Below are 822004 nucleotides of genomic sequence, written 5' to 3' on the forward strand. Positions count from 1 at the left end.
GGATAAAAGATCAGCCCTATAACTCCAATTTAAAACATGTCAGTAATTAATTTAGACTTGTGATTTTAACTTGAATTTCACTATAAACAGTGCTGAAACTTAACATATTAAGATTAATCATATTTATAAGTTAAATTTATTAAATATTTAAGATTTACTATAACATTTGTGACGGTCTGACAGAAAACTGAACTACTTAACAAATACTGAATATATTAAAAGTTATTTAAACAGTTTAAAATTTTTAATGTTTATAAAAGGAATAAAATATAATCAAAGTCCCTCTTTAAAATGATTGCTTAAATTTACTATCTAAAAAATAACATGTGTAAGCTGAACTTTAAAACTTAAGAAAAAATTAGGGTTGTAAATTCAACTTAATACACTACATACTAATTCTTAAAACCAAAGGAACTCCCGAATAATCTTTTCTGTTCAGGAAAAGGCCACTTTCAAGGATTCCAAATCCTACTTAACTCATACTCATCCTTCAATTTCCAAGTCAAAATTCTTCCTTTTCTTTCCTTTCCTCTTTTCCATAATAGATTTATCCTATCTATCCTATGCTAGATAAAAGAGAATAAATTTGTCTCTATCATTCAGATTGCTAATTTATTCTATTCTAGTGGCATAACTTTTAATGAAAACCATTCCTCTTTCAGAAACAAACATCTCCTATCCATGGATCATAAGCACTTTTAGAACAGGGATTGTATCTTATACGATACTACTCTACGTCTCTAAAAATATCTTATACATGGCAATCCTAATATGTAGTAAGTACTGGTGGTTGATGAACTAAATTCTAAGAGTCACGAGTTTCTTTTTAAATGCACAATTACCTCTGTTATGTCCCAATGGTGTAAAAATTGATCCAAGTCAGTAAGGTAAAGCAGCACAGGGGAAAGCTGTGTCTGGATGACATGAGGAACTCCTCGAAGGCTCTGAAGCCAAGTCAACTCCTCTTTTGAAAATCCTAATTTGGGTACAAAGAAAGCCAATTTAAAAAAATAAATCACAAAGCAAGTGGCATACTTACAATTTTTTTTAAATAGAGCTAACATATATCTTCAAGTTAAATTCTTCTTCAAGCTACCTTGTTTTTTCTGAATTTCTGCATTTCATGTAGTATTTTTAAAAACGAAATGCTAGCAATGGAGGCAGCAAAATTTATATAATTATGTACACAATGGATGTAACCTGACTCAGTATATAATACAGCAAGAAACAGGTTTTATCCCTTATGTTGGGGGCTTTACCACTTTTACTTAAATAAATTAAAAGGCATAATCATTCTAATTAATTGTTGGTTTAAAAAAGTAAATGAACAAGTAAAACAATAAAATCCTTCATACATGTATCAAACTCTGTGTTCTCTTACATAATGCCCCTTCAAATGTTTTAGAACTATTCTATCCCTAAATCCTTTTTTTGGACAATGCATGTGCAGTTCCTTCAACTACACCTTATATAATAAAATTTCTGATTCTCTTACCACCTCTATTTTACTTGGCCTGACCTACATAGACAGCCTGCCAACGACTGAAAGAGATCTTGGAATGATCAGGATACCAGCAATGTGGTCTGGCCCTAGCTGTCTGCTTTGATGTTTTCAGTGATATCACTACATTTCCATGAACACGACCTAGAGTCATCTAGTTTGGAAGCCACACCGCAGTACTGATTCCTAATGAGTCTCCTAAAACCACTGAAACCTTTTAATAGGTACTACGATTAAAACATGAAGACCCACCTCCATCTCAAATGTGTACATCCAAAACTATCATATAAACACAGTCTACTTTTATTTTTTGTATAATAGTTATCTTGCTAGATTCAGCTCATTATCAGAACCTGTTAAATTCTTTTCGGATTCTGACCTAACTAATATTAACTAAGTTTCCTAATTTCAAGTCTTCAGAAAATTTCAAAGAATTTCATCTTCATCATACAAGTGTAAAACAAAAATGTTGAGATAGTACAATCATTTAAAACAATAATAATAACATTTATACATCTAAAGTAGTGTTTCTAGACTCATTAATTTTGCTTTGAGGTCAAATGTAATGTAAAAAATGGCCAACTGAAATCTAATGCTCTTCCTATCATTTTAAACAAGTTTTAAATGGATAGTTTGTTCATCAACTTTTTAAAGTATGCAGTGGGGTTTTCTCTCTGGCTATTTGAAAAAAAGTCAAGTATGTTCAATTCACCGTAAACAAAGATAAAAATAAAGTTGAGGGAGGTGGGTATAGCTCATTGGTAGAACGCCCAAGGTTGAGTTCAATCTCCAGTACCTCCACTAAAAAAATAAATAGATAAAATAATTAAATCTATTCCCTTAAAAAAAAAAAAAAAGTTGAGAAATAAGACTAAGAAGAAAATGGAAATGTAATAAATTACATGACATTCAAATAATCATCAAGTTTTTGGTACTTGTACTATGACTTAAAGATGAATCATGCATCTCCCTGCCTCAAAAGCTTGACAATGTAGGGTACAAATATTTCTTCAAAAATTTCCACTTATTAGTCAATAAAAATGATTCCAGGATAGATTATTTATCATCTTCAAAACTTAGAGCCAAACAGGTAAGACAGTAAATCTTAGGAGAATCTTCATACTAGGTTTTTTCTCTTCCTTAACTTGGCAGGTAAATGTGGTTACCTGTAAGTGTTGAAAATAAGAAGCTGAAATAGTCCACATCACTTATCAACCAGTCTTTAACTGAATACTTCCATCCAGAAAATGATGATCTATAATAAATAGGAAAACTATTACTAGACGTGCCCAACTTGAAGACTCAAGAATAAAGCACAGTATATAACCATTTTTCTTTATTGAAAACAAGTCTGGTTTACTAGCTTAAACAAAACACATAGTATATGTTAACTTCACATATAAGGATTCAAGTATCACATTATGGAAAATTTAACTTCTAACATATTGATATTCATGTAAAATTTCAATGAAAAGCGTAACTGGTCTACATATACGGTACAACTTAAAAAATTTCCACACCACTTGAAAATCAGACTCTATAAAGAGTCAAGATAAGTTTTAACTTTTCAGTAGTAGGTTCAAGTGCTATGTATTTACTACTTGATTTTTATAAAGTCTTACCTTGCTTACATAAATGAGTTAAGTTTAAACAAGCTCCAGCTTCCTGCCTAAGCAAAAGTATCTTAATTAGGCAAAGAATATTTCAACTTAACACTGCTCTAAGATAACTATGTGTTCCTATACCTTGCAAGGCTATAACTAGATTTGCTTCAAAATACTGAAGAACTGGTAGCTGAAGAACTGGTAGAGGACTCAAGGGAATAGCTAAATGTGAAACACCTTCTCATTAAATGAGGTTTATCTGATTCCTCTATGAGATCAGTTTCCAGTGACTCCTTTAAAAACTCTCTTCAACAGTTCCTTCAAGAAGGAAGAGAGCAAACGTCAACCATGGATATAGCAAAAGAAAAGAAGAAAAAAAAAGGGTGAGAATGATCAGACTCAACAAGCTGAGATTACAAATTTTTATCACAGAAATCTGAATAAATGTCAGACAAAATTAGGAGTTTCTAATACAACTAGAAGCACTTAAAATTTTTTACCATTGGAATAATTGTATTTATTAATATTCTTATAAGTTAGGAAGTTAAAAATGGAAACACTCTTCTGAGTATCATTTCCACAATAAGAAAACGGATATAGAGGGAATATCACAAGCTAAAAGGTTATAAAAAGCCAGAGATACTCAGTGGAACAGCACACAAAACCGTGGTTAGAAAGCAAATATCCTCTAGAACCCAGTGGAAACTGTGCCATCCAGTGGCTAAAAAGGGTAGCAAATCCATTTAAGAGTCTAATTTGGACAAAAGAAAATCAGTTTATCACACTGTCCTTAAAACTATAATATACTGCCCAAGCCAGAACAGTTCTGAGAGTAAAAGGGGATGCTATTACTAATTACACTGGGACAGAATTGCTGCTGGCACACCAACCCATATATCCACCCAACTTAAAAATTAAGCCAAATTTCTCAGTCCAGGAGTTTCTCCCTTCTCTGAGATTTTTATCTGACAGTGTAGATTCCCTTTCCACGTTTATGGAAATTATATTCCCTAACCCAGCTGTACATAAACTTGGGGCAGAGAGGGTAAGGAATGAGTAAAGGCCAAAAGAACAACACAGATTGGGGGGGAGGGGGGATCTAACTCTAAAAAGCTCTAAATGCATGGTAAAAAAAAAAAAAGGAGGAACAGCAATTCTAAGTACACGTTTAAAAAGATTAAAATGAACACCAACAGGTTTTAGTTGATGAGTTTTTCACACATGGAACAAACTCATATTCTTTGATGGTTTCCTGTTCTTAGATAAACTCTGTTAGAGACAACAGAGTGTCAGAACTACAAAACCTCAAGTGAACTATATCTCACAGTCCAATTAATGTACAGACAAAAATCAGAAATGATTAAAGGAATATTTCGGGAAAATTAATCTGGCAACACTGCATAAAATCAATGGGACTGAGAAGCAAGATTACTGTAATAGTACAGGAGGGAGATAATGAAAAAGTTGGCTAGTTTATAGTCATGGTCAAGGAAAGAAGGGATATTTTGAAAAGAAAAACAAAGATACGAAATAACTCAGGGTATGTCCAAGGAACCAAACATTATTCTTAAATTCTAAATCTAGGAAAAGTGATACAATAATAATGCCACTGGCCTGAGAAAGCTGAAAGGTCTCAATCTTGTAGTTTGTTTGCTTTTAATATTTTAGAAAAGGCGAGTGGCAGCTGCAGGTATGATGCTGACCTGTGCTGTCAAAGTCTCTCCAAGTTGCTCTTGCAGTTGGAGATCCCATGGCCACAACATGTACTATTTTTTAAGAGATTAGTTTGAATGGGAACAATACACCTACAGAAAGATAAGTCTACTAATAGACTCTGCAAATACTAAAAAGCAAAATTTAACTTGTGGACTTTTAACTACAATGACAATCTGCTCTTAATGTTCTAAACCCCTACTATCATTATTTGTAAATTAATGTTTTCTCAATACTCACCACAAATCCACAAGAAGAAAAAAGCAAAACAGACTTTTGAAAAAACTGAAAAAAGCAAAATAGACTTTTGAAAAAACTTTGACAAGTTATTAAGCATAAGGGAATCAAATTGATGTTGATAAAGATATTAATGATAAGCTTCCAAAGAGAATCAATTTCAAGAAATGTTCAAAAGCTGATTTTAACTGAATGTTAACATAGATCCGCCACTGTAGTTATGTCAAAGGAACAGAGTGCCCTCTACTGGAAGTTAAAAAATATGAAACCACTTAGGTTATAGAAAAAGAAATAACATTTAATTTTTTTTTTTTTAAGCTGAGCATTAAGTAATTACCTGCACTAGACAAAGAGCAGGGTTTTATTGCTGTTGTTTTTAATTCCTAAGAGAAAAACATGGGAAACTAATAAATGTTTAAAGGACTTAATATTAAAAATAAGACCAAGTCTCTCTCTAATGCACATGAACAGACATAAACCTTGAATTTTCACATGTAAACAACACATTGCAAACAGCTCACTTCTACTATAAGGAAAGGTTATCATGAGTTATGAAGTACACTGTGGGTGACAACATTCAAATGTACATCCTACATTGATATGAAGAGACTGACTGGCAAACAAAGCTAAAGAACATCTAATAAAGTGAGCTACTCCTATTTAACTTTGTGTGGGACAGGGAATCTGTACAAGAAGCCAAAAGGAAGCTAATCTTTAAACTTTTCAGCTACAGTCTGTATTTCAATTTCTGCCTAAAACCGTATCAGATCCTGTCCCTGAGCCGCAACCTGTAATAAATACTGTTGAATTTGAAGTACTTCGCCAGATACAAACATGAGGTTTTTAAGGATACTCTGAATACTTGCAGTATGAAATACTACTAGTTATAAAACCTTTCAGAGTAAAATGGTACAGTCACTTTGACAGTATGGCAGTTCCTCGAAAAATTAAACACAGAATTACCACATGATCTAGCAATTTCACTTCTGGGTGTACAGCTGAAAGAATTAAAAGGACTCAAACAGGTATTTGTTCACAGTAGCCATTATTCACGATAGCCAAAAGGTGGAAACGACCAAGTGTCCATCAACAGATGAATAAACTAAATGTGGTATATACATAGAATCGAATATTGACTATTCAGCCTTAAAAAAGGAAATTCTGGTCCATGCTACAATATGAATGAACCTTGAAGAGTTATGCTGAGTGAAATAAGCAAGACACAAAAGGCCAAATATTGTATGAATCCACTTATACGTTACGTAGAATAATCAAAATCATGAAAATAAAATAGTGGTAACCAGCGCCTGGGGGAGGGGGAAACAATCAGTACAGTTTCAGTTTGGGATGATGAAAAGCTCTGGAAATGAACAGTGGTGCTAGTTGCACAATGTGAATGTACTTAACGCCACTGAACATTTTTTTTTTTTTGACAGAGCAAAAACTACTTTTATTTCTCAAAAGAGGAAAATGAAGGAAAGTGCTTGAGCTGGGAAAAGGAAAGAAAAGCACTCAAGCAAGGAAAAGGCACTCAAATAGGGAGCCATCAGCCAAGATGGCCCTGTGTTACATATATTTTGCCACACACACACACACACACACACACACGCGCAAAGGTATTTCAAAAGATTCCTTGTCTGAGTCCACAAACTTACTTATTTCACCAGCTACATTAAATCTGAGCTCCTTTCCAGAAAGGAAGGTTCTATGTTGCAATTTTCCAACACCACAGGTTTTAAGCGTAATACTCTCACCTGCCACTGAACCCTTACTACATGCTTTTTGGCAATTTTAACCCCTATTCCAATCTACCTATACAAATCATTAAACAAATAACCTGAAACAGTCTTACTCTAGTGAACTAACTCTCTAGCAATAATATCAACCGTTTTAATTGTTGTATTAAGGGGAAATGAAGGCAGGAGCAGTATGTAACTTTAAAAGTCTTCGGTAGTTCATAGGGCAGGGGGCAAGAGGAAAAGATTATACACTTAAAATACAGCTCACTTGAGCATGCTACCTCATGTGCAGTATCCCGATAAGCATGGTAGCCAAACTTGAACTGAGTCTTCCCATAATACAGCAACGACTTAACCGAGAAAGCAAATCAGCAGGCAGACTGGGTAGAAAATATACAAGCTGGACCAAAAGCTGCTGAGACTCTGCTGGGAGAACCACCACAGTGCCTTCTTGTGGATCTAGTGGGATAGGAAGACACAGTAAATCCAACTATAAAAGATACACAAACCAGAGTTAAAATACTAAAGCAGATTAAGTAATTATTTTCACTGTTTTGTTGAATTCCAATGTATCAATTACAAGGGAAAAAGTTTTATCATAAAGCATATATGTATGGCTTAAAGTATTATCTAAAGTAAAACACTGAATATAATCATTTTAAGATACACTTAACATTAATAATTTCGTACAACCAAATGTGTTATCTTAAGTAAGAACGATAATCGGGCTAAAGGGATAAGACAAAGCAAAACAGTGAAAAATAAGCACTTGTGCTAAACAGTGACAATTATAACATCAAAACCCAAAGACCTATTTATGTAAATACATACACCTCTACTTATAAGCAATACTAAAAAACACAGATTTAAAAATATTACGCACAAGAGGCAAAAACAAACTAAACGTCCATCACCTAATGAATAGATAAATGTAAGAGGTATACCCACACAATGGAATACTAGTCAGCACTAAAAAGAAATGAAGTACTGATATATGCTACAACATGGATGAATCCTAAAAACAGTATGCTAAGTGAAAGAAGCCAGACTCCAAAGACCCGTATTATTTAATTCCATCTATAACTAATGTCCAGAACAGGCAAATATATAGAGACAGAAACGTAGATTAGTGGTTGCCAGGAGCTGGGGAAGGAGGACACGGGGAAGAACTACTAATGGTACAGTATCTTTCTGATGGGATAAAAATATTCTGGAATTAGATAGTGGTGACAAATGCACAATCTTGGAAATACATTAAAATACAATGAATTGTACATTGTAAAACAGCAAATTTTATGATACATGTATCATATCCCAATAATGTGGATTTGTATATATGTATATATACCAGTATGCTTGTATTGGTATTTTTGCTTAAAAAATGAAACAGTTCCAGAGATGAATAAAGAATTATTAATGCAGAGAAGTCATACAAGATATCCATGATGATTAAATACATAAAATTTGCCACCAAAGCTTCAAAAGAATTTTGTAAAAATACCTGATCAGTTCTGAATTTATGAATAATGTGGTTTAAGACAATTTAAGAATGCAAGAAGCACCTCAACCATTAACCTTCTAAAACTATCCTAATAAATAACTTACTATTGAAAACAAATTTACTGTTTGATGTTTTGTTAATTTTACCATGCTATAATTAATTTACAATAATTTAAAGGAAAAGCAAGCCTAAAGAGCCCCCCTTTAAAACTTCTTTCCTAAATCAGGGTAGACCAATTATTACTTACATGGTTAAACAGAACTCTTACCATAGATTCGGAGAGCAGTAACTTGTAAACTTTTTAGTAATTCTTTATTTGCTCGTGCTGCAGCAGTATGGATGATATCAATAAGCTGTGTTGAGAGCTCAGGGTTTCGGGAGCCAAGATGAGCAAGCTGCAACGGTAAACCAGCCAACCATCGGGATAACACTTTACTACGACACCTAAGAAAGGCCAAGGAAGAACAAAATAAAGTATAATTTTCAAAGACAAGGGAAATAAATGTAAACAAAGAATATTTTTAACTTCAACACACCACGAAGTGACAGATCATCTACTAATAACACCATATTTCTTCATTTAAATATGAGAGGCTATAAGATGGCAGCATCATTTATTCAGCCATAGTATTTTCTAAGGTTTTACCCACTAAATTTTGTTCATGTAATCTGGGGTACTATCTTTAAATTGTACTTTTTATCTTAAAAGACACAGACACGACTTAACTCTTTGTGAACTATTTGTCCTAATCAGTGTTAATTATTATATTAAGTCACTGATGCATTCAGTGTAGGGTGCTCCCACATTAAATGGCTTCAAACCTGTCATTTATGTTCTTTCCTATACTTGCTAATGCTCTAATGTCTCCTTACTCACTTAATCACTTTTGCTGTCCCTGAAGACTTTAGTGATTTAAGCATGACCTTTGTAGTCAGACAGACCTGAACTTAAGTCTCAATTCTGCTGCCCTTTAGCTGCATGACACTCACCAACTTACTTAACCTAAGCCTGTTTCCTCTGTAAGAGAAAACAATACCTACCTCAAAGTATGAGAATTATTGAGAAACTATGAAAAGCATCTGATTTAGTGTAAAGACTTGAATATGTTCCAGCTACCTACATATGCTGAGGTATCCCAAGTCTGTCTTCCACCCGAACATCTCTTCCTGACTATCCATAAACCTGAAACTCACCATATCAAAAAACTGACTCCTCAGTTCTACTTCTTTATTGTCTATCTCACCTGATAGCACCAAAATAAGACAGAAATCTTCATATTTTCTATTTTTCTATTGCCCTCATTTAAAAAAAATTAAAATATAGTTGACATATAGTATTATGTTAATTTTAGGTATATCCTAATGATTTGATATTTGCATGTATTATGAAATGATCATCATGCTGTAAGTCTAGTAACCATCTGTTCACATACAAAGTTATTACAGTATTATTGACCATATTCCTTATGTTATATATAATACTCAATGGCTTATTTATAACTGGAGGTTTGTACCTCTTAACCCCCTTCTCCTATTTCATACCATCTCTTTCTATTGTCCTCATACTTACACTGTATGTCCCAATATGTCACTAAGAGCTAGTGGCTCAACCTCCATAATTCTTATGGGAAGCGAAAGAAAAGGCTGAGGCTGCTACAGGTTGTTCTAATTGTCCTTTAAATGTCATTGGACAAGTGGAAATACATGCTTAAAGAGACTTACCTGCTCATTTATGTGTATAAAGATTACTGGCACTATTATATCTGCTTCTTTATAAAATTTTTTATCTTTTCTTAAATGGAATAGTTTAAGAAAAGATAAAAATAGTTAATTTCTCTAAAGATTTAATCACCCTATTGCCTTATTTGGACTACAAAATAACTCAGCAAGAAAAAGCAAGGGAAAATAACAAATGAAACTTTACCTGACTCTGTACGATCTCAGTTCTTCTTTTTGATAGATTTTGCTGAAAAATTTCAGTAACAAAGTCCGAACTGGAAGGAGAAGGCCTCTCTGCTGATACAATGTATAAACTGCCTTAATGAGAGACTCTGTAGCCTCTAAAAACAGAGAAAAAACTATATGAGTCAAAATGTTTCTTCACCAGTCCCCAAATTTTCCTAAAACACACATAAATACTGTGTTTTGTTCCTATGACTAAGCAGATCTTAGCCACAAACTGATAACTATCATCAAAATCCTACAGCAATGGCCTGACTAATACAAACCAACCAAAGATTACAGTATACATTTTCCTAAAAGATAACAAACCTAGGTAGGGATGACAAAAACCAGAAAACGAGAAAGGTAGGTAAGATGGGAATCAAACAGGAAAGCTCTGTTTTTGAATGAAAAGAATCAGCAAGTCACACTAAAAACTAACAACGTGACACAACTTCAAGCTAGAAGAAAAGTAAAGATATAAGGAGGATTCATCAATTTCTAGTCAAATTAGATTAGAAGAGGTTATTTCTTCATCACTACACTCAATGTCATTTTGTCTTAATAACACCTACCTTCTTCTACTACAACTTTAGTACAAGTCTAGGAGAAATCCTAGTAATTCACTTCAGAATGGACCTACCCACTAAGAAGGGGATGCTCTGAGCCATGAAAGATTTCAGCGTTCAAGGAGATATTCCTTTATAATTATGCAAGCTACCTTTTAAGACTTAAATGTAAATAACTTGACTACATGAAATGTCTGAAAGTCATCAGTTCAAAGTTAGACCCTACACAGCATGCATAGGAGCAGCTCTCTTAAACAAGGACAAAGTAGCAGCACCTACCTCTGTTTGGTTGTATCTGCATTAACCTCCAAGAAACCCCAAGCAATCTGTTCAGCTGCTTACTATTTAGCCTAGAGCCATCTTCGAGGGTCTCCGTCACAAACTTTCTTATCACTTCTATCCAGTTGGAGTCTTTCTGCAAAGTTGAGGCATTTGCCAGGGAGACCATGATATCAGACAGTGTTAAATTCAGTAACAGATGATCTACATTATTGGACAGAATCGTGCATTGCTTGAAGCTAAAAACAAAGACATACATCTGTAAGTGTTTTATCTATCATACCTGCTTCACTTAACATACTTAAAATCATCATCAATGGGTCAAAAAATATTTCCTCCTGGAACAAACTGCCAAGAAGACAGGTATATCAGGCCACTATTTAGTCAATAAACCATTCATTATGAATTCAGGGATGTTAAAAGCATAAATTAGAGTGCATGCTTCTCAGTTCATTATCCAAGTTGCTATTCACACAAAAAGTATAGGTCCTTGTAACACTGCCTGGTAATCTTAGATGTAACTTGGAGGCAAGAAGACTTGAAAACCTCAACACACTTGGAAGATTTTTTTAAAGCAGATACTTGCATTTGGATAGAGGACACAGCAGACCTTGATTCTGCTTCTAACTAATCATGACTGAACAGAACCACTTTCTCCTGGCCACAATTTCCTTATGTGGGAAATACAAGACTGGTCTGGATAAGCACTATTTTGAAATGACTTACTTTTATGACTCACATCTCACATATTAAAATCTTTTTTTCTAGCCAAATAAAACACATTCATTCAAAGCTTGAAAGATATTTCAAAAAAACTTCAAATAGAATGCCTTAATAAAAACAAAATTTGCAACTTCGGACATTAATAACTCATTTCAGGCTATGTTGTATTCAAAAGCAGGGTCTATTTCCATGTTTAGAAACATGTAAAGTTGATTAAAATAAAAAATACATCAAAATAACTTGTTTTAAAGGAAAAAGTTAATCCTGGATTAGGCATGAGCAAGAAAGGACATAGAAGTGAGGAACTACAAATACATGAAAAGATAAAAGACATTTGGAGCTATCAGGGCAGCAAATGTAGGGCTAGGAATGACAAATGAGACTGAAAAAGTCAAACAGGACCAGATTATGGAGAGTTGAAGGCTAAGGACTAAAATTAACTCTGCAGGCATAGGAGTAACATGGTTGAAAACTTCTTTCAGATGGATAATTCTGTGGATGGAAAAGAAAAAATCAGAGTTACAAGACTCTAAACAAAGCAGCAGCTGCATGACTTATTTTAGCAATCCAGGCAAGGCATGACAAGTGCAAAACTAGAGTCAGTGCTTGTATAGACAGGAGAAAGGGGGATATTTAAGAATAAAAATGAGCTTGATTTGAAGTCCACTTGAATGTATAAATTTATGGGAGTTTTGGGACAATGAGGATTGGAGGAATTAAGGGTTCTAGCACCAGTGACTGGTAAGTGGAGATGTTGTAGCAGAAAGGGGCAAATATGCAGAAAATAAATTCTACTTTTGATATGTTAAGCTTAACATGTCTAGTACAAATTCAAACAGAGATAGCCATCAAACAATTCACTGTGTAAGTCTGACACTGGAGGGAGGAGTCTGAGCTATTTAAATAGAAATTACCCGCAAGATCACTCTTAGCTACAAAAGAAGCTGGAAAATCTAGTTTTTATATTGTGTAGTCAAATGCCCTGCTAAAAACTGAAAACTCTGTCATTAAGAGAGGGAGAATGAGTGAAAACTGGCACAGATGACTAGCAATCTATACCACAAACCCAAAATCACTAGTAGGTTCTTTGCCAAAATGCTCAGTGCTTAAAACCAAGGTACATTTTACACTAACTAGACCACACAAAATCTCAATTGCAACATTTCTTCACCATAGGTAGACTTTCCAAGATTTACCCTAAGCTTATCTCAAGTAACATAATCCATTATTGTCTAAAAGGTCTCAATGGACATTGCAAACTTAGAAGAATTATCCCGTTTCTCCAATAATTTACACAAAATGTTAAGTCTAAATATATCAACCACTAAAATTCTATAAGGGTGGCAGGTCACTGTGAAAACTCATTTTCACTAATGATACCGTAGATAATAGAACTAATCCCCTTCTTGAAAATAACTTTAAAAGCGGGATGAAATAGTTTTTAACAATTCAAAAGCTAACAAGATAATGAACATTTACAGGGCCCCCAGATTTAAGAAAAAGCAAGATCTCAACGCTCAAGGCTTAGTCCCGAAGGCAACTGCCAATTTCAAAGAAAAAGTTGGAAAACTGAAGTAGCTTTTACTGGCCTCACAGGGAAAAGTCAAAACCCAGGGCCTGCAAAACACAGGGACTTCTGTATATTATCCCTACTTCAAGCTGGACCCTTAAAGGCTTCTCTTCCAGGGTAAAGGTGAACTGGGAGTAAAAGCAGCTCTTACACAAAACTTAATCCCAGTTTTGCATCATCTCTGCAGTTTAAGTATCAATTTTCCCTAACTAGATCTATAGATTCAATACAATTCCAATGAAAATCCCAGCAAGTTATTTTGTAGTTATTAACAAATTGATTCTAAAGTTTTTAAGGAAGACCTAGACTACCCAATACAAGACTAAAGTAGAACAAAGCTGGAGGATTCTTAACTACCACTTCTGAGACTTACTGTCCAACTACAGTAATCAAGACAGTACGGTATTGGTGAAAGAAGAGACAAACCTAGGCCAATGGAAAAATTCCAAAACAGGTCTATTTTGGCTACGTACCAAAGAATTTCAGCCACATAGATCATCACACAGAATATGAAAAATATGCTCTCAAGGATTGTGACTTAATAAAATTAGTAATTTTTTACTACTTTATTGAGAATTTTTTAAGTGAAACTGGCATGTTTTTACACTGTGAGTGCATGGTGATGAAGAATACAGTTGGCCTTCCATATCCACGGGTAATGCATCCACATACTCAACCAACTGTGCATTGTGTGTTATGTGTATGTTTATGAACTATGGTTTTTTGAATTCATGGATATGGAGTGTGCAGATATGCAGGGCCTACTGAGGGACCTGAGCATCCATGGATTTTGGATCCGCAGGGGGTCCTGGAACCAACCCCTAGCAGATACAGAGGAATGCCTGTACAACATCTACTAGTACAGTTTGGTGCCACTGCCTTAATTCACAGCTAAGATATCAGCTATTTTACCCACCAATGCTTTTGTACCATCAGTGCAAACGTCAGAACAATGAAAAAGGCAAATAATATCTTAATATAATTGTAAAAATAGTCTGTGACCCTAGGGGACACAGACCACACTTTGAGAACTGCTGTCTTAGGCATACGAGTAAGTTAGCCAACTGTAATAAGCTGTCTCACAACAGAAACAATAATCTACTGATTACAGGAAACACCAGTAAGTTTCCTCCAACCCCACCAACTTAATTTGTTCTGTTCCTTTAATTATAAGGTTCTCCCAAAATGATAGCTGCCCTTAAGAATTTCAGATTCTAGATCTTCAATGGAGTACTTATTAAACTTTCTATATAGAGGCATACCTTAAAGATACTGTGGGTTTGGTTCCAGACCACCACAAGAAAGTATCACAATACAGCAAGTCACATGAATTTTTTTGTTTCCTGATGTGTCTAAAAGTTATGTTTACACAATACTGTGGTCTATTAAGTATGCAATAGCATTATGCCTTTGGAAAAAAGTACACACCTTAACTAAAATATACTCTATTAGTAAAAAATACTAATCACCACCTGAGCCTTCAGTGAGTCATAGTAATAACATCAAAGATCAGTGACCAGAGATTACCATAAGAAATAGAATAACGAAACTTTGAAATACTTCCAAGAATTACCAAAATGTGACACAGAGACACGAAGTGAGCAAATACTGTTAAAAAATGATGCCGATAGACTTGCTTGATGCAAGGTTGCCACAAACCTTCAATTTCTAAAAAGTTACACAACACCTGCCAAGTGCAATGAACTGAAAACACAATAATATGTTTGTACCGTACATCCAACAAATCTCTTTTTAAAAAGTAACCTTCTATACTGTTCCAGATGATCTTTTCTTTTAGTCTTAACAAACATTTTTGTTCAATTTAAGTATAGGAAGCCCAGATTTCTTCTACAAATGAAACTGCAAGTCAACTTCCTTTTGACTTCTGCTTAAGTACAGTTGACCCTTGGACAAGGTCTGTTTGAACTGCGCGGGTCCACCTATGCATGGATTTTTTTCCCCCAATAAATACATACGACAGTACTACACAATCCACAGTTGGCTGAATCTGAGGATGAGGAACCAAGAACACAAAGGGCTGACTGTAAAGTTACATGGGCACCCCAACCCCCAAGTTGTTCAAGGGTCAGCTCTACTCACCTCCTACTGCACCATCTTCCTCTGGGGCTTATTCTATCCTCAGGTTCCCACAATCTATTTGCAAGTATATTTTTAATGTAATCATTCACACACTGCCTGAACTATTATTATCCACTATGTTAAACATAGCTTACTTTTTATTTGTTTTTTAAAAAATTTTCAACTCCCCATTTCTTTTTTTCTTTTAATGGAGGTACAGGAGATTGAACCCAGGACCCCATGCATTCTAAGCACACGCTCTACCACTGAGCTGTATCCCCTCCCCACAGTTCATCTTTTAAAAACAAATATTTTCTGTAAGGAAACTTTCTATCACTACCATAAAGAGAAAACTAGCCTTTCCCAATATACTTTGCAATAAAATCCCAACCACTCCTAGTCAATCTCAACTTGTTAAATCAATCAAAGCTCTCTAATCCCTCCGAAAAAAATTTATTAACACACTGGGAAAGTTCCCCAACTAGTAGAAGACTCTAGTCTGCAGTGAACTTTTCTCTCTCACAAGCTGATTTGTAGGCCAAAGGCAAGACTTAGCTGTATCTGTTCCCAGTACATATTAAAATTACCTCATTAGAAAAATCACCACATAAACTAATAAAGTATGAGTACAAGAAAAAGTTTTCTTAGAGACCACTCAACTACACTTAATTTTTTAAATGTTAATATTTTCAATGCCAATATTATATCCTTTGACATACACAAAAGAACTGAAAGCAGGATTTGAATATTTGGAGATATCTGGAGACCAATAATCATAGTAGCATTATTCACAAAAGCCAAAGGTGGAAACCACCCACATGTCCATTGACAGATGAATAAACAAAATATGGTATGTACATACAATGGAAGGTTAGTTAGCCTTAAAAAGCAATGAAAACACGGAAGCAACCAAGGGGTTCTTCAGTAAGTGAATGGATAAACTGCGACACACTCATACAATGGAATATTACTTAGAACTAAAAAGAAATGAGGCATCAAGCCATGAAAAAAAAACATGAACGAGGGTAGGATGAAGAGGCTAATAATAAGCACAGTGCATTTCAGGACACTGAACTATCATGTATGATAGGTACATGTCACTATACATTTGCCAAAACTCACAGAATGTATAACAGCAAAGAGTGAATCCAAACATAAAAACTATGGACTTTGTGAGTGTTAATGATGTACCAACTTAGGCTCATAGATTGTAACAAATATATAACTCCAGTGTGGGATGCTGCCAGTGAGGGAGGCTATGCACTCTGTGGGGACAGTGGCAGAGTACCTTCTGTTCAATTTTACTACGAATCTAAAACTGCTCTAAAAAATAAACTATTTGAAAAAGGACAAAATGCTAGTACGTGCTACACCATGAATAAACTCTGCTATGCTAAATGAAAGTAAGCCAGATGCGAAGGAATATTGTATGCTTCTACCGATATGAGGTACCCAGAATAGTCAAATTAATAGAGACAGAAAAGTAGAAGGTAGTTCCCAAGAGCTAGGGGGAGGGGAGCATGAGGAGTTATTGTTTAACGTGTACCTTCAGTTTGGGAAGATGAAAAATTTCTAGAGATGATGGTGGCAATGGCTGCACAACATGAATGTACTTAATGCCACTGAACTGTACACTAAAATGGTTAAAAAGCTGAATTTCATGTTATGTATGTATATTTTACCACAATAAAAATAATATCCTTTATAATTCTGTATTTCAACCTAAGATTTAAAAAATGTAAACATCAGGTCAAAAATTAACTGAGGATACACAAGTAAGTGTGAGGACCACTGGCCTAAGGGTCTTCCCTAACTTTAACCTGTGTTGCCCTCCACGGCTATCTGCTAAGTATTCAATGGCCTTCCTTATGAAGTACAAGAGCAGCCTCTGGTCCCTAAAAACAAATCACTGGGGAAACTTAGGAAGAATAAGCTGTCAATCCATTTTTGCTAAAAATTCCACAATTTGACCATCTCAACCTCTTCATAGAGTTAACGCCTTCCTTTTCCTTTTATACCTTGGCACACATCACTTCATCAGGGCAGCCCTTCCCTGGGGCTCTACTCCCCCCATGAAAAAGCAGGACCAGCTCCTTATTACATACTCTTACTTTACCCTAAACTCTTTTTTCATTAACTTTATCAGTTGGTCACTGAAAATAATCACAAAATCTAGATTAAAAACACCTCACAGTGTAGAAAGTTTCAGTTTAAAGCAAATTATTTTCTGGTAACTTCAGATTAAACAGTGGAAAAGAATTGCAATACCTTTTATTTGTCTCCTTCCTTTTGTGCTTGGTTATTTCTTTTAAGGCATATGGAAAATTACTCATAAAATGGTGTCTGAAATCAATAAGGTAATTCTTTCGAAGCCATGACTCCTATTAAAATAAGCAAAGATTAGAAAAGTCTGTAAGAAACAATAACTGAAAATAACAAATAAGATCTTAAGCAGAAATTTAACAACTTGTCAATATTCAACTATAAATTTCCCATTATAATACACCTTCTGCTAAAGACATAATATGTAAATAAATTTAAACTCAGAATAAACTGTTAGGCCATCCAATTTTCACCTACTAATTTTTTGGTGCTTAATAATTACTTTCACTTGTATTTTTTCTGTTTAAGAGGAGAAAAAAAGGAAGAAAGCAATTAAGATTAAAGAACATTCTGAATTGGAACTACTAATACAGTATTTATAAAACATACAAGGAAGTCTTCTACCTAGTGTTCTATATAACTGTACCTGTATTCCCCAGCAATTTTATTATTTTCCAAGAAGGGTATTTAACACTTTCACGAAGTAATGCACTTCTCTGAGATTCTTCAGAAGTATTCGTGAGTGCATCATTTTCTCCTACTTGAAACACTGTCTTAATTTCAGATTACAACACTCTTATTTCCTCCTATCCAGATCAACCATTCCATTCTGCCAGGGGCCAAGGGGTTCCTTGGGATGTGGGACTTGAAGTACTAAAATAGTCACCCTATGGCCTCTTAGTTACCTTCACTGGATTCTTCTCTTCTTCTCGACCTAAAAATGTACACTTGACAACTCCTTTTGCACTAAGAGGCATCTTAAATTTAACACAAATAAACTCAACTCTCCTCTCCAGCAGTCACACTGTCATATGGACCATAACACAGGCCTTACCCTTCACTATGCACACCAGCAGCCCTGTTGGCTTTACTAGAATCCAGCTGCTTCTCATCACTTCAACCACTAGCTACCATTCTACTCCAAGCCACCATTACCTCTTACCTAGATTACTGCAATAGCCTCCTAATGGTCTCCTTGCTTTTCCTCTTGCCCCACTAAGTCAATTCTCTCTACACAGCAGCCTGGGTGAGCTTTTAAAATATAAATCACACTTCAGTTCTACTAGAATTGGATAGTGAGCACATGGGAGTTCATTAGTGTTTTATTTGTAAATTAAAGTTAAACAAACATAATTCAGATCATGCCACTCCTCTCTGCTCAATACAGTCCAATGTTTTTTCACCACACTCAGATTAAAATCCACACTCCTTATCACGGACCACAGGGTACCACGTGATCTGGCTACTGTCATTCTTTCTCCCTCATCATCTACCACTCTCCCAGAATCTCACTTGCACAGGCCTTCTTGCCATTCCTCAAATATGTCAAATCTGTTCTCACTTCAGGGTTTTTGCACTTGGTGTTCCCTATGCCTAGAAGATTCTTCCCACAGGTCTTCACAAGACTTGCTCCTTCAAGTCATTCAGGGACATTCAGATGTCAACAAAAGCACTTCCTAACCATCTATTTAAAACAGCTCCCCTACTCTGTTCCATCACATGTTCTCTCTTTACCCTGCTTTTCTTCCATTTTTTTTTTCTAATACTGACATTATACAGTTGTTTACCATCTATCAACTCCATCAGGAGCTAAGTTCTGTGAGGGTAAGCACCCTGTCAGTCATGTTTACTTCTGAATCCCCAGAGCCCAGAACAGCACCTGGCACACTGTAGAACAGTGCTATCTGAAAGACTGTTCTGCAATGATGGAGCTGTCCTATATCTTTACTGCCCAATACAGTAGCCACTAGTCATGCGTAGCTACCAAGCACTTGAAACGTGGTTAGTGTGACTGAGGAACTGAATTTTAATTAATTTAAGTAGAAACATTTATAGATGCTCAATAAATCTTTGATGCATGATCACATCTTATTCCTCACAATTCTAATCCTCATGGTAAAAAGACTGAGACATTTAGACAAAAAGCAGCAAGTATTAAAATACAAAGGTAAGATACAACAAAATTTTTATAGTGTAAAATTGTAATTTTATAGTGTAAAAAACTGCACCTGAAGCTATTAATACAGGACTCCAAAAAATAAAGTAAATTTAAAAGCTAATGTTAAATTGTATTTCAATTTTAAAGATTAATGTAACTTGAGATTTCTTTTTAAAGCAAAGATGAAAGATTTCAAATTCCTAAAAAGGTTTCAAAAAATACTACTTGGATAAAAATGAAATTTCTGAACTGTGCAGTAAAATACAAACACACTACATGCATTTAGCAAAACCTAAAAGTCAGTGATCCTAAGGATGCACCTAATACAAATACCAATTTATCAGTAGAAACTCTACACATTTTCTAAGAGAAAAGAGCTACAATTCAGCCTGTGATATGTGATTCGAGTTTAAGGCCAAGAAATGCCATTTCATTCCTCCTAAAGTATGAGCTGTTACAGGTTACTCAATACTTTAACTACTAAGACATAACTGAATGTGAGTGAGAGAAAATAGTGGGAACAGTAACAAAAAAATAAACTAACATGCATTTTAATGTCACCTTATACAGCTAACATACATTTAACTTTGTCTCTAAGGTAATAAAACAGACCTCACCTTATCCAGTTATTATAGTTCAGCATAACAAACTTGCCAAGGTAAATTAGAGAATTCTACCAGTGGATGCTTTTAAATACTATTCCTATTTGAATTAAACCCCCCTCAGTTTCCGACAATTTTACATAGAATCTCAATTTATTATTCTGCATAGTCTCCAACAGTCTATGCAAAACAGTCTTCTGAACTTAGTATTCTATATTAATGAATGGCTAATATAGTCATGTTATAATAGCACAGACTAGTTTTAAAAGCATACTACTTTAAATCTCCCTAAAATTAAGGCAGTGTTTTCATCCTTTGTCAGTGTTAACCGAATGATAGTAGATGATCCAAAACTAGCTCAATTAATGAATTTTATTTGCTCCTACCATTCTATCTAATTACAAATACTATTACTAAAGCAACAACAAAAATTAACCAGTGCCCATGAATAACCAAACACCAAAATGCTTGGAATTTTTATTTCTCACTTTCCAAAACTAAAGGAAAGACTAGTATGTAAGATTCATGTTGAATATCACTATATTTACTTTTTATCTTAGTCTGTGACAATAAATACATTCAAGTCTCCAAATAATATATATGTATTTTCTAAGAAGCTGCGATGCATTACTACTGTGACAAGCCTACAATCACAGATTAATTACCATAAAGGAGAGAAAGCTTTGCTTTCATAAAATCATCCACTATACCCCTAACCATAATCAATTTCTTGCCAAAGTATGCAATGAGTCATAAGATAGACTCAAAACTGTAATCAATAAAAAGCCATCCTATTTGAGAAAGCAACTCATAAAAAACATCCCTACAAATAATGGGTAATAGGTTAGAGACAGAGCAAGGTCTTAAAAGAAACACACACCTTCATATGACTCTATTATGCTTTTCAAGATTATCAAATTCTATCTTAATTTATCCTTGTCTTATTTTATGTGGCATACTAACTTATTCTAAACGTGAGCTTGAAATAAAAAGAATTAAACAAAACTCAAAAACTGCCTTGTCAGTTTTGTATGCATGTAGGCAACTTCAAGGATTCACACTTGCCTTGTCAAGTCCTTGCAGAAATTCTACAAAATAGATGCTTCAAGCTTTAAAGTACTATTCCTACAGCTGCCCTTCTTACGTGTGCTACCACATTAATTCAGCACCAATTAATCTGAGATTGTTCTTCCTTACTCGCGCTATGCACTATGTATTACCATAACATAACACTTAAAAAAAAGCCACCAAAACTCAATTCTCCCCAAATAGGAGGCAAATTTTCCTCATGAAAAACATGTCTTTACTATCAGCTATCTAGCAAGAAGCTGCTGTATGACTTGGAATTCACTTAGGTTCACTTCACTCACACCGTACTTACAACTGCAGCTTAACTACCGTTAAGGTAACTTTTCACAGTATTTTCTGATCTTATATCCTTTATCAAGAGAAAACAAAAAAGCACACACTAAGCAAGTCTGTGTGTAGCTTCTTCTCTAAAACATCGTAGTTTAAAAACAACTCAGGTGGTTATAAGATCTTCAGTTTGGTCCATTTCTTGCCATCAACTTGGCAACATGGCACAAACTGGAAGAAAATACTTAACAAGCAACTTTTTAAATCCTACAAGAAGCCTCCAGAAATTAAAATGTTCCTACATAATCAATCTGCCATTAACAAAACATTGTAACACTATTGTGAATTATACCCAACAAAAACAAATGAAATCAAGCACATTAAGTTATGCATTTCACTTTAAAAAATTTAAACATACAGATTATAGAGTCAAAAATATTTTAATTTGTAGTTTTGAATAAGAAACACAGAAACAAGTTTACAGTTAAAACCTGGGAATTTTTTGGAAAATGCATAACCAGTTAGTAGTAGTATGCTGATTTCTTATCTGTCCAGTTTTGATAAAAGGCATTACTCAGAAAATGAAGAACCCACTAGTTCTCACCAATTTATGGGTTTCATCATGCTGTTTAGTGAGTTTCCACAGAAGGGAAATAATATTAAGGACTTGCTGCATGACCTGCAGAGGTTCTCGTTCTACACCGCTTCCCAAAGCAGCAGCTGGTTGTGGAGGCACAGCTTCAATCCAGCACTCAATCAGCAGTGGGATTATTATCTCAATAAATCCTTTCAAGTTTTCAGTAGATGACAGGCCTTCATCCATACTGCCTAGTCCTCCAACCAGGTACCTAATAGGGAAAGGAAAGAATGAAAAAAAAATTAATGATTAAAAAAATTACTCCTTGCTTAATTTAAATCTTAAATACAATGTACCAGTAAAATGAAGCACCATGAATTGATACATTACATTGATCAAGACGAGTAAGAAAAATTAAATTTTGAGATGACAAAGCCAAAAGACTATCAATTTTTATTTCTCATTAGGCTTTGCTAGAAATGAATAAATTAATATACTTTGAAATGACTCCTCCCATCAGTAAACAAAATCAAATTATGAGTAACTATATGAAAGACAACTGCATGTCTTCCCACCATTAGCCATCAATGGTCAGCAGTTATAATTCAATATAGGAAAACTGAGTGTGGACATAACTGAAATCCTTCTTACCGTAGCCTGAACTGTGAACTGACATTTGGCTGTGAACCCCCATTTTCATAAACCTGGATGTGTTGCTGGTCGTTGGCATGTTCCTTCCAGTTGATAAAAATGGAGTTGCTAGTGGCATGGGGATTTTCTTTTTGTTCCTGAAGTCCTTCACTTTCTCTCAACCTACTGGATCCATCTGCCAAGGCCTGAAGGAATTTACTGAGTCTCACTAAGACTTTCAGCCTCCACTGCTGAGAAGTGAGTCTCCGATTAGGATTTACAGAAAGTATCCAGGACTGGGATCTGTCTCTATTTACCAGTCCTTTGGACAGCTGCTGATGAGAAATAAGTTCTACAAAATTCTTAAGCAATATGCTGCTACGGCCAGTAATTAGAGCTGGGTACTGTTCCAGCAGAATGTCCAAAACTTTTAAAGAGTCCTCCTGAATTCCTTCAGTAATGTGAGTCATGGCACTAGAGAGATGGGCACTTACCAAAGGAAAAAATGGAGAAATTTGTTCAGCTCGTATTTTGGGGGCCAGGAATTGAAGAAGTTGAACTGCTGCTAATCGTACATTAGCATCTTTATCTGTAAACACAGCAGTCACTTCACTTAATATGTTTGAAAGGTGTGCATCAATTATAAATGGGTATTGAGACAAAAGGTCTTTAAGTCCAAGAAGAGCACTTTGTTTAACCCCAGCATTGTAGTGATGCATCTGTGACAGCAAATCCTATAAATAAAAATATAGGTTTTAGGTACATACATACATTACATCATTTTCAAATAAACATGTTAACTAAAACTATATTAATAAACTGACACACAAGTGGGATTGAAGGGTTGGGGGCTGCTTCCGAAAGTATTTTCTTAATGTGACTTTCAGAAAAATGTAGCTTTTGGTAAGATCAGAAACAGTTTTATCTTTATTAGCTTAATTAAAAGCATTACAGAACTTCTCACTTAGAATTTTCTTTTTGAAATTATCCTCTACACAGGATTAGGCACACTACCATTTAAAGTGACAGCAATCATCACCACTATTTAAAGACCTACTATATACCAAATATATGGTAGGTGCATTTATATACTTAATTTAAAAGGCTCTTTCTGCCTGTTCTAAATGGTCTTTCAGAGCATGTGTATTTTATTCAGAGTATAACATTTGGCAATTTTATTTGTGGAAAAATTTACATAATCTGTAACGAAACCATAATTTCAAATACCTCTTTGATATTATCTAGCCTTCGAAGCTCAAAAAGCAAAACTAGAAAACGTACATCTTCACAAAGACTTGTTCACAAATGTTTATAACAGCATTATTCATAAGAGCCAAAAAGTGGAAACAACCAAATGCCTATCAACTGATGAGTGGGAAAATGTGACACCACCGTGCAGTGGAATACTTGCCAATACAAAGGAATGAGGTGCTGCTCTGATGCAAGCTATAACATGGATGAGCCTCAACAACATGCTAAGTGTAAGAACAGTAACAAAAAACCACGTTTTGTATGATTCCATTCACATGAAATGTCCAGAATAAGTCTATACAGAAAGAGAGTAGATTAGTGGCTCTCTAGTGGGGGAAAGGAACGGGGAGTGACTTCTGATAAGTATAAGGTTTCTTTCTGAAGTGACAAAAATATTCCAAAATTAGACTGTTGTGATAGTAGCAACAACAATGTAAATATATTAAAAACCATTGAATCGTTCACTTGAAATGGTAAATTTTATTATGTGTAAATCATATTTCAATAAAGTTGTTAAATTTTTAAGCAAAACTATTGCTCAAATTTCAATTAACTCCACACATTTATTTTGAACCTGCAATAAGCTATGTATATAATGGTTCAAAAGTAAGACCGGATCCTATTTTAATAAGTCATAAAAACAGCTGAAAGACCATCACATCAAAAATTTGACACATTCAAACATCAAAAAGTTAAATACAGAAATTATTTCCAGATGACATAAAAAATCATCAAATAAATACACAAGGAAGAAATCACTTCGACTTTATATGAGCAAGTCTTTCTGGAGGAAGTGGGAAAGCTGCAGTGGCAACATCAGATTAGGGTAACAGATAAACTTCAAACTTCAGCCATTAATAAACCCTAAGAGTTAAAATAACTTTTCACAAAAACGTAACATTCTAGATGATTTCAAGGAAAATCCTATTTTATCAAAACAATATTTATGATTTACCTTTATGTTAAGTTTTCTATTATTTGTTGGAAGTGTTCCATCCTCCTTGAGTTGCTCAGGCAGATGTATAATCTTCGTTTTAAAATTTGTAACAGTAGCATTTTCTAACCTGGGCTTCTTTTTACCAACTTTTAGTTTTACTTTTTGAAAATCATCTTGGCGTTTTCTTTTTTTAGTCATTCTTGAGTGCTTTGATGAAAATAATTAATTTAAAAACAATGAATAAAGACAAAGGTAAATTATAATATATTTTCCAACATTTGCATTACTCTAACATTTATTTCAAAGATCATCAAGAATCAAGACCAAAAATAACCACACCAACAATATTCAACAGGAAACACCTTTATGAAATACAAAAAAAGATCAGTATAGTCAAGAGATATTGTAAAGGAGAGTCATTAACAATAAGGCAACAAGTCTTATCACTGGTTTGTCAAGGTTTTTTGGCCATGGAACCTTATGTCAAGCAATGTGCTACACAAGAAACTTTTGATAATTTTTTTTACAATCGTAGAGTGACAAGGAGGCAGCACAGAGTTGCTAGAGATATGTCTTGCACCTGCTGGGAAACTCCTGGTTCCTAGAAGCCCCTGAGAAACCTCTAGCAAAACAGTCTGAAAACCAACGTTATTATTTAATTCAGTCTGTAGCAGGAAAGTTTCATGAACCTAAGCTGGGTGCTTGAAAATGAGTAAGATTCAGATATGCAGCAAGGAGAGTTACTAAGCATTTCATAAGCAAGGAAAACAGAGTACAGATGAAGAGTAGGGGATAAGTCTGGTGTAGGCAAAAATGAAAGTTACCAGAATTTTGAACATCAGGAGAAGTTCAGGCTAGACATAAACAGGAAACGGTACCCCAAAAAAAGGAGAAAAGGCAGTAGAAAAAGAAATACTGCATAACAGAGGCATGAGGAACAAAGACCAGCCAGGCCACTATTATAATAAATAAACTCAGGTGTAATCCTGTCATCTTGCACTTGCCCAAATTCATCACATTCTTTCTCCTTACATCCAAATTACCCACTTATACACAAAATCTTTGACCTATGCATTCCCATGCCACTGAAGTCTTTATTTCTACCCTAGACTGTTAAAGTTTCCCCACCAGTATTCTTGTCTTGTCTCTAGGGTCTACTCCACCGCCCACTTGCTAGAGAATCACCAGAGGGCTCTTTCTAAACACAGATGTGACCAAGGCTCACGAACTTTCAGCTGCTCCTCTACGCCCTTACAATTAAAAACTGCTTGGCTTGACATTATCACATCCTTCCTAACTTTCTCTCCAGCTTCATCTTCCTTAGCCTCCTATACCTGGAACCAGTTCAGCCCTCCATAAAGCCCTTTCCATACACTGTAAAAATAATGAATTATGCCTTGAATAGTACATCCACTGGAGTGGATATCTCAGGAATAAATAAAACCTCTCCCGGTACTATCATAATTATCCTATGCCCAGCTTTTTTTTTTAAGTCACAATGGTACTCATGGAAATCAAAAAATTTGAGTAAAATGAAGGTTTGCATTATTGTGAGATTAATAAAATGACTGGTGCAGGACCAGACAGCTCAAGTTCCCAGAATCCAGAAGCCAATCACCTATGACATTATATCCAAATTCACATGATTGCAAGGCTTTACTACATTAGAGCCTCACGAGCTAGGGTCTGGCTACATAGGTTAAGAGCAGATTCAAGAGTCATACTGAATTAACACAACATTGTAAACTGACTACACTTCGGTTAAAAAAAATACATATATACATATTTATCTGCATGACTGAAACATTATGCTGTACACCAGAAATTGACACAATATTGTAAACTGACTACATGTCAATTAAAAAAAAAGTCAGACTAACTAGGGTCTTTGTCCAGACTCTATCACTTTCTAGCTGTAGTTAACCACTGTGCCTCAGTTTTTATCTACAAAATGGGGCTAATAATAATGCTTACCTCATACAGTTGTTATAAGGTAGGATGAATGAGGGGCAAAAAAGCTCATATTTGTAAAACACTCAGAACTGTGCCTGGCACGCTATTAAATACATACTCTATAAGCACAAATATGTGTACTTTCTTAGTCTCAGGACAAGGACAGTATTTGATGCAGTATGCACAACAGCATTCAATTCTCACAAAACCGCGTGAGGAAGGTGGTACTAAAACCATCTTAAAGATGTGGCTCAGAAAGGTTTGTCAGTCCTTTATTAAGGAGCTGAAGAGGAATTCATACGCAAGACTGAGCTCTGCAAAACCAATTTCATACCGGAATTAAGATGAGAACTGGAAAGCAGCGGCAAAATGGCTTGTCTTATTTCATTTCTCCCAATCCCAAATTTTCATCCTACTCACACCTCTAGCTATTCTAGCCCCAAAAATGAGTAAAACCTAAAAACAAGGCCCTAATACTCACCTGTCCTCTTTTAATATAAAAAGTTTTCATTAATTAAGCAAGCACATTTAGTGAACTCTCTCTACAATTTTATTACTAGCTAATAGGAGAGATGAAAATAAATAGTACAAGACATTCAGAAAAACCGAATCAATTAACCCTCCACCCCCACCACACACACCTCTGTCCTATCTTTATCCACTAACTAACTGGTGTCCAATATACGGTCTACTGCCAAGCTTATGCCATATCATCCATCACTTTGTATTAATTACTCTACTGTTCCCCTGTTAGGAAGAGACCTGATTACCCTTCCTTGACTTCAAAGGCTAGGTAAGATTATTTTTACGGTACACAGGAAGCATTTTTATACTACGAACTCTTTTAAAAGTTCTTCTAGCAACTTCTGTTATTCTCTCTTAAGGATTTTCCTAGTACAGCATATCAAATAGTCCGACTAAGCCACTTTTGCAGTAACTGGTATTGAACAGAAGGTAGGAACTGCAGCCCTAGGGGCTGAGCTCTCACATCACTGGACCAGGTGAGCCTCAAAAGTTTTAAAACTGAATTTCACATACTCCAACTGCAGGTCTTCCAAACTTAACAAAAAGCAGATTCTAGTGTACCAGGATTTCGACCGAACCGAATTTCAGCTAATTTATCTGCCACCTCATTACCCTTCCCAAATTTCCAAATTCTTTACCCCCGTCCAAAAAAGAATCAAGAAAGCACACTGCACTCGGCTTTCAGTAATTTCCTCTCCCACCTTTTACGCTCGTGAGCTCCTTAAACTATACCTAGGGGGCCACTCGGAAGCACTGGACTTCCCAGAAAACAAATACCCCAGACTGGGGCGACTCGAGATGGTCCGAATCTGCTCCGCACAGATCGCTTAACCCTCCACACCTGGACTGAGAGAGGGCCGCTTAGGAGACGACTGCTCACCTCCACCCCCAGACTTCGGTCCTGCATCCCAGAAGTGAGACCTCCGTGGGCTTTAAGAAACTAGCGCTCCTTCTCCTCCTGTGGACGGCGGTCAGGACCACAGTCCAGGAAGTGGGGCCCAATCAATGCACACCGGCCTAAAAGTCCCCTAGACCCGAAACCGCGCGAGCCCGCCCAGTCACTTAAGGCGCTTCAAACGCCCGAGGGGCGCCCCGCCCCCGCACTGCCCCGCTCCACACCCAGGCCCGGCTCCGCGGGGACGCCCCGGCCGGCCCCCGGGGGGCGCAGACTGGCCCCAGCCCGCCCTGCCCGCCTGGGCCGCCTACCGGGGGGCAACGGCCCCGCGCGCCGTCCCGCGCTCCAGGAGGGCCCGGCCCGACGGGCGGCGGCCGCTCACCTGAGGGCCCGGCCGGGACCGGGGACGCGGCAGGCGGGTAAAAACGTCCGAGGAGAGCCCACCGGGCGACGGCGTGAGCCACCGGCCTCAGCCTCTCGCTCCCGGAGCGTGTTTTCAAATCGCCTCGTCTTCACGCGGCCGCGTCTCCTTCCGCCGCCCGGAAATCAGGGCCCCTCCCCCGCCGCGCTGCGTTCACGTGACCGCGGCCCGCAGCCGCGCGCAGCCGGGGAGGCGGGAACCGGAGCGGTAGGCCCCGCCCCCGGGAGGAGGGGGCCGCGCCGGAAGCCCCCCGCGCTCCGGGAAGCGCAGGGAGGAGAGCGCAGGATCCAAGGACAAAGCTTGGCCGTAAGTTTAGCCGTGAACTTCCCGGACTTGCCCTTTAGGGGCCGTCGCGCTGATTACAACAGAAAAGGTTAAGAGCATATCTTTTCTCCCCAGACTGGACCAGTGTTCTTCAGGCGTGGAGCCACATTCAAAGAAAAGTATAAGTTCAATTAAATTGAGAAAAAGTTTGGGACTGCAAGGACTACAGAATTCCTGGGAACTTTAACCTGGATGGAGCAATTAAGAATTAGCTAGAGAGGACAAAATACCCCTAGTAGCTGGAACCTGAAAGTTTTAGTTGAGGATTTTCCTTAATATTTCAGTTTCTCAGCACAAAGATTCTTGCTCCTGAAATTAAGTGGGCCCAGTGAAGTTAAGAGAGAAATTTAAATGCCTAAAAAGATGAGAAAGCAAAGAGAACGGGTCTTTGAAAGATAGCCTTGCCAAATACTGGAAGGTGGCATGGAGGAAAGAGCCCCAGATGTGGATTTTAGACCTTGATTCAACTTTGTCTCTAGAGTTGACCAGATTATAAAACTTGGGGAAGCCATCAAGGAATGAGCCTTAGTTTGCTGGGTAAGGATTCAGAGCAATGATTTCTAAGTTCGGAGGAGACCCAAGCACTGGGACTAAGATCATTCTTATGTGATCAGAGACAAAGAAACAGAGCCAGATACCAACTTCTCCCCTCCCTGGCAGTACATCCATACAACCACGATCTGCTCTGAAGCCAACATAAACGTTTGGGAGTCATCAGTATTATATGGTATTAAAAGTTTTGAGTCTGAATCAAAAGAGGAAATGTTTATTGCCAGCCAGACATGTCCCCTGAACTCCAGGCTCATATCTGACAGCTTATTCAACATTTTCTTTCGACGTGGACTATATATCTCAAGATCAACGTATCCAAAATGAAACTCCTCATTTTTCCATCTGAAATCTACTCTTCCTGCAGCTTCTTCATCTCAAATAGCAACTCCATCCTTCCAGTTACTGAAGTCAAAACCTTTGGAGTTTTGACCTGGCTTCTTTCCTTCTTTCATATCTCACATCAAAATCATCTGACGATTCTGCTGATTCTACCTTCAAATACGTTCTGACTTCCACCACTTAACACACCTCCCTTGCTACCATCATGGTCCAAGCCATCTCATGATCACTGTAAAAAGCCTCTGAATAGGTCTCCCTGCTTCCATCACTGCAGTCTAGTGTCTTCCCCCTACAGTCTAATACCAGCAGAGCAATTGTGTGATTATTTAAAAATCTAAGTCAAATCAGGTCACTCTTTTTCTCAAACTCCCCCAACAGTTTCCTATTTCATTCAAGTAAAAGCCAGAGACCTTGATGCCCTTAAGTTTTGCCATATTCTGACACATTCCCTTAACCTGTGGGCACTCCTCCTACTACCCTCTCCTTTTTCACTCTGCTCCAGCCACCCTTGTTTTTGTCTGCAGCACCTTGGGCCTGGTGGTCACACAGCTCACTGAAGTGAGGCCTGGCTAAAGGAAGCAGCAGGTCGTCAGCAAGAGTCAACAGCAGCAGCCATGAGGGAATGCAAATCTCATTTTCAAGACAAAAACAGAAATCCAGAAATGTTTAGAAGAAATCTGATCTTAAAATATTGCTGAGGAAGTACATGTTTTTCCTATTTTAAAACACTGTGTAGGCCAAACAAAATACTTACGAGCAGGTTGCCAGTTTATAGCCTCTGGTTTAAGACATGAAAAGTGTGGACCTAAAGATAGGCTTTTTTCAAAAACTCAGTAATTACAAGGATGATCTGTTTAGCTGAGCCCAAACAGACCTTTGACAAATAACAAGAATATAACTTATCAAGGGTCCTTGACCCGTGCCAAAAAAACGTGTATAGTGAACATGCATTCTAGAATCTGTAGGATATTCCACTTCCAAATTCTGTCCAATTGGCCACATATTAGTTTCCTGGGGCTACTGCCACAAAGTACCACAAATTAAGTGGCTTAACCAACAGAAATGTATTGGCTCTCCGTTCTGGAGACTAGAAGTCTGAAGTCAAGGTGTTGGCAGGGTTGTTTCCTTCTGAGAGGTCTGAGGAAGAATCTGTTCCATGCCTCTCTCCAAGCTTCTGGTAGCCTTAGATGTTCCTTGGCTTGTAGATGGCATTCTCTCTGTTCCTTCAGATCATCCTCCCTTTGTGTCTGTGTCCAAATTTGCTCTTTTTATAAGGATACCAGTCATGTACAGCCCACCCTAATGACCTCATTTTAACTTGATTACCTTTATAATGATCCTATTTCCAAATAAGGTCAACCTTTGAGGTACTAGGGGTTAGGACTTCAACATATCTTTTCAGAGAGACCATTCAACCCATAATAGTCACCAAGATCTGTGTCCAGAAATGTCTCTATTTCCCCACCCTCTCTTTTTTGTCTATTCTTAGAAGCATCACAAAATTGTGAGTTAGGTAACTTACCACCATTCCATCTACCTAACCTTTGTAGCTTCTCTGTTTTTTATACTGGACCCCCAGTTAATATTTGTTTTGGAAATAGGGTACCACTGCTAAAACAAAACAAAACACCCAAACCTTCTTATGCTAATAAACTTCATTTTATAATGTCAAGACAAATAATAAAAGCTTGAACATATTAAACTGGCCCTTGCCTTACATTTCAGAGCTACTACTAACACAAAAAGCAGAGAGTCTTTGAAGAAAGCTGAAAAGGACAAGTTCAAATTTGGTACTACAACGAGGGACAAAAATTCAAAGTACATCCTTTAGGAATTGAATCATAACCAGTTACATGCAAATCACTTTGCACATTGCCCGGCACACAGTAAGCCCTCAATAAATGGCAACAGATATCCCAATTGATGATGTATCATTGGACCTAATTTATGCAAAATGAAACTTTTCATCAGGTTTCTTAGATAAAGTAACAAGAAATCAGTTCTGACTTTAAATTAAAAAAAAAAATTATTGAGAGAATATTGAGTAACACAGAAAGGCCAAGAAGGCTGCCCATCCAAGCTTGGAAAAAGACAGGAAGGAAGGAGACCAGCCAGGTGTACAAAATCATTCCCAGAGATAAGAATTGAAAATGAGGAAGTAAAATTATCTACATTTCCAGATATAATTGTATGCCTGAAAAAATATCAACTGAAAAGCTACTACAAACAACAAGGAAATTAAAAAAGGGTGAGGCAATATAAAATTAACATTCAGAAATCAATAGACTACACATGCACAAACAATAACTAATTAGACAATAAGATGGAAAAGGAGACCCCATTTGCAACAGCTATCAAAACCAATCAAATTCCTAGGACTGAATAGGAAACTGGATTAGAATTCTCAACATCCTAAAGATGACAAGTGTCCCTAAGTGAACTGGTAAATTGAATGAGATCCTAATAAATATGTCAACAGGGTTTTTTCTAAACCTACATGAGCTGATTAAAATTTGTCTATGAAAAATTAAACAAGCAACAATAGCCAAGAAATTTTTGAAAAAGAAAAGCAACGAAGAGAGACCAATTCTATTAGATATGGAAATAAATTATAAAACTTCAGTAATTCAAATGTGGTTTTGGCATATGAATAGACAAACCAACGGAATGAAAAACAAAGTCTAGAAACAGAACCAAATAAATATAAGAATTTAGTGCACTACAAAGACAACATCTCATGTCAATGACATAAAGATAAGTGGTTGGCATAAATAGGGAGCCATTTGGAAAAACATGAAGTTGGGTTCATACTTCACATATTACATTCAAAGATGTAAGGTTAAAAAACAAATTCATAAAAGTCCCAGAAAACAAAATGGGTGATTGATTTTATAACTTTGGATTTCTACTAGAACTTAAAACCTAAATGCCAGGAAAAAATTTTTTTTTAATTTGATTACAGGCTTTTACCAAAACTTTTAGAAATATTCTTCATAACCAAAAAAAAGAGAGTGAGAAAAGTAAAGTCAAAAGACAAGGCAAATTTAGGGAAAAAAAGTTGCAACTCGTATCACAGGTAAAGGATTAATTTTCTTAGTATACAAAGAATTCCCAGAAACAAAGGAAAAAAATCAAGTACTTGCTAGAAAAATATTTATCTCCAGCCAGTTTATGGAAAAAGAAATATAAATCATCCTTACATAAAAGACATTCAACTTGACTCACAAAAAGAGAAATGCAAATTGAAATTAAGATCACTTTCCTCATTTTTTTAAAACGTTGTTTTTATTGTTATACTCATTTTACAATGTTGTGTCAAATTCCAGTGTAGAGCACAATTTTTTAGTTATACATGAACATACATACATTCATTGTCACATTTTTTTTGCTGTGAGCTACCACAAGATCTTGTATTATTTCTGTGTGCTATACAGTATAATCTTGTTTATCTATTCTGCATATGCCTGTCAGTATCTACAAATTTTGAACTCCCAGTGTATCCCTTCCCACCCCCTGCCCCCTTGGCAACCACAAGTTTGTATTCTATGTCTATGAGTCTGTTTCTGTTTTGTATTTATGTTCCTTTTTTTTTTTTTTAAGATTCCACATATGAGCGATCTCATACGGCATTTTTCTTTCTCTTTCTGGCTTACTTCACTTAGAATGACATTATCCAGGGACATCCATGTTGCTGCAAATGGCGTTATGTTTTCCTCACTTTTAAGATTGTCAGAATCCAAAAGTTTGACAACAAACCTGTTGCTGACACCATGGAGAAGCAGCACTCTCATATATTGTTGGTGGAAGTATAATCTGGCATAAACTACAGAAGATGTAATTGTGAGAATTAAATTTGGTGGGAGAAACGGTAAGACATAAAATAACAATTTACTTTCTCACATTGATGTTGAGATGTTAATTTCTCTCATTAAAGTCAAAATGTAGGCAGTCTAGGCATCAGGTGGCTCTGCTTCAGCAAGTCCTCAAATACTCAGGCCACTTCTCTATTGTTGTGTCAGTCCCAAGGTCACCTCATGGTTCAAGATGGCAGTTTTAGCTCCAGCCTTCACACCTGCATTTCAGTCAGCAAGTAAAGGGAAGGGCACAAGGACATGATCCCTCCACTGAGGAAGTAGAAGTTGCATACAGTATTTCTGTTTTCATCCTTCTGCCCAGAACTCAGACTATATCTAACTGTATAGGAGCTGAGAAATTTGAGGGATCTCCTGTAAGTAGTAAAAATCTCTGCCATCAACATGGTTTGGTGATAGAATTTTTGTTTCTGTTTTATATAAATGGGTATAAGTATACTCATTGATGAAGCAAAATACCTTCTTCTGGTGGGTCTCAAGTTTTTTAAAGCTCAAAACTGTCCTAAGTGAGGCAATATGGTATAGTACAACAACCCAGAAAGAAAAAAACACAATTATTCTTCTGAACTCCAAGTGTCAAGGACTTCCTAGAGCATAAGAGGAAAGTAAAAAATAACAAGGAAAAAAATCATTGCTAAGTTTGGCATAAAAAATGTTAAGTAGTATATATCAAAAAGTATTTTAAACAAAATCAGTAGAGAAAGATGGATCAGATACTAAATGCTGTTAGGACAACTGATGAGCCATTTAAGGGGTGGAGGGAGGTGGGACTGGCCTCTGGGAAATTCCTAACATCCAAAGCATGTCGTAACAGGCAAGAAAGCTAAAGGAAACGATTGAAAAACTCAACAGTAACCTTCAGGGTCCAGTCAGGAAAGAGAAAGCATGTCAGCTATTTTAATAGAGCGAATTTAACATAAAGAATTGTTAATCAAATACTCAAGAAATAAAAAAGGCAGAAAGAGGATCTGAGATATCACAGGAGAATAACTGGTGGAAGCAGCTACCGCCCTAAGGGACAGGGGAACAGAGGGAAGGAATGGGGATTGTTAAAATTTAGAAGGTTGGAGATGGGGCGCATTGAGGGGAGGTCAGACCTGCAGAGAGGTGGGTGGTGCCAACTGACCAGTCTGAGGTGGTGCAATGATGCTGCTTCTGCAAGTGTTGGGAAAACTGCAAAAACTGCATAACTAGAAGTGTTGGGACACTCCTCTGGAACCAAGTTGCCACTGGGTGAGGACTCATGGCTGCAATGATGTTGACAAAAAGGAGGGACAAACAGAAATAAGCAAATCTCTTCTTCCTCCTCCATCTTTCCAGTCTCCCTCTTCTGCTTCCCACTGACAGAGCCAAGCAGGGAGCCAGCTGGCAAAGTGAAATGGGGTTTGCAAAGTCCTCCAGCCAGGGGCATGATGCAAAACACAGAGAGATGATAGCTCAATAATCAGCATTTCCACTCAATGAAAATTTCAAATAATAAAATAACAAAAAAGCATCAGAGAAAATTTAGTACCATATGGTATGATTTAGGGATTGGGGATTTTTTCTTTAGAAAGATAGGCAACTTAGAAGCCATTGAAGAAAAATACAGGCATATTTCACAACATTAAAAAAAATGAAATGTAGTATGGCAAGTGATGCCATAAACATAGACAAAGGGCAAAAAAAGCAGCTTAGGAGAAAGATTTACAATGCATATGAAAGATAAATTATTAATATCTGCAATATGCAAGGAGCTCTGGCAAATTATAAAGGGACAAAAATAATTCAATAGAAAAAAGGGCAAAATCTATTTTTGTAACAATTCATACACAAAAAATCCAAGTGATCAATAAACTTTGCAAACCTGCTCAATCTTATTGATTGTCAGGAAATGGTAAAATTAATATAAAGTGGGATATAATGTCTCAGTTAACAAACTCACAGCAGTTACAAGGCAGTATAACACCTGCTGGCAGGGATGAAGGGAAAAGGGTATTCTTCTCCTTCGCTTTGCTTCCCATACTTAGTTGGAAATATAAAATATTGCAGCCATTTGGGGAAGAAGTCTGGAAATATCTTAAAATTCTTTTAAATTGATAGTCTTTCAATCTAGTAATCCCATCCCCTGAGAATTTAGATATAAAAGAATCAGTCCAAAGTACATATTTATGAGGTATTTATTACAATATTTGAGTAGCCTAACACTAGGAAAAAAAGGAATACCAATTAAAAAGGGAATCACTGAATAAACTGTGATACACTGACTCTTATGGTGACATTAAAAAGATTCAGTTCCATCTATACCAGTTATTTTAAAGATTTTTTTCCCCAATGTACTTTCAAGTAAGAAAAAGTATATGTAATCTAACCACATTGTTATGAAATTAGCCAAAAATGTAAACATCAGTGTATGTCTACTTTTGTATGTGATCATGCAAACATGGAGAAAGATATGAAAAATAACAAATCAGAGTGTTATTAATGACTTGGCAGGACCAGAGGGAAAGAGGGGTATGTAAATAGCATAAAGAGATGATTGAAAGGATGGCTATCAAAAAGTGAAATAAAATCAAATTTAACACCCTAATGACAGCATTGTTTTTGATTTTAACATAGTGCATTGTTGAAATCAGGAAATTGAAGTTGATATAATACTATTAACTCGTGTACAGATTGTATTTCAACTTCATCAGTTTTTACAAGTATTGATTTTTTTACAGCTTTATTAAGGTACAATTGACATACAAAAAATGACACATATTTAATGTATGCAATATGATGAGTTTGGACATACGCATGTACCCATGACACAATCATCACAATGAAGGTAATAAACGTATCCATCACTTTCGAACGTTTCCTTATGTCCCTTTAGGTTTTTTTTTAATTAAAAAAAATTTTCACGGTAAGGACACAACATGAGCTCTACCCTCTTAACAACTTTTTAAATACACAACACCAAATTGCTACCTGTAGGCTCTCTGTTGTACAACAGATCTCTAGAACTCATTCATCTTGCATAACTGTAACTTTATACCTGTCGACATCCCCCATTTCCTACTTTGCCCGGCAACCACCATTAGATTTTCTGCTTTTCTAAGTTTGACTATTTTAGATGCTTCATGTACATGGAATCATGCATTATTTGTCTAAGCACTGATTTTTAAAATACTTACTTCACCATATCCCAAAACTTGAGACGTTGACATGCCCTGTAATAACACAACTGTAAGTCTCACTAAAAGGTTATGAAGGTGATTCAACTTAAGCAGTGATCTTCAAAACTTTGTTTCCTAAAAAGCTAAAAAGCAAACAGACCACTTATGTAAGGAAGCACATCCTTTAACAAATCTTTTTTAAAAGGTCATGTTATCATCGCAGAGGTTAAATTGCAGGTCCTACACATATGCATAGTCCCTGAAACATCTTCCCACATCTGGATGTTGCTTTGCCCCTCTCACCAATTCTGCTAAGCGGGAAAAATTTGACAATTTCCACGGCTAGAGAGTGGTTAAAGTGCTCCGTTGAGATTCAGATAGCATTGTAGCATCCTTGATCCCACAATGAAAGCCAGAAGGTATAACTACCAGGTTGATACACCTATTCCCAAGGATGACAGAGTGCTAGCTCAAAGGTTTTAACAACTGGTACAGCTCAGCATCAAATCAGCACAAAGGCCAGCTTTCAACTACTAAATAGCCAACCTAGTGCCTCCCATTTGACGTATCAGCACTGAGGAAACTAAGGCACAGGGATGTGCATATCTAGGAAACTATAAAGGTAAACTCTGAATCCAGGTATCAAAATCTCTAAATTTACAGGGAAAGAAATAAGACAATCTTCCTTATCATAGTCAACTAAAGAAAACTTAAAAATTAGAGTACGGCCATTGCAGAGCCTGGGGCATTATTTCTAAAACACTGTCCCTGAGAGCAGCATTTTGCAATTAGCATATTATTTTTACAGTCAGAAATTTACTTTTTTAAAACATTACCTCAACAATTTTAGAACAATAAATTACACACACACACACACACACACACACGCACACACACAGCGACTCTATAATTACCATTACTTTCTGAAAACAATAGGTGAGTAAATGAGAGGCCCAGGAACAGTATTTCAACAAATCTCCATGATTTTGAAATTCTACAGATTAATTTTTTAATTTTCTCTTATGTGAGCAATTGTTTTTTCTTATTTCTATGCATTCTATAAAATAAAATAGCAAGACTTGAATGTTTTTACCATATCATGCAGTAGGTGTATTCTTAATTCACTTGTTACAATTTACATTTAAAATAAAACATGGAATACAAATGCATTAAATATGTCAGAATGGCTAGGATAGAGAAGGAAATAGCCACTGTCATCAGTAGAGGGAATAAACCGGTGCTTTTCGAGATGCAGTAATTAGCTACAAAATTGTTTAGTGCTTGGCCTTCCACTGTTAGGACTCTATACTAAAAGAATAACCAGATACATAAATGAAGATCTGTATTTAAGAAGTGTACAAGAATGTTGACCTCATCAATGTTTACAGAGTGAAAAATCAGAAATAGTCTGAATGTGCGACAGTTGAGGAATGGGTGTATAAAGAATGGTAAACAGCAAGCCATAGTGTCAGGAGAAAATATTTATAACAAACTTATCATGAAAGGAAAAAAAAAAGAATGCTCAGTCATTAAGAAGGAATATGCTCTGAAACGTTTTTAAAGATATTTTTAAGAATATTTAGGGAGATGGAGAAATCTTCAGTGGAAATATTGGACCAAAATGTTGATCAGTAGAGAGCTTTTTGGTAGAAATATTACAGCTAATAAATAAAGAAGGAACAGAAGAAGAAAGTAAAGAAACAATCCCCTTTAAAATAGCACCCAAAGTAATAAAATATCTGGGAATAAATCTAACCAAGGAGGTGAAAGAATTATACACAGATAACTATAAACCATGGATGAAGGAAATTAAAGAAGACTAAAAAATGGAAAGATATTCCATGCTCTTCGGATTGGAAGAAGTCAATATTGTTAAAATGGTCACACTGCCCAAGGCATTCTACAGATTTAATGCAATCCCTATCCAATTACCCAGGACCTATTTCACAGAACTAGAACAAATCATAATAAAATTTATATGGAACCATCAAAGACCTAGAATTGCCAAAGCATTACCGAAGAGAAAGAAAGAGGCTGGAGGAATAACTCTCCCAGACTTCAGACAATACTATAGAGCTACAGTCATCAAGACAGCATGGTATTGGTACCAAAACAGACATATAGACCAATGGAACAGAATAGAGAGCCCAGAAATGAACCCACAAACTTTTGGTCAACTCATCTTCGACAAAGGAGGCAAGAATATACAATGGAATAAAGACAGTCTCTTCAGCAAATGGTGTTGGGAAAACTGGACAGCAGCATGTAAAACAATGAAGCTAAAACACTCCCTTACACCATATACAAAAATCAACTCAAAATGGATTAAAGACTTAAACATAAGACAAGATACAATAAACCTCCTAGAAGAAAATATAGGCAAAACATTATCTGACATACATCTTATAAATGTTCTCCTAGAACAGACTCAAGCAATAGAAATAAAAGCGAGAATAAACAAGTGGGACCTAATGAAACTTACAAGCTTCTGCACAGCCAAGGAAACCATAAGTAAAACAAATCCAAAACCTACAGATTGGGAGAAAATTTTTGCAAATGAAACCGACAAAGGCTTGATCTCCAGAATATATAAGCAGCTCACACGATTTAATAAGAAAGAAACAAACACCCCAATCCAAAAATGGGCAAAAGACCAAAACAAGCAATTCTCCAAGGAAGACATACAAATGATCGATAGGCACATGTAAAAAATGCTCAATATCACTAATCATCAGAGAAATTCAAATCAAAACTACAATGAGATATCACCTCACACCAGTCAGAATGGCCATCATTCAAAAGTCCACAAATGACAAATGCTGGAGAGGCTGTGGAGAAAAGGGAACCCTCCTGCACTGCTGGTGGGAATGCAGTTTGGTGCAGCCACTGTGGAAAACAGTGTGGAGATTCCTCAAAAGACTAGGAATAGACTTACCATATGACCCAGGAATCCCACTCCTGGGCTTCTATCTAGAAGGAAATCTACTTCAGGATGACACCTGCACCCCAATGTTCATAGCAGCACTATTTACAATAGCCAAAACATGGAAACAGCCTAAATGTCCATCAACAGGTGACTGGATAAAGAAGATGTGGTATATTTATACAATGGAATACTACTCAGCCATAGAAACCGACAACATAATGCCATTTGCAGCAACATGGATGCTCCTGGAGAATGTCATTCTAAGTGAAGTAAGCCAGAAAGAGAAAGAAAAATACCATATGAGATTGCTCATATGTGGAATCTAAAAAACAAAAACAAAAACAAAAACAAACAAACAAAAACAAAGCGTAAATACAGGACAGAAATAGACTCACAGACAGAGAATACAGACTTGTGGTTACCGGGGTGTGGAGGGTGGGAAGGGATAGCCTGGGATTTCAAAATTGTAGAATAGATAAACCAGATTACACTGTATAGCACAGGGAAATATACACAAAATGTTATGATAACTCACAGAGAAAAAAATGTGACAATGAGTGTGTATATGTCGATGAATGACTGAAAAATTGTGCTGAACACTGGAATTTGACACATTGTAAAATGATTATAAATCAATAAAAAATGTTAAAAAAAAAAAAAAAGAATTTACATCTCCCCGACAAAAAATAAATAAAGAAAGAAAGAAAGAAAGAAAGAAAGAAAGAAAGAAAGGAAAGAAAGAAGGAATGAAAGGAATAAAATATCATCATTTTCAGTTCTTAGTAAACAAATGGATCTAGGCAATGATCATGAAGAGTTGCTTAAATCACAGAGAGTGAAACAGACATTATGTACCTTATTAAAGTACCCAATACTACATTTTAAAAAGACTTGCCATAGAATTCAAAACGGAATCTGATCAAGCCTAGATCTAACTACAAATTTATGGAAATTAAGGGCAGAGGAGTATATGAAACTACACCATGGCAATGCAGTCAGCACACCCTGGATGTAGGAAACTCACCAAGACAAATAATCTGGTTTCTTTGGGAAAAAATTATTTTGAAGGAATAAAAAGAGATTGAGCAGGAAGCTAAAGATCAGAGCATCTTAGGTGATGTATCAGCCAAGACCCCTGATTCAAACGAAGAAACTGTAATTTTTATATTTATGGCAGTCAAGGAAATGTGAACACTTGATCTTTGATAATATTAAAGAATCATGGATAATGATGAAAGAATTGTAATTATTTTTTAAAGAGTTTCTATCTTTTAGAAAAACATACTGAAACATTTATGGATGCATTGATGATATGAAAGGATTTGCTTTGGCTTGGGATTTGCTTCAAATATCTCTACAGGGAGGAGGGAATGGGTAGGGCAGAAATAAAACAAGTTTGTCCATGAGCTGAAAACTGTGGAAGCTGGAGAGTAAGAGAATATGGAGAGTCACTCTCTATTTCTGAGTGTGAAATTTTCTACACTATAATCTTTTTTAAAAAATCAGTAGACTCACTAGTTTTAAAAAAAGGCAAGTAGCTCACATGAGAGTAAGATTTCCTGGGTTATATTTTTTATGCCTTGTAATGAATAAATAACTTATAAATAGTTGAGTATAATTATTATGCTACTCTAAATTTGAATATAAATAAATTCACTTACCAGGGGAAATTTTTTTTTAGGTTATATGTCTTGAATTTCTTTTTGGAAAATATGACAGCCATGCCCAGGGGCAAGTGAAAACACTCATCTATGCACCTGGGTCTTTACTGCCAAGGCCTGTGACACTTTACCATTCTCAGGATATAAGGCAAATCTTCCCTAAATCACTGGCACTGACCCCAGAGGCTCCTAGTCCTGAGCCTCAGAGAAGGTATTCCTCCAGAAATTAGACACGGTCCTCATTTAGTTCAGTCCTCTAGAATCTTTGTCCCAAGTAACTTAAGAACAAGAGGAGAAATGCAGAGATGTTCTGTATTCATTGAGAATCCCCTGGGTAGATTAAGTTGTTTATTATTTCGTTCAATGCATGTTTGTTTACAGAGTCCCTAATACGTGACAGGCTGTGTTAGGTCTTTGTGACATAGTCCCCACCCAGTGATTGTCTACTGGAGAACAGAGAAAAGTAGAGACAGTAGCAAATAAAGTCTTAATCTGGATAAGGTCAATTTAATTCAAAAGGGGAATCTGGTTTACAGTAATCCCTTCTCTCATCATTGCCAGATTACCTAATTGCTTAAAAGACAATTAACTCCTCCTCCTCAAGTGTTTGGCAAACAATAGCAAGCAGATTTGTGGGGGGTAAAAAAAAAAAAACATATACATACACAGCCAATTAGGGACACAGTTACAAATTCCTGTTTTGGGGAGTCTCCAGATTCTGCCTGCCCATCTCTTACCTCCAACCCCCTGAACCCCTATAAATAGACAGAATGGGAGCTGGCAGTGAAGAGTAGTTAGCTTGGAAGTAGAAGTCAATCCTAAAACCAGGTAAGTTAGGAAGGAGGATTTTGAGGCATACAATTAATGCCAATAATGGAGCTTAGATTGTCTTACTATAGGACTGGGTATCAAGAGAATCAGAAAATACCTAGAAGTCAAGAGCACTATGGGAGTCTTTTTCTTATTGTGGGGAATCTTAACTACCTTCCATTAGGAAGCTTAACCATTTGTATTGAAGTAGGGAGAGGAGGTGGAAGATAATGTTTTATACATTTTGCTTCTATGTGCATAAAATATCAATGGAACAATACACACAGAGCTAGAAACATTGCTTTCAGGGAGGGGGACTGGGAGCCTGGGAGAAGGGTGGAAAGGAGATTTTTTTCCCTTTTAGTACTTTATGCTTTAAAATTTTGAACCATGTGAATGTATTGCTTTGCATAAATGAGACAGGATGGAAGGAGGGAGGGCACAGCCACTCAGGGAATGAGAGCAATTTAACACCAAAATGGTGGAAGATTCAACTCCCAGTTGGCCTTGAAAATTAAGTTGGCAGGAGGTTTGACTTCTAGTAGACCCTGAGCTTCATTTTATGCTCATTGTAACAGTGTGATAAATAACATGCCCGCAGGTGCCATGACAGCCCCTAAGGCTAACTGCAAAAGGCCTAAGAATGGGCGATGGCCCAATTCCTTGGAACTCCAGCCCCTTTCCCACTGCAGTTGGAATGGTCCCACCTATAGGCATGTGAAGCTACTGAGCCCATAAAAACTGGCAACACCACACCTAGTCGGCCTTTTTCGCTCCTTCCTCTTTGGAGACGGCCTGCACTCTGTCTATGGAGTATGTACCTACTTTTACTTTAACCTGAGCACCAAATTCCCACACCTCTTTCCTTGCCTTTCTCTTGCCTTACACTCTATGCTGTGTGTATCTCTCTAAATAAATCTACCTTTACTCAGCTGTGGCTCGCACTTGAATTCTTTCCTGCATGAAGCCAAGGACCCACACCTGGCGAGGCACATCCCAGGAACTCAGCCGAGACCTGGGACATGGCCCTCCTCAAGTCCCACATCCATTTTCCTGCATCATAATTAATTAGTTAATTAAAAAAAAAACTAAAATGGGGATCATAATGGCTAAAAAGGGATGAAGAGATTAGCATCAAAGGGCCAGTTGCTCCTCATACAAGAGGAAAACTAATGCAAATCACACTATTAAGAATCTAAAGGGCTATTATAACAGAACATGATACATAATTTCAGATTTTCTTTTGCAATATAGGCCTTTATGGGCAAAATTGGTGAATTCTGAATCAGATCAATAAGTTAGATAACAGTATTATATCAATATTAATTTCCTAATTTTAGTAATAGTATTGTGGTTATGTAAGAAAAAAGTCTATTTTTAAGAAACACCCACCAAATCATTAGGGGTAAAGAGATGTCATGTCTTCAACTTGCTCTATGAGAGTGTTAGATATAGAAGATACAGAGAAAGACAGAGGAAAAATAATAATTATAAAGCAGGCATGATAAAATGCTAACAGTTACTGGCAAGGATGAGGAGCACCTGGAACTCTCATACACTAGTGATAGAAAAAAAAATGTTATAACTGTTTTTGAAAACAGGCATTTTTTAAAATAATGTTAAACATAGACTTACCAGATAACCTAGGAATTACACTCCTAGGTATTTACCCAGGAGAAATTAAAACATACAGATCCAAAAAGTTTGTACAAGAATGGTTACATCAACTGTATTTATAATAACCCAGGGTACAAACAACCCACATGTCCATCAACAGGAGAATGGATAAACAAATGGATTTGTACACTTGATTATGGGAAACAATTATCCGTGAGTCTCCTGTGTTTCTGCATGTCTTGTGAACAGAGGCATTGACAGCTCTGCTCCAGACAATCGTTTCAAAAATGCTTGTGTGGCAGATCCCTTTGGAAGATATAGTTTCTCCATCTGGAGCAGAGGGCAAGTTGTTTGGGATTCGGTGTGATAAAGACAATGTTTCCCTGTGGGATGTGGGTTGGGAAGATTTCCCTGCAGCCTCTTATGGAAGCGACAACCAACAGTGGGCCATAGAAGGAGGGCAGGACAAGGTGGCAGGCTTCACTCTGGGAGACAGGGGGGAGGTTAGCAGTTATAGGGGGATTGATGTCAGGTTGGCTCATTGGTTACCAGGGAAACCAGCAGAGGGGCACACCCCTCATTGCTCCTTTGATAAGAGCAATCACTAGCTGGGGCCTGGGGCAAGTATGTAGGCAGTCATTTGAGTAGGGGTAGGTGAAGCAGGCGCCGGTTGAGCAGGGGATGGACAGAGAGCAAGAGAACAGCCGCCTTGAATGGCCTGACCACACAAAAGGTGAAGGAGGAAACTTCCTAGAGCGGTGGGACTATTCTGTATTTTGGTTGTGATGGTGGTTGCATGTGTGTATACATTTTTCAAAGTGTGTCAAACTGTACACTTTAAGTGTATAATTCTGTTACATGTAAATTATGTCTCAATAAAGTTATACAGGCAAAAACAGCCCAAATATCCATCAACATATAAATGGATAAACAAAATACGGTATATACATAAAATGAAATATTATTCAGCCTTAGAAAGGAATGAAATTCTGAAACATTGCTACGACATGGATGAACCTTGAAATCATTATGCTAAGTGAAAGAAGTCAGACAGAAGAGGACAATTATTGTATGAGTCTGCTTATAATGAGGCACCTAGACTAGGCAAATTCACAGGGACAGAAAGTAGAACAGTGGTTACCAGGGCCTGGGGAGTCGTTTAATGAGCACAGAGTTTCAGTTTGGAATGATAAAAAAATTCTGGAGACAGATAGTGATGACACTTGTACAACAGTGTGAACATACTTAATGCTACTGAACTATACACTTAAAAATAAAAAGACAAATATCATATGATATCACTTATATGTGGAATCTTAAAAAAAAATGATACAAATGAACTTATTTACAAAACAGAAAGAAACTCACAGACATAGAAAACAAACTTATGGTTACCAAAGAGGAAAGGGGGTCAGGGAGGGATAATGAAGAGTTTGGGATTAGCATATAGAAACTACTATACATAAAATAGAAACAACAAAGTCCTACTGAATAGCACAGGGAACTACATTCAACATCTTATAATAACCTATAGTGAAAAAGAATATGAAAAAGAAAATATATGCATGTATAACTGAATCACTGTGCTGTACACTGAAAACTAACACAACAGTGTAAGTCAACTATACTTCTCATTTTTTAAAACATGGTTAAAATGATAAATTTTATGTTACACCTAATGTATTTATACATATTGTAGTAGTGGTGAGAAAAAAATAACATCCCTCTCCAGTGATGTGCTGTTAAATGTGTAACAACCAGCTATAGGAGGGAAGCTGATTTGTAGCGTTTACCGTGATAACAAACACTCCCACAATGATCAATTTCAAGCAATAGTGTGATGTCACTGAATGGAGAGCTGGGAATAGATGCTAACAACCAGCTTTCCAATAAGAGCTAGCTCAAACCTACTGCTATTTCTACCCAACCAACCAACCATCAGTAAACAGCAAGTCTAACAAAGACAACACAACATGAAAGTTATAAAGAAGAAGGGGAAGAAAGCCCTACAGTTATTTATTTGCAGTAATCTGTATGCCAGCCATGGAGATTGACTGTTATTTGTGGGCTCATATGTACTGGTACATCAAGGTTCTAGTTGACTGATCTTGCAAGCTGGAAGGTATCAGTTCTGGTTGGTTGCTGCCGATTGCCATATGTTATGAAATCTCGTGGATCTCACCCTTGGTGCCAGCAACAAGGAAGGACAGTTGTGGCACCTTCTTCAATCACATTGGTTTAGCTACTAATAGACAATCCTTTCAAATTTTTAAAGATCTTCACTGTCATCATATTTCCTTTGTCTTAGCACAAAGAGCTCTTCAGAGACAGAATACCTCCAAAAGTAGAGTAGGAACAAAATCCTGAAGCCATTTCCAGAAGATTCAGACTGTATGCTCAATGCCAATGACACTCAGATACGGTGTGCGTGATAATTACTTGGAGTTCTGTTAAACATGCAAACTGATTCAGCAGGTCTGAGGTCAGCATGAATCTTCACTTTGAAAGAGAACTGCAGGTGATTCTGATGCAGTTGATTCATGGACCACAACATTTGTCAACACTGCTTGATGATGTAGCTCTTTCCCTTCTCCCCTCTTATAATTTCACACCATCGACCACTTTACTCTAAGATACAAATCAGGGTAACTAATGTTATCTATTCCTGCAACATTTCCCAGTGTGTGTATAATGATGCCTAAAATGGCCTTAAGATAATTCAGTACACTTTTCCGCGTTACCCAGAGGAGGTCCGTACGGCATTGTTCTGAATTCCCATCGTAACTTAAAGGGAAACTTTCATAATGTCCGGAGCCCTTGATGTCCTGCAAATGAAGGAGGAGGATGTTCTCAAATTCCTTGCAGCAGGAACCCACTTAGGTGGCACCAACCTTGACTTCCAGATGGAGTGGTACATCTACAAAAGGAAAAGTGATGGCATCTACATCATAAATTTGAAGAGAACCTGAGAGAAGCTTCTGTTGGCAGCTCGGTGCCATTGTTGCCATTGAAAACCCAGCTGGTGTGTCATATCCTCCAGGAATACTGGCCAGCGAGCTGTGCTGAAGTTTGCTGCTGCCACTGGAGCCACGCCTATTGCTGGCCGCTTCACACCTGGAACCTTCACTAACCAGATCCAGGCAGCTTTCCGGGAGCCGAGACTTCTGGTGGTTACCTATCCCAGAGCTGACCACTAGCCTCTCACTGAGGCATCTTACGTTAATCTGCCTACCATCGCCTTGTGTAACACGGACTCCCCTCTGCGCTACATGGACATTGCCATCCCGTGCAACAACAAGGGAGCTCACTCTGGGTCTGATGTGGTGGATGCTCGCCCGGGAGGTTTTGCGCATGCGCGGCACCGTCTCCTGGGAACACCCATGGGAGGTCATGCCTGATCTCTACTTCTACAGAGATCCTGAAGAGATTGAAAAGGAAGAGCAGGCTGCAGCTGAAAAGGCTGTGACCAAGGAGGAATTTCAGGGTGAATGGACAGCTCCCGCTCCCGAGTTCACTGCTACTCAGCCTGAGGTGGCGGACAGGTCTGAAGGCGTGCAGGTGCCCTCTGTGCCTATTCAGCAGTTCCCTACTGAAGACTGGAGCGCTCAGCCCGCCAATGAAGACTGGTCTGCAGCTGCCACTGCTCAGGCCACTGAATGGGTTGCAACAACCATGGAGTGGTCCTAAGCTGTTCTTTCCACAAACTCTTAAAATGGAAACAGGTTGACAGAAAATAAAGTTTCTAAAAATTGTGTCCACTTGAAAAAAAAGATAATTCAGTACAGACAATGTGACATAAATGTGTGCTAATTGATTTTACTGTCATTGATGAAACAAGTGTTATTCAAGCTTTTTGGTTTAGAAGAAATATTTTAGGAGAATCCCTTCTATTCTTTAAACAGGAAATAAAATCTAGCAAGCCCTGCAGCCAATAACCTTAGGTACCTGAGGCTTGATCACTAAGAGATCTTGAGTCTAGTCATTGGCACTGTGTCTGATTCCCTGATACAAACCACAAGTTTAACTTAACTCTGCCTGTGTTGTTAGTTCTGCCTTGACTAATTCTTTCATGCAGGCTGTGGTCAGAGCATTTAAAAGGGCAGAGACCTGGATTTTATTGAGATCTTATTGTTTTATGCTTTATTAACAACGAATTTCTGTTTAGTAAATGTCTCATAATTGTGTCCCAGACTTGCTTTCCTTATAACCTAGCAGTGAGATTAAGGAGGCACAGTTAATCTTCATCTACTCTAACTACAAGAGGCCATACTAACCTACCAAGAAGAATCTTATATCTGTACCTGAAAAATTGGCTTAGGGCAGCTATAGGAGAACACTAAACCACAAGATGCTCATTTGAAAAAAGAAGAGTTGCATGATTAAATAAACTTCGGAAATGCTGCATAGTTTATTCCCCTCTTGGAAAGTGTATGCTACCAATTTAAAGGCTCTGAGAAATTTTGAATAAAGAAATGCATTGTATTTTCATGTAGTCCAGCATTCCCCCAAACTTATTTGAGTAAAGGTTTTAACATTTAATGAAATTAATATTTTGTGGAATACACATTTAGAATAGAATTTCCCAGTGCTCTGGTGAAAATCTAGCTGTGAAAGGGAACACAAGAATAGGTAGGCAAATGAGTTTGGGATTTCTAACTTCAAACTTACTTTAACCATATTTATTTGTACTATTAATTGTAATGAATGTGAACTGATTTACCAATAGTCATCAAGAATTATCAGAGAGAATTCAAGTCCCTAGTTGAAATGTTCGCTGCATTTGATAGCCTGGTCAACAATTCTTTACCTAGAATTCTCTTATATAACACAAATGAAACATAGGTTTAAACAGTTGCATTTTAAAGTAAGCATCAGTTCTCTGGGACATGCTGTAGTGATTGAAAGATGAAGCTGTAAAGCTATCTGGGTGGGAATCCTTGTCCACCACTTTTTGGCATTATGACTCTGGGCAACTTAAGCTCTCCAGGTCCTAGGTGTCTCACCAGTAAATGAGGACCATTAGAAAGACCAAATTTCTGAGACAAAAAGAAAGGGAGAATTAATTTTACTTTTTAATGTTTTTATTCTTTTGGGGGAGTGGGGAAGGAAATTAGGTTTATTTTTATTTTTTTTTTAATGAAGGCACTGGGGATTGAACCCAATCTCATGCATGCTAAGCACTCACTCTACCACTGAGCTATACCCTCCCTCCTGGGAGCATTCATTTTAAATGTTAGTTAATGTCATTATTACTTTAATTTTACCTGAAATTGCCATTGTGCTTCCAAGTAGCTTCTGACAAATTTACTTTTTTTCCCCAATGAACAAACCTACTGTTCTCACACAGAGTATGATTTATTATAGAAGAATCAGATTTTAATATTATCCTTAGGGGTATATATACATAATATATTTTTAAAATAAGATTTTTATATAGTAATTGCAAAGCAGTTTGATTTTACTATTTCTCATCTGTTCGTTTTAAAACACTGAAGTGATTTTCAAAAATTTGCCTCCCAAACAATTGATTTCTTTGTGGGAGTTTTTCATAGTTTTTAAGAGTTTGACTATTTCATCAATTTTATTTTCATGGAATTTTAAAAACCATTTTAGAGATATGTTTTCTTTTTTCATCACTAGAGGCCATTCCATCTGCAGGACAGGAAGATATTTTTTAAAAAGCAGAAGAAAATGATTTGTGTTCTTATGCTTTTTTTTTTAACATTTTTTTATTGAGTTATAGTCATTTTACAATGTTGTGTCAAATTCCAGTGTAGAGCACAATTTCTCAGTTAGACATGAACATACTTCTGTAAAGTAACACATGGCAATCTTTTTTCTTTTCTAGGAGAGAAAGGCTCTCTATAAATTTATTTCATTATATTTCAATGGATTCATGAGATGAGCAGCAACTGTGTCGATGTTTTGAAAGGAAACTATGATGCAGAGGTCTTTTGGGGTGTAAATGCTGCTAATCTGTACCATTAACTTGATAAGCTGACTACCGTGCCTGCAGGATCTGACTCTTACCCCTCGAAGGTTTAAAGGTTAGCTTAGGCAGGCTTAGAGTAAGCTTACATTAACCAACCTCAAAGCGGGTAGTGTACAAACGCTGAGTGTCAATGTTTGGATTTGTAATAAAACTTCAGTGGCTACAGAGACCAGAAAACTCAAGGTAATAAGCCTAGCACATTCTCTTCTGACAAGCACACCTCCATGGGAAGAAAGAAAAATTATGACCACAGGGCTGAACAGTGGACACGGAAACAGAACAAAAGGAATAAGTTAACCTGAATGATAGTTAGTAAGAGACTTGATACAACCACTTTCAAAATTGGGTTAGATTTGCAATTGAGAAAGTGATTTCTGAAGTTTTCAAGTAAGTTTTTTCCCCTGAGCACTGTTAAATGAGCAGAGCCAAAATTTTCTTTAGGAATTTTCCTTTTCCTTTGTTTAAAATGGCCATCAATTCCTCTTCTGATGGGCATATTCTTTCTTTAGCTATAAAAATAAATTCAATTTCTCTTCAGTCTTGCAATCCTAGAAGCCTGTCTTTCTTTTTAAGTGACACATCCCTAAATCAAAACCAATACATACTGTTTCTGTATTTTAACTCTAAAAAAATTAAATTTTATTTCCCTGTTTATAATGTCTATTTGGGCCTCCTCATCACCACCACTTCTCACACACATATAAATCTGCTCCTATCATATGATCATCACCATTAATTCTGCAGTTGTACAAAACCTGAACTGGGAATTAAAAAATTTCTTTTTGAGTACTCAGGCAAAACAAACTGATTTTACTGTGAGATATAAGATATGCTCAGAAATGCTGAGACTTTGTAATAATATCATCTTTATAATTTATGAATCTTAATAGATTTGTAATTTTACTATCACTAAATCTAAATTCCAAATTTTGTTTCTGTTTTCAGTGTGGACCTCAGATAACAGAAAACACAAATTCTCTCATTTGTCTTCATGGAATATAGGAAAGAACAAAGAAAATCTTCAAGCAAAATATATTTTGTTAAGTTAAATAAATAAATACATACAAGCACATTCATACATTTACAAATATATGCACATTTTTATCAGTTACAAACTAAAACCAGAAAAATATTTCAAATTAATGTCTTTCCTTTTCTGCATCACTTATTCTTTTTGCATGAAATATAATTACAGGGACTAATAATTATAAAGTAAGAAAACTAACTTTTCTTTAATGTTAGTCAAACCAAACCAAACCAAAGCCAAACGCAGAAGCCTGCAAATAAGAAAATAATTTATTTGGGGTCTTAAGAATCGCAATTAGGGAGGCACAGATTCAAGTAAAACCAAGAGTGCTCTGGGGAAGAGAAAGGGTCAGGAGCTTATAAAGGCAAAAGCCATGAGGCTGAACTTTGACACAAACAGGGAAATATTTGTCCTTAAGGGATGGCTGTCACTAGTTGTTTTAGGGTAAGGGTCAGATAAACAGATAGGCTGTCATGAGTTATTTTAGGGTAAGGGCTCCATAGGTATCATGGGTTTCTGGCAGATGTTCTGGAGGCCTTTATTCAGACAATACGTGGTCAAAAGGTCAGATTCCATTCAGGCCAAGCATTGCGTAAGTTACACGTCCTCAGTGGCCTCCTGGCTTCATTTTAGAGTGCTCTCTTAGTGATACCAACTCCATTTTTATTTTCCTTCCACATTAGCAAATGGTTCACACACACTTCCTACTTATGCAGAAGTCCGTTTCATTGTAAAGAAGTAAATCGGATGTTTGGAGTTGAGAGATGACCTAAGAGCATCGTCACTCTGCCGTGACACAACAGCCATTTCTCAGTCCTCCTCCCTTCTTTGGAATCATCTCCATGACCCAGGATGGAAAAATACACCTAAGCGTCTAAAGCTTTGCAAAATAACCAGGATGTTTGTGACAGGCAAAGGGTACAAGTGTCAAATTCATAAGATCATCTATTCAGGGCTATTCTCATTTTTACATAAGAGTGAAGTAATGGGATTACATAAAATACATATGTGTAAAATATGATACAGTATATGCTAACTGTATATTACAGCTCTCTCTCAGTACAAGCTATACCTGGAGAGCCAGTGAGCCATGAGTGAGAGGCAGGCTACCAGTTTAAATTCCCTGCACCATAATTTGAAAGTTGTATGACCTTGGGCAAATGATTTCATATTTGTGTACGAGTTTCCTCATCTATAAAATGTGAGTGAAATTAATACCTATTTTATTGGGTCACTGTGAGGATGAAACAGGTATATACAGACAGAAAGACAGAGGGAAAATTGGGCATAATCCCTCTTGTAAAAGAGGCAAAACTTTACTCACGTTAGGTTTTCAGCTTGGACTCTACCAAAAAGAGTTGTTAATCTTAACAAGAGAAAACCAGTTTATTAACACCTGCAGGGCACACCACATATCACAGGGGAGAAACCTAAGCAAAAGTAACTGGAAATGGCAGCTTAGAATTCCTGCCTATATAGCATCTTGAACAAAGAACAATAAACTCGCAGAGAAATGACAAGATAAAAGAAACCAGTTTAGGCTTCCAAGGTCGGCCAGCTGTGGGAAGGTAGAATGGAGTAAGATTTGTTTGCAGATTGCTCCAGTCTCTGGGCTGATAAAAAAGTCTTCTTTCCTCCTGGTACAGGGAGGGTACCTTTCACACGGGAGTTTTAACTCCTACTTTTGAAAGGAAAAGGAGGATCAGAGTGTCTTTTTGTACCTGTTGCTTCTTAAGTGACTTTCATTCAAAATACTCAACATATTTTGGGGTGACATATTCTGATTTCCTTCACTGTCATACAATATGACAACATCAAATAGTTAGCAAGGAAGTGGAATAACAAGAATTCTCATATTTTGCTGGGAGGTCTATAAAATGGTATGTTCACTTTTGAAAACTGTTCTTCAGTTTTTTATCAAGTTTAATGTATATTTACAATATGACCCAGTAATTCCACTCCTAGGTATTTGCACAAGAGGAATGAAAACTTACGTTTATGGGAAACTTTGTTCAAAAGTACTCATAGCAGCTTTATTCATAACTGGAAACAACCCAAATGTCCATCAACAGAAAAATGAATAAATAAATGGTGATATATTCATACTACTCAGCAATATAAAGGAACAGCTAAAACACACAACATGGATAAATCTCACAGACATTATTTTGATCAAAAGAAGCTAGATACTACATTATAGACTGAGATTATGATACAATCCCATAACTGGAACAAATCATGTTAACTGTAGTTCATTGTTACATGTATTTAAAATATTATTGTTTTAACAATATCCAAGGCATAGTAACAACCTAAGTGTCCACTGATGGATGAATGGATAAAGAAGTTGTGTGTGTGTGTGTGTGTATGTGTGTGTGTATATATATATATATGTATATATATATATACACACACAAATATATATAATGGAATATTATTCAGCCACAAAAAGAAGAAATACTACTATTGTGACAACATAGATGGAACTTGAATACATTATGCTAAGTGAAATATGTCAGACAGAGAAAGACAAACACTGTATGATCTCACTTACACGTGGAATCTAAAAAAAAATTAAAACAAAAACAAAAAACCCCAAACTCATAGAAAAAGAGATCTGACTTGTGGTTGTGGTGGGGACTGGGGGGAGGAGGAATTAGAGGAAGGTGGTCAAAAGGTACAAGCTTCTAGTTATAAGATAAATAAGTAGCAGGGATATAATATACAGTATGATGACTATAGCTAACACTGCTGTCTGATATATAGGAAGGTTCTTAAGATGGTAGATCCTAAGAGTTCTCATCATAAGGAGAAATTCTTTTTTCCAGTCTTTTCTTCTTTCTTTTTAGTGTTCAATATGAGAAAATGGATGTTAGCTGAACCTATCCTGGTAGTCATTTCACAATATATGTAAATCAAACCATCATTCTGTATGCCTTAAACTTATGCACTGATGTATGTCAAATTATTTTTCAATAAAACTAGAAGAAATATTTTTTAAGCATTTAGATGTAAGTGCAGACTTCTCACCTGCAGAACTGTGAGATCATAAGTGGATATTATTATAAGCCACTACATGTATGTCTGTGGTATTTTGTAACAGCAGCAATAGAAAAATAACACAGATGTCTTGCTCCTTTTTAGACTGGGCACCAGTCACTGCCAAAGCACTTTTCAAGCAGGATGGTTTGGTAACACTCCATCATCCAGTACTGTGCAATATCCACATTAGATGTTAAGTGCACTTTTCAAAAAACAATGTTTTACTGAAGGATCTTTTGGTGGCTAGGAGCAGAAAGCCAGTCAAGCAACTAAAATTAAAGGGAGTTTTTGGTAAAAATATGAGAGGAAATCTCATGGGCCAGCAGCACAGCTAATGAATCTAGCCATTCTACAAAGGAAGGGGGATCCAACAGTATTTCTCGAAAAGATTTCCCTCCCATCTTCAAGCCAGAGCAGAGTCAGAATAAACATCTGAAGAGATAATTATCAACAAATTAGTTAAAATTAAATGCCTCATTTCCCTGCACACTTGGCACATTCATGGCTCATTTGATAAAGCCCTTTGTAAACCTGATTATATAGGATCTACATAATTTAGGATTTTAAAAAATATCTATGGTGGTGACACTGGTGAGAAAAGGAAGGAGGGATGCAGAGCAATACTTTGGCTGAAAGTAGAACTCATGAGGACTTTGTGATGAATTGGGTGTAGGGTGAAGGAGAAGGAAGAACTACATGATTCTCAGGATTTAGGCTCCTCTGTAAGCTCCAGAAGGACAAATACAGAATCTTTGTTTTCCTTCTCATTGTATCTATAGTATTCATCCCCTAATAGGTTCATAATAAAAATATTTGGTGTTCAATGATAGGAAACCACTATATATTTCTTTAAGCAGGGGAATGACATGATCAGATTTGGGATTCAGCTAGCCAGCATTGATAGCAGTGTAGAGGGTAAACAAGGCTGGGATGGGTGGTGGCAGAGACTGAGAGCTGTCTGTGAAAGTCTAGGCTCCTTTTCTTCCTGAGCACACAACTAGACCACATCCCCCAGCCTCCGCTGGGTTAGGTATGACCGCTTAAGCATGTTCTATAGAATAAGAGATGGAAGTGATGGAAGTGTGTGCGGTACTCCCACACTAGCACCTACAGATGAGACTGAAACTTGTTTTACTTTCTCTTCCCACCAGCTGAAATATGGACATGGTAATCCTGCCTCAATTGGACAAATGAGGAAAATGTCCCAGCAGATGACTGAGACCCAAGATGGAAGGAGTTTGGCTCCCTGAATCTCTAAATGAAGGAGAGTCACCCGCTGACTTGAAAATCTACTCTGGATGGAGATGAGAAATGAACTTACTGTTCTTCAAGCCACTGAATTTTGTGAGTCTTTTTTTCTAGCAACATAGCCATCCTTATTAATTCAGGGTAGGAGTTACAGAGTTATGCTAAAAACAAGGATATTTTAATAACCCAGGTAAGAGATGATGGATACCTGTGATAGGATTTAAGGGTAGGTGAAAAAAAGATATGGAGCTATTTATAAATATATTCAACATGGCTGCTTTAACTTCAAATTTCTTAAAATGCTGACACTTCTTCAGCACATTACTTGGCTTCCTGCAAGGAGAGTTTTATGCCCACCAGTTAATTAAAACTTACCTTCCAAAAATCATTAGAGACCTAATCACACATATTCAACTTCCTAGCGAGGAAAAAAGAGTAGAAATCCAAGTCTAGAGGCATTTGGAAAATATAATACTGAAACAAATGAAAGACATTATTGACAAGGAATAGACCCAACTGTTGAAACAATATAATAAAGGACAAAAGAACACAAATTCTATATAATGATTTGAAGTGGAGGAAGATGTGGAAGGCTCTTCTTTTTTTTGAGGGGGAGATAGCAGACATTTGTTAATATTTGTAAAGATTATTTCCCACCCTCCTTTAGTAGACAATAACTATGGGCTATTTACAATGTCCCCAATTTAAAAACAACCTAAAGTTTCAGCAATAGGGGTTCAGGCTAAATCAAGTATAATAAATTTACATAAGGAAATAGTCTGCAGTCATTTCAAGTTGCACTGTACTTAACACTTATTAAAATGAAAATATTAAGAGTGATATGTTTTTAAAAGGTTAAAACACAGTAAATATAGCATGTTCCTATTAATTTGCATTTTTATGAGTATGTAGAAAACAGTCTGGATGAAATCTTACAAAAATATTAGAGGTGATTCTCTATGCTTGTGAGATTAAAGGTGACTTTCTTTTCCTCACTTTTATTTAGATGAAACTTTCCTATTTTTTCTAAATTAACATGTGTTAATTGAGTAATTAAAATTAAAATTAAAAGATGCTCAACATCACTAATCATTAGAGAAATGCAAATCAAAACCACAATAAGATACCACCCATTAGAATGGCTACTATTAAAAAAAATAGAAAATAACAAATGTTAGTGAGAATATGGAGAAATTGGAACCCCTGTATAGGTGGGAATATAAAATGGTATAGCCACTATGAAAAGCAGTATGGCAAGCCTTAAAAAATTTAAAATAGAATTACCCTATGATTGAGCAATTCTGCTTCTGGGTATATACCCCAAAGAATTGAAAGTATGGTGTCAAAGAGGTATTTCTACACCCATTCTCATAAGAGTATTATACACAACAGCCAAAAGGTAGAAGCAACCCAAAATAGTCATCAATGGATGAATGAACGAATAAAATTAGTTACATACATAGAATGGAATATTCTTCAGCCTTAAAAAGGAAGGAAATTCTGACACATACTACAACATGGATAAACTTCAAGGACATCATTAATGAAAATAACACAGTCACAAAAAGACAAATACTGTACGATTCCACTTGTATGAGGTGCCAAGAGCTGTCAAATTCATTGAGACAGAAAGTAGAATGGTAGTTGCAGGAGGTAGAGGGAGGAGGGAATGAGGAGTTGTTTACTGAGTGTAGAGTTTCAGTTTTGCAAGATGAAGACCATCTGGAGAGACTGGTTGCACAACACTGTGAATGTATTGAACAATACTGAACTGTACACTTTAAAATGATTAGGATGGTAAATCTTATGTATTGTATATTTTACTGAATTTTAAAAATTTAATTGAAAATAAACACAAATGAAGGAGTTCTTTAAAGGAGAGTGAGTATATGAGAAAATGAGTCACAACAACCAGTTCAGGAAACTTTCCCTGACCAAGCCAGTTCTGCTGTGATCACTCTTTTCTGTGCCTTATCTATTTATTGTGTATTTAATCACTTTGATCTTTTGGATAAATACCTGATCTTTTCATGTTTTTGCATGAATTTAGATTACAAACACTTTTCTGATCAGACATTCTTTTCTACTTTCTTCTCTGTAAATAGTGAATGTTTAATTATATTTTAGAACTATGCAGATTTTGGAAATTTAAACTTTCCATTGTGAATTACTAATAACAAAAATGATTAAAAATAAAAACTAAAGGGGAGGGTATAGCTCAGTGGTAGAGTGCATGCCTACATCACAAGGTCCTGGGTTCAACCTCCAGTACCTCCATTAAGGATAAATAAATAAATAAATACCTAATTACCCCAAAATTTAAAATAAATAAATAAATAAAGACTAATGTTTCCATACAAATTAAAAAAAATTTTTTTGTTCTAGTCCTGTGAAAAATTCCATTGGTAATTTGATAGGGATTGCATTAAATCTATAGATTGCCTTGGGTAATACAATCATTTAAATAATATTGATTCTCCTAATCCAAGACATGGTATATCTTTCCATCTCTTTGTGACATCTTCAATTTCCTTCATCAGTGTTTTATTGTTTTCAGAGCACAGGCCTCTTGTCTCTTTAGGTAGGTTTATTCCTGGGTATTTTATTCTTTTTGCTGTGATTGTAAATGGAATTACTCCCTTCATTTCTCTTTATTTGTATGGAAACACAAAAGACCCTGAATTGTCAAACAATCTTCAGAGAGAAGAACAGAGCTAGAGGAATCATACTCCCTGAATCCGGACTACAAAGCTACAGTAATAGTATGTACAAAAACAGACCCATAGATCAATGGAACAGGATAGAAAGCCCAGAAATAAACCCATGAACTTATGGTCAATTAATCTATGATGATGAAGACAAGAAAATACACTTGTGAAAAGACAGTAGCTTCAATAAGTGGTGCTGGGAAAACTGGACAGCTACATGTAAAAGAATGAAATCAGAACATTCTCTAACATCATATACAAAAATGGACTAAAAATGGATTAAAGACCTAAATGTAAGACTGGATACTATAAAACTCTGAGAGGAAAACACAGGCAGAACACTCTGAGATAAATCATAGCGATATTGTTTTGGACCCGTTGCCTAGAGTAATGGAAATAAAAACAAAAATAAACAAATGGGACCTAATTAAACTGAAAAGCTTTTGTACAGCAAAAGAAACCATCAACAACATGAACAGACAACCTACAGGTTGAGTGAAAACATTTTCAAACGATGCTACCAACAAGGGATTAATTTCCAAAAATAGAAATAGCTCATACAACTTAACAGCAAAAAAGTGAACAACCCAATCAAAAAATGCACAGAAAAATGATTATAAATCAATAAAAAATGTTAAAAATAAATAAATAAATAAATAGAATTAAAAAAAAAAATGCACAGAAGACCTAAGCAGGCATTTCTCTGAAGAAGATATACAGGTAGCCAACAAGCACATGAAAAGATGCTCAATATTGTTAATTATTAGAGAAATGCAAACCAAAACCACAATGAGGTATCCCCTCACACCAGTCAGAATGGCCATCATTAAAAAGTCTACAAATTATAAATGCTGGAGAGGGTGTGGAGAAAAAGGAATGCTCCTACACTGTTGGTAGGAATGTCAATTGGTGCAGTCACTATGGAAAACATTCCAGAGATTCCTTAAAAAACTAAAAACAGAGTTACCATACAATCCAGCAATCCCACTCCTGGGCACATATCTGGAGAAAACTCTAATTAGAAAAGATACATGCACCCCAGTGTTCACAGCAGCACTATCTATAATAGCAAAGACATGGAAGCAACCTAAATGTCCATCAACAGATAAATGCATAAAGAAGATGTAATATATATATATACATATATATATATAGACACACACACACATATATATATAGACACACACACATATATATACAATGAAATACTACTCAGCCTTAAAAAAGAATGATATAATGCCATTTGCAGCAACACAGATGGATCTAGAGATTATCATACTAAAGTGAATTAAGTCAGACAGAGAAAGACAAATATCATATGAAATCACTTATATGTGGAATCTTAAAAAAAATGATACAAATGAACTTATTTCCAAAACAGAAATAGACTCACAGACATAGAAAACAAACTTATGGTTACCAAAGGGGAAAGTGGGGGAGGGATAAATTAGAAGTTTGGGATTAACACATACACACTACTATATATAAAATAGATAAACAACAAGGACTTACTGTATAGCACAGGGAATTATATTCAGTACCTTGTAATAACCTAAAATGGAAAAGAATCTGAAAAAGAATATATATATATGAATTACTTTGCTGTACACCTGAAACTAACAATAATTAATAATACTTCAATTTTTTAAATGATTTAAAAATAAAAAGATAAAAACTAGTGGAAGCACCAGCTGCAGGTTCTGGATTTTCACATTCCCCAGTCTAAGATATTCTTTTAAGGTCTGCTCAGTTGTTATTCAGGATTACAGTAAATGACACAAAAGATTTAATTCACAAATAAAAATTTAGCTCTTCCTCACACAGTCAACTAGTGTAAATAACAAAATTCCATTAAAATCGATCTGGAGAAAGGGTTTAAATCCCTTGTCTTTTGCCTGCAATTTGCCTGAGGCCTGGTTGAGACAATTGCCTGCTCCTGTTACTCTGTAGTTCCCTTCCCCTCCTTTCTCAATCATCGAAATTTATTCCCTTCAGCTTGGGTCATCCAGGAGGGTTGGAAGTCTCGGTTACAATAGTATGTGTGCTCAATGCTTGCTGAAATTTTTCTTCTTTAAATAAACCAAAAATACCATATTTAATAAGAAAAATTCAATATAATAGAGAGGAGAGAAGAAGAAAGGAAGGCAATTGATGTTTGTCAAGACTATACTTTGTGCCAAATTCCATGTGAAAGTATACTTTAATATCATAACATAGTTATTGTTATGCAACTCTTACCGTTAAGAGTACAATGCTTGTTTCCTCATTCGGTGCATGAAATTTTATCTATTTATCCTATGTGTACTAAGGGAAATTAAACTTCAGTTTATTCACAGATTTTGTAATACTTAACTAGCTACTATGCAACTTTACAGATCCTGGTTATAATTAACGCAATCAATATGAAAGACTATTTAGACTATCTCCAGTTGAGGAAAAAGGCACTTGTATTTGTTTTAAAATCAATTATGGTGCATGTAAAAATAAATGATGATTATAGGAGAAATATTTTTAAAATGCATTATAGAACTAGACTTCTTCTGTGACTGTTTCCTGAACTCACAACCCTTCCCAGCAGAATAAACTTATCAATTAACCTTTATTTGAAATGTGTTTAATTATTTCATCACAGAATTCTTGTAGCAAGTATGCTAATGAAGTAGGAATATTGCCTCTCAATGAAATTTATGTGCCAATTAGGTGTTATCTGGGGTAAGCTAATGCAAATGCAACCTATTTTTTGTTACAATTAAATATTCACCGTAATAGAATTTAAAATGTAGCTTGGAAAAAACCTCCTAAATGTAAACTATTTGTGCAATAATTTTCTAGTACCTCCCTCCTCAGACTGATAAAAGCCACATTAGCACATATCTAAGATAGCAGCATTCCAAGTTCTTTCTGGTTTCTCCTGGGAATCACACAGCTTCATTTTTCACTTAGAAATCCCATTAACCCAACCAAATTATAGCACTTTAACATTGCCCCAAGTCCCTTGCACATTGTACAAACATGTTCACAAAATGAACATAATACATCTATGTTAAATCACATGCTTTTCACAAAACGATTGTATGTGGTGTATTTACTAATACCTGATATTAAGGCATTTAGAAAATATTTTTTGATGAATAGATACTGTGCAAATGGAGGTCAAAAACAGTGAGTTACATAAATCAACATTGTAAATAACTTCCAAAAGTGAAAAAGAACTTTTGTCAAAAAGTTTCTTCTTCTAATTGTTATTTCTAGGAGCTTCACTCTCAGGGGGAGGGTTCAGTCCTCTGTGCCAAAGGATGTAAATTGTTTTCCTTCTAACTAAATGGAAACAAAGATATTCTATGTGGTCTGATTTGGAAGACTCAAATATAGTGATGTTTCTTTTGCCCAAATTAAATCTATAAATTTCAAGGCAACTCCACTTAAAATCCCAATTGGATTTTTTAAAAAAATAGAACTTGACAAGATAATTTTAAAGTTCCTTTGATTCACTGGAGCATTGTTTGTTATGGCAAGGGACTGGGAACTACTTAAATGTGCTTTGGAAGGAAACAATAGGATGCTAAGTAGTTATTAAAAAGAATGAGGCAGAACTATAAATATTGACATTGAAAGCTTTCCAAGATCTATTGTTCAATGAAAAAAGCAAAGTGCAGAACAGAACACAATCAGGGCCAAAAAGGAAAGGATTTGTATATGTACCTATGTACATGTACACACACACACAACACACATACATATACACATATGCATATGTGTATATGTACACATATGTGTATACATGTATGTATTTATATCAGAGTTTAGTACATGATAAAGTGACATTTCAAGTCAGTGAAGGAAAAGATGATTCCGTAAATGATGTTGGGATCACTGGCTATGGATTTGAAAAGTCAAAATTTTATTTATATCCCAACCTAACAACTAAATGTTTAGGAGTGAGGGTATAGCTCAGTGGTAGAGTATGTGCTTAGCATGTACGAGTTCTTCGGTTCAATCCCCAGTAACTCCATTAAAATAAATAAATAAAAAACTAATTACCACCCGCCCCCCGAAAAAAAGGAGAAAAATTTAAAAGTTACCTGGATTAATTATTATCTTTGGGAGGGAGGGTATAGCTCACTGGTAGAGTGCATGCTTAACATGCTTAAAACTTTAAAAAATAAACCTAATTACCCCCCTCCATTAGAAAATCTTGTTCTTGGCTTTAAGAAATTCACAATTAGCAGAATAAATAAAGTCTTAAGAAATAAATGTTTTTTAAAAATGTTACAAAGAAAATATAAAACAATATTTTCTTGGGCATGTAATGTTTAAGGGAATAACTAAATCTGATATCCATAAGAAAAAGATTGACCATCAGATTTCATAAAAATTTCAGGCTTTGATGTGGTAAAAAGATATAACAGATAAAAAAGATGTAGATTATTTACACACACACACACACATACACACAGGCACATGCACTTGCACCACACAGAAACCATCCCAAAAAATGATCTTGAAAAAGAAACTTAAATCATCTGAAGCCTATGAAATGTTGTACTTCCCACTAGTAATTAGGAAAATGCCATTTTAAAATAATGTGATGTTTTCGTTATCCATGCAAAGATTTTAAAAATTGATACTATCCTGTATTAATGAGAAGTGAAGAAAAAAAGCACTCAGATATTTTGTTTTAACAAAGTGTAAATTCATGTAGCATTTTTTGGGAGGCAAATTGGACAATGATCATCAAAATTTTAAGTGTCCATAAGTATTAACTCAGAATGCCAAATCTAGAAATTTGTCAACGAAAAATATTCACACATATGCACAAAAATGCATGAATAAGGATGTTTAGTAGGAGCAATGCTTGCAGAAGCAAGACACTGGAAACAACCTAAGTGATTGTCATTAGAAGACTATTAAAGGAACATTAGAGGATATAAATGATTGTGGTTACACACAATGTATTCCATATAGAGTAAGTGGTTGTACTTACGTTCAATATATTACATTTTATGGAATATTATGAATCCATTAAAAAGAAAAGAATACTATAGCTTTACATATATTAATATGTAAAGATCTCTAAGGTATACTATTAAGTGAAAAATCAATGTCTGGCACAATGGTATAATGATTCCTTTGTGTTAACTTTTAAAACAAAAGAAAAACCTATGTAGATAGTATATGTTAATAAATATAATTTTTTTCCAGGAAGAATCACATTCTATCATGTTGTTCTTTTCTTTTTTTTGTTTTTAATTTTTTTTTTTTTATTGAAGTATAGTTGATTTACAATGTTGTGTTAATTCCTTTTTTTTTTTTAACTGTTTCCATTTTCTAGCCATGAGTGGTTGGTTACTTTTTATTTTAAAAATATCAATAGATGGGCAGTGGGATTATCGGCTCCTCTTTTCTCTGAATTTTACAAAAATTAACAAACATTATTTTAAAATAACATTTAAAAGAAGAGAAAACTTTAAAGTAAAAAATAAAAATGAATCTGACCCTTGCGATGTATTGTTACATGAAGAGAGAAAGTTGTATAGCAAATGTATTGTAAGATCCACTTTATTAATTAAAAACAAAGAAAACACACACATGGAACTACATATTTGTATAAATATGGATAGCTAGCTATAGATATAGATAAATGTATAGATATTTATACAAATATTGATATATATGTACACCCATAAACCAAGCTGTAAATAGGGATGATTAATGGAGACGGACGTGATACTGGGGGATTAGATGAAGGAGGACCGCATACACTTTGTACTTCTGTATTGTAGTCTTTAAGTTTTTCTTATTCCTTATAATTTTACAGATTCACTAGTGTTTATCTAGGACTTTCTCTCTGATCTATTTTTTAATTTATTTTTAGGCAGCTTTATTGAGATATAATTCACGTAACATACATAATTATTCACCCCCTGTTAATTATATATTTGGAATGTCTCAAACTAGCCTGCATGTTTCTCAACTGCTTTTTCATATTTTTAAAGCAATCTTTTTGACTCTGTGGGTTCTTGGGATGAATTGATCTGTAGTATTTCCCAAGTCTTTTTTCTTTTTTTAATACAGTGTTCATTCCAGAATTTATCTTGTTTATTGAGATTTTTATTTCACTATGATTTTCCCTTCCAGTATATTTCATTATTCTGTTCTCTTTCATGAACGTTCTTCCTTCACTCCTTTGGGAATCTTAAACTTTTTTTCTTTTCTCTATCCTCCGTTCCCTCAGGAGTGCATCTTCCATTTGTACTTTGAACTTTAGTTTGCAGATTCATCCTGTGGAATGTTTCTTACTACTGTTTTCCATTGTTTGGTCCCACCCATCCATGTTGTCATCTTGCAGTGTCTTCCCCACGACTGACCAGGGCACCCTGTCAATAGACAGAACCCAACTCCTAGTTTAGCCCACTTGTGATCCTGCCTTAGAAAGAGCAGCCAGTCCAGAACTGATTCCCCACTTCCCTCTGACTGTCTTAGGAGACTTCTGTGGGAAATACAACCTTATAGAAATGCTGCCTTGCAGCTTCCTCCCTCTTGTAGAATGGTGTCCCTGGACGTCTGGGGTGTGTCTGCCACTCCCCTGTCCCTTGCTGCAACGATCAGTAATCTGAATATAGGCTGTAGCTAATTAGGCTTTCACAATATAGTATCGCCTTCTGCAGCACAGAATTGGTTTTTGTTAAATGGGCATCCTGAGACAGAGTCCTCCAGCTTTTACGTACCCTGTATATCTTGGGCCTCACTACTTAGAGACCACAGTGGAAAGCCTCAGGACTAGTAGGAAAATTAATGGTCTTAACTTCTACAAGCCCATCCCTGCTTATTTGCCCCTCATTTACTCCTCCTTTCCTTCACTTGTATTATTGCGGGAAGTCTGTCCTCAGCTCTCACTAAAACGAAAACTCTGAGAAGGCAGGACTGAAGTCTCATTCATCTTTATACACTGCACATCACACAATCCTTTGGTCAAAGGATATGGTCTTCTTATATTTTTATGGAGATGGGCCTTGCTATTTGCTGGGAACTGTGTTAGAGCTAAGGATTTCATTATGGGCAAGACCCAGTCTCTGCTCGCAAAGCGCTTACAGCCGGATAGAGATTTCTGAAAACCAAGCTAGCAATTGTAAGAGCTGATGGGTTTAGAAAAGAATGCTGTTGAACATGGTGCAGGGTATCAAATAAAGATTTGTGGGAGCTTCCATTTTGGCAAACACCTGGAGATTCAGGGAGAGCGGCTCACTCAGAGAGCACGGTAGCTCACGGCTCCTCTCCCCATAACTTGCTCTGTGCCCTACCTCTTCCACCTGGCTGTTCCCAAGTTATATCCTTTTTTGTAGTAAACCAGTGATGTAATACTGAAGTGGGAAAACATAATAAAAAAGTAGAAAGAAGGAAATGTCACCGTAAAGGTATCAGTGAATGAAATCAATTTTCATCATATATACTGGGATGAAGAAAATTGATTAAAATAATAAAAGAGAAAATACCTTAGGAAAAAAAAAGAATCAATGTAAAATGAGAACAAAAGGAATTCAAAATAAAGATCTCTTTAAAAAAATATTTGTGGACTCCAAGGACACTGCTCTGAGTGTCATTGCCCTGACATGTTTATATTTGGACCCTGACCTATACCAGCTCAGTAATCCCCCTTCCTCACTTCCCACCCAACCCTGACCCCTCACTCAAGTTTTTGCTCTGTTGTACTCATTCCAGCACCCTGTTAATGCTTGTTCTTTCAACACCTGCAGATGGGGAAACAGGGAATGCACCCCTCTTGCTTACTGAGAGTCTGCATATAGTAGACACTCATGTTTATTTCTTGAATGACTAAATGAAAGGAAGTATTTGGAACTGAAGCTTTATGTCATTCGTTCCACACAGAAACTTGTCCCCACCATTCCACAAGCCCAAAGTAACTCTGTAGTCTCAACCAGACTCTGCCCACTTCCTGACGCTCCCCCATGTTCCCAAGTGTGCTCCAGCACTACTGGGCCTGGAAGCATTTTTAAATCACTTAAATTGTGATGGTTGCACAGCAGTATAAAATTACTAACACTCATCAAACCATACACTTACAATAAATGGATTGCATGGTCTGTAAATTATATCTCAATAAAGCTTTTAGAAGTTAAAAAGAAGAGCAGATTATGAATAGCTCTGGGAGCCAAGCTGCAGTGTCTGCCACAGAAACACTTGGGGTTTTTTTCCCCATAAATGGAATTATATTTTGTGTATTTTTTGCAAATTTAACTTTTCATGTAATATGTACCAGAAGAGATCTTGTTGTGTAGCACACATATTTTATCAATTTTAAATATACAATTTTTCACATTTTAATGTGAACACCTCTTATAACTGAATTTACATGTGTATTAAAACCTGAGAATGGGTGTCAGTGGCTTGGTAGAAACTCCTAAGAACTCCTAGAAGCTGTAATAGAGGAACACATGGTAAACAAATGCTGATCAAAACTACAATGAGTTTTGTATACCAGTCTGAATGGCCATCGTCAAAAAGTCTACAAATATCAAATGCTGGAGATGGTGTAGAGAAAAAGGAACCCTCCTACACTGTTAGTGGAAGTGTAAATTGGTGCAGCCACTATGGAAAACAGTGGGTTTCCACTGGAAGTCCCTTAAAAAAATAAAAATAGAGTTACCACATGATACAGCAATCCCATTCCTGGGTATGTATTCAGAAAAGATAAAAATTCTAATTCAAAAAGACACATGCACCCCAACGTTCATAGCAGCACTATTTACAATGGCCAAGACATGGAAGCAACCCAAGTGTTTATCAACAGATGAATAGATAAAGAATATGTGGTATGTATATACAATGGAATATTAGTGAGCCAAAAAAAGAGAATACAATAATGCCACTTGCAGCAACATGGATGGAACTAGAGATTATCATACTAAAGTGAAGGAAGTCAAATTATACAACATCACTTATATGTGGAATCTGAAAAAATGAGACAAATGAACTTATTTACAAACCAGAACAAGACTCACATAGAAAATAAACTTATGGTTACCAAAGAGGAAAGAGAGGAAGGGATAAATTAGGAGTATGGGATTAAAAGATACTCACTACTATATACAAAATAGATAAGCAACAAGGACTTACTGTATAGCACAGGGAACTATACTCAGTATCTTGTGATAACATATGATGGAGAAGAATCTGAAAAAGAATATATATATATATCTGAACACTTTGCTGTACACCTGAAACTAACACAATATTGTAAATCCACCATACTTCAATAACAACAAAGAAATAAAGAAATGCTGTATTACCAGTGTTTTGAGTGGCACACAGAACAGCTTGATGGGGAAAAGCATATCACTGATGACTGAATCAAAAGTAAAGCAGAAGCATTAGATGCACAGTGTGAAGTTGTTTTAGGAATTCCACAACCAATTTATTCCGTTGCTATTTTCCCTTTTGTAAGTATAAAAGTATTATATGATCTAGGGTCAAGTAAGTCTAAAAGACCTCTTTCACTAAACATAAAATATAAATTCTCTGTAATAAGAAAGCATTATGTCATGGTTTGATTGACAGCATTTTTTTCCTCATTTTTTTTGTTTTGGTTTGTTTTGTTTTCCAACTTGATTGAGGTATAACTGAAAAATAAAAATTATATATATATTTAAATTATATATTTTTAAACACTATTTATCAACTTTAATGCTCTAGTGACTCCCTCATATGTGCTTTTTGGTGCATATATGTAAGAATTGCTCTAGAATAGTTATATAGGAGTGGAATTTCTAGATTCAAAGGATTACACATTTAAAATTCTAACTCCTAGGTACTGTTCTCCAAAAAAGTTTATATCAATTTAAATGTGCATTAACAATGTACCGAGGTACCCATTTTGTCACACAACAGGTGTTTTTTGATTAATACACTTTTGTGAATCTGGTCCTGAAAAATGGTATTTCATTGTTCTAGTTTGCTTACCTTTTAACTTTGCTTATGATCTCATGCAGAAGACAATTTTTACATAGTTAATTGTCGTTCTTTTGCATTTGCATAAGGTATTAAGGTTATAAACAAATTTCTTATATTTGCTCTTAGCACTTATACAAATCCTTATTTTTTTTAATTTTTTCTCTCATTTATTTATTTAATGTATTTTTAATTAATTAATTTTGGGGGGTAATTAGGTTTGTTTATTTATTTTAATGGAGGTACTGGGGATTGAACCCATGACCTCACGCATGCTAGGCACACACTCTACCACTGAGCTATAACCTTCCCCCTATAAATCCTTACTGTTAAGCTCTATAATCCATTCAGAATTCATTTTTGTCTTAGTGTATGGTAAGAATTTTCTTTCTTTTCTAAATGGATAGATGGCTGTTTCAATACCATTATGGACTTGTATAGCCTCTCCCATGTGCTTATATTTTTATTTATGCTTGAACTCTATTTTATTCCTTTGTTAAAATTGCCTATTTGTCCACAGTAATGTACATATTAAATTACATATCTTTAACATCTGGTAGAACAAACCGTATAAATTTGTTCTTTGCAAAAGTCTCTGGACTGTTCTTGAGCAGTTCTTCTTTTAGACAAGTATTAGAATCAGCTACTCAAATGCCATGAAAAATGCTATTGGAAATTTGATTAGTATATATTAGTCCCTCCTTTCCTATCTCTCTACACCCTCTCTGCATGATTTTGTCTATTCCCATGGCTTTAAATACTATATGAATTCTAGGAAAGGCAAGTTTAATAGGAGCATAAATGTGAAAGGTAAGCCTAGAACTTTTCTAGGAGACAACATAGGAAAATGCTTCTTCATGACCCTGAGGTAGGCAAATATGCAATTCACTAACTGATGACTTGGACTTCATAAAAATTAAAAATTTCTGCATGTTAAATGACACTTTAAAGAAGTGAAACATTGAGCTACAGACTAGAAGAATATGTTTGCAATAAATATATCAGACAAAGGACGGTTAGCAGGATATTTAAAGAACTTTCACAAATCAATAATAAAAAGGCAACACAATTTTTCAAGTGGGCAAAAGACTTGAACAGAGTCCCCACAAAAGAAGAGATCTGAATGACCACTAAATTTATGAAAAAGTGCTCAACAAATTGAGATCTTAATGAGATACCACCACACACACACACACCAAAATGGCTAAAATTTAAGATTGGTAACTCTAAGTATTGGTGAAGACATGGGGTAATGTGAGAGAGCATAAAATATAACAGCCACTTTGAAAAACTGCTTGGAAGTCTCCTATAACCTGAAACATGCACCATGATAGAGCAATTTCTGTGATAAAGCATTTCCACTCCTAGGCGTATACCTAAAAGAAATGAGTGCACAGGTCCAAAAAAGGACTTGTACAGGAATTTTCATAGCAGCTTTATTTATAATAACCCAAACTGGAAACAACCCAACTGTCTGTCAACAGAGGAACTAATAGAGAAACTATGGTATATTCATACAGTAGAATACTACATAGTAGTATATAGGAATGAACAATTAATATACATGATAACAGTACACACTGTATGATTCTGTTTTTAGGACATTCAAGAACAGACAAAGCCAAGCACTGAAATCAGAATAGTGGCTGTGTTGTGCCCTGGCAGGGGGCCAGGGAGAGGGGTGCATGGCATGGAAAGACAGGAAGGAAACAGGAGGGAATTTTCTGACTGAAAATTTTGTTGACTGAAAGAAAAATGAACAATGCAAGAGCTGTGAGCTAAGTTCCATTTAGGGACTTGCTGAGAACTATAGCCTGGGAGACAGAATTTCAGTAGCTCTGAGAAACTGCTCTGAAAAGGTCGCCGGGGGAGGTTAGTTTACATATGATTTTTGGCTGGGGAATACAGGCGGTATTCTTGGTAACAGATTACTGCTAGTCAAAAAAAAAAAAAAAAAAAGATACAGTGAGTCAATGATTTTGGTGCTTTTCTGTGTATGGGTAGGTGCAAGAAGTGCATTCCTTAAAATTCTTCCTGAGATACATGTAACAATCTAAGGACCTATCTGTCGAAAGAACAGAGCATCCTGTTATCATTTTAATTTCCTCTGTCTGAAGCACAGAGTACACAATAAATCAACGACTGCAGCAGCTTAATCTAAGAACTGGTTGATGAGCAACATTCTCCATCTTTCTTTGTTTATAGCACATTTCTTTATCTTGATCTAGACAATGGTTGCATAAGTATATATGTTTGTCAAAATTCATTAGGCTTTACACTTAAACCTGTCCATTTTTAATATATAAAGTATACTTCACCGAAGTACTCTTAGGATAAATAGTTGGAGAAACGTGACAATGAACATTTGTGTGATTTCTGAAGAGGGACTACAATATGTGTTAATTGGCTCTAAAAGGTGATAGCATTCATTCTTTACTAAATTTAATTTTACTCTGAGACTTTCTGATTTCCTTTTTACTGTGTTCTATCACTAGTATTTATTTCACTTGATTAGTTCCATTTTCAGAATCAAAATAGAACTGAACCAGAGAGTGAAGAAAAAATTTTACAGGATGTACTATGATAAAGATAGAAATAGACTTAATTACTTAACAAAAAGCCTGTAATAGAATTAACGAAGTTGTGGGTAGTGACAAATACAGGAAAAGAAGTATTTCTCCAGAGGGAAGGAAAGATATCTTAGAGGAAGTCTTTAGAGAGAGAGGGTGAGCTGAGAGCACTAATTAGCTGTATAGGACCTCAGGGAAGTCACTTAATCTCTCTGGGGATGATTCTATTTTACAGATTTTCTTATATGTTACATGATAGGATTGAAGTAACTGAGCTCAGAGCATCATGCTAGTAAAGTACAATATAACAATTAATATTCCTGAGTCATTCAGAAAAGGCTAAATTCTATTCTCTGTATTTCGTTTCATAATGTAGAGAAGTATATAAAATATGCTTTGTAATAATAAATTATTATTGACATACTGAATGCCTACTCTGTGCCACGTATTAGGCACATATGCTAGACAGTATACTTTCATTGTCTTATTTAACTTTCACCTTAATTAATTAATGATTTTTATAATGTGTATAATTTGATCAAGTGAAATGTTTAAAAATAATATATATATACACTTCATTATAATAACAATGTAGTATTATTGCAGACAACTGGGAAAAAATAGAAAACCATAAAGAAAAAAATAATCCTGTTACTATAAAAGCAACTATTACCATTTTGGGACCTATCAGTTGAGACTTTTATACATACACATTTGTTTGTTTTCTTTGGTTTTATAAAACTGAGATCAACTCAACATATTATTTGTATCCCGTTTTTATTTTTTAAAAACGTGATTTTTCAATAACCAATAGCATACTATTTTGTAAATAATATAGGTTAGGCTATCCCTTATTGTTGGCCAGAGGAAAAGCTTTGACACCAATAACATAAATTTTAGTTACATGAAAAATTCCCAGGGGCACTGTCTCAATTAGGGTCCCTGGGAAAGGGGGTGGGAATAGATGGCACACTTTAAGAGAATAATTTGAGGAGTGTTTAACACAAAACCTGTTTACAAAAGAGTGGGCAGAGATTAGAGAAACCACAGTAATAATGCAGTCTGTGACCCTACTGCTGAAGGCACCTGTTGGCTTGAAGGGGCTAGAGGAGGAGGGAGAGGGCAGTTACAGGAACCTGGAAACAAAGAAATCTCAGTGGAGAGCCCTGCCTGACAGAAGCTGTACTAAGCACTTGGTTGAGGGAGCAGCCAGTCTTCAGGGAGCCCAAAGGAGGAGACAGGAGGATAAAAGCCAAGACACCCGGCTGGCTTTGAGCTCCTGCCTACGCGCTCCATTCAGATTGTTCTCCCCAATAAGAAGCCATGGGGCCAGGGAGACTTTAGTGTGGTCCAAACAGGTTGGCTGCCTTGGGTACAACGTAGGGTAGAGAAAAGTGAAGAATACATCCGGAGGAGCAAATGGAATTCCAAACACATGCACTTCCTTGCTTTAATCATGCTTATTTGGCAGAATTTATAACGACCTGGTCTGGGAATCGGAGAGGTTTTCTCTTGAGACGTGATATTGAATCTGAGATCTAAAAGATTTGTAGGTGTTTAGAATGTGATGAGTTCAAAGGAGACATTCAGATATGAAAAGGTGCTCAACATCACTAATCATCAGGGAAATGAAAATCAAAACCGCAGTGAGATATCACCTTACACATGTTAGTTTGGTTATAATGAAAAAGACAAGAGAGAACAAATTTTGCAATGGATATGGAAAACAGACACTGTACATTGTTGGTGGGAATATAAACTGGGACAGCCATTATGGAAAACAGTATGGAAGTTCCTCAAAAAATTAAAAATAGAGCTACCATATGATCCAGCAGTCTCCTTTCTTTGGTATCTATCCAAAGGAAATATAATCAGTATCTCAAAGAGATATATGTATACCCATGTTCACTGCAGCTTTATTCACCATAACCAAGATACGGAAACACCTAAACAGCCAAGCTATGGAAACAACATCCATCATTGATGGATGAATGAGTAAAGGAAATGTGGTATATACAGACAGTAAAATATTATTCAGCCATGAAACAGAAGGAAATCTCGTCATTTGTGGCAACATGGATGAACCTGGAGATCGTTATGCTAAATGAATAAACCAGAGAGAGAAAGACAAATATCGTACAGTGCCATTTATATGTGGAACCTTTAAAAAAAAAAAGCCAATTTAATAGAAACAGAGAATAGGGTTGTGGTTGCCAGGGGTTGGGGTGAGGGGGAAATGGGGAGATGTAGGCCAAAGAGTACAAACTTTTGGTTATAAGAAGATTAAGTTCTGAGACTAACGTATAGCACGGTGACTATAGTTAATAATATGGTATTGTATACTTGAAAACTCCTGAGACAGTAGATCTTAAGCATTCTCATCACAAAAAGTTAATTATGTGAGGTGGTGGATGTGTTAATTATCTTGATCTTGGTCCTCATTCCACAATATATCAAATCTTCTCATTGTACAATTTAACTATATACAACCATATTTGTCAATTACTCTAAACAGTGGTTCTATCATCACCTAGTTTCTCTGAATCACCTAGTTCCTTCGTGATAATTCTAGGGACCAGTGTGAGGATTAATCGTCTGCTTTCTATAGCCGCATCTCTCGCTATTTGCGCCTCTGTTGAGTACCTGTTTTCCTCATCTTATATCACGGTGGAGCAGTCTAACCCTGCTTGAGTGTAAGCTTCTAGAAAGCAGGACTGACAGGACTCAGAAAGAAGTCCGGATGGGGTAAGTACAAGTGCCTTGGAGAACAGAAGAGAATGGACTGACAAGCCTAGAGACAACCTGGGGGCCACCTCCCGAAGGTAGATGTGAACTTACCTGGGCCCATTTGTCCTCCTACAGTATTAGGAATTCTCTTGTGTGAATGTTGGGTGTGGGGTTCAAGGAACATCTCTCAGGTCTCCCGGTAGCCCCCTCACCAGCTCTCGCACGTTCTCTTCTATCGGTCAAGTGCGGAAGCCCTGGGAGGGCAGTCTTCATGCCATGGGGTTCCCGCACTCAGTGGCCACTAACACACATTTCTGGAATAAATGGATGGGTGGATGAAACACTTGTGCAATGGAAACCTCTTGTAGCTTCTTCCCGGCGAGTATAATCCGTAAAATCTCCGCCCCATTCATTCCACTAACCCTAACTTCCGCCGCTAACACGGAGGCTCCAAAACCCGCGCCACTCCGCCGCCAAGTCGGAGGCCCCGCCCACCTCCGGGCGCGGACCCGCTCGGCGCGCTCCCTCCTCACGGGCGCCGCCGCACGCGGGGACACGCGGGGCAGCAGTCAAGTTCCGGGCCACAGTGCGCTTGCGCAGGAGGTGCTACCGGCTAGAGGAGGGGCGGAGCCTGCAGAGCTCAGATAGAGGTGATGAGGAAAATACGGAAAGGATCAGAACTGCACTCAGCTCTGGCTCCCCTGGCCTAGTGGAGGAGGGGCCGTTTAGTGGGTATTTCCTAGGGTACTCTGAGAGAACCTGTTGCGGACTGACCTGAGTTTACACTTATACTGATTTTGCTTTTTTTTCAAGTCAGCTTGGTGGTCAAGAGCTGGTTCTTTGCAAGTCCCAGTCTGTTGTGACATTGTGTGCCTTTGTGTGGACTTAGGCAAGTTACCTGCCCAAGCTTCACTGTCTACCTCTATAAAATGGAGCCTCACAGGGTTTCTGTGACGATTACATGTAACAGTGTGTGTAAAATGCCTACTTAGCACAGTACATGGCACGCAGAAAATGCCCAGTAAATGGTAAGTCCATTACTATCATCAATATTAACAGCATAATAATCATCATAATGTGTTTTTGTGTGTGTGTATGCCAGGATCTTTTGTATGAAACTGTTATGCTGGTAATCTTTGGGAAGTATCAGAGAAAATGAGAAGTAACAGGAAATTAAAGACCAGAAAATGCTCTGATTTTAGAAAGGAGAAAAAAGTAGATCTTGAAGAAGGGAGTTGTAATCTTGACCTTTCCTGAGAGCACCAATACAAACCCAGGATGGATCATATCAAAGGTAGTTTGTGAGCCTTTAGAAAAGGAATGGGTACGCACTATGAAGAAGCCTGCACTCTCTGAAAACAAATAAAGCTAGCCAGATTAACTTTTTTGAATGGATAGTAAACTGATAGCCCAGTGGAAAAACTTTTTGTCTTTTCTGGAGTTCAATCATTTGAAAAAAGATCTCAGCCTGAGATGCTGCCCCCATTGTAAGCTCCTTTCTTGTCAGCAATTCTCATTTCTGACATAAATCTTACAAAAATAATTTTTTTAGTTACTTATGTAATATGTGAACACCTTTATGTTGTTAAAAAATCAAATGAAGTTAAAGTGCCCCAACATCCTCTCTCAATTCTACTCCCACCTCTACTTATCCATTTAGTGTGCATTCTGTTCAGATATTTAAAAATCTATCTCTAAACTGACTTGTTGCAGTTAGAACTTTATTCAGCCAACTGAATACCCAACAAAAGAAAGCAGTTCATTAGTCTCATTTGAAAGGAAGTCCAAGGGCAGCTCAGGGCAGCTCAGTGATGTCATCAGGAGCCCAGACTCTTTTTTTGTTTCATCTTTCACAGATTTGTCCTCATGGTCACAAGGTGATTGCTGCTTCTCTAAAAATGTGTCCACATACTAGACAGGAAAGGACAAAAGTCACTGTGTGATGTTTTATATTTTAATTCAAGAAAGGAAGCCTCCCAAAACATCTGCCTATAACTTACTGGCTAGACTCTATTACATGACCCATCCATCAACAGGGGAGTCTAGGAAAGTAACTTACCTTTCAAGTATCTAAAGTATAGAATGGCATAGTAAAAAGAATTGAGAATATCTTTTCGGTAACCAAATTTTCAGTGTCTGCCACAAAAATATAGAGGTTGATTTTGCTTTTTCCATAAATGAACTCACACTATATATTTTTTGCAACTTGCTAGTTTTCCTTAGCAATATGAATTAGAACTTTTGATGGTGGCATATAAGAAACTTCCTTGGTTCCTTTAGCTGCTGCATAATACCCTTGTTTCATTATTCTAAGGCACACTTTTTCATTCACATTTTATTATCTCTAAAATTGGTATGCATCTTACAATTCCTGTTAGCTAGGCAATAATAGGGATGTAGTTGTCATTACCTGCTGAATATGCTTCAAAACTTGCAGAATGGATGTTAGCAGCCTGGAATATTGATAATTCTGAATCTAAACATGATTCAGAAGGTTCAGACTCTGAGAAGAAAATTTAGATATGCCCTAATCAATTTATTTTATGAATACTTTCATTTTAATGTATGCATGAGGATGATATGGGATTAAAAATCCATGTCTTAAGTCTCATTTGGCTTTTTGAATAATTATAAAATAAAAATTATTAATGATAAGAAAGATTTGTGTCATAGTTTAATTAAGAGCATTTTTCTTTCTCAATGATACTAAAGTAATGATCTCTATAATTGATGACTCCTGAAGCCTATGAAATAGGATGTTCTACACTATGGGTATTCCATAGTTTAATCATTTCCCTATCATGAGATGTTACATTTTTACTTCCTTTTCCAATAATGCTTCAGTAAACACTTTTTCATGCCCTTTTTTCCCGTATGTGCAAATAATATTTCTCTAGATACTTAGAACAGCACATTAAAAAAATTTAATAACTAATGCCTCCCTGAAATCCATAACTTCCAGTCTAATATTGAGGAAAACTAAGGGACATCCTATGAAATATGTAACTGATACTCACTCCTTGACAATGTCAAGGTCACAGTGAACTAAAGATAGTACAGTGTTCCCATATACCTCCGTGCTCAGTTTCTTCTATTGTTAACACTTACATTAGCATAGAAACTTTGTCACAATTAATGAACCAACATTGATATGTTATTATTAACTAAAGCTCATACTGTATTAAGACTTCTTTGTTTTTTTATTTTTATAACATTTTTTATTCAGTTATACTCATTTTACAATGTTGTGTAAATTTCTATTTTAAATTTAATTGATTAGCTTTTCTGACATTTTGAGTGCTAGTTTATGATCCATATTTCTAGCAAGTTCTGTTTTCCCAAGTCTAAGTTAGCAGATCTGACATTTGCCATGTGCAGTTTTAGCCATAGTCAATTTTATTTTGTATTATTAATATCAGAAATATTTATTGTGAACTGGACAAAATACTGGCATTTTATACTTAATTCTTAGTTAATTTATAAGAATAGTGTAAGCAAATCCTTTCAGATGCTCCAGAGGAATAATATTTTCTTGTCGTCTTCCACTGGTCTATTGCTTTTTTAGCTCTGCCTATAGTACTAACTACTCATATTTACTATAGAGTTAAGAGCAAGCTCTTTGTTGGATTAAAATGTCCTTGGGTGACAATATGCCCAGGACTAAAGTGTTCACCAGGTTTAAAATTGTGAAGTCAAATGACTTGGTAAAATAAAACAAATGAAACATAAGCAAACAAAAAGCTGTATCATACAATGCTTTGTCAGTCCTATAAAATACCATAGTTTATTGAAGCATTCCCTATTAATGGACCTTTAGGTTGCTTCCAATGTTTCTTTCCTCCTCCCCCTCCTCCTCCACCTTCTTCCTCTCTCTTTTCTTCCTTCCATCCTTCCTTTCTCTCTCCTTCTCCCCATCTCTCTCCCTTCCTCTCTCTTCTCTCTGTATCTTCCTTTACTTTCCATTATCAAAGCTGCAGCGAACATGCCTCTTTGTAATCACAGGCAAATATTTTTCTAGGAGAGGCACCTGAAAGTGAAATTGCTGAGTTAGAAATTTGACGGTGAAAAGACGAGAGTAGTAGCAACTAATATTTAAGCAACCACTAGGGAGCTAAACCAAACTTCATTTTTCAGACACTAAACCTCTTCCCCAAGGTTTCACAGCCTATTAGTGGCAGAGCAGGTCGAGAAATACAGAACAGTTTCAAGCAGCTTTATGAAAAGTAGTGTCTGCTGACATTTAGAAGGGGTTAGACCTTGTGCAGCTGTGGCAGCCGGTAGAAGTCTGTGCAGGCTGCTGTGGCCTTGAGTCTCATGTTGAGCCTGAAGTTGCTGTAGGTCAGCCAGACTGCAGTTGGGAAGCTGGGTGTGGACGAGATCAAAAACAAACTAGAACCTTCAAGAACAAACGTGGGCTCATAAAGAACCCTGGGACCCTCGCAGACAAACTGGAACCTGCCTCTTGCCCCATCTGACCTCTTAACTGTGACATGAGAGACCCCAAGACAGAACTCTTTAGCTAAGCTGCTTGCTGACCTGAAACTGTGAGATAATACATTTTTGTTGGCTTAAACCTCTCAACTTTGGAGTAATTTGTTACACAGCAATAAGTAACTAGTATACCTAGGTACCAATAGCATGTTCACCAAAACCACCTCCTTGTCAAATTGCTGTGGCAGTTCCAGTGGCCAGAAGCTTGCCAACCCAGCCACTTTAAAGGAGCCGAGATGCATCTCAGGGAAAGGTAGAATGTAGGCATTTGAAGTCCATGAGTTCTGAAATTTTCATGCAGCCTGGATTTCATGCTGGCCCTGTTCCGCCATTGCTTTCTGACCTGGCACTCCTCTAGGTTGCTCTCTCAGCACTAGCTTTTGGTCTTCTAACTGCTCTATCTGTACCCTCTCGTTCAGCACTCCAGGCTCATCGCCTCTCATTCTTTCCCTGGACAACTGGATTGTGTAGGTTGAGGCGGTTTTTGTTTTTCTCAATGCCCATGTCTTACAAAAGTTAAATATTTGGATCTGTCTAGCCATCTGAAGAATAGTTTGCCCTTCTTCAATTTAGGAAAAGGGATGTCCAGATAGAAAATCAACTCTGTGCACTCAGTAAGGTAAGATCCCAGGAGGCATCACTGCCAGTCCCTGAAGCTTCCTAAATCTATCCTCCTGCTTGTCTGGTGTTTGATGTTATATTTAAAAAGAAATGTGCCAAGAGACAGATTGACTAGCAGCCAGAGATTGCCTAACAGTATAGCTGTATCTTAGTGAGGTAACCATAGATTAAGAATTATTGAGTCTTCCATTATGTGATAGTAATAGTTAATACTTATATAGGAACTACTAAAGTGATTTATATGTGTATGTGTGTGTGTGTCAACAATCCTGTCAACAATTCTATGACATAGGTGTTCTCTCTTTAAGATCACTTACCATTTTATAGCAACTAAGATTTTTCAAGAAAGTCTCAATTTCAAAAATCTTGATTCATTATTGTCATTGGCTATCAAAATGCTTCAGAAGTTCTAATATTTCAGACTCTGAACTCTACCTCAGACAGCCTCTACCATTAGAGAGTGGGTTGCAAATACTTTTTATACTATTTATTCTGATACTTGGTTTAGAAAGTATGGTCCTATTAATAAAATGATTTCAGTGCCAGCTTCTGGTGAATACCCCTACTCCTAGTCTCTGCTGTGCTGGGTGGTACTTTTTGTACCAGATGAAACCTCTCTGCCATCCCATAACAGCTGATTGAGTTAAAGCAGACTTCTCATCCAAAAGCAGTCATTTCATAGACTGCCGGCTTGCATCCTTTCTTAAAATAATGAGCTGGGTCAATCACATTTTTGTGTGTGTGTTGGAGGGGTGGTGGTAAATATGAACCAAGAGACATGGAGAAGGTTTCTACCCTAGGCTGGGGGTCCATGATGGCCACGTGCAGATGAGTAAGCAGAGGGAGCAGGCTGGGAGGTAGGGAAGAAGGAGCACATATACAGAGAGACACAAAAGTGTAATGAGACAAGGAGACTGAGAGACAAAGGCAGAGAGGCAGAGACATAGAAAGTCACACTGACCTCAAATGAGAGAGAGAAAAAAATTGGTTCCTAGTGGCTCTTAGGCTCTTGCGAGGCCCTGCTTAACTTGGATTGTTCCTATCTTTCAACTCACCTAAAATTCAATAAACACCTTTCCCTTTAGCGAGTTTGAATGAATCTCTGTTCCTTACCACTAAAAGAACCTGATGAAAGGAGTCTCTAATGGCCACACTTAATTCGATTTTAGGGAGACTGAATCTGGCCAGTCAAAATGGATGGATAAACTAAGCCCTAGTGTATTAATTTACCAAGAGAATTGTATTTTCTCAGAACTCTGGAGTATTCAGATTGGATGATGACTGCTTTTTCCCTCCCTTAAGAAAACTTCTGTAGGAACCAACTCCTACGTCAAGACTGTTTGGTGAGACTGGATCTGAGCAGAGGGGAGACTATTTTGAGAGTTATTCTCAACAAGCCATCAGAGTACAGTGCCTCACTCATCTCCATCGTAGAGATGGACCTCCTGATCTTGAGGAAGGGACATGTCACACAGATGGGTTCTCTTTTATGGCTTCCTTTTATTAGACTCTATGTAGACTCAACCCTTCTGTTAACTCTTTCTGAAAAGAAGTTATAACAGCTTTATTACTAATAATAAATAGTAACTAACATTTATTGAATATTTTCTATGTAACTTGCACTATCCTAAGTTCTTTACAAATACAATACCTTATTGAATCCTCAAACAACCCTATTAAGTAAGTATTTTATGTGACTTTACAGATAAGACTCAGAAAGGTTAAGAAGCTTGTCCAAGGGCAGGGAACAAGGAGGGAACTAAGTTAGGGAACAAGGAGAGAGCTGGGAGGGCAGTGACCACATCACACTCATCACAAGATACCCTTGTCAATTTAGTTTTGGAGATAGTTTACTCTCTGGATTGGAGGAGGAGACACATGATTGAATATGAGTTTTCTATTTCCTTAGTGGCATTTCTGCCTGCGGCTTATGCCAATCATCATTACTTTAAATAAGTAAGACAACAATGATACTGATACTGATCAGTTATCAAAGTTAAGACTAGAAGCTTTCACCCACCCTGCCAGGTAGCTATCATTATCCCCACCTTAAAAATGAGAAAACTGAGATTTTAGGAGGTTAACTTAGGTGAAAAAGATATAAGCAGTAAAGTCAGGATTCAGACCCTGGTCTGTCTGTTAAATCCAGTGTTTTGCCCAGACTGTACCACCTGTCAGTCATATTTTCAATCTGAAGTGAATTTCTGTTTTCACACCCTAGTAGTTTTCCCTTGACTGTATCCTCATTTAAGAAGGAAATCTTCATGGATGTCTAATGTGGAACTAGGGTAGAAAACTTTAAGTGGAAATGGTGCATTGCCTTGGTTTCCAGTGAGGTGAGTGTCAGAAAGTTTGCCAACAGCAGCTCCTTCGGGATGGTCTTGGTTTCCAGATTCTCTGGAAAATTTCAAAGCTACTTAGATGCCTGACAAGTTGTTGTTAAAATAATGAACAAAGAGCAGTATAAATCTAAGTTAGAATAAAGGTCTTTATTTCTATTGGTACTTCTGAACCCTAGAAGTGTTTGAGGGTTTTTTGTCATCAAAAAGACCTGGCTCAGCCTCTCAGCCTCTGAGCCAGGTGCACCTGTGGGTCATAGAAGCTGGGAGTGTGGCAATAACCTCACATATATTCAAGGAATCAAAAAAATGGAAAATAAGGGGGAGGCTATAGCTCAAGTGGTATAGTGCATGCTTAGCATACGCAAGGTCCTGGGTTCAATCCCCAGCACCTCCTCTAAAAACAAAACAAATAAGTAAACCTAATTATCTCCCTCCCAAAACAAAATAAACAAAACAAATGGAAAGTAGTGAGTGTTGGTGAGGTTATGGAGAATTTGGAACCCTCATACATTGCTGGTACGCATATTAAATCATTTGTTTAGCCACTATGGAAAAACTTTTTGGTAGTTCCTCAAAAAGTTAAATGTAGGATTATCATATGACCCAGCAATCCCACTCCTAGGTATATACCCCAAAGAATTGAAAACCGTTACACAGGCAAATACATTTAAAGGCACGTTTGGAGCAGCACTATTGACAGTAATCAAAGGGTGGAAATAACACAAATGTCCATCAGTGGAGACATGTAAAAACACATTGTGGTATACATACAATGGAATATTATTCAGCCATAAAAAGGAATGGAGTACTGATACATGCTATAATCTGATGAACCTGGAAAACATCATGCTAAGTGAAAGAAGCCAGACACGAAAGACTGCATATTGTATGATTCCATTGAAATGAAATGTCCAGAATAGGCAGAGACAGAAAATAAGTTAGTGGTTACTCAGGGTTGGGGAGAGGAGAGAATAGAGAGTGACTGCTTAATGAGTGAGAGATTTCCTTTTGGGGTGATAAAAATGTTTCAGAACTAGGTAGAGATGGTGTGGTTGCTCAACACTGTGAATGTAATAAATGCCACTGGACTGTTCACTTTAAAGTGGTTATTTTTATGTTGTGAGACTTTCACTTTAATTAGGAAAACAAGAAAAAGTTCAACAGCCCTCTCCGCCCTTTTGAACTTGGGATCTTCCCAGTAGATACAGGGCAAAAGAAACACCTAGCCCCCATCCTTGTGGGGACATGATAAAATGTGCCTTGTGCTACAGTTGGATCTTTGTGCATTCACTCATCTGAGCATAAATTCCCACTTACTCAGCCCATGGCCTCTGAACCAGGTCCTGGGCTGCAGAGGGTACAGCCTAGGGGGAGACACATCCCGCAAATTAAAAAACAAAACAAAACAAAACTCCGTGATGAACCCAGCACAAGAGGGTTGGCTACTCAAGTAGCAGGGTGTCTCGAAAGAAAAGGGGCCTTTCTCAGACAGCGGGCTTGGACTGAGCTGATTCGTGTCATTGGCCGCCAAATCCCTTGCGACAAATGCATTCTTTTGTTGTTCATGGAAATGAAACATTTTTTTCAGGGCCTTCAGGAGCTCGTCTGCAAAGGTGGGAAGAGGGAACTCTGAGCACAAGGATATCGGTGCAAGGGAGAGGGGTGGGTAGGAGGGGTACCCCCTGCGCCCCGCCCCGAGACTCAGGGGAGCCAGCGGCCGCGGCTCGGGGAGGTGGGGACTGCGCGGGGCCGCGCTCCCGCCCTCCTCGGCGCCGGCGGACCCGCAGGCGGCGGGTGGCCCGCGAGGGGGCGGCGGCTCCTGGGCTTTGTGGCCGCTGCGCGCGCGGCGGGGCCTGGCCGGCCGGGGGCGCGCCGCCGCCGCCGCCGCCGCCGCCGCCCGGCGCTCGGAGCCCGTGGCCCTCCCGGTGCCCAGCCTGAGAGAGGAGCCGAGGCCGCCCGCGCTCGCTTCTCGCCGGCCCCTCCCCCGATCGCCGCGGCCGCCGCGCCGCCGCTGCAGGTAGGAGGCTCCTCCGCCGGGCTGGCCGCAGCGGGGCGGGGGCGGGTGGGAGGGAGGCGCGGGCCAGGCGAGCGGGGGCCTAGGGGCTAGCAGGGCGGGCTTCCGGCCCAGGCGCTACGACCCCTGCCCCGCAGGCCGGGCAGCCGCCTCCGCGCGCCACGATGGGACTTGGTGAGTGAGGCCGGCCTGCGGCGTACAAAGCTCCAGGGCGCGGACCTCGGGAAGATTCAGCGGCGTACCCAGGGTCGGGGGACTCTGGATCCCCGGGGACAGAGGAGCCGCTTGGGAGGAATCCAGATGGCCCGCAGTGCCGAGGTCTCCCCATCCCAGGGTCCCCACTGTATGCCGAGCACTGTGCTCAGCGCTTTTCCGTACTTGTCTCCTTTAAGACCCCTTGTGCCCAGTCCAAGGGTGTAATGGGAGGGGACCCCCCACTCGGAGGCCGAGGGCCGAGCATCACACTGGTGCCCGCCTGACCTTGGGAAAGCACCTTTACTCTGAGCCCTTGGATGCTGCTTCTGTAAATGGGGGTGAGGTGGCAGGGGCGGGGATGGTGGCGGTGGAGTGCGTGGTGTAATGCCTACCCCCAGGTAGTATTGTGAGAGATACTGTGGGTAAATGATCATAGCTAAATTTTGAGCACTTTCTGTGTACCAGGCCCTGGGTACCAAACAGTTGGCATGAGTTATCTAATTAAATTATCACACTGGCACTGTGATGTAGCTACTGTAAATTGCACGAGTAATCTTTATTTGGGAGTAGGAAATAGTGAAGAATTTAGTCTCCCTATTCTGATTCATGGGATTGGGTGTCTCTTAGGTATGGTAACATTTAAAGCCAGTTAGTAGGATAATATCAGGGCCAGGGGTGTACATTTCAGCATGTCAGATAAGTCAGTTGTGTTACCAAGGAAATTGTTGAATGTTAATTCAAAAGCACAGTTCCTGAGTTAGCACTGAGGACTGCTGTGGGAGTTTGGGGCCAGTGAGAGGCAAGGGGTGGATTGGGAGGAGAAAAGAGGATTCTGAAGTTCTGGAAGAGAGTATGCAGGAAGGGGCCAGTGTCTACCATCTCAGCAGCTTTCTGGACCAGCATTCCATCCTGCTTTTAAGAGATCAGGCATCCAGCCCTTAGAGACCAGGCCTCATGTCTGGGACTGGGAGGGAGGGGGCAGCATCCTGGGGAGAGATCACTGGGTTGTCCTCTTATTCCCAGGCCACCCTAAAAGTATTCAGATGGGTTGAGAGCCAGATGGTGGTGCCTCCTAAAATGCCATGGTCTCTTCTCATGAGTCTTGAAAATTTTTTAATGTTTGAAGAGATTGGTAAGATACTTAAAATACAGACACCTAAATGATGTAATGAAGGATTGTGTTTTGAATACAACTATATTCACTTGGTTAGAGAAGCAGGAAATTATTTTGGGGTTCAGTTTGGGGAGAACTGGAAGGCTTTGGACTCTGAAGAAGGAAAAGAGAGGCGGGAAGGCCCAGGGACTGCACCTTGGGGAAAGACGATAGAAGAGCCGAGGACTCCGTAAGACCCTGTGCAGAACATCAAAACACCCTACTCAGTGTTCCGCTACCCAGGAGGCACCCCTTCCTCTCCCAGTTTGTGATGGTGTCTTACTTGAGTGTAGTAGAAGGTCGGGGCTGCACTCAGGCTGCCTTTCCTTTTGAGTGAACAGGAAAGGCTTCTTGGATAAGGGTTATTTTATTTTATTTTTAAAATTTATTTATTTTTAAAACTTTTTTGGGGGGGTAATTAGGTTTATTTATTTTTTAATTTATTAATGAAGGTCCTGGGGATTGAACCCAGGACCTCGTGCATGCTAAACACAGGCTCCACCACTGAGCTATACCTTCCCCTGGGGGAAGGGTTATTTTAAAACCAGGCCTTGAAGGACAGGGTGTTTGGGCACATGGTGATGGTGAAAGTAGAGAGCAGTGTGCCTAGTGGAAAAAGCTGTTGCTTTGGAGAGACAGTGGGAGATTCAAATCCTAGCTCTGCCATTTCTCAGCCATGTAATATTTGTAAGGCTAAAACAATGTTTTTTTCAATGCCTGGTAGGGAACTCAACAAGCACTAGGACCTTTTTTCCTGTCCAGTGGTGACATTTGTTTAACACTTGTCTGCTGAGCACCAATCTTATGCTGAGTCATATGCTTCGTGCCGGGGATACTGGAGATGAGTCAGAAATTATGTATTTCCCTTAGGAATTTCCCAGTCTAGTAAGGGAGACAGACACAGTGAGCAAATTACAGAAAATATGGGAAGTGCTGCAGTACAGTCATATACAACTGGCAGTGAGCTCACAGAAGAGTATCTCATTCATTTTGGATTCATTCAGGGCCAATCTGCCTCTTTAACAAGATGAGTATGAGGCATTATCATAGAGGTTTTGAACACTACACCACCTCCTAATGTCTACCTTTTTTACCTTTGCCTTGTCTTTGCCCTGATATTCTGTCTCTTTAAGAAATCTAGTTGCAGTGTGTGCAGAGTTTGTTAGCTGCCTCAAACTCATTTAGGAGGACGCTGTTATAAAGAAAATAAATGTAACAGCCTGGGTGTTAGTTGAGGAAGGCTTCCCCAAAATTTCATGAGAATTAGGCCTTGAGAGATGAAGATGAGCCCTTGGCAGACCTTAGGGTAAAGTATTCCAGCCAGAGAAAGCCCCATGTCCTGAGGCATGAGAACACAGCAGGTCCAAGGGCATGAAGGTGAGTTTGGTCTGGCTGGGTTGAAAGATACATGGAAAGGGTGGTTTGGGGTGGGGTGGAGGGGGCACTGTAATCGGAGCAGATCTGGAAAGGCCTTGAATGCCATGTGAGCAATTTGGACTTTATCACTTCAGCAGTGGGGGAGATGTCAGAGTTACACGCAGGACAGTGGCTTCATCACCGTATTTTAGGAAGATCCTTCTGGGAGTTGTGTGGAAGAGGGGCTGGAAGTCTGGGAGATCACTTGGGAGACTTTGGACCTGACCTCAGACAGAGGCAATGAGCATGGGAGAGAAGGGATATTGAGGTAAAACGTATAGGTTTTGATGACTGGTTACGTGTGATTGAAGAGCACATTGAGGTTTCTGCTTTGAGCCAAGTTAATGTGGCTGAAATCACCAGAAATCAGGAGGTTTGTAGGTGGCGAATAATTTGTTTGCTTTTGGAGATTTCTGAGGTCCCTGTAATGGACAGCTAGATAGAGGTGGCTGGTAGACAATTGGAAATGTGTGTGGTGCAGAGGAGAGGATGGGGCTGGAGAGAGGTTCTCCCTGACACCCCTACTTTCTTTTGAACAAACACCAAGAATCAACTGTGTGCCAAAGATCCAGATAAAATGTAGTTCCAAGCCTTAGGATCTCACGCTCAGCTAGGGGAGACCCTCCAGCATATGGATAGACTGCAGTACAGAGTAATTCTGGTGGCTGTAGTAAAAGGTAGTTATCTGGGACCCTTGGCCCAGAGATGTTGTTGCTGAAGTGGTGGGAGTAGAGGAGGGAGTGCACACAGATGGAGTGTGAACACCTACAAAAGGGGACTTTCTTTGCTTTTTCTTTTTTACACAGCTGGAACATTGATTATAAGAGTACAGTGGTGTAACATGGGTGCTGATGGGCAGCACGTCTTTGTTCTTTCTTTCACAAGAGGATTTTCTGTATTGTAAAAGCACTTTCTGTGGAGGGTGCTTTAATCATGATTCTAAGGGAATTTCAGGGAGACTGGGCTGGGGAAGGGGAGATGGTTTGGGATGGAGCTATGGGGGAGGGGGAGGAAGGGGTCAGGACTTTTAAGAACCTGCCTTTGGTTTCCAGAGGGAACTGTGGGAGTAGGAGGACGGGAGGTGGGAGCTCTTGCCTTAAACACAAGGCTGGTTCTGCTGACAGACACACTCAGACACAGATGGTAAAAATAAACACTTCCGAGTTACGTGGTTGCCTGAAGTGGGTGGTGAAGGCGAAGAGGGAGAACATTAGAGGAAGCAAGTTTAGCGCTAAGTTTAAGGCTGGAAAGCCCTCTTAAGGAAGGGAAGAAGATGGAGAGGGCACAGGTGAGTGGACATCCTGGGCAGACCAGTCTGAACATGTGAGAGCAGGGACTTGGGAAGGTGTGTACAGGAACAGTCATGTCTGATTACTCTTACCTCTGGATGAAATGAAATCAGAAGGTATCACAGTTGTAGAGAGGCTCTTAAAAATGTGGCATACAATACAACGTACAAGAAGAAGCCAGGAAATGATTTTTGTTATGATAAATCCTTTATAAAAGGAGAAATTTAAGATAATAGAACATCTAGATATGATTAGTGAAAAATGGAAATGGCGAGCCGGTTAGTTTCAACATATATTCCACAAATATTTATTGAGTGTCTCCTGTGTACTTGGTGCTCTTCGAGGAGCCGGGGCTACAGTAGTGAACGAGAGATCTAATCACCTGCTTTAGACATTCACTTGGAACTACTTAACCTTCTGAGTTAAATCTGGGCATGGGTCTTAAATTGTCTAAATTGCTAAGATCACTTTGTTCTGTTGCAGTGTTCTTTCATTGGCTAGCAGCTCCACTAGCCTCGTAAATAATCAGAAACTGCCATCCATGTGCATTTGGCAGAAAACTGTGGAAATTAGGTTGCAGAAAATCCACTGTAGCAGCAGTGCTAGTATGGACTGCCAGCACTGGATGGGGCTTCAGAGAACACCCGCTTCAGCTTTATAATTTAGAGGAGTCAACAGTCAGGGAGAAAGGGGGACTTGCCTAATGTCACACAACGAGTGTCAGAGTTAAGAGCAGTGCCCTCGGAGTTTTCAGATAGGATAGTGGAGAAGGCTTTAGGGTACCTAGCAAAAGGGCATCTGGCTGGTGAGAGGGTTCCAGCGAGGAGGTGTGCGGGGAGGGGTTGAAAACAAATCCTGAGGCTTGGCTTTTAGGCCCTCCTTGGTGACTAGGACTCCAGGAAGCCCCAGACTTTGCTCTGAGCCTCAGTTTCCTCATCTGGAAAATGAGAGGATTGGACTGAAGTACCTTCCTCATTTTAATATGTTAGGCTCTATGTTGTTTCCAGAAGAGGTTGTTTGGGGGACGCTGAGTCAAAAGACCAGGATAGGAAATTGCCTCTCATCTCTTTAGAGCAAACTGATCACCCATAACCTCTTTGTAAACCCTGGGGTTGGACAGGGGGTACAAGCTCTCTGGTGTCTTTTCATTCCTTATCCTCTTGAAACAGGGCCCCACCCTTACGATCTCATTTGATCTTAATTACTTCCTTAAAGGCCCAGTATCCAAATACAGTCACCCTAGGCGTTAGGGTTGCAACAAATGAATTTTGGGGGGGGGAGGGTACAAACGTTCAGTCCATAACAGATGGATTTTTAAGGTGGATATTGAATATACTTATTACAGCGCCTTCTGGTGGTTTAGTCAGTGTTATTGTTTTGGAAATTATGCTGATTGCTTCCTATTTGTTCGTTTTTTATATTGGAATCCTGCTCTTTTATTTCATTCTGTCTCTGGGTCTTTGCCTAGCCCAAGAAGAGCTTCCTTTGCATTTGGATTTTGCTATTTTTATTTGACCATTTTTACTTTAATGCAGGTTTTGGCAGTACTGATTGTTTTATCACGTATGATACTCATTCTCTGTATGGGAGGCAGTTTTACATCTATATCAAAATACACTCATTCGCTAAATTTTGCCGAGGGCCCACTATAGGAGGGTCTCTGGGCTGCTTGTACTACAGCCACACAGAAGGGTGGGTAGCACTCTGTCTAGTGGAACAGCAGACGGAAAAGATGATCCATACTGAGCAGAGTTGGGGGCCTGGGAGGGGCAGTTTCTAATAAAAGCTGATATAGCAGAGAAGGCTTGTTGTGTTGCCATCTATAACCAATTATGGACATTCCTGAGCAGTTTTAAGCTAGAATGTGTTGTCTAGCCTCGAAGTTTCTATTAATAAGCTTTGCCCAGAGATCTCTTTCTTCAGGAAGTGTTTGTTTACTTAGGACTGTCAATCAAGTGCTCAAGCAGAATGTTAGTGTTCAGTTCCCCTGAGGCGTGGACCGTTTTAAAGCTCCATGTTATTGCTGCAGTTACTTTTCAAATATGCATTCTCCTCAGATCAACAGTGGAAATTATTTCAGAACTCTGGTTAGAGTGAAAGAAGTGCATCTGGGGCAGATGAGGGGATGTGGACTCTAGGTTTGAGACATAGAAGGGGGAGGTGATGGGAGTAGGGAGGGAAGGGGAGGGGAGGGAAAGAGCCCACAAATGGAGACAGAAGCAGGTACAGCTCCTGCTAGGTAACTCTAACCTAGGACTTTGCCCTGCTGATAATTAGATTACTAATTGACATGTAATTTGAGCAGGGGCACTAGGGGCTGTCACTAGGTCTGAAAGAAGAGGGCTGGGCCAAGAGAGAGCAGCATGGGTGTGGAGTCAGACGGGTTTGAATCCTGGTTCTGCTCCTTACTATTTGTGTAACCACAGGCAAGTTACTGAGCCTCACTTTTCTGATCTGGGAAATAGGAATAATAATTGGTTAGTGGAGATAAACAGCCTGCTTCATGAGGCTGTTGGGGATCCATAGGGGACCTTTAGGGTGCACCTTCTCATACCAGAATCCCTTTAGAGCCCTGCAGGATGCAAGCCACATGGCCAAGGGAGGCCTGCTGTTCTACAAAATTTAGCACAGTAAATTGGTAACTCTGGATTTACTTAGCTAGTGATTAAATAACAATTTAGTTAATAGCCTATTAATGGTTCCCAGGTGTTGGTAATTCTGAGTATTTGCTTTTGAGAGCAGTTGTATAATTTCTTCCGGTACTTTCATAAAGTTTTTTTTTTTTTTTTAACAGTGTGAAAAACGATGCTCTTAGGGGCTATTTTTGGGAGAATTAAATGATACAGTGCATATTAAGCAGTTAGAATAGTGTCAAACCCACAGTAAAGGCTCAATAAATGTATCTGCTATTGTCATTATTGCTGTTATTAGAGACTCAGCTGACCACACACTTAAGGTCCTTTGTGAGTTTAGATTCCCCACCATCCCACCACCACCTGCTGGCAGCTAGTGGTACTGCACACATTGTGAGAAAGAATTATTAAATTGCTTGAAACTATGTAGTTTCAATTCCACTAAGTATAACAGGGACTTAGTTCTGTCAGAGTGTGGCTTATTTGCCTGAGAGCTGCAGTGCATATATCACTAAACAATGAAGGGACATTTCTCATCTCCCCAGTTGGCAAAGATTTAAAAAATGTTAACAGCAAAAGTCAATGAAGTGGGAACGTCAATTGGTACACCAACCCTGGAGGACAGATGGTGATGGAACAAAAGTCTTATGTGTTTTTATCTTTTGTGGCAACCATTCCTCTTCTAGGAATTTATCTTGAAGAAATAATCAAGGATAGAAAAAAAGATTTATTTAGGAAGAAAAATATATAATGTAAAATAGCATTACCTGTAATAGAACAAAACAGGGAACAATCCCTTTTCTATTTGTGAATCAGATTCTTAGTCTTCATGACAGTGATTCTGAAAAGGAGTGGGGCATTGGAGAAGGTAAACATCTCTTGGGGGCAGAAGAGTTGAGATGGGCATTATTTCAGAATCTGCTTTGAGGGCTGTGTAGTTTAAGAACATTCAGTATACCTATCGATTCTGTAGTAAAAACTATAGGACATAAAGTTGGACATAGACATCTTGGCAGATAGAGATAATACAGAAAGACATCTTGGCAGATAGAGATAATACAGATAGAGGTAATAAGAAAGATATATTGTAGGGAGTGTGTGTTAATAAATTTGTTTGGGAACATTGATGTATAGGATATAGAAATATTGATGAAGGTGAAAAATTAATTTTTGACCTTTGGGGAAGGAGGGGCCTGGGTTGAATCATCGTAGGAACATTAGAGCATCATGACTAAAGCCCAGGCCTGGGAATTTAGGGGTGCAGGGACTGTCTCCAAAGATAAATCCCCCCTTGTTTAGCTTTGCCCAAGATCTGAGGACCAAACCACCTTTGACTTGTCTGAATCTTTTGATTTCTGATATTGCTGTGTCCATGACTGAACGTGAGGCAGGTTATCTTGAATATGGAGACACTGATCACGCTAACCTTAATTCTGGGGAGGAGGTGGTATTTAGTGGGAGACCCTGATCAGGTTCTGCTGCCCTCCTGTAAAGCCCACATTCCATGGCCTCAATTTTAAGGTTCTCTGATCTGGCGAGGACCCTTCCAACCTGAGGTCTAACAGATTTCAGTTATTTACAACTACAGTAACCTCTCCCCAGGAGTAGCTGACTTATAATAGTGTGATTTTAAATCGGTGTGCTGTAAACTTAAAAGCCACAGCCTTTCCCTACTTTTTATTATGGAATTCCTCAAATGTGCACAAGGATCAAGAGAAAAAAATTCAGTGAATCTTTGTATACCCATCATTCTTGTCAATATTCAGATGTCCCATTTTTGGCCAGTAGGACTCTTTTCAAGTTAGTTTCTAATTCTTTTGATACGGGTTGGTCAGTTTCAAATGGACTACATCATCAGTATCTTGATGCTTGCCTGTAATCCTGAAAAAATCAGAGGCTTAGGGAACGTAAGGAGGACTGGGCATGTTGGCCCTTTCCACAAAGGGGACATGCACCATTTGCTTTATTGCTGCATTCTCTGTTGCCTAGCTACATTCTTGCCATAATTTATCTGAGATTAATTTTTGTTGGAAGTTTCCTGGGATTAAAAGGTGTAGGAAAGTGTAGGGTCATAAAATGCACATAGGTTTAGTGGACTAAGACATTTACTAAGCACCTATTGTGTGAAAGATGCTGGTGCAGCACTGGGGAGGATGGCAAGATGACCCAGGGAGTCATGGCTGAGTAATTTGAAGTCACCCAAGGTGAAAGCCCAAGAGATAGTTGTGAAATGATAATCGGAATACCAGACTTTTCAAAGCCTAGAAGCAGAGAGTAGAACAGTGCTTACCAGGGACTGGAGATAGAGGGTGGGGGAAATAGGGAGATGCTGGTCAAAGGGTACAAAGTGCAGTTACGTAGGATGAATAAGTCTAGAGATCCAATCTATGGGAATGATGACTATAGCTGATACTACTGTGTTGAATATTGGAAATAGGATAGAGTAGCTTTTAGGCACTCTCATCACACACATAAAAAGTAACTATGTGAAAGATGATATCTAGTTTGTGGTAATCATTTCACTATATCAAATGAAATTTATGTATGTTAAATATATACAATTTTTATTAAAAATGTAATAAAGTATGTAGACTTTAATAGTGATAAGGGAGAATATGTCATTTCAAATTTTTAAAATAAAATTGATACCTCTTACTATAATGTGAACAGAGATTTTAAAGGACTATGTATAATAAAAATGGCTATTTTTTGGTATGTTTAAAAAAATGATTAGTAAACTATTAGGACAGTCCAGGTTCTTGACTTCTCAGGTCACCATCTTTGTGATCTTGTGCAATCCATTTCACCTTACTGGCCCATAGTTCCCTCAATTGAAAAGAAGGATAAGGAGGATGTGGTAGTATATGTACACAAAGGAGTATCATTCAGTCACAAAAAAGAAGGCTATCCTGCCATTTGCGACAACATTGATGGACCTTGAGGTATTATGCTAAGTGAAATAAGTCAGACAGAGAAAGACAAATACCATCTGATCTCACTTATATGTGGAATCTTAAAAAAAAATCATTGATATAGAGAACAGGTTGGTGGTTGCCAGAGATGGGGGTTAGAGGGAGGGAATGGGCAAAATGGGTAAAGGTGGTCAAAAGGTACAAACTTCCAGCTATAAAATAAATAAGTCCTGGGGGTGCAATATACAGCATGGTGACTATAGTTAATAGTATTGTATATTGGAAAGTTGCTATGAGAAGAGATCTTAAAAGAAAAAAAATTGTAACTTTGTGGTGATGGATGTTAACTAGACTTACTGTGATGGTCATTTCACTATACATATATTTATATAAAATCATTGTTATATACCTAAAACTATTATAATGTTATATGTCAAGTATATCTCAATTTAAAAAATCCATTGATTAGTAAATGGATATAGACTGTGCTACAACTATAAAATGGAATATCATTCAGCAATGAAAAGGAATGAAGTATTGATACGTGGTACAATGCAGACAGACTGAAATCATTATGCTCAGTGAAAGAAGCAAGTCACAAAAGACCTCATATTGAATTACTCCATTTATATGAAACGTAGGGGGGAAAAAGTGGTGTTGGACTCAAGCTCTAAACATCCAGGCCCTTACACCTCTGAAATTATATAAATTACTTACAAAGAACTGTACACTTGTAAAAGAGGCCCTTAGACCTTAAGGATCACAGACTCCAAACCGTCATTTTAAAGATGAAGAAACTGAGGTTCCTGTAGGACCATGGACCTATCCAAGGTAACAGACAGAGTGATGGAAATGTCAGATCTTTTAGGGGTGATTTCTTGATGATTCTAAAACTTTGATAGTATTTACATTATCTGTTATATTTGACCACACGGTGACTTCTCTTGCCTTCAGCTGTGATAAAACTTTGAGAGAACTGCCTAACATTATGAATTTGGGGAATTATCAGTTCCCTAGCATTAAGCAGAAATAAATGATCACATTAGAATTCCACATAGATGTTCCAGCTTTTCTTTTTTGGCTGCTCTGTACCAGATAATCATAAAATGGCCAAGATCTACAGCAAAGGACCTACTTGAAAATCTGCTTTTAAGTAAAACCTCATTCTTGGTAAACTTTAAAATTTTTTTCTTTTTTTTTTTTCTTTTCCCGTTTGTCTCTGTGTGGTATAATTATGAACGTTTTCTTCAGAATATCATGATTCACCATTCATGGAAAAGAAAGTATTGGATGTCAGAGAACGGAATCAAGACAGGGATTAAGCTTGAGTGATTCGCCGACGTTTTTATTGCTAGAGTTAGTAATGATTGTTTCAAACTTCCTGTTCCAGGCTAGCTAACAGCCAGAAGAAACATAGTGGAAAATGCAAAACAACGAAATTATAAAACCTGCCAAGTACTTCTCAGAATTGGAAAAGAGCATCCTGCTTGCTTTAGTAGAAAAGTACAAGTATGTGCTGGAGTGTAAGAAGAGCGACGCGAGAACTATTGCCCTCAAGCAGCGCACCTGGCAGGCGCTGGCCCACGAATACAACTCTCAGCCCAGCGTGTCCCTGCGGGATTTCAAACAGCTGAAGAAGTGCTGGGAGAACATCAAGGCTCGGACCAAAAAGATTATGGCCCATGAGAGGAGAGAGAAAGTGAAACGGAGTGTCAGCCCGCTGCTGAGCACGCACGTCCTGGGGAAGGAGAAGATCGCCAGCATGCTGCCCGAGCAGCTCTACTTCCTGCAGAGCCCGCCCGAGGAGGAGCCCGAGTACCGCGCGGATGCCGCCGCCCAAGGTATGGGTTCCTGACGCCAGCTCGCACGTTCCCCTGGGGGGCCCGGTGCACGGTGCAGATTTCAAATCCTTAATTTCTAGGGAATTGATAAAAAAGAAACTTTCCTATCAAACTTGCCCTTCCCAACTCAAAACTTCTGACTATACGAGATGCTCAGGTCATGTTGTACATAAAAACAGAAGCTCTTGCTTACCTCCCATGCCGTCTCTCTTAAAGAGGCCTCACTTATCTCTTAATTACCTAAGAACGGAAAATAAGGAGCTCCATTAAAGTAGTTAACGAAGTACCTTAGTTGCTTATCTCAACGTATCTCAGATATATGACAGAGAATTTGTTTGAGGATTTGTATTTATTCCCTCGATCGTATTTTTTTGTTAAAAAAAATTATGTGCAAAGTACTGCCGTTAAGGTACTCAAAAGGCCACGTGAAGAAAGTGAACTATTTCAAACTTAAGGGAAGTACAGAGACTAGGGTAGCAAACTTCCATGGAACAGTCACCCAGATTAAAAACCAGCATTCGTCCCATTATAATATTGTGATCTATAGTTTTGGTTTGTGGCACTCCAGGAAACTTGAGAAATTCTGGAAAAAAATCATTTTAGTTTTAATATACTTCCAATGAAAAAAGAAAAATATATCATACATAATTCCTAGGGAAGAGAGAGACTGTCATATAATCAAGGCTGTAATGAAAGTGTGTCATGGCTTTAAAAAGTTGGAATTAAGGGGCTGTAGAAATGTCTCCAGGCAAAGGGAAGATGAGAATGCATACAGATTAACTGCTGATAACTCCTGCCTCTTTTAAGATAGGAATGGCCAGTTTATATAAAGAGTCATTGCAGTTTGTGGAAAATATACCTTGAAAGCAGAGGAGGATTCTTGGGAAGGCCAAAGGGTTGCTCATAAGGTGCTCCAAGTACCCAAGAAGCATTTGCCTAGGAAAATCCAATTTTTGGCTTGCAGGATGAGAAATTCACTTATTAGTGTCCCCAGAGTAAACTGAGCTCTGAGGGACTGGTTAATTAAAAGTTACTAAAAAATTATTTAAAACTAAGAATGTTATCCTTGTAGGGTGGAAAAGATAATAACCAAGCGAACAGAGTACACGTTTTTGATTAGCACATTATTTTCCCCTGTTGGCAGATCATCCTGGGAAGTTAAATTACGATCAATTTTTTTTTTTTTTTTTTTTTGCTGATCATTGACCAAAGTTAAGTCCAGGGGGCCAGTTGGGCAACTGTTGCAGTGAATGTCAAGAAATCCATGCATTGTTTCCCAGGGTAGGAACCCTGTGGCTGAGTTTTGATTCTTGGGTTCCCCTGCCAGGGCACCTCCCGGAAGACAGTGTTTATGTGGACACTGCCAGCTCTCTCTCACCTCTCCTCGCTGCTGCTTCTATGGTGGAGGGGCCTGCTGCTAAGTGACAGTGTCCTTGCTTTGGAGGTGTTTATAGCTTCAGCTGATTCCTCTCCATTATGCTGGCCTTGGAGCAATTCAGTGTCTGTGAGGCAGTGAAAGGAGAGGTGCTGGTGGAGGGAGGGAGTGAGGGAGGTGAATCAGCAGGGCTACTTTTCAAATTGCTTATATTCCCTGGGAGATGTTGCCCAGGAAGATGGTGGTGTGGACTGCTTTCAGTTCACTTTGCAAATCTTTGATCTGGATTATTGCGTATTGATTTCTTAGGGTTATTCTAAGAGGACAGTCTTATTCCCCACTTTCAAATTCTAGGGTAGGATCTAGAAAGTCCATTACACAAATTTTTTTCTCTTTCTTTTTAGAGGAGATGATGTAATTCATTTAGTCATAAACAGAATTTATAAATTTCCAGCAAAAAGGGAATAAATATGGATTCTCAGTGTCCTTCCTGTAGGGACGTTTGCTAGACAGTCACTTGTAAAAGAGATTTATTTTAAATTGGATGTTTGTATGTATATGACAGGTGAGACTTCTCTTTTTACTGGTGATTATTAAAGTACAGCCATATGCTGTCTGGTTCCTGTTTCCAGGTCAGATCTGGAGGGAGGTGGAGAACAGGGCTGCTTTGCCAGTTGGGAACTGTGTCCAAAGTAACCTGTTAACTCTAGTAGTTAAATACTGGAACTCTTTCCGTACAGTACAACAGCTTTGAGTTTACCTCACTCATTTTGCATTTCAATTTACTTTTAAGAAAGAAAAAGAAAGCTGGAATTGTTAATCATCCCTTCTGGGTCTTGTTGGGAAAAAGGTTGAAAACCTGCAATAGGGTTATGACTCTCATTCCATTGTGTGTATTTTGATACAGGGACTCGTGTGCGCGTGCATGTGTGTGTGAGTATCGCTAACGCAGTGCTGTCCAATACAGTAGCCACAAATCACATGAGGCTGATAAGTACTTGAAATGTGGGGAGACTGAATTGAGATGTGCTCAAAATATACACACTATATCTTGAAGATTTAGTACCCCCCAAAAGAATGTAAAATATCTTACTAATAATATTTATATTGATTGAATGTTAAAATGATAATACTTTAGATATATTGGATTAAAAATACATTACTAAAATTAATTTCACCTCTTTTTACCTGCAAAGGTGGCTATGAGAAAAATTTTAATTACATTTGTAGCTCATATTATATTTCTATTGGACAGCTCTGTTCTAACACCTTATAGGGTGCCTGGCAGAATTAGGTGCTCAAGGATTTGTTGTAATTAGTTAGACAGGAAGGAGCCTAGCAGTATTCCACTAGAGATCTCCCTCCAACTCTTTCTTCTGTGAGGTGGTTTAAACTGTGTCTTCTTGATCACTGTCCCCCACAAATTCTTAGCTTTGTCAATGACTTTCTTGAAATGTACATCTGTATTTGAACACAGTATTCTTAAAATTTAACACTTAGGAATGTATTTGTAAAAATATGGTATTTTCCCCTTATATATATATTAGAACTTATACCCTGTAGACTTAGGATATGTGATAATTTGGCTTTGACACCCATCTTCCATTATCTTTGGGGGAACAGATTGGCAGAACAAACTAAGGGAGCCAACAAAATTTGCTAGGGGTGCTTGGGAGGGTAGGATGACCAAATGTCAAGTCTATTTTAAAAAACTAAGCTTTCAAGTAGCACTCAAATATCTCAAGAGAACTTACATTTAATTTCATGTGCTCTGGTTTCTCTACTATAAAGCTATAATCCACTAATGCAAACACAGGTACTCAAAGCTATATTAAATAATGCAAGCATTTTTTAATAAATTGCATTATTATCACTGTTTAGTCCAATCCTGTTCTTTTGGGGTGGGATCTCCAGTGCAGGGGACTGACATATTTCCAGTCATGGCACACGAGCATCATTAGTCTAGAAAAGCCCTTTTTTGTGTGTTACTTACATGTTTATTCCTTTTTTATCCCCATTCACTAGTTTCATTCTTTTCTCCTGCACTCTGATCATTCTAATGTGCTTGCATAATCTCTCACATGTTCTTGAAAGCATGCATTGGTGTTGTGTGTGCATGTATTTTAAATTTACATAGACTAAAAATAGTACTACAGATACCATTCCTTTTTCTCCTGCCTTTTTTCACTTCGAATGTTTTTAAGATCTGTTCCCATTGCAGTGTGTAAATCTGATTTGTTTCTCTTAGTTGTTGCATAATATTCCATAGTATGCCTCAACCATATCTTATTTATCCATGCCTCCTGGTCAGTCCTGTTTACTTTGTTCCGTTGAGAAGAGCTAGGCTTTGGCATGTATGCAGTTTCCATCCCATCTTTTTCCTGCTATAGGAGGTTTTCCTGCTGAGATTAAACTTAGTCAAATTGCCCCAAGTGGAAGAATACCCCCTTGATTGTGTTTTCTGATCCCAGGAAAGCCTTCAGGCCTTCCTGTCCATTTGGCCCAAGATCGAGTTGGTTTTCTGTTTCGGGTGGTTTTGTTTTACCTGGAAGAGAGATTGCATGGTATGGGTCTGCAGCAGGTGGCTATTCTCAGGATAGTCATTTTCCAATTAAAAGGAGATTCTCCCCATCTCAACACTAGCTTCCATTCATTGGAGCTAATGTTTGTGTGAAGTTAATTAACTACTCCATCGGGTTTCTCTAGTTTTAAGCCCTAGCTTCTGCTAGAGTCTTAAGGGGCCTGGCTTTTTAAATTTAAAATATGTATGTTAGCACACATTTAAACTAAAAAAATTAATAGTTTTAAAGTAGAGTCATTTCTCTGCTCCCAGATGTAAACATACTATCTTCATGTTCACAAATTTGGAGATCAAAATTTGGAATATACATCCATTTTCTTAATAATAGATGGTCTTGTAGTGGATACAACTTGGAGACTGTATTTCAAGATACATAAGTGATCAGCTGAGCAAGCAACATAGTGAGAGGCTGGGTGTTGTAGTGGTTGAGCTTGGACTTTGGAGTCATGCAGACCTGAGTTGGAGTCCTGGTTTTTTCAACTACTTAAATAACTTTGGATATTGTGTTTGGTTTTCTAATAATACCTCCCTCAGAGGGTTGTTGTAAGGATTTAATCAGTATTGCAAAGCACTAGCCTAGTGCCTGGTTAGCTACTCAGAACATGGCAGCTGCTGCCATCATCATCATCATTGTCGGAAGGCCCCTAACACCAAGAACTACTGAAATAAAAATGAGCATTTAGAAATTGGGAGAGATGAGTAGCATTGCTAAGGTGTGAACTTCAAAGACTCAGAGGAGTATCCAGAACTATCATCTGGAATGAAATCAAAGAGAAAGAGGCTAAAGGTACCAAAAAAACATCTAATGTATCCAGTCTTCAAAGAAGACAATTTCAGATCTGAGACTGGAAAGGAAACGGATGAGGTAATCCTCTTTGCATCTGATCACATCTGATGGACGCTATTCTCAGTGCCCAGCCTTTCCCATCCCTTTGTCCCGTGCCTCAGCTCTCCACTCAGAACACGTTCTTTCTGCACAGTTGCGCTGTGTTGAGAGGGATGTGAGCCACTGCAGCCGATTCAGCCCGCACACGTTTCTTACATGCCCAGCAGTGTATTGGGCCCTGGGCTGGGTTCTCCAGGAGGATGAATTAGAGGCAGTCTGTGTCTTCAAAGTGTTCAGAGACCTCAAGGTGAGGTAGTTAAACCGCCAGTTTTAACAAGTTCTGTGCCAGAGGCAGGCTCAGAAGGCAGTGGGAGCCCTGAAGGAAGGACATCTAATTGGGGCTACAGCTGCTGGAGCTGGAAAAGATTCCTAGGGAGACATTTTCATTATCTCTGGATGACACAGAAGTCCTTTTTAACCTTCTCTTTCGAAAGTAAGTTTTTACCTTTTCTTTTATCTTAATTAGGGACTAGTTATGGTTGTTACCTAACCCCTTGGAGTGAAATCATCTAAACAGTAGCCATTGTGCCTTTTATTAACGGAGTGTTACAAGTTAGGTTCCCCCAGTAGCCATTAACATTCCCGGCATCCCATCTTCTGGAATAATGGAGCGGACACAATAATGTAATCAACTCTGTTACTAAATTGATATTATTTTTCTCCAAGGAGATGATTCTCATTATTGGAAATGTAAAGCTTCCCAAGGAAGCACTGGAGGCACAGCTAGAAGGCTCCACAGGTTAGTGGAGTTAGTGGTTTCCTTATTGAAACTCCCTAATTGACACTCATATCATTGCCCTATAAAATTACTAGTGCAAACATGGCACCACCAAAGTGACATCCTTTTGTATCCTTTTTTTCCTCTTGTGTTCAAAGCTTCAGCCTATAAATATTTACTAGGCATCCGCTATGTACCAAGCACAATAATTGGTGCCCAAGGATAAAAGAAATGAATAAGGCATGGTCCCAAAATAATACCCGAATGTGTTAAGTGTTGTAACAGAAGAGAAAGGAGAGAGCTGAGGTTTCACGGAGCAAGTGGCATTGATCCTGAAGTACGGGTTAGGTGGGAGACTGGAGTAAGAGTGTGTATTTGAGTGAGGGGGTGGGACAAATAGTGAGCCCAACTTCAGGCTGAAGGAACAGTGAGACAGAATTATGAGAGGGGAAAAGCATGGCCTTTAAAGATTGTGGTAGGATTGAAAGATACACAGGGTATTTTGAAGAGTAAGGCAAGAAAGATAAAGGAAGGTCAGAACCAGATTATGAGGGTTTAGGGTGGACTGAAAATAGAGCCAAGGATAGGAACCCCAAGGGAATATTTAAGTCTGAATCCTGAAAGAAGACCTCAGAAGAAACAATCAGAGAGGAGGCTGTAAAAAACTTGGGAGAGAGCAATAGTTCAGAAGCTAATAGAGAAAGAAATTTCAAGGATTGTCAAGTGCTTGGGAGAAGTTACACAAGAGGGACAATAGAACATGTCTTTGGGATCTGAGTACTGACCCCCCGATGGCAGTGCTAGAGGCAACCGCCAGATGTAGGAGACTGAAGGGAAGTCTGAGGAAGTTAAGCCAAGGAGTGTAGGCTCATCTCTCAAGGAAGAACCTTTGTAAGATGGCTCTCCAGGGGAGGAGTTAAGATCTGTGACCAGGACCCAGAGCAATGGTGCCTTTGTGGAGACTAAGCAGAAGTGTTCATGACTGAATGAGAAACTGACAAAGGGAGATCAGACTGAGGGGGAACTTAAACCCACCGTTGGCCTCGTACGGAGGTCTTTTGCTCCCTGGGAGTTGGGCACATTTCATTTTAGAACTTACATCAACATACCAAGGTCTCTGATCCTTGATAAGCATGGTCTCTGACTATTGTTCCTGTCGTTTGCAGTGCCAGGAATGATCTGATGAATGAAACCCTTTATCATTGCTTCTTAAGGGAAAATTGCTTTTGCTTTATGGGTTTTTAAGAAGTCAGATGATGTAGCAAGGGTTTCTGTAGACGTGCAGACCAGAGCAGATGCTGTGTTAGATCATCCTGTAACAGGGGGAGCCTGTCATTTGAAATAGGATTGATTTACTCTCTGCCTGTAAAATCTTTGAACATATGTTTTCTGCTACTGTTTTTCAGAATCATTTGCTGTTTCAAATAGAGAACTGTGCGATGATGAGAAAGAGTTCATACATTTTCCAGTATGTGAGGGGACCTCTCAACCTGAACCCTCGTGTTCAGCTGTCAGAATAACAGCCACTAAAAACTACAGGAGCAAAACCTCTCAGGAAGGTGCTTTAAAAAAGATGCATGAGGAAGAACACCATCAACAAATGTCCATCTTACAGCTGCAGCTGATACAAATGAATGAGGTGCATGTGGCCAAAATCCAGCAGATAGAGCGAGAGTGTGAGATGGCAGAGGAGGAACACAGGATAAAAATGGAAGTTCTCAATAAAAAGAAGATGTATTGGGAAAGAAAACTACAAACTTTTACCAAGGAATGGCCTGTTTCCTCATTTAACCGGCCCTTTCCCAATTCACCCTAAGACTGTGGGGGTGGCTCCCTTGTAATTAACCTGTGTTGGCAAAGAAAGTCTGGAACGCGAACGTGCGATCAGTAACCTGTAACAGCTACAACTAGGAAAATTAGAGCGGTAGTAGTCACTTACTTAAGAATATATTCAGGTAAACAGCTGCACCCTACGTACCCCTGAAGTGGCAAAGAAGCTGTTAGAGTCTCCTGAAAATTATCACTATGAGTGCTATCATTCTGAATGTAACGTCTCTTAATTAGAATTCATACAAGAACCATGTGTGAGTGTTGTTGTTGTATTTTTTAAATCAAATGCAAGTGTGACCATAAAGGAGCGTGGCTGGTTTTTGCGGGTGGTTTTTTTTGGTTTGTTTGTTTGTTTTAATAGACAGAAGACCTTTTCTATCCAAATGAACACCCTCCCATTGACAGTGGCTGTCCTAGGAGGACACATGTTCCTCCAGCGATGATGCTGTTGCTCAGGACTTGCCAGAGGTCTTTCCGGAATCTCCACAAGAGCTGTGGCACACTTTTCATTTTTTCAGTGTCATCTTTTGAGTGTGGATTTCCTGTTTTCAAACAGCCCAACCTATGGAAGGATTTTTTTTTCCTAATGTGGCTCATAAACTGCCTTTTAAGGCTTTCCTTTCCCCAGAGAGGAGTTCCAAATAATGTCTCCAACAGGGATAGCTTTGTTGGAATTAAGGGTGTAACTGCTTTGAGGGAGAAATGTTCATTTAGATTTCTACATTCTGTCCTGCTTGTTTTATTAAAAGATAAGACTTGCAATTTTATAGTCACACACTGTATGTTTTTCAGAGGTGCTGTCTCCCCCACTGTGCTGTAGTTTTCGCCTCCCCACTGTAGAGTCCTCCCAGCTTTGTTCCACTGGGTTAATGGGTGCCCTTGATTTTCATCTTCAGCCACCTCAGGAAAGGCCCTTCCCTCGCCGTGCTCCTGGTGCTAGCTAATAGGAATGCTGCGTAGTTGCATTACACAGTTAGCATTGGCTTTTGCAGAATCCATTACCGGTATATTTGGGACTGTGATTGAGAAATGGATATTTTGCCTGAGTGTGATATAGCTTCTCCTGTAGCCTAATGTTGAAAACAGCCTTGAAAGTTAGGCACAGCAGTAGCTGGAGGAAGCAAAGTGACACTTCAGTGCCAAGGCAGGTCAGCAGTTTCTGAGAATGAAATTTCAAGGCCACGTGGGGGGCGAGGGGGAGTATGTGTGGCAGAGGCTGCATGGGGCGTATAGGACTGGCAGTGAGGGCCTGAATTCTGAGCTTGGCTCTGCCTCAAGTGCTGTGTGACCTTGAAGAACTCCATTTAGTTCTTGGCCCTGGTGTTTCCTGTCTGTAAAACAAGGGAGCTGGTCTAGATAACGTTCAGCATCTGCTGTGACTCCTTGACCGTGATGTGGTCTGCACGGTCTTGAATGGGCACCACTAACGTCATCACTGTTCAGAGGGCAAGGGCCAACAGGGAGAAGTTGTTTACTGCGTTGGCTGAGTGTCCCTCCTTTCATAATTTTGGAATTTGGGCCCAGGATACTGTAAGCTTAGTAAATTACGTACATACTCATACATGTACTGCATAAAACGTAAATGGCTATCAATTTATTTTATACATTGATCATATTTGAAATATCTTAGAGGAGCTGGTTATTTAAAGGAACACTGGGAAGACTAGTCTCCTTTCAAAGGAAGGATCCTTTTTGTAAGGATCTGTATTCTTAGTTTTTACCAAATGGACCCTTTAGAGAAGCAGCATCTGGAAAAAGTCCCAAGCTTAACTGATTCATGGGAGACATTAGGGCAGGGACTGGCAGGGCCTCAACACAGGTGTGAACTGAGAAGAGCTTGCCTTTGCTTTGCCTGTTGCTCCATCTGGGAATCTCCTTAATCTTCAGAGTCTGGAGTGGGGCCTGAGACTCTGCATTTTACACAAGCTCCCGGGTTCTGCCAATTCAGCTTGTCTGGTCAACACGGGACCCTGCGAAGTTTTCGCTTTATTCTCCAAAAGGGCCATTGGGTTAGGTATATTTTTGTGCACAGCATTGTGCTGGGTATTATTCCTCTCTCAGAATTTACCACCTAAGCACACAAATAACAATGTAGAACAACACAAAAAATGCTCACATACATAACGGAACTATAAAAAGCATCGAACTAATTCCTAACTGAACAAATAAAAGCTAATTAAACCAGCAGGCTCAAGTACCTTGTTCTACTGTTAATGGTATTTATGAGTTTATACCGGTTTTCAACCTTGGCTATGCATTAGAAACTGTATCTTATAAATAGTTAGTCTCACTGGGTCCCACTCCCAGGGGATTCTGATTCAGTTTACCTGGGTTGGGGCCTAGTTCTCTATATTTTTCGGAAGCTTTAAAGGGGGATTATAATACACAATTAGGACTGAGAATCATTGATATAGAGTTCACAAATGTGTCTCACTTGGTCCTTACTCCTGTGAGGTCCTGCAGAAGTGAGGAAATGATGCTCAGAGAACTACCTGCACCAGGCTGAAAGCTAGTGAACGGCAAAGCAGAACCTCAGTCCTAGGTCTCTCGACTCGAAAACAAATAGCCCTACCTGCTAGCCCCCCACGCCATCCCTCAAAGCTATATCAAGGATTTGCTGTATCCTGAGAGCCAGATCACATATACAGGATACTTGTAATGCCTCCACTCAGTGAACAGGTATATCCCAATTCATTCTAGTTTTGAGCAGTTCCTTGCCTGAGGTGGAAATGCAGTAACTGTTTGTTATAGGTACTGTAGAGGATTGATAGATCAATATTAAGACACAGTTCACCATCCCCCACCCTGCCAAATCATGGACCCAGCCCAGTATGGGAGGTAAGACATGTATGCAGCTGTCATGTGCTTGATCAGTGCACATCTTCTAGTGCATTTGTATCTCAGAGCAGGGAACAAAGAAGCTTGAAGGAAGGCCTCCTGGAGGAGGTGGCATTTGAGCTAAGTCTTTAGAGTTGGTATTTTTGGCTTGGAGATTCAGAAAGGAGAGGAACTTCACTAGACACAAAGTCCTGTTGAAGATTCAGGATGAGACACACAATTGGGAGAACATGGGGAATTTCCAAATTGGGCAGTAACCTGATCAAAATTGTGCTCCAGGAGGAAGATTAGAAGATGGAACTGAGTTTAGAGAAGAATGTGAGTCCAAGAGACAAAGCAGGAGCATTTGGCCCCTGTTAGGATGAGATAATAGGAGGACCTGGAGGAGGCTGTAGTAAAAATGAGGGAGACCCACGTGAAGGGCATTGCAGAGTGGAATCAGGTTTGGCAGCAGATTGCGTTTGTTGGAGGCAGGGGTAAAGTTTTAAAGCTAGATGCCTGAAAGAATGATGCTGCCAACTGAAATAAACAAAGAATGCATTTCTGGTGACATCCTGGGAGAGCCCTAGACACAGACTACTGCAGTTGTCTCCCACCCAGCCTCAAACGCCAGCACACCTCCTCCCTCTGCCTCTTTAGCTATCACCCCTTTCCCTGACTTCTGTCTCTTTAGCTGCCATGCTGCCTCTTCCACCTGTTCAGTGGACACTTTAACCCCTCCCTGCTGAGTCCTCCACCCCACTCATTTGGTGCTGCCTCTGCCATCAGTATCTCCATCACAGCTGGTGATGCGTCAGTCACCATCTCTTATGATAGCTTCACACTTGAAAGATCAAAAAAGATTACAGTTGACCTTTAACAACCAGGGGCTAGGGGTCCCAACCCTCCCCCAGCAGTGGAAAATCTGTGTATAATTTTACAGTCAGCCCTCCGTATCCACATCTGGGGATTCGGCCAACCACAGATGGTATACGGTATGGTACCCTTTTATTGAAAAACATCCAAGTGTAAGTGGATCTGTGCATTCAAACCCGTCTTGTTCAGGGGTCAACTGGGTATCTTTACCTTGAGCTCCAATTATTTTCTAGTTGGCATCCACAAATTTCAGGGTTTCTTTTTGTGTGTGTGTGTGTGTGTGTGTGTGTCCCACGGGTAAAGATGCCTTGGCTAAGAGGTGCTGTTAATTCCCATGTTTGACTATTACAGCCCCTTTACAAATCTGGAACACAGAATCCTACCCTATTAAGCATGAAACGACTAGGAAATATCTTAGAAATTTTTCAAAGAGAATCGTAAAATGCATTGGCCTTTTTTTTTTTTTTTTTTTTAAACAAGAAAGAGAAAGGAAGAAGAGAGGTGGCATGGTGGGGCAGTGCATTTCAGTTGTCAACAGCTTCTGCAGTGTCAGGTCAATTACATCAGCACTTGGTTTAGACCCGGGGAAAGGAATGGTTTTGCCTCTTAGGAATGTCAGAAGGACCTGATGATTACATTTGGCAAAGCCATGAAGAGTGGCTCTGTAATGTCATTGCTAAGAATTACCCTTTCAGTAGCATCTCTTGATGTCTGATCTGTTCAGATGGAATGACACTTCTTTTCTGCTGTGGCTTTCCTTTCTGTCGGGCTACTTCCCAGCTGGTCCTCTTATTCTTGTTCACCCTTACTTCTATATCATTCAGGTTTTCTCTTCTGTCTTCCTCCTTCCCAGCCCTGTTTCTCCAACCCTTCCTTCTGCTCCCACAAGAGTTTCCACTCTCCCCTGTTTTAGAGTTGGAGTCATGTGAGAATGTGTGTGAAGGAAATACTTGCCAAAAACCAGCAGAGCCGCCATTTATCAACAAGGTGAAGTGTAGCCGTTAGATGAGCCAAAATATCAACCATCTACTTCCATGTTGCATCTGCTACTTTTGTGTTGGTGGGACTCAGAAGTCATGGGAGAGGTCACCAGTGATTGGTGACTGCAACAGATTCTTTTTCTAATTGTGCTATGTATTATGCCCTTCAACACGACTTACTAATGTCTGCCTCAGTTTCCCCATCTGTGAAAGTGGTGTAATACTTATCTACCTCCCTTGAATGTTGTGAAGATTAGTCTATGTTAGTCAAGCACTTTTGAAATAAAGAGTGATTGATGTAAAGCATTTTAACATTATTGTTGTCATTGTGATATGGATGCCCTCCTGTAGAGATGCTGCCCTGTAGGGGACGTACCTACATATACCATGGTTTAGGAACACCCAATATAGAGGATTTCCATAGCAGATACAAGGGTGTGATTTTTTTGTGAGTGAAAATTTTCAACATGGCATTTCCTTAAACAGCCCTTTGGTTCATTTCGAATGAGATTCAATTATAGAAGAGTGATTTATGGAAGATTTTTAAAGAACATATCTATTGAGCCTCCATTACCTGATATAATAGTTGGGTTTGCAAGCTGATTATTAACCTAACAGTGCAGTTTATCATCATTAGGTGGAAAACTTCAATTTCTATATTATCCAGATGCCCAGATTGTGCGTGAAGGTTCTTTCACTCTTGCCGCTGATTAGAATGGACAGAATGGTGATCCTGCTACTTGTAAGTCAGAGGATCGCAGCTCGTTTCACTTGCAAAATATCCTCATAGCACTGCCAAAGGGGGGCAGGGGGCAGACTCACCATGGATGTCCATCAGAGTTGGGGGGGTTCTCCAGCCATAAACTTGGGCTCCCTTTCTTAACTCCTGCTGACTGCTAAGAGATTTAATTAGGTTCTGGTTTTGAGTTTTCTCTTTTATGGGTTTGTTGGGGAAAAATTCCAAGCCCTGTTATTTAAAAGAAAGTGGTTATTTTTAATGAAAAGGACACTTGTTATAGTGGAAATACTGTAAGTAGCAGCAGAAAAAATTTCCAGTTCCTTTTTGTCTCATTATCTGGCTTAGCTTCTAGAGTGACCAGAAAGGAAACTCAGGCTGGTCTTCCACTGGTGAGGTGCATGTGTATCTAGATTTGTATCCTTGAGTGTCAGAGAGTGTCTTTGGATGGGCTGGGACTACACTTTCTGCATTAATGGAGGGTAGTCACTCCAGTCATTCAGCCACTGGGAAATCTGGGGGGCCGCTGGGGCAGATCTGCTCTCATGTGGTCACTCTGAGCCCCAGACTGAGGGGGCAGGAGCTATCCAGGGGAAGCCCTTCTCACTGTAGATGGGAGAAGTAGGAGAGGGCAAGCCCTCCTGTAGAAGCATATATTTTTCAAGTTTCAATGTCAAACCTGCTAATATCTCCTTGGCCAGGGCAAGTCATGTGACTGATCCAGAAGACACAGGGAAGAATAGACGCCTCCGAAGAAGGTGAGGGGAGGATGTGAATATTTTGAGCAATTATCTCACCTACCACAATGTCACAAGTGGGCAGGCAACGAGAGGGATCCCAAGGAGTTGAGACTCTATTATAAACTGAGGAACAGAGACTCTAGAGGGGAATGCATCCCTGTTCCCTCTTCTTGCTCTTTTTTTTTTTTTTTTGGAGGAGGGAGGCTTTTAAACAGTGATAATAATAGAATATATGTCATAGAGATGTTGGATTAAATGAGTAATAAGTATTTTGTTGTATATATTTAGAATAGAGCCTGGCACAAAAACTGTAAGTTTTAGACTTACTCTTCTCTCTTAAGGTCACATGGCTTCTTAGGGTCCAGAGAGATTTGAACCCAAGTGCCTGGCTCTGGAGCTCATGCTTTTAAAATCAGAATAGATAGCCTTTCTGTTCAGAGCCTGAGTTCAAATCTTTGCTTTGCAAAGAGCATGGGCTCTTGAGTATTAGACCATCATCTGTAAAATACCTACTTTCCAAGATTGCTATAATGATTATATAAGAATACAAATAAGAAAGGGACACATAAACTATAAAATCAACTCCCCCCCCAAATCCCTAAACCTTTCTTCTGATATTCTGTGTTACAAGACAGTCCAAGACTCTCTTCTCCCATCACAAAACTTCATCTTAATCTCTCCTTCCAGCCTCCGCACTCCGTAAACATCCCTAAACACACTCATCATCTCTCGGTTTCAGAGCCAGGCTGTGTGAAATTACTTCTGCTGATCCCTCTACCTGGAGTGCTCTCAGCCTCTCTACAACCTCTTCCCATCACCTATGCTGCCGAAGTGTCACCCATCCTTCAAGGTCCAGTGATATCAGGATGCACTCCTGTAACCTGGACTCTGGTTCCAGCTTTGCTGATAACTCATCACTCTATTTTAATTCAATTTCCTTGTTTATAAAATAAGGGTGTCGAAGGAGAGGAACTCTAAATTCCCTTCCCCATTCTCATTAGTCTAATTCTGAAGTTAAACTATTTTTTTTCAATTTAGTGCATGTAACCCGAGTTTTCAATTTAGCCTTCTCCTTACAAGATAATGTGTACATAAATGGGATTCAAATGATGCATCCAAGTGGATCAGCCCCAAGGTTGAAAGTGCCATTTGTGAAAGTTATTGATATTAGCGTAATGATTGTACTTAAACTGTTTATAAAAGTTTAAATATAAGCAATTCAAGAATTTCTATATAATGGGCACAGAAAGGTTGTTGCTTCCCAAAATGTAATTTTTCTAACAATTTCCCAATAATTGGCTGCTGTTTACTTTTGCTCTTTTAAATTGTCCAATTCTATAGATTATAGAATACTTCTATTTTCCAAATTGCCCTGTTCTAAAAGGCAATAATGTGCCCAGAATATATAGATTTTTGTATATGCTTTTAAAATTCCTATCAGTTGACAATATCTGTTGTAAATATCCAGGGATGCCTGAAAAAACTACTTCAAGTGGAAGGAAGTTAGCATTTATTGAATATATTCTATGAGTCTTAAGCATGTTCATTTATTATTTCATTTTATTCTTAAAATAATCTGGAGGAATAGGTAATGTGATTCATATTTTATAAAGATAATGAAATGAAGCTTGGAGGTTAAGTGACTTGTTCAAAATCACATACCCAAAGTTATGGAGATGGTTGCACAACAATGTGAATGTACTTAATGTCACTGAACGTTACACTTAAAAGTGGCTAAGATGGTAAATTTTATGTTATTTCACCACAATAAAAAGGAAGACTAAAATCACATCCCTCACTTAACTGGATTTAGATCCCAAGTTAGTATGCTTTGATTTGTTTATAACTGGTTATGTTTATCAAGACCTGCTAGGACTGATGAGCCAGAAACAAAGAGAAGCAGAGAGAAGAGCTAAATGAGGTTAAAGATATCAGCAACCGCAAAGGTGGTACCCCGATTCCATCTGACAGCAAGCTGAGAATCAGTGACCAGGGCAAAAAAGAAAGGTCATCACTCAGTCTTGCCATTTAGTGTTTCTCAGGTATTAATTTCCCCACGTGGGCATCTTACTAAAAATGCAGATTCCGACTAGGTAAGTCTGGAGTAGGACCAGATTTTGCATTCCTAACAAGCTTCTAGGTGCTAGTGATGTCACTGGTCCATGGACCAGACATTGAGGAGCAGGGATTCTAGATCACAGTGCTCTCCACAGCAGCTCTCTAGGTGTTTCAGATATCTTGCACCAGAGAATATGTGGTGCTTTTCCACAGCAAATTCTAGGCGCCTACCCAGGCCTATTGAAATCAGAATCTCTGAGGTCAGGACTGGGAATCTATACTTTCAACAAGCTTCCCGATGGCTTGTTAGGTATAATAAAGTTCAAGGACCCCTGCTAACAGGACATCACCATAGCACGATAACAAAAATCACTTGACTTCTGTTCCCATTTCCAGTTTATAAAGTTTTTTCATATCCTGTGTCTCCTGTACCTGTACATCAAAATGATGAAGGTAGTGCCATTAGCCCCACTTTGCTGATGAGGAAACTGACATCTCCAGTGGTTAAGTGCTAGACCCAAAAGGTCTTCCGACTCCCAGAAAGTTTTCTTGCTATTATTTCGTGGCTCTCTCTCCCACTTTACCAAATCTTCACTTACACTCCTACACAAATTAGAAGTTCTTTTATGTCTAAAAAGCTTTGCAGAGCAATTTTCTTGCTATGATGCTTTTAAAGATTTCAATCTAATTTAGCATATTACGAAGCACAGTTTATGCTTATAAGCATAAAGCTATTCAAGGTCATTGCAAAAAAAATGTTTGAAGTAATGCAATAGACTGCACTGAATTTTTAAAAAATCCTTTTTTTTTTATCCTTCACCTAGATTCACCATTGTTAACAGTTTGCTTTTCTCTCTCTTTCAACCACTTGAAAGTTGCAGGCTTTATGACACTTCACCCTAAATTCTTTAGCATGCATGTACTGAGGATAAGAACATTCTCCTACATTACCACAATCCTATTATCACACCAAAGAAAATTAATATTAACTCAGTAATATCATCTACATTCAAACTTCTCCAGGTGTCTTAAGAATGTCTTTTATTTGCTGTTTATTTTCTCAGATCCAATCAAAGTTTATTGGTTATTTGGTTGTTTTGTCTCTTTAGTCTAACTTAATCTAGAACAAACCTCTCTCCTTTGTTGTTTTTCACGACATTAAATTTCTTTTAAAGTCTAGGCCTTGTCAATATGCCTACATTCTGGATTTACTTGGTTTGTGATTAGATTCAGGTTAAACTTCTTTGGCAAGATTATCTTGTAGGTAACGTCATGTATCATTTCAGGAGCCACGTGGTTGAAAGCTGCCCCATCATTGGTGAGACTAAATTTGATGAAGGCAGTATCTGCTAGCTCTCTCCATTTTAAAGTGTTTTCTTTTCACTCATAGTTAATAAGTTATCCGTGGGGTGATACTTTAATACTGTGACGTTTCACCCTATGGTATTAGCATCCATTGATGATCATTATTCAAATCAGTTATTTCATGGGGAATGCAAAATGGTGATTAAATCAGCCTGGACCATTTGCCAGCGTTTATATGGAAAGAAGGTATGCCAGATTAGAGAACATCTGAATTTAGGTCACTTCAAGTCACACTGGCTACTCAGAAAGCCAGGGTCCACCTTGTTCCAACTTTCTTAAGGGGCCATCTCCCTTAGAACTCCTGAGCCAGAGGTGAGCAGAAGGAGGGGTTGTTTTTTCCCCAATGCTGATAAATGCCCACCTGAGAGAAAGGACTCCTGACTTCCTTCTCCTAAGCACCCCTGCTCCAGGGTATCTGTGGTGTCTCTGCCTCTGGTGCTGTCCATCTCTTCTGAGCTCTACTGGGGAAAATCATGTGCTTTCTCTCCCCTAATCATCAATGACCACTTCAAATTTTCCCCACCTTTCTTACATCTGACCTCAAATTTCTGTGTAGTTGGGACTTGGGGCAACAATCTGGTTGAAAGGGAGGGGTCAGGGCACTTGATTTGAGGTGGTATCTGTTGTATATGTTGCATGTCATAGGTCATTTGTTTTTTTAAAGTAACTTTTTACGTAAGATTGAGAGAATGCACCTGCTCACAACAAAGATGGTAATGAAGATTGGGATGGAAGGTCAAAGAGAGAGCTGATGGAGATTATAGTGGAGCTAAAGCCACCTTAAGCCACCTTTTGATGCAGCCCCTCCCCCACCATCTCCACTCCATCCTACCCCCTCTTTCTCTTCAGACAACATTGAAGCTGAGATCCAGGAACTTCCTCAGTATTTCAACAGCATATCTACACCCCTCTGCGTCAGCCTTCATTCCCTGTACCTTCCCTCCTGTAACAAAGAAGAAACCATCTCTCAAAAGTGAGTCCCTCCATCTGTGCTTTGAATTCCATCCCTCCTTGTTTTCTCGAGAATCTTACACTGCTGATTATCCTTTTTCCTGTCTTGTATAGTCAACTCCCCCAGCCCAGGCTCTTTGTCATCATTGTTTAAATATTTTACAGTCTCATCTCAAAAAGTCCATCCTCCACCCAGTCACCTCTAGCTTTGTTTCTCTTCCTGTCTTCACAGCCAAGCTGTCCAAATGTTGTGTCTCCACTTCCTCTTTCCTACTCATGTCTCAGAAGGCTCCAGCCTGGATCCTGCCCCAACCACTTTACCAAACGGCTCTTGCTAAGATCACTGATGACTTCAAGTGACTATATCCATTAGACGTTATTCAGCACTCATCCTCCTTGACCTGTTAGCAGTATTTGACCAGTTGACCATGTCCTCCTTCTTAAAACACTTTTGTTCCTTGGTCACTGTGACCCCATTCTTTCCTGGTTTTCCTCTTAATTTTCTGGCAGTTCTTTCACAGTTCCCTCCATTGGAGTTCCTCAGGGCTTCAGCCTAGGCCCTCTTCTAATTTCACAGTACAGGTGATCCTTGAACAACACTGGGGTTAGGGGGACCAACCCTCCTCACAGTTGACAATCCAAGTATTACTTTACAGTTGACCCTCTGTATTCACAGTTCTGCATCCAGGGATTCAACTAACCTCATATGGTGTATTTCTTTAATACGTATTTACTGAAAAAAACTTAACCTATTTAAAAAAACTTTCTTAAGAGAGTTCAAATGTATGTAAACGTATGTTTACAGTTCAAACGTATGTTGTTCAGGGGTCAACACTTATCTTGCACACTTTCAAGTCATCATATCCACCTCCATGAGTTTAATTTTTCCTCTGATGACTCCCACACTTAGTATCCAGTGTAAATCTCTTACGACCACCAGATTTATAAATCCAACTGCTACTGGATGGCTCAGTACAGATGCTCGCTGGCCCCCTCAAACTCAATGTGCCTGCAGCTGAACTCATCATCCTCTCTCCAAACCTGCTTCTTCTCCAGGGATGGCTATTTTAGTAGATGTCCTTGAACCTAGGGATGACCCTGGCTTGATACTTCCTCTCCCTCAGCTCCCATACCTAGTCAGTCCCCAAATTCTGTTAATTTTACCTCCTTAATCTCTCTAATTCACTTACTTGTCCCCATCTTCCCTAGTTCAAGCCAACCCCGTCACTCACCCAGACTGCTGCAGCTCTGTCCTGGTTTTCTTGGGAACATTTTGCCTTTCCAGTCAATCCATTCTGCACACTGCAGCTCAAGTGATTTCTTTCAACAGCATCACTGAGATATAATTAACATACATGTTTCATATATTTAACTAAGTAATCTTTTAAAAACACAAATCTGAGCAGGTTATTCCCTGTTCATAATCTTAGGGTCAAGTCTGAATCCCTATCATGGCTTAAAAGGCCCTGTGTGCTTTGGTCTGTAACTTCATCCTTTGTGTCATTTGCTTCCTTGCTCTCCAGGCTTCAACCACAGCTGTCTTTTCTCTGTTTCTTAAACTTTATCATTCTTTATCATTTTTACATGCTGACTTTCTTCATACTGTTCCCTCTCTACCTGCCTCTAACTCTTCATCAGTCTTCCAGCCATAGCTTAAATATCACTTCTTAGCGAGAGCTTTCCTTGATACTAGGATCCAGCCCTAAGGACATTAGGGGTCCCCATCTGATGCTTTCACACATCCTTTGCAAAACCCTTCATAATTATAACTGCTTAAAGTCTGACTCCCTGTTAGACTGTAGGACAGGGACTGTGTCTATCTGGTCACCTCTGCACCCTCACTGCCTAACACGGTTGCCTGGCACGTAATGGGCAATCTCGAAGTACTGTTGGATGAATGGTGCTACTGTCACCACTCTCCATGCCCTGCCCTGCCCCTGCCCCCATTGTTGTTGAAGCCACCACGATGAGAGCTGCCCAGAGTCTCAGCACTATTGTTCTGCTTTGAGAGAAGCAGCTATAGAACGTGGTCTTGCTCTGTCACCTTTACAACTCCCTTAATTAGGAACCCAGATGAAGTGCCAAGTCTAACTACATTGACCCTGATGCTGAGTGCTGAGGCAATCAGACTATAGGGAATAATTTTCAACTGGTTGCCAAGGGAGAGTAGGTAGAAAACCACTGACTCAATTTAAGCTTACATGTACACATACAGAGGAGTTGCTCTGTACAGTAATGTGTGCATGGATACATGTAAATGTGCTCATACAAACCCAGGGCCCAGCTGTCACACTCAAATACGCATGCATATACAGTCTCATGGAGGCAACCTTATACATACTCATTCCTTCCATGTGTACACAGAGAGGAAAAGGACATATGCTTGGCACTTATGCATATGTACAGAGGCAAGCTGATACACTCATTACATATATACACACAGGCAAATGACATATGCTCAGTACATATGTGTACATACAGAGTCAAGCTGACATACTTAAACATACACAGTGGTGAAATAGAATTATTTAGCTCCATTCAACTCACTCTAATTCCTCTGTGTATTTAACTCCTTGCTTTCTTTCTCTTTCATGATTCTTAGCCCAATGGATACCATTCTCAAGTTCCCAGGCTCTTGCCTGTAACCTCGTGTCTCTCCCCTTTGACCCACCTGGCTGGTTGTTACAACCTTCCCTTCCAGTACCTTAGCTGGCCCTGCCAGTCACCAGACTGCCCTCCTGCAGTCTCTTTTGTAGCTAGCCGGCTCAGATGAGCTCTTTAAAGACTGCCACCTTTAACTCTTAGGGTGACCAGAGGCTTTGGAGTCAGATAGACCTTGCTTTGAGTCCCGGTCCTGCTGCCCACTAGCTGTGTAACGTGGGACAAATAATTAACTTCTCCAAACCTCAGTTTTCTCATCTACAGAATGAGGTTAATAATAGCACCTTCCTCATTGGGTTTTTGAGAGCATTACATTAGATAATACATGTGGAGCTCTTAGCCTGGTATACTAATGCAGTTAATGGCTACTGCCACTCATAATAGCTAACTTTTATTTGCTTATTATGCTACTACTTCTAGCCAATTATTTGTTGAATACTTGCAATGAAATAAGCATTGTTCTCAGCACTTCACCTACAAAACCCATTTTATCCTTACAATAACTCTATGAAGCAAATAAAAATTTTATCTCCATGTTACAGATTATGAAACTGAGGCACAGAGGACTGAAGTAACTTGCCCAAGGTCATTAAGCTAGCAAGTGGCAGAATTAAGATGCAAAACCAGATGGTTTAGTTCCAGAGCTTACACTCTTAATTACTATGCTATACCTCACACTACAATTTATATGTGATTGTCTTTGTCAGAGAAGCTAGTTCTTTGGTACATTCCTTTATGAGTTAAACCCTTGGAGAACTTTCTGAATTGCAGCTGAAAATTTCCATTTGCTGAAAGATGGAAAAGATCTTAATTTTGTATTCAGAGCAATACCGAACAATTGAATGACAAGAAGACCTGCAGGAAAAACCCAGAGATGCCTCCTCAGTCTGTCTACCCACTCACAGGGACTGTTTGGGTGAGAAGCCTTTCAAATTGACAGAATTATAGCGGTGAAGCCTGCTCTCCTCCAGGCAGAGTGAAGCTACCTTGTTGGATTCCCATAGCACTTTTTGTTCAGATATCTGTAACCCTTGCCTCCTTGGCTTTTGCCCATCTACGTAATTGAGGACCATTAAGGCGATGTGGGTAACAATAATGGTGCATTCAACCAGAGTTGTAATTACAAGCAATGTAATCACAATAATCCCTGCATGTAATCACAAGAAGTCCCAACAAAAGGGTTCAGGATGGCTAGTGCACACTCCTTGGTGGCTGTAGTCCTAATGGTGCCAATCTTTGCTCTATCTTATGTCAGGTGATGCTGCTGCAGGATGTGATGAGGCTTTGGAGTCAATGGGGCCAGGTGACTCCAACTTCCTAGCTTCGTGGTTTAGGTAGTTCACTTAATCTCATGAGCCTCAGTTTCTTCATCTACAAAATGGAACCAGTACCTACTAACAGTGTAGGTGGGAAGATTAGTGACAACAAATATGAAGTGCCTGGCAGTATCTGGGATGTAGCAGGTCTTCAGTGAATTATAGTTACCATTGTTATGGCTCAACCCAACAATTATTCTCTTCCAATATTATTATGGGGTCTCCCCTACTAGGCTATAAGTTCTATGAGATGCAGAGACTTCATTTTGTTCACTGCAGTTTCTCAGCATGTAGATTATCTCTCAGTATACAGATCAGAGTAGGTGCTCAGTAAATGTTTCTCGAATGAAGTTTAAAACAACTTGACCTTGTTCTCTGTCCCCATTATGCAGGCCTGTTGTACTCATCACTGTATTTTCAGGGACTAGGAGTAGACCTTCAGTATAAATCTGCTGAATGAATGAATGAATGACATTATCCACTCTTCCCATTTTTTTAAAAAAGACCCCTCTCTCTAGGAAGTGGGGTCCAATTTCTCAAGATGGGCCAGAGGTCAGTCTCACAATTACACCGGTGCTACACCATAAATCATTCCAGTATTTCTGGACTGAACTCAAGTACTGTGATTCTCTCCTACCAGGGCCAATTTGTCAGTCCCAGAGTGTCTCATTACCACTTATCACGGCTTCATTATGCTGCTAGACCCTCCAGCAGGAGGTCCAGAAAAGCCAGAATTTTGGCTGGGCAGGAAGTGTGAAGTAGGATTTGCCATTTACTACTGTTCCCCCGGCCCACTACCCCCTCCATTTCTATTTAGTGTTTATCACATTGAGTTGTAATGAATAAATTTTTAGATGTCTCCCCCTGCTGCCCTATTCCCATCCCTGCCGACAGCCAGGTGGGACTATCTCTTGCCCCTGAGGCTGCTGTGATGCTTAGCATGCATCCTGATGCTCATAGAGATTTCTTGAAGGAATGCAATGTTTTCCATGAGTGAAGCTTTACTGAGAATAAAACCAATTCAGGCGAAGGTACTACTTCTGGCTTTATTTTTTTTAAACCTGAGCTAGTAAGTCTTTTCTTGTTTAAGCTAATTTGGGTGAGGTTTTTCTGTTACTTGGAACTGAAAACATTCTGATAGAGCGTAACTAATGGTGTTCAAGCATAGGGTCGCTGATAGATTATTAAGAAATATTCATTCCATATTCACTGGCTCTTACCTCCATAAGAATAGACTTCTCTACTTCTTTGTCTTTGGACTCAGCTATGATACTCGCTTTAGCCCCTGGGATGTTAGCAGACATATACAAACAGGGGTGTGAAAAGCGTTTGCACAGGTGGGCAAGTCCCTTGCACCACTGCCACCTCCGTGAAAAGAGTTCCTCCTTGGTAGGTGCTGCTCCTTCAGCTGGGGCCCCAAAGGGAATATTCCTGCAGAAGAACAGAACTCAATCTACACACAGGAGCCACACCCCGCTGAACCGGCAGTTTAGAGCAGAGCCATCCAGCCAAGCCTACAGATAGTCAATCCCCAGACATGTGAGAAATGAATGTTTATTATGGCATGTTGCTGACATTTTGTGGTTGTTTGCTATGGAGCAATAGCTGACTGATAAGGTTAGGCCAGGGGTTTCCAAAACTGGCAATGCATCTGAGTTACTTAGAGAACATGAAAATAAAAATAAGGGATACTTGAATGTCTGGCGTGGTATTCAGAAATTCATTCTTTTAAAACTCTCTGGGTGGTTTTTATGTAGTGAGCCCCACACTCTTATACTATCTGACCTTTTGGGGTCACCAATATTAAAGCATGTAATGGGGGTTCTATTAGATGACCACTAAGATTTTTTATTTTTACTTAAAAAATTTTATTGAGGTATAGCTGATTTACAGTATTAGTTTCAGGTATATAACATAGGGATTCAAAATTTTTATAGATTATACTTTATTTAAAGTTATTCTAAAATGTTGGCTATATTCCCTGTGCTGTACAATATATCCTTGTAGCTTATTTATTTTATACATGGCAGTTTGTACCTCCTAAGATCTTTTTTCCTCTCTGAGATTGGATGACTGAAGCCAGAGAACTCCTGTTTCTGAAGTAGAGTCCTTTTGAATTTGAAAACTTTTGAGAAATCTGTGTCGAATTTTTCTTACCTGGTTTGGAAAAAGATGCAGAAGTGAATTATCTCTGACTTATGGCCATAGAGATTTTGCTTTTTATTTAAGGATAGTCTCCTCTTATTATTTCTGCCTGGCCTATGGTTAGCCATCAGATGAAAATGAAAGGCAAAATACTGGGGTTGGGAGAACCAAAACACAAGGCAGGAAAGAAGCATTGAGGAGGTCAAGCTTAGCTGAGAGGCTGCTGATGGAGTGGTCTGAGGAGGAGCTTTCAGCTGTGGCTTGGCAGTCAGGAACCCGAGATCACACCTGATTTGGAAGCCAGCTGAATTTTAGCTGGAACAATTGCCAGGCCACTGCACAGTTTAGAGGTTTGAATCAATCCTTAATAAAATGTTATAAAGGTGCATTTATATAGAAAGCATGATGAAAGGCTAATTTAAAAGGAAATTGCTTTTGAAAGTGATAGAAAACATTTTCATTGAAAAAAATTTGGACAATTCAGAAAATTATAAAGGACAGGGATCTTTTATTCATAAGCCCATCTTCCAGAGATAGTCACTGCTAATGTATTTCTGTATATGCTTCTGGACTTTTTTTCCCTGCAGATGTGTACACACACACCTATTTTAGAAAAATAGGATTTTCTTATACATAATCAGTAGTATCCTTTTATCATGTCAGTAAACACTAATCTAATCATCATTATTAAAGCTGCATACTTCATTGTACAAAGAGGTACCATACTTTAGTTCCCACAGATGGACATTTAGATTATATTTATTCTTATAAAAAGGCTGTGATGAATATCTATATATACATTTTGTGCACCTGTCCAATTATTTCTTTAGGAAAAATTCCAATACATGGAATTGCTAGATTAAAGGATAAATATTTTAAAGGTTTTTGATACATAGTCAAATTGCCCTCCCCAAACATATAAATTTATAGTGCTTAGTTTTGTCATTTCTTTTAACTCTTTGTTAGTCATCAACAAGAAAGAAAATCTTGAGTTTTAATCTGTCTTTTACTATGTGAGTTTAAATCTGTCTTTTACTATTAGTGAGTTTAAATATCTTTTCACATACTTATTGCTTGTATTTTATGTGAATAAGAAAAGTCAGCTTCCCATTTTCCCATTATATCAAGCTTTTCTTCCTGATTTACATTACTTATTTGTATTAAGAATACTATCTCCTATTTACATTGAGGGTATGATCCCTAATGTGGCTTTGCCTGTTGTGGCTTTTCACACGTTTGAAACATTTTATGAGTCAAATTTATCAGTTTTTTTAGTGAGATTTAAAAATTCCATCCGAGGTGAGAGGCAGCATAATAGAATGAAAAAAAAACAAAAACAAAAACAGAGGAATTTCAAACAGTTCAGTCCATAATCTTACCGCCTGTTGCTGGGTCTCACTTGGCACCACATGGTAGAAAGAGCACTGGATTGGGAGTCATATCACTTTACCTCTTCGGGTCCCAACCTCCTCCTCTGTAGAATGGGGATGAGAATGAAAATCCCTTGTTGGGCTGTAAAAAAGAACTGGAGAGAATTCACGTAAAGAGCTGTGTCCAGGTCTTGTATATAGCAAACGGCATCTAAACATTAGCTATTATTAGTGGTAGAGGGCAATATAGAGTTTAAAAAACTATTTTAAATTCAGTTGGCGTTTGTGGGAAGAGAATAGGGAAAAGGGGTGAGGATCGGAGTAATTTAGCCATTTACTCCCATCTCTAAAAACTACAGAGCTGAAGTCAGAACTTGAGATCCAGTTCCGGTCCTGCCCATCTCCTCGTAGGTGACCTTGGACAAGTCACCTTCACTTCTCCGCGGCTGTTTCTTCACCTAGAAAATAGCTATACAGTAGACCACCTGCCCTTTTTCAGCCCGCTTTTGGGCCAAGGAAACGCTTCAAAAATGCTTACAAAGGGCGGCAAAAATGTCTGTTAGGGTACTGCCTTCGGAGCCTCCTCGGCGCCAGCCAGCCCCCCGAGGCCGGACCGAACGGCTGCCGCGTCCCCCCGCCCCCTGAGCTCCGGCCCCGCGGCAGGAACAATAGCTCCCCTGGAGGCGGCGCCGGCCGCGGGCGGGGGCGGAGCTGCCGGCGCGGGCGCTAGGGGTGTGCGCGGGGCGGGGTCGCAGCCACCCCTCCCGCCCGCGGCTCTGTCACGCGCCCCTCACCGGGCGGGCCGGGGTCTTTGTGACGCGGCGGCGACGGCCGCGGACACAAAGGGAAGGCGAGGAGGCGAGCGAGGGGCTGGGCCTGCCCCCAGCCCGCGACCCCCGCCCGCCGCGCGCGCGCGCGCGCCCGCCCGCCCGCTCGTCCCCCGGCGTCGGTCTTCCCCACGCGGGCTCGCACCTTCGCGCGCACCCGCCCCTCGCACACGGTCCGACCCTGCGACTCCGTCCCGAGCGCGGCGGGCCGGGGCCTGGCGGGCGCTGCGGGTGGGACGGGGATGCTGAGGGGCCGCTCCCGGGCGCAGCGGCGCGGCTGCTAGGAGGCGCCGAGGCAGCGGCGGGGCTCCCGGCGCGCGGCTGGATGCCCCGGGCCTGCGGCTCCCTGCGCTTCCCGCCGTCCAGGGGCGCCAGTCATGGGCGCCGCGGCCGCTGAGGCGCCGCTTCGGCTGCCGGCCGCGCCCCCGCTCGCCTTCTGCTGCTACACTTCGGTGCTTCTGCTCTTCGCCTTCTCGCTGCCTGGGAGCCGCGCGTCCAACCAGCCTCCGGGTGGTGGAGGCGGCGGCGGGGACTGTCCCGGCGGCAAAGGCAAGAGCATCAACTGCTCAGGTAGGACCGGCCAGAGCGCGCCCCTGCAGCCTCAACCTCCCTCCGCTCGGGCGCCGCCTCCCTCCCGGTCCCAGCGACCGGGTTGGAACAGGCCCCGGCGTGGGGGTCCCGGGAGCGGGGCCAAGGGTGGTCGAGGGCGGAGGGTAGGGGGCGAGCGCGCGGTGCTTGAAGACCGGCGTGGGGCCGGGGAGTGGCTGTGCGTGCATCCTTGTGCCAAGTGACTGGGTGCGGGCGGCCGGCGTGTTGGGAGGTGTTGAGGCCCGGCCGGCAACGGGGAGGTAGCCCGCCGGGGCTCCCGGTATGATCGTGGGTGTGCACGCGGGAGCGCGTGTTTGTGTTGTGAAGGCTCAGGGGAGGGAGGGCGGCCCCCGGCAGGGATTTTCTGTTGTATGTGTGACGGTGAGGGACCAGGAGAGTGACCGTGTACTGGGGAGGTTCTTAGGGCACTCGGGTCTCAGAGGGGTCCTGTGGGTAAAGGGAATGGGTGGCCCAGAGGATGCAGATTGACGATGTAGTGACTCTCTGTGTGTGTGTGTGTGTGTGTGTGTGTGTGTGTGTGTGTGTGTGTGTGTGGAGAGGTGGGCGCGGGGGCTTGGAGTGGCCCCAGGTCTGTGGTTTCGAGCAGGGAAAGTCCTAGGGTTCAGGAAGTGACCGTCTGTTTTTTTGTGTGTGTGTGTTGTTATGAGTGAAGCCTGGGGCTCAGGGATGTTCCGGGGTTATGCATTGAGGAGGAAGGATGGGGATCCTGGAGTGAACCCTGTTTGTGTCGTCTCAGAAGGAGGTTGGCTAGGGAATCATCCTGTGTAGGGTTTGGGTAGTAGAAAGAGGTAATTATGTCTTAAGGTGTGTCTCTGTGTAGCAAGGTGTGACACGGGTTAAGGTGGTGTGGAAAGAGACAACCAGTTCCAAGGGAATGATTCTGTGTGTGCGTTTGTATGTTTTGCAGGAGGGCCTGGAGATTGGCAGCAATGGGAGCAAGGGAGTGACCTCTCCCCTCTCCCCAAGGCCGTCCCCCCCCCCCCCCCAGCTGTTGGAAACAAAGAGCTTGCTGGAGCTCTAATGGTTGAGACTGGGGAGAAGGGTATCCCGCCTGTAAAGTTCCCTCTTCCTTTCACCACGGGTCCCAGAGGAGCCCTGGGGCTAGGAGAGGCTTCCTGGTCTCATTTAGGCGAGGGTAGGTCCTGGTGGAGCTGGCCTAGCAGATGCTAGTGATCATAAGCCATAGCCTTGCTAACTTGCCCTTTTATCAATTCTCATTCTCCAGTTGCTTTCTTTAAACCAAGGTGGGTGGGGAAAGGGGGGACAGGGGGAGGGAGGATGGACATCAGGCCTCTGGGAATCCACTAGTGCGCCTGTCAGACAACCTTTGTAACCAAAGGGCTCTTGAAGGGGCATTGTTTCTGGGGTAGTGAGGAGACAAGAGGGCCTCAGATGCTTACCCTAAATGAAGAAGACCTTTGGCCTACTGTTTAGGTTTGAAGATCTAAAATCTTTTAATAATTTTCATAATGTTTTATGATAGGGGAGGGGTTATGAGTCCAGTAAACAATGGCATGTCCATTAAAACCTTTTCCATCCGTGCAATAACTTTTATTTTATTTTTCTAACGTTAAGTGGAATATGGGATAAGACTTTAATAAATAATCACACTTTAATGGTTAAGAATAAAAACCATTTGTATATTAGAGTGCCTTTTTATAATAAATATTGGTTATCAAATTTGTAAATGATCACACCATGTCAAAATATTTTACTGGCTAATGTGCTTTGGTTATTTGTTCTTGCTGAGCTAATTTGTCCTTAGCAAAATTAAGTGTGTTGATGAATGTTCTTGTGTATGCTTTCTCTTTAGTGCATAGTGTAAGTTTTAAGAAAGGACAGAGAGGGCTGGAAACCCACATGGAGTGGAAAAAAGTAACTAATTTGGGGATTATGTCCCTTGCTAAGCAACTGTGTGATTTGGAGCAAGTTATTTAATTTTTCTTAGTTTCTTTTTTTTTTTTTTTTGTATTAAAATAGGGATTTGGATTTAATAATATCTGAGCCTTCTGTCTCAAGGATATATTGATGTTTTTGTATATAACGCCAATAAATTAGGCTCATCAAAGAAAATATTTTCTAATGCCAAGATATACTTGAATAACTCTGGGTCTAAAGCTGAGTTTTAACTAAATGATATTTGTAGATTCTTGTCATAACTGTCTCTAGGATGACGGTCTGCAAATAATTCATATGGAAAATAAATTTTTTAAGGTTGATTAATTAGAGAACCATAGTACTCCAGTCTGGACATACACATCTATTAATACAGCTTGAGGTTGTGTGTAGATTTTTTTTTTTAGTGGCTTTTATTACCCAGGTATTTTCCACAAAAACTTTACTACTTCACATGTTTGTGTTTTAAAATCTAAATGCTGGCCTTGACTCCCTGTTGATTTTCAGTTTTGGTTTTGGACCATCTTTTCAGCCTCCTCTGACCTGTTTGGAGCCTGATCCTGTCAGGCTGTGTGAGTTGGGTCACTCACAGCTTTGTGGCCCTTGTAAATGTGAAGAGCAGCTGTGCGGCTTTATTAAATTAATAGAAGTTGCCTAGATCCTAGATAGTGGCAAAGGATGAAACTCTGTGATGTTTTACTGTACACTTCCTTCCAAGTTGGTTGATGTTGATACATTAATCAACCAGATGTTAACCAGCTATGCATCCTCCAAGTTGCGTTTAACAGATTTTTGAGCTTCTGCCGTTCAACATTTTTCCATTTTGTTCACCAGCCTATCATTAAAAGATTCTGTCAGATTGTCTTGTTAGAATCGATATATATAGGTCTGTATCATTCCTTTTTCCATTTTAGTAATCCTATCATAAAGCAAATGTTGTAGAGCCTGCCTTAATCAAGAGCCCATGGTAGCTTTTTCTTTTTATTGTGATCCAAAATTTATTTGCCCATTCTAGAGTTTTTTAGTGGGTATGTGGCAATTTTACATAGATACTCTTCCTGGATTTCCTTTTTCAAAAACTGAGAATGCATTATTTTATTTCTGATCTTCTGGCACCTTGTCAAGATAGCTTAGGTAATCAGCAGTCAGAACTAAAAGTGTTTTCAGTACCATAGAATGTGATTTGTTTGGATCAGAAAGCAAATTCTTTTGAACTAGCTCTCTATTCCATTACCGTCCACTTTCCATGCCACTTACCTTAGATGTTAGCTCCCTCTTTTCCAGATTCTACCTTTCCCCGTTTGAAGATCAGGCCCCTTGGTGAACATTAGTAAAGCAAAGAAGAAGCTCAAAGGGTCTGCATTGTCCTGTCATCACTTGATATTACATCTTCCCTGAGCAGCAGGCCCTTTGTTTCTCTCTTGTTCTAAACAAGCCTATTTTTTTTTAAATGTCCTCTTGCCTCAGCTTTCCACTCATTCTATACTTTATACTTATTGTCTTGTTTTATATTTTTTTATTTGTACTTACTCTTTTTAAAGTCTAACTTATCAGAAAGCTTCATGTTCATCCAAAGAGAAAAAAGTTTGGAAATGATTTATGTGAAGAAAGATGAACTTTGAATCCAGGAGACCACGTGACCTTAAAAGTGACACTTTTTTCTCAATTGTAATGGGAAGATAATGATAATGGTCCTCCTCATTTGAGAAGAACAAATGAGGCTGAACATGTGAGACATTGCTATCTTAGGGAATGGGGTGAAAGAGGTGTAAAAACATTCTGAGAGATCAAGAAGCCACATTGGTGAGAGACATAAGGTGGATTTGAAGTAGGTTTTAAAAAAATCATGGGAATTAAAAGTCAGTCCTATGGATTGTAGTATAGTGGTAAGAGTTGTATAAATGGATGATTTAAGCTTCAGATTAGGAGGAGTGCCTTGTTAGTGGCAATTCAGGATTTTGGGGAATAAAAAGTGGGTTTTTCCTAATTAGTGTAAAATCTTGATCAAGATACTTCTAGATCCTTGGTGTGTAATATAATTTATTTAGTGAACATTGATTGAGTACCTACTTACTATAATCAAATAGGTTAGATATTAAGGGAAATATATGAGAGAACATCCCTGCCTTCAAGGGCCTTATATTCCAACAAAAGTGGTTCATTAGCCTCTTATAAATATATGCAGGAAGTTTCTATTGAATACATCTGGGCTTTCTTCCCCTTCCCCATCTCCCTCAATAATAAACACTTATTGAACCCTGACAGCACTGGAATTTTTTGAAGGTGTACAGTTAAGTGGTGTTTTGTATATTTACAAAGTTGTACAGCCATCACCACTGTCTAATTCCAGAAGGTTTCACCCCAAAAAGAATATCCTATTTCTGTTAACAGTGACTCTGTGATCCTTTCTCCCCTCAGCCCCTGACAACTACTAATCTTCTTTCTGACTCTGTGGATCTGCCTGTTTTGGATGTTTCATATGAATGGAATCATACAGTATGTGGCCTTTTGTGATTGGCTGCTGTCACTTAACATAATGTTTTCAGGGGTCATCCATGTCATCGTGTGTATCAGAACTTTATTCCTTTTAATGGTTGAGTAATATTCCATTGTATGATACATAGCACATTTGGTTTTTCCATCAGTTGATGGACACTTGAGTTGTTTCCACTTTTTGGCTATTATGAATAATGCTCTATAAGCATTCACGTACAAATTTTTGGATGGACATATGTTTTCAGTCCTCTTGTTTAACTCTGCTTAACATTGTGGGGAATTGGCAAACTATTTTCAAAAGCAGCTGGATTTTAGATTTTTCCCAGCAATGTATGAGGGTTCCAGTTTTCCCACATCCTCTCCAACACTAGTAGCTGTCTTTTTGATTATAGTCATACTAGTTGGTGTGAAGTTGTGGATCAGTGTGGTTTTGATTTGCATTTCCCTAATGACTAATGATGTTGAGCACATTTTTATGTGCTTAATGGCCATTTATATATCTTGCTTGGAAGAATGTGTATTCAGGTTTTTTGCTGGACTTGATTTTAACATTCTGCATTAGACATTCCTGTAGTAAATCATACTGTCCAAATCCCACAGCCCACAGATGCTCCAGGTAGGTTAGCTCTGGTTTGTCTGTTTATCATTTGATTTCTCTGCTTACCAAGAGTCTGTTGTGTTTGTTTTTAAAGTTTTTTATACCAGTGGTGCTTGTGAGTGTAAATTAATAAATATTACTCAGATAGATGAAATGTGAATGCAAAGGAAATTGTTTTTATGAATCTCTTTGGAAAGACTTGATAAAGGCAAGAAGCTGAAAGAATTGCCTTTCAATTAGGTGGTGGTCAAGACAGCTGAAACAGATGGAGGAAACCTTATAATCTCTGGAAGGAGTCTCCTCCTAGAAAACTTTGCAAGTATTTTTAAATCTTCTTGTTCTTTAAAAGAGGAAAATGGACATGGTGGATAATGGATTATGAGTGTGGTTTATCCAAGGAAGTGGGGAGCTGCATTTGGCATACCCATACTCAAAGAAAAAGTCTTGGTGCCACGTGGGGGAAACGAATGTACATTTATATATTTGAAGTTAAAAATGGTTAAAAGATGTGTGTGATTTTAAAAATGATTCCTTGCTCTATCTGACTCTTGATTTAGTGATCAGTGAGGGTTTCCACTGTACACGGTGCCCTAAGGAAGATACAGATACAGCATCCAGGGAATGAATAATTCTGATTTATAGGAATCAAAAACAGTTTCTCTGAATAGGTGGCCCTGGAACTGGGCTTTGCAGGCAGAGCGGAATGTCAGCATGAAACACCAGCCACACTTTTGCCTGAGGCCTTTTGCTGTTGATGTTCCCTTTGCCTGGAACCTTCTTGTCCCAGCTGTTTATCCCCTCAGCTCCTTCAGGTCTTTAACATCACTTTCAAAATGATGCTTTAAAATTGCATCCTTTTCCACCTTCCATCCGTTTTGTGCCTCTCCCACCCTAACCTTCCTTTATGCTTTTCTCCTGCTCCAAATCACCTTTTCCTGTGAGATCTATGATACACGTTACTAATTATCTGTCTCTTCTGTGTAGCTCCATGAGGGCAGGGAGTCTTGTCTGTTTTGTTGACTGCTGTATCAGCTGTGCCTAGAACTGTGTCTGGCACAAAATTTGATGCCATCCCATATTCATTTGTGGAGTTAGTGACTGAATGAACATTGATACTGGGAGAGTTGGGAAGGGTGTTTAGTCCAGGTGAGGGAATGGCGTTGGAAAAGGTACAAAGATGGGGCAGTGAGAGGACTACTTGGGGATTCTGGGATGTGGGGATTAAGGCAGGAGATAAGTCACACACCTGCCACAAATTGTGCAGCCATCGCCACAGTCAATTTTGGAATGTAATTGTCCTCCCCACCAAAAACCTCACATTCTTTAGCAGCCACTCCCCAGACCCCAATCCCACAGCCCTAGACAGCCACTGATCTATCTTTTGCTATAGATTTGCCAGTTTTGGACATTCCATATAAATGAAATCATCAAATATGTGGCCTCTTGTTCCTGGCTTTCACTTAGAATGTTTTCAGGGTTCATCCATGTCATAGCATGTATCAGAATTTCATTCCTTTTTATGGCCAAATAATATTCTATTGTATGGATAATACAACATTTTGTTTATCTGTTCATCAGCTGATGGTCATTTGGAACTTATTTCCACTTTTGAACTACTATGAATAATGCTGCTATGAACATTCATGTACAAGTTTTTGTGTGGACGTAGTTTTCCATTTTCTTGGGCATATACCTAAGAGTAGAATTGCTGGGTCACATGGTAAGTTTAACATTTTGAGGAACTGCTGAACTGTTTTCCAAAGTGGCTGCACCATTTCACATTTTCACCAGCAGTGTCTGAGGGTCCTAATTTCTCCACATTCTGGCCAACACTTGTTTTTGTCTTTTTTATTATGACCAACCGTATTTTAAGTTCATATTTGTTAGTCCTCATTTTCCCTGTATAAGTGGTTTCTTTAATGGCTTGCAAATTTTCAATTTTTTAAAAGCTGATTTGGGAGATAATGTCAACCCATTCCTCCCCCCCCCCTTTCCCTCCTTTTTTCATTTGTTGTTAGAAACATTGTTTTAACAGAACTGTTTTCATTATTCCTACTATTAGTTCCATTTTTAGCTTCTCTCATGGGAGAAATGAAACATTTAGGAGTTGACATACTTCTCATGCACTTTGAAGTTCTATGTTTAAATCTTAAAATTCCCTCAGTATTTGCTTTTAGTTTATTAGATGATTTACTGTTAATCTTTTGTTACTATTTGAATCTATTTCTTTTTTACAAGTGTCATGTATTTTTCATGGCTCAATAGTTTCATCATTTTTTGAAAAGTCATTTCAGATTCTGAAGTTCTTAACATATTCTTCTGCCTTCAAAAACTTCGGCAGGTATTATATTTTCAGCCATGGCTCCATCCCTCTCATTTTTGTGCAAATATTCTGAGTCTTTCTTCTCCATAGTTAAAAAAAGGAAAAAGAAAAAGAAAACCGCACCTTTTTTCTTTGTTATAAAAGCAGTATTTGTTGGATGTAAAAAAATTTGACGAGTAAGGAAAAATGCAAAGAATAAATCTGTGATGATTGCCCTTCTCCTCCACAAGATCTAATGTTAGGGTTGTGCTGAAATTATTTCATTTTATACCAGAAAACTTTGGAACTTTTTTTTTTGATATCAGTGTTTGCTTTGACATTTTCTGATTAATCTGGAGCCACTATTGTTCACAGGTCAGATCTTTTGGGATTAAATTCAGTTTATTTTGCCTTGTCAGCTTTCATCTAATACTGTTTCTTGAGTGAATCTAAGCTGCTGATATTTCTATTTCAATTCAGATGTTGATAGCCTTATTGATATATTTAGATCCTCTACTGTTCACAAATCAGCTCAGTCTTTGTTTAGTATCTTGTGTTCATTTTTCATAGTTTTTTTCCTCTTTAAAGTGGTTTAAGTTATTTTTTAGGTGGTGCGATTGTGTTTACCATCGTTTAGACCGTTAAGTGCTTCCTAATTACCATTTAATTAAACTTAGTTTTTTTTAATTGACTATTTTATAACAATTTGCTGGGGCTTAAGGTTATAGTTATGTAAAAATTTTGGTTTTGGTGGTTTTAACCAAAAAAGAGAAATATCCTTTATAGTTTCCAGTGGTATTTTGTAAAGATTTCATTCAATCCTTACAATCCTGTGAGGGATTATTATACCCATTTTTACCCAGGGAACTGGGATTTCTCAGAGATTTAGTGCTTGGCCAACATCATGTAGTTACTTAACCAAATAATCAAAGCTCAGAATCTGGAACTTTTTCTAAAGCACAAGAGTTTTGTGAAGTCCTTTTAAAATTCTCTTTTAAGATAGTATCCGGTTCTTCAGTGCCAACTTGCAGGTGGTTTTGTAAAATTTTGTCTTTGTGAGTGACTTCCTGGTTTCTGGCTACCACCCATTCTATTTGGTATTGCAGAACTAAGGAACAGTGGATAGAAATAGAACCAAAGAATGTTCTTGTGTTTAGATTTATTTATGGATATTTTACAGTTTTTGATAGAGGAAGTATATTGAATATATTTTCACAATCTTAAAATACTTATTAGGTAAACATGTATACTTTGCAAAATATAAATTGCGTTGTAACTGTGTAGTTTTATAGCTTTTCACTTCACAGATCTTGGTCTCTCCATATCAATATATGTATTCTGCCGCATGCTTTCATGGCTGCATAGTATTTTATCAATAATTTAGTTAATTCACAATAGATGGGCACTTAGGTTGTTGTCCACTTTGCTGTTATTAAAAAAAGCTGATGTTACCAATCTTGTGTATACATTTTTGTGTGTTTTGTCTTCTATCCCTAGCATAATTTCTTAGAAATAGAATAGTGGGGTTAAGGCATAGAGACAATTAAAATTTTAATATATACTGCCACATTATTCCGTGAGAGGTTCTGCCAGTTTATACTCAGAAGAGTGTTCATTTTCCACAGGTTCTCCAGAGCTGGTGTAAATAAAAAAAGAATGAAAAAAGAATAACACTTAATATAGCCCTTATGATGTATCATGCATGACTCTGAGTGCTTTCCCTACCTTTATTTAAACCTTCACCAATGTTATGAGATGGGTACTCTTACTGTCCCTACTGTTATTGTGCCCATTTTACAGATGAGGGAATGGAGGCACAGAATGGTAAATTACTAAGATGTCAACTAGCTGAAAAGTGACAGAGTGAGGATACTGATTCAGGAGGTCTGATTGTAGGATCTGCCTCTTAAAAATAAAATTATAAGGCTTGTTCTCTTTTTTATCTCAAAATTTTAATAACATAATTGTATTTTCTGAGTTTTGAAGTTTTTGATTTTTGAGATATAAGTCACATAACAAAATTCACCATTTTAAAGTATACAATTCAGTGATTTTTAATATACTTAGTATGTCATGCAGCCATCACCACTATTTACTATATAATTACAGAATATTTCCATTGCCCTCAAAAGATTTTCCATACCTATTTACAGTCCTAATACTCCTCTGTCTCTGTCCCTTGGCAACCGTATAGAGACTTCAGTTTATGGATCTATGAGAGGGAAGCACACAGATTTGCCAAGCTAGTCAGAAATAGAAGTAAGGGAGAGAGTATTGAAGTTGGAGATCTTTGGTTAGGACTGGATAGGGCTAGAAAGACCCTGGGTACCATTAGTGCCCAGCTCAGGATCTAGATCTTTCTGATCCTGCAGTAAATTTTCCTCCCCATCACCTTGCCTGAGGCATCCTGGCACAGAGGCGTTTAGAACTGAAGTAGGCAGTAGGGAATGATTGTAGGTGTTGGGGTGGGGGAATGAAACCATCAAAGTGGTATTTAACAAAGAGTGGTTTGGCAGTAGTATGCAGAATGGGATGAAAAACATTGAAGTCAGATAATTCTGTGGCACATGTGAAATTTCTTTTGTTAAATATAGCTTGGAGGACTTTTAGTCGTCTCTGCTGTTAATGCTGTTTAATATTAATGTAAACTGTTTTTGGTTTCATATTATATTGAGCCCTCATCTTTATAGCAGAAGATAACTAATGTAATATGGTTAATTTAGTAAACAAGTTGAAGAGAATTTCATTCCTAATTCATCTCATTTGCCGAGACAGAAGTCAGCATTTATTAGATCTGTTTGATTTTCAGTGATTTGTGTCATTAAAGGTATCTCTCAGATTGGTCTGGGGAAAGGAAGTGAATCTTTGTTGTATACCTACTTATTCTAGACATTGTTACTTTCTAATGCATTATCTTGTCTAATCATTACAATAGGGAAGGTGGTATTATTCTAAAACATGAAGAAGTATAGCATGTCATCCTGTCCTGTATTGACCCCCAAACTTGTAATTTGTCCATTGTATGGCAAACTGTCTCTGGGGTTGTTTGAAATCACACTGAATCTTTCCCTCCCTTAAATATAACTGATACAGAAACTTTTTCCAAGAAGAAGATAATCCATGTTCAACTGGTGCAAACATAGTCCCTATTACTATTTTTTGTTTTTTTCCTGGCTGAATTTTCCTATATATGTTTTTTAATCTATTACCACAGTGTATAGCTTTGTCTTCTGCCTTTTAACTTGATATTCATCAGCGTATTTCCATATTTTTGCGTAATAGACACAGCCTTTTAAACAACTGTATAATATTCCAATGGCTGTGCCACACCATTTCCTGGTGTGGGATATTTTAAATGTTTGAATATTTTTAATATTTCCACTGTTTTCAGTGTGGAGATTGTGGAACTGTCTTTAGGCAGTTGGATACAGGGTCATGAACAAGCTGGGCTTCTTTGGGGAGTAAAACCATCCAGCAGGGGTCCTGTCAGATTGGATTGGTGTACAGGTTTTCCCAAATTAACATCTAGACAATGAGAATAAACCCACTGAAATTTGCTTAAGAACAAAGTACAGAGTTTGAACATGTCCTAAAGGGGAGTCAGTAAGGAATCAACTAGAGATGAACATTTTCACATGTTAATAAGTACTTAAAGAGTATTTGTCATTAAGTACTCTCTAAGTATTAACGTATAGGACTTTTCCCTAGCGATGCTCTGACGAGTGGAAGTAGTACTGGCAGAAGCAGATGAGACGTCCTTAATAAGGTTAGGGAAGACCAGCTGCAAGGACTTGTGGTGGGAGTGGATGAGAATGCTGAGAGAGAAGAAGTAAAGATGAGATATCACAATGGAATGGCTAAGGGCAAAGTATTTTTATATATAGTAGGAACCCTCGTGTCTCAGTGCCTTAAGATTCTGGTAGTTAATTGGTTAATCAAGAAAGTTTTTTATGTGAGGCATCACAAAATGATTTATAAATGCATGTAGCATTTTATCTTAAAAATATAGAGTATATTTATTAAACAGTATTTTGAAAGAGGACCCCAAATTTTACTTTGAGAAAAGCTGGAGTTTCCCCTTTCTTGAATAAACCGCATTCATAATGCATTGAGTACAGATTCCAGTTTTAATATCTTTAAAAAGGAACTTAAAGACTTGTGGATACAAAAAAAATCTAGATTTTTATCTTGCTTACACCTAAGGCAACAGCTAGTTTTAAAATGCAGCTCGTCTTAAGTCTTTCTGTAGCATTCAATTTTGTTTTCATAGAAAGTTTATTTTCACTCTTACGAAAGGTTGAAACTGCGTAATTACAATAATAAATACAGTTGGCATACACAGGCTGGATAACACATATAACTGACTCTTGAGGCATAAGAGCAGCTCTCCTGGTTGGAGCTAAAATAGTTGTGAATGTTCCAGAGAGTGACCTAGCAGCACTGAGGATTCATCATGCCGTAGGCATTGGTTGGTATGTTTTACAGAGAATAGCACACTTTCGTTAATCTGGAGAGTTAATTAAATTGGGGTTAAATTCTAAGAGTGCCATGGACATGGACCGAGCAGTAGGAGAGGGAACAAAGAGTGACTGAAAGAAATGGTCAGAGAGTTGGGATGGATAATCAAGATGATTAGGTTGGAAGGGGAAGCCAGATGTGTCAGCTGCTGCAGAAAGGTCAAGAAAAGAGTGGGAAGATTAAGATAAAAGGTATGGGATCTTTAGATTAGAGGTCTTACTGACTTTTGATAGAGTTTTGATAGGAAGAGAGGGGAAGCCAGTCTTACTGGAGGTTAAGACATTATTAAAGGAGGGGCACCTATTCTAAGCCAGGACTTGATATTTGATTCATTTTCTTTATAGCAGTTGTGTTAGAGACTTAAACATAAATACTTTGGTTTTATCTTTTATAGTGGATCTTGACTGGGGGTAATTTTGTTTCCCAAGGGATGTTTGGTAGTCTGGAGAGCCATGTATGGTTGTTAGAGCTGGGATGGTCCTACTGGCTTCTAGTGGGACCTGAACATCCCCCTGTGAACAGGATAGCCCCCCCACAACAAAGAACTATCTAGTCCAAAATGTCAGTAGTGTCAAGGCTGAGAAGCCCTCAATTCTACTGTAACATCTCGCAAAGTTTATTCAGTTTTGTCTTCCATAATTATTGGCTAACTGATAAGATCCCCAAATCTACCTTCTGTGTAATGGAATGGTGGTAGGAAAGCCTCATCATATTGGAGGGCTAATGGGTCTTATTTTGAACTGCAGTCTGAACCTAGTAAGTGCTGCCAAAAGGTAGGGATTTGGCCAGTTGAGGTTCATAGTAAGTAGGGTTCCTTCCCCTACTTTGTATTGTTTCCCAGCTCTGATATGTTAATGAAAATTGAGAGAAGTTTTACATTTAGAGAACTGTAGGATGGGCACATTTGTAACCAGAGCAAAATATTTTTATTTTGACCCACTCTTCCAAGTGTTTCTTTGTGTGAAATATTTCTGTTTGAAGAATTGATTTTTGAGGGCCTTCGAAACGGCTCATCCTTTTTGCTGAATTTCCATTTTGGGCTCAGGAAGGCAGGTGTCTAATCATCATCATTGACAGGTCAGAGTGCCCTCTTGATGCCCCGTACTATGCAGAACACTTGAAAAGAAATGACATACAGAAGATGATCCCCAAATAGAATTCCTTCTCTACTGAGTTTGAACTAAGGCATTGGTTCTCGAATTTTTGCGGAGTCAGAGCGCCGGAAAGTCATGATGCTCTTGATAAATAATTATACTGTAGCCCCAGATTATTTAAGACTTTGCTTAGAAATATTTATCCTGAATTTGTGTGCAATCATTATGTCAGGATTGTCTATAACTACGAGTATCAGTGACCTGACCAATAATGCCTTAAATGATAAGGGTTTAATTTATGTGTTCATTTCCTGTAACAGTAAGTCTGGAGGGATGAAATCCAGGATAGGTGTGGTGATTCCATAATCCTCTCCATGCTCTTGCTCCTGTCTTTCTGGTCTACCATCTTTAGCTTGCAGCTTTCACCTTCATGCTTGTAGGATGGCTGCTGCAACCTTAGGAGAGAGGTTTACTTTCCAAGCAGGACAAAGAGTGGAAGGAGGAAGGAGGAAGGAGGAACGGATAGTGCTTGTGTATTAACTGTGGTACAGAGTCTGGGAAATAGATTACTTAAATGAGTACCTTGTTTCCCAGAACAAAATCTGGGGGTCCCTTACTAAGTAAGAAGGGGAGAATAGAGCCAAAGTAGGCAATTAGCCATGATTTCCACAGTTACAAAACAATCTCAAGTGTATGTTTGTGAGCTTGTGTTCTCATAAAACACTTTTGGCATTTTTCTATCAATGTTATTTGTTGAACATTGGTTTTGTTGATAGCTAGTAAGGAAGTAATCTCAGATAGTGAGGGTTTAAGTAATAAAAGTGGAAAAAAAAACTCATTTAAAATGAGAAAATTCTTTCCATTGACTTTTTTTTCCCTTTCAAATGAGAAATTAAAAATTCTTGCCTGATTTTAATGAAGGTACACTGTAGTCTAGGACACCAGTTTTCCTAAGGAACGTTGTTTGGAAACCACTGATGATATTTATATGTACTATTAACTTACTTGTATCTCTCCTTTCACTTATATTGTTTTCCTAGACAAGAACATTCTTTTGTCTCTTTTAAAATATTACTCACGTTGTGGGCAATTAAAACAGTATTTTAAAATGCCATTTCTAGATTCTGTGTAATGATCCTTTATTAGTTTTATAATCAAAAAGAGACTAATTTTTCAATGTCAGTGCAAGTCTTGCCGTTTTTGACATTGTACCTTATACTTCAAATCCATTTTTATCTCCTCCTTGAAACTCCTAGAGCAAACATAGCTTATACAACATAATTTCCCCCTTATTATTGACTATATTTATATTGAATTCATCACTGATTGTTCCATATGTTAGCAAGGTCATAAGCTCTTGTGTTTTTTTAAGTGTGTCACAAATTCTTAGCATAGTGTTAGATACATAGTAGATATGTAATTGCTTCCTGGTCAACTACATAATCACATTTAACACATTAACACACATGAAAATAGCATGGATTTGATAGCAAGATGGGCATAAAATAAAACATGACAAATAACCAGTGTGATCAGTATTTCATGACTTTCACCCTTACCTAGGACCTCTCACTCCCCTAGAATACCTCTTCACTGGGTTTATTCTTGGAGTTACACAAGGGTGTTCCACGTAGGCTCACTAAAGTTTTCTGGCCACTGATAACGTGGTGTGTCATTTTCTTCCTGTGATGTTTGTTGCTGCCCCTGAACTTGTGCATTGGTACCTCCCCCTAGAGATCCCCTATCTACATCTCGGAGGTGTACCTCTGAATCTGACATCACTATCTCCAAGGCCTTGTGCTGCTCTGCCCAGTGTGCTGTTGAGGTGTCCCAGCCCCTTTTCTCCCCCTCTGTTATATCTTGTTATGTGGGCATCAAAGCAGAGCTCTTTATATCTGTTGCTTCGGAGTTTTTAGTGAAAGCCATTCTTTAGTTTCTCGTTGTTAGTCCATCTGTCTCTGTCATGATGACCCTTTAGGGCAGTCTGAGTGATACATACCACCCTGTGCCTGGGATCACTCCTCCTGTCCAACCAAGGCTTTGTTTATCGGGCTGAGCTTTTCTGCCTCACTTTAGTATGGATGATTGTTCTCCCAGAATGTTTCTTAGTTCCTCACAGAAACAGATGCCTGAACAACTCTCACAGACATATGAGAATCTTAGTGGCAGGGATGGTTTAGGCTCTAGATGGCAAACCCATTGTACTTTTAGAACACAAGAGGTAAAATATTCCAACTGAAAAGCCAAGATAGCAAGTCTTAACTCATGCATGATCTTGGCCCACAGACAAAACAAAAACTTTACTTATTCTTGTTTGATATGTCTGATTGTGTTGGAACCTAGTGTGAAGTTTAAGGCTACAAAGAAAAGCAGTAAGAGAAATACACTAAATTTTATTTCTCAAATTTTGCAAGCCTTTTATTTCTATGGCCCCTAAAATTGATCAAGCCTGTAGTTGAGCAAAGATTCTATACATTCTTATTCTCTTTTCTAGAGTGATTCTTTATTAATATTTACTTATCTTCCTTGGGCTTCAAGATGTACATTAGACAGTAACTGAAACCCAGACCTTGTGCAAGTTCCTGGTAGGAATGTAGGTAGATAGAAAAAAAGCAAACCCCACACTTAGGATTGAGCCTCAGGAGCTGATGCAGATGGTTAAAGAGGGTAGGGGAGAATGAGCAAAATTTGGGAGATGAGGAAAACCAAGAACATAAAGTGTCCAGAGCCAAGGTAAAAGAAATTGCAAGATGGTCATCTGTGCTGTAAATGGTGTGTGAAACATTGAGAGTGACAAACAGCTGCATTAGTTTCCTGTTGTTTTCATTTCTGCTCATCATTTTTTTAATTTTACACATATGTTTGAACTTTAGAGCAGTCCAATTTTGTGCACCTGGGATCCATTTAAGGAAAAGAAGAAAAAAATTTTGTAACCTATAGTTACATAGACATATGCTTACTTTAGTGCAGGGCTTGATTCAGAGTGATTACTCAAATAATGGCTCTCACTATCAACTACTTGGGCATTTTAGGTACTTGACTGCCAACTCCTCACAGGGTCAGCTGGGAGTAGGAGACCTAGGACACACTGCAGAGCTTTGAGGACAAATGGGGCAGAGGCAAAGAAATGTCAACCAGGACAGATGTCACTAGATATAGAAACAGAACCTCCTTGACTCAGTCCACCGAGCCCTACTGTGAATTCTAGAAGTAAAAAACAACCAGGAATGAAGGATTGCTGAAGAAATGCTCCCTGAGATCTGCTTCTAAGACCTCATCTCGATCTAAAGCTGCCAGGGGCCACATGCTCTTCCCAGAGTCTCTCAGCTACTGAGGGACAGGGTCAGAAGCTAACTTGGGCCTCTCTCCTCCTGAATGCATGTGTTTGCCTCTATGCTGTAATGGGTTTTTTTAAACAGTCATTTGTTTATTGTTCATATAAGTGCATTTGTTGTTGTAGCTCTCATCCCCGGTAAGGGGGATATGAAAATCGGCTTTGTAGTGGTTTTCACCATTCCACATGATTGGCAGCTTCACTTAACACTAACCTGAAACAATTTATTGGGTTTCCTAGAGAGAATAATTTGGTAGTTCCAGAACAAGACTGACAGTCTTGGAACAGGCACCGAATGACCACAGAATGCTAGCATTGTTGATAGGCTCTGCTTCCTGTGGTAGTAAAGTCATTTAAAAATTTTAAGTCTAGGGAGATATTAAATCTTTTTCTTTGTATGTGAATGTTCCATACATACCTACTGTATGAAATTCAAATTTATTTTATAATTCTTTTGTAATTAAAACTGTAGAGTGAATAATGATTGTCTGAAGCTTATTCTGGGTACCAAAAGAATCAAGATTCCTTAAAAATAACTTAATCACTAGAAAAATAATCTAGAATATTAAGACAATAGTAAGAAGACTGTCTTAAGCGCTTGGCAGGTAAAATAGGAAAATTCTATAGATTTACCTTTGGGAATTATGTGAAATCCTGAAATTTTGAGTTTTGTTTTGTTTTGCTTTATATGCTTTTAGGCATATTATGCAAGACTCTTTGGGGAATCTTGAACATTTTGTGTCCTGTAGAATTTGTTTTAATATGTTATGTCTTATATTTGTGAATGAAGTATAAGGATTTTATCTCTATATACATTTGTATTAAAATATATATGAAAACAGTTTTTCCTCTTTTGCAGAATTAAATGTGAGAGAATCTGATGTAAGAGTTTGTGATGAATCATCATGTAAATATGGAGGAGTCTGTAAGGAAGATGGAGATGGTTTGAAATGTGCATGTCAGTTTCAGGTAGGGAAACCAAACTTCTTTTAAAAAATTTTACATTTGTCATATTTTGTAATTCTACATTTTTCAAATTAAAAAGCTTTTTAAAACACCTTGAGCCCCGCAAGAAAGTTGGATTCACAGCCCACTGATTCTTTTTCATCTGATGAAGCGCTATTATTTGTACCATCCATGCTGCTTTTCTTGAATTACAAGGACAGACTGGCACTAATAGAATGTGAAAATGCTTTGAAAAAAATTTTAAAGTTCTATTCAAATATAAGATATAATTGTCATTGAAAGGAAATAAGGTACAGGTTGCAGTAGAGTCACTTATTTAAAATATTGGCCTTTTCCCCATTTCCTTCTCTTCCTAGTCTTTCTCTTTCCCTTCCATTACTATTTGCTACTGTCCCATCTTTTTAGGCCAGCGAACACGACCAATTTGGTATCTCAGGGTAGATGGGGGTTAGAGATGGACTGGAGAGGGTCTACCTCAAGTGAAGAGTATGAATATCTTTGCTTTTTAGATGCTGTTTTAGTTATAATTCTTTTATCTAAAAAAGAAGGAAAGTGAAATGTGTTACATTCAATTCTTTTTTGTTTATTTTCTGTGATTGAACTATATAATCTGGCTTCAGAATGTTGTTCACAAAATGGTCCCTGATTCAGGATTTGAGATGAGACAAAGAAGGAACTAGAATTTTTTTTTTTCATAATCTTATTCTAATGTACCCACCATTTTGGATTTTAAAGGGAGGAAAGGGTGCAGAGATCAGGAATAAAAGCACAGGATAGTCAGTATTTCTAGTAACCCTGTAACCTCAGGCATGCTTCTGTATGATCTGAAAAGAGAGGGCATGATTCTCACCCTTTCTTATGATAGTGTAATGAGCATCTGAATCAGAAAAGGAGCTTGCTTATGAAGCCTCTTTGAGAAGTATTAACTGTCATGTTTATTTTTATTAAAAGAAGTAGAAAGTTTAAGCAAAGGAGGGAGGGTTGGGGAGTATACTGTCTACCAGCCAGAAAGGTTCTTCTTGGTCCAAAGGGACTTTACAATCCACTGTTTATTCACAATAGTCACACTTGAAATGGCTTAGCTAACCTTGTGCCCACCTCTCCATGGTTACTGGTGTAATAATAGGCCATTGTTGTGTCTGGCAGCCCTCCAGCTCCCCAGACCCTCTTAAAAGGGATTGTAACTGAAGTGGGCTTCTTTCCTTAAAAGAAGGTGTTGGTGTACATAGTGTATAGCAATGAACTTTTACTTCTTCCTGTTCCTCACAATAGATAATTTTTATTGACCTATTTTTATTGACCTATCTCAGGCTTCACTAATCTTATTCTTCTGTCACTCCATTCTGCCCATCCAGTGAGTTTTTAACTTGAGATGTTTTATTTTTAGAATTTACAGGTTCTACATGTCTCCTGAGATTTCCTGTCTTTTCACTCATTAGAGCCATATTCTCCATGAACATAGATATTACTGCTTCAAAAATCTTTGCCAGGGGGGAGGGGATAGCTCAATTGGTAGAGTGCATGCTTAGCATGCACGAGGTCCCGGGTTCAATCCCCAGTACCTCCACTAAGTAAATTAAATAAATAAACAAACAAACAAACAAACAAACAAACAAACAAACAAACAAACCTAAATACCTCCCCCCTCAAAAAATTAAAAAAAAAATTAAAAAAAAATCTTTGCCAATTTCAGCATCTGAGACATCTCAGGGACCATCTCTGTTGATTGTGTTTTCTTGTTTTTTCATATTAATTTTGAATGTATACTACACATTATGAATGATATGTTTTCGAGGGTTTGAATTCTGTTATGTCCCTCTTGAGTATTGTCATTTTGAAACAGTTAAAGTGGCTGAACTTAAATTGCAGACTCTCTGTTCTCTGTTGTGAGTAGCAACACAAATATCATTTCTTTTAGCCTTAGCTGGGCTGCTTGGAGCATGTCCCATGACTGGTTGGTTTAGAGGTCTGCCACAGAATCTGGACTCCCTGCTCACTCTCTTCTTTCTCTCTCTCTTTCCATTGGCTTTGGTTGCCCTGAATTCCATCCTCTGGTTCTTTATGCCAGAAAAATTGCAGAATTTTTGTTGGCAATTTAGCCATCTGGTATGGGGAAAGCTGTGGCTGTTCCCTTCCTCCAACTGTCTTATATGTCCTTAGGTTAAATTCCTTGATGTGGAATTGCTGGGCCAGTGGGATGCTCATGTACAGATTGACATTCTCACCAATAGCAATGTATCAGGCTGCTTGTTTCCTTTCAAACTCTTCATAGTGGATTTTGTCAGTCCTTTTAAATTATATAAATCCGAAAGACAAAAAAAAATTTTTATTTGCGTTTGATTACTAGAGAATTTGAAAATGTGCCATAAACTTATTGACTTTTTTTGTGAATTAATTTTTCATATTTTTTGTCCATTTTGGGAAGTGTTTTCTCTTTCCCTTCTGTTGATTTGTAAAGACATATGTATGTATATGTGTATTCTCTGTATATACTACTCATGTTCTTATAATACTGTATGTGTAACATATGTATACATGCTATATATACTATTCATAGTCTTATAATATTGCTTATTGTACTGAGCATTTTATATCCATTAACTGTTCTAAATATTTAATATATATGTTTATATAACTCATGAACTCTCATGAGAACCTAATGTTGTAGGTACTGTTTTGATGTTTTTTAAGAGTGACATATGCTCATAGTAAACAACTTGAACATTATATAAGATATATAACATATTGAAAAAATGTCTGCCTTTCACTTCAGTCTACCAATTCCTCTTTTCAGAGGCAATGTCTGTTACTTCTTGTATTTCCTTCTAGAAATAGTCTGTGTGTTATACGAACACACAGGTATTTTAATTTCTTTTTCAAGTACTAAATCACCTAGTAGTATTTACCTTATAGAGGGTTCCTTTTTAGTTTATATAGATTACAGAAAGAGAATTCTATACTTTAAAGAAGTTATCCTAGTGTCATTTTCATTTTTGTTTAGTTTATATTTTTTGATATGAGGAAGTTTCAAATTTTCATTTCTTATTTATCTTTATGCTTCTGCCTTTCATTCTTTGAAAGTCTTTCCCTGCAACTCTACGATTATAAAACCTTTTTGACCTTTGAACAGGTAGGAAAGTCTTCTCATGATCTGTCTGAATCCCTCGCAGTCTTACCTTGTGGAGAAGCAGGAGAGGAAAATAAAAGTTAGGAGCTGAGATCAGTGGACATTTATCCAATGCTTGCTTTGTGCTAAGTGCTAGGCTAGATGCTGGGGATATAAAGATGTTTAAAGACAAGTTGCTTGCCTTGTAGGAGCAAACTACCTAAGGGCTTACAGCAGGATTTGATCCTGCTGCTGAGCAAACCTTCCTTTGACTACTCTGCCTTCTTATAAGCTTATAAGTCTGTTCAAGTTAGACTTAGGTTTTTTTCAGCTTAAGAACAATGACCTCGTGTGCCCGTTAAACACTTCTCTGCTGGATGCTGTAGCAGTGTCTTTCAATTCATTTAAAAAACTTGCATATGATTCAACATGCTTTCAGTGTTAATGTAAGGTTTCTGGGACATAATGTAACACATTTTAACAGATAACAGGGTTTTAAATTCTAAAATTGTTTTGTTCACCTTGGTAATAGGAGCAATTACATCTTACCACGTATATAAGCAAAGCTACTTTTGTTAATTTTGTACAAAGAAACATGATCAGTATTGCATCTTTCCATTAAAACTTGGTTAATAAAGAGAAGTGCCTATGGCTTTTTTCATGTTTTTGTTCTTCCTCTATGTCCTTCTCTCTGGAGTTCTCTGGACTATGTGTCTTTTTTCCTGAGTTTCTCAGTATCTACTCTTGCTGGGTACCGTACCCTCTTATTAGACCTTTGTATTAGTCAGGGTTCTCCAGAGAAACAGAACCAACCGTATATATGAGAGGGAGAGGGAGAGGAGAGAAAGAGATTTATTATAAGGAATTGATTGGCTCACTCAATCATGGGTGCTGAGAAGGCCCGCAATCTGCAGTCTACAAGCTGGAGGCCCAGGAAGGCTGGTGGTGTGGTTTCAATCTGAGTCTGAAGCCCTGAGAATCAGGGGAGCTGATGATGTAAGTCCTAGTCTGAGTTCGAAGGCCCGAGAGCCAGGAGACCAATGCCCCACTGCATCAGTCAGGCAGAGAGCTAATTCTCCCTTCGTTCACCTTTTTGTTCTGTTCAGGCCCTTAGTCGATTGGATGATCCCACCCACATTGGGGAAGGCATGTATTCAGCCACTGATTTAAATGTTGATCTCATCCAGGAACACCCTCACAGATAAATCCAGAAATAATATTTAATCTAGGCATCCTGAGGCCAGTCAGGTTGACACATAACATTAATCACAGCCTGGTTAATATTATTTTTTATATTCAGTACAGTTCCTGACACACAGTAGGTGCACAGTAAATACTTGATTAAATGTGTGGCTGCAGAGTTTTACAGCCCTGCACCTTTCTAAACTACTTCAAATTACATTCTTCCAGCTAAAGAGAAGGTATAGGGGAGAATTCTTTTCCCCAGCAAGAGGCAGTAGAGAGGAGGTAGACCTTAGGTTAGAGCCGGTGCCTAAATCAGAAGTTGCACATTGTTAAAATTGCCCAAATCCCTTAAGTTTTCCATAGTATAATGAGAGGCTCCTAAGAGAGACCCCTGGAAACAGACTGACCAAGGAACTTCAGGTCTGCTTGTTCTATCTCATGCTCACTCCTAAGTATGTGCTTGTTAGATCGAATTTCAAGGAGATTGCCTGCACTATTTTAAGTCCCTTGCTCACTACCACCAAGTGACATATAGTGAGGTCCTGCTGAGTAACTTGAGTGTGTAGTGGTTAGAGTACATCAGTTGTCAGGAATCGTGGGTCCTCCATTGATTAGCTGTGACCCTGGGCGATGACTTCAGACATAGAAATGGTAATAGCAGTAGCAAAACCAGCTAACATTTGTTGAGAATTTATTTTGGCCAGATATAAATGCTAAAGGTGGGTTTTGTTTATTTTATCGTCATAACAGTTTTACTGGGTGGCTATTATTATAATTATAATTACAGATAGGGCAAATGGCCGTGGTGCCAGCCCATAGTCACACGGATGGTCAACCCAGGATTTGAACTCAACATTCGACTTCAGAGCCCTGTCTCTAAGCACTAAGTCACATGCTTCACAGCGTTTTTATGATATTTAAGTTAGTTTAGTACATTTAAAGTTGTAGCCAGTGTTTACTAGGTAGAAACTCTTCAGTAAATGTTCATTATTACCATAGAGATTGTCAGCCCTATCAGACTTAATGACCTTTTTATAACCAACAATTTGCATTCCATTTCTTTGCTGTTCTTTAAATGAAATTCGTAGGTAATGTAACCTACATAAACACATAATTAAAGAAATCAATATAATGTACAATCGTAATGTAAAGGAGAAATAAAAATAATTTATAGTAAAATAAGTATTTCAAAGTGTAAATGCTTGGGCAGCTTACACTAGAAGACAGTATAGTAGTAAGATACTTATGTCTACTTATAATGAATATTTGGCTTTAAAAAAACAGCAATTTCATATCAGAAGTACTTGAAAAAAAGTAGGTGCGGTGGATGCTAGAATTTAAAACTGTTAGAAGTTTGAGCCGTCTTACTTGTACATGGTCTTATCATAGTCCTATGTGAATGGCTAAAGGTGCATTCAGAAATAGTACGGTGCATATGTTATGTGGAACTGCCCTTTCCTTTGCAGTACATCTTGCATCCTTGTAGTCCATTTGCTAAATGACAGTAATGTCCTTTTGTCATTGTTGACAATGAAAAATGTTTCCATTAGGGGGCGATGTTAGCACCTTTGCGAGCACTACGTTAACAAACTTACTAAGCATCTGAGTGAAGAGTTGCCTTGAAAAGTCCGTAGACTTAGCGTTTGACATCTTGGAACGTATGGTCTTTTTTTTTTTTTTTTTTTTTTTTTTTTTTTTGCTAATTATACATGATTATACGTTGTACACAGTAACATCAGCTCCTCCAGTTATCATACAAAGTTCTTGTGTACATTTTCGGGAAAGAGAATAAAGGAATGTGATCCTTAAAAAACGAGGAATATAGGAAGACACCTAAAGTAAAACTTTAATTATTTTTTAAACTTTTTTTTATTGAGTAAAACTTTAATTTTAACTGAAATTGATGTAGGAACCTGCTGATAATGTATAGCAAATCAACTTGCTTATAAAATAAATTAGAAATTGTTTTACCAGTGTTTGACCTGGGGTAGCATGCCATATTTATGGTTCATAAAGTAAGTTGACTACTTTTTTAAAAAGTAGATAAATGATACAAGTATTGTTATTGCAGAATGATTGAGAAATACAGAAAATTATAAACGTGGAAATAAAAAACCATGATGGCAAGTAATGTGAAAAATTTATTGATGTTTTCTTCTAGTATTTACTTTATGAATATTTATTTTTTTCTAAATTGAGAGAGAGATATAATTTATTTTCTGGCTATATTTTTATTTTATATTATCATTATTTTAAAAATCTGCATTCAGTTTCGTGGACTAGATAGTACATTTTAAAATGGCACAAAATTCTCAGAGTTATATATGTGATGTTATTGCCTGCTCTTCACCTAACATTGTATTATCTTTTTCTGTCACACAGTATTCTTAAAAAAGGTAATTCTCAATGACTGCAATATTAATTCCTGGAACAGATATAACATGCTTTAAATAAACATTGCCTTGTGGGATATTTAGGTTGTTTCTACATTTTTGATATGAATACATTTCCATTTGAAATGGCTGTAATAAATTTTGATCTACAATAGTTTCCTTCAGATAGATCCCTGAATGTGATTCTAAATCAAAAACAGCATTGCTTTTATGGGACTTTTGAAATGTATTGTTAAATTATGTTCTCAAAAGATTGAGCCAGTTTAAATTACCACAGCAGGTATATGGGTTTGCTCACCAAATTGAATTTTTTGTTTGTCTAGTGGCCAATTTTATAAACTAAAAATAGCATCTCATTTTAGTGTATAATTCTGCTACTGAAGATCAGCATTTTTAATGTACTGGCCATTTGTAATTTTTCTATAAATTTGTCTTTTGTCCATTTTTTATTAATCTGTACTATATTTTAGTAATCATAACTTGTGTCTTATTAACAGTGTTTTCCCCAGAGTTTAAAACTTTAGTTCTTTATGATATTTTTGACATATAGAAGAAGTTTTAAAGTTTTTAAAACATACCAATTTAGTGTCATTTTTCAAACCTGTATCATCTTTTTTCTTTTCATCTGTCTCATTTCTACTAATTGTTCAAGGCCCATTCACTTTTCACTTTCTCTGAGGAGGCTTCTCTTGAATGCTCCAATTTAATGGGTATTAGATATTATACTTATTGTCTATCCTTTTGATTTAGTGCATGATCTAATATATGTACATTTTTTTTTCCCATTTGGCTCTCTAACAAGATTGTAAGTTCTCTGAGAACAGAGCTCATAGGTCTTCTATAGCATTTACCTTGGGACTTTGTGTACTAGAGGTATTGAATAAATGAATTTTGATAATAAAATGACATTACATAATTAGTACAAACTAATTGGCAAGTAAACTCAGTACAAACATTGGCAAGAATTTCCTCTTATATTATCTCCCTGGATCACAAACAAGTGAAGTAGATAGGGTAGGGATTTTCACTTCCATTTTTGTGGGTAGTTGATAGGTATTTTCATTATGAATATGAGAAAGGGTATGAGAAAGTAACTTAACTCTTCTTTTTTAAAAACCAGATAAAAGAACAAACTCTTTTGTAGTAGAAGTATGTCATAATACTATGGTATTGCACTCATGAATATGAAATAAACTATTAATATTCATGCCTAGTTCTGAGAATTTATTTTTGTTTCTTTTTCAGTGCCATACAAATTACATTCCCGTCTGTGGATCAAATGGGGACACTTATCAAAATGAATGCTTTCTCAGAAGGGCTGCTTGTAAGCACCAGAAAGAGATAACAGTAGTAGCTAGAGGACCATGCTACTCTGGTATGTGTGATACTCTTTTGAAGAAATGTTGGAAGTGGTTCCGCTGTATTTTCTAAAAGGCCGTTTTCAGTCAGAGGTGTATTCCCCAAACTACTGTATGAATTGGTGGTGATTATGTGGGGAGTGGGGAGGTCTTTTTGTTCACCCCCATTTCATGTTGCTTTTTAACTCCAGGTGGTCTTGTACTGACTTCATTACTTCTTAGTGCGTTTTTAATGCCTAATGCCTTTTTTGGTGGAGATGTCATGTATCTTTTGCCTTATGGTTTGAACATTGGACAGAATAAGGTTAGGGATGGGAAATGCTATGGTATCAGTTTTGTTGCTTTTTATCCTGGGAGGTGGGGAAGGGGTGGGGACTCTCCCTAGAAATTCATTAGTGTTACGTGTCTCTTTTTATATCTTCTCTTTTCTGTCCGCAACCCGTATTACCTACCTCCCCCTGGTTATTTGTATTTATTTCCTTCTCTTGTCTTTCCTAAATTGGTAGTGGTTAATCGGGAGGCATTAACATTAGTTTCTTACTCACGTTTGCATTTAGGGGCCGGAATGCAAGCTAAGGTATTGTAATAGAATTATTGTGTGAAGGTTTGCAGTAAAGGTGGAGACTAATGATTACTTCATTTCCTTTCTTTTCCTATATGTTACAGTACTGTATTCGGAATTTTTATTGGGGCTCCATTACATAAGCATGATTGCTTGATTGTCCATGTGGTTGATCTCAAACTGTAGTTTCACTAATAACATATGACCCAGAGCCCCTACTCTGAATTGTGTGGTTGGTCTTTCTGGTGTGGCTGGCCCCACCCTAAGATCTGATGTGGTCAGCACCTCTCCTAAACATCAATTGCCTTCCAGAAGCTGAGGGCAAAGGCCAGACCTCTCTTTGGGCAAGGCCAAATTATTTTCCATACTCTAAATAATTAGGTGCATGGTATCATTATTGCATTCTCAGGCCAGTGGACTGTTGTTTGATATGGTCCTTAAATACTTCTCTAAGTACATTGTGTTTCACAGACTTGATTTGGAAACTAAAAAGAATATGGAGTTATTTACAATCCCAAATTAATTATGCATCATTTATGAGGAGTCTGTGTTTAAGACACCAACTGCTTTGATACGCAGTGAATGTTAAACATTAGGAAGCAGAGTGGTAGGTTGGAAAGAGCACTGCACTAGGGTAAAAAGACCTGACTGTAAAGTAACTCCAGCTCTTATTTACTGTGTGACCTTGGGCAAGTCACTTAACTGCTCTGAGCCCTAATTACATACCTAAATTGTTAAATGGATATCATCTCCTGGGGTTGCTGAGTGAGGACTGAATTAGCTAAGCTATGAGGTGCTGTATTGATCTTGTTATTTGCTGGGTGGAGCCAGTGTTGTTCATGTCATTTGGTCTGGTATTAGTCCTGTACCCTGTGCTGGAAGTAACATTCTCTCTTGCTCATTTGAAAACTCCTTTCTTATGCTTTGAGGTTGAACTTAAGCCTTTTCTCGTGGCACAGTTTGTTCACACTTTGAGCATAGCTCTATGTATATTACATACTGATTTCATTTATCTGACATGTCTGCCTTCAGTCAGATCTCAGGAAGGTACTTTGCCCCGCCTAGGAAGGTAAATCATAATCTCAGGGTTGGGATGGGGGATGGTGTGTGTCCAGTGAAAATATGATCTACAAGAGGAACTCAGCCTCATTATCAGAGTAGTCACAATATTTAATTTATTTCAGAATTTTAAAAGACCCTTAAGGAAAGTGTGAGATATTATACTTAGTAAAATTGGATGTGAGTTGAAAAAGAGGTTGGGAATGAGTATCTCATGCACTGGGACTGTCTTATTTATCAGTTTATTCCTATCACTGACCGTGTTGTCTGGCACATATTATGTATCCAGTCAGTGTATGTGGACTAGAAGGAAAAAGGAGTTTTCCTAAGTTTGGTCATAACAATTTAAAATTGAGTTCCCTTCTTCCTTGTCTTTTTTCCTGCTCTTTTACTCTTTCTTTTCCTCTTACTTAGAGAAGATGTAATTTTTTTTATGGTTGATCGATCAAAATTGAACACAGTTTAAGACTTAGTATAAAATCTTATGAAGATTTGCAGTGGGTGGTGCTACATAAAATACATATTCTTGTGGTTCCTCCTGTTCTACTGTGTTTGGGAATTTATTGTCTGCAGGAGATTGAAGGGAAGGGAACGTTACTGTTTAGGGTGACTCTCATTCTAGAAAACTATTTGAAGAACTGATACGGGTTCTCTAGGAAATCATCCTCCCTACGAGGTGCTGGATAAAGTGTCAAGTTCATCATTTGCCATCTCAGCTTTTTTGCTGCTCCATGCTGTTGATACTACAGTGTTACCCTCTTTTCAGCATGCTCTGTGCTAGATGTTGGTTCTTTTAGGATTATAAAATAAATATTCTAAATTAATTACACTTTAGACTGGCTTCTTGCTGGTAACTTTAAGGGGGAGGCTCTTTAATTTCACTAGTAAGTTTCACACCTACACCTTGGTGAGATTCCTTGTTGTTAGGTTTCCTAGAGGAAGTTAATTTCATCAGTAATATGAAAATGTCTAAATCTTGGGGCTTATCATACCTTTTGGCTTTTGGCCTTTAACCACAGATTTCATTAAGAAGGTTTTTGAAGCAAGACCCAAAGCTCTTTTCCTGTTTCTAATAAAAGTAGTTTATTAATTATTCCTCTCAAGCTTTAACAAAATTAAAAATTTCTTCTACCTTTTAAATGAGTTGATTAAAATTATTTCTATTTAGCCATTTACTTTACAATATTTTTATTTTACAATATTTACAATTCTTCTACTCTGTGCAAGGCACCTGGATTTTCCTGAATGGGCTGCAAAGATATATGAGGCATAGATGATTATGTGTCCAAGGAATTTATATGCAGAGAAAGGTACGAAATAGGTATATAAGAATAAACTTAAATATCAAGAAAAATGAAAAGAGGGCTTCATGAGAATGGATCTCAAGATTTGATTTTGGAGAAGAAATTATACTATTTGATAAGATGAAATTTCAGGAAAAGTGTTCATGTTCATTCTTTGTTTTTCTTCTCAGATAATGGCTCTGGATCTGGAGAGGGAGGTAAGTTCCAAGCACCCTTTAAAAGGTTTGTTTTTCTTTCAGTTTTTTAGGTAGACACCCAAAATAGCAAGTTTGGAAAATTACCAAAGAGGCATGTTAGGTTTGTGTACTTGCCTTATAATGCCTTCTCTCCTGATTGACACCTCCTGAGAAAGGTGTGCTTTCCCAATCAGACTGGAAATCCCTTGAGTAAACCTAGATTGGCCCCAGAACTGATCTCCTTGCCCGGTTTGAGATGATCAGGATAGGATCCACTTTAGTTGAGACCCAGAAATGTAAGGTCCCCTAAATGTGGGGTGTGAGCTGAGTTGGGGGCTGGTAGTGTGTGCTGTGTGTTGTGCTGGATCATAGGCAACCCACACCCTTCTGCATCCTGGGTGTTTTTGGCTGTGCTACATGGCAGAGTAGAAAAGGGCAAGTCCTTTGTAAAGAGAGCCCTTTCCTTTTTAAAATTTAGAGATAATTTTTTTTAAACTCTGGAATTGCCTGTTATGTAGTTATAAAGGTAGGTGTGAAATTGATGTGATGAAAAGGTGGTGGTTAGACTTTGTTGTGTTTGATCACTTATCTGCCAACCAGCATTGCACAGGCTATTTCTGTAGGGTAATCACTGGACTATATTTTGCAAATTTATTGCTCATGTTTTCCCCCCCTCTCTTATTTAATGTTATAGTAATTCTTTTAAAGATTTATCAAGACCTACCATATTATTCCATTGTACATAGACTAAGGGTTTATTCTGGTAGCCGCAGTACTTGTTTTTTCACAGAATATGTTGTACTCGGTGTTGACAGCGTTTTTGGACTCAAGCATCGATAGATTTTTGGAACTGATTGTTTTCAAGAGCTTGGGTACATTTTCCCCAGGGATAGGATAATGGCTGCTGAAAGCATGAAGCATATCTGGAGAGGATCCCAACTTGTGGTTGAAATTTTAATTTTTCTTTTTAAACAGAAGAGGAAGGGTCAGGGGTAGAAGTTCACAGAAAACACTCCAAGTGTGGACCTTGCAAATACAAAGCTGAGTGTGATGAAGATGCAGAAAATGTTGGGTGAGTTGATGGAGGGAAAGGGATAAACTTACTGGGAGGTTAATCATCAGCATTATATTATAGAAAGGTGTCATTTAACCTGCTTCTGTGTATTTTGTGTGTGCCTTTTATTTTAATGCTAATCTGTTGGCTTTTAAGTTGGTATAATACTATAGCTATTTAAGTGAGTTTAAGTGTTTTAGAACAAAGCCATTTATAGTTTTTTTGGTTTTATCTCTGCCTTATTTTCATTGATAGTTTTATATATTTTATACCAGATGCTAATTTTACTTATCAGAAATACTCTTACTCGGAATTATCTTACTGTTGTATTTTCAGCTGGTATCAATAATAAACACTTTTTCTTGCATTTTTATACACAAGCTTTTCAGAGCTATCAATGTCTTAAAAAAATCCAAAACTTTCAAAATTTTAAATATAGTAAGTAAATATTACATAGTAAGTAAAAAGTATATTATGGAAGTGTCATCTGCAGAGACTGACATTATATTGTTTTATTTTCTCACTCATATTCAGCCTTCACTAAGTGGGTTTTGTAGCTGGACAGCATTGTCTGTCCAATTTGCAGAGCACTCCGGTTGTTTGGTGGAGTAGTAACAATATAGACATTGTCAACGCATTCGTGTTTGTTTCTTCCTTTCACCAGGTTCCTGTTTATTCCCAGTCTCACCCTTCTTTCATTTCCCTGTGGTGCTTGCCTTCTGCTTAGTTGATTCCAAAAGCTTTAGTGCTGTCTTCAGGGGCTTATGTAGCACAAATGGGTCTTCTTCATTTCCTCCATGTCCCCTTAGTGCATATTTTCAAGCACTTTTTTAAAAATAGAGATTTCCACTTTCTTTCTTACTCATAACATATTTGCCCTATGTATTTTCCAGTCTCATGTTTTATTTAGCCCTTACATGCATATTTGAGCCTTTCACTGAACCATGAGAATATGATTTAATTAACATTAATGCCCAAAGTGAGTTTTACAAATTAGGATCACCATGTTTTCAGAATTTTGGTACAGAATCAGCTTTTTGCCTGGCACTTAGTAAAATTAAGTGTCTGATGATTTGCTTCAAAGTAGGTGAGAATTGGCAAAAGACAAGTTCAGTAAAAAGTGAATTCAGCAGAACCCAAGTTTGCTGTTTCTGCATATTGGTCACTTGGATTGATATGTGTCCATCTAGTTCAAACAGAGTGGTTTGATTTGGAATAACATGTTTCCAGAGTAGATTCTGGTCTGTAGAATGTGAGAGAAATGATAGCAATGTGAACTTGCAGAGAGACCAGGTAGATGTTATTCTGTCTTCTTGCTTTGTACCAATGATATGTTGTGATGAAGTGCGCGCGCGTGTGTGTTTCTGTAGAGATTTAGTTCTTTTCATTGTTTTTTCTTAGGACTGTTCTATCATAGTGTTCAGAGTCAAAACAGCTGTCAATGATTGACCTGGTCTGTTGATCTGTTGTTATTCCTTTGGTAGTACCTCTGTTCAGTCCTATTTTATATATTTCCTTGCTATCATTTTTCATCCCTTATCTGAGGGAGAGAGAGAGAGAGAGAGATCTTTTTCTTGGAAGTAGAATGGATTCCATCTAGTTTCAGAGGTGGTCCAGTATGACATCTACATGGTAAACTGTACATTTTTCTACGTACACCTCCTCATGATAAATATGTAGCCTGTGCCCAATCAGAGCAACTCTGTTGTATATATTAAATTAATTTTGTGTGTGTCTGTTTGAGAGCTTATAACTGTTCTTGCAGACACAGGCTGTAAGCTTAAGGAATGGGGGCATAATAGACCAGGGAAGGACTTACCAGTAGTAAGGAGCATGCAGGCTGAGGAGCCTCCCAAGAAGCACATAGACCAGGACAGGCAGCCAAGTCCAGGCCAGGACATTGACTCAGTAATAGGAAAACATTAAGGAAGCATTGGCACCTTTACTTGGAAGATAAGTGCATATACACATAGTAATAATACATAGTAAGTAAAAGAAAATGCTATGAAATAATACTTAACCTTTATGAAAAGTAATGTACTCTCATATTTTCTATCCCATTTTCTTAACAAATGCTGGTAGTGGCCCACTAAATTGATTTCATAATCCACTAGTGATTATGAGCTAGTTTGAAAAATATTACTCTGTAATGTAACTATAATAGATATTTTATTTCATATTATATTTCTAGGTATGGGTATTCATTTTTCATTTTAAAATATTTTACCTTTTCTCATTTTGAAATGCCTTTCCTGTCAGAGGAAATGCTATATAACCTACCTGGTTTCCAAAGGGCAGCTAAAATTTTTCTTTTTAAAATATTTCCTTTTTTCTTGCTAATAGTTTTTTAAAAATCTGGCAAATTGGGGGAGGGGATAAATGATACAATGTAAGTTAATTTTCTGCTACTAAGAGAAGTGCTGATTTTTTATTTAGCCATTTAAATGTGTTGCAGAAAAATGTGTTACAGCTCAGTTGGGACAGTAACCTGGATCTGGGCGAGAGACCAAGCAGCACTCGGAGAGTTGGAGAACTCAGGTTTATTACGCCAGCGAGCCCAGAGGAGTTAACACTCCAAGCTCTGGATCCTGTCTGTAGGTTTACACAGGCCTTTATAGGCTGTCAGTTTTACACTTTGCAACATCATATGCAAATAAAGTATAACAGAAGTTGACCAACTAGGAACAAGGTTTGTAGAAAATAGACCAATCAGGAGTGAGAGAAACAACCAATCACGAGTGAGGGGAATGGACCAATCAGGAGTGAGAGAAATATCTAATCAGGAGTGAGCTCCATGCAAATGAAGTACTGCAAATGGGCCAATCAGAAGTTAGGGAAGTGGACCACTCAAAAGTGAAGGAAGTAACCAATCAGAAGTGAGCTCAGGGAACCAATAGAATTTTAGGGGTAAGTAAGCTGTTTCAGAGGCAAAAAGTGAGATAGAGCCTCTGGGCCAGGGAACCAGATGGTGCTGGCAGGAGAGTAGTGGCCCTGCTTGGGGGTCCTGCTGGTCTTTTTATGGGCTTCCAGCCTCAAATGGAAATTTATTTAAATATGTTGTCTTCTTAAACAGTATACAGAACGTATTTTAACATATTCTTAAAGTCGCACATTGTACAGTGTGTTACAGTTTTCAAACATTGTTATATAAATTATTTTTTCAGCTCTTTATGCCTGTCTGTCTGGTGAGTAGGGCAAGTAAGTATAATCCTGATTTTACAGGTGAAGCTGTGTTTAGAAGAGGCTGAGTGGCTTGTGATTAAGCAACAGAACCAGAACACAGGTCTCATGACAAGGGATTTATCCATCGTATTGTGCACACTTGAGTGTAATGCTGTGATGTTCTCAGAGGCCACTGATGTTCTCTGTGGTGGTTATTTCACCCCTACACTTAAATATCCATTCTGCTTTGTGTTTTGGGTTGTTACATCTGTTTTTTAAAAATGTTTTTTCTTCTGTGTTAGGCTCTTAGCTGCTGCTTCTGGGTGCTGTCAGTGTCCCTTGTCAATGAGCCAGACTGTAGATGACTACAATTTATTAATTTGCTTCTCTGCTTCCCTGGAATGGGAAACAATACGCTTGTAGGAACTGTAGCTAATGTAGGAATAAATTCTAAATGTAAAAAGACTAAGTAAGTTCTTCTAAGTGAAGTCCATTAACTTCACATAGTGCATGTATTTTGTCTTGTCTGCTTGGTGGCTATTTTGATTTATTTATGATTTAAATTATTTTTGCTTCTGAGAGGCACATAGGTGAGGATTCTGTATTCCATTGTGACTGTTGTGAAATAGTGGATGGACTTTCTGCTTAAGTGTTACAACTTGGAAACAGTACCTGCTTCACAGTGAATTATATTTATTTTTAGGGGGGAGGTATTTGGTTTATTTATTTTTAGAGGAGGTACTGGGAATTGAACCCAGGAGCTCATGCATGAAGAGCATATGCTGTACCACTGAAGCTATACATCCCCCACCCCCGGAAATTGTATTACTTAAACCATATATTCTTAGCAACCACACCCCCTCTTTAACTAATCAGTATTTCTAATCTGCCCAAGGCTGAGATTATCAGTAAAGATAGCCCTCAGCTTTTGTCCAGACAGTGGGGCCAGATAGTCATAGAACTCCTTCACCCAGCTAGCTAGACCTTTTATATTCTTGACCTAAATCCCTGCCATGAATGGTTTGAGGAGTCTGTAAAATCACCTGGCATAATTTCAATACAAATGAGTTATAAAAATCCTCCAATTATTCATTTGAACTTTGTTTGCCATGTGATTTATGGAAATTGTTCCTGCTCCCCTGCCTCTTTGATGTCAATCTCTTTGGAGATGCTGTTCCCTTTTTCCCCCTGAGTGATATAAGCTCTGAGTTGCTGAGAGAAAGAACCATGTAGGTGTGCAGTATGACAGGCAATGCTGAGAAGCAGTTAATCCACCTGCTGGACATCTTTGTCATCTGTGGTACCATTTTCCATTTGGACACAATTGCTGGCCACTGTTAACAATCTGATAAGCCTCTCCCTAGGAACATGCAAAGAAATCTTTTTCCTTGTTTAAACAGAGTAATGCACTGCATCTGGGTCCTCCATTACGTCCTCCTTTCTGGAAGCTGCATATGCTTTTTAAAAGAATAAGCAATGTACTTTCCTACCATTATCTACTCTTGACCTCTTACTTCCTCCTAATCAGAGATGATGTTAATTTTCATCATTTAACATTGCTTGACTCTGGATATTTAGAATATAACACTTTTAAAATGATTTAAATTTAATAAATTTTTATCATGGCCCCTTAGATTATAATGGAAAAATAATTGTATGCTATCTCTTTTCCTCTGCTAACAGGGAATAAACACTATTAAACATTATTTTATACAAAGTATAACCCAGACTGTTAACAATGACAGGCTCCTTTGTCCAGAAATACCTTCCTGTAGTTTTATACAACTGCCAGTTAGTTTCTTTTGAGAGGTTAGACTGTTACCCTTTGATAATTTGCCTCTATTATTCTCTCTGCCTGGGGTCCCATCACCATTTACCAGCTTGTTTAGTTCCTATTCATCCTTCTAGACTTGGATGAAGCATGACTTTAGCGCCTCTTCCCAGCAGCCTCCCTTTCTCTTTCTGCTGTCCCTGTGAGTTAGGTGTCCAACTCTGTGTTCCTCCTGGTACTTGTGAAACAACCTCTGCATAGCACTAACTGTTGGGATCACTAACAGGTTGTGGGTTCCCTGAGTGCAGGGACTTCGTCTTACTAATTTCTATATTGGATGAACTTGCCGTAAGAATGGGTATCTTAGGGTCCCTCTGTAGGTCTTGCTCAACTCTTGGCAGTTCCCACAAGGGCTTACTTACTTAGAGCTGCATACAGGGTCGATGCGAGGATTTAGCATTTGTGAGAAAAGACTAGTATTATTGTAAAGAACTTGCTGTAGGTGAATTGTTGCAGGCTTTGTTAGGCGTTTGTTAAATCTGAATAATATCACATGAATTAGTTTAAACCAGTGTTTTCCTAACTGCCAAATAAAACTTAACCATATGGAGAAGGAATGACACTTTCTGTGTACTGTGAGGAGAAAGGAAGAGACAAGGGGATATATATTTTGCAATAATAATACCTTTCAGATGTACATAGTATTTGATGGTTTCAAAGGGCTTTTTACAAAAGCTTATTTGATTCTGTCACCAGTGTTTGAGGTATTAGCCCTATGATCAAAGACTCAAGAGTTGTGATTTGCTAAAATCATAGAGCTAAATTAGAGAAGTCATTGAATTTATTCATTTATTTATATATGTATGCATTCATGCCTTTGAAATTCACAGTGTCAGAAATTCAGAAGCTTTAAAAGGCTTTACAGGAAAAGGTCTGTTTCCCACCCCTGTTCCACAGCTACACAGTTGTCTGCACCAGAGACAGTCACTGATCTGTTTCTTATTTAATCTCCCAGAGATATTTTTCGCTTGTACAAGCTAGTATGTACACGTATTCTCTTCCTTTCCTTTTTTTAAACTAATGGCAGCATGCTCTAACTTCTGCTCTACTCTTCATTTAAAACTTTTTTTTGTAAAATGTACATTTTGCATACAGATGTGTTTAAAACATACACATGCAATTTAGAGAATACTTCACCTGGGTACCTAACACCTAGGGTACAAAATAGACTATTGCCAAATTAATGGTACCGTGTGTTGACCTAACCGGCAACATTAGCTGAAGGGTTGCAGGAAAAGACCCATAAAACAGTCTTCAGGTCAGAGTCTGGCTTTAGTCTTCCTGGAGAGTTTATAAGATTCCCTTCTGAGGAAGCCAGTAGGCAAGACCATGAGTGAGTCATGGGGAACATCATAGCGGTCACAGCTGAGACGTCTGGCTGGACTCTAGTGTCACCAGGTACGGATGGGTGACTGGCAGAAATGCGGTCAGAGAGTGGACTGCTCTGTGTTCTCTACTTCTAGTCCCACTGTAGCTGACCTCCAGCTCTAAGAAGTATGGCAGTTAGGTGAGTGTGCTTTGGTTTGGGCAGTTGATTTGGAAGGGAGAGTGGGAACTTCATCAAGGCAAGTACAGATAAGAATCGGGACCAAGCTTACCTGGACATCCTGTCCTCTGTCTAATAAGAGGGCGCAGTGGCACTAGGCATCTTGGTAACGGCAGCCAGCAACACATCTGTCCACAGAATGAAACTATTTCAGTATGAGATCATTGCCCTCTTAATAAAGCTGTCATCCTGGGGTCTTCCTTCAGTGTTGTGTCTTTCCCGACAACAATCAGTTCTCCAGTTCTCCTACACCAACTGGGTATTCTCCAATTTAATTCTCCAGTTCTGATATGCTCTACTTGGAGTTAGAATAGACCCCACAAGTTAGAGGTTCAGACCCTCAAATTGTACCCTCTTTAGACACCAGCTGCCAGTGAGGTCTCCTGCAATTTCTGCTCAACAAACTACTAATTTGGAGGTTCCTACGACCTCCCATAAGGTTCTATAATTTGCTAAAATGACTCACAGAATTAAGGAAGGAGCCATGAGTCATCTCATTAGCATAAAGAAGACTTTTATCACTCAAAGATCTAAGGGTTTTAGGAGCTCTGCCAGGAATAGGGGACAAAGATGCTTGTTATACCACAAGCATCAGCCTAGAAATTCCTTTATGTCTCTCTTATACAGGGTACTCTGTTTCTTTGTGTATATATATATATATTTTTTTTGCCTTTAACTTCTTGGTTTTACTCTCATTTTAGTGTATCTTTCAGGAGCTTCTTGAGAAAGGGTACAAGATGAGATCGTATGTTTAACATGTTTTTATCCTACACCTAGTATTTGATTTATAACGTGGTGAGTGCATAATTCTAGGTGGGAGATGATTTTCCTTCAGAACTGTAAAAGCATTGCTCTGTTGTCCTCTAGCTTCCAGGTGAAGTCTGAAGCCATTCTGATTCCTGGTCTTTTGTATATGATTTGTTTTCTCTTTCTTGAAGTAAGTAGAATGTTCTTTTGGTCCCCAGTATAATGAAATTTCACAGTGTTACACTCTTTCCTAGAAACTTACTGACTTCTGATTTGAGAAGTTTTCTTCAGTTAGTTCTTTGCTGATTTACTTTCCTCTCTTTTCTGTTTCTGGCACTTCTGTTATTTGGATGTTGGACATTCTAGACTAGTCCTTTAATTTTCTTTTCTCTCCTGTTTTCTATTTTAAAAAATGTTTGCTATGCTTTCTGAGAGATTTCTTGAGCATTATCTTCCAAGTCTTTTTTTGAGTTTGTCATTTCTCCTGTACTTTTTAATTTCTAAGTGCTCATTTTAATTCTCATAGTGCTTCCTTTTTACAACATCTTATTTTTATTTTATGATTGCAGTATCTTTTTCTGCCTGTGCATTACTAGTTGGTAATCTATCTACTATAAGGATGAGATTTTCTTTTACTCACTTTTATTCAATGAGGTATAATCTGTTACTTTATTTTTATGTGGATATATGGCCTTATAAAATGAATTAGGAAGTATTTTTTCTATTCTTTAGATGATTTTGTGTAAGAATAAAATTATCTATTTATTGAGTGATGGAATTAATGTGCTTGCGAATTCTCTTTTTAAAAAAAAACCCCTGGATCTGATGCTATCTTCGAAGGACATTTAAAAAAACTGATTTAATTTCTTTAATGATTATAGTACCATTTAGGTTCTGTTTCTTTTTGGTCAAATTTAATAGTTCATTTTTTTTTAAGTTACTCATTTCACCTAAGGTTTCAAACTTGCAGACGTAAAATTACAATAAACTTTTATTATCTTTTAAACCATGATTTGTGGTTTTTTTCAGTCCTGATATTGTTTTCTCTCTTTTTCTCTCATCCTGCTTTGCTGATTTGAAAGTCTTTTCAAAGAACCAAGTTTCAGTTTTATTGATGTTCTCTGTTGTAACTTTGTTCTCTGTTTCTGCCGAGATGTATTTATATATCTATATCCATATCCATGTCATCTATATTTTTCCCTTTTTTGTTTTCATTGGATTTATTTCATTGCTCTTTTTCTAATTTCTTAAATGGATACTTAGTGATTTAATTTTTGGCTATTCTTTTAGGATTTGAGACAAAACTTGAAGGAGGTGGATGTTAGAGTGAAAAGTGTTTGGGGAAGAGGGAAGCCCTGAGTCAAGAGTGGCCCTGGTGTGTTTGAGAGAAAAGCAGGGCCAATTTAGTGAAAAGATTTTCATCATATCAATGTGGAGAACAACCACTTACCTCCTTCCATTCGTCTCTTTCCCCGCTGAGATGTCTGTTTTATGTGACAGCTGTGACGAGTAGAGAGAACACCATCCCAGTCGCTTGTTAGGTTTGTGATCTTGGGCTCTTTAACTTCTTTCATGTTCAGCGTCCCTGTTCATAATTTGTCATCAGGATTAAAGACGCAGATGTGACTATACCTGCACAGTAGTTGCTGAGTAAATGGTTGTTAAATGTTTTGAATTTGGCATATTTGCTGAAGCGATTTCTTTCCACTTCTGTGCACTCTCCTGTGTGGGCATCCTGCCCTCTACAAATACCTGTAATCGTTGTAATCAGTAGTATCAGTGGCCTTTAGGGTCTGTTACAGTCCTCCTTTGCTGACTGTTTCACTGAGCTGGACATTCCTTGAGATGGTCGTTTCATTTTCTTTCCTCACGTGCTACTGAAAACAGTTGCTCTCATGTTTTCTGATCTTAAACACAGTGATACCATCCCATTGAGGAGCACTGACTCTCCCTACGCTCAGTGAATGCAGTTCCTACTGAGCTGCAATGCCCTCTGCTGGGTCACTCGTTTCTCCTTATGAGATTGGTGTGGTATCTTGCCTTTGACGCTGGGCCTTTTCTCATTCCTGAAACTGTTCTATGATAACACTCTTATATTAGCCACTATTTCTATTTTACTGCCACCCCAGTTTTGCCCACTTTTATCCCTTAAACCTTGAGTTGGCAAAGTTTTTCTATAAAGGGTCAGATGGTAGATATTTTGCACTTGGAGAGCCACATATGATCTTTGTCACGTATTCTTGTTTTTTCCTCCCCCTCCTACCCCTTTAAAAATGTAAAAGCCATTTTTGACTTGTTAGTAAATATTCTTATGAATTTTAAATGTTTTCCTGGTGCCTTAATTTAAATTATGAAATAGAGCATACATTCAAAAGTTTGTGAAAACTTAACACGTTTGGTTTAATGCACAAAAATGAAACAAACTATGACTCCAAGTCAAGAAATTGGGTATTGTCAATGCTTTCAAGCTGCCCACCATGACCCTCCCCAACCACATTTTTCTTTGATCAACCCACTCTACTGCATTTTGTGGAAATCATTCCTTTGCTTTCTTTATAATAGTTTTATCACATGATACATGTCTTAATAATTATTATTTGGCTTTTGATTGATTTTGAGTTTTGTTTAAGTGGAATCACACTGTATGTACCTTCTTTTGCTCAGCATTATGTTTTTGAGATTTATTCATGTTAAGCCACATAGCTCCTTATGGAATTCAGTTGCTTGACACATCCTTTTACAGGCCGTTTTACAACTGATGGACATTTGGATTCTTTCGATCTCGTGAATAATGCTCTGTGAACATTCTTAGCATGTCTTTTGGTGTGCATGTGTAAGAGATTTTCAAGGGCTTTACTCAGTAGTGAAATTATTGGGCATGTGCAAGTCCAGCTTTTCCTGGTAATAATGCCAGTTTTCTAAAGTGGTTATACCAGTAAGTTCTCCCTCTAGCAGAGGATAAGAGTTCCCTTTGCTCCTCATCTTTACCAACACTTGGTATTGTTCTCTTAATTTTTGTCTATTTAGTGAATGTGATGGTGTCTCCTTGTGGTTTATGTTTTCTTGATTATCGAACAGGTTGAACAGCTTTTCACATATATTCTTATCTGCTTCCAAGTCTTTTCAAATTAATTTTTGTGTGTATTCTGGATACTGATTATTTGTTGGTTACATAGGCTGTAGTAATTTTTTGGTTTGTAGATTCTTTTTTATGCTCTTTGTGAGATTTTCTTTATTTCAGTGTTACATTTGTTAGCCTTCTTATATTTGATCTTCTAAGTGTTTTGTAGTTTGCCTTTCACATTTAGGTCTTTAATTCACCAGGAATTAAGGAAATCTTTAAACATACAGAAAATGAGAAGAAACAAAAGAGGGCCCCTCCCCATATACCCATCACTCAGTTTTAGTTAGTGTAAAAAAAAATCCAACTTTGTTTTGTCTTTTCTTCTCTCCACCTTTTTTTAGGGGAAATATTTTGAAGCAAATCCCAGCTTCATGTTTTTTCATCTGTAGATATTTCAGTTTTATTGATATTTTATCTGCTTGATACATGAGTTATAGAGAGACGCATGTTAAAATCTACTATGGTGACTTGGCTGTTTCTCATTGTGGTTTTTATCAATTTTTGCTTTATAAATTTTGAGACTATTTAAAAATATTTAGAATTATTATATCTTGCTGGTGAGTAAAAGTTTTTATTATAAGGAACCTTCTTTCTTTCTCATAATCTATTTTGCCCCGAAGCCTGTTATGTCTGATATATACAGATATGTAGCCGTACTAGGTTTTTTCTATTCCAGGTACAGTGTATCTCTCCCTATCCTTGTATTTTGATAAAATACACATAATAAAATTAAACATTTTAACGATTTTTAAGTGTACTGTTCAGTGGTATTAAATAGTTTCATAATGTTGTGCTACCACCACCACCATCCACCTGCAAAACTCTTTTAATCTTATGAAGCTGAAACTGTACCTATTAAACAGTGACTCCCCACTCCCTCTCCCCCAGGCCCTGTCAACTACCTATGTCATTAACCATAAGGTTAACATGGACCTTATAAGCAGCATATAGCTGGCTTTTGTATTTTATCCAGCCTAACTCTGTTTTTTAACTAGAAAATTTAATTCACTTAAATATATTATAATTACTGATATATTTTGGTTTTTGTTATCTTATTTTGTACTTTTGTCTTGCCTTTCCTTTGCTTCTTCCTTTCTTGCATTCTTTTGGATTTTTTTTTCCTGTGTTAGTTTCAGTGTTATGGATGCTCCTTTTGGTGGTAGTCTTAGGAATTTTAACATGCGTGTTCAACTTATCACAGTCAAAGGTTCATTAATATCTCTGTTTTTCTTAGAACACTGATTTCAGTTCTTCCTGATTTGTATGCTATCATTATAATATTTTAATTTACTGTTTTAAATAAACTTAGCAGCACACAGCATTGTTGTCAGTAGTTTGTTACCGTTACTTACATATTTATACTTTTGTTCTTCTTTTGTGTTTGCATCTCAGATCTTCCTTATACGATCACTTTTTCTATTGCCTTTATAATTTCCTTGACTGACAGCTAGCAGTTGACAAACTCTCTAAATTTTTACTTCTTCCTAATTACTTCTATTTCACACCTGCTCATGAAAGATATTTCTTTTTATATAGAATACTATTTTATCTCAGCACATTGCAGGTATTATTTCACTGTCTTTTGGCTATAAATAAACAGTTCAGCTTCAGTATTGCTTTTGAAGACACCTGTCTTCTTGCTTCTTTGAAGGTAATCTTTCTCTTCTTTCTGGCTGCTTTTAAAATATTTTTTGTTGTTGTTACAAAAATTGCACTGTGATGTATTTTGCTGTCAAGATTCCTTTTTAATAATCCTCTTTAGAAATTATTAGGCTTCTTGCATATTTAGATTGGTATCTTTTTTCAGTCTTAAGATTGAGAAATTTCCCTTGCCTCATTCTTTTAAATCCTTCTGAAACTCCAGTCAGATTTTTATTAAATCTTGTGATTCTGTCTTCCACATCTCTTAATTAATCTTTTTTTTTTTTGTATGTTCTTTCTCTTTGACTCTACTATGGTCTGGGTGATTGTTTCTGACCTGTATTCCAGTTCACGAATTCACCTTTAGTTTATCTAAATCTTCCTGTTAAATTTTTTATTTCTAGTAATACATTCTTTATTTATTAGAAGTTCTCTTTGGTCCTTTTTCACTTGGTTTGCTCTGCCCGTAGTGTTGTATTTCCTTGTCTGTTGTGGGTCTGGGAGTGAGCGAGCGTGTATGTGATTGCTTGTTTTTCTCAGAATTGTATCTTGGGAAATGTTTGAGGTCTAGGATGATCAAGTTGGGCTTCTCCAGAGAGGGTCGCATTTACTTTTGTTAGTTGCCTAGGGCCCCTTCTACTCCTTGACTCTTAAAATAAATTAAGGACTTGAGGTTTTTCTGAACACTCAAGTAGTGTTTTAAGTTGTAATTACCCATGTGAGGGCTGGCTTGTGGTTTTGAATTCTCAGGGGAGATGTTTTTCTTCCCACTCTTCATTGCCATGGCTCAGGACAGATTTTTTTTTTTTTTTTCTCCTTTAAACAGTCCCCTTGGAATATGGCAACTCATTTCTACTTTACTCTCATACTTTTTTCCAGGGTCTTCAGACTCCCCACCTTAGGTAGATCAGTATTCTTTGCCTTCTTTTCCCAGAGGCCTGCAAAGCCAGAAAGTTGAGAATTGAATTTATTACCTAATTAGCAAATGCCTTTAAGGTGAAAATCAACTTCAGTAAATGTAATCGACCTTTCTTTATTCCTGTCTTCATTTAACTTTTGTTCTGCATATCCCTTGCTTTCTTGACAACTTACAAATACATTTGAGAATGTTTTAAAATATTTTATCCAGTATTTTTGTTTTTGTTGTTTTCAGTGGGAGGATTAGTACAAGTTCTGAGTCCACCATGTTGTTGGAAATAGGAGAGTCTATGTTTTTTATTTTTATGTTCCCAATTAGATTTTACTTTCCTTGAGAGGAGTGGCCATGTGTTGAACTTCCTTGACCTTCTCTGTAATGCATTCTCAGTGTTCAGTGGACTTCAGTTATCCAGGTGGATGTGCAGCTCGGAAGCACTTTTGAGGGGCTTCTGTCTGGCATGTTTCATATGTATTATGTTTTTAATCTTCCTAATTATTTGGTAAGGTTAGGTATATTATCATCTCTGTTTTACAGATTGTTAAACTCAGACTTGGAGAATATGGACACAAATCTAATTATTAGTTGGGCTAGGATTTAGATTCATGACTTTTGACTCATAGTTCTGTGCGCTTTCTCTATCATGTTGCTTTTTAATTCGTACTGTTGACATTTGACATCTCTTGATTGTTGTCTCCAGATATGAAAATTCTGGAGAAACCAGTGGGTTAATAATATCTGGTTGAAATTATCTCTAAATTCTCACTTGAAAAAGAAATTGTTAGCCAAACATTCACTTTGCTTAAGTTTTTAATCAGTGAGTTAAAGCAGTGTATTGACTTCTGTTACAGAAAGCACACAAAAAAGAAAGAATTGCTTACAGATTACTGTGTATAAGATAAAGAAGCTATAAGGATATATTGTACAGCATAGGGAAGATAGCCATTTTGTAATAACTTTAAGTGGAGTATAGTCTATAAAAATATTGAATCACTATGTTCTAAACCTGCAACTAATAGAATATTGTAAATCAGTTATACTTCAGTTAAAAAAGTTAAAGAGTAAAAACAAGCAAAAATTGCTCTTTTTTGCTGTTGCAGCATTGTGAAATAGTTTTGTTGTGAAATATTGGTAATTTTTGGTTTTTTTCGCCAGGTGTGTATGTAATATAGATTGCAGTGGATACAGTTTTAATCCTGTGTGTGCTTCTGATGGGAGTTCCTATAACAATCCCTGTTTTGTTCGAGAGGCATCTTGTATAAAACAAGAACAAATTGATATAAAGGCATCTTGGTCATTGCACAGGTAACATTCATTCTACTTATCTAGAGACCTGTCTTTAGTATCACATGTCTTTAGTCTTATTTGTACATTTTGGTGGTGTTTCAGATATGTAAAATGAGGAATCTTTGATGCTGTACTTTTTCAGTACTATGTATATTTTTTAATTTTTATTTTTTATGGGTATGCAATGTTTATTTTCTTTTCTTATTGAAGTGTAGTCAGTTACAATGTGTCAACTTCTCATATACAGCATAATGTCCCAGTCATGCACATATATATGTATACACACACACACAGTCATCTTCATATTCTTTTCATATATTTTAGAATTTCTTCTGTTACTAATTTAGCTTTTTTTCATTTATTTTCATTATCTCAAGATACAAATGGTGTTTCTTTGTTGTTTATTTAATTACTAAGTTGATCTATAGATATATTTATAGTTCTTAAAGGGTGTCTCAAATTTGTAATGATTATAGTTATTTAAGAATTGGTCAACTTATTTTAATTACAGTAAAACTGTAAGTATTGCCATGTATTTCTTCATCTTTTTTTCTAGAGTATAATAATTTACTTTTCACATTCTCTGTAGTTTATGCCCCTGCATGTAATGTACTGTTAGAGATTTTGGCATGGAGTTAAGGAATGTAAGGAAAAGTTACTACCATCAGCTTAAAATTCTTTTTCCCCTTCTTGCTTTTTGTCATAGTTTAGAAGCCATGATACCAACTAAAAATGAATTTTTGTTTTCTAACTCTAATAGAAATACTGAGTCACTAAAGGAGAGGTTTTCAACCTTTTTTCCTAGTAATACACAATAAGCCTGGATAATGTATCATTTCGTAGTCACAAACAAGGGCCAGATACATTTTCATGGACTAGGATTGTGCATCTTTCCTGTTTACTAGGCCTAACCCTATTCCTTCTAATCCCCTCTCCTATTTTTGGACTTACTAAAAGGATGTGTCTTTATCTGAGCTAAGGGAAAAAAGTTGTAAACCAGAGTTTGGTGTTTTATACTGATAACAAGCTATTTGTGAAATATTGAACAACTGATGGCAGTATCTGTGGTCTAAGCTACCATAGGATGCCCAAGAAGCTTGTCAGAAGATTTTTAGGTGGGAGTTGGTGTGTAATGGTAAAAGAAACTGTTTGCTGATAGGGACCTCTTGTAGGTGGACAGTCCACTTAGCTTTGATCTTGAAGAAGTAATGTGGTTTGTTTTCTTTCATGGAGTGGCATTTACAGCCTAATGTTGAAAAGGTAACTTAGAGAAAGAATATCTTTTCTGGGGGGAGGGTATAGCTTAAGTGGTAGAGCGAAGGCTTACCATGCGCAAGGTCCTGGGTTCAAATCCCCAGTAATTCCTCTAAAAAGAAAGAAACCTAATTACTCCCTGCCAAAAAAAAAAAGAATATCTTTTCTGAGGAACTGGTGCGTGGTTGAATGGTACTACCTGGAATGTCAAATTCAGAATAGTGGGTCAAGCTTGAGGATTTTGTTAATTGAAACCATGCCAACTTAGAATCCTTTGGAGTCCTTAAGTTTTATCTTGATTCCCATTTACACTTAACTATACCTTCCCTACCCCTCCATGTGTACTGGGAAGCTGAAGCTTGTGCTTCCCAACAGGTATTTTCTGGTTTATGTACAGTCGTCCCAGTCCTAATACAATTCACCAGTCAGGGGGTCATTGTTATAGTAAATTTTGTCTGTTAACACAATTGAGAGTCCACATTTGTCTTAATCTGGTGTATTTCCAGGGAAACAGTGGTGGGAGAAGGTAAATCTTGAGACCATTGTCTCTTGGAGAAAGGGCTAATCCTTTCTCTTCAGGGTATGTGTTATTCCAGTTTGCTCGGGGAAGGCTTTTTAAGAAGATGATATTTGAGCTGAGTCTGAATGAAATCAGACTGTTCATCATGCAAAGTGCGTATGTATCTGGGGTGCCTTGAGGCCTGAGATAGAAGTGGCAGCATAGATGAAGCAAATGGTGGAAAATGGGAGCAGGATAAGTGGAAAAAGAGTTGGTGAGGACATTTGGAATATTTAGTAGTTTCATGGTGTGAGTTAAACATCATATGTCTCTTTTTTTGTTGTTTTTGAGGGGAGGTAATTAGGTTTTTATTTATTTATTTTAATGGAGGTACTGGGGATTGAATCCAGAACCTCATGCATGCTAAGCACATGCTCTACCATTGAGCTATACCCTCCCCCCCTTATAGGTCTCTTAATATGAAAACTATTTTCTCTTACAGACACAGATGACACTAGTCTGTTGGGAAAGAAAGATGATGGACTGCAGTATCGACCAGATGTGAAAGGTACTGAATCACGGTTTCCCAAACTTTGGTCAAGTACTGAAATATGGTTACTAGCTCACCTTAATAGTTTTATTTCCATTGTAACGACCTTTCCAGCTTTGCTCTCTGTAGCAATATACATTATGCAATTGATTATTAGTAATAATACCAACTGAAATAGTTAATGTGCATCTCAGTTTACAGAGTACTCTCACAAATTTTTTAATTGAAATTTTTATTGAGATAATTGTAATTCAAATGCAATTGTAAGAAATTATACAGAAATGTCTCTTATATTTGCTCTTAATCCTCTTTACTTCTCTAGCATCTACTGTTAACACTTGCCCCCTGTGCATGTGTCTTTGAACTTTGTTCTCTCTTCTTGGAACTCTTCTTTGCCTAAAACTCATCCTTCCAGTCTCAGCTTAGAAGTCATTTCCTTTTGGGAAGTGTCCCTGGACCCTTAAATCTAGGTTAGGGGTGTGTCTTACATACTCCCCTATCCAGACACTTAACCTACTCGAAGTATAATTGTCTGTCTTACTTACCTGTATTTCCCTCTAGGCTATGAGTTCTGCGAGGACAGGAGATTGTATCCATCACATTCACTTTCGTATTCCTAACACTTAGCAGAATGTCTGGCACATACGTAGGCGATTCACACTTGTCAATAGAGTGGATGTGGCTCAAAGAAGCTGTAGGATTTATCTGTACAAAGACTTACATGTAGTAAATGTCAGGGTGGAGATTAGATTCTAGGTCCCTTACCCTCAAGTCCAGTGCTCTTTTACCTCTCATTTCCATATCTGTTATTTCATTTGATTCTTACAACTATGAGGAGTAAGGACCAGTGGGAACATTGAGGCTCAGTGAGGTTATACCTAGTGAACCAAAGCGGGTCTTAGTCTGGGAGTCCTAGACCAGGGCTTCTGGGTAATTGCTTTTCTGCACATGCATCTTCTGACCGTTCGTTTGGTTATACTAATGGACAGTTTTTCTTAGATGCATGATCTATCATTTATGCCTGATTTCTAAATATGTAAAATGAGAATAACAGTACTGATCACATAGAGTGGCATAAAAATTAAATGAGATAATATAAAAGTATTTAACAGTAGTATCTGAAATACTCATAAGTGCTCAATAAATGATAGTTGTTATTACCATCGAATAATTTATTTCTGTCACTTGAATCATATTAAACTTGAATCAGTTATATCCCATGAGGCCCTGAAATACCAGTTTGCTATGTTGATCCAAAGAGCTGTATTTAAAATAGACAATCTCTGTATTCCCATAGGAGACATAATAGATCGGTGCCAGTTTTAGTCTTTATACTGATAGTACATGACCAGAATAGGAAGGATATTTTTTAGTAGTTTGAAGCTCCTACTTAAGGCAATCTGGGGAATTGCATATACATAAAATATCTGTCTGCTTTTGAAAAAATTACAGGGATAATTTAGTGGCCTTAGCCACTTTTGAGATAACTGAACATTCTTTACACATGAGTAACTCAAGTGAAATTATCATAATCAGTAGATATAACTATTAAGTGTCTATTTTGTACTGGTCATTTTATCAGACACTATTGGTAGAAAGATATCTAAGACATGACATCCATCTTTGAAGGGCTTGTGATACAATGAGAAATGAATATAAACCTACTTCTAACAAAGCAAAAATTGGTTATTGTCATAAATGTAGTGTGGTTAAAAAGTGCATTGAGAACTCATAAAAGAAGAGATTACTGTTTGGTGGGGGTTAGTGAAGACCCGAGGAACTCATGGAAGAGGTGGAATTTGAGCTGAACCTTGAAAGATGGTTAGGATTTTAACAGAGGTCAGAAGGGTATTTAAAGAGCATGGAAGAACATGCAGAGAGGTGTGGATACAAACATTATGATAGAATGTACTGAGAATGGTAAAGAATCCTTTTTTTGGCTGGAGAGTAGGAGGCTTAAGAGGTAGAAGGTAGGTAGCTTGAAAGGTAGCTTGGGGCCAGACTGTGTACTGACCTGATGGCTGTGTTGTCCTAGAGAATTTAAACTTCACTGGTGGGCAGTGGGGAATCATTATATATTTGAAAAAGGCAGGGCCACGAAGTTAACCAGTTGAATGCATGATACCTGGAAGGAATTGTGCTTTTATGTGCATTGGACTGGAGACAGGGAGATCAGTTAAGTAACTCAAAGGGAATAGACTCCTGCTTAGATATGAGGAATAGACAGTTCAAACTCAGATGACTTGGATGATGAATTCTGTTTACAGAACTGAGGATGTTGGGAGGGGAAAGGTGTTTATGGGTAAGGGAAGGGAAGAGATGATGGTGGAGGTGATTAATTTTATTTTCTAGTACTCACCCAGGTCACTTTGCTCAGTCCTTGAATATGGAGGTGATAACTGAAGTCATGAGAATGAGAGAGAGAGATTATAGGGCTGCATTGTCTAGTACCGTAGCCACTGGCCACATGTGGCTATTTAAATTTACATTAACTTAAATGAAATAAAATTAAAAGTTTGTTTCTCAGTAATAACTAGCCCTATTTCAGGTATTCAGTAGCCACATGTGACCTGTGGATACCATGTTGGACAGCACAGATACAGAATGGATCATGAGTTGCAGAAAGTTCCATTGAACAGGACTGTTACTTGCAAAGGAGAGGAGGCCCAACATAAGATGAAGTGGAAAGAAGATCCAGAGGAAGAAACCAGGAAGAGTACAGTAGCACAGCAGTCAAAAGGGAAAGGTTAGCTAGTACTTTAAAATGCTGCACAAAGGTGTTAGAGAATGAGCATTGAATTTGAAGGCAAGGGGATCATTGGTAATCTTGGACCAAGGAGTTTCTATAGTTATGACAATAAAATCCAGATTGTGAAAGTGTTGAGGGTGGGTAATAGCTCAGTGGTAGAGTATGTGCCTGGCATGCACGAGATCCTGGGTTCAATCCCTAGTACGTCCACTAAAAAAAATCAAAGACAAATATATGATATCACTTACATGTGGAAGCTAAAAAAAAAGTGACACAGATAGTGAAAGAGTCAAAAGATGTTCTAATAGTAAGGAACAGTAAGGAACAGAGATCAAAAGGTAACTATTTTTTACATTCACCCCATTTGCTTTTGTCTTTTTGTTCTCACAAGCATTTGTAGGAAGCCCTTAGTAAATTTTCAGGTCCCCAGTACACAAGCAGGACTAGGTAAGTAGGATCTAGGGATGGAGGCTACAAAGTGAAAAGCAGGGACACAGCATCAGCAAGAAAAATTGGAAGATAATGCTCAGAAAGAAGTCTTTTCAGGCTGAGCTCTTGGACAAGAGTGCTCCTGAAATGGAGCATTTGAATGTCCAGCACAGGCGCTGAGTTAGTGCTTCTCTTGGGCTGTTGGAAAATCTGTGGTAAATATTGAAATTGCAATGTTAGGAGCTTTGGTGCAGAGGTCGAAGTTATGAAGGATGTGATGGCTGAGCATGAGGTGTGTGGGAGCTGGGCATGGCACATTTTAAAAGCTTGATTATAGAAAATTTCAAACATACATAAACAGGATATTATAATGAACCCTCATGTATCCAATCACTTTCAACAGTTAACGGCATCCTGTCCTTCTTGTTTTGTCTGTATACCTCTACCCACTGGATTATCGTTATTCTTATTATACAGGTGTTTTTTTGAGGTGTGATTTACACACACTGAAATGCACAAATGTTAGCTGTCAGTCTTGACAAATGGATAGAGCCCATATGCACTACACCTTATCACGATCCAAAACATTTCCATCTATCCTGGAAGTTGCTTTGTGGCAAATGACATTTTAATGTGGCCATTTTTATCCAAAGATATTTTCATACATCCTGAAATCTAACCATAACACTTTTTTATTACCAAGGCATTCCTGCTTCATTCCTGATCTTCACCTTACCCCAGCCCTCACCCCACCTTTGACTTCTTTCTCTCAGTAGTCTCTACTCATGCTGATCAGGGACACCAGAGACCCCGAGATATCAATATTGTTGTTTCCATTACTTGGTGGCTGTTGTGTATATATTTAAATATAGGTTGTTGATAAGCCCTTTTAAAAACGGTCGTGATAAATTTCTCTCTTTAAAAGGTAAGACTGAGCCAGTTGCTAGAACCAGTGAAGAAAGGCTGAGAGTGTGTGTGGTGGAGCGTGATAGAGAGTCATGATGAGGCAGGTTAGAAGGCTGTGTGGGTGGATGGCACAGACCCCTCTGAGAGGAAGGTCGTGGGATGCTGATCTGGAGGTGACAGGTGGTGAGAGCAGCAGGAGAAGGTGGAAGGAAAGGGATGTGTGGGAGTGATGTGATTTTGGTGTATCAGGGAGATGAAAGGAGTACTTCCTAAGGGAATAGCAGAGGAGGTGGATGGGTTTATTCACATTAGAAAAGGTGTTTCATTGGGCAGGATAGAAAGACTAGGAAAGAAAGAGTTTGGGTTGATGAGGAAAAAGGTGGGATTTAGACGTATGGGAGAGCTGAAAGGGAGTTTATACTTAGGTGGATAATTCTCTGATGGGATCTGAGGGAAGGGGTTAGGAAGGATGTGTTAGTGACGAAGCTTGGGGTCAGGGTAGAAGCAAGAAAGAGTATATTGAATTTCTTAACCATAGGGATTTATAGCCCTAGAGTTTTCAGTGCAGTGCTGATGTAGTTGTGGCCTCAGCAGCACTGTCTGTGTGCATGTCTTGGTTGTTAATAGCAACTCCTGATGCTTTATTTGGGTGATACATGGATGGACTAGGACAAACAGCCAGTTTACATGCCTTTGCAGATAAGCCATCTGGAGCTGGGTTTTCTTACAACATCATCGCTTAGAACCATACTCTTCTTTGTATTTGAAAACACTGCCGCTGGTGGCAAATTTGTTTCTGAATGCTACTGTGGGTGGAAGGAGCCACTGGGTGACCAGGCATACTTTTTATATTACGCGCGCGCACACACACACACACACATTGTTCAGAGACTAGCATTTGCAGCTGTTATTCATGGAGCCTGTCACCACTTGCCTGAGGGCATTGTTTAGACAGAACCATTCTGTGCCCAGTTCTTGCTGTGCGAGGTTACATCTCTGCCATGGTTTCTGAAACCGTGCTTTATTACATTTTAAAAGCCTTTTTAATCTTGCCTTTTTGAAGTTATCTAATTTACTTGGCCCAGACAGCAGGTGCTTGGACATTCTGCTTTTGTGCATTCCCTACCCATCTCCCAGGGTAGCTTGGTGAAATAATAGTGTGACAGTTAAGAGCTCGAGCTCCTGAAGTCAGACTTGGTCCACACTGAAAGGCCTATTTCCTCTGAGCCTTAATGATCACATCTATAAAGTGGGGGTAGTGATATCTACTGCCTAGGATTACTTTGAGTATTCAAGGCCGTATCACTGAATTCCTTAGTGAGGTTATTATGGTGATCGTCAATATTTTTGTTTTCTAATTTCATTGTTGGTAGCCTGGCTGTGCTAAAAGTTCTCACCCTGGGTGAGTCTGCCTGTCTACAGCATGTTTAATATGGCTCCTGAGTGACACCAGTAGGCTGTACATCCCACAGTTCTTAATCAAGCGCCCTACTGTATGCCAGGTGCTTTTATGGACTTTATCCTCATCACAAGTGTGTTATCTTCATTTTGCAGCTGGAGAGGCTGAAACTGTGAGAGTTTGTGGCTCATGTAGAATGACAGAGCAACGACCAGAATTCAGACTTTCTGACTCTAAGCCCTGCTGCTCTTTCTTTTGTATCACAGCTGTTCCAGAATTCTGTTCTGCCCTCTTGTTTGCCTGTGTTAATTTCCTCCAGAATATTTAATCTGCTCTCAGCTGTCACCTTGGCAAACCCAAGTCCTCTACCTTTAATCTTTCTCTAAGCGTTCGTTTCATATATTCAACTGCCTGGTGAGGATTTTGTTGGTACTGCCCTTTCCTGAAACTCCAGAAACTACCATAGTGCCTGGAACATGGTAGGTGCTTAATAAATACCTTTTGAGGGTCTGGAGCTCTAAATTTGGACTCAGTTTACCACATTCTCTCTACTGAACCTCCTGTCATTAGGCTCACATTTAGACCCCATTTCTGTTGCAGTTTTTTTTATTGTGGTGAAGTTTATATAACAGCACTTAACCATCTTAACCAACTTTAAAGTGTACAGTTCAGTGGTATTAAATAAATTCAGGATGTTGCACAACAGCCATCACCACCATCCATCCCTAGACCTCTTTTCATCTTAGGAAACTGGAACTATGTCCGGTAAACAGTAACTCCTCACCTTCCCACCCCCTCAGCCCTTGCAACCACCGTTCTTCTTTTTGTTTCTGACTTTGACTAAGCACCTCATACAAGTAGAAATCATAACAGTGTTTGCCTTTTTGGGACTGGATTATTTCAGTAAACATAATGTCCTCAAGGTTCATCTGTGTTATAGCATATGTCAGAATTTCCTTCCTTTTTAAGGCTGAATATATTACATTGTGCATATATACCAAATTTTGTTTATCCATTCATTCATTGATGGGATACTTGGGTTGCTTCCACGTTTTAGCTGTTATGAATAATGCTACCATGAATATGGGTATATAGCTATCTCTTTGAGACCCTGCTTTCAGTTCTTTGGGGTATATATCCAGAAGTGGAATTGTTGGATCATATGGTAATTCTGTTTTTAATTTTTTGAAGAAACATTGTATTGTTTTGCCGAGTGGCTGTACTGTTATATACACTCTCACCAGCAGGGCACAAGGGTTATAATTTCTCCACATCCTTGTCAGTACTTGTTATTCTCTGGTTTTGGAGTAGTAGTCATCCTGGTGGGTATAAGATGCTATCTTGTAGTTTTGATTTGCATTTCCCCAGTGATTAGTGATGTTGAGCATTTTTTCATGTGTTTATTGACCATTTGTTTATCTTCTTTGAAGGAAAGTTGTTTTACAGAACTCTGTATTAAGAGAATCGTCAGTAAAGAGACCCGTTCCATTGTACTAAGTGCTTGAATGTTAGTAGGTTGGTTGTTGCAAACTGTATAAAGGATGGAACTTGGGAAGTTTGACCTCAAGAAGAAAATTGGTGGGCAGTAGGTTTAGGTGGTGAATAGACACGGGGAAGTCCACTGAAAGGTAAAGAAAGAGAGGTTTCTCTCAACATAAGGAAAATTTGATACTATTGAAATTAGCTGTATTTAATGTTGAGTTCCTTATCTCTGGAAATGTTCAAGTAGAAACAGTTTCTCAGGATTATAACTAAAGAAATTTCCGCATCAGACTGAATGGCCTCCAAGGACCCTTTCAGATGTGAGTTTTTGAGCTCATTTACTTTCCAAAGCATCTTCAAGCTGTATTTATTTTTTCTGTGTCTCTAATATCTTATTCCTGCTGCTGAACCCAAGCTTTTCAGTGCCACAAATTTAGATTATGTCGTAATCTCCTAATTGGTCACCTGGTCGTCCCAGTTCTTCTGCCCCTTTATCTTCTAATTAATTTTTAACAGCTTTTTGAGATATAATTTATATACCATTTAAGTTCACCTGTTTAAAATGTGCAGTTCAGTGTTTTGGGTTTTTTAAAAATATATTTACTGAGTTGTTCAAGCATCACATCATACTCTAATTTTAGATCACTTTCATTACCCTCAAAAGAAACCTCACACTCATTAGCAATCACTCCCCCATTCCCTTCTAACCAGCAGCCCTAGGTAACCTCTCCCAGTTTTTTGTGTAAAATATGGCTTTCATTGTGTTCCTCTCCAAATAGGAGGAGTTCAGTGTCCTTCTTGTCCATGTAATTAAGAAAATGTTCCTAACTTGAGGTTCAAATTTTTCCATCATCTGATTTCAGCTTATTTTTCCAACTTTTGACTTAAACTTTTCCTCAGTCTGAATGGACAGCTCTTGCTAGGTCCATTTACCTCTTGTTCTTGAGAATGCTCTGTGCGTTATACCTGCCTTTTGGTTTCTACCATTCCTCTGTCTAAATCTGTCAGTGCTTTGAGACCTAACTTGAATCTGACCCTTTCTGTGAATCCTTCCCTGGATTATTTTGCCTAAAATGAGTTCTCTTTGAACTTGAATGTCCATAGCATCTAGTATTATAAAACCTTCTTTTATTATATTTTATTTTATTGTAAACCATCCTGTGGGACCCCTTCCCTTGTGTTGTTCAACTTTTTATGTGTGTTTCCCTAAACTGATTATAAGCTTCTAAAGGGCAGGGACTGTGTACGCTTTTTCTTTATACCTTCTTTAGCTCAGCCAAGCATACGGCTGTACACAGAAATAGTAGGTAAGTATAACAGAGTGAATAGTGTTGGCCTTGAGCAGGATGCTGAATTTGGACTCTGTGACAGACACAGACTTCAAAGTCTTCATAGACAGGTCCATGTCTCATATGGCTTTGCTTTGTCTAGAGCTTGAAATCGCATCCTTTAATTCAGCAAATGCTGTTGGTGCCATTTGTCTATTAATGCTGTTTGTCTATTAATTTCTCAAAACCCGGTGTTAATTTAGTTAACTTTCTCTTCTTGCTGTCATGCAGCTGAGTTCTTTTATCACTTTCAGCTCTGCATTATTCTTGAAGTTTCCTGCTGTTTCTAGGACTTCCTTCTGGCAGATTAGTACATTTCCGCAGCCTCTGTAGACCTATATGGCCCTTTTGTTACACACTTTATAGGATTTTATTTTTATAGGTTGGTACATAACCTCAGTCTCTATAGTCATATTATTATATACTTCATAGTGTATCACACCACAAAAATACCATGTTCTGAGAAGCTGCAGGGTGGTAAGTCCTGTGGGAGGCAGTTGGATTCCTCAGGTCACTTAATGGCTAGATCGTGAAGTTAGATTAGCTTTTCTGGTTTGAAACCAGAGCAAGAAAAGTACTATGTTCTAGGTGTCGGGAGTTATACACAAATGAATAATACAAACATCTAGATTCTCAGGGAGCTCACTGTCCTGTAGTAGAGACTGATTTAAAAAACCGAAATCGTTGTGAGATAGTCTCCCGGGTGTTGTCTTCCAGGAGTAGATGCTCAGGTTACAGCAGCCTCACGGAGGGCTGGTTTCTTTTGATACAGCAGAGCTATAGTGTGGGAGCTGGAGGAGACCTTATCAGTCCTTTGAGGGACAGGATATATCTTAATTGTTCTTCTATCCCTGGCACGTAGCAGAGTGCCTGGCATATGGAAGGTGATGAATAAATGGTAAAGAAGTCAGTCAGTCATCTATTCCGTGCTGTCCAGTATGGTAGCTACTAGCCACACGTGGCCGTTGAGTGTTAGAAGTGTGGCTAGTCGGCCTTGAGCTGTGCTGTGAGTGTGCAAAGTGCTCACCAGATGTTGAAGACCTGTTTAAGAAAAAAGAATGTAGAATATCACAATTTGTATATTTACTGTATGTTGAAATATTTATTTGATATATTAGGTTAAATAAAATATATGATTAAAATTAATTTACCTGTTTTATTTTTTAAAAATATGGCAACTAGAAAATAAATTATGTACATGTCTCAAGTTATGCTTCTGTTAGACTTTGCTGATCTGATTCAACTCTTAGAAGAAATGATTTGACTAAGGTTACAAAACAGCAGATATACCCTTAAAATTGAGAATTTACATGCTGGCTTTTTTCTAGTTCAGTTCTCTTTCTAGGCATAAATTAATCTGATGTAAATACATGAAATTTGAGGTAAAGTGGCATAAGTTTGGTCTTGTTAGGGATGATATGATTCTCTGCTGAAGTTACCCTATCTTGAGCTTAATAATCATTAAAAGTTTTTCCTTTTATATGTAAATTTTCATCTCCAGAGAAATCTGCATTTTTAGTTATCAGCTTTTTTACACTTGGCACCTCTATTCACAGCTCTCCTTTGATTTCCCCCTTCCCATATGTGTATGTGTATATATACACGTAGCGTCTTACTTCATTCCTTCTTAATTTGTTTCCATTGACATTCCTCAGGTCATATTAACACCTTTATTTGTATTTTGGGGAGATAAGCCTTTCCTGTTGCATGATGTGCTACCTAGAGAGATGGTTGGTTTAGTGGTCTTGTACATGCATTAATTATCTCACATAGTCCTCTCAAAACTGCAGGAAGTGTAGTCCTCTTCTGATCCTGCCTTTACAGTTGTGAAATCTCAGGCATAAAGAGGGTGGTATGCTCAAGGTCACACGGCTAATAATGCACAGAATCTGTAAGCTGGAACTGTAAGAAACAGTGGGAAGCCTGGAGATTTTTCCTACACGTGAACAGGCCTATAAACATTGGGGAGATCTGGGTCCACAGAGCTGAGGATTAATGTGCTAGGTACATGCCAGAAAAAAAGTGGAAAAAATCCATTCTAGAATGTGTAGGTATGTGAATGAGTATGTGCGTGTATAAATACACAAGAGAAAGTGAGCCATAGGGATAGAGAATGGATGAATGAGTACCATTGATTTTGTAGACTGGGTCCCCCTGCCTTCATCTTCGCTGCCTTTTTCTAGTTTTCCATCCTGATTCTCTTCCCAGTTCTCGTAATGGAATTCCTCACCACCTTTCTATTTTCTTCAGTTCAGCACAGTTCAGTTCAGATCAGTATACTTAAGTCCAAACAGATGTTCATCAACGTTTACAGTGGTTCTCTTTGGGTAGAGGGAACTAAGGTGATTTTAAATTTGTTTTTCATTTGTTCTATTATTTGAATTTATTTTTATAGTAACTTATACTAAGAAAAACTATATATAAAAGAAACAGCGAAACTATTTTCATTTGGGGAAAAAAGAGAATACACTTGATAGTTTTCATTCCAAAAGAAACCTTTTACCCTAAAACTTCAGAATGCGTACTTGTCCTCTGCCATTCCAGTGTTTTTGGCCTCAGTTTCATAGCCTCAAGGTGAATGGTTCAAGTAAGTTAATTCTCTAAAGCCAGTGCTGTGTACACCATCTCTTTTTCACAGAGGTGAGCTTTCTAGAAATAGCAGGTTTTTTTTAGCAAGATGTTTTGTTTAGTTTTTGGGGTTTTTTTTTTTTTTTTTTTTTGGCAGATTGTTTTAAACAGCAGTAGCTCACAGTGGTCACATCTTGCAAATATTTTTAAATGCTTTGAATCTAAACATTCTACCTGCTGTGTTTGTGGCATAATGAGACTTTAATTATTATCCAGCCTCCTATCTGAAATAAATTTCCTTTCCACATTACCCAGCAAGGGGTGAATTTATTTGTTGTCTTAGAACCTTTGAAAAGTCCCTATTTTTCAATTTGCTTTTCACTATTTATTGACCTGGTTTATGTTCTTTTAAGATGCTAGTGATCAAAGGGAAGATGTTTATATTGGAAACCACATGCCTTGCCCTGAAAACCTCAATGGTTACTGCATCCATGGAAAATGTGAATTCATTTATTCTACTCAGAAGGCTTCTTGTAGGTAAGTCAGTACCTCCAGGTCAGAGGTGAGAAATTTTTTCCACTGCTTTGTAGATGGCAATGAACTGTGGACTAAATATTACTAAAAAGTAGTTTTTATTTGCTGTTGAGTTAAAAAATAAATTAGCAGCATCGTTTGGAGAAAACTGGCAAGTAATATGCAAAACCAAAAATGTATTAGAGTTTTGAGGTGATGGGCTTAACATTTTTAATATTATGCTGTGTATTTTTTAATATAAAAATATGCCATATTACCAGGACTATTTTGGTTTTTAGGCAATCTGTCCCATGGTGGTTGAGGGACTAAAGAATGTGTTAAGAACCAAGAATGTGTAACTCACATAAAATATGTAGTAAAATAGATTTCTAAAAATAAGAGGATAGGGATGGCGAACCGGGTGTGATATGAGGGATGGGAAATGGAAAGGATGTAAGCCTTCAACTGTGTGATTCCCGAGAGGTTATGTGGCTTGTTCAAGGTCAGCAGCAAGTTAGAAACAGAGCTGAGACAAAGCTAGATCTCAGATTTCCGGATGCTCAACTTCACGATCTTAGTGCTTTTTGCTGTTCCTTGTTTGTACTGATAACACTTCTTTCCACTGCTGCTGGAAGCTCGTCCTCCACCTCAGGTTGGTCTCATTGGCCAGGTTATGTTTCCATGGACAGGGAACTGTCTGCTCACTCCTGCTCCCTGTAGTTGGGCCAGAATTTTTTTTTTCCTTTCTTAGTCAAAACATGAAAACATGGAGAAATATTATAGTTTTATTCTGTCAGCCTAGAAGCCCATGAATCTTTCTCTCTAAGAGGTAAAAGAAAGCTGTTTGAAATCAGATCTTCTGGTCCCTCTATTCCTTCAGCTTCATTCTCCTGACTCTTTTTTTCCCCTCTCCTTTCCTCCTGCTTAAAAAACAAAACATGATAAACTGTTTTAATGGTTATTAATAATTCCTTGTTAAGCTTTCAGCTTTTTCCTGATTGAAAGTTTTCCTTGTCTTTCCAAGAGCTAATGCCAGCCAGCTCCTCCCCCAACCCCCGCCTTTTCCTGAACATTAAAAAAATGCAGCCGTCAAGGGAGAGCAGGCCAGTCTTAAAATAGAACCATACAGTGGATTCCTCACACTTTCTGACGGTGGCATACATAGCTTGATAGAAGTTCAGATTGTGTTGTCTTCTTAGGACAGGGCATCTTTTAAGATGCGTAATAGTGAGGGATGAGAGAGGGTGATACCCTGATAATGAAGTGACATCACATCACTTAATAGTATTTACTTATTGACAGTAGGAAGATCAGTGGTTTAGTAGTTAAAGGCTTTGGAATCAGGTATACCAGATTGGCCAGTTATTTTGGCTGTGCCCTTTGGAAGTTACTTAAAATTTCTAAGCCTCATTTTCCTTATTTCTAAAATAATAATACTAATGGTTCTATCTCTTAAGTGTTGTAAAAATTAAGTGAGATAATATATGCGAAGTGCTTAGCACAATGCCTGGGACACAATATATATTTTAATAAATAGCAATTGATATTATTAAACTATATGCACCATTAGGTTAGGGACCCTGCTTTGCTAACCACTGTCCACTCAGTGTCTAGCATAGGACCTCTCCCATAGCTACTCAGTAAATTTTTGTTCTTTTTTTCATTGACGCATACAATGTTGTGTCAATTTAGTAATTATTTTTTTTAACTTTTTTTATTGAGTTATAGCCATTTTACAACGTTGTGTCAAATTCCAGTGTAGAGCACAATTTTTCAGTTATACATGAACATATATATATTCATTGTCACATTTTTTTCGCTAGTAATTATTTTTTTGAATGACATGTAGTGATGGCCAACTTTTCCCTCTTTGCCAGACCAGAAATGTTTCTTAAATGCTAAAGAATCTCTTTTCTGCATATTTCTAACTCTAAAAAGCAGCTGATTTTTTGTTTTGTCTAAGCATTTACAGTGTCTACAGAAACCAGGCCATTGCATCACAAGCACTTCCACTATAGGTATATGTCTTTGGGTAGCAGTAAACAGGCAGGGATGAACACCCTTCAGCTTCAATCTTATTATTAGGTTAAAATCTTCTAGCATTATCACACCATTAATGTAGTTTTTTAATTTATTGTCCTTCTTGGCAGTGGGGGTCTCAAATTCAAATATGACAGGCATCCAGCCTTCTAAATAACATACAATCTGGTGGCAGCAACTAATAAGTAATAAACAATTAAAATATAATAAGAGAAATGCTATCATACATAGATATAGATGAGATGATTCAGGACGTCATACAAGGCACTTCAACCTGAACTGGGCCATGGGGGACATTGTGGGAGGAGGGGCAGGTCTTACAGGAACATCTGTGACATCCCAGGATGCTGACCTTCATTTTAAAGGCAGTGAGAAGCCATCTAAGGATTTAAATAAGAAAGACACGATCAGATCTGAAAGCCACCCTGGTGGCTTGGTGGAAAATGGGTTAGAAGAGTGAACGTTCGGAAACTGTATATTAGTGAGGCTTGGGAGCCTGAACTAAGTAAAGGAGCTGTAGTGGAACTGAGATGAGATAAGTAGATGTATTGCAGAGGGAAAATGAGGTGGTTGAACCCATAGGTTTTGTGGACCAGTTGGGTATGAGGATGGGAATGTGGGAGCTAGTGGAGGGTTGTGGGAAGGAAGAGGCAAGAGAGTGTCCCAGGTTTCTGGCTGAGGCACAGATGAGTGGGGAAAGGAAAGGGGAGGAGGCGGGAGGTTTGGGGGATGCGGTGTATTGAGCTCAGTCCTGCTGGTCTCAGGTGCCTGCCGGATACCCGCTTATGGATGTCTAGCACGCTTCTGGGTATCTGCGGTTGTAGAGCTCATGAGACAAGCACGTTGAAGACATATGTTTGGGAATCACTCCATCTCTAGCATATCCTTTCTCATTTCTACCCAGCAGTCCTTCCATCCCACTAGGCCTCCAGTTTATTCATCCTCTCATCCCCCTTTTCAGTGTCCCTCACCCTGCACATCCCCTTCACCTCCTTACCCACCTGAAATTCCATGGACAATCCTTGTAGTCCCTTTCTTGCTTCATCATACTCACCTGACAAAACTAGAATCCTGGTTCATTGCAGCTTCCCGCCTGCTGCATGCCTTCACCTGTCCAGCTGAACAGGCTGTGTTGAAAAGCACACCAACAGGTTAACTGGTCTTTCTGCCCTTTACTCGGTGGGCCCTCCATGCTGCCAGGCAGTCATTCTATACCTGTGGTCCATTCTTCCTCCTCTCCGAGGTGACTGCATTATATCGTCCCCTCCTCTGTTCAGACTGTCAGGAGCTCCTCTCAGCTGATGACCTTGTTTCCAGGGTCACAGGAAATTGAAGTGCTATGAAGAGAACATCCACAGACCTTTTACTACCAATTCCAGCAATTCTCACCCTTTCTCCAAATCATGTATCTTTGTATATGTGTATTTTTATTTCTTTTATATTGAAACAAGATATGTGTCTCATTCTCACTTGTACCAGCTGCTGTCCCATTTCTTTCCTTTTCTTTGTAGAAGAACTGGAAACAGTTCTGCAGTCTGTCTCCAGTCTCTCACTTCCCATCTCTCATGTATCCACCCCAATAAGCTTTTGCCCCCAGCACCTCACTGAGACTGTTCTTGTTGCTCAATCCATTAGTCAGTTCTTAGGCTTAAACTACTTGTGAACAATCAGTAGCCTCTGACCTGTGTGATAGGCATTCTTCACCTGGCTTCAGGGGTTACACTCTCTCAATCTTCTCCTACGTCACTGGCCATTCCTTCAGTCTTCTTGCCTGGATCCTCTTTTGCTTCATGATCTCTCAGGGTCGGCATGCCACCAGGGTCCAGTCCTGGTCCTTTTCCTTAGTGGTTCTGTCCAGCCTTGGGGCTCCACATGACCTATGCTGATGACTCCCAGACCTCCCTCTGCAGCGTGGAACTCTAGGTCCCTCTCCCTCCTTGCCGTTTTCACGTGACACCTCAAGCTCAGCAGGGCCTGAGCTGATGTCCTAAGCTGCCTCCCCTCCCCTAAACCTGTTCCACCTCTAACTTCTGCATCTCTGTTGATGCCAACTCCATCTTTGCATTTGTTCAGACAAAACACCTCTGATAACTCTTTGACCTCTCTCCCTCTCTCATAGTCCATAGTTAGTCAGTTGAGGAATCCTGTTAGCTCTCTTTCAGAATATATCCAGAATTTGATTCTCACCATTCTCACTGCTACTCCCAGTCAAGGCCACCATTTTTTCTCCCTGGCTTTACTGCAGTAGCCTTCCTGATTGTATCCTACAGTCCGTATTCACATAGCAGCCAGAGTGAGACTTTTAACATGGAAGTCAGTTCACGTCCTTCCTGTGCTAAAGCCCTTCCAGCGACTCCTCCATCTGGCTGAGTGCAGGAGCCCAACACAGTGGGACCCCTTCACGTCTCTGTCTTGGTCCCCTGCTTCCCTTTGGCTTCTGCACTGCAGCTACACTTTCTGTTCCTTGAACAGGCCATGCACTTGTGTTTCCACCTCAGGGCCTTTGCACTGACCCTTCCTTTGCCTGTTATGCTCTCCTCCCACTTGTCCACATGGCAAACTCCCTGACCTTCACATCTTTTCTCACATGTCACCCTACTGAAGCCCACCTTGACCACCTTACTTAAAGTTGCAGCCCTCCCTCCTTGACCCACCCTTGGCACTCATAATATCCCTTAATTCCCTCTCTTCTCTTTTTGTAGCACATATCACATTCTAACATAACCATTTAATTTGCTTATTGTGTTTACTGAACCTCCCTCTCTGACTAGAGGGTAAGCAGGCCAGAGATCTTTTTGTTCACTGATGTATTCCAAATGCCCAATGCAGGAATTGGCACATGTCAGTTGCTCAGTAGACGCGCTAAATGGATGAGTGAGTGAATCAGCACATGAGGCCTTGAGAGTGAATGAGATTATTATGGAGGGTGTCGGGGTGAAAGAATTAGACACTAGAGGAGCAAATGCCTAGACCGCCTTTAATCAGTAACAGAAGAAGTAGCGCTAACTGAGAAGTTAATACTCCGGGTATTTGGAGAGTATAACCCAAAAGTCGGGTGTAGAAAATAATGTCCAGGGAGGATTGCCTGAATGATATATGGCCTATACATTCTTTTTGATACTCTGGTTTTTAATCTTTTGGATTAAGCTGTACCATCAGAGAACTGCGTATCTAGGACATTGTTACAGCTCCCTGTGGAACTGTTTCTATTTCACTGAGCTGTGCCTTTTGGCCATTAGCCTCCCATGAAAGAGATGATTTTCAAAATCCTATGAGACTTCATTATATTATTGAATTTATTGCAGCTGTATTGTTGAGGATGATCTCTGTATCAGAAGGTGTGCTGTTTAAATGAGGGCCAGTGAGATACAGTTCCCTTAAACTTAGTAACTGTAGTAACCATGATTCTTTTTTTTGTTTTGACTGGAGTCTAATTGATTTACACTATTATGTAAGTTTCAGTTATATAGCATAATGATTCGGTATTTTTTTTTATAGATTATGCTCCATTAAAAGTTATTACAAAATAATTCCCTGTGCTGTACAATATACCCTTGTTACTTACCTACTTTATATATAGTAGTCTCTGTCTCTTAATCCCCTACTCCTAATTTGTCCCTCCCTTCTCTCTCCCCACTGGTATCCACTAGTCTATTTTTTGTATCTAAGTCTTTTTTTTTGTTATATTCACTAGTTTTATTTTTTTTAGATTTCACATATAAATAACATACAGTATTTGTCTTTCTCTGACTTACTTCACTAAGCATAATATTCTCTGTGTCCATCCATGTAGCTGCAAATGGCAGAATTTCATTCTTTTTTATGGCTGAGGAATATTCCATTGTATGTGTATATACCACATATTCTCTATACATTTGTCTGTTGGTGGACATCTGGATTGCTTCCATATCTTGGCTATTATAAATAGTGCTGCTGTGAACATTGGGGTGCATGTATCTTTTCAAATTACTGTTTCATTTTTTTCCATATATATATACCCAGAAGTAGGATTGCTGGATCAGATGGTAGTGCTATTTTTGGTTTTTTGAGGAACCTCCATACCATTTTCCATAATGACTGCACCAAATTACATTCCCACCAACAGTGTACAAGGGTTCCCTTTTCTCCACATCATCACCAACGTTTGTTTTTTGTAGACTTTTTGATAACTATTCTGACAGGTGTGAGATGATATCTCATTGTTTGGATTTGCATTTTGCTATAAATAGCGATATTGAGCATCTTTTTATGTGCCTGTTAGCCATCTCTGTGTCTTCTTTGGAAAAATATCTATTCAGGTCTTTTGCCTATTTTTATCTTTTGAATTTTTTTTTTTTTTGATACTGAGGTGTATGAGCTGTTTTTTATATTTTGGATGTTAACTTCTTATCGGTCACATCATTTGCAAATATTTTCTCCCATTCAGTAGGCTGTCTTTTCATATTGTCAATAGTTTCCTTTGCTGTATAAAAGCTTTTAAGTTTAACTAGGTCAATCATTTGTTTATTTTTGCTTTTATTTCTTTTACCTTAGGAGACAGATCCAAAAAAATATTGCTGTTTTATGTCAAAGTGTGTTCTGCCTATGTTCTCTTCAAGGAGTTATATGGTTTCAGGTCTTATATTTAGGCTTAATCCATTTCAAGTTTATTTTTGCATATGGTATGAGGAAATGTTCTAATCTCATTCTTTTACGTGTAGCTGTCCAGTAACTGTGATTCTTTTTAAACAACTGGTTCGACTTTATTTTGTGGAGATTGTGTTTTGTATCAGTGATCTTATCTCTTTTCTTTTCCTTCCCTTCCCATTCCCTTTCCTTTTCTTTCTTTCATGCAGTGGTTTTTAGTGTAGTCAGAGAGTTGTGCAGTCACCACAGTCAATGTTACAACATTTCATCACCCCAGGAAGAAACTCTGGCCCCTTTAGGTATTACTCCCAGATCTCTCCATCCTCCTCAGCCTTAGACAACTGCCAGTCTGTTTGATCTCTGCAGATTTATCTATTCTGGACATTTCATTTAAGTGGATTCATGTAATATGTGGTCTTCTGTGTCTGTCTTCTTTCACTTTGCATAATATTTCCAAGGTTTATCCATGTTGTGGCATGTATTGGTATTTTGTTCCTTTTTGTGGCTGAATAATATTTCATTGGATGGGTAATACCACTTTTTTTAATCCACTTAAGTTGATGAGTGTTTGGATTATTTCCACTTTTTGGCTATTATGCATTATGCTGCCCTGAATAATTGTATGCAAGTTTTTGTGTGGACTTTTGTTTTAATTTCACTTAGGTAAATGCCTAGGAGTGGAATTGCTGGGCCAAATGCTAATTCTATGTTTAACTTTTTGAGAAACTAACAGATTGTTTTCAAAAGTGGCTGCATCATTTTGTATTCTGTACAGTATCCTTGCCAACACTTGTTACTATCTGACTCTGATTCTAGCCAAACTAGTGGGTATGAAGTATCTTACTATGGTTTTGATATCAGCGTTTCTATGATGACTAGTGACATTACTACTTATTCATCATTTATCTTATCATGTTTGGAAAAGTGTCTGCTCATATCTCTTGCTCATTTTGTAATTTTTTTTCTTTTTATTAATGAGTTGTAATAGATTTTTTTTTATATATTCTAGGTACATGTCTCTTATCGGATACATAATTTGCAAAAATTATCTGGGGTTATCCTTTCACTTTCTTGATAGTGTCCTTATGTATGGAAGATTTAATTTTGATTTAGCCCAATTTAACTTTTTTGTTGTTGTTGTTGTTGCTTGTGCTTTTAATGTCATATCAAGAAATCATAGCCTCATTTAAGGTCATGAATATTTACTTTCTTTATTTTCCCCAAAGTTTTACATTCAGATCTCTGATCCATTTGAGTTAATTTTTGTCTATGTTGTGAGGAAGAGGCCCAACTTCATTTTTTGTATGTGGATGTCCAGTTGTTGAAGAGACTCTTCTTTTCCCATCAGATTGTCTTAGCACCCTTGTCCAAAATCAGTCAATCATAGATGTATGGGTGTATTTCTGGGCTCTCAGTTGTGTTCTGTGATCTGTATATCTACCTTACTATTTTTTTTTTTCTGTCTGCTTAGAATCTTAGAACCCAGTGTGAAACCTTCTGGCAGGTAGCTAGGAACCTCAGAGATGGGATGGGGGGGCTCACATCTCCCCTGGCTGCCCCCTGTTTCCCTGCTTCTAGGTTTCTTTGTTGTTATGTGTACTTTATTAAAAATTATTTTTTGTAATGAAATATGGGACATTAATAAATATTCTCTTCAGATGTTTTATTAATCAGTTCTAACTGAAGGCTGGCTAATTTACACATTTCACTTCTGCCAACTGAAAAATGTGAATTTTCTGTTAAATGTTTACCCCTGTCACATTATTATCATCAGCTGATGTTGTTGCCTTTTTATTTACTTTTAATTGGAATTCAGATAATTTCCAAGATTAGCACCTACTTGACTGCTTGGCTCTGTTTCTGTCATTAATAACTTATTTTCATCTCTCCCTGCATCTTGAATGATTGTGTTTTACACACTGAAAAGTGTCTTGAATGTAATTTGGTGTTACTTTCAGAGAACTGTGAATGTTATATCTGTTCATTCAGTACTCCCATTTCTAAGTATCTAACCCAAGGAATAACGGTAAGTATAGAAAAGCGCACATTCATCATAATATCCACCACACCTAATTCATGATTGTGATGCATGAAAATAACTGGTATGTTTTAGAGTAAAGAACAGATAAGGTAGCTGTATTCTAGCCACTCAGTGGAATATTATGTATCTGTTTTCAAATGGCAGTAATAAAGGCTGCTTGGCAGCTTTGAGATGTGCTATAGTGATGAAAGCGGTGAGGGTGAGAGAAGCACCGTGTAAAATAGACATACCGACAAGGCTGTAAGGAAATACAATAATGGCAATTTTTTTTTTTTTGGATAGTGGGAGAGTGCCTGATTTGCCATTGCTTAAGTGTATCATTCTTCTGTATGTTTTAATTTTAAAACCTGGAATTATTGGAATCTGTAATTCTCATAGGAATCCCTTTCTTTTTTCCCTTTTCAGGTGTGAATCTGGTTATACTGGACAGCACTGTGAAAAGACGGACTTTAGTATTCTCTACGTGGTGCCAAGTAGGCAAAAGCTCACTCATGTTCTCATCGCAGCAATTATTGGAGCCGTGCAGATTGCCATTATAGTAGCCATTGTCATGTGCATAACAAGGTGGGTAACGACCTAAGGAACACCAGCTCTCACGTAGAGGTGGGTGGCTGTTAAATCAAGGAACCTTGAAGCACTTAAAATGACAGGACTTCACGTCTGCCAGTCAATCAGGAAGAAATCCTAGGATAGGTTCACTAAGGTTTCCATGTGGGTCTGACCTCTCCCTGTCTTGCTGCTTTAGAATTTGGTCAAGAGCTCATTGCCAGGGTTACTGGTAGATCTGAGCTGCAGGCAGAAGGAGCGTGAGAATTTCGAGGTCTTAGAACTGTGTGGCAGTTCTGGGACATTCAGGGACAATGGTGGCAGCAGAACAGTCTGCCCATACACAGAAGAACTGTGCAGAAACTTAAGTCTTGCAGATTGAGTTTTATGCCCTAAGAATATACTTTATCCATCAGTAAATACAATAAGAAAGAAAGAAATCAGAGGTTAAAGAAAACTACTTTTCTTATATTGTTGTCTTTAACATTACTTCATTTTCAGGAATACAGTAATAAGTTATAAGCTTTAAAATTCTCTATCATAACTAAAACCATCAGAGTATATCATAACTAAACTCAAAATTAAAGGGTACATTTAGAGTGCAGTTGGCCTGAAATGGGCGTTTTCCAGGTTGAGTGGAAATGTGTAAGTCAGAACTGACCTGGACCTAGAGAAGTCAAAGCAGATTAAGTTCACGTTGTCTTTATGCTCTCCAGTCTGATGTCTTTTCTTCTTGCTTGCCTTGACCTACCTCCCTGAAGGTTTAGTTCAGAAGTCCTATGGACATATCTCTGTACTCCTCTGCATTATTCTGGGCAGAGGATTGGAACATACCAAGTGCAGATATTGGCAGGCCATCATGGATTTATGGCTCTTCTCTCTGAGGTCTGGATGGAAGCCAGATCTTCAGTGGTCTCAGCCATCTGGAGTTGAAATGATAAATCTAAAAATGATTGAAAAAATGTTTTCTGAGTAACAGATATTTTTCATAAAATTTAGGTGCTAAAGCCAGTGAGCTTCATTCTATAGAACAGATGATCTGCCCTTAGGCAAGACTGCTGAGTATAAAACTGAGCAGTAGATTAAAGGAGGGACATAATGTTATAAAAAAGTAATGACAGCAGAAAGAGAAGATGGAAAAAAAAATGTAACAGCAGAGCTGCCTGTGGGTGTTTAAGATTGGCTCAGAGGTTACACGATTTGCCTGTGGTCATCCGGCTAGTAAGTGAAAGTGCCTGGGTTTGGATTCGGTGATTCCTGCACCACTCTTCTTTCCACTGAACCATCAAGAGGAGGGCCCATGTTGAGTCATCTTGGGAAGTATACTTGCCAATTGTGACCATTGCCTGGGAGCAAGGTTCAAACTTGATTTTGTAGCAGTTCAGGGTTTTTTGAACAGAGGAGGGGTTTGGTATGATCCGTTTTTCCAGAGCGTTAATCTAAGTATCGTCTGAAAAATTCACTGGAGGAGAGAAAATGAGGTTGGGAGAGATCATTTAGGATGTAATTAGAGCAAAGCAGGAGTGGAGTAAAATTGATTTGGAAGGTGAAAGAAAGAAAGAAGATAATAAGGGGAGATTTTGAGGCCCAGTGATAGTGCTGTGTCTTTAAGATCAAAGGATGTTAGAGTCAGCAGGAAGTTACTCTGAGTTGAACCCCTTCATTCTAGAGAAGTGAGGATACCGGAGTCCTGGGGTGGGAAGTACCTTACCCAGGATCACAGAGATAGTGATGCCCTTTACAAATCTTATCCAGCCTTATGTCTAGCACTCTGCTTCAATTCTCACGGTGCTGTAATCCTCAACTACTACATTAAAATTACCTGGCAGGTAGTTTTCAAGTTAGTACCCTCCAATTTATACCCAAATCCATTTGCTGCCTTCACAGACACGTAGGTATCTCAGTAGGTTTGCTTTTAACTGTATTATAGTGTCTTCGTTGCCCACCGTCTTAATGACTGAAGGGCCATCTCATTGAATTTATCACAGCTCTCTCCCTGAGGCCTCTTTATTGTACTGTTTTCTCCCCTAGAATGTCTTGCTGCCTTAGATTTAGAATATTATAATTATGTACTTGGACTTTGCTCCACTGAATTTTTAAGGAGTGCCTCTCCCACACAGTCCATTATGGGACAGCTGTTCACTTCTTCTCTGGTGGCTGTTGCATGTCAGGAATCTTCCCACTGACCCACTTATCAAGACTGCATGAGTAAACTTGATGTTTGGAATCTTCTTTCATGTTGAACATCATCCTATCCCAACCCTCTTTATTACACAGAAGAGAAAAACGATGGCCCCAGGATGGGAATTAGTCCCCTGTCATGGTGAGTTAGTGACAGTTAAAGAGGGTTGCTTGACCTCTCAACCAGTGTCCCCATTTATGAAATGGAGATGATTCCAGCACTGTCTACCTCAAAATGTTTTTACGAGGATAAGTAAGATAAATTTGTGAAGAGCAGTATGTAAATGGAAGTGTTACCAGCAAAGCTTTTAAGTCAAGAAAAAGTAGTGCTCTTTGAAATTGAATAAAAACCTGGGACTTTAGGAGTACTTACTGTCTCAAGGCTTTCTTCCCATTAGATTATACACTCCTTGCTGGCAGTTAGCCCAACTCTTAATATTTTGCTTATAGGAAAAGGAGGCTGTATAGCTAGTTTCTGGCAGAGTTAGTTAACTCAAAATTAACTGGAATGCATCCCAGTCCCTTTATTCCGCATCACATAGAATATGCTTTTTGTGCCTATGAGAGCTAGCATGTTTGCATGCCAGTGGGCAGGTACAAGAGCAGTTGCGGCCCGGTGAGCTTTATACCACCCTGGAGAAGTGTGTGCGGTACAGTGAGAGCAGAGTGGAGGAATATCCCTGATCACCAGCATGGCAGTTCTGTCCCGGGGTCTAGGGTTTGCCCAAGCAGGGTGTGGAACGACTTCTCTGAGTCATTGTCTAAATCACTAGGCATTTCCTGTGTATTCAGATCTGTGGTTGATAAGCACATTTCTTCCTGATGTCTCCTTCGGCTAAGCTGTCCTCGTCATTTCGGGGTGGTCATCATGCCTAGGGAGAGTACATAGTCCGGGATCCTTTCTGCCGTCACAGTCACAAGTTTACATGTTAGCAGTCACTGTGGCTTGGGAGTTGCCAGACCAGAAGGGTGGGGATCTCTCTCGGGTACATATGCAGCAGGGGAGACCCTGGGAGTGAGTTTTGTTTGTGTTCATACCTGTTAGATATATTGTATATCTAACGCTCTCCCCTCCCAGCTTTGTAGGGAAGAGGGCAGTCTGACATGCTGGTCTGTCATCAGATAGCATCTGTTCACCTGTCATGTGATCACCTGTGTTGTGTGTGAAGTGTGCATTACTTTGGATATATATATATATATCTCCTAAACAACATTTTTCTTTTTTTTTTTCCTCAATAGAAAATGCCCTAAAAACAATAGAGGACGACGACAGAAGCAAAACCTAGGTCATTTTACTTCAGATACGTCATCCAGAATGGTTTAAACTGATGATTTTATATGTACACTGACCATGTGATGTACATTTATTATGTCTTTTTTTAAAGAATGGAAATATTTATTTCAGAGGCCTTATTTTTGAACATTTTTGGTGTAGTGCTGTTGGCTCGTATTTAGAATATTCAGCTACAACAGTTTTGGACTGTTTAGTAGTCTTTGTTTTATGTTTTTAAATACAGAAACCGATTTCACAAATTTGTACCACATGGTAATTCTAAGACTTGTTCTTTACCCATGGAATGTAATATTTTTGCAAAGACGGACCACTTCACAAATGGTTATAAAGTCATACCCACTTCTTCCACAATGACCACAGCAAATGACCAAGCATGAACTAAAGGTAAAGATGTTTACAGATTACTTTTCTTACAAAATAAAATCTAGAAGACACTGTGTTTAGACATTTAAATGTTTTTGAGATTTATTAACTGATTTTTTAGACACTGCCTATCGCATGAACTGTAAAGCTGTGTGTGTTAGATGTAAAATATTTATGATGTATGGACTGGAATTTGACCATTTCTCTCTTTGAGGAAAAAAATCCTGAATTAATTAAAAAAAAGTTTCTGGTAGCAATGATGGAACAGATTACTGAAAAGTAGATTTAGTTGTTGTGAAAATAGTCTGTTTAACAAACAGATTGGAATAAAGCCTATTCTGTCATTTAAACTACTTTAATACACACTCATTTTAAAAGAAAATACTTGTTTTAACATAAATAAACCAATTGTATCAGTGTTTGTGAATAAAATGCAAAAATAGTTGTTAATGATTGGTGCTCTTCAAGTGAGCTTAAAAATCATCTAAGACCTCTATCCAAATTTGTCCTGTAGTAATAGCTGTATTAATAGATTGTTGGTGTTTAAAGATCTAAAGTGTGAATAGAATGTATTCAGCTGTTTAACATGTAGTTTAGATATTCAGAAGTATGCATGTAGAATTTAAAAATATGTTCAAAATTAAATATTAATTTTAATATTTGGTTTGGAAAAGCATGTTATAATATAATGTTTTCACTATATGGCCTCTGCTTTGGTGTGTTTATTTACTGCATTCTTTGGTATTGATACATCAGTACATTTAATGTGTGAAACTAATAGAAAAAGCAGGCTTCAGTTCAAAATTCCCATTTGCTTTTACCAATACTGCTTGAAATTGTCCAAAGGCAAAAGCTTCACCCAGCGTTTGGAATTTGCTTTTTTTGTTATTTGGCTTCTTGTCGCAATATTAGTAACATTGGTGGTTTTAGGGAACTTTATTTTAAAAGCTTTCCTCTTCTACCCCCACAGTCTTATTTGAGCCCCTTAGTCAGTCAGTAAGCATGTTTGGAACAGCACCCAGTGCTTTGCAAGGGTTCATATTGCAGAACAGTCACGTCTGGGTATTTGTAGTTACAAATACTTGACCAGTCTCCAGGGGTGGGGTTTCCAACCCTTTAAACAACCCAGTTGCCTGTTATCAAGCTAACTTTTTGCTCTTAGTGCCAGAATTGATTGTGGTAAGACATCTTTCACTGAGAAATAACTAAAATGGAACATAATGGGTCTGCTTCAAATACTGATAAGATCCACCAGAATCGCCTGTCGGGTGTCACAGAAGATGAAGACCAAGACGCCGCTCTTACCATTGTGACTGTGCTGGACAAAGTAGCTGCCATCGTGGACAGTGTGCAGGCAAGCCAAAAGAGGATAGAAGAGAGACACAGGGAGATGGAAAATGCCATAAAGTCCGTCCAGATCGACCTGCTGAAGTTCTCACAGTCACACAGCAACACGGGCTATGTCATTAACAAGTTGTTTGAGAAGACCCGAAAAGTCAGTGCTCACATTAAAGACGTGAAGGCCCGGGTGGAGAAGCAGCAAACTCATGTTAAAAAAGTTGAAGCCAAGCAAGAGGAGATAATGAAGAAAAACAAGTTCCGTGTGGTAATATTCCAGGTAAGCTTGCGCCTCTGTTCAGCTTGATTACTGCAACTTTTGCATCCTTTAACTGCCAATAGGTCTGATCAGCGGTTTCCCATGTCACGTCATAACTATTTGTGTGTATTCGTGTGGTGGAGTTCCGTGTCGTCAGAAATGTCAGGGTAAAACCGTTTCCATGTTAACTAACGTACTATCAGGTCGGTGTTTAGAGCTTCTCAACCATTTCATGTAATCTGAACTGTGGAGCACAGCAGAGTCTATTTCTTGCCTTTGAAACTTAATATTGGTAAGCCTCTTTCAGCACATTAGCCAAGTTAGCATGATGCCCTCTCATAGCCTCGGAGAAGTTCAGAACTAGAAGATATCTAAGAAGCCTCTAGTTTAAAACGCCTCTTTGTTGCATAAAAAAGAAACTGAAGACCAAGAGCCCCACCGTGGGGTTCTTCCCCTTATTATGGAGAACCTGGAAAGCCCTAAACAGTACAGTGTAAACTTTTCAGAATATAATTTGTCCATTGAAATTTTTGCATACTACACTGAGTCACAATAATACGAAAAATGATCTATTTCTTAATGAACAGACAGTTGTTCTTGTTTTTCTTATTGTTACAGTTACACAAATGTAGGAGTCACCTAAGTATTCCTTTTATTTGATTGCAATGTCTTTTTACTTAGTTGATTTAACATGATAGTTTTTGTAGTTTCATTAAGCTGTCCTGTCTCGCTCTACGCTTGACACTCATTTTTTGAAGTAGGAACACATCCATCGCAAATGCCTAGTATCTATAATATATTTAAAACCTCTTACAAATCAAAAGGAAAAAAGTTGAATTTTCCTCTCATGGTAGAACAGTCAGAAAGTCATTATCAGTCAGTTCACAGAAGACAAAATCAATGAGCAAAATTCCACCTTCACCTATTTAAATGTTTGCAGTTATTAACACACGCTCTCAGAGTTTAAGAGTAGGAAATAACAAGCACTTTCATATTTCTGCTGGTTAGGGTATTAATTGGTACATTTCTGGAGGGCAGTTTTGGTAGTATGTGTTAAGAACTTTAAATATTCACAAGCCTTTTGGCCCCAAATTTCATGTCAAAGAATTTGTTGTAAACATAAAATCAGGAATGTGTGCAGGGATGTGCATATATGCAGTGTTATCTCACTGTATTTTTTAAATGGATGGATGTCCATATGCATAGGAGGAAAAAAAAACCTAGAAGAATAAAAACAAAATGAAACAGGAACACAGTTGGATTATGTAGGCAGTATTTGTAAGATAGCCAGGATGTGGGCTGTAACTCACCGGGCCGTTCTTTTCGCGTTAGTCAGGTTTCTGTCGCCCACTATTGACTGTAAGGTTACACTGGGATGGCAGAGTGGTACTTTGTTTTTAAAAGCCTGTTGGTTATTTAGGAGGAGGAATGGGGAGGAGATTTCAAAAATAGACAGGTTGGACTAAGCTATCTGAAGGCCTTTACCATTTCCTGCTCCTTCCAGATCCCTGGAAGTCTTTCTCCGGACTTAAAATTTTGGGGAACAATCAGTCATCTTACTCTCAGAGGCCAACCTCAGTATCAGTGTATGTAATGGGGATCTAGGTTTGGTAGTGGTGAATGCGGTGTCCATCTTTGAATTCACTCTTCCAAGGGCATTAGCAGTAATGGGTATCTCACCCTTTGCTTGCTTGAGGCATGGCAGGAAACGTTCTTGGCATCCAGCATTTCTCCTGAGAACCCTTGTGCGAAGAGTAGACTGGGTACCGATCAATATTTACAAGGCTAGATAAAGCAAAGAAGTCTCTGAAAAGTTCTAATTGACTCTTGTTTGTCTCTTGACATAACTTTCTTTTGAAGTTAATGTTTCTATATTCACCTGTTTATTCCCTGAAACTTGCTATTTTTTCTTTTCTTTGAGCCCCTACAGTTACTTGAATGAATGATGGTATCAAAAAGCAACAGAGAGGCACTAGTTTCTGTCAGCTCTCTTTCCTTGTAAGATATAATGCTATTAAAGAGTCTGTGAAATTAAGTTGTTCAGAGAAAGCCGCATTTTGCTGGTTAGCCATTGCTCTCTTATAATGGGAGAGCTTGTAAAGAAGAGATAAAGGCAAATAACAATGGATTCGATGATTCATTAGATGTTAGAACGCTGCATACAGCATTCACGTGGCTTTTCTTGGCGGTTAAAATTCTTGTAATTCATTCTCATAGCTAATACGTTTAAGTGACTATATTGAGATTGCACCTTCTACTAAAATTAACTTGAAGCTGAGTAATTCAGCTATAGTATACTTTAATTTCCTTTTGGGTGTTTCCTCAAAAAGTTTTCCCTGGATATATCTTTGGTGGCAGTCTTTGTTGGTATTTTATCTCCCACAGTTGTGTACAGCTGAGCTTTCCCCTTATCTGGGACTCTGGCATTGAAAAAGCTATCTGCCTTATCATACAATCACGAATTTCTCTTTGAACATGCTCTCACCTTGGTGACCTTCTCATCATGAAAGCTGGGAAGCTTATCGTATCTTCTAACAGTTTTTCTTACTAACCACATGCTGTGGAACCTGTGCTTCCTAAATGAGCTATTTTGGCCATTTCCTAGTAAGTCCCAGACTTCTATGTATTCAAAATTCCCCTACCTGTATTATTTTGATACTCAATAAGGCCACTAGACTCTGACTCATAGTACTCATTTTGTTACAAAAATCATCTTTTTACCTAGACTTCTGCATGAAAAGATAAGTAATAGTTGTATTTGGAAATCAATTATAATTCAGCCCTGTAATCTTCAATTATTATTACAGTGTATTCATCTCCAGTCGTGGTATCTCTGGCTCCTAGGCGCTGCAACAAATAGATTCACGTGACAGGTATTTTCCCTGACTCTACCTCTGTTCTTTAAGCCTGATTTTGTAGAGTTGGTTATGCAGTTGAAGAAGGTATGTGATTCCTGAGTGAAGCTATGTCTGATTTCTTCCCAGCAGGATTGTGAGGGTTTTCCCCACCAAACAGTAATTATTCCTCGGCTGCTTTTCTAATTATACTTACTCAGGCCATATGAATGCGTCAGTGCTGCTGAAGCTACTCCCGCGGCAGGTATCAGGAAAGGAGAGGAATAGTGTTGCTGCTTCTGATTCATCAGAGAGCTAGCAGACATCCACCCTGCTCTCCCCCCACCCCCAATAGCTCCTGGACTCCCCAGTCCTGTAGCCAAAGAATTTAATTGTAAGTAATATCCAAAGAAATAAGGTTCCAGAGATACCTTCTTGACTATCAGGCTGATAGGTTTTAGAATATGTGTAAATGTATTTCTTACATAGTAAATTGTTTTGGTTGAACAGATTGAATCTGGATCTCAAGTAGAAGGACAGTTTCTTTTAGAAATTTTAACTCATGGGTTCAGTTTAAAAATCTCATCATCTTTAAAGTTTTTCCTGTGTAGTTTTAAAAATAATCCCTAAATAGTGAGTTGGGTTCCTTTAGCAGCTGTGTTTCTGGGCTGGTTCTCAAGGTTACCAGTGCCTCCCATATTCCCAAAACCAGTGCCCATTTGACACATTTGACGTGATTGGTCCTTCCCTCTCTTGAGACTTCTTTCCCCTTGGCTTCTGGGGGTGCCACTCTCTCTTGGATTTCCTCCTTCCTCACTGGCTGATATTTCTCCTTTTTCATTCTTTCTCATCTCTTCCTTCTTATCTTCAGGTCCAAAATCCATTTATCTATAACACCAAAGTAGAAAAGTTCATAAAAATAAGCTTTTTTTTTATAACTCACTTGGTAGGAAGACCTAGCTTGACCTGAGCTCATTTGATGGTTAAACTCCACCTTAAGTAGCATGAGGCTGTTTATACTCTTTATCCCACCTTGGAGTGAATTTTTTTTTTTTTTTTTTTTTTTTTGCCACAAAAAAAGTTTCTCCCCAAGATCTCACTGGGAATGTTATGTAATATATTATTTCCCCCAAATATGAAGTATTCTTTCTGAAATGAACCTTGGCTCCCAGGAGTTTTGAATAATGGAGTGTAGATCCATTCACTCAGTCTCTTTGTGATCTCTTTAATCTGGTCTCATGATTTTTAGTTTCATCTTTATGTTAATGTCTCCTAAGTTTATGTCTCTAGTCCAGACCTCGCACCTGAATTCCAGACTTACATACTCAGCTGCCTACTCCACATCTCTGCGTGGATATTCGGTGGGCATCTCAAAGTCAGTATGTTTGGAACCCGTCCTTCCCCTCCAGTCTCTGCCCCCTGCTCTCTTCCTCATCTCAGTTAATGGCAAATCTGTCCTTCAGCTGCTCAGGCTATGTACTTGAGAATCCATCCTTGACCTGTCTAACACGCCACATCTAAATCTAGCAGCAAATCCTGCTGGCTCCTACCTTCCAAGTGGATCTGGAATCAGATGGCTTAACACCACCTCTGCCAACATCCTGAACTATCTCTCACATGACTGAGCTCAGTGGTCTCTAACTGCTCTCCCTGCTTCTTGTCTTGCTCTCTATAGCCTCGTTTCAAGAGTCATCCTTTTACAACAAGGATCAAATCATGTCACCATCTTCCTGGAAACTTTTTAGAAAGCTTCCTATCACACTCTGAATAAGAGCCACGGTCCTTATCATTGGAGACAGAGCCCTCCATGAACTGGCCCTCCCTTGCCCTCTCTCCTCCTCCTCTTGCCCCTTGATCACTCTGATCCAGCCACACTGCCCTCCTTGCTGTTTCTCCTTTCCTTCCATGTGTATGCATTACCTTTGGGTCTAGGCTTGGATGTCACCTTATTGGTGAGGCCTTTCCGAGCATACTCACCAGTCACTCTGTGTCCCCCTTCCCTGCTTTAGTTTTCACCTTAGCATGTGTCACCATCCAACATAAGTATGAGTAGCTTGTTTGTCTCTCCAAGAGTATAAGTTCTTTTACTGTTTCATTCACAGGAGATTCTTAGTTCCTAGAATACTAAGTGATGCTTGGTAGCTGCTTAGTAACTATTTGTTGAGTGAAGGCATGTGCTTCCTCTTTGTTCCAACGGCCATTTATTACACATACCTACTTAAGTACAAGGCAAACTGGGATAGATGCCGGGCATAAAACATAAGTAGGATCCATCTCTGCTCTCGTGGAACCTACGTAGTGAAGGCCTCAGGGAGACATATAAATGAGTAGAGTTCCAATTCGTTCATTCACGGGATAGATGTTTTAAGGAGAGGCATCTACATGTCATTTTAGTATAAGTTGGAGACAGAATTGGTCTCTTGGGGAGGTTGAGGGATATTTGAATTGACTCTTAGAGAAAGATTTTGTTCACAAAGCTGAAAAGAGGTGACGTATTTAGGGTAGCAGAAATGACTTACACAAAGGCGTGGGGAAGAGTGTGTATGTTTGAGGAACTTAGAGTGGTTGTGTGCTGTGGACTGGAGGAGTGGGAAAGTAGGTGCAGCTCACACAGAAGAGCCCTCTAATCGTACTGAAGAATTAGGACTCTCTCCTTCAAGTATCAGGGAGCTCCCAGATGTTTTAAAGCAGAGAAAGGATGTGATCAGAGCTCTGTTTTAGAAATATTTCTCAGGAAATACTTAGATGATGTTTGTAGGTACAGGTGTCGCACAGCTTCTGGCCTGAGATGATGTGGACCTGAATTAAGATGGTGGAGGCGAGGAGGAAGGAGGAGAAAACAGAGGACTCATTAGTTATTAAGCAGTGTTAGCAGCAGCACTTGGTGACCAGTTGGAAAGGGGATGAGGAGAGGAAATATTTTGGACAGTGATTCTGAGGTGTCTCTCTGGGTGGCAACTGGAGGGTGCTGTGCTGAGAGGTCCAGGAAAGGATGATGGCCGGGCTTTGGTTTTTGGACATAAGTGGCAGGTGCCTGTCTTACATGGAGGTGGAGAAGTATGTGTCATTTAGGAATGTGTCTTCATCTTAGAAGAAGGGGAGAGGTGAAGGTAAAATACGTGTGCATTTACTTACAACTGGATCTGAAGGCTGAGGTTGCTATTAGGAAGTACCAACATGTAAGGAGAGGGCAGAGGAGACTGAAAAGGTGTGGCTGGAAGGGCAGAGGGCCGGTGGCTAACTCGCTCGCTTTCTCTCTCCTGCAGGAGGAGGTTCGGTGTCCGACGTCCCTGTCTGTTGTTAAAGACAGGAGCCTGATGGAGAGTCCAGAGGAGGAGGACGATGTCTTCGACCCCCCAGCTGACCTGTCATCGGACGAAGAATATTCCGTTGAAGAGAGCAGATCTGACAGGCTTAGAAAGTCAGGCAAGGAGCGCATTGATAATATCAGAAAGGCCTTTTCCAAAGAGAACATGCAGAAGACGCGGCAGAATTTTGATAAGAAGGTGAACAGAATTAGGACTAGAATAGTGACCCCCGAGAGGAGAGAGAGGCTCAGGCAGTCGGGGGAGAGGTTAAGGCAGTCAGGGGAGAGGCTGAAGCAGTCAGGGGAAAGGTTTAAGAAATCTATTTCAAATGCAGCGCCCTCCAGGGAAGCGTTTAAGATTCGTAGCCTTCGGAAAACTAAAGAGCCAGCGGCTGAGGGTCCGGAAGAGGTCAGGGAGGTGGGTGTGGACATCGCGGCTGGGAGCGAGGCGCTGGGTCCCCTCGGTGAGCTCTACACCCAGACTCTCAGCAAAGCAGACCGCAGGGAGCCCAGCACCACTGGGCATCCTCCCCAGGTAGGCGGGGAGGTCTCCACCCCCGAGCCTTTAAAAGTTACTTTTAAACCCCAGGTGAGAGTAGAGGATGACGAATCTCTTTTGCTAGATTTAAAGCAGTAATCATAAGGAGGAATTAAGTATATTATAATTGTAAGTCTCCTCGATCACACAGTTTTAGTTGAAATAGTAGAGTCCCTTACACTTAATGTGTCATATAGGGAAATGTAAATGGCATGGCTCTTTGATTACTTAGACTTAAAATCTTAAAGGTAATACAAATATATACATTTCCTTGTGACTGCCTAGGGAATTCGTTTTTTCCCTCACCCAGGGCTTGTGATTCTGTTAGCTTTCTCTCATGTCACTCTCACAGCAGCTGTGGATTTGTCAGTTCCCTTCTCTTGCCACCAGAAAAATAGTTTCCAAGCAAAGGCCAACTAGGTGTTCGGCTGTCGACAACACATGAAGGGCAGATCTATAGCCGTGATTTGCAAGTGAACTCTCGATCCTGGTCCAGATTAATGCTGTGGCCAAGCTCAAAGGGGGATATACAGATGTGTGAATTTATATCATCCCTAGGTTCAAATCGACAGATTTGTTAGTAAGTTAGCAGACGGACCCCTTTTTGATGCTTTTGCATAAAAAGATTGAAGTTCTGCTCCTGAGCATTTAGCTCTGGTCACAGCTTTGCTCACAGGGAGCCCCTGGGCAAGGCATCTGCTCGTGAGCTCGTCAGTAAAGTGGAGAGGGTTTGCCTGCCCTGCCCATCTCAGAGGACTGCTGTGAGGATCGAGGAAACGTTCTGGGGGAACAAGAACCATTTCCAGAGAAAACAAGGCTCATTAGCTCCTTAAAACAGACTCGAAGTGATTACATCTTGTGAAAAAGCCCTGAGCTCCAAGCAGGGAGGGCCTAGGTTGGACAGAAATAAAGTTGGTCTTCAGAAGCCTTTTCACAGAATCAGGAATGAAAAATAAATGTTTGACCGGCATCTTTTTCATCAAAGACTAAAACCAGACCTTGGGTTTGAGTTGGGTCTTAAAACGTTTCCTGGAAAGTTCTTTCCCAATTTTTTCCTGATTCAGATCTGGGGTGGACTAGAGCAACACTGATGTGAGCAGAGTGAAGCCTGCAGCTGTGGCTGTGTCTTCAAGTGGCCTTTCTGAAGTCAGCTCTGGTGCAGTGCTTGGGAATGACCTCGGATGTTTCTGATTTCCAGAGTGAACCCCTCGGGGCCCGTCTGTCCAAAGCAGCGTTCATAGGCGTTCATCATAGTTGCTTTGGGAGGAAGCCAGATTCCACTTGTTTGTTAGCTGTAGATCTAGCCAATCCAGAAGCGGATATTACTGCTACAGAAAGAGAGAAATGGTCATACTGGTTCTGCACTTGGGTGTGTTTAAATCTAGTTTGTAATGTGAAGAAATGATGGAATTGTAGAATTTGAAGTTTGGACAATAGCTTTCAGATCAGTTTTGGATATTCATGTAGTAGTTAAAAATTGTGATACATGTACACACACATACACACTCACACAAATCAGCTTTAAAATATTTAACTCAGTTACCCAGATTTTTGGGTTTGGTAGTTTGATTCAGCATCCTTTCCTCTTCACTCTGCATGAGTAATTAAATCATAAATTGTTAATCTCATTATCTTTTTATATTGAAAACTAAAGTATATACAACTTTGAACAGTACTTTGAAAGGAGTAATTTTTAAAATACTATAGTTTAGAAAGAGCTTGCATGCCTAACCACGTTATTTCCTTAAAGCCATAATAAATTTGAATTTTAAAAAGACATTATCACCAAGTGTAATGTTAGTGTCCTATTTGTAAATTTTTTTGCTGACAGTGAGTACAGACAATATGGCTTGAATTTAATATAGTAACCTTTCTTGTGTTTCTAGGTTAAGGAAAACATAAAGAAGTTATGTGCTTTTTCTTTTTTCTTGCCCTATGCAGAGTAAATATCCATTGAGCTGACACATTTTTCTGCAGATATCACTGTCCAGGAATTTTTGTAACGTCTGTTTGCTTACTGACCCATTATATAACCAGGCCTGTCATATTATGGAACATCCCTCACGTGGGTACTTCTGAGTTTTGAGGTAGAAGGCATTACAACCTGGTCAGCTGTTTGTTACGGTAGACCGTGCAGCCCCAGAAACCACTGAAACAATTTCATGTCCCCGGAGGTTCTCTGTAACTGACACTGCTTTCTCAGGTGCTGGGATTTTTGCCCCCTCTTGCTGCTGGGTCTCAGTACTTTCCCCCATATTTAGAGCATTCCTCGGTTCCACATTCATAATTTTTTCTTCTTTCACCTTGTTTTCTTGACATAAAGAATGTTCATTACAGTCTGCAAAATCACACATCCCCATTTAAAGTAAGGGATAGTCTAGTCAACCTTCTCTCTTTTTAAGGTTTCAGACAACACGGAACAGATTTTCTGCTCATTGTACTCTTCTGTGTTTTTGAAATTATACATGTTAGATTTTAACCAGTTTATTCAAATAAAACCATTAGCAAGACTTGTCCCCTTTCCTTTCTGTGAAGCAGAACCATGCACCCAACATCCATGGACACCCAGGGCGTGGAGCCCCCTCTCAAGCTCTGCGGGAAAGACACACGGGAGGAGGGAGGCGCAGCTCTGTCTCCTGCGCTTGATGCATCTGGAGGCTTTCCTCTCAGGGTCTCTGGTGGCCTGGTTCTGGCTCAGAAGTTAGAGAGACAGGCCCGGTATGAAACAGTGATAAGCTGGCATGAAAATCCAGCTTGCTGAGAATGTATCTGTGGTATGTGTGAACTCCCTTGAGCAAGTTTTCATAAATTAAAAATACAACCCCAAATACAGTATTTTCATTTTGACTTTATGCTCTGCCCTCCAGGCACATGTAAGGGTTTGGTGAACTGTTTGAAGTTCATTGTGATTCTATTAGCTGGAGAGCATGGGTCATGTTATATAAAATGTTTCACAGAATCATCATTAACGCTGCAAATCCCATTACATGAAGTGACTGGGCCTGTTGTTTTTCTGAGACATGTTTTCCATAGCTTTTATTGGACCCTACTGAAAAATTATAGATTATAATACCAAAAGAATTGCTCTGATATATCCAAGTCAAGACTACAGGGAATGATCACTGTGGTCTCATCCTCAAATCTGTTGGAATTTGGGGCATGTTAGTACCTGGTCTGTCATCAGAAAATGGAGAAAGCTTAGTGCTACATTGTGTGTGTCATTCTTGTGATCACTTCTGCGCTATGTGATTTCTGAGGACTTATGGCTGTCCTTACCAAGTCAGAATACTTCAGTGTGTTTCATGAGTGGGTAGGAGATCTCGGATAACTACACCTTCCTTGTGAGTCTCTTAGGACATCCAAGGGTCCCTGAGAGGATAGAATGGAGTGGCAGAAAGTCCTCAGGCTTTGGATTTACATTGGGCATCTTCCTAAAATCGGCTGTGCCTGTCAAGGGCTCTCCCAGACCACTCTGTCACCTGATGCCTTTGTTCATGCCGTTTGTTTCCCTTTCACTCTGGGAGACGACTGTCAAGTTCAGTGATGTCCATTTCCTCCTTTTAGCCTTCTGTGGTCACCTCCCACCCCTTAAAAGGGTGTGACTAATTACTCCATAAATATTCAATATACATAGCACCTTTTTATGCCAGATTCCATGTGAGGCTGTGAGGATTCAAAGATGAATAGAACACAGCCTTTGTCCCCACCTCCCCTCCCTTTCCATTTCCTAACCCTTATCTCGGGCTTATCACATTCTAGGAGACAGTCAAGCAAAAATTCAGCAACATGACTGGTGCTGTGTATAGAAATGGAAGATGTTGATATAGAATCTGGATTGTACATCTGTCACAGCACTTAACAGTGTATTTTAGTTCATTTGTGTAACTGTCCTGTAGACTAGACTGTGCTTCTCAGGGACAGGAACTCTGTTCTACTCATCTTTGGGTCCCTAGCACTTGTAGAGCCTCCCAAGTGGTAGCCGTCTTCCAGTTTCGTGAATCCAGAGATGAAAGGCGTGGGCCCTACACTTAAGGAGCTTTTCCTCTGGTGGTAGAGGTAGACCTGTAACCCAACACCATTGCACAATGTGACTGGCGCCTCAGATTTAAGAAAGGATGATGAGAGTGTCGAGGAAGAGCATCTTAACAAGCTGGGGAGGCGGTGTCAGGGAAAGCTAGAGGAAATGGTGCTTCAGTTGACATTTGAAGACCAATCAAGAGTCAGCTAAATAACACAGAAGTCAAGGCAAGATGCAGCTTGAGAGATTCTGTGAAGGTGTTTGGGTTTTCTGTCAAAGGCCATAGAGAGCCATTGCAAGTTGAAGCTGTGGAGTGTCATGATGGGAGGGATGCTCTGCCGACACAGCCGGGGCAGAGAGACCAGTTACTCGGGCTTGTGCGTTTTTCCAGGTGAGAGAGTAGCACCTGACCTCAAGCATTAACAGAGCTCTGAACGGGATAAACTCGGATGTGGGTTGTGTTGGGGAGCAAATGAAAGCCAGGTTTCTGACTTGGGTAAGTGGTCCTGCCCTTCACAGAGAGAGGAAACGTGGTTTCCCATCCGGGGACTCAAGACAGCACTGTGCTGAGGCACCTCTCGCTTCCTGCTCTACAGCCTCGGCTGCTATTCCGAGTAGCCTGAGAACCAAAGTGGGGCCCCGCATCTACTCCAGAGGCTCCCACGCTAGAGGTCGGCCGGGTCTAGCCGTTGTGGCTCTCACCCATGCTTGAGGAGAGCCTGATCTGGAGTGATCTCCTGGTTCTAGCAAGAGCCTTGCCCTCTCCACCAGGACTCAGAAGTCCCTGGGAAGCAGCATTGCCTTTCAAGTCTGAGGCCATCCTGAGAGCTTCTCTCCCATCTATGTTTCTGCCAAGGCCAGATTTCTACCTGCTCATTGTGTGGTCCAAAGAAAAGCTACCCCTGATTCTTAGGATGATTGTTTTTCGGTTGTTTGTTTCTTTTTGTCTAATTGCAGTTGTTTGGCACCTGAGGATTCTAGCCAAAGCTGTGCCTGGCATTGCAGCTGATACTACAGTAAAAGCGGCTGTAACCTGGTACCTTGGTCAAGGCCAACCGTCCAGGGTCATGTAGTTACTCATATTGGCTGCCATGGTTGCAGCAAGAGCCTTGATCTCATTGTGGGTGCTTTGGTTTCAGATCTCATCCCTTGGTGTCTGTCATGTTAGATCTGAGGCATGGTGTCACAAATGTGTTAGGGGCTCAAGATAGGGTTTGATGCACCCCATTTGCCTTCTCCTTCCAGGTTTTGGCCGATGGAAGAGTTCATATAAGGATCGCCAGCACAGTGGATACCAGAGTGTCATCTTAACTGCCTGGGCAGATGTCTAGTAAATCCTGCATCTGGTAAATTCTGTTGGAGAATGTGGCTCAGACCTAAAATGGGAGATAGACCCTCCTGTGTCCCCGTGACCTGCATGCTCTGGTGTGGCGGCAGAGAGAGCGAGGTTTGTGGAGCAGAAGCAGGGTCCACTTTATCAGCTACCAGTGAAGCCCACAGGCCAGCCTCACACACTCAGCCGGGGTGAGCAGGGGCTGGAGGCCCCCCTCTCAGATGGGCAGGTGGTAAGGAGACAGGAGGCAGAGAGGCTGGGGTTCCTGGCCCAGAAAACCCACCAGGCCAGAACGAAGGGTCCAGTGTGAAGCCTGGTTTGTGCTGTTGAGGCCTAATGTGCAGAATTAAACACGGCCCAGTGAAAGTAGCTACTCCCTCTAAGGCCTGTTCTGGACACTGAGTCGAGGTGCGAATCAGAGAGGACCGAGAGGAGGGTTGGCAAGTAGGATGTCGCAGATCCCAGCCTAGCGGAGACGGCTGGAGAAATAACACTTGTCAGATGAGTACAGGTAAGTGAAGCTGTGGGTTTTCACAAGAAAATTCTGGCACTTTGAAAGAAACAAGGGAAAAAGATCTCTGAAGGAAGGAATGGGTAAAGAAGTTGGCTGACTTGTAAATTTAGCAATTCTTCTCAACAATTCTTCTTGGGCTCTCATTTCAAGAACTCTCTCCTGATCAGTCTGTGACTATTACTCCCTCTGTTAGGGCAAGAATTCTGTATCAAATACTGTCTGGTTTTGAGACCTCCCTGATGTAATTCACTTTAAGATAAGAGAAACAGTGAATGTTGCTCTAAGCTTAAATTTAGAGCTACAGTGATTACCACAGCCTGGGGGTTTTGGTCCAGTTTCTTGCTGTGAGTCCATTAAGGTATCACTCCTGGCTGAAGTTTGCTTACAGCACAATATTGTAAGGCAGCCAAGTTACCTCTATAATCTCATGGGCTAATATTCATTAGGCCTTTTATCTGAATAAGCTTTAAATTCTCAAACTGGTAATGTAGATATGTTGTTTTAGGGTAAAACAAAATCCATTGAATGAGTTTGACGCTTTGATTGTATCAGCACCTTTCAAGTGGCCACATCTACTTGGAAAGTTTCCATAAGGAGAAGAAATAAAGTAACAGATTAATGCATGGGATGTGCTTGGCTCTGGTTCAAAGCAACGAGAGGGTTTTAGAGGGAAACATTCATCTACTTGTCAACTGTTAAGAAATAGGACTGAATTTTCTTCAAGAGGAGAGAAAATACCCAATTAAACCATGGGCTGTAGATGCACGAGGAGGATGTCCCAAATACTCTCTACTTGAAACTCGTACGTCTTTCTCACATAAAAAGAAATCACCAGCATTACAGGCACACCTGTGTTGGCGGGTGAACTCACTTAAGATTTGCTAGTTATTCTCCTATATTCTCAAAAAAGAAAAATCATCTTCCAGTGATAATCTACATAAGCATCTCTCACTCTGCCTACCCCCCCCCCACCCTGCCCCGCCCCGAATGACAGCAGCTGTGAAGGTAGAGGGACTGGAGACAGGCTGAAAAATTGGTTCAGGTTCTTTCAAAATTGTGTGCAGAAAAGGCAACGATTATTACATTTTCCCCACCAAGGGCACACAGTATAGGATTGGGGAGAATGGACATGGAAATCACGAAACTTAATCGAGTCTTCGGGGCAAAAAACCCAAGTCAGCTGCAAATTAAAGATCAAGGCCAGGAACACCTTTAAATAGTGCATGAAGAATAAGGGAAACTGGGTGGTCTCCACTGAACAGTCTTCTGCCTGGGGGCAGGGTAATAACAGAAGTGCCTAGAGATGGATGCATGCATCAAATTTTTGTTGTTCCATAGTTTCTTACAATGTGCAGCCGTAATTACCATATTCATATTCTTTTTGTAAAACCTCTGAAAATACTGTGCATGCCTTCTTGCTGGGATTCTGTGAGTTAAAAGCTAGAGACTTACTGTATTTCTCATCAATAAGATAATGTCTTATCTTGTACATTCCATAATTCAATGCCTCCTTTAAAAAATTTTTTTTGTTTTATTTATTTTTGGGGGGAGGTAATTAGGTTTGTTTGTTTATTTTTAATGGAGGTACTGGGGACTGAACCCAGCACCTCGTAAACACTAAGCACACTACCGCTCAATGCCTTCTTTATAATAGGTTTTTAATAAGTATTTATTGAAGGAAAGCAAATGAATGTTTGAAGTGTGACAACTTTTTGGAATATCTTTGAATTAACGTCATTTATTTATTTGGTATTTATTGAGCACCTCCTATAAGCCTGGTATTTTTCTAGGCTCTGGGTAAAAAGCAGCGAACAGCACAAAAAGTTGCTGCTTTCAGAGGGCTAACGTAATACTCAAGAGAGAGACTAAGAGTAAGTAAAGATGTGTTAGGTGGTGAAAAGTGTTATGAAGGAAAAGCAGTCAGGGTGAGGGGGTGCGGTGGTGTCCAGGAAGGCATCTCTGAGAAGCTGGCCGTAGTCAGCGTCCTGAATCTAATGAGTCACCTGTGCAGGGACTTCTGGGAGAAGCATTTCAGGTGTGTTCAGGGATGGTGTGGCTGAAGTGGGTGAGGATGGAAGAGAGATGAGTAGGGTGTGGTAAGGGGTTCAGTTGTTTACTCTGAGTGAGAGGGAGACATACTGGAGCTCACTGAGTAGAGTGGCATGATCTATTACTATATTTATACTCATTGAAAAATCAAACCACTGTGTTGATACAAAAAGCTAACTGCAGTTCCTATCTTAGTTCATGCTGCAAAGGAAATCATCCAAATTCCAAATATTTTCTGCTTCATGCTCTCTCCTACATAGTTTACACCTTTGCCACATCCTGGAAACCCCGATGCAGTTCAAGGCTGACACCTAGTGGGTATTTTCATAATTGTTTATAAACCTGCAATTTGGAAGGTACCAGCTCTTGATTAAGAATAGAGGGTAAGCTTTAACCTAGAAAATCACAAACAGGACGATAAAACAACTATAGTATTCTTAGGAGAAGATTACGGTAGCTTTGCCTCCTTGTTTTTCTTTGGCTCATATTCAGGTAAGTTTGCATTCCTCTAGCAAGTATTTGTTAAAACTGTTAGGTTTAGCTGCCAGAAGATTGCGGCACCAGCTGATAAGGGGAGAATAAGTCAGGACGGGGTGGAATCAGCAGGAGAAAGTGCTCTGGTTCTAGGGGTGGCCCTCAAAAGGTAGCCTGTGGTTTGTGGTGTGGTACCCAAGGGTGCATGTGTTCCATTCCAGACCTGGCCAGGAGTCAGGTTGACACTATTTACTAAAGGGGTCTGAGCTCACGAGCAGGGCATGATGGGAGGAAGTTCAAGGCAGTGGGGAAATACTGTCAGGTACCGTCAGGTGTTTCCCAAAGCATAAGTGGGGTATTTCATACAGCAGTCAAGAGCTTTAGTATTATAATAGTTAATATAGTTTTATAAGACATCTGGCTTCATGTCTTACTCTGCCGTTTACATACTGACTGCGAAAACTTGGGCGAGCTGCCCTCTATGTATCTCAGTTTCTAAACCATACCCACTTTGTAAAGGTGTTTTATTAAGTCAGGTAATTTACGCAGAGCACTCAACACGCTGGCATTTAGTCAGCAGTCAGAAACAGTTAGGTGTTATTTTTCAGAGGAACCAGGAGTAGCCATTAGAGGTAGAGAAACAGGATATTGTAGTAGTAATAATATCTGCATTAAAAAACTTTTAAAAAAACCCCCAGCACTTAGCATTAGCAGAATTTAGGTTTTAACCATTTTATATAGCTATATGATCCATTTTATCTGCATTGATTGTGGTAGTTGAATATTCTGTTTAACTGAGGTATATCATTCATACTACATAAAGATTAAAATTGTTCAGTGGCTTTCATTCCTTTTAGGGGAAAAGACTGAAATTTTTAGCTCTGAGGGATCTGGGTCCTGCCTGTCCCTTCGTATCATCTCTTACTACTTTCCCCCCTCAGTTTCTGCACTCCAGACATGCTGAGACATGCTGGCCTTCTTTTGGGTCCTCCAACATCTTGTCCCATCTATGTCAGGACCTTTGCATGGGCAGTTTCCTTAGCGGGTCCACATCTCTTTCACTCCCACTCACCCCAACAACCACACACCTAGTAACACCTACTCATCTTTCATATTCCGGCTGGAATGACATTTCTTCAGGGAAGATTTCCCTGCCTCCACCTTGCTCCCTGGTTGGGCAAGCCTCCCTTGTTATAAGATCACATAGAAATCTGCACTTTTAATTTTTCTTAGAACACTTATAGTTTTAAAGTATATATTTGGATGATTATTCACTTCCCAACTAGATTGGAAGCATCTTGAAAGCTGGATGGTGTCTGCTTGACCATCACTCTGTCCCTGCCAACGTGCATTTAGACTCATATATATATATATATATATATATATATATATATATATATATGAATAATAAAGAGTAGTGTGAAGGAGGAGGGATCTGATTTGAAAATTAAAATACAGAAATAGGTAAAGCACTTGGTGACTAACGAGAGTGTGGGGTGCAGTGGGTACGTGGTGTGATGCCCAGGTTCCCTCCTTAAGACTAGGCACTCGCCCCTCCAGATGCGGGGAGTTTTGATGGCTGATGCCGCTCAGCCTAGGCCCTCTGCAGGAATTGCCCTCAGCAAAGAGAGCCACTTCACCTAAGGTCACACCCCCTCCTGAGAGCAGCCCGTCACATCCAGTGACAGCTTAATTGGGGGGTATGTGGGACAATTCTGAAGGGCCATTCCAGGACCAGGGCTCGCCACAGGATTGGCTTAGGCTACTGTTGTAACTGCATCAACTGTTCAACTCCCTCCCTTCTAGTCTTCCCTCCCTCAGCCCTCATAGGTGCTGTGTCTGAGAGCACCCCAGTACCCCCAAACCACCTGCACACAAATCTCAGAGTCTGATTCCTAGGGAACCCAACCCATAACTGGGTGTGAAGGAGAAGGAGGAGTCTAAGCTGGCTCCTCGATATCTGGCTTGAGCACACAGTGCCATCCACCGAGATGGGGAGCACAAGAAAAGACAGTGTATAGAAGTTGAAACAGGTTTTCTGGAAAGAAAAGTTTTGGAGGTGCTAAGTCTTAAGTTCCTGTGGGATAGCCAAGAGTCCGGAGCTCAGAAGAAAGATCTGGGCTAGAGAGGTATGGACTTGGGAGTCACAGGCACAGCAAAACAACGACAGAAGGAGCTCGCCCATGCAAGCGTGGGAAGTGGAAGAAAAGAGGACCAATGTGACCTGGGAATCGGCAGAGGGAGGCAGGGCGAGGAAGACAAACTCGAGACAGATAAAGAGTGATCAGAGAGGTAGGAAAACGTCTCAGGTGAGTGAGTGTTGTGACTAGCAGAGGGAGTGGCAGAAGGGTTTACAGCAAGTACAGACAGATGTGCTGTAGTTGCTGTAGGGAACACAGCACGGAAATGTCCACTGGATTTAATGACACGGCCACTGAAGACCTTGCTGGGGACGGTTTTAATGGCATGGCTATAAGAAGCCAGATTCCAGTGAAGTAGATGAGGTTGGAAGAATGAAGAAGAGACGGATGTGGTAACTTTTTAGTTTTTAAGAGACAAGGAGAGGTAGATACAACAATGATGAGTCAAAAGACAACAGGATATTTGTGTATACATGATGGGGAGACAGGCTAAAAGAGAAGGTCCAGTTAGAAAAGTATAAAGTGAAGACCACAAGGGTTGACGACTGGTTAGAAGTTCTTGAGAAGGTGAAAGATGACTGTGCAAGATGAATCTCGGGAGAGGCAGAGCCAAACTAGTGAAGCCGGAAGGAAAATGAGTATACATGTAAATGGTAACAACAGCTACAACGTATTTATGCTCTTTAAGCATGAGGAACTTTTAGTACTTTCTTTAATCCTCACAAATCTTTGAGTAGAATAGCACCCCTACCTGTGTCAAACAGGTGATGCGAAGAGGCGGGGCCTCGGCTCTGATAGGCTCCTCCCTCCCCGAAGGCCCCTCCCAGTCCAGGCTGGTGAGCACAAGCCTTCGTGAGGGCAGGATGTAGGGGGCGTGCTCTCCAGGACTGGGCGGTTCTAGAAGCCACCCCCAACCTTCTTGAAACAAGTTTCGCTGTGAAGCAGGAAGAAAGAAAGCTGCATTTCTCCAAGGAGGCATACGGGAGCCGGGAAAATGGATGTGAAAAAGCAGTCTGGGTGACGCATGCACGCTGCAGGAGCGACAATGCGAGTCGGCTCCAGTGCGCAGGAGCCAAGGTCTGCTGGGCGTGGCGCTTCTCTCTAGCGCGCTTCAGAATGCCACCTCTGCACGAGACTGGAGCCTGACATGACTCTGCAATTTGGTTTACAGGAGTTCTGTTAATAAAGTAAGTTGGTAGCAATCTAACTGTCTGCCAATGGGGAATTTGTTAATTAAAATAGTGTTATGTATATAGTGGAGTATTTTCCAGCCCAACCATGCAAGCCAGAAATCTAAATTGTGCTGTGCAGCGGACACGTACGTGTGTGTGTGTGTGTGTGTGTGTGTGTGTGTGTGTGTGTGTGTGTATTTTGGTCTCTTTGCAGTCTTCCTTCGAATTATTATTTATGGCTAGTGCTCAAACTGTGAATTCACACCTCTGAGGGTGGGACAAGTGCCGTTTCTTTACCTAGGTCGAATTAGATTATGAACAGGTTGTAGTTATGAGAGAAGGGCGATGATGAGTGAGTTTTCCCTGTGCCAAGTTGGTCTGTGGTAGGGAGCTGGAGTGGTGGTCACTTGGAAAAGAACTCTCTTCAGGGGCCTTTCTCAGAGGCGAGGAGACCTCTGCAGAGGGCCTGTTAGATGCGGAAGTTAAGGCGGGAGAGTGTAGTCAGGCTTACTGAAGGAGAGGCATTGCAGGAGGAGCCTCTGAAAGACCACAAGAAAAAGAAGCATCCACCTGTAGAAGTCACCACTGTTCTCCAGATTTCCCAAGTGGGAGTCAGACAGCAATCCACTGGGACTCCTGAACCATAAGCTCTTTGGGTGATCTTGGGGAGGTCCCCTTGCGAAGCTTGAAGTTAGAGAAGCAGGCCTCTCACAGCCACCGCCTCTGGTTTAAAGATCAGCAGGGCTTCTGAAAAAAGTCCTCCATCCATCGCCCTTCCAAACTTTACTCTTAACCTTTTGTATCTTCTTTGTGGGCAAGATGATTGATTCAGAAAGTTTGTAGCCAAGTCCGTCTTTGCAAATCCAGTAGGATGGTCTGTTTCTGGACTGATTCGTGCCTTCAAATATTTTGGTATGTTGATTCACGTCTGCAAAACAGGAAGAGTTTCGGTTTGGTGCTGCAGCATTATCAGAATGAACCTGCAAGAAGCAAGCACAACTTTCGTGGGGAAAAATTTTTTTCCCCACGAAGTTGTGCTTGCTCAACTCTATCTCAGGAACCAAGGCCACGCGTCGATTTGGTCTTGTCCAAACCCTAGTTCCACCAAACAAGCAGAGCTCAGTTCTCTCAGTTCTAAGTAATTCTTTCTCTTCCTCTGGGCTCCACTGTATTGAGAGATGAAATCAAAGGGGATCCAGCAGAGGGAAAGTCTTCTTTCCCCTCTGACTGTCTCAGGCAGATCTTACAGCTTCTTTAGCTTCTCAGTCAGAAGTCCTCAAGTCACTTTCAGAGCCAAGAGTAATTTTCTTGGAGTAATTAAAATTCCAGTCCAGTGTCATAAGAATCTAACAACTTTCTCTTACCTGTTTGAAAGATTCTCTCCACTTTCCTTTCAGGCCTGGTTAAAAAAATAGCAAACCACGTAGAGGTTTGTTTAAAAATCACTACCCTACTCCTCTCCCCATTCTCAGTCCCACTGCCCAGAAGGAGCCATTATACACTGTGATTTATTTCTGTGTTGAATTAGTAAATTTTAGTTGTTGACAAATTTACTTCAACCCTGGCCTCTCATTTGGTACTCAAGTTCTACTACTTGGTGACATTCCTCTTTTGGGAAAATGTGGGGGTGACTCCTTACAGACAAGCTGTGACACTTTATCCCCTTCACCAGGACCCTGCCCCCTTGATTATCTTGAGACAGTGGGTACACTGAAGATCTGTGTGAAGGACCAGAAAGCCAGACTTGCTGGCTGTTAAAAAAAAAGAAAGACCATTTATTTAAAAGCTTTTTAAAAATAGGAGCGATGGTTTGTCACAAATCACAAGCATTTTTCTCTAGTAACTTTTGAGACCCAAAGGCCCCTCTTGCAAGCCTGGCTGTGGGAGGACTTGCACGGATTGGGTGCCGCTTCGATTGCAGCTGATATGTTTGTTAAGCCTGGCCAGTCTGTCTTTTGGGAGCAATACTGTTCCTGTGCCTTTTGTATATAAAGAATTGCCTCAGGACAGCTGGTGCTGTTGGTCTCTGGTCCTAGGACCCATGTCAGCTGACCCTCCTCGCTCTCTTAGCCAGGCCTTCCGAGGCAGCTCTTCTTCCAGCGCAGTGAGCACAGGGACAGAAACCATGCTGTTTGGTGTCTTTCCTGTAGCCCCTGGGGGTCTTGCATGTGTATTTTGTCCAGCACCTTACTTTCTCTTCTCTCTCCTGGACTATTTAACTGGGCTGTTTGCTCCTTTTCTAGAAGGTTCACCACATAGAAGCCAGTGTGTGCTGGTTATCAATTTATGGCTTCTCAGCTTCAAATCCATTCTGCCTTCCCTGCTGGGTCTTTAAATGCTTTCCTTTGCCAGCTGGCAGCGATGCTAAACTTTGTCAGTAGAGGGCACTGGAGAGACACTAGAGGAGGGAAGTTTCCTTTTCTGGTTGGGATGTCCTGCTCTCTGCAGGTTCCTGCTCTGAGCATGGCTTCTCCAGCATCAGGTTCCTGAGCCCAGCTCCTGTGGTGCACTGTGGCCAGCAGCAACCAGTAGCCAGAACCTTCTTGTCCTGCCGCCTTTGGGTGGGTTCATAGCGGAGTGCCTCCAGAGAGTTTCTGCTCTTTGAACACCTTCCCCTGGCAACCTAGAGGGGGTGGTCAGCAGTTTCCAGCACCGCAGCTTCTGTGCTGTCCAGGGAGCCATAGAGGTTCCTTGTCCAAAGAGGTCTGGGTCTCAGCCCTGGAGGGGGAGGCCCTCCTTTGGGGAGTGGCTCCTTCTTGTAGCTGCTACAGCTATATTTTTTAGAATTCTCTATGTGTTACAGGCCAGTCCCTCATTACTCCAGTCTCCTGTTAAGTAGTTAATAATTATTTTTTTGGTGTGTGTTTTTTAATTGAAGTGTAGTTGGTTTACAATGTTGTCTTAATTTCTGGTGTACAGCATAGTGATTCAGTTATACATATATTCTTGTTAATAGTTCTTGATATTAACTCTCTCTGCTCAAATTACTATGTAGTTTCTGTGTCCTCATTTGACCTTGCCTGATACACAGTAAAATGTAAATCTGATTTTGTCACACCTCCTTGTTTAAAACCATTTTATGGTTTCGCTCTGCTTATAGGATAGAGAAAACCTCATCTGCATGGTTTCTGAGGCCCTGCCTAAGCTGGCCCCTCTCTCCCTCCCTGGCCTTATCTTAGACCAGGGCTCCCCTGGCTTTCCTACTGCTGCAGAGTTTTTACAGATGCTGTTCCCTTTCTCTGAAATCATCTTCCCTCACCTTTTCACCTGGTAAGTCTCACCTCACTTTCAGGCCTCAGTTTAATTGTCTCATCTCCAGGGAGGCTTTCTCTACCTTTCCTGCCTCAGTCCTTTTTATTTACGTTCAGAGCACCTGCACATGGCTCCTTCAGACCATTTTCCATGATTGTAATTTTACATATGCTTGTGCAATTTAAAAAATCTCTTCTCCTCCTCACAGAGTGTAAGCTCCTTGAGGACAGGGATTGTGGGTTTGTTGGCTCCCTGTGTAGCCCCAGGTCTAGCACATGTTGTAGAGTGGCTGCTATGAAGCAGGCCTTCCAGCTTGTCGCCCTTGTCTTGATCCAAGGATTTCCTTTTCCAGACTCCAGTTTGCCACAAGATGGCAGGCTGAGACATTCTGGTACTTGATTTCCTTTGAGAAAGAAGTGGAGTTTCAGGTTAAAAGGCCTTTCTCTGAGCCAGAAGAGGATCCCTTTGAAGTGAGATTGTCTCGTATTAGACAAGATTTATCTGAAAATGTACTCTGCATCTTCACTTCCTCACTGACTCTGAGGAACAATCTGGAATGCTAACAAGCAAGACAAAGGAGAGATGCTTATCTGCTTGCCTGAGGGGCTACTGTACTATCCAGAAAACAGTTCTAGGGAGAACTCAAGAAACCTGAGCTCTGATTCACCTGGAAAAGAGGCATGGGGTGTGGAGTGGCGTGGGGAGGACGCTTTGTTCTGCACTGACTGTGAGTTCTAGAGGAGAGGTCCAGAGCAAGGGGTCAGCAAACTGTGGCCCTAGGGCCAAGTCTGGCTCTCTGCCTGTTTTGGTAAATAAGTTTAATTGGAGCCCAGCCATACCCAGTTGCTGATACATTGTCAGTGTTTTGTACAGCTGTGAATACTATGACAGGGACCAAGAGGTCTGCAAAGCCCAAAATATTTACTATCTGATCCTTTAGGATCAAACTGGCGGACATTTGGTCTAGAGGCATGTAAACTTTTTTAGAAGCCTTAATATCTGTTTAGCATTTAGCTGACTTTTCATAAAAAGTAGTGATTCGACCTTTTTGGGGAAAGACCTGTCTTTCTTTCTAAGAAGCAAACATTCTGGGTGGAAATGATATGGATTCCCTGAGGTTATTTAGTAGGTAGTTGTACCCATGTAAGGCAGAATTATATTTCTTATTTCAAGAGTCACACATTTAAGTGTCCTACCTAGTTTTTAAGTGGAAATATGGGCATACATGATATAAATTCCTTGTAGCTTCTTAGCATGCTTTCCCATAGCAGGATTAGCAAGTCACTGTTAGGCTAATGACTTCATTTTTCAAGATTCCAGCCATAGGTCTTGTAGCTATTTACCTTTCATTCAGTAAATATTCTTGGTATGGTTGGTGTAGCCTATTTATGAGTTTGTAAGTCCTCAGACAATGCTGAGTCCGAATCACATTAATTCATTTTGCACATTTTAGATAGTAAAGTACATTTTTTTACAGATCCAGAGCTGTATTTATTTATGATTTAAATTTAAGAAATTTCAGTATTAAACTTCACTTCTTTGCTATTCTAGAGGTCTTCATGTTGATTTATGCCTCAGTATGCTGATTTCTTCAAGCACTTTTAACAATGAAGTTAGGTGTGTTCTATATTTTATATATAGATCTGTACCCTTGCATGTGTGAGAATATCTTTGTGTTGTTTAAAAACAAAGTAAACATTTTGACAACGTAATTATAGTGTTTAAGGATACGTTAAAAATGGAATCATGATTCTCATACAAATATAAAATAAAATGTATATCAAGATTTTATTTAATTCATTAGTTAATGAGAGAACAGTTAAGACATTACTATTGGTTCAAAGGTAAATTCAAATAACCACACATTATATAGGCAAGTAAGGAAAGCTGTAATGAACCTGCAAATAGATTCCAAAAAGGTCTATTCATGAGCCAATGATTATATTCAGCTAGACACAATTAATTTGCACTTTTATGGGCAAGGATGATTTAAAATTTCCCCCATTTCCTATAACTTACAGAGTTGTGAAATAGCTCAGTGACAGTGAAAGGTTGATGTAACTTGGAAGGGTGTGCTATATGGGGCAGTCAGTAATGTCTTTGGTAACTTTCAATGCCTTTACCGATTTTTCCCTACAATAGTAACATTTAATAGTATTTAGTATGTCTGGTATAGTTATACATACATTTTATACCTGAACTCAATAAATGCTCACAAAATTAACTTTCTTTTACAGATGAGAAAACTGAGGCATTGAGGTTTTAATTTGCTTATGGTAAAATGGAAGCATCAGAAGTGAAAAAAATAACCTGCATACGATTTCAGCTATGTACAATTATATACATATATACATACATACATATATATGTGCACAAAAATACTAGAACAAAGAAATTTGACCTTTATCACTGGCTGATGAGATGTCCATGCTTTGTGTAAAGAGAAAAAGGGGAGGTGTAGAGTAATGTGTATAGAATTGTTTTACTTCTATAAAAACAAACTAATCTGGAGCAACAGGAACTCTCGCTCATTGCTGGTGGAAAAGCAAAGTGGTCCAGCCACTTTGAAAAACAGTTTCTCACAAAACTAAATAACATACTCTCATCATGTGATCCAGCAATTAATTGCTCTCCTTGGTATTGACTCAAACGAATTGAAAAGTTATGTCCACACAGAAACCTGCACACGGATGTTTATGGCAGCTTTATTCATAATTGCCAAAACTTGGAAGCAACCAAGATGTGTTTCAGTAGGTGAATGGATAAATAAACTGATATATACAGACAATGAATATTATTCAGCACTAAAAAGAAATCAGCTATCAAGCCGTGAGAAGACATGAATATTACTAAGTGAAAGAAGCCAATCTGAAAAGGCTGCATACTGTATAATTCTGATTATATGATATTCTATAAGAGGCAAAACCATGGAGACAGTAAAAAGATCAGTGGTTGCCAGGGGTTGCAGGAGAGGGAGGGATGAATAGGTAGCACGGAGGTTTTTAGGGTAGTGAAACTATTGCGCATGACAATGGTGAATACATTTGTCAAACCCATGAATATACAACACTGTTGCATTACAACTGCAATGTAGACTATGGGCTCTGGGTGATAATGATGTGTCAACGTAGGTTCATTGGTTGTAACAAAAGGACCATCCTGGTGGGGATGTTAATTGTGGGGGAGGCTGCATGCGTGGGGCAAAAGGGCTTATGAAAACTCTAATTTCTGCTCACTTTTGTTGGGAACCTAATATATATTATATTATATTATATTATATTATATTATATTATATTATATTATATTATATTATATTATATTATATTATATTATATTATATTTACACCAAATATATATGTACCAAAACAAAACAAAAAGCCAGCATATTAACCAAACAACTAACTAGCAATGAAGCCAAATCCCAGTGTATGTGTTTGTATGCTTGTGTATTTTTGTGACTAGAAGAATGTGGAGAATATTCCCTTGATGATTAACAGTGGTTTCATTAGGGATCAGAGGATGGGGGTGGAATACTAGGTATGGATGATTGTTTTCCTTGTATTCCTTTGTTATTTTTTCTTATTAAATTAGCATGTGGTATTTCTGCCATGTGAAAATCATTAAGAAAAGGATGAAAACAAGTACGATTCTCTTCTGTGGCTCTCTTTAGCAAGCTTTTTGTTTTAAGAAATTTCTTTAGTCAATTTTTTTTTAATTGAAGTATAGTCAGTTTACATCTTTAATCTCTTTTTAAAACTTAACTCTTCTGAGTTTTTGTTGATCTCTCTAAATGTGATTGCAAACTAATTTTTGTTAGATTTTTGCCATAGTTTAGTTCTATAATTTCTATAGTTTACAGTTTTGCCCAAGGGGAAACAACAGTCATGACAAGGTGATCAGTTTCAGCTTCTTCTGGAGATGTTCCTGAGTCTTCATTTCAACTGGATTTTGTGAGATGGTGCTTATGGTTGACCTTAATGACAGCTGTTTCAGGGGACTGGTAGGAGTAGAATGCAGATTGGAATGAGTGGGTAATGACAAACAGAAATAGTTAACTGTATGTGACACTCTCTGGCAAACTTTCTGTGAAGGCGAGAAAAGAGAACAGGGTAGATGGAGCTGGAGTGGAGAGAGAAGGTGACTTGTTGGTTTGTTTGTTTGTTTGATGGCAGAATATGCCTTGGACATTGTTCAAATGCTGACCCAAGGAGTGAGCAGGGAAGAGAGACATGGGAGATAGGGTTGCGGTGAGGGTGAGCTGTAATTTACCACCCATGGGGATGGGATTTAGACACAGATGGGAGCAATTGTTTTTAGACAGGAGAGAGCTCTTTTAATTACAACAGGAGGGGGAGAAAGTGGAGGTAATTCCCATCTGATAGTGTGTTTTTTCTGTGTAGTTGAAGGTGAGATGATCTGCTGGGAGTGAGAAGATTAAGGGGAGATTGGAGGTCTGAAGAGGGTGGGAAAATGTTTCAAAGTCATGATAGCTCAGAGTAGGGAACCATGCTTTTCTCAAGTTTGGTCAGAAGGTCAGGTACCTGCATGAGGAAGGTGGATGGTTGGATGTATCCAGAACTAGAGTTTAGTCAGGGAAGTGTGAGGAACTGGAAGAAATATGGAAACACTCTTTCTTAGAATGTGCATTGCATAGGGTGAGCAGGAAGCCAGGAGTGGGCTGATGGGCTGGGATCAGGGGGAGGGGCCAATGGACCGGAGGTTTGGATGAGGTCAAAGACTAGGAGGTTACGGTCTAAATTAGTGCTGATCTTTCAGGAGATGACAAGGTCACTCTGTGACCATAAAGGAGATTAAGGAAGGAGAGGATTTGAAGAATGTAATTCATAAAGGCTATTCTGTGTTGACAGTACTGCGTATATTTTCCATAACTTATTCTATTTATATCCTCCTAAAAAACCCTGTGTGCTTCCCCACATATTATTAAACAAGTAACATTTAAAAATTGCATAGTTCATAAGTATCCTAAGAGGGAATGACACTAAAGAAGAAATAAAAATTTTATCTTTATCCAGTGGCCAGGCTCAGTTCCCTATTGGATTATGAAGAGAGGGAAAGTACCATGAAGGTGAAATTGACTAGAGAGGCATCTGAATTGTGAGAAAGTCTCACTGGCCATGAGAAAGAGGAGAAATGGTTGTCACACTGGGAGATTTGCGGTTATCTGCATAATGAGTGGTTCCCTAATCTTTTACTTCTCACAGCAAATCTGCCCTCCTAATAAGTTTTTATCTGGCTTAGGGCAGGTTCAAAGTGAGATGGAGGTGTAACAAGTATTTTGGATGGCTTTCATTTACCTTTTGGTGGTCCTTCCCTTCTTGTTACCTACTTGGGAGATGGTTTCTGATCAAATTCCATGACTTCCTGCATCAGGGATGGGCAGGAAGTCCAGGCATCCTCAGAACATCCTGTATGTGTGCTGTGCAATTGGCTACCCGCTGTGGTTCTGGACCGTGTCTCCTGAGAAGTGAGGCTGCGTAATATCCCCTCCTAACTGTGAACACAATCCAGTCTCTTAAATTTCCCAAATCCCAATTAAAGCAGAACTTAGTATTTAATAAAAATGCCCTTTTAAATAAAAAGACTTTGAAATAGCAAAACCAAATTATCTCCCTGTCACTCCTCAGCCACTGCAGTTTGGCTTATGTCTCCTTTGCCTCAATTTTCAAGTTAAGGGAAAAGTATTATTTAATCCCTATGTCCCATCACCCAGCCTCAACAATGATTAATCTTTTGTTAGTAACATTTCATTGATCTTATCCCTTTTCTGGAGTGTTGTAAAGCAAATCCTAGATATGATGTTATTTTACCCATAAATGCTTTAATACATATCTCTAATTGATATATATATAAATTTTTTTCCCCACATACCACCATGGCATTATCACACCTAACAAAATGTCCCCTTATCATCTATTGTACTTTTTTTTTTAATGGAGGTGCTGGGGATTGAACCCAGGACCTTGAGCATGACAAGCATGCACTCTGCCACTGAACTATACCCACACCCCTTCCCATATCATCTAATACACAGTCCTTATTCACATTTCCCTGCTTGTCTTAAAAATGCCTATTTACAATTGGTTAAATGAGGACCCAACAAGCTCACTTGTTCAGAGATTCCTTCTCTTCTTTTTCCTTCTTTTCCTGTTCCAGCTTCTCCTCCTCCTCCCCCTCTCCTTCCTTGCTTCCTCTTTTGAAATACAACTTTTTAACCATTTCTTTAAAAGTCTCCATACAGGAAAAAGTGAGGAGAGCAGCCACAGCCAAAAGCTAGATGCCTTAAATCCTAAGTTTTCTGGGTTACCGTTAACTTGTGACTCCCCGCCACCTCCATCCTTTCCAGGAAATCGTTTTGGGATCCACTGAGGAGGGAAGTCTTTGTACTCATAAGAATACTTACCAAATATATTCTAAAAGTGACTTAAGCAGACTGTGAAAATGGGGGAATAATGACAAAAAGGATGAAGTATACATTTGAATGGTATACAAATACACCTTTTGAAAAATAAGAGAAGTCATAGTAAACAAGATTAAGGTTGCATCAAAGGAAATTCAGACATATATTTGAAAAGAAAAGTAGTCGCAGTGTTCCCATGGCTTATAAATTTTAGAGTGAGAGATTTAGAACTCCTCTGATTGTGGCTGTGCTGATTTTTCTCCTCGCTCTTCCCTATGTGTACAGTCCACTCTGCACACTGATAGCTCAGTATCTGTTAGGCTATAGTTATACTGTGAGAGACACTTCAGGGAGGTTAGCATAGTGTAACTGTTCTCCCACACTGATTCTGACCACCTGCTTCTGCCATTCTACGCTGCAGCCAAAGCAATCTTTGTAAGGTAGATAAGCTAATCACCCTCGTTATTGGTTTCCCGTTGCACTCAGAATAAAACTCACATTTTTTAGCTTGGCTTATAAAGCCTTGGATGGTTCACCTTCTGCCTGTCTTCTTTTCTTTCTTTTGCTTCAGACATAGTGTTCCCTGCTGGAACACAGACTTCCAGAAAATCAGGACAGTATCTTTATTTGTGTACCACTTTCTACCTGGCACACAGAAAAACTCAATATACATTCATTGACTGAATAAATAAATAGCTACCAGAGATATCTCTTATTGAGGCCCATTTCTCTAGCTTAAAAAAAATTAAAGTCCTAAAGTTTCTCTGACTCATTTATATACATCCTCTATTCTTGCTATTCACTGGTAATTATAGTCTATAAGTTTGTCTCGAGCACTGAATTAGTGAATACTGTGTAATTGCTCCTAAGGGAAATACAGGGTTAGGTTCCTGTGAGCCTTTGGTCACAGCATTTTTGTCAACTGATCAATATAGAACCTTGTTTTATGTATTTCTATTTAAAGACACTTTATTTAATATCATTGTTGATTTATTAACGTTGAACTCACAGCCAGCAGCACTATACCTCATGCCTGCACAAAGCTTATGTAACACATGTATTTTCTCCATCAGACATACCAGAGCCTTCTTGCATTTAGGAACACTAGATGGCACCCAGCACTATGTTTGGAGCTCACGGAACGTCCCCAATTAAAAGCACAAAGATGTGAAAAACATGGCACTAAATAAACCATGAAAGGGACATTCGTTTACAGTAGGAGAGCTGAAACAAGAAGGAAGAATGTTGCCTTGTTCAACCTCAGCTGAGAAAGAGAGCATTGGCAACTCAAAACGTTCTCCACTTTTCAAATGTCAGTGAAATGAGACCACAAGAGTATTGATTTTGGGGTTACAAATGAATTTTGGCAAGTAGACAAATTTGCAAATATGAAATCCAAGAATATGTATAACAAAATATATACTATGTAAATACATTTTACATATATTTATATGTAAATAAATATATAAAATGCATACTAACACAGTTGTTACTGTCTTATACATAGTGTTGCACTACTTGACATTATACTGTATGCATGTCAATCAGCATATTCCAAATTGTGTCCCCAGACCAATGTTGTATGTGTGTTTGTTGGGTTATAAGGATTCTTTGGGAAGTCAGTTTGTGGAATGCTGATGTCAAGAAATCCTCTATGTCTGCATTTGAAAAAAGTCAGTGCCTCAGATTCTTATATAGTTATGCTTTGACAGGAACAGGTTAACATGTGCCAAAATAGAGGCTATCGTCAGTCTCCCTTTGACACTTTTATCTTTTGCCTGTCTTTTGTTACTTTGCTTTTCCAAGCTCTCACAGCCCATTACACTGTATCTCATTGGATGGGGCACAATTTGATCTTTTGGACAAACATTGATAAATACGATTGAGCACAGTTAGGGTTGCATGTTTTTCTCATGTTTTCTCATGTATTGCACAGATTTTACATGTAGCTTCCACCCGAAAAGGTGCCATGTAAAAGTTTAGTAAATACCTCAGTGCAGTCGGTGCTTCAGCCTTGTTCATCAAGTTCATCAAATCTTGCATTCCTACTGGCCTTGTTCTGGGCTTTCTCATGCCCCATCTCTCTAGGCATCTAACAGGAGCTTAACTTAACAAGAAACCATGGCTGTCCTCAATTGGAATAATTTCAAAATCTCTCATCAGATGGCTCTTTTGGAAATGTCAACAATTTCTAAACTGTCAATGCAACAATATAAACAATGCTACATACACTGTTAATCATGGAAGTAATTTCTAGTTTCAGTAAAACAGACCCCAGGGAAGTGTGTGGTGACATGTTTTTTACTTGAGATCACTGAAGACTCAACGACAGCTGGTGTCTGTCCACAGCCTGGCATTGACTTGTCTCACTTCCTGAGGCCTAAGCATTATAGATTACATCTGGTAGTTAAAACACTATTTGATAATGAGCGCAGTATCATTTTGACTACATACATCTCTGCCAGTGAATATGTATAATTTTTGCTTTTAGAATTTATATGCTCTCCCTGTGCCTATATTTTTCCTTTTACTTTTGAATTAGGAAAAAGCCCAACCACTCTAGCCAAGAATATCCTCATGGTATGGTTTTTATGTGCTTTGTTTAGTATTCTATAATAATTAAAGAAGCAAAACCTAATAGGTGATGTGCCTGGTAATTGTGCTGTTCTGATTTTGTTTTTCTTATATTATGCAGTAAATCCAGACACTATGAAAAACAAACTGCAGATTCAAAAGTTGAGAAGATAATGATAAAGAGAAAACTCCCTGTAAGTACCATAGCATATAACCCAAACTACAACCAGAGACAAAGCCTTGGCCTTAATACTTTAGTCATTAAATGAGCATGAAAGTAGATAAACTTAGGCAAGATTAAAAAGTAAACAACAAACTCTATAAAGAGTTCTTATAAATCAATATGAAAAAATACAATATCCCAGAAGAAAAATGGATCAAAGGAGTGTTGTCAAGAAGAAGGCCCAGGTGCAAACAATTTTGGGGTTCCCAGGAAGGGAAGACTAGATTAAAATTTTTCAGATGGTATTATTTGGAGAAGGTAATTGAGAGGATGTGACCGCTGGTTGGGCCCCAAGCTGGACGTGGGCAATCAGAGTCTCCTCACCCCTCTCCTGTCCTTGGAAGGTCCAGTTCCACCCACCGTTCCCATGTGGGAGCCTTTTCAAGGATGTAGCCTTGGGAAAGTGATGTGTTGCTGAGACCATCTGGACAGTGTACGTGACTGAACCCAAGGCTTCCATATAAACTTTAAGTTTCTGGTAGGCAATGGGGAGATCTACTTGTCTTACAGCCGCCTAAGACAAGTCTCATGAGTGAGTTCCCTTGCTCTTTTTTTAAAAATTCTTATTTTTTATGGAAGTGTAGTCAGTTTACAATGTTAGTTTCATGTGTAGGGCAAACTGAATCAGTTATACACACATATATATATGTGTATACACACACACACACACACACACACACACACACACTTTTTCAGATTCTTTTTCATTATGGTTCACTACAGGAAGTTGAATATAGTTCCCTGTGCTATACAGTAACACCTTGTTGTTTATCTGTTTTATACATAGTGGTGTGTACCTCCCACTATCAGTCTGGAGTGCTCTGCCTCTTCTGTCTCTGCTTGCCTTCTGAGTACAGGGCCAGTTTGCAAACCAATGTGTATTTGCCTTGGGACCCTTGACCATCAGGACTTCGTAATTTGCCAGTCTTCTTCCCTCTCTCCTGCTCTGGTAAATGATAGGAAAAGGCAGTTTATGAAGGGACTATTACAGATGCCAGTAGATCTAATAGATGTTCATACTTAATAATAAACAAAATGCAAAATAATATGATACTGATCTGCCAAATTTGCCAATCCTGCCAAATTGACAAAAATATAAAAGGATAATGTCCAGAAGGACAGGGGTGTAGGGAAATGTTTTTGGCAGTGCAAGCTGATTGAGCTTTTTCAAAGGACTGTGGGCACTTTGCATCATGAATCTCTTTTGGTCCATCAACTTCACTTGCAGGATTTAAGCCTGAAGAAATTAGGGATATGTACAAAGGTAGATAAACAGGGATTTTCTTGTAGCATTTATAAGAAGGGAAAATAGGTTACTGTACAGTGATAAAACATACTCATTGCTGTCCTTACCAGCATTTCTTAGATCCATGGCATTGTACTAAGTAAATGTAATATCCCACCCCTGGAGTCAGTATTTTAAAAAAATGTAGCATGAAAAAGTTATAATAAGTTATCAAAGAGCACATGGTTAAGAATTAATAAAGGTTAAATGCAACCCCAGTCTTAATCAACTACTATAATAAATGTTCTCTGTCACTGAATAAGTGGCATAAGGAAATATTTATATAATGTATTGCTATATGAAAAAAATCAGGCTATATTCAGTTTCTCTAATGGGTGTGGGACTATGCAGATGTTCTGATATTTTTGCTAAATTACGTCTTTCTAGGAATTAGTCTATTTAATTTATGATTTCAAATGTATTGGCATAGAGTTGTTAATAATAGCTACTTATATTTTAATGTCTCTAGACACTGTAGTTGATGTCCCTTTTTACTTCTTTTTTTGCCTTTTTTTGGTCTTGGCAAGGGTTTGTTAATATTATTAGGATTTGCAATGAACCAGCTTTTTGCTTTGTTGATTCTCTCATTTTTTTTTTATTTAATTAATTTCTAATCTTTATTTTTTTCTCTTTGGATTTAATCGATGTCCTTTTTTCTCTTTCTAACTTCTTAAGACAAGTGCTGAAATAATTGAGTTTTAGCCTTTCTCACTTTTTGACATTTTAAAATTATTTATTTCTTTATTGGGGGGGCAGGTAATTAGGCTTATTTATTTACCTATTTTATTTTAATGGAGGTCCTGGGAATTGAAGCCAGAACCTGTGTGTGCTAAGCATGCACTCTGCCACTGAGCTATACCCTCCCCCCTCACCTTTCTCATTTTTAAAATAGGCACATTTGAGACCATAAATGTCCTTTCAAGTGTAGCTCTAGTGCTTCATCTGCAAACATGCATATGGAATTTTTAAAAATTGTCATTTACTTCATTATCTTCTTTAACCCATGAGCTATTGAGAAGGGTGGTGGTTCATTTCCAAACATATGGGGATTTTATAGTTATCTATTTGGTATTAATTATTACTTAATTTCTCTGTGGTTAGTCAGGACATAACCAGTATTACTTAAATCTTTTGAAATTTGTTGAAACTTGGTTTTGGCTCAGATTTTGGACAGTTTGGTAAATGTTCTGTGGTATTTGAAAAGAAGGTATAATTGATCCTAGTGGAGTGCACTGTTCTGTCTGTATCTGTCCATTAGGGTCATGTGTTAATCTTGCTCAGATCTACATTCTTACTGATGGTATATTTGTTTTTTCTATCAGTTACTGAGAAGGATGTGTCAAAGTCTCTAACCATGATGTGGATTTTTCTGTCTCCTCTTTTATTTCTGCCAGTTTTTTGCTGTATATGTTTTTAGAGTAAGTTTGTTAGATTCATACCAATTTAGACTTACTGTATTTTCCCTTTAGATCTGCTCTTTTATCGTCATAAACATCCCTCTTTATGTCTGTGGAGTAATGCTTCCTGCCTTAAAGTCTGCTCTGTCCTGTAGAAGTGACAGCACACCAGTTTTCTGTTGGTTAGTCTTTGCGTGGCATATATAATGTTTCCATCCTTTTGCTCTCCACCTCATTTATTTAGGGTGTATCTTTTCTATGTGATCAAGTTGCTTATTTTTAATCTGACAGTCTGACAACCTTTCCTTTAAATTATGTATTTGATCTATTCATGTTCAATGTATTATTGATGTATTTGGGTTTAAACTTATCATCTTAATACTTACTTGTCCTACTAGTTTATACTCTTCTTTCCCCCTCCTTTCTAGCCCTTTTTTTTTGTATTTAATTATATAAAATGTGTTATCAGTATACATAATTTTTCACATGCTTATTTTAATTCAACAGTAGATTTCTGTCTGGTTCTGTCTTATGAAATACGGCATAATATTCCAAAGTACAAATATGCCAGTTTAGCAATTACCTTCTTAAAATTTTTTTGTTTTTGCTTTATTTCTTCAATAAAAATCCTCTTTCACATCTGGTTGTAAAAATATGTGAATATTTTTCTAAGAAAGATGCTTCAAAGAATTACTGGATCATGTGGTATGCGTACTTTGTATTTTGACAGCAATTCCAAATTGCCATTCAGTTTCCCTGTACCAGTCGGTGCCTGTCCCCTCCCCACCCCCAACAGTGTATAGGAGTTTCAATTTCCTAACAAACTCAGCAAGACTTGATATTATCAAACATTTGAAAGCCAGCATTCTGGTACATGAAAAATGGTTTAATCTGATTTCTCTGATTGCTAATAACATAAAAAATCTTATTCAATGTAGTATTACAATTTTTTTCTTTTTTGCCTTCCTTTTGATTAATCAAATACTTATTAAAGTATTGTATATCTTACTACTTTTACTAGTTCTGAATAATGCAAAAAGGATAGAGCAGCCCTTTCCTGCCTTATGTACTACTGATGTCAAGGTTATTAATGACGCATTTTAAGCTCCATATGGTGTTATTATTATTGTTATTATTGTGTAGTCAGTTTGACTTAGGTCTACTGACATACTTCACCCTTTCATTGTTCTACATTTTATTCTGCATCGTGATGCTTCTTTCTGGGATTATTTTCCTTCTCTTGAATTGTATTTCCATGAGTGTATTTGGGCTGATCACAAATCCTCTCAGCTTTTGTATTCAATGCATTTTGCCTTAAACTTTGAAGGATATTTTTGGAGGAGAGAGAGTTCTGTGTTGGGAAGTATTTCCTTTTAGCATTTTGAAGATTTCATTCCAGTATCTTCTTGCTTTTTTTCTTTCCTGTTGAGAAATCAGCTGATGGTTTTAGTGTTCTTTCAAGGGTAATGTATCTCTTTTCCTCTGGGTGACATTAAGGTTTTCTCTTTGTCTTTGTTTTTCAGCAGTTTGACCATGATGAGCTTAGGTGTGGTTTTCTTTTGTGTTTTTCCTTCTTGAAGTTTGTAGTACTTCTTGGTGTTTTGGTCACTTGGGGAAAAGTTTTGGCAGTACTGTGTCTCCAAATATTGCTTCCGCTTTATTCTCCTCTCTTATTCTTGCAACTTTCACCATATCCCATGTGTTTTTTGTGTTCATGTCTGTATTTTTTCCTTTTGATGCTCCATGCTTCAGCCCATGTGGTATCTTCTGATGTTTTACCCTGCTAATTGTCTCTTCACTTATATGTAATTGCCTATTAAGTCCATCTCTTATCAACTTATATTGTTTTATTTTTCAGCTCTAAACTTTTATTTTGATTTATTTTCTGTTTTCCAATTCTTCGCTGAAATTTTCCATAGGACATTAAAATGAGTGTATGTAATAAGATACTAGTAGCAGCATGTATTTTAATTGTTTAATGATATTATTATAACAATAATAAAAGATATATAAACCAGAACATCACACATAATCTCTCACTAAACTTACCTTTTTTATTTCCCAGTCTGTGCCTTTGTTTCATATACAGATTAAGACAGTGTACATGTTAAGTGAATATTCATAGCATTGAATTTTAATGGTATATTTTGTAAAAAAAAATAACCTCCATATATTTTTTCTAATACCATATTTTAAATTCTGGTCTAACATCTTATTCTTTGCTTAGAATGATAAAGATTGGCAATGTATAGGTTTCTTGTTCTATCCACCAGGTATATATTTACTATGTCAAATAAAACGGTTAAGAAGATTAACATCACCAGAAGACGTATATGGTATCTTTCTACAGATGTTTTCCTTTTCAGATCAGAAGAGGCATTGGAGAATTTTGCTTCAGAATATTACATTTGACTTTGCCTGCCTTTAAAAGCTTACTTTCAACCTGGATAGATTACTCGCGCTCTTTGTTTGAAAGCTATTCATCAAACTCTAGATGTATTTCCCTTCCCAGAACAATTGCCTGTGTGTCATTAATGGTGGCAGTATTGATCTTTAATGATGGTAGACTCTGATGACTTGAAATCTTTTTGATGATATCTCTATTATCACTTATAAACTTTTAAAAAAGACAAATTATTAGTCAGGTTCACATTAATATTGGTAGATTTATAGGCATCTTGATGAAACTCATGGCAATATAAGAGGAAGCTAAATTTTAATTGCAGATTGCCCTTACAAATGGAAGAATTCCAAGATTTTTGGTAGTTAAGTGATTTAAGTAGTTGAAAATAGGAAATAAAAATGGACTTGTTCTCTGAAATAAAAAGTTTTAAACATTAGTGAACTGAAAGAGAGTCTTCTCTGAAAATGGTTCTAATAATTCTTGGTACATTAAAAACATCAGTCATATTATGAAAAAACATAGGAGTTAAACTACGCCAGATATCCACACCCTTGAAAACGTGGTGACTATAAATTATGTAGTGAATCTTATTTTCATGAAAGGCTGCAGAAAGGAACTCATAGAATGCCAGCTTTGAAAACTTACTTAGAGGTCATAGAACCTTAGCCTCTCATTTTCTAGATGAGACTCAAGGTGTTATTCCAGACATCAAGGTGGTGGGCAGTGTCATGGTAACTCCCAGAACAGGGGTTGGCCTAGAGCACATGTTCTATAAATGTTAGTTTCTTTTCCTTTTTGCCTAGAACCCAGAAACCTAGTTTCCCCCTTCTTGGGATCATTATAATTTGTTAGTTGTATTAATTAATCATCTAACCTGTAGTAAAAAGCAACCTCCAGTGACTCTCTCTCTGTCTCTGTCTCTCTCTCTCTCTCTCGCCTTCTGAGATGGCTCACACTCTGTCTATGGAGTGTGTTAAAAAAAAAAAAAGAAAAAGAAAGGAAAAGAAAAGAAAAAAGCAACCCCCAAATCTCAGTGGCAAATGACAATAAGGATTCCTGTCTTTGTCTCCTTGCATGTACTCTGTGGGTGGGCTGAAGATCTCCCCCTCTAGCTGTAGGTCGCCTGCGGCTGCAGCTGGGGCTGGGGCTCTGTTCCATATGGCTCTTTCCCATGAGCCTTCATTTTGGAACCCAGGCTAATGGAGCATCCCATCTAGGATATGCTGTTCTGCAGTTAGAGACTAAAAAGCAAGAGCAGCCCTCTTCAAGAAGCTCTTACTTGGAGAGAGCGCACTGTCGTATCTGCTGACATTCACTGGCCAGTCAAGTCCATGGCTGCGTCTGACAACATGCAGCAAGATGTGCTCCTTTTGCAGGAGTCATGGTGAACAACGAAGATGTGTAAGTCTTGCAGGGTAGGGAGCAAATAGTTGTCAATAATAATATGAACTATCACACAACTGACAAATCTTTTACTCTGGTACCTTAATTGGGTCTACTATTCTTTCTCAATTCCACATTGGCAGAAATGCAAGATATTGGCTCTTGCTTCATTTTCTGTGGCTCAGTTGAATTCTGGTTTTTTCACAGGGCAGATCACTTTTTGGTTACTCAGGAAGAATGTTTTCAAAGCTGCAACAGAAATCGAGAATCAGTTGATTTTCCTTTGAATCAAATTGTTCTTACTAAACTTGAGGATGTTTATTTTCTAAAAAAAAAAAAGCTTGATGGAAGGGGGACATGGTGTGCAGGAGACTTGTCTTTTATCTTCTGAAGGAAGACTTGCAAGGCCTTCAACTTAATCCTTAGAGAAAGTTTAAACTTTAGGTGGTTAAGTATTACTGGTGGTAATCATATAAAGATGAAAAGCCATGGAAAGAAAGGGTATGTTTTCCATAAGTTCTTTTAAAAATGTTTTAAAGCTCAATTTAACAATCAGTGGGGTCTTAACCATCCCTCACGAGCCTTCTTTAAAATTTATTTTTAAGAACAGGAAGGCTCTGTATAAAGTCGGGGAAAGGAATGGAGAAGAGAGGGGAATGGGCTGTTTAGAGTTTACTAGATTTCACCTACACTTCAACAATGCATTTGAACTTCACATCAATCCTTTAATGGATAGATGGGTGAAGACAGGAGGGACAGTGAGAGAAAGGGAGAAGGGTCACCTTTCTTCTGCCAGAGAATTAGATGATCTCTCCAGATTCTTAGCATTACAATCTGTTCACCTATCTAGTGAGTGGTAAGTATATTCACTTGCAAATTCTTTCCCAAGAGCAGAAAGAATACAACTTAGAAAGTTATAAAAGGGACTATAAGAAGTCTTCTTGCCAAGGTCCCTCAGGCATCCAGTTCCCTTCCAAGGAGGCAATCTGCGTTGTCTGTTTCTAGAATATTTTAGGCATTTACAAGTAAATACATTTAACTAGATATTTCTGCCTTTTGTGTACAAAATATGTCTATTCTACACTTAGCCTTCACTTAAAATGTTTTAGAGATCATTTCAAACAAATGTATAATGAGTCCCCTCCCCTTACCCTCATACCCTCTTTTTATTTTGTTGTTGTTTTTTTAAGGCAGCTTGGGTCTTAACTTTGTAAAGATATTCCATAAGCTGCAAAGTAGTAGTGCATCTTTTCTTTCTGGAAATGTACATTAAGTCTTCTGAATTCTCAGAATGGTGCCACCCAGAGGACACTTAACAGGGGACCTCGGGGGTCTTACCAGTTTGTAACTTACATGTAATTGTTACTGTGGCTAACTCCTGCTTGTTTCTTCAGGGTGATAAACAGCAAGACCCTCAGGAATGCTCCTCCGGCTTCCTTTGTGAGATCACACACCAGGGAAGGGGGAGGACCTGTACCGCAGCACCAGGGGAGAGTTTCCCTGAGCAGCGGTCCAGGAAGTGGTAGCTCCAAAAAGGAAAGGAGAGCAGGCGAAGGGTGAGCCGGGCTCAGAGGTGAAGAAGGCAGATGCAGGGAGGGTGATGATAGGGCAGGCAGCTAACTAAAGCCAGAGTCCTTCTGCCTCCCTTGTACGCTCACCTTTACCGCATGCGTTATCATTATGAGTGGTCCTTCAGAAGACCACACTGGTAGAAAGAGAATGTGCTGTGATTTTAAATGTAAATTGGAAACGTGCATCTGATCAGAGTGCTGTTGAAAGGAGAATCACATCAAATTATAGGGTATGAAACGGGAAGTCATTTGAGTGAATTGCCTGTTAAATGTCAGCTATGACCTAACGTTTTCCTTCATGTATAAAGGCAGTGCTACCCCTTTGCTGTGGCAGGGCTCTTTGCTCCCTCTCTCTTGCTTTGTCCCCTGTGCCACCAGCTGGGGTGAAGGGTTGGGTGGAAGTCATGAAACACAGTGACCCTGAAGAGTCTTTCCAAGAACTGACCCTGGCCATGGCTTCATTAGTACCTTGTCTGGCGTTGTCCTGAGATTAATCAGCCTCAGGCAATAATCTGATAGTTTAATAATTGTATCATGCTTATTTCCATAATACTCAGGAGTATGGGTTATTATTAAAGAATGTGTACAATGTATAACTGAATAACTTTGCTGTACACTTGAAACTTGTCAATCAATTACATTTCAAAAAAAATTAAAAAAATAATGTATACAATTTTTTCTCTTAATTGTCCTAGGTAGAACTTTTATGGATGGCAAATAGTGGTATAAACAGTTAAAATGAGATTTTCAAGGCTGAATAACATATTCAGTGCAGATGAAAGAATTTTATTATATCCCATTTAGTCTGAAGTTTTGAAAATACCTTTGCTTTAGAAGAGGTTGCATCTGCTAGTAAGCGGGCACGAGCATCCTTGATGCTTGTTTGCACTGATCACCTATCTACTTAATGACTTAAAGGTACCACTCAGGAGCTATAGGTAAATTACCCTTAGCTTCTCATGCTTTCAGCTCAACAGACCTTCTTCTGAACTTGTCTTTTGTGTAACATCCAGGAAATACACATTTTGCTGAGCTGTGTCCTCCAGACCTAATTGTAAATACCATGGCACGTTGTGAAAATCCTGCAGGCACTAGGTGGTGGACTTTAGAGTCTCAGTGAACTTTGGTGTAACTGGACTGGCTTTCTGAGCTTTCATGTCTGCCCCTCCCACAGCCTCTCCAACTTTATTTTCTCGCTCAACTCCCTGCAGCTGGACTCCTGAAAGCCCAGGACTGTTCCAGCCCCCAAGCCGGTTCCACTGAGGGCATGGGAAGCAGTCGCCTCAGCCTCTCTGTTTTGTGAAACTTAGAATGAAAGCTTGCTTCAGACCAGACCTTGGACGTGTCTTCCCTGAGGTGGGTTTCTCCAGCAGGTTATCTACTCTCACCCATATTTTATGCCCAAGTGAATGAGGAACCACAGGATCTCAGTCTGGTATCTCTTTGTTGGCTTTGTGTTGTTACTTTTGCTCCATGCCTGAGTGCTTTGAAATTTGTGTGTGACTGTAATATAGCCAAGTGGGTTGAGCGTTTGGGTGCTGGAGTGCTAGTGATGTAATTCTAAATTCTGGGTCTGCAGTTTACTTGCAGAGTGACCTCGGGAAAGTTATCAGTCTCTCTACAAGGGTCTGCTTTCCTCATCTATAAAATGGCGATAAGAATAGTATCTCCCTTGGGATGTTGAAGATTAAGGGAAATGATTCGTGTCACACGCTCAGCACCCAGTGATAGCTCAGTAAGAGTTAGTTGTTATTATGACTGGGATGTTGATTGTTTTTCCCAAACAGCACAGGTAGGTTTGACTCTAAAGCTCCTTATGGCTAGAGACTATGAGAGGTCCACCTGGCGTGTTAGTTCATGTTTGTTAAATTACCAAATAATGGAAATGTTCTTGTTACACCGTTAGCTTGGAAATTAGAGGCTCCACTAAACATGAGCTCATAATCTAAAAGTACAAAACACACATGGGAGCAATTCACCTGGAGTAAGAATCACCAGAAACAACAATCAGCAGCACTAGGATTTCAAGAATTTGAATGATACAGTTATTATCATTAAGATGCTCTTTTAAAAAAGAGTGGAATAGAGAACATGAGAAAAAATATGTGCTCATAGGATAGTAATTTTTTTACAACCTGCTTTTTCCCCACTTACGGTTTCCTCAGAATCATTTTATCATCTTTAGAGAGCACATGGCCGGAACATGGTCAGCTTATCACTTCAGCATCACATAAACAAGAGAAAGGAGAAACACACTCATATGCTGCCCTTTTATGCATGGTGGCTCCACCCACGAGCAAATATGGTCTGATATGTGTCCTGGAATATGACTTAGAATTACCCCTCTTTGGAGAGACTGGGGTGGGGGCAGGGTTCAGAGCAAGGGTGTGAGGAGGGTTAGGGGAGGTAAGAGAGATGCTGAAAAAAGGCTGTCTTCTCCTAAAACACTGCAACATCAGAGAATGTGCTTGGGGGAAAAATGATTTCATTGGATGGTTTAATTTTAATGAATTTACTCTTGCTGTTTATATTGTAATTATGTTAATTAAAAAACAATTTCAAAGTGCATTTCAGTAATGAAGACCCTGACCTGCTTATGTGATGATTAAAAATGAAATGATCTATAATCCCCATTTGTGGAAGTCCTCAGCAGTGCTTAATTTGAGAACTGAAAATAATGAATGTTTGCCAGCTTGTGGCAACACGAGAAAACGTCATGTGTGAACACTGAGCAGCATTGGCTGCTGTGTGTTCCTTGCCAGCCTGGGGCTTCTGCTCCTCCTCTCCCATGTTGCTGACTTGGTTTTTGATCCCTCAGTAGAGAAAAGGCACTGTGCTGTTGATGTCGCATTTCTAGTCTGCTTGGAGGTTTAGGAATGCTCCCTTATCCCTTAGGAATTCAGAGGTATGCCAGCTTCTTCCTGCTGAGGGCGGTCTGCCCCTCCAGGTGGACAGGATCTAAAAGGCTTAGGCTAGCTCCTGAGTGTGATCCACAGGAAATAGTCCTTTATGTCACAAACCCTGGAGATGGAGGCTGCCCTGAGCTGCTGCCTCACATTTGCTTTTCTATCCAAGTCTCTAGCCAGCTGGCTCTTGCCCGTTTGATTTTTCAGGTAAGAGTCAGTCTATATATCCCCATCTCTGGAGGCCGAACATCAGACTCTCCAAGGGGTCTCCTTAAAGCCCCTCTATTTTGATTTGCAGTGGTGGGGGAAACACCCCTCAGTTTACTACCCTGGCAGCAGGGTCAGATCTCTTGATGCACCAACAGCTTTCTCCAAAATCTCATCTTTGACTTCTGAGCCTTTTATATCCTGGATAGAGCTGAGGGGGTAGGAAACAGATAACTTTTTTAAATTGAACTTTTTATTTTGACATAGTTACAAATGCACATGCAATTGTAAGAAATAATCCAGAGAGAGCCCATGTACCCTTTACCTTGTTTCCCGCAATGGTAAAAGCTTCTAAAACTATAGTATAGTATCACAGAGTTCTGACATGAGCAGAGTCAAGATCCAGTGACGTTCCATCCTGACAAGATCCTCTGGCTGGAAAGCAAAGGCTCTTGGGAGCTTTTTAGTCTGAGCCCATTGGTGTTTCTGGGTTGCTGGCTTCTACAGCCTCTGCTCTGGGATTAATGAGGCAAAAAGAAAAGCCAGGAAACTTACCACCGTGTTACTCCCTAGCTGGTCTGTCATCTTCTCTGCCCCTTTCATCTGTTATATATATATAATACCCAGGGATTTTAGTTGCACTTAGTGGGGAATTTAGGGAAAAGTATGTCACCTCCGTCTTCCCAGAAGTGGAAATCTATGTAACTGTTCCTCCCCACCTCCCCAAACAAACAACTTTTTATTGAGGTATAGTTGATTACAATGTTGTGTTAGTTTCAGGTGTACAGCAAAATGATTTAGTTTTATATATATATATTTCAGATTCTTTTCCATTATAGGTTATTATAAGATTGAATATAATTCTCTGTGTTATACAGTAGGGCCTTTTTTAAAAAAAATCAATTTTATATATAGTAGTGTGTATCTGTTCATCCCAAATTCCCAATTTATTCCCCCCCCCCCATTTACCCTTTGGGAACCATAAGTTTGTTTTCTATGTCTGTGAGTCTATTTCTGTTTTGTAAATAAGTTCATTTGTATCATTTTTTTAGATTCCACATATAAGTGATATTATATTCATCTTTCTCTGACTTCACTTAATGTGATAATCTCTAGGTCCATCCATGTTGCTGCAAATGGCATTATTTCATTCTTTCTTATGGCTGAGTAGTATTCCATTGTATTTATATATCACATCTGTATGCCTTCATCTGTCGATGGATATTTAGGTTGCTTCCATGTCTTGGCTATTGTAAATATTGCTGCTGTGAGCATTGGGGTGCATTATCTTTTTGAATTAGCATTTTTCTCTCTTCTGGATATGTGTCAGGGGTGGATTGCTGAATCATATGGTAAGTCTATTTTTAGTTTTTTAAGGAACCTCTATACTGGTTGCATTAAACTACATTCCACCAACAGTGTAGGAGGGTTCCCTTTTCTTCACACCCTCTCCAGCATTTATTATTTGTAGACTTTATCATGATGGCCATTCTGACTGGTGTGAGGTGGTACCTCATTGTAGTTTTGATTTTATGTAACTGTTTTTTGATCACATTTTTTGCAAGTTCTCAGCATAGCTTTGTACTTCACTTGGAATGTGATATTAATTGTCTTGGTGCCTCAACTAAAATTTCCTATTAGCATTTAACTGTATACATGTGAAGAAGAAAGGGTTATAAAATACATTCTCAACAATTATGATTATGAAAAGTACCTGGGTTTTCATTGTTTTAGTAACAGTATGTAAACATGTTCCTAGATGATTCTTTCTTCTGGCTCTAGAGAGAACATTCTGGAAAGGTAGGTCTTGGGAAAATTATTAAAGAAGTGACTAAATTCCACTAAATTGTTGAAAACATGAATATTGTTATTATGCATTCTCTTTCACTTGTTACAACTAACTAGAGAGCTATATATTACTTTTGGTAACGTGGCAGTCAGAGGATAGTATAGATAGTGGTGGTCTGGAGTCAGCTTGTACTGGCTTGTGAGAGGTGATTGTCTTCAGGAATTCTGCAAGGTAATAAACAGCCATTATTAAAAATGAAAATCTAAAATTTCAATAAATTATTTTAAAACAAAGGTAACCAATACTCAAAATTGACCACATCCTAGTTTTTTTTTTTTAACTACATTTTACTATTATCTATGTTCTTGAGATTATTTGCATTTCTTGTATGTGTGGTGGAAATACTGTATAATGGCTTCCTACTGTGGATGTCTTTCCAACTCTGTGTTCAGTGATGTCGCATTGGTAGCTTGAAATCAGCCTTGATGGGAGTATTTACACCACAGAAATTGGAAAATATTACAAATCAAGGTTTTCCCCGGGAAAGCCTGTTGTTAAACATTTTGTAGAATACCACTGAGTATAAGCCATTTTCCCAGATTCTCTTTCCTTGAAGATAACTGTTTTTATTCTCCAAGAACATTCTCCTCTCTCGGGAGCCTTTGAATTTCCAGACATAAATTACTTGCATTTTATATAATGCATTAGCAAGATAAGAGCAAGTATTTCTTCAACCCTCACAATCCACGGTGGGAAACAGATATGTTTCCTGTTATCCTGCCTTTCGAGGAGCCTTGAGGATGGAGCCGATGCTATGTTCAGATTAACTATGTGAGCAGAAGAGTTGGGGGGAGGGGGAGGACAAATGACTTGTTTTTCCAATACAGCTGCTCCAGCTATTGTCTCTAATTACACTCCTGCTGGGCTGATAAGGAAACTGGCTTCTCTCAGCTGTGAGGAGCTGCCACACCACCAAGCCTAATATTTCTTTCTGGGTTTAAGTAATGTCTTGTGTGCTAAGCAACATAGACATGAATTATTTTTTGAGGATCGTGATTGGCTACGTTTCTACTATGCTTAGGCCCGTAATTTTCTTTAAGCTACATCGTGTCCATTTGGAAGTTTACCTATTGCCTTTACTGAGGCAGGCGATTTTAGTGGTTAAAGCGTAGATGCATTTTTTTCAGCTTTTTAACATTCTCCTTATTCATATGTCTTTTTATTCGGCGTTTAAACAGTAGGCTGATACCTTCTTGAAGACGTGACTGATACTATCTTGGTGCCTTTCCAGTTTGGCCAGAATTCACCCGGGCTGTTCTGAATATCCCCAGAATGTGAACCCAAAGCAAAGATATATAATGTTGAGACCATGTGCCTTTCAATATTTTCTTTTTTTCTGGTAGGGAAAAAAAGGTAGCAAGATTGCACATTTTGGTCTTTTACCTCTGCTGTCCTTTGTGGTAAATGGCCAAATACCAAAGCAAAAAAGCAATCTAGAAAAGACATGCGTGTGTGACCCCCATGCCAGGGGAGTATGACCTGGAGAAAAGGTACAATGATGCTCTACTTACGAGCTGCAGGGTAGAAATCCTGAAGCAATGTAAGCACCTGGTGATTTCATCTATTAAAGTGTTTTCAATTTAGAATCTACCAAATTGATTAAAAAGCCCTGTTCTCTATTAGAGTACTCGAGAATAACCTATGCACAATTGGGCATGAAGTGATGAAACATTTTATGTGGGGTTTTAAATGGCATTTCATAGGAAATGTCACTGCCTCTGTGTTTCTGTCCAATGAGGATGTCGTTTTAACTGTCTATACTCTTCATGTCAAAGGGCCTTTGCAATATGCTAATCCAGCTGCCTGAGCTCAGCTACAGAGCAGGGGACATCAGGGACAAGAGAGCCCACTGCAGGGCACTCAGGGTGAGAGCCAGGGAGCTCCAGCACCAAACAGCCATGCACAGCAACCCCCAGCATCTGCAGGAGGGAAGCCAAGGCGTATGTGTAAGACTTAAGATATGGTAAAATCAGTCCTCTGAATAAATCCTTAACTGAGGACTCCAGTCTTAATAAGAAGAGCCCTGAAGTAAACATAAGACACGCAGACATCCCAGCAGAGGACAGCTAGGTGGGTGGGAGCCACATATACTAAGGCAATCAGAAGGGGATCCAGAGAGAACCATCTGAGAAAGTCTGGCCAGTTTCTGGCCTTTCTCGTTACTTCAGGCTAGTGTGGTGGTGAAGTGTGTGGGCTCAGGGGTCAGAACACCAGATTTATATTCTGGGTCTGTCATGTAATAACCATTTGACCTTGTGTTTCTCAAACTCAGTTATCTGTAAAATATAATTAATGATAGCACACCTCGTGTCAAGCTCTTAGCAAAGCTTCTGGAGCCTAGTAATTTCTCCCTAAATGTAGCTGCATAAATGCTGATGCAATTATATTAATATTAGTTCCATAGTGATACGAGACCTCTATCAGAATCCACTTAGTATTTTTTATGGCTTTTGTTGTATTAGTATAGTTAGTGAACTGTATCCTGTTCTCATTACAAAATGAGGGTTCAGTGGGTAGGAAATAGCTCAGTGGCAGAGCGCATGCTCAGCATACATGAGGTCCTGGGTTCAATTCCCAGTACCTCTATTAGAAAAATGCAAAATGAGGTTTCAGGAATTCCCCCAAAACCCTTTTGTCCTCTTCATGCTGTTCCTAAGCAGAGAATCCTGAGGGTGCTACTCTACGTTGATACCTAGTTCAGGTGGACCCTACCTGGCTATTGGACTGAGCAGCATGAAAACCAGAGCCAAATAAGCAGCCCCCTTGCAGAATGCAGGCTGAACTGAGTCTGCTTTTGTCTGAATTTGCTACCAGTTAACTTGGTTTATATATTATGTGCCCCTCATGTGTGGTGGGGCCACATGAGGATACAGGTGACAGAGCAAGGCTACTCTCCTCCCCACTCACTCATTAATCATTTGTGGAGTCATGAATTGATTGATTCACTCATTCATTTATTAATTGAACTATGGTGATTGACTGCCTTGAATGCATCTGTCACGGCACCAATCTCATAATCCTTATTTTCAAGGACTTCACATCCAGCAGTGGAGACAGAAAAAGTAAGCAGGAAAATCAAATATACTTGTTGGGAATAACAGTAGTGAAGACATTTTATACTAATGACTAGGTGAGAGTGGCTCATAATTGCAATGACAGGTCTTGGGGAAAAGTTTCACTCATATGACAGATGTTTATTTAATACCTACTATGTGCCAGACAGTTTTTAAAGAACCGGGCACATAGCAATGAAAAAGGTAAGGCCTCTGCTGTCATAACTTCTACATGATCCTGGGGGGAAACAGAATAAACAGTAAAAGAAAAAATATCAGATAGGAATATACACTATGCAAGTAATTAAAATTCAAATTAAAAGAATGGAGGTGTTTGGGGGGGATGATTGGGTGTCTATTTTATATAGGGTAGTCAGGAAAGACTCAGGGAGGAGGTTACATTTGAGATGAGACTTAAAGTCTGAGAAAGAAAATCAGCTGGAAAGTATTTTTCACAGAGGGAAAAGCTGTTAGAAGTGTCCCAATGCAAAATGGAGATTGGCATGTTCAAAAGAAAGGCAGCGTGGCTGTCACATGGCAAGCCAGGTGTGGGACAAGGATGGAGAGTTAGGAAGAGGCAAGAAAGCCAGGAAGGCTCTGAAAGCCAGCAAAAGAGATTGCCTGTCATTCTACATGCAACAAGATGTCACTGATGGTTTTTAGGTAGGGGAGTGACATGGACTAATTTACATTATGAATGCACTTCCTGTTGCTATGTAGAGAATAGATCATTGGAGGTGGTGGCAGTATTCTGTGTGAGAGAGGGTGGTGGCTTGAATTGCAGAGGAAGTGGTAGATGGGGAGATGTAAATGCATTTGGGTGTGTTTTGGAGATTATAAGATTTGATTAGAGGCTGAATGTGTCAAATGAGAATAAAAATGAATGCAAGATAAACTCTTAGGTTTTTGGCATGAGCAACTGATGGTGCAGTTTACTGTGAGGAAAACACCTGGGACAGGAACAGCATGGTTTTTTGGGGGGGGAAGGGCAGAGCAGATGTTGGTGTGGGATGAGGTGGGGAAATTAGGGGTTCCCAGCTGGTGGTGTGGAGTTTGAGATCTCTTAGATGCACAAGAAGGAACATCCTTTGTCTACTCATGGGACTGGCATAGCAACTGGCATGTTCAGTCAGGTCAATAACAATATTTGGATAAGAGAATGAATGAATGAAGTAGATGATGTCCTGCTCTGTTACATCCTCACTGTCATCAGATGCTGCTGCATCACACACAGGGAGCACAGAAAGATACAGACTAGTTCAGCAAGTCACACATTCAGGCAAAAACAGGCTTAGAGAAGCCTGCATTTTGTAAAGGGGCTGCCACTTGTTTTTTTGTTTGTTTGCTTTTTCCCCACAACTAGTAATCTGGATGTACGAATAAGGAATCTAGGGGAGAGGTCAGATTTGCTGAGAAAGAGTTGGTAGTCTTGGAGTACAGATAGTTTTTTAAGCCACAGGATGCCTTTGGGTTCCTTTGGAAGAACATATAGATGGAGAAAAGAATGGGGCCTGGATTAGTGTCCTATTGCGACTACTACACACTTAGTAGCTTAAAATAACACAAACATATTATTTTATGGTTCTGGAGGTCAGAAGTCAAAGCTGGATCTCACTGGGCCAAAATCAAGGTTTTGGCTGAACTCTCTCTGGAGACTCTAGGGCAGAATCCATTCTGTCACTTTTCTAGCTTCTTGATGGAACCTGCTTTCATTGGCTTGTGGCTCCTTCCTCATATTCAGAGGGCATCACTCCAGCTTCTGTTTCCATTGTCACAACTTTTCCTGACTCTCTTGCTTCGTTTTTACCTTTATAAAGATTCTTGTGGTTTGATTGGGCCCATCTGGATAATCCAGGATAATCTCCCCATCTCAAGATCTTTAATCAGATCTGCAAAGTCCCCTTTGTCATCTAAGGTAAAATATTCACATGTTCTGGGGATTAGGATATGAACAACTTTGGAGGCCAGTATATTGCTACTGCCGGGCCCAAGACTGATCGCTGGAGGGCTCCTAGGAGGCTGAACAGAGAAGATTTAGCAAAGAAGAAAAAGAGGAAGATCCCATGAGAAAGGAGGAAAACCAGGAGAATGTGGTGTCACAGTGTCACAGAAGCCAAAGGTAGACCATTTGACCAAAGAGGAAGTATAGTTGTTTTGGTTAGCTCTGAGTTTGGCTGTGAATAATGGAAAATCCTGTTACAGTGATATAGCCAAAGAATGGGTTTATTTTTGTCCTGTAGCAGTAAGTCTAGAAGAGGCCCTCTATGGCTGGAGTACTAGCCCCAGGTGCCTCTGTCGTCCTCCTGTGCTGCGTTTGATGTATGGTTTCCTTTATCACATTTCCAAGATGGTGGCTGCATCTCTAGGCTTTGAGTTTGCCTTTCAGTCAGAAGAGTGGGAAAGCGTAAAGAGCAAAGGTCAAAGGGTAAAAGGTCAGCTAAGTGGGGTTCCTTTTTGAAAAACTTCTTCAGAAGCTCCTTTCAGTCACTTCTGCCTATGTCTCATTGGCCAGGTTACATGGCCATCTCTAGCAGAGTGAGAGGAGTCTGTTGGCCAGGAAGTGGGAAGAGTGAACATCAGGTAGGCAGTTAATGTCTGCTGCTGTCATGTTTGTTAATATAGAACTTTTGTGAAAAAAAAATGCATTAAGTGATCTTTCATTTAAGATCACTTCTCCCAAAGGGATTAGGGCTTTAAAAATAGATTTAACTCCTTTTTAGAGAACTTTGATGGTTGGTGTTCTCTACCCTTCATAGGAACTCTTGTAGCATTTGATTTATACACTTACGAAGCTTTTTCCTTCCATCTTAGAATTTCCTCTCAGAGGTGATTTAATTCCATTTCCTTTTGTTCACTCTTCTGGAGAGACGAAGTAATAGCAGTGAGAATCAATCGTCTGGACCCTTGAAATAGTTTGAAGTAGCAGTCCTCCAGTGAATTAGTGGAAAACAGCACTGAGAGGTAAAACATAGGTGTAATTCTGTCAGAGCTTCTTGGGGACACTGGTGAAATACAAAGTGAGGGAAAGCACACTCTGCTTTTATGGGAAAGAATTGGTTGAGTAAATTTTCATACAAATTGAAGAGGGTGTTATCTATGGTCTTTATTGATGAGGATGGAAATTGGAATACATAAAAATGGAAATGAAATAAATACTTCAAAAGACTGCAGAAAGATGACTTCAAGGCAGGAGCAAATTGTTGGCTGTGTTGAAGTGTCACCCCCAGGAGGAGGGGGAGAAGAGAACAGGGTGCTCCAGCGAAGGCCCTTCTGTGCCTGAATTAATGGAAGTTGCCATGTGTCAGCCTCTTTTGACAGTTGGTGTTTTTCTGGGTTAGTGGGTTTTACCTCCTGTACGTGCTCATTGGCAGGATGAAGGCTAGTATTGAGCAACCGTTATAAAGGAGAAACATTTTTTTTTTTCGAGGAACATTTTTAAATGTCATCTTTTGGTGAATTTTCCTAGTATGCCCTAAAAGGTGGAGACAAATATCCTTTGAAATCCATTTTATTTTCTTTTACAGGCTATTCTTGGCCAATCTCTCAGGCTAGAAAATTGCTACTTTCTCCTTCCCTCGCCACCAGGGATCCAAGCTGCAATTTTGGAACTTTAAAAAAATGTTTTCAAATGGTCCCCATAATCCCAGAAATTTCTTCCAGTCAGTATGTGTTACTCCCCCTCATTCCCCAACACACACACGCACGCATGCTGCTGAGTGCTGATTACGTTAATCCTGAATTGAAACTCCATGTTACACACACACACCCACACCCACCCACACACAGAGTTCCCTGTCAGAATGGAGTTGAGTGAACCTCTGCCAGGTAAAATGGCTGTCTCTTGTTAATGAGACTTGCCCACAGTTGATCCTAATTAGAAGGCCAATGAATAACTGATGCTTTGATTTTGGATTGATTTGATAGCAGAAGCGAAAATGCCTGAGTATTTGGAAATGTTAAAGGGCTTTAACCTTTAGTATTCTACGGACTGATTTTCATCACTGATCATATCTTCATGGCCCACAGAAGGTAGTATTTGAGTTGGTGCTGAGGGATTTTTGATACAAAGGAAGGGAAAAAGAGGATTGCAAGCTAAGGCCACAGTGTAAGTAGGGAGGCAAGACTTTGCATTACATACACAGCAAATGGCAGATAGTCTGATGAGGCTAGGGCATGTGGTTTGGGTAATATAATATTGTGATGGGACATGAAATTGGAGATATACTTTAGAATCATGTTTCGGAAGGTGTTGAATGCCAGACTATGGGGTTGAATTTTATTTGTTGGGCAAGAAGATTTGTGAAGAGGGAAATAGTCTGACCCATGCATTAGGAGGATAATTTATAAAATAATAGAAGTAATTTTAGGGTAAGAATCCTCATGTGTGTACAGAGTTCTGATGTTTACATAGCTTTTCCACCTACTTTAAAAAAACATGTGATCTGGTAGAATGAAGTACATGAGGAAAGCCCTTCGTGAGGTTTGGAATTCATGTCATGCAAAGTCTGTTTGAAATCACTGGAACAGACCCGCACTCTTTGAAGGGTTCTATATAGAAAGGGTCTCTACAGGAAAGGCATAAACCTGAGATTATTTCAACTCCTCCAAAAAAACCTTTAAATTTAACATGACAGAAAATCCAAGTAAGTAAAGAATAACTTACAGACACCAAAGGTTATCTCACAACGACAACCATTCTTAAAAATTTGTTGCATTACTTTCCATTCTTTTTGGTACACATATTCATCTGTCCACCCATTCACTCACTTACATAACAAATATTTATAGATTTGATGGTAGATTATATAAATATAAGACAAACATGATTCCTGTTCTTTTGGGGCTTATGGTTTAGTTAGTTTTTTTTTTTTTACAAAGCTATTATCACATACTCACATCCTGTTTTTTATAATTAAACTTCTAAATGATTGTTACATCATATGCATTTGCTATATACCATTATAGACAAATCATTTGCATCATATTTTACCCTGTGGATACCATGTATTTTCTCCTACTGTTAGACATTTAGATGGCCCTCAGTGTTTTCGCTATTATAAACAACTTTGTTGTAAACAATATGCCTTCTTTTCCTACATTTTAGACTATTTCCTTAGAAGAGACTCCTATAAGTATTGTAGAGCCAAAGGGAATAATTGATAAGGCTTTTGATAATGGTTGTTGCTTAACAAAAAGTGCATAAACTTATTCTCTATTCAGCACTACAAGAATAAGTCCATCTCATAGCAACATCACTGCATTGGTCATTACTATGAAAAAAAATTAATTTGACTTGAGAAAAGGAGGCCAGTGTCCTGAATCTTCTTTAGAAAGGGCTATTAGATGACTCCAGTTGTCAGAAAATGCAAAGGCATATCTTATGCTGCTGTGAACTCCTTGTGACTGAAGGTGTGCCAGTCCAGACTATATAATCCTGTGACTATCAGTCTAGAATCACTTGGACATCTCAATTATTCCTATGGAATTCTGCTTCTCTTCTATGGCAGTGGTCCAAAGTGATCACTAATGAAAATGTGTTATTTTATTGATCATGGGGAGATGGTCATTTGACATGGAAACATGGAATATGTGTGAAAAAAAGGAATTTTAAATAATCCCAATTGAATATAATTAGAAGCAGCAAAGAGACACGTAAGAGTTGGTGAAGGGAAATACCACAAAGAGAAGCAGAAGCACCTTCAAAATCACAAAGGAAGCATACACGAATGCTTGGCAGTTCCAAGAGGCAGAACAGGTCACTGGGGCTTCGGATACAGATATGCCACCAGTATTAATTGCTTTGTTAGAAGAGAAATGGCCTAAAATTATATGAAGGAGGCTGGGCCCTAGAGGTACTAATGGCAGTGGAAATGGTTGCCATGACAACGGCAAGGAAAAGTCAACCAAAGAAATTACTAATACCAATGAGTGTAAATGTGTCTGACATTGAATAATGTGAGCCGATTCCTTGGCAGATTCTAACATTATTCTTGAACCTGAAAAAGAAAATGTTTCAGCATTTATCACGTGCAGGTTTCATTTTATGGATTCCACAGTAAGGGGTAACTAACTTTTTCTGAAGAGGTGGGCTTTGATTTTTAAAATAACTTTTATTATAATAATATCATAGGAATATGAAAGGGTATTTTCAAAAGGAAAAAAATTGCTTATCATCCTCCCTGTCAATACAACAGCTTGCCTTTTCCTTCTCTGCATCCAACTGCATTTTCACATATCTGTATTCTCAGTGTTCTGACAGCTTTGCATTCTGCTTTTATTATTTAACCTCATGTCTAAAGCATTTTCCAGATTTTAAAATCATCTTTGTAATTAAAAGTTAAAATTTCTATGCAGTGATTTATCAACTGCATTGTATCATTTACTTAACCATTTACCTGTTAGAAGGAATTTATTATTCACAAGTTGTGTTACTGGCAATGCAGAGGGAATAGGTAGAGTTCACATTAATATTACTGAAACTCTGGCTCTCGATTTTATGCAGAGTTCAGTTTGTGTTTGGGCCATGGTGCATTACAGAACACAGATATCTGCTAGCCGGAGGGTGGGAGGGGTCAGTAATTCTTGATTATCAGGTAGTGCCTACAATTAATAGGATAAGGAAGAGTGCTTTTCTCATTACGCCACATATTGCTTTATAATGCACATCTGCTCCCATACCCCGGGCTCTGCTGCAATCCTCCAGTGTTTTTCTGAAAGACCATTTCTTACCCCAAATGAATCTGTCAATAATCATTGTGGTAAAAGTGAAAAACCCAGCTAACATGATTGAAACACTTCCTCATAGTCTGTGGTGAAGAAAAGTAACTCTATATCACAGGAGACAATTGTCTCTTGCATTCACAGTAAATCAGGTGTCTTTTTCATCCTGTATTGGAAGGGTTTCTGCTTGGCCTCCTGTACTGTACCATTCATCTTGTTTTGTGTACATAATGGTGCTGTTGTCTCGGAATGACTGTGCCGGTGTTTCAGGTTGTTAGTGGAGCTGTTTCCTTCCAGGAGGATGCCTTCTGAACATAAGTCTATTCTATTGTCAGCCTGCATGATTAGCAAATCAAAGGGCAGCTCCATAAGTCACTATATAGAGGTTCATCTTGAACTTGGGAAATTCGGTGCAAGCTTAATGCTCCAATGATGGATTAATAGCAGATTGAAAGTGGAAACAATTGTTATTCAAACAACTGTTTTGATGAACATTCAATTACTGAAGAGTTGTGCTAATTCAAATGAATTAAAGGATGTTGGTTTTGTGTAATTGTCATTAAAAATACATGATGAAGAATTATAAATTAGCATTTTGTGTTCCCATAAGTTATCTGGCTGGAAGGAAGAATAGAACGATTTAAGGAGGTGAAGGAATAAGCAAGGAGTTGGGAGAGAAGGCTAAACACAGGAAAGCCAAGAAAGAAACAGGGTGTGGTAATTAATCCCAATTGCCAGACAACTCACTAAGGAAATTTTTTGGATACTTAGTTATTAGCAAACCACCTGGTGACAGGACAGTTCTGGGCTTTCTTCTATGTCCAGAGTTGCCAGGGGCAGCATTTGAGAATCAGATTAAATTTTTGCCGCTTAGTTTAAGGACACTTTGATGTGAAAGCATTCTTGGTTTATTTTCCTCGAATCAGAAAGGGCCAGTAAGGAAGAGTTTATTTTCTTGTGATGGGTGTATTCCTAATGTCTTTGCAAGGAAGCTAAAATCCCTGGAAAAGGGCATTCCACTTCACACTGCAAGAGGAACAAAAAGAGTGGAAAGGGACCTCAGAGATCTCAGACGAAAGGGTTGGAGGAAGGAGGGGTTAGCACAGTGACATTCAAACTTTGGCCCCAGCTCACGGTAACACATTTTCCATGGTGACCTAGTGTGGGTGTGCATAAGCACATAACAGCAAACTTATTATAAAACAATAATTATACTTACTATGCAAGACTGACATCTTTTCATCAAATGCATCACTACCACTAGTCTACTGATAAGACAACATACATTAGTTCATCTAATTTTGTCCTCACACAACCCCAAGGAGATATTAGGTTACTGTTTTCCAGATGAGGAAACAGGGCTTCCAGAGGTGAAATCACTGGCCATGTTCACATGACAGTTAAGTGGAGGAGCTGAGATACGGGCCTATATCTGCGATCAGAGAGGAGCCATTCTCCACTGTGCTAAATAACCTTTCCCCAGGAAGCCCTGAAAAGTGGTCCTGACTTCCTTAGCAACTAAAGAAAGGAGAGAAAGATGATCAGTTAAAAGAATTGTAATATCCCAAGAACCACTCAGAAACCCAGTTTTCAGAGTCAGTATGGTGGCAGCAGAGTCCTGGGAGTCAAAGCATGGGCTTCAAGGGTCAGACAACCCAGTCTGACTATGGCTGCCCCATCCTGACCAGCTGTTGCACCTTGGGCAAGTTAAAACTCTCTAAACATCACTTTCTTCATTTATAACGTGCTAATGTTAATAGTAGCCTCCTTGTAGGTTTGCTGTAAAGATGAAAAGAGGGCACGCATGGAAGTATTTAATGTGGTGTTGAGAATGGACTTGGTGTTCCATGAATGTGAGTTGTTACCCCTTCATTGGCTGAAGAAACCCCTTCATGCAAAGCCAGGCCCCTTCAGCTATAAGTCAGTAACTTTTTTTGGTTTGTTTATGGCAATCCAAATCCTGCTGAGAAGCCAAATGTGTTATTTGAGCCAATTAGGGCTGGATGGAAATTCCTAATAAACAGTTGCTAATCATGTGAAGACCCCTAGGCAGGGACTGAGATGATGGGGACAAAATTGCCTCTAGGTCATTATTTTCATTATAGCTGCTATAATTCTGACTAAAAACAATCATGAGTTCTCTTGCTGATAGCCCCGTTTATATGAACTGGTGGCTTCAGTTCAGTTTCCATTACCTCAGTCTCTCAATCACCAAATTATAGGTCCCCAAATGTGAAACATATTCTAAAATGGATGGAGTAAACTTTGAAAGCTTGGGAGAAACTTAGGATCTCTGCTGTGACAAACTGCTACAAGAATTTGTTCCTGACATTGCTTTTAGAACAGCAGAGGGGTGATGTTCTTTGATTTTGATTGTACTGTAAATACTTTCTCAAACTAGGCACCTGTGCTGAGCAATTTGGACAGACTGCAGAAGTGAAAACAATGTCTTTCTCTCTTGTTGAAGCACCCCCAGTTTTGTCAGCTAGAGACAACCCAGTCCACAAGGTATGGGAATGATCATAAAAAACTGGTAAATAATACTGTCTTTGGTCAAAAAGAAACCAAGCTATTGAGATAACTCTGTACATGAAATTTCAGTTTGTGAGCTAGATCTTATCAGATAATATTCCCATCCCTGTCTCCATCTTAGGTAAGTTGTATAAAGCTTGGCAAAATCTCTCCTCATGATCTTCTCAAATTCTTGAAACAAATTATTTGAGACTTGGGTACTTCACCATTGAGAACCTCTAATGGGCCCACTTTTTGGAATGCACTGGAGGGGAACAAGTGCAAAGCCTTGATCGATATAAACCAATTTGAATCTTGTTACGATCTCATAATTTCCAGAACATTTTCTGTCCCATTTGGATGCTTTTCCTCCAAATCCATACTCTGTGGCATTGACTGGTTCTTAAGATATCAAGAATTGCAATATTGGTGATAATATTGGTTATATTTTTTGAGTGCTTACTATGTGCCAAGCTATGCTAAATATTCTGCATTCAAATTCTCATTTCCTATTCCCTGCAATTCTATAATGTAGGTCCTATTACTATCCCCATTTTACAAATGAGAAAACCAAGGCACAGAGAAGCTACTCATTACCCATGGTCATAACAACCAGCACTGTCTCATGTTGACAAGCTATCAGTGATGCTTTACCTCCTATTTCTCATCCTTGATTGGCCCTTCCTACAGCTTCTGAAAAATAACCACTCATTGCAGTGCTTCCTAGTGACCCAGGAGGTCTTCTAAAGTATATTTCATCTTTGCTTTTTTACTGTCACATGGATATCACTAACAATTGTTTGTGGATGAAAGCCATAGCCTGCATAAGCCATTGGTGCCAGGCCTCCTGTTCCACCAACTGCGGTATTTATTGATATGAGCTTCCACCCCTGCAAAAGCATCTCTGATTCTAAAACCCAGAGGTCACTGAGTCCTACTACAATAGATAGGCCTATGTGCACAATACTGCCTCAGTGATCTCTGTACCTGCCAGGATCATACCTGGAGTTGCTTCCATCTCCTTTCTTTTAAGACTCAGACAAGGAACTCTGCCTCTGTGAAACCCTCCCTGACTTCTCCAAGGCTTCCCCAGCTGTGGTGGTGGGATGCTCTTTGACAGGCTGTCTGGTATACCTGGATTACAGTGTACTTGGCAGGGGTATCAATAGAAGATGGAGGAAACTGATTGATTAAGGAGGGCCTGGCATACTGTTCTAGGAAGTCAGGATTTTATCTAGAGGGCAAGTGGGAACCACTGGTGGGTTTTTATCAGGGGACTTGACATAAGCATATTTGTATTTAGGAGGGTCATGGAGGGAAGATACGGAAACAGAGACGGAGGCAAGACAGGAGGCAGGGAGATATACTCAGATGCTATTACAGTAAATCAGTAGTTCTCAAATCAGTAGGTGTCAGAGCCTCCCAGAGAGCTTGTTAAAACACAGTCAGCTGGAGCCCACCCCAGAGTGTCTGACAGAGCGGGTCTGGGGTGGGGCCTGAGAACTTGCATTTCCATACAGTTCTCAGGTGATGCTGATGTTACTGGTCTGGGACCCCCACTTTGAGAGCTATGAGAGCTACTGTTGTAGAGAAATAGTGATTATTTCAATCAAGGCTGTGACAAGTTAGGGATGGGGGACACATTTTGGAAGTATTTAAGAGGTTGCACTTGATGGTGTTGATGATGAGGTGGAGGGAAGTGAGGAGGAGGAGGGCCTTGAGCTGGGTGACTGGCGGGCAAGGTGCCATCCATGCACTGGGGCCTCAGGGGAAGCAGAATCCTGACAAGTGCCAACCTCTCAGGATTGATGCTTTTTGTTTTACCTCATTTTGAGGGTTTCTTTTTAAAGATGACTCCATTTTTCCACTTCAGTGGCTTCTACATTTCCAAGTATTATGGGAGTGTTTTAGGAGGCTCTCTCAATAAATTAAGTGGTTTCTGTGGATGGTTTTTTGCTACCAAGAAGGAATGTGCAGGGGAGAGGAATTCCAGGATCATCAATGAACGAGGCTGTCTGTCGGAGGGGATGTGTGGGGGGCTCCATCGCATTCTTTTCACCTTGTCCCCTGCGGTGCTGTGGTTACAGCGGCAGTGGGAAATACTCCACACAGATTCTCCCGGTCAGCAACAGTGATGAGTATTATCACTCAGCAACCACAAAAGTTGTTCACCATTTAAAAAAGTGATTACCAATAATTTACTGTTCAAATATGGTGTAATGGAAATAGTGCTTGAAAATGAACCAGAAGTGGGAATTGTCAGTGGAAATTGGAGTCAGCAGCAGCAGAATTTGCCTGTGTTTGCAACCAAGCAGGAAGCCCCCCGTTCATCTTGGCTTTGAGAGAAGAACATAAATACACTGCCTGGTAAACTCTCAGGCAAAGGATTGGTCAGCAGACGGAGAAGCTCTTTTCACCCAGTCAGTTCCACCGGAGGCACCTCTGTGACTGCGAATGAGAAAGAATGTGCTCATGGAAAGATGCTTGCCGGCCAAGCTGCTCGTAATTCATGCTCCAGCGACACTATGCCTGGAGGAAGAGGAATGAAACATTTATGAAAATAGCTCTTTCCTAGCTGTACGTCATGTTTATCAAAGGCAAGAAGGCAGAAAAGCAGGAATCATCTCCCAGGAAAGGCCATGCTCGTTTTGATTTGTTTGTTTGTGTCTTTAGGACTAGCCTGCCTGTCTGAGGTTTTGAAAGTGAACCCACGGAGTGGTTCATATCCTTGACTACTGTTTCACTGTAACTCAAATCATCCTCCTGAACTACCCACAAGGGCAGAAGAGCGTGAACTTAATCTCTAGAGAGTGGAGGTGTAGCCTTACGTGTCCTTATTGGAAGCGAGAAATTTCTTTGCAATGTCACTTTAAACCTTAAAGAAAAAAGCATGCACATTTTGCATTCTATCCCATGATATCCCCACGTTTGTTGTAACAGTAACAATCGTCTTACGGTCCCATTGGAAGCATAAAATTGAAGACACTCTCCCTGGGTGACACTAAGGTGATTTAACATTCTGTAATTCTTCCTGCCACTCTTTATGCAATTAGAAGCGTTTTCTGAAATTCACGATCATTGGATCCAAGGAGAAGGGCACAGTGGTTCACTACAAGGAGTAGAACCCAACTTTGGTCAGAAAATAATGAGGTCTCTTATGAATAAGAACAGTGATTTAATCAGCCTTGCCCGGTGCTCACACAGTTTTGCTGACATTTTTTTCCTACAAGTAATTTGAACAATGCTCCAGCTTTCTGGAGTTATCAGAGTGTGTGGAGAGACCACTGGGTTGGCAAATGAAGCTCTGTCTTGAACCAGCCTCATGCCCTCAGAAAGCACTTTGCCTTCATTTCCTCACCCATAAAATGAGAAGGTTAGACCCAGTGATCTCTGAAATCAACTCTGGCTACCAAATCCTCGCTTCCAGAAGAGGGAACAGTGTTCACTATCTGTAGGCACTGACTATACAAATCCTTGGTGAAAACAGTTGGGGAAAAAAAGCAGTGTCGAGAGTTCAAATTGAAGCTGTATTTTCTTCCCTCTTGAATGATGTGGCTCAGGTTTGGGGCTTAGATAATATTTATTCTTCAAACATATTTTACTACAAAAGTTTCATTAGTGCCAAGTACTCTTCTAAGTTCTTTACAAATGCTGCCTCATTCAGCGCTCATGTTCTCATGATGGGGTCGGGGCTTTTACAGTGCCCATTTTATAGTTGAGAAAACTGAAGCATGAAGGGGTTCAATCACTTGTCCAAAGTCACAGCTGGTAAGAGCAGGGACAGGTTTTAAAGCCAGGCAGTCTGGCCCCGAGTTCGTGCTCCTCACCGCCAGACTGTGCTATCTCTCTGTGTCATAATAGAGATTATACAGTCTTCCCTGTAGCCAGGTTAGGCTGCAAATTGTGCCATGGTATCTATGCTCATGGCATGAAGATGACTAAGATTTGGCCCCTACCTTCTTGGAGTGCACAGTTCAGTGGAGGAGAGAGACACGTGAACAGCCAAGTAGAGTGGGATGCTTGCAGAGGCATCTGTAAAGAGCTGCAGGAGGGGGAGGAGGGGGTGATCTGTCTGGTTAGGGGAAGATGGGGGCAAGGTGACGGACGCAAGGAAGGCTTTGAAGGAAATGTGGACTAAGAATCTTAGGATGCTAACAGATTTATCAGTGAGAGAAGGGAGCATGGGTGTGTCTAGATGGGAATTCCAGCCAGAGGGAACATGTGCACTGAGTATAGTAAGGGTAGCAGGTAAATGGATACAAAGCTTAAGGATTCCCACCCGAGTTGAGCATTTCCTGGAAATGGGAGTTAACACTTCTGTCTTATTTAAACTTTTTTACACTGAGCATGTACTTCTTTTATAAAACCCAAGATAAAGCTATGTTGTTTTAAGGTACAATTGTTCACTTTTAAAAATATCAACTTTTCCCTGTTCTTTTAGAGAAATCAAAGAAACATTATGTGCTTGACTTTTTTAAAAATATGAGCTTTGAAATCAAATCCAAGCCCTGCCGCGCAGTAGCTGTATGTCCCTGACTTTTCTGGGCTTCAGTTTACCTTTCTAGAAATTGGGGATGTTCATAACTACTCTGCTGGCTTGATGGAAAAAAAAAAGGAGACAATGAACATAAAATATGAAATAGCTACCACAGCTTGACACATGGATGCCATCAATAAATATTATTTCCCATCCCCTCACCTTTTAAAAGTTGCCCCACGTGTGTTGGGTCAAATCTTGGATAATTTACTTAAAAGGCTGGTGAGTGCTGAGAGCATAGCTTCATGGCCACAGCTGAACTTGTCCTTGTAGCCACTCAGCTCCTGTGGTATCGAGATGGATGATCAGCAGGAGCTTGAGATGCAGATATCTTGGGTAGATCCTAATTAGCTTTCTCAGCTTGGAATAGCTCGTGGACAAACCCTGACATACAGCCAAGAGCACTTCTCCCAGCACTGGGGAACTCTCCTGAACCTCATGCAAAGCAGTGACAGGAGAACCATCTAACCCGATGCCTGTGCACGCCTCTCAGCTTTCTCCCTGACAGCAACCCAGGGATGCTGTCCTATTGCCTCTTCACAAGGCTGCATTGCAGAAACATGCATTTGATTTCCTATTTGTAATTATCCACCTATTTTTCTTTACAGTTATTTTCCAATATGCTCTTAGGAAAGACTGATAGGGCCCAAGCCATCCTCAGGGGAACTAGTCTATAGCCTCCTCCTGCAGTCCTCTTCCCCATAAGCTCTTCTCCACCCGGCAGCCTGAGTGATCTTTATGAAAGCCTCGCCCTGCTTAAAGCACTCCAGTGGCTTCCCGCACACTAGAAGAAAATCTGAACACTTTACCCTGCCTTATGATGCTCTTCCCAAGTTCCGTTAGCATTGTCATTTGAGAAACTGGAGCAGGACAGTGGCCATTTTTTTTTTTAATCCTGTACTATAATAAAATACAGAAGTTATTTTGCTCCCAGAGTAAAGATGTTTTTATGAAATGACAGCTTTCTCTTGAAGAGTCTGTTGTTATGTTGGAGAAGCAGAATGAAGCTCTAGACAGAGACAGAAAAACACATACACACATTACTTTGACATAAAATTGCTTGCAAGTTCCCGTTAGGGTGGCCTTATAGAAGATCAGCGTTTAGAACATGTCACCACAGTGCAGTTGTGACTGCAGTCAGATGTGTGTTTGTGAAACCAGATGCAGAGGGCTGTATAGGTTGTCCAGAGAACTGCCAGGAACAAAAACCTGCTTTGTATTTTAGCTGATATGTTGTGAATTGTGATCTTTAAGCTGTGAAGCATCCATTGAGTTCTTACTGTATTTGACATAGGGAAATTGATCCTATGGGGCAGTGGAAGGGACTGTGTCCAAAAGATGGAATAGGTACTTTCCTGACGGCATTTATGGTTAAGGAGAGAGAAGATATAGGTGTACCATAAACAGTTTGAGAGCAACTATAGAGAAGGGAGGCTAGACATTTCAGGGCAACTAGCACAGACCTAGTGTGTGTGTGTTGAGGGGTAAAGATAGGTGGGGAGAGATGGCACGCTGCTGGGGAAAGATTCTCACAAGAGGCGAGTTTTGAGCTGGGACTTAAACCCAGTTCAGATGGTTGTAAACGACAAGGAGGTGATCTGAGGCGGAGGTAATGGCTTGAGCAAAGATAGTGAGAAGGATCCTAGGGAGAAAGTATAGGAGAAAACTCAGAAAGACAGAAGCTGGGTGTATGTGTGTGTAGGGGGTGTATGTTGGCAAAGAAAGTTGTGCTTTCACAAACCACTGTCAAATATCTAGATAAGGATGATCATTATGGAAACAAATGAAAGGTACGAGAAGTCTCCTGGTACTTAAAAACAAGCGGATTCCTTTGGGGTTTGAGTATTTTGCAATATAATTCCTGGGAAAGAGGTTCTGAGTTGCTTGCTGAATCATTCATTCCTCGCAGTACATAGTTGGGTGCTCTGTTCCAGGCATCAGGTTAGGTGCTCCATCCTAAAATATCACATAAACACAAACCTGTTTTTGGAACGAGGAATGGTACCAAAGACGAACGAATGCATGCCCACCCTACCGTTGGTAATAATGCAGCCATTCCCAGAATAACATGGTGGCTGTATGAATAAGGAAGAAAGATATATTTTAGAGAGCTTCCCTCCCTCTTTTGGAAGATGGGGACCACACCTGCCAAATCTGGCACCACGTGATCACTGCTCCCCAGCAGACATGCACACGAACAACTGACTTAGCCATGCGGGGTGATTTCAAAACCGACAGCAATTTCTGGTCATTGGATTTCAGCTCTCAGTGCCTGTGGCAACCCTGTGCTAATTCCTTCAATATTTTTAGTAACCTGTAGTTGCAAGTACAAAGCTGTTAATAGCCAGAGTGTAAAGGACAGATTGTATGACCCCTGGAAACAAAATACTGCACTTCAGTTTTTGAAGAATCAAGTCGAACTTTTTTTTAGAGAATATTCTTTCTTAGGCTATGCTTAATTAACCTGTAATATGTCACCAAATGACTTGGAAAAAGTAAAATGCGTTTTTTGGTCCATTGTATTTAGCTCATTAATGAGTGATCCTCATCATTTAATGGTATGAGTTGTTAATTTATAACCCAGATCATTTTCTGCTCCCTCAGCATTCTTTTTTATTAAAATAATATTTTTTTCTAATAAAAATATCTAAGGAACATATTCACACATGAAAAGGAATACTGGACATGGGTACTAGTTATTTTATTTTTCCTCAAGTTCCTTAGTTCAAGTGGAAAATTATTTTAAAAAACTCACATAAATAAAGATAATTATACCAGCAACTATGAAAAGAACTAAGTGACACCAAGTCTTCTCTGTCACCTTGAGTGACATACTCTGAATGATCTTTCCTTCAGGTTAGAGGAAGTATTTGGCCTCATGACAAAACTCATCCTTCTAATTAACCACAAACTAATGCATGGGGGTATTTTTTTAAACTGTGGCTGAGTGCTTGCAGCAAATTTCCCCCTTTTGATCTCTGGGAGTTCCCAGGTTAGTGTGTCTACAACCCGTGTGGAATAGGCTCAGGTGTAGGAGAGTGTGGGAAGGTCAGTATGCATCATATATTTCCCTGGTGCTCATCGACCCCCTAATTGAGCCTAATGATAGAAAACTGCAATGTTAAAATAGTATTAGGTTAGCTGGCTCTGACATAGCCTTTCCCAACCTTGCATGAAAATGCCTATGAGGATGCAAAGAAAACCCTAAAGCTACATCATACCACCTAAGAAGACTGAAGGGAAAAGCTTAACAGAGGGTAGCTTAAGAAATACTCCCTCATCTTCCCTTTCTGGCACACCCATGCCTTACCTTATGAAACAGACCCTATTTTTTTTTTTAACATTTTTTATTGATTTATAATCATTTTACAATGTTGTGTCAAATTCCAGTGTTCAGCACAATTTTTCAATTATTCATGGACATATACACACTCATTGTCACATTTTTTTCTCTGAAACAGACCCTATTTGAAAACAGAAAACAGAAAAAAAGAAAAACACTGCGATTCCTCCTACTCACCATCTTCCCTGTCTTAGGGACCCAGTGTTTGATCTTTTCTTCGTAGTTGATGATTTTTAAGATGGCAAAAATATAAATTTTTTATACATAAGGGTAAACAAAAAACCTTCATTGACACAAAAGTTTACTAGAAAACAACTGAGTCGGAGGAAGGCGGTGGGTGCTGGCAGCAGCACGTGAAAAGAAACCCACACTTAAACACGGACCAACAAAGTTTCTGAATGAAGGGAAAATAAATTCTTATGTATTTAGCCTCCCCCTCTTACCCCCAAAGAAAGGAGGAGAAAAAGAAAATCCAATGATCTCAGGTTTTTCCTTTATCATTAAATATGAGAGGACAATGGAACAACAGGTACAGAATTTTGAGGGAAAGAGGTTATGACCAAAAAATTTTGGGATTAACAGATACACATTACTATATATAGAATAGATAAACAACAAGGATTTCCTGTATAGCACTGGGAACTATGTTCAATTTCTTGTAATAATATATCATAGAAAAGAATCTGAAAAAAAAGGTATGTATATGTATAACTGAATCACTTTGCTATACACCTGAAACTAACATTGTAAATCAACTACACTTCAATAAAAAACAAAACAAACAAACAAACAAACAAAAACGAAAAAGAGACAATAGGGAAAAAAAGAGATCTTCCATGTGGTGGAGTAAAAAAAAAGCAAAATAAAATTAATGTAGTCAAAGACTCAGAAAATATTCCACTTCTTAACTAATGTTTGAAGGCATATTCTAAACGACACATAGATGAAGCAAAAATAGGGAATTTGCAGTGACAAATTAAACAGAAAACACAACTGGTTGGCAAATCAGATAGTCTGCATAAAACCACAAAGTGCAAGTCTGAGCCCAATTTGTTTTAACATCCGCAAACTAAGAGCACAGACAAACTGTTTTTACAGCAACTCCACATAGGTTTGTGTTCCAAATAAGAGCACTGATTATTCCAGTAACTAGCAGAGTTATACATTCTGGCCAGTTCCTGCCTGGACCACATTTACTTCCATCCTGAAACTCTATGACTAACAACCAGCCTCGAAAACCCTGAAGTTCTCCTTAACCTCGTCTTGGCATTTGGAGACCCTGCTGAGTCTTCCTCAAGGTGGCTCTCTTTTCTGTTCTGAAAGTTTAATACAACCCAGTTTTCCATGATCACTAGGCTTCTCCAGTGTCTTTATGGAGATATGAAAAATCTGGTAATGAGCACTGGAGCATATTAAGCACAGAAAATCAGATGACAAAACTGAATGCAAATGTCAAAACAGTTTTCATGAAAACAAGTATACTTAAGGTAAAAAGAGTAACAGATGAAAAAGAGAAAGACTAGAAAGTTAGATGATTAGAAAAGTGGTTTTTAAAATTATGCTAAATATTTATTTTAAATATGGTGGACTTGAAATACAGTTATTCATTTTGGTTTTTATGGCTAGTGAAATGAAAATTTAAAATGTTTTGAAATGTAAATGTAGCTAATGGAATTACAAGCAGATCAGTGCTTCCAAAACACTCATGAAAATCTAGTAAAGCCACATTCCAGGGATAATAAAGAATAAAAATGGATAAAACTTTCCATCAACAGATGAATATATAAAGAAGATGTGTGTATATATATACACACACACAATGGAATACTATTCAGCCATAAAAACAACATTTGAAATAACATAGATGGACCTGGAGGGTATTATGCTTAGTGAAATACATTAGCTAGAGAAAGACAAAAGCGTATAGTGTCACTTATATGCGGAATCTAAACAAAGAAACAAATGAATATTATAACAAAAAAATCTCCCTACTAGGAAACTAAGGCTCTCAGATTGCATATAAAAATATAATCTAATTATTTGTGTCTGTCTAGAAACTGGCTTATTAAAGTTGAAAGAAGAAAAATAGGCAAAAAATACTTTGCAAATAAAAATAGTTTGTAATATTATCAGATAATTTAAATATTTGATAAAAATGTTACTTTTATTGATAAATAGTATTTTTACAAAAAAAATTTTAACCATCATAATATTTTATGTGTTGGATAGAAATGATTAAAGCAATAGTGAAATTTGATTTTTTTCCCCATTAGATTGGCAAAGATTTAAAAGACACTTAATACTTAGTTTTAATACCCAGTGATATGCCTATGAATAGACAGGAACTCTCAATGTTTATGTGACAGTAGAACTTGGAATCAACTTTTACAAGATTGTTTGGCAATATCTATAAAGAGCCTGAATCGTTTATATACATGTTGACCCATAAATTCCACCTCTAGCAAGTTCCTTCAAAGCAAATAATTGGAGAACTTAGCAGAGGTGAACATACAGGATATACATTGTGAAGTTACGTATGTGGTAGAAGAATAGGAGCAGCCGTCTCACTCTAACATAGAGGGCTGGTTAAATAAAGTGTAGAACATCCATGTCATGAAATATAATGCAGTCATTGACAACAATGATATAGAATTATCATTGCCTTAGACAAATATTAGGCAATAGAACCAGGACTTAATTTCTTAGAAACTGGACCAGATAAGTGTATGGTTTTTTTTTTGGCATGGAAAGAAATGCACAATATATTATTAAATGAAAATAAGGTTTATGCCATGTAAAATATGTAATTCAGTGGTGTCTGTGTGTGTGTGTGTGTGTGTGTGTGTGTGTGTGTGTGTGTGTATACATAGAAAAGAAGACTAGAAAGATAGACACCAAAATGCAGGTTATCTCTGGGTAATGAAAGTAGGGTGGCTTTCACTTTCTTCTGTAAGCTTTATATATTGTATGATTTTTAAAATAATGAGAATCTTTTACTTTAATAATCCACTATATGGATTATTAAATAATAATAATAAATAAAACATAATAATAATCCATAAAACACTATATGACTTTTTCCTTTAAAGAAGCCCTTTCTGAAGGTCATGAAAGGGATACTTGAAAACATGTACAGACATTCCACATTCTTCAATGGGAAGTTATATCAAATGATATCAATTGTTTTCCAAATTTTGAGGAAAACTTTGCAAAAGAGTGATAATTTTAGGAGAGTGTTTCCCAATAACATATTAAAATGTTTTAAAAATCAAAATGTGGAAAAAAAGAGTGCCAGTAAGAGACATATCCGTGACTAGAAGGAAGAGTCCTAAAACAGACTCATGTGATAAAAGTTACATTAAGTCAGTGGGAAAAGGATGAATGTATCACAAATCATGCTAGACAGCAGGCTAAATAATTCGGAGAAAAGGTACCTTGTACCACATCAAAATATATTCCACCCACATTAGGGATAAGTGTTTAAGAAGAACTGAAGAAAACAGGATATAGAATAAGTAAATAAACGTGGAAGAACTGAAGTGAGTATAGGAGACGATCTAGCTATCTATCATGTGGAGGTACAAAAATCTAAGTATGTCATCATAGGCAGAAACCATAAAATTTAAGATGGAAAGATTTAGTACATAAAGAGCAAACTGTTCTCTACATCAGAAACACCATAAATAAAATAAAAGTGATATTGCTTTTGTAATCTCTGTTTTCTAATTTTTCTACAAAGAGAATGGCACTTGGTGGTCTGTAAGAGGACCAAATGTACACATGATGACTGAGAGGCAGACAGAGCATGGAGGTTAAAGGGATTTGGGTGCCATGTCTGTGTACCAACCTCTGTTCCAATCCTAGAATACTTATTGTGTGACATTTAACCTAATCTCTCTTACCTCAGCTTCCTGATTTTTGTAATGATGACAGAACCTACCTTAAAGTTGTATGGATTCAATGTGTAAACAAATATGAGTTGCTCTTTAGAATAATGCCTATTCTATAGAGAGTACTCTAAGTGATAGCTGTTATTCTCTAAGACCTTCCTAGTTCCAACATGCTGCAATCCTGTGGAGGACTGGAGAGTAAACAGGAATTAGGAACAAACTACTCCTTGCCCAGTGGAATAACTGATTTCAAAAGAGGGCAACAGATCCTTAACAAATTGTGCTTTTAGCTCAAGGTACAGGAGAAGCATGTATGTCTAGGCACTGGTCAAATACGGCTAGTTGACAGGGCTAAAATTACATTACTAACTTAGAAGAGGAAACAACAAGAAACAGCATGTCTCCTGTATTATCTGCAGGAGCAAACCAAATGTATAAAATCATAGCACAAGTTGTATGGAGTTGGGAGGGAGTAGGTGAGGAGAAAAGTTCTCTTTGTTTGTTCTAACACATGGACAGTAAATGCGATTCCAATTTCCCCTAATTTTCTTCTCTACATGAAAGCTGAAAGTCTGGTTATACCTGCTACAAATGATGCCTTTTCTCAACTTAGTCTTTGATTTCCTGTTTGACTCTGTGGCAGCGTTGATGAGTGGGTTCATTGTTTCTGCATGGTTGCCCGCATGACACACACCTTACCAGAGTGGCGATGCAAATAATAGATATGCTGAGGAGAGGACCAGTAATTGTAAACTCGCACGTACCCACGTGATATCTGCACCAGGGAAGAGAGAAGTAGCAATTAACTGAAATACAGCTGTTTTGAAGTCAATTGGGAAGAAGCATGACCAAAATACATACTGGGTTTAAAGTCTCTGCCTTTTTTCTTTTAAAATTATTGTATTCTTTTCCTAGTACAAAAGCAACATATGGTAATTGTACAGAAAAAAGGAAATGTAGACAAGAAAAGTATCATTATCTATAATCTCAACTCCCAGTCTTGTAGAGGATTAAAGAATGAATGGGAATAGGGAACAATTTGGTGGATATCCCTCAGATACTTGATCTGTTTTGCAAAAATGTAGTTAAATGATATTTGGTGTTTTATATTTCTTTTTCACTTAATATATTGCAAATATGAAGCAACAGAATTATAAAACACTTATGAACCAAATTTTAATAGCCCCATAAAATTCTTTTATAAAATATATTATAAATATCATATTTTATTTTACCTACTTCCTGATTTTGGATATTTAGATTACCTCTGTCCCATGACTATTGTCAAATAGAAACCTTGGGCCATGAGTAAAGTCCTTAGTGTAAATTCTTAGACATTAAATTGCTAGTTCAAAGTTTGTATATATTTCAAGGAACTTGATACTTTGCCAAATTGCTCTGAAGAAAGGTACGATCTATTTATGATTTGCATTTATATAGCAGCTTGTATAAGAATGCCTAATTCTCCTTATCTTTGGCAAGTCTAGGTATTGCAATTATTGTTTATCTTTTCATTCTGATTGGACTAGTCTTGCCCTCACAAAGTAGCAGTGATGAAGACTGACCCACAAAGCTAGAAATATTTACTCTCTGGACTTTTAAAGAAAAAGCTTGCTGACCCTTGAACTGTGCTTTTTGAATTTTAATGTACAGATGACTCACCTGGGGGTCTTGTTAAACTGCAGACTCTAAGTCAATGGGCCTGCAATGGGGCCTGAGATTCTGCTTTCTGCTTCTAGGTGATCCTCAAGTTGCTGGTCTGTGGACCACACATTGGATAGCAAGAGTCTAGAACAGTGCTGCCCAGTAGAAATACAGTGTGAGCCACAAATGAAAATGGTATATATGATTTTATTATTTATTCTTTTTTTTATTGAAGTATAGTCAATTACAGTGTGTCAGTTTCTAGTATGCAGCATAATGTCCCAGTCATGCATATATATACATATATTCATTTTCATTAAAGGTTATTACAAGATATTGAATATAGTTCCCTGTGCTATACAGAAACATTGGTTTTTTGTCTATTTTCATATATAGTGGTTAACATTTGCAAATCTCAAACTCCCAACTTTATCCTTTCCCACCCCGTTTCCCCTGGTAACTGTAGGATTATTTACTATGTCTGGGAGTCTGTTTCTGTTTTGTAGATGAGTTCATTAGTGTCCTCTTTTTTCTTTTTAGATTCCATATATGAGTGATATCATATGATATTTTTTTTTTTGTTTTTGGCTTATTTCACTTAGAATGACGATCTCCAGGTCCATCCATGTTGCTGAAAATGGCGTTATTTTATTCCTTTTAATTGCTGAGTAGTATTCCATTGTGTAAATATACCACAACTTCTTTATCCAGTATGATCTTTATATGATTTAAAATTTTCCAGTAGCCACATTGAAATTTTTTTTAAAAAATACAGTTAATTTTAGTAATCTATTATATGTAACCCAGTGCACCCAAACTATTATCATTGAAACATCTACCTAATGTTCAGAGTATTAATGAGATATTTTCATCCTCTCTCTCTTTTTTTTAAGTCTGAAGTCCAAGTGCTCAATTGCTAGCTGTGACTAGTGGCTACCAAATTGGATAGTGTAGTCTACAGCTCAACTGATGGCTGGAGTGGTGGGAGACTTTGTATTTACTTAAGTATGAGGGCAATAGAGAGATGGGACTAAGGAAAAAGGTGCCAAGTATGACTTAACTCCCTTCAGAATTTTGCTCATGGCTGAGCATGTTAACCTCTTCTTCTTTACTCTGTGCCCTGGGATGCAGGGCAATTCTATAGCTTACTTATAGGTAAATGATGTGTTTAATGGACTGAGTTCGTACACTGTTATTTATAATATTATTATAGAAAAATGAGATATACATTTGAATCTTCAAATACTTCTGTTAAGAAAGAGGATATATTCCAACGAGGCACTGCATTATCAGGATCTTTAAGTTTTTTAATTCTTCTATTGTTGAGCTGAGAAGGGTCCCGAGCAGAGGAATAAGGGCAGTTTCCATGAAATGGGGAGAATTCTAGGGCTGGACCAAGGGGAATTTTAGTTCTGGGTTACCAGTCTATGGAGACACCATGGCAGGAAGAAGCATGCTAGGTGGAGTTTAGAAAACTAAGCCAGAAGATCAAGCACCAGTCAAGGCCAGATTGATGAGTTAGTCGGGCTGGAAGTGGGAGGGAAAATGGAGAATGAAGATTGGGTTGGCAAAAAGGAGAGAGTTGCAATGGGATAGCCAGAGGCAGGATGGGGTACTGATAGGTTGGAGGGGAGTTTGTTTTAATAATCTACTCTGATTATCCTGCTGCCCTATCCCTTTGAATGAGAAGGGAGAATACATAGAAGAGTAGCAGACATAACAATAAGAACGAGGGATGGGAGTCTGTTCCAAAATGTGGATGCCTTGCTTGCTCTGCTTTGGTCACAGAATTGAAGTCAAGGTTTTAAGTGAAAACATAGTTCTTGGTTTGAAGAACCTGCCTACATAACTTTAGGCAGGGATGTGGCTGGTTGGAAAGAGGGAAGAGAATTTGGACAGAGGGAGAATACCTATTATTGAGGGGAACTGGAAGGTATATTTGTTTCTTATTGCTGCTGTAACAAATTACCACCAATGGAGTGGCTTAAAACAACACTCATTTATTATCTGATGGTTCTGGAGGTCAGAATGTGAAATGAATCTTATGGGGCTAAAATCGAAGTGTCAGATGGGCTGGGTTCCTTCTGGATGCTCCAGAGGAGGATCTGTTTTCTTGCCTTTTTCTAGCTGCTAGATGTCAACTGCATTCCTTGGCTTGTGGTGCCTTCCTCTATCTTCTGAGACATCAATGCAACCACTGCTCTTGTCCTCACATCTCCTTCTTCTGACTCTGATCCTCTTGCCTTCTTCTGATAAGCACCCTTTTGATTACATTGAGCCTACATGGGTAATCAAGGATAATTTCCCCATCTCAAGATCTTTGACTTAATCACAACTTAAATCCCTTTAACTGGTTAAGGTAACATAGTCACAGGTTCTGGGTATTAGGTTGTGGACATCTTTGGGAGCCAGTAGTCAGCCTGCCACAAGGCGTCAGCACTGAATCTGTCTCAGTTATTGGTCCTCTGGTCAGTGTTATGGACTTGTGTCTGGGTCTCAAGAAGGGAGCCTACAACAGGGGACTTAAACTCAGAAGCCTACAGGAGTCAGGCAGGTAATGACAACGTGAGTGTGGAGTGTCAGACAACAGGGAGTGGTGAGGACTGAGCATGAACTGGAGACTCTGTGCCTGTCTAAAGAGGGACAAGACGTTAATTCAACTCCAACCACCTCCAGGTACTAGGTGGGCATATAGGTACAATTTTACCAGATTTGAGTTTTTAAGAGAAGCTTGAAAATGAGGATACTATACTATGATGTGCTGGTGTTTAACAACAAAAAAGTGTGTGCCTTTGTATACATATATATACAAATAAATACACATATATAATATGTATTATAAATTTTACTGATATAAAGAATATATAGTAGCATGCAACTATTTACAATAGCCAAGACATGGAAACAGCCTAAATGTCCATCAACAGATGACTGGATAAAGAAGATGTGATATATTTATACAATGGAATACTACTCAGCCATAAAAACCGACAACATAATGCCATTTGCAGCACCATGGATATTCCTGGAGAATGTCATTCTAAGTGAAGTAAGCCGGGAAGAGAAAGAAAAATATTGTATGAGATCGCTCGTATGTGGAATCTAAAAAAAAACAAACAACACATAAATACAAAGCAGAAACAGACTCATAGATGTAGAATACAAACTTGTGGTTGCCAAGAGGGCGGGGGGTGGGAAGGGACAGATTGGGATTTCAAAATGTAGAATAGATAAACAAGATTATACTGTATAGCACAGGGAAATATATACAAGATCTTGTGGTAGCTCACAGCGAAAAAAAAATGTGACAATGAATATATGTATGTTCATATATAACTGAAAAATTGTGCTCTACACTGGAATTTGACACAACATTGTAAAATGACTATAATTCAATAAAAAAAGTTAAAAAAAAAGAATATATAGTAGCATACAATTTGCAAATACCCATGACATTTAACGTACTATGTGTGACTTGCTATTTCTTCCCAAATCCACCTTCAGTTTTTATAATTTTATTATCAACAGTAGGGTAAAAAATAAGACTATGAATAAAAGCTTGATTATGAATATAATTCTGACACATGTCTTTGTTTCAGTTTTGTCTGGCTTGTTAAAGTACGTGAAGATATCAACTAACAATCCTAAATACACTTGTTCATCAGTGATATGAGTGACTTCTGGATTGGATAATAATTTTCAAATACTGAAAGAACATTTTTTCAATTTTGGTGCTATTCATAATATAAAGACTACAGGCACAACACACTTTAAAGTTTTATCTGCATAATATTAACATTTCCCTCCATTACATTCATAAGTCTAGATAATCAACAAACAATGAACCAAGACTTGGTCTGAAATATTTGCCTATTTCCATGCTGTTAATAATTCATCATGGCTTATTTCAAGCCACCAAGGGATGTTACAGAATGTGGGAAGGGCTGAGCATTCTATTGGGTGGCATTTCCACCCTACAGATGCAACTGATGTAAATAACTTCAAGAGCATAGTAAATTTTAATAATATAATTAAGAAGTGATGACTTTTGAGTATTTTTTCCCTTTAAATTTTTATTTTTAATAGGTTTATTGAGATATAATCTACATACCATAAAATTCACTCTTTACATATTTATGTGTTCATTTAAGTTTAATGAATTTTAGTACATTTTCTGAACTGTACACCCATCACCAAAATCTAATTATTGCCTTTGTTTTCAATATAATTTATTTAGGTATATGTTTATATAGTTTAAATTTTAATAATAGCTGTGTTTAACAAATGCTTACAAAATTGTTGAAAATGTAACATTCAGTTCTAAAAAGCTTTTCTTTGGCCCATCAGTGATTTTCTGTGAAATCTCCTGGTTTTAAAATGTTGGCTCAATGCAAAAAACAAAAACGTGGTGGGTCCAAAGAAACACACCTGTAACGTAGGTTGGCTGACAGGCTGTCATGTTGTGGTCTCTATAACAGAAGCAGTAATGCTAAGTGTTATGCAAGGAAGTTGCTGGGAGCCTGGGCTCACACTGCTTCCCAGGCCTTCTGCCTGTGGGTGACAACAGCACGCGTGTGGGATTCTCCACCTCCAGGATGCAGAACTGGGGACAGTTTGGGTAGCTGCTGTGCGAGAGCCACTGTGCCGGCCTCCACTGGTAACCCCTTCGTGGTGGGAAGTGGAGGAGCTGTGGTGAGGGGTCTCTATCCAGCTTCTCACTGTGAGAGAGGCCTTGAACGAGGCAGAGCAGGGGAGGAGGAAAAACGGAAACTGCCGTGTGGAGGCTGAGACACTTGTGAGGTAGTCTGTTCGGGAATCTTAAAATTATATGGGGAGATTTTTGTGGGGAAGAATCTAGAAGTCCTGAACTCGTTGGTGAGGACGTGTTAAAGTCACATTAGATCCGGAGGGGACCTTATAGAGAGAGACCATGTATTTTACATTCCAAACTGGGACACTTTTGAGAGTAAAAGGGAATGTTATTAATAAGATAGCCAGGACAAAAGATGTAAGTTGGGATTGTCCTAGATGAACCGGGTAGATATGATCAGTCTGCTTATCAAAGATCTAACCCAGCAGTTCTTGGCGAGGATGTGAGACAAGCCATGCGGAAAATTTTCCAAAATAAACATGCGGTTGGGAATAGGGGGAGAGTGAGGTGGAGAGGGCCGTTATTTACCAGAATTCGGTGACAGGGTGTGTAGTTTATAACAGCTCTCCAGGTGGTGTCTTGTCCCCTCGACCCTGAGACCCACACTGAGCATCACAGAGATATGAGGGTCACAAGGTGGCACAGGCAGGACTAGAACCCAGAGGCTAACCCTGCACTTGGCGTTGAGAAGGTGATGGTTGCGCGTTTACTGATGGACTGTCTGATGGAACTCTCCTGTCTTGGTTTCTAGTTCTGTCTGTTCCTGGAGCGAAGCTGCTTCAGTTCGCGCGCGCGTGCGTGTGCGTGTGCGCGTGCGCGTGCGCAGACTCCAGGGGGCGGGGAGGGGGCGGCGCTCCCACGGTCCTCGAGGCGGTTCTCTCCTCAGGCTGCGACCTGCTTGCTTCCCTGTGACTCACCTGTGTAAGTTCCTGAGAAGGACACAAGCCCACCCCGCAGGGCCAGGCGGCCTTTGTTAGAAATTGCTTTGCTCACAGAGACTCTGCTTGTCCTGGCAGCCCCGTGACTGCGAGGTGCTGCGGGGAAAGACGGCGGGGGAGAGCGGGAGGTGGAAGCAAAGGGCGGGAAGCCTGCGTCTTCAGGCCGCAGTCTAACAGCCCACGCGATGCCGGGCCGCCGGCGAGGCAGGCGCCATGTTTCCTGGGTCTAGTCTGTCAGAAAACAATATGGCACAGATGTTGCTGAATTTTTTATGATGCACTTGCCCCAGGAGTCCCTAAATGTTTTATAATTTATGGGGAAGGAAAGCAAGCATCCAGGGCTGCGTGCTCTTAGCAGCAGGTTCGGCATCATTATAATGCCTCAGAGAGGAGACGTTCCTTCTTCCCACAGTCTCACTTTTAAAAGACAATAGCCGTAAAGGTTACAGCTTCAGTGCAATGTGAACATTGCGAACACGGGAAAATAACATCTAACAGGAGGGGATTTCAGGACCGTTATAATGATTCCTTGGCTTGATTTTGGACGCAGTCTTGAAAACTGAGTTTGATGTCTCTTGCTTTCTTGGGTTGAAGGCTTTTGGAATTGACCTACGGAGCAGGAGTGTTTTCTTTATGATGGGAAGGTACAGTTGTTTGTTTATAAGGGACAAATTCACCTCAAGATTTGGTCAGCTCTGAATCCGGAAATTCCTGTTCTTAACCAACCTCTGCATCGTCTAAACAGCAGAGGGCGCCCTACTGACAGCAATCTGAGGGTCTCTCCCCAAAGTGGAGACCAGGTGAACTGAGGTTGTGTATGCCTGTGTCTGCTCTTAATTTACCTCTTCATATATGTTCAGTGAACTCAAAGGGGGCTCCTGCTCCAAAGATCAAGGTCAGAAGTGTAGGGGTGTGGGAGGGAGACAAGATTTAATTAGAGAGTGGGGAGGAATGGCAGTGCAGTGCAGGGTGATGGTGAAGCTCATGGACTTAGGAGACATGAACTTGGATTTAGGTTCTGACACTGCTTCTTACTAACTGTGTCCATGAGCAGTTACGTTTCCTCCCTGCAGTTTCCGCGTTAATAAAGATGGTGATAAATACTAACTTATTTGTAAAGTTCTTGGCACAATGCCTGGCTCATAAGACGTGCTAAATAAATATTAGCTTTAGAAACAAGCAAGCAGGGAAACAAACAAATGTTCTCAGGTTCAGGCTAGGGGAAGGGAGAGACGGAAAATGAGTAGGGAGCCGGCTCACCTATCATATTGGAATAACTCATTTTGGAGCATATTACAGAGACTAAGTTTTTATATATGTTTATTAACTGATTAAAAACAGTCCTTAATAAGGTTTGGATAGCTTTTGCTTATTTCATATTGGCTTTCTGTTTGTTTGGGAGGGGCTTATTATCTTTCACATCTAAATGATTTGACAGTGTGAAATTCTAAAATAGAAGTTTGAAATCATTCTCTAAAATAATCCAATGCTTTTCAGGGAGAAGCTTGATACACCTAAGAATAAAACTAGCTTGAAGAGTGATATAAACTGTTCGGAGGTGCTTTCCAGACCTTGTTCCAGATTTGGCGTCTGAAGATGCAAAGGAAATGGCTTTTACCACGCTTCTCTTTGAATGGTAGGAATCTTCTTTGACATAGTTGATAGAATTTCAGAGCCATAAGCTTTTCATGCTTTAAAAAATAACTTACCTGTCCCCTAGGTGAGCAGCACTTGTACAGGCTTCTCAGGTGATCCTCATATGCAGCCAGCATTGTGAACCCTTGATCTACACCAGCTCATTTTACTGATAGGGAAAGTACTTTTTGTTGGTGAGGAAAGTACTTGTCCATTTTCCATGCAGCCTCCAAAATAGGCTTGAAATGGAAATCCAACAAATTGAAAACCTTCAACGACTCTCCCCCCTCCCTTTCTGCCATTTCCCTTCAGTTTTCAGGACAAGGTTCAGGGTCTCCAGCCCAGCTCATAACTCTTCAATATTTGCCTCTTGCTACACATCTCATCTCAATTTTTCTTTCTCCTCCACTTCCCTCCTACGCCCTCTGTCTAGTCCTGCCCAACTGCTTGCAATTCTAGAATGTGTTATGATGGTTCACGGCACCACATTTTAACACATGCTTTTCCTTCCTCCTGCTGGACTGCCTTTATATCTCTCCTCGTTTTCAAAATGCAGCTCAAGCTGAGATTCTCAAGTAAAGGAGCCACAAGGGAGCATTAGCTGTGACTGATGGGTCAGAACCCTGTAGATATTTCTTTTAAAGACTGGGAAAGACTCTTTGAGATTCTTTAATTTCAATCTCAAATACTTTCAGGGCTGGACTAGTAATATCACAAATGTGTGAAGGAGGACCAGATTTGAGCCAAAAACAATAGTTATAGAGCTCTTGCTGCCAAGAGAGCGGATGCCCCATTTAAAGATGGTTAAATTAAACTCTGGGAGAAACAGAGCAGTCAACCCAGGGGTTGCCAGTTCACAACCCTTGAGATCACCTTGTTTGACAGATGAGGAACCTGAGAGCCAGGGAGAGTGCAGGGAACTTGGTAAAATATGGCAGTGTTAAATCACAGGTCATATGAATAGCAGTCCAGTTTTCTTCCCATCACACTATAAAACTTTGGCACATTTCCCTTTTAAGTGAATTTATTCCGGATAATAATAATACTCACTAATATTTGTACAGTGTTATACAATTGGAAAAGAAAGCAGTAACTTCATTTTATAAACTACAGATCAGGAAGGTGCTATAAAAAGATGTCTTTCCTGGGTTAGACTTCTTGCCTGCAGAGGCAGAAGACAATCTTAGGTCTACTTGGAGTGCCCTACTGTGGACAGAGTCTCAGCTCCATGATAATCTAGTCTGAGACCATGTAGAGGGCAGGTGGATTCCTGAAACCCATCTCTCCCAGCTCACAGTTGCTATACAGTGGAATCTTAGCTCTGCTGTCTGATCTATTAATTTCCCTCTCTAGGCTGCTTGGGTTGATTTTATCCCTTAAGAATATCTCAAAAAAAACCAAACAAAAATATCTTCCTCAGGCTTCTTTTCTAGAAGAAAGAAGTTTATTCACCCAGACAAAAGGCTACAACTGAAATGTCAGTTTTCCTCATATGTGGCTGAGTCTGAGGCTGGACATATCCTCTGGCCTGGTAGAGAGCTGAGTTCTGGAAGCTTCCCTGCTTGGAGAAAGATAAGGCTTTATTCTGACGCATGAACACCCTGGGCCCATTTGCCTGCTTCAGGGGTCATTGTCCAACCTAAGATGTGGACAGTACTTGGTTCTGCTGTGGCTCTTCTAAATGGAGCTCTCCTAACTCCTGGTTCCTATACATCTCAAGAGACAACTTAAAAAAAAAAGTTATGTTTGCTTCTTTGCCAAGAGACTCACTGTTGAGGATGGAGGAAGGCTGACACATCATGCCATCAACAGGGATGGGAAAGAGATAGCAGAAATAATAAGCTGTGAAGGGCATGGTGTGTAGGATAAAATCATACTCCTAGTTGATCAAGAGAAAGCACTGGTTTGGAGAGGAGAGGCTGGGAGTTTGGGATGTCCATTGTCTGACAAGATGACTACCCCTTGCCCCTTATGTTAAAAGCATCTCACAATAGATGGGAGATTTCCTTCTTAGCTCCTGGACTCTTGCCATCTCTCTGTCTTGTCCTTATGTTGAGGTGATCCATAGTGGTTTATGAGATGAAGACAACTTCCGGGCCCAGTGTGACTGGATGGCCAAGTGTGTCTTCATTCGTGCTGTAGTCACAGAAGGGATAACTCTCCTTGCAAAGCAGGAAAGTCTGTGTTTAAGGCAAACTTGCCTCAGTAACACTTTCTCACCTTGAAGGTCTTGGTTGAAGAAAGATAAATATTTACATAAAAAGGAAAAGTATAAATTAAAAATAAAAATAAAACAATAGGAACTGAGGAAGAGTGAATGATTTATCACTTAATAAAAGGGAAGGGACAAGCCATAGGTTTACTTAAAATAGCAAGATCTCTAATAATTTTTAAAATGTTTCCTCTCTATACAGCTTTTAAGAAATAATGTTACTTTATTTATATTTGTATATTATTTATACTTTTCTCACTTCTTTTAAATACAAAGCAGATCTTGAGATATATAGAAACCTAAGCCATCTTTAAAGATGAGGAAGTTCACATTTGTAAAGGCCTTTCTATTTTGATTTTATGATTTTCATAATTGTAACTAAACAGATATGTTATATGCCATGCTTACAAGTTTCAGACTTGTATCCCCAACTTGATAAATTTGTAGTTAGACATTATAGTTATATAGTCTACTCCCTGTGTTGCGATGTCTTTATGTATCTAACACTATGGCAGTGACATTTTCTGGATTTACTGCTGGAGATACCTGTCCTCACAGTCCAGTTCTTAGAAAATCCTTAATATTCAAAAGGATGAGTGGGAGGCATCACATTTGTTCTTTGAAAAATTTTAAATAAGAAATGAATCCATTAAACAATATTCAAGGAAAGCCATATTTCTTGGTGGTTTCCAGGTTCGTAAAATTCCCCAAATGTGCAGTTTTTCCTTGGTAATTTAATTTCTGCTGCAGATGTCCATCCAATGTATTTGTGATTTATCATAGATTTTAATTTATAGTGAAAATGCTGGGCCAGATTTGCAGAGTGATAATATTTTTTTCCTAACCTCATTTCAGTTTCAACGAATAATTGGTTTTTCCCATTATTGTTAATTTATCTTTGGATATAAATGCTTTTGGACAATGACTAGTTTCACAAAGTTCTTTTCCAGCTGTCATGTTGCAAACCTAACATACCTGGAACCTTCTTGTACCAATGTAGCTTTATCTTAATGGAACAATTTTTTACTAGTTTTAAGACTTTGAGTCTCTCTATGTTAAGAATGGAGTTACGGAATCAAAGGTTTGAAAAGAATCTTAGAGGCAAATAAAGCATGTAATTTATTTGATTCATATGCGATATCTGTATTATAACTAACCTGAAAGTTGACTGTCTTACCTCACTATGACCTTTTTCTGAGATGAGGAACTTTACTCCTGGTTACAGACACCTCTGGTCAACATTCAGGCCTAATTTTTCCAAAATAGAACTTGTGAGTCCTTGGCAGGTTGCTTACCCTTAGATGAGTCAGAATATTCTCATGTATATCATGAAAATGTAATGCTTGCCCTGCCTACTTTAGAAAAGAGCTGTATAGCCCGTTGGCTGAGAGAAATAAGTTCTATGGTCAGATGGACCAGTGTTTAAGTCTTAGTTCTGCTACTTAGTACAGTGTGATTCTGGGAGTTACTTAACTTTTCTGAGCCTCAGTTTCCTCATCTAGACCATGGGGTTGTTGTTAAGATGAAATTCAGCCATGTATTCGATGTGCTTAGTGCAATACTGGACATAGTGTGAGTTTCTTCAATTAATTGTGGCATATTTTTGCATCTCTAGTATGTATTTGTGAAAATCAAATGAAATATACATGAAGTGGTTTATAAGTGTTAAGGAGCTATTCAGATGTGTTGGCATCATTATTTGAACATTCTGGCATTTTCCCCAGCCTGGACCTTGAGTTTAAAACCTTCCAGAACCTGAATGAAGCAACCACTGAGCTACAGGAAGGCTGAGCCTTGTCCACCTTCTATTTCTGGCCCCAGGTAGCATGTGGCCACTGTAGGGCAGCCACTGTATTCCAGGTCCCGTGCTTTGCCTACTTTATTATTAACCCTCACAATAGTCCTCCCAGGTAGATATGATGATTCACAATCTACAGTATAAAATACATGTAATAACTTGTTTAAGAGTTATCTTAAACAGCTCTTAAGTTGGGGAATTAAAATAAAAACCTAAGTGTGTCTGGTTTTTCACTGTATTGTGTCTCTCGGTAGGAGTGTAACAACAGTCATGAGTCAAACAGACTTCTACCTTGTCCTGGATCTGCCACTCACAGGCCCTGTGTTCCTAGGGAGCTTGGCTTACTACTTGAGCCTAGGTTCCTTCATCTATAAAAGGGCAGTAACTACCGCACAGGAGTGTTGTAAGTATTAAATTAGAAAGCGTATAGTATGTGACAGTAAATAATAGCGGTTCATATTTTGTCTTCTATCTCCCAAGGGGGTGCTGCAGAGCTGCTCCTCCCTCTCCAGGTCAGCAGGGGGCAGTAGAGACCATAAAGGATAGGACCAAACCAGGGCTATAGCCTTAAACGTGACCCAACTGGTATGCACCTACAGCTAAGAATCTCTGAATCAGATCAGGTCCTTAGCGGTCTTTGGTTCCGGCCATTAGAGGGAAAAACCCCGTTGTTATACACAATAGTAGAGAAACCCCACCAAAACAGTTGTAATTCCTAGTGTTTGCGTATGACTCAGAATAGATGGTTTTGTATTATACACGAAGCCATTCACAGTTGGCCTATGTTAGCACTTTCATTAACCTCATGAAGACATTAATATCATTAGGAAAACAGAAGAATACCTCCAACTCCTCCATTAGACCCAATTAGCAGAGCACTGCAGCACAGAGGAGGTCCCTGCCCTGCCTGTCTGTGCTCGTGCCTGCAGCTGCTCTGATCCCTGTTAGATTACCACTGGTCGGAGTCATTAAATCAGCCTCATTTGTAATATGGAGCCATCCTTCCCCAAATAGGTTGCTTTCAAGAAATGAAAATTGGTAAGTGATAATGATAATAAATTAATACAAGATAAACAAATACAAAATAAAGTAAACACAGTACAGATTAGACCAAATGTTGATAGATGGAGTGTGTGTGTGTGGGGTGGGTGGTAGATCCCAGTTGTTTGAAATATTATTTATTCTTCATTTCTTACAACAACCCTATGAGATCCTTATCATTTTTATTTTTCCTCTGGTTTCTATGGCTTATTCCCACTTGCTGTCATGAGCCCCTCCAAAATCCTCTTGTGTTTTTCTGGTAGTTCTCAAAGGTGGCAGTGGTGTGGGTGGCCCACGTGTTCCATGAACAAATATGACAGATCTCAACGTGGAACTTGGAGTTTTATACCCCTTCCATCTGCTCTCATGTCCCCGTACGCTGGAGTGAGCTATTCCCACTGGTCACAGCTCCCTCTTGCTCTGTAACGTGGCTGCTGCAGCTGGTTATTGCTGTGGGGACTCTCCAGCCCTGGAGGTGCCAGACTGTGGTGTTTATGTTTGAGTGTGTGTGTGAAGGTGGTGCCTGTTTTTTTTCTTTTTTTTAAAATCACATTGTAGACATTGTCAACACAGTCCCAAGAGTCCCCTGGATTCTTTATGAAAATAGACATCTTTTGGTCCATCCTTTCAATTTCTCACCCTTCAAGATTGAGCTTAGCTATCTTATTCTCCAGGAAGTCTTCTGCAAATTCCAGGTGGCTGAGTGATCATCCTCTACTCTGGTCCCAAAGCACCTTGCTTATTGCTGTCTCTGTCCACTGTGTCCACCAGAGTCTAGCAGGGCCGACCACACGTAACTCCATCTTCACTTTTGTCCTTCCAGTACCTGGAACAGTGCCTGGTCCATGTTCACAATGTGAACCTAATCTCCTCTTTGGTTTTGCTCCTGGTCCTCTTCCTGCCACCCTCTTAAGCTTCTCTAATCAGCTCTGTCTGTTGCCTCCCTTCTTCGTCATCACACCCTGAGCGCCTCTGTTTACCTAGACTGGATTAGTGGCCTGATTTTCAATGGTCCACCAAGTTTTAAGCCAATACATTCTTTTGATGCTTTGTTAGTTCCTTGGGGTTACTGCAACAAAGCACAAGAAGTTCGGTGGCTTAAACACCAGAAATGTGCTGTCTCACAGTCTGGAGACTGGAAGTCCAAGATCACGATGTCAGTAGGGTTGGTTCCTTCTGAGGGCTCTGAGGGAACACGAGTTCCATGCCTCTCTCCTAGCTTCCAGTGGCCTCACCGTTTCTTAGTTTGTAGGTGGTGTCCTCTCTGTCTTTGCATCGTCCTCCTTCTGCAGATGTCTGTCTCTGGGTCCAAATTTCCCCTTTTTAGAAGGACACCAGTCATACTGTATTAGTTCCCCCTCCCCCAATGATTTCATCTTAACTCAATTATCTGCAACTATTTCCCAATAAGGCCACATTCACAGATTCTGGAGGTTAGGACTTCAGTGTCATTTTGGGAGGCACAGTAATAATAATATACAAATATTATTCACCCATAATAGATTCCTCCTCTGCTAACACCTCAAGGGGAGATAGTGCCACGTGGCTGGCCTGGGTTTGGCCAAAGCGTCCCATAGGAGCTTCTCTTTTCCAGGAGAGAGTTCACGCAGTGTCGAGTAGATGCTAGCTCACTTTCCTTTTCCACCCTCTCAAGGAGAACACAGAGCTCAGATTAGAACCTCTTTCTTGTATTTCACACTTCAGGTGAACTGGGCTGTGCATTGATTTTGAGAAGTGAGAAAAATTGCCCAGGCTAATCAGCTTTGGCACCCAGCTGAACTCAAACTCAGTAATACCCTGGGCGCTTCAGGGCTTCTGTCCTTAAAGCCCATTCATGGGAAGACAATGTATTATTAACTGTAATGTTCTAGCAGCCTCCTGATAATATATTCCAGTGTTTTATTAGTTTGCTACTTCTGAATGAATTGGAAATCCTCTGAATAATCCCACTGAGGCTGAGTAAAATCTTAGAAAGTATCTTAACAGCAGTGAATCCATCAGAATAAGCTTGTTTGGCACAATCCACAAGGATCACCTCTAGAGAGAAAACGAAGGAAGAACAGAAAAAACTGAGTGGAAGAAATGAAACCAGAAGATTTAGTTCATTTCCATTTTAGATTTGAATCCCTGGTTTAATCTTGGCTATTGTTCTTGAAGTTGCCTGCATTGCTTTCCTTTTCAGTTTGATTTTCAGTTTATGCACTGTCTGTGTGGTCTATTGTTTCCAGTTCATTTCCTCTCTGGCCTTTACTCCCTGTAGTGATGGTTATAAGAAAAGTTGCAGCGGAGGTGGGAGCCTCTTCATAGCTGATGCAGAAACATGTACGTTTGAAAGGTGTGACTTTACGCTAGTGGCTCTCGGTCCTGGCTGCATTTCTGCAGGTTCTGCTGCAGTTTGGGTTGCTGGGCATCAGTGCTTTTAAAGGACTGATCGGGTGATTCCAGTGTGTCGAGGACCACTAACTTACACCTTTCTGGTTTGTTTGATTTGAAAGGCAAAAGAGCAAAGTTAGGGGACTATTTGAAGTGTAATGTCTGCCTGAATCCCTTGAGGCCACATCTTCCCCTTCTCCAACCCTTATCCCTAGCTAGGTACATTGAGGCCAAATCCCACCCCATCTCCTGATGATGGCCAAGGTAATGGGAAGCCATGCAACTCCATAACCATTGCTTCCTGCCCACAGCTTTGAGCCCATCTCATAGTCTGATTTCCTATTCACTGGGTTTTCAGTTCCTGGTGACATTGCCTTCTACTTCATGTCCTTTTGTCTGGGTTGGTAAGTTATGTGACCACTTTTAAGCTTTTTTCCTTATCTGGAAAGCAGAAACAATTGGCTTCTTCCCTTGTGTTGTTGTGAAATGAATACAAATATCCTGAAGTTGCAGAAATTGCTTGAAACTGTCATCTTCCATTCCCATCAACATAACCTCTGTGAGCCCGGTTTCCCTGCTATGAAAACGCAGAAACAGTTCAGCTATACATACCCCACTGGTGTTGTCAGTCCAGTCTAGATGTGATCAGTCAACAAAGAATCCAGTTCATTTGTTTCATTAAAATGTTTATCAGGAAGAGAAAGACAAATACCATATGATATCACTTATGTGTGGAATCTAAAAAAAATGACACAAATGAACTTATTTGCAAAACAGAAACAGACTCATAGACATAGAAAACAAACTTATGGTTACATAAGGGGAAAGGGTAGGGAGGGATAAATTAGGAGTTTGGGATTAGCAGATACAAACCATATATAAAATAGGTGAACAACAGGGTCCTACTGTACAGCACAGGGACCTATCCTCAATATCTTGTAATAACCTATAATGAAAGAGAATATGAAAAACAATATATGTATGTATAACTGGATCACTGTGCTGTACACCAGAAACTAACACAACATTGTGAATCAACTATACTTTAGTTAAAAAAAAAGTTTAAATATTGATGTATACTGTGTTTGTTTATATATTGCAGATAAGATTTTCATAAGGAGAATCTTTATTTCATGAGGATTAATGAGATGATGCATGTGACTGTACCACGCACAGTGCCTGGTGTTGAACCAATGCTCAGTGCACATTTGTTTATTCATTTATTAATTCCTGTACCGTTTTTCTAAGTATGGGAAGGTGCAAGAGTCTGGGTTCATTGAAATTATTCCTTTGATGTACACCTTAGCTATCTAGGGACAATATCCTGTTCTTTCCCATCCTAAGTCCCCTCAGGGGGCACCGTTGTGGGTGGCTGCAGTGGCCCTGGGCTTGGCAGCAGCAGCCTGCTTGACTCTGTCCTGAGTTCCCTCAGGCTCACTGAGGTGGGGGTGGTAGTGGCTGATGGCTTGATGGCCGCAGCATCCTTTTTTTGTGGTATGTCAGGCAACAGTTTTCATTTACAGAGTATGTTCTCATCTTTTATTTTCCAAGTAACCGCTTGAGAATACATACATGCTATTAGGAGAACTCCAGAGTTTCTACTGATCTTTATTATTTAAATATATTTTTTCTATTTATCAAGCATTAAAAAGTATTAAAAAGTACCTGCTTCCATCAATGGATGAATAGATAAAAAAGTGGTGTATATATATGATAGAATATTATTCAGCCTTAAAAAGGAAGGACATTCTAGTACATGCTGTAACGTAGATGAACCTTGAAAATGTTATGCTTAATGAAATACACCAGATACAAAAGAACAAATGCTGTGTAAATCTACTTACATGAGGTACCTAGAAGAGACAGAGCGTGGAACAGTGGTTACTAGGGGTTGAGGGGAGGGAGGAATGGAGGTTATCGTATAGTGAGTGCAGAGTTGCAGTTTGGGATGAGGGAGAAGTTGTAGAGATGGATGATTGTGAGGCTGTTTGCGTACTTAATGCCACTGAATTGCATGCTTGAAAATGGTTGACATGGTAAATTTTATGTTATGTATGTTTTACCACAGTACAAAAAAAAAAAAAAAAGGAATACCTTGCTGACTATACCCTGTGGGGCAGTGGTGACTCTCTGAAAAAGAAGTTATTTGTAGCATTCACTGATTTCTGTGGTGTAAATGCTTCCCTCATGGCTGATTTCAATCTACTGACATGATGACTTTGAACTTGGAGTTGATAAGAGAGGAGCAGCAGTGGCTCTTCTGAGCCCTCTCCTGCCTGTGGAAAATGAGAAACTCCATGTGCCTTTACTCCTTCCCTTTCTCCCCACTCGCTCTTTCTGTTGTAAATTGTAAATTCACATTCTTAGACAGTTATTTTTACATCGGGCAACATATAGCCTCTAATGATAATTTGACAGATGCATTAATTTTTTGTGTGTGTATGTTAACTATTTAGACTATATTTCACCAACCACTTTCTTTTATAATCTTGATTTTACCTTTCTTGAATTTTTGGTTCCATTTCATCTTTAGTTGTTTATACTCTAGACATTTTTTCATAGAGAGTTCATGCATGTTTTAATTTCACAATATTTAAATGTCTGAAATTTCTTTTTTTGTCTTTGAAGATAACTACTTGGGTAGATACAATAAACTTGTTTCCTTCAAAGCTCAGTTGGTAAAGACTGAGACCAATATTTGCTCTTTGCACATCACTTTTACTTCTGATTGTGTTCTTGTGTGTTTTCCCACTAATCTTTGTGGAGCAGGCTGGCGTTCTCTGAAGCCATTTTAAAGTTAAAAAACCCCTACCCCAGGTTCTCTATAGAGACACCTTAATTCCCACTCCCCACTGCAGGACCCTCGCATGCCTGCATTTCTGCAAGATAAAAACATCTTCCCTTGAACAAAACTCATCGCCCCAGGAAATAGCTTGTCTCCCAATACTCTAGGCGGACAGGCCTCACATACTGCCCTTAATCAAAGTCATAAGTTCTGTTATTCAGAGAAGTCCCTGACAGATCTTACAACCAATCAGGTACCTGTGTGTGAATTGATCATGCATCCCCCTCCTCCTTGTGTTCCCAGCCCCCTCCCCCCAATAAAAGACCCTGCACGCCACCCCTCCCCAATCCCTGCTTTTCCCTTTCAGTGGGTTCTACTGAGTTTTCTTCCACTTACTTCTTTTGTAAATTTGTCCAACACCTGAAAGAAGTTACTGGAATGGTCAACCCTTCCTTTCATCTAGTTCCCTCTGCATAGTAGTTTGAAATATCTCAGTGTTTCTTATGTGAAGATGTCACATGCTTTTTCTATTAAATTTTAAAAAATAATGTAAAGTGGCACTGAGAATGAGATGTGCCCAGATTTCTACCTTATCTGGAAATCTAACATAGAAGATAATAAACTAAATGTTTGGGTTCAGAAGGTGGAAATTCCACGTGTTGAGAGATTGATGCATGTTTCCTGCCAGTGTGGTGTCATCAGTAGGCTAATGTTGCTCCTTCTTTAAGTTGGGCTGTGTGGATCCTGCCTTTGCATCAGTGTAACCATTTAACTTTTTAATTCAGGGCACAAATATGCTCATATCACTTTAATTTTATTAAATTAAAAGGTTATGACTCCAGGATTCTAGTAGTAGGATGTCCAGTGTTTGCCTTGAGGCCTATATCCCCACTTAAAAGTTTACAAGAGCTCTGAAGGTTTACTTTGTCCAAATTGGGGAAAGGATTATCTCTCCTTTTAATACCAGAACTAGATGGAAATGGGAAGCCTGATCATCGCTTCCTGTTAACTCATGGTTCTGCTGGTGAAGCTGGGTCCTCTAGTGCCCCCTGGATGCTGGTGTTTCCCTTTGCAGTATAGTACACATCCAGGTTCCTGTACAGACCACTGTGGTGGCTCACAGGTGGGCTCCAAGTTCACTATTCCCTTAGTCCATACTCAGATGTCCTCCAAACACATTGTGCAAGGATGGCTGGGTCCCCAGGGGCTTCCAGTATCCATATACATTGTGCTATTACCAGGCCTCCTCACTTAAAATTTTAGGCATTTTGAGCCCAGATCACTAACCTAGATTACCTCTTTTCACAGGTAATTTTATTCTAGAGGGCTTGTCTTTCTTTCCTGTGGGCCTTATTCTAGACCACCCTGGTCTGCCCTCATGGGTCTTAATGACTTTGAGTCAGGGAGCAGGATTTGGGGGATCAGACCGTTCTCCCTTGAGGTATGCAATATGCAAATAAGCCCACCTTCTCCCCAGCAACCAGCCCTAGTTGCCAGTGGATATCTTGAGGGATCTGACTTGGTAAAACATGAATGTTTCTATTATACTCTTCTGCCAGAGCAAAGAGTGGGCTCATCGTTCTTAAGAGATATAACTCAAATGGTTCTTTGAAGGACAAGTGTTTAGTTCACAGTGCCACTCTGCCTCTGCCAATATTGAAAAGCAGTGACTTTCAGTGACAGTGCTTCAGTGGTAGTGACCATGAATACAACAGCTAATGCATTCCCTGTTTCTCCTGGTATTCTTCTATAATTCCATTCATTTTGTAAGATAGCAGGACCAATGAGGGTATAGAGAGTCACAGAATTAGAAAAGGGCAACAAGTAAGTGGTAGAGTCAGAATCTAATTCCATCTCCCTGACCTTAAAGCCAGCGTCTCCTCAGAGAGACAACAATCATTATGGGGCATCTGCCATGTAGCAGACACTGTGTTTGGTAGGTGCTGGGGTTTCAAGGATAAGTAAGGCATGGTCCTAGTGAGGGACTTAGACTACAAGAAGGGGTTAAGTGCAACCTTAGGGATACCAACAGGGTGCCATAGGAGCATGTCGGACAGGGCACTGGAAGGATGGTTTCCTGGACAATGAGATGTCTAAGCTGAGTCCGGAAAGGAGAACTGGCTAAGGCAGGTGGAGGGAAAGGAAACAGGCTCCTTTTGGTTAAAGGAATCAGTAAGTGCGGACTGTAGAGCTTTCTGGTGACCAGATACACTTCATGTTTGGGGTAGAGAGCCCCTGCTATAGTAAAGGCTTTCTAAGTGTTTCTATTTCTTTCTTCTTTGAAAAACAGCTTTCTTGAGGTAAAATTGTTGTACCAAAAAACTGTACAGTTTAATGAGTTTGAACATATACATCCACTCTGGAAACCATCAGCACAGCCAAGGTAATAAACATATCCATCACCTCCAAAAGTTTCCTTGTGTCCACACTTCAAATTTTTTTGCAGTAAGAACACTTAATATGTTATCTGCCGTCTTAAGAGATTTTTAAGTGTACAGCACAGTGTTACTGTATTAACTAGAGGCACTCTGTTATATAGCAGAGCTCTAGAACGTACTCATCTTGCATAACTGAAACTTCAACCCATTGAACATCAACTTGCCACCTCCTCCTCCACCCAGCCCCTGGCAACCACCACTCTGCTCCCTACTACTATGAGTTTATTTTAGATATTTCATGTAAGTGCAGTGTTTCTTTATAAGGACATATTTGCACTTAATGGGACTTAATTTGTTATAACTAGCTACCATTTGAATTTAGGGGACAAGCTAATTTTTGTAAAACTAAAACCCAACAGTTCTGAACCCATCGTTGTCTGGTTTTCATTCCCATTCTTTAAGTCCCATATGATCAAAGTTATAGTTATTTTAACATATTTTTGAGCACTGGTCATAAATGAACTAATGCTTGTTGAGTACATGCTCATTAGACTTTTTATATCAATATTTTCATGAGGTGAGTATTGTTATCTTTGTTTATAGTTAGAGAAACCAAGGCTTAGAGAGATTAAATAATGTGCCAGTGTGCCAAAGGTCATATAACTACCAAATATTTTAGCTGGAACATAAACCCAGGCCTGGCTCACTCCCAGGGAATAACCAGAGCTCTCATCATGAAACTGTCAGTTGCTGGAAGTTTGAATTATTGGCATAGAATACAATTAATTAAACATGCATGAAAATAGACTGGGGGACATTAGGCAGGTGTGACCATAAAAACTGCTCTATTTCAGTGGATTTAATTGTTTACCAATATTGGCTCAAATTGGTTGTGAACACACTGATAGAAGGTAATCAAAGAGCTGAATGAACCTGGCAGTTGTAAACGGAAGCACCAGGTCCCCATTGGGCCAGCAGAGAAGTGAATGAGTCCATTGTTTTTAATAGGCCAAATATTTCTCTCTTGTTCCCTAGGAGGCAATTGGAAGAGACATACTGATAGCTCCCCTTGGGGCATTAACCTGAATCAAATTAGTGAAGTGAGGCTTAAGTTGGTCATTTTATTCCCAGTCCACAAAAACAGGAAGTGAATGGTAGTGGGAGCAAAGACTTATTTTCTAGTTCATCAACGATTGCAAATTGAATTAGCATGATATTTTCATTGTAGTAATTACTTTGTGGGCATAGTAATAGAAAAGTATCACTTCAGATAAATTCCCACTTTTCTGCTATGGTTCTTTTAAGTCATATCTTTCAACTGTAATGATGATCTTAATAGCCAACACAGACATGTACCCTTGCTTTGGTTACTGATTCCTCAGCAACATTGTTCCATGATCTACATCCAGTTCGTGTCTTTTGGGTGATGAGCACTGCTGCCCTGTCTGTAGGATTTGGGTAGCCTTTCTAAGAGTGAAGTGTGTACACCCTCATGAACTCAGTCCCAGAGGTTTTGGATGTCTTATGGTCATGACTTAGTTTTCAATACCACATGTGAGGAGTCAAAGAAAAAAAGTCAGTGTATCCCATCTGTTCCTTTACTGTTATTTTCCCAAGATCAAGACAGAGAAGTTGAAATATCATAAATCAGAGCAGAAATTCGTGGGCACTGGAAAGCAGTTTGGAGATACTTCCATTCTAGGGGTTTGGAGATGTTTGACGTGCAGGTAGCAACCATCAGCAAACCTCTAAGGATCCCTGTAAATAGAGGCCTGAGAAGAGAAACAAGACAGGCTTTTAGTGCCTCAGTGCACTGTGCATTTTTCATCATCCTCTAAATTATGAATTTAATGAAGTTACTCAGATACCTATGAAGTCAAATGAGAGTTCAGTGGATTTTCAATTGAATTATCCAGCTTGACTATTGGCATGTACAATATTTAATTTAATTTATTGCTGCTTATATGGTTATGGACACTCAGTATAAATGAAAACAATAAATTTGGTTTCATTTTCAAACAGTAGCCTCACCCGGGAATATGAACCATAAATGGATGTGGCAGCTCTCAAAAGGAAAGAAACTTTTTTTCATTGATATCCCGTCTCAGGTCATAGTAATATTTATGTAACTATTTAGTTGAACAACCATTTATTTTAGAGCCATTATCCTGTTCCTAGTCTTGTGCTAGGTAGTGTCTGAGGTTCCTGCAACGAGTAAGAGACTTCTTCGCTTTCAAAAAAGCTCATAGTTCTTTATTGAAAGATTGAATTATTTATCCTTAGTAAATTGAAATATGTCTTAAACTTGTTAACACAGCTAATGAGTGAAGTTTCTGGGAGTGATAACTTATTTTGTAAATAAAGGATTATTTTTATAAAAAAGAAGTGTTACTATATACATGGATCTTTTAATATGTGAGAGCCTACCTCTAAAGTAGCTGCTTCTTAAAGCAGGTGTTTCAAATAATGAGATGGAGGCGCTTCAGGCTTGCTGAGCCTTCAATCTTCTGGCCGCTTACTATTCCCTGCCTTTACCCCTGCCCTTCTCAGGCTGCTTTCCTTATAGGTTTTCAAACAATTAATTCTCATATTTCTTGATCATTTGCTCAGTATCTCTCTTTCCCTCAGAATTTCTTCTTTTCTCTGATAATACAAATCTTTCATTGGTTTTAATGTTTAGTTCATTTCCTCTTCCTCCTGAAAGCTCTCTCTACCCTTATCCAGAACCCTCTTTTTATTCATTAAATTCTAGGAACTATGTCAGATCAATTAGCACTTGGTCAGTTTCTAGGATTTTAGTAACATTAATGGTAACAAAAACAAGAACAGCTTTTACTAAGTGTTTACTGGGTCCCAATGTTACAACCACCTAATGTGTAGGTATTATTATTATCCGTTTTTCGAGATGAGAACATGAAGCCCACAGTACTTTAGTGGTGTGATCAAATTCAAAGTGGTGAAACTGGGAGTCAAACCCAGACTGACTCCTGAGTCTCAGTTCTTTATCCACTGGCGTTTCTCAGGGTGTAGTCTCCTAATCACGTGCATTAACTAGAATCACCTAAGTGGATGCTGTTAAAGATGCAGATGACCGATCCCACCTCAGATCGACTGTCTTAGAATCCATGGGTCTAGGGGTGGAGCCTGGGAATCTGCATCGTTAACAAGCTTCCTGAGTGATTCTTACAAACCGTACTTTGAGAATCACTGCATACGCTTTGCTGACTTTTCATTTTTGTATTTACCTCTAATCAGACTGTAAACTTCTTGAGATTATGTTGTGTGCTACCTTTGGAATCCCAAGGTCTGGCAGTAAACATTTAGCCACATACTTTGTCCTCATTCAATACTTGCGTTTTTGATGTAGGCATTGAAATTAAATGTATTCATATACCATTTGATATGATAGAACTTCTAATTAAAGCATCTGGTAGTAATTGAAGGCCTCACAGACTTTGGACCCAATCTCATGTATACTTCTCTAGCTTCTGACACCGATTCACTGCATCTTCATTTCCTTTTTCAGTTTACCTGCCTTTGAAATTGAGGAGGTTTTAATAATAAATGAACAGAAATTTGGTGGGAGCCAATAATTGTAATTAGAATATAGAACTTTATTTTATTATTATTATTTTTTAGAACTTTAAAAGTGATAAGACTAACATACCCTTTCATAATTCAAGGCAGTAAGTGAAATTAGCTTATTATTGGAGTGAGATGAAATAGGGGACCAGAAAAGCCCACTTCTAATCCACTGTGACAGAACTTCGTATCAATTCAATTAGATAGATACTGAGGGCCTGGCAGTAGTTGGGTAAGACACTAGAGGTTTCTCAATACTGTATGGTGACAGGTGCTCCCCTTGGTCACACTGTCCTGTCCACTGTCTTATACATCGTCCAGTCTAGCCTCCTTGTTTTAGAGATGAACTATGTCATTTTCCAAGGTCAAGCCAGAATTTTAACCCAGACCTTAATAGCCAAATTCAGTGCCCAACCTGGCCACATTGCCTCCTTTGCAATACATGTTATTGAACATGTGAGTCAAAGTGTAGCTCAGATAAGATCCAAATAAGGCCAGTAACACAAAAAAGAGAAGACTTATTTTGCTCCCCACTTGTTTTGCCAGATAATCTCTTATGTGGCATCAGCTCCTGAAGGATTGTTGAGAGTGTATTAACCATTTAAATCTTATCCAGTTACATTCAGAATTGTGACAATTCAGAACTTTATTTTTAATCTGAATGCCAACTAAATCACTAGGTACTTGTTACCATTAAACCTTAGCAATGGCTAATGTTCAATTAATAATTTAAACCTGTGGAACCTTGTGAATTACTATCCTGCACTTAGGATATGACGTTTAGTGTTGCTAATTCTTATCAAAATCTTGTTTAAGGAATAGTTTTGAGAACAACGACAAACAAAAAATATGCACATTACCTTCCATACTCTATTGAGGATGGAAAATATCTAATATTTATTTAGAGATCTAATGGACTGGGGATAGATTGTCAATAGTTAACATCCACATATGTGTCCTTTGTCTTTCTGGAAGTCATTTGTTAAGGTTTTGCCATGATGTCTCTGTGTGCCACCTGCCTGTAAATAGGTTTTCACATTGACCTGAAAGAAGCAGTGTAAATATAATAAAAATATATAATTAAATAATTTCTTAAGGAAATACTCCAAAAAGCTGCTCTTCTCCTTAGAGACATCTTAGGATGAGTTAGCCAGTGTGAATGCTTTGTTGAAGCCCATCCAAATAAAAGATGAATTTGGCAGCCTCATTCCTTTAATGGCCTCCTGCCCAAAATAAGACTGTCCAGCAAGCAATATTTATTTTAGCCATGCTGCCATTTCGCATCACAAAGTGACCGCGTAGTCTCATATACATTGTCCAAAAGTGCTGACTTTTAAAGACAGTTGATTTTTTAAGTTGCTACTGTTTTATAGCTTTGCATAAAATGCTAATGCCATGGCATTTGTGGAACTATTAAATCATTTTAATGAAAGAGTAACAGTTATACAACTAATTCGTTTGAGTGCATTTCTCTTGCAGAATCCTTTAGTAGTGGATTATAAAGGGAAGGGGTTTTTTTTTTCAGCTTCATAATTTGTTCTCCCGTGGAACCAAATGCCATTATTTTGGTGTGCTTTGTACCCAAGTCTAATGGAGCCAGATCCATCAACAGAATTTGTTGTCCCAAATCTAGGCTCATTTGCCTCATGGCCCCCTACTTAATTTGATACAGCTTTTGCACAAGCCAAGTCTGCTCTTCTTAAGAAATAGGGCTTTCTGTTTCCCTTCTAAGTGTTTAGGGATAAATATATAGTCATATATTTTCACCTACTGAAAATTGAGCTCAATTGCCATAACTCCAAATCAAGGAAAATATTTGGGCTTTAGAAATTGTCTTGTGATCACATCAGAAGATAGCTGGGATTGATTCTCATCCCTGAATGGTCATCCCATTCAGTGTATACTGATATACTAGGGCTGCTGTCAAAGGAGATGTCTGGAAATTCCGGGACACATGAAGCTGTGAGCAGCAGAATTAGACCTGCACTCCCCAGTAGATCATCACTGTCCAAACCTGCATCTTTCTCCTACAGTGGAAATAATTCTTGTTTCTCACTCTCTCTCTCAGTCTTTTCAGACAAAACCCTCATTTATAGATAATTCTTATTTCTTGAACAGAAAGTTTCTTTCAGGCAGTTGCATTCCCTGGTGCCCTCAAATGCTTGGGATATATAGAGAACTGACTTTACTGTCAACATATTTTTTACCCCTTAGGAATATGTGTGTTCTCTTGAAATGTGGGAGCTTGCATCCACTTTGCTTGCCCTGACTTTTGTTTACTTTCCATAGTTCTGATGTTCTTCTGAAGCAACTAATCTCATTATTATTATGCTATGAGTTAAAGGCTTTTGCTACTGAGATGTTCAACAATTCAGTCATATCTTTTTCTTCACCTGAAGCTTTTCTTAAGCAGAGATGTAAAATTTTGCAAAGAGGGATGTGGAAACTACAATGTACTTCCTCAGGATGAACTGATTCTTTTTTTAATCTAATACCTGAAACAACAATGCTTTTCTGCATTTTTATCTAGTTTTGATTAATCACTTTAGGACAGATTTTTTTTTCTGAAATAATGCCCATATAATATCACTCCAAGAATATAACAATGAAATTGATGTCTTTTTGGTTTACTGATTTTCAGTAGTTTTACCATTCACCCAATGTTATTAATTAGATGAAACAGATCTGTTGAAGCTCTCATTGGTAGCTTAGTTTACTGTATCCATTCACAATGAGTTTCTGTTTTTATTTATGTAGGTACTGAGTTGAACATGTACAATTTTAAGAATATTTTTCAGCTAGCTCATCAGAATACAAACTTTGTCTGTTAAAATGTCACATATTGCTTTGGGTTAATGTCATAATCATTTATTATTTTTTATTAGCTATAGTAAAAGTGAAATGAAAATTGCTTTGCCACTTATTCCGATGTATCATTAACTATACATTTAAGCCCTAGAGGTCTGGTACTACTAATACCAACTAACAATTATATGGTAATTGAAAGTTTATAAAACACCTCTACAAATATTTAACCCTCACAATAACCCTGTAAGGTGCAGTTGTAATCTCAGCTCTCCTATTGAGAATACTGAGGTTTCTAAGCAGGTAATCAGCTGGATGTTTTTCTTCTTTCTTTTCCAGCTTTATTGAGGTATAACTGACAAATAAAATTGAATATACTTAAAGTGTACAATGTAATAATTTGATATATGAAATGATGATCACTATCAGATTAATTAACATGATCATTCCTGATCAGTGTATTGTATGTTGCTGAATGACCTGAAAAGTTACATCTGAATTGTTACCAGAATTAAGAATGAATATAAAGGCAATTTGCATGGGATATTTTGGCCACAGGAGGACTAGTGTGTTTTCAGAAAGTTGTTATCCAGGTCTCCTGCATAATATTAGCAGTCATCTTGGTTGCCATGAACTCACATGCACCTTAGGTGGTGACTGTGCCATTGCCAACCCAGCATCAGCCCATGGAGAGGCCAGGATTTAAACAAGATATAAGTTACGCAAGTCCTTCTGAGAGGAAAGCCTTATAGGACTGCAGATTCAAAGAGCAGAAAAGACCCCACAGAACATTATCACTTTCTCATTCTTTCAGGAAGACCTAGAGTGTAGCTGCCTGTCAATGTGGGTATATTTGAGTGCAGAAAAACGAAAAAAGAAAAACTTTTCAGTACTCTTCCCTTAAGCATGATCTGTCCCTCTTACCCTACCTACTTCAAATGTAAGAATCACTCTATTGGGTAATGCCCTTTTGGCTGAAATAATCACTTTCCTAGTCATGATGCATCATTTCATATTAGTGAAATGTAGTCTTCCAGGTTCTGCCTCTTCCTCCTTGCCACCCAGACATTTTCCCTGGGTGATCTTGTGCATTTCCAAGTATCCAAATATTACTAATCTACTGGATTTTAAATTCTATAAGCACAACCTCACTCTGATGTTTCAGGTTTTTTGTTTTTTCGTACTTAAATTCAATTCACAATCTTGTCTCTCAAATCTTCTTTTATTTCTTTGTCTTCATTAGTGGCACTCCTGTCTCATCTGTCCTCAGTTGCTTAAGTTGAGAACCTTAGTGTTTCTCTTCTTCCATGTAAAATAGGTTAAGTCAGGTTGATTCTGCCCCACAAAGATTCCTGAAGCTATCTTTTCCTCTCCATCTCCATGGCCACTGCCCTGCTTTGGCTCCTCATCATCTCCTGCATGGATTGTCATAACTGACCTTTGATGTGTCTGGTCTCTGTGCTGTGTTTCTCTCCTTCCTCTCCATCCTTTGCTGGATGGATCTTATCGCTGATTTCACAAAACTGATTATGCTTTTCTGCTTGATTGAAATCTTTGAATGGGTTCCCTTAAAGTCAAGTTCAATCCTTTAGGGGTTATAGTCAAAGACCTTCACAATCTGATTATAGCTTAACAGTTTTACAGTTTAACAATAATATATATATGTATGTGAGTGTGTGTGTGTTCGTGTGTGTATTGCTATTTCCTACCATGTTGCCCAAATACTAATCACACTGAACAACCCTGTACTTCAAGTATGATGTATATTTTCAAACCTTGCCTTTGCTCATGCTTTACCCCTGCTTGCAATATCTTTCTTCCTATATGATAAAATTCTATTTATGCTTAGTAACCAACCTCAAATGTTATCTCCTTTGTGAAGCCTCTTTTGACTGTTCCTCCTCAATTCCCTAACCTTCTGTTTCCAGGCAGAACTAATCTCTGCATATTCCCCCTACTCTGCCCCCTGGCTATAGAACGGACTTGGGTTTTGTGTTGAGAATGGATTCGATCATTGCAGCTCTCCCTGTACTGTAAGTGTGCCCTATCCTGAAGGACGGGAATAATCAAGGTTTGTTTCTGAGGCTTGGTCAATGGTCTTCTTATCCTCAGCCCCTCAAATGCTGTCCAGCTACTCCTTGTCTAAATCTATCACATCCCTTTCATTCTCAGACTCCTGTGGTTAAACCAGACCTGGATAAAACTATGCCAAAACTGGGGAGGGAAGTGGCTCAGCCATCCAGGCTCTTCAGGTAAAATTATTCAGTTTTCATGAATTCCTTATTTCTCAGACTTAATATTACTGGTTTTTTGACCCTGTGTTTGACCTGACTTTAAATAGCTGAGCCTGTGCCGTTAGCCACCTGCCTGGTTATTTTCTCCTGTCAATTAACTGCCATCTGAATCCCTAGGTACTAGACTGTTGCCGTCTGTACCTGCCATATCTTTTGGCCATCTGCCAAGCTGTCCAACCTTCTGTGTTTTTGAGGTCATCTGAAATCCTTTACCTTAACTCTCCTTGTTCTGACCAGTGACTTCTAGCTTCCAATCTTGGGAGCCAAACTCATTTGTCACCTGTGAGGGGAGATATACTAAGGCATTTATAATTAGAATATATTCTGGATTTTTTTTTTTGGTTGGAAATAAAAAATTTGACTGAGAAAAAGAGATCCTGGACAGATAATTTTGATAAGGACAAAAATGGGAATGGGAAAAGTCTGGCATTTAAGGATCTCTGTGAACACATCTGGGTGACATACGACAGTAGTAGGGTGTCTAGAGAGGGGTACCACAGGAGAGGTGAGGAGACATCAAAGACAACTCCAGCTCTTTCAGCATTTGGTGTGTAAGCCTGGCCTGAGTCCCAGCTGTATATGTCCTCATTATGCAACACAAAACAAGAATCTCTTGTAGTTGTGGTCAGGATAAATTCACTAGACAATTGATGCAAACTTTTGGAATTGGGACTAGGTTTAATTATTTGAACACATAATAAAAGCTCTGTGTTTCTCTTTGTGCATACTATGACATCTTGCAGGAACTCATAGTCGAAAACTATTATTTACAAAGTAATAATTTCATTGGAATGTTTAATTTCATTGAAAAATTCAAATTTAATTGCATAAATTCATATTATACAATTGATTATTAAAGAGTTGTTTAAGGTGGGACAGTGTCCTTCTTTTGTGTTGGTGGGATTAAGCATTCAAACATTTACAGTGAAATAATGTGACTCGAGTAGATGTGGTTTGGATATACTAGATATTCAGAAATGCTGGGCTGTCAGGGAGGGGATAGGTTCTGTTCACCAGGACACAAGATAGGGGCTGGAGACAGTTGTCCAACAACAGAGGCTTGGCCTGGAGCAAACACCTGGGCTGCTCTAACATGGTAGTCTCAAGTTCATTCTGGAAGGAAAAGGTGGGCATAGCTCCAGGTAATCCAAAATCAGTGCAGAGAATCCACTGCCAAGTGGTCACTGTTTTGGGAAATTCTCTCATATCCATATGGAGAAATTGGAGATAAATTCAGACTCTAGGGGAAGAGGCTTGGAAAGCACTAGAATCCAGGAGGCAGAATGGTGCAGCGGAAGGAACACCACCTTCTTACCAGCAGTGTGAACTTGAGTAAGTATCTTAAGTCCCTAAGCCTCAGTTTTCTTATTTATGAGATGGTGATAGTAGCACCTCATCTGTGGTGCTGCCTTGAGGTGAAAGGAATAATACGAGATAACCTATGAAATATATGAAGAGCTTAACATAGTGCCTTACTCCTACTAGTAGATTCTCTCAGTAAATCATTCACTATCCACACCACCTAGTCATCCTAAGTCTTTTTATTGAGCCTGGAAATCAAAGTCACCTTCATTTAATAGGACTCTAGCCAAAAATAATGGAAATGTGGGCAGAGCTCCAGTCCTGGAAGCAAGTCTGCCACCATGGAAGGGGTAATAAGTCAGAATGAATGGGATGAAGGTGGGTGGGCTGCAGCTGCCTGAGGCTTTTGTAATGTGCTGGTTTCTGTTTCTGGCTAGCAAAATGAAGGAGTCAGATAATAGCTGATCATTCATATGATTTATGGATGCCATGTATACATAGGAGACGATCTTAATAAAAACAACAATTGTCAAAAATGGCCACATCATTCTTCGGAGTTATGTTTCTGAGCCCTAGAATGAAAAGAACCATCATTTTTTATACTCTAAAATAATATTGTCTCATTCTTTTTGCCAGGAATGAGAAAATAATTTTTTTCTGTTTAATGCTATTATTATTATTATTATTATTATTATTATTATTATTATTAGCACTCTCATATCTCATTTATGAAAGAGGACACTATATAAATCTCTAGTGGCCAGTCTAAACTCAAGGAAGACACTTCAAATCAGGCCAAGCAAAGATGCCTTCCTTTATGACCCTGCCAGGGTGCTTACGTGATATGAGAAGAACAGCCGTGCTGGGGTGATCTCTAGGGGAAGATAACAGGGATGAGCACAGAGATGAATGGGGTACTGCCCTGTGCTGGGGATGCCGTGTCCATGGGGATTACCAGTTGTCAGTGGAAATGTGATTTCAGGTCGTAATGCATTGTTGGTTAGGCTGCCTACTGCTATGAACAAGGCTGATTCCCCCTCGTATAAATTAAAAGTGGGAATTAAGAAATTTAGAATCACTTATTTTTAAAGCAGTGCACATTGGAGATTCTGTTGAACACTTTATTAGAAAGGACGACTCAGGAAACATTAGTGAGGTCTTGAAAGTTTCCATTCACTTATTGAGGCTTAATCAGGTGACTGAAGCATGTAGGGTAAAACAGTAGGTTCCATTTAGTAAATGGCTTGTGGGCCATATGTGGCTTGCTGCTTGTTTTTGTATAACCCAAGAGCTAGGAATGTCTTTTACATTTTTATATGGTTGAAAAAAAATCGGAAAGAAGACTATTTTGTGACATCTGAAAATTACATGAAATGCAGATTTCAGTGTTCATAAATAAAGTTTTATTGCGGCACTGTCACAGTAATTAATTTTCTTGTCTTGTCATCTATGGCTATTTTTGTGCTACGATGTCAAAGCTGAGTAGTTGTAACTAAGACCTTATGGCCTGTAAAGCCTAAAATATTTGCCATCTGGCCTTCTACGGAATGAGTTTGTTGATTCCTGATAAAGATTTCAGTATAGTTAAAATGACATTACAAATTATAACTATTTTACTATCTCCCAGGTATAAAAATATAATACAGATCCTTAGAGTTTTAAGCACATTGGATGACAAGGATTGACAAGTACCTGCACTTATCAGTTGAGAAAATATGAAATGACAGTGTATGACACATAGTCTTTCGATTATTATTATTAAAACAATGAAGTGACTATGACTTTTGAGGCAGATAACATGCTTGTGCTAAATATGAAATTATGGTTTTTGATAATAGGAAAGAGGATAGAAACTGGAACATGATATATATTTTCTTATGCTGTTTATCTGAGTGATGGAATTTGGCTAATATTTCTTCCTTAGAATGTTGATGGGAACTGAGACGACGTGTAATAGCTGTGTTAAATAATGGTGGTGTTCTTAATATTAAGAAATGACCAAGGATCAGTTTCATTTGTTTTGCAAGTAGTGCTTATAATCTCAAACTAAAAGGCAACTAACCCTTTCCCCAAACCTACTGTATCAGTAAGAAATATGTTCTGCTCCAACTGCTGACAGCCAGGCTAACAGAGGCTTAAACAACAGGTGTTCATTAGTTTATTTATTTATCTTTTTGACTCAACTGTATTGTTGGGGACATAAACCTTTTCTGTCTTTCCCCCTTTGTCCTTGGTGTGGTGACTCGAAATGTCATGGTTGCACTATAGCTGTTGCACGCTCAATAGCACCTGTATTCAGGGAAGGAAGTGCTGTGAGATGGCTTGGGATGGGTTTGGGATGGGTCATGGGGAATGTATAAACTTCATCAGAATAACCAGAAGTTCCCAGAAGCAGCTGTCTGATTTCTGTTTATGTTCTAATGGCTAGAATTATGCCATATGGCCACTCCTAGCTTCAAGAATAGGCTGGGACTGTATTTAAAAGTAAATGAAGGCAGGTGGGTAGAAGAGGAATGACAGGCAGGAACCGCTATCGGGAGTATCTGCTATGCCCACCTATAAGTGTACCAAACACTTTTGGTGAAAAATTGCTCCATTTTCTTGTTTGTTTAAATACACTTTAAAGAGATATAACTATTCTCAAGGGCCAAAGCCAAAAGGGGAAATGACCATAGCAAGATTCAGCGAGCACCTGCTGACTCAGGTACCAGTGATAGCTATTTCAGAGAATTCGTCCGTGTTCGTTTCCAAATTATCCCCAAACACCATGTTTTCTATATTGTACAAGCATAGTTAATAGTTATATTGGAGAGGAAAGAGGCATTGAATCATCTTTGTGACTTCTGCAAAGCAATTAAACATTCTTGTGCAGAAACATTTCACATGAAACTGGGACTGAGTGTGAAAAATGTTCATCTGTTTCTATTTTAACCCTCATTCTACAATAAAAATGTAAATCACAGAATGTTGGAGCAAGTAGGCAGGCCTTCACAGATTGGTTAGTCCAAATCCTCGTTTGTGATTCAAAATGGGCATCCTTTTGCCAGCCCTACGGGAAGGTGTCTGTGTCTTACCCAGGACAATGGGACAGACAGAGATGCCTGCTTTGTTATTGTTGCCTTAATGACTTCCCTGAGGTGACACCTCAGGGATACAGGTTAGTACTTTCCCTTCCCTGGGAACCTTGAAACCTATAGCAGATGGAAACTTCTGAAATGCCAAATATTCTTTCTTCTTTCACTGCTTCTCTGTATCCATTTGAATGGTGAGTGATTTAATTGTACCCAGATGCAAGTCCTACTGCTGCTCTGGAATCACTTTTGAGGGGAGGAAACTTTGTGTTACCACTAATCCAATCCATAGGAAATCATAGATGCTGAAGAAATTGAAGAGATTATCCAGTGCAACCTCTTTATTTTTTGGATGAAAAAACAGAACCTAAGGTTTGAGTCATGTGCTCAGGGTCACACAGATCTTTAGTGCCAAATAAAAATTTGGTTCTGATTTCTAACCTAGTGATCTCATGATACCATGTTACAGCCAAGACTATATTATTTGAGGTTATCCAGAGAAGGAAAGGCAAAATAAAACAAAACAAAATGAAAAGGGGTCTTGAGATCTGAGACCAAGATGAAAATCTATGCTCTTGTATTTGACCTGCCCTTTCAAAAACACCTTTATTGAGGTATTGTTGACATACAATAAGCTGCACATATTTCAAGTGTACAGTTTGGTCAGCTTTGACTTACATACACAAACACACACCCACACCCAGTTGTATACGTATATAATACAATGTGAAATGATAGCCTGAATCAGGATCATGAACATATCCATCACCTTCTAGAGTTTCCTAGTACACCTTTGCAAATCTCTTTCTCTCTTTTAAATTTAATGTGTCTTTTTACTGGCTACTCTTAAACTTCAGCTTTTTCTTTTTCGCAATTTGATTATGAAGTACTTTGATGTAATTTTGTTCACATTTCTTTCATTTGGAGTTCTTTGAGTCGACTGGATCTGTGGGTTGATTCTTTGTTTTGTTTTGTTTTGTTTTTTAAACAAAGTTGGAAAAATTTCAGCCACAAGTTTTTTTTCAAATATTTGTTGTCCTCTTTTTATTCCTCCTCTTTTCAGAGCCCGAAAACACAAATATTAAGACACTTGAATTTGTCCTGCAGTTCATTGATGCTGTGTTATTTTATTCTTTATTCTTTGTTTAATTATTCTTTATTCTTTTTTCTTTATTTTTCTTTTTGGATATTAGTATGTCTTCAAGTTCACTAATCTTTTATTCTGCAATTTCTTTTCTTTCATTAATCCCATCAGTGTATTTTCATTTTGTGCATTATGGTAGTAATCTTTAGAAATTCACTTTGAGTTTTAAAAATATCTTCTGTGTTTCTACTTAACTTTTTGAATTTGTGGATTACAGTTATAACTCTTTCCATGTCTTTGTCTACTAATGCTAACAATTCTGTCAGTTCTGATAGATTTTTCTCCTTACTGTAGATCACAATTTACTGTTTTTTTAATAGGCATGGTAATCTTTGATTGGATTCCAGAAAATTTGAATTTTATTTTGCAGGATTCTGGGTATGCAGTATGTAATTTGTGGAGGTATCCTGGCTAAAGAATCAATGAAACCGTCAAAACTTAAATATCATTTACATGCAGAATTTAGTTACATGTGCATTCATCAAGTATATGTGCAATTTGCATATGATGATAGGGAGGACGAATTAGTATATTTTTTCAGCTTAGTTGCCATCAAACATAAACTCTAAAATTTACAAAACTATGGATAATTACATTGTCAAAGATGTGGTTTAGAGTTAGCTTTGCATAGGGATATCTTCTGATAGTACAGCTACAGTGACAAAAATATTCTGCAGTAGTTACTCAGATTGTATGAATTTATATATTACATGCATATTTATTTATTTTTCAAGTAAACATGTTGGCATCACACTATACCTATAGTTTTTAAACCTGTTTTAGACACTACCAAGATAGTAGTTATTTACCAATATTATATTGGCATCTTTCTCTGTCATCAGAATATATTGTTGGAGGAGATCATTGAGAAGATGTGACTGCTAATTGACCTTCAAGCTAAATCTGGGCTGATGGAGGCTCCTTACCCTTAGAATGTACATTCTACCCACCATTCCCATAGCCAGAGCTGATTCAAGGACGTAGCCTTGGGAAAATAAGGTGGTGTTGAGACTATCCACTGAACCTAGTTAAGACTTCTATATAAACAGTTAAGATTTTTGTGGTCAGGTATGGAGATTTATTGTCTTGTGGCCATTCAAGATAAGCTTTGTAAGTTTTGCTCATTAGAACTGCCACCTGCCAGTCAGGAATGGTCTTTCTTTGGTCTCTCCTGTTCCTTCAGGTATGGGGGCCAATTTATGAAGCAATATTTGTAAATATTATATAATATTCCACTGTAGGTTTTTTCTTATTTATTTAAGCAGTCTGGTACTCTCAAGCAAGTTGTGCCCTTTCAAATTTTTTTTTACTCTTTTAAATAGCCTTTTAATGAACATCCTTATACATATGTCTTTATGTTCTTCTCCAGTTTATTATGCTAAACTTCTATAAGCTGGGGAATGAAGCCAAAGAATAGCATACATATTGCCAAATGTGCCTATATGCACTCTTAGACAATGGGAATTACTCAGTTTAGTCTTAACCATGTCATAAGAAAAACTGATAGCTCATAATTGTTGCAATATTTGTGGCCTTCATTAATTAGGAGGTTGCTTGCTTTGCATGTTTATTAAGTATTTGTTTTCACTCTTCTGTGAGATGTCAGATCATATGCTTTGCTCATTTAAAAAACAGAGCCATTGTCCTTTTCATTTTGATTTCTATGAGTTCTTAGATTATCTCCTGATCATTTATATTCAAATATTTTCTAAGTGTGTTATTTTACACTACCTTTCGTATATTGTGGATAATAACCCCTTATCAGATACACAGTTTGCTAAAATTTTATCCCATTCCTTAGGCTGTCTTTTCATTTTGTTGATATTTTCCTTTGCTGTGCAGAAGCTGTTTAGTTTGATGCAGTCTCACTTGTTTGTTTTGGCTTTTGTTGCTTGTGTTTTTTGAGTTAATATCCAAAATGTCACTGCTAAGATTAACTTCAAGGAGCTTTTTCTCTAAGTTTTGTCTAGGAGCTTTATGGTTTCAAATCTTGCACTTAAATCTTCAATTCATTTCAAATACGTTTTTTTTTTTAGTGTTGTAAGATAGAGGCCCAGTTTTATTCTTTTGTGTGTGGGTATCCAGCTTTCCCAACATCATTTATTGAAAAGATTGTCTTTATTGAGTATTCTTGGCTCTCTTGTCTAATAATAGTTGACTGTATATGCATGGGTTTATTTCTGGGTTCCCAATTCTGTTCCATTAGTCTATGTGTTTGTTTTCATTCCATTACCAAATTGTTTTGACTACTGTAGCTTTATAATACAGTTTAAAATCAAGAAATGTAATGTCTACAGATTTGTTCTTCTTTCTCAAAATTACTTTAGCTATTTAGGATCTTTTCAGGTTTCATAAGAATTTTAGGATTGTTTTTCTATTTCTGTGAAAAATGCCATTAGAATTTTGACAGGGATTGCATTGAATCTATAGATATAGATGGCTTTGTGTAGTATGGACATTTTAACAATATTATTTCTTCTAATTAATGAGCATGGAATATCTTGCTATTTTTATGCCTTCTTCAGTTTCTTTCATTTGTGTCTTATAGTTTTCAGTGTAGAGATCTTTCATCTCTCTGGTTAAATTTTTTCCCAAGTAATTTATTGTTTTTGATGCTGTTGTAAATCAGATTTTTTTCTTTTTTTCCCCCCAGATAATTCAGTGCTAGTGTAAAAAACACAACTGATTTTGTATGTTCATTTTGTATAGTGCAACTCTACCAAATTCATTTATTAGTTCTAACAGTGTTTTAGTAGAGTCTTTGGGGTTTTCCATATATAAGATCATATTATCTGTAAACAGAGATAATCATTTTACTTTTTCCTTTCTGATATTCGTGTATTTTATTTATTTTTCTTGCCTGATTTCTCTGGCTAGAACTTTCAGTATTATGTTGAATATGAGTGGTGAGAGTGGGCAACCTTGTCTTGTTCCTGATCTTAGAGGAAAAGCTTTCAGCACTGAATATGATATTAACTGTGGACTTGTCATATACCACCTTTATTATGTTGAAGTACACCCTTCTATACCCAATTTGTTGAGAGATTTTTTTTTTAATATCATGAAAGGATGTTGAATTGTGTCAAATGCTCTTTCTACATTTATTGAAATGACCATTTGATTTTTATCTTTCATACTATTAATGTGTTGTAGTACTGTTTGTTGATTTGTTTGTGTTGATTTGTCCTTACATCCCAGGGATGAGTCTCACTTGATTATATTGTATGATCTCTTTAATGTGCTGTTAAATTTAGTCTGTTGGTATTTTGTTGAGAATTTACAGCTGTAGTCATCAGGGGCATTGACCTGTAGTTTTTCTTTTCTTGTAGTGTCCCAGAGTAATTCTGGCCTCATAAAATTAATTTGGAAATATTCCTTCCTTTATATTTTTGGAAGAGTTTGAGAAGGATTGGTATCTATTCTTTAAATGTTTGGTAGAATTCAGCAGTGAAATGTTCAACTCCTAGGCTTTAAAAAAATGTTTTTTGTTGGGAGGTTTTTGAGTACTGATTCAGCGCTTTATTCATTATTGATCTGTTCAGATTTTCTATTTCTTCATGATTGAGTCTTTGTATGATTTAGTAGGTTGTATATTTGTAGGATGTTTTCCATTTCTTCTAGGTTGTTCAATTTATTGGTATGTAAGTGTTCATAATAGCGTTTTGATTTCTTGCATTTTTGTAGTGTCAGATCTGAGCACTGGTTGTTATTAACCCTGTCCCCTTTTCTGTCTCTATCTGATCCCCAGTGGTTGGGCCCAGCACATTTCCCCAGTGATCCTTGCAGGCTAAGACTTGATTGGACCTCCTGGAAAGTGTCCTGCAAAGCTGGGGAAGTGCATGTCCACCATGGGATCTCTTTTAAAATCTGTAGAAAATGTAGGCCTTCAGTGCCAGCCTAGGGGAGGGGCAATGTGTTCAAAGTGAAACCTTTCCTCCTACCCTTCTAATGTGGTCCTTCTTGGTCTCTGTGGTCCAGGGTATATTTCAGCCTTACCCCCAGGATTCTGGGATTTTCACAGTGGTGAACTCTCTATGGATAGTTGATAGCTGGCCTTCTTGTGTCGAGGAACTGAGGTCAAGAACAACCTATGTCACACCATCTTGAGGATGTCATTAACCTGTTTTTCATTATTTTCATCTCTTTATCTGGATTTCATTTTGGGTGTTTTAAAAATATGTATTTTGTAGTCTACTGATTCTCTTTTTAGCAGTGTCTGTTTATTTTATCCCTCTGTTGAGGTTTTAGTTTCATTTATTTTAATATCTATTTCTAGAATTCTATTTGATTCCAGTTCTATATGCTTATTGCTTAATTATCCTTTCTGGGCTCTGTTTCTTTCTCATATTTTCAAGCCTCTCTTTTATTTCCTTAAATTGTATTCAATATGGTTATTTTTATTTTTGGTGCTTGAGAATACCATTTGCAGATCTTTTTTTGGGTCTTGTTACATCTTTCTCACTCATATTGCCTTATTTTCCTTGTGTGTTTAGTAACTTTTCTTTCTACTGTGATCTCTTCATTTTCTTTGGAATTTTATCTCTGGGAAATAGTTGAGCTCTATATTGAAGCTGAGTTCCTCTAGGCAGGATTAACATTGGCTTCTGCCATTTGCTTAGTAGAACTACCAAACTGGGACCAACTTGAATAAAATTCTCTGCTTGAGGATTTTTGCCCTCATAGGTGGTGTGAATTTGGACTTTAAACTCATGTGCAAATTAGCTTGTTGTTAAGTATCAGGGGATTTTTTTCCACCTCTACCTAGTACTAAAGTAAAAACAGGCAAGATTTTGCCATCCCTTTTTGTGCAGTAAGGCTCGTTTTGCTGAGACTAAGGTGTTCCAGCTTCTATGTAGGTTTTTTTTGTTTTTTTTTTTTTTTTTTTTTTTACCTTACTCATTTTGAGTAGATCCTAGGAATGACCTTTCCATTGAGATCCTGGCAGGCATCAAAGCAGAAACTTAAGGTCCCTAGGGTTCAGCAGAAACCTTAGGATAAAAGCCATCTTTGGTGTGTGCTTATCTGCGTAAACCTGTTTTCACTGCATGTTTGGGCTTTGTATCTTACTTTCTTACCTGCTTAGTTTTACACTGAATTGAACTTTAAAAATATTTCATAATTTTATCCAACATGTTATTGTTTCAACCCCAAGGGGGCTGTTCATCTACTCATCCACCATAGTGCCATAATGGAAATTCTGGTGATCTTTATTTTCTCTTTAATCTTTTTTTTTCTGTATTTTTGGCATTCGCTTTGATAATAAGAAATTTCAATGGAACTATGAAATGAGATTTTCCAATGTTTAAATGTTAAATATTTGAAACTCATAGAAATACCTTTATTTATTAACCATGATAATTTTCTTAATATAGATGAACTTCCACCTCCCCTAGGACTCTTGGTAAACTTTCTGCAACATTGACTTATAAAATCATTTATTTTCATGTTGACTTTCCATTTCTTTCTTTTTTAGTATTAAATGATTTTTAATTAAAAAGAGCCACCTATTCTCTACTAGGTCAATCCTTGATAACTTTAGTTTCCTCTGCCACATAGTCATACTTAAAGCTTTAATTCTAGTGATGTTTATTATTTAGCCAGGAGCATTAAAATCATCAGTTCCCTTCAAAAGACCTCATGTAATCAACTGCATTAGTAACCTACTTAATGCAGTCATAGGCTAATTAAATAGGAAAAAGAAAATAAGTACATTATGTTGCTTAAACTATTAGAATCTGTAGAATTTGATGGGAAAACACAATTAAATTATAAAATCTTTGTTATATACTCTACTTCTTCCTCAGTGGGAGAGAATCTGTATTATGGCATTACTATTATGTAAAATACTTAATGATGCCAGTAAGTGTGCAAAGCGCGTTTACAGTATTTGTGTTCATGCCATACTCTGATAGAGAACTATCTGCATTTAAAAACATGTTAAAGGTAGTTTAAGATAGGAGATTAGAAAGATAAAAGCTGATGAGATTGTTTTTCTCAAGAAATTTTTTTTCAGGTCATAGCGAGAGAAGGTATATCTGGTCTAACCCCTCCTCCCCCAAACCATCAGGTTATTTTAAGCTTAGATTACCTCAGTTTTCATAGGAGTGAATCTTTCTTAGGTGGTCAAAAGCATTATTATATCACTAAGCACATTACTGTAAAGTGAAGAGCATTTTAAAGTTTGGGTATCTTACTGCTCTGATATATTGAGTTAGTTTAGCACAAATTTCCAGGTAAGTAAGTAGAAGAGGCTGAAGGAGGGTTTTCTCTACCTGCCTGTGGTTTTCACCCAAAGATTTTCAACATTGGCTTTGGCATTGCCTGAGAAGATGTTTCAAATGTTGCCCTTGACTTGGAGAGCCAGCCAAAATATTTACTTGCATAGTGATACTTTTGTTCTGCATGTAATTTAGTCAAGAGGTGGTGCTCCAGCTGGGTTGGGTGATCCTCCTGTGCTCCCTAGCTTCCTATAGAAAACATAAGTCACAGAATCCTGATTTCTAAGTGTCTCTTCCACTGGGCTACAACGTCCTGTGCCCTGTAAGGTATCATGCACATAATAGGCATACAGTAAGTGCCCATTAGATAACTAACTATATGAATGTTTGGACTTTTTGGGGGGAGTGGGTTTCTTATAGTCATCCTTTTGGCTCTTTCTTGCTTTGTCTCAGAATGACCCCTACAGAAAGCTAAACCTAGAGAAATTCTTTACCATTTTCAGCATGGATTTGCTGGTCAAAAGAGGGTTCCTGTTTCTTCGAACTGGCATTTGACTCTGTATTCACACTCATATTTGGCTTTTGCAACATGTAAAACTAAAGCCACATGCCAATGCTTCACTTACTTGGTGAAAAAGTAGCTCCGCAGTCATATTATTAAGGCCCTTTACAGCTAGCTTTTATAAGTTTGTTTTATGTGGTGAATCTTGATTCTTGCTTTGACTTTAACTGCCACTTTGATTCTGCATGTTTGTCATGCATGGAACACTGAATATTCCATGTGAGACACAAAGAGTTAAGAATTAGACTCTCCTTATTCATGTTTTAGAACTAATGGACAAGGAGGTGGTTGAAGTTAGAGAGCTAAGAAAGAAAGGTGGGCATGTGCTTGTCATTAACCTGTTATGATTAAAGCACTAGAGAGGGGCCAATACTCTCTCTCCCCACTGTGAACTCCTTTTCCCCAGAGGGGCAGGGCTAGGAATTTCCTAGGTTCTTTGGGTTCCTTTTTTCTCCTATTCAACAAAGATCTATTGAACATATAGCACGTGCTAGGGCTGTGCTTAGGGCTTGGAACTGGTACATTTGCAGTTGTTTTCTCACTGCTGGGGAAGTGCAGGCATTGTTAGCACAGTGTTTGGCACAGAAACTCCATAAATAGTTGTGATAGTTATTATTCAAGTAGCCCCACATTGTGCACAGACCAACAATGTCAGTTATATGGTGATTCCATCTCAGAGGACTGGACCCAGGGTAGCCAGGTTTTAAGAAGAAAATGTGGGAACTCCATTGTATTTGTTTATTTCAAATTATTTATTTTAAAGAGAATCCTTGCACCAGGAAGAGCAACAGCCCGCATTTGCTGAGTCAGTGCAGCAACTTCAGGGGAAGTCCAATAAAATCAGAGGCTCCTTGGGGGCCAGTCCACAGCAGGAAGTTTAGTAAAGAACTTAAGAACAGTATCGTATAGCCCTCCTCATTGTTGCTCGACTATTCAGGGCCCCTCATCCACTTGTTGCAGTCAATACCAGCAAGTTCCCTGGCTCTCTATTTCCCTGCTCCATGATGCCTACCTCTGTAGTAGCCCACACCGTATCCGGGTAGTCCTATATGCTTTAGTATATTTGTTATTATTCGTTTTTCTTTCAGAAGGTGCTCTTACTTAATTCTTTTGGGAGATCTTTTCTTTCCTTTTATATCTTGACTGCAAATTGGAATTCCAAGACCTAATACAGGTTGTAATACTGGTGCCTTAATTTATGAGCTTCTCATCTTAGTTAGGAGCATTCTGATTTTAGATGGCATGACCATTTTAATATGAATATTTTAGTTCTGAGATTCTGCCTTGAAAATCATACCAGTGTGTTAAACTCTTAGGGATGTTTGACACATGCTAATCTTGGTCTGAGTTGATGTGGCAGGAAAGGAGTGGAACAGATTCCAGTCACCACTTTGTCATGTCTCTAGTACCTCCTGTGTAGTGTTCCCCAACATATGACTTTTTGAATTTTCACTGTGAACTTTCAGAAAAATGTGATGTTCTGCTTTTTTTCCTATTTGAAATAAATAGCAGTATTGATTTAGCAGTAGAGAAGAAACTTTATTAATAAAATGACAGCATATTTTTTAGAAGGCTCAAATTAAGGAAAACTCTGTAGGATACACACCAAACATAGTGATGTTCTATCAAAAAACAGTGAATTAAAATTATGATCATATCTTTAGCACATTATCAGAAATGTCACCTGTAGGGATTCCCATGTGTAGTGGTGATATTGTCCAATAAAATATGTCACTTTAATATGTTTTATACTCTTTTAAGTAAAAAATTCTTTAAAATAAAACATGCATGTAATCTCATTTTCCTAAACATTTCCAGACTATCAAATTTACGTGTCACTCTACTTGTCTTTATTTTCAGTATTAAATGCCCTGGTTCAATTTAACTCAATCAACCATTGATAGCACATTTACTATATGTCAGTTATATCTTTCCTCCACTTCTAAGCTCCAGTAAAATGTGCTGTCTGAACCACTTACATAGCAGTAATTGATATATTTTGGGTTTTTCGAGTTTAAATCTTATCTACTCAACTACATTTCAAGGTCAAATTTAGGGAATAGTTTTTATTTCCTTTACAGAGTCTAATACTTGTATACACTGTGGGCAGTCAATAAATATTAGCTGATTGGATTAAATAAGTTAATCTATGTAACAGCACTTAGAACAATTCCTGGGACAAGATCAGCAATGTTTGTGACTGTTAAGTAAAATATGAAATTATAACTTAACTAAATAAAAAATCCCTAAGTTCGGTATATTTTGGGAAGTATAGTTAGGGTCTGACATGGTGTTGGGCACACAGAGTGGACAATAAATTTTTGGTAAATCATTCAATTGATGCTTCATATAAATCTACATAGTGGTAATTTCACTGAGGTTAGATCTGTTTGGAGTCAACCAGACAGGGCAGCAGTCACTTGGTAGAAATATTTGGGCCAAGAAAAAATTTAGTGGGGATTAATCAGAAGGCGATTGGATAAAGGATAATTTATCCTTGGCTCCTTGGCTGAGCACGTGTTGATAAGAATGAGGGATGTTGGAATGAAGCAGAGACGAGCACTGGGTTTCCATCCTGGTTCAGGCAGGTGGGTGGGTGAGTGGAGAATCAAGTGCTAGGAGGTAGTCAGTTCTACCTACCAACATTCAATCTTAGATTCTATCCAGTAGGTGACTCTCAACTGGCATCATGGAGATGGGGGTAAGGAATCTAATGGGATCAGATGCCTGAGAGACCCCCAAATATAGTCTCAGTAGTATAGGTGGAGTCATTCTAGTTGGCATCTGCTGGGGAAGTTCGTCACTTGTGCTCACAACATCCTTTTTTGGAGAGCTCAGTTCTTGATATTTATCATCAGTTAATGTGTCCTGAAGCTTGAATGAATCAATTGATGGACACCACAAATTGAATCAAACTTCCATATTCAGTGCAGTTTGTCACCAGCAAAAACAGAATCTGATCAAAATTTTAATGTGTAACAAAACCCCTTTCCATTTCCTTTGTGTCAGTAGATGTGGATATATTGAGGGCTGATGGGATTTTCTATCACTCACGCACAACACACACACACACACACAGACACATGTGAGTGCATACAAATCCAACAGATTTAATTTTTTTCGAGCTTTTTTTACTAGCGCTTCAGCTGCAGCATGGTTTTCTTTGAAATTGAATGCACTGCTTTTTGTTTTTTGTTTTTTTAATCCAAACTAAATTTAAAATTTCCTTTTATAATTTTAACTGGTTATGTGCCTCATCAGTTTGTGAGAACATATTTGCATGAATATCCTATACTACAAAGTCTTCATACTTCTACTCTGGCTTCCAGTAATAAATATAATCTTCACCAGGTTCTGTGGAAACCCAGATGCTAAATTTTGTACTAAAAAATATGTCCTGTTGTCAAGCCATCTGGCTTTGGAGTTTTGGCTTCTGTGTTTCTCTGTGTAGACTTTTGCTCAGTCTGCTGTAGGTCACCATAAGATTCCCGACTGGCAACTTTTCTTTTACTTCTTTGAATGAGTATAGACACATGCCTTTCCCAGAGTGTGTTGCCATGAGATGGCTGAGACTAGACCACAACATTGCCAAAACTAATGAAGATTCAAAAACAGTGGAATAGAAGTAGTCAACATGGAGTGTAACCTAAAACAGCTTCTAGATAAGAATTCTCTTATTTCCCATAGGCCTGGATCCATGATGTGGGTCCCTGATGGTATCCTCGAGGCTGGTGACACCTTGGAGGCTGGATCCAGTTTCCAGAGAGAAAAGATTTTATCTATGCCTGCCTTCTCAATCCTCATTTTCTGCCCCAGGATCTGTTCCTTCTGAGAACAGTTGGCAACTGAAATACGTACTCCTTTTAAAGAAATCCCGTAGACAAGTAATCTTGACCAGTGCCTCCCACCAGGGTAATTATTCCAAATAATAATAGTTCATTATCAGCACACTTAGGGGTTTTCAGCTTTAAGTAACATGGAATATCAGAGGAAGGTGACAGTATTCCTGTCCAGATTGAGCCGTGCTGAGCTCAGTTTAATTTGCTTTTAAAGTGTTTGGAGGTCATGCCTACTGCCTTTCTGCTGTCTTGGGAATATAATATCCTTATGACTGTGAGCAGTTCTCAGTACACCTGTCTTTTGCTACTCCTCAACCCACCTATTTACATGGTAAAAAACAATGGTATTATTTAAATCCACGTAGGAAAGAAATAGTACTGTAAAAATGAATAGGAAAGAAACCTCCATACTGTTCTCCATAGTGGCTGCATCAATTTACATTCCTACCAACAATGTAGGAGAGTTCCCTTTCCTTCATATCCTCTCAAACATTCCTTAAAAAAACTAAAAACAGAGTTACCATATGATCCAGCAATCCCACTCCTTGGCGTACATCTGGAAAAGACAAAAACTAATTTGAAAAGGTATGTGCATCCTAATGTTCATAGCAGTACTATTTACAATAGCCAAGACAGGGAAACAACCTAAATGTCTGTCGACAGATGACTAGATAAAGAAGTTGTGGTCTATTTATATAATGGAATAGTACTCAATGATAAAAAAGAATTAAAGTAATGCCATTTGCAGCAACGTGGAATGGACCAACATGAAGTGTCAGAGAAAGACAAATATTATATGATATTGCTTATATGTAGAATCTTAAAAATGATACCAATGAACTTATTTACAAAACAGAAAAAGACTCACAGACACAGAAAATACACTTATGGTTTCCAAAGGGGAAAATAGGGGCGAGGGATAAATTTGGAATTTGGAATTAACAGATCCAGTACTACGTATAAAATAAACAACAAGGACCTATTGTATAGCACAGGGAACTATATTCAATATCTTGCAATAACCTATAGTGGAAAAGAATCTGAAAAATAATATATCTGTATATATATATAAAACAAATCACTTTGCTGTGTACCAGAAACTAACACAATGTAAATCAACTATACTTCAATTAAAAAAAAAAAAGAGTAAAGCCTTAGAGACATACTCCTGGCAGAGGCATTTCTACATTGGCATTGGTGATTGTAATCTTCTCAAACTAAATATCTACATTTGTGTTATTTTACCATTTCCCTCAAGGATTATGCGTGAGAATATTTGATTAACCAAAGGCCTCATCTGAGATTATTTTTCCTTAAAAAAGGTAGAAGCAATCACAAAGGTGAATTCACATCTTCTTTAGAGACACCAAAATGACCTGCAGCTGCTTGACTAGCTATTGTGTTTTCCTTCCTCCTTTTTGCTTCTTTCTTCTCTCTTTTTATCCACTTTCCTTTCTGTGCTCTTCCTGTCCGTCCGTGGATTGTGTTAATGGGGATCAAACTAAGGGAACAACTTGCCATAGCAGTTCTCCCCTCTCTCTCTTTTGGATCCTTTTATTATGGGGTATTTCAAACCTACATAATAGAATAGTAAAATGAACCTTGATGTGCCCATCAACCAGCTTAAACAATGATCAGATATTTGCTCATCTTATTTTATCTATTCTCCCCACATCTTTATTTTTTGGTCACATTTTTAAAGCAAATCTATGACATATTATTTCACCCATAAATACATCAGTATGTTTATAATAGATAAGAACTTTAAAAAACACTATTATACATCAACAAATATTTTATATCATCTGATTAAACAGTACCTGTGAAAAATTTTATATTTGTCTCCAAAGTGCCTTTTTACAGTTGTTTCGTTTGAAATAGGATCCAAACAAAGTTCACATACTGCATTTGTTTGCTGTCCTTCTAAAGTCTCGATCACTAAAAGCCCTCCACCCTGCCACTTTTTCATGCTGTTTATTTCTTAAAGAAATCAGGACATTTTTCCTGTAGAGTTTTTCTTATTTTGAAGAGTCTGATTGCATCCTCGTAGTGTCATTTAACATCATCCTCAATTTTATGTTTCTTGTGAACTGGTAACTTGATCTAGAGGCTCAACTAGATTTAGATTCAATTATTTTGGCAAGAATAATTCACAGGTGGTAACACAGAATTTCTGCTTTTTCTACTTTTCATGGTGTTTTAAGGTTGATTACTGGGTTCAGGTGGTTTAAGCTAGATTGTGTGTTATAAAGTTCACCATCAGCCTGTCACTTTATGGTTTTAGCTTCTATTGGTATTTGAGGTCCAGATCCTTTATTCATTAGTATTTACATAAAGGGTGATTTTTCAAATTCTCTTCTTTCTTTTGCATTATTAGCAGGGATTCTTCTGTGAAGAAGAACTTTCCGTCATCATCTCTTTGGCCTATAAAAAAGATTTACCAATCTAGATAGAGCATATAATGCTTTGGCTTTTGGTAGGCTGCCTCTCCCAGAATTGGCTCTGAAGGCCCTTCCCATCTCGATGAGCTTGATGGAACACACCAGCTGCTCCCTCACATCTCACCACTGCTCAGTGGCTTCCCTCTTACCACATATTCTATTCCCTGGCAGTCTCTTTTTATAACCAACTGCTGCCCAGAGGGAATTAAAAAGCCTTCTGACAAAAGAGGCTTTCCTAACTAAAACTATGGAGTGGGATGTCTCAAAACACTCACACCTGTAAAGATTGCCTGCATTCATTTAGTTGCCTGCATGTTCTTGACATGTGTGTTGCAGTCCCCAGCACTGGGTGTTTTGTGAATTTTCAGGGTGTTACTGGAGTAGACAGGCATGACATGAACTTTGCATTGTTGTTTAATACTGTCTGGAAAGCTCCCTGCTCCGTAACACTGGAGTCGAGCCTGTCAGCCTTCTGCTTTGTGATTTCTCTGTGTGGGAGGACTCCTTTAGCTGCGAGCTTATAAAAGTGCCTTGATCTGTAGTTAAAGAGAAAATTTATTGCTCTATTAATGAATAAAGGTGACTCATAAATTCATATTCTGTATTGGTGCAAGTAAAAAGGAGAACAAAGAATTCACAGCTTCAAATTCAGCTGCTAATGCCATAAGTTTGTATATATATATATATATAATACACACACACACACACACACACATATATATATATATATATATATTTCCTTCCAGAATGGAGCAACTAACAAGGAGCTCTCTCACAAGCTAGTTCTTACCCAAATTCTGCAGTACACCGGAAAGCTCCAGTATATTTCATTACAATTCCAGAGATTCTGACATTAAACTCCTTTCTTCAGATTCTTTCTTCAATTGAAGGTAAGTGGAAAGAGTGGTTGCTTTACAGAGACAAAATCCTCTCTTCTCCCACCCAGTTTTTATAGTGTTTGCTCCATGGTCAAATTGAGTGCCACCTCTTTATACTCTAGGACGACTTTTAAAATGTGAGTCCCAGGGTTTTCAGCACATTCATACATTGCTATGTTTGAATTAAATTTAAAAAATTCCGAGCATTCTGAGTTCTTTGTTTTTATATTTTTCTATGAATTTCTTTAGGTTAAAACTTAATTTGAATTGAGAAGGGTTGATGGCTCTGCCATTGCTTGACTAATAATTATATATATTGAAAGCTTCGAGCAAGGTAGATATCTTCTTTCCCAGTTGCCTGTTTCCCAGAGTCCCCCCATCTGAGACAGTTGGAAAAGGCATGAAAAATGAATGTGACAGGAAGTGGTGTTGGCTCCCTGACATGCTCATATTCTGGAACTGCTTGGGATTTATTGAAGCAGACTTAGTGGTAAGAAGTGCCCAGTGCAGCCAACATATCCAGTGGGCTAAGGCCCTATAAATCTATGAAATAAATAGCTGCCTGGTAGTATTTTTTCACCTGTTTATTAACTGGTAGACGTCTCTTTGTTGCCATGGCAACATGAGTGTGGAGAAAGGAAATAGTTGGCAGGTTGTTATAAAGTAGCAAACTACTTTTACTCCTTCCTATATTTAAAATTTTTTGGTTTTGTGGGTTTATGGCTCTCCTGGCTTCAGTATGTTTTTGAAAAAGGCATTCTTTAAGAATTCTTGATGTTATCTATGGCATGTGAGGAGCTCTACTGGAGGCCCCTGAAGACTGAAGCTGTTACCCTGGAGCAGCTCACACTGAGAGCTGTGAGACCTGACATCTCACAAGACACAGGGGCCTGGGAGGACTATTTACGGATAAAAGAAATTTTCCTTTGAAAGTTGTCCTTTGATTAACAGAAGAGAAATGAATTTTCTGTAGCAGAGCCTTAATACCTAAAATTGGATTTTCCTAAATATGTTAGTATTAGGACTCTAATATGTAATAAAAGTGTTCATGTATCTATTTCAAAGAACTTTCCCATCCTTTTCCAACCTAAGCTTTCCTAATTCCACCATGGTAAAGGTAAGCCTTATCTCTACTTCCCAGGAAGAGATGCTGAGGCAGTATGTGTAGATGAGTAGATACAGAGTTAGAAGCATGATTAGTGTTTTCTGTGTCTTGAACCAAGGCCCATACTGTTAGGATTTTTCTTGTTCCTTTCTTCCCATCCAGGATACACAGAGTATAAATATTCTTTGATGATGCTGAATACATTTTGAATGGTTTACACAGGGTGTAACTTTCAGTTATGTTTCAACTACCAGTCACACTCTAGGTTCTGTTCCCTTTGACTCACTGTGAAAGATTGGATGCACTTGTAACTTCATAGTTTCTTTGTTTTGTTTTGTTTAAATCAAGGTTCAACAATTCAAATGCTTATAGGGCTGAGGCTGTGTAATTGAGTGTAATGGGTTTTGTGTAACACAATAGAGTGGTTGTTGCATGGCTTGTGGCTAATTGGACTGTCTACTTAGTATTCAAATAAAAAAAAAATTAGAGCAAGGCTCAAATAAGACCTTTGTCTGAATTGAATTCAGCCAGCTGTTCCAAGACTGGAATCTCCAGAAAGATTTAAATGCTTGAAAAATGATTTGCTTAATAAAAAAAGTATGACTCAACTATTTACATTACTTTCTTAAACACTGACAATTATATTGAAATTATTGAAAAAATTAAAATACATATTTTTTTTAAATGTTGAGAGAACACAATTGATTATGCACTTTAAAAGTCATACATTTCCGAGGGAAATACATAACATACCCCAATATTGGATATAATAAAGCCAAACTGTGCTTACGTCTTTAAAATTATACTAAGAAAATTACTTGAGAAACTACAGGTTATTTGTTAGGTCTTGAATTTCCAGTTTTCCTAGTTTCACTCCTTCTGTCCTTTCTTTCCTTCGTTTCTTTTTCCCTTCTCTCTCCCTTCTCCTCTGCCTCTTTTTCACTCTCTTTCCTTTTCCTTTTCTTTCCCTTCCCTCCTTTCCCTTCATTCTTTCCTTCTTTCCTCCCTCCCTCCTCCTCCCTACCTGTAGAGAAACTGCTTTTAGTACTATTTTTCACAGACACACGTCAGATGTTCTAAAATGTCTCTCCTGGAGCAAACAGTATCACTTGGAGACCCCAGTAATTGTGCAGTAAGCTTTACGCCGTGGACGGATTATCATCCTGGGATATTTCTTTGTTGCTCTTGTGTTGGAGTCCTTATATTTTCTGTTCTATTTTCAAGCTAACTTCCTTATTTTGCTGGAATGCTTTCTCCAGTAACTTCCTGAGAAAAGGCGTATAGAGGTAATATATTTTTGCATATTGTGCTTGAAAATGCATATATGCTATCATCACACTTAATTGGTAGTTTGGCTAGTATAGAATTTACATTTGGAAATAATTTTCCCTCAGAATTTGGAAGGCAGTGCTTCATTAACATCTAGTTTGCAGTACTGGTTTAGAGAACACATTCTGATTTCTGTGGTTTTGCATGTGACCTATTTTTTGTCTATTCAGTGTTCTAAACTTTTGGAATAGTGTGCCTTGGTGTGGGTCTGTTTCATTTACTGTGTTGAGAACTTGAGTGGGCTCATTCACTATTAGAATATTCTTGTATTATTTATTTGATAATTTCCTCTCCTTAATTTTCTGTTTTTTTTTTTCCCCTGGAAAAATGTCAGGGGCTGTACTTCCTAAAATGATCCTTTTCTTAATTATTCTTTCTTGATACCCATTTCCTACTTTACCCACGCATCCCTCCGACCCCCTACTTTCTGGGATCTTTTCTTGGCTTCATCTTCCAAATCTTCCATTGCATTTTTCACTTGTTATCGTATTTTACAGTTTTTAGAATTCTTTCTAGTTCTCTGCTTGTTCCTTTCCTTGGGTTACATCATCCTGTTTATTCATGGGTGTAATTATTTAACCTCTCTTAATGTATTTCAGGATATTAGTTATAATTTTTCCCAAAGATTTTTCTGGTGCCTTAAATTTTTCTGTTATTTTCATCTTCTTTTTATCTGTTTGTGAACTTCCTTGAGTTAGAGCAGCCTTTCTCAATTTTTTTTTTCCCTCTGAAGGAATCCTTGAAATAATTTTCAAGTCTCAGGGAACTTCTGCGTAAAATTATTACATCTTCAGCCCAAGATATATAACACGATCACTAAGTTTTAGGTATAATAATTCAATAATAATTTCCAATGCTCTTTTGAGTAGAGAATAATATTTTTCTACAGATTTGCTTATTTTGCCCAATATACTAGCTTACTCTTTGCATGTAGTTCCCCTTTCCCATATAAAATGTTGACTCTTATGTAAGTCAGTAATATAGACTGTGGTAACCAAATTTTTTTCTTTAAACATTTTCTACTTGATTTTTAAAACTTTACCAAGTAGCCTAAAGTCTTATTATACATTTCTGCTATATAAAATGCTAATGAGTTATGATATATGGTATAACATGTATGGAAGAGTAGTTTTCCTCCCAGTGTAAACTACAAATGGTTATTTTCCAATTTTGTTTTTGAAACAACCAGGTAGTAAAGCTGAGCTTATCTTTCTTGAAATTAATATCTTTCCCTCTTTTTAAGATAAATTTTAAAATCTCATGAAGCAAACGTAACAAATTCTGTTTAATAATTTGTTTAAGCCAACATGAGATTTGATTTTTCTAAATATAGGCTCAGTAAATTTAAGAGCTTATGAATTGATTTTAATTAGTGGTATTTACAACATGAAAATTTATTGACAATGTTGAACAGTAATGCTATTACAACCATAAACAAAAACCTTATGAATAAAATGCATTATAAGATGCAACTGTATACAAGGCTTTGAAAAAATATTTTCTTACTGCATTAACGACCAGGATTAATTTCAATTTTAGCAATTATAAATTATAAAAATGCATTGGTTTCTCTTTCTCTCTTATGGGGGTATATGGGCATAAAAGAGTTATTATTTTTGAAACTAAAAATAAAGAAGGAAATTTATCTAATTTATTTGAAACCTGTGCTGCTTTCTTCCTGTACAAATATTCAAGTCTGGGTCAAATTTGAGACAAGAACACATGGATTTCATTTTCAACAAAATGAAATGATCTCTTGATAATTGCTAAATAAGAGAAGTTTGCTCAGGCATGTTGAAAGTTGAAAACTACAGCAAAATATTCATTGTCTTTCTGTGAATGACTGGCCTTTTTTTCAATCACCTGTTGCACAGTTGCAGTGAAATGCCTCGAGATTGTAATTCTTTATCCCTGCCTTACTGGAAATGCTCATTGACTTAGGCTTAGACTTCTCCTTTTCTAAATCTTACCTCTTCTTCAAAAATAACCATCTTGGGCCATCAGATATATTTGTTACATAGAATGCTAGTAAAATACAAGATAAAGACAACAATAACTACAAAAAGTATCACAAAAAATGAAAGCGTCGCAATACAGTTTATTTCTAACCTCTACAACCCACGTTTTGCATGTTTAAAATAATAGCAAAATGGCAGGGAGTCAATTGAATCACAGCACACAATGAATGAAAATTTTCCTCTAATTTTTTTATTCAACTAGCAGAACTTATTAGATAAGAAACCCATAATAAAGATTGGTTGAAGTAATTTGGAAGAAAGAGACTGATGGCATCAGCCTACCATAGTCACCTCCCTGCAGTGTAGCACTCACCAATTATCTACAGCCTTCTCTATTTCAAGTCAAAAACTGAGAATGGGCTTAATGCAATAAACATGATTCTGTAGTGCACTGCTGAAAGATCTGTCACTAAATTGCTAATGGAGCTGCTGGGTCACTGTCCATCATTTTATCACAAGGTATGTGACATTCAAAACTGATGTTTATTATTATTTTTTGAATCATGATCTTTCACAGAGCCCCTGGTGCCACCTTGCAGAGCCCCAGGATTCCATGTTAGAAGTGTTTTTCTACTCTTTGAGGTCAATTCTACATCAGGTTTCTGTGAAATATTATTGTTTGGAACCTTTATTTTGTTGGAGGTCCCCATATTTCAGTACCTGTGTCTTTTCTTGGGGCTATTCAGGACCCTACAAATTTCTGCCTGGAGATTGGAGTTGATATGCTTGGCATCCAGTGCTCTTGGATCTCACCAGTTGGATGACATATATATTTTAAAAGAATTTATATACGTTATGTGCATGAAGGTAGTTTTGAAAATTTAACTAACAGCAAGAGGGAAAGAAAAGGAGGGCAGAAAATTTAAACACCTAAAGAATGATTAGGTAACTTGTGATCTAGTAGCACAAAGGAAATATTATGGGTTTATTAAAAAATAAAACCAAAAACTCTGTTTTATGTTATAAAGAGTATAATATAGTGCTTGGTGAAAAAAAATCAGGTATATATTGTATGTTTATACGTTTTACAAATTATGCAAAATGAAAGCATACAGATCAAAACCAGAAAGTTACTATTTTTCTGATCTTAAATGTAACAAAGTAGAAAAAGTTACTATTTTTTGAATTTTAAATGTGCTGTTTGTTTATGAAAGTTATGAAATAAATTGAAGTATACAGAATAAAATAAAAACCAGAATTAATTCTATCACCCCAAAATAACCACTGCCAACACTTTGATATATAGGTCTATATATCTTCTTCTGTTACAGCTTTATTGATGTGTAATTGATATAATAAGCTGTTTACTTTCTTTAGATTTAATCTCAAATAAAACAATTACAATATTTAATTGAGCATATAAAAAAGAACATGTAAAAAAGAATAAAGAAAATCTCTGAGCTCATACAGGGTGATTTTCAGCATTTTTTTTGATTAATTTTTTATCAAAGTATTGTTGATTTACAATGTGTTAATTTCAGGTGTACAGCAAAGTGATTCACTTACATATATCCATATCTCTATCTCTATTTATCTATCTATATACATACACATATATATTCTTTTTCAGTCTTTCCATTATAGGTTATTATAGTTCCAATGTCTTAAATTTGATTAAGTTCAATTTTATCAATTTTTTTCTTTCATGAATCATGCTCTTAACACTATATCAAAATTATTTTTACTTAACCCAAAGTTTTTGTTGTTCAAATTTTATGTTAGGTTTTACATTTATGTTTGTTTTGAGTTAATTTTTGTTATGTGTTTGAGTTGTGAATTAAAGTTCATTTTTTTTCTTCAAATATTCTTTTCTGGATTGCCTTTGCATCTTTGTCAAGAATCTACCATTATGTGTGCATTTATTACTGGATTTTTTTTAACCTATTTGTTTATCTTGATGCCTATACCACACTGTCTTGATCACTGTAGCTTTATAAGTCTTGAAGTCAGGTAGTATCAGTCCTCTAAGTTTTTAGATTGAAGTCTAGTTGATTTACAATGTTGTGTTAGTTTCAGGTATTCAGCAACGTGATTCAGTTTATGTATATATAGTTGAATATAGTTCCCTGTGCTATACAGTAGGTCTTTGTTGGTTATTTATTTTATATATAATAGTGTATATATTTATGTTAATCCCAAACTCCTAATTTATCCCTCTCCACCTTTCCCCTTTGGTAACCATGAGTTTGTTTTCTATGTCTGTGAGTCTATTTCTGTTTTGTTAATAAGTTCATTTGTATCATTTTTTTGTTTCCATGTATAAGCGATATCATATGATATTTGTCTTTCTCTGTCTGAATTACTTAACTTAGTATACTAATCTCTAGATCCATCCATTTTAGTGCAAATGGCATTATTTTATTCTTTTTTATGGCAGAGTAGTAGTCCATTATATATATATATAATGGAATACAAACACACAAACACCATGACTTCTTTATGCATTCATCTGTTGATGGACATTTAGGTTGCTTCTGTGTCTTGGCTATTGTAAATAGTGCTGCTAGGAACATTAGGGTGCATGTATCTTTTTGAATGAGAGTTTTCTCTGGATATATACCCAGGAGTGGGGTTGCTGGATCACATGGTAACTCTATTTTTAGATTTTTAAGGAGCTTCCATGCTGTTCTCTGTGTGGCTGCACCAATTTACATTCCCACCAATTGTGTAGGAAGGTTCCCTTTTCTTCACACCTTCCCCAGCATTTTATTATTTGTAGACTTTTTGATGATGGCCATTCTGACCAGTGTGAGGTGATACCTCATTGTAGTTTTGATTTGTATTTCTCTAATAATTAGCATCTTTTCAAGTGCCTGTTGACCATCCATATGTCTTCTTTGGAGAAATGTCTGTTTAGATCTTCTGCCCATTTTATGATTGAGTTTTTTTTTTTAATTGAGCTGAATGAGCTGTTCATATATTTTGGAAATTAATCCCTTGTTGGTCACATTGTTTGCAAATATTTTCTTCCATCCTGTAGGTTGTCTTTTTGTTTTGTTTATGGTTTCTTCTGCTGTGAAAAAGTTTTTAAGTTTAATGAGGTCCCATTTGTTTATTTTTGCTTTTGTTTCTTTTACTCTAGGAGATAGAGCCAAAAAAATCTTGCTGTGATTTATGTCAAAGAGTGTTCTGCCTTTGTTTCCCTCTGGGAGTTTTAGAGTGTCTGGTTTTACATTTAGGTCTTTAATCCATTTTGTGTTTATTTTTGTATATGATGTTAGAGAATGTTCAAATTTCATTCTTTTACATGTAGCTGTCCAGTTTTCACAGCACCACTTATTGAAGAGACTGTCTTTTCTCCATTTTATATTTTTGTCTTCGTTGTCATAGATTAACTGACCATAAGTGCCTGGGTTTATTTCTGGGCTTTCTGTCCTTTTCCATTGATCTATGTGTTTGTTTCTGTGCTAGTTCCATACTGTTTTGATTACTGTGGCTTTGTAGTATAGTCAAAGTCAGGGAGCCTGATATCTTCAGCTCTGCTCTTCTTTCACAAAATTTATTATTCTGGTTCTGTGAAAAATGCCATTGGTGATTTGATAAGTATTGCATGAATCTGTAGACTGCCTTGGGTAGTATGGTCATTTTAATAATATTGATCCTTCCAATCCAAGAACATGGTGTATCTTTCCATCTGTTTGTGTTATCTTGAGCTTCTTTCATCAGCATCTTATAGTTTTTGGAGCATAGGTCTTTTCCTCCTTAAATAGGTTTATTCCTTGGTATTTTATTCTTTTTGGTGCTATGGTGAATGGGATTGTTTCCTTAATTTCTCTTTCTACTATTTCATTGTTAGTGTATAGAAATGCAACAGATTTCTGTGTATTAGTTTTGTATCCTGCAACTTTACCAAATTCATTGATGAGCTCTAGTAGTTTTCTGGTGGTGTCTTTCTATGTATAGCATCATGTCATCTGCAAACAGTGAACAGTTTTACTTCTTCATTTCCAATTTGAATTCCTTTTATTTTATTTATTTTTTTATGATTGCTGTGGCTAGGAATTCCAAAACTATGTTCAATAAAAGTGGCAAGAGTGGGCATCCTTGTCTTGTTCCTGATCTTAGAGGAAATGCTTTTAACTTTTCACCATTGATTATGACGTTAGCTGTGGGTTTGTCATATATGGCATTTATTATGTTGAGGTATGGTCCCCCTATGCCCACTTTATGGAAGTTTTTTTTTTAATCACAGTGGATGTTGAATTTTATCAGAAGTTTTTTTCTGCATCTATTGAAATGATCATATGTTTTATATTCTTCAGTTTGTTAATGTGGTTTATGTATCATATTGATTGATTTGTGGGTATTGAAAAATTCTTGCATCCTTGGGATAAATCCCACTTGATCATGGTGTATGATCCTTTTAATGTATGTTGGATTCAGTTGGCTAGTATTTTTTGAGGATTTTTGCATCTATATTCTTCAGTGATATTGGCCTGTAATTTTCCTTTTTTGTAGTATCTTTGTCTGGTTTTGGTATCAGGGTAATGGTGACCTCATAGAATGAGTTTGGAAGTGTTCCTTCCCCTGCAGTTTTTTGGAATAGTTTCAGAAGGATAGGTGTTAACTCTTCTCTAAATGTTTGGTAGAATTCACCTGTGAAGCCTTCTAGTCCTGGACTTTTGTTTGTTGGGAGTTTTTAAATTACTGATTTAATTTCAGTACTGGTAATTGGTCTGTTCATATTTTCTATTTCTTCCTTATTCAGTCTGGGGAGTTTGTACCTTTCTAAGAATTTCTCGGACATTTCTTCTAGGTTGTCCATTTACTGACATATAGTTGCTCTTAGTAGTCTCTTATATCTTCTGTATTTCTGTGGTGTTGGTTGTAAATTCTCCTTTTTCATTTCTGATTTTACTAATTTGGGCCCTCTTCCTTTTTTTCTTGATGAGTCTGGATAAAGGTTTATCAATTTTGTTTACCTTTTCAAAGAACCAGCTTTTAGTTTCATTAATCTTTTCTATTTTTTTTAGTCTCTTTTTCATTTATTTCTGCTCTGATCTTTATGGTGTCTTTTCTTCTACTAATTTTGGGTTTTGTTTGTTTTTCTTTCTCTAGTTGCTTTGAGTATAAGGTTAGGTTGTTTATTTGAGATTTTCTTGTTCCTGAGGTAAGCTTGTATCACTGTCAACTTCCCTTTTAGAACTACTTTTGTTGTATCCCATATATTTTGGATTGTCATGTTTTTAGTCCTCTAACTTTGTTCTTATTAAAAAGTTGTTCTGGCTATTCTAGGAAATATGGAAATATGCATTTCCATGTGAATTACATAATTGGCTTTTCAAGTAATACAAAAGAGTCTCCTGTTACTTAGATTTGGATTGCATTAAGTATAGATCAATTTGGGTTGAATTAACATCTTAACAATATTGAGGCTTCTGATCCATAGATGCAGCATATCTGTCTATTTACTTACATCTTTTTAAGCTTCTCTTAGCAATGTTTTGTACTTTTCATTACACAACTGTTGCACATCTTTGATCAGATTTATTTCTAAGTATTTCATATGTATACAAATGCAGTTGGTTTTTTGTGTTTATCTTGATAAATTTACTTAGTAGTATCTCCCTTTTCTTCCCTCCTTCCCTCTTTTTTCTTCCTTTCTCCCCTCTCCCCTCCCTCCCTTCTTCCGTCTTTCTTTTTTTTCTTTCAATGCGTTAGGATTTCCTGTATAGACAGTCATTTTGTCTTTGGATGAAGGCACTTTTACTTTGGTTAGAACCTCTAGTACAATGTTAACATTGTAAGAGCAGACATCCTCACTTTATTCCTGATTTTAGAGGGAAAATAATGACGTTTCCCTTGTGGAATTGACAAAAGTTGCTTACTTCTAAAGATCCATCCTTAAGTCACATTTTAAACAACAGATACATTGTATTTAACAAAAAATTAGCTTTCAAACCAATTTTACTATAACTTATGTGAGTGTATGTTGGAGTTTGTTCCTTTTTAGAATGTAACAGAATACATGTAAATATTTAAGATTAGAAAGGTGTCATAGTAACTACTTTCCAATAATAAACATGTCTTTCCTATTTAAAATTTAAGCAATGTTTGAAGGGGCTAGTAGCAGCATATTAATAAAGTGGTGTTTGTAGTAGCTGAGGAGCAGCTAGTGTTGGATAAGAAGTGCTGGTTCTTAAGAGATTAGCAAACATTTTTGCTTTGTAACATTCGGATTGTCCTGGACATAAGATGGTAAGATTTAAAAAATCTGTAAAGCTGTTCTTTTCTGTGCTACATACTTTAAATGCTGACCATGGTAGCAGAATCTGATTTGAGCCTAAAAAAAACTTAGTTAATCATGAGCCTTGATGGGAAAAGCCTACATCATAAAATTCATCTTTGTCCTTGGGGGTTTTGCTGTCAGACTCAGCAGAGTTCAAACATTTACTGAAGACAAAAACAGTATTTTCTTCATATGCCTTTCTCATCCTTGGTAACCATGGGGTTGTCATCTAACAACTAGAATTGCTTGAGCAGTCCTTGAAAGGGGTTTCAGCCCCAGAGGATATAGAGGCTTTTAAAAACACTCTGTCCAGAGTTCATCGTATTTACATGAAACTTGTTAGTTCCAAAGGATTATTTAGAGTGCTGTCAGAGGTCTCCAAGGAGCTATAAAACACCTCATGTAATACAGTACCTGTACCAGCTAAAATGGCTACAATTCTTAGAAGCTTACCTGTTGGGTCTGAGAATATTCATTGAAGGTGTGACTGTCTTTTATGCCAGAAATGAGTAAAATGAGCTGTGCTTTTTCCTGTGCCCATCCCACCTTACACTTGGCCTTTCAGCTCTTACTCAACCTCCCGCCTCAACCTTTTGGTTGGATGGTCCTACTTTCTATTCTGTTAGCCCTATGTGCTTCCCCCAAGACACATGTACTGACTGTATTGTGATTGCCTCTCAACTTGTGTGAATCTCCCACTACGTTATAAACTTTGACAGGGCCCCTACTGACTTTGGCTTATTCATTGTTATGCCACCAGCAACAGTGCCTGACCCATAGTTGGCACTGATAGACATTTGTTGGATGAATGTATGAATGAATAAATGAACAGAGCAGATCCTGAGTAATTCAATTCCCAAGTAAAAGCAGTAAGACTTAGTTTTCCTTGTTAGTGGATTGAATTATTTTATGAGGGACCAGGGTTTGAAAAGTAAATGGGAGAGAGATAGACAATGATTGCTATACAGATTAGAGGAGCCTACAGTAGAAACTTGTGATGGTCTGGTTGTGAGCTTACTCTTTTGGGACTGGCGTCTGGAGCGTGACTTAGGCATGGTGTCTGTGACCTTGCTGCTCAGATGAAAGTGTGCTCTTATCAAGCAGGTTGATGCACGGATGTGGAACACTATGGTAAAGACTCAATCTGTGATGGAAAGTTGGAATACTTTGACAAAAGGGGAAGGGGATGCTGCTTATTCTCACTTGTCTGTAACCATATGTATTGATCCTCAAAATGTTTCTCACCTTTTCTGAACCCTGCCATTGTAGTTTGTTTTTGGGAAGTTAAAAAATAGATCACTGGTGCTCTTTTGGTCTCTTTATGTTTGTTTCCTGAAATATTTATGTGTCTAGTTTTCTTTTATCCTCATTTTCCTTTGGATTTTCTTAACGTGAATGGGTTCTAGCTGGGGGGGAAATGAATATAACTGGCATATATAAAATTTATCATTTAAAATTATATTTGTTTTTAAAATAGCCATGTTACTGAACTCTCCTTTTAATTCCAATATTTATTTCAGTTGATTGCCTTGGATTTTTTTCAGGTAGATATTTTGTTATGTGCAAGTGAAGATAATATTTCCTTCTCTTTCCTAATATTTATACTTCTTTTTAATTCTAGTGATCTTATTTAGTTACTTAGACCTACCAGAAGATTGTTAAAATATTAGTTGTGATGGTGAGTATTTTTGTCTCATTATTTATATCAATAAAAATGTCCATAGTGTTTTATATTTAAGTATTACATTGCCAATTAATTAGCCTATAGATGTTCCATATCACATGAAGGAATGCCCTTCTATTTCTAGGTCACAGATTTAAAATTTTATCAGTTGCTTTTTAAAAAACATGTATGGAGGCAGTCAGATGGCTTTTCTCCTTTGACCTTTTAATATGATGAATTATAGATTTCCTAATATTGGCCCATAATTGCATTCATTCTTGAGGTAAATCCTACTTTGTCATGGTGTATTATTCTTTTAATATCCTGACAGATTTGAGTTTCTAATGTTTTATTAATGATATATGTATTTATAGTTTTAATTGAGATTGCCTAGGAGACTGTGAATTTGCCTCCCAATTACTACTCCATGGCCAATTCTTGCTTCCACCCCCTGCAGCTCTGAGCTCAGGTAGGGTGGCTTTTTGTGACTTTTTCCTTTAGTTCTGGTCACTTTCTTCTCAGCCAGATTATGTTCTTCTCCTTCCTTTATTTTGTCTTCATCTATTGTTAATGTAGGAGAATTTTCTTGAATCTTCCCCCCTTGTTTCCCTAATTCAGATCGCTCCTCTTCTTCCTTTCTTTTCTATTTTCCTTTGGATTTTATTCATCAGACACTGGAAAAGTGAGGGGTACAAAACACATTTTATTAATCCAAAAGCCCCTGATCTTGTTCCTCAAATCTCAAAGCAATAGGTAAAACAGAATTACATAGTATTTTCATTCAATTCACATTTGAGACTAGCATTTCTGAAAATCCGGTATTAGCTTTCAAAATTTTCTGACGGTAAAATCTCCGCCTCAAGGAGGGGCTGTATCACTGAGCTACTTCTCTAGGGGTCGAGAGAGTCTCAGTGGTTGGCTGAAGAGTGAAGCTGAGGATGTTGGCGTTGCAAATCTTTGGCTCTAAGCTTTGTGCCTTGGGGATTATCTTTAATTGTGAAGTCTTTTGTGTGGGTGCAATAGAACATTGGGTTAACTCTGGCAATTGGAATAAGACACATACTTTTGTTTAAGACAGATAGAGTTCTACCTGCTTTTGTGCTGTGTAGTGTGGAGCCTTGGGAGAAACATTCTAGATCTTGTGTATACTTGTTATTAAGCCCTGAAATATCTGGAATAACAATCCTAAAAACAGAAACAAAACACATTCATAACAGCAGCCAATTGCAAACAGCAAGAGTGTGCAGAGCTTGGTTAAACAATACTTTACCATTGTGTGGTTCACCTTGGGGGTGGCAAACAGAGGATGCCCCACTTGAGGGTCTCTTCTCATCAGGGTCTGTCTCCTTTTTCCTCTTCTTTCTCTGAGCCTTTCCCTGAGGTCTTGCTTTCTTCTGTTGGTGCTCCTTATAGTTAAGATCAGAAATTCTAATGTTAAGTTCCATCCTAGGAAAGGATTGAGGATCTATCTTCCTTGCTCAGGAATTTGAGGTTTTGGGGGACTAGACCATAATTTTAACAAACCAACCTTTCTCTGGTCAAGACTGATTCTTGTTCTCTCCTTTCCTTGTGGTACTATAACTTTATTTGATAATCAACATTTAGTTCTCATCCACATTAACTGTCTGTGGATTTTTGAAAATGGTAATAGGTACATAGGTTACCACTGTATAGAGCTTGTTTGGTGAATCGTCATCTTCGTTACATTTTCTGAACAACTGCACATGGATACGATTTGGAGCATTCCTTATTTCTTTGGCCCAGACAGCTTCATTGAGGTGTCAGTGTGTACATCTGGAGTTCCCATCTCATTCATGGCAAATTTCCAGATTTCTTTGAGTGCACAAGGTACATGCTTCTTGAAACCCACTCCATGGATGTGCTTGTGAATGTTGATAGTGCATTCTCTGGTCACCACCTTGTTGATGGCAGACTGGCCATTCTTCTTTAGCTACCCTTCTTTGCAGGAGCCATTCTGCCAGGCCCAGGTTGGAAAAGCAGGTTCTTTTTCAATAATTCAAATCTGATGTTTAGCCAAAAAAGATTCCATCTCTGCCAGAAGTAAATGTCTGGAGGGATGATGGATACAGAGGCCCTTTCTGTCGCATGTTTCAAGTAATGTGGGCCATTTTGACAGTGATTTTACAGAGCATAGCTAGGCTGACTAAATGGATGTTTCATCCGTTGGTCTTTGAGCCCAGGATGTTGAATTTGTTTTCCCATTTCCAGTGGGTGAGCAGTCTGGACAGGAGTCCCAGGGATATAGTCTCTCCAAGCCTCTGTTTCTGATTGACCCTGGGCAAATACATTAGCTTCTCCCTCTGAAGATGAAAGGTGATTGTGCTGTCTCCTCCCTTCTAGAGCTGTTGGGAAGATGAATGTGAAAGAGACAGTAAGAGCACTGAGCTTCCACGAGAAGGGTGCTATGTAATCACAAGGTGTTATGATCACCACTCCTGTTAGGCGCATTGAGATCATGATGCCTGGAACTAAATCAGTTGCACTTGCCTGTCTTTATCATCAGCTTTAATGCTTCCTGTCTCCTACACAGCCTGTAAGCAAATAAGTAGTATTTTCCAAGTTAGGCTGCCTTCCAGGGAATCAGGGCTGACTGACTCTTGCCTTACACTCCTGAACCTGTTCTCTTCGGTTGGGTGTATGGTGAAGTAGATTTTTTTCGTGGCCAGATAGCCCCCGTCTCACTGCTGTTGAGCAGGGTGATCTTGGACCTGTTACTTAACCTCTCTAAGGCTGTGTCTTCACCAGTTAAAACTGGTTACTTATAACTATTGTATGGATTAAATGAGATTAATTCTCCAAAACTCCTGGCAAACAGACAGTGCTCACTAAATGTTAGTGTTTTGAAATTTTATTTTCTTTTATCCTCTCCCTTTTTGGCTCTGACATTAACATGACATGTGCATTTCTATCCCAGCATCTTGTTTTTGGTGGCAGTTGATATTTTGGGTGCTTAGAGATATGACATCATTTTTCTGGAAGACTTCATTTTGAACCATGTGTCTTCATTCTCAATGTCCTCAAAGCAGTTTAAACAAACCAAATGTATAAAAAAGTATTTACTTTGTGACATTTATTTTCAATAGCTTGTGAGCCCTGATGTGCTCTTAATAGAAAGCAAAAGCTACAAAAACTGGCCTTGCTTGTGGGAGGTGCTATTTAAAGCCTTAGTGGGCCCGAAATGACAGTTTTGAAATTGACTGTGGAGTGTGATGATGCCAAGTACTAGCAGACGCCCAGGAAACCTGTCACATGTGCAATGTGTTACCAAAAATCTCAAAAGGCTGCAGTGGTTTTAGAAGAGTTTTTGTCTTAGGAAGCATTTGCCATCTTAATCTCTAGATTTCCCTTTTGCTATGGCTGGAACTTGCTGCAGCAGAGGGGCTGCAGACTGCAAACTAGGGCTCTGTGGAAAGGGAGGGTTCTCCTATGCAGAGATATTTGTGGGGCTTCCAGCTGAGCTTAGCTACATGACAGCTTTATGCCTGAGAATCAATGATTTCATTGAAAAGTGGCTCTTTCTGCGGCAGACAGTTGTTTTACAGTGGTTCAGAAGTCTGCTCTGCTTCTGACGAGCGGGGTGACCTTGTAGGGTTACTTAGCCCAAGAGTCTCAATTTCACTGTCTATAAAATTAGGATAGTGATACACACCTTGTGGTATTTTTATACAGACTTGTAGTACATATAAATCTCCTACATTGGTATTTGACATATAGGAGGAACATTTTTACATTTTAGCTGTTAGTTTAAATAAAACGAATGAAAAATAATCACTGTGGTAGACAGATTAATGACCCTCCAAAGAAGTCCACATCCTAGTCCTTGGAACCTGTGAATATGTCATGGCATAAGGGACTTTGCAAATATGATTAAGGACAGTGAGATGGGGAGGTTATCCTGGATCACTTGGGTGGGTCTCATCTAATCACTTGGGCCCTTAAAGGGAACCTCTTCCTATTGTGGTCAGAGAAAAAGATGTGACAGCAGGTTCATGCTACATCGCTGGATTGGAAGATGAATAAAGGGAGCCATAAGCCACAGCCCTGACTCCTCAAAAGGCAGGCAGATTCTAGAAGCTAGAAAAGGCAATGAGACAGATTCTCACCTAGAGACTGGAAGGAACCAGCTTTCTCAACACCTTACTTCAGCCCAGTGAGACCCATGTCAGACTTCTGACCTATAGAATTATGACAGAATAAGTTCGTGTTGCTTTAAGCCACTAAGTTTGTGTTAATTTCTTATATAGCAACAATGGAAAACTAATACATGATTTTAAAAAGTGTTAAGGATTTATGCAGTTGTAGAAAGGATGAGCCCTAGGATGCTCTGAATTTGGACAAGCTATTAAAGTGTATGTGTTAAATTCTAGTCCCCTTGAGCTTGGTGAGATTATTTGAAATCCTACCAGTTTCTCTTTTGTGCAGATGTGGCTTGCTTCATAAGAATTGAAATGCTTTGTTACACCCTTAAAGATTTGAATTGAGTCTGAAAAGGTCACATTACTTATATTTGAAATTTTGGAATTATCATAACTGCATAAATCCTTTATTTCCTCTCTCAGTAAACAGCAGTAGGGTTCTGCTATACCTTATCATTTGATGGATGAAAGGACTTAGAAGTCAGAGTCAGGAGTCTGAGTCCTACTTTCCTGGAAAAACAAATTAGGTAATCTCCAAATGAATCTGCAGAATGGGGATGTTAATACCCAGTTTGTCTACACATCGTGTAGGTGAAGGAGATAATGTGAGTAAAGATGCATTGAGAACTGGCCCACTATACAAATTTCAGGTGGAATTATTATTATATTTGTTATTGTTACTATCATATGATAGAATCATGAAGTGTTAGATTAAGAAAGTGCGGTAGAGATCACTGAGTTCACAAACCTTGGAACTTGGGTCAAGAGAGGTTAAATAACTTGAAAATGTTCTCTTGGCTCCCTGGTGTCTAGCCTTTGCCAGGGCCTGGATAATCACAGGGAGTTGGGTCCGGCTGAGAACTTTACCTCATTTGAATGGTACAGACCAGGGTAGGGAGGGTTATAGCTGTAAGAATTGAGAGGCAGAGGAATCCAGCCATAAGAATTTGAAAACAGATTACAATATTATATTAGTTTCAGGAGTTCAGCATAGTGATTCAGTATTTTTATAGATTATACTCCATTAAAGTTATTACAAAATAATAGCTATAATTCCCTGTGCTGTACAATATATCCTTGTTGCCTATCTATTTTATACATAGTAGTTTGTATATCTTAATTCCATACCCCTATCTTGCCCCTCCGCACTTTCCTCTCCCCACTGATAACCATTACTTTGTTTTCTGTATTTGTGAGCCTGTTTCTCTTGCTGTATATGTTCATTTGTTTTATTTTTTAGATTCCACATGTAAGTGATAACATACAGTATTTGTCTTTCTCTGTCTGACTTTTTTCACTAAGCATAATACCCTCCAGGTCCATCTATGTTGTTGGCAATGGCAGAATTTCATTCTTTTTTATGGCTGGGTAATATTCTGTGTGTGTGTGTGTGTGTATCTCTCTCTCTCTCTATCTCACATCTTTACCCATTCATCTGTTGATGGACACTTTTGTTGTTTCCATATCTTACCAATTGTAAATTATGCTGCTATGAACATTGGGGTGCATGTGGCTTTTCAAATTAATGTTTTCATATTTTTTGGTTATATACCCAGAAGTGGAATTGCTGGATCCTGTGGAAGTCCTATTTTTAATCTTTTGAGGACCCTCCATACTGTTTTCCATTATGGCTGCACTGATTTACATTTCTGCCAACAGGTAGAAGGGTTCCCTTTTCTCCACATCCTTGCCAACATTAGTTACTTGTGGACTTTTTGACAGTAGCCATTCTGACAGGTGTGAGGTGATATTTCATTGTTGTTCTCATTTGCAGTTCTCTGATGATTAGTGATATCGAGCATCTTTTCATATGCCTGTTGGCCATCTGTATGTCTTTGGAAAAATGTCTATTTAGGTCTTCTGCCCTTTTTAAAATCGGGCTTTTTTTTTTGATATAATGATAAAAGTGTTCAACATTGTGTATCACTCATTGATGCTTGAAAAACATCTATTTATTTGTTTGCCTATGTAGACTGATGGATTTCAGGATCTTGATAAGAATAAACTTTGTAGTTATAATAGGTGTCCTACAGAGAGAGTAGCTTGCAGGAAGTGATGAGTTCTCTGCTACTGGAGATGTCCACACAGAGCTGATGATCACTTGTCAGGACAATTGTAAACAGAATTCAAGCAACAGCTGGCCATCTGGCTAGAACAGATGACCTTGAAGATCTCTAATCTTGGGATCCTATGAATCCACAGTTTTCACCTTACTGCTCTAAATATGGAAGCACTTATTAATGATCCATATTAAGGCCTCTATCTTTAATAATAGGCGGGCATAAAGTGTCGGGCTAATGGGTCAAACACCCATGTCATGTTTCTTCCCCACCTGCGATTCAATGTGAGTAGCTCCCTCTGGCAAGGTTCCTCCCAGTGGAATCTTTTTAGGTAATTTTTCTGCCTGTGAGACATTTCAGCCCTTTCACTATTTTAGGAACACACTTCTAAATTATACAAGGTTTTGCTGACACAAAGGCCATAACACCTTGCCAAGAGGAATTCTCCATGAATGGAATAAATTAGGAGAGAAAGCTTGTGAAATGTGTGTCAGTGCAGCTGCTCTGACTTCTCCAAATTCAACACAGCTTGAGACTGAGTATTCCTGACACTCAGGGCCAGATGATGCTTTTCGTGTTAGTTATATCAGAAGAGTGCTGATACCACAAATAGCCTGGGCTCAGAAATGCTGGTATGGTTGCCAGCCCTTGTCCACCAGCAAGTCACCTTTACTGGGTACTCATATCACCCACACCTTTCATTTCAACATCATGTTGCTGTTCAGGGTGGCTAAGGAGCACAGTACCCTAACTTGCAGTCATAATTCCACTTTGCTTGAAAACAGTCTCCTAGGCACCTTTTGTAATAAGCCAAATGTAAAAGAACAAGCATGACCAATTGCAACACGTTATAATATCCAAAACCCAAAACTCTCCTAAATGTCCTCAAATGGGAGACTATGTTAAATGCGGTACATCCATCCTATTAAGAATCATGTTGTGGTAGTAGATTTGGAGGTCTGGAAATGTTTATGATACATTACTCAGTAAAAGAATGAGGCTACCAAATAATTGACATTTTTTGTTAAAAATATATATGTATTTTTAAACAGTGTGTTTGATACGGATATAATAATAATAGTTAATATTTCCTGAGTGTAAACTATGTCAGGCACTGTCCAAATTGCTTTACATATATTAACTTATTTAATCCTTAACAAAACTCTATGAGATACCATTATTGCCCCCACTTTACAGATGAGGAAACTGAGGCACAGAAAGCTTAGATAACTTGCTGAAGTTTATTAGGCAGAATGGGAATTCAGTCGGGGAAAGATTTTGCTCCAGAGCCTAAGCTGTTAACCACAACTAACTCTACTTCTGCCAACTAAAAAGACAACCTCTGAAAGTTGCATATGTAGATACATTACATATGGATGTTAAGATTATAGGTGATATTTTTCCTTTGAGCATTTATAAAGAGAATAATAATAATACTTGTTGTAAAATAACACTATAAAAAAAAAGAATCCTGAACCATAAGTAGAGCTCTCTAATTAATTTGTTTGTTCAACCAACATTAATTTGGCTAGAAAAGTAAATAAATCATGGTTTTGCTGTGTCAAACAATCCCCATTTGGAATTCAATTCTTAGCTTTAAGCCAGTCAACTCACTGTCCCACAGAGAGGCCAGGAGAGCAGAACCAAAGCTTCTAATTTTCACTCCAGGTTCAGTTCTTAATTGGTCTCAGACTAATATTGACCTAGGCTGTTTATATTTAGCAATTGTATTCCTTTCTTGTGTTGCAGGTCTCAGAATTGCATAATATTTTCTCTAGAGTAGTGTTTCTCAGCTGGGGGTGATTTTGTCCCTTAGCAAACATTTGACAATGGAGACGTTTTTAGTGTGACAGCTGGGGTGGGGGGCTGTTATTGGCATCTGCTGGGGAGTTCAAGGATACTGGGAGTTCAAGGATACCAATAAAAATCTTGCAGTTCACAGGATGGTACCTCCCAACAAAGAATTATATGGCACCAAATGTCAATAGTATGAAGATTAAGAAACCCTGCCCTACAGGGATGTCAGAGGTCATCTGACCCCACTTCTCATCCTGGAGGAACTAAACTGAGTCCCAGCTGCTCTGACTTCACCAAATTCACCTCTCTTCTTTCTGGCAGAACTCAGGAAGATGCATCTCTACACTCACATTCTGAGTCTGTGAAGAGATGTAGGCAATGGGAAGAGCGTGGGCATTTCAATCAGATAGATAAGACAGACCAGACAGACCTGCACTGGGAACCCATCTTGGCCACTTACTAATCTTTGTGGCTGTGGGCCAATAATTTACCCTCTCCAAACTCTAGTTTTCTCTTATAAAACTGGGAATGGCAATATCATCTTCCCAGGGGGTGTTGTGGAGACTTTATGAAATACTGTTTGTAAAATATCTGGCATGATACTATTATATAGTAGGTACTTGATAAATGTTTATTTCCTTTCTGCTTTGTTCAGAGGAGGAGCATCAGTGATCAAGTTAAATAGTCATAGTATAAATTAAACATAAAGAAGGGATCCACTGGGCACAAATTAGGTTCTTAGAAGTTGATATTGTGCAACATCAACTTTTATGTGTCTGGCTGGATGAGGAATTAATGTCCTTGGTTTGCTTGGAAAATTACCAGCTTCATGTTCGACTCATTGCTGGAGGGGCATGGCAGTGGGCCTCGCCTGCTTGTTACTAAGAGCAAATTCAGCACTATTGTAGAAAATTATTTTGGAACATTTGCCTCCTGCTTTCCCTCCTTCTACATTTCTGTTAGCTAACTGGCTTAGGAGGGACTGAACATTGTGATGATAGTAATAAAATAGTCACAATAACAATAGCTAACACTTACATAATATGTTTTCTATATGCCAGGCACTGTTCTCCATACTGTACACATGCTAACTTATCTCATCTTTACTATATGTAGCCATCTGAGGATGACTGTGGCTCACTGAATTGTAGCCCCCAAAGATGTCTGTGTCCTAATCCCTGGAGCCTGTGAATATGCTACCTTATGTGGTGAAAGGGACTTTGCAGAAGTGATTAGATGAAGGACCTGGAGGTGAGGTCCCTGGATTATCTAGGCAGGCCCAACATAATCACATAGGTCCTTAAAAATATAAAACCTTTCCCTGCTGTGGTCAGAGAGAGATTATGCTACTGTCTTTGAAGATGAAGGGAGGGGGAGCCATGAGCCAAGGGAATGCAAGGAGCTTCTGGAAGCTGGAAAAGGCAAGTACATTGATTCTCCTCTAGATCTTCTCTAGAGGATCTAACCCTGCCTACCTCTTGATTTTAGCCAAGTGAGACCCCACTGCAGCCTTCTGACCTCCACAATTGTAATATAGTAAATTTATCTTGTTTTGAGCTGTTAAATTTGTAGTGACTTATTACAGCAGCAATAGGAAACTAGGTACAGAGGATGACTGTCATTTCATAGATGAGGAGACTAAGATTTGATGAGGGGAAGAAGCTTGCCAGGGTTTGCACAGTACAGCTGGGAGCCCAACCCCACTGATCTCATCCCAGAGTCCGTGCCCCTCACCACTCCACTGGACTGCCTCTGAGAAAGGGAGGCCTGGCAGGGACTGCCCTGCCACCTATGCTGATTTGACAAAAATGGAACTGGGTTAGCTACTGGTAAACAGTGGCTCAAAATGGAAATAAACACTCATATAAGCTCCTAGATCTTCGTCATGCCAAACTTTTAAACTCTGCGGAAAACTTTGAGCCTGCATTAAAAGTTAACCATCCTGACACTTTTGAACTTCAATTCCTATTTGCTTACTTTGCCAATAGGAATTTTTGGTCATTCCTTTAAATTTTATAATCCCTTTATGGTTTACAAAAAAATCAGTATTTACTACTTATTTGATTCTCCTAATAATCCTGTGTAGTAGGTGAAATAGATGGCTCTGAAACTCAGGAAGTTTGTATTGCAGCCAAGGTCGCACAACCAGTAAGGGTCAAAGCAGAAATTCTGGAGTTTTATTCCAAATCTAGAACTATCTCCAATACGTCTTTCTTTTTGATAGTTACACATTTTGTTTACGTTTAAAGCTGTAAATGTACTGTTGCATTTTCGTTTATATTGAGGGCAAGTACCAACTCCTCCTTTTAGAAAATGGTTACTTAGAGAGTCTGATAATGATGCATGAGTGACTTTAAGAGCATATCTATCACTTCCAGTTACAAACCCTATGAAATGAATCTCAACATCGGAGACAAGTAAAATGCGGTTTCTCTCTTGGCTGTTATTTGTCATTTGCCAGTGAGTAATTCATTATCTTCAATTGTTAGTCTGTGGCTGTTGTATAAAGTCACTGTAGTTAGAATAACACTCAAGCTATCTATTACAGCTGGGTTCAAATCAGTTTTGTTTATGTATGACAGGTAAATCCGGAGCATTGAGAAAACAAAATTCTGCATCAGATGTAATTTTTCCTATTTGAGGATCTATCCTATGGATATCAAAACTTCAATGATGGCAGATTTTAGTATTATCACAGCTTGTTCACACTCTGGGAAAGGTCATAGAAACATTGATTGTAAATTAACTTTGTCCCTGAATCAGCTACTTAATTAATATATTAAAAATTTTCTATGTACACCAGGAATTGTGATACGTGTGAGAGAGAATCCAAAAGTGAATTAGACACAGTTCACAGAATTCCAGTGAAATACAGACTCTTAAAACATAAACCTGAAGGCAGTTGGGTCATAAAGGATACATAAGTCTTTTGCAGGTGGAAAGTAGGCTAAGAATAATGGAGGAACAGAACAGGAGCACGAGAAGGCCAAGAATTTTCAGGAACTGCAAATGGAGGCTAAAAAGTACGTGTGTGTGTGTGTGTGTGTGTGTGTGTGTGTGTGTGTGTGAGAGAGAGATATGTTGTGTGGCCACGCTAGGAAGTGTGGGGGTGTTCAAATAGGTAATGTGAGTCACTGAAATGTTTTAAGCAGAAACAGATAAAATCATTAAAAAAATTTAAATGCATTACTTCGGTTGCTATGTGGAGGCCTAGCTGAGGAACAATTATTAATTCATTGCTGTAGTTAAGGTGAGGGAGGCTGAGGGCCTGAACTAAGATCATGGAAGCGAGAATGGAGAGAAAGATGTAGAACTGAGTGACCTCTTAGAAATGAAAGCAGTGGGCATTTGTGGATAATTAAATGGAGACAGTGTTTAAAGAATTATTTTTAATATTGTGTCATTAATTCTTCTGAAAAGATACTCTATATAAATATAGTCTATTTAGTGTCCACATGGTTTAGATTTTTATCTAGTCACTCATTCAACAACCATTTTTTGGGTAGCTTCTTAAAAACAAAACCCAACTGTTTTAAGCATGGCCGGACTATTACATGTATTTTATATATTATCTGGTCTTGACCCTTAAGGAATGTATAGTGTAGTGAAACTTATTTAAGAATCCTGGAAAGATTGTTTTATTTTAAGTCATGTTTCCAAGCTTGGACGATTGGATACTCTCTCCTGGGCCTTTGCAACTTGAGCAAGTGGCATAGAACCAGTGGGTGGTGGTCACTTGTAGGCTGCTCCCTAGAGCCTGTTTTGTCCACAAGTGACCAGAGTCCTTGCATCTTTACCCCCTGGAGTTCCCTTAGTCCTGGCTATTTCCAAACCTGGATCTCTAGTCTTTTCTTGATTCTATAAGCCCCTAGAAATCCACTGAAATCATTCCTTCTTCCTTATATTTTCTTTGGCTTGCCTTCCTCATGTACTCATATTTTCAATTTTCTTATCTTTGCTTTTTTACCCTCTACATTTGTGGAAAATTTTCAAGTTTGTCTTCTTCATCATTGATTCTGTTTTCTGGGGTATTGCTTCTGTTCTTAACTGCCTCCAAATTTGATTTTAATTCCTCTGTTGCACTTTGCTCCTTTCATATCCTTTTCCATTGCAGCCTCATCCCTATTGCTTGTAGTTTCAGACTGTTCTCTTTATATGGCTACCTTTCCCTCTTTCACAGGGAAGTTTGCCTCCATACAATTAAAATTGCCAAAACATTTTATTCCCATCAAATATTTTGTCACCACAGAGAGAAGATTCCTTGACCATTATTTAATTCCTTAAATCAATTGCATTATTAGGGAGAAAGTCCAGGGTCCAGCAATGCTGCTTTGAAGATTGTATCACAATGAAACTCAAATTCATTCCTTCCCACTTTCCACAATAATATATATTGGATTCAGAAAAATAACACAAATCAAATCATAGACACCAATGGATCTGCAACTGTCAGTTTGGGATTTTTTTTCCCCCATTGTGTATAGTGTCTACTTCCCTGAGATTCGCAAAGGCCATTTTTCAACAAGTTAGGCTCATCACAGCACATTTTTACCTCTGCCTGGCCATGTTCAGACTTCAATTACATCATAGTGTCTTAAAGGACTGGAAAGGCTTCTTCATACTGTTATTGGCTGAAACTCTTCACTCTCCTGAAGCATCGATTTACTGATGTTCTCAGGTTTTTGCTTTCCAGATCCTACTCCATCCACTGAAGATATTATACCTCACCCAAATCCCACTTTCCTTAACATTTCTATCATTTTCTCCAGAATGGGAAAAACTCTCCTTTGCCTCTTTTGTTAAGCAAAGAATAACTTGCTCTATTTTTTTCTTGTCACTCTTCTATCATTTCAGAGGCTAAGAATAGGCTGACTGCAGAAGATTATATAGACTTGCTCTTTTACATCTGTTTGAAGGAGAGTGAGAAATGGAAGTAGAAAAAGCTTATTATGCAGTATTATTTTATTACTCTCTTCTTATGTGTTTTGCATATCCAACTGCCTATGACACTTCCACTTGGATAGCTCATACAATCCTCACACTTAGTGTGTGCAGAAGTAGGCTCATCCCACTCAACCCTGAACCCAATCCAAAGCCTGCTCCCTTGGCAGTGGTCCTAAATTCAGGAATACCACCACTATTCACCACCCAGAAACCTAGCAATCATCCTTGATACCACTTTCTCTCTCAAACCTCCCACTACCAGTTCTACTGAGTTTCTGTCTTAAATAAATCTCAAATTCATCACATTTACACTGTTTACTGCTACGAACTTAGCTCATGCTAATAGTATCTCCATCCTGGAATACAGCCACCTAAGAGATATCTCCATAAGGATCCTTTTGGCGGCAAAAATAAGAAAGGAAGGAAGGAAGGAAGAAAATAGCTTAACAATAAAGGACTTTTATTGGCTTGCATAATTGGAAAAGCCAGAGTTAGGGTTGGCTTCAGGCAAGACTTGATTGAAAATGTCACAAGGTCTCCAAAATCCTGGTTGCTTTTAATTTTCCCTTTCTTACCTTCTACTGTATTATCTTCCTGCTCAAATTGGATCACCCTGTCAAATAAGGGGGCTTCCAGGAGTTCCTAATGCCTCTTTGTTCATGATCTTTGGGAAGAGAAAACATTTCTTTCAGTAGCTCTCATAGAAGGGTTATAAAACTTCTTTCCAGTAGTCTTTAACCAACCCCCTCACCCCCTACATCTCATTTACCCAATTTGGGTCACATATTCTTCCCTGAATCAATCACTGTAGTCAGAGGGATGGATTTTGCTGATCAGAATTTCCTCTAAGAGTTAAGGGGAGATAAATCCCATTCAAACTCCAAGGTGAAGAATGTCATGGGGGAAATAACTTAAAGGAATTTTGGGGACTTGTTAACTGAAGAGGAAAGTAAAGTGAAGGACGTATGACTTGTCCATGACACCACATTCACTTTTGCCTCCCTCTAATCTTTTCACCACAGGTGTAAGCAGTGAGGTTTAAAAAAAAAAAAAAAAAGTAATTGTGTTGTGCCATTCCCTTATTTAAGTCCACTCTTTGGCTCCACTTTGCCCCTTGGGAAAAGATAAAAATGATCCTTAACACATCTTACAAGTTCCACCTGGCCCTGCCTTGCCTTCCAGCCTCATCTGTTACCGCTGTCTGCTTGGGGCCACTGTCCACACACACCCCCGGCTTTTGTTCATTGTGTTGGGTTATCTGGCTTTTTCCTGTCTCAGAGCCTTCAGATATGCTATGCCACCTACACTTTTCACCTGGCAACTCCTCTTCACTGGTACTTCTTTGTTATAGTCCTTTCACCATTTAAAATAGATTCTAATGAGATTGTCGACCTAATGTTTGTTTTCCCAACTAGTCCATGAGCACCACGAAGGTAAAAGCAGGCCTTGTACAAGGCTTGTACTGTGTAAAAAGCACTGTGTCCTGGTATCTAGCACAGCTCTTGGACCTTGTTCAACAAAAACACCCACTAGTCCCATTCTAACATCAGTCTCATCTGGTGACAGCAGCTGGTCCCCCACCTGCCTCTCTTTGTTCATTTGTTAGACTGGACAGCATTACTCACCCTGCTCATCACTTTGAGTAAAACCCTGTACTTTAAAGAGCGTAAGTGTCCTCATATCTAAACTGGGAAAAAGATATTTACCTCTTAGGATGCTATAAAATTAAATTAGCTGAAGTGTGTGTAAACGCTTAGAGCACTTAGTATAGTCTGACAAATTAGTTGCCAACTTAAAATTGGAATATGTATTTGGTGACTTTCCACCAGGTATCTGGCCTAGTATTAACTTCTGGAAAATAGCTGAATGACCCTTGGAAAGTTATTTTGCCATTTATCTTCCTAAACATTTGTTGACCACTCAGGACGTGTGGCATTTCCCCAGGCTATTCAAATGAGAAAGGCTACCTGGAAGACAGAAGAGATCCTCTCCACAGCTGCTGGTCTTACTTGTACTTCATCCCAACTTGACATTAATATACACGTTTTGCCTTGAAATTGTTTTCTATTATTAAAACCTGAGTCTCATTATATACCAATCTACAAGGTCTTTGTAAAGGATTTTAGTTATTTGCTCTTGTTTTCATTTTTCAGGTTGTATTTACACTTGGCTGGACTTATTCTTCAGATGTGCTGTGTTAAAGGCCCTATCATAAAACATAATCATTTTTACATGAATTATAATTTCGAGACTGGCTTTCTTAACCTATTTCTAAATATTCACTAAGGAGACTCATAGGAAGGGAGTGACTAATAGCTGGGCACTTTAGCATTCATTATGTCATTTCATCATTTAAAAAGCTTATCTTTTTATTATAAAAACAATTCATGTTCAGTATAGAAAATTTGGAAAACATAGATAAGGAAAAAAAACAAGCATTTGAAATCGTGTCACCCAAAGAGATAACCAGTGTTGAAATTTTGATAGTCTCATTCAGTGCGTGCACACGTGTGCATACACACACATGCATGGACTTTATTTCAGACAATCAAAAGAAAGTCAGAAATATTCATCCAGTGTTTAAATGTTTTCTAGTCAACAATAACTTGTGAACTTGACTCTTTTTGTCAGTTCCTGAAGCTTTACAGTTGATTTTCTTGCCAGGTAGACCTATTACATACAAATAATATTTTAACCTCACTTTTGCAAATATTTGTCCTGATGGGTTTTTTTCCCTGAGTAATTGCATTGAATTTCCAGAACAGTGACAGTTAATTGTGATATTAGCTTATCATGTTCTTTAATGGAACTGTGTGTAACTGTATGTTATGAGTGTGTGTGTGTGTGTGTGTGTGCATGGATATGTGTGCTGTATGTGTGTGTCAGTGTTGATGGTATTACATGAAAGGGGTCCTGAAAATCTGTGATTGGTTGGTAGGGTTCCATAAGTAACCAAGGAGTACAGTTTAAGGGACTGAATAAATTTAGAGCAAATTAGTTCCAGCTTTGGACAGTTAAAAAAAGATTAAAGATGAGAGAAAACTAAAGGCTGATTCACCACTAGCTTTTCTGAGACAGTAGCAGCTGGTAGAAATTCACTTACATGCTGTTTTTGAGGAGAAGAATGAGTGAGTTGGGATATAGAAAGAGAACAAACCACTTAGAATCCATTTTGCTGTCTGGAGCAACAACACTGGAATGCAACCAGAGAATCTGTGCAGTAGCTAAATCAGGTGTGAGGCTGGCAGAACAGCAGGGCTTCTGCACCCAGCAGAAGGTCCAGGAGGGAGGCCTTTGAGGGCCAAACCATGTAATTGGCACAAAGGCTGGAGAAGCATACAGCTTTTAAGAGAAAGCTGGTCTCTGTCACAGCTGTGTAACCAAACACAAGGAAGAAAAGACACATGAAGTTTCTTTGCTACAGCTGCCATTCATTCATAGAACTGTGATGTGAAGCTATGTAGCATGGCATTCATGCTTCAGGTAGAAGAAATCCCAACAACAACCAGATGGGCAGTGAGGGAACATCTAGGCCTTTGCAGACCTCTTATAAGTCCAGCATGAGCAGAAAAAGGAAAACCAATATGGGATTCTTCAAGAAATAGGATGGTAAAACAAAGACCTTAAAAATTCAGAGGAAGCACAAACTTTTTGATAAATATTTGCTGTGGGATTTATTAAGTATTTTGAAGGCATCTGTTTACGTGATTAAATTTGTAGCATGTCATCAAGTCTATGATTTAAGGTGAAAAACAATATAATGAGACAGCCTATTCAGATGCACGAAGAGTTTCTTGAAAGACATGCAGAAATAAGGACCTGGATTAGAGTTTAATTAAATTGAAAACATAATTTCCGATTTAAATTCAAAATGAGGAACATACAAGGCAAAAGAGATTTTAGGAAATTATGTAAAATATGTAGAAGACAATTTTGGAATGCTTTTTTTGGAATATAGAAAAAATATGGAAATGTAAATATGACAGGAAAATGATAAGGATGGAAAACAGAGTGGATACTGAAAATATGAATTAATGCCAGAGAAAGCAGAACAAATGGAAAAAAAAGTTGCTTAATTTTTTTGTGCACTGGAAATCCACCTGAGTTTGCAGGTCAACAGGACTCACTGCCTAAGGTGATAGTCCTGGTAAGATGAATAAATTTCTTGAATAAAGGAAGACTTACTAGTGATGGCCATGCCTCCTGGAGTACCTTTTTTCACTATAGATTAGTAACGTTTGGAAGTGGCTTTGATAGGGCTCAAAGAGTCATATTGTCATACCAAATAGGAAGGTATCAGGCCTTTGCTTGGCATGACTTCTCACTAGTAAGATGGAGTCACCCCAAAAGTGATGGGCAGTGATGTGAGGAAGAATGAATCCCTCAGTGATACTGAGTACAAGGAGTGGAGAATCAAAATACGGAGAGGTGGCTGTGGCTTCTCAACAAAGATGTGATTACCATAAGACAACTGCTAAGCTTTCCCCCAGTTCCAGATCCCTTCCTCAGGTTGCTATGCTAGATTGTGGAACTTTCCTTCATTTTAGGATTTACGAGGAATTTAATGGTGTCCAGGGAAAGGACTCAGGGATTAATTTACTAGATCATCTTAGGGTAAAGAACAGTTCAGGATGAAGTTATTCTCATTCAGGGATGAAAATGAAGCAAAATAAAATGAAATGGAATTTGACAGAAATTATGAAATGATTCTGAAAGATAAAATAAGAAAAATAAAATAGAAAGGGGCAGAGAAAAATGTACTTTTGAGAACAATTTTCAGCAAGAAACAGAAATGCACCTAGACTGTGCTATATAAGTTAAAACATGAGCTTTTGAGACAAGAGTTAATTGATGAGATATTAGAACAAGGAACTGAGTTAAAAATGGAGCCATCCCAGCAAAGCAAAGAGTGTAAGAAAATGTCCCAAAACACATGTTAAAATGATATTTAAGTACATATTAAAATCACAATGAGATATCACTCACCAGAATGGCTATAATCCAAAAGATTGATAGTATCAATGGAAAATAAGTTCCTTTAAATTTTTTTTGCTCACTGGAAACCATCTGAATTTGCAGGTCAAAAGGAATCACTGTGCCTAAAGTGAAAATTCTGATAAAGTGAGAGAATTAATTACTGGTGGGAATGAAAAGTGGTATAGCCATTCTAGAAAACAATTTCACAGATTTTTAAAAATTTAAACATGTATTTTCTAGATGTCCTTAACAGTTCCACTCCTATTTACCTACTCAAAGAAAGGCTTGCATGCAAATGTTCATAGTGGCATTATTGGTAGCAGTCCAAATGTAGAAACAATCCAAATGTCTGTTAGCTGGTGAATGGATAAACATGATGTAGTGTATATATACAGTGGAATAATATTCCAAAAAGAAACAAGCTACTGATAAATGCCACAGAACCGATGAACCTGAAACATGTTGTGTTCTCCTGTCCCTTGTCCTTAGGATGTATCTGTCTGGCAAAACCCTAACCCTAGGTGAGCCTGACTATCTGCCTTTGCCTTGTCTGCACTCAGCTTTCTGGCCCTTTGAGAAAAAACCCCACAATCTGATCAAGCTGATGGTTACCAACCTCCACTGGTCTGTGCTCACCAGTTTCCTCAGCAGTTCACACTCTTGCCCTCCACAGCTGTTCTGTACTTTCTCCCTTCTCATCAGAACTCTGACATCTCCTTTATCCAATTCTCCTTAAATTTTCAGCAGGTTAAGATACTGCCTACTTCACAGAGAAAGTAGATGTTTCCAAATAAAACTTCTGTGAACTTCCCTTCAATGAACTTATTACCTTGTAATTTTCCTTTTCCTTTTTTCTTTCATCTTTCCCACCATTGGAAAAGTCTCTTGTCGTATCTAATTTTCCCACTAGTGTGCTGGGAGTTATAATGAACAGATCTCTGCCTGTATGGAGCTTACATTCTGGTGGAAGGAGAGAGCGTCAATCCTTTGGGAAACCCTTTTCTAAAGGATGATGTAACTTTTTGATTGAATGCCCCCAAAGTATCCAGAACTACTACCTTGGAACTGTTGATCAAATTTACAGCTACTTGTTCAGTGTTGTTCTTTCCTATCACGCTATTAGCTTCATGAAGGCAAAGATTGATTCTTGACCACTACTGTGTTTATAGCACTTAGCGCAATATTCTATACGTGGTAAAGTCACAGTAAAAATTTATTGAATGACTATCCAAAATAAACGTCAGTGTTGACCATGATTATGTCTAAGTGGTGGAAGTACTGCTGATAATTTCTTCATAATTTAAAAAAAGTTTCTAAATTTCCTTTAGTTTACATTATTAAATTAATATTTTATATTAAAAACAATAAACAAACCATAATTAAAAATCAGTGGATTTGAATCCAAGTGATTTTTGCCTACATAAACTTGGGGGGAATTTCTTTGAATTGTTTTGTGTTTATTCAAACTAAAAAAGTATAAGCTAAATAATCTGTCTAGAATTGAGAAGCAAATTTTTGGTGGGTTGTTAGGTAACAGAATCAGATACAAAAATCCAGTTATCTTTCTACACTTAAATGATAGAAACTTGCATTTAAACTCCCAAAGGGATTGTAAGGTCATGCTAATTGACTTTTTAATAATTTGTTCCTTATTAAATATTTAGCAAGATTCTGAGGAGCAGGACTATGATATCATATGACTTGCTTTCAGATTTTTCTCCATGAAGTCAAAGAGTTCAAGGTGATCCTGTATGACAATGATGCCCCAAAGAGTTGAGTATAAATACATAATATATGGGACTTGCCATTGAAGACATACAGGAAATGCACTGCAGTGCAATAGTTTTGTGAACTACTAATCTCATTTATAGGTGAAATTGTTTTTAATTTCATTATAAAATTCCATTATTAAGGATCAGCAGGTTCTAAAAGCTATTTATTTATTTGCCTAGTTTGTTTTTGTACAGTATCTAATCTCTGATTTTTCTTTATGACTGTTGACATTGTTGTAAACTGGATCAGTTAATCAGCGGATGGCATAAAATGGAAAATCACTCTTCATGCTGCATTTCATTTTGCAATTATATAACTCTACAGGCTCTTTTAGGGCAAATAAAAAAGCCAAAGGGATGAAGATTATCAAATACATATTATGAACAAGAAAGAAGTCCTTTAGTATATAGTGCTCTGTGAATTACTCTTTAGATAAGCTGTACTGAGCCCTCTGCTTACACCATCATGGTAACAATGTGTTTTACTATACCGTCTTTGAGACTTCAGTGGTTTTTTTGAATCTTCCTCTGTTATAGAATAGGAGCATAGAATAGACTATCCTTATGAATTATATATATATATTTTTTTACCTATGCACTCACATAGAAATACATTTGTGATATCAGCTTCCCTGAGTTATCACAATGTCATATCTGGGTACATTTGACTCTTTTTATACTGTAGCATCAGGAAAAAGTGTGGAGTCAAAAGATCTGTGCTTTCATCCCCAATCTACCATTTGCCAACCATGACTGGGTACATCAATATGCCCTTCCTTTTAGATCCCAGGGAGGGAATTTGATCAGCATCCAAATGTACAGTAAGCAAAGTCAAGGAAATTAAAAAAAAAAGTCTGTTGACCAACATGCTGTCGGGGCAGACTGCTTCACATTTGATGATGAAAACAACCACCACTACCACCTCAGCAACATCTGTCACAATGACATGAAGCCAATGGAAGACTTGTGGCAGAGCCAGGGACAGGAGAAAGAACACAGCCTGACTCAGAGGCTGCGGCTAGAAATTATGTGTATCTATAAACTATGAGGCAAAAAATTATGTATATGTATATATATATACATTTTAGAAGACTATTTGTTAGTGAAGAGTTACAGCTGTTTTGGAAGAGAAAGTAATAGCCTAAGGAAAGAATGGACAGAGAAGTAGAAACAGAAGCAATAATAGAGACATAAAAGCAGAAAAGTTTCCTGAAAGGAATTTATAAAAATGAAGAAGAGAATTAAAAAATAGGAGAGAATCACACCTAGGTGTTCACTTACAAAAGTACTCAGGTGAAGTGAAAACTCTCAATGCATGTAATGTTTACCTGCAGAGGAGTAAAACTCTCGCTGGCTCAGAATTCTCCTTAGGAATGACAAATGCTGGAAAACAATGGAGCAATGATTTAAAATTTCTATGAGGAAACTCTTGACATCTCACAAATTTGATACCTGCTTGTTAGATTTCATGTGTAAAGGCAAGAGATTATATGCAAAATCTCTTTATGTGCAAAACATTGAGAAACTTAAAATTATTGGCTGTTTTACTCCAGTAGTCCAAGAATGAGCAAAACAGGGTATAAAAGAACTTGTGGTTTTTCGAAAGCAGTCAAACATGATTAAATCAAATATTTATAGTAAAATGAGTTTTAAAATTAAATGCAAATTTCAGATTTTTTCTTGAAAAAATATAATCTTATAATTTTATTAACAATAATTTGGACCTAAGAGGTCATGCTGAGGGTATATTTGGTGAAAAGCATTCTATATGTTTTTATGCACGTGCGTGCATGCACACACACACACACATTCTGTTCTTATGTACTCAGTTGAGTGCAGGGATGGTAGGTGGTTGGCCAATTCCATTCATTGTATCTTTAGTTTATAACTGGTATCTTTTCTGGTTGGCCAAAGTGTACATTCTGATTGGCTGTATCATACCAGTTGTTAAATGTCTTGAATATCATCTAGTTTGAATGACTGAATGGATAAATGAGTTATTAGATTTGATCTCTCCTTTTATCCTTACCCTTATATTGTTTGGAATATTTTTTCCCTTGCATTTTAGAATCTTTGAGCAGATGTGTGTTTTATTTACAATCAATAAAATTCTGCCTCTCCTTTCACATCAATCACAATATTAATTTCTGTCTGAGGACATCAATAATGTTGTATTTGTCTTTTTGTTGTTGTTGCAATATCAAGATTTCTTTGTTCTCTATCTACACTCTACATAATAGTGTATAATCATCTGAGACTCTGACCATTATTTCTGAATCTATTCTTAGTTATTGTCTTGTGGACATCACTGGGTACCTTGGATATTATTGTAATTCCTTCCATGTCATGCCTGCTAGGTCTCCTTAGTAAGTGGACTCATGCCTCACTTTAATTTTCTCCCTCTTCCTTTAGAGATACATTGCCTTTTAGGATTAGAAGATTAAGATTAGACATTGTGTTGTCATTTAAAAGGTGACTGTAATGAAAGTGGCACAGTGATTTGGTTTTATAGCTTAATTGAGGTAAAGCTTCAACCAGTGTCCAGATCTCCTGCTCCATTGATTTTAATTAGGTTACTGCATTTTTTGACAAACTTATGCTTCCCTGTACTACTAACATGTGCTACATTTCTAGCCCAAAGGTTATCATTTTTGTGTTTTAGATTGTAGTCTAGAAATCTAAATTTTCTTCTTTGACACCATCTGCATAGCCAGTCTTTCACCTCCTGTAGCCTCCTTTCTCTTGGAAACTCCCAACTGTTAATTGGAAGAAGCAATGACAACACCACCTGTGCCCCCTCAGATTTCTAATCCAGACTCTCCAGTCCTAAAAGACATTTCCTGGAAACTACTTTATCGTCTAATTAATTGATTAATATTTATTGAGCAGCTATTGTGTGCCAGGAACTGTGCAAATTGGTTCTTTCCCAATTGAGTAGTAACTGAACTGATAATGAACCTAAGGGTTATTTCTATTGCAATATGCAAACAAGTGAGTTGCCTTTCTCTCCACTAAGGACATTTCTGTTTTGTTTTCCCTCTAAAATTCTAGAGATTCATTTAAGAGATCTTGGAATAAAATTTCCATTTCATTTTTAAGCTTTTATTTATTCAATTTTTTCATTTTTAGGTAAGCAATATATGCTCATTCAGACACATTTAGAAAATTCAGGTTGAAGAAAAGAAAATGTTTTATATGTACATACATTAAAAAGATCTGAAAGAATGAACTCTTAATGGAACCTTTCTTTGACATGGGACTTGAGGCAAGGAGGAGAGAAGGTTGGATAAAGTATTTTGCTTTGTTCACTTCTGTATGGCTTCCATTTTCATGATCATATATTGTTTTTATAACTAAAGAAAAGATCTAAATGTGGAATATGAAAGAACATCAAGGTCATCTAGAGTTGACAGTCTTTTTACTTCAGTGACAGATGGGAACTAAAGGACTAAACTTATACTTACATTTAATTGTTAGAATTTTGTTAGATTCAGAATGTGGCTTGTAATCTATTGGTGATGTCTAGATCTTGCCTTGAGAACACTATTGAGAGACAGTTCTGAAGCATGCTGGTATGGGTTGAGTTGTGTCCCCTGAAAGAAAGTTAGTGTTGGAGCCCTAACTCCCAGACCTCAGTATGTGTGTGCAGAATGTGACCTTATTTGGAGATAGGGTCTTTACAGAGGTAATCAAGTTAAAATGAGGTAATTAAGGTGGATCCTAATCTAGTATGACTGGTGTTCTTATAAAAAGGGGAAAGACGGGCACAGAGACACAAACAGAAGGAAAACACTATGTGAAGATGAAGGCAGAGAGCGGGGTGATAATCTACAAGTCAAGTAACGATAAATATTGCCAGCAAACCACCAGAAGCTAAGAGAGAGGTCAGAAATGGCTCTTTCCCTAGCGCACTCTGAGGGTGCATGCCCCTCCCTCCACCACCCACCTTGGTCTCAGACTTCTATGAGGCAATAAACTTCTGTTCTTTAAAACACTCTGTTTGTAATATTTTGTTATGGCAGCCTTAACAGACTAATACAGCTAAATTGTAAGGCATATTTTGGATGTTCAGTAAGTTGGCTGCTGGTAGAAATCTTACCTTTAAAGTTTAGCAAATTTAATTACCTGATCAGATGTTTGAAACACATAATGCTCAAAAAAGCCATGTTTCTCAGTGCTTGGACATACATATTTAAGAACAGAAATTTCTACATATTGTGAACTGTTTTGGCTACAACAATAATGAAATGAAATGTCAATTCTTATTTTGATGTTTGTGTTTCTCTATAGTTCAAAGGATCTATTGGTCTCCCAGTCAGTTTACTTAAAGGTTATATTTTCTGGGATTTCAGGTCTCCAGTTCATGAATCCAGGTATTGGGCGGGGGGATCTCTTCTCTGTTTGAAGGCTATCAGTCAAACTGTGATTTGGGGATTTAGAAATCAAGAAAGAGGCAAAAGGAAGTGGAATGGGATGCTAAATTATTCAGGATTTAGTTTAGAAATACAGAGACTACTCTAAGCATTTCAAGCAAGAAGGGGATTTAATACAGGTAAGCAGGTGCTTTCAAAATCATTAGAGGAGCTGGAGTTTTAGAAGATCAAGGAAGGCCATTGCTAGATTCAGATTTACCATCAGCTTTCAGGGAATCAGAAAGTTGCAGGAACCTCACAAATCTGCAGCACCAAGTTAGGAGATTTATGAGGAAGCATGTAGAGGTACTTGGAAAATCCTGCATGTGCAGGGACCCATGTGTACTGTAGCTAGGGAACAGCGACATGGCTTTCTTTCTCTCCTACCTCCTAATCATGCATTGTGCCTCTCACTGGCATTCTGTAACCCGGAACTTTGTTGTAGGGATTTCGGGAAATCTAGTTCCCAGGCAGTCATCCCCTGAGGAGCAGATGAGACCATAAATGGAGGATTTGGAGGCTAAATTATAAACAATCTATACAAAAGTTGTAAGCAATATTAGACACAGGATCTTTGTTCTGTCTTGATTTCAACTTTGAACCTTCCCTAAATGCAATTTCCATAGTTATCCAAAGATACTATAGTTTAATATTTCTATTATAAATCCAAAGTATGAAGCCTAAAATTGTCATTAAAGCAACATAATTTTTCAAATAAGAAAACAGCTTATTATTTTGTGGGGAAAGCAAGGGCCTTGGTGCATTTTTTAATATGATCAGAGATTCAAACATCAATCAAGATGGTGGGCTTCAGCCAAGTTTAGAGAAATATTTATTGAAGCAACTTTCTCTATACACTAGAGGAAAATAATGTTTACAACTCACTAGCATCCCACTTATTGTTCTGTGCTAGCAGCTCTCCCTAGGAAGAAATTCTCAAGGCTAAACATATGTCATAGCTACAGTTTTCTGATTGCGTCTGCAAAGGTGTCATTGCCATAGTGGAAAAGTCAACATAAAATACGTGAATCAAAAAACCTAGGGGTCCTAGAGCAGAGAAATAAAAGGAGGAAGACAAATAAAAAGAAGGTAAATTATTAACTTTACCTACTTACCTTTCTCTCAGATATATGTAAACCATAAAATGTTACAGCTATTTTGCATAATTTGTTGATTGACTTGAAGTATAGTTAATTTATAATATTTCATTAGTCTCAGAGGTACAACATAGTGATTCAGTGTTTTTATAGATTACACTCCATTAAAAGTTAATATAAAATATTGGCTATATTCCCTGTGCTGTACAATATATTCTTGTAGTTTAGCTCTTAACCCCCTAACCCTGTCTTACCTCTCCCCACTGGTAACCACTAGTTTGTTCCCTGTATCTGTGAGTCTCTTTCTGCTTTGTTACATTCCTTCATTTGTTTTTTAGATTTCACACATAAGGGATAACAGAGTATTTGTCTTTCTCTGTCTGACTTATTTCACTTAGCATAATACCCTCTACGTCCATCCATGTTGTTGCAAATGGCAGACTATCATTCTTTTTAATGGCTGAATAACATTCCATTATCTATCTGTCTATCTATAACACACCTTCTTTACCCATTCATATGTTGACGAACACTTAGGTTGCTTCCATATCTTGGCAATTATAAATAGTGCTACTAGGAACATTGGGGTACATATGTCTTTTTGAATTAAAGTTTTCATGTTCTTTGGATATATACCCATCATATGAATCATGTGATAGTTCTATTTTTAGTTTTTTGAGGAACCTTCATACTGTTTTCCATAGTGGCTTTACCAATTTACATTCCCACCAACAGTGTACAAGAGTTCCCCTTTCTCCACATCCTCTCTAACATTTTTTATTTATAGACTTTTTGATGATAGCCATTCTGACAGGTGTGAGGTGATACCTCATTGTTGTTCTGATTTGCATTTCTCTGATGATTAATGATGTTGAGCATCTTTTCATATATCTGTTTGCCATCTGTATATCTTTGGTTTTGTCGGTTTTATTTACTTCTGTATTCTCAGGCTTAGAACAGTACCTGGCATATAAAAATTACTCAATAAATATTTGTTGAAAAAAATTAAAACTCTGTGTTAACATTTTAAAACTACATAAGTGATTCTGGTTCAGGTGGTTCTAGGAATAGCCAAGTACTGGTTAAAATTACAGAATATTTTAAAATAAATTGAATTATACTATTTGCAGGGACAAATAATGGATCAGAGGAAACATTTCTTATATATTTTGCTTCACAGGTGGCTGTGATTTCTTAAAACATAAAAAGTATTAACCAAAAAAGAAAAGACTGATAAATTCAGTTACATTAAGATAAAGAGCTTTTATTCAACAAAAGACATTATAAATAGGATGAAAAGGTAAGTCACAACCCAGGAAATGTAATTTGTAACACATGTGACTGACTACATGTGTTACAAATTGATAAGATTTTATTTGTCAATAAATAATACCTACAAATTGGTAAGAAGACAGACAAGCTGATATAAAAAGAATGAAAGGCTTAAATGGACATTTCACAAAAGAAATCCAAATGACTGGTAAACATATGATAATGTGCTCAGTTTTATTGATAATTAAGAAATGTAAGTTAAAACCACAGTGATATAACATTACACATTCACTACATTGACAAAATTTAAAAAACAAAAAATCTGTCAATATTAACTGTTGGAGTGGATATGGATCAATGGAAAATTATACCTTGCTGAAGGAAGTAAATATTGGTACAGCCATTTTCAAAATGATTTTTAGCATTATCTTGTAAACTTGAACGTACCCCAACCCCTAGCATTTTCTCTCCTGGGTATATCCTAGAGAAACTCTTGCATATAAGCACCATACACATGCAAGGATGTTAACATGTTATTTACAATAGAAAATTATTGGAAACTGTCCAAATGTCCATCAACATGACAATAGAGAAGTAAAATGGAATGTTGTAGTAGTGAAGATGAACCAATCACAGCTACACTGCTGTAGCATGGTTGAAATCTTAAAAACATAATAGTGAAAAAAGCAGGTCACAAAAGAATCCACATAGCTAAATACCACTTTTTAAAAGTTTATGAACAAGCGAAGCTTAATTTAGTGTTTAAGAATACATATGGAGTTATACTACAAGAAGAGCAAAGGAATGATAGATGCAGATTTCAGGATAGTGGTTAGTTCTGATAGGGGTGTAGGAAGAGGCAGATGAGGGGATAAGAAAGGGGCATGGGGGTTAATACAGGTATGTTGGGGATGTTCTAGTTCTGAGGCTAGGTAGTAAAGTCCTGAGGCATTTATTGTTATGCTTCCAATTTATGTGTATGTGACTTCCTTTTGTATGTCTCCAGTAGTAGATAATTTGAAAATCCAATCATAAGAATTATTTTTAACTAGGGAAACTTCTAGTTTGTAGTTTGTAATTACCAGATTGCAAATTCCTTGAGGGTACCTGTTTGGCACAAACAATGTATCAGTAGTGATTTGATAAATGAAAACTTTTGTAACGTGTGTACACTGATACTTCTAGTGTCCCTGAAAAAAACATAGAAGAGAAAAGATTGATGTCATATGTAGTCCTCTTATCACTTTGTCTTAATGTGCTTAGGATAGCCTTTTTTTTTCCCCACAGAATACAGCTAAACCACAGTCCTACTTCATGAGATATATCAAATTAATGGGATCTGAATGAATGTGCTTTTACTAATCTGTATGAAATTGATGCCTATCTGTGTAGAAACTCATCATTTGCTCTAGCATGTATAATTCCTGTCTTGGAAGGGCCTGATGGAGGAATTAGGAGATTCAGTTTATGCTGTGAAAATATTCTTACTGAGCCCCATTCACCTGTTCTGAATATAAAGTCAAAATTTTACACCATATAATAAGTATGGTAAGTGGATACTTTGAAAGGGGGAAAGAGGAGAAAGCTGTAGAAAAAAAGACCGTTTTCTAGAGAATAATCTCTCTCACCCTTTTTCCCAAGGAGATTTTTTTTTTGTCAAACAATAGGACTGGGGTAAGTAGCATTGATCTGTGTGCATATAGACTTGAAAGCTGCCCAGCAGACCAAGAAGAGACTGACAAGGAGACACATTCATGCCATACTATGAGGTCAGAAATGTTTAACAGTTATCCAAAAGGCACTATTGGTCCTGAGACTGAACTAGTCAGTGGATTTGGCAGTAAAAGCAGAGTGGACAACAAAATCAGAAGGGATCTTGAACAGTGATGTCTTAGGTTTTGTGGCCAGTGGGCCAAAGATGGGCCGTCTTAAAAGTCTGAAGTGTGGGTAATAAGGTCTTACCTTCGGATGATATTGCCAAAGGTATGGTCGCTTGGGGCTTTAAAGAATCATTAGATATTTCTGGTGCTGCTGTGGAGGAGAGGGTAGGAGACAAATGAGGAAGGGGAGCCTTTTCAGCAGCAAGAGGGAGCATGGCACTAAGAGAGTTCACAAGGAGGACCAAGCTCAGGGCGGGATAACAACATGCAACTGTGTAGAGTCCAGTAAAGCCCACAGCCAGGGCTACTGAACTATCAGGGTAGCAAACTTGTATGATGCAAGGAGATTTCCTAAAGGATGTTTTATGATTATCTAAACCTTGGGATGGAGTGTAAGGGGATGGAGTCCTAACAAGTTAAAGATGTTTAGGATTGGATTGAAAGTAAAAAGGTAAAATATTCTATTCCCCAGCAAATGCATCCTTTGTTTTTATTTTCTGGATTTTTCCTTCACTAAGCAATAGAAAACAGTTGAACTAATATGAAGGAAGCCCCTGCTTCAGGTGACTCTGTCTTAGGAAGGAATATGGTATTTAGAAAAGGGATCCTAGTCATGTTCTTTGGGTTGATGCTGACATTTAACACCTCTGCCTTGAGTGAGCTCCTGAAGTTGGGAACCTAATGGCAGTTGAGCTTGGTTCAAGAAGGGTCATCATCTAATTAAACTTATAAGCTTTTGCACAGCAAAGGAAATCATAAACAAAATGAAAAGACAGCGTTATGGACTGGGAGAAAATATTTGCAAATGATGCAACTGACAAGGGCTTAATTTCCAGAATATAAAAACAGCTCGTACAACTCAGTATCAAAAAACAAACAACCCAATTGAAAAATGGACAGAAGACCTAAAGACACATTTCTCCATAGACATACAGATGGCCAACAGGCACATGAAAAGATGCTCAATATTGCTAATTATCAGAGAAATGAAAATCCACACTATAATGGGGTATCACCTCACACCAGTTAGAATTGCCATCATTCAAAAGTCCACAAATGATAAATGTTGGAGAGGGTGTGGAGAAAAGGGAACCCTTCTACATTGTTGGTGGGTGCAGTCACTATTGGGAAAACAGTATGGAGGTTCCTTGAAAACTAAAAATAGACTTACCATATGATCCAGCAATACAATCCTTGGGCATATATCTAGAGAAAACTCCACCTGGAAAAGATACATGCACCCCAATGTTCATAGCAGCACAATAGCCAAAACATGGAAGCAACCTAAATGTCCACTGACAGAGGAATGGATTAAGAAGTTATCTGGATAAAAAAGAATGACATAATGCCATTTGCTGCAACATAGATGGACCTAGAGATTATCATACTAAGTGAAGAAAGTCAGACAGAGAAAGACAAGTATCATATGATACCACTTATACGTGGAATCTAAAAAAAAAAAAAATGACACAAATGAAGTTATTTACAAAACAAAGAGAATCACAGACATAGAAAACAAACTTATGGTTACTAGGGGGGAAAGAAGGGAAGGAGGGATAAATTGGGAGTTTGGGATTGGCAGATACAGACTACTATGTACAGAATAGATAAACAGGGTCCTACTATATAGCACAGGGAACTATATTCAATGGCTTGTTGCAATCTATAATGAAAAAGAATATGAAAAAGGAAATATAGATATAGATTAGCTATAGATATAGATAGATATAGATATAGATATAGATATAACTATGCTGTACACCACAAACTAATACAGCATTGTAAATCAACTGCTCTTCAATAAAAAGAAGAAGGGTCATCAACGTTGGACGCACTGCAGCTACTCCCATTCCTAGGGAGGACGCTGGACCTGGGGGTGGAGAGCTGTGGGATTAGTGGAGATGGGTCCTCGGAGGCATTATTGCTTTTTTTGACTGGTGTCTTCCAAGGTGTAGGCCTTTGCTTCAAGATCATGGGTGTCTTAGATACTCAGTTGGCTCAAGTGAGTCAATTTAAGAGGTATAATAGAAAATGCTCCCATTCCCTCTGGGTAACTCAGTAACCAGGAGAATGACTCTAAGCCTGAAGGTCTCTCAAACAATCACTGACATGCCCAGATTAGTCTGGGAGCAGAAGACAAAGGTAAGGAAAAAGCACCAGATCTATAAGAAAATCTAAGATTCTAATTGTAAGGTAATAATCTAATCTTATTCAAATTCTTTCTTAAAACAGAAGGGTAATGATTGAAGATTGATTGCCTATGCAGTATAAGATTTTATCTTAAACCCAAGATTTGTAATTGCTAGTACGCAAGTTGTCATGTCAGGAAATTTCAGTATTCCAAGTCTTGGGAAGAGTGGTTGTCTCTTCCCAGGGTTAATCTTTTCCACTTCAAGACTGCAATTCTGTGCACAGTTCCCGGGCGTTTGGATACAATGGTAGTTTTGTAATCTTATCCCACTTGGTCACACTGGCCCTACAGTGGACCCGACAAAACACTGAATAGACTTAAGTAAAGTTCTGCTGACTGCACAGTTAAGGAATGATTAATAGCAAAACAGCCAGATCCGCCCAGTGATTGCACCAGAGCTCATCTTCTTAGTTTCTCACATTTTTTATTAAAACGGTAGATGGATTTTTCTGCTTTCACAGCTTCTTCAGTGTAAGTTGGTGCATTTCTTTCCTGGCATCAGCAGCAGCCTGTGGTTGTCAAGTTGAATTCCTGTTACTCTGTGTTTGTGTGAGTGTGTGCACATGCATGTGTGTGCTCATGCATGGGCTATGGTGCTGAAGTTATGGACTTGAGTGCTAGGAAACTCTGGTTTTATTTTTGCTCTCTGCGCTCACAATCCAGATGACTTAGTGAAAACCACAGCCTCTTTGACCTTTTAAATTTTGCAACGACGTTTCTTTTCATTCCTCAAAGGTCTGTGAGAGTGTTTCGTCATTGTTGCTGGGTCAGCCTCGGAGGCACTGTATGATGTAGTGATTAGGGTCACTGGTGCTGGATGCAAACGAATCGGTGAGTGTAGAGAAATTGCTTCTCCATAGTGTTCTCTCACTTGCTTGAATATGGCTGTTGTGAGCTTCAAATGACAACGTGTCTGTACCAGAAAACCAGCATCTTCCAGCAAGATGACAACTTGTCTCTGACAATTATGACTCCTAATGCTCTTTCAGCACAAGATTATACACGTGGTAATACATCTGACATTAATCTCTAATCACTACCTTTCTGGTTCAAGAGAGAATTCAGAAGAGCTCAGTTAAATACTTTAAAGGTAGGGTTTAAAGTATATGTATATGGTTCTGGTCCCTTCTTTTTCTGCCTTCTTCCCCTAAAATTCTTGGGGTCCACAGTGGGCCTCAGTGACTGACATTGGAGGCTTTCACACGAACCCTGCATTTGTTGCGTGAATAGATAAAATTCATTAATATTGCCACTGTATTATCAGTCAACGATAAAGCCTTGATGACCCATCTTATCTCCAAGACATATTCCAAATGTCCATTTATTCAGTCTTTGTTTTGGACCAATTATGGAGATTTTTATTTAAAAATATTCTCTGCCATTGTAACCAGCCTCTGTTTTCTGGGACACGCCCTCTCAAAAGCCTGCATTGATGTTTTGAGGAATTATGTTCTCCTCAATTTGCCACAAAATAAGAAAAATGTACATCATAATTTTCTATTATTCCTTTTTCTAAAATGTAGCAAATTTTTTTTGCACTTTGGACAAAGAGGCATTGCTAAGCTTCTTTTTCTTGTAATCATGGAAAGCAGTAAAAACCTGACAGGGAGTAAGTGTGATTTGTTTTCTCAACAGTGGCTGTTATTCAGAGTTACGGACATTTTATCATTATCACTGCATTTGTAATATGGCGCTTAACGGTTGGTGTTCAGTTAACAAAGGAAAATACCAGGTGTGAATAAAGTCAGTAAAAAGAAGATGTTCACTATGGGGAAGCTAATTATCTAACAAAAATGTCTAATAGGATTTCTTGGAGTTCTCAATGCAAGGACCATTTTGAAGTTGATACTGGGAAAAGAGACTACATTATGAGAGACAAAATAAGCAAACACTTTATCTGATCATTCTTTGATGTTTAGGTTATTTGTATTCTGCCAGATTCTTAAAATGATTTAAGGTATCTTACAAAGATCCATATATGGTAGCAAGATAAAATAAATTGAAAATGAGAATGAAGAATGAAGTGAAGGAAAAGTAAAGATAGGAAATTCAGTGGTGCCTGGAGTTACCTTATTACAAAAAATAAGCTGTGAAATCTTATGCCTTTGCCAGGCAAGGTCCCCAAAATTGCCTTAAGCCTTCCTGTTGGCCAGGGTTAAAGGGAACATGATCTACGGTGCAGTTCACAGTATTAGTAATACAATGAGACATTCCTTCCATGGATATTTATAGAGAAGGCGTTTTGAAATCTAGTTAATGACATTGTCAACAACAAGATAAACACAATTTTAAAAATTATGACAAAACACATATAACATAAAATTTACTATTTTAACTATTTTAAAGTGTAACATTAAGTGGCATTAAATACATTCATATCGTTGTGCAACTCTCACAACTATCTAGTCCAGAATCTTTTGTAAAATGAAAACCCCAGACCCACTGGGTAGTCCTCTGGCAACCACCAATCTCCTGTCTGTCTTAACAACCTTCTTATAGTAAATATGATAAGCACTTTTATAACCCTGTGTATTATAATGCCGCAGATAAAACAGGCAGCATACTGTTTTCATATTTATATTCAAGTCTTTTATAATTTTGACTGTCTAGGAAAATGGACTTGACAGAAGTGCACGTGGACAGAAGTGCAGGTGGATAGCCTCCCTCACCTCTGAAAACACTAGGAGGAATACCTGGGAGAATTGTTCTACCTAAGTGATTGGGTTGGATGAATTCTATAGAGGGACATTCACCAGGGTACTAAGGGGGTTGGTTAGTTTGGAGAAAAAGAAAGACTTGTATCGAGTTTGTTGAAGAATGGCTTATAGCCAAGAATTACCTAACCATCCTTGCATTTATTACAATCCTGAGGGTCAGCTGAATTCCTACTGTTGGTGAGGCTAAGCTAATGTGAGGGAGAGAGGGAAGCCACATCGGTTGCCCTGAAGGAAAAAGAAGTAAAAATTTGGAAAATGAAATAAGTATGATTCAGCCATTCAGCTAAATTCCAGACGAGCAAGGTTTTGGAGAAGGGAGGTGGGATAGATGGGATTAGTAACCTTTAAAACCATTGTGGGACTCAATGTGTAGGTTTGGTTCTTTAATTTTTGCTTCTAATAATTAGCCAAGAAGAAAGCCTGGTTGATTTTGTCTTGCTCCAGTATTTACTCTGAGTTTTGAATAATAAATAAAAGTGGGCATTTGAGAGTAAAGAAGCAGCATGAGCCAAGATATGGAGACACTGCACTTTAGGTTACACAGAATCATCTTTGATTCTTTCTCTCTCTTTTTTTTTTCAGCCACACATCCAGTCATTTGATAAGTTTTGCTTGATTCATATCTTCAGTGTTTTTCTTATACATGATCTCTCTTTCTGTCATGGTGTCATGACTCTAATTCAAGATCTTGGCATCTTTTGCCTGAATGACTACTGTAGCTTTCTATCTGGTCTTCCACTTTTCAAGCTCTTGACCATTTAATTCTTTTTTCAGACTGTTGCTGGAATAAATGTCCTAAAAGACTGTTTAAGCCACTCCACTCATAGCACTTTTCTGTTCATAAGCCTGCAATATAAGGAGTATATGTCATTAAAAACAAACAAAAAGAAGTATATGATAATGATGCAATCAAAATTAGCTGAGAAAGAAGGCTTATTCAAAAAGTTGAGCTTGCCATGGGTTGTTTGCTTAGGGAAAAAAACGCTACTTAAATCCTCATTATATGTCATAGTAAACTGTGGGATGTATTAATGAAATAATAAAAGCACTTGAAGAAGGTAAAGGTGAATATTTTTCTGATTGAAGATTAGGTAAGAGACGTTCTAATAGGAGAAAAAAATGATTTGACAACATAAGAATTTAAATTCTCTAGCTCAAAAATATAAATGAAAAGATATGCATGAAATCGGTCAAAATGCATAATGAATATGAGAGACTCCTGCCTTTTTATCCTCTAGTCCCAGCCACACTTACCTTGTGGCAGTTACTAGAAGTAGTCAGACTCCTCCTTTGCACGTGTTGTTCCCTCTGCATGGAATGCTCTTCCTGCACATTCCCACATGACTGGTGCTTCCTCATTCTTTATTTCTTGGGTCAAGTCTTCTTAGAAAGGTCTTCCCTGCTAACCTGCTATAAAGTAGCTAGCCCTCACTATCTTACTCTTTATGGCTTACACACTGTCACGTTACTTGTTTTGTGTTCTTCATAGCTGCTATCACTAATGGAAATCATCTTAATTGTTAGTGTTCTAATCTGTCCTCTAGAATGCAAGCCACATGAATGTATGGATCTCATGTCCTGTTCAGTGGCAACTAGACTTCTTTTTGAAACATGATAGGTACTTAGTAAGTGTTTGTTGAATGCACGAGTTAATGCATATGTGTGTGTTTGTGTGTGTGTGTGTGTATAAAAAGATTAGAAGGCTACATAAGAAAATACAGTAATGGGATTATTTCTAGGTGGAATTTTGTAGATGACTAAATTTTTCTCTTTTTTAAACTTTTTTGTCTTTCCCAAACTTTCTGAAATGAGTGTGCATTACTTTGTCAGAATTATAACTAAGTAGTATTTAATAGAAGCCGTATTTTATTAAACAATAGCATCTATAGTGTCAGATCATTAATCTCAATTAGTGTTGACAAAAGATGATCAACTATGCAGGATTATAAAGAAAAAATTTCCTAGAAACAAGAGTGTCAGCTTGCTTCCTCTTAAAGTATTCACACATTTAACACATCCAGTTAGCATAATGGAATAATGAAGAAATTGAGCCAAAAAGCACCATCCAAATTGGATCTTCTTTTAAGATTCTAAAATAAAACTCTTCAAATAAGGAGAAAAATAATTTTAAAAAATCAAGTTCCACTGCCTAGTTTCAAAAAATGTTTGCCAGGGGTTTAGTCTCCTTAAATCTTCCAGACGTTATAAGGGGCAGTTGAGGAAAAGGCCTGGATATAAAATAGTTTGAAAAATATCACCATGAAACTATCTGCACTGCCATCTGTAGAGACATCATGACTCTGGAAAGGTCTGTCGTATATTAACCTTGTTTAAATGGAGCAGTTCAACATGGGGAAAAAAGCATCAGTCATTTCCCCCCAGAATGCACATTTGTTTTTGAGCATGACTAAGACTTGGTCAGGTTTTTTATATTAAGTGATGATACTTTAAATGACCTCAAATGGTCAAATTGTTAGGAGCAAAAGTGAAACAAGATGAAGCAACCTTGTGTTTCATTTACTCATGAAATCTTTATTCATGATATGAATCAGACACTGTTGAGTATTGGGGATGTGGTGGTGAATAAGACATATGATACTTATCCTCATGGAGCTTACCTTCTAGTGGAGGGAACACAAATAAACAAGCCAAATAGGTGCCAATTGTGATATATTCTGGAGAAGAAATATTTCCATAAATAATAAAAGGGTAAGAAGCAATAGGTAGATAGAGAGAGAGGGAAGACTTCTTCAAGGACATGACATTTAGGCTGAGACCTAAAAGGAAGAGAAGGAGCTAGCTACTTTTAGAGCCAAAAAGGTGTCCATTCCCAATGCAGAAATATCTAGGAAATGTCAGAATCCTGTATGATTAAACAAAATGAGCAGTGGAATCCTGAGATGAAGTTGGAAAAGTAGACAGAGGCCAGGTCACATAGGATACTGTAGTATTTAATTTTAAATACCACAGGAAGCCACTAAAGCATTTTAATCAGGGGGGTGACAGGATTTAACATACGATAGGAAGCCAATAAACTATTTTAATGGGGAAATGGCAGATCCAGTTTTAAATGATCATTCTTGTCACTACAAGGAGATTGAATTTTAAGGGGACAGAAGTAAAAGCAGGAGGCTGAATCAGGAGGCGACTGTAGTCATCCAGAAGAAAGGCTAGGGTTGGACCCTAGGGTTAGCAGTGGAGACAGAGAGAAGTGGTCTGATCCAGGATATAGTATATTCACTTGGAATGCTGTGGGACTGGATGCAGGAATTTAGAAAAAAGTCAGATTGAGTCCCAACTCTGGCTTGACCATCCAGCGGCAAAGCATAGGATGGGGAAATTGGCAGAGGAACAGAGCTTTTTGTGAGAGTGGTGGGGAATTAAGTGTTCTAATTTTGGTACTTTAAAATCGAGATAGCTTAAAAAATATTCAAGTGAAAATACTGATTAAGCAGTGAAGATTCCAATTCAGTTGGTCAAACACCAGCGAGATCTTACTGTATAGCACAGGGGACTATTTTCAATATCTTGTAGTAACCTATAATAAAAAAGAATATGAAAAAGAATATATATATGTATAATTGAATCACTACACTGTACACCAGAAACTAACATAATACTATAACTCAATTCTACTTCAGTTTAACAAAAGTCAAACAAAATATTGCGTTTTCAGTAATATTTTGTCACAGACACTTAACCCTCCACCCATGTTCTCTTGGATCCCTTTACCTTTCTTGAGTACCCTGGCTCTAGCATACTTTCTCTCCCATCAGCCAGCACCTGGATCCATTTGTTGGATGGCTGCCCTAAGGCTGCTGGACCCTGCTTTGTCTGCCCGGATGGAGAGTAGGAAGTGCTTTCAGGGGTCACTTGGGGGAAACCTTAACTAATAATTAAACAGTGTGGGAATATAAATATTCCATCTCCATTTCTTTAAGTTGGGAAATTCGTCCATATGCATCCCCTGGAGGAACTCCTCCAGATCCCCCCCCAGTAGCCAGAACTCATTGCAGGACTTCTCCTTGATATGGTATCCTTGCTTGGCTTCCTGTGCTTTCTTATCCTGCTTTTCCACTCTTCTATCAGTTTTCCTTGAGAAATTCCCTAATAAAACACTTAACACTTTATCATCATCTCATGGTCTCCCTCTGGGGAACACAACTTAAAACGTGTGTGTGTGTATATATTTTTTTTAACCAAACATCAACCTGGTCTATCATTGTCCAGCTCCATTATGAAATAAAAACCACAGAGCTCAAACACTGTCTTAATCATTTATGACATATTCAAAGTGGTTTTCTTTGCTTTATTTAGTTTCCATTAAATGAAAAAATATATTTAAGTGCATATGAAAAATTGATTATATTCATCACATACCTCAAAAACATTTTCTAATTTTTTCCTAAAATGGAGCAAATTAAGGAAAGCAGAAGTGGAAGAATAACTATAGTATTTTATTTTATTTTATTTATTTTTATTAAAAATTAAAAAAAATTTTTTCTTTATTTACTTTTTTTAAATGGAGGTACGGAGATTGAACCCAGGACCTTGTGCATACTAAGCACGCACTCTACCACTGAGCTGTACCCTCCCCCCATAACTGTAGTATTTTACTAGTAAACATTTCTGCAGTTATGTGTACCTCTAGTTTACTTGGTTGAATTTCACATATTTGTTATTGCTTTAGATTTGGGCTTTGTTTAAACATATAATTCATTTCTTGCATTTCAACTTATTTAGAAGCTGAGTTCTGACATTTTCTAAGCCATTCTTGATTCTGTTAAAGACAGCAGGTGCCATGCCAACAGGAAAGGCCGCCTTGGCTCTATTGATGATGTCATCGTCACTGTGGTTAGTCTTAAAATCTTGCCATCAACTCTCCTTCTAATCAGTCACTGAGTCCCATTCTTTACATAATGACAACATCTCTGCCATATTTATCTTAATTGTCTCTGCCTACTGGCTCCACCCTATTTCCAGCGAATACCTCTTGGTCAGGCTTTCACAGTAGCCTTCTAATTGATTCTCCTTCATTCAGTCATTTCTCCTTCCCATCTAACCTATACTGGAGGTAGGAAGGGGGCTGAATATTCTTCCTGAAGCTCAGTACCCAGACCTTCACAAACTCTGCATTGGCAGCAGAGTCACTTCCCACACCAGTCAAAGCCCTGGATCAACTTATGTATTGGCTGAGGTGTTGGACCAGATGCCCTCTAAGTTTCCTTATGTATTAGTTTCCTATCCCTGCTATAACAAATTACCACAAACGTGGTGACTTAAAACAACATAACTTTGTTTTCCTATAGTTCTGGAGGTGAGAAGTTTAAAATGAGTCTCATTGGGCTAAAATCAAGGTGCTGGCAGGGCAGCGTTCCTTCTGAAGTTTCCAGGGCGGTATCTCTTTTCTTGACTTTTCTAGGTTTTAGAGGCCACTTGCATTCCTTGAACTGTGGCCCATTTCTGTATCTTCAAAGCCAGAATGTCAGACTGAGTCCTCTTGCTACCGTCTCTTTGGTTCTCCTTCTGCTTCCCCCAGGCTGACCCATATGATGACCTCAGATAATCTCTCTTGCCCTTTCCTCCTGGTTAAGTTAATGGGAGGATCCACCAGGAGATGGAAGAGTGAGCTTTGAGTCTTTATTTTTCTGGCTTCCTTCCTGATGATGTCTGTAGGCTGGGTGTCACCCCTCTTCACCCCTCTTCCAAATGCCATACTCTTGTGAGGTGGCCATCTCCATGCACCTTTCCTCTCTGGGTTCTGGTAACCACTCTATTCTCATGTCCCTTCAAGCCTAGGATGCTAACGGTTCCTGGTTTCAACTGAATGTGAACAACGTGTCCTGGGTTTGCTGGGACTTTCTAGGTTTTAGCACTGAAAGTCCGAATCCCGGGGAAACCCTTGGTTCCAGCCACGCTGAGATAGTTGGCCACCCTACTTTTAGCAGGCAGTAAATCCTACCCATACCTTTGAAAATGATTTTTTTCCATTATATTCCTTACTTCTCAGTTTGTGTGTCATGAGTTTCCTGTTGGGACTCTGACAAAGCCATGTTATTTTTTCCTTTTTTTTTTTTTTTTTTTGATAAATCCATGTTTAACATATAACGTATTTAGAATTTATCCTTAACTTATGTACTTTCAAAAGATTACTCTGGCTGTTATATGGACAACCAAATGAAGGCAGTATCGGGGTAGATGTGGGGAGACAGAAGGTTGTCAGTAAAGTGTGGTCATGGCTAAACTAAGGCAATGGGAGTGAAGAGGGAGAGAAGCAGGGAGAACTGAGAAATACAAGTGAGGCATGTGTAACAGGATATGGCAGTTAATTGGATGTGAGTGAACAGGGATAGAGAAGAGACAAGGATGACATACAGCCTGTTGCTGAGACGCTTGGGTGGCCTGTAGTGCCACTCACTGAGACAAGAAGCCCTAGAGAAGGGTTAACTTTTGGTTGAGAAGACTGTGAGTGTAAAGTTTCACCCTCTGTAGCTTTTATTTTCAAGTTATTAAACAGGCCTCTGTTACAGATTAGGTTCAGTAAAAACCTTATGAATTTGTTAATGTCCTGAGTGTGTATCTGATAGAAAGTGACCATAGTTGTCAGTAGTGCTGTCAAGTTCAGCAAAACCTGGTCTTTTGGGAAACGCTTTCATCACTTTGTGAATTTCTGGAGGTCTGTCTAGCAGATTAGCCTGTACTTTTATGAGGGTAAAAGTGAAAGACCAAGGTTGCACGGGGCCCTCCCTTTGAGATCAGAAGGCTTTAGACAGAATCTTAGAAGGAAGGAAGATTCCGGGAGAGAATGAATCTGACTGCTGTGATGAAATTCGCCCTTCAGCAGTCTGGCTAAGCAGGCAGTGAATAGAAACTTTTGACTTGGTGTGTGACCCACGAGCATATGTAACAAATGACTTTGTGTATCTTGGGAATGTTTACAACACTTGAATATCTGTGTGTGACGTTTAAATATGAGTAACACTTGGGTAAATCTCAGAGTTAGCCGGAGTCAATAAATGCTTTAATCAGTATACCATGGCATTTATAACTAGTATCAGAGTTCCTCCTAAATCGCTAGGTGGTTATGTCCCGTAACACACCACTTCCGTGCTTTTCTTCACGTGCTCCCAGCTGCTGCAGATCCCTTCATCTGGAAGCAATTTCTTTTTACTCTGCGATTTCATAGTATTCAACTTGTATATTCCTTATGGTCTTGCCTTTTGTGATGGGGGCAGTTTGTATGCATGCCATTTCTCCTAGATGATGTAACAACTGTCAGACTCAGAGCCCATGAGATTCCTGATGAGTCTCTGGGAGCCTGTCTCTGGGTGGCTCATCAATTCCCATTGGCTGTAATGAAAGTCCTCTCTGTGGCTGCTAGTGTCTGATCTCCATTGCACAACTGGAAGTCTTGCTTCTCTTGCTCTACTGTTAACCCAGCTACTCCTAATAAGCCTATTGATTGTAAGGAAGGCCATTACACTCTTTCAGCCTTTTTTAGCTCTCTTTGGATGCCTGGAATGTAAGACTTGTACCCTTGAGCCAGCATGGGAAGGTAATCTCCAGGCACCCCACAGTATCTTACCTCCAGTACTTCTTTCTAAGTCTGGTATCCCATGTCCCACAAATGATTTCCAGATAAGGATCTTATGTTCTCTTTTTTCCCATTTTTTAAATTGTGATAAAATACACATAATGTAAAATAGATCATCTTAACCATTTTGAGTGTACAGTGATATTAAATATATTCACATTCAATCATCTTGACCATTCACCTCCAGAACTCTTTTCATCATGCAAAACTGAAACACTTCACCTGTTAAAGAATAACTACCTATTCCCCCTCTCCCACCAGACTCTGGCAACCACCATTCTACTTTCTGTGTCTATGTATTTGACTACTCTAAATACCTCATATAAATTCAATCATACAGATTTGTCTTCTTACGACTGGCTTATTTCACTTAGCATGATGTCCTCAAAGTTTATCCACATTGTAGCATGTGTTAGAATTTCCTTCCTTTTTAAGGCTAAATAATATTCCATTGTATGTTTATACCACATTTTGTTTATCCATTCATCCATCAGTGGACACGGGTTACTTCTATGTTTCAGCTATTGAGAATAATGCTGCTATGAACATGGTGCATCTTTACAGTTTCTTTTAATTTAGATTTGCTTCTTTTTTATCCATGGCAATTCCTGAGAGGCTGGATTTATTTTATTTTGGTCTCTGTCAATAAGACCCTGAGAAGAGGATTTGTGTGTAAGTGATTGATTGAGGAAGTGCCCCCAGGGGACTTAATAAGGCATCAGGGGAAGTAGAACTGGGATTTTAGGAAGTCCCACAGAAGGTAGCATCAGCTTGATCCCACAGGAGAACTTTGGAATGTAGATTATGCTTTGGGGCTTTTACCCAAAGCAAGAGAGCTGAGTTTCATACTCCTATACTCTTCAATCATCCCATTTGCAGATGTAAACTCCCAGGCACTTCTGGCTTTCTGTGTGGTTGGGCAAAGTGGCTCAGGGAATTTCTCCAAATTAACGTTGCAAGTGTGGGCCATTGGAAGCAAAGGCACACCAGAGCTGGCAAAGGGGCACACAGAAAGAGTAGATGGGTCCGGGAGGATTGGGAGAGAGCACCAGCAACGTCCACTTGAGCTTCTTACTGGGAGTTTACATTCCAGCATCCTGGGCCCAAACCATCACTTACAATACCCTTTCCATGCCTTTCCTAGGATGCCCATCGAGAATTCACGAAAATGTGACTCCTAGTTACCTTCTCTGGTATGTCAGCATTTCTGAGAGGGATGCTTCAGTGAACATCACTACGTAAGCTGTCTGAGAGCAGAACTTACATGTTTTCAGTTCTGAGACTCCAACCTCTTGGAGAAGGCTTTGTAAATAACAGTGCACACTGAATTCAAATGAATTTCTGCTTTTCCAGATATAAGATCAATATATTGAATAACACATGAGGGAAACCCCAAACAAAAGCAGAATTAGAACAAAGAAATTAACCCACATGTGATTATTGGATTGAAGGTCAGTTTCATCAGTTATATTTCTTGCTTTGAAACCAAGCATTAAGGAAAACAACTTTCTTGGGGACTGTAGGCACATTCTGCTTCACATCGTGAGATCTCCTTGAGCAAATGATCTAGTTGTACTTGGGACTTTTCTTGGTATCCAAAACTCAGAAACCTCAGATCTCATTTTCTAAAGCACTCCTTAGATGTCCATTATTATCTTTGCAGGCCTCCCAACTCCCACTGAAATTAGGTTTGAAGGTTGTTCACAAAGTTATAAGACTGATTTTCCTCTTACCAGCTGTGAAAGGAAAACGTTTTAGGACAATATGGTAGACAAGGGACATTATAGATGTTATTTTATAAACTCATATATATATAACCTTGATTGTATGAGTACACATTTATACCAGTGCTCAGGTTCCAGGGACTTCCTGTTGCTGGCAATGCTGCATGGAGAGGAAGATATTATTAAAATCCACAAATCCATCTCTCCCACTGTGAACATAACTTTTAATTTGACAGTCGTAAAAGTCATCAACTATAACCATAACCACCACTTTAAAGATAGAGGAAGTGAGGCAGAGAAAGTTAATGGTATTTCACTGAAGTTATGTTAATACAGTGATAGATCCTGCCATTAACTACAACTTACTCATTTTCACTCAAAAATAAATTTCTTTTGTGGGACATGATGATTATTGATTAGGAATATGGTTAACTTTCCTCAAAAATGGATCTCCTTTCTAGCCTCCATTCTTTCTATTTGCCATATAAATTTTAGCTAATTCAAATAAGTTTTGAAACTCAGAGGTGAGATTGCGCCTTATGCTATTGGAGCTTAAGGATCTTTGACTCTTGCAGTTCAGGATATTGAGAGAGAACTGCACTGAGTGAAGTTTAAATCAGATTCAGAGTCAACCATTAAGTGATTTTGATGTGCTTTGATCTCGGCCAGGTGCTTTCTGAAGTATTATTCAACCTAATCCGTACAACACTCTTATGAGAAGAGGTTATTGATCCCAGTTTTACAATTGAAGGTGACAGTTGATCTTGATAACAGATATAGTATATAATCATTTTATCATAGTATCCAACACCATCATTCTCCTAAGTCCCATGATCATCTGAAAGTTTTCATTTAAGAACCACGTAACTGATGTACATTGATACTTTGTCAAAATGGGTAAACGAGGTTTAAAAAAGTGATGACATGATATTAAAAACAGTCCTTAAATATTATGAACATTACAAGCAGTATCTATAGGATTGGGGAGTTTCTAGACATATATTGTGAAGAACAAGGGAAGGTAAGAGGAAGCAGAGATTGTGGGAAAAGATAACAGACTGTGGAAGGGCATCCTAGTTAGCTTGTGCCAATGTAACTGAAGTCACCAGTGGAATGTAGGAACAGTGTAATTGTCATACTAAACAAGCACAGTGCATGGCATATAATAACAAATCAACTCTATTTTAGAGTCCTAGTGTATCCTATGAAGACAGTTCTCTCTTTCTCACCGAGTGAACAACCTAGCAGGACCCATCACTTTTCTAGTTATTCTTTAGTAATAACATAATCCTAAGGTCAGTTGAAGACATAAAACACAGTTCAATAATTAAAATATCTAGTCCACTGTCATACTAAAAACCTCATTCATCAATCTTGGAAGTATTAAAATGTCATACTTCAATCTTGATTTAAAGTTGAGACTTTTCTCCCTCCCCAACTGGGTTATCTTTAAGGGAGAAAAACTGTAGTTGAAGAAGAGAAAAATGATGAGTTTCTTTCTCTCTTTCTCTCTCTAGCACATATACTCCTCTACTATTAGGCTAACCTTAGTTTCTGAGCACTGAGGACTGGACCACAAGGAGAGACATGAGATAAGAGGAGCAGTAAAGTTCTTATTAAATGGCACTGTCCTGGTGATGTAGCATCAGTGTCACATGATATGGGCCTCATGTTGACTCTTACTCTCATGAGCACCTTCGTAGGTTCTTAGGTGACTCATCTTCCCATATTGCAAGGAATTTCTCCCCTGTAATTCCCACGAGGAGGGCAGATGCATGGCTCATACCTTACTTCCTTGATACTAGGCATCTGGCAATAACTGATCTTCTATGAGCCAAATTTCAATAAAGATAACCACATTAAGTATTTTGGGCAGTAATGGGTTTAATATAGGGAATTATTGCTTTAAAATTTGTTGCAAGCACTGAGAGAGAAGATTCCAGGCTGGACGTTAGGAATGGCCATCGGAAAAATATAGAACTGACTCACCAGGAGAGCTACCTCTGATATCACTGCAGGAGCTATGGCAGAATTAAGAACCAGCAGCTGCCATTGATCACTGCAAATGTCTTTGGAAACACAGGGAGCTAGAACATGGACATCGTAGCTTTGATTCATGGGTCACCATAACATCAATGCTGCTGCTTCAACCACCTCCACAACTAGTCTTCAATGAGGGAACTGAAGAATGGACACTGTTGCAGAGAAAACTCATAGTCTTTTGACCATGCTCACTAGCTGAACAGCCAAATAAGGTATAGGAAAACACATTCTCCTTTATTCCTGCCTTCCAAATCTCAAACAAGTGTTTCTAATTGTCAGAAAAAAATTTTATATAGAGAAATATAGCTATAAGAGAGTCTGGGAGGTGATTTTAGCTTTCCAATTTTTCTAACATATATGTGTGTGTGTAAATTATTTTTCCACAATTTTATTAGGTATCATTAACAAATAAAATTGTATATATTTATGGTGTACAGTGTGATGTTTTGATATGCATATACATTGTGAAATGACCACAATCAAGCTAATTAACATATCCATCACCTCACATAATTACCCTTTTTTAATGTAAAGAGAACAGTTTTACCTCCCTCCCTCACTTTCAGTATTTTTGGTATTATATTTTACCTCTTCATGTTTATCCTTTAACTGTTTATTGTAATTATAGCTGCTTTTATAATTCTTTGTCTTTCAATCTTCATGCTACCTTAGTTGTTGATCCTCAGTCCTTACTGTAGTTTGCCTTTCCAAGTAATTTTTCCTTTCCTCTAGATTCTTACTTCTTTTCTGCCTCGCAAAGACCTTTTAACATTTCTTTTAGGGTAGGTTTAGCATGGATGAACTCTTTTAGTTTTTGCTTGTCTGGAAAATTCTTATCTCTCCTTAGATTCTAAATGATAATCTTGCTGAGTTGAGTATCCTAAGATGCAAGGTTTTCCCTTTGGGCACTTTGAATACATTATGCCACTCCCTTCTTGCCTGCAAATTTTCTGCAGAAAAATCAGCTGATAGTTTTGTGAGGATTCCCTTGTATATGACTGTTTTTCTCTTGCTGCCTTTAGAATTCTCTCTTTATCTTTAACTTGTGTAATTTTAATTATATGTCTTGGTGTGAGTCTGTTTAGATTTATCTTACTTGGGAATCCCTGTGTTTCTGTACCTGGATATCTGTTTCCTTCTTCAGATTTGGGAATTTTTTTTGCTGTAATCTTCTCAAATGTATTTTTGATCCCCTTCTCTCCCTCTTCTCTTCTGGGAGTCCTATGATACAAATATTAATATGCTTAATGTTATTCTAGAGAGCTCTTAAACTGTTTTTATTTTTAAAAATTTATTTTTCTTTTTGCTGTTCTGATTAGGTGATTTCTTTGGTGAAGTATCTGTTCAAATCTTTTGGTGGAAGAGCTGAATTTCACATGGATGCAGGTCACATCTTTCCTCAGGGTGTACTTGCACCTCTCACCTTGGTAGGGGGTGAGGCTAGAGATGGAGTGGCTAGATCTAGAACTGGGTGTGAGGCAGGACTTCCCCTCTGTCGCAGTCACCCCCTGTTGGGGGCTGGGTCTGATCCTAAGTTGCTGGAGCAAAAGCCCTGAGCTTCAGGCCTGAGATGGCTCTGTTTCCTTTAGGTGTGTGCTTTCCCCTCTCCCAACACTGGAATCTTGCCCCGGAGATGGAGAGTGCTGAAGCAAGGGGGGCTCACGTGGGCTTGGATTGTGTTGATCATAGATGGAGATCTGAGCTGTCTCCCATAGGAGACAAAGAGTGCTGAAACAAGTGCACATCGACATTCAAAACATGAAATGACCCATATATCATACTACATTTAACGATGAATGCAAAATGGATCATAGGCTTAAATGTAAAACCTGAAACTATAAAAACTTCTAGAAGTAAACATAGAAAATCTTTGTGATCTTGGTTAAGCACAGATTTCTTAGCTAGGACACACGAAACACAAAACACAAACGACATAAGCATAAAAGAAAAATACTAATAAATTAGACTTTATAAGAATTAAAAACTGCTCTCTGAAAGATACTATTAAAAAATGAAAATCAGGCCATAGACTGAGAGAAAATATTTGCAAAACAAATACCAGGATTTGTATTCTGAATATACATAAAGAACTTTCAAAACTGAATAGTAAAATGACAAAATTCGGTTTTAAAAATAGGCAAAATATTTGAACAGATACTTCACCAAAGGAAAGTTACTGATGGCTGACTGCAAATAAGCACATTAAAAGATATTTCACATCATTAGTTACTATGGAAATTTATGAGAACACAAACTGAAGCAACAAGATACCACATTTATTAATTAGAATAACAAAAAGGTAAGGAAAGACCCTGCTCCTATACTCCTCCCCCACTGTAACCACAATCTGACAATTCCAAGTGTTGATGATTGTATAAGGATGTGGAACACCTGGAATTTTTATATGCTGCTGTGGGGAATGTAAAATAATATAGCCACTTTGTAGAACAGTTTGGCAGCTTCTTATAAAGATAAACACATTCTTAGTGTAGGGCCAGAAATCCCATTCCTGTGTATTTATCCATGAGAAATGGAAACATATGTCCAAACAAAGATATGTATGCAGATACTTATAGCAACCCAAATGCCCATCCGCTGGCGAATGGATGGACAAATTTTGGCACACCAATCAATGGAACACTATTCATTAATAAAAAGGAACAAAATGCCAATACATGCAACAACTTGACATCCTGAAAAAAAACTTTAGAGACACATTATATCAACAGTTGTTAGGCACTGGGGGCCAAGGGAGGGAATTTAATACAAAAGGGCCTGAAGGAACATTTTGATAGAAATAATCTATATCTTAACTATGATGATAGTTACAGAAGTGTTTACATTTGTTAAAATACATAGAACTGTACACCAAAAGTGAATTTTACTGTATGTAAATTTTAAAAAGTGGTGGGAAATAGTAAAACGATTTAAACATAGAATTAAATCTTAGTTGCAAATTTGGTTACAATATCATACTCAGAGTGATAATTATTGTAAAAAAGATATTAAAATAAGTAATATTAATCATTTGAAATGAGGAACTGGATTCAAAATCAGAACTTACGCATTGTGCTTTTAAATTGCTAAATTAGAAGAAATAAAAATAAGTATACCTAAGCTTTCAATTCAAGCAGTTGTAAAGAGAATGATAAAATAAGTCAAAGGAGAGCAAGAGGAAGAAATTAATAAAGATAAAAGCAGATTTTAGTGGATTAAAAAACAGGAACAGGAAGATTTGATTAATAAATCCCAAAAATAGTTATTGAGAAAACTATAAAATAAATTGCTGCCCAACTACTGAAGAAATTAAGTTACTCTAGGAATTAGAATAGGATATAACTGCAGATAAAAAGAAGATACAAAATATAAATAAGATGAAAGTTTTAATGCCACGTTAACTTTTCAATTTAGTTTATTTAAGATAGCATTTATTTTTCCTGATTATTTAGATAATAATTTTCATGGCAGATATATGTGGAAGAAAATACTTAAAATGAAAATCACTTATGATCTTATCAGTAATAACTATCATTAATAATTTGGCATATTATGTTATTATAGGTATAATCTGCTACCTGTCTATCTCCTTACTTATCTATCTATACATAGTAGTTTTTATAAAAATAGAGTAAGTCTCTACATTCTCTATATTTCTATAAGCGGAATTCCTAGATAAAATTAAGTAAAAAATTTTTTAAGAATTTTATTTTTTTTCTCAAATTGTCTTCTAGAAATAACATAATCCATTATTATTTTGTGAGCAGGGTATAAGTGCCTACTTCCCTACTCAATTGCCAATACTGAGTATTAGATTTTTTTTTCGATCTTTGCAATTTAACATGTGGAAAATGGCATTTAATTTTTAAAATAAATTTTATTCTCTTTAATAACTAAATGTTACATGTTTTTGAAGAAACTGTAGAAAATTCAGGTAAGAGATGAAATTAAGAAAATAAAAGCACCCATAATCCTGTACCTAGAAAAAGTTATGGTGCATGTATATCTATATTCTAAACTTTATTAAAAGGTGAGTATATATATTTGGTTTTTAAATGATTCTCAGATTTCAGTAGCTCTAAGTCCTGCCCCTTATCTGCCTATATATGAAGTGATCTCTCTCCCTAAATGTTTCTAAGAGTCCCCAAGATTACTTATACATGTAAAACAATTATCTCTTAAGACTATATGTTCAGGGATCATTTCTATTGTTCGTAAAACAACTATCTCTCACCTGTTACTTCCCTTCTGGGATTCCCAGGCAGAAGGAAAACATTTTCTTACAGGAAATCAAAACTTCTGATGGGAGCTCTTTGCTTACCTTTTACTACCATATTTGTCCCTAAGCAATACTCAGAAACGTACTGTTGCTCTCCTGCTCTTGGATTATTTATCTCACTGTGTGCCTCTCACCAGACCTCTGACCCCTGACTGCCTGGCCACCTTGGGTTGTTGGCACTGTTGCCACCTCCTCCAACCTGATGTGTCTGGGTGGCCACAGATTGCTGTCTTCGTTGTTGTTCTTCTCCAGCTGTCACTGTCTCTGTAGCTCCACCAAATCTGTTGTCCCCTGATTTTCATTGCTCACGTCTCTTACCAGCCAGGAAGACAGTGCCTTCACCTTCTTTTCTTGTGTTCAGCTCTTTTCAGAGTGGTGTCCCCATGGCAGAGTTGTTTAGATTCCCAGTACACATCTTTTGTTTCTCCCAGAGCCCTTTCCTTTCTAGAGGTTTTGGTTACTCCGGGGTTCGGGAAGTTAGAGGGGAGTGAGGTCAGGTGTGGTTAAGCTCACTCTTCTGACCTTCCTTATTCCCTTGCCCCTCCTAATCCTTAGGACCTGCTGCTATTTCTGGTGCGGTGTGCCAGGTTTCCTCCCTCATGTTGATGTACTCCTTGGGCCCCCACGTTCTTTCTTATGTTGAGTCTGGTGTGGCCTTTCTCAGGGTTTCTCTCCTCACAGGTCCTCTGATTTATGTCTGCATATATGATGCCCATTTGTAGACAAGGTTGCCATTGTTTTCTGTGGGCCCAAAGATGAGCAAAGGACCTCTTTATGGTGTCTAAACATTCCATGAAATTTAAACATCTCTCCAGTATTCTTTTTTTTTAAATTGAAGTATAGTCAGTTTACTAGGTTGTGTCAGTCTCTGGTGTACAGCATAATGTTTCAGTCATATGTATACATAAATATATTTGTTTTCATATTCTTTTTCATTATAGGTTACTACAAGATATTGAATACAGTTCCCTGTGCTATGCAGAGGAAACTTGTTGTTTATCTATTTTATATATATTAGTTACTATCTGCAAATCTTGAATTCCTAGTTTATCCCTTCCCACCCTCTTTTCCTCTGGTAACCATAAGTTTGTTTTCTATGTCTGTGAGTGTGATTATGTTTTGTAAATAAGTTTTTTTTTTTTTTAAGATTCCACTTAAGAGTGATGTCATGTGGTATTTTTCTTTCTCTTTTTGGCTTACTTCACTTAGAATGACAATCTCCAGGTCCATCCTAAATGGCACTATTTCATTCTTTTTATGGCTGAGTAGTATTCCGTTGTATAAATATATCACAACTTCTTTATCCAGTCATTTGTCGATGGACATTTAAGTTGTTTTCATGTCTTGGCTACTGTAAATAGTGATGCTATGAACATTGGAGTGCATGAATCTTTTTGAATTAGAGTTCCCTCTGGATATATGCCCAGGAGCTGGATCATATGGTAAGTCTATTTTTAGTCTTTTGAGGAATCTCCATACTATTTTCCATAATGGCTGCACCAAACTACATTTCCACCAGCAGTGTAGGAGGTTTCCCTTTCCCCCACACCCTGTACAGCATTTATCGTTTATAGTCTTTTTAATGATGGCCATTCTGACTGGTGTGAGGTGATACCGCATTGTAGTTTTGATATGCATTTCTCTGATAATTAGCAATATTGAGCATTTTTTCATGTGCCTATTGGCCATTTGTACATCTTCATTGGAAAATTGCTTGTTTACATCTTCTGCCTATTTTTGGATTGGGTTGTTTGGGGTTTTGTTTGTTTGTTTGTTATTAAGTTGTATGAACTGTTTATATATTCTGGAAATTAAGCCCTTGTCAGTTGCATCATTTGCAAATATTTTCTCATATTCCATAGGTTGTCGTTTTATTTTGCTTATGGTTTCCTTTGCTGTGCAAAAGCTTGTAAATTTATTTAGGTCCCATTTCTTTATTTTTGCTTTTATTTCTATTGCCTGGGTAGACTGCCCTAGGAGAACATTGCTAAGATTTATGTCTATGTTTTCTTCTAGGACATTTTTTGTGTATTGTCTTATATTTAAGTGTGTAAGCCATTTTGAGTTTATTTTTGTGTATGGTGTGAGGGAGTGTTCATTGATTTCCATGCTGCTATTCCGTTTTCCCAACACTACTTGCTGAAGAGACTGTCTTTTCTCTATTGTATAGTCTTGCCTCCTTTGTCAGATTAATTGACTGTAGGTCTATAGGTTTATTTCTGGGCTCTCTATTATTTTCCATTGATCCTTATGTCTGTTTTTGTGCCAATACCACACTGTTTTGATTACTGTAGCTCTGTAGTATCTGAAGTCTAGGAGTATTATTCCTCCTGCTTTGTTCTTTTTCTTCAATATTGCATTGGCAATTCTGCGTCTTTTTTGATTCCATACAGGGTTTGGAAGAATTATTATTGTTTAAATGGCCACACTACCCAAAGCAATCTACAGATTTAATGTGATCCCTATCAAATTGCCCAGGACATTTTTCACAGAACTAGAACAAATAATCTAATATTTTTGACAGTCTTTCCCAACAAGTAGTTTAAGAAATTCTGAGGTCTAGAGAAAGTGTCCCAAGTTGTTCGTGGTATCAAGAGAAATGATGGTGCCTGCTTAAGTTTATATTAGAGATCAACAGATAAAGTAACTGTTTAAAAAATATCCTTTTAGAAGTGGACATATAATTCTTGAGTATGTAATTCGTGTACATTGTAGAGATCAAATGAATGTGCTTATGACTCAGTCACTTAGCCAGACACTGAACTGAACATCAACCACTAGCCATGATGGAGTTGGCCATCACACAGCTATAAATTATTTTTATTCATAGTTATAAGAATAGAACTATTACTAATGCTAAACAGTTATTTAAGACCATGACATAAGGTACACAGAAACTGATATCTATCAAGTTAATAAAGAATATAAAATATTAATAATTCTCAAATTTTCTTCAATATGAATTTCACCAAATCTGCAAGCTGCACCTATTTCATCAAAATTCTTATGTAGCACATCGGGAGATATAAGAATAATTAAAAAACCATTATTTAAATGGAGAATGTCAGAATGACTTTTCATGTGTGGGAGTAAAGACTCTTTAACCACATGTGTTACTATTAGAGGAGTGTGCACAAGCAGACAAATGAAACAAAATATGAAAATACTATTTGTGGTTTTTTGTGTATAAAGTGTAAGAATATCAAACATCTATTATAAAGTAGTTTTTAATCTGTTTTATGCTGTAATACATCATTAAATTTAAATTTTATTTTACTCTTGGTTCCCAAGTATCAAAATAGTACACTTTTTAAATTATACTTTTTCTTACATAATTAATCTACATTAACTAGTATGTATCATTATTAACAGAAAAGAGTCAAAACGTGTTTTTATATATAGTGGGTATATATTACATGTAAGTGTACAATGTGTTGAAGATTCCATTTAAATGGAATTTGTAATACAATATATTTTCAACCTAAAATCATATCATTATAACACACAGTACAAAAACATGGCTGACCCATTAACAAATATCTAAGGGATTGAAGATACTCTGTTCAGTATGGTGGCAACCAGCTGTATGCAGCTATTACAATTTAAATTAATTAAAATAAAATTAAATTAAGAATTTAGTTCCCCATTTACACTAGCCACACCCAAACTGCTCAGTAGTGTGGGTGACTGACTGGTGGGCATCCTATTGGACAGTGCAGTTGTAGAACATAGGATTTGTTAGTTAAGATAGTAGGAAAGGCTGTTTCATGTATTCAAATTATTCTTCCTAATATCTTTTCCATTACCATTTAGAGAGTAGGATTACTGTCTGACCAAGACTAGTCCATTCTGGATGCTAAATACATATAGACGTACTTACTGTATCCCAGTACCAGTAGTAGGAAGAGCAATGCCACCATATATTTTGATACACTTTACATTGTACAAAGTGCTTTTGGGTAAATGCTCTCATTTGAGTTTAAAAACAATTTCAACAAATTGACAGTGATTGTTACTTCCATTTTACAGTTGACAAGTCTGAAATCCAGGGAAGTGAAAGGAGTTTTCTAGATGTTATCAGCAATGATATTAATAGATAATATTTTTGATAATTAATTTTAAATGTTCATTAATAGCTAATGTCTATTGACATTTAATATAATTAGCTGTTAATATTAATAGCTAATATTTCTTGGCACCTCAATGAATTATATAATGTAATTATCAGAAACCTCTGACTAGATTTCTACATTTCTACATTACTTCCACGTTTTCCTATTTTACAGATGAGGAAACTGAGGCTTAGGGGAGTTAGGCATCTTGCTGGATGGATTTTGAACTGGAAGGCTTGCTGGAAGGTTGGACTTTGAACTCAGAAAGTCTGTTATGCTTGTATGTTGGATTAGGTTCATATTCTGGCTTTTACTCTGCTCTAGCTTTGGCCCTTGAAATCCAAAACTCAACACAGGCCTGCTTGGTAACTTAGTGGTCCCAATTCGACCATCTCATAAGGAAAGAAATTTTAACAACTGGCATACGTGTCAAATAAAGCAACAAAATACATTACACTGAATGTAGCCAACCTTGAGAGGCTGGGTACTTATGGCATCTTGATGGGAAAAACTGAAGCTATTGATCAAAGAAACAAAAGACATGTGCCTCTATAATTATAAGTTTATGCTACAATTGAGCAAACTGACAATATGCTGTCAGCCAAAGACCTAGAAATCACACAATTAAGCCAGTCTCAACTTGGCATTGGTAAGGAATAAGGCTCCAGCTAAAATCAGATGCCTCTGTAGTCATGGGTAAAGACCTCCAGGTGTTTACATCATTGTCAGCCCAACATTTTTGGGTAATTCATGTGACTCTAACTCTGTGACAATGTGAATTAAGTTTTCTGAGTCTCAGGGCTTGGACAGAAATGATGCTATACAGATGGAGGGCTGATGCACAATTTGAAGGAGTGTCATGTTTGTGTCAATGGCTGAAAAAGTTTCTGCAAGCAGTCATAACATGTTGCATATCAATCAGATAAAAAATTGCTGAGTTTCAGCAAAATTCTGCTGGCCATGGAGGGGAAAACCATACTGTTAGAGTTTTTTGTCATCTGTAAGACAAATTCTGGGCTTCTTTCCACTCAGTGTATGTTTGTGTTTGTGTGTGAGATGCATAATGCTATAAGAGAAAGAAATTTCACTAACAGAAGATAAGTCTGTGGGTATGTATGTGTATTGGTTGTATTCTGTCAGTTGAAAAGTCAGAAACTGAGTTCAGGCTGCTTTAAGGAAACACAAATTAGAATCCATTGGCTCATGTAACTGGCATTTTCAAGGAATCAAGCTATATTTAGGCATGGCTAGGTTATGAGGTTAGACTGATGTCATTAAGCAGCTTTCTCTTTCTTCTTCCAAATCTACCTTTCTCTTTTGATTCATTCTCAGGCAGGCTGTCTTCATGTGGCCACAGAGCTGTCCTTCATCACATCACCTTAAATGGTTCTTAGCCTGTATAATCCTAGAAAAAAGAATACGTCTTTACCAGTAGCTCAGAAAAAGTTCCACGAACGGCTCTGATTAGTCTGACTTGGGTCATCTGATCCTCTCTGAACCATCTTTGAACTAAATGAGATGAATGGACACTGAGATTGACCAGGCTCGGTCATGTCCTCACCTCTGAAAAGAGAAGGTAGAGGCCACCGTCCTCAAACCACATAGTCTGAAAGTAGGGGAGAGAGGTTTCCTAAAATGAAAAATGGGCTTCTTATAGCAGCTGAATAAACAGACGATCACTGCTTGTGTGTATGTGTGGTGTGCATGTGTTATATTGTTTAAGACAAAACTCTAGCCAAAGTCTGTCAGTGACATTATGAGATCTGATTCAAATACCATTTACAACATTGTAATAAATCTAATCTTTTGTTAATTTAGAAAGTTTGTGCTTAGCTACAATTTCCAATGTCAGAAATGAGTGACTGATCTTGGGTTGCTGCTAAGAAGTGCTAGAAATGAAATTAAAATATTGTTATGGATTCCCATATACCAACTAATACTAAAGTAAATTGTCATTCATTTTTGCACACTGATAACTTAAAATATAATAGAATAATTGACTTTGGTAATATTAGCTTAAAGCCTAGATGTTCAATAGATTTCAATAGATACTTACTGACTTCTGAATGATTATAAGCAAAATCCTAAGTAGTTTTACTCTGTTATCTCATGCTCTTGAAAGAACTTGATTTATTTTGGTAAAAAATTTCAGATGTTTGCCAGTGTGAAATAAAACTAGACCAATGATCACTAGATAATAACTTTGACTTATTTTATTTGACTCCCATGATCTTTCCATTATTGAGCTCATGAGAAGAAAGTTAGATTGTTTTTCCAAATAAGAAAGGAATTCTTGGTGGTAGAATTAGGATTCACTTTAATAATAAAATATGATCAAAGGTAACTGATGGTGATCTGAATGTCTGAGTTTCTTTGAATAAGGAATTATTTTTGCAGCATTCTTCAAAGTAAATCCATAAAATTTCATGCTAATCACACTTATCAAAAGTGTGAATTTTGATACGATTTTAGGAGCTACTATAGCTTTATTCTGTATCATGCTTCTTTCAAATGGCAATCCTAAAGCCTTGAGAGAGTTTTAATATAGGATCTTATTTCAGAAATCAACAGCATCCAGAACTGTGGTTCATTAGAAAAGAAAATTCGTATCGTGCTAAGATTTGGCTTATTGAATTGGAATGAAATAACATTCACTTCCCTTAAATACACATTTTTTATTAAAGAAAATAGTTTCAGAGTGCACAGCCATAGAATTCCATCTTATAAAATTTCTTTGTAATTTTCCCTACTAGAAGATCAAACCGCTATGACCTTCTGCACTCCTTTTTATTTATCGCGTTTGAATGTTTTTCTCCTCAAATTATCCTATGATCTGTGGTGAGATGAAGTTGCTAGAGTGTTAAATTTGGTATCCCAAATCGTAACTGAGCTGATAAAGCAGGGGTATCTTCCAGAAGGTGGGATTATAGTTTTCCTCAGGCAGCATTCCACCGGAGCAACACAGGACTATTTTATTTAGGCACCACCAAAGGCTGTCAACAGTACCCTTTTTACCTTGACCCTAGGCTGTCATCACACATGTATATAGAAAATCTCACCCCCCCCCCCAAGAAAAAACCCTCCCAGTTCCTTACATGGGGAATGCTCTGGAACGACTCCTTGGTTCCAGCCTCTACTCCTTTCTAGCCACTCTGTTTATGAGCTGATTCAACCACTAGCCTTTTGACCTCTTACTTTCAGTTCCACCATCAGCCCTTGGGCCTAACAGTACAACTGACTCTCTAATTCGATCCTTTTCAATGCCTTGTGGCAGGCCACTAAAACTGTCCTTCTTGGTCGACAGCAACCTTTGAAATTTATTAACAATTTTAGGGTATTAACTATTTTCATCTGAAGGCTATTCTAAGGCTAGTCAGAGGCAGAGCGATCAAGGGGCAAAACCTAGAGATACTAAAAACTCAAAATTGAGAGAAGAATCGAGAGCTTATAAGAAATGAAGGGACAATAGAGGGAGAGAAAGTTTACATCACAAAGAGGACTTTACAGTCAGAGAAGTGATAATTCTGTGGAGACTGTGGAGGCATGGACAAAACCTCAAAGGACAGTTCAATTAGCAAGCGGTGCTGAAAGTTGACAGTCAGGGATTAGCAGAACAAATGTGATGGGATTCCACTGGAGAGGTGCCACAGCCCATCAGAGCCTGGCTGGGCTTGTTGGAACTAGGACTTCATCTCAGCTATTTTTAAAATTGGCATTGCACCCACATGCAGTGCAGCCCTTTCTGCCCTTACCTCTCAAGAGGGTGCATAGGTGTTCTTTGACATGTAATAATTCAACCAGCAACTAATGCATCCAGTTGTACTGGAAACCAATGAATATTTGTGTTGTTCTCAGAGATATTAGGAGAGCCTTTATCAAATGTTTTGCTTACCTCCAGATAGTCCATACCTAATATTTCCTTAACCTATCCAATCTGTTTACCAGCCAGAATGATTTTTTTTTCCCCTGGAGAACTGACAGTTTGTCCTTGGTGATCACAATGATCAGTTTTATATTATAGTGTTCTTCATTGAATACTGGCATTATATTGCATAGTGAGTCTATCACTTCTTTCATCTTTGTACTTACTGAACTGAAAAAGGGTGAAGGAGAGAACCAGACCTTTTGTTGAACTTGTCTTCTTTTCAGGTGTCGTCAGGTCTTGGGTCTTTAGTCCTCTGGGAACTAGTCTTGCATATCTGAGCTGTCTTAAAGATGGGTATCACTGTAAGGAGTGACTGAAAGAGAGTGAAGGATTGCCCTAGCATCAAAGATGCTTTTGCTGAACTATCACATGTAAGCATCATTTCTGGAAAAATGTGGTAATTTATAAATCCTACTAAATTAAAACCTTAATTATTAGTTAATTTTTGTTTTGAGCACTACAAGTTCCACAGCCTCATCTCTCCCATTGTAAGGTAACCAGAAAGTCAGAATTCTTGGCCATGTCATCAACTAAATTAAAATTATTCTTTTGTAGAGACGCTGGGACCATGATTGGTCCTTCAAATGTATTATTAACAATTTTCCACTTCTTAACCATAAGTGGTTACTCATTGAAAGCCAATCAAGACTAATTTTAGGAGAAAACCTCAGATAAGTTGGATATCTGTGTCTTTATGATGGGATTTAAAATGTCAGGGAAAACATATATAAAGAAATGATTGGGGTGGAATTGTTAAAGGGTAATCTGAAGCAATTCTATACCAATTTAAAACAAATGCTTAGCTGGTTTCAAAGTTCAAGGAATCAGAACATTCTAGAAAATACAGTGAAAAGAAACTTATACTCCTTAGGGATACTTTTCTGTTTGTAGGGTGAAATACATATGGAAAATGCAGTATCACATGGAAAAGGTGTGTTTCCTGTTTGTGGGGTACCAGCTTCCCAGAGCACCCCAGCACATGTGTTCTCCCAGCTTGCTGGGGGTATATTGTGCTGGTGGCCCACAGCTGTCCCTCCCCAGGAGCTGCCTTCAGTCAGAGAGAGCTGTCTTTCCTAAGGTTATGCCTTCATCGGGGCAGCCCACATCCAATAAAGGGTCAATGTGGAGTCATGGGGTCCTGCTCCTTGCCTCAGCTCCAGACAACTTTAAAGGGCCATCCTTTCTACAGAGTTCCCTGTGGGGTTAGTGAAGGCCTCTGCTACAGTTGCATCTTGCATCACAGTTCAGCTTCTCCTGCTACCCATTCCTCATGGGATTCATGGAATCTCTCTCCAATAAACCTCCCACGTGCAAAGCTTCACTCCAGAATGTATTTCCAGGTAACCAAACCTGTGGTGGTACAAGAAATGGTTTTAGGGAGACAACTCTATAATGTAGTTTGGAGCTGGATGACCTCATAACCCATGATGAATAGAGTACCAGTAACCTCTGGCATGCTTGAATCTTGCCATTGTTAAAATTTTCAGTGGCCGTAAAATGGGGTGAGATAATATTGGAAGGGAATGCATTGGCTGGTACAGTATGTCAGGCATTGAGAGTTTTGGGAGAAGTAGTTAATTACAGAAATCATACAACTGGAAGTCTGTTATTGGGTCATATTGACAATCAGAGGGCCTCCTTGGCAGTATATAAAGAGACTCTTTTCTCTTGTATCTGGAGGAGCCGAAAATTCTGAGAATCAGATCTAAGACTTAATTATAACAGTAGCAGAAGTCCAGTGAGATTTGAACTGTCTGCTCCTTCAAGTTAGCTAGATCAAAGTCAAGGACCTGATTGGAGTTGTGGGACTATGAGATTTGGAATAAGGACATATGGATTACTGTACTCTGTAAATTTGAAACGTCAGATCCCGCTGCACCTTGTGGGCCTGCATTATTGACCCCTCCTTTCTGTTAATGGTGATAATTAGTCTTGCTTAAAGACAAAGTAGAGGTCTCTGCTTGGCAGGTGATATATATCCCTATAGGACATACCCTCCACTTCCCCTCCTGGCCATCAGACCCATAGTTAGGACCAAATCTCAACACTCAGCTGGGAAGGACAAAAAGGGACCAAGTGCTAAATAAAAAAGGAGCTGCAGGCTCTAGACAAAATATATCAGGGCATCTAGATTAACTTTATTAATTATGACATTCAGCTCCTCTATATCTTGGCTTATTTTTTGTTTGCTTGATCTATAAAAAGCTTTCACTAGTGTCTTTTTTTTAAAAAAAATCAATTTTCAATACATTTCCTACAGATTTTCCTTTAAAAATATTTTGAGGCAGCATTATTTGGCACATAAATTTTTATTATAGTTATATAGTTTTCTCCTTATATCAGCAGCTCAGTAAGGTTGTACCTGACCAGCATAGCTCTTCCTTATTTAGGTTAGCAATGAAATCAGCCTTGTGCTTTTTATTTCAGGTATTGAGTCATGATCTCAGCCTTCAGCAATACTTCCTTCATTGGGTTTTTGTGAAAGTTAAAATGAAAGTAGTAAACACTCAATAAGTATTTGCTATTATTTTATCCATGCTATGTTACTTAATACATAAATGTTTAGCATAGCTTGAATCTTTTTATCAAAATAAAATGGCTATTTTGTCCCTTCAGGGCTTTTAATTTTATTTTAGTCTTACACTAGCATTACAACCCTTCCCTCCTTCCTTCTTTCCTTTCTGAAATAGCCAGAGAAATGTTTTGAGCTTTGCCAATTTGCTTCTGTTTAATCCCTTTGCTTTTGTTATTTTTGCTCAAGAATCTTTGAGTCAGAGTCAATTTAACAATTAATAATTTATTTTAATTGAATATTTTGTTACCATGAGAAAGAATTGCTTATTGTGTTCATGTTTAATTTCAGGTACTTCTAGGGAGTTAATTCAGTTCATATCATTATTAAGAATCTTCTAAATCTTCAAAGCCAGGACCTCAGTATTTTAATTTAGATATTTAAAATAGGAGATGGAAAAGTTGACAGTGGCTGCAGTGGGAAGCATGTGAGGGCTGGTATAGTCTCTATAGTTACATGTCAGAAATATATTCTACAGACCCGGGACCTTATTGACCAGGGTGTTGGGATTACCTATGTTTGGTTTAAGATCAAATGGGAGTACTTTCAAGCTCTTTTTACCTGAAAGCCAAATAGACCACCCATCCCATGGTTTTTGCTGCTCAGCAAGAGGATCCTTTTCTTTGTTACATAATGTTACGTATGAAACCAATTCGAGGTTTGATAATTACTTGGTAAGTATACAGACTGAAATGAGTTAGATGTGCAGGTCAAGACCTATGTAAGTCTATAATCATGGTCTAGTTGAACAGAGACATTTCATCCATGCCTGTATTGATGGCGTATCTTCCAAGATTCTCCCCTCAGTTTTCAGTATTTGAAAAATAACCTCTTCTTTTTTTCTGAGTGACATCAAATGACTTCTGATGTCATTATATGAGCCTTATGTGCCTCAAGTGCCTTATGTGAGCTCCTATTTTATTTCACTGGAGAGAATACTCTTTATTTCATAATATATATTTGATAGCCCTTTTAATAAAAAAGGATAGGCTAGTTCAGGGTTTCTCAACATCAGCATTTGTGACAGTTTGGGTCAGATAAGTCTTTGCTGTTAGGATTGTAGCTCTAACCCCTTTACTGCAGATATGATCTTATCTTTTTCTAGCATCACCTCTAATTTAGGAGAAAAGATGCAAGTAGTGATTGTGTCATACTAAGAAGTGTCAGATATGACAGGAGGCTTCACAGTGTTTTGAACCCTTAAGAAAAGTATAGGGGTCAAAGATATAGTTACCAATCCTTGGTTTTAAGTCTAGATTTGCTGTGTGATCTTGGACAAGTGCTTAGGCTCTTGGTTCTTTCAGTTTATCATCTGTCATATGGTTGATGTCTAAAGTTGCCCCAACAGTGTGAATTATTTGCCATTATGTCCCCAGTATCTCCTATGCTGTCTGACGCATAGTAGGCACTTGATAAAGTTTGTTGAATGAATGTTTTGTGAGTCTAGGATTGTGTTTTCACTAGCATTCAAAATTATAATACATATGTATTTATTCACCACTGTATCCCCAGAACCTACCACAATGAGGGTATAGGTACTTGGTAAATATTTTATTTGATAAAAGCATGAACAAATATCATAGGGTTCTTAGATTAAACAATCACAAACAAGATTATGAATCCCAAAGCTTTACCAGATTGCTTTTACTCAAAACCTCTGTCAGTGAAGGACATTTGCATCAAGATGTACGTGTATTTCCACTCAAGTTGTCATATTATTCCCACACAAGTCATGGTGCTAATAATATGTGTTTGTCCACAAAATGAGCATTGAATTAGAACTTGTCCAGGAAAATCCCACCTCCTGCAACAAGCTATATAATTGCTCAAATAAAATTTTCTTGGTCTTGGGGAGAGCCTCTGTTAGAAGCTAGCCAAAGTTGGTCTCCCTTAAGTCAAGATGACACAGAAAGATAGAATGGGAAGACTCTCAGGCTTTAGCATTAGAAGTACTAAGGTTTCAGTTTCAATTCTTCTGCCTACTAGGGATGTGTGTTTTAGGAAGTTATTGTAGAGTGTGAACCTCAGTTTTTTCATCTGTTAACTAGAGATCAACAGTACTTTCCTCATTGACTTGTCAAGGTAAATGAAAGAAACCGCTCAATAGCATCAATACCTGTTCCTTTCTAAAATAAGCCTACCATTTTACTTTGTAGTACATAATGGATATGTTCCAAAAATTGGTGTATGCACACAACCAATTTTCTGTGAATTGTATTTAATTTGTTAAGAAACAGAGAAATTTTCCTTATAAGAGAATCCTGCTGCAACTTATTGAAATGGAAGTAGGATGCCCCTTGTTTGTTTTGCTTGAGATTTCAAGTTTGGGTATATGTAGTTTTACAGCATAAATTCTCAGTATTCTCCATCAGCAAATAATCCTTTTTGATTTGTATTCACTTTCTTTTTTTCTTTTCGGATTCTTTATTTATGTATTTATTTTTATTTATTTTTAAAATTGAATTATAGTTGGCCATAACGTGTTAGTTTCTGGTGTACAGCACTATGTCCCAGTCATGCATATACACACATTTTCATATTTTTTTCATTAAAGTTTATTATAAGGTCCTGGGCATAGTTCCCTGTGTTATACAGAAGAAACTTTTAAAAAATCTATTTTTATGTATAGTGGCTAACATTGTAAATCTCAAACTTCCAAACGTATCCCTTTCTACCCTCTTTCCCTGGTAACCATAAGATGGTTTACTGTCTGTGAGTCTGCTTCTGTTTTGTAGATGAGTTCATAGTGTCCTTTTTTTTTTTTTTTAATTCCACATATAAGTGATATCATATGGTATTTTTCTTTCTCTTTCTGGCTTACTTCACTTAGAGTATGCACTTAAGATTGAAATAAATATGGCTTCTTGATCTCCCAATGAATTCTGGTCCCTAGACCTTTTTGTTGTACATATCAAAACAAGTCAGTATATCATAGTGATTAAGATCACTGGAAACAGACTACTTGGGCTCTTGCCCAGCTCTGGTCTTTACCAACTATGTGGCTTTAGGAAACTCTTAACCTTGTACCTCAGTTTCCTAATGCACAAAGTGGAAATAAAAATAATACCTATCTCATGTTGTTATTGTAAGACTTACAGTGTTGGTAGGTGTCTTGTATATAATAAGTGGTAAAAATATTTAGTTAATTAGTTAATCTCGAGAACATATCCTGGAATTATATTCTTGTAGATTGTAATGGTAGAGCTAGCAGATGGCATGCAAAAGCCTGGGTTAATTTTTTCAACCTACTCAGAGAACAGTGTTTACAAAGCAGTTGTTTAAAATGGGGTTCTCCAGAGTGTTTTTGAGATTCTCTGGTATATATTTAATTTATTGCTCTTCCTAAGTGTTTTCAATGCACTTAGATGGCTTCACTGTTGAATTTTTCTCTCATCTGTTGTGGAATTCACTAAAGATAGTATATAACTATAAATAAGCCTACTCATGCAATTGTAACCATGGCAACCACCAGCCTTTAAATGGGGAGAGTGGGGCTCACAAGGCTGGTCTCAACTTCACAACAGCCTAATATGTCCCTTTTCAGATTAGGCAGCTCAGAATTGTGCTTTGCATACAGCACAGCCATTCATTGCTCTCTGTAGTGTCCATGACTTACTTCAATCTAATGCAATCCATTTCTGACTCTTACACATTCTTTGAAAGCACTGTGCTAGGTTCTGGGGGATAAAAAAATGATTTTAGCTAAGTCCCTCCACCAACATATAGTGGCATCTTGCTATATTTCTTACCTTTCTCCCTTGCTAAAACCTCTTCAGTGGCTCCCCGGTGGATATAGAATCTGGCCTTTCCTTTTTAGCTTCGTTTCTCACTCTGCTTCCCATGATGCCTTAAACTTCAGGCCTTGTTTAAACATTCTGTGTTCTCCAATGCTGATCTCTATCTCTCTCTCTGAAATTTTCTCTCAACTATCTTATTTACTCTTCAGATTTTTACTTTTCCCCCCATCTCAGCTCAAGTGCTTCTCCTTGTGAAATTTTCTGTTACGGTGTGGTCTTAAGATTAATTTACATAGAAGTCAGTCAGTTCTCCCTTATTCGCATGAATGAATCAGTGGAATTAAGCACCTTCCTTACCAGCAAATGAAAAGTAAAAACAAAACAACAAAAAATTCAAAGCCTCATTTATCAAAAAGAATGGAAATGGCAAATGTTAACTTAGGCCGGTCTCACCGTGTAACATGCTCCTGATCTGATATTCTCCATTAAATGAATGTGGCTGATGAGAGCTGTGAGTGCAGGTATTTGTTGCAGGGTGTTGGGTGGGCACTGGTGATAGACACTCAAAAACAAACAGAAAAAGAATTATAGAATTTGACTAATGATAAATGACAGATAAAAAAGGGGTAAGTGAGGTAACTTTAAGGTCCAGGTGACTGTGAGAATAGTGATGCCATTATTATAATTATATTTATTTATAATTACATATTATAATAATGATGTCTCACATTATTGTCTATCATTATCAAGAATAATGATGCTATTATTATATTTATTTATAATTATGTATTGTAATAATGATGTTTCACATTATCAACAGGAAGCAAAGGAAGAATATATTTGGGGGTAGAGTTATATTTGATTTTTGACCCATTGCATTTGATGTATTTTAGAACATACATGTCTAGTACAAGGTTGGAAATTTCTGCTTAGACCTCAGGAGCAAGTCAGAACTAGAGATGTAGATTAGAAAATCATAAAAAATGTAGATGGAAATTTAAAGCAATGACATGAATGAAACAGCTCAAGGAGAGTGTAGACTGAAAGGAAACACCTGTGTTCAAGAAGAAGGCTCAGAAGGAATCGAATCAGTAAGAGAGAGACAATTGAAGGGGCAAGGGCTCTCAGGCCAGGTGAGTAGGAGTCTTTTGAGCCAGGTAGGAAGGAGTAGGATTGCATGGGAGTGAGTACAGACACTGTCCCCTCTCCTCTCTGAACGAAGTAGGAGTCAAAGCATCTGTGGATAGTGAAGGATGTGGGGGCACCTTGATAAAAATAGAGTAGAAATTGAAGTTTTGATGTGGGAAGTGACTTAAGAAAGGGGGAGAATAACTAGGTGGATTAAAGCAGTCAGGACTGGATAATTTATCTCTAAGTAGAGACCACCAATTTATGTGATTTCTTTCATTGGGATTTAATAGCTTTGGAGTAAGAATGAAAACGAGTAAGAGTGAGTTGACTCTCTCTCCTAATACTTCACTTCTCACTTGCTCCATTTCAGCCACTTGACCTCCTTCCTGCTCCTTGAACATATCTGGTATACCAGCTATTCCCACTGCAGGAAAGCTATTTTTTTTAACCTTTTAAAATTTAAAATATAGTTGATTTACAATGTTCCAGGTGTACAGCAAAGTGATTCAGTTTTAGATACACACACATATATATATATACACTCTTTTTCAGATTTCATTCCACTATAGGTTATTATAAGTTGTACAGCAAAGTGATTCAGTTTTAGATACACACACATATATATATATACACTCTTTTTCAGATTTCATTCCACTATAGGTTATTATAAGTTATTGAATATAGTTCCCTGTGCTATAAGTAAGTCCTTGTTTTTTATATATTTTATATATAGTAGGTTGTATCTGTTAATCCCAACTTCCTAATTTATCCCTCCCCCCTTTCCCCTTTGGTAACCACAAGTTTGTTTCTATGTCTGTGAGTCTGTTTCTGGTTCATAAATAAATTAATTTGTATCATTTTTTTAAGATTCTACATGTAAATGGTATGACACGACATTTGTCTTTCTCTGTCTGATTTACTTCACTTAGTATGATAACCTCTAGGCCATCCACATTGCTGCAAATGGCATTATTTCATTCTTTTTTATGGTTGAGTAATACTCCATCGTGTGTGTGTGTGTGTGTGTGTGTGTGTGTGTGTGTGTGTGTGTGTGTGTGTGTGTGTAAATAGTGCTGCTGTGAACATTGGGGTGCATGTATCTTTTCAAATTAGGGTTTTTGTTTTTTCCAGATATGTATGTGCAGAAGTGGGGATTGCTGGATAATATGGTAACTCTCTTCTTAGTTTTTTTTTATAAGGAACCTCCAAACTATTCTCCATAGTGGCTGCACCAATTTACATTCCCACCAACAGTGTAGGAGGATTCACTTTTCTCCACACCCTCTCCAGCATTTATTATTTGTAGACTTTTTGATAGTGGCCATTCTGACTGGTGTGAGGTGATACCTCGTAGTTTTGATTTGCATTTCTCTGATAATTAGTGATATTGAGCATCTTTTCATGCCTGTTGGCCATCTGGATGTCTTCTTGGGAGAAATGTCTTTTAAGTCTTCTGCCCATTTTTTGATTGGGTTGTTTGTTTTTTTGATATTGAGCTATATAAGCTGTTTGTATATTTTGGAAGCTAACTACTATTGGTTGCATTGTTTGCAAATATTTTCTCTGATTACATAGGTTGTCTTTTCATTTTGTTTGTGGTTTCCTTTGCTGTGTGAAAGCTTTTAAGTTTAATTAGGTCCTATTTGTTTATTTTTGCTTTTGTTTCCATTGCTCTAAGAGATACATCCCAAAACATATTGCTGCGATTTATGTCAAAGAATGTTCTGCCTATGTTCTCTTCCAGTCATTGTATGGTTTTAGGTCTTATATGTAGGTTTTTTAATCCACTTTGTGCTCATTTTTGTTTATGGTGTGAGAAAATACTCTGCCCCTTGGTGGTTGAGGCTGCTCTGGAGGCTGGTGCAGGCTTCCTGGTGGGAGGGGCCATTGCCTGTCCACTGGTGGGTGGAGCTGGGGCTTGGCTCTCTGGTGGGCTTGGCGGTGTCTAGGGGCAAGTCCAGAGGTGGCTGTGGGGCTCTTTAGTCTTTAGGCAGCCTGTCTGCTGATGGATGGGTCTGTGTCCCTGCCCAGTTCGTTGTTTGTCCTGTGGTATCCAAGCACTGTCAGCTGCAAGCTGCTGAATGGTGCCAGGTTTTGGCGCTAATGAGGCAAGATAACAGCAGCCAGCAGCAGCACATGGCTGAATGTTCACCAGTATGGCTGCCACCAGTGTCTATGTCCCTAGGGTGAGCCTCAGGACCTCCACCCGACCCCCACATCTCCAAGAGACTCTCCAAAACCAGCAGGTAGGTCTGGCCCAGGCTTCTGTCAAATTGCTGCTTTTGCCTTAGGTCCCAGTGTGTGTGAGATTTTGTGTGCCCTTTAAGAGTAAAGTCTCTATTTCCCCCAGTCCTGTGGGGCTCCTGCAGTTAAGTTTGATTGCCCTTCAAAACCAAATGCTCTGGGGATTCATCTTCCTGGTGCCGGGCCCTAGGCTGGGGAGCCTGATATGGGGCTCAGAACTCTCACTTGTATGGGAGAACCTCTGCAAAATAATTTTCCTCCAGTTTGTGGGTTGCCCTCCTGGGGAGTATGGGGTTTGATTATATTGTGAGTCCACCCTTCCTATCTGTCTTGCGTTTCCTTCTTTATGTCATTAGTTGTAGATGATCTTTTCTGGTAGGTTCCAGTCTTTTTCATCAATGGCTGTTCTGCAGATAGTTGTGATTTTGGTGTGCTCATAAGTAGGGGTGAGCTCAGGGTCTTTCTACTCTGCCATCTTGCTAATTGCCAGGAAAGATCTTATTGCATGTAAGTGAACCATTTGGCTTCTTCTTTCCTGTTTTTCCTCTTATTGGGCCTTCTCAATGATGTCTACACTGACCATCCTGTTTAATACTGTAACATCAACTCTCTTCATTTCTGATCTCTCATCCCCCTCACCCTTCTTTTGGCCATAGCATTTACCTCCTAACATATTAAACGATTTACTCATTTATTATGTTTACTATTTAATGTCTATCTCCTTCTGCTAATATTGGGCTTCTTGAGGACAGGGATCTTTGTTCTGTTGTGATGTATCCTAAATCACCAGAACAGTGCCTGGCACATAGTAATAGCTCAACAACTATTTGTTAAATAAAATTAAGTGGAATTAAGAAATGTCGGTCTCAGCAAAGGCACATAGTGGGTGTTAGTTTCTACTGAACCAAAAGCAGAAAACCCATATTAAAAAAAAGGACTCTTCATGATTACTTTTTGGATTTAATTTGTAACAGATTTCTTAGGTTGTAAAGTTAAATTATCCCTTCTCCTTCTTCAGACACCCACTTCTGTATCTCCTTCCATATATAGTTGTAGTTACTTACAACCTACTCTGATAGATCACTCACTCACATCTAGAATAAAATCCTCTCAATATATTTAAATCTTATACAGGCATTTTGCATTTTAAATTTCTGTCTCTCTCATTTATTTATTTAATTAAAAGATCTGGGTTAGTTCCAGTTGTCTAGAATGTCTCTGAAAGTTGGAGGAGATACAATTTTTGGTGGTGGTCAAAGGAGGAACATGATTGTGGCATAACTAAGAGCTGCCTCTTCTACTTGTGGGTGAAATAGCCCTCTTTCCTACCACAGTTCTGTATGGAGTGCTAATCCTTACCCTAGAAAAAGATTCTCAGTTCTGCCCAGTTAATTTTAGATAACCAAGCAACTCAACTCAGTTGCAAGAATCAATGAACTACTTTCATGTTTCATGGAGTTAGTCTATACATTTACCTAAAAAGAGTTTGACACTGTTAGATAATATCATTTGCTTTTCCCCATATTTGAGAATTTTGTGAAAGTGATCAATCAGCTTTATTATTTTTTTGAAGACAGTCTTATTTATTTATTTGTAATGGAAGTACTGGAGATTGAACCCAGGACCTCATGCATACACTCTACCACTGAGCTATACCCCCACCCACACAAAAACAACTTTAGATCAAAGACGATTTCTTACAACTTAAAAAGGGAAGATTAAATCAGATTGAGTGATGGCGACTTTGCTCAGTTGAGCACAGTACGCTTTCCTGTTCTCCCGCAGCAGCAGAAGACTGCCTCTTATTCATGAAGCTTCTGGATCAAGGGAGATTTGCTCTCAATCTCTTCTTAACTCTCACACTTAGGCAAGTCCTGCATGTCTTTACCACAGGGACAGTCTCTTTCAACTCTCCTCTCCTGCCCCAAATCTTTTTCATAAATATTCAGTGGAGGTAAGGAAAAAGAGTTTGTGAGTGGGTGCAGATTCTCCTTGTGTCTGGGATTCCCAGGCATTCTAAACTGTCTCACCAGCCTACACCTGTCCCTTAACATTGTATTAAAATCTCACATGTTTTCCTGCCTGTTTCTGTGGTGGCTACCTCCTGTCTCTACTGCTCTGCCAAAGACAAAACAGTTGCGGGATCCATTTCTCCTTGGAGGGTGTTGCCATCATTTTGGATTTTAGTTCAGTAGCTTTGCTTGTGGCCTTAGCTCTCAAAGGGGCTCAAATATTATGCTTTTTATGCTATTTGACTTTTTCTCATTGTTAGGGTGGGAGCTACTTTCTCTACCTAGTTTTTACATCCTAGGTGGAAGATATTTTTCATATCTGGAAGGATTATTTGGTTCTTTCCCCAGTCTCTTTGGTTATTTCTAAATCTCTTGGTTTCCTTCTCACATTTTAAAGCTTTTCTTTTATTCTTTAAACATATCATAGTCATTTTATATTCTGTGCCTAGTAATATACCATTATCTGGAATCTTCACAGATCTAATTCTGCTGTCTATTTCTTTTGATGTCTCTGAGTGATTGCTCTTTGTGTTCTTGTATGTTTTGGGATTTTAGATTGTGAGCTCATGTTCTTTTGAATGTTATCTGTGGGAATTGTTTGAAGCTTGGATTGAAACTGAATACCTTAAGAGAGGATTTGTGTTTACATCTGAATGGAGCATAGCCAATCAGTTTATATTGAATTATTTGAGGTTTTTCAACAGCATTGGTAGCATGAGAAGTAGTTTGTAGTTATGAATTCTTAGGGAGCATATCTTTTTTTCCTTTACCTAGCACCAAAGCCAAGGTGCTTTGATTTCTGCATTATGCCATTTTGGAGGGTAGATTGACTTTTAATTTGCTATTTTACTTACAATACAGCTCTTAGAGGTCCCAGCTTTATTTAGTGTAGAGTGAGGAGGGAATTTGCCTCTCTTAGTAACATCTGTGACTTTTTCTTTGTCTTCCACAACTTAGGTAGCTATCAGAAGAGAAGATTAACATCTGCAAAGAAGTTTAAAAAGGCAGTTTTTCCCCCTTTGTTTTCCTTTTGCTTCTTCATTGGATTTCTGTGGGTTCCTTACTTTGTACCTGCTCTGCAAATGCAATGATTTAAAAAATTATGTCAGCACTTAATTATGAGGACCATTTGGTTATCTAATATGTCATGAACAGAGAATTTCCCTTAAAATTTCTTTACTGCCATGCACAATTTCAGACAAGAGGAGAAAGAGTTTGTATTTTCAGGTCATGTTGTTTAACTTCAGAAACTAAATACGTGTTTTCAAAGAATAGAGAGTTATTCAAATGGCTACTTACAGGTTTATTTAAGACCAGATAATGTTATTTAGATTGAATCCCAAATTTCATGTTCTTAGAATATCTTTCCTCATAGGCTACTTTGTTACTGATTATAAGTATATGGCTAATTAGCATCCCAGGCTTTTATCATCCAAGCTGGCTGTTTTCAGGAAACATAGGATGATTAAAAAAAGAAAATAGTCTTGGTGTATGCATGTCCCTAAATTCCAATCTCATTGGGATGGTTTATTCTTAAGGTAAAAGAAGATTTGATAGTCTTTCTCCCTCTTCTTTGAACAACTTATCATTCTTCCAGACCTCTGGTTAAACATGTTGATTCTACCAAAAAAGGAAGTCCTGTGGAAAATGACTTGAATGACTATTTTCTCAGTTTTCCCAAGGATGGTAAACATTAGTACATCCTACCTGCATAGGAAGTAAGCTAATTCATTATGTACAATGGGTACCTTAAGCTGGCATTATGGCTTAATTCTCTCTTGGAACCTCATATGAGAAGGACTGCTAAACACTTCTCTTCCACATGCCATTTGTTAGGAGACCCTTCAGTTACTCCATTTCCAAAGGAAACAAGAAATCTGGCTTTTTAGAATGGAATGGAAGAAAAGAAATAAGAACTTTTACTCTAATTCATTGTGGTATTCCAATGCCTTTCATACCCCACCTCTAAATGGTAGGGTGATATAAAATATGCAACAGTTCAGTAAAGAGGACTTGATTTCCTCAATAAGCCATGGTTTCATAAATGTCATTTGTTTCCATGGCTCAAGGCAGTTTTCTTGATTGAAAAAAAGAATTGAGTGTAATTTTAAAATGTGCGTTTTCATTCCTACTGTCACCTGTTTCTGTCTTTACTTTGAGTAGGGTAAAATCCTCCTGATACCAAACAAAGGCTAGTGAATCACTTTAGTTCTATTAATACCTTAATTGTCAAATTTATTTTAAATCTCTCAAATTCATGTACTTTGGGATAACAGCTGTGGTATAGAAGTACCATAGAGAATTAACTCTGAATTAAATTATAAATACCCAATAGTATGATCTACTTTGTAGTAGAATGCCATAGAACAAACCACTGGCCAAAATGAATTCTTTAAATTATTTTAATTAGTCCTAAGCCATTTATAAATCTTTATTCTGTTCCCCCAGAGAGCCATTATTCTAAAATTGATCAGATTCTCTTTCACTCTCATACTTAAAAACATTTAAAAGTTCTCTATTGCATGATGAATAAAATAACAGATCCTTATTAGTGAATTCAAAATTCAAAATCTAGCTTTTGGTCTAGATATAGTGCATATCCTTTGAATTAACATCCCATACCTTTGTTCATGCTCCTCTTTCTATCTGGAGTACTCTTTTCTGATTTCCCATATGTTAAACTCTTATTAACCCTTCAACTGTCAACTCAACATCACCTTTACTTTTCGTCAATAATAGAAAAAATGGAGTGGTTCTCAAACTTGGTTGTACATAGGATCACCCAGGTAACTTTAAAAAGGAAGAGAGGGAGGGAGGGAGGAAAGAAGGAAGGAAGGAAGGAAGGCCAATTTCTCAGCTCAAAATCCAGAAATTCTGATTTAGTTGATCAGGAGTGCAGCCTGGGAATCAATATTTTTTAAAAGTGAATCTAACGTATAGTCAAGTAGAACTCTGAAAATGTGATTAAGAGCCCAGGTGATGTATCAGACTGTGGGTGAATCTTGATTTGACCACTCTGACTTTGTTGTTTAACTTCTCTATGTCTCAGTTTTCTCATCTATACAATTGTGAAGGTAATCATATTTAATTCTTAGGTTGTTGTGAACATTAGCTTAGATAATGCAGGTAAAGAGCTGAGCCTAAAACCTGCCATAATAAATATTAGTTGCTATCAGTAGACAAATTAGTTGTTCCCTTTGGGTTCTAACATTTATTACATTTTCAATAAAAAATTAAGTCAGTTATAATCTTTATCACACTGTGCTATGGTTCTCCAAGGTATTTGCCTATTTCTCCATCCATAGATTGGATCATCCTTCGGAGCAGCCTGGTCCTGGCACTTCCTTCCCCCAGATTCCTATTCCATCAGTTATCTCCTGTTGACCTTATCTCTTGGACAAAACATAGTTGAAGACCTCATTCTGTCTTTGGAGGAAAATTGCAGAAACCTCTTCACTGATCTCCCTTCACCCAAGATCTTTCTGGTCAGTTGTCTCAAGCAACAATTTCTCACTTTTTTCTCTTTGCTGCTAGAGACATTGTAAAAACTGTTGTTATGAAACTTATGATTCTTTATTCACAAGTTCGCCTCTATTTTAGATTATTACCTCTTTGAGGGCAAGGTCTATGTCTTTTTTTGTTTGCACATCTGGCATCTTGCAGTGTCTGGGAACATAGTAGGTGCTCAGTTTGTAGAAAGGGAAAAAGGAAGAAAGACATTTTGAGGGAATCAGTATTTCTGAGCCCACATTAAAAGTATGATTGAAAGCAGTCTCTAAAAAATCTGTTTCAAGAATTTAGATAGAACAGAAGGAAGATATGACTATTGAGAAAAATCTCAGACAACATAAATTTATAAATCATGCTGTAGTTGTCATACACTAAACTGGAGGAGTTTTTGAAGCTTCTGTATTAATACTTTAATAATATAAGTTCTTCAATAAAAATGTCTAATTTTCTACCCATTCCTTCTCCTTCACAATGCCTTCCTATGTCTGCTATTAACCTAAACAACTGTTATGCCATGTCTTAAGATTGGAGCACCATATTTGGGTTAATTTCTTACACACAGACTATTGGACCACAATGTTCCTTGGAAATGACAAATTTGAAGATACGGATAAAGATGTTAAATTCTCTTTGCTAGAGTAGTGATGAAGAATGCTTCTGGGATATAGTAATAATGCTGAAAAGAGATATGACTATATAACAAAGCTAAAAAGAAATTTGAATTTAATCTATGTATTCTTTATGATTAAATGGAAAATTAAAACCAGCTTAATAGTCATGCTATTCAAGTGTTTTGTGGCATTTTAATAGCATATTTCAAATTTTAGTACCAAACTCATTATACAGTATTTCGAATATCTACATTTTGCCTTAACCACAAGACCATTAAAATGCACATTGTCCTTCTCCTGTGGGAATTATGTACAACTTCTTATTTGTTAGCCTTGGGGCATGTTTCAAAGTACTTAGTACTGCTATTTATGATCCAAAGGAGACGAAATAAAAATGAACTACAGTCTCTGTTATTTGTAAAATTTAGATGGTGTTATAAGGTATTTTATTTTTCTATATATTTTTTGGTTTTCTTTTAAAAGAGACTGCATTTATCTGTTTCTGTTTGCAAAAGTAATGCAGGCTAATTAACATTTTGAAAGCAAGCAAGAGCAAAACAAAGTAAATAAAAATCTCTTATAACGTCATGACCCAGTGATGATGACGAATGACTTTTTGTTACTTTATATTTTATTTCAGCCTTTTTTCTATGTGAAAGTACATTAATTTAAAGGGAATATCCTAAGGATATTGTTACAAAACTGCAAGTTCAAATATTAAAAATGTCTCTGCAGCTTAATTTTTATGTTTATCAGTTGCTTCAGTGGAAGTTGGAGGAAAAGGGTTAAGATGTGTTATTATAGCACCATCTTATCCAGAAATCTTCCACAACAGTATCTATTTATTTATTTATTGAAGCATAGTCAGTTACAATGTGTCAATTTCTGGTGTACAGCATAATGTCTCAGTCATGCATATATATGCAAATATTCATTTTCATATTCTGTTTTATTAAAGGTTATTACAAGATACTGAATATAGTTCTCTGTGCTATACAAAAGAAATTTCTTTTTTATATATAGTGGCTAACATTTGCAAATCTCAAACTCCCAGATTTATCCCTTCCCACCCCTTTCCCCATAACCATATATTGTTTCCTATATCTGCGAATCTGTTTGTGTTTTGTAGTTGAGTTCATTAGTGTCCTCTTTTTTCTTTCTTTCTTTCTTATTTATAAGTGATTTCCACATATAAGTGATATCATATTGTATTTTTCTTTCTCCTTCTGGCTTACTACTCAGCAATTAAAAAAAAGAATAAAATATGCAACATGGATGGATCTGGAGATCATCATTCTAAGTGAAGTAAGCCACAACAGTTTTTGAACAAATGAGTTGAGAAAGAGAAGGAACCAGAATCCAGTTGCCACATGAAAGCTAGGAATACAAATGGGGGGTCAGGTTGGCTACTGTGAGAAACGGCAGAATCAGAAGTAGGGAGGAAGGGGAGACACAAAGGCAAAGCTTATAGGCTGGAACAGGCAAGGCCAGAGAAGCTCATCCTAGACAGGTAAGAGAGCTTGAGGGATCTGAAATCTTTTCTTTCATTCTGTCCTGTTTGAAGTTAACTGCAAAAGAGATAGCACAAGAGATAAACTGTCATTCTCTTTTTCTGTATAGACTAAAGTGCAAACATTCTAATCACTCATTTCTCATCTCTATAATGTCTTCATCTCTGAAGGCAAAGTTTCATTATTTTGACCCCCAAGGAAATAAGGGACTTGGGTGTGGGAGGGTCAAACATCCAGTCAGGATTAGGTGGAGGTGTAAGCTCCACTGGGGTAACTGGTGCTCAATGCTCTTGCAGCTCTCTGGCAAAACTGTTGCCTATTTCTTCCTTTGTATTAATATCTCACCTAATTAACTAGAAATCCCATGAGAGAGCTACCATGAGCCCCATTTTACATCCAAGGAAAAGGAGGTTCAGAGAAGTTAAATCATTTGTTCAAGTTAACACACAAATGAAGGAGGCTGGATTTAAATTCAGGTCTATTGACTATGAAGGATGGTGTATGATTTTTAAAAATCTTTGAAATCATTGAGATGAATTCTGGAATAGTAAAATCATGGGAACTATGTAGGCTTTAAGGGTGTGAACAAAATCCCATAATGGGAAGAACTACTTCAAATCATATACGTGGAACTCATTTTCTCTAGATTAATCTGTTTCAACTTCTAAGGCTTTGTATTCTTGGGAGGGAAGTAAACAGCTTTGTCCCCTCACAAAACATCTCTCTGAGTCAGTGAAGTAGACCAGAAAAAGTGCAAGCCTTAGAAACAAATAGACTGAGATCCAAATTTCAACAGCACCATTAATTATTTTTAGGTATTGGGCACATTAATGTTTCTGAGTGCATTTGAATTTTGACATGTGTATTACGGAATAATAATTCCTTTCTCATAAACTTGCTATGCTGATTAAATAAGGTTGTAGGTTATGAAAAGCTGTCTAGAAATATTGGTTGTTTTTAGACAACAGATACTACTATACAGTGAAAAAAAATCATTCTTCCCAAAAATGCCAGATGTTTTCTTGGTTGTGTTTCAAAGAGCACCAAATGTGATTGTATCCTTGGGGTGATTGCTTTATAAGCCAGATGTGAAAAGGAGGCACTTTACCAGAGAGTTTCAGTAGTCATACCAGCCAACTCACATAATTCTAGACCAACTCAAGATACCATGTGGACCTGGCATCCATCTGTTGTTTGAGTAAGTCATCATCTAACTCCTACTTGCAGTTAAACAAAATAGACAAGAGTATCTACCATTGCTTATTCATTGACAATTTGCTCCCTGTATAGTTACAGCATGTCAATTGATTGTCTCTACATCTCAGGCTGGAATAGCTCGAAATGAGTTTCTTTAACCTTGGCCAAATATTGAAACAGTCAGTAGAAAATGCAGGTCTACTTTTACCTAGATACTCAATCAACTTGGTACTGTATCTTCTTGACCTTCACCTGCCCAAAATATTCTTGGCCCATAGAATAAAATTTACGCTCTTCAAAGGTGTCCATAAAGGTGTTTACAAATTAATCTCTACTATTTATGCCCCAGATTTCCTCCTCTTCCCTCCATGATTTCTACTTGCTAGTCATGGTGGCTTCTCAGAGTCCTCAACTGCCTCCTGCTTTCTCTTTCTTGGTTGTCACACCACCTGCACCAGGTCATCCCTATGCTTTCAAACTTGGATGAGTATCACACCCCAATGTGGAATCTCGATTCTTGATCAGCTGTCAAGGGGCCAGCGAGGGTCAAAGGGGAACCTTGACTGATGGAAAGACTGATAGATACATTTCTTTTCTTTCTCTTGTTTGTAAACTACTCCCAGATGTGACTTATCTGGAGAGGCACTGAGTGAACATGTTTGCTGAATGACATGCGCTGTGTCTTTGCTTATGAAGCAGTAGCTAATGTAAATCATAACATTACTTTGTATCACATCTTCCCTTGTCTCCTTTCCTTTTTTGGGGGGTGGTCACTTTTATGGTCTTGGGCTTGTACCTCCCAAATGAAGCATTAACTCCTTAATTCTTATTTCAGGTTCTACTTGCTAGGCGACCCAGAATAAAACATATTTATTCCTCAATCCGCCACACTCTTCCACACTTGCATGTTCTGTGCATAATCTGCTTAGAATGTTCCTCCACTCTCCATTATTCTTAAAGATCCACTTCCACTGCTGACATCTCTGTGCTCCTAGGGTTCCTGGCAACTCTACAACTGCTGAAGCACATATCATGGTGTTTTGTATATATGTAATGGTGGACCAGTTCCTCTGAACAGTCTGTAATCTTGAGGAAAGGAAGATTGTCTTTTTTTTCCTCTGTATTTCTAGCACTTAGAATAGTGCCTGTTACCTATATGGTGTGTCACCTATAAAGTTGTTTAAGGAATGAATTGGACCAGTTCACTTCCATGCTTTCTTTGGTTTCTCCTGAGCATGATTGTTTAATGCTAAGGTGTTTTAATACCTTAAGGTATTTAACTTAAGGGAAAACCTTAAAGTATTTAACTATTTTTATCTAGTTTCCTCTGAGCAGATGGGTGAAAATGATCAGTGCAACTCTAAATGGTGTTACCCTAAAATCCTTTGTGTTGTGTGCAGTCTTCCGGAATGCCTGACTTATTAGGATTCCATAGCTAATCTAAGGACAAAACATGGCATTGTTAGGACAATGGCACTCAGATAGGTTTATGGATGGATCTAGAGGATAGAAATTTAGAAAGACTTCAGTGGGGTTGGGGAAATATTTTACATTACTAAGGTAAGCATTAAGGGTCTTGAATTATAGAAGGTCGAGAATTGGGTAACACCTGTCATCTTGAATTTCCTTATCTAATATACAGTGTTCTCCAATGATACCTCCTACTTCTCCACCTTTCCCTGTGTTGATATGTAGAACCTATGTAATCTGGGTATTTTCCTGTTGACCCAAAGATGCTGAACTAGAGAGAAGGACCCATAACTAGTAAGCGTCTTTATGAACAGATGCTAATGTGGACACAAATCTCTTAAGACAAAGGATAATGATCCATCCTCCTCTAATATATTCCCTCCATAGTCCCTCTTCCCCTTGCTGTTCCTTTCTGTCTGATCTTCATGTTGGCTTGGAGGGTTTGAATACAAAATTCATGTGAGTCTTTTGCTTTGAGTTAAGCCAGTACAGGGGGGCATTCCTTAAGTCCCCTAGTGTAAGGTATACAGCAGGTATTAAAAAACCCTCCTAAGATTTTCCCAGCCAAATAGTGTTGACCATTTATAGTTTTGTATATGATCCTGTGACCCCAAAGGGGCAGCAATGCAGAGAGAAGTGGATTCTGGTCATTGTTGGGGTAGGGTTGCAGGAGTAGCTCATGATTCAGAGCCAGGAGGGAGATAGATACTAACATTATTAAACCATTCTAGGTTGTCATACATGTAATTTTCCCAGTAGCAATGTCGTAAAGTAGGCATTGTACCTTCTTTTTACATATGAGGAAACTGAGAACCCAGATGGTTTTAGTAACTTGACTAGTGCTACACAACCAAGAAAATACTGAACACTAAAGGTCACCATTTGCACACCTGCTGGCATCACCCCTTTCAGATGTGGCATAAGGAGGGTTCTCTAGGAAGAAGATAGCTTTGCACTTCAGTTGAATTCGCTCCCTTGTTGCCATTTGTTTCCATGTTTATTGAAATACTCATTATATGTCAAATGATTTTGGTTACAAGGCAACTTCCTGCAAAGGGATCCATTTCTCACATAGCTTGTCTGGGTGGCTAAGACAGTGAAGACTTAACAGTGGTAGCTGAGCCTGGCAATTCAACAGTTAATGCCTGTGGCATTTAAAGCATCCCATGGAGATGAACCACGGAGTGAGAATTTCAGCATATTGGAGTTTGGCAGGCATAGAGTGCAGCAAATGAGCCTCGACATATGAATGCATCCTATTGGATTTGACATCAATTGTAAAGCCTAAAGAATGTCCTAAACCTTCCCAATCTTTTCTCCTGCAGAGATAATATCACATCATTTTGGAAGAGAGCAGAAAGTTTATTTTGTGCATTTTTCAAATTTAAGAACTCACACACAAGTTATTATAATTTGAACGGTTCAACAGAAGGTTCAGATGAAAGGTCATGAAAGCTTTTTTCTTCCCCGTTGTCTCTTTTAGTTATTACTGTTGAGAAGCCACTTTAAGAAACTTCTCTTTTTGAGATGAAGACTCAAGCTCCAAGAATCCACCAAAATAAATTATTTCATGCAACAGTTTATTCAGAAAAGAAGCACGTGTGAACATTTCTTAATCTTCCACAAAGCTCTCCTACTCCCATAAAAAAAGGAAGTATTAAAATGAAATAATAAAGAGTTGGAGCCCAACAAATTGTGATTGTTGAGAGAAAAATATAAAAGCAGAGGTTCACTCTTGGTGGTTCCATTTTAGAGCTGTCTTTTTAACGGTACTGTTTTTCATGTTTACTCCCACGTATTCCTGAGAAACCTTTCTCCTCATCTACTGTCTGGCCACCGTATTTTGCTTTCTTTTTAAATTTGACATGACTGGAGTGCATCTACCTTCTCTGAAAGCCCACTTTCACTCATGGGCCCTCACCTGTTTTTAAAGGAATGGTATTATCTTCACCCACAGCAATTCAGGGAGCCACCTGGAAGTCCTCTTCTCTGTCAGACTGCCTCTCCAAGTCGTCACCCTTCTCAAAAGCCTCTGTCCTCTCCCGAGCGTTTGCCTTCCCATTCTCAAAGCCATCCTGCTCTTGCAGGCCATTCTCGCTTCACACATAAATCACTGCCACGGTCTCTTAGTTGACTTCCCTTCATCTGTTCCAACTTTCACTGCTTCTCATGGCTTCTAGTAGATGATCCCAAACTCTAATTTTCATTAACCAAGCCCACCACCTATGGAACTTCCTGATCTCCCATTTCTAGCCAGGCAGTTATATGCAGTTTTCCCAAAGCACGATGATATTCTAGGCACTATTTTAAGCACTTCTCACATACCATCTAATTCAGTTCCTACAAATGTATAATGAACAAGAGTGCTGGCTGGTTGCATTGGACCTTGAACTTGGGCAAGTAATATAATCCATTGTGTGCACTTGGGCAGATAGTTTTAACTGCTCCATGTGTTTGTTTCCTCATCTGTAAAATGAGTTATTGTAAGGGTTTAGTGCAGACACATGTTAACAGTGCCTAGCCCATAAGGCATGCTCAGTAGATGTTGGCTGTTAGTATCATGTCATACAGAAGGAGACACTGAAGCACAGACAGGTTAGGCTATTGTCACTGTGCTGTGACTCTTAGAGAAGTTGGACTTTGAACAAAATTTAACTTTAGAATGCACCGAAACATTATATTGTGCGACTTCTCTTCATACCATTTACACCTGTAGTCCCTCCTCCAGGACCATTAGTAGCTGCCCTCCCTCTACACTGAGATACCATGGAAGCCATGGAGAGGGAACAGGTGGCCCTGTTGGTGCTTCTAACCACTTCGTCTTGACTCCTGGCCAGGAAGCTATTATCACCATCTGCTGACCCCTCCTGTACTCTGAACACTTTGAGAGAAAGTGCCTGGTTTACGCAGAAAGTGTAAATCTCTCAGGAATAAGATGCCTGGATTGAGGCCCTCACTGAGGGAAGCAAATCAGTGCATTATGTTCATGTCACAGAAGAGGGTTCTAAAGAGCTGCAACCTGTACTTTAGGATGCCAGAGTTGGCTGAGGGACTTGGTGTCCACCCAGGGATCATCCTCTGGTGGCAGGAGTCCATTTTCAGTGCCTCACTCATGTTTATGGTTTGATGATCTCTGTTATACACCTGCTAGTCAATTCCCAAACGGGAAAACTCTTGGGATTCATAATTATTAATGTAGGTCTAAATGAAGTGGTTTAGATAGAGAAAGATCCCTGGAATGCCGGAGGAAAGAAAAGAAAGGATGAAACTCATATTTTAATATATAAGGATCTCTTCTATACTGGACACTATTCCATACATTGTCATATATTCAAGAAATCATTTTAAAAAATTTTAATAAGCACTTAAAATTATTTATTTATTTACTAAAGTTTAGTTGGTTTTCAGTGTTGTGTTAATCTCTGGTATACAGCATAGTGATTCAGTTATACATATATATATTCCATTTCATATTATTTTTCATTATAGGCTATTATAAGGTATTGAATATAGTCCCCTGGGGTACTTTTAAAAAACTGAAGTACAGTCAGTTTACAATGTTGTGTTAATTTCTGGTGTACAGTATAGTGATTCACTTATGCATATATATATATTCTTTTTCATATTCTTTGTCATTATAGATTATTACAAGATATTGAATATCATTCCCCTGTGTGATACAGTAGAATTTTGTGGTTTAACAAGCACTTGTTATGTGCCGGTAGGTCCTAGGGCTCTGAGTTTAATTCAGCAGACATGCTCCTTGCCCTCATGGAGCTTACAATCTAGCAGAGGAAAAGATGTCCAGCAAACATTTATATATCCTTTTCCTCAATTCCTGAGATGCAGGAATGTATTTCCATTTATAAATGTGGAAACTGAGGCCCAGAGATGGGATCATCTTGCTTAATATTGCAGGTCCATTAAGTTAAGAAGTGGAGTTTCATACCCAGTTCTTTCTAGACATTAATTTTGATATCCTTCCATTTGCCACAGAATCTCTTCTGCCATTAACTTTATAGTTTGCTTTGTAGCTAGCATTAGGTTAAACAATAAATTTCAGAGGGAAGCTTGTGAGATTTTGACTTACATTGGATTGTTCTTCAGGAAAAAAAGCCAAATCCATTCATTCAGCCTACAAAAAATTCTCAACATCAGATTTTTGAGTATTGACTCTTTTGCTGAAGAACAGGGTATATTAGACATAATTATTTCTGAATAACACAGTAACAATCAAATTTTTTTTGCCTAATCCCTTAAAAGATATATATTGATTTCAAATAAAATTAGTTCCAGGTTAAAAAGTGGCTCAAATGGTAGTATTTAATCCTCCTCCTCTAAGCCCCAGCAAACAGATTCCCACTGAAATGCCTGAAAAGATACAATAATAGAGAACATTTTATATCCACCCTGGGAAATAGGAAAGGATGTGTGATAATCAGAATAGGCTTGAGAAAACTTCTTTCCAGCTTGTCTGCATGTCTGCATAGCAAAGATTTATTCCTCAATCCTCTCCTTCCCATCTTTACTGGAATATTACCTTTCCAGTGGGATTTTATATGCAAAATTTCCTAGACCTCTTCCTCTGATGCTACTTTTTTTCTTCCCTGTTTTATTTTTCTCTATAGCTTAGAATAATCACCTGCCATACTATAAATTTAGTTTTATTTTATTGTCTGTCTTCCTGTTGTGTACCACTGGAACATGTCCTCTATGAAGAAGGGGTTTCTTTCTTTCATTTTCCATTGTGATATCCCTCTTGCCTAAGATCCTGATACACAGTAGGCACTCAATCAATATTTCTTAAATGAAAGAATCCTTGTTTACTGATGAGAAAACTGAGGTTAGAGAATACAGTGCTTTCATTCTGCCTCATTTCATGTTCATCGTTATGTTTCTGAGATCTCTGCATGTTGATGTACATAGATCTCATTAATTTTTCTTGGCACAATATTACATAATTTGGATATGTCAGTTCTTATTTTTCTGTTCCCTCACGGACAAGCATTGAAGCTATTTCCAATGCTAATATAACAGCATGGTGCTAGGTGTTGGGTTGGGTGTTTTCAGCTGGCTCAGAAATGCAGAAATCAGCAAAAGCCTAAAGCTAAGGACAAAAGGAACTAGGTCCTCCACATTTGATGTGGTTGAAACTGTCAGCCACAGGTGCCACCTACCTCTCTGCAGGGCTCTCCTCCAACTGGATATAAGAAGAGGTGGGGGGAGGGGAGTGAGGTGGCCTCTTGGGGGGTACTGTGTTTACAGAGAAGCTCTCTTCTCACATACCTTTGTGTGTGTGTGTGTAGGGGGTTGGGGGCATGTGTCCCTTTCCTGAATCCCAAGGAAGGAATCCACAGGAATCATTTACAAAGTTCTAGGGTGTCCAAATTGTCTGCCTTCCACTGCATTTTGAGCTCAAGAACTTCGCTTCTGAAAGTTGCTGATGCCCTGAGATGTTGGGAAAGGGGCAGGAAAGAGAAGACATCCAAGAGAAGGAAGGCCAGGAGAGCAGCCTGCATCTCCTCTACTTGGTGTGGCAAAACTCTGCTCTTTTTCTGTCTTTTAGGTGATGGGGACGTTTCTTTACAGTCTTATTTAAAGATTTGAGTTGAAATTTGGTACCTTTGCTGTGGTTCTTTCTTCTTTCATCATTGACTTGAAAGTTACTTTGTTTCTTCTTATTTTAGCCGTATTCTAAAGGTCCAACATTTCAAACAAAAGGGCTGATGTAGCCGATTTCATGTGTGGTTGCATAACTCTTCCTGTGAAGACATAATGCCTTTAAAATACAAAAGGAAGAAAATCATGCTGTAGTCAGAAGCTCCAATGGGACAGAAATAATTTTTGGTTACATACAACAAAATAGTTCTACCTGAGGGCTTGAATAAATTAGACACCTAAACAGAATAACTTTTAGATACATTAAGAACAGTGTCCAAGCTGCCATTAAAATATCCTGAGTAGGATGTATTTGTATAATTTAAAAATGACACTGTAATATATATCTGAAGTGATTAAAAGCATCAGATCATAATGCAATATCAATACAGTATTTATACATGATTTAGTTAATAGGACAGTTCCCATTAGACCTTATTACATGCCTCCCATACATTGATGGTGCCATTTGTGATTTGATTGTATCTTCTACCTAGGGTCCCTCCATCTAGAATACCTTGTCATCATTATGTTTTCCTCTAGTGCTGGGACAGTTGATGTTTGTGAATGTTTGTTAAAAGACTGATAGTTTTTTATTAAAGTTATAGTGAATGGAAATCATGGATTTAAAGGCTGTGACTATTTACCCTGTGATTTCTCCTCTCTTTTCCCAATCTGCTTATTGCATATTCTGTTTGAATTGGCTTTCATTGCCAAAGTTTTGATTAAGTAAATGCCACAGCTAGAAATTAAATTAGAAGCACTTATCAAATTGCAGCCAAGTGATATCGATCTCTAAATGTAACCTATATATTCACCACAGCATGCAGGGCGTGGGCTTGCTATCTATGAAATGAACTGTAGTAATAAATTGGGTATACTACATTCCTCATCATGCTTTTAGCATCCATTAAGCAATTACTGAAAAGTGGGAGGAGGATGGGCAGAGAAGGAGGATGTGAATGCTGCCGATTTTGAAATGCATAATATTGGCAATGAGGAGAGGGCATTGCACTAAATCCACTTCTTCATAAACATTTCTCTACTGCTCATCATTGGATTGTTGGGTGTCTCTACTTACTGCATGCACTCAGGTTGGTTCTTCTTTGGAGAAATGCTACTATTGGCAGAACTTCCTTCACACTAGGGCTCCTTGTGAGTTTTTGTCCAATCACAGGGCATTACAGGAGCTGCTGCCAATTTTTCTCCACTAGCCTCTTGCCCATCACCTTCAATTAGGAAGAACAGGTGTCCCAAAAGACCGCTGTAACTGCTGAGGGGCACTTGCAGCTGCCAGGTTAGTGCCAAGATTCTGTAAATGAATGGCCAGATTGCTGCCTGGGGGCGTGGGGGTTTAGAATTTCCTGTGCAAGGGCAATTACCTCCAACTCAGAGGTGAGAAAGAAATGTTGAGTCTTTCTCCCTTATGGGGAGGCCTGCACACAGTGAAGCCCCGAATTAATTGGATGTCAGCCCTGAGTTTGCTGTCAGGAGGACTGTGATAACTGGGTCATTCTTATTTCAATCCCAGCTAAGGAAATTGGGGGATTAAAATAAATGTCTGAATATTTCTAGGGCAAACGAGAGTGGTGACTGAGGTTCATGGCTAAAGCTGATCTCTTGGCTAAATCTCATCTTATTCTCACTTCATTCTCTTTATCTCTCCTCCCTCCCCACCCCCACCACACCTGCCCTTTGCTCCTTTACCTACCTGAAATATTGGGTGGTGGTGAAAAGACCTTTGGAAGAAAGATTTGGATCACATCCCTGATATTCTGTTTCTTAGCCAGTGTGACTTTGAACAAATTGCTTTATTTGTTGATCCTCCATTTTCTCATCTGCTAAATGGGTTGTTGTGAGAGTTAAATAATAAATTAAATAATATAAACAGTCTTGCATCTGATACATTGTTGGCACATCATTAAGGACTAATTCCTTTATTTTTCCCAGTATTAGTTCCCCATTTTATTCACACTAGGGCTTCATAATTCTAGCCTAGAAAGCTTTAAAGCTTGTCCTGATGCTCTGAGAACACCTTGAATTGTTAAATAAACCACATCAAGCACTCTTCAACTCCATGCCAAATTAACTCTGTAGCTATTATGTCACTCATTGACTAAACGACTAATTGATTCATTCATTCACTCATGTAAAAATTATCTCATAAGCAACACTGTATTCTGGATGGTGGCCATTCCAGGTGGTGGGAAAGAGGAAGTCTTTTCATAGAGATAAATGAGAGTTAAGTCGGGAAGGTAGAAAAATTTCTCAAAAGAAAAAGAGAGAAATGTGCTATGCATGTATATAGTACTTTATATAAAGCTAACTTTCCATAAAATAACAATAATAAAGTCCTACCCCAAATGATTTGCTTGGTGGTTTTATATTTTCATCTCTTTTGCTTTCTCAAGATGGGTATCTCTCTTCATGTTCTAGGCAGCAGGGTGTTAATAGTGTTGAGGCTATGAGCACAGACATGGAGACTCTAGTCCAGAAATAGACTTGCTGGTTTTTTAATTCAGACTTAGCCACTTACTGGTTACATGAGCATGGGCAAGTGCTTTAGCCTCTCTGTGCCTCAGTTTCCTCATTTATAAAATGGGCATCAAAACAGGTGACACCTATCACCTGGTAAGGTTGTTGTGAGGATTAAATGGGCTAATATCAGTAAAGCATTCTGACCAGTGCTCAGCACACAGCCCACCTCGAGCATTCATAGTTAGCGTAGAGTATTAACAGTTAACCCTAGAGTATTAATAGTTACTCCTAGAGTGTTAATAAGTTAGCAGTGTAAAGTAATGTCTTTAACACACGATTACACTGCATCTTTTCTGTATTCTTGCTAGTCCAGAAGATTTTGTCTAGATTTGCTTTCTTTAATTTGTATTATGAAACAAGAGTATATGGAATACTCTTTTCTTTTTTTAATTGAGTTATAGTCAGTTTACAATGTTGTGTCAATTTCCAGAGTAGAGCACAATTTTTCAGTTATACATGAACATACATATATTCATTGTTGCATTCTTTTTCACTGTGAGCTACCACCAGATCTTGTATATATTTCCCTGTGCTATACAGTATAATCTTGTTTACCTATTCTACATATGCCTGTCCATATCTACAAATTTCGAACTCTTTTCTAAATTACAGACCTGACCTTAAGATTCCTTCCTATATACCTTCCCTATGCCTCTCTCTAACTCTCCTCTATTAAGAATTGCAGAATAAAGTAAGTCAATAGATAATAAATGTTGGGTATTTTGTGGGCTCTGGTTGGTGGTTCTTGATATATCTAAAAGCTGAAATGATGGAATGAAATTGGCTGGATTATTCCTGTAAGAACTTTACCAGCACTAATGAAATGCAGTGGACCCATTTCCCTCTACAGAACACATCTGGTGTAATTTCCCCTGTGGTCATAAATTTCTGCAGCCACAGACAGCTGAGCAATAAATTCTTTGTTTAATTTCTCATGGCCTCCTGTTGGGAAGGGATTCCTTCACATGATTATATTTGATGTGAAAAAGAAATGACAATTTTCTTATTCTGTTCTAATCATTTTGTTTCTCTATGTTATTTTATAATGCTTAGATTATTTTTTATACACTTAAGCATAATGGGATAATTAAATAGGGCTCTCTAATGGTTTTAATTCTCTCTGTCTTTATAAAACTGTGTTTCTTTTAATAGTATTGAGTTTGAGAAAATGAAGGCATATATTTTATGTGGTTATCTATTTTTATGACTTGTACTTATGATATTAGGTGGCCCTGACCCCTATGGACTTTTACATACTCACTAATTGCATTTTTCAGGTGCAATGTTGCTCAGGCAAGGGAAGGATTTAACTCCTGTATTTTAGACTATTATATGCTGTCCCTGGAAGAGGGTCCACAGCAACAGGTTAGAGCTGATGGAGTTAAATGTTATTTTCCCAGTTCTCTCTTTTCTTTTAATTAAAACTTCCACTCTAATCATTCTTTACCAGTTTTATTTCATTTTAATCATTTGAATCTTAGCAATGTCTTAATTTTCACAACTTCCAAGTTTCATTTAGAATCCTTTACAGTAAGCATTGTAGGGTGGTGCCCCAGTAAATCGATCTCTGGGAGAAATGCCTTGATCTGTAGCTCCTGTCCCCATGATATACGTGTTCCCATCATGGTCGATTTCAGGATGCCGACATGACATCCTGAATTTGAAGTTGGAAAGAGATGTGTATATTTGGTGCTTGGGAGCCAGTGAGGCAGCTCCAGTACACCACTGCCTCTGTAACAGATTTTAACCAACAAAATGAATCAGTATTCCAAAGTTATTCTACATTAGTTGAAAGACATTATATGTACATATGTATAAATGTATGTGTGTATATATATGTATATAGGTGTGCATATACGTGTCTCTGTGTGTGTGTGTATATATATATATATATATATACACACAGGATGTATTTTATATTTCTACATATCTAGATCTTTTCTTTTGTAGCCAGAATTTTAGGCATTTTGATTTCCCTGGCAACTGAGTATCCTGTGATTATAAGTGAAGTCCAGGATAACAGCTTTCCTTCAGGATAAAATTTAAATAAGGATATTAGGTATAAAACCTTTTCAGAATTGGAGAGATGCCTTCCTATCAGGTTGCTATTCTAACAAGGCAGGTGTTTGTAGATTAAAAGGAAGAAAACAGAACATTGTTCTGTTAACCTGGTTTTTAGTTTAACTCTATTTAGATGAATAAAGGATCTAATCAAAGAGGCATCTCCCTTTACACTTCCTGAAAACAGACCCAGGTTGCTGTAAATTGTGAAATTTTTTTGGAGGGGGGGATCATTCAAGTACTACTCTCTAGGGAACTTCTCTTAAACTGATTGAAGTTATACCTGGAATGGGCACAGTTTGGGAAGATTTCAATACTTTGATAATTCTGTCTTTATTATCCTAAATGGACCGGAGTTTGGTAAAGAAGTTGTGCTGTGGTTGTGTGTCAGTTCATAATCCCCCAGTGTATAGTGCCCTTGGCCTTCTCTGAAATTTGGTTTACCATGTGTGCAGCCATAGGTGTGATAGTTGGAAGAGATAAACTGGTTTTGCTCCACTGAAGAAATAGACCTGATAAAACATTAAAGCTCACTCTTGTTATCAGTAGGAATTATAATATCAGCAGGGCCAGCTACCTGATTTATGGTGCCCAGTGCAAAATGAAAATGTGGAGCCCCTTATTAAAATTGTTAATAATTTCAAGGCAGTGACAGCAGAGCATTAAGCCAGGTATGAGGCTTTTCCATGTGTGGGGCCCTGAGTGACTGCACTGGTCATATGTCCATGAAACCAGCCCCGGATGTCAGTGTGGGTCCTCTGCATCTTCTTCCCACCATACCACAGGGTCCCTGTGTTGGTGGAGCTGGACAGCTTCAGGAGGGACAAGATGTACCTGGATTATGGGAGGCCTCCATCAACATGGATGAGGAAATTCCCAGCCTTTAAATGAAAACTGGCAGTCAGTATTTCCTTCCAAAAGACAGCCTGGGCAGAGAATTACAATACATAGCAGCAGAATGATCAGTCAGAAGACATACAATTAAAAAAGGAATTGCCACGATGTTAAGTCCAAAGGGTAGAACCTGGGGCTTCCCCAGCCCAAAGGAGTCAGAAACCTTAAATTGAAAAGCTTCAGTGAGATCAATCTGTCTAGTCAAGAACAACAGCAGAAAAAAGCAGGCTCCTTTTCTGTCTCAATTCCTACAAAGACAGCACTGAAACAAAAGACTGTAAAATCTGTGAAACTGCTGCTAAGTGACTTGGTGGAAAACGCTTATTTAACAACATCTGGAGGTTAAAATATGGTTTAGACTCTTTTTTTTTTTTTTAAAGTCAATATCTTTTCCTGGCTGATGCAGTACCCAGCTCTATTGGAAATGATTATTCCCATTATAAAAGGATTCTCCAGAGCAGAATTGTGTCTAAAGCCCCACTGTCACTTAGAAATGTAGAGTTGACAGTTCTTATTCTTCTACCTTGAAGTAAGTGACACTTGAGGGCAGCACTGGAAAATGGACGGGCAGGAAATGGTAGCTGGTTGAGCCTGGATATTAGGGGGCATTAGACGGAGGAGGGGCTCTAGTGTGATGAAGCTTGTTCACAGGTGAATAGAGTGCTAAGAAATCATCAGGTCCATAGCAGGTCTTGGTCTGTAGACTTAACAGATAAACTGTTAAAATGTTTAATATGCCTCAGTTTATTTGAGCAAAACTCAACTGGAATCAGGCAGCGCCAAACTAGGAGCCAGGGGAAAAGCTTACACAGAGAAAGTGTGGAAGCAAAGAAAGGAAATTATTTGATTGGTTCTAGCTTAAAGCCTAGTTAGCCGTGTGTGATTGAATGTTCTTAGTGTTTTGATTTTGTAACCTTGAGGTATTTATAGGCTTAGATTTTGGTTTGCTTAGAGACCACTGCCACATTTGCGTCATGTCAGTCTAATGGCCTCCCTATTTGATTTAACAGTCTGTGTTTCGCTCACTGTGCACCATAGGGGATGTGGTTGTCTTCCATGGCTTCAGCAAGGTTCTTGAGGCCAAGGATTTGCAAAGGTCTGGCTCTAGCTTGTATCATTTTCCTGAGCTGCAGACTCAGACCTCATCTCCTAGCACGTTCCCAGTCACACTGAACTACCCGTGGGACTGAGAACACACTCCCCTCGCTGTCCCCTTTACCGAGCCTTCCTTTTACCTACAATGCTATGACAAATTGTGGATTTGTTAATTTGTCTCCTTCCCCCAAATGAGAGCTCCTTGAAGGAGCAGGACCAATCAGGTCATGTTCTTGTTACACTTTCAGGTCCTTAGTCTAGTGCCAGAAGCAAAGTGTGTGTGCAAGAATTACAAGTTGGATGAATGAATAAATAAATAATTAGATGGACACTAAAAATTCCAGAGGGACAAATGAAGAAGTGGTTTCCACATGCTGGGCCCTTCCTCTAAGAAACGTTAGGGAGTGGTTAGCAGAGAGGTAGAAAGTATAAGAATTATTTACATGTAGCTTAACTAGTTGGTTGCTACTGAGAACACATTTAGGTAGAGTAAACCTGAAGCTTGTTTCCTCACTGCCTCTCTAAGAGGTGATGGGGAGAATTGTTCCAAGTTCCTATGGCAGCTGTATATCAGTTTAGTTTTATAGTTAGTGACTCTCTGTTCTGGCCTAGCATTCAGGGTACTCACATCTGGGCCTTCTTATTCATTCACTTTCTTGATCCTTCAAAAGTGTTTCTGTCTGCACCACTTTTGACTATTTTCAGGACATCGCTAGGATGAAGAGGATTGACTGGGTTCCTGCTGTGTGCTCTTTCTGCTCCCAGGGCCAGGACTGGGGCTCTGGGAAGCAGTGCGGTTGGTGATTGGCTGCCTGCTGCTTGCTCTTGTCTCTTCTTCCGTGCTTGACACTGACTTTAGCCACTCAAGTTCCTTTGGGACAGTAGTCAGGTCCTCAGTACTGCGTTTACTCTCTGATGAAATAGCCCTAGAAAATGGGACCACCTGCCTTGACTGTGCAGTTGTCCTGTAAGGTTAGACCAAGAGACCAAGAGGTTGATAAATGAGAAAGTGATGGAGTGAGTTAATTTAAATGACCCAGGAGACCCACAGGGTTAGGGTCACCTCCTATGGTAACTCCTGCTTCTTGATTTCAGCACCTGCATGAGAATCTTGGCAGTGGACATGCAGGTGATTGGACAGGCAAGCATTTCTAATTTTCTTGTGTTCTCCCCACAGTGTTTTAGGAAAAAATATACTTAAAAGGAAATAGATTTGTAAATCCCACAGTCTTCTGAAAGAGGTAGATTATGAAAGTCCTGTATTAGAGACCCACTGCTAGTACCAAGGACTGTTAGGATGAGAAGGAAATTTGAAAAAATCCAATCTCTTGATTTCTTAGATCATCATAACAGTGAGCCCTCCTTGAGAATTTACTGTGTACCAGCATAAGTATCATCTTCTATTATCTCATCTAATCCTCAAAATACCTCTGGGAAGTAAGCCTTCTTATGTTCATTTCAAAGATGAGGAGTAAGATAAATTGCTTGATATTGTATAACCACTGAGCAGTGGAGCCAGAGTTAGGATCTATAAGACCCTTACTTTTACATCTATAATAATATTAGCTGCTCTTTATTTCAGTGTCATGTTATGTTGCAAGGGTTATAGTAGATTTTTCCTACCTTATTTTATGTGGCCCTTTTTTTCATAAAGGAAAGCTGGTTAATGCCATGAGCTGATGCTTGGGTCAATATTCTAAATTAATGTCCATATTTCTTATAACTATTACTAGTTTACCCCAGATCTTGGCATTAGATTGTATGACAGCCTTAATTTGTAGTAGTCTTGTGAATTGTCTTCTTTTAATGTGTTATCATTAATATTTCTATGTAAGATTCAGAGTTATTGGTAAGTAAATGTTAACAAGACACTCTTTTGAATGAGAAAGCTCATCTTCATGTATATTACAATAAGTGCATAATAGATTTTGTCTAATTAGTTGAACATGATGCATAGCAATAAGGCTTTGTGATGTCTTGTGTTTTAAATTCTACTCATAAGTAACATTGTTTTCTATTATGGGATTAAAATACCACCTATGACAAATAACTTTATAAGCCTGCTTTGTATGTGCTAGAAATGTCTACCTTAAAATTATTTTTGAAGCAACCACCTGAACTTTAATCTATCTGCCTATCTTGAGGAATATTGCTGTCAAAAACTATGACGAAGTACTCCAAAGTGTACATATTCATGACCATTGCTTCATGTCTATCTTCAGCATTCATGATTACATCCAACAGAGAGACAGAAACTCTGGGGGAGAGATCCAGGAAAGCAAAACATAAGCCATGCCAAGTACTTTTCCCATCTTTATCAGATATTAAAAACATCAGCCTGAGAGTGATTGATGTGCAGGAGGATATGATAAAAGTGCAAGGCTTTGAAGGCTGTCCCTGATATACTGAAAATCAGAAAACAAGAAGGCGACTTCAAAATTCATGTGCTTGTTCATCTGAACTTTGGCCCTGGCCACCTTGGATTAAGATTAACAGTAGAACCACCAAACTTTTCATGGTATAAATAAACATACCTGTGCACTAGAGATCAAATTGATGAGTAGAAAAATCTGCACACTCAGTTACTTTTAGGAGTGTGCTGGAGCAGCTTTTATGGGTTACTGAGAACCAATTGTGTGAGTCTCTTCCAAACTCTGTGTTCAGTGACATCACAATGGTAGTCTGAAACCAACCATGTTGGGAGCATTTATGTCATAGAAATAGGCAAATGCTGCAGTTAGGGCTTTTCACCTGAGAAAGATAGTTGTTAGACATTTAACAGCACACCACTATTATTAGGGTCCTTTTTATACTTTCTTTCCTGATGATTACATGATTATGTTTAGTTTAATTGTATTAAACCTGCCAGCCTTCATTATAGGGACTGAGTCAGAAAATGATATTAGACTTGAATTTCCATAAATTTGCTTTTACACAAGAGTAGAAACCCATATCCAAGCAATGGTTTTGTATCTTCTTTTTCATAAGGAATTGTTAAGAGAAAAGGGAACCCTCCTACACTGCTGGTGGGAATGCAGTTTGGTGCAGCCACTGTGGAAAACAGTATGGAGATTCCTCAAAAGACTAGGAATAGACTTACCATGTGAGCCAGGAATCCCACTCCTGGGCATATATCCAGGAGGAACCCTACTTCAAAATGACACCTGCACCCCAATGTTCATAGCAGCACTATTTACAATAGCCAAGACATGGAAACAGCCTAAATGTCCATCAACAGATGACTGGATAAAGAAGATGTGGTATATTTATACAATGGAATACTACTCAGCCATAAAAATGACAACATAATGCCATTTGCAGCAAACAGGATGCTCCTGGAGAATGTTATTCTAAGTGAAGTAAGCCAGAAAGAGAAAGAAAAATACCATATGAGATCACTCATATGTGGAATAAAAAAAAAGTGTTAATACAGAACAGAAATAGACTCATAGACATGGAATACAAACTTGTGGTTGCCAAGGGGGCGGAGGGTGGGAAGGGATAGACAGGATTTCAAAATTGTAGAATAGATAAATGAGATTATACTGTATAGCACAGGGAAATATACACAAGATCTTATGGTAGCTCACAGAGGAAAAAAAATGTGACAATGAATATATATATGTTCATGTATAACTGAAAAATTGTGCTCTACACTGGAATTTGACACAACATTGTAAAATGATTATAAATCAATAAAAAATGTTTAAAAAAAAACAAAAAACAAACATAAGGAATTGTTGGTTGTGGCCAACAACTACAAAAAGGCAACAACTATAAGCTAGGTCCTCCTTGATTTTTTTTAAATCAATCTTTCCAAACTAAAAGATGCACTTCTATTTCAGTTTTTTTAAGTTTTAATATCAATTAGACATAGAGTGGACTTAATTTCATATGCCCTTGCGTGTGTTTTATAGATGAGTGTTCCTGTCTTACGGTCCTGCTTCCATTTCTGCTCCATCACCTAGAGCATGGGGGCAGGTTGTCTCAGAGGAGCACTTTGAGTAGGAAGGAAGCAAGGGTTCCACAGAACTGCTGGTTTTGGCCCTGCTGGCCCCTCCATTTCTCTTGATCACCTCGATACTTCTTTCTTCCTCAGTCTTTCCAGTCCCCTTTCATCATGATATAGTTGATTGTTTATTGTACTTATTAGGTTGCATTTATACCTCTGACATTAATTTAAAAAAAGAAACATTCGATGGGAAAGATGACTATACAGTTATGTCGGTGACCTGGGTGAGAAACAGTTTGTCTTTAAACGGGTATTTTAAAAATACATGTTCAATATTTATTTGAGAAGAGGGAATGCCAGCACCTGTTAAGAATCCTTCGTTGTTTCAACATGAAAACACTATCCCTGTCTGTTCTGCGGGACCAGTTTACATGTAGTTGGCTGTGAAGGGATCTAAGTACATAGAGCTGAGTTAACTGGCACTGTATCTTCAAGTTAATGCAAGTAATTTTTTAATGTTATTTAGAGAAGTATTTCTCAACTTCTCATGTGTATATCTATCACCTGGGAATCTTGTTAAAAGCAAATTCAGCGAATTCTGATTCCGTCAGTCTAAGGCGGGGTGTGAGACTCTGTGTTCCAACAACTTCCCACGTAATGCTGACGTTGCTGGTCCAGGGACCACACTTTTGTGGGGAGTGGGGCATGAAGGGCATGTCACACCCCCTTTATTCTGGCTCAGATGCGGAAGGGTCAGTATTTCTATATGAAAAACAGGGGCAAGGGGAATGAGCTAGTTTTCTCTTTTTTTTTTTTTAATTGAAATATAGTCAGTTTATAATGTGTCAATTTCTGGTGTACAGCATGATGTTTCAGTCATACATATACATACATGTATTCCTTGTCATATTCTAGTTTTCTTTTTTTAAACTAGTTTTATTTATTTATTTTGACTTATGAATCTTTGAAACATTTTTGGCAGGAAGTGGGTGAGTGGTTTACTGGCCCCTCCAATTAAAGAAATTCCCTGCTTATTTTAGATACCTTGCCAAAAACAGAAGTTTGTACTCTTAGGAGAGAATTATATGATTCTGTGATTTTAGAATTTACATTTCAAAGTTCCTGCTTAGAACATGAGATAGGAAAGCTCTTATAGACCTGTACTTATGACTGTTTTAAAAATAATAAGATTTTGATCTACTCAGTAGGAATCTTTGTAAAAATAATTCTTTTAAAAGAAATAATAAAGGGCACTGAAACTTAAAAATATGAAACATAAAGCTAATGTGATGATTTCAAGTGAACACCTAGTCACCTAAATGGTGATATTTCTGTAAGAATTGTTTTCATGATAACCATGTAAAGTTACATCATCATGTACTAGGGCATTCTGATTTATGACTATGGGGATATGAAGTTGCCGTGCATCAAGCAGATTCCACCCCACATGAAGCTTTCAAGTCTACAAGTGTAAGCAAACTACAAGCTGCCTCTGATGTGTTCTTGCCAGGCCCATATTAGATGCTCAATAAATATTTGTGGAATGTATTGAATCCAAAGGAAACTCACATGGGTAACTTGCATATCAGCCTGCACAGTGTAAACAATGCCTGCCACAGCATGTGCTTCAGAAATGATTCCTCCCATACTAACCTCTCCATCCCTGGAATATGAGCACTGCTCCTTTGTTGGGTTTTGTGATTTGTTGCCACCTGTGTCCACAGAGGTCCCATCAACCACTTCAGCCAGCATTGAGTTTTTGTCTTCCAGACACCCACAGCACCTAATCCTACTTCATATTTCTGCCATTTGCATTTTGAGAAGATTGCATCTCCAAAAACATTGTGAAATTCTTCAGACACAATGTCATATTATTCTTGTGGATTCCATTGTACTTACCACAGAGCAGGTATTCAATAAAAAAAATTATTAAATTGATTTCCTGCTTTGATGAGTGAATGCTGATGACTCTTTATTAAATATCTCTGTCACATATTTCAAGCAAGGCTCAACCCTTCCAGACTCAGCCAAACAAAATCTGTAATTGCTGTAAGAAATTTTATTATAACTCAGCCTTTGAAACATCCACAGGATAAGATATCTCTTGATAAAAAAAAAAAAAGTCTTAGATATGTTTCTCCAGGGCTCCACTGGGCATGATTGTCCCCGTGTTTCCCCAGGATACAGTTTTGGATAGCTTTTGTTATAGTCCCATCAGGTACTGCCGGTTGATGTTTTTTCTGTGTTTTCTTAAGGGTCAACTGAGCATGATTTTGGTATAATTATTTCAACCAATCAGTACTCCGAGAAGAGCAACCCAGCTGAATCATGGGAAGACATAAGTAAGTTTTTTATTGTATATATATATATATATATTTATTTATTTTTCCTAATTGAAGTATACTCAATTTACAATGTGTCAATTTCTGATGTATGGCATAATGCTTCAGTCAAAAGCATATAATAGCTGATATTCCTCAAAGCTTAATCTAAATCACATCCTTTTCTAGGTGCTTCAGTGAAAGAGTTTATTTTATCTTTGCAGCAGCACTATGAGTTAAGTAATATATTACTTCCAGATATAGTGATAGACCAAGGCTTAGAGAATTACAGTCACTTTCCTATTGTCGTGGGGCCAGGAAATGCAGAGCAGCAACTTGGACTCAGGCTGTCTCTCAAACTGTGCTGTCCAATACAATAGCCACTAGCCACCAGTGACTATTTAAATGGGTTGAAATTAAATAAAGTTAAAAATTCAGTTTCTCAGCCACACCAACCGCATTGCAAATGCTCAATAGCCACATTTGACTGATGGCTCCCATATTGGACTAAGCTGATGATAGAACATTTCCATCATTGCAGAAGTTCCATTGGACAGCACTGCTCTAATGCCTGTCCCTGCTGGTGGCCTACTGGCTGTGCTGTTTCTTCAGGACCTTACTACGAAAGGGCCTGGGAGTCAGAGAGGTTAACTTTTGTACAGATTTGTGTGTGTGTGTGTGTGTGTGAATATGAATGAAGAACTGAGTTGCAGGGTGGGTGAGGAAAGGAAGACTTCTGCTTCCCCTGGGACCTAGGTTGGGGGCTTCAACAGGGACTAAGTTCCCCCTGGAATAGCCCATGGAACAGCTGCAGTGGAAGAAGATCTCCTCGTCTCCCCGCCAGAGAGTCAGGGAGTTTAGGGAGGCACTTTAAAGTCTAAGTGGCCAGCCTGGAGAGAGGAAGGAAAAGAGAGGAAGTCTGTACATGAGCAGCCAGCAGTAACCATCCGTCCCCATCTGGGCTGTGGCTGGTTTTGGGCCCACCCTCCTGGAGAAGCCAGATTTTACCCAGGCCCCTGGAAAGGCACTGGCGAAGTATGCAAGCCGAGCACATGCCTTGACAGCCTCTGACTGACTGGCTACTAAGGGACCACTGGGGCTTGGATGGCCTGACCACCACATAGCCACTATCTGAATTCCTGACAGACTCTTAGGACTGGTATTCTGATTGCTTTACACATGCTGACTGGCATCTCAGTACAGAATGACCACCTCAGACATCATGACCTCTCCAGATATGCATGAAAATGAAAACAGTGACAACTATGGCTTATACTTAATACACCCCCGGGACTATGTCCAGCTATTTTGAGTAGTAAGCATAAGCTGTGGTTATTATTGTTTATTTATATTGTATTTTATATGTATTCTTTGAATTTTCACAATTCTATGAGGTATGGATGTATGTATCTATTATTACTATTATTATCATTCTTACTATATACAGGAGGAAGCATAGAGGCACAGTGACTTGATAACACAGCTACAAAGTGGCCGCATGGCAGGTGAGCTGGGTCAGCCTGGGCCCTTAGTCCACATTCTTAACCCCTGCACTGAGCTGCTTGTTGGCCCAGCATGGATGCCACTCCACACTGCGATTCTCTGTGTTTCTTCATCTGTATAAACGTTCAGCTGGGTGTTCAGTGTGGCATGGTTTTCATGCGATTACTCCAGCTACAGACAGGCATCCACGGAGCTTGGAGAAACTGCTTATTTTGATTTATAAATACCAACAGTGGTGACAAGCATGTAGTAATTGGCAGAATTTTCATCCTTTTTCACATCAGACTTAGAAGTTCTGCTCTTGCCAGTGGTAAATACTTTGTACTTATTTTGAATTTTGGACAGTGCTTTAAATAAGTATTTATAAATGTGTATATTTTTGACTTTGTCTGAGGGATAGGAGTTTGATTTCAAATGTTTATCCCCTCTGATAGCTCTTTTTAGTCACCCACAAATGGGTGCTACTCTCTCAACAGCATAATCAAGTTTAGGAAGAATTATTGGAGAATAATAAAAGTAGTAATTAAAAAAATAAAGGGCATTCATCAATATTCCAATAATTGTTATTAATGCAGGCCTTGTCAGTATTGCTAATATAAAACACAAAAGGCTGATTTTTAGAAAATTGGTACCTATAGTATTAAGAACATAAACACTGGAAAAACTAAAACAAAAACCCAGAATCTGTGCACCAGCCTTCTTTAGATTGGTCGAGGCAGCTGAAGTTAATTCTACTAATAAGTAACACTTGTCAGCAAAGTGTTGAAGACTAAAGATCTTGGAAAATGATTAAAAATTGAAGAATGTCCTCTGACCGTATGGTAGAGGTGTGGCATCAAATTCAATGCCAAACACAAATCTGTCAAGTAGGGGCAATGTTTTACCTCTGAGGTGGTTGGGAAGCTTAGATCAACACCAAGATGCCACATTGGGGGTTTTTGCGTTGTTTCATCAACCTAAGTGGGAGGCTAAAACTAAACTGGGATTTTGTGATTAAATCAGTTTGTTTGTTTTGATGAATTTATAATTACTGAACCCTGTTAGAAAAATGAATTTGTGAAATACACAATTGATCTAATATACAGTTGGGAAAATGGTTTACTCTTATGTCCTACTTAGTTTTTTACTCATATTCTTAACTATTGGTCTACAGCTTCATCATGTTCGTGGTGGCTGCAGGGCTGGGGTGTAAGTCCCAAGGGAGAGGCCAGGAGGTGTAGAGTTGGGGCAACTGGCTATAGCCTGGAAGTCTGAAGGAGACTGGACTTCTCTTTCTACTCCAGAGGTTTACAACAGCAGACTGATGGATTAAACTGAATTTCCAGACTAACAGAGAACACTTCCCTGTTTGGTCTCCTCCAAAGAACTTGTTTCCTCCTAACCGTTTGTAGTTTTGCATTTGACTGTCCCAAGTTGGAAAATCTAATGAAAAAAATTGGAGAGAAATACATGTTGCATCATTCCTCCATGACTCCGATTCTTAACACTACCTGTTTTCCCCAAAGAAACACTCGGATATTCTAAATGGATAAATGGGTTGAGGTAGGTTTTGGCAATATGTCTTCATGCTTGTATCTCTTCTGGGTTAATGTGTTATGGGAGAAAATATGGCTTCTTTTAACATGTGGCTCAGTGGGGATGTGTTTTAATTTTAGGATCTTTGCATATCTGTCTGAAAATCTCTAATGTTGAAGGCCATTGCTTGGGCTGAAGGTGACTGGAGTGCCAGAACACACCAAAATCTGAAGGTAGCTCATTCACTAATTTATTTATTCATTTAATACACATGTATTAAGTGCTCATTCTGTACCAAACACTGTTATAGGCAAACTATTAAAAGAAGGAGCCTAGTTAAAAGGGCTCTCTATGTAGAAGATGACTTCATTGTCGAGGAATTGTTAGCCTCATGGGCTGTCCACCTCAGTGATCTTCATATCTGGACCCCAGACTTCCTGTCCAGGATTTGACAAGTCCTAGGTGTGATTCATTATCTTTAAGGGTGCTTGAAGACCATGGTTATGAACTACCAGGTTATTTCTTCCTCAAAGTTTTATACATTTCCCCTTGGCTTATCATTATTAAATTTCTTGAACAATGTTTTCAGACAAGACAAAGTACCTTAGAATTTTAACCAAGTCCAACATTAACACTTTATATATATGTTTACTTATTATATGATATATAATACTTATATATAAATATAACATATATTTATACATATAAATATAACTTTAATGACATAGGACAGTATTTAAAATAATCTAACAAACACGTCTAGACCCCTTACTTGTAGCTTTACTGAAAAGTCTCAGATATCCAATTTCAATTAAGGCTGGAGGCTGTCTTGAGAAATAGATCTGAAGGCCCAGATCAGTAGTTTAGGAAGAATATACAGCTTTCTTCACATAATAATAGTAATTAGGAGAGATAACATGTATTGAGTATGTGCTAAGTGCCATATATAAATTATGACCTTGCCAATCTTTCAAGTATGGAGAGGAAAAAAAGAGATATTCTTTAAGGAAAAAAGAAGTCACTCTAGAAACCAGGAAGCTTTGCTTGTTTGTCTTTCTGTGTGTAGATTTGTTTGATGGTTACACATAGATCTATTGGAGCAATGTTGTGTTTGGACAAACACCAGCCAAAATATCTCAAGATACAGAACTAAATACAGCTCTGCTTCTACTGATCAGGAATTGAAAAAAGCTGCATTTCTTTATTCTCAGTCATTTGTTGTTGTTGCTGGTTTTCTTTTTAAACTATGAGAACAAAAGGAGAATCCCAAACAAAGATTATTGGGTTCAGCTATCAAATCCCGAAGAGCTTGTGAAAACAAGAATACCTAGATTCAGCTATAACTGCTAATAAGGAATATAAACCAAGAACTAGTGGGGCTCCCACGAGGACTTCTTGGGGAGTATATCAAGATTTTGTGCATGCTCAAGTCCTTGTGCCTGTAGGCTGAGGATTAGAAATGTCTGTTCAGTGGTATCAGCAAGGTATTCCTTAAGAGTATGCTGCTAATATGAAGGCAGCTGTGAAAAAAAAAATCACATCAAGATGAAAATGCTGATGATTGCTGAAATAAGTAATATGTGTGTAGTGTATCTTATCTTCACAGACAAATCTAAGTGTTTGACTTAAATAATTGCAAGACTTTCTAACTCTTTTGATTTGAGGAAAGGAAAAATTAAGTATCAGGTGATCCTTGTCACAGAGGAGGGATACACACAGCTGGGGTAAAATATAGACACAAAGAACTTTCAGACTTTGGTTTCCAAAAACATAAAATTTTAAGTATCTGTAGAGAACTCTAGGCATAGAAAAAAAAAATCTGAGAGTTTGAGGGGAGGTATCTTCCTCTGTCTCTCAAACCAGGCTAGAAAATGTTTCCTTAGAAGTGTTGGAGGTGTGGGGGAGTAATGGAGAAGAAATGAAAGGGTGGAGATTTGGAGGATTTGCAGAGTGGTCTTGTATCCCGCTCGCAAGGCATAGTCCTGATGCTGAGCCAATCAGTGGTTCCATCTCCTTGGACACTTGCTTCTGGAATGACAAGTCTCAAGACTCCTGTGAGTAATTTTGGAACAAAGGCTTATTCCCTCCCTTTGGAGAGTGTGATGAACCATTTTTTTGTCAGCATGATGGAAGCTGCCTTCAACACAAAGCTGACTCACAAATGAGAGAAAAAGCAAGGCAAGTTCAGCAAATGATTGGAGTCCTGATTGACATCAGGAACTGCTGTGTTCAATTGCATGTGAAGTCCACTCTATATTAAAACTTTCCATCTACGTAATATAACACATCTCCTTTATTATTAATTAAACCACCTGAATTAGGTATTCTGTTACTTGGAATCAATGGTATCTAACCTGATAAGACAAATAATATTCTTAATGTACTTTCTGTATGTGTCCAAAGCTTTAGACATAAACTCAATCTCCCCACCACACTGGGAAGTGAACATCATTACCTCCATTTTACAAATCAGGAAGCCAAGACTCAGAATTGTTGCACAAAGTGGCAGAGCAGGGATTTGGATCTGGAACCATCGAGACCCAAAGCCTGGACCCTTTCCTCTTCTGTCATATCATATTCCCAATCACAGAGTCCCAGATCACTGGCAGATGTTTCATTAATGTGTGTGATCAGTGTGTTACATGCCTTCTGCTGATTTCTCTCAGGACCTGCTCCCAACAACCAATGTTTCTGAGGTATATACCACACAAAAGCACTTTTTTTTTTTTTTACTACTGAACTCCCTGATAGGATTCAGAAAATACAAATCAAAGTTATAATAACAGATTAGAATCTATTCTGAAATAGACTCAAGTATTTTAGGAGCAGAATTGAATGCGCTTCTTCTAAAGCCTGCCTGAAATGGCAACATGAAGTAGCAGAAAGCATGGGGGTTTGAAATTATATAGATCTGGGTAAAAATTACAGCTTTGGGACATATGGGTTTACAGGATGGCAGATTAGATGTGATTAATGGATTTGCTATCAAAATCCCATTGAAAATCCAAAAGAAAATGAAAAAAATTGCAAAATTCACAATGGCAATGACAGTTAAAGAAGAGACTATAGTTTAAAATCTGGCCTGCCTTTTCCTCGATGGCATCAGTGAAGGGTGAAGGGTTGAGAAGCACTTTCCTAGCTGATACACCATGTACTCTACCTAAAATAGTCTCTCCAGACGGTATTGAAAAACTCTAATTGATCCCCTCTCTATACACAAACTCCAGGAAAATGAAGGGTCACACAGTCATAAAAACTCAGAGCTATTATACAGTTATGCATAAAATGTCTTCTAAGCCAGACTAAGCCAAATCATCTATTTCCCACTCTGACAGTGTCCCAGTCTGTTAACCCTCTGAATGGTGAGTCCTTTTCTCTAATCCATGTAGTGTGTACAACTCCAAAGGCAACAGTAGTGCAGGAGGGAGAGAAGCCTGGAGAAAACTGCACTGTATGATGAGCTGAGACAAATCTCTTGTGTGGATTTTTTCAGCCAAAGAAATGAAAACAGAGATGTAGAAGAGTAGTGAGTACAAAGGGCTGAGAGAAGCTGCCAGATTGAGAAAGGGAATATTGAGGAACTTCAGCCCAGTGGAACATCACTAGATGAATATCGTGTAGGAATCATACGTGAAGCTGTGGGCTCTTTTTAGACGTGTGGAGGAAAGTGCAGAATCTGAACAGGTAGACCTCAGGGAGTAGTGACAATTCAACAAAGGCATCTCACGACAGTCATTGAACTCCAATTGAAAGATGAGTAAACAGAAAAACAAAACACACAACCCAAGCACAGGAGGCAATTAAAAAAATATTGACAAGGGGAGGATACTCAGTAGATGTGAGTGTGGTGAGATAACATTTTGAGATACTAACCTGTTTTTTTCCCCTGATGCTTCACTCTTCCCTGTGCCTCCCACCCGTACCCTATTCAAGAATCTGGAAGTTCTATGCTCTTTGCTCAGGGAGGAGATGGGATAGGACAGAAAACAGAAGCAAAGGACTGTTACGACTTTGTTTCCAAAAGCATAGGCTCTTAGGTGACTGGAGAAGATTTTAGGCATGACCAAAATGTTAGGGTTAAAGAGATAGAGGTCTACCTTTCCAGCCTGGCTAGAGGAAGGGGGATGGATTATTTCAGGGAGATAGACCCTGTATTCTGCTTTCTGGAGGAAATCTAGGGTTCAGAGAGGAAGTAGATGTGGTGAGTTTTGAGAGAATGGGTCTTGGCCAGTTTGGTAGAGATTTTGATATCCTCACATGATAAGGAAAGATTAGAATACATTTTGTGCCCATAAAATGAAAGGAAATAGGAGAGAGAGCTGTCAGACCAAAGAGGGCAGGCAGAGAGAAGCTCGTGATATTTTAGTGGTGATCTGTGCAGAGTAATGATGGAGAACCAGTAGAGGTAATAGCTACCTCAGGAGAAATCTGCATGGACATAAGATATTGAAGACCAGATTAGGGTCCCATCCCTTTCATTAAATGCCAAGGCACTGGGTTAAGTTACTTACACACAACTCTAAAGCAAGGGGAGGGAATCCCAAATTATCTGAGATTAAGTTTCAGCCATCTTGATGGAATGGGAAATAGACATTAAGGTCAAGTTACTAATAGTTATTATAAAGTTGTATTTATTTGCACATCTGGGATGTAAACTGAGATACATATTGACTACATTGGCTATAATTATTATTACTTTCATATCACAGCCTTCACCTGAGTCCATTCTTTGCTCAATAAAGGCAATCTTTCAAAATAAACTAAATAAAAAATTTTATTGATAATATTATGCCACTTGTTGAGGTAACTGGAGATTCCAACATAGGTTATATCTGATACATAAGAAAGACTTCAGACTTAATCTAGAGACTTAGTTCAGGTGGTTCAACAGTTTGGTAAAAGGACCCACGAGTCAGAAAAATGTAAGTGCAAACTTGACTGCATCCATTTCTCCTGTGAGTCAAGTACGTATACCCAGTGGTATAAAATCGGAACTCCTGTTAATGAAATACACTTGCAGGCTAGTTCCCTGACCGTGAGGCTAAACGAGACCAGTAGAAAGCTCATTTATATGAGTGAAAACCACCTCTAAAAGAAGCTAGCTTTTAAGCTGCCTTTAGATCAAAGTGGGTATTTGGAGAGAAGCTGCTTACAGGTCCATAGAACACTTTGATGTTGGTCGTTTTCTCCTTGAGACTGGAGAGAGGGCTCGCCAGCCTCTGAAACCCCATCCGGGCATCTCTATTGTTTAACTTGCAGGTAAAATTTTCAACTAAACTTGTGAGACTAATAATTCAAATGGGGACGTTGACATTTTATTACTGTCTTCCAAAAGTAAAAGACAGAGGAATCAATTTTCTGCCACTATTTCCAAATTACAGAAATATATATGTATATAAAATCTGTCTGATTTTTATTCCACTGTGCTTTTAAAAGCTTTGGAAGAACTGTGTGCTGATCTTTGAAGCTGTCTGTATGAAATATCCTGTTGTATACTCTGGGTAGCTCTTCTGTCCTATTTTTCTTTATAAATCGTCGCTAATATTTCACTTGGAAATGTTTCATTCAGTGGCCTTTTTTTCATTCTGTAGTTCTAAGTGCTTCCTATGTACTAAGCACTGTGTTTTATGCTGACTTTGTGGAAATAACTAAGACAGTCTTTTCCTCCCTCAAGGAGCTCAGAAGTTCATCAGTACAATTCCATGATATAAGGATTTTGATAAGGACTTGGTGTCAGCACACATTGGGTATGGAGTGTCTAAATGGGAAAATCTCAAACCATCAGCATTGGTGAGGCTATGTCGTGGCAGGCAGACCATGGGAAAAGCCAGGCTCAGCTGCCTTCACCATGAGACATCCATTTGTAACTCTGATGTCCTACCAGAGAGTTACTCTCTTCTCCAAAGGTACTACCTTCCTCACCTCTCCCATCCCACCAGGGCTGGTAAAAATGTGTGCAGTATGCCCAGGGGCAGAATTCAGGACTCAGAGGTCCTAGCGTGAGAGAAGAAAGGCAGAGTCCCAGATGGTGCCAGGCAGACAGAGTGAGAGAAATCATTCCCAGAATCAGGGAAGTCACTGGACATGCAACAGAGCAGGAGAAACCACCGAGAAATTACTGGTGTTCTGTTTTTCACTGCTGTTTTTCACTTGCCTCATCAGCAAGACTTGAAAGTCATGTGGATTACCCACTTAAGAGGTTGATGAAGGCATACCACACCTAAGACTCTGGCTCTCCTGACTTCCAGAAAAGGCAAAAAAGCTTTTAGGTAGTCCTACATCCTGCTGGCAACATCAAGATATTTCTGGTGATCATCAGGGGCTGTTATGGGAAAACAAGAGGTAAGGACAAACCTCTTGTGTTTCAGACTAGTGGTACCATGTGGCCACAAGGAGCAGCATCAAATAACCACAAACCACAGAGGCAGAGAACCCTCCCCAGCTGGAAGGCCCAGGGGTCTTCCTTCAGGCTCAGTTAAGTCCCCCAAAGGCAGAGTGAGAACGAGGAGAGAGTCCCTGAGTGGAGGATGTTGTACTTTTCATCAGTCATGACATGTGGCTCTCTGAGTTGGTTGTAAATCGGACTTTCTCAGCCTTGGAACTGTTGACATTTGGGGTCAGATAGTTACTCGTTGTGGACACTGTTCTGTGCGTTAGAGGGCATTGAACATCTCTGACTTTAACCCATGGGATGCGAGTAGCACCCCCGCCCCATACCAGTGTGATAACCAAAATTGTCTCCCAGCAATGCCAAATGTTTTTGGGGTTCTCCAGCTGAGAATCACTAAATAAATATGATAAAATTGGAAAAAGAGAAAAAAGACATTATTTGAACTTAAGCCTTGGAAAACAGTCCAGACCCATTACACCTGGGTTACAAGTAACGCACGGCAGGAGTATTATAGGGGGACACTAACATCCTGTAGGGGGGAAGCCAGGCTGCAGGGGTTACAGAGGGATCAGAAGGAAACTCAGGGGTTTAATGATGAAGCGGCTTTGTCTTGGAAAGGAGGGAGGATTTCAGTCTCCACTTACCTGTCTGAATGCTCCTGAACACCTGAGCATTTGGTGGGTTCACGGCAATGCATACAGCAGGAAAAGCTGGCTGTTGGGACCGTGAACAGCTGTACTTGACTGCAAAGGCTCCTTGGGAACTGTGGGATTCCTGTGGGGTAGAGGACTGTGGAGAGCAGAGGGGCAAAGCAGAAAGAGGCAACTTTGGTAATTCTAGAGCCCTGTGGGTTTTTTGGTGGAGTACAGTGGACTATCAACTCTGCTGGAGACATATGTGCTTTTGCAATATAACTAAATGGTTTTTCTCAAATTTCTGCAGCTTTCATTTGCGTATTTATGAAACAGACTACCTGCTAGTTAAACGTGTTGCGGGGTTCTTTTTCTGCCTGGGGGTGATTTTATTCTTAGGGGAAAAGGATGCTATTTCTTTCTGTAAGTCTCAAATATTACATGCATCAGAGAACTCAAGGAAAAAGCTTTTATTCTCTTGAGACAAACACAAATAACTCCAGTTTCTTCTACTTCTTGTTTAAAGCTACCTTATAAAGTGCTATCACAAACATGCTCCAAGGATGAATTGTTTAGTGTGCTATAAAGATTGTGTGCAAATACACACACATATTGCATTTATATGCCACATGTAGTTATACTGTATTCTCTAAGAGCACTTTAGAGGACTCAATATAGATTTTATTCAGTGGAAAATAATAAATACAGAAGAATAAAAAAACCACATGTTATAATATAAATAAATGATGGATATAAAAATTTCAAAATTTTCTACTAAAAGACTGAAATCTAGACATTTGGTAATGAAATACTGATTTCCTACTCGTGCTGTTTTCCATCTTTAAACCAGATGGTAGTTCTCAAAATTCAGGTTATAAAGGCATAGCACAACTTGCATTTTTTCCTTTTTATGTTTAATGGTAAACTTCACATTGGCAGAGAAGGCCTCCTTGTGGTAGAGACATCTCAGTCAGTACACGTGACCTGGTGACCATATTCCCTTACACAAAGGGATTAGGTCGCCTAGTTCCATCTCCACTTCAAATACCTTTTGTTAGAAGTCTGCCTCCCAAGTGGGCATCATTTTTTTTTTCCCTTCATATTTTCTACATTGTCTTCCTTTTGAAAGTCCTTCATTTGGGAGTTAGGATTCCATCAATAACCCCATGGTGATGGGGGCTGGGTAGGAGAGAGCCAGGAGAGTCTGATGGCTTACGTGACCCAAACCGATCAAACAACTTCAAAACTAAAATGCTGTTTTACACATTCAGAATCAAACTTCACATGGCTACCAAAAATGTGCCGTTAAGTCCAGGCATTGTCTTATTTTCCCTGCTTTATCTCTAGTCCCTAGCAGAGTATCTGGCAGATAGTAGACCTTGGCTACATAGTTCTTGAATAAATAGGTGAGGGATAATTCTGCTGCCTCAAAGAAACAAACAATTTCAAAGAAACAGACATATTCAGGTTAGTCTAGGTGGCTGATTTGTCAATTTTGTTCACATTCCAAAGCAAATAATCCATTGTTTGGCCAAAAAGAAAAACATACTGACACACAGCCAAATGAGAGCAATACACAGGTATTCAAAGCTAATGGACATAATGTAGATGTGTGGATGGTTGGGTAGCAGAATCTCTCACTGTGTTTAGAAGCAGGGCTGATTCGACTGATGTCTAGAATTCAAGGTGCCCAAGGGAGTCAGTCATTCTTCCAGAGGTCAAAAGGATCTTTGTCGTCACAGGTTTAGGAATACGTGGTTATGTTGTAGCCTGGCAAGGCAGAAGATGAAACAGTGAAAAGATTGCTATATGTATGTGTAATGACCAGGGGTTTGACCTCATTTCAGCTGCTAAACTCCTGCTACTATCCCCTCTGCCGTTGGTGCGAACTAAGAGAGAATCTAATATTTCACAATCATAAAACCTCTTACTGGGTACAGAGTCTCCATGTTGAAAGGCATTTTTTTTTTTTTTGTAAAGACAAAAACATAACTATCTGAATTGTAACAGGCTTGAGGATGTACATAGTCAGTATAGAATTTACAGCCTGGAGTACCTATCATGGGCATGGTCACAAAAATAAATAAACCCCCCAAATCAATTTTTACATGAGCCAATGATTTAACATCCTTTCAATCATTCTCAAAGCTGTAGGATAAATAATATGAAGGCCTGCTCCTTCAGTGGACTATTTAGTGTCTTTTATTTTAGGAGAAAAATAATAATCTAACCACAACAAAAGTGTAATAACAAAGCATTGTCCAACCTGAGTTGTGAAATACATACCCCAATTATCTACTTCATTTGTCAGTGAACATTTGAAATAGCCTTACAAATGATTGGCAGTATTCCATGATATAGAGAAGCTACTGGCCAGCATTAAATTTGTGGACTAAATTTTGATTCAATAATTAGTTCAAATGCCTGCTTTGAGGTAACCCCGGGGCTCTCAAGTCGGCCAAGACAGATCATGTATAATGTACTTGTTAGAGAGCTAACTTGGGTGTGCAGCTTTGTGGGGAGTCCCTCTGCCTGTCAGGCCCAGCTCAGCGGCCCCTCTGAGTCTGTTTGGAGATTCTTGAAGTCTCTTGTAAACCGTAACTAAAGTGAGGTCAGTGGTGGAACTGAGGCAATATAGCCCATGGCATTGCATCAGAGCCCCTAGGGCTATGAGGAACCTTTGTGACTTGACAAGTTTCAAATGGTAATGAGTGTGGTTATTGAATAGTCTGTCTAGCTTACTCCCACTTTATCCCGGATCTACCACACTGCCTAGCTTATAGTTGCTGTGTGTATTTGTAACATGTATTTGTTGAGTAAATGAATTCAGAGCTAAGCAAGTTGGTAGCAAGGAACAAGCAGAGAAGAAGAAAAACATCATCCTCTGCCCCAGTAAGTTTGTTAAATATTCAATAAATGTAACAAGTTTCTTTTTCACTCCGGAGCATCTCGGATCTTTAGTATGTATTGTGAATCTTCAGGAGAAGAATTTATTTAGCAAAGCAGTTTCCCAACTTTTTTTTTTTTTGAGTGTAAAGCCCTTTGTTCTCAAACTACTGATTAGCCTCTCTCTGTAGTACTTGGACTAATGCATTTATAAATCAGTGTGATGTAATAAGCTAAAAAAAATATGCTTCAACTTCAACTGAATTTTGTTTGCTAGTTTTAGAAATACTGTGTGTGTGTGTGCATGCGCCTGTGCTGGGCCTCCATGACAATAGAGTGCATAAAATTCTCAAAATATGTGAGTGCATCTAGGACACCTATAATCTATTCTGGAGCTCGAAGTAACATAAATCCTGATCCTTAACCTGTTCAACATTTGCAAAAACAAATTATGTGCTGCTAAAGATTACATAAGCACATGGGGGGTTCTGTTGTGTGCCTGCATCCTAACACTTGGGGAATTTGTTAGTCATTAAAGATTACTGAGCCCTGTTGCCCCTCCAGAGTGTCTGGAGACAGGCATAGGGAGGCCTAGGAATCTGCATTTAAAACTATCCCAAATGATTCTAAAGCAGTTAGGTCAACGGACAACGGTCTGAGTTAACACTCACAAACAACATTACAGTGTATCACTACACAGGTCAAATGTATTGCTTTCCTAATCCAGGGTTCCCCTCTATGGCCAGTTCATACCTTTTAATCACTTCTCTCTCCTCCATCTTTGGAACAGATTGTTGTAGTACCCTAGGATTATGATAGAGATTTGTGTCCTTCCAGGGGAAGAAAAGTCTCACTCAGACTTTTCTTTGAGACTCATTTTTCAAGTTACACTTATTGGTAAGATCTTGTTTCAGCAGGGATTGATCTTATAAATTGAGTTTGAAGCTATAGGAATAATGAGGGGAGGAGGGATGCCATCTAAGCAAGGGAGCCTGGGCACATCTCCTTGAGGTCAGACTCCCTCCCATCTGCCAAACTGACAAATGGGCAGAGTGGCTGGTAGGATGGGGAGGCTTGGTGACTAGTGCCATAGGCTCTGGATTCAAAATGTTTCAGTTCCACTGCTTAATAGCTTTGGGGACTCAGTAAGTTAGGTAACTTCTCTGTGCTTAGTTCTTCTTTTCATTTGTAAGATGAGATAATAGTGTGTATCCCATAGGATTATGTTTGAGACTTAAATGAAATGGTTTCTGTAAAGGACATAGCCCCATACTGGCATACAAGCAATTATTACCTTGAGTGACAGTGGCCTCCAGCTCTTCCATTATAAAATTTGCCATCTTAATTGAATCCAGTGATAGTGGTGATATTGTCATTAAAATTAAAACAACCTACAGGCTGGGAGAAAATATTTGCAAATAATGCGACTGACAAGGGCTTAACTTAACAGAATATACAAACAGCTCATACAAACTCAATTAAAAACAAACAAACAACCCAATCTAAAAATGGCAGAAGACCTAAACAGACATTTCTACAATGAAGACATACAGATATCCAATAGGCACATGAAAAGATGTTCAATATCACAATTATCAGAGAAATGCAAATCAAAACTACAACGAAGTATCACCTCACACCAGTCATAGTGACCATCATCAAAAAGTCCACAAACAATAAGTGCTGGAAAGGGTGTGGAGAAAAGGGAACCCTCCTACATTGTTGGTAGGAATGTGATTTGCTGCTGCCACTATGGAAAATAGTATGAAGGTTCCTTGAAAAAACTAAAAGTAGACTTACCATACAACCCAACAATCCTACTCCCAGGCATGTATCTGGAAGAAGCTCTAATTCAAAAAAATACATGTACCCTAAGGTTCATAGCAGAACTATTTACAAGAACCAAGACATAGAAGCAACCTAAATGTCCACTGACAGATGACTGGATAAAGAAAATGTGGTGTATATATATATGTATATGCACAAGGGAATACTACTCAGCCATAAAAAAGAATGAAATAATGCCATTTGCACCAACATGGATGGACCTAAGGATTATCATACTAAGTGAAGTAAGTCAGAAAGAGAAAGACAAATATCATACAATACCACTTATATGTGGAATCTAAACAAAAATGACAAAAATAAACTTATTTACAAAAGAGAAGGAGACTCACAGACATAGAAGTAAACTTATGGTTTTACCAAAGGGGAAGGATAGGGGGAGGGATAAATTAGCAGTTTGGGATTAGCAGATACAAACTACTATATATAGAATAGATAAACAGCAAGGTCCTACTGTATAGCACAGGGAACTATATTCAATAGCTTGTAATAACCTATTATGAAAAAGAATATATATATGTGTGTGTGTAATGGAATCATTATGCTGTACACCAGAAAGTAACACAACATTGTAAATCAACTATACGTCAATAAAAAAAATTAAAATAAAACTATATAACCATACATGGAGTACAGCTTTGAAGCTCAGTAAACTTAGGATTGAATATTAACTCTATCCCTCACATTTACAAGATGTATGAACTTGGACAAGTTATTTAACCCACGCGAACCTGTTTCCGTAGCAGTAAATAGGGCTAGAGTACCTAAGAATAAATGATTGCTGTTATCATTGCCATTGACTTTGAGTTACTCAGGCACTTGACAGTTCATTGTCCATGTGAGATCGATTTAAGTGTTCCTGAATCTTTCTAAACCTCATTTCATAACACGGAGTTCATTGAGAAAGTTCCCTGACTTTCCCACCAGAAGTGAGAGAATGCTGAGACTCGGAGCCAGCTGGAGTTGCAGGATCCACCCCAGCAGGGAATGAGTGAGGTGTGAAATGGAGAGAAACCAGATTCTAAATCCATGGCAAGGCTGATCTCAGGTAGAAAGAGAAGCTCCAAACTGTCAAGACCAAGGTGGGAGTGTAGAGGGAAAGCAAGGCATTACGGAAGAAACCACAAGAAGGCAAGGCGGACTGAGTGCGTCCCAGAGAGACTGCTTAGAAATTTTCTCCCAGACAACTCTCCAGCGTAGGAGGAGCCTTCCATGAAACTGCTAGATGCGGCCCTTGGCAGATAAAGAAACTGTTAAGAGAACCATGGCAGTTTGGACAGAACCAAGTGGTATTAAAGTTATCAGTATTCTTACTTTCCGTGTCATACTTTGAGCTTCTTGAGACTAGAATCTGTGTCTCAGCCCATTTTGAATCCCTGATTTGGCTGGAAGTCAGAAGTAGGTGTTTGATAGGAGCTGGTTCAAAGAGATCAAAGGTCAGTCTTGTGTGAATGCATCTCACTTCTCTTCAATGTTTAAGCCACTTTTTAAATATCCAGGGCTCCTTAAGTTTGATTATAGGTTTTGAGAAAGTTTTTCACATTTTAATCAGCCCAATATTCTTTGTAGTAAGAGCTCAAATTTATTTTCTGTATCTAGAATAGTTACTGGGTCAGAATATATTTCCTACTTAGCAATAGTGTGTAAATTGTACAGCAAAGGAAATCAGAGAACATTTTGGAAGCTTCAGTATCTTCCAGAACTTTTTTGTTTTACAAAAGCTTATAAAGATCTATGAAAATAAAAATGGGAAAGGTAATTTTTATTTTTCCAGATAAATTCTGTACTATTAGTTTGATGTGAACTTGAGAAAGTTGAAACTTGGCCCAAATAAGGAAGTACAGTTTTGGACTGCAATGACAACGTTCGAGGATTTCTTGTAAAGTCAACTGGTGTGCCGCAGAGAGACATGTATGTGTGATATCACTGATGGAAAATGAGAAAATGTGTGTTACTTAAAAGGAAAGGAAGTTAGGAGACATTTCTTACAAATCTCATCATTGTCTCTTAGTTTTCAAAGAAAGTAATCATGGGATAATTTAGGAATATTTACATAAAAATTTAAAGAACTGTATTATATTACAATATCCTTTTCAGACATCAACATACTTCACAACCAGCAATTTCCTAATCAAAGATTTCTTTTTCATCCTCTTTGTTGGGAGCAGCGCTTACATGCAGAGGTCTAGCTATTAATAAAACAGACACTCCATGATCGAGTCTGTGATTAGGAGCTGTCTGCTTGATTCCGAAGGTGGGATGCTCTGGGGCCTCTGGGTTGTACCTGAGGATGGAGAGTGTACTCGGCTTTCTGGTTTGTCTTTAGGATAGAAAGAACCCTTACTGTGATAGTTGGCAGAATGGAGATGGTTAAAGTCACTTAATTTTAAGTTCTGTTTTAGGAGGTATCTCATCTTTCTTTTACTCTTTTTGTCTTTAATGTTTTTTAGCTCTTGTCTATTTTATCATCGCTATTATCCTTAAACTCATCAAAAGTAGAACCTGTTGTTTGCTGAATTTCTGGAATAGTTTGCCCTCAACTTTAGTTCTGCTTTTCTTTGCTATTGAATATAGTAATAATTTTTTACAATAACTCTTGCTTGTTGCCCGTTTACTGTGTTCCAGGCATGGTGTTAAGTAGCACATACATATTCACCATTACAATCTCCTCTCTCAAAATCATTCTAAAGGCAATTACTAACTACACTGAAACTACAAAAACACATAGCCCTTGTTTCTGGGTCAAGAATTTTACGTTTTTTCAAGGCCTTTTCCCCCTGTGATGACTGCCTTGTAGTGGTGGTTGCTGAGGACACTAGATCCTGCTGCAGGTGGGTCTGCAAGCCCATGGTTGTTCTTCTCGCCTAGAGTTTCCTTCTACTGGTTCTCTCAAGGAACAGGATCTCTTTCTGGAGCTCATTCAGCTTTGGATTCTACTATTTTTTCTCCTTTTAGTATTATTGATATACTTTTATGTTTCTTGTTTAAAGTTCCAGTTGAAGGAAAAAAATCATCATCATCCTTCAGAATATCCAAATTTCTTTATCTCTACGAGGAGGAGGTCATTTTGTCTTTACATAAATATCAGCTTTTCATCTATAGTTATTAGATAAGAATATTAATTGTTCTGGGCAAATACAGGATTATTGGAACTTCCATGAACATGGCTGAATTTACAGTTTGGTGTGAATTCTGTGTCAGGCAGTTAGGTTTTACGCAGTGTTCCCACTGCTGTCGGAGCGTGATTGAGCACAGGGCTCCTCGCTTTCCGCCCCTTTTACTGTAGCACTCCAAGTTCTAGCATTTAATATTTACAGAGGCCTTTAAAGTCACAAAATACCGTATAATAACCAAGACTTGATCAGGAGACTTGCTTTGTGAACGAAAGAGGGAGAGCTGCACCTCCGTGGAGCTCTGCTGTCTCCAGGTCCAGGGGCAGTGAACCCTGTACCAGGAATGGTCATTTGTCCCATTCACCACTTGGGCAGACGGAGCAGGTGACTAGTGACCTCTGTAGAGCTGTCTTCAAACTCTGAGATGCAGGAGTCACAAGTTAGCCTGCAGAGCTCAGCAGCCTTTGGAACATATCATCACTATTAACACAAATGAGTGTGTTTCTCTTCAGTTTTTCTTCAGTGTGACGGCGCTTGCACAGCTGAGCTGCCAAAACACATGAGGTGACTGGCCTTAGGCTGGGATGATCGTGTCTTCTGATCAACTTTAATGATCTTTCTTCTAGTTTTAGACAGACCACCTGAATCCCCTCTCCCAAGATGGATGGACACCTCTGGTTTCATTTCAGTAGGCCATGCTCCAGGACCTAGAAGAGGAAGCTATATATTATTGTGTATATATGCAAACCACTAAATATGTGGTGTATATGTAAATGCATTGAAAAATGTCTGGAATTATATCCAACAAGATCTTAAGAGTGCTAGGGTATATACATATAAAACCACACTCATTATTGCTTTGTGTAATTAAACAATGAAATGCACGCTTTTTTGAATGCTCTGCGAGAGAGCTCCAGTACAGTTAACTAGAGGTTACTCTGAGAAGGATGTAAGTTCTATAAATCCTAAAAAACTTCTTAGCCTTACGCAATCCCAAATGCCCATTTCTACAACCTTTCAACATTCTCCCATGGAAGAGGGCAAGTAAAGGTGATGGGGCTTTGTGCCAAGAATAGGAGGTTTAGATACCATTCTTTGAGAAATAGACCTCGAGATTTTTCACAATCGTAGGTGAAATCTATTGTAATTTAGTCAAAAATTACAACTTTACAAATCTTTTAAAGATACATAGTAAATCGATTGTATCCTCATAATGGAACCAAATAGCTTGGGGACGAAAGTATGGGGACTTCTCATGTATACATTTTCTAATCTTTCAAATTTTGAGTTATGAGACTATATTATCTACTTTTAATTACGATAAAAATGAAAGTATCTTTCCAACATTTTTCCTGCCAATTATTTTACATTCCCCTGCCAAAGAACCAATGTATGATGTGTGGTAGGGTGGGGCCTCTGAAATTGAGAGTGTCAGTGTCAGAACCAAAGTCCCACAACAGTCCTCATTATTTCTACTGAATTTTTGAAAGATGCCCCATACAATTTTATTGAAAAAAATAGAAAAGATTAAATGACTCAATAAAATGAAGGAAATTTGTGAAAGATTGTCCAAGAGTTCTACTAGAAAATAGCCCTGGATCTACATTTTTTTCAGCCAACTGAATTATAGCCAACCTTTGAAATGAGTTATTCCTGTGCTAGTTAAACTATTTTTGTTTATGGAAAATGGTGTTCTTCAGTCCATTTTAAGGGATAACTCTGACATCAAAACCTGATGAAGACAGCATAAAAAAAGAAAAATACCTGCCAATTTTCCCCTTTTTTTTGAACAGCAGAATTTTTTCATAGCTTCATTGTCCTGATCTATGCTTGCCCACTATTGCAAATGAAATTCTGAAGGGTCTATCAGAGACAGTGTGTGTTCCTGTCTAAATTTTTAATAGATGAAACTTTAGATACAGGTAGGAAGGAAGAACAAAGGGGAGGAAAGTAGATTATCAGCTCTAGCCAAAGATTAGACTTCCTTTTACTTTTTTTTTTTTTTTTTACTGCTGCTAAAAACTAGATTCCCATGGAAATCTTCCCCATGGTACACACATGCATGCATACACGTGCCATACTTCTCAGTAACACATCTCATGTCAGTTTCCAAAAGGTTCCATTAATCTGGTCCATTGAGTACTATTCTTTCAGGGACCCATTCCCAGTTTCTTATGTGTGGATCCTTTTTGTACATTTTCTCGGGAATTTTGGAATGGCAGCTCTCACTAACATCTTGTCTGGAAGTAGTCTTTATAGCACTCTAATTATTTAATTAAAATGTACCTGTACATTTTACTAAATCCGAGTCTTAGATTCTGTGTCTGAAACATCCCTCTTACCATAAAATGAGAAAATGAGAGCACGCTTTTTATGTTTTCATAGTGTTTTGTATCGTGAACACAGTCTGATTTTACTTTGAGTGGAATCTCCTTACGGAATTAGAAATAAAGAAAAAACCTGTTTCCTCTAATTCTCCCTCAAGTGCTTTAAGTAATGCTGTTATTCCTTTTATTTGTCTTCCTCTTGCATCCCATGCAGAACAATTAACTGTCCCTGTATAATTATTCTTGCTCCCATATAAAGAATTAGCAATGGTTCCCATGCATTTTTGGAATTATATTTCTTATCTTTTATACCACATTACTCTCTCATAACCAGTTCTAGCTGCAAATCTATTACGAATTATTTTACGGGCAATTTATTCTTTTCTTCCCAAAGTCTAAGTATGATTTTTTTCCCCTATTACCACGACGTGACAAGTGTTTCAATTTATAATTTTCCAGGAATTCCTTTCATGTCCAAAGCATCTGATAGAACACACATGGGATCGTGAGCTTCCATTTGCTTCTGTACATTTTCAATTATAGATAGTGAAGCGCCCAGACCTCCTGAGCTCCCAGAACATATATAATCTCCCATAACTGCCGCAGGTCTCCAGCTGCTTCCATCATTGTGCAAACTGCGGGTCTCAGGTGGATCAGTGTGCGAGATTGTCCACGTGGGATTTTAAACTGTGTTTATTTAGAATTACAGATTGATGCTTGCCACCATCGCCTCTCAAACACATTTAAAAAGAATAATAAAAGCTCAAGCAGCCTGGTTTATTTTCCTGTCCACCCCGACGTAACTATTGGAGAGGAAACATCACAGTGAAGTGAAAATATTACAAACTCGGAATCAACAGAACTGGACTGAATATGGTTTACCACTTATTACGTGCATGACTTCAGACCAGGCACTTGACTTTTCTGAGCCTCAGTAAAATGGAGCTGATAGTAGGAGCTCCCTCAGAGACAGGGCTCATCTGAAGATTGATAGGTAATGAAGAAGCTTATAAATGATAGGTTTTGAAATAGGATGAAGTGTCACAATGCTCTGACTTGTGTTGAAGTTTACAGAATCAAGATCTGTAGGCCCAGGTTTTTAAGACTGGGAGTGAGGACAGCTCTCCTCCTTTTCCCCAGTTCCCACTCCCATTAGTCACTGTCACTGTCCTCTGCCTGCAGTTCCTGGGCTCATGCTCGAGGATGGGTTTCTCCTGAGACAGAAATCACATCAGAGTGCCTAGGGACCCAGGGGCGCGCTCCCTCCAGCACTGCTTTGCTTGGGGCATGTTAACTTTTAAATAGAGGAGTCCAGGGAGCAGTTAGATTTAGAAACGGGAGCTAGGTGAGTTTAAAAGTCAACAGTGAGGACTCAAACCAAGAAAATAAGCCCAAACGGAGAATAAGCCTTTTGAATTAGTAGACCTATTATAGCATTCTTTACAAAAGAATAAAATAATTAGAGGCCACCCAAACAGTCCAGTAATAGAGGACTAGTTAAGTACACTTAAAAAAATCACTTGGTAAGGTGTTATATAATTTTAATGGTTACATTCATGGATACTTTAGGCAATTCAGAAAATATCTAGGTTATAATGCTTAATAACAAAGCAAATGAAAAACTAAATATATGGTTTGATCTCAGTTATATGAAAAAAAGTGTAAAAAAATACTTCAGATTAAATACATCAACATGTTAATAGCGATTATCTCTGGGTTGTGAGTTTAAGGTGATTTCAATTTCCTGAATAATTTTCTGTAATTTTAAATCTCTAATCATAACCATATTTTGTAAGCAGAAAGGGTAGCTTTTGCCAGAAGACTGGCGTGGGTTTGATGAGGGGCATTATCTTAGAGAGTTGGCCATGGCCCAGGGTCAGCCCTCAGGCTGTCACCTTCCAGTGTTATCAGAAGGTCACTTGCCTAGCCTATAGCTGAGCAAATGAAGGTGGCTGGTCTTGAGAGATGTTTTGTCATGGCTAAGGGGCAAGGCAATAAATCACCCCTGCCCACAGCAGAAATCACCTCTCCAGTGATGGGAAGGCTTGAACTCCTAGGCCTGAACAGTGCTGAATGAAACACCGGCAGCTTCTGGCTCTTGGCATTTCCCTTTTCATGCATTATGCTGACTGTCCTCTTCACATGTAATTCATTAGATTTCTGCTTACCAAATACTATCATCATCCAGGTCTGCTTCCCTGTCTTTACTCCCAAGTCACGTGTGTCTCTTTCAGAGGCTTTCTTCTGTCTCACTTGCATTGTTGATTATCCATTGTGTATGAGTTTTATTTCTAAATTCTTGAAAAATACTTTAATATCATCCTAATGTACTGATGGCATGCATTCATGTCCACATTGGAAAATAACTTTTGGAAAGGTGCAGAGATTGGCTTGTTTATTTACTAAACACTCCGAGGAATGCACCTAGTTATGTCTTTTTAAAGTCATTGTTCTGGGGAGCAATACCGTTATTGCCAAAAATGTTCTTGAGTTTGTCCCTCTAGCTTGATCACCTGCCGAACTGTCCAAATTAAAAAATGATTTTTGGCAGTTTCTAAATTACTAATTGTCCCTCAGAGGACATAGAAGCTGCTCTGAAAAATCTACAGGAGACTCTGGAGGTGAGATCCACAGAGGAGACCTAGGGATCACTCACACTTGGTTGTGAACTGAGTGTCCACTTGGAAGAGTAAGTCAGTTAGGATCCACGAGCCCCAGAATGTCAGCCAAAATATCAGTTGGTATCTTACAGGCACATCTAATTATCACTCAAACCTGACATACCCCCAGCTTCGGAGGGAACTAAAGATCAGTAGGAGTTATCTACTCCTCGCTTGACTTCTAGTGTACAGCAAATGAAATTCTTTTATGGCCTGTGAGAAGGTCTTTATTACCCTCAATCCCATAGTTCTAAGAAACTTAAATTAAGAGGGAGAAGGCTAGGATTTGATGGGTACCATATGATGAGCACCTGCCATATTTAAGACAAGATATAATAAGGTATATGTATTTATCAAACGTATAGTATTTTAATTTTCATAGCAACCATTAAAATATATTAATATCCTTATTTTACAGAAGATGAGCCTAAGATTCATAGAGATAAATAGTTTGTCACAAATTATTTTTAGAATATAGTTGTTGTACACCAGAAATTGACACATTGTAAACTAACTGTACTTCAACTGAAAAAAAAAAAGAAAAATGCTTGTGCTGAAATTTGAATCCTGGTTTTTACAGCCCAAGCTTGCTCTGCTGCCCCATAAAGTAGAATTCTCACAAGACTCATATTTACTTTTTGGGAAAGGGCATTATATTTTTCATTTTGGAAATCTGGGAATTAGTGCATCATACAAAGGAAATTTTGTCAGAGTAAAATTGGTCCCCTGATTCTGTGGGGAGTTGCATGCCTGCAGCACCAGAGAGATAGTCGTGTTAATACGGTGACCTTTATGAGATGCTTGAAAAGCAAAGTCATCCCCTTCCCAGTGCAGATTTCTACCTGACGCTTTAAGAAGGGTGCACCAACAACTGTAATAGTAGTTTACATTTCTTGAGGGTTTTCTCTGCACCAGGCCCTGTGCCTGGAACTGCATGTGTGATGATGGTTAAATGTGGGCTTTCCCCAGCCAGAGAGATGCCTTGCCAAGGGGCAGAGTATCAGATGTGTCTCTTGAGGAATGGACTAAAAGGTATTCAATTATGGAAAATAGCACTGTAAATATTATATATATATATATATATATAGTGTGTGTGTGTGTGTGTGTGTGTGTGTGTGTGTGTGTGTGTGTGTATGTATATATATGTATATATACATATTATATATATATGAATTTTTTTCAATGTAAGTATATTTATATATAATTGGGGAGTGGGACATCTGCCTCTCTCAAGACAGTGTTAAGGAATCACTAACAGCTTCTCCAGGAACATTTAACTGCTCTTCTTAGCTAATTATGCTGAGAAATGAATGAGAGCTGTTGGAAAGAGAGTGTAAATTATACAGATTCAGTCCACTTGTAGCAATAAACATAATGGATCTGGTACTAATGTGGGCAAATTGCATGAAAATGTAAATTATTATGAATTAGAAATTGATGCAGGATTAGGCTATGAAGGTAAAGATGTCTTTTTGTTTTTGTGGGTTGTTTTCCTTTTGTGAACTAAGGATAGTGTTTCCCCAAAGCTTCCTGGCTCCCATCCATTCCCTTCTCACATTTGCAACGTTTAGCAGCCGTATCGACACTGGTGTGCACATACATGTGGGCCACGTAAACAGATGACTCTCAGGTAAGTAGTAAATCGTTTCTCACTTTTCTGTCCTTCTAGATTTAACAGTGAAAGAATCTCTTCTAATTTTAAGGGACTTCATTCCCAGAAGGTTTTCTTGTGTTTTCTGGGGCATGATTCTTCTACACAGTCTACAGCATTTTCTGTTCTCTATGGACCTGATGCTGCATTCTCTTTCCTCAGACAAACATCTGTTGATTGTCCTCAGGGTTTGGCTTAACCAGGGAAGCCAAGTTAGCCCCTGGGAGTGTGAAATGAGCGTATTTAGCATATTCACAGTTTTTGTGTCTCACCGTGACTGTATTAGGCCACCCTTTTAGAGTCTGGATTTAAGTAAATCTATGATTCTGGGTAAACCATGCTAGTGAAAAGAGTTCCTATATACACTGTCAAGAAATGGGGCCATGTTGGTTCTAATATTAATAAAGTACAATGATTTTCCAAATTATTTTATAATAACTTAAATGACTTCTATTTTTGTAGTTCCATAGATTGTACAGAATACTTTGTGCACCTGTGGTATCGTTTGACCTTTGCAACCACATGAGTTAGGTATTGTTATACTCACTTTGCTAGTGAGAAAATTTAAACTCGGGGAGGTTATGATTTATTTGTGATCACAGAACCATTAAGAGGCAGAGCCAGAAGCAGAACTTGGATCTTAAGCTCTTCTCTAGAGAGCACACTTAATTCTTTTGCAGAAAGGCTTTAAAGTTGAGTAGGCCTGCTGATTTTGTACAGGGCATTTTGAAGTAGGCAATAAAATAATAAATTAGTAATTATAATATGCATATTACTGAGGAGAGAAAAAAGCTAGTTTGATTGATATTCTGTGAGATTAGCCATTGTTACTTATAGGTTCCTGAGGGAACATCTACCAATAGGCTGTGGGAACAGAAAATAACTAGTTAAAGGGCTTCAAGAAAACATGCAAAGGTTTACTCTTGTAGACTGTTTATTAGAAACTTATAGCTGGCTTCTTTGAATGCAGCTAAACGAGTGGTTGTAGAGGCAATAAATGGGGTGACTTTGACTCCCACCCCATGTCTGTATTCATTGAATACTGTGTGCTGGGTTCTGTGCTGGCTGTTGAGAAGAGAGCCATGAAGAGAACTGATCTCTCTGCTTCTAAATTTCTTTCCCTTTTCCTCAAGTCAGTCCATTCTCCACAAACTCCACAGAGATTCTGAGTGATCCTCCTAAAATGTCATCCTGACCGAGTCCTGCCAGTGTCATCAGGCTGTACCGAGCCAAGGGCTCACATCCATCTTATTTACCATTGTGTCCTCATTGTACTTGTGATCGTCAAGTCTAAGGCCCTTCACGACTTGGCTCCTGCTTCCCTCTTCCAGCCCCATCTCCCTTTCCTCACTTTCACTCTCAGCTCCAGCCCTGCTGAACTGCTATGTGTGGACCAGGGAGGGCACCAAGTTCATCCTTCTGCCTCAGTTCAGCCCTCACCCCTACTACCAGACTTCTCAGAACTGCCCCAGTGCTCTCCTGTTTCCTTCAGCGTGGACCCCATCATAACTTGTACCACGTGGTAATTAGATTGCCTGTTTTACTTGTCTGTATGCCTCCTGAAACAGCACTAGAACATATCAGGCATCTCAATATTTGTAAGAAGACCACCGGGTGTGTGAGGAAGTGAAGCAATACTGTACAGTTTCTCGGAAATTTTGTTTTGTTTTCTCTGTATCTCCAGCATCTGTTACAGTGCCTATCTCATAGTAAGTATCACTGTATATTTTCAAATGAATGCATTAATTTATGAATGAGAGACAACGCTTACACATACATTTACACACACATACATAGGTAGATATATCAGGACAATTATGTGTTACATCAAGACAGTTCAATCCAAGGCCTCTCTCACTTGGTTAGTTGACACTGTCTACGGAGAGCCCACTGAGGAAACATTCTGCGTGATACTGGGTGCTTAGGGAGTTATAATGACCAAGTGTACTCATTCAAGGAGATTGGCTACCACAGCTATATATTTAATAAAAATACATGACTTTCCTTGTAAGTACCCTTAAGTGGCCTCTTTTTGCCCCTAAGATGAAATGCTACCTGTTTAGTGTGGTTTACCATTCCAAACCCTGTGTTCTCTCCCTACTGTTCCTTTCTGGCCTCGGTGGCTTCCATTCCCAGCTTGTCATACCTTCTGTGACAACCATGTGGAATCACTTGCAGTTCTCCAAGCTCACTCTGCTCCACCAGACCCCAAATTTTCAATTCATCTTCCCTCTTTCTGAAGTGCCTCTTTTCAGTTCTCTGCTTAGAGAGCTCTTTCTCATTCTTCAAACCCACATTCAATATATCTTTTCTGTAAACACTGTTGTGGCTATTCCAAGCAGTTTGCACTTTACTTTCCTTGCACCCAGGATAATTTGGACAGACCTCCATAACAGAACCTCCGAAACAGAATAATAATTATTGACACATATGTCTTCATGTCTGGATGATGAGCATCTTGATGTCAAGGAATCTTCTCTATTCATCTTTGAGATACTCAGCCTTCTGCGAACTAATAGGCACACAATAAATGTTTATGTAATAATACACAGCCAGAAGCTGATTTCTTAATTTCACACTGTCTTAGTCAGCTCAGGTGACTATAACTAAATATCATAGACTGGCTTAAACAACAGACATTTATTTCTAACATTTTTGGAGGCTGGGAGGACCAAGATCAAGGTATTGGCAGATTTGGTCCCTGTGAGAACCCTCTTCCTGGCTTGCAGATGGCCATCTTCTTGCTGTATCCTCCCAAGGTGAAGAGAGGAAGCTCTGAAGTATAAGGGCCCTATACCTTTGTCTTCCTTTAAGGGCACTGATGTAGGGGTTCTGTGCTCATGATCTGATCTAAACCTAATAACCTCCCAAAGGCCCCACCTTCTAATGCTACCACATTGGGGGTTAGGGCTCCAACATATAAATTTTGGGAGGAAACAAACATTTGGTTCTTAACATACCATATATATTGTCATATTGTAATTGAATTTATAATATTTCAGTGGATAGGTCTTATTATTTTTTTTAGTTCAAGTTTCAAACACCACATGGAATTCTAATAATTTCCTCAGCAATACATATCATAACAATAATTTACCAGTTTTTGTTATGATATAAACTGGCATGTGCTTGACTTACAGGTTTCAGATTTCTGCAATTTTCCAGTACAAAAAATTTATGTGACCTAGTAAATAAGCTATAAAATTACATACCAGTCCATTTTTTTAAAAATTGAAAGTACAGTATAGTTTCTAAAGGAAGCAGTCCCCAGAAGAGGAGGGTTTCAGCCAGCCTCCATGTTCTTTGTTAAGTTCTAAGATCTTCAGTATGTAGAGCACTATATTATTTTCAGAGTGTTAGCTGAAAATAATTCATAAACATGGTATTTTGCATCAGAATCCTTATTTTTACACTGGTATTTCTGTTATATATCTGCTTCTTTCCTTGATCAGAATCCTACCCTAAAGATGACTAAATGGTACCAAGGAGGCAGAAAATGGGGACATTGAAGGAGCATATATACATTTTTTAACTAAAATTTTCACTGGAAGAGTTGTATGATTAAAATAGAGCACAAGGATAATTGAGCTTAAAACTGAATACAAGAATAATTAGTGCTAGGGTGGATTTGGTTTCCAAAAAATATATAAATTATTTAGTTTAAAATGTTTGAGATAAAAATATTAATTCTAGGGTGTGAATTTAAGAATCCACTTAATAACAAGAATTGAGCAGCTAAAAGTATAGTTCAAATAAGATGTAAATGCTCTACGTGTGTGTTGAAAATCAAGTAGTTTTGATAATGTTTAATATTCATGCTATAATTAAAATTAATTGGGAAATGTATCACTTTAATAAAATACATTTAATTAATGTGGTTTAATAATTAAGTAGAGTTTAAAGGCAAAATGTAGTAATAATTGCAATTGTGAGTGGGTCTTAGAATATGAAAAGGAATATATTTGGTGGACATAAACCTATATTAATTTTGAGCTGCCTGAACTGTACTAATGTTTTCTCATATACCAACAGCCTCTATTCTAATTTAATACTTTGAAAAAAAAGTTATTGGTCAGCCTTAAACATGTGTGAGACTTCAAATTTAGCAACTTTTGATCATTAGCTTTAAAAAGTTACATATGTCTCATAGTCAAGTGAACAAATAATAGTTCTAGATAAAAAGATCAATGGAACAGAACAGAGAGCCCAGAAATAGACTCACATAAATATGGTCAACTGATCTTTGACAAAGGAGTAAAGGCAGTAACAATGGAGCAAAGATAGTCTTTTCAACAAATGGTGTTAGAATATCTGGACATATACACACAGGCAAAAATGAATCTAAACCAAGACTTTACACCCTTCACAAAAATTAACTCAAAATGGATCATAGACCTAAGTGTAAAATGCAAAACTATAACCTCCCACCTAGAAGATAACATAGGTGAAAACCTAGATGACCTAGGCTCTGGTAATGGCTTTTTAGATATAATACCAAAGGCGTAATCCTGAAAGAAAGAATTGATAAATAAGCTAGACTTCATTAAAATTAAAAACGTCTGCTCTGTGAAAGACAGTGTCAAGAGAATGAAAAGATAAGCCACAGACTGGAGAAAATATTTGCAAAATACACACCTGATAAAGGACTGTTGTCCAAAATATAGAAAGAACTCTTAAAACTCCACAATAAGAAAACAGATAACCCAACTGAAAAAACGAGCCAAAGACCGCAACAGACCAAAGAAGATATACAGATGGCAAAGGAGCACATGAAAAGATGCTTCACATTATGTCATCAGAGTAATGCAAATTAAAATGAGATACCTTCTCACACTCAGTAAAATGGACAAAACCTGAAGACAAAAAAAAAAAAGAGAATGGCCAAAATCTCAAGCACTGACCAAATGGTGGTGAAAATGTGGAGCAACGGAAACTTTCATTCATTGCTTTGTGGGAATGGAAAATGGTGCAGCCACTTTGGAAGACAGTTTGGTGGTTTCTTATAAAACTAAACACATTCTTACCATATGATCCAGAAATTGTGCTCCTTGGTTTTTATCCCAAGGAGTTGAAAATTTATGTCCACACAAAAATCTGCACATGGATGTTTATAGCTACTTTATTCGTAATTGCCAAAACTTGAAAGCAACAAAGATGTTTTTCATTAGGTGAATGGATAAACAGACTGATATATCCAGACAATGGAATATTATTCAGTGCTAAAAAGAAATGCGCTTTCATGCCATGGAGCCGTAAATGCATATTACTAAGTGAAAGAAACCAGTCTGAGAAGGCTACATAATGTATGATTCCAACTATGTGATATGCTGGAAAAGGCAAAACTATGGAGACAGTAAAAGTATTAGCGGTTTCCAGGAGCTGGGGTTTGGGGAGGGATGAATAGGCAGAGCACAGAGGACTTTTAAGGCAGTGAAAATATGCTGTATGATACTATAATGATGGATTCATGTCACTGTACATTTGTTCAAACCCATAGAATGTACGACACCAAGAATAACCCTCAGGTAAACTATGGTGCTTGGGTGGTCATGATGTGTCAATGTTGGTTCATCAGTTGGAGCAAATGTACCATTCTGGTGGGGAATATTGATAGTGGGGGAGGCTGTGCAAGTGTAGAGGAAGATGGTATAATGGAAATCTTCCATGTAATTTTGCTGTGAACCTAAAACTTCTCTAAAAAATAATGTCTTAAAAAACATATCATAATCTTATTCCTATTCACATCCCCATGTTCTGGTTTTCTGCTTCCCATCACCCTCAGTTAATAAATATCCTTACTATGACAATAAAATTATTGCTTTTTCTGAAAATTAAAAGTGGTTTTTCTATAAGATGTTACTCTATACTATAGCACAGCTGAAAATATGTTCCTCAGTTGTCTTGTGGTTAGTTCATATGCATTTTTAATATCAAATTTGCAGTGTAAATAGGTGAGAACATCCTAAAATTTTTGTTCTGTGATTAGATGTTTACCCACATGGATTCTTTTGAAGTCAGAAGAAGAGTGCAGCACAGTCATTGTCAAATCTGAAATGGCATCTCACACAAATCCACTGCTCCTTGTGACACACTGAGCAATAGAGGACCTGATCAATAGCAACATCAGCTCAATAATAATAATAACCATGTTCAGCATGTCAAGATACCATTCTAAGTAGCCTGCGTCTGCTGCCTTCTTTGGTCCTCAGAATGACCTGATAGGGAAGACACTGTTACAGTTCTCTCCCTCTATGTTTTAAAGGTGAGGAAACTGAGGACAGAGAAGTTAAGTAAATGTCCAGAATCACAAAACTACCAAGAGCAGCACTCAGAATTCTAAACTGAGGTCATCTAGAACTGAGTTGGGGCTTAACCTGCACAGTGACCTGCACCTCTGGACTTAGTGCTCGTCACGAGGTGGGTGGGCATCTGTATTGCTAACCAGCTCTGTAGTTCATTCTCATATATACTTTTGAATTGGATAAACTAAGGCTTGAATTCTGACTCTCACATTTACCAGCTGTATAAAATTGGGCAAGCCATTTAATCTCTCTGAGTCTCAATTTTTTTGTCAGTAAATTGGGGGGATGTTTACCTTAGTGTTGTGAGTGAATTAAATGAGTTACCATATGTGAAGCACTGGTATAGAGGACATGTTTAATGAAGAGAAGACGTTCTCATTACTCTGGAGAGTTTATGAAGTCTTCTTATGCTCAAGTCGTACTCTTTAAGAAGCATTCTTTGGAGGGTGTGGTGGGAGGAAATCATTATGTCTATGGCTTTTTGCTTTGGGTCTACTTTGGAATTTTCTGCTTTCTCATTAATTCAAGAAGAGATACATTTTTAGTCTATGTTGTATTATGACTTCCAGTAAGTACTTTGATATGATTTCAGAAAAACTCTTAAAACAGAAATATATTGCTTAATGTGACACATTGTATAATAGAGAAAATGGCTCTATGCCCATGAGTCCTGGCTCTCTTCTCGTCCTCTTATGAATGAGAAGAAGCAGCTTAGTCTGTGAGCAAGTCCTTGAGCAGAAGAGATGAAACTCAGAAGAATATCATCTCAGGTCAGGCCTCCTGCCTTTTAGAGAAGACTCCAGAGAGCATGGATGAATGTGAGGAGGTAATATATTGGAATATGCCAGTGCTCTTAGAGCCTATATATAACCTTTCCCCGTTCCGCTGAGACACTCATTGCTTTGAGAATGGCTGGATTATTATGAAACAGAAACACTTTAATTTGTGTCTTCCAAATTTGGCTCTTGCAGTCCAATTCAGAGAAACAGTTGTGAAAGATGAAGCTTTTGATGTGCAAGACCTAGGCTGTTTGAGGGGAGACAAGCATTTCAGAAATCCAGAGGCCTGGAAGGAGTGGTACGCAAAGTTAATCCATCCACACTAGAAATGAAGAAGAGATGACTAGTCAGAAGTCCTCACCCTGGGAGGATGCAGGGATGGCAGGGCTGGAGGAAGCCCAGAGACTGAGGAGAGGAGGGAGACTGAGGAGAAGGCCAATGGGCTCCATGCTTGGAGAGTCCTCATGGAGGAGAGGGGCCAACCCAGAGGGACGCCCATCCTCTGCTGGTGTGAGACTTTCCATGACCGAACTATGAGACTGCAGGGCGTGAGCTTCATTGGCAGACTGTCCATCACAGTTGGAGTGATGGCTACTGCTGAGGTGCCATGTTAGCGCCCTTATTATGTCTAGGAGAGCTCCCTACAGACATGGCCTTTGACCCCCTGGCACGAGTGATGCTGTCGGCCTTGACACTTCCATCTGACCCATCTAAAGTCACTTGTATGGCTAATCCTCCACTCTGACAGTATGGGACATGCAACAGCACCCTCTGACCGAAAGAATGGGATACTGCATTTACCACTGGGAGTATTGCCCCCATCCCCCAACATCTGGACCTAAGAAGTGGAACAGAAAAGGCTTTATTTTTCCCCAACTGGGAAAATATTCCAAACATATCATCAGTTTTCTTTTTTCTTAATATATACAAATTTATAGCTGTCACTCCCTGTGAAGAATAAACATGGTGTACATTGTAAGAATGCTGTATGTCCTGTTTTTCACATTAAAGTTGGTCACTTCATTAGTTTATGAGTAAATAGTAGGAAAATGAACAGCAGAGACTGTGTTTAGTAAGAGGCAGCTGACTCTTAAGTGGGAGGGAAAGCAAAGGTAATAAAAGGTGAATTATTGGATTTTCCATTGCAGAAGTCATTTTGAGACAAATGCTGCTCGCAAGGAGAGCATCCTTCCTGTTTAAGCCGTAGCACATTAGTTGGAAAGTTTACTAAACTTGGCTGTACGGCTCTTTCAGCTTCAAAGTACCTTCATAGCTATTATTCCATTTGCTCCTTTTTATATCCTCATGAAGATGGAAGGCAGATATTTGTAAATCCTATTTTACAAAGACCACAGTATGGTTCTTAGGATGGGGAAATTGAAGAACAAAAGAACTAAGTGATCTTTGAGAAAGCTATTGCCGTGGATCCCTTTTGACATAAAAATGGTGGTGTTTACAAGTCATTTGGTAAATGCACATATGAAGAAAATGTAGACTGTTCGGAAATGAATGTTTTCGAAGTCTTCTGGGAACGTTGCTGAATCTGAATTTCTCCAGGAAATCATGTGTTCTATTCCCGTGCAATTTAGGGTCTTTGGAAGGAGAACAGCAGCTTTGATTTTATAATAATACTATTAGTTCCTAATTTTTCTTGAAGAGACTTCAGTTGGAATTTGAAGGGCTCTCTCTGCCCAGGTTGAAGCGAATGTGGTAAATAATTCTTACCTAACACTTCCCAGCAGTAGTTGCTGCTTCAGTTCTTTGTCTTAGAGTATTTTATCTTCACCTTCCTTGGCATGGACACGTAGGACTCAAGTAACTTTATATTTGTCTGATTTGCTAATGCTGTTTACTTGGAAGGATCTTAGTGCCAAAAGGCAATGAAAGCCAGGATTCCTCTGGAGACCTTTATATGCTCTCTGCCGCAAGGGGCTGATGAATGAAGAAGGTAGGACACTTGTCAGGACAGACATCTCTGATTTGGGAATGATGGTTGTATTAGCAGACTCATTCCTCCAATATTAACCCTGATGTTTATCACAGGGTGTAAGTATGATGCTATTGGTAGAAGTGAATGGCAGTCTTAAAACTGGACTGAAAAGGATTTTAATGGATGATGTAGGTTCTGTGACACATGTAAACCTAAGTTAAAAAAAAAAAACAGGTACCCCCAGGGGGATGGTGTAGCTCAGTGGTAGAATGTGTGCTTAGCTTGCATAAGGTCCTAGGTTTCAATCCCCAATACCTCCATTGATAAATAAATACCTAATTACCTCCACCACCACCACCCCCGCCAAATTTTTTTTAAGTTACCCATTGAGTCTCATCAAATACTATGAAATTAGTAGGGAAGGTACTATTATCTCTATGTTATGAATGAAGGAACCGTGGCTTAGGAAGGTAAAATGACTTGCTCACTGCCATATGCCCAACTATGCATACTTCTCCCTGTTGAAGAAAGTATTAACACTGGACTCAATGTGAGAATTCTCCAAGAGACAATAGAAGGCTTGGTAATATCTGTTACGTAATTTCATTTCATGATTATGGGTGAGGCAAACTCGAGGATTACTTTAATCGCTGGGGCAATGGGAGTCCACAGTGACCTATTGGATTATGACTGTAAGTGGGGAGGAACCCCAAACTAAAGGTTGAAGACCAGCGTTATAACCTAACATTAACAGTAATGGCCTGGGTAGGAGACATCAGCTGGTACATATTAACATCAGCACAAACACCTGGAACAGACCCACTGAGTTAGCTGATGTCCAAGAGAAATGGGGCATACTTACTCTGCAATCCATGAGAGCTGAGAGAAAAATTGACTCTACAAGATTTCAGGTAGAGCTAAGCAAAAGGAAGTCCTCAGGTCTCGGGCCCGTTTTTATATCCCTCGCTTTGATGGGCCGCCAAAATGCTTCTTTCGCAAACTCTCCTGAAGTGATTTCTGCAGCATTTGCCGTTATAGTGACTCCCCTTGATTTTAGGAGAAGTTGACAAACACTGGGCCGTGGGCCAAATCTAGCCCACTGCCCACTACTGTAAATGCAGTTTTATTGGAACACAATCACTCCCATTTGTTTACATATTGTCCATGGTTGCTTTTGTACTACAGAGGCAAAGTTGAGTATCTGCAACAGAGACCATATGTACACAAAATAAAAAGATATTTACTCTGGCTCTTTACAGAAAAAGTTTTCTAATCTTTGTCCTGGATGATTAATGGCAAAATGCTTTAATCTTGATGCCAACGCTAATTAGTTAGGAGTGACTGTCTAGACTACTGTGTTGAAAACTGTGGGATTATGTCCCTGGTCAATGAGAAAGAGTGCTGAGCTCGATTAGCAATGTCTGCGGTAGACACAGAAGCCGGGACTGGTGGCACTTGTGCCGAGTGTTTGTCATTCCCTACTGTAGGCTCTCATTTTCCCACACTGCTGTGATACCACCCCAAGCCAAGAGATACCCGCATGCCTTGAGGGCTGTCCTTACAGAATGCAGAGCAGATGACTTCAAATATAAGGCAAACTCAGCACCTTCCCGAATACATTAAGATAACTAGTCATAGATATGACTTGAATGCCATAATTTTGCTCTGTGCTTTATTTATTTATTTTACTTTTTTGGAGAGGAAGGGGAAGGTAATTAGATTTCTTTATTTACTTGCTTATTTTAATGGAGGTAGTGGAGACTGAACCCAGGACCTTGTGCATGCTAAACCCACACTCTACCACTGAACTACACCCTCCCCCCTGCTCTGTGCTTTACAGTGCTGTCTTATTTGTCCCTACAAATCTGAAAGGAAGATATTTGTCTTTATTTTGTGGCTGGGGAAATTAAGATGCAGGGAAGTTGAGTGACTTTTAGTGTTGAATTCAAATATAGTTCAAAAGATTGTAATTCCATATATCTGTTGGGTTGAGTTAAGTTTAAAAGAAATCATAATGTCATTTTCAGCCTTTCCTGCTGCATAAAATTCAACAATTAGAAATTAGAGCTCTATCTCTAAAAGAAATATCCCTGGTATCTAAGAGCCTTAAGCTACAGGGCATTCACACTTTAAAGTGTAATACCTCAGTAAGACCATGTTACCTCTTAAAAAACAACTGTAATTTTGAACATTGTATAAATATAATAGAAAATTGTTTATTGGCGTTTTTTGCTTGTTTGTTTTAGCAAAGAAAGTTAGTGAAGCAGTGTTGAAGCATGAGGTGTTCTTAAGGGAAACCAAAATATTCAGAGATTGAGTGTTCAAAGGATAATGTTTGAGTCAGCTGGAGTCCAGTGGGTAAATATGAGATAAATTATCTCTGGCTAGTGTTTTCATCAATGTTATTTTGACTGCAACTAGCAGAGACTTTTCAGAGCTAATTTATGGGAAGGGGTATTTGTACATTTTCTCATGGAATTTAAGGGCAGAAAAGTATAGCTGGTCTTCGAAGGAACTTGATCTAACTGGAAATTCTCTCACTCGCTCTGTCTCCCTCACCAGCTCCCCCTGCACCCCATCCCTCATCACTGCCTACTTCATTCTTGTGTTTCTCAGTTTCTCTATGTTTGCCCCAAATAAAATAACTGCCCCAAATAAGAGCAGCATCACCCTTCAGACTTTATCATGGATCCAGTGTGGGGAATTACATGCTAGGTCGGGACCTTAATTCTCAAAACGTCACCAGAGATGAAAGGACCAGCGATTTATTTAAAGCAAAGTTTCGAACAGTCCCGAAGAGGGGACAATTTCCATGGAACCCGAGGTGATACTAAAATTATTTTTAATAAATGAGCAATTTTCTGAGGCTCAACATTTTGAAAGTGGGTTCAGTGTCTTGGGGTTGGTGTGGGACTGAGGATGAGTGTGGCAGGGTCCAGCCTTTTCACAGATCTACCTTATCAAGTCCTGTTGGCCCTTCTGATTAGGAGACAGAAATTTCATGTGTAACCAATCCCTAGAGACACTGGGAATGAGGCTCCTTAGGACTAGTTTTCTTTGCTAGACAAAGCTTCAGGACTCAAGAATCTACTTCTAATTATCCTCTCTCTGCTTCACACAGTTCTGGGATTCAAGGGCAACATCATAAATAGCTGTTGTATCAGCCAGCAAGTCAAGTTCCCCAGGGTGAACGATATTTAAAAAAAAAAAAAAAAAAGGAAACAGACTCACCCACGACGTGTTCATTCAGACATTTCTACTTTTTGTTCTAAGCCCATTTCCACAGCTGCCTTCTGGCATCTACTGATTCAACCAGTGATCAGCTATACCATGGTCATTTTCTCTCCTTTTCATTCTCATTCTTTGTACCCTCAACATTTACAATGAAATATTGAGATCTGACAAAGATAATTACAAGTAATATTTATAGGTATTCAAGGAAACGAGACCACATATAAATTTAATTAAGTAAAGAGAGAAATTGAAGAAAAACTTCTATAATTATGGAAAAATTCTAAAAGTTAACATGTAATTACTTCTACAAAAAGTATTTATAGACTATGTAGCTGATGAGTTTCCTAAAATTGTCAAGCAACAAATAATTCCCATCATATATAAACTGTTTCACACATGAAATATTGGAAAAGTATCCAGTTTATTTAATCAATAACAATACCACAAAAACAAAGCAGATTACAATATTAAAAAGTTGTAGATTAAACTTCCTATGATTGCAGAGACAAAAATTCTTAATAAAATACTGGAAAGCTGAATTCAGCAGTATATTTGAAGTCCATCCATAATTAAGTAGGATTCATGTCATAATTTCAAGGGTGATTTAGTATCAGGGAATCTATATAATAATTTGGATAAATATGTTCAATTAGGATACATACATTTGAGATAATATATGTTATAATTTTAATGCAATCCAAAAATGCATTTGATAACACACAGCATCCATTCCTCATAAAACAGTCCCCCAACCTAGGAGTATTTCTTAATACAATAAAGGTTTATATGAAAATGATAATCAAAATTTTACTTTTTATGAAACACTAAAGACCATTTCAGAAACTACATAGCATGCTTGGGTATACAGAGGGGAGCAGAACAGACACCATCCCTGCTCTCATGTCATTTGCAGTCCAGCACTCCAGTAGAGGACATACAAGAAGGAGGAAATTCTACAACTTTCATTTTGCTTCTGTACAGTTTTCATGTGAGAAGTACTATGAACAAAATTATCAGGATGGTAGGATAAAATTAATGGTAGGTTTGTAGGAAGCTACATAGAGAGTTGGTCAGAGAAGTTCTCACTAAAGAAGAGACATTTAAGGTAAGATTGGGAGGATGGGAAAGCAGAGCTAATTACTACTATTCTTTCTATTACTACTACTACTATTATTACTACTAAGGATGGCCATTAACCATAGCCCTTAAACTTACAGCAATAAAATAAGGGAAGAAATTGATATAAAAGGTACAACACTTGAAAGGAAGAGAGAAAATTATTACTTGTAGATAATGTGGTTATATATGCACAGATATAGGAAGAAAGTTACCTGATTATTAGAATTAATAAATATAATTCAGCAAAGTAATTAGATATAAAATAAGATTTTTGAAAAAAATCAGTAGCTTTTCTATATATCAAAAGTAAGCAATTAGAAGATTAATGGGGAGAAAGTTGCCCATTATCAATATTGATACAAATCAGAAAATATTTAGTTATGATTTTTACTCCAAAAAAAAGTTGACATGAAGAAAATTATCAATCTTTACTTGATGATATAAAATAATACTTGAAATAGTGGAGAGTTATACCTGTTCCAAAACAGAAGACAAAGTATCATAAAGGTATCATTTCTTCCCTAATTAATTTATAGGTTGATAGTCATTTTAATTAAATATAGTTGTTTAAAACTTAAAAAATGATTCAAAAATCAAGATTAAAAATATGAGTAAAAAGGGAAGAACTTACTCTACCCACTATTAAAGTGTATTATAAAATTATAGAATTTACAAAATGGTGTTGGGTTTGTGTAAGAAATACCTGGCTTATCAATGGAACAGTGGAGTTAGTCCTGAGAGAAATATCTGTAGATAAAAATGTAATATATTATATGATAAGTATTATAAAACAATGAAGAACATATTATTCAACTAAAGGTATTGAAAACATTTTGATTTTTAACTTCATACTGTACAGATTTAAGTATCTAAAAATAAAACCCCAAACGATTGGATGTTCTTGTGGATAAGTATTGAACTAATATTGAGATATAAAACTACATGTTATGTACAAAAACAGTAGGAAATATTAACTGTATAAAACTTACGGCCTTAAAGTAAATAAGTATAAAATATTCTTGGCAGATTAGGAAGAGATTTTTAGGAAATAATACTGATATATTTTCAAGATCCCTCCATCTGTGAAACCCAGGAAAAGGATAAGACAATAGCAAGCAATAGACAAAATGGGCAAGGAAGATGAACAGACATTCTAAAAGATATTACATTTCCAGAAAAAGCTTATCATTGTTAATAATTCAGGAATACATGTTAAATAATAACATGCTTTTTCACTTATCAGTTAATAAATGCATACTTTTTAAAGGTTTAAACTAAATGCAGTGGCAGATATAATTTTAAAAGTATTCTAATATCCTGTTGTAGAAATGAAAATTAGCATGACCTTTCTGCAAAATAACTTGGTTATATGAATCAAGATTTTTTAAAGGGTTTACCTCTTTTAGTCTAATAATTATACTTCTAGGAAGTGTAGAATACATTAATCAAAGACAGTGACAAAAATTTAGGTACATGAATGCTAGTCATGACACTATTTATAACCAGAAAGGCTTGAAAACAACTAAAATGTGCAACAATAGAGGATTGATTAGATACTATATATAATGACATTTCTCATAAGCTAAATGTATTTTTGAAGGATACTTAATTACATGGATAATGGTCATGTAATTTTAAGTACAAAGGACAATAAAACTGAGTATGCAATATGACAACATTTTGTGAAACATAGGAATGTGTACATAGGAAAAATTTTAAATATTAATTAAACAACAGTTATTTCTGGATAGTAAGATTATGAATATTTCTTTTATGTTATAGTCTTCTGTACTTTCTAATTATTTCAAATCTTTATCACATATTCTTTGATGTCCAGGAAAGTTATCTAGTAACAAATAACATTTAAAATAAGAATGGATAACAATAAAGATTTTGCTACAGTAATCATTTTATTTGTAGGCTCCAGTGAGTATTCCATGTGTACATGATGAAATGTAAGAGGAAATAGAGGAATCAGTTTTTATTGCTAGTTTTCTTAACCATAACACTTCAGCTAATCAAGTTTACAACCACAAATGCTAGTTAAAAACTGGGTAAAGATTTACAAGTCTTTTTCTAATTAAAGACGGTTTCTCACATTTTTTGACAGAATGAGTTTACACTACATTTTCAAAAAGCATATTATAAGTGAATTCATTTTTAAAAATAACAAGACACTTACTCTGAATTTCACAATGTTGTTAGAAGGAATCAATGTAATGCCCTTCAGTTTTGATGCTATCAGTACAACAGAAGTTCTTTCAGGAGTCCCCTTCTTTTTCTGTGTATGCAAATTACCGAAGTCTTGCTCTTAGGTTAGTGATATTTCCTTTGAAAACAGACAGAGCTAATCTTCCACTGCAGTCTGTTCTTCTACTGTTTTAACGAGGAACTGTATTCTCAGGGTTGAGTCATTTCCATTAGCAGTAAGAAGGCATGTTTCCAGTTTTCCTGTAGGAAAAAAAAGAAAGAAAGAAAAATCCCCAGCATACCATGATGCCTAGCATGAAATTCCTTTGAATACAATTGAAAGTGTAAGTCTGAAATTGATTTCTTATTGTATAGCTCTTAGTATTTTTTGTTTGCTTGTGTTTTGTTTTGTTGTTTTTAACCTTAATGTCTTGGTCTAAGCTTTCCCCAAGTTGCTTGCAGATTCGGGGAGTGGACCTAAGGCACCTGAAGCGGAGAAATGTGCTCGTGGTTGATGTCTGACATGTCACTAGGAGGGAGCATGCATTTACCTGTGAAGTTTAAACTATCTCCATCACTCATAGGCTGTTCACAGATTTTCTGTGTCAATTATGGAATGAATGGATAATTAGAGATTAACAGGAATATTTATGATTCAGATTTAACCTTAGCAGAGTAGTTCTCAGCTTTTATTCTGAAATAGTTTTTAAAAATGAGTATAACTGAAAACAGGGCTTAATAATTTACAGATTTTTTCCACATCTTATATCAATTCATTTTCTTACTGAACAAGTGAAGTAGGTAAAGCTGTATCTTTATCATCATTCTCATTTGATGGAAGAAAATAGAGGTTCACAGATAAGTGCATTGCTCAAAGTCATGTAGTTGAAACCTACAGGAAAGGATTCCAATCTAGGTCTTCTGATTCTTTTCACTGTACAGTGTTGTTTATTCATTGAACATCAAAACATCCAAATGAAAATGCACAAGTAGAAAATATACACTGTGGCTTCTGTCATAACTCACTAATACTTCTTGTAAATGAAGAAGAAATCCTTGATTATACAAATTCCTGGATACCACATCACAAATCAGCAATTTTTAAGAAAAAGTTTAATTTATGCCAAGTACTTAAGTTGATGCCAGTTGCATTTTTGTGACTCATTTTGCAAACTATGTCATCCCTTTGAATCTGGAAAGCCTAAGAAGAATATCTATGAAAAGCATTTAACTGCATGAAATCAAGGGAATGTCCCAGTCCCTGGATAACCGCAGGATTCAGTTCTGCAGAACTGTTAACAGGTAGTAGACCTGACCTTTAAATTACTAGAGTGCCAAGACAGGAATACAAATATAAAAACTAAGTTTCAAGACAGTACAAAAAACTAAGATTAATGGGGAATATACTACAAGAATATGAGAGAAATTTCCACCAGGACAGACAAAGTGGGATTGAGAAAGAACCTGTTTGACCTTCACCTCTTAAAACAGACCCAATCCGAAAAGTTAAGAAGAAACTTCGTACTTCTTCCTTGTCTTCTGAACTTTGGAACCAGCGAATAGACCAGTGAGTCAGAAAACTTACCAGTTGTTCCTGATTATAGGTGCTTCTCTGTGAGATGGCTAACATACTCTACTTTTGTATATTTACTCAGAAAAAGTAAAAAGTAAGAGATGTAAGAACTTGAATTGCAGTAAATGCTTTAAAAGGGATCTTAAAGTTCTAAATTTTAAATTCTTTCAGTTCAGAATCACAAAAGAATGAAGCAGTTGGGAGAAGATGTTTCACATTAATAGAGGAAAGATGCACTAGAAGATGGAAGAAACTGCCGGAAAATTTGACTTGGAATGGAAACTCTGCCTCATTGTGCCTTGTAGTTGAGGATAAATCTGATTAGCAGATGTGCTGTTTTATCTGAGAAATAAGGCTAAAATCAACCAGTTTATTATCAAGCCTGGGTAGAAGGTACCTAGTTGGAAGATAGATAAAGAGATAGAAACAAAACTAAATAAATGAGGGCTGTAGTAAATTAATACAAAACAGGGAGAAAAAAATGGTATTCCAAAGGGTCAAGGATAAGTTTGTCTGAGACAATAATTAACTGTAAGATTCAGAAGAATATTTCATAAACCGAACTTCTTCATTAAAAAGCAAGAAAGCATAGTCCTTAAGAGACAGAGTATTATTTTTTTTAAAAAAAAGCTATAAAGAAGCTATAAGCTAGAAAGAAATCATAAGGTCAACACAAATAGAACACGATATAAAGAATGGATAATGTAATAAGGATTTGGAGGCAAGAAAAATGCAGTAACAGCACTAAAAATATGCTCTGGTTATAGTGGACCAAATTGCTTGGATCAGTCTTCTTGCTGAGAACAACTCGAAAAACTAGACAAAATAGAAATAGTATTTGTGTGAAGGCATTAGAGAGCTACTAAAATAGTAGGGATTTTCAGGAAACAAGATCTGGGAAAGAAGCAAACTGCTTTTCTCATCAAGAAATTTGCTGATTCTGAAAGTGTTAGTCTAGAGGTTGAGGAACATCAGTGTTTACGGCAGATTAACAGGACTGGTGGTATGAAAAATGAAGTTCAGAGTCCACCCAAGCCAGGAGGACCTGGTCCACATACTGGGCTTTCAGTAGGGACCATAAAAGGCTACAATCTAGGAGTAAGAATAAATCAGAGAGAGAGAGCAGCCTTCTGAATGGGGATCCACAAACTTTTTTTTCAGGGCCAGATGATATTTTAGACTTTGCAGGCCATCCAGTCTCTATTGTAACTCCTCAGCTCTGCTATTGTAGCCCCAAAGCAGACACAGACAATATGAAAATGAATGGGCATGACTATGTGTTCCAATCACATTGCGTTCACAAACACAAGCAGAGAATTCTGTTCATAACTAGTGCATGGGATTATGGAGTGGATACTGGCCACAAAGCCAGGGTCAAACAAGCAGCCCAGGTTTGACACCTGCTTTCTAAGTGAGAGGGGATGACAAGGAGGGATTCACATAACCTCTGTCGCGGTCTGGGATCACTTCTTGTGTAGTAGGCAGACTGGTGCCCTGGCCAAAGAGGTCCTGGTTCTAATCCCCAGAACCTAGGAATATGTTTTGTTACTGGCAAAGGGGATTAAGGCTGCAGATTGAATTGAGTTGCTCATCAGCTGACCTGAATATAAGGAGAGTACCTCGAATTACCCAGATAGGCCCAGTATAATCATAAGGATCTTTCAACGTGGAAAAGAGAGGCAGGAGAGTCAGTCAGAGTCAAAGAAAGAGATGTGATGATGGAAGCAGAAAATAGAATTATGTGATGTGAGAAAGACTTGATGACCATCCTGGCTTTGAAGGTGGAAGGGAATGCTGGCAGCCTCTAGAACTTGGAAGATGCAAGAAAATGGATCCTCCCGAAAGAAATACAGCCTTGGTTTTCCCCAGTGAGACCCATTTTGGATTTTTGACCTCCAGGTTTATGAAAGAACATTTGTGTTTTATTTAAGCATTAAGTGTGTGACAGTCTGTTATAGTAACAATAGGAAACGAATACACTTCTCACACCTGGGAGTGGGGCAGACAATGCAAATGGGGTGAGAAGAGCCCCGTGTATCAGGAGGAGGAGGAATACAGGGATGGAGCAGAAGGTTGAGACCAGCACTGCTCACGTCCTCTGCAGATGAATTATGCAAACTAACGAGGTGTCAGTTCTCTGAGCTCTTTATTCTAGGAATTTAGATCAAGGAGCAATTACCCAGCTCTTTGTAGTCCTTCATAATTTAATGTTTCTTTAAAAAGAGCAAGTCCATAATTAACTCAGTTATTTATTTATCCAGCCCCAGTTATTTCCAGCCTGCTATTTGTTCGATTAGAACACAACTGATGAGATTGTAACTTACAAAATTCACAAATGAATATTGCTTCTGTAAACCGTCTGTATGCATGACCCAATGGGGATAAGTATTATTACATATAAGTTCACAAAGGGGCAATAGTGGCAAGATTTTACCTTTGCAGGCACCAGATGGGAGAAACATGAAGGTTACCTTGTAAAACTACTTCAATTAAAAAAAAGGATATTAACATGGGATGCATCCTCTTTAGCTTTTGATCAAGACATAAAGACAGTAGATAGTATTTTCCAAAGTGAGTGGTTTTATAGAACTAGTCAAACAACTCACACATTCTGAGACTATGGTTATTGAAGACTGGAGAGGATTTTGTGAAAATTTCTTTGTATAGAAGCATACTCTGATACTTCACTCACTCAAAGAGGGTGGGGAGGAGCATGGGAGGAATGTATTTCCCTCACCTGAGGTCTAATGAAGGGGAAGATTCTTTCCTGGATATGGTGGACTGATGTCTGCCCATGCCTAAGAATACCAAAGAGAGATGCTATCTGAAGCTGCTCATGGAAGCAGAATAGAGGCTGGAAAGCAATGCATTTCCCTTCAGCAGTGGGCCAAAGGTACCACAATCCTGAGAAAAGAGATGGATTCATGTCCATAATAAGAATGTTGGCCTGGGGTCATTTAAAAAGACATTTTGTCCAAAAGGGTGTCTGCCAGAGTTCAAGAGAGGTCTCAAAGCTGAGGGTGAACCACTGGGTACAGAAATGGAAGGATGTTTGTGATGGTCCGCTGACGGAGAGCCCCTGCCAGGTCAAGAGAATTGTGGTCAGGAGGACCCAGACGGAAGTCATCAGTAGATCAGAAAAGTACCCCAGAGCTGGAGTCATTCTTGAACATCCACCAGGTCCAAGGAGGTGTTTGTGTTCCCTACACATCACCCCCTGACTGCTTCTCTTGCCTCCCACTGCTTTGAACCCAGAGCGACAGGATAAGGAGAAGTGGCTGCACCTTAAATCTGGAGAGAGAGTCTTTAGAGGACCCTCAGAGAGCCCGATATGGCTAGAGGCTATGACTCCTGGCCGGAAGCAGCATGGAGCAAGAGGCAGAGGACAGAAGGCTAGGCTGGAATTGGAATTATGTATTTGAAGGTCATGGGACATAACTGAATGCATAAGACTGTGCAAAATTCCCCAGGGAAGCTTCTCCCTTCCCTCCAAAATAGGAAGATGGAGAATGAATCTGTGGGAAACACCACCGATCAAATGGTGGTAAGTAGAGTAGGGGTTGTTTTAAATACTAAGAACAGCTCCTCATCGAGCCCTTTTGGTCAAAGGTCTCCATTTATGAGACCTCTTCCTGACATCAGGGCTTCAGTCTGTGATATAAGTGGTTGTGGGTAAAACATCACCTAAGAATGAAATCTGTAAGCTTGATGTCAGCAGTCTGTCGAACTAATGAATGGGGCCGTGTAGTCAGAGATGCAAAAGGGAATAGAGCTACTATGAAATGAACTTAGGGTATTTATTAGACCTTTGAATCACAATCTTATTTGCTCCTATATATGAATAGTAATACTGCCAGTAGTATCTTCTAGAATGCAAGGAAATGATAATAACCTTAGTAGCAATAACTGTGATTTACTGGGCTACACTTTCCAGGCCCTGACTAGGCCTTTTTTGCACCATATTGTTAATCTTCCCTGGAACAAAGAAGGGAGAATGTGTTAGCCAAGGACACGAATTAGGTCACGGCAGAGAATCCTTATTTCCCATGCATAGGATCAGTGAATGGTTTGTTCCAGTCTATTAATTATTGAAGTAGTTATTATCTATGTTTGTCCTTCTTGCTTGAAATGAAAACTGCTGATCTAAGCTTGTCTGCATAACATCTTGTCACAATACAGAGAGTGTGTATGGGATCGTTTTTAGCAGAGAAGAAGGAGGTGGGTTAATGTTACTATGAGCCAGGCAGCATGCCCGTCATTTTCACATACATTATCTCATTTAATTAGGACAACAAATTTGTGAAATAGGTGTAGCTCACCTTTTCTTTGTAAATGAAAAGACTAAGATTCCTAAGTTAATAAGTGGCAGGTCTCAAGATATAAATTCAGTGTCTGTTTCCAGATCCTAGAATGTAGAATTAGGTCCTATATTCTTTCCACGATACCATTTAGAAAATGCTTTGTATGTCAACCATTTAGAAAGTGCTTTGTATGTCGTATCTCATTTTATTTCTCCACATGCCCATGAAGTAGGCAAGGATTACATAATATGATGCTGATTTTACAGACTGAGCATTTTTAGAACTGAGCATCAGAGGCAGCATAGGGAATCCAAGGAGTCAATGAATTTTAACCCAAAGAAAAGTACATGTGATGTGTACTTCTTTGAACTATGATTGCCTTGTTGTAGTAGGCTGAAAAAATGTCCTCTTCCCCCCAAAAAATAAATTTACTTTTTAATCCCTGGAACTTGTGACTACTACCTTACTGGGCGGAAGACTGAATATTACTTTATGTGGCCAATGATATGATTAAGTCAGGGATATTGAGAGCCCAGAGTTTATCCTGGATTACCTGGGTAAGTATTAGATACAGTCATGTGTGTTCTTGTAGAAGAGAGGCAAAGGGAGATTTGAGACAGAATGTCGAAGACACATACACACAGAGAAGGTCACAGACATAGAAAAACTTATGGTTACCAAAGGAGAAAGGTAGGGGAAGAGATAAATTAGGAATATGGGATTAACGGATACAAACTATTATGCATAAAATAGATAAGCAACAAGGATTTACTATATAGCACAGGAAACTATATTCAATATCTTGTAATAACCTATAATGGAAAATAATCTGAAAAAAAATATATATACATAACTGAATCACTTTGCTGTACATCTGAAACTAGCACGATATTATAAATCAACTATACTTCAACTAAAAATGAACCATAGCAAGTTTCAGGGCAGTAATTAAAAGGAAATCCCAATTTCTTTTAATTGCAGGAAAATATATTTCCTACAAAGGAACAGAAATTGGGTTTATATCAGACTTTTTAGATTCCAGAAGCCAATGTTTAATGCCTTTAAAATTCTTAGGAAAAATGATTTTGAACCATGAATTGAAATAGTATGGATAGTTTTATGTCAATAAATTTGCAATTTCAGTGAAAGGAAATTTCACTATAAAAATTCAGCTTACTAATATTGACTCAATAAGAAGTAGAAAGTCTAAACTGGCCGTTTGTCACTTTCTTTAGAAGTAATATTTGTTTTAGAGATGAGTTCTCTAACATCATCCTCTTTGTCTATGCATATAGCAGCTCCATGGAGGGGACTACTGTGAAACCAAGTATGATTCTATATGGTGAAAAATTGAAGGTCTTCTTCTTTACATTTCCTTTCAGATTACATTTAAGAAACTTCCCCATTGTTCTGTTACACCTGTATGTAAAGTGGTTGTTAACCCCATCCTGCCCCATCTCCTGCATGAATACATGCTGATTCCAGTTGGAGTCAGGCAGAGTTATTTTAGTCTCAGCTGGGACAAGAAAGAGGAAACATTCATCCAAATATATACTCAAACTAGGTCATATTCTTCCTGTTTTCTGCAGATTGACATTATGGCAAAGTGATGACTTTTACAACATTGTCACAGAAGATCATAGTGATATTTTGCTTAAAATGAAGTAATTTATCATTCTCTATACTAACACTGTGTATAAAATGTATTTTGCCTACTTTTTTAGACTTTTGTAAGAATATTCCTCATTAAATTCATCAATATAATATTGTTGAAACTGAACAGGCAACTTACACGCCCAACTTAGTAGGGCATAGGTGAGAAAAGTTTACTGAGAAACAGCTAAGTGGGCAGGACTTCATGGGGTATATGTAATCCACATTGGAAGGCACGAGCCAAGCTTTGCACAATAAGTAGAAACCACTGTTTGGCCCTTAATTTTAGTGCTCACCTAATCATTACAATGATAGGAGTAATAGTGATAAATTACAAAATAATAAAATATCAACCAAAGCTTTGTATATCTGAGAAACTGGTAAACTTTCTGTCTTTTCTATGGTATAATCTTTCTTTTCTTTTCTGTCTTTTCTATGGTATAATGTTTTGTTTTTCGGTCAGGCAATCAGGAAACATCCAGGGAAGTGTGAGGCTCAGTTCCAGAAATTTTACTCATCCTTTTGTCTAATATATGTCCTTCCTTCTATCTTTGATGATATTGATGTTCTCTTTTCATTTGTATTTTATTAACTTTTTTTCTCCGTAACTGTCCTTCATTGGAAGATGCCTCAAAATGAATGTATAAATGTGTAACAAAATAATACCATTTTGGCATTACAGGAGAAAATTTATAGTAAGATTCAAGTCATTCCTTTTATTTATCCAGATTCCTCATTATAGACCATTGACCAAAATCTAGGTTATTGTTTTCTAGGTATGTTAATTTACTAGGGCTGCTATAGCAAAGTACCATAACCTGAATAGCTTAGAACAACCAAAATTTATTGTCTCACAGTTTTGAGGCCAGACACCTGAAATCAAGGTGTCAGTACGGCCATACTCCCTGTGAAGGCACTAGGGAAGGATCTGTTCTAGGCTTCTCTCCTGGCTTCTGGTAGTTCCTTGGCTTGTGGCAGCAGGACCCCTGTCTTCACATGGCATTCTCTGTGTGTGTCTCTGTGTGCAGATTTCCCCTTTGTATAAGACTTTGTACTTCAGTTATACTGAATTAGGGGCCCACCCTATTCTAGCATAGCCTTATCTTAATTAATTACACCTACAGTGACCCTACTTCCAAATAAAGTCACATTCTGAGGTACTGGGGTTTAGGATTTCTACATATAAATTTTGGGGGAACACAATTCAACCCATAACAATAGATTTCTACCTATTCTCCAAAAGAAGCCTTCCATTCATACTTTAAATTGGAGCTTGTAGCCTCTAGAATGGAAAGCATAAATTTCAACACTTATCAAAACAGAGATGGGAAGGAATCTGTTATTTCTCACGAAATAATACCCTGTCTTCTCATTGGCAACTCCTATAGTTTTTAGCACAATCATTCGAATGTCTGAAGAGTGGCAGTTAGAAATGAGCAGCACATCAATCATGGCCTTTTGGGCTAGTTTCCTCCCCTTGATGAATACACATGGCTGGTGGCCAGTAAGGAATTGTCTGTTGTTTTCATTTTTTATTTGCAGACATTTACATGTGTTGCCCATTTTATGTATGATCCATACACCAGTCATACGAGCAGACTAGCTTTGAAGACTGACAGGAAATATGAGTAAATGCACGTTGAAATTGACAGGTGGACATGCTGACAAATTCAGAACTGCTCCCACACAGCCTCCATTTATTCAACTGGAGCTGATCAGACCCTGGATACACATCAGACTTCTTTGCAAAATGTCATTAAAAGTGTTTGTTCCTCCATTTTTATGAAGATCTTGCACAGGCAGTGGTGAAGTGAAATATGTCAGCTGTGATAAAAAATGGTGATAACCTAATTTTTCTGCTGAATTTCCCACTGTGGAAAGGACTTCATTATTGGCAAAGAGCACTCTATTGAGAAAGTGCCCTACTACTCCTCACCCCCACCTCAGTGGAAAATTCGAATGAGAGAAGCAGGAGGCAGCAGTGCAACTGAATTTTCCAAACCAGCCCTGTCAAGATAATCCCAGTGACCCTTTCTTCAGTAGCAATGTGCAAACCCATGGAGCCAACCCACTAAAGATGGCATTGTGAGGATCCAACACTCTGAGTCTGTTAGGTGCCAAGCCTATCTTTTTAAATCCTCTAAGCTGTCTTACAAAGGAAGCATTAATTTCATCGCCATTTAACAGATGAGAAAACCAAGCTAGGTGAATTGCAATTATCAAGGAGTCTGTATTTTCTAGCACAATGCTCTCTCCATTTATCTACAGTACTTTATTGAGTTTGCTGCTTATTTTTCTACCTATGTAATGCCATCCAGACCTAATGTGGGGTGCGTGTGTGTGTGTATGCGCGCGTGTGTGTGCGTGCAAAGTGCTTCTAAGCTCTGTGATCTGCATAGTAAAGGCTTCATTCACCCCCTCACTCACCTTCACGAGAGACTGTATCCTGTGGTATTACTTCTCATTTCATATAGGTCCTAATGCACATCATATTTTCTTGGTGACTATAACATAATCCAGCCATCCACATATGCTAGCATGTGCTCTTATGTTCCCTATGACCTCCATTAAAGTTGGAGATCTCTGAAGAGTAACAGAGAAGGTCTGTATTAGAAGATGCACACTGGCTGGCTAAAAGGTGAATCCTACTTGCGGATGTGATTTCTTGCCCAACACAGGGTTTCTTTGTTTGCATCTTCAAAAAAGTTTTATTCAACTTAAAAAAAAAATCAAAGATTCCATGTAGAACCTGATTCGTAGCTTCTCTTGAAAAACAAAGAACTGATAATACCTTGCCCCTTTCCTGCATGACAACCATCAGCTGCCTTCTGTGGAATGGCCCACACTCTGGTCCCTTTCAGACCCTGCCACTTAAGTGTCTGTATCTGCATCTGTACCCAGTATAGATTCTCAGTGATTCCCACTGCTTACCTGACAACCTTTAGCCCATTCCCATTTTACTCAAATCATGACTGCCATCATCAGAGGTGCCGCTAGCGAGGCATGTGTTGAGAACTAATTAGCCAGGACTGCCCGTCTCTGTTCCTAGTGGGTGGTGAGGCTGTGAGTGGCTTTTGTTTGCTAGTGCTTGGTGGTATTGACTGCTCCCACCACCCACAACAAGCAAAACCCTATGCTGCTGGGTGGTCCAGGCAGAATCCAGCTTACCTCTTCCTACAGTGTCTTCGCCCCTCAGCTTCCTCTGAGTGTATGAGAAAGAACTTTGTGGGACTATGGGAATCTTGGGGGGATACCCAGGAAATGTGACTGCTGCTTCAGAACTTGGAGGGCATCTTTTTCACTGGAATAAATGCTCAGGTCCTCTATATTTTTCCACCTGGCTACCAGCCATCTGGTGAATGTCCATCCTTTTCCCCTAACTGAGGAGAATGATATGGAAAAAGTAGGGATTTATCCATTTATCCTGGCAACAATTTCAGGGCTGTATTAGGAGCTAGAGATCTCTCACTTGTATTTTGATTCAGCAAATATTTATCGATCGCCTTCTATGTAGAAAGTACCGTGCTGTGCAGAGTGGCTGCTAACCACACTCCACATTTGTAGAGCACGGATACACACAATCTCGTCTAATTCACATATTAACCCAATGAGGTGGGTCTTTATTGTGCCTGTTTTATAGATGATGGCCCTGAGGCTAGCAAGGAATCTTACTCAGTATCAGTATGAGAAATAAAGAGCACAACCAAGATTTGAGCTCATGGTTTCAGGTTCTATTTTGGCATAGTCTCTAGATTTTGTAATGTTATCTTAGGCCATACCAATTTAGAGAAAGTGGTCTTGTTGGAAAAATAAAAAACCAAACAGTATCCTTCTGACTTCTTTCAGTTAGTAATGGTGTATCAGATGTATAAATGAAAAGATCCTATTCTCTACCACATAGAAACAATCATTTCCCTATTTAATTCCGGGTGCTGGCAAGAAAAAACCATTATACTGGAAGAGGGAGCTCCGATACCACAACTGCTGCTGACATCCACCATCATGGGCACAGATGCTGATCTTGGTGACAAAACCAATAAACAGAGTGAACACTGTGGGTGCCACTGAGGTCCCACTGCCCTCAGTGCTGCTGACACTCATTAATGTAGGCATGAGGTGGCTGCTTGCCATGTGGGGGTACCAGTACCACTAGATGTGCCAAAGCAGGGCTAGTTCCCTGGTGCTCTGGGCACACCCATGATATGCTGCTGTCTGGGGTTTGGGCACAGAGCTGAAGTCATTCAGTTCAGTGAAAGTGGGGATGGGATACTCCAGAGCCCAGAGATCTTTTCCATTAGACCTAGAAACAAGGGGAGGAAAACAGTGGCAAGAGTCCTGCTGCTGCTTCTGTATCCAGACCAGCACAATCCACTTCCGCTCTGAATCAGACACTCCTTTGATGAGCAGAAGAAGACAGTAACATTTTCTCCTGAGATGAGATGCCCCTTCAGAGTCAAGCATTGACTGCCACATTTTATGTCCTAATTCTAGTAGGGAACACAGGTATTCACGTGCCATGTATTTGCTCAAGAAACACAAGCTAAGCACCTAGTATATACTGAATAGAAGACAGAACTCTTATCTTTGGTTTGCTCACAGCTTATAAAGGAAGTCACAAATATGTAGGTGTAATTGCAGTATAGTAGGAGAAGTTCTGGGCCAGAGGGAAACTCAGGATGCTGTGAGAGCACAGAGGAGAAATACTTTACTTCCTCCCTCCTATACCTTGCAGAATTTGGAGAAGCTTTCTGGATGAGGTGGTATCTGAGTTGACACTTGAAGGACAAATTAGTTAGGCAGACATGATGGGGAAAGTTAGAACAGTACATAAGAAGCATTGGTACACTGGAATAGTTGGGAGGAGACAAGGTTTAGTTGTGTTGTTAATGATGAGATTTGGGCTGATACATATGAAGTCTTTGTCCAGATCAGGAAGGACCTTGAACATCAGGTCAGGGAAAGCCATTGGAGGGTTAAACCTGTGAGTAACAGAGTCAGATTACAGTTTAGATCACTTCTGGGTGCAGAATAGAAGAACCTGGGGCAAGGGATAAACAGGAGAATCCCCCTCTTTCTGGGAAGTGGATGCTTGTGAATTGAACAACTTTGGGAGCTGTGGGGAAGGAGGGCACACCCACCAAGGCAGTCAGATCAGCCTGGCAGTCAGAGGGGTGACAGCTGTTCCTGGCACTTTCCCTGACTACCCCTGTGGTTCAGGAGCCTCTGGGGTGGGAGGCAGCTTCATCCTGCCTTGGTGCTGAGGGACACCTGTCTGACCACACAAAGCTGTGATTGGCACATGTACCCAACAGGCCTGGGAGGAACAAGGAGTTTCCAACACCACTGTCATCTTCTGGAGCTGAGAGATGCTGACAGTAAGAAGAACTCAGACCAGCCTTAGCTGGATACTGACAGCAGTGGCGGTGATAGAGTAGGGCTGGGCCTGAGGCCAAATGAGTTGGCAGGGTCTGCCTGGCCTCTGCCTTACCCCCCTCAGCGCCATCTGTCTAACAGTGGATGTCAGCCTCCAAGAGTGTCAGGCCTTTGAATCTGGCAATTCAGAAAAGGGGAAGAGCTCGCGTAAGATATACGCTCATGGGTGGAAGACTGCCTTAAATGTTCGGGGCTAGAAATCAGTCTTGGTGCAACCAGAGATCTCCTTTAAACACTACTTCCACCCTTTGCTTGCCTTCCCTTTTGTTTGTCATTATTACTTAAAGAGATGCCATGATTAATGTATCCATAAAGACATTTTCAGTGGGGCCAGGGAATGAAAATCTAATTTAAAGTGCCTTAAGCAAAACTAAATTATTGCTTAAGTAACTGAAAAGTCTGGTAATACTTTAAGGCATGGCTAGGCTGAGGGATTTAAAAACATGCAAAGGTCTTTCTCCTGGCATTCCTAGGCTTGGAACATTTTAAATGCTTAGTATCCCCGGTAAAAGGAGACATTTTATTCCCTGTCAGCAAAAGTCCTGGATTTTAATCTAATTTTCCTGGTTTGGATCATTTGCTATCTCTGAGATACTGCATGTCTAGGGCAATGGGAGATTCTGATTAAGTAGGTCAGGGTTCTGTGTCCATGCTTGGAAGTGGGAGAGGCTTTTCACCCCCAAATCACATGTATTAGTAGTTGAAGAATGGTGGATTCTTGAAGGAAATATGGATACCATTACTGGTCAAAGAGGGAATACTGCAAGCCAAAATAATGGATAATAGTTACCTCACTGAATCATTGGCTTACCAAGCAGTGTAGACTAACTGTGACTAGTTCTGATGTAGATTATCTACTGATGATATTGATGATGATGTTAATTATCATTGGTATTTTGTGAAGAGATTTGTATAGTTTGGTATATAGTTCAGTGATCTTCTTGAGTTTTCCCTGTCAGAAGACTGGTGTAGGCACTTTGGTGGGTTAATGTGTCAATTACAAGTTACTGGGGCTCTGGGATGGTCCAAGGACTAGGAGACATACTCCTAAAAAGTTTAATCAAATGATTTTATGTCATAACTCATGTCTACATCAAAGTTAGATGGTTACAATTGTACTGTGCTAGTCCAGTAATACCTTAAGATTATTTTTAGCTAAGTCCTCAAGGCATTTCCTTTATATCTTTCATGGAATTGTTATTTAACAAATACATTTGTAATTTTAAAATGACATAAATACACAGTCAGAATATTAGGTATCATTTCCTCAGAGTTCTATCTGGAATTCTTGACCTCAAATTCTCTGATTACACTGGCACCACACATTTAGTACATATTGGTTAACTTAAAGTAAGAATGAGTGACTTTCTTACCTCGTGTGTTTCCCAGGTGTACACCCAGGATGACATCCCCAGGTATATACCCAGAAGTGGAATTGCTGGATCACATGATAATTGATATTTTTAATTTTTTGAGGACTTGTCATACTATTTTCTGTAGTGGCTGCATCATTTTACATTCCCACCAGTAGTGTACAAGGGTTCCAGTTTCTCCACATCCTTACCAACAGTTGTTATTTTCTGTTTTTTTTTTCTTTTTGATAATATCCATCTTAGTGGGTGTGATGTGATAATTTTAGTGTGTTTTCTTCTCTTCCCATGAAAGTCACACTTTATTATCTATTGCTTCTTATCTTTATAATTGTGGTTTTGATTTGCATTGCCTTAATGATTAGCTCTGTTGAGCACCTTTTCATGTGCATATCGGCATATGAAATATTGGCACATGGGATGTTATTTATCTTCCTTGGAGAAACGTCTATTCACGTTCTTTGCCCATTTTTGAATTGGGTTGTTTTGCTGTTGTCAGACTATAGGAGTTATTTATATGTCCTGAATATTAACCTTTTAACAGATATATGATTATTTATCTGTAAATATTTTCTCCCAGGCCATGGGTTGCCCTTTTATTCTGTTGATAGTATCCTTTGATGTCCAGAAGATTTTAACTGGACTGTAGCACAGTTTATTCACTTTTTCTTTAGTTGCTTGTGCTTTTGGTGTCATACCCAAGAAATCATTGCCAAATCCAGTGTCTTGAAACTTTTCTCCTTTGCTTTTTTCTATGAGTTTTGTAGTTTAAGATCTTATGTTTAGGTCTTTTATTCATTTTGAGTTTACTTTGTGTATAGTGTGAGGTAAAGGTCCAACCTTTACTTGTGGCTGTCCAGTTTTCTCAACGTCATATGTTGAAAAGACTGCCCTTCCCCACTGAGTAGTCTTGGTATCCTTGTCGAAAATCATTTGACCATACGTGTGAGTATATCTGGGCTCACTGTTCTATTCCATTGGTTATATGTTTATCTTTATGCCAGGATCACACTGTTTTGATTACTGTAGCTTTGAAGTGGGTTTTGAAATCAGTAAGAATGGGACCCCCAACTTTGTTCTTTTTCAAGATTGTTTTGGCTATTTGGTATCCCTTGAGATTCCACATGAATTTTAGGATGGATTTTTCTATTTCTGTAAAAACACCACCAGGATTTTGATAGTATTATGGGCTCTGTCAGCCGAAAATTCCCATATTGAAATCATAACGCCCAGTACCTCAGAATGTGACTGTATTTGGAGATTGAAGCTTAAAGAAGTAATTAAGTTAAAATGAGGTCATCAGGGTGGGCCCAAATCCAATATGACTGTGGTCCTTAAAAGAAGAGATTAGGGCACAGACATGGGAAGACCATGTGAAGACCGAAGAGAAGATGGCCATCTACAAACCAAAGATAAAGGCCTCAGAAGAAACCATCCCTGCCAACACCTTGATTTCCAGAACTAGGAGAAAATAAATTTCTGTTATTTAAGCCATCCAGCCTGTGGCCCCAGCAAATGAATACAGACGGGGTTTGCATTGAGTCTGTAGATTGCTCTGGGGGAGTGAAGCTTTTTGATAGGCTGAACTTCGTGACTCTGGGCTGAATGTGTAAAAATGCTCAGCCAGCAGCCAAATTTGTGTAAGTTCAACTTAGTAGAGACGTTGCTCCTTTATTGGGACTTCCATAAGAAGGTATTCTTTCTTATTGGGGTTGAATTTATCTTTGGAGAGGCAGTTTTTCTAAGGTGCCAGTCATAATTAGAATATATTTACCTGCCCTATTTTCACAGGCAGGCGTATTGTGCTCATGCTATTATTTTTTTTTTCCATTTTCTTTTAAAATATTCCTCTCATTAAATTTCTAGGGCGGCACAAGTCAGTTTGAGGCTAAAAATAGTATAGTTACTGTTGCTGCCACTGTTCCCTGTGGAAAACACGGCCAACTGCTTTACAGAAAAGGAAAAAAATAATTTTCAAAGTGTTTTCTTAAGATAGTGTGAAAGCCACGCTGACAAGGATCCCCTAAACTGCCAGTGGACTTAGATTTCCTGCACCAATTTCACGTCTTTTATTATTCTCCTCCCAGCAGAACAGAAAGCAGGACTCTCCAGGTTCCTTCTACCTGACACATTCTTGTGACAGAGGTGAAGGGCAGAAAATGAAGAATTAGACTCAAGGTTGGCAAACTCTAGCTTGTGGGCCAAATCCAGCACACCACCTGTCTTGTAAAAAAAAGAAGAAAGAAAGAAAGAAAGAAAAAATTTGGAACACAGCCATTCTCATTCTTTTATGCACTGTCAGTGATTGCAGAGTTGAGTAGTTTGTGACAGAGATCACATGGCCCTCAAAGCCTAAACTATATACTGTCCGGTTCTTTTCAGAATGAGTTGGTTGATCCTGAGCTAGACTATTAATAAGTAATGATTGAGAGATTTATTTAGACCATTCATTTTACAGATGAGAAAAATGAAGATGCTAGTATTACTGAGAGTGAAGGGTTCCATGTTGGCCGCACAGGACAACTGAAGAAGAGAAACTGATGGGCTCTGGCAGACAAGGCCTTCCTGGATTGGGGCAGGATCAGCAGACAGGAATTGCTAGCAGTGGAATGTCTACAGTGAATGAAGTACAAAGGAGGTAGAGTCATGATTCTAACAATTCCTAATTCCTAATGATGGCACCATGGGTGGAACCAAAGAGTAGGGAAATCAGTAATAGGTGCCTGGGTCCCACTTGTGAGGCCATGGAGAACTAGGTAGAATTCCCAGCAACAAAAGTGCATGGGTCCTGGGGGCTGGGCCATATGAAGAGTAATGACTCAGAATCCAAATCATGGTATATGGGGGAACCCAGGAATCAGAGCTGATGAAGTAGCAACAAGCATTAGGTTCAGCATGGGTGATATGAGTCCATAAATAAGAAAAAAAAATCTTAAAATCAGTCATGGTCCCAGCAAGAACTATAGAGTCCCCTCCAATGAAGATAAACTAAGAGAGTTCCATTGTAGCCTGTGTGATTGACAGAATGTGGCAGAAGTGATGATGTGTTCCTTCTGAGACTAGGTTATAAAGGGCTGCAGCTTCTGCTTGGGATCTTTCCTTCTCCCTCTCTGAGACCATTCTCAAGAAACTCTTACAAGGTGCAGGAATGCAAGAGAAAAGGTAACCATGACACCAATCACCTGGTCCTCCCGTTCTCCTACCCCTGGCTCAGGGGAGCTGTGATCAGAGCTGAGACCTTTTATAGTTTAGTCTCCCTCCTCCCCACCCCCTCCCCATCCTTAGATTCCCTTCCACGGAAACAGAACCAACTTCCTACTGGTCCTTTTCACTCAAGACAGTAATGATAGAAGTGTCGGGGGTGAGATCCTGGAGGTGGTTCTTTTCATTTTTTGAATGATTTCTTTTGAAGAGAAAGAGAGTTCTAAGCACTATTGCCTTAACTATTTCATCCTATTTGGGGGAAAGTTAAATCCATTAGAACATTATTCTGGCTGGATTAGGTTGGCCAGCATGAAGCTATCCTTTGAATAATAATACACTTTGAACCAAAATGCATTCTTTTTCTGAACCAGAAAAATTAAAATGGGCTTGATTTATATGTTTCCAAGGGGATAAAACCTGTGTCTAGAAAGCTATTTTGCCTTTCTCATCCAACTCCCATTTTTAGATAATCACACACAAAACCTTAAAAAATTGTCTTTTGACTTCATCGTCTATGAGGAGTACAAAGTGCCATGTACTTGGGAGCCTTTTTCAAAGTTGACATTTTATCCCCAGAAATTTATTTTTGGCTATGTATTTATTCATTCACTCTTTCAACATTTACTGAACATATACCACTTTGCTTATTTTCATGAGGAATCCGCAAAATAAAAAAGAAATAAACCTCTGCCCTTTTATGGCTCATAACCAACCAAGGTGGGGCCAAGTCATATGTAATAAAGGACTTGATGTGTTAAGAATGGCAATAAGAGTACTTGGAAAGGGTTATGGGGAAAGTGTTGTAATAGTTTTTGATTTTCGTGGAAAAATCTGGACTCTCATAATGGTACATCACTAGTCTAGCCCTTTTAGTCATAGCTGAACATTTTTACTGAACCAAAAAAGACTGCTGTCTATGGCATTTCTATAAGAAGAAAAAATTACAAATCTAGTTGTCTTATTAGGGTGGTATTTGAAAATAACCAATATTATAGTGGGAACACAAGTCAAATGCAAACACTGTTTCATAATTATTAGACAATATTCAGAGCACAGCTTACACACATACTGCATCACCATAGAGTTGTTACATTATTTCATGAATACATCACCTAATGGAATTACTTTCATCTAATTTTCTAAGAACTGAGCTATCACTACAGCATCCATAGTTCTAGAGAGTTTTATGTTCAAACATTGTATCTATTACTGGCTTTTATTTATTTTGAATTTTTTGTATTGATGCTATATTTTGAACTGCTAGTTCTTTTTAAAATAAAATAGCTAGCTCTCCAAGAAAAAAATTCACTCACAGCCAGACAACAATACTGGGTTGTTATTTTATTGATATAGGAGGTGAGGCCATTAGACATGTTTGTTTGTTGGTGAGAGAGGTGCAAAGTTTAGGAGTTGTCCACTGGGTAGGAGGATGAATGCTTAGTCTGGAATCAGAATTTAAGGGGCATTGAAAATACCTGCAGCCTCTGATATTCTTACCATTAATTTCCCTCACAACCATCTGCAGATGTGTGCATATTAATTGGCTTCGGGCATTCTGTTACCTAGGAGGAGTAACACATTAGATAGCTAAAATTAGAAGGAAGGCAAAAAAAAAAAAAAAAAAGAAAGAAAGAAAGGAAATAACAAAGCCTGGTGAGCCAATGTCAATGGGGCATTGTAGCCAGAGACCCAACTGCTTAATCCCTGTAAGGTATAAGTGGCAAAAAGTGCTTGGGGCGTGTTACTGAAAATGCACTTGTGTCTGGACCTGAGTGTGGAGGGGTGAGGTTATTAACCATTCACACTGCCACACAGCTTTAGCACTTGCTTTTCATCTCATGGATGTGAATACATCCGTGCTCAGGGTGATGGGTGACAGGGCAATGTAGGAAGTCAAAAAGAAAATTGGAAGGCAGTTGGCTTTCATTTGTTTTATTTGTTTAAGTTTGGGGGAAAAAAAACTCATCAGCTTTTTAAAGAAAATCATCATAATGAAAATGTTAACCACCAAGTTAATAAAAGTTACAGAGAGCTTGCTATGTGATAAGCACTGCGTTAGGTGTTTTACGTGCGTCATCTCATTTAGTGTCCAAGGTGCTTCCCCCACTCTCCTCGGGTAGTAAAAATCTCTTCCCCAACTGCTACTTTCCCTCTTCTAGCAGCACCAAAGAGATTCCACCTAATTTGCAATTCCAAATTTCTAAATCTCCTTGACCTTGTTGGAGATTTGAGGTGGTCAAGACAGTGTCCCAGGCATCGAGGGGAGTGGCGTTCCTTTCCTCCTCACCCAAGGCAGGGCTCAAAGGAGAGTGTGCTCCCTGGCCAGGCACTGGCCACTTAAACCGTGGCTGGAGGCAGGGCCTCAGTACTGTCTCTAGTGACAGAGCTGCCAAGTTGAGACCTGCACTCACCCAGGCCCCACCTTCCTGTTCCAGGTCCACCCACTTCTTGGATTCAGAACCCGCACTCACCTTGGTCTTAAAGGAGACCAGGGCAGGGAAAATGGCTTTCCTGCCTTGAGGCCCTGCCAATGCCAACACCCTGAAATTCCGGTGAACGCTATTCACCGTTCTGAAGGGAAAGCGGTAATAAGCAGATCTGTCTTGGATGCCTTCCAAGAAGCCTGGTGCCAAGGGGAAGGCCTGAGGAAAAACAGGCATGGAAGTAGGAGCCCCAAATACAGTGAGAGGTTCATTCTGGGGACTTCACTGCTTTTCAGGAGAACCTGATCTCCCTTACCTGGTGGATAGAGACCCAGACTCACTATCCTTTAAGCAAAGAGATGCTGCAATTCTGCTCCTTTCAAGGGACTCCTGAGAGAAGGAACCAGCCACTAACACTCAGGATACTCTCACTTTTTAAAACGTTCCCTTTCTCTTCCTTATTTTCCTTTCTTCTATATCTTTTCTCCTAAACTTTGCTTTTGTTGATGGTATTTAGACACGCTATTTTCTCTCCTTCGGGTGTGCTCTAGGGTTTGATCTAATTGTCCTGCTGTTCTAGTGTCACTTGGCATTATTATTGGGAAGATGAATGGGACGGGGTCAGAGTTCAGCAGTAAGGCATCTGCTCGCCTGCTCTGCGTAGAGGAGGTGCTCAGAGGTGATCTTTAATGAAAGCTTGAAAAAGGTTAGCACAGAGTAGGCTGTCTTCCATCCCTCCAACGCTAGGGTGACCAAAAGGTAGTCCTTTGCTGGAGGGAGCAAAAATGAACAAACAGGAGGTCCTGATATCATTACAGGGAGTTCCCTGCTTGGGATGGCTTTTCTTCTGTAGGGGAGAAAATGGGAAGAAAGACAGTGATCAAACAGGGAGGAAGTTGAATTCGGAAGCTCTTGAATGGATCCTCACCACCGGCCTGTTTTGTTCATAGAACAATCTCACCAAGAAGAGTTTCCACTCTACTCGCAAAGCCTCTCCCCCAGCTCTTCACCGGGCCTCAGGTTACTGCTCCATCGCCACAGCGGGCTCGGGTTCTCTCACTGGGCTGTCTTCAGCTTCACAGTTCTTCCACTTCACCAAGTAGCCAGAATCCCCACTTGCGAAGAATTGCTTCGGCATTCGAGGCAAGGGGGACAATGGCTCTATTGTTCTTTTGGCCTTCTTGAATAGGGCAATGTCTCCTCCATCTAACCCTGACACCAAAGGAGGCTGAGTATGGAGCCTTCCGCACTCACCTTCCTTCCACTTCCGCTTTGTTCTTGGGAGAGGGTTTTTGTGTTTTCCCCGCCCTCGCCCCAGCAAACCTGTTTTGGTACCCGAGTGGACAGCTGCCTTTTCTGCTCTTCACAGAGTAGAAGTTGGGAGGGGGTAAGAAAGAAGCACAGACCAGGAAACTCGTTTTAGTTCAGGTTTGACCTACTGCCTATGGTTCCTCGTGAACTACCGGGGACACGCTCCCGGGGAGACGCACCCGGGTCCCTCGCCGCGCAGAGGCCACACAGCGGTCCACAGGAACCCCGGCGCAAGCACTAAAAATACACGGAGAGCAGAGCCCGGCGTTGCGAGGACTCACAGCTGAAGCTGTCTCCTAGGATGAGTCGGTATCCCGCTACCAGCTTCCCGCACCGCGGGCGCCAGGGAGTCCCCGCGCAAGGAACACCTTTGCAGTTGGGTTTCCCAGCTGCCTTCCCGGAACTCCGCCGGGCCCCTGCGACTCCGGGGGGGGGCCGCAGCCTAGCTCGCCTCCCACCCCTAGCTCGCTCTCCTCTCTGCCTGCGCTCGGGAGTAAGCACCCAGGGTCCCCCTCTGAGCATGCGCAGCCCGGAGCCCTCCCCCGCCTCTCCTGCCCCCCCCCCCCGCCCCCTCCCTCGCCAGCCTTTTGCTCCTTCCTTTCATTAAACAAACAGGAGATCCTGAAACCTGGACCCTGTGCAAGCGGCCGCGCAAGGAGGAGGCGGACGAGGAGGCAGAGCGCGGAATGGGCGCCGAGGCGGATCGGTGATCCAGCACACCCCCACCCCACGCGCGCGCGCACTCACACTCTCTCTCTCTCTCTCTCTCACACACACACACACACACACACACACACGCACACACGCTCGTACAAACACACTCGTACACGCCCGCACCGCGCGCTCGCTGGCTGGATCTCCCACGCAGGCAGAATGCAGCAGAGCCCGGGGAGCGTGTCTCCAGCCACTGCCTGAATGCAGCTCGCTCCCAGGAGCCGGATGGCCCAGTAGGGCGCACAGGAGATAGCTCCGAGCAAGAGGTGAGTGGGGCGCCCGCGCTCGCGGGCCGCTCCGGGACGCCCGGGCTGCAGGGGGCAGGTTCGCTGCCGGAAGCGGCGGCGCAGGTGGCCCAAACCCGGCTTGCGGGCATCAAGGTGCAGATGAAGGCGGCGCCGGGGCAATGCAGAGGGAGACGGCGATCCCAGAAAGGGAGGTGTCAGATTGAACCAGCGGAAAACTGCACCCTCCCAGTTCGTAAACTTTCCCCCTGTCATTTGGGAAACGTGGAGACAAAGGGGGCGTGGAGGCTCCCTCCGTCCCGTTCCACCCTCCTGGCTGCTTTCCGGGCTACGATGGGAGCCGGCGTGCGGGCGGGGGCGCCCTGCAGGTAGCTGGTGCCAAGTCCTCCCGCCCCGGCGGGGGTTGGGATTTCTCACCCTTAGCTGTAAGCTGTGCCTTTGATTTTCCCTCAGGCGTGGGCAGCTGTCATCCTTTCCGCCTCTCCCACCCCGCATCCTAGGCGCATCGTAGTTGGGGGTGGGTGGGTGTCACCTGGAGAATTGAGGGGTAGCCTTTGGCTTTCTCATTCAGCGCTAGTGCCACAGGCGCCGGGGTGAGCCTCGGGTCAGTGTGAGGATGAATGATGAGTTACTAAAAGGTTTGTCATAATCACCTCCTGGAAACGCTGGGCGCCGTGATCTCTCTTCCCCCGGGAAGGTGCTGTCTTTGCTCGCACAGAGGCAGCAGCACTGGGAGCTGGGTTGGGCTGCTGTGGTGGCTGCAGCCGAGGGAAGCTGGGGCTTTATTTTTGCCCGGGGGTTTTTTGACACAAACACACACATGTGGAATATGTGAAGGATTCTGGGTTATTTTTCTTTGTGGGGATATTGTTTTCCTCTTGGCCTCTTCCGTGGGAGACATTCTCTGCAGCCTGATAATCTAGCTGGTGGACAGGCACCGTTCTGGACATCTCTTCGGTCCCAGGGAAGAGGTCCCGGGAAAAGGATTCCCTAAAATGCCAGTTCCATTGTGGCGGGGTTTCAGAGTGCAGAGAGCCTCTGGCACCTGGGAATTGCCTCAAATCTAAAGGTCCTTTGAATCAGCAGAGACTGGGTCAGCGTGTGAGGAGTCCAGGACTGGGACAAAGGGGACTGGAAGAGGGACAGATGATGGCCATTTAGGGGAGGAGTGACTAGAGGCCAATTGAGACAAGGAGAGGTCGAGTGGGAAGCAAGGTACCCTTGCAGTCTTCACTGAATTCCTGTACCCCTTCTCCTACTTCTCCTGTGATTGGTGGCTTTTATTGATCAGGTGGGTCTCTAATTTGGAGATTTCTGGAATGTCACATCTGGAGTATAAAAGAATTGATTATTCCTGAGCTAACCTTTAGAATAATCACAGATTAGTTCATTAAGTCTAGAAAATGCCATGTATGCAAGTTTCTCTGTCTTGGCATTTTGTTCATACCTGGAAGGTGGGATGGGCAGACAGGTATATTTTGGGGGGTTCTGTACCTCAGGAGCCTTGGATTTGTAAGAGAAGTGTGTGGGGAACCTGGAAGCCAAGCTGATGCTGATAGAAGAAAACGCTAGAAGCTCAGATCCAGTATTTGTGACTGTGGGTTGAAAGAGAGTGTTCTCTTTAAGATGACATGAGGAGGCCATCTCTCTGCTGCTCTGGGGACATTTTTAAATTTTAATTTTTAGCATTTTGTAACTTCTTTGAAGTGGGAGAAAGCATGATATAGTTGAGGTTAATTAAGAAAGTTCACTTATGAGAGAGAACTTGACTCATAAGTCAACATTGTCAAAAGTGAAGTTTTTGAGAAAGAAAAAAAAGAGGGGACTTGGAAAAGGATGCAGATTATTAAAACAGCTTCACTTTTATGATTTTTAAAAAGCATCCAGTAAGATAGACATCTGAAAGGTTTTTTTCTTTTTTCAAACAACTAGTGAAGTAAATACCCTTCCAGAAATATTTTCAAGAAATTGGCATAATGGGGGTTTAAATATAATTGTCAGCATATGTCCCTTTTTATTTCATGGTGAATATTCACATCATTTTCATTGCAAAACTTGGCAAGAAAAGATCAAGATTATTGTTTGCTTTTTACTAGAGCTCTATTTTCCCTCTTTATATTTCCTCTTCTTGCATCTGCAAGTTCAATTAATTGTGATTATATTCAGATTCTATTTTCAAGTATTTATTGACAGCCTATCCCATATTTAGCGTTGGAGTTCATATAAAATGGTACAACATCATTCTGGCCTTCAAAGTGTTTATAATCTAGTTGTGAATAGAAGAATTAACACATGTGAAATGAGAGAGTAAGATAGGTTTGTCCTGTCCTGTAAGCTTGTAACTCACATTCTATATACTCCATCCTCCCTCTAGGCTTCTCTCAAAATTCAGAAAAAACGCATCAGCACTTATTATGTGCTGGAGGCTGGTGAGGAAAAACACACATGCACTTAAGGAAGTAAAACACAGTCCCAGCTTTCAACGATGGGGAACAGGTATTTAGCTAACAATGCTGCAGTCTGATTAACTGTTATGATTGTAGGGTAAATCAAGTGCGGATAGTTCAGATGTGTAAGTGATTGTTTTTCTTCCCCTGGTGGATTTGACCGGATGGTCTTTGAGATGTTTGTGAAAAATGAAGTCTTTTACCAGGGAAGGAAGGCTAGAAAGGACATTCCAGGCGGAGGAAATGTGTGCACATGCCCTATGTGTTGGGGTAACTGAGTCATCCCATGTGGCTAGAGCACCGGCTGCCAGAGTGTGGACAGTGAGATGACAGCAACTAGGCAACATTAATTAACAACTAATGCCGTGGGGTTAGTGTTTGGATAAAGATATGCCCCAGATGCTATGGAAGCACAAACTGTGTGTTTGGGGTGGGGAGGTGGAGTGACATCCATCTAAAGGAGAGGAAAAAGATCAAGACGGTTTCTTAGGGTGGCTGAGGTGAGCTAAGTCTCAGAATCCATGAAGAGAAGGGCTTTCCAGGCAGAAAAAAATATATATATAAGAGAACCAGAAGTTGTCTTGTGTGGCTGCAGTGAGAGCTGTGGGTTCTTAGCCCTGTGGAGGAGCAAACCATCCGGCTAGAGAGATAAGCAGCAATCAACTGTGAAGGGAAATATACCAAGCAAAAGAGCTTCAGTTTTATCTGAAAGGCCAAGAGAGAGTTTAAAGGTTGGGAGACATGATCAGATTTCCATATGAGAAAGATGGCTGTGATGTGTGGAGGATGGATTGGAGGTGGTGAGACTGGAGGCAGGGAGCTTATAGTGCAAATACAGGTGTGAGATGATGAGGATGGTGGCAGTGAGGGTGGAGAGGAGACAAGTGAGAAAGGAAACCTCACTAATCTAAGAAGGGCCCATGCTGTCTGCTCCCATACCACCCTCTACTTGCCTTGTATTCACTTGTTAAACTCTCTTTCCTGGGTTTGGGGGGCAAGGCAGTCACAGCTGCATTTCCCAGATTCAACACAGGCTTGGTACAGAGTCTGGACTCAACAACTATTTGTGGAACAAATGACTAAATCAGTGAATGAGAACTCCAGTTGTGAAGTGATGACTCCTGCATTCAAGCAGTAGAAGCTAAATCATGGCTTCCATTTCCCCAAAGTGATTGACATTTGGGAGATCAGTGACAAAATGACCCAGGGAGGCTCTATGAAAATTGTCCCATGAAGTGCCAGTAAGAAAGCAGCATTGTGACATCACACCAAAATCCCAATAAGAGATATCAGAATGGATAAAACATGAGATTTTGTTTTCAGGTTGACTGCAGTGGTAAAAGAGAAGGAGTATCAAAGGTAGCACTTTGGGTTTGAACTTTGGTAGCTGGATGGACAGTGGCAGAGGAATGGGGAGGGAGAGTAGCTCGGAAAAGTAAAAGGCTCAATGCTCTTTTGTGGGGAACTAATTTTGGGGTGACACCAGAACATCCTGGAAAATACGGTATAGATTCTAGCATGTCATGATTTCATAGTCAATACTAACCACTGTTTTTATTAAGGAAAAGGCGGGAGAGCAGGAGGCCATAGAGCCAAAGACTAAACCTCAGCACTTAGCAAAATTTAGGGATTAAGGAGAGAAACAGGTACTCGGACGAGATGGAAAAGAACTGACATGAAACAAAAGCCTAAGAGAACCATGAGAAAGGTGGTCAAACTTCACAGAAACAATCCTACCTGCGTGTGGGCCTTGGGAGAGTGCCTCCTTATGGAATCTCCATTAATCTTCACGCCTCCGGCCGTCCCCTTCTCTGTTTGACAGCCACGGCGGCAGAGACAGAGAGATTCCCATAGCTTGTTCAAGATGACCAGGCCACGAAGTGGCAGGATCAGATCTCCAAGCACGTTTTAATCATCCTACAAACTGTTTCCCCTCATCCAAGGTGTAAATTAACAGGATGATTTTAAGTGTGAACAGGTGGAAAAGATTGAAAGCAGGGAACTGAAAAAAGACAATGAGGAGGAGTTCACCAGTGACCATTTAGAAAGCAATTTTCGTACAGCACTTGCTCAGAAGCCATGTTTCAGGGAGTCCAGTGGGGAGTGGGAGGTAGGAAAATCCAGGCAAGGCGTACCTTCCAGTGTTTATGAAGTTGGGTGGGGGGCAGGGTTAGGAGACCTTAGGGAGAAGGTGCAGTGAACCTCAAGTACTGTTTGTATCAAGGGGGAGCAGATGAGGCAAAAGTTGTGGGAGATGATATCAGGAGAGAAGAGATGGAGAAGGAAGGATGCTTCTCTCCAAGACCATGGAAAGATGGACCTGAGGACAGATGGGGGAGTGCTCTTCTCCCCCAGAACTAGATGACAGAGATGCTTACCAAAGCCCAGAATTCAGACCCTTGAGTGTCCTGGAAGCTTAAGGAGCCTCTGAGTGCCACATTCTGAGGATGTCATTTGAGCACGTATGTGACGAACCTTGTTTATGTAGCATGGTGGCTGACAGCAGACTCTGGAGTTTGACAGGTTCTATTTGAATTTGGATTCTGCAACTTCAACTATGTAACCTTGTGCACATAGTTAACTTGTCTGTGTTTCAAATTCCTCCCGCTCTTAAAAATGGAGATAACCATCTTAACCCATCACAGAGAACTGTGGGGGGATTATATGAGTTAATATTTGTAAACCTAGTAAATGGTCAATAAATGATAGGTATTATGTGTGATAGAGTAAGTGCTTAATAAATGGTAGGTATTATCTGTGACAACAGTGAGGTGAAAACGGAAGTTTTGACTCTATGCTCAGAGCTGTAGAGATTGTGTGCCTCAGTATTTGCTTAAAAAATTATTTTGGTTGGTTAATAAAGAGCTGGATTTAATCCTAGCTTCCTAACTGCAGGAATTAAACCAGTTGACAAAAATATGGCAGGAGCAGACTGGCTTCACTGTGGTAAGCCTGGGTGGGGTAGACTTGTGCTGGGTGTGTCCACCTATCACTTTAGCCTAGTTGCCACCTCCTTCTGCCTGTCTGGGGAAGATGAAAGTTTGCTTGACTTCAGGCTGGTCCTCGCATTCTTCAGGCTCACGGGCATCACACAACAACTACTTAGCTGTTTAGCGAATTGTTTTCAGGGAAGTGACTACATGCATTAATTACATTACTGCTTTGGTACCCAGGCATATAAACTCTAAATATCTCAAATGTGAGGTTTGCGTCATTCTTTGGAAATTAAAAGCCCTTCTTCTTCGTAGAAAAGTTTTTACTGTGTTCTAAAATGGAGTCCCCAGTGGATATAGGAGCCCCATCATCCAGGTAGCTGGCAACAGGGCAGTGACTGGAATTTAGGTTTGACCAGAACCGTTTGCATTTGTTTGACTATAATTCTTTGCATCACACTCTGCCAAATACTTTTATTATTGTTCAGTAATCAAAGACTGATCTTTGTTTCATACATCCTATTTAGGTTTCAGCCAGGTTGAACTTACTACAGTTCCCAGGCTGAGATTTTTCTTTTCACCTTTAGGTCTGTGGCCACGCTATTCTCTCTTTCTGAAATTTTCTACTTGCCGTCCTCTGCTTGAAACTCCTTTGGTCCTTTTAGGTCAAAGTCACTTCCTAGGGAAAGTTGTGCTGACCTTTTGGCACTAGGGTTGGCTTCCCTTTCTGTGTATTTCTGTGTTTGTATTTTCAGCACCTAACATAGCGCTTGTCACATAGTAATTGATTGGATTGATTGTAATTCATTTTGGATTGAATGACTGACAGTGAATGAGTCTTGTCCTTTTGAGTCGTTGACAATGCCCTAACAATGCAGCTTCATGTTATAGAAAATCATAGAATTTTCAAGGTCAAAGGTTCACTGGAAATTTTCTGATCAGATTCCCGAGTGAAACAAGATGAGGAGACCAAGAACCAGAGAGTTTCAGTGACTTGTCTGAGGCTATGTTGCTTAGTGTGAGAACTGGGGCCAGAACCTCAGCTCCTGATTTCAGATGCAGAGTCTACCCAGGGCCTAGATCAGGCTGAGCTGAAGGAGGCAGGGTCAGGGCTGGTTCCTGTCTTGTCCTCAAAAATTTGAGATTTTGTTCATCATAGATTTTTTTATATTCATTTTGATTTTTTAAAATATTGTTTATCTTGATTATGGAGTTTGGGGGCACCCCTTCAAATTTTGTGCCTAATGTATGTACCTTTCTGGCCTCACCCTAGACTGGACTCTGCTCCTTCCAGTTCCTAGCCTTCAGCACTGGGTTAAGAATGCAGTTACTGTGGACACATGGGCCCTAATTGAAAATATCAAAGGAAACACCATTGAACATGGTGACACACGCTGTTAATAAACGTTTCATGACCTGGCTGATCTGTTAATTACTAAATGTTATAATCACAGTATAAAAGCAAGGCCAAAAGGAAAAAAATAAAAGTTGAAAGATGCTCTATCTACCTATATCCATCTGTCTATCTCAGGGCTAAGGGACAATGTAGAGATTGTCTTCATTTATAAGTGTTTATATGTGGTTGTTTATATATGTCTATATGTTAGAGTTTTTGGAAGACACAAGGTAGAAAAAGGAGAAAATCATTCTACTTATCAACTTGGCAAATCTGGGCTTATAACACTGCTGGCCTATTTTGAAGATTTGAGGTCAGAAGATTAAAAAAAAAATTGGCTATTTCTGCCCCAAAATAGGAAAGGAAGGAAAAGAAGCATTAATGGAAAAGAGAAAAAGAGATAAAGAGAGGAAATTTTGAGGGAGTATCTGTTAAGTGCCATCCAAATTACTACTATCAAGTCTAGAAGGGGCTTTACATGTATTATTTCATTAATTTCTACAGCCTGCTGGAACAGGTGTTCATATTTCCATTTGACAGCTGAACAAACCAAGTCTCAGAAAGATGAGTTAGTTTACCCAAGCTCTCAAAGCTAGAGCTGGATTCAAACCCAGGTCTGAGTTCAGAGACTGCGTTCATCCCATGTACTTCATCCTTCTGAATCTCCAAGGCTTGGGGTGACAGATCACCCCGTTACCTCCTGCCATCGTTGAAGCTTTAGTGCAGGGCTTTAGCGACTTGTCTGGGTTTGCTGGATGGGAAATCAGCAGTCAGCTCCCCTCCCTGCCGTCATTTCCTCCTTCTGTGGTCCATTTATCTTTTCTCATTCATCAATAACAACAGAAAGCAGAGATGCATTCACACAGGAAATAAATACCTCTCTTTGTGTGAATGTCATACGTTTTTACATGACACGAAAGCACATACTTGATATTACCTCCATTACTTGAGAAAGGGCTTTTTCTGTGGGTATTATGGCATCAAGTGTTCCAGAAATGCTCCCAGACACAGACCAAGGGAAAGGGGATCATAATTACTGAAGCAAATCTGCCACGATGAGGGGTAATGTATTTGCACAGCTGATGGTCAAGGGTTTCTGGGGTGCTTTTTTAAATTGACGTTTCTGATGAGTAGCGTGGAGCAGTGACCCCCACCTCCAACATTTTAAGTCCAGTGAAATCTGCAATCAAATGAATCAAATATAATTAGCAAGAAATAAAATCTGGTTTGAGAGTAATGCTGTTCAGCTCAGAGCTATACAAGCTGAGCTAAAGCTATCATTATTCCCATCTCCCAGTCTTTGCTTGCTGTCGCTTCCAGGCAAACCCACACACTCAAATGCTCTAATAATCAGCCCACAGCCTTCTCTCCTGGGGGTCACAGGAACTGGAAAAAAAAAAAGCAAGACCTTTTCTTTCACACTTGTGTTAACTGGAAAAAACATTATCTCTCTCTGTTTTTCCCCCCTGCAGTGTAAAACAAGGCAATATCTCTAGGTTTGAGAAAATCTTTGGGGTTTAGTTTTTTACATGGGCTGACATGTAACGATTGACACATTTCTTGGCCAGGCTAGTTTGGAACAATTAGGGCATTTTAGCAATCAAAAAACTAAACCAAGTATGTATGTACTACAGGGTTATACAAAATGCAGATGTAATGAAGTGCATGGTGTAGAAAGTAAAAATCAGTCATGTTTCTATCCCAGCCTCTTTCTGGGAAAACCACTGTCAGTTGTTTAACGTATGTTCCTCCATTTTTTTTGTGCATTAACATTATCGTATGTTATTCTTTTCCTATTTCTTTTAAAATGTGGGGCTATGCCTTACACATTATCATTTACTTTTTGTTATAATTTCAAATGAAAGCAATTTCTTTAGATTAGTAAACATTTGGTGAATTTTACTGTTGTATGAATAGGAAGAATGCTGCTGTCCATCCTAAAATAGAGCTTAGCTGATATGTCCTAGAGCCCTTTGGCCATCTGTCCTCATGTATATTTTGTCGATATAATCAATGAACACGTATTTTCTGAGCTCCTTCTTGGAGCCACCTATTATACCATGTGCTTTTCTGGAGCTCAGCATCTATCTAGCAAGAGATAAAAAATTGAGGGGACTTAATTTGAACTTAATGAATAGCAACAGCTATAAATTCTCCTTGCTTCAGGGAATTGCTGGAAGGGATCGTCTATTACAGTTGTTTTCTTTTTCCAGATGAGAAAATTGAGGTCCATCGAGGTTAAGTGACTTGTCCAGGGTCCCACAGCTGGTGGTTGGAGAGGCTGAGATGACAGGCTGGTTTCCAGCCTTTTAAGCCAGCATTGATTCTGTCATACCTGACTACCAAACAACTATCACATCTGGAAGAGAGAGCAAGGAAACTCACTTCACAAACACTAGCTTGGCTAGTGAATCCCTAGCAGATAGAAACTCATGCTTTATGTACATGTCGTTACCCTCAAGCTGCTGCAGATACTGCCTCCCCATCCTCGCATTCCTCCCTGCCTCGCGCTCCTCCCCAGCAGGTCTGAATCCTACTAGAAAGTAAGCATCACAAAATGAGGGATTCTGTATGTTTTGTCCATTTTTATATCCCCAAGACCTAGCTTCATCTTCTCCTCCTCCATGGCCTGATAGTCTCCCATTTTAGTAACACCTTAAAGTTAGGAGGCAATCTGACCATCCTGAGATGCGATGGTGCCCATGTTACCTAGGGAGAGTGGTCTTCTATAGATATGTAAGAAGCGGTTTATTTTTTCAGTTTTGCTTCTTGCTGTCTTGAACTTTAAGGAGTGAGTTCCAAAATAAGGACGTTTTACCTGCCAACTTTAATCAAAGCATGAAACCTTGCTTATATTAACTGATGACTTTTCTCCATGTTGGGAGCATAAATACTCACTACATAGTGGGTTACCAGCTTGGACTATGAAGCCAGATGGAGCTGGGTTCTAGTCCCAGCTCTGCCATTTGCTGAAATTGTGATGTCAAGCCAGTTTAAGTCTCAGATCTCTCATTTGTGAGACAGAGATAATAAAAGTACCCCTCCCCTCAAAAGAGATTTTTATAAGGACTAAATAAATTACCTGCTTTAACATAGAGCTTAGAACATAATAAAGGCTAAGGGAATTGTAGCTATTATTATTCATTATTTATGATACACAAAATGTGTAACTGATAGAGCCCTCAGAACCACTTAGATGTCAAGCTTTACTGGATTGTCACATTTTCTTTCATAACACATTAACCCCCTTTAAAAAAAAAAGACTTAAACCAAGAAACTGAAAATATGACTCATTATGTCAGTAACCCCCAAACTTCATCAGGTCTTTGTTGGAATGTTCAGACCACGAACCACAGAAACCTGAAGAATAGCAAGAGGTGGGAAAATGGAGGGATTTGATCAATACATGTCAGCCCTCTTTCTCTGCATCATTCTATTTTCATGGACATGCTTGGGAATTAATGAAAACATATGCCTTTCTCAAATATGAAGACAACATGATTAATCACTCTTGGTTAAATACGTTCCTTAGTTTCCTTAGTTATACTAGTAGATTATTTGATATAGACATATCTGTATGCTTGCATAGAATCACAGAACGTGAGGTGTGGATGGTGAGAATCCTGGTCACTCACTCAGTGCTGGGGTCTCCCCTTTCACACCATATAATGAGAAGCTATCCAGCCTCTCCTTTTCAGTACCAGAGTCCATTCCTTCCCCTTTTTGGTGACCATAACGGATGTACCCAAGATAGAAACTGATTGGATCTGAGCTATGGTTGGCCAGAATCCTGAGAGCTGGGGCAGAGAGGGCAACCTTGATGCATATCAAACACTCAAACTTACTTTAACCTCAGGACCTTTGCACTTGCTGTTAGCTCAGTCTGGAATGCCTGCTTTGCAAAAACCTACATATCTCTCTTTCCACTTCATACATCTGCTTTCTCCGGCGTCATCAGATAGGCCTTTCCTGGTCGCTCTGTCTAAAATACTCAGCCCGTTCATCTTTAACTCTTTATTCTATTTTATATTTTGTCATTAGTGTTGATCACCACCTTGCTTTATATGTTCACTTTTTCATCTGTTTGTGGTCTGTCTCCTACTTGATGTAAGTATCACAGGATGAGGAATTCTGCATGTTTTGTCCATTTTTGTACCCCCAAGACCTAGAAGAGTGCCTGTCATACTCTATACAGTTAGTGGAAATTTATTGAATAAATGATTTAAAATTTATTGAATACATGAATTAAAATGTAAAGAACATAATGTAATAAATGTAAAACGTAGTGTCTGGAGAGTGGATCTAAGAAACCAGTAGAAATCACCAAGACCAAAAGACAGGAAAGCGAGGAAATATCTAAAAATGTGAGATAATTCCAGAGACCCAGAGTTGGGCAGATCTGGGAATGTATGGTGGGAAGTGAGACCCAAGGTAAGGGTTGGTGGCAGAGGATTGGTCTGAATGAGGCAGAGGATTGCTCTGAATGAGGCAGAGGATTGCTCTGAATGAGGCAGTCATGTCAGTTGCATACACTGGCTCTCAGACATAGGGGGCGCTGTTGGGTGAGGCCCATGCCCTTGAGCTTACTTCTGAATGAGAGAGTCCATTTCACTGCAGACCATTTGAAACATTAAAACATTCTTCCAGATAGAGCTGAATTCTGCCTCTCTTTAGCTACACGGGGCCAGATGGCCAGGTGAAGGGGTACAGCTTATACGGAAGAAGATGAAATTAAATGGGGCCCCAGAAACCCAACTTCATTTTATATAGAGACTCATTTATATAGTGTGCCAACAAAATGAGCAAATTGGACACAGACTATGTACTTATAAGGAAAAAGTTTTGGAAAATGAAAAAACATTTAGCATGTGCACTTTCCTACCTCTCTAAGTGGCCCTCTCTTGAAGAAATGGACATTTGTATAGGACATCTGGCTATCCTGGAATCTTCAAATATGACGTTGGTTACTTCTGGTTACTGGGTTTGGTTCTGGGTGAAATGCTGACAAAGGTACTGTGTGATTTGTTGCATCTGTGTGATCTAGGGCACAGCAGCCAGAGGTAGCTCTGTGGAGCACAGACTTGCCCTGAAATTGTCCCAGAGTTTCTCCCAGAGAAGCTGTAAAAGGTGTGGCAGTGTTGCCTGAACATGTGAGCCCACGTCTTGAGCTCTGTGGATTTCCTTGGAGAACAATTATTGGATTTTTTTTTATAGTTCTTTTGCTTTGAGCAGAAGTTTTCACTCAGATATCAACTACATGGAAGAAACTTACCAAAAGTAATTGAAAGGAAATGTAAAATTCTTGGAAAGTTTAACTAGGTTAAAAGAGAATATGCTACAGTCACTCTTAAAGGATGTCCTTCTATATGAGTCATCAGGACAGGCTGGTCTTGAGGCAAATGATAAAACCTAAACTCCATACCTTTATACCTGGAGAAAATAGAATTGATAGGAAAAGAACTGAAAGGAGAGAAATCTAAACATTCAGAACTGGGTGAATTGATTGCCTGGTGTTAACAAGAAGAGTAAAGTCACTACAGAATAAATCAGAATTGATTATATCACTAGTACCTTCACTAACAGGGCATCTGGCAAAGAAAATTCCCCAGTCTTTCACCAAAAGGTGCATCTTCATCCAAGAGGGGATCTTTCCCCTCTCTTCCTCTCAGATCTCACTTTTGCTGCAAATCTCTGTTCCACTCTCTACCTTTACCTTGAATTCAAAGTTCTTTGCTATTACTGGATCTATAGGGATAATCCATGAGACTAGGGCTTATTTTTCCTCTTGTTCCCCCCAATATCACATAGGGCCACCCCAAGGACACTTTCTGCCAAGGAATTTTTCTGGCCTCTCACACCCTTTAGTAGCAAAGAAAATATCTACCCACTAAGTTTTCCTCATTTTTCTCCACCCCACCTCTATCCTAAAAATAATGGTAAGTTACTTTTAAGGTAAATTCAGCTTTCAAGTAAACTTGCTTCTAAACATCCAGAACCACAGGAAGAAATGAGAACTTCTCTTTTTCTTTAAAAGAATTACTTCTCAATTTGAATTTAGGAAATGGCTATAATTTCAGAGATTATATTTTTGACAAAAGGGAAGTTTTATCAAATTTTAATTCCCTGGGTAATATTTTATGAATCAAGGTGATTAAAATATTGTTAAAATGTGGATTAAAAAGAAAAATTGTTCCACTATTATAGGATATGAAACATAAACTTCACATGAACAATTATTCTGTATGAACTTCTCCTAGGATAGCTTCTCCTCTGACGCTTCCCAGTCTTCTACCCCTTTCCTCCAGAGGCACCTTTCCATGGCATTTGTCTTTGCCTACTGTCTTTCCCATTTTAGACAGCCCTTGCTGCAGTCTTTAATGCATGACTCTCACCCCTTTCCCCAGACAACTCTGCAGCCCATGCCACCCCCAACTCCTGAGAGAGGACATGAAGATCATTTGGAAATGGTGGAATGTAGTGGAAATTATGAGATTTCAATAAAAAGGTCTGAATTTGCGCTTTGATTACATCACTTACACACTGTGGGACCTGAGAGTTTTCTTCACCTCTCGAGATTTAATTGCTTTATTTGTAAAATGGGGACAAGGGTAACTCATAAAGAATTGTTTTGAGATAATTATGAGGGAGTGAACTGTAAAATTCTGCAAAAGTGTTCATTTATTAGTACATTATTTCTAATTCAGCACCATCGTTTTATAGAAAATGAAGGGAGATGAAGTAACTCTTCGAGGAATGTGGGGCTCAAATTTTTACTACTCACTTGGCAACTGAAAAACAAAGCATGTAGTATGAATCAGATGGAAATGCATGTGCTGACTGAGGATGTAAATCACCCTGAGATCAGACGTGTTTCTCTTTGGTATGACTCAGAAGTTCTATTGTAAACAGAGTACACATTTGGCATTCATACAGGAATCACTTTACCTAGTTTGTCCCAAATTGCTTACCTAAAGCTATTAATTTTATGCTTACTATGTTCCCATTTTAACATGCAGTACCTCTGAGATTATCCAGAGGAGTTGAGATAGTTCTCATCATTGATTTTAAAATAGTAGGTGGATAGAGGGAGGGGCTGCTTGCAGAAAAGGAAAACGGAGGGGACAAAGGAAGGAGGGGTCTGAGCTGATCCAGAAGGAATCAACTATTTCACATGAACCTAAAACAGAAGCAGAAGCTGTGCCAGTTAGAGCTGTGTGGTTTGAAAGCATCAAATTCAATAACTAAATAAAAGTCCTACACCCTTTACCTCTGTTGTAGAAACCAAAGCCATCTTGATGAAGAGCACCAGGAAAATTCAACTGGACGAATAGGCAAGACCTAAAAGACTGAATGAGGTCTTAATGACTGTTTGGCAATAGTTGAAAGTCAACACATTCCTTTTCTTTAATTCTTTGATTGTTAGACATATCTGAGTATGCAGTGAATATTTGTTGAATGGGTGAATAAATGGAAGACTAAGTGAATGACTAAGTGAACCAAAAGAGTCCTGAATGAATGGGATCATCCTGAGCTTCTCAACGTTGGAAGCCAATGTCTAATGGAGCAACTTAGTTGGGCCTGAGTAGGGAGAGGATGAGCCCAAAATATGCTTGGTTAGAGATTCTAAATGATTGCTCTTAAGAATCATATCTTAGCAAGACTGGGTCAGATAAAAGGCTTGCCTTAAAGCTGTGTAGGTGGTAAGCAGTTATGCCACTCGGTGATGTTCTTGTGCTGCCCCCGAGGCACAGTAGCGAATGATGAGGTGAGCCTGGGCTCTGGAGTCCAAAAGATGATTTCAGTTCTGCTTTACTAGCTTTGACATGGGCAAAACATTTAACCTCTCTGACCTTCAATTTCCTCATCTAAAAATGTGATAATAATACCTACCTCATATGATTATTGTAAGGAGTATCTGGGCTATCTGTAAATCTTCTGGCATATTGTTCATTCTCAGTAAGTGTCAGTTGCCTTCTCTTTTCCTTACTCTTGGACAACATATCAGCAACACCTACCAGATACAGACATGTTAAAAATGAACAAAGAATCGTTGCTCTTCCAACACTGGTTTACTCCTACAAAATCCAGCATATATATTCTTAAGCATGTTGGTGTTTATAAATACACCACCTCGAGGGCCTGCTAAACACAAGCTTCACCTTATCAGTTGCTCCGCATGGACTTCATACAGGATATTTTCTCCTCTGACATTTTCTCAGTCTTCTGCCCCTTTTCTCCGAGCTCCTTTTCCCTTGTGTTTCCTTCTATCTACTCTCTTGCCCATTGTAGACAGCCCCTGCTGCTGATCCCTAATGGCATGACTCCCACCCCTCCCCAAGACAGCTCTGAGGTCCATACCTCCACCCAGGGCAGCAGAAGAATGACCAAGTTCCATTTTTCTCTTTTCCATCATCTGCCTCCATTCATCAACTCTCTTAATCTTACCAAAGCCAATAACCACACCCCGACTTTTCTTCCCTAATTTTTTCTCAACCGTTAGTTCCCTTAGTTTACCCTTGCTGTCCTTACAAATCCTTGTAGTTATTTTATTTTAATGTATTTATCTTGTTTATGTGTCCCTTTTAGTATATGATCTTCAAAGTGCAACTTGTTGAAACCTAACCTTGTGTGGTCACCCTGGTCTCTGTAGATAACTCACCTTTCCTTCCCAAGAAGAATCATTTATAGTTTTTTGAGTCATGTTTTTACTCTCGAGACTTTCCTCCTCTCATGTATGTACACCTAGTCCTTTTAACAATTTCTAGAGTTTTAGATTGAAGGATTTTGCTCTTTTCTTCTCTGGACTCCTTAAAATAGTCTTCCTTGGTGATCTTGAACTCTCATGTTCCTATTTTGAGGATGCTTCCCACACTCCACATCACAGTTGAGCAGAATAAGTTACAGAGTAGGAGTCCACTTAATGACATCATCCATTCTTTGAGAAGGAAAATCATAGAATGTCAAGTGTGTATCCGAGCCTGGGCCAGTCAAGTTGTCTTTTGACCAGTGTGTGGATACTTGTCTCCCATCAGGCTCAGCCCAGCCATGGAGTCCATTCTGTGGTTTGTATCAGGAACACAGTATTTTTGTTCTTCATCAGCCTAAGCGGTCTCCGTTATACTCTTAGGATGGTATCACTTCAGCTTCTCTCTCCTTTCATTTTTTGCCCCCCATTGTACACTGGAGCCAGCATGAATCTGCTCTCCAGTTTAAACCATGAGATTTCATCACCATTCAGTGCTCAGTATTTGTTCTTTAAAAACTATATGTTTATGATGGTCATGCTGTAGGTTGCTTCTGTCTCCACGTATGTCTGCAGCTGAAGTTTGTTTTGAATACTGTCCTGTCTTGGAGCAGCCCTGCCATTTCTTTTTCTTCTTGTTCCTTTTGATTGCTGTCATGTGTTTCTTTTCCTGAGGCTACTGATTTTGACTAAGATGTGGCTGAGATCTTTAGGAACTGAATCTTTATTGTTGAGGGAGATGTTTTATTTGAGGTGAGCTTGTTATTTTCCTCAAATTGTACCATCTTGGTAGGTAGACACCCAGACTATTTCACAGAAGAGACTCAATTGATGTTTGTTGATTGACTGTGAATCACCCGCCTCTTCATCTTATTTGCCATGCTCAGGAAGCCATTTGGCCCAGTTTCACTCCTCCTTTTTCTGTGTCTTGAGAACTATGTCAAGAGAAATGTGCCAGAGAAACAAGTCCATAAATAGATCATTACTCACAGGGAGAAATGCCAAATAGCCTTGTTCTGTGTCCAAGAAAACACTGGGGCTCCTGAAAAGCAAAGTGAAAAATGACAACTGAACTTACCATTTCATTGGGAAGACAAAGGATGTAGACATGGGATAGCGTGGTCCTTGACCTAGTGAGTGTTTGAGGTGAGATGCACTGGGCCTGCCCTGAGCTAATTGAAAACCACAGGGATTCTAGAGCCCTTGGGGTACAGACTTCTTACTGAGTCTAATGGATTCCTGTAAAGTACCAGAGAAGATCACAGTGCTTTGGGATGCAAGGCTGTCCTGGAGAAATGGGGGTCACGATGAGATAGTGAATGAACCAGATACCTCTTTTCAGGAAAGGATTTATTTTTCTTCAGGTAAAACATGAAGATTGATGTGGTGCTGTCTCACTTCAGAGAGATTCTGAGAAGCATTGATTTTATAATAGGAAACATGCACATCTCCTAATACATTTGCACTGAATGCTCATCCTTCAGTAGCCACAAATCCTCGGAGCCCAGGAAAGATTCTGATTCAGAGCCATTGTCTAAAGAGTGGCTGTCCTGTCCATCAGTACATGGATGATAAAGCCTTGAAAGATGAAAAAAATACTAGCAGTGCATATGGCACTCAGTGGGTTAATAGACATACTATTAAAGAGCACTACAAAAGGATAAGAAATAGACAACAGTAAAATGAGCAAAGAGTACGAAGAAGAAACTCATAAAAGGAAAAATACAAATGGCCAAAAACTTCAGTTTCACTGGTAGATGGAGAAAAGCAAGTAAAAGATACCATATTGAAGCCATCAGACTGTTAAAATTTTAAAACATTGTTTTTATTCAGTGGTGGCAAGTGTGTGTGTGTGTGTGTATGTGAAAACAGACTCTACACACTGCTGATGGTTGTGTAAATTATTACAATTTTTAGAACTTAATTAGTAAATATTTTCAGAACTGAAAATATACACATTTTTTTCATTCAGTAATCTGACTTTAGGGAAGATAGCCTAAGGAAATTAGGATGTGCATTTTTAAGGATATAAATATCTATATAATTATTACATATATTATATATAGTTATCTATATAATTATTATATTAAAATATTCAACAATGCAGCATTTGGTAGCTACAATATAGAAAAATACATGAACACTTATTGATAGAGCATTGAATAAATTATGGAATACTAAATAAATAGGGATATCGTGCCACTTTGAAAAATGAGACTTATCCACCATGGAGGTATGTCCTTTATCCTTTGGCAAGTAGAAAAAGAAAATTAATAATAGGAGCTAAAATATATATCTTGTTTACCAGGTCCCAGGTACTGTTCTGAGTTGCATATATTACTTCATTCAAATATCACAGTATCAATTTACAATTGAGAAAATAAAGTGGAGAGTTGAGTTTCTCACACTCAGTCGACCAAAATAAGAGCCTCCTTAGAAGGAATTTTGTGATTCTATGGTTTCCTAATTGATTTGAATCCTTCTCAGTAGTCTTTTTTGGCCAAAGATGTATGTACTGAGAGAATTTGTCTACTCAGAGGCAGAGAGGACTCACAGAGCAGGCTGTATATTAAACATAAAGTCATGAATTTTTAAGTCAGAAAAGCAATGAAAACTAGTATATCTGAGCTCTCCAAGTAAGGCTAGGGTCTGGCTTTTGATTTCCTGATATGTGTGAGGAAGATATCCCAAATGAATAGGTGTTGTGTTTTCTGCTATTTTCATTGTTTCTGGAAGAGCCAGTGTGAAGGCATAGCATTAGGGATGGAGGATATTGTAAGAATACTTTGAAGTATTGTGGAATAGGATAGAAAAAGGATTCCAGGAAGACGGAGGATCCCAGAAGATGAAGAGAGAGTATTCAGTGGATCTTGTCTCACTATTGGTAGTGCTAAATTGATAAAAACATAGTATTTATGACTCAAAATTGGCCTAAGTGGATGCTTATTAATGATGGTATTGATTGATCCAAGTCAAACCGAAAGTATTGGAACACATGAATTCTGAAATAGCTGTGTGACCACAACCTCAAGCCGCTCATCTCACTGTCTCTGCACTTCACCTCTCACCTGGACTCCTTAGCCTTCTCTTTGTCAATAGACTGTCTCATTCAAGCTCTGCTGTCTCTAGACTCACTTTGTCTCCTCCCATGACTTCCTTTACTTGGGCCTCTCCTAGTTTTTCCCTTTGTCCCAGTGGGGTCTTAGTTTAAGTTCTAACTTATCTAACTCGATATCTTCACCTAAATGCTGATGGTGATGAACTTCCATTCTCTGCTTTACACAAAGCTCCTAGTACTGTTTCTGTTTTTGCTGTTGTCCTGATTAGGCCATCACCATTTTTGCCTATACTTTTCACTCATATCTTAATTGGCCTCTTATCCCCACTGCCTCCAATTCATTGTAACTACACTGTATGATCTATTTATATAAAATTCATCTCTAATCATACCACTTGATTCCTCAACAATTTTTGGTAGCTCTTCACTCTAGAGCTCAATGTCCTCCAATATTAGGCCCCAGACTATCACCTTCATCTTACCTCCTGCCTGCTCAAGCTGCATGAGACTTCTTGCCTTTCCACAGGCATGCCCTGCATATCCCTTCTTCCATGTCTTGTCCCATGTGCACCTTTCAAAATGTTAACTATCTTTCAGAACCTACTAAAATCTTCCCCCGCCTTCTCAGCTGCTCCTAGTCAGAAATCTCTCTCTCTACTTAATGTTTGTGTTTTATTCTGTTCTTCTATTAGTACTCATTTCATTTTCATTTTTGCTTTATAGCTATTGTGTGCATGTGTTAGTCTTTTCCACTCAGTGTGCCCCTTCTTGAAGATGGGTAAATGTTTGGTTTTTAATTTAGAGATACAGAAAAAGCATGAGTAATACCAACACCCAGATGATGATAACCATGATTAACATTTTGATGTATATCCTTGCAGGCTTTCTTATGCCTACATAAAGTGCCCCCCCCATTTTAAAGAGTAAAATAGCATCACTGTATACAGGTTTTTCATAACCTGTTTCATTGCCTAATGAGAAGTCAGAATTGAATGGGTTGGCTCCAAGTGGTAGTTAAGGAGTTATAGCAGGAACAGACTGCCTGAGTTAAATTCCTGCTTCACTACTTACTAGATAGGCGAACTTGGGCATAATATTTAACCTTCCTTTACTTCAGTTCCCTAATCTGTAAATTATAGATATTAATAATACCTATGGATTTATTCTTATGCCAATGGGAAGGATTAAACAACATAAGTCACATGAAATATTTACCATAGTATATATGACATAATAAGCATGTAATTAATGTTGCTTGCTATTACTATAAAAACTATATCTTGAATATCTCCATGTGACAGTCAATCTAATCTAGACCAGTAGTTCTCAAATGGTGGTGACTTTGCCCCCCCAGGGACGTTTAGCAAAGGGTTGAGACATTTCTGGCCAACACAATGGAGGACAAAGGGTGCTACTAGCATCTAGTGGGTATAGGCTAGAACTTCTACTGAACACCTTGCTGTGCCCAGAACAGCCCTGCACAACCAAGAATGACTTCAGATGTCAATAGTGGCAAGGTGGAAAATCCACGATCTGGGATGTCCAGGGCCTCAGTTAGCACAGTTGGGATGGCTGAGGTGACCAGGTGGTTGGGGCTTCTCTACATTGTGTTTCTTTCTGCAGGAAACAAGCTTGTTCACATGATAGTGGAAGGTTTCCCAGCAGTATGAGAGGGCAAACCCCAATGTGTAAATACTTTTCAATCTCTGTGTGTGTCATCTTTTCTAATGTCCCATTGGCCAAAACAAGTTCTGTGGCCAATACCAGATTAAAGGGGTAGAGAAATAGACTCTATTTTTTGATGGGAGGAGTTGCAACCATCATGGCTTTAAAAAAATAATCTACCACATAGGATGGACACACTTTTAATTGAGACTCATTCTACTCAACTGCCTTCTAGGAAGACTGTACCAATTTACTTATCCAATATTTGTCTGTATTTCATTATCTCATAAATCCTTCTAAGTTGGTGTTAAAAAGATATTAGTGCTTAGAGTCTTTGATCTAAGACTGAATGATCACATTCAGGTGAAAGTAAAAGACAGGATAGAAATAGAACAAAACGGAAACTTTCTATTAATTCATTTTTGGTGCTTCCACTCAAAAGAGCCCAGATTTGTGTATTAGACAGCCTGATGGTATCTCAACTTGGATGTCACATGGTACCTAAACCAGAAGGTGTAAAAGGACTTATTTTCTCCCACACACCTGTTTTCTTACATTCCCATTTCAGTTAATGTCACCATCAGTATCCAATCCCTTGACCCAGGTCTCCTCTTGGAACCGTCCTCACTCACTTCCTTTTTCTGTCAGTCACTTAGCTTTCCATTACTTTACCTCCTAAATGTCTCTCATACTGATTCCATGCTTCCTCATTCCCATCGCCATAGGATTAATTTATACTTGTATTATTCCTTGCTTGGATCATTACAATCTTCTATGTCCACTATCAATTCCCCCACCACACCCCACATACTCTAATGCCTCCAGAATTATCTTTCCAAACTAAAAATCAGATCAAGTAAATTCCATGACAAAAATCCCTTAAATTTTCATGTGCTTTGTGGAATCTCCACATCCTTCAGGAATTAAGGAATAAATGCCTTAGCAGAGCATTCACATCCCTGCTCTAAGAAAAATGATAATACTCTACTCATCTTACAAGATTATTTAGATAAATAATGAGATGCTGTGTGTATGTTGAATTAATGAATGGGTGTATGAATCAATAAATGAATCAATGAATACAAAAGAAGTACTTCTTTCTGGCTGGAGTAAAGGATTTAGAAGTTGTAGGGAAAAGATGCAGCTTGAAGGGTCATGTGGGACCTGATTATAAATGGCCTTGTGTATCAGACCAAGAAGACAGGATTTTATTCTAGAAGAAGCCAGGAGCATATGATTGCCTCTGCTACTTCTAATAATCTCTAGAAAGGGAAATCTCAGACCCTTTTTAAAATGAGCACACATGGGAAAAATATATATATATACTTTTAAAAGTATATGTCAATGCCAAAAATGATTAGTTTGGATGTTCTTGTCCACATTGAAGCACAATTTCTTGATGAAACTTTAAGTCTTCCTAACAGCCTGAATTCTATAACCTGACTTTCACTAAGTCTCCAAATTCACAAGATAATTTCTGGTGCCCCTCTCATGCGTTCATTTCTTTGGACACAATGTTCCTAACGACATTTCTGAAGTGTGTTGATGAACAGAATCCAAAATAGCTTCTGTTTACTGGAGTCGAGGTGTAATATACCTGTGAGGCCTTCCCACCTGTCTTCGGCTGTGCTTTGCGTAGCCCTCTTTTAGACGAGATTTGTTCTTCACAAAGACTCATTGCTTATTATCCAGTGCCCTGTGATCTCTGAGGTTATTGAAAATTGATTTCCTCTAGTGCTTTTCCCTGGTGCCAGCTGCTGAAACCCTTGACCATCGACGAATGGAGAGAATTACAAACGAGCAAATAAATAAATAAATAAATAAATAAATAAATAAATAAATAAAAGGAGCCTTCTTTGTTTCAAGTCTCTGACTCCTGCTATGCTGGCAAGCCTCTTCGTGTGCATTTGCTGTGTCAGCTCAAAGTGAAGCAGACAGAACAGGGATTGAGGAAGGCCATTAGGAGCTGAACCAGCAGGAACCTGCTAAGGAGAGGCCCCGGCCCGCTGTGAGTATGAAGGCAGGAGTGGAGCAGCAGCACTTGTTTCTTTGCTCCTCGGTCACAGCATGGCCATTTCATAAACAAAAAGCTCCATGTAGACTGCTTAACCCGAGCTCATCAGTTCAGTCTAGGATTAGGAGTTCTACTTAGTTGAAACCAATGATTGGATAAAGACGTTATCATTGGAATGGGGTTTTGCACACTCTGAATAAGATCAAGTTCTATTTTCCTTGAAGGCTCTGCATTCTGTACAGAATCATCCGTAACACTAGTTTGCTTTTGAGTTTTTATGCTAACAATGAAAAGATCTAAATTTATTAGTCCTTCCTCTCTGATGCTAATCCAGGAAGCATCCTTTTGATAACCATCTAATAAAGACAGTCCCTGAAACCAAATAATAATAGACTGAAAAGTTCTTATTGCATTCATGACAGGGCTTACCTTTAATTCTCCAGCTGAGACAGTTGTGTTCATCTTTCTCAAAGCAGTTTGGTCAAGTGCTTTGGGTAAATCAAAAGATTAGCTAATTAATTCCTTACAGAATTGGATTAGATGCTCTCATTTCAAATGGCAGCTTTATGCTTACTCATTGTCTTGGCTAGCCTTAAATATTGTTGCTGTCTTCCTGCTCCATTATTTATATAATCACTAGCCCTTGGTCTTCTGCTTCAGGTCATATAAAATCACTTACAGATATTTTCAACATGCACACAGAGGCCCTTTATGTCATAATCCAATTTGATGGGTTTTTTTTTCCCCCCTGCATTACCTCATGTGGGAATTCCTGTTTAAACTTTATTGATCTGTCTGGCTTATTGTGCTGGACTACACAGTTCCACATCACGTGGACTGGATGGAGAGGTGCAATGAACAGACTCAACACATTTTGATTCTTCTCTTGCCAGTAGACACAATTAACTTCCTCTCTTTTGAGCTGTCGGTTTAAAGTCATTGTTTGCTTGGAATACATTTACTAAGAAACAAACACTGTTTGTTTCCATGATGTAAAAGCTAGCTATCTCCTCTACTTATAGTTGGCAACTACTTTTCTCCAGTTATTAACACAAAAGCAGTAATAATAGCAGCTTTGATTTATTGAGTCTTCTTTAAGTATCAGATTCTGGGAGTGCTTTACATACATTATCTCATTAATCCTTCAATATTCCAGGTAAGTATGCATTATTACTATCCACAGTCTTCAGGTGAGAAAAGAGAGGCCCCCAAAAGTTGAGTAACACAGTGAGTACATGTTAAACATTTAGGATTCAAATCCATGGTTTTCTGACTCTCAAAGTTATGTTCTTAATCATTTTATGATATATGCTCCAAAGGTAACCTCTTGCGTCTTTCAATTGTTAAAACATTTTATCTTAAATGTCTTTGAAATCCGTCTTTCTATAGCTTTTATTCATTGGTCTTACTTTGACAATTTTGCTTAGGTGAAGTGGCTTTCAATTCTCTCTCAGGATTATTTTTTACGGGCAGGACATTTCTTATTCCTTCTGGAAGTACATATTGGGCAATTGGCCCCCAGGATTATATGTTGCCATGGAAGTGTTATTCACTCCTTAGAACCATATATAACTTTTATGGAGACTGTTTTTTAAGATCTCTCCTTCATCCTGGTTTTTCAGAAGCACTGTTTTGGGTTATTTCTGACCATAGTTCTTTTTTTCTGGTCACGTGTCTCTATCAGATCTGAACCAGGCTTCGCCCACCGCATCCTCTCTAAGACAAAGGCACCTTCAATTTGCAGCCATTCCCAGGTTGTCTGCAGATTCTGAGGTCATCTTATGGAGTCAGGACCACTTGGTGGAGCCCAAGGGATCCAATTTGATTTGGGAAATCAGGTTCCCTTATTGCCAAGTGGAGCCAAACTCTTACACCTACCCATATGTACCTGAACGTCCCAACTATGCTTAAATTAACATCAAGTCAGAATTTCTGTCCTTGACCCTAAGGACTACCTGAAGTAGATCTGTGGTAGATCTTTATTATACTCAAGTCTCCTTTTGATTTTGAAGCTTTTTAAGGCTGGTAAAATTTTATTTTGACAGATTCCACAGGGCCATTGAAGATGTCTTAATCCAGTCTCTGGCGGGTCATGCAGCTCTGGTTATATGACTCAGTGCCCAGCTGCAGAAGTCACTGACACTGTTGGTGCCTCCTCCTGCTTCTGGGCTCAGTTAATAAGAGAAACATCTTCTGGTAAATGTTACTGAGTCACAGGGCTTTTTGCACTTAGTCTCTTGTGCTCAGATTATCCCACAGAGAAATGTCCAGTTTAATCCCTTCTTCCTTTTCCTCCCTGGTCACTTGTCAGGACATTTCGAAAGAAATTTGAAGGTCCTAGATCTCAAGTTCCCTCTTTGTTTTCCTCCAGGCCGTGAACACCTTTGCCATTGAACTGTGAAAGAAAAGACAGTTACAGGCACTCTTTTAGTTAATTCTTAAAATTACTTTGTGAAATGAGTATTGTTATTATTTCCATATTATTGATGAATAAATTAAGGCTCAAAAATGAATTAACTTGCTCAAAGCCACACAGCTAAGAAACAGCTGAGTCAGAGTTTAAATCCGTATATCCCCAACCTCAAGGTCCATGCTCTGGCCACTTGCTGTTCTGGAATTGGCAGAACTAGAACTCTGGTGTTGTGATTAACTGTAAAATAACCATTATGATTTACCTGCAGGGAAGCTTTTCATTGCATGTAAGGTAGATGGCTTCTCTAATAACTTTGGTGTGTAAGCATTTCATTAATATGCATCTAATGGAAGCATATGATTTTCAGATGGAATCATTTCTCATTTCAACTGCCTTAATTAATTTGAATATCAAAGCATTTGCTTGTTTATACACACTGAAGAATCAGCACTCTAAAAAGAGACAAAAGCAACTCTCTGAAAAGGTTTTGGCATGTTTTTATGAGTAAAAAATAGTTTGTGTGAATCATTCAGGGTTTGTATATTACACACAATAAGCCAAATGAGTGTAACAAGTTAAATTTTTGAATTAAAGATCTGGTAATTCATCAGCCACCTGTCTGCAAAAGACTTTTGAATTCAGTGTGTACTAAATGCTTCCTCTAATCACGTGGAGGGAATATGCAGTATGGCTATACAGAAATGAGATTTAAAATATACAAGAATTTAGATAATCCTTATCACATTATTTTCTCTAAAATGCATTAAAAATAACGTATTGAGTATAAGCTCTCCACTTCATAGCAAGTTGGAAGGACTTTACATATCTCAATTTGTGTTTTCCTCTAAAAGTAGTCATTTTAGAGTTTATATATATTTATTCCAATAATACTGCTATTTCTTAAAACATTTTCAAAACTTCCCGGGGTAAATTTCCCCCAGAGTCAGTTTATTAGGTGTAGGAAAGCAATTTTCATCAATTTATAACCATCCCCTCTTCATTAACAAAAAGTGGTGGTTCTCCTTCCTATAGTTTGTCTGATTTACCAAACCAGGGTCTGAACTGCTTTTGACTATTTCTCAAAACCAAACCCACTGTTTTAGTGTCACCACTGAAGAGTTCCAGAAGACTGTGGAGGAAATCCCTAAAATGTTGAGAATAATTGTGTAACTTCCTAAGGTAGGTAGTAGCCTGACTGGGCCTACACGCCTTTGAGTGGACACATTCAGGTCTCCCCTTTAAAAAAATTAGCAATACTCTGTAGCCTCACATTTGTAACTTTGTGATCTCGTTTTGCCACTCTGATATCCAGATTCTTCAGTGAAACCTGAAGCAAATTTCTAGCCAATGTGAGACGTTCTTTTAGTTCTTCATCCTATTAACTTCCAAGTAAGACATCTTTTTAAAAATAACATTTTAATTAAGATATAACTTGCAACACACGTTACAGTTTTTGGTTTTTTTTTTTTTTTCTTCTTCTGAGGGAGGCTTTCAATAATTGAAGATTTTGGCTGCAGGATATTCTTCTGACACTTGATTAAAAAACAGCTTAGCCAGACATCTTGATTATGGAACCCAAGTTACATTTTGAACAGTTGATGCTTATTATTTTGGATTCCTTTTTTTGGATTTGCAATAATTCACACAAACTGGTAGGAAGTTTCTTTTTATATTCTCTGAAAAAAAAAAGGAGGGATAAAGTGTGTGTGTGGTGTGTTTGTGTGATTGTAGTAGGCATACTAACTTATGTAAAGGAGTGTTTGTTTTCTTGGGTTTTAGAAGAAAGCAACATTCTAAATAAATATACAAAGTAGGTGAATTCTATCGTTAATGTCTTCCTTTTTAAACTTTCAGAAACTCTATTCTACCTCCTGGAGCCCCCAAAATTCCGTGTCTAATTCCCACAGTGCATTATTCTCATCTAACCTTCACAACCACATTAGAGGTTATTGTGCCAGAACGTTTGTAAACAAGTTAATTTCAAAGCAGTAGGTTTGTATTGGTGGTATTTCAGGCACTGGTTAAGATAGAGCAATTGGGGACAGAATCACTGTCCACAAAAACCACAAGTCTAAACACATTGATGACTATGAATGCCAGGGCTCGCTAGAAAGTGGAGGCTCACTTTACACAAAACTTTGGATCATTAAAGGTGAGACTTTTATTAGGTAATGAGAACTTCCCCCCAAGGATCCCCTTTTATCCCATTCTCCTGAATCCTCTGGAATGTTTTTGCAGTTAGTAATATTTATTTTCCAGATTTTCACAAAAATACTTGTTATACCTTCTTGCCTGAGGCATCTTTCTACATTGCCCCAGCCCTGCATTAAAACTACCCCCTCTCAGTGGGAGGCTCCCAAGCCCTCTGACCTCCTGTACCTGGATTTCTACCTGGGTTCCCAACACTACTTCAGACCATTGTTGAGTCTTCCTCTTTTAACAACTTATCTTTATTTGAAATCCGCTGTCTCTTCCAGACTCCATCCCTCCTTCGACACTGATATTTTTGACCTCTCCGCGTTGTTGAACGTCATCAGTCAACCTCTTCTTGAAATTCTCTCTTCCCCAGTTCTTTTACTTCTCAGCCTTACATTCAGTCTTTTCAATGCCGCCTCTTTCTCCAGTCTTTAACGGCTGTTGTCACCCCATGCTTTACCCTTTCTTCCGCTACAGTCTCCTCAGAAATGACCTCATCAACATCAACCACCACAGTATAACAGTCCGATTAAACCAATAGATGGTCTCTGAAAGAAAATAATTTAAACATATATATATATATATATTTTTCAGATAATAAATGTGTAAATGGGGCTCTCTGATGCCTGGATTTATTTCAGTTTAGCACTCCTCAGGGCTCATATAGCTTTATATTTCTTTAATATTGGTGGCCCTGACTTTTTCTGAATAAGGAGCTTTTTGGTAGACTTTACATTTGAAGTGTAAACCTAAAAAGCAACAAACACTTTGCTAGATTATAAGCATAGTATGTTTTACATATTTTTAGACTCTATTGTTTTGGACTCTGATTTAACCCAGTACATTTGGGGGGACATGTTTAGAAAATCTTTTGACAAATTATAACAGTGCACTGAAAGTATTAACTCACGGCAGATAACTGAAATCATCTGAACTTTATGTTTGGCCAAAGATTCTTCCTCAGAAAAGACTCTGAAGAAAGATCCAGCAGATAACAATTGTAAGATAAAGCAAAGAAATAATAGACCCTATATTATCATATGACATAATGCTTCTTTGCCTGGATAAACTTGTACTCAAACTCTTGGTCCTCTGACTCTGCCCCCTTCCCCTCATTACACACCCTCCTGGCCAACTAAGGTTTTCTGTCTCCTGTGGTATTCCCACTGGGCTTGTGTTGGGAAGTATCATTTACTTTGGATTGTTTATTCATCATTGTGTCCACCAGATTTTTTCAGTCCTCATAGTGATGGTATCTTGATTTGCTCTGGAGTCTTAGGTCATGCTCAGAGTTTGATTTTAGAAGCAACAGCAAATGGTTTGGCTTGCTATGAATCACACTGTCTTTGTGTGGCCTAAGTCAACTGTTTTACATATGTCTCAAGTGGTGAGAAACCCGACATAAATGTCCCCTTAACAGGAAAGGTGATATATGAGTAGATTATGTTTTCTAAAACATATATGGTGTTTATTAAGAGTTCTAGAAAACCTAAAAGCTGCTAGGTTATGTACAAATTATCCTCTTGAACCAGATGATTGTTCCTTTTCATTTAAAAGAAATCCTGATTCTGCTGGTCCAAGCTGAGAGTTACCAGTTTACAGTTCCCTGTCTTTACTTCACGTTGACCCTTCGTAATAACGTAACACAATAGTTTTTTACTCTTTTGCCTTCCAGTCCAATCTCCACAGAGACCAGAGTGATCTTAAAATGTAAATCAAATCATCTCACTTGCATACAATGATGGGTTCTCAGTGCTCGCAGAGTAAAATCAAATTCCTCCCCATTTGCTCCAACCCCTTATGATGAATTCCAGCTGTATCTTGTATTGCTCTTCCTTGTTTCCCTTAAGATAATATCAACTGAGCTAACAGCTGTAGCCTGAGATCTCACAGCTCAATACCAGCAAGGTATATCTACTCGTGTAAATCCAGTGGGTAGAAAGAGGAAGAGAGGACAGTCCTTTGCTCCATGCTGTCATTCAGGGGCTCAGTCTGATTGTTTGATGGCATCTTCACATTTGGTTTTCCACAACACTCTAGGTATTAATGTCCAACTGGCATTCAAGCAGAGAGAGTGAAGGTTTTGTATGGGCCATGTCTAGGTGTGGCAGTCCCACATAAATTCTTTTGACCAGGATTCAGTCACATAATGATACTTGCATGCAAGGGGGTGAGGTTGAGAAATAAAATCTCTCATTGGAAAGCCATGTCCCCCAAACAACTCTACAACCCAGAAGGGGCGTTCTTTGGTGAAACACTAGCTATCTCCTCGATACTCCTCTCACACTTTAAGCTCCAGCCACCCTGACTCTGCTCCTTTGCCCATGTTGTTCCTCTTCTAGGAACATTTCTGCTGCTCTTAACGTGACTGGTTATTTCTTTACTTGTAGATCTTGTCTTCAATGCCACTTCCTCAGAGTGACTTTTCTTAACCACCTGTCAAAAATGCAATTTTCCTAAGCACCTTTCTGGTTTCCTTTATAGCACTTACCATAATTGGTAATCATTTGTTGATTTACTTGTTTTTGTTTGTTTCATGTACTATAGAGTGTAAGCTCCATGAAACTAGGTTTATGTCTGTCTTTTACATCATTGAATTCCTAATGTCATTGTGCCTGACACATAGTATATGCTTAATAAATATATTCTAAATAAAGGCAGAGGCTCTGGGTAATACATAAATCATTATGTATTGAAAAAAACACATTACTTATCATTAATATAAACTGATGTATTTATGATTCTATGGCCAGCTTTAAACACAACACAGTCAATGAATCGTAACTGCCCTACAGTGACACTTTATATCAACCCAACACTTTCTTGGACAATCATAAACTGACTATTCTAGTTAGCTATTGCTACATAATACATTACCTCAAAATTTAGAGAATTGAAATAGCAACAATAATTGCATCATCTCTCACAGATTTTGTGGGTCAGAAATTCAGGAAATATTTGACTAAGTTACCCCGGCTCAGTCTCTCATATGGTTATAGTCAAAGAAGGGTTGAATCTAGAATGACAGTGGGGCCAGGAGCAGATCTAGAGGCTGAAGGTTTCAAGATCAGGTATTTCTGGGAGCAAAGCAGAAGCACGTTGGTTTGTATGACTGAGCTTTGGAAGCGTTGTCACTTCTGCTGGACGGTATTATTTAAAGTGTACAGTTTCAAGCTTAGAGGACGTAGAGCCCATCTCTGCTAATGTCAGAATCTGTGAACATATTTTTAACCTGTCATACTGACCACGAGGGAATGAATCCTTGAACTTTGCAGAGTATTTTAAGGAATTATTATTACCAGGCTTTCTCTTTCATCCCACTTTTTAGACAGGCCACCAAGGAATTCCATGGCATTTAACTTTCTTCCTGCACAGAACTCTTCAAGTGGCCAAGATATGTATGTATTCAGGACTTGCAGTTTGAAGAGTGCTTCCTCTGCACGGCATTGTGTATTTCATATTATGAGCACACGGACATCCAATTGAGTCCTCACTTCTTTTCATACTGTTGGGATTAGGCCGTGTTGATCCTTAACGTTACTTTGCAACATTTGTGGGAAAGAGCTTTTTTCACAATAATTGGTCTTGGATTGCCAGCCTTCATATTCTACATAACACATTCTCTGTTTTCATTAAAAGTTTTTTGTTTTTTTTTAAACAATTAGTCAAATATTCTTTACTCTGGTCAGGATTCCAGAGGAAGGAATTACTGTTCTAGGATCCCGCTTTATAACCATTTCACTAAACTTTATTTTAGGTCTGGCTAAGTGGTCTGTGCTGCATGGTTATATATTCCGGGGTTATAGTTTAAAGTCTCTGTAGCCATCTGTGAAGAGCACTATATCATTAAACCTGTATTTATCAGCCAAAAAAAAAAAAGTTTTAGAAGGTGGATAATTTGGATTAGAAAACACACAAACTGCTGTATTGCTCCAAGCTCCAGAATTTACACTAATCAACATAATACTTTTTTTTTTTACTGTGAGAACTTATTTATAGTTAGAAAAATCGTATTGTTCCAAGTGTAACCTTGATTAAGGGTTCATTGACTTTTAAAAAGTAAACATTTTATTTAAAGGAGAATTGTATACCTACAGAAAAGTTGCACGAATTTTAGAGAGTTCTTGTGTATTTCACACCCAAAGTCCCCTATGGCTAACATTACCTTGGTACTTTTGTCACAAGTGATGAACCAATACTGATACATTATTATTCACTAAAGTCCATACCTGATTTAGATTTCTTTAGTTTTTACCTAATGTCTGTTTTCTGTGCCAGAATTGCACATTACATTTACTTGTCATTTCTCCTTAGACTCTTCTAGACTGTTACAGTTTCCAACACTTTATTTCTGATGAGCTTGACAGTTTTGGGTTGAGAATGGCAAAAATGGATGGGGAAGAGCAAACATTGTTCTCTTGGGAAGTTGAGCATCTCAACTAAGAGAACAGACTTAAGGACAGAATAGCCCTGGGTTTGAATCCTAGCTCTAGCACGTACTAGCTGTATAACTTTGCCCAAGATCTTTAACCTACCTGAGCTGCACTTTCTGTGCTGCTTAAATGAGGAATACTAGTACAAACTTCTTAGGGCTATTGTGAGAATTAACAGGTAAAGCATATAATGTACTTAGCGTAATGCTCAATGCTTAGACAGTACTAAATTGTTATTAAAAGGTGTCTAAAATAGAGGTCATCCCACAAAAGCCTTTTTAAAGTATATTATAGCTGTTAACCTTCTATTATCATGGCAATAATAATTCTATTAATGCCAAACATGTATTGAGCAAATATCATGTACAAGTTGCTATTCTAAGGATTTAATACATATCAACTAAATAAACTGTATTAATAATATTACTAACTCCAGCCAGTTTTTATGGTATTATTGCTAGGGAAACTACTTCTTACATTTTAGATGTGGGAGAGAATAAAGAGAACACTCCCACATGAGGAAAGGAGATTGTACATCAGTATACTGATGGCAGCTGAGGAAAGTGAACAGCACAGACAGGTCTGGGCGTGGGTCTTAAATTGAGGTATCTTGGAGCAGAGTTTTCAACCTTTATTGCAGGGTTTTGACAGACCTGAATTTATGTTAAAAATTTCCCTATCTTCTTTCTGAAGACTTGCTAGCCAGACTTGGTGAGGTGGGGTGCAGCAGAATTTGAGGACTGCCCTTATGCTCAGATATTTAGTATGGGTAACAGTCATCAACAGAGTAGGGAAAATGCTCTCACCTCTCAGAGTGCCCAGGGCTTAGAAAAAATGAAAACCTGGTCTCACTGGCTCCATGATCCCTTCCCCAAATACCAAGAGACAAATGTGCTCATGACTTACTAATTAGGTGGAACCACCTTAATGATTTCATTGCTGTTGCAGCTTCTACCCAGAGGGTGTTTGATTCATGTAAGGCAATCAGAACATAATCCTGTGCTAGCAAATGAGAACAGCCGAGAACATTACTCCTAGTGAGGAGATCCACTTTGCTTACTATCAACAAGGGTGACAGGGGATAGGAAAAAGGATCTGTTTGCCAAAAGACTGCTTAGAATTCCCATCTGTTATTGTGGGCACATGTTTCATAAACTAAAAAGTATTTCCTCCCAGAATAGCTTTGGGAGCTGAGGATAGAGGAGGAAATTAACTACTGGAAAGGGTTCCCCTGATGGCACTTAAGCAGGTCCAGGCTTCCCTAGTGGCTGTTGTTATTTTCCATATGGATGCCCTTTAGGAGGAAAAGCAAGAGGACAAACTGGCATCTTTGTTTTCACAAAAAAACTTGCAGTGCTGCAAAATCTTACATTTAATATCAACAGCAGCCTCAAATAACCAGCACCTGCAAAGTGCTGGGTCTAACCACCTTTTAAGTCCTTTAGTAGTTCAACATATTAGATATAGTGACTTTCATTTTAGAGTTGAAGAAATTGAGGCTGAGGGTGGTAAAGCAACTTGCCCAAGGTCAACAGAGCTGGGATATGAACCCACACCTGTCATTTCTAGAGCTCGTGACCAAAACCACTGTACTAGATACCTGTGTCTAGAGTGCCAAATCTGCATATATATATATATATATATATATATATATATATATATATATATATATACACACACACATACATACATATATGCATACATATACATATAAAATAGAATACTACTTAGCCATAAAAAAGAATAAAAATGTCATTTGCAGCAACATGGATGGACCTGGAGATTGTTATAGTAAGCGAGAAGAGAAAGAAAAACACCATATGGTATCACTTACATGTGGAATCTAAAAAAAATGAGACAAATGAACTTACTTACAAAACAGAAACAGAATCACAGACATAGAAAACAAACTTGGGGTGCCAGGGGGAAAGGAGTGTCTAGAGGGATAAATTGGGAGTTCAGGATTTGCAGATACACACTACTATATATAAAACAGATAAACAGCAAGGTCCTACTATCTAGCACAGGGAACTATATTCAATAACTTATAATAGCCTATAATAAAAAAGCATATGAAAATTATATATATATATATATATATGCATAGCTGAATCACTATGCTGTCACCAGAAATTAAGATTTTAAACCAATGATATGTCAATTTAAAAAATTAAAATAATAAAGAAACAAACAAACAAAAGTTCTCCAGGTGGTTCTAATATGATCCAAGGCTGAGAACTGCTGACCTAGACCAGCCCCCCATGACTGGCAGGTCCTGTGGCCCATGGACAGTCAGCATCAGCACCACCTGGGAGTTTGTGAGAAGTGCAGACCACTAGGCTCCATGTCAGGTGATCTGTACGCACAGCTCACCTCACTTCAGTTAATAGTCTTTCCTCTAAGTCTGCACCCCCAGATGCCATTATTTGCTCTATTTTTTTCCGTTAAACTTGTACCAGTCTAACATGCTAAATGATATACTCCCGTTTTGTCTTTATTTCTGCATGTCTCCACACTAGAAGGCAAGCTCAGTGAGTGCCCAGATTTTGTTTGTTGGCCACCAGTGCATCTCCAGAACCAAAAACAGTAGCGGGCACTTCCTATATATTTGTCAAATCAATGAATTAATCAAGTTATGAGGGGCTGAGGACTTCTCTACCTAGAATTTGATTGTGAAAGCCACCTTTTCGGAACCTTAAGTGTAAAGGATAAAATCAGACTTTTATTTGATTTTAGAAAGAGCATCTGGCTGCTGTTTAGCTAATGGCCTTTGAGTTTGGGGAAGTTAAAAGCTAGACTGAAGACAGGAAGGCCAGTTTGGTGACAGTGGCACCCTGCACTAAGTGACAGGGGCTGGAGAAGACCAGGTGCATTCCAGGCCGGCTTAGGAAGTAGCATCAGCAGGGACTAGATAAGGGGGTGAGGGAGAGAGAAAAGTCATCCTAGTCATCCAAACCTAAAACATTTGTGCCTTATGCAGGTAGAGCTTTGAAAACCGTCAGAGTGCTGTGGGAGAACAGATATTTGCAGGGAAAGAGTAAAGCTATTGTGAAGTATTGAACTCTAGACTAATAATCTAGAGGAAAATAGAATTTTACATTTACTAAACAATGATAGATGCTTAACAGCTGGCACTATGCTAAGCCCCAGTGAAGTGACATTCATTAAAAATGTACCTACTGTGTGCCAGGCATGGTTCTGGCTCCAAGGGATATAATGATGAACAAGGCAGATGCGGAATTTATAAAGAGAAACAGATCAAGTGCTGTGGGAGTTAAAGGAAGAGTAAGAGAGAGAGAGAGACCCAAGGAGAGAGAACTTTGATCTGGGAGTTCAGGGAAATGCAACTTTCTGGGAATGGTAGCATTTACACTGAAGCTTAAAGAAAATGTGAAGTTTAGAATCATAGGACAAAGGAATCAAAGGCATGGAAGTAAAAAAAAAAAATCTAAATTGTATGTCAGGAAAAGCAACTTATTTAGATTACTGGGAATTTAGAGACAAGGTTGGGGGATGTAATGAGAGGCTTGTAAACCCAAATGGAGATCCCTGAAAGCCCAATGAAAGATTTTCAACTCCAAGATTCTGAAAGAAATTATCCTGAAACATAATAGGTGTTCAGTGTGTGTCTATTCAGTACATCTATGCATCATTTTTTAATAGAGGTGATTGTTACAAAGTGCTGTTTGGGGAAGATAAACATGATTTCAGTACAGATGGTGGATTATAACAGGGAGAAGTGGGAAACAAGGCTATTTTAGTAGTGTATTAGATAGACTTATCTACTGTTAAATAATCCTTATATTTTAGTGTCAACACCATGAAAGTTTGCATCTGGTTTTTGCAAGAGTTCACTGCAGATGTTCCTGGTTAGGTGACTCATATAGACAGAAGGCTCTCCTCTAAACTGTAACTCAAGCCCCTATCCTTCTTACATGTTGTGGCTTAGCCATCCTCTGGACCTTTGGAGTCTCCTCCATTCAACTTATGAATTGCAAAAGAGAAAGGAAGATAGTCTTGAGGGGGTTCTGTGGGTCATCCGGGAGGAGCAGACACTTCCATTAGCCAGAATGCAATCACATGGCTTCAGCTAACTGTAAGGAAGGCTAGGAAATACAGTCCAGCTCTGTGCCCTGAGAAAAAGTTCTCCACCACAGTAGCAAAGGTGAGAGAGTATCCAGGTTAACTGAGGGAATAGAGAGGAAGATATACGTTGAGTAGATACTGGGAATGTAGAATTAATGCTAACTTACTACTTACTGGGGACAGGTTGGGGATGTGTGGGCAAAGGATATATTTTCCAAATACAATTGCCACCAATAAAAAGATATTTACATCACAGGCCATTGAATTGTATGTTAACATTTCCCCGGATGCTTTCTACTTGAGAAGGAGACAATGTTGCAGCAACTCAGGAGAAGATGCATAGAGAGGTTAAGAAGCTCTTGCATCAGTATGAAAGCTTTTTACTTTCCTATGTTTTATTAAAGAAAATAAGTTCACCATTAATGTGTACTGTTAGTTAAATTTTAGGAAAGCATGCATCCAAATCTCTGAGGTTTAGGCATGCTTATTGGTTTACTAAGGGATAAACAATGCATGAACAAATGGGGGAAACCTTTTGCTTATATGTCTCTACCCTGACAGGTTTTTCTGAGGATTGTAGAGCAAATATAAGTAACATACCCAACATAATGTTTAGCTTCTGGAAATAAAATGTAGTCACTATTATTATGTGGATAAACAAAGACAGTTATGCAGGGGTGGGTCTAGGTCAAGCGAAGTAGGCACCAAGTAACAAATCCTGGCATGCTTGTATAGCATGGTGATACTTTACAAGTCTAATTTTGCTGGGTTATTTCTCAAAGGAACTTCCAATTCAATAGTAGTGCACCAATGCAGGATTCTCAGCTGAAATTGGTTTTGCAGCCGATCTACTGCACAAATTGAGGCAGCTGTGCACAGCATGTGTTTCATTTCAATGACTATATCGTGAAGGGTGTTATGCAAAAGGCCACTAATCAGGGAAAAGACTCTCTTCAATTGGCAGCTTCTCAGGGCCTCATGCAAAGGAAAATTTGCATGTTTCATTAAGAATGAACCAACCTATTGGTTTGCATACAACCTGGGCCATATACATTTTCAGTTTAAAAAAATACTTAGATGTGATAACCAGTCCTATGTCTTCCCTCTCAGTTCATTAGCCTGAATAAATGAAATTCCCTTGGTGGAGAGATTGATTGTAGAACCGTGGGTTTCTTGGGGCTGGTTGTTGCCACATACCCAGATAACCTTAATCAGATTAGCCTTGTCTTTTCCTATGGGCTTTGATGATGGCAATCTACCATATTCTCCAATTAAAATCCTTGTCACACTTGACTTTTGTTTTGCTTAATTTTTACAATGTGTTCAGCTTGAAGAATGAAAGTAGCTTGATCTGTTTCACTCCCTCTGAGTTAAGTTGTTCCTTACATGGATTTCCATGCCCTGGCTCATGTGCGTGCATCTGCAGACAGGGTAGGAAGCAGACTGTGCTCATCTATATGAATCTGATTAATGGAGAAAGAAGATGAGACCCTGAATATTAATATCCCATTATCATGTGATGATATTCCAAACACATACACCATCAAAATCTCAAAATATGAAAGGAAAGGATCCGGGGTCACCTGTATAATTTCAGAGTCAAAGAAATAAAAGCTACAAGAGAGCATGCAAAGTATAATTCCAAGTCTTGCCACAGCAACAGACTATGGCTCTGAGGCTTCAACTCTTTTTTCAGTTGTGAACTCCAACGTGGTGTATTGATGTTATCAGGAAAAGTGAACATGACATCCTCTGTCTTTGTGGATCAGTTAAATGCAAGGCATTAGCTTGATGGTTTGTGAATGCGTGTTTCAGTTTGGGTGATTAGCTATTATAGAAACCAAGTGTGATGTTGGGATGTAGCATTTTTCCTTTTTCCTGGGAAGAATTATTAGAAATGGATCTAATATTTGAGCATGGGATTTGGGATCTCGTTAATCATCTTAACTCCCTAATTCCCCTCTCAGAGAAGAGTGAGGTCCACAGAGATGAAGCAGCCTTCCCAAGATAGCCCAGCTAATTACTGTCTACTTTGCCATATCATATAATAGCCCATTTACAGTAGCAGGTCCACAAATGTTCCTTTCTTTAACTAAACATCAAGGCTCTGTCTATTCTTTTGTTGTTTTTAATTTTACTTTTTATTGAAGTGTAGTTGATTTACAATGTTAGTTTCAGGTGTACAGCAAAGCGATCCAGTTATACATACATATTTTATTCTTAAAGAAAATTTTTTCTCTGAGATCATACAAACCATGTAAAAACAGGTTTCCTTTCTCTGAATATGACTTTATGCTTCTGTTCTCTTTTATTGCTCTACTGGTCCTTCATTAAGTACCTGCTGAATATCATCATGTGGTAGGTATTCTGTGATGTTTAGCAGGACAGCAAGAGAAGAGTGAGTATGTTTGTATATTGAGTGAGGCCATGTATTGGATAATTATCAAGTAATTACCCAGAAAAAAGTCTACATAATAGAAATGCATTTGTTACAATGACTACGAGGGTGGAGGATTAGGGATACAAGTTTATGAAGTGCCATTAAAAACCCCTGGCAGTGATCTGGTTCTGAAGTGCAGTGTTTTACTTTTCTTCCCAACCGAAAGAAATGAATTTGAATTTGAAGCAAACATTAAACGTCTCGTGAAGATAAACTTTCATGGCCAACATTGTGAGAAGCCACTCAAATGATATAAAAATTAAGATTTTTCTAAGAGCTGGGGAACAGACAGTTGTTAAATAATCCAGTGTCTAAGAGAAGCAATGTTTTATGTTTTTGTTTGGTTTGAAAACTGAATTACTCAAATGGCTCTAACAACATTAATAAAGAATCTTGCAAATCAGCATTTCCCTTTAAAGACTTGCAGTTTTGGTGATTTGTCAAGGGTCCTGTGCCTGGGATAATAGATGTAGCTTCACATCATAATAAATTTTAGTTCTGCTTCATGTTAAAATATGTTTCGTTTGCTTACAATACCATTCCTCTTTTTATAAAATAGCTTAATTTTCTTTATTAGGATAAGGCTAATATTACTATATCCCCACTTAGCAGAACTGACATTCCACCAGCTTTGTACTAAATTATACCTCCTAGTCTAATTTTCTAATTTCAAATGATGTGAAGAACAAATTTACTAATTACAGATGACATGGGGAACAAAAGTTTCTTGGATGAGAGTAATGGAAGGATACCAACTGGTGTAGAGTTGTTAGGTATCTATCTGGCTAGTGATGAAAGTCTTCTTGTGACTAGAAAACTCAAACCACAGATCTGGTCTCCTCCATAGATTTATGGGTTCATCAAAAAATTATTTATCATTGGCCTCCAAGTGCTACAGATAAGCCAGAAATCCAGAAGAAGTTCCTGCCCACATGGAACTTACTCTGTGTAGAGGAGACAGGTAATGAGCAAATAATTATCACATACCTTCAGGTAGAGATAAGCACCCATGACAAGACAGTGTAACAGGACAATAGTGTAGATGGAGAGTGGTGGATAGTTCTTTTAGCTTGGGTGGTTAAGAAGGCCGTTCTAAGAAGATGAAGATCAAGGGGAGATCGAATTTAGTCAGAGGGAACATTTAGTGCAAAGACCTTGACCTGAAACAGGCATGAGGTGTTAAGGGTCAGGAAAGTCAGAGAGCCTGGAGTATAATGTGCAAGGAGAGTGTTACGAGACGGAGCTAGAGATTTGACAGGGAGCTGAGCAGGCACAGCGCTAGTTCTCCAAGTGCGGTCCTCAGACCGGCAGTATCAGCATCGCCAGGAACTCTGTGAGTAATGCAGATGCTCTGGCCCCATCCCAGACCTACTGAGTCAGAGTCTTGGGGGGTGGAGCCAGGCAATCTGAGTTTTAACGAGACCCTCCTGGTGATGCATCCTCAAACTCATGACGCACTGATCTAGAGCCTGTTTGCCAGGATAAGGAATTTGTGTTTTATTCTCCACTGGAGAGTTTGAAGCAGAAGAGGAAAATAATGGGATTTAGGCTTTGAGAAGCCAATGCTGGCCTTTGTGAGAAGAACGGACAGATTGGTACTTACTCTTTTATGTATCTATCCTGACTAAAAATTGTAGCTCTGCGGGAAAGAACAATTAGCAGACTCATGCCGAGCTCTGTTTACTTTTATTGTGAAGGATAATTGTGTTCAGTCTCATGCCTGTATTCCAGATGTCGGGTACCTGAAAATGCAAAGAGTAATTCCCTACTGTGAGACGTCAGATAACTGAAATTCAAACACAGTCGTGGAAATGCAAACCTATTATCAATTGTCTTTGGGTTCTAATGTCTTAACATTAGAACAGTTGAAACAAACAGTTGGCTTTTGCAATGAAATATAATTAGGACAGTTATAAAAGAGTATGTTTGTTGTCTATTTTATTCTGGATACCAGCCCAGATTTGGTAGGGAGTGTGTGTGTACGTGTGTGTGTGTGTGTGTGTGTGTGTGTGTGTGTGTGTGTGTGTGTAAAACATGCTTCCTAGAGTGGGAACTTAACCTTTATACCATAAAATCCTTCTGGATCTTTATGGAGTCTTCAAGAGATGATCCAAGACTGTTCTAGAACAGATCTCAGTCATCACTTACATCTGTGATTTTTCCTTTGCTTCTTAGCTACTTCCCTTTCTTCCTCGGATATGCTTAATAAAGTCATATGAAGGTGTGTTAGTTGTGCCACAACTACCACAGGTATACCTGTACCACTTCCTATTACTGGAGCTCTTGCCTTTTGTAATATGCTCTGGCTCTGTGCCAGCTTCCCAGTCAGGCTAGTAGTCAGGCTGCTCCCTTAATGGGACAAATCCCACACACCCTGTGGTGCCATAATCAGACAGACTAAGCCCCAAGAAGTGCTACCTCTGCTCCAAATCTCACAACCATTATGAGAGAAAGCCACTCACTCCATTCCTGCTTATGCTCCCTCTTATGCTGGCCACTTCTACCTCCCCAAAGGCATGAACTTTCTGTAATCTGGAGTATATTTCCTCTTGGCGTTTTCCTTCTCATTAGGGAAGTTTTCCATCTTACATTCTTGTAGAAATCCCTCCTGGAGACTTCTGACCAACCCCAGTCTGGTCTGGTGACTCTCCAGGCAGGTGGAACACATTTATCTTGCCATCACTCTGCACTGTCATCCTGAAAATTCTCTTCTCTGCTTTCCTGTAAGGGGTCCTGTTTCCTGAATTTCATGGTTTCCCCTCTAACTTCTTTGTTTTGGTGGAGCATATCCCGCACTTCCCAAGAGAGGTAACTTTTTTTTTTAGAATCTTCATGTTTGAAATTATCTCTCTTTTATCCTCACCCTAAGTAATGATAGTTGGACATATAAAGATCTCCAGATTAAAAATCATTTTTTCCTTAGCACTCTGTAGGTATGCACCATGGTCTTCTCATTTCCAGTGGCATTCAGATTCTTCGTTCAGATTCTTCGTTCTTTGTATGAGAACTTTTTTCTCTCTGGGAGTCTTGAGCATCTTTTCTTTCCCCTAGAATTCTGGAATTTCACTGTGAAATGCCTTGGTGTGGGTGTATTTTCCTCCATTTTGCCGAAACATTATGCCAGTCAGAACTTTAAATCTGAGGTTCATATCTTTCATGTGTAATGAATTTTCTTGAATTATTTCACTGTGATTTCTTCTCCATTTTCTCTGTTCTAGCTGGTGGTTTGATTTTATTTCAGTGTGAAGCTATTTCGAAGCTGTGGGCACTAGAAGAGGCTTGTTGAGTCTGGTCTTCACTGTAGGGTAATTGGATGGACTCGTTTCTTTGGGAATTTCCAATGTCAATCTTTAGAATTTTCTTTTTAGTTACAATCCCCAGGTAAAACTCTTCCAATCTTCTGCCTGGTTGCCAGCCTCTGGGAGCTGAGTAGATGTGAAAAAGGGCTGAGGTCTAAACATTGAGTATGTAAATACTCTGTCATTCCACTGTTTTCAGTATGGGGCCCAACCCTCAACTGGGCCTGATGTCTTCCAGTTTAGAGACCCCCAGTTCTATATCCCAGGAATAAAGCCCCAGGATTCTGCCAGGATGGAAGAAGAAGAATTGGGAAAGATTTTGGGAAGCCAACTGCTTAAACATTCTTTTAACAAATTTTCCCGTTTTGGGCCTCATCTTCTCTACCCCTTCCAGAAGTACTTGGTACTATTGATTCCTGAGCCCACTGGGAGTTCTGCAATGTGAAGTATACTGTTCTTGCCTTTCTCTGCTGACTGATTTAGAATTTTGTTTTTTCCAGTCTACTGAGTCAGTTTCCACCCATTCATCCACTTTCTGTCCCCTAACATTTTGGTTTATTGTCTCCTCTCCCATTTTCCTTGCTGAGTTTATGCATTAAAAAATACTTTACTTAAGATTGTAAGGGGTTTGAGAGGGAGCAGAACTAAATGCATGTGTTTAATTTACCATTTAATATCAGAAGTTCTTTCAAACTTATTTCTTCCCCTCTGGTCTCTGAATTGGGTTGGAAGGAGTGAAGATGGATGAATGATGGCATCTCTTTCCCTACACTTCCCTATTAGAAAGCAGAAATAGATACAGTAAGTTTAGATTAAAAAATTTTTTCCCTCCGTGTTACATATCGCCATGGTTCAATTCTGTTTCTGGTCTGCTTAAGAGAAGATGAGCAGGGATGTATTTAAATTTCAGAAAGAGAAATGGAAATTAGATAATAGCAGAAATCTCCTGACTGTGTCGGATGTTAAAATGGGTTATCAGGGGAATCGGCTGAAGCCTGTGAGTAGCTGGGTTGACAAAGAGCTAGGAGCATAAGTGTGGATCTTGGCTTGGCTGGCGTTCCTTTGTAAGGCACAGCCATTAGTGCAGGAGCAAGCACTCTCTTCTCTTTGTCTGGATTAAGAAATATCTACAATTTTAAGCAAATGCAGTGCTCTTATTGATGCATGTTTTGGTATTGCAGGGTTGTCTCTGAGATCAAGTCACTTACATCCAATTAGTGCCCAGGCATCATTTTTGACAGTGGTGGGCGTAGCTGCTGCCAGATGGACAGTGACTCACTGAGGATGGTGGAGGGAGGAGGGGGCTCTAATGGCTGCTATGAAAACTCCGTACCACTTACAATTGACCGTTAGTAATGTATCTTCCAATTTATTGTTTGAGAAGTGGTAACTGATCAAACCCTCTACTTTTGCAGAGTCCTTAGGTTTACCTGCTCTGCCTCTGATTTTTCTTTTCTGTTATCCTTCATGTTAATTACCACATCATTTCATCGGATAGTTTTGGTAATATTTTTTCTTTGTTATGTTGAGGGCTGTGGTGTTGTGGTGAGCAGGAAAGCTTTTGTTTTTTCAAAGTGCGGATTACGCTATTTTAGCGTGGTCCGCCCATGCGAAGTTCCCTTTAGGTGTGTGAGTCACTCATTTTGTGAAACCAGTGCTGCAGGGAGAAAGCTCTTCGAACCCTGCCACAGAACTGGATTGGGTTTATGTTTAACTGCAGAGTAAAACTCAAGAATATACAGTTGTCATTTACTACTTTGCATTGGAAGCTTGGCCACTCCTTTCCTTTTCTGGGTTTTGAATTTGGAAGGGCAGTACTCGTAGATAGCTTATTTATTTGGCCAGAATTTTTCTAATCCCACATTTCTAAAGGCAGTGTTTCACAGGAGTAAAGAGTATGGGTTTTGGAGTGAGATAGACTTTGGTCCTGATGTGTATGAGTGACTTTCCCCAAGCTAATCTTTCTAAACCTCAGACTCCTTTTTAGTAAAATGAGATTGATGTAAGTGCTTCTCCAAGGACAGCTGTGAAGATTAAATGAGCAAATATAAGAAAACAGCTACAGTCATTGCTATGATTCTTATTACTATTATTACTATTCAAAGAAAGGCGGAGATTATCAGAAGGCAGACAGGCAGGAAAAGGCATTTGAGAAGTGGCTTGGGAGTGCGCAAAGGCGAGTGAGCTCAGCCTGCTTCTGCAGAATCTATCGGGAGACCTGTAGAAATGTGGTTTCACGGCAGAAACTGAAAAATAAATCCTGCCTTATGGAATGTCCACTGGTTCTCCCTGGAATTTATTTTATCACACACCAGACATCCTTTTAGGCCCCAGGAAGAAGCTTGGAAGCTTGCTAAAGCATCATTGACTATATCAAAGTCCCATTTACCAGAACCCTTCTTCTTTACCTGTGCCCAGGCAGTGAACTTTAGTACTGGTGAGAGAATCCAAGTACAGCAATAAAAGCCTTAAATATATTGTTTTTAATGAAAATATTTTAGAAGTCCAAATAGTCACTTGAGTAGTTCCACAAAGTAGTAAGTATATGGAAAATTATCAGAACCTTCTAGCTGATACATTTTCAGACTTAGAGTTAAAAAAAAAAATGTGAGAGGGGAAAATAAACAAGATTCAAAGAATCCATGATTCAGAACTGGGTTTCTGGCATTAAAAAAAAATTAAGGTAATGCAAAATTGACGATGAAAAGAATAGCACTTAATAAATGAAGCCTTTTCTTTTTCCTGTGTATCAAATCAAATGCATTTCATAAAGGAGCAGGAACCTCTTAAAATAAATAGGATGAAGCCTCCTTTAAGCATTTACTCCAGGGACTAACAAAAATCAATTGCCTATTCAAGATAGATCTTTAATAAAAGATGGAATCAAAATGGTATTGGAGGCTGCATCCACATTATAAAGAAGTGGCCCCTTAAGACAGCTGATCGCCCATCATGCAGCGTCTTTAGTAGATTTTGTTGTCTATTTCAAAGGAGCTGGTTTGATTGAGGAATGCCACGTTGAATACAAAGGTCTATTCCTTCATCTGTTTACTTATTAATAATCAGATTCATTATCTTAAATTTAACAGAGAGAAAGAAAGAATATTTCCAAGCCTCATAAGGTGGGGATATATATTTATGTGTCCTTCTCAAGAGAACTCCACTTGGCTGATGTCACCTGATTAATCTTTACAGTTTGTCCGTAAGGAGGATGCAGTTTTAATGTCCCCCAATCTGTAAAGCTACTAACTGAGAAACATAGATGATAAACTGTATTTGCCCTGAATAACCAGTATTAAAGTAGTCTCCAAAGTCCCAATAATGAAGCATATTCTAAGCTTTGTACACAAGGGGACTTTGACTCAGCGCTTCCTCTATGGGATGCCTGGAAGATATTTAAACAGGGCAAATCTGTTAGAAATGTTCAGGTAATCCTAGTTCTTGGAGGCAACACAGTCTGTTCTGTGCCTTTGGGACCCAGTAGGGCATATTCTCTTTTCTAAATTTCAGGCTCTGGATGGGTTGGGGATGGCATGGGCGGTAAAAGACATAGTGACAATTCCTGCCTTGGGAGGGAAGGACTAAAACTTTGTTGTACATCTCTCGATCCATGTGGATGGGCGTATTAACAGTGAAAGCAGAATGGCAATACTGATGACAATGAGAACAATGATAATGACTTATTTTATTAAATGCTACCCTGTGCCGGCCCAGAGCCAAATGTTCTACTCGCTTTATTTTCTTTATCAATACAATCGTCTATGAAGTTGGTAGTATTATCATACCAAGTTTACAAGGAAGAAAGTAAAGTATCTGACTTTTGTTAATAAAGGAAAATACGGAAAATCAGCTTCACAGAGGGAGGAGTCTTTTTGTTGTTGTTGTTGTTGTTGGTTGAAGTAGAGTTGATTTACAATATTATAATAGTTTCAGGTGTACAGCATAGTGAGTCAGTATTTTCACAGATTATACTCCATTAAAAGTTATTACAACATAATGGTTATAATTCCCTGTGCTGTACAATATATTCTTTCTCCTTATCTATTTTATACATAGTAGTTTGTACCTCTTAATCCCATACCCCTATCATGCCCCTGCCCTATTTCCTCTCCTCAATGGTAACCACTAATTTGTTTCCTATATCTGTAAGTCTGTTTCTATTTTGCCATACACATTCATTTATTTTATTTTTTAGATTCCACATATAAATGATGTCATCCAGTATTTGCCTTTATCTGAATTATTTCACTAAGCATAATATTCTCGAGGTCCATCCACATTGCTGCAAATGGCAGAATTTCATTCTTTTTTGACTGAGTAATATTCCACTGTGTATGTATACATTGTATCTTCTTTACTCATTTGTCTGTTGTTGGACACTTGGGTTGCTTCCATATGTTCCAGTTGTTTTTCAGTGAGAATTGTTCCGCGTGTAGATGTATTTTTGATGTGTTCATGAGGGGAGGTGAGCTCCATGTCTTCTTGCTCTATCTTGATTATCTCCCTCAGGACGTCATCTTTTCTAATGCCAAATACGGTGATTCACTTTGCAGTGCTTCATTAACCTCTTTACAATTCAACTTAATTTTTGATTCAGGGATTCCTTTGGGCTACTGTGTTCAGGGATTGGGCTGAAGACTGAGCATAGGGAAGTGAAAATGGTCCAATGCTTGTCCTTAAGAAATTCAGTCCAAGCTGGGCTACAAACTCAAATTCTTTCTGGGGCAGCCATGCAGTATGACTGGGTCCAAGGCCACCTGGTGACTGTATATCCTGCCTGAAGATGTTTCAAACAGTATTAACAAAAAATATTCCTGCCGTATAAGCAGAACCCCTCTCTGGGCTGGATTAGTTCTGACATTACTTGGCAACTCATGGGTTGGTGGTATTCTAATTTCTTGGCCAATATCATGCTTTCTCTGTGATTTTTCATATTAAAATTAAAACATAGGATCTTTACCTCTCTAATATGGAAACTTTGATATGGAGACTTAGGAACAACTGATGGCCATGATCTGCTTTGAAGGATGCCACTGTCGTGGGAACAGAGTAGGCTCACAGAGAGAAGCAGAGACAAGACATAGGGTCATGGAAAGTGCAGATGGCAGTCGTATTCCCATTTCTAAGGTCTGGTGGTGATTTTCCTGTGAATTGTTCAACTCTTTCTTCAAGTTACAGAAAATGAGACTCTAGAATATCCTTCTAAGATATTTCTCTTTTTCTTTTAGTCAGAGCTAGTTTAAGTTGGGTTTCTGACACTTGTAACAAAAAATGAGTTGATTAATTTACAAGGCTGCCTGTGAACCCAGTAAGGGAGATGAGAGATGTAGAAGGTCAAGGATAAGAGGTTGGGATCCATCCAGAGAGCACACAGCTGGATGGGGCCATCTATACTCAAAAGCCTAAACACAGAGGCGTGGGTATTCAAAACCAAATAGTTGGGGTCAAAATTAGAAGCCATGAGGACACTATGGGAATTGGGGGAAAAACTGATTTAAAAAAATTTCAGTTCCTGTTTAGAACTGAAGCCAAAGCCATAATTAATGAACTTTTGCCAGGAAGTTGCTGGAAAATAGATTCTGGTATTTCTCAGTAGGTCAAAGATAGGTCTCTCAAAGATAGGTAAGCTGGGACTCATTTTCAAAAGGAGGAGGTGGTGCTGGAGGCACTGGGGCAGTCTGTAAAGTGGACTCATTTCATTAGGTTGTCCCCAGAACTTCCTCTGGCTTCTCAGAGGTCCTCTTCTCTCATTGGAGGTGGACCAGGATCCTCTACCAGCTTTACCTTAATCAGGATCTGAACTCTAAGGGTATTGCTACCTTCTTGGTATCAGGGAACATATAACACATCCTGAACATATTCTATGAACATTTTTCATGCTTTCTATTGCCAGCTCTGTCTCTTTTTTTCTAAAGGCTTTATTGAGATATACTTCACATGCTAAACAGTTCACCATTTAAAGTACATAGTCCAGTGGCTTTTAGTGTATTTACAGTTGTGCAACCACCACCATAGTATATTGTAGAACATTGTCACCAACCATAAAAAAACTCTGTCCCCATTAGCAGTTACTCCTCATTTTTCTCTCAACGGTCCCACTCTGCAGCTCCAGGAAACCACTAATCTGGTTTCTATCTCTGTAGATTTGCCTTTTCTGGACAGTTAACATAAATGGAATCATATAATATGTGCCTTTTGTGATTGGCTTCTTTCACTTAGTGTAATTTTATCAAGGACCATCTATGTTGTAGATATATAAGTAATCCGTGTATTTTTATTACCAAAATAGCTCATTGTTTGGACATACCACATTTCATTTTTCTGTTCATCAGGTGATGGACATTTGAATTGTTTCTACTTCTTAGCTATTATGAATAATGGTGCTATGAACATTCATGTACAACTCTTTGTATAGGTATGTTTTCATTTCTCTTGCATATATACCTAAGAATGGAATTGTTGGGTCATGTGGAAACTTTACATTTAACCTTTTGAGGAAATGCCAAACTGTTTTCCAAAGTAGCCACACCATTTTACATTTCGTATAGCAAAGTATAAAGGTACCAGTTTTGCCATATCCTCACCAACACTTGTTTTATTAATATTTTTTGACATCAGGCATCCTCATGGTTATGAAGATATATTTCATTGTGGTTTTGATTTGTATTTTCCTCATGGCTAATAATGTTGATCATCTTTTCATGTGCTTATTGGTCATTTATATGTCTTCTTTGTAGAGTTATGTATTTGGAGACCTTTGTCCATTTGAAAATTGGGTGGTCTTTATTGAGTTCTTTATATATTCTATTATATAAGTCTCTTATCAGTTACATGATTTGCAAGTATTTCTTCCCATTTTGTGGGTTATCTTTTCATTTTCTTTTGAAGACGCCAATTTTTTTTTTCTTTTGCTGCTTGTGCTTTTGGTGTTGTGTCTAAGAAATGCGAATAATGACTTGTTTCAGCATCATTTGTTGAAAACACTGTTCTTTTTCCATTGAATAGTCTTGGCACCCTTGTCAAAAAACAACTGACCATGAGTGTGAGGGGTTATATCTGGACTCTTAATTCTAATCTATTGATCTATATGTCCATCCTTATTCCAGTAACACACTGTCTTGGTTTTTATAACTTTGTTGTAAGATTTGAAATTAGGAAATGTGTGTGCTCTTCAACTTTTTCCTCTTCTTCTTCTTCTTTTTTTTTTTTTTTTTTTTTTTTTTGATATTCTGGGCTCCTTACATTTTCATATAAATTTTAGGATCAGCTCATAAGTTTCTGCAAAGAAGTCACCTAGGATTTTGATAGTGATTGCATTGAATCAGTTTGGGGAGTATTGCTATATTAATATTAATCTTAATACAAGGCTTCAGATCAATAAATATAGGAATATCTTTCCATTTATTTAAATCTTTAATTTCTTTCAAGAATGTTTTTTTAGTTTTCAGTGTGTAAATTTTACATTTCTTTTTTTAACTTTTTTATGAAATATTTTATTCTTTCTGATGCCATTAAAAATCAAATTCTGTCTAATTTTAATTTTGGATAGTTCACTACCAGTGTATAGAAACATAATTTATTTGTACATTGATCTTATACTCTACAACCTTGCTGAATCTGCTGATTAGTTATAATAATATTTTTGTTGATTCTCTAGGATTTTCTATATACAAAATCATGTCATTAGAAAATAGAGATTGTTTTATTTCTTTCTTTCTACTCTCAATACCTTTTACTTCATTTTCTTACCAAATTGTCCTGGCCAGAACCTTCAGTGCAATGTTGACTAAAAGTAGTGACCATGGACTTGTTTATTTTGTTCCTCATCTTAAGGGGAAAACGTTCAGTCAGTCACCATTGAGTATGATGTTAGCTGTGGCTATTTTATAGATGCTTTTCATCAGGTTGAAGAAGTTTGCTTCTATTTCCATTGTATTGAGTATTTTTATTATGAAACAGTGTTAAATTTTTTTGAAAAGCTGATCATGTTTCTTTTGTCTTTTAGGCAGTTAGTATGGTATATCATACTAATTTATCTACTGTTTTTAATGCTGAGTATTTTAATGTTTCTTGAATACTGGACAACGTGTGCTTTTGTATACTCAGTGTATATCATCACTTAGGTTCCATGGAAGCAGACATTCACATAGAATTTGGGGTGCAAGACATTTATTAGGGATCAACACCTGTGAAAGAGTTGGGAGGAAAGCAAGATTGGGCAGAGGAAGAAGTCAAACTGCCGTATACGTCTGACAAAGTCTTAGCCAATCCTACAGGTAGCTCTGAAACAGATATTTCCCTTCGAGTTCTTCTTCTTCGGTGGGTCAGAATGGCTGGGCCTTTTTGGCCCATCTTGCTCAATAACTGGATATCAGCTTCTCCACAATGGTTATTGCCCCGCCATGGCCAGGTAGCTCTCTGTATCTGAAGGGACCATGAAGGTACTGACATCTTGAGGCTGTTTGCACATCACTTGGGCAATAAATTATCCCTTGAGGGGTGATCTGGGCCATGCATCAGCATGTCAACCACACTTACTCATAGAAATCTTAGACTCTAACCCTAGATTTGTTGCTGTTTTCAGAGGTTTGAGTTGCAGAGTAGAATGGAAGTGTGTGGATGGCCCTTATATACTTTGGTCAGAGCCATGCTCAGTCGGTCATTAGCCACAAATCCATCGACAACCAGGTCCCCTTCTCAAACTACATAAAAGTCTATACCCATAGTGTTCAGAAGCTTTGATGACTGATCTAAATTTTATCTCATGAGGAAGAAGGCTTACACAAATCAAGAAACATTCAAAATAGATTCTTGTTATTTATGACAGATAAATCTTATAAAATCTAGAAAGTGAAATTTTACTGACACCTTCATTTGAGAAGGGAAATTCTAATTGAAAATTTCCTTTTATGTTTTTTCTGTAAAACAGAAACTTTAATTTTCTGTTTTCTTTTATATATTTTTTTGATTCTGCTAGTCTTTTCTTATCCTTGCCTTCATTTTCCTACTAAAAGTCTCCATATGTGTAACTCAGGAGAGCCAGTAATCATAGAAACTATTAGAAAAAACGAAAAAGAGATTAAAAAGTCACATCTATTTCTGTCAAAAGAGGTGCTGCTTGTAAGTCTAGAATAAATATTTGTTTTACTCCAGGTTTCACTTTTATTTACTCTGGCTTTGTGACTCTAGGTCCCACTTCAGTGGCTTTCCAAAATCCACTTAGACTTGGTTGAATTTACTTGTTCTTTGTTCTCAGAAAATGTGACATAGTGAAGAGGAAGCCACATTTACACTAACGTGGAGTGTCAATACATTTTATGTAAATAATCCTCTAAGGTCTTGCATACTAGATTATCTGAGAAGTAGGGAAAGAGAAATTAACCAATTCAGTCTTCCTAAACATTGATTCTAGTCTATTCTCCAAGTGAGAGGAACTCTTTGGTAGTATTTTCATCAGAATTGTGTAGTTATTATTCTCTGAGGCAAATGGTTCTTCCACAAGTGAAATGATTTGTCAGTCCTTTATTCTGAAATTTGACTCTTGATCACAAGGTCTGATTTATCTCTGTCTCTACGAGGCTAGCATTAGGCAGGGAGAGAGCAGCTTGTGGCATAGTCTTTGTCAACACGGAACCTATGCCTAGGAAGACATGTGCTTGGTTTTTCAAGTAAGCATTAGCAGAGGACCCTTACTGATAAAGTTTGAAATGTGAGCAGAAGCATCTAAATTTTCCCTGCCTTCAATCCTACCATCCCAAGCCCCGTGGAAATTACAAATGGAATTTGGAGATGAAGAGAAACTTCAGTGAATTTGCTGCTGGAATACTGCAGGGGCAGCCAGTTAAAGAAGGTGACTTTGAGGACCAATAAAGAGTTTATTTGTGAGATTTCTGTCTGCTCTCCACTTGTAGGAATCAGATAGACCATATGGTAGGCAAATGAAACGACCAGGAAGAAAGGGTAAAGAGTGAAAGTAACCCAAATATCCACATTTTGTGTTTCATCTTTTTTTTCATATAAAACACAGCATTTTGTTCTGTAACCTGAGCAACTGCTAGTTTTCATAATGATCATATCAGACCATCCGAAGTAATCAGCAATATAGTTTTCCATTGTTGAACTCTGTATGAGCAAAAAGTGCTTGGCATTGCTCTCACCCTATAAAATGCTTTAAAGAAATTACAGCAAGGGTTACAATGGGAAATTATTGCCATGATATTTCTGCTGTCACTTAGGTTTATTTATTTATTTATGGAGGTACTGTGAATTGAACCCAGGACCTTGTCCATGCTAAGCATGCGCTCTCCCACTGAGCTATACCCTCCTCCCTTTTGCTGTCACTTATCTTATAGTAATCAAACATTTGTATCCTGCTTAGCCTTGTACTATTCCTTTTCTAGAAATTTCTTTATACTACAATTGTAACTTTTATAGGAAAGTCATAGTAGGAACACAAAAGAGCTTCTCCAATTTTCTGTGCTGGATTACTGATCCCTGAATGTTTGTCCTCAGCTAATGAAACATATATTTTTATACCTTACAATACCTTACAGTGAGTCCAAATGGTGAACATTTAAAACCCACAGGAATCTGCCTTTCCTGGCAAGAGGCATAAATCTTTGATTCCTAATAAACTAATCCTGAAAGACAGGCATGAACATTTATTGACTACTTAGTATTTGCCAGTCGTTGTGCTAATATGCTTTATATCTATCATCTCTTCAATCCTTGACAACATCCAGATGAGAAAGTGCTTATTCCTGTTTTACAGATAATTAAACTGAAGCTTAAAAAGTCAAGGGATTTGCCAAGAACACTGTAATAAGTGATGGAGCTGGAACAGATAGGTAGAATGATAGAAAGAAAGGATATTACTGTTTATTTTTGTTAACCAAATCATTATTCTTAAGTATATTAGCTTAATTACATATGTTTTAAAAGATATTATTAGTATTTTCATGATTATGTTTACCATGGAATGATCAGAAAAATAGAAAAAATGTTAAGATGAAAATAAAAATCACCAGTGTTCTTATAGAGGGGAAAAATAATTTTCCCTTTACCTTTCTAGGTTCTTGGCTGAGACCCTCCCTTAATAAAAGCAGATTAACAGGGGGGAAAAAAAGGAACAGAAGCTTAAGAATTTGTACATCTCCTATATACATGGGAGATACCAGGAAAACGAAGTAACTCCCTGAAATGGCCACCACCTCACATACCATCCTTAGCTAAAGACAAAAGATAATTGTGGGGATGGAGCTGTTAATGGGAGATTACCAGGAACAGCACAGTAACAAGTAAGAGGAGTTTGGTGCTTATGCCGATCTAAGTGATCCAAGTCCTTGCCTTCTCCATTGACCAGAGTTTCTGGAGATTTAATCATCCTTCTCTTGCAGGTACTGAGAGAAAAAAATCCTTACAAGTGGAGATTCCCCTTATAAATGTAAATGTCACCTACAAAAGGGTAACTTCTGCTGTTTTTAGAGCTCTCCCTGTGTCTGCTGTTTCTTAAAACTAATCAGCTCCAAATAATCCTTAGGCCAAAGAAGCATATTTTGGGGTGGAAAATTCTGTTCCCTTTCTCCCTCCTCTAATGCTCACCATTATCATTTATATGTACACAGGCAGTACAAAGTTGGGGTAATAATGGACCTACTATAACCAGCTTTTTCACACAAAAATGTAGTGAACATTTTTTTCATATTATTGGTTTTCTTCTAAAACAGTATTTTAATAGTGTTTAACACATGGTATCATAGTCCAGGTTATGTATCTGTGATTTAGTCAGCCAATTTCTTATGTTTGATTTAAGTGGTTCCTAACATTCCATCATCATGTGTATTACAATGAGTCATCTTGTTAAACAGTCTTTTGTTATTTCATTAGTAAAATTACTAGAAATTGAGTCAAAATTAATATTTTTAAAGTATTTGCTATATATTTCTAAACTTCCCTTGAAGAAGATGGTTTATAAGATGTACTCATTTGCAGTAACAAAGTACCACAAACTGGGTGATTTAGGACAAGACGTATGTATTGTCTCATGGTTCTGAAGACTAGGAGTCCCAAATCAAGGTGTTAGGGCCAGGCTCCCTCTGAAACCTGTACAGGAAGGATCCTCTCTTGACTCTTCTGGCTTCTGGTAACCCCTGACATTCCTTGGTTTGTGGCTGCATAATTCCTATCTTTACATGACATTCTCCCATGTCTCTTCAGAGTGTTCCTTCTGTGTGTGTGTGTGTGTGTGTGTGTGTGTGTGTGTGTGTGTGTGTGTTAGAATTTCCTCTTTCTATAAGGACACAAGTCATTGGATTATGGTTCACTCTAATGAACTCATCTTAACTTGGTAAAATCTGCAAAGATCCTGTTTCCAAATACGGTCACATTCTGAGGAAATGAGGTTAGGACTTTGACTCACCTTTTTTGGAGGGGACACAATTCAACCCATAACATAAGGTGTATCAATGTATAAGAGCCCTTATTTCCCTGCATCTTCACCAGGACTGGGCAAAATTTAATAAAGAAAAAGAAAGATTTCACATTTGCCAATTTCAAAGATGAAAAAGGGTGGGTGTGGGAGTGTGTGTGCTTGCACATGCACGCACTCTGCTTTGTTTGATTTCTGTTGTGTATTTCCTTATGGGCTGTTACACTCATCTTCAACCACCCTCAACCCACCACAGTCTGGCTTCCACTCCCTCCCACTCCTCCGTATCTGCTCTTTCTGGAGTACCAGTGGCCTCCCTCCCACTGAATTCAGTGTTCACTCCAGTTTTTATCTTCCTGGACCTCTTCAATAGTAATGCACACTTATGTCCCAGCTTTCCTTCTTGAAACATGTTTTGAATTTGCTTTGCATGGCAATACCTTTCTTGTTTTCTTCCTTTCTTCTCGGCTGCTCCTTCTCAACTTTGATTACTTCTTTTACTTTCCCATCGCCTAAATTCTGGAGCTAAAGAGCATTGCAGTATATTGTACTAGGTCCATTTCTTCTTCTTCTTCCTTTTCCTCCTTTTTTTTTCTTTTTTTTGAAATTTTACTCTTGCTCCCCTGGATGATCACCAGTTCTCGGCAGCCTAAGTTACTATATATGTTAATGACTATAAAGTCTGTATCTCCAATCTAGAACTCTTTTCTGACTCTCCAGACCCATTCATTTATCTGACACTAGTATTGCAGAAATTCCAAAATCAGTGTGTTCAAAAGTGAATCAATATGTCATCACTCTAAGTGAAGTAAGCCAGAAAGAGAAAGAAAAATACCATATGATATTACTCATATCTGGAATCTTTAAAAAAAGACACTAGTGAACTCATCTACAAAACAGAAACAGATTCACATACATACTGAACAAACTTATGGTTACTGTGGGGAAAGGGAATGGGAAGGGATAAATTGGGAGTTCGAGATTTGCAAATATTAACTAGTATATATAAAATAGATAAACAAGTTTCTACTGTATAGCACAGGGAACTATATTTAGTATCTTATAGTAACTTATAATGAAATAAAATATGAAAACAAATATATGTATGTATATCTGAAATATACTGCACACCAGAAATTGACACATTGTCAACTGACTGTACTTCAGTGTTTAAAAAAAAAAAAGTGGATCAGTATATAGCTCCTTCTTCTTCCTGTGTTCCTCATGCAAGCACCATTCCACATATTGTCAAAGAAAAATTACAATTGTTTGAAAGCCCTTCATTTATCAAACCAACAACCATCGGCAGCAATACATGATCAAGTTATTCTGTCTTCTGATGACTCCCTACATGTATTTCTAGCCAGTTATTAGGCACCCTTCTCCCTCGCCCGAGACTCTTGTATAGGGTCCATTCCTTTCAGCAATCATGCTCCTGTTTGTGTTTTGTGGCTCTTGCTTCTTTCCCGGTCTCCTTCCTTCTCCCCCTCTTACCTCCTTCTTCCCATTTCCCTTTCTTCCTGTCTTCCCCCATTGGCTCTCCTCTCATTTTCTACTTTCTTCCTTTTCTTTCTCCTGCTTCTTGTTCCCCTTGTCCCTGTTTCCCTCCTCTCTGCCTCTCCTTTCCTTCTCTTCCCTCCCCTTTCCCTACTTAATAATATAAAAGCAACTAGATGATCTCTAGTTCTCATTTTTCTCATTAAAGATCAGACCTGCCCTGATCATCACAGGGGGCAGGGAAAGACAGCAAATGGGCTGTCACCAGCTGTGAGTCATTTTGAGAAGAGTGACAGTCGTCTTTTCATCCAAACTAGAGATGAAAATGTTGAACAGGGTTGAGCTTTGTACAGAAACCTGGGAATGCTACTAAAGCTTCCCTTCAAGTTAATACTGATCCATTAATCAACACTCTCAGTTATTAATATGCAGTCGCCAAGCCTGTGTGGAAAATGTGAACAATAACATAATCACCAGGGAATCTTGAAAGCTAGATTTAATATTTCAGAGACATCCATTCATTCATTTATTCACTCAACTGAGTGCTCACTTGATATGTAGCCCTGACATTTTAAACTGAGTATTTCGGTCATGGCAGCTGTAATAGAGCTTGGAAATTTCTAAATGTCAAGCTTCTGTCCACTCAGAAGCCAGGTAATTAGTTTCCTGTCTATTTTGATACACCCAGAAAATATCCTATAGCCACTCACCAATTTTGCATTCAATCCTGGGTCCTTCTGCTTTAACTTTAGAATTTCTGTTCGTTGACTCAACTGACATGTAAGTGCATTGCTTTGGCAGCTGCTTCCATCTTCTTGGCTAAATGAACTAGAGATTGTAACTTTCATTAGATCAGCTCTGCTGCTTTAACATCCCAGAAGAAGCAGGCAAGGCTCCAGAAAGCATGAACGACCAGAAATCTGTGAATCATGGGCAGTATTCCTGGATCCTTCACTGAGGAGGTGGCCCTGAACAATCAGATATCAGAGCAGATCCATGGTTCCTGGCTGCACGGGGCAGCGTCTCTTAAACGCAGTTTTTCTCAAAGTGCGATAGGACATACTTCCTTTCTTCCCAGCCCATTGTTCAAGTGGTCAGCACATTCTGTCATTTCTACCTCCCAACAGTCTCTGAAATTGTCTTCCCTTCTCCAAGCTTCTTGCTACTGCTTTATCCAGATCATCATCCTTTTGTATCCGAATTGCAGCCAGAATATTCTAGCAAGCCCCCTTCTTCCTGCCTTGCCTTCCTCCAGATATTGTTCACACTGTAGCCAGAGTGATGTTTCTAACAGACAGGTCAACTCAAGTCATTCTCTGGCTCAGAACCCTTCACTAGCTCCCTATTGCCTATAGATTTAGGCCTAGTCTATCAAGACATTCCAGGTCATTTGTGATTTGGTTCTAATCTTCCTCTATTGCCTGACCTTTCCCTATTCCCCTGTATGGTTCCTTTGGCTCCTTCTGTTTCCTTGAATATATTACCTTGTTGTGCCTTTGCACTTGCTAGCGTTCTGTCTGAATACCCTACTTTCTCCATCTTCTTGCTGAATACCCAAGAGTCCACTCAAACACATCAGGGACACTCCTGCCTTCCCAAACCCAGGCGGAAATGGACACTCTTCCTTTATGTTTTTATATTTGTTTAAATTCGGTTACTAATAGATTATTTCTTTCTTAAGGTAAGGGGTTGTAATTTTACTTTTGCATATCCCTAACAACTAAAACATAGCAGGTGCACATTATAAAGTTGTTGACTTAATTCACAAATACCATGGTACATGACACTAGAAAACACTCTCATGGTCCTTATTCTGTGTCAGGCTCTGTTCTAAGCACTTTACACGTTTAAGGAGTGAATATGTACAGCCAAGTGGCCTTTTTGGTTAATGGGCACTGCCTTGTGACTTAAATGTCACAGAATTGTGAAACCCACTCTAGCAGCCACTTTGTCACCCATTTGAAACCCATTTCCTTGCTTCTACTTTTTTCAGCTCACAGAACAACATCCCTGAAGGCTTCAGTCTATCTCAGTTGTAAAAACAATTTGCTGTGAAGGCAGGAAGTTTCAAGAAGCCCCTCCTCCCCAGGGAGGGACAGTGTCAAGCCCAAGTGCAGACACAAGTTCCAGTCTGAGCTGCAGCTCGTCTGACCCAGGGTGTGGTGCCTGAACAGTGACCCTGCAGTCTGTGTTGACTGAGCTCTTTGTTCCTTGCTCAGACCGTGAAATTGTCCATCCTGGAACTGTCCACTTGTGCCCAGTTTTCTGAGCTCAATATTCCCTCTTCCTCTATCCTCATGTGCCTCACTTGATAGGACTAATCTTCTGACTTACTCCCTATTCCAAGATTTTATTTCAGTCACACCTGATACAATTCTGACTTCTGTGCATCTGCCACTGTCCCTGGTGGAAGGTTTCCTAATACTGCTAGATGGACACACACTAGCTGATTGTTTGCTTGACTGATGAACTTCTGAGCATTGTTCCCACTACTGCACTGGGGGTCACTGGTCTGGATCTCCCCTGAGACTGATGGGTTTGCCTGTATAAATGGAGTTTGCCTTTCAATCCCAACCTTACCTGCATAGATCATGGTAATTTCACTGGGGGAAAGCATAATTAATTCTTGCCTTTATTTGGCTTACAACACAATTTAAAAAAAAAAAAAAAAAGCTAACTTTCCTTGATCACACACTATGAGCCAAACATAAAACTTTCATGGAAAGCTGCAGGACAGACATCATTATCCCCATTATACAGAGGAGGAAACTATGCCCCTGAAATATTAAGTGACTTTCTCAAGATCACAGACCCATTAAGTGGCTGAACCAAGACACAAATCAGTATGTCTGTCTCCGAATATAAAATAGCTCTTTCTCTGCATAGCGGAGGAAGAAACAATTGGGACAAGCATGGAAGTGTTTCTGGGCCACTGAAGGAGGTTGAGTTCATTATAAGTGCTCAATCAATGCTCCTTGTTTTGGATGTTGACCCATTATCACTGAAAAAGCCTTATTGATTGTGGCCAAGGCAATTATAAAATTATGAAGGAGAACCAATCCAAAGCTTCCCTGACATGAATGACCATGGACAGGCTTAGAGGCACATAACTGTAGGTTGCCAAAGATGACGGAAGATGTGCTTAGAAGTACATCCAAACCCAGTGAAAGGCTTACAGCTACTGGGACAACTTTCCCCAAGTAGATGAGGGTATTTGAGTGTGGAGAACAGATAAAAATTCAGTATAAACAACAGTAATCTTGGGTTACCCAGAGATTACAAAAACTGTGAGGCAACTGGTGGGGCAGCACATTCTGCAGAGGGAGTGACACTCCGATAGCATCAGGAGAGAGGTCTGGTGCCATAGGAGACTGACTTGAGAGGAACCTTTTAAAGAAGAATACCGTCCTCAAGATGGGAAGTGGCTAGAGCAGTAGATGCCCCTGCATCTCTAGCGTGGGTTGCTTGACAGGTAACTTCCATAGGCAGTTTTTGAATAAGTGAGTGTACAACTGAATGGTCTCCTGGACATGTAATTAAGCGCATGTGATCTGAGCAAGCACTTTTAACAGCAGAATGGGTTTGTGAAACATCTGTGTGCTGTAAAACACGTATGAACATGTGTAAGTTCCGAGTGAATATGTGTATTGTCTGAAAAAGGGTGGATGGCATCTAAATAAATACATGAGTGTGGAAGATCAAAGCGGATAGTTTAACATATGTTAGATTTAGGTAAACATCTTAAGCAACACCGTGAGCATATGTGTCATCTCAGTGTGCACATGTACCGTCTGATGAGGATCTGTGATGTTTCAGGTGTGACCTTCTGAACAAGCACATGCATGATCTGAATATCAGTGTATAATGTTTGAACTGTTTACTCTCTAAATGAATATTTTTTTAAAAAAAACTAACGTGTGTGACTTTTCAGTGAACAGGTGTATCATCTGCATCAGTGAGGATATGATCTGTGCATGCGGGTAGCACATCCGAATGAGGATGTGTAACGTCTGAGTCAGTGGGTCTCAAACTTGAGTTTGCACCAGAATCACCTGCAGGACTTGTGAAGTACAGATTGCTGGGAACTCTAGCCCAGAGTTTCTGCCTCAGAGAATCTGGGGTTGAGCCCAAGAATATGAGTTCAGGTGATGCTGGTCCGGGAACCATATTTTGAGAACTACTGGTTTAAGTCTGCGTAACACCCATGTGGAGCATTTCAGTGTGCTGATGCACATCTACATGAGGACATGTCAGAGCTCAGTGAATACATGTAACATTTAAGGGACATGTGTATCACCTGAACAAACACAGTGACAGCTCTACAAGCACATGTAACACTGGAATGATGTGTGAGGAATGTAAGTGAACCTCAAGATGTTTGCAAAAACATCTGAATAAATATATGTAAAATATGAGGGCACATGGACTATCTGAATGAGTGTGAGTACCACCTGAGTAGATGTAACATCTAAAAGGTGTGTGTGTGTTTTATTTACATCTGAAGGCACTCATTGTCTATGTGACTAGACAGATGTCTACAAACAATTACCCTACATTATGAGAAATGCAGCAATGAGTGTTCAGGGGACAAAGATGCACAAGAAACAATAACTCCATTAGGAGCAGAAGCTACTAGAAGAGGTTGAAGGTGGAAGATCACCTGTGAAGTGTGTTTTAAAAGCTGATTAGGCCTAGCCTTTACCACCCTGAATGCACCCCTTCTCATCTGATCTCAGAAGCTAAGCAGGGTCAGGCCTGGCTAGTATTTGGATGGGAGACCTTCTGAGCATCCTGGGTGCTGTAGACTTTTAAAAAAAAGAGCTTATTAGGAACTCTCCAGGATGACAGGAAGAAGTTGGTGGGGAAGGTATTTCTGTAAGAGGACACAGCATAGGCAAAAACATAAAACAAAATAGCTTGGTGTCTTTGGGGAACAAGTAGTTTGGGATTTCTAGGATACAATACGAAGTGGGAGCAGGGGCGGAAGCTAGAGTGTTCCCAAGGGACCAGATCATGGAGATCCTTGGGGGCCATGATGTAGAACATGGTATTTTTTTCCTCCCAGTAAGTGATACAGAATTAGTGAATTGGTTTCAGGCAGGGGAATAATGTGATAGAAATATCACTCTGGAGTCTGAATGGAAGACAGATTGGAAATGGAGCAGGAATTCTGCTGCAACATCTATTTTTGACAGACGATGAGGTCTTAAACTATAACAAATGCAGTGGAAATTAAGGGACAAAAAAGGAGCTATTTGGGGAGATAAAAATCCATAGGACTTGTGGACTTGTGCACTGGTGGGTCATGAGTATATGTGGAATGAATGGGAGAGACAGAGAATGTGGCAGAATGGATTGGAAAGGATGATGTACTTGGTATTGGACACTATCAATTTAGGTGTTTCTTGGGCATTCAGAAAGGGATGTTGTATACTTGGGTCTGCAGCTCAGGAGACAGTCCAGGCCAAAGACAGAAATTTAGAAGTGATTTTTTAGTGATAACTACACTCATAGGAGTGGCCAGACTTTGGTGAGAAGAGAAAAGAACAAAGAGGCCAAAGATCGGGAACCCCAGGATCATCAACATTTGAGGGGTGGGCAGGTGAAGAAACTCAAGCCAAAGGAAATTAGGTGGAATGTTAGAATGGCTGGGGGATGCAGAAGCACGAGACCTCATGACACAGTGAGTCCCTTTAAAAGTAGGGGGAAATCCATTTCATTTATATAATTTACACATGATCCTGGATAGAGAATGGGCTGTACAGGAGGGAGTCCTATGTTCCATCCTGGCTTGTGCTAGTAGGTACGTTTGTGGCCTCAGTTCATTCATTTGAATCTCTGGGCCCCACTTTTAAAATATGAAAAATGAGAAGGCAATCTTGACCATGAGAGAACAAGAGCCTGGTAGTTTCTGTTTTGCCTGGGGATGAGAGTTTAAAGACTGTCTGTCCTTGGAACGCTTGTTACGAGGGTTGGCTCTGAAGATGCTTAGTCCTGGGTTAAAATCCTGAGAGCATCATTTATCTTTGACCCTGGATAAATTACTTAATCTCTCCAAGCTTCAATGTCCTATAAAATAAATCTAACAGCAGTAGACTTGTGGGGAGTTATAATAGAGACAAACCACATAAAGTGCTTAGCACAACACCTGATACAGAGTAAGCGTTCAAACAAACTTGCAAACAAAAAACCCATTAACAGCAACAACAAAAGCCTATGAAATTGATGATGATGGAGGAAGTTAAATTAGATCATCTCTAAAGTCTCTTGTAGCTCAACATTCTTTGTGTTTGTTTCTCTTTTTGTCCGTCATCCTGAGATGAGATACTCAGTAGACGTTTATGACCTAAATATTGACTAGGAAGAGGGATTTGGTTTCTGATTTCTAACATATATTACACAGTCAAGAAAAAAATGATTCTGATGGAAAAAAAACTGGCATAAAATGCAAATACACTAAAATAAAATATGGTTCACCAGGCAGTGCCCCTCCCCCTCTCCCCTGGAGGCAGCAGAGGAGCCTGTGCTGCACGGAATCCAAAGAGCATCCTCCGCTAATGACCCGTAATAAATTGTTTCCTCGATCCCATCACTGGGGCTGGTGAATTTGTTTCTTGAAATATTGCAGTAAAATGAGAAGGAGTTATGGGCTTGGGATTATTCCTCTCCCTTTTTTATCATAGCTGGTCAGAGGGTCTCATTACTTCCTTTATGAGTGTCGCGTGGTTGGCATTTTTTCATAGGTGCAATATCTAGAAAAATGTGAGATGGACAAAAAGTGGGTTATTAATATGGATCCGCGATTAAATTTAGGACCCAGCAATGTGGAAAGATAAAGCCTGTGGCACAGGGAAAGTGAGAAGATGAGAAGATTTCACCTTTGTGGTGACAGTGACTATTCTGGAATGGAAAACCATTCTTATCTCCACTCAAAGGCAGGCTAAGGAGACCTAGTGGGTTAAAGGCTACATCCGGGAAAGGAGTAAGAGTCAGATTTTACCTTCTACTCATCTATCTTTATTTGTGGGGAAAAAAATCCTAGGATTGTATTTTAAGGTCGTATTTGAGCTTCTCATCTCTGTATAAGCCCTCCACCCCAATTCTTCACGCTTTGCCTAGCTTACCTGCTTGAAATACAACCTCATTGCTCTCAAAGCCTGAAAATACTATAGTTATTATAAAAATGTGTTTTGGAACCCACATTTGGAAATTCTTATATGCTAGCTTTTAATAAAGTTTAGAGTTATATTCTGGTAATATATGAGATGGCCTTAAAAGACAGTTTGTCAGAGGTAATTGACCCTTTGTTCTGTGTGTGTGTGTTTAGTTTTTATTATAGCTCACATTTATAGAGCACTTTGAATAGCCCCAGGTGCTTTTCCAAGTTCTTTACCATTTAATCCTCACAGTTAGGACTCCACTCTTAGGACTCCTAGGATACTGTTAGAGCCCACAATTAGGACTATTACTGCCCCCATCTGTAGCTGGAAGAACTGAGGTTAGTGATGCAAAGTAATTCATCCAAAGTCACATAGCTAAATAGCGGTGGAATAGGATTTGAACACAGGTTTGCCTGATTCCAAACCCACTCTTTGAGCCTTTGCACAAGACTTATGTGTACAAAAAAGTATATGCAAGTAAATTAAACCTTAAGAAATGCACGTTCTTTAAAATAATACCATTTGCAGCAACATGGATGGGCCTGGAGATCGTCATACTAAGTGAAGTAAGCCAGAAAGAGAAAGAAAAATACCATATGATACCACTTATATGTGTAATCTAAAAAATGACACAAATGAACTTATTTACAAAACAGAAACAGACTCACAGATGTGGAAAACAAACTTACGGTTACCAGGGGGCAAGGGAGTGGGAAGGGATAAATTTGGGAGTTTGAGATTTGCAAATGTTAACCACTGTATATAAAAACGGATGAAAAACATTTCTTCTGTATAGCACGGAAACTATATTCAATATCTTATAATAACCTTTAATGGAAAAGAATATGAAAACGAATATAGGTTTGTATATGCATGACTGGGACCTTGTGCTGCACACCAGAAAAAAATTGATACATTGTAACTGACTATACTTCAATTTAAAAAAAACAAAAAACTAGAATCTCTCATCTGCTTTAGTGGACACAATTATTTTGCAGTAAAGAAACAGAGACTTAGACTTCCCCAAGGGTGTAGTTGTTGCATTTAAATCAGCATTTGGTTCTCTTCTCTCTTTTGACATTGCTAATCATTTCTTGTGTAGACATGTAGCTGTGTCTCTGCCTTATACTTCTGGCCTGGAGCACAGTCGTTGCTACAGAGAAAGTATTCAAATATATTCACTGAATTAATGGTTATTATGAATTTTTAGAAATCCTTCTAGTATGTTCTTCAAGGGGCATATGTAGGAGTTTCCTGCCCAGAGCACTTGGCCCTGATTTATTTTGCATTTCCAGAGAAAGATTAAGAGTAATTTAGTAATCTACAATCCTCCTACCCAGGCATAATCACTGTTAACATTTTTAAGTAATTCTTATTTTCTTAGATGTGATTTTGAATATTTGAGTCCCACTCTCTATTTTAATGAATTTTAATCATAATTAACTAGCCATATATAATATTTGTAACTGCACTTTCAAAGCTGCTTTGTGCTATTGGCACATGCAGATGGCCATTATGTGGCACTGGTGACTCTGCTTTGGGGTGGGACCAGTGGGAAGACTTTATGTTCACTAATTCTCCCAGCAGAGTGTCTCAAACAAATCATCAGTTTGGCTGTTGTTAACGGTGCCAAAGCACTACAGCTCTTGTTATTGTTTTCAGTTATCATCTGTGAAAACAGGAGAATATGAATGTGAGGTGAAGGACATAAACCACAAAACAGTGTTTTAGCTACCGAATTAGTTAGTTGAAGTACAGCAGGGACATGATTTTCCCCAGTCTTCAGAATCCATGTGATGATTCACTGGAATTTTGAATTTGAGGTCCAAATTGAGTAAGTGATTGATCTCATTCATAATTAAAGAAAGACAAATGAAAATAACAGCAAAAAATAATGCAGTGTCTTAACCTTCAGGCTAGCAAGGATTAAAAGGTTGCACAATACTCAGTGCTGCTAAGACATGTAAATTAAAAAAAAACATTTGAAGGCAATATGATGATGTCTAGCAAAATTAAAAGGCATATATCCATTTACTTAACAAATTCTCTCTATACTGAAACATTTATGCAAGTTTGCAAAATACATGTACAAGGATGTTATTTCATTGTTTGTAATAGCAAAAATTAAATGATGGGGATAACCATCAATGGCGGACCATTTTTAATAATCTTGGATGTATCCAGGCAACCAAATCTAATGAAATCATTAAAAGGACTGAGGTATAGATACAGGCACTGATATTGAATACTCTCCAAGATATATTGCTAAGATATAGCATGGGTGCCTTTGTGTAAGGATGCAGATATAGATACAGATATAGATATAGATAGATATAAATTGCATATTTCCTGTGTACGAATATAACATTTCTGAAAGAATAAATTGTTAACACTGGTTCCATCTGAAGAGTGGGCTGGAGGATGGGGTCAGGAGAGAAGGTAAAAGAGATTTTTGCTTTTTGATAGTTTATGTTCATGTGTTACTTCTATAATTAAAAACATTTTAATAACAAGCCTTAAAATTTGTATCCTTTTTGATTTAGCAATACAACTTTAAGGAATTAATCTTATAGAAATAATTATATATGTATGCAAGGCTCTGGTCCTAAAATATTCTTTTGGCATAGTTAATAAACAAAGAATTAGAAGCAAGATAAGTGACCAACCACAGAAAATGGGTTACATGAATTATAGTGTGTTATTATGTTGTGAGAGAATATTTATACTATAGTGTTAGGTGGTCTCCCTTGAAAAACTATGTTCAGTGTAACTCAAATGTCTGGGATGAGCTATCCAAAACACAACTAGTGGTGAAATAATGAGTGACTTTTATTTTCCTTAAAAAAAATCTGTATTTCCTAAGTGCTTTAAAAAAACACAACCCAAGTCATTTTAAGAAAATAAAAATAAAGCCTACGACATTTAGGTATTCCTGCTAAAGGTACATTAATCTTCTCTTAGAACATCTGACTTCATATTTTCATAACCCAATTCTCTTTTCTTGGTTTAATGCTACTTACTACTTGGCTTACACACAGTGGAATTCCTACGTAACTGATGCATTTATAAGACTCATCTATTCAGCAGTCAGTTCCTTTAATAAAAATATTCTGGAGCTTGTGTGGTGAAATATTTGGGGAACGGTATTTTCCTGTTGTACCCCTATCTGTGTACCCTAGACTATATTAAATAATCAATCAGTGTGATTCGATATGGTTTGTCAATATTCCGCGGATGCTACTTTGGCATTTTATAAGTAGATTTTATTTATTTTGGTGACATAGAAAAACTATGAAGCACTGTCACTTACTTTGTGAAAATTCAGATAGGAGGTGGTAAAACCTTAATTGCACAATTATAAAAAACATACATTGTAACTTTTTGAGTCTCCTTGACCAAGGAGCAGTGACGGTGCATGAGCTGCTCTCTGCTTGACTGGACTGAATCGTATTATTTTAAGGTACCTGCCAACACAACCCACTACTGAAAATGAGACGTTTAGAAGGGCACCCAAATATTAGAAAATGTTTGTCATAGAAGAACTGAAGAGAAGTTATTCTCTCAAATGCTAGTTCTTTAAAATAATACAACTTGGCTTCAATCCTTGCTTCTCTCTCCTAACTTCATAAGGTGCTTCATTTAAACAAATTGAAGCTCAGAGGATAATTTGCCATTTCTCTGGCCCCATGTATACACTGTATCAGTCTATATTCTGTGATAAGATTATTTCTATTGCAGAATCTCTGGTGTCCATCCCGTCAGTTCTCTGTGAATGATATTTACCTTCTGAGCCATGATTTTTGCACAGAAATATGAGGTGTGGGCCACATGTGTCATGTTAACTGAAATCCAACCTTTTCCACTTATTGTTAGTGTCCACTAAGTCAATTGATAATCACACTCACACGATGCAATTTACAATCCTATTTGAACACCTACTTGCATATTAGCTTAACACCTAGTTAGTTCATCACTCATACCACAAAAGCATCCAAGGTGGTAAAGACAACTTTTCAGATACTGTCATTTCTATTTTATACTATGATGCATATGTATATATGGCTTTGTTTATAATTATACATACAGGCAACAGGTATTCCACACACATAAAATTTAAAAGTGGGTACAGATGGAAATATAAGCCCACCTTCATGAATAACATTTAACTGAAATTGCCCATTTATACATTCCTTATCCATTTAATATTGAGTTCATATTACCATAGGATGCAGTTCTGGAATTTAGCAGTTTGGCTACTATTGTCCTCTAAAAATATCTCAGATGACCAGTTTCAAATGCAAACAGTGTCGTTAGCAGCAATTTAAGTGCTTTAGGACAGAAACTCTCTTCCTGCGTTTAATCATTCTCTCCCTGGCACTCAGAAGCCACGCGACATCACGTGGCTACCCCAAGCAGTGCAGCGCTGAGCTCGACAGTTTCCGTATGGCGCTTCACACTTTGGGGGAAATGTGGGAGTGAGGAGTGCTGAGAGTGCACTTTCTTTCCTTTGAGTTAGGATAGGAAGCGGTGCTGGCAGCTGTCTAACTGCCGAACATCTGAGCAGGTTGAAACTGCATTCTCTCACTATCAAATGCCGGGTGGTTACGCTTGCTTGTTTATGGTTTATGTTGAAATAAACCCAGCAGAAAGAAGTCCATGGCAGTTCTCATGGAATGAAGCCAGTAAACTGACCTTACCATTCCGATGTCTGCCTCCTATATTTGCATATTTGCAGTAATCATGGTGTGGGGTTTGACCAATGGGTCCTTTCCTCCAGTTTTTTTTTTTTCTTTTACTTTTTGGGGGAGCTGACAAATCCCCAGAGATATGCCTAAGTTTTGGGAGGACAGCTGTGTATGCCTGGAAACCTCCACCTTGACTGCCTTGTTCATTTAGGTGTAGACTTTCAAGTTTAGGAGGTGCTCGAATGATAATCAGAAATGGGAGAGGAAGTGATAAGAATTTTATTCTTTTGCTGAATCCTTAAACATTTTAATGCTACTTACCCTGGAGGATGTTTTCATAGCCTTTAGTTAAGACCCTAAGTATTGGTTCCAATTTACTTAAAACTATGCTAACAAAAGGTAAAGGAACCAGGTCAGTGTTTTTGTGCATTTTTGCCTTCATACTCTGTAAATGATATTTGCTCTTCAGAGAAGCAATAGGAAAGTGATATGAGTAAGAGATCTATGACTGTTATTTATGTTTTTAATTTCCTGCAGGAAATGGATCACTCACTTTCCAATAAGATGAACTAGAAAATGTGTCATCCCCAGATCTTTACAAATCACAATTCAAGCATACCCATGGAACCTCAATTTGCATTCTTAATGGGAATTTTTTTACAGCTTCTTAAATATGCCACTGTTCAGTATGCTTGGGGGGAAATGTTGAGAAAAAAACAGCAAAAATCAGACTCTTTTATGCTGACACCAAAGCTTTTTCTCATGCAAAAGAACAAAAACAAGCACACACACACACACACACACAAATCAAGCAAACCCCTGTACTGTTAATAGACAAATGCAATTTTTTTTCACCAGAAACTTTTTAAAAAATAATTTCATATTTCTACAGAAACTTTGAGCCTTTGTGGTTCTTTTGGATCCACAGCAGAATTGTGAGGTCTCTGCCCAGCAGTCAGTGAAGGCAGATACAGAAGGGTGAGATGCATAGGCCATGGCAGAGAGGAAGGCCTAGGGCTTGGAGGCAGGCCTCTCAGTAGAAGATGGGAGGAAGCACAGACTGAGAAGGAGGGACAGGGAAGGGCGGTGACACGACTGACAGTAGGGGCAGTTTGGGTGGCCCCAAGAGAGATCAGGTTAGGAGTGATGGATGTGTCCTGAAAAGTGGACAGGAGCCTGAAATAGGTACCACTGACCAAATCAGCAAGGCAAACAGCAGCAGCAAGACCCGGAGTTCAAAGTCTAGCCGTGGCTTCCTGTTGCATGCAGGAAAACACCTGAAGTCTTTACCAGGCCCGCAAAGTCCTTTAATATCTGGCTCTTGTTTTCCTGTCCGACCCCACCTCTCTCTCCATTCCCCCCTTGCTTGCCGTGCGCCAGCGAACCTGCCTGTGGTTCTTCCAACATTTAAAGCTTTCTCCTGACTCAGGGTCTCTCCACGTGCTGTTTCCTCTGCCTGGACTCCTATCTCCCTCCCATATTTCCCATCCACTGCTCTTAATCTGGCTGCTCCTACTTCTCCTTCACGTCTCAGCTTCAGTGTCACCTTCTCCAGGCAGGCCTTTCCTGACCTTCCAATTTATAGGAGCGTAACCCCTGCCCAGTTATACTGGGCCACAGTCATCTTTCACCCTCTACCTGTCACCCGTGTGACCTAGATCCCACCATCATCCCCAAAGTACATGGCAGCCAGACACCCAGAAAGATCAACTTAGTTGCCAAAACCATGCACTAGAAAAGGGGTATCAGCCAGGCGCCCAGCAAGGGAGAGGCAGTACACTTGGATTTGCCTGATTTAAGGAGCCCTTCAACCTGAAGACCCAGGAAGTAGACCAAGCTGTGTGTAGAGGGTCACCTGCAGAAGACACGGGTGAGGGATGTAGCTGATGCAGGGTGACCCCACAGAGAGGGAGGCAGGAGTAGGGGGACTGGGCTGCACTTTTCTTTCTCCCCAATCTCCTACTGGTGCTCCCCACTGGAAGCAGGAAGGGAAGGGAGCCAGTGATGTGATCTATATAGATCAGCCCCAAAGGACACAAAAGGGTAAAAAAAGGTGCATGTAGAGGCAGGCAGCAGTGCAACAAGGATTTGAACTTAATCTGGTTCCACGACAGATGCTCTTAGCAATGACACATTTCCTTCTCTGGTCAAGTGCTTAACCAGGGCTGGTCCTGATGTCGTGAAGATCTGAAAGTTCAGCGAGGGGTTACTGTTTTTCCTGCACTCATGGTAGTGGATATTGCTAAACATGTTTCTCTGTAGGGGAGAGTTAAGGACCATTTATTAATTAACTGAGCACTTTTGAGAGGTCTCCCTTTTTATTTTGTTACCTCTTGTAGCTAATTATGTTTCTTGGAATAGTCACAGTCTTGCAGCTGCTGGAGATGACACTCCAGGTAATTTCGGTGTCACACTATGGGACCAGCCAGTGTTCGATTCTGCCACCTTGTCATGTTCTGTCCAGTCCCCACAAGATAGGAAGGACATCATTTAGGGCACTCCTTCTCTTCTCAAAGCAGAGCCTAGTGAGACAAAGTGCCCAGCTCACTACTAGAAGACCTTTTTCTTCTTTCCAAATGGAGCTTCAGGAACATACGGGAAAAGAGGCAGCCTAGACACTTACATATATCTGTGCTCTGAGGGTGATTCACACAGAGGATCAGCAACCCACATTCATTTAACCCATGGGGGCAGTTGTGATAGTTGTGGGAACAGTGACTGATTTTAATTATGCAATTATTTATCAAGTGCTTACCATGAGCCCAACACCTGGGGTTACAGTGACAAACAAAACAGTACCATCATCCTTTCAGAATTTCATTCTTAAAAATACAAATTGCCAGTTGAGATTGAAGGATATGTCTTTTCCCTTTTCCTCCCTTAGGGAATATAAGAGAGGGCAAAGAACAGAGCTTAAAAAAAAATCACAGACATGAGAGACATAAAAAAAGTATTGCATAATAGCCTTTTAAACAACCATTACATAAAACCTGATGGTGAAATATGCAGATGAACCACATGGCATGTGTGCATTATGCTTCCTATCATATAACTTGAATGTACACTTAGCTGCATCCCATCTTAATGAGAGGGATTTCTTGCTTGCTTTATACTCCTAGAATTCCGTCAGGTTTAGCTCGGAGAGATAATAACAGCAACAGTAATAGTCAGTCAGTGCACTCGGGATGATCACTTTGCTGAGTTTCACATCATTCTCACTACTTAACAATGGCTCTTGGAATTTACTCAAGTCCTTCCAGTTTTCCAGAAAATGAAAAAGGAAGCTTCTGTAGAAGCACAAAACTTTGACGATTCTATAGGAATGACCACAAATCCTGATGTGGCTCAGGGGCCAAATGTTAGTATCATCTAGACAACCCAGTAAACAGCTGTGGAGCACTGGCTGTCTGTAAAGCAGGCACCCAGGAGAAGACATGTGGCTAAGCGTGCAGGCTCTGGAATCAGGTGTATCAAAACCTTAGGCAGGTTATTTAATCTCTGAAGTCTCAGTTTCCTTCTCTTCAAATGGAGATAATAAGGACATGTCCTTCAAAAGTTAATTGTGAGGACACAGAATACAAACTTACGGTTACCAAAGGGGAAAAGGGGTTGGGGGAGGGATAAATTAGGAGTATGAGATTAGCAGATACAAACTACTGTATATAAAATAGATAGACAACAAGGTCTTACTGTACAACACAGGGAACCATATTCAATAGCTTGTAATAACCTATAATGAAAAAGAATAGGAAAAATAATATATAAATATATATATATATGTATAACTGAATCACTGTGCTGTACACCAGAAACTAACACAACATTGTAAATCAACTATACTTCAATTTTTAAAAAGTTAGTTGTGAGGATCAAATACCCAGCATGGCACCTGGCACACATGAGCACTCAATAGACATCACCTAATCCTATCAGTATTCTCATTATCACTTTGGTTGTATCGGATTCCTTCTTCTTAAGTAAGTGGAGCCCCAGGATATGGGGGATTTCCTGCCCAAGGGCTGCTTTGTCAGAGGCCATTAATAGGGACAAATTTTATGTCAGCAGTGGTTTCAAGGGGGAAAACATAGAGGAACAATCCAGAGGGCAGCCAATGGACAAAAGAAGATAAGATCAAATGTTCAGAGGAGACGGTGGAGGCTGAGTCCAGAGAAATTACCCAAGACACTGCAGCTGTAACAGTTTTGATTTATTACTAACATCCTAAGACATGGATGGGCAAGAAGCCAAAAAAGGCCAGCAGGACAGGCCCTGGGCAGTAATGTTCAAGAATCTTAAGTGCCACCTCACAGATGGGACCCAGGTGCTGCTTGCTGGGGTTCTGGGGAATCTGGGTATAGTGGGGCTGATACAAGGGAACTAAAGAGAAAGAACATAACTGTCCAAGAGAGAATGTGTCTGCATATCTTAGAGACCAAATTTCTTTTCTTGGAAACAAGGTCTAAAAGAAAGCAGAATTTGCAGATACACAATTGTATTATAAATACAATAGATAAACAACAAGGTCCTACTGCATAGCACAGGGAACTATATCCAGTACCTCATAATGGCCTATAAGGAAAAAGAATATAACAAAGAATATATATATATATATATATATATATATATATATATCTGTATGTATGTATGTATATAACTGAATCACTATGCTGTACACAGAAATTAACACAACACTGTAAATCAACTATACTTCAAAAAAAAAAAAGAGAGAGAGAGACAGCTGAGTAAATGAAACAGGAGACGAAGCCAGGTTAAGGAGGAATGAAGCACAAGATCTAGGACTTGTCCCATGAACTGAGAGGGGACACCTGGAACACTCTTTGGGTTCTGGCTACACATAATTTGAGATAAAGATGTGACTTGAGCTGGAGCAGCAGATGTTAGAGCAATGAGCAAGGCTCTAAGACAAGCCTACTCTAGATGTGCTAAGGGATTTCAGTCTGAGCCAATGGACAATGGGGAGCCCTAACATTCCTTTCTTATTTTCTTTGTCTTTTTCAATAAGCAAGTGGCATGATGAGAAGAGATTTCTGTTTAGGAAGGACACAGTCTTATCCCCACTCCCCTAATTGCCCTTTCCTCCTGACTCCCACACAGCTTGGCTCTTACCACATCATGATTTATGTCATAGTTATTTTTTCCCATGTCTGTCTTCCTCCTTCCAGTTGTGAAATTCCTTGAAGGAAGATCTGTGTCTTAGACTTTGATCTCTTCCAAAAAGAAGAGACAAGGACACAGAGATAAAGTGCAGAGTTGGGTGACATCCCTTGAAAAGTTTGTTTCTGGAAACTCCTGAAAGGTGTGGGTGCTCAGGTAGGAAGTTACCACTCTCCTGCAGTAGATCTGGGCTCCTGGGAAAGGGTCAGTGTAATTGGGCATGCAGCACTGGAAGCTCCCTGAGAGTCCTTTCTCTCTGTCCTTTTCATCTCTGTCTTCCCAGCCTTGCCATGTGCTTGGCACATAGCACTCAACATGTGTTTGACAGATGAGGCGCTGGTACCTCTTCTTTGAAGAATGACTTTGGATGGGGCCTTCAGAGTGATGATTTTGCCGTTGGTATAGTATCCTTGGTGGTGTGCTGCTTGGCAAGGTGGCAGCCCCACCTGGTCTCCTGGAAGGTGCTTGGAGCAAAATCAGTTCACATTGCACTGCGCAAAGCTGAAAAGCAAACTCTGGCCATCAGATATGGCCAGTGGAGGGCAGTAGAGGGCCACAGAGCACTGTCCAGCATCTCAAGGGACTTCCCTTTAAAGGCCATTGACCCACCAGGAGATGTCTCTAGACTGGACAAAGGAACTGAGAGTGCAGAGCTGACAGGGAAATGCTCATAAGCAACCAAGAAGAAGAGTCAATAAAATAGCACGTTGGGCGTAAGGTTGGACTGTAGGGGAGCTTTGAGGAGGTGCCCCCTTGAAAACCTTGAAATAAGTTGGGGACTACCAATGGGAAACTGAAAACACTGGCTGAGCATGTGGAGAAGGGAATAGCACCATTACATGATCCCTTTGTGTGCTGCAGAACACGGGAGTCCTTGATGCACTAGATAAGACACACTTCCCAGAGAACCTCAAAGAGAATATCAAGTGATCTTTAGGCTCTTTACATGCCTAGAGAATGCAGTGGCTCTAGAAAAATCCCCTTCCCATCCCCTCCCATGTCTCTCCCATCTAAACCACCCATTTCTGTCTCATGTATTTGTTCTGTAGCTAGCTGAGGAGTGAGGAGGCTAGTCCTACACCTAAGGAAAAACCTAGATTTTCCTTGGCATCTCAACAGCCTCACTAGGGGCCATCTACCTCAGTTTACCACTGTGACTAGAAGAATTTAGGAAACGTTCCTCCCTACTTTCAGCTTGTGCTTTATTGGGTTTCTTCTTACCAGCTAGGAGAGAGCACTGGGTTCTTTCTGATGGCTGATTTAAGTTCCACCTCTTACTAGGACTTACTAGGAGGAAAAAAAAAATCTTTGCACATACATACAATAATAATCATCATCCACAAAGTGTGAGAAAGAGATACAGAATGAGATGTATTCACTCTCTCAAAATTTCTCTTTCCTTTTTTTTTCTTTTACCCTACCCATGTAACAGCCAATGGAACCAATGTCTGTGAATTCCTCTTGTTGGCTTTGATGGTTAGAATTACTGACATTCAGTTTTGTGACTTACTTAAAAGAGAGGTAATGTTTGAATGTTCTATTTTTTTCCAACTTTGTGGGCCAATGTATCTTATCAATGTCTTTGTGTTTTTAATCATCTTAATTTATTATTTCTCAAAGAAGCATCATAAATATCCTTATTGTCTAGAACTTCATTGCCTGGTAAGGTATCTTCTAAATAACTTATTCATGCCCTTCTTTTCATAGTTAGCAATATGTGCTGTTTAGTTAGCAGTAGGTGCTGTTGAATGAATGGATGGGTGAGTCCCTATTATATGGTAGGTACCGTCCCCTTATTTTATCCTAGGACCATTCCATATTTTAAGCTGAACAAAGAAAATAGTTACGATTGTATTCTTCCCTCCTTCAGTAGTATAAGTGTGGGGTCATCACCCAAAGAAAGGTTTGAGGACCCGTTAGCTTGGCCACCAATCCCACTTGGCTTCAGTGTCTCTGTGCCTTAGAAGAGAACGTGACCCTGTAAGGCCCATCCTACTCTGTTATTTTCAGGATTTAGTGACTCTTCCATCTCATCAGCACAGTCACATCCTTGACATTGGACATACTGGAATTATTCTTGGTAGCTTAAAGGACTGAATCAGAATCCATCAGTGGGTGGTTATTACAGAGAAACAAATTTGGGCTTAATTTAAATAAGCATCTTCTAACAGTTGAACCTGCCCAAAGACAGGTGAAGCCAATTCACAAGGGGATGAACGGCCATCACTGGGAGTTTAGACAGAGGGTGGAAGGCCACTTGTCATCACCGGTTCTCTCTGATGCTCCAATTTTTTTTTGAAGTATAGTTGATTTACCATGTTGTGTTAGTTTCTGGTGTACATCATAGGGATTCATATATATATATTCTTTTTCATTACAGGTTATTACAAACTATTGAATATAGTTCCCTGTGCTATATAGTAGGACCTTACTGTTTATCTATTTTGTATGTAGTAGTTTGTATCTGCTAATCCCAAATTCCTAATTTATCCCTCCCTGCAGCTTTCCTCTTTGGTAACCATAAATTTGTTTTCTAAGTCTGTGAGTCTTTTCCTGTTTTGTAAATAAGTTCATTTGTATCATTTTTTTAGATTCCACTTATAAGTGATATGATCTGTCTTTCTCTGTCTGACTTCACTTAGTATGAGAACTCTAGGTCCATCCACGTTGCTGCAAATGGCATTATTTCACTCTTTTTTTGTGGTGGAGTAGTATTCCATTGTGTATATATACAGCACATCTTCTTCATCCAGTCATCTGTTGCTGGATATTTAGGTTGCTTTCGTGTCTTGGCTATTGTAAAAAGTGCTGCTATCAACACTGGGGGATGTATCTTTTCAAATTTATTTTTAAAGTCTTATAGTATTCAGGACACATAATGATCATGGCGTTTTGGAATGGGTTTCTTACAAGTTCCTATTGATGCCTGAGTCTTAGCCAATGGAATAGTGTAATGCATCTTAGAAACAGAAATCAGCTTCTTTTTAGCTGACAATAAATTTGCATTCAAGTTCCTAGGCACCATGTACTGTATCAAGCACATTTCTTTTAATACTCTCAATAACCCTGCTAGGCAAGGTTTATTCTTTTCATTTCACAGGTAAGGAAACTGAGACTCAGAGGGTTGAAGTCACTTGTCCAGGTTCACATAACAGCAGAGTCCAAATTTGGAGCTGGAAGATCTATCTTTTCAACACACCAGGCTACCTTTAATAAAGAATTGAAAGCTATGCTCACCAAGGCCCTATCCTTCTGGGTATACCATGCATTTTAGTCACAAGTAACAACATTTACAATAGTAATTTATGATCAAGGAGCAGTTTGTAATTTTTTTATAAATGACTGCAAGGTAAACCCAGCTTGGCTTCATTCTCCATTCGCCTCAGAACATGTATACAATCTGCTGCTTCACGTGTTTCATGTCAGCAAGTGGAGGGGATGCGGTGCTCAAGGAAGGTGAAAAATGACTGACTGCCTCAGGTTGACTGGAGTTATGAGGATTTTACAACTGGCTATGTGAGTGTGGGCGGGTGAGAACGATGAATTCTTCCAGGAGGTAGCAGCTTTCACCCTTGCTGTTATACTGGCTGAGTCCAGCTCCTCTATTTTAGATACTGGATATGCACTTGACAAGCTATTTGAGGGCTGATTACAAACATGACCATGACAGTATGGTTAAGTGAGTCCACTAATCTGTGGTTTGAAGAACTAAGAGGCCGCGGCAGCCCCAGGAGCATGGATGTAGCATTTCCTGATGCTCCGGAAATTCTGGAGCAAGTCCAAACACTCGGCCTTTTTGGTATTTATTTCCTTCATATAAAAACAGACGTTGAACTAGCTTAGAATTCATTTGTTTTCCAGGTTAGCTCTTGCCATTTTCTTTGACTGCTGAGAGGGACTTTTCAGAGGTAGCGTCTGAACCATAACAAGGAATCTTGTCTGACAGTCTTCCCTCATCTGTCACTGAAGGCTAATCTCGCCGCCGGACACTGTCATACATCATAAAGATATATACTCTTTCCAGGCATTTTAAAACTTGTTCTTCTTCCCGTAGTTGTACAAACTCTGACATTGTCTATAATTGTTGATTTCCATACTATAACTAGCAAACATTTAATTGTGCTTTGCTGTGTGCCCAGCACTGTTCTGAGAGCTTTTTATGTTACAGTAACTTTATGATTCTCATTTTACAGACATAGAAACTACATCCAGCTTATTTTTTTCCTTAAGAGACTAGGAAAAAAATAAAAATTGAAATAAAAATCCCTGCTAGCTTTAAAGTGGATATTCAATTTAAAACAAAACAAAACCTGTTTCAAAAATATATATTCTAGAAGTTATAGAACAGTCATATTTACTGTTCACCTTAGTTTCAGTCTCACTGAATAATTTCTGTAGCTAAGAATCAATAGATCTACTTAATTAAATATATTGGAGAGAGTTTGGTATCCCATGAAAAAACAGCCTTTTTGGAAAAAGACCTGGAGTTACTGCCTTTTGCATACTACTTCCATCCCCATCAACCCCTAACTCTTTTTTCAGTACTTACAAGGTTACTCTCAAAGACTGCTGGCTTTTAGGTCTGTCCATAGAAGCTGGATCAGTATTCTTCTGTATCTTTTAACAAAATCGCAAAGTGTCATTTACTATAAATGGCTATGTTGAAGGGCCTCATAATTGCATTATTTCCCTTAGACTTGAATTTAGTTTCCATACCGTAGATTCACTGTATTGAGTTTATGACAAATAACTGGTGTTCCTGAAGCCCCTTCAAGACTTTGTTGTGGATGATTCCCCATAAGCCAAGTCAGTGTGTCTATGTATTTCTAAAACCCTAAATTAGGATTCCATGCTGTAAAATTGAGACCAAACATTATAAATCTGAAAGTCCCCCCAAATTAGGAATGTTGAATAGCTCTACCTTTTAAGTCCACCCCAAGGCTTTTAAAACAATAAGAATTAGACCATCTTCACAGTGAGGCTGCCAAGCTTTGAGATTAGACAGCTTGGGTCTGGTCCTCCCTAGAAAGAGAAGTTCAGGGATTTTTGTGAAGGTCTAGAAAAGAATAGGAACTTTGAGACAGAGGGAAGTTTCTTTGAGAACCTGGGTGCAGTGTCTGGAGATACCTTAAAGGAAAACGTAGGACTTTCATTATTGAAGAACAAGAGGTCTGTGGCCCACATGGTACAACCACCAGGGCATCCAGTTGCAGAGAAATTCCAAGGAAAAAAAACCTCACTGGAATCATGATTCTTCCCAGCCTATCCTTATAGCTTTTTGTTCAAATTCTTAGAGGTTCTTTCCCTAAAAGGATGAATGCTTGCTTTTTGAAGTGAATAGAAATCATTTTTCCTTTGAGATGTAAAGATGATCTTACTACTCTTGCCAAATCTTTGGATTATTTGAGTTGGTCTATGGCAGGCAGTTTACTGAGTGCCAAATTCAGTTTCCAATTGCTGCTTTAAAGGCGTGGAAAATCCACACACCCTTCAAAGCAGTGACTGGATATTTTTTGGCCCTCAGCAGAGTGCAAGCCTAACATGAAGGGAGGGTGGCATTTGTTCTGCTGATGTGCCCAAGCTAATCAGTGCTATCTCTCAAAATATGTAGGTAGTTATTCATTTCTTTGCCTTAGTCCATGTAATCTGCATGGTTGACACACTTCTCTGATGAGAACTTTGGAAGGAGATGATTTCATGGTACTTTGTCTTATGGTTTGATGTGGATCATTCCCATGACAACCCTCTGATATGAGGACCCAAGTTAACCCAGTCAATAGAGGATTCTGAAACACTGTCTTTTTCTTCTAACAATACAAATCCTGTGGTTCTAACAATACAAATCCTGTGGTTCTCTCAAGGTTGACACAAAACCTGACCAATTATATTTAATAATGCTATTCTCTTATTTTATATTCCCCTTTAAATCCTCTTAATCATATTTAGATATCTTATCCTATCCTGTCCTATCAGTCCTTCTTATCATGCATTTAATGGCTCGTAGCTAAAGGTATGCAGCTGCACTAATGGTGCTCTTATTGCTTCATTGTCTCCCCACGCAGACTTTGAGCTCCAGGGGGTAGAGTCCCTTGTCCTCTAATTCCTTAATGCCCCCACGCCCTCTTGCACAGTGCAGAACACACTGTAGGGACTCAAGGTATCCTTGTTGAAAATTTAAAAGGCTGACTATGCAAATGTTGACAAAGATATGGAGCAACTGGAACTCTTATTCACTGCTGATAGAATGTCAGATGCTACAACCACTTTAGAAAACAGTTTGGGAGGTTTTTTTTTTTTTAAGTTAAACATACACCTACCATATGACCTCACCATTCCATTCCTATTTATCCAAGGGAAATGAAAACCTACATCCACACAAAGATTTGTACAAAAATATTCATAGCAGCTTTATTTGTAATAACCTCAACCTGGAAACATCCAAAATATCTGTACATTTAAAGGTGAAGGGATAAGCCAATTGTAGTATATCCATATAGTGGGGTACAACTTAGCAATAAAAAGGAACAAACTATTGGTATACACAACATGGATAAATTTGCAGATAATTATACTAAGTGCAAAAAGCCTCACCCCAAAAAAAGGGTACATACTCTTTATATAAAATTCTAGGAAATGCAAACTAATGTTTAGTGACAACATACCATGTGGTGGCCTAGGGAGGGGAGAGCAGAGGTGGGTAGATTATAAGGGTGATGGATGTGCTCATTATCTTGATTTTGGTGATGGTTTAATAGATATATACATATTTTAAAATTCATAAAATTTACATTTTAAATGTGCTTGGTTTACTGTCACTTATATCTCATGAAGCTGAAAAAAAAGCAAAAAAAAAAAAAAAAAAAGTACCACGACTACTGAGGCCATTCTACATGCATCATTTTCCCTTCAGTCTTCCACTGCCTCTGTGTTTCCATGGCAAGAAGCAGCTTCCTCTTTGCGACCAGTATGCAAGATGACATGAAACAGATCGGGCATTTAGGTCAGAGAGAGTTGGTTTGATCCAAGATGTGCCTCTTAACAGCCGCCTAACCCTGGACAAATTACTCAGTGTCCTTAGACCTCAGTTTCTTCCTCTTCCAGAAAATGGAACTAATAATATACCAACCCCAGAGGAATGTTATAAAAATTAAATTAGATAAAAGGCCTGGCACTTCATAAATGGTAGCTATTATTTACTATATACTGTTAAGAACCTTTTTTTTTTTTTAACAAGACTGGCACACATTTATTGAGACCTTTTTCAGCTTGATTTAATTTTTGGTGGTTCCTAACCAATTACTGAGAATAAAGCAACTAACAGAGAGCAGACTGTGCTTGAAAATATAAACAATACAAAATCACGTCTGGGCCTATCCACTTAATTCTCCATCATTTGTGCTAAGCTAAATTAGCAGCATATGTGTAAGTGTGTTCAGATGTTCTAAATGGAAAAGAGGCTAAGACGGAGAATGTAATGGGGCAAAGTGGGAATTGATAAACCAGTCAGCATGGAGAGGTACTCGAGAGAGTGTGGGTTTTGGTTTAGACAGTCTGACTTTAAATGTGAGCTCAGCCACTTACTATTTTTATGTGAAGCCCTAGACAGGTTATTAAACTTCCGTGCTCCTCAGTTTCTTCATTTGCACAATATAGATAAACAGTTCACACATCACAAATTTGTTGTGACAAATGATTTATACTAATATTAGAAATAATTTCAAGGATAAAAATATGTGTAATGGTCCCTCTTCCCCTTCTCATTCTGGATGAGGCCAACACTGTGTACTAATGATAAACACATGATTTAACCTGACCTTAATGATATTTTAAAAACAATGCGTATTAAAAGTCTTTGTAAACTCATTCTGGAATAATATGTGTGTGTGTGTGTGTGTGTGTGTGTGTGTGTGTGTAAATGTAATCACCTAATCTCTTGAATCCTCCCATTAATATTTCTTCTAAGGAGAGAATGTTATCACATTCAAACCTTTTAAGTGCAGGAAGGCAACTAAAGCAGTATTTTTAGTTCAAAGCAGTGAAGGCAGATTCCTAATCCAAGCCTCCAATTCCCGAGGCAAGCCCATGTTCCATGGCCCAGGTGTATCTCCTTGGCGTCATCAGGTTTAAAGGGACCACCTGGAGAGACGCAGCCCTCAGACGCTCTGCTGGGGCGATGGCGGCAGAAAGCAAGCCGGGGGAGCAGGGCTGTGGATTCCTCCCCGGGTGGCAAGCCCTTTGACTGCCTCGGTGAGTGGCCTCTTTCAGACACCGGCATCTGCTCCTGGATATGAAAGGTTTGACATTACTTGCCTTCTCTTTCTTAGCTCACTTTCCACGGAGTCTTAAAAGTTTGAAAAAGGTGCACATTTGAATGTGATTTTGCAAATGGGGAACCGCGTCCTAGAGAAACAAGTAATGAAGAACTTTGCTTTGAAAGCAGTTTTTATCAAAGAGATAAAGACTCTGTACCTGGGCTCAACTTTTGCTTCTGCCTCTTCCTAGCTGTGTGATCTGGGACAAGTTACATAACCTCACTTTGTCTTGGTTTCTCCATGTAGAAAATGGAGAGTGTAATAGTAATAGTACCTACCTCATAGGGTTGTTAGAATGGTATGAGTCAAAGTAGAATGCTCAGAACAGTACCTGGCTTTTAGGAAGGGCTGTATCTGTGTCGGTTATTGTTTTTGAACCATTGCTTATTAAGTTTCATAAGAAAAGATTTGATGTATTGGAATTATATTATTCTGGCTTTCCATACTATTCCTTCTAGACTACCTGCAATGTCTTAAGACACTGCAGCTTTTTAAACAGAATTTTGAAAGCAGAGACAGTTTGGAAACAGGGGGCTGTATACAGAGAACTCCTGAAAGTCTTATGAAGAGATTAGATCAATCAGCACCACTAAATCCCTGAACATGAGTGGGACACAGTCCCTAAAGAATGCACCGGCGAATTCTAGTACTTACGTGGCTTTTTTCCCCCACTCTTTCACCCTCAGTCTCTGGAACTTTTTCATGTCTTGAATGATTAACCAAGGATTATGGTTCGTGTTGTTTCGTGTCTAAGTTTGACCACCAGATAGAGTTAATCATGCTACAAAATCATGTAACCGAACTAATGTTCAGCAGTGATATAAATCCCTTGGGATCAAGCTTCAGTTAGAAAACTTACAGAAAGATAAGCTTGAGTAACAGTCTTAGGAATAACAAAAGTTTTCCTTGATTTTTATCTGTATGGATTCTCTCCACCAATACCCTTTTACTGCAGATGGCACCTATCTCCTTATATAACATATGCTTCTGCAATCTTATACTTTAATACCATTTGTTTTTAATTGTAGTGTTTGCTTGGTAGAACAGATTTAATTACTTTCCTCTGATATTATGTCCATTTTAAAGAACATTTGCTGTAGTAAGTCATATAAGCACTATAACAGATAATATGAGAAAGCAGGATAGTTGACAGGTTGAGTTTGGCCTTTGGTATCAAATGGGACTGAGTCTGAATTCTAGCTTCACCATCTAAAAGCTTTTTGACTCTGGATAAATTACTGAACTTTAAGCTTCAGTTAAAGGAATAATGTTCATATCCACTATATGTGATATTGACATGATTAGTTCTAGACAATCATGATTAAATGATAAAACATATGTAAATGTTTGTATTCGTGCCTGGCATAGAACTAGCAAATAGTAAACACCACTGTTACTCAATGTTTTTAGCTTAAGGAATAGGAAAGTTTGATACTCAAAGAAGGATGACTCTATTTTACGCTTTCAGTTCTCAAGTTTATCCCTGCAGGGAAGTGAAGGAAACTACAGTGAAGTAAAATCACACTGAAGCCTTGTAGTAGTACAATAAGGTGGTTATGAACCCTTACTGGGTTCAAGGGCCAGCTCTCCCCTTTATTGCTCTGGGCAAGCTGCTTAACCTTGCCAGGCCTCATTTTCTCCATCTACAGAACTGGATCAATAATACCACTTACTTTCCTGGGTGGCTGTGAGAGTTACAGTGAGATATGGCATTTAGAACTGGTGCACTGATAACATTCAAATATTTGAATTACTAGAATTCAAGAATAATCAAAGAAATCAGAGTGTAAACAAAACTAAAGTCGAGTTTAGGTTTGGAGTTCTAGGAAATGAGCAGTTTTGTTCTACTCTATGAAAATGAGGTTGGTAGCCATTCATAGTTTCTACTTGCATCAAGCTGAATAGACTATATCTCTGTATTAAGACTTCATTGACTGCTGAGTTACCATAAAGAATATAGAAGTTTGAGAATTAAGGAATTCGCTGTATCAGTAAAGAGACAAGCCTAAGTCATAGAAAATCAGTTGAGGACAACATCAGATAATATAGTCAAGTGCTAAGTAATATGTTGTGGTCTGTAAGAAAAGGAAAATTGCCCAGAATGACAGGTATCAGACCAGCTGGGAACAACTTAAGGAGAATATGGTAAACACCTAGGAGTTTGAAAGGGGGGGGTGGGGGTGGATTCAAGTTCTAGTTCGAGACAATAGCAAAAGCAAAGGGAAGGTGGTGGGACTGGGCATGGTGTTGGTGGAGGGGAGAAACATGAATGAAAAACCCTAGAGGGTGTCTGTGAGCAAACATTGAGAGCTAGGTATGACAAACCAGATAACAAGACCTCTAAAGAGTCACATTCATGGCTTAACTCGCACCCCTCCTTCTATAGACAAGGGGACTGAGGTATAAAGACCACTGGTTACGAACTGGAGTCAGCCCTGACTCCTTGGCTGGTGAGCTTGCAACTTCGTTGCTCTGTGGGGTGAGATTACAGAGAGCCTTAAAAGGACTGAAAACTTCCCTAGATGCTCCCCACATGGTCATGATTCTAATTTTGTAGATTAATTGATGCCCTTTTTTCTGTCCATATTTCCTAAAGTGAAAGAAGCAAATATTAATTCACAAGCCACCCAAACAAGGGCTTCATCAGTCCCCACTGGGGAACACCCACCCTAAATAGGTAATTGGATTATTGGAGCACTGGCTTAGAGCCCAGTTCTGATTCCCAGGGCAAAGTGTTTTCCTGTGTATCACAGCACTTGTACTTATTTACTGTAATTTCAAACCCTTCTCTTAAGGATCGCCTTATTGTGATCCCTGCCAGGCTAAATGACTCAAGTTTTTTTTTCCCCCTACAGAGTGTGTTACTTTTTTCTTGCTTTGACCAACCCCCTCAAGATCAATGAAATGTTATCTACCTAAATGGCGCTGCCCGGATTGCTCCCCGAGATCTCTGATCTGGAGTTTATGTTCTGTCCGATTATGTTCCTGAATCATGTAGGTCATTAGATTAGAAAGATGTTTTCCTCCTCCTCTGTGTCACCTCTGGCTTGAAGGTCACAGGTCCTACTGCTGTGGGATTCCTTTCTTGATAAAAGCCGACAGAAACATCCTTGGGCGATCCCTATTTGCCATGGTGTTCTGACGCAGTTGTTTCACCTTTCCATTTTTCAGTTTTCCCCTCCCGCCACTGTGTGCCCTGTAGGTTCTCAGGGAGGCAAAGAGCAGCAGAGGAGTCTACTCCCTCCTATGCATTAATACAGCCATGGTTTATTTCAGATGGCTGTGCTGGGAAGAGGAGACGGGCCAGAAACTCAGCAGAGAAAATACAGAAGTAGAGAGTATGTGCAGGGACTCAGGGAAGTTTCTCTGTTATTTTTTAAATCAGCTTCAGTTCCTCTCCTTCACCTCTGAGTGGGTGTAAATTACTTCAGAGTTCTTTTCCCCACCTTCACCTCCTCCTCCTGTCCCTCTGTTTCTCTTCTCAGCCCTTAGCGGCAGGTGAATCAGAATTAGTGGGGGAATAATTTTCCCATCTTCTTTCACCATTTGTCACCAGCCCACTTCCCTTTAAAGCCTGAGATACAGCTTGCATGTTGCAAAGCACCCAGAGCGCCCTGGAGAAACATCATGTTTGTAGGAACAGCTTATACTGTCAGCATCAGAATTGTGAGAGTAAGTGCAGGTATATTCGTCAGATCAGAGACCTAGCTCACTGGATGTGTTAAAATCTGGGAACAAAAATAGACTTCAGGGTTCTCCTTTGCTGATTGTATTTAATGCCATTCAGCACATGCTTTGCATGGCAATGTTCCTTTTCCTGGGACATTAAGCTGTTTTTATTGCTCTACCGAAGGTTTCCAATTTCTCTGTATTTACTGGTTACTATTGAATCTTTCACTCATAAATCCCTTCTTCCCTATTCAACTTTTCGTCAAGATGTGTGTGTCTTTCTTTATGAATTGCATTTATTCTGTTGTATTTGCTTTTAAGAGTTTTATGTACTTCTATGTATGAAAATGAGTAGCATGGTTATTTTTGTAAGTCATAATTGCATGGTGAGGACTTGAACGTGGTTTCTTAGTGACAGTGCCTGACTGTCCTCACAGCACCTGTTCCTTTAGGCCTTAAGGGCAGTCCGAGGGGTGACATTCTTTGGCAGACTGGATGGCAGATGGGATGGAGGGATGTTCTGCACACTGAGCCTGGGAAATGTATACAAATAAGAAAAGAAGTGACTGGCAGGGAGAGGCACCATGTTGATTTAAACAAGCTATTGGAAGGACTTTCAGGTGAGAAAAGTCAGGGAGAAGAGAGAAGAGCACAGGCTGGAAGGAATGGAAGTTGGAGGGATAAGAAATAAAAATTGGGCAGAAATAGGTGGAAGATGATTAAAGAACAGAGCTGAATCGAGGACACTGCTAGCCGATAGTCTGCCTTGGGGCAAGTTGGAAGAAGGTGTCCATTCCTCTGGGTAGAGGTGGTCCTGGATTTGGGTGCATGGCTTGGTGAGCAGAGAATAGGCTGTACTTGAGCCACTGTTCGCCTCCTTGGTTCAGTGCCCTCTGGCAAGACACAGCCTGCATACTGTACATGGCAACTCTGAGTCTGTTGATCGAGAATATGCTCTATAAAGCAGCAAGCACCTCTAGGGAGAAAACAGTGCTCCAAAATGGTCATATTCTCATATTCCTTTCTGTAATGTAGTAAGATTTACAGAGTTCCTGAACATCCATGTCTGACTTGATCTCTCAATTAACCCTGAGTATGCTGTTATCCCCGCTGTGTAGATGAACAGACAGGTTCAAGGAGATGAAGTTGCTAACAGAGGATATATGACATCAAGTATGTAGCAGAGCCATAATTTAAATCAAACCTGGGGAGCTAAACCTGGAGTATAGCTCAGTAGTAGTGTGTGCTTAGCATGAGTGAGGTCCTGGGTTCAACCCCCAATACTCTGAAGAGAGAAAGAAAGAAAGCAAACCTTCTGATGGTAAATTCCTGAACTTTTCCCCTGTATCAGGCTGACCACATTGACAGGCTGTTTGTGGATTATCGTGACCACTCCTCATGCACGTGCAATAATTAAGAGAACTGTCATCTTGTCTGAACCAGTATAGCTAGTGGATTCTTGCCACCAAGGTAACTTGGAGGAATGAATTCCTGTGCCTCAATTTCCTCATATGTTAACTGAGGCCAGTAATAGCTACTCCATAACTCACTAAGTTGTTAATCATCTTAATTATGTTTCTCAATATTAAACACCACAGGACAGGGCTTCTGTCTGTTTTATATATCACTGTGTCTCCAGAGACAAAAACAATGCCTGGCACAAATAGGTGCTCTATGTCTGTTTGTTGAACGAATTAATAGATATGACTGTTTCTGCACACTAGGTGCTGGGCTGGGCTAAATGCTTTGTAAATATTGCTTATTCCTCACCACAGAGCTGCAGGCTGGGTGTGACATTTTACAGATGAGGAAATCATGATCCCAGAGAGTGACGTTACCCATGAAAGGTCACCCAGCTCGTGAGAGGCAGAGCTGGGATTCAAACACAGGATTGTCTGATCCTAAGGCTTACGCCCACAGCTACTAGAATTGGGGTGAATAAAATTAGGTGCTGGACCCAGTGTGTAACACAGATGCATGATGAATGAGAATTTCCTCTTTTCTTCCAATTATAAATCCAAAATTCATGACTGTTTCAAAAATTTTTTTTTACTTATATATCTTGGTGGGGAAGGTAATTAAATTTAATATTTATTGTTAACAGTGGTACTGGGGATTGAACTGAGGACCCTGTGCATGCTAAGCACGCACTCTACCACTGAGCTATACCCTTCCCCACCATGACCAGTTTAAAAATGTCTCAAGAGTAAATTAAAAGGTTTTAGCTGGTAAGTAACTGGAAGCCAAACTTCTGAAGAGTGACTAGCTAGCTTCTCTCCCTGCATCGTGCTTTCAGTGATGACGATTTCTTGTGGCACCAATTGTTGATTTTTTTTTTCTCCTTTAAACACATCCCTCATTAGCTCTGGCAGTGCATGTTCTCATGGGTCTCACAGCATGAGAGACACTGATACTGGCTTCTTCCCAAGGATGGAGAGGAGCAGCCCAAAGTGACTAACATCCCATATGGTGGGGAACACAGTTCTCTGTCTTTTTGATGGAGTCATCCCCAAAGGCCTCATGGTAAAGCAATTAATATTGCCACGGATAGGGTTTTTACATCTGTTTGTTGTGAAATCTGTATTTCTTCACCTTTCAGAAACAGGGAAAAATAATATTTATAAGACATTAAATAGTTATAATGAATTCCAATAAAAATAGGTGGCTAGAGTGCCCCCCCCTTTTATATGAAAAGCATATGACTGTGTGCTAGCTATAGAACAGGCACCCAGATGTGGTCACTGTTTATAGTCAGCTCCAGTCCTAACAAACCCCATTCCAGAGGAGCCTGGAAAACACGAACTCTGAAATAAAAATAAATACATAAGTTCGGATTCTAGCTCTGTAGCTTCCTAACTTTGTTGTCCTGGGTGAGGTATGGTCTTCTCTGAGCCCTGGCCTTCCTCTCTCACATGAGGGTGAGGATTCCTGCTTCGTAGGCACTTTGTGAGGGATAAAGGAGGCTGTGGATGGAGCAGACCCAGCAGAGTGCCCAGCGCTAACAGCAGCTCATTGAGGATGGGTCCTGCCCCTTCAGGGCCAAGAGTGCAGTGAGGAGGCAGCCAGAGAAGATGCCAATGGTGATGGCAGAGTGAAGCCCGTGTGCTGTACTCACAGTAGAAGTGACATCGTTATATTCATTTGGTAGGCATGGAAATGCCTAGATTTGTGTAAAATGTGTAAAACACTGATTATATATAATTTGTACCAATTCATAAAACAGCCATTTCAAAGTAAAAGATACAAGTAGGTGTGGGGCCAGAATCAAGGGCTGAGGACCTAGAATCTAGATCCAGATCTGAATCGGCCCCTTTCCCAGCCCTTCACTTCAGCTGCCCCCAACAGTTGAAATAAACATCTACTGTGCATTTGCCACTGAATAGAATAAACGAGGGGAAACGTGTGAAGCTCTGGTATCTTCAGATGAGAGGGCAAATGTGAGTACAAGAGGAGTTAGAGAGGTATCATTGTCCCCTCCGTTTGTTACCTAAAGGGCTAAGGCTATAAACGTTCTCATACAAATTACTTTTGCTGAATGAGTTTGGCTTTTCCTAGGGAGACAAAAACAAGGTTACTAAGTAGGAAAAAAATAGATTTGGATTATGGGGACTGAAGCTAAGTTTAAGTTTCATTCCTTCAAGGATTCTATCTACCAGAATCTTCACTTAGTACTGCACTTGGGAGAAATGAGTATTTGAAACACCAGGAAGAATGAAACAGCATTTAAACTGTTTAGGGTAGAAATCATTAGGTTTGTAGAATGTTCTTCGTATTTTACATGCATTGGCAAGTGGTTAAAAGGCAGGAGAAGGGTATTTACAGAACAGCCTCTTTCTCCAGGGACTTCCCCCCATTTAAATGGTTCCCCATTCACATCTGTTGTAGGATAAATGGCTCCTTCTAGAGGGTACAGGATGACTACTGTTTAATGACATATGACATAACAGAAGAAGTCAACATCATCAAACCCCTTTGAAACAGGGAGGAAGAACGGGGATAAGGAGAGGGCAGCTGGTTACCCACAGTGGAATTGGGCCAGTGTATTGCAGAGGGGTTGTTTTGGTGGAATGTGTGACAAGATGTACTGAATGCCCACAATTTGACATGGATGTACCCTGGCCAGCCAGCCAGGAAAAGTAACAACACAGTGCTGGGGTGAGAGATTGAAATAAGCAGCACTGACAGGACACAGGCAAACGTGAGAGAGAGGTGGAGAGTGTGCTCCACAGGTGAATGACCTCAAGGTCTGTCAGCAGGTAACAGTCTGTGAGAGGTGTCACAGGGATGGCCCCCGGCAGGAATCCCATGAGAAGATGATCCAAATGTGGAAGTTTCTGTCTAGAAGAAAATTACTCCTGTATCCCTGGGTAAGAATTCTTTGAATAGAAAATAAGCGTTAATTTCGAACTACAAAGGCATAGCGTTCTGTTAGGCATAGGGAGGAGAGATGGGTCTCCTAGGAGAATCTACAGGAATCTCCTCTGAAAGCAGGGAAGATTCTAGTCTGCAAAAGTGATGGCTGTTCTGTCTCATGTTATTTGATCATTAGCTTCTAAACTCTCAGGCACTTTCGGGGCTGATATAGCAAACATGGGCATAACTTACTGAGCATCTATTCTGTGCGTATCACTGGGTGGTAAGCCTTTTGTGTGAATTATTTTATTTAATTCTCATGATTTATGAGGTACGTATTTTCATTGCCAGTTTTCAGATTGGAAAATTGAGGATTAGAGAGATTAAGTACATTGCCAAAAAATTACACTGTAAGTGGCAAATTTTGCTACTCCTGTTAGATGGAATTGAACTCAGATCAAAGCCCAAGTTCTTAACAATCACTAGGTGAATTTTAGCACATAGTGAGCAAGAAGATGCTGGGTTGTATATGGATGAGCATTTTAAAACTTACATTTTTATCGAATGAGGATTAGAGAAGAATCTAACCTTCTTTGTTTGTGATTTCATTACTCTTAGAATGAGACTAACTAAAAATAGTCTACTTAAAGATAATTTTCTGGCAATAGGATGGATGTGGGAAAGCCATGAATAAGAGTGGGAAACTGCATTAAGACACATCTCCTTACCTGGTTCTTGAACTTCTGTCACCAACACCCTTTACTCCTACGTGTTCTGGAATTTCAATTCCTCTACCCACTCCATGGTTCTTGACACCAGATCACCTCCGTTGCTGACTTTCTCTGCTCCTGTTCCTTTGATTTCTAACAGTAGGGGGGTGGGGGGTGGGGACGCAGGCATAACCCTGCTAATTGGCCCCATCACTACATAGTTATTTCCAGCCCCAGTTTGTTTCTCCCCATTGGTTAGCAGTTTTGTTCTTTATCCCACAATGGCTAGTCCAAACTTTTACCACATTTCTCAGTCCAGGTCCACCTGAACACCCCTGTCACTCAATGATCTAAGCTTCTTTCTTCACCAAGGAAATACCTCATTAGAGTTTCTTACATATAAGTAAACTGAGGCACAGAAAGTTTCAGCAACTTGGCCTAAGTCTCACTGCTAATAATGGTAAAGCTGGGATTCAGACGTAATCAGACTGGATATAGACTTTGCCCTATTAACCACTCTGCTATATTGCCTCTCTGGTCATGTATCTTGAATGAGTTGGCTAATGAATGGACGGGTTAAAGACTGGAACTTGGTCAGCCTGCTGCTGATCCATAGTAGCTAGGCCAGCTCTGCCTGCACTTCATTATTTTTTTTTTTAATTGAAGGATAGTCAGCTATATTGTATCAATTTTTGGCATACAGCATAATGTCCCAGTCATGCATATACATACATATATTCATTTTCATATACTTTTTCATTAAATGTTATTACAAGAAATTGAATATAGTTCCCTGTGCTATAGAGAAGAAATTTGTTTTTTTAATCTATTTTATATATAGTAGTTAATATTTATAAATCTCAAACATCCAGATTTATCCCTTCCTACCCCCCTTTCCCCTGGTAACCATAAGATTGCTTACTACGTCTGAGAGTCTCTGTTTTGTAGATGAGTTCATTGATGTCCTCTTTTTTTTTTTAGATTCCACATATGAATGATATCATATGGTATTTTTCTTTCTCTTTCTGGCTTACTTCACTTAGAACGACAATCTCCAGGTCCAAATGGCATTGTTTTATTCTTTTTTATGAATGAGTAGTATTCCATTGTATAAATGTACCACAGCTTCTTTATCCAGTCATCTGTTGATGAGCTTTTAGGTTGCTTCCATGTCTTGGCTATTGTATATAGTGCTATGAACATTAGAGTGAATGTATCTTTTCGAATTAGAGTTCTCTCTAGATATATGCCCAGAAGTGGGATTGCTGGAGCATATGGTAAGTCTAGTTTTAGTTTTTTGAGGAATCTCCATACTGGTTTCCATAATGGCTGCACCAAACTACATTCCCACCAACAATGTCGGAGGTTTCCCTTTTCTCCATGCCGTCTCTAGCATTTATTGTTTGTGGACTTTTGAATGATGGCCATTTTAACTGGTGTGAGGTGATGCCTCATTGTAGTTTGGATTTGCATTTCTCTGATAATTAGCGATATTGAGCATTTTTCATGTGACTATTGGCCATTTGTATGTCTTCATTGGAGAATTACTTCTTTAGGTCTGCCCATTTTTGGATTGGATTGTTTGTTTTGTTATTAAGTTGTATGAGCTGTTTATATATTCTGGAAATTAAACCTTTATCAGTCCCATTGTTTGTGAATATTTTCTCCCATTCTGTAGGTTGTTGTTTTGTTTTGCTTATTGCTGTTCTTCATTGCTGTGCAAAAGCTTATATGTTTAATTAGGTCCCATTTGTTTATTTTTGCTTTTCTTTCTATTGCCTAGGTAGACTGCCCTAGGAAAACATTGCTAAGATTTATGTCAGAATGTTTTGCCTATGTTTTCTTCTAGAAGGTTTATTGTGTCTTGTCTTATATTTAAGTCTTTAAGCCATTTTGAGTTTATTTTTGTGTATGGTATGAGTGAGTGTTCTAACTTCAGTGATTTACATGCAGCTGTCCAGTTTTCCCAACACCACTTGCTGAAGAAACTTTTTCTCCATTGTATATTGTTGCCTCCTTTGTTGAAGATTAATTGACCATAGGTCTGTGGGTTTATATCTGGACTCTTTATCCTTTGATCTATATGTCTGTTTTTGTGCCAATACCATGCTATTTCTATTACTGTAGCTCTGTAGTATTGTCTGAAGTCTGGGAGGGTATTCCTCTAGCTTCATTCTTTTTCTTCAATACTACTTTGGCAATTCTGGGTCTTTTGTGATTCCATATAAAATTTGGGGTTATTTGTTCTAGTTCTGTGAAAAATGTCATGGGTAATTTGATAGGGATCCCATTAAATCTGTAGATGCCTGCACTTCTGAAGCTGCTGAGAGTTAACTAACTCTGATATTGGGACCCACCAAATAGAGGCCGCCTTAGTAACCCAGCCCATGTCACAAGAGGCAACCTAAGCCAGATGAATGCCTGTCAGGGAAACCTAACATACACCAGTCATAACCCTCCAACTCAGCCTGAGCTGGCTCACCTGACCCTAGAAAATAGGACCTGTGGGCCAAGTAAGGAAATTCCTGACCTCCTAGCCAATCATGCACTGTCCCCATACTGGCTCTTTCAACACTGTGTAAAACTCACACTTGCTGAAAATCCTCTGGGGAAGAATGCTGCAGTGCTTCTGAAGACTGCACTCTCTCATGCATGCAGTTATTTCCTCTTGACTAAAGGACATCAAACTCCTCACTCAATTGTTTTAGTTTTGTCACTGGATACAAGACTTGTACTTAAATGTGGCCTGACTCCACATGCCTTTGGACTTGGTTTTACTGGGTTGGTCCCTCCCCAGGGGCCACAGGAACTTCCTCGGTGACTTAGTTTTATCTTTGCCCCAGCATCCTATGTGGCCAGAATGGCTACTCCCCCAACCCTTCCCCAGCCTCAGATAGCTCTACTGCTATCTTCCCTGTTGCCCTTAAGGACAGTCTCCCAGATAAGAATCCAGGAATAGTGTAGAATCCTTCCCATGCTCTCCTAAAACTTTATCTCCTGACTTTGTCTCCTCTCAATTTTATGGTCGCTTCCTTAATTCCTTCATGTAGCCCATTTCTTGGCATTAAGAATTCAGCAGAGGAACAAGACAGACAAGCCCCCTGTCCTCAGTAAGTTCCCACTAGGGAAGGAGACAGATTCTGACCAAGATCTAGATTGTGATACATGAGAAAAATCAAGTATGAGTGGGAAAAGCAAACTTGGGGTGGAGGGCATTGTTGGGTGGCTCGATGGTATTGGAAGCATCTGAGTGGGTTCTCATGGCTTGATGGTGAAACCAGCAAATCCTATTTGGGTGACTCTTTTTTTTTCTCTCTTGTAACTTGCCTGCTTGGGCGATGCATGGAAAAGGTGGATGGATGACTTTTCATTTCATCCTCACCTTTTATGCAGGTTACTGCAAAAGCCCGCTGAGTGGCCCCCTTCCCTCCAGTTCCCACCCATCTCCAACTCTGTACTGATGCCAATATGTTCTCTGTGAACCCAAGTGTGTTATTCTGTTGCTCTGTCTAGCAATCTCTAATGCCCCCCTCTGCCTGTAGTGGTGGTTCTCAAGCCTTTGCTCATCAGAATCACCTGGAGGTTATCCACACTGACTGCGTCTCCTCCCTGGCTCTAACCACCTCACTCCCGCAGTTTCCTGATGCCATAGGTCTGGGGGTGAGGTCTGAGAATTTGAATTTCTAACAAGGTTTCAGTTTATGCTGATGGTCTGGAGACCACACTTTGAGAACCACTGACCTTAAGACCCACTTGCTAACCCCTTCATAAACTAAGCCAGACTGTTTCCATCTTCCCTACTCCCCTCTCTCGCTCATTTACATGGTGCTCCCGCCAGACTCCTCACAGCGTTTCCGACAATGCCAAGTGCTTTGTCATCTGTTACCTCTGCTCATGCTGTTTCTCTTGCCTTGGATGCTCTTTCTTTTCTCTCCCTGGTGATGGCCTTATCCTTCAAGTTCCTGCCTAAACACAACCACCTCTGGGAATCCTTCCCTTAATCCCACCATTCGAGTAACATTAATTACTGCTTCCTCTGGGTTCCCAGGACACTTTCTTTATGTCTCTTTATTCCTCATAGCATAATGTGATTCTTTATATGTCTCTTGCTTTGAGGAACCACAGTTTATTCATCTCTGGACCTCCAGTGACCAGCGCAGGCCCTGGCACATAGCAGATGCTCAAGAAAGTTTTGTAGACAAATGACTGGTTAGGTAGATGGATGCTTAGAGTGGTTGGGGAAGGCCCCTCAGAGCAGAGTCTTGAATAAAAGAGTAGGAAGAAGACCGGAGAATGTGTCAATATTAAGCCTTGCTGGACAGGAGCCCAGAGGTGGAAAATGAAGGTTCCCTCAGAAGGCCCCACCATCTAGCCCACCCACCAAGCCAGGCCAATTTAAGAGGAGACATCTGTTGATGATGCAGAAAGAAAAGGGGAGTGTTTGAAAATCCCTGCTTGAACTGCCTGGGAATTAGAGAAACCAGGAAAACCATCACCAGTGACTGTGTAGCTGAATAACCGGGTGGAAACAGTTCTGAAGCCTGAGGCTCTGAAGGAATGAATTCCCTTACTTGCCAGCAGGGGACTGAGGAACATTTAACAAGATAATTTCTCCCTAATGGTCCCCTCCCTGGAGCTAGGACAAAACACGGTGTGAGCTCTGAGCACCCAGTGATGATAGACCCTATCCCAGGGTCAGCAGGCAAGGCCTCTGCCTCCGAGGAACTGCAAATGCTGCCCGAAGCACATGGTGTTAGCACATGGAGGAGACCGGTACTTTATTTGCTAAAACCGGTATTTTGTAATTTTCAAGCCTTGTTTCAGTTCCATGTGGCATTAAGAATTTTAAAAGACTTCTGTTTCTAATTTATGTTTCTTAATGAGAAAGGACTAGGATGTTGTTGTAAGATCATGTTGTTGGGCAGTCATCTCAGCAGCTCTGACAGTGTGGTCACAGCCCAGCCACCTGGTAACTTTAGAACTAAATGCGGGCTGTGTGTGTGGCTGAGAGTGGCTTCCATCCTCATCCCACAGAAGGGGTGCTGTGCTTCGGTTTACCTTTGGGTTGGTTCAATGGCCTCATGTGAACTTTACTCCAAAGTCACTCTGTGGCTCAGAGCAGAATCCTGTCCAGTGCCTAGTGGTCTAGTGTATGTCTTATGTCTGCCTATTTATACTTTGCAAGCAATGTCTTGTATTCATCCACAGTAAGCCCTTTCTGTGGGAATTACCACAGTTTTCTGTCTTTGGGTGGGCTTTAGAAAAATAGTCACTTTCGATCCCTTGAAGACACCCATTTCTTCCTAATACTAAGAGTAAGATATTCAGAACTGCTCTACAAATCGAGAAGGAGATGAGTTTTTGTACCAAGTGCCTTTCTGGCTCCTTCTGAGTCTTTTTAGTCATAACTTCTTGGGAGGAGCAGAATAGTAAAAGCACAAAGACACAGCCACTTGAAAATTAGGGCTAATGAAGAGCAAGATTTAGGAGGAAGAAGAGAGGGTGAATTCCCAGGAAACAGGACAAAGAGAAGAGTTCCAGGGAAGGAGAGGGAGAGTGGAGCACACATAGGGAGAAGACAGAAGATATAGCTTCAGGAATTGGAGGTGACTTTGCAGAAAACCAGCAGCCAATGCAGTAGGTACCTTGGGAAGCGTGGGTCGAGGGGTACCAGGTGCCCATTTGCTGGGTGTGTCAGCATCTCAGGATCTTTGCTGTCCACTTTTACTATCTTGTAAATTCCCCACAAAAGCCCTGTGAGACGTGACTGGGGCTAGCTTAGTGACGTTAAGTCACTTGCCTAATGGTAGTAAGTGGCAGGAATGGAATGAAAACCCAGGTGTATACTGACCCCAAATCTTGTTCGTAAGATAGTGTGATCTGAGGCACCGTTGTTTTCCTGGCTCAGGGCATTCTGCAAACCAGGGTCAAAAATGCAGTCAGATTTGAATGCTCATTCGCCTGAGTGGGTGTTGGGAGAGGGTCTTCCGCATGTGCGTTAGGCTGACAAAAACTCACCTTCCGATCTCCAGGTGACTTTTCCTGGAGTGGACTGATGGAGTCCCAGGTGCCCAGGGTCTCTCCCCTGGTGTAACTGTGAAGGGGTTCGTGTCTTGCATTCTTTCTCCTCAGGGGCGCTCCTACAGTAAATGCCGTGATCTTTTCCCCAGGACAGTATTTCATTGCCTGGGGACCCTGTTCTAGGTTAGAAGAATTTCAGGTGCTCCTGGTTACCTGACTACAAACCCTGCCATGGGCTTATCTGTCTCATGAGTGAAACTATTTACATATACAACTAGAAAACACCCTTAAAGGGTGAAGAAACTGCTGGCAGCTCCCAAGTAACCACTTGAGGTGTGGATTCCACCCCTTTTTTCTCTCCTCTGTCATTTTCATCTTCAGCCCTTTGCGGAACTCGGCTCTCTGCTGCTTCTGCCCTGGATGAATCTCTGACACTGTCTCCTCTCCTACTTCCCCTGTGTCAGGCCAAGCCCTCCCATCTTTTACTAAACCCTCCGTTAGCTTTGTAAATCGCCCCCTGCCTGTGGTCTCTGTATTCATCTCAAAGATTTTCTGCCGGATTAATCTTCTGCAAGCACAGTGTTGGTTTTGCTGTGTTGACTCAGTAGCCCCTCACTGGTCGCAGAATGCAACTCCAGCTTCACTGTCAGGCCTTCATGGCCTTCCGTATTTCCTACAGGGGCTCATCCCACCTTACTTTCTAGGGTCCCCCACCCAACATCCTCAATTTCAGGACACATCCAGAACTTTTCCCATTTCTGTCCCTTTGTTCCCACAGTTCCTCCTGCTGGGAAGTCATTCTCCCTCATCCCCAAATGTCAAAATCTACCTGTAATTCAAAGCCAAATTGAAGTACCAGTTGCTGCAAAAAACAAACAAACAAAAAAAACATTCTGTGAAAGTCCTCCTCCCATCCTTCTGCCTGAACTTATCATCTCCCACCACTGAACTCCCATCACACTGCATTAAACTCTCTTAGGAATCTTGACATCTTAAAATTTATCTTAGAAATACTGAGGTAATAAGTACCTGTGTTATGTACCCTTCTAGGGATTTGTTTTGTAGACTTGACCAGTTGGCATGTGTGTCCTGTGTTTCCTCCATACTCCTGAGATGGGAAGACACTCATCAGAGTTATGGTTAAAAGCAGTACTTACTATAAAATACTGTTGATCATATATCCAGAATTAAGCATGTAGAGTATAGACCCTGGACTCTCAGGGACTCAATGAATATCTGTTGAATAAATGGTTGGATAAAATAAGCAAACTAAAATTTTTTTAGCTCAGCCTTTAAAAAAAAAAAAATTGACCTTACTCATAACCATTACCACTACATACACTTCTGGGACTCATCCACGAGTTCTCCAGAATTCTAGAAGGCCACACAGTCTTCCAGTTATCTGGGGTTCCCACTGTGTCTATTCAGTCTCAGACCCATGGTGAGTCCTTACCTGGCTTGCACTAGTGGCAAAAACAAGAATAGCTTGGTTTTGAAATTCTTAGGTCACGTTTTCTTTTCCTTAGAAATTTTTTGTCCAAGTTATTTTACTATTTTATATTTAACATTGCTAGAAAGAAGTCGGGGGCCAAGATGACTTTTTAAATCTTTGTTTTGCATAGCTGGGTATCTATAGAATTTTTTTTTTTTTATTTTATCTTTGGAGTTCAGTAGCTTCCCTAGTGCTTGATCAGGTTTTCTTAGGAAAGGGTAGGTCTTTTTTATCTACCTTTTCAGTTCTTTAATCCAAGATTGTTTTCTTTTATATCTTTAACTGTTTTTATTCCATTTTTCCCCTGTCCTCTTTTTCAGGAACATCAGTTATAGGGATGTTAGATTTCCTTTGCATTCTAACCTGACACCTTCCTTATAATCATGTTAATATCTTTGTTCTTATCTTATGTCATTTCAAGCCTCTCCACTATATCCCTAGCTCTGTTTCCAGTTATGTTTTTTATTTGTGCTTTTCATGAGGATTTCATTTGTCATGCTCCTACTTTGCATTTCTTTCTTGAGCACTGCCAACTTACTCTTTTTATCTTCTATAATCTCAATAATAATCACCTATTTGAAATCCCGTATCTCTTCCTTGAGCTATTTGTACCACTCTCTAATATTTTTTGTGTCTGCTGAGATTTATTTGTCTAAACACTGTTATTAGGTTCTTTTTCTGTTAAATGGTCTTAAGATCATTTCCTCCTTTTTTCCTGTTGTAGGGTTTTAGTGTTTGTTTTACTTGCTTGCTTTAGTTTCATAGCTTTTATACATTAAGTCTCAGGTTGATGCATTTCTGATTACTTCCTTTGATTTGCACTACTAGTTTCAGAAAATATTTGAGTGGAATGAAAGGCCAGTTATGTTGGAGCATTCTATGATTTTTAGTTAAGCCTTGTCTCAACACTTTCTCACAAAATCTATTATGTTTTGAGTTTATCTTACACTCAGGCACCCAACTTTAAGTATCTCTCATTCAGAAAGCTGGTGTGGTTCTAGGCAGAACCTCTTGTAGAATGTCAGTGTGATGATCTGAGGACTGCTGCCTCCTACCCACCCACCATCCTGTTCTTCTCTGATGGTCTCTATCAACTTGATGGTTACACTGTGGGCCATGGAAAGAGCCACTTAGCTTTGGCTCATCTTCAGATTCCCCTCCTTGCAGATCTGTAATGATTTGACCTGCTTCTTTTATGACCTACCTGTGCCCCCAAATCTCAACAACTTCGACAAAATGACTTTTCAACAGGCCTCAAGGGCTGTGCCTCTTGCTGTTGGTGAAATCCACTTCCTGCTTGAGTGCTGAGGAGGTATATTCATTCTCATACATACAGATTTCACAGTATTGGTCAGCTATGAATTATAGTTGGGGCAGCATTGCCATTTCCAATTAAATGGATTTTTTTTTCCTTAGTAGTTTTTTGGTATCATATTTGAGAGAACAGAGTAAAATGGAAACACTTTTACATCTTTAAGCAAAGGTCCAGATTATGTTTTTAAAGATCAAATCAGATGAGAAGAAAGCCACGTCTGGCTAATGAAGAATATTCTATGAATTAGATAACACCAAAGTAATGGGTGTTTGTTACCCTTATGAGTTGGCTGTGTGATTCTTTGGAACCCTTCTCAGATGAAATAATGGATGGGAAACCACTTTAAAAATATTAGACAATGTTTAGGTATAAGGTGGTAATATTCATTTGAGAACAGAATTTATGCAAATCTAGGTCACCTTAAAATATTTACTGGTTGGAATCCCTGAAGGCCTTTTTATTGATTAGGCTTCAAATATTTGTACTTAACTTTGAAAGGAAACGATGTTCATGTTCTTTAAGCAGGGGAATGTATCAGTTCTTGCAGAAATAAAAGATAAAGACTTGTTGCTTTAAAATATTATTCAATCAGACCAAATAGCACAGCAAAATCCTAATAAGTAATGAGTTAATGGTCAGGTTCTCTGACATTCTGGATGAATGCTGGAGCATGTAGCGGTGAGGCCTCTTGTGTGGCTGTATTATCTCTTACCCTTTTTTTGGTTTACAAAGGGATGGCAATTAGGTAGCTCATATGCTGCAGCTTCCCTCTTGCTAAGTCCCTGACTGGCTGCTAATTTGTCACTGTCCACTTTACACTGAGAATAAACATGGCCTCAGACTCCTTCTCATCACAAACCCTAAAACATCTACTGTGAATTTATTCAAGATATCATGACAGAAGCAGTCTGCTTACCACCCCTGGTCCAACCCACTGCTGGGCTTCTTGACTGGATGATGTTCCCAAAATACTGAGCGGGCAGAAATGTGAAAGTATGCGAAGAAAGTGAAATTTCCTAATTATCCGAAAGCATTCCATATGCTTGTTTTCTATGATGTTTGGAGAGGGTGGCTGAATTTCAGTTCAAACACTTACTGATTTCTACTCTGGGTGCTGTCTGAACTGGGGTAAGGAGATGAGTAAAATGTAGGCCCTGTCTCCAGGAAGTTAGCCAGTTAGCCCAGACATTTAGAAAACACCTCCTCTGGCAGACGCAGTGCCTGGTGCTGGGGTTACAGCAGTGAACCAAACAAACACTGACCTTGCCCTCGTGGAACACAGTCTAGAAGGGAATGTGGGAAATCAAAACATATAATGGTCAATTAACTGTAAGTCCATAAAGTGCTTCAAAGTCGTAGAAGGGCACTACTTTTAGTATCTGCCAGAAGGCTCTGAGTTTGTCCTGGGTGAAGGGGTTTGCCATCTAGGAATAGAAATAGCCACAGAAACAAACAAATAGAATCTGATATGGCTTAAATAACAGAAGAGTTATGTACAAAGAGCAGAAGCAGTGCCAAAGGCCCAATGATGAGTTCTGCTTTGTAGAGTTAGGGAAGCACATATAGAGAATGCCCAGGGAGATTTTAATGAATAGGATGTCAATGGGCAGATACAGAGAGAGAGACTTGCCAGACAGAGGGAATTGCTAGAGCTCAAAGGCAAAGGAGAGCCACTGCCTAGCATTTGCAGAGAACTACAAGGGACTCTGAAAGGCAAGTGATAGCTTTTAAGACAATAAAGATCCTCTGTGACACGTAAAGAAGCTTAAACTTTATTGTTGTATTGATGAGGCGGACACTGACATGGTCCCACTCATTACAGATCATTTGGTGGCAGTATTGGGGATGGGTTGGTGGGTGAAATAAAACCTGGAGATAAGGAACCCAAAAAAGAGGTTATGATACCATATCAGGGAGCTAATGAGGAGTGTTACAATGACAAAATTTGAAATGTCCATGTCCGAATACCTAATCCAACTTACATGTTCTGGTGCCTACTTTACTTGATTTTTCCATGATAATGGAGAAGAAAAGGGAAAACACACTGGAGAAATATTTGGGAGGTAAAAGTCACAGGGCTTGTTAATTGCCAGTCATGATCCCTGAGAGAGAGGATAGGTGATGGGGCCTATGGAGGTTTCACGAAGATGCAGATTGTAGGAGATTTGAGCTAAAAATGGATCAGTTCAGTCTTGGATGTATAAAATCACAGATGCCTGTGACCATTCAGTAAATATGTCCAAAGTGGTGATGGATAAATGGATCTAAGTTCAATAGAGTTGTCAATCCTGAAGATACAGGTTTCAGCATTGTTAGCATATTATAATAGTTAAGAACAGGAGGATAAATGAAATTACCCAGCAAAAGTGTGTATGGTGAAAAGAGAATCTGAGAAGAGAACGCTCAGGAGCATCAACATTTCAATATTTTGCAGAAGAACAGAATCTAAAGCAGGCTGCAAAGGATCAGTCAGAAATTGAAGAGGAGAATCAAGAGACTGAGCTCACAAAAGTCAGGGTTAATGAAATTTAAAGCAGGTGGTTTCCACAATGTAGAGAAATGAAGTAGGGGCCTCAGAGTGTTAGGTTTGGCATTTAGAAGGTCACTGCTGACATTTGGTGAAAAGAGTGTCAATAGAGATGGATAAAGAAGCCAGACTGTAACTGGTGACAGAAAATTATGACACTCTTTTGATGGGATGAAAAAAAAGCAGGGAGGGGAAGTTAGGAAAATAGCTAAAAAGGGATGTGAGAGGGTTTCTTTATAGAGTGAGAGGAGATGGGCTTTTAGGATGAAGCAGAAAGTGATGGAGCAGAGAGCAAGATGGGAGATGATAGGACCAGAGTCCAAGTGACAGACCTGGCCTTCATCTGAGTTTGGATCTCTTGAGAAACTGCAGAGACAAGAGGGCAAAGGCAAGTAGTTTCTGCAGGAAGGACAGGAAACACCAGTAGGGAAGTAGAAAAGCAGGACAGGGAAGGAAGACAGCCGGTAAAGGATAAACTCTCAAGCCAGGTACCACCATGGGGGGCTGGAGCTTAACCCCACGGGAAAGTCTAGGAAACAATGCGAAGTGCATGCTGCAGAGTCTTCTTATCCAAGGGGTGGGGGAAGCTGGGGCTTTTACTCCAACCACCAGCAGACATTGGTTGAGGAGTTGCTGCTTCCAGGAAATTTAATTCCCTGGCCCTTCCAGCCTGCATTGCATGTGGCTAAGTAATGATCTTCTGCTTCAGGTAAAATAGCCCCAGGTAAAGAGATGCTGTAGCTACAGCAGAGTTGAGAGTTGGCCCAGATCAACTGAAACAGTCAGTCTCAAAAGATGTGTGCTGGCACCAACAGCTTCTCCTACAGCTTGGAAGATTGACTCCTCTGCTGATTGAATGGGATTGAGATGGGATGGAGGCATGGGATTGAGTGGATTCTCCATTACCTCTCATGTAATTGGTGTGTATATGCTAAATTTAGTTCATATCTTCCTTACATAGCCTCAATTTTAAGAGTTAAAGTTATGTTTAAATAGGAGTCTATAAGATAAAAGCCTCTTTCCCCCATTTTATGTATATAATTAATATAATCTTGATGTGTGACTATTTTAAATCAGAACAAGTCGGTGTTATTTGATTTCTCATAATTGATCTCGCAGGAACACCTGGAAGTGGAATTTTACTGTGAAAAATCAAGTTTATGTGACTAAGTACATAGAACTCAAAATCATAGGTGGGCTAGGTGTTTAAGGAGTGAGATTAAAGGTGTAAAAACAACTCACAGAATTCATATCCTTAAGATAAATCATGCATCCTTTGGGCTCTTATTATAGAGACAAATGTAGGCATTGCCCTCAGAGTGACTTTTTCTTGGGTTGTCTCCATGTGGAGGGTATGAGTGGTAGTTGAGGCTGTGGTCTGCTGTTTCTTCTGGACTTTCTTCTCTGAGATTTATGTTGAACTGAACCTGATTTTTCCCCTGCATAATGATGCTAATCACTTTATTTTCCCTTTAATGTGTGAATCTGGTTACTTAACAGGAGGAGAAACAACGAAAATGGTGACAGTGATTGAAGTGATTGCCTCTCAAGGGCAGGACATGGGGGTGAAGAAAGGCAAAGTGTGAGGCTGCTAATGGGGTCATCAGCTGGTAGATTTCTTCAGCCTTTTAAGGTCGGCAAATATATTTATTCCTTTGTAGAAACTTCAAAAATATAATGTTTTGTGGAACAAAGAGGCTAAAAGAAACAAATGGGAAAAGGTAGTGAATCAGGACTGGAGTGCAAGAGAACACCATTCAGGGAGGTGACGATGATACAAAAGTACACAAGTACAAAGGAATATCATGCAAAACACATCCACAGAGGAGAAGGCGTGGGTGGAGACCGAGCTGGCTCTGATGAACAAGCATCGTATTTAGCCTTTCCGTCTCACTTTCCATGGACCAAGACCCTGACAGCCAGACCCTTAAGACTGTAAATTAAGAGTCTTCCACAAAGAGGAATTACTATTTTGCTTCCTGGGACATGATGGTACGAGATCAAAATGCAGGGCTTTCTGTGCCAGGAACAATGTGGTGGTGATAGTGTTACCCTTAAGGGATTAGAATCCAGAATGAGGTTGATCAGTGTCCATGAAAAGTCCTGTGAACTTGGGATTCCTAAAGTGCAAGGCTGGGGAAGAACGTGCGCCTTCTCAAGATGGGCAGAACGAGGACAGAGCTGTTCATTCCCCTCAGGGCATCTGTGAGCTGCCTTTCTCTGTAAGGAAAGCAGCGGTGTTGGATCTGAGGACTGGCTTGAGAACTGTTTCTGCTTAGATGCTTCGTAATACTGCGCAGGTTCCTCAGCCTTTCTCCTCCCTGGTTTCTTTCATAGTGAAATAGGATGGTCATCTCCACTTCCCAGCGCGGTTGTGGGGAGCTCGTGAAGACATCTATGCAAAAGGCTGCCGGCTGACGACATGGGGTGCTGATTTGTGCTTTTTGCTGTTTGTTTTGGGGCCATTTAGTACTTTATTACTCTTTGATCAAAATGAACGCTTTCACATGAGAAATTCATTTTATCATGGGATTTAAGTCTTCAAACTTTTGTCCAAAACTGAGGATTATAAATTCCATGACGTAATATGCATAACAAATGTGAGAATTTAAAATAGAGCCTTTAGGGCCTTTAAAACAATAGCTTATTTAACATGGACCAAACTAAGATCAGCAGAGCTCTGGTTTCGCAGAGAGCATAAAATGGGACAAACTCCTGGATAAAAGGCTGATAATCCAATTAGCTATCGGGAGTCCATAAATACTTATGCAAAAATCATAGGACTGGAAAGAATTTCATGTTAAATGCAAATGTGATTTCTTAAAAAAGTCCTTAACTTCCTTGTTCACTCTAACCTCTTATGTGCATTCGAAATGTCATTGAAATACTAAAAAAATTTTAACCACTTTATTGTGACAAGTTGTCTGTAGCTGGATGGTTGACTGGATATAAAAAATTATTCCCCTTCAGCTATTAGAGTTGTCCTTGAAAAAGAATCTCTCTTAATTTCCTTCAAGATCATTTGTGCCTCAGTGAATAGCATTAAACCTCTTTGCTTTTGGTAATGTCATTTCATCAGCATGATTTTTTTTGCCCTTGACCTATGAGAGATACAAGTGGGAGGTTCCTAATTGAGTTGCATTGTCAGTTGAATTTAAGTGTGATTTTTTTTTTTTTAATCATCAGAGCTGCTTATAAAAGGAACAAGCTATAAGTATTTTTGTTCATTGGAGATGTTCAAATACAGGCTCAATACATGGTTGTTAACATGTTAGTTCGGTTAACCCAAGATGTTCTGACCCTAGGAAACCAGAGAGAAGTATTTGAACACTCCTTCAATGAAAGAAGGTACTGGGTTATTGGTCACCTGTCCACAAACTTGCAAATAACAACAACAGTCATGGTAGGAAGTCATTAGGTCTACTTCAGTGTTTCACTGTGTGTCTCCACATACCTTGAAGACCACTTGAATAAATGAGGTGTGTGTCCTTGCATGAAAGCTTACTCGTTTGTGTGACCTTGGACAAGTTATGCAATGTTTCTAAACCTCAGTTTCCTTACCTATAAAATGGGGATATTATCGATAGTGCCTGCTTTATAATATGATTGTGGGAATTCTTAAGGCAATTCTGGACCCTAGCACATGAGGGGTATTCAAAATATGTTACTTATTAAGAGGAGGAGAAAAAAGTGTCTCATAAGGGGATTTTCCCAAACCCCAAGACTACTCATCTTTCTGGAAAGTGACTACCTTACTTCAAACTGTGTAAAATTCCTTTCCTGAAATACTAAGCATAGGATGGGGTCTTAAGACTAGATAACTCATGAGATAGCTTCCTACTCTGAGACTCCTTTATTGAGTATTTGGTTCATAGTATTCACTTAGGGTAACTATTTCAATATTTATTCTCTCCAAATATCAATAGCTTTGTTCTCCTTGGCAAACATTGTGTAGGATGAGGAGCCAGAATGGTGAAGTGGAATTCAGTGGACTTTGGAGACCCATGGACCTCATTTATGTCCTAGCTTCAGTACCTGTTGGCCTGATAACCACCTGAGGCAAGTTACTTAACCTCTCTGAGCCTCACTATCCACAACTGTCAAATGAGGAGAAAAGAACGTCCAGACTATCTGGGATGAAGATGTGAGAGTTAGTCCGTGTTACGTTGTATAGTACTGGGTATCCAGGACACAGTCTTTCTGTTGGCTGCTACTTTCAGCCAGGTGTGTCTGTATGATTAAACACAGCCTGACAGTGTTTTATCCCCACCTCCTAAAAGCAGGGATATCTTCTGCCTTGCCCTTGTCCAAAACCAAATGTTAGGATGTAAGATTTTTGCATTGCACCCAGTGTGTGTTAGCATTAAGGCCTTAAATAAAATGCTTTGGTTAGAAACAGTTTTGGCTCGTCCACAAATCAGTGACACAAGTGCCTGGCTTCCCAAGGGCAAAGCAAATGATTTTGTGACTGGCTTTATTAACTTAGGGGAGAACTTGTGAATTTCGTGCCAGCACCTTATGTATGTGTTTCTACAGCTCTCTCTTCCCCCTTTTTTAAAGCTGTTGAGGCAAGGTCTTAGCATGATGTGCTGAATTCAAGGGGATTGGATTTGTTTGTTCGTTAATTTTAGGGCAGTCTAACTTCAACTTCACAACTGCTTTTGACTTTTGGCTTTTGAGAGCTTCTAATATCTTCAGTGTTTGACCTACCACTTTGCCAGCACTGGCGCATCGCTGAGCTCTACATGCTGTGCTTTTATTTCCCAGGCTGCCCGGATGGGCTTGCTCTGTGTTGTGGAGAATGTGGTTAATTAAGAGCTTCAGGCAGAACCCTCAAGTGCTTTTTAATTTTTCTTGCTGTTTGGTTCACTGCTTCCCTTATCTCATTACTCACGTTTCTCCTCCAGTCTCAAGAATGAGTTTCCTCCTCTCAAAGCCCCACTGGCTGAAATGTAGCCTGCATCCTGCTGCTTGCTTGACTGCCCTGTGGTTTTTCTGTGAGGGGAAAAAAAAAATAGTGAAATTAACTCATATTCAAATCTGAAGCTTTTCTGAAAATAGCTGTGAACAAATTAGGTGTCCTGGGAATTAGCCAAAGCTCAGTAATTAATAATCTTTTTATCTTGGTGAATAAGGAGAATGTTTAATAAGTATTCTTATGTTCTCTGCTAACAGGCCCTTCTCATTAAGCAGAACAGTATAGCCGTGTTCCCCTAATCGGTGGTGTCTGGCACTGAAGGCACCAGTGGAAAAGTGAACTGCAAGTGAGGAGTGTAATGAGCTTTCCCTTCAACAGATGTTCACAGAACACCTGGTGGATGCTCACCACTACACACATCATGTAGTTGCCCTTCATAATCATTAATACAACCATGAAAAATACCAGGGAATAGAAAACACAGCGAGTCACAGGGACTTAATCTAATTTACTTACCTGGTTCCTTGTGACCTGGGTCCAGATCCACACCTGTCAGACTCTAAAGCTGTGCTCAAGAACACTAGGTACAAAGTTACATTTACTCTTGTGCTGCGGGTTGATGCTGTCCCAGGAGAGAAATCCCCATTCTGGTGGCATTCTGGTGGCGTCAGGTTGCTGCGGAGTTTGTTAGTGAACCTGTCCAGGTTTCACTCTGTACGTTACAAGCCAGCAAAGTACAGAGAGAAAGGAGGACACTTGGTGAGAGCACTGGAACAAGTGTTCGCTTCATCCCAACGTTTGTTTATAGATAGAGCAGGGCCGGTCAGCAAACCTGTGCCTTTTGGGGGGCTCATTTACATTCTTAACCAGTTCTCGATTGGGCCACAAAATAACATCAAGTCCCTGGAATAATTTTACTATCCTCTAAAGTGTGAAATTTCAGTGAGATGGAGGAAAGAATGAGAAGTCTCCTATGTACAGTCATTGATGGTATCTTGGTTCACAACTTGTGGAAGTTCTTTTAAAATTATGGAAAACTCAGGGATTTCATTAGGGAATCAGAATCCTTGGATGCTTATTGGACTCTGAAAAAGAACCAGTGCATCAGAGAGCACACAGACCATTCGCACAGAAGGCTGATGACCAGGGATAGATTATGCTCTTTGCTTCCTTTATCATTTTTCTGGAGAAGAAACTCGATGTAGTGACTAAGTACATAAACTTCAGGGTCAGATGCCTAGGTTATAAATCTCAGTTCACTTATCACCTACATGATCCTGGGCACTCTGCTTAAATTCTCTGTAACTGTCTTTTCTCCCCAAAATACAATTCATAATTGAATCTACTTCATAGGGTGGTTATGAGTTTTAAGTAAATGCTATGTAAATTATGCTACTGTCTTCATTCCCTTGATCCTGGCTTTCTGATACCTTCATAAATGTTTCCACCAGAAACAGAAAGGTAAAAAGGAAGGAAAACTCATAGTACTTAGTGTTTTGGTTTTTTAAGTAATCCTTCCCTGAACTCTCCTGTGGTCAAAGGGAATTCCTCTCACTGTTTTTTTTCCTGTCTCCTGTGAGACCCCAACAGGGTTCAACAGAGCTAATTAATTACCCTGTCATGAGGGAATAGGGACTTCTTGGCAGTGATTTCTGAGGGTGCCCAAGGATTGAGGACCTAATGACAAAAACAAAACTGCTCTGTTCCAGAAAGTTGATATTAGCATAGGTTTGGTATTTCAACTTATGTGTCTCTGTGTGTGTGTGTCACTTACACACACACACACACTCACACTCACACACACTCTCTCTCTCTCTCCTTCTCTTCTGAAAAACAAACAGTTTGGCTCCTGGGCAATTTAGCTTTAAATTGGAAAATTAGCCTTGCTTGGCAGAACAATAGTATCACGATCTCCCTGCCGCTCAGAACAGCTTGTGACATACATCCCTGCAGGCAGGACCATAAAGGGCTGTCTAACATCCTAGAACCACCTGCCCAAAAGGACTTGCCTGTGCAGCTTCTTTAGGATTCTAGTCTGTGAGGCGTATCCTCTCTTCTCCAGCAGTTTCTCAGCCTGGACTTGAACTTTTGCTTCTTTTCTCTCCATTTAATTAGTGACCTCATCTCTTTGATCGTTAGAAACCCACTGTGGCCCTGGAAATGAGAATCCACAGAATTCCAAGGGAAATAGAGGAACCAATGGCTTGGAAGTCTGAAAGGGCACTCTAGTCCCTCTGACCTTGATAACATAACACATCCCTTCTAGGTCACTTCAGAGAGGCCCCAGTTCAAACGGGCACTCCTATTCACCTCTCCTCCCTGTTCATCTCAAAAATTAGGAAGAACACTAGGTTGAAGCCAGCTCCTGCATGGTTCTGATTACATCTCACCTAGATGACAGTGGTCCCTAATAAGTCTTGTTAACTCCAGTGTTCACCCACCACCATCCATCTTAGACTCTGAGCCAAAGGAAGAGGAGAGAATCTAAAATCCTTAGGTTGGATTCAGCAACCTAGCCCCAGTCTTCTATCTCTACCCAATGATATTTTCATCTCTGTGCTGGCCAAACTTGCCCAGCTATAATTCCACACCATAGATGTGATCTGGACTCTTCTGCTCCATTCTTGGCTCATTCCAGTCCTAACGCTTAGAAATATATCAGTCTCTTGGGCCTGTTCATAACTTAACTGTCCTCCCCAGTCCACCTCAGATATCATCCATGGAAACAATTTTTCCTGCCTGTAGATTGTCATCATCTACATTGTTTTAAAAATTGATTCTGCATTTGTCTACATTTGCTTTCTTACCAGGCTGTAAGCTACTGGCTATCAATGACTAACTCAAACTTGTATCACTCAAAGCCTAAGGCTTTGCACCTAGTAGCTACTTAATAAAGCCTTATTGATGGGTGAATGGACAAAATGGCATCTCTTCTTAATGCCTATCTTCAAAATAGTTTAATAAGAGGCATTATAGTACTAGGTACATCAGAGACTTTCTAAAATATGGCTCATTTTAGAATAGACTTTAACATAGTACCAGTTCATCTTAAATCTTATCAATGGGCATTTTCACAGGAACAATGTGAGAACCCACAATAAAATAATTTTTTCTCTTTAATGTAGTCAGTGCTTAACATAGATCATGATGACATCATTATAAATTTTATTAATTGCAAGAGAATATAAATACCTTCAGTCCCCGACTTACTATGGTTGAAATTACAATTTTTTGACTTTACAATAGTGCAAAAGCCATTCAGCAGAACTGTACTTCGAATTTTGATCTTTCCTGGGCTAGCATGTGACGTACTCTGTGATGCTGGGCAGGGTACTGAGCTGCAGCTCCCAGCCTGCTGCGTGATCACAAGGCTGAACAACCAATACACTTACAACCATTTTGTACCCAGACAACCATTCTGTTTTTCACATTCAGTATAATAGTCAATAAATTACCTGAGATATGCCACACTTTATTATAAAATAGGCTCTGTGTTAGATGACTTTGCCCAACTGTAGACTAGTGTAAGTGTTCTGAGCACATTTAAGGTAGGCTGGGCTACACTATGATATTCGGTAGGTTAGGTGAATTAAATACATTTTGACTTAGTATATTTTCAGGTTACCATGGGTTTATCAGGATATAATCCCATCATAAATGAAGGAAGATCTGTACTTAATTCTGTTTAAGAATCACATTCACTGCTTTTCAGTTGAGAGCAATTGCAACATATTCTCTGCCTATTTTCTCCCTGGACTTTAAGCTGAGCACAACATGGCCTTTCCCAGTCTTTAAGCCTTTCTGAAGGGAGGGGTGTGTGTGTGTCTGTCCCAGTCCCTCTGTGTGAATACTTCTGGTTCTTGCTCCGGTGCTTCAGGGTTTCAGTTTAACTGAGCATCAAAACCTCATTTCCTTCCAGCCTTTGATTTTATTGAAAGAAACATTAACTCAGTACTTTATAATTAAGAAAAGCTCTTTGCGCCCTGCTCCTTCTTCCAGCTATGTGTTTTCTTTTTCCTGGTAGAAAATTAGGGATAAACAAGAACAATTTAGAAAGAAATTAGAGCAACACCCTACTGGTCTGGGCACTGTTTTCCTATTAAGCAGTTCTCCTGGTTGTGGCCCATCACATGGTCCAGGGTGCCTCTTTCCGTCAGCCATTTCAGCATTCACATGCTCTCTGCTTTCTTCCAACTGTCTCAGGTCGCCTGCTGATCTTCGTGCTCCTGGTTTTTAGAAGACTAGTCTCTAACAGAGATGGCTTACTTCAAGATAAACTTGGACTCTTTTTTTTTCCAATTAAACTTTTAACTTTAAGGCATATGCCTTTTAAAGCAGCAATCTAAAGCAATTTTTTTTTAAGCCAAAAGGACCGAGAATCTAGTGGAATAATTTCCCTTTCCATTTTTACTTTTTGAATTGTGTTCTGGTTTACATTTTTATTTCTAGGACTTTCAAATGCTTTATTTTTCATTGTTCTTTGGGTCCAAGGTATAGTGGGTCTTAGCTAGTTGGAGTGACCTAAAAAGACCTACATTTGTATCGTATTAGTGAGTTCATGGAAGACCAGGAAAGGACTGACCCAAGACCTAGATTAGGACTGAGACAGGAGTAAGTGTGAAATCAAATGATGGAGCTGGGCAGCTTAGGCAGATTGTTAGTGTCAACATTTACTGTGTACCTACCATGTGCCTGGTACCATGCAAGACACTAAAGTTATAGTGCTGAGCAAGACAGATAAACATGGCCATGGCCACATGGAGCAAAGCTGATGTTCAGTCTAGAAAATGAATAGATATTGAACAACTAGCAATAAATACTGTGAAGGATCATGATAGTGTATAATAGAACTGAACCTGTCGGGGCAATTAAGGAGACTTTCCCATTCAAAATGGCGTTTAACTGCCGATTTGAAGGAGGGGCAGACATTTTCTAGGCAAAGAATGAAAGAGGAAAGAATTCTTTCTCCATGATGTCGTACATGAGAGCCCAGAGGTGAGAAAGAGCTTGGCGTGTTCCAGAAACTTAGTGAGTAACTGGAGTGCAGAAAGGCTAGGGGTGGTCACGGGGTAGGGACTTTTTGCAAAATGGGACCAGAGAGGCTTAACACAGTCATAAAAGTTATAACAAGCTCAGGGATTAGCCAGGCAGCCTTCTGCCTTAATTGTGAGAGGTCCAGCAGCAGGGATCCTACATGTCAAGTGATACTCTGGTGGCAAGGGACAGTGGCTGTCTTGCAGGCTATGCATTCAGGCTTAGCACTGAAATATGGAGCAGGTGTACTTGTAGGTTTAAAGGACTCACCTGGATAAATGGGGCAGCTGAGTCTTAGTTACTGAGTGAGGTCCAGACAAGAATGCAGGTGTAGAGAGAGACTTAGTTTCCAAGAGAGTGATTCATTAGACTTAAGCAGTAGAAACAGAGCTAATGACTGGCCATACAGACAAAGCCAATGTAGTATGGGAGCCCTGAGGGAACCTGGAATTACGCGTGGGTCTTAAAAGCCATTCAAGAACAATGTGGGGCCCACGCAGCCTCCCAGGGCCCCTGAGTCTTTATTTTGTAAAGATTTGACTGAACTCTAGACTTCCCTGGATTGTGGGTCTCATGCTCTTTGTATCTCTCTTTGCCTTATTCTGGGCTGGCTCAAGGGCTGGACCATGAATCTCGCTGTGAGACACTGTGGAGGGACAAGAAAGGGAGTGTCAGTGCTACCCTCCTATTATGTAGGGTCTTCACATTGTCATTCTTGACAAGCTTTAAAAAGCATCTCTAAAATCGAACAGAGTAAAGCATTTCTCTTGACAGCCTAAGTAGTGCAGCCCTAAATCCCCCACTATCTATCTTGTGATGAAATCTTTTGCACTCATCTACAATCCTATTTGATTTATTCCTATCTTTTAATGTCTTTGTTGCTTTAAAAAAAATACAGTTAGGTTTTCCAGCTTTGGGAAATTAAATGCAAACTGTGATCCTGGTTGGAGATAATGTAGTGAATAGAAATGATCCAGAACAGTGAGGGGTAGCTCAGTGCCACCAAGGAAGTTAATGCCTGTTTCACATGCGTTAATGAGCTGCATTTGGGGATTATGGCTCCCCTCGAGTACTGGCGATCAAAATGACATGGAACTCTCACAACTCATTTTTTGCCTTTTAATGTTCCCTTTTCGACTCCAGTCACCACCCCTACCTCCATTTAAGACTTGGATCACATAGAAATAAGCCCTGTTTCCCCCCTTACTGGACATAATCTCATTTCAATCTTATACCAACCCAATTTTTAAGAAATTGTAGAAGGTTTCACCACACTGAGTGTTGCAGAACTCCTGTCAGAGGTGCCTTTGACATGACCATAGTCACAGATTGTGCAACATATTCTTGGCTTCTGGGGCCCCCTGACACCAGGGAAAAGCACAACACTCAGTGGTCCAGACCCTCAATAAACAGTCAGTATTCCATAACAGATAAATTAAAGGAGAAAAATAATAATACTCTATAAAGAGTACTTCCAGTGCCGCTTGAGGTCCCTGGATGAGGAATGTTTTCATGCTGGAGTTATTAGCTAACCCAAATGCAAGCCTTCTACCTGCTATCTGGTGGCATTTGGGTTGGTGGGAGCAAAAGTATTCTTGGCCTTGTGTGAGCCCCGGTGACCATCTGTTCTAGTCCTTCCGGATCGTTTTCCTCCAGGCCTTTCCCTCCCAAGCTTCTCAGTCCCCTGCTGAGGACTAGAGGGGACCTTCTGCAGAGCCACCCCGTGCTCTCTGTGCAGCGTTCCCCTCTCTGGTTCTCTGCCTGGTGAACTCCAGGCCTTTGGGCTTCCCCACACTCCCAGTTCTGTCTGCTCAACTCAGGGAGACCACAGGCCATTCTTCGGGCTTCCCCTCTCTGCGCCGTGGCCTGGAGACTCCCTCCCGGCCGGAAGCTCAGGCACTTGTAGGGCTCAGCTGCTTGTTCCCATCGTTCGGGGATCACTGCCTTTCACCACCTCACGTCCAGTGCCTTGAATACCATCATCTTATTCATTTTGTCTGTATTTTTCAGTTGTGCCAGCCATGAAATCCAGTCGTCGTTACTTTCGCTCGGTTGAAAGCAAAATCCCTCCAGGGCTATTTTAAGGTTGTTTAAGTTTGTTTTTGACACTCACTTTTTGAGGCCCCATGCCATATGATGATGAACGCAGAATGAGTAATCTGACAGTAAATATTTATTTTGTGGCAAAATGAAAAAATTTTTATGGCTTTGCTTTTGAAATTGGTTTTCTGAGTCACTGACTTACAATTATCTAAAGTTTCTTAGCAAAGGAATTTTTAGAATTAAGACCTTCACCTACAAATCACTTTCAAATTAATTGTTAATGCTAAATTGAGTAATGAAATTTCAAGAATTTTACATTTTTAGGTATATACTCACATGTATATTCATTTGGTTTTATATAATGTTGGTACCCTTTTTGTTTATTTTTTATATATTTTCATGGGCTGTTAAATAGCTCACAGGCCCTAGGAATTGGACCTATAGTACCTAATGGATAAAACAGCCCTGTTTTCTTTGATTTTTTTTTAACATTTTTTATTGAGTTATAGTCATTTTACAATGTTGTGTCAAATTCCAGTGTAGAGCACAATTTTTCAGTTATACATGAACATACATATATTCATTGTCATATTTTTTTCGCTGTGAGCTACCATAAGATCTTGTATATATTTCCCTGTGCTATACAGTATGATCTTGTTTATCTGTTCTACATTTTGAAATCCCAGTCTGTTCCTTCCCACCCCCTGCCCCCTTGGCAACCACAAGTTTGTATTCTATGTCTATGAATCTGTTTGTTTTGTATGTATGTATGTATGTATGTATGTATGTATGTATGTATGTATGTATTTATTTAGATTCCACATATGAGCGATCTCATGGTATTTTTCTTTCTCTTTCTGGCTTACTTCACTTAGAATGACATTCTCCAGCAGCATCCATGTTGCTGCAAATGGTGTTATGTTGTTGGTTTTTATGGCTGAACAATATTCCATTGTATAAATATACCACATCTTTATCTAGTCATCTGTTGGTGGACATTTAGGCTAAAACAGCCCTGTTTTCTTTTGGGGTTCAAAGTGGTAGTAACTACCGCTTACACTAGTTTTATTATCACCCCAGTAATGATCTCTGAGCTTGAGATGACTTTGTTCCCCCAAATGCCAATAGGGCACCTCAACAATTTCCATGGTTTCCCTCTGTTAGATACCAGGCAGGAACAGGTTAGTCCCCTTGGGCAAAACTGTGGCCTTTCTCCTACGTGAAGCAGGTTCTTCACCAGCTCAAAAATTCTCATGTCCTAGGGCCTCTGCTTGCTTGCTTGCTTGCTTGCTTGCTTTTTTTTTTTTTTTAATAATTAATAGACTTCATTTTTTAGAGCAGTTTCAGGTTTATAACAGAATTGAGCAGAAAATTCAGAGAGTTCATACATAGTCCTCCCCACCCACACACATATACTCCCCTACCCTCAACATCCCTCATCAGTGTGGCATATTTGGTACAGTCGATGAACCAACATGGATACATTATTATCAACCAAAGTCCACAGTTTACATTAGGGCTTACTCCTGATGTTGTACATTCTATGGGTTTCAACAAATGCATAATGACATGTAGCCACTATAGTATCATACAGAATAATCTCATTGCCCTAAAAATCCCTTGTGCTCCATCTATTCATTCCTCCCTCCCTCACTCTCCCCAAACCCCTGGAAACCACGATCTTTTTATTGTTTCTGTAGCTGTGCCTTTTCCAGAATGTCATTTGGTTAGATCATACAGTTTGTAGCCTTTTCAGACTGGCTTCTTTCATTTAGTAATATGTCCTTTAAGTTTCTCCCATGTCTTTCATAGCTTGATAGCTCATTTATTATTTTTTTTAACTGCACATATATTTTTAACTTTACATATATGTACTGTTCATTGTTTCTAACAATGTTTAGAGCTTTAGCTTTTTAAACTTACATAATTATCAAAGGAATAAAGTCAACCACGGAATAAGAATTAATTCAAAAAGCTACATATACCCTGCTATTAACAGCAACATTATTTATAATTGCTAAGACATGGAAGCATCCCAAGTGCACATCAACAGTTGCACAGATAAAGAAGATGCAGCATATATATATGTAATGGAATACAGCTCACTCATAAGAAAGAAATATTTTGCCAATTGTGGCCCTTCATTTACTTTTTTTCACTCAAAAAACCATAATTTTATAACTGGCAAAGACATTTCCATTGCATCAAAAACAACAAAATACCCAGAAATAAACTTAACCAAGGAGGTTACCTATACTCCAAAAACCAAAATGACGCAAAGGAATGGAAAGATTTCTTGTGCTCTTGGGTTGGAAGAACCAAGACTATCAAAATGTCCACACTACACAAAGCAATCCACAGATCCAATGCAACCCCTATCAAAATATTCACAACATTCCTCACAGAACTAGAACAAACCCAAAATTTATAAGGCACCACAAAAGACCCTGAACAGCCAAAGCAATCTTTTGTAGGTCTCTTTTTTTTCTCTCTCTCTGTTTTTTTTCTTCTCTCTTCTTATGGTTTGATGACTAGAGAAGGTCTTTAACATTTATTATAAAGCTGGTTTGGTGGTGCTGAAATCGTTTAGCTTTTGTTTATCTGTGGATAAGTCTGAACGAGAGCCTTGCTGGATAGAGTATACTTGGTTGTAAGTTTTCCCCTTTCATCGCTTTAAATATATTGTGCCACTCCCTTCTGGCCTGTAGAGTTTCTGCTGAAAAATCAGCTGATAACCTTATGGGAATTCCCTTGTATGTTATTTGTTGCTTTTCTCTTGCTAATCTTAGTATTTTCTCCTTATCCTTAATTGTTGTCAATTTGATGACCGTGTGCCTTGGTGTGTTCCTCTTTGGGCTGATCCTGTGTGGTACTCTCTGCACTTCCTGGACTTAGGTGACTGTTTCCTTTCCCAGGTTGGGGAAGTTTTTGGTGATTATCTATCAAAAATTTTCTCAGGTCCTTTCTCTCTCAATTCTCTTTCTGTGACCCCTATATTGCGAATATTAGTGTACTTCATGTTGTCCCAGAGTTCTCTTAAACTATCCTCATTTCTTTTTATTCTTTTTTCTTTTTTCTGTTCTGCAGTAGTGATTTCCACTAATCTGTCTTCTAGATCACTGTTCTGTTCTTTTGTCTCATTTAGTCTTTTCTTGCTTCCTTCTAGCGTGTTATTCATTTCAGTAATTTTATTCTTCGACTCTGGGTATTCTTTATATTTTCCAACTCTGCTAAAAACTCTATTCTGTGCATCTATACTCTTCTTGAGTTCTCTGAACATCTTCGCCAACATTACTTTAAACTCTCTCAGATAAATTGCCTATCTCCTCATCACTTATTTCTTCCGGGATTTTATCTTGTGCCTTGGCCTGGGAGATACTCCTTTGCTGTCTCATATTGTCTATCTTTCTATTTTTATTTTTAGGTAGGTTAGATATGTTTCCTGACCTTGGAGAGGTGGCCCTCTGTGGGAGACATCCTATGTGTTCCAGCAGTACACTCTCTCTTGTCACCCAAAGGTCAGGGTCCAGCCATTCCCAGTGTGGCTTGTGTTTGTGGATTCCTTCCCCAGGCTTTGGGATTGTTGTTTTCTTATTTCTAGTATTTGCCCCTGGTGGATGAGGCTGTACTAGAGGCTTATGCAGGTTTCCTGGCAGGAGGAGCTGATGCCTGCCCACTGCTGGGTGAAGCTTGGTCCTGGACCTCTGGTGGGCAGGGCCGTGTCTAGACTAGGACTAGATTTTACTTTCAATCCCTTTAAATTAGTGATTCTCTCCCAGGGCCATGCCCATCCCCTGCTTCTGTCCCCCCTTGAAGGGGAATATATGGAAATGTCTGGAGACACTTTTGGTTGTCACAATATTGGGGGAGAAGAGTTACTACTATGGGCATCTTGTGGGTAGAGGCTGGGGATGTAACTAGATATCCAATGATAATGAGTATCCAATGATACTCAGGTCAGCAAAGAATTGTCCAGCCCATGATATCAACAATGGTTGGGTTGAGAAACACTGTCCTAAGTCAGTGTGGCCTCAGAGTGCAGAATTCTTGGGCTTACTCGGAAAAGTACCATTTTTGGTGGCCCTGTTGTTGCCTGTTTGATTTTTAAATGTTCGTTTTAGTGAACTCAATAAATTTGTATCATCCTAACTTTGAAGGGAACTGCCATGGCATTTTTAGCAAAATTAGCTCAAAATGTTCTTTTTAAAAAGAGCAAGCTCTAGCTTCCCTGAAATCATGGACTCTGGGCTGCTGAGAATGACTACAGGCTGTGACTTTGGCCACTGGAAATACTAGGTTCACACCAAGCCTGGGCAGAGGTCCACTGAATCATGGTGACTCTCAAGGGCATTTTTGTTCTTTGATACCTCATGGACTGGTCAGCTGGAGCCAACACTGCATAACTTAGAAATAAATGAGGTTTATCCCCATCCAGTTCTGACCGTACTCCATCCCCTTCTATCTTCAGTCTCATGAAAACAGATACTTTGTAATCAGCAGTTATTTTTGTGTTTGTCCTGAGTTGATTAGGAACGGTTACACTTCTCATGAACAAGAGAGAATTACATGGAAAATCCAATGGAAACACATGAGCTGTCATTGACTCCTTTATTGGACAGGTCTGATTTATAACATACTTATCTGCCTAGAAATGAGGAGTTCCATCTGAGTTAATTACTAGGAAACAGTACTGTCTGTCAATACTCTTTTTTCCCCCCATGCTCCTGTCTGACATGGAAATAGACCAACCTTGTATTTCTTATCCTTGCAGTATTTTGCTTCTAAGTTTGTGCATAAAGAGCTACATGCACATAAACAAATTTTGGTAGCATCTATACTCATCCTTGAATGTTTTCATACATCTGAGCTGGTGGTGTTTTTAGAGTTTCACAAAATGTTAGGCCAACTCCTATCTTTGGAACCTTAGTTCTTGCTTCTCCCTTTAGCTGAAATGCTTCTCTAGTCCTCCTCTGATGGGGGAGCAGCTACCTTTATTTTAATGACTTAAATAGCCATCTCCTCTAAGAAACCTTTCCCTAACTTTCTCCTGACTAGGACTGCCTTATTACTTTTGTGGACTTTAAGTAATTTTGCCTTTGTGGACCCCTTTCTCTATTAAAATTAAAATTTATATTTTACAGTTGAATTGGTAAAAAACTGAATTGAATAATACATTAAAATATTTTTCTACCTAACTTAAAAGTTTATTATTTTAAAAGAAATTAAAGAATTTAAATGTTTTTATAGGCCCCTAAAAGTACTGTGGGTCCTAGGCACTGTACCTACTATGCCAAATGGATAAGAGACCTCTGACCTTAACAGTTAGAGCTAGTCATTGGTCCTCCTTACTTATAACTCACTGAAAAGCAAATATACAAAAAGTATAAGTCTTTTCTTGATAGCTGTCAGCCCCTTAAATACAGGGTATTTGACTAATTCATTAGTTCTAAGGGATACCTGGCATGAATTAGGGACTCACAAGGGAACAATTGAATAACGCCATTTGTTCTGGTATTTTGAAACCTTGGGCACCAAGAGACTCAAATTCATGAGAACACAGCAGGGCTGGGCTACACAAGAATCTAGGTCACTGCCATGTGCAGGACTCCTTTAAAAATACTCCTGCTTCTGGAGGATGGAGTAAGATGTACTTTTCACCATTCCTCCCACGAAATCAACCAAAACTCTCAGACATTACATGTAAACAGACAAAGCTCAGAGAAAGGAAAGGTGGACTGGCTGGGGACTTCACATAGGAAACAACACAGTCGTTGAGTTCCCAGGATTTTCTTTTTGCCTCGTATCTCAGACTGGATATTGGAGAAGCTGGCCCCCTGGGAATACTGATACATGGACAAAATAGGCCCAAGAAAAGCCTGCCCCTTCTGTAGCCAAGGGGCCAGGAAAAGGGCAGCCAAGCAATATTGAAAACTTTTAGAAGATAACATTTTGACTACAGCCAAAACCACAGAAAAAATTACAGTCCCCTACTCTGTCTCTATCAGCAAAGACCAAGTGGGGACCCTGGACTTGTACCCTTGGCAGGCTGTAAGGAGGCTATCTTAGACTCCTGCTGGTGTATACCAGAGAAGGTCAAGTAGGAAGCCAGGATTTGAGGTTATTTTGTGCAGTAATGAGTGAGCCCCACCCCGGCCCCACAGTATCAGGGGAGAATATAGGGGGAGCCAAAGCTTGCTCTGTGTTCTCCATTTCATTGCTATTTTTTATTAATTGTGTGGAGAAGCCATCTAAAGTGCTAGGTATGTCTGATGCCTTTGCTCTTTCTGGGCCTTAACCTACCTCAAGCCAATTAAAATTTAATTTTCTTTTCAGATAGGTGGTACTGTATTTGGGTAATGCTTACAAGAGGACTCATCTAAGTCATAAGCACTGATAAGTGAATTCTAAATGGTTTAAGTAAGGGTGAAATAAAACAAATACATGGTTGCCAAATCAACTCAGTGTGTGTTCCGCATATGGGTTCCTTTCTAATTGTAAAAAATATTCTTCCTCAGTCCTGAAATTGGTGAAATAATAGATCGACTATGGGTATTTTATAATAGATAATATCCAGTTTAATTGAAAATTTTAAGTTGCTTAAAGTTTAAATAATTTAAGCACTGATTGGTGTGGGCTTCATATTGTACATAATGTTAAATTTGATCAGAGAAAGTTTTAATTGATAAGTGGTAAGTTGGTAGTTATCTCAAAAAGACAGGGAAATGTCTTTTAAAGTTTCATTCTGGAAAAGGTAAGGAAGGACTTAATTAAGGATAGAATGAAGTTAAAAAAACTAATTCATGACCTTTAAGAAAAGTGCAGTTGGCTATTTGCACAGACTAGTAGTCCCTGTGTCACGCATTACAGCACAATCCAGAAGAGCTGGTGGGAAGTCTGACACGGAAACAGAACAAACAAAAAAATAATAACGCTCAAGAGCAGGTACCTGAAACAAGTATTGCTTTGGCTAGAGAATAAAAGGTATAGTGGAAAATTCTTTTTTTATCTGGCTTTGGAAGTTTCATGAAAGCCTTAGTATCTCTATTTTGTTATTGTTATTAAGAAGAACCAAAATTAACTGATCTTCTAATACAAGAATACTTTCAAATATTTTCAAAGTATGACAGAGGTGTTCTAACAAGTATTTAAAATAACCTGCTGTTTCCCAGCCTCTCCATTCTTCTACGTTAAGAGAGTGTATTACGGCATCAATGTTTTGTGTTTGAAGTCAGTCTCTCTCCCTCTCCCTCTCCCTCTCTCCACACACACACGCACACATGCACACATGCACACACACACACACACACACAGCTGAGGGAATTCAGTAAGAGGCATCAGTGATGTATTAATCCCAAGTAGTTAATAGCCGTGTAGTCAAGGGAGCAAGGACAAAGAGTGGTCAAGGAGGGAAGTCAGGGATCTGTGCCTCAGCACTAAATGTCAGCTCCCACTGGAGAGGCAAGGGCAGAAACAAACAAGTCCTTAGGCTGCAAACCAGGAGATGGGGCACAGATAGAGGATATCCACACAGAATGGACAGTAACAAATGTTTTGTAGCAGAGATTGCATTTTGCAGCGTGAATGCAGTCTGCTGGGTTAAGGCACCGAGCAGCACCGGGCAATTAGAATTATGTTCACTCTAACCTTGTGCACAGAAGCTTCCTACCTGGTCATTTAGGCTTGAAGACTGTTCAGGGCTAGTATATATTATTTCCTTTCCCCTGGAATGCTAATTAGTCTGACTTGATTGTGTTGTAGATCAGTATTTTGCATTGTTTGTACACAACTTGCTTATCTAGAGGGTAGCTGCTATTTTTATGTAAATACCTAAGGGACTGCTAAACATGTGGTTCTTACAGCATGCCACCTATTTCTGTTTCAGCCTGGACGGTTTTATACAGTGCAGCCTTGCTACATGTTGTAAGAAATGGCTGTAGGAAACAACACTCAACGAAGTTATTCCATCATCCCGTGCTTTATATTTGTTGAGGTATGTGTATTTTTTTGCCTTTACAGACAAATTGGAATAATCATAGCAATTTTTATGCTGAGAACTTGGATTATTTTATAAAATAACTTAATATTATGATTGATAATTATATTTTGATAGTACACATGTTAGTAAAGAATTGATAAGTTATGGAATGTTTCTTGAATAGGAAGCCATAGAACAAGAAGGTTCATCTATGGGGTATAAACAATTGTGTTCTATTATATTTCTTTTCAGTGGTAACTTGTATATATTATTAATTATGAATGTAGCATTTTGATGAAGTTGCTTTTTTAAAATGGACATATTTCAAGAATTTGATAAACTAACTGGTTTATGGATGATGTTAGTGGGATATTGAGAACTGTATAGTGTTCAGTTTCTTTTGGTCATAAATTATTTTGTTGAGATGCTCCAAGTTTATACCAGCAAATAGTTTCTCCAGCATCTTTCTGGTTAAACTTCTTGCACTTCTTCCCCACTGTACCTCCCCTTCTATAATGTTTGCTATTGAGGAGACAAAGACATGGAAATTTTAGGAAATGTGGAATCATATCATGGGGGGAAAAAAAGCTACTGTAGGTTAGCTCAAAATAAGGTGTTGATTGTCCAAAGATGATATTATTTCTGCCTTCTCAAAGAGATAGGCAGAAATAATATCTAACGGACTGTTTTTTAACCTGCAAAATGTATTTTAAAATATGACATTGTAAAGAGCTGAAAAGTAAGTATGCTGAGTTTCCTTTCTGGTCCGTACATCCCAAGGATCAGCTGTAGCGTGTTCTTATGTTCTCAGGTGGAGGATCTTTCTGGCTGAGTGTGGAAGGAACATGCATGTTGACCTACTTTATTACTGTGTGAAAACAGACACTTGAGCTAAACCACTACTTGTATTAGCAGAAACGTACTTTCAGTGAATATGTTGTTTCAACACAGCCTGTGAAGCAACACAGCGAGTACTTTTACCTCATGGCTCCTGGAATAACTTTAGCTGTCAGTATATTCAGTTGTATAATTTTGAGCATTCTGATTTTGGGGCAAATAAAAATGTTTGGCTGATCCTTGAATTTCACCTTAAGGATATCCCTTGGTAGTTAAGAAGGACAGATATTACTTGATGATTTATTTTCTGGTGATATTTGTGAACCTTTTGTATTGCAGAATCAGGTGAAAATGGGAGATTAGGTTGGGACAGAGGTTATGATGTAAGTGAAGATACTCATAGGCTCAGGCTATATCTCTGAAAGGGCAAACAAAGAACTCATTTCTCAACATAAATACATATTCTTAATACCCTTAACTTGCTATATAAGGCCAAGAATACGTCCATCCAGACAATAACTGCACATGTTGTGTATTGTGGGTGCTAGTTACTACTGTTCATATTGAAATTGTAAGAAGGAAAAGGAGTCCTTTCTCCCATTGCTCATGGGGGAAAAGGGAGAGGCAATAGCACTATGTTTTTCAATGTTAAAATCCTTTCTTTTGTCAAAAGAAAAAGAAAAAGAAAAATATAAAGTAAACTGGGAGAAATTGTGAATAAGTCATCTGTTATCATCTTTATCCTCCTGGTAGCAAATTTATTTTAAATTTTCTTAAAAATCAAACAGGAACCAAACCTCAAAGCAAGAGGTTTAATTGCTAGAAGCTATGTGGCTAAAGATTCTCATCCCTCTAATATGTGAACGATGAGCTTGACTGATCAAGAAAGCAACAAAAGACATCAGTCAGTCTTTCTGTACCTTAACCTGGCACAAACAGAAGTCTAAAAGTCTGGGAGAGGAAAGATAGTTTATTCTCTTCTTGCTGTATTTGCCATTCTTATTTTGCATGGAAGTTCAAGACACATCAGTGGCTTCTCTCAGAAACAGTCAGGAGAAAGAAAAAGAGGAAGCGAAATAGAATAAAATAGAAACAGAAGGGAGGAGGTAAATCTCAAAGTGGCTCTCACAATTCTCATGTATTTAATTCATCAAATGCTTATTGTTATATGCACCCCCATGTTTGTTTTAGCGTTATTTACAATAGCCAAGATGTAGAAACAACTGAAGTGTCCACTGGTAGGTGGATAAAGAAACCATGGTGTGTATGTGTGTGTGTGTGTTTGTATACCATACACATATATACCATGGAATATTATTTGGCCATAAAAAGAATGAAATATTGCCATTTGCAACACCATGGATGGATCTTGAGGGCATTATGCTATGTGAAACTAGTAAGTCAAAGAAAGACAAACACTGTACGATTGCTCCTATTTGTGGAATCTAAAAGGGGGGGGGGGCGGGAAACAAGTTCATAGATACAGAGAAGAGATCTGTGGTTTCCAGAGGTGGGGGTTGGGAAGGGAGAAGAAATGGGAGAAAGGAGTCAAAGGGTGAAAAAAAAATTTTTTTAAAGTCTCTTCTGAAATTTGGCAGCAAAACTTTGAGTAAGATCCAATGGGAACAACAACAAAAAAAGAAATGAAACAAAAAGAAAATACTTATTATTTATCTACATTATTCCAGGCATTATAACAAGGATATCAGAAAACTTGATAAAAAATAATTTGGTTAAAATGTCATTATAATCAATAATAATCAATAATCAATCTTTTCACTATTTATTAATTATGAAAGAATTTAAAGGAAATAATATAATAGCCATCCCTGTACCCACCAGCAAGACCAAATCTTAAAATTTTGCCATATTCATTTCAAATATTTTTTCAAGAAAAAGAAAATATTACAGATATGGCCGAAGTCCTACTGTCCTAGACCCAGAAGTAACTATAGTTGACTCTTGAACATGAGAGTTTGAACTCATGTAGATGAGATTATATGCAGATTTTTTTATAGTAAATACTATAGTACTACACAGTCCATGGTTGGGTGAATCTGGATGTGGAGGAACCACAGATATGGAGGGCTGACTACAAGTTATACGTGGATAAACCCCTATGTTGTTCAAGAGTAAATATATGTGAAGTTAGAGGCTTCATTTCCCCACATGATTCTCATGCATATTTGCATATTTTTCCTACAAGTCTATATATTCGTAAATTATATTTTAGGGAGATTTTACATAAATGATACCATATTGAACTTTCCTTTTGCAGCTTTCCTTCTCATTTAACGTTATATTTCTGAGATTTATCCAACTGGCAATTCATTCTTTTCAGTTGTCACATTTTATCCTTTTGTGTGACTATACCTACTCAGGGGCGGTTTGGTTGATTCTTTTTTGTTTATTTTCTTATGTTTTATACTCTTACAGCTTTTTTTTTCAGAAAATATCCTTATTTCTGTATCTATGTGCATGTGTGCAAGAGCTGCCCGTGGATTGACACTTAGCAGTGGAATTGCTGTGGGATGATTACATTTTCTAGTTGTTTGTTGCTACATTATAGGAACAATATTGATATTTTTATATCAATTTTCTTGGGAAAAACTTCGTTAAACCCTATTGTTAGTTGTATGAGTGTCCATATATTTCTTAGATTTTTTTCAGTTACATTATCTGCAAGTAGTAGCAGACTTTTTCTCTTATGATTGTTATGACTAATTTGTTTTTCTTAGTGCTTTGACTAAGACCTCCAGTGTAATATTGGATAAAGGCAGTGGTACAGGACATCTTTACCTTGTTGCTGACTTTAAAGGGAATACTACAGGTGTTTCAGCATTAAATTATAAATAAGCATGGACTTAAATTTTTTTTCTGGTCTCTGTCTTCTAGGTTAGATTACTTGTTTTAATAGCCCTTTATATTGTAAATTATAGATTATATTTGTATTCTCTTAAAGCTTACTCTTAAATTTTAAATATATAAACTTAAGAAATATTGAGGGTAATCAACAGCTCAGTGCTTCTCTTGATCAGTATTTTTAGTTTGCTTTGAGATCTTAGCTGTTGTTCATGAAATTTGTATCTCCCTTAAATTTTCACTAATTTTTTCAGTCAGGGCTTCCTTGAACTTTCCCACATATTCATCAGTTTGGGTTTTTCTTACCATTCTTCATTTTATTCCTCTCTTCTGAATTTAATTTCCTCATGAAATTTGTCCTTTGGTAGTTCTTTCAGCAAGGATCTAGTGAATCGTAAAAATTCTTGATATTTATCTGAAGTTATTTTTATATTACAGTTAATCTGAAATGGTGATCTACCTAGGCATTGAATTCTAGATTGAATAATCTATTAATTTATTAATTATTAATAATAATTTATTCAATCTAGAACTTTCACAGTGTTAATCCATTTCACTTTCCCTCCCACCCCCATGGCCTTTATTGTTGTGAAAACCCTCTTCTTTGATTACTATTCTTAATAGGTAATCCACTTTTTCTCTCCAGTTGCTTTTACACTTTTCTCTTTCTTTGGTGTTCTGAAATTTCAGTATAACGTATCTAAGTGTGTATTTATACTGGCTAGGACTTGTTCCACATTGTGAATATCAAGTCATGTTTGTACTAATTCTGAAAAACTCTCAGCCGTCACATCTTCAAGTATCCTCCTCCTCCATTTCTCTGTTCTCTTTTGATATGTTGGATCTTCTCATTCGTTTTATATTCCATGTCCCTTAACCCATTTTTAATATCTGGAAGTTCTATGTGCATTTTAAAAACTCTGTTTTTATAATGTTCCTATGCTTTTGCATTTTTAAATACTCTTCCTCTTTCCTGAAATTGCTAGTATTCTAGTGCTCCTGGATGTTGTGTCTGCTGTCTCTGGCTCATGGTGGATTGTTTTCTTATTTATATTTATAATTGCATTTAGCTAATCTTCAGCAGAACTTGATTCTTCTGTAGGATTCATGTGGGCCTTAGGTTTTAAGAGTATCTCTTTGGAAATATTTAGCGTGTGTATTTCTCTTGGGCTTATGCTTCTATATTCATAAGCCAAATTTGAACAATCCCGAAGTATAATTAGTCAAAGTTCACTTTCCTTGTAGTCTTCCTATACCAGCAGGTGGATTTATATCAAACACTCTTTCTCTAATGTGAAGAGCAAGCTTTCAGGAATCCTGGCTTTTACGTAGGAGTCTTAGTTCCAACTCAAGTCCTCAGGATGTCATATCCTCAGGGACATTAAAACCCAAAACTTGTTACTGAGATGACGTGTACCCCTTTCTCCACTCCCATGTAGGTTCACTGTATTATCCAGTTTATTCAGTTTCTGCTCTTATTTTCAGGACCTCTTTTGATTCAGCTCACTGGTGAATTTTTAAAGAAAAAACGCTGATCATTGTTTGTAGATGTTTGCTTTACAGTAGAGTGTTTTCATGCCATCTTTGTTCCAAGAATGCATTCATTCAGTCAACACCCACTTTTTCAGTACGTTTTTTTCTCCCCCAAATCATTGCGTGTTTGCCTTCTTGCATACTTTACATACTAATGAGGTTTCTGTCACTTGTATCTCACCAGATTTTTTGCAGGTCCAGGATTGTTGAGCCATGCTTAAAGTGTGTGTAGGGGTTGGAGGGTGGGTATGAGAGACACACAGTGCCCAAAGTTAGAGCACGATATATATTTTCTTGGTGAGTTTAACTATATCAGCACAGAATTTTGATGAAGGTTGGAGGGTGGTGTTTTATTCATGGCATTTGGTGAGGATGCCAACCAGCCTCTAAAATTCAAACATGCTGACAAAGTAGAAGCCTGCCAAGAACCACCCAAAAGGCTGAAACAGTGGTAGAGAAGCTGTGTGCCCAAGCAGCATGCGGCATAAAAGGTCTCATGGTGGTAACAAGTCAGGAGAGCATTGCTCTGAGTAATGCTTGAATGTCACAAACCAAAAGAGAGGTTAAGATGTCACTGGAGAGAGAGCAAAGTTTGTAGATTAAGTGAGTACATATGGAAGGCAGTGAGCTGAAAGGGGAGAGATTAACTGTGGGAGGACAGTAGAATGGGCTGAGAAGTATGATATGCAATGAGCATACCATTGGTGGTTCCAGAAGTCACACCCTTGAATGTTAGGTATTCAGAAAAACATCTGTTGTACCTCTCAGTATCAGATAATCCTTAAATTGTACCTTTCCATGCTGGCTGCAGCCTCTTAAATGGAAAGCCCGATTTAAGAGAATGATGACTTTAAGAGGCAAAATACAAACTTTTCTATCACTAATGAGAGGGAAACTCAGAATCACTAAAATTCTAATGTGGTCCGCAACAATATTTCTGGCCAGATTTCAGCTCTTCACTGATCTGGTTCTGCTAGAGCAGGTGAAAAACGGCAAGTGCTGTACTGGACGAAAGCTAGGCAAGTCAGAGGGAGCAGGAAAAGCAGTAGAAAGTCAGCAACCTATAAATATGAACATGAGGGCATCCCCTTTCCCATCCTCATTTTCACTCTTTGAAATCAGTAATATGAATTTTTGGTGAGGATAAATGTACTTACAACAAAATAGCTTTAAAAAGTGATCAAAATAATCAAACTTTTCATCCTTAGTCCATTTTCCTCTTTCTTTCCCTCTCCCTTCCCTCGCGCCCCCTCTCCCTTCCCTTGCGCCCCCTCTCCCTTCCCCTCTCAATATATTTCCTCCCATCTCTCTCCTAACTTTCCTTCTCCCTCTCCTTTTCTCTGTTATTCCCACAGACCTCTCATGCCTGAAAAATCTACAAAAGGAGGGTTTCCCTGAGGGAAAATACACTCAAACTGGTGATTGAAGTATTATTTTTTCCCTAAAAATACAACTATGAGCTGATTGAGATCTCCCATGTCCCTACTGTAATTACCAGTGTATTTTTGCAAGATTAACTTAGGGCTGATACATCCCTTTTGACTAATCTTCCCAGATACCAGTGGATTCCTCTCAAGACAATTTCACTGCATTCTCTGTCAAATCATGAAAAACTCCAGCAGTCAGTTCTCTTTCAAATATATTTGCGCTAACAGCAAAACTCTAAATGGAACTTAGCTTCCTCGGCAGACAGTATTAAGTACCAGGACTTTGGACGCAATGAATGTGATTGTTGCTTGATATGTACATATGTGACAATTTTATCATTTGGGTGGTTGCTTGAACTTGCAATTTTTATTGCCTTTTTTTGACAACTCATTTTTCTCAGCTTGAACCTATCAGGTGATTGTTATAAATCCCAGCCTGAAGATAAATAATCCCATGAAGTTCTGCAAGAACTTGATGATTCTGTCTTTCTCTAGCACCAGAATTTAAGGAATTCCATATCATCATTTTTGGACACTGAGTGCAATTTCAGTGCCTCTCTTGTGTGCCTCACATTTTAAAAGTGTTTCTTGGCCTTGCTTTCTGCTCTTTACTTGCAGGTGCTAAGATTTAGCAGCTCTGATTGCCTTGTTTCTGAGACTTAGATTGCATTTATATTTAAGTCACATTGAGAACTTTACCTCATTAAAAAAAACCCAAAAACTCTGCTGGTTCTTGCCAAGGAGAAAGTATCAAAATCTTATCCTCATTTATCCTGCAGTAGAACAAGAAAATAACTTGATGTAAAAGCACTGGGTTTGAGTCCTGGCTCTGCCAGTTACTGCTGCTATAAACCTAGGTACCTTCTTTGGACCTCAGTTGTTTCATCTGTGAAATGGAAATAAAAACAATTTCTTTCTGGGAACTTTTGAGAAATGAGATAATGTACCTGAAAGTGCTTATCAAGCAATAAGTGGTTAATAAATGTTAGCATAAAACTAATTTAAAATAACAGTTTCTACCCATAATATGGAAAACAAAACCAACAAAGATGAAAAATAAAACCAACCAAACACATACACACACACACACACTTACACACACATATACACAGACAATTAGTGAAGAAACCCTGACAATTAGTGAAGAACTCTGGCAATTTAATCCCCAGATATACAACATTGCTGGGCTTAGGGGATAATGTTTTTAGAATATATTGAGATGTTATCAGATAAGGTTTCAAACAAAGCAATGAAAAATCTGTGGGTCTTTTAAATTGTAATGACCAAAGCACATTATAAAGCACTTTTTCCCATGCATTTTCTTATTTAATCATCATTTTGACTAGCGTTTGCAGTACTGGTACAAAAAGACAATGCCAATACGTAGTATCTGTTTTTCATAGTATCAAAATACCAATGTTGATTTTAAAAATTCAATATGGTCAGATGCTCTTCAAACTGAGTGAGGGCTCCTCTGCTCTTCAGCATTGACTCTTGATCCCAGTTAAAATAAATTCTCATGAGGGGAAAAGAAATTAGGACTAAGAAAATGGGTCTGGCTCTGGAGGATGAACGAGCAAGAGAGGAGCAAATAAGGTTCTGAGGGGAATCAGATGACTGGACTCCAAGAGAACTAGCCCCTTCTTTCTGTGACCCCCTTACCATTCCCTCCTCCTCTTTTCCTCACTGGTCTCCTCTCCCTCATCCTTTCAAAGAAAATAAAAGGCCTGGTCTGACTCTGGGAGAAAATTTAAATCTCTAAGAAGTATAAGAAAAGCTGTGCGCCTCACTGGTAATCTAAAAGTGGTAATAACAACCGTAAGTTACCATGAAAGGGCTTTGAATAGGGCAAGGATGAGGTCAGAATAAGAGCAGCTCTGCTCTTGTCAACATTTTAATGAAATATATAACTCTCTGCACACATCTCAAGATGTAAGTTATTCAGGCTTCAGATTTTTTTAAAATCCCCACATAAACATATTATACCATTAAATACACCATATTTGACATTTGCATGGTGTTCTGTTCTAAAACTGGGGTACTGAAAAACATCAGTAAGATAATATTGACCCTATGCAAGAGGAATTTCTCTTTACTTTTTAAATTTCAAAATGAAGAAATGGAGAAGTTCATTGGCTTACTCAAGGCCACACAGCCAATAGGTGTTACGAAGTTGGAATTTTCACTTAACGTACATTCAGATCTTATGTTCTTTCCACTGCATATATGTAGACACAATCATTGGACTCATAGTCATATTGAAGAAGGGAACTTTCTCCAGTGGAGAACCAACTTAGGGTAAGGAAATCTTTCCAGGGGCCAGAATTCAAACATATAGAAATGTTGAAATGTGAATTTCCCTTTCTACAATATGCCATCCTTTAAGAACTTAGAGTATTATTATGTTTTGATCCAGGTAAATCTCTACTGTCTAGAACTCTTCAGGAAGTAGGGTATTTTCTTTGGAGGTTTAGGTTAGCTGATGATAATCAGAAAATCCTTTGACTTCAATAATTGTTAAGTAACTTTCTTTTAAAAATGTATTTTGGATGAGCTGAAGCATACTCTATATAATAGAAAATATTCAATTACTTAGCTGTATAAAACCTTCAATGTTGATAATATGTGGTTCAGATTTAAAGTAATAATAAAACATCACTGACATAAGTGACCCTCACATGTACTGTTCCTTTATAGGATTCCATTTTCTTCTTTGCCTCTCCAGAAGTAACCACTAAGCTGAATTTGGTGCACATAGTTTTCTCAGATATGAACACTTGTTTAACATGTGTTCATTTTGTGACTCAGTAAGTTAAAAAGGCTAAGCAATTACACCCCTTTTTAGTGTTAAAGTATTTGAACTTGAGTTGTGTTTAATGCCCCTCTACTATTGCTGTAGATATATAGAAAAATCGACCAAGGCGCTATCTGATAAATTGGCATTTTAAAATAATCCTAGCTAAAACTGACCCTAACAATCAGTGTGGATAGAGTTTGCAACAATAACAGACAGTGCCTAGATCTCAGTGGTTAACACACACAGGCTAATTTTTCACACCACAAGTTCTAGGTAGTTGGTGGGAGGGAGCTATGCCCATACCAAACACCCCAGGACCCATCCTGTTGGAAGCACCATCTCAACACTTATTTCCATGATCACTCTGGTAAGGAGAAGCAAACATAGAAATTCACAACACAGACTTTTAATACTTCATATGTAATTGGTAGAGGTCACTTCCACCCACATTTCCTTAGCCCAAGCAACAAAACTGTGGCCATACCCAACTTCAAATAGGGTGCTGGAGTACCTCCTACAAATGTATCTAAGGGGAAGAGGTGCTTTATAGCCTAAAGGACTACCAGATGCCCTTGTGATTTCTCTTTCTCACATCATTGAGATAATAAGATTTACTTAGCCATGTTCTGTTTAATAGTGACATTTGCATGTGTTTGCCGAGTTTTTTGTTTGTTAAATGATACATGTAGTGAATGGATTGATAGGGAGAGTTCTCTGTCACTGGAGGGTTCAAGAAGAGACTGGTTTGCCAAGTGGTAGGCGGTTGAAGAGTAGACTCCATCTAGCACTATACCAGTGACCCTTATTCCCTTATGACTCTGAGTCCTGTCTTTGTGAGACCTTCCCAAGGTGACAGTCTTAGTGAGAACCAGCCACACCCAAGTGCCATTTCCCAGATTCTATCCTAGAGTGCTTTCCTCAATCCACTCACCTACTTTGTGTCCTTTTCCAGACCACCTTATTCCCATGCTGTGTACCACGTGGTAACATCTTCCCTATCAGTTTTTCCGAGAAATGACCTGTCACCTTAAACCAAGCATTCTTTGTAATGTTGAATGGACGCACCAATACTTGGATCCTCACAGACTCTTAGATTCTTCCTCTGTGGGTTCATAAGCCCAGACAATCATACCAAAATGATAGACTCTGGACTGAACTGAATATAACTGAAATGTTATACTTTTCAAGAACTATAAATAATAGCATCTTGTCCTGCTGCAGTATATTATTTTTCACGGGCTTCATTCTTTGCTCTGTGATGCATTTTTCTTTTATAAAGTTCATCCTTTAAATATAATATGCACCAGTCTAAGTTGTCATTGATACATGTGACTGGCCAAGCTCTTTGTATTTCTCTTGAAATTTAATTCCAAGATTACATCAAGTCCAATTTTTAAGCCAATGCAATGTTATGGTCATTTATTCTTTTTTTTTAACTTCTTTATTATGGTATGATTCCTGTACAATAAACTATACATATTTCAGGTGTACAATTTGATGAATCCTGATGTATATATGTATACACCAGCGAAATGACCACCACAATCAAGATAGCTAACATTTCCATCACTCCCCAAAAGGTACAAATTTCAAATTCCCAGATTATCCTTTCCCATACCCTTTACCCCCTGGTAACCATAAGTTGGTTTTCTATGTCTGTGAGTCTGTTTCTGTTTTGTAGGTAAGTTCATTTGTGTCCTTGTTTAAAAAAAAAAAAATTCTACATATAAGCAATATCATATGGTATTTTTCTTTTTCTGACGTACTTCACTTAAAATGACAATCTCCAGGTCCCTCCGTGTTGCTGCAAATGGCATTATTTTATTCTTTTTTATGGCTGAGTAATATTCCATTGCAGATATATATTACATCTTTATCCAGTTATCTGTTGATGGACATTCGGGTTGTTTCCATATCTTGGCTATTGTAAATAGTGCTCCTGTGAACATTGGGGTACATGTGTCTTTTCAAATTATATTTCCCTCTGGATATATGCCCAGGAGTGGCATTGCTGGATCATATGGTACGTCTAGTTTTTTGAGGAATCTCTGTGCTGTTCTCCACAGTGGCTGCACCAATTTACATTCCCACTAACAGTATAAGAGGGTTCCTTTTTTTCTCCATACCCTCTCCAGCATTTATCGTTGGTAGACTTTTTAATGATGGCCATTTTGGCTGGTGTGAGGTGATATCTCATTGTAGTTTTGATTTGCATTTCTCTAAAAATTAGTGATTTTGAGCATCTTTTCATGTGCTTGTTGGCCATCTGGATGTCTTCTTTGAAGAAATATCTGTTTAGGTATTCTGCCCATTTTTTATTAGGGTGCCTGTTTTTTTATATTAAGGTGTATGAACTGTATATATTTTGGAAATTATTCCCTTGTTGGTCGCATCATTTGCAAATATTTTCTCCCATTCTGTAGACTGTCTTTTTGTTTTGTTGATGGTATCCTTAGTGTGCAAAAGCTTTTAAGTTTAATTAGATCCCAGTTGTTCATTTTTGCTCTTATTTCCATTATGCTAGGAGCTGGTTCAAAAAAAATACTGCTGTGGTTTATGTCCAAGAGTGTTCTGCCTATGTTTTCCTCTAGGAGTTTTATAGTATCTGGTCTTACATTGAGGTCTTTAATTCATTTTGAGTTTATTTTTGTATATGGTGTTAGACAGTGTTCTAATTTCAGTTTTTTACAGGTAGTCTTGTCCAGTTTTCCCAGCACCACTTATTGAAGAGACTGTCTTTTCTCCATTGTATATTCTTGCCTCCTTTGTTGTAGGTTAATTGCCATAAGTGCATGGGTTAATTTCTGGGCTTTCTATCCTGTTCTATTTATATATGTGTTTTGTGTCAGTACCATACTTTTTTGATTACTGTAGCTGTCTAGTATAGTCTGAAGTCAGGGAACATGATTTCCCCAGTTCCATTATCCTTTTTCAAGACCATTTTGGCTATTTGGGGTCTATTGTGTTGCCATGCAAATTGTAACTTTTTTTGTTCCACCTCTGTGAAATGTGTCATTAGTAATTTGATAGGGATTGCATTGAATCTGTAGATTGCCTTGGGTATTATGGTTATTTTAACAATATTGACTCTTCCAATCCAAGAACATGGTATATCTTTACATCTGTTTATGTCATGTTCAATTTCTTTCATCAGTATCTTACAGTTTTCAGTATACAGGTCCTTTGCCTCCTTGGGTAGGTTTATTCCTAGGTATTTTATTCTTTTTGGTGTGATGGTAAATGGGATTATTTCTTTAATTTCTTCTTCTTTTTTTTAAACTATTTTGTTGTTAGTGTATAGAAATGCAACTGATTTTTGTATATTAGTTTTGTATCCTCCAATTCTGCCAAATTCATTGATGAGCCCTAGTAGTTTTCTGGTTGCTTCTTTAGGGTTTTCTATGTATAATATCATGTCATTCATGAACAGTGACAGTTTTATATCTTATTTTCTGACTTGGATTCCCTTTATTTCTTTTTCTTCTCTGATTGCTATGGACTTCCAAAACTATGTGGAATGAAAGTGGCAAGAGTAGGCATCCTTGTCTTGTTCCTGAGCTTTCAGCTTTTCCCCATTAATTATGATGTTAGCTGTGGGTTTGTCATATATAGCCTTTATTATGTTGAGGTATGTGCTCCATCTGTGCCCAGTTTCTGGAAAGTTTTTATCATAAATCAATGTTGAATTTTATCAAAAAAATTTTTCTGTATCTGTTGAGATGATCATATGGTTTTTATTCTTCAATTTGTTAATGTGGTGCAACATATTAATTGATTTGTGGATGTTGAAAAATGCTTGCGTCCTTGGGATAAATTCCACTTGATCATGGTGTATGATCATTTTAACATATTGTTGGATTCAGTTTGCTAGTGTTTTTGGAGGATTTTTCCATCTATGTTCATCAGTGATATTGGCCTGTAATTTTCCTTTTCTGTGGTCTTTGTCAACCTAGTGACATACACAAAATTTAATTATTTAATTTGTTTGCCTTGCACATAAATGAGTATATGTTGACAAAACTGAATGAAAAGACTGATCATTCTGACACTCTTCAGGCACAAGATGCAAAATAGCCAATTAATCTTGTTCAGCCAGTTCAGGGGTTTATGTACCTAATCTTGCCATGAAAAAAACAAGCCTGAGTTGTATGAAATCTTTCCTTTTGGACTGATTATTAAAGCTTACATTGGAAGCAATTATAAAAACTCTTGACATATTTCCAAGTGAAATCAGAACCTCGGCTGTTTATTTGATGTGTGTAATGGTACTACTTAGGTATTTTGACTCCTTCCTGCTTTAGAGAATTTCGTGCTGAGTTCTTAATGGCAAATTCTCCTTTTCATTGTGAGAATCTCATTAGTGAACATATTTTTATTGTCTGTATCTCTAGTCTCCTCCCAAAGGACTGTGTCTTCTCTTGTCTTACCTTTGTGGTTACCTACCTAGAGGTCTTACCTTTTGAAGGCTAGGATGGTATCTTTTTCCTCTACATATCTCAAGACCTATCATAGAAGAGTAATTTGTACAGAGTACATATGCTTGTCTTTGGTTGGATTCTTCCAGAACAGACCCTGAAACAAAGATTTGAGTGCAAGTGGTTTGGAAGTACCTGTTAGCGATGGAAAAGAAATGAAGCTAAGACATGGTGCACTGAAGAGTAGGTGCCAATGGTGGAGAACTGGGGCTCAGTGCATAGTAGAGACTTCTGGGAGGCTGTCTAGAACATGCCTCAGGGTTATCTCAGCTAAAGGGTGAGGAAGCTGGAGTATTGTGGTATGGTAGCTGCATCGTTGCTTGAGTTTTACTCCAAGGGGCACTGATTCCTGGGTGCTCTGGCCAGCCCTGCATGCAGCCAGCATACTCCCATACCTCAGAAAGGCTTCAGGCAGAGAATCACTTTGTGAGAAAACAGTGAATGCCAAGGGACTACGGGCAGGGCACTGGCTGCCTCTCCTGTAATGCTCGATACACTCTTACTGTACAGAACTGAATGGAATTTGCCAAGAGCTATAAGAAATGTCAAATGACTCAGACCTGAAATCACTGATTTTTACTTACCTCCTGCAGATGCGTGTTTTCAGCGGTATCAGCTTTGTCAGGGCTAAGTGATTCAGGGGCAGTGCCATCTCTAAAAGCAGCAGGACAGCAGTGTCTGTGCCAACTCCATCATACCACTGGGACGTCTTACACACCAGGCTGCATTACAGATGGAGCAATGAAAGCGCTTTTTATGCTTTTTAACTAAGCAATAGGGGATCTCGGTAGAGACCCTAGGGAAAAAGGACTTCATGGTCCTTTGGAAACAGTATTGGGCCAGGAATGGGGGAATTTAGGTTTTCATCCTCTTTTTATGTGACCCTGTGGACCTGTGGCCTTGCAGAAATTGCACTGAACCTTCTAGGCCTCATTTGCTGACCTGTAAAATGGACAGATTGAACATGGTTTCTTCTAGTTTCAAGTATGATTCTCCTGTGAAATAAGGCAATGGGACTTGTATCTGTTATGTGGATCGAGTAGAAACTGGGAGGAAAAAATACACTTACACATATGTGCAAATTACATATTTCTGTAACATGCATATCTATTTATTCTGTAGTTATTTTTTCACCAAAAATGAGACACATTGTTCTGGCATTCAGAATATATCCTTTTCTAATGCTTTCTGCCCCTAAAAGCAAATCATTTCTTCTCCCACTTAGAAATGAGAATAGATTTTCTATGTAGGCTCACAACAGGAAAGGGAATTTGAGAATGAGAATTATATCTTTGTTTTTCTTGTGACTGACGTGATTAAGTGGTCTATAGAGATGAATGTCAGTTGAAAATTTATGTGAAAATAACCTAAGGTTGCCTCTCTGTGTAATGCAAGTTGCTCTTAATTTCCCATATGTCTTCATAAACTCAGCAGGATGATACCAGTATAAAAGGATTCCCTATTCCTTAATATTTAAAAAAAATCCAACCTTGCAGTTTTTGTTGTTTTGTTTTTCTGATTTAGCCTATGTATTGGTCTCATATCGTAATAAATGTCAGGTTTCATCCTGTTGGTTCCCAAGAGGCAGAGTCGTGGGTGAGGGGGAGGGGCAATCAGTTCAAACCCATTTGTAGGGCTCACCTACCCCAGATTCCCTCTTTGAGGATTTCATGTTACACTGTGAAAAAGGAAATCAGGTATTTTGAGGTAAAGATGAACATGACGTTGTGATGGAGATGTCAAAGAGAAGGAAGGTTCACGTTCTGTGGGAGCACCGCTGCTACTCATCCCTGACTCTGACCTTCCCACTGGTTCCGTTCAGGGAATGTGCCTGGGCTTGGCTGATGCTCAGCTGAGGATGCAAATGGTATGAGCTCTGGATGGGAGGCCCAGCTGTATTTCATTGATGGGCATTCTGCAGCTGCTGCCCCCATGTATTGAGGAAGCAAAGCCACAGCCCAGCTCTTCTGTTAGCACTTTGCCATTGCGTGTGCCTGTTCATCCCCCTGCAGAGCAGCTCCACTCTAGACTGGGTCTTCAGGGCCCTGGAAGTACAGAATGGGTCATCTCCAAGACTCTCTAGCTTCTCTAGAAGGGTCAGTATTTTCTTATTGGGGCTAATTGGAATGTCTGAGATTCCAACAGACCTTTGAGTCAAATTCAACTTTGGAACTGTTTAGTAGCCAGGAGCATCTAGGTGTAGGATCCTGTGCTCTTCGCAGTTCATTCTAGTCTGGCACAGATCATGAAAGTGGGTGAGGTTCAGGTTTACCAGGGCCTCTGAAAGAGGCTGAGGTCCTGCCTTTGGAGAGGGGGTTTGTGCGTATGTGCCGGGGTGGGAAGAAGTGTGGTAACCAGATCATTCTACAGCTTCTTGTAGATTTTATTTTAATAATGACAATGTAACTTTTAAGGTACTCATGGTTCCCATAATTTTGTTACCAACACAGTGTAATTATTATGATTGTAGTTAGATTCCTGTTGGAAGAAAAATGGAGTCTTTAATGCTTGCAAAATCTTTGTGTCTACAAGGAGGCTTCACAAGTTCATTGTGTGTTTTTGTTTCTTTTTGGAAATCATCTTTCCCTACTCTCAAGGTCTTAGTGCAGTGGCTCTAGAATCAATAGAAGCATTAGAAATGTAGATTCCTGACTCCTCATGTGTTAGATGCAGAGAAGATGGTTGATGAAGAATCTACATTTTAGACAATGACTCCATATGATGCTCAGTGCAGTTAGCTGGTGGATCTAATTTTGAGGAAAATTCTTTTATTATGTAATAAATGCTTTTGAAAAAAAATCTCTTTTCCAAGAAGAGGTCTTGTCAATTCTAGAAATTGGGTGTTTCTAAACAGCAGTAAATCATAGGTGAATAATGCTTTCACATCTACAGGAAAACAGCCAGTGGGTGTGAATGCACACCTGAAGTGTCATTGTTATTGGGGACATATATACGTTTAAGCATTTTGTTTTACATTTTCACCTATTTTTTGATATTTAAATTCCCATTGACATTTCCCTTTGAATGTGATGTAGCCACTTAAAAAAATCTATCGTATCATGGATTAGCCTTTGACCTTAGAAATGCTCAAATATTTTACTTAACATTTATTAAGTACATACTTATTGAAATTTTTCTTGGTGCTGGGCCTTATGTCAGCACTGAACTAATGTCATGTTTGAACTTTCCCATGACTGGTATTTGAGTGTCCTGTACCTCTGGGCTTGTGTAAAATATCCAGGCTCAGACAAACATAAGTCTCTCTTAAGCTTACTCAGTTTTACTCAGTTTAGGAATCAGTCTTTCCTATAATTGTGAGAAAGGCACAGAGGAATGCTACATGTCTCCTTAGAGAGACTCTCAGCTGATGGTTGGAAGAGGGCGACAGCCTCATGGGGGTGGGAGCTGGAGGAGCCCACAAATTCCACCAACACATTTCCTCAGGGATTCGGGCAAATGTGAGAATGCAAGTCGCAGAGACCAAAGGATTTATAGGAGCTAGACTGTGTCTCAAAGGGGAGGTTGAAAAAGATTTCAAAACTACTGACATACGATTATCTGAAAGCCTTTTAACTCAGGACTTTGTCAGTAGAACAGAAAACTCTGTGAATGTCTGAATCCATAGTCTAGGAAGGAAGACAGTGGGTGAGCCTTGGCCACTCACACACAACAAACACATGTGATGTCCGGGCCCAGGCCCAGGGCCTTTTGATGAACTTTCTGGAAGTTTACTTTCTCCTTATCAGTGATTTTCAAGGAAGCATATCTGAGGATGTTTAGTAAAACAAGCGCCTCTTTGAAATACCAACCCAAGACTCTGTTTGCTCCAGTCTCTGCCTGAGCTTTCTCCCAGAGTCTGAGCTGCTTGCGTACCTTTCCTGATCTGTCCTGTTGTGTTACAAACCGGCTGTCCAGGGTTCTCTTGCTCTACAGCACAGGGGCAGAGGTGGGGATGGGAAAAGAGTAGGTTTAAACTTGGATCCTGTGGCCAGCAGGTTATCTTCCTGAAAGGTGTTGGAAATGAACATTGATTCAGCTGCCAGCTACGACACTCAGGTTTTCTTGCTCAATTGCTAAATATATCACTTTCCGTGGGATAATTATATTTTTGCTGCAACTTCCACCAGTACCTGGAGTTCCTCTTTCCTCTGGGAACTCAGAGCTTCTCCAGGAATCCGCTAGGGCAGAAGAGGGTCCCAGCATCACTAGGTACACAGGACCTTGGGGTTTGTCACTCCCTGTCAGTGCACAAAGTGGACCACCAGAGCTACCCCTCCACTGCCTACCCAGGACTTACTAGTGAACATAGTAGCCTCTCCCTGTTGGAATCCCTCCAAAAAGGACGTCACCTCTCCTTCTACCCTAGGTAGGGAGTATGAACACACAAAATATACATGTGAGCGAAGTGATTTTCCTCTGTAATTATTTGCATTATCCAGATTATTTGCCAGATTATACTTTTTATAATCCATGTTTTAATTTATTGTCTTTTTTATTTGTCTGCTTTTTTGAAGTTGCTTTTTAATTGTCTCACTCAATAGACTGTAAGTTCCATGCATTACAGATATAAGTTAATATTGATTCAGTAAATTAATAGAAAAATAAGCCCTCAAGAAAAGTCTACCCAACCCCCTGCACTTCCCCTCACTTGTTCCTTTTATAAGAAATGAGGATGAGAAGAAACTAGAAGCATTAGACAACACTGACCTGCAGGATTAGTACAAGGGCTGCTCTCTGTCCTTTAATTGAACCTGGCCTGGAAGAATTAAGCAGAGTTATCTTCAAGTCCTTTTAATTCTTTGGTTCGGTTTGGGTTTGGTTTTGTTTTGTTCTGTTTCCCCCAGTGCTCTGGTTTTCTCCAGCTCTGGTTTGATAGTCTTCATACTCCAAGTAATTGGGCAAAGCACCTTCTTTCTTAGATCCTGCATGCATTTTCAGAATATTGTTTCAGCAGCCAGAGATGGAATGACAGGGGTGAGGAGCAAGTGAGGGTGAGTGTGGGGACCTAAGCTCCTACCCCTTCCGTCATCTTCAGACTGTGTGACACCAGGCCACCCCCTCTCCCCACCAATGGCAAGTATATCACTAATGGACAGTATCTCAGCATATGGGGTGATCAGAGACTTTCTGGTGAAAACATGATCTCCCTGGATTGTCCTTCAGGAACTAGGGAAAGAATTCTGAGCCTATGAGAGAGTTTTAAAACAGGAGTGCTCTTCAAGGGGGGTGGGAGGGACAGAGGACATACCCAGAAGTAGGTAACTAGGAAGTCCTTTCCTGTCCTGTTTTCCTTGAGTCTAAGGAGAGGTTCTAAATGGAAGGCTGGCAGCCTCATCCTACCTGCAAACATATTTTGTTTGAATCACACTGTTTTAACAGTCAGGAAACTTTATGTGAAATTCCAATCTCTGATCCCTCTCAAAAAATTGGGAGAGCTGGTAACATTGGGATCACATTCCACAGTGAAACAATCTCCTGGAGCTGGGAAAGAGCTTCTCGTTTATTTTTTTTAATTGTTAACATTTTGCTACATTTGCTTTATTTCTTTCAGCTGCACTATTTTTATTTTTTAATTGAAATATAGTTGATTTACAATGTTGTGTTTCTGGGGTAAAGCATAGTGATTGTGTATTTATTTTTTTCTTTTTCATTTTAGGCAATTACAAGGTATTGAATATAGTTCCCTGTGCTATACAGTAGGACCTCATTATTTATCTGAGCTTCCCCTTTAAACAGAACGTAGACTATTTGGTTAACCAAATTCCATTACTACCTTATATTCTCTTAATTTCACTTACTTATATTGGTCCCTATAGGCTTTGAGATTTCAACTCTGGTCTGTGGAATAGATTTAGAATGTTTTAAGGGTCAGTATGCATGGGGTAATTCATTGGCAGAATGGAAGTTAAGGGCAGTGATTGCCTCTCTTCACTGGAGGGAACCAAGGGCTCTGAGAAGGTGTGGTTCTTGCTGATGCATCCTTTGGAGACAGACCTCTTGAACCTGAGCATCTGTCAATGGTTGAAAATTTCCTGGTAGTGGTTGTGGTGGGCCCTTTGCCTCCTTGTGAGTTTTCTTTGTCGGCTCACATTTTACCTTTGCGTTTTAGTCACCCTGGTACCTCCTTTGGGCATTACAGCCATTCTTTCATCTTTATACCTCAACCATCATTTGTTCCACATGGCTAGGTATCTCTCTACTGGAAAATGTGCTTAGTCTCAGTAAATGTGTGTCTGTTATTAGCTCAGATTAGTTTTGTCAAATCATTGAATATAATATCCTCAGGGTAGAATAAATTAATGTATTTGTAAAGGTAATTCCATTAAGTACTTTTGCCACAGCAGTCAGAAAAAAGGATAAAGAAAATTTCTAAAGCATCCTTTGGAGTGGTTTTCTAAACGACTCGTGCAAGTTCTAATTGGTTGTAAACTATAATTTGGTACCTTTCATATTTACAATGATAGATCTCTCTGGCCACTCTTACCCTCCTTAATAGTTCCCCACTTTGGCCTGGCTAAACAAAGAGAAATATCCAACTTGGGCATGCCATTTTGTCTCTCTGTGTCTTGGCTTCCTCACTCACTCACTATCAATCATTTACTGCACAACCCCATGAGAGCCCCGGAGGAGAAAAGAAGCCAGCCCTCAGAGAGCTCGGAAACTAATAAAGTGAGGAATTAGACTGTGGGGCTCGAGGGGCAGTATTCAATGGGTAGCCTCAGCATTACGCTGGAACTTAGGCAGATGCACAACTCCCACTCCGATGTCCTGAATCAGAAAGGCTAGGGGTGGGCCCATAATCAGTGTGTTAACAAGCCCTCTGGGTGATTCTGACGTACATAAACATTTGAGAGCCCAAGTGTCCTGTGTTGCAGTCACATAAACCATACGCCAAGTTTCTTCACAAAACTTCTGCAGAAACTAAACAAATACGCTCAGGCATGAGGTCCATGGTATCCAAAGAGGCAAACTCTTTTTCTTCTGTGAGTTTCTCCTGTCTAGTAGAGCTGTGTGTTATATGGATCTTTTAGCAGAGATATGTTACAGACAGGACCCAACCTTAAGGTAATTGTGGAGAGAATGAATCACCCGCTTGTCTGTCTCTCTGTTTAGGGTCTTTTCTCAGATCTGGGGGGCACGTTCAGTTCACCAGCACCTCCACAGCCCAGTAGTCTGTGCTTCTACCTTCAACACAATCTCCTTTCCACTGTCTATTGATCAGAAAGATAGAACCAACAGATTCACGATGAGGGACTTATATTTGGTCCAAACCTTGAAGATGCAGAGGATAAATCAGCAACATATTCTGAGCAGTTGACGGTGGAATTTTCTTGCTAACCAAACGACTTGATTTCCACATCAAATGAATGTGAAGGAATCTGCCCATTCCAGGTTTGTTCATTTTTCAGCTCCTGAGGTGGTCCCTAGAAGGAATTTTAGCAAACATGGATTATTTTACCAGTAAGAAATTTTAAAAAATAGCACATCAGCTATCTTTTGGATCACAGCCTCGCTGATCTAATCATTTGCTCTGTTCTCAAGGTTAACACTGATTCCTGCTGACAGTTTGTTTAGTGACTATTAATCCAGGTTTGAGCTGAGCAATAATGGAGTCTTAGATGTGAAGAATGAGCAGTACTTCCTGGAAGTGTATGAATTAGTTTTATAACCACTTAAGTTTCCTTAACATGTAGAATTACTTTCAGAATTATAAAATCAAATATGTACATTTGCTATGTCCTGACATTTGCTTTATGCTGCAATCATCAACCATGTGTGCTAAGACCACAAACAATGGTTAGTGCTGGAAATATACAATGGCATCATCATAGGCAAAAATACTGCTGGTTTTAGGGTAGTGGGGTATGAACTGCATGTACCTCACAGAAATTAATGTGACCTGTGTACTTCTTCAGAGCATTGTGGTGTCATCTGGGACAAGATAAGGACTTGTGTGAATCAAGACTCAAGTAGTTTGGAGTCCTCTGGATTCTGATTCCAGGGCACTGGGGCTCCCTGGGCCCTGTGGGGTGTGTGGGGGTAGTAACTGGTGGTAAGGAACAGGTAGAGAAGGCACGTCTGGCCACTGTTCCCCACGCCTCTCTCCAGAGACCTCTGTAGGGGGTACTTGGTTTGCCTTCTTTCTTCTTCTTCTTTATGATGGGCTTTGAGTACAAGAGGATTCATAGTCTCCCATCAATTTTCCCCCAAATTTGGCCTTGTATCATATGTATATGGTGAAATTTATACATTGCTGTTGGCAGTTTTGCTTATAAAAATGGAGAAGTGTTGAAAACCTAGAATTTGAAAGAATGTAATTTCCTTCTTTATTCGTCTTCACAATTGAAGTTGGGCATCCTTCCACTTTTAATCTTAATTAAATTTAATTTTATATTCATGCTGTAATTATAATTATGGTTTTATGAGCCCCTGGTTAATTTCAAGATTCAGATGTTGCTGTTGAAAGTAATAATGGAAAAGATAGTAGATTTCACAAGGGGTCACCCTCTCCAGTCAGAAGTGAAGTTCACTAGCATAGTGAGAAAGAGAAAAGCAGCCCTAACACCCAGGAGCTGGCCTGGTGCTATCAGTGTGGCCTTGGCTTTCTCCTGCTGCACGTAGACAATTTCACAGGACATCAACATCAGACAAGGCCATTCCATGACAATGATGGATCAAGACAAAAGCAAGCCCACTCTGAATTTACTTCTGAACACAGATAAAGCATGAACATCGTCCAAGCCACAAAATACCAAACATCCCCCTCTCCTCAGCTAATAGGAGTGACTGCTATTTCTCTACCAATTACAGCTTTTGTCTGCCGTGCCCTTAGATAGGATTTATTGAGATAATCATAAAATTATCCCTGCTTTCTGAAAGTACCCAACAGAGATAGAAGCCCACACTTCCTTGGACCCTCCTCAAAGCCCTTGCTAAAGCACTCTTTCTGACATACCCCAAGTTACCCGTGGTGTGCCTTCTCCCTCATGGCAATGAGTAACAAACCCAACTTGCTCAGCCACAGGTGTGTTCCTGGTGGACTTTGGCCAGAGAATATTCTCTAAATTGGTTGATTATTTGGTTATGTCCATGCTGAACAATAAATGTGAATTATAGGTTAGGCCTTCCTCCTTAACCCTGGGCATGGCTTACTGATGCTGCAGCTCTGTCCCTCTCTGACCTCAATTCTTCTGGGAGACTTGTTTTTAATGAATGGGTTCATATGCTGAAAAGATTTTAGTCCTTTGGTTAGAAAGCATCACCTTAGAATCCAAATTGAAAATATACATTAGTCAAGGTTCTCTGGAGAAACAGAACCAGTTGGATGGATGCATGAGGTAGATAGACATTATTATATTAACATAATATAGCATGTCAGGAACTGTGTTAAGTGCTTTACATAAATTAGCTTGTGTTAATCCTTGACTCAACCCTGTGAAGCAGACATTATTACCCCATTTTACAGATGAGCAAGCTGAAACACAGATTAATTAACTTGCCCAGGATTACACAGCTAAGGTTCAAATTCAAGTTGTCTAAGTCTGTTTTTGCTTTTAACTTTTATATTTTACTCCCCTTAAGATAGCTCCTCCATTTCCTAGAATCTAAACAGTAGTAATTCAAAATGCTCACGATACCTGGAGTAACATGTGTAATGCTAAGAGGGGATAATAGTTATTAAAATATGCAAACATTTTATGTTATAGTTAATGTAATAACCTGCTTCACTCTTCTCAGTTACAATAGTTAATGAATCCAATGATCAAACTCTTGAGAGAGCCATAGTCTATTAGCAGTATATAACTAGAGGTCTCAGATTATATGGGCAAATAATTGTCAAAAGGGTATTATTCCTCTGCGTTATTGAGGGTCATTGTAAAGTACAATTATATAGGAAACTATCTGAGTGAGAGAGACATATCCGTAGAAAAGGAATGAGAGAGAAGTGTAACATGAGGATTGAGTACAAGCATGTCATGGTGGAGTCAGCTGTAACACGTGTTTCCCAGGTAACTCTCTTCCTCATCAATAACAGCTCCTTGGGTGCTTGTACCTAGAGGTGCTATGTGATTTGTCATAGGGTTTTTCCACTTGTCTTTGATCTAATCATTATTCTTAATCTCCTATATTCTCTGTCCATCTTAGTCACAGTGGATTTTATTACTCTTCCTAGTCTACTTGATCATTCCTTTCATGCTAATTTACCATGTCTTCTACAAGTCATCAGAATTTTTATAATGGTTCAGCCATTTTTATAACTCTTCAAACCTTTAAGATCTTTATTAATGTTAGTCAATAAATCAAGAGCTTATTTGAGTATCCAAAATGCATAAAATATTTTGAGTAAGTGCTCAGAAAAAAAGATACAATCCTTACAAATACTTTTAATAAGCAGTATATTCAAAATAAGGCATATGTTTAACATCTATACACAGTAGACATTCTAAGGTTAACATTGAAATAACTTTAAAATGTGCAGAAACATAAAATTTATAAACATATATTACCTTCCTGTCACTTATCAATGTCAGCCTTATTAATGAAAAGTCATAGTTTAGACCCAATTATGGTATGTTTTCCCATCCAATATCTGGAGCAATCATGGGAAATCCTGTGACCTCTTAACCTTGGGGAAAGATTTCGTAGCCTTTTGTATAAAGGAAGTTCCTCATCAGTTCCTACCTAATATCCTTAGGGTTGCAGTTCATTTTCACAGTCCTTCCATTTCTCCTTATTGCCATTCTAAGTCTAATGCTCTGTACCTGGGAAGGGAAACATACTGTGAAGCAGCAAAGGAAGCACTAGTTTAGTCATAAACACCTCAAATGCAAATGTACCATTGTTTTGATAGTATTTAACCTTCTGTGAGTACTGACAGAAAAAAAGTGTGATAATTTGATGAGATGATTTGTTTCACCAGTATTGTATCTCTTACTCTAAATGTCTATGACTGTATATATTCACAGAAGAAATCAGAAATGGGGGTCAGTTTGGAGAGTTGTCTGTCTACAGTTTTGATCTGTGAAGAGAATGTACAGTCCAGTCACTCTTGACTGTTAATGTGAGGCTACCAGAAAAGTCTGTAATGAGATGGATAAGGTGAAAACACAGATCCTGGGAAAGAGGGGTTTAGAGATTGCTATCATGGAAGGACTAAAGATTAGGTCGGAAATATTTTTGTTCAAGTTCATTCAAGAATCAATCATGATATTCTGCAGGGATGCTGGGGAAATTACAGTTTGACCTGCTACAGTGGTATCTTTTACCCTTGAGGGCTTCTGAATAGCTCCTTGTATTTCAAGGAGCTTAAGCACGTCATTGTAATGCTAACAGATTCTGACCTGGCTAGTGCATCGGCACTTTGCGATGTTAGATTAATATTTTGAGAGACTAAATGTATGTATATATGCATATGAATATGTGTGTGTATGTATATATAATATATATATACATATACACATACACACACATATACACACACTTACCATGTAATAAAATCAAAAACCAAAATAGAAACAGTAATAACTACTTTAACACAAATCTGTATGTAGCTTAAATTTTTCTCAAGTGTTTCTGACTTTGACTGTTTAACATTTTAAATTCTATCAACATTATTTATTAAAAATTAGTTTAGAAGTCCAAGCCTATACTATATAAACCAAACAAAAACACGCATTGGGAAGAATCTACCAATTATTTTATGGCTTGAAAACTGAAAGAAACCAGGCAAATTCTACTTTTAATTTTAAAATTATGAGTTTTAGTAAAACTGTTTGAAATCAAAAGTAGTATCCAGAAATAACCATGTAATAATAAGGAGGTCCCATTTTAGAGCAAGAAACTTGTAAAATACGTAGGAATAAGCCTGAGAAACATTTATGACAAAATAAGAAAACTCAAAATCTGCCTGGAAATTTTACTTGGTAAAGATTTACATACAAACTGGAGCTATAATAGGAGGCTGACTGGGGTATAAGTTAATTTGTAGTACTAGTTCAATTCTGGCCAAAATGTGAAAAGAATTTTCTTTCTTCTTGACAGAGGCCATTCTAAATTTTATTTGTAAAAACTGGCATCCAGGAAGACCAATTGATACTTTTGAAAAGCAGCAGAATGGGGAAGGTGGCTGGCCTTAAATTGACATTTAATGTACTTACGACACTGCTATAAAGCATCAATAAATAAAATACAAAGCTAAAGTAGGGTTTCTCAACCCTGTTGACATTTGGGCCAGATACTTTGTTGTGGGAGCTGTCATGAAATTGTAAGATGGTTAGCAGCACCCCTGGCTTCTACTCCTCAGATGCTAGTAGCAGCTCCTTCTCCAGTTGTGATAACCAAACACATCTCTGGATACTGACAGATGTCCCCTGGGGGCAAAATCATTCCTGCTTGAGAACCACTGAGTTAAAGAACAAAAAGTAGAATCAAATTAATGAAACAGATTGAAAAGCTCAAAAATTGTCCAATTATAAATAAGAAGCTTATGATAAGGTAGGCATCGCTACGCAATGAATAAGGAAAATGTTTATAATTGGAATTGTGACTTATTTTTAAGTTGATAGATTAGCATATAATTAGATATCATTAACTTAATTACATTAATTCAACATGTTGATTTTAATGGAATATAAGAAATCATACCATTAAAAGGAACTAGTAGAAAATAGATTTAACTATGTATCTGATATCTGGGGTAGTGATTATTGAAGGAAACTAAAAATATATGAAAACAAACATCAGTGTTTTGACACAAATGACATAATTTAAAAAAAAGCAATTATAGACAAGGAAAAACAGTTAAACCCATTATAATAGATTTAGGATTAATATGATACCAGGGGTAAGCACAGGGCTAGATATTAAATGTTTTTGGTTTTGTGGGCAGGTCCAACTTCATGGACATGTGACCCTCACTTGATTTAATGCTCTATCATTGCCATCTTGAAATTCTTAATAACCTTTCTACAAGGGGCTCCATATTTTCATCTTTTTTTACCCTGCAAATCATGTAGCCAGTTCTATTTGCAAGCCACATGTTCTCTGTTGAAACTACTCAACTCTGCAGTTGTAGCATAAAAGCAGCCATACACAATACATGAATGAATGTGGTTGTGTTTGTATAAAACGTTATTTATAAAAACAGGCAGTGAGCCAGATTTGGCCCATGAGGCATAGTTTACCTTTGTCCATACTATACAGAAAGTTGAGAGAGATTGATTAAAAAAAGAACCATATATAAGTGAATGGCCTACACCTGGTAATTTTCTAAGAAATCCCTATTAACGGAAGATAAGTGTTGAATTAACAGTTACAGTAATGATGAATTTCCATCCTGAGAAACCTGGTAGCCTCAAAAAGCACTCAGAGGCATAAGGCAGAAAACTTTTGGAAATATTGAAGAATTATAAAAAGGCACCTAACCTTTGACTCCTTTGCTCCACTCCTAGGAATTTACCTCAAGAAATAGGTCAAAATTAGAAAATACTACATGCATGAAGATGTTCACTAGAGACTTATTGTTAAAAGATGAAAAACTGAAAACTATATAAATATGCTACGGGGGGGGAAGGTATAGCTCAAGTGGTAGAGCACATACTTAGCATGCGTGAGGTCCTGGGTTCAATCCCCAGTACCTCCTCTAAAAATTAACAAACCAAATTACCTCCCCCCCAAAATTAAAAAAAAATTAATATAGTAAATAAATAATAAAAAAATGCTACAAAGTAAGCATGCTCAAGTCAGATATGATCTATTGTTTTTGAAAGAATATACGTACTATCAATATAAATGATCCACTTGGTGCATATGAGACAGCTATTTGGAAAGTGTACTTCGTATTCTGCTGAGTGAAAAGAGCAAACTCAGTCATTGCTGTGTTTGCAGAAATGTAAAAATTATGTATAGATAATGATAAATTCCAGAAGGAACCAACAAAAGAGTGACCAGAACACAATCTTTGAGTCCCAGTTCTGCTAAGCTGGAGTCCTGGCCATGTCCTATTAGGTAGTAGCCCCATTTGGCATGACCGTGGGCAAATTACTTAACTTCTCTAAGACTCAACTTCCTTTTCTTCAAAATAGATGTAATTAATATGATACTGTCTATCTCACAAGGATGTTGTAAGATTTAAATGAAAAAAATCTGTATGGTAAAGCATAGTGCTTTACACATGGGAAGCTTTCAAATGTTAGCTATTATTATTAGCAAAGCATGGGAGATTAGACCAGTTTATTTCATTTTTAGTTCAGTTGTTATGATGTTGTTTGTGCAGTTAAAGAAACTTCTAACAGCTGTCTTTTAAAATGTAGTGATTAAGACTATAGCAATCTCAGCAGGTAGCAAGCTAAAACTATTAAAGTAGGGATAATAAAAAGACTATTTGAAAGATTTCACCACTAGAAAAGGGAAAGGAATTGCTGAAATGTCTTACATAGGTTGCTAAGCAAAGTCACAAAGACAATTAGAATGAGCCCAGGGAAGGGTAGCGAGTGGCAATAATTAAAGCTGCCGCCAGATACACGCACATGCAAACTCACACATCGCCATGTCCTTTAGGGCAGTTGATTAAGTCAGCAGAGGAGCAGGGAAAAGGGTAATTATTAAACCAGTCCTGTCGGGAGTACTCCCCTCCACCCGGCTTCTCCCCCGTGGTGAAAGGGGAAGAGAAGTCACATTCTCACGTTACAGCCAGGAAGCTGCTGCTCTTGCTTGGTCCCTGACCTCTCACTATAGATGAATGGAGTTTCCAGACACCATGTATGTAGCTGGATGGTTTGTGCAGGTTGCCAGTTGGGTTACTCTCAGCAACTCTGCCCCAGGTCTGGGGGTTGGCTTGACACTGAATTCACTCCAGCTACTTGGTAACAAGTGAAAATGTGACAAAAGAAGCATTTAACAGAGAAATCTGGACTTACCCTTCAACCTCATGGTGATTATCATTGCCACAAAGGGCCAGGTTATGATTTACAGGACTATCCCACCTTTCTTCTCTCTGTTAACCTGGGAGTATCTGTTAGATTGAACTAGGCAGTGTTCTGTTTCCCCCACCATGCTAGAATTTGCAAACATCCTCAGCATGTGCACACATATATCTAATCTAATCTGTTTAAGGAGTATAAAATGACACGTAACCTAGAGAAGCTCAGTAGCTCGTTCATGAAAGTACGATGCCCTATTCCTCCTGACTCCACGTTCTCAACACTTTAACTGTGCTTCACCTCACAACCTCTACAGATGCAAGGAACAGTCTAGAGCTTTCCCATGCTTCTGCCCTCTGGGACAACACTCATCCTCTTGCTGGAGGGCTGTCATGAGCCCTGCCCAGGCTCTCAGGTTTGCACTCTCCAGTGCTCCATGACCTTTCCATTTCCTCAGCTGGGCCCTCAGCCCCCTCGTTTACTCTGAGGCCTGCCGCCAGTCACGGGTAGAAGGCCCCAGCCTTGGCACAGGGGCAGGAAGTCCCTGCACTTTCCCTCCTGGTGCTACTGTCTTCTGTGCTCACTCATTGTGCCATTTTTCCTCCTTTTCCCCAGGGTGTTTTAGCAGAAGTAATGCAGTTTCAGGCCCAATTGGAGCATTGCCCTGACATCAGTAGGTATATCTTCTAGGTCTGAATTTCTTTAGCATGGCACTCGTGACACTTTGGACTGGAATATTCTTTGTGACTGGCGGGGGCTGTGCTGTGAATCATGAGATGTTTAGCAGTGTCCCTGGCCTCTGCTTAAGTGCCTGTTGCAGCTCTCCTCTGGTTGTGACAACCAAAAATGTTTCTAGACTTTGCCAGATGTCCACTGGGGGACAAAATTGCTCCTAGCTAAGAACCACTCTTCTAGTTGGTACTTCTATGTGACCTCCTGATCACTTTGTGTAAAAATGCCATTTAAATGAGCACAATGCTTTAAATATCATTATTCATCATCTATAATTTAAAAGGGAGTTGTTAAACCCATTTATCAGGTGAGGAAATTGAGGTTCTATTTGCCAAATGTTACAGTTGAAAAGTAGTCATCTCTAGATTTCAACACAGATCTCCCTAACTGCAGCTCTAATGTTTTTTCTATTACTTGACAGTGTAAACCAGGGTATTAATTTAACTCTATACATCTTAGTTTGGGTCACTATGACAAAAATACCAGACTGTGTGGCTTAAACTAATTTTTCATCATCCTGGATGTTGGACAGTCCAAGATCAAGGTACTGGCAAATTTGGTGTCTGGTGGGGGCCCACTTCGCGGTTCATAAATAGCTTTTCTTCTCCCTGTGTTCCTCACATGGCAGAAGGAAAAAGAGAGCTCTGTGGGGTCTCTTTTATAAGGACATTAATCCCATTCACGAGGGCTCCACTCTGATGACCTAATCACCTCCCAAAGGCCCCACCTCCAAATACTATCACTGGGGTTGGGATTTCAACACATGAATTTGAGAGGGACACAAATCTTCAGTTCCTAACAGTATACATATAGCACATGGAGCAGTAAAGTAGCAAAGAAAATCAAAAAGCTACATCAGTTCAGCTGTTATTACATTATTAAGGTGCCAAATAGTTTTTAGAATAAATGATATTCTTATAATGCTGCCTTCTAATTAAATGGAAAGTAATTTATCTTTGAGGGTAATTAGATTCACAGGATTTTCCTTTCCCCAAGCATATTGGGTCTCTCAGTAGAAGCTTTACATTGCAGATTTCAAACTGGATTGGTTCACATAACTGAACAGTCCAGATATAGCACTGACTTCAGGTAAGGTTTGATCCAGGGTTTCAAACACTTTCACCAAGGTCTTTTTCCCCCTCTGTCTTTCAGTTGCCTTTCTTAACGCCACCACTGTGGGCCAGCAGCTCAAGGCTCTCCCTTTATGGTACTAATCCAGGCTTAACAGCTTCTTATTACACTATCCAAAAAGAAAGAAATTCTTTGGTGGTAGCTCCACAAAAGAGAGAGTCAACTCCTTTCTCTCTTGAGCCCCAGAAAAATCTTTCATTTGGCTCTCATTGAGTCATATGCCCATCCCTGAACCAATCAGTACAGCCAGAGAGTTGGATGTGTGTGATTTTATTTAGCTAATCAAGGCTCAACTCTGGACTAGTTTTGGGGTTCATCCTCTTCAAATATAGAGCTTAAGTTGAGGACAAGTCGTCTCTCCATGAAAGTAAGGAATATGGCCCCAGAAGATGGGGGAATGGATACTAGGGAGAACCAAACAATACACTTCTACATGATTTCTATTAACCTGCCCTCTGCAGTTGGTAGTGTTTATTATTGAACAACTACCCCCTGCCTCAATCTCTCAGAGCTTTGACCACAGATCTGCTTCCTTTAGCTGGTGTTGTTGGAAATTCCTTCACAAGTGCCCAGGTACTGTCAGGAGACAGTGTGGGGAAGCAACACCCACAGGGTCTTAGCCTAGGTCAGCCCCAGGTCAGGGGCCAGCCCACTGCTTCTTGGCAAGGCCTCCCAGCCTGTCCCTGTCATTTACTCAGAACCTCTCTTGATCACGGGGACTCCAGGGGCAGACTGTCCTCACAGCAAGTAGGATAGCACTTCATTCTTCAAGTGCAAGGGAAAGGGACTTACCATTTTTGAGCACCTGCTGTATAACAAGCAAGTGCCATATGCTAATATCATGTCTTCCTACCATACCCTTTGAGATAGGTATTTTTATCTCACCTAAATATGAGGAAACAAGCTCAGGGAGGTAAAGCAGCTTTGCTAAAGTTATACCCCCTCTAAGAAGCAGGACATGGATTTGAACTGATGTGCCTTTTATTCCAAAGCCTGTACTTTTAGACACCCCAAGGGAATCCCTCGGAACATCAACCAGCAGATATATATTTATTGAAATCTATTGTTTATCAAGAAATAGGCTCAACATTATTTGCATAAGAGTGAGTATCAATTGTCTCCCCTTTTCCCCAGGAATGAATGAACAGAAGAGGGAAAGAGAGAAAACAGGAAAGATCAGATGCTTGTGTAATGAGAAGATCCTTAGCCATCTCAGTGGCACACACAGTGCCTAGAAAATCTGTATCACCGTGTAGTAACAAGAGCATCTGTAGCAATGGTGAAGCAATTTCTTAGGCAGAAGTGCAGGGCACTACTTCAGGCAGTGACGCCGAGTCCCTAGAGAAATTAGCAGCAGCTGGGGCAGCCCTGCAGCAATGTGGGACTCGAAGCAGCACTTGAGAAGGAGGGCAAGCACGCAGTCTGTATGCCAGTCCCTGAAGTATTTCAGCCCTGCCCCCAGGTTGTGTGCTCTAAGGAATTCCTGCTAGAGAAGGATGGTGCAGCAGTGCACTTGAAACATGAGTTTTGCTAAAATTCAAATTCTGCAGTCAGGAATAGAACAAACAGGAAGAGCATTTGCTCATTCCTGGGTTATCATGAAAAGCCAACGCAGCCGTAATATTTACATGTACTCTTCCCCTGGTAGGGTATTATGTGGATTTCTTTCAGCTCTGGCCAGAATATGGCTTTTAGCTCCACCAAAATGCAACAGACAACCCCCTACTCAATCCATCTCCATATACATTATATCTCCCATCCTTAGCCCATGTAAACCTGTGGCAGGTTGTGAGTTAAACTCATTCCATTGCCCATGATCCATAATATACAGCAGTATGACACAAAAACAAATAGACACTTTTCTCCCATGATGTATCTCAGAGAACACAAGCAGCTGTGTATGATTTGGCTCGTTCTGCAGATAGCCTAGAGCAGGAGCCCTCGGCTTCTGAGAGAGGGTCTCAAAGATGACAAGGGGTGGGACCCAGGGAAGCCTGTTTCCTCCCTCTACCCCTTCTCCCGGGCACCTCCACCGCACCTGCTTCTAATATTCGAGCTCTGTGTAAGACTGAATCTGCAAACATTGCACTACTAACAAAGATTTAAAAGCCAGTCCTAGAAGGAAGCGCCACGTTTCTGCCTCTGAAATGTCTGAGCTATTCTCAGAATGACAGGTCCTGAAACAATATGGAAGTCAGCAGCTATGGAGGACACCAGCTATTGGTGGCAAACGCCTCCTGAATTTGTATGGGAACATGTTAGCTGGTATACCATAGTGCTGGTCACAACATGCAGAAAATAGAATTTCTAGAACTTTTGTGAAGACATCATATTTTGACCCCCCCCATCATTAGTAAATCTTTTTACTAATTCACCTGTAGCCAATAGAAACCTATAATACATTCTAAGTAAAGCACCAGGACCTTAGCCCTTTGGAGTGTCCATCCCAACCAGAAGCACAGGGACAGGAGGCTACAGACAAATTCCCACCTGACCTGCCACCTAACAGTATTAGGAAATGCATTTAAGAAGTAGAGTGGGAAATTTTCACTATATTTTGAGGTAACCTGAGCTTCTCTGGAAAATGATATGACATGACAATTCTAAATTTTACTGGGTATAAAATGGAACAGTTTAGTTTTGTCAATTTAAAGAAATATGAAAATATGTGAAAGACAGATGCATAACATCTAAGTGTATATAACCAAACCAGTCCTTCATCATGGTAGAAGACAGGCAGTCAGGTTTTAGACTGTATTTTTACATTTTTTCAACCACTTACATAACAGGAAGAAACGCTCTCTGAATTCCTCTCCTGTTCCTATTAATGTGTTGGAGCCTGTGGCTCGATATCTGGGTCTAAATCTCCCCCATCTTTTGAGGATGCAATAACAAAGGCTCTCACCTCCCTCGAAGAGCTATTCTGAGACATAATGAAAAGTGGCCGTTGTGCTTTAGCCTCTGACAATTGACAAATGTAAGACACCGGGTAAAGGAGAAAGATTCTGCAAAAAGAATTTTCGCTACAAATCAGGTGGTGGACGTCTTTGCTGTTGTGGATGGTTGCACACTAACACGGGTTAAAAGTGTTCTGCCGGGAAAATAGTGAGGAATCCAGGGCCGTATCCAAAAAGAGACAATCTGCTATTGAATTTGGAGCATTCATTTTCATTCATGGTGGGAAACATAATTAAAAGCTTCCATTTTGATAGATGCCTTTTTCCCCCTTCCTCCTGGAACCCAAAGTTACTGATGACAGGCCTCTGTCATTGAGTCTTTGACTGTTTTACGTTTTCATCAAGAAGGCATCATGATGGCGGTTCTACTTGAGAGAGACGGTGCACTCTCTCTGAGGGCCCGCAGATGGTCTAGGGAGGGCGTTTATAGACACCGTGGGGAAGATCTGTCTGTGTATAAAGGGCTGTGTTAGCATGTGGGGCCTGAATGTGCCTGTTCAAGAATCTGTCTTCTGGAGTCATTTGAGGAATGAATTTTACCAGCCATTCCTCCTTAAGTGAAAAGAATCATTAAGTCAATTCCTTTAGAGCACACAGAGACATCTTTAATGTTTCTTATGGGCCATTTGTGGAGTGAAATATTGTCACTGCTCACACCACAGCTTCCCGAAAATAGAAGGCCTGCAGACAGATTTATCAGGGGCCGTGCCTCACCTCACTGTGCAGGGCCAATTGGCTCAATCTGGTCCCACAGAGCTCACCCAAAGCAAGAGCCAGACCATGGCCACATAAGGAGTCATCCATTGACTCCCAGATTTCCAGAACTTCTCATCCCAATTGCAGAGTTTGCCTATGCAGCCAAACCTAAAGGAGCATGCAGTGAAGACGGCTGGAAGTGAGCAGTCATCGAGGGGCCCTCAGCAGTCAGTGGGCATGAGATGCTTCTGACCCAACCTGTCACACCTCAGGCTTGCTTATGCGCTCCATTCGCCTTTGGAAGCTTCATACACCTCCACTTAATGTGGCTCCCTCACTGTCCTCTGTACCTGTCTAGCCAGAATATTAGAGACAATGATTATTAAGATGATTTGTGAAAATGATAGATCCACTCCTGTTACACCAGACCAGGTGCAAATCTTGGGGCTTGGAGGGCCTTTAGGATCAACCCATCAAGATCACTTATTTTTGCAGCTGGGGAAACTGAGGCCCAGAGAGGAAAGTCACTAGTCCAGGGTCACAGAGTAAGTTTAGTGGGAGAAGTAAGGCCCAACCACATGTCTGACTCTCAGTTCAGTGCTCTTTCTCCAGGACCAAGGAATCCATGGCTGCTTTTCATCTCTTATAGTCTCGCTTCTTGCTTCCTGATGGGTCAAAATGTTCGTACTCTCGGCCAGTGTCAGGGTAGCTTTTTCTGAAAGTGCATTTCCCAGGAAACATGTTCCTCATGTGGTAGAACAGTGTACTGAGATGTTCATTACCCTCTCCCTAGCACACACACCTCCTCTCCCATTCCCTTCCAACACCAAGCAAGCAGCCAGGGGCTTCAAGTGCTTTGTTAATCACCAGGGTCTATGCCTGTGAAAAAGAGCTGAAGCTACTTAAACTTACTTTTCTAATCTTTTATCAAAGCTTATTACTCCTTAAAATGATTATGCTAGGGGGGAGAAAGAGAGAGAGAAAGAGAGAAAGAGAAAGAGAAATAAGGAAGATATTCTCCAAGTCCAGAAAAGAGGAACAGAATGGATGGGTCTTTCAACTAATGGGGTATTCGTCCTGCTGGGTGGCAGAACTTCTGTGAGTTGGCGAGACCTCACAGGCCATGACCACTTGGAACACCAAAGGAGGCTAGACCTTGGGACAAGGGGCTCAGAGCCCCAGTTAAAGATGCCTAACCGTGGCACAGAAGCAGCAGAACCCTGGAGCTTGAAGGAACTATGTAAGCGGGAAACCCTGTGGGCTTCAGGGCTCCTCAGTGTAGACCATCACCTCAAGGGCCTATCTGATGTATTCAGATCCTATAGGAGAATCCCAGTGGTTCCAACAACTACATTTCCTGTGGCCCAGTGTTATGGTGGCTTTTTTTTTTTTAAACACCCTAGTTCATAGTGGAGGGTTTTGCCTGCTATACTGATATTTAAAATTTTATCAAAATGTGGGTATTACATTTGTTCAATGGCTGGAATTCTGGCGACATTATTTTCAATGTGTAAAAAGACTCAGCTTCAAAAGCAGTGATTTGCCCCTGGAAAGGTTTATGGTGTGATAGAGGTTTCGTCTGCTCAGTGAAGCCCATCCTCCCAGACATACCCCTCTCTGGGCTACTGCTATATCTTGTAAATGCATCTCTGATTGCACTTGACTCTCTGTGTTATGATTATCTGTGTAGAGGACTATCGCCCCACTAGATTGCCAGCTCATTAAATTTAGGGTCTGTGCCTTATTCCTTAGTGTGTCCCCAGGAACCAGCACCAATGCAGGCGTGCAGGAGACCATGAGTAAATCTATACTATGTGCAGTCAGAGCCGTGACTTTCCAATAGCCTTTTCCCTCAAGAGTTTCATTGTAAATTATGGATCAGTAGCTCAGGCTACCCATAATTTCATTTAGAGATTTAACAAAAAGGACCCCAAACCTGTACATTCTTCATCTGACCTAATGAAAACAGGAGAGCCCAAAGGTATCCAGAAAGGATGAGGTTTCTAACTTTTCCATTTTGATGCTGCTTTTGCTTTCAACTAGGGTCAGTTCAACAAACTCAAGCAGAGTGCCTTGTATGCTTAGAGCACTTTGCTTGGTGCCTTAAGGAAGCACATGTGTGTTTACACACACTTAGACATCCACACCTCCAGCAAGGAGCTCCCAGCCTGCTGGGGAGTGCAGGCAAAACCAATCTAAGAGGTGAAAAAAATCATATTGCAAATTCCCTTTCCTACATACCCACTGTAGGACCCTCTTCCAGGCCTAACAAAGAAACAAAAAACGAACTTATCTACAAAACAGAAACAGACTCACAGACATAGAAAACAAACTTATGGTTACTGGGGGGAAGCAAGGTAAGGGATAAATTGGGAGTTTGAGATTTGCAGATACTAACTAATATATATAAAATAGATAAACAACAAGTTTATACTTTATTGCACAGGGAACTATATTTAATATCTTGTAACTTATGGTAAAAAAAGAATATGAAAATGAATATATGTATGTTCTTGTATGACTAAAGCGTTGTTCTGTATACCAGAAATTGACACGACATTGTAAACTAACTATATTTCAATAAAAATATATATTTATACCAAAAAAGTTAAAAAAAAAGACTGTCCCCAAGAAAGCATAAGTATACAAAACATAATATAAAGAATAAGTATATAAAACAGGGAAGTTAATGGAAAGGATAGAAAATAAGGAAATAGGGTAAATAAAGCCTATTTAATTAATAAATTTAAACACAAAAGAACAAACTGGACAGAGGTTGAAATTGATAGTAAATTCCAGTGAGACTACTGGTGACATGACACATTTCAGGAAATGAGACTATTTAAAAGCAGAACCAATTAAGTTTATCATAAATGCTAGCCAGAAAATAGGGAAGTCATCATCTTAAAGAGAAAATTCAGTGTAGAGGTAGAAGGTGATTGGATAGGGTTGCATCTAAATCTTTGGGAGAGCGAGTTAGCTGGGGAGGAAAAATAGGAAGTTAATGGAAATTTGCAGGGGAGAAATGCAAAATAAGTGAGCTGAAAGAATCAAATGAGGAAAGATCCCTACCCTCAAGTCACTACATTATTTACCTGGGAATCAATATAAAGTATTTTGAGCTACAGTCCCAAGGAGATTCGTATGACCAAAAAGGCCATTTCCATGACCTGCCCTGTCATACTAAGCCAGTTCTTAACTCAGAATGAAGAAAAATGATTAGGTCGGCTTCCAGAAGTTTGTTTTGTTTGTTATGGGGGTCAGAGGTTTGCTGTTGGATCAAAACTACAATGATTCATTGATTCTTAAGCATAATTTTATACTGAAATGAAAATAAAGTCTATCTACAATCAGTCAAAAAAAGTGCACTCTAAGAAACAACTGTTATCTGTATTTATTATTTTCCACTTTGTCAAACTTGCCATTCCCAAGATCTTAGAAACAAAAGCTGGCTCTCCTAAGTATCTTGTAGCCAGCTTGGGCGCTCTGATTAACTCTTTCATGAGAATAAACAGGCTTTCAGTAATTAACATTTATTTTTTTCCATTTATAAAAGCAATGCATATAAAATGCAGAAAAGAAAAAAGAGGAAAACAAATCATCCGTTGTTCAGCCATTCAAAGCATCCCACTGCTAATAATGTAATGTGTGTCCTTCCAGTATTTTCTCTATGCATATTTTATTTCATAGTTGGGATCATACTGTATTTCACATATGGTGTCATTTACTTATCCTAATAATAAAGATCATTTGAAAATACTTTTTAAAAATAAGATACCTAAATATAAAATGGTGTGCATTTGAACGTTTTCATCTGAGTTTCTGCCACAAGATCTGAACAAAATCTTTAACAGGAAGTGAAATTCAGCATCCAATCTGACTGTAAATTTAGAGAACCTATTTGGAGGGTCACAGCCAGCAAAGTCAGCAGATTCTACAGCCTCTCCAATTTCTGTGCTTGGCCAAGTGACTAAAGTGGAGAGGCAATTTGACTATTGCCTTCCGACTTTAATCAATGTTTAATACTGAGCAGCAAAAGTGCACTTCCACTTGTAAGTTCTCATTAAGTTCCTTTAGAATCAGTTAACACTCTGTTTATAAAGATGTGGATATTTTCTCTAATTACTGTAATTTTGGCTACTGCTGTAAAAATCCGTGCGCTGTGTCACACCGTCAGAGATCATTACAGATGCGTATGTACTTCTCCCCTCCCTCCCCGGAAAGGGTCCAGTTATCTCTGGAAATTAAATGCATTCAAAGGTTCAATAAACGAAAGGAAAAGCCAGACATCGCCTGTCTCACTTCAAGCCCTTCCAGAACAAAACCCGGATGTATTCATCAGGGTGATGAAATGTAGTCTGTTTAAAGATTTAGGATACAGATGCCGAGTTCTGTGACTTATATTTCATTACTGTAAAATCCAATTCATCCTGCCGAACAAGAACCGAGATGATTTATGCTCTCAGAAGCGCATTTCCAACTCCTGGTGTTTCCTTTTGTGTGCAGAGAGATCTGTAAGGGTGTATAGTCATGCCCTTCTTCACCCCTTCAGCTGTTCCTCCCCTGGGGTGGAAGTTTCACCACTGGGGAGTTTGGAAAAAGACCCGGGCATGCAAAGCTCAGCCTCTTCCTCCTTCTTTCCCCCGGAGAACCAGCTACCACAGGAAGCATGTTCTAGTCTATTCCTTCTATGTGGGGAAGGACTGTGGTTTCCTAGCTATCTATGCCTCAGTAGGTAAATTCACATAATTCTGTGGTTCAGTATTAGGAGATCCAGCTAAGCCACAGCCTTTAGAAGTAACAAGGGACTCTCGATCTCCCTGACACCTTCTCTCTCTCTCTCTCAGTTCAAAACATGTGGTGGGCAAAAATGGGTGCTGTTTACCACCAAACACGAAGGCTGGTGATTTAAAACAAAGCAAAGCCAAAACCCCACTCTGTTTTAGAGTAGTGCTGTTTTCCTTCCTGTTCCTGTAGGCAGCAGCAGGAAGAAATACTATAAGGATTATTAAATTGGGCAAAATAAACCCCACTAGAAATGCATGTTCCAGAACTTCCAAGTATGGCCCCCGAGGTCAAGGCAAGTTTGGTAGAGGAATCCTTAGCCTGTGTCTGCCATACACCTAGAAGGCGCTGAACGAAGTTTAAAAATCTGGACGCACATTAAGGGTGAGTGGGAATTAGGCAGCCTTCTCATGCTTCGAAAAGAACTGAATCAAAAAGCTATCAGCGTGTATATGTGTGTTTTGATGTATCCTTCCTTTATGTGGTTCTTAAGATCTCAAATTTTCAGTCCCAGGTTCCAACTTCTAAGATAGAAAGCTCAAAGTATCTTTGAGGATAGAGGGGCCAAAGCTGGGATATCAAAATTGTCTATGAAGTGTATTAATGCTTAAGTAATTATATCTGCCATCTAGTATTTATGTCATGGTAGATGTGGGAAATTTGCATTTATTTTATTGGGGTTTAATAATCTCTCTATCCATGACAAATTGCGGGGCTTGTCTATGTGTCAGAGTGGTGGATTCCAAACCTCAGTTTTTTCCTTTACCCCCAGTTCCTTTCATGTTGTGTGCCTTTGCCTGCACCCACTAAAGGGGAGAGAGAAAAACAGACGAGTGTTTGTTGTATTAGAGAAGTTTTAACACAGAAAGAACTGTTTAATTTCACTCTCATTACAGCTAAATGAGAGCTGTAAGCATTAGTGGTGCTAGCTCACCATGTTGCCAATTCAGCCGTCTTCCCAATTCCTAGGACTTGGAAATGCTGAATCTGCAGCTGCTGCAATGTTTTTTCCCCTCTCTTGCTCAAAAAAAATTTAAGGCCTCTGGCATCTCTCATTTATCTTGGAAAAGCCAAATATGTACATGCTGTGCTTTTATTTCATTAAGTTTCATTTCGAACAGATGACATATCTATGCGGATTTTTCTCAGAAAAATAGTTCCCTATATGCTTTGATTTGTGATCATTTTTAAATACGCAGAATTACCAAGAGCACTTATTCTGAGTCAAGTTCTCCTGCTGATAGAACACCAATGCCCCCTACTGATAAGTTTCCCAAACACTCCCTTTAGAAAATGAGAACAGAAAGCTGTCACTTAGCTCAGACATAGCATTACTGGGCTTGTCAGAAAAGGAAGCATGCTTCTAGGGTCATCTCCATCTGCTTTATTAGCCTCTCATTAGTGTAATTTCCCCTAATAGTCTTTACGAAAGCAGCTAGAAGTTATTTCATGCTTGACTGGCTTTAGTAGAAAAACAATTTTAAAGGTATCAGCAGAGCTTTATACCTGACAGAACGAGGACCAGAATTAACATTTGATTATGGCAATGTAATTCCTCTTACACTGTGTTTATATTTAATGGGGAAGGTCCCTCCAAATACCTTCACATGTGTCCTCCTGTTTCTTCAGTATTTATAGAATTCAGGCATAAGGAACTTTAATACCTAGTGCTCCAGATTTATTGGAATCCCTTCTAATGTCAATCTCCATCAAGTCATTGCTTGGTTTTCCCTAGTGACAGAACATACCACCTATCAAAACCACCCATTGCATCTTGGAACAATTCTGGCAGAAAGTTCATGCAGAAATTTTTTCTCTTCAGCGCCCAAATACTGGGCAGTTTCTACCCTTTGCTTGCGAGAACAACTGATTCTTCTCAGTTCTCCAATATTTGAACAGAAAGACCATGCCCTTCTTCTGATATTCTTCCCTTTCCCAGAAAGAGTAACGTCAACTGTTAGAGGAGAGAGAAATATTTCTATATGTGTGAAATCAAAGGGTCAAAGATTGAGGACAGAATAGCAGTAGGGTGTAAAATTCCTATTTTCATATCATATACTAATTGTTACTTTCTCTCTCTCACACACATAACCCCCTCATGGTTACCACAATGCACTTTAAAAATTGTCGTCTTTGAACTTAGTAAAGGAAGCAGGAGGCAAAGTCAGCTTCTACGGTAGTGTGATTGGAATGTTTCCGGGAAGATCCCATCTCAAGGCTACCTTCATAAATGCCTGGAAATTGTTAGACCTCCCCTGCTCCATCCACGTATTCTTAAGCAAGCAGTGTCAGACGAGGGCTTCCAACAAGGTTGAGAAATGAGTGAACCTGGACTGAGATTTTTTTAAGCAGCAGATGTCTCACAAGACCAACTGGATCTTTGTAAGATGTTTATCATTTCCAGTCCCCTTCAGGCAGATGCGTAATCAAGATTCCCGGTGCTCTGTGTGTAACTCACTCATCCCCTCCTAGTTGCAGTCTTCATTTTGCTGTCTAGGTTGCCAGTAATCAAGGGCATTGCTATGTTTTACCTTAATTATAAAACAATGACCTTAATCCAGGGACCAACAGCCACATGTGTGTTGCTGGGCTTGTTCTGCCACTCACTCCTACAGAGCTGCTCTTTGCTCTTACAAATTTACTAAGGTAACGCAAGATAGGTTGTGTATGTTGTATTCTCTAGGAAGCAGACACTGAGATGGACGAGGCCTGCAAAAGGTCCACGGGGGAGGAACACCAGTCAAAAGAGATGGGCACAGTACTGGTCAGGAGGCCTCGGCCCCATGGTGCAGACCAGAGAGGGTCTCTGCCAGCCCAGTGTGGGGCTGGAGAGCAAAGGCTGCTCGTTTAAGAAGGCCCCCTGGTGGACAGAAATAGCTAGGCCTTTATACTGCATCTTATTTGGCTACTGACTGGGAACACTCCAAGAACATGGCCCTGGCTACAACTTCTTTGCGCAGTCATTGGCTGAGGCCGGCCCTGAAAAGAGCAAGCCTGCTGCTCAGAATATGAGGTAGACCCTGAAGGTGCTCACAGCCGGAGGCTGCCAGCTAACCACATCACCTGAGGCTGGGCAGCAGGTCCTTTCTTGAAGGGAGAGAGAGGAATGAGTGACCCATCTCCATTGTTGCCACAGTGGTTTATTGTTAGCAAATCCCTCTTAAGTCAGTCAACATGTGAAGTTGTTGACTCAGGTCTGTGTTGCTGTGTAACAGCCACGCTATTTTAATGGTTTGAAACTCCAAATTTAATGGTTAAATTTTTTAATTTGGTGTTCAAATTTGAAAAGGGTCTTGCTTAAGTTTCTCACGTGGTTGCAGTTAGGTGTGGGTAGAGTCTGCAGTTCCCTGCAGGCTCCTTTGGGTTGGGTGTTCAACATGGCTCACTCATCGATGGCAACTGAAGCCAGCTGTCAGCCAGGAGTTCTGCTGGCAAGCAACTCCGTGTGGCCTCTTTATGTGCCTTGGGCTTTCTGAGATGCTTCCACTCCAAACTCATTCTACAGGTCAAGCAAACCACCTTCAAGGGCAGGAGAATTCTATGCCACTTCTTAGTGAGAAAAGCAGTGAAGAATCTGTCATCATGTTTAATCTGCCGTAGATTTGTTTTGTTAGAAAAGGAGTGGCTCTGAGGGCGTGGAAATGGGCAAAATGGGAGAAGGGGGTCCATGAGTACAAACTTTCAGCTGTAAAATAACTAAGTCCCGGGGATGGATTGTACAACATGGTGACTGTTAATTAACACTGCATTGCGTGCATATTTGAAAGTTGCTAAGAGAGTAAGTCTTAAGTCCTTATCACAAGAAAAAAAATCTTGTAATTGCGTATAGCGACAGCGGGTAAGTAGACTTACTGTGATTATTTCAGTGTATTCATTATGTTGTACTCCTAAAACTAATATAATGTTCTATGTCAATTATACTGCAATTTATTAAAAAAAAAAAACAACATGGCTCGCTCTCAGTCACTTACTATTGCCATAGGTACTATCAATTTTCTTTTCATGGTGCCTCACACAAATGTTTCCCATTTCTTCAATCTTTGCCTCTTTGACATAGTCTTAGACTCCTTATTGCTCTTTAATATTTTTTATTTTATAGCTGCCTCGACATAAGTGCTTCCTGACATCCGAGCAAAATAGTCTAAATATGCCCTGACTAGCCCAGAGAAGAGCAGAGCTATCACTCTAAGTTCTAGAACTGTTTATAGAGCCAAATTTGTGGAAGTGACACTGTAGTATTCCTGCACATTGAGTTCATCTATTCCATAAACATGAATTAGGTGTTCGCTGGGTACCAGGAACTATGCCAAGTGCTGGGCCACAAAGAGAAGGAGAACTTAGTCACTTCCTTGAGGAGTGTTTAGTGGTGAAGACTGTCATGCAAAACAAGTAATGACTGCTCAGTGTCATGCACTATAGCAGGAGAACGAGGCTCTGCGGGACTACAGAGCAGAAAGTTTCAGATGCTGCCTGGAGAAAACTAGGGATTATGCCTTAAAGAATTTCATCAGTCAAAGAAATGGAAGAAAGAATGATGGAAGCAAAAGGAAAAGCACATGAATAGGCACAGAGGTATAACAAACGCCAGACAGATGTAGGTAAGCTCACTTCTAGTAGAAATGTACGGTGAGTCTATTGGATACTTGCAGGGAAGTATGAGATCCTACGAGATGGGATCAGAAAGGTAGGGAGAGGACTCAGCTCATCAAGATCTTGGGTGGAAGGCTAAGGAGTTGGGGTTATTACCCTTTAGAAAAGGAAATCAGGGCTTGAGTATCAGAAAAAAGTGCTCTACAGGCAGTGATACTAAGGAAATAGAACTGATCAGACTTGGAGTCCGCGTGAAAGTGGAGGAGGAAAAAGGAAGAATCAGGTACAACTCCTCATTTTCTGGCTTGTATGGCGGGGTGGTGTGATTTTCAGAAAAGGAAACCCTGCAAGAAGAGGTTTCAGGAGGTGGAGGGAGGACAGTTACAATTCAGACTGAATATCTTGAGTATAAAATGCCTAAGAAACATCTAGAGGCAGATTTGAGTATGGATTTAGAAGTAAGGGTTTGGAGTTCCAGAGAGGGGTCTGTGAATAATCCAAGTATAGGTGGTAATTGAAGCCATGAGAGAAGTTGAGGAGAAAGTCAAGTCTAGACTCCCAAGAAAGGAGGTTATGCAGGAAATACGTATCTCAGCATATAAGAGGCAGTTGAAACCCTGGTAGTACATGAGATCCCCAGCAACAAACAGTGAGGAGAGAGCACAGAGCCAGTGGTAGAACGAGGTGTGCACTTGAAGAGAGGTGACAAAAGAGACTTGAGACGGAATTCTGAAACCAGGAAAATAGCCACAAAGAAAGGAAGCCAAGGGAAGAGAGAAATTCAAGAATGAAAAAAAAAAGTGATGGGGAGTGTCAAATGCCGCAGAGGCATCAATCAAAAAAAAAAAAAAAAAAAGCCTAGGATTGAAAAGTGCTTAATGAGTTTTTCAATTAGGAGGTCATTGAGGACTTAAATGAGACCAATTTGAAAAGAGTGGAGAGAGCAAATGAAGTTAACCCCTGAGGAGCTTTGCAGTGTAGAAAAGCAAAAAGATTGGGTGGTAGCTGAAGGCACTTATAAAATCAAGGGAGAGTTTTGTTTTCTGTTCTGTTTTGTTTTAAATGTTTAAGATGTGCTCAGAAGCAGTGAAGGTGGAGAGGCTGACTTCTAACTCATTGATGTAAGACTGAGAAAAGCACACACCTAGATTTTTCCGTTAATATTACTACAGATTCATTAATAAACTCATTTTGAGTTCATCCAATATTCAGTATACCACACCTATCATCCAGTTTACATTTCTACCTTGCCCACCAGGTTTCTCAAGGTCAACTTCTGCCAGATTCCTGGATATAGCCTAGGCAGACCACAAAGAGCTCGTTTCCCTCCTATGCCAATCTAGTAACTGCATTAAAGGATGAAATAAGATCAGCCAGGATGACGTGATTCGTGCTTAGTGAACCCATCCTGACTCAGCAATCAATGTTTCCTCTTCTAAGTGCAAAGAAAGTTGCCCTATAACATCCATTCTACAGTCATGCCCAGGATAAGTGCAAAATTCAATCATCATCGTTAGTAATGCTTTTAAGTCTGTATATTTCACTTCTTGAAATTTGGAAATCATGGTTTGCCAATATCTAACCTTCCTGCTTCTCTTTTATTCTCAGTAATTTCTTAAAACTCAATTGGAAGTTTCTCAGTGGCCTGGGTGTGATTTCTGTCATAACACATATTTAAACTGATTTAAAACAACTTTATTCTCTTTGATCACTCACTATATATGAGACCTGCACCATTCTCCCTTTTTAAATCTAAAAATCTTTTCTCTAGATAGGGAAGATAGAAAAATATTAAATAATTCTACTTTCTCAGTATCATCAATATTATGTTATCATTCTGTCTTGTTACATCAAATTTAATTGTAGCATTTTGTTTACCACCATTTACTTTGGATTTTAGACATCTGAACACCCTATAGCAGAGATCCACTGTCTTACGTTGGTCTCGGTTAGCTCTTTCCTTTTACCTTTCATACATCCAGTTGCCAAGTGTGGCCTCATTGTAGGGATCCCCATACAGCCCAAAGATTCTCCTTCCTCCTCCTCTTTCTCACTGGAACTTCATTTGTGAACATTTTAATGATCCAGAACAATTTCTTGTTTAGGTTCTCATGTCTTAGACCCAAGTCTGCTTAATTGCAAGATCTTTTTAATTCTTTTTCCATGAGTTCGTTCTGACCAAACTCAGCCTTTCCTTTATTAGATACACTGAGCTCCTAAGTCACAGGGTAGATTTTTCCTACTTCCACATCAGGCAATTTATGTTTGATTGAATGGTTTTACATGGATTACAGCATACTGATCTGATAGGTTACCTGTGAATAATCCAATGCCTTATTTTATAAGAACATCAAAATTAGCTGCAAATTTGATAAACATTATATCTGAATTGTGGGGCAAATGGAAAATGAAAAATGTGACATAATGAGTGCACAGAATTATATTTCTTAGCCACTAATGTGGCTTGAATTAATCACCATCAAGAGATTATAGCTGATGAAGTAACTGCTTTAGATTATTTTGGATATATGATTGACTAGGATAATTACTTGTGCATATCAAATTCCTATATTTGGAGATAATCTCTTTTCTGTGTTGACATATAATCAAACATACCTTTGATGTGGTGAAAACCTTACTAAAGAAATTACTAAAACCAAGAAGTCATATTCATCAAAAGATGCCATAAAGCAAAAAGATAAGTCATACTTGAGAATGTCTATTGGCTACCTATATAACTGATAAAAGATTAGCATCTAGAATTTATTAAAAATTACATTAACTAAAATACAACTAAAAAACAGAATATGCAAAAAAGACATACATAGGCTGTGTGTGTATATGTACATACACATATACATGGATACATAAAGGTTCACATATAAATGTGCAAGGAAATGAAAAATTAAAAATTCAGGAAAACGGTGACCTCTTTGGAGGATGCATTAGGTTGGAGCTGCAGTAGGATCCTTAGCCTGAGATTACAGCACATGCAGTTGACCCTTGAACAGTGCAGGGGGTTAGGAGTACCAACTCTCCTCCCAGTCAAAAATCCGTGTATAACTTAGAGTAGGCCCTCCGTATCCACAGTTCCTCTGTACCTGGAGGTCTGCATCTGATCGTGTATTTTTAAGAATTTGGATGTAATTGGATCACATAGTTCAAACCCATGTTGTTCAAGGGTGAACTGTCCACAGGAAGCGTCTATGGCTTCAGGCGATGTGTTCAGGTACTTATGTGTCTAATTTACACTGTATTCTTTTACACATATCAAATACTGAACAATTAAAAAAGAAGAACCCACTGGACTTGAGAGAGCCCTATATTCTTATCCAAGGTCTTTTACTAAGTCATTCTGGTATCTCAAACAACTTACTTAGCTTGTCTGAGCCTCAGTTTCCTTACTGGTAAAGAGATTAGATAATCTGCAAAGTGCCTTCCAATTCCAATAGTCTCTAATTCCATGATCCAGAGAAATAACACAGTATGTAAACCAAACTAGAGCTTCCCCAGTTAGCTTTCAATTTATACATGTTGACAGAGGCTGGAAATATGAGGAAAGGGGCAAAGCATATTAACCTGCCAAGTTATTTTAAATAAGTGAAAAATTCAAACAAGGAAAGACTAAATAAATAAGGTTATATTCAATTATTTGAAACTGTACTATCTTACCTCTGGATCAGATAGCTCCTTGTCCACAAGCCTCCTAATCACCCCTCCCATATCCCAATAAAAATTTGCAAAACAATATGAAAACAGTTTGTATAAACACTGAACTCTAGAGGAAAAATGACATTCCAAGTGACAAAAATCTCAATAAATATCTGCAGATGTGGTAGATTGACTCAGAAGAACAGAAAAGGAACAGGCCAGATTATAAAACCTCTTGCCCATCCAGAAAAATAGCAGCGTCATGTGAAGCAAAAAAAAAGTCTTTGGAAAAACCCCACTGACATTCCTTAATTAAGACAGGAGCAGGCGGTGGCCATTAAAGGGTCAAACTACTTGATTCTCTTTTCACCAAGGCAAACCAGCGTAATAGCAAATGACAATAGCATGTTCATAGTGCTGACGGTGCCAGAGCCTGTTCTAAGCTCTTCATACATAATTAGTTCATTTAATCTTCACATCAGCCCCTGTTTGGTAAATACTATTGTCTGCATTTTATAGATGAATAAACAGGTATAGATTAAGTGACTCCAGGGTCAGCAACAGGCAGAGACAGGAATTAAACCCGAGCTCTTGACTTCCAGAGTCTGGTTCCTTTGGCACTGAACTGTCCTACCCCTACAGCAAAAGAAAGTGGCTGTGTCCGGTGTCTATGGGCACAATAATGATGCATTAAAAACTACTCCAAAATGTAGGTGGTGTGTAACGATGGGTGTTATCTAGCTTGTGAGGCTGTGGGTAGACTGCTTAGGCTGTCCTGGGCGGTTCTGGTCTTGGCTGGGCTCACGTATAGGTCTGAGAGTTGACCAGCTACTGTTGGGGGCTCACACATCTGGGTGCTAGTCATTTGTCACCAGGGGCGACCTGGCTTTCCACCATGTATTTTATGCAGCCCTGCAGCAGGCTCACCCAGGCATGTTCTCCTGGAAAAGGCAGGGGTGCAGGAATAATGGGGACACCCAAGTGCTTTCACACCTCTGCTTATAGTCACATGTGCCCACATCCTGTTGGCCAAAGTCAGTCACTGCTCTTCAGTAAGAGGAACAACACGGGAAAGAGTGTGGGCACAGGGAGAGGAGGGGAATCGGGGCCTTTCATGCCATTCATTTACCACAGTAGCCATGCTGACAGGTGCCCCCCCCCCCCAAGCAGCCTTTGCTCCAGTTGCGTCAGGGCTCTTCCCCGGGGCCACAGGCAGCAGCTCCCTAGAGGAGGGAGGCCCCATTGACATGTCATCAGGAGCCCAGCCTTCAGACAACTGGATTCAGAAATCAGCCTCCAGAGAAGATTCTCCAACAAGAGAGCGAGAACGCAAAGAAGCAACACACAGGCAACTCCAACTCCCTCTCGTTCCTCCCCTCCCAGGCTCCTAGGTGACCTGGCTGGGTGCTATGTCAACCTGTCCTTCACTGCAGCGTCTGGGAAGAGGATTTTTACAGCCATCAAAGGGAGAGGAAGGGGATCTAAAGAGAGATTTATAAGGGAAAGTGTTTTCAGTTTCTAACGGGGTTTAGATTTACTCTGTGGCAATTTACAGAGGATTCCTTGTTGTTAATAGTTGTCATGAGGCTCTGGAGAGAACGTGGGCTGTTGGTGTGGTGTCTGTGGATCAGGACCCATCTGGCCAGTGTATGGATCATTCTACTCTGGTGTCCATCCATTCACTGAACAAGCACTCAGGGAACACCTGCCACGTACCAGTCGGGGAACACCATAGCTGGTCTATGTTCACAATCCCAGGGGACCTCTTAGTCAGCCGCACTGATTTTTCATGGGCTCCCAGGTGGAAGGATGTGTCTTTTAGATCCAGAGTACTCATTGGAATATCTTTAGGAATTAAAGGTGCATGATTGTTGCTATTCTGTCTCCCACATCTCTCAGTCTTTGAGTGACTGTAACCTCCTCTTCAATATCCAGCTAAAAATATTTTTCCTGATTCCCAGAGAATAGAGCTCCTATCCTCCTTATCAGAGAGTCTGTGCCCAGGAAGGGATTAGGCTAAGCCTGGTTAAGTCATACAGAAATAGTAAGTTTTCAGAAGTGACTTTTGGAGACTGTAAGAGGCTGATGATGTGAGGTGTAAGGTGTCAGTTGGTGGGACTCAAACCAGCACCCTGACTGCACACTCTATTATAGCAGTTCTGATGCCAAAGATGTCATGAAAATGTGAAGACACCATTGAAATTATCTTTCATGCACTGGATTCCCTATCCTCTAGTGGCTGTTTCGTGAGGTCCAAAGGTGGAGGCAGCGGTCAAGAATGAAAAGATGCCTTGTGATGAACAATTATTAACTGCTTAAGAATACAGCTAACTTCCTGAACCTTTGCAGCTCAATATGCCTGGCTCAAATTAAATGCTCTAAATGTGTCTTCTAAAGTAATTTCACATCTCATTGAATAAATTTCCATTGACAAGGCATGCTCCGTCGTATGCACCTTAATATAAATGGCAGAGTACTCAGAGTGCTAAATGATACAGATTATGCATTGTGTTCAGAAAGTTTTTAAATGGAACAATGGTTTTCAAAAAGGAACAAAAATCAACCCAAGAGGATAAAAGTGAGAAAAGGAGGCTTAGATGACTTTGCAGAACCTCCAGTCAAGCATGGATATCCAGAGAGTGACAGTTTTTCATAAGAATCAGGAGATTATGAGCTCTGAAAGCCTTTCTCCTATCATGTGTATTAAAATAATTGTTCCTCTAATTCAAATCCCTAAGCAGCTTAATGCCTGTTCTTATCTTAGTTCAATTTAGAGAGAACATAAGAATAAAAATGCTGTATCTGTTCAGCACCTGCTTCTCTAAATGAAATTGTTGAAGTGAATTGTTTAATTGAGCTTATGTGGTTGACCACACAGCTGGACATTTCTTCCAAAGACAAGGTGAAGAAAGCCTCTCCCAGGCTAAGACTCAAACTGAAAAGTGGTCTAATAGCATCTTCCTAATGAAATTATATTTGGGGACAACTTAAGATTAGAGGTGAAAAAAAAATCTTTCCTCCATGCTCTAAATTTAGTTGAATCGCCACGACTGCATCAGCTTCCATGCCAAACTCTAAGATCCAGCAACACTGTCGGCTGATAGAATTGGGGTCTTACCCGGGGCAAGAGGCAGCCATCTTTACTGAAGCGACCAACTTCCTCCAAAATTAAAGTGAGCCATTGATGAGCAGTTGTCTGGCAACACCCCATGCTAGATTGCCTCTTGGGCCTTTCCTCTGGAGGGGATAGTTTAGAATCAGAATTTTCTTGTCTCAGGAAGGTGGGTGTTTTGAAGGAGCGCAGGAATCATCCAAGCATGGACTGAAAACCTGGTGGTATTCTACCCTATTTCAGGACCCACTTCATGTACGTGAAAAGGTGGCATCCCCTGTGTCATCACAGGTGGCGTAATTCTCATCAGGTGGTAAATGACTACCTGGAGTGCCTTGTGGGAAATTATTTGAAGACCCAGCTGGTTTCCACGGGAAGAGTCTCAAGACTTACCGGTGCTGTCGGTCATGATTACGGCACATTTGGCATGCTTTTGTCATTTCTAGTTCTGTTGACTTCAAACTACCATTTTTACTTGGATTTTCTTCTTTGTTTAAAAAAAAGGGGTAGGGGGAAGGAAGCCTGGTTGGGTGTGGGTGATGGGTTTAAGGTCCTCTACATTTTGAACAATGAAGATGTTGGCCCTGTATCTGTGCCATTCTCTGATCACTTATTGGGTGCTTGTTATAAATTGGTCCAGGCGTTTCTGCTGCCATAGTCTCTAACATGAGAGTACTGGCCCTTCTGCTCTAGGGACGGAGGAGATGCACCTCCTGAAATCCTAAAGGCCAAGAAAAGGTTTTGAAACTGCCATGTCTCTTATCACCCGCTAGACCCCAGGCACAGCGGCATTTAGGCCTGGTGCTTCCTGGAGATGACTGCTTTCCTTTCCGACCTTTTCCATGCCTGGTACCATCATAGATTTTCAACACATGCTTGTTGAGATAAAGGTAGAATCCACTATGCCTCGAGATGCCTAAAGATACGCTAACTGCCACAACGCAGGAAAACATATTTCACCATAAAAACAGTTTTTAAATGGTCGCATTCCTGATTAGCACCCAAAGGCTTATTTTTTTTAAACTCACAGCACAACACAGAGGAGCTCTCTGTCTCTTCCTCCCTTCTCAGTAAAGCCCCACTAATCTGCCTCAGAGACACTGGGGCTAATTCTGTCCTGCACTTTGTCCCCGTCTACTTCAACCACAATTAGAAGACAAGGACTCCACATCATCTCTCACCCCGTGGTCTCTCATGCCCGGCATCTCCCTGCATCTCTAATTGACTCCATTGCCCACCTTCCTCAAGCCCTACATTGCTGCCATACAAACTCCAAAACTCATAGGTATGTCGTCAGTAAAGTCCCTTATCTTCTTAACCTTCTCTGAACAGTTCCTTCTTCTTCTTACTCTGAACTTGGCCTTAATTATATCGCTTCCTGGCAGCCCTCCCGAGTGGCCAGGTTTTATTTCCCACTCCCCTTGTGCTGCTGGACTTGGAGATGGATAGCTGTTGTTCATGCTCCTCACTGCCTCTTCCAGATTACTGTCCTTCTTTCCTTAAAAGTCACTCAGCTTAGAAACTCATGGCATCAGTCAGTACCATTCATTCCGCCTGCTTGGTGCCTTTATACGAGGTCCTGGACCGCCTCCCCTTATTCTTTGGAGACTATTCTTGACTCACTGTTACATTCTCTCCAGCCCTAGTCTTGTCCTTGTTCAGTATCTTTTGCTCACTCACTAAGAGATCCTGTACTATGATCACTCCCAAATTGTATCTCCAACCCACGTATCTGACAGCCTCCTTGACAATTCTTCTGGATATCTAATGGGCATCTCAAAATTTATGTGTTCACGAAATTCTTGTTTTCCTCAGCCCCCAAGTCTGCTCTTTTTACTGCCTCCCACATGTGGGCAGAAACTTTTATTTTGCTGTTTCCCTGATGTTGGTCATATAATAGCTTATCAATAAAAGTTTAATGAATGAATTCCTTTATCTCTTCACAATAGTAGTTGAAAACTGAACTTACAATGGACAATATTTTACTCCTATTCTACCTGTGAGGGGAGAGCTAAATTGGATTTTGTGAGCTTGCTCTGGAAATGCAATAATAGTACTGCGGTATTACTGGCATTCTGAGTACCTGGTAACTGACCTGTAAACAAACCTTTATACCAACTCTAAGTTCTCTGCCAAGGGTCTCTGCTCTCATCTAATACAGATTCCTGTCAATGTCACCCTCTTCAATGACAGGTTTAATAGTGTGAGTTTTCTGTTCAAAACCCTTCAGTTAGTTACTTTTAAGTATATGTCAGTTTCCTCAGGCTATCACACAGAGCTCTCTTCTTTTATTCTGAGATACACCCACAGTGCTAACCCTAAAGGTGAACCTGGTTCCTGAATACCTGTGTCAGTCAGAACATATGGGCTCACATAACTGTAAAGATCCTAGGCACTAACATAGAAAGACGGTCAAGATATGTTAAGAGAAATACAAGCTATGGAACAGCATGCACAGCGTGACTCTACATGTGTTAAAGTCTACCTGTGACTGTGTATGTTCATGTGCCTGTGGAGAAAATAATGTCTAGAAGAATACACTCCACATGTTAATTACAGTGATGTATTTTTCAATGTATACCATTATGTATTATGTTTTATTTTTAAAGAGGTTCACAAACTCAGAGAAAGAGATCAGACTTGTGGCTACCAGAGATGGAAGGTGGAGGGTTTCGGAATTGGAGGAAGGTGATCAAAAGGTGCAAAGTTCCAGTTAAAAATAAGTAATGGGCCACCTGATGACTATAGCTAATACTGCTTTATGATATATAGGAAAGTTGGTAAGAGAATAAAGTCTAAGAGTCCTCATCACAAGGAGAAATTTTTTTCCTTTTTTTCTCCTCTCTTTTTAATGTATCTATATGAGAAGATAGACGTTAGCTGAACCTATCATAGTAATTTCACAATATGTGTAAATCAAACCATCACAATGTGCACCTTAAACTTATATAGTGATGCATGTCTATTATTTCTCAACAAAACCAAAAAAATTTAAAAGTTCAAATTTATGTTTGGCTCGTGGTATCACCCTGCCAATGCAAAGCCGTCATGCATTGTCCAATATGTAGCCTCCAGCCGTGTGTGGCTATTTATAGAGATTAAGATGAAATTTAAAATTCCATTCTTCAGTTGCAGTAGCCACATTTTAAAGGTTTGATAGCCACCCACCACTCGCGGCTACCATATTGAGATTGCAGATATAGAACATTTCCCTCACTGCGAAACATCATTCCCACAATGGGAAACACCTAGTGAGCCAGCTCACCCTCGATGCTCACCTGACTTCTTTCACCAGGATAATTGGCTTTGTTTAAATGCAGCCAGAGTGAAGCAGGTGTGGGCCTGAGCATCTGTGATCTGACATTCACTGGGAGTTTAAGTGAGGTTCAGGTCTGTGTTCATTTATGCAGGATTTTCCTAGTGTGTTTGGGGAAAGCATTGTCCTAGAGGCAACTTACTTGGTGTTTTGAAGGGAAATAAGGAAAATCCCTATCAGTAATTTTTAAAGAAAAATGAGATCATCTAAATCTTTTGCAATGTTGAGATTTACCTATTTTAATTAAAAAAAAATTGGTTGATTTAAAAGAAAGTTCTTCCTTTTCTTCTTTGCCTAATTCCCAAGTAACTTAGCAATGCCTACAGAGAAAGAAGAGTCGTGTTCCTTTCTGGTAGGAAAATTAAAATGGTATCTTAAGTACTTCTGTTTAAAATTATTTGAAAGCAAACATAGGAAGCTCTACCTTGATTCCTTAATTTTATTTTTCAGTTGGAATATTTAATGTTTGTTGTATGTGGCATACAGAAAATTCAGTTAGTTTTATGTGTCCATTCTAATTTAGAGTCATAAAATCATTTTTCAAGTGCCTTTTTTTTTCCTAAGTCTATAATTTAAAAGCTTATGATGAGAAAAGGATTCTTGCTCTAAATAACAGGAACTCTCAATTTTTTAATTTGCGATAACAGTGTGAATCTAATATTTAAATAGCAGTCTATTATATCTCTATCTCTAGTGTCCTTTTAAAACCATGAAACACTAATTCCATGAAAATATATATTTTTAAGAGGAAAACTATAATAACTTTGTTGGACCACAGATCTCCATCCCTCCAAAGCACCTATTAACATCCTTCATACCAGAGAACACTGTTCAGAACATGCTGGTTTATATTAAAAACTTTGGTTTTAACCAATATACTAACAAGGCATCCCAAAATGTTTCAGGTCAGATATTCTTTGAACAGATGGCAGAGTTACTATGAGGGAAACAAAATAGAGAATCTCATCCATTCACACAACTGCTGTCTTTTAATGCCTATTAGATACCTGTGCTAAGTGGGGGTTACAGATTTGAAGGATGCTTTCCCTTAGGGCCTCCCAGCTTGGTAGAGGGAAACACAGGAAATCAGGGCTGGCCAACTTCCAGGGCAATTTCAGGGGCTTTAATGTTTAATGTCCGTCCACTTCTGGGTTCTTTATGACATCTACACCGAGCGTCCCATACCAAAGTATTCCTAATGATGGAAAACACATTACATGACCCCATCCTCAAATAAAGAAAAGCATAGGATCAAAAATACCAGTGAAGTCCCATAAACCGTAATCCTACTACAGGAGGACCTGGAATGACTAGGCATGTTACTTCTGTTGGGCTGAACTCTCATTCTGTCATATTGTCCTTAGATTAAGTGGACTAGATTGTTGAAATTATTAAGTTACCTTTACTTGGAGTATCATATATTAGGGTTTTAATGTAGATGTTAGTATCATGTGGATAGGCCAAAGGAAGTAAGAACAAAGTTCTCTTTTTCCTTCAGACTAGGCACAAGACCTGGGATGATTTGTTAGGATAAATGAGAAAGCCTTTCTTTAGGCAGAAAGTCAGCCAGTCTCCCCAAAGGAAGTCAGCGCTCAGTTAGGAAGCAAAGGCGGCAGGGATGATGACTCCAGCCCCGGGCGCATGTGCTCACTTGTGATACCAGGTTTTGCTCACATGGTCTCTGTGCCTGCTGATTAAGCCCATATCTCTTTTACTGAAAACCTCTTTCAATTATTAATGAAGGAAATTTTAAAGATAGCAAGAAAATTACATTTCCTTTTGAAATTATAGTGTAAGTGTAGTTTCCTCAACTGGCTCTTTAAAAATTGAGAAGGCCTCCTTCTCACAGATGAATGAGATTTTCCTCTCCTATTCCCACTCAAACCTCCCTTGGACCTGCTTATTCACATAAATCTGCTACATGAGTCTTCAGTCCTTTGAGTAGGGCTAACCGTTCTGGATGCTTGGGCAATCCTGTTTCCAAAGATTTTCTTCAGTGTTTTTGACTGGAGTGGACAGCACATGAAAGGCTGTTCTCACCTCTACACCCGTCTCCCCTTCCTCCGCAAGAGGAAAGTGATGCCTCTGGTGTCAGAGTCTAAAGACTGGCATTCAGACAGCCCACTTGCTATTCCTGTAGCTTACCCAGTGGTACTTATTCCTACAAAGAAGTCAGGCACTGGGACAGTCAAACCTGAGAGTGTTTGTCTTGCAATAGAAGCATGAGTGTAGGTTTAAGTGTGTAATTATCAGAGAAGGACAATCAAGGTCTGCATGAACATCTCAAATGATGCCAACTCCCATTTTCTGTGTTTCAGAAAGCCTGAGTAGGAGTCAAATATATGTGTATCTACATTAACCCCATAAGAAATAACCAAAATATCTGGTCTATTTGATTTGGGGTAAAAATCACAAGTTGGTTTGGTTACTCTGTTTGTCTCATGCCAGTCAGAATCTCTGCATTTATACTGAACTTAAGAGTAACTATTTAAAGTTAGACATCAAATTAATTATTCCAGTGTAAATGAATACAATTCGTTAAGTAAACAACAGTTTTCAATTTGGGGGATCATAGGAGGAAAATAGTAATGGAGAACCTTAGTGCTGGGAAGCTCGGGAACTTCCTTAGCAGAGGAAGCCAAGTGGAGGTTCTGCTACAAATGGAGACTCAGCGACAGCCTAACAGCAGCAGTTCTACTGTCCCCTGGAGTAGCCTCTGTGGGGCTGACCTGTCCACAGATCACCACAGAGCTTCTCCCCGTATTTCGGTGCTCTGTGCTATGTAGCAAAGTGCCACAAACACAGCCACTTAAAACCACACAGACATGTTATTATCACAGTTTCAGCGGGTCAGGAGTCTGTGTGTGAGTTAGCAGGGTCCTCTGCTAGGTGTTTTATGGGGTAGAAATCAATGTCAGCTGGGACTGTGATGCTGTCTGAGGCTCAGGGGCCTTCTTCCAGCTTACTAGTGGGTGACAGAATTCAGTTACTTGCAGCTGTAGGATGGGGACCCTCAGCTCCCAGAGTCAGCCCACCACTCTTGGCCATGTGATCCTCTCCACAACATGGTAGTTTGCTTCAAGGCCAGCAGAGAGCATCTCTACTGCTTCAAATCTCTTGACTTTATTTAAACATCTCAACTGATTAGGTGAGGCCCACCCAGAATAATCTCCCTTTTTATTGTCAAAGTTAATAGATTAGGGACCCTAATTACATCATCACAGTTGCTAGGCCTTTGACCTATAATGTAACATAATCAAGGGAATGATGATGTCCCATTATATTCATGTCTTGTCCACAGCCAAAGAGAAAGATTATACCATTCATGAGCACCAGGGGGCAGAAATCTTGGAGACCAGCTTAGAATTCTGCCCACTACAATAAAATGAAGAAAAGAAAGAATGAGGATTGATTTTTTAATTCAGTCTCTCATAGGCTTAAAGTCACTGTCCTTTGACATGAAGGAGAATTAGACTGTGGGCCTGAATGTGTTCATAAGTTAAAGCAAATCCCAGGAATATAAACATTTATACCTCCTCAGGCTATTTTTGACTGTTTCTCTCTCATATTGTCCTGGTATGTTTTTCTTAATTTAGTCACTTATTACACACATTTGTTTAATATGTGTAATAGTATGTGGAGCTTTATATATTGTATGGTGCTTTACCATCTGTAAAGAGTTTCTCCAAGTCTCATTTAATTCTATTTCTCATGGTGTCTCATACCTAGATTACCATCCAAATCAACCTCAGTTTGTTTTAACAGAGAAGGTAGTAGGACTGTAGAGCTACAGACCCCGGGGCTTATTTGTGAATTGCTTCCATCCACCTCTCTTTCTCACTTTTTAGTAAGTAAAATGCACATCAAAGTCATCCAGGGCTTGCTTTCAAAGACTTCTCTTGACTCTTCATCTCATCACTCTCATTTTTCTCACACACTTAACATCTACTGAGCTGCGAGACCTTCCCTGTCTCCTGTCTGAAGCAACAGCAGCCCCGGTGAATGGCAGGGTCACGGAAGGGCGAGGCCAGTGAGCCTCTGAGGCCAGAGTTCTAGGCCTTCCACTGTACTAAGCCCTGCCATTGCTGCACAGCAAACCTTGCTGCAGGATTTTACCTCTGTCCTCAAGGAATGTTGTCAAATGTCAGAATCATTCTGAAATTTTTCCCTGCTCTCTGATATTAGCTCTGCTTGCCAGTTTCTTGCCACTGTACATTTAACATTCCTTATATGTATTAATCCATGTCTTTGCATTAAAAAATATATCCCTAATGGCAGAAGATCAAAGAGAACATTTTGTGACCCAATTTAGCTTAACCTAGACCCAATAATATTCCCTTCCTTATTGTAGTTGTGAAGCTTCCTGAAAATATTGTCATACACTCAACATTTCTCCATATTATTCACCAATAAATAACCTACATGATGCTGGAGTATGGAGATGCAAAAAAAAAAAAAAAAAGACCAGGATGTGGTATCTGCATTTGTTCTTTAAGGAGTGGCCGAAGAGGAAGATGTAGGCAGCCCAGGCTGAGAGGTAGACCTGTGTATTTTCTGCTGCCTGAGGAGCAATGCCTGATGGGGTTCACCGGGTGGGTCTCTACTCAAATGGAGGCTTCTCTCCCTTACCAAAAACATTGGTAGGACAAAGCCCAGTGTGTGAAATACAGAGAAAATTGCTCGATTTACCTGAAATCACTGAAGATTTTGGAATAGAATGACATAATCATAGTCCTGCCTTAGGAGCATAACTTTCAGTAGCAGAATAAGTAATTCTGTAAAGGGGTTGAGATCCCGAAGGCAGCATGAGCAGGGAGGACAAGATTTTGACAGTGTAGACGAGAGAATAGGGAGCCTGAATCAGAACACGGCAGTTGGCATAAGAAAAAGGAGATATATAGGAGAGGTACTACAGTAAGAAAGCCTTGGGAGCCGACATCAGGTCTGGGATGAGGAAGAACAAGAAAGCCGGAGGGAGGAGGAAGTGTTCAAGAAGACGCTGAGATTTCTAGCCTGGGTGATGAGACATTGGCTGGATATACCAGGATTGGGAACTCAAGAGAAGTTGCAGGTTGAGGGGAGGAGAAAGGCTGAACTTCGTTTCAGATTTGTGATATTTGGAGAGTCTGTATAGCACACGGTTGGTGGTCGAGAGCATGTGCAGGGGCAAGAATAGTCATGGAAGAGCCAATGCAATCAATGTAGGAATGGAAGCTGTAGAAAGAGATGAGACCTCCCGAGGAGACAGCATGGAAAGAAAATGAAAGGAGGGGTAAAGAGAGACCCTAGGAGAGCAGTACCATTTACAGGCCAGGCAGAAGAAAGGGAAAAATTAAAGGAGGCAGAATGGCGAGAAGCAGGAGAAAGAAGGATTTTTAAATGCTAAGATAGGAGAATGATGGGGGTGGGGGTATTCAGTCAACCCCTACTCTTTCCCCAGAGCCATGTGAAAAAGCACTGAAGAGGACAAGCACATAGAAATCAAAGAATCAGAGAAAAGAAGGACTGAGCACGTACTAAGTGCTAAGTAGGCATTAGGCTAAGCATTTTACAAATATCATCCGTCCCGTTATGCTAATTACACGTTGTAAAGATAAAGAGTGGTTAAGTGGCACCAGAGTTCAAATCCTGGCTCCACCATTCGCTAGTTCTGTGAGCTTGGTGAAGTGTTCTCTTCTTTAAATGAGGGCAACTCATCATTCTCCCCGGGCAGCTTGTAAGAGGATGCATTTCAAGTTATATAGCTGGTTATGTGGTCAGCCAGTAAGAGTCATATTATCACTTCTTCGGACTTGCTTTTAAAATATCTATCTCCCCCATTGAAAGCCCCAAAAGTGAGTCCAAAAATCATGTCTGTTTTGTTATTTGTTATTCAGTTTTGTTAACAACTGAAAACCCCCAATGTCTGCGTGTAGTAGGCACTCAGTCAATACTCACTGAGTAACTGAACAGTTTCTCATTTTATCTGCATATCCTTGTCTGCAGGGTGCCCCTTTGGTTCTCCTTAAAGAAGAGTGGATGGATTCTCATGCAGGCACTAGTCTGTTGGAAGCTTTTCAGTTTTCACAAGAGGATGGCATTCTTAACCACAGCTTAATTGCCTGTTAATTAAGAGAGACACAGGTCTGAGGGGGAAATGGAGAGTCACTAACCAACAGGCATGAAGTTTTAGTTAAACAAGATGAGTAAGGCCTGTAGTTAATAACATGTGGTACTCTCACACATTTGTTAAGAGGGTAGATCTTATTTTAAGTGTTCTTACCACAATAAAATAATTTTTAAGTCTTTTGGAAAATACAAAAATATAATAGATAATTAAAGGAGGATTGACAAAGGAGGACTAATTGCTTTATATTTTTATTCCTTCATATCTTGAGAGCTAGTATCATTTGCAAATAATAAAACTAAGAATAGTGATATGACCCTTGAAAACTCATATCTGTGGAAATAAGATGCTTATCAAAAAGCATTCTTTTGTAGATGGAAACACTAGCTGATTATTCAGTCCTGGCTACTATAATGACTTTTTTTCTCTTATGTACTTTACTGCATGTGATAGTGTTTGCTTATTCAGAAAAAAAAATTATATTCTACTTAAGTCTTAATAAAATAACAGCTAGCAGTTACTGAGCACCAGCTACATGGTTCTGATGTAGTAAATCATGTAGTTCTCATACAGCTTTCAGGAGAAATTTCCCTTGTGAGGAATGAGTTACCCATTTCACAGGTGAGGAAACTAAGGCATAGACAGGGTAAGCAATTGGTTCCAAAACATTTAGTAGTAATCAGTGGATTTGAGATATGAACTTTGTGTCTTAGTCACTATAGTATAAGGAACTTGCACACTGTGAGACAGATATCTAATAAAATCACGTTTTAGTGAAGGACTTTTTTGCAATCCATAGTAAGATAAACATACTCCATCTGCCTAAATGTTACATACTGAACAAAAGTTTAACATAAAAACACTTGTCCTTACTATGTGTAAAATTCTCTGATATGTTCAATTCTGTTCTGTTCTTTTTCACTAAAAAATTCTAGTTGAATCCCCAAATTGTGTACATGTGTACATTTGTTTCACTAATGGATTGAGACCTGCAGTTTGGAAAGCCACCATAAATAAGGGACATATTAAGATATAACAACATTAAAGGAAACTAATAAGTAACAGGGATGCTATTAAGCACCTACTATGTGTCAAAGTACTGTCATCAATATTTATATATAAATCCTCAATTCTTATTACAACTTAAAACGTAACTTAATCTTTTCTCACAGAAGAAACTGGAATGTGGAAAATTTGAGATATGTCCTACAGAGATTAGCCTGATCAAAGTTCCTTCCACTTTCTACTCTAATAATAACATTTAAGTATTATTAAACAATGAAGTCTGTTAAAAAAAAAAAAAAAGACACAGGTCTGTATTTCACTAGCAGGATACTTACTCAAAGGTAATATCTAATTCACTGCTACCCAGTAGTTTTTAAAACCTGAGAGAAACTATAATTAAGAAGGAGTGTTGGGGAAAAAAAAGAGTGTTGAAGAATACATAGTCTATCCATTCTCTCAGAAAATACTGTTTTTGAGTCAGATAGTGCTCTAAATACTTACTGCACAGTCCTCATTTAATCCCCATGATGCCCTGAAGAGGCAGGTGCTATAGCATTATTAGCCCCACTTACTAATAAATTCTTGTGCCTCCATTTCTTCAAGTCACACACCTAGTAAGCAGCAGAGCAGGTTTCCAACCCAGGCAGTCTGACCTCCACTCTTACCCTTTCATTGAGCTGTCTCTCAAGTTCAGCCTAGACCAAATCATAATGCCCACCTCCTCCGTTCTATCCGATGTGCGTTTTGCTTTAATGTGACATCATCGGCCTCTGTGAAGAGTAGATATGAGATCCTGTATAAAGAACAGCACCATCATACTCAGCATCGTCACTGTTTATCATGTCCCTTACGAGGACCCGGGATGAACTCCTGTCCAGTCACTATATCAGAAAGATTCTACTTTAACCACTAGTTGGTTTTTAGCTTTCGTTACTGTGAAATGGGAAACTGAGCAGCATTTCCTTCTTGTGTTGACTATTAGACAACTTACTTCCTTTCTTCTTCGGTTCCAACTGCTCACTGATACTTGCTTACTTTATTTGGTGGAAGTTGATAGAACCTTTTTTGTAACAAAATCAGAATACATAGTCATTATTAATTTTCATATAGCTGAGGAAACTGATACTAGGAGACATTTGAATAAAGTACCCCCGTCTGTAGCTCATAGTTTAGCCTTGGTATCGGTGCTGACATATTTGTAACCTGATTCTCCCAAGGCTGCCTAAGTTTGTGTGGAGAAATACATCCTCATCACAGTCATCATCCTAGGTTCACCCCTGTGAGTTGTGTGACCTGAGACAGTGCCTGTAATCTCTCTGTGCCTGTCTCCTCAGTGTAAAATGGAAATAATAATAAACCTACCACACAGGGCACTTGGGCAGCAGAAGAGTTAATTTATGTAAAGTGCTTAAAACAGTTCTCAGGACATACACCTAGTGCAGGTCATCACCCTTCCTGTCTCTATCTCCTCCTCCTCCTCCAACTCCTTCCTCTTCTCCTTGACTCTTGCCTCTGTTGTTTATGGAGAATTTCTAGCCCCCATTAGAGAGTCACCCTTATTTCTAAGGCTTCCCAGCGATGTCTCACAAGGGCTCACTGTCAGTTTCCTCAAGTGTTTCACCTCCAGCTTCTTCCATCAGTGCCACATGAGGGCTCCACCCCAGCCCCATGTGCAGCTACCGACCCTTGTGCCTAGCACGCTCTTTCTCGATGCTCAGAAGCATGCAGGTCTTTCAAGTGTACCAGCCCCTGGAGTCCTAACACATTGCTTCTGTGCCACAACTGGGCCAGATCTTATCATCTAAACTCTGATGCAGTATTCCTTCTGCTCTGAGTTTCCTGTATCCCTTCTCTACATGGAATTGAACATAGGTCCTTGGGCTTAGTCAAAAACAATATCCTCAACAGACACCATGATGCCCCCCCCATCCTCCTGCCCTCACTGCTCCTTCACACAATAGCCTCTGCCCTTGTTCTCCTCTGTCAACACCCATCCCTGCCAGTTCACTAAACACATGCAACCACATAAGAACCCAAACTTGGGATTGGCGGACACCCTCCTATGGATCATTGTTTCCTGTGTTGATGAGTGATCCCCAATTGGATCACAAATTGCTTAAGGTCAGAGAGTGTGTCTGAGAATTCCCACCTTCATAACACAGTCTGGGACTGAACACAGAGGGGGTTCTCACAAACAGTTGTTGGTTAACTGATTAATTGGCATTGGCCTTGATAGCTCTTGGCCAGACCAGAACAAGAAAGCCCTTTGGGGAGGGAAGTATTCACTGTCTCAGGGAGAGTGACCCAGCATCCCAGTTAGTATAAGACTATCTCTGTTTTCACACTGAAAGTCCCATGCCCCAGGAAACCCCTTGGTCATGGGCACACTGAGAAGCTTGGTCACCTACCACTAGGACTCGTCAGTACGAAACATGCCCTTGACCCTCCAGACCAGGTACCAGTCCTCTCATTCCCACATCATGTGCCTGCCCCTACCCCTGGACACACACACACTCGTATTCACTCGCAGGATCAGCACCATTGTCCGTCCCCTGCTCTCCCAGCTGGCGTCACATCAGATAAATTAATGGTCCGCAATCGCTTCAGACTTCACTGACCGAAGGAGAACGTGCTTGTCATCTCAGCCTCTTCCCTCCGCATTGTGACCTCCCCAGCTGTCACTCAGGGACACTCACTTTTCTCCAGTCAGCAGAGGGCCTGGGTAGAAACGCAGTGCTCTCAACGCTGAGAGGCTAGTTTCCAGATATTGCTGGCTTCTGCCTTCTGAATCTCTGTGGCATAATCAGGAGATAACGCACTTTCACGTGTGGGGTTGTCATTCTTGGGAAGCGACGGCTGAGGAGAATCCCTGGTATGTGAGCCCCTTACACCTTCTTCTCTCCCCACAGCCATAATTGCTCCTTTCACACTGGTGTCATCAACCGTTCTACCAGGACAGCCTCACCATCTGCTCATGTGACACCAACATTATGGCCTCCCTCCATGCATTCCCTAAATGGGGCTGGAGAAGGCAGCAGAGATGGCAAGTGTGCCAGCTGGCACCAGTGACAAACCTAGACAGTGATGAATCGTGGCCCAGGACAGGCAGCAGGAGGGAGGACGCCAATGGCTAATTGTGCACTGTCATCAGTGCTGCGAGGCGGACCTCTCTGCTCGTGGAAGCAGAGTCAACGTGCTGTCTCTGTTCCTACAATGAGTGCTTCAGCTTCTTTTTAATATGTGGTCACAAGAGAATGTTCCACAGAAAAGCAACCAAGAAATCAGGACCTGAACTGTTCTATTTTTGCTTCTGTGCACCTCTAACTGAATTACTGGGGACGCTCCAGGGAGTTTGAGGACAGCTTGAAAATGACAGGAAGGGGTTTCTGACTGCTCAGGGGAGGAGCCAAGGCAAGCTGACTGCTTTTGATGGGTCACTTCTGCACTGGGGGCTGCCCAGGATCCCGTCTACCTCTGCCATCCTGAGTCACCTGCCCTTGACTGACTGACTGATTCATTCATTCAGTTCTCTCTGAACGCTGCTTTCAGGATTAAATTGGCCAAGCAGCAATTCAAGCTTTTTCCTATAGATTTCAAATGTAGGCATACCGACCATGGCTTTTTAGTGTTGTTACTATTGATTTTGACATATATGATGTTAAGACAATTCTTAGGTTTTAAAAGTTTCTTTCCTCGGTTTTGTATTGAGTCCTCTTACATATATATGTATATATGTATGTGTGTACATACATGTTTTTGCTTTCATTTACTTTACTTTCACCTTGCCCTTTTTTTAAGTGGAAGTGGTAGCACAAAAATAAAATATAATATTCTTCCTCAATAGAGGGGGCTAGATGCCATCTTTTGTTTGTTTGTTTTATGCAAAAAGCCATCTATCCTGCCTGTTCTCCAAGCAGATTTCTCCCAAGGGCTGTTGATGCTGAGAGAGAAGAATGTGTTTCCCACCACATAGATGAGATACTCAGAGATCAGATCAGGCCTGTGCAAGAGACAGAGAGAGCCCTAGAGGCAAAGCCCACATACTGTTGGAATCCTAGTGTTCTCGCAGCTCCAAAATACTCAGATCAGCTGGCTAGATTCCTTCCCATTGGGTCAACTCAGCTAACCAGTGAAGCACAAAAGAAACAGAAACATCGTGTCCTTGACTTTATAAACTAGCTGCCAGCAGAATCACCCGTCATTACCCAAGTCTCTTCTCTTTTGCTGAAGAGAAAATAAACAAAATGCTCGAACCAGCAGAGACGGCTGGCATGAGCCTGTAATTTACATGCAGTGCCAATAAACAAGTTCAGGCGCACAGAAACACTCGAGTGTCCAGAGATCACTGGATGGTCAGCACTTGTGACAGGGAGGAGGGGGAGAAAATGCCAAAGAGAATGTCATCCTTGTAGAGCCAGAAACAAATTGTATGTGAGGGATAGTGACTGGGAAGTGTGATTTGGGTCCTACCTGGAGATAAAGAAAGGTGGTGATGGATGAGACCAGAAGGTAGAGACACATTACAGTTGGAGGTACTCGAGCCTTCTGAACCAAAGAGAGAAGACAATGAGTTAAAGAAAATGGAAGGTTTGGGGAGCATTCTTAATCCAAATGACCCTTAAAGGAAGTGATGCTTTCTACTAGAGTGAGGAGGAACTACAGCGATAATATCCCAGAAGTAGACGCTGTGCCTGGTTTCAGAGATTGGGCAGAGGATGAGGCTCTGCTTCAGTGCTGTGGCTAAAGAAGTGGATATGAACATGGATAAAAATGCCAGACAATACCTGCCTGCATTAGAGTTGAGCTACTGTGCCTGCCCCCGTAACTCTCCACACTTCTGTATAGCATGCCTAGTTGATGCCATAACGCAGGTGTTTTTTCTCCTGGGGATCAGAAAATGCAGGTTTCTAGTCCCGGATTTAACACTTGTGGCTACATGACCCTGAGTTAGTCATTCCAAAACTGGAAGAAGAACTTTAGACTTCCAAAATCCTCAAGAGATTAGGGTTTCCCCCTCCCTGCTCCATATGTACTTCCAAATAGAAACTATTTTAAGCCATAAAAGATGTACAAAGATGTCCAGCCAAGTTCTGATTTTTTTTCCCAAAATGGTTACTTTGATACTTTTAAGCAAATCAACATTTAAAAATAGTTTTCTCCATTTTAGCTTTCCTGCTTTATTGATTGTCATTCTAAGCACATGTTTACGTGTCCAATAATCTAGTGGTGGGCAGTTCTTGCTGGACCTGAGTTTTCTCACCTATGAAATAAAGATTTTAGATGGGAAGATCTTCAAAAGCTTTTCCAGTTTCATTGTAACTTCATAACCTCAAAGACCTCTTTTCAATCTACGTTTATCACCATCTTATCTTGCCGTTTTGGTGTTCCCAAATGTGAATGAGAAGAGTAATGTTGGCACTTCCGTATTTCCTCAGCTGCTACTCAGCGAGTATCTGGGACATTTCTGAATCAAATGAGAGGATAATTGTATCCCTTTTTCTTTCCAAACCTTATGATGGATATATGTCTATGATAAGATGTGATCATCAGCAAAGTACATTTTTTTTTTTTACTGGTAGAAAACATTTTGGAATAAAGGCAAACTGTTTTGGGAAAGGATAAAAGTTATGACTGACGTAGGATACCTGCACAATGCTCTCACATATGCCAGTAATTTAGGGTGTGGTTCTGACAATTGCCCTTAAACTTTCTAGGTTTTAACTTTCCTGCTTGTTTGTTCATTCATTTATCATCTACCTGCCTCTAATATTTTATAATAAGGTAAGTCTGTCTCTACTATTTTATAAAATCTCCCATGAACAGATATCACATCTACGTCTTGCCAATTCTTATGCCACTGCCCTTTGACCTTCCACCTGTGTCCTGAACGGCCTTGGTTCCCGTGCATCCTCGGAGAGGAGGGCAGCAGAAGCCGGGTCTCTCTACAAGCCTGGTTGTGGTCTGCCTCTCAGATGGGAGCTGTTCATGACTTGCTGGAAGGTTTACATAACAGATGTTACAAGGCGGACAAGTAAGCACACCCTCCCCGAGCCAGGCACGCACCCGCCTGCCAACACCGATAGGAGGAGAGCTGCCGGGGTGATGGAGGGAGTGGGCCCTGAGGGGCGGGCCCCGCTCTGAAGCCCTGCTAATGTCTCTGTGTGGCCATGCTGTATTTTCAGCTTGTCATCATGGCTGGGACAGTGCTGCTTGCCTACTACTTCGAATGCACTGACACTTTTCAGGTGCATATCCAAGGATTCTTCTGTCAAGACGGAGACTTAATGAAGCCTTACCCGGGGACTGAGGAAGAAAGCTTCATCACCCCTCTGGTGCTCTACTGTGTGCTGGCTGCCACTCCCACTGCTATTGTAAGTAGAGAAATAGATTTTCTTCTTTGTTGTCAGATCTGAAACATGTCCTGTCTGCCTTTTCTCCTCTTTCCTCTCTCCCTGGGCGCTCACCAGCAACCTTATCGGTGTGTCCTGTTTCAGCCAAAACACAGTGATGAGTAGAGCTCTGCATAAAATCTTATTAAAATAGGTGTCTTTTACAGATGGCTTTTGCTTTTTGGTATCTGAATTCAAATATATGTATGAATATATATATATATATATATATATATATATATATATATATATATATATATATATATATATATATATATTTAAAATGTGTGTGAATATCATAAATCAATAGGCATGACTGGCTAACACGTTAAGAAACAGTTACTGCGCTCTTGAAAAAATATGCTGTGGATAGTATGTATTCCGAAGTGGTCTTGAGTGTAAAGGCTGGCGTGGATACAAAGACTCAGATCAGAGCCTGTATCTCCTGCCCTTCTGACTGAGCTTCCAGAGAGGCTGGAGATGAGAGAGATCTCTTGACCTGAAGTTTGCTGTGATTCACTGAGTGGCTTTGCTCCCATTACATCACATTCAATTAAGTTGCAACTTTACCCTCATTTCTTTCTTCTCTCATGAATCAAAAAAACAAACAAAAACAAAAACAAAACTTGGCCAGACAGTCCTCTCAGAAGACTGTTTCAAAAGCTTAAAGCTCACAGATCTGTATTGTCTGGTAAAATGATTTAACACTTAGATATTTTCATTTTGATTTCAAAAATGACTTTGTGAGGGTTTTGAAATAAACATTTCTGTGTCTGAACATACTACAAGGTCAGATTATTTGGGATATAATCTCAGTTACCATTTCCCCCCTTTCTCTTCCAAAGCTGCCTCCCTTCAACCCTCCCTCTCCCCTGCCTGCCCCCCTCCCACTCCCCTCTTTGGGGCAGTAATAAAAATACCAATTGGTCTGCTGAGAAATGTACTGATTGATCAGACATTCAGTTCGAGTATTTTTTTTCTATGCAAATGTTTTGCTTGCTTTAAGATGAGAAATGGAATAGAATTTTTAGGCGGAATAATATGGACATAATAAGTCAAGGTACTTTTAGTTCATTTTGATCACTAACTCTAGGCTTGACAAGACCCCCCCTTAAATGATAAGACTATGCGGTAGGAATTAAGGCTGGCAGTGATAAAACATGATCTGTTAGAATGGTTAAAAACAGAAGCTTTGCAATCCAACCTACCAGGGTTTACATCCTGCGTATGTGACTTTGGGCAAGTCACTACTGTTCCGCCCATAAAAATGAGGATGATGTGACTGCCTATTTCGTAGAGTTGTCATGAGACTTAAATAAGATGATTCATACAAATGACTCGGCCAGTGCCTGGCATGTACTGCTCAGTGGTTAGAAGTAGGGAAACAAAGAACCTGGCTGGAAATCCTCACCTGCTTCAGGAACACAGACCAACTTCCTCTCCCTAAAGAGGAGGTGATTCCACTGAGAACCCTGGTGACGCTTCCTCTTTAGAGTGATGGGGGAAGTGCCCTCTCCCAGAGGAAGGCTGATCTTCATATCCTTCTTACCTTTCCCTTTTCCTTTCTCACCAGCCCAGGGAATAAGAGAAGGCATAAAAGGCGCTTATCCATGAACCTCAAAAGGTGACGCACTTCACTCCCCAAATAAAATCTGGAGGCCACGTTGGGTTCTCTCTGGAATGGTTTAATGGTGGCTCTTCCTGGAGGCAGTGGGCTTAGTCTGGAATCAGATCGAGGTGCCTTCCTGTCTCATAAAGATATTTTCTTATGTACTCAGACATGAATCTCTGAGTGATCCTTTGACTTCCTCACATATTGTTCTCTCTTCTTCCCAGTCCCAGTCCTATACTTTTTGTAATTAGTGTTTTGTTTTGTTTTGTTAAAAAAAAAAAATCTAAGGAAAGCAAGGGAAACAGATCAATAAAAATTATGAAAAATCACTCAATCAGAAAACAGTAGAGTTGATAAGTAAAATGTATAACCCCCTGGTTAGTCTAATATAAGAAAGGCAAAAGTTAAAAAAAAAAAGCTAAGGAAGAAAAGAATATATAAACAAAAATATATAAACCTTTAGAAGTCTATAGTTTTATTTAAATTGTATATTTAATTCTGTGCCAATATGTTTACCTCTCAACTAAATTGATAATACTCTATGAAAAGCCAACTTACTAACAATGCCTTGGAAAGATGTAGAAAAGCTGAATAAATAAATAATAGAATAAATTTTAAACATGTCTAAAATTTATCTCACAAAATAGTACTGGAGACACATAACTTCCTTCAAACTTTCAAAAGATAGAAAATCCATAACTATATAAACTGTTCCAGAGCCTAAAAATAATTCAATGCACGTTATGAAGCAAGGAAAATATGAATTTCAAACACTTAGAAAGGCTACAGACCCACGAATGCACCCTCAATGAGGAATGTTGACACAAGCAGATAGAAAAAGATTGATAGATTTGTCTAACTGAAAAGCATTTCTACCAAAAGAAAAAGTAAATAAAGACTGCAAAAAATGTGCAGCATGAGACTCCCATGCAAATATTCTTAATACTTAAAAAGATGAGCTTCCCAAAATAAAAACGAGGACAAAAAGATAATTAACAAAACAATAACTGACTATATGCATATAAACATTTCTCAACTCATCATTTATCAAAGTCATTTTTAACAGCATTTTCCCCATATAAAAATTGACAGATGTTTTAAAGAAGCATGACCCATGTTGTTAAAGGTATAGATACTTTCAGATGATTCAAGTCAAAATGTAAATTGACATTTTTCTTTCTGAAGAGCAGCTGATCAAAGATGTAGTATGAGTTTTATAAACTTCAGACCCAGTCATTAATTCCATTCCCTGAATTCATGTTAAGGAGATAACCAGAGTTTTACATAAATACAAATATTTCTGTTTAGGGATGTTCATCTCAGGGATAGTTTTAAGAGTGGAAAACTTGGCCCTAGCTAAATATACAACACTAGAGGGTTGTGTAAATCCATTATGGGGCAGTCATGTTTTTGAAACACTTCTAATAGCCATGAAATAAGCTTGTTATTTAACGAAAAGATTTTTAAGAAGGCTAAAAATTGTATATAACACTGCAGGTAAAAGCTTTTCCCCTTCTGTAGGAAAATCTGAACTTCCCTTAATTTTCTAGCTCTGTTTCTCTAGAAAAATATGATATGTATCAGCTATGTTACTAGGCAGAATTAACCTGATTGGTGAACTGCATCGGGGCTCAGAGAACTGTAACTACCTGAGAAGGTGCCACGTGCCGTGACTTTGGAACTTGGCATGTCCGACATGGGAACTTGGAAGCTGTGTCTATAGAGTTGCTGCATCATATATTGACTCCAGTGGGACCTGATGAGTCTTTTAAGCCAGGGTGGCTCCTGCACCCTCCGATCCGTCTGTGGTCTTCTTGCCCTGAGCTGTACTGCTCTGCTGGACCACTGAAGGACAGGTGCTGAGGAGAAGCACCAATGCTGCCCCATTGGCAAGCTGTGGCTCCTCCCAAGTGGACCAGTGCCAAATGAGGCATGTGGGTGTCTGTGGGTCTGAATATTTAATAGACCCTAAGAGATAACGTGTGTGTGCTATGAGTATAATCCCAAATTTATAATTATACATAAAAAGAATAGTAAGAAATAAACTAAAAATTTACAGCTATTATCTCTGAGTGCTAATGGTACAGTTAATTTTTTTCTTCTCTATTATACTTTTACAGATTTTTTTTTCTAAATTCCACATCAATGCAATACTTTAAAATTGAAAGATATAGTTCTAAAACATTGCCTGTTCCTCTGGCATAATTATGAAATGACCAATTTTTAATAAGGTTTAAAAGTAGCAATTCTAGTAAACAAAAACATACATAGCCAAAAAACAAAAATAGAAAAATCAGAACTTTATGAAGAATTTTCTCTTCTTTCTGGGCAAAGAAGATACATCTCTTATTCTGATTTTCAGCAGAAAATCTTCACTGGGCTACAAATTTTGATCATATATCCTCCACCAATTCCTTTTCCCCAAATGACACAAATTGACATGGAAGTCAAATGCTCTGATGGGAAGCCAAGGGGATATGGCCAGTGGACAATGAACTGAGTATTAAGAACCTACAGTTCTAAAGGAAGAACCATTATATTGTTAATAAATATGAATGTGCTGACTGTATTGTATATACACACAAAAAAAGAAAAACTACTTTAAAAAATTACTGAATTAAGTGTCGTACTTACGAAGTTAGAAAAATAAAAGTAGACTAAATTCAAACCACATGTAAAGAATGAAATAAATATGATAAATATTGTAAAATAGAAAATAAGGATTAAAACAGAATCGATGAAAAAAAGAAACTTACAGTTCTACCCTAGTTTTCAAGTATGGAACCCTGATTCACACACACATTCCTTTACCTCTGTGGGTGAAAAATGCAAAGAATGATGATGGCAGGCCTCCAAGATACATGCTGAGGAGTATTCCATAAATGATGGTGGCAAGAACATCTTTTAACTTACTTATACGCTGCAGTCCTTGCCTAATTTATCCTCACCATATTCCAGTGAAACAGAAAAGAGACCTCTCAAAGAACACAGAGAAAGTATGGTTCCATTCCCTTCATTTTTGAGTTGAGAATATTGAGACTTTAGATATTGAGTTAAGAATGTTGTAAGATTACAATTTGCTGAAGGGCACAGCTAGTTCTGTATGTGATTGGACAGGTACCCACCCATTTGGTTCCACTTTTATTTTCCTCCCAAATGAGGGGCATTGCTAGGAACCAGCACTGAGTACAGCTGATGGGTTAATGGCAGAGAGCCGAGTGGCCTTGGAACCCTGCTGGTGGTGTGCCATCCTCCCCCAAGCCCTGAAAATAAGTGAGCAGTGGCAGGACAGAAAGCAGAACTGTCCCAATGCTCAGGAACCCCTCCAGGGAGCAAGGAGCCGTGCTCGTGTCTTCTGCCCCTTCCTGTGGAGGTGTGGCTTATCCAAGAGCGGCCTGTGTTGGGCCACCTGGACATGGATTCCCCAGTGCCTAACTCAGCGCGCCCCCTGCTTCCGAGATGCACCTCTCATTCTCCTCACGCTGCAGGGTCATCCTGTCTCAGGTCTGATCTGTCAAGAGAGGCAGGGAGCCCAGTGATGGCTTTGCCCCTCGTAATTGGATTACCTCTAAGTCACGTTCCCTCCATGGGTTTAGTTTCTCATCTGTAAATAAAAGATGGGATCGGGCTAAGTGACGTCCAAGTGATCTTTCAAGTTCTAATATTCCTTGAGATCCAAAAAAAAGAACCTTCTGATTGGAAGGTTCCAGATGTCAGATTCCCAATGCCCTAGTCTCTCTCTGTTGACTTTCTCTCTAGAGTTCAGTCTTACAGCTCTGTGCCTGGTCAAGTGTTTCACAGAATTGGCCCAGTTTGTGTGTGTTTGGTTTTACTTCTCTTTAAACCCATCTCCTGTTTTCCCTGAAGCAGAAAGAAGGCAAGACTCCCCAGGGGTGACTTGTGGGATACTGACTGATGGGAGTTTTCCAAGAAGGGCAGCTCCACCTGGGCTCGTCCTCGGGGTTGGGTGTGTCCTCTAGCACCCTAACCAGCGCAGAGCCTAGCCCCCTCCACCGCTGCGCACCTCTGCACATGGGCACTAACTGCAGGGACACGCGAGAAAGGCACGAGAGAAAAGACTCCACGTGTGCTTGACCCGTCATTTCCTATTCCTCCTCTTGTGCTTCGCTGTCAGAAAAGATCAGGATCATGTGAGGTGAGGCCACACGGAAGGCTGTAGAGGGACAGGCCGCTGCTGTCCTAGATCTTTAGGAAAAGCTAGAGCTGGGGGGATTTATTGTGTCCGGAACCATTTATCCAAGAGTGACAACCCCAGGCGCCAGGAAATCTGCAGGATGCACTCTGACCAACGTGGAAACCCTAGTAGCAAAGAACCGACTCAGGCCCCCTGAATAAACTCACAGACTCAGAGTCGAAGGCAGAGAGCCTGTTTGGATGAGAGGATTTAACTCGGCAGAGAATCTGATTTACCCTTATGTTATCTGAGCCCCAGCGCCACAGGGCATGAGAAAATGACTGTTAAACCTTTTTCTTGGCCTCACAATAAAGTGATGGGAGTATTTAGTATTGCAGCTGCAGAACATTTGACACCCAGCCCAAGAGAACTGAAACAGTTTGCAGTCTGCGTGCAAGTGTGCACGCACGCGTGTGCAAGATTCATTTAGGGTTTCCTCGGGAAGGACGAGACAAGCGTAATTTGATAGAAGGGCACCATTTGGAGGAAACTATGAATCTTCATTTGGGGGTTTCTGGGCCATAAACTCCCACAATGAATATAAACGCTCTAAGTACTGCGTGGTTCACAAAGCGGGCCCTCGATAAATGCATGTCTCTTGGCTGCCAGACAACGGACGCAGCTGCCGGGGCCAAGGAGACAGTGCGGGACCCTGTACTGCCTCCTACTCTGCCTCTTCCAGGCTCCGAACAATCTCATCTGTTGAAACCCCTTTTAACACTTCATCATTCACATCTTTTTCCCTTTTGTACAGAATCACTTAACTTCCTTTTTTTTTCCTACCATTTTTTGGGTGTATTTTCTTTGTTGCTAATGTATTTAGTCATCATGATTTACATTTTTTTTTTCTGGGAAAGAAAATTAATTATTATGGATTTTTTTTAACTTTAAGGAAAATATCCATTTCCCTATTTACCATCCACGTGTGCTCCAAAGTCCTCTACAGATTGTTTTTAATTTTTTCCCCTGACATCGGCCCACGGAGAGACTTGCTTACCACCTTTGAGATGCCCCTTTTAACGACTGGTGATTAGATGATTGTGTTAGGAGCTATGATAATTTGTTTCTTGAAAAGACTGCTGTTCATCTAAAAATATGTGATCATTTACTTGGTGATTACAATACATTTTACTTTTTATCAAAAGCAGTATTTTAGCTAACTCATTTTAAATTCCCTTTTATCTTGTATCCACTGTCCAGAAAAAAAAAAAAAGGCTTCAGAGACTGTCTGCTTTGAAATGTAGCATACCTTGCGATGCATTTTATAACATGTCAACTTAAGACGGCCTTCTGAATGAGTAGATGCCGCCCCTGGATCAAGACCAGTAAGGAGGCTCCAATCCACAGAAACACTTATTATCTCAGTTGTTGACTGATTTCCAAAATGCCATCATCCCAATGGCCTTGATCCTTATTGAAGCCTTCAGCTTTGAGAGGCACAGGAAGTGTCTAGAGCTGAACTCCCTTATTTACACTTCAGTGTGATAAAGCAGAAGGCAAGAGCTCTTGAACCAAGCACAGCTCAGCAAGTCAGAGGACCAGAACCTCTCTGCAGATCTGGGTTGTCAACGGCACTCAGCAGAAAAGATTAGAGCAGAGCATGAAGACATTAGCAGCCAGGACTTGCAGCTTAGTCTGTACAATTTAAAATCTCCTGGGTCACTTTTAAACAAAATCTACGGCAAGAACCACGCCTGTCTGGGAAATGCTCATGACTAGAGAAGCCCCCAGGGAGCATCTAAAAGTCCCCGGGACTGAAAGCTCTGAAGCTACTTAGACATTAACAGTAGGAAGTGTGCAGAGAACCCGCTCCTCTTCCTCAGAGCATGACACACAAAAACCCAGAGCGGGGCTGCCAGCCTCTGCTGCCCTTTAGGAATGCAGGTGACAGAGTTATCAGGCAGCGTGTTGACTCTGGAGTAGGCTGTGTCCACGTTGCTCTAAGGGAAGATCACTCGGTGAGGGCAAAGCCCCATGGGGTTTTAAAAGTGGATGAAGGCTGAAGGAAGGAGCATGGCAGGAAACTACACTGGCCCTGGGGGAGCTTAACTAGAGGAAGTGAGATTGAAGCCCAACTATGTAATGTCAGTTCCGATCATCAAGGCAAAAATGTTGGAGCTGAAAAAGCAACTTACAGGTCTCTTAGTCCAACAGATGAGAAACTGAGGCCCAGAGAAGTCAAGTCAAGCAAGCTGTCCAAGGTCAAACAGCTGGTTAGAGGCAGAGCAGAGCTTGAGTCACATCATGTTCCTTTACTCCAGGACTAGGGACAATGTTTTTTTTTTTTTCTAATCAATTTCAACACACATTCTTGCCTAGACCAGAAAGTAAAGGCGACAAACATTCCTTGCACGCCTGCAGATACTTGGACATACATATTTTTAATACGCTGAATAGTTTTCTGAGTTACCCTTCTGTTCAAAATCATGAAAAAGAAAAGCTGAGGCTCAGAAAGGTTCAATTGCTTGCCCAGGGTCACACATCGAGAAGGGAAAGAGCTGGGACTTCCACTGTGTGGCCCACCTTCAAGAAACAGCAGGAACTTTGATATTGCCAAGTACCAGAGCTACAGCTCACCTACGTGTGAGCCCAAAACATGTTCCAGGAATTCTAGGTGCACTTTTTTAATGGCAGTCACCATAATAGGCAGTGGATCCCCCTTACAATATGAAATTATAATACTTCTTCCAGTGACTTTTTTCTGCAGACTGTTTATATTTTGAAATCTAAAGGCTGTCCCCGAAATATCTCACATTCATACCACTTATTTATGACCTACCAGATCTCCTGTAAACAATGGGAAGAAATGAAGTCTGAGAGATAACACACCAAAATGATGTACTATATCCTGGGGTTATTTGTTTATTTGCCATTTGGGTTTCCGTATTTGAACTTTATCAAGATAGAAGAACTATACTCACTACTTAAAGTATATTCACTGTTATCTAAATGTCTTATATCACTTGGGATTGTAGCCGGCCTAGCTGGGGGATGAGAAATGCACCAGTGGAATTCACATGCAGTTCGCTCGCTTTACCAGACCTAGAGTCTGGCCTTGATCATTTCCCACCAGAGGGTATTCTCATTTGCTGTGAGTGATAGGATGTTTGTTAGCCAACAACCTGAAAGGCCATAATAGGCAGGGCAGCCAGGGCTGAACACATGGCGAGTCCCACATGCCCCAGCTGCTCTCTGAACAGAGTCGCAGATAGAGGTAGAGTGTGTGTGGCAAAGATACAGATGGAGGAATCCAGCCATTGCCAAAACCAGAGTCACAAATCTGCCGCAGTGGGTGAAATGGCATCCAATGTGGGCTAGTGGCCTGGCAGAAAAGCAGAGAGACCCCTTCCTTTATCAAGCAGAATCTTCCCTCTTTCTCCCTCTCCAAGCAGAGTCAGCCCTCTCTGAGACTCTAGGACGCAGGGGATGGAGAAAGAGCGCCCTCTTCATGGCCAGGAAATGCAGTGAGATGAACATCCATGAAGCCCATTCACTGAGCTCTGAGAGCTGGGTGGTTTCATCAGCAACCTTTATATGCATCACAGTCTGAACGGAAAACCAGGAATATTGCCCTACCTTTTAATTAGAAAATGACCTTCTTCCTCCCTTTCTTCCTTCTTTATGCAGCGTTCATTATTACTCAATATAGTCAGCGTATTATGTCCATAACTAGATAGACAGGTTAGTATATATCCTTGCTCTGATTTTTTCTTTTATGTTTCATGCCTCAATTGTGACTTGAATATTGTTGCCCAGTAGTAACAATTCTTACACTGCTTATCACCTTTGACATGAGAATCAGGACATTTTACTTAGTCTATTTGAGTCCCATGCCCTTTGGCAGGACAACTTCTGTTTGGTATGCCTTGGAGTGATTTTTGTTTACATTTTTGTGTGTGTACATGTACGTGCACATGTGTATTTTTAACAAGAGTAAATTGTATGTAGATTTTCTTTCACATTATCTTGCTTTTTTCCCCTCTAGTGTGAGCAGTAGAAACCTTCAGTAAATGGAGAACTTCTGAAGTTTGCTTATCTCTGTCTTACAGAGTAAGGATGTTCCGGGCTTCTGAAATGGCTAGGGGCAAGCAATGCTTATTTCTTAGCCTCACCTGTTTGTCACTCTCTAGTCCCATTTCCCTGATTTCCTTTTTAATCATATGTCATTTCATGACATTACATGATACGTGTGTCAGTTTGTTTGCTTGTATTCTCCCCATTGTGCTCTGTTCACAGCTATGTCTCCAGTGCTAGACATTTCCAGACAGAACGGGTGCTCCCTCTCCAAAACTGATGAATGCAATATGAGTGACTTTAGTTTAAAAGAGATACTTCACTTTGTATTACTTAATCCTGGGTTTTTATTTATTCTTAAGTAATATACCAAAAACTGCATGCTTTCTGGTCTATGTTGGGAATTTCCTGCAGAGAAATCTTCAGAGAAGTTAAGATCAGAGGGTTCTATCCACAAGTAAATCCTCTAAAGATTCCATCTCTTATTCATTCAGCAAATATTGATTGAGCCTACTATATACCAGCTCTGGTTCTAGGCACCATACAAGGGCAAAAATCCTTCCCATAAGGACATCATAGTCAAATGAAGAGGGACATACAAACAGTAATTGCAATTAGTTGGGTAGATGTCAGGATAGAGATCTGCATAGTATCTTGTGGGAGCAATGACAAGACAGGGTCTTCCTTTTCCCAAGGGGACCTGGCAAAGGCTTTGGGACGGGTAGTGACATTTTCATTGGGTCTGGAAGGATATATAATAGAAATCATTTTTCCTTCTTCATAGTCTACCTCCTTAAACCTTTATTCCAAAAGACCTTCATTAATCTCATATGCTTACTGCATTGAACACTGAATAACTACCATGTATCTTACACAGGGCTAGGCCTTGGGGATATAACTGAGAAAACAGGCAGGATGTCCCACAACAAAGAACAACAATAGTATGTAATCATTCACGATAAGGATTAGGAAGGAGAAATGCAAGGGAAGAGATTCATGTACAACCAGAATGCCTAAGCTAGTCTGTGGGATCAGAGAAAGCTCCCTCAAGGAAATAATATTTCATGTATCCGAGTGTGCATGAATTTATCCCCATCTGTTCACCAAGATAAAGAGTAATGCAGTTCCATCATTACAATAGGGGCAAACAAAGCCCCTCAGCACCTTATTTTGGCAGAGGTATGTCTGGTAGCAAAGAGGGCAGGCTGAGCTCCTGAATCAATGCAAATATTTTTACATGGCATCAACCCATTAATGCCAAGGGATGCTCTGTACAAAATGCCTGTGATTCTGCACAACCAGTACCAGACAGCACCTGCCAAGGTGACCATGCCGCCCTTCTATCGGAGCCATCGTTTGCCTGCCTGACCCTGAGCTCTCTGTTCCTGCCAACTTCCCACCGCATTCTGAATCACCTGTAGTTCTATTTCCACAACACCATTCTATCCTGTACTTTACTATCATGTAGGTTTTTCAGTGTTTAAAGCATATTGCACTTTGTTTTGTTTTCTATGTTGTCAATTTTAAACACAAATTGAATATTTTTATTGAATCATCACTACTAAGCAAAAGTGTAGTGGTTAAGAGAAAGGACTCTGGAACCAGGTTTTCCTGGCTCTAGAGCTGGGATGTGTGATGACCTTGGACAAATTATTTAACCCCTCTCTGTCTCAGGCATCTTACCTGTAACAGTGGGGATAACAGTGTCTATTCGTAGGCCGCCTGCTAGAGCTGCTTCAGACATGGGCTGTGTGTGGCCAAGTCCCCGAGACCCTCAGGTTCCTCACCCATAAAAGGGGAAAACATCTGGGAATGATTCTAGTTTTACCATTCTGTAGATTAATTTCCATCACTCACGTGCTATTCATGATGTTGGCATCTTTATCCATCTAAACAGATATTCCTGTTGGGAACTCTTAAAACATTGACAAAGCTTTTCTAAAGCCATGAACGCATGCATAGCAAAGAAAAACAATTACAAGATCACACTCTTCTGGGGAAACTGTTGAAATTAGGGTTCAGAAAATAAAAATGGCATATGGTGGGGTGGGAAATGTGGCCTTTGGAACCCAATTGTACTGGGTGCCAATCTCGGTGCCTCCACATGCGAGTTCTATGTTCTGGAGGGTAAGTTCCTTGACCTCACTGAACTTCCATTCTTCACCAGTAAAACAAGGATAGTACTACCTACACTCAGGACTTTGTGAGCATGAAAAATACTATGATAAAGTGCCTGACATCCAGTTTTCAATAGAAGATGGTATTCTTATTTTTTTTATTCTTCATTGAAGGTTCTCAAGTCTTCAATCAGGGCAGCATCACGAGTCAGAGTTGGTGATAACTTGCCTCATGCCAGCTCCTTATTTTAAATGCAGATACACTGTGCTGGGTGCTATGAGCATAATGAAGAAACATAAGCCATGGTCCCAGTCATCAAGGCACTTACGATGCACACAAAGGCATCATGATTTAAATGATTGTATATGTTTATTAGTTCAACGAGAGGTGCCAATCACAAAGAAGTGACAATCAAACAGTTGAGAGTAGGAGACGTATAGCTCAGACAGACTTGTTCAGATAAGGATTTGTCACATAATGGCAGTAGTGCCACATAATGAACTAGTGATTTATTGTGATGTGTGCCTATAACGCCCTGCTGGGCACACTGGCTGTGCCAGTCATCCCTCATCATTGCAAAGTACATCACTGAAGTTAAAAAATTCAAAACCAGCATGAGTCAGTCTTGTCATAGATTCTCCTATTCAATTTGTTATTTCAACTTATGTTTTATATGACCTTAAAATTTAATACTATAGCCTGAAATCTGTCTGAAATGATCAATTATTACTTTTTCTAATTCTTTTGAAGAGTTGAATGCAAACTATTAATTAACTCTCCATCTCTCCAACATGGTATCTTTTAAAAGGATGGTGAAGCCTCAGAAGGTTTTGGGTTTTTTTTTAAAGCCACTGGCCTCTTATCAGACAGCTCTCCAACTTGATGTTTCTTAAACATTCCTTCTCCAGATTTTTATTGGTGAGATATCCATGTATTTCATAAAGTCAACCAGAGAATCTTTGATTGCCCAGGAGAAAACAATTCTGACCGGAGAATGCTGTTACCTGAACCCCTTACTCCGAAGGATCGTAAGGTTCATAGGTAAGTACAAGGCGTGCTGAACTGAGCCCTCGCTTGCAGGTGAAATTTACTGGACTTGCTCAAGATGAACACACTTGATAAAATAAGCTAACCTATGGAATCATCACTGTTAAAAGCAAGGGTGGCTTTGGGCATTTTCCAGGAAGTGCAGAAATTGAGCCCAATCCTGGTGCCAAGTTAAATTTTTGAGTGAAGTGATCCTTATTAAATTGTCTTGCAAATTATTTCAACTCTGATTTTTTTTCCTATACAATATGTTTCTGAGATTCCCTTGGGACATTTATTTTAATATTGACTGGATATTGCCATATACCCTTTAGCTGAGTCAGGCAGGGGAGGGCAATCAGGGGACCCCAATAAAATGAACTTAGAAATAATCAGATTTCCTGATGAAACTGTCCTATCCAGTAATTTTGTTATGCAGGGAATGTAAACTATGGGAAATCTTAATCCATTAGGTTCTTGAAAATAATGCCTTTCCGAAGTTGGGAAACAAATACTTTTATTAGTGTTCATGACAAAGAATAGTTAAGGCATATTTTATATCCCTCCTGCTAGGATTTTGATTAAAAACTCCCGAGGAGATATGGATAAGGGTTACAGGTATGGGAATGAGTATGTCTACGGGTGTGGGTGGGAATATAGGTCTTGCAGAGTTCCTACACAGTAAGTACTCAGCAAAAAACTATTACAGTGTCCTAGTGAGAGCCTGCAAATACCTACCCCCAGATCTTCATGGGAGCCAGGATAAAACTCTGAAAGTGTGAGCATGGCTTGTGTAAAAGAAGCCATGGTACCACTTAGAACATATAGCACTGACACCTGAGAAAGTGAAGGCCAGAATACAGCAAGATCTCAACTCCTTTTATCCTTAATCCTTTTCTTCCTATTATAGAAAACGGTTGACCTTCCTCAAGTCATGAGCAAATGACCACATCAAAATCAAGTATGCAGTAACTTCTATAGTTGGCATGGGAATGAGAGAAGTAGCAGAGTGGGAAACCTAAGAAAATCTAAGTTAAAGGAAGCAATCCTTAACATGAAAATAGTCTTCAGCACTTCCTGACCATATTTTCAGAAGGACCTGTGGGAGCCTGCCGTCGGCTCATGGGGTATATACCCTGATGCATATGATATCACCACCGTCTACTTCACTCGTTGCAAACAATGGTTCCTTTCAAAGACATCCAGAGTTTGGTCACTCCCCATCAGAGTGGCTTCAAGGCAAAAAGATGAGAGGAGGGAATATTTATTATACAGGGCATTGGATTAGACGCTTATAATTTCATTTGATCCACTCAGCACCCTGTAAGGTAGGTTACAGTTACAACCGCGCAGATGAAGAATGTGATATAAAATGGGATACAGTAACTGTTCCCAAGGACTGTGAGTGTGTACGTGACAGTAATAATACCTACAGCCAGGGATCTGATGAGCATGAAAAATGCTATGATAAAGTGCCTGACGCCCAGTTTTCAAGAGATGTTGGTAATTATTAACATTTTGCTCCATGGTTTTGCTTTCTCTGGTTTCAGTTACCCACAGTCAACCATGGTCCAAAAATACTAAATGGAAAAGTCCAGAAATAAACAATTCCTAAGTTTTCGGTCATGCTTCTTTCTGAGTAGTGGGATGAAATCTTGAGCCCTCCTGCTCTGTCCCACCCAGGACATCAGTCATCCAGCATATCCCACCCGTTAGTCACTTAGTGGCCATCTGGTTATCAGATCGACTGTCATGATTCTGCAGTTTGTGTCCAAGTAACCCTTATTTTAGTTAATAATGGCCCCAACGTGCAAGAGGAGTGATGCTGGCAATTTGGATCTGCCAAAGAAAGGCAGTAAAGTGCTTTCTTTACGTGAAAAGTTAAAAGTTCTCAACTTAGCAAGGAGAGAAAATAAGTCATATGCTGAGGTTGAACGCTAAGAACGTATCTTCTATCTGTAAAATTGGGAAGAAGGCAAAAGGAATACCTGCTAGTTTTGCTGTCATACCTCAAACTGAAAAAATTACAGCCACAGCATGTGGTAAGTGCTTAGTTAAAATAGAAAAGGCATTAAATTTGTACAATAAGATATTTTGAGACAGACCACATTCATATAGTATATTGTTACAGTTTTTCTATTTTGTTATTATTGTTGTTGATCTCTTCTGTGTCTAATTTAAACTTTATCATAGTTATATATGTATAGGAAAAACATAGTATATACAGGGTTCCATACCATCCATGGTTTCAGACATCCACTGGGGTCTTGAAATGTATCCCCTGTGGGTAAGGGGGAACTGCTGTAATTTGTGATCCCTTTGAGAGCAGGGACTACATCTTTGTCACTTGGTATCAACAGCATATCGCAAAGTACCTGGCACATAGTAGGTTTTCAGTTATTTTTTTGGACAAGAGCAAGATAAACTCTGTTAAATCACTGATTTGCCTAAAATTACTTCCATAAATACTGATTCTTAAATATTCATTTACCTTCTATTAAATTAACTTTATTACCTCTATTCAGCTTAGTTCTTGAAAATTAAGGTACACAAATAAGGCAGTTCTAAGAAAGTCAGAGAATTCTGTTCTGACTTTTCATCTAGGAGGGTTGAAGGTAGCGGAGGGATCTATTTATCTTCAAATGGGTAACTTTTTCTTAGTATCTATGAATTAATTTCTTTTTATAGGAGAAAAAAATTACTTAAAATAAAGATCCTTGAAATGGAGGTATTTCCTTTGAAAAAAATTAAAAGTAAAATTAGGTAGTAATCAAAATGTATTAGAAATGTTACTGTAAAGGACTTAACAGTCTGTTTTTCCCTAGCCCAACAGCCACCAAAATACGTACTACGCAATTGGCATTAGGAGGTGTTTGTAAACTTGTAAACTTTTACTTTTGCAGAACTGTCATAAATCTGTTTAATTCGACTTGAAACATCTGTTTCAGCTAACTGTTCTAATTCAGCTGAAACGGCATGACTTCGCTCTTGCAGTTTATGTAATTATTCTAGAACCCATTACAAATAGTATTTCCCAACAAATACAGTCAGCTTTGCATTGCTAAAATGGCCAACGAACTAGCAAAGTATTTTTTTTTTTAAATAATGCTTTATGCTGTGAAGGATGAGAAAAAACTTAGGATTTTAATATACTTCTAGTGAGACTAAGCTGACATACCCTTTCTTCAGAGCAAGTTGACAGTACATTTTAATAACCTTAAAAATAACCATCTTGTAAAACCCCAAATTGCACTTCAAATAGTCTATCCAAAGGAAATGATCAGAAATGTAAATTAATTTTTATGGACTAAAATTATTTTGTCAATATAAATGATCCAATTACATAATTTTTAAAAATAATGCTACTATCATAAGGTACAATCTTGGAAAATAGTTGTTTTAAAGAATTTTTAATGAAAGGCGAAATAGTCATGGTATGTGGAAAAAGTCAGACACTATGAATCTAATTATTTCAGAATAAAAAGGTTGCAGCATCGAATGTGTGTATGTATCTGTGCATGTGTATATGTGTGTGTATTTGTGTGTGTGTATGTATGTGTGTGTGTATGTCGACCCCACAGAAAAGACTAAAGAGATGTAAAAGCTAATTGTCTTCTAAGTTGTAGGTTAACGAGTGAATAATTTTCTTTTTTACTCTTTATTCTGGGATTTCCAAGGTTTTATCATGAATATGTTTAATTTTAAAATCAGAAAGAGAGCTCGACATTTTGGGAAGAATGGCAAAATAGAGGCTACCCAGAAGCAGGGCCAAGTCCTTTAGCCCAGTCCTCAACGCAGAAAGCAGAGCTGAAAGCGGCAGCTTGGCTCCCGAGTTGCCTGTCTTCGCTAGTCTGGGTGGCACAGACGTGAAGGGAGAGCCCCTCACAGCCCACCCCCACAGACCCAAATTAAATTTTAAATGAAAAAAACTGCCAGGATAGAAAAGTCAAAGAGAAAACATTCTAATTAAAACATCTCTTCCTGCAGACAAATGCTAATTGTGTTGACCTCAACAGAGAGGATTGAATTCCACTGATTCGCAAATCCAACAGCAAAATTTTTCCCAGGGTTCTCAGTATAAGAAGGATGCCCAGTCTCCCAGGCTTTAGCTATAAACCCTCATAGTTAACTTCTGTACCCATTTCTAAACTGTTGTATAATTTCTCAAGTTGTGTTACATGACATGGGGAGGGAGGAAAGGAACCGACTGAACTAACAAATTTGACCAACACTTTATGAAGACAAATGCATGTAGTCAAATTAGTAACACGTATTTAGGCTTCTTATACCAGCTCCTTTAGTATGCATTAACTTGAACAATAATACACAGATTAAAATTCTCAAAAGAGACAGGCTTCTGCACTCCCTTTTCAGCAACAAAGACAGCACAAGAAAGTCATATTTAAATTATTTTCAATCACAAATATACTTCAGTAAACATTCTTGTAAATATCAATTATTAAATAGTAACTTTTTAATGAAATACTGAAAAGTGATTAATAAAAAGCATTAGAATTCAATGAGGGTGTTTGGTTTGTTTGCCGTATTAAAGGAAAACAAAATTAACTTTCCCTTCCTGAACTACTGCTTTCTTTTGAGTTGAAGGAAAAAACTGATCCAAATATGCCAGGATTAGACTATTAGCACCTAAAACAGCCTGTCGTCCAGAAGCTGCTTATCATGGGCTTTTCACTTGGGATCACATAGTTGCTCCATTATTACTTCTAATGAAAATTTAATTAAATTCCAAGCAAGTCTTAAGCCATTTAGGTCAGGTCTAAGAACTAGGTAGCACTGGACAGAAGAGAAAGTGCCAGTAAACTGTTAATTCATGTAACACTAATTAATTGCCATAAATTAAGTGTGACCTAAATGAAGCATGAATATTTTAAATGCAGCTTCAAAGGTCACCGTATTTTATGGTCTAAAGAATTGATGCCCTGAGACAAGCTTAATGTCAGCCTCTTCGAGAACTCGAAAATCCTTCTCAATTTTGAAAGTCATTTAAATGTACTTTATCTGAAAGGAGATGTCACTTGATTCAATCAGTCCATTTCCACTTGCATTCAGTGTTTGTAATTATAAACTGGGGAAATGATCATCTTTTCAACCTTCAACAAATAATTGGTTGGGCATCTACCTCATGCTAAGCACCGATTAAGGTGTTGAGGACATATTAGTGAACCAAATGGAGATTCATTTGCCCTCATTGAATTTATATTCCAGTGGGGGAAGCTAGGCATTAAACTAAACAAGTAAATCATAGTGTTTGTTAGAAGGCAAGTGTTGGGGGAAATAATGCAGAAAAAAGGAAATAGGGAGTTTGTGGCGGCAGATACACAATTTTAAGTGGGAAGAAAAGAGGCTGCCCTATAGTGAGAACTGTCTAGAGCTGGCGGTGACTTCGTAGCAGACAGTGACCACCCCAGGAAACTGGGCGCCCAGTGAACTAGGCTGGCTCCACATGCTGACCAAGGAAGCTGAACCTGTCTGGGTGGTCTAAAAGTCACTTGCAGTGCCCAGGCACCCGGCTTTAGTTTCGAGTCAAGAGGCTAGGCCTTAAAAGAAAAATGTCAAAAGCAAGGCAGGACACGGGCCTATAAGCAGATGGAGATATTTCTAGAACTCGGCAACAAGAACCAGAGTTGAAGCCTGGGTATATAGACAAGGAGGGGAGAGCCAGGATGGATCTTAGCACAGAAACGGAACCTCAGTTTCGGGATCCCAGGAGCAGCCGAGCCGCCAGACTTTGAGAAAAAGACCTTTGGTCCTTCCCCCCAGGGATCAGGATGGGCTGTGAGTGCAGGGAGAGGAGAGATGCTAAAGCTGGGAGCCTTGGCTGACTTCGGAGGCATAACCAGCGATCATCCTCTGCTCAGGTCTCCAGGAGTGGTGATAAGGCTGCTTTTGGTTGCTCTGCTCAGTGCAGAGAACAAAATCTATTCCCTCTTTGAATGTCATACTCAGTGAACCAGAGCATTACAGACTTGAACAAGATACCCAGCCCAGAATTCTAGAGGTTATTCTCATTATCAAGAGTAAAGTTATTTAGTCATATGAGACTCAAGTGACCATTTCCGAGGGCCCTGCCCAGCACCAGTGCAGAGAGGAAGGACTCAAAAGAGACTGAGCTGTTTTGGACTAACTAAAAGGACTAAATAAAGATTGCTGGTTTCTCTAGCACTCGGCAGATTAGCCAGTGCAAACTCATGGCGCTTTGGTGAATTTACTTGCTGTAAAACAGTTTTTCAACCTCTGTACTACTGACATTTTGGGCCAGATAACTCTTCTCTGTAGGGGAGGAGACTGTCCTCTGCATGTAGGATACACGATGCATAGTTGCATCCCTGGGATCTACCCACCAGAGGCCAGTAGCACCCCCTCCCCCACTGGTGACCATTACAGTGTCTCCAAACTTTGCAAAATGTCCCTTGGCAACAAGGCCACATTCGTTTGACTGCTATAAACGTTTAACAATACAAGTGTATTTTCAAAGATTTTTTAAAAATTTCTAAGAATTGTTTTACTATTCAAGATACTACACATTACAAAATTGAGCACAGCAAGTCAGCGCCGCTGGTGTAGTGGTATCAAGCAAGATTCCCCTCTGAAATTGGGCACAGCAAAATGCAAAAGTACTATCTGAATATCAGAAATGTCCCCTATCAATTGATAAAGGGCAGTTTCAAAGTTTTCTGTGATTAAAAAATTAAATTCTCCATATTGGAAACAAAAAAGTGAAACTATCACTGTTTGCAGATGACATGATACTATACATTGAAAACTCTACAGAAGCAACCAGAAAATTACTACAGCTCAACAGCGAATTTGGTAAAGTTGCAGGATACAAAATTAATATTCAGAAATTAGTTTCATTTCTATATATTAACAACAAAATAGCAGAAAAAGAAATTAAGGAAATAATACCATTTACCATTTCACCAAAAAGTATAAAATACTTAGGAATAAACCTACTCAAAGAGGCAAAAGACCTGTACTCCAAAAACAAGACACTGATGAAGGAAATTGAAGACGACATAAACAAATGGAAAGATATACACTGTTCTTGGATTGGAAGAATCAATATTGAGAAAATGACCATCCTACCCAAGGCAATACACAGATTCAGTGTACTCCCTGTCAAATTACCAATGACATTTTTCACAGAGCTGGAACAAAAAATGTTAAAATTTGTATGGAAATACAAAAAACCCCAAATAGCCAAAACAATCTTGAAAAAGAAGAACAGAGCTGGGGGAATTACATTCCCTGACTTTTGACTATACTACAAAGTTACAGTAATCAAAGCAATGTGGTACTGCCACAAAAACAGACACATACATCAATGCAACAGTATAGAAGTCCAGAAATAAACCCACACACTTATTGTCAATTAACCTACAACAAAGGAGGCAAGAATATACAATGGAGAAAAGACAGTCTATTCAGTAAGTGGTGCTGGGAAAACTGGATAACTACCTGTAAAACACTGAAATTAGAACATTCTCTAATACCATATACAAAAAATAAACTCAATACAGATTAAAGACTTAAATGGAAGACCAGATACTATAAAACTCCTAGAGGAAAACATAGGCAGAACACTCTTGGAGATAAATCACAGCACTATATTTTTGATCCAGCTCCTGGAATAATGGAAATAAAAATAAAAATAAACTAATGGGACCTAATTAAACTTAAAAGCTTTGCACAGCTAAAGATACCATCAACAAAACAAAAAGACAACCTACAGAATGGGAGAAAATATTTGCAAATTATGTGACCAACAAGGGACCAATTTCCAAAATATACAAATAGCTCATACAGCCTAATATCAAAAACACCAAGCAACCCAATCAAAAAATAGGCAGAAAACCTAAATAGACATTTCTCCAAAGACAGACAGACAGATGGCCAATAAGCACATGAAAAGATGCTCAGCATCACTAATTGTTAAAGAAATGCAAATCAAAACTACAATGAGATATCACCTCACACCAGCAAGAATGGCCACCATTAAAAAATCTACCAATGATAAATGTTGGAGAGGATGTGGAGAAAAAGGAACACTCCTATACTGTTGGTAGGAATATAAATTGGTGCACCCACTATGGAGGACAGTATGGAGATCCCTTAAAAAACTAAAAATAGACTTAACCATATGATCCAGCAATCCCACTCTTGGGCATATACCCAGACAAAAATATAATTCAAAAAGACACATACACCCCAATATTCATAGCAGTACTATTTATAATAGCCAAGACATGGAAACAACCCAAATGTCCTTCAACAGATGACTGAATAAAGATGTGGTATGTAGATATACATATGTAATGGAATACTACTCAGCCATAAAAAAGAATGGATAGGCCCGGAGATGGTCATTCCAAGTGAAATAAGCCAGATAGAGAAAGAAAAATGCCATGTGATATCACTTATATGTGGAATCTAAGAAAAGAAAGGACACAAACTACTTATTATTTATAACTTAGGTGATTGAGTTCTTGAATATATGTAAGTACATTTGACTGTCCTTTGTGATTGGATTACTGCATTCTGTTGATTCTTTCTTTGTGGTTGGCTTTATTCCTTCAATAATTATTTAAGTTTAAAAAGCTAAAGTTCTACATTGTTCTTAGAAACAATGAACAGTACAGATATGTAAATTTTAAAACGGTTTTATCTCTCAATGAGTTGCTCTTCCTAGAATAAACTTTGTTTACCCAAGAAAATTAAATTTAAAAAAATTTTAAAAACTAATAATATCTCAAAAAAGTAAAATAAAATTCACAATATATAGAAATATTAAATCATTACATTGTACCCTTGAAACTAATATAACATGTCAGTTATACCTCAACTTTAAAAAAGAAATAAAAAGTAGTGTATGTTTTGGAAACAGTTTAAATTATTACATTAGAACATAGTAAAAGTTATTGGGAAATGCCAACACAGTGCAGCAGGACCACATCAATATGGGTCGGTCACCCACAGGACTGGCAGCTGCCTCCTGAGGGCACTCGAGGCTGGTGGTGGAACTGGGGGTGGATTCAGATCAAGGACTTTGGCCTTAGAAACTTAGGAACACAATCAGAAAGGGCAGAATTTCAAGGCCATTATTTGGAAGCCCTCCAGGCTTTATTTTAACTGGCTGTTTTTAGATCCTTGGAAGGTAAGGAATCTAAAATCTTTCCTCTCCACATTTATGTTGTATCTACGAGTACTTTCTAGACTTCTCTGCACCCGCATCCTCCACTTTATTGTAAAATTATTACTGCCTCAGGCAAACTTTTAGGATCTTTGTCGTTCTGCATTTGGATCCGCACTGCCTGGGGGGACTGAGAGGCAGGTACTGAAACACTAGCAGGAGAGGGAGGAGTCAGACATCTCAGAGACACAGCACTGAGCAGGGATCCTGAGAGAGGAGCAGCAAAGACACTCTTGTTGAGATTAACCATGTTAACAAGGAATCATATAATTCTATGTGTTGGGGGAATACAAATGTCTTTTTGTTCTTTCATTTGTAGAAAGATTGGGAGGGTGGCTTCTAGTAGATTCGCCTTCATCTTCACTGACCATGATGCATAGTGATAATGACGAATACAGTGTATTTTCCAAAACCAGCAGCTCATCATATTGTAAAAGGCGCTTTATTAATACAAAGGATGAATAACACATGGAGTTGAATGTTTGAGGTTGTTAGAATTATAGTGTTCTTATCTCTTTCCTGTTTTAAAAATAATTTTATAATCAACATTTAAAATACTGAGGACATCCACATCCCTCAGCTATAAAAATAATGGTCACTAATACCTATATAGATCCCACAATTTACAAAATACCTTTTACAACTATTGTCTATGATTTGCATAAAAACCCAGTGATTTTGTACTATTTCAAACCTGTTTTACACACACAGTAACTGAGGTTCAGATTAATTGATTTAATTAACATCTATTTTTAGGATTAAAACCATGACATCAAGACGAGTGGACTGCTGTCAGCCTTTGGTGTTTTTGAGCCATCTATAGGAAAAAGAGACCACAAGAGTCTTGTTCTGTGAATCCCCAAAATTAACTATCCAAGGAACTGATACATTCAATTGTCAGAAACTATTTTTAAGCAGAAGATAATATTTGATGTGTGTAGATCAGTCTGCATTGATGGTGTTTGTATTATAGTAGGAAAAAAGTCAGATTCATTGTCAAATAATGAGCAAAAGGCCTCATTCAATGATAACATATCTTAGCTATTCTGTCATAGTCTTGTTGGAAAATTGTTGACTGAGAAATTGAGGGATTCTTGTTCTGTTATAAAGCAAACATTTCATCAGGGAAATGCTCTAAACCCTTGCCTCTCCCTCAGTGCTTCTGGGGGCGGGGGGGGGGGTGCGCGCGCGCACAAGCTTGCTGCCAAGCATACAGAGCTGAAGTGCTTTTTTTCATGGCCTGATGCCTACCTGTATATTTTTTAAATACATGAAAACATAAGCTTAGAGGGTTGTGAATACAAGTTTGAATTTAGAGCCATACTATTCAGTGTCTAATCCCAGCTCATCTACTTACTAGCTGTGTGAACTCAGTCGAGTTAACTGACCTCTCTGTGCCTCAACTTCCTCATCTGTGAAATGTGGGGATCAGAGTGTTTACCTCATAGACTTGTGGGAGGAGGAAGTGAACTAATATTTCAAGATATTTAGAATAATACCTAGTACACAGTAAGCACATGCACTGTCCATCACTGTCACCTCATATTCATGGCAGCCTTAAATTCGTCTCTCCTCAGCTCAGTACTCCTTGCAAGGAAATGGGATGAGCATGGTAACGGCAGATAAAATATCTTCATTAGGAAACTTCCAGTTTCAATAAAACATGTTTAAAGAGAAAACACTTCACCATCTTTTCTTTTTCTTAAGAAATGGTTGTTTCCTGCAGGAATGATCTTCACAGCTGAACTGAGAACACATTTGCAGCAGCTGAGTGACTTTCTCCACTGAGATTTTCCACTAGGGGTCTTAATGTGGCAAAAGAAAAAGCAAAAAAGAACTATATTCATGTCTTTGTATCTTTATTCCGTTTGCAATGGTGATTTGAAGAAAGAGGTGATCTAGAATCTGGTGACTGAATCAGAGTATACTTTGAGGAAACTGAACATAAGAATCCCTTTCAATTGCCAAAAATGGCACTGGTGAACCCATGCCACTTGCCTGTACCTGTTTGTGTGGGATACGATCTTCATCAGTTTTCCCACTCAAGGGCCAGGAACTGATTTGAGGGTGAGTTTCCTTGTTTCTTGAACATCGTAGTGGAAAAACTATCACAGAAGATTCAGAAGGCTGGTTAACCTCTGAAAACGAGATGCTGTTCAAGCATTCTTCATTTCATTTCACACAACAAAGTAGTTCTTCGATTCTTTCATGCATTGTTTTGCTAACATAGACAAAAGAGCCATCGAAATGTTTGAGCCGAGGCTGAGAATGTATGTTGAGGAAGGAGTAAGCTCCCCTCCCGTTTTCAGAGTTACCGCTGCTGACCTAACCCAGCTAACTTGTTTCCATGTCTTTTCTACTATCATTTTAAAAAAAAAATTCTGTGTTAGTTTCTGCACATGAACAATATTTAAGAGCCGTGCTTTCACGTGCCTGTGTGTTAATATTTGAACTAACAACCAGTGCAGCTTTTCAGAATCAGAAATGGGGAGATTTCTCTCAAAGATGCGCATGTCTAAGTAAAACTGCACCCAAGTGCATCGTGACTCCCAGATCTCTCGTGCTTCACAAATGTCCCCAGGAGGAAGTCTTTCTTGTATATGGAGCATGGATCTTCATGCTCCAATTTAAGGTGTTTTCCTCATTCCTGCTGCTTTGCAAATGGAGGATGCTTTGATTTCCAAATTATGATTTACAAGTCTTCTGACTCGTGAGACACTGATAAAGTTCCAGTTTTCCATTCCCTTCTTTATTTGCTAGGCACCTAGCACTAGGCTGGGTTTTGTGAAGTTTATTGAACATGCCCACACCTTACATGCTAAGTGGCTTGATACCACCCCTGTGTTCAGTAGAATCAGGGATGTGAAACACCAGCATGAGCGAGAAAAAGTGGACACGTCGCTAAGCTCTTTTACCCTCTTCCATTTATCTTCTCTGAAGTTTCTTCAGCAGTTGACTCATTGTGGCTCCACAAATATCTGTTAAATGCTCGCTGTGTGCTAAGTTTGCTACGAGGTGCTTGGAATATAGCATTGAACAAAAATAGATGTGTTCTCTGCTCTTAGAGCTTGTGTCCTATGATTCTAACGGGAGAGCTGGGCATAGTGAATCATCACACAAGCGAAAAACCCACTGGGATAAGAGGTTAAAAAAATATATATATAATGGTACCATACCAGTCTAAAAGAGGGGTATTTTTTCAAAGACCCTTTGTTGTATGTGATTTATTTCTCCCTATTCATTCTTAGTGGGGCAAGATCTGTACACACTCAGTGTCCCTCAGCAGACAGAAGTGTGACTCGCTCTTGGCTGGCTCTTCAGAGCTTAAGCTTGAGAGCAGGTTGGCGTGCCCAGCGCTGAGTCCAGTCCCCAGCTAGCAGGCTTTCTACCAGAGCTCCGCAGCTCCAGTGAACCCGACATCCCTTCAGACCCCCACTGCCAGAAGGATGCGGCCCCGCAGAGCTGTGGTGCCCAGCACACACTGCTTAGAGTCTGTTCCTCTTAGAAACAAGACGCCAACACCCCTGCCGCTTCCTGCCTAGTTGTTGTCCGGGAGTGTGTCTCTAAACACATTCAGATGAAGGAGACAGAGACAGTTCCAGGCAAATTCAAGGAGCAGGACTCATGCAGTGGAGCACCAGCATCCCTGTTTTCTGAGCAGTCTAAATCCTGGATCTGAGTCGGGGGCAGACAGGAGGAGAGGAAGGAAATCTCTCCCTAGGTTTCCTCGCATGATCTCTGCCTTCTGAGAAGCCCGAGTTTTCCATGAGGTAAAACTGTGTGTGTAAGACAGACAGACAGACGCATCCCTCACCGATTCTCCATCAGGTTGGCACTATGAGTGTCCAATCTTTTTTCACTGTCATTTTGTATATTTTAGTGGACTGTTGAGAGATGCTCCATTAGAGGCTGTCGGCAAAGTACAATTTTAAACTGGAAAATTGTACATTTATCATTTAATATAGAATAACTGGCGTTCAGTTCAGAGGCTCCACCAAAATTCACAGACTCTGTGGCCAAAAAGAATTGACTCCTTCCTTTGCTCACCCGACCAGCACCTGCTGACCGCTCCTCTGCGGTCTGCGTCTGGGCTTCCTAACAAAGGCCTCCTCCGTGGAAAGCAGCAGAGTCCTCCTCACCTACAAGCACTCCGGTTTACGCATTTCGACCAGCTGTTTGTTTGGGAGGCCTAACTGCATCCTGATGTGAGCCGTATTATCACCTGCCAGTGCCTCAGTTCTCTGTGGCTGATGAGACCTTTGTCATGCACATTTCCTGCTTATGTCACTGCTTCCCCTACTGCATTCTTGGTCCAGTAAAAAGATGGAACCCTGCACTGATTCCATGACAAGAACCAGGTCACAGCGTTTCACCTCCATGTCCTAAATTACCAGTGAGCAAAGATCCTAATCTGTCCAAAGCAGTCCTGTCTGAGATCAGATGAATCCAGGTAAAACACTGAGAAGGGAAACAAAGAAAGGAAGGACTTTTTAATCTTCCTCTTTTCTTCTTCCTTTGACTCGCCTGTTGGGTGTCAGATTCTTTTAGGCCACAAAGAAGAGGCATGCTCAGATTCCCTTAGTTGATCTGTGGGGACCACAGACATTAGAAAAAGATGCCTATCTCTGTCCTAATGCCAGGCTTCTTCTAGCCTCCTGGTCCTCTCAGCATTCTAATGCCCTTACCCCTTAGGCATGTGGGAATTCACAACTGCTTACCCTATTCTATGCAAGAATGTAAGGTCTTGTGAGATGCCCTTTGGCTCAACCAATTTGACCCTCCTTCCACCATTGCTAACACAGGCCCGTGTTGCTCTGGTACCATGCTGGATGTGGAACTTCTCTAAAAGGTGTGCAGGGCTTCTGAGCTACACTTTGGGAGGCACAGGACATACACTTTATAGATTTGTGTCACCTGCCTCCCGGGGCCTGATGCCAGCCTGAGGCTGGGAGCTTGGCAGGCCCCTCCATGCCTTCATCCAGGCTAGGCAGGGCTCTGTCTCTCCCTCGGAAGACATCCTCAGACAAATCTTCTCCATTCTAAGGTTTATTTTAGACCCTCAGTGGTCTCGTCCTCCAGACCATGGTTCTTGGCCTTCCCTTCCAAGTCTTTTCCAGAATTCCAAACAAACAATGCAGTTGTCACAAGCACAGAGCTCCGGCAAGTCAAAATCACTTCACTTTTACACTTCTGTGTCTGCTATAAATCCATTCAGAAATGTGATCAGCTCCCCTAAAGCAAGGAACACCACTGGGAGGAGAGGCATGAGGTAGGGAGAACCAGCTAGGGAGGGTCACAGGAATGAGAAGTGTATCTGTGAACATTTCAAAGAGAATATCTCACTTAAAGACTTGCAGACACCAAGATAGGATAGACTCTTTAAATAAAAACATCTCCTTCAAATCTTACATCGCAGTACAGGGGACCATAAACTGCTCTACCTGACGTTGAGGACAAAAGAAGCTCTTTTTAGCCTCTGAGGCTTGTAGCACACACACAAGGGGCTGAGGATTAAGTAACAGAGGAATGGCTGGAGTTTCTCACAAAAGCCCGGTATGACTGCCGTTGTCTGTGAATCGCTGCTGTAGGTTCCACTGCACTTTGCCGGCATGGCCTGGGCCAGGCAGGTGGATTCCCCAGGCTGCCTTTCTGAAGCTACATCAAATGCCCCAGAATGAAATGTTTGGGAAGCAACTGCTTGTTAAGCTGTCAAGAGAAGCAGACATAATCCAGGGGAAGCAAAGAGAAGAGGGGACAGACAGCAACTTTCAGCGACCATATCCCATGACAGCAAAGTGGAACTTTGCCTGTCCCAGAATCACTGTGACCACGGAGTTGGCACTTCAGACACTGTCCAGGGAGCCTAGGAATCCTGCCTCAGGAAGAGCTAGCTTGTCCTAGTTGGAAGCACTTCTGACAAATAAAATGCCAGAGAGAAACACTGTTACTTTTCCCTTTTCAAACCATAAATTACCCTAGTTTCCTGGAAAAGTATGTCTAGACAGACTTATTGCCCCTTGAAAAAGCTAGAAGCCTGGCCTTTGAGAATCTTGCTTGAAGATGTTTTAAAAAAAAAAATTCTATCCAGACTTCCAGAACCTGGGGGTGAAAATTGCCACGAATGATCAGTGAATGCCTACTCTCGGAGGTCAGACCCCGGGAGCATGAGCCCACTGAAGCCATTAAAAGAGCCAGTTCTCATTGTGATAAAGCACATCCTGGCAAAGCCACAAAGAAAATTATAGCTATCAACACAGGACAAAATGAAAACCGGATGAAGTTTTCAGCCAAACTTGTCCTCACTTCTGCTCCAGTGGATTGACTTTGGGGTGCTGACATCAGCACAATTTGCAGATTCAAGACATTGAATATGGAAGTCAAAATTGGATAGGAATTTAATTGAACTATAGCAGATCCTTGACATTTACAAGGGCTAATGCTACCTCTCACGCTTGCCAACTTCTCCCATAATTGAGTTGCATTTGAAAAGTCATCTTCATCTCTTCAAGTGACTTGTACGTACCCTGGCTCTGCACAGCTGCTCTTGATGTGTTAAACAGACAATAAATAGTCCACAGATCATCTATAGATGCGTGTATAGCCTTTGAAACAATTCAGTGCTGCAACTTTCTATAAGGAATTCTGCTTATCCATGTTCAAGCTTGTTGGGGGTAATCCTGTAATACTGTGGAATTTACCAGAGAACAGATAAAATCCAGAAAGTGTAGCCTACCCACAGGGTACTTGGCCAAATGGCCAAGTCAGCATGGTAGGCAAAATAATGCCTTCCCCACCCCAAAATGTCTATGCCCTAACCCCTGGGAACTGTGGATATGTTCCCTTATGTGACAAAAGGGAACTTACATGTGTGATTAGATTAAGGATCTTGAGATTATTCAGGTGGACCCAATGTACAAAAGGTCCTTATAAAAGGAAAGCAAGAGAGTGAAAGTCAGGGAAGGAAACGTAACGATGGAAGCAGAGCTCACAGGATATGATGCGGGGAGGGGGCAAGTCAAGTAATGAAGGCAGGAAGCTGGGGAAGGCGAGGAGCGAATTCCACTCAGGCACTTCCAGGAAGAGCACAGCTCGGCCAACACTTTGATTTTAGCCCAGTGAAACCTATTTTGGACCTCTGACCTCCAGAACTGTAAGAGGATAAATTTGTATTGTTTCAAGCCACTCAGTTGGTGGTAATTTGTTACGGAAGTTTATAGGAAATGGAAACAATCAACATTAGTGTGTTAACACCCTTCCTCCTCATTTTCTGTTTCCAATGTCAAATGAAACATTCAGTTCAATCAAGGTTTCTGGAGTGATCTTTTTTCTCTCTTTTAGGGACAGCTCCCTAACAACCTCATTCACTCTCATCTGCCATGATAACTCCTCCAAGGAGTGTTTACATTTCCAACAGGACCAGGGAGAAGATATTTTCTATAGAAGGAAAGAGAAGTGATGTTGAGTAACGGCTTAATGCCAGGCACCCTAGTGGGGATTTTGCACATATTTTGTTTCATCTTTCCAACTCCTTTCTGAGGTATCACTCCCCCCAACCACTTGGGGATAAGGGTACCAAGACTCAGGGAAAGGTAAATAGCTTACCCTGTGGATGAGCCACCAAAGGTGGGACCGGAGCCCAGCTCTGTATGACTTCAAAATTCAAATTCCTTCCAACATGCTGCTTCTAATTTACTTATACAAAATAATAAAATGCTAACAACAGCCTGACTGTGTCAGTTTGGAAGGAACAGTGATTTGGGAAGCAGGCACCACTCCCTGGAAAGACAAGCGTGAGGGGACAGTTTGACTGGGGAGGACCATTTGATAGACGGTCGTGGACTTCCACCACTGTGACTTCCTCTCAGGGACAAAACCTGTCGATGGTGTACGTCAACATTCCTAATTATTTTAAATCTCCCTATAGGGGTATTTGCTTTTGGGCTTTTTGCTACTGACATCTTTGTAAACGCCGGACAAGTGGTCACGGGGCACCTAACGCCGTACTTCCTGACGGTGTGCAAGCCCAACTACACCAGCGGTGACTGCCGGGCACACCAGCAGTTCATCAGCAGCGGGAACATCTGCACTGGGGACCTGGGAGTGATAGAGAAGGCTCGGAGGTCCTTCCCCTCCAAGCACGCTGCTCTGAGCATTTACTCCGCCTTATACGCCACGGTGAGTACGCACGTCTTGCCGTCTCTCCCAAGTCCAGTTTTGGCTGATGGGTCTCTGCCAGCCTCACCCCCTATTCTTTCATTACAGTCACTTATAGTGATTTTTAAAGTCATATCCCAATGTTTCTCCTTTGTTATATCATGCTATTGCCCACCCCTCCCCCAACATCCCAATGGAAGACTGGCCAGGGGATGTTAACTACGGAAAGACTGTTGCTGATCACTTAGTCAAATCCTCCCATTTCACAGATGCAGAAACTGAGGCCCAGAGAATAGCTAAGAACGCAGTCAGAGCTGAGACCCTGGCTCCTGGCACCGGGTATGGGATCCTATTATTGCCTACAACAGCACTCTTTGCCCAAGTTTTGGTTGATTCCAGAACAGCACACATTTCTCACACTTGTGTACAAGTTTGCAGGCGTGGGCCTCGTGTGAACGGCTGCCGGGCACACAGCAGACCCGAGATAGACACACAGCTCTCCTCTGCTCCTCCGGACATTCTCCTCGATCACTTTAGCAGGACAGACGGGTGACCTTACAAGACCCCCAACACCCGAAAGTTTACTTCTCATTGCTCCCCAGATCACATGGGCTTTGACTGCCCCGATCTTGGGTATAATATTCTAAGTGTTTTGCTCTCATGACAGAGAAAGCCCAAAGCATGTCTCACTTCTGAAAATAGACGAAACGATGGTGTCCATCTTTTTTTCCTACACTTTAATTGCATCTGCTTAGAAATGACCTTGTTTCATCTTTGTCTGGCCTCTACTTCCTTAAAACCAAGAGTATAGAAGGAGAGGGATCAGCGCAGAGTTTCCACTGCCAGATACCCTGTGCCTTTACCTGTGGATGAGGGACTATGGGCTGAAAACACCCCTTTCCCTTCAACTTATTTTATATTCAGATTATGATACTCTGGTGATTCTCAATGAAAGATGAGAGAAGGCAGAGGAAAGACCCCTTTCACACTCTGCATTCTTCCCGGAGACTAAGTGTGCCTCGCCCCAGCCCCAGGGAGCACGTTCCCATCCCCCACAGTGGCAGTAACTGCACTGTCTATGGAGTCCACTTCTGATGCAAGATTGTTCCCGCCATCACCCCAAATACATGCACTCAGGGTGGGAAAAGGCGCCTGACTACAGGTCTCATCTGTTTAATAGAGTCTAAGAGAAATTGCTGAATATTCTCTTTAAAACAATGGTTCCTTTTTGTCCCATTTCCCCATCTATAGGATCAATTTGCCAACCATCAGTTTCCCAAAGTCTAATTATTTCTTTTAGATCTACTCTTTAATAAACAGGTGACAGACATGACTTCGGCTACCCCCACATTAAGGAAACATGAACATAAGTAATATAGAAGCCTCAATTTACAAAACAGATCTGTTGTAGCTCAGTGAGGTTTTATTTAGCTTTACCCCCTCCCCCAACTAAAAAAAAAATCGATGCCAGGTCTTTTTTAAACGGTCTTCTCTGGCATTTGTCATAGCCTCCAGTTTTCAAAATATTGGTTTGTCCTAAATGATCTGGAACCTAAGTTATATGAAGCCATATACTCTTGCACCTTTTTCTGTATTTCTAATCAGACTCAAGTCATTGCTGTGTGAAATTGATTTTTACAACCCCGCTATAGAAATAAATCTGTTACTCATAATAAACTACTGTCTCATCAAATAAGATATAAATTTCTTTTAGGAAGAAAGAAGTATAGTTATCTAAGAATAGTTGCTGCTATAGCACATTTTCAAGGATTCAGATATAATCCAATTCAAGCCATGCCCCACAGACAGACTATAATCAGATAAACCCTGACACAAGATCCCAACTGTGTCAACGTTTTCTGAGCCCCTATTATGTGTGAAGTGCTTTCAGAAGTTAGTCAACAAGGATTTCCTAAGGACTAGTTAATACTGTGAAGAGTACTAACTAACCATAGGCCCATGTTCTTAATAGTTTATAAGGAAAGATTTATAAAGGATGCAGGTTTTAAAAAAATAGAAGCATGAAAAACTAAGTATCTGGCATAGATGTTAAGTAGCATTTCCTGCACAGCCTCAGAGTGGTGTAATGACATGCTCTGACTTATGCAACTCTGATCTCACCAGTTTTGGAGAGTATCTGTTACACACAATAAAGAGAATCCCATCTTCGTGTATTCACGCCAGCGTTGAAGGATCATTCTAGGAAGTGAGCAGTTTCCACTGTAATACTTTGAAATGCATCTGTGTGAACTCACAGGTGCTCAGGCCTTACAAACACATGAGAGACTGTCATCTAAGTATTGGCATACTATTTTTCTGGGTTGCAAACTCATTTGTCACATTTGTTAAGAGATGGTGGATCAATAACGCCCTCTAGTGGTTTCTTGTAACCATTACCAAAGCTTATATGAGAGTGTTTACTTGCTTGAAAGAGGCACATCTTCCTGACTCTAAGCCACCAGAGACACACACATTTGGTAACTGAGCCTATGAAATACTCAGGAGTCTTCCCCACATCCTCACAGTGGAATAAGAACAGTCTGCATCTCAGGTATCATCAATTGCGTCATCCTTTATTTACATTAGGTCTTCCCAACCTTTCACATGTTGTGGCCCACACAGAAAAATTTAAAATATCCTAGAGTAAATGAATGGATAGAGCGGATCACGGCTAAACCAAGGCATGTAAGACTCAACTTCTGAGCATAACTGAAACCTATTTGTGTGACACTGGTTTGGAAGTTCTAATTCCGTCAATCAACCAAATCAGCCAACCCTTTTATATTCATTGAAAGTATGAAAAATCAGCTAAGACTATGGGGGACACCAAAAGTGAAATGTTTTGCCAGTGACCCAGCTGACCTTCTCCATAAAGTTCATTCTCATAGATTTGTCATCTGAGACTCTTATCTAACTCCCTGAGTGATTCTTTAATTTGTTGCATAAAAACTGCATATTTTGAACCCGATCATTATGCAGTCACTGGTGTCCTTGTCACTTCTGTTCCCGGGCCCACCAGAGAATGAAGCACCATGACCCATGTACATTTGTTCGTCGTTCTTGCGTTGGTGTTTGCGTGTGCTGGTGTGTGTGCGGGCACGTGGGTACATGCCCCGTGTGCAGAGGCTGCCCGGTCACACGCCGGTCTCTGGCCTGTTTCAGATGTACATTACAAGCACAATCAAGACCAAGAGCAGCCGACTGGCCAAGCCGGTGCTGTGCCTCGGGACCCTCTGCACAGCCTTCCTGACGGGCCTCAACCGGGTCTCTGAGTATCGGAACCACTGCTCCGACGTGATCGCGGGCTTCATCCTGGGCACCGCTGTGGCCCTGTTTCTGGTAGGTCAGCCTCCCTCTTCCTGCTTTGTCCCTCTTGTGCCCTCTGAGAGGCCGCCCGGGATCCCAGCTAGTCAGGTTTCCCAGGCGCCACAGTCTTTGTCCAAGTTCCTCTGGCCCCACCTTTGTGAGTTACAGTCATTCTTCCAGAGTCACGTCCCCTTTCCTTCACAAACACGACTGCCTATTCCCTCTGCAGTCCGGGATAGGGTTGCTCCACTTCCTGCAATCCTGGGCTTGGGGCTGGGGCTGGGCAGACTAGTACCTTCAGCCCATAGTTCTTGAAATATTTGTTCAGGACATACTGGGAGCATAAGCTAACTGCTGCTTAAGGAAGAACAGAGAACAAAGTGCTGGTGGAAGCAGGCAGCTCCTTGTCCAGCATTTCAAGAACCAGCTTTGGCCAGACTTGCATATCCCACCCAGAAGTAGGAAACCCCTCTGCTAACCACACCCAGACTTGTCAGGCCTGTTACCTGAACATGCCTCCTGGGCATCTTACTTCCACTATAGGCAGCTTCTCAACCACGTGTAACACTCTTCCTGGAGAAGGGTTTTGGTTAATTCTTATTAGTTTGTTTTTTTTTTAATCTTTTTTGGGTTTTGTTTGGGTTTGGGGGATTTTTTTGGGGGGTGGGTTTTTTTTTAATAGATTTGAGGTATGATAGGCATACAATATATGGCTCATGAAGTGTATAATTTCATCAACTTGACATACAAATACATCCTTCACTCCTACCCTTTCCTTCCCCTCATTCCTAAGGAACCACTGATCATCTGTCACTCTATATTAGTTTACCTTTTCTAGGATTTAATATAAATGGAATCATACAATATTCCATGTATTCTTTTTCTAGCATCCTTCACCCAGAATAATTTTTGAGATTCATATCCATGTCATAAGCATGTATCAGTAACCCTTTTTCTTGCTGTGTAGTATTCCACTGTGTGGGCACACCATAGAGGTGCAGCTTTTTAAATTATCTTCAAAGATTTAAAATACACCCAGAAGGATTTACAATCAGTAGGCCTGGAGCCTCACGTGTTGTCCATGAAATGAATCTCCAGATAATATTCAGCAAGCTTCCCCTAGGAGACAGAGGCCACCAAAGTCTGGGTGTCCTTCCTCCCAGACTGCCCTTTCTGGTCTAAAGCACCGATTAAGCCTGGCATCACACGTAGATGGATTTTACAGGCCTATGACCTAACTCATCCCTGTCCTGTCCCCCTCCCATGCAGAGACTTTATACGTCTGTCCTCCCCAACATATACAATACACAGATGCCTCTCCCAACCTCTAACTTGAGAGTTTCCCAACTTTTTGACCTGGTAAGAAACACACAGGAAATGCTCGCGTTTACTCAGAACATTAATTGGCAAGCTCTATACTAATTCACAGGTATTTTTAATGGGTGGAGTCATTCACTCTAAAGTGAAAGGCGAGGGAATTAAATGCCAGTCCTCTGGGTGAAGCAGCAGGCAGAGTGGTGCCGAGATGATCCTGAGATATTAATACCTCAGAGGCTGTTTTCCTAAAATCATTTTTTTTTGAAGAGGAAGAGAATGCATGTGACTTGAAGAGAGGCTTTTCAAGAAGATCATTGGGGCACAGAGGAAGGCTTGGGCTCCAAAGAAAAGCCAAGCCCTTTTGCTGTTCCTCAGTCCTGGACCCAGCCCTCCCCCACTAGAGAGAAAACAAAGTGCTGGCTGTCCCAAGCCATTCCACGGGGTCTTTATGGGCTGAAACCTGAAAACTTTGTGTTTGCCAAGGCCCCACATAGAAATTCCGCTTTAACCTTAACCTTGTGTTCTCTGTAACTTGCAGCTGTTCCCTCCCGCTTAGCTCCTGTTTGATCTCGCACTACTGCCATCCCAATTGGCGGCAAATGTCGAAATTTGTTTTCCACCGTTGATCTTTCTGTAAGACCCTGCCTGCTAGTGCGTTGCTCTGGCAGGGGACAGACCACACCGTCTGCCACTGGATCTGCACGTGCAACCTCACATGCACACACACCCGGCTGGGAAATGGGAGGGGGGGATGTTGTAGAAAAGTATGGAAGAGTCCCAAAGCAGAGACCCGCGGGGACACAGAGGAGGAGTCTGGGAACAGCACAGCTGCAGCTCTGCGCATGGTTTTGTGTTTCCCGTGAACGAGATGCAGGTGGGGCTGCGGGGGAGAGAGCTTTAAGTTGAGCAATTACTACCTGACCTACATTTTGTATACATTTTATATTATATATACCACATCGTGTGCTCCCAGGACAACCCTAACAGTATGTTTTTTTCCTGAGGTAACTGGTTTATAATATTATGTAAGTTTCCTGTGTACAACACTATAATTTGACTTCTGGATACAGAATGCTCACTATCCAGAGTCTGGTTTCCATCTGTCACCATACAGTTGACCCCCCTTTACCTATTTTGCCCTCCCCCCAGCCCACTTCCCCTCTGGTAACCAATCTGTGTGTGTGTTCATTTATTTCTTGTTTCTTCGTTTATCTTGCCCTAAGAGTATTCTTAGCCTCATTTTATAGATGAGGAAAGTGAGGTTCAAAGATTAAGTGACTTGCCCAATGGCCTCCCAACCAGTAAGCCATGAACGTGACTTGGGTCTCTCCACCCCAGAGCTCCTGCCCCCTCCACTCTCCCATTTCCTGAGTGGAGGGCGTTGAAGCAGAGCTGGACAGGGAGATGGAGGAAAGCCAGGCAGAGAATATTCACATCAGTGTTCTGAGGCCTTGAGGAGCGACCGGAAGGATTCAAAGGCACTGGGTATAGAAACTAAGATGCAGAACAATGGAGAGAGAATATGGAAGAGACAGAAGAGGGTAGGGACACGGTCAGTTACGAAGGAGCCTCGGTAGGAAATAAAGTGGGTAGTCATTTAAAGGGGAAGGTTTTTAAGGGAAGCAGAAGTGCCACTAATGACTTATTTAATCTCAAGAAATAGTCATAATTTAAGGCTGATCTTAGATAAGTTAGACTAATATTGAATATTTGCTCTACGTCTGGTACTTATTCAGGGGCAAAATACCATTTAGAGGCTCCTGAGTTTAAATCTCTAAACTTGGGCAAGTTATCTAAATTCTCTGTGCCTCCTCACCTAAGTTGATAATACCTCCCTTGTAGATTGTTGAGTGTGTTAAATAAGGGAACACCCTCAAGACAATGCCAGACACACAGCTGCGATGAGGTGGTTTACATTCACTGTGTTAATGGTTCCAAGTCTGCGAGGTAAGTATTATTCCCATTTTACAGGTGATGAAACAGGCTCAATGGGGTGGATTGATTATCACTGGCCATCTAGTGACCAAGCAGATGCTCCCGCAGCAGCTCGAATGTGCTTGGCAGACACACTGGACCACGGCCAAGGTCTTTCCATGGTCCCTGCCCACTGGCTCAAAGGAAAATATCACTATGCATTGATTCTAAGGGAAGGACCTGCCAACCTCAGAGATGGCCAAGCCATGGTCGCTGCAGTCTGACCCCAACCTTCTTTCCCCTCATCCTGCAGGGAATGTGTGTGGTCCATAACTTTAAAGGAACACAAGGATCTCCTTCCAAACCCAAACCCGAGGACCCCCGTGGAGTACCCCTGATGGCTTTCCCAAGGATAGAAAGCCCTCTGGAAACCTTAAGTGCACAGGTATAGTAAAGTGTTTTAGCAAACCAAGCCCAGAGGCTCACGGCCGCTCACCTTGGGAGGTCAGCCACTCCATTCCCCTGCCGGAAACAGGACGTAGCAGAGCCCACCCAGTGCCATCAACATAGGAGGAAACGGCCCCAACAACTTCCCTCAGCTAGTCCTGGATTCGTTCTGTGGCTTGGCCATCGTGACTCCTCAGGAAGTTCTTAGTGGTGTCTGACTTAAACCCCAGCTGCTTCAGGACAACTTGACATCCAATGTAATAGCATATTTGTGAAATTTAGCCCAATCATGTGAGAGGCCAATTTGATTTAGTAACTAGGACATTTGGAAAGAAAAAGGTTGTTACATCCAGTGATAGATGTAGACTGGAAGCACATTTAAAAAAAAAAAAAAAGGGTGACTAAGTGTCCTTTTGGATCTATTTTGATGACAATGAAAAACTCAGTGTAACAGTACTTGCTGATCACTTACACCAGGACCTTGCTTCACACCCAAGATGAAAAAAATAATTAGCCACACAGACCTAGTCTCAAGGAACTCACAGATGATCAGGAAAGGTGTATATAAATGAATCATTATAATATTGCATGCCAAATCAGAGGCACAAAGTGCTTTGTGAATACAAAGGAAGAAAAAATTTATTCTAAGACAGGGAAAGCGGTGGAGAAGACTCGCCAACTGGAAGGGGCCCTGAAAGATGTGGTTTCAGGCACTGACTTGCCTGAGACAGTTGGGTGCTTTACGAATGTATTTGTTTTTGAACAAGAACTTACTGAATCAACAAGATAGTTCCCACTTCACAGAGACAGGCGTATGAGGGCGTCATCACCGGCCCAAGGCCACGCAGCAAGTGGGAGAGCTGGGGTGAGCGGCTCTTTAAGCCGACGGGGCAGGGACAACTTGTAACGAAACAGGGTTTTTGTTCTCGTGCCACTTTTTGTAGGTAGCCGAGTCCCACTACAGCGTTTATCTCCTGTAACTGTCTGTTTCCCTTGACACCTCGTTGTGTTGGGCGCTTCCTTATTTTTACAAAGTACGAGAGAAAAGCCAATCCCCTCTCCCTGGAATTATCGTGTACTTATCAGTAAGGTAGAAAATATTTCACTATTTAAAGATTACTAACTGTCAGACACCTGAGAAACTATCCTATCTCACATTTAATGAATTCTAACCTTATGACTGAATCGGAAAAAAAAAAGCAATTTTCATCTTAGGAAAAATATTTAGGGCTCTCCATTAAATCCCAGTGCCAAGTATTTAGTTTGCTTTCCCTTCACCTGTATTAAGGTGAGAATTTTGAGTTGGCCTAATTAGAAATAAAATTCTGAAAAATGCATTACTGGTTCACTCATCTGCAGTTAATGCAGGCTGAATGGCAAGTTAGCTCAGTAATGAAGCCTTGGAATGAAACTGTGAAATAGACCCCCCGAGTTTTTCTTCCCTATCGTGTTCTTTTACCCGGTGAGGTCAGAGTGGTTCTGTTTCTGAGATGAAGCAACTAGCGACAAAGGTGAAGTCAAAAGGCAAACTGCAGTGTTTGCCAAGTTCCACAAACATGTCAGGCTGTCCTTGTAAACGCTCGCTGTCCACTGTGCCCTCAACGTCCTGGTCTACGAGCACCCTCTCTCCACTCCGCCCTTCTACCCAACACTGCTTGAGCATCACCTCTGTGTCGAGACTTCTCCAGCCTTCTCTCCTCTCCCTCAGGACCATTCATAGTTGACCATGGGGATTCCACGTACATTGAAAAATGAAGTGCCCAACAGGGTTTCAAAACCTACTGTTGACAATATAGATAAAAGTTTTTTTTTAATATAATTTATTGTTCACTACAGGCAGTAGTTGAACTTCAAGTCTGTGCATGTATCTTTATTTCCATGTGAATCACTTCATCTGGATGAAATCTGAGGCCTTTCCAGAATTCCAAGCTTGGGCCAAAGCACCCTCAGGGCCCCTCATGTGACTGCTTCTCAGAGTTAATGCCCATAGAGTCCCCTGACACCCGCCTCCCCGTCGACACAGATCGTGGAGGATCAGAACCCTATGAACCACGTCTTTTTTATTCTCCACATTCCCTGGGATTCACTAAGTGTCAAATAAATGTTAGATGGATGGACAGATGCAAGCCAGAACCAAAACCCAAATTAGAGGTACAAAATTCTCAGTTTCTAAAATTCATAGTTGAACTCTCAAGAATATAACATAAATCTCGTGTCCTGAAAACAGGAATCAGGAAACCCATAATAATTAGATCTAAAGCCACCATTTCCTAAGGTATTTACCAATCCCATGGACTAGGGGTTTTATGTTCACACCAAAGAGAAGCGCCTTGGGCCCGAAAAAAGGTGGGGTTATATGTAAGTTATGTAAAACAAGAGAGGTGAGGACTCTGTGAACAAGCCCTATCATCAAAGTTGATAGAATCACAAGGGAAGGTGGACAAAGCTGCAGTCATAAATTTTAACACTTCTCAGTAATAAACAAAATAAAGATACAGATGATTAATAAGGCTGATTTAAGCCACATTATATATAATCCTCCTCAAAACATGAAACATTAAAAATAGACCATGTGCAAGACTATAGAGCAGATCAAGAGGTTTTAAGAAGAATCTAGATCACGCAGACCACATTCTCTAGAAGTTCAAAGACACCTTAAACTAAAATGACTCAGAATATATCATGGAAATTTTTCAAATATTAAAACTGTTCAATATTAAAGCCACAACATTTTTTTTTTAAAGATGCGGGATGCAGCTTTGAGATCTTTGAATGTTTCTAATAGAATATAGTTAAGGATAATCTAAGACAGATGATCTTACTGTAGCTGAAAAATTAGGAAGGTTGAATTCAAGAGCTAACAGTTTGAGGGGCCTTGGCAGAGTGTATCAGGGAGAAGCAAGAACCTATGTGAACGTGAGACAAGAAAGGAAGGGATATCCAGGGGAGAGAGTGCACCGGTTAGTCACCCGACTAACGTTTTATCTGCTTATGTCTGCAGAACCACTCTGCCTCCATGACCGAAGTTACCTGAGACGGCTGACGGCTCACAAGCTGTTTTTTTTTTTTTTTTAAATCACCCTCCAATTCGATACTTCAAGACACACAGTTACTTGATGTCAAACTGTGAAGACAAGTATTATGTTTATCTAGTTAGAAGCTAATGTTTTGTACATTTTTTTGTATGAGGAAGTGATGTAGCTTGCCCTGATTTTGGTTTGGTTTTTTTTTTTTTTTTTTTTTTTTTTGGTCAGCTTTAATATATTTATGCCAGAATTTTACACAAGTTTTTCTTCTTGTTCAGGTGTGCATTGAAGAACCGCATTTATTCAATGGTTGATGTTGTTTTGTGATATTTGTACACCAGCCTTCTTTCTTCAGTTTTATAGACACAGAAATAAAATTAATATAATAATTCACTTTAATCTTTTATTACCACAGTGGCTGCCTCCTCTGGAATTTTTGAATTTTAATGAAACTTTTGAATTGCAGGGACGGCAGTATTGGTTAATGGTAAATCTCAAAATCAACTGTGTAGAAAGAAATATTGGTTTGAAAAGGAACTTTGTGTTCTGATCTCTTAACATGTGATTGCATTCTAAGTTAATGTACTAATAAAAATCACTTAGGTTACACAAACAATTGGCAGGGAATCCTGGGTGTGTCTTAGATAATGGCCTCTCCCATTTAATTCAAGATCTTTCTGCAGTCAAGTCCTTGGGCTGGCAGGTGACCCTGAAGCCTTCTTTCCAAAAAGGAAAAGCAAAAAAAGAAAAGCCACTACCAGCTTCCCCTGTCAACTCAGTTTTGTATATCATATTGTATGGACTTTATATGAAATGAATATTTTACAGTTTGCACAGTATTATTTTACAGAAAGGGTATGAGCATCTACAACCCGGAGCCCCGAGCAACAGCTTGACTTTGTGGCTTTTAATTGTTCTTGAATTTTACTTGCATCTCATTTTTCTAGCATGGTAATTAACTAACGTGTAACTCCTTTGAGAAAAGGAGCCCCCTTGTCTGTACCTATCAGAATGTTTTCTTGACACTTCCATGTTGGTTCTTCTTAGCTTTTTTTGTACATATTTTTTTTTCTAAAGAAAAAAAGTTATCACAAAATGTATTTTGGCTCATTGTCCTTTGTTTTAAGCTTCATCTGCTGGGCAAAGTTATTTGAAGAGTCACAATGACTTTGACCTCAGTAAATGTTTAGCCTTTTCATTTCCATGGCCACTGAGAAACCCCAATGGATGCATGACTGACATGTCCTTTCATGAGAGAAAAAGAGAAAGAAAAAAAAAAGAGAGAAAGAGAGAAAGAGTGTGTTTAGGCACTGTAAAAGAATTCTTGAAATTAAGACACTCAGAAGCACATTCTGGATGCCTAGCAAGCTCCCTTTGTCTTCAGCCCAATAGGCATTTTTAGGAACCAAAGTTACCACTGCTAAAACGTCCCCTAGTCCCGCATCTCATTCTGGCATCAACTTACTTACACTTACATACGTACGCACTCACACACGTCGTTTGAGTGATGTCTGACTAAATGCTGGGGAAGCGGGCAAGAAAGGAACGTGTTGAAAGCTCTGCTGGTCCCAGATACCAGGCCATGTGCTTTCACATCCACCATCTGGTTGCTCTCAAAACAGTGAGCCCAGAGAAGCTGTGACCATCCCAAGGCACTGCTATACACACCAGGACTAGTATTAGAATCCAGGTCTGCCTGACTCCAAATTCCACTCTTTCCACTCCATCAAGATACCTCCAAGCCAAGCCACATCTTTTCAGAGGGTTTTCCAATGTCATCTAGCTCGTTAGGAGCCTCAGGGGACAGTGTAGGTGACAAAAGCACATCATGAGAACGACGCATTCTGCTTATGAGAGGGAGTAATTTGCAAGCTCAGAGCCTTCCCATCCCATATAATGTTGCCCAAGTTCCGAGTGATCCATTTTCTGTATATATATATTTATGATTCTTTTATAACAGCAATGAGAGCTCAATTTTGTTTCATTGTTTATAAGACATTCTGAAAAACACTGGCAGACTGTACTGATTTTACATTACCTGTGTCTCATCACAATGGGAGATCATCTCCATGTCTGACTGCCAGATGGTATCTCCAGGAATGTGAGTTCACAGAGTGAGTGTTACCCTTCTACTCTTCTCTCTGGTTTGGAGCTGGAAGTACCTATTAGAAGTGTTCTGAGATCTCTGGCCACAGACCCCAATTTCCTGGCCTTGGGGATGGGGTGCAGTTACTGGTACATGAGTCAGTGAATGATGCTCCATGGACCACCACACTGGGCACCTGGAACTAAGCACCATCTCTGGGCTCACACCCCTGACATCACTGAGGGTCTGATTCTTTCCATCAGCACAAGGCAACCCCCGTGTGTTTCCTTATTTAGCCCCAAGTTACTTCACAGGCCTCACGTGGATCTCTTAAGCCTGCCATCTGGGATTCATTTCTCAGGACTAGGGACCCCTCTATATGGGCCTCCTGGCCAAGGACAAAGCCCTCTGTCTAAGTAGGACAAGTGGTCACTATCACAACAAAAGGGCTTATAAAATACGTGGTCATAGCAACCTGTGAGACCATCAGCCCCTCAGGGTGTTTATGACACCTTTCATTTCTCTGATTCCTCACCCAGAACAGGACCTGATGGAGCAAAACAGTTAAAGTTCGTCAAACAGATTGATTCCAGTCTTCCACTTAACTGGCCTGAAAGAAACTATCACTCACTTGGAAATGAAGAGAAGTTTGAATGAAGCCTAAAGGTAGATGAAAAAGAAATGTATTTAGTTACAAAAATAGTAAGGCTGAGGAAACGGCACTCGGCAGTTACCAACATGTGGGTGCCTCTCTTGGTAAGTTCTAGAGATCTGCTTATGAGGCTGACAGACAGAAGGCCGTATGTAGCTGTACTGAATCAGAGAACACCAACGGGCATAATCCCATACGTAGAAGGAGAAGGCGCAGGCAACACGAATGATTTAAAGAGCGGAAAAGCCAGGAGTACCATTTTTGTTTTAAAAAGCCCCTTGATTTCCCTATTATCATCAACTACCAGAACCTCTCAAGGATGTTAAGAAACTTGGAGGAAGACACAAATACCACATTGCCCTAGTCTGTTTTAGGGAACAGGTTACGTTAAGGCTGGTGCACCATTCCTGCCCTGTAGAATTCCAGATGTGTGCTGGAACTAGTCTGTCACTTACTATGATAGGAATTTTGTAATCAACCCCAAATCTCTTGCTTGTATCCGAGTTCTTGATCCAGATGTCCCAGGATCAAGCGATACAATCGTTAAGAATTTAATGAACATCTATTAAGTGTCAAGACTCATGTTAAAAACTGGGAATATGCCACAAAATTGACCTACTTCTTCCCATCAGGGAATTTAGAGTCAAGTGGAAGAAAACGAGAACCACCACAAATCACTTAGTGCTTTGGAGGGAGACCTGATTTAGATGGGGCAAGATAGAGTGCTATATCTTCTTAAAACTGATGTATACATTAGAATGAGTAGGAGGTGACTAGACCAAGTAGTAAAAGAATGAGGCCAAAGGAACAACATGTACAAATGTCCTGGGGCAAGAAAGTGCTTTATATACCTGTAGAACTGAAAGAAAGCCAGAATGGCACCCAACGATGGGTGACCCACTTAAGTGGAAGTTTGGGGCCTCCTACCTTTTGCTGAGTCCCTCGTAGGGGTCCTCAATTTGGTCCAGCTTTCCCCTGTGTTAAGGCAGCTGCCAGCAGAGTGGCCTGTTGTTTCATTCTCTGTTGATCCTTTTTCCTGAGTCTGGTCTCTGCCATTAAAAATTTTGAAGGCAGTTTCAACAAGATGAGACATCAGCATTCCTAAAGCCCCTCCCACCTTTTAGCATTTTCCTCTGTGTATCAGGGGAGCTCTGACCAATGAAAGTCATATTCACCATCTTTAAATTCCCTGGGTCCTCAGGGTCTATATCTGCATATGCCTGTGTGCTCTAACGACCCTTTCTAGAAATTCTGAAGGATCTTCATTTGGTTTCTTTTACCTCCTGTTCTTTATTGAGGCTTCTTTGTGCTGGCACCCTTCTTTACAATCCCGCAAGAATGCGACCTGGATAGGGTTCAAGGTTTGGCCTCTCCCCAGCATTACATCCCAATTAGGATCCACTGTTGGTCCAGCTACACTTGCGGCATCCTGTACCGGGCCGCCAGGGTTTCTGCATGAAGCCCACCTGCCTCCTCTCTGGCTTTATCCAGCACCATCCGACAGTCTTGTGAAATAAGGATATCTAATAAACTCAATCATCTGCCCAGGTTGGGTTGTGGGCTGCAAGAAACTGAAGAAAAAAAGGTTTTCCATTCCCTTTGGGTCATCTCTGTAAACTGGCATATTATTCTTCCAATGAAGTAAATTTGAAGTTGAAAAGGGGGAGTGGACCCAGATCAATACCATTGGCCACCCAAGCTTCAGCATTCAAGTCCCCCAGTGGGCTCTTGCCTGAAGGAATACTGCCCCACCTGAGTTTGGGTAGCTCCCGGCCGGTATGAGAGGGGGAGACCACCTCTATCTCCTATTTCTTGACCCTCAGAGACTGGCGGCGGGTGGGGTTGGGGGAAGGGTTTGGCGACGAGCCTGAGGCTGTGGCTCAGGTGTTGGCTGTGGGGGTGGGGGAGGAGCAGAGCCTGAGACTGAATTAACAGCAAGGCCTCCTTTTTATTAGAATCAAGCGAAACAGGTTTCTTTGCCTTCCCTTCCTGCTGGGCCATAATCTTACATCTTCTTTGCACAGGTTTATTCTGACACAATAACACAAAAGATTGCACAAAAGGTATTTCATCCCATTTTTCTTCTAGTTTATAAAATAAATCTACTTGCAAGATTGGATTGTAATTTAAGGAATCATTTTTAGGCTATTTTGCTCCAGAGTCTAAAAGATCTCCTGGCCATGCAGTGTTACAAAAATAAATTAAAAAATAACACTTGTTTCTTTCTTTTCCATGGACTTATAACTGAAAGGCACCCAGTTTTGGACAATGCAGCCAGGAGGGCTACAAGGGGGAACTGAATTAGCATTTCCCATCTTGAAGGGGCTTTGACTCCTGAAAGCTGTAGCAATGAAATCTCTCTACAGGTCCTTGCTACACGCACCAATAAACTCAATCCCCAACAGCCAGTTCTTAACAATTAAGACAATCAGACATGGAAAGACATGGGCCGACAAGACCAGAACAAACAAGACCCCCAAAGCCCCCAGCCTCTAACCCGGGTACCGAGTGCCTCCACAGTTGTGACCTTTTATATTGCCTGCCCAGATCCCACCATGTGAGCCTCCAACCCACAACTTGGTCAGGATTGCGTTCACTTTAATGAGGTTATGAAGGAGGATTAATAAAATGGCCGCACTTGTGCTAACAGATTGCTTATTCTTATGCTTGCCCTTAAAGTGGTCATCTGACCTGACTGGCTGGTTGCTACTCACAGCTCCAGGCCCACTGTTAAAACTAAAGCTATTGATCTTACTGTTTCTACTTTATTCCAGGAATCAAAAGCTATAATCATGCTTGGTCTCAGAGTTGATCTCCAAGGAGAATGTCACAGGACTATAATCTTACAAAATAGCCTGAATTACCAAGAAGACCACACCTTGAGTGCTTACGAGATAAAGAAATCTAACTGCTAACTGGTCGCCTGGAGGCATCATGACTCCATTCTGTCTTCTGATGAGAAAGTGATTCTGTTAATTGTTATCGATGCTGCATTGTTTGAGCTATGGCTATATAACCACCCCACCCCATCTCCAAGGTGGGTTCACAGTTTTGAAGGCACTAGCCTGCTGTGAGTCCCCTTTGCCCGGCAAAGCAATAAAATTGCCTTTTCTTCTAAGTTCCAAGAACTCCTCTCTGAGTTATTTGGCTTATCAGGGACGGGGGCCAATCTTTCGGCAACAGTTACTCACCCAAAACACATCTTCCAAACCCAATCCCCCAAAACCATTTTTTGTTTGTTTGTTTATTTGCTGCAAAACGAAACTAAGTACCAAAGGTGGGTGACACCTCACCAGGGAAATCCAGGGGACGGTCCCTGGAGCAAACGTACCAGGCAGCTGCTTGGACTTGTGCCCAAGCTCTCAGGACCGGCAAGGGGCCCACGAATCACAGGCACAAGCCGCCCTGGACTTACCTCCTGGCTGGCTCGTCTCGCCCCACGCACAGCCAAACTGCTGGGACACCAACGCTTGCAGCAAAGACTCGGCTTATTCGCAACGCAGCCAAGCAGGAAAGCGGAAGAACCAATCCCAAATCCGACTCGCTGAAGACAAGGGGCTGGGGTAGTTGTGGGCTAACCAATAAGGAGGCAGGGCGGTCTGAGGTGTGGGGAACGTGGGGAAAGGTGATTGGGAAAAGGTGCGATAATCGTGGTTCTGCACAGGTGTAACTGAGCTACAGGCCTCTGTGCGTTCAGAAGGTCACTGAGAGGACACAGGCATGTGCCCCGTTGGAGGGGGACGGTGCTCCCCAGCCTTAATCAGCTCAACTCAAACAAGACACAGCTGAGTCTAAGTTTCTGGACAACAACTCAGGCAAACATCTTAGTGTTTAGGCTCCATGCTGCTTGGAGGACGTGCAAGTCTTAAAACGACCTTGATTACTGAAGGCAAGTGAGATGCATTTGGCTAATCGTTACCCATGGTTTCAGATAGAACCAGGAAAAGCAGAGCAAAGAAATGCAAAGAGAAAAGCATGTAAATACATTTTCAAATATTATCCTTATCATACCATGTATCAACTTAAAAAGCATTTATTAATTGATGGTGGAATCATCACTAATTTGTGTTCAGAACTTGCTATCCTGTACCAATACCCTGTCTTATAATTGAGATGTCTAGAGAACAATTTTGTTACTTAACTCGTTAGTTGCTTGGTGAGCACAGAATTTCAAAAATAAAGTTGAAGAGTATATGTGGCTATTTGAATTGGCCGTGGGAAAAGCCTGTGCATGGTCCAGGTCCCACGGCTAAGATGGATTTTCTGTGGTTGACTCAACTAGATTCCCTCTACGGGTGGGTTTTCTTCTCTGATCTAGTTTTTCTCAGTGGTGGACATTCACCAAATCTTTCTCACTGATGCCAGAACACACCTCTGCTTGGTCTGAATTTTTCTTTCTGTGCATGTAGTGTTATCAATTAAAGTATCTGCAAGGCCCTCTGTCTTTGGACTAGTCTGTCTTTTACTATTATGAGTTGAGCTAACCAAACCAAAAAATCATAGGGACACTTATCACATCCAACCTCAATTATCATGGAAAGCGTAATATAACAGAAGAGAGAAGATTGGATTATTGCCTTCCTAGCTACTGCAACCTGGGTCCATACTGTGGTCGGGTGGGTGAAATAACAGTTACATGAGTTTTGTAAGGAGACTATAAATTCAATCCATTTGTAAATTCATCTATACTTATGTGAGCTTAGGGAAATCAAGCCTGCCAAGGCTTGGTTTACTCACCTGTAAAATGGAAATAATTTAGCAACTACCTGTGCTGCGATGGTTCATTTTAGGTATTGACTGAGCCATAGACAGCCCAGACATTTGGTCAAATATTAATCTGGGTATGTCTGTGAGGGTGATATTGGATGAGATTAACATAGATTCAGCAGACTGAGTGAAATAGATTGTCCTCCCTAATGTGGGAGACCCTCATCCAATCAACGGAAAGCTGAATAGAACAAAAAGGCTGAACTTCCTTTAAAAAGAGGGAACTCCTCCTGCCTGGTTGTTTGTGCTAAGACATCTGTCTTTCCTGCCTTCCATCTCACTCTGAAACATCAACTCTCCTTGGATCTAGAACATGCATGCTTTCGGAATGGAATTCACACTATTAACTCGTGTGGTTCTCAGGTCTTCAGACTCAGACTAAAATTACACCACTAAATTACACACAAAATTACAGCAGCTTGCTGACTGCAGATCTGGGGACTTCTCAGCTTCCATAATCACATGAACCAATTTCCCATAATGAATTTCTTTCTCTCTCTTTATGTCATCATGCTGGTTCTGTTTCTCTGGAGAACTTTGATACAAAGAATGGTTCTAAAGAAACAGAATTTTGAAAATGAGTTTTCTGAATTGGTTCTCGAGTTTCTGGAATTGTCTCTTTAATCTGATTGTATTTAAAGATGCTAATAAATCTATCTCATGTAATCAGGAGAACACTGATAGTCTATGGCATGACCTGGCAATAGAGATGCCTCTTGTAAGAAGCAAGGGGGCTGGGTGACTTTGTATGTGATACTTTTGAACACCTTTGGCAAACTAGTGAACATAATGAGATCGGCTAATTGTTCCTATTGTTACTGGACAAAGTGGGAAAAGGAAATGATGAACTCAAGGAATTTAAATTCCTGGGTTATGTGCCCCATAAATGATCTGAAATCTCCTATGTGTGCTCTGAGGAAGATCCTTGTCTCCTGTAGCCACAAGGCTGTTATTGCTAAAAAAACAAACAAACAAACAAACAAACAAACAAACAAACCCAGAATCTTATCCTGTGACTGGCTGAATTGCAATGCAAGTTGAACTCAAAGCCTTGTAGGGTGTCTACTGTTAAAAGCTGATGTGAGGATTAAATTAGAAAACTCATCACTAACTTTCAGCAGTTTCTGGCATACAGTAAACACTCAACAAGCCTTTTTGTTTCTGTATTTCTACAAAATAGGTGGCTTATTTTCAGCTCACATCCAACAGGGAAGATGGGCGTGGCTCTGCTCATCATTTCATTTCTTCCCACTATTCTATCATCACAAAGAAAATGTAATGCAATCACTTCTAGCAACCATACATGGTCCTCAAGTTATATGTATTATGTAGGTTTATAAAACTTTAAAATTCTAATAACTGTTTATGAAATTCAGGTTGGTTACTACTTTTTAATTCATCTTGCTAAATCTTCATTTAAAAAACTAGTTTGGGCCATTTGTCCTTCTACACTGCCCCGAACTCAATGCAAAAAAGGGTGGGCTGCTGTGATAGAAGTGCTCATAATCATGACAGTCTTTAGTAGCAAAAATCAGAAAATCCCAATGTAAATTGGCTTCAACCAATAAGGCAGTTTATTGAATCCAATAACAAGAAATCCAAAGGTTAAGCAAACAAGGGAACAACATAATTAGAGCCCTAGTCCCATTTCTCTGCGGCTCATTTGGCTCAGACCCTGGGTGTGGGTTTTGCGCTCAAACTAGCTCTCTTCCTGTTCTCAATATATCACCCACCTTAAGATGAAACAACATCCTCAGGGGAAATTTCCCCCCAAACTTCCAAAGTGTCTCTTTCAGGCAATCTCCATTCTCCTCAGATGTCTCTGACATCTCCTTGGCCAGACATGCCACGCATTCATGCCCACACTAATCACTGGATTAAGGAAAAGAGACCACCACGATTGGTCGGCACCAATTAGCACTCCCCTGTGGGGGCTGCAGTAAGTCCAGAATTGCTGGAGCACAGGGACATGCTGGGTACGATTATAAAGGAGGAAGGTTAGGCTACCAAGAGTACATGCAGCAGAGGTTTTTAAACCAATGGAACTTTCTACCAGAAGCAATAGAAATCTGTGAAGAGGACATGCAAAGGCTGAGAGAAAAATACCCAGTCATGATTAAAACATAACAATGAAACAGTAGAGTGGCAAGCCTTAGAGATAAAGAAAATCCAGGGACCAAGAGGCTGCCAGGTCCAGCACTATAAATTATTTGTGTATTCAAAGGCACATAAACCTTTATCTTTGAGGTGGACTGTCCAACCACCCTAGAAAGGGAATAAGAGAGGGCGAAAGTTACTGGGATTCACATATACACATAAATAGAAAGATGAGAAGTGGTCTACTTATTTGTTTAAACTAGAGGGCGACACAGAGGAAAAGATGTAGTGCATGCTAACGTTCTTGTCTGTTGGGAAAGAAAGGTAAATATATCAATTATCTCTCTTATTTTTTTAGCTTTTTATTATGAAAAATTGCAAGCACAGATAAAAGTAAACAAATAGACCTCACTATACTGATCATCTAGGTGTAATAATTGTTCACATTTGCCATATTCCTATAGCACTTTGAAATAATTCCCAGATATTGTGATCCTTCACCTCTAAATATGTCAGTATGTGTATCTAAATAGGGACTTTCTATGTAATCACAATACCATTTTGACATCTAACAAAATAATAATTTCTCAGCATCACTTAATATTCAGTCCCTATTCAAATTTCTCTATTTATCCCCCAAATGTGTTTTTTACAGTTACTTTGTTCAAATCAAGCTCACACGTAGCATTTGGTTAATGTCTCTTAAGCCTCTTTTAATTTTTAACTGCCCCCAGCTCACTCCAGTGCAAAAAGAAAGAAAAAAATCCCACAAAGTGAAAAATTCCAAAATTTCTTCGTGCAGTTAACTTGTGAAGAGAGACAAGGTCAGAGACAAGACAATTAACTTGTGAAGAGACCAGGTTAAAGAATGACCGACAATCTGTGACTGTCTCCTTGTAGTGCCGTTTAACTTGTCCTCTAGCCACCACATTAATAAGAAGTTTGATCAAAGGGCTTGATTAGCTTCACATTTAACATTGTTGTTAGAATTTAGTTCTGAGTAGTGCTGGGCAATCCACATTACATCTCATCATGAAACGTGTTATGTCAAGTTGACCATTTTTAGAGATGCTGAGTTTGGTCAGTGCGTGCAGGTGGTGACAATCTGAACTTCGCACTGAGAAGTGAGGTTCCTTATAAGCAGCAAGTTATCTGCAGGATGATACTTTGTACTTTGGTGGAATTACTCTTGGGTTTCAAAGGGGTGGGGGGCAAGTAAAGCGGAAACTATTAGACTTTTACAAAATGAGAACACTGCATATCAAGAAGCCAGAAAAACACAAATATGGCAGAAGGAACAAACTTATTTCAAAGAAACAGAAATTGATGAATTGGCAAAAATTAGATTTTACCAACAAACAACGCAATAGCTGTTCTAGTAAAAGATCAATAAGATAGGCAAATATTTGGCAAGTCTGACTGAGAGGAAAAAGAGAAAGCATGCAAATAAACAACAGGGGACATGTGAAAAATTATAAGAGGAAAATGTGTTCCAGAAGATAGGGGTGAAACCCTGACAAAATATAAGACCCAGTTGGCTCCAAAAGAAATTTTAAAACCCAAGTTAGTCAATATGAGAAAATGACCTGTTAGAATTAGATGAATAAGCAGAATTAGTCCATGAATGAATATTATTCACCACATTAACAAACTGAAAGATAAAAGCATTATAAGAACCATAATGGCTAGTTCTGACATAGAAATCCTACATGCCAGGACACTGTACTGACGGCTTTAAATGTAACTCATTTAATTTCAATCAGTGCTACAAAGGCACTTGAGCATTTGCTCTAACTCCTGATTAAAATTATAAAAAGAAATATATGTTTAGGAATAAAAAGAGAAATCACTAGTCTAAAAAAATTTAAAGTATCTATTGGAAACCTATGGCAAGCACTACACTTGGTGATGTATTAGAACTTTTCATATCAAATGTCATAAATTCAACTCAAAATAGTTTAAACAGAAAGTGATTTTATAACTTGGAAGTTCCAGGAAATTTATCTAGATTGGCAATACCTTGATCCAAGATTTCCCTAAATGGGGTACAAAAGGTTATTCAATTTGCAAAGGTATCACAATTTTGAAGTAGCAACTACCCTGGTGCATATAAACTAAGATTCAATTTACAAAAATTCAAAGCACACACAATTTTGTCAGAAATATTTCAGATGCACCCAGTCCTTTGCTTTTGCCTAATTTCCTTCCAGTTAATTCAAGGTGACTGTGAATCTAGAAAAATCAGGAGACCCTCACCCACCCGCACCCCTGCTTTATAACCACTTTTTTTGTCTCCCCGCCTCATCATCACTCTTACTCAGAATTTGCTTCTGCTCTGAACGAGGTGTTGCCTGAGGAACTTCTGGATCTCTCCCCAGGCGTGCACCTGGGCTGCTGAGTGAGCAGCAGGCTCCCCGCCCCAGAGGATGGGGCGGAAGAGGCCATAGCTCGGGTGCACAGATGCAGAGCACAGGGGCCCGTAGGGCGGCTCTAAGAGGTGGCCCGTCTTGGGGTAGAGCAGCATCCTTCCATTGCTTTTCCCGTGGTTCCGCAGCTGGTCAAGGGCCTGCTCAGCGTATTTTTTGCTGTTATAGCATTCATCATCCTCCCCTATGATGAAGAGGATCTGACCCTGCGCCTTTTCAATAGGAAGCACACTCTGCTGATTCAGTTCATCCCGGGGGTCCCCCCTGTAGTGGCGGAGGCGCGCAGCCCCCATGGGGTGGACATCCATGCGCTCTGGAAATGAGGGGATGGATGCTATCACCAGATCCCGGTACCTGAGCGGACATTCAAAGACGGCATTGGACCCGTTGATGCAGACAGTGGCCACCACCTGCTTCAGGAAGCAGGCCATGGCCAGCCCAATCTCTGCACCTTTGCTCATAGAGACCACTCCGATTCCGGGACCTTGAACCTGAAGGACAAAAGGGAACTCATTACAGGCATACTCCGAGAAGGAGCTGTCCTATCAGCCAGTAAGCTAGTGATGGGAAAAGTCAGAAAATATGGGTTGGGAGTCCTTGCACTAGGGAGTCCCAGCTTCTGTGATTGAGAGAGAACACTACCTGCTTACCCTCGCCAAGCTTTATTGCCTTGTGAGGGTGATCATGTTCTCTACCTGGCAGGACTGTTAGGAAGATGAGTAAAAGAAAAGAAAGAAAAACTCTTCATCAAAAGCGAAGTTCTATAAAGGCAAAAAGGGTCTAATGCGCCAGCAACACTCAACACCACAAGAGCAGAGGCAGGTAAGATTTCTGAAGAATCAAATTCTTCTCTCCAGCTAGGAAAAGAGGTCTCCTGGTTTCTTTCAAATATTAGGTAAGTGTAATTCATATTTAAATAGCATTTTATAGCTACAAAGGATTTGCATATTCATTAATCTAAGGGCTACTCCAGCAAGCATTGGGAGGGTAAAGATGAAAGACTTGGATTCTTTGAACAACTGAATTTCAGTACCCAAGCCAGTAGGAAAAGTACTAGTTCCCAGGAGGGAGTCCTTCCCTTTGTGGTTGGCTGAGGGAGCAGAGGGAAGGGAGGAAGTCAGAGATGAATGAGGAAAGGAAGGGCATTCTGGACAAAATGAGCAAATATGTTCAGGTGCACGGATGCAGAGCACAGGGGCCCATAGGGCGGCTGTAAGAGGTGGCCCGTCTTGGGGTAGAGCAGCATCCTTGTAGCGACTTTGTATGTTGACTTCACTCACAATTGTATTCTCGGCACCTTTCTGTCATCAAAATTATTGAAAAAAAACGTTTTAAAATCAGAGCATTCTGAGATCCAACTTTTTGAGATCTACTTCAATAGGTCTGAGGGGGGCCAAGAATCTGATACTTATAAGGTATCCCCAAGGAACTCCAATGTGCATCCCCGTTTGGGAACCATCTCCTGAGGAATGGATCAGGAAGTTAAGGAGGAGGGCTGACTGGAGACAGGAACTCGATGAATGCATGACTGCAGTATCACAGATGAGCAATCATGAGGCAATGAACTACAACAGTGGCAGGGAGGATGACGAAGATGTGCTATATCGAGAAAGATTCAGAAGTAGAACCTAAAACACTTTGGGATGGGTTGAGGGTGTGGAGAAAAGAAGGGAGAAGAACCAGATGGATGAAGGTGACAAGGTGGATTTAATGAGCTTACTATATGCTAGGCCCTCTGCTAAGTGCTTTACATACATTATCTCAGTCCTTCCAACAAGAAAATGGAGATTTAGGAAGTTTAAGTTTCAGTGAAGGCTACGACAGTATCTATTATGGGGCAGAGGTGGGAATTGAATCTCTTCTGCTGAATCTAAACACAAATTTAATTTTGGCAGTTGACCTTTTTTCTCAGACAATGTCACAAATAGTTAAATTTGAAATTTTAAAAATTGACTTGAAAACATTTTATCTGGGATTTAATTCCTTCTAGGCAACCTTTAAAAAGATGCAAATATGCTTAGAAAAATCACACGTGTATTTGATAATGATGATGATAACACTCAAGATGAGGACACCAGTGATGCTCCAACTGGAAACATATCCTATCTCTTCTTACAAGGAGTCAAGGCTCTCCCAAGAGATTATGATACAAACTGGGGAGTCAGGATGACTTAATGGTTTGGAACAAAGACAGAACAAAGTGACAGAAGGGCTCTGTCACTTACTGGCCATGTAGCTTCGACACCTTACTTAACTGAGGTGAGTATACCTTCTCATCTGAAAACTGAGGACATTGTCAAAAGTACTAACTTCACAACGTAATTGTGAGCATTAAATGAGATGGTGCATATAAAGTATTTAGCATAGAGTCAAACAAATAGTCACTTAAGAAATGTTAGGTGATATGATTGTTTTACCATGTTAGGTTGAACTGTAAGAAAGAACCTGATTGTTGAACATTTTGGAACTAGAAAATGAAAAGAATGATAATATATTCACCATTTATTGTCCTCTTTGTGCCAGTAAGCACTAAACTGATCCTAATCAATTTAACAATCCTATAAGGTAGATTATTATCCCCATTTTAACTGTCAACTGTGTTATGCCCAAGTCTAAACACACTGATAAAGTAGGCAGAACAGACACTTGTGATTTTTTTTTTTTTTTTTTTTTTTTTTTTGCCATCATGTTACCAGGTAAAATGAAAAGTATTTTAAATACCTTGGGATGAGCTAGTAGCAAGTTGGCACCTTCCTCAAAGTATTCCAGGTCCACTTCCTGCAGCTTTTGAGGCAAGTCTTCATAGGCAAAATATGCTAATGCCAGCACTGCAAAGCCACGGGCAGCCAAAAGACTGGCCCGAAAATCCACTAGACCCCCGGTGCCCCCAAACAAGTCAATGAGTCCCAGGAAAGGGCCTTTCCCTAAGAGCAACAAAAAGAAGAGCATGGAATCAGGAACAGTAACAAGAGGGTCAGGGAGGTAGCCATAGAAGGATGGGCGGAGCAGAAAGAATTCCACTTTCACACCCACAAGAATGTGGCAGGGGGCTTCGAAAACACTGTAGGAAATACTGGCTCTCCAGTAATCGGATGCCTTCAGGTTTTTGTTTTCATTTCCACCATCAGCCATATTTTTTCTCTGTCACCAGAGATGACTCTCACCTGGAGGGAGGAAAAGGGCTCCTCGCAATCGGCCTTCGTGGATCTTCACCCGCTGGACCCCAGGGCTGGAGAACCAGCGCTGCACCACTTGGCTGGCCCTGGGCTCGCCCGGGGCTGAATCTTGGAGATAAAGTGAGTCATATAGCTGCAGAGTGACCCAAAAGGGGCTGTTCATCACATCGCGCTTGAGCAGCCTCCTAAAACCCTTATCAGGCTTCAGAGACCAGAAGGGGCCCATTGGATGGACCCCCACGTAGTCACCTCCCAAGGCAGGCGTCTGCTTCAGGTCCAGCTCACCAGCCTCATTAGCCCTGTAGAAGGCTCTGGACTGGAACAGATTCCCCTTCTCATCCTTCAGAGATGCCACGAGGGTCACCATCTGCAAGGGAGGCAGGCCTGTCGCTCGGATGTGCACAGGCTCGTCTGCAAGGGCACTTGCTGGGGTGGCTGTCAGCTGGGACATTGTCAACCGGCAAAGGGACCTGCTGGTATTCCTTGCCCTGCAGGGGAGAGAAGACTCTGAATTGGAACTTAAATTCCCAGGGAGAGGCCCCAACAAGGCTCGTATTAGGTCTGGCCAAGGTAGACTTCTGGGGGCACGTTGCGAAATACACAGAACATTTGGAGGAGGGAAAACAAGGCGAGCAGAGAGGACTCATTATTCTCATTTCACACATGAGGATGTAGGCTAAGTGGCAGGCTCCAAGCAGTGTACATAATTCACAGGAGAACCAGAAAGTCAAGCTAGCTCTGACACTGCAGCCCCCTGTCTTATTACAACACTGTAGGAAATCTTAGTTTTGTTGTTTTAGGTAAGTTGCGCTTCAGTTCTTCTGCTGAGATAATTCCCAGGTGACCTATTTCACAGGTGTTGGCTAGGATTTGAAGGGGTAATGCATGAAGGCTTTATAGGAAGGATCAGTGTTGCTTTTCAACTCCTGTATCTACATAAACAAGAAATATGGCCTTTCTTTCTTTCTTTCGTTCGTTTGTTCATTTCCAATCCCTCCCTATCACCAGCTCTTTTCAGAGTTTCCATTATTTGTTTCCTTTAAGGGAAAATAAAACTTCATGATCTACTTTTGTGGCTTTCCAATAGAGTGATAAATGTCAACTGTAGCTTGTTGTTAAGAGAGTGTAATATACCTTTGATCAGCTATTTCATAATCTGCTCCTTTATGAGCAAAATTTGGGGTATCCTCTTCCTCCTGCCTTCCTTCCTTCCTTCTTCCTTTCCTTTCTCTCCTTTTATACCTCATTCCACAAAGGTATATGGGTAATGGAGACAGAATAAAATAAAATTAAAATAGGATCTGGGAAAATATGAACTAGAATTAGAGACACTGGTCAAAGAAAACCTGGAGCATGAAAAGCAGAGCATTTTGTGGGCTGTAAGTTTGGCCCTGAATGAGTGATAGCCAAAGAAAAAAGGCAACCTGTCTGTTCTGCTGTTCTAATTATTCTCATAGAAAAGGTCATTGGAGTCATTGGAGGACAGAGTGGGTCAAGGGAAAATGCATTTTGTGCTTCGTTTACGAAAGTGATTTTCCACAAAGAACACACTCCCTCCAACCTGATCCCCCAACAACAACCAGCATTACTGACCATTTGATGTAAACCCGAACTCAAATCAGCAGAATAGTTTTGAATAAAATGATTGTGAATGTTTTTCCTCAATACTTGAAGAGTTTCTGGTGGAAGATGGTGGCATCAATCCATAAAATTCAGAAACTATATCCAGGTAATCACAGAAAGTCAGCTTTGGGATAGAGTGTGGGAGTTTGAGGAAAGAGGGACAGAACAGAACAGAGAGAAATGTGATTGTTCCTATCCTGAGAAACCCCTGAGGAAAGGAAGAGTTGCTCATTGAGAAGGGCTGGGGTTAAGCAGATGAGCATCGGAGAAAGAGAGATGCAAGAAGATAGGTTTCAGAAGACTTCAGATAGAATTTTGTTTTGGGGTCTCAGCACTTAGCTGACTGTGCTTGCTGTTTTGTCTCCTAATCTTTCTGGACCTCTGGTTAAATGTGTAAATTCATGGATTCTGACTTGTCAGAAATTCCCTGTAATGGTCATTAGTATCCCATGTCTAAATTTTTGCCATTTACACCAAGGTATATGCAAGAGATTGTGCTATAATGAAACTTCCTGTAAGAAGCAGGAGTTCTCCCAAGAGGATGAGATGGGTTTGACATAAACAAACACATGAAACAAACAAACAAACAAACAAACAGTGAGTGAGAGGTCACTTGATAAGTCAATGGTGTGTACTTGTGAATGATGTCTCAGGTTTCCTGATCAAACAAATACTAGGAAGTGGCCATATGATCAGTAACCTTAAAGTTGTTGCCATTGGAATATGGGCTGAAAAAAAAAGTCATCTTGCACAGCTTGACAAGGCAGGTGTGCCCTCAGGAGGATTTGGTAGGCATCCAAGGCAAAGTCGGACAGATAGCTTTCTCAGAAATCGGTTGTAAGTCTAACAGATATCAGACTTAACAAGCCCATGTGTCATCTGTTCCATATATAATACTCCCTGATAGAGTCAAGAAACAGGAAAAGTCCAGGATTAAAATACATACACACATACAGACTCACTTGTGTGTGGACACAAATACACACAAACCCAAAAGACTTTGTGCCTATACACCAGGGATTCTCAGCTCGGGTTCTGAGGAACTCCGAGGTTCTGCCAAATGCCCTAGTTTCCACGAGAGCTTTTAATTGGGAAAAAAAGGAAGAATTTTTGAACTTCAAGTGTCATGTGATGCTAGTGCACACATTGCTGGAGGGTAACTGAGCAGTTCTATCAGTGACTCCTTTACAAGGTGTTCATCCCCATAGGGCAGTATGTGAAAGGACCACGTTCAGTTGGTTGGGTCTATTCTCAGTTTTGGATGCAAGTAGGGGAGGCTGTTGACGGTTAGTGACCTCTATATTGCAAGGAGAGGAAAACAATAGACTGATAATGTTTGCCTCTCCTTCCTGCATTACCTACTCCCACCTCCCCTTATGCTCCATAGAATGAGTTAAAGGAGTGAACAAACTATGGGTATAATATAGAGGGAAATTTACATTCTAATAAATTTTTACACACTGCAGTCAGCTGCACCCTGACACTTTGCTATTATTTATGAATATTGTGAAGTATGGATGCTATAAGAAGAGCATTTTAGTAAGTGGGGTTTTTTTAGAGAATTTTTCTCATTTTGTTATTTATTATGCCACTCTTTTATACTTTAGTAAGAATTTACATTTTACAATTATGTCTGATGGAGGGATAAACTTGAAGATAAATTTTAAATGGAGGAAGAGAATTGAAGGATGAGGGACAAGACTCGGAAGATCAGTGACAGAGAATTGCCATCAAGAGGCCACACACCAAAAATTTCTGTCTTGACAGTGAAGCCCCTTATCACTGGGATTTACGTTAGCTGGTAAGACAAGCGCTGTTCCACGTGCATGGTCTTTAATGAACAACTGAAAAATGAAGCAATGGCTCCAGGAAAATGGACAAGACAAATCAAATGTCACAATTATTTGACAAGTAAAGGGACTGGTTATTTTAAATGGCCTTGGAATTCAATTCTCCCTTCAATTCCCTTTTTTTTTCTCTAGTAACAAACAATTATCAAGCACTTACTAAACACTAGTCACTGGGTAATATGAATTCCCACAGGAAAGCCTTTGCACTTTCCAAGACCCTTTGATGGTCATTATTTCTCATGGCCCTTGCAACAGACCTGTGGGAATAAAAAACTATTATTATCCTTATATTATAAATTAAGAAATTTAGCTCAGCCAGTTAAATGGCTCATCCAAGCTTGCCTGGTTGTTATGGTGAAGCGAGAATTTTAACCAGTGCCATCTGACCCTATGTATAAACCTTACTTATTTCCCCCAAATGAGGGTAGCAATATGAAAGCTCATTCTTTTCCTAGCCTCTCCCTCCTGCTTTTCTATCCTACTTCTTTCTTGACTTTAACTTCATCTTGCCCTTTCCCTGTCCCTAACTCTGAAATTTTCAAATATATACCCTGGTGTACACCGTGGCAGGACTAGCGATGAAACAGTAGGATGAAATTTTAGTCCACAAGCCCACATGTGCACGACATGTCTTTTATTTTTTATTTTTCTAGATTCAGGGTAATTTCTCTTTGGAGTCCTTTTTCCTCCAGGTGGCAGAGATGTGATCACAGAATTCAGAGCACCCTGTTTTTTCTGGGAGCTCAAGAAAGTTCCCTGTGACTATGGCAGTGCTCAAAGACTGGGAGTGGGGAGGCTCTGCTCACACGTTATTATACATTCTTCTAAACCTGTTATACAATGGATGCCAGGGGTTCCCAATTCAGATACCTACAGAGGCCAGGAAGGAAATACAGATTTGTAGATAAAGGCTAGAGATGAACGAGGTCTGACTGTCATGAGCCTGAGACTACCTGCCATCTAAAGGCGTTCAAATGTATTCTATTTTTAAAAATACATACACATAAAACCACCCAACAACAATACAAACAAACAAACCCCAAGGTGTGGGCCAAACAAAACACAGTGATTTGTGACTTCTGAAATTCACATCATCCATTAGGCTTCTTGCAACTCAAAGGCCAGGAAAAGGTCTTTGTTTTTCTCTTTCTAGTGTGCCATCCTTTCCCGAGGCAATAAGTATCAACTGACCACCCTCTGGAGGAGGAAGGACCACAGGCAAAATGCAAATACCAAAATATGGGGATGGGAAGTGGGACGTGTGGACTCATCAGTGAGTATTTCCAGTGGTAAAGGCAAGTTAACCCTGCCCCTGGTACCCAAAGCCCTCCAGCCTTCTCCTCGCCACCTCTCACCATGCTTAATCTTTACAGTTTTTTTCCTGCTTTCCCTGTATTCCATCTCTATTGTCATATTCTCAATTGGATTCCAATTTATCCACATATTGCGATAGGGATTAATTTGTTAGTTGATAAGGCTTATTGCCTGCCAGAGCCAGTCTCTCACGTTTTCAGAATAAGTTGTAAGAAGACTTAAAACTAATACTGTCTAACACTGTATTGTCATCATCATCAATAAAGCACCTACTGTGTACAGGGACACCCAGCTGAAGGGAGCTCTTCCTGCACCGGGCTCTCCACCATGCCACTCAGAGCACTTCACATGTTTCTTGAACATTAGAGTCACGTGTGCTGTGTTTCCTTTCTCCTGTTAATCTGTAAATTTCTTGAGGGCAGGATCCTGTCTGATGTGTCTGTCATTTTCACTGTACATGAGCCCTTCACATCCCATGTATTCATTAAATGATTGCGGACTCTCTCCCCATTCCTATGAACTCTTATTCATTTTACGCAATACTTTCTCTCTCTTTATAGGGTTTTCTGCTCCAGTCTAATCTCTACAGTGTTGTCAGACAGATCTTTATAAAGCTGAAAAATAATCAAATTTCTCTACTGCTTTAAATTTATAATGGCTGCCAGCTTCATTTGAAGGTAAATTCTGAATGCTTTGGCCAAGCATTTAAGACCCTTTGCAGAGGAATGGCTCTATCATAGCACCCTGGAGACCTTCCGTGTTTCCACAGACAAAACTTGAACCACCATATGACCTAAATCTGGGTGGAATGCCTTGTGATCCTCCCAGAAACATGACAAGATAAGTTTTCTTCAAAAGAGGCTTCGTGAGACTGTTTTCCCATCTGTCTCTCCCAGTCTGGTGGGAGCCACCATGAGGCGGTTTTCCCACCCACTTCCCTGGTTCTGGAGAGGCACAGGACTTTTCTTCTCATCCCTGCACCCCTTCAGGGCAGAGCTGCAGGCTCTGGGACCCCTGGGCTGCAGTCTGGGTCGGCTCCTCACCCACAGGGTATCTCACAACTGTGAAGATGCCTGGTTCTTTTTGTTTCAGTGCCATCCTTTTGGTGTGTGAGACAAGGACCCAGACACCTGCACCCTTGGCTTCTCTTGCCTTCACTATCTACATAAGCAATAAACTGTCTGAATTTAAAGGGGCTCATTATTTCTTTTCCCGCTGAGTCTGTCAGTCTTGGACGTGGACTTCCCTTTGTGCTTGACGCCCTTGATCATTTAATTCAATCAAAGCCTTTCACCCCAATCTATTTACTAGTCTAACCAACCATCTCATGACAAACTTAGCATATGGTATTGTAAAAATCTGCTTCCTTATCTGTCTGTCCCTTTGTACATGCAGCTAATTAATTTTCAATTCATTAAAAATACAAAAAATCTATAATTTAGCTCCTCAGTCACACGAACCACATTTTAATTGCTCATTAGCCACGTGTAATTGGTGGCTACTGTAGCGGACCATCTGGATATCGAACACTCCCATCATCACAGAATATTCTATTGGATAGCACTGCTCTGATGGGAACAGTTTACCTTGTTCAACACCCTATTCCTCAGTTCCTGGAGTAATGCCAGACACATAGTGATTGCTCGGTAAATGTTTGAGGAATTAAGTGAAAGAATAAATAATAGATGAACAAGGGAAAACACTGAGTGACATATCTCAGAGAGAGTGTGAAGATAGAAGAGAAGCCCAGCTGAATTCGTCTAGGCTATTTCTGAAGATGGGAGACTCCTCAAAAGCCAATGCAATAAAATCCCCAGGCTTCCTCACTTCTTTGCAGCAGAAGGCAGGACTCTGCACACTGCGGACTGTTATTGAAACCAAAGACACAAAGCAGCCAGGGGGAAAGAAACAAGAACTCAGCTGCCTCACACAAGTGTCGTCTCATGGCAGTTGGACAGGGAACCTTTGGCAAAATGGAAGCAACCTGATAGGGTCTGAAAGCTGAAAGCCACGTTGTTGAGCAGGTTTCAGACCTCCAGACTCCCAGGATGAAGGCGGAGATCAAGCCTGCACCACTGGGAGAGCCTGACCTGTTAGAGGAAGGGTGGTCAGGAACTGGCAGGACATCAACACATCAGAAGGCAGGACACAAAGAATAAAAGAGAGCAAAAGGTCACTCGTAGAAGTTCAAATTACTGTTACTAATCAAGAAACAAAAATTCCGTTCCCTTGGGACATTGTTGTTTTCCTTTCTCCATCACAGCACTCCCTCCTCCCAAGCAATAAATCCCAGAGAAAAATTCCTTGTGTCAAGAAACAATCTCTCTGTTAGCTCACATTAGCTGGACCCTGACTTTTGCAGTCAAGTGTGCATTTTGCCTCCCAAATAGTCTCTAAACAATCTTTTGGTTAGGTTGGTGCATCTGAAGTAAATCTGCATTTGAGAAATAAACCGCCCGGCACGGTAATTATTGGCTCTTCGGAGAACTGTGCTACCCACTGAGGTGAGAGAACACACACAGCAAGATGAAAGCAGCCTTCCCAGGCGCCCTGCTGCTGAAATCAGAAAGCAGAGCTTTTCTACTAGGCCGTGACAGCCCCGACTCACCTTGAATTCAGCCCCAGGAAGCAGACAGGAGCAGGATGGCTTACTGAGCCGGCTAGAAGCACTGGACACTTGCCTGTTGCTTGCTAATTTAGGTCATTCAAAATACTCCAGCCTACTGTTCAAAGTTGAAATTGTCTCCATAGAAACCACCAGCTGCTCCTTTTTTTTTTTTTTTTTTCTCCCAAGTCCCTAGTGGCAGGGCTACCAGCACCTGCTGCCAAAGGGGCTGGGCATTGGCTCAGTCTAGCTGGTGTGCCTTTCAGTCTAGGTGTTTCACAATGGAGTCTTTATTTTATCACACAGGTCCGATTTCTAAGCCTCTTCCCTTGACGCCACCTCTCATCACCTGGCTCTATTCTCCTTTGCTTCAGTTCCTGTCTAGCTCCTCCTTTAAGTCAGTGGTCTCTTAGGCAGCTGCCTTTTTGATAGTTTTTAAGTAGGTGAGTCCCAAATATCCGTCTTCAGAGTGGTGTGGGTTTAAGACTCATCTTAGGATTCTGTTAAATAAAGATTCTGCACCCCTCACCTGGAGATTCTGACTTGATAGGTTTGAAAAAGCTTCTGGGATCTGTACTTTTAACAGCAGATTCTAATACATAGCCTAGTTTGCAAATCACTCTTCCAAGGGACAGCAGAAACCATGCAAAATGCCTCCTCAGGACCACAACGTCTGAAATCTGACCCATTGCTAATCCCATCAGTCAACATCCATTGTCAAAACGTACAAGTGATCCAAGCTACATATTGTAGACTGTGCTTCCAGGTTGTGAACTCTTTGAGGAAGGGTACTGTGTCTTTGATTTTTGCATTGCTTACAGCCAGTGAGGTGTAGCTGGTGTCTAGAATCAGAGAGACAGACTGGAACCCTGACTCCTTTACATCTATCATTGTAATTGACCTCCGGCAAAGTCAAAGTTTACCTTTCCTTGGGCTTCAGCTTTCTAACTTGTACAATGACAGTTGTGCGATAAAATGTATTAAAAGTGAAACATAAGCCTTGGGGAGAAGGGGCTGATGTTGACAGTCATGGGCAGATTGGAATGTCTGGGAGAAGAGGACTGTTTTGGCACACAGCTCTCACACTGGATGAGAAGTATGTTGGCAGGATAGCAAGCTCCTAGCTTAATGACTAATTCCCAGGACTAGATCCAAGGAAGGGAGGTAGGCTTGGGAGGAATGCAGCAGAAATACTGTTGTTTTTACTAAGACTCTAAGAGAAGCACAGGAAAGGGGAGAAAGTCACAATGCTTCAATACTCAGGTAATAAAGTGAGATGTATTTTAAACTGGCAGAGTCAAGCTTCTTCAATCTGCTGCCTAGAACAGAAGACACCAGGGAACCTGGCACTCCATGGACCCTTAAAGGATGTAGCAAATTAGGAGTGGAGATGTTGGTGGGAGCACTGGGCAGTAAGATGCCAACCATGCACAGGGGAGGCATTAGCAGTTGTCAATAACAGATGTGAATCATGCAGAAAAGACTGAGGTCCTCTGAGGAAGAAGGAATTCTACCTCCAACTTACCAATGTTGCAGACACAAGACTGCAACATCAATCTGTCCCTGAGACTCCAGCCTGCTGGTCTGCCCTGCAGATTTCCAGCCCCCACAATCATAAGAGCCAAGTCCTTAAAATATCTGACTCTCTGTCTTTGTCTGTCTGTCTGTCTCTCTCTCTCTCTCTCTATCCTCTCTATCTCTATACATAGAAAGAGAGAGAGGGAAAGTATATATACACACACACTCTTAGAGTAAAATTTAACTGACGTAAGACAGATTAATGGGAAAGAAGCATACAAATTTATTTAGTATAAATTTTGTGTGACATAGGAGCCCTAACAAGAATGAAGACCCAAAGAAATGGCAAAAAAAGTACTTGCTTTTTTATTAGGTCAGACAAAGAGAGACAATTGTGGAAAAATAACTACACTACGTGGGGAGCCTAAAGGAAGATTAGAATTTTTTTTAATAAGGTCTATTGAGGGGGAGGGTATAGCTCATGTTTGGCATACATGAGGTCCTGGGTTTGATCCCCAGTACCTCCTCCAAGAATAAATAAACTTAATTACCTCCCCCCAACAACAACAACAACAAAAAAAACACACACAAAAAAACAAAAGAGCAATACAACAAGGTCTATTGGTATAGAATTCTCTCAATCTCAACCTCTTGTCCTTGATGATAAGAAGTTTACTTTCCTCCTGGTATAGGCTTCCATCTGGGAGTTTAATCTCCTACTTTCAGGAAAAAAGGAGGTGTGGTGGGGAATCAGAGGGCCTCTCTTGCATCTGCTATTTTTCTAAGTGCTAATACTTTCTATGTCAAAGAGACCTGTTAGGGGATGACGTGTCCTGGTTTCCTTCAAAAGAGAGGCAAAAATAAGTGATTATGGAATAAAGATTATTCCAATGGGTGGAAGTCCCCAGGTGTACTTAAGGGATTTCACTGAGCTACCACAGAGACACAACACAATCAGTGGAGAAGTGTGACTCCCTTTCAGTGACAGACCCAACAATGTTTCTAATCATCATTAGAACCTAAAAAATGTTTTCCGTAAACAGGAGTAAATGTAGAAATTGAAGTGTTTCTAGCTCTCCTAAGGCAAAAACAGTGTTAGTGTATACAGCAAAATTTATTTCAAATTTCCAAAGAATAGAGTTTAACAGCCTGTTGGGAAAAAAAAATCTCAACATAATATAACAGAGAAAATTTAGGGCTACATCCCAGGGTTCTGATCCCAGCCCTGCTATTAATTTATTGTAAAACTTTCTCTGAGCCCCTATTACTTAGCTATAAAGTGAGAAGGCTGACAGATCAGTATTTCAAAAATTTCAGTTATTAAGCAGTACCTGCATAAGTTTAAGCCATATCTGTGTACTCTCTGACCTACTGCTTATAAGGCAAAAACAATCTTTCTTAATACCTCCCAAAGTATTCATATTGTCAGTAATTGTTTCATTCTTCCTCTGAAGCTTTATTATATTAAGATTAGACCCTGGGCCTCGTTGTCCTAGGAAAGAAAGTATCCCTGCCTAGAAAAAAGGCCTAGGCCTTGACCAAAGGTGGGACTGGATTATGAGAGACTGCAAACCACAGAGGAAGATTTTGTCCTGCTTCCTGTTTGGAGTTCTGGAAAGCAGAGTAAAACGGGATATTGTGTAAAGTTTAGGCAGAGGGAGATACAAAAATAGCACACACAAGTTTTTTTCCACACTCCTGTTGTGTGAAAGGGTTCTGAAAGTTCCCATATCTACAATGATGGGCATGAAAGGAGCTGAGAGCTGAAGGCTAGCAAACCTCCCCAGGATCATTACGGAAATGTGTGAGCTGACCCTTTAGCAGAGGATATGGGGTGTGAGGATCTACCAGAAACCTGATAAAAGACACAACTCAGAGAATTTTGAAGGACAATGAAAGCCAAGTGTGGCAAACCTAGAGGAAATGAGTGGTTTTGCCACCTGACCCAGAGGGTGAGAGTGAGTTTACTACCCAGCCTTGACCATTCTGAGAAAATAAACCATGTATTATGAGTGCAGATACACAAGAGGTCAACGCCTGGAGACCAGATGAGTTATACTTCCACTAGGATTGAGAAGCTGGCCAAAAAGAGTTATTTGATCCAGGGTTCCTGCCCAATTCTCTTGCCCTGAGAATACACAAGCCCTCCTGAACCCAGATTTGAAGTGGGTAGAGGATGTCTTTGAAGGAAATAAACATTTCTGCTAGTATCTGAACTTCGAACTAATTATTTACCTGAACTTGGGCTATATTAAACAGGAAAAAATTAAGATACATTTAATGAACTGGTTTATGTTTCTTTCCCTGCCACCATTATTGGAAACAGGTGTTTGAAAGGAAGCCTATTCTATTACATAAAATTAAAGAGGAAGAGGGATCAATGGTGAAGTGGGAAGACCCTGAGGTCACCTCCTCCCACAAACAGAACAGAACTACAACGACGCGTAGAACAATTCTCTCCAAAAACAACCTGAAGCCCAGGCAAACAGCTCTTCTACAACCAAGGATATAAAGACAAAACCACACGGAGACTGGTAGAGATGAGAAGTGATCTAGCCAGGACCCACACCACCAGGGAGCAACCCAGAAGAGGAGGCAGATATCACAAGCTTGGAATCCACCCAAAGGAGTGAGGGGTTCATGCCCCACATTGGGGTCTGGTGCTGGGAAGGCAAGCCTCTTGGCTGGTTTTGAAAACCAGTGAGGCTTACCAGATGGCTGTAGGAAACCAAGAATACTTTTAAAGGGCATGCGCACAGACTTGCTTGCTCCCAATCCCAGCACAGAGGTGGCAGATTAAAAAGTGCCGCTGCTCTGGCTGGCCTGCCAAGACAGCCCCAGCCTGCCTCCAGCAGGCTCCAGCTCCAGTCCTTCCAGCTCCAGTCCTGCTCTCTGCCAAGGCAGTGGCCACCATCACACCAAAGGAGATGCTGCAGCTTGCACTGGGCTTTAAATAAAGCTCCTCTGATTTCAGTCTACCTCTGCAAAAGTGGCAGCCACCAGGGCAACTCAGGAGAAGCCCCAGCCCATGCCAGGCTCCAGCTCTGGCCCCCCACCCCCCCAAGCTCCAGCCCACCCCCACCAAGGCAATGGCCTCAGTGTGCCCCAGAAAAAGATCTGGCCCACGCATGCTTCAGATCAGATCAAGTTTTCCCACAAAAGTCACTGGGCACACAGACTACATAGAGATGCTCCCACAAAGGACATACATTCAAGACTCAGATAGGTGACTGTTTCTCCTAATTTCATAGAGACAGAGAAAGCCAAACAAAATGAGAAAACAGAAGGATATATTCCAAACCAAAGAACACAATAAACCCCGGGGGGTGGGGACCCTAATGAAACTTAGATAAGTAATTTACCTGACAAATAATTCAAAGTAATGGTCATAAAAATGTTCACTAAACTCAAAAAAAGAACAGAGGAATACATGAGAACTTCAAAAAAGAACTAGAAAAATGTATAAAGAACCAATCAGAGCAGAAGAATACAATAAATGAAATAAAGTATACACTAAAGGAAATTAACAGCAGATTTAGTGATACAGAAGTGACCTGGAAGACGGAAGAGTGAAAGTCACCCAATCAGAAAAGAAAAAAGAAAAAAAAAGGTTTTTAATGAGGATACTTTATTATTTTTTTCTTTTTTAAAAAATTTCTTTAATGAGGATACTTTAAGAGACCTCTGGGACATCAAGCATCCTAACATTTGCATCATAGGGGTCCCAATAAAAGAAGAAAGAAAGGGTCAGAAAATTTATTTTATGAAAACTTGGCTAAAAACTTTCCCAACTTGAAGAAGGAAACAAATATCCAGGCACAAGAATCACAGAGCGTCCCAAACAAGATGAATCCAAAGAGACCCTCACCAAGACATATTACAATTAAAATGACAAAAGTTAATGATAAAGAGTGAATCCTAAAAGCAGCAAGAGAAAAACAGAGAGTCATATATGAGGGAACCTGCATAATGCTATCAGTTGATTTTTCAGAAGAAGCTTTGCAGGGCAGAAGGTAGTGGCATGATATATTTAAAGAGATGAAAGGAAAAAACCTAAAATTAAGGATATTCTAGTTGGCAAGGTTATCATTCAGAATTGAAGGAGAAAGAGAGTTTTCCAGACAAGCGAAAACTAAGAGTTCGTCACCACTAAACCAGCCTTACAAGAAACGTTAAAAGGGCTTCTTTAAGTGAAGAAACAGACCCTAGCAAGAAATAAGAAAATATATAAGGGGAAAATTCTCACTGGTAAAGGTAAATATATAGTAAAGGCAGTGGATCAACCACTTTAAAAATTTAGTACGAAGTTTAAAAGACAAAAATCATAAAGTCAACTCTAACTAGAAAAACCAATTAAGGGATACAACTACCATACAATTCAGCAATCCCACTCCTGGGTATTAGTCCAAAGAAAAGCAAAACTCTAATTCAAAAAGACATATGTACCCAAAAGTTCATAACAGCATTACATACAATATCCAAGATACAGAAGCAACCTAACCTGCCCCATCGACAGATATATACATGTATTTTCTTCTTTATTCATTATGTATATGCACATTTATAAAATGAAATATTTCTCAGCCATAAAAAGAACGATACTTGCTATTTGCAGTAACATGAATAGACCTGGAGGGTATTATGATAAGTGAAATAAGTCAGAGAGAGAAAGACAAGTAGTGCATATTTTCATTTATATGTGGAATCTTTAAAAAACAAACAAACAAATGATCAAATATAACAAAAAAGAAACAAACTCACAGATACAGAGAACAAGCCAGTGGTTACCGGAAGGGAGTGAGGCTGGGGGAGAGGCAAAATGTGTGCCAGCAGACATAGAAAACAAACTTGGGGTTACCAGGGGAAAGGATGGGTGGAAGGATAAATTGGGAGCTTGAGATTTGCAGATACTAACTACTATATATAAAATAGATAAACAGCAAGGTTCTACTGTACAGCACAGGGAACTATATTCAATATCTTGTAGTAACCTATAATGAAAAAGAAGATAAAAAGGCATATACGTATGTATATCTATGACTGAAACATTATGTTGTACACCAGAAATTGACACATTTTAAACTGACTGTACTTCAATTTAAAAAATGGAAAAAATAAATAAATAAAAGAAATACGTGTAGGGAATTAAGAGATACAAACTACTATTCATAAGACAAATAAGTTACAGGGATGTAATGTACAGCATAGGGAATATAGTCAATATTTTATAATAACTTTGTATTTTGTGTAATCTATAAAATACTGAATTGGTATTTTGTACACCTGAAACTAATTTAATATTTTCAGTCACCAATACTTCAATTAAAAAAAAGAATATTATGTTTTTATATATCTAAGTTACAATGAGTAAATGTGGAATTTACTTTGTTTAATTTTTAAAATATATTTCCTTTTGTCTTAACCTCATCCTAAATAATAACATTAATGAAATCATAGATTGGATAAGACAGTAATTTCTGCTATGCATTATCATTAATGACTAACCATTTAAGTAAGAATGTTTCAGAACCATCTAAAATCATCTTGTGTATCAAAAGTAAAACATAAAATTTTAAAACACTGCACTAGATCATCTAAAATCCTGAAAGCTGACACTTGATAATTTAAGGCAAATAATGCACATCCTCACTGATATCAAGTAGGTTAAAGAATATGACGATCTGAAAGTTATTAAGGTTTCTTTTGTGATGAGATTGAAAGGTTAAAGACCATGATGTATTCAACAAATACTCATTTTCTTTTCCTCCTGGGCTAGACTACATTTCCCAGACTTTCTTGCAACTAGCCAGAGCTGTTATTGAGAACTCTTCTATAGAAGGTGGGCTTTTGTAGTGTACAAGCCTATGCTCTACATATGTGGGACCCGGAGCAAGAGTAAAACTTAAGACCTATATGCACTATTATAAATGTTTAAAATCATAAACCAATAAGTCAGACAAATACTGTATGTTATCACTTATATACAGAATCTAAAAAATAAAACAAACTAGTGAATACAACAAAAAAGAAACAGACTCACAGATCTAGGAAACAAACTAGTGGTTACTAGTGGGGAGAAGGAAGGAAGAAGGGGCAAAATAGGGGGAGAGGATTAAGAGGTAAAAACTACTATGTATTAAAATAAATCAGCTACAAGGATATATTGTATTACCATAGGGAATATAGCAAATACTTTATAATAACTTTAAATAGAGTATAATCTATAAAAATTTTGAATCACTATGTTGTACACATGAAACTAATACAATACTATATATTATATTGAGAGGATTGACTCCAATTTTGAAAGAAGTTGTACTGTGGGTAAGGTAAAATGCTATCAAACAGCGTTGCATGCTACAAAAAAAAAAATTGTGACAGGAAGAGTCAATGGATGGGGCAAGCTTCATTGTTGTCTTATTCTAAGAAATTTCCAAAAAATAAAAAATAAAGAAATTTCCACCACCAGCAAATAGATTATGACTCATTGAAGGCTCAGATGATGGCTAACATTTTTTAGCAATAAAGTATTTTTCACTAAGTTAAGGACACTTTTTTTAGATATAATGTTATTGCACACTTAATAGACTACAGTTTAGTGTAAACGTAATTTTTACATGCACTGGGAAACCAAAAAATTCATGTGACTTGCTTTATTGTGATATTCACTTTATTGTGGTAGTCAGCATATCTCTGAGGCATGCCTGTTAACAGTGGAATAACACTCAGCCATAAAAAGAATAAAATGCTGCCATTTGTGACAACGCAGATAGGTCTAGAGGGTATTATGCTAAGTGAAATAAGTCATTTGATTTCACTTGTATATGTATTCTAAACTCAAAACAGGAACAGACTTATAGACACAGAAATTAAATGGGTGGTTGCCAGAGAGGAGATGGGTAGGGGTTAGGTGAAATAGGCGAAAGGAATTAAGAGGTACAGATTCCCATTATAAAATAAATAAGAGGGGATGTAATGTACAGCATAGAGTATATAATCAGTAATACTGTAATAATTTTGTATGGTGACAGATGATTACCAAACTTATTATGATGATGATTTGTAATGTATCTAAATATTGAATCACCATGTGATACACCTGAAACTAACATAATAATATCTCTTAACTACACTTCAAAAAAAAACTATACCAAAAAATGGAAATAGTAGAACTAAAAAAATTAAGTCTTTGGGAGAAAAACATAAGATAAGTTTAATAGAAGATGGGAGTTAGAAAAAAAATGGTCCAAAACTTGAGAACTCGTCAGTAGGAATTACCCAACATGAAGGAGAGAAAGGAAAAAAACTGAAAAGAAAATGGGAAAAATATAGTCTTAGGGACTTGTAGGAAAATATCCAAAGAAAAGTCTAAAGTGCATGTGTTTGCATTTCTAGAAGAAGAAAACAGAACAGAGCAGAGAAATTACTTGAAGAAATAATATCTGAAAATCCCCAACGTTGGGGGAAATATCTAAATTTATAGATTCAAGAAATTAACCCCAAGCAAGATAAGTTCAAAGAAAATCACACCTAAGAAGATCATATTCTAACTGCTAAAAACCATAGATAAACAGAAAGTTTTGAAAGCAGTCAGATAAAAATAACACATTACATGTGGATGAACAACACTTTGATAGCTAACATCTAATCAGAAACAGAGGTGACAAAGACATTCTTTAAAAGTAGTGTCAACCCAGAATTCTATATCCAGTGAAAATGTTATTCAAGAATTAAAAAAAAAGAATAAAGACTTTTTTGTAGTGTCAGTGGCCATGACACTGGGAATAGCACAGAAAATTGAGGAAATATTCCAGTATTTGAATCTGATTCATCACTCATATCACTGACAAACAACATATGTAGTGCTAAAGCTAAAGAAGTTTTAATTTAATGAGTACAGTTTGTAGTAGGGTGAGAAATTATGTAACAGTAGATCACATATCAGATTTAATGACAATGAATTTATTGGAAAATAAATTGAAATAGAGCTCTGTTTGTCAAACGACAGTTGAATTGAAACCATTGGTCAGCTATGGATACAAGAGTGAGAGCCTTCTGTGAGAATCAACTAGCTGTATAAAATGGACATTAAGGACTATTTCATGTTTTAATATTATTTTTAAATTGTGTTCTATAATCCTTTATATCAATAAAATTTATAATACATACTTTTTTTAGTCATGTGTTATATGCATTTACCAGCACATCACTGGAGCTAATCGATAATTTGTTGACATTCTTTTGTGATGTGAACCTCTTTATATCATATTATAAAGTTTTCAATAAGATATCTATTTCTCTTTTTAGAAAAAGAAAGAATAAACAGATGAAAGTAAACTGAAAGTTCTATTGCCAGCAGAACTGTTAAGTGAAGTTCTTCATACAAAAGAAAAATGATACCAAACAGAAACTCAGATATCCAGGAGATAATGGAGAACTACTAGAAATAATAAACATATGAGTAAATAGGAAAGACCATTTTTGTCTTTAGTTGTCCTTTAAAATGCATCAGATTCCTTAAAGCAAAAATTAAAATATTGTGTTGTGGGATTTAAGAAAAAATGTTTAGCAGCATCTGCTCAGTATGATTTTATGCCCACACAGTCCCAGCATTGCTGAAAGCCTAGGGGAGGTACATTTTGTTCTTGGCATTCTAACTTTGACCCTTGATCCTAGAAGTCAAATGCAAGCCTCCAGTAAATACAGAGCAGACAATATGGCAAGGATCGCTTGAAATAATAAACAAGTTTCAGTCTCAAAGTATTAGAAAAAATTTGGATCCATTTTTTATGTCATGGCATTTACATACATGTGATTGAAATCTAAATAATGAATACAATTTAGTTAATTTTTTAATAACCAAGCTTGATAATTAGACTTGAGTCAAATTAGGGGATAGAACTCTGAGGTAATAAATGTGTATTTTAACTGCAGAATCTTGGTTTCTTCTGAACAGTACCTCAAGGTTAGTGCCAATCTCTGCAATAGCGAAAAAGGCTTTTTAAGTTTTGGTTGCTTTTAGCTCAAGCTTATACATTAACACATCATCTCTTCTTTATTAATTTGGGATTCAGTGACCATTCCAAGATGTCTCAAAGTCAAAAATATTAACTTAAAATTAATGACAAAAACAGCAGTTTTATTGTTCATAACCCTCGTACTCTATATTAGAGCTCTAGGAATTATTTAACTACTAGTTGCAAGTACATACCCTTATACAGCATCGCTCCCATCCCCTCACCCCACTGCCAGCCTTTGGTAACCATCATTCCATTCTGTTTTCTCCAGTTCAGTATTTTGTTTTGTTTTGTGTTTTAGATTCCACATATAAGGGATATTATACAGTATTTGTCTTTCTATCTGACTTACCTCACTTAGCATAATGTCCTCAAGGTCCATCCACGTTGTTGCAAATGGCAGAATTTCCTTTTTAATTAAGGCTGAGTAGTATTCCGTTGTATGTGTATATATATATATTTTTTTTTAATTTGCTAATCCATTGAGGGCCACTTAGATTATTTCCGTATCTTGACTATTGTGAACTACAATAAACGTGGAAGTGTATAAAAAATCAGCAACAAAAACAAAACATGCATCATAAGCAGAACATGAACCACGATCCAGTTGCTTTTGCCTAGAAATTTTGCAACAGTCTCCACCTCCTCTTTTCCCCTCTACTCATTAGCCAATTGCACTCCATTTTCTGTCCTCTCTATCCCAATAAAAATAGCTCACCAAGAATTTCCATGTTTTCAAATTTCATGAAAGCTGCATGACAGAAACCCATCTGAAAACAGCTTACACAAGTGTCTGAATTCAAGTCTCCCTCATATCAGACCCTAAGATGAGGATTTGAAGGCAAGTAGTTAATTTGGGAGATGATCCCAGAAACCAAAAACAGGGGAACGGGGAAGTGAGATGGGGTAGGGAAGGAAGCCTGAAAGGGTGCATCATCCAGTCAGCTGCCACTGTGGGTCACTGGCAATGAACCCACTGGGGAACTCCGGGGTCAGTGCAGAACATGTGCCTCAAAGTGATTCCATCGTGAGGACAAGAGAGTTGGGATATTAATTTACCAACTTCTGCCACTTATTGTTTAAGGACTGTTCCTGAGATGGGGTTTAGTGAGGTGTTCATTCTCAGGCATTTTCATCCTGTCGCACCTGCAGGCAGGGGAGGCTCTGGCTAACAGAGGAATCCCTCAGGCAGTGGGCTGTGGCTGGGCAGTGGTATCCTAAAATGGTGTGGTGTGAGGGGACATGAGCAGGTCATCAACAGCGTCTGCTACAAGTTTTCCCCACAAGGTGTTGTAATAACCACACTTCAGGAAACACTGCATGTGATATCACTTTTTAATGGCAAACATGGTTTTATTTCAACTGACACACGTGTAATGTGAATTGAGGAATAAAATAGATCACATAATCCTGATTTCATTGATATGTTGGGTGAGATTAAAACAAGGAGCAAGGTAACCTGCTTGATATATCGTCATGGTTCCCAGGTAAACCACGAATACTTTAAACCTTTGGAAACTAACACTTCTAAAATTGTTGTTTTGAAGTTCAGATGATACACAAAATATAGGTGATGGGAAAAGTAATATAGATTCCTGTATTGAATTTCCATGTGAATTAAATGTTACTTCCAGGAGCTACAATTATTGAGTACACAGAAGATTATTTGTCCTCTACATTCAGGTTATTGCAATGGAAGTGAAATAAATTTATCTCCAGCTGCTGGAGAGAGGCATAAAGATTTTAGAGAAATTCTTAACGAGGTTGTTAAAATTGTCAGTCAGGTTAAAGGCAGGGTGCTGACATTTTTACCTTCTTTTCCTCAGCTTTGTGAGCAGAAGTGAGTAATAGCAAACATTTGCATTTTTGCGTTGAAGCTCATTTGTACCTGCATACGAATTCCTCTGTTCAAGTTGCTGGAAGAACTTCAGTATTAAACTGCTTGCTTTATAATTCTGCTGTGAGAATTAAGAGAGAAAAAATGCAAATCACCTTCCAGTTACATGTAGTAAATGATAGCTAATGCTATTTTGTTGCTCATTCTTTCAACAAACATATAGTAAGAACTGGGGATGCAGCAGTGAACGAGACAGAAATGTGCGCTCCCAGGGCGCTTACATTCTAGTAATGGTAGACAGACAATAAATAATCATCGTAATAAGTAAGTCATATGATACTGTATAAGGTGATAGTCAAGCTGGGTAAAGGGCAGGTGCAAGGAGTGGGACAAGTGGATACAGAATTAATTAGAAGGTCAGAGTATCCTTTCATTAAGAATGTGAGATTTGAGTAAAAAGTTAAGAGAGGTGATGAAATTGTTTATCTCCACAATAGTATACATGATTTGGACTGGATATACAAGTTAATATATCAAGCAGATTGATATGCATATTTGAACAACCTTAATTTTTCCTACAAATCAAATTTATATCAGTCAGTATTCTCCATGCAAGATGACGTGAATATGGCAATTGCTAAACTGGAGCTGTGAACTAACACCTTGATCATGATACAAAGGGTTCTTCTCATCTCTTGAACTACCAGACTATGAACTCATCAGAAGTTCTGAAAACAATTTGACTATTCATTGTGAAGATTCACTTCAAATTCTTGAAAAAAACCAAAGATAATTATAAGAATTTTCCTAACTTTCAGCTTCAATAGGAATATGGTGGCCATTCAGTTCTAAAGCTTCCCTTCTCCCGAAAACCAGTGTTACAAAGACAATGGAGAACAAAAACAGCAACAGCAAAACTCAACGACCACACTTTCAGTGAACTAGAAGACAGATAAGACTAACAACTTATGAATATTTACTCCCAGGAAAAGACAGCCCCACTGGAAGAAGAATGGCTTTGAGAAGGTCAGTCTCTGGGTGAAGCAAGAAATTTCAAAAATAGAGAGGGGGCCCCTAAGTGACAGAACTCAGAAAGCCATTGTGGTGGACACAGTGATGCTGCACTCAGACCCTCCTATGGGAATAAAGGATTTATAATCCAGCTGCTGGGAGAGATCTTAGCTGTCAGCCTTCTTCAGGGATTACCTCAGCTGAATAAAGCCACCTCACTCAAGGTATGCCCTGCCACAACAGGTACTATCAAAACAACAGAAAATAACAAGTGTTGGTGAGGACATGGCATTGAAACAATTGGGTATTGATGGTAAGAATGTAAAATGATGTAGTCACTGTAGAAGACAGTATGGTGGTTCCTCAAAAAATTAAACATAGAGCTTATGAGCTAGCAGTCCCACTTATATACCCCAAATAACTGAAAATAGAGACTTACACAATTATTTATACACCAACATTCATAGCAGCATCATTCACAATAGCCAAAAGGTGGAATGAACCCAAATGTGCATTGGTGAATGAATAGATAAATTAAATTCCGGCACATATACATACAGTGGAATATTATTCAGTCTTGAAAAGAAAATTCTGACACATGCTACAACATAAATGAACCTTGAAGACATTATGCTAAGCGAAATAAACCAGGCACAAAAGGACATATATTGTATGTTTCCACTTACATGCCTATCAAGAGTAAATTCATAGAAACAAAAGATAGAACAGTGGTTACCAGAGACTGGGGGAATGGGAAATGGGGAGTTATTGTTTAATGGGTTTTGAATTTCAGTTTAGGAAAATTCAATTTAGAAAAAAGTTCTGTAGATAGATGGTGGTGACGGTAGTACAACAATGTGAATGTACTTAATGCCACTATGAAATTCAGCGTATGTTCACCTAAACATGGTTAAAATGATACGTTTTATGTTTTTTCTATTTACCACAATAAAAAAATGCTAGGATGCTCTACAATGCTTTGCTCATATAATTTCAAAAACTAAATAAAATTAATACGGAATTCATTTCTGTTTTAACTCTAGCAACATTAATATGCCAGAATTGGAGTGGGGTTTTTTTGGTTTTATTTTGTTTTGTTTTTTAGATTTTGTCATATAGTTTAATTTTAATCTTAAATTTTTCTAATTTTCCTGATACATAAAATGCCAAAAATATATATAAAGAACTTTAGATTGAAAATATCCACTATAATGTAGACAAGATATAATATACCAAATATCAATAAAAATCCAGGTTGTCTTTAAAAAAATTACCAGAAACAATGTAATATCCAGGATAGAACAACTAGCTTTTAAAGAAGAGATAATTTCTGTCCTAATTAAATTGTTATAGGAAAGATGGAAAACTTTTGAATTCTTTTTATGAAACAAACACAAAATTGATATAATACATGACAAAAAAAAAAACCCACACACAAAAAATGGTTTGATCTTATTGTTAATTATGAATACATCATAACCAATTGAGTTTTAGCCTACAAATGTAATACTAGAAAAATAATTCTTATCATATTAATAGATGTACAGAGAAAACCATATAATAATTTCTAATGATGCTTAAAAAAAAAACACTTTAAAGAATCCCAAACCTTCTTGGCTTCAAAGAAAAATCCATAAAGTATAAATCAAGGGATATATATTAAGCCAAACACTAACATTCTTCCTAAAGTCCAAAACAAGAAACAAGAAAAATTGTACCTATTATACCCATTATGATAACTGTTATGTAGCATATTGAGTGTATACTAATGTATACAGCACATAACATAACTATTACATAGGCTAAATCACAAGAGGTATTATAATTAAAAGTGAGGTATTCTGACTGGCCAGGTATGGGAAATGGGAAAATGATGAGTGGGAGAGGAGGGAGGCCAATATGTCCACTCATATTGAGTGGAATAGTTTTACTCTAAACAGGAAGTATCAGAAAGCAGATAAAAGGAAAAGTTTAGGCAGATACAACTGAAATGTCATCATGTTACTTCTACTGTTTTAATTCTTTATTGGCTCCCCATCTTACCTACAAAGTGATTCAAAATACTTCTCTACTGGTTAACCTTCACCTTGATTATACACCAATCACTTTCTACTTCCATTCACTTCAATACAGCAGCTCAGGAATATATGGGCTATGAGTTTCTCCTTAGAGAAGATACCTCAAAGTTAACCCTGGACAAAGAAATTTGTTTTGCTCCAGGGTCATCAAACTGTGCCCTGCGAACCAAATCCAGCCTACAACCTGTTTTTTTGCTGCCCATGGACTAAGAATGGTTTTTACATTTGTAAATGCTTAGAAAAAATAGAAAATTATTATTTTGTGACATGTAAAAATTATATGAAATGCAAATGTCAGTGTTCATAAGTAAAGTTTAATTGGATCAGAGACACGATCATTTATTACATCCTATCTAATGGCTGAATTGCACAATAGTGACAGAGACCTTATGTCCTACAAAGAAGAAAATATTTACTTTGCTAGAGAGAGTCTGTCTGCCCCTAATCTAGAAGCACACAATTCACACCATCATATCTACCCTAGATTGAAATTCTGTGAATCTCAGATTGCTCCTCACTCAAGATGCTACACATGTTTAGATGCACAAAAAAATTATTTTATTTTGCTAGCTTTTGTTGAATTATTGATTGTAGGCTGATTCAATAATGTTACCTCCATACCTGCTTCCATATTGTCTTAAAATAATGTATTTTTTTAACCCAGGCTTAGTTTTCCAAAAACAATGAAATAACCATGAGCCATAAGCATATTTTCAAATATGAGAGATCTAAGCATATTTAACTTCAGTTTTAAGAAATCAACACATGTTAGCACCTGATTCTATTCATGACTATTTTACAAACCAGAGGATTCTCTGGTTCATTTTTGGTAATTTTTCTCTGTAGTGAATTGCTATAATTGTAAACAGAAATATTTTAGGGCAGGTAGAGCTCTAAGTTTATTTCTAGAACTATAAACCCCTCAGTTTATGATATTAGATTAAATGGAAACCATTTTCCCCTTTCTAAAGCCAGGGTATAACCATTCTCAGTTTTTCTGCCTTCTCTTGCCATAACTTCCTTCTTACAAGAAGAGATTAAAAGCACCATTCCATGAAAATCAAGTGGAGGTCTGGTAAAGCATCCTATTGTTTCTCTATTTCCAGGAATATTTGCTCTTCTCAGAGAAGGCTGGTCACAACTGGAATTAGGTATTTTCTGAGAAACATCTGGATCTCTTTCCAGGAATGTTCTTAGCAGCTTCATGTGGGATCACCTGTCCTCCACAGTGTAGGTAGAGGTGGAGACTGGGGATCCTGGAGGCACAGCACAGTTGGCTATAGGAGGCTCTATCAGCTGCCCCACCGCCGGGTAAGACAGCAGGGTCCAGTTGTTCCTCCTCAGACGTTTTATGGCTTGCTCTGCATATACTTTGCTTGACATTCTTATCTTCTTCTCCCACAATGAGGAGAATATGTCCCTGGGCCTTTTCAGTGGGGAGAGGAAGAGTCTCACCAGCTTCAAGTCTAGTTTTCTCAAAAAGGTGCTAGAACTATATGAATCCTAAGGTACTGATGGACAATAATTATGGAGAGAGGGGTAAGGGCTGATTTATCTGACTACGATATACCTGTGGAATATCAAGAATAAAGTTGGGCCCATTGATAAGCATGGTGGCTGTGACTTGTTTTAGGTGAACAGCCATGGAGGGGCCAATCTCTGCCTCTTTGGACATGGAGACTACTCCAATGTCCGGGCCAAGGACTTATAAAAAAATTAATGAACAGAAACCTCAATTAAATATAACTAGGAGACCAGCAGGGGGAGCTCTCACACCCTGCAACAATAGCAGAGCCCAATAGGGCGAAAGACTCCTTTTCTTTTCAGATAAGGACTCAGGCAACGAAAAGCCATGGACTCAGTTTACGGTAGCCCTCCCAACTTACTTTTTCCTCCAGAAAATCCTTCTCCTTCCCGTGTGGGGACTTGCACGTGATTTGCCATGATTGCCGACCCCGAACTGCAGTCTCTGCTGATCCTGAATAAATAAATGCTGCTGTTAATAGCAGGGTGCTAAGTATGTTTTTGAATTAATTCTTACTTTGTGGTTGGCTTTATTCCTTTGATAACTATGTAAGGATTTTTTAATTTATTTTTTGATAGACTTTATTTTTTTTAAGATCAGTTTCAGGTTCACAGAATTGAGCAGAAAATACAGAGTTCCCACATAGCTCTCCCCACCCACACATATATATATATACTCCCCTACCCTCAACATTTCTCATCAGTGTGGCATATTTGGTACAATTGATAAACCAACATGGGTACATTATTATCAACCAAAGTCCACAGTTTACATTAGGGTTTACTTTTTTTTTAACTTTTTTTTTTATTGAGTTATAGTCATTTTACAATGTTGTGTCAAATTCCAGTGTAGAGCATAATTTTTCACTTATACATGAACATACATACATTCTTTGTCACATTCTCTTTTGCTGTGAGCCACCACAAGATCCTGTATATATTTCCCTGTGCTACACAGTACAATCTTGTTCATCTATTCTACATTTTGAAATCCCAGTCCCATCCCACCACCCCATTAGGGTTTATTCTTGATGTTGTACATTCTATGGGTTTTGACAAATGCATAATGACATGTAGCCACCACTATAGTATCATACAGAATAATTTCATTGCCCTAAAAATCCCTTGTGCTCCATCTATTCATCCCTCCCTCCCTCCCTCTCCCCAAACCCCTGGAAACCACGATCTTTTTATTGGTTCTGTAGCTGTGCCTTTTCCAGAATGTCATTTGTTTGGGATTGTACAGTTTGTAACCTTTTCAGACTAGCTTCTTTCATTTAGTAGTATGTCTTTTGAAGTTTCTTCTATGTTTTTCATGGCTTGATAGATTTTTTTTTACTGCACATATATTTTTAAATTTACATATATGTACTGTTCATTGTTTCTAAGAATGTTTAGAGCTTTGGCTTTTTAACCTTACATAGTTATCAAAGGAATAAAGCCAACCACAAAATAAGAATTAACTCAAAAAGATACATACAGCCTGCTATTAACAGCAACATTATTTATAATTGCCAAGATATGGAAGCATCCTAAGTGCACATCAACAGTTGAATAGATAATGAAGATGCAGTATATATAATGGAATACAACTCACCCATAAAGAAGGTTATTTTCCCATTTGCGGCCCTTCATTCACTTTTTTTTTTCACTTCAAAAGCCAGAATTTTATAACTGGCAGAGACATTTCCATTACATCAAAAACAATAAAATACCTAGAAATGAACTTAACCAAGGAGGTTACCTATACTCTGAAAACTGAAATGACACAAAGAAATGGAAAGATTTCTTGTGCTCTTGGATTGGAAGAACCAACACTATCAAAATGTCCACACTACCCAAAGCAATCCACAGATCCAACGCAACCCCCGTCAAAATACTCGCAACATTCCTCATAGAACTAGAACAATTCCAAAATTTACAAGGAACCACAAAAGACCCTGAACAGCCAAAGCAAACTTTTGTAGGTGTTTTTTTCTTTTCTTTCTTCTTTTTGTTCTCTTTTCTTATGGTTTGATGACTAGAGAATGTCCTTTAACATTTGCTGTAAAGCTGGTTTGGTGGTGCTGAAATCTTTAGCTTTTGTTTGTCTGTGAAGTTTTGATTTCTCCATCAAGTCTGAACAAGAGCCTTGCTGGATAGAATATTCTTGGTTCTAAGTTTCCCCCTTGCATCACTTTAAATATATCATCCCTCTCCTTCCGACCTGTAGAGTCTCTGCTGAAAAATCAGCTAATAAACTTATGGGAATTCCCTTGTATGTTATTTGTTGCTTTTCTCTTGCTAGTTTTAATATTTCCTCCTTATCCTTAATTGTTGTCAATTTGATGACCGTGTGCCTCGGTGGGTTGATTCTTTGTGGAACTCTCTGCACTTCCAGGACTTGGGTGACTGTTTCCTTTCCCAAGTTGGGGGGTTTTTCAGTTATTCTCTCTCCTAAAATTTTCTCAGGTCCTTTCTCTCTCTCTTCTCTTTCTGGGGCCCCTATAATGTGAATATTAGAGTGCTTCATGTTGTCCCAGAGTTCTCTTAAACTATTCTCATTCCTTTTATTTTTTCTATTCTGAAGTAGTGATTTCCATCAATCTGTCTTTTAGCTCACTGATCCGTTCTGCCTCATTTAGTCTATTCTTCGTTCCTTTTAGAGTATTGTTCATTTCACTGATTTTATTCTTCAACTGTTTGCATATTCTATTTTCCAACTCTTTGCTAAAAACTTTGCTCTGTGCATCTATACTCCTCTTGAGTTCTCTGAACATCTTTGCCATCATTATTTTAAACTCTTTCTCAGATAAATTACCTATCTCCTCATCACTTATTTCTTCCTCTGGGATTTCATCTTGTGCCTTGGCCTGGGAGATATTCTTTTGCTGCCTCATATTGTCTATCTTTCTATGTGTTTGTGGATTCCTTCCACAGGCTTTGGGATTGTTGTCTTCTTATTTCTAGTATCTGCCCCTGGTGGATGAGGCTGGACTAGAGGCTTATGCAGATTTCCTGGCAGGAGGAGCCAGTGCCTGCCCACTGCTGGGTGAACCTTGGTCCTGGACCTCTGGTGGGTAAGGCTGTATCTAGAGGCTTTGTGGTTTAGGAAGTCTGATGACGGGTGTGGCTGTGTTCCCACCCTGCATGTTGTTTGGCCTGAGGCTTCCCTACAGGCTGTTGGGTGGGGCTAGGTCTTGGTGCTAATGATCCAATCAAGATGTCAGCCTCCAAGAAAGCTCATGTAGATTAACACTCCCGGAATGTCCACCACCAGCTTTTATGTCCCCTGAGTGAGCTGCAGCCGTCCCCCATGTCCCCAGGAGACCCTCCAAAACAGAAACAGACTCACAGACATAGAAAACAAACTTATGGTTACCAGGGTCTGAAGCAGGTGGGAAGGGATAAACTGGGAGTTCAAGATTTGTAAATACTAATATATATAAAATAGATAAACAAGTTTATATTGCACAGGGAATTATATTCAATATCTTGTAGTAACTTATGGTGGAAAAGAATGTGAAAATGAATATATGTATGTTCCTGTATGACTGAAGCATTGTGCTATACACCAGAAATTGACACAACATTGTAAACTGACTATACTTCAATAAAAACATTAAATAAATAAACCTAATTACCTCCCCCCCAAACACACACACACAAACAAATGGCATAGAATCATGAGGAGAAAACCAAGGTTCCTGACCACTCTTTCCTTCTTATAATGCTGGTATATTGACTTAATACCTGAAATGCCACAGCCACATTGTGACCTTAAGAAGGCCAGAAAATTACAGAAATGTCAATTCAGTCTTCACAATCAGGCGCTCAATGGAGAACTAAATCTGGAACCACCTATCTCCAGATATGTTACATGAGAGAATAAAATGCCTTATGTTGATGTTGTTTAAGACAGCCTCGGCAACTTTTCTGGAAACACAGCCAAAACATTCCTAATGGAATCACCATGGGAGGCACACGTGCAAAAACCCAGAAGCAATGCATTTATGGAACCACAGTAGTTGTTCATTCCTTGAGTTTAGAGTGTAAGATGGGAGGTAGCAAAATAAGGCTGGAAAAGAAAAAAGTAACCTGACAGGGGATGGCTTTGAAGAACATGCCAAGCAGCTTCGACTCTTTTCTTAACTACAGAGAAGAATCAGGACAGATTTTAAGGATAGGCATAAGGTAAGGTAGAAGTCTGCAGAAGTCAGATCACAGAAAGTTTTATCTAACTTTCTAGGAAGCCTGACCTTTATCCTATAGTAAACTGGGAGATTGATAAACAAGTGAGTAAAATAACTTGTGTTCTAGAAAACCCAGTCTTATGACTCTGACTTGCAAAAACTGAGGCAGAAAAGCCAAGCTTATTGCAATAGTACAGACAAGAAATGATGGTGCCCTGAGTCGAGTAACACCAGTGGCAATAAAAAGGAAATAACATGTCCATGAGTTGTTTATGTGTAGAATGCATAGCTCTCAGGCATCAATTTGTATGGGAGAGCAAAGGAGAAGGAGTTAAGATCTTTTTTTTTTTAATGGCACAAAATAAAGCCTTGCTTATTCTTGAGCAATGGCCCCATGCAAGGATAGTTTCAGAGAGTCACATCTCTTCTGAAGCCTTAATTGATCTCCTACATTTTCTTAGGAAAATAAGACATTTTATTAAGTAATGTTCAAGGATTTTTTTCTTACTATTTAGAAAAATATGAAAGAATGTACCACTGACATCTAGCTGACAGAAATGTGAGAAATTCTTAGGATGAAGGAAAAAAAAAATGAAACAAACTGAGTGAATCATATACACTCTCCATTTTCTACCCTGAGTATTAAGAGAAGTAACTTGACTTACTCCATCTTTGGGTTAAAAGAAACTTTCAAGCTCTGAAATTCTATGTCTTAATATAAAAGATACAGAATCTCAGTCATAGCGAGGTGAGATGAGAACTCAAAATGGATTCGGCCGCAGAAGATAAAGTAAAAGCAAGTATAACATAGATGAACAAAAAAAGGTGACTCAGATATGTGCAGGCTTTATCTAATTTATTTCTGGCCTTTAACAGAACACTAACTCTCATTAAAACTTCTGCAGCAAATTTGGGATCAGGGAATTTAGAGGCCTTAGAAGATACTTCAAATCAACAGATGGAGAAATAAGACCTTCAAGGAACTGAGGTATCTGAGATCTATCATCCCACAGAAGAGACAGTGTGAAGCAGGTTTAATGGAAGTATTCTGAGCCCAGGAAAGAAATCTGGTTTCCAGGCGTGGCGTAGTCATTAACTAGCTGTCTATGTGATACTGGAGAACAACAGTAGAAAAGTCATGCGGCACATATAAGGGGAACCAGGCTAAGAAAGTGAAAAGTAGAATCACAGAACCTCATCATTTGTCATCTAAGCCAAGCAGAGGGCTAGCACAATGATAACAAGGCCTATTTGATAATTCAAGGACAATTCCATTACATGCATCAAAAATAGCTATTTTAAAATTCAGTGTATCAGTAGATTGTCAGTAATTGTTGCTCATCTTACTATTGTAATTTTGATCGTATTTTGGTGATCCTTCTATGAAAAAGGATGTAGTACAGAGAATTGATTTTACTTAGATCAATTTTTACTAAGAAAAATTATTAGCAATAAATACAGGCTAATATGCATTAACCTTATTCTAGCAGCAAAGCACATTTTAAAATTTAAAGAAAATATGTGGATTAGAAAGTACTACAGCATTATGTTTAAGGCTTCTCAAGTAACTAAAAGTTCAGACCTTCTCTTCAAAGAAATACAGATGATCTGTCTGGTTAGGTATGGTGATTTAATAATTATTAGAGAAGGTGATAATAATAATTGCTGACATTTATTGAATGTTCAGTGTTTCCAGTTACTCTAATAAGTTGCTGGCTTCTACTATCTCCTTTAATTCTCACAATAACATTATGAAGAACTATCACTATACTATTATTTAATAGATGAATAAACTGAGGATTAGAGGTTCTTAGTAACTTGCCCAAATTCCCACAACCAGACAAGATGGAGCAAGAAATGCAGCCCATTTCTTACTGTACAGCACAGGGAAATATATTCAACATCTTATAGTAGCTTATGGTGAAAAAGAATATGAAAAAGAATATATGTATATTCATGTGACTCAAGCATTGTGCTGTACACCAGAAACTGATACATTGTAAACTGACTATACCTCAATAAAAAAAAAATAAAGACCACATCTGAAATGTAACAGCCTTATATGTTAAACCCAAGTTAATTATGGTGTCTTCCAGAAAAGAGTATTTCCATAAATTATTAATAACCTGGTTCTATTAAAAAAAGAAAAGTTTCAGCAAATGCAAAAAGAGAAAATCCTGCTATTTTTCAATTCATGATATTAAAAAAAGATAATACATTCTTCCACAAAAAAGGTGGGTTTAGAGAACAGTTCTGACAGCATTTCACATGGAAAAGTATCAAATAGTCTGATAAACAGGGAAACAAAATGATTCCAATGTGTTTGTTCCTCTTCTGAACTACTCAGTAACCCCAAGTGATTTTTAAATTGGGAGGCAGATTACTGGCAATAAGTTCATCAAATTTAGATCTATCCTGAACAGGCACATGATAGAAATCAAGAACATCTCTGACCCTGCACATCTGGTGAAGCCTGGAGTTAGGCACTGCATGGCCCAAGTCATCAGCCACACGTGCCAAGAAACTGAACTTCAGATGAACATCTTCCAGGGATATGTCCTGCCAGCTGCAGGGAACAGATGAGCCAAAAACTTCTTTGACATGAGATTCCAAACGACTCTGGAGATCTTCAGGTGGTATGTATGTTTGGCTTCGTAAGGGTGGACACACCAGGATAGGTTCTTTCTTCACCTCTTCTACTGTCTCAGCGACCACTGGCTGTTTCTCTTTTCTGGAATAATCAAAAACAAATATGTGAATCTTTAGTTCACTGCATTAATGAGGTTGACACGTTGAGAAATACCAGACCCAATCTTGCCCATCAATCTAAATTAACAAATAATTGCACACTTACTACTCTTTTGGGCACTGCTGAGAAAACAAAGAATAAGATTAGGTCCCTGCCCTTGGAAGCTTATATCTGAACTGAACTGACACAAAGAGAAAACAAAAACTAATTACAGATTTTACATGCTCTAAGAATTCCAACAATGAATGAAGAAGGTAAATTGTTCTTTCTGGGATTTCCAGTCCTCCCAGATCCAAACCCAATCTCTCAAACCTCATTTCTCACTAATCTCCTATGCACATTCTATGTTCTACCCAAACTAAACTACATTATTTCTCACTTTCCTGGTATCATGTGTTAGCTCAAGTTATATCCTATCTTTCATCTCCACTTACAGAAATCTTACTTATCCTTTAAGTCCTAGGACAACTCTGTTCTCTCTCAAGCTTTACTTGATTTCCTCAATCAACTATAATTATAAATTCCTCTCATCTCCCATTGCACTTTATATTGCTCTCAGAATATACTGAATCCTACTTGAGTTTTAACTTTATTTACATTCTACTTCTCTTACTAGGTCAGGATTTCTCAAACAAACATTATTGACATTTTGGACCAGATAACTGTTTGTAGTGGGGGGCTGTCCTGTTCATTGTTAAGGTGCTTAGCAGCATCCTTGGCCTCTACTGACTAAATGCCGGTAGCATTCCTGTCCTCTAGTCATAATAACCATGACACTTTCAAATATACCCTGGTGGGCAGAACTGTCCCCAGTTAAGAACCACTGCACCCGATTATAAACTTCTAAACAAAGATCTGTTTTGGTTTGGGGGTCATTTAAAACTGCCTGAGTAACTAATCAAGTACATGAACCAATGTGAGGGCATCTGCCTGACACACTATTCCAGTGTTTACTGTTTGTTCATAAACTAACTCCTGCCTTCTGTGGAAGTGGCATCTGATTGGGATTGGTCATCCCTACAGAAATTGGAGGGCACTGTAAATGAACAACGCCTAGCCAAGAAAATGGATTGTAACACTATTCCACTGTGCCTACTCAAAGACTCTTCCAGCCATTTATCCCTATTTCTGCATCCCTTCTATATCAATCACCCTCTATCTACTAGAGTAGTCCCATGTCACACATATGCTGCTAAAACCTGCCATCTTTAAAGAAAATTCCCCCCAGATTCCATGTTCCACTCCAGCTTCCTTTACAACAAAACTTCTCAAAAGCATTGCCTGTACTTACAGCCTCTGCTTCCTCACCTCCCATTTTCTCCTCAAACTACTCCAGTCACATCTCATCATAATGACATGTAATCCATTCTTTTCATCTCAGTAATCTCTTATACAGGCATACCTTATTTTATTGCACTTTGCAGATATTGCATTTTTTAAGCAAATTAAAGGTCTGTGGCAATCCTGCGTCAAGCAAGTCTATCAGCACCATTTTTCCTACAGCATTTGCTCACTTCATGTATTTGTGTCACACTTGGGGGATTCTCACAGTATTGCAGACTTTTTCAATATTATTGTATTTATTATGGTAATCTGTGATCAGTGATCTTTGATTTACTATTGTAATTGTTTTGGGGACGTCATGAACCATGCCCACATAGACAACAAACTTTATCAATAAATGCTGTGTGTGTTCTAACTGCTCCACCAACTGGCTGTTTCCCTGTCTCTCTCCTCAGACCTCCCTATTCCCTGGGATACAACAATATTGAAATTAGGCCAATTAATAACCCTACAACAGCCTATAAGTATTCAAGTGAAAGGAATAGTTGCACATCTTTTACTTTAAATCAAAAGCTAGAAATTATTAAACTGAGTGAGGAAGGCATATTGAAAGTCAGGATAGGCTGAAAGCTAGGCCTCTTGTGCCACAGTTAGCCAAGTTGTGAACGCAAAGCAAAAGCTCTTGGAGATTAAAGGTGTTACTCTAGAGAACACACAAATGATAAACAAAGCGAGACAGCCTTAAGGCTGATATGGAGAAAGTTTTAGTGGTCTGGACAGATGATCAAACCAGCCACAATATTCCCTTAAGCCAAAGTCTAAACCAGAGCAAGGCCCCAAATCTCTTCAGTTCTATGACAGGCTAAGACAGATGAGCAAGCTGCAGAGAAGTGTGAAGCTAGCAGAAGTTGCTTTATGAGGTTTAAAGAAAGAAGCTGTCTCCAGAGCATAAAAGTACAAGGTGTAGTGTAAGTAGAAGATGCACAAAATTACCCAGATCTAGCTAAGATAATGAAGGTGGCTACACCAAACAATAGATTTTCCATGTAGACAACACAACCTTGTATTGGAAGATGCCATCTAGGACTTTCATAGCTAGAGAAGAGAAGTTAATGCTTAACTTAAAAGCTTCAGAGAACAGGCTGACTCTTGTTAGAGGCTAACATAGCTGGTGACTAGAAGCCAATGCTCATTTACCATCTAGGGCCCTTATGAATTACAGTAAATTCAAGGGGAGAGTATAGCTCAGTAGCAGAGCACATGCTTAGCATGCATGAGGTCCTGGATTCAATCCCCAGTACCTCCATTAAAATAAATAAATAAAAACCTAATCTCCCCCTGGCTCCCCCAAAAAGAACTATGCTAAATTCACTTTGACTGTGCTCTATAAATGAAACAAAAAAGCTGGGAAGACAGCACATCCCTTTACAACATGATTTACTGTATATTTAAAGCCTGCTGTTGAGACCTACTGCTCAGAAAAAATATTTCAAAATATTATTGTTCATTGACAATACACCTGGTCTTAATAGCTCTGACAGAGATGTACGAGATTAATGCTGTTTTCATGCCAGCTAACAGAGAATCCATCCTGCAGCCCATGGATCAAGATCAATACAAATATATTAAGAAATACAAGAAAAACAAGGAAAAAACTGCAAAAAAACCTGCAAACATGTGGAGGCTAAACAATATGCTACTAAGTAACCAATGGATCACTGAAGAAATCAAAGAAATTAAAAAATACTTTGAGACAAATGAAAATGAAAACACAACAATCTAAAATCTCTGGAATGCAGTAAAAGCAGTTCTAAGAGGGAAGTTTATAGTGATACAAGCCTACCTTAGGAAACAAGAAAAATCTCAAGTAAACAACCTAAACTTACACCTAAAGCAGCTAGAGACAGAAGAACATACAAAACCCAAAGTTAACAGAAGAAATCATAAAGATTAGAGCAGAAATAAATGAAACAGAGACAAAAAGCAATAGAAAAGATCAATGAAACTAAAAGCTGGTTCTTTGGAAAGATAAACAAAATTGATAAACCTTTAGTCAGACTCATCAAGGAAAAAAGGGAGAGGGCCCAAATTAATAAAATCAGAAATGAAAAAGGAGAGGTTACAAACAACACCATAGAAATACAAGGGATCATAAGAGGCTACTATGAGCAACTATATGCCAACAAAAAAGACAACCTAGAAGAAATGGAAAATTTCCTAAAAAGGTACAATCTGCCAATCTGCCAAGGCTGAACCAGGAAGAAATAGACAATATGAATAGACCGATTACCAGTATTGAAATTGAATCAGTATTAAAAAAAACTCCCAACAAGCAAAAGTCCAGGACCAGATGGCGTCACAGGTGAATTCTACCAAACATTTAGAGAAGCATTAACACCTATCCTTCTGAAACTATTCCAAAAAATCGCACGGGGAGGAACACTTCCAAACTCATTCTATGAGGCCATCATCACCCTGATACCAAAACCAGACAAAGATATCACATAGAAAATTAAAGGCCAATATCACTTATGAATATAGATGCAAAAATCCTCAACGAAATACTAGCAAATCGACCCCAATAATGCATTAAAAGGATCATACACCATGTTCAAGTGGGATTTATCCCAGGGATGCAAGGATTTTTCAATACCTGCAAATCAATCAATGTGATATACCACATTAACAAATTGAAGAATGAAAACCATATGATTATCTCAACAGATGCAGAAAAAGCTTTTGCTAAAATTCAACATCCATTTATGATGAAAACTCTCTAGATAGTGGGCACAGATGGAGCATACCTCAACATACTAAAGATCATATGTGACAAACCCACAGCTAACATACTTTAATGGGGAAAAGTTGAAAGCATTTCATCTATGATTAGGAACAAGACAAGGATGTCCACTCTCGCCCGTTTTATTAAACATCGTTTTGGAAGTCCTAGCCAATCAAGAGAAGAAAAAAATAAATAAAAGGAATCCAAATTGGAAATGAAGAAGTAAAACTGTCACTGTTTGCAGATGACATGATACTATACATAGAAAACCCTAAAGAAGCGACCAGAAAACTACTAGAACTCATCAATGAATTTGGTAGAGTTGCAGGATACAAAGTTAATGTACAGAAACCAGTTGCATTTCTATACACTAACAATGAAATAGCAGAAAAAGAAATTAAGGAAACAATACATTTACCATTGCACCAAAAAGGATAAGATACCTAGGAATATACCTACCCAAGGAGTCAAAAGACCTGTACTCCGAAAACTGTAAGACACCAATGAAAGAAACTGAAGACGACATAAACAAATGGAAAGATATACGGTGTCCTTGGGTTGGAAGAATCAATATTGTTAAAATGACCATACTACCCAGGGCAATATACAGATTCAATGCAATCCCTATCAAATTACCAATGACATTTTTCACCAAGCTGGAACAAAAAATGTTAAAATTTGTATAGAAACAAAGAAGACTCCAGACAGCTAAAACAATCTTGAAAAAGAAGGATGGAGATGGGAGAATCACAATCTCTGACTTCAGACTATACTACAAACCTATAGTAATCAAAACAGTATGGTACAGGCACAAAACAGAGACATATAAATCAATGGAACAGGATAGAAAGAAATACACCTATGCACTTATGGTCAATTAATCAATGACAAAGGAGGCAAGAATATACAATGGAGAAAAGTCTCTTCAATAAGTGGTGCTGGGAAAACTGGACAACTACCTGTAAAGACTGAAATTAGAATATTCTCTAACACCATATACAAAAATAAACTCAAAATGGATCAAAGACCTAAATGTAAGACCAGATACTATAAAACTCCTAGAGGAAAACATAGGCAGAACATTCTTGGACAAAAATCTTAGCAATGTATTTTTTGAACCAGCTCCTGTGGTAATGCAAATAAAAGCAAAAATAAACAAATGGGATCTAATTAAACTTAAAAGCTTTTGCACAGCTAAGGAAACCATCAACAAAACAAAAAGACAATTTACAGAATGAGAGGAAATATTTGCAAATTATGTGACCAACAAAGGACTAATTCCCAAAATATACAAATAGCTCATACAGCTTAATATCAAAAAAAGCAACCCAATCAAAAAATGGGCAGGAGCCCTAAATAGACGTCTCTCCAAAGAAGACATCCAGATGGCCAACAAGTACATGAAAAGATCTCAACATCACTAATTGTTATAGAAATGCAAATCAAAATTACAATGAGGTATCACCTCACACCAGTCAGAATAGCCATCACTAAAAAGTCCACTAACAATAAATGCTGGAGAGGGTGTGGAGAAAAGGAAGTCCTCCTACACTGTTGGTAGGAATGTAAATTGGTGCAGCCACTATGGAGGACAGTATGGAGGTTCCTTAAAAAACTAAAACTAGACTGCTGTATGATCCAACAATCCCACTCCTGGGCATATATCCAGAGAAAAATATAATTCAAAAAGACACATTCACCCCAATGTTCTCAGCAGCAGTATTTACAATAGCCAAGATATGGAAACAACCTAAATGTCCATCAACAGATGACCAGATAAAGAAGATGTGGTGTGTATGTGTGAGATATATATATATATATATATAATATTATATATGTATCGGAATACTATTCAACCATAAAAAATAAAATTACTATTTGCATAACATGGATGGACCTAGAGATCGTCATCCTAAGTGAAGCAGAAAGAGAGAGAAATGTATGTATGATATTGCTTATATGTGGAATCTTAAAAAAAGGACACAAATGAATTTATCTGCAAAACAGAAACAGGCTCACAGACATAAAGAACAAACTTATGGTTACCAGGGGTTAAAGGGGGTGGGAAGGGATAAATTGGAAATTCAAAAATTGCACCTCTTGGGGAGTGATGGAAATGTTAGCTATCTTGATGGTGGTGGTGGTTTCATGGGTGTATATGTCTGTCAAAATTCATCAAATTAAAAAAAAAAGAAATACATTTTGTTAAGGTCATAGCTGCCATGGATATTGCTCTGATGGATCTCGGCAAAATCAGTTGAAAATTTCTAGAAAGGATTCACCACTCTAGAGGCCATTAAGAACATTACTGATTCATGGAAAGATGCCAAAATATCAATGTTAACAGGAGTTTGGAAGAAGTTGGTTGTAACTATCATGGATGAATTTTAGGGGTTCAAGACATCAATAGAGGAAGTAACTGCAGATGTAGTAGAAACAGCAAGAGAACCAGAATTAGAAATAGACCCTAAATACGTGACTGAATTGCTGCAGTCTCATGATAAAAACCCAACTTTGAGGAGTTGCTTCTTATGGATGAGCAAAGAAAATAGTTTCTTGAGATGGAATCTACTCCTGCTAAAGATGCTGTGGAGAGTGTTGAAAAGACAACAAAGGATTTACAATGTTACATAAACATAGTTGCTAAAGAAGGGGCAACTGATTGAGGAGTCTCAGGCAGATGAGCAGTCTGCATGATCTTTTGTCTTTGATAAAATGACTGAAGAGGAAAATGATGCTTATGACTTCAGTACAGACAGAACCTTGTCCTTAAAAAAGAAGAAAAAAAAAAAAAAAAAGATGGGACACAGTTTGAGAGGATTGATAGATTCCAATATTGAAAGTTCAAGTTCTACTGTGAGTAAAAAGCTTTCAAACAGAAATGCATGCTACAGAGGAATCATTCATGAAAGCAAGAGTCAATCCATGCAGTAAACTTTGCTGCCTTATTTTAAGAAATTGCCACAGACACCCCAACCCTCAGCAACCACTGCCCTGAAATGTCAGCAGCCATCAATATTGAGGCAAGACCCTCTACCAGCAAAAAGATTACAATTCTCTAAAGATGGTTAGCATTTTTTAGCAAAAAGTATTTTTTAACTAAGACACATTTATTTTTTTTTAGACATGCTATTGCTTTTAACTCAGTACAGTGTAGTGTATGCATAACTTTAAATGCACTGGCAAAACAAAAAATTCGTGTAACATGCTGAATTGAGAGATTCGCCTTATTGCAGTGCTCTGGAAACCAACCACAGTATCTCCAAGGTGCACCTGTACTGCTCTAGTTTTCTTCATAACTGACTACTTTCTGAAATTATATTCTATATTTGTTCATTTTTTTTTCCTCTGCCAAAACATATGCTCTATAAGGACAAAGATCTTGTCTGTCTTATTAAAAACTGTATCCCTCACATCTAGACACGGGACATATAGTAGAGACTCTAAAAATACTTGCTGAATGAGTGAATGAAACTTGTAGGAGATTTGAGAAATACTAATAAATATTAACGAAAAAAGAAGGGAAGCTAATAAATACATGAGCTGATGACAAAAACCCTTTTGGACTGAAGCAGTTTTTGTTTGAAACCTAAGAGGGCATACATTGTTCTCTGAGGTTCGTGCAAGTTTTTATCTCCTAACGCTGAGTCAAATGGATTTACCTTCACAAAATTGCACTGTGGGAATATTAGTAGATGGGGAGTCAGGAAAATCTGCCATTAACTTGTTTTCTGACTCTTAGCAAAATATTTCCTTTCTGTGGGACCTCAGTTTCCTCATTTGTCAGAGTACTAACGCTCTGAAAAGGCACTTTGTTTCCGCTGCTGTATCCTACTTTGAGAAGCTGGGCCCGAATAGGCGTCTAATAACTACATGCCGAGTCAATCAACGCACGAACAAACGAACAAAATGAGGACGCTGCACTTATCCTCGAATCTTGCTTGTGAAGAAATACCCACTAGCAAATGAATTTAGTTCCCCGAGCACTTTCATATTCATATTGAGTTGCTCGTCCCAAACGAGTCATTTGTTTCCTGATACAACACGGCACTCGGTGCCTGTAACACAGGGTCAGTACTGTTTGATTAATAAATTAACGAGTGAAGGGGAAGGGGAAAGAGAGGATATTTCAGTTCTAAGATGAGTAAACTAAGGCCAAGAGAAGTGACTGGAACCTATCACTCGCGGAAACCGGCGCTGCAACTTCAGAACTTAGAACCCTCGGGCACTTTCTCGTCCTTTCCCTTGGTCAGGCGCAGAACCAGGGTCCCGAGTTAACAGCACGACACTCCCTTTTGAATTCGCCCTTTCATCCTTCTCAGTTTCTCGCCTTTCCGTTAGCACAACCCACCGCCTAACCTTCTGCTTTACCTGAACTGAGACCAAAATTCTCTGCGTGGCGCCCCTAAGACTATCCACGTGAGGCCTCTTCTGGTAACGCCGGACAACCTGAGCGCCGCCATCTTCGAGGAGAGCTTCGAGCCAGAGCTTCGGACCAAGAGCTCCGCCCCCAAAGGACGCACCAAGGTCAGCCAATCGCATGTAAGCTTAGTGGCCGATGTTCCTTTTTTCCTGTTAGACTCGCCGGCGGCTCCTCCCTCGCCCTTTGCACGCCGGGAACTGTAGTCCGGTAGCCGTTGTCGACGGAGGCTCGACCCAGGCGCTCTTTCAGAGCATGACGGGAGTTGTAGTTAGGGGGTGTCCCGGGAAGGTTCCGGGTGACGCCTTCTGGTCCGGGGGCGGGCGGTCAAAGCGCTCCTTGACTGAAAGGAGGGGGAACTGGCAACCGGGAGGAGGCTCTAGCAAGGCCTGGAAGGCTGCGCAGTCAGACAGTGGAGGGAATTTGGGGGTGGAGGGTGGCCGAGTAGCGGTTGTGACATGCTACTGGGGTCGTGACCGCTCTGGGACCGAGGCAGGACCTGGCCAGATCCAGCCTGGAGGCCTCGCCTTCATCGGGCCTAATCTTCAGCGATCGGGTAGGCCTTGGCAGAGGCTCCTTTTCGTGCGGTCACCTCAGGTTCCTGCCCTGATTTTCTGTCCGAGACCGAGAGATGGCCTCCCGGAGCCCCCCGCCGGAGCCCAAGGTAAGTCGCCCCTCCGGGTATCCCCGTTCTTTCTCCACTACCGAGCTAGGCCGCGCCACCGCCCCCCCCCCCCCCCCCCCCGCCTCGGGTCGCGGTCTTTAGAGCCAGAGCGGTGCAAGAAGTATTCCGTGGTGCACTGGGGTGCGATTCGCGATCAAACTGCCCACTGACTCCTTTTTTCAAGAGCAACTTGATAAACCATCTGAAGAAAATTAGTGATGCTCTCAACTACCGTTCTCATTTATGAGTTCTTCTAGGTGAGGCACCTTTTTTGACCCTCCCCTGTGTCTTTTGCACCTGTCGCGATGCTTGGACCCAAGCTAGATGCTTAGCGAACTTTACGAAATTGAATTGAAAAGAGTCTCAAGACAGTGCAAATAGTGAACTGGAACGGGGCAATGAGGTGCAGGAAACTTGGGAAGGCCTTGGGGCAGTTTACTGAAGTTAAAATATTAGGGCATAATTAGTAAACCCAGAAAGCCTTATGCTTAGGCTCTTCTCTACAGAGGGCAAGGACCCAGCTCAGTTGGGCTCTAATTTGAGATGCCTGTCTGAATTCTGTCAGTTCCCAGAATTGGGCCCCATTTGGAACTCTTTAGGTATTTGTGTTCCTCCTAGCCTACCTGGCTCTGATAAGTGACTGCTTCTGCTACTTTTAGTGGTAGAATTGTCCTTGAGACAACAAGAACTGACTACAGAAATCGTACTATTTCAGGGGTTGCTGACATTTGAGGATGTGGCTGTGTTTTTTACCCAGGAGGAGTGGGATTATCTGGAACCAGCTCAGAGAAGCCTGTATAAAGATGTCATGATGGAGAATTATGGAAACCTGGTCTCACTAGGTAAGGATCTGCTGTTTCTGATGAAAATATCTAAGAAACTAAGAAATCAGAACACTTGAACCTGTACCGTACCAAACTACTTTGTTCCAAAGTTCTGATTCAAACCTCTCAGCCATGAATTGGTTCCATGACTCTCATCCCTAGCATGCTTTCAATGACCAAAATATAAGCCTTTCTGGCTTCCTATCTTCATAATCTCATTCCCATATTGCTCTGTACTTTCCCTCCTGGCTCATCCTCCCACTGCTTTCCTCCCACCCCTTTTCACTCTGCCTTCTGGAGCCCCTGTTCCTCTTCACAAAATGTTCCCTACCCCTCCTGGCCTTAACTGAAACCTGGCACTTTCCCAAGGACACCACTGCTCTGGCAGGGGCTGCTTATTCTCCCACATCTTCTTCCTTCACCATCCTTTGTCTCAAGCCTGAACGGGAAAAATGATTGTTCTCCTAGCTTTTCAGAACTGTTCCCAAAGCACTAGTTTCCCACCTTGAAACAAAATTTCTCTCCTTTGAGCCCTCAGCAGTCTCACTACCCACTCAGTCCCTTTTCACTCTCACCTGTCAACTTTTTTTTGGTCCCTAACACGTAGACTTTGTCACATTTCAGAGTCTTCTCTATGTTAACCCACACCATCGAAGATGCAGTCATTACTTAAGCCTCACTGTATCTTGACCATATTTTCTTCAGGGATCCTGCTTTCCATTTTTATTCAACAACTCACATCAATGATCATACCCTCAATTTTGTCATAGCAGGCAAATCTTAAACCCCAATATATTATTCTTTGACTAATGGTCTTATGTTTATTCAGGCCGTAGATGTTTATTGACTGTAACTAAACAGGTGACCAAAACAGACATGATCTCTGCCCATGTGGAACTTACTATAACTTCCTACCTTTCTACCTCTCCTACTCCTATCCTATCAACCTATTTATTCTTAATGTTTCCTATTCCTTGACTTCTTTTTCCCTCCAGGCTCTCAGTACCCCCCTGACTTCACCTCATCTACTCCATGGACCTGTATATAAATTGATCACCATCATGCTCCCCTGCTGCCTTGTCGTTACATTCTACCCATTCTCAAACTTGACATCCTGTGCTGGTTATAAAATCTGTCTTCTTTTCTCCTACCTGAATTGCTAAACACAGCAGGAGAAATTCTTTAACCAAAAGGATTGATGCCCTGTATATATGCACGGCTTCTCTTTCTTCTAGTCTCCACTGGGTTTTTGTATCTCAGCAACTTTTTTAGCTTTGATTTGCTCCTGTCCCTGATCCTTTTAGTGACTATTTCAAAAGCTGAAAAGAGTTTTCTTGGGTCCATCACTCAATGGTGGACATCACCTTCTGTTTCACAGAGAAGAGAGAGGCCACTAAACATGAACTCTCAACTTTTCTGCCACTCATCTGCATATTTAAGTTTGCCTAACTTTTCACATTCTCCAAGAACTCACCCATCATTCTTCTTTTTTTCTCTTATAGCTTTGGTCTCTGTTCTTTCTCCCCTGCTACTTTATTCTGATGATAGATATGTTCATGGCTCTTCCAGTTGAGGCAAGAAGGACGGGAAGACCTCTCATTTGAGCCAGTCTCTGTTGCAGCTCCCTGTAACCTAAAACTACTCGTTCACTTCATGGCCAAGTTTTTGTATCAGTAGTTAATGTTTGTTCTATACTTCTTTACCTCCCATTATCTCTAAGCACCACCTTCTTGCCTCTACCACTTGCCTTCAGTTGTTTAACATTGGTCTATAGTAACCCAACTGTCAAATGCAGTAGACGCTTTCTGGATTGTGCTTAATTCCACCTCTTTATAGATATTTGAAACTCTTTATTGCTTCCTTTCATTGCCTTGCATTCTCAGATTTCCTCTTAGTCTATATACTTTCCATGGCAGACCTTCTTGGTACTCAGGTCATCAGCTACTGCTACACAATGATAAGTCCCAAATCAAATCTTTATCTCCACCTGAGAGAGCTAAGCTGCCTAAGTAAAAACCCTGGTTCCACCACTTGCTAGCCTTGTGATCATGGGTGAATGACTTCACCTTTCTGTGCTGGTTTCTTTTTTTTTTTTTTATAAAATGGAAGTAATGATAGCACTTCCCTTTTAGGGTTATTGTGAGCATTAATTCAGTTAATATATGTAAAGCTCTTAGGACACTGACCGGCATGTAGTAAGTACAGCATAAATGTCGATTGCTATCTTTATCATCATTGTCATTATCTTTTCTGTTGAGCTTCAACTTCTTAGTCATCTTCTTTAGAAGATCACATAAGTAACCCACATGTGGCAAATCTCAGATAATCCATGAAGATCTCAAGGGCCTCCTCTTCAGAATTCAGCACTCCTTTCTCTGTGCTACCTTGCATACACTTCCATTGTTGAATTTATTACAGTGTATTATAATCATTTTTTATGTTATTTCTCTAAACAGACTGATCTTCATTAGGACAGTAACTATATATTTTTTTCATTTGATTTCTCCAGCACTTAACATAGAGCCAGGCATATATTATATGCTTCTTAAATATTTGTGTGATTGAATGAATATACTTAAGACTCAGTACTTCTTGACAAGATTATTGCATTAGCCTATAAACTAGCCCCTTGCCTCCAGTCCCCCTTTCTTCTAATATAGTCTCTTTATTGCCACCAAAGTGATTTTGTGTTAGTTAACCTCTTGAAACTTCTGGTGATTCCTGATAGTTTAAAGGATAAAAATCTTAATTTCTTGTCCTATATACCAGGACCTCCCTATATAGCCCCTGCCTAACTTTCTAGCCTCATCCATTATTTCCTGCACACCACTTCAGTCTCCAGCCATATCAGCTGCTTTTTGTTTTTTGCTGGGTTTTTTGTTTGTTTTTTCCATTATGCCATGGTGTCTCTGAGTCACTGACAGCTTTAGCCACACATATGGTGTCCTGGTTGATAACACCAGGCAAATGCCCAGCCTTGCCTGTGCCTCATACTGTAAAATGTGAGTACCATATAGACAAAGGCATGACAGTGAGCCCATCTGTGATCTTCTACTTTCAGTCTCTATTTTAGCTGAAATACAGATTTTCGTCAGTTATTTCTCCTGCCTCCTGTATAGACTTACCTCCATCTCCTTGATGAGTGCTCCCTTGAAGAGAGATTACAGTTACTCAGTTATTCCCCTACAGTGTTTCTCCTCCACTTCATCTTGTTGCTTTACTTATTAACACAACTCTTCTAGCTTTGTAAGTTTGCCTCTTCAGTCATACCTACTCTTACCATGCTGATTTTTCTTTAAAAACTCTAATAACTCCATTGATGATACAGCTGACAGCTTGATCTCTCAGTTCTTGATCTTTTGTTTCTTTCAGTTGAAATAGACTTTATCAGTTTTAACTGGCTCAGACTACTTGAGCCAGATTGGACCTTGACAGAACTGGGACTTGCTATACCTACAAGACCTTAAAATCAGTGTTTCTCTTCTTTGGTTATAGTCTCTCTCCAGTTATTTGTCCAACTGCTCATTCACTCAATAAGTAGTTATAAAGCACTGTGCTGGGCCTAGGAATGCAAGTCCTGCTCCATTCTCTCATGCTTTTACCTAGAAAACTAGGAGAAATGCAGTTTGAGTCAACTGACTACTCTAGACAAATTAGCTATGACCACAGACGGGAACATACAATACAAGCATGCAGATACCTCAGAGGGTGATCACAGCTACCAAGCGGGGTCTAATGGCTAGTCATTTCTAGGCTGCTCTGTGTGGAAGCCTAGACTCACTTTATCTTACCTGTCTCTCTGTTTGACCTATTTGTTTTCATGCAAGTGCCTCTCTGTTTTATTTACTTCAGCAATATGTTACATTTTATGTCTGGTAAGGTTAAGTCACTTTAATACTCTCTCTCAGAATATACAGTTGACCCTTGAATGACATAGGTTTGAAATGTGTGAGTCTGCTTATATATGAATTTTTTTCACTAAATAGGAACTACAGTACTGCATGATGTACAGTTGGTTGAATCCACAGGTGCTGCACCACGGATATAGGGGGCTGACTGTAAAGTTATACGTGGATTTTCAACAGGGTGGAGGGTCAGTGCCCCTCATCCTCATGTTGTTCAAGAGTCAACTATACTTAACTAGCTTTCTGCATTTTTCCGTTTGAAATTTAGATTCATTGGGGTTTTTTTAATTGGTGCATAGAATTTTGATTGGAATACAGTGAGGTATATAAGTTGGTTTGGGAAGAAATAAGATTCTTGTAATTGAATCTTTTTAGCAGTTTGGTTGGCCATGTCCTTCAGGAAAAATTTTATGGGTTATTTTTATGGATCTTGCATTTCTTGGGTCTTAGATTTATTCCTAGGTTTTTTGGTTTTTATTTTCATGAAGAGCATATTTTATTTTTATGTAATATTTACTAACTGTTATACTTGGTAGTAAGAACCAGTATTTGTTTTATATATTAGTCCTGTTATCACTATTATATTTCATTTAATTCTTTTAGGAATTTTAGGTAGGCATTCATATCCTCTGCAAATAATGTAATTTTGTCTTATTCTTTTAAGTAAAACTCTGAAATAGTATCCACTGGGTAAACATTATGAAGACAATCCAATGGAAGAGACAGTTTAAAAAGTACAGTGTAATAATAGCTGTAATGCAGTATGGACAAGGGCTGGTGATCAAAAACAGAACACCTAAATCTGCCTAGTGGACTTAGTGAGGGGTTTGTAGGGGAACTGTTACTTTGCATTGAATCTTAAAGAGAAACCAAGAGTTTCCCAAGTAAGCAATGCTGGGGGACATTTAGTAAAAGATATGCAAAGAAATCGCATAAAAGACTGTAACACAAGCAATTTGCCCGCTTAAGTGTGAGAGCCTGGTAGGAGGGTGAGTTGAAGCTTAGAGACCTTATGAAGTGCTGAATATCATAGTGTAGAGAGAATTGATTTGATTTTAGAGATGATGGAGTGCTAGTGAATCTACTGGTGGTGACATGATTAGAATTCCATTTTATGAAAACCTCTCTGGGGATTCAGTGAAATAGATGTGGCCTAAAGACCAGAGCCAAGGATTATTAGATGGTTTTTGCAGTAACCCAGGGAAAACACAGAAAGAAAGCAAATGCTAGAGAGTAGAATCATTGATTTTTGTGATTGATTAATAGTAAGGGGAAGGGAGAAATCTAGGGTGAATTCCTGCTTTGGGATCTAAGGGTAATGGATGGTGATGTCTCTCAAGGGAGGATGATTAGAGGTGGAGACACATGACAGCAGATGATGATGACCACGTTAATTTTGAGCACTTTTGGAAACATCTAAGTAGCAATATATAGAGAGTATGTATATAGTGCAAGATAAGGATGTAAACATGAGTAACAATAACCTTAAACAGTTGACAAAGGAAGTGAAATACATAAGGGAAATGTATTAGAAAAGGCCAAAGAAGTAGGGAGGGAACTAGAATATAATAGCATAGAAACCAAAAGTAATGTCAAGAAATGGGAGTAGTCAACAGTGTCAGATGCTGCTACGTAAAATAAGGAATGGAAGATGTCCATTGTATTTGTTACTTGAAAGTCATTGGTGATTTAATGAGAAGTTTCTCTAAATGCTGGAAACAGAAATCAGATTTTATAGTAGAACTGCTCTTTTTTTTTGTTTCTTCCATTAGCTCTGACCACGTTCCTTTATATTTTTTTTCTGTCTTTCTATATCATAGATTCCATGTCACTTCAACCCCTTTTTCAAAGCCATTTGTCTCTTGGTATAGGAGCTGCTTTACTTAATATTTTCTTTATCATATATTCTTCCCCTGTTTGTACTTTTTACCCATTCCATTTGGTAGGGTCTTCTTGTCTTTACATCTGAATCCTGACTCATAAAATGCCTAGAATGCTTTTGATCACAATAAGTTCTTATTAATGAATTGTTGTTTTCCCTGGTTTTTGTCTTTTATCCTTCTCAGCATTATTTTATGCATTCCTTTCTATCAGTTATTTGGTTTACTCACATTCCAATACTACTACCTCATCCTAAATTTTCCTGAACCTACTATTGTCTTCCCATGTTATCCTTTCTTCCTTGATCGACCAGTTTATCCCACCACTATCTGTTTTATTTCTTTTTTGGCCCATCTTACTTTCCATAGTTCACAGTTGACTTATCAGCCCTTCCTCCCAACTCTGCTTGCTTCTCTTGATGTGTTCTGTGCCTCATAAACACTCTTCATACTCTCTCTCCAAGAAAAAACATTTCATTTCATTATATAACTAATACTAAATAATATTTATATAGATTGTACTCTTTGCCAGGTACTGTTCTAAATGCTTCATGTATATGAACTAATTTAATCATCACAAAGATACTGTGATGTGGTAAACTACATTTTATGGACATACTAACTTAATTTATCTTAATTATCTTGTTTTTTTCTGACAGTTTTTTCTTACTGACAAAGAGCTTAGCTGATGTTTCTGTTTTCCATTTTTTATTCCAGATGTTTTGAACAGAGATAAGGATGAGGAGCCAACTGTGAAACAAGAAATTGAGGAGATTGAGGAAGAAGTGGAACCACAGGGTGTAATAGTTACAAGAATCAAAAGTGAAATTGACCAGGATCCTATGGGTAGAGAAACCTTTGAACTTGTTGGGAGGTTAGATAAACAGAGAGGAATCTTCTTATGGGAAATACCAAGGGAATCCTTGACCCAGGAACAGAGAATGTTCAGAGGAAACACTAATATTATCCGTAAGAGACCAAACTCAGAAGAGAAATGTCATAAATGCGAAGAATGTGGAAAGGGTTTTGTCCGCAAGGCCCATTTCATTCAACATCAAAGGGTCCATACTGGTGAGAAACCTTTTCAATGTAATGAATGTGGGAAAAGTTTTAGTCGCAGTTCATTTGTTATTGAACATCAGAGAATTCACACTGGGGAAAGGCCCTATGAGTGTAATTACTGTGGAAAAACCTTTAGTGTGAGCTCAACTCTTATTAGACATCAGAGAATCCACACTGGAGAGAGACCCTATCAGTGTAATCAGTGTAAACAGAGCTTCAGCCAGAGAAGGAGCCTTGTTAAACATCAAAGAATTCACACAGGTGAGAAACCCCATAAATGTAGTGACTGTGGGAAGGCCTTCAGTTGGAAGTCACACCTGATTGAACATCAGAGAACTCACACTGGTGAGAAACCCTATCACTGTACCAAATGTAAGAAAAGCTTTAGTCGAAATTCATTACTTGTTGAACATCAGAGAATTCACACTGGGGAAAGACCTCATAAATGTGGTGAATGTGGGAAAGCCTTTAGATTAAGCACATACCTTATACAACACCAAAAAATTCACACTGGTGAGAAGCCTTTTCTTTGTATTGAATGTGGAAAAAGCTTCAGTCGGAGCTCATTCCTTATTGAACATCAGAGGATCCATACAGGTGAAAGACCTTATCAGTGCAAAGAGTGTGGGAAAAGCTTCAGTCAGCTTTGCAACCTTACTCGGCATCAGAGAATTCACACAGGAGACAAACCCCATAAATGTGAGGAATGTGGAAAAGCCTTTAGTAGAAGCTCAGGTCTTATTCAGCATCAGAGAATCCACACCAGAGAGAAGACTTACTCATACAACGAAACTAAGGAAAGTTTTGATCCAAATTGCAGTCTTGTTATACAGCAGGAAGTCTACCCTAAGGAAAAATCTTACAAATGTGATGAATGTGGGAAAACTTTTAGTGTCAGTGCTCATCTCGTACAACATCAAAGAATCCACACTGGTGAAAAGCCCTACCTATGTACTGTGTGTGGGAAAAGCTTCAGTCGGAGCTCATTCCTTATTGAACACCAGAGAATCCACACTGGTGAGAGGCCCTATCTATGCAGACAGTGTGGCAAAAGTTTTAGTCAACTTTGTAATCTTATTCGACATCAAGGTGTTCACACAGGTAATAAACCCCATAAATGTGATGAATGTGGGAAGGCCTTTAGTCGGAACTCAGGCCTTATCCAGCATCAGAGAATACACACAGGAGAAAAACCTTATAAGTGTGAGAAGTGCGACAAAAGTTTTAGTCAACAGCGCAGCCTTGTCAACCATCAGAAGATCCACACAGAAGTGAAAAGCCAAGAGACCCATGAATGTGATGCTTGTGGTGAAGCCTTCAATTGCCGCATATCTCTTACTCAGCATCAAAAACTGCACACTACATGGATGCAGTAAATGTAGAGAAATACTTAAGCTCAGTTTGACTTGAGCCAAGCTACCCAAGTGCAGTTTCGGTATGGCTCACCATGAGTCAGATTAGTGATAAAGCAGATTCTCTTCGGCCTCAGGCAAATGGTTTCTATAGATTCTGTGAATAATGGACAACTGCCCAAGGGCAATTGGAAATTTTCATTACTCTTTGTTTTGAAAGAAACAGAGAAAGACTCAATAATTTAAACATCTTTCTTTAACAAATTTTTCAGCAGAAAGGTTAAACCCAGGTTCAGAGCACTTAGTTATAATCAGTAAAGGGAGAAGAACAAAGTTACATTGGTGTAGGGGAGCTGGAAGCAGCTGATGTTAGAAAATTAGAGTAATTATTGAGACCATAATATATAGTGGTTCCTTTTTTTTTTTTTTTTTTGAAACTGGTGTCCAAAGTTCTGTCATTGTTAAGAAAGCCAGTTGTTTGGCATGTGAGCTAAAGGCAGTTTTAATGCCATGTGATTCCCAAATCTATGAAATGAGTGGACCATTAACTTTACATGTAAACATAAAGATTATGTGAGTAATTAACAAACCTAGCGAAGGTGTTACCAAGGAACCTTTGGGAGTGCCTTTTTTTCAAGATGGGCCCAAAAAGGTGGAGGAAGACACTGTTCTTTTTGTGCCCTCCCATCTGTGAAAGATATTTGTGGTCCTAGACAGATAATCTTATTCCTCCACTACTAGTAGCATGTGAAAGTGTAAATATTTTAATTACCACGAGTTGGAAATAAAAAGACCTGGAGTCTATGCTAGGAAGCTGAGATATTTTGATATTGCTTTGGTTTTTTATGGTAACTAGACTTTGCATGCCATTTTAAAATCCGTATTTCTGGTTGTAGCGCTCCCCTTAGGTTATTATAAACCTATTAATTCATCTGTTCTAATCATTAAACCTGTTTTGTTTTTTGCTTTGTGTAAGAGTTCTTTGTTACTCTAGGGTAAAAATCTATGCTGTCCAATATATTACTGCATTTAAAAATTAGAATCAAGGATTTAAAGGAAGTTGCTCTCTCTTGATCTACCTCTGATTTGTTACTTTTTCTGGGATAGTATAGTTAAGGTTAAGTCCATGTATTTAGTTTCTGAGTATAAAATTCCAGATCACCAGCACTCTTGTAATTCTAACTTCCTAATAGTTTAGGTAAAAGACCTCCCTTTCTCCTACACCCTAGACATTCTAAACATCACCTTCAAACTTTCATCTTCCCATCTCTCAATATGTATGTGTGTGTGCATATGTAAATGTGGATGTTATGGTATGTGTAGAAATAACACGTCTTGTGCACTCCCTTATTCAAATTAAGCACTCATAGTTACCAAATAGCTAACTTCAAAACAGTTTGTGGCCCAATGAAAAGTACAAAAAGTAACTGATAATGCACTCGATTTTTAAATAAAATTACCCTCCTGCCCTAAATTTCCCATTTTACTTACTCTGCACTAGTGGTTTCCAGTCCAAGGTTGCAACTAATAATGAAGTTCTTAGACCTGTTCTCTGTATTTTGAAAAATGCAAAGTGTATGTTTTTGCTACATGCACACTAAAACATTTCTTACGCTTTTTGCTGGAATTGCATTCTTCCATATATGGTTTATCTTGCCGAGCGGAAGCTCTGGCTCTTGTTGACCTCATAATTTGGGGCCATGGTTGTGTGAAATATTCCTCCTAAAAATACCTAATTTTTCACATTCTTGGATGTGAATCTGGAGCAACAGCTCCAAGCTTCAGTAACAGTGAAACAATTCTTGCCTGTATGTACAGTTCATTGCTTATAAAAAGCATAACCAAAAAAGATGATTTTTAAAAAAATTATTAAAGCAAGTCCATTGCAATATTCACTGCTATTTTCCAAGAAAATGATAGAAATAATGCAGAAGGCTCTAGAGAGGGATATGAAGTGCCTAGAAGAGTAGGAAAGGAGAAAGTTAAATCTTTCAAGAGGAGATGATGCTTAAGATGAGACTAAAAGATAAGTACTGGGAGAGAGAAATACTGTCTGACAACAGGGCGTTGTGGGAGGACCTGGTACCTACAGAGTGAGGTCCTGGTTGCTTGGTGTTTGGAATGTGGCAGGAGGGAAGCCTGCCCATAAACAAGAGTTGTCATGCTGAAGAGATGGCTTCATTCTGCCTGAAATTCTGTGGTAAGGTTTTCCATGTATTTTAACTGTGGGGTGTGTGTGTGTGTGTGTACCTTTCCAAATACTACACACACAACACACATCTTGTGATGCCCTCATTTTAACTCGAGGCAATGTGGAAGTGAATAGGAGGGAAAAGATTGGTTCTTGACCTTAGATCTATGGATCTTGTACTCAGAAAACTGCACAAAACAAGGGTTCAAAGACTGAGATATTCTGGCATCTTTAAGGCAATTGGAATGAAAGGAGATGAGCTTGAGAAATAAAGAGTAAGACTTGCTAATTGGATGAGGAAAATGAGGCAGAATAAAGATTCAAGGTGGGTTTGGATGGTTGGTATACCTATTCACTAAGAGGGTGGGGGAGGAGAAAGGTGCACCTGGTCTGGAGTGAGGAGATTAATTACTGAAGCTTTTGAGCATGTAATGTTTGGTTTATCAGTGAGACAGCAGAGATGTCTAGATGTGGGTATGGTGAACAGAGAAGATCTGGGCTAGAAATTAATTTAGGAATTCACCAGTGTTTAGAAATGAATTAAGATTTAAGGAAAGAATAAAGCAAGAAAAGAAATCCAGAGATGGAATCCTGAAGCCCACTCTTCTTTAGTGGATGGGCAAGATTCAGAGACCGAGGGAGGAAGGACCAGAAGTATCAAAACCCAGTAGGTAGTGATGACTGTTGTAGGAAAGCAGCCTGGAAGAGTGCTGCGGAGACTTCAAGGAAGGGTTGAAGAGTGTCCTTTAGATTGGATAATTAGAAAGTCATTAACAAGTATAACAGCAGATTCTGAAATTAGGAAGAGCCAGTTTTCAGGGGCTTAAATAGTGTCTGAAAAGTGTAGGTCAGTTCCCAAATACTGCCAGTTCACGGAGAGAAGTTTACTGTTTTACATTCAAATGGTAAAGCAAGGACAACGTAGTATCTTTGTTAAAAAAAAAAAAAAAAACTAAATTGGTTAAAGACCTAAATCATATTTATTCTGAAATAATGCCCCCCTTTTAAATAAATAAAGTCCTTTTATAAACTAATAGCAATTTTATGGGATGGTTTGTTGAATGTATGTCTTCAGTTACAAAATAATTGGCAACACTTTCTCAGTTATTCTTACCCACTTAAATTTTACTCATCTGTAAAAAGGAATAAAAAGTAGATTATTTGTGAATATAAAGAGAGATGTAGATTGAGATTAAAGAAAGAAAATAAGTATTTTTCTGTTCTGAACAGATAGCCAGTTGAGGGAGAAGTTGAAGATAAAGGAGAGTAAGTGGAAATTGAGTTATTAGATAAGCAAAAATGAATTCTAGTGCTATTGGAGGAATTTACTTTGGAGGCTTTCTCCCATTTGGGAAAAAAGGAAGGAGGACAGATTTAGTGTCTGGTTGGAGAAAGGGGAAGAAATAGAATGCGCTTAAGGTGATTCAGCTTCAAAAAATTGTCAAATTCATGTTTTGAGAATCCGGGAAGGAAGAGAGGTGGCCACCACGAGGCATAGAGTTGGGAGCATTGTCAGTAGTAAAGGTTTGGAGTAGCAATTAGGGACAATGGAAGAGAGAACCAAACAAAAACTTGGAGAGGGCTTTTGGGGTTTTGTTAAGGGCCCAACTGAAGTAAAAGACTAAACAATAGCATTACTCAAATTCCTTGTGGGAATTAACACATGAAACAATTTTGAAAGAAAGTTAAACTAGATGAAGCAAAATATTAATTAGTAGACATTCTAGGGTTCTCCCAAGAAACAGAACCAATAAACCAATAGAGTAGATGGAGAGAGAGAGAGAGAGCATAGGAATTGGCTCATGTGATTAATAGAGGACAAGAAGTCCCACGATATGCTGTCCTTAAGGTGGAGAACCACGAAGCCAATGGTGTAATTCAGTCTGAGCCCAAAGAGTCCCAAGGACCAGGAGTACTGATACCCAAGGACAGAAGATGGATAACCCACTTGGAGAGAGAGCAAATTTGCCCTCCTTCACCTTTTTGTTTGATTCAAGCCCTCAACAAATTGGATGATGCACACCAGCATTGCTGAAGGTGATCTTTACTCAGTCTGCATATTTAAATGAACATACTTCTCATGTCAGTCCAATGGCTAAGATAAACCTCAGTATCACATGACAATCACTGTGTCCCTGGAACCAAGAAGTACACTCTGACATCTCTGGCTTGTAAATTCCCCCAGGGTAAGACCAGAGCAGGACAAGGGAAAGCTGGAAGTAGCTGCAGAAAGATGACTTAACCTTGTATATCATAAGAGGACAGGGTAGATTTCTCTGACACCTGAGACATTGAGCTACAGCCTAACCTTGGTTGTTGTAAACTGCCAAGTATCAGTGTTTAGAAGATGCTCTACATTTCACTGGGCCACCAAACTCAAACAGCTGAGTCTATGTATGTATGTAAGCCTCTTTTTGAAAATTAGATGTAAAATAATTTTGAATTTTTATGTGTCCCAGTACTTGCCTTTCAAGTTGCAATAAAAGGAGACTTTATTGCAAAGGTGGTAAATAGTTATGCTACATAAGGATAAATTTTGGTTGTTGTTTTCCCCAGTCTAAAGATGTCATGTCCACCCACTGACTTCCACCACCAGGAGGCTAGGACCTATGTCAGATTACTATTATGTACACGTAGCTGGCTCCCAGTTTCCTCCCAATCTTCTGTGTTTTAAAAACTAATTTTCAGCAAGACCCTTTTATTATGTTATTCCCTGATCAAAAATTATTCACAAGTTCCTATTTCTCATTCCTTCAAGGCAAGACTTTTCATAATATTCCCGCCCAATCTCTTTTTCCCCTCCACTGTGCCACTCCACTTGACCTTACCATTTAAATCTAATTTCCCACAGTTTCTTCAAAATATACAGTCTTAGTCAGGACACAGTTAATTCTCTTCACTTCCACTCAAGTGCCTTTGCCATTCATTCTTGAAGAGCCAACTGACGAGGAAGAAATATATTTATTCATGATTTGTGTCTGGCACTATACCTGTGCTAACCTCACAGCAATCCCATTTCACAGATGAGGAAACTGAGGCTTAAGATCCCTAGATCACATAACTAGCCATAAACTGTCTGCAATTCCTCCCACTTCCTTTGATCTCAGAACCTCCCTATGCCACAGTATTTTAGCACATTATTGTGTATATCCCATTTTGTTTCCTAACTGTAGCCTTGTCTTCCTCATCTCAATGGTAAGCATACAAGGACCACATAGTGTCTTTATAGCATGAAGTATACAGTAGATGCTAAAGAATCCTTGTTGACTAATTTTCTTATATGTCTACATATATTGATTCCCAGTACTGAGTGTTAGGCTATTTCAGGAGCCTTAGGACAGACTGTGTTACAGCCAGAAAACCATGTTTATTTGAGTAATGAAAAAAGAGCTGTAACTGGCTGTGGTGAGCTCCGCCATTGCTCCTGTCTCTCAATTCATCCTCTCTAGAAAACACGCTTAGGGAATTGGGAGCATTACATGAGCCCTCTGTGCTCTGTTGAGTATGGATAGTTCATCTATTGCCCTAGAAGTGTGGCAGATACTGTTCTAAAGACAGGTTCACAATTCTTTATCTGAGAGCTTTGAGGGCATGTGTGCTTTAGAAATCAGAATTTTTCATATTTTGGAGAGTAAATATAGCACTTATGCTATGTATTATATAACTCCCTCTACAGGGTCTGAGTCAGTACCTACAATCAGACACATTAAAACATCTCTGCATCCCATCAAGTGGAATCAAGATGACAGCCTTGAGTCAGGTTGTGCCACCAAATAATTTGCTGCAAACTTGGAAGAAAACTTTTGGTCTTTAGAGCTTTTTGGATTTTAGAATTGTGGACAAAGAATTTTGAACATGCAATTGAAATGTATACTCATTTACTCTCTCAATAATTTGCAGTACTATCCTTTATTTTGAAGATGAAGAAACTGAACCACAAATAGGTTGTATAAGGTGCCCAAGGTCACCTGGCTTGGAAGTGGCAGAGGCAGCATTTGAACCTGGACTGTCTGACTCCAGAATCTGTGCTGTTTAACACCATGAGTTCTGCCTCCCAAGGGGACTTTGCAAATCACACTAGCCTAAGTCTCACCCACTGGTTATGTGACCTGGAACAACTTCCTCAGCACACTGGACACCAGTTTCCTCCACTGCTGCTAAGAATGAAATGTAGATGTCAGCTGGCATCTTTCACCCTAGAACAGCTAGACCAGATGGTCCTGAAGTCCCAGTCCTGCTTTGCTTAAAGCCTACTCCAAGATTTCTTCGAGTTTCTAGAGGCTTATATTCTCATTCTCACTAAAGAGATGTAAATCAGTTTACATTATGAATTGTCTTGGTATTTTTTTTTGTAAAGGAAGATGTGGACTCATATTTGAAACTCAGCCCTTCCTATCAAGAAGACAAATATGTTCAGACTGCTCAATATTTCTCTCCTTCTCAAAAGTCTTTTAGTCACCTCTCCACAATTCCACATTGCCCTAGCTTTCTCCTTACCTTCTCCCTTTCCCCTCCTTTCTTCTCCTTGTTCACTTCCCTGCCCCTTCCTCCCTTCTCTCCCCCTTCCTCTTCAGAGCAAACCCAAATTCTCTTTTTATTCCTCCCAGCATTTAGTAATTTTTTGGTGGCCTGGGATTTTGCTATTTATGCCTTCAAGGTATCATCATCTCCCAGTGAATTATCAAAGTGTTTTATTACACAAAGGCAGTTAGTTCCTTTTCAAAGAGTTCTTTCCCTTTTGCCATCCCATGATGTCCAACCTAAATGCCATCTCCTCCCTTTCTGCACCCAGCCATACTGACAGACTCTCCTCCCTACTTCCCAACCACTGGTCAATGGCATTTGTGTTTCTTGCTTAGCTACTTAAACTTAATTGTCTTATATGCAAATGCCATGGCTACCGTAAAGCTGAATTTTCTCTTAATCACTTTCAATGGCCTAGTACCAGGATTTATTTTTAGTAGGTGTTCAGTACTACTAGAAGAAATCTGACACCACCAACATATTCAATCAGTGATCATACAGTTAATAGGAATTGAAGCCTGTAGCCTCGCAACACTGGTCTTCATATTACTGGGAATGAAGGAAACTACCGGGGTTGAGATCTCAAATACAACTGTAGTGCTTTAGTCAGGAAAGTAAATCAGATGATAGCCAGGGAAAATGCATTATATAAATCCTCACCCCCAGTGAAGTGTAATCCAGCCTTCACCAAAAGACATAAATATCTCAGCCTTGGTAATAAATTTATGCTCAACCCATAAATGAGAATCTAAGAGGGTTTCTTTACAACTTAGGGTCAGTGATGCTGAATAAGCTCTAGAAAAAATTTTCTGGCAGAAGTGGTTTGTCACACCAGGTGTTATCAGCATTTATGACAGTTTAGCACATCAACCACTTGATAAGTGAATGAATGCAGTAAGAAATGCAGAAGAGCTATAGCACTGGTGGCAGAGGTAATGAGCACTGCCTGTTACCCTGTCCTTCCCCTCCTCCCTGGCCATGTGTCCATTACAGGAGAAAGAAGCCTGAATGTATGACCATCAGCAAGTAATTCAATTGCTCTAGGCTTGGTTTTATCAACCATAAAATGAAAGCCTTGGGTTAAATGACCTCTATGGTAGGTTGGAATTGCTTGTAAGACTACATGGTAGTTGTTTTTAGAAAAGTAATACAGGTACATGGAAATAAACACTCAAATGTTGTAGAGGCAAGTAATAAGTAAAAATCTTCCCCGTACCCAGCTCCCAGGTCTTTCTCCTCCGAGGTCCCTTTGAACTAATTGTCTATTCCTCTAAATCATATGCATATGCTTCTATTTCCTAATTTATTTACTCTAAGTAGTATCATTTATCTTTGTACTCTTCACGACAAAGAATTTAGTTTACTACATTCTCCTATCTTTTAATTATAGGTATGACTACTTTAATGATTTATATCCATTTCCTTTATTACTTTAGTAGACTCAAAGCACCATTTCTTTTCTTTTTTCTTTTTTTTTTTTTTGCTAAAGCACTATTTCTTTAAAAAAAAAAAATTAATGGAGGTACTGGAGATTGAACCCAGGACGTCCTGCATGCTAAGCACATGCTCTACCACTGAGCTATTCCCTCTCCCCAAAGCACTATTTCTTAATCCATCAATTTCAAGTACTAACTTTGCACTAAGTAAATTAGTGTTCCCTTTGCTTTCCTTCACTTCTCCCCCTGGAATTTCCCAGCTTTTGTCACTTAAATCATTATTTTTATATTGTCCAAATTTATCATGTTTAAATTCTCTCCTGTAACTATGGTTGTCTTTAACACTCTTTCTATAGGTTAATTCTGAAAATTGGAAGGAAATAAAATATAATTATGTGAATATTATTTACTGCAAAACTAGGTAGTGTACTTGCCTGTGCAGAGGAAGATGCAGTCCTGTGTCACCAAACCTGGGTCACTTGAAGAGGAATGCTCCAAGCATCAAAGTCACATTCTTCTTATATTCCACATTTTGCTCAAAATTATTTTACATTGTAGCTTGCTTCACATTATGAATTGCTTTCATTTCTAAATACCTTCGAACTTGAAATCTAGCTTGGCAGTTCTCAAACTTGGCTGGAGTGTAGCCTGAGCATCTGGGTCTCTTAATTTTGCCAGGTTATTCCAGTGAGTAGCCAAAGTTGAGGATCCTGACCACTAATGCCAGTCATGTCTAGTAGAGTCAGAAGTATTGAAACATACTGAGCCCTTTGAAAGCAAGAGCAGAAAGTAAAACCTGATACAAAATGAAGATTTGTAGAACATTTTATTTCTTTTTTGGTTTCAGCTGTCTCCTTCATAACCTACCACTGCTAAGACTGTTTAATACGATGCACTTCTCTGCACTCAGCTTATGAGGTGTTTCATTGGTTATTTGGATGGGGAACTGATTCTGTTTTAAAGTCTATTCTTTTCTTAGATGGACACTCTGGGGCAGGTGAGCTGGAAATACTGTAAAGAAACTACTGTGTGAAATTTCATCAGATCCTTGATATCCAGACTTACGTTTCAATGACTGATTTTTTTCCTTGTGTCTAAGAATTTAACATGCATTGTGTTTCCAGGATTCCAATCTAATTTTGTCTAATTTCCAGGGTCAGCTGAAAGGCTGTTGTTCCCTTTCGATCCTCCTATCAAGACACCTAGATGTGCGCGAGCCAGGCTGGCTGGCCTCGGGTTCTAGTAGGTGTAGCAGGCTGTGAAGAGAGACTGGGTGGAAGCAGTACCAGAAGAGCCTGTGTGAACATACTGTCCTTTGGCCGCCTGGCAGTTAGCCTAAAAAACAAGTGTGAGAGAGGAGACTGAGTCAGAGCAACCCTGGGCTTTGACTCCCTTTGCTTCCCACTGAAACCAGCTCCACCTCCATGTGGATTTTTCTCCTTAAAATGCTGCTGATACCATCCCTTTCCTTCTATAAAATGTTACTCCCTTTTTTTAAATCTCAGTTTTCTGAGCATTTCTCAGGCAAGCCTGAGGTTTGTGTCAGTTACTGGGAAGGTTTTTTAGTACCAACAATATTGCAACAACAGTGCCAGAAATTAAAGTTGAGAAACTTCTCATTCTTACAGCGATAAGGAAATGGAAATTTCAATCCCAACATGGGGAACCTTGGAATAGCTGTTGAATTAGCCTGCTGGGAAACAGACCAGATGTATGGCTGGGCATCAGGCAGGTGTAGCTGAAGTTTCATTAGCAAAAAACTTTTTTGGAATAAATTTTCCATTTCATACCTGTATTTGTCCATAAGACTATGTAGTTTTTACCTAGTTGTTACTGTAATATCATTTGTTATCATGCAAATTCCAATTAAAGGTGAGTCCAGAATTATGAAACCTATAATCACATTTGAATGCTACTTAGCAGACTCGTGTCTTCAAGTCACAGTTGCTATTTTCTGATCTCTCCAGGACTTATTTCTACATCTACAGTGATTTTCAAAGTTAGGTTTCATGGATCTAAGCACTTGTTAGAAATGGAAATTCTCTAGCTTGACCCCAGACCTCCTCAATCACAAACTCAGTGGCTGGGGTCCAGCCGCCTGCGTTTTAATGTGCCCTTAGGGGATTCGGATACACGCTTAGGCTTGAGAATCACCATTCCAGATGATAAACAGCACCCCTTCTTTCGTGTGGATGGCCCTTCCGACCCCTGCTTTCAAAATCCCTCCATCTTACTAGCTACATCTTCCCACCTCATCAGCCACACACCAGCACAGCCATAGCCATCCTTGTCACGAGGTAAAGCACTACCTCTGAAGTCTCCTATCTCCCTTATGCCCCTGAGATGATTTCTTTAGCTTCTTTAAATCTTTCCTTTCCTTTAGTGCCTCATCACTAAACTGGCTACACCTGATTCCTAGCCCAGCCTCCTCTACCATCAGCAAGCTGAATAAGACTATCACTCAAATTTGGTGCTCTTCCACCTCCCTGTTAAACTTTTACTCTTCAACCCTGTTCTTCCCCATTTAGGTTGATCTGAATCTTCCTGCATGCTTAAGGCGGCTGCTGGGAAAATTTAGGATCTAAGTTAACATCCCACAACCTTACTCTCATTTCAGCTGCACCCTGCTTATGCTTGGCCATAACCTCTGGTCAATTTCCTAGCAGACTACTTCAGTGGCTATTCCAAGTTCCCCACCATAAAGACTGAAATCGCCATTCCCTAACCCCTCTCAACAGATGTCCTCACTTGTCATGAGTGATAAACCACTGCAGACCTGATTCCAAGCTCATTCTGTCTCTTCTTTGCTGTCTCTTCACTCCTAAAACCAACTCTGCCACCTGTATTTAATATTTAGTTTCATGAAGCCCTGTTTCCTCTAAGTCCTTGACCTCTCTCAGTCTTTCATCTCTCCTCTGGCTCCTTCTGCTTTACATTTAAACATGGAAAGCTCTCTCCTATTTGGATAAACTCTAAGTTCCCTGAAGGCAGTGGCTGTGTCTGCTTTGTTCACTGCGGTCCCTGGCTCATAGTAGATGCTCAAAAAAAAAAAAAAAGTTACCCTTTTTTGTTCTCATCTCTCCTGATAACTTTTCTGGGCCTTTTCCTGCCAAACATCTTGAATGAGCACCTTTCCTCTACTGAACCTGTTTTGTTGAAGGTCACTGATAATGCCCCTTAATGCCAATATCAGCCTTTTCTCTGCGTTTACTTTGAATCTTTCCGTAGTGTGTTGTTATTGATCCCTTGACACTTGATTCTGTCTGTTCCCAGAATCCTTGGTTCATCTTAATATGTTATCACTGCTTGTCTTGGTGGCTTCTCTTCTTTATCTTCCCCAAATGAAAGGTGTCCTAGGTTCATTCCTTGGCTCTCTCATCTGTCTCTGTGGAAACTGTCCTTCAATCTGCTGGCATCAACTCTATTCCCAGTGTGGATAATTCAAAACTCTCTCCAGCCTTAGCCTTCCTGCTAAGCTCTAATGCCACATTTTCCAATGCCTGGTAGACAATCTCTGGAGATACCTTCATGGCCTGAAGAAGGCCATGAGAGCCAGGTCCCAGGTATTCACTTGATCAAGTATACAAGAGGTAGTAGCATCTTACCAGAGCCCGCTTCATAAAAGCTTCCTGGGTTGCCTTCTTGTTTGCAGCCTTGCCACCCCAGGCAGCCAGTGCACTGGCCTGAAGGGCCCGTCCGTAAGAGAAACTTAGTTTCCAGGGCTTTGGTAGAGGGCAAAGGTTGATAGCGTTGAGGTTGAGAGTAGCATCCTCTTCACTCATGCCACCAGACAAAAAGCAGATGCCTGGAAGGAGAGAAACCATCCCACTCTGCTAGTCCCAGCTCTGTTCCCTGCTTGGGAAAGCAAGCAAGGAGCCTAAAAGAAACGTAGCATCTCAGTCTTTCCTCTACTTGATTTGCAAAAGGACTGGGTTGGAGAAATTAGTTTGCCCTCGCTGAGGCTAGTTGGGCTAAGGGGAGAAAGGCTTTCATAAATAAGAGGGCAGTCAGATGTTGAGGAAATCAACAGACTGTGTGCATCTGGACAGACTCGGAATAGGTGGTGTCACGGAATGCGAGAAGTACTGGCTGCCCGTGGGACAGCAGAGGTCTGTTTCATGAATAGAAGCAGACTCCTGGACAAGCGCAAATGCTAGTGGCACTCCTTCAAAGAACAAGGATGAAGACCTCAAGTCAGAGAAGAAAGGAAACCTTACCAGGAACAGCTGCAGGAACAGTACGGTGGAGAGCTGTGACAGTGGCCATTGCCACTTGCTCTGGAGTATATTTCTTGGTGCAGGCATGTCCAGCTGTCACCATGTTAGGCTTCAACAGGGTGCCCTCCAAGTAAACATGATGGTCATTTAAGGCCTTGTAGACAGCAGCCAGGACCTGAAGGACAAGAAGTCCAGACAGGTGAAACCCAGAGCCCGCTATAGAGTCACCTGACCTTGGCACTTTTACACCACAGGGATGCAGGATGAAGGAATTTCCATATGTTTCTTGGCCAAGCCTTCCCAACCAGCCCCTAGGCCTAGTCAGAATAATGCACTGCAGACCACAGCCACTGAGCACAGCCAAGCTGGCCTGTCCTTGCTGTCCCTCCCCTAACTGCTCACTGCATGGACCACTGACATGGCTCTGCTTCCTAGAGCCCTTCATACCTTCCTTCTCATCACTCCCTTTGGCCAATGGAGCCTGCCTTGATTTAGTTAGCTGTGAACATTTAAATTGGCCCCTATTCTCCACCCCTGTAGACGCTGAGTGATCATAAAAATGCATTTTAGAGACAGAAGTGTTTTCAGATCTCATTTCAGTCCACCGCATTTTCCAAGTGGAGAACTGAGGTCAGGTTTTATTATGACTCTCTTACTTTCCTACAGATATACTCTGGCTAATTTAGAAAGTCACATGTGAAAAAAAATACTTTCTAATTACAGTTTCTCATAGGAGCCTCATCTTATTTCAGATGTCTTAGTTTATACATAATGGAACTGAGGTCCAGAAAGTTAATGTGACTTGCCTCAGGTCCACAACTGGGAACACGGATTCTCAAGCCCTAGTCTTGGTACTGCAGATCCTGTGTTTTTTCTGCAGTGAGCACACCACTTGCCCCCAAAGAGTAGAAAATTTGATAACTCCTCCTTACCTCCTCAATGCTACATTATGATTCTAACTGAAGAACACTTCCTATATAACAGCTGATATATATGAAGTAACAACTGTTACTTAAAAACAGATTTTTCAAGTGGCGTTAGGATCTTTATATCTGAGACTTACTTTCTCAGTAACATACTGGCAGTGCTCCATGTCATGGTCTCCATCAGGAATTACCTCTGGTTCAACAATGGGTACCAGCCCATTCTAAAAAGGAAAAAGGAGGGGACAGAGTGAAGCTCTGCTCACTGGGATCCTTTCCTTAAGAAGGTATTTAACAGTTGCAACTGGTATAAAATGAAGCCCTTATGGAGAAATACCATACAGGTAACTTAAAGACAATGAAAAGAAATGTAATGGGATGTCTAGTGAGCATTTGTGGCTTAGCTAAAAAAGAACAGTGGGGGGGAAAGTTTTCCTGGGAATGGGGTAAAATAAATGCAAACTTAATTTCTATGTCTTATTCTAGAGACTACTCTAACTACTTCAGAACCTAGCTGTCACCCTTTTAGGACATTCAAGCTTAAATCACTAAGAAAGCTTCCTCTTGCATGGGTTAATTAAAGAATTCAAGCAGTGTTTACAATTCTAATTGGGAATCTCCAGATGCCCACAACTCAGGTAACCCCAACATAGCACCCGCTAAAGCAAATCAGACTTAACTTGGATCCCAGACTCCACATACATTGGAAACTTTAGTATCAGGCGACCATCCTCTAAGAAATTATTTGGATGGGGACTAGATCAGAGCTGTCATCCTTGAGCTGGGGGTTTAAGAGAATCATGTCCTTGAACATGGTGGAGCAAAGACAAGTAAGTGCCTTGGCCTCAAGAGCTATTGCTTTTAAGACTCAGCTCACAGTGCTTTGGTAGAGGGCTGCAGTGAGCGGTGTTTGCCTTTTTTTTGACTCACAGCTGACTTGTGAAACCACATCTTTTCCCTACCACGCCTGGCTACAGCAAAGGTAATGAAAAATGCCACGAGAGAAAAGGAGGGGTCACGTGTGGTTGTACTGAAACTGGAAAGATGGACTCTAAAGAAAGCTCTCGCCTCCTGTTTTTTAAGCCCAAAGGGAAGGAAGAGCACCTGCTGACAGATGCTGGCATAGCGGGCCAGGGTGTTGGCATTTTCCTGGATTGCAAGTTGGGATGGGCAGTGGTTGTCAATCCTCAGCACAGCACGCCATTTCCCAAAGTCAGCACCATCTTTCTTATACTGGGCACAGCGTTGAGAAAGGCCATCCAGCCCTGCAAGTCACGAGAGAGAGAGACTTCTTTGCACCCCTGTCCCTGACCCTGGGGCTGCTGATAAAGTGAAGGAGTTCACCCTTGGCTTAGCTTTCAGTCACAAAGCTTGAGGGACCAAAACATCCAGGCAAAGAAACATTAATTCCAATACTGAGCCAAAAGACCTGGGTTTAACAAATACACTTTTGATTGTATATACTCTATAAGATACTCTATAAGAAGAATAAAGGGAACCAATATTTATTCAGAACTTACTATGTTCCAGGCATGATTCTAGGCATTTTGCACACCTTATCTCATTTAATTATCATAACAACCCTAACAGTTGTTACAGTATTACAACCTAGTAGTCATAACAATATAACCCTCGTAGTTATAGACTCATTTTACAGACTTAGAAACTGAGGCTCTGAGAGGTTAAGTGATTTCTCCAAGTTTGAGGAGCTAAAGAGTGACAGAGCTGGGATTCAGATTCCGCTTAGCTAATCCAATGCTGTGGTTTATACTTGTCAACTTGGGCAGTGGTGTGCTATGCAAAACGATCCAAGTCGTACGTGATGGAAGCAGGATTCAGATCCAAGTGTGTCTGATCCCATAGCTTGGGCTCTTTCCTCTCTACTGCTGCTGCTGGATTTTTCTCTAAAATAATATTACCAAGTACAGAGTATCTTCTCTGTGCAAAGCATTGTGGTAAGCATTCATGTACATTGTCTAATTTAATCCCCAGGACTATTCCATGAAGTAGTTATTGTTATCCCATTTTAACTGAGACCCAGAACATTTAAGTGACTAGCCTGAGGGCACACAGTTATTGAGTTGAGGAGCTGAGATTGAAGAACAGGTGTGTGGCTCTAAAACTAGTGTGATATTCGTTTTTGTTTTCCCCTCGGTCACTTCTTGCTTGCCTTCATTTCTGGCATATATTGGCAAGATCCATATCAGTGGGTAATATCCTTACCTTGAGTGCTGGTTTCTTTGTTTGTTCCTGCAAGGGGAGCAACTCCTTGGTCTAACTGTGAATATAAATATTTAACAAGTAATTACCAGGTGTCAGGTGTCCCAGTAAAACACAAGCAGAGCCCCTGGTGCTAACTGGTAGCTCTCATCTTTTATAAACCAAAGAATTAGGAAAGTGTATTAGTCATTGAGGGAACACAATTCAGTCCAAAGCAGAAGGGAAGTTATCTGGAAGGAACAGTGTAAGAGTGTCAACCCTAAGAGGATGGAAACTATGGAAAGCACAGGCCTGGAGCTTTGGAAGTAAGAAGTCATCTGACAGAACCTGGGATGTAGAGGTGCCATAAAAGAGCAGCCTCCTTTAAATTATTCATTCATTTATTGAAGAGACATTTATTAAGCACCTGCACATAACAAGCACTATGCTATTACAGGAGATAAAAGGAAAAAGGATGTAGCCTCTCACATAGCAGAGGCTAAGGTTATGAGCCCGTGGAAGGAGACAGTGTGGGCCTGAACTGGCTCCAGTTTTGCCTTGTTGTGGGCAAGTTATACTACGCCTTGTAATTCTGTTTTCTCTCCTCATCTGTAAAAGAGGGATTAATTATGCTGTACAGCAGAAATTCACACATTGTAACTGACTATACTTCAGTAAAAATTAATTAACTAATTAATTAGTTAATTAAAAGAGGGATTATAATTGAGTCTACCTTCAGAGGTTGTGAAGAGGAGTAAATGAGTGCTTGGAGTCCTAAGCACTCAACAAATACTAAGGGTCCCTCTTGAGAAGTTCATGCTGTTTTGGAAGACCTAGTTCCAGCAGTACAATAAGTACTTCAGCAATGATAGCTATCATGAGCTAAATAATAATGACGCGATAGAAACTGTCTTTAAAACTCATTTCATCCTTCTAAGAACCTTATGGGGTAGGTACTATTATTCCCATTTTAGAAATGAAGAAATCGAGAAACAAAGAGACTAAGTACCTTGTAGGAAAGTGGTTGAAAGAAGAGGGTACTGGAAAAGCTCAGAAGAGGACCTGGTTCTCAGGAGGAAGGTGACGATGGAAAGGAGAGAGAACAGCAATCAGATGGTGAGAGTGTCCGCACGTTGGCCCTGCCCGAGCCACTGTGCTGGGAGCGCGGCTGCGGTGAGATGGAGGCGAGATTTATTCACCTTGATTCCCACCACGATCCCTTTTTCCTTGAGGATGTCTCTAAACAGCTTTCCCTGGCTGTCCTTCTGGTAGAGGGTCTCATGGAAGAGGATCACACCCCCGATGCTCTGGTTGACAGAGCTGTCCACGGTGAAGAGGAGTTCTCTGAACTGCCGGCGGTTCTCTTCCGTGTTCTCCACCTTGATCCTCTGCAGGCGGCTTCCCATGGTGCCTACGGCGAGTGGGTGAGGGCAGCATAAGGAGCAAGCCGGGGCTTCCCTGCTGCCCTCCTCCACACCAGCTCAGTGACCCTCACCAGGATGGGCAGCAACACTCTCTTTTTCGCCCCAGATCTTCAGAACTCCTACCTCTTTATTTTGTCTCCCCAGGGAAAGACCTTGGTTGCTGTCAAGACTCTGGGGAGGGATGCATGGACTGGGCATTCCAGGGGCAGGGTGGAAGCTGCCATCAGGTCCAAGTGGGTCTGTAAGGCCCTCAGGCCTCTCTAGCTGTCCCCTGGTCCAGCCCTCCATCTCACTGGCTGTACGCACAGTGGAAGGAGTGATGGTGCAGGCTCTTGACTTCTCTGGCTTCTACCATTTTATAGTGGGCCGCAGCCCTGCCACAGCTCACCCTGGTGCCATCCTGAGCTTCTTTCAGCCACAAGCTCTTTCCTGTTCCATGTATGGACACTTCCCTGCTCTCTCTGCCCTTCCTTGGCTGACCTCACACTGACTTCTAACTAGCAGCAGAGGTCTTATCCAGGTTACTGAGTTCCTGACTTTGCTACGGCTTAGATTCAAATGACCTCTGGCAAGTGGCCTTAAAATGAAGGGCTTGAGCCTGTTCCCCTGGTTTTCAGAAACCTGCCTTCTGGAATGGCAAGATTCAAAAGGGCTACGCTTACCGAGTCTTCTGCCCCCACTCCTGTATATATAAACCTTTCATTGCTCTGAGAGGAAAGGGAATGCGATTATAAAGGTGCCTTTGCTAAGTGCAGAATCAAGGGTCTGCTTGTTGTATGATGTTTCTTGCACTCACCTACAGACTCATCTGCAGCCAGGATCCCCTTCCCATTGGCAACAATGCGCTGGGCAGTTTCTGAGAGCTCCTTCTTCTGTTCTGGGGTGAGGGCTGAAAACTGGTAGGCCATGGTGACAGGTCTGGAAAAGAGTGCAGAAGAGTCAGTTGTGAACAGAACTGTGGGTCACTCACATGGATTCATGACCAAGACAGTAGGTGTGCAGAAAAGCCCTGTAGGCTCTCTGACATTTCTGGTCCATTTCCACAACTGGATGAACAAATGAGATCTGTTTTGGGTTTTTTTTTCCCCCTGAGCCTAAGTAGTTCCAATTAGCCATAATGGATGAAGGTGGGATGCCAAATTTCATGGTGATCCTAAATAGAGTGCCTTCCAGAAAGCCTTCAGGATCACTGATACTGAGACTAAACCAGCTAATGAGTGATCCACTTAAATCTGACAAATAGAGGGCATGGCAGTAATTGACTCTGTCTCTCTTCTGTGGACTTCTGGAGCCATCAGGTGGCCTGGATGGCTTGAGGCCAGGACAGTGAGGCTCTCAGCTTCTGTGGTCATCCTCATTTTGCTCTGTTAGACTGCAGTCCCACCAGAGTATTCTCTAGGAGCAAGCCTGAGAGGAGAAACCACCATTTGGCCTTGAATTTAACCTCCCTTCAGCTTTGGGACATAGAGGGTGGGGTGCAAGTCTCCTTTTTCTTATATTCAACCACCTATAAGACCATTTGGGGTAGATGGGAAGATTTTCCCTAAGTGCCTCTGGGCCAGAGGTTCCCGGAAGCTCTAAGGATGCTGACATCAGATATTGATTCCTGCTCCAGTAATTCTCAGGTTCACTGCTTTGGCAAGGAGAGACTCTGGCTCCAAGATCCCCTACCCAAGCAACCTCTTCAGCAGTGGTCATCTGAAAGGGATCATTGATCCTGTTTGGCTGCCACTTTGGGCTAGTCTTGAAAATGCAAGCTCATAGGGCTCTCATCTTAGATGTCAGAAAAAATGCTTTTGCATAGGTTGGATTATCAAAGAAAAAAAAATGGAAGTGAGGATTACCTTGAGCAATTTCCTATTCAACCCTGGTCTCTGCCTTTCCCCAGTCTCCTCTCCCCTCATACACTCATACAAGGGCAGATGTCCTGTGTCTGCTTTCCATTTCCTGGAAGCTAAGGGACACCTCACTTCTCATTAGATCCACTCGACAATGAGGTAACCAGGACAGGTATTATCTTCATTAATTAGTGAACAAGCCAAGACTCAGAAAAGTTAACTGAATTGCCCAAGGTCCCAGCTAGGATGAGGCAGAGCCCTCCACCCAGTTTTACTTCTCATGTCAAACTGATCTTTTCACATTTTCTGCCTCCCTTCTAGGCATTCTAGGTTCAGCACTCTATCCCTTGATACAAGAAGTCAATGGCTACTGAACCAATAATTCATAAGAAGGTATAACTGATGTCACTCTTATTGGGGCTACTCTCACTTTACACTTAACTCCACAGAACAGAACCACAAATGCCATCACTGGGGTACCAGGATAGGCTAGTGGGCAACGATTTCTAGAGAAGATGATTTCCCAAGACCCCTCACATCCCAGCCACCTGAATACAGTGTCTCCCCAGTTTACACATTAGTTCCTAAACTGTAGACAGTGACTGTTAGCTTTGGCTCTGACTTTTAGACCGAAGTGCAAACTTTTTCTTGCAGTTTAGATATTTGCACAAAGGAGTTGACAATTATCAAAAAACAAAGACGTTTTCTTAATGAAACAAAAGGAAAACATAGCCCAATAACAGCAAATGATCATTTATTGCCAAGCACTTTGCTAATTGCTTTACATGCACTATAAAATTTATTCTTCACAATAATCTCAGAAGGCAGCTGGACTTCCCCCAACTGTGTAATAGATGAGAAAATAATATAAGACAGTTTAATTATTTGTCCAAGGACAAACAGCTAATAAGGCAGAAAGTTGGGATAAGGGGCAGGACTCCCTCTTAAAGAAAGAGTGAGCTTGGCGAAAGAAATTGGCCTTTGGATGACTCCAGTGTCCTTGATGACGCCCCCGGAGTGCCTGGTGATGACATCCCAGAGGATCCTCAGGCTGTGGACCATTATCCACATGCCACATTACTACTTCATAAATATCTGAATCATTCACACAGAAGTAGATCAGACAGACCTGGGTTCAAGGACCAGCTCTGCCTCCTCCTCATTGGCCCCACAGGCAAGGTGGTAACTTCCCTGAGTCTAGGTTTACTATGGATTAAATGGCTATAATATTTGCTCTGCTTGTATCATTGCCCAGTGGTCAAATGTGACCTGTGAGCACACTACTCATTGTATTTGCTCAAAATATATTTGTTGAATCGCATGATAAACATTAAGATGGTTTATAAAGCATTATGAAAATGTCAGGCATCGCTAGTTCTCTCCTTTTCAATTTTTAAAACAATAATTGTTCACTACCAAGCTATTTTCTTCAGTCTGTGTGCTGACTCAACCAGAAAAAAACAGAGAAAAGGTCAAATTGAACCAATACTGTTAACGGGAAGTTAAACTTCTACAAAGGGATTAAAGTTCTGCACCACATCAGCACAAATGTTGCTTCTCTGTTAATCATAAAACAGGGGCGCAGGCCAACGTTCACCACCGGAAGACAGGAGGCCAGCTGGGAGACAGTGATGATAGAGAATGATTTCTGTGTCCCTGGGCTTCTGCTTACTGAGGTCTCAAGCCAGCTTTTTAAAAAGTGGAAAATTGTTCACATTACATGATAAAGTAAAAAAAAAAAAAAAAAGCAAGTTTCAGAAAGGTATGCAATACATAGTATCACTGTTTTTAAATTAAAAAAAATGGTATACACACATACTGTATTTGGGTCTATATAAGCGGAGAATAACTACACTGGGGTTACTTCCGGGGAATGGAATCGGGTGGGTGACTCACAAATCACTCTATGGAGTTTTTGTAATGTTTGATTTCTCAGTGAATGAGCTTACATAGGCATCTTTTACTGTACATAATATATTAACAAATAGACAGTAAACACAGAAAAACAGAACTACAAGTGACCTCAGAGATATCTGTACCAACCCTGCTAACTTTAGAGATGGAGAAACTGAGGCCCAGAAGGAATATGTCTGATGCCCCTTCTAAGTTGTGATTGTAAATCACATTCTACTAGCTTACGACTTGGAGTCCTTTTTCCAGTCCTTCTTCAGCAAAACAGCAGATGAAACCCTACAGTATAGTTCTTTCTACCTTCCCCAAAGAGATTCTGTGAAAAGATAATAATTTGTAAATTATCAATATTTAATTCCTGGAGAAATAGAAGGGAGTAGAGAGTCCATTTGCTTCTCCATGTACAAGGCAGGTGGATTTTTCAAGAAGACATGAGGGGCTTATCTACTGAAAGCCTATGACAGTTAGGCAGTGCACACAGCACTTGTACACACAGGTGCAGGAAGATGCCCACAACTTCACTGTATATCCTGATACCACAGTGACAAACGCAGTGAGGTGCTCCAGAACAGCCTGCCCCCTGGTGCTTTTGGACACACGTGGAGCAGCTCAGAAAAAGACCTGAGTGTTGCTCTTTCCTCTAAACTATGCCAAAGGAGCTCCTAGGTTTACAGCAATTACACTCCATTTCCTGCCCCAGCACCTCAGGTCTAGCCTGGGCAGTCCCCAGATGTGCATTAGCTAAAGTAATGGTGGCCACAGAGCCAGAGCCCCTGCTGGACCCACACTGGCTAATGGAACCCCAGGGAACTACTTACAGAGAAGTTTATTTTAAAAGGCAACATATCCTCACAACATGCCTATTCTTCAGCTAGTAGAACAAATGCACCAAAATGCATTAGCAGCTTTTGATTCCTAATATCTTAAGCTGCAGGATCTTCAGAGTAGAAAATGTTATGGAAGGTAGCAAACAAGGGAAGAGTTTGACAATTGGTAATCAAATGACGACTATGCTCTGCAATGCCTGTTCCATTTTCTTGTTTGAGCAGTGGGTGAAGACAAAGGGTAAAATGGGCCAAGAGTTCATTTCTATGACAAAGAAATATCAGCGCTGGTACTAGTCGGTGTGGGCAGAAAATGAAGAAAATGACACAAGGCGATAGATACGTAAATAAATCATCTCACCGGAACAAGCAGTTGTTATGGTGAGAGCAGAAATGAGCAGGAACCTCGAATACTGAGTTGAACCTAACCAAATAGGAACATTCAAGCTGTTTTTCCTAAGCCAAGGACTCAGAAGAGCCCGCATACAGGTACCACCGGTACCAGGCATTGCCACCGCTCAGAGAAGCAGGAGAGGTAGGGAGAGAAAGCCATTTCAGCAGACCATCACGTTTCCAGCCACCATTCAGTTTTTCCTGAAACCAGAAGCACACAAACTTTCCCCTCTCCGTGCTTAGTGCTGTCACTAACCCCTCACTCCCGGGTGCAGTCCCGGTAGGCAAAGGGAGTCCTTTTACTTACAGTGTGAGAGAGCAGAGTCCTCTCAGATATTGGAAGCTGTGGAAGAGACAGCAGCTGCCAAACAGGATGAATCTTCAGGAACACACAGTTTTTATAGACTTCTCATCAAAGCGTTTTTTTCTTTTTAAGTTTTACCCTCCCCTTCCCACCCTGTCCTCCTAGGGAGGTGTTTAACCAGTAACTCTGATTGGCTCGTAAACAGCCAGTCCGTCTAATTATGCTCACACACTCTTCGTACTCAGAGTGTTAAAGCTGTAAGGGATGTCAAGAGACCATGTAGTTCTTAATCCAGACTCTTCACATTACAGGTGTGGAAAAGGAGACACAGAGGATTAGGGGAGTCCCTTCAGTCACACAGCGAGTGAATGACTGGGCTGTGGAGGCCACCAAGGGAAACTGGGAAGCGTGTTAGGTTAGCTCCAGCACCTACTACACACTTAACCTTGGTCAAGCTTCTTTTCACTTCTCTGAGCCTGAAGTTCCTCCTCTGTAAAGTGAGATCTGAACCTCACAAGAGCTCTAAATGAGTTTGTAAAGTGCCTGCACACAGTAGGCATTCAAAGATCCTTCCTAGTTCCCCCAGAGGAAGCTGGGCACTGATGGTTTTAATGTCAGAACATAGTGTCTTTTACTCTCTTCTCATTCTCTCCTAACCTGTACATTTTTGTCTTTAAAGTTGGAAAAAACCAGAATAAAACTCAAAGTGATTGATGTAAGCCATCAGCTCATCTAGTTACAGCACTGTCTGGATACAGGTCATTCTAAAAGAGTGTTTTCCCTGAGCATTAAACCAAAATCTAATTCAAGAGAAGGCAAATAAAAATAGTGTATACTTCCTGAGGCAAATAATGAATAAGGCAAATAAAAGTTATGGGGAAATCTAAAAACAATGGGATGACCATGATCACAGGAAAGTATCCATTCTCAGGAATATGAATATGTTCATACTCCTTTGGAATAACTCATAAGAGAAAAACGCTAAAAAACCAAAGTTCTCTATAGTATAGAGTGTAACATTATAATGAGTGAAATGTCAATGAAATAAAAGAAAAGGAAGCAGGGAGTTATGTTATTTAAACAGAGTTTAGGCTCAGACAGCTTCTAAAAGTGAGAGTGTTAAACACTGAATGTGATTATTGAAGGCTTTGTCTAGGGAAGTTTGGCCAAGCCCTGTCCTGAGGATAACCCAGGGCCAGCCCGGGTGAAGTTCCCTCAGCTCTCTTGACTCCACCTGCCTCCCCAAGGCACACTTTCTGGTTTCTTCATCTCCACCTGGTACTCGTTCAAGCACCCAGTGCTTGATTCCTCAGACCAAGATGATCTGATCTGGGGACACGTGAGCTTTCATCAAATCTGATTTTTGTGGAAGGAGAAAAGAGGAACAAGGAAGTTGATAAAAGAATGGAGAGTGGGGTTGGTGACAGATGTTGGGGGTCAGGGCTGGGGTGGTGAGAACTGTGACTGAAACATTCTACCCGCTGAGAGATTCATGGTAGAAATAATTTCACTTATGTTACTAGTACTAATTATTCTTGTTTTAACAATGACAACAGTAACAATAGCTCTTTTAAAAAATTCTGTGACGCATCTGATTCTTCCTATATATTATCTCCACTCTCAGCACCTCTCAGAGGAAATGTTTATTAGCCTCATTTTCTGGATAAGGAAACTCTGGTTCAGAGAGGTTCAGTAACTCACCTAGAGTCACAGAACAGGTACAGGGAGAGCTGTTTCACTCCAAGTCTGTGGTCTAAAGCAGAGCTGCTTATGTTTTGGTAACTTCAGACTGCAGAGATTAGTTCTTTTCCTCTCCCCCTCCCAGCAGTTTATAACCTTGGACGTTAAACCTGCATTAAACAGGAAAACATGACTTGCGTCGGCAGACCTAGGTGGCCCTGATCTTGCTGAGCATCGTTTCACGTGAACAGCAGACTGGCCAGGCACGTCAGAGGAGCATGAGTACCCCCGCCCCCCGAGTGGAGCTGCCTCCTGCTGCTCCTGGGGCATCAGCATTTGGCCACCACCAGGGTTTGATGAGCTTCCTGAAATTCAAAGTTCAGGAAAGCAAGGGTAAGGCTTACTGGACCTTAGAGAAACAGCAACTTCTGAGCAACACAGACTGCTTGCAGGTTTTTGGGGTTTTTTTTAAAGTCTCTCAACTCAGTAAAACGTTGTAAATTGTAAAACTGAGATATCATGATAGGTGGGCTTGGAGGCTGTGAAACATTGTGGAATCTTCCAACCTCTTTAATCCGCAGTTTCACTACCTGTAAAATGGGCTAGTAATGACCCATCAGAAACTGGTTATGAAGATGAATTGAAATAACATTCGACTAGGGATTTAGTACAGAGTACATTTTCATTAAATAGCTGGATCTGAATGCATAATTCTGATTTAGAGGCCTCTGACTGCAGACTCTTCTAAAAGGCAACACTAAGATGGTTCCATTCATGATCACTACTGTCAAAACCTCCAACAACTACCTCACTTATCTGTCTGAGGAAATGTGTGTGTGCAGTTAGGATGCTGCAGAGGCACAGTGAAATGGAAAGAATGGGCTGGAGAATTTCAGAAACACTGAGTGACCAGTATTTACCTGACTGTGGTCAGCAGTGACCACCACCCCCATTTCCCCCTAGTCCCTCATGGTGAGTTGTTTACTGCTTCGTCAGTGTTTTCTCTTGGCCTTTTGCTCAATCGTCCCAAAGTCCAATTTTTCTCTCACTATCTAATCAGGATTGTCAGTTACTTATGTCATTTATGACCCTCAACACAATGTTTCTTTTATTCTTCCTTATCTCTTTGGTGACTCTTCGACCTTTAGAAGAGAAGGCGTTGTGTGCCAGTGGAAAGAGGCCTAGACGAGGCGGCATGAGGTCTGCCTGTGGTCTAGTAGTGCCCCTGACTAGCCACGGGACCGAAGGAAATCACCTTCTCCCAGTCTCCCTTCCCTGACATGTAAGTTGGTCTAGTGATACCACTCCTGTCTAACGCTGCCGTGTTGTTGTGCTGACTAGATGACATCATCTAAAAGAGTGCTTGGAAAATGATAAAGCCTGCAGAATTACAAAGTGTAGTAAGCCATGTTACTTCATGGAAACAGACATTATACTGCTCCTGCAGCATGTAAACACACACACACACTTTTGAGGATCAGAAAACAAGGTTCTGGCCTTAGCTCTACCCTGAGTAGCTGGATGACACGGCCCAAGGGAGGGCATTGCCATTTGTTGAGCTCTTACTTCTCACAGGGCCTTTCCTGGGCACTTCAGGTAGAACACTTCATTTAATCCCCACTACATCCATCAGCAGGGTCGGCATTGTTTTGGAGAGGAGGGAGCTGATCCTGCCTCTGGCTCAAGAGATACTACACCATTAGTAAGCAGCAGGGTAGGACTGACATTGTGATTCTAAAGCCATTCTGGGACCTTGATCTCATCATCTGTACAGTGAAGGAAGGGTCCCGTCTAGCTGGGAGAGTCTACCATCTTTTCCCCCCAAAATTGCGTGTTTCTGGCATACATGTTTGTCCTAAAACAAGGAAATGGTTTTAAAGAATAACACAAAAAACAGTAATTTAAAAAACATAAATAATATAGAAATATTATATAATATAAATTAGACCAAAATTTGTTCTTTGGGGAAGTATTGTTGAAACAGATTATTCATTGACTGGAGATGCTCATAACGCTGGCATGTATCTGGCATGTACGAAAGAAACTGGGTGGTTCTAACCCCCTGCTCCTATTCCCCTGGTCTTTGGGTTTGTTTCATCCCACCTCAGCACTCTTTAGGAATGAAGACTGCTAGGCTGACCGGATCCAGAACTACACTTTCCTAGAAAGCTGGTCAAAAGGCCCAGACACTGAGGGGCAGGCAGCCAACCAGCATGCAGGAGGCAGACAAGTCAACTGCTTAGTGACCACCTCAGTGCCACCTACCCTCCCACAAATGAAGAAAAGGGTCACTCTGCCTCCCACGTAATTAATCCAGTCACCGACAAACTCAACCTTCTGCCTTTCTGAAGGTCCAGCCATATATTTTGTTGGTGAGTCCATAAAATTTAGTCATTAAGAATATGGACTTTGAAGTCAAATAGAACTTGCTTCAAATTCCAGCTCAGAGCTTCCTGGCTGTGTTACTTTAGGCAAGTTCTCTAACTTTATTGAGCCTCAGTTTCCTCAGCAGCAAAAGAAGAATAATAAAACTTAACCTACAACATTGTTGAAGGATTGGACTGAATGATGAACAAAAAGAGTTAAGTATAATGCCTGGCAAAAATTAAGTCCTGGATAAACAGCAGGTAACGTTATCGTCACATCATCATCATTCCTTTCTCCTCTCCACATTCTCCAAACTCCCTTCTCTCTGTCATCAAAGAGGGGTATTTCCAAAATTTTTGCTCCTACAGCACCCAACCTCATCATCTCCTGTGTCCTTCATCCTGAATCCTGTCTCACTCCTACTCTCAAAAGCTTTCTCCATTTAATACTCAGAAAAATTAAGTTGGATACTGAGTCCATCTCAAAAGTTGCATACCTACACCCAAGAAGAGGTACCCTCCCCCTTAGAGGGTAGTGGAGAGCTGTAGAAGAGGAAAGACTTTTTTTACCCATTCGTGAATCAAAAAAGAGTATGACATCCACTGAAGGAGATGGAGAGCGGTTGAAGCAGGTTTGAGAACACTGAAGAAAATGGCAATATTATGTGTGAAAACTGTAAAGGGGTATGAAAGAGAGAAGGTGAATAAAGAGAGAAGGCCATGTACCCAGGCTTCCAGAATTAGAAGCAGACTGAATGGCAGGAAGGGTCACTCTGCCTGGTAGGCAGACAAGCTGACCTCATTAGCACTGCTGTGCTGCACCACTCAAGATGCACGACTGGCTTGCCCCATGCCATGGCATGCCTGTCCTCTGTGGCACAGCTGACTCTTAGGAGTGCTAGGCCCTGCTGGGCTGCCAGATGGAGGTGTAAATAATAGGGTGGAACAAGTTATCTCTGTGGCAGGGAGCCCAGAGAGGTCCTCATCCAATCACTGGCACCCCAGCAGAGCCAAATGATCCTGATCAGGCAGCGGATGCCCTGGCTCCCTTAGAGGAGGAGGAGAGGGGAGTAGTCACCCTCTTTTAATCAGTTTCCTGCCACAGGCATGTCCTCTTCTGTAGCTCATTTTGTTGGTTCTCATTTGGCCATTTGCCAAATGATAACAGGGATCTTTGATAACAGGAAGGAAAGTAACTTAAAAAACTGGAAAGAAAAAAGGTAGTCACTCACTTAAAATAATTATATCCTAGAATGTCATGATCAGAGGAAACAAAGAGTTACCTCTTGCTAGGTCTCTTGCTCACATGTGCGCAAGTAAACTTGTCAGTCATTTTTCCAGTGTTCTCTCCTCTCTCCCAAACCCCAAAGGCACTGTCTCTGGGATCTTTTCCCTTATACCTTCTCCTATATCCATCCCAGATCTACAAGGTTAGCTGCCTACAGTGGTTCTTCAAAAGTAGGAAAGAGAAGGCAAGATCACAAATAGGTCTCTGTCTGTCTGTCTGTCTGTCTATTTATCTATCTATCTATCTATCTATCTATCTATCTATCTCAGATCTCAGCTCTGCTCTCCTTACCTTTTTAGATCCAGATTTGGCTAAAATCTCCATTCCATAACCTCCAGAAAGCCCAATGCCTTCCCTCAATTGGGAGAATTTCCCAGGGGGGCTCTGTTATTGAGGTCACTCTGGCTCAGAGCTTGTCCTTTTACTGAATCAGTTCAGTTAAGCGGACGGGTCATCCCCCAGCCCCAGTGCACCAGCCCTGCCAAAGCCTTGGTGACCTGGATGGGAAACTCCACTCCTCCATTGGATTTCTACGAAAAAAATAAAAACCAGACAAACCAGTTCACTTGCACAAAGCCTTTTGGTAGTGTTAAAAGATAAACTAAGGAATATTAAAATTTTCAGAATTTATTTTGAGCAATACCAAGTGATTGGAGGCACTCAGTTGAAGACAGCTGGGGGAAAACTTTTATAGAGAAAAGATGGAAGCAAAGTAAGGAAATTGTTGATTGGCTATAGGGGAAAGCCTAGCTGGCTGTTTGTGATGGGTTGTCCCTAGGTTGCAGTTGCTCGTTTGCTTACGTAGGTGTCACGGCATTAGCGCCAGCTCTGTCTCGTGGCCTCCTTGCTAACTTAATTTAATCATAGACATAACTAAAGGTTTGCAGAGAGGAAGGGGAATTACATGGTGGCCATAGAACAATTTAAAATTGAGCATTAGTCATCCCTATTTTTAAGAGTCCTTTCAAACACCCACCAGATGTCAGATGCTGCAGGTCCCCTCCTCTCCTCTCCCATTTCTCCTCATTTCTTCCCTCACAGATTGCCATTGGAGGTCTGAATCGTTTCACCCTACCAGTTGAGGCAGTACCCTACCCCTCAACTCACCTCGAAACCTTCGTATCTCCAAACAGATCAACGTACTCCTATCAGCTATGGCTCTCTGCAGGGCGGTCCACTCTGCTAGTGAAGTGCGCTCTCAAACCCCGGGACTCCGCCAACACGTTCCACCTCCTCTGAAGGGCACTTTGGTTGTTACATCACAGTTGTGGCCTCTCACTTAAGTATGATCCAAGGCTGTGTGGTGAGTTCGAAGTAACACAGTCTCCCTCTCTGACACTGTCAGGGAAGAAAGACCGGGACTGGGGCTGGGGAGACTTTCCTGCTCGGACTCGGAACTTCTGGCTCGGGTGCGGGCCCCAGGACGCACATGGGTGCTGAGCTGGGATGAGGAGTAGTCCTTCCTTGGGCCTGTTTCCCCGCTGCCCTTCTGCTCAGGGACTGTGGGGATGAAACAGAACCAGAAAGCTCCAGAGAAGAATTAACAAAGGACAAGCTCTCCCTCATACCCAGATGATGTAATTTCATTTTCTTGAGCTAGAGGTGACCGGGACAGATGGTGGCCCTGTTAGCTAATCATGCCAGCAAGAAAGGCAAGAGAAGATACAGACAGTTCTGAGCCTTAAGTTATTTTTTTTTATAGACATCCACCTCCTTTAAACTCGGCTGTAAAAATTCGGCCCACACGGGAGTGACCTTTCTCCATGTTTGCGTGTTAAATCCAAGAATAGCGCTGTTTTAAATTAGGTATGTATCAAGGAGATTTTGATCTTGGCCAAAGAGGAAGTGTAGCCAAAGTTAGAATTACATGGCCATTTACATACAGAGTGCACATTTTTGGCATTTTAGGCACCCATTTAAAATTAATAAAACAGTAAGTCAGACAAAGATAAATATCATAAAGATAAATATCACTTTATGTGGAATCTAAAAAAAAAATGATACAAATAGACTGATTTACAAAACACAGACCAACTCACAATCAGAGAAAACAAACTTCTGGTTACCAAAGGGGAAAGTGGGGGAGGAGGAGAGGAGGGATAAATTATTACGAGTTGGGGATTAGCAGATAGAAACTACTATATACAAAACAGATAAACAAAGTCCTACTATATAGCATAGGGAACTATATTCAATATCTTGTAATAACCCATAATGGAAAAGAATCTGAAAAAGAATATATATATATAGATAGATAGATAGATAGATAGATAGATAGATATAGATATAGATATAGATATAGATATAGATAGATATAGATATAGATATATATCTGAATTACTTTGCTGCAGACTAGAAACTAACACAACATTGTAAATCAACTATAATTCAATAAACAATAAAATGAATAAAACAATTTCTGTATTGGCTTCCACACCTTTGAGTCTCTGCTGAATAAAGACTGGTTTTCTATTCAAGCCCATTCCAACAGATTCCTCAACTTTGACCAAAACCAATGCCAGAGGCCAGGAAGGGCTAAGATTCACACTCAAGACAGACCTCAAATTCCTTTTAGATATGATCGCCAAATGAGTTAGACACACAGTTATTTCTTCACGTATGTGTTCAAAGCATTAATTTGCTAAATATATGCATTCAAATTACACCAGTTTTGTAACTCTGGTTTTGACACTTCTACATTTTTTTTCTATATTTACTGGAAGCTTATGATTATGGAAGTAGCCTGGATCTCTCTTGGCCTCTGAGAGGCTGTGTCACACACCTACCTTGATTGTTTATACACAGAGAGATCTTATTCCACAACAAAGGAGTATAAATTTGGGCTCAAGTCCCTAATTTTTTTTTTATCAAAAGATCACCTGAAAGAAATGTTAGGAGGGGATTCTTTGAAGAATATGCAGCCCATCCAGACAGCAGAGGTACAGAGAATGGACACATTCCATACCCAGTCCTACACTGTTGCTGCTGGAATTGTTCTGGGTAAAATAGCATTATATGCTTTCAGTGTCATGCCACCTGACTTGCCTCAGGGCCATCAACAAAAACAGGTCTGTGCAACTCATTCTGGCCATTGTCCAATAAATTCCCATCTCAGCCTGTGCTCATTATGTAGTGCTCAGACAAAAATTCTTGTCTAATCTGAGACCTAAGAATATTTAGTTCTTCTCCTGAGTAATCAGTTTAATTTTATCTTATAATGTTGTAAAATTGCTTAGGTGGCCAGGTTTCCATTTCTCACTGCCTGCAGATTCATTCAGAGTCACGTTTTGGATCTACCCACACCAAGTAGTGGACCTTGTGGTTATTTAGTTAATTGTAATTAGTTTGGCTACTTCTTTACAGGTTTATCTTTGGGCTTTTGTTTTTGTTTTTGGTGTTTTAGTGTATTTTGAGTTTTTTTAATTTTGGTTTCTTAATATTTTGGTCATTAATCCAGATGTATTTTATTTTTGTATATGGTATGAGGCAGGAATTTAAATGTATTTTTCCCCAAATAGTAAATTGTGAATCATGCAAGTTCTTAAATTGCAAATAACAGACTCTACTTGTCAAAGTCAGTTTGGGATGCTATAATAAATAGCATAGATTGCATGGCTTAAACAACAACAAATATTGATTTTTCTCACAGTTCTGGAGGCTGGGAAGTCCAAGATCAAGGTAGATTCAGGCAGATCCAGGGTCTGATGAGGACCCACTTCTTGGTTTGCAGATGACTATTTTCTCCTTGCATTCTCACTTGGCAGAGAGCAGAGAGACAAAGCAAGCTCTCCTCTGTCTCTTCTTACAAGGGCACTAATCCCATTCATGAAAGCTCTACCCTTATGACCTAATCACCTCCCAAGGTCGCCACTTCCTAATATCATCACATTGAGGGTTAGGATTTCAACATATGGATTTTGGGTAACTCTGACATCTGAGAGAGCTTAGAAAACTGGCTTTGTAGGCTATGCAGCTAAGAACAAGATAGGCATGGTTAACACATTCAGAAGAAATATCTGACCACACCACAGGAGAGTTCCAGAAAAAAAGAAAAGAAAAGAAAAGAAAGAAAGAGAGAAAGAGAGAAAGAGAGAAAGAGAGAAAGAGAGAAAGAGAGAAAGAAAGAGAGAAAGAAAGAAAGACAGAAAGAAAGAAAGAAAGAAAGAAAGAAAGAAAGAAAGAAAGAAAGAAAGAAAAAGAGAGAAAGAGAGAAAGGAAGAAAAGAAGAAGAAGAAGTAAAAACTAAATAAAAATCAAAATCAAAGAAATTCTAAAAAACTGACTCAGTGGGACACTGGCAACTCTGACATGGCAAATCCAAAAGAGCAAACACTTGATATCACACTTGCCGGACTGGTCTCTCTGAATATTCCCCTACCTGGCTCCCTTCCACATCAGCTGCCAGTGATGGGGGAGGTATAGAATCTAAGTCATATGCCTGATTTATGGATTCTCTTAGGAAGGCAAGACTTACTTACATAGTGAGACATAATTAGAATGTCAAAAGGGTATTCAAAAAATGTTGGTCAGCCATAATGCAGAGTTCCACCACATTAATCAAGTTATCCCAATACTGTTTCTAAAACAATCGAGCATTCTTTTCAAATGCTGCTCACAAAATACTAATACATGAATTGTAGATGCATGCACAGCGTGAATACACACATACAAATGTATTGTGCGTTCTATTTTTCCATCACTGCATTTTTGTTTATCCTTGACCTACTCAACACTATTTTAATTATTATAGCTTTATGATACACTTAAATATCTGAGAGAATATGTCCCTACAATCTTCAAAGAGTTCTTGGCTCTTCTTACCTTTTAATTTTCCAAGCAAACTTTAGACTGGTATCATGCAATTCTCAATTTGGCATTCTGATTGAAATTACACTAAATCTACAAACAAATAAGGAAATAATTGACGTTATTAAAATTTATCATCAAGAAAAATAATATGCCACTCCATTCACACACTAATTTTTATAATTCTCTGAATTCTGTAGTTCTTTTGATAATTGGCCCTGTGCATTTCTTGTTTATCCTAGAAACTTTTATTGTTCCTATGATAAGTGGAACATTTTTTCCATTGTATTTTTAACTTATTAATGTTTAAAAATCTATTTATTATAGAAAAAAAAATCTTTCTTTAGTAACTCACTTTCTTTTTGACATCCATAACTAGTTCTTTGTTTTTAAGTTGATTTTCTTCCACAGAAAAAAATTCTAAGAGAAATGCTATCTTGTACAAACAATGAAAAATTGTTATAGTCCTTTTCAATAGCTTCTTACTTCTACATTGGTTCTGACTTACAGAAAAAGGCTAAAATTTCGTGATAATAGGTGTGCTTCATATTTATCATAGTAACAATATCAGTGTTTTATTAAGTGTAATACTGCTTTTTAGTGAGATATTCGTTCTTCTGTAAAATTATCTATCTTAATTCACAGTTAAAAATAAAAACAACATTGAAGGAGATGCTTTGGCCGGCCAGAAGCCACGGCGCGGGGCGCCTGCAGGAGGGGCCGGATTGTGGGAGCCAACTCTGCCCCAGCAGGGCATGGGAGGCAGGGCCGGGACACGGTCCCTCTGGGGCCGGATAAGGGTCTGTCCCGGCCGGGCGCGGGGTGCCTGGCTGAAGCGGGGACCCTGCCCGGGCCAGATCGCGATCTTGAGCGGGGTGAGGCTGTCCCTGTGCCCGGCGGAGTCGGGGCGCAGCGGCAGTAATGGAGGAGCGAAGAGCGCAAGGCCCACGCATTCGACCAGGAGCGCGCTGACCCTTTGCGCGTCCCCGAAGCCCGCGCTCAGCAGGCCGGACGGCCTCTAGGCGGCGCATGAGGACGCGGAGTTGCATTCAAGAGGCGGCAAGGCCATCAGGACATGAGCAAGCGGAGCTGCCTGATGATTTGGGCTTGGAACCAAATGTATGTGACCTTCCAAGAGCAAGCATTGTTTTCCTGAGCAAATTTCAGACGGCCATGCAGGAAAGAGGAAGAGTAACCATACAAACCACGCGTCTGTACGAAGCCTACTGAGTATAGTTCACGGGTAACTGTAATTGTAGGTTCCCCACAGTCGGTTGAACTAACCTTTCAAGTACAATAAAATGGTGACCATAGCAATATATTAGAGGTAAAAAACAGATGCTGGGACAGATCCCTGGGGGTATATATAAATATAGACGAAGAGATAGATATATATCATCTTCTCACGCTTCCAAAACAAACTGAAGACATGCAAGCACTTCAGAGCAACAGAAGAATAAGGGTGTGTTGATGCAGTCAATTATCTAATAAGACATTAATAAAGGAAATGGAAAAACTATTTGTACAAATAGGATACAGTTTTGAAGTATCTCTGCACATCCGCCCCCTGCCCCTCATCTGACAGAAGGAAATTAAAAATCCTTTCCCGGAAGAAGATAACTCTATTTTAGACCCCAAATTACTTCTAGAAGTAACTTCTCAAATACAGTATCTAGCACACCTTAAAATACAAGCATACAAGTGAATTGAAAAACATAACTTAAAGCAAGAACCTGATGGATAAATTTAATAGGAAATTGGGCATAGATGAAGAGAGAACGAGAATTAATGGTCAGTAGAAATGTTTTCCATGAAGCAGAGAGAGAGAATAAAAATACAGAAGACTGTGTTAGAGCCATAGCAGAATCAGGGAGAAGGTCTACCCCACATATAAACAGATTAGCAGAAGAAGAGAGAAAACAAGGCAAAAGTAATATTTGAAACGAGTGCAGATGAAAAACTTCCAAACTGGTGAAGCGTCGACTCACAAATTTAAGAAACCCAGTGAATTCCAAGCAAGACAAATATTTTTCAAAAAGTACATCCAAATACTATAAGTGAAACTGTAGGACAACAAAGAGAAGAATCTTAAAAGCAACCAGAGAAAATATAACGTTCAAAGGAATCACAGTCAGACTTACAGCTGACCTCTCAGCAGCAACAGAAGAAGCCAGAAGAAAGTGAAATGTTATCAATGTGACAGGAGAAAACAACTGCTATCCCCAGTGAAAATACGCTTTAAGCATGAAGGAGATAAGATGTATTCTACCCAAAAGACGGTAAGAAAGGAGAGAAAGGGAAACAAAAAAAAAAAAAAAAAAAGGAAGACGAGACAGTGAAAAATAACATGGTAGAGATAGATACAAAAATCTCAATTGTGATAAATGTAAATAGATTCAGGTCTCTGATGAATCTATCCTTATACTAGGTTTTTTAAAAATCAAGATATGCTGTTTATAAACAACACAGCTAAAATGTAGAGTGAGAAAAGTTCAAAGTGAAAGAATGAAAAAAATTAAGGCAGGCAAATACTAACCAAACTAAACTGACACCACTATATTAAAGTTCAAAGTAGCCTTTAAGGCAAAAAGCGTTAATAGAGAGGCTTACTACATAATAAGAGGATTTATTCACCAGGTACAAGTAATATTTATCTTATACTTAATGCAACTAATAATAGAATCTCAACCTACACTTAAATAAAACAACTATCAGGAGAAACAGATAATTCCAGGATTATGGGGAGATTTTATTTATACCTTTCTTAGTAATTTTTTAAGGATATTAAAGTTTAAACAAGCAGGTTGGCTTTATTCATTTAATAACTATGTAAGTTTAAAAAGCTAAAGCTGTAATCTGTTCTTAGAAACAATGATCAGTACACATATGTAAACTAAAAAATTATGTGCAGTATATTAGATATATGTATTTACATGCAATATAATGTAAATGTGCAGTCAAACCATAATAATTCTACCTAATAAAACTGAAAAAGGAAAAAAAAGTTTAAACAAGCATAAGTAACATGTTTGACCTAATGGAGCTCTGCATTTAATAACTGCAGAACACACATTATTTTTAAGGACATTTAGAACATTTACAAAATTTGACCACATCCCAGGCCATAAAACATGTCTTAGGAAATTCCAGAGGCTTGCTATATTATACAAACCTCAATATGAGTAAATTAGAAATAAATAACAAAAATAATGAAAAAAATCCATGTGTTTGGAAATAAAGAAACTTATTTCTGATTAATTCATAGGCCAAAGAAAAAAATCATAATGGAAATTAGAAAATACTTTGAATTAAGTAATGGAAATAATTTGTATTAAAGATTTTGGGATGCAACTGAAGTAGCACTTTTTTTTTTTTTTTTTTTTTTGCCTTAAGTGCTTAGAATAGCAGAAAGACTGAAAATTGAGCTAAGCATGCTACTTAGGCTGAAAAACAGAACCTAAAGAAAGGATATGAGTAGAAACAAATGAAATAAGATAAAACTTCGTTCTTTGAAAAGGTGAATGACAAATCCTCTGCTGAGATTGTTTATTCCACCTTCTTTTTGTCTTTATCAATGTTAAGAATTTTTTTTAAAGGATATTAAAAAAGGCAATAAGGGTATCAAGAAACTTGTTGCCCACATATTTGAAAACTTAACTAAAATGGACAATCCCTGGAATCATGTAACTAACAAAACTGACTCTAAAAGAAATAGAATAACCACTAAAGAAGTAGAAACTGAAGGAAAAGGAAAATTCTTGGGCCAGTGTTATAGGCTTGTTTTAACCATGGAACAAATTCTGATTTTACTCAATACTATTCTAGAGTGTAGAAAAAGGGGACCCTCCCCAACTTATTTATAAGACTCATATGAGCCTGAAGCTAAAACCTGACAAGATGGTATGATAGAGAAAAATTACAGCCAATCTCTTTAGTGAACGTAGATGGAAAAATTCTAAACAAAATCTTGACCAACTGAATACAATAACTTGTAAAGTGACCATGACATGGATTCATCTCAGGGGTGCAAACATACTTTACCATGAGAAGATCAAATAATGTAAGTAATTACATGATCAGATTACTGGGCTGGGGGGGGGGAAGATAATTTTCTCTTAGTGAAAAAGTATTAGAAAAAACACATGATTCAAGACTTTTTATCAACAGAAGGAACTGTCCTTAACCTCATAAAAATATCTATGAAAAACCTGTAGCAAGCATCCTAGTTAATGGCGAAATACTAGAAGCATTTTGTTTAGGATAAGGAATAAGACAAGGATTGCCAATATCACCACTTCTGTTCTTCATTGTCCTAGCCAATGAATTAATGAATTAAGACAAGAAAGAGAATAAGAAGTATAGAATTTAGAAATGAAGAAACAAAATTGTTCATTATCCACAGGTGATTGTCTACCTGTATGGAATAACTACTAGAATTAATCACAGTTTAGCAAGGTTGCAGAATATAAAAATTAGTATACAAAGATCAGTTATCTTTGCAAATACATCACAAAGAGAAAGTGAACCTTTTAAAAAAATAATTTTCAAAAGCATCAAACAACAGTCAGACAGAGAAAGATATCACCTATATCTGGAATCTAAAAAAACCCAACAAACTATTAAATATAACAGAAAAGAAACAGACTCACAGATGTAGAAAAAGAACTAGTGGTTACCATGGGGAGAGGGAAAGGCAAGGGGCAAGATGGAGGTAGAGGATTAAGAGGTATAAACTATCAGGTATAAAATATGCTACAAGGATATACTGTACAACATGGGGATTATAACCAATATTTTATAATAACTATAAATGGAGTATAATCTTTAAAAATTGTGAATTACTATATTGTATACCTGTAACATATAATATTGTACATCAACTATACTTCAATTTAAAAATATGATATTATAAAATAAATACATAAATAAATTTAAAAGTGGTTATAAAAAAGAGCATCAAACAACATAAAATAGAAATAAGCCTAACAATAGGTAAGATCTCTATGGAAAAATTGGAAAACTATTTAAATTTTAACTTTAAAACTTAAATATATTTAAAAATTTAGTTTCCTGGTAACTCTAGTCTCATTTCAAGTGCTTAATAGCCACATGTGGCTAGTGGCAACATTATTGGGCAGTATAGCCTTAGAGCCTTCTGGTTATAGAAAACTAAGAAAGCCTTTTTAGTTTGTGGCAGAGAAGTATGATATCACGATCAATATCATTTCAAGCCCCCGAATTTATTATACATAAGACTATTTAGATTTCTATGAGGGAAGTGGAAAAGGAAATATACATGTTCTGAAATATTACATGTATTTTTCTTAAAAGGATGATAATGAGTATTTAATCACTAAGTATTTAAGATCCCCTTGTATGAATTTTAAAAAGTGGCCTATTTTAAAACATTAGATATTACATGCTTTGGAACTCTTTACATTTAGGTGTAAAATTATATATGTTAACTTAAAGTGCAAACATGTATGTAGTTTTTCTGAAAGTTGTTTTTGGAAACGTGGGCACAGTTTGAAGAAAACTATCTCAAGTACTTATTTTAGAATTTTTCTTCAATGAATACATATATTAAATCTTTTCATCTTTTAAAAAAATTAAAACAAATGTTGACTATCATCAAGGTCTGGCCCCTTAAAAATTTTTTATTATTTATTTATTTTTTTATTGACATATAGTTGATTTATAGTTTTTATTAGTTTCTGGTGTACAGCAAAGTGATTCAGTTATATATATATACATATGTATTCTTTTCCATTATGGTGTATTAGAAGATATTGACTATAGTTCCCTATGCTATACAGTAGGACCTTGTTGTTTTGTCTATTTTATATATAGTAGCTTGTATCTGTTAATCCCACACTTCTAATTTATCCCTCCCCTACCCCCTTTCCCCTTTGGCAATCATAAATTTGTTTTCTGTATCTGTGAGTCTGTTTCTGTTTTGTAAACAGTTTATTTGTATCATATTTTAAATTCCACATACAAGTGATATCATATGGAATTTGTCTTTCTCTGTCTGACTTGCTTCACTTACTATGATAATTTCTAGGTCCATCCATGTTGCTGCAAATGGCATTATTTCATTCTTTTTTATGACTGAGTAGTATTCCATCGTGTGTGTGTGTGTGTGTGTGTGTGTGTGTGTGTGTGTGTGTGTGTGTGTGTGTGTGTGTGTCTATACACACCACATTTTCTTTATCCATTTCTTTGTTGATGGACACTTATGTTGCTTCCGTGTCTTGGCTTTTGTAAATAGTGCCACTATGAACACTGGGGTGCATGTGTCTTTTCGAATTAGAGTTTTCTTTGGATATATGCCCAGGAGTGGGATGGCTGAATCATAAATCTATTTTTAGGTTTTTTAAGGAACCTCTATATTGTACTCTATAATGGCTGCACCAATTTACATTCCCACCAACAATGTAGGAGGGCTCCCTTTTCTCCACACCCTTTCCAGCATTTATGTGCATACTATTTAATAATGATGACCATTCTAACCAGTGTGAAGTGATACCTCATTGTAGTTTTGATTTGTATTTCTCTGACAATTAGTGATAGTGAACATCTTTTCATGTGCCTTTTGGCCATCTATGTATCTTTATTGGAGAAATGTCTGTTTAGGTCTCCTGCCTGTTTTTTGACTGGGTTGTTTGTTTTTTGTTATTGGGTTGTATGAGCTGTTTGCGTATAGCTGCTTGGCTAAAGATACTTCCTAGGCAGCCTCGCAGCTAGATGTGGCTGTGTGACTAAGTTCTACCTGATGGGATTTGAGCTTAGTGATGAGGGCTTATGAAAGAATTATGCTTCAGTTCCCCTGGTCTTTCTCCAGCTCTTCTTCACTGGCTAGAAGATGACAAAAGCTGAAGTAAACTGAACACACAAGTGGAAGTCAAGAGAGAAGCAGGTCCAGCCACAATTTGTGGGGTCCAGTGTAAGATGAAAATGTGGGGCTTCTTGTTCAAAAAGGAGGGAAAATTGCCCTCAAAGGTAGTAAACTTTAAGGTTTTCTCTTCTTTCCATGCTCTTTCTTTTGATTTCTCATGGCAATTTTTGGTTGCCATTTCATGTTGTTCTAAGTAAAGAAACCTTAAAACTTAGATCATTAACATGAATTTTACCATTCATTATATTGTGCAATGACAGTTTATAAATGCAAATATAAGAGCATTTAACTCATGTGCAAAATCACCAAAATTACATGATTTGTGTTTAGTAGTTCATATATGCATATGCATTTCATTCTTATCAGAAGAGTATAAACACTGCACAAAACTAACTCAACTGTTTATGTTTCACTCCTTGATATGCACATATTCTATCAACACTACGTTCAACTTTCTGATGAATAAGGAAAGACTGAAAGGAAAAAAGGACTATAGGTTTCCCTTTCTATGTCATCATTTTCAACGGAAGAGGCTTGTTAGCACAGTGAAGTAATACAAGTAAGAAAGGATGTGATAAGATTCCTTGGTTGTTCATGGTTCCTAGTATGTCATTGTCTTCTTTCTGGATTAGAAGCAAGTTCTGGTTCAAATGGAGAGCTTGGCCACCCAGTACCGTCAGTGCCCTCTCTCAGTCCCTTATTTAGTGATTAACATAACACATAGAACTTGTACTCACTTTGAGTTTCTCTGGACTCCCATGCGTTGTGGGTCCACTGGAACTCTGCCAACACAAATTGCGAATGGAGTGCAGGAATAACACACACATGTACTGTGTGTACCTCTGCTCACATGCAAGTTCCATTGTCCCATTGGACTTTACTTTTAAAACACAAGTTCAGAGATGAAATTATTAGAACTTCAAGAGGACAACAACAGCACATTAAACCAAGCCCTGGGCCCTTCTGAGTGGGGGTGGTGGTGGTGGTCTTTGGGGCTGAACAGGTCAAACATCTATTAAGCCAGCCCTGGACTGCCTACCTGCTGAATGTTGAGTGAGATTGAAACACATTTGTACCCAGTTTAAGCGGTTGCATTTTGGGGTCTCTTTGTTACACTTTGTATCCTGACTAATGCAAACATTTTTAGTTCTCAAAACATCTCTTTCTACAACCTGGGGACTACATGCTACAATGCACACTCTAAATCATACTTTTAATATTTTTGAAACTGAAGTTAATCTTATAAGAAGTGTACTTTTAATGTATTGCTTGTACTTTTTTCCCCCTGAAAAGCTATTAAAAGCTAGACATACGGTGTGTCTTTTATAATTGAGGGCATCTTCAAATCAAAGCAACAGTATATTTATAAAACTCATTTACAGAACTTCAGATTCATAAAATGTTATAGCTAGTAGGCATTAAAAGTCAGATCATCCAGCAGATTTTAAAGACTTTTTTCACTAATTTTTTTCCCTTAAACCTAGCCTTTTTTGAAATATGTCTTTAGAGAAACGGTATACAGACCAACAGGTAAAAGCGCAGCAGTATGATAGGGAACCCAGCACATTCCCCTGTCCTCTCTGCTGACCTACACTCCAAAAGAAGCTTTTAGAGAGCAGTTTGAAACATAATGAAAAGACACCAGCCAGTTCTTTTATCTTTGGTGAGTGCAAACTACCAAGTAAATCTTTTTTTTAAAATAATAATCTCGTTGTGGCAGAACTGACTTGTAATAAGCTGCACATTTGTAAAGTATAGCATTTGATGTTTTGACATAAACATACCCCCATGAAACCATCACTGCAATCAAGATATTGAACATATCCATCACCTCTGAAAGTTTATTTATGTACCTTTATAAACCCTTCCTCCATCTCCAGGCAACACTGATTTGCTTCCTGTCATTTTTAAAAGTTTTACAGAAATGGCATCATACAATATATACTTTCTTTTTGGTCTGGCTTCTTTCACTCAGCATAGTTATTTTGAGATTATCCGGGTTCATCCTTTCATTGCTGAGTAGTATTCCATGACATGGGTATTCCTCACTGTTTATCCATTTGCTGCTGACATTTGAATGGTTTCCAGTTTTTAGCTATTATAAATAAAGCTCTATAAATATTCATGAACAGGTCTTCATGTAGATGTATGTTTTCATTTTTCTTGGGATGAACCCCTGGGAGTGGGATGGCTGGATCTGATCAAATGGTACATGTATATTTAACTTTTGTAGAAACTGCCCACTTGTTTTTCAAAGTGGAAAATTGTACCATTTTATATTCCCAACAGGAGTGTGTGAGAGTCTAGTTGCTCTACATGCTCACCAATGCTTGGCATAGTCAGTTTTTTAAAAATTTAGCCATTGTACTGCGTGTGTGATAGTATCTCATTGTGGTTTAGCTTGTATTTCCCTAATGACTGGTCTTGTTAAGCATCTTTCCTGCACTTATTTGCCATCTTCTGCGGTGGAGTGTCTGTACCACTACTTATAAGTCTTTCAACTGTTTCAGTGTTTTTTCCTTGTAAAGTTTCTGCAGTAATGAGAATGCTTTGAGGCATTTTACACTCTATTTGTTTGTTCTAAAATTTTGTTGACAGAACTATTAGATAAATAGCACTATTAGTTGGAAACAAAGAAGATCTGTATTAACAGAGAAATATCCAAAAAGGCTGATGTGTATGGCATAAACAGACTATTCACATTTATTCAGGGCAGCAGAAGTGAAGATGAGTGGGGGAAATAATGGAATATAATTGGGACACAGTGGGAGAGGTTGCGAGAAAGAAGCTAGTCAGGGGAATGTTGATTTTGCCCCATCCAAACTGTCTCCTTCCACACGTCTATATCATGGCTGACCTTTCATAGTCCTTTTCCCCAGATTGGTTTTTTTTTCCATTATTATGGATGAACTTTTATTTTTTTATAGCACATATGTTAAGGAGATGGGAACCTTATTTTAGTAGCAGAAACTAGCTATAGGCTATTCTTTGCTAAGATTGCCAGGAGTTTTCAGTAGCGGCCACTTGATCAGAAATCCATGCGTAAGCAAAAGAAAGTTTATCTATATGCCAGTGTTAACGTACAGCAAGTTTTGTGTTTAAAGAAATGACTTTATACAAAAGTGCAGTAATAAGCCTAGAGTTTGAACTTGTTTCTCTAGCAAGCTGGTGTAGTAGAGTAACTCTAGACTGGCCCAGATTGGAGTTCTGGAGACAGTCATGGAGTGGAGTGGGTGTGACCAGGGTAAAGGACTGAAGGGCCTGGGCAAAGGCAGAAGCGAAGACAACATTCAAGGTGAAGAAGAGAGAACTAGTCATGTAAGAGAGGAAGAGGAGATGGACAATTTTCAGCCAGCCCTCCTCCCATTTCTGCCTTGGTCTGTAGGTAAGAGGGCATTTCTGCTTCTCCCACACCCTCTGTTGTCTACCTTCTTACTAGCTTCTTTCTGAGGAAGGAAGAATTACTTAAGTGCTCAAAGCACAGGGCAATTACCAAACTACATTTAACTAGAGGAGGGAGACTCAGCTGATGTTCCTTCCTTTGAAATTATGGTAATCCTCTATTGCAGTGCGCTGGGTCGGGGCCTGACCGTTCTCCCTCCCACATATGTGCCTCTGTTCTGTCCCAGATCTTTCCATCACCCCTGAGTGACAGAAACTTCTTTAGGATTCCAGGCCTAAACAGCGTAATTTGGTTTGGCTTAACAAAGATCTCTGCACCGGGAGACAATTGGGTGATTACTTATCAGTTAATAAAAACATATATCATTTGCCATCTGATTATTGCTCTCATGTCCACATTCCTCAATTAGGGATCCCTGAAGAGGTTTGAGCACTAGGATTTCAGCCCCTGAACTGAAACTCTGACATTTCCATAATTAATCCTTAACAAGGTCCCAATCCAAATGAGCCAAAAAAGAGGCAAAAATAGTATCTAAGACAGAAGGACTGCAACTAGGGTCAGGGTGACAGGAGAAGTTCAGAGGGTCAACAGAAAGTGGAAACAGGCTCCCTTTGAGCTTCATCTGTGGGTAGAGAGGAAACCACCATTCGTTCATCCACCACTCATCCATGCATCCATTCATCCATCCACTCATCAACACACTTCTGAGTTCCAGGCACTGGGCTGTGACTTAGTGATACAGCCGTGAACAAGGCAGACACTGTCTGAGGGAGAATTGGGAAAAAATGGGGGGGGGGGTAGTATATATGAACTTGTCATGAAAAATAAAAAAGAGAGAGAATGAGTGAGATGGGACAGAATTTCCCCCTGATCTTGGACTCTGTTAAGCTCCTATAGAAAGGGAAATTAGGACTAAACAATGGAGCTTACTCATGAGCAAGTTCTTGGGACTCTGGGCATAAGCAGTACTGACTGGAAGAGCAGATGATGAAACAGGGCACAGAGATGGAGAGGGTTACTATTTCCATTTTTTTCAAAGAACCCAGCACTGACCTATAAAGTAAATATTATTACTATTCACCAAAATCTGTTCTCTTCCCCTTTCATATATATGGAAGACCTCTCTGCACTTTTTGGTCCTCTTGCAGTTGAGTGGGACCATGGCTCTGGCCATTAGCAGTCTGAAGCAGAGAAAAGCTGGTGAATATTCCCGTAAGCCTGCTTAGTTGACTGGCGAGATTTCCTGCTCTGGATCGGGCAGCTACAGGACTGTGAAGTCCTCAGCCTACATTGCTGAGTTGCTACATGGAAAATAGTTGCCTCAAAGGGTTGCCCAGATCTTTATTAGATTTTGTGGCAGTGAGAAATGAACCTTTGTCATGGCAAGTCACTGAGACATTAGCATTTGTTCCTGCTATGCCAAAGTCTAGCCTAGCCTGAAGAACTGAGAGTTCACTAGGCATTAATATTAACCTTAGCACAGGTACTGATGTTCCCAGAATAGTTACCATAAGCAAGAGAGATGCTCTTTAAGAGTTACTTTGCAGGCAATGTGGAGTCAGAATAGGAGAGAAAAAACAAGACAGATGCTGTGTGATGATTGTGGCTAGCAAACTATGAGAGCACATGGATGTAAGTTAGTTTTTTGGAAATTTCCAGAAATATTTGAGACTTTTAGAGGATGGGGCACAGTGTGGCAACAAAGGAAACTATACATTATTTGATATCAACATGACTTCATTTGTATCCGCAGGCTGGTGAGACCTGATGTCTCTAGGTATTAGCTGACTGAGTTGTGAGGCATCTTTTGTTAGGGAGAATTCGCAATTCCAATTCTAGCTGGCAGAGCTGATTGTAGTTCTTATCTTTGTCCTACTCGTTTCTTGAAGAGTAAATTGCCTAACATTGGTCACATTGCTGGAAATTTCATAATCTCCCTAGGATTCATGTGGGACTCACCTCTAAATGTCCAGGGATAATGAATTTTCTTGGTGAATATAATTTGATTTCAATTTCATAGTTTTCTTTTGAAACTGAATAAACAGGAAAATACTTTCTAATGCGGACATATTAAGGTTTGCACGCCAAAGACAGTTTCAGAAATTTACATCATGGTTCATACCGTACATCAAAAATTATTTACCACTTTCCAAAACGGTGAATTAAAAAAAAAAGTGCTCTTCATGTGCCCCAAATCAACAGTTCAGGACAGTTCAGCAATAGGTAGGAAGCAAAATTTTCAGCTGTCAGCTGGTCAATCCCCATATCCGATATGAGTTTGAATATGTGTACTTCCTTGAAACTAGTAACAAGGATCTTACTGTTTCCACAATGTTTCATGTTCAGTTGCTCAGATGTCCTGTCTTATCAGAAAGAAAATGCAGTCTTATGAGCCTGTAGAAGTCTGACAAGATAAGCTTCTCAGCGTGTAGAAGCCTGACAAGATAAGCTTCTCAGAGCCCTTTGATGCTCTAAAGTAATTAATCTTACAGCAGTATCTTTTCAAAAGGCTCCCATGGCCTAACCATGGTAGGCCATTTATTTATCAAGTAAAATAAATCCCAATAAAATAAATCCTCACGTTGCTTCGATTTCTAAATATCATGTAAAGTGGCAAGAGCAGGAAGAACATTAATAATCTTGGTCACTTTCCCCCAGCAAAAGCGGAGTCCGTGTTCACATTTTGCCTCTGAGCTATACACGTACATCTTCTTCCTCACAGCAAAAAGCCTCATCTTGTTTGGATGGTGGGTAGAGGGCCCTTGAGGTCAAGAAAGACAGGCCCCCACCCAAGCCACAAGGGAATAAATTGTGGTTGTGCTTTCTTCATTTCCCTTTGCCTCTAATTGGCCTAAGAGTGGACCTGTGGCCCATATCTGGCGATGAGACAAAAGGAGAGGTCTGTTGGGAGACTTCCCGAAATTGTTCTTCCTAGGAAAAAGCCCACAGAACTTCAAAAGGAGAAAGCATTTTACCCCAGCCCTTTCCTCTTGCTTTGAATGCAGCCCTGTGAGGACTTGATACTGAAGCTGCAGTAGCCGTGAAGTGGCAAAAGATGGCAGAGTGGGACAGAGTCGGTGTCCTTGACAACACTGCACTGCTGAGAAGACTCCAGACTTCTTGCTAGGTGAGAAAATTAAACATCCTAATTGTGTAAGGCCCTGGGAGACTGGATTCTGTTATTTGTAGCTGAATGCCTCCTAATGCTACAACCATCCTATGAACTGAAACCAACCTGCAAAATTTACAACCCACTTTCCCGATGAATGTAAAAAAGCACTCCAAACATCTCTTTTAGAGAAATAGACCGGTAACTGCATTTTTGCCTCTTCATGAGCTGTCCCATCTTTGGCAAATGATTTGAATTTTCATATAGAAATCAAACTTACTGCCAAGTGGTTAGAAAATATTGCCTTGTGAATATGCTTTCTAATTAGTTAAAAATTACATCTGCTAAAAACTCAGGTCTTTCTTTTCTTTGGGGGCTATTCTGCTTAGTTCATTCATATGGGGGAATCCTGGAAGGGAAGGATTAGAGTAGATGAAGTTATGAACAATGGTTATGAATGAAGAAATACTCTAATGTGTGGGACAGAGGCCTGACCCCCTAGCCTTAGAGCCAGACTGACAACTTTGGCCAATACCGTTTCAATGTAAATTCAAATAGTAATAATAATAATAATAATAATAATAATAATAATAATAATAATAATAATAATAATAATAATAATAAATAATAAAATAATAATTTTTTAAAGGTTAGTATCTTCAGGCGTGGGGAATCCATATGGAAACTGATGAGAACAGGCTGTCAGTTAAACTGTCTTCAGTGTTCAAAGAAGGGTGCTTGCTCACAACTTGTGATGAGTGAGGAAGACAGCATATGAGAAGGACAGAAAGTTTCAGAAGATTGGATCTAACTTCCCGTCAGCTGTGAAGAACATGAGCCTTGAGAAGAAAAGACTTCACACAAGAAACCCAAAGGCCACAAGCCTTGGCAAGGGCAGTGACCCAGCAGTAAAGCATCAGTTCTCACCTGAGGGAGTGACGACAAGTGTGACCCTCACGGTCCTCTCTCCATTTGAGGATCAGCAAGCTTTTGTCATCAAGACGAGATGGATAGCAAAACACTTGGGAGTGAGGTTTTCTTGATTTTTTTTTTTGAGAAAGGTGTGTCAAATTGCTGCCAACAAGGTGTAACACCCCTGGGCAAGCAAAGTTCTTTGGAAGTCAGCTTTATTCAGTTTCAGAAAAAGATGTCTCATGAATTTGGATTAGAAAATATGACATTAAGAGGTCTGTTTTTCAGAAATGCAAGGAAAAGAAACCCTTATAGGTTCAGTGCTAATTTTCTTTCTTTCTCTTACATCAGAAGATACATATCTTCTCCCTGCAGCACCTTCTGCAAGAGTCAGCTCACCCTCCTTATCTCCCTCCAGCTGGGACAGGCTAATTCCTCTTCACTCACACCTGTCATTTTTCTTCTGTAAATAAATGTTTGTGTCAAATATTTCCTTTGTTAGTTGGAGACCTCGGTGGACCATGTTGTCCTCAGCAAAAGTGGTTGCAGAAGAAATGAGGAAGTTGGGGTAACTTAGACTCCCAGCACTTTGGGGTAATTTATAGACAGCATCCTGTAACCCTGCCATCCCAGGACTTACCTCACTGTACTAACAGCCCCCTTGGATGCCAAGGTCCTGAAAAGAAGAAAGCATGTCTTATTTACTCATCTTTGTGTCTCCTGCACTCAGCCCACTCCCTGTAACCCTGTAGGCACTCAATAAATGTACACTTATTATGTGAGACACGATACCTGGTGCCTTTTACAAAACAAAAATTATTTGTCCTAAAGGGCTCCTGAGATGCAGTTCAGAATTTTAATGTGTGTCTGCTTTAGTGCAAGGACAAATGAGTGTGACAATAAGGGGTTAATTTGGCTGAAACAGTTCTTTTCTTCCTTTAGTGTTAATTGGTAAATGAAAAATAATGTGATTCTAACTTCTTCAAAGCCTTTTCTGTTTCAGATATGGGAGTGTGTTTCTGCAGATTGGGGTATTTCAGCGAATAGTTCAGCTAGATTGAAAAAGAAAAAAAGATTGAGTCATCTAAGTATTGCTAATATGACTTAGGCATTTATTCAGATGGGGATAAAATGCTAAATTTAGATTTACTTTGCTTGACATAATTCCTTGCAGAAAATACATGAACTATAATTTTGAATGAGACACATACCATTTTTTTTTATAACTTTTAAAATGTGGTTGCTTTTTCTTTTTCTTGTTTAAAAGAGTATTCTACATGTACACTGCAGGAACAAGATTTAATCCTACCTCTCCTTTATCATAAACCTCACTGGAGGGGGAGCCAGAGGGAAGCCAAGCTGCTTTTGCTGAACCCCAGCTCATTATGGATTCTGGATGTATATGTACCGGGGCTGGAAAAAGGATATGGTTGAGAAGGACAAGAGGATTTGCCTAAACATGTTGCTACAAAGAAATCTACACACACTGGTTGATTTGTGTTTCAAAAGTATGGGCTACTGACCTGTACAAGCAACCATGGTATCAGGTCCCCGGGTCAGAGTGGTGCCAGGGTTTACATTTTTCCTGGATAAAAACAAACTGGGGTGGAGTACATTGTCTAACAAGTTGCCAAGGCATGAATTTCGCAGAGGACTCAACTCGCTCACGTTTAAACAAAGCTACAGAACACAAAGGACGCCCAAGTCATGTACCAGAAAAATGATCCTTAAAGAGAGTTTCCTGTCCCTCCCACCCAGCCTCTGGAAAGGTTTACTTCTCTAACCTGGGTTTGTGCTAAGTCATATAACGTTTTGCCAAAGGCCAC

At 39.2% G+C, this 822004-nt stretch overlaps 8 protein-coding genes, 2 long non-coding RNA genes, 1 other non-coding gene and 2 pseudogenes across 21 annotated transcripts in view; 6 read left to right on the top strand and 7 right to left on the bottom strand.

Annotated features, from left to right (window-relative positions):
- Positions 1 to 29009, bottom strand: part of TEX10 (testis expressed 10) — a 45311-nt gene extending 16302 nt beyond the window's left edge. The window contains exons 1-11 of one of the 2 annotated variants that reach the window (XM_032478082.1): positions 28826 to 29009; positions 25089 to 25277; positions 22904 to 23616; positions 22280 to 22523; positions 17725 to 17837; positions 11148 to 11323; positions 10220 to 10355; positions 8564 to 8739; positions 7076 to 7253; positions 2668 to 2756; positions 843 to 976 (exon numbers count right to left, since the gene is read on the bottom strand). In XM_032478082.1, coding sequence (XP_032333973.1) covers positions 843 to 976; positions 2668 to 2756; positions 7076 to 7253; positions 8564 to 8739; positions 10220 to 10355; positions 11148 to 11323; positions 17725 to 17837; positions 22280 to 22523; positions 22904 to 23616; positions 25089 to 25268 — 2139 coding nt within the window. In that variant the 5' untranslated portion in view covers positions 25269 to 25277; positions 28826 to 29009. Of the gene's footprint in view, positions 1 to 842; positions 977 to 2667; positions 2757 to 7075; positions 7254 to 8563; positions 8740 to 10219; positions 10356 to 11084; positions 11324 to 17724; positions 17838 to 22279; positions 22524 to 22903; positions 23617 to 25088; positions 25278 to 28825 lie in introns of both variants that reach the window. The other variant, XM_032478081.1, reaches the window with a different exon arrangement.
- LOC116663398 lies at positions 4766 to 4872 on the bottom strand. Its single transcript, XR_004319649.1, has one exon. It is a non-coding gene; the product is annotated as a small nucleolar RNA SNORA44 (small nucleolar RNA).
- Positions 29010 to 31505: 2496 nt separating the features above from the next.
- Positions 31506 to 47818, top strand: LOC102520840 (annotated as a pseudogene).
- A 26573-nt stretch (positions 47819 to 74391) lies between these two features.
- On the top strand, positions 74392 to 106661 carry MSANTD3 (Myb/SANT DNA binding domain containing 3). 4 transcript variants are annotated; one of them, XM_006185237.3, is made up of 3 exons: positions 74392 to 74413; positions 93842 to 94292; positions 101259 to 106661. In XM_006185237.3, the coding sequence occupies exons 2-3, from the start codon at positions 93875 to 93877 to the stop codon at positions 101666 to 101668; spliced, it is 828 nt and encodes a 275-aa protein (XP_006185299.1). In that variant the 5' UTR covers positions 74392 to 74413; positions 93842 to 93874; the 3' UTR covers positions 101669 to 106661. The 4 variants fall into 4 exon arrangements, with proteins under 4 accessions (XP_006185299.1, XP_032333985.1, XP_032333982.1 ...); XM_032478094.1 differs by lacking the exon at positions 74392 to 74413 and adding an exon at positions 82272 to 82452; XM_032478091.1 differs by lacking the exon at positions 74392 to 74413 and adding an exon at positions 82617 to 82856.
- Positions 106662 to 120446: 13785 nt separating this feature from the next.
- Positions 120447 to 192256, top strand: TMEFF1 (transmembrane protein with EGF like and two follistatin like domains 1). The gene is given in 11 exon segments (XM_032478089.1): positions 120447 to 121094; positions 138231 to 138340; positions 146267 to 146396; positions 149475 to 149501; positions 150456 to 150552; positions 164657 to 164783; positions 164785 to 164806; positions 167044 to 167109; positions 178366 to 178489; positions 187578 to 187736; positions 191139 to 192256. Coding segments are annotated over 11 exon segments (1140 nt in total). The 5' UTR covers positions 120447 to 120901; the 3' UTR covers positions 191224 to 192256.
- LOC116663201 lies at positions 180202 to 194535 on the bottom strand. The gene is made up of 4 exons (XR_004319367.1): positions 194464 to 194535; positions 188553 to 188661; positions 181560 to 181842; positions 180202 to 180885 (listed from the first exon to the last, which is right to left on the bottom strand). It is a non-coding gene; the product is annotated as an uncharacterized LOC116663201 (long non-coding RNA).
- On the top strand, positions 192639 to 202343 carry CAVIN4 (caveolae associated protein 4). The gene is made up of 2 exons (XM_006185235.3): positions 192639 to 193174; positions 199254 to 202343. The coding sequence occupies exons 1-2, from the start codon at positions 192767 to 192769 to the stop codon at positions 199929 to 199931; spliced, it is 1086 nt and encodes a 361-aa protein (XP_006185297.2). The 5' UTR covers positions 192639 to 192766; the 3' UTR covers positions 199932 to 202343.
- A 2110-nt stretch (positions 202344 to 204453) lies between these two features.
- On the top strand, positions 204454 to 709954 carry PLPPR1 (phospholipid phosphatase related 1). 2 transcript variants are annotated; one of them, XM_032478090.1, is made up of 17 exons: positions 204454 to 204464; positions 205049 to 205196; positions 223899 to 223971; positions 233252 to 233396; positions 269787 to 269925; positions 418390 to 418476; positions 419903 to 419960; positions 421112 to 421706; positions 475321 to 475500; positions 480416 to 480780; positions 601103 to 601210; positions 668311 to 668499; positions 681365 to 681497; positions 698618 to 698868; positions 702010 to 702186; positions 705698 to 705829; positions 708833 to 709954. In XM_032478090.1, the coding sequence occupies exons 11-17, from the start codon at positions 601148 to 601150 to the stop codon at positions 708863 to 708865; spliced, it is 978 nt and encodes a 325-aa protein (XP_032333981.1). In that variant the 5' UTR covers positions 204454 to 204464; positions 205049 to 205196; positions 223899 to 223971; positions 233252 to 233396; positions 269787 to 269925; positions 418390 to 418476; positions 419903 to 419960; positions 421112 to 421706; positions 475321 to 475500; positions 480416 to 480780; positions 601103 to 601147; the 3' UTR covers positions 708866 to 709954. The 2 variants fall into 2 exon arrangements, with proteins under 2 accessions (XP_032333981.1, XP_006185296.1); XM_006185234.3 differs by lacking the exons at positions 204454 to 204464; positions 205049 to 205196; positions 223899 to 223971; ... (5 more) ...; positions 475321 to 475500; positions 480416 to 480780 and adding an exon at positions 600147 to 600201.
- LOC102519955 lies at positions 324593 to 324965 on the bottom strand (annotated as a pseudogene).
- Positions 709955 to 717910: 7956 nt separating the features above from the next.
- On the bottom strand, positions 717911 to 763947 carry BAAT (bile acid-CoA:amino acid N-acyltransferase). Of its 4 annotated transcripts, none has more exons than XM_014559740.2 (7): positions 763797 to 763947; positions 755065 to 755341; positions 743877 to 743943; positions 730939 to 730963; positions 724050 to 724549; positions 723607 to 723809; positions 717911 to 721376 (listed from the first exon to the last, which is right to left on the bottom strand). In XM_014559740.2, exons 1-7 carry the CDS (start codon positions 763886 to 763888, stop codon positions 720777 to 720779), a joined length of 1764 nt encoding a protein of 587 aa, XP_014415226.2. In that variant the 5' UTR covers positions 763889 to 763947; the 3' UTR covers positions 717911 to 720776. The 4 variants fall into 4 exon arrangements, with proteins under 4 accessions (XP_014415226.2, XP_032333978.1, XP_014415225.2 ...); XM_032478087.1 differs by having other exon boundaries at positions 743877 to 743946; XM_014559739.2 differs by lacking the exons at positions 743877 to 743943; positions 755065 to 755341; positions 763797 to 763947 and adding an exon at positions 731457 to 731579.
- A 178-nt stretch (positions 763948 to 764125) lies between these two features.
- Positions 764126 to 774495, top strand: ZNF189 (zinc finger protein 189). Of its 3 annotated transcripts, none has more exons than XM_014559752.2 (3): positions 764126 to 764509; positions 765225 to 765351; positions 771836 to 774495. In XM_014559752.2, exons 1-3 carry the CDS (start codon positions 764477 to 764479, stop codon positions 773554 to 773556), a joined length of 1881 nt encoding a protein of 626 aa, XP_014415238.2. In that variant the 5' UTR covers positions 764126 to 764476; the 3' UTR covers positions 773557 to 774495. The 3 variants fall into 3 exon arrangements, with proteins under 3 accessions (XP_014415238.2, XP_032333977.1, XP_032333976.1); XM_032478086.1 differs by having other exon boundaries at positions 764128 to 764509; positions 765270 to 765351; XM_032478085.1 differs by having other exon boundaries at positions 764129 to 764509; positions 765267 to 765351.
- A 7995-nt stretch (positions 774496 to 782490) lies between these two features.
- On the bottom strand, positions 782491 to 795870 carry ALDOB (aldolase, fructose-bisphosphate B). Its single transcript, XM_006185232.3, has 9 exons — positions 795720 to 795870; positions 791243 to 791364; positions 790222 to 790433; positions 789047 to 789101; positions 787928 to 788088; positions 786964 to 787047; positions 785901 to 786075; positions 785289 to 785488; positions 782491 to 783018 (listed from the first exon to the last, which is right to left on the bottom strand). Exons 2-9 carry the CDS (start codon positions 791352 to 791354, stop codon positions 782923 to 782925), a joined length of 1095 nt encoding a protein of 364 aa, XP_006185294.1. The 5' UTR covers positions 791355 to 791364; positions 795720 to 795870; the 3' UTR covers positions 782491 to 782922.
- Positions 795871 to 801975: 6105 nt separating this feature from the next.
- Positions 801976 to 821997, bottom strand: LOC116663202. Its single transcript, XR_004319368.1, has 5 exons — positions 821702 to 821997; positions 820819 to 820854; positions 813492 to 813634; positions 805872 to 805949; positions 801976 to 802550 (listed from the first exon to the last, which is right to left on the bottom strand). It is a non-coding gene; the product is annotated as an uncharacterized LOC116663202 (long non-coding RNA).
- Between the last annotated feature and the right edge of the window lie 7 nt (positions 821998 to 822004).

The sequence above is a fragment of the Camelus ferus genome, chromosome 4, assembly GCF_009834535.1.
Source record: "Camelus ferus isolate YT-003-E chromosome 4, BCGSAC_Cfer_1.0, whole genome shotgun sequence".
NCBI lineage: Eukaryota > Metazoa > Chordata > Mammalia > Artiodactyla > Camelidae > Camelus > Camelus ferus.

What these genes read in the sequence shown, in the direction of transcription:
- MSANTD3 (XM_006185237.3), top strand. Translation starts at nt 93,875, where the DNA reads ATGCAAAACAACGAAATTATAAAACCTGCCAAGTACTTCTCAGAATTG. An exon ending in CGCGGATGCCGCCGCCCAAG is followed by an intron (nt 94,293 to 101,258) that starts GTATGGGTTCCT and finishes ACTGTTTTTCAG; the next exon opens with AATCATTTGCTGTTTCAAAT.
- CAVIN4 (XM_006185235.3), top strand. Translation starts at nt 192,767, where the DNA reads ATGGAACATAATGGGTCTGCTTCAAATACTGATAAGATCCACCAGAAT. An exon ending in TCCGTGTGGTAATATTCCAG is followed by an intron (nt 193,175 to 199,253) that starts GTAAGCTTGCGC and finishes TCTCTCCTGCAG; the next exon opens with GAGGAGGTTCGGTGTCCGAC.
- PLPPR1 (XM_032478090.1), top strand. Translation starts at nt 601,148, where the DNA reads ATGGCTGTAGGAAACAACACTCAACGAAGTTATTCCATCATCCCGTGC. An exon ending in CGTGCTTTATATTTGTTGAG is followed by an intron (nt 601,211 to 668,310) that starts GTATGTGTATTT and finishes CTGTATTTTCAG; the next exon opens with CTTGTCATCATGGCTGGGAC. An exon ending in CCGCTGTGGCCCTGTTTCTG is followed by an intron (nt 702,187 to 705,697) that starts GTAGGTCAGCCT and finishes CTCATCCTGCAG; the next exon opens with GGAATGTGTGTGGTCCATAA.
- BAAT (XM_032478087.1), bottom strand. Translation starts at nt 763,888, where the DNA reads ATGGCGGCGCTCAGGTTGTCCGGCGTTACCAGAAGAGGCCTCACGTGG. An exon ending in ACAGAGGAATTCGTATGCAG is followed by an intron (nt 730,964 to 743,876) that starts GTACAAATGAGC and finishes ATGTCCTGCCAG; the next exon opens with TTCCTGACCACCCTTCCTCT. An exon ending in AGCCCTTTTCCTCCCTCCAG is followed by an intron (nt 723,810 to 724,049) that starts GTGAGAGTCATC and finishes TGTTGCTCTTAG; the next exon opens with GGAAAGGCCCTTTCCTGGGA.
- ZNF189 (XM_014559752.2), top strand. Translation starts at nt 764,477, where the DNA reads ATGGCCTCCCGGAGCCCCCCGCCGGAGCCCAAG. An exon ending in GCCCCCCGCCGGAGCCCAAG is followed by an intron (nt 764,510 to 765,224) that starts GTAAGTCGCCCC and finishes GTACTATTTCAG; the next exon opens with GGGTTGCTGACATTTGAGGA. An exon ending in TGGAAACCTGGTCTCACTAG is followed by an intron (nt 765,352 to 771,835) that starts GTAAGGATCTGC and finishes TTTTTATTCCAG; the next exon opens with ATGTTTTGAACAGAGATAAG.
- ALDOB (XM_006185232.3), bottom strand. Translation starts at nt 791,354, where the DNA reads ATGGCCTACCAGTTTTCAGCCCTCACCCCAGAACAGAAGAAGGAGCTC. An exon ending in GGCTGCAGATGAGTCTGTAG is followed by an intron (nt 790,434 to 791,242) that starts GTGAGTGCAAGA and finishes CACTCGCCGTAG; the next exon opens with GCACCATGGGAAGCCGCCTG. An exon ending in ATGCCAGCATCTGTCAGCAG is followed by an intron (nt 787,048 to 787,927) that starts GTGCTCTTCCTT and finishes TTTCCTTTTTAG; the next exon opens with AATGGGCTGGTACCCATTGT.